This window comes from Cygnus olor, chromosome 21 (assembly GCF_009769625.2).
Source record: "Cygnus olor isolate bCygOlo1 chromosome 21, bCygOlo1.pri.v2, whole genome shotgun sequence".
Classification (NCBI taxonomy): Eukaryota; Metazoa; Chordata; class Aves; order Anseriformes; family Anatidae; genus Cygnus; species Cygnus olor.
In genome coordinates this window covers 7,785,453-8,882,438 of record NC_049189.1, presented here as the reverse complement: position 1 = coordinate 8,882,438, position 1,096,986 = coordinate 7,785,453, and the positions used below count along the sequence as shown (strand labels likewise).

Sequence of the window (1,096,986 nt, the reverse complement as noted above, 5' to 3'; positions counted from 1 at the left end):
GAGCTGACAGTCGGGCTCGGCGGCCGCCGCGGGCGCATCCACCGGGTAGCGCCCGCCGCCAGCCGCCGCCGCCGCCGCCGCTCCTGCCCGGCGCCCACCTGCGGCGGCGGCTGCTTGGGGGCCGTGGGCCGGGCGGGAGTGGGGGCGCCGCCGTCGCCGCCGCCGCCGCCGCGCTGCGCTGCGCTGCGCTGCGCCGCGCCGCGCCGCGCCGCGCTCCGCTCCGCTCCGCTCCGCTCCGCTCCTTCGTTCCCTGCCTGCCTGCCCTCCAGGATGAGCCCGGAGTATTTCCTGCGCTCCTTGCTGCTCATCATCCTCGCCACCTTCTCGGCCAACGCCAGCAACTGGCTGTGAGTAGCCGCGGGCGAGGGGGAGCCGCCGCCGCCACTTGTTGCTTCCCCCCGGGGGCGGCCGAGCAGGTGCCGCGGGGCCCGGCAGCATCCCCCCCCCCCGCCCCCCCCCCGCGGGGGTCGCGCCCCGTCGCTGCCCAGTTTCGGAGCGGGGCGGCGGCGGAGCTCGGGCTCCCGGCCCCGGGGCAGCCCGCGGGGGGCTCCGGGCTCTCGCCCCCTCCGAGCCGGCGGGGCAGGGGCTGGCGGCCCGGCGGCTCCGGCAGGTGGGCTGCGGGGATGCGGACCCTGCCCGGCTGCTCGGCTCCCGCGCCTCGTCGAGGCCGCTCGCCGGCTCGCTTGAGGTGCATGAAAGCCCCCCCCCCCCTTCTCCTTTTGTTCTTCAGTCACTCAGTTGGGCTGCGCCGGGGAGCCGAGGTCGGGCCCCCGGGTCAGAGCAGGACCTGGGGCTTGGCGAGGCGCCCCGCGAGGGCCAGCGGTCCAGGGAAGGACTTGGCAGGGCCAGGGCGGCTGCTGTGGCCGAGCTGGGCTCACTCGCGCGCTGGCCCCGGGGACCGGTCGCAGGCCAGGCTGCGCGTGTCTTGGCCCCCGCTGCCCCCTGAGCACGGTCAAGGGGCCGTGGGGGGCTGCTGCGTGCCATGGAGGAGCCCGGTGACATTGGTTACCCGCTGAGCAAACACTGAAATAATGTGTAAGGTAAACAGGGGCGGAAATCGTTCTGGAAAATTCCTGCACATTTGCCAAGGCTGAGGGGCTGTCTTCTGGGGAGACCCCCAGGGCAGAGGGGACAGGGTGTGACAGCGCCTTCCCTCAAAGCTCTGAATGGAGGCACTGCTTCCTCCTAATTAATCTTGTCTTTTGGGAGACGTTATTTCCCCCACTCCCAGCGTCCCGGCCGCTGTGCTGGCAGGCTGAACTCAGACCCCGGTGCTCACACCGAGCAGACCTGCTCTCGGGCTGGGCGCATGGGCCGCATCCAACTCGCTTCCCCAGGCCTCCATCGGCAAGGGCAGGCACACCGCAGACCTCCGGGGAGTCCCCAGGGCTGGAGGCTGAGGCTACCAACACAAAAGCTCCCTGGTGGCTTGCACCTCTCCCGACACTCACACCCAGGCAGGCATGGACCCAGAAGCATGTCCCCTATGCTGCGCAAGGAGTGCTCTCTGTGATTCCCATCTCTCCTGCCTTTAGGTTTGGCTTGCTGGAGGCTGCAGGAGGTGGATTGGTTTTGGAGGATGCTCCCTACGGCTGGGGAAAGCTGGCACCAGGTCAGCAGCATTCTCCCGGTGTCCTGCCGATGGGAAAAGGTGCTCACCCTCAGGTAGCTGGCTGGGATGCGTTAGCACTCAGCCCTCCTCCCCCTGCTTTGCCAGATGGAGCGACTTGCGCTCCGCTGTCTCTAGCGAAGAGGTGGGTGGATCACAGCAGCTATCAAGGTGGTCTTTAAGCTGTCACGCGTCTGGTGAAGGTACATCGGAAAGAGTGGGAGCACTTTTCCCGCAGGGAGAAAGTCCCGAGGAAGCCCTGTGGGATGATGGCATGTCCCTGGGGAGGAGCAGCCCATGCTCACTCAGGACAGGCACGGCGAAGCACCTGGCGAAGGAGGGGTTTGGTGTTAAACCGCAGCGGCAGGGTCAGCTCCGCGCGGGTGTGTGGAGGGGGGATCCCGGCACACAGCTGCAGGGCTGGGGCTTGTGGGGAGAAGTGGGAAGACGAGGCAGGCAGGGAGGTTGCTTGCCGTGACGAGCGGGAGCGCTGTGTGCAGCCGGCCATGCTCGCAGCGCGACGGGAGCACAGCGCGAGGGGTGAGCGTGGGGGGTTCATCCACGGGAGAGCGGAGGGCTCATTCCTGCCAACAGGGGAGGAAAAGCAGATACATCTCAGTGTGTTCGAAAGAAAGGGTCAACTTTTTTTGATGTTACAAATGTATTGTGATAAAAGGATCATCCCCCGCTCAGTGCTTTTTATTCTCTGCCTTTAGGATTAAGACAATTCCCATTGTTTATCTTCTCACATCAGAAACAAAGGCTGCCGGAGGCAATAAACAGAGTTAGAAGGATCCCAGGAGTTATCAGATATTCAAGGAATGAGTATGCCTCGTATGTCTTTGCAAAGCTGCGCGTCTCATGCGTGTGGGCTCCGGCGTGCTCTGCTTTATCGCAGCGCTGCCTGGGTGCTGCCCGCCCGCGCCCAGCATCTGGAGGCCGGATCCAGCTGGCGCACGGTGCTGGGTGCGCGCCTGGCCAGGTGCATACTTCTGCACGTAGGTGTGTGCGCTGGGTGGCAGCGCACGGTGAAGTTTGCTTTTCCAGAAACCTGCTGGATTAGTGATTAAGCTCAGTGTGCCTTTCACAAGACGAGGCTTTTTCTAAAGCGTCTTTTGACCTGTCGGGACTCGCATTCCCCGAGCGCTTCGGAGACGCCACTTGCAACACTTGAGCTGAAGGTTTTCAGTGAGCCCAGCTCAGTGGGGTAGGGCTCATCAGGACCCCGCACAGGGTGCCCTCTGAGCCCCATCCCACCTAGAAGAGGACAGTGTCAGCGTCTCTGCCAGGCATCACTCTGCTGCCGCACGTTTTGAGCTGGAAGGGACTTTGCCAAATCTTTTCATTAAATGGGCCGAGATACTTTCTATCTGGCTAGGAAGCAAACCTCAGGTGTGTTTTCTCAGCATCTGAGCTTGGGGAGTTGCTGTTTGGCTCACTGCCTATCCAGAAAAGCTCTGACATCCAAATTTGAAGAGATGCTCTCTTCCCCCTTCCAATGAAAGCCTCAGACTTGCTTTTCCTCCTGCCTTTTGAGGCTCAGAGAGCTTTAAGCCTTTTCCTTAAAGCAGGCACAGAATTGTAAAGTGAAGTAAAGGGCTGTAGCTGGTTGTGCTCATGCATAAAGGGCAGGTACCTCTCCCTTCTGCATTTCCTCTGGAGGAGTCCGGGGACTTGTTTTACCCATGGGACGATCTCCAATACAAAGCAACTTGCATTTCATGGCCTCAGTTCAGCTCTTGAACCTACGTGTGCAGGAACGTGACTGAATTTGGAAGCATGTTCGGACAGAGGTGCGGCAACATCCTGGTGCTGGGGGTGTTCTCAGAGGGTTCAGCCAAGCACCCAGCACTGCACAGGCTGAGCACCTCTTGGAAGTGGCCCAGGGAGAGCAGGGCCCCCATTTCGGCAGGAGGTAAGGGGTGATTTATTTACCTCTTTGGGGGCTGGTGGGGAGCAGAAGCCCACCTGAAGAGGTGAACTAGAAAATATGCAAAGTGGGGGTAAATGCAGGTTTCTGTTAACTGCGTATGGCACTGGGGCTGCTGTCACCTGTAGCTATTTGGGTTGTTGGAGCAGTTGTAGCCCTGAGAGTCAATTCTCCTGCCTGAAAAGCTTCCAGAGGCAACAGCGCAGGGGTCCCTTATGGGTAGGGCCCTGGTTATCTAGCTCTCTGGAGTCATTGCAGCCTCTCTCCCTCTTCCTGCTGTTACACATCCAGAGCTGGCTTTGGAGGAGGCTCTCCGTGCACTCTGAATAGTATGAGATGTGGTTATGCTGCTGCAGAGCAGGGTGTGCCACCAGCAGCTCCGTCTACCCCCTATTTACAGGGGTTTAAAGCTTCCGATTGGGCTTGAGACTTGGCTTAAAGGGCCAGGAGCACAGCTGGGCTTTTAAAAGCCTTTAAATAATGAAACTGCCTATTCTTGGGAAAGCTTGGAGACCTTGCAAGCATCCTAACAAGCCTGGCTAAGCAGCTAATAGCAACGACTTTTGAGGGCTGGAGAGAGAGGGATAAAAAGATTTGGGGTTTCTGTAGCCCCCCCCTTTCATTGAACATCACAAGGTGCTTGACAAACACAGGGCCCGATGCTGTCTGCTCACCCCTGCCAGCTTTGCAGAGGGAATATTGCAGGAGCGGCCTGGGTAGCCCTATACACTAATTTTGTGCCGGTTTTGGGTCCCTGTGCAACGTAGGGGATGTAGAAGAAGCAGGCCTAGGTCCTCCACTTGCATCCCTCTGTTCTTAAAGCAGACTTGATTTTTAAGGTGAATCTCCCCAGCTTTGCTAGTGGAGAGTTTGCTTCACCTCGAGCCTGGTTGGGTTCCATTTTGCATGAGATTCTTCGCATTGTCTTTGTGACCCTCCCATTTTCCACCCAACGAGGAACCGGCCCAGCATTTTCCCAGTGGATGCCACGCTGCTGCAGCCCTGATTCAGCAGGTGCAGGTAGCTCCGGGGCAGATCTGCTCCTGCCAAGCCCTGCTCCCCTCCCCATGCGCTTTTCGGTGTGAGGACGGTGTCGGGAAGGTTCCCCAGTCACGTCTGCTCTGACAGCCAGGGCAGTGGATTGCACAAAGTGGGTCTGATGGAGAATTTCCTTGCTTCATGGGCTGCTGGGGGGCTGGATGAAGGGTTCTCTGCTGCAGGGGTGCCCAGAGCCCCTTCACATTGCTCTGGGAATCCTGCTGGGGCTGCAGGCACAGCACTTAGGGCTCCCCTGCCCGTGCGCTGCGTGGTGAATTACCACAGGGGGTGCTGGGGCCCTGCACGCTTATTCCCAAGGGATTTGGGGAGGCAGACCTAAACCGGCAGCCTCCATTGAATTGAATGATTCTTTTTTTCAATACTTAAAAAAAAAAAATAATCCTGTCAGTTTTAACAAAAGCAGCTAATTTTAGCTCAGCTATGAAAACAGACTGCCCTTAAGGGTTGCATCCTGCAGAGGCGAGAGACCTTTGCAAATCTCATCACTGAACTACCAGACAGTTTGGCTTGTCTTTGAGCTCTGCCAGGATGGAGGAGGGATTGATGCTCTCCCGCTCCTCAGTGAGGATGGGCATTGTTCTTTCCCTAGGGACAGCTCAAATAAAACTATACCCTAATCTTCAGGAGCAGAGCCTTATCCTAGGGAGGAGGGACATGGGTGAGATAAAGCTACCCTGTATCCTGTGGTGTGCAAAGACAGGATCTGGTCAGCTCCACGTGCAAGCAATAGCAAGAAGCAGATTTCTTCTTTGCAACGGTTTGTGGTGGATCCATGAGTCAGAACCAGGCTTTTGTATTGCAGCAAAAAAATGCTTATGCTTCTGTGCTGAGAGCTGTTGTCCTCTCAATTAATCCTTCCTTGTAGATGGAGGGAGATACATTACAGCCATTTGTTTGGGCTTGCTTAAAATGTGAAACTGCTGAGCAACCTTGCAGGTTAGCCATTTCCAGGAGGTTCTTCCATATTTCCTTACAAGTGCAACACCACAGGCTCTTACAATACTCGATTTTCTTTATTTTTAAAAATTTTTAAGCTGAAAGCCTTGCAAATCCACAGAAATCTCAATTATCCAAGGCTGCTTGAATGGCAGGCCCTGCTCTGGCTACAAAGTGCAGGCCACCTCTGATTGTCTCCAGGTGTGGGGTGCATGCCCCCCATTCCTGTGGGTGACCCCCAGCCGCATCCTCCGGGCTCCCCAGGAGCGGCTGCTGCGGTTTGCAGCTGGGAAGGTGCCGTGCAGCATCTGGCTGCCTCAGCAGAACTGGAGCCAGTATTGTGCTTTCATTAAATTACTCAGGGAAAAAATTAATTGAGCATCTTGGCCAATGGAAACCAGCCTGGGGTCTGTTGGAAGTTGGGTGAGATCAAACTAATCGTGAAAAAAGGGCTCCTCTCACCATGTGTTTGCAAATTTGGATTGAAATGAAAAACTTGTCAGAATTTCTCCAACCAGGTCTAGCCTGAAGCGCTGCACGAGGGGAATTCCCACATGGCTCAGACATGCGGCCCACACTTGCTTCCTCTTGCAGCCAGTCCTTGCTGCAGTGCTTAAGCACAGGAGTAGATCCTGTTGGCTTATAAAGGGAGATGCTGTAAAGGATGCTTCCTGCACAGCTGAAGTAGATTCCCAAAGTGGATGCTGCCCTCGGGGTTGGCTCAGCTTGCCATCCTGCTCCTCTCCATCACAAAGTGCAGGTGCTGAGCCAGGGCACCAGGCTGGCCTGGGACCCATAGCCAGGCCCCTGGCTGTCCCCAGGGGCTGGGGGGGCCACCATCGCCTGTGGCAGCTTGCTAGGGGTGAAACCACGTCCTAGAAGCTGAGGGGCACTCAGTGGAGAGTCCCTAGCTGGGCTGGAGCCCCGTGGGGTTCGCTCCCCGCCAGCCCTGGTCAGGTCACGGTGAGCGCGGCAGCCCTGGGGGACTGCTTTGGCAGCCGTTAATTGGAGGTGGAGATTTGGGTGCGAAAAACATGGTTTCAGTCAAGAGATGAAATGTGCAGTAACTGGCAGGAAGGACGGAGCCAGAGAGCTGCTTTTCTTCCAGGGAAGAAACCAGACAGGCTTTCGGATGACAACATTGTAAATCATGGTTTACATTTACAAGTGACGGAAAGGAAGGACATCTAATACCGGGGGGGGGGGGGGGGGGGACACATGTCCTGCTATAGGGCCACCAGCTGCACTGGGGCAGCCTCGCAGGTCTCCAGCAGCACCCGCCGTGGTCACAGGTGGAGGCTGGTGGCTGCCTTCCCTGCTCCAGCAGCACGGAGATGCTGAAGCATTTTTCTTCTCTCCTCTTTTCTTTTCTTCTCTTTTTTCTTTTTTTTTTCCCCTCCCTCTTTTCTCCTCTCACTTGTTTTGGCTGGAACAACCCCCTTATGGCCTTAGCCAGGCAGGTGGCCCAGGAGGGCTGGGTGTTTGCCGAGCAGGGCGAAGCTTCTGACTCATCTGACTGCTCAGCATCTCTGATAGGGGACCACAGGCCTGGCTGTCACCATCTTTAGGAAAATGTTCTCCAAATGAAATGACATGAGGAATTTTCACACCTGAAACTCCATTTCGGGTGTTTTTTTTTTGTTTGTTTGTTTTTTGGTTTTGTGCATGTGTTGTTGTTGTTTAAAAACCAAGATTTCTGCTCACTCCAGGACATCTGCTGCATCTTCCCCAAACTGCCTCTACTGAGAATCCATCCGTGACTCACATTTCCACACCTTTCCGTGGCAGGCGATCCCCTCCCCTCTCCTTCTGGCTCCACCTGCCAGCCTCTGCGGCAGAAATTATCATCGTCACTTTTATTTAAGTAGGGCTTTCTTTTTTTCCTTTTCAAATCTCCCTGGCTTTGAGGTTTCCCTGTTTGCCATCTCGCAGAGTGGATCAACTGCGAATACTTAAATTATGGGACTTCAACCTTGATCTGTATGCTGTGGATGGAAAAAAAGGAACGGCTTTCTGTCGGTTTTGTGTTAAGTCAGTGATTTTTAATAAAAGGAAGCTTGTTCTGTGAGTGACTTGTCTGGATGTAAAGGCAGGAGAAAAGAAATACAAATCTGATGATGAAGCAAGAAGACAAGACTTGAACAAATGACTTGGGCAGGAGCTACCCCTTGAAACATTCCTTGCCCAGTCTTGGTAAGGGAAGAAATTATGCTATTATTTGGGTTTTTTTCCACAAGCAGGGCTGTTCTGAGGCTGCCTGTGAGACTTAAATCATAGTCTAGAGCTCTGCTCAGCTACAGAGAAATCAAGAGGTGATATTGAGATGGAGATTGCGCTGAGACCTTGCAGAGGACAGCTTTGCTTTGGTTCACTCCTGGTGTGCTGGTCCTGCTGCCTGTGCAGGAAGGCAGAGAAGGCTTTGTCTGTGGCTTCTACCACCTCAATTCAGGAAAAAAAATAATTGGAGCAATGTCCTCGTTAAGGACCAGGCAACGTGCTGGAACAGGGCTTGTGTGCTGACCAAGGAGCATTGCAGATGGGTTTGGTGCCTCGCTCGGGCTCCACAGCCCTGAGGAACGCTCTGTGCATTGCAGGGTGGGAGCATCTTCAAGTGCTGGTGGGGGCAGAGCACCTTTCCCAGCTCTAATCTTGCCCTACAGCTGCCACAGAGAAGGGAAAGGCAGTGAGATGTTCCTGCATAGTGCCCCGAGTGTGACACAGACAGGTGCCACCTGAAAGCCTCGAAGCAGTCCCATACTTGACAAAGATCCTTCCTTGCATCCTTGACTTGACCTAGAGACTAGGGTTGGAGCCTTCCCCTCTCACCCCACCAAAAAGAAAGCCTTTTTTTGGAAAGCAGGGACGGTACCAGAGGGTGTGGGAGGCTGGAGGTAAGCTGGGAGTCTCCTGGGGCTGTGGCATTTCAGGCACAGCTGCCTTCATCCGCGGGGGGGGCAGGGGCCGAGGAGGAATGATGGGGGAGAGAGGCCACAGCATTGTTCTGGATAGCTTCACCTCATTTGCCTGCCTTGCAAAACAAATTACCAGACGTGCTCTTGAAGAACTGTATCCATCTTTGAAGCATCTTTGTCCTTCATTCTATCATCCCAAATACCATTAAATGCCTGTTGGGGAGGTGTCTTATCAGGCACATCTACTTGGAAAGGCTTGAAAGGCTCTTGTCATCCTTCTCTTCATGTGTACTTTGAATTTATAGCTCTACATTGCCTGGAGAATCCCATTGAGCTGGGAAATATATTAGAAAAGGAGATGGTGCTCTTATCTCCTTTGCTCCTAAGCAGAGCTGATGTTAGGTGCCCGCAGCGGGGCTGGGCACTGGCTCACCAGCAGGACCAGCCATGCTGCTTTCCAGGAGCTGGTTCCCTGCTGCAATAAATACTGCTTAAGTCATGGGGTGGGGGGTGGGGGGGCAAAATAGGCAGATTAGCACAAGGGGATGGTGCTGGAGGCAGAATCTGGTTTTCTTGTCTTCCAGGCCCAAAGCTGATCACCCGACTCGCGGTGTCTCAGGATAAATCTGATTGCGTTCCTGTGCACTGGCTTCCCTGTGACTTCCCGAAATGACAGCTGGGTGGGGGAACGAACAGGGCTGTCATGGGCTCAGCATCAAGTGTCCTGAATGATTCCAAGGGACATTTGCTGCCTTCATCTTGGCCCAGCCGCATGCAGCAGGGTGCAGAAGCAGCAAACATTGCTCCCGGTGTCCGGGGCCACAGCACGGCACCAGCAGCACTGCTCACATCGTGGGGCTGGCAGAAAGGTGACGAACCGTGGGTTTGCTCACTCGTGGTAGGGTTTTCAAATCAGCTGTGTGCATTAGGCAGTCGTGCAGCTGGTCCTCTGCAAAGACTGGGCCCTTACAGGAGCAGAAACCCTTGGGCAGAGCTGCTTAGCTGGTATAAAGGCTAGAAAAGAGCTTGGCTCTGAAAGCACAGCAGCCTGCCACTTCCCACTGTCCGAGAGGCATTGCATCAAGTGACCTCCACGCATGAGGAAAGCTGAATGCTTTTGACGGCTAGCCATGCAGACTCCCCACGGACGCTGCAAGCCAACCCAGCTTTCTCACCATCTCCCACGGCCCCCAGTTGTAAGCATGAAACCAAGCTGGTGAATAATTCTGCTGATGCACGGAAGAGAAAATCCTGCTCCCTCCTCCTGGGGCAGGCTGGCATGGCTAATGGGAGGAAGAGGCTGTGACAGCTTGATCTTGTGGCTGAAGTCAGCAGATCTGGCTCCTGGGACACATGGGAAGGCAGGAAGCAGGAGCCACTTTTGAATAGTCACTTCTCAGAGGCAAGCAGTGCTTCAAAGGCAAAATCCTTAGCAGGATGTCGTAACTTTGGAGGAGGAGAAAAAAAAAACAAGCAAACAAAAAACCCACAAGCTCTGTAGGGCTGAGAAATGCAGAGTCAAGGAATGAGCTTTCCAAAAAGCCTTCGCTCGGTACTCGCATCACTCAGCACGGGCGAGGTAGCAATGTGAGCTCTTTGGTGCTGGTGATTCCTGAAGATGTTAGAGCTCGGTGCGGTCGGAGGGTGCGAGCATGAGCTGTACCTGCCCAGGGATCACTGCCCCGTGGCAGCACAGGGTGCCACCAGTGGCAGTGGCACTCGAAGCAGGTGCCAGCAGCCACAGGAAGGAGGGAGGCGTCTGGGCACGTGCCTGCACCCGCACTAGCCTGGATAGTCTTAGAAAATCAGGGTTTATCCTACAGCCTGGATGAGTTGGGGGGGGGGGGGGTCTATCTTATAACCAGTCTGGGATCAGGCTGGGGCAGGAGGCTGAGCCTGGGAAACTGGCGCACATAGCGATGGATGCAGGGTGTGGTGGGTTGGGTTACTGTGGTGTGCAGTGCACTCAGCTGCTTGGTGGGGAGCTGCCCGGAGCTTGCGGGATGCTCACCCAAAAAGGGGCAGCTCTCCCTTCCCCTAATGCCACCACTGGAGAGCAACTCTGTAAGTCCTGCTGAGGATGGGGCCATGGAAAACTGAGCACGTGGCCAGTTCTTCGAAGTCACCAAATCCCTGACGGCCACGTTTGGGAGCTGGGTCGGTGCAGGAGGCGCTCAGCACGTGCAGTTTTGTCCCCAGTGGGCTCCCGGCTCCATCCTCCCCACTTCAAGCCCTGCTTGAACCCCAAGTGACAGGAAACCTGGCGGCTCCCAGAGGCCATCCTCAGGCGCTGGAGGAGCTAAAAGCAGGCTCCGGGAGGGAAGTGGTTTGGAGGGAGATGTTTGTCGGTGATGAGCACACTGCCACGCCGCGGGAGCCGTGTGGCAGCTGGAGCTGGCAGCCAAGTGGCTGTCCTGCTTGTTTTGGCTGACTTCGGAGACCTCTGGCTTTTCCTAGTAGCGCTTGGATGTGCCGGTACTCAGGAGACCTGACCGGGCACATTCAGACAACACCGAAAATATCCTCCATGCAGGCAATAGAGGCAAAGGGGAGTCAGCAGCTGGTCTCCCTAAGAGACAGGGGACCAGGCTGCCGCGGGATGGTTGTTTCGCTTGGCCTTGTTCTCTGCCATGCAGAAATGCATCCTGTGGAGCCACTGCAGTGGCACTTTTAAGGTGACCCAGGTGAGGGGATGACAGGCTTGGGTCTCCTCACCTCCTGCTGAACGTGTGTGCTCCCCGTAGTCCCTGCCTCCTAACCCGTTGCACTGGCTGTTGCGGCAGGTACCTGGCAAAGCTGTCTTCGGTGGGGAGCATCTCTGAGGAGGAGACCTGTGAGAAGCTGAAGGGCCTGATCCAGCGCCAGGTGCAGATGTGCAAGAGGAACCTGGAGGTGATGGACTCGGTGCGGCGCGGAGCCCAGCTGGCCATTGAGGAGTGCCAGTACCAGTTCCGCAACCGCCGCTGGAACTGCTCCACGCTGGACACGCTGCCTGTCTTCGGCAAGGTGGTAACACAAGGTGAGCCAGGCGGACACGCATGGGGTGCTGCAGCACGGGGGAGAAGCTCCAACAGCCCAGCCACGTCCTTTGGGCTGCAGGGGGGTTTCGTTTGCCCCCGAGCCAGCAGCTGCGGAGAGTAGGGAACAGCCCTGCACTGGGTCCTGGGACTCACAGCCCTTCCCTGGGCGTTGCAGCAAGGCTCTTTGGACTGTGCTGGCAGGAGCATATCGAGGCCCTTGTGGTTCCTCAGTTGCTGGATGGTTGCTCTGCTGAATCTTTTTCACACCCAGTGGGTGCCCATCATACGTAGGCACCGAGGAGGCATCAGCCCCAGGCATCCAGCCTGAAGCTTTTTCAAGGACGTGCCGAGTTCGAGCAGGACCGTAAGGTCGCTCAGTGGCCTCGTCTCCATCCTGCTGAGCCAAGGAGCTTTGCTCTGCAAAGCCACAGCTGCAGCAAGATGCTGGGTGTATTCGGTCTCTTCTCTGGGCAGCACCACAGCGGTGACTGCTGCCAAACAGCGCTGCTCTTGGAGCCATCTGCGTGCGAGGCCTTGGGAGGACAGCCCTCTGCCGCCCAGCGAGAGTAAAACACGCCGTGGCTGGACCCTCTTTGGAGCAGCATCGCCTGCCACCACCACGCTGCCAGCCTTCGAGGAGGATTTATGGCCAGGACAGCCCCTGGCCCCTGCGATCCCAGCTGCACACAGGCATCCTGGGGGCACAGGGCTGTGACCGAACCAAGCGAGGGCCCAGAGTCTCAGGGTGAGGAGCCAGAGGGGAAGGCCGCTCCAGCACCCCCAGAGATCTCCAGGGGAGCCCTTGCATGCCCTCGGGTGCCACCCAACCTCTGATGCACCCAGCACCTTCCCCAGCTCCTTGTTTGACTTTCTTCCCCTCGATGCAGGGGTGAAGATCTCTTCTTGTGAAGGTTCAGGACTGGAAATACCAGAAATACCAGAAACTAAAAGTCGCCTCTTTTTAGTCAGCCACAGCACAAACCGACCAACACGATCCTACCATTAACCTCGATTAACTTGGAGGCGGTTCAGTCCCACCGCTGGCTGGGCCCTCCCCAGCCACTGCTGCTTGGCCACCAAAGCCTGGGCTGCGACCACCAAAGTAGCTGCCCTCTGTCCAACTGGCGAGCCAGGGAGATTTCTGCCACCCCCCCCCTCTGCCTTCACACAGCTCTAACACACGGCTACCCAACACGCCATCCTCCCTCTTTGGAGAGGAGCTGTGTCCTCAGCCACCCTCGGCCTCAGAGGCTGGTGGGTGTTTGGGTTTTGCAAGAGCCGACAGCCACGATCCCAGGCCGTGCCACCCCGGGGATTTGTGTCCAGAGGTCTCCCCATGCAGATGGCTCAAATGAGCTCTTTCTCCCTGGGTACCACCACACTGGTAGTGCAGGGAAGTGCAGGGAAGGGACTGCTCCTCGGGACTGGGCTGTGGTAGTGGAGCTTTGTAGGCTGGTTTTGGAGGTGTCTGCAGCTCCGGGATTCTGTGCGCCAACGACAAGGGTCTGCAGCTGCAGGGGGCAGTCCTGGATATCAGGAGCAGTGCAGAAGTATAACTGTTTGGGATGCCAGAGGGCTCTCATGAAGGGGTGCCCTGCGAGCACCAGGCAGGACAGTCACCCCATGTAGGCTCAGGAGAGCTCTCCCCACGCTGGCGATGCAGCCTTTGCATCTCTCTCACTGCCAGGTTAAAATCTTACCCATCACATTCAGGTTTTAACCTTGCAGGGCAGTTCCCAGCTCCTTGGCCATTGCAAGACGGGGCTTTTGCTGCTGCAAGCAGCGTGGGTTCCTCTGCTGGGACTGGTGCGGGCTTGGGACCAAGCAAACATCATGCCTGGGTGTGGGGAGGATGAGTCCTGCATGTGGTGCCGCATCTCTGGGGAAGGGGAGACAGAGCAAAGGGCTCGATTTGCTAGCTCTGCATGCATGTTTTGCTAAGAGTCCATTTTCAGACCAGATTTTCAAGGGGCGTTATGTGCAACACCAGGGCAGGGAGGAATGGGGAGAAGAGGCGCATGCAGCAGCCGAGCCCAGCCTTGGCCACCTGGGTGCACAGCTTCAGAAAGCCCTCTCGCGTGCCTCGGCCCTCCTGCCACGTTTTTCCACCATTGTTTGTGCCGTTGCAGGGACGCGGGAGGCAGCGTTCGTCTATGCCATCTCTTCGGCAGGGGTGGCCTTTGCAGTGACCCGCGCCTGCAGCAGCGGCGAGCTGGACAAGTGTGGCTGCGACCGCACGGTGCAGGGGGGCAGCCCGCAGGGTGAGCACGCACAGGGCGGGAGCTGCGCGGGGATGCAAAGCAACCGAATAGGGCAATGCCCACTCTTGGGGGTGGTGGGCACCTTTAAGAGAAATGTTAAAAAAATAAATAAATAAATAAAAAAGAAAGGCACCTGGGAGCATAGCCCAAAGGATCTTGTTCCCCCCACCCGGGCCACCCTTCTCCGGCTTCCCCAGTCTGGTGACTCACACAGGCAGCCCAGCCTGGTGGAGAGCAAGACAGAAGGGGGCAGATGAGCAGTATTTTAGCAAGAGCAGAGTTGAAAGGGATGAGCAAGGCAGGCCAGCGTCATCTGTCTCACCCATGCCCTGTGCCTTAGGCTTCCAGTGGTCCGGCTGCTCCGACAACATTGCCTACGGCGTGGCCTTCTCGCAGTCTTTCGTCGACGTCCGTGAGAGGAGCAAAGGGGCCTCTTCCAACAGAGCACTAATGAACCTCCACAACAACGAGGCAGGGAGGAAGGTAATGGTGAAGGGGCACCCGGGCAGCCCAGCGGGGTCTGCAGCCACTGCTTGAGTCCCTTTGGCTTCACTTTTAAACCCCGTGTCCCGCAGAGCCCTGTCCCCTTCTGTCCCACCTTCCTGCTGCATCTATCCCGTGCTGACCATCCTGTCTCCTTTCTCATGTGTGCTCCTCCAGGCGATCCTCAACAACATGCGGGTGGAGTGCAAGTGTCATGGCGTGTCGGGCTCATGCGAGTTCAAGACGTGCTGGAAAGCCATGCCCCCCTTCCGCAAGTGGGCAACGTGCTGAAGGAGAAATTCGACGGCGCCACGGAGGTCGAGCAGAGTGAGATCGGCTCCACCAAAGTGCTGGTGCCAAAAAACTCCCAGTTCAAACCGCACACGGACGAGGACCTTGTCTACCTGGACTCCAGCCCTGACTTCTGTGACCACGACCTCAAGAATGGGGTGCTGGGCACCAGTGGCCGGCAGTGCAACAAGACCTCCAAGGCCATCGATGGCTGTGAGCTCATGTGCTGCGGTCGGGGCTTTCATACGGACGAAGTGGAGGTTGTAGAAAGGTGCAGTTGCAAATTCCACTGGTGCTGCTCCGTCAAGTGCAAACCCTGCCATCGGGTGGTGGAAATCCATACGTGCCGGTGATGCACAGAGGGGAGCTCCCGTCCGTCCCCCTCTCTAAGTGACCCTGCTTCTCTCTTGCCCCAGGGCCAGGACTGAGGAAGTGGCCCAGACGCTGCAAGGAGATTGCAGCTCTTTACAGAGACAGAGCCCCAGAGGAAAACAGATTTTAAAGAAAAAAAATATTTAAAGTTAAAAAAAAAAAAGCAATTGTTGTATTTTTGTTTTGTTTGTTTGCTTTATTTATTGCTGAAGCCAAAGCCCCGCAGTGGCCTCCTGAGCCAGCAGGGACGTGCCTGATCTCACCAGCTGGCCGGGGACCTGCACGATGCCTGCTCTTATCGGACGAGTTCCCGCTGCCTCCGGAGCACTGCGAACGGGCGATGGCTAAGCCGAGGCTGGCGTTAGGCACTCAGTATCTTCTATCACAATGATTTGTATTAGTTTAAGGCATGCACTAAGCAGCCCAGAGCACTGCTTGGCTCGGCTGAGCCTTGAGAGGCGATGGAGTGCAACCAGTATGTGCAGCTGCGGGCATGGCAGGGGATGGGGAGATGGCAACAGGGTGGCACTGTCCCTGGGTCTTAATGGCAACACAGAGAGCCCATTTAGAGCTACGAGAATATGGAGGGGACGTGGCACACTCCTGTATGCCCTTGTTGTGGGATGCTGAAAGGCCTCCTGGGCAGCGGCTAGCTTTTGGAGCAGCTCTGGCAGCCGCTGTGATTTACAGAAGCTCCTCAGCAGCTGCCCGGGCTGTCAAAGGACACAACATCCCCACTCGACTCCCCTTCCCCTTGCAAACCCACTTACCCCCTCATTGCTCCAGCACCTCGCTGTGCTGGAGCCTGTGGAGAGGGTGCAGGGAGGCCGTGGTGCCTGCGATTCAAGGAAGAGCTGGGAGCTGGTGGCAGGAAATCCCAGGGGATTTCTTTCCCTCTTTTCTATAACTGCCCCTACCTCGCTCACCAGCATCCCACCACCAGGTTTCCTCCTCTTCCTACGCGTGCTTTCCCCAGGGCATTCTCCACAGCCAGTGAGGGCTCCTGGGGACAAGGTTGGACACGGCCAGTCCCCAGCTTGGTTTTTACCGAGAAAAGCAGAAGTTGAAAGTGAAGCAATTGCTGGGGCGAGGGGAAGATGCTGCAGGGGGACATGCGATGCTCATGCTCTGCTGCTACTGCTGCCTCATCCTTGGGCAGTGTGGGAGGAAGGCTGAGCCCAAGGGATGCTGCTGCATGTGCCCCATGTGCAGGGATTTAGTGCAGCAGAGCCCCAGCTGCCCTGTGCCCGCAGCAGCGCCGCGGGGACAAAATGCTGTCCTGCCCGCCCCCACCTCCCTGCTGCCTGGGATCGGCTTAGTGCAGCGTCCTTGCTGCTGGGCTGCAGGACGAAATATTTGGAGAACTAATAAGCAGTGGGGCACTGCGAGGGGAGGTGGAAAGCGAACCAGTTTTCTGCGAGTTGAGAGGCAAAGGGAGCAAAGAAAAAGCCCCAAATGGTACCTCAAGCCAAGAGGAACATCTGCCCAGGGTGCCAGGAGCCGCTGGGGGGTGGCATTGCGTTTGCTGTGTGAGCAAGGAGCGTCCACGTGCAGCCAGCCCATTCCCCTCTGCCCACCTCAGCCCAGAAAAGCCCAGAGGCATGACCATCACCATCTGGACTGGGGGTCCTTGCAAACCTGCAGCCTTATTTTTCTTCCCTGCTTCGTCTCGAGAGGGGAAAGGTTAGGGGAACATGCAGACATACATTAAATCCCGTCTGTTCTGTGGCAGTGATGGGCTGGGGGAGAGGCTGTGGTTGCTGGAAGGTCTCCAGACACCGTCCGGCTGGAAGGCTTCTGACAGCTGACTTGATGCAGCAGCGCTGCGGCTCCCAGGGCCAAGCCGTGTGCCTGGAGCAGGCCCCTGCTCGCTTCCTCCACACCATGGCAAACGGGAGGCTTGCACCAAGGGACCCCGTCTGTCCCCCAGCTGCCCGGCTCCCCATACCTTCAGCAGGGGGCAGCGGGGGGCTGGCACCCAGCAGGAACCCCAAGGTGGAGCCACCACAGGTTGAGGCATTTTGATGCAAGCTGGAGATGTTTGAGCAGGGCAGCACGGAGCAGGGGCTGCCTCTCTTGGGATCTGCTGGGGATCTGGGCTCCGCTCCCCCACCCTCTGGCTCTCCAGGTCCCAAGGCTGCAAGCTCTCAAGTACCTTGGAGACTACTCCTCCTCTTCCCAGCTCATGCAGAGGAGGCCACAGACCTCAGGCCACTAGCCAAGTGTTCTGCTCGTTGTCCATCTAGGACGAGGGCCAAAGCTGAACAAGACAATCCAGATCAGTGTGTAGATAATCTCTGCACATGGGATTTTTTTTTCAAGCTGTGATGAAAGCTGAGCCCTGTAAATGTCACCCAGAGATACCCTGGCTCTGCAGCTCTCTGGCTCTTCTCATAACTGTAAATTTCAGCAGTGGGTTAGGGGTGGGAATGCCTTTTTTTTTTTTCATATTTACTTTGTCTATTAAATAATGAGTTTGTGCTGAATTAGCCACGGGGTTTTCTTTTCCTAGCAATCAGGCTCCGCTGGGCTGCGTGAACCCAGCACGCTGCAAACAGGAGATGGTCGTTGGGCTTCTCCTGAGAGGCCTCACCCAGGAGGAGAGGTGCCCACGCGGCGCAGCGCAAAGGGGACGCTGAGGCCCAGCCTGGGCTGTCCTTGTCCCTCCTGACCTCAGGCGATGCTGGCATTTGGGCCACGAGCTGCATCTCTGCTTTCTCAGCAGTGTTTCCTCTCATTGGGCTACTGGTGAGCATGCAGCCATCAGTCGCTGTGATCATTGCTCAGGCAGGTCCCGTTTTTGCTCTTCTGAGAGGCTGCAACCCTGTGCCAGGGCAGGGGAGAGGGGGACCCAACAGTGCTGAGGGCAGCAGATTGCCCCAGCTCGTGCAATCAAGCCTGGGTAGGAGTTTGCTCCCTCATCTTCTGTCTCAACCACGACACACTGCTGGCTTAAGAGGACACTTATCTTAGATTTCAGTATGTCCAACTTCCTCCTATAGGCAGGGTGCTGATACTTATCTCCTTAAAGCAGTGCTTTCCTCCCCTGCCTGCAGCCAAGGGGCCAGAGCCGCTGTGCGGGGCCAGCTATGGTGCTGGAAACATCCTGCCAGTTCCCGAGGTGCGTTTGGGCTGGGGGGCAAGAACTGCCCACAGACGTAGAGCCAGGTACCTGTCACCTCTTGTCTCCACCCCTGCACTGTGGGATGCTGGATTTGGAGGGGCTGCGATGCCAGATGCCCGATCCACTCCACACTGACCCCATCAGCACGTTCCACTTGTCCCTTGTCCCTCCGCAAGCCCGGGGCACTCAGCTGCCAGGCTCAAGCCAAGGAGCAGGGCTGAAGGCAGGCAGAAAGCACCATCACACCCTACTCATCCCATCCGAGGGGACGGACGGCGTTCGGTCACTCCACAGGAAGAGCATCACCTCTCAGCCCCACGCTGTCCCACGCACCGCCAGGTACCACCAGGATGCCAGCCCTGAGTACTGGAGCTGCCTGCTGCAGCACCTTGGGGTGCTGCTTGGCCTGCCTGCACCCTGCCCTGCCCCTTTTGGTAGTTGTAGCTCTCTGTTTTTGTGCTCTCCAAGGGCATTAACACTCCCATGGCAGCTCAGCCCTCCTTTGAGCAGCATTCACTGTAGAACTGATGGCTTCTCTCACTTTGGCCTCTGTGGGTGGCAGGGGTTAAGGCTTTTTTCTTATTATTATTTTATATTTTAACTGTTGCTGCAGGAATAGGATGGTAGGATGGGATAAAATGAGCCCTGAGCCTCTCAAATACCTTTCCTTTCCGCCACTTTCAAATGGCTCCTCTCTTCCTTATGGATCCTGTCCCACAACCTCCCAGCTCCATCTCTTCCCCTCCCCAAGCCAGACTCAGCCCCAGGTGAGGGACTGTGTCCATTTGCCCCCGACACCTCCCAGTACAGGGGTAAAACAAGGACCCCCTTCTTGCCCTTGCTGGCACAGGGAGCTGCCAGCTCCTCTGCGACCCTACAGGAGAAGGACACTCCTGTCCCCCTCCTCCAGTGTCCCCCAGGCCTGTGACATCTCTCTCGCCCACTCAGCCATCCCTGACATCCCCGTGCAACCCTGAATGTCCCCCTAAGTCTCTGCTCACTGCTGCTGCCCCGTCCCATGTCACCAGCCTCACTGACCCACTGCATTTGGGCCAAGAGCCCATCCCTCCACGCAATCCTCCCTGTGCCAACCCCACAGCCCCAGTCCCCAGCCCCTCGGACATCCTCTGCTCTGCCTGCTGAGCTCATCTCCCCTCCAAGGACTCGCAGCCCAACGCCTCCACCCCGCCTCTCCCTCTCGTAAACCTTCCTGGGTGTCCCACTGCCAACTCAAGATCATCGTGGCAAAAACAGGACGTCCCCTCCAAGTCCTCCCCACCCTGCTTCAGCAGATGGGTAACTCCAAGATTTTTCTTCTTATTCCCCAAACTCCCAACTTCAGCACCATCTTCTGCTCCTTCCCTCTTCTCCTGGGAATCCCTCCCCATGTGTCAATGTATGCTCAACCTTGGCTGCTCCGTGCTTCTCTGCACTTCACTTTTGCCACATCTTTGCCCTCCAGTCTGAGCAGGACATGGCCAAGCACATGGGCAGATCTCCTCTTTCCCTCCAGCTGTCTTGGCCACACCACGCTCATGCCCTTTGCTGGCTGTGAACACTTCCATCACTCCCAACTATCTCATCCTCCCTCCCCAGGCACGCTCAGCCACCCTGCCGCTCTCCTTGCAAAGCAGTGAAGTCACCGTGGGTACCGGATTGCGGAACACAAATTAGCACTTGCATCCTTTCCCTCCCCTATGCTGTACGAGAACATAGCAGCAAATCCCTCTGTATATTTCCTCCTGCATGGGACTTGGGCTCTCTCCTAGAAATGGCAGCACTCTGCACCCTGGCAGTGGTGAGCACAGCAGTTTTCCTGTATCTCCTGCTCTCCCTCTATCCACGCGAATTTACTGAAGTCAGCTGGCCGTAGGGAAGCCAGGCGATGAAGGTGGCAGGATGCAAGAGTCTGGGACTAGGCAGGACAGGTGCTTCTCTCCCTGCTTGGACAGACAGCAGAAGAGGATGAGGCCTCCTTACATCACGGGAATCAGAAAGGATGGGTCCCACCTCAGCGCCCACACCGGGGTGCTCCGACTTGTGCTCACCAAAGATGTCAGCAGTGTCTCGGCCCCAGGGTGCTCCCCCCAGCAGCCCCAAAGCCGCAGCAGCACGGCGCTGCAGGACGCCCAGCAGAGCAGAGCAGAGACGAGCCTCTGACAGCAGCGATCCCAGGACAGCGGGAGGGCGCCCGGCCAGCACGCCTCCGAGAGGCCTCCCGACCCTGACTGCCAAAATCCCGCTTTAAGTACAGGAAAATAAATTGTGCAACCTGCCTCGGACTGGATCGTAACACCCCGTTAAGGCAGAGCAGGAGGAAGGGGCAGGAGCTGGGCTGAGGATCAGGCCCGCATCACAGCATTTAGTCCGGACTCTGCTCATAGCTGGCATTTCACCAGCACCGACAACACGTCATGCCCTCCTCCCCTCTCACAGGTGTGCCCGGGATGTTTCACCCCTACAGAGCCCCTCCTCAGGGGTCCTGGAGATGTGGCCAAACACAAGCCCCGTCCTCATGTCTGCACGTGGACCTCAGGAGCCACGGGTTCAACGCAGACTGTCCTTCATCACATCAAAGGGGCAGCTTGGGGGCCTGGATGGAGCCGAACACCCCCAGTCCTTACCTCACTGCCAGCCAGGAGCAACAGAGCTCAGTGTTCCTCCAGTGCCCAGGACCCCCAAGGTGCCGGTCCCCACCGACTGTACCCCAAGAAGGGGGGAGCCCTCCTACCATGGTCCCCACCAGTCTGACCCAGCAAGATATTCCTCAAGAGGAATTCCTCAAGAGCAAGAGGCTCTGAATTTGTTTTCATGGCTCTGTCCAGGCTGCTGCAGGGAAATTCCCTTTCTCCCTGGTGTCTCCTGGGTCGTTCCTCAGATGCCACTACCTGAACAAGGAGGAGTTTGCTAGCAGGGGGTGTCTGCTTCATGGAAAGTGAGAAACAGGCACTTCAACGGGGGGGCTGAAGCGGGACTGCATGCTCAAAGCAGAGGAAGGGCTGCAGTGCCATCTCCTCTCTGCAGCCAGAAGGAACATCCCACAGTTCAGCCTCAAGAGGTGAAGGAGGCTAAACAAAACCAGGGATCCCTGACAGCATGGGGGCACATTTGGGTTAAATCACCCTCAGGACAGGGATACTGTGACAATTAACACTCGCTGGAAATAGTCCAGCGCATGGTGAGACTGCAGGCAAGACAGTTCATTTTGGTGATCTGGAGAGATCCTGGGACATTGGTCCTTGCTTGTTCAGACATCTGAGCTTTTGCTCCTTTCTCAACTATGTCTTTAGTAGGTAAGTGAGAGCTATTATAGCAGGGTCTAATAAGGAAGGGTTTGGAAAATCCAGTGTCTTCAGCTGTCCCAGTCTCCTTGAGCTGGGTGGCTGCCAAACTCTACGGAAGGTCTCATCACTGCCTCCAGCCCTTTCTGAAAGAAGGCTGACCTTCTTATATGACTGCTGCTGTACAGAGCAGGAAACAAAACCAGGGTGGCTTGTCACCTCTCTCACCTGTCTCACCCCCACAGGTGACCAGAAGATGGTCTCATAGAGGTACCTGCACTCTGCCAGAGCAGCACCACTGCTCGCCAGGCAGGAGTTCAATGGTTCTGTGACTTCTTCCCCACACCACAACCAAGAGACCATCAGCTTCTCCAGTTCCCATCCTTTGGCCTGCAAGATGACTTCAGCTACTTGTAGGTACAAGCATTGCCTTGGAGTCCAGAACCAAAGGAAACACAACCTGCTCTCACCACAAGTCAAGGAAATGACAGGAGAAGTGCTGTGACCAGGAAAGCACCAAAAGTGCAACCGCATTTTCCCTCTCATCTATGGCTTCCACCAAGGAAAACCAGAAGACTGGGCACCTTCCCGTGCATGCACTTTACAGCCTATAAACCTCAACTTCTCTGAAGGAGAGAAAGTTGGTGCATGGAAGTTTATCAGTGAACGCTTCTTGAACCCGAGAATTAAAAAATTTAAAAGGGAGTTTTCAGGCTGCTTCTGAAAAAGACAGCTCAGGCACCCTGTTGCACTGCAAAAAGTTGCTTGCTGAGCTACCGTCTTAGAAAGAAGATGTGCAGAAAATTAAATGTGGCAAGATTATAGATGTCCTCAAACTTGAAACTTGGCTATAAAACAAGAGATGTCCAAAGACCACCACAGAAACATAAAACATGTTCAGAGCAGTGCCAGAGGTCAAGGCACTGTGCTTTACACGCAGCTCAGTTGGAAGAGTGAAAAAATCTGGAATTCTGCATGAAAAGGAACATCAGCATTCACATTGCCTCATGGAATTACCAGGGGAAATTGTCGCGCAGGCAAGCTGAGACCAACCCGAAGGGGACTGTCACTTTGCAAGGACACTCTGAAGGTGTTCTGAGTCTCCACCTGCAGCAGTGTATTTCTGGTTTGCACAGTAACAACACTCTCCAGGCTCACGGGAGCCCACAAAAATGCATCTCAGAGGCTTCACAGTGCAACTTTCTGTTCTAGACCTCCGGAAAGAGCGAGTGAGCTCTGGAAAAGTCAGAGGCAGGTGAACTCAAATACTTATCTTTTGCTTCATGAGCAACAAGCCATGCTTCCCTCCGCCTGGTTTGCTTTGCTTTGAAGCAAAAGGCATATTTGTTTCAAGACCCTCCTTGGTCTACGGTAATAAAGACAAGTGGGGAATGAAGTGGAGGTCTTGCAGCTGCAGGGCTGTGTCCTGTATACAGAGAAGCTGTTGTGGTGGTACCGTGTATCTGCTGTTTCATCAAAGCTGAGAGAAGAAAGACACTGGGTCTGGGTGGGAAACAGGATGAACAAGTAACCAACAGGGCAAAAGAAGGAAGAAAATGCACAGCCCACTACACAACAGGAAGATGCACACTCTCAAGTGAAGTGGGACCACAAAGGGGGAGGCAGGACAGACAGGCCCCCCAAGGATGCTCTTAAAAATGAGAATTGAGATGAATGTGGGGAAAGGTAGAACAGCCACAGTGAAAGAGCAGCAGTGGCAGCCATGAAGATAGCTCATTTGGGACTCGGCCTGGTGGAAGCGCTCTGCTTTCTGTGGCCAGCTGGAAAACCTGCAGCCGTTTTATTTCCACCAGGAAACCCAGAACATCCGGGAGGGCGTCAGAGCTGAATTAGATGCAAAATAAATCAGTCCTCTGTGTCTTTTTTTCTCAATAGAGAAACTTTGCCATCTCAATTTCCCACCTGCTGCAGCTAGGAAGAGTCAGGATGATAAAAAAGCTTGCCAGGATGCTCATACACATGGGTGTCCCTGCTCTGGGCTGCCTGCGGACTCAGGAAGGCAACGCATCAGTCACGCTCTGCTGACTTCTGCTTTTTCTCATTAAAAAGTTGGTGTGTATCGCTGTACCTGCAAACCATACGGAGGCGAGAACACAACCCTGGGCTCCTTGGCCAGAGCTGGAGGCAGCAATCGCTCACTCAGGAACCCTGATAAGAGCGGACAGCCATGTAATGGGAGGGGATCCTCGATACCAGGAGAGCTGTGAGAGCTGCCATCTAAAGGCTCTAGCAGGTGATGAAGGTGGAAGCTACAACACAACACACGCGGGGGAGTAGGGATCCAGACCAAGATGTGGCTGAAGAGGCAAAAGGAAACCAGAAGATTTTGGAGCTGGGGAGCCCGTCCAGGCAGAAGGTTTGGGGCAGAGGCAGCGGTGGCAGTTCTGTGACTTACCCAAGCCCTCGACGAGTTTCTCAGCCAGCATGAGCTAAAAACCTCTGGGCAGACAGCCCAGGAAAAGCTGAGCTCTGGACTAGCGAGGACGGTGCCTGAAGAGCAGATGAAGCAGAGGTTGTAAGAGCCAGTTAAGAGCGAGGGCGGTGGGAAAAATTTACTTGAAATTTTTGTGTGCCAGGGTTTTGAGAGCAGCCCTTTGGAGGTGCTCACCTCGCTGCCCAGGCACCCCGCTCCCCTCGCAAAGCAGTTTCTGGCCGCATTGTCTGCATCTTCCCAGCCCATGTGTGTCCCCATGGAGATCCCTCAGCTCCAGGGAGGTGAGAGCAGAAGTAGATGCTCGTTGGGGTAGGTGGAGAGCGGCTGTTTCGCTGCTGCTGGCAAGCACTTGGCACGTTGGAGATTCGGGGGAGCCCAGTTCTGTCAGGTGCCAAGTACCCTCAACCCAGCACACTGAAGGAGAAAGAGAAGGACCTTGGTGCTCGGCCAGAGATGGCACTGGGCATTTCATGGTCATCTGAGCACAACAGCCATTTCTAGGGGTGTTCTCGGGTACAGGAACAGGCTCTGCTGATGTTTTATTAGCCCAACTCAACTTGGGAGTGTCTGTTTTGCACCCTGACGTAGCGGGGCCCTGAGATTAATTCTGAAAGTGCAACAAAAATCCCCTCCAATAAACAAATTCACAATGATCCTAATGATGCCAACCTCTTCAGTTTTCCTTTGTAGCAACCAATGACGAAGCCACCTCGAGCTGTTTTTCCCCATCCTATTTCTATCTCCCATTTCCTTCTATCCAATATTACCTTCCAAATTCCAGCTCTGATCCTCAGATAATTCAAACATATTGCATTGCTTTAAGAACTGTTATTTTATCCTTTCACCTGCCACTTTTCTTTTAGATAAACACTCGTTAACTCCCAACATATCACTTTAACTCTTTGACTGTCACTGGAAATGGAACCAGAAGACTTTCACAAGGGAAACTCTTTCCTCTCCTTTTCTTCTGTGCTTTGTGCATTAAGCCAAGAGAAATCTCACCTGCTTGAGCATTGTCTTCATATCATTTTATTTAAGCTCTGTCTAATAATTTCACCAACTTCTAGGGTTATTATAACTGTTCAGGCTGGACGTGTGGTGTAAAGCTGTCTTAATCACAGCATCTTGTTGAGGGTTACTTATTTCTGTAATGCTTCCTGCCCTGACTATCACCTCTCAGGACTGGCCTTCGGCACCCAAAGACCTGATCTGCCCACAGGATCCCAGATTACGATGCAGGCATACATCTCACCCATTTTCCATCCAAATGCAGTGGGCAAGGACAGCACCAAGATCAGGAACTGAGCAAAATGATCCCAAATGAGTGGTGGAGTTGGGGAGCAACAAAAACATGGCACAGAGGGAAAAAGTTGCAAGCTAGAAATCCCTTTCCCCCCTACAAACAAAAATCAGGAGCACTTCACTCACCCTTTTCATATCTGTCACTCACGGATCCCTGCTCTGCTACTTGGACATAGCCGTGCCCGCCCTGCTCAGGACCCAGATCCACCTCCTGCAATCACAGGATCAGCTAAATCACCGTCCTTCAGAACAGCTGATCCCCTGTCTTCCCAGCCTGAACCACCTAAAAAACTGTTCTTTCCCCAGATTTGCCTCCTTCAGGACACTAGACCACAGGGATTTGGGGTCAGTTTGCGAAGGTAGGGCTTTTGCAGGGAAATCAGCCACCTTGCACAGTCTCTGCAAGGACCCAGAACTGACAATAGCCGTTCAGGTATGCTGCAAGGAGACCAGCAGTGAACATCATCCTCTCTATCCCACAATAACCAGAACAACACTGAGTGAGTCCTGCTGAAAATCCCACTTTGGCAAACTGCTCCTCCCTACTGGAAGCACCACGATGCCCCAGAGGATGATGAAGCTGAAGAGACCCTGGGCATGTGTGTGGGAAGTGGGCAGGCACCCACAGTGGTAGGCAATGCCAGCTGCTGCAGGGCACAGCATCTGTCCAGCTGCCACCGCCAGCAGCCTGGTCCTCCGCCTCCCCTAACAGCACCAACATGACCTGTTTGGTACCATCCTAGTCCCGAGGGAATATGTCATGTAGGGGGCAGGCGAGGCGGTGCAGAGAGAAGCTCTCAGAGTACAGCTTTTTCACTCCCGCACGAAGGCATCTCCTGCTATTTACCAGAGGATGCAGCACTTTCTGGCACCATTCTTCAGGGCCACCTTCACCATCAGACACCATTTTGGGGAAGAATGGCCACAACACAAGGCTCTTGAGAGGTCTCACACTAACACAGACTCCTGGCCTCACCGTGGGCCTCCACACCGCAACCCCTTCCCAGTGGAAGCCCAAATGCAGGCCCCAGAAGCCATCTGTGGGACCCAAGTACTGCCATGAGGTGCAGCCAGTCAGCAACACCCCACGGCCTGGGGGCACCCCAGAGGCCGGGAGCACCACACGGCCCTCCAAAAGCTGTCTTCCTCACCATGTGCCTCAGGAGGCTGCCAGGAGGTGGCCAAGTTAACAGGGCCGCTCCGCACTGAGATCCACCCACCTCACCCGGGGTCACAGCCGATCCGTGTCGCAATGTTGCTCTGAGTCATCCACTTCCTCCCAGTCACTGAAATGGCCTCAAAGTTTGCACAGATGGTGCTTAATCCGAGTTTGGACAATGGACGTTTGGGCTGTAAATGACAATTTCTAACCAAAAGAAGGGGGAGGGAGGGGAGGCAGGGCAGGAGAGGCCACAGGCCAGCAGAGAACGGAGGTCAGCAGAGCAGTGAGCCAGGCAATGCTCTGCACCCAGCAGGGATGCAGGAGCTGGAGAGGCTCAGAGCAAGTCAATGCTAAATTCCAGTGGGATGAGGACCAAGATTTAATGTCCTGCAGGGACCTAAGCCTGACTGGGGCTTTCTGTCCTTGACCTCCCCATGCACAGCACCCGAGGGGCGGTTGCTGTAGGTCAACAGCATGGCCCTGGCTGCAAGAGAGACGGTGGGGTGGTTGGTGGCCCCTTCCCAGACCACGTTCCAAAGGCCAGGACAGCACGTGGCAGCTCCTCTTCCCACCCTACGTCCCATCCTGCTCTGGGAAAGCACAGGTCTCCATCAGCCCCCTTCCATCCCAAGCACAGAGAGCTGATGCTACAGGGAGCAGCAGTGTTTGTCTTCCATGACTGGCCACGATGCAGAACAATTCTCTGTCCAGCCAAAGGGCAGCACTCAGCACCCTACAACATGCACCCAGGGCTCCTGTGCTGGCATGGCTGGAGGTCTCTGAAATGCTCTGTACAACGCATGGGGACAATGCCTTCAAGGCCCTTCCTCTCCTGGCCATGCTCAGCTGGACTCACATGGAGGATGGGAATCAGACCCTTTAACACCACTACCCCAGGCCCGAAGCCTTTGCAGGACTGAGTGCCACAAGGTGGCAGGCACAGGGGCAGGGCAGTCCAGCATGGGTGAGCAGAAACCCTCCTGCAGGGCAAAACCCTTCTCTCCCACCGCTCGTCCTTCCCAGCCCCTAGCACCACGAGTCGGAGCTCTGGGGGTTTACAGGCCAGCGTGAGAGCAAACCTGGGATGGGGCAGGGAGAGCCAACAGGGCTCAGCATGAGGGCTGGGGGCAGGCAGCGGGGAAAGCCTTGCAGCAGGAGGAGCAGCAAATCCTGGGGTCAGTGGGCTGCTGGGTTAATGGACCCAACAGACAGATGCCCATGGAGGGGGACGCAGGGCAGGTGCTAGCATCCTGTTACTACTTTCCTGCCTCTCCCCTGCCAAATCCCCCTCTCTCTAGCCCCCAAGAGATGGCACAGGGCAGGAAAGGGGGGCAGGGGGGTGTTGCTCCTTCTCCACGAAAATTACATCAGTCCCAGGGCTTCTGAGCAGCTGGGGCATGGCTGAGAAGCCTCCGCTCCCTGCTGGTTACGTGGGGCTGACACAGCCAGGAGGCGCCGAGGTCTCACAGCAGAGCAGAATGGGGCAAGGCCACCCCCCCCACCCCGGGCTGCGCTTGCTGTCCCCGTCGCATGTTCACGTCCATTCGACAGAGCCCTGCACTTCAGGAGCAATTAGCAGCAGAGTTGAACTAATTCCCTGCATGGCGGGTCCAACACAAACAGCGCGCGCTGGCCTGCGCCCCACACCTCCGCGCACATTCACCTCTGTGTTTTGGAGGGCCAGGGCACCCCTGCCAAGAGCAACACAAATAACCCGCCGCTTCTCCAGGTTAAGAGGCAGCCCTGGAGGCCTGGAGTTTGGTGGCCAGGCCGCGCGCAGGCTCCACAGCCAGCAGAAAGACGGCCTCTGTTAGCAGCCCGGGTCACGGCGGAGGCAGGCAACAAGGGCTCGAGTATTCGGGGCCTGTCCCCGAAGCCAGGCATGAAGGAGGCAGCAGCAAGGGAGTCCCCTCATCGTGGCCCCCACGGAGCAGTGCTTTGGGGGCCGCTGGTGCGGAGGGGAGAAGGCACTTGCAAACAGCACCTGCAGGGTGTTTGTCCGTCCCGCGCAGGCACAGCCAAGGCTCCAGCAGCTGAAATAACAAGCAGGGGGGAACACTGACGGGCCCCCCTGCCTCAGCGTTGGTCCCTGCCGCCAGGCTTAGGCACTGCTGGGTTGTGGGCTGGGGAGCCACCGTGGTGAACCGAGGCTCACTCAATCCTACCTGGAGTCACGGACGCTCCTGGGTCTGGTGACAGGCCCCAGCAGGGTTTTGGGACTCGCCCAAGAGCTCCTGCTCCCGTTTGAACCTCGCGGTGCTGCAGCGCAAGCGGGGCTGCCAGCTCCTTCTGAGGCGCATTGCGATTTTTCAGTGCAAAAAGTTCAGAGTTGAGACTGCCCCCTCTGTGCCCCGTGGAACTCACGCGGGCACCACCGCAGTTTAGACGTCCCTGACCCTGTTTTATAGTGTCCCCCTGCACCAAGGTATGACAGCCCTGGAGGTGCATCTAAACCCAGCCCAGAGCCACGCACTCCTGAGATGCCTCACGGCAAATCTGTCCTCAGCAGCTGCTGCAAACAGCAGGCCCGGGGAAAGGGGGCTCTCGTCCTGCAGCACGGCCGCTCACAGACTACGCTTGCCCACATGTGCCAAAGATATAGGGCCATGGCAGGGCAGGAGACTGCCTTCAGGGCAAGCTGTACTCTGGCTCCTAGGAGAGAACGCAGGACATGTCCTGTGACAATAAAGGGACCCAGGGAGTCGAGAAGACAAACTCACTGATGGCTGAAGATTGGAGTGGAGATGGCATCAAATCCTGCCCCTAGCACCACAGCCCGCTTGGGGCCAGCTCTGACTGGAGCCCCCTGACACCGGGAGCACGCTGCCAGGTCACATCGCACCGAGCAGGTCGGGGCCGCCTGCCCTGCGCAGTGAGAGGGCAGCAGCCCAGCACCCACCTGAGCCAGTGCACAAGGAGAGGAGCCAAGAGCAGCTGCAGGACAGTACCTCACAGGGTCACAGCAGTGCCGAGCACCAGGTCTCGCTTGGGATCAGTGTAGGCTGGGCATCCTACCCGGCCTCAGAAAGGCTGCAACCCTGGTGCAGCAGCTGCTCGCTGCTCCTATAGCTTGGGCCATAGCTCTCCCACCCAGCACCCAGGCCAGCACATAGGCAGGACTGTGCTGGGGGCACCCACTACAAGAGAGATGAGAGTTGCTTCACCAAGCATCAGCCTAGCAGTAGGCCCAAATCCCCATCTCACACGTGTGGCCAGGGACAAACGTCTGCCTTCAAACGCTCTCAGACAGGCAGAGGGCTGCTTGCCCATCCTGCCCGTACTTCCCCAACAGCCCCGTGGCACAGCAGAGGGGGATCCATGTCTACCCTGCAGAAACTGGGCTCACGCAGCCTGTCCAGACAAGGGGACAGGCATCTCCACGTGCCATGGGCACAGACGAGCCTTCGGCCTCAGGATGCATAGTCCTCTGCAAACAGAGCTGTGCCTGGTCCCTGTTGGGACGCACAGCCAGAGACCTTGACAGAGCGATGCCTGGTTCCAGACGCGCTCTCACAAATGCTGCAAAACCAAGCCATGTGTCTCTACGAAAGCCCCCAGCTGCTGCACCATGCAGGTGATAAAGAGGTCCTGGGGTCAAGCTATTAAGCCTCCTATCTGATAAAACCCTTAAGCTGTTCTGTGATCTTGGGCAGGCATCCCTACGGGGGAGCCTGGTGGGGAGGGAGAGGGACTTGCAGCGAATGATGCTGCACACTGAGGATCTCCAGTGCTGCCAAATGATGCCAAGGAGCCAAGGGCTGGTGAAGCTGCAGAAGATGGAGAGCCTGGGGGGCTGCCACTGGGCTGGGAAGGCCTGGGGCACAAAGCAGCCCCTCTTCTGTCTGTGCCCAGCCCTTGGCTACTTGCCACCATGCCTGCAGCTTTCAGGCCCTACTTCTTCTCTGAAAGCATTTGCAAAGCCAGAGGACATGAGGAAGCAAGGGCAGAGGCTTGCAGATGAGGTGGATGGACACACATTTTGGCCTCAATGGGCCACATCTGGCAGGACCAGGCTGTACTTGAGTACTTACCCCAGGGAACAGGGCTGGACCCAGTGCTTCGTGTCTCCTCAGGAAGGGGAGCCACGTGTTTTCCACTTCTCCAGCGCATCCAGTGGCTGGGGTTCAGCTGTTGCTACATCCCCAGGGTCTCATCTTCAGCAGAATGGGCAAGAGGAGGAAATAGGAAGCCATAAAATATGAAACTTGCTCTGAGACTGGCTGTACAGACACCACACCAGCGCTGGCTCATTTCGGAAGTGTCATGGAGGCAGGAGAACTCCTAGGACATCTGCCCACCTGATCTGCACCCTACCTTCCAAGCCTCACACAAAGCTTTCATGGAAAAGGGAAAAGACAGGGCTCCTTATGGAGGAACAAACCTCCGAAAGCCACAAGCAGAGCTGGCCCCACAAGCTCCAGGCTGGCTGGGTCTGACCCGGTGTGCATCACCACACGTGATACAGACTTCCACCAATTCGTTCTCCTCCCTAAAGGCATGGGACAGGCAAGGAAGGAGCCAGAAACGTGGCTTCACTCAGATGCCTGCACTGAGCAAGGCTGGGGTAAGTCCCCAGCTCTCGGGTAGCGCTCTGACCCCTGCCAGGCTTACCTGAGCCTCCGACAAGCCTGGGTGCTGCAGGACTCTGGCCACCCCTGAGCACTGCCACATCTGCAATGCACCTCCACACATGCCTCCTTCTGCAGAGAGCTGGGACAGGTGGTGACTGTCACCTCCAGCCACAGCAAGAGGTCATTCAAAGCAATTTCAAGGCTGCCCTTACCTTAACTCTCCGCAGGACAGAGATGGACAGCACTCCATGACACCAGGTCTGTTAGACAAGAACTGTTGTTCTCAGACCCAAATCGCTGCTGGTCACAAGACAGGAGAGGGGCCAGAGATCTGCAATGGTTCATTGTCTGGGTGGGCTGGTTAACAACAGCATGACACATTAACCCATGCCAGAACCACAGCAGAATGAAATCAGAAGGGAGCAGACTATGCACCAAGAGACACTTGAGACAAGTGAGATTAAAGCAAGAATCAAAGCCCAGGGGCCCTTCTGCAGACCCCAAGCCTGCTTCAGGCAGCAGGGCAGGTACCCTGCTGCAGAGGTCTGAGGAAGGACCCAGGCAGAAAGCGGATCCCCACAGCACCACTCCAAGGCTTTCCAGCATTCACAGCCAGGCTTATCATCAAAGCAAGCACATCAGTGTTGGCACACAAGCACTGGATTTGTTGCCCTGCGCTGTGGACACATCCAGTGGTCCAGATCCTTCCCCACTGCCCCCAGCAGGGTAAGGCAAGCATTAGCCTCAGCCAGAGCTGGGACTCTCTGCAGCACCACAGCCAGCACCAGACAGGCAGCCCCAGGGCAAACCATCCTCCAGACAGGGGTTGGGAGCAGGATGGGCTTGATCAGGGCACAGGATCAAAGCTCACAAGTCCACGAGCCCCCATGAGCAACGCAGTCCCGTTTTTAAAAGCAATACTGCTTTATAGGCACAGCAGCTGAGCTCTAGCCAGACACTACAGCCACATTTTCAACGATACTGCAGTTCTTCAAGACAGATTCAAGTCCGGAGGGATTTTCAGAGGCAGCTCTTTGGGCACCTAAGCATCTGCATCCACCAAGATCTTAAATTACTTTGGCATTTTGCAGAAGCCTCGTGCTCTGCTGCAGAAGCAGCGACATTCCCAGGTTCCCTGGACAAGTGCTGCCCAGGAACAGTCGTTTGGAGCTGGCAGCGGCTCTTCCACATCACACAGGACACACCAGCCTGGCACATTCAAGCTTCCTCACTCTCAGGAGAGGGAAGATGCTCCCGCTGTTTTGCTGAGCCCTCAGAAGTCCCAGCTCGCAGGCCTGAGCAGCATCTTCTCTGCGCAGGATCATGAAAACGTCCAGGAGCCAAAGCTGGAAGAGGGATCAGTCTGGTGGCAGTGCCCTTGCTGGGACAAGTCTGTCCCATCTACCTCCACAATTTCATTTACCGAAGAGGCTGAACCACTGCAGGCTCACCAGGGGAAGCAGCAAAGCAGAGACGGGCAGAGCAGCACTGAACATGTCGGAGGCTTGCTGCAAGGAAGGAGGTGAGGAGGTGCGTGGGCAGCATCACAGCAGGAATAAGGGGCACCTGAGAGGGACTCAGCACCTTCTGCCTGCCCTCCTGTCCCCAGTGCAGAAACTACCCCACGGGGACCCAGCCCCAGGGCAAGCAGGCACTAGGGAAGCAGGCAGATGAGCCCTTCCAGCAGCTGGGGAGATGCAGGGAGGCCCAGGTGGCTCAGCACAGCACATCAGGGCAAGCAAACTCCTGCTGAACCCCCCTCACTTCTCTCCTCTTCCTCCTGATCCCCTCTAAACCAGGGCCGGGTTCAACAGGAGGAAGCCAAAAGCAACAGAGCCAAGGCTGCCCCCTGAGCCCGGCGGCAGCGGGCGCCCAGCTGGACGCTGCTAATTCAGGCGCTCGCTGTTGATGGCAGAGCCCCGGCGCAGTTGTAAACAGCTCAGCAGTTTGTACACTCCCCAGTATCGATGTTATACAAAGGAGCTGGAAATGTAAATGATTGCGCTAGACCTACAGCCGGTGGCTGCTGGTGCACAGACAGCCCCCGGCAAAAAAAAAAAAAAAAAAAAACACGCTCCAGCCCGCTTCTTGGCACTGTGAAGCAGGCCTGACTGCGGCCAGGAGCAGGGAGCAAACCTTTTACGTGTTTGCCATCTAGCGGGCTTGGGAAAGCCTGCACAGAGGCGCTGCCCTGGGGTACGAAGCCTCAGCGGGCACAGGACCGGCACCAACTCTCTGTGATTTAGCAAAGGCAGGCCGATTCGGTCACCGCTCATCCCACTGATGCTCTGCAATGAAGCGAGGCAAGGGGGTCGGACCCAGACCCTGCAGAGCATCCAGCTGCTGCAATTCCAGCTCCTGAGATCACATCGTGGGGCAAGGCAACCTCCATCAGGACAGGGGCTGTACCTACGTGCTGGGAGCCTGCAAATCCAGCGCAGGACAGTTGAGGTGGACACACCTCAGGAAAGCAAGGGTGCCAACTGCATGGCATCTGCTTTGTCAGTTTGCAGAAGGGACCGCATACAATTTTTTGGAATATTTTCAATTTATTTTTTTTAAATCAGCCATTTCAAGGGAAAGGAGCTTCACATTTCCAGGACGTTCCCAGCCAGCTTGGCTGCTGGCTCAATTAAAGATCATTTGGGCCGTGTGTGCCTACGAAGGCTGCAGTCCCAGAGCCCACTCAAGGGTCTTTAGGATCGTAAAGAAAAGGGGACTTAAAAAGGGAAGAAAAAAACACACTCTACTATGTAATGGCACTAGCAAGTAAACTTTTCTAATTTTCACCCAAGTAATAATTCCGAAGGAAGAAAAACAAAGTTTGTTCAGCTGTAGTTAAGGTTGAGCAAACACAACACTAATCACTTTTGCTTCACCTCTTGGAAAAGGCTCTAGAAGAGTGTTGGAGCCTTAAAAAAAACCAGTACCAACTCTGAGCCATTCAGAAAGCTCTGAGGAGCTGGTGCTGTTTCACACCCCCCCCCCAGAGGGTGCTTTAAAAGCCTGTGTCCTGGAGCAGGCAGCCAGCCCAGCTCTCCCACACCTGCTCGGGAGGTTGCAGCGAGGTCTGCCCAGCCTCACCAGCACATCTGCAGCCTCCAAAAGGCTTCAACCCGTCCGTGCACCACCCAATGGGAAGGGCAGGGCAGCAAAAGCTTCGTGACCATGGCAGGTGCCTTGGTAAGGCACAACCGCTGGCAGACCCCATGGCACCCCAGGCATCTGCAGGGCACCTTGAGCACAGGGGATCTGCTGCCAAGCTGCGTCCCACTGCCCGCATCACTGCTGGCATCCCTCGCTCCGCACCGCTCCCTACGGAGGGCGCCTGCAGGTCCCGCTCCAGGGAACAAGGACCTAAGAGGCAGCTCAGAAGGACTGTGGGCAAAACCAGGGCATGGGGAAGGACAGAAGAAAGCTGGTGAGTGGGGGCAGACAGCAATTACAGAGGACACAAGACAGGTGGAAGGAAGGGGAACCATTAGGTAAAGAGAAGAGGAACAGGGTCAGAGGATATGGGGAAGGCAAAGAGGGAACTAAGACATGGGGAAGGAAAGACATGGGAAGGAAAGGCAGGGGGGAAGTAGCAGGAACCTCCAAATGCCTCCTCCAGCCTCCCAGGGGCGATTTGTGACAGCGCGGGGATTGCCTGGGATTTACCGGAGCAGCGGCAGCCTCTTCGGGAACACCGGGCTGGTCCCGACCTGCTCCCTTCCGCTCGCTCGCCAGCCCCGGCAGGCCCTGCTCACCCCGGAGGCCAGGCTCGCACCGCCTCCCTCAGACCTCGCTGCCTCTGGTCCCTTCCAGCCTCACCCACAGCTCCAGGGACAGCGCCGCAGCCACCCTGCGTCCAACAAACACGAGGAGAACAGAGAGCCTCTGTCCAGGCGCTGGATCGGGTCCCAGGAAAAGCTGCCATGAGCACAGAGGCAGGGACAGCATTGTGGCTGATGCTGCGGTGAGGTTGGTGGCAGGGGCCCCGATGACCCCTGGGCCGAGCAGCAGTGACAAACTCCAGATTGCGTCTTGCAGCCGACTGTCCCCACGCGTCCCCCCGCTGCAAAGGAGGTGACAAATTACCGTCTTTGTTATTTGAGCGCATACCAAATCAGGGGGATCGGCATTTGTCAGATGAGGGAAGAAAAATATATTGTGCAAAACATTACAAGGTTTATTTTCACAGAGCTTTAAAAATCAGTCAGTGCCAGGTTCATAAGCACCTCTTGGGACAGTTGGCCCTGGTTTGCTGTAAGAGACTTATTTTTCTTTTTCGTTCTTTTTTTTTTTTTTTTTTAATCTTCTCCCCTCTTTTTTCTTTAACTCAAACAAAAAAGCCTGCTGCCTCCAGTGCATCAGCAACGATGCCAGCCCCATGGGAGGACAAGTGCTGTGCTAAGCAGTGCCAGCTTTACCCCAGCCTTAGGAAGAGACAAGTCCCTACAGCACGCTGAGCTACCTCAGCTAAATTCGGGGGGATCACCTTGGACAGTGGCACGAACCAGCTCTCCCTCTTGTGAGGAAGCCTCCACAATTCCAGTGATTGAAGGGAAACGCTGCAGTAAGCCTGAATAACAGGCAGGACATCTGCATGCCACCACAAGATGAGGCTGTTTCTCTTACAGGAACACCACCTGAAGGGCCACATCCTGAACGAGTCCCTGCAGAGGTGCCGAGGCATCGCAGCACGCACCTCTCGCTTCAGGTCACCTTTGGCTCTGGAGATGAATCTGGAGATGAATCGTGCTTTGCCACCAGTCCCAGCTCCTCCAGCGACCGCGTTCCTGCAAAAATCCTGCTAATGCCTATCACAGCAGAGGCGGTTTAGCTTTACCATCCTCAGAAGATGTTTTTTGCCCTCAAATACACTTCCAGTGCTCCCCAGCCCTGTAAAAACCATGCCTACGGCAAGCGACCCCTGCCTGGCTTAACCCCAGAGCCCTGCTCCTGATGCAGAGAAAGGCAGTGTTACAGAAAAGGCTTTCTTCTTCTGCTTCAGAGCCAGATCTTCAGCTGCTAGGAAGCTGCAGTTACTCTGAGTTACACCGAATGGAGGGAACAGAGGCTCCAGAGGACAAAGCAGATGATCTGCCTGCACCCTGCCATCCGGTGCGAGACACTGCCACCATGCAGGATGGAGGTTTCCAGAGCTGCACCCCCCCCCAAGGACGTGGGACAAGGGCAGTGACCACACAGCTGTACCTGCCCACCAGCCCTTCTGCCTCTTCCTGCACCTGTGTTTTGGGAAGCCCCCTGGCTCTTCCTCCGCAGCCACACTGCTCAGGCACAGCCAGCACAGGACTGCAAAGGGGAGAATAGAAATTCTCCCCTTTCCCCATGCGTGCTTTGGTGAGCATCATCACCCCCAAAGTAAGAGTTGCTGATATCCTCCAACAGGTTGAACATTGGCATCTCAGTGTCCTGGACCTGTACAGAAACACTTACCCAGGAAAGAGGAGCCAGTTTTGATGAACCAGTCTCAACGGTTATTTCAGCAGCAACATTTGGGATTCCTTCACTGCTGGGACATCAGCAGGGCACCTCCGGATGTCCCACGTTTTTATACAGCTCATCCCCTCTAACTACTGCTGGGGAAATACCACCCCGCCAGGCAATGGGTGGGAATATCCGGGGTCAGCCCGGCAGGAGTACGCTGAACAAACCTGCACAATGTTAGTGCAACTCTGACCAGCCACCAGCAGAAGTATAGATGGGGACAGTACACTCACTGTACACTTAGGGGCTTACAGGCTTTCTGCTTGCATGTTTACAGCTACAGCTCTTTTACAAAACTGCTTCTCTAGCCTGAGAAATGCCGCACGTGGATGCACAGAAGGATCAAGCAGATGAACGCACACCTCACACGTGCAGGTGGTAACCCCACGCTGTGCTAACACAACCCGTAGCAGTATCTTGATTTTCTCAAAACCAAGGAAAAGCTAGAAACGCAGAAGTAACAAGAAGTATTTTCACAGAAGCATAAATCCTGAAGTCGGGAACTTGAGATGTAAAATTGAAGCAGGTATTTACACTGCTTATATAGCCTATCCCAGCACAAATACTGGTGGCAAGGGCGTTATTAAAGATGACAGTAAATCTGCACTACACAGCTCAAGCCCATCTCTTATCAGAGCCCAGGAGGAAGTGTTTTAAGGCCTCCGACCTGCACCTGCCCATTTCTGTATCCCTACACCTCGCCCTGAAACACCCAGCCAGTCATCCCCAACGCAGGGCACCGAGCTCTGGGGCTCTTCCAGCTGATTCATTCAGCTCTCATCCAGCTTTGCGAGCTGCCAACACGACCCAGGCAGCCCTGCCGGCTGTCCCGAAGGCCCCGAGGGCTGCTGGAGTCAAGCCCCCAGTGTCCCACGCCGCTGCGAGCACTGCTCACCTTCAGAAGCCCACCGGGTGCGGGGAGCGCTGGTCCCACGTCCTGCAGCAGCCCTCGCAGGAGGCTGACATCAGTAAAACGGGCTGATTTTTTCATTTCAGCCATCCAGTCTGAAACCACCAGAGGGCAGCTTGAAACAGAACCGTTTAAGGGCTGCCCACAAGAAATAATTCGTTTCCGAGCACCCAAAGCTGCTTGCCTAGGTACAGCACATTAGGTTAAACGCAGCCCACCACACACTGCCTGCCTTCAGGTGCAGCAAGCTGAGCGTTAATGGCTCAGGGAAGGCCCCTACCTGGCTGCAAAGCAGTTCTAGGGACCTCTAGGCCTTTTTGGTCCTTAGCAGTGATGCTCCCTATCAAAGCTTACCTTGACAATTCAGGCCAAAGAAAACCTTGGGGAAAGGAAAATACTTCACTAGCTTCCAGGGACCACTAGATAAGGGGCGATCCCTAGATAAGGGGCGATCCGACAAACACGCTGCCTTTGTTACTGGCAACTTCCAACAAAGCTGAGAAGCAGGCAGAGGGCACCCGCATCAGGCCGAACCTAAAAACACATAAATCTATACCCAAGAGTTACCAAAATCAGACAGGAGTCCTGCTGCAGCATGGGGAGTTTCATTCCCCTGCCACCATCCAGATGTCCTCTGTCTGGGCTAAGGGCTTCCCCCCACACCAGGCTATTTATCCAGGTCCAGGCAGATGCCAAATGTTCTTCTTGATTTCACCTCACTACAACGAGCAGGAGCTGGCCTGTTAGCATCAGCTTGCCAAGGAAGAAAAGGGAGGAGGTCCTGGGCTCGCTGGTGTGCTTATGGCAGGGCAGCAGGATCTCTCACTAAGATAACCTGGCTGTTGAGCTTGAGCCTGTGCCCTGTTACCAGTTTCTTGCACAACCCTGGACAAGTCATTTAGGGCAGGAGTTCACAGAGTTGTTGGTTGGTTGGAGCTCCTGTGATCAGGCTTCTCCCCAGGCGGGGTTTCAGGAACTGATTCAGCTCACGAAAAGGACAGCTCACAACGGGAACTAAGGGAACAAAGCCAGCAGAAATACACCACCAGGAAAAGAGCCCTGCTCCTTTTGCCAGCCAAAAGATTTATTCTTAGTTTAACCACTTTATGATTCGTTTTTACAGTTTCGGAAGCAGCACTTTCCTCTTACGTGCTTGATCCTCTCCATGAAACGTTAAGTCCCTAACCAGAAGGTGCCCAGGCACTCAAGCAGTGACTTGCAGGCTTCAGATGGACCAGGGGAGGAAGAGGAGCAACAGGGAGGAACGTTTCTTGGAGGAAGACAAATGTAGGTGGCACGGGGAAGCAAAGCAGTGCGCCTCCCCAGCACGGGACCTCAGAAGGACCCCAGGTAAAATAGCCACGCAGGAAGAGAAGCCAGTGAGCATGAGGTAAGGCGACAGGAAGGCTGGGTCAGGGCAGTGCTGACAACAGCGCTCTCAGTCCCACTGTCTGTTTTGAAAAGGAGGCAGCTGCTACCAGCTGCAAAGCGAGGCCTAGGTGGTGGCCAAGTAGCAGAGGACATTGCCGTCTCTTGGGAACATGCCAAAACCATCAGTCTGTTTTTAGCTGCGTCTACAGCAACAAATGGCAGAGACAACAGGAACGCGTTCGCCAAGTGAAACCATACCCAGCAGTAACCCCGCGTTTTTCGGGTCGCCTTCAAACTCGCTCTAGCCAGGTCCCACAGACACAAACCCAGTTAGCTGCTGGAGCACAATATCCAGTTCAAACACGCTAGAGATACAGGCTCGCTTGCTCTTGCCCATTTCCCCGTGGGGCCCCAGGAAGCTGTGCACACCGAGGAAGCAGTGGTGCTGGTGAGCAGCTGCACGAGGGCAGGGAGAGGCTCGATGCGAGGCTGCTCGCAGGACAGCACAGGAGGGGACACCTCCCTCCCGTCCTCCCAGCCCAGGGGCTGCCATGTTTGCAATGTGACCCTAATACAACTCCAGCTAGCGCGCTCTGGGATGGGAACTAGAATGCACGGCTTACGGACAGCTTGGAGACTGGCTTCGAAAGCACACTGATCCGACTCAACTGATGGAGGTGGCTGCACCTCATCACATCTCCCCCCAGGAGCCTGCTAAGGAAGGAAGAGCAGACAGACACAATTCAAGCGGAGTGCAAACAACAGAGACAGCCATCCTGGGTCAGATGAGGCGGCACACTGCTCGGAAAGCATTTCAGACGACAGGTAGCATTTGCTAAGCGGTGCACTGCCATTTGACCCATGCCATAAAACATGCTCCAAAGGGGCTGGTAAAGATGCAGTTGCACCTCAGGGGTCTTATCAAGCGTGCTCATCTTTCCTTGCACAATGTGCTTAAGTGTAAGCACTGACAGCAAGAATGAGCACATTACTAGGAAGGAAAGGGAGGACAGGATTAAAGAGTGACTGAACAGATTAACACCTTCCTCGGAAAGCTGCAGAACTCTGTCTCCCTATCCAACTCCCAGAGGCTTAAGAAAACAGGACCCCAGCTGCAAATAGAGCAGCAAACCCCACAGCAAATGTGCCCTTAACTGTGAAACAGCTTCCTAAAACTGCTGGACTTGACAGAGCAAACATAGTAGCCCCTGAGCCAGAAGGACAGGAGGGAAGTGTGGGAAGTGTCCCCTCCTGTGCTGTCCTATGAACAGCTTCACATCAAGCCTCTCCCTGCCCTACTGAGCAGCACCACTGCTTCCACAGCGTGCACCGCTTCCCGTGGACCCACAGGGAAACGGGCAAGGGACAGAGCGAAGGCTCCTCACTTCCATAACGTTCCTGATGGTTCCGTAACGTTCCTGATGGCACATCACGGGGATGCTGGCAGGAGAAGAAACAGCCATCAGTGTGACACGATCTTAGCATCGGTTTGAGTTATAGCAGCCAGAGGCAATGCCTGCACCAAGAGCTACAGAAACAGCAGGGTTAGGTAAATAAGCTTATACATGGTAGGGAATTTCCACACATTAACTGAATCAGCAAGGAAGGGACAGAGCACAAGGGTGTGCCAAAATCATCTCCCTGTCATCACCCCTGGATTCCAACCTCTTGTTTTGGATTTCTGATGCAAGCACGTCCCTTAAAAGAAAGGCAGGACTTATACCAAGTACTTGCCTATTAGTTGATAGTCTTCAACTTCCATATTTCAACTCTGACAACGGCACAGTGGGAAAACAAACTGATTCACGCCATTTGTCACCACGGCACACACGTTTACATGATACAGCCGAACTGGTCAGACTGTGTGTTCGCTCCCACCTCCTCCCTACGCCTCCACTCCGGCTCTCCTCTTACCTCCTTCCTTGCAGTGGTTTTGGCACCAGCCTGACCACAAAAATAAGCAGTAGAGTACACTAGTTCAGCAGGAAAAGTATCCTGCAAGGTGTTTTTCCGTGCAATTAGTGAATGTAATCGTCTCTTGGTACAGCCAAACAGAGCTCATGTAAAGGACTGTGTGGGCAGGCAGCTGAGGCAGGGACAGTCACTGCTCCAGAGACACCAAGCAGCTGCTCAGGATACAAAGCCACTTGCTCGAAGCAACCAACAGAAACAAGAGCTCCGTTCACAACCTGCTTTTCAGCAAACTGATTTAACATTAGGAATCAAAGGATTCACATGAGAGCCTAACTGAAAAAACAGAACTCACTAACCTGTATTTTTGTGCAGGAAGAAGCGGCTGCTTAGCAGAACAGCTACATGGCTGACCAACAGGTCTCAGGAGGAGAGCGCGGGGCATCCCAGCCACTAGAACTGAGCCATTAAAACAAGAACCTGCTCTGGGGTTCCCATGCAGCCTTCAGCCCTTTGAGAAGTTTTAATACGATTCTCAGATGCCTTCCCATCAGACTTTTGGCCCTTTACAATAGCCACTGCTAACACAGGGAGCGCTTGGTTCAAAAGCCAGCTCAGACCACGTACTACTTGCACTAGTAGTTAGCTACTGCAGGTACCTCGAGTCTTCCCAGGCAAGAAAGCTGACAGCACCTCGAGTCTTCCCAGGCAAGAAAGCTGACAGCACGGGGCTGTGGGTGCATCTTGGGATAGGCAAGTACTCTACTACAAAAGCAGTAACACGAGGCAATTGCAGCTCAGGCCACGTACTAGCTTGCCACACCAGTATCAATGGAAGCGCCCAAGTCTTCCCCGCTGCATTTAAGACCTTTGCTTTCAAATCTGCTAGCCAAAAACAGCAAACCCAAAAGGGGATAAGAGAGGTTTCTCCACCACCACCACTTTTACCAAACCCAGCAACACAGAGCACACCTCCCAGCCCCGGCTTGGGAGGGACCTCACCGCTGAGCTGAGCAGAAAGGACGTGGTGTGAAAGAGCCCCCAAGCTAAACTGTTTGAGCTTGTTCAGCCAATTCTAGCACCTTGTCCTCTCTCTGGACTGCGACAGCTATATACTAACATAAGCTATAGCCTCCACAAAGCTAATGCAACACTGAAAGGAAGGAAGCAGCAGCGCTCTCTGGAGAGGTTCTTCCCATCATCCAGTGCCTTAAGGATTGCCTCCAGAGACAAGTTTAGCCACGTGGCACCCAAACGACAAGCACGGCCTGTTTGGTTAGCCAAACTGACCTGGAGGAAAGGACTGGCACAGGTCACTGCCAGAAAATACATGCAGGAAGATCAGCTATAGGCATCCTTCTGCTGAAGGATGTATTGTTGAAGGATGTATCCACGACCGAAAAAGCTTGGCAGGGTAAACCTGCTACTTGAAAGCCAAAGTCCCTCTGAAATGCAAGGAGAAGCCTTTAGGAATTTCCTGCCTGATTTCATGCAGGCAATCCTTTGGCCACTAGCCTGGCTGCCGACTTTAGACATTAATTCGGTTTAGCAACTGGAGGATGCAGGAGCCCATCCAATCCTGCGCTGTAGGAGCCCACCCGAGCCTGCTGTAAGCACAAGGAGCAGCCACCAGTGCTGGGCTGTCAGCGAGCATCATGCACAGAGCAGTACCTTCAGCTGCGAGCCAGAGAGCTGCAGCCAAGTCTCCCCACAGAAGACAGCGACTAAAAAACTAAACTGCAAAGCTGAACAGCAGCACTAATTGCTAAGAAGTGAAACGCTCATGTTTTACGCTGAGCTTTTGGATTACAGTACCCAGAAGTCAGCTTCTTAAAATACAAGTTACCTTTAATAAAGCTCTTTGGAGTATGTTTTTAGTAATTAATGCACATTATACATCAAGTGCGAGACCTCCTTCCTTCGCAGAATATACCAAAAGGTGCAGCAAGTCTGTGCGCTTTTAGATAGGAGGTAAGTATCACATCGTTTGCTCCTTTCTGGATTTTTGCTATCTGCCCATGAATGGCAAGCAACAGGAAACTTCAGAGACCACCTTCCAGACAGAAGAGGTGCAAGAGCCCAGTAACTCCCCAGAGCCTACTTTTACAATTCGGAATCAAGCACAACAAGTGCTCCCTTATTAAAGGACCACTGTGCCCCACCCACCCTTCAGATTTGGGTATGACAGCAGTGACTGCCACAGATCCCAACCATCTTAACAGAACTGAGGCCAGCAGCACAGAGGAAGGAAGGTGTGGACTGATAGCGTTAGGTATTAAGGAAAGGCCCAGACTAACTTGTAAGGACCAGAGAGGGGCTCACAAAGGACAAAAGCCATGTATTTACAAGTCCCTCATGCTCAAAGACAAAGGAAATAACTACCCTCAGGCAGGCTCGTGAAGATATTTTATGTTTAATACATCTGAAAAGAATGCATATACAAAGAACTTAGACATGAAAAAGCAATGGTTCAATACTAATGAGTTGACAAGAAATTGGAGTTTGGGAAGATGGAGAAGATTCCCTAAGTCTTAAAAGGAAAAAAAAATTGCAAGCCAAAATGTGTTTTTTGGTAAAATCCTTAATAACACTGCAGTCTACATAAAGATCCTGCACACAATCCTTAGAGGACTGTAGCCCATCTTGCAGGTTCAACGTTACTTACAAACAAAATGCAGAAAAAGGGGATTCCCTTAACTGGTCCCTACATGGTGCCACGCTAAACACTAGAAAACCCTCCAAGAGCCCTCCTTGCAGTTCCTTCCTACTGACACAGGTCTGTATTTCCACCCCTCCTTGAAGGATGCTGGCCCACCCAGCACAAGATGCACCACCAAGACCAGCTCCAAAACTCGTTTTAACACACACTGGGTCCTTTCAATGTCTGAACAGCGGTGTATACGCTGGTCGTTTTAAGCATTTCTCAAATAATTAAGGACTGGCAGAAGATGGACTTGTTAAAAGCCAACTGAGTTAGTGTGGCATGTTTAAAAACGTGCTGTTATTTCTTCATCTTGTGACAAAAAGTTTACGAAGAGACTGGCAAGCTAATTTCAAGTCTGATGGTGCATCCAGAGAAAAGGATTTTTCTATTCCTAAGACTTTATAACTTAGAGGACAGGGTAGAAATTTACGACCTGCACAGTAGAAAGCCAGGAGGAGAGATACAAGGCAAATTCAGAGGAGATGCAGGTGCATTTTCTACATTCCTCCTTAGATGAGCACCAGCTTGGGACATCTTACTTTCCTGTATTTGTCTGTAGTACGAAAGTCTGCTGACACACAGGCTGCTGACTGACCGCAGAACAGCCCTAGGAGTTCTTGAAACCAGAACCAGGTCTTGCCAGACTGATATAAGGGACAAGGCTTCAATAAAACAGCCTAGAATTAGTCTGTTACAGAAAAAAGTCATCACAAGCATGGCTGGATTTTAAACAAAAAAATTAGAAACAAGTAAACAAAATAAAAAACTAGTATTGATCAGTGTTTTCCGATACTACATAATTACTCAAAATTAACTAGTTTAACTGAATTGAGGGGACACTGGGGAATAAACACTAACATTCTCATCTCACACAGGGATCGTGTGGGGGAGATGGGAGTGCAGGGCATTTGTCATTATTGCAAAAACAAATTTTAAAATTTGTATCTTTAGTTTGATTTAAACATTGCTTTTAGTATGACATCAAACACCAGCTTTGCAGAAGGGGCTGTGGAGGGACGTTCATAGCAGCACACACCTGCGAGTCTTCTTCGGCTCCGGAGGCTCCAGGGCAGCCAATATCGCCTCATCAAATACATTCTTTAGGCCTTTCTGAAAAGGGGCAAAGAGAGAAAGGGGCAGTCTCATTTTTGAGTTCACATAAACGAAACCAGAGAGAGCCAGGTGGCAGACAGACCCTGCTAGCGAGGGGTCGAGGTTTGCCATCTAGACCTCCCAGAGCCTCCTCTGCTCAGCCAGGGGCTGCCCAAGCTGCGCCGCTGCGGTTAGCAGGTCCTCAGCAGAGCATCTGCTTTGCTGAGCAGGAACAGAGTCCTTTGAGAACGGACCAGTATAAGTCCACAAGAAGCGAACACGGGTACTGAAGTCATTTACCCAATGCAGATTTTATGGTTAGTTGGCTGGTAACACATTTCACATGCTAACGACAAAGCAGAAAGTGCTGCGTTCGAATGAAGAGCTCGGTGCGGAGCACGCCGAGCACAGCGGTGCAGACACCCGTGTGTCAGGAGGGAGAAGAGGAGACAAGGCAAGCATGCAACGATCAATTGCTCCGGTACACGCTGTGGTCAGGCCTCTGACCCCACGCACCCCATGGTTAAGAAGCAGCCAGGTGGAGCCCAGAAGCTGTGCATGGTATCGGAGGAGTCAAGATGGGAGGAGTACAAAGCAGGGTAAGGGTTAAACTGAAGCCAGGAAGTGCAAATCAGAATAAAGCTTCATCAGTCCTTTATACAAACAACCGCAATTTTTAATTTCAAAATTTAAAGAAACTACAATTGACGTTTTCTCCTCAAAACAATAAAAATCAGAAGCGTAAGAGTAAGAAGCAGCTTTACATCTTACAGTAACAGGCTTTAAGGATCTATTACTGAAGTGTTCTACCATGTTAGTGAAAGCAAGAAGTTTAACAGTTCATAAAGCAGTAGCAAATACATTGATATTTCCTTCCCAAGGACTTACAAATACTCCACTACAGCACAGACAGCCAAAGCAATAGCAACAGAAAAACATCTCACTGCACAAAGGAGAACCAGAAAATCCTTCACATTACAGCATAACTTGCAGATCACCGTTTCATGTACTTTTGTCATGCAAATACATTTAACAAGAGTCACAAGTAGAAATTGAAAATACGCATCGCTTCTTCCAGCTGGATTCAGGAAGATCTTATTCTGCCAATCTTTCTTTAAAATAACGATGTAATCAGATCCTTTCCCCCAACAGCCTGAATTATAAAGCTACCCACATCTGGCAACCCAAGCAGCAGAGAGTTAAGCGAGTCCAGTTCACGTTCCACAGTCACAATGTTTTACTAAAGATCTTAAGTATGGTTTTCAGTCCAAGAGCTAATACAGAGGTTGCTCTAAAATGGTAAGCAGACACAACGGCTTTCAATAAAGGTGTTTTTATTCATTTTTAACCAGGTTTCTACAGTAGTGGGACAGAGGAAGCAGCAGCAAGAGGGGAAGGAGAAAGCTTAGAATATACAGCACTTCCTTTTGGGCTGAGTTTCCGGAGGCTCGAGGGCAGCTAGGATAGCCTCATCAAACACATTCTTCAGACCTCTCTACAAGACAGAGGGGAGGAGAAAAAACAGCAGCCAGGTTAGAGGATTAGAGAAAAACAAGCAGATACAAAGAGCATTCAGGACAGAGCAGACTGAATTCACAGAGGCAGTAAAAAGATTCACTTGGCAAAAAACAAAGTAGATCCCAGGCAGAAATCTCATTTAGATGACCCAGAAGTCAAAGTCAGAGACAGACAAAACATGTGGCAGGCCATCAAGTTCGACAAAATGAACACCCAAAAGGGCAGAAGCACAAACATAGCAGCAACTGGCAGAGACAAATAGGGAAGGAGCTGCACAAAGAGCAGTGGCTACCCCTTCACTGAATGTACAGTACACTGTACTGAATGTACACTTAGTGAGACTAGAGGGAAACAAACATGTTGGAGAGCAGCTTGCCCCACCACAGGGGCCCAAAGGGTTGCCCAAACACCTCCTTTTGTAGTCACCCACTATGGGTAGGCAAGCACATGAGATGCAGGGACTCGCTGCTCCCATCTACTAGGGCAGCAGCCAGTCCAGAGCAAAGGCTCCAAAAAATTCTGCTCTGTGAATTCAGTCCCTGAATAACTGAAGATTTCCGGAGAGCTGGGAAAACGCAGTCTGGGACTGAAGCAGTACCTCTCTAATAAGCCATCGTCACCTTCAGACACTGGCTACTGGTCATGTAAGAAGTGATGCAGTACCTTACCTAGCGCTGCTGTGCTGACACTAGGAGCCAGCTACAGGAACAACGCGTTTCAGTTATTCAGTTAGTTACCACGGCAAGTATAACCACTCAAGTCCAGGAAGACAGACACGGCGTTAGGACTGGAATAACAGAGATCCAACACCACACCAGAAGTCACAGAGCTGCCAGAAGCCTGCAGGGATTACGCCGGAGCACAAAGCATGCCTTGCATTTGCTGGAAGCACAACGGAAACACCAAAGCACATGGCCACCCCCGCGCAGCTCTGCCAAGCTACAGGTGAACACAGAAGTGAAACCTGGCTCACTTCGGGCTAACTGGACTCGCCTAAATCTACTGTCATGAGCGCAACCTTCATAAATTCAGAACTGCTTTATACCAGCCAGAGAACAGAAAAGTTTAAGTTGCTTTCTGCAAGTAAGTTCATCTTTGCAAAATTAAGATTTCTTTTTTAAAAGAAAGATCATTCAAATGTAACAGATTTCTCCCTCACAGGTTAAACTAGATATATCTTTTAGCAAGTCTTTTACTGAAGCACATACATGGGAGATCTAAGACAATCCTATCTGGAAGCATTTAAGTCCTTCAAATTACATGCAAGATTATACTTGAAAGTGCATAAGCTGTCTAAGGAAGTTACCACACACAATAATTCCATACATTCACAGCATTTTTTTTAAAAGCATTGCAACCCATACTGATAAAAACCTATAGACTTCAAATAAATAATGCCTAAATGCAGTCTGAGTACGAAGTAGATTTCCTTTCTCCCTGAGATTAAGGCTGTCATATAGACTCAACTGTAAGATGTTAGAGAACTCAAACAGAGGAATAGTCAAGAAAATAGGCTTCCTTAGTTCTACTACTCATGGGTTCCTTCATTTTCCTAGCCCACAAAAATGGGGATCAACGAAGAGGAGAAAAACCAGGGGCAAAGTTGTTGTGAAAGTAAGACTAGAGTCAGAAGTCCGGATGACAGAAGAATAACCCCATGAAGGGAGCAGTGTCTGACACCACAGCACACGGCCTTGGTGCTCCAGTTCAAGTAACACTCTTCCTGGGCTGCACTGGGAAGCCAGCTGAGCTCAGGCTCCCCTTATTCACAGAGGGTTTAAGACACTTTATAAATCTGGCTGTGTCAAAATCATCAACTATGTTCAAGTCTGACATCAGGAAAAAAAAAAGGAACCAAATTCAAAAATGTTTCCCTGTGTCAGGTACTGGCACTGAGCTACAGAAAGTTACTCAGACTTGTATCAGATATACCAAGCAACAATCAGTCATTTTATTTGTAAGCTGTTTGTCAGTCATCCTTCCCTAAGACAGAACATTATCTGCTTTTACAGTGGTATTTGAGTATTATTTTGTAGATAGAATTGAAGAAACTGAAACAGATCTACTTCACTGCGTTCATCACAAAAAGGGATTCTACACCTAAAAGAAAAGAGGAGAATAAAACTCACTCATCACCATTACACATTCAAACTCAAGAAGGTAAAGATACCGTCTTTATAAAAAACGCTCAAACTCAGCCTCTTACAACTCACCTACTACTTTCAGAAATGACCCACAGGCAAACAAAACCTTCCTTCCAGAAAAACACATACTCCGGCTCCGCAATGTTATGATTATTTGCTATTGCAGTGCCAAAGTCATCTGCAAGTTAGTGGGAAGGCAGAAGACACCCTAGGCTGCTGAGGTGAACTGTGTAGGTGGATGCCAAGGGAAAGAGACTGGAACTACCCAGCTGAGTCTAGCTTCAGCTGAAACCAACTGCTACAACACTGCCTTGCAGGTAGGAAGACAACCCTCCTGGCCAGAACGGCCAGCCACCTTCTGTGTTCAGCAAGCTGCCAGCTAGATCACTGCTGGAAACTTCAAACATCCCTTTGCAGAGATCTTCCGTTTCTGCTCGGCAGCTATTGCCAACAGACTGAGGAAGAGATGTTTTGTGGTGAAGGTCAATAACAAACGAAGTAAAAGAACAGAGCAGAAGCAGACTGACTAGTCTTTCAGGTGAGAATGCTTCTGAACCCTCCTACCAGGTTATTCTCTGTTTCTGAAACCACTATCAGGTGTGCAATTGCTAGTACTCTGCAAGAAATTCAGGCTGAACTTCCCAGCACAGAAAGCTGTTCCCTGCAACTGATACAGTTAGCTTATCTGGAAATAAAAAGAACAAAACAGCTTCCATGCCATTTAAGCAGATTAAACAAGGCCAGCCTAAAGCTACAGAAGAATGCATCTCCCTGACCAACTTCAGACAGAAATCCTAATATCCATTTAACCAGTGAGTAGGTTCTACAGCCTAGTTAGCAGCAGCATCCAAGTTGTGCAACAGACACCAGCTAAAACGGTATTTGAGGACTAAACAGCTATAGGAGAATTACGGTTCAAGCACCAGCAGCCCTCCATTTGCACGTGGGCACTAAGGAGGCACAGCCAAGGCCACCTTTTGCTTAGGGATTCCCAGGATGAACTACAGTACGCCTTACCACAACACCTCCAGTACCAGTGTCCTGCTAAATTCCCTCAAAAGCCTCTTCTCAGCAATCACTCAGGCAAAGCTTTGTTACAAAAAGTCTCAGGAACCCAAACAGAAGAGCCACCATGCAACCTGGGCAAAAGGTGCAAGACATGCTGAACTTCAGGCTTCACAAAGTTCAGCAATAAAGCTTTGTGCTCAAGATACTATAGATCAATGCACAAAAAAAAACGAAAAGAGCAAGACTTGATACTGTGCACCTTTAGTTCCATGCACATCAGGTAGGGACAAATTCTTCACAGAGCATTAAATAAGAGTTGAAATAAATTCTGTAAAAGTAGGCACACAAGATTAAGTTTCGGAGGCATCCAAAGACAGCATTCCAGCTAGCCAGTCAATGGTTACTTCCCACCCCACCCCAGTATTCCTGACTTAAAGGGAAAGAACTGTTAGGTTTCCTAGCCTCAAGTCAGCAGTTTTAGTTGTTTTTAGACTAGTTTTCACAAGTTAGTTCACAGCACCACCATGTTGACATCTTAAGAACTATTTGATGGTTATTTTCTGTTTCAACAGAACTTCCATCTTAAGGCAGATAAAGGAAATGTACATCACCACAGACTAGGTGGCGAGAAGAAAAAGGAAGCTCTCACAGGAAGAGAAAGAAGATTTCACAGCTAGGAAGGCTTCTATTCTTAGAAGAGAACTAACTTTGCTGAGATATAAACCACTCATCTGAGAGGTGTTATTATTTTGTTTTGCCTGCTCTCTTCAGTAGTGAACTGCATTCTGTGTTCTAACCCACTCGTTGTCCATAACAAGCCCTGTAAGTTTGACAGTTATTTTGCTCCAACACAAAAGCAAACCCAGCAAGCAAACCCTCCTCCACCTCCCCGCTACACTTTGCCTAATCTTTACAGGCTGATTTGCTTTGTACCACTGCCAGCTCCTCGTGCCTGAGAACAACAGGACAGAGAAAGCTACCGTGCCAACAGCAGAAAGAGCTCACATCCTTTCACATTCATACTGAACTGTTCTTCCCCGTAACTGAAAAAAAAGTATGGAATACAAGCAAGCAGAAACAGTCAAAGACCAACTCTTACCTGCGTAAGTGCAGAGCATTCCACGTATTTAACAGCCTTCAGGTCCCGGGCCAGTTTTTCAGCCGTCTCTGGAGTTATGGGCTTCTGCTTGTTCTTGGCAAGTTTCTCAATTGTTGAGGGATCATCTCTTAGATCAATTTGGGTCCCAACAAGCAGGAAAGGAGTCTTTGGACAATGGTGAGTAATTTCAGGTACCCACTAAGGAGAGAAGATACAGCATTTGTTACTGACCACCTAGATTAACTCCTTTAGTTATTCCTAAAATCCCTGCACCAGCTCCTCCCTTTCTAGACAGTTAAACAAACCTTTTCTTTCACATTTTCGAATGAAGAAGGAGACACCACTGAAAAACAGACCAGAAACACATCTGTCTGTGGATAGCTGAGAGGTCGTAATCTATCATAATCTTCCTGACCTAGAAGAGGAGAAAATTAACAGCATTAGAGGCAGACAGCAAAATACCACCCTTTACAGGTTGCTAGAATACATATTGCAGCACAAAAGCATTATTGTGAGTAATCCTAACTCTTAAGCAAATACACATGCCCTGAATCTAAACATTAAGAAGCCTCGTTTTCAAATACAGAATTCAGTCAGTTGCTATGTAACAAGCTGCTTAAAGTCACAGGAGAGCATGGAAGTCAGGAGTATGCTCTAACAAATTTAGATCCAGCAGCCACAGACTGCAGAACACTTTCCTCAATTACAACAAAGACATTTATAGAAGTCTTCTGCACCTGCTCTATCCATTAAATGGATTTTGCAATGCATTTTGCCATCAAATTTCATTAACACGCACAAACACAGTTTTGTTCACTAGGTCCCAACTGATACTTGCAAACATCTAGTGAAGCGTCCTTTGAGCAGTAAAAGAATGCTGCTGTTACGGGAATAATCAGGCTGTCCAGCAGCATTCCCCCAAAAACACACCGAAGCCCCAGTGCAGGCTGTGTTTCAAAGGAAGCCAGGCTTTCTTTTGTGTCAGACAGCAGGCAGTCCTTAGAGTGCACCATTAGCACTGACTCACTAGCTTACCTCTGGGCAAGCTTGTTTTTATACCTGTCCAATTCAGCTTTCTTTTTAGAAAGCAAAGCAAGCCTCACACTTAAGGAGCTGCTCTATGAACTGACAACCAGTTAAGAAACTTGTTCAAGAGACCTCAGATTTCAACTAGTGGTCTCTTGGCCACGGAGGACAAAGACCTGCGAGACTTTGAAGTAGCTGACTCAACACCTGGGACATCTCAGTGCAAGATGACCTACGGTTTGAAGACCGATGCCTAAAAAAGCTTGTTAAAGCTATGGTGCTTGGCTGGACACAGATGAACTAAGCACTGACCAAAATACCTTGTTGCAAATAGCAGTGTACTCCAAAAAGCTGTCTTCATGGTAGAAAAACAAATCTTTTATTATAAAAGTCGTTAACATGGGTTTTATCCACTTTTTTATTATTATTTATTTTTAAGTTCTGTAACTTGTGATAGCTACTGTTTATCAAAAAGCTGGGTGACTCTTGAAGTGCCAAGCCTTCCATTCCAGAAGCCTGGCTCCAGAAGGAAAGCCTTTATATTCACAAGCTTGTCAAGTCACCTATATGCACTCAGCCATTTGGTAAGCCTGCAGGACTACTAGATGGGTTACTGCGCTCAGGGGCTGACAGCATGAATGTGCACTTCTGCACAAGCTCTGCTTTCCAAAGGCCTGAGCCATGAGAACCTCAGCAGGACAACAGGCAGCAGGACCAAAACACAGCTCTTACTGGTACAGTGAACAGCTCCAAAGCCGAGCAGGACCCTTGCGTACTGTGAGAATACAGTAGACCACGGTAAAAACAGCTGGAAAGTGTCACGTTAAGTTCTACCAAGTCAATTTTAGGTAACGCGTTACTAAGGTCTCCTGAAGGACCATACATTGAAGACTAATTCACAATATCAGATGCTGCTGTACTGCTCTGGTGTTATTATGGGCTGGGGACTGGATAATTAACATTTGAACCAGTTTCTACCCTTTCCCATTAAGTTTTCCACGCTCTGTAATAAACATAGATAGTTTAATCACTGTACATTTCTCCAGTCAGAAACTGAAATACAGTCTAATAAATATGAAGAATTGTGCAGATTCTCAATTTTAAAAAGCACAGAGGGGTTATGAAACCCCATACAGCCTCCAGATTTCATCCACCTTATGGCAGCAAAGACAAGCCACATGGGCATCTAAGAGGTTCCAATGCCTGTCATCCTCTCTTGACATTTGGCAAAAAGTAATAGGCTATTTACTAAACAAACAACCAAAAAAATATCACACACAGTCCATGTATTTTCTTTAGTTTTCTCCTTTACTTTTGTTTAAGCACGAGAAACCTCTTATCCACCAGGTAATCCCTAAATTAGAAGTAGAAGTTTGAAACTTGTTATGTAGTGTCGCAGAATAGAACAGCTCTACAAGAAGGCTGGGTGGTTTGTTTAATGAACTCAGTTTAGGAAATCCCAAAAGCTCAGGAAAGTGGAATAAAGATTTTTCCCTTTTATAAAAAAAAAATGTATGTCTTCATGTTCAACATCATAACTAAAAGTTGGGGTGTTACAATGATGCAAGCACTTGATTTCTCACCTGCAGTATCAAAGAGGCCTAGGGTGTAAGGCTCTCCTCCAATCATCACTGTCACAGCATAGTTATCGAAAACCTGTTAAGAAAGCACATCAAGAGGATGTGAATAAGCCATCATCCTACTCACCTTGGCAGAGCACCTCCAGTTTGTATAAGTCGTCTAAGCAGGACAACAGAATCCATCAGGCTTACTATGCTGCTATTAACAGGACAATTCAGTTTGGAACAGGGATGCGAGAGTTGTTTCCACGAGGTATCTAAAGCAAAGGCACACCACTGCATGTAACTGGGTAAAAGCCACTGAACAAAACACCTCTAACAGCTCTTGCCTGTAATTGAGGTTTCCCACATTGCCACAGAAATTTCAGCCTTCACACTTACACCCAATAACACATGTCCCCACTAAGACAGAAGTGATGAACTTCAGCCTTGCCTTACTTACATCCTTCAGGACAGAGCTATGGGGTTACTACTCATAGGACTGCAGTCCTCTGAAGTTCATCTTTCTGAACATCAAGGGAACACAATACAGACCCCACCTTTTCAGCAGGAATTTATCCTCCAACTTTGGAGGAAAGCATGCCCAGCAACGCAGCCAGTCAAAATCAGTATGTGCCAAATTCACATCCTCAATCTACACGGTGAATCCAGCTCTGGAAGATCAAGTCATGGCGTCTCTGTGCAGCAGCCAGCACAACAGTCCTGTCTACAAGAGGAGCCATGCTACACGGGTCAAAAGCTAGCCCTGCACCAGAAATGGTTGACGCAGTAACTTGTTTACAACACAGCTGATCACGAGGACCTATTAAAACTTTTTCCAAAGCTTTTTTTACCAAAGATTTTTCTTTCAAAACCTGCATGCTCATTAAGGAGTCTGCTGTCTGAGGTCAGCATCCATAATTTCAAAGACCACTGCATCTTCAGAACCATGACAGACTCTTTCAGAAGTTACCATCACCGAGAGCCACTCCCACTGAAACAAAAGCTGTCTCTGCATTCTGCACCGCAAGGTTACTCAGAGACAGTTGAGATCCGAGTAAGGATCAGCAGCAGGCTACACTTCAGCACAAACCTGAAGGCTCAGCAGCTCTCACAGCTGACATTAACTGCAGCATTAAAGCAGGTCACACTCAACTTGAAAGCTTTTCATGGAAGTGAGAGAAGGAGTAACATGGAGAAATGAGCTGTCACATGCACTTATTATAAGGGCTTCATTAAGAGCCCAGGTCCTTGAAAAAATCCCACTAAAGTTTGAGGCTAAGACCAGCAAGACAGCACTTCAAATCTGAACTTTCAAGAGCTTATCAGATCAGTCTCCTTTCCAGACAACTGTCCTGGTTAAAGCAATACCCGACACCACACATTTTTTCAACTTGGCACAACCCACTGTGACTGAGAAGCTGTATGCAGGAAGCTGCACGTCCCCAGCTGCAAGTCCACCTTCCAGACTACTTTGGATTAGCCTTCAAGATGTTAAATACTGTACTAGATTTCAACATGCAGGTCCATTATCTGCAGCCCAATCCCTCCCACACTAACAGCCCAGAAAGCATCCGGTTACAAACAAGACCTTCAGCCTGGAGGAGGGCAGCGGGCCTTTCACTGGGCATATTCAACGTATGATGACCGCTGCTTCAAGACTGCAAAGTACAGCTCAGGATGAGAACTCTCCTGCTAGGTACAGACCAGGAGACTGGTATGCCCCCACCAAAGGTCAGAACATTTCTTCTTTGAGACCTCAGCAGGCGGTGAGAAGTTTAATCCCCCAGAGACACTCAACCAGCACTCCTGCTCGACTCTGGCCCTCTACTATCCCCTTATTTTGCCCAGCGAACAGCAAGTTGAAAATACTATTTGGAGCTGCCCATTTTTAGGACCATTAACATATATTTGTTTTGTTTTTATGTTCCCTATCTGTTTGGGGTTTGTTTGTTTTTAAAGGTACAGCCACTATTGAAAAGGTCTGAGGTTCAGCACTAAGGAGAGGCCAAGGTTACAAGGCTAGCCTTCAGACAAACCTGGAAGCTACAGACCCAGCACAACCCTTAATTTTATTTTCAGTTGAGTCAAACAGGCTAAAACCCAGAGCAGCCATTAGCCAGACAAAAAGTTTCAATTCCTGCCAGTATGAGACAGCTCTTTACAGCAGGAAGCCTGAGCTTTCGTGGTACAGGGCTCACACCTGCCCTACCATTCCCCAGACAAGTTCCTTGCTACCTTTTCTGAAAATGGGAATGAAAACCATGCATGGACTAACTCAGTACCAGCATGAAATTCATCTCCCACCAGGAAACACCCTCAAGAAAGAGAGAGAACCGCAAAACAAGTAAAACTTATCTAGCAGTCTGAACTGCTGCAAACATCAGCGTTTAGCTCCTATTCCTCAGCGTTTAGCTCCTATTCCTGTTCACAAGTACCGCTAAGCGCAACGACCACACGTGCTTTTATCTCAGCACTTTCAGTATTGCATACGCGGAAGGACTCAGCTGAAAGCAGGGTGACTTCTTCACTGCAGCACTCCACGTACCACGGGACGCACTCGACGAAGGGTGCCTGCCATCTTCCTCTCTCAGACACCTCACAGTAGCATGCAGCAGGATCTGCTGTTAGATCAGCAGCGTAGCTGCAGCAGGACTCCCAGTGCTGTTTGGCTCACTGGCCTTGAGCCGCCACCCGTATTTACCATGCTCCAGAGCAGAACTTTATCTCCAGGTTTTCCTGCTTAACCATTTCTGTTACGCAGTCTGACTTTACTCTAGGGTCCTTCTTACATTGTCTCCTTCTTCAGCCACAAACATTTCACAGACATTCAGGTTTGCTGACTCTCCGCTTGCTTTCATTTGGGAACAATGCTGTTACATTTCTTTTCCTGTTTATTACTAGAAGCATTAGCCTGAATATCAGAGGTTACTTACCAGTTTCCAGAGTTTGAAATAAGCAGGGTTAGAAATAAGCCTGTGATATTCCCAGAACAACGTGTTTCTTGAGCCATGAGGTTCAGAGGTAAATACTATTTCAGAAGCATTAGACAGTTTTAAAAGGCACCAGAATTAAGCCTTAGCACACCTTGAAAACACTTCTCTGGCAAGTAACTTAATTTCTTGGAGTAGCTTTTCCACATCGTTTCTTACCAGGGATTTATAGACAGTGCTACCATCTGCAGGACAGCAAATTTAAAGAGTATATTTTGAAGCCTCTTGAGTTTAAGATTAAAACTTTTCAACATAATTAAGGGTAATTTCACTAGGGATAAGTATAGAAGCTGCTGGCTGCCTGCCCAAACTCACTGATCACTTTCATTTTGCCATGACCATAAAGACTAGCTTAAACAGGGCAAGCAGAATTCCATAGGCTCGGTATGTAACATGGCTGTCCTAGAAGCACCACAGCAAGATACTCAGTACCACTCTGAAAAGCTTGAGAATGGTGAAGTGCCCCCACTAGCTCATAACAAGAGGATCTCCATGACAGGCTGAACTTAGGTCTCCATGCCCACAACACAACCCTCAGGTTGGTCACTGCATCCAAGCTGAATACGCTCAGGTTTGGGGGTACTTTTATCAGCTTCCCCTTCAGCTCCAGATCTATAACTAAAACAAAAGAAATATCAAACCCATGGAAGTCCATCTGATTCCCAGGAAACCTCAAATTTAACGAGCTGAACATCTTTAGAGTGTAGAAAGACAACAGCTAAAAAAAAGGCATGGAAGCTCACTGCAACTTCTCTTCCTCAAAGGCAGGATTTTTTTTAAACTAGCTGCTATTTTGAAAGGGGCATCAGGAAGGAGCTACCCAGTAACTCAGAGGAGTTATCTGCTCTTTTAAGTTGCTTTACAATAGCAGAAAAGACCATTGACCCCAAAAGCAAACCGAACTATCTCACTGTCAGCACGCCAATCTTGCATATCCAATATTAAGAGCAGCGACACTTCCCTACTAGAAAAATAACGCATGTGCCTCAGTCAAACTGCTCTAAACTTGATTTTTAGATAAGCCAAAGGATTCAGTATCTCAGAAATCTGACCCTGTAATACTCAGAGGTTACTGAAGAGTGTTTCATGGAGACAGAAATAGCAAAGGACTACACAAAGTTAAGTATCTGGATGTACAACTGGAAAGAGATTGTGCCGTCTAGATGCAAACATGACTTCAGCCAAACACAAGAGAAATAACTAGACACGCTCCATAGTTCACCGCATGGCCTACGGACCTCTTGGAGTTGCAAAGCAAGAAAATCAGCATCAGAAACAGTAACTGTGGTCACTGGCTGTTCTAGCAGCATGAAGCACTAGTTTTCCTAGAAGCGAAGGCCTAAAGGTGAAGGTACAGCTACAACTGAGCTCAGCAAGCTGGACAGCAGGAGTTCCTGCTGCTCGCTCTCCACCTACCAGTTCCAGCAACTGCAAGTGATCTTATTCACAGAACCCAGCTGATGGCCACCAAACAGAACCCAGATCCTACGAAGCAGTCAAACAGCATACAGACTACAAGCATGAAAAGAATCCCAGCGCTACCAGGTAATAGCAAAGATCAGTAGCAGCGGCGTACCAAGCTGATCGTTACTTTTCCATGATGTGCTAGTCTCCAACATGCTGTAAGAACAAACGTTAAGGTGTTCATGCCATGAAGGTTAGCTAGGAAGGAAACTCATGCTGCCCAACCCCATCAGGCCCAAAGAACAACTGGAGCCGTTCTCAGCACTCACCGTTGGTACATATTCCGATGGGAATTTATTTGTTGTGTAGGAAATTAAGAGACAGGTTTTACCAACAGCACCATCGCCCACGACTACGCACTTAATCGTCTGCATAGCTGACGTCTGCTATAGTATCAACTCCAATGTGAACCTGAAAGAAGACAAGAGAAGTATTTAGAGGTTTTTCATTCTCACTGTATAGCAGGTTGTCACTGATAAGTTTCAGCCGGAGCCCAAGCCCCCTAACAGGCCGCATGGGATCTGAACACAAGACATTCCCAGATGGTGGAGCGATACAGTCTCTCCACCACACGCACACCCCGGAGGATTTCCATATACGCAAATTCCTCCATATAGCCAGCCTCCCCACTGCATACAACTGCCAAAGACCTGCCAAGACTCTATTTGGCACAGTCACTTTTCATGCTGGGCAGAAGAACCAGGTAAATTACATCACTCCTGTACACAGTGTGGTTTTTGCTTAGTTACCTAGAGCTGGGAGAAAAAACAATCTTTGCCTTCCCAGAGCATTTCTAATGCATAAAAATCTCCAGCCTTAGATGCACTGAAAGGTAGAAGTGTGAGCTTGGGTCTCAATAGCTGCTAAGTAAAACACATCTCCCAAGGAAATACAGCAGTATGAGTTTTGAAACTAATTCACAGCATAAAAATAAGCAGGTATAGACAGAAGTAAATGTGACAGGATTAATCCTCCTCCCCCCCCCCATTTTTTTTTTTTGAAGGTTTAAGTACAGTTCTAAAAATCTCTGGGTTACAGTTGCTACTTCGCAAGTACTTTGATCCCCGCCTGGAAGTGGCGACCGAGCTGAGGAACTCGGCAGCGCCAGACCCCAAGCAATCTCGTTACTCCCCAGACACAAGATCTGGAAGCAGCCAGCTGCTGCAGCGCTGCCCCACTACAGGATTTAGTATTGGAACTAAATCAATGTTTACCTTGCCACCTCAATCGATATTGGCCTATCAATACTTCTAAACCTTCGCTTGCTGCCTCCAGTGCCAGATACAGCTGCCCTTCATTACAATGTCGTTTTAATTAGAAAAATACAAGGCCTTCAGTCATTTCTTTTCCACATACAGGTATGAAATCCTGACTCCAGCAAGCCTAAGTGTCAAAGTTGCCACCAAGTTTCAAACATTTCCGTATTACTGAAGTTTACGGCAGCAAAGATTTGCTAACTGAATTATCCTCAGCCAGGGTGCAGGGGGAGAGGACAGGATAAGATACCCACTACAAGTTGCCCCCCAAAATGGTGGCAATGCTTTAGGCTAGCAAGGATATCGCCGTGGCTCTCATTTCTGGGTAACTGCATAAAAAAAAAATCAAGCTGATCCCTACAGAACCGTGCCACCGGGACCTTCCTGGGGATCTCCCTTTTCTGGATGATCTAGGAGAGAGAAAGACACAGTTCCAGATTTTGAGCGCTCTGGTCACAGTAAGCAATACAACTGGATACAACACAGCTTCCGTGGGAAGGTAATTGCTAAGGACTCGGGACAAACAGCATCAGCAGCTTTTCTTCACATGCTGCAGGGATGATCCAAGATTCAGACAGCCAGCTATCTTCAAATGAACAATCTCAAAAGCTGCCCAAAGACAACCAATTCAGCGGTGCCACTGCACGGCCCAGGTAGCAGCCTTTGAGTTCTTTTCAGCACTAGTCGATCAAGTACAAAAAAGCACTCCAAATGGGGTTTTCCAGCCATTTCTTGCTTGCTTTTTCAGTTCCAAGTGGAATCCATTACACTGCTCACCCAAATTCAAGAAATCTCTGCTCCAGCTGGCCTCGCTCATCCCAGGCACTGGGACAAGCGGAGGAGCGCGCCCACCTCCGGGTTACGCCGCCAGCTGCTGCCACCCCTCCAGAGGGAGCCCAGCTCACTTGCCAGCCCTCTGGCAGACACCTACCCCTCCGTCCTGCCCTCCTCCCCGATCCTCCTCCTCTTCTATTCCCCCTGTAATCTGCAGGTACATCCCCAAGGTAGCCTTTCCATAAGCCCACAGCACGCTACCTAACGGAAGAACCCAGCACTCTGAAGCACATCCTGTGCATTGCAACATCCCAACCCGATTAACTACAAAGTGCTGCGTGTGCACTCGTACAGGAAAAGCTCACGTATGCCTTTATAAAAAAGGGTGTAACTGATGTTATTCACTAAGCCTCATTGCTCCAGAGGACCTCAGTCAAGCAGTAACGAAGCGACACCAGCATTACAACGTGCATCAGATCACAACTGCACCGCAAACCCCGCATTTGTCTGCCCTTGGCCACAGCCAGGTCCCCACGGCGGCTCCAGGTGAGACGATGCTCTGCTCTTACTGGGACTCAGGTCAGACCCTTCCTTCCCCTGTGACCGAAAAGACAAGCTGGGCACGCTCCATGCATGCTGGCAGCGATATGCCTGAAGCCGTCAGGTCAGGCTCGTGCATCGACACAGCCCGTGCAGCACAGGGCACCAGCAGTCCCAGAGGATCTCATACAGAAGTGCTGCTTGCCCTCACCACGCACCTCCTGCCAGCAGGACAGACCAGGCTGCAAATGCTGCAGCACAAAGCAGGACCTGAACTGCACAGCAGGGGTCCGGAGAAGTCAGGGTGGGTTTTCTTAAAGGAAAAGAAAAAAAAGATTGACCACGAAACACTGAAATTCTAGCGGGCTGACTGCTGCTTCTCCACAGAGATTTAGTTCACCCCACATCCAAGTGGGAGCCATTCTGCTCTAGGATTGCTGCGTTAAAGGGCCGAACTGCATTCGAGCGCATCCGTTACGTAAAGGGATCCTCCCCACGTTTTGATAAACAGATACATAAATTCACCTCTAAACACTGAAATAAGGCGACCTAAGTTTTAAGCAGATTTAGACTGCTAAGCATAGGCCTCCAGAGTTTTACTGGTGGGAAAGCAGAGTTGTTGAATAAGTTACTTTACTTGGATTAGAAGGCTTTCCATATTTCCTGGATGAGCTACTTGATGTTCTCCACTTTTAGCAGGTCCACAAAACACAGCTGAAAACAAAGTCATTGTTAGGGAGCTTACATGTACTATCTGAGCACCTATTCCTCCATTGGGGGGGGGGGGGGAACATTTAGACACACATACATCAGGTTGTGACATGAAAGGAAATAGTCAAATACGAGATACAACTGGAGAATAATTCATCCCCAAAGCGAATGCTGGGGAAGGGAGAAAAAGTTTCAAGTTTTTGTCTCCTCCCCGCAAAGTGCCTAACAGAAGCAAGTCTACTTATAGGACACCCAGGAGGACCAGAAAGCACTCAATTTTATTTCTTCTAAATGTCTGAGGGAATTGAGATAGACTGGAAAGCACCCAGTGCGAGTGCAGGAAGTAGACTGAGCCATGTAGCTGTGAGCCTTTCGGTCAAGCCCAGAGAAGAAGGCTGATGAAGGCTGAATATAACGCAATTTAACTTAGTTCTGCTCAACAAGGCTTTTTTTAAACCTAAATTCATTTAATTTTCCAAACCTCTTTGTATTATAATCATAAAAAAAAACAGCACTTCAGTAAAAAATGTTAACTGATCATACTTCTAACATTCGTTAAACGTTCACCTGTTCAGCGTGATTTCACAGAACTCAGAAGCATCCCAGAAAAACAGGATCTAGCTTTCTGGAACCTGTGGGTCACAGCGCCTGGCAGCCTACAAATTCATCACACGGTCCCCCTATTCCAGGACGAGCAGGTCCATTTTTCAGAATTTTGCTTTAAAGCTTGGTTACACTTTTCACCTTTAGGATTAATCCCCGAAAGTTGCAACCAACAAACCCAAGCGTTCAGACGAACACCTAACCGAAGTGCCCCACGCAGTATTGCGCTAAGAGGCGTCGCCCATCTGCACCAAGGAAAGCTTGGAATCGCACCCATTCCCAGCACAGGCCTGAACACACTCCAGGCGACGTCGCCAGACCACAAAAACCTGAAGCAGCCCCCGGCGGGCTACCACTTCCCAGCACAACTGGGAGAAACGCTGGCCTGAAGAGCCGCAGCCCCCCTCACGCAAGCCATCTTCCCATTACAACAGCAAACACACAAAGAGCGGCATTGCTACAGGAGCTGCTCAGGTTTAAAAAACAGCACATAATTCGCAGTAGTTACGATATATTCCAGTAGCAATATGAAGTACTAACTGAAGGGTTACTGAAATGGTGTCGATCTTCATACGTAAACGCTCCCTACTACACCATGCAGCACAAACCTCCGCGATCCCGCCGTCACTCCTGCCATACGAGCAGCTCAATCGCTTCAAGCTGAAGATTCTGTTCATTTTTGAGCTACTAATTTCTGTTTTCAGGTTAAAAATGCGTACCTTCCTCTAGCCAAAGGAAACCAAGCTGTCAAATCTGTCCACACATCCTGTACTAGCTTCCTGCCGAGCCACGGCAGCACCGCGACTTCCCCTTCACGCAGCGCTGCGGCTGCTGCCATTTCAGCACACGGCGGCTGAGCCCCGCTCGCTGCAAGCTGACGATCGAGAACCATTTCACGACGCTCTTCAGCACACACCATTAACACGCAAGCCGAAGCTTGAGCAGCCTGTCACAGCTTCAGAGCCTGCTCCGCACTGCAACAAAACAAGCACAGCCATTTCTGGAGACTGAAAAGACCACGAAGACTTTTTTCCAAACAATGGCTTTACAGTAAACAGGGCATTCATCTAACTCCTCTGGGGTCAAAGCAGTCAGAACAACGCTATCCAGAGGATTTTATCCACGCCGATCTGTTAAACACTTTCATCCTTCCACACTACCTTTCATTTCATAGCTTATAAAAGAAACATTGCTAAATAAAGCGTGTGAATGATCCAGGAGCAAGTTCTCAGACAAAATCCCATCCATTTCAAGGCACCGCACCCAAAAGCGCCGCTCCTCCCCTGCACCACCTCCTCTGCCCCCACCAGAGAGCACCGCTTTTGCTTTTCAACCTGAGAAGTCTCCCACACCGTGCGCACCGCGGTGCTATAATCAGTTGTTAGCACCCAAGCAGCCAGGTGTGCCCCACCAGAGACACCCACCGATATCATACGGAGAAAGTTGCGTGCCTGCACTGCAAAGCCAGCAGAGCGGCAGACGCCGCGGCTGAGATCCCTGCACACAACCAGCTCCCCGAAGAGCACAAAGCACACAAGTTCAGCTGTCAGCAAGAGGCTGGACCTCTTGGCGACCCCTCCGTTGCCACACATGGCACAAAACACCAACAGAAGCAGCTCTCTGAGATGGACTCCAGGAAGAATAGCAAACAGAAACAGAAGTCAAAACTGGTTTGAGGAGCAGCGTTACCACGGGCAGTGCTTCCCTCTGCAAGCATACAACAGCCGTTTCCAGGAGTTACCCAAAACTTCTCAAGCCCGCCTTTCGGCTTGCTAGGAGTCTTCTTCTTCGTGGAGCAGACCTCACCCCACAAGTATGCCAGCACAGAAGCAGCAGACGTGCAACACGATATGTAAAACATATAAACCACTTGGTGCCCGACAGTACCTGCCCACTCGTCTGTAGCACCGACTGCTGCAGGCACACAGCATCCCTCAGGTTCAAGTCAGGCTGAGGGCCTGGGGGTTCAATTTCTTAAAGAGAGACAAAAAAATTGTCAAGCTACGAACAGCACGGCAGCAGCACTCCCTCAGAGCAAAGCAAAGGATGAAGTCTAAGGCAAAATCTGCAAAGAACAGGAGACTTGCTTAAACAGTCTTGTACCAAATCGATTAAGGGTCCTGAAAAAAGATCCTTCTTTGAGGACTTTTTGACCTGCCAATAACAATTCAGGCGTTCCTTTAAATCCTATCTCAAAATGTACACTCTGCAATGTAGAGACATCTCCAAAGAGGTGCTGCTGTTCGGTTTATAGAGAACTTATCTAATCCCGAGACATACAGCCAAAAAGCTGGTGCTACAAGGTGCTCTCGAGACAACCACAAGACTTATGGTGAAGACCCAGCCTTTGCCATCACCCACAACCCCGGTCTCGGTGTGCAGCAGAAAGAACTGACAGCAGCAGGGACCCATGGTCCCTGCCACCACGAGGGCAGGACGGGCTCCGTGACACACCGCAGTCTGATGTTGGTCTCGGGACCACAAAGGCCGCCCTCAGTACAGGAACACCAGCTCAACATAGGGGCAGGCCAAGTTCCCAGACACATAGTCAAAGTCTGCCACTTGACAAAACTTGACTATCCCGACATCTATGTGGTTTTCAAAAAACCGTTTTCTCTGGACAAGTTACTATGAGTTACCAAAGGAGAAGTCCAAGGTGTTCTTAAAACACAAGTGCCCGAGATGAGCTGCTTTTATATGCTTAACGCAACTTTCCTGGTTAAGCACTGAGTGACAGCTACTGTGCACTACTTCTCAAAGGCTCCTCAGAACAAACCAGAGGAACAGAGGTGTGCACAGGAATTAAAGACAGCTGGCTGGGGGAATTTTAAAAACCCGAACCTGAACTACTAGCAGCATTATACCATCTTTCAAGTTCCGCAATTTAAAAAAAAAAAGGCAGCTGGTAGCCACCCATTGCATTTCAGTCCGACGTTCCACAGACGAGCTACCCGTGAAGCCCGGTCAAACAGTGAGCACGACTCCATGGGCCCTGTGCTGCCACAGCAGTCCCTGTGACCCCGTGCTGCAGGGCCGACATCTGCTCACGTGCTTCAGTGCTGGCACTGCCAGTTCGTCCCGCTTCGTACCTCAGAGCGGCTTAGAGCAGATGTTAAGCTGACAACAGTAACCTTCCCTTTAACATCAACTGAACAGGAAAAGGCAAGAGCGCGAGACGGCTGCACCGCCAAAACCAGCCAGCAGCGCTGGGAAAACCCCGCCCTTATTAAGCACCAAGAAGCACACGTGCTTGCGTTAAGTTCTTATTTTTGTCAAGGACATCGAGATTTTACTCTTCGCTAACTTCCCCACAGGAAGCTGTTTTACTCTACCGTGTAACAAAATCCTGTGCGGTATCCTCATTCTGCGAGGAGCAGCCCTAGCTGAATGCCCTCGGGTTCATGCTGCCAAGTTACAAAAAACGATGCAGAGCAGCCCTGTGCTGCTGTCTGCACTACTGACTGATCGCAATGCACACTCACCTCGATGTTTCCCTGCCAGCGGACGAGCTGACAGCGACAGAGCTGCTATTTTGACGCCCATTTGTTCCCAGTGGCAGGCACCCTGCACGCACATCAGCATTGCCGTTACATTCGGGGAGCGGCGCAGCTGCTGGGGCTCCGCGCGCACAAACCGCCCGGTGTCTGGAGGAAGCAGCGCACCGGGGGGCAGCTCAGGCCTATCAGCAACACTGCCAAGGACTGAAGAGATGAAGCTTCAACAGCATTCCAGAAGAGACTTTTCATCAACACTGACCCACCTCGGTGTTTCTATTAAAGCTAACGAAGCAGCTGGAGAACTAGAACAGCCAAAGCCAGAGCTAGAGCAGCAGAGGGTGCCTGGCGCCCAGCAGCCGCGGGAGGAAGCAGTGCGGCTGGCACCAGCCCTGCCTCGCAGCACGACAGCCCTCAGCAGCTGGCACACGCAGACACAACACCTCCTGCTCCAGGGCATGGAAGAAGAGGATCCCCCTGAGAGCCCCTCTGCAGATACTCAGAGCCTAGGCTGAACAACACAAGCAGCGAAGTCACTGAACGTGAGCCGCCTGACCGAACGCGTGGGAGTGAACCACAGCCAGAGGATGCCCGCTGGCGTGACGAAGCCCAGCACCGCCACGGCCAGGCTTCTCCCCTTGGTGTTGGCCGGTCACCAGCTGCAGCAGGTCCACTGCAAAGAGCTACACAAGCTCCACGACACCGCGAAGTGGTGGGTGCCTTCCTCCCTCACACCCAAAAACTGGGAGAGCGGTTCCGTCGTTTTCTTCCAAAACGGAACACATCACTGGACAGAACTGCGGCACCTTTCAGCCCAGGATCCGAGCGGTTCAAGACAGCCCGTTACAGGAGGTGCCCGGTGTGGCACCCGCAGCCAGTGCCGCACCACGAGGGACCACACGGCCGACTGCCTCCGAGCCTCCGCCAGGCCCACGCCACCACCGCTGGAGCTTGGCCCTGACCCTGATTCAGCCCGGTGAAAGCCTCCACCCAGCCACAGTTCGGTCTGCGCTTCGAAACCTGCAATCTGACCACAGGCACAGAAGACTCAATACAGACGAACGTGGTATCCGCACACCGCTTCCAAACAGAAAGGCTCAACGGAAGGCCCTGTGCGCACAGAGAATGCATGAAAAAAGACAAATGCTTGCTTTTTTGTGAGACGAGTTCAGAATAACTTATGCTGGGAATTATGCCTTACCATTCAAAAGAAATGGGGTAAATTAGCAACACAACAACTTAAAAATAGAACAATGCTTCTGAAAAGCTTTTGCACATCTAGCTCATTTTCTCTTTATAAAGCCTTTTTTTTTTTTTTTTTAAGAAAAGTCAGTACCGCCTCATGAAAAACAAAGTCACTTTACTGATGAGGAAACGGGTTAAACGGTATTTTGGAGCTTTTAACTTTAAAGCAGAAATCATAACCTGAAACTCAAAAGGAAGAGCACAAAGGTCAATTACATGACAACACAGTTGAAACTCTGCTTCTCACATTCATTATTTTAAGTTTATTGCATACCCAGGACTAAGTAAACAAACTCAATTCTTCCATCCAACATCCATCTAAAGGACCCACCAGCAGAACCTGGGAACACCTCGCCTTAATGCGCATTCTGTCACTTCTTTGCTTTCTGGTCACTGATTTTGGCCAGTAACCCAGGTACCATCAGAAAGGTACAGAAGGGGTTGCAAGAACTTCCCAAGGCAGCTGCTGCAACAGGGCGTCTGTGGATACTCAAGAAGGTTTAAGCCCTAGGAAGTACCCTGGCAAAAGTCTTACCCGCCACTTCTAGGGGTTATCCCTTCTGACAGATACCCTTAGCTCATATGGTATAAGCTATTTTAAACATGGCTTGAAGGAAGCCACCTAATTAACTGACGATAGGATGCAGAAGTATAGCTGCTCTAAATTCCTTTAGAAATTCAGTATAAAAGCTTATCTAGTCATTACGTCATTTTATTTGTTGTATATTAAATACTAAAAATAGTTTTTCATACGCATTTAGCGTAACGGGGTGACAGGAGCCATGGCAGAAGCCTAAAATACACTAAGTGGATAAAGAGAGCTTCTTGCTAGATAGAGTACTAAAAAACAATTTCACTTCCATTTACTTTGACAGCACCCTCATCTTCCAGAAGAGGAGGCGTTCTTTCCTCAGAAACCAAGCCTCAAGCCTGAGGATAACTACATCCCCCTACAACCCCTCTTTACAGGCCATCACTGTAGGAGCTGGGATGGCTGAAATTCGTATGATCGAGCCTAAAGGCAAAGCGAAAGCCGGGCCAACCCCAGAAGGCAGGCAGATGGACTAGCAGGACCGCAGACGACTGAAAGCTGCGAGCACTCACAGTGGTATAAAGCAGATTACTGAAACTGCAGTGATGTGTGTTCAGTACACTGTACAGGTTCTCAGAAGCCTGAAGCAGAGCTGGAACCTACTATACCAATACGTTGTATTAGCTTTGAAGCCTGTAGGGCAACAGATAACTGATGAAAAGATTTTAATTAAGATGTCCCAGCTGTCTACGCTCGTAAGACTTGGAAATTTATTTCAGTACAAGAATTCCATGTTAACTAGAAGGAGCTGTTATATCAGGATTAGCAGCCAGCTTCACACTGCACTCAGCACCAGCCTTTTACATGTTTCCTGGGAAAGTAAGAAAGAGATAGAGGCACACTCACCAGGGTAATCCCTACAAGTTTCAGATGGCTCCATTTCTCTTTACAAGCAATCTTTTAGTAGAAGACCTACAGTTTTATTTTAGATACTCCAGGGATTTCACAACACATCTATTTAACAACGAAAACAAACGTTCCAAAACTGGCCGTCAGTTTTAGGTACGCAAATAAGCCAAACCAGCATATGTAATGAATCAAAAGCATCAGGTACAGGTCATGAATAACCAAGTTCAAAGTACGCAAATCTAACGATTAAAATTTCTGCCTAAAACATGTTAGCAAATTGCAAGCAAGTTTTATCTTGCATTACAGTAGTTTTTATTCCTTGCCAAGACTTAAAAATGCTTTTCCTCCTAATTACTGAGGCACATAAGGAGTAAACGCTTTGAACAAAGAATGATTTCACAATTAACAATATATTGATTCAAGCCTTATGGTCATCCGTGTGACCTGTTTCAGACACATATTTGCCTTGCCCCATAATGCTTACACTAACCAGGAGCAGTCTGCAAAGAAGAACAGATTTTCCACGTATAGTTATCCAAACATGAAGACCTTCTATCTAAAGTTGGTTTTGCAATTGAACCTTTTGCTAACCAAAAGAGACAATTCTTAAGCGCTTTACTGAACTATTCCAATCAGTAATACTTAGTGCAAGTTTGACGCAGGCTTTAAATACTCTTCTAAAGAAAGGAAATTTGGGGCATTTCTGTTTAACGCTTCGAATAAGGGCAGTTAGCACCTCTTTTTCTAGGGGAGAAGAAACACTCACGGATGAACAGGAAACAAAGACGACCACAGATGGTCAGACTGAACTCCTTTTGACTACGCGGTCGTCACCGGTCTCCTCGTTAAGGCTTCGCCTTCACGGCGCTTTGTCAAAGGATGGCAGCAGAGCAGCTCTGGGGCTTGCAGTACCCGCACGGACAGGGCAAAAAAAAAAACATGCAACATTTTGCAACTCTTCCTTAAGGGCGGCTTTCACAACCCCAGCTGCTCTGCCCGCAGCTACCTGGCTGCAGAGGGCACCCCACCGCTGCCGCCAGCTCCCTCCGGCTTCGCACCTACCACCGAGGCAGCTCCACGGCCCCTTCGCCTTACCGGCGCTGCTCCAAAAGCGAAAGGGAAAAACGCGTGGCGGCGGCAGCCCTCGGAGCACCGCCACCGCCTCCTGCGCTCGCCGACACCAGGCGGCACCGCACCGGGAGCGGGCCCCGGGGCAGGGCAGCGGCACGGAGCGCCCCCCCCCCCCCGCCGCTCCCTCCGGCCCAGGGAGCCGCAGCGGGGCCTCGCGCAGCGCTCGGAAGAAGCGGGAGGCCGGAGCCCCGCCAGCACCGACCCCCGGGGCTCCCCCCGCAGCACGGCCCCCGCTCCCCGCCAGGTGCCGAGGCACCGGGACCCCACCCCCCGCCCCGCTCGGGCCCGAGAGGGCCGCTAGGCCCGGCACTTCCTGCCGCCGCTCCCCAGCGCCGAGGCCCCGCCGCAACGGGCGGAGGAGGAGGAGGCGGCGGGCGGGAGGGCGCCGCCGCCGTCCCGGGCGCCGCCACCCCGGGCACCGCCGCAGGGCCCCCCCCCCGGCGCACCCCCACGGGAAGAGCCCCGGCTGAGGAGGCCCCACACGCACAGCGCGGCCCCGGGAGGGCGGCTCCCGCCCGGCCGGCCGCGAGCGCTGCCCTCCCCCCCCCCCCCTCGCGGCGCGGCGCCCCCCGGCCGGGGGCGGAGGGGGACGGAGGGGCCCGGCCCGTGCCGGCGCCCCACACACCTCCGCGTCTCCGCCGGGCGTTGGCAGCTCGCTGCGGGGTCTCCTCGGCTCAGGCACAGGGGCACGCCGCCGCTGACGTCACCACGCAGCGAGCCGGGGGGGCGGGGCCCCGCCGACTCGGGCTGGGAGTTGTGCAGGCCGGCGATGACGTCACCCGGCGGCAGGCAGGGCGCGCGGCCGGCAGGGGGCGCTGCTGCGGCGGAGGCCCCGCCCCGCCTCTAAGGTGGGGGTGGCAGCGGGCACGCGCGGCGGTGCCGGGAACGCGCCCGGGCCGAGGGCGCTGCGGTGGCGGAGCCCCCCCCCCCCCCCCCCCCCCCCGAGGCCGCCCCCACAGGGCCCGCGGCGACCCCGGGGCTGGGGGCTCCCCACGCCGATCCCAGCCCCCTGCCCCCAGCCGGGGCCGCTACGGACAGTGCCGAGGCCCCGGGGCTGAGGGTTTATGGGCAGCGGCAGCTAAACAGCGCGGCCCTCCCCGCAGGGCCCTCGGCGGAGGAGAGCCCAGCCGCCATCTCCTGGGGTGTCAGCGCCCCTCCGAGTAAAAAGCACTGCCCTTCAGGAGCACCCAAAGAAAACCTCCGGGCCCTGCCAATTTAAGAAGCACGAACGAAAAAGCGGCCTTTCTGGCTGTTTAGAGGCACGTTTAGATTCACCGAGTCCTTAAAACCCAGGAAGAGCTGGCGGCCTCGTAGTGCGGCTCAGGAAGGCCGAGTGGTGGCAGCAGGAAGCCTGCCGTTAAAAGTCCCTGCAGGGAAGAGCTGAAAACCGTCTGGCGGGGCTGAAAAGTCTCTCTGCCCCTCCTCTGGTTCTGCCTGCAGTGCCCAGCCCCGGTTCTGTGCCTCCTGCAATGGACAAGATGTACAGACCGGGGCCATGAGCAGGAGCTGAAATGCTTTTAGCGCGTCAGAGAGACGATTCCCGCACTCTCAGTACCGTTTATGCCATCAAGCCATTAACAAACCCATCTCTCTGGACCAAAAGAAGACATCAAGGCTCATGTCAGCAAACATCAGCTCCGGGGAGCATGTCCAAGAGAGGATCAGATGTTAAGAGCATCCTTCTGCCATCCCTGATAAACAAGCCCCATGTTATCTGCACATCCAAAGACAGAGCAAAACCACTCTGCCCAGTGCTAATGGCATCAGAAGCACACCTACGTCTGCTGCCGGGACTGCCCATCCCCGGGGGGTTGCAGCAGGCCGTTGGCTTCAGACCACACTCACTCATGGAAGTGCAAGTGGAGAGAAATATTTCCAAAATACCGTGCCCAGGTGGATTTCTACCTGCAGCTGCTGTTTCCAAAGCCAGCAAGCTGAACCACGCCGTCCCCGCTGTGGCACTGTTTCAGGAGGAGGAAGGGCCGTTTGCACAGCGGTGCTCCTTGCTGCAACCAGTTTTACCCAAAAAAACATATAAATGCAAGATTTCCCATGTCACCAAGGCCATTCTCAGCTTGTATGTGGACCAACTCAGGACAGTCAGTGTCCTCAAATGCAAAAGCATTAAATTAATCTTGGGTGTGTACAGAGGAAACTGAATGGAAACAGGTCTCAAAGGAGAAGGCTGACTTTCAATCTTTTTTCCTGCGTTATGTACAGCAGCTGCAACAGCCCCTGTTTGCCTTCTCCCCCTTCCCTCCCAGTGAATGCGGCTTGGTATGCCCTGAGGAGCATACCCAGAAAAGAACCCTGGAAAGACAGCCAGGGTTCTTTTAAAATTCAAAGCCCCACAGTTCCTTGCTATGACTTACGCAGAAGTTCAAAATGAAAAAAAAAAAACCTCCCCAGATGCACAGAATCAAACCCTCAGCAGTGTTTTCTGAAATGAGTCACAGACACCTGCTGCCTCGTTCACTCCTCACCTACATGTTTACTCCTCCAAGCAAAGAGGGCACGCGTTCGTCCAAATGCAAGGCATGAGAGATGTGTGGGAGCACGGAGCAGCTGGCACCTCACCTGTGGACAGCTCAGACTTTCTCTCTGTGGCACTGCATTGCGCCGACTCCTCCCAGTTGCTGTTTGGTGCCTTGTTCATGATGAAACTCCTGCCCCATTGATCCAAAATGCATCAAGGAAAGGGCACAGGAGAGGCTGAACCAAGTGGATGCACTCATGAGCCTGGAGGTACTGAGGGGATCCTCCCTCCCCAAGCTGTCTCAGTGGTTTTGCCAACACTGGCTACTCTGTTCTCTAATAATTGATATGTTACCGAGATGTGATGCTGGAGTAGAAACTCGTCCTCTGCTGCAGGTGCCACAGGAGGCTCCAGTTTGGCACATTTCACCCACCCGCCACCAGCTCCATCCCCGCCCGTTTTACTTGGGGCGGGTTGCTCGGCTCTGCAGCAGTGCCCCACACAAGCCCGCGAGCTCCATGTCTCACCTTTTGGTACTTTCTGTGTATTTTCATACAGCCGTAGTGTTTTCACTCTTCTGCTACAAACCCAAGGGAAACGCCTTTGCCACACCTAAAGTGACAGGGAGCTGCAGCCGCCAGGTTCAGCCACACAGCAGGACCTAAGGGAGCGGAGGGCTCAGGACAAGGAGCAGAGCTGGAAGAAGGCTGGCTCAGAGCACTAACCCTCTGTGACAGGCAGCTGTCACTCCAACAGCAAGTGCTGGCACCCAGGGGAATTGCAGTGGAGCATGGGGGAGTTCTGGGGCACAGCGGGCCAGGGCCTTTGCTGGAGGTGTGAAGTCACGTACCAAACCACAAGCTGCAAAGGACAGAAGGCTGTGAACATCACCCTAACCCCCTTGTGCATGTACATCAACATACAGCTTTTCATAGCATCATAGAATAATTAAGGTTGGAAAAGACCTCCAAGATCATCTGGTCCAACCTACCACCACCACCACCCACTAAACCACGTCCCCAAGCACCACGTCCAACCTTCCCTTGAACACCCCCAGGGACGGTGACTCCACCACCTCCCCAGGCAACCCGTCCCAACGCCTGACCGCTCTTTCTGAGAAGAAATGTCTCCTCATTTCCAACCTGAACCTCCCCTGGCACAACTTTGGGCCATTCCCTTTAGTCCTAGTTTTAAGAACAGATACAACCAGGGCAGGAATACCCTCCTCCCAGAGGAGCATAAATCACCACACAAGAAGGTCCCTGATGTTGCTGTAATTAGCACCACGGAAAAACCCATGCAGTAATTAACTTTCTCCCTTCCAAGTTAAGATTTAATATCATGCAGCAAAATAGGACCTGAGGTGATGAAACAAGCAGAGAAAAAAGAAAAAAATATATCAAATTAGGCACTCATGACTTGATAAGGAATTAATTATGCCCTGGTCTAATAATAACAACACACTGCTTTTAATCTGCCCTGTGCTCCAAGCAAGGAAGGGCGTGCTGGGAAAAGCTGCTTGAAAAGTCCTGCACTGCCCGAGGACTGGGCCGCTGCCAGGGCCAGCCACCGGGATGGGGCTGAGCTACGGCGATGGCAGCACCGGGACAGTAGAAAGCCCAGGGCAGGAGGGACGCAGGCTGCGGGGAAGCTTTGTCACACCCCTGTGAGACCAGGACACCTTCTGAGGGCTCAGATCCGGCTGGCCAGGATGGCTCCAGCGTGCGCGGCAGCGGGATGCAGGAGGAGAGGTTGGGAAATCGTGGCGAGGAGTCAGGAAGGTCTGCTTGGGCCCCAGCTTGGGTCCACTCCGGGGCACGCTGGCCTCATCAGCCCAGGAATGACCCACATCCCTCGGACATGCTGCTCTTCCCCTCGCAGGAGGGAACAGCTCTTCCCACGGGGAATCGGTGCTGCCAGCCCTCGGGGGCACGGGGACCTTCCCCCAACAAGTGCATGCTCCTCACCACGAGGGGAAGGCAAAAATCTGTACGGGTAACACGTGCCGGTAGCTGGAGAGGCTGCAGTGAGCAAATCCATCTCCCCGGGGAGGAGCAGTGCTGCCGGTGCCAGCAGCCCCAGCCCGTAAAGCTGGGCACTGGGGCGGTTTGCCGCTCTTCAGCCAGGCAGGACAACGCTCTTCTCCTGCTGCCTTAGAAGTGAGGAGAGTCCAGCTCCACCGAGAAGCCCCACCTCCATCCCCGCTGGGCCAGACCCCAGGGGCACAGTTCCCTGGGTACTGAGGGTAGGCATCTCCTCAGCTCTGATCTTTGCCTCCCCCCAGCTCTTGGTGGAAAAGAGAGGCTGGAGATGGCTTACCAGCCCCACACACCACTGAGCCTCCCTGGTAAAGCAGGACTTTGGGCATGCAGACAGGACACAGGACCCATCTTGGAGATCATCTGAGATCAAGTTTGATTCGTTTCATTTTCTCCAGTGCTCTGGTACAGATACATCCAGTGTAAGCGGCCCCTGCACACTCCTGTCTCACTCTGGCAGCTCAGACACTCAATGCCAAGGGGAAATCACAGAATCATAGAACGGCTTGGGTTGGAAAGGACCTTAAATTCCAACCCCCCTGCCACGGGCAGGGATGCCACCCACCAGATCAGGTTGCCCAGGGCCTCATCCAACCTGGTCTTGAACACCTCCAGGCATGGGGCATCCACAACCTCTCTGGGTAGCCTGTTCCAGTGCCTCACCACCCTCTGAGTGAAGAATTTCCTCCTAGCCTCTAATCTAAATCTCCCCTCTTTTAGTTTAAAGCCATTCCCCCTCATCCTATCATTGTCTGCCTGAGCAAAAAGTTGCTCTCCATCTTTTTTTTTTTTATAAGCTCCCTTTGAGTATAAGAAGCTGCGATGAGGTCACCCCGGAGCCTTCTCTTCTCCAGGCTAAACATCCCCAGCTCCCTCAGCCTTTCCTCACAGAATGCACGAGGGCTGTGGAACACCCACCTTCCGAACCATGCACAGCAGCCAGGCCAACGGCCTGAAGCTTGCCTGGCACTTTTGAGGACGCTCTTCCAGAACTAGGGGGCTCCAGGCCACCCCATGCTTGAGGCTCAGGGGTTCAGACTCTGCACCAGCTGGGACAGAGACCCACGTACTCAAGTCACAACAGACCTTTCTGCGTGGGGTTTTGACCACTCTTCCCAGGCCACAGGGCTTCCTAAGTATGCGTGGTTTAATGAGGGCCAAAATCCAGCCCTGAAATCATTACCTGCCGCGGGCAGTCACACTGAGGTACACCAGAGCCAGACAGGTAGGACACATTTTGTAGCATTACCACATCCGCCCCAAGCATGTTTGCTTTTTGCCCCAAGCCCTCTTGAAATTACTCCACCTGATATTATCTGCCACTTGATACAGCTTGGCGTAAGTCAAATAAATAAATTACTCAATTACTAGAAAATCCAGTAAGACTGAATTCAGAATTAGTCTCATTAAAGCGCAGAGCAAGTACTTGCAGCATCAGCATGTTTGTTTCCTGGTCTCTTTCCTTGCCCTGCCTTTGGCAGCACCCAGACACTGCCCATCTGCTCAGAGGTCCCGCGTGGTCACCACGGTTCGCATCACTTGGTGAGACCCTGGAAGTTGGGCTCTGTACACGGGGGCAGCACCGCCTGCCGGCTCAGCAGCTTGTCCAGGATGTTTATTTCAGCATCTCGCCTCTCGATGTCCTCAAACGCAGTCCAGGACATGTCGTGCTGGAGCTTATAGGCACCGAGAAACTCGTGGGGACTGGTCCCCCACTCCTGTAGGAGAAAGGACAGATTCACATCACTGCTCAGGTTCCCTCGAAGCCAGACTGTGCTGATGGCCTCTCTGTCTGGGCTGGCTTGCCCTTCCACCTCTGGGGCAGTCCCAGCTACACAACTGCCCCATTTTCTAATGTAAAAATAGGATCAACTACCCCGAGTCTAAGACTGGATCAAGCTACAGCACTGCTGACACAGGGAGGCTCGGGGACCCAACATCACCCCAACCTGTGCAGAGCTCCTCTACCCTGCTCTGTACTTTGCTCTGCTTTCTCTGAAGCCTTCGCCCTGCACGCAAGAAAAGGGGTGCCTGGGAGGAAGACACCCCCGACACCAACCCCACCACTCGAGGGCAGAGCCATCCCCATTTCCCACAGAAACGAAACACCGAGCTGCAAAACAACCCAGCCCCCTGCGCTGAAGCACCTGAACAAACTGTGCTGCCACCCAGCCGCACTGGACAGGGAAGGCCCAGGGCACGTTTGCTGTTCATTACTTCCAGACAAAGCACTGCAGAGACTGAGTTCAGGTCTACCTGCCACAAATCTCACCCACCTTCTACCAGCATCTAAGAGAACTTCAAAAAATGGCTCTTACACCAGCAGGTAACTCAGACCAAGAACACCACCAAATGGGCAAGGGCCCACTAACGTTTCCAACAAGCTGGTGCTTTTCTCTGAGTTCCAGAAGTGCCCAAGCACTGGAAACTTGTTGTTTTTCTCCTCTCCCAGTTCCTCCAAAGCTGTTACCGCGCACCTTAGGAGACAGGAGGGAGAAGTATCTTTGGCCACTCTCCCGCCTATACAGGTAGTAAACGTTTCCTGGCTTCTTCACAAAGTTGCAGGCCACGTGGTGCAGGTCAGCGTCTCTGTTAGCTTCCTCCAATACCTAAAAAAACAATTTAAGATTTCCAGGTGAAATATAACGTATAACTTATTTGCACACTATCACATCTGCCTAAAACACTGCTTGCATGGCCCTGCACTCCCAGCCCAGTTCTGGCTTCACGCAGCACATCTTCGCTCGCCCCAGGAAGCGGATACTTTCCAAAGGGACAATTTATTTTCTCTGTTTCCTCGTCTGAGCTGAACCCTGGGCCTCATGCAACCCTCTACCGAGGTGGAGAGACCTCCAAGCAGCAGCAACCTCTTCACAAGCCCAGGTTCACCTCCGCACCTCACCCCACCACATGCCGGGGTCATTCCTTGCCTCCCCACACGGTCACCAGGCCCTGCAGAGGTCACCTGGGACAGGGACAGCAAACAAACAGGAATTCAGCTCCCCAGCTCCACCAGCTGACTGCTCCATGGCTCCAGCAGATAATGACCAAATGTCGCACTCGCCCTGATGGCTGCGGGCCAGTCGCAGTGACCGGCAGCGCCTTTCTCACTCCAAGACTTCTCTTTGCTTCCAGAACTCATGATTGCAGCCCCGGGGGTGAAGGCAGAACCGAGGACAGCCGAGCCCCGCTGGGTTTGTGGCCGGGGCTGACCGCTCTGGCAAAAGAGCCGGGACATACTCAAGAGCCGAGACGTGGCCAATCACCGGGGAAAAGCTCATCTTTTCTGTGCCAGGTCCTCCTTGGAGCACGACCCACACACTGCAGGGACAGGAGTTTCCCGACACGCAGCCACCACTGACGCCTGAGCTGCTCTGGTCTGGCCCCCAGCTCCCACTGCTCCTGAGAAAGGAGTTGGCCTGCGCAAGCAGAAGTCCTCCTTGCTATGCAGAGGAGTAAGGGTAAGCCCCAAAAACATCTCCCCTGCCCCCAGCTGGTACCAGACAATAAACCCCCATTGTGTCCCCACTGAACCTTCTCTGTTTGGCTTCTGGCAATGATTCACATCCGGGTTGCAGCTTGTTCCAAATGCCTGGCCATCACCTACGAAGCTACTTTTTCCTCCCTGTTTCCTCCCAGCCAACGTGCAAGCACAAGGCAACGAGCCCCCCGCCCGGCCGCCACCAGACCTGCCCTCACCTTCCGAGCCTGCTCCTGCAAATACCGGATCTGCTCGGCGATGACGGTCAGGCGGTTGCAGGCGTTCGCTCGGACGAAGTCACCCGCCTGCAAGGAAGAGCGGGGCTGGTCACGACCGGGGCAGCCAGGGCCCTCCGGACACTTCCACGCCAGAGATCTGGGTGTGCGCTGGAGAAGCCGTGGCTGCAGCCTCGCTCAGGGCTTGGACAGGGCTGCGGCGGTGCAGGAGCTGCCCAGGGAGCTCTGAGCCCGCCGGCCTGGCAGGGGGACACCAAGGCACCCCCAGGAAGGGAGGTGACAGCCACGGGGCCAGGAGGAGGCACCGGGGTGCCTGGGGCTGCAGCCGGCAGCGGAGGGGGCGGCTGGATGTTCCAGGAGACTCTGCGAGGCCAAGAGGCAGCGGGACACACTGGGAGAAGGCAGGAGGATGTACCGGGGTGACTGGGAGGCACTGGGGGAGGCAACAGGACACAGCGAGTGGCACTCGGGGAGGCAGCAGGACACACTGGGAGGCGCCAGGGGAGGCAGGACATACCGGGAGGCACTGGGACGACTGGGAGAGGTGGCAGGACATACTGGGAGACACTGAGATGACTGGGAGAGGCGGCGGGACATAGCGGGAGGCACTGGGACAACTGGGAGAGGCGGCGGGACATACCGGGAGGCACTGGGACGACTGGGAGAGGCGGCGAGACATACTGGGAGGCACAGGGGGAGGCAGCAGGACACAGCACAGGACAGGGGACCCCAGGAGACGGAGGGCGGCACTGAGAGCAGCGGGCCGGGCCGGGAGGCCCCGGAGGAGGCCAGGCAGCAGCGGGACCCCGGCCGGCCGCGCAGCCCCACACCCGCCCCGGCCGCTTCCCCGCCGGCCCTCACCTGCTGCAGCTGCCGGGCCAGGGCCACCAGGTCCCCCGGGTCCCCGACGCGGGCCGCCCGCCCGGCGCCGCCCTCCGCCAGGCCCAGGGCCAGGGCCAGGCCCGCGCCGCCGCCGCCGCCGCCGCCGCCATCGCCGCCGCCGCCGGGCTCCGCTCCCCCCGCCGCCGCCATGCCGGAGCCGCGCCGGGGCGGGGCCGCGGGGCGGGGCCGCGGGGCGGGGGGGGGGGCGGGGCGGGCCCGGTGCGAGGCGAGGGGCGGCTGGGGGCGGCGCTTGCCGAGGCTGGGCCATGGCGCTGGCGGGACGGCTGCTGCCGCTGCTGCCGTTGCTGGCGTGGGCGGCGGCGGCGGGGCCCCCGGAGCCCGCCGAGCCCCCGCTGCCGGCCGAGCCCCCGGACGCGCTGTTCGCCGCCGGCGCCGAGGCGTACGCGCGGGGCGACTGGCCCGCCGTGGTGCTGCACATGGAGCGGGCGCTGCGGGCCCGCGCCGCGCTGCGCTCCCGGCTGCTGCGGTGCCGCCTGCGCTGCGCCAACTCCACGGCCGGGCCGGCGGAGGAAGAGCCCCGGTCCCAGCCCGAGCCCGAGCCCCCGCTCCGCGACCTCCTCTTTTTCCGGGGGCTGCTGCGGCGCGCCGCCTGCCTGCGGGGCTGCGGCCCCGCCGCGCCCTCCCGGTACCGCCTGGGCGAGGAGCTGGAGCGCGAGTTCCGCAAGCGCAGCCCCTACAACTACCTCCAGGTCGCCTACTTCAAGGTACGGCCCGCGGGGGGGCGGGGAGCGTCCCGCGGGGTCCTCCCGGTGGCGGAGATCCGCGGGCGGGGGGGGCGCCGGGCCCCGGGAGGGGGCGATGCTGGGGGCCGGGGCTCGGGGGCCGGCGGCCGCCCTGGCGGCGGGGGTCGGGAGGCGGCCCCGGGCCCTCCCCGCCCTCCCCGGCTCCCCCCGCGGTGCCACGTCGGGCCTGGCCGCGGCCCGCCCCGGGCCTGCCGCGCAGGGGGGCGAGGAGCCCCGGTACCGGCCCCTCTGCGCGCACACAGCCCCGGTACCGGCCCTCGAGGGCTGCGGGGGGGGGACGCGGAGGTTCGGCCCGGCTGGAGGAGGCGCAGCGGCGGGGCAGAGCCGGGTTGCTCCCCTTTGGGTAGGGGGCGGCTGGATGGGACGGTCCCGGAGGTCTTTTCTGACCTTTATTGTTCTGTTCCCTGACCCCATCGGGTCCCTGGGGAGCTTCCCCTCAGCACCACGGGCACGGGCCACGGACGAGCGGGGCGGAGGTTTTGGTCCTGGGATGGCCGGGAGGTTCCTCAAGCCTCCCGCCACCCCCAACCCAGATCAACAAGGTGGCGAAGGCTGTGGCGGCGGCGCACACCTTCTTCGTGGCCAACCCTGAGCACGTGGAGATGAAGCAGAACCTGGAGTACTACCAGATGATGGCGGGCGTCAAGGAGGCTGACTTCACCGACCTGGAGGCCAGGCCGCACATGGTGAGCACCCCATCCACGGGTTTTATCCATAGGGGTTACAAAGCTGGGTTTTGTTGGCTGGGATCGTGGTGACGATCCTAAAATTCCTGGCCATGGCTGGATATGGGGAAGAGGAGGTGGGTCTGCTACCAAGGGGCACTGGGCAGCATGGGCTGAGTGGCTTCGAGGGCACATCCCCTGGGATGCCCTGGGAGGGTGACAAGGGCTTTCCTGCAGCAGGGGCTGTGGCAGGAGCAAGGTTCCCCTCTCCCAGGGTTGCCCTCGGTGCTGTGGGGGCACTGCAGTGAGGGGGATGCTGCAGCAAGGAGCAGCAGGCCCCGCAGTCATTCCTTAGCCTGGCTCTCCACAGACTGAATTTCGGCTAGGCGTGAGGTTTTACACAGAGGAGCAGCCGGCTGCGGCTGTCCTGCACCTGGAGAAGGCGCTGGCGGAGTACTTTGTGGCAGACACCGAGTGCCGCGCGCTCTGCGAGGGGCCCTATGACTACGAAGGCTACAACTACCTGGAGTACAATGCAGATCTTTTCCAGGCCGTGACAGGTAGGAGTGTGTGTACAGCATCCTGCCTGACAGCCTGGGGACTCCCCTGATTTCCCTGTGGGGTGAGCATGCATCTCATCCTGAAAAGGGCAAGCCCCATCCTAAATTTTGCTAGGAGGAGCCTGGTCAGTAAGTTGTAGGAGGTGTTTCTACCTGCTCAATGCTGGGGATGCTGCCCAGGATTCACCACACACTCCTAGAGGGACATGGAGAAACGAGAGGGACCAGCAGAGGGTCACCAGGACACCAGACTGGGAGGCTGGGGCTGGGAATGAGGAACACCTCCTTCCCTGGAGGGTGGCACAGCTCTGGCACCAGCCCCACAGGAGCTGGGGACCACCATCCCTGGGGGGTTCTGACACTGAAGAGCCCTGGTGCAGTTCTGGCACCAGGTGGTTGGAGTGGGGACCCCCAAGGTCCCATCCACCAGCCCTTTGGTGAATGCAAGCAGTGACGTGGGTATTTTTTTCCTACCAGATCACTACATGCAGGTGCTGAGCTGCAAGCAGGGCTGCGTTACAGAGCTTGCCTCGCAGCCTGGCCGGGAGAAGCCCCTGGAGGATTTCCTGCCCTCGCACTTCAACTACCTGCAGTTTGCCTACTACAACAGTAAGCAGCTCGTTGCCCCGTCCTCTGCTGGCTGGGACTCCAGCACCTGGCACTGCTGTCATCACCACGGGCGTTGTGCTCTGGGGTAGAAATAAAGGGCAGGCCCTTCTCCCTGGGCAGGAATGTGCTGCAGGAGAGCTGGGTCTTGCTGCCCTTGGTTGCAGTAAGTCTCTGTCCCCCTTTAGACGCCAAATTCCCAGGAAGCTTCACTACAGCCTAGAGAAGTATTTTTTTTTTTCTCCTGCCAACTTTCAACCTCAAACTCCAAATGACAGAGGCACCCTCCAGAAGAGTTAGTTATAACCCAGGCAAATGCGCCTCTGTTGTTGTTGTTCTCCTCCTTAGAAAAAGTTGAACTATTTCTTTGCATATTTCTCCAGAAGGAGGAAAAAATGAACCCCAAGAAGACTGAAAGGATGGAATACTGTAGATGAAAGTAGGTCAGAGTGCTTAAGTGGCTGAAAATTGCAGGATGGTCTGGAAATGGTTGGGTGTTGCTGTTTGGAAATAGGCTTTAAGATATAATTTCCAAGCATGAAAACTATCCAGCCAGTGGCATTGATTTCTGGTGAGGTGGAGGTGGGAGAGGGCCTTGGGCTGTTACTTCCCCTTTGTGGCAGTGGTTATCTTTCCTCCAGAGTATCTACCCTTGCTTGCAAGGGAGACCTTTTGCAGAATAACAAGAGTTTTTCTCTGTTGTTTCTCCTCTGCATCCCCATTTACTCCCTCTGATGCACTGAAAGTGTCCAGCCTTAGAGCTTATGATCTGTTTATTCTGCATTGGACTGGGCTTGCCAGTGTGTCCTCTCCCTGATGACTAGCCCCTGCCAAACCCCTTTCATCCTCCCCAGTCGCTGTCCCAGCAGCGGATCATGCCTGTGCTAAAGCTGGACACCAGCAAGGCAGGGAAAATACGTGCCATAACAGTTCTGTTTCTCTTTCCAGGTGGGAATTACGAAAAAGCAATTGAATGCACCAAAACCTACTTGCTCTTCTTCCCGAACGACGAGGTGATGAACCAGAATTTGGCCTATTATACTGCTGTCCTGGGGGAAGACCTGGCCAGGCCCATTGAACCCCGAGAGGTGGGTGACCGGCTGGGACGAGACAACATGGGGACAGGTTCTGTCCTCTTGGGGCTCACAGCCTTCGCAGAGGTTTCACAGTCAGCTCTGGGTGGGCTTGCGGTGGGAGTGGTCACCCTCCATCAGCAGGGCGGAGAGGAGTGGATGGATGAGAGACCTGCTGGCCTCAGACCAAAAAGGAGAGTCTGACTGATCCATGCTCATGTGTGCTTCGCGCCTCTCTCTGTCTCCTGTCCTGGGCGATGTAACAGAGCTGGTGGTTTTGTGAGCAAGTCCCAAGGCAAATCTGTTCCCTGTGCTGCTGGGTCAGGGCAGATAGGAGGGAATACTGCTTGTTAACAGCTGGAACTTAGCTGAGACTGAAAAACATCGCTGACTAAATAGCTTTGGCCAATTTGCGTGGCCAAGTGAACGCTTGATTGCTTACACAAATTGAACAGTTCTCCTGGGAGAGGTTTGGGAGAGGCAAACAGACTTTTTTTGTGAAGGCATGTATTTGAGAGGATCAAACCCACCTCTGCTACATGATTGGACAACTGAAGTGAATTTGCTTTAAAAGGAAAGAATCTCACTTCAAAATAGCTGGGGCCAAAGGCTCTGGTGCTGCCTTAGAGGTGGTAGGCAGGGATTCAGGTCACTGCCATGCATCAAATGGGGCACAAAAGGGAATCTGCTTCTCCAGAGCCTCCTGCAGGAGGGACATGTGCCCCCCTCCATGTGCCTTTGTCTCCCTCATCCTGTCCCTAGGGCTCATCCACATAGGAAAGTGCAACCAGGATGGGGAAGTCACTTGCTCCCTAGCTGCCAGAGGGTCTAGGAAATGAGAGCAGTGGGTCTGGAGGGAGGCCCATGGGAGCAAAGCAAATCCCACACCCTCCTGCCCTCACTCAGGATGTTTCCAGAGCAGTTATGCACTGCCCTGACCCATCCCTCTTGTCCCTTGCCCCAGGAGATCCGGGCATACCGCCAACGAAGCCTGATGGAGAAGGAGCTGCTCTTCTTCAGCTACGATGTCTTTGGGATCCCCTTTGTGGACCCGGTGAGTGGCGTTAGACCTGGCTGGTTGTGGCAGTCAGAGGGGACATGTCTGCAGGGGAAAGGGATGAGCAGTTTGTGTCCGAGCTGGATCCTCGTCCAGCTCCTGATGTTGCTGTTGTTGTGGCTGCAGGACACGTGGACCCCCGAGGAGGTGATACCAAAGAGGCTGCGAGAGAAACAAAAGTGAGCAGCTGCCCGAGCCTTCCTGGTGGGGAAGAAACCAGTGGGGAGTACCCCGCTGCCTTCCTGGGATTTGGGCTGAACTGGGGGGCTGCAGAGTCGCTGCCAGGGAAGTTATTTGATGTTGGAGCCGGGAGAGGCTGCTGGAGGGCAGCACTTGGTTCTCCAGCTTGGCCCTTGGGTCACAGGGTTGGGTAGGCCACCATGAGTGGCTTGGGGCAGGGGGGTGAGGGCTGTGCGGAGATGACGCTCTCCCACCTTGGGTTTTGTCACCAGCCCCTAGACACAACTTGTCCTGTCCTTGCCTTGGCATGCCTTGTTCCTGACATGGGGACAGTGGGGCTGTGGAGCTGATGGCCACTGTGTGCCCAGGGTGGAGCGGGAGACAGCGGCACGCATCTCGGAGGAGATCGGCAACCTCATGAAGGAGATCGAGACGCTGGTGGAGGAGAAGGCGAAGGAGTCTGCTGATATAAGCAAGCTCATCCGAGAAGGTGCGGGGAGCTTTGGGTCAGGGGGTGAGGGAGAGGGACCTCCGTGTCCCCGGTGCCAGCCTCCAGTCCGTCCGTGCAGGTGGTGGCAGGAGCAGGCAAAAGGCTCTGGCTAACCACAGCACCCCCACCAGCGCTGTACGCTGGGGCCAGCAGCCCCCAGCCCCATCCACGTTCCCTCCTGATCCCATTTGTGCTGCAGGTGGCCCCTTGGTGTACGAGGGAGCCAGCGTCACCATGAACTCCAAGGCCTTGAACGGCTCGCAGCGCGTCGTGGTGGACGGGGTCCTGTCAGCTGAGGAGTGCCGGGAGCTTCAGAGGCTGACCAACGTGAGCACGGGGAGGGAGGAACGGGCAGAAATGGGGCAGGGATGCTGAAGGGTCACGTCCCATGGTTCAGAAGTCGGATGGGATAACATCAGCTGGGTTTTGCAGGCAGCTGCCTCGGCTGGGGATGGCTATCGTGGGAAGACATCTCCTCACACCCCCAGCGAGACCTTCTATGGCGTGACCGTCCTGAAGGCCCTCAAGGTTAGGATGGCTGTGGGGAGGGGAAGAAACAAGCTGCGGTGATGAGGGAGGGGACTCTGAAGGCAGGCGGCTGCCACTGCAGGCCTCCTGGGGCTGCCTCAGTTGCCATGCTGGGTTCCACGAGGGCTCCTGCCCCAGGGCAGCTGGCAGCTGAGCCCGTGTCCTGTCTGCCCCCTGCAGCTGGGCCAGGAGGGCAAGGTTCCCCTGCAGAGCGCCCACCTCTACTACAATGTGACGGAGAAGGTGCGGCACATGATGGAGTCCTACTTCCGCCTGGAGGTCCCGCTCCACTTCTCTTACTCCCACCTGGTGTGCCGCACAGCCATCGAGGGTGAGCACGGCCCCAGGGAAGTGTGACACAAGGAGAATCAGGGCACCTGCTCTCCTATCTCGTTTCCTAAAAGGAAGGTGTGGGGAGATTGTCCCTAAGTCTGGTTGGGGAGATGAGCAGCCCTGTTGGCTCTCCAGGCAGCTTCATACCCTGCTGGGTTTTGGTGCTCAGAGGCATTTGGGGTTGGGTGCAGGGGGAGGCTGTGTCTGGAGGGCAGGAAGAAATGCCATGAGACAAGTCCATATGGCCAAGTTGCAGCGAGTGGAAGGGCTTTAGGCTACAGGTGACCTTGTTATCTCCGTACATGTGGTGCTTGGGGACAGGTCACCGCCCTGCAGGGACAGAGGGGTCCTGAAATGCCAGGTCTTGTTGCACCCTAGATAAGCAAGAAGGCCGGAGTGACAACAGTCATGAGGTGCATGTGGACAACTGCATCCTCAATGCGGAGGCCATGGTGTGTGTGAAGGAGCCACCAGCCTACACCTTCCGGGATTACAGGTACTGAGGTGTTTGTGGGCCAGAGCTTCTCTGTCTGAGGGCGTTAAGGCTTAGCGGCAGGTGGGCCAGTAGCCCCTGGGGTGGGAGGGCAGCCCATGCTGGGCTCTCCTGCCTCCGTCTCTTGCTGTGGTGTTTGGGGAGCTCCAGACCTACCTGCTCGCTGAGCTGCGGTCTGGGGTGATGGATGTCACCTGTGCTTGTCCCCTGCTTTCTTTAGTGCCATCCTCTACCTCAATGGGGACTTTGAAGGGGGAGCTTTCTACTTCACAGAGCTGGATGCCAAGACGGAGACTGTAAGTACCTCAGCCCCCCGTGCATCTGTGTGCAACCCTGGTACCAAACCCCCTTCCTGCTCGCTGGCCGCCAGCCTGCTGCTGTCCCCTGGGACAGTCCTCCGTGCCAGTGCAAGGGGCTACTGCGAGTCGGGGGCTGACTTGCCCCCTCACCCCACCTGGTGTAGCAGGTCCCGACCAGCGTCTCCCTTGCAGGCAGAGGTGCAGCCCCAATGTGGCCGTGCCGTGGGCTTCTCCTCCGGTTCGGAGAACCCCCACGGGGTGAAGGCTGTGACCAAAGGCCAGCGCTGCGCCATTGCCCTCTGGTTCACCCTGGACCCACGGCACAGTGAGCGGGTGAGCACCTCAGCCCACTCTTCCCTGGCAGCAGAAAGCTTTTTTGGGCTGTCATCCCCTACCCTTTGTGGAAGCAGGGGGTAGCAGGGTCTGACATGAGCTCTGCTCCGCAGGAGCGTGTGCAGGCTGACGACCTGGTGAAGATGCTTTTCAGGGTAGAGGAGGTGGACTTGCTGCAGGAGACAGGCACAGAACAGGAGCCACCAGCTCTCACTGCCACTGATGGCTCACATGCAGCAAGGAAGGACGAGCTCTGACACTCCTGCACTGCCAGGGCCAGCACCACCAGCTTCAGCCTTTTGGGACATGGTTGCAGCACACAGCTTTGGCTGCTCTGCCCTGGGGCGCCAGCTGGGACCTACCTTGTGGCCGATGCACCCTGTGCAGGAGGGGGAGCTGGGGGTGCCCTGTGCTGCTCCATGGCATCCACCCACCTGCACCAGAGCTGCCACTGACCTCAGGGTGCCGTGGAGATGAGCAGCCAGACTCAGGGGGGTAGAGGGGAGATGTGGGGCAAAGGGCGGGGGAGGATCTTTTACGGTTGAGGACTCAGTACCAAGGTAGCAGTGTGGGCCTGAGGGGGCTGGAGCCACTCTAAATGTGCCTTAATGCTTTGCTGGAGCCCACTCTGCACCACCGCTACTTCAGTGCCTTCTGCAGAGAATCGGTGAATAAAGGTGTCTTTCCGAAGAAGCTGCTCGCAGCACGGCTCCTTGGAGGCACGCTCCCGGCCGTGCCATCAGCCCCCGTTTGGGCCCTGCAACCCTGTTGCTGTCCAGGCGAGGGCAGCAGCCCCAGCACCGGCGGGCAGCACCCAGCGGCTCCTGGCCTCTGCCCTGCAGCAGCCCCAGGGCAGCGGCTGCGGGAGGTGCTGGGGACCGGGTGCCTCAGCTGGGGAGCGCAGTGCCCCGGCCTTAAACTAAGGCTTGCTGCCCAGCAGCGCTGGGGCTGGGGCACTGGGGGGAGCAGGGGCACCCTGTCCGTGCCCAAAGACCCAACCCCTGCAGGGTTTGGCCCCCAGTCCTGCTGGAAAGTGGGCAAGCACGTCTGCTGCGCCGCTCGCTTAGGGCAGCACCCCAGGAAGTTTTGGCAGCGCAATGCAGCCCCTAGATTAGCCCTGCAGCATCCCCCAGGCAGCAGGGGCCTGGAAGGGACCCACGAGCTTCTTGCTGGGAGTAGGAGGGAGCTGGGGCTGGCGTGGCAGGGGCTAGTTCACCCCGCTTCGGGGCTCTGCCCTCGTACTGAACAAGAAGGACATTGAGCACCAGCCGAACAGGGCAGCGAATTGTTCCCGGGGGTGCTGGGTGCCCCGGCCATTACCATAACCATCTGGGGAATGTGAGTAAATGGTCCCACCACCGGCTGCCTGCGAGGGGGCCCTGTGCTGGTGCTTGGAGGGGGCGAAGGGCTGCTCTGGTGACCAGGGCAGGGGACTTGGGCACAGGCGGGTGGCCGTAAGGTTGCTTTCTTTGGGTGGGCTCCAGCAGCAGCTCGTGCCCTCCACCAGGAGGGGTTCCCCACTGTCCCCCCGAGCATGGCAGCCTGTCCAGGGGAGGCAGCCAGCCCCCCGTCAGCCGGCCCTGAGCGTGAGCTGACTGCAGATGAGGGCGGTTAAAGATTGCCAGGCCCCACAGGAGGCCAGCGTTCCTCCGGCCCTATGGCTGCCCGCACCCACCACCCGTCAGGCCGTGATGGGGGGCACTGTGCCCACCCCAGCTTCATGTCCAGGGGCTGACAGAGCGGCCTCACACCCCGCAGCCTCGTGCCAGGCCACCCGCATGCCCCGGCCCCGTGCCAGATTCCTGCGGCTGCCCCCGCGGCAGGGGGGTCCTGGCCCCAGCGGCCGTGCGGGGGCTCCTCGCCTCCCCCAGCCGCCCCCGGCCCCTGGGGCACGCTGCGCCCCACTTGGTTTCCCTGGGGGTCCCCACCTCCCCGATCCGCCCCCCGGCCCCTCCGCCTTTCCCCTCAGGGCCCGCCGTCCCCTCCGGGGTCCCTCCTCTCGAGGAGACCCTCCCTCAACCCTGCAGCCCGCGGACCCCCCCCCCCACCCCAGGACCCCCCGCCCTCCATCTCCCCGGGCCCCTCAGCCCCTCCTGCAGCCCGAGGGAGGGCGGAGCGGGGCGGGCCCGGACACCGCCCCCGGGTCGAGCCGAGCCGGGCCGGGCCGGGCCGAGGCGGGCGCAGCGCGGCGGCGATGGGCGGCGGGGCGCGGGAGCTGGCCGGGTACCTGGCGGCGCTGGGCGGGTGGGTGGCGGCGCTGGCCGCCGCGGCGCTGCCCCAGTGGCGGCAGAGCTCGTACGCCGGGGACGCCATCATCACCGCCGTGGGGCTGCACGAAGGGCTGTGGATGAGCTGCGCCGCCCAGAGCACCGGGCAGGTGCAGTGCCGCCTCCACGACTCGCTCCTCTCCCTCGACGGTGCGTACAGCGCGGACGGGGCCCCCGGGGTCCGACTCCCATAGGGCTGAAGCCCCCCCTCCAAGCGTCCGAGCCGCCCCCTGCGGCTCAGAGCCCCCTACCCCGCACCACCACCACCACCCCCCCCGGTGGGTCTGAGCTCCCCTGGCCCCTCCGGTGCTCCCAGCAGGTCTGAATCCTTCCTCCCGCCGTGTCGGAGCCCCTCTAATGGGCCCCAGCTCCCCGATCTGCCCGTTTTGTGGGGCTGAGCCTCCCCCAGCCCCACGGCTCTGAGCTCCCCTTGGCCCCCTCTTAGGTCTGGGCACTGCACAGGTCTGAGCTCCTCTGGCCGCTGCAGTGGGTCAGAGCCCACCCCCAGCCCCGTGCTCCCTGATCTCCTCTTCTGGGGGTCTGAGTCCTGCTATAGGTCCGAGCCCTTCATGCTTCTCACTGTGTTTGAGCCTCCCGATGCACCCATGGTTTGCTACGGGTTAGAGCCCCATCGTAGGCCTGAGCCCATCTTATGCCCCTGGGTTTGAGCCCCTCTGTGTGGCTTTGTCCCCTTGGCCTCTGTGGGTTTGAGCCCCAAGGCAGGTGTCATGTGGGGGAATGGGGGCTGCTCGGTGGGGACATCGCTTGGGGACATGGTGCTGCTGTGGGCATGGTGCCGCGGTTCCCACCCTGGGAACTCACAGCGAGAAGAGGAGCATGGCAGGGAGGAAGGTCGGGGTGTGGCTGCATGGAGCTGGGAGAGGTGCCCTGAGGTGAGCATAGATCTTCTGGCACAACGCACAATGCCTCTGGGCACAGGAGCAGTGTGTGGCTGGCCCCTGGCCCTGACTGCACAGGGGGACCAGGGTTATGGACCAGGGTTAAGGACCACGGTTAAGGACCGGTTCATCCTGGTGGGAGGTGACTTTGATTTGCAGACTGCTGTGGCTGAAAGCTCCTGCTGCTGAGCAGCTTTTTCTTCCCCCCCCTGCAGTTCACATCCAGACCTCCCGGGCTCTCATGGTTATTTCTCTCCTCCTGGGTTTCTTTGGCATCATTGTAAGCGTCGTGGGCATGAAATGCACCAAAGTTGGTGAAGAGGATCCCGTTACCAAGAGCCGCATTGCTGTTGCTGGGGGTGTCCTCTTTATCCTCTCCGGTAAGTGGCTGGGCAGGTCCAGCCCATGGGTCCTTGCCCTTCTTCAATGCAAAAGAGCTCAAACAGCTTTTAAAGGCTTGTTGGCAGAGAAAGGGAAGAGGGAACAGTTTGGTGATGGGCTGGGTGTTGCTGATGTTCAGTGTTTGATGTCCAGGTCTGTGTACGTTAGCGGCCGTGTCCCTGTATGCAACACAGGTCACCTATGAGTTCTTCAGTGCCAGCACCCCGATCAACGCAAGGTAGGATTTGTGCCCCCAGCCTGAGGGGCACTCTTTGAATCCCAGCTTGTCCCCGACACACCTGCACGTTTCGTGGGTTTGGGCAAGGCACAGGGCAGGCAGATGTGCCTGCAGCCAGGGCAGGATTGGGGCTGTGCCTGTGCCACCCTGCAGTTGTGACACTACGGAAGTCCTTCTAGCACTTTCAGTCCTGGTTTTAAGCAGCTGATTAAGTTTTAATCTTAGTGCTACTGCTGACTTTACGCCAATACAGTGTAAGAGCGGTCGTGTGGGGTTTCAGCACATGGGAGGAAGAAAGCGCGGGGAGCAGCCCGATAGCTGCAGGGAATCCTAAAAGCAAGATCAGGCCAATGTGAAGCATGGGGGGGCTGGAGAGAAGGACACTCAGCGTCTGCCTCAACGCTGCCAGCAGCCTCCTCGTGGCTTTGAGGGCCTGGGTGTCGCATGGGTCCCTGTTTCTCTTTGCACCCCTGCCTTTTGCACTCCCGGTCCTCCTCCCTGATGTCCCCCTCTCTCTTGCCACAGGTATGAATTCGGCTCAGCATTGTTTGTTGGCTGGGGGGCCGCCAGCCTCACCGTGCTGGGGGGCTCCCTCCTGTGCTGTTCCTGCCCCACCAAGGAGCGGCAAGGACAGCAGTACTATCGGCAGTCGCAGCCCTCAACAGCTCGGGAGTACGTCTGATCCCTAACCCTGCTCTCCCTCTGCCACCAAACGCCTCCCTCCCTTCCCAAGAGCAGGCCAGACCCCGGTGCTCCTGCCCGGCACGGCGGACGCCGCACGGTCCCTGGGCACCACGCGAGACCTTTCATCTACTCCGAACACACCTATTTCTCAGGGGCTTTTCCAGCTTCCAGGTCACGGCACTGCATGCAGTGCAAACCTCTAGATTTTTATTTTTGTTATCAGAGTTCCTGAATCCAGCACCGCCAGGCTCCCCAGGGGAGGCTGCATGTCCGCCCCCAGCCCCGAGCTGCTGGGGCTGTGGGTGGCTGGGCCACGTCCCGTGGCTCTGGCCCCTGTGCCCAGCGCCGCTTTGGCAGGTGCTGGTCCTGCGGGGGTGTGAGGCACAGAGGCGCTTTGTGTCGCAGCCCCCACGCCACACGCGGCTGTCCCTGCATGCCTCCGTGTGTCCTGCAGCCTTGCCGTCAGGATCCAGTGCAGAGTTTTTCCAGGTTTTCCAGGGAAAAGGATGCTGCCAACCTGTGTTGGACCCGAGCAGCAGGAAGCCCACCCTGGGGCTTGGTGCCCCTGTGGCCTGGCCTTGGGATCTTAGGAAACATTCCTGCTTTTACGGTGCAATTATTCCCTGCCCGGCTGCTGTCCCAAAGCAACATTTTTATTTATTAATTCTCGTTTTGAGCTCACAAGGAATTAGAAACTGCTCTGGCCAGTGGCAGCCTGGCAGTTGCTGGTGCTCCAGCTGAGCTCTGTCAACTAAAATCTGACCTGGGTGCATTTTTCACCAGGCACAAGTACGTGGCCTTGTCAAGCAGAAGAACAAACTCTGGTGTTGGTCAAATTAAAGCAGGCAAAAAAGGGGACTTTGAGCCACAAGCAGTGGTTTGTTTTTATTTTGGTGCCCAGAGCAGCTCTTTCAGGTAACTCAGAGATGGACAGACCTGTGAATTTTGATGTCTTCCTGCTGTTTCCAAATCCCCCTTCCCCGACAGGATTCCCTGGAGCGTGCGGTGAAGTCTTTAAGCTCAGGAGCACTAATTGCCACCACCTCTGCGTACTGCGTCTTGGCTGTTACTAACTGCTCTGAACCTCCATCACTCCAATTTCTTCTGTAAATCCCCCGAAGGCCCTGTACTGCCAGCTGTCCATCTGTTGTGTGTGGTATGCCAGCTAAACCGCAGGAAACCAAATGGTGGAAATGATCCAAAGAGCCTGTTTTTTTTTTCGTGTGTGTTTCATTTTTAATTACTATTTTTTTTAATCCCAATTACCCAAGTAGTTGATTTCTCCCTGCTTATTTTTGCTTTATGCCCGTGTGCTGCTTTGGTTCCTGGCTAAATTTTGCCAGTTATCCCTTGTCTGCAGCCCCACGTTAAAGGATGGGCAGCGTCTCCTCGCGTTGGAGGGGAAGCCGCGCGGTCTCTGCCCTGGGGTTGGTTTCTCTCTGGCAGGCAGGACTAACAGCCCTCTCTCTCTTTTGACTTGCAGACCCCATGTAAAAATATCTTCACCCGTCAGGGGAGAGCAGTGCTTGTAGTCTGTCTTCACCCATCAGGGGAGAGCAGTGCTTGGTCGGCTGAACCCAGCTGATGGGTTTCCCCTCAAAAAATACACACCAAAGCTACTGCAGTGAGGACTGAAAAGGAAAATCACGCTTTAAAAAAATAATAGTTGAAATATGTTTTTATATAAAGAGCACAGCGTTGTGTAGAAGAATGTTTCTATTCTTTTAATATGAAATTATATTAACTTTCCTATGGGATGGACACCGTGGGAATGGCACTGTTTGGGATTTCTAAATTTTTTTTTTTCCTGATTTTTTGTACTAAAAATTGTGACTCAGTGGTATTAAAATATTTCCAACTATGGCTATCTTTCTAAAGTCGTCTCTTTGTCCCCCGTCCAAATCTGGGCCTCTTCTGAACAGTCCCATGCAAGTGACCGCTCTGCCAGACTGCGGCAGCCTCCTGCACGGCGAGGTCTGGGCAGGGGCTTCCACCAGACGACCTCCCTGTGCCAAATATTTTTGCCTGTTGCCGGTTCTTGGGGCAGCACCATGGCCAATGCCCTCCTCTTGGCATGTGGGGAGGCATCGGAAATAATTGGGGCTCATAATAGCTGGCCGCAAAGACTTGAGCCACGCTAAACAGAACTTTTGCCGGTGCTCAGGGGCAGGTGCTATCTCTCAAGCCTTTTGCCATGTGTCACCCTAAAAGTACAAAGCGTGGCATTGAAGACAGCTTAATTTAGCCTTAAACCCATGGGAAATCCCGGCTGCCCCATTCAGGGGGGCTGGCCCAGTACCTCGGCAGGGCCCTTCCTGGGGTGAAAGCAGCGGCATCCTCTGCTGTCACCTCTCACACGGGGGCTCCAGGCTGGGCTCTCCTTCCCTAAGAAGTCCCGTTCTTCAGTGCAGTGCTAAAACACCTGCAAAAAAAAAATCTGGAAGAGGAGCCCTGCAAGCTGTAATCTCTTTTCCAAGAATTCAGGGCTGGGTTGTACCTCGCTGGGCAATAGCCTGTCCTCCCCCATCCTCCCCTGTCCTGCCCGTGGCACCTGGCTCACAGATACACCCCGTAGTCACCCAAAACAGAAATTTGGGGTCCCTGGTGACTCCTGTGACATCACCGGAGGCCATGCGAGGTCTCAGCCCTGCGGCTCCCTGGGAACAGCCACACAGGCTGGAGGCACATCAGAGAGGGGGGAAAAAATAGCTGAGCTGCAGCAGCAATAACGTGTTTGGGGGCATAAAGGCCCCCACTGTCCTCCAGACAATCCCTTGTGTGTTTTGCACATGGCAAAATGGAACAAAATATGGGAACGAGCTGCCAGACTTGCTGTGATGGCCCGCAGCTCATCTTGCACTGCGTGGGATCTGCCTCCATCCAAATCACGCTGCGCAGAGTAAAAAGAGCAGTTTAGGGCTTCTTTTCTCTTTTTCTTTGCTTCTTATATAACCAGTATGCTGAACAGCAGTTAGGTTTCTGGTTGTACGTTTTGGTGGCTTGCTTGCTTCCAAAACACTGGGAAATAATAGTATTCATTTTATTCATTTTTCCATCTCCTGCCTGGAGGAAAAACTTCTTTGGCTCTCTTTTTCTTCCATTTGTAGCCATACGAGATTCCCTGCACGGCATGCTAAAACAGAAAGGCTCAGGCGCTCTGTCAGCAATATTTCTTATGCACCAGTTTTACAAACCAAGTAGGAAACCAGATCTGACCTTCATCCAGTCTTCACTTGCCAGGGGAATTTAATTACTTATATTCTGATAGATTTGCCCCCTGCCTGTATCTTTTCAAACCCCAAAAGATTTCAACTGAGAATCAAACAGGTGGACTCATGTCATATATAAAAAACTGACCGATTAAAAGAGCAGAAAATAAAAGCAAGCATATTTTATAAGTGTCTCTAAGACAAACACCTGTGGCTGTGTATTGCTTGTGGCCATACCAGAATTTCACCTGTTTCATGAACATCAATACCATAAATAGAAAATTCCTGAAATGTAAACGTTGGAAAATAATGGTACAGAAACTGTCCTGGAAGTTTTCAGTGCCAGTTCACCGCTACATGCACAAGCTTTCCCAAGAAGAGGGCTGGCCTTGTGCCAAAATACCAGGTGAAACAGGATAACCCAAAACAAAGCCACAGCAACTGCTCATGTCAGGCACCCGAGTGCCTCTGCAGGGCTGAACCGCAAGAATTTGCTATGACCGGAGTGCTGCAGCACCCTGCCAAAACCCCTGCAGTGCAATGCTGCAGAGGAGTATTTAGAGGGAAATGAATAAATAAATAAGGTGAAGTACCTCTCAAATATAACCCCTGACATGGAAATCTGTATGTGGGGTGTTGTTTCCATTGGTGTAGGTGATGAGAGCATTGTGATGACCGACAGCCACGGGGCACAGCTTACACTGGAGGCGCTCAGAGGTGCTGCAACAAGATGCTTTGTAAGAAAGCAAGAGCAAAAGTAATTTTTCTAGGTAGTAAGGAATCAGTGAACAAACCTGCAGGTTTTGGGGCAGCATGAGGCAGCTGAGGTACCGAGGCAGTGCTTTCGAGGCTCAGCAAATAGCCCACAAAAATGCATCTGGCTGACCAGGCACAGTTATCTGACCTGTAACCACCAGCGAAGAGTGACGGCGCATAATGGCCCGGAGGTTTTACAGGACCCATTAGGTGAGGCTTTGTCCTTTAGAGCCTTTTCTTGCCTCCCTCCCTAGAGAGCTTTGAATTCGGGGGGCGGGGGGGGGGGGGGGTGGTGGTGCGGGAGAAGGAATCGCAGTCCTGCTCTCGAACTGGCAAGTGCTTTGGTCTTGCTGCCTTCAGACTAATCTCTCTGACAGTTCAAAACCTGTAACATCTTTGGGAGATGAGAAATGCTGGACCATTTCACAGTTAGATACCTGATGGATAGCACTGGTTTTCTTCCTTAACAGAAAAAAAAAAAAAAAAAAAAAAAAAAGGTGTTAATTATTTAATTATTGACTGCACGCCTGGCCAAAGGTTTGAATTATCCCCCTCACAACAGACTGCATTTTTCGTCCTCCTGCCACCTCTGGCCCTCTGACCCTGTTGCATCAGCACTGTGAAGCCAACATGTTTTAGGCCACCCATCTACGAGCAGTAATTAAAAGGCATGATTAAAGAACAAGGGATAATTGCCCAGGACACAGAATCCCCCACCTGGGGAGTGTTTCTCCACAGCCCCAGCTGGTTCCCACAGGTGTCAAGATGTGGTATTTTTTGGAGGCCGACCTCTGTTCCCAGCCCATTACCTTTTTAACCACAGGGCCCCCCATCATGCCTTGGAGCACAAAGCATATCTGACGTGCCCTGGGGAAACATTAAATAGCCCAGTGCAGGCATGGGCTTGCAGTGCAGCTGGGCTCTGGTGGGTGTTGTGCTTCCTTGGCTCCATCAGGCACCACTGGATGGGTCAGCATCAAATCCCACCGGTGCTTGAAAGCCTTCAGGACCCACTTCAGGATCCCTGAAGAGCTTTTGTCGTTGTCCCATGCCTGCAAGTAGGAGCCTGACCACCACACAATGAAGGTAAGGCTTCCCTAGCACCTCCTCATTGCTAGAAGGGTTCAGGGCTGGATTTAACCCCCCGCACTGCTCGCTGTGTGGATGGCACTTGGGGCTCTCCTCTTACCTCTGTTGTGCCACCGAGCAGGTCGGGAGCTCAGAGCCTGCGGAGGACAAGGCACGATGCTGCCAGCCAGGGCTGGGATGGGAGGGCACTCGTGGACCTCCTGATCCCACCAGCAGAAAGCACCTCTCCCAGAAGCTGTTTTGCAGCAGACCGTGCTGAGCGATGCTCCCCAAGCAATACCGCAGCCCTCACCTCTCCTGGAAGCTCTGCCTGTGCCAAAGCACTGCCGGGCAGCCCCAGCGTGCAGCTGGCTGGTGCCTGCTCCCACCTCACTACAGCCTGGCTCTCTTCAGCTCCTTCCAAAAGGAGAACGGGGTGGCTGCTCAGCCCTGTCTGCTCTTGGGGACACGGAAGGGGCAGTAGGGACAGACAGACAGATGGGTGGTGGAGGCCACCATCATGCCACACGATGAGTCAAGGTAGCATCTGGTGAATGCATGAGTTACCTGTCTATGTTCTGTCCTGGAGGAAGACAGGATGCTTCCTGCATGCACACACATGGACACACACATACACCAGCTCTCCTTTGCCCTAAACATCATTATTTCCCCATAAAACACTTCAAAACACAATGAAGCTGGCAGCTCTACCACCTGCTGCACCAGCCAAGGCTCAGGCAGTAAAACTAAGCTGTTTTGGAATTACCCAAGCGCAAACAATGACTGAGCGTTTCCTCCAGAGAAGAATTTCTTTCTTTCTTCTTTTTTTTTTTTTGTTTTTTTTTTTCCTTTCTCACTTAACTCAAATGGCTGAACAGATTTTCTTCAAAGCCTGCAAAACAGTCAGGGTCTAGTGGAAGGAAGAAAGGTTATGGGGAGTTAGCTCAGAAGGTGGCCTGGGAAATTAAAAAAGCATTGTAAATTGGGGTCTAAGAAGGTGCCTGTTAATAGCAGACACTCTCAGAGGGAAGCTGATGGAGATGTTCAGAGACGGTGTGAGTGGTACCTCCACTCTCAGCAGTGTCCCAAGAGAGCATCTTGTGGGAGACTTTTCTCACTGGTCTCAGGGCACCATGCCCTGCTTCCTGGCCCTGCCCATAGGGCAGGCAGTGTCTGCACGAAAGGCACAGACCCTGCGATGGTGAACCTCATCCCACAACACACACATGGGGTCAGGGCTGCTTAACCCGTGCAGCTCAGAGACCCATGTGATTTCGTTAATAGTCCATCTGTTTAACAATTGCTCAGATGATAGGGTCTGACAATGGTCACTGTTTGACAATAGTTTCTAAAGAACTCTTAATTCCCAAAGGGGCAATACTAAGGGTTGGCAACTGTAGGTGGTCTATGTGGAAGAGATGACTGCAAAATGAACATGCCCCAAAGGCCCTATCTACACACAAAACTGGTGGTCCAGCCTCCGCCTAGGGTACTTGAGCACTTTGGCAGTGCTGAGGACCATGGGATGGATCCCAGGTGTTATAGAATCATAGCATCATCTAGGTTTGAAAAGACCTTCAAGATCACCAAGTGCAACCACCAACCTGAGCTACGGAGTCCCGGCAATACACCACATCCCTTAGTGCCACCTCCTCACGTCTCTTCAATACCTCCAGGGATGGGGGCTCCATCACCTCCCTGGACAGCCCATCCTGATGCTTGACCACCCTCTCCATGAAGAAATTCTTCCTAATATCCAATCTAAAACTCTCTGGTACGACTTGAGACCTTCCAAGCAGCTCTCAGGGATCCAGCACTCTGACCCAGGCAGTGCTTTGTCCTCAGAGGATCAGGTTCCTGGGAAGCGGCCAGAGCAGAGGCAGCAGACATCTCTGTGCCCTTGCAGGTGTCCCCATGATTGCAGTCTTGCAGATGATGGCGTTCGGTCTTGCTCTCCTCTCAACCCTCTTCCTCCTCCTGGCCACATGCACTGACTGCTGGATGGTGAATGCTGATGACAGCTTGGAGGTGAGTAGAGAAGCTGTGTTCATGGCTGAGAGCCAGGTTGGTGCCTTGCTATCCAAGAGGTTGGATCATGTCTCCATGGGCCTGGAGGGGGAACATGGTGGGATAAACCCACCACTTTCTGCGTGAGCTGGAGGACCAGGAAAATGCTAGAGCAGAAGGAAGGGAGAGACAAAGAACAAGATATGGTGGTGAGAGCCCGAAGCTCTGCCTTGGTGGGTTGGGATATCCCTGAGGAGCAGGGGGGGCTTTTGGGTGCTTTCTGCTTTGAGCATCTTTCTCCTGCTTCCAGGTGAGCCACAAATGCCGGGGGCTTTGGAGAGAATGTGTCACCAACATGCAGGATGGGGTCAGGACCTGTGACCAATATGACTCCATTCTGGCAGACCATCCAGGTAAGCGAGCAGGGTCTGGAGGTGGAGGCATTACTGTACGGCACTAACCCTTTTCTAGCACGAGGCAAATGCTTTGCCTATTCCACCAAATCCCTTTAATCTCTCACGAACAGCCACAAAGGCACTTTTAAGTACACAGCTAAAAGTATTCCCTCTTTGAGAAGATGACCCTCACTGCGAAGGGCTGACCTTTTATGGTTGAGCATCGGAGGCCTCTTGCCTCACCAGCATGGCCAGGACAGTAGCCCAGGGACCTGCTGCATCTGCTGAGCGAGGGCACGAAGCTGTGCTGAGAGGCCAACACACCACAGAGGTGGTTCGGCCCAGCTCCAGCCTGCTCCACCATTTCCTGATGGGATTTGCAACCCCCTCTCACCTCAGGAAAAGGAATTTCGTCAGGAAAGGGGAGCCTGACATGAGTCAAAGCAGTTGTACTGAGTGGATGCAGGTGTTCGAGGGAGTGTGGTGAGGGCCATGCCCACTGGCCAAGACCTTGTGTCCTCAGCTCATGGACAGACAGCATGGTAAGGCTTGCACGGGACACATCAGGCCCCGCACAGGAGAGCCCTTGTCCTGTAAAGGGTGATGGTGTGGGACAGCACAGATTTGGACAGAGGAGAAGGGAACGAGAAGTTAGCATGGACTACGTGGGGATTTTGTGCTGCTCTGGGGAAAAAGCTTTGCAGGGAGAAGTCACATCACACACGTAGTGATGTGAAGCTCTCAAGGAAAAGACCATATCCCAGATGCTGACCGGTGCGCCTTAAGTTGTTTGGTTTCTTGAGCTGAGCTGATAACTGGCTGATTAAGTCCTGTTGCAGGGTTTCTGATGAGCACCCTGGCTATAGTACATGGTGAGCAGCACATAGGGCTGGGGGGATGTCCTAGTGTCAACATCTCCTACAGATATGCCCAGCAGCAAGCTGGGTGAGTCTAGCAGGGACACAGGCAGCAGTTGGGGAGGGGGGAGGCAGATCCTCTGACCATTCCTCAGTCCCGTTATTTTTTTTTTCCCCAGTGAAGATTGTGGTGACACGGACACTGCTGATCACAGCAGACCTCCTGGTGGGCCTGGCCTTGGCAACTTTGCTCCTTGGGCTCGACTGCATCAAGTTCCTCAAGGAAGATTCTCGTGCGAAACTGAGGATGTGCTATGGGGCTGGTGTCATCCTCGGCATCGGGAGTGCGTGGCTGGGAGTGCTCGGGGGGCAGCTGGACCTTGTGGCCCATGGGGAGCTAAGGGCAACCTCAGAGGGGCCCTGGGGTTGTATGGCTCTCCCTTAACTGGCCCCATTCCTCATAGGCATCCTGGGCCTGGTAGGCTCTGTGTGGTATGCGGTGGATGTCTACTTGGAGAGGGCCATGCTGGTGTCACACAACATATTCCTGGGAGTCCACTATGACTTCGGGTGGTCTTGCTGGCTGGGGATGGCTGGCTCAACGGGCTGCTTCACGGCATCCATCCTGCTGACCTGCTGCCTCTCCGCTTGTTCAGGTCAGTTCACGTTGCCCTGGGCTGCCCCATCCCACAGCAGGGGGCTTCTTGTCCTGCACGGCCCACCACATCCCTGACTCTCTCCTGCAAGGCTCCAGCATCCGCCACCAGACCCCGAGGCTCCCCCAGCGCCGAATAGTCACCAGCAAGATGTACACCATGGACTCCCATGTGTGATGGGCAGCAGCACCTCCTGCACCCAGCCCATTGCACGATGCTCACCCCCAAGTCTGACCCCATTAAAGCACCATCATCTACTCCAGGACATCTCTGCAACTGCTCTAGGACTCCAATTTCAGGGTTCCAGGCAGGGCCTACGCAAGCTATGGCATCAGCAGCTGCAAAAAGCGGGCATGCTGCAGAAGCAAGTCACGCACAGAGAGGCTTTATTGCCAATTCCACCCAGGTTTATTCAAAAATAAAACCTAGAAAAGTGGTGGTTTATGAAAAGAGGCTCCTCATTGATGCCAGAAGAGAAGGTCTCTGCAGGGGTGAGGGAAAGCTTAACACCACGCTTCCCAATTTAATTCCCTATTTCTCCATCATAACATCATGGAGCAGTTCAGGACCTTTCCAGATCGCACAGCTCAATTCAGCACCTCATATGACCCCGTATGAAACCTGGGGTCCTAAGCTCCTGCTTCCCCCTGCATGCAACAGCTCCCCAGCTGTACTGTCCTAGGTTGCTCTTGCCGCCCCAAAGCCCCTTGGGGAGCTCTCACTGCACTGAGGGTGACAGCAGCGAAGCAGCTCCTGGTCACTGCCCCACTGCTGCTTTGGAGGAGGTGAGCAAAAAGCCTCGTCTGCGTGGAGCAACACTGACTCCACATGGCTGCTGGCCCTGATGATGCAGCAGCCTGCTGGAAGCTGCCCCTGCACTCAGCAATTTGGCAGCACACATGCCGTTTAAAAACTGGGTAAAGCTAGTAGCCTGGAGCATTCGATAATGTTCTCACGGGGTTGTCATTAGAGTAACGCTGTAACCGCATACAGAGGCGGTTTGAAAAACTAATGGAGGTGCTCTTCATGCAGAGCTGGGTACTGAAGTCCATGCAAAAGGAATTCTGTTTTCCAAATGAATTATTACCCTTTTTCACTCACAAAACACTTTGAAAACAAGCCAGAACCCCCAAACCACCCTCTCCCCCACTGGCTGAGATTAAAATCTCCCGATTTCAAGCTCAGCTCCTCCGCTCAACAGCCAAAAGCAATGTGCAATCCAGGAAAAGCCTCGCTTCCTGCCTGAATGACAGCACCACACCGCCTGCTCCTTCCTCACTGAGGATGCTGGGGTCCTCTGTCACGCTCCTTGGGGAAAGTTCATCTAACTGCAAAGGTGAGCCTGGAGAGAAAAGTCACTCCTCCCTGCTCTGCTCAGTCTTTGTCCTATCCCTTACTTCTTAGCCAAAGATTAGCAGACAGAAACCATGCCAGTGAAAGGAGGTTGGACCAGGTCTGTGGTCCGAAGAACTGATAGCTTACAGGAGACACCTCCACTGCTCTAAGGCAGCCAGCAGCATGTTAAAAGGCATTTAGAGATGCAGCATTGGGCTGTTAATGGTTAGCACTTGAGCACACAGGAAAGCAATTAAAAAGAGCAAGCATTTGCATGATAAAAGCAGAGAGCTCATTAGTGCATAGAAAGGAAAAAGCTACAGCTCCCATTCGAAGCTGTCAGACAACTCCGACCCCACCGGGTGCTCCTCGCTAGCAGCTTTGCATTCATCACCAGTAAATTTATTACAAGTGCACAGCACACTGCTCCGTGAGGCTGGGCAGGACCGAGTGAGCCACACCTGGGCTAAGAAACAGCTCTGGGTTTCCAGCAGGCCCGGAGCAGCCCTGACACACACACACACACACCTGGCTCGCTGCAAGGTCTAATCACAGAGGAGCTGGCTTCTCTGCGAAACACAGCTCGAGTTTCCATGCTCACTGAACCCCAGCATGAGAGCAGCTCAGGCACAGCAGAGAAGCATGTCACAGAAACATGTCACCACCTGAACCTGCCTGCAGGCAGCACAGCCTGGGAGCTCCGACATCTGCTTGCCGGGAGCCCACACTGAGCAGAGCACGAGTTAAACCAAGCCCATGCACACTTAAGATTGCTCTCCCCTTTTGGGAGCTCAGCTTCAAACCCAGCTGGAGACCTGTGTTTTCCCCTGGTTTGCCCTAGGTTCCCTCCCCACGCAGCAGTTAAGGGGGCAGCAACTTTTGCAGTGACTCACCTGTGAAAACATCACATCCACATCCTAGTAAGTCAGGAGCAGCAGCGCTTTGCATCATCCCAGATGACGAGTGCCCCCCCTTCCCAAAAGGGCTCCCACATCACCTCTGTTTCTGCAGTGTTCATATTCCAGTGAGGACACAGCTGAGCTGCTCCAGCAAACAGCCTTTGGAAACACACTTGGATGACACCAAGCACCTCCCCTCATCATCCTCTGGCCTTTCCACTGAGTTGTATCAGGATTTAATTACACCATTTTCAGAAGTTTGTGTCTGACCATCCTTACAAAACTGGCAAGTGTCTAATTCGAGACTACTTTCCTCAAGGAGATGATGACAAAACTTAATTCAGCAGGAGGAAGAAACCCCTCAGCCACCCACAGCCTTGGAGAGGTGGCAGCAAAGGCCCCTGCTCAAAGAGGTCTCACTTAACAAGAGGAACAGATTTCAGCCTCTGCATTTAACTCACCAGTTTGACAAACTGGAGTTTTTACAGAGAAACTCCCATCATATAACACCTGCTATTAAGGTATCAGCAACCCTCCAGTCATTACACTGGAAGCCAGGGCACCAACACTGACAACTCACCACTTGCACAATACCCAGGGGTGTCCAGCACAAGCCGGGGCCCTTTCACCCACTGCAGCCTACGGGAAGGGTGTGAGGCAACAGCAGCCTCCCACTGAGCAGCCAGCCCTGCACCAAGAGCTGTCATCTCTCTGAGCCCTCGGCCCCAGGCCGTGACTTTCACAGAACTGCTAAGCTCACGTGCAACAAGAGGCTCTGTAGACCCCTCAGTCTGTTTCACCACAACAGCCTGAATGAGGAAGCATGTTACAAACCCAAACTCCCTTGCAGTAAGGCAAGGAATAGACAGGCAGCCAGAAGCAGGCTCCAGGAAGTCAAGCGCAGGAAGCAAGTGCCTTAGGGTCACACAGATTTCCCTTAGGTTTCACTGAGCAGAGCTGAGGGCACTTAAAATTGAAGAGTGTACGAGTTCAACATAGTTTTGATAGATATCCAAATACATCATGCTGAAAAAAAATAAAGCAGTCTTTTTCAAAGCCTCTTACGAATGCTTAACTTACGTGCTTCCCATACAAAAGCGGGTTTGAAACAACCAAGCACACACTGTAATTCTTTAAGACCTTTATTAACAGATGCTTGCAGTTTGACTTGAAAAAATCAGGTGTACATTTCATACAAATTAAAAATGAGGTTCTTAAAAATCTCAACTTGACCAGATATGAAACAATTTAAAAACCTTTAAAGGTGTATTGAGAAAAAACAGACTTTTAAAAAACGTGTTTATCGTTTCCAAAAGGAGACTTCTTTAGGTAAAAATAATAAAAACCCCATGCTGCATAGATAATGCAGATAGTTCTAGTAATCTGGTCAACAGCAAAAAGCAAGCACTTAAGGTCTTCAGTTCCAATTCTTTTGTTCATTTCTTATTGCTGGAATTTCATTTTCTTTTCTTCTTCATTTCTTAGGTCTTTTCTTTGATGACTAAACTGAAAGAAAAAAGGGACAGATATCATCAGATATAAATGTTTCGTCTACCAAGACTCACCTGCAATTTAAATTCACACTGAGCTTTCATACACACAGAAAAATCTTATCAGCTACAGCTCTTAAATTAGTCCAGCACGTCAGCCCACTTTCCAGTGATCAAAACTGCCAGCTTCTATGCAAAATAAGTGCAAAGAATTCCAGGAGGAAAAACAAAAAAAAAAGTTTTTAAACAGAACGTAATTCTATCTACACCTCTCCCCTGACTGGCCTCCTGCTTCAGACTCTTTCATGACAGCCTCTTGGAGAAAGCTCCTCAGATCAGGCACTGCAGACACACACAACTCTACCATACGCCTGTCTGGAAACAAAGCTGGTAAACTCCAAGGAAACTCCTGGGAAGGCAGGAGGACAACTTAAGATCTGCAAAAGATGGCTGAACAGCAAGTCTCTACCTGTGCCTAGCAGAGGTAGAACAGCCTCACTATGCACCAGAAATCACAATTTATATTCCCCAATACTACCAAATAGACAGAAAAAGCAAAATAAAATGTTGTGTTATTTCTTTCTTTGAAGCCTGCTAGTTAAGGAATTCATCCAGCTTGTCTCAACCATTAACAGCAGGATAATACAAAGGTTCATGTCAGGCACACAGAAAACACCGCAGCATGACTTAAGAGGTATCAAATAAGCTATTTGCACAACAAATTCAGCAGCATCCGAGCCCTTGAAGTAAGAGTCCCTAAGACCTCATAGTTGGAGAGGTCTGTAGCTACTAATGACACCAAACTACGGCTCCTGCCTAACTCCTGCATTCCCTATTCTTCCCATTAATGTAACTATTCATTAACATTCTCACCAGGATCTAAATAAGTCTGAATGCTGGCCTTCGAAGGCAGAAGAGTGATGAGTGAAACAACAGGAGTGGGGTATGAACTCTGGTTAAGAGAGGAAATACAGAAGAGGAAGAACAGACAGGGAAGGTGCCAGAAACAAAGCAGAAGATAGAACAAGTAACAAACTGTTTTGGCAATGAAAATTCCCAAATTAGCAAGCGAATCTATCAGAAGACAGCACCAAGCTAGCATCAAATCACAACTCGCTTACTTTGCGATGAAGGCAACATTTTTAATATTGACCTTAACAACCAGCCACACCAGTACTTCAGTCTAGGAAAGTGAGGCCTCCAGCTGAATGCAACGTCAACCACAGATGCAACGGAGCTGCTTAAGAACCACTGCTGCCAGCATTTTTGTTCAGATAAAAAGCCATTACCAAGTTATTCCTGCAAATTCTACGTCAGCTTATTAGAAACGAATCCCTAGAGGTCTTAATGCCATCCAAATCCCCTTTGGGACATAGCAGCAAAAGCCAAACATGCTTACAGACTTAAGTAAATCCTAGTATCTCTGCATACCTGTTTCTCCTAGCAGGATACTTTCAGCTCACTATACCAGCATCACCTGAACTACTACTTCTGGGTGAATGAAGACTGTCGTAAGCCTGAGTTACTGACTATAGCCAAGATTTTAAGATTAGCAGTACTCTAGGCAATGATTCCAGCAGTGAAAATTAGAGCCTGGTAACTGAGTCCTCCCAATTAACCAGCATTTGGACAGGAAAATCTCACAGCTCAGTTCTGCAGAACTTGGTAAGTGCACTGCCAAGTGTGGCTAGCTCTCTTACAGTACACATTAGCAAAAATAGTTCAAATCTTTTAAGGCAAAAATTAAGAGGAAAGCGTCCAAAGAAAAAGGTCAACCATCAGATCATATCCTCAAGAACATCCAGGCACGCACCCGGATGATGGTAGAGATGGTAAGCCGGTATTTACTCAGCCCCGCCCTGCTCGGCCTCGGGAGCGGACGTGTTCTCAGCTGGTGGTTCGGCTGTCTTCGTCTCTTTGCCATCTTGTGGTTTAGGGTTCTCTGGGCGTCTGCGTCTGTAGTTGAAGTTACGACGGTACCGACGTTGAGGTGGCTGCTGACTTTGGGTCTCATCCCCTTGGTTCTCTTTATCTTCCTCATTTCCATCCTCTCTAGGCTGTCTTTGACGAGGAGGACCCCTGAAAGTCAAGCTAGGCTTTAACAATGCAGCATCTGACCATCGCGATGTTCTGTCTGTGTTGCTAAAGCTCTAGGTAAAAGAAAAAGAGTTGATCTGCAGCATACCTGCGAAATCGTGGTCTGTAACCTCGATACATGTTCTGCCTGACTGGTCTGCCTTGCTCTCCTGCACCCTGGTTGTCAGCACCCTGGAAGACATTAGGCAACAAACCATCTTAGCCACATGCAAAAACATCACCACCACAACTAGCCAAACCGTGGATAGCCTGCTGTAAGGCAGGCAGGCTGACAGCTGAAGTCTGAAGCATACAATAAGGTGGGCAGTGGTCCCAGCACTATGCAGAATTTATTCTTTTTCCAGTTAATTATACAGAAAGCTAACACAAATTTGAACACACTGCTTTTCAAGAGTAATGACTAAGACCTCCAGCATATTACTATCTGCTCAAGCATTTTATCTTACTGCTAAGCCTTATGGAACAGATCTTGAGCATCCACAAAGAATGGCAAAGAGCTGCACCCCATCACCATGCTCCAAAGAAATCAAGTCAGCACAGCACCACGCTCTACGCAAACATTACCTCCACTATCTCTCCCTGCACGGGAGGGTTGGAATATTGTGGTCGACGCCCGTAGGGCCTACGCATGTAGTAAGGTGGGTACCGCCGCCTGCGGTAGGGGCGACGTTGTTGGGCTTGGCCTTCCGGGATGTTCTCTGCTCCTTCGTTCTTTTCCCCACTCTCACTGTTCTGGTAGTTTTGCTGGTAGTTGCGTGGAGGACCCCTGCGACGCGGATATCGTCTGTAATGGTTACGGTCTGCTGCGTATTTACTGCCTTGCACTGGAACTCCACCAGGGCCTGTAACGTTAGCTGCCTCCGCACCCTACAGAGCAGGGAGAGCGTTAGGTAAGCAGTGAGCACCAGATCAGTTATAGCATAATATAATGTAGTACTGAGCAACAATTTACATCCACATTTGTAAAGCAATGAAAACCCATTCATCTCCCTGGATGTCATCAGGCATCGACTCAAACCACAGACACCACACCAAAGCCTGCAGACCAAGTTTTCTGTGCATACTCTAATACCCGAGATGTGTTTACCTTTTCTCCTTCAACCACATCAAACTCCACGGTCTCTCCATCTCCTACGCTGCGGAGGTACTTCCTGGGGTTATTCTTCTTTATGGCAGTCTAACAACATAATATTGCAGAATTACATTTACAGGCACAGCATTAAAATACTACTTAGCATGTCTGAAGACTTGTATTTATTCCTTAAGATGACATCCTCCTGAACAAGGAATTAAACCACAGTGAAAACTCAAAGCCAAATTTACGTTTTACTACGATTTTGGCCTACCTGAAGCTCTACCATTGTCTAGAAATATCTGACAATATGCTGTCTGCTAGTTGAGAAGTTGAAAAAGCAGTTCGAAGAGATACAAAGAAACCACAAAACCAATGCAAACTGAACCAGAATTTTATCACTAAGCACCCCATCGTGTCTGTACCTTCCCAAGAAGTATGCACACTAATACAAAAAGCTTGCTTTGGGTTTTCCAATCACGTAATCAGGTTTCCATCCCTCTACTTCCCACAAGAATATGCAGTAGCCTACATTCAACTGAGGCTGTCCCGAACTACGTAAACACATCAATAACCAGAAATCAAGAGACTTCCTTCTCCGAGGCTTCCGATACTCTTGCTTCGGCCACAGTATTTTATTTATCAGTTAACTGCAAATCTACTCTAGCTGAAAGTTATACAATCATTACACTTTCCACAGTGTCAATACTAGAAAACTTTTTGTCTAAGTGTCTGCGTGTTAAATGACACTACTAGAAAATGCTGAATTTTCTACGTTGTCCAGCAGTGGTTAAATTTTTTGACAGGTGACAGTGCCCTACGTGCGCTGTTCTCAGCCATATTCTACTTGCCAAATACTTGAACTGAACAGCAAGACAAGTGAAATAACGTTACAAATAAATGCCAGCAATAGAATTCAGCTAGATTTGTTCCCTAAATGGAACAAAATCTACAGAAAAACATGTCCAGAAGTTTCAGCATACAGTGACTTTAGGGAGAGATGAGAAACCTTACTACAACAGCAGCAGAGTGTAACACATCTTCATGAGAAACTAGCTTAGTAACGAGGATGGGAAGGAGCATGCACAGCCTAGAACATGATCATTTATTTCAGATTAAACCCCAAAACTGCTTTATCATGAAAATCGCTACATTAAAACACGCCACTGCCAAACTGTGCTGTTAAGAAACTGACAGTAGTTACACGACAAGTCCAGAAATCTGACAGTAAGTCAAGGTCCCTTACGGGTTACCCTACTTGCAAATCAAGTAATAAAGTCCAACCGCTTTGCTTTCCTTCAGGGTATATATTCCTGTCTCCGTCCACAGAAAACCAGTTGAGTCTCTCGGACTTTCTCCACTGCCCATTACAGAATAGTGTTTTATTAATAAACGCCTCCACAGTTTTATTATGTTTAAAAACACTGAGCTGGTCACACTGATTCAAGTCAGACACAACAGACTCAGTGAAGGCCTATCTGCTCTATGAAGTAAACCACAGAGGCATCGCAGTCTCACTTTGTGCTACCCACAGATTATATTTAAACGGGTATGTCTGACTGAAAATGCATCTACTAAAATGTTTATAAACTTTCATTGAAAGCCTGGAGTAAAAAAAAAAAATCCATAGAAGTTTTGCCAAAAAAAAAAAAAAACACCTTCCCTGGTTCATTCCTATTACAGCCCAATTCATTTTTTCTCCCTGCTGCACATTTTTCTTTCAGCCTTATTTCTATATGCAGTAAACCCACAAGACAATGTAAATGGACTTCAGATAGCTATTCCCAAGTTGGGGCACTATAATTTCCATCACTATATAGCATCAGCCTACTCCACCCTATGCATCTGAAGTCCTGATGATGGATGCATGTGGATACGCAAAATCTCCAACCACGAGTGAGCTCTACTTGTATCCCATCCCTGAGAAACAGTCGCTTGTGTTCAAGTAACAGTTCTTGGAAACTTGAGGTGCTTTCACCCCCTCAGTTCCACTTAGGAAAGGTTGTGCAGAGCAAGTCTCAGACAGATAACATGTTTTTCAGTTTCCAGAAAATCTTACCTGATGGACAAACACATCTTCCTTGGTGTCATTCCTGTAAGACAACACGAAATTGAAATTCAGATGTGAAGTGCACAGTGAGTTAGCCCAGTTTTAAAACGCAGTTGTTTAGGGGTGGGATCAAAACAGCAAACTGTCAAGACAAGTAGCTTCCAGCATCAGCACTACTCTTCAACCTGCTCTTAACTGTTCCCTTATTAGCTTACTGCTTAAAGGAAAGATTTTATCAGGTAGCCTATGCAAGGTTTAGAGTACGCACCGAAGTCCTGTAAGACTCTCATGAAAGCATTTCTCCTCTCTCCATCCTTGCTCTCCCACCAGTAGAGAGGCTTGAAGAAGACAAACACCTGACAGTGACCGGTCCATCATCTCTGGTAACACCGCGTGGGAGATGTGCCATCGCAGGCTACGAAAACCACCCGAGTCTTGCTTCCCCAGTCACATTTCCTACAGGCTGCAACAGCGAGCTGCAGCGACCTTGTGAGGACAGCTCCACGGACAGCTGCTGCCCAGGGCACAGGACACATTCCTGCTGCGAAGCAAGGCAAGCACCCTGTGCACGCCCCATCACACTGGCTTCCTGCTGACAACCACCTGCGACCACTTCAGTTACCTCCTCTCAGCCATGCTGCTTCCTCCAGCTGCAGAGCAACAGCATTAACTGATCGGCATTCCACTGAAGAAAGGCAGTGGGGTTGTTCAAGTCCCACTTGTGAACGCAGAGAGCGCCAGCCTTGGGCTTCTCTACTCACAAGAAACAGAAGACAGCACGAATCTGTACCTCTAACCTGAACAAGAATCCAAAAGCATCTTTCAGGGCGATCACGCCATAGCTTCCACAACTGCCATGCTCAGCAAGGCCGGGCAACCACAATCAGCACCAAGTGAAGTCAGGGAAGTTTCTGTTCTGCAATTAAGCGGCACAGCTGAAACGGCCTCCACAATGGTTTGAGAGCTCTACTCACCATTTCCACCACTCATAACAAGCTCAGAGCCCCACATTCAAGGTCACATCACACCAACCGAACCTCACTGTGGTGTTAGTTTCAAGTCATTCCACAGACTCATGAATCAACAGCAAAGTGCCTTTTATTTCCTAGAATGACTGGTTAAAGACACAGCAAAGCAAGCTTGTGTTAAAGTGCGCTCATAACTGATTTTTTTTTTTTTTAAAATAAGATAAAGGCAGTTACTCCTCACCATTGGCTTTAAAACGTGAGAATGACAACCGTGACTTTTCCAAAACTCAATCCAAGCTTTGGCTATTCTGCCGGACAGCACCACTAAAAGTCACCTTGTTTCCTCACACAGCTGATGCTTGAAAATACTACAGGCCTCCGAGTTTACTGTAGTAAAGACAACGGAAAGGACTACAGAAGAGCAAGCGTGATCATCAGGAGGCAGCTTATCTTCAGCCCCCGTGATGCAGCATCCAGAAGCCCTTGAAAACCAGAGCCTAAACACTTGCTTGTTCACCATGCAAGATCTCTTAAGAGATGCACCAATAGCTGAAAACCTTCAGGAAAGCCTGTGACAGGTTTCTGTAAAGACGCTTGCTATCTTTCTGCACTCTCAGCTGAAAAGCAGCATCAAGAAGCGCTCACCACCTATGCTCTTCAAGTGTGGATGCTCTATACTCTTGCCCAACTTTGATTTTTGGCAACCACACCAGATGTTTGTCACTGGGGTCCTTTTTCAATGGCTGTTTCATTTGAGAGTATATTGAAGCTTTAGATACATGAACGACTCAGGCACACACAAGTAGCTCAAGGTGTATACCTGATTAGTTAGAAAGTTTACTGGTTAATTTCAAAGCCCAGTGCATGATTCCCGTACTAAGATAGCATTTTCCAGCAACCACATCTAGAAGCAGTAAGCGTACTGCCGCTCAGATGGCGCAGGAACACCAGCAGCTATCACATTCTCAACCAAAACACGAAACAGCACAGCAGACCCCCATTCTGAAGCCCTAATGACCTGGTTAGCTCATCTTAGTACTAGATGATATTCCCATCAGTATCTTTAACTGCATTAAAAGAACACTTAGACAAGCAGACCAACTGTGTATGAAAACGTAGCAAAGCTGTAAATACAAAGCCAGCCATCAACGTGCAGTTCTGATTAGTTAACAGGACCGAATCAGTGGCCTGCATATTCATTTATTACTTTGACAACTGGGAGAAACAACTGACAGATAGTATTTAAACTACTATTTCAGGAAAGAAATGCACTTTAACATTAAAATAACACAGTAAATACTTGAAGCTCACATGCACCTAGAAAGCTGAATTTTAGTTGCAAAGCTGGTTTTAGCTGCAAGCATACCCGACCGAAGCAAAGACAAGCAAGAGCAGAAGCTCTCACAATTTCCCTTGTAGCAAGCGAGAGATATTCCAGAGCTGTGGAAATGTCCTCCAGTTCAGTTCTCAGGCTGCAGCTCTAATCTCCTGATAACATGAGATCATGCTGGGTTTCTCATTAAAAATGGCAACCTCGGGGATTAAACAGCTGCCAAAACAATATGAGCGGGGAAGCCATTCAGATGTCTTAACTAGCTGCTGTTGCTTCCGTGCTTGACTCACATAACTGAGCATTTCCACTACTGAGCGGAGCCGAGAAAAGCCTTCCCTAGAGGTAGAGTTTGTGGCCTGTAACTTTATAGGCACTTACAAGAAGAGCAAGAGACACTAAAGCTAACAACGCAGACAGCTGTTCAGCACCCAACGTTCAAACGCTACACGGGGAACTGGACAGGTTCAGCCAGCCAAACCTTTGAAGTCACACACAAAATCAGCTAAGGAGCTCAGCAGACACTTAAGACAGGGCCAAAAGGTACCAGGTAGATAAAAAGGCATTCTTTAGAACAAACCTAAGTAAGAACACCAGTATCTACACTCACTTCCCTAGAGAAGGATTCCCAAGCCTTCTGTCAAATTCTGTTACTGCGGGTTTGAAGCCACCCAGCTGCAATACATCTTTCTTCAGCTTGTTTCAGACTTTAACACACTTGTTCAACTTACGCTCAACGCTTTCCTGATCCAAAAAGCCTTATGCTGCCACAGAAGAGGCAAAAATAACCTCCAGCAGGAAATACAATTATCCTATGTCTTTCCCCATTTCTGGTAGATGCATTCCTCCAGAGGTGCTTAAGGGGGGGAACAGCTCCTACAAATACAGCCTCTGCAAATAACCCACCCGATGGCACTCAACCACCGGCTGACGGGATTTCCATTTCTTTCCAGAAGGGCCTGGCAGAGCAATTCCAGAACTCCTGCTCCACTCAGCAGCTTCACCGCTACGCTAACCTGAAGTCTACGCACAAACCCGTAAGCATTCAGGTTTGTTCTTTAAATCCCCTACTGGCAGAAAGAGAACCTCCCGGGCGTTTCAGCACCTCCCGGGTGTTTCAAAACCTCCCGGGCGTTTGTTTCTCGAGGCCTGTCCGTGCACTCCAGCCTCGCGATGGAGAAGCGGCCTGAACTTTGCACGTTTCCCCGTACGGTCGCAGCTCGCCGAGAACAGCACGCTTCCAGGCCCCTCCAGCTACCCCCACCCCGGCTCCTGACGGCAGCCGGCCTCCCACCCCCCCCATCCACACTCCCCGCTCCCCGAGGAGCCCGGGGAAGGCCCCGGGGCCGCGCTCACCTGTTGATGAAGCCGTAACCGTTCCGTACGTTGAACCATTTCACTGTTCCCAAAACCTTCGTTGCTGGAAAGGGAGCGACAAGAGAGAAAAGGGGGGGTGGGGTGGTTGCGGGGCGTCAGGCGCGGCACGTGGCGGGGCGGCGCACACAAAGGCCCCGCGTGGCGGACATTTTGCGCCGCGCCGCCCCGCCCCCACCCGCCGACACGCGGGGCCCGGCGGCGCGCGCGCCCAACGGCCGCGAGGGGAGGGGGGGGGGGGGGTCGGAGGAGAAGGGGGCGCGCGGCGCTCTGAGGAGGCGCGCGCGCAGCCCCGCGGGTGGGGGGTGGGGGGCGCGCGCACCGCCGAGGCCCTCCCCTCCCGTCCCCTCCCCGCCGCCGCCGCCGCCGCCGCGGCCCCCTCCGTCCCTCACCGATGACCTTCTTGTCCCCGCCGGCGGGAGGCGCCGCCGAGGCCAGGCCGCTGCCCCCGTTCCCGGTGCCGCCGTTGGGCTTGGAGTCGGCGGGGGCGGCGGCGGGGGCCGCCGCGGGGACGGGGGCGGCGGGCGGCTGGGTCTCGGCCTCGCTGCTCATGGCGGCGGCTGTTCGGTGCGGGCGGTGGTGGTGACTGGCTGTTTGCGCCGCCTCCCGCGGTGTGATGGTGACTGAGGCCGGCCGTGGGGGGGCTGCTCCCTGCTCCGGGCTCGCTGAGCTCCGCTCTCCGCTCCCGATACCGATCGAACTGGCCACAATGGCGGCCCGCACCGGCTAGCCACCCCGCGCGCCCCGCCCGCGCGCCCCGCCATTGGCCGAGCGGGCTGCCCGTCAGGCGGCGCGCCGGCCCCATTGGCCCTTCTCGTCCCGCCGGCAGCCCCCTCGCCGCACGCCCGTTGGCGGCAGCACCTGCCTTTCCTCAACAGCGCGCGCGCCCATTGGCCGCTCAGGCGGCGGCGACCGGGCTCCTCTGCCTTCCCCGCCCACCCGCAGGCTCCGCCCCCGCGCCCTGATTGGCCGCCGCTGCTCGCCCTGCGGGCCTGGCGGGGGCAGCGCGCGCGGCCACGCGGCCGGGAGCGCCCCGAGCACGCGCCCGCGGCCAGGGCCCGGCGGGGAACCGGGAAGGGCCCCGGGGGGGCGGGGAACGCCTGTGCCCGGGGCCCGGCCCGCAGCCAGCCCGGGGACGGTGAGCCCCGGGATGGCCTCGGGGCTGCCTCCGGGCCCTTTCCACGCCAGGCTTCCCCCCGGGCTCACAGCTCCCGTTTGGGGAAAAAAACAGGAAAACGGGAGCAAGCTGCGGCTGTTAATGAGGAGGGCCCAATACTGGCCCTGGAGCCGGTACAAAGCCCGCTCAGCGCGCGGCTACGCGCAGTTAAACCACGATAACCAACCTGAGAAACGGCCCGCCGCAGCACTGCTCCGCGGCTGGCGGCCGAGGTGCCTCAGAGGGTCCTGAGCCCGGGTCCTGAGCCCAGGGCCGGGCGCTCGCTGGCCCCCACGGCCCGGTTTGGGGCCTGGCTGGCGGCTGCCCTCACCTCCGTGCTGCAGGCGGGCAGGGCGATGCCTCACGGGCTCCATCTGCTCGTGTTCGTGCGGCTCCCCGAGGAACTCCTCTGGTTACACCTCTCTGGGCAGTTAGTCAACATAAATGTCTCCTAATTGAGCTATTTAAGAGCCAGGCTGTAGCCCCGGGTCAGAGGTCTCTTCAAAGTCTTGCCTTTAATTAGCCTTCTCCTGAGCATCCCGTCCTTCCCTGCAGTGACGCTTCCCTGCAGTGCAGGGGTGTGGAGGCGTGGGGCTAGCCCCGGGATCGCCTTCCCCTGAGCCCTTCTCGCCACCGGGGCAGCGGGGAAAGCATCAGTGCTGGGTTCCTTCTTGTGAGGGAGCCCTTTCTCCAGTGACCACCTTTCCTCCCCTCTTTGCCTCCATCTCCTACGGCTTCGCGTTACAGCGGCTCAGAGAAACCTCTGCTGGATTCTCTACAAGGTCCAAGGGAAACAGAACGTTCTTGCGCACCAAGTTGTTTTCCTCATGTACGCGAACTGTGGTTGTTGGCCACAGACTGACAGCCCTGCCCCTGGCCACGCGATTCCTTCCACGTTAGAGGAGGGAAAGGTCACCAGCAACCACCGAGAACAGAGCCAAGGTCTCTGGGGGGCCCGTCGCTGCACCATCTTTGCCACCAGCATGCTAAGCGTCCCCTTGGGGCCAGCCCTTCAGCACCCTTACTAATTATCGCTGAGTCCCGGCCGGATGAGGGCTCGGATGGGGCCCTGCCAAGGCAGCGCTTAGTCACAGGGTGGGAAGAGATGGTGCCTCGCTGCTCATCCTGGATGGAGAAGCTTCCAGGTGGGCTGTGTTGCCAAGCGGCAGGTACTTCCCAGCTCAGCCCCGTGCCCCTCACCTCCCCAGGCTCTAGCAAAGAGCCTACACGGTCTGAAACACATCTGCTTGGGGTCTGACAGACTGCTCGGCTCTCTTGGAGGCTGACTGCTTCTGCTGATTCAGGCTGTCTGGTGCCCAGCCCTGCAAGGCAGGCAATCTATGGACAAAGAGGGAGAGAGAGCACGTGATGCCGTGACCAAAATAATTAGAGACCTGATGGAAATCCCTGACAAAACGCAGGGCTTGATTAATGGACAACCCAAAACAAGTTGTATAACTGTTGCCAACCAACAACAGTTGCCTGTGGGTTTACAGACATAGGTCTTGTCAAGCTAACTTGGTATCTTTTTCCGTAAGATCCCCAACTCAGCCACTGAAGGAAAGAGCTTAATCCAGTGCCACAGTCCTGTAGGGGGTCTGCATCCGTATCACAACCTTTATCAAGAAACTAGAGTGGCATCAAACCTGGATGGCTTTCAATAAACCGAGAAAATTGACATAAAATGTAAGGGCACATAGGGTCAGATCAAATAGAGGGTCAAAGCAATTTATCAGTTTTATCAGTAATTGGCAAGAAATCTTCAAATCTGTGATGATGCCAGTAAGGATTTACGGGTCACACACCTACAGAACGTGTGGGCCACGGATGGCTAGTGAGCAGGGCATGAGTCCTTTGAGGAGGGGCACCTGCAGGGTCTAAAGGCTAACGTGGCCCTCAGGTGTCCAGAGGCAGACAGAAGTACCACCTCCAGTAGGAACGTCCACACTCGGAGGAAGATGCTGGAGCTCAGAGAGAGTAACGATCATCTGCTCTACAGCAGATTCCAGGATTTGCTTCACACATGACTGAAGGGTGACTTCATCCCAGGGAATTAAACCCAAAAATGTGGTAGTTGAGAGAACTTTCAGCCAGCAAGTAAGGAACAGCAAAGGTTGGAAAGCTGAAACTCAACACGTTCAGTGTCCAAGGGAGACGAATGTAACCAGGGATCTAATTCACCATTCAACTTTCAAGAGGTTACAATGGATTTACCACTGTCAGAAATTAATTTGGGGAACCTGTGTGGCCCCTGCTATGCAGGAAGAAAGACTGGCTGATCACAGTGATACAAATACATCAGGTTGAGAAAGTGCTCCTCAGCCTGGACCTAGAAATAGGTTCCCCGGTGAAAAAGCACGGTGAATTTGGGTACCCACAGCCAGACCATGAACCTCAGCACTGCAGTGGGCAGGCAGCGCTCCCCTGAGCCTCCTGGAGCTAAGCTCATGCCTAACCCCACAGGGAAAGGACATCTGGACACATTTCCTGAGCAGGAACACCTGAATTTCTCTCTTTTTTTTTTTTTTGGTTGCTTCTACCTCACAGCTGTTATTTGTGCCCAGTTTTCTCCTCCATAGGAGGAATTCTCAACCCTCATCTCCTATGAGAGAGCCCCATGCAATTTCTTGGCCTGGAGAGGAAAGGTACGCTCTGTTTCTTCACCACCTGACATACTGCAGCTACAAGAAATGCTTTGGGCTGCGGAGAAGCGAGTGCGAGTGTCCTCAGCAGCTATGCAACCGCAGGAATAGGGACATGGAAGGCCTGACTGCCAGAGCCTGCCTTACAGATTTTAAACAGCTGTTACATAAAAGGACACCAAAGCTTGCCTGCAGGATCTCTCCTCCAATACATCAGCATTTGCTCTCCAGCACCAAGTAATGCCCAAGCTACCTGCACAGACCGTGCCTCCCTGAGACAGCCCCACACAGCACACCATAGGCAAAGATCATAAAACGTTCTTGCTGCCCAAGGAGCCACGGGGCGTATCAGGATGGGATGAAGCAATTGCACGTGACCGAACAGACTTTGTCCAACCTCTTTTATATTTAATCTGCTGCACGAGAAAACTCACCTTGAAGCCCAGCCCCCACGAGGGGTGCTTTCAAGTCCTCCAGCAGGTGAGTTTGCAAACCCAGTCTGAGATTGGCAGTTTTTCCACAAACCTGCAGGCCTTGACGGTGTTCTTTGCAACCATGCAGAACAAGGAGCCCTGATTTTTACTCCTCCAGCACAATCATTCTCTGCTTCCCAGCCCAAAGGCCTTCCGTAACATCCTTGTAACACCCAGGTAAATTCCTGTAACACCTGTGGCACAAAGCAGCCCGATGGCCTAGCACTGGGATGTGCCAGGGGAGGGTTTACAGCATAACTCACCTCGGAGCCCAGCAAACTCACACTGATAAAGCCTTTGTGCTGTACCAATCTCCTGTGCTTCAATAAAGCTGCACGGAAAAAGGTTCTAGAGATTCCCGAGATGCCAAGAACCTCTCTGCCAGGCAGCCTTATTTACCTATAAGGAAAAGAGCTGGTGTAGCACAGCTCTGCCATGTTCCTTTCACCCCTTCTTTTCAGCAGCAATGCCTCTCAATACCATGCACAGAAGGTGTTCCCTACTGGATCAGCTAGGGGCAACGCACACTGCAGACACAGTAGACATTAAAAACCCAGTGACCCTTCTCATCCAAAGAATCCATTCCCAAGCATGTTAACTGATGTCCACTACGTGGGTATTTACCACAATCCTTTATTTACATTTCAGTGTGTTAAAAAAATATAGATGCCAATTATTAAATAACTTCAGGAGAATGTCAAGAGCGTGGGTCTGGCCTGTGAAGAAGACAAGGACAGTGGGGGAAGTGGCTGGAGCTGGAACTGCATGGAGCAAAGGCCTCCTAACCACCAGTGAAGGAGCACTGAAACAAAGGAGAACAAACAGGTCCAAATCATAGAACCACAGAATAGTTTGGGTTGAAAGGGACCTTAAAGACCATCTAGTTCCAACCCCCTGCCATGGGCAGGGAGGGCTGGGACACTTTCCACCAGACGAGGTTGCTCCAAGCCCCATCCAACCTGGCCTTGAACACTTCCAGGGATGGGGCATCCACTGTTTCTCCAGGCAGCCTGTTCCAGTGCCTCACCACCCTCAGGGAGAATTTCTTCCTTATAGCTAATCTAAATCTACCCTCTTGTAGTTTAAAGGCATTACTTCTTGTCCCATCGCTACGCTCCCCAGTAAAGAGTCCCCTTCCATGAGGAATGCTTGATGGCCATCTGTAATGTCCTACAACAGCAGCAGGACTGCACAGTGTCACTGGGTACCACGTGGTGGCACTGAAGCGAGAGCTACCTGCTGCATGCACCAGCTCATGCCAAACCTGCCTACAAGACCTAGGGAACCAGGGAGTCTTCCTGGGTCTCCATTCCAGTCTACTTAAAACTAACAGTGGCGTTTGTTTGGCGGGCTGATTTTAAAGGATCTTGACAAATAACTGATTTAGCTGTCTGAAGCTGGGGGAGACAAACCCCATTCTTGTCCAGAGGCAGCTGACAGGCAGCAGCGTGCGCAAAGGCAGCTCCCAAGACCTGGCTAGGAAGTAAGCAAGGTGGCACCAGCCGCATATCCAGAAATGAAGACCTTCCAGTCTCAAGCTGGATGTTGACCACAGATCATGTACAATGGCTCCAAAGAAAAATGATCAACGGGTCTGGGTCTAAGGATCCCATCCATGAGCACAGGTCTCTTCATCTGCAAGAAAGCCTACTTAATAAGGTTGTCCCTATCTTCAAAAGCCTATAAATGCCACCAGAAGTACCAAGAAAATGAAAGAATGATTACATTCCCTATTGTCACTTCATCACATAGGAGAAATAGCTGAAGCACTGCAGATCTGAAAGACTTAACCACAGTAGCAGGGATGCGTCTTCACGGGTAACTCCGGACATCTTTGGCAATTGTTTAACAAAAAGTCAAAAATTGCGCGGAGTTACTTTTGTCAGCGCCTGCCTGCTGAAATTTGAAAAATCAGCAACCAAAAGGCTAATGCAGCAGATTTTTGACAAGCTGCAGCCTGACACATTGAAATCTGGTCAGACTTGTTTAAATGCTCATGTGTTTGGTTTTTTTTTTTTGTGTGTGTTTTTGTTGTTGTTGGTGGTTTTTTTAAGTGAAGTGGGCAAACAAATGCAAACAGAATACTGTACTGAGCTCAGTCTTGTACCTATTGATTTAACCAAAATGAAGCCTGGTCCACAGTAAATGCTGGAAACATCTCCCTTTGTAATGACAGTGGTATCTTCCTGAATTAAGGTAAGGCGATGCAACACGATAATTCCTTGGCCCTCCAGTGGTGACTGTCCTATGGCTGTAGTGAGCAAGTAGGCTCAAGTCCTCTCTTCCCCCAGCACTTCTTTTCTTGATCTTTGCTTGCATCAAACATGGACGCTCTACTTTCTGTGGCATTAGGAGAATTCACCAAACTGCAGGTCAAAGTGAACCCCCTAATCCCTGCAGATTGCCTGGGTAATACCAGCTGGATTCCTGTTGCAGGTCTCTTTTCATCCACTGGTTTCTAAAGCTGAGGCTCCAAGGCAGTCTAACCCCACCCAAAGCAGGGCTGCCATGACCCCATCTTCCCTCAGACTGCAGCCACAAGATCCTGTCCCTCTAATGCTGCCTTTGGTCTTTACGTAGCTTGAAGGGAAAGAGCTTCAGGGACTTGAGCTGGTAAAAATTCTGTTAGAGAATTCTATTAGAGTAAAAATTCTATTAGAGATGTGTTTTCTGGTGGTTTCAGTGTCAGCGAGATGAGCCAACTTTATGCAGACTCAGATGAATGTGAAAACAAGCCAAGAGAAAAGTAAGAAGCATGGCAGCCCACGGTTCAATTGCAGTGGGTACCTCAGAAGACAGACTTACCACCTTTCTGTTCCGTTGCTTTACATTTCCCCACACTGGGAGATCACAACTGGCAGCTTGGGTTTGTTATTTGGACCTGTAGGCACATTCTGGGAACAAACAAACACAGAATGTTACACCTTATGAAAACAGCAAACCCAGTGAGTGACAGGTAGTTGAAGACTGGCTAAGAGGCATCTGTGCAACACCAGGAACATGGAAACTTAGACAGAGCTCTGAGCAACATATAAGCACCTTCACGCATCTTGGCAATGAACAATCCAGTGAACATTCTCTGTACACCACAGTTTGGCATACAGACCAGACCCTGATCCGTTGAATGGAAAGGAAGTAAGAGAGCAAAAACTGGGGAGCTCCTCGTGAGATACAACAGAGAAGATATCACTTGGGGCTGCTCTGGTTTATATATCTTTAAAGTTACCAATTAGAGCTGCAGCAAGCAAAGTAAATTGATATTTGTACAGAAGGGGAATCCAAACAACAGATAGTCACAAGGCATCCCCCATTCTGAACCACTTGTTCTCCTGGACTTGGCTGCTCTTTCATGAAGTTCTTAGTTAATTCCTTTAGTTTCCCACTCCCTGCAGTGATGTACATCCTACAGGCACAGACCACAACCCTTCTTTCCATCAGTGCTCACGAAGGTGCTTTTAGTGAAGACGGCTAGCAACAAAGGGCTAGCAACCGTATCATGCTGCGTAGTTCCTTGCATGGGACCTTTTCTCAATACCTAACAGCTGGCGGCTCTGTGTTTGTCCCACTTTTTGGATTCTCTGATGGCCCTTGCACACAGTTCCCCACCCAAAGCAGGAGCGTACCATGAAGTCACTGCCAGGTGTATCGTATAACACACTGTTAAGTCCACTCAGCATCCTGCCATGATACCCAGTCGTGGTGTATTCCATACAGGGTAACCACCACGTCTGAACATATTTATCTACAGCTCCTGAAAGCCCATCGGAAGATTTAACTTTTCTTATTACATATGCTGATCACAGATCAGCAGAACTGATGATTTAGCATCCACTGAACAATCCTAGGCAATGGCACAGAAGTGATCTGCTTTACTCTCTTGTCTGAGTTGCTGATGGAACAGCTTTTCAATTTAGCTTCCTGCACAAATGCAAAGCACTGCAAATAAAGCCACAAGAATAAAATCCCCGCTCAAAGACTAACCAGCAACCACGGGATCACAGCATTTCTAAAGTCAATCTAAATGACAGACTTTGTCACAACAGTTTCCTATTATCTTATTAATGATGACAACCAGTAACACCAGTTACTATCACTGGTATTCCCTGGTATCCGTTAAACAGACAGCAGGAGAGAACAGAATAACCCTTGTTGCTCTCCCACGTGACTTTCCAACACAGACATTCACAGAGAATAAAGGCAAATTCAACTTACTTCAATTTTTCTCATTACCAACAGCCCATCAACGATTTTACCTAGAATGAGAAAATGGATCCACTTCAATATGGCCTGTTTTCACCTTTGCTGCCCTCCCCAACATGTACATGATTTTTTTTTCCCTCTGAAAAGCACCACGCAGCGTATAGTAATTGGGCACTTCAGGGTTTGCTACTGATCTCTAAACCGATAAAAGAAACAATCCCTCTTAAAACATTTACCACATTCAGAACACATTATGCGTGTTTTCCCCTCACACGGGTGGCATGTGTAGAAAACTAGGTTTTGAGACTTACCTCCACCAGTTGTGGTAAAATACAGCATGAGCTGTACAACCATCAGCATGTATATCAACTCCAGCAACACACTATGTGTAACGATGCAAAAATGGCAGAGAATGATTTCAAGAGTTACTCAAGAATTAGAGGAAGTAGTAAACAGGACAAGAGCTTAACATCTGGCCTTGAAACCCTACAGCTCGAGGCAGTACATGGAAATGTAACTCTCCAAAACCACATCTGTTCTATAACCTCAGCTCAAAGCTCCACTTGGATGCCAGTTCCACTCTCTGACAGTGGAGAAGAAAGGTATCCCTTCACCCATCTCTCCCATCTGCACTGGCATGAGGACTTACGTAGTAACATAATACACTGATCAAAGAACTGATCTGGATTAAAGCTGTGAAAAAATGTTTCACTAGTGGTCCATCTCAGTATCTGGCTGCACAAATACCTCTGCTGCCACAAGTGATGGGGAAGGAACAAGCAGTCCACTGCTGTTCATTTCAGCAGCCGTGCCACAGAGCGCGTCCGCGAGCCAGTACACTGGGCCTGCGTGACAGATACTCACCGAACACAACGTGTTTCCCATCCAACCAGTCACATTTGGAGCACGTAATGAAAAACTGACAGCCGTTAGTACTTGGACCGCTGTTTGCCTGGGGGTTGAGAATGTCAAAATACAAAATTAGGACTTCCCAAAGCTGAAGGCAGAGACATCTCATAAGAAAGAGTTGTTGCTTAAGAACTAGCCTAGTTTTTTTTTTTAATTTATTTTTTTTAAGTTTATTGCTATTCAAACCAAAGAAAACAAGACATTTATTTGCAGGAGAGTACCCTGTGCTTGGACACAGTGTACTACCAAGTCAGTCCTGCCAATGTGTGCAAGAGCCACGTCAACTTCTTTTTATGATAATTCTACAAAGGCACCTTCAGCACAAGACTGTGCTGAAACCTGGGCTCCAGAGCATGTTCCTGAAAAAAGGTTGAACTTTTTGGTGATGAGTACTTACTGGCTGCAGTATTATCCTGGGGAAAACTGAAAGCCAGAAACCGGGACAGAAAAAAAGAAGCTGATTTCTGCTATTTGGAAGTTTGCCTAAGAATAAAGAAGGTGTCTGTTCTGATGGTCAGGATCAGAAAGCTAATGATCATGCCAGCACAGGGTTCACAGGAATGATGTGATGCACTGAGTGATTCAGAGCTGAATGCAACGCCCAGAGCATTTGGTCTCTCCTAAGAAAACATCTCTGCAACACTCAAGTCCATCTCAATTTTTCTAAAGCTCTTTTGCCAGTCAGGAGACACTAAGGCATGTTTTTGTGCTGACGAGTGAATTGTGCAAGTCCTGCACCTGCAGGACCACACAGGACACGGTCACACTGGATCTTTTCCTTAGTGCCAATCTAAGGCTAATCCCTTTGGCTCAGATGGACCTTGATTGGGCCCAGCAGAACAACTCCAGAGCCATGCTGCTTTAACACAAAGCTGGCAACACCAGCATGGCATCCCTTCTCACATACTGTGGTACACTGCTTGCTTAGCTGTGTCGTGACAGTTCTTTTTGGACCATATTTTGAACAGGGTGAATATCAAATCCAAATGGTAAATGTCCAAAGCAAGTAGTTTTAAGGAGAAGACAGCTAGAAGAGTGGGGGGAAAAACAGTTGTAGACAGGAACATTTGGTTCTGGCCCCACTTGCTTTCTATTCCCAAAAAACAGTGTATTGTTCCTACCAGACAACATGCAACGCTTGCAGTTTTCCTGCAGTGTTGAACAGGAAGCACATGTTCTGAAAGATACCATGGTAACACTGCTATGGCTTTGAAACTCCCAAATCTCTCTGTTTCATCCTTGCTAAGGTCAGTGTTTAATAAAAGTATCAGGGAAGAAAAAAAACACCACTTGCCACTGTTCAATAACGTCAATAATCAAGCTATTCTGAAAGCTGATCAAACAAAGCCTGCCCCTGAACTCCAACAGGTAAGAAAAAAGGATGCTGCAGGATCAGGACTTCGGTGTTACTCGACACATTAACCCATGAGTAACCTGACTGGTACTTACAAAGCTGGTCTTTCAGACCTTATATGCAATGGTGGAGATTTCCGCTGTCTGGCAAACATTTTATACGTTTAGGAAAAGGACAGAGAGAAAGTAACAAAAGCTTTTTAATCTCAATTTTATACTTACCATAGAAAGCAGACCAGGAGCAGAGTGTTTCAGCTTGAAGTTTTCGTCTGCAAAAGGACCCCTATATATACTGGCTACTCCAGTGCCATCTCCCTGCATCAGAGAGGGGATTAGTCAGCTACAGCATTTGTTCTGTAGCATGAATTTCAAATAACTAAGCAAAAGCAGCGTTAAACTCAGCCCAAAATGGATGCTGCACTGCCGTTTCTATACAACAGTGATGAACACGTTCAGATGTTTCATTTCTGAAGAGAAACAGTGACTGGTTTCTAACTACCCAGTACATCATTTGTCATCAATATGCTGGCAGAAACCCAAAGAGATGTAAGGATTAGGTCCAAGCCTCTCAGTGTGATAGAAGTTATAGATTGCTTGGTATGGAACCACCTGGTCTTAACAGGCACTCCAGAGAAAAGGGAGGGGAGGAAGTATTGGCTGGTAGGACAAGGAAAGCAGAAGTGGTTGTGTGGAAGAAATTGGCTGATGTCATGCTTATTTCACCTTACTTTCTGTGACTCTGCTGAAAACAGGGAAGTGCCCCGTCTGTTCAGTTTTTAGCAGCTACTGTCTGCAAAGTCACAAGCAAGGACAGTTTCTAAAGTACGGTGCTTCTAATTTTTGCTGTACTTTCTACCAAGCTGAGACATCTTGTACTTACTACAAGCGCTTGCTCTCAGTCCTCAACACGTTTATAAATCAAAGCAGCATGGCCTGCAACTGCTGCAGATCGCAAGCTTTGACTGCTCATGTGGTTATGACTTTGCACAAGCCTGACAGACGACTCATGTAAGAGATACAGCTTGTGGGATCACTGAAAGGCCACCCTGACTTCTGGTCCAGCCCTACAGAGAAATTCCTGTACAGTGCCACCAGAGACTCTTCAGTAAAGTGGCCTTAAAATGGTGCAGTGAGGAACCCTCCAGAGAAAGCTGTAAAAGCAAAGCAACCAGATACCTCTGGCATGGTCAGTTAAATTTACTATTCTGACCGTAATTTCCCTTTCTGCACTGATACTCTGTTTGCTTCAGCCCCATTTATTCTGGCTTGCTGCAGTCTGTCTCCCTTTATTGCCTTTCTACCTAACATATACTTTCTTTATTAGGCCAGACTTAATAGGAAAATAAGTGCTAATAATATAAGAGGCACAGCTCCACACCTTTTGATGTGCCTGCCTAGTCCTTGCTCCTTTTCCTGCAGCATCACAACTGGGGAATGCCTAAACACCTGGTGTGGCTAAGCTGCCCCTGTACAGTTAGTTCTCTCTGTGACTTTCACACAGCCAAGTTTTGCATTAAAAACAAAAAACAAAAAAAACCCACAACTTTCTTTTACCACACCCTTCAGATCTCAAATAGTTCCAGAAATGAAGTAACTCTACTGGGTCCTAGGACAGTGAAGACTCAGTGGTCTTACAGCCTCGCCCAAATACCCTGCTTTTCCCCCATGGTAACACTGCAGGCACAAATACTCTCTGCTATTTTTAGATGATTCACTAGCAAAAAAGTTAGGTTTGATTTTAACTCTCTCTTGCATTAGACACTCTGTTCCTGTACTAGGGTCTTCTCTTCACAAAGACGTTGGAAATCCACAGGGTCTCTTCCTGGGCAGACAGGAGAAAGGAGGACAGCAGGATAAAAAAAAAAAAAAAAAAAAAAAAAACTCCGCAAGTTTAAAAAGCCTCTAGCTATATTGCCATTCTATTTTACAGAAGAAATATTATGGGGAAGGAGAAGATATTTTCACCCAAGACTCCAGAGTTGTTTTCAAGTACATTACTATCTGTTACAGTAAGTTGGTAGCAATGCTGTGAGGAAGCCTCCAGTTACTACCGGCTGCCTCAAAAAAGAGCCAGAGACACCACGAATCAGCATGGACCCTGGAAAAGAGTTGCATATGCACCATGCAGGAAAAATACAAAAGCAGTATAGCAATACATACATTTACAAAGTCACCTCCTTGGATCATGAAATCCTTTATTACCCTAGAAAAGTAAAATGATACTTAGTAGAAAAATGCCTCAAGCAGCTTAATATGCAATAAAAAGAAGTTATGTCTTACAACACAGAGGAAGTCATCAGTGTCTATGAATGTTACAGTCTATGACCAACAGTGAATATTAATTACTGGTTGGTACCAGGTAATTTGGGTCTGTATTGGAGGAATGGGAGGGGTGTGCAGGGGTGGTAGCTCCTGCTGAAGAGAGACTGGAAGCTGCCCCCCATGTCATATAAAGCCAGTTCCAGATGGCTCCAAAAGGGATTTGTCACTTGTCAAAGCCAACCCAACAAGCAATGTTGTTTGTGCTTCCATAATAACAGATTTAAGAAAATAAAAGACACTAACTGGCAGCTGTGAGAGAAGAGTCAGAAAACGTGAGAGAAGGAATCCTGCAGACACCAAGGTCAGTGCAGGAGGGCAGGAGGTGCCCCAGGCACGCAGCAGAAGTTCCCCTGCGGCCTGTGGAGAGGCCCCTGGTGAAGCAGGCTGTCCCCCTGCAGTCCATGGGTCCCACATGGAGCAGATCTCCACGCTGCAGCCTGTGGAGGAGCCCCCAGTGGAGCAGGTGGATGTGGGGGGTGCTGCTGCCTGTGGGGGACCCACGCTGGAGCAGTTCTTGAAGAGCTGCTGCCTGTGAGCAGCCCCCGCAGGATCAGTTTGGGAAGGACGGCATAGTGTGGGAGGGACCCCACACTGGAGTCAGGGCAGAGAGTGACCGTGGAGGAGCAGCACAAAGTGCTCCACTGACCACAACCCCGATTCCCTGTTCCTTGCACTGCTTAGGAGGAAGGAGAACAGAGACTGAAGTTGAACCAGGGAAGAAGGGTGGGGAGAAAGTGTTTTTAGTTTGCTTTTAGTTCTCACTATCGTACTTCGATCTTAATTGGCAAAAAAATAAATCTTCCCCAAGCCAAGTCTGTTTTGCCCATGACGTTAATTGTGAGCCACCTCACTGTCCTTATCTCAATTGGGAGCTGTTTTATTGCATTTTCTCCCCACCATCTTGCTGAGGAGAGGGAGAGCAGTTTGGTGGGCACCCAGCAGCCAGCCAATGTCAACCCACCACAGGGACCATTGCTGTTCAACAAGAGACAGAGATATGTAACAGATACAAGGAAATGATCTCTGAGCTGGAAGACCAGGAATGGAGAAACCCTCTGCAGTGACCCGCGGTACGCATTTGACAGCGCCCCCAAATCCCCCAGAGGATTGACACAGCAGAGGCTACAGAGGAACAGTGTTAGCCATGACCACCTACAAATGCCTCCTAGACCAATAATGCCCTTGGGACAGGTCTAAAAGTCACACCTAACTCATGCTTCTATTTAAATTTCTAAGCAAAAGCAGAAGTACCTGTGGAAAGTGCTTCCTTTATAACCTATAGGAACACCATCTTTCCTGCAAGGAAATAAAAAGGAAAATTGTTACAACTTACTGGGTATCCCAACACAAAACCCTCCCAGGAGTTTAGAGTCCTGAAGGGTTGTCCTTTACATTAGGAAATCCCTTGATATACAACCTGCCAACCCACCTCCGGCAGTGCCTGCTGGGTCCTAACGTGCACTGATGCTATCAGAGACCAAGGGAAACCCTGAATGGGCTCTGCACATTAAATGACATGGCTGCTTATGACATCCATCTCAAAATTTTAACAGGATATCATTGTAATTTGCAGCTCATACAGGTGGGATTTGCAGGCAACGTATTTTTAGAGCAACTGGAGTATGACCAAAGTCATGCCCAAAGGGGAAAGTGCACCATCTCTGTGACCAGCCAAGCTAGTCACTTTCATCAGAGCAGATTTCTGTAAATCTTTCATTTTATAGCAGTATAGTAAAGAAAGCTTCCCAGTGGGCCTTCTTTCTAGTCACCCAGCCCTGTTTTTCTGAGTATGCTACTTAAAAGAATATAACCCACATACCTGAATTCACCTGTACAAAACTGCCTGGAAAAGAAAAAAATACAGAAGAGCAGAGCATGAACCACTTTTGAATCCTGAGGACACAAAGGGCTGCATTCACCAAACACACACTGAATGTTGTGCAGGATTTTTCTGATTACACTGGCGATACTCCCCAGTGAAACAGGAATCATCAGTAACTGCTCATCACTTCCATTTCTGAACAGAGCTTTGCAGAGATATCGAGGTTTAGGTATTTAACACTGAGGTTGTAAGAGACAGGGAACGTGGAGCAGGGCAGCATGTTTCACAGGGGACAGGGCATATTTACTTCTCTGACATTGGGCAGTCCACGTGGTACATCCTGCAGTCAATGACAGAGAATGGGGTGGCAAGGAGGTTTTGCCACGACGTTAAGGCGCTCTCTTTTGTGTGATACACGGTGAGCGTATCAGCCGCTCCACAGAGGGAGCAGAGAGGGACCAGAGCCCTTCACCTTCAAGCCAGACAGGCTCCGCTGGGGGTTAGGATGCTGCATGGTCACAGGCAGCTCTGTGGGGACAGACGGAGAAGCGAAGCGGGTGCAGGGGCTCTGGCAAGCCGTCGCTCCCACCACAACACCCCTGCACCGCGAAGCCTCTGGAACCCGACTCCAGGCCGGCAGCCCCGTGCTGAGCCTGCAGGACCCCCCGGCGGCTCCTCACCTGAAGTTCTCCGCGGTTTTGGGCACGACGTCGGCGAACAGCTCGATCTTCATGCGGCCGACCTCCTGCAGAGAGAGAGCGCGAGAGCAGCCAGCTCAGCGCCCTGCTGCGGGCCTGAAGACCCCACCGAGCCCCACCGAGCGCCAACAAACCCCACCGAGCCCCGCTGAGCCCCACCGAGCCCTAACAAGCCCCGCGATGCCCCCACGGAGCCCCGCCGAGCCCCCTTCCCTGCCCCCAGGCCCGCCGCCACCTGCCCGCCGATGGTGACATCGAAGAAGACCACGGGGTTGTTGGGGTTGGCCGCCAGCACCGCCATGGCGCCCGGAAGCGGCAGACGGGAGGCGGGGCCGCGCTCCCTCAGGCGGCCGGGCGGGGCGGCCACACGTCACAGCCGCGTCACGGGGCTGCACCGCAGCACCACGTCACATTGCCATAACGTCACAGCACACGTCACATCGCCGTAACGTCATCGCACACGGCACAGCATCGCGTAGCAGCCACTCGTTACAGTGCCACGGCACGGTCTGACGTCACCGCCGCCCCGCCATGGCCGCCCCGTCACGGCCCCAGCACGGAGGGGCTGGGGGCGCCCCGGCTCCGTCTCGTCCTGGCCCCAGCAGGGCCACCTGCAGCAGGGTGCCCAGGTGGCTGCAGAAGCTCTCCAAGGAGGAGACTCCACGGCCCCTCTGGGCAGCCCGTGCCAGGGCTGCGACACCCGCACAGCATGGGAGGGCTCCCCGGTGCTCGGCTGGGACTGCCCGGGCTCCAGTTTGTCCCATCGCCCCTTGTCCTGGCACCGGGCACTGCTGACCAGGGCCCGGCTCCATCCTCCGTGCACCCTTCAGGCCCACCAGGTCCCTCCCTGCCAAGCTGCCGTCCACTGGGACGCACTGGGATGCGTCCACTGGGATGCGTCCCAGCATGTCCCGGCGCTGGGGTTGTTCCCAGATGCAGGCCCTTGAGCTTCTTCTCCTGGTTGAACTTCAGGAAGGTCCTGCGGCCCATTTCTCCAGCCTGCCCAGGTCCCTCTGGATGGCAGCACCACCTCCTGGTGTATCCGCTGCTCCCCCCAGTTCTGTGTCATCTGCAAACTCTGCCCCACTGTCCAGATCGTTAATGAAGACATTAAACAGGACTGGGCATGGTATAGAGCCGTGGGGTAACCCTCTAGCTACTTTGCCTCCAACTAGACTTTTCACCCCTTTGCCCTCCTCCTTACCTTTCTTTGAAGACAGCAGTGACATTTGCTTTCCTCCACGCTTTGGGCACTCCTCCCAGTTGCCACGATTGATCAAGGATTATCAAGGGTGGCCTCTCAGTGCCATCTGCCACAGCCCTCCAACTCGACTTTGCACCACTGATCACCACCCTCTGGACCCAGACAGTTTTTAACGCACCTCACTGTCTGCCCATCCAGCCCATACAGCAGCAGCTTCCCTATGAGAATCCTGTTGGAGACAGTATCTAACGCCATCCTGAAGCCCAGGAAAGCAATACCCACTGCTCTCCCCTCATCCATCAGGCTGGTCTTTTCATTGTAGGAGCTTATCAAGTTGATCAAGCATGAATTCTCCTTGGTGAACACATACCGATTACTCCTGATGGTTTTCTGGCTCTTCATGTTCCTAGAAATGGTTTTCAGGATATGCTGCTCCATCCCTTCTGCAGGGATCGAGGTGAGGCTGATCAGCCTTTAGTTCCCTCTCCTCCTTGCCATCCCGTCAGGCCACATGGATTTTTCTATGTCCAATTTGCTGAAGTATTCCCTGACTTGGTCCTCTTCTGCCAAGGGCACATCCTCCTTGCTCCAGCTTTCTCCCCTGGTCTCTGGGAGCTAGGACTCCTGAAGGCCAGCCTTGCTGGAAAAGACTGAAACAAAGCAGGTATTTGGTCTTCAGCCTTTTCCATCCTGTGTGTAACTCCATTTGTTCAGCAGTGGGCCCACATTTTCCCTAGTCTTCCTTTTATCACCAGTGTACTCATGGAAGCCCTTCTTGTCTTTGACGTCCCTGGCCAGATGCAATTCCATCTGAGCTTTAGCTTTCCTGATTTCATCCCTGGATGCTCGGACAATGTTTTTGTGTTCCACCCAGGTTACTTGTCCTTGCCTTCACCCTCTGTAGGCTTCCTTTTTGTGTTTGAGTTTCACCAGGTGCTTCTTGTTCATCTGCTACAGGCCTCCTGGCAATTTTGGCTGACTTCTCTTTGTTGGGAGGCATCGCTCTAGACCTTGGAGTAAGTGATCCTTCCATATTAAGCAGCTTTCTTGTAACCAGCTCTGTTGGGCCCCTCTTACCTCCAGAACCCTATCCCTTGGGGCTCTTCCAAGCAGATCCTTGAAAACACCAAAATCTGCTCCCCTGAAGCCCAGAGCTGTGTGTTTGCTTTTCACCTTCCTCCCTGCCCACAGGATTCTGACCTCCACCATTTCATGGTCACCGCAGCCAAGACTGCCATTGATTATGACCTTGACTTTCAGATAATATTTTGACAAAACTCTCAGTGTCTACCACACCCTTCAGGCTGCATTCCTTCCTCTCCCAGAGACTCTGCATGTGACCGGATATTGAGCTGACTTTATTCTCCAAACATGCTTATTTGGAAGAGTGCACCCACAAGTCACAGTCAAGGTGCAATGATTGGCAGTCCCACTCAGGCCCTGCAATAAGGTATGCATTTATATTTACTTTTTTCACATATTTGACTCAACATCATAGCATTTTGCACCAAATGTAGTAAAAATGGAAGGTTGAGCACAACAGTGTGGGAGATTGGTTTTATAACAATGTAGGATGAATACACTGTGACTCTAACAGATGGTGCTTTATTGTATGCACCCCATGACAAGTGGCTTGGTAAAGAGAATGAGCTAATGACTACCTCATAAGAGAGAGAGTTACTGTTGGATGCAAATTTATTTCAATATTTGCCTGTAGCACCAAGAAAATTGTGTATGCATTCCTGACATAGCCAAAAGCACTTTGCTACAGGGAGATGAAGAATGCAGGCATACAGCTAGCTCAAAAGGCAGATCCTTGTTTAAATTTCAACATTTCAGGAACAAAGTTTTTATTTGGAGAGAAGTGAAATGCAAATGCTACATTCATATTCCTAATACGTTTTTCTGGATGTGTGACCCCTGAAATAGTAGAGTGTTAGTTTAAGTTTAAAAAGCTTGTCTTCACACACACAACATGGCACAGAGGAACAGTGACAAGTGGGAGAACCAGAATAATATCCAGGCCCTCCTACTGCCAGGGCTGCCCAGGAGAGCCTCAGATGTGAAACCTGTCAGGATGAGTCAATGAGAGTTTCTCCCCCTGCTCCTTTCCCTCTCTTTCCCTTTCTCTCCCCAGCTCCTCCACTGCCCTCTCCTCTCTCTGGGTCTAGGGATATGGGGCGCATTATGGGATGCAAGGGAAGAGACTTTCAGGATCTCACTAAGCTTACTATTGGATGTTTAGGGGAGGAACCAAAGGTGGAGAAAAGTGGGGATCAATGGGGTTTGGGGAGGAATAAACCTGGGGAAAGAAAAAAAAAAAAGATACGTAAACAGATTACTGGTCAGTATGATCAGCCCTGATCAGCACGGTCTGCCTCATCTTCTCATTAAATTCCATCTCTACTACTTTTCCTGTGTCAGGAGCCTTTTATTCTGTGTGCATGTGTGTGAATGGGGGTCTCCGTGCCAGCAGCTGGATTGGGACTGGGGGCCATGTGCCAGCAGCCAGTGTGTGATCAGTAGAGTTACCGAGCCAGCCTAGCTGACGAGCAGCTTCGGAGGCTTGGGAGCCAGGAGTCTACGTATACCTCTGGGGGTGAAGCTCCAGGAGGATCTGGCTGATGGAGGCCCCAGGGGTTTCCAGGCCTCCTGCTGGCTCTCGTCCCACTGCCAGCAGGTCAGTCCTGCTGTGAACCTGAAGGCTCACATCAGCAGCCAATAAGCTGCAACATCAAGGTGTGTTACACGTGTGTTGCACGTGTGGTGTGTTGCAGCACCAGGCAGGTTGAAGGGCGCACAGAGGCTTTAGAATGAGCTCCTTTTTTTTTTGCAAGTGTTAGGAAGAGCTGAGAGGATGAAGGAACAAGCAATGGCTATAAGTAGTAAGCTCGTTTTGACAAACTTGCCTTTTATTTTTTATTTTTTTTGGCCTACCTATCTCTCGTGTAGCCACGGGAGGGCACCTTATCCCCTCATTTGCGGGACATTTGCTCCTAATTCCCTGGGAAGTGGCGAGGAGGCTGTAAGCAGCTATTTCCTAGTAGAGAGCATAAAGGGAAATGCTCCTCCTCGACTGAAGATATATCAGAGAACAGAGCTTAACTCAAAGTTGGAAAGCAAATACTAATAAAAGCTGCTTGTTTTTACACTTCTGCATGCATTAAAAATGTGCTGGCAGGGCAATGGCTTGCCCCGTCTTTAGCAGCAAAAAATGCCCATGTCAGGTCTCATAACCAAGGGAAGTAATGAAATAAACATAGGAAGAAAATCTTGAGACGGCTGATCAGTATGGGAAGGCTGACAGTCCCAAGCGTAAGCACTGCTTTAACTTTTCTGCTTCTGTATCTCGGATGTTGATAGTTTAGCATGAAACACTGAGGCCAGGTATCTGCATGTAACATATTTCCAAGAGATTTACTCAATCATATATTGTGTGCTGACAGGCTTAAATTTTTATATTTAATTGTTATTATTACTATTTGTCTGTCCTTTCTCACATTTCAACCTAAACTCACATGATCAAAGCTCAGCAAGAGTACGCAAGTTTCTGCTATTATTACCATAATGACCAGTTGCCATAGACTTCTGTGAAGGAATTTCTTTCCTTTTTATTTCTCCATTCCTCATCTCATCAATAGTCATTGCTCCACCAATGCAGCAGTTCCCAAGATACTGGTTTATGAAATCATAAACCCACAAAATCGCATAGACTAGAGAACAACACAAGTCTACTCCAAACTCACGATCAGAGCAGGTCCAGTTAAGAGCAGCTTGCTCAGAGCCTTGCCTGTTGAGTATTATCTCCAGGGGTGGAAATCCCTTCACCTGTCTGGGTCCCTCTTCCAGCATTTGACCACACTCGTGGAAAACAAACAAAGAAACAAACATAAAAGCATATTTCTTCAATCACGTTGTAATTTTCATCTTGCAGCTTGTGCCTATTGCCTCTTATCCCAGCCCCTGCAATGCGTTGCCTCAAACCCTCGCTCTCAGCAAGCACAGTTTTTCCAGGAGCTCTGGAGGGACTTGGCAACCCCTGCACACAGCAGCCTACCCAGTCTTACCTCGGCACCAGCAGGGCTCAGCATCCCCCACACAAAGTACTGCGGCCGGGTCTGAGTAAACGAAAATGCGCAGGAGCCCACCACAGGGTGTCGATGCTCCAGCTGCCACCAAGGCTCATGAACACTTGTGCGAAGCAGTTTGCCTGGACCCAACGCACTGATGGGCCTCACTGACCCTCGCACACAGCAGAGCAGCAAATGCTGGTGCATCAGCAGAGCTTGGAAACCCTCGCCCATGCTGGTGAGCCCAGGTGTGGTGCAGTGGCAGGGCTCAGCATCCCTCGCACCCAGCTGTGTGCTCAGCCCCTGGGTGCCACCAAGTCATGAGAACCCTTGTGCATAGCAGGAAACCGATTCTCCAGCTACCGGCAGGAGTCGTGGATACTCACGTACAGCAGTGTACTCTGCCCATCAGGGGAATTTGTCTATCTGTTGCATTAGTGGAATTTGGAAACCTTTGCATACAACAGCACAACCATTCCCAGCGCACGGGGGGGACTTGGGGACCCTCATGCACCGCAGTGCGTCCGGTGCCCAGGCAGGAGGAGGGAGGATCAGCACCCATCACTCAGCAGCCCAGCACCCAGCCGCGAAGTGCTGTTGGACCTCGTCGATACTCATGCACAGCAGCTTTTCCAGCCCCGATATCAGTGCAGATGAGTGGCCCTCACACACAGCAGAGCAGTGAAGGCCAGGGGATCAACAGACTTCAGAAACCCTCGCCGCAGCATGGAAACAAATCTAGGGTAGGCACGCTGTTGTGGGATGGAGACTGAAACCCACTGCTGCACGGGGGCCAGGTTCACTGCTCCAACTGTAGCTTCAGGCTGCTGCACTTGACTAATCCTAAACCATACCACAACTCTAACTCTAAGCCTAACCCTAAACCTCACCATAACCCTAAACTCAAAGCCTATACTTAATACTAAAGATAACCCTAGCACTAGGTTATAACCCTAACTTTATGCCTAATTCTAATCCTAAACCTATTCCTAACCCCAACCCTAACGGGAATTTTAAATGCAACACTAGCCCCTAGTCCTAAGCCTAACTGTAAGTGTAACACCCTAAGCCTAACCCTAAACCTACCCCTTACTCTAACCCTAACACTAATCCTGAACCCTATCCCTACTTGAAGCCCAAAACCCTGACCTGAAGACTGACACTAACCAAAACCCTCACCCTACCACTAAGCCCTAACTCTAACCCTAGCCGTGACCCCATGCTTCTTGCCGTGCAGCTGATGGGGCAGGAGAATGGACGTGAAGGTGGGTGGTTCTCAGGTCACTGATCGCTACGTAGCTGAAGGGCTGGGAGCAGGGACATTGCTGGAAGTGCTTGCGATGCCCTACATGCCTGAGTAGTAGCACGCAGGGCAGCAGCAAGCCCATTCTGTGCGGGGCCTTGTGATGCCACTCGTGGCTGAGCAGATTGGGCAGCAGGGATCGTGCAGGTGCTTGTGCTGTCGCTGTTGGCAAAGGATGTGACAGGTCAGCAGCGAATGCACTGCTCGTGAGGTAGGCACTGCCCTACCTCATGAGGAACGCGCTGCCCTATCAGGTAGGCAGCCACGAGTGGAACCACAAGCACCCGTGGTTGCTGCTGCCCCGTCAGCTCCACAGCAAGGGATGTCAGGACAACCTGCACGAGCCACCTGCCTGCCCCATCCCCACAGGCTGCTCGCCTCAGGTGACAACACCAGTGTTGTGACAACACTAAGATTAGGGTTAGGGGCTAGGGGCCAGCAGTAGGGTTAGGGCTTGGGGGTTATGGTTAGGTTTGGCATCAGCATTACGTTTAGGGTGAGGGTTGCGTTTAGGGTTAGGTTTAGGCTTAGGGTTAGGGTTAGGCTTAAGGTTAGGGATGAGGTTAGGGTTAAATGTAGGCTCAGAAGTGAAACCGCAGCCTCCTGCATGAGCCGTGTGCTTGCTCCTGCCTGACAGGCACTCGGGCACCAGTGGCCTCACAACGCCTGCACAAAGCAGCTGGCTGCTGACATCCTCTGGGCCGCTCGGACACCAGTCCCATCACCACCCCTGTGCAAGTCATGTCCATGCTCCTGCCACATCCCCTAGGCAGCCTCAAGGGACTGCACAAGCTCCTGGGCACAGGGGCAGGGCCAGAGCAACTATGTCTCATTCTACCACTCCATCAGGACTCTGCATGTGTTTGGGGGTGACGTTCCAGAGCATCAGAGGCGAGAAACATTCGAGGCACCTCTGCCCATATTCCCCCCCACACCTTGCCAACTGTAACTATTCTGACTCAGGACATACCCCTGTGTGATATCCCTAAATAGTTGGTTGATCTTAGGAAAATCTGGAAACAGATTCTGGAGACATACCAATAGGATCGTTTTGGTTACCCAAGGATGTTCAAGGTAGTGAAGGGTTATTGTAAGGTATGTCCCACAGGAGAAGAAAGGGGAGATGCCATCCTTTGTTTTCTCCACAGATTTGCTTTTGGTGGAGAAAAGGGAAAAAAAATGTAATTGTTAAGTGTTGCCATGAGATGGTTCCCAAAGTACAGGGATAGCAGCAATGGAGGGCCCAAATACCAGACTAGGCTCTAGGCCAGTGCTTTTTTCATAGTTCTCCCAGGCAAAACACAGCCAAGTGCTACACAGTACAGCAACCCGCACCCTCCCCCAAACAAACAAACAAACAAAAAAAAAGGCTTTAAAAAGCTCTCAAATGTGATGTACAACAACAACAACAAAAAGGTGTATGGCATGGATCAGATAAGAGAACAGATAAAACAATGTTGAGAACAAAAAGGTCAACATTATGACCAGTAACTGTCAAACATATAATAAGTTCCATCTAACACACTGTGGTCAAATCTGGCATTATCTCAAACCCTTTGAGTCCCTGTTTAGGTGCCAAAAAAGGACCATTGTGGCTTAACCAGCAGGCAACGAAGCACCACAGGGCCCCTTGCATACTTCACCTTAGCTGGGTGAGGAAGAGAATTGAAAGAGTAAGAGTGATAAAACTCTTAGGATGTGATAAAGACAGTTTAATAAGTAAAAGAGGAAACAAAGAAAAACAAGCGTTGCAAAAAGCAATCACTCACCAGCAGTCAAACGATGCCCAGCCAAACCCCAGGATACAGCAGCCCTGGCAAATTTCCTCCCACCCCCTGCAATGTCCCAGTTTTTACTGCTGTGCACTCCGGTACCCAGTAGGGAATATCCCTTTGGTCAGTCTGGGTAAGCTGTCCCAGCTGCTTTCCCCCCCTGCCTGTTGCATGCTGCTGTCCTCCTTGCTGGGAGAAATGGAGAAAGCCTAAAGACTGCATAACAGCTGAAACACAGGTGTGTTATCAACTGGTTTGGTAACAAATGCAGAACATTACACCATCCTGGCTGCTATGAAGAAAGTTAAGTTTAACCCAACCAAAAACAGCTGAGCTTGTATTTCAGCTAAGGAAAAGGCGTTTGGTTTTCCTCAAGCAGTCACATCTGTCAAACCCTCGCTGACAGGTGGGCTCCAGTCTCCATCCTTCCCTTCCTTCCAGAAGGACACCTGGCAAAGGCACTCGGCTCCTTCTACAGCGTTGTACAACTTGCATGCCTGCGAGGTGCAGTGCTCTCACCGCAAACCCGACTGAATGCAGCCAGAGGACAGACAGGTAACGGTTTATGTCCTAACAACAGTGCAAGAGATTTGCATGTTATTCATCTCTTGAGATGAAATTTATTCCAGGGTAGGAAGAAGCTGGTATTTTCATCCTGAACTAAATTGGCACCAGTGGACAGTTGACAGAAGGAGCAGTCCTGTTCTCTGCCAGCTCTTTCATTGCACCCCTATTCTGCCCCGTTTCTTCTCACCCGCACCCACCTGTGCTAATGCCCGGGGAGGATGGTGCAGGGGGAAAGACACGAGAGGTTTGAGGCCTTGTGCCCCCTTACCTAGAGGGATGGCAAATCTTACCACACTACAGGAAAAAAAAAAAGCTTATTTTCATTTCTCAAGGTTGCCACTATCGGGGAACCAGACATCATTGTGCTGAGACTGAGAGAAGAAATAATGTGTAAATTGAGCAATATACCAGCAAGCAGTTCCTCTTACCAATGCTGCTCTGAAAGACAAGGCAGTGGCACAGCATGTCACCTGCAGCCAGAAGCCCAGCTTGCATTTCTTTTCCTGTAGAAACCTTAAAGCATGCCTTACTCCCGGAGGTGCTGACAGCCCGTAATAGACTCAGGCACACTTTTTTCCCAGCGATACTGGCGTGTACTGATTGTGCCAAGCGCACGTAACTGCCCTTGAGAATGGGCACCAAGAGGCACAAGGGTAAGTCACCAGCAGCAGCTCCACCAAAACCAGCACCGGCACCAGCAGCAGCACCACATCCAGCAGGGACAGGGCCTGCGGAACCTGCCCAAGTGCTCCAGACCTGCTGAACACGCTCGCTGATGTCATAAAATGCTCGACAACATCATAAAGCACAGGGGCCAGCTGGGGGTGGCCATCTTATCCTTCCAGAGGCTGGCGGGCCTCATGTGTCTGTAGCCGAAGACACAGCCCCTCACACAAACCGAGGAGCATGGGGCTGCGCAAGGCCACCCCCGCACGGCTCCCAGGTCCTTGTGGGCCCCCCGCCGCCATCCCCTCCTCTCCTGGCACCCACACAGAGCTCATCTGTGTGGAGAAGGATGGGTTTGTCAGAGCAGGTGCCCACCAGCAAGGCTCCAAGAGGCATGAAAGAAGGCAGCAGGATGCCACTGTTACACCTCAGCGTGAGTACTGGGCCCTCAGTGTGTGTTTGGGGGCACCCGTGACCCTTTCTTGTGCTTCTGTGCATCCCTGGACTGCTGGATATCTCCTGGAGGGAACTCCAGACCCTTCAGTGTCCATTTTGTGACACCCGTACCCTTTGGTTTGCTTTTCGGTGTACTCAGTCACCATGAGTGCACCTTTTGGCACACCCTGGTCCCCACGGTGCGCCTGTTGCAGTGCCCCACACCGCTTGGCGTCCATTTTGTCTTGGTGCATCACGTAACCCCTCGTTGTTTTACAGATGCCCAGGTCTCCTGGGTCCCTTTTCAGGGATGCCCCATAGCCCTGGAAGTGCCTTTTGTTGCATCCCCTACCCCCGGGACCATCTTTTGACGTGCTCCTGACTTCTCATTGTGCCTTCTGGGGTTCTCCAAGGCTCTTGGTGGGCGTTATAGGGCACTCCTGGACCAGTGGGTGTGCATATTTGGGTACTCCAGACCTCTCACTTAAACTTTTGGGGCAATTTGGACCCCTTTATCTTCCTGCTGTGCCCCTTCTGATTCCCTCCGTCCATCCTCCGATGCCCTCCCTTCCTCCTAGTGCACCTCCAGCCTCAGCTCTGAGCACTCAGATTTCATCCATTCTCCTCCCCAGGCTCATGCAAAACTAAATGGAGAAGTAAGAGCGCGCAAAAGGAGGAACAACCAGTATCTGAGCACAGACAGAGGGGAATGGAGAAAAGTGGACACACAGCAGGATGTAGGGGAATTTCTCCAAGTTTTATTTACAAAATTCATAGTTTTGGACTGGACAGGGAATTAGGGTTCGGGGGGACATGTCTCATCCCACATCTCTTCCATCTCTTCCTTTTTACTGAGTTTGTCTGCAAATTCCAGCCTCCAGGTGGATCTAGGATGACGCACACAGTTAGGGTTAGGTGAGTTTTAAAAAAAAAAAAAAAGCTGTTGAATAATTTAGTTGAAAGATATCACAAAAGTCACCAAGTAACTCATTTGGCAATTCTCCCTCCTGCAGTCCTTGTCATCTGATGGCAACAGGAGCCCACATCCTTGCAGTCCAGCAAGGGTGTATTTTACAAACATCTCTCCCTGTTTAGAAGTTCTCGGAGCTGATGCTCTGACTCTCCTCCTGCAGCTGGGAGGCTGTGGTGTCTCCAGGCGAGGCTACGTTTAAGTACCCAATCTCAGAAGGCTGAGAGGGCGATAAGCAAAAGGACGAGTCTTGGCTTTCGGCTCCTCCTTCGGGCTTTGTGTCCTGCACGGGCTTCAGGGTGCCGAGAGAGTCTGGCAGTTCTCGTGATGGGAAGCTGAAAACAAATTTCCTCTCAAGTCATTCTGCAAACTCCGACTCTCTGCTACCTGCACAGCCCCAGCGCTCCTCCCAGCACCGCTGTGAGGCAGCACAGGGTCAATGAAGTTTGCCTGGGCTGAGGCTCCAGCACGTAGCTGACGGCCCATTTCCCCCAGAGCATACTCTGACTTGTGACACTGTCCATCACCCACATTAGCACCCAAAGGCCACAAGCAGGACCACTGTGCCAGGTCTCCAGCAAGCAGAGACCAGAGCCCTCTGCTTTCCCCATTAGTGTGCTCACCTCCTGCTTTTTGGGGTGGATTGGGGTGCTCCTTGCTATGCCAGAGGTTGAGAAACAGCTCAGGCTCCCTCCTGCCCCCTTCCCCACTAGTCATGAAACTGTCCTGGGACATGGGTCATACAGCTCCAGGCAACAGCCGTCCTCTAAGCCTCATAACCTCTCGTGTAAAAACACTTCTCCAAATTCACTGGGCACGAAGCTGACAATGTCACAGCAAGTGCTGGAATTTACACAGTCATGTGAACCTCACTTCTAAGTCCTGGTGTTTCCTGACATATTTTGAAAATTTTACTTCTCCATCCCATCAGTTTCATGGGGTCTTTTTAATACCATTTTCCCTGTAACTAAACTGAAAAAAAAAAAAAAAAGGAAAAAAGAAAAAGACCCTTGGAGGTGAAAGCACAGAGTGGAGCATTTGTTTTAACAGCCAAAATGTACAACTTCTGCATTGCCACATGCAAAGAAAAATTCTCTTCCTTCTTGTTTTACCCCACGATACCTGGTACAGGGAGATGGCAACACCTTACTCTGTAGCTGCCGTTCAGAGAAGTTAACACCCTTCAAGTCCTGGAATGATAAACAGAGACTCTCAAAGTAGGAGGTGTGTATCAGATCCTCAATTTCAACACAGTCTGGGTCTTGAAAGTGCCCCCCGCTTCACAGCTAGTTCCCCAAACCCCCAGCTCCACAGAGGTAATAATCTTAAATTTGTTTTCTGGGTCTGAATCTAAACTAAAAAACAAACAAACAAACAAACAGCCCAGGTCAAAGAAACAAAGAAATGAAATGCAATGGAGTACCCAGATAGCTATTTCTACCAGGTCCTGAAAGCACTTTGTTTCATTTGTAATCACTCGTTTCCGCATCGGGTTCCTTTTAAATTTCAAAATGTACCAATCAACTTCCATATCCACCTGTTTTATCTGGAGAGTTGTTGAAACAAAATCTCTGACTTTCCTGGATTTTTCCCCATTTCTCCCCCTTAAGTTCTTTATGAATTTGTTCAATCCAGAGCTGAGTTTATAGGTAAGACGTACCTTTGTTCAGTTCAGTTTAGTCACTGTTGTCAGTCAGCTTGGTTTGGTTCACAGAAATAACATACCTAACTCCCTACCACACTGTTCTGGGTTATTCGTCAGGATTTTAAAGCTAGCTTTAAAATGGCCAGGCCCCAATTACTGAAGTCTTTTAACAGCTCTAAAACTGAAACAGAGACAATGTGAACTTAGGGAACTCTCTTCTGTGGGAAACAGAGGCGCCCACTTGCCGACCTCACTTACTCTCTAGAGGTTTGCTGCCTACCAGGGGCTCGTATCAGGGTTGCTACCAAGAGACTACCGAGCCTTGGGCAGCCCACAGACTGCTATCGCCTGCTGTTGTTTCATCTGGGTACCAATGACACTGTCGAGAGCAGTCCAAGGTGTATCAGGAAGGACTACGGAGCCCTTGGAGCAGCTGTAAGAGGCTCTGGAGTACTGGTGCTCTACTGTCCGATCCTACCAGTCAAAAGGCTTTGAAAGGAGCAGCTGAATCCAGCAGATCAATGCATGGGACTGGTACCTTAGCCAGGGATTTGGCTTTTTAGACCATGGGACTATCTTTGAGAAACCTGGTCTACTGGGGACAGATGGGGTCCATCTGTCGGAGGTGAGGAAGAGCATCTTTGGTTACAGGCCTGCCAACTGGTGAAGAGGCCTTTCCACTAGAGTTACCAGTGGAGAGGAACCTCAATCCACTCAGCTCTTACTGGTTCGATGCCAGTGCCAGCAATAGATGCTTGGAGCCAGGAAAGGGATCAGAGGTCAGTGGGAAAACACTTGAAGAGCAGCACAAAGTAATTCCTCCAGCCACTTCATCCAAAAAAACAGTTTCACTAGGGGCCCAACTTAAGTGCCTCTTCACAAATGTATGCAGCACGGGAAATGAACAAGGGGAACTGGAAGTTTTAGTTAAATCTCATGGCTGTATCACTGACCTCAGTGAGACATGGCAGGATGATTTGCATGCCTGGGATGCTGGGATAGATGGTTATAGGCTCTACAGGACAGGGAGGCAGGGAAGGAGAGGAGATGGGATAACCATGTACACTAGGGAACGCCTTGACTGCATGGAGCTGGGCGATGGCAATAAAAAGGTTGAGTGTCTCTGTCTAAGGGTCAGGGGAAAGGCCAATGAGACATATTATGGTGGGAGTCTGTTACAGAGCACCCAGTCAGGATGAAGAAGCAGATTAAACATTCGGTAAGCTACTAGAAGTCTCACTAGCCCTTGTTCTTGTGGGGGGGACTTCAACTTCCCAGATATCTACTGGAAATACAATAAAGCAGAGAGGATACGGTCTAGAAGACTCCCAGACTATGCAGAGGACACAAATGGTGAGTGAGCCAGCTACGGAAGGTGCCCCACTTGTCTTGTTTGCAAGGAGGGAAGCACTTGTGGGTGAAGGACGGTTGGAGGCTGTCTTGGACGCAGCGATCATGAAAGGATCCTTGCTGAAGTAAGGGAGGCAGTTCTCAATTACTTCAGGGTCACTGTGGCCAGGACAGCCACTAATCGCCAATTCACCCACAAGACCCTCTCTGTTTTACCAACAACAAATCTAGGAGAGCACCTTTCCTAGTCGGCTCTCATAGTGCCCGTACCAAGTAGTTATCTCCATCATGCTTTAGAAACTTCCTGGAGCTGTCTGTATCCACTGTGTGGTATTCCCAGTTAACGTCTGGCAAGCTGAAGTCACACAAAAGGATAAGAACAAGTCTACAGAAATCCCTTAATTCCCTACAGACCAATACACCAGTGCTATAGGCCATCCAGCCACGATGATGACAGACTCCCACAACAACATCTGCATTATTTGCTTTTCCTGTAATCCTTACCCAGAGGCTCTCAATCACATCATCCCCAGCTGCAAGCTGCATACAGTCCCACCCCTCCTTTACAGGCAGCATCAGCCCCTCACCTCGCCTGCCCTGGCTATGCCTCCTGAAGAGCCTAAAGCTGTCCATCACAGCTCTCCAGTCACTGGACTCTTCCCACCAAGTCTCCCTTATGCCAATGATATCATAGGTGTGAGACTGAGCCAAAGCTTCCAGTTCTGTTCCCCATACAGTGTGCATTAGCGTACAAATATTTCAGATACGCTTCAGTGTATTCAGAGTGAAAGCTCCGACCAGCACAATATTCCTCAAAGACTGTCATACTGTCCCATAGCTTATCACCTGTGAGCCTGATTTTATCCCTCTCCCCCTTCAAACCTAGTTTAATGCTCTTTCACTCAGCCCCACTAACTTGTGAGCAAAAACTCTTTCCCCCCTTTAAGAAAGGTGAATCCTACCAGGCCCCAGCAGGCCTGGTGTCACGTAGACCACCGCATGATAAAAAAGCCAAATTCTGCCAGTGACACCAGCCTTGAAACCAGGTATGGATAAGCCAGGTCCGCCTGCTTATTTTGATATAATCCCCTACAACTGGAAGGATAGAGGATAATTCTGCTGGCACCCATGATCTCTTTACCAATATCCCAAAAGATCCAAAAGACCCTGAAGTCTCCTTTGATCACCCTTGGACTTCTCATCATAAATTTGTCGCTACCCACATGAAAAAGCAAGGGCAGATAATAATGAGTGCCATACCAAGCTAGGAGGTCAGCTACCCCAAAAGTCCCTCCTCAGTGACAAAACCATTGCAGTCTACTGTGGGCTTGGTGCCCCTTCCCACCCAAAGCAGAGGATCGGTTCAGCCCTTCCCTGGCACCTCAGCTGCAGCTTGGATACTGACCCACTCTCAGGACATCAGCTCCTGCAACCTGTCTGCTCAGAGGGTCTCACCTCCATGTTGGGAGCGCGGATGCTCCTCACGGCGCGCTGGGAGGTGGGCATGTGGCCGGAGAGCTGCAGTTTGCTCTCATGCAGCCGCACGTTCTCCTCATCCAGGATCTTCACTCTGGGCACGTTGTATACAAGGCATAAGTTATTTCCCATCCAGGCACACTGTGCTTTCAAAAGGGCATTTTCTTATTCAAACTCAGACCCTTTTGCCTGCACAGCCTTCAGCTGTATGCCAAGGGCCTAACACTACATCCCACAGCAATGAAAAGCCCCAGCACTAGTGACTGAGGCATGATTCAGGCTTTCCTCCAGACAGAACAGGGATTTCTTCAGAGAAAGGAGAATAAAATCAAAGAAGTAATAGGATGAGGCAGGTTTCCAGGGGCATCCCACCAAGACGTCATTAGGAGACTACCTGCTCTGCAGGGCAGCAATCGTAGACCTGGTGCTCCAAGGGGTCTCCTCTTGGTCAGTTATCTTCTGGAGGAGCCGTCTTCTTTCCTGGAGTAATTTCTCATTCTCAGTAGTGATCTGTGCAATCAGCACCTTCCCCTGAGCATTGTCGCAGAAGGAAACAACAACCAGCAGTTACGCTTTGCTCTTTTCTATCCACTCAAAGTGCCTTACCAAAAGGATCACCATCAAGCATGTTCCCTAGGAGGGAAAGCCCTTGATGTGTTCCCTTACCTTTTCCACTTGGAGTTTTGACTCACTGAGCTCACTTTCAAGCTGCTTAATCCTGCTGTCCCTTTGTTTCACCTCATGGATGAACGTCTCTTTGGCTCTGCGGATCTTGTCTTTGTGGCGGAGCTGCATTTCATTATATTTCCTGAAGAGGCACAGAGACAAACTTAAGGCCATGAAATCCTTTTGTGTTCTGGGTCAAAAACAAGGCAGATGTTCTGCGTTTATTCAGGCTTTTCCAAGTATGAACTGGCAGCCATCTACCAAGCTCTATTTGGCTTCCCAGTTAAAGGCAGAATGAGCACGCCAGCTTTCTGGACTATATCTTTCACTTCTGTGTCTGGCCATTTGGGTTTTTTGTCTCGCAAAGGTTGCATAATCAAGCGTCAACCAAACGGAAACTGACTGAGGGAGAAGGACCCTAAGCGTTCCCAAAACTGACTCCCAGCTTTACAAAATTGTGTCCTTGCCCATCTTAGCTCTGAGCTCCTTCATATCAAACAGGTGTAAAGTCACCAAAACTGGAAGTAATGGGGAAAGGGTAAACAGGGGTAAGGCGTTTATTTTATGGAGATGCAGGTGGTAAAGGGGAAGTACTTGAGAGGCAGGGGGTGGAAAGCAATAAAAATGGTATTTACAGGAGAGACTCGCACCCCTGGAAGTGCCCAAGGCCAGGCTGGATGGGGCTTTGAGCACCCTGATCTAGTGGGAGGTGTCCTGCCCATGGCAGGGGTTTGGGATTAAGATGGTTTTTTTTAACTACCCTTCGAACCCAAGCCATTCTATCATTCTGTGAAGAAGAGTCCTAAAGAGCAAGGGTCAGGCAAAACAGAGCAGGTTGTGGAAAGAGATACTTCAATGAGCTCTTCTTAAAGCTGCAACACTGGGGTTAAATATTTGTCTTTCCTGAGACTTGTGATCGCTGCTCCCTCCTCGTACCCTACCCATTTAGGCAGGAAAGACATGCCTTTTTTTTTTTTTTTTTTAAATTTTCCTTTCTGTCCCAGTTGGAAAATATCACACAAGAGTCTATCAGATTAGGGACGTTTGCATACATTTGCTCAAAACTCATGAGAAAAACACCACTAGGCTTCAAATTAGTTCAAAAGTATTCTGATGGAAAAAAATCAGCTCCATGAAGCCCCTTTGCCCAGACCCTAAACAGCAGCACCCACAGCTCTCCCTAGACACCCCCTCATTTTCCACACCGCTTTAGCTGCCAAGGGGAACACAAAGTAGCAGCAGATGTGTGCTGCATAACCTAATTGCACACAAGGGCGTCAGGTTCAGGCTGGTATCTCAGTGCTAAATGTCCTGAACAGGAGAGACACGAATGGCTACAGAACAGTGACGGCGAGTGTCACCACCAGAGCAATTCCTGGGAAATTCGTCTTCATGTTCCCTGCTGCTTCAGTCCTTACCTGACGTACAGATCCTTCTGGTTCAAAAGACGGACTCCTTCCTCATAAAGAGCTTTGTTTTCCTCCTTCAGCAGTGAAAGTTGCTCTGAAAGCTTCTGGTTTTCCTTGTGACACTGGAGATGCTGGAAAAGAGTTACTTTTTATTTGTGTGTGTGTCCTCAGCTACAGCAGCTCTCTGCCTCCTTTTCAGTCCGGTCTCTCTTGCAGTCTGTCATTAATTCTCACGTTCCCCATGGCAGATAACATCCATCCATCCTGCTCCCAACCTCCCTGCTGCCAAGGCCACTGCCTCCTCCTGCATCAGGTTTACGTGGCAAGGTTTTGGTAGCGAGGGGACAGTGGGGTGGCCTCTGTGAGCACAGCCCAGCAGCTGCCCCGTGTCAGAGAAAGGCCAGTCCCAGCCAGCTCCAAAAGGGACCTGTCACTGCCCAAAGCCCACCCGATGAGCAATGTTGGTTGTGCCTCTGGGAGACCACATCGGAGCAAGGGAAAAAACTGCTGTGCAACAGCAGCTGGGAGAGAGAACAGCAACAAAGAGAAACGGAGAGTGAAAGAGCATTGTGGTGGAGTTCAGCTGCCCATCGGGGTGAAACCACCACAGCTCCCCAAAAAGAAGGGGGAATACGAATTTCTGTGCTGCTGGGGGACCACAGGCTTTAAAAGGGCAGAGGGAGACAATGCATCCTGCCAGACAGTGAACTCTACCAAAATTTTCCTGTGAAAAGCTCCATGCTTCATGAGAAAAGGGGATGGCCTTTTCCTCTCTCCCTTCAAGCCCTCCTTCCCTGCCCTCACAGTTGCATCCCCAGGAAACCTACTTAAGATGGGATGGTGCTTTTCCTCCAGTTCCTTTTTTAAGTCAGTGGGATCTGCAATTGCTCAGCACCTGGCTGGATTTGGCCATATTTCACCAGTTCCCACACACAGATTTCATACCAGAATGGTCCCATTTACCCACACAAATTGTTCGCTAGAGCTCAGTCTGCCCTGGAGCCAGCCACCAGTACAGCATCACCTTGAGTGATGAGGACGTGTCCGTGCTGCAGCTCACCTCGCTTGAATCAGTTTTCCTCTCATCTTCTAGGGCGTGCAGAGTCTTGGCCTGCAGCTCCACGTGCATCTTGGCCAGTGATGCCTCTGTCTCATGTGAATGCCGGAGCTGTTGCCGCAGCTCCTCCACCTGCTGCTCCAGGAGCTTCCTAAAAGCATGTTGGTGTGACAGTGAGACACGGACACAGAGGCCAGCCCATGGTGTGCCACCATGAATTCAAGGCCGACTGTGGTCTAAAAACAACATCGTGCCTGCATCCCCACCTGCCCTGGACAACTCTGAGGGTAGGTAGAAAGAAACGAGCACATCCCAGGTGTCCCCACATCTCAGTGCCATGCCAAACGGTGAATGTCCTATCTGGGAATGTCAAACCCAGTGTGAACACAGCTGTGCTGGGACACAGCTGGAACAGCTGCTGGCATCTAGAGGGTAAATAAGCACTGAACCAAATCACTGGGCTGCCTGGAAAGGGACATGCACCTTTTGAGGCAGCAGAAGTCTCCACAAGTGTTTTAAATCTTATAAAGAGGGGATTCTGTCTGCCACAGACACTTGGAGGGCAAAAGAAGAGATGGGAGGCAAAAATCAGCGACTCTGTGAGCCCACCTAGGGCCAGGCGTGGAGCTGCAGAAGGTAGCTGGGAGGCTGGAACAGAAGCATTTGCTGGCTGGCACACACCTCCTCTCCACTCACAGCACAGGTCTTACCCAGCTCTGGGTACCTTTTCAGCAGCTCCTCACGGAGTTCTTGCTGCACTCGAGCTTCGTTTTCTCGAGCCTCCTTCAGTTCTTCCTCCAGGAGTTTCTTGTCTGAAACACGGGTCTCTGCCAGCAGGAGCTGGTGTTGTGAATCCTTCAACTTCTGATGGAGCTTTGAGATCTCAGATTAAAATGGGACACAGATTAAACTTTCTGAATTTAATAAGCCAGTACTTGGACCCAAAATGAATAGTAAAATATTTTCAAATGGCTATCAATTATTTTGGATCAGATACTATGTCATGAATTAGCAACATGATTTATTTTTATTTTTTACACTTAAATCAATCCTGTACCCTTCAAAAACAAATCCAACGATTAGTGCAGGAACACAGAAGAATTGATGTTATAGAAAACACAAGCTTTTGCAACTCACTAGACTCTGAACAGCAGCAAGGGTCCTCTGTGAGGACATGATCCAGGCTCCCTACACCTACCAGTCCCACTAGAAGTATTCTCAGATACCAAATTTAGAGTCAGGAGTTGAGGCATCCAATTTGCTTTTTATTGTCTTAATTATGCATCCACTATTAACCAATATGTCTCCTAAAATACTCAGCCAACCTGCCAAGTGATCTCAAACTAGTAAAATGGACTTCAGGGAACTGATTTGTGAACTGCTAGTGCTTCTTTTTCTGAACTGCAGCTACACAAAACTGCTAAAAATATACCTGATGTTAACTTAGTCCATGTTGATGAGTTACCTGTTTTTGTGCTTCGTACACTTTGGATTTCTCCTGTGCAAGTTTCTCTTGCAGGCTGCTCTGCAATTTATCAGCATGGGAGCATTTCAAGAGCTCTTGTTCAAGTTCTTTGACCTTCTGCTGACTTTTTTCCAACTGTGCTGAGAGAGAGGAGCATGTTTCAGTTGTGTCCGAGAGCTTTGCCCGAGCTTGCTTCAGTTCAGCTTTGACCTGAGTTTCAAAAGAAGAAATCAAGTCTGAACTTCTATATACGAAGTCTCCCCTGAGCCTCCTCTTCTCCAGACCAAACACCCCCAGTTCCTTCAGCCGCTCCTCACAGACTTGTGTTCCGGGCCCTTCACCAGCTCCATAGCCCTTCTCTAGACACGCTCCAGGGCCTCGATGTCCTTCTTGTAGCCAGGTGCCCAAAGCTGAACACAGCACTCAAGGTGCGGCCTCACCAGAGCAGAGCACAGGGGGACAATCACCTCCCTGCTCCTGCTGGCTGCACTACTCCTGACACAACCAGGATGCCGTTGGCCTTCTTGGCCATCTGGGCACACTGCTGGCTCAAGTTCAGGTGAGCATCGACCAACATCCCCAAGGTCCTTTTCCTCTGCACAGCTTTCCAGCCACTCTGCCCCAAGCCTGTAGTGCTGCATGGGGTTGTTGTGGCCAAAGTGCAGGACCTGGCACTGAGCCATGTTGAACCTCATCCCTTCAGCCTCTGCCCATCAACCCAACTTGCCCAGGTCCCTCTGCAGGGCCTTCCTGCCCTCCGGCAGATCAACACTTTCCCCCAACCTGGTGTCAATCATCACCAAATCATCAATAAAGATATTAATGAGGATGGGCCCCAACACTGACCCCTGGGGAACACCACTGGTGACCAGCTGGATTTTACCCCGTTCACCACCGCTCTCTGGGCCTGGCCACCCAGCCAGTTTTTAACCCAGCAGAGTGTGCCTGTCCCAGCCAAGGACTGCCAGCTTCGCCAGGAAAATATTGTGGGAAACCGCACTGAAGGCCTTGCTGAAGTCTAGACAGACTACGTCAACAGCCTTTCCCTCATCCACCAGGAGGGTCACCTGGTCACAGAAGGAGATGAGGTTGGTCAGGCAGGACTTGCCTTTCATGAACCCATGCTGGCTGGGCCTGATCCCCACATTGTCTTGCACACGTTGTGTGACTGCATTCAAGATGACCTGTTCCACCACCTTTCCTGGCACTGAGGTGATGCTTTCCTCAAGCAGTTATCCCTGCTCTGTTCCTACCTTGGTGCATTCCTCCTGGAGCAAGAGATTTTGCTTTTGTAAGTCGACGTTTTTCTCCCTTTCATATCTCAGCTCCCTCTCAGCTGAGCTGCACAAATTCTGAACTCGACGCAAGTCCTGCCGCAGCTGCTGCACTTTTTCCTCCTGCTGTTGGAATCTCTCTTCAGACAGACTCTGCAGGAACAGCAAAACAAAGGTCATGGGAGAATTGATTCAAAGTAAGGATAAAGACTGGTAATTAAGAAAGGTGAGGATTGCAAAAGTATGCCAGTAGACTTTATGGGCATTTAAGTAGGAAGAGGGGTACAGCCAGGCAAGTATTTCTTCTGATTCCCACCCAAGCAGGTCACTGCCCCAACACCATGACCTGCGTTCTACCCTGTCCATCTCCATGGAGAAGCTTATACAACTCTAGAGGTTGAAGGGGAAGATGCAATAACCTGGATCAGGCAAGAAATCCCTGTTAAAGCTAACCTAGCAAACTAAAGCAAAACAACCCAGGTTGCTCTTAGCTCAGATATCTGTTCCTGAGCTGGTTTCTGACAGTGTCGCAGAGTTTTGTGACAGTCTCGCTAAGCACGAGTGGTGCACCCAGACACAACTTCCAGAGGTAGGAGGAACAAAGTGGGTCCTGCAGCACTGCAGGAACAGACACACTGACACAATGCAACAGCAGCCTGGACACCTTGGAGTGGTCACCCACTTCTGTCACAGGCAAACAGGTTTACAATAGCTTTCAGAAAATGACTGAGCTCTTCGGTCCCCCATCTTCTTGCAAGTGCACTGTACACAGATTAGAAGCTCTTCCTATGTTTGGTGTATCAAAATCCTTCTTCCCAGCATCAATTTCAGCCGTCTGTTGATCTGCATTCTTGCCTTGCAGCTTCACCCTCTGCTCTTGGGACCAGGTGAAGTCCCCTGAAGATCAAGCTTACATTCTCAATAAATGTCCAGCTGGGCGGGAACCCTTTGTTCGGTGCTCTTGGATCTGGCAATGTCATTTGTTCCCAGATGTTCCCCCAACAGGGATTTGTTCCCACGTTCTGTTAGGATCCTTTTCAGCATCTCCTCTACACCTTTTATCTTGCTCTGGCAGACAGTACACTTTTCCAGTCTGCTCTAACTGTACAGATGTGATGCATCTTAGTATCAGCGCAGCTCTGATCCTCTTTTCCACTCCCACTCCTGCCTGCAGGCCCTCCTGTCCTCTCTTCTCTTCCAAACTCCCACACATAATCCTTGCTTATCTTAAAACTCCCCAGCCTGGGTTTCTTCATCATTTCTTCCTCTTGACAGGGCTAGCTGCTCTTCCCCTCCTTTTTTAGCTCTTGTATTAAGACAGGTGAACAACTTGCATTTAAAGCAGATAAACACAGCAGCAAACACAGCCCTTGCCTGCCGCCTGGTAGAGCAATTGGCAAGCAGTAACCAAGGCTGTAGCAAAATCCAGGGGCTTGTGAGCTGCCACTTTGAGTCAGCAGTTAAAGGATGAGTTCAGGCACAGCAGTACAAGAGCAGAAAACCCCAAGGAGGAGCAGGGCAGTGGAATAGTTTCTGATGGTCTTGTAAGAGCAAGACCATTATGGGAACGGAAAGCCAGCTCTGTTGCTCACACTCCAAAAGGGAGTTGAGAAAGAGCTCTAAAAAGGTCAAAAATAGTATCTGAGGACTGTATAACTTATTTCTTTCACCTGCAGTAAGGGAGCCATTCAGTTTATCCAAGTTCTCATTATGTCCAAAAACATGACAGAAGGAAATCATTACATTTGCTCATTCCCAAGCATTTTTCCCAAGGAAATCAGTCAGCCTCTCATCTCCTGCTGTGTGTTAACACTACAGCACTGCAAGAACTGGCTGATGCTGGAGATGTCAAAGATTGCAAAGCTGTCCATACCTGTTTAATGCTCCCATTTAAGCTGCCTGCAGAGCTCTGTGACACAAGAAACCTGTTGTCTCTATTGGCCATGCCTTGATTCATCCTCAAAGTCTCTTCAACTGTGCTGTCACGCTGCTCCCTGGTAGTCAGGATATCTTGCTTTAGCTTGGCAATTTCTTCCAGTAACAACTGTTTTTCTTCATTGTTCTCCTTTAGCTGCTCTTCTAGCTCCTCTCTCTTCTTGTTGCTTTCTAGTAATTCAGAACTTGAAGAAGAAATAGTAAAGCAAAGAGATAATTATACACATCCACGGGAAATCACTCTCTGAACAGAAAACTAGGGATATGAGAGTCCAGTGAAATCCCAGGTGATTTAATCCTGGGACTAGCAGTTCTGGGCAAGGTTCAGTCTCCCATGGAAACTGATCTACAAAACAACGTGTATCCAAAGGGTCAGCTCTCAGTCATTGGTTACTAGTTTAACTGCTATGCAAAGAAACACTCGCACGGGCCCATGTGAACCGTTCTGCACCAACAAGCAGCACTGGAGCACTCACACAGTGCCTTGCTGCACGGAAGTAGGGGCTCAGCTCTACCCATCAGCTGTCTGACTTATCCTAATCCAAACTATACAACCTTACAAGCTAACATACCTGTCTTATCCTGATTTTTACTTTATCTCAGTACTGAGCTAGCCAGGTAATTGAGAGCTGACTATAACCATACTGGATTTAATCCAGACTTTTACTTATTAATGAAAGTTTGAGCATGGATGCTCTAACTTCAAATTTGTACAGGTTTACCAAAAAAGGGGAGTGAGGGAACACCCCTGATATCTGCTGAAACCTGTTCTTCAAGGACCACTGAAATTCAGATCAGGATGTACAACATAAGCTGTTGGCAGTGGTTAGGCCCAAAAAGCCTTAACCCATGATGGGAACTCTTCGGGACCATATTAGTCCAAATGCTACCTAACTCAAAGAGAAAAAGCCCACTCCCAAAGAACAGCTCTCATTTACGCTGTTCAGAATGTGGAGCAGGTGCAGAAAAAAAAAAGACTTACTGCTGATTGATCATGATATCACTAAGGGAAGTGCTTATTCACCAAAAATCCCTACAGAGAGCTGATTACCTTATACCTTAGAGGAAGACACAAACTGCTGTGCCCATTCTTGCCAGAAGATACACTACATGGATTTTGAAAAAACTAAACAATTAATCATCAAAAGATAAATGGCAGAAAGTACCACAGGCCTTGTTAAGGTTTACCGTACAAGTTCTTGTTCATCCGTCAAGTTTTGGATCTGCTCTTCCAAAAATACTACTTTAGCCATCTGCTCTTCATGTGTCTTTTCATCTGTACATAAATCTTCATGTTGCTGCTCAAATTTGCTAATCTGCTCACTTTCTTGTACAAGTTCAGAGGCCTGCAAGGTCAGAAAACACCACGACTTTCATTTTCTTCGGTCTCATTGAAATATTCTGAACAGTATAACACACCCTGGGGACTCCATCAAGCAAAGGTCTGTGATTCTGCAGCTAAATTATTGTAGCTCTTGACCCCTGAAGATATACATGCAAGTTTTTCAGCATGGGAGGCAGCTGTGTGTAAGCTATCACCAAATCACAGTTCTTTATTTGATTTCATCTTTCTGTTGGCCATCTGTAGTTCTCAGTGCTTTATATCACGTGCCGCATTTCTTTACAAAACTAGCGACTCTTGGAAAAACAGAGAGCGCATCCTCCAACCAAGCCACACCAAATTAACTTTCTGTGGATGGCTGCTCTCCTCTTTCAGTGTCACCTATGCCTTAACACCTGGCAATGCCAGACCCAAAGCCTGAGACACAGAGCAAATACGCACAGAAAATAAAAGGGATGAAAAAGAAAAGAAGGGATGAGGAACACATAAGAACAGGGAAATTCCCAGACTGGATTGGAACCAGAATCTGCCTAGCCTAGTATTTGCTGCTAAGCAGTGGTGAAACCAAATCCTTCAAAGGAAAATGCTGTTAAACCCAGAGTTATTACTCTGTTTCGTAAAATTTGTTTTTTTTTTTGTTTGTTTGTTTAAATCAATAGCTCTTTTTAAGTGTATACTAGCACAAATATTTTAATTATCCACCCTCAGACGTCTGCATTGTTCAGTATAAATAAACACAAGCAGCTTCTGTCTGCAGCAGACACTAGAAGGACGGTGATTCCTTTACATTTCTCACCTTTGTATCTAACAAAGCATTATCTTTTTGTGGCTTCTCATGGAATACATTAAAGAAATCCCTGTTTACCGATGATCTTTGCAGACTCTGGAAGCCATTATAATGGCTTCTATGCTCTGGTTTTGAGTCAGGCAACCAGTGTTAAAGAAAGCAGTTAGCAATGCAATACCTCTAACTATAAGCTCAGAGAAAGAGCTTTCTCCTCTCAAATGTCCAGAAATCTCTTAAAAACAAGAAAGGTTCCAACGAATGCAAACAGCTCTGTGTATAGCATTGGCCCATGGCACATCACATACATAGTAATTATTAAAAGCTACAAGAACTAAAATACTGTTGAATTTACTAGGCCCTTTCTATGCTTTGGACATCCCAACAAACAACACTGAACAACCTCAAATCTTGATCTCCAGGTGCATATTACTCACAACAGCCCAATGAATTCATGCCAAGCTCACTTCCAGCACTCTGTTGGAAAATGTTTTGTCCCAGTATAGCTGCTTTAACAAAAGGGAATGAATGCATTTGTGAAGTCAATGATCCTACCAAACACATGCAAGTCCTCTATTTCGAAGATGATTACAGCCATCCAGCCTAACGCAGGCCACTGGATTTCATCTCATGATCCCTTTAACGGAGAAATAGCCTGCTCTGCAGCTTAAGCAAAACCACCAGCCAACAGGTGGCTGAATGACAAACAAACTCACAGGGATGTACAATTTTGATTAAAAGGTCCCTGGACTATGAGTAGATTGAACTATTGGGATGCAGAGGTTAGAGTGACCTCTCCTGTTCTTCCCATCATCTCCAAATCAGACGATTCCTTTTTTATATCTTATTTATAGACTGACCTAGCCACTACCTAACCTGCTTTTCCGCAAAGCCTGGTCTGCAACACGAGCTTTTGCAACGTGAATTTGTTGTCTAAGTTCTACAAAAGACCTGCCCTCTAGATGACACCGTTCCTCCAGCAAGACTTTGGTATGCATGCAATTACACCAACAGTTCAGACCCTCACTGGTTTTCACTTATGTTTAAGGAAGCAATATGACTCACAGCTTTTAATTAAAACACTCAGTCTGAAAACTTTCCCTTTGCCCTCTACAGAAGAGGGCTTTGGGTATAGACTTTGAATTACTGTTTTGTTATTAGATTCACTGAAAGGAAAAATATATTACGGAGTTAGAGACAGTTCCATTAAAGCAGTTAGATTTAAAACCATCTGCCAAATAAGCTTTGGAACTGGCTGGACTAGAGAAATGAGTCAACAGAATTCACACAACACCCCTGGAGGGCAACTGTTATGTTTTATGGAGTCGCAAAGGCAACTGCCTCCTGCAGGGAGTCACACTGTAGGAACTATGTGCAGATTCTCCTGAAAGAGCAGAGCCATAAGAAAAATTTTCCACTTCCCAAACTAGAAAACACACAGTTCCTGGAAGAACAACACAATCCTGTAGTTGATGCACATCTGGCTGCCCAGTACCTTCTTCTCAGCCTTCAGATCTTCCCGCAACAGTTCAAGTTCAGACGCAAGTTGTTTTCTCCATTCTCTCCGCTCTCCCAGCTGACTTCCCAACTTTTCTATTGTTTCCTGACAGCTTTCCAGCATCTGGAACAAGCAAGATCAAGAGTCACTTCCACAGCATCCTTTATTCTAGAAAAAAAGAGAAATAAATTGCAGAAAATAAGTCTTCTGGAAAGATGAGACTGGGAAAAATGGCTCTCGAATGTTGCCAGCAGGACTCCTACACCTTTTATTTAGAGCTGGCTAGACACCTCTGGAGCATTCACGTGACCCAAGGTACCTGAGCAAGCTGATCTCCCCCACACTATAAGCTCTGTCTTCTCCCACAAAAGAAACCTGACTAACAAGTAACAAACTCCCATTGTCTGAATAGCATCGTCTGACCAGAAAGTAACAGACAGACAGCAAAGCCAGCCCAAAACTAGCTGCGAATCATCCTCTTGGTAAGCGTACCTACATGCTACGCTGGTTTCACTAAACTCTAAATAATGGTCAAGCAGAACTTCAGGTCTTGATGTTCCTCTACATGTGTAAACCTTTCACCCTCACAGGGAAGTCAACATGCTCCTCAGCTTGCAGTGCTGAAAGCAAGACAATCTCTTAAGAGAGCATTCAAAGAAATGAGCTATCACAGAGATAATGTGGGCATGTTGGATGTCTTTGGAGGAAAACAGCTATCTGCCTTGCATGAGCTGATGGAATACAAATTCTCAGAAGATGACAACGAGCATTCACATGAGATGCTCATTTAATACATTTCTAAAGAAATGAATGCATTTCCCAAGGAAAACCTCTTACCTCTTGCATCTCCTGTGCTCCATCAGATGACGCCTGCTCTTCCCCACTCATCTCAGTTTTGTTCTTCTGCACTTCAAGTAACTCTGTCTCTAAACTCATGATCTTAACATACACAAACCACAAGTTAAAACCAAACCAGTACCCGCAACTAGTAGTGAATTTGCTCCTTGTGCAGCAATTACAGAATAAACCCTATACTTGGAAGTGAGGATTGGGGGGATGTGGGTAGCTGCCAACACAGGCTAGCTGCAGGTCAGGTCTTTCATCCTGCTGCTTCACAGGCTGAACAGGTCATCCAGGGCCAAGTAGGCAAATGAAAGAACCCTGCTTCACAAAAGGAGAGAAACAACCCAGATACATGGTTAAAATTCAAGGCCTCTACAGCTCGTGGGCCTTCTACATGTTGCTCTCCCAGCACACAGGACCCCACGAGACCCTATACAAAGGCACCCCTGACTAACACCATGGGCCGTCCTCCTTTCCCAGAGTCTCACGATGCTCAGGTAGAAACGCCCAGTCCCCACAGCTGATCTCATCCAAGCAGACATTGGACGCAGTCCCCGGACCTGTCCTAGTCCCTCCGGCACCCAGAGGAGGCTGTAACTCCCTCCTGCAAGGCTCCAAGGGCTCTGGACCTGCGATGGCAGAACACTGACGTGCGCTCTTCTCCTGGAAGCCGAGAGGCGTCTGGACAAGGATTCCCTCCGAGTTTGCCCCTCCAGCTGAGGAGTCTTCCAGTGCAGTGGCCCTCGTGGCAATTATTATCAGTCCTGTTGTTTTAAAGGGTTTATCTGAGCTAGAAACAGTCCAATTTCCCCTCCTGATTATGGTTCTTGCAGACCCTTTTGAAAAATGGGAGTCTTGGCACTAACGGCCCAGCTCTGCCCCACTGCTAGCCAGCACAGCAATCAGCAGCCCTTCCTTGCAGCTTCTTACACTCGGGGAAAAAAAAAATTGTGCTGATTTTCCTGTTTCTAAACCACCAAGCTGGCCTCCCCATTGACCAGGCTGGGCTTTCACGAGTCTGCAGAGCAAGTGGAAGCGGATGAAGTCCAGCTACAGGGACTGGACTCAGCGTTCATCTGTCCACCACATACACCATAACATGCAAAGAACATGCACCTGCTCCACCGCACATTCACAGGCTTTATGTCTCCCTCTTTCTCTTTTCTCCGCACATATTCAGATACCATTTTTCGTTCCTTTTCAATGGGAAGCCAAAAGTCCGTTTCAGTGATTACAAAGCAGCGTGTCAAAGCTCAAGAGCGAGAGCTTTGCCTCCACTGACAGGCTTCAGGCACAAGATGGCTCTGTTGAAGCTCCCAGCAAGGACCAATTTCTAACAGAGGGCAGCTGATATATTGTTTTCTAAGATAGATGATGTTACCAAGCCAGGTGTTAAATGCACATTGGTAGGGTGAAACACCCAGGCCTCTGACGGAAACCTGCTTTCTCTTCCGTGACTAGGTGACGGTTTGTAGTTCAACAAGACTTTGGAGCTGTGGAAGGAATCTCAGGAACAAAACAAACCTCCCCTCCCTAGCTCCCAAATCAACCTTTGCTTAGGAAGCTGATACCCAGCTACGCATTTCCATTATTTTGCTTATTTTTTCCCCAAGCCATTAAGTTTTAAGCATTTAAGCTGGGCAGGTAAGTCCCATGCAAGTGGCAGAACAATACTCATATTGTACCCTGGTGTCCTCGTTCTGTGTCAGTGGCCTAACCAGCCAGGACTTTTGTAGGCTTGCCAAAACAGAAAAGACTCCCAGGTCCTTTTCACACAGTGCAGCCTGGCAAACACCCAGGGGCACTGCTTTCTCCAGGCTCCAGCACACATGCCTCTGTGCGGTTCTTCCCTCATTACAGCCAAGGCATCCAAAAGCCACTCAGAGCGGAAGGATGCAGCTTTGCACCCTCCACCTGAGCAGAGGCTGGATCTAGCCAAGGTTTAACCCCCCTCCTCTTCCATCCCGCAGTCTGTCTCACCTGTCTCTCCGCTGCCCTTTTTAGCTCTTTTTTGTACCCAGCAGAACGCAGCTCCAAGCTCACGCCAGCCAAAATGCTTTGCATCTCTTTGACTACTTGGTGCCCCCCGCTGCGCTCGCTCTGCATCCCCTGAAGCAGCGTTCCCAAGGATCCTTTTAACAACGGACTGAGGGAAGAAGGGATTTCCCCAAACTGCAAATGCATTTTGTTTGATTTGCGGAGAGCCGATTTATTCTACTTCAGTGAGAAAAGTGAGGAACGTTTGAATGTGTGCTGAACAAATGCTCCATTCAATTTAAATAAAAGCCCAGTCACAGTGGACAGACCTGCTGCCATTCCCATCACGGTCAGTGTCTTCCCTTGGCTCCTCAGCTACACCTTTCTAAACATGACGTCTGCTGGGGTCCTTCAGAAGATATTTGAACATGCCTTCAGTCTGCTTTACTGTCATGAAACAATTTTCCCTCACAGCCAGAGGTTACTTCAAAGGAAGACAAGATAAATTACTTGTAACAATTCATCTTGGAGATGCGTGGCTGCTTCCACATTCACATGGGAAGTACCTTCACACTTGTACCACCTCCTACATCACAGCGTAACACAACAGCAAGCGTGTGGATATGTCAAAGCGCCACTCCCGACTCAAAAACCTCTGTCCTTCCTTCTCACCTCAGAAATCCAAGGTTCTCTTGGGACACCATGGACTGGTCCTGCTGCCTGGCAGCTCGAGAACATCTCTTACCCACAGACAGATGGGAGAGGGCTACACAGCCCAAGGAAGAACCCTTGGCCAGGTAGCAAGGCCTTGAGCCAGCCAAAGGAAAAGGAGATCTCCTCCACCAGCCTCTTTGGAGGAAAAGCCGCCAACCTACCTAGAAGCAAAACCAGCTCCTGGCTCCCTCTGTTCTTTCTGCCTAGAAATTAGCAGAGAGGACCTGTCCTAAGACCTGTTCGACTGCCCTGTCTGTAGCAGACACATGCCCTGGCAGCAACGTTGCACAAATGCTGCAGACAGCATCTCCTTTGGGGCAAGCAGTCACTAAGTGGTCAGAAAGCACAGGTGCTCCTCACAAAGCTACCTCCAAAAGGATGGAAAGTCCCTAATCAAATCAGAGCTAAAGAGCACCCTGACAAAGGTGGCATCAGAAGTCAAAAAGTGCAGCGGTTCATCACCAGCATGCCTAAGTTTTCCTGGGTGACCTTTCCTGGGTTCAGGTGGCACCACTGCCCCACAGGGACCACATTCTCTGTTGGACAGGTCTGGAGAAGAGATAGGGACTGAAGTTAAAGCCTTCTATCATGACTGCCAGCTTAAGTGACAATTCACGGGCTTCAGAAATACCTCGTGCCTCTTCTAAGCCCCAGGACGACTCAGGGCTTCCTGGAACTCGCCCTTCAGCAGGAACTGCAGAAGCAGAAACAACCATCCAAGGTGGAAAAGCAATTCCTAAAGGAGACTGATGCGAAAGTCTGGCAGGAGCACTGATGTTACCTAGGACAGCTTCTCAGGGGAAATAAATGCTTCCAAGCTACAAAAGGCTCAAAAGAAATAGCTCCAGAGAAAAATGAGGCAATTCAAACTTGAACCACAAAGGCTTTGCTTCAGCTCAGAGAAGAAATCAACGCTAGCACAGTCCACATGTACAGAAAGGCTGTTTGTGAAGGGAGCATTGCCTGGTCTTGTGGATCCAGGATGTAAGTTGGCTACTTAACAGTTCTTGTGCAAGCATGAAAAAGGGGAATAGAAGCTGGAAAAGACAATACTGCTGTACCTCCACAGGGGGAATCTGTACCTCCAAGCAAGAGTCATTTACTCACTGCTATAATTATTTTTTCTCCCACTTTTCTGAAACTAGCAGATTTTGCTAGTTATATTTCTTGTCAAACTAAACAAAGGAGCATGCAGCTTTAGGTCAAGCAACATTTTATTTTACCAATGAATATGCAGAGAGAAAAGCAGCTAGAATTAAACAAAACCAAAGAGCATTTCTTCCATTCCTTACTTACTTTCCAGTGAAGTCCCTCCACTTCACTCTCAAACTGTTCCTTTTCCTGCTTTGTTTGGACCTGTGTCTCTCCCAGAATTGATTCCAGCTCTTCATTGCGCTCAACCAAATCCTCGTGCTCCTGCTCAAGTTTTTGCAGCTTGTGAAGGAGCTGCGAATTCCTGCCCTCAATGTTTTCAATCACCTCTCGGCACCTGCACACCAAAGACCAATATCACTTAGGCTGAAACTGCTATGTGAACACATCAGCACACAGACAAATCACTTACCTCTTGACAAACCGCCAAGCAAGGAAGATCCAATGTGTTTTCCACTGTGTGAAATCTACCCTGCTAATTCTGAGTCTCAGACCCAGCATGACCTGTCCCTGTTCTTATTTAGGTGGTGATATGTGGAATTATTGGCGATGCGTTCTGCATGAGTAACGATGAGGGTCTGTGGAGAGAACTGGTCGGGCAGGAGGACGCTAACAGCAGAAAGTCAATGACAAAGTCAGCCTCATGAGGTGGGGGAACAGGCTTGGGCATTTGAAGGGGAAAAGAGACAGAGGGATGGGATCAGACAGCCCTTTCCTCCTTGAACACGCTAGAAGAGGTTTAGCAGCAGCAATTTCCTAAGCAGGCCACAGGAGAACAAAGATTTGACTTCCCTCAAAAATCCCAGTTTACACATGGAAGTCTGAAAGCCAAGTGCCTTGGTACACCCCTGGACAGCAACCAAATCCAGAGGAAATCCTCCCAGCAGCAAAACAGCTTCAAAAACAACGCTTTTGTCTGCAGGGATCCACAAAAGACCAACACCTATTCTTTTAGGAAAACAAAAAACTGGAGAAAGTGCCAGAAAACAGTCTGTATTCTTAATACCAAGGACTACACACCCACTCACGACTGCATTACCTCCAAACGTTCAAATCTGGGAGCAAAGGAACAAAACTGGTACCAAAGAATATTCTAAAGAACTTAAATGCACCCTGCAAGACGGAATACCAACAAACAGAGTGCCAGACAAGCCACTAGAAAAAGACAATATACAAAGGACTTCATTGCAAACCTTTTATGAAGTGTTTCACTACTCTGATATCCGTCTTCTTGATTTGAGCCAGCTTTGCCTGAAGTGTGGTCCCCTTCAACCCTCCCTTCATCCTTTGTGCCCTGTGCATAAAGAGAAAATGAAGTTAGTACACAATTAAGACTCAAATCTTAGCACGACGTGATTCTAAAGCTACCTAAGTCCCTCATAAATGAATGGGACAACAAGAAAACATGAGCTGCATCAGCTGCATCTACTCATATTAGATAATCCACTGGCTATAATCGCAAAACCTCCCAAGGCCTGTAACAGCTATGAAGGCACTAGGGGGTATACACCAACAGATGTGCTCTACACATAAGATTTATGCTGGGCATACCAAATAAACTCATGTCCCCCACACAGAAAGGAAAACACAAGCATTTCTGCACAACAAGCTATGCTTCTTCATTTATGACATGGGATTAAAATGCAGAGTGGGGCCTGTTTGCTCTATTTGCTTTTTACAATGGTGAACAAAAGGCCCTTGAAAGTACCTGCAGCTGCAACATGCTCAATTCTTCAGTCTCGACTGGTGTGGACAATGGAAATCCTTGCTTCTCACCCTTTTGATACTCACAGATCTCTTCTTTGAGCTGTTCGACCTTCAAAATAAAAACACTTGCTTGTATTTTTGATTGATTTTCATCTTGCTGTCTTAAGATCCTCCTCAAACTTGACGCACATAAATTGCTGATTTATTAATATTAACCACTCAGCTTGAGGGATTGGCTGAGGAGCTCACGTGGCTGCTATAGCCAAGTGGCCTCAGACTATATGAGAGGTAAAGAGAAGTAAAATGGGGAATACCACGCTACATTTTTTAATGCAAGCATTTTTTCTTCATTTATTTAAATTGTTGATTGTGCATGTGTTGTGCATCCCCTCCTACCAAACAGGACTGAACGCCAAGGGGGAGACAGATCACAACCACTATTTCTAAGACTGTCTCTGCTGTTATTGATAGGATCAATATAACATTACTAATAGCAGGTAAGCATTCACACCACACAGCCACCAATCATTCACACGCTTACTCTCAGTTACTGAGATTAGCTCACTTAGTTACTGAACAGCAAGACATGAGATGGCAAAAGTAATTACATACTACTGAGAACCAATTATAGGCTGCTGAAGGACTAACACAAAGAATTTGAGAATTAAGAACAGAAGCAAAATTTGTGCCAAATCACGTTTTAATATTCATTTAATATTTATTTCCGATTGCCAATCTCACTAAGGAACTACTCTGTTGATAAAGATTACTACATTTAGAGAAACCTACATTTAATATATCAACCATTTAACTAATAGCAATGACATTCCACACAAAATGAAAAGTAGTAAGTTTATCTTCTACTGAGCCAACCAGCATAACCACATTAAAAAGCCAAAGAGGCTGAGAGGTATCGAAACATGAGCAAAAATTAAAAATCATTTGAAAAATAGTTAGCATTGGGTTTTAAACTAAACTTATTTCTTTTCTTTATTAACAGTCCCCAGGAAGATGTAGAACTGTTGCTGCCTCTGTTTATCCACCTAATTTTGTGCAAACAACGGCTAGCACCAGAAAGCATCCATCTCATCCTGAATGCTGTGCACAAGAAAACAAGCATCTCAGAAGCCCTAAAGCACATACTCAGTTTGAGCATGAACAGACCCCTCCATGATCAAAGTACCACCGATCTCGTCCTGCACTGAAAGATATTATGACAGCTGATTTTTTTTTTTTTTAGGGCTGCAGTAACAGCAGCTGCCTTAAAACATGCTTTGGATATTTATTCTGCCAGTTTCCTGGTGTTTGTTACTACATGAGCCATGAAACATCAGAGCTGCGGTTCTGGAAACACTCATTAAAGAAAAGAGAGAGGAAATACAAAGGCAGGGCAGGGTAAGGAGCACATCTGAGCCTCAGGAGCCAACCCAGGACTGGTGGCTCCACAGCAGCCTGTTGGTGTCACAGCAGGCCTGGAGAAGGAGCCAGGACAAGATGGGTACTCACCAGATCAAGGAACGCTTTTCTTTCCAAGTCGAGCGTTTGGACCCGTGCTCGCAGTGCCAGAATTTCCTTGTCCAGCCTGCTGTTGTGCTCCATGGCCTTCTGTAGCGCAGTCCTGTCTGGACAGAGCACACACAGGCTGCTCACCAACAATGCCTTGGCCCGTGACCTCCATCAAGCTCAGAGCAGAGCTATCGCATGAATACTCTGTCTGAAATTACATTGCCCTTATGCACAGGTATTTGGGAGCACAGCACAGAGAGTAGTTCCCGATACATGCGGGAACACCATTCTCTTACTCATAGTGTAGAGGTTTATGTTTCTGGAGATCCAGGTTCACCAGCAGTGCTACTGAGCCATGCTGTTTACTGTAGGAGCACAGCAGTCTCTCCATAGTTATTCCAAGGAATAACTTTACTTCTAGATCAGGGAAAACGCCTTGCCTCAGACATGTAGGTATGGGTTTCAAGAAGAGCAAAAGTAAATTTTGGAAAACTCCAAACTGGTTTTGTTTAATTTTATTTTAAAACTTCTTTTAGAAATTTCTGGCAAGTATCATCCCACAAAATCACAGCAAAGCAGACAACGTGAAAGGGGGTGAGCATTGGGAACAGCTCATGCAGGGGGATGTTTGCTCTGAAAGGGACAGCACAGCACCTATGAAATGCTGCACAAACCCTGCAGAGGGTGGGGGAGAGTCCAGCCAGACTCAAAACTCTTTATTTTTTAAACCAAGGTAAAGATAAGCACCCTGGGGGGGGGGGGGGGGAGGGTCCATGCCATGAATGTCTGAAAAAGTAAGGGTGTACACAAGTGTGGTGGGGATGCTCTACTCCTGCACTTGGCACAGGACTTGCTCAGACTTCTGAGCCACAGCAGGCCTCAAGGTGACCGTCCCTTGAACCGGGCAATTTGTCACCAACAGCGCCAGGTGGATGCCCACGGCCATGACCACGAACAAAGGGAGGTACTGCCTGAAAGCAAGTACCCATTGAAATCCCTCATGGGGAAATGACGGATCACATCGGAGGTCGAGAACAACATGATAAGGAATCTGAGTTTGACTAGGAGCCAGTCACTTTATCTTATAAATAGAGCGGCCAGAGAAAGCCTATTTGAGCTCTCCGGGGATCACAGTGAGCTATGACCCTCGATCTCCTGCTGAGCTGGGGCACCTCTCAGGACCTCCTCGAGGACCACAGCTCCTCCACAGACAAACACTGACAAGGGAGAAGGGCGAGACATTCACTGAAAAGGGGGAAAAAATTTGAAAGTGCACGACTGTGTTTAGAACACTCCCCCCCCCATACCCTGCTGTCTCGTATGAACATTTCCATTCTCAAATCTTCAGCTAAATCTGTTTGTATTGCAGCAAATACTGTTGAATCCTTGTGTTGAATAGGCTGACTATTAAGTGCTGTTAAGACTCATACAGTCCAATCTTGTGATTTACCATTAAAGTATTAATAAATCTTAAATCGCTGCTAAATCGAAGTTGTGCAAAAATTTATTTGTGACAATGAGCCTCAGTCCTGTATGTATGAGATCAGGGAGGAGTCTAAGCTCTGCTGTAACGCAGTGGTCCTTGGGCATTTGTCACTTTAGCTCAGGGCTCAAGCTCACCTTCAAGTTCAAATTCCACAACCAGCCACCACGCACATGTGAGCTATGCTCTAGTTCAAACTCCAGCCAGAATCAGCAGCATGGGCAGACCTGATGCCTGTCCACAAAATATACTTCAAACAGTTTGGAAAAGTTACCTTATCAGTGAGAAACTTCCAACTTCAGCTTAAAATTCATGACTTGCTATGAGCAGGAACTACAATGTGAATGTACCAGTGTTGTGCTAACATTAATATTTATAGCATGACCAGAGAGTAAAAATCATTGTTGTATACCAACCCATCAAGTCTGAATCAATACACATATGCAACCATCACACCAATTAACACAGACCATCTAGTATTTCAAATGGCAGAATCAGGAAAAAGATGTTTGCATTAGGAGCACATTGACAGAAACGTGTCTGACTGAGTGCATGTACACTGGTATTCTGCTCCTAAAAGCAGAACTACAGAGAAGTAGAGAAGCCAGTTTTCCTTACAGAAATGATGAACACGATTTTTCCTTTTTCAACTTAAACTTGACTTTTTGCCAGGCAAAAATAAAAATATACCTATTTTCTTGGTTCTAAACTAGAGGGGAAAAAAAAGAAAAAAACACCACACCCCACTTTCAAACAGAGATTTTGCTATTGGATTTTCAGTTTTGTAATTTAAAATAAAAGTGAAGAAACACTTTCTACTAAAGCATTCATTTTGCTGAAAAGTGTGTCTACCACTACAGATAAAACGTTGGATCTTCTCCGCTTATAAACTGGTCGACTTACCACTCTTTCTCCATTCATGCACCCCTTCTTCCCAGCTCTCAGGCACTTGCAGGGCTGACCACGAGGCAGATTCTGCAAGGATAACAAAGAGACAGTTTTGCTGTGGCAATTCATTTGCAAGTTTCTGAACAACAACAAAAAAACAGCAACATTTTTGATGCACTTTTTTATTTTTTTAATTTTCTTTCAACTCTATATTTAACAAATAAGAAGCTGACATCTAGACCACTGCACACGACTTAAAATCTCTAATCACCATCACCAAGACCCAATAACTGAGCTACAAACTGCCCAGGAGCAATCTTGTATTTTCTCATCAATGCAAGCAAGCAGCTGCAAGTAATCATTGAACCAAAATACACTGCTTAAGTGGAGTCTTACTGAAGATCAGAGATTTCGTTTAGTCTTCTATTTAAAAATCAGTTTATTTACAAAGCATTTGGCTCTGTAGCTCATGGGGAAGAGAAGGCATGCAGATATACATCATCGGGGAAGTCACTGAGATGTTACAGCACTAATCTTGCACACTAATACAGCATAATAAACCACACAGACATAGCGAGCATGAAACCCTTACTCACAGTTTGGAAAGTCTTATATTCATTTGATACTTAGGAATTTTATAGAACACAGATTCCCCACACAGGCTACGATCCAGGAAGAGGAGTCACGCTGCAGCCCGTCCAAAATCTGGAGAAGCAGTACAGTTTGGAGGCTGCGACACGACACTCACCCACACGAACGCGTGCGTACCGATCGACAGACAAAGCAGATAACTGCAGGGTGCTTTGATTAAAAAGCTGCCAATGATGGGTTTGGAGGCTGCCTAGAAGGTTTAGTGACTACATCTGAGTGTGATACACAAGCTGCGAGGTCAGCATCGTGATCTGCCATCACCCTGCCCAGGTGGGTACCAGTCTCCTTAAGAGAGCAGCTGCTGCAAAGGTAACGGGGCAGCATCGCACCTTGCTGCTCTCAGCTGAAATTCTGTATCATGGATTTTGGGACAATCTGAGTAACAGAAAAAGCATCTAGAAACCAGTGTTTTGCTGGGGGAGCCTCCTGTAGGAGGCAGCAGTGAAGGACCTGGCTTTAGGGATCATTCCACTAGGAGCTTTACCAAACAGTTTCACTTCTTTCCAAAAAACAGTTAATTTTTTTTTCGGTCAGTATTTAAATGTAATTAAAAAAAAAAAAAAGGAATACTTCAGGGCCAGACAATAACAGATGTTTCAATAAGGAGGTTAAATACTTGCAAGGAGGTTAAATGAGTATTAGCAAGTGTAAGAATCCAACCAGTCACTTCAAGACCACTGACAAGCCTTGGTTATGAGCTCTTGCTAATGACCCCTAAATGAGGTAGCATTCCAAAAATAACACCTGGAGAACCTGGAGATGGGTGGTTCAGACATGCTGACACTGTGTATGAGCTATTTTAGCTGTTCTGTTTCTGGAGCAAGTTGCCATTTCTTCTCAATCCCATTCTGGGGTGTGTATTTCTCCCTTTGTATGAGCCAGGGAGAGGAATTCAGTCAAGACACTGCTGCTACTCCTATCAAGGATCAGATTACCCCATGTTCTGGCTTTCCACACTCCGGATTCATCCTGATTGTGTTTCTGCATTCAGGTCTCCTAGGTACTGAGGCAACCCTTGAAGCAGATTTTTCCTCATTACAAGGACATGGGGCAGCCTTTCTCCAGTTCCCCTGGGTGAGAAGTGCAAGGCTCACACTGAACAGGGGTGGGCTAAACACAGGCCAGTAATTAGGAGTGGCACGCAGCCACACGAGAAGCACTTACGTATTTTGCTCTGCTCCTTTCTTTGCGTATCCAGCTCGTCTGTCAGCCTCCGGATCCCTTTGTGAGCCACCAGCAGCTTCTGCGTGGCCTCAGCCAGCTCTCGTTCAACTCTTACACGTGATGCCTGTTCTCTCTCCAGCTCTTCCCTGTAGGACTGGAGCACACAATCTAATGCTCCAGTGGAAACGAGATAACCCTCCTGGTGACTGCAGATCCCCCCTCCACACTCCTCTGGGCCCACCAGAACAGGGGTGGTGACACAAACAGAAACCAGGTGATCTTGCAGAGGCAGGAGACAGACAGGTAGAGGGTGACACCCTGCCATGGACAGGTGTCAAAGAGCAGACGTCGAACAGCATGCCGTGGCTGCTTCCTACAAAGCTCTGTTTTTCCTTCCTTGAGACAATGCTGTTAATTAAGGTGCATTTTCAAGCACATTTGAAGACAAGGACGAATGATTACAGACAGCACATAGTTCAGAAAAACGTATATATGGGGGGTTTCCAAGCTGAGGGCTCCATCACACCCTGTGAGGGTCTGCTCCAAGAACAAGTCAGTTCTGCATGTTTGTTGTCCCATGACTGTTGTGAGAGCTGGTCCCAAGGCTGCTGTGAGAGCTAGCCCCAACCCAGCCCGGCAATGGTAACCTCCTCTTCCAGCCTACAAAATGCTCCTAGTCTGTGAGCCAGAGACCTCACCCACTGACCTGGTGTTTGTGCCGAGAAGTAATTTCAGCTGATATAAAAAGGGCTGTTTCTCACAGCCATGACTTTGGTCTGCTCTGTCTCCAATATCTTTTCTTTGTGACTAGAATGAAAGGCACATGAGTACTTACAGCACTCACAGCCCTAACCCAACCATCTCACCCTGGTGAGATATTAGCCCTCGCTCTCAGCAGAAGTTAATAGCTCATGTGTAGCACCAGGCTGATGAGATTGCACAGCCTGCAGTTCAAAGCACGCTCACAACCCATCAGCAAAAAACACTAAATAACCCCACAGTGTGCTCAAAAACAGACCCACCGCTTGAAATCTCAGCTACGTGCCACGTCATCAGCAAGCAACGTGCAAATGTACTACCTCATTTATCGTCTCTTCTGCATGCTGCATGGATTTGCACTGCTGTTGGAGTTCATCTTCCAATGTCTGATGAATGTGATCAAACTCATCCTTGCACAGAAAGAGATTTTAATAGATCAATACCACAAGAAAGCATGCTGCCATGGACACCAGGGTATAGTATTCTCAGTTTTAACGTACCTTCATTAACAAGGGGTTGTAATCATACCTTAAAGGACAAGTTTCAACCAGAGATATCCCACATCCCTGGGAAAATCCTCAGTTGTCTATTATACTTTGCTAGTACTCTACAGGCCCACTACATTTTTTTTAAAGCCATGATCTCCTTGGCAATTTCCTTTTTGAGCATAGTGGCTCAGCTTTGCTCCAAGAAACGTACAGTAGATTCACTCGATCAGTGTAATGGTGGGTTACTTCCTCATGCCCTACTCTTTTGAAGTGCTTACCAGGTTAACAGATTCCTCCTGCTCCTGTGGTCTGTGCACATGAATCAGCACCAAGGATTTCCTTCTGCTCAGGTTAGTTGTCATTAACATTTTTGCAGCTTGATGCTAGAGAGGTGTGTGCTTGTACATGCCAGGTTTCTCTGGCACTACTCAAAGTGTTTTCCCACGTATGTATCAGGATGACTACACAAAAATGCATGTTTGTACCCAGGCTTTCTGCATTACTGAGGATGCATTAAAGAAAATCAGCTATGCTTAAGCAGTCTAGCAAAAAAAAAAAAAAAACACATTAATTTCCATAACAGACAGAAACTTATTTGGACTTTCGGTATAAGAATGAACAAGCACATAACAGTTTGTTTGAGAATTAGAAAGGTTACACGTTCCAGTTAACAGAGTAACGAGAGCAATTAACCTTTTCAGTTGAAACACTGCTGTGACTCTAATGATCCTGTAGAACAAATGCGTGATGCTACCCAGAAGAAAGGAGTGCTTAATCAACAGTTTCTAGCTCACAAGCATGAACACCAATGACATCATTTGGGGAGAAAAAACAATCTGCTTTAGAAATTGTTTTCCTGAAAAGCAGGTCTCCAGAGTCTTTCACCTGGTTTTAAAAACACAGAAAGAAAGGTGTCCAGTGTAAGAATTGCAGAGAAGTTCTGTTTGATTCAGAATGGGGAGCATTAACCTTATAATGTATTTTGATCATGCAAGAATACGCTTGCCTTTCCAAGCCTCATTCTTCTAAACAGCTGTATGAAAAGTGGCTAAAAGTCAAGTATTTACAGGCCTGTCTTTACATAACAGGGGGGTCTAGCACTGTGTAACAGGAGGAATTCAAGAAAAGTCCATGTTGTTCTTCACACGTAGACTATATTATCTCTACGGACAAGACTTTGCCCTGGCTTCGTCCTTCACCCAGCACAGCTGCAACAATACACTCTCCAATTTTACCCAGTAGTCAACGCCAGCCTTGTTACAGAAACATATTGTGTGGCCATTACGGAAACATCAGAAAGAATGGTCTGAGAGGGGACACCTAGGAGAAGCTGTTGCTGCAGACACCGTATGTCACAACAGAAGTTTGAATGCATAACTGCTGTAGCTCTTTTCCAGGAAGCCTGCAGCCAGGTGTAGAGGGCATTCAACCCCAGAGTGGATGGAGAAATAGGAAGGAATGAGAGCAGGAGAAAGCAGGACTTCCATCCCTAGCCCCTATTTGCAGTCCTGCTCCTTGCCTGCTTGCTCTCCTGGCTCCAGGAATCTGTCTTCTTCACTGCTCGGTGGCCAGCTCCAACACAAGGATGGAAAGTCATTTATCTACTCAGGGAGAGAAACATGCAAGTGGAATTCCTCTGAAGTGATCAACAGGAGGGACCTGAACGTACATCTTACATGGGTACGTGCTTTATCCGCAGGCTGTTAGACAGAAGTCCCCATCAGCTACACGTTCAGAAGGATGAGCTCCATGCAGGAAGGTTTGGATTCAATACCAGACTTGGAGGCATCTGCATTCTTCATTTGACCTGGCCCTATTTCTCTTACTCAGCTGTGGCACTGAAGGAAGTGCAAACCTGATCACTCCTCGTAAATGCTCAGTAGCAGATGTGGTTAACTGGCATTTCACTGCAAGGTTACAGCTCTGCTTCCTCTTAACTACAGTGAGGTTTCTATTACAATGCTTCATCAGAAAAATGGTCGGTTTGCAGCAAACATTTGTACCAAGTGACAGACATTCACAGGCAGATTATTCAGGATTCACAGAGACACTTTCTATCAAGGAGGGGGAGGCAACACGTCAGGGAAGTATCTCTCCCCCACTGTAAGCAAACCCGTTGATTCTGAGGAAGATACCTATATGTGAAGGTGTTATTGTACCACGAATGAACCACGAATGACACCCAACCCCGTAACTGTTAGGCAGACTGGGACTCTCCAGCCAGAAAGGGATGCTCTTGAGGTCAGTATAATCCCGAGTGGCACAGAAAAGGCAGACAAAAGGCAATTGTTCACTGCCTTGAATGCAAGAGCTGGAGAGCATTAAGCAAAGCCCAGAGATGGTAGGGTGAAACAAAGGAATGTGACAGCAACTGAACCTTGCTGCAGAACGTTGAGGATGTAAGAAAACTGCATGGGGTCGACAAGCAACCACATTCAAAGAAGAGAAAAATTAATCACGGACTAATAAATACAAAGATAGCAGCTACAGTTCAGACACTGCACAGCACTGGAGGCAAGGGGGTATTTCTGATGTACTACCACTACATTTTTGCCCTTACGCAGTCCTCTGAGCTTCTGGTCAGACGGTGCAACGCAGCCCAAACCAAGCTGAGCTTCGCAGCAGGCCTGACGAGTCCCCCTCCTTAAGTGTGCTCACCCAAAAGAGGCCAAGAAGCTTTTCAACTCCAACCAGTTTATCAGAATGAAAAACTATAAACCCAACTTTTTAACTATAGAAAGGTCAAGGTAGTGACAGAAATGCAACAGTCTGCCCGCAGATCTTCCACCTGCTGGTGCCCTAGCAGGCAGCCCTTGCTTCCAGCAAACAGTTGGGTGTCACCAAGCCCTGCCATCTCCTCTGTCCCCAGTTCTGGCTGGCCGTGCTCTGCAGGGGCTGCAGCTCCCAGCCCTCCTGCATCTCCCTTGCAGCCCAGAGCTCACCCACTGGGTCCCCAGGCAGGAACAGCTCCCCCCACCCCAAAGGACAACCTGGTCTGGCCACTTCTAAAGTGGCAGAAGGAGATTGGGAAGAGTAAGAGAAACTGAACATTCTGTATCACAAATGCTGCAGTCTAAACAGGCTCTTGACCTAGCCCAGGGCAGCACTGTTTATGCCCCCGTACATCCGACAGCCATGACTGTCAAAATGAAGTTAGGGTTGAGGTGAGTATTGCACAAGGGCAGACTGAGCATTGCACAGCAGGGCCAACAAGCACAGCAACGCAGGAGAGCTGCAAATGAGGAGCTACAAAGGCCAGGAGCTCCTGGGCTCCAGTTCCCTTTAACAGTCATATTCAGGAGTAGGTGGAAGTCGGCGTCAAAGTTGCTGGGAGGGAGATTGCCCTAGTCGAGGTAGGTGGTCACAAACTGCCTCTCTGACACACCGGAGCTGCTGCTCCTCCACCATTTGTCCGTTTTGTCATCTTGACCGCAAAAGTAAGAGTCAAGATGTGGATGGTCTTCCCCTAGCCTGCCAACCACCAAGTCATGTTGTCAAATTTATTTACTGAACAAAATCTGTAAGCAGAGGTTTACTTAACTTCCATCCTCTAGCTCAGCAGCTAGAAGACAAGGAAGGAGTTTTAACCTCACCTTAGAGTACAGGGAGGGTTTTTCTTAAATTAATGACTGTCAAGGGAACTCACTCACCTGTAATTACATAACGGATCATCAGGAAATCTGGATCAGTAGGAAGCCATTATAGCCCAATGAAGATCTTCAGACCCAATTATATCACAAATTCTTCAACATTCTCTCAAAAATAATTCATTATCCCTATGCAAGACGTGGGAGCAAATCAAGCATAAACATACAAGGGAGAAAACTAATACAGAAATAAACTTCATCACTAACAATCCATAGATAGGAGAATAATTTTTAATTTAAAAATCTCAAAGATACCCTTTTCCCCAGCATGCTTTCAGACAGTCTGAGCAGCTAAAGCAGGGTGTACCTGAAGCTGTGCAGCACACAGCCTGTCTACGTAGCTGTGTGAATTCAACTTCTGATCTGTGATCTCCAGTTTCTCCAGCAGCGTTGTTCTTTCTACCAGTAAATAAGCAATCTGTTCGCTGGCATTACTGTGAGCTATTTCGGACAAGCCTTCCTGTTCCAGCATCTCCTCGACCTCCTTCAGCTGGGCTTCTGCAAGACAAGGCTTTCTGTGAGCACAAGAAGAAAGGAAGCCCAATTCCCTGCAGATCTGCGTCCCAGGTTCTCTAAACACCACGACAGCCCCAGTTTCTCCTGGAACCCTCCAACAGCTCACAAAACTTCGAGTCTGTTCTCCTGCTTCCCAGCTCCCTTGCTCCCTCCTATCCCCCACTCTCTCCTACTGTGGCAGCCCTATTCCCACCGTTGTGACATTTCTGCTCGCACCCACTACCCTGCCTGTCAAGCAAGCGATAGGACCTGCTACATCTGAGTTCTCCTGCCCTTAAGAGGGGTGAGTTATTATGACCATTTACCTCCACCCAGCAGCTAAGCTTCACCAACCTTTTTGTCCTTGACTCTCTTACCCCCTAACACACTTTGGTGGAAACTAAACAACAGAATAAAAAAGCATTGAGAGAAACCAAGCAGATGGGCAGACAATCACATAAGCAGTTTCTTTAGGAAGAGACACAAAATACCATATCACTCATACAAACAGAATTTTCCTAAGAGCTTTTTTTCCCCATGCACGTTCCTCCAGAACTGGCTCTAATCCCACAGGCTAAGGACAACTTCTTGGTAACGCAGACCTGTTATTTGGAGGTCTCCTGTACGATTAAAGGAGCAAAAAAATCCTTTTAGAATTAAATTACCACTCACTATTTATCCCGAAGTTACAGCTAGGAAGACTCTGTACTAGGAAAAACTTTAAGATTCAATGGCTTTTGAGGTAAATAGATCATAATGGTATTTGTTTACAGCTAGGCACTGCTGTGTTTGGGGCCACGGTTGGCTCTACTGCCCAGGTTACAAGCACTATACAGTTGTTTACACTTCTCCAGGTACATTGTTCAGAAGAAACGTTCAGGAAAAAAAAAAAAAAAAAAAAAAAACAATGCAAGAGGTTTCCTATTTGGTTTGAACTCCATTTTGCAGCGTGCTCAAGATCATTTGTTTAAAAAAAAAATTTAAGCAAGAACCCCTCGCTTTGGTTGGCAATTCATCCACCTAGAGAGCATGAGGATGCCTTCGTCTCCTTTGTGGCCATGGCAGCAACTCCTGCACTGGATCTATTAGCTTGTTAACCTAAGGAAGGGCTTTGAAAACCTCCCTATGTAAACACTGCTCATTTCTCATCAGTCCTTTCTCCAGTAATTTAATTCATATTAAAAAGAAAAACTGCTCCCAATTTCTTGCCCCAAATAGGTTATAAAGGCTTCCAAGTGCTGTAGGACGGGAATCAGGGAGTTGTGGGGTTTGTGTTGACGAGGGAGGCACAGTCACACCTTCACTGCTTAGGGAGCTAAACTTCAGAAGTTACGCAGAACAAGTACTTCTCATACTCTTACACAGAATACATACACAGCTCTGGAGAAGCCTGCTCTGCACTTTCACATACTGGATTTAACAGGGGACCCGGCGCAATCACACCCTAGGGCTCGAATCAATTGCTTGTTTCCACTCTGCACTTTGCAGCTGGCTCTGTCCAGCCCTATGGATGGAAAACACCCTGCGGTTTCCCATTCACCCTCCCTGTGGTTATGAATTACAGCTTGTTCAATGAAGAGGTCAAGCACGGCTCTTTTGCAGTTTTCCTGTACAAAGGAGAACAAAATATTGCAGTTTGCAGTTTAAAAATAACTGACCCCTTGCTCCATATGCCTTTTGAAGAGCCCACAGCTCACGCTAAACTGAGAAACCCACATGGCCTCCAAGCTGCCTCACAGATTCCTCCCACGGTTTTGCCAAATCCCACCGACGATCCAAACTGGGGTTCTTGCACCTTCCCCTGGTAGCTGCTTTGCTTATGGACAGAAACAGGACAGCAGGCGAAAGGGACTGAACTCACACAGCTGCTCCTGTATGGACAGTTTTGCTTGAAGGTACTTCCCTTGCATGCAGCCTGCAAAACGATACTACGCTATGTAGATGTGGCAACAGGATCTAGACATTTTCCACGGGCTGAAGAGGAAAAAAAAGATCTGTGAGGATGAGAGGAGACTGCAGCACACAGCACGAATTACCTTCCTGTAAAAGCCCTCTGGTTCCTTACAAGCATCTGACAAACCCCTTCTCTATCACATTGTATGTGACCTACCAAAGAGAGCAAACACCTTGTATGATCAATGTCAGAGCAGCGCCCTGATGTGCTCCCACAAGCACGTACCTACTGCACCACTGCTTCTCTGGAAGCGAGCTTCATTTCTGCAAAGGTGTCTTACCTTTGTAAAGCAAGAGAGGAAGTTTCTCTCCCTGACGCACAGAAACGTGCAATTCACAGACATCACACCCACAACAGAAGCTGCGTCCTCTCGTCCATGCGGGGGAGGTTTAAGCAGTACAGCTGTTACAACAAACGAGCTCAGGCTACGACAATTCTTTTTGTTTCACTCCTTAAATCATGGCAAGGCCCCAGCAGCATCATGTTTTACTTCTGTTACATCTGTTTTTCATAAAAGCTTTGGTAATTCTGTGCATGAGTTTTCGATCTGCCCTCCAAAAACACTGAAGCATATCAGATGAGAACCATCAGAAACGGATTATGAAGTGCCTCGAGGAAAGGAAAAATGTCACTCTGGGCAGAGGTACCAAATGAGGTAAAGCTCAGATCAATAGCTCAGCATAAAACCAGGCACAGCTGCTCTAGGCAGGAATTCTCTGGGCCCGTTCCAGGCAAGAAATAAATATATAAGCATAAACTTGCTTTTTATCATCAGAAACAGCTTTTGGCAGATCAAATTGCTCACAGCAATCCTAGGACCAAGCACAGCTTCTGATCCGTTCGGGTGTTTTTTTGGAAGAGGGAGCGTGCTCGGCCCCCACAGCCCACCCAAGTGATGTCCCGCATTTACCCGAGTCTTTGCACCTCTTTTGAGGGTGCTTTCCCTTCCTGGTCTCCAAAGCCGGTTCTCCCAGCTGCCACTGGCCTTCCCTGCACTCCAGATCAGGACAGATCCTGTCCGCTTGCACCTCACCACTCATGCTGATCCTCTGGCTGCACCACAGGCTTGAACCAGCCACTGTCCTCAACTACCCTTTCCCATCTGAACTCACTTCAAGCCTCCCAAAAGCTCCCTGCCGTGACGTTACTCACATTTTTGTTTAACAGTCCCAGTAGGCTGGGGTCTTCCTTTTCACAAGACCCCTTCTCCAGCCCTGTTTTGTTAAAGCCTGATCCGCAGTATCATGTTGTCCCCCCTAAAGAGAAAACACGACAAGAGGTGCAATAAGACCCAGAGGACAACCGCCCCTCAGCCTGCTCTGCACCCTGCAGGACATGGGAGGAACCACTGGGCTGGTTTGCACAAACTCCAGGAGAAAGCAGAGGCCCACGGAACAAACGTGGTGATGCAGCACTGAGCTGTGCAGCCACACAGCAGGCAGCAGAGGTGCATCAGAGACCCGGAGCAGGTAAAGGACTGAGCAACCACGGCTGCTAAGGCACAAGCACATTCCTCAGCACGCTCAGCAGCTCTGTGCCAGAGATGGCCAGTGTTTTTTTTTTTTTTTTTTTTTTTTTTGTAAAGGAGGAAGGATAGGTGGGGAGGAAACAGAAGGGAAAGAGAAAAATGGCAGAAATAACAAATATTCACAGAGCAAGAAATGACCCACATGAACTCCAAGCAGCTGAGTCACATCCTGCCCAGAGCCAGGGACCTCCGAGCACTCTGGAGCAATCACTGACGATGGACAACGTGAGCATCCACATCTGTGTCAGTCAGAACCTTCAGAGGGAAAAGCTGACACACGGACACAAAAGTGCAAGGACCCAGGACACAGCTTCAGAGGTATCTCAGATCTCTCCAACATGAGGCTGCTGCCAGGCACCAGACCACAAAGCATGCCTACAGCCCTCAAGCTGCCCCCCCCAGCAGTCTCACATCACCCTCGAAGGAGCTGGAGGTGGGATAGAAAGGTGATGAACTTCACTCCTGGAAGAAAGGGACTCCAGTCCTCCCTCCAGCCCCTCTCCCTGGATCTCTGGGGACATGCTGGCACATGCAGACACGGTAGTTCAGCCAGGATCCAAGCTGCTGCCTTGCACAGCCAGTAATAGTGCCTCCTTGTCACTTGTTGCACCCCTCCATGGCCAGCAGCTGCCTTGCCAAGCCAAAAGGCCAGTTCCGCAAGGAAGCTATCCATAAGCAACCCAAAACACACCAAGGCTGGCACCCCTCACTGTGGAGAACACCCTAGCGGAAGACAGGGCTTTATCGACGTATCCATACCACCGGCCAGATCACTAAGCCATCAGTATGTGTTGCAGGACTGCAGCTACTGCCATCAGTAAGGCAATAACAGGTCTTAAAAACCAAAGTCTGGCAGCAACGTCCCAAAATAAACTTCTCCAGAAAGCTGCGTGAAACCACCATACGGCACCAAAGCACCATGGAACCACAGGAACTCCTCAGGAACTGCAGGCTGGTAATAACTTGGCCACAATTAGGAACCCACCAACATCGTGGGCACGGATCTCAGCTTCCATTTCAGTGTTAACCATTGCTCAACAGCCATGAGAATCCTTTAAAAATGGACAAAGTTGAAAAGAGCAGAGCCACCACGAGGAAACAAATGTAAACACAGCTTTGTAGACGTTTTCATCACTCGCCTGCCACCTCGTGGGCAAGATGAGGGAAGAATCAGTAATAAAATTCTCTACTGCTAGCCAAAGGTCACTGGATCATTTCAAAGCCTTGCGCACCAGCACCCAACAGTAAAGTACAGCTCTTGGAGCCCAGAGGTGCCAGAGGACCAGATTTTCAAACAGTGCTTAAGCTCACCTATCTTTTAAACATCACTTCACCAGACATGCTCCCTGAAATCTGCATGCTGGCCAGAGCCAAACACTCAAAACTGCAATAAATTTCCCCAAACTCCTATATTCACTGCCCCAAATAAAGCGTGCATAACAAAGAGCCTGTTCAAGCTATGCTTCTCACCCCCAGTCTCACCACTGGCCCAGGGTAATACATACCACAGAAAGAAGAGCTAATGGTAACAGCATGCTGCTAGCAGCACTCAACGCACAAGAGAAGACTCGTGAGACTGAAGAAAATCAAGAACAAAACGACCCCAGGTTTGAGAGAGAAGCAAATCATTTGAAGTGAAATAATTTGTTCTAAACAGAACAACTACACGAAAATAAGCACAAACTACAAGTTTTGGATCACTGTTGCAAACATATCTGTGTCCTTCAAAGTTGTTTTTAAAAACTATGGGCCTTGTCTAAACCAAAGCCAATGAATGGCAAAGTTGCTTCATTGACTTCAGTAGGAGCACGGCCTAGCACTCAGCTACTGAACAACTTAGAGTAGGGAGATGAACAGCACAATCGATTCTGTTCTTCAAACAGCCTCTGGAAGATACTTCGTGTGACAATGCAGCTACCTGAGGTGAGAAACTATCCAACTCACTGAATAAAGCCAGTAAAAGCAGACAAGAATGGCTAAGTCGATTACAAATCAATTCCAACGTTTCAGTTTCATCAACACTTCTGCCAAGCTCCCAAAAAACAAGCCATGCGCGCTGGTCTCACAGAACTCATTGAGAAATGTTGTTCTTCCTGCAAAGAAGCTTTCAGCCAGCTCTGCTGGAAAACCTGTAGAGCACTACCTGGCAACGCATCCCCTTGGACTGTGCTTCCGAGGGAAAGGATTACCCTGCTGCAACTGCAGCTGCATCAGCTCATCTCGGAGGTGCTCGTTTTCTTTTTCATACTCCGTGATGACGTTGTCTCGTTCCTCTATCAGGTTACGGACATGGCGCACGTATCTTTCCACCTAGGAATCAAGCAAATGTCCCTGCGCTTCAGCACGCTTACAAACAGCTCAGAAACTTACTCGTCAGCAAGTTATTGGCACGAGTAACTCTCGAGCTCCCTTCACCCCCACGATTCACAGGATAAACTCAGCCATCTGCAGAACACTACGCTTTGTGCCATTTTAGAATCCGGGGACGTTTTGGTAGGGAGGCAGCCTTTCAACTAGAAAAGCCCCATTTCTCTCCCCTTTTTTTTTAATAGGTCTCATCAGAAGAGACGTGGAAAGGCTCAACGCTAGGCAGCAAAGCAGACCTGGCACAGCACCAGGAGCCCGAGCCGGCCTTTAACCGGATTTACCAGCGAGCGCAGGGGACGTGCCCCGGCCACGGGGCACAGGCACCAGCCCCGCTCTCCGGGCGGCTTTTTGGCTCGGGGACCGGAGGCCAGCTGCCGGGAGCGCGGAGGCCCGAGGCCCGCCGCCGACAGCCGGGCCGTGCACTTGGCAACGGGGCCGAGGGGAAAGCGCCTCCCGGCCGCCACCTCGCCCCGTGACACGCCGCGGGCGCGGGAGGCGAGAGAGGCGCAGCGGTAACGGCGGCCCCTCCGCCGGGAGCCGGCCCTTACTTCTCGCAGCTCCTCGGCCCGCCGCCGCTCGAGGTCTCCGAGCCGGGTCTCGGCTCGCCGCAGCAGCCGCCAGGCCAGGCCCAGCCGCTCCTCCGCCGGGGCGGCGGGGTCGGCGCCCTCCGGCACCGGCGCCTCACGCCTGCGGGGGAAGCGAGACGGGCCGTAAGCGGCGGGCGGGGCGCCGCGGCCCGGGCGCTGCCGAGCAGCCCCCGAGCAGTCCCCGGCGACCCCCGGCACCCACCCGAGCGGCCACGGCCGCCTCCATGCGGCGCGGGCGCGGGCGCGGGCCCGCGTCCGGGCCCGGACCCGCCCCGCCCCGCCGGGACGGCGGGCGCCATGGCAACGAGGGGGCGAGCGCGCCGCCGATTGGCTGGGGGAACCGTCACTCAGGGCGGCGAGCGAGAGGCCCGCCCCCCGAGCAGGCCCCGAGGCGGCCCCGCGGGGTCCTGTCAGAACGGCCCGGCCGGGCCCGGCACCGGGGTTGTGCCTCGGCGGCTCGGGGTGAAAGCCGGCTCCCGCGGCGCGGCAGGCAGCGGGCGCGTGAAACAGGCCCCAGGCGTCCCGCGGCGCGAGGCCGGGGGGACGAGAGGCCGGGAAGAGCGGCACCACCCCGGGGGGGTGCGACCGAACCGAGGCCGGAGCCCTCAGGGAGCAGGAGCCCTGCGGCGGCCGGGTGCGCGCGGTGGCAGCCAACCTGCCGCGGAACACGCGCCGGAGCTGAACCGAAGCTCGATTCCTGCCCCTCGCGGTCCTGCGAGCTCTCGAGGTCTTCGTCCAGCCGCTGCTCGTTACAGGGCCACGCCGGGTCGGGACTGCTGGGGCTCGGCCCGAGTTTTCCACTCTCCACAGCTTCACCCCCTGCTGAAGCAGCAGCAGGCACCGTGCAGCGCATCCCGCAACAGCGTCCCTGCGACTCCAGCGAGCTCCAAGAGGTGGTGCCTGGGGCTTCCCTCCTTCATAACCCCCTCACAAAGGGCAGGATACCGAGATGACCTTTGTTGCACGTTTCCCACCACGTGTGCTAACGCTACTTCAAGGGTGTGCTTGATTTACTTGGACATGACTTTGTATATTCTCACCTCTGTCTTTAAGTGCAAGACTCAAAATAAGGCAACAGAAACCTCTAAGCTAGCAGGACCCTATGTTCATATTGATTACGCACCGAAAGATTAAAACAGGCAGCTTTCAGAGTGCACAAGCACATACGATACACGTGCAGCACGTTCCATCTTTTCCTAAGCACTTTCCCTTCTTGCACTTGGACAGTTACTTTCCACATCTGATCACAGTCTCCATTTCGGTTTCTTAAAACACCCTCTGCTGTTACCCTACAGACATGAGGCAACCTTGAACTCCCTAGGGTAGTGCAGGTTGGCCAGATCTCCAGGGTTAAAAGGAATATTCAGCACCAGCCACGGGCACATCACTTGTGCTGGCAGATTCTCCCTTCAGAACAACCACTTTTAACAACCACTACAGACCTCTGCAGGCATCAGTCCCAGCCATACAGAAGGTATTGGTTCCTTCTCCTAAGCTGCTAGCTCTCTCAGCTCTGAGGAACCTGGGCTATTTCTTCCACCACTAAATATAACCTGCCTGCACGCTGTAAGTCTTTCAGACACCCCTCCTGCTCTGCTCAGCCCATTCTCGTGCTCTTTTCAGCCTCCTGTTCTGCTGGGTTTCTTTTCCTCATTGAGCAAACCTATTTTCAGGTGATTGGTGCTGTTGTAACAGCACTTTTTCCTGTTGCCTTCTTGTATGCTCAGTGGCTTTAAGATCATAGAATGGCTCGGGTTGGAAGGGACCTTAAAGATGAGACGATCCTCACCTTTGGAAAGGACTCAGTGTGAGAATTGCACTACTGTGCATTATTTTCTTTGTTTACAGAATTACAGTAAATTTATTTCAAGGAAAGCATGCAAAAAGGCACACGTTGGACAACAGTAGATATGCAATTAAATTTATTGTTTCTTTTTTTTTCCTTTAACTCTGTAATTAATGGCACATTTAACCAGCTTCTAAGCATACATTCCTCATGCTTACAATAAGCAATCACATGGAAGCAGGATTTAGGGAAAATCAGGAATCCCACAGCTCTAACTGGCTCCCACTTTAACTCCATCCCAACAGCTAACAAGTACTTTCCTCCCAAGGCTGATCACTCTAACCACCTGTTCCCAAACCTGACACCGCCACTTATGCTCTGTGCCACACATCCCTTTCGCTTTATGCCCCCCAGCAATCTGGTAACACCCACGCTGGAAAGAACACCACTGAGCAAAGCTGCTTTAAGGACACCATTACAGTACCTATTTGGCTGCTCTTTTGCTCTTAAGAGCCACTCTCCAGTTCCTCTCAGCTCAGCTTGAACAACAGCACTTCCTACAACAGGTGACAATTCCCAACAGATACTCGAGAGGACTCAGCTCAAAGAAAATAACCACAACTGCAGCAACTGCTACCATTTCTGCTCTGAAAAGTGTTTGTAGGCAGAGTTCTTGAAGTGTGGGTCCACAGGATCCATCTCAGAGCAACAGATGCTCTCCAGCATTGCCCGTTGTTACCACGATGGCCTCCTTCCTTTTTGCCACACCAGTTTCACCATCCACTTTCAATACCAGCCGATTGCCAGCACTACGGTTCCACTCCATGTGTGTAACAGAACATCTTATTTCCTGCAGAACTCCATTCCTTCCGTCCAGCATTTCAAAAAGAAACTTTGAAGAGGCAGATTCAGAAAAATCATTTATAGACATATGGACACCATTTTTCCACCTCCCGGTTCTCCCAGCCCGTGGGGCAGAAATACAGCAATATGCCCATTCCTTTTCTACAAACTAAAGCAATTTAATTTATCATCCTTTGGAATGTTTTCACTTCTGTGTATTTTACTTTTTCAAAGCAATCAACAATAACCATCACCAAACTGTAGAAAAGTAGACAGTTTTGGACGGCAGCCTTTTCCATAGTGTGATTCTATTTACCTGGAATAGAGAACTGCTCCAGTTCCACTCCCTCTCTAGTACACTTTCATTTAATTCATTCAGAGCCAAACCTCAGATTTTCTTCTCTATAAACGAGGTATGTTGGCCCTGAAGATAGCTCACTATCTTTTCCTCTATTTCCATGCCTTGCGCTATTTCTTCATCAGAAAGAGACAACGGAGTCTGTGAATCTTTGGTTACAATAATAACAGAGGTTCTCCGTGACTCCAGGATATTTGCTACCACCACCTGGTGACGATATTTCTCCAGAGCCTTCAGTGATTTATCAATTAAAATCAAGGGATCTGTCTCCAATTTAAAGGAAATAACAAAAGCCTCCGGAGCCCATTCTTTGACAAGAGGAGACAGCATTTTTGGCACCATCTTCATTGTGATCTACGTTAGGAAAACACAACAGAAAAAAAGTTTCAGTTAAAACATAACAATGTGTTTTAATGAGAGGTAAGGGCAGAAACACAAGGACTAAGGAAATTCTGCCTTCACGTGGCTTTTACATTGGGAGATTTTTCAAGACCGTATTTTGTCAGATCTCACCAAAACAAGGTAAAACTTCACTAGCACGCACTGAAAAACTAGATTCAAATACCTGTCTGCTATTCACAACAATCAGGGTGTTCTTAAGCAATGAAACTGTAACTGCAACAATGAAGCCCACTGTAACTGCATCAACATGCTTCTCGTATTTAAGTGCTGAAGAGCTCAAGTGTAAGCAGAGGAAGATTAGTACAGACTTAAAACTGCAAGACATTGTGTCTTTGGCTCTCCAAAATCCACCTTAGCAAGGCTTAACTCTTCTATGAACTCTTTTAAGGCACATGAGGCATATATATGCCAAAATATGGGGGGGAAAGGGAAGGGAGGGGGGGCATAGTAGTCTTTTTATTCAACTTCTCAGCCTCTGGGCCTGTCACTGGATTCAGGTAGGATCTTATTTTTTCCTACATTAAGGATTAAAAAAAAATAAGACCAGCAACTCATTAAAAGCCAATTAAACTAAACCAGCAGAATAAATTTGGTATTTGTTATATACAAAACTCCAGATCCACCTGTTCCCATAGGTAAGAGGGGCCTGGGCACCAGAGGCACACGCTACACCCCTTAACTGCAGGAAGGATACTAAACGTAAACGCAGATCACTCTAGGACAGGACTGATCCTGCCGTGCCCTCTTATCTTTGCCCACCACACAGCCCCACTGCTGCTTTTGCAGCGAAGCTCAAAGAGGCAGCTGGGGAAACAACAGAGGAACTTGATCTAGGCAACAATTCACCCTAAGACAAACAAAAAAACCAGCCTGATGCAAGGGATGGAACAAAACAGTGCAACTCCACTATCTTCAGGGGCTCCTGCTCCCACGGAAACGCACCCTCGCATTCCCAGGGAAAATGCACGTTTTTGGCCAACGCGCTTCTGCTTTGTGACCTCTCCCAGGTCTTACACAGTCGTCCCCCCAGCCATCCCCACCCTGTCAGGATACCAGCACCGCCAGGGCACCACCAGGGCGCTCGGAGGGGACTCCGAGGCTGCAGATGGGGGCGGCCAGGCCCAGGGGTGCCTCACCTGCAGGGGCCCCTCCGAGGACTGGATCTTGTGCTCGGGCATCTCCGAGGCGGGGATGTAGAAGTCAGACACGGCTGCTGCCAGGTAAAACATGACGCTGGAGCCTGCGAGAGACAACAACCGCCGGCGCTCACCGATGCTCGCCTGCACCGAGCTGCCAGGCCCTCTCGCACCGACTACGACCCCCGGGGACCGACCGGGGACCGACCGGGCCCCCCTCCCCGGGGACCCCCCCCCGGTGCCGGCCCCCTCACACCGCCCCCCCCCGCCCCCGGTACCGAAGGGCGCCAGGGCGCGGGCGGCGGCTCGCAGCAGCGCCAGGTACTCGGCCAGCCCGGTGAACTCGATGGGCAGCAGCGCCCCGCTCTCGGCGGCGCGCCGGTACTCGCGGAGGGCGGGCAGCAGGCCGGGCAGGGCGGACGGCTCGGCGGCCACGCCGGGAGGCGGCCCGGGGGTGAGGCGGAGCGCGTCGAGCAGGGCGGGCCCGGGCGGCGGCAGGGCGCGGGCCCAGGGGAAGGCGGAGCGGGCGCGGTGCAGGAAGCAGACGCCGTACCCGGCGCCCACCAACCGCTCGGCCGAGGCGGCGCCGCGCCGCCCGCTGCTGAAGTTCTCCAGGAAGCGCACGGCGCGCGCCTCCAGCGGCACCTGCGTGCCGCCCGACGTCACCAGCGCCACGCGCCGCCCGCGCGCCGCCTGCGCCGCCGCCCAGGCCCGCACGCGCTCCTCCGCCGCCGCCGCCGCCGCCTCCTCCGCCGCCGCCGCCGCCGCCGCCATCGCCGCAGGCCGCGCCCCCACCGCGGAAGCCACGCCTCCTCCGCAAGCCGCGCCCCTTACGCGAAGCCACGCCTCCTCGCGCACAAGCCACGCCCCCGTCACGCGAAGCCGCGCCCCCGCGCGGAGCCTCCCCCCCCCCCTTCCCCCGAAGCCCCGCTCCGTCGCCCTGGCAACGCTGGAGCGGCCCCGGCGCTGCGCGCTGCGCCCGCCGCCGCCGCACCGAGCACTGGCGGGTCCCGGTAACGGGCCCGGGGGCACCGCCCCCGCCCCGCCGCTCCTCCGCCGCCGGCTGCACCCGCAGAGGAGCCCCGCGGCTTCGTCAGCTCCCGGGCCGGGCTCGGCGGCGGGGAGGCGCGGCTGGCGGCTGCTGCTGCTGCTGCGGCGTCGTGCCGAAAGCGGCAAAAGCCGGCGGTCCCGGGGGGCTGCGAGCGGTGCGGGAAAGGCGCAGCGAGCCTTGGCGGGCCGCCGCTGTCTTCTGTGCCGAGCCCACGTTAAGTGCTCTGTGGCCGGGCTGAGTAATGGACGGTACGGGCCGGTGGCTGCTGTGAGTAACTCCTGCGGAAAGCCCTGCAGAAACAGGCAGTGGTCTTCCTTCACATCGATTCCAAATAAACAAAAATATCATTCTCCCCTTGTTTGGCCAGCGATGTCGATCACCAGAAAGCCGGCTGGGTTAGCATCCATGAGAAGGTGTGCCAGCTGCCGATGCCGGTCCGCACATCCCTCCCTTTGCTCGTTCCTGAAGAAGAAAGAAAACACGGAGCGGAGCAGCTGGTGAAGAGGCAGGTATGTACAAGAAGGAACACCACCTCAAAGTGCTGCCGGCAAAGTTTAATTACATCTCTTCTGCCTACATGCTGATGTGTGTTGTGCTGGGAGGGCGTGCAGTTGGTTCATCAGTATCTTAAAAAACTAAAAGAGTGGAGTTTGCAACTAAAACTTCCTAATAAAAGGAGTGGGAGTCTCCTCTTTCCAATTCTACAAGCCTCCTGCCTTGCAAGGGCAATCCGTAGTTCGTACATCTCCCCAGTGAGCCTGGGATCCAGTTTTGGTGCTTACAGGGTGTACTGGTGCTTCAGTGATGAGAGGGATTCCCCTTTCTCCGAGCAGGGTGTAAAGAAATAAAGTCCTCTCCCTTTGTCTACCCGGCCAACTTTAAATGCTCCTTCCCACTAACTATGGTCTTTCATCTCTGCTTTGTTGGCCTCTTAGGAGTTGCAGAAGTGCAGCTCCGTTCCAGCTGGAGAGGTTTTGAACTCTTTTTTGTTTATGGGGTGCAGCATCTGCCTTTCCACAATGTTGGTAGAATAAAATAACCCACCCAAATACGTCTGCCATTTAGAATGATCTTTCCCATAAAAAATAAATTATCCTTTTGTCATTACTTAACTCCAAATCACAGAACAGTAGGACAACAGAACAACTGAAAGTAAAATGGTAACAACCAAATGTTGCCACTGAGAAGATTAACATCGTTAATCTTCCGGATTTTACACCCTGTATTGCTTTTAAGATTGTTTCTGGGCCAGATGCTAGTACTTTGGTGCGAGTGGCTCATTGCTGCAGTCAATGCCTCTCTTGGGAGCATACAGAAGAAAAAAGGTTTGAAAGGGCTGCAACCTGGGTGGACAAAAGTCCTGCGTGGTAAAAGCTTGTGAAAGCTTCAGGCAACAGATTCCTTTAAGATTTGTAGGAATTAGGCACTGACAACCCAGTCTGTTTTTGAAAATGCCATCTGATGGAAAATCACAAATAAGATTGTTGACCGAAGAAAGTGTGTTGTAACAGTCCTAGAAGCCAAGAGGGTGGTAGTGACAATGTAAAAAAGGTTATGGATTTAAACATGCAGGATGGATTATAATCGCACTGTCTGGGAAAGACACCCTTAGTATCAGAAAAACAGGCTTCACTCCTGACCCAAACAAGCCCTTAAGTTGCACAATTGTCTTTCAATTTCTCTGAGTATTTCTGTAATACAGGGTCAGCCTCAAGAAAAATGCAAAAGCATGGGGGTGGGGCAAACCAGGCAATCCTACTTTTTGAAGCTTTTCCAGAAAACTTTACCTACGTATTGAACATTGACATTGAAAGTATCGGCCATTGCATCATTGATTTTATAGCAGCTAAAGTTATGCTGTGTACATTACAACAGTTCACATGACCACCAAATCAGGGAAATACTTCAGCTGGAAGCTAGTCATTTGTTTTTATTAGGTTCCAGTGAAAGCACCCGGAACACAGGGCTGGTAGAGAAGTATGCAAAGGGAGAATCCCTCCTCTTGATTGGAGTGCACACCTAGGTTAGCATGCAGTGACTCCAGAAGTGCTGCTTGAGCCAAGGCTTGGATTGGCTTTGTAGGAAAAGCTACAGACAGCAGACTCAGATTGTTTTTCTAAGTGAAGATATTTATAGGATTTTTAACAACTATAATTGCATTTGTTCTTTGACCTTTGTCTCCAAACTATTTAAATAAAACACATTCTTGGAATGTTATATGAAGGTACACCTTGTCTTCCTTCTCTCCTACGAAAGGAGTGAAGAAGCAGAAACATCTTGTTTGTTACTTGCTTTCTCACACATCGAGACTGCAGCTCCTAGCCTACAAATGAGGTCTGCTTTTATGTACAGCAAGGTATAGGGAAACTGCTAAACAAGGGTTGGCCTAGGTTGACTGACAAGCATCAGAAAAGCAGTATGGAGACAGTGAGAGTATTTAATGCCCCATCTTGCTGACTTCGTTATTTTCCTATTCATAGAGCTAATAAAAAATGCTCTAAAGAAGGCCTTTGGAGCTAAGGGAAGAGCTACGTAGTGTCCTCACAATCAGAGAGAAACTATTCTGCTGAAAGCCAGCACATAGGTTTATTATTTTTTGAACATTTATCTTGTACTTCACAAACTCCTGCGCTGTGTTTATTTGAAAAAAACACAGCTCGAGCCTCTGTCAGGACACAGGAAAGCCTGTGCACATCAAAATGCCCTTTGGCCTAAGGGAAGGTGGTGCATTAAGCTGAGAGCCAAGAGGTTATGAGTTTCATACCTCGTATGTACTCCAAAACTTTGTTGATAGAAATCTGCTTTTGTCAACATAGCCGTGGGGGTGCCTACAGACAGTACCTCCAAACTGACAAAACTCCAAGTTTCTGTTTGTAAAATAGCCTCACCTGCCTTTGTGCTGTCAGTTTACCCCAGCCTCTGGGTATGGGAAAAGATTCGCACCGCAGCCAGCTACAGCAGTCCTCCAGCACCCATGCTAGCCCTGCTGATTGTGGGTTTTAACTCCAAGGACCCACGTTCAAAGTGACTGGAAGCCTGACTTCCTCTTTAAATTGTGTTTTCTTCAAGCATGCCATCTTTATGGGTGCCTTTGAGTGAGGAAATGAATGTGGCACAGAACCCCAGCTGTGCGCCTAGCCCCCTGCTCCCGCCTGGGGTCCTCACCCTCCTCAAACCCTAACTGGGGGAAAAACTGTGTGGGGGCATCTTCAGAGAAATCTCTGTAATTGCAACACACATGAAAAGAGCCCAGAGCATGCAGGTCTCCGGGAAGGAGTGGGGCTATGAGCAAGACAGTGCAGGGCCAAAGCTAACAATGCCCTCTAGGCTTGCAACTGTGCTGCCTTAGATATTCAGCACTGCAGGGCTTCTCCTGTCTCCTGCCCTTTCTCCTCCTGGGAACTGTGCAAGAGTCTAACCATTAGCTTGTCCTCACTGCCAATGTTTTAAGGTAGCTTACCTGATGGGAATCGGTGATGATCCTATTGACAAGGAGTAAAAAAAGAATGATGCAGATCTCCAGCACCTCCCCAGATGACAATCTGATCATCAAAGCCAGCGTTGGTTGTAACAGAGAATGAGTGGCAAGGACAGAAAAGGCAGTCTGATAAACAGCAGCTTTTCATTGCTTCTCGCCCTCACCATGTGCTTTCACCTCGGCACCTGATCCCCCAACTCAGTTTGTGTTTTGTGCATATGCACTCCCTGACAAAGAGTCCCTCCCCAGCTTTCCTGCAGGCCCCCGTTAGGTATCGGAAGGCTGCTGTAGGGTCTCCCCAGAGCCTCCTCTTCCCCAGGCCAAGACCTTACAGCAGCCTTCCAGTGCGTAAAGGGGGTCTATGGCAAAGCTGGGGGGGGTACTGTCAGGGGGTTGTAGTGATGGGACAAGGAGCTAAGGCTTTAAACTAAAAGAGGGTAGATGTAGATTAGAGGTAAGGAGGAAATTCTTCACTCAGAGCGTGGTGAGGCACTGGCCTAGACTGCCCAGAGGAGCTGTGGCTGCCCCATCCCTGGCAGTGCCCAAGGCCAGGCTGGATGGGGCTTGGAGCAACCTGGTCTGGTGGGAGGTGGCCCTGCCCAAGGCAGGGGGTGGAATTAGATGATCTTTGAGGTCCCTTCCAACCCAAACCATTCCATGACTCTACGTCTTTTTCACTCTATATATGCTGATAGCTCAGGGGCTAGAGAGGGGGTGATGGTTTTGTTTCCGTGCTCTTTGATCTCCTTGTTGCAGCAGGGTTCTTCAAGGCTCTCATTTATCTGGAAAGCACAGTCCCTTTATCTCAGCTGTGATCTCCAGGACACACTCACACACTGTCCTTGTGGTTCCCTGTCCCTGAGCCATTCTTTCACCCATGGCACGACTCTCTCTGAGCACTTAAAGTTCAGTAAAATGCCAAAGCCATAACCTGCCCTCTAAAAGCACTGGAATTTGCTTTTTCTGCCCTCTGCTCAGCTGCAGCTGGAAAACCAGGCAACAAAGCAGAGCCTGCAAAGAGGTAGAACGTTATTTTCTGCGGGTGCTCGCTGCACAGGCCTGCCCGTGCCTCCTAGCAAGAGAAGAATGCCTTGCTGCCTTACCATGGCAGCCCTGCTAGGCACACCAGCAATGAGGTTTCTTTGCAGGCAGCCTTCCCTCTGCACCACTTGTGTGAAAAGCCAACACACAAGTGCCAGGAGCTGGCAACAATTATGATGAAAGCTAAGAGAAATAGATAAGTAAGTATCCTGGCTCTTTTTCGTTGGCAACCCTTAGCGTGTTGTAAGGGCACAGCTTCTGCAGTTGCTGGAGAGCACTTGGCAACGAACAGGCATTCAAATGGCGATACATTTTGGGAGCTGATGAACAAATCAGGTGCTGCAAAGGGTAAAAAGACCAAATGCAGTGTGGACTGCTAGGAAGCAACTATACCTATGAGAAACATTATGGTTTCTGACAGCAAACAGAAATCCTGCAAAGCTGCTTGACCACCAAGCCGAGCTTGGGCGATGGAGACACAGGAGTATAATTCAATGCACTGGGGTTTTCTGACTTTGGCCAGCTTTCCAGACTCTGCACCCAAACTAACAGGCCTTCAGAGCCCAGAACTGGCCAGGAGAGGGTGAGGGGAAGCTGTCGACCTCCAGGATGCATGCAGGTACGCTGCCGTCCCGCCCCGACCTCACTCAGAGCTGCGGGGCAGCGTGCTGCAGCACCATGCAGCGAGCTCTCTCCTTGCTTCCAGACAGCGTCTCCTGCAGCTGGAGCTGTGCTGTGCTGGCACCAGCGTGGTAAACCATACGCTCTGCTGCCTGCTATGAGCCACCGTTATTACCATCAGCAAAATCCTGCCATAGCCCATTTGTCTAATCTTTTCTGTGGTCTTGTGATGATCATTTTCTGTGCTTCACAGCTTTTATTGCTATAACCTTGTTAGTCTTTCTTCATAGGCTTCACGGATTCCTTGTCTCATAAGACACCACCTGACCTAAGAGGGTGCCCAAAGCTGTTCTTACCAGAAGTAGCGATGGAATCCAGGCTCTAATATGACAGCTTTAATTTCCATCTATTAATTACAGACAGAAAAAATTACAATCGCTGTTAACAGTTGGCAAACTTGGATGTAAAAAGAGACTGTGCGTATTCTTTCTCCTTATCCCTTGCTCACTCTGTCCCACTATTATTTTTCCCTGCAGAAATACATCATTGATCTTACATACAGCACAGCCCAGAAGTTTCTTTGGGATGGAAAGCACGAAAAAGCAATGCCTGCAGCTTTGCATGCGTTGCGTTTCAGCACTGAAGTGTATGGCTCAAGTTCTGTGCAATTGGTGCCTGCTTATCTCCTCTTGGCTGAGGCCTGCATTGGTAAGCACTGGTCTAAATAGTAACTTTGGCAAGGGCAAGATCTCCCTTGGATCAGGTTTCCAGTTTCCTTTTACCATTTATCAGGGAAGGACCAGCTCTGCATTTCAGCATTGTGCCATGTCTCTACTCTGCCCTGCCTCAAGGGCATTCCAGAGAGATTTGAGAAGTTACTCCCCATTTTCTGCGTGAGTCTGGGGAAAAGAATCACTCGTCTGTGGTGAGAGATCAGTGAAAGCAAATGAAATGTTTTCTCCATCTCTACCGATTCCCACATGAGAAGCAGTATAAAATTCTATTGTTTACCTCTGTGGCTTCATAGAACTCTCAAAAGCATTAAATTCCCAAGCGTGGTTGGTTGGGCTGTTTTCTCTGGGAACCAGCACATTTCTGAGGCCATTGCATCAGAGGAACACCTCAGTTCATTCACAGATGTGAGCTCCACCTGAAGCAGAGCTTTTTCTCATTGACTGCGTGCTTTATGAAAAATGTCAAGTTAGGACCTTCTATGCAGAGAACTGGTCTCCTCAGCTGCAAACATAAAAGACTGAGAAATTAAATTTAAACTTTTAAAATTAAAGGTTGGACTAGATGATCTTAGAGGTCTTTTCCAACCTGAATGATTCTACAATTACTGTAAACCATTGCTGTTATAGGAGTATCCACAATGCTCTACTGGCAAAACTGAGCGATCTCAAGGATTGTTGTAAAATGGGGTGGCGAGATAAGGGAAAAAATCACATCAGTAATTCTAGTGTGATAATACACTAGTTGTTAGTTGCTGCCTGGAGCTAGCGTGTTTTGTACACGTCTTTCAGAGGTACTGAATGCAATACACAGTTTCTGGTTTCTCTCCTAGCTCTCGCCTGCCTGCAAGTTAGCTTCTGAACACCTGCTTGACTGAGGAGTACTCCGAAGAGGAGAGGGGAATGCCCAAACTAGGTCTTCATGTCAAGCTACAGCAAAGGGATAGCTGGCAGTATCCTCTGCATTTCTAAATATGAAATTATCTTTATCCTGCCTTTTTTTTTTTTTTGTCATTTCAGGTGTTGGCCATCATCTGCAGGCATCTAAGTATCTCTCCCAAGCTCAGTGGATTGTCCTCAGAACTCCAGACTGCAGCACTGCAGTTCAGCATAGATTACATCGCAGTCTGGGGCTTCTCTGTGCTGCTGAAGGAAACTTTGAACAGGCTTTACATCACCTGGCAAATGACGTAAGCCAATTAAAATACAGCAACACTTAAATTTTCTTTCCTTCTCTAGCTTTTCCAGATTCTATGGAAAACCTCAGCAGACAGTTTTTTGGGACTGATCTTAAGTACCAGAAGAGTACACGTTAACAACACTTGACCTGTGTAGTCTAAGACACCTGTGTATCCATGTGTTAGATAAAGTTGTGTTTTACCACTTACCATTATTCTCTTGAGTGATATATAACTTGGCTTTACTAGGTCTGCTTATAAATTTATCTATTGGTTTTGTTATGGTCCTGAGATGAACAGGCATTCCTACCACAAATTGGTATAGTTGCCTTTTATTCACCAGATAGGTTACTTTATATTTTGGCTGTCATTTTCCTTAATACTTTTCTGTTAGATGGCAATTCTCCACCATCCATTATTTAATGAATGCTTTACTTAACTATTTAAATGTCTGGTTCAATAACATTTTCCCCAATTCAATCTTTTTAGCCATGAGAGCAGTTTGTAAAATTTGAAGTCGTTATTGCCAGCAGTGTTCTTTGGGATGCTTTGCCTGTTATTTAATCCCCCAAAGGCAGATGGTCTCCATGACTTCCTATTTATGTCCCATATAGCCTAAATTTATCCAGTGCAGAGTGATGTATACCCACTACTGTTGAATTTGATAGTAGCTTTTTACAACAGCTTTGTGTGGGTGTAAACGATGACATAAGGTGGAGGAGAATTAGACATTTTCCATCGTAACAAATACAACCCTGTCTTTGTTTAGTTTGTAAACCTACTGGGAGAGATTCCCTGCTATGCCACTGTATTTTTAGGTTCCCTGGATCTGGTGCCCAAACGGAGTAAAGTAATAGGTTTTTTTACTATTAGTGGGTCGCTGGCCTACATTAGAGCAGCCCAAGACCTGCTAGAATTCTGGCTGCGTGTCTGAGATCTGCTGAGAGTCACACGCCAGCTCAGAATAGCTGGAATGTACTACTGCAATGTACCACTGCCTTCCCACCTCCCTCCCCTCACTTTGGCTGGGTCTTTGGGGAAGAAACAGCCTCCCAGGGCATGACTGGAGAGCTGAAAAGCAGCAGCAAGTTGTTCGTTTGAAGAGGAGAGACATGAGTTGCGCAGTAAGAGGTGTGGGAAACCTGTTCCACGCTTCAGCAGGGTAACACACCATGATAAGGAATCATCTGCCCCATCTAGCAGGGATTTGGGGGTGTTGCATTCCTTTGTATAAAACACAAAATACAGGTTTTGTAGTAACATAGTTTATAGTTATAATTAGGTGTAACTAACGCTGTAGTTACACAGAAAGACAGAATGCTTGGAGTATTACTAATCTGTAGTGAAAAATTTCCCAGGGTAGATATGAATGCTAAATTTCTGCATAATTATTTTTTAAATATTGTTTTCAGATTTACCTTGCTAGTTCTACATTTGGGCTAAAATCTATTGAGGCCTCTGGAGGGTGTTTCCACATGGCTAATGTTTTCTTTCGCCAAAACAAAATGGACATAGCAGACTCACTGTATGCTGAGGTTAGTAAAACCAATACTCATCCTGTATCTGTTTCTCAATTAGTTTTTTTTGTCTTCTGTGCACTTTCCAATGTTTTCCTGTTTCTGACTGCCTTTAATATGATGGTCACAATATCAGCGTTTTAGCATGAATCTCAGAAACTGTTTTCATATCTATATATTTCCCTGAGTTAAACCAGAATAAATAAATTCTACATGTGGTAAATATATGTGTATACATATATATATATATATATACACACATATATAAGTTGCAGTCTTCAGTTTTGGCAGCCGAACCTTGTTAAAAATAGCTTTACTATCAAAAGCTCCCCACAAAAGGTTAAAGACATACCCAGATGTCTTTGAGATGGTGGCCAGAGTTTCCATAGCAAGGGAAGGGCGGCAGAGCAGCAATGGAATGTGAACAAGCAATGTAAAATTTAAGCAGAGTACCAGTGAAAAGTCCCAGTGATAAAAGCTTTTCAGCATGCAAAGCAAAGGAAGGAACAAGAAGAAATTCTTCACTATGAGGGTGGTGAGGCACTGGCACAGGCTGCCCAGAGAAGCTTTGAATGCCCCATGCTTGGAGGTGTTCAAGGCCAGATTGGATGGGGCTTTGAGCAACCTGATCTGGTGGGAGGTGTCCCTGTCCATGGCAGGGGGTGGAACTAGATGTTTTTTAAGGTCCCTTCCAACCCAAACCATTCCGTGATTCTGTGATTCTATGATTCTGTGAACAATTGTCTAACCACCATAATGACTGAAAAGAAAAAAAAAATCTTTAATTTGTTTAGCCTGATTTTCTGTGGTAAATGAGGCTTTGTCAGATAATGCAATCTGCCTCCACTCCCCTCACAAACATCCACCAAATTTGCTTTTGGTTAACAGTTTAGTTAGATTTATTCGAGTCTGATGAAAATTAATAGATAGAGCAATGAAATTCCAGCTTGTGCTCCCACTGGGAGAAGACCCATCAGATCTCCGTGTGAAAGAGCCAGCTCGGCAGCAGCCGGCCCACTAACCAGCAAGCACTTGGGTTATTGTGGCAGGGGCGTGCATCGCAGGACACATTGTTTATAGAACAACTAGTTACTAAATGCCATGTGTTCATACAAGTGAAATAATTCATTTACTTCCTGGTAGGTTACCGACATCTGGCATGCCTTTCTTATGAAGTCAGTTCAAACACAAGAGCAAATTCACAAGTCAAGAGCAGAAAAGTCTCCATTCACTGAGGACAAGGAAGTCAGCAAAGACAATATGAGTAAGCACCGATACTGCGCAAAAGTGTTTGCGAGACAGGATTTTAAGAAAATCCATACATCTTAGTGTTTGAATTTACTGTGTTGGGTTTTGCACTGCATTTCTTTAGACCAAATTTAATCAGAATCATGGGTATTTATGCTTAGTGGATAGTGCTGGATGAAACAAATGAGACCACTTTAGAAATGAGTGTGTTCAAGTGAAAACACAGTGTTCCCCTTTTGGTTTACCTGCTCCTTTTCACAGCACCCTTGGCAGTGACTTCAACGATACAAGATTTTGTCTTTCAGGATTTGATTCCACTTGAGCATTCTTGTTTCTTGGCAGCTCCTTTCTGTCCATTTAATTATGTGAAAGTGATATTTCATCTCACTTAGGTAGCTTTCCATCTGAAGCAGTGGGACACAGTGGAATAGCATATGCTGATAATTGGATATATTAATCTGGAGAATACTCTCAGAAGATTAGCTGGGGAATCTCCCACTAGGACGCAGGGGAAGTTGCATGAAGCATTAAGAAATATGCTAGGTTGCATGGTACTACTCTACACTCCACTGGAGTGAAGTGACTGGGAAAAGACTAGGCTCTGTTCCTCGTCTTCTTTTAACCGTCTATGCTCATAAGAATATTGTCAGAGAAGAAAAATGTTTCTGCAAATCTCCATACCTGGCATTCTCTCAAGCAGTAGTTGCTGCAGTAGAAACCACACAAGGCAGGGCTACATGATTCCATCTTTGGTTATGACAGGAGTATGAAAGTTGCTCTTTTCATGCAGCTGTTATGACTTCACATCCTTACTAAAGGCTAATCAACACAATTACTGACTGGATGAAAAGATATCTGTTAATGGGTATGGAATTTGCATGGAGCTGGGATACCACATTGATGCTTGTAGTAGAAATGCTTTGATGTCTAGAAGAGATAATTGGTTAGTTTTGAATATATTATCTTGTATACATACATCCAACAAGTTTATTTCATTCTTGACGCAGCTGAAGCCCAGCAAGCAGAAGCAATTCAAGTACTGAATGCAGTACTAGATATCAGAGAACAGGCACCGAAGCAACAACCTGGTGAAACTGCAAGAGTTTTACATGCTCTTGCAATGCTTTATTATCTGATTATGGATTTATCAAAGGTAAGTTTCACCAGGTGAAAGGGTGCAGGAGGGTTCCCTAGCTCTGCTTCAGTGTTGGCCCCATCCCACAAAAGGAGGAACACAAGCCAGTCCTGGCACCTGTCCTGAGTGCACAGCTGCCTCGGAGCACTGGATAACCTAAGGCAATTCTGCCTTGGCAGCTCTGCATGAAGACAGCCTATGATTTGCACCCTGTCAAGGTTAAAGAAGCCCACTGGATCTGTTTTGATCTCTGCCACACCATCCACAATGGGTCCTGTAGTTACTCATGTTTTCTAGGTTTGTCCTTTATCTGGGATGTCCTGGCAGTGTACCTGCCTGTCACAAGCCACATTCAGAAATCAGTTTGGATGTTAAGCAGCAAGAAGAGCATAGGTCTTGCACGTGTCTCTACTTGAGCAAGATTCCCTGCATCTACCATGATGTTTATGTAGGTTCACACTATCGGACCTTGTAATTCAGTTTTGAATTTGTGCTGCTTTATTTGAGAGATTATGGCTAAAAATTTCAGGTGCAACTGCTAACTTCAGCGTCCAGTTCTCTGCATTCAGAATAATGGATTTTGAGAAAGTGCTGAACACTAACCATCTAGAAATCGGGCCTTTTTGTTTGGGATAAGCAGTCAGAAACTCACGTTTCTGCTGCTTGTGATTTGAAGGGTGAAAATACAGATTATTAATGGTCTCTTTGTTGTACTAAAGAAAGCCATAGGATTTGGAAGACACAAAGAAACAAATTCAAATTAGAAAAAAGGCAAAGCTTTATAATTGTGAGAATGTCTAGTCACTGGATGAACTGCTGAGGGAAGTGAGGGATTTAGTTCAAACTGAGTCAATACAACTGTTTTTGCCTGAAATAGCTTTGAGAATATTCAGATGAACTGCTGTATCAGATGGGAGGTAATGCTCTCCAGCAGGAGGAGCTGGGGTTAGTAATCTCTTCTGTCTGCACCACTGGATCCTAAATATGATATCTGTTTGCAGCTTTACTCTCTCCTCTAAAGCAGCTTGTACAGGTCACCCTCTGAAACAGGCAGCTGAGTGACTGGAGCCTGGATCTGATCCAGTGCAGCTATTCCAATGAGCCTCTGCAGGTATTTTAAGTACTCCTTGAGAAAAGCCAAATTCTTGACAATTACATTGTCTTTTTTGTTTCATTCCAGGCTTATGAAATGGGGACAAAAGCCTTTGACCTGCTGAAACAACTGCCCCAACAAGAATCTCTAGAAGCCATTGGCCATTTGTTAAAGTTGATTAACTCCAAGCCTTTCTACACAAAATAAGGAGCTCTTTCTACCAGAGCCAGGTCCTTGGCTACAGCTCCTAGTTATCTAACTATGTTGCTGAAAACAATGAAAATACATTACAAGGCATAGGTCCTGTCTGCTGTCGTCATCTTTCTAGATGTGTCCTTTTCCATCTCCAGGTGTTTGAAAGTTCAGCTTTGTGGTATTAGTTTATTTTCACATGCTGGTCAACCTCTGTAGACTGTTACGGAATAACAGCGTGAGGGTGGGAAACAAAAGCACAACCATCACAAGATGCATAAATTGTTATCTACTTGCTTATGTAAATAAGCACAACAGCCTTTTACATCCTCGTGTTGTCTGTTCAGAAGCTAAGACCAGCTGACATATATTTGTTACTGTTTTCCTCAATTTTCTTTTCACTTTCATGAGTGAGATACCATGGAGAGATATGGGAGGAACCCAGGGAAGGTCTTCACTACATTCCTAACTTGAGTGGTTGACACCTGCTCCCCTGAACATGGCTGGGCTTGCTCAGGTGTTTCACCTTTCTGTAATACCCCTCAGTCTCCAACCATGGTTTCACTTTTTGCAGCACTTTAGAGGAGTCTCATAGCTCTGGACACTGAGGGACTCATTTGTTCCACTCATGGGAGAACTTGCATCCAGGAGGACCCATTGAGAACAGCATCAAGGGTTGTAAGCATGCTGGTCAATGGACTTGAGGCAAAAGATTAAAAAGCCAGCTAGCCTTTTAGCCAAGCAGAGCTTGCAGCCCAAAGAAGTGGTTTCCTCATGTCCGAGAGCTTGCCAGCACATAGGCATCCCGTTATCTCTGGTGCCAGCCCCAGGAGGACGAAGTCCCCTGAGTTGCTGTGCACTGCTCCCCATAGGCTCCCATCAAACTGGCTGCCAAGCTCTCATGGGCTTCCTTGCAGAGCAGAGAAAGAAGAATAGCAGGGCACAGAGTATGTGTGACCCTCGGTGTGTGAAGGCCAAGAGGCATTAGAGAAGGGCTAGAGGAACCCCGAGAGAGCCAGCCCTGTACCTGGAGGCAGCTGCACAGTGAGCTTGGTTCAGACCCTGAAGCATGTGACAGCCTTGCACAGCTGGGAAAGAGATTAAGAGAAACTTGCCCTGCTGCTGAGGTCTGGATTCAGCTGAGCATTAAGCCCACGATTAAGTCTCATTTACTTCAGGAGGATTTATGAATGCATTTAATTGCCTTGCTGAATTGGGATGGAGTCAAGTACGCTTTTAAATGCTTCGTCGAGCTGAGACCTGAACAATTAGAAAGGATTGATGTTGCTGGTAAAGGGAAAGCCACTCACTCCAGTTCAACTGATTTTAATTACAGAGGGTGGGATAGCTCCGAGCGGTGCACGCAAGGCGACCCATAGCAGACAGACTTGGGGGCAGGTGGGAGACCTCCAAATACTGCTACAGGAGATGCTGGTGGACACATCCACCCTCATATTTCTGCTCCAGCCGACCAGGGCAGCTCTCACTAAAGCTGGGCCGAGCACACAGGGGACTCAAGGGGGGGTGCCAGCAGCCAGGATGCTCAGCGCCTGCTGGCACCGTGCCTCAGGACACGGAGGATTTGGATCACTGTGGCTAGGGATTTGGAGGCAGTAATCCCCCCAGGGCATGCCACAGCCAGGCTGTTTCTGCGTGACGTGTCAGGCTGGTGTCCCCTCCATGGCGGTGCCACACAGCACAGTATCACTGTTCCTGGCTATTTAAAGCAGTGTGAAAATTAATTTTTTATAGGTTTGAGGGCCGGGCATCTCCAGGAGCGGGGCCTACACACTGATGAGCAAGGGCTGGAAATGGAAACCCTAGCAATGGTAATGAGAGGAGCCCTGGGCAGATGACCTTATCCTCAACCCAGTGTTCCACTGTGTGTCTTGCTGGAATTTGCACGAGGAGCATTTTTGGGAGATTTGGAAGATTTTTTACAGGAGCTATTTCCTCTGACCCTCAGGAACAGCCTTTTCCTCTGTATACACGTCAGGGCAAAGAGACATTTCAATAAATAGCAGAAAACTGAAGTGATCAACATCAGCATTTCTTTGCCTGGAAGTGTTTGGACTTGTAGCACTTGGCACCTTGTTAAAGGGAAAAATTCCCCCAGGAACCAGCACCATCCCTCCCTGCCTTAGGTGCTCACAGCGGGGCCACAGGACCACGCTGTCCCGACGCAGATCCCAGCCCCACAGGCTCCCAGCACAGCTGACTGGGCCAGGGGCAGCTGTGGGGTCCAGCGACAGCCCCCAGGGGATGGATCATGTCAGGCGTCCACCCACAGAGCTGCAGATGGAGCATGAGGAGGCAGGGGTGGCACCTCCACAGCACAAAGTGCAGCTCTGGGGGTCCCAGGTGGGGCTTGGGGCAGTTAAATCCCAGGGATGGCCCTGGTAAGGCTCCTCCATGGGCCCACACAGGGGCTCAGTGATGTCTGAAGTCAGCTCAGCAGTACCAGGAGGTGGCAACACCACATCCAGGAGCACGGTGCTGCTCGGCACAGACCTTTTGTAACCAAGAGTGTTGGTTTCCTTTGAGGGAAAGCTTTGCACTTGCTGGGGGAGCCCTGCTAATCTGCACCTGTGCTGAGGCAATCCCATTAAGGAGCTCGTTGGCAGGAGCCCTCGCTTGGCACCTGACAGGGCCCAAAATGAAGCTCCTGGGCCAAAGGCAGCACCTCCAGCACCCGAAGGCAGCCTGGGCCTGACTGCAGGCAGGCAGCACACAATGCCGGTGAGCAACAAGGCTCTGCTGGCTTGCGTCAGCCAAAACCACAGCCCCACAGCCCAGCTGGGGTCTTCTGCAGTTCCCAAAAGGTGCCCGCCTGTCCCTGTACTGCTCACTCTTTGCCAAGTGGTAAAAATGGAATTTAGCCCGTCGCATGCCCTGCCTCGCCGCATGGGGCTTTGGCTGCACAGACTGCTCCGGTCCGGAGCAAATTGCTCTGGGAGCAGGACAGGCACAGCCACTGCCTGTCCCAGGGAGCCTGAATCCACAAAAGGTGCTGCGAGCAACGTTCCCAGAACAGGGCCTGCATCCATCAGCCGTGCTCATCTCCAAACCAGTGGAGAGAGGGCAAATTTCCCCATCCCGCCTCCCCGCTGGCCCCACCAGCGTGACTTCCCCCTTCCCAGCCCCACTGCAAGGAGCTTCAGGGAAGAAAAACGGAGTTGGGCCACAGCTAGCCCAAATCTGGGCACTGGTGAACACGGCCAGAAACCCTTAGCTTAGGCCACAGCTGGGATGGCAATGGCAGCATGCTGGGGAGTGCTATGGGGGTTGCACTGCTCCCCATCAACCACTACCCCTGGAGCAGGAGGTGGCACAGAGAAAAATGCTCTGTGAGCACAAACACATGTCTGAGGTGGACCAAGAGCCAAAGGGGAAGGCCCAGGTAAGGGTTTGATCCACTGCCCACAAATCACCAGCGTGCCCCAGCAAAAAAAAAAAAGGCACAGCACACAGGAGGTTGGATCGCTGCATACATTCTCATTTATTGTTAGCACACCACATGCCTTTCACCTTTCTCTTGGCACTTATTTTTATGCATCTGTTATGGGGAAAAAAAAAAGAAGTGCACAGTTTCTGGTATGCTGCACAGATGTGTGATGAGTTCTGTCATGTGGTTGTTTTTTTTCTTTTACTTCCTTTTATTTACTTTCAGGTGTGGTTATTATAGTCACTTCCAAAACAGACAAATAAATAAAAAAACACTATTAAATAACTACCTGTGCCAGTAGCTCCTACAACAGTTGCACTCAGGGGAGAAGGGCTGCTTTTTTTTTTTTTTTTTTTTTAAGTTTTGTTTTAAAAGAAGGGTATTTCTTACTTTTAATATACTAAAGACTAAAATTCAGTGCAATAGATACAACTACAGTGCAGGTAATTAACTATACAAAAGTCATCCTAACCATGTACAAGCTTTCCTTACAGTTGCTATAGAAACTATACCTTTTTATCTGTACCTTTTGTATACATTATACAATGTGAATATACTCCAAGAATATTTACAGTACTTTGCTTGTCAATCAGAAACACTATAACTTAATGTCTACTATTAACACCATTGAACAAAAATATATATAATATAAATATCTTCCAGTCTATACACAGAGCAGGAAATGTTTGTATCCATGTGATGAATTTCGGTGAGTCCGGGACTTGATGTGGTAGCGCTGGGCAGGTTTGCTGGATGTAGTATGGGACCGCCGGCCGCTCCTGCCAACGCAGGGCTTCGACTTGGCGGGGATGCCGTCACGCTAGGGAAGGCCAGGGCTGCTGGTTTGCTCTGCTGCATTCTCCCCTCTCCCATCTGCCGACCCTTTGTGCCACCGTTGACCAATCAGGCAAATATTGCCAAGATTAAACTAAGAGACCCCTCTCCCCTCCCATCTCAGCCCACCCGAGCACACAGCCAGCAAGAGAACAGCTGAAATCCAGGCAAGGAAGCATGCACAGCCAGAAATGGAGCCCTCCGCTTGGAAAGGCGAGGAGCTGCTGCTGGAGACTGCAAAGGGAGATGGTGCTCTGCAACCTGCTACAGTACTAGTGACCTTTCCAACCTCCTCCTCGGGAAACGCTCAAGCCCGGCACCCGCAGAGGAGCGGGACTGCACCCAGAGACCTCTCCATCCTCAGTGCTGCCCCAAGGCATTCCCAGAGGGCAGGGAATCCCCATCCACAAACCTGCAGGGGGTTGAAATCTTAGACTGTTTTAAAAAACTTTTTAAAAAAAGAAATTTGTTTTAGACTTAGTCAAATTACATGTTTTTCTCTATGATTAGAATGTTAAAAAAAGTTTCCAGCTTTAAAAACCTTCCACTATGTGATTTCTCATTAAATAACCTATCACTTCATTAAAAAGGGAGCCACCCTCCTGCTCACGGAGGCTGGACGACGCTGCTTGGTTGGTTTTAAAATATTAGTCATTGCTTCTGCATCTATCAGCTTTGAAATCCTGGACATGAAACCAGCTAAAATCGTTCCTAGCAAAAATATGTCAGTCTGTCACTGATGAACCAGGCGGCCAGTGGGGGAGTCTGGAGAAGGAGCGTATGCAGAAGAGCCAGACCCCCTGCTCCCTCCTTCCTGGTTTCTGTACAAGCATTAAAAACACTCAGGAGAGAAGTTGGGAGGCTCGGAGGAGACGGGATGTGCCGCAGGCTGGTTAGACCTGGGAATCAGCACCCAAGCTGTGAAACTCATCCGGGGTCTTGTCGCTCTGGCTTGCACCTCCCTGACGGAAGCCGGAGGCGATCTCATCGAAGGTCCGGCCTTTTGTCTCTGGCACCTTGAAGTAGGTGAAGATGAAGAAGAGGACTAGCAGCACTGTGAAGATGATGAAGACGTAGGAGCCGCAGAGTTGCTGAAAAGGGGAGACACCGAAGTGGTGAGTGTACAGACAGAGCCCAAGACCAGGGGCTCTGCGGGAGCTGCCAGAGCACAGCTGCTCACCAGTTCCAAGTGCAAAGCAGTGCACCACAGCCTGTGCCTGACCCCCCAGCCAAGGGGCTTCTCATCTAGCGACTGTCCTGCCCCTACCTGCTGCTTCAAAAATAAATCCAGCCTGCTCTAGGATATGTCTAGCCCCCCAAGTCCTGTCCCCAAGCCTCTTCCCAAGGCGCATTTCCCAAGCCAAGCTCAAAGCAAACCCAGGTCGTGTTCTCAACACAGGTTTTAGGACTCAAAATCTCTTCTAATCACATAATCCAGCTGGCGCAATGTAAGGCTGCCTGCACACACCCCCAGACCCACTCCCCCCCAAGATCAGAAGGAGATGATTACCGCGATGTACTGGAAGCCCATGCCCACAATGAAGTTCGAGGTCCAGTTAGACAGCCCAGCAACAGCAAAGGCAGCAGGGCGAGGGCCTTGGCTGAACAGTTCTGCCACGATAAACCAGGGGATGGGACCTGGACCAATCTCAAAGAAGGCCACAAACCCAAAGATGGCAACAATGCTGAGGTAGGACATCCAGGGCATTTGGTCCTAGTCCAAGGGAGAGAGAAAAGGTTAGTGAGTGCCCTGCAGTGGGAATGGACAAAGCATCTGGCTGGCACAAACAAGACTGCAGGCAAGCCTGATGCTGGCAGAAGCCATGAGGTTTCTCTAGATTGGAGACAGGGTTTCCTGGGACCCCAAGAGCAATCTGGGCAGAGAGGACCACTCTGCAATCACCCCTGGGAGGAGGAGGTCCTGCTCTCCCACCGTACCTCCCCACAAGCCACCAAGTGAGGAGCAGCATGTAGTGCCCCCCCCTCCCAGCCCACCCACCTAGGGGTGCTCTTCAGCCCCCATCACTCACCAGCAGCGTCAGAGCAATGGTCATGAGCACTGCACACCCTGCCATCCCCGCCAGGCCGATGAGGTGAAGGGTCCTACGTCCGGCTCGCTCCACCACGAAGAGCTGTCAGATGGGGGAGATGTTTGTCAGCACACCCCCTGCCCAGGGAAAAGCACTCCTATTTCCCCTGCACCCACCTTCCCTGGGGAGCATGTTACATGCTTGCCCCTGAGCTCACCAGTCCAGCCCTGCATTAACACAATGGTTGCTGGTGGGGCAGCCACAGCAGGCTAAAACTCACCGAAACAACTGTAAAAGCTGTGTTCACCACCCCAGAGCCAATGGTGGCATAGACAGGCTGCTCCACACCTGACTTCTCAAAGATGCTGGTGGAGTAGTAGAAAACCTACAAACGGAAAGGAAGCGCCATGAGGAAAGGAGTCGGGTCTCAGCTTGGGGCTGGTACTGACCCACGGGCAATGGAGACATGGAGCCAGCACAGCCCAAGCTTTTGTGCCCAGGTGGAACAAGCTACCTGTGGTACCTAACCTGCCAGCCCTGCCCTAAACTCACCGCATTGATCCCCGAGAGCTGCTGGGACAGCTGCAGCACAATTGCAATGAGGATGGGCTGGCGATACATGGGGGAACGGAAGAGCTCCATTATAGTGACCTTCTTCTCTCTCATCATTTGCCGGCTCTCCTCCTTCATCTCCTGGAGGTCGCTGCTGACATCTGTTGTGCCCCGGAGCTTCTTGAGGACTGAGGGGAGACAGGGAGGGTGGGTCAGGAGTGGCTGAGAGCCTCACGCATAGTGCAATGAATTTGGGGACATGGGTCACTCACCACTCTTGGCTTTGTTCTCCTCATTGCGGTTGATCAGCAGGAAGCGGGGGCTCTCGGGGGCAAAGGGCAGGATGGCGCACTGCAGCAGCGCAGGGACAAAGATGAACCCCAGGAGCAGTGGCCAGAGTGAGTCGTTTCCCATGATCAAGTCCAAACCAAACACCTGAGGACAAGAGAGGTTGAGCCACGTGAGTGCTATGGAGCCTCCCCTTCTCCTTTAACCCAACTTACCGCAAGCTGGATCCAGCTCCCCTTCTTGGGGCACCTGAGGATGCCCAAGCCTCACAGCGCACTTATCGGAGGGGCAGAGCCCCACACTGCATCCAGGTGGCCCACAGACATTGTGCCCCAATGCTGCCTATCCAAATCCTAGATCTCACAGCACCCTCGTGCCTGCTGAGCCCTAGCTCTGTCCCTGGCTCCTTCTGAATGGCTGTGCAGAGCCACAGCACAAGCAATGCTCCTGGGCCACCTTATTCCAAGACCCAGAGCAGCTTCAGCAACATGGAAGAAACCCTGGCTGACTGTGCAGAAACAGCATTGTGGCCAGCACAGACAGACAGACCACCTGGACAGCACTTACTTGTGCAATGAGAATGCCCAAGACGATGCCAAGCTGGTGGAAAGTCCCCAGTGCACCCCGCAGTGCAGTCGGTGACACCTCACCCACATACATGGGCACGAAGCCGGTGGTGAGGCCAGAGTACAGGCCGATGATGAAGCGGCCGAGAATGAGCATCTCAAAGGAGAAAGCCATCTTGGAGAAGCCCATGAGGACAGCAGCCAGGAAGGCGAGCACGTTAGACATCAGCATGGAGTTGCGCCTGGGGAGGCAAGGAAGGAGGGCGGTGAGGACCACGGGTGTCAGGCTAAAGGGGGTATCAGTAGGCACTGTTTAACTGCATGAAACCAAATGCCAACTCTTTGCCTGAGGGAGGTGTCCAAAGCCATTTCCCATGCAGAAAAGCATCCAAGGCTGAAGCATAAGCACCACGCAGGGCTCAATCTGCTTCCACAGCCTGTGAGGCAGTGCAAGCACATTGCCACACACAGCTGAGAAACAGAGGTGCTAGCAGGGATGAGACCAATGCCCCCCTGTGACAGCCAGACAGTTAAACAGATGCTGTCCTAAGGACCAAAACACAGCACAGCTTTGACACAAGCTGATCCAAATCAGCGGGCTCTGAAAAAGCCAACAGGGAAGCTATTATGGGACAGACGATACGAATTTGGCTCAGATGAAGGGCTCAGCTCCACAGCAGGCCAAGCCTTGGAGAAGGCAGGGAAAGGAAGACATGCCAGCTCCCAGCACGAGCGGTAACAAGCTACCAAGGATGGAAGAACAGTCTCATGGGCAAGGCATGAGCCAGAGCCAGAGCCAGTCCCGCCTCCACCAGTTCCCACTGCCAGAGGAAGTGGTGGAGCTCTCAGAGGAGAGAGCTGCCGTCACTAAAGCAAGGCTGCAGCTCTGGGCAGCGCTCCGTGCAGCACAGAGGGCGGGTGTGGGTTTGGGACGACAGGGGATGAGGCAGCAGGGCCCCTGGGGGGGTGGGGAGGGTCAGCACAGGTCCCACATGCTCAGTGCTCACCGGCCAAAGCGATTGACAAAGAGTCCCACGGAAAAGGATCCAATCATTCCTCCGACAGAGAAGATGGCAACAGAGAGGGACCACAGCGTGGTAAGGGTGCCAGGGCTGATGGGCTCATCATATCGGTATAACCAGGTACGGTTGTAAAAGTCTTCAATCACCTGCAAGGGGGAAGAAACAAAGCCACAGGGTAAGACTGTCCCTCATTCATGCTAAGAGGTCCGCCTACATCTGCCTAAGGGACCACACTGCACAGGGCTAGGCACTTCAGTGATAGCATCCTGTCCCAGCCACACGGGCACCTATAATGCTACCCCCATTTGAGGAAGACCAGCCTGCGGCTCTGCTCATGGCCCTGTTGATGTCCCCACCGTGATGCTGGGTACCACAACACAGCCCTCAGCAGACCTTGTCCCCAGCACCACTGACGCAAGCCATGCTGGCACAGGAAGGCTGCAGCACACCCCAACACAGGTTTGCCTGGATCCAGGCTCATCACAGGACCGACCCTTCTCCCTCGTGCTGCAGGGCAGGGTTCACCCGGCCTGGGGTACGAAGCTAGGCCCAGGCCTGCTTTGGAAGTGGTGCGGACACCGGGCTCACCTGCAGCCTCCAGCCCCGGCAGAACACTGTGGCTGCAGCCACACACTGCTGCTCACATGGTCTGGACCAAACATGGCACCCCAGGCCACTGGCTGACATTCCCCTTCCCAGTTTCAGTGGGGAATGAGGCTCCTCGCCTCGTCACAGCCCTAATTCCTCCCTGCAGGCCACTGCGACCCCGCCATGACTTCGGTGCGGCCGCCGCAGCCCAAACAACTCAAGGCCAGGATGGGCCGGCAGCAGAGCACCTCTGCCGCTGAGACCCAGGCTGGCACAAGAGCAGAGCCAAGCACCCTTCAAAGCAGAGGGGCTCTCCCTGCTATTAACCACACACCCATCTGCTAAGGCTGGGCACGTCCTCCTCCACTCCTGCTGCTCAAGATTTCATCTGCATCACCGGTGCCACAAATTCCTCTGCCTCGGCCCAGCCACCTACAGCCTGCAGGCAGCTCCCCATCGCCCCTGCCTTGGCCCGCAAGCCTCAGTCACAAGACTTGGCCCATCTCTTCCCCATCACAAGACAATGTGTCACTGAGCAAGCCCCGGTTTGCAGACACGCTCCCATTAAACCCAGTACTCGTTGCTTTCCACTAGATGGGAGCCACCCAGCTGCAGGCTGGCAGCAAGCTGATAGCAGGGCTCGGATCTGGGAGGAAACCCAAAGGGATGCACAGGGAAAATGCAGCCAGACAGGTTCTGGGCTCGCCCTGCCAACGCTCAGCGCTGCCAAAAAGCCTCTGAAGCGGCCGCTCTGCTGCAGGAAGGTCGGGCTCCTCCTTGGTCACCACCACAGAGCCCAGAGAGCAATGGCAAGGGGCTGAGCAGGCTGCAGGAGGCGGCTCGGGTCTCCATCCCTAGAGGAGAAGCTACACGTGGGGAGGAGGAAGATAGGGATGAAAGCAACATGCTCTGTGCAGCTGGAGGTGGATGAGTTCAGTTTTCATCCCCCTGCACAGCTCCTTGTGCTTGTTTCTAGTGTATTTTTGCAATACTTGTGCCAGAGCACAGCTTGAATCCTACTAAACAAAGACCTCAGTTTAAAAAACAACCCCTTTTCCCTACTGATATGTTGCTTGGGCTTTAATTTAGTAGTAGTTGCTGACAGCCAAGACAGGTGCACATTTTTAATTACTTTCTTAGCAGAATAACATTTTTTAAAATATATATTCTTAAAGAAACACAGCCAGCCAACTGCCAAAGAGCTTCAATCAAGTTACCTAAGGGTCATGGACAGCCCCTTCCCGGAATAAGGCTCACCCATGCCCAAAAGAAATACGCATGGGTCTCAGTGATGCACTGACACCGTCCCTTCTAAGAGAGGAGCAACCCTGTCTGCAAGGAGGAAAGACTTCATGCAAGCAAGAGAAGCTGCTCTTAGACATAATCATGGATCCTGAGGCTTCAAATGGCTGCACACACGCTCAGCTCCCAAGCGGGAAGCAAGCCTTCATTCCTGCAAGCGGTGCTACGAGCCTCAGAAAGCATCTGCACAATAAGTCTTAGTTTAGTTTTTCCATCACTTTAACTATGAATGAGAATCCCTGACAGAGAAAGCCCAAGAAATACAATCTGTATCATGTACCTCACTGTAAATTTCAATAATGGTGGTGGGATTTTTATTTTTTTTTTAAATTGTTCCTTTCACAAACCCCCAAATTACAAGGATTTCACAAGGCTTAAGTAATTTCATTCATCTGCCTCCAGGTCACCCAGTCCTGCTTTGCCTAGATGTTTTGACGCTTGTGTGTCCTGTCCCCACCCCCTCCCTCCTTTCCTAAAGTCACCAAAACAAGCAATTGTCATTATTTTGAGCACACAGGATTGCCTGTCAGAAAAGCCCACCGCCTTAAACACCCCATGCCAAGCTGGCTTGCACAGCAGCAGGACTCGGAGATGCACAGAGCAAGGAGCAGGCTTCATTTTTCAAGCTCTTGATTTCTCCTCCCAGATCAAGAGCCTGAAACCCAAAGTCCCAATTACCAAAACACTTGAAGATTGTATTAGGGAGGTGGATGCTGGGTTAAAGGGAAACAGTGTTTAAAATATCAGGCTGGGCAGAGAAGGTAATAACCCTGTCTTCTCTACCAGGAATTTACCGGCTGCAGTTATTTAACAATTTATATAATGAACACACCAGCATGATGTAGGCTAAAAATAGGGGCAGCAATGGGACACGGGATGCAGCTCCACACACAAAGCACTATCAGGTTGCAGCGGCTCCCCACTAGGACACACAAGTGGAACTGTTAGCAGCAGCAGCCCTGATTCATTGTTTTATTGCCTCCTGGGAACGAGGAACAGCAGGACTGCAAGAGGCAGTTTGGAAACCATCACCTCCTTCTCCAGTGGGATCAGAGTGCAGGTGCCATCGCTCCCTCGAGCAGAGGCTGCACACCCTGACCCCACTGGGAAGACCCCAGAAATCCCCCGGGTGAGCAGGAAGAGCTCCATCGCCCACCCTGCCAGCATGGGCAGCTGCGGGGCCCCTGGGCACAGCCACCCCCCAAAAACCTGGCAGTGAGGGAGGAGGAAGGCTTCTGGCCGTGCTCTCCAGCACTGAGCCTTGGCGAGTGAAGCCCCTCCAGCAGGCGGTACCTGCCAGGGGGGCTTGGCTCAGGCCAAGCAGCGAGGGAGGGTGCAGGTCCAAAATCCTCAAGAACTTCTCTGCCTCCCCTGAGTGTATAGCACACAGCCCAAACTTTGTGGTGCATGAGATCCCTCCCTGCCTTCCCCAGAGGCCTCCATCTTTCTCCCCTCCAGGAAAATCATTCAAGTGCTGGCTGGTGCCCCAGGGCTGGCTGAGATACGCAGCCGGGGCCCAGCTTCCTCTGGGCTGTGGGTTTGCTGCTCCTCTCGGCACCATGAAGGCTCCCCCAGCTCAAAAAAAAACAAACAAACCAACCCTCCTGCAAACCCTTCTCCTCGTGCAAAAGTGATCGATGAAGAATCCCACTGTGATCTGATTGCCACACAGGGATGAAAAACCCTTTTGAGCTTGAAGCATGAAGAGTGGGGGGAAAAGAAAGAAGAGCTACACTTCCCAAAGGCTCTGTGTCCCTCCTGCCTTCCTCCCTCACCCTCACTTAATTTGAGCTGAGTGTTTTCCACGAGCCCTCACCCAGTTTCAGGCCCTCCCCTGCACGCATCATGTCTACAGACGCCCCACAAGGAACAAGCAGCTGTTTCAGCAGCGCCGAGCAGGGAGGACTATATTAAGAGGACCACAAAACCGGCGTTCAGCCCTCAGTGCAAGAAAGGAGGCTTTCTTAGCTTTTTTTTTTTGTGAGGCAGCTGGCTGCAGGGTGCTGGTGCAGGCAAGCATTGCTGGATGCACGCTGCCAAAGCCAAGGGGCTGATGCACCCCAGTCCCATGCCCTGCTTCCCACAGGGAAAGTTCAGGGCTCAGATTCAGCAGGGACACAAAGCCTGCAGCTGCAGGGGTTTAATTCCCACACCCAGAACATCCTGCTGCCCACAACAGAATTCCTCCCGACTCCCTGTGTGCTGCTGTCTTGTTCCCCGGTACAGAGCACGGCTTTCCTGCAGTAAGTGGACACCTCAAACCACTTTCCCCATCTCTTCTGCACCCCAAGCACAATGCAGCTTGCTAGGAGACTCGCCCCCAAAACACAGCCCATCTCAGGGCTGAGCCCAGGGGCTTAACACTAAGAAAGCACAAGGGGAAACTGAGGCATCAGAGGGACCTTTGTTTGCTGTGGGTCTGTATGAACCAGAGCTCCCAGGGTTTTAGGGCACAGCTGGACAGCTTCCACCATGCTCTGTAAGACATGGAGGCACCTGGAAACACACCTTGAGGGAAGATCTTACCCATTCCTTGCCGAAAACCCATCCATGTGCCTCCCCTCACATCACACCTGGTGCCTGCCCCCAAGAAGAGACCCCATTAGGACAGTTCAGATGTGGTCCCTGCCCACCTCAAGGAGACTCACATCTCCCTTTGCAGTGGGTCAGCTGGACAGGCTGGAGAAAAGTCCCTGCAGCCATAAGGAAAAGAGATGTAAGGAAATGACTCACATCCTCATCCCAGGCACTGGAGTCGGGCAGGTATGGCGCTGATGCAATGCAGTAATTACAGAGCATCTGCTCCCCGAGGTCCCAGAGCACACTGCGCCACGTCAGGAGTGCTCCTCTGCACGGAGCTCAGGGGATGGGGAAATGAGAGCAGAAACCATAAAGCCACTTCCCAGCACACTTCCGTGCCTTCCCGGCTCACTGTGCTGCACACACTGCTCCTACTGCCTGTCTCTGGGATGGGCAGGAGGCAAATGCCTTTCCCCGACCTCCGCCTCGCACCAAAGCCTCGCCACTGACCAATGTGAAGGCCACCAGCACAGGTGGGTCCTGCTGGTGCCCGGGGATAACATCGGGCAGGGGAAGGCCAGGGTTTTCCAGCAGAGCCAGAACAGCACAATGCCCTCAGCAGATGCTGCAGAGCTCTGGCTTTTGGATGCTTTCAGTGCTCCTGACTCTACACCCAAAGACTATGGGAGCAAGGAGGCTGGGCAGGAACAGGCTCGAGCCCTTGGGCTTCGTTCACACAGGCAAAGCACCGACACCAAGTCAGCTGGAGTGGTGACACCCTCCGAGGCCCTCCTACAACTCCCCCTTCCTGGAGAGGGGGACCAGATGTCCCCCAGGAGCAGACCAGTCCCTGTGGCTGCCAGCATGGGGGCGACGTTCAGAGCCATCCAGGCTGATGGCAGAGCCAGTGCAGAGGCAAAGATGGCACCATCCCACGAGCCCAGCCTCCACAGGCACCACAGGAGCTTGCCAGGAGGTGCGGGCCCCCAGCATCCTGCAGCATGAAGACTGCTGCAGCCTCAATTAAGCACCTTGCTCCCCTCAATTAAGAGGATTCAGCCTCCCATGCTGACATGTTTTGGGAAGTACTTGCATGGGATCTTCCCTTTCACAAGTTTTTCAGTGCTCGAGGTGACACGCTGGTGTTTGTGCTCCCAGGCAATGTCAGGAGATTTCGCAGCCCGTTGGCCAATCCCACCAGTAATAAGATTAACAGTAGTGGCACAAATTCTGCCTCAGTGTTTTTAATTATTTGGGATTGTGTACCAGAGGCTTTGATGTTTTAACTCTCTCTGCAGCCCAGGAACAGCCAGTTCCTTCGAGCCGAGCAGCAGCTGGGGCCCAGTTTGTCTTTCAATGCCTTACCCTGGCAGCTGAGCTTTGCCCAGGGCATGTAACAAGCACAATACAGGATTTCTGAGCTAACATTTCCAGGGCTGTAAAACTTCAAAAGGCTGTGCAATTCTGAGGAACCCACGTTTTTCAGAGCTTCCAAGTACCCACCAGGTGCCTGATCATGGGAGGATCCTGGTATCTGCTAGAGGCAGTAAAATAAAGCAAATACCTACTGCTGTTCATTCCCCCTCACACACAGCTATGTCATTTCATCTTGTCTGTCCCTGCTCATCCACTTACCTGGGGATGTTTGGTCTCTGATGCCTGCATGGGATCCCCCCCATAAATGCTCCTCCAGGCATTCCAACACCCTCACCCTTTACACCACCAGCTAACTGGGGTCTTCAGATTCCCTTTGAAACCCCATGAAGAATCCTGCCACCCCCCACCAGAGACAGCTGCCACATCCCACAGCAGGTCCCCATGTCTGCCCCCTGGAAAAAGCCCTGCAGCCACCCCAGCAGCTGGGAGAGGGACTGCTCCCAGCCCCCCGCAGCTCTGCCCCACGCCAGGCTCCTGTCTCAGAAGCAGGAGGGAGGACAGCATGCTGCAGCCTGGCAGGACAGCAGTTACCCACGCCAGGTGAGTTATTGCTCTCCACACCCAGAGCAGGATCAGCCCTGCCTTCCATCTCCCCAGCCGTCACCGCCTGGCGCCTGCTGAGTCAAGGATGAGCAAGTTCACCAGGTACCCCGCACTGTGGCAAAAGGGCACAGGCAGGAGGCAGTGCCAGACACCCTCCCTGCCGCAGCCGAAACTGGCCCTCGGAGCCAATGCCGCCTCCATCCTGCAGGGCAGAAGATGGGTGTGAAGGCTCAGCAGGCACGGGGGGGCTGGTGCACCCCGCTTCCTTTGTGGTGGAGGCCAGGCAGCTCTGGCAACCCCAAACCATTGGTATTTTGCAGCCTCCTGCACATTGCCTCCACTGGGGCAATAATTATCTGCCCCTCCCTGCTAAGGCAGCCCACCGGGGCTGTTATCTAGATCTGTGAGGCCACGTGGGTGAGCACTCCCAGGCCTGCTCACATCCCAAACTCCTCCACCGCTCGCCCTGCAAAGCCACACCAGAGAAAGTCCTGGAGTTCTCATGGCATGCCTTGCGCGTCTGGGCTCCAGCTCTCAGCCTCATGTGGGAGAACAACCAGCTTCTTCAGCTGCCCATCAGCGAGGTCACTGCCCGGGAGATGACTAAGGTCCCAATTAGCTTTGAAATCTTCGCTAAGGCTGAGGTTAAAAGTTACACAGATCCCACCCCAAGAGCCTCTCGAAGCACACACATGCATTCCCAGAATTCACCAGCAAAATGCTAAGCAAGAGGAAACTAATTCTCCTGGGAGCACAAGAGCTAAATAGCTCCTTAACAAATCCCATTAGAGGCAGTAAGCTGCCTAGCAGAATGTACTATTTTAGCCAGGCTCATGGTGGAGGGGCGAGGTGGGCAGTAAGTGTTTGCTTGCAAGAGCCTCTTTGTACAACCCCCCCATTTTGCCACAGACAGGCTGCACGGTGCACGCTGCCATGCCTGGATCGGCACGCGTGCTGTCCTCCTGCTGCTCCGCTCTCACCTTTTGCGGGGCATTGATGACACCAGTGTTGTAGCCAAACTGCAGGGAACCCAGCACTGCTCCTCCCACAGCCAGCATCAGGCGAGCTGTCATCTGCATGAAAGAGAAAAAGGAGAGGGGTTAGGTGTGGGTCCCAGCCTCTGCCCCACGCAGGCACCCCCAGCCTGCTCAGGGCCCGGCAGCGGGCAAGCCCCCATCTCTGCTCAGGCCCTCCTACCCCCAAGACCGAGGTCCTCCTTGCCCACCCTCAGCACCCTGCCCATCTGCCCCTGCCTCCGGGACCCCCCGGTCACCTTGGGGAGCTGCTAAGTACGAGGCAGCACAAAAGCCCCAGGAACCGCTGGTACTACATACTTTATAAGTCAAGCGACTCAGATGTCCGTCCCTGCCGCCCTGCTCGCACCGCCTCCGTCACAGAGATCTTCTTTGGCCAGATTACACACCCGTGACTTCTTCCCAGGGGAAGCATCGAAGGCTCATGCTGTGCCCTCAGCAACCCCCCTTGGCCTCCATGGGGCAAGCTCCCCAGCACGATGGCTCCACACGCTGCTGGAGCGGGCAGACACGCTGGTGGGCCCACAGCCCACTCAGCAGCCACAGGGTGCAGACCCCAGCAGGCTCAGGAGGTCGCATGCCACAGACCCGCCTCAGGCTGCAGGAGCCCCCCAACCAAGATGTGGGACTGGCTGTGCTGAGGGGGCCAAGTGACCCCCAGAATGCCTCCCTCCAGAACTCCAGAGGGAAGAGGTCTTCCTTCCGACCAAAGCCACAAGCACAGCCCCGGGCCCCCTCCACAAATCCAAACCACCAGAAAACTGAAATCACAGCACCCCGGGGGGGCCCTGTGCTCACCCAAACCGAGCCAGCACCTGGGCACCCACCAGGGTGGACCAGCTGTGCCAGGCAAGTATGAATGGGCAGAACCCAGGACAAAAGGGACATCCTGCTTTCATGGTTTCCTGACGTCCACGTGGGCTAAGTAACACAACACTTTCGGGATCCCAGGATTATTTTTTTTGCCTCCTGACTCAGGCCAGAGGCTTTAGGCCACAACAGTCCCAGACATCAGGGTCACTGCATGTGCCACATCCCCCAAGCCAAGCGCTCAGAGCCAGGGTGCCGCAGCGACGGCACGCCAGAGATAGCCACATAGCTGAGCACGCCAGCGATATCCCCAGCCGCCCACCGCACCCGGCCCTGTTTGGTTTGGCCATGCAGTGCCTGGCACCCAGCTCCTGGGGCCACTTTCAGGGACATTGCAGGAGCCCATGCGTTGGATCTGCCCAAAGCGCCTGCGTGCTCACAGCTCCTGCTGTGCTGTGCTGCGAGGCTCTGCTGCCCAGGCACCTCGTCGGACTCTGTGACCTTGGACAGAAAACAGCAGAGGAGGAAAGGTGCTCCTGGGGCAGCCAAGTCCCAGCACCAAAGGCTTGGGGGTCAGCATGGTGAAGCACAGCCATGCTCAGCAGCACCATCCCCGTCACCAGCATGGAGATGGCCTGGACCGCATGGTTCAGCCACCGCTAACAAAGGTTTGTGTCAGAGCCTAATTCACTGTTACTAAGCAAAATCCCAGCATTTATCCAATGCCTCAGTGCCTTTGGCTATTTGGCAAGCACTTGCCCACCTCCCTTTTCTCCTGCTTAAGCTACAGCAACAATTGGAGGCTTGTTTCTGAGCAAGGTCAGGGCAGGCCAGCACTTGGACACCTCCATCAGTGGCCCAATTATCCCTGGCAGGAGATTTCCCCATTGCTCAGCCCAGCCACAGTGCCCCAAGAGCAGGGATTTGATGTTCCCAGGTTCCATTAATCAGCTTAGGGACATTCACGTGAACTTAAAGCCCCTTCTCTGGGGCTCAGCACTCACACACAGCTGCAATGCTTGCTGTGGCAGACAGGAGGCCTCGCTGGAGCAGCGAGCACTCTTTGCCAAATCCCAGGCATTGTTCCCTTGCTGGAGAGAGCCAAAGCCTCAGCCACAGGCACCTGATTTGGCACAAGAGCCCTGCTGCACACGCCATCTCGTTTTGGGATGGGCCAGTCTGTGACGCAGCGAGTCTGCCAGGAAGGGCCCGAAACCGCATACAGCAGTCTCACTTCTCCTTCCTCAGCTGCCGCCGGCCTCCTGCGGGTTACCTGCGAGCAGCTGGGTCCCACAGGGCACTTCCTGCCTGCCGACATGAGCGCCTCCTCCGCTGTCCCGGCACAACCCCGGCGGCACGGCTTGCGCCGGCTCCCTGACCTGACCGCCTACTTATTCCTCCAGCCGCACTTCTCCCATTCACATCCCAGCCCTGACAGCCGTCCCTGCAGTTCTCCTCCTGCTCCTTTTCTCTGCCTGATTGCCTGAAAGGGCCTTTCTTCCCTCAGTGTGTCCCCCTCGCTTCCTGCCCCCTCTGTTTTCCTGCAGAGGGAAAACCCACGTTGCAATTGTCAGATGTCAGGTCCTGGTGTCTGGCTGTGGCTGTCTTTGAGGCGAGACCCACATGCATTTCTCTCATTTCACTCGATGCATCAACAGCAGGCAGCAGTGCTGGGGCCCAGAGGCGAGGTGTGCGATGGGAGCCCAGCACAGCCCCCTGGAAGGTGAACCTCGGCCCAAGTGGAGGGCAACAGCAAGAGAAACAGATGGTGAGTGCACACAGGGCAAGTCCCCAAAATACAAATGATGTAGCGCAGTGGTAGCAGCCACCCAGCATGCTCAGTGTGCAAGGCTTCACCAGTACCAGGCAGCTCACCGGCACGCTGCCAGCCCAGGTCCAGGCTAACGCCCACCCAAAGCCCTGCCCTGGTTTTCTGGTGCTGGATCCAGGCCCTTGGAGACCTCCAGCCAAGAGGAAACACCAGACAGACTCCAAGACAATTTTGGCTGAGCTGAATCCAGACCAGACAAACCTAGCCCTCTACAAGGGACAGTTACATCTGGCTCCCAGACCCTTCACAAGTCATTTCATGGGGCTCCCCAGGCTCCCCACACCTCTGCAATTAAGTGCTGGCCGCTCAGGCAGTACGGCTGGGCCCTGGCATTGTTTTTGGACAGAGCCCGGCACTCCCAGGTGCTCCTGGCCAGAGCACGCTGCCCTTCCTGCAAAGCAGAAATCCAGTGCACGATTCCCAAGGAATCAAGATTCCCAAGAAGAAACTTACGTGAGCAGCAGCTCACATAAAAGTGTACCACATAAAAGCTAGAGCTCCCCGCAGCCACTGAGACCCCCCCTACTGCAGGTTTTGCCACATGTCCAGTGGTCCGCAGCACTTATTTGTAGCTGGAAGACCAAAAGCAGGAGTGTAGCTGGGGAGCACAGTGAAACCACAGACCTGGAGGCAGTGGCAGCCTGCCCAGCTACCTCCAACCCCACTTTGCTCCTCTGGCAACACAGAGGGACATTTCCAGAGGTCTGGTGTCAGTCAGACCCACCTAGGCACAACATGGTGATGGTGACAGCTGACTGCAGACAACACGCCAAGAGATATGCGCTGAAACACGAAGCGTTCGGCAACGGTAACTACCGCTTGCTGGTCTTGACTCTCCTGCCAATCTGCCTTTCTCCACTTTAACAGGGAATTAAGAAGCTCACTGGGAAGAGCAGCAACAGGACCCTGAGCTGCCTCAGGAAATAAAGCCAGCCCCGTTAATGAAGTTCATTAATTAGTATTGGCCTGAACACAACAATTCCACTTCACAAGAAATTGGGGAGGTTTTGTCACTTGCTTTTGTTCAGCACATCCAACAAACCTTGGAAAGAAAATGCCAACTTCAGAGCGAGGACCAGCTCAGGGCCACAGTTCCCAAAACTGGCCGCAGGAGTTTGGACTTGGGTTTCCTGCACCCCACCGACCCCACAAGCTGGTGGCGAGGTCCCGCACACCCGACAGGTTTCCATTTTTACGGTGACACTGCTCTCCCCCGCACTGCTGCCCAAAAGCCTTTTCACAATTAAAAACGCATTTCCGCCCTCCCAACAAATCCCAGCACTGCAGCTTTGTGGCCCAGACCTGCAATGCAGGGTGAGAGCAGGCTGAGAAATGCTGCCAAAGTTAGAGAAAAACAAGTGGCAGGCACAGAAATCCACCCCGTGCTCCAAAACCCCAACCCCAAGTTCCCCCATCCAGCCAGCACAGCTCGGTGTCACAGGGCTGTAATTTCTTCCAACTCTCTGGCTATTCAGCACAAACCACACTGGCCTCAGATGGCTTTGCTCCACACAGCTACAACGCACACCACCATTAATGTATAAAAAACAACCTGTGCTTGAGCAAACACTTAGAAATGCCTTGCATTTTTTGTTTTCCCCATCTGAAGGGCGGCAATTTCAGCCTTGTTTAGCCACACAAAGCCTTCTCCTCACACAGGAGCGTGCCGGTGAGCACCGGTTCACACATCTAGGAATACCTGTCATCGATCCCCACGTATTGCACACTTGGGGCGAGCAGGAAGCAAGGAGGGGTGTGCAGTACATTGCAGGTGAGTCACGCCGTTGCAACACGCCTGTTTGCCCAGCTAGCTTTTATGAAAGGGAGCAGCGACTGCCGGGGATGGGGATGCGGCGCTCTGGCCAGTCCTCAGCGTGAACTTTGCTCCAGGAAGATTACAGGCAGTGCTGGCTCTTCACAAGGGGCTTTCTCCAGCACAGACTTGGGATTTTACTATCAAAAAAAAAAGACAATCAGCACAACTGAGGACAGAGGCTTTGTATTGGTGTAGGGGAGAAACAGGGCGCTAAGCCTCGCTTTAAGTGAGTGCGTTCAAGGAGTGAAAGTCCTCAGCTCTGAGCATACACTTTGGACTGCACTGCAAAAAGTTCACTAGAAAACATTTAATAGACCCTTCCTTCTGTTTTATACACCCCACGGTGCCTATCAGGAAGAAAAACACTACTTTTGCAAGCTTAACCTTTGACAGAAATCCCCAGCTTTCTGTTAAGAAACACCACCAGCTTCAAGATGAAGGAATAAAGTTCCAGCACAGGCTTTTGGCATTTTTGGCCACCATTCCTGGGCAAAGCCAGCAGCCTGGCCGGGACCGCTGTGAGTCAGCGCCGCCTGCTCACTGCCGTGCGCCTGCATTTGAGCGCCAAGCACGCTGCCGAGCCTGCTCCGCCGTTCGGCCGGCCGTGTTTCAGCCTTAACCTTGCCATTAAAGGAGAGGCTCAAGATGGAGAGCCGAAAAAAAAAAAAGCTGGTTTCTAGTGGCCGTCTTTCATGGGAAACTCTTGTAAACCCATGCAGCGAGCTCTGTTTTGTTAACCCCTCACTTGGAGCCTAACAGAAAGCAGCAGCTTTGTTTGGAGCTCAGCAAAAGCACTTCCCCCTCCTGCTCCTGCGCAGCTAATTCCAAATGAACGCCCGCACAGCCTGAAGACAGACAACAGCCGTGTTGTACCAGCTACAGGGAGCCCTATGCGCTATAGGAAGAGACCCATACCCTCTCCTCGCTCCGACATACTACAAGAGCCAGGTTTTTAAGCAAAGGTGAGAGCTCGCCATGAAGGATGTTTGGCTCGCCGTTTCCTGCTTCCTTTGCTGAACATGGAAGTGAAGATGCTCGGAGGATACCGGGGAGCGTCACCTGGGCGCTGCCCCACTCACCAGCACCTGCGGCTCGAAGGATGCTAGCTCAGCCCCAAGCAGACCACGCTGCCTTTGCTCATCTCCCTTGCCTCACTTTTTACCCACTTTTCACCAGCATGGAAGGATTTAGGAACGCTGCCTGCCTAATGGAACAAGGAAATGAATAATCTCAAAAAAAAAAGTCCCAGGAGGGAATTCCAGGACGATCCACTTTTAGAATAGCCTGTAAAGATGAGGCATGCAGCCTGCTGCAAATGTGACCCCTCCACAACGTGCCTTGCCATAGCGGGCACCAGCAGCAGCAGGCTCTGCCTGCAGGCTGCCTGGTGGGGGGAGCAGGGTCTGTCAGCTCCCCGCGAGGTTTTCTGAACACCAGGCTGCTTCTCGGACAATGAAACTCCGTGGGTGTGCAGGGGCACCCACCGGCTTGTCTGAATGCAGCCTGAACACATGCTCGGTGTTTTGGAAAAATAAAGTCTGAGGGAACAAATCCTTACTCGTGTGAGTAATCCTCCCCACCCCACAGCCGCCAGCAAGGTCACTCGGAGTAAGGGTTCGCAGCCTGCTCGCTCCGCAGGATGTCTCCGGCAAAGGCTTTTTGTGTGACGAAACCACTGCCCAAGAGAGGAAGCCAACAGCACGAGAGGCTTCCGCCAGGCTGCTGGAGTGGGGGCAGCAGACAACAGAAAATAAACTTTGCATCACAAAACAGACAGCCCTGCGAGCATGGCGTCTCGCCCAGCCATGGCACAAGCAAGCTGGGATGGCACGCACAGGCAGGCTCCCAGCAAACTAAAATGAACGCCTCAACACCTCCAAGACGTCTCCTTACACCTCAGCTACACAGGGGCTCGTCCCACAAGGCGCAGACCCCCTGTCACAGCCCAGTTTGGGGATTGGGGGGGGGTGGGAAGAGAGAACACCATCACATGCCAACAGCTTCCCCCCTCATGGAGACGCCGTCCTGCCAGGGAAGGGACCGCACCGCCACCCCGGCCCCCGCTGCATCACCGCGCAGCCTCCGGGGAGGCAGCCAGAGCCCAGCGATAACGCAGGGCTTGTGCTGGCTCTCAGTCCGGGAAAAAATTCTGTCACTGCCCAGCGCTTGGTAAACCTGACGATAATGCCACGCAGCAGACACGGCACTGGGAGCACGTGCCACAAGACCGGTGCCCGCAGACGGGGTGGCTGAGGAAGTTTCTTCGCAGCCGAGGCAGGGCATGGGAGGCTGGCACGGCCGCCAGCCCCACCGTGATCACCGCAGGCTCGTGTGGGGCTCTGGGGCCAGGCGGGTGCTGGGATTATCACTGCCAAAGGTCCTCGATGTGGGAGAAAGCTCACAGCAAGGGGAGGGGAAAAAGCCTAATGTTTTTACTTTTTTTTTTTTTTTAAGAAGGTCAGCTGGGGACATCAACAAGATCCCTCTGAATTTTGCAACCGCAGGAATGCCTCTCTAACAAGCCCAGGAAGTGTTTTCTTATGCAAAGTCCCGAGCCACAGCCCCGGGGTCCGCCCCCCACCCCGCTGCTCATGGCCCCCGGCCCCCCCAGGGGTGGGCTGCCAGGTGCCTGGCTGCCATGGGACAGGCCCTTTTGGAAACACGCGCTTGGGATTTAAGCGTCGCCCATGATGGGTAGCAGGCTGGCCCTGTGATTGATTACTCACTTAACCAAAATAGACCGTTTCTAATGTGAGTTGATCTAACGGGGATCGCTGTTACAGACAGAAAGCCAGACCGGGTTTTTCTCTGGCCCCTGCAAGCCTCCATTTCTGTAGCTGAGGGCTGGATTTGCCCGGCAGTGCCTCGGATTTCTTTGTTAAGGAAGACAGCAAGTTTCCTTGATGCCTCCCTCCGCTGGCTCTGACGTGCTCCCGGCCGTCACGTCCCCAGGCTCCTTCCCCAGCACCTTACACCGCCTGCCAACCCCCTCCTCCCCACAGCGATCCCCCAAAAAAGCCTTCCCCCAGCAGTCCAGCACAGCCTGCTTGAAGGAAAATGCCCCGCTATTCCCAGTAGACACCCCAAACCTGGGGACAGGAGGAAGGCTGGGTGCAGCTCCCCAGCCCCGCTCCGCCAGGGGCTGACCCGGAAAGTGGCCGGGAGCCGAGCGCGGCTCTCGCTGCCCGCGGCGGAGCAGGAACATCGCTCGGAGCCATCGCTGACGAAGTCCAGAAGCTACCCGGGCTCCCACCACGAGTTGAACTGGAAGACGGCTTTTTATTATGCGGGACAGCATGCCGCCCGGCTCTTGGCACCGCTGAGGAGCCATTTCTGCTCCCTTCCCCAGCAAGGCCGCCGTGCTGCCATAACGCCCCGGGACGGGGGTCTCAGCAGCAGCCCGGTGAGCAGCTCTGCCCACCCAGACCCCCCCACACCGAGGTCTGATATGAACGACCCTACAGCCCAACAGCCCATCCCGCGGCCTCACGGCCCCACAAAGTTGCATCAGTTTTAAAGCCCTGCCCTGCTCCAACCCAACCCCTGTGGGGGCTGCTCTGAGTGCGGTGTCTCCCGCTCACCCCCTGACCATGCTCCTGGGACCTCATTTCCAGCAAAACACGGCGGAATCGGGGCTCGGCACCACTGCGACGCCACCGGGCCCGCGGGGAGCCCCCACCCCGGGATGGGGCCAGCGCCCGGGGTGCCTCCAGCCCCCCGCAGCCCCCCGGCTGGGCCGGGGCAGCGCTCGGTTACCCCTCGGTTTGCCCTTCCCGGCTGCGCCCCCTCCTCAAGCCCCTATCCGAGGCGCTCTCCGGACAGCTCGGGCCGGGATCAGCTGCTGCGGTTCGGGGCTCGCCTTTCGGTTTCTCGTTTCGTTTTAGTTTCGACCCAAAACGCGAAGCGGGGGAAGGGGCAGAGGGGAGGGGAGCGCAGCGCCGCCCGCAGCCCCCCGGCCCGGCCCCGGGAGCAGCGATGCAATTAAATCTGACGCAATTAAGCTCGGGCAGCTTCAAACCCCCGCGGCCCAAGCCCGGGGCAGGATTCCGAGCAGCGCCCGGGCTTTATAGCCCCCCCCCCCCCCGGGGAACCGGCGCCGCCAACTTGCACCGGGGTAGCGCCGCCGCTCCGGTGGCACGGGAGAGAGCGGGGCCGGTGAGTGGGGGGAAGGAATAACAGCCCCGGTGCTGCGGGCGGGCGGGGCGGTGCCGGTGCCGCGCGGCGCGGTGCGGGCTCACCTTGCTGCCGGTCTCCATGGCGGGGCCGGGCGGCGCGGAGCTGGGCGCGGGGCGGCAGAGCGGTGGCGCGCGGCCGGCGCGGGGGCATTGGAGCGGCTTAAGAGCGCGGGGGGGGCGGGGCGAGGGGGGCGGCGCCCATTGGACAGCGCCGTGGGGAGGGGGGGAGAGAGAGGAGGGGGCGGGGCCTCGGGGGGGGCCCGGCGGGGGTGTGCGCGGGGCGGGGGGGGCGGGGAGGGAGCGCGGACCTGCGGCTTTGTGCGGGGGGGGGGGCATGGGGGGGAGCCCGGGGGGAAGGTGGGGGGGTGTGCGGGGGGTGTGCGGGGGGGGGGGCATGGGGGGGCATGGGGGGTGGGGGGGGCATGGAGGGGTGTGCAGGGGGGTGCATGGGGGGCTGTGCATGGGGGGGTGCATGGGGGGTGTGCATGGGGGGGCGTGGGGGGAGCATGGGGGGGCATGGGGGGTGCGTGGGGGGGGTATGAGGGGCTGTGCATGGGGGGGGTGCATTGGGGGGGCATGGGGAGTGTGCATGGGGGGGCGTAGGGGGAGCATGGGGGGGCATGGGGGGGGTGCGGGGCGGTGCATGGGGGGTGCATGGGGGGTGTGCACGGTGGGAATATAGGGGGGTGCACAGGGGGTTGCATGGGGGGCCGTGGGGGGTTGCATAGGGGGGTGCAGGGGGGGAGTGTACACAGGGGGCACATGCATGCGTGGGGGTGCCCGTGGAAATATGTGCCTAAATCCGCACGCACGCGCGTGGAGACGTGTGCATGAATCCATGTGCACACGCATCCCTGCACACACGCACACATCCATGCATGCGAGTGCACGCGAGTGCGTGTGCGTCTGCAGGGGCTCGCCTCTCCACGCGTGTGCGTGCACCTGCGTGTGCGCAGAGATGCGTGTGGCGGTGTCGGTTTGGCCGTGCACGCGCGTGCACACCGCTCTGCGTGTGCAACAGTTTCCACACGAGGCCTCCCGCTGCACGTGGAGCGTGGCGGCTCCTCGCACCGACCCCGTTCGCTACGTGCAAGGTCTGGGGGTCTCCGGGGCTCCCGCGCTCCCTTGGCCGCAGCCCGGGCTCCCTTCCCAAAAATCCGCCAGTCCTGCCGCTGAATAAACTCGGGCTCGCCGGGCATGGCGCTTGAATACTAATACCGGGCAAAGAAAGAGGCTGCGAGCGAGCCCTTGGTGCGTGCAGCAGGGCTGGGTGCTGCTGCACAGAGCGGGGCCGTGCGAGGAAAAAACTCGCCCCAGCAAACCCCGGAGCTCGAGGGCACCGCGGGGCCAGCAGCGTCGAAGCCTCTCCTGCGCGGGCAGGCCTTGCCGCGAGTTGCCGAACTGCAGTCTTTCCATTAGAAATAAATAATTTTTTATATATATATTTTTTAAAGTGCGTTTTTAAAGCCGACGGGGCGGGACCTCCCGCAGCATCGTCCCACGATGTGTGCCCGGTGAGGGGCCGGCAGCGCAGCCCCCCCCCCCCCCCCCCCCCCGCCCCGGTGCACCCTTTTGGTGCAGGAGGGGGCTTTGCCGAGCTGCAAATCTTGGGGGAAAGGGGCCGGGGACGGGTTTCGGGGCTGGATGTGCCGGCGCGCACGTCCGCCAGCTCCTCCCACCCCATCCCATCGCACCCCATCCCACCCCATCCCACCCCGCCGCCCGGCTCCGCTCGGGGCCGCGCACGGCGGCGGCGGGGGTCCCGCGGGGGGGAGGCTTTGTCTGCCCCGGCCCCCCGAAGCCTGCCGCCGGCGCCGTGCTCGCAAATCAGCAAAAGGAAAGCAAAAAGTCGCCGCTTCCCAGCCCTAGAGCCAGCCCGGCGCGGCGGTGTGAGCGACGGGTCGGGAGGGGGGCTCGCCCTTCAGCCTCCGGACGGTTCCTTTTTGCCTTGTAAAGGAGCGAGGAAGCGAGAATTGTGCAAAAAGTCGTGCCGGGGCGGGGGGGGGGGGGGCGGGGGGGGAGCGGAAAAAGTCAAGTTTTGTTTTCTTCAAGCCTCCTGGTTTGCTCCGAATTTGGGCATTCGGGCGAGTCGTCGGCTCGGGCTGAGCAACGCAGGGAAAGCAGCAAATCCGAATTCTGGCGGCTCCACGACTCCCCCCACGCACCTTTTCTTTTTTCTTTCTTTTTTTTTTTCCTCCTTCCCCTTTATGCTCATCGCAAACGGGAGGCGTAAAATTCCCGTGCATGAGGAAGGGCTTTTGATGAACTGACATTTTGTTCAAAAAATAAAAAAGAAAAGAAAAGAAAAGAAAAGAAAAGAAAAGAAAAGAAAAGAAAAGAAAAGAAAAGAAAAGAAAAGAAAAGAAAAGAAAAGAAAAAAGAAAAGAAAGTACTGTTGGGAGCCGCGACCTGTTCGCCACAATGGGCGAGTGCTGATGGAAGGGAAAAGGGTGGCTTGGAAACACAGAGGCGATAATCTCCGTCTGCGCTGATAAGCTGCTCCCCGAGGGCTTGCAGGGGGATTTAGGGGATATTTTGCCCGTCCATTCCCTTGGAGTGGGTGGGCAGAAAGGGTAAAAATAAAATCCCCGCGCCCAGGGGGAGTTCTCCCGGCTCTGGCAGGTGCTAGGGTGCTGGGTTTGCTGGGGGGCTACAGTGCGTGCGGGGAGCGGGGGTCCCTTCGCTCATCAGAGGGCGAAAGGGGGGCTTCTGTGCGGGGGGCTTCAGCTGGCGCTGGGGACAGAGGCTGCGGCGAGGGGCTCTGCCTCGCCATGCCCCCACGTGGAGGGAGCCGAGCCCTCGCTGCTTGGCTGGGCCGGAGAAACCCGGTGGGTTGGGGTTGTTTCGGCGAGGGTTGATTCAGCAAAGCGTGCGAGCACGTGCCCGCTCAGCCGGCCGGCCGCGGCGCCGCTGGGGATCGTGCCCTTGCCAGGGCTGGGCGAGCGGGCAGGCGGCTGCGAGCGCTCCGGAGCCCAAGTGCAAAGCTGGGCCACCGCTGACTCACAGGGCCGCAGGCGAGCAGGCTCCTTCCCTGCCAGCTCGAGCAACCTCTGCCTCTCGCTGGCTTGTCCCAGCCTGGCCAGCGCCGCCAGCACAGCGATCGCACCAACGGGGCGAAGCTGGAGCTTTGGGTCTCGTGCGTCTCCCTGTGTGCCCCGCGCCCCAAAACTGCCACTCCGCACACAGCTGGCATGATTTCTCTGGAAAAATCTGATCTCCGGGCATACGAGGAAGTCTGCTGTCTTTATTTTCCCCTGTGTCACGTCAGCGCTGCCACCTCCACGCAGGCCACCTCTCCCATCCCCAGGGTGCCCGCGGCTGGACCGATGTGATCAGGCCCAGGGCTGCCGGACACGCGGCTGTCCCGGCACCCAGATGCCCAACAGCTGAAGTGCTTTCCCCCCTTCCCCCTGCACAGTCCCAGCCCTCCCAGTCTCGGCTTGCCCTGTTCGCTTGAGCAAAAATAAGAGACGAGTGGCCCAGAGCAGTGTTAAACCCCCCCCTGCGGTGCCAGGACGCAAAGTGGGGATCACCTCTTTCTGGGGCTGTTTTTTGGGTCTAGGCAGTAAAATCAGTATTTCCGAAGGGAAATCTTGGGGGGAGGCAGCTTTGCAGGGATATTGATGTTGTTGGCATCAACGTGGAGCGACTGTGGAGTGAGGAGCCAGAAGCACTGGTCCCACAGGCAGGGGAAGGGATGGAAATGCCCCTCGCCCTTGTCCTTAAAATCCACGGAGCTGGGCACAGCGGGGGCCCTGTGCATTGCCGCCCACCTAGCTCCCTAAAAAACCACTCCCTCGCCCACCCGAGCCAAAACCCAACCGCCCAGGGGAGCCAAATCCTGCTGCTCCAGCTGCGCCCTCCCAGCTAGGAGGCTTCAGCTCACCTGGCTTGGGTTTGCTTTTTATTTTTTTTATATATATTATTTTGGCTGAAGCAGCGGTGGGGCTACAGCCAGCATCGGGGGGCCGGAGGGGGGCCCACAGCGGTGCTGTGCTGGGGGGCTGGAGGAGCAGGGCGAGGCAGGGAGCTGAAGCGGGAGGCAGAGCTCTTCCCGCTGCGGGGAGGTGAAGCACCAGGAGCTGAAGGAGAAGGCTTCTGACACCCCCTGCTCCCAGCGTGGGGCTGAGGGGCCAAAGTTGCCTGGGGGAGGGGGCCGCTGGCTGCGGAAATGCCTTCGGGAGCTTCGTTCCTGCAGCTGGGGCTCGAATCAGCGCCCAGCTGCTCAGAGCCACCATTCATCAGCCCCAAAGCGAATTTGCTTCTGGAGCGAGTGAAGAGGAATTAAGCCGAGGGCACTTGAACTCTGAATCAGAGCATCCCGGCCGCGCCGCGGGACACAGCTAATCCACTTCAGGGCAAATTTGATCGAATGTTTCCCGAGGCCTCCAATGTGTTTAAGCCCCAAGGAGCTTTAAAAGAAGCAGTCACTGAGCTAAAAGGGCTTTGGGGTGTGTTTTTTTTTGTTCTCGGATCAGGGCACAGAACTGTCCCCAGAGCTGTTTGCACCTGCATGCCGGCTCTGCCGCCTCACCAGGAGCAGGTTCATCATGCAGGGTGCTGGGCAAAGCCATCGGAACTGACCCTTAGATTTAGAGTCTGAGCTGTGCTCCGTGCCGGTGTGGACATGCTCGTTCGGGAGTTAAATGGCTTTAATTTGCTTGGGCCTAATTCACAGCTTTGGTTAGTTTTCCAGAGTCACTTTTCCTGCTTGCTGTGCAAAGAGAAGCCCAAAAAGCAGCACAAAGCCACTTGTCTTTGCAGCGTGCAATGTCAGGGCTTTTGAAGCACGGCCAAGGCCATCATCCCAATTTGCCCCCATTTCCCAAAAATCCCAAAGAGCCCAACCCGCGCCGCGTGGCACTTGAGCCATGCGTTGCAGCCCTGGGACTGGCAGCTGGGTCACCCCGACTGCCCGTGCTTGTTTGGGTGTTTTGGTTTAGCTCTTCAAAGCTAGCATTAAATGCGCTCGCATTTCCTATTACAGCTTGCACAACAGCTGGGAGCAGCTGTCAACATCTGGCAGGCCGCGGCCCTGCCTGCCCGCCGGCCACTCCGCACCCCGGTCACCCCATCACAGCGGCCACGTTCTGCAATCCAAGGCAAACTGGGTCAAACCTCCCGGGCTGGGTGGGTTGGCTGCCCTCGAAGCCGTGTGGTGAGACCGGGTCAAGCCCAGAAGCGGCAGGAGCTGAGGCAGGTGCCCGGTGTGAAAAGCATCAGCTCAAAGCGACGAAACACAGGCAAAGTCCAGGGGGCAGCAGGGCTGGGCGACGGGAAGGGTTGGGCAATGCCAGCGCAGCCTTCCCTAGAACCGTTCTCATCACCCCGTGCCAGCAGGAGGGCGCGGTGCGGTTTGTCATCCCATCCGCCGTGGCTTGCCCGTGCCCCCGGGGCTGTGCTTTGCCCCCGGTGGGGTTTTCAGCTCCCTCCCTGTTCCCCGTCCTGATGCAGCACCCCAGTCCCATGGGGTCGGGTGCAGGAGGCGAGCTGTGGCACCTGAGCCCTGCACCCCCATTTCTGGAGATGCTGGCAGCACCTTGACGGCCTCGAGGTCGGGGTTAAACAGCCCGAGCCTTGCAGCGTGCTCCTTGTCCTTAAAACGGGGCTGGCAGCGGCCCCATCCTGCTCGGGCTGGTCACAGCACAGGAAAACCAGAGCGCTGCAGTCCGTGGACTGCGAGACAGACAGATTACCTCGTGGACTGTATAAAAGCAATAACGATTAACACTCTAAGTAAGAGCCACTACAGCCAGATGTGTCATATAATTTATCCCAATTAATGAGCAGCAAGGCTCCAGTCTAATGTTTTTCAGCTTTCCAGCCACTTTCTGTGCGGGGAGGAAAGCTCTCCCAGCGATACCAGCACCGCTTCCAGCGCTAACGCCTGTGCCTCTTCGCCCGCTAGAGAAGACGGAAAGGGCTGAACAGAAGAGGGAATTTTTGTTGTGTACGGAGGAATTCAAGCTAGATTTTTAAAAGCTGGGCGTGGGGAGGAGGTGGGAATTGCCAAGCCGACAACCAGCGCCGCGCTGCTGTCCCCGCTGCATCTAGGGGGGGAGAGCCCGTCCCTGGTCTGCTCAAGGACCGGGTCTTGCAAACGCTGGTGTTGCACCTCAGCCTTTTTTCTTCTCACGTTTGCATTTTTAGGGCAACTTTTCTGCCCAGCCGACAGCTGAGAGAAAAGAGGCTGCACCTAAAAATAACCGTGCCGCGCTGACGGCGGTGAGTCACCGCAGCACCGAGAGGCGAGGGCCGTGGCAGGAGGCAGCCGCCTGCCCTTCAGCCTCGCACGTTCACGAGCCTGGGTCACGGTGCTGGGTGCTTCCTCCCCCCCCGACCTGCTCCTCTTCCTGAAAACACAGATTGATACGTACATCCGTATTGACACCGATGTAAAACGCGCTGCTTTCCCTCACCCCGACCGCTCAGACGTCGCAAACCATTCCTGAGCCCCCCCCGCCCCCGCGCACCCAGGTTGGCAGAAAAAAAGGTGATTTTTTCCCTAACACCCAGATGAAACAACTCCCATTTGCTGGAGCTCCCTTCTTCTTTGGGAGGTATTTCTGGAGGGAAAGGAGAGCTGCTGTTAATGATAATAATTAATCATTAGCAATAACAACCAAGGGAAGTGCTGAAAAGGTCATCAAGTGACTCCTGTGTCTTAATTGTCTTAATTTGCAGGGAGGCTCCTTTTTCTTTGATTTCCCATGAAATTAGTTATTTTGTCACCCCATCCCCTACAGCGTGGGCAATGTTATTGGGCAGCCTGGGGTCTGGCAGGGTTCTGGGTTTGACCACGGTGGTTCCCCCTCCATGGGGCGTGGAGGAGGGACATCCTAGCGGGGTTTCACCCGCTCGCTGCCTCGAGGCTGCGTCCCGGGGGCCCCGACCTCGGCCTGAGGCCGCCCTGACAGGGGCTGCGCCAGTGGCAGCCGCGGCAGCCCCACAAGCGCTGCAAGGAGACCCTGCAGAGAGGAAGCCTGCTCCATGGAGCCATCCCTAAGGATGCCTCACCTTTCAGGTAGGTTTTAGGGTGCCCATCATCCCTGCAGCCAGTGGTGAGAGATTTTGGGCATGGCAGAGCCAGATAGGCTGATTTTCCAACCCAAATAGTCCAATCGTGCTAATTTTAAGGCATGCTGGCAGCCTGCTAGCTATGGTGGGGGTGGATGGGTGTCACCACCGTTGCAGAGGGAGCAACCTTTGCCCACCCGCATCCCCAAAATGGGCTTTCCATGGCAGCACCAGCCACAGGGCTGCAGGTAGTCACGGGGAGGGGGGCAGAAAAGGGGCCGGAGGAGGATTTTGGGACCAGCTCACCAGCATGGGTGAGCTCCTGGGTTAGAAGTGGGGAGGTATTTGGGGATGGGGGGGCTGAGTGAACATAGTCCCCCCTCTCGTGGGAGGCTGGAAGCATCGTCACTGTTGCCATATTAAATGCAAGGGCAGGCGCAACCCTGCTTAGCTTCTCTCTGATGATGCAGGGAGAGCTGCTCCTGCCTCAGACAGAGAAAGGAGAAGGAAAAGAGCATTTGGGGTGCTCCCTGTGATGCCCCCCAACCTTTACCCCCTGTTTTTCCCTTCCACCATGTGCCCGTGCAAAGCTGGAGCCAGGTGAATGTGTCCCAGGTACTTTGGGGAGCACATGGGGAGCTGCAGCGTGGGCACCCCCATGCACTCTGCAAGCTGCGAAGCACCAGAAAGGAAAGAAGTCCCTCCTGGGGCTCGCAGAGCCTCACATCTTGCATGAAAACCCCTCCAGCTACGGGCACGATGGGCTTTGCCCCACATCTCCCTGCTGGACTGGGCCCCACTGGGAAGTGCCCGGTTCCCTGCACTGGGAATACGTTGGAGCAAGCTCGCTGCAGCAATTACTGCCGCACAGGAAGACGAATTAATACCCATTACCTAAATAACTCCCTGAATAATAATTAGTCAGGTATTCTTAGTCTTCAGTCATGAAAAGCTCTTTTGTAGAGGCATGTTTTAAACGCGGCCCTGTACATCAAACGTGCCGACTTGCGATTCTGCTAACTCAGAAGAAGGAAAAAGCATCCCCTGGCCCCGGGCGGTGAGAGTCAGCGCTGCCCCGTCCCGGCATGGCAGCTGGCAGCACCGGACTTGCAGGGGAAAAGTAGTGGTGTTGGGCTTTGCATTTCAGCTTTAGGGCCCTGGAGTCTCCCAGGAATATGCAAAAGGGCTGTTTGGGGGGTTCAGGGATGCTTTGCAAGGAGTGGCCCCATCCTTCCCACCAGGGGGTGGCAGCAGGAGCAGGGGGACCCAACAAAGTGCTCTGTGGCGCGGCACCGTGGGGGGCACATCCTGCTGCATGGTGTGGTCCTCTGCCGCCCAGCCGAGCCCTTGCCCCCTGGCTGGGAAGCGTTTCCAGGACAGGGCTGAAGGATGTCCCCCAGGGCTGACATGGTGACACAATACTCGTGACAGCAGCACCCTTGGGTGCCCCCTGCGCCCCTCCGGGTCTGCCGCACTCGTCTCGTTCCACCCAGCCAAAGGCTTGGCTCTTCCACGCGCCCGCCGCCTAGGCAGCACCAACAGCCCTGCGCTCAGAACTCATTACTCAGCGAGTCCCTGAATCTGGGAGCTGGGTTTCGAAACTCAAGACTTGACCTGTTCTTATCCAGGACGAGTCTGGGGAGCGGGAGAGGTTACGGCTCCGCACACGGCTCCACACCGTGCTGCAGCCCCGGGAGCAGCACGGGGAGCCACCGGGCAGTGGCGCAGCTCGAGGCGCTTGGGACCGTCCCCACGAGCCCTGCCCGTCAGCCCGGGGATTTATGGAAACCTTTATTTACGGTTTATAAAAACCATAAATAAACCTGGGTGAAAGGCTCTGCAGAACATGTTCGTAGCATTACTGGCCGCGTCAGGTAGGGAGAGGCGAGCAGTCAGCAAATCCGTGCCCTGAGTGCAGACGCGGTGGTTTCTGATGGGTGAGATAACAGCCGGTGCTTTTGCAGCCTTGGGGCCTCTCCCGTGGGGGGAAAAGCGTCCGGTGGCACTGGGAGGGCACCCGAAAATGCCACCGGGAGCAAGCCTGGGCTCACCGCCAGCAGTGCTTAAGGGGAAGCCAAGGGGAAAGCCGCCCTCGCTGCCAGGAGGTGACGCTTCCCCTCGGCTTGTTTCGGGGCCCCCCTGCTGTCTTGCAAACCCTACAGGGGTTTGGGGACACTGTCAGAGGAGCCGCCCATTTTTTGGGGTGGTGGGAAGCAGCCCTATAAAATGGGTGGAAAATGGCCCCGAAAAGCCCCCAGTTACCCTTCCTGAGCAGCTGGGAGCTAGCCGGGTCACCGTCCCACCGCTTCTCCCAATTAAAAGAATTAAAGAAAGGAAATTGGAAATATGTCGGGCCCCGCTGCACCTTGTCCGGAGCAATTAAAGCAAAAGTTTTAATGAGCAGCTGATTAAACACAAAGGAGGAGGGAAATTCTCCGCTCATTAGATGAAGAAAGCAGTGGTGCGGGACTGGGGCTTGGGGACAGCGTGCTGGCAGGTTCGGCTGCCACTCCCCACGGCCCCAAAAAAGTGGGGATGGTGTGGGGTAGCCATGCCATTTGCTATAAATCCCCAAATTTGGGGGTTTCTCCCGTTGGATTTGGCCAGAATGCAGAGGATGCTGGGAGGCAGCTGCTCAGGGCATCTATCACCCCTGGGGCTTCTCCTTATCACGGCAGTTTTCAAGCTTAAACTGCCTTATCGGAGCAGTTTTCAGGGTTCAACACTTGTAAGCCAATTGTAAAGGCTCCAATGGAGCCTGAAAGTCCCCCCCCAGCCAAACCGGCTCTGGTATCTTTCCAGTGATCGAGGTTGGATTTTCATTTCATTTCTCATTCCCAGGGGCTCTAAATGCAGCAGGACCTTGTCAGAGCCCTGAATTTCACTGAAGGGCTGCTGCAAATAGGGCGGCCAAGTCCGCCCCAAACTGCACGGATGCGAAATATTCCCCTTACTCTTAATCCCGCATCCCCCAAACCCTCCCTGTGTGTGCGGAACCGGCTCTTTCCCCATTTTCAGGCATCGCTTCCCATGCAGTCCCATGCAATTTTTCCTTTTTTTCCCCAAAGCCAGACCCCACGGGAGCAGGACATGAGGGGAAGGTGAGGTTGAGCAGAGTGAAGCCCATGCTCCCCGTGCCCCAGGGCAGGTTTTACCACCAAATGCTTTGCATGGGAGTGGAGAGAAATAGGAAAATGCTGGAAAAGCCAGCGCTTCCCAGCACGTCCCAGCACGCCGGAAAACCCACCTGGGGCTGTGCTCTGGGGACAACCGTGGTGGTGGGGCTGGGGGCTTCCCGGGGACGAGAGGGGGTGCTGAGCCATGGGGGATGCTCAAACCACCTGGGATCATCAGGGAATCTCAGCCATGTGTTGTCAATGCCATTGCCAGCTCCGAAAACAGCCCCTTGTTGGGCCCCTGTCGGTTCTTCAGGCCTCTGGTTTTGGGGCTGGGGAGTCACCTGAGTGACTCGGAGGCAATTTTATGCTTTTTCATATTCTTTTCAGGTTACATCTCGCTCAGGCAGCAGGAGAAGGACTGGAGCTCACCCAGCGCTTGGGCTGGGGAGGAGCAGCCAAAAAACCCCACGGCGCAAACCTCTCCTGGGCCAACGCGCGCCCCGGCGCAGGCAGGGTAGGGAGGCAGGATGCGGCCCCGGCTCGCCTTCCCCACGGCTGCGCCGCCCAACAAGGCAGCCTGGGGCACGAGCCACGGTGTAATTAACCAGCATGACAGGGCACGGAGGGGCCGGGTCGGCTCCAGCCCCGCAAGAGGGATTTTGGCTTTGCACCTGCCCCAGTGCCAGGGGGGACAATTGGGTGAAGTGGGACAGCGCCCCGGAGCAGGGACCCCGATGAGCAGCAGCAAGGTGGGAGGGGGCCCTGCTTTGTGGGCTGGGTGCCCTGCGTCACCTTGGGGTGACCCGTGCCACCAGGACGGGCAGGGGTGCTGCCTCGCAGAGATTTTGGAAGTCGAAGCAAGGTCATCTTCAGAGTGGGAGCCGGGCAGGAGGCGATGCTGGGGCTTGCGGCGTTCCCACGCAGGCACTTTGATCTCTCACTGAATTTTTAGCCTCCAAAATACCTGTGGCTTTTGAATTATACCCTGAGCCTACCGTTCCCTGCCTTTTTTCTTGCTTTTTCACCCGCTCGCCCAAGCTGCCTGTGGCCTGCTCTCCAAATTCCTCAGCTCCTTTGAGGTTGGCAGCCCTGATATTTTGGGGAAAGCGCCGCCGTGCCCACCGCCCACACCCACGGGCAGCCGCCGAGCCCCCGCATTGCCTGGGGGCCCCCAAAACAAGGTCGGCATTTGGAGGGGGTGCCAAAGAAGCGAGCCAGTCCCTCGCGGCGTGGGGAAGGCGGATGCTTTCCTGCACCATGCAGCAAGGTCAAACCCCGGCACTGCCTGCCCCAGGGGAGCAAACGCGGCACAGCTTCGCCCGCGCGGCACTGCAGGGACCTGCCCTCGCTCCCCGTGGGCTCCAGTCCACCGGGCTCCCACGAAACACGTCGGCAGTCCCATGCCCAGTGCTGGGCGTCGAATTGCCCCGAGACTGCTGGCTCAGGCCAGGGCTTGTCGCCTCCTGTTGCAATAACATGGGCCGATTGCCGGCTCCCGGCTGGGCTGGCTCCTGCCCTGCTCTGCTCTGGCAGGCAGGATCTGGCCGGCCGCACACCCACCAAGCCCAGGGAAGCTCGTGGCACCATCAGCACCTCTCCCGTCATGCCGGAGAGGCGAAGTGTGTGCCTAGGCCATCCCGTCCCATGGCACACGGTTCCCAGCCACCCCAGCACCTCCCTGGAGGTGCCACAGCATCGCTGCAAGCCGCCCGGTGCTGGCACCACCTGCGGTGTTCGGTGCCTCATTCCCTGAAGCCAGGCACATCCCTGAGTGAATCCCAAATCCCCCTCAAGCCTCCTGGGCTGCGCAGCATGGGGTGGCCACCCCTGCCACGATGCAAACTGCCGATGTGCCAGGCTTCTACCAGAACCACGGTGCCTTCTGTCCCATTTGGGATGGACCCCTGCAGGGTTTTTTGGGGGAGAGTAAAACCCCCTTACTGTGCCAACGGGCAATACTTGCACCTTTCTCAGCATCAGCAAAATGCTTTGCCGCCAGCATGGCTGTGGCAGGGCCCCGCTGTGCCACTGGGGCAAGAGTGGGGGCAATGCCTCGGTGGGGGCCGCTTGGCACTGGCGGGGAGATTCGGGGGTGATGCACCACTGGGACCTGGCGCGGGGATGGGGGGGCACGAGTTTCTTCCTCATACCAGGTGTTTCACAACGGCGGAGGGCAGCGGGGCCGTGCATGCAGCAGCCTGACGCTGGGCTGATCGGCACCGTCTTGCCTGGCACGCGCTCGGGACCAGGCAGCTGCCTCCCCCCTGCGGCTCCCCATCCTCCGTTTTCCACCTCAAGGGACACTCCCGAGCAGGGGTTACCCTCCTGGCTTCTTCGTTTGGGTGGATCGTGGCCGGAGGCTGCAGGAAGTGCAGGCAACAGACCCTGGATCATACTTATGGCTCAACCAATTGATCTGCTCTGCTTTGAGAACTGGTTGAAAATGAAGAAAATGAGAAATTTTGTGTTTTCTTTTCTCACACTGCAGAGCCAAGCACGGGGAATGCCGGATGCTGCTGGCTCTGCCCATGCACTCCCTGTGCCTTGGTTTCCCCACTCCAGAGGACCTGTCCTTGGCACCGCACCCAAGCGCTGCAGTGCTCCAGCACCGGGCAAATATGAGCCAGGAGAAGAGAGCCACAAAGTCCCTACAGATGCCCTCATCACCGATTTGTGTTTGCTCAGAGCCCAGTCCCCTCCTGGCCGGACCCCCGGCCTATTTTCAGCAGAGGAAATTCCCTGGTCGTGTCCCCTGTGGACCTTTCCCACCTTTCCCAGGCCTCAGCTACAACCCGATGCCACCTCCTGCAGCCGAAAATGCCCACTGGGAGCCAGTGTGGGGCCGGGGGCTCTTCCCCCCACCAGGGCAACCCACTGTCCCCAGCTCTTGGCACCTGACTTTATGAGATTTGCACCTGAAGGGGCCCCAAAATGAGCCACACGGCCTATTTATATCCCAGGCTGTGGGTGCTAGTGCTGGGTGCCTGCCTGGCTTCAAAGCAGCATTTTTTTAATCTCTCTATTTCTTTTCCAAAAGACAAAAAAAAAAAAAAAAAAAAAAAGCCCATCTATATTTTGCCTTCAGGGGCAAAAGCCCGTGGGACCTGCAGGCCAGCACTTGCAGTGTTTGTGTTGTATTTGCAGCGTCAGGGTGTCCGGGCTGGGCTATACGTCTGTGTTTGCTTTGCGAGGCTGAGCTCCTGCCTACGTGCCCGCCCGGCGCTGCCTCGCTCGGCTGCGCCGCCAGCTCGGGGAGTGCGGTGAAGGGCTTGCTCCCCGCGCCAGCATGCTGCTTGCCGAGCGGTGCGAGGGTGAGTGAAGCAGGGCAAAGGAGGAACTACCACCCTCAAACCCCAGTTCCTGCAATGCTGGGGGACCAAAATCCCCGAAACAGGTGCTGGGGCTGTAGGAGTAGAAAATCCCAGCAGCTGGAAATAAGCCCCGGCTGCCGTGCGTGAAGCCCCTGAGATGGAAATTGCTCGTCCTGCCGGCCTCGAGCGTGGGCATGGGGCTGTGGGGCCACGCAGCAGCATGGTGCTGCTTTGGCATGTCCCCGTTACACCAGAGCCATTCATTCCTAGCTGCTGGCAATTCCATCTAAGAGCAAAAATCAAGCGAGCACCTCTGGCTTTATGTGATTTTTCACTAGGGGCTCCTGGTTGGTCCCAAACCACCCCAGGAGCGGGCAGAAAACAGGGCTGGAGGGCTACAGGTGGGGCTCGGTACCTGCGCCAACAGCTTGAAAATGGGGGAATTTGGGAGAGAAGCAGCAAAGCGTGGAAACCTCCTCCCAGCGGATCTGCACGGGTTGCCCGCGCCGGCTGCGCCGCTTCCCACGGCCGTGCTCCCCGTCCCGGCTCTGGCCCCTCCGGGGGCGCCTATTTTCGCAGCCCCCCACAGCGAAAGCTTTTCTCTCTCTTCCCTTCCCCTGCCCAAGACTTCCTCCGCCTTGCCCCAGCTTCCTGGCCCGCCTGTTTATTCGCTTCCCGCTCCCAAACCCCGGATTTCTTTGTTCGGCCCGTGGTAATTTTCCACCGCCACCGCGTCCAGCTCCCCCAGCGCGGCGCAGCACCGCGGCCCCGATGCAGCCTCGGCCCCGATGCAGCCGCATTGTAGAAGTGGTATCCCACACTTCCCCACTGAAATAATCACACTGTTCACAAGTTTTACCCAGTGGTTGCTCCTTTTTCCACCCTTTTCCAGCCTGAACTGGTTTTCAAAGAGCATCCAGCCTCGGGCTGCCAATGGGTGCTTCGTCAGCACCCATTTCAACAGGGTTTTGGCTCTGCTGGCATGGCTAAAAGTGGGGGATTTGACCTTAATATTCACCCCCTGACAACTGGGCCTCTCGTGTTTTGCTCTGTCTGCCCCAAAAAGACCGGACTTGAGCCAGAGAAGAGCTGGGGGAAGTTTGTACTTGAAACCACAGCAGCACCGCAGTTTTGCCATGTCATTCCGTACATCAGGTGATAGCAAGGAGCAACTTCCACAGGAATCCAGGGGTTTTCTAAATGAAACTTTTTCCTTTTTTTCCCCCTGAAACAGCCTTGACTTTCTAAGGACAGGTTTCAAATCCACCAGGAACTGGGCAAAACCTGCTGGGGCGGAAAACAGAGCACCTCTGCCCGGGATCCAGTTGAAAGGATCTGCCTGAAACAAGTTTTCTGAACATTTCGAAAACCTGTAGTTCTGCATCTGCCAGGAATGAATTCATTCTGGGTCTGATGTGCTGGGGATCATCTGTAAGGGTTTCATCTGTGGCCAGGCCACAGGTACCAGTGTTTGGGTTGTATTTCTCCTGGCACGGTGCTGCCGGGGCTGCTGTCGAGCAGATTTGGGTCTCGGCTACCTGAATTTGTTTTCCAGCCTTTGTTCTCCTGGCGGTGTTTTGTGCCCATCCCATCCTGAGCGAGTCCACGGAGCGGATCTGGCTGCCGAAGCACCCAGCTGGAAAAATCCGTCTTATAAAAATCAGCTGAACCCAGGGATGAGCCTGGGGCTCCGCCACGCCGACGGGGAGAGTTCAGCAGAGCCCAGTCAGCCCCAGTGGCCGCTGTTGCAGAGCAGTTCCCAGAGGAAAACCCCGAGGAAGCTGCTCTGGGCCAGGCTGTGCCTGCAGGAGCTGCTCCAACTTGCCGGGCAGGCAGCAGGGAGAGGCTTCCAGGAGAGATTTATGGTGCCTGTGAGAGGCACAGTGGGCACACAGGGAGGTGGCCATGTTTGGAAGATGCCTCCTGCTGAAAGTGTCCAGATGGGGGTTTAAGGGCCTCTTTTTGCACAAGAAAGTTACAAAAATATATAGAGGCAGGTGTGGTGGATCTGAAGAAAGCATGCAAATACTCAAGGAACCCAAGCACATGCATCTGGCAAAATATCCTATATTCTCCCAAGAGACCAGCACAACTCCAGCTTAATATTTAAAACCCTTCCCACGGCAAAGCACTTTTTAGCCTTTTTACTAAGGGGACACAGAGCAAAAAGTCCCAGTGAAAGGGGAGTGTGGCTGTAGAGAGGGAAAACCTCCTCCCCCTGCTTCACTTGTCCATCAGCTTTTCAAAGCCCCATGCATGGGAGCTCACCAGCAGTGCAAAGGCCAGGACGAAACAACCCCAAACTCTCTGAAGATCTGGGGAATTGAGGCCTGTGTCTGCCGGGGATGGACGAATAATTGAGATTTGGCCACAGGACACCTGCCTGCCCCTCCAGATCCTGGGCAGCAGCCAGGAAAATCCATGGGTGAAGTTGGGTGGGCACCGGGGAGGAAATCGGGTGTAAAATTGGGGTAAGAGGTTCTTCCTGCACCAGTCATTGCTTTGTACTGTGGGGACGAGGTGAACAGGGTGATTCGGGCAGGAACTTCCTTCCACTCGACTCAAAGGTTGCATTAAGTCACCACGGCGTGGTTCAGCAGAAGCCGGCACCGGTGTAACCAGCACCGCGTTACCCATCCCAGCGCCTCGGACGAGGCAGCAGCTCCGTTTGCTGCTTCTCCCGTTGGGGTCAGTTTCTTCTTTTTTTTTTTTTTTTTTTTTTTTTTTTTTTTTTCCAGGAGCCAAACCCACGTCAGGGAGAAAATATTTGGCCGCCATGCCCAGCAGCCAGCTGTGTTTGCTTAGCAAGGGCTGGGCTGCAGGGTGCAGGTGTGGGTGCCACAGCAGAGGAGATCCTCCGGGGGCCGTCGGCACCACTCACAATCTTGGTCATGGCTCCTGATGGCTCCAAATGGGAAAATCTGAAGGGAAGGGAAGGGAAAAAAAAAAACACGGGATCCAAATGCTGGGGAAGGGGGAAGGTGCCACATCCTCACCCCGCAGAGCGTCCCCTCGCTGGGAGTGGCGCGGCAGAGCCCGTACGTCTGCAGAGTCCTTGTGGCACCAACCATGGGCCCTCGGAGCATCACCTGCAGCTCACTGGGTGGCTTCAGGGGGCGTGCTGAGGCTGAGCCAGAAAGCAGGGATGGGCCCAGCTGTGGGTTTGGGCATTTTGGGGAGCCCCCCCCTTCACCTCATGCCTGCGAGTGGGGCCCGAAGGCAGCAGCAATAAATCGTCATCATCCCCGCTGCCCCAGGCAGGAGAGGCAGCATCCTCCTGCTTCTAACACCGAGGGCTCGCACGGCTGAGCTCGTTGGGAAAGGCCTCTTCCAACGAGCTTTAATCCGAGCAGGATTTCGTCTCGCTGCAGGCATTAACATTTTTCGGATATTATTCTCCACCGTCACCTGACCCAGGGAGACGTTCCAAGGCGTTTTTGATGCCTGCATGTTTTTTTCCTCTTCCCGGAATAGTGCAGGGCTCAATAACAAAATAAAACACACAAAAGGGGCATTCGCAGGGTCAGGAAAATTCCAGGTCTCCAGAAAGGTGGGAGAAGCGCCGAGCCGCGCCGCCCGCCGTGTGTTTGTTTAACTCAGGAAACGATGGCCGAGAAAGCGCCGGTGCCATTGAAGCCGGGATGTGCATTGTGCCGATTCGGTTCGCCACTCCGGTTCCCCGCTAAGGGCACTAGGGGGGGGGAACAAAGCAGCCAGTGCCCCCCGCTGGGCTGCTCCAGCTCGGCCACATGGGCGTCAAGCAGCAAAACCGCCTGGAAAATGCCAAACTGGAGCCTGGCGGTGCGAGGAGGAGGAGGCGGCGGTGGGGATGCTCTTCATCTGCTCCAGCATGAAGTCATTTCCCTGCACCGACCTTCCCAGAAGCCATGGGAGCTAACAGTGTGGTTCACAATAAAATATGATCATTTTGCACATTTTCAGCTGTTTTGCCAGGAATACAGCTTTAGCGGGGCATTTTCTGGGTGCCCAGGCACGGTATTTCCCTGGATCCCTAGGGGAATGTCAGATCAGGCTGCTGTTCGTCCTCCAGCACTGCGCAGAGCATGGCGCTTTTTGGCTCTCGGGAATATTTTTGGCCTCTTTGAAATACATTTGACCCGAGCACAACTTTAAATGCTAATTTAAAGGCATCACTTTCTCAAGGTGGGGTTTGTCAGAGACACTCCTCGCTCCTGGCAGAGGGAATGTGTGAGGGGCAATATTGGTTCAGAAATGGGGAAAAACGCTTTCAAAATCTTAACTTCAGATTTGGATGCAACAGCTTTCCTCCAAGGAGGCTAGACAAGCCTAATTATGGCGTGTATTTAAAACCTCATGCTTAATTACTATTATTGCAAAGAGTGTGTGGATCCCTCAGCAGTAGAAGAAGGAAACCAAAGGTGACAGACGTAGCTTGAGCAGCTTTCTGAGCTAACCTGATGAGGAACGCTGGAGGAAACACGTGGGAAATAAACAACATTTATGAAGCAGGATCCAAAAACATGTCGAAAAGATCATTACGGCCACAAAAAGAAGAGCTCTGGGGCACGAGCTCTTGCACAGCCGCGGGTGGGGGTGCTGGGGCAAGGGGGCGGGGGGGATGCTGCAGCCAGGGCCTGATCCTGCCCACACTGGGACTGGGGCACGGGGGGAGCCACGGTGGCACATGAAGAGCTTCTGCGCTGCAAGCGTGGGCTATCTTTAGGCCAAATATCTTTAGGCTGGTGCTATCTAGCCTTGTGCTGCAAAAATAACCCTCTCCGGGGGCCCCATGCTGCAAAACCCGCTCACGCCGGGGGCCCTGCAGTGCAGAAATTCCCGTCTCCAGGGACCCAGCGCCGCGAGAACGCCTCTCCCTGGGGGCCCCGTGCTGCAAAAGCATCGCTCTCTCCAGGGGCTCAGCACTAAAAAAAGTTGCCTGAGCTCCCTGAGGGCCCCCATTGCAAAAATGTGTCTGCTGGGGGACTTCACGCTGCAAAAGTCTCCAGTGAGACCCCAGCTGCTTGTGCAAGGCAGAGGTGGGCGTAGGGGAGCCTTGCGAGAGCCAGGGGGGACCGGCCCCGGCAAAGGCTTTTCTGCACCAGAGGGAGATTTTCAGCTCTCTCCCCAGCATGAAATCTTCCTTTTTTTTTCTTTTTTTCTTTTTTTTTTTCTGAAATACCAGCCTGGGGATCAAGTTCTTAGCAGATTAGCTCAGAAGAAATCACACGGGGATAAAAATATAGGTAATGCCCATTTTGCTGGTTTTCACACCGGGGCAGAGTTATAGGGGCAAGGATGAGAGGACAGGCTCAAGCCCCTGTCCCCTCACCATCGGGCAAGCAACACGGCACTGCCTCCCCATCTGCCTGCTCTCCAGGAGGCACTGGGAAGGGATTCAAGCTGCCACGTGCAGCACCGTGGGATGGGAGCCCTCCCGCAACATTCAGTGTGCACGGCAAGAGATGAGGCTTTAGCAAATCTCAGACCCCTTTTTGCAAACTTTTCTTTAAACCAAGGCCCCTTTTCTGGCAGCTGGGGTCCCTTATTGCAGACCTGGAGCCCCATTCTGCACACCTGAGGCTCCTTTTTGCAAACCTGGGACCAGCTTTTGGTAACTTGGGGACTCTTTTTGCAAACCGGGGCTCCTTTTCTTAAACCCAGAGTCCCTTTTCTTAAAGCTGGGGGCCCTTTTTGCAGTCCTGGGGGCCCTTTTTGCAAATGTGGGGCCCCATTCTGCAAACCTGAGACCCCTTTTTGTGAACCTGTCACTGGATTTTGGTAACCCGGGGCTCCTTTGCACAAATCCAGACCCCCTTTTGGCTCACCCACAGTTCCTTTTTGCAAAGGTGAGGCCCATCTTACAGTCTCTCAGCATCTGGGGAGCAAAGCCCAGGGGATTTTAGTCTTTTCAGAGGTTTCCTGCTTTTCTTTCAGCTCTCGGGAGCCCCTTTGAGCCACTGTTAGTGCTGGGCAGCTCTTCCCCTTTGGCCAGGCATCGCTTTGCAAAGCACTTCTGCTTCCTCTGTGAAAAGCAGGAGGGCTGCAAAGTTTATTGCCTGCAAGTCCTGCACTCAGCAGGACGTCTCGGTGGCTTTAGCATGAAATATATTCGGTGTGAGGGCTGCATCCAACCCCAGAGGGATGTCTGCAGCTCCCTTGCCTTCCTGGGCTGCAAAGAACGGTTTTGTGGCCCCGTTTTCAAGCGGGACCAAGCGGGACCCAGCACTTGGTGTTGCCTACAGAGGGTTCAGAGGTGTCCTCACCCCCCAGAACCCTCACTGCTGGTGCCCTAAGAGGCTTTTGGCACCCCCAAAAAATCCCGTAGCCCCAAATGCACTTTGTTTTTTGTGGCCAAGCTTAAAAAACATAAATCTCTTTGCTGGCTTCACACCATCCATTGGTATTCCTGGGGTTGGTCTGGAGGGCACAAACGATTTCCAGACATTTCCAGGAAGGGCAAAATCTTGTTTCACCCTTAAAACCCACAAAACAGAGCCTGAAAGCTGCGGTAGGGTCTTTGAGGGCAGTGTTACGCAGCACAACTGCGATAAAGCCAGGCCAGGGATTTAGGGGCACGTGCCCCCACGCTGGGCACGCTGCCGGCCCGGGGGTGTCAGCAGGAAATATTTCAGAGCATCTGTAGTTTGATTTCCCCCATTAATGAATAGGGAGCCTATTCTTTGCGGGGAGCTGGCAGGGATTAAGCTGGAGGCAGCTCAGCCCCAGGCTCAGCGCTCGCTGCCGAAGCGTGGCCCTCCCCAGGGCAGGGGATACGAAGACAACATCTCTGTTGGCACAAGGCACCTGCTGATGCCCCAAAATCACCCGTGATGGCTGGGAGACTTAAAAGCAGGAAAAAAAAACAAGCTTTGAACTTTTTCCCCATTTCTGAGCTAGCTGCTTGGCTGAAAAGAGCTGAAAAACCCACAGTGGGTGACAAAAACGTTGAGTATTTTCTTCGCTCCAAGACTGCTCAGAGGAGTTATACTTTGCTGGGTCCACAGCCAGATGCTCATCTTTGACATAGAGATTTAGCCAAAAATTATCCACATTGATCCCTGTTTATCAGTGCTGGCATCCTGATACGTTTGCTCTGCCCAAAGCAAGGAGCATCCCCTATTTTTTCCCTGTCTGCTCCATTTGACTCCCATCCTTCCCTACATGTTGGGGCTCTGTTTCCAACCCCTGCTCCTCACCACGGGCTGCAAAAATCACAAACACAGCTTAAATCACCTCAGAGTTCTCTTGGGTGTTGGGGTGGACCCAAAGCGTTAGGCACCTTCGGGGGGCTTTGAGGCTGGGCTTTGCCATTTTTACGCTTCTTTCCCACACTGCAAATTCAACGTATGGAATTTGTGCCTGTTCAGACGAGGGTCGGCTGGAATGGATGTAGGGTTTTTTTTGTTTTTTTTTTTTTTATGTTAGAGACTGCACATTTCTCCTGCTGGTGCAAAGGGCTGGAAAATACAAAGCGACAGCTCCACTGGCCAAGCGCCCCGGCAGCCTGTGCCCTGGCCTCCTTCCGACCTGTTGAGCTGAAATAATTTGCAGGGCTTTTGTCAGACGACTGAAGTTACCCAGTTTGTTGTGGTCTTATTGCTACTGAGATATAAAATGCAAAGAGAGCTAAAACCTGAGGCAAAACGATGCATTTGGGCTTTCCGTATCTCCAGGGCTTGCGTTACCCAGCGTTATAGAGGTGTGGCCTTGTACAGCCTAGGTTGTGTGCTGGAGCATGTTGGAAATGGGCTGAATTTAGGGCAAATTGGATTTTCAGACAGGCTTGGCCCCATGTTTGGCACAGCCCTGTGTCACCTGGGCTGTGCTTAACCCCGTCTCCCCTCCGGCAGCCCACCCCACGCACTTGGGTCTGAGCACCTCGGTGCCCCTGCACCAGTCCCTCTCTGCTTTCTCTGGACCAGGGGACCCCAAACTGGCCACATGGAAAGGCTTTGGTGGCACCACAGCAAGGGACAAACGCCTCCCCTTGACTGGCTGTGCTCCTGACACCAAGCAGCATTGGAAATACCATCTTGCTCCCCAAGAAGAGAGCCGTCACCATGGCCAGAGGAGGAAGCACAGAGCCTGGCTGCAGTTTCAGCCTCTCCTGCCCCCTGCTCCTTGCCCCCGGAGCAGCGAGGCTTGCTCAGCCCCACCACATTCACATTTGTGCTGGGAGAGCGCAGGAACCCCAGGCTCCTTCAAAAGGAAGCAAAATCGCCATTTCAAAGGGAAGGAAGAGGAAGAAGCCAAGTGGTGCACAAATAATCACCACCAGGGAGAGCAAAGCGGGAGGATGTGAGCCCCGTGGAAGTGGTGGTGGGAATGGGGCTGCTCTCCTTGGACCAGTCGTGCCTGGGGCTGTGCCCCCGACCCACCGCGCTCCCGAAGCTCCCGGTGCTGGACATCAGAGCCTAGAAAGCAGGAGCTGGCATTTGCCATCACGGTCGTTTTGGGAGGGCCAAGCTGCATGCAAAGCCAGAGGGAGCTTTGCATCGGGAGCACCGCAGCTTTGCATGCCCCTGGGTCCCGCATCCGGGAGGCGCTGGGCCGTGCCGCTGGGCCCTTTGGCCCAAGCGATTTTAATATCAGCAGGAAATCAAAGTCGGGGCAGAAAGGCGGCTGGACACGGCTTGGCGCCGGCCAAAGCGAGGAAGCAGAGGGTGGGGGCTCCTGTAACCAGATTACGGCCTTGCCCTCAATGCCGGGGAACGGCAGTGCTAAGCCCTGGGGACGGCAGCAGGTTGGCCATGGCAGAGACGGACGGGGAGCTGCCAGGGAAATACCACGGCCCCCCAGTGTATTAATGCAGCCATGGCCAGGGGGGCACGAGCACGCAGGCGGTGGCGTGGCAGGGACCTTGGGAGGGCTCCAAGCCATAGGCTGGGGATGGAGGGGGCGGCACAGCCTGTGCTGGGGTCTGCGGGGCCCCCAGCCACGTCCCCGCTCCCTCCCGTACTGGGGGACGTAAGGGGAACATTGGAGCACCACGGGCACCGTGAAGGCTGGTGCCTTGTAGGGCAGGGCTCACGCCTGTGGCCGCATCGCTTTGGGATCGGATGCATATAGGTGTCTGCAGCAGGGGGTGCAGCAGCCGTGTGGAACACCTTGCTTGTTTTGCCCTAAAATTGCATTACATGCCCCAAAAACAATAGAAAATCCAGCCGTGTGCAGCTGTGGGATGTGGTCACTTGCTCGCAGGCATGGGACACCATGAAAACGCAATGCCCGCTCCTGCAAGCCCTTTCTGCAAAGATGCAAACTGCACAGAGACACTCCAAAGTTATTTTTAAAAATGAGAAAATAAAGATTTATTTCCTCTCCTCAGGAAAGGAGGAGTGGGCTTAGACAGGGGGACTTTTTCACACTGCCCAACACTTTTTCCCCCATTTCTTCCGTGCTGGAATGGGGAAAAAAAACCACCATGGCATAGTTTTCTCCCAGTGGAAAAGGAAGAGTGCAGAGCAGTTCCAGGACACAAGTCATTCAGTGAAACGAAGTGCATTTTTCCACCTTGGCTTTATCACTTCACCTGTTGACAAATATTTGAGCAAAGTGGCCACTTTTTGTTTTTCCCAGGGCTTTGCCCAGCTGGAAGTGTTACTCAAGAAAGGACAGGCCTGACGCCCCCTCACCACCCTGATCTCCCAAAGTGTGCTGGAGCCTGAATTCGCACATATGGCAGAGCAGAGCTGCATTTCCAGCTAATTACGTCCTCGCCGTGCCGATACCGGTGTTAACGACCAGCCTCGGCTGACCTAAGCCCAGCTTACGTCCCAAATCCACTGTTTACCTTCTGTAATTGGAGATAAGAGGCTGAATCCGGATCCGCTCCTGCCAGCCCAGGTGATGCCGAGCCTGGCCCGCTGCCACGTTAAATAACCCGCGACGATCTCCCCTCACTTGTTTTCCTCGCCAGCTGGCCCAAGCTCCTCCTGAGGGAGCCGGCAGCCGGAGGGGCTGCAGGGGCCTGGGAATGGCTGCGGGGAGCAGATCCCAGCGGTGGGATTTTGGTGTCTTCTCTGGAGCCAGGCTCTTGATGCGCAAACATTTTGGATGCTATGGTGCCCAGAGAACTATTTATTATTTAGATGCTTCAGGTTTTACATGGGCAAAAGTGTGGTAGGGGCCGGAGGGGTGTTTTCAGCCAGGGCAGGGAGCTAGCCCTGGCTCTGAGCAGCCCAAAATCCCTCCTGCAGCCCCACATCGCCCCGGGTCCAGGCTGGACGCACCCCTGTGCTCGGGGGATGTGTTGTACAGCTCCCTGCTCCATGTAACACCGGGATGGCCAAGCCACATCAAGGAGCCCCTCGAAATGTCCCCCTTCATTCCTCATCATGCACTTTCGACAGCAGCAGCACTTTGTCTCTGCTCCAGCAATTGCTGGCTTACAGATTTGGGTGATTTTTCCAGCAAAACGCCAACTGCAAGCCCCAGAAGCTGCCCAGGAGCTGGGCAAGGAGCTGCGGAGCTGCCAACCCCACACAGCCACGTCCTGCACACCTCCAGCGCCCAGACACACCCAGCCTTGGGGACCAAGCACTTAGCTGCTTTTATGATGCCTTAAATGACCAAAATGTAGACTTGGTGGCAAACCTGGCTCCTGCAGCCCCAGGAGAGGTGGGGTGGAGGAGCAGCGACCCAGGAGCTCGGCTCTGCTGCCCTGGGTTTGCTGGGATTGGGGTATGTAGTGTGTTATGTGGGACAGGGGGCTCAGGGAGCATCAATTTGCTACTTTCTGCATGCACAGAGGCTTTTTAGGGACAGTGGCCACCTATCTGCAGGAAAAGCCACAGCTGCAATTGCTCCAGCTGGCACTAGTGTTCTTAGCTTTCAATCTAGCTTACTATTTCCAGCCTTACCTTTCCCCCTCGGCTTGCAGTGGACAAAAACCCCAGCACCTCCCATGGCCGGGGTTCATCTTCGGGCCATTTCCCAGCCCAAAATAGGGGCATTTGGGGCCAAAATCCCACGGGCACTGCCAGGCACGCGTCACCTTCCTGGGTACCTGTGTGGCTCACCGTGTGCAGGCGCTGCGGGAAGCAAGCGGCCGAGCGCTGAAGCACGCTTGTCCCTGCAGTGTAAATAAATCGAGGGCTATCTTGCTGCAGGGGGTCTATTTTTCCTGCGTTGCCTCCTACTCCTTTGCTTGATTTGGCCGGTGTTTCTGGCTGGGGTATCAAACCTGGATGGCTGCACCGGTCTCTACTGGTGATAACATCTCTGCTTTTTGAGTGTTAGAGGAAAAAAAAAAAAAAAAAAAAAACACAAAAAAAACACTTTTCTCGAGGGGCGGGCTCCCCAGGAGGCTTAGAGAAGGGCAGAATCCATGCGAGAGGCTCACAGGTGCCTGCCCCTGGCTGACTGTACCAATGTGAGCAGCTGCGGGGCTGGATATATATATATATGGATATATATATATATATATATATATATATATATATAATTCTTTCAGAGGATGGTCCTCTCCCACTGTGCAAAGGCAAATCAGGGACTCTCATAGCCAAAAACATCATCGGGTCCTACTGGAAACAGGGAAAAGCTTGAAACCCATGTGAAACACCAGTGGTAGAGCAGCCTCTTCAAAAGAGAAGAGCCAGAACTACATAATGCAGATGGATAAAGGATTTATTTTATGTTGTTTGCTTTACTTTGTCCTCAATCTGAGCAAAACAATGGGAAATGGAGATGTAGCCCTGAGAGCAGGCTGTGCTGGTGGTGGCCAATGCGATACGGTAATGAAAGGGGTGGAAAAGCTGGAAATCGGGGCCAGGGATAAGCCAGTAAGTTCAGGAAAGCCCCAGGGCAAAGTGAAAAAGCAAGGGAACAGCAAGCATGCATGGCATTAACTACAGGTACATTTTCTTCCTGGTATCACCACAGCTGCAGTTTTGCCCCAAGATGGGGAAAGAGTCTCGCAAAGCCCATGGTGCCCGTCTGGGCAAATCCCTGCCAACACACTCACTTGAGTTTGCCGGTGACTCACTGCTCATCGAACTCCATCTTGGACGTTCATAACCTTTGCTAAGCCACGTTTACTCAGCATTTGTGGATAAACACGAAAACCCCTGCCAGAAGCAAGATGGTGGGAGCCAAATGCAATGTTGGGATGAAGCACCCCCTGCCCTGTACACCCAGATTTGTTGGTACCCTTTATTTTTGTGAGGTTGTGAAGGGTGAATACATTTTAGAGCAGGACCAAGGTTGTTGCATAACTACATTACAGATGGTTGCAGCAGCATCCTTCTAGGGGTGGCTGGGAGAAAAACAGAGCTGGTGGTTAATTTTCCAATAAAATATAGGTTCAGGGAATAAAAGAGGAAAAAAAAAAAAAAAAGAGGGAGAAAATCTGTAGGAAATGCTTGCAAAGTACCTGAAGTTGGGCTGGATCAATGGTGAACGACTGCCCTGGCCCCAGTGCATCTCCTGCACTGACCTGGGGGAGGAGATGCTATAGAAGCTGGGAGCCACCTTGCCAGCTCCAGAGGCCCCAGAAAAATCAGTATAATAAATGATCCAGGGGTTGGGGTGTTTTCTAGCCTAGGAAGTTTTGCTATTTTGTCTTTATCCCATAAATCTGGGGAAAGCCATCACTGTCAGCATGAGCTGCAGTTAGTTTATGGCCCAGCTGGTGCATGCAGCAATCAGTCAATCAGTCATTAGAAAATAAACTGACTGTGTATTAACCCTCTTGAAATGTGGAGAAGCAGAGCTTTAGTCCCAGTGCCGAATTACAGCTGTTTCAGAGTGCTCTGACCCAAATCTGGCAGCCAGCCAGGCTAACGGATAGCCCATTTGTGTGCTCATTCCTCATCAAGCAAGGGCCACGGCGGGATCTCACTGAGTTTTGCACTGGACTAAAGGCCTGGCATGAAGCAATTTTTTTTTCCAATCAGCAGGGACTGGCTTCCTCTAGCTGTAATGCACACACACAAAAGCAGTTGAAAGTAGCATCAAATACCTTCCAAAATAATAAAAGAGTGAATGGTTTCCTCGATTTATAGTGGATTTACCCTCACTGGCATGTTTAGGTTTCCCAGCAGAAATGCAAGTGCTTTCCAACATAATCTGGATTTGGAGGGTCACGGTTTTCCCTGGGGGTAGGAATTGGCATGGGGTAGTCTCTGCCCTGCTCCAATGCCCAGCATGCAGGAAGGTGCCTCGGCTCACAGCCTGGCAAGCGGAGAGGATGGATGGACAGATATTAAGCTGCCCAATATTGGGCTTAAATGAGAGCTGGGATGTGGCAAGGGTGGGGGTACACCTGGAGAAGTGAGACTGGTCCAGGGTGAGAGGAGCAATCCATGGTAAGTCCACTGCACACTGCTGTGGGTCAGCCCTGGTAGAGAGCTCAGCACCACCCAGCTGCTCACTCCTGGCCCCGAGCAAGAGGAAAGGAAGGGAAGCAGCACGAAAACTGTGGCTTGGGACAAACGTGTCAGAAGTGAAGGGGAAGGGGAAGAAAGAGGAGAGGAGAGGAGAGGAAAAAGAAAAAGGGATGCAAAGGCAAGCATTCATCACCTCTCACAGGTAGACCGATGCCCAGCAAGTTCCCAAGTAAAAGATGGCTGGCATCCCCCAAAACACTCTTTTTCCCCCTTTTTTTCACTCTGTTCCCCGCACGGTTTGGTCACACCCCTCAAGCACAGCACCACACAGGCTGCTAGGAAAACAGCCTGGGCAGGCCATCCTGGGCAGGCCCAGTACAATCTGCTTCCCTTTATTCCATACCATTTACATCGTGTCTACATCGTACACTGTCCAATACATCCTCACTAACCACCACCCCTCTTGCTGCCCTTTGATAAAAACACAGATGTATTCCTTTAGTCTGAGGGTCACTCCTGTATGATGTCCATAAAACGTCCACGGAGTTCAGCCAGTCCCTGGCTTGGGTTCTGTCTGTGCTGGTGGCTGCTCAGGACAGAAGCAGTGTTTTGTGTTGTGATGAGTTACTGGATGTCAAAACCAGCCCGTCAGGTCACTGCTGCACCTGCCTGGCTTTCTGAGAGGATCATTTTACAGGGGTTTGGGTGATTCCTGCCATACTACTTCCTCCAATATACAGCACAAATCATGGGCTATTTTCCCCCAGGGTTTACTCTCCTTGAAGTACATATTGCATTTCCCCATCTTCCTGCATTACCCCCCAGTCCTTGAGCAAAAGCATCCCACAAACAGGTTTCCCTCTTCCTGAGGGAGGAACAACCCTTGTTGTCCCAAACCCATTCCCTAGGGTGCACTGCAGGAACTTTATCTCCTACAATACACACGGGTTTTGTTTGGGCAGGGCCAGGTTGGTTATCTGATCTTCTGCTATTAGCCAGCCAAGTGGCTTCAACATATTTCATCTCACTGCTTATATGACCCAGCACCCATCATCTTCAGGATAGTTTTTAACAGCCGATGGTATCATTCGGTCTTTTCGGAGGCTAGTGCGTGATAGGGAACATGGTGCACCCCATCAGTGCTGGGCTCCAGGTGCTTACGAGGTTGTTTCAGAAATGAGTCCTGTTGTCTGGTTCAGTTCTTTCTTGGGGTGTTGCGTTGCCCCCCAAACATGGTTTTCGAGGCACAGGATGGTGTTTCGGGTGGTGGTATGGGTTACAGACCATGTTTCCAACCACCCAGTTGTTACTTCCACCATGGTAAGCACTTGGCAGGTAATATAATGAATCTGCCAGGCCTCTCATGTGGATATCGCAGTCACCATCCTTTCTAACAGAGAGGCTCTACGCCCTTGATTACAGCACGTTTCACACTCATGCATAACCTTTGCAATGGGTTCAGTGGTCAGGTCCAACCCTCGATCTCAAGCCCATCAGTACATCTCATCTCTCCCTAGATGTCCCAACATTACATGGGCCCAACGAGCAATGACCAGCTCGATCTTATGTTCCCAGACCAGCTCTGTCTGAACCACTTCAGTTTTTCCAGCCTCATCTATTTGCTCATTGTCTTGGTGCTCTTTGGTGGCACAGCTCTTAGGCACGTCAGCATCTACATAGCGGATTTTAGTGAGGTTCTCCATGCAGACAGCAATGTCCTGCCAGAATCACAGAATCACTTAGGTTGGAAAAGACCTTTGAGATCATCCAACCATCCACCTAACACTGCAAGACCAGCATTAAACCACATCCCTAAGCACAACTCTTAAATGCCTCCAGGGATAGCGACTCCGCCACCTGCCTGGGCAGCCCATTTCAGTGCCTAACCACGCTTTCCATGAAGAAATTCTTCCTGATATCCAATCTAAATCGCCCCTGGCATGACTCGCGTCCTGTCACTTGTCACCTGAGAAAAGAGGCCGAGTAATGCAGCAGCCCCGATGGGTTTGGCTCTGCGCTGCCAGCTCGATCGCTTCCATTGCTGCAGCCACCCCTGCAGGGCATTTGCCACCATCCAGGAGCCAGTACAGAGATAAAGTACTGGTCACTTTTCTCGTTCCACAGCTTCTAGGGCCAGTTGGATGGCTTTCACCTCTGCAAATTGACTCGATTCACCTTTTCCTTTGGCAGTTTCCGCAACTCACGTGACTCTACACAGCAGCTTTCCAGTGTTTTCCCACAATCTGACAGGACCCAGCAGTAACAGGGCATATTGCTTCTTGTTTTCTGGCAATTTAGTAGATAGTGGGGCCTCTTTGGCATGGGGCACTTCCTCAGGCAATGCTCTGAGGTCTCTGCCTTCCACAAACACTTCCAGGATCACAGGGTGGCTGGGGCTCCCCATTTGGGCCCGTGGTGCGACCAGTGCTCCGCCCTTACACCACACATCACGATGAGTAGAGGGGATCCTCTCTTTGAACAACCAGCTCTGCACAGGCAATCACAGAGCTCTGCTTCTGTACCAGCCACTTCTGCAGCTGCTCAACCCCCCTCAGACACCACTGGCACCTCCTTTCCAGCTGGGGTGTAGCTCCTCAGTACCCCCAGCTCCAAACCCTCGAGGTCAACCTCGGGTCTCTGTTTCTTTCTGCCGGAGGCTCCAGGTGGGGCCATGCTCCCCAGCTGCGGTGTAAAGAATGTTTTTTACATCTTGTCCTGCCCAGAGTGCCCTGAGGGCTGCCACACAAACAATCTTCCTTTTGGTCTCTTCAAAGACTTGTTGCTGCTCAGGGCACCACTTAAACAGTTCTTCTTTCAGGTGACCTGATAGGGAGGACTTACAAGTTGACTGTGACCTGGAAACGGCATCCTCCAGAACCCCACAATGCCTAGGAAGGTTTGGGTTTCCTTTTTGTTCACTGGTGGGAACACAGCTGTTATTTTATTAATCACATCTGTTGGGATGTGACAACTCCCATCTTGATTGTCCTCTGCCTCCACCTGGCTGGAGGCAGGGCCCCCTCCTCCTGATCAGAGCATCCATTACCCGGCTCTTATAACTGCAAACCAGAAATCTTTTGCCTGGGGCAGGCGAAATCTTCCTGCCCGTCCAGCATCTCAGCCGTTGTTTAGCCTTATGAACAATTACCCAAATCAGGCTCGCAACACACACCAGTACAAACAGTCTGAAGGCATCTGAGGCCCTGAGAGGCTGTTAAAGGCTGTAAAGCCCCATCCCGGAGGAGAGGCAGGGCTGGGTAGGCAGCAGGGTAGGCTGGTGACAGGCCCAACACATAGGCCCCGAGGGAAGCAGCCAGTGGCACCAAGGCTGGCTGGAGGATGGTAACGAGTGGTGTACCCCAAGGACCAATACTGCGTCCCATCCTGTTTAATGTCTTCATTAACGATCTGGACAGTGGGGCAGAGTTTGCAGATGACACAGAACTGGGGGGAGCAGCGGATACACCAGGAGGTGGTGCTGCCATCCAGAGGGACCTGGGCAGGCTGGAGAAATGGGCCGCAGGACCTTCCTGAAGTTCAACCAGGAGAAGAAGCTCAAGGGCCTGCATCTGGGAACAACCCCAGCGCCGGGACATGCTGGGACGCATCCCAGTGGACGCATCCCAGTGCGTCCCAGTGGACGGCAGCTTGGCAGGGAGGGACCTGGTGGGCCTGAAGGGTGCACGGAGGATGGAGCCGGGCCCTGGTCAGCAGTGCCCGGTGCCAGGACAAGGGGCGATGGGACAAACTGGAGCCCGGGCAGTCCCAGCCGAGCACCGGGGAGCCCTCCCATGCTGTGCGGGTGTCGCAGCCCTGGCACGGGCTGCCCAGAGGGGCCGTGGAGTCTCCTCCTTGGAGAGCTTCTGCAGCCACCTGGGCACCCTGCTGCAGGTGGCCCTGCTGGGGCCAGGACGAGACGGAGCCGGGGCGCCCCCAGCCCCTCTGTGCTTCTGTGGGTAGGTGCCATCCTTTCCTCCCTCCACAAAATGTTCCTCAGAGGAGAAAACCAGAAAGGTGTAATTGCTGATTTTCTCCACGAGATGGTTCTCAGAGGACTGAAGCAGCAGACACGTAGGATCCAAATACCACATAGGGCTCAAGGCCAATGCTTTCATCATAGCTCTCCCAAAGCAACATAATGTGATAAACAACACAGCAAATGGCAAACGTGGAAAACAGTCATTAACAATTCTGGGGGGTTGTTGCATAGAATCACAGAATATCCCAACTTGGAAGGGACCCACAAGGAACACAAAATCCAGTTCCTAGCTCCACACAGGACCACCCAAAAGTCAGACCCTGTGTCTGATGGCATTGTCCAAACAATTCTTGAACTCTGGCAGGCTCGGTGCCGTGACCATGTCCCTGGGGAGCCTGTCCCTGTGTCCGACCACCTCTTGGTGAAGAACCTTTTCCTGATATCCAGCCTGACCCTCTCCTGTCCCAGCTCCATGCTGTTCCCTCGGGTCCTGTCACTGTCACCAGAGAGAAGAGATCAGCACAGCATGACAATCCTTTCCCTTACCAGCCAGCAATGCCGTGCCTGAAGCACCCCAGGATATAGCTGGCCCTCCTGGCTGCCAGGGCACGCTGCTTGCTCAGATTCAACTTGCTTTTGACCAGAACCATCTGACCAGATTTGACCAGAACCACCCTTTCTGCAGGGCTGATCTCCAGCCTCTCGTTCCCCACCTGTATGTGTAGCCAGGGCTGCCCCTTCCCAGGTGCAGAATCCAGCGCTTGCTCTTGCTAAACTTCATGTGGATGGTGATTACCCAGCCCTCTAATTTATCAAGATCTCTCAGTAAGGCCTCTCTAGCCTCAAGGGAATCAACAGCTCCTCCCAGTTTAGCATCATCTGCAAGCTTACATAGCATGCATTTGAGTCTTACATCCAGCTAATTTGCTAAAACATCAGAGAAAACTGGCCCTAAAACTGAGCCCTCCTTGCCCTTGTATGGCAAGAAAGGGATCCAGCACGGGAACAGAGGAGGAAACGCATACGTCAGCACCCAAAGTAAATACACACCAGCACCACGACACACAGGAGCCAATCCGGGAACAATGTCCCCAGCCAGGTACAATAGCCCCAAGTGCGATCTGACGCGCTCCGAACAAACCCACTGTGATCGCACACCCTTTGAGCCCTATATTGGGCAACAAAAGAGGCGCTTGGGGGTCAGCCCCGGCAGAGAGCTCGGCACCACCCAGGCCACGGCTCTGTTCTCAGTGCAGCATGGTCACACGCCACGAGCACAGCACCGCATGATCTGCCAGGAAGAGAGTAAACTCCGTCCTGGGCAGGCCCAGTACGTGAGCCCATTGCAAGCTGGTTGCAAGCCCATTGCAAGTTTATGAGGAGCCCATTGCACACCTGTTACAAGCTCATTGCAAGCTTATCGTCAGCCTATTAGAAGCCCCTTGCTAGCCCCTTTCAGGTCACCTGTAAGCCCCTTGCTAGCCCATCGCACCCCCAGCACCGAGGCCAGGGGGGAGGCTGGGAAGCGAGGCTCGGAGCCAGGATCAAAGAAACCACGACATGCGCAGGGAGAGGCTCAGGCCTCCCCGGACAGAATTTCCCAGCCTGGGCTCCCCTCCCTTCTGGTTCAAGTTACTTGGAGGCTGTAGGGCCTCGTTGATCCCAGGAAGGAGCCCCGCTGCCCGGCCTCCTCGGCACAGCCCCACGCAGGCATCGCACCTTCAGGGCCCCGCGCTGCAGGGGCTTCCCACCTCCTGCCTTCAACCAGCCCTTTAATCCACCACTTTTGCAGCTGGTTTTCCTTAAACCACTGAAAGCAAAGCTAAGGGCACAGGGGTGAGAGGCAGGTGACTTGAAGCAAAACCTCTCCCCGGATGGCCCGAAACAAGAGACATCCCTGGGAAACGTCACCAGCTGGAGGCAACGGGAGGAAGGCGTACCTTTCTGGAGCCTCCAGACATCAGCTCCATTGGACAGCCAAAGCCTCATTGCTCTTGGGAAGAGCTTTATTAAAAGCCTGGCTCGCACACAGCCGCAGATGCTTGCAGAGATGCAATTTGGATCGATCTGCAGCGAGGCTGGGTGCTCTTTCCCCAGGTGAGCAGGCTCCAGCTGCAAAGCAAGGGCGATCATCCCCGCCCAGGGAGCTGGGAGCATCACAGGGATGTTCAGAAACACCTGGTGGCCAATGAGGATTCGAGCTCTTTGATGGGTTTGCAGTGCCAAAGCACCCTCAATGCCCACCCTACTTTCCAGGTGGATGTTCAAAAATCAGGACCAGGGATCTGGCTTCCTGAGACTTGCTAAATTGTTTTGCCTGCAGTCAAAACATCGAGACACTTAACACTTATTGATAGAGGCCCAAAACATCGAGAAGCCACTTAGCACTTACTGATACAGGCCATTGCAAGCTCGCTGAAGGCCCATTGCAAATCCATTGCAAACCCATTGCAAGCCTGTTGCAAACCCATTGCAAGGGTGGGTTGCTATCAGTTCCCTATATCCCATCCTATTGCACCCAAGCCCCCAGCTCGCCAGTCTGCATCATCTGTTGAATTAACTTTAATTAAACCTTTTCTTTTTTTTAACAGCCAGGCTGATGTTGTGGGGGATTGGTGCCCCGAGGCATGAGACCCAGCCTTTCTCCGCTCGAGCCTCACCCAGGGGATTGAGCCTGCCCAAGGGGCATGGACCAGCCCAGGGCCTTGCCAGGAATTTGTTAAATCCAAAGTAATTAAAAAAAAAAGGGGGGGGGAGGGTGAGAAGAGGGCAGAGCAGAGGAATTAAGTTGCCTTTTCACAGCCCAGCTGTGCTCCCGCTGCCAGATGTTGGAAAAACGATGGATGCCCAAAAGCCAAAAGAGAAATAAAATCTCTTCTTTCCGCTTCCCGCTTGCAGGGCCCCTGGGCTGGCCAGGGCCTTATCCCATCACTCCCAACCCAGCTGGCTCAGCAGAGCCCACCGACAGCCTCGCTGGGCCTCTTGGCCTCATTAGGGCTCATTAACAAAGCGTCAGTCTCACTGCGGTCACGGGGGCTGCTGTCCCGAGCTGTCAGTGCCCATTAGGAGCTTGGTCCCGTGGGCTGGGAACAGGACGGGGCTGGGAGGATCAAAGGCAACGGGTGTCCGGCTCCAGCCGGGCAGAATAATTTAATAGAGAGGCTTACGTGGCTTTTTTACAAGTTTTTGTTTCTATTACCTTTTTTTCTCTTTGCTATTACCAATGCCGATTCTACCTGTGAAACCTTCGCTGCAGCCCCTCTGCCAGCCCCTCCATCCTCTCCTTTCTCCCCACCACTGCAACCCTCTCCCCAGTGTTGCAATTTGGGGAATTCTTGTTCAAGTGCTTTCAGGATAGCGACAAAACATCCTGCTTAAGTACAGGCTCAAACTCTGTTGGGGAAGGCTTATTATTTTTCAGGAAAAAAAAAAAAAATCTGACCATACTGAAATCTCTTCTCAGGTGTATTCTGTCCAGACAGTGCTGGAAGAATCAGGGAGAAGGGGGTCACTGGTTTCACAGAGTTAGAAAATCTGTGCTAGGACAGTTTTCTCAGGGTGTTCAGGTACCAGAAATGAAAATCCCTCACTCCTGTAAACTCATCGGTGCTCGTGCTGTTGCTGGGGCCCTCACTGGGGTGTATTGTACGAAGCAGCGCCCTGGGAGCAATGCTAAATGTATCAAGGCTAAATGCACCGACGCTAAATGCCCCACTGATGCTGAATGCCCTGGCACGCACAAGGGCACAGAAACGTCCCCAGGAGCACTGGGCTCGCCCTGCCTTGACGTGCTGGAGGAAACTGGAGGAAACTCCCATTGCACCAGCCAGGTGCAATGTGATTTCTGCCACCCCGCTGCACAGCCCGGCAGCGCATGGGGTCAGGGCACATCGGCCAAACCGAGAGCACCGGCTCCCTTCCGGGGTCAGGACCCCCATCCCCCCTCCACTGCAAACTCCCACCGCCATCCTCTGTCACCCCTAATCCTCCTGAACAAAGGGAGCTTCCAAACCAACTGGCACGATTTAAATAAGAGCCGGCGGGATCGAGGGAGGCGATGTGGGGGGTTCCTGGCGCTGGGATCCCCAGCCAAAAGGCAGGGCACAAATCCGAGCCGCTCGCTCCAATTTGGGCTGGTGGGTATGCAAGGAGGAGATGGGGCAGTTCTTAAGGCTGGTAAATTAAGGGTGTAATGGCAGGGAGATTAACGCGCCCCTCTGAGACAGGCTGACACGGCCAGACATGGGGTGGTTTGGGACAGACAGACGGACGGACGGACCAGTGCTGGCAGCGTGGGGCTGGAGAGGGGCTGGAGCTGACACCAAGTGGATGGAAGCTGAAATTTCTGCTCGGTGAGAGGAAACAGGAGGCTCGAGGTAAAAACAGGGGGATTGCAAGAAAACTTCCCCCGCTGGCAACAGCGCTCATGACCCACTTAAGTTGTACAAAAAAAAAAAAAAAAAAAGGGAAAAAAATGCAAGTTTTGGCCACGCAGAGCTCTGAAGACGAGCCCTCCCCTCCTGCAGCCTGTCCTTGCAGATGTTTCATCCACGCGTTGGGTTGGAGCACCCCAAAAAAGGATCCGGGAGGTATTTTATCGCCACCCGGCCCCGCTGAGCCCCTTCAGTGCCGGCGGTTGCCAAACTCCCCAAGGGCTCCAGAACCCAGGGGGGTTTCCGCCTCTTCCAGCCCCCCGCTGGCATCCAGAACAAGCCGGGGACAGAGGCGTAGGCACGAGGCGAGCTGCGTCACTGGGTGATTTCCTTTGGAAAAATACCTGAATTCATGGCAAAAAATAAAAAAATAAAACAACCCCCCAGAGGCAACTCGGCAGCTTGCATAACCCGCCCGGCCCCTTTCCTTGCGTCCCTGCCCTGCCCTGGAGCCCTTCCAGCGGCGCCGTGCGCGGCCAGGGGCTTTGCAGGGGGGCGATGCTTTGGGGGTGATGATGCTCTGGGGATGTTGCTGGCAACCGCTGCGACCCTCGGGGAGGAAGAATTTGGGAGCAATTTGCTCAGGAAAAGGGGTCAGGCAAAATGCAAGCCCTGGGAAGGGCGGTGACCCCTGTGCCACGTCCCAGGAGGACGCGAGGGACGGGCGCGAGTCAACCCAAGGGGCTTTGGGACCCCCGTGGCACCAGAGGGCAGGGGCAGAGCCCCCTTGCACCCCCCGGGGATGTGAATCGGGGTCCCGGTGGCACCGTGAGCCCACCCGGGCAGCGCGGGGCCCATAGGTAGGCGGATGTGAGCCAGCTCCGTCCCCGGGCCTCACTCCCACCAGGAAATATCCGGCCCCATTGTTCGCGGGGATGCGCCGCGTCCGCGCTTTGTTCCCCGGCGCCCACCCGCTCCTCGTTATCCGCACAAATATTTGTGCCCGCCAAGCCCACGCGCGGGGCGGCCGGGCCACACCTCGCCGAGCGTCCCCCCCTCCCCCCCCACCGAGATTTGGGGCCAAAAGCAGCATTTTTTTTATTTTTATTTTTTTTAATTTTTTTTTTTTAACATCCCCTTGCGGCTGGAGGGAAATTTCCTCCTGGAAACCCAGCCCTCCGTGTGTTTGGAGGCTGAATGGCCACCCCGCTGGGTGGAAACAATGAGGATTTCTGCTTAAAAGCTTTTCCTGCCCGGATCCCCGGTGCGAGCACGGGAAGAGCGTGGCGGGAGCGCGGTGCCGGTGGCCGTGCCGTGGGTGCGACGTCAGCACGCGGGGCCCAGCCCGGTCCCAGCTCGCTCCTGCGCCCCGGGGCCCGAGGGGTGCCGGCCTTGAATGGGGCCCATCGCCGTGACCCCAAAACGTGGAGGTGAAGCCGTCGCCTTTTTGGGTTGAAAAGCGCCTGGTTTGGGCCACCGGCTGCTACGGAGCTGTTTGACGTGCGGGTGCTCGTGGGTCCCAGAGGGCCGGCGGGGGGCTGCGCCCATGGGTGCTCCCCGCTGCTGGGCGCTGCCTGCGCAGGGAAGGGGGCGAAAAAAAAAAAAAAAAGGGGGGGGGGAAGGGAGAAAAAGGGAGAAAGGCTCCTTGTGCAGCCCCGGGCCCGGGCCTGCAGGCACCGCATCGCAGGGCAGGCGTCGCCCCCTCGTGGCGGCTGCAGCGAAGCCCGGGTGGGGGGGTCCCGGCCCCCGGTGGCTGCTCCGTGCCCAGCACCGGCCTCGGGCGCTGGGTGGGAGCCCCCGCGCCCTGTGCAGCCCCCTGAGAGCCCCAAAGCCGCAAGTCCCTGCTGCAAAGCCTGGGGCCCCTCGTGCAAATGCTCGAGCCCCAGGTGCAGAACAGAGCCCCCCCCCCCGCAAATCCGTGTCCCCCCCCTGCAAATCCGTGTCCCCCCCTGCAAATCCGTGTGCTCCCCTGCAAATCCGTGCCCCCCCCCCGGCAAATCCGTGTGTCCCCTCTGCAAACCTCGCCCCCCCCCCCCGTGCAAACCCCTGCACGCCGTTGCAGACCCGGGAGTGCCGTGCCCGAAGCCTCGCGCCCCGTTGCACACCCAGGAGCCCTTCGGGAGCACCGGGCGGGGGGGGGGGCAGAGCCCGGCCCCAGTCCCCAGCCCCATTTGCTCCTGCTTGAGGCTGTCCGTCTGTCCGTCCGTCCCTCCCCGCCGAGGGAAGCCCCCCCGGGGGACAGCGGGCTGGGGGCGCCGATGCTGCTCGTGCGCGCCCCGGATGCGCCGCTGCAATTAGCCCGCGGCAATTAGCCGCAATTAGCCGCTAGGCTGCTGCTCGAGCGAGCCCCTGCAGCGACCAAGGGGCCGTGGGGGGGGGGGGCGTGGGGGGGTCCCTTCGGACCTGGCGTGTCCCGGGCTCGCCGCGTGCGCCCCGGTTCTGCGGCATTGCTGCGTGCACCCCGGTTTTGCACGCTTGGCGATCGCATCCCAGTTTTGCACACTTGCTGCTTGCCCCCCGCTTTTGCCCGCTTGCTCATGGCAGCCCGGTTTTGCACTCTTGCTGTTTGCAGCCCGGTTTTGCACACTTGACGATTGCATCCCACTTTTGCGCGCTTGCCGCTTGCACCCCGTTTTTGGAGGTTTGCCGTTTGCACCCCGTTTTTGCACACTTCCTGTCTGCTCCCCAGTTTTGCACACTTGCTGCTTGCTCCCCACTTTCGCACACTTGCCGCTTGCACCCCACTTTTGCACACTCGCCCCATGCCCCCCCGTTTTTGCACGCTTGCCCCCAGCCTTGCACGCTCGCCGCTTGCCCCCCGGTTCCGCCTCCCGCTCCCAGCCTCCCGCCGCCACCCCCTCCGCTCCCGGGGCAGCGCGCGGGCAGCCCCGCCCCCGTCGCCATGACGACCCGGCCGGGCCCCCCCCCTCCTCCCCCCTCCCCTCCCCTCCCCTCCCCTCCCCGTTGCCATGGCGAGCGCGAGCCGCGGCAGGCCGAGCCCCGGGCGCGAGGCGCGGGGGTCGTGTCCGGCGGGCCGGCGAGGCGCTGATTGGGCGCGCGGCGCACGTGACGCGCGGCGGCATGCAAATGAGCCCCGGCCGCCCGCCGCCGCGCCGCCGCCTGAGGGAGCGCCGAGCCGCCCGGCCCCGCCCCGCCCCGCCCGGCCCCGCCCCCTGCCCGCAGGCCCCGCCCCCTGCCCGCCGGCCCCGCCCCTCCCGCCGGCCCCGCCCCGCCCCGCCGGCCCGCGCGGCCGCAGCCCCCGGAGGCGCCTCCGTCATGGCCGGCGGGAGCCGCTCGGCCCGGGCCGCGGGGCCGCAGGTACCGGGAGCGCCGCGCCGCGCCTCGGGGCCCCGGCGGCTTTGTCTGGGCCGGGGGAGGGGGAGGGGGAAGGGGAGGGGGGGGAGAGAACGGGGCCGGGGGGGGCGGGGCCGGGCCGCGCCGCGCACGCGTCCGTGTGGCCGTGTGGCCGCGGGGCCGCGCCGCCGCCGTGCCTCAGTTTCCCCCCCCCGCCGCCCCGGCGCGGCCCCGGGCACCGGCAGCGTCCCGCGGGTACCGGCAGCGCCGCCCCGCCCCCCCCAACCTCGGCTCCCCCCGCCCGCCGCCCCCCCGGGTCCCCCTTCCCCCCCCCTCCCCCCCGTCCCCACCCGCCCCCCGGTTTTGCCTCCCCCCGGGGGGGCTCCGGCACCCACCGGGGGGGGCCCGGGGCCGGGCGGGGGGAGCCGGGGCTGCCCCTCGGCGGGGTTCTGGCTCCGGCAGGGCCCGGCGTGGCCGCCCCCAGCCCCTCGCCCCCCGTCCGGTACCGGTGCCGGTGTCCCCGGGGCCGCGGTGCCGCCAGGACCGGCACCCGCAGCGCTGCACCCGGCCGAGGGAGCGCGGCCGCTGGGCGCGGGGCACGGAGCACGGTTCCCGCCCGGGCGGCGTCGAGGCTGGCACACGGCGGACACGTGGCGGCGGTCAGAGCCGGGGCACGACGCGAGGCGCCGCGGCCCTGCGGCGGGGACACCGGGATGAAGCGGCGCCGGGGACGGCGACACCAGCCGTGGAGCAGGGATGGGCCTCGGGAGACGTGCCCGGGCACCGTGGCACCTGAGCCACGCGCTGCCGGCGTCCCCATGCGCGTCGGGGCAGCGGCGCCCTCCAGGGACACGGCGCCGCGGGCAGCCACGCGCCGCCAAGGCCGGGGGACGTCGCCGCTGCCACGTCCCCTGGGCCTGCCACCCGGGTGCGGCGCCGGGTTTTGTCCGTGCCATGCCATGCCGTGGCCAACGGGGTCACCCGCCGTGGCCACCAAGGCCACCCGCCGTGGCCACCGTGGCCGCTGTCCATGGTGGAGCACCCGGCGCCGCTGTCCCTGGTGCTGGCCGTGGCACCCGCCGTGGTGGCGCCCGCTGTGGTGGCACCCACGGGGGCTCGGCCGGGACGTGTGGCGGGGCCACCGCTGGGCAGGTGGCCGGAGGCCCCTCGGCACCTCTGGGAGCGCCAGGACGCGGTGGCCGCGGGCGGTGGCAGCGGAGCCACCGGGTCCTGGTGGCCACGGCCCGGTGGCGTGGGCATGGCTCTGGCGTCGGCCGGGGTCGAGGTGGTGCTGGAGGTGCTGGAGGTGCTCCTGCTCCGTCCTGCTGCTGCCCTGGGACCTCCCTGCGGCCTCGACAGCACCCAGCGCCCTCCGTCCCTGTCCTCCTCCTCCTCCCGCCCTTCCATCCCTCCCGTCCGTCCCTTGCCCGCTTCCTTCTGTCCTCCCCTTTGTCCCCTCCGTCCATCCTTTCTTCCTTCGGTTCCTCTCCTTCCACCCCTTCCGCCCCCCGGCCTCCCCTCCCACCCTTCGGCCCTTTCCTTCCCTACCGCCCTTCCCTCCCTGCGCCCCGTGCCACTCCTGTCCTGCCGTCCGTCCGTCCGTCCTTCCCCCCATTCGTACATTTCCTACTTCCGTCTGTCGGTCCTTCCCTCCCTCCCTTCGTCTTTGTCCGTCCTTCCTTCTCTGCTTTTCCTCCTTCCTTCCACCCCTGTCCCCCTTCCTTCGTCCCTTCCGTACTTCCGTCCTCTGTCCTCTTTCTGTCCGTCCCTCCCTCCCTCCGTACTTTCATCCATCCCTGCCTTTTTTGTCCGTCCATCCCTCTTCCCTCGCTCCCTTCATCCCTTTCCTCCCTCCTCTCCCCACCCTTCCCTCCCTCCTTTTGTCCCCTTCCTCTCTCATCTGTCCGTCTGTCCTTCTCTCCTTCCCTCCCTTTGTCCCTTCCCTCCCATCCATCCGTCTGTCCGTTTGTTCCTCCCCTCCGTCTGTCATTCTGTCTTTCCTTGTCCTTCCCTTCGCCCCCTTCCCATTTCCTCCTGTCTGTCCTTCTGTCCGTCCTCCCTCCTCAGCCCTTTCCTGCATCCGTCTGTCTTTCCCTCCCTTCCTCTCTTTGCTTCCTCCCGTCCCTTCCCTACTTCCTTCTGTCCCCGTCCCCTGTCCCTTTGTCCCTTCCGTCTGTCCCTGCGTTCCTTCTGGCTGTTCTTCCTCCCTTCATCTCCTTCCATCTTCCCTCCTTCCTCCCTTCCCCACTTCCATCTGTCCGTCCCTCCCATCCACCCTTCCGTCCCTTCTTCCACCCGTCCCTCCATCCCTTCCGACCTCTGTCCCCGGCCCTCCTGTCCTTTGTCCCTTTCCTGCTTCCTTCTTTCCTTCTCTCCCTCCCCTCATCCCTTCCCTTCCTGTCCGTGCTTCCCGTCCGTCACTCTGTCCGTCCTCCCCCTTCCCTTCCTTCTGTCCTTTACATCCTCCCTAAATCCCTTCCCTCCGTCCCGCTGTCCGTCCGTCCGTCCCTCCTTCCTTCCCCTCACCGTTCCCACTCCTGTCCATCTTTCTGGCCATCCTTCCTTCTGCCCGTCCTTCCCTCCGTCCCCTCAGCACTTTCCCCTTTCCCCAGTGCCTGGAGGCTCATCCCGTCCCCACCCCATCCCTGTCCTGTCCCATCCTTGTCCCTTCCCATCCCCATCCCATCCCGTCCCCATCCCATCCCCATCCCTGTCCCATCTCATCCTTGTCCCTTCCCGTCCTCATCCCATCCCCGTCCCATCCCATCCCCATCCCTGTCCCATCTCATCCTTGTCCCTTCCCGTCCTCATCCCATCCCCGTCCCATCCCATCTCCGTCCCCGTCCCGTCCCCATCCCATTCCCCTCCCATCCCACCCTGCCGCTCGCTCAGCACCCAGGGCCAGGCAGGATCCAGCCGGGGCGCCCCGGTGGCACCCCCAGGATGGGGGCACCCAGACACCGGGGGGCCTCCAGAGCCCTGGAGGCTCCCGCCCAGATCTGCGGGTGGCTGGGGGGAAGAGGAGCAGTGGGGGCCTCGGCGCGTGGCTCCGTCCGTCCCTCTGTCCGGCCGCCCAGCCCTGTGTCCCTCTGTCCCTCTGTCCCGCCCTCCGTCCCACCTACCCTGGGGCCCCCCGCAGCACCCCAGCACCGCTCCCCCAGCCCCAGCCCCGTGAACCGGGAGCCGCTGGGCACATGCGTTCCCCGACACAGCCCTGGGGGGCCGGGGGGCTGTGAGTGCCCACCCCCCAGCCCCCAGCCCGCAGCCGGGCCTGGGGGCAGGAAGCAGCGGGGAGGGGGCTGGGCCCCCCGCTGCCGCCTTTGAGGTGCCGCAGGAAGGCGCCGGCAGCGGGGCGGAGGCACGAGGCTGGGGGACCCCGGTCGGGACCCTTGGGCCCCCCCGCCCGGGGGTCCCCGCTGGGAGGTGCCCCCCTCACCCAGCTCCGTCTCCCCCCAGCTCTAGCCTGACCCCGCCGCCTCGCGCGGCCCCGGCCGGCCGCCATGGAGAACGAGCAGCTCCCGGCGCCCCCGCAGCCGCCCTCCAGCAGCGCCGGCGGCACCGGCACGACGCCCAGCAGCACCGGCACCGGCCGCCCGCCCGCCCCCCAGATCTCCGTCTACAGCGGCATCCCTGACCGCCAGACCGTCCAGGTAGGGCGGCGCCCGGCGGGAAGACGCCCGGAGTATTTGGGACGCCGGGAACGCGGTCCGGAATCAGAACGTGGGAAACAAACCCAAAAACGGGGCCGGGTTAGGCTTGGAGCGGGTCAGATCCGGCGCCGGGTTCAGAACAGAGAAAACCCCCCGGGCGCTAGGAGGTCCTGGTTCAAGGGCGACGCTTACCGGCGTTAACGGGGTGCTGGGGTCGGGGCGGGCGTTTTGGGGACGCTGCCGCCGCCCCGCAGGTGATCCAGCAGGCGCTGCACCGGCAGCCCAACACGGCGGCGCAGTACCTGCAGCAGATGTACGCCGCGCAGCAGCAGCACCTGATGCTGCAGACAGCCGCCCTGCAGCAGCAGCACCTCACCAGCGCCCAGCTCCAGAGCCTGGCCGCCGTGCAGCAGGTACGGCCCCCCCCCCCTCTCGCCCCCACCCAGCGCGCTGCGGGGGGCACCCGTGGGTGCTGCGCTTTCGGTGACGCTCCGCTCCTCGCCCCGCAGGCCAGCCTGGCGGCCAACAGGCAGAGCGGCTCCTCGGGCGCCAACGGCACCCAGGCGGCACCGGCGCAGCAGCCCACGGTGAGTCCCCGGCCCCGTACCCCCCCGCCGCCACGGCACGGCCCCCCCCCCCCCCGCCCCCGGCCGGCCCAGCAGCCCAGCCTTCTCCCACCGCCGCCCCCCCCCCCCCCCCCCCCCCCCCCCGTTTGCAGATCAACCTGGCGACGTCGCCGGCGGCCGCCCAGCTCCTGAACCGGGCGCAGAGCGTCGCCCCCGGCGCGTCGGGCATCGCGCAGCAGGCCGTGCTGCTGGGCAACACCGCCTCGCCCACCCTCACCGCCAGCCAGGCCCAGATGTACCTGCGGGCGCAGATGGTAAGAGGCGCCCTGCCCCACGGCGCTGGGGGGGCGGCCGGGACCCATGGGGCGGCCGGCAGCGCGCCGCGAGGCCGCCGGGACCCGTAGGGTACCCGCCGGTGCTGGGCACCCACCGCGGAGGAACCTTGAGGATGCGCAAAGGCCCTAGGGTGCCCTTCGCCGTGCTGTGGGGTGGCCTGGACATAGTGGGGTGTCCATCGCTCCTCCATGGGGTAACCAGACCCTACAGAGAGCCCTTTACCCTGCTGTGGGGTGTCCAGGCTCCGTAGGGTGCCTGTCACACTGCTGTGGGGTGCGCCTGTAGGGAGCACCTGAGCCCATAGGGTGCCCATGGCACTGCTGGGGGTGCCCAAACCCCACAGGGTACCCACACCCTCCTCTGGGGTCCTCAGACCCCATAGGGTGCCCATTGCCCCACCCTGGCGTGTCCAGGCCCCACTGGGCACCTAGGCCCTATAGAGCGTGCCCCGCGCCGCTGGGGGGTGCCCAGGCTGTGTAGGGCGTCCATCCTATGGGGTTAAGGACCGTTAGACTTCATGGGGTGCTTTCACCCTGCTGGGGGTGCCCAGACCCCGACAGACACCCAGACCCCACAGGGTGCCCCTCGCCCTCACCACGGGGTGCCCAGACTCCAGGGGGTACCCATAGGCCTATTGTAGGGTGCCTGGCCCCAAGAGGGTGCCCTTGGCCCTGGGCAAGGGGTGTCAGACCCCATGGGATGTCTACACCCTATAGGGTGTTCCCCACAGCACTGGGGGTGCCCAGACCCCACAGGGTGCCTCTGATACGGGGTGCCCAGACCCCACGGGTACCCACGGTCATACCCCACGCTTCTGCCACCCCACGAGGATGTTTTTGGGGGACACACACGTGTAGGGTGCCACCCCCACGCACTGGGGACGTGCACCCACTCTTCTCTCCCCCCCAGCTCATCTTCACGCCCACGGGCCCCGTGAGCGCCGTCCGGCCCGAGAGCCCCGCGCCCGCCCCGCCGCCAGCCCCGCCGCCCGCCCCGCCACCCGCCGCCCCCCAGGTGAGCCCCCCAGTGAGGGGGTAAGGCCCCCCCGGCACCCCTTTGTCCCCCCCCCCACCCCTTTGCCAGCTCCCCCCCGCTGACCCGCTGCCATTGCAGGTGCACAGCCTGGCGCTGCGCCCCGCCGGCCCCCACCTCCCCGCCCTCGCCATGAAGCCCCCCGGCTGCCCCCCCCGGGCCGGCCCCCCCCGGGTCCCCCTACCTGAGACCCCCGGCGACCACCTCAAAAAGGCCGAGGGCCCCGAGGCCCGCACCCACCCCCTGGCCCGCGCCGCCGCCCCCGCAGCCGCCCACCCGCTCGTCGCCCCAGGTAAGGTGCTGCGCCGTGGGGGGTGGCGGGAGCGTGGGGCACCCGTTGGGTGCTGGGGGGGGGACACCCAGTGAGAGGCGCAGGAAGGGAGGCTGCAGGGCGTTCACCCTGCAGACTGATGGTGGGCCCTGTAGGGCCTGCGCGGGACCTGCAGCCCTTCTGGAAGTCAGGGCTGGGTGAGCCGAACGGGGCCGGCTCTCGGCTGAACGGCCTGCGGGGTTGTTCGCTCTGAAGCCTAATGATGGCCCTCGCTGGCGTTTGCGGTGCGGCAGCACCCCTGCCTGCCTTCGGGACCCGCGGGCCGCTAGAAACCCCGGGGCCAGGGCTGGCGGGGCAGTGAGGCTGCGGGCCAGAGGGGCGAGGGGGTTCCTCCCCACAGCTCGCCTACCGGGCCGAAGGCTGTTCGCTCCCTGGGCACCCAGCACCCTGCTGGGGTGACCCAGCCTCGGGGTGCTGTGCCGATGTGCCTCCCAGAACGGGGACCCCACCGGGACAGCCTCACCCCGGCCACCAAGCCGGTGCAGCAGCTGGCACCGTTGTCACTAGGGCCCAGGGTGAACGGGTGCCAGGCCGGGCGCAGCCTCGCGGGGAGGGGGCCCCAGGCAGAGCTGAGGGAGACGTGCCGGGGGCGAGGCGCCGGTGACGATGCCGCGGGCCCTGTCCCCGCAGCCTACGCCCCGCTGCAGCCGCCCCAGTTCCTGCAGCAGCCGCCGAAGCCGATGCAGCAGCAGTTCGTCATCCAGCAGCAGCAGCAGCAGCAGCAGCTGGCGCCCCGCGGGCAGCCCCCCCCGGGGCCGGCCGCCCCCCAGCTCCAGCCACTGCCCCCCGCCAGCCCCGGCCCGGTCCCCCCGCCCAAAGCAGGGGCCGGCCCGGGGGTCCCCCATGGGGCGGGGGCCGATGGCGCCGCCCCCAACGGGCACCCCGGCTGCCACGGGGCCCCCCGCAAGTTCCAGCACGCCTCCGCCGTCATCCTGCAGCTGCAGCCCGCCGGTGCCACGGTGAGGGCCCCCCCGGCCCCCCGGTGCCCCCCAGTCCGGCTGGCGAGAGCTGGGGGGTGTGGGGGGGGGGTCCTGGTCTGTGTGGGGGGTGCATGGGGAGGCGCGCTTGCTGCGGGCAGGTGCACGTGCGTGTGCGTGCGTCTCCGGGCACGGACACGCGTCTGCCCCGTGCACGCGTGTGCCTGACACGCACACAGGCGTGCGGCCGCCTTCGCGCCAGGCCAGCGCACGCGCGTGTGGCCGGTCGCCGCCAGTGCGTGCGCAGCCCCGGTCCCCGTGCGCAGGGGCACGGGGGGGGGGGTCCGTGCACCCCAGCCCCGCGCACCGCATGCGGGCGTGACCCACGCGCGGGCGCCCCGTCGGCCTGCGGGCATCGTCGGGCCGTGCCCGTGCCCGTGCCCGCTCACCAGGCCCCAGCCCCGGCGCGTGCACGGGCCGGCCCCCGCGGTGCCCCCGTGCCGGGGGGGCCCTGACGCTGTCCCCGCCGCAGCCCCCGCTCAGCGTCCCCGAGGGCGCCCGCCGGGACCCGCTGCCCGCCGAGAGGAGCGCCGAGAGCCCGCCCGCCGCCCCGCCGCAGCCCCCCGCCCTCTCGCCGCCCGCCGCCCCCCCGGGCCCCGAGGCCCCCCCGGGCGAGCGGCCCCCCGCTCACGGTAAGCGCCGGGGGGGGGGGAAACTGAGGCACGGGCGGGGGCGGGGCCGGCAGCGGGACTGCGGGGGCTCCCCCGGGGGGCCGCGAGGCGAGACCCGAGGGCGCGGGGCCGGGGAGGCCCCGCCCCTCGTCGCGGCCCCGCCCCCTGATTTGCATGACCACGCCCGCGGCCCGCTTGGCCGCGCCCTCCCCCCAAGCCCCGCCTCCTTCTGTCCCCGCCCCTTCTGGCGGAGGGCTCCGTCCCCCCCTCCCCGGCGGCGCCGCGCGCAGGCGCGCGCGAGGCGGCCGCGCCGGCCAATGGGGGCTCGGGGGCGTGGCCTCCGGCCCCGCCCCGCCCCGCCCCGCGCAGCCGCCGCCGCCGCCCCGGCCCGGCCCGGCCCCGCCGCCGCCTTTGTCCCCGCGCCGCCGCCGCCGAGCGCCGCCCGCGCCGCCTTTGTCCCCGCCATGGCGCCGCCGGGGCCGCCGCGCCGCTGAGCGCCGCCGGTGAGTGCGCGCCCGGCCCCGCCCCGCCCCGCCGCCGCCGCCCCGGCTCGGCCCGGCCCGGCCCGGCCCGGCGGGCGCTGACCTCACTTCCGCATCCGCCCCCGGCCCGGAGCCGCCCGCCGCAGCGGCCCGGGCGCAGGTAGGGCGGGGGGGGGGAGCGCGGCCTCGGCGGGGCCCACCGGGGCCCGCCGCCACCGCCGGGCCGGGCCGCGCCGCGCCGCGGGGTCCTGGCGGCGGCTCCCGGGGGGGGCGGCGGGGCCGGGGCCGGGGGGTGCCCGGCGAGGGCCCGGCGGGGGCGGCCGCGGCCCGGTTGCGCGGGGCCCGGCGTCAGCGCGGCGTCAGCGCGGCCCCCCCGGGGCTGACGGGCGCCCTCGCCCCCGCAGAGCCGGGCGCCGACCGCGTTCATGCGCAGCCCGACGCCAGCGCTCCCGGCATGACCTCGGGGAACGGGAGCTCTGCCTCCACCGTCGCCGGCGCCGCCCCGCACAATGGTGAGAACAAACCGCCCCAGGCCATAGTGAAGCCCCAGATCCTGACGCACGTTATCGAGGGGTTCGTCATCCAGGAGGGGGCAGAGCCGTTCCCGGTACGCGTGCGGCCGCCCGCGGCCTCCTCCTCCTCCTCCTCCTCCTCCTTCCCCGCCGGGGCTCTCGGTGCGCCCCCGCGGCGGGGCCGGGGTCCCCGCTGACGCCCCTCCCGCAGGTGGGGCGGTCCTCGCTGCTGGTGGGGAACCTGAAGAAGAAGTATGCGCAGGAGCTGCTGGCCGAGAAACTCCCGCAGCAGGACAACACCACCACCACTGACTCGGAAATGGAGGAGCCCTACATGCAAGGTAGCGCCCGGCCCCCCGAGCCGAGCGCAACGGGGAGGGGGCGCCGGCTTCTCCCTCCCTCTCTCCCCTGTTCCCCGCCCGCGGCTGAGCTGGCTGCGTTTCTCTCTCTGGGTGTCCCTCCGCGCCCCCCAGAATCCAAAGAGGAGGGGAACCCCCCGAAGCTGAAGTGCGAGCTCTGCGGCCGCGTCGACTTCGCCTACAAGTTCAAGCGCTCCAAGCGCTTCTGCTCCATGGCCTGTGCCAAGAGGTAACTTGGGGGCCAGCCCCCTCCCCGTGCACCCCTTGGAGGCCCCCCCCAGCCCCCCTCTCTCACCCCCTCTCCTCCGCAGGTACAATGTGGGGTGCACAAAGCGCGTGGGCTTGTTCCACCCCGACCGCAGCAAGCTGCAGAAACCTGGTGGCCCCCCACACGGGCGCCGCCGCACCTGCAAGGTGCCCACCCTGAGCAAAGACACCAAGAAGCAGGTGAGGATGGGGGTGGGCACGACTCGTCCCCAAAGCTGGGGGAGCGCAGGCGGGCGAGCTCCGAGGCCGGTGCTGCCCGGTCGCTCCGTCCCGCAGACGCCGGTTTCTCTCCCGACGGGCTCGGTGCCTCTCTCTGTGACGGCGTCGCTGCAGCTCAACCACAGCCAGGAGGACTCGAGCCGCTGCTCGGACAACTCGAGCTACGAGGAGCCGCTGTCCCCCATCTCGGCCAGCTCGTCCACCTCGCGCCGGCGCCAGGGCGACCGCGACCTCGAGCTGCGCGACATGGAGCTGCCTGACATGCACATGCGGGACCTGGCGGGCATCGGGCACCGCTTCCTGCCCAGCGAGCCCAGCAAGTGGAATGTGGAGGACGTCTACGAGTTCATCCGCTCACTGCCAGGTGAGGAGCGCGGGGTGCCAGGGGGTTGGGGGGGACACAGACGGTTTTTGGGGTGGTACTGAACGTGGCCGCGTCCCCACAGGCTGCCAGGAGATCGCGGAGGAGTTCAGGGCGCAGGAGATCGACGGGCAGGCGCTGCTGCTGCTGAAGGAGGACCACCTCATGAGCACCATGAACATCAAACTGGGCCCGGCCCTCAAGATCTACGCCCGCATCAGCATGCTCAAGGACTCCTAGAGCCGGGGCCGCCGGCCCGCACGAACGCTCCTGGCGGGGTGGGGAGGGGGGACCCGTGCCCCCCCTTCATCCCTGCCCCGCTTGGGGGGCTGCAGGGCGGGATGGGGAGGGAGGGCAGGGGGGGATCCACTTGCTGAGCACAAACAGCCTCGGGGCAGCCCCCCCTGCGCCCCGCAGCCAGGCCGAGGCGCAGCTCCGCTGCAGGGGTGTGTACATAGCCCGTAGCGATAGCTTCCCCTTGGGTGTGCCCCGTGGGGTGGCCCCTTCTCCGGCAGGGAGGGCCCCCGCGCCCCCCGGAACGGCAGGGCGAAGCAGGACGATTGCCTTAACGTGTGGCCCTGCCAGGACCTGGCAGGGGGGCTGTAGCCCCCCGAGGGGCGTTTCGGGGTGCCTCGTGGAGAAGGCGTCGCCCCCACCCTGGGCTGTTTTGGGGGCACCTTAGTAGAGGACGGCGGCGGTGGGGGTTCAGCCCCCAAGGCAGGTAAGGACCCCCTAGCGCTCACCGCCGCTGCTGCTGGCCACCAGTCTTTCTAAGAAAAGAGGAAAAAAAAAGGAAAAACACAGAAACCACAACCCTTTTTTCCTGTTTTTGTTTTTAATAAACACTGAAAAAAAAAAAACAACCCTCCTCCCTGCATGCTTTATGTCCTAGCACCCACCCACCCGCCTTGGGGGTGCGTAAGCAGGCGCGCGGTACCCCCCAGGGCCTGGGGGTGCCTCTGGCTCTGCGGCCCCCGGGGCTGGGACAGGTGCCACCAGCTGGGGACGTCCTTCCCTGGCTGCAGGGTGCAGCCAAAACCAGCCTGAGGCCAGAAGGGGCTGGGGGGCACGAAAGGGACCCAGGGCTGCCTGGGCTGGGAGTTGTCCCCCCTGTGTTGCTCCATCAGTGATGGGGCTGGGGCTCACTGGTGGCACGGGAGGGCCTGGTGCCACCTCCATCATCTGTTCCTGTCCTAACCCCTGGGGATTGATCTGGGACGTCCCTGTTGTGCTTGGCTGGAGAAGAGGCGGCTCAGGGCAGACCTCGTTGCTCTCTGCAACTGCCTGAAGGGGAGCTGGGGGTCGGCCTCTTCTCACAGGTAACCAGTGATAGGACCAGAGGGAATGGCCTCGAGTCGTGCCGGGGGAGGTTCAGGTTGGAAATGAGGAGACATTTCTTCTCAGAAAGAGCGGTCAGGCATTGGGACGGGTTGCCCGGGGAGGTGGTGGAGTCACCGTCCCTGGGGGTGTTCAAGGAAAGGCTGGACGTGGTGCTTGGGGACACGGTTAGCGGGTGATGGTGGTGGTAGGGGATGGTTGGACCAGATGGTCTTGGGGGTCTCTTCCAACCTTGATGATTCTATGACAGGAGGACCACATGGGGCAGGGGACCAGCCCCAGGTGTGCTGCTGGGTGGCAGCCTGGACGTGACCCTGATACCCCCAAGGGAGCTCAGGAGCTCCTCTCTGGCCCTCATGTCCCTGCTGGAGCCGAAAATGGAGTTGGGACCTGAGGAGAACCACCAGGGAGGCAGCCGCCTGCATCCCTTCCGTGGTGCCAGCAGGCCCCAAAATCCCAGTGCCGGCCCCAAAATACGTGAGCCCTGGATGGGGGAGCCTGGAGCTGGTGTCCTTGGAGCCCGTGGTCATGGTGAGGAGTCCCTGGAGCTGGTGGCCGTGGCAGTGACGTGTCCCCGGAGCTGGTGGCCGTGGAGATGGCATCCCCAGCGCTGGTGTCCCCAGTGAGGTGTTCCTGGGGGTGGTGCCCATGGTGGCGACGCGACCCGGGTGCTGGTGGCCATGGTGGCCACGCGTCCTGGAGCTGGTACCTGCGTGGTGCCCCAGCGGTGCTGGGCTCTTCGCGTGTCCCCACCCCAGCCACAAGACCTGTGGGGGCCGGGGGCTGGAGCTGCTGCCTCCCCCTGCCCTCTGGGCAGCCGCCCGCCAGCCTGCGGTGCTCCGGCCACCCCCGGTCCCCCGGGGTCCCCCGGGGTGTCCCCTGAGCAACGAACTGGTGGCCTTGGGGACACGGCCCCGAGGGTGCCTATTGGGGTGCTCCACGGCAGCCCCCACCGCTGCTTCATTACACCGCCAGCACCGCGCTGCCTCCCGGGCCCTGCAGCCCTGTCCGGGCAGGAGCAGGCGCTGTCCCCAGGTGTCACCAACTGGGGTGGCAAAGGGACCCCCGGACCCCGAGGTGGCGTGGGAGGGGGACCCCAGGCACCCATCACACGCCCACAGCCCGGCCAAAGTTTGCACGTACAGCTTTATTAGTAGTAATTTTTTTTTCTGTCTTTCACAACAGAGCGATACAAAGAGCAGATTGTTGTTTTGTTTTGTTTTATTCTTCTTTTTTTTTTTTTTTTTCGAAACAGGCGCCAGTTTTGGGGGGGGGTTTCACTCATTTTTCAACAGACCGCAAACGCTCCCGGCGAGGCCACGGCCTCCCCCCGGCTTCTCTGTGAACCACAATGCAAGACAGGGGGGAGGAGGGATCTTTTTTTTTTTTTTTTAATTTTCTCATCTTTTCTTTTTTTTTCCCACTTTTATTTTTTTTCCTTTTTTAATAAGGTAATAACTAGCTCTAGGGACGTGTGGCCTGGATTTCCATCGAGGAAAATAAAAAAAGCCCCAAAACAGGGCAGGGGGAGGGAGGGGGGTGTTAACAGTGTGTATAAGAGGCATATTTACACAGTATTAACATGCTGACAAAAAAGATTACAATATTGAGTATCGTACAACATCGAGTCGGAAACGAGGAACCAGAGGCAGGATGGACGCAGGGTGGGGGAAAAAGGCTGCGGGAACTCAAATTAATAAACAGAAGGTAATAAACACCCTGGCAAAACAATGAGTTAAGGCTTAAAAAGTGTATAAAAAAATAACACAGTTAATATCCAAAACGGAACCAAAGAGTACATAATATAGATGAGTTTCTGTCGAGTCTCTCCGCAGGGAGCAGGGCCCCCCCGGCTCTATACAAGGGTCTATGTACACGCACCCGGGGCCAGCACAAGGCAAAGCGATGCCCTCCCACCGCCTTCGGTGCCCCGCGGAGCGGGGGCCGCATCCAGCCCCCCCAGGGGCAGCGGAGGCGCAGGGCTCCCCCCGCTGGCTTCGCCCCAAAGCCGCGCAGCCCCGCGCCCAGTGTCCGCCGGCGGCCGGCGCTTCCCTCTTCTGCTCCCGGCGACGGAGTCCAGCGTGGGAGGAGAGAGCCCAGAAGGGAAAACGTTGTTAAAAATAAAACCAAAACCAACCGAAGCGTCCCAAGGAGGCAGCGGCCGCCGCGGTGCCCGTCCTGCTGCCGCGCCTGCTCGGCCACGTCCTGCTGGCTCCCCTCTCCGGCCACGGCTCCGACGGAGTCCAGGGGAGGAAGAGGCCACGGCAGGGGGCCCGAGCCCCTGTTCACCATCCGGCGCTCATCTTGGTCCACGGTTCGTTTTGTGTCTTATTTCCTTTTCTGTTTTAGCAGCACCAACTTCTTGGCCAATAAATATATATATATATTTGTATCCAAAATGAGAGGAGACGGGGCAGGGACTAACCGAAGGAGAAGACCCCCCCGCCCCCCCCCCCCAAAAAAAAACACAGAGATTCAAAGTGCTCTGAAACCGTCTTTGGATGTCACCAAACCTGCAGTCCCGGGGGCTGGACCGGGGGCATGGGGGCCCGGGCACGTTTCCAAAGCGTGGCCGCATCCGCCGGCTCCCCGCCAAGCTGCCAGGGCCGCTCGGCGGGCAGGGGGGTGCGGAGCGGGGGGTCCGGATGTGGCGCCACGGCCTCCGCGGGGCGCCCCGACGGCAGCGGAGCCGGGAGGGAGGGCAGCCAGCAGGCAGAGCCTGCTTAGATGAGCGAGATTCGCACGGGGATGCCGGGGGACTCCGTCCTTTGAGGCGAGTGCTGGCTCACGAGGTGCTCCACCACGGTATGTTTGGACATGTGCTTCATCAAATAGGTCTCCTGCGGAGCAGAGGGAGAGGGTGAGCGGCAAAGTCGGGGGTCCGTGCCCCATCCCCCCCGCCCGGTGCTCCCCACGGCCCCGCTCACCGAGGTATAAGCGCGACCGCACATGCTGCAGCAGTAAGCCTTGGCGTGCTTGATGGCGTGCGCCGAGAGGTGAATCTGCAGCGAGGCCGAGTCCGTGTATGCCCGGTAGCAGTTCGGGCACTTGTAGGGCTTGTCCTTGTTGTGCTGTCGCTGGTGAGACTGCAAAACAGCGGGCATGAGGAAGGGTTACGGGGCCAGGGGGCCAGGAGAGCCCCAGCAGCCACAAGCACCTAGTCCCAGCCCCGCAACAGTGTTCCCTGTTCTGAGCCCTCCCCGTGGTTCAGTCCCCGGGGCGGGGTGGTGTTCAGGGCTCTGTCCCCCCTCCCGCAATGTCCCCAGGGTGCTGACCTGGAGGTTGGAGAGTTGTGTGAACGCCTTTTCGCAGCCGGGGTGCGGGCACTTGTAGGGTCTGTCACCGGTGTGAATTCTGCGCCGGAGACAGGTGAAACAGGAGGGGGACGAGTCAGGCTGCCGCCCCCAGCAAGGCTGGGAAGCTCCCGCCACCCTCACCTCCTGCAAAGCCCCCGGCACCCACCGGGGGCAGACGCTGCTCCCACGCTAGGTGGGAGAACCACAGCCGGGGACAGCGATGGCCACATGCCTCTGCTTCAAAGGAACTGCAAGGTCGGTGCCTCGCCAGGTGACAGGGAGCCCAAGGGGGCACAGGTGAAAGGGGAGACCCCAGGGCTGAGACCCAAAGACTTGAGGGACGGGCAGGGGGGTTGGAGGCTGCAGCTAGGGATGAGGAAGGTGGGGTGGCGATCAGGGAGGTGGAGGTGAGGAAGGTGGGATGGCGATCAGGGAGGTGGAGATGAGGAAGGTAGCACGTGCCGAGCGCACACCCAACCCCACCAGGGAAAAATGGGCCGAAGGGACCCCCCAAACCCCATGCGGACCTCCCCAGCCCCTCAGGGACGCCGTGCCGTCACCTGGTGTGCTGCTGGAGGTGGGACAGCTGGCGGAAGGACTTCTCGCAGTAAGAGCAGTGGTAGGGCTTCACGCCCAGGTGGATGCGCAGGTGCTGGGCCAGGTAAGAGGCATTGGCGAAAGATTTGGAGCAGTGGGGGCACTTGTGGGGCTTGGCCTCTGTGTGTGACTTGGAGTGGATCTGCATCTCCGACTTGGTGAAGAACGTCAAGGGACAGACCTTACACCTGGAGGGGGAGAGCGCTGCAGGGGCCGGGCTGGGGCGGGACGCCGCGCCGGGCCCCTCTGCTGCACCCCACATCTGCAGCACGGCCGGGCGCCCCGGCTCCCAGCGGGTGGTGCCTACCTGTACGTCTTCCCCTCTTTGGCGGTCTCCCCCGAGGCCAGGATGGGGTAGGGAACCACGAGGACGGGCGGCCCCGAAGGGTTTTCCGCTTTGATCTTCTTGCGGCCCCGCTCCGTCTTGGGTGCCCCCAGCAAGCTGTGGCCCTGGATTGTCTTTATGGAGTCGAGGAGGGGCGGGCTGGTGATTCCTGAGATAAGGGTGGGCGAGGAGGCGATGAGGCGGCTCTGGCTGGTGGAGGTGGGGGTGGAAGGGGTGGTGGTGCCCGTTCCCGTGCTCGACTCAGAGGTGCTGACCGCAGGCGCGCGGGAGGCCAGCCCCAACCCTGGCAGGCAAAGAAAGGCAGGCGTTAATGGCGTGCACCCTGCCCACCTCGCTCCCTTCTCTCACGACCCACTGCCGTGTCCGAGCATCCCTACAGACAGCGGGGTCCCAAAAGGGGGACCCCCCCCAATTCCTCGAGCCCCTCCTGTGCTGCTGGGGGCCACCGATGCCCGTGCGGGTACCTGTGACCGTGCTGGTGGCCGGCCGAGCGTGCAGGGCCACGTCGGGCTGGGGGACAGCTTGCGGGTGCAGGCCCGGGACCTGCTGCAGCTTGGGGAGGGACATGATGGACTGGCTGCTTTCGGCGGGCGAGGGGGGCACCAGGAGGGGCTGCTGGGAGGCCACGGAGGTGGGGGGCAGGTGTGGGGGCCGGATCTTTTCTGCCATCAGCTGCTCCTTGATTTTGTTGATCAGGACGAGGTTGTCCAGCTGCCAGGGGAACAAGGCAGAGAGAAGGTGAAGGGTGAAGGAGCCGGGGCCCCCAGGACCGAGCACAGGACCGGCTCTAATGGGCCTTCCCCAGGTATACCCCAACCTGCCCACCCCTTCCCACAACCCCATGTCCATCTGCCCTCCCTCCTCCCCAAAAACCCATCCCGAGGCACGGCGCTGTGGGGGTCTTACCTGGCTGGGCATGGTGGGAGGAGGCGGCCAGAAGTAGGGGTTGTTGAAGCGAGGCTCCGCCATCCTGCGGGGAGAGATGGGCGCATTACGGGGCGGCAGCAGCCAGCACGGCTCCTTCCCACCTCCCTGCGGGGCTGTGCGGGCAGGGGACGGGTCTGGCCCTTCCTGACCCAACAGCATTCACCCGCCAGCCTCCCCAGGGTGAAGGAGCCCCCAGGCTCTGCACCTCTCCCCAGCGTTGCAATTTGCCACGGGACTCAAGCCGCAACGGTGGCACGAGGCCGACGAACCCCCAAATCCCCAGAGAAGCATCTCTGCGTGCACGCGCGCTCCGCGAGCACTGAGCCACGCCACCGCGCTCTGAGAGGCTCTTTTAGGAGCACGTCTGATAACAACGTGATTTCCAGGCGACGGTTTCCTAGAAAAGCCTTCGAGGAGGAGACGAAGCAGGGAGAAGGGAGCGGAGCGGGAACCCCGGGCCACCAGCTCCGGGGCAGCTCGTTTGCCATGCAGAGCACAATGCCAGGGGATGAGCGGCCACACCAGAACGCTCCCAGGCAAAATCTGGCCGCGTTGGTGGCCACCGGGCACCTGCTGGGGCTCCCGCAGCTCTGCCCACAAACCCCTGGTGCCCACGCAGGGCCGGGGCAGCAGGGACACAGCTTGCCTTGGGGCGAAGCTTGGCGAGGGCCGGGGGAGCTGCGAGGCACTGCGGGTGGCAACGCCCCGGCTGTAAAAGAGGGCAGGGAACAGGCAGGGCCTGTTTGCACGGCTGCGACCTCACTGGCGTCCTCCCAGCTGCAAATTCCTGCAGGGTCAGGGCAGCCCTGGACATCCGCCTGCCTCCGAGACCCCACAACAGCAGCAAGCACGCGGGCGCAGGGGGACACAGGGCGCAGTTTGGCAGAGAAGAGGGAATAAAAGGGTTGAGCACATTACAGGCTTGTAATGCCTCCTGGCGAGGCCCCAGATCCCTCAAGCCCTGGAGGTATTAGGGCTGCTCCCCTGGTACCTCAAGGAGGGGTCGCAAGTGCCGGAGGTGGATGGGATGCAGCTTTGGTGCGGGCACGGGACACGGAGCAAGGCGCACGCACGACAGTGGTGGCATCAGACCCAAAGCCCAGCCCAGGCTGAAAGAAAACCAAACCCAAGCCCAAGCGAAATGATCTACAACAGCCATAAGCAGCTCAGCGCTTGCTCCTGGAAAGCCCCGCTGCAGTGGGGCCGGGAGATTTATAGGGACGCTAAACACTGCGGAAAAATTAATTCTAAATCCATCTTTGGTTAATAGAAAACATCTGAATGGGGACGGCAAGAAAATGACAACAACGTAACAGCCTGACATAAACAGGCATGAAAGCAGCCCAGCAGACCTCGGCAGGGGCATGTTTAGGGGTAAGCGTTTAAGAGGCCCCAGTGAAACGTAAAGGAGGGCTCCTTGGGGACAGCCGAGGGGACGCGCAGCCTCTCGCAGGATCCGAGCACGCTGACTCCTCTCTCCCAGATATCAAACGTCGATAAATGAAGCCCGTGCTGTTGTCAAACACACCATGTACGGGTATTTTGTTTGCACCTCAAGCTTGGAGCAACCGAAAAAACCCTCCTGTCTGTGCACAACGGCCAGGGGAGCCTGGACCGATCGGCCGCACAGGAACGGAGCCATTACCGCGCGATCGGAGCCTCCTCAGCGCTTTCCCCAGCTCACCAGGTGAGGAAGCTGCCGGGAGGTGACCTCCATTTGGAATATAAACCAGGCCACGGCCGGGATCCTGTGGCAGGGAGAAACCAGACCGACACGGACCCCAGCCCCGCAAGCATCCCCGGGGCCAGCAGCGGCCTCTGAGTGCTTCGCGAGAGGCTGCGAGCCCCCAGGGGAGGGCCAGGAGCTGTGAGCGCACCGAAACGATGCCTGTGCAGGGCACGAGAGGCAAGGTCCCCGCTGGGACGGTGGCATGTGGCTGTGACCCGGCCTCGCTCGCCTGCCGCCCGTCTGTCACATTAACGCACCTCAAAATCTACGGCCAGGGCCGTGGTGGCACCACAGCCCCTGTCCCAGGGCAAAGCGTGTCCCCAAAACGTCTACAGGTGGCAGGAAGCGGGCGCGAGATGGACGCAGGCTCCCCCCAGAGCACCGCTGGGAAGGAGGGCAGGACCGGCTGGGGACACTGAGGCACAGATGGGGACCCAACATCCCTCTCGATGCGGAGCCGCAGCGCCCAGGTCCCGCGCCGCACCTCGCGGGAGCGCAGACCCACCCGGCAGTGGCAGCTTTAGCCTGGCAGCACCGAGGGCCGTTCCTCCACGACCCCCAGCCTCCTGGCGAAGCACCGTGCCGAAGCCAGCGAGCGCCCACCCGCTCCCACCCGCCCGCCTCGCCGGCGCATCCTGCCCCGGAGAGGTGCCGGCACGGGGCCGAGGCGCGAGATGCATCGGTCACGGGTCAGCCCAGGGCACAGCCACGTCCCCACCGGCCGCAGGGCTGGGGAAATGCGTCTGCCCGTAGCAAAGGAAGTGCGGCAGCGGGAACGGGGAGAGGAACTGGCTGGCGGGGATGTGACGACAAGCTCCAGGAGGGCAGAAACCGCCTGCCAGCAAGCACAAGGGGCTGGGAGCCGCGGACGGGTCCAGGCCCACGGACCCTGCGGGGCCGTAACGCCATGGACCGGGCTCGGCAACCGCCTGGGCACCGCAGCATCCCGGCTGGGTTTGCGTGGAAATTTCCTTCCCTGCCTCAAACCGCTGCGTTTTGCCTTTCTTCCAGCTGCCCACACACCAGATTTTGGCTTTTTAAGGCAAACGTTTCAAGTGAAGGTGGACCTGCATCGGGAACCGACACGCCGCACCTCCAAAACCTGCCTCGGAAACATCGGCACGTGCCTCCCTCTCACATCCCTCGTCTGCTTTCACAGGGATGCCCACAGCATCCCCAGGGCACCCCGTGCTGACATTGCCACGAGCCCACTCCCCATTCCGCTCACCCCATCGCACTTTTATTGAGGTGCCCCCGGCCCAGCTCCTGCTCCCCAGCCCCGCTTCCCTCCCAGTCAGGGCGTCCCCAGGGACCTGGAGCCGGGAGCTGCTCGTGAAGAGCCTTGAACAGGACGTCCCAGCTCACTCTGCGCTCTGGCAGGTCAGGGAACCCCGGACCAAAGCAGACCGGACGCTCGCAATATCCCTAAACGTGATTTTTGCGTGTTCTGTCCGTTTGCCAGGTCTACCCCTCTCGTCTGCGCAGGCAGAGCCGTGCACAGGGCATGCGGAGGGACCAGGAGCCCTGCCCCGTGCCGCGCCTGCAGAAACACAAGGGCGAGGTGCTGCGGCTGTTCAAGAAGGTAACCCGCGGGTTACACACGTCGCTGCTCGGGACACGCAGGGGACTCTGGTGTCCCCAGGAAGGGGGGACGTTGGCAGCCCCTGCAGCACCGCCGCGCAGAAGGAGAGCAGCCAGCGCGAGGAGAGACCGGGCCAAAAGAGGACATTGTGGCAGGGAAAAACCCTCGTGATGAAGGCAGGAAGGAAAGAGGGCAGCGGGCGGGCAGGGAGGCCCCGTGTTCCCCCGCCGCAGCCGAGCACCCCAGCACAGCCACGGGCCAGCTCCCCCGGCTCAAACCGCACCATCACGGCTCGGCTGGCGGCCACGCCGCGGCGTGGGAAGCTGAAATGCCCCTTCGATCCTTGCCGGGCTGGAGCGGGAAAACAGGAAGCCGGAGCTATGATTAGAAAAGGTTTTTTTGGAGCCGCCCCAGGGAGCTGCTCCTCTGTCCTCGCAGCAGGTGCCCTGTGGCCTCCGTCCTTCCCGCCCGCCCCTCGCCCATCCTGACGGCGTGCTCAGAGCGGGCTCCACCGGAGCTGGGGGCTCTCCGCACGGGCCATGCGAAGCCACGGCCGCACCGCGAGCGCTCAGAGCGCCCGCGTGGCCCCGGCCGGTCCCTGCACAGCCCCGTGTGGCTCTGGCCAAGCCGGGAGCTGCACGAACTGCTGCAGGCAGGCCTCACCCTGCTGCAGGGACCCGACGTGGCTCCCGGCCTGGCGCGGGCGCTCAGCTGAACGCTTCGGTCGGACGGATCCGGCCTCCCAGGGGAGAAGGGGCTCTCGTGGCTCTGGGCACCTCTGCTTCAAGCACAGACGCGGCACGCGGTCCTGTTGGTCACCCCAGGTCACCACCTCCCCGTCGGTACCGGGGTCGTGCTGTCCGACCCGCGGGAAGCCGTAAGCATGAGGAGCTCAGAGGGGGCTGTGGAAACCTACCCAGCGCTGCCCCAAAAGCCTCGAGAGGAGCCAGGCTCTGTCCCTGGCTCCTTGTCCCTGGTTCCTTGTCCCTGGCTCCTTGTCCCATCGCCGAGCTGTAAATCTGGTGGGGAATCTGCCAGCAACCAGGCTCTCCGCCGAGCGCCCTGTGCTCTTCACGCTCTCGTTGTAGGGTTGCTTATGAACAACGAGCTTCTCCCTTTGTTTTGCAAGTCAAACTTGCATTTGCTCAAAAAATGAAAGACCCCAGCGCAACCTAAAACAGCCACGGGGCGGAAAGCACGAATATTCCCCGTGCCCCTCCCTCCCTCTCCACCTGAGAAGGGCTTATTAAATAATGAGGCTGCTGTAATAGTCAAAACCATGTTTGCAGCTCTACAAACCTGACCAGAATAAAGAGGAAAGAAACAGTTGTCGTGCCAAAAAAAATCCCTATTCCTGTCCCAACTTAATTTTATAAATTGTGCAGCATTTCATCTGGAGCAGAGGGACCGCTCCCCCTCTCCCAGGGCTGCAGTGGCACGGGCTGAGCTCAGATAGCTGGGGGAGGGGGCAGGAGGGGATATAAAGCAGATGGAAAAAAATATATAAACTCCCTTTTTCTATATTCTCAGCTAACTATGAAAAATGGAAGCTGACACACAGCAGAAAAAAAAAAATCCATTAAAATGGAAATTATGAAGGGTGGGAAATACTGCAGCACGTCTCCCCCCGGCTCTGCAGGACACACCGGGCTGCCCAGGGGGATGTTTGCAGCCCCAGGGTCGCGTTAGGGCTCTCTTGCCCCCTCGGGTTTTTTTTTGGCCAGGCAGGAGGAAAAACCCTGGGCAACAGCTCCCCTACATCATGGAGAGGGTCTGCGCAGCCCAAGCGCCGTGCCACACGGTGCCACGCAGGGAGGAGAGCGGGGCCACGCGCCCTCCCTCGGGCACCAGTGCCCCATCCCCAGGCACCGACGCGGCCCTCGTGACGCAGGAGGTTGTCCCCAGCGTCCCTAAGGGCAGGGCTGGGCGCAAGGCGGGCGGACAGGACAGTGTGCCACGGAAAGAGGTGCTGCGAAGGCGAAGAAGGCATCGTGGCCGCCCGAGGGGGCTCCACCGGCGCCGGTCCTGGTCCAGGCGCGAGAGCGGCGCTGGCCGGCGGCACGGCCGGAGCTCTCGCACGGGGAAGGACGGCGGGGGGATGCCGGGGAGAAGGGAGTAGAAAGAGCAAGCAGCAGATGCGCGGAGCAGCAAGGCCTGGCGAAAGGGGCCGGGGACGCCTGGGGCCGCAGGCTGAGCCCCAACCCGCCCTCGTGGGCCCGGAGCCATGAGCCTGGTACCCGAGGGGAGCGCCTGACCCGGAGCATCGCCGCTACAGACCTGCTGCCGCCCAGATGAAGCCAGCACAGCTCGGGCTGCCCTAAAATCACCTCTGCACCCACCGGGAAGGAAGAGAGCCCGAAAAGCCGGCAAGCCGGGGAAGAGGCCCGGGTGGAAGGGGACGAGGGGAAGGGAGAGGCGCCGTGGCAGAGCGAGGCCCGGGGCCACGTGGAGGGGAAGGGGTGCGCAGGCGGCTGCAGCGAGTGGCCGGCGGTGACCCGGCAGAGACAAGACATGGTGCACGCTGTGTTTGGTACTCACAGGCTGGCCTCAGAAGCCAGATGGCCGCAGCTGCCTGGGGAGACGTGTCGATGAGGCTCCAGATTGATGGAGGTAGATGATGGCACGGGTGGGTACGAGCGCCAGGCCCCGGAGCTCACTATAGCCTTCCAACTTCCTACCAAACTGCCGCTAAGTCAAGCTACAGTTCTCTAGGGAACGCCTCTACTTTGGCAGCCCTCTCTGTCTCGCCTTCGCTGAAATAAAAAGAAACAAGAGATTCTTTTCACGGACACGGCACGGCACCGCCGCGAGAAGGGTTAGCTCCCGGGTACCGTCGCCGCTTCACCCCTGCGGCCGGCTGCGGAACAGCCAGCGAGCGGCCACGAACCGACCTGGCACCAGGTACGGGCGGCAAACGGGGCAAGGGGAGGCAGGGGAGGGATCGGGGGTGACCCGAGTGGCAGCCGGCATGCCTGAGTATCGCGGGGTGCCATCGACCAAGCTAAAAGCCAGCCCCTCCACCAGCGCAGCCTCGCTCTCCCAAGCAGGGTCCCCGGGGCAGCGAGCATCGGTTCGTGCAGCAAGCTGGGAGCGGAGCAGCGAGCGCAGGGCGGCTACGGGCAGCTGGGTGCCCGACGCAGGGCGGCACGAGCCCCCGCAGCCCGAGGTGGCATGGCAGGCAAGAGAGAAGGGCTCCAAGGCGCCGGTCGCGATCACACCGTTGGGAGGGGACGCGGGGATGTGGCGGGGGATGTGGGACCTGCGGCCTTGGCCTCTCCTCTCCATCCCTTTGCTGGCTCTGCCCAGCCTCGTGCCATCCCACCCCCCAACAGCGTTCTGTGCCAGTGTCTGGGTGGGAGCAGAACCCAGCTCTGCCCCACATTCTGCCTCGTTTTCCCCCAAAAGCACGAGGCCGCTGCCTTTCTCCCCTTGTAAGCCCATCTCTGCCAGGGTAAGGGGCCAGCGAGGGGCAGCGCGGGCTCCCCGTCCTTCCACCCATGCAGCTGGCACCGGGCAGAAGCCGGCCTGCGTTTCCACAGGATGCGTGCAAGCAGCATTCACCCGGAGCAGGAGTTTTTTGAGAGAAACCAAGGGCCCCTCTGCAAAAACCCCAGCCCAGAGCCGCCGGGCGGGAAGCAGCATCAAAGCCGCCCGCCTGCCGCAGGGGCCGCCGCGCCGTGCCAGCGCGCCGTGCCTGGGCGGGCTCCCCGTGCCGGGGAACGCTCCGTTCCACTTCCAGCCTGGGGGACCATCCCGCGTGGGCCCTGCACCCCCAGCCCCCAGCCCGGATTTTCCTCGGCAGGAAGAATTTTCCCCAAGGCGGAGGCAGCAGAAGGAACGCGAGCCAGGGAAGCGGGAACAACACAAGAAACCTGGGGCAGGCGGCTCAGAAATCCCCATCCAGCGCTCGCTCGGAGAGGAGCGGCTCAGGGGATCGTGTGCCAGAAGAATTCACCCAAGATGGAACCAATTAAACCCCACGTTTCCGCCCCCCGAAGGGCTGTAACTGGTGTTTCTCATTCAGATTTCCTTCCCCGAGCAAAACCAACAAAAGCCCAAGAGCGGCTGAGCAGAAAACCCCATGCCGGCCCGGCGGGGCCGGGGGCACCGGGAAGGGGCCCCACGGGAAGGGGTGCGCGGACGCAAGGGTGGGTCAGAGGAGCCGAGCACGCGCCGTCGCTTCCGCAGGGGCGTCGGGTGTGCAGCAGGGAGAGCGCCCCGGCACCAAGGGCCGGCCCTCGGAGCGGGGTCTGAGCCCCGTTTTCTGCCCGCCGCACCCAGGGCCAAGCGGGGAGCCCCAAATCCCAGAGGAGCCCGCGTCCAGCGAGGAGAGAGCGGCCGTCCAGCGAGGAGAGAGCGGCCGTCCAAAGGCCAAAGGGAGTCACCGGGGGCCCGAGGGCCGCTCTGCCACCCGGGGCGACTTCCCCAGCGTTGGGGGCTTCCGCAGCCCCCCGTGTGCAGAGGGAAGAAGGAATCGGTGCAAAGCAGATGGGGAGAGCTGCCAAGGCAACCCGTTTCACTTTGAAAGCCGCGTCGTTGGAGACCACCGTGGGGAACCGGCGGGATCGGACGGCCAGGTCTCAGCCCATCGAACCAGACGGGCAGCAAGAGGGCGCAGGGCAGCGCTCCCGGAAGGTGAGGGGAGAGCTGCCAGCCCAAGGACAAGCCAAGGAAGCCAGCAGAGAAGACCCCAAAGCCTGGGGTTAAAACCCCAGCACCAGCGGCGTTCACCTCCGGGGGCAGAGGGGACACGAGGACGAGCAGGACCCGCTCAGCCCAGCGAGGCAGCGTTCCACGGGGCCAAGCCACACCACTGGGAGCCACCGAAGGGGACGTGGGGCTGCAAGGGGGCAATGGGGACGGCAGGCAGGGGTGGTCTGCGCGGGACCCCGGTGCCCGTGGTGCGATGCTCACGCCACAGTGCCAAGCGGAGCCGGTCCCACAGCCGGTGCCACCACCGAACCCGCGTCCCCGAACAGCCCCTGGAGCTGGCGGGGGCTGCCTGCTCCACCAGCCCCTGTTCCCACAGGTACGGCCACCCACAAAAGGGACCGCGTGCCATCCCAGCACCCCGAGAGCCAAAACAGGCACCCGCAGCCCACCATGCTCTGACAGGGCCCGACCAGCCGGACCCCGCACTGCAGTAAGGGGGTTTGGGGGTGCCGAGAGCCCCGCGAGCAGCCAGGTGACACCCGGCACGTGTGCAGGGCTGCTGTGACAGCTGGGGACACTGAGGCACGGGCGGCTGAGCAGAGGCTTGCCCCAAGGCCAGGCGAGGAGGCAGCAAAGCGTTTCCCTCCTCCCAGCCCCACAACACAACCCCTGCGTACACATGCACTTGTCATAACACCTCCACCACCAGCCGACGATCCACATTTTTTCAAGGGGGAGGGGGTAGAAAAAAGAGGCTTTTTAAGGGAGAAAAGATCATTTTGCGCATATTAAGTACAGATATTTCAAATCCAGCTTGCGCCCTGGGAATGGAAATTCAAAGCGTTCGGACTTACACCGTGAGCGGGGTCCCCGTCGTGGTGGCTGGGTCCAGCGAGCGGCCGTCCCCTCCCTGTGCCCAGGCGGCCCCGGGCTCACCCCGCGGGGCCCCGCTCCCCGGGCTCCTCAGGGAGGGCCAGGAGGTGCCCCCGCTCCCAGACCCGCACAGACAGATCGTTTTCCAGTTCCCCTCGAGAAAGCCGGCATGCCCACCTCTGAGAGTACTGGCGTTGCTTCCCCTTATCCGCGTCCATCTCCAGATCTAGCTGGGAACTGGTGCTGCACGCGGGGCGTTTTTCTACAGGGGACAAGGAGGACAACTTCACACACCCCAAAAACACAGACAGCCCCCGACACGCGAGCTCCGGGAGAGGCAGAGCGGAGGAACAAAAGCGAAGCGGCTCCCACCTACCCAACCCGTGGGAACGTGGGGTTTTTCCTGAAAGTAGACAAAAAGAAAAGCAACGTTTTTATCCCGGGGAGTGCGGGGCACGGGGAGTTGTCCTGCCCCGGCGTCACCACATTTCACCCCGAAGCTGCCTGCGAATCCGAGGCACGGGGAGCTGGCTGGAAGCGCGGGGCCTAAATCCATCCCCTCGCCCCGGACCCTCCGCCTCTCTGCAAACTGCACGCCGGGAGGGGCTGAAAACTTTTACCTCTCCTCTAAAATATCACTTTAATTTCAAAGGCCTCGGGGCTGGCTCGGCCACCGGCGGCTGGAAGGAGCGGGCGAAAGCCCCACTCGCCCTCCCCACGCGTGCTGGATTAAAAAGCACGCTTGTTGTCCGAATAATCGCGACGCGGGGCCGAAAGGAGCATCCTCCGAGCTGCCCCACGGCAGCGTCCTCGCCGCCGGCTCGGAGAAAGAAAAAGGCAGATTAATCATTCCTGGGCGAAAACGCATCCTCCTGCTCCCAGCTTAGCCGCGGCCACTCCGGCTCCCAGCTCCGGCCCAGCGTGGCCGGGAGATTACGGATGTATAAATAGTATATGCATCCACACGCTAACACAAGGCTAAATATATATGTCCAGACAGACACACAGACCTCTCTAGGCACCACCACGCAAATTTGGGTCCCTTTCTAAGGCTGCAGCTTCCACATTCCTGCCAAAGCGCGATGCAAAATATTCCCCCATTAAAACCTTCCAGCCAGCCAGACCACTTTCGAGACAAAAACCGGTTAACAGGGAAAGAAGGGGAAAGGGAGGAAAGAGAGGGGGGGAAATAAATAAATAAATAAATGAGCAGCCTCCCCCCCCCTTCTTCCGCCACCCCGTGCAGAAAAAAAAAAACCCCCAAAAAAAAAAAAAAAAAAAAGGCAACCAGAAAAAAAAAATAAGCCGAGCCCCCATGCAACATCCACAGCTCCTCTCCGACCACCACCGGCACAAAAATAGGTACGTTCGGCTGCAATTAACTTTTCCATTAGACCATCCAGAGGGAGAAAAAGAGAAAATCCAGCAAAGCGGGCATTTTCCTGGCTGCCCCCCCCTTCCTCCTCCTCCTCCTCCTCCTCCTCCTCCCCCGCCGCCCGGGAGGGGGGGGGGGGGGGGGCACGCAGGGGGGCGCCCCCCCCGGTAAAAAAAAAAAAAAAAAAAAAAAAAAAAAAGGCGAGAAAAAGCGTCGAAAAAGGCGAAGTTTGGCGTTAAGTGAAGTTGAAATCCTCGACCTGCCCTGGCGGAGCCGGAGCGGCGGCGGCGGGCGGGGGGCCGCGGCGGGGCGGGCTGCGGGCGAGCCCCGGCCCCGGCGCAGACAAAAAGGCCGGGCGGAGGGAGGGGAGCGGCCCCGCTCGGTGCCCCCTCCGCCGCCCCGCCGCCTCTCCCACATTCTCAGACAGTTTTATTAAAATTCGCAGACAAAAGAAAAACAAAAATGGCAGCCCCGGCTTATTTTTAACACAGGACGGGGACGCCATATTCTGCAGATCTGCGAAAAAAAAAAAAAAAAATTAAAAAAAAAATGATAAAAGGAGGAAAAGCGGCGGCGCGGCCCCACACCGCGGTGCCCCCCCCCGGCCCCCCCCCGGCCGGTGTTTACCGGAGGCTCGCACCCGGGGGGCGGGCTGGGGTGGTTTTTTTTTTTTGGCTTTTTTTTTTTTTTTTTTTTCGAAGCACCCGGGTTGAATGCGGGAGAGGAGAAGGAGGAGGGGGGAAAGAGGGAAAAAAAAAAAAAAAGACACTTCCTATACCAACAGCCATGCTCCCGCCAGCCGCGGTCCCGCCGGCGCTCCGCCGCACGGAGGAAAATGGGCGCCCCCGCGCCGTCCGCCCGCCCCCGCGTCCTCCTCCGCCCGCCCAGGCTCCGGGCCGCGGGGCCGGCACCGGGCCCCCCTGCCCGGCCGGGACCGCCCCCCCGCCGCGGCCCCGGCTCCGGCCCTGGCCCCGGCCCCGGCGCCATGGCGGACCCGCCGGGGGAGGCGCGGGATGGGCCCGGCGGGCGGCGGGGCCTCGCCGGCGGTGGAGCGGCTCGGGGCGGCCGTGGGCTGCACGGCTTTCCTCAGCCCCCGGTCCTTTCCTCGTCCCCCGGTTCTCCTCGGCCCCCGGTTCTCTTCAGTGCCCCCCGATTCCTCTCAGTGCCCCCCGTTTCCCCTCAGCACCCCTGGTTTAGAGCCCCCAGGTTCCTCAGACCCCTCAGCAGCCCCAGTTCCCCTCAGCACCCCCAATTCTCAGCCCCCAGCTCCCATCATCGCCTCCCAGTTCTCAGTGTCCCCCACTCCCCTCAGCACCCCTGGTTCGCAGCCCCCAGGCCTCCTCAGGCCCCTCAGCACCCCCAATTGTCCCCAGTCAGCCCCCAGTTCTCTTCAGTGCCCCCCGATTCCCCTCAGCACCCCTGGTTTGCAGCCCCCATTCTTTTCAAACAGCACCCCCAGTTCCCTTCAGCACCCCCAAATCTCCTCAGACCCCGGTTCCCCTCTTCAGCCCCCTGTTCTCAGCCTCCAGTCCCCCTCATCACCCCCCACCTCTCTTCAGCTCCTGGTTTTCTTCAGTGCCCCCCAATTCCCCTCAGCACCCCTGGTTTGCAGCCCCCAGGTCTCCTCAGACCCCTCAGCACCCCCAATTCTCAGCCCCTGGTCCCTCCTCGCCCTCCAGTTCTCCTCAGCCCCCAGTTCTCTTCAGTGTCCCCCAATTCCCCTCAATGCCCCTGGATTGTAGCAGTCAGGTGCCCTCAGCACCCCTAGCTCCCCTCATCGCGCCCCAGTTCTCAGTGTCCCCCATTCCCTGCAGCACCCCTGCTTCACAGCCCCCACGTCTCCTCAGCGCGCCCCAATTCTCCTCCTCCCCCAGTTCCCTTCATCGCCCCCCCAGTTGCCCTCAGCCCTCCCAGTTGTCCTCAGTGCCCCTGGCTTGCAGCCCCCCAGCTCTCCTCAGCCCCCTCATCGCCCCCTGTTCTCCTCAGCCCACCCAGGTCTCCTCAGCACCCCCAGTTCTCTTCAGCTGCCCCGGTTCTCTCAGGGCCCCCCTCCCCAGCTCTCCTCAGCACCCATGTGCCCCCCAGGTCTCATCACCTTGGTTCTCCTCAGCCCCCAGTCTCTTCAGTCCCCCTTTGTCTCTGCAGCCCTATGGCCCCCTTTTGAGGTTCCCCCCTCCTCAGCCCCCCAACCCATCACTGGATCTCCTCACCCCCCCTCCCCACAGCCCCCTTTGTGGGTCCCCTCGGGGACTCTGCCCCCATGTTTGACCCCCTGGTCCTCCCTGTGTCTCCCCAATCCTGCAGGGGTCCCCAGCCCTTCTCAGGGTCTCGCTACCCCCACTGCCCCCCCCCCCCCAGCCCTTCACTGGGTGTCTGCACCCCACAAGTTCCTCTATCCACCCCAGCCCCTCCTGGCATCCCCTGGCCGCTCTCTGGTCCCCCAGCCCTGTGTCTCCTGAGCCATTTCCCCTTTTTCTCCTTCAGCCCAGGGTCTCTTCTAGGTACACTCTTTTTCCTTTCTTTCTTTATTTTTTATTTTTTTTAATTTTTTTTACATTTATTTCTCCTTGGGGAAGCTCTGGGGAGAAAACAGGAGGAGGGGGATGCGCAGAGAGCAAGACTGTGGCCCTGTCTCTGTCCCTCCTGAGGTTTCCCCCCCAAAAATCTACCTCCCAACTTGAGCTCAGGTTTTGCTTTGCTTTTTTTCCCCTCGTGTCCAGAGGTTTGGGGACCCTCCGGGAGCGCGGTGAGCCCCAGGCAGCCCGGTGTTGGTGAACTTCGGGGTGCACACAGCAGGAAGGGGGTACCCAGAGCAGGTGGACAAACATCCTGCAGCATGTCCGTGTGGAGCCGAAGGTGCTTTGGGGACAGAGGATGTGGAATTTCCACCTCTGTTTTGGTGTAGAAGACATCTAAATCCCCTACATTTGCAGGTAGCACCGTGCCCGGGTAATAGTGGTGGTTTTAATCCATGTGCAGGTGTGTGTGTGAAGGTATTGTCAGGCTGCAAGGTGCTGCTGGTCTTCCCTCAAGAAGTCTGTTCCAGTTGACTGTTTTTGCTGATGTGCAGAAGTAACCTCTTCATTCACTCCTTGTCACTTCCCGGGCCTTGCTGCCCGTTTTTCTTCTTTCCAGAGGACATCTAAAAACTCCGGCTCTGGTATGGAAGGGATGAAGTCCTTGCCTTTCGAAAGTGAGCAGGATGTTCCTGGGGGCTCTGGGGGCCATGCTGCATTGGCTCCATGCTGCTGGTGGATGTGGCACGCGCTGGGCTTGGGCACATTGCTGGTGGGTGCGTGACACGCGGGCACTTCGCTCACTGGTGGTGGGCGTGTGGTGGGGTCCCACGCACCAAACCCCTCCCCATGGGGCTCCATTTACCACGCCCTCTCCAGCTCACATTGGGAAACTGGTGGCGCTGGGAGTCATTAATTCTGCGTGCTAACAACCTCATAAATCCATGTAACAGAGGCTGGGCTGGTTCCGTCCCAGGCAGACGTAGTTACCAGCCCACCAGCCCCACTGGGAGCGGAGGTGAACCCAACTCATCCCATCTGCCTCCAAGCTGACGTCCCGAAAACGTGAGCTGCTTTCTACATCAGCATCATTCTACCAGCTCTTTAACCCCAGTTTTCAAGCCAGGTATCAAGCACCTTTCTGCTTCTTAATAATAATGTTTTCCTTCAGTTTTAGAGAAATAATTGCGATGAAAACATCTCGTCCCGTTTTAGAGAGATGTTGATGGGCACAAAGCATCACCAGGAGCTGGGGAGGCGGCTCCTGACCACACGCATTCAGGAGCCCTTCATCATTTGGGGGTTAGACTCGATGATCTCTCAAGGTCCCTTCCAACCCCTACAGTTCTGTGATTCTGTGATTTCCAGCCCCGGCTGCCTCTCCCCATGCGCTCACTGAATTGCACAGGACCCAGTTCTCTGTCATGCAGCAGCGCACAGAGCTCGGTTCCAGCAAACCAAGAACAACTGGGGGCAGTCCGGGTTTCCCATAAGTTTCCAGTGATGGTGCAATTAAAAAATAAAAAATAAAAACCCAGCCCTGGGCTTTTTTCATGCTTTCCAAAGTTTCCTAAAAGGATCCATTGCAGAAAATGAAAAAAGCCCAGATGGAGAGGTGAGAGATGCCACGAGCGGATGAAATCCCCCCCGTGAAGCCGGCAGTGTCTTCCAGCGCACCCGGGAGTGCTTTGCTCCCTTCCTCTTTGCAGCAACCTCTCACATATTTGAAGGCTGTTATTATGTCTCCCCTCAGCCTGCTCTTCTCTAGACTAAACAAATCCAATCCTTCAGCCCTTCCGCACAGGCCAAGTTTTCTCAGCTCCTGGTTGCAATCGCTGCCTTCCCCCGGCCTCTCTCCAGTGGGTCGCACTTGCAGGGCTTCGGGGTCCCTCACGAGCAGAGGGGGTGGAAAAGAAAACCCAGACAGATAAAGTGGGAGGCGAGCACCACATTTCTCTGCTTGCTTGGCTTCAGGAGGTGGGAAAGGCAGCCCCACAGGTGCCAGCCGGGTGTAACATCCCCCAGCACCAGAGGCTGTTGGTGCTGGGGGGCTGTGGGGAGCAGGAAACGGGGGCAGGAGCAGGCAGAGAGTGTGGCTGGCAGCTGCCAGGAGGACCCGTAATGAGCAAACCACATGGCTTCCCCCATACACGGCTCAGATTTAGGGGTGGGGAGCAGGGAAGGGGCCAGCGGGGCTGCCCTTTCCCCAGCCCCCCAAGGGAGAGGGAGAGGACGTGCCATGCCACAGCACCGCTTTGCTGCATTCCTTGGTTTCCAGACTGGGCATCTCCCATGGGCAAAGCCTCCCGCAGTGTCCAGCATCGCCTGGGACAGTTCCTGAGCGACAACACCACGCCAGGAAGGTGTAGGGTGCACCACCCCCCTGATTTCATCCCGCAGCATTCCCAACCCATTTTTGCACATCTGGGGCTCAGTCCTCAGCATGTCCTTTACCTGGCTGCCGCAGCTCTGAAGCACGGCTCTCTCCCAGTAGGCACAGACGAGTCCTTCTCCCCCTTTGTATCTCAAGCTGGGCTGGAGGAGTTGGAGGGCCTGTGTTTTATTGCAGAAGAAAGCAAAGCAGCGAGTTCCCACGCTGCCTTTCATCTTCTTCCCCCTGCTCCCGCTGTTCCCACAGCTCTGCCAGAGCAGCTGGAGTAGGAGGCGAACGCGATCAGGCTTCACGCCCCTCCCGTTCGGAGCGGTCCTGCGAGGGCTCCCTCAGGGACCGGACGGGCCCAGGGCGAGCGGGGCAGGACTTGGGACCGCCAGGGGTGCGGTCCCACTGAGGGTGGGCACTGCTCCCGATGCCGGTGGGTGCCCACACTCATCCTGGCAAGGTGACGGCACGCGGCAAGGCACGCTGTCACCCCGCTGTACCTTCCTCCTCTGCTCTCACGTGTGTCCTGCACCCACATCCCCACCACTGTTTCTGGCTCGCTGACCTGCGAACGCTCCGTGTGTCCCCCGCTAAGTGCTCACCCAACGTTTTCCCGTTTGGAACATCCCCAGATCTGTTAATTACCAGCTCCTGGTGACTCAACAGAGATCCTGAGCCAGCTCCTTGAAAACTCCCCCTTTATCTGATGCTCAGCTGTTTATACCTAGCAGTTGCTATTTAACATCCTACCGCGGTGGTGTCAGGGTGGAAGGTTCATTCACACCTGGGCCAGGAGATGGGCACATCTTGGACTCTCCCTGCCACCCCCGAGGCCGATGGCATCCCCTCGTCCCCTGCCACCCCCATGTTGCCAAGTTCTCCTCTGGCTCCTTGCTAGGTACATTTTCAACACTTTTTTCACTTCTGTCCTCAAGGCTGGGGGGTTTTGGCTGCTGGAAGTATTTTGCCGTCATTGTGAAACTGGTGTTTTCGAACCTCTGCATCGCCCAAGGAGAATCCCAGCTGTTGGAGGCCAGCCCCAGACCTGCAGGCAGGGGACACAGCAGGACGGGGCACAGGGGATCCCCAGCCATCGAGGCAGGCCAGCTGGCATGTCCCTGGTGCAGATGCTGTGATATCGAGCGCACTGGGGCTCTTCCAGCTGTGCACGGTGTGGGTTCAGTCGTTCCCCCCTCGCTGGGTGTGGGCAGGGGCCCCTTTCCTTGGCAGTGGAGCTCCGGTCCTGGGGCTGGCGTGACACCACCCGGCCTCTGGCGGCACCAGGAGCCAATGGCAGGGGACCCGTGCCCATCTCCCACGCTGCCGTCCCCATCCTGAGCTGCAAAATGGCATTGCAGAGAGGAAATGAAGCTGGCTGCAAAGCTCGCATTCAAAACCAGACGTTCAAAGGCTCTTCTGCCCCCGGGGCAAATCCAACCGCAATTAAAAGGGAAGGAAGGCAGGGGAGTGCTCGGCGTGGCATGGAAATGCCTCCTTTGCCATAAATCACCTCTGCGGGCGGTTGGGCAGGCAGCATCCCTGCTACACCTGCTCTCCCCGCGCCCACAGAGCTGTGCCCGCCGGCGCTGGGAACGGCAGCTCCCTTCCTGCTTCCCCACATCCCCGCCAAAAGGCAGGAGGTCGGGTCAGGGATGCGCTCCTTGTCTCCTGCAGGAAGAAGCTCGGGGGAGAAAGCACAGGAGGGGCAGAGATGCTGGAGAGATCCCAGTCCCCGTCCCCAGGGCACGGTCCACATCTGTGCGGCACCAAGCTGCGGCTTTATTGAAATCCCTCCCATTGAACTGGTGGTGAAAAAGAGAGTTCATCGAAAACGGGATGGAGCACAGCCTGGGAAAGCCTGGCCGGGGAACTCGGTCCCCACGGTGTCCCCGAGGGGTCGCGCTGGTTTGGCCGCAGGGACCACGCTGAGCCCTTTGGGTGTTGGGTGGCCCCGCATCCCAAAGCCGCTTGGTCTTTGTCCTTGTCTGCAGCAGCAGCAGCAGGAAATCCTTCGGGAAATGTCTCTCTCCATCCTAACCGCATATTTGTTTCCTTTTCTTTGCAAGAAATCTCTCTCTTTCGATAAAGCAGGGCTGGAGTGGAAGCGCTGGTCAGAGCCCAGGAGCAGAGGCCATTAATCAGCAGGAGCGGGGTGGGCGCAGGCGATGCCTGCCCCAAAGGACGTTGCCTGCAACACCCCGCAAACGTTCACTGGCCCTGCAAGAGGCAAATAATTACGGCAGGCAGTTGGGAGACCTGGAACAAGTCGGTGCAGCGTTTTACAAGGTGTTTCCCAACCAGCGGGACAGCACACGAGCCAGCAGGCGATGACTCACGGCAGCCGCGTGAGCCGCGAGGGTGGGCACGCTGCGCCTTGGTGACGCTGGGGCGCTGGGCCCCCGGAGGTGGGCGCGTGGAAATGCTCGTTCCCGGCTTATTGGGATGCTGCATGGGGTTAGCAAACCTGCAGAGGGTTTTTTTTCACCCCAGAACAGCAGGGATTGGGAAGGTTTCTTGACCCCAAAACACGCCAACAGCCCTTTGTGCACGGGGGCCCCGTAGATGCTGGTTTGAGTCCTGCAGAGGTTTTGGGGTATTGGAAGTGTTTACTAAAAAAAAAAAAAAAAAAAGAAAAGTGGCAGTGCATTTATTTCCCTTCTCCCCCCTGCAAATGGGAGGGCCATTTGGTTATAATTAGGTAATGAGTTAATTAGGATTAATTAGTTAATGTTTGCAAAGCACTTAGGAGATGAAAAGCACCAGTGTGGTGTGGCTTTGTGCATCCTCCTGCTCTTCTGGAGGGCTGCAGGACACTGCTCCGCGTGGGGGCATGCTCCCATTAACCCTTGGTGCCTGGGGCTTTGGATACTGGGATGAAATCCCATCCCATGAAGAGGAGAGGCCTCTGCCGAGCTTAGCTGGGCCAGGACTGCATCCTGGTGTCGTCTCGGCTTTGTGGCGCTGGGAGAGCTGGAGAGCGTTTGCGGGAGCGGGGAAGGAAAAGAGGCAGGCGTTAACAGCTCCTCTCTGTGCTCTGGCACCCGGTTAACGCTAACAGAGCTAAAGGTGCTGGAGCCACCCCACCTGGGAAGGACGGATCCAGCAGGATGGGTGCGGATACGGCTGGGGGCTGCAGCAAGGACAAGGACAGCCCCGAGCACGCAGGGGGACGCTCCCAGCCCTGCGCGTCTGCCCTGCTGAGGCCAAAACCTGCCCTGGCGCGGTGCTGGGAAGCAGGCGTGTGTGCTGGGAGCTGCCTGTCCCGGCCTGCCCTCCCCGCCTTCGCCCCCCGGCAGCACCGTTTGAACCAGCGGGGAAAATTCCAGCGGCTCGGGGGCCTCCCTTCCTGCCAGCGTCCTCCGGGCACGGCGTGCGGCACGGGGCAGCAGAAGGAACCGAATGCCCACGCATCCCCCGATGGGGTTTTCCAGCTCACCCTGCTCCCTCTCCCTCCTCGGAGGTGACTCGGTCCCCGGTGTGCCCTGCGGTGGCTCCCACCAGCTCCTGGCACCTTCCAGCCCGGGCCGCAGGGCACAAGCGTGCCTGGTCCCCCACCTCATCCTCCCCAGCTCCTGGCAGCATCTGCGTGACCCAAAAAATCAAGGAACAGAGGCACGGCGGCGATGTGGGCTCCCTGACCCTCCGGCTGCAGCGGCAGAGCCCGCCGGGCGCTCGCACAAGGGTTAACAGGAGGTAACGAAGCCAATTTAAAAATTAACCGGGATTAATTTCCCTGTTTGCCCAAACACACACACCCCGCCGTGCGGTTTCCCTTCATCCACGCCGGCTGCTGCAGGTAGGGCTCACGCCCCACTCTCGCCCACAACAGGGCTCCAGGCAGGGTGCGCTTCCCTCCCTGCAGCGCTAACGAAGGAGCGCTAACGAGCTGCAGGGATGCACTGGAGGGACCCTGGGTGCTTCTCCAACTCCAATGAGTGACCCAACACTTAGCAGCTCCGCTCAGAGCTTGGGCACCCCTTGGCCACCCCATGTGCCCCACGGGATGCGGCTCCGCATCGCCCAAATTTCCCAGTCCAACTCCCGGTGCTCCGGCCACGTGCTGGGGACACAAATTAAATGACGTGGGCTGGGAGCCACGCGTCCAAGTGGCTCCACCGTGGGACTGCCGTGCTCACCCCGTCCTCCATCTCCCCCTGACTCAGTTTCCCCATCAGTACCTGAGGGAGGAACCTGCTCCGGAAAGGGAAGAGTTCCAGGGACTGGCCTCCATCTGCATTTCCCACCAAAAAATAAATAAATAAATAAAAATGAGGGTATTTTGACCTCAGCTGAGCAGGGTTTACTTAAACCATGGAAAAAATCAGATATTGGTTCCTAGGGGGACTTGGGGATGCGAAGGGACGTTCCCAGCCCCCTGGCACAAAGGCAGGGCTGCATGCCCGGATAGCCCGGGTACTTCTTCCCCGCCACGTGCCGCAGGCTGGGGCGAAGCGGGCGCGCGAGCCGGGCGCGCTGCCGGCCGAGTCGCCCCTTCCCTGCTCCGACGGCGCTTTGATGATTTAATTTCAGCATTTCTTCAGTCCCCAGCGGGTCCTGGAGGGGAGACAAGACCTGAATTCCTAATGCAGAAAAACAAGCAGAAAAAACAAACCCCTGTGGTTGGCTTTTTTTTTTTTTTTTTTCCAGCCTTTTGGGCCTTCCTCCTGCACGGGTGAGGAACAAAGCGGGTGGTTATTCCCCCTGCTGGGGGTGGGGGGACGCGGGGCAGGAGGGGCTGTGCTGGGGGGCTCGGGGGGACGCAGGGGGCTCGGCAGCCAAAGCAAAGCCTTGTTCGCTTTGGCTGCCGGCCAGCGGCGGGCCTGACTTTTGTGCTGCCTCTGAAATGTGCAGCTCGACCCCCAGGGCATCGCTACCCCCCTCCTATCCGGCTCCTTCCTTCCTCCCCGAGCCCCCGCTGAGAGCCCCTCTGGGGCGGGGGGCTCGGGAGAGGGACCCCCGGGTGCATCCCCAGAGCGCGGACGGGGCTTTCCGCCGTCCGTCCGTTCCCGATTATCCGTGTCTCTGCGTGGCTTCTGGGGTCTCCCCGCACTGGTTTCCTGGCCGGGTGCCCCAGGCGGTGCCCGGAGGGAACGGCAGCGGATTTGGGGATGGATTTGGGGACGATGCTGTGGGATTTGGGGACAATGGTTCAAGCGGCCAGGCAAATGGTGGCTGTGCTCCTCCAGGCTTGGCCATCACCTTGCTTGGGGACAAGGGCTGGGGACAGCCGTAAGGCAGGAGGGCTCCCTGGCACGGGAAGGGACAAGAGAAGCCTGTCACCACCGCAGCTCCATCATTTTTTGGTCAAATCGATAAGATCTGGGGGAAAAAGGCGGCATTTTCCCAGCAATGCATTTTTGGGGACATAAAGCCTCCCTTGCCTTCCAGTGGCTTCGCAGCTGCCCTGGTGCTGCAGGGAGCAGCCCGGGGGGCGCAGAGCGGCCCGGCCTCCCCCCTGCGCCCCACAGCCGGGGCTGAGCGTCCCGCGGGGTCCTGCCCTGTGCCAGTGTCACCCCCAGTGTCCCCTCAACCCTTGTCCCCGGGGACTGGGGACAAAACAGAGGGGCGGGAAGGGGGGAGCTGCCGTTGGGCACGGGAAGGTGGGGAGGTGGGTGGAGGGAGGGAGGGATGGACGGACAGACGGATGGGTGGAGGGAGGGAGGGCGAGATGGACGGACAGATGGAGGGATGGACAGAGGGATGGAGACAGGGAAGGATGGACAGACAGACGGAGGGATGGAGAGAGGGATGGACGGAGGGATGGACAGAGGGATGGAGAGAGGGATGGATGGACAGACAGATGGAGGGGGGAGCAGAGGGGAGGATGGACAAATGACTGGACAACGGGGTTGAGGGACGGAAGGACAGAACAGACTGAGGGATGGATGGGCGGACGGGCGAACTGAAGGCTGGGCGGACAGACGGACGGACAGACGGACGGAGGGGGCTGGCCGGGAGGGGGCGGAGGTGCCCGCGGGAGGGGGGAGGCTGGGGGCTGCTCTCCCCGATGGCCATGCCGCAGCCCCGGGCACCGGAACGGGGAGGGGGGAGGCACCGGGAGGGGCCCGGGCACGGCTCCGAGCCCGCAGCGCAGCCGCCTCAGCACCGCGGCCCCTTTAAGCGCCTCCCCCTCAGGCCCCCCCCGCGGGCGGGAGGTGGTGCGGGCCGCTGGGCGGGGGACAATGGGGCGGGGGCGGCACCACTGTGGCTGCGCGGGGGGGGGAGGCAGGAAGTGCCGCGCGGCCCCGCCTGCTCCTCCTCCTCCTCCTCCTCCTCCTCCTCGCCCACCCCCCGCCCGTCGCGGCGGGGCGCGCTGCGAGGTGGCCGAGGGCTCGCTCGCACTGGGGGCACCGGGGGCACCGGGCACCGGCACCGCCTGCGGCTGGGTGAGGGCAGCGGGCGCCGCCGGCTCGGAGTAGGCGGGGGGCGGCCTCGAACCCGGGACCTGCGGGTGGGGCGCGGAGCCGGGGCCGGGATTCGAACCCGGGTACCCCCGGGGCGGCCTCAGCCCGGGGCTCCCCCGCTGCGGCCCCGCGGGCAGCCCCGGCCCCCCCAGTCAGCTCGACCCCCCCCCGTGCCCGCCGCACCCCCAGAGCCCCTCCCCGGTTCTCCCTTTCGCAGCCAGCCCCCCAGTTCCCCCCATTGCAGCCCCATCTGCAGCCTTCCCCCCCCCCCCCAGTTTCCCCCCATTGCAGCCCCCACGGGCGCTCTCACCCCCGGGTCCCCCGGGCGGCCTCGCCTCCCCCGGGCGGCCATGGCTTGCAGCCTGAAGGACGAGCTGCTGTGCTCCATCTGCCTGAGCATCTACCAGGACCCGGTGAGCTTCGGCTGCGAGCACTACTTCTGCCGGCGCTGCATCACCGAGCACTGGGTGCGCCAGGAGCCCCAGGGCGCCCGCGACTGCCCCGAGTGCCGGCGCACCTTTGCCGAGCCCACCCTGGCGCCCAGCCTCAAGCTGGCCAACATCGTGGAGCGCTACAGCGCCTTCCCCCTGGACGCCATCCTGGGGGCCCAGCGCAGCCCCTTCCCCTGCAAGGACCACGAGAAGGTCAAGCTCTTCTGCCTCACCGACCGCGCCGTCGTCTGCTTCTTCTGCGATGAGCCCGCCGTGCACGAGCAGCACCAGGTCACCAACGTGGACGATGCCTTCGAGGAGCTGCAGGTGGGTGGGTGGGTGTCCGGCCCTGCCTGGCTTGGGGGTCCGGGCGCTGTCCCTCTTGTCCCCCCTGTCCGGCTGCGCTGAGCTGCTCTGCCGACGTCTGTCCGTCTGTCTGTCCCTGTTCCCCAGGGCAGTGTGTCCGTGGGATGCCCTGTCTGCCTGCCTACGTGCACCTTAGCTGGAGCTCTATCTGTTCGCACGTGGGTCTGAGGAGGTGCTCCCCATAAAATTCCCCCTTCTGTCCATGCGTTCAGCGTGTCTCTACCCCGGTGCTGCTGTGCAGGCACTGGCACCCGATGGGCACGGTCCTTCCTCTGTCCCCAAATCCACAGGGCTGCCATTTCGGGGGAGCTTTGTGCCCGTGCCTGCGGGGAGGCAGCCGGGCGCTGACCTTCACGGGCACCGACTCATCCCCTCACCGCTGTCAGTGCCCGGTGATGCCCTGGTAAACATTTGTGGGGCCACCCTGTGGTCCCGAGTGGGCCGGGGGTTCCCAGCACCTCGGCTTCGTGCTGCCGGCAGCTGGCAGTGCTGGTGAAGCTCAGCCTGGGGCTGCAGGAGCCTGGTACCTGCGAGAAGCTTTGCTTTTCCCCCCAAATCCCATGGGTTGTCTTTTTCTTTTCTTAATGCTGCCGGGTCCCCCAGCTCGCGGCCCCACGGGGAGTGGGGAACTGGGCAGACTGGTCAGACTGGGCTGCGAGCTGGGTCTGAGCGCCTGCCTGCGTTGCAGCGGGAGCTGAAGGAGCAGCTCCAGGGCCTGCAGGAGAGCGAGCGAGGCCACACCGAGGCCCTGCACCTCCTCAAGCGGCAGCTGGCAGAGACCAAGGTAGGAGCGGGGACGCACTCGGTGTCCCCAGGGGTCCCGAGGCAGGACCCCGTTACTCCTCCAGCCCTTTATTGTCGGCAGAATCGCTCCAAATCCGTTCCCCTGCCCTGTCCCTGCTGCACACCGGGTGCTTTGTAGCTGCTGGGGTGGTCGTACCCCCCGGCACAGCCCCGTGTCTCAGTGCTGTTCCCCTGCTCCTCGATTCCCTTGCTGGGTGGGTGCAGGATTGAGCCTCGTAAGCCCAGTTTTGGGACCTCCAGCCGCCCTACAGACACACCAAGACCCAAATCTTGCTGACTGTGCCCTGTTTCCCTTCCCTGACCATGTGTAGCCCTGTGGCAGGCTGGCCCTTGCACCCTGTCGCTTATTTCCCCGTTTCATTTAGCACCTTCCTCCTTCTGCTTGCTTGGGCATTACTTGGGGAGGGGGCTGCTGTTCACACTGGGCTCCCTTCTCCCTCAGCTTCATGTCCACTCCCCATTACCAGCTGTGGGGCAGAGGGTGAGTTTTCTGTCCTCCACCGGGTACCCGCTCAGGTGCTCAAAACCACACCCGGGGAATCCCCAGCAACGTTTGCAGCGGGTCAGTGTTGGTCTGGGCGGGCAGGGGGGCTACAGACCCCACCACGCTGGGGCTTTCCGTGGGGTTGACGCCCACCCACGCCCCCCAGTCGTCAGCCAAGAGCCTGCGGGCCACCATCGGGGAGGCCTTTGAGCGGCTGCACCGGCTGCTGCGGGAGCGGCAGAAGGCGATGCTGGAGGAGCTGGAGGCGGACACGGCGCGGACGCTGACCGACATCGAGCAGAAGATCCAGCGCTACAGCCAGCAGCTGCGCAAGGTGCAGGAGGGCAGCCAGATCCTGCAGGAGCGCCTGGCCGAGGCCGACAAGCACGCCTTCCTGGCTGGCGTCGCCTCCTTGTCCGAGAGGTGGGTCCGTGGGTGGCCAGGGGGGCCGGGGTGCCCTGCGTGGGACCTCGCCGACCAGCGCCTCTCCTGCAGGCTCAAGGGGAAGATCCACGAGACCAACCTCACCTACGAGGACTTTCCTACCTCCAAGTACATGGGCCCGCTGCAGTACACCATCTGGAAGTCTCTCTTCCAGGACATTCACCCGGGTGAGGATGGAGTTGGGGGACACAGCGAGGGTGAGGATGAGCCCACAGGGACCTTCCTGTCCCCAGTGGGAGCTGGTGGGGGGGGTGTGGGGGAGGACGAGCGGCTTCTGCAGAGCCGCTTCGGCTGCCGAAAGCCACCTGCATGCCCCCAAGGTGGATGCACAGCTGGGTGGGGGTCCCAGGGGTGCTGACGGCCACCCCTCCCTGCAGTGCCAGCGGCGCTGACGCTGGACCCCGGCACAGCCCACCAGCGCCTCATCCTCTCCGACGACTGCACCATCGTGGCTTACGGCAACCTGCACCCACAGCCGCTGCAGGACTCGCCCCGGCGCTTTGACGTGGAGGTGTCGGTGCTGGGCGCGGAGGCTTTCAGCGGTGGCGTGCACTACTGGGAGGTGGTGGTGTCCGAGAAGACACAGTGGATGATCGGGCTGGCGCACGAGGCCGTCACCCGCAAGGGCAGCATCCAGATCCAGCCCAGCCGGGGCTTTTACTGCATCGTCATGCACGATGGGAACCAGTACAGCGCCTGCACTGAGCCCTGGACCCGGCTCAACGTCAAGAGCAAGCTGGAGAAGGTGGGCGTCTTCCTGGACTATGACAAGGGGCTTCTCATCTTCTACAATGCCGATGACATGTCCTGGCTCTATACCTTCCGGGAGAAGTTCCCTGGCAAGCTCTGCTCCTACTTCAGCCCCGGGCAGAGCCACGCCAACGGCAAGAACGTCCAGCCCCTGCGTATCAACACCATCCGCATCTAGCGGGGTCTGCGCCCCGCCGGGACCCCCGAGGACAGGCACGAGCCTGGGGCAGTGGCCACGGGATGGGGGATGCTGCCCTGCCCGCGGGGTGCAGCAGCGCTCACCTGGGCTGCCTGGGAAGGAGAGGGCTCACACTGCCCCGCCGGGGCCAGATCCTGCCCGGCATCACTCACCCTCAACCCCAAGCTGACTCTGGGCACCGGGCAGGATGCAGCCGGCGTCCCCCCGTCCTGTGCTTCCACACGCGGCCCTGCAGGTCCATCCCTGCCCCGGCCGCTGCAATAAAAGGTGGATTTGGAGCAAAGGGGCCGGGTGGTGCAGCCCCTGTGCGGGGTGGGGGCACCCCCGGGGCGCGGGGTTGGGTGATGCTGCACCGTGCATAGTGCCCCGTGCTGTCCATAATGCGTCGTGTCCTCCTGCACCGCGGTGTGCCATGGTGTGCACTGTGACATCCCGGGCTGTGCTGTGCTGTGCCGTGTTGTGCCGTGCCATGCTGCACCCTGTGCTGCTGCTGCATCACGTGCGCTGTGCCAGGCGGTGCTGTGCCGGGCTGTATGTACTGCACCACGCTGTGCTGCACCGTGCCCTGCCATGCCATGTGTAGTGCACCGTGCCATGGCTCTGTGGTGTGTGCTGTGCCGTGCCACGGTGTGCTGAGCTGTGCTGTGCCATGCCATGCTCAGCCATGCCACGCTGTGCTGCACCGTGCCCTGCCATGCCATGTGTTGTGCACCATGCCGTGGCTCTGCGGTGTGTGCTGTGCCACACCATGGTGTGCTGAGCCATGCTGTGCTGTGCAGTGGTGTTGCTGAGCTGTGCTATGCCATGCTGTGCCGTGCCACGGTGTGCTGAGCCATGCTGCGCCGTGCCGTGCTGCGCCACACGGTGCCGTGTGCCTGGCCAGGCTGTGCCCAGCCTCCCCCAGCTGGCGGCTGGCAGCTGGGGGGGACCAGGTTGGGGAGCTGGGGGGGGGCACACACTGCGTTAGGGGACGTGAGGTGTACAGCGGGGCTGTGGAGGGGCTGTGCTGGGCAGAGGGTGCACCGTATAGCGGGTGTGCTATAGGGCTGCTTGATATCTGTATGGGGGAAGTGTGGAGGGGGCGTGATATATGGGGGGCCGTGGTACATCGGGGGGCACGATGTGTGGGGGTATGGTATAGGGGTACGTGAGGTGTAGGGGATGTGATGTACAGGGACATTGTGTATCGGGGGTGTGATATAAGGGGTGTGATATATAAGGGCTGTGATATACAGGGGCTGTGATATATGGGAGTGTGAGGTATAGGGGGTGTGATATATGGGGACATAATGCATAGAGGCATGATGTAGGGGGCGTGATATATGGGGGCATGATGTATAGGGACATTATGTTTACAGGGTGTGATATATGGAGGTGCGATGCACGGGGGTGCAATACACGGGGCCGGGAGCGGCTGGGGCCCTGGGGGCAGGTCTGCCGGTGCCGTTACTGGTACCAGTGCCGTTACTGGTGCCGTTACTGGTACCGGTGCCGGTACCGGCCGGGCCGCGGGACCCGCCCCCGCAGCTCCCCGCCCGCCCACCAGGCGGCGCTGTCGGGCCCCGCCCGCGAGGGCGCATGCGCGCTGGGGGGGGGGCGCGCGGCCCGCGCAGGCCGGGCGGGGCGGGGCGCGGCCGCCATCTTGCCGCGGGCAGGGCCCTGCCGGGAGCGGGGCCGCGGGGGTCGGTGCGGGCCGGGGGGGGCCGGGCCGCCCCCCGAGGCCCTGCCCCAGCCATGGAGCCGAGCGGCGGGCGGAAGGAGAGGCCGAAGCCCCGGGAGCCGGCGGCCCGCCTGGAGAAGGCGAAGCAGAAGTCGGCGCAGCAGGAGCTGAAGCAGCGGCAGCGGGCGGAGGTGGGCGGGGGGCGGCGGTGGGGCCGGGGGGCTCCTCCCGGTGCCTCCGTGTGGCACGGCCGCGCCTCACCGCCCGCCTGCCTCTGTCCCCGCAGATCTACGCCCTGAACCGGGTGATGACGGAGCTGGAGCAGCAGCAGTTCGACTCCTTCTGCAAGCAGATGCAGGCCCCCAGCGAGTGAGGGGCGGCGCCCCCGGCCCGCCGGTACCCGCTGCCCCGCGTCGCCGCGTTATTTATTACTTCGCCTCGAAGAACAAGTTTCTCTTCTTTTTGTCCTTTTCTTAATAAAAGCAGTGGTCGTTCCGCACTTGTCTGGCTCCTGGTCCTGCTGAGCGGCGCGGAGAGGCGGCGTGGTGCCGGCGCTGCCCCCGCTGCTGGCAGGCGCGGTGGGAACGGCGCGGGGGCAGCCGCGGCCGAACCCCGCCGGGAGCACGGGGCCGGGCCGGGGCTGGCGGCGGGGAAGGGAGCAGCGGCCCCGCGCCAGAGCAGCTGCAGCCAGCAGCCGCCAGCTCCGGCCGGCCTTGCGCCGAGCAGGACCTCGGCCCGCGGGCCCCGCACCCGCCGTCTCCCTGCCAAGGGGAGCAGCGGCTGTTTACAGCGGCGCGGAGCCGTTGGGGTCCCCCAGGCGCTTGTCCTGACTGGGACGGGGTCGTTTCTGTCCGGGTCCGGCTCGCAGCTGCTCGCCCCGCAGGAGCCTCCCCAGGGAGCCGAGCCGCAGATTTGCTCTGGTTTCCTCTGCTGCTCGGCGCAAGGTTTGACCTTCGCTTCCTTCCTCCACCCACACGCCCTCCGCTTTCCAGCCGCGGGCAGGCTCGCACGCGGCAGTTGTTCTCCAGCTTTTATTTCCAGAGAGTTCGGCCGGCAGGTTTCAAGTTCCATTTTTCCCTTCTACATTCCTCCCTCCCTCCCACACCTCATCAAGCTAGCGTAGAAAGGAAAAAAGAACACGGCTGAGATATTATTTCCCTGTGGTGATGAGTAAAAAATAAATACCAGAACACTCCCTGTGTCTCAGGGCTGGGTTTTGGGGAGAACCGGGCTCAGCTTTGTTGCACTCTCTGGAGATTTGATCGGTGGCTTCCTCCCAGCCTGGCCCGAGGGGACGGCCCGGCCGTGCTGCCCTCTCCAGGGTTGTTTCCTTGTCATGGTTGGGATCTCAGGGGTGTAAACGTGCCACAATTACACCCTGGCAATAAAGCACTGTGTACAGTGGGAACGTGTTGGCTGCGTGAGCATCGCCTTGATTCACGTCCCAGCTGCCGCCCCAGGGCTATGCACTGGGGGCAGCCCGGGAGCTGTCTGGAGAGGGTTTTTGGGTCAAATCCCACAGGAAAGGGGGAAGGCAGCCTCCAGAGTGGAGTTGTTGTTCTTCTGGCTGTGGCCGGGGATTCGCCCAGCGTCGCAGGGACCAGGGCACAGGCAGGGCACGGGCAGGGCAGTTTGGAGCCCAGCCTGGGCTCTCCTGAAGCTGAGAGCTTCCCTCTGCGGGAGCTCAACTATTTTCTTTTCTAAACAGGCTCTGCCACAGCTGGGAAAACACTTGAAGGGGGTGAGTGGTGGCGTTTCTCTCTCCAGGGGCTGCAGCGTTGCGCCTGCCGGGCTGGGTTTGGCTTCCGCTGCCGCCGCTTTCCCCAGGAAGAGCTAAGGAAGGTGGGGAGACGAGACACCCCGGTGCTGGCACCCGAGAGGGAGGGAGAGGAGAGCTTTACTGCGCGTTCGGTGGAGTGTAAGGCCGGAGCAGTCCTCACCAGGGTGGCTGCCGCTTCACCCTTAGGCTTTGCAGCTCCAGATGGCAAAGGGAGAGAAGATGTAGGACGCCGACCAGGCGAGGTAGTACATGGAAGCGACCGTTGTGGGCAAGAGCAGCACAGCCACAATGCCTGCGAGGGGGAACCATCAGCACCCAGGGCAGAGCAGCATGTTTGTGACTTCCTGCGGCGGAGCTGGGTGGCAGACCTCAACCGGCCTTATTGCCCGGATCGGTGCCGGGCTTCCCTGTCCTTACCTCCAGCGTAGATCACCTTCTTCCAGAGCTGGGACTCCAGCACCTTGTCATGGGGGTAGAAGCCCCGGTCGACCATGAAGAGGATCATGACGATGGCAGCGACGCGCAGCAGCGTGACGTTGCCGCCCGTCAGCAGGAAGATGCTCACCAGCAGCGAGGAGGCGTAGGGGCAGGGCAGCCCCCGGTAGGTGAAGGGGATCTCTGCGGGGTGTGACACGCTCAGCCGGGTGCCAAACGGGGGGCAGCCACCCCGTGGAGCGCCGCCGCTCCCCAAAACCCCCGGCTCACCGCTGGAGAAGAAGCAGAGGCGAGCGAAGACGGCCAGCACGTAGGCGATGGCCAGCAGCCCATCCAGCACACCCTGCGTCTGCAGCAGCAGCGCCGTGGCCAGCCCAAAGGAGGTGAAGTCGGCGAAATCATCCATCTTGGCACCTGCAGGCAGCGAGCGGGCAGCTGCCAGGGGGGACAGCTCCTGGCACCCCCTCTTTGCACGGCCCCAGCCCCGGGGCAGTCACTCACCCAGCGCCGAGCAGGCGTTTAGCTGGCGGGCGACGGCTCCGTCGGCCAAATCAAGCAGAAAGCCCCCGAGGAGCAGCCAGCAGGAGTGGTGGTACTGCCTGGGGAGGTAGGGGGGAGGCGGTGAGCCCCGTGGCTGCGCCGATTTAACCGGATTTACCCTTTTTTTTTGGCTGCTCCCCACCTGTTCAGGCTGCAGAGGATGGAGGAGAGCCCCATGATCAGGTTCGCCATGGAGAGCGCGTTGGCAGCATTTTTCCGGACAGACTCCAGCGCCTGCACCCGTCCCACCTGCTTGCTCAGGAACAGCTTCTTGGTGTACTGGAAGATACCTGCAAGCCACCGAGGCGCCGGTCAAGGGCTGAGCCTCTTGGTGGCAGCTTTCTGGCTGGGACTTATTTAAGCACCCGAGGTAGCAGGTCGGTGCTCGGGGCTGAAGCCCCTCAGCCCCCTTCCAGCGTTGGGAAGGGGCCGGCGGAGGTTTTGGGACGCTCCCCCCCGGCAGGAGCCTTCGCGGAGCGCCTTCCCCCTCCTCCTCCTCCCGGCTCGGCGCAGGTCACAACCGAAGCACCGCTCCCCAAACCGTTTTTGCACAGCTCAGTTTTTTTTGCAAGCGCCGCAGGGGGAAGCCCCTGCCTCCGTCTGCCCGCGGGAGGCGAAAGAAAAAAGTGAAACGATAACAAAATAACAAAATAACAAAACAAAACAAAACCAAAACCAAGACCAAACCCAAGCTTAGAATAAAAGCCAACCCCAGTGTTAAGCTCTATTGATCTTATATACCTATAGGGCTACGCTTTAGAGAAAGTGTTAAGGGTCATGTCCTACTAGTGTGTTTTGCACCCTGCCTTTGCCGTGGTCCCAAAGCCAGGCAAGCTGGTGACATCCTTCATCTGAAAGAAAACAGCATGTCAGAGCACAACAAGAGCCACAACCGCTCTCCCCCCCGCCGCCGCAGCCCCCGCCGTCCCGCGGGGCTGAGACCGGGCCGGCTTGTGGCGGCCGGGCACGACGAGCCCCCCGGCCACCAGGCGCTGCTGCCTGCAGAAAGGAAGGAAATTTCCCATTCTCCGAGCCAGGCTGTGAGCGGGGCGGGGGTGCCGCACTGCCGACCTTTGGCCACCCCACCCTGGGCCACGCCGCCGGGGTTTCGGGCTGAGCCGAGCGGGTGGGGATGGAAAAACACCCCAAAAAAAGCCGTCAGACGGTGCCCTGAAGGGGTAAATTTCGCCGCCCCTCCTGCCCCGTTTTTTTTTCTGCAAGAAACGGTGTTTTCGGGGGGACTGCGGTTGTGCATCGTGCCGTCCCCCCATGCTGGGGCTGAGCCGGTGGGTGTGGGGTCTCTCTGTGCTCTGGGGAGGGGAGCACCCTTCATGGCGGCAAAAACGGGCAAAAAGCGGCGGTTTTGGTTCTGACCGAGGTGACAGCTTGTCCGAAGCAAAGCCCTCAGGTGGTGAATTCCTGTGCAAACCCCGTCCTGTCCCCACACCGGGCAGGATCAGGCCCCGGGCAGGGTTAGTGGCACCGCCGCGCTCTGCCAGCATCACAATGCCCAGGCATCACCACGGCACCCAAACTTGTCTGTTCTTGGCGTTCCCGGCCCCAAAAGCAAAGGGATGGGGTGAGAGGGACGGCGGGGCCGGGGATCTGCCCCACATCCCGCCCAGCCCCGTGCTGCAGGCAGCGCTCTGCACAGCGATTTCTGTGGGAAAAAAGGGCGGATTTGGCTCTTTCCATGCGGCGTTATGGGGGCCTGCTCCAGACGGGGAGTTCTCAGCGACGAGGAGGGTTTTCCAAAGGAGGTGCAGGCTCGCTTTCTTGTTTTATTCAAGCTGCCTCTTTCTGCGATTTTCTGCCCCGATTTGAAGGGCTGAGCAAGCGGTGCCGCTGGCTGCCAGCCCGGTTCGCCGCTGCCCGCCCAGCCGAGCGTGACACCAGCCCCGCAGGCGAGCGTGGAGCAGCTCCGTGCCAGCACCTTAAAACCTGCTCTTATCCCCTTTTCCCCCCCAAACCACCCAGTGCCGGCGACCCCTGACCAGCCTCACTCGGCCGACGACCACCACGAATCCCTGTTTCGTGTTAAACCACCAAAACCAGTGCTTTTTCAGGGGGAAGCCTTGTGCCGGGGGCAAGCGGTGTCGGGGCGTCGAGGCGGGACTTACCGACCGGCGGTGACACCATCCACATGGCCGCAGCACTGGGGGCGCCCCAGGGAGGGAAACTGAGGCAGGGGTGGCGGGGCCAGCGCTGGCCCCGTGTGGCAGCACCGCGTTATATAGGGATCGGCTTCGCCGGGAACCGGCTGAGTCACCGGGGGGGGTGGGTCCGGCCAGAGGACACGGGGGTTTTCGGAGGCGGCTGGCACCGCCGGCGAGGGAGGAGCTGCCCAGGGGCCGAGCTGGCCGCGTGCCAGTGCCAGGCTCAAAGTGTCCACGCCAGCCTCAGAGGAGCTGTGCCAGGCTCGCAGCGCCTGTGCCAGGACCAAAGTTCCCAAGAGAGGCTCGCAGCGCGCGTGCCAGCCTTGCACCACCCCTGCCAGGCTTGCAGCACCCATGCCAGCCTTGAAGCACCCTTGTTGGCCTTGTAGCACCCATGCCAGCCTTGAAGCACCCTTGTTGGCCTTGAAGCACCCATGCCAGCCTTGAAGCACTCACACCTGCCTTGAAGCACCCATGCCAGGCTCAGAGCTCCTGTTCCAAGCTTGCAGCACCCATGCCAGGCTCCAAGCACCCATGCCAGGCTCGCAGCACCCATGCCAGGCTCACAGCACCCACTCCAGGCTCACAGCACCCATGCCAGGCCTCACAGCACCCATGCCAGGCTCGCAGCACCCATGCCAGGCTCACAGCACCCACTCCAGGCTCACAGCACCCATGCCAGGCCTCACAGCACCCATGCCAGGCTCGCAGCACCCATGCCAGGCTCACAGCACCCACGCCAGGCTCGCAGCACCCATGCCAGGCTCCAAGCACCCATGCCAGGCTCACAGCACCCATGCCAGGCCTCACAGCACCCATGCCAGGGTCACAGCACCCATGCCAGGCTCTAAGCACCCGTGCCAGGCTCGCAGCACCCATGCCAGGCTCCAAGCACCCATGCCAGGCCTCACAGCACCCACACCAGGCTCACAGCACCCATGCCAGGCTCACAGCACCCATAGCAGGCTCGCAGCACCCACACCAGGCTCACAGCACCCATGTCAGGCTCACAGCACCCATGCCAGACTTGCAGCACCCTCTCCGGGCTCAAGCCCCACCAGCCCCACAGCACCGGCACTGTGGTGCAGCCCCTGCCCTGTGTCCCCTCTGCCACCCGGGCCTGGTGCATTGCCCCGCGCGGTGTCCCCCTGCCTCGAGGGGATCAGGGCACCATGGTGCCCGCCCTTCTGGTAAGGAACCACCGGCTCAGCCTGCAGCCAGCACCCGTCCTGTCCCCACCGTCCCTGGCCTCCTGAGGGCGTCACCAGTTGTGCAAGGGTGTCACGAGCCGGGGCGGCCTCAGCAGCCGGAGCAAAGGGCCCGCGCGGTGACCAAAGGTCCCCCAGGCACAGCGACAAGGGCCAATAAAACCATATGGCCCCGCGGCGGGACAGGGATGGGGATTTTCCACCCGGCTCGGGGTGGCCCCATCCCCGTGGGGACACGGGGGTCCCCGCCAGGGGAAGCGGGGGGCCCATGCATGCCAGCCGTGGCAGGGAAGCCGTCAAAGGGCCCTTTGTTCCCGGTCACGCGCCGCGGCTGGCGGTTGCGAGGCGACGGACGGGCCGAGAGGGCAGGAGGCAGCGAGCGAGAGCCGGGCCCAGGGCCTCCATCGTGGCCGCATGCCCGGGACGGGGCACCCGGAGGGGCCCATCCCCGTGGCGTTGGGGCATCTTGGGGTGCTCATGCCCATGGTGCCTGGCTGTCTTTGAGAGCCTGTCCGTTCCCCCCCAGCTTCAGGGCGTTTCAGGGTGCCCATCACTGTGGCATCAGGGCACCCATGGGGTCCCATCACCGTGGCCTCAGGGTGCCATCAGGGAGCAGCCGATTCTCGTGGTGTCAGGGCACCTCAGGGTGCTCATCCCCGTATCACCCGGGTGTTTCTGGGTGCCCACCAGGGCACCTGGGGGGCCCGGGGATGACACATGGCATCAGGGCCCCTTAGGGGGGCCCGTCCCTGGGACGTCAGGGTCCTGCTGTGTACCCATCCCCATGGCATCAGGGTGTCGTTGGGTGCCCATCACCACAACATCAGGGCACCTTGGTGGCCCATCACTGCGCCGTCAGGGCACCTTGAGGAGTATGGGGACGGCTTCCCCATGGCACAAGAGAGGCCTCGGGGGGCCCATCCCCGTGGCCTCAGGGTGCCGTGGGGAGGAGGATGGAGCCCATCCTCGTGGCACCGGGGCACCTCATGGTGCTCATGGCATCAGGGTGCCATGGGACAGGGGGTCCTTGCCCTGTGGGTGTCACTGCATCTCGGGGGACCCATCAGCATAGCTTCAGGGCACCCTGGGGTGCTTGTCCCCATAGTGCCTGGGTGTCTCCGGGCTCCCTCTGGGCCCATCCCCGTGGTATCTGGGTGCCTCTGGGTGACCATCTCCATGGCACTGGGGTGTCTCTGGGTGCCCATCCCCGTGGCACCCGGGCACAGCCACGGGTGCAGCCGCGCTCCCCGCGCCCGCTCTGCCAGTGCCATCTGCTGGCAAAGGCGGCCGCTTTTGCCAGGCGCCCGCGCGTGCCCGGCTGCACACATGTGTGTGCACACCCGCTCCCCCCCCAGCACACGGGACACGCGTCGTGCCAGCTCTGCAGGTTTATTTGCCCTCTGCGATGCCGGGAGGTTGCTGCTGCCCTGCTCAGTTGTTGTTCATGGTCTGGAAGAGAGAAGTGGCTGACGGGGGTGCGACACCCTGGTGCCCTGGTACCCCAGCACCCCGGCATCCCCGCACCCCAATGTCCCAGCACCCTGGTACCTGGGCACCCTGACACCCCAGCACCCTGGCAGTGCAACATCCCAGCACTCCGGTGCCCTGGCACCCTGACATCCGAATATTCTGACACCCCAGCACCCCAACACCCCAACACTATGGTACCCCAGCACCTCGACATCCCAGCCCCATGGTATGCTGGCACCCCAACACCCTGGCACCCCAACAACCCAGCATTATGGCACCCCAGCAACCTGGTACCCCAACACCACAGCATCCCAGCATCCTGGCACCCTGGCATGCCAGCACCCTGACACCCCATTACCCCAGCACCCCACTGTCCCAACACCACGGTGCCCACCTCGGCAATCCAGTCCTCGAAGGCGGAGACGCGGGTGAAGACAGTGGGCTTCTTCGGGGTGTCGCAGCCCAGTCCTGAGACGAAGCTGGCGATGCCGTGCACCTCCCAGTGCCCATCAGCGGCCTGGCAGTTCAGGGGGCCGCCCGAGTCGCCCTGGGGATGGGGTTGGGGTCAGGCTGGGGTTGGGGTGCCCCGGCTCCCCCAGCACAGCGCAGCCCAGAGCGGCACTCACGTTGCAGCCGGCCTTCTCGGCTCCACCGGCGCAGATCATGGTGGTGCGGATGGCCAGGATGCCCCACCAGTCGGGCTGCGTGCAGTGCTCGTAGTCCACCACGGGCATCAGCGCCTCCTGCAGCCGGTCCGGCAGCGGGCCCCCAGCTGCCAATGGGGTGGGGGCTTAGGGACCCAGACGGATAGCCCTGTGCCTGGCATCCTGCCCACCAGCCCCATCCATCCCACGTCCATCCAGCATCCACACATCACCCGTCCATCATCCATCTATCCATTCTTCCATCCATCCCACATCCATCCATCCATCCATCCATCCATCCATCCAAACATCTGTCCATCATCCGTCCATCATCCATCAATCCTTCCAACGAGCCCCCATCCCTCCCTCCCATGTCCTTCCCTCCATCCCATCCTTCCCCCCTTCCATCCCTCCCTCCATTCCCCCATCCCTGTCTCTCCACACCTCCCTTCCTTCCTCCACCCATTCCTCCTTTCCTCCATCTCTCCATCCCACATCCTCCCCCCCGTCCCTCCCTCTCTCTCCCTGGGGAGCAGCCGGGCGCTGTCCCCACGCCGCGGGGACGCACTGGACAGACGTCCCCAGCCACTCAGGTAGCAGGGGTAGCCGTCCGGCAGGATGGTGCCCACAGGCGGCAGCTGCCCCGTCTGCACTTGGTTGTTGAGCACCGCGTTGTGCCGCAGCTTCATCAGGGCGATGTCGTTGCTGCCACATGGGGACACACATGTGTCATGGGGGCTCTGCGTGGGGACAGCATCCCCCCGCGCCACCGGGACCCGGCTCACCCGCAGGCCACGCATGAGCTTCTCCACTTAGGGTGCACGAAGATGTCAGAGGTGGCGACGGGGATGCGCTGCTCGGGGCCCTCGGCGGAGCTCATGTCGTACTCACCCAGCACCACCTCGTAGGTGCGCGTGGAGCTGCCCGTGGGGACACGGCCCTCAGGGGATGCCACACTGGGCGGCACCGGGGGCGCCCCGGGGGACGGGGGCTGCAGCCCTCCTGCACCCATCCCCGCAGCCTGCACTCCTTCTGTGCGCCCACCCGGCACCCTCCTTGCACCCATCCTGCACAGCCCATCACCCCCATGCCCGTCCTCGGTGTGTCCTGGACCTCCTGCATGCACCCACCCTGCACCCCTCCTGCACCCTGCACCCCTTCCGTGCACCCATCCTGCACCTCGCACCCCCTGCACCCATCCTGCTCCCTGCACCTCCTCCGTGCACCCGTCCTCCCACCCTGCACCCCACATCCCCTCCATGCGCCTATCCCTGCATCCAACATCATCCTTACCCCACCCAGCACCCCTCCTGCACCCTGCACCCATTCCATGCACCCATCCTGCACCATGCAGCCCACCTGCACCCATCCTGCACCCCGTACCCCTTCTGTGCACCCCCCCCGCCCCCCCCGCACCCATCCTGCGCCCCGCTCACGAGATGCAGTGCGCAGCCGTCATCACCCAGTCGGGTGCGATGAGGGTGCCCCCGCAGGTGTGGTGGAAGGCGCCGTCGCGCTCATACTGCAGCGAGATCTGCGGCAGGGCACACGGGGTGGGAGGGCGCCGTGTCACCCACTGGGTGTCCCCGCCGTGTACCCGTCCCCATCCCCGTGCCGCTCACCTGCCAGGGCCAGCTGTAGGGCACCGCGTCCTCCCCGTTCACCACCCGCGACTGCGGCTCTTTTGGCAGCACCGCGGCCTGGCAGCCTGAGCGGCAGGGTGCCGGTCACCACAGGGTGCCGGGACCCCCAAATTGGGGATGCCGGAGGGGTTTGGGGACAGCTTACCGCCAGCCACCAGCAGCAGGGGGACAAGGAGCGTCAGCATTGTGATCACGGCTCGGCGAGGGCCCACGGGGCGGTCGCCAGCCTTAAATCTCCCCCCTTATCGGGGCACCCCCCACCCCAAGGACACCCCTGGGAAGGGGCAGCCGGCACCCAGCTGGGTGCTGCCAGGGGGCGCGGGGTGCCCTTGCGGGGTGGGGGGTGCCGGGACCCCTCCCTGCGGTCACACTGTGGGGGGCACCCCACAGGCATGGCCGAGGGGGTCCCAGCGCCCTGTGTGGGGCACCCTGGGGTGCCAGCCCCCCTGGGAGCCACGCAGGTGTGGGGGCCGGGGGTTAACCATTAACGCCTGGCCTTGGCTGTGGGGGCTGGGAGGGGGGGCACGTGGCCACCAGCCCCCGTCCAGCCAGGCCTGCGTGGGTGCAGCAGGGGGCTGTGTGTCCGCATATGGCCCCCCATGGACTCAGTGCTATATATACCACATACACCCCCCCGGCCCCACAGCCCCCCCTCCCATAGCAGCTCTGCCTCCTGTAGCCCCATACCCCTCATGCTCCTGGTGCCCCCAGCCCCCTTATAACCCCTATACTCCCCCAGGTCCCTTGTCCCCTCCAATGTCCCCATACTGCCAGGTATCCACCGCGGATCCTACAGCCCCTGTGCTCTCCAGGGCTCCTCTGCCCCCATAGCCCCTGTTCCCCTGGTGCCCCCAGCCCCCCAGTTACCCCCTGTGCTCCCCATAGCCCTGGTGTTCCCCCATAGCTCCCATACACCCCCAACACCATTAGTGCCCCCAGATACCCTATATCCCTGTGCTCCTTATACTCCCTATATGCCATCATAAACCCCATACCCCCACGTACCTGGTGCCCCCCCCATAGCCCGTGTGAACAACTGTGTCCCCCAGAGTCCCTGTGTCCCCTGCAGTCCCCATATCCTTTATGCACCTGGCACCCCATAGCTTCTATATGCCCTGTACTCCCATAGCCCCTGTGCCCCCCATACCCTCATGTCCTGGTCCCCCTACAGCCCCAAAGCCCCCATGCTCCCCAAGCCCCCCCCCCGCCCCAATATGCTCCATACTGCCCAATGCCCCTGCTCCCCCCATAGCCCCTACCAACCCCTGTGCAGCCATAACCCCCATATCCCCTATATTCCTGTACCCCCAGTATCCCCCACAGTTCCCAATACCCTTGGTTCCCCCACAGCCCCATATAACCCCATTTGCCCCCCTATAGTCCCTCTACCCCCCACGCAGCTGGTGGTCCCCATCACCCCCATAACCCCCATAGACGCCCATGCCCCTGTCCCAGCCTGGGGCTGACCCAGCGCCACCACCCTGTGCTGGGGGCTGTGGGGTCCCCTGGTGGCGCTGGGTGTCCCCATGGGCCCGCTTGTGTCACCTGGGTGTCGCTGTGGGCACGTCACACAGCAGCAGCCCTGTGCGCACGTGTGTCCCCGTGCGTGTGTGTCTGGGTGTCCCCACAGCCCCCCCGTGTCCCTGTGTGCGCCCCATGTCCCCACGGTGTCTCCACACGTCCCCATGGGCATGCACAGAGGTGCCCCTGCAGTCCCCACGCACCCCTGTGTCCCCGTGGGTGTGCACAGAGGTGCTGCTATGTGTCCGCGTGTGGCTGCACAGGAGGTGCTCCACGTGTCCCTGCGTGTCCCCATGTCCCTGTGCCAATGCACGGAGGTGCCCCCGAGCTGTCCCCGCACACCCCATGTCTCTGTGCACCAAAGTGTCCCCAGGGTGTCCTCAGGTGTTGCCACGCGTGCACGGGAGGTGCTCCCCACGTCCCCACGCTGTCCCCACGCTTCCCCGTGGGCATGCACAGAGGTTCCCCCCCGCAGTCCCCATGCCCCCCCCCCCCCGTGTCCCCGTGGGCATGCACAGAGGTGCCCCCACGCTGTCCCCCCTCGTCCCTGTGCACTGAGATGCCTCCTGGGTGTCCCCAGGTGTCCCCGTCCACCCGCAGGGGAGCTGCTCCCCACGTCCCCACGCTGTCCCCACGCTGTCCCCACGCCCCCCCGTGGGCATGCACGGAGGTGCCCCCACGCTGTCCCCGCACCCCCCCGTGTCTCCGCGCACCGAAGTGCCCCCGGGGTGTCCCCAGCTGTTGCCACGCGCCCGCACGGGACCTGCTCCCCGCGTCCCCACGCTGTCCCCACGCGTCCCCACGTCCCCGTGGCCAGGCACAGAGGTGCCCCACGCCCCCCGCCCCCCCCCCGCCCCGTATTCCCGTGCTGCCCCCCGGGTGTCCCCAGCTGTCCCCGTGCCCCCCACGTCCCCACGCGCCCCCGCGTGCACGCGCGGCGCTGCCCCGGTTCCACCCCCCCCCCCGAGCCCCGTGGGCGCGTGCCCCAGTCCCCCCCGTGGGCGCGTGCCCCGGCGGCCCCGCCCAGCAAGCGGGGCGGGCCCGGGGCCGGGGCCGGGACCGGGGCGGCGGCGGCGCGGAGCGGGACGGAGCGGGACGGAGCGGAGCGGGGCGATGGGGCCGCCGGTGCCCGCCGCGCTGGGCGCCCTGCTGCTGCTGGGTGCCCTCGGAGTGAGTCTGGGGGCGGCGGGGAGCGGGGCCGGGTGGGAGCGGGCCCCCCCCCCCCCCACACACCGCGTACCGGGTCCGGGGGTCGGGGTCCACCCCCGTGCCCTGTCCCGTGGAGGAATTCGGGTGTCCCCCCCCCCCCCACCCCGTGCGCTGTGCCCCCCGCGGCTGGGGACGCCGTCCTCACTGCCCCGTCCCGCCGAGGAGTTGGGGACCCCACCCCCCCCCGCACCCCACGCGCAACCGGGGACGTGGGGGAGACGCTGCAACGCTGGGGGGGGGGGGAACAGCCTGCCCCGACCCCTGCGGCACCGGGGTCCCCCATGGACCGGGGGGAGTTGGGGTCCCCCCGGGGGGCTGTGGGGTCCCCCTGCCCCATCCCTGGCCCCGTCAGGGAGCCGGGGTCACCCACGGAGTGGGGGCGCGTGGGGTCCCCATGCCTTGTCCCCGAGGGAACTGGGGTCTCCCGTGGACAGGGCTGGATTGGAGACGGGGACCCCCACCACCCTGCCCCGTCCTGTCTGGGAATTGGGGTCCCCCGGCCTTTGGGGTCCCCACCATCCCCCAGAGCAAGCAGGGGGTCAGGCCATGACCCTGTGGGACCCCGTAGGTCCCATGGAGGACACGTGTGGGGGCGCATCCTGCTTTTGGGGTGCTGCGCCCCCCCAGGGCCCCCCCATCCCCCTCTCCCGCCCTGGCTAAATTTAAAGGGTGACAGGCAGCACCCGGCAGCCTGTAAAAATAGCGCTCCCGAAATACCCCCAGGGGCTGGGGGGGCCACCAGCCACGGGGGGGTTACCGGGGGGGTCCCTTGGGTACCCCCAGGGGGTTCAGGGTGCAGACTGGGGCTGCTGTGATAGGGCTGGGCCTGGTCCCCAAATCTGGGGGGGGGGTCCCAAAGTGTGGAGCTGGGTGGGTTCCACCGGGTGCCGTGGGGCCCCCACCCGTGCCGGGGGGGGGGCAGACGGGTGGTTTGGGGCTGGGACGCTGCCCGGGGCGGAGAACAGAGGGGCCTTTCTGCTCGGGGCCATGCTGGCAGGGCTGTGCCCCCCCCCGTCCCCCCCGCCTCCACAGGGCAGAGGGGTGACAAGGCTGGGGGGGGGGGGGGCTCCGGCTTTGCACCCCCCGAGCCCCGCTGCCACTGTGCGGGCGAGGGGGGTCTGGGGACAGCGGTGGCACCCTGATGGGGGGGGCACCAACCGTGCCCGGGACACCCAGGAATGTGCCAGGGTGGGGGTGTGGGGGGGGCACCAGCCCTATGGCACCACAGCGTCAGGGCCAGTACCCCCACCCCATTAGGGGGGATTTGGGGGCTTGGGGGTGCCCCCCCCAAAGTGTCCCGCACCGGGAAGGGTTAAGGCGGGCGCGGGGAGAGGTCAGGGCAGGAATGTGCGATAGCATCGGGCCTGGGGGCAGGGGCGGGCGGGGGGGGGGGCGCGGCGGGGCACACACACGCGTGTGCATGCACAGACACACGCGTGTGCCCCCCGGCTGCGCGCATGCCATGCCACGGGGTGGGGTGGGGGGGGCTGGCACCCGCATGGCTTGCGCGCACCCCTGTGCCGTGCCACGCTCGCACACTTGGGCTCGCACACGAATGTGCGTGCCGCTGCGTGCGCTTGCACGCCTGTGTGTGAGTGTGGGTATGAGCGTGCTTTAAGGGATGGCTCTGCACGTGTGGGGCCTTCAGCCTCGCGCCACCCTGCTGGGGACCCTCGGGGACCCCCCGGGCGCCGCCACCGCCGCACGTGGCCCCGCGCGCTCCGGGCGCGCTTCGCCCCTGCCCCGTCACCGGCTCCTGCCGCGGCCGAACTCTCCCATCGCCAAAGATGGCCTGGCCCAGAGGAGGCCGGGGAGGAGGAGGAGGAGGAGGAGGAGGAGGAGGAGGCCGCCCGCCTGCCTGGGTCGGCCGCCAGCCCGGCGTGCCAGCGCGCCTGGTCCCCTCGCGTTCCCTCTGCCCCGAAACGCGGCCATTCGGGATAAATTAGGCAATGCAGAGCGGGGAGGAATGTGCCCGGGGGGGGGCACCCTGCTCCCCCCCTCCCCCCCCCCCCCGCTCCCCCTCTCCTCCAGCGGGGTTCGGGCCCCCCCCAGCCAACACTCCCACCCTGCAGCTGTTTTTGCCCCCAAATCACTGGGGGTGGGGTGGGTCGGGGGGGTCAGGCAGCTGCTGGTGTCCCCGGGGGCGTCCCCGCCAGCTGCGGCGGCACGGGGCAGTGCACCCCCCTCCAACCCCCCCCCCCAGCCCACAGGCACTCAGTACCGCAGTCGGGTGCCCTTGGCCGGGGAGGCCGGCGGGCAGAGGAAGCCGGGGGGGGGGGAAACACCTTTTGGCTTGGAGAGCTCCGGCCTTGGGGAAACAATGGGGCTGGGGGGGGGCGGCTATTAATAACCCCCCCGGTTATTATTCCTGGCCCCTCCACGGCCGGGGCTTCCTGCGCGCCGAGGCGGTGCGTCACCCCGCGCTTCCTCCTCTTCCTTGCCCGGACGCCGCGGTGCAAAGGGGGGGGGGGGGCACATCCATAGGGTGGGGGGGGTGGATTGATGGGGGGGCCCTCTGCGGTTCGGGGCGTCGAGCGAAGCCGCACGTGGTGCCGGCAGACGTGACAGTGGGGTGGTGCTTCCTCCTCTTCCCCCTCCTCCTCCTCTTCCTCCTCCTCCTCCTCCTCCAGCCGGTGCTGCGGAGCCGGGGGCCCCCGCGCCCCATTTCCCCGGTCCCAACAGAGGCTGGGACAGGATTTGGGCCAGCGAGTGGAAAATGTGAGCGGCGGTGTCCGGCCAGGCGCTCTGCCCCGCCGGGTGAACCGGGCGCCCGGGTGCCGTGGCCGGGGCCGCTTCCGGTAACCCGAGATGGGCCCGGGCCCCCCCCCGCACCCCCCACGCCCCGCTGGCGCCCGGCCCCGCCACCGGACAGCTGGGCTGGGGCGGCCGGGGGGGGGTCCGTGCCCGCCAGGCCCCGCTGCGTGGGGGCGGTGGTGGCAGAGCACCCGCAAGCTCAGTGCACGCGTGGGGAGCAGCGGCAGAGCACCCTGACACCTGCAGCATGTTTGGGGGTGCGGGGGGGGTGATGGCAGAGCACCCACCCCCTCGGGTGCATGTGTGGCAGTGGAGCACCCACAGGCTCGGTGCATGCACGGGGGCACCAGCAGTGTACCCCCCCCTCAATGCATGTGTGAGGAGCAGCAGCAGAGCACCCGCAGGCTTGGTGCGTGCGTGGGGGGCACCAGCAGAGCACCCACAAACTCCATGCATGCATGGGGGGGGGAGCAGCAGCAGAGCGCTCACCAGCTCAGTGCATGCCTGGGGGACCTCCCCTTGCGCCTCAGTTTCCCCCATTGCACCCGCTATGCCATAGCAGCCAAGGCCAGCAGCGGCACCTGCGGGGTGTCCCCTCCCGCAGCCGAGTTATTTTGGGGTGCCTGCCGTCTGTGCGGTGGGGGGGACGCCACGATTCCCACCCATTGTGCGGGCGAGCGGGTAAATCCCCCCGGGCTCCGCGCCGGCCCCCAGCGCCTGCTTAATCCGCCCGCGCTTGTTTGCACAGCAAAGTGCTGCCCCGACGGATTCCTCCTCGCCAGCCTGCACGGGCGCCGGGGGGGGGGTGGGGCCGGCCCTCATCCCCCCCCCGGTGCCGTGGGCACCACGCTGGGTGCTGGGGGCACCCAAGGGGTCAGCAGGGGGCAGCCGGCAGGGTGCTGGTGCCCATGCGCGTGCGCACACAGGGGCGTTGCAGTTGCAGGGTGTGGGTGCACGGTGCTGTGTCGCTGTGCACACGTGTCCCCGTGTCGGTGCGTGCGGGAGGTTGTGCAAATGCACATGCAAGCAGCCCTGTGTCAGTGCACACACGTGTCCCCGTGTTGGTGCGCACACATGTCCTTGTGTTGGTGTGCTCATGTGTCCCTGTGTCATTGTGCGCGTGTCCCTGTGTCCGTGCACACGTGTCCTTGTGTCCCTGCACTCGTGTAGCAGTGTGAGGGTGTGCACATAGTGCCATGTCGCTGTGCATGCGTGTCCCTGTGTCGGTGCAAATGCACACGCAGGCACCCCTGTGTTGCTGTGCACACACATCCCTGCGTTGGCATGCGCGTGGCAGTGCAAGTGCATGTACGTGCCCCATGTCGCTGCACTTGTGGTGGTGCAAATGCACACACAGACATCCCCGTGTCGCCACGCACACGTGTCCTTGTGTCAGTGTGCACGTGCAGCAGTGCAGATGCACTTGCATGGCACCACACTGCCGTGCACACACATGCACGAACCGGCACGCACACGCAGTGGTGTGGCTGCACGTTCCCGGCCACACGCCGCCGTGCACGGAGCACTCACCCCCATGTCAGCACACGCGCGGCGGTGAAAGCGCCTGTGCATGGCCCCCTGCCACGGTGCACACGCGTCCCCCCGCCGCGCACAACCCGGGTGCAGCTGCACACGCGTGTGTCCCCGCGCTGGGGCCGTGCCGGGCGCAGGAATGCGGTGGGTGGGCGGCGGGGGGGGGCAAGATGAGCTCATCCCCCCCCCGCTCCCCCCCCAGCCGTGCCGGCCGTGACTCCACCGCCCAGCTATGCAGCCCCGGCCCTGCCAGCAGCCCCGGGGCGGGGGAGCCCCGGTGACGTGGCCCGGCGGTGACGGCCGTGTGTCCCCCCCCCTCCAGGTGACCCACGGTGCCAGGGGCCTGGCCGAGACCACGTTCCCTGAGGACACGGTGGCCGACCGCGTCGGCGGCGCGCGGGGGCGGCGGTACTACGCCCAGCTCTCCGATGACGAGGACCTGCTGGCAGACGAGGCGTCCGGGGGTAACGTGGCACGGGGTGGCACTGGTGGACGCACACACACACGCGGGGCCGCATGGTCCCTGCGTGCCCCCGAGGGCTCACGGTGTTGCTCTCGCAGATGGCAGCGGGGAGTACGGCAGCGGTGACATCCTGCTGGTGGCCAGGGGCACCCCGGCGCCCGGCGTCGGGCTGGCACCCACCGGTAAGGGGACGCCGCTGGGTGGCACCGGTGCCCGCGGGACACCGCGCTCCTCCGCGCTGCGCTCAAGCTCTGTCTCTTCTCCATCCTCTCTGCTCTCCTTCCTCCTCCTCCTCCTCCTCGGCGGGCAGCGCCCGTGCCCCTGCCGGTGGGCATGGTGGTGGCCGAGCCCGAGGATGACCCCCCGCTGAGTAAGTGCCACTTCTCGTGACCCCCCCCGGCGCCTTCCGACTCTTTCCCAGTGCCGTGGGCTGGTTTCCTTCAGTGGCGGGGGGCTGGCTGATGCGGGGGGGTGCTGCTGGGGATGGGGGTACCTGGAGGGTATTTTCAGGGGTGCCAACACCCTCTTCGCCCCCGCAGTTTATTTCCGGGCGCTGGTGAACTTCACCCACAGCATCGACTACAGCCCTCGGCTGGAGGATGCCAACTCAGAGGAGTTTCGGGAGGTCTCGGAGGCCGTGGTGGATACTGTGAGTGGGGGGCACCAGGGGGCACCCCCAGCCCAGGTTTTGGTGGGGGTCACCCAAGGGTGCGCCCTCACCCCAGTGCTTCCCCTCCAACAGCTGGAGTCAGAGTATTACAAGATCCCCGGGGACCAAATGGTCAACGTGGTGTTCATCAAGTGAGTGGGGGCACGGGGGGCAGCGGGGAGGTTTGGGGGTGCAGGGGAGGTTTGGGGAGGACGAGAAGTTTTGGGGGCGTTGGGGAGGCTTGGGGTGCAGGGGAGGCTCGGGGTGCAAGGGAGGCTCAGGAGGGATGGGAAGGTTTGAGGTGCAGGGGAAGTTTGGTGGGGTATGGGGAGGTTGGGGGACATGGGGATATTTGGGGTGCAGGGGAGGTTTGGGAGGGTGGAGAGGTTTTGGGGTGCAGGGAAGTTTGGGGGCACAGGGAGGTCTGGGGATGAGATGCTTTGGGAAGTGCAGAGGAGGTTTGGGGGCATGAGAAGTTTCAGGGTGCAAGGGAGGTGCAGGGTGCAGGGGAGGTTTTGGGGGAGCAGGAAGTTTTGGGGGTGCAGGGGGTTGGGGTGGGGGGCATTGGGGCGCTGACCCCCTGCCCTCAGGGAGCTGGAGGGCAGCGTCTTCGTGGAGCTGGACGTGGGCTCGGAGGGCAACGGGGACGAGGCGCAGATCGGGGCCGTGCTGCGGGACGTGGTGGCTGCCGGCTCCATCGCCTCCTTCATCACCTCGCCCGTCGGCTTCCAGTTCCGGCGCCTGGGGGCCGGTGAGCACCGGGGGGGCACAGAACACCCCCCCGCCCCATACCCCAACTGTGGGGCCACTGGGGACAGCACGGGGTCCTGCGTGCCAGCACGCCTTGAGCCCCCCCATTTTTTGCCATTCACGTTGTGATATCTGAGGGCGGGTGACGGGGGGGGACAGGACACAGGACACCCCCCCTGACTGTGACCCCCCCCCCCCGTGCAGTGACGCCTCACCTGCGCCCCTGCACCGCCCTGGAGTTCTCCTGCGGCAGCGGCGAGTGCATCGCCCACGAGTACCGCTGCGACCGCCGCCCTGACTGCCACGATGCCTCGGATGAGCAGGGCTGCGGTGAGCCCCCCCCGGCCACCTCCCCGGCACGCCCCGCGCCCCCCAGCACCGCCCGGCCCGCCACCACCCGCCCGCTGGTCACCGTCCCCGCCACCACCCGCCGCCCCCCGCCACCCAAAGCCGGGTGCCGGCCAGCCGAGGCCACCTGCGCGGACGGACGCTGCGTGCCCCGCGACTACCTCTGTGACGGCGAGCGCGACTGCGCCGATGGCAGCGACGAGGAGGACTGCGGTGAGTTACCGGAGGGGTGGTGGCGGTGGCGGTGGCATCCCGGGGCGGGTGCTGACACCCTGCGCCCCCCCCAGGCACCCCGTCGCCCTGCGAGCCCAACGAGTTCAAGTGCCGCAACGGGCACTGCGCCCTGAAGCTGTGGCGCTGCGACGGGGACAACGACTGCGGGGATGGCTCAGATGAGACCGACTGCCGTGAGTGTGGCTGGGAGCGGTGGGGACGCGCGGTGACACGGCTCCGGCTGATGGCTGCTGTCCCTTGCAGCCACCAAGGCGCCCGGCGCGGCGTGCGGGCCAGACCAGTTCAGCTGCGTGGCCAGCGGGACCTGCATCCCCGCCAGCTACCACTGCGACGAGGAGCCCGACTGCCCCGACCGCTCCGACGAGGTTGGCTGCAGTAAGTGGCACCCGGGGACATGGGGACACCGGGGAGGGGCTGGGGACACCGTGCCGTGGCACCGTGCTGGGGACGCTGCGCCCAAGCTGGGGGGCGCGGTGATGGGGATGCTGCGCTGCTGGGCACGGCTGGGAGCCGGTGTTGGGGACGCTGCGCCCAAGCTGTGGCACGGCTGGGGACACTGATGCGGCACCGTGCTGGGTGCTGCGCTGGGACACTGCGTCCCTCAGGTGGGGCTGGGGACCCTGTGCTGGTGACGCTGTGCCGTGGCACGGTGCTTGGCGCTGTGCTAGGACAGTGTGCCCACCTGGGCTGGGGACCCCGTGCCCAAGCCGCGCCGGGCTGGGGACACTGCCACCCAAGTGGGGCGGGGGTCCCTGGGCTGGGGACCCCGTGCCCAAGCCGTGCCATGCTGGGGTCCCTGTGCCGTGCCACCCAGCGTGGTGCCATGGAACGCCGCGTCCCCTGCGCTGGACGGGGGACCCTGCGGCGCGGCACCGTGCTGGGACGCTGGGGTCCCCGCAGCCGGGGGCTGGGGGGGTGCCGGGCGCAGGGGGTGATGCGCGCCCCGCAGTGCCGCCGCAGGTGGTGACGCCGCCGCGGGAGTCGGTGCAGGCGGTGCCGGGGCAGACGGTGAGCTTCACCTGCGCCGCCACCGGCGTGCCCACCCCCATCATCACCTGGCGCCTCAACTGGGGGAACATCCCCCCCAGCCGCAGGTGGGTGGGGCCTCGGGAGGGGCGGGGCCACCGGGTGGGCGGGGCCGCGGGAGGGGCGGGGCCAAGGGATGAGGTGAGGTCAAGGGGGGACATCTCCCCGTGGGGCTTGTGTGTGGGCGGGGCTTACAGGAGAGGCGTGGCCAATGGTGGGCGGGGCTTGCGGTTAGGGGAGGGGCCTGCACGGGTGGGGCTCGCGCAAGGGGTGGGGCTGTGGGGTGGGAGGGGCTTGTGGGGGCGGGGCTCGGCAAGGGGCGGGGCCTGCCGCAGGTGGGGGCTTTGCAAAGGTGAGTGGTGGGGGCGGGGCTTCTGCTGGGGGCAGGGCTTGCAGCAAGCAGCAGGGCTGTACCCAAGGCTGGTCCCCGCACTGGGCGGCGTGGTGTGCCGGGTGTGCACTGAGCGTGCCGGGCACCAAGCGTGTCATGCACCGAGCGTGTCATGCACCAGGTGTGTTGTGCACCAGGTGTGTTGTGCACCGAGTGTGTCATGCACCAGGTGTGTCATGCACCATGCACGCCAGGCACCGAGCGTGCCAGGCACCAAGCACGCCGTGCACCAAGGATGCTGTGCACCGAGCACGCTGTGCACCGAGCGTGCAGTGCAGTGAGCGTGCTGTGCACTGAGCGCGCCATGTGCCAAGCACGCCGTGCACTGAGCGCGCGGTGCCGTGAGCGTGCGGTGCAGTGAGTGTGCTGTGCAGGGTGTCCATCGTGAGCGAGGGTGGGCAGGGCACACTGACCATCCGGGACGTGAAGGAGGCCGACCAGGGCGCCTACACCTGCGAGGCCATCAACACCCGCGGCATGGTCTTCGGCATCCCCGACAGCGTCCTCACCGTCACCCCCCGCCCCGGTGAGCGTCCCCAGCTGCCACCACCTCCCTGTCCTGCGCCCCTGTCCCTGCGCCCTCACCTGATCCCCTCCCCGTCCCCGCAGGTCCCTGCCCCGAGGGCCACTTCCAGGTGACGGGCACATCCCGCTGCCTGCCCTGCTTCTGCTTCGGCGTCACCACCGCCTGCCGTGCCACCGCCCGCCACCGCCACCGCCTGCATCTGCGCTTCGACCGCCCCGATGACTTCAAGGGTAAGTCGCAGGGACAGGGGGACAGAGCGCAGGGAGGGGGGCGACACACAGGGCTGAGCCTCTCCCCACAGGTGTCAACGTGACGGTGCCATCAACTCCGTCCCTGCCGGCGCTTGCGGCCACCCAGCTGCACGTGGACGTGGCCACCGAGGAGTTCCAGCTCCTGGACCTGTCCCGGCGCTTCCTGGCTCTCGATGCTTTCTGGGCACTGCCGGCCCCCTTCCTGGGTGACAAGGTGACCGTGGGGCAGCGGCAGGGCTGGGGACACCCCGGCACAGCCGCTGACACCGCGCTGCCCTTGCCAGGTGGACGCTTATGGCGGGGCGCTGAGCTATGGTGTGCGCTACCGGCTGGGCCGGGGGCCCCCCGAGCCAGCCCCCCGCCCTGATGTGCTGCTGCGGGGCCGGGGCCGCCAGCTCCAGGCGCGCGCTGGGGACACCCAGCCCGACGTCCTCAACCGCCGCCGCATCCCCTTCACCGAGGTGGGTACGCTGGGGACAGGCGCTGAAGGGTGCTGACGGATGCTGGTGGCACCCTGGGGTGATGCCGGCGCTCACTGTCCCCACAGGACAACTGGGAGGACGAGACGGGCGCCCCGGTGAGCCGGGAGCTGCTGCTGATGGTGCTGAAGGAGCTGGAGGGCATCTTGGTGCGGGCGGTGTATGACGGGCGCATGGCCAGCGTGGGGCTCAGCGACGTGGCCATGGATATCACCAGTCCTGGGGACACCAGCTTGGCACCTGCCGGGGACGTCGAGGAGTGCAGGTGAGCGGCGGTGGCTTGCGGGCACTGGCAAAGCAACGCACCCACCGGTGTGGTGCCACCAGCGCAGTGCCACCATCGTGGTGCCACTGTGGGGGTGCCACCGTCACACCGCTGTGTCCCCAGGTGCCCCGTGGGCTACACGGGGCTGTCGTGCCAGCGGTGCGCCGCCAATTTCGAGCGGGTGCCGCAGGGACCCTACCTGGGGACCTGCTCGGGCTGCAGCTGCCACGGCCACTCCAGCACCTGCGACCAGGTCTTTGGGCACTGCCTGGTAAGGATGGGGACATGGGGACAGGGGACATGGGGCCAGGGGCTCATCCACAAGGCAGTGCCACCAACCCCTGTGCTGTCCCCACAGAACTGCCAGCACAACACAGAGGGTCCCCAGTGTGAGAAGTGCAAACCTGGCTTCTTTGGCGACGCCACGCAGGGCACGGCCACCGCCTGCCGCCCCTGCCCCTGCCCCTACACCGAGCCAGCCCGCAGGTGGGTGCTGCCCCGGGTGGTTTGGGGGGGACTGGTGGCACATTACGGCCCCACGTCACCGTCCCCTCGCCCGCAGGTTCTCCGAGTCATGCTTCCTGGACACGGATGGCCAGGCCACCTGCGATGCCTGCGCCCCCGGCTATGCTGGCCGCCGCTGCGAGAGGTGGGTGGGCAGGGGCTGGTGAAACGCGGGCTGGGAGCGTGGGCCCCCTGGCCCCCTCCCACGGGCCCCTGTCCTCATCCTCCCCCAGGTGCGCCCCAGGCTATGAGGGAGACCCCATCCAGCCAGGTGGCAAGTGCACCCGCATCGGTGAGTGCTGCCCGGTGTACCCCCGCACCCCCCCGGCTCTGCCCGTTCCTCACCCTCTCTCCCCGCAGGCCAGGAGCTCGTCAAGTGCGATGCACGCGGGGGCAAGGACGCGGTGGGTGGCACGTGCCGCTGCAAGGTGGGTGTCTGCCTGCCCCTAACCCGCAGCACCCGGGCTGGTCCCTGCAGCACCCAGCCCTGTCCCCCGTGGCACCCAGTTCGTTTTCCCCAGCACCCAGTTCCCCATGGCATCCCTGTGGCACCCAGTCCAATTCCCCAGGGTTTTCCAGTCCTCCCATAGCCCCCAGTTTGTCAGTCCTCCTGGCACCTGGGTTTCCAGTCCCCTGCAGAACCCAGTTTCCCCATCCCCACAGCACCCAGTTTCCCCGTCCCCACAGCACCCGTTTTCCCAGTCCCTGTCCCCTCTTGCAGCCCAACGTGACGGGGCGGCAGTGTGATGAGTGCGCGGCCGGGACCTTCCACCTGAGCGACGCCAACCCCGACGGCTGCCTCAAGTGCTTCTGCATGGGCGTCTCGCGGCAGTGCGCCAGCTCCTCCTGGAGCCGCGACCAGGTACCCTGCGCCGCGCTGTGTTGTGCTGTGCCATGTTGTGCCGTGCCGTGCCTTGCCACATTGAGCTGTGCCATGCCATGTCATGGCGTGCCATGTTGTGCTGTGCCATGTTGTGCCGTGCCATGTTGTACCGTGCCGTGTAAAGTTGCACCGTGCTGTGCCATGCTGTGCTGTGCCATGTTGTGCCATGCAGTGTTGTACTTTGCCATGCTGTGTTGTGCTGTGCCATGCTTCACCGTGCCATGCCGAGTTGTGCTGTGCCCTGTTGTGCCACGCCATGTTGTGCTGTACCATGTTGTGCCATGCAATGTCGCACTGTGCCATGTTGTGCTGTGCCATGTTGTGCCATGCGATGTCACACTGTGCCCTGTTGTGCCACATAGTGTTGCATTGTGCCGTGCCATGCTGTGCTGTGCCGTGTTGCACCGTGCCATACCAAGCTGTGCTGTGTTATGGCGTGCCATGTTGCACCGTGTCTTGCCACATTGTGTTACACCGTGTTGCACCACGCCATGCCATTTGTGCCTTGCTGTGTCATGCAATGTGATGGTGCACCATGCCATGCTGTGCCATGCCACGTTGTGCTGTGCCGTGCCATGCTGTGCTGTGCCATGGTGCACCATGCTCTGCCATGTTGTGCTGTGCCATGTTGTGCACTGCCAAGCAGCGCCGTACTGTGTCCCATGCCCCTGTCCCCCACCTCTGCAGGTCCGTGTCACTGCTGAGGAGGTGTCGCCACTGCACCTGACCAACCTGGCAGGCACGGGGACGATGATCAAAGGCTCACGCTTCGCTGCCCCACGGGAGCTCGTCTTCTCCGACTTCTACACTCTGCCCCGTGATGTCTACTTCTGGGTTCTGCCCACATCCTTCACCGGAGACAAGGTGCCATGGTGGGGACGGGGGGGACAGCAGGGTGTCCACGAGCCTGGCTGAGCCCTGTCCCCGTGCAGGTGACATCGTATGGGGGCGAGCTGCAGTACACGGTGACGCACCACGCGCCAGCAGACGCCCAGCCGCTGCAGCGCCAGCCTGACGTCCTGCTGCAAGGCAACGGCATCTTCCTGGAGCACTTCTCTGATGCCACCCCTGCGCCCGGTGTCCCCACCACCGTCACCGTGCCCTTCCGCGAGGTGAGAGCTGGCGTCCCCCTGGGGTGGGTGCTGGGGCTCTGGGGACACAACGGTCACCCCGGGGCTGTGCCCGCAGCACGCTTGGCACCGGGCGGACGGGCGCGATGCCACCCGGGAGCACCTCCTGATGGCCCTGGCCGACATCGATGTCCTCATGATCCGCGCATCCTACATGGACCAACCGATGGAGAGCAGGTACCGGGGCGGCATGACACTGGCTGGGGACAAGGGACATGCGGGCAGGGCGGTGGGGATATCCTGTCTCGTCCTGCAGGCTCTCTGATGTCCGCCTGGACGTGGCCGTGCCCCACGCCACCGGCCGGCCACCGGCGCTGGAGGTGGAGGACTGTGCCTGCCCCCCCGGCTACCGTGGCCCGTCCTGCCAGGTGAGCCCCCCCCCGTCCCCATGGCTCTGGGGACATGGCCGGTGGCCGACACCTGTCCCTGTCCCCACAGGACTGTGACGTGGGCTACGCCCGCAGCACCAGCGGGCTCTACCTGGGCACCTGCGAGCGCTGCCAGTGCCATGGGCATGCCGACGAGTGCCATCCTGAGACGGGCGAGTGCCAGGTGAGCCCGGCGCTGGCATGGGGACAGCGTGGGGGGCACGGTGGGGACCCCCTCGCCGTGCCAGCATCTCCCTCTCCCCCCAACACCAGGGCTGCCGGGACCACACGGAGGGCACACAGTGTGACAAGTGCCAGCCTGGCTACTATGGCGATGCTACCCGCGGCACCCCGGGCGACTGCCGTCCCTGCCCCTGCCACGGATCCCACACTGACACCCAGTAGGTGCCCCCCACCTCCTCCCCGTGACCCCGGGGGCCACCAGCTGGGGCTCACCCATCACCCTGCCCTCCCCTCTCCCATCCAGGAGCTGCTTCGAGGACACGGACGGGCAGCCCACGTGCAGCGCCTGCGCCCCAGGACACAGCGGGCGCCTCTGCGAGAGGTGCTGGGGATGCTGGGGTGGCGGTGGGGTGGCAGGGGGTTTGGGGACCCCCCCTCATCGGCTTGTTTCATGCCCCCTCAAAGGTGCTCGCCTGGCTACGTGGGGGACCCGCTGCGGGGAGAGCCATGCCGAGGTGAGTGTCCTGGGGTGGGGACAACGCGGTGTTCTCTGTTGGGATTGGGGTTCCCACCTAACCGCTGCCCCCCCGTGTGACACCCCCAGAGCCAGGGGCCACCGGTGACCAGTGCCAGTGCAACCTGCAGGGCAGCATCGGCGAGCAGTGCGACGCCAGCGGGCTGTGCCAGTGCAAGGTGAGCCCTGTCCCCATGCCGTGCAGTGTCCCCACATCGGTGGTGGGGGGGTACAAAACCACAGCGTCACCCTCCCTGTCCCCTGCAGGCCAACGTGGAGGGTCCCCACTGCGCGGCCTGCCGCCCCCACCACTTCCACCTGAGCGCCGTAAACCCGGCGGGCTGCCTGCCCTGCTTCTGCATGGGCATCGTCCAGCACTGCGCCAGCACCTCCTACTCCCGCGACACGGTGAGTCCGCGTCCCCACGGGTCCCCGCGGTCCCCCGGTGTCCCCAGGCCACTCACCCGCCCTGCCCCGCAGGTCCGGACGTCCTTCGGCCCCGGGAGCTGGCAGGGCTTCGCGCTGGTGAACCGGCAGCGCAGCACCCGCGTGGCCACCGGCTTCAGCGTGGAGATGGGCACCACGGGGCCCCAGCTCACCTACGGGCGCTTCGGGGAGCTGTCCCCTGAGTCCTACTACTGGCAGCTGCCCCAGCCCTACCAGGGGGACAAGGTAACGGCCGGCACCCAGGGGTGCCCCCTCCTCGGGGCGCCCCTTGGGACCCCCAGCTCCATGGGCACCCCTGGGTGCTCGCCCCGGCACGGTTAGCAGGGGGAGGTGGACGCAGGCTCCCAGTGCCTCCTGCTTCCTCCCCCCTTCCTTTTCTCTTCTCCCTTTCTCTCTTCCCTTTTCCTTTTCACTTTTCCTTTTATTTTCATTTTTTTTTCTTCTTATCCGTTCTCTTCCCTTTTAATTTTCCTTCTTCTTCTTAATTTTTCCCTTCCTCTTCTACCTTTTTCTTTTCCTCTTCCCTTTTCCTTTCCTCCTTTTCCTTGCCTTTCCCCTTCCCCTTTTGTCTTTCCCCTTCCCCTTTCTTTTCCCTTTTCTTTTCCATTTCCTTCTCTTCTTCCCTTTTCCCTTTTCCCTTTCCTTTTCCCTTTTCCTTTTTCACTTTTTCCTTTTCCCTTTTCTTCTGTTTCCTTTTCCCTTTTTCCCTTTTTCCCTTTTTTCTTTTTTCCTTCCTTTCCCTTCCCCCTTCCCCTTTCCCTTCCCCTGCCCGTTCCCTCCTTTCCATCCCCTTCCTCCCTTCCCCCCCAACCTCCCCAGACCCCCAGCTCCCCAGAGGCCTTTCCCCAGGGCCAACCCTCAGGTCCCTGCAGGGCAGCACCCGGGGGGGTCCCCACACATGCACCGGGTCCCCCCCATTCCCACCTCCCCTTTTCCCACCTGCAGGTGGGCTCCTACGGTGGGCGGCTCCGCTACACCCTTACCTACACCCCAGGGGGCCGGGGGGCCCCCCTGCCCGACGCCGACATCCAGATCACGGTAGGGGGGTGACAGTTTGGGGGGGGTTGGGGACGGGGTACGGCAGCGGGACCCCCCTGACCGCCCTGTATCCGCAGGGCAACGACATCACGCTGGTGGCATACCAGCCCGACCTGCCCCCCGGCATGCCGCACGCCTTTGAGATCGTTTTTCGGGAGGTAGGAGTGGGCACCTGCCTTTGGTTCCTGGCACCTGGCACCCCTGGCACCTGGGGGGTAGGCGCCGAGTTGGTGCCCCCCCCCTAACAGCACCTCCCTGCTCGCAGCAATACTGGCAGCGGCCGGACGGGCAGCCGGCCACGCGGGAGCATCTCCTGATGGCGCTGGCCGACCTGGACGAGATCCTGATCCGCGCCACCTACTCGACCAGCATGGCCGCGTCCAGCATCGCCGGTGTCAGCATGGACATGGCCGTGCCCCCCCGGCCCGGCCTCCCCCCGGCGCTGGAGGTGGAGGAGTGCCGCTGCCCCCCCGGCTACCGTGGCCTCTCCTGCCAGGTGAGCCGGCCCCTGGGTGGCTTGCTCCGGGTCTGTGGGGAGGTGTGGGGGGGTCATGGTGCTGAGCCCCCCCCATCCCTGCTCCTTCTTGCAGGACTGTGCCCCCGGCTACACGCGCACCGGGGGGGGGCTGTACCTGGGGCACTGCGAGCTCTGCGAGTGCAACGGCCACTCGGAGACCTGCCACCCCGAGAGCGGCCTCTGCTCCGTAAGTCCCCCTGGGGGGGTCATGGCGCCCTGCGGCTTCTTGGGGTGCTGGGGCCACCTCCCAGCGCCATGCACCCCCATTCTGCTGCCCCCCCAACTCCAGGGCTGCTTGCACAACACGGCGGGGGACTTCTGTGACCAGTGCGCGCCCGGCTTCTACGGGGATGCCACCGCCGGCACCCCTGAGGACTGCCAGCCCTGCGCCTGCCCCCTTGTGCACCCTGAAAACCAGTGAGTGTTTGTAGGGGCTTAGAGGGGGGGAGGTGCAGGGAGGGAATGGTCCCCGATGCTTCCCTGTCCCCCCAGGTTCTCGCGGACCTGCGAGAGTTTGGGAGGCGGTGGGTACCGCTGCACCGCCTGCGCGCCGGGCTATGCCGGGCAGTACTGCGAGCGGTGAGTGGCGCGGGGGCACCCCGATGTTGTCACACCCTCGCCCTGACATCCCCATCTCATTGTCGTCCCCATATCCCTGCCCCAACATCCTCACTGCAATATCATCACCCCCATATCCTCACTCTTATGTCCCCGTCCCAACATCCTCACCCCAACATTCCCACCCTGATATCCCCACCCCAACATCCTCCCCCCGACCTCCCCCGTACAACACCCCCAGTATCTTCAACTGATAGCCCCATCCCCATATTCCCACTCCAATATCATCACCCCAATATCCTCACCCCAACATCCCCATCTCGATATCTCTACCCCTATATACTCACTCCGATGTCATCACCCCCATATCCCCATCCCAACATCCTCACCCTGATATCCCCATCTTGATGTCTTCCCCATATCGCCCCTCCAGTATCATCACCTCAGCATTCCCTTCCCAATATCCTACCCATATCCTCCCCACAATGTCTCCACCCCGATATCCTTACCCCAACATCCTCATCTCGATATCTCCACCCCTATATACCCACCCCAATGTCATCACCCCCATATCCCCATCCCGATATCTCCACCTCCATATCTCCACCCCAACTTCTCCATCCTGTTACCTCCACTCCAACTTCCGCACCCCGATATTCCCACCCCAATATCTCACCCCAACACCCCCCCACATCCTCACCCCGTGCTCCCCCCGCAGGTGTGCTCCTGGCTACGTGGGGGACCCCAGCGTGCGGGGCCAGACATGCGTGCCGCAGGGCTCGCCACCCCCTCTCGTGGTCCGCGTGCACCCGCCGCGCACAGCAGTGCCGCAGGGCAGCCCGGTGACGCTGCGCTGCCAGGCCAGCGGGAACCCCCCCTTCTACTACCACTGGTCGCGGGAGGACGGGCGGCCCCTGCCCAGCAGCGCCCAGAGCCAGCGGCAAGGTAGGGGGCTGGGGACGGGGACGGGGATGGGGATGGGGACTGGGACACCGGGGTCTCACCCACCCCACACCGCCAGGTGAGGAGCTGCACTTCGCCAGCATCCAGCCCACCGAGGCCGGCGTCTATGTGTGCTCCTGCCGCAACCTGCAGCACAGCAACGCCAGCCGGGCCGAAGTCATCGTCACCGGTAGGGCACGGTGGTGGCGGTGGGGGGATGGCAGGGGACGGGGCAGGGGACGGGGCTCAGCCCTCTCATCTCGGTGCAGAGACACCCACTAAGCCCATCACTGTCACCGTGGAGGAGAAGAGGGTGCAGCGGGTGAAGCCCGGGGCCGACGTCACCTTCATCTGCACAGCCAAGAGCAAGGTGAGCCGGGGGGGGCCTGCGGGCACCCTTGGGTGCTCACTACATCGCTTGGGCACCCCTGGGTGCTCTCTGGGTTGTGCAGGGCACATGGGTACTCTTGGGTGTCCACATTACCACACAGGCCCCATAGCCACCCACGTGGGACACACAGACACCCCTGGGTGCCTACCTGGACCTGCAGGGTGCAGGGTCACCCCTGGGTGCCCACCAGGCCATGAAGGTCATGCAGAAGCCCCTGTGCACCCATGCAGCAGTGCATGGCACCCAGACACCCCTGGGTGCCCACCTGGGCATTGGGACACCTTTAGGTGCCCACCCATCTCCATGCGGGTGCCCACCCAGACCCACAGGACCCACGGACACCCCTGGGTGCCCATCAGGCCCTTCCTCACCACCCTCTTCCCCCTCGCCCCCCAGTCACCCGCCTACACCCTGGTGTGGACACGCCAGAACCATGGGACGCTGCCGTCGCGCGCCATGGACTTCAACGGCATCCTGACCATCCGCAACGTGCAGCCTGAGGACGCTGGCGTCTACGTCTGCACCGGCTCCAACATGCTGGACATGGACGAGGGCACGGCCACACTCTACGTCCAGGGTGCGTTCCCAAGCCTGGGGGGCACTGGATGCTCTGCACCCCCAAACTGGCAGGGGTTGAGCCGCAGGGACCCCGAGCGTTGTTTCGGTGTTGGCGCGGGTGAAAGCTTCTTCTGGAAAACCCGGCTCCATTGAGGAGCCCAGACGCCGGGGTGATGGGCTCGCATGCCCCAACTTTAAACTTGACCCCCACTTTTGCAGCCCCTTCGAAGACCCAGATGTTTTATGGACCTGTTGAGTTTATGGAGGGGCACAGACCCGGTAAGTCACCAGGGGGACATCTTGTGGGGGGGCCACACACACCCCCTGCCCGCTGCATGCCGGGGCTCCACCGCGCACCCTGCGCCACACCACCCCCCTGCTTCGTGCCACCCCTTGGGGACAGCACCGGGGGTGGCGATGGCACACTCTGAACCCCGCCACGTGTCACCGCAGCCGCCACTGCCACCGCCCCCACCGCCACCGTGGAGCCGGCGCAGCTGAGCGTGGCACCGGGGCAGCCAGCCGAGTTCCGCTGCGTGGCCACCGGCAGCCCTGCGCCCACCCTCGAGTGGCTCGGTAGGTGCTCGCCACGCGCGGGGACCTGGGGACCAGGATGGGGGACGTGGCAGGGGTGACGTGGTACCCTGTCCCCGCAGGCGCGCTGCCACCACGGGCAGTCGCCCACGGCGGGATTCTGCGGTTCGGCGCCGTCGAGCCATCCGACCAGGGGCACTACATGTGCCGCGCGCGCAGCAGCGCTGGCCAGCACACGGCGCGGGGTTTCCTCCATGTGCAAGGTGAGCATTGTCCCCCGACATCCCCGATGTCCCCATCCCGGTGCTAGCACTGACCCCTACTGACCCCTGCTGCCTGCAGGCGCTGGTGAGCCCCAGGTGCAGGTGAGCCCAGAGCGGACAGAGGTGCAGGAGGGCTCCACAGTGCGGCTGTACTGCCGGGTGTCGGGGTCACCCACTGCCACCATCTCCTGGGAGAAGCAGGGGGGCTCCCTGCCACCACAGGTGAGCTGGGCATGAGCACCCATGGGTGCTCCCCTGGGGTGGTGGCATGTCTTGGGTGCCGCTCACCCCATCCTCATGCCGCAGTCCCGCTCTGAGCGCACCGACATCGCCACGCTGCTCATTCCTTCCATCACGGTGGCCGATGGTGGCATCTACCTCTGCGTGGGCACCAGCGCCGCCGGCACAGCCCGCGCCAGCATCGAGGTGGTGGTGGTGCCAGGTGAGGGTTAGGGACGCCGCTCTGGGGACACCACTGGCGTTTGGGGATGGTTTTTGGGGCACCCTGGGTGCCTGCCAGAGCTGCAGCCTGCCCCACTTCCCGCAGGGGCCGTGCCGCCCGTCCGCATTGAGTCCTCGTCCCCCTCTGTCACCGAGGGACAGACCCTGGACCTCGACTGCATGGTGGCAGGATCAGGCCACGTCACCGTCACCTGGTACAAGCGTGGCGGCTCCCTGCCCGCCGGCCACCAGGTAGGGCACGGGCAGCGGGGGAGTCACCCCAAATCCTGCCCTGTCCCCCTCTCTCTGACACCGATGTGTCACCACCAGGTGTCGGGGTCCCGTCTTCGCGTCCCCCACATCACGGCGGCTGATTCGGGCGAGTACGTGTGCCGGGTGAACTCGGGAGCCACCGTCCGGGAGGCGTCTGTCATCGTCACCGTCGTGTCCGGCTCCGGGCTGTCCTACGGTGAGGCCGGGCTCAGTGCTGCGGGTTGCCGCAGGTGGCCCTGGGTGGCGTGCCATCTCTCTGCCATCGCTCCGTCCTCCTTCCCAGGGCCACCAGGCTCGGGTGGCACAGCCCCCGTCAGGATCGAGGCGTCCTCCTCCACCGTGGCTGAGGGACAGACCCTGGACCTCAACTGTGTCATCGCCAGCCCCGCGCAGGCCACCGTCACCTGGTACAAGCGCGGCGGGTCCCTGCCAGCCAGGCACCAGGTAGGGGACACGGAGGGCTCTGTGTCCAGCGTGCGGATGGTTGGGGTTGACCCATGGCCCCGTGCAAGGCCACATGGCTACGTGCAAGCCCAGATGGCCCCGTGCAAATCCAAACAGTCCTGTGCAAGCTTGAGTGGTCCTGGGCAAGCACAAATGGCATTTGGGCAAGCCAAAATGGTCCCGTGCAAGCTCAAGTGTCCCTATGCAAGGCCAGATGGCGTCCAGGCAAGCTTGAGTGGCCACGTGCAAATTCGAGTTGTCCTGGGCAAGCCCAAACGGTGCTTGTGCAAGCCCAGATGTCCCCATGCAAGCTAATGTGGCTCCATGCAAGCGCAGATGTCCCCATGCAAGCCAAGTGCCCCTGGGCAAGCCAGAGTGGCCCCATGCAAGCCCAGGTGGCCCCGTGCAAGCCCCATCAGCCCCACGCAGGCTTTAACGTCCCCGTGTCCCCTCCCGCAGGTGTCCGGCTCCCGGCTGCGGCTGCTGCAGGTGACGGCAGCTGACTCGGGCGAGTACGTGTGCCGGGTGAGCAGCGGGGCCACCACCAAGGAAGCCACTGTCGTGGTGACGATCCAGCCCAGCGGGGCTGGCTCCTACCGTGAGTGGGGACTGGGGGGTGGCACTACCCATGGGCTGTCCCCATGTGCTGCGGCACCGAGATGGCTCTAACGTGCTCTTGCCAGCGGGGCCCAGCTGTTGTCACAGTGTCACTTTCCTGTCTTGGTCCCCAGCCCCAGGTGGCACAATGCCACTGCACATCGAGTCCTCATCCTCCACCGTGACTGAGGGACAGACCCTGGACCTCAACTGTGTCATCGCCAGCCCTGCGCAGGCCACTGTCACCTGGTACAAGCGCGGCGGGTCCCTGCCGGCCAGGCACCAGGTAGGGGACACAGGGGGCTCTGTGCCCAGGGTGCAGACAGTTGGGATTGACCCATGGCCCCGTGTGTGCCCCTATGTCCCATGCAAGCTGAGGTGGCGCCATGCAAGCCCAGTGCCCCCTGTGCAATGCCAAGCAGCCCTGTGCAAGCCCACGTGCTCCCACGCAACCTCTGATGGCCCCGTGCAAGCTCTGGTGGCCCCATGCAATGCCACAGGGCCCCATGCAAGCCCAAATGGCAACCAGGCAAGCTCAAGTGGACACATGCAAGCTTGAGTGGTCCTGTGCAAGCCCATGCAAGCCAAAGCAGCACTATGCAAGCCCAGATGGCCCCGTGCAAGCCCCATCAGCCCCATGCAGGCTTCAACGTCCCCGTGTCCCCTCCTGCAGGTGTCTGGCTCCCGGCTGCGGCTGCTGCAGGTAACAGCGGCCGACTCAGGCGAGTACGTGTGCCGGGTGAGCAGCGGGGCCACCACCAAGGAAGCCACCATTGTGGTGAAGATCCAGCCCAGCACGGCCGGCTCCTACCGTGAGTGGGGACCGGGCAGGGACGGGGACATTCTCCACAGGCAGGTGACGCTCCCTGGAGCAGCCACCCATGGGTGTGCCCATCCCGGTCCCGCTGTCACCAGGGTCCGTGCCCAGGCCCAGTGCTGTGTTTGGGGACAGCCCTGTGTGCACATCCGCAGGGGTGTGGAGCTGCCATCCGGCGATGCAGCGGGCGCCCGGTGGGGAGGGAAGGGGATGGACACCCAAAGCGTCCCCAGCAGCTGGGAGCAAGGCACAGCCCAAGTCCCGCTCCTGGTGGCTTGCCAGGCTCCTGGTGGCTTGCCAGGCTCCTGGTGTCCCACGGTGGGACACGTGGTGGTGGCGAATCTGGTCTCTCACTGTGCCATCTCCATCCCCAGCCCTGGGCGGAACAACGCCCCTGCGCATCGAGTCCTCGTCTTCCACCGTGGCCGAGGGACAGACCCTGGACCTCAACTGTGTCATCGCCAGCCCCGCGCAGGCCACCGTCACCTGGTACAAGCGTGGCGGGTCTCTGCCAGCCAGGCACCAGGTAGGGGACACGGAGGGCTCTGTGTCCAGTGTGCGGACAGTTGGGGTTGACCCATGGCCCCGTGCAAGGCCACATGGCTGCGTGCAAGCTGATGTGGCTCCATGCAAGCGCAGATGTCCCCATGCAAGCCAAGTGCCCCTGAGCAAGCCCAAGTGGCCCCATGCAAGCCCCATCAGCCCCACGCAGGCTTTAACGTCCCCGTGTCCCCTCCCGCAGGTGTCCGGCTCCCGGCTGCGGCTGCTGCAGGTGACAGCGGCCGACTCAGGCGAGTACGTGTGCCGGGTGAGCAGCGGGGCCACCACCAAGGAAGCCACCATTGTGGTGAAGATCCAGCCCAGCGGGGCCGGCTCCTACCGTGAGTGGGGACCGGGCAGGGACAGGGCCCCATGGGACCATGTCACTCCACGTCCCCATGGGGTGACCCTGCCGTCCTGGTCCCCAGCCTCTGGTGTCACCCCCCCGGTGCGCATCGAGTCCTCCTCCTCCTCTGTGGCCGAGGGACAGACCCTGGACCTCGACTGCATCGTGGCCGGCCAGGGCCAGGCCACCATCACGTGGTACAAGCGCGAGGGGTCCCTGCCCGCCAGACACCAGGTAGGTGGGGACACGGAAGGAGCGTTTGGGGACAGAAAGAAGGGTTTTTGGGGTGCCAAAGGGTGTGTGTTCCCCATCCCACGTGTGTCCCCCACAGGTGTCGGGCACCCGCCTGCGCATCCCCCAGGTGTCCGCAGCTGACTCGGGCGAGTACGTGTGCCGAGTGACCACGGGTGGCATCACGCACGAGACGTCCCTCATTGTCACCATCCAGACCGGCGCTGGCTCCTCTTACGGTACCGGGGACGGGGACAGCGGGGGGACACCGGGACACGATGGGGGGCGGCTGCACGCTGACCCTGCCACCCCGCAGCTGTGGGTGTCACACCACCCGTGAGGATCGAGACCTCGTCTGCTGCTGTGACCGAAGGACAGACACTGGACCTCAACTGCATGGTGGCCGGGCAGGGCCACCCCCACGTCACCTGGTACCGGCGGGGGGGGGCTCTGCCCCCCAACAGCCAGGTAGGGCACAAGGAGCTGGTGTCACTGTGCAGGGCTCAGCCGCGGACCCTGCCCAGTCCCCGCTCTCGGTGCTGATGTGTCCCCATGTGTCCCCTCGCAGGTGTCGGGCACCCACCTGCGCCTTGTCCAGGTGTCAGTGGCTGATTCGGGAGAGTACGTGTGCCGGGTCACCCTGGGGAGCACCACACAGGAGGCATCTGTCATCGTCACCGTTCCCAGCAGCGCTGGCACCTACTACTGTGAGTGCGAGTGAGAGGGCAGTGCTTGGGGACGGGCATGTGCCACCACGGTGCCAAATGTCCCCGTTCCCTGTCCCCAGCCCCCAGCGCCTCCCAGCCTGTCCGCATCGAGTCCTCGTCCTCCGCCATCGCCGAGGGACAGACCCTGGACCTCAACTGTATGGTGGCAGGATCTGGCCCCACCACCGTCACCTGGTACAAGCGCGGTGGCTCCCTGCCTGCCGGCCACCAGGTAGAGTGCATGCAGCAGGGGGGGTCACCCCAAATCCTGACCTCCAGTACCAATATGTCCCCCCCCGTGTCCCCCACAGGTGTCGGGCACGCGCCTGCGCATCCCCCAGGTGTCCGCGGCCGACTCGGGCGAGTACGTGTGCCGGGTGACCACGGGTGGCGTCACGCAGGAGACGTCCCTTGTCGTCACCATCGATGATGGCTCCAACCCCTCCCACCGTGAGTGCCACGCTGTGGCCGGGGACACGGGGACCGTGCTGGTTCCTGGTGCTGGGGGGCGCCTCACCCTTAACTCTGCCCGTGCAGCCGCCAGCGTCATGCCGCCCATCCGCATCGAGTCCTCGGCGTCCTCCATCACCGAGGGACAGACCCTGGACCTCGACTGCATTGTGGCCGGCCAGGGCCAGGCCACCATCACCTGGTACAAGCGTGGGGGATCCCTGCCCGCCAAGCACCAGGTAGGGGGGGATGTGGTGGGACAGGGGCCGGTGGCCCTGCGTGCCCAGCTGATGCCACCCGCTGCCACTCCCCCCAGATGTCGGGGTCCCGCCTGCGGCTGTCGCAGCTCTCCGTGGCCGATTCAGGCGAGTACGTGTGCCGGGCAGATGTGGGCAGCACCTCCCGCGAGGCCACCATCACTGTCACCGTCACCTCCCACGACAGCTCCAGCTACCGTGAGTGTGGCCGCGGGGTGAGGGAGAGTGCCGGGGCGGTGAGGGACATGGGTGACCTTGGTGGCTCCCCTGTCCCCTTGACCCCACAGGCCTGCAGAGCCCCATCATCTCCATCGATCCGCACAGCATGGCTGTGGCCCCGGGTGAGGATGCCACCTTCAAGTGCCGCATCCACGACGGTGCCCGGCCCATCAATGTCACCTGGCGGATGGGGCCTGGCCAACACCTCCAAGGTACGGTGGTCCCTGGGGTGGCCCCAGCGTGGTCCCCATGGTGGCTCCGGTGCTGACACCTCCTCCTTGCCCAGACAACGTGAAGATCAGCACCAACGGCTCCGTCATCTCCATCACCGGCGCCCACGCAGGCAACCAGGGCGCCTACCACTGCGTGGCCTCCAACCGCTTCGGCGTCGCCAGCAGCGTTGTCAACCTCCTGGTGCAAGGTGCGAGGTGGCCGGGGTGTCCCCATCCCTGTCCCTGTGTCCTTCCCATGCTCCAGGTGCTCCTAGGGTGCTGGTGGTGTCCTTATCCTTATCTCTATTCTGTTGTCCCCGGGGTGGTTGTGGTGTCCCCACCCCCATGCTGATGTCCCTGTCTCCATGCTGATGTCCTCTATTTGCTGCAGGTGTCCCTGGGGTGGTGGTGTCCCCATCCCCGTGTCCTCTCTGTGGGCCAGGTCCCGCAGGGTGGTGGTGACCCCATCCCTGTCCCCTTGCCAATGTTCTCCAGATGCTCCTGGGGTGGTGGTGTCCCTGATGTCCTCATCACGCTTCAGGTGCTCCTGGGGTTGTGATGTCCATGTCCCAATGTAAATATCCTCCAGGTGCCTCTGGAGTGGCTGTATCCCCACCTCCGTCCCCATGCTGATGCCCTCCGTGTCCTCCAGGTGCCCCTGGAGTAGCAGTGTCCCCATGGCCATGTTGATGTCCTCCAGGTGCCCCCAGCGTGGTGGTGTCCCCATGCCCATCCCCGCGCTGATGCCCTCCCTGTTCTCCAGGTGCCCCTACCGTGTCAGTGATGCCCCCAGGCCCCGTGACAGTGAAGGAGGGCAAATCCCTCAGCCTGGAGTGCCTGGGCCGGGGCGAGCCACGGCCACTGGTGCGCTGGAGCCGTCTGGGCTCACGGCAGAAGGTGGAGCACCAGACGCTGCTGCACATGGACAGCCAGGCTGTGCTGCAGGTGAATGGGGCACCCCGGGGTGCTGCGGGCACTGAGACATGCCAGGTGCTCACCACCCATCGTGTCCCCTCGCCAGCTCTCGCCGGCCAAGCCGGAGCACGCCGGGACCTACATCTGCACGGCACACAGCGCCCTGGGCTCGGCGCAAGCCCATGTGGACGTCAGCGTGGAGACTGCACAGAGGCACCCCGGGGCCCCCGAGGTCACCGCGCCGCCCGCTGTCACCGTGGTGGCTGGGGACACCGCCACGCTGCACTGCTCAGCCACAGGTACGGGGTGGGGATGGTGGCTGGGGTAAGGGGGCACCTGCCCGGACCCCCCCCTGCCCCGGGTGACGGACAGCGATATGCCCGCAGGCGAGCCGGCGCCCCGGATCGAGTGGTCGAAGCTGCGGGCGCCGCTGCCCTGGCAGCACCGGGTGGTGAATGGCAGCCTGGTCATCCCCCGTGCCGCGCAGCAGGACTCGGGCCAGTACATCTGCAATGCCAGCAGCCCCGCCGGCTCCGCCGAGGTCTTCGTCACCCTCGACGTAGAGAGTAAGGGGGCTGCGGGTCTCCCTCTGCCTCCACCTGCCCCCTGTCCCCCATCCAGATGCCTCCTGCTCTTGCTGGTCCCCGTCCCCCTCGCTGCCCTCTCTCCGTCCCTCTGTCCCTTCCTCCGGCTCTGCTCATCACTTGTGCTCCTCTGTCCCACCTCTGCCCAAGTCCAGCTCCATCGCTGCTCACGCTCTCCCACCCATCCCTCCCTCGTGGATCTGTCCTCCTTCATCCATCCCAGCGCTCATCCTCCTCTCCATCTCCTCGCGGACTCCTTCATCCGTTCCGTCCCAGATGTGCCCATTCACTTGTCCATCTCTGTGCACATCGACCTCTCCACCTCTGCTCGCTCCCCTCCCCATCCATCCCCTGTTCACGGATCCATCTGTTGCTCATCCCTGCACGCAGCCATCTCGGCTCACACTCCGTTCATCCCTTCCTGGTGCATCCATCCACCGCTCATCCATCCTGGCTCACATCCCTCCCTCCATCTCCTCACAGACTTCTCGATCTGTCCGTCTGTGGATCTGGTTCTTGCTCATCCATCCCAGCTCTCATCCCTGCACACCCCTCTCTCTGTTGCTGCTCTCACTCCTCCATCCATCCCTTCTCCAGCTTTCTTCACCCTGTCTCCTGTCTGTCCTTGTGCACAACCCCAGCTCTCCATCTCAGCTCCCACTCCATCCATCCCTTCCCTGTGGGTGCGTCCATCACGCGTCCGTCCCAGCACTCATCCTTGTGCATGTCCATCTTCACCCACACCCCTCCTTCCATCCCTTCCTTGCCAATCCATCCATTCCTGTGCACGTCTATCGCTATTTCTGCTCACGTTCCTCCATCCATCCCCTCTCCTTGGTTATATCCCAGCACTCCTCCCTGCGCACGTCCATTTCTGCTCACACGCTTCCATCCAGCCCTTCCTCGTGGTCTGGTCCACCTCTCACCCACCCCAGCACACCTCCATCCAAGCCCTCCCATCGCCACCCTCCTTGCCCCATCGCCACCCTCCTCGCCCCATCGCTGCCCTCCTTGCCCCACTGTCACCCTCCTTGCCCCATCGCTGCCTCGCCGCGTGCTGCCAGGCGCTGACATCTCCGTCCATCCCCGCAGCGCCGCCGTACGCCACGAGCCTGCCGGAGGAGAGCGCGGTGCACATGGGCGACGCGGTGCAGCTGCAGTGCCTGGCCCACGGCACCCCGCCGCTGCTCTACACCTGGGACAAGCTCAACGGCAGCCTGTCACCCCGCGCCGTGCCCCGCGCCGGCCTCCTGCGCATTATCCCCGTGCTGCCCGCTGATGCCGGCACCTACCGCTGCCTCGTCACCAACCGCGTGGGCACCGCCGAGACCTTCGCCCGCGTCGTCGTCCACGGTGAGCACCCCGGGGTGCCCCGTGCCGTGCCGGGGATGCCCGCACCACACGGTGACACTTCTATGTCCCACGCAGGTGACAGTGGCGCTGATGGCGGCGGTCCCCTGGCCGTGCGGGTGACGCCGGGGAGCCTGGTGAAGGGGGTAGGCAGCACGGCCGAGTTCGCCTGCACCGTCTCGGGGGACCCGCGGGCGCGCCTGGAGTGGGTGAAGGACGGCGGGGAGCTGCCCCCCAGCCACAGCGTGCGGGACGGGGTGCTGCGGTAAGAGGGGCACGGGGCAGCGCCAGCCGCTTGCCTGCGCCCCGCGGGTCCCACATCCGTGCCCCCCGGTGTCCCTGCAGGATCCCGGAGCTGGCGCGGGGGGCGCAGGGGGTGTACGTGTGCCGGGCCAGCGCGCCAGGCGGGCAGGCGGAGGACAGGGCCACCCTCACCGTCCAGGGTAAGAGCGGCACCCGCGCACCAGGGCTGTCCGCACAGGCACCCACCGACCCGTCCCCATGAGCACTGGCACCCTGCTCCCCCCAAGTCCCCTGCTCTGCCTGCAGGCATCTGCTGACCCCTCCCTCACGTACCCCAGTGCCCCCCCCTCATCTCCCCAAACCCACAGGCACCTGCTGACCCCGTCCCCCCATGCTCACAGGCTCCCTGTATCCCCACCATCTCTCCCCATGCCCCTCGGTACCCCCTTGATTTCTCCCCGCAGGCACCCCCCTACCCCAGTCACACCCATACACCTGGCCACCCTGGTACCCCCCACTCTCTCCCCGTGCACCTCAGCACCTGGCTCCCCCATCTCTGCATGCCCGCAGGCACCCCAGTACCCCCCATTTCTTCCCACACCCACAGTCACCCTGATGCCCACATACTTCTTCCCATTCCCCTTAGCACCCCAGTACCTCCAATCGCTCCCCGTGCCCTCAGGCACCCCAGAGTCCCCCACATCCCCCCACACCCATGGGCACCTTGGGACCTCTCCTTGTTCCCCACACCCATGGGCACCCCAATGCCCCCTATTTCTCCCCATGCCCACAGGCACCCTGCTACCTCCCCGTCTCCCCATATCCATGGGCACCCCAAACCCCCCCATCTCCCCAATCCACGGGCTCCCTGCTTCCCCCCATCTCTCTCTCCACCCATGGTACCTCCCTGTGCCCCGGGTGCACCCCAAAACCCCACTGCCCCTCCCCTAGCTCTGCCCAGGGCCCTGATCAACATCCGGACGGCGGTGCAGACGGTGCTGGCAGGCACGGCAGTGGAGCTGGAGTGCCTGGGCCTGGGCGACCCCCAGCCCCACGTCACCTGGAGCAAAGTGGGGGGCCGCATCCGGCCGGGGGTGCTGTCTCGTGCCGGCACCCTGACCATCGAGCGGGTGGAGCGGGCGGACGCGGGGCAGTACCGCTGCACTGCCACCAACGCCGTGGGCACCGTCCAGTCCCACGTCATCCTCCACGTGCAGGGTGAGTGCAGACGGGGACGCGGAGCAGGGAGGGTGTCCCCCACCCTGGTGCAGGGGGGGGTGACAGCTGCGCCTGTCCCCAGCTGCCCCCCACATCGCCGGGCAGCCAGAGGTGAAGGAGGTCTCAGCGGGCTCAGTGGCCGTTCTGCCCTGCTTGGCGTCCGGCTTCCCCGTGCCGGAGATCAGCTGGAGCAAGGTGAGCGGGGACGTGGGGACAGGGCGGCGACCTCCGTTGGTGCAGACCCCCACGGGTGCTGACCCACCCCGGTGTCCCCACAGCTGGAGGGGGAGCTGCCAGCGGGCGCACGGGTGGAGGGCGCGGCGCTCATGCTGCCGGCCGTGCGACCCGAGGACGCCGGCGTCTACGCCTGTGCCGCCACCAACCGCCGCGGCCAGGAGACGGCTTTCTACGTGCTGAAGGTCCGAGGTGAGCGCGGACACACAGACGGATGGACAGGCTGGTGGGGAGGGTAGGGGGGTGGCCGTGTCCCCAGCCCGGCTGACCCCCGGTGTCCCCGCAGAGCACCTGGTGCCCTACTTCACGCAGACGCCCCACTCCTTCCTGCCGCTGCCCACCATCAAGGACGCCTACAAGATGTTTGAGATCCAGATCACCTTCCGGCCCGATGCCGCCGATGGTGAGCGCTGCGGGGGCCCCCCGGCCCTCCCAGCCCCGCTGCGCCGCGCCGGCCTTCTCTCACCCCTTCTCTCTCCTCCTCCGTCTGTCCGTCCGCCCTTCCATCTCTCTCCCTCCTTTAGCTCTCATTCTGTACTCAGGTGAGCACCCACCCCGGGGACCTCTGCGGTCCCCCCTCCCCGGGGTGTTTCGGGGTCCCCGCGCGCTGCGGCCGGGCTGACCCGCTGCCTCCCCGCAGGGATGCTCCTCTACAACGGGCAGCGCAGGAGCAGCGGTGCCGACTTCATCTCCTTCGGGCTGGTGGGCGGGCGCCCCGAGTTCCGGTGAGTGCACGGGTGGGCACCCACGGGTGGGGGGGGGGGGGGCCAGCACCCCCATCCTCACCCCGTGCATCCCCACCTCATCCCACAAACACAGTTTTGACGCTGGCTCGGGCATGGCCACCATCCGGCACCCGACACCGCTGCGCCTGGGCGAGTACCACACCGTGCGCCTCTTCCGCAACCTCACCCGGGGCTCGCTGGTGGTGGACGGGCTCCCCCCGGTCAACGGGACCTCGCAGGTAAGGGGGGGACAGGGGGGCCAGGGTGGGGTGGCCTGGGGGGCAGCCGTGCCCACCCACCTGTGCCCGCAGGGCAAGTTCCAGGGGCTGGACCTGAACGAGGAGCTGTACCTCGGCGGGTACCCTGATTACGCTTCCGTGGCCAAGACGGGGCTCAGCCAAGGCTTCGTGGGTGAGCGGCGGGCTGGGGGGCCTGAGCGGTGGGTTGGGGGGGCTGAGAGTGTTTCCCACCCCCGCAATACCGCCACGTCCTGCAGGCTGCGTGCGGCAGCTCCGCATCCAGAACGAGGAGGTGGCGTTCGGGGAGCTGGACCTGCAGGCGCACGGCGTCGCCAACTGCCCCACGTGCCAGGACCGGCCCTGCCAGGTGAGGCTGGGGGGGACACACGTGCACCGTCCCCCCCCCCTCCCATCCCATTCCTGCTGCTCATCCCTGTCCCCCCTCATCAGAACGGCGGCATCTGCGAGGACGCCGAGAGCAGCACCTACATCTGCCGCTGTCCCCACGGCTTCACCGGCAGCAACTGCGAGTACTCGCAGGCGCTGCACTGCCACCCAGGTGGGTGCCCGCCCCGCGGGGACGTCACCCGCTGCCCTCCCTGGCTGGATGCCGGCGCCCCCCCCCCGGCGCTCACCGCCCATCTCTGTCCCCTCCCCGGGCAGAGGCGTGCGGGCCTGATGCCACCTGCGTCAACCGGCCGGACGGGCAGGGCTACAGCTGCCGCTGCCACCTGGGCAAGTCTGGGGAGAGGTGCACTGAAGGTGAACACGGCTGGGGACAGGGGCACGGGGCTGGGAGCCCTCCGAGGACGGGGGCACTGGGGTGGGGACAACGCTGGAGATATGGGTTTGGGGATGGGACCACCCTGGGGACAGGGGCACAGGGGTGGGGACAACCCCAGGGATGTGGACATGGGGTTGGGACCACCCTGGGGACACAGGTGTGGGGATGGGATGACAGTGGGGACATGGGCATGGGGACATGGGCGTCGGGGTGGGGATTACCCTGGGGACACAAGTATGGGGATGAGGATCACCCTGGGGACATGGGCGCAGGGCTGGGTACCACAGTGGGGAGATGGGCACAAGGGGACACAGGCAGGGTGGGGACAGGGGACTAGGAACCACCTGGGGGGGTGGGCATCGTGGATGTGATGGGGATGGAGCATTGGGGACCACCCCAGGGACACAGGCATGGGGCTGGGGACCGCACTGAGGAGATGGGAATGACGGGGATGGGGCATTTGGGGACCACCACGGGGAGATGAGGACGATGGGGCCGGGGGCTCGGGCCTCACCGGCCGGGTGCTGAGGCGCGGTGCCACAGGCGAGGCGGTGAGCGTGCCGTCCTTCGGCGGGGCGGGCGCCTTTGTGTCCTACCCGCCCCTCACCAACGTGCACCACGAGCTGCGGGTGGAGGCCGAGTTCCTGCCGCGGGCGCCCGACGGGCTGCTGCTCTTCAGCGCCGGCAAAGCTGCCCCCGTCGAGGACTTCGTCGCCCTCGCCATGGTCGGCGGCCACCTCGAGTTCCGCTACGAGCTGGGCTCAGGTAGGCTGGCACGGCCCGATGGGGCCCTGGTGTCACCAGGGGGGGTCCTGGGCATTATTGCTGTCGCCAGACATCACTTTGGTCCCCAGGTACTGCCACGGTCCCTTGGGCATCGCTGGGGTTCCCCTGGTGTCACTGGGGTCCCTAGGCGCTGCCAGGGTCCCTGGGGCATCACCAAGGTCCCCAAATGTCACCAGGGAGCCCTAGCATCACGGGGGTGACTTGGTGTCACTGGGGTCCCCTAGCATCATATCACCAGGGTTCCCTGCCATCTTCTGGGTCACCGGGCACTGCAAGTGTCCCCAAGCAAGCCCCTGGCACTGCTGGGGTCGCCTGGCATCGCTTTGGTCCCCAGGTGCTGCCAGCATCCCTGGGCATCGGTGGGGTCCCCTGGTGTCACCGGGATGTCTTGGCACCACTGGGGTCCCCAAGCATCACCCAGGGTCCTTTGGCATCACCCAGCATATCCATTGGGTCCCCAAGCACCCCTGGGGTCCCCAAACATGCCTGCGGTCCCCTGGCATCACCCAGGGCATCGCTCCGGGTCCCCAAGCATTGCCAGGGTCCCCAAGCATGCCCAGAGCCCCCTGCTGTCCCCATCCCCATCCCCTCTACCCCGAGCGGGTGACAGCGGGGCCGAGCCACGGTGCCAGCGTGCGGTGTCACAGGCCCAGCGGTGCTGCGGAGCGCCGAGCCGGTGGCGCTGGGACGCTGGCACCGGGTGATGGCCGAGCGGGTGCACAAGGACGGGACGCTGGTGGTGGACGGCAGCGCCCCGGTGCAGCGCTCCTCGCCTGGCAAGAGCCAGGGGCTCAACCTGCGCTCCCCGCTCTACCTGGGGGGCACGGAGCCCCCCCTGCAGCCCCCCACCAACGCCTCCTTCCAGGGCTGCATCGGCGAGGTGAGTCCCAGCCCCCCTCCACACACCCTGGACATGGGGGGGGACGCAGGTTAACCCCCCCCTTCCCCCCATCCGGTGCAGGTCTCCATCAATGGGAAGAAGGTGGATTTGTCCTACAGCTTCCTGCGGAGCCGGGGCGTGGGGCAGTGCGGGCAGAGCTCGCCCTGCTTGCACGCACCCTGCCTGCACGGGGGCCGCTGCCTGCCCCTGCCCGACGGCAGCCCCCCCTTCCGCTGCCTCTGTTCCCCCGGCTTCAGCGGTGAGCGTGGGGAGGAGTTTGGGAGGTCTGGGAGTGCTCAGGGGCTGCGTGGTGGGGGCAACGTGTGTGCGTGCACCTGCTGGTTGCAGGCATGTGCCGTATGCATCTGGGTGTGCACAGTGCATGCGTGTGTGTGCCATGCTGTGCGTGTGTGCGCTGAGCAAGTGTGTGCTGCATGCATCTGCTGTGTTTGTGTGTGTGCAGTTTGCATGTGTGTGCTGTGTGCATCTGGAGTGCGTGAGTGCAAGCTGCGTGTGCTGCGCTTGTGCACTGTGCATGTTTGTGTGCTGTGTAGGCATGTGCCGTGCCTGCATATGCACTGTGTGCACGTGTGCACTGCGTATGAGTGCACTGTAAGTGCTATGCACGTGTACACTGCATAGGTGTGCTGTGAGTGTGCTTTGCAAGCATGTGCACTGTGCATCTGCTCTGCGTGTTATGCGCACGTATGCACTGTGTGCATGTGTGCACTGCATGTGTGCACTGTGTGCATGTGCGTGCAGTTTGCAAGTGTGTGCATCTGTACGCATGTTTGTGCAGTGTGTGCTGTGAGCATCTGCATGTGCTGAGTCTGTGTGTGCTCTTTGCATGTGCGATGTGATGTGTGGATGTGCATTTGATATGCATGGACGTGTGCTGTGCATGTGTTTGCATGAGAGTACACTGCATGTGCGTGCATCTGCTGTGCATGCATGCATTGCACTGAGTGTGTGTGTGTGTGTGTGTGTACAGTTACGTGCGTTGTGTGCATGAGTGTGTACTGTGTGTATGCATGCACACGTGCACTCTGCATGTGCTTGTTTGCTGCATGTGTGCGTGTGCACTGTGTGTGCAAGGGATCACCCCGGGGTATTGAACGGAGGAGGGTGAACGAGTGCAGGAGGCGCTCAGCCACCCCCATGTGCCTGTGTCACCCTGTGCCACCCGCTGTGTCCCCAGGGCCACGCTGCGAGCGGGCGGAGGACCGGTGCCTGCAGCACAACCCCTGCCTGCACGGCGGCACCTGCAAGGGCAATGCCTGCATCTGCCCTGAGGGCTACACCGGCCCCTACTGCCAGCACAGTGAGTGTGGGGACATGGGGAGGTACGGGGGACACGTGGGGACACGTGGGGACACGCCACCTGTCCCCATCACCCTCTCGCCCGCAGGCACGGCGCTGTCAGAGCTGGACCGGGACTGGCAGGAGGGCAGCGGGGGCGGTGGTACGGTCCCCTGGGGTGCCATGCACCCACTTTCCCCCTTTTTGCACCCAAAACCGATGCTGGTGCGGGGGTGCTCAGTGGTGCCCTCTCACCCCATCTCCCTGCAGATGCCCCTGGGCAGTTCAGCGCCGCTTTCCGTGATGGCTCCTACCTGGCCCTGCCCGGCCACCTCTTCCCCCGCGGGTGAGTGGCGCTGGGGACAAGGCCTGGGGTGCTGCACCCTGCCCGCAGCATTGCACCTGCTGCAGCATTGCACCCATGCAATGTTGCGCCCACCACAACTTTGCACCTGCTGCAGCATTGCACGCTTTCCTGCAGCACTGCACCCAGCAGGACTTAGCACTCTTCCTGCTGTGTTGCACCCATTGAATTGTTGCAGCCATTGCATCATTGCACCCATTGCATCATCTCACCCACTGTACTCTTTTGCAATCATTGCATGCTTGCAGTCATTTCATTGTTGCACCCATCACATCATTGTACCCACCGCATTGTTTTACCTATTGCATTGTTGCACCCATTGCACTCTTAAACCCATTGCATCATTGCACCCGTTGCATTGTTGCACCTGTTGCATTGTTGTACCCATTGTCTCTGCACCCACTGCATTCTTGCACCCATTGCACTCTTGAATCCATTGCATTGTTGCACCCATTGCACTCTTGAACTCGTTGCATCGTTGCGCCCACTGCACTCCTGTACCCCCTCATTGTTGCACCCATTGCACCATCGCACCCATTGCATTGTGGCACCCGTTGCACTCTTGCACCCGTGGCGTTGCGCCCTCCCCAGGCGCTGCACCCACGGCCGGCCCCATCTCGTTGCAGCGCGCCTGATGCGCAGGAGGCGATCGAGCTGGAGCTGCGGACGGACAGCGCCGAGGGGCTGCTGCTGTGGCACGGGGCGGTGAGCGGGGGGACACGGCCGGGACGCCCCCCCCCTCCCCGGGGAGGGACGGGGACGTCCCCACCGCGCTCACCACCCCCTCGTACCCGCAGGAGAACGGCAAAGCCAAAGACTTCGTGGGGCTCGGCTTGAAGGACGGGCACCTGGTGTTCAGGTGAGCGGGGACCCGCGTGTCCCCGGGGACCCCGTGCCACCGCGCGTCCCCCTGCTCAGCCCCTGTCCCCTGCAGCTACCAGCTGGGCAGCGGCGAGGCCGTCATCGTCTCCGAGGACCCCGTCAACGACGGCGAGTGGCACCGGGTGACGGCAACGAGGTGGGGGCCGGGGGCTCGGGGGGGGCGGGGAGAGCCGGGGGGGGTGCGGGTGCTGACGGCGCCCCGCAGGCAGGGCCGGCGCGGGTGGCTGCAGGTGGACGGCGAGGAGCCGGTGCACGGGGAGTCGCCGGGAGCCAACGTCATGGCCAACACCCAGGGCAGCATCTACGTCGGTACGGGGACACGGGACGGGGGGACACGGGGATGGGGAGTGGGACATAGGATGGGGCGTGGGGTGGGAGATGGGACAGGACACAGGGTGGGATGTGGAACAGGGCACAGGATGGGACATGGGATGAGACACGGGGTGGGATGTGGGACGGGGCATGTGATGGGAGATGGGACAGGACACGGGGTGGGACATGGAATGGGGCATGGGATGGGAGATGGGACGGGACACGGAGTGGGACACGGGGTGGGGCATGGGGTGGGAGATGGGGTTGGAACACGGTAGGACACAGGACATGGGACAGAGCACAAGAGGGGACGGGATGGGAAATGGGACAGGGCATGTGATGGGAAATGGGATGGGACATGGGACGGGACATGGGGTGCGACCTGGGACAGAGCATGGGATGGGAGATGGGGTGGAAGACAGGGTGGGACAGGACATGGGACAGCAGGGGATGGGACGTGGTAGGACATGGGACGGGGCACAAGATGGAACACAGATTGGATGCAGGTTGGGACACATGATGTGGCACAGGATGGGGCATGGGGTGGGACACGGGATGGGACAGGGCATGGAGTGGGACACAGGACACGGGACAGGGCACAGGGCAGACATAGGATGGGACATGGGATGGGTGGCAGCACAGGACACAGGACACGATTTGGGCTGGGACATAATGGGACATGGGGTGGGACATGGGGTGGGTACAGGATGGGGTGGGTGGCAGACACGGGGTGGGGCAAGGAATGGGACACACGGTGGGATGCGGGACAGGACATGGGATGGGACATGGCACTGGGACCCAGGACAGGATGGGACACCTGGTGGGACAATGGGGGCATGGCATGGGACACGGGACGGGACGCGGACTGGATACAGGACAGGACACGCGGTGTGGCACGAGATGAGACACGGGGCAGGAAGGGGACATGGCGTGGGGCACAGGATGGGACCTGGGAAGGGAACGGGGGATGTGGCACCGTGCGAGCGCAGCGCTGCGCCCTGCGGCCCCCCACCCACGTGTGCCCCCGCGGCCCGGTCCCGCAGGCGGCGCCCCGGACCCCCGCAGCCTCACGGCCGGCAAGTTCCTCACCGGAGTGACGGGCTGCGTGCGGGGGCTGCTGCTGGCATCCGCAGGGATCCCCCCGCACCCCATCGACCTGCGGCATGGCGCGGTGGGGGGCTCCGCCGCGCCCCCCTGCCCCTCATAGCCCCCCCGGCCACCAAGAGGCTCGGGGAGAGCGAGTTTTGTCGGATTTATTATTATTGTTATTATTATTTTCCAAAAAGCCACGAGGAAACGGTGCTTCGCTGCCCTGGGATGGCTCCGGGGGGGGCCGGGACCCCACAAAAATGTTTACACCCCCCCCCTCGCCCCAAGCCGTGCTGGGGCGGCCGGGCCGCCCGGGTGCCTCCTGGGGTGGCACCGGGGTGGGGGGCGCAAGGGACAATCCTGGGCGCTGGAGGGGGCACCGGGGCCCCCCCCGGTCCCCTCGCGCTGGGACACCCATTAAAGGAGAGAGAACGAGTGCCGGAGTGTGTCTGGGGGGGCTGCGCCTGGGGACGGGGGGGCGGCACGGAGGGGTGGGCACGGGGTTTGGGGTGGGTAAGGGTGTTGGGGGGGGGGAAGGTGCTTTAGGGGTAGTGTGGAGATCTGGGGCGGTGTGGGGGTCGGGGGGGGGGGCACACAGGTGCTTTGGGGGGGTAGGGGTCTTGGGGGGGGGGCAGGTTCTTTGGGTGTGGGAGTGGGGGGGGGGACACCCAAGTGATTTGGGGGTGGTGTAGGGAACTGGGGAGGGCCTGAAGGGGGGGGGCAGGTGTTTTGGGAGCGGATGCGGGGGGCAGGTGCTTTGGGGGTCGTGTAGGGGTCTGAGAGGGGCCGGGGGCAGCTGCTTTGCGGGTGGCTGTGGGCGTTTGGGGGGGGCACCCAGGTGCTGCGGGGTGCTGCAGGGGTCTGGGGGGGGTCCGGGGAGGACCCGGGTGCTGTGGGGACGCGGGGGGGGGCGTGGGGTGCGTGGAAGGGTTCGTGGGGCACGGATGGGGGCGCTGGGGGGCTGGATACAGGGCTGCGGGAGCGCGTGGGTGCGGACACGGGGGCTGGGGGGGGTTGGGTGCAGGGGGCGCTGGGTACGGGGGGGCTGGGGGAGCGGCTGCGGTGTGGGCACGGACATGGGGGGCTCCCCCCGCACCCGCCGCATAATGGCGGCCGTGCAGCAGGACCCCGCGCCGGCCCCGCCCGCTCCCTCCCGTCACGCGGCGCGCGGCTGGCGTCAGCGCCTCGCGCCCCGCGGGCGTCAGCGCGGCGCGCGCGTGACGTCACCGGCCGTGACGGCGGCGGCGGCGGCGGCGGCGGCGGCGGCGGCGGCGGGAGGGAGGGGCCGGGGCCGGGGCCGGGGGCGATGGCGCCGCGGCTGCAGCTGGAGAAGGCGGCCTGGCGCTGGATAGAGACGGTGCCGCCCGAGGCGGTGGCGCAGGAGCACATCGAGGCGGCCTACCGCGTCGGGCTGGAGCCCTGCCAGCGCGGCGCCTGCCGGTACCGCCGCGGGGCCCCGGGGCGGGCGGGCGGGCGGGCGGCTCCCCTCCCCCTCCCCCTCCCCCTCCCCCTCCCCGTCCCGGTGCCCCCCGGTGCCCGGTCCCGAGCCTCCCCCAGCCCTCCCCCCGTCCCCGTCCCCGTCCCGGCGGTTCCTGGCAGCGGCCTCCTGCCCTGGGGCTCCCCCCGTAGCACCGGGGGGGGTCCCGGTTGTCGCTCCCCGTGTCCCCCGTTCCCCCCGCTGACGGTTGGTCCCGGCGCCGGTCCCGCAGGAGGAACTGCCGGGGGAACCCCAACTGCCTGGTGGGCATCGGCGAGCACGTCTGGCTGGGCGAGATCGACGAGAACAGCTTCCACAACATCGACGACCCCAACTGCGAGCGCCGCAAGAAGGTAACGGGCGGCCCCGTGCCGAGCTGGGGGCGGGGGGGAGGCGATGCCCCGTGTTCCCCCCCCCCCGACCCGGGGCCCGGCAGCTCGGGGTGCGGCATCTCCCCGGTACGGCGGCTGCCGAGTCCCCTGCTCGCGCCTCGGCTGCGGCGAGTGACAAGTGTTGCTTTCTCTCTTACGCTAGAACGCGTTCGTGGGCTTAACGAACCTCGGCGCCACGTGCTACGTGAACACTTTCTTGCAGATGTGGTTTCTCAACTTGGAGCTCCGGCAAGCCCTCTACTTGTGTCCCAGCACCTGCAGCGAGCGCACGGCCGGAGAGGGCATCCCAAAAGACAAAGGTCAGTGGGAGCTCGTCGTGGCGACCTCCCCCTGCTGTGAACGGAGGGTTTGCTCCTTTCCTCCTAAAACTTTGCATGGAGGTGTTGGCTTTGGAAGAGTGTTATCGTGCGGATCGATGGCTGGTGCTACCGCTGCCTGTGCGACCTCTGCGCTGCTCTTTTTGAGTCCTTCACCCAGCTTTTAGGAACAAGTCAACCTAAGCCACTCTCTGCCTGAGTTACTTCTCAAGCCGAAGTGATCTGATCTGGCTGAAAACTTGTTTTGGTTTCGTTCTTTGCTGGACTGGTTCCCAGCTTAGTGATGGTGCCGGGATGGGAACGCACGGGCTGGGGCTGGCTGAGCCATGCTCCGTCCCACGGGAGGGCGAGGGTTTAGGTGCTGGGTACAGCTGAGACTTCTAGCACCTGCACAGCGTCCCCGAGGGGCTTTGGTGCCACACCTTCTGTGTGGCGCAGCGCTGGAGGTGTGCTCTGAGCTGCCCGATTTCTTTTGGTCCTGTTTTATGGTACTTAGGAAACGACGTCTTGCTGTTTGGCTTAAAATAAGAAGCTGCTACTCTGCGGTAACTGGCGCGTGTTGCTGAAGCTGTTGACTAGCAGCTCATGTTCGGCACTGTGGGATATTTGGCCTGTGCTGGGACTTAGCTGTCATCGCTGACATTAACCGCTTCAAATCTCATTATAACTTAAAACAGGAAAAAAGTGTAATTTCTAGACATTAAACTTATCTGTACAAAGAACAAGCAAATTACTTTGAACGGGTATCTCTTCTCTCGAGAATCGGCTGTAACTTGAACAACTTTTTTTTTTTTTTATAGACTATGAGCCTCAAACCATTTGTGAACATCTCCAGTACTTGTTCGCCTTGCTGCAGAACAGCAAAAGGCGATACATCGATCCCTCTGGGTTCGTCAAAGCGCTGGGTTTGGATACAGGACAGCAGCAGGTAGGCTTGAGTTGGGCCTGTAATTCCCTTCTCTAAAGAAACATGAAACTGCCCTTTTGTTGTTTTAGCACCTCTGAGCTGGGACCTGGTGCCCGGCCCGTTTGTACAAGCACAAAGGGAGGAGCAGTGCTCTGGGCCCTTCCTGCCCGGGTGGGAGGTCAGGAGGAGCCCGGCAGCAAGGGGACGAGCGCCCTTAGCGCCCGGTCAGCTCCAGCACCGCAGAGCAGGCTGCGGGCTGGGAGCTGGGGCTGCCACAAGGCTCTCGACAGGTCCTTTACGGGCTGCTCCTCCCGGGGCTGGGGGGCACCGGGAAGGGCTATGTGCTGCGCACTTTGGTGGGGGCTGAGGCCTGGAGGGCCCCTGCAGGAGGAGAAGCTGTTGGCAGTCTGCGGGGCAGAGAAAGCACCTTTTGGGAAGGGCGAGCGCCACAGGCAGCTGCTGCGGGACTGTCGCAGAAGCTGAAGAGGGGCTCAGGAGAAGGGCGCTGCTTGAAAATACACTTTGGGAAGTAAGGGGGGGCAGCTGGAGGAAGCGTGGGAATGCTGGCCGCGTTTCCTCAGGATGATAAGCGAGGGGAAAGTCGCTTCTTGTTCCTTAGGAAGGAAGCGGTCATTAGTGACTGGTGACGTTAGAGGACAGCAGCGTGCCCTGCCGGGCTGTGACAATGGTAGGAACTGGAGAGAGGAGCTGCAGGGCAACGGCAGACGTGGCAGTGAGAGGGGAACAGGTTGGGGTTTGGTGCCAAGGCTGGACGGGAGAAGGAGCAAGGAAAACAGAGCGCTCGGAGGAGAGGGAGGCCCCGAAATGTGTGGAGAAGATCCTGGGCCTTGCAGGAGGAAGGGGGCAAAGCCACAGAGCGGCTTCTCTTTTTTTCTTTTTTTTTAATCTAATTTTTTCCTTCTCATATATGGTGCAAGCAGGGACATGCTGAGGTTTTGAAAAATGAGTGTTAGTGGGACAAAACTGTGCAGGAGTGGTAGGCTGGAGAGATTGACTCTCCCACCAGGCTGTGCTGTGGCAGAGGATGATTAATGCTCTGCAAGCTACTTCCACATGCTCTTTGAGGTGGTGTAGACCTGTTGACCACAGCTGTGATCAAATGGGGCAGAGGAATGGTTCGTGTCGTCATGTCTGGGCAGCAGAAGCCGATGTCGATGCACCAGGTGGAGTTGTGAAGGGATTTACGCGGTTAACAAGCCACTGTTTCCCATCCAGAACCCTGCGAGCAGCGGGGCAGAAGTCAAAACCACCCCGAGCTGCTGGCCGGGAGCCAGCTTCGTTCACGCTGTGGTCTCACGCTGGGGGCCTTGTGCTCCTTTTAGGCAAATTCCTCTTTTCTTTAGTTCTCCTGACTGGTCTTTTTCTATTGAGTGCACGCCAAAGTCTCCGTGCAGCCTGTGTGTAGGGCTGTGTGTAATTTGCAGTAAATTAGCAGCGAGGCCGTGATTGCGCTTTGTGCTGTGGCGTATTGTTAACCGGCTTGGCTTTCTGTTCTAGGATGCCCAGGAATTTTCAAAGCTGTTCATGTCACTGCTGGAAGATACTTTATCCAAACAAAAAAATCCAGATGTTCGAAACATCGTACAAAAGCAGTTCTGTGGAGAGTACGCGTATGTCACAGTGTAAGTATGTGGTCTTTGGGAAGAACTTTTCTGTAAATATTTAAACATTTTAGAAGGATTTGAGGGGACGAGATCTCTAACAGCTGGAGCAGGCAGGTAATCTCCTGAAATGCTGTGCAAGGGGTTTTCAGCTTTTAGGTTTCCCAATTCTGTGTGCCTGTTGTTGTTGCAGTTTGCCAGATGTTTTCAATCCTTTAATGAAAATTTACTAATTAAATGCGCGAGTGAGCTAATGGAATGTTAAGTACTCGAGCCAGAAAATGGAGTGCTTGGGTGTCGTTGTACCCGATTCATTCCTGAGTTCTCAGACCTGCGGATTTCACCTCAAAAATCACCTGATGGAGAATGGTATATAAGAGTTGTAAGCAGGTGCTCCTTCTTTTCTGGGTAGATGTTACCCTGTGCACACCATCTTGCACAGCGTGCTGTAGATGTCTGTACCATAGTAGCTCTGACTTATGTTTTTCTCCTAGTTACATAGTTCATGGAGTAGTTAGTGGTTGGGGAGTTAATGAATCAGTGAACTTGTCTCATGCATTTTTGTCTTTTTTCTTTTTTTTCCCATCCTAGCTGCAACCAGTGTGGCAGGGAGTCCAAACTTGTGTCTAAATTTTATGAGCTGGAGTTAAACATCCAAGGGCACAAGCAGTTGACAGACTGTATAACAGAGTTTCTCAAGGTACGAACTTGTTGGTTTTTGAGTCCTGCTATTCTTAGCAAGGTGTTTCAATTCCTTTCTTCAATTAACAGCTTCTGAGGTTGGTATTGGACCGAAGTGGGCAGCTCAAACAGTTCTCTCAATGGGATGAATGCAAAAGGAAATGCTTTTCTGTGGGCCCAGAAAATAAGGATTGAGTCACGCACTCAGAAGTCAGGGAGCAAGGAGTGGCTCTGAGCAGGAGTGTTGCACATGCGCATGAACAGCTTTAAAAAGCACTTGGAAGTCGCATATTTAGTCAAAATGCTTTCCTGGGAAAGTTGAGAAAAAGTGCCCAAAGCCTGACAAGAAGTCCCGGCATGCTTTGTCATGGATAGCACCGGGAGAATGGCTGCTTTTTGTGTTTTCTATATTGGTGCTCATCTGCATAGCAACAGGAGACATTCCCTGCTCTAAAACGTGCTCTCAAAAATACTAGCAAGGACCCGGAATAGCTGCAGGAACAGCTGTGAGTGCTCTTAATTCGACTTGAAAATTTGCGTAGATCTATAGTTGCCGGCATGTTAAAGGCTCAAGGTGGGGATTCAACTAAAAACATTGAGGGCAGAACTGACCTGAAATGTGACCGTACCTGGGGTGCCATCTGGCTGCTGTGCAGTGCCTTCAGTGATGTGCTCAGCAAACCGGTTGCTCTGCTCCTGGAAGGTCTGCTCTGAAAAAAAGACAGGTTTGTGTATGCCCATTAACAGGCTGCATTGCTTCTGCCCCGACACAGTGAACTTTAAGTTTGTCTGGTCCTCCTTCAAATGAAACAGCAGGTGACCTTGTTGAGCACAGTTGTAGTTCTCTGGCCTGATCCTACCACTGGATCTGCATAAACTCTTCTTTTTCCCTGGTGATGTTTGTTTTGCCGAGCACAAGGGGATTGTAGTTCCCAGGTTAAAATGTGGCTGTACATTAACTCGGTCCGCGTGATCTCGTAAAAGGGCGATTTGTTTTCTTTTTCCTTAGCCCTAATGGTAGAAACCAACTCCAGGCACTTCAGTCAAGTGGAGAGCAAACTTGACAGTCTCGTAAGCAGCCTGAGAACTGGGAGCAGGGCTTAGTGCAGGCTGAAATGTTCCTTAAAGTGACAGCAGCCTACCAGGCTGTGCTGTAAAGCACTCCTGTTAGCCCAGAGAACTGTGAATTTTTAACCTGGAGATTATTTTGGAAAGCAGCTGAGTAGAGATTGAAATGGTTAAAATAACTTCTACGCTTTTCAGTCCAGTGGGCAGCTCGGTTGGAGTGGTTGACTTTTCAGAGGTAACCTGTTCTCAAGGTCTTTCTTTCTGCTCCGTGGTCAGGAAGAAAAATTAGAAGGGGACAATCGTTATTTTTGTGAAACTTGTCAGAGTAAGCAGAATGCCACAAGGAAGATCAGGCTGCTAAGTCTTCCGTGCACGCTCAACCTGCAGCTGATGCGTTTTGTGTTCGACAGGTAAGCCTCTCACTGGAGCGCGTGCTGTAAAAGCAACTTCTGCTTTTGGGTTGCGTGGAAGCTCTTTGGAAAGCCATCTGCTCTGCTCTTTCTGCATTGATTTGAGATATTGAGGATTGAGTGCATGTATGAGCTTCTCTTGGGATGCTTGGTGGGTTTCGAGGGAAGCTGCTGTGAGATGTGAACTATTATTGTTGTTCCCTGAACTGAAGCTTGGCCATTTGCCTTCGTGCAGGCAAACCGGCCATAAGAAAAAGCTGAACACCTACATCGGCTTCTCTGAGCTGCTTGACATGGAACCTTTTATGGAGCAAAAGAGTGAGTTGCACACTGTGTTTATTAATGGTATCCACCGCCTCTTGTCAGACAAGAGGAGGTCTTGTCTGAATCCACTTTTTGCTGGAAAGTTACATTAAGACTTGTATGAAGCCCTTGTTTCAAGTAACAGCTGTGTCCACCTAGCTGAGCAGGTTGTAGAAGCTACCTAAAGCTGTGTAGGCATCTTGGAGAGATGGGAGTTCAGGTGCAGTCTTCATATGCTAAAAAAAAATGCAAAAAACGTAAGTACTAGGAAAGAGAATGTGTCTGTTTCATCCAGAGAGCTAAATAACTTCCATTTCCCTTCCAGGTGGTGTCTATGTATATGAACTCAGTGCTGTCCTCATACACAGAGGTGTGAGCGCGTACTCTGGGCACTACATCGCCCACGTGAAGGATCCGCAGACGGGCGAGTGGTACAAGTTTAATGACGAAGACATAGAAAAGATGGAGGGGAAGAAACTGCAGTTGGGGATTGAGGAAGATCTAGGTAAAACCTTTAAGTTGTGAGTGCCCTTTTAAAATAACTCTTTTCACCAAAACCACAGAGGCTGAATATGTGGAGGCCCTGATACTCTTAAAAAACAAAAGTACTCCTACGCATGCTGTCATGTCTTAGGAGTAATGTGTGAAACAGCAGTTCTGTTAATTGCAGCCAGATTTTCTTCATTTCAGCCCTGTGTGAGTGTTTACGCACACCTCGTGATCGTTTCCTCTACTCTAGTATTTCTCTTGCCGGCCGCATGGCAGTTAACACGCTGATAACCCAGGATGCCTATCAGGATGAAACAGGCGAGCTGCCGCTTCCTTGGCCAGTGTGCAGGAGGAGGCTTAGGAGCAGATAACAAGGTTGCTTTCAGTTTCCTTAACATGTTATGTTTTAATTTCCAATGAGGTGTTTTACTTTAGGAGGCAGTAAAGAGTCTTCATAAAAATCTTGATCTAAATAATCTCTTGAAAGCCAAAACTGCCTTTTTAGTTAGCTCTTTTTACTTTTCCTTTGCAGTCTTCTGTTCTACAGTTGCCAGCTTGCCTCATGCTGATGTTCTGGTTTAGATAACCTGGGCGGTACAGGGTCTTGATGTCCCTGTGCTGGCTGGAGAGCTTAAGCTGAGCCTAGGACTGTGGGTTTCTCAGCCTGCAGCACATAGGAGTGGATCAGTTTTAAAGTGACAGCTTAAATGCTCGGTTTTGCAGTTGCTTAGTGTTCCTCAGCGCACATAAGTGCAGAACACTTTGTGGTGTCGGGAAATGGGGAAGTTAATGCCAGAAATTTCACTTAAAATGCAACTAACCCATTCCCAGAAACACTGACCCACCACGCCACTCGTTCTTTGCTGTGTCTCCAGCACCAATAATTGGACTTTATGACATGTTGCCTTTCTTTAAAGCATCTTTAAATAACAGCTTAATGAAAAAGACACCCTCAAATTTATTTGCTCCCTTAGCGTGTTTTAAAGCCACGTCAGCCTGAGCACACCCTTGAGCAGACATGGGATGTTAGTCTGCCTTTCCTGTTTCCTCCCATGCACGCATCTGCACGATGCCACTTTATTTTCAGCTCTCTTGCTAGTAAACACCTTCTTGCATTTCATCACGACATGCATAAATGCAGGCTGCCACCGGAGCAGCTTTGTCATCCTGTTAATGTTTGACTACCGCTAGCTTTCAACCAAATTGTGAAGCTGGCTAGACATCTAGTGGTGTAAGGTAGGAAAATAAGCCCTGAGAAGAAATAAAAGGTTCTCAGCCTTTTCTTTCTAACCTCATGAGTTACCCAGAGTATCAAAAATAAGATGCAAATAAATTGCTGTGGCCTCGATCCTGTAAAGATTTATGCTTAACTGCAAGAAAGTATTCTTGCTGAAATACAAGGCTGCCCGAAGAATGTAGGTAAAGCATGTTTAGAAGCCTCTGCAGGCTGGAAGCCTTAATATGCTAAGCAAAGTTCTGAAGTGCTGATGTTATTTGCCTACTCCAAGCGAAACTGGAGTATGAGAGTCGTCCTCTTCATTACGAACACATGCAACAGCAGGAGAAGGTTGGTAATGTAAAGCAGAGGTCTGTTGTGGGGAGAGTCCTGAGGCCGGGCCGTGCAGATGGGAACAATTTGTAAAATATTTGGAGAAACTGCAAATAAAGACCGGCTAGGAAGTCCTTTGGATGGTATGGTGGAAGATGCACATATTTTTTTCCCAGAACTGGAAAAAAACACACTAAAAAAGAAAAACAATATTCCGTTTGTAGTTTGACCTAGAGAGGATTGTTCCTTTTTTAAAAATTAAAAAAAAAGTTGATTTTTGAAACTGCAGCTGTATATAAGTGTGCTTTCCTTGCCTGGCAGTCTGGAAGCAGTCACTCTTGCAACATGAGTTTGCATCATACAGCCAGCTGCTCTGAAATCATTTCCACGGCTGTTTGCTTCATAAAAGCTGCCCAACTGGTCCATGTTTTTTGCATCCGTGGTCACATGTAAATAGATTCCTCCTCACTGAGGATCTGACTTTGTTCTTTGGTGTCAGGACACCAATGCTAACAAGAGGCAGAGGGAAGAAAGGATGTTTTTGCAAAAGCTACTTTTTGGCTTGGCAAGGCGAAGCTAGGGAGAGAAGAAAGGCTCTCTTATGGAGAGTGGTTTACAGCAGGGTCCTAATTTAGTCCCTCTGAGTCGTCCCGCCTCCAGAAACGCTGGAAGGATTTGGGTCTGGCTGTGGGATAAAAGTTTGGCTGATGCCAAGCCAGCGCCTGCAGAGAGGCCTGGCAGGGCGCAGCACGCGGGGAGTGGGAAGCCGGCTAGGTGGCAAACTCGGCCCGTTGAAGGAGAGTCAGTAAGGGAGCTTGTGTGCTTATTGTGTTTTCCCTCGTTTACCGCAGCGGAGCCTTCTAAATCTCAGACTCGCAAACCTAAGTGTGGGAAAGGGACTCACTGCTCACGCAACGCCTACATGCTGGTGTACAGGCTGCAGACCCGGGAGAAGTCCCTGACAGTCGAAGTACCAGGTAAGGGAGCTTTGACTCTCCTGGCCTCTCCGTCTCTTCTCATGATGCTCCGAGCTGGCCAGGAATCGGGGCTCTGCTCAAAGCACTTTTTGCCGCCTGGCAGGTCCAAAGGCGCCGTATGGCAACTTGGTGTCGCAACCTGGGTCACGCGCAGCAAAACCCTTGGACTTCCCCAGCACTTGAAATAATATTAACCTGATAACATCATCTCTGTGCCTGTTCAGGGCACCTGACCAGCGAGATCAGATGGGAAGTAGGATAGGAAGAGAGAATCCCACTGGGAGCTAACATCTGCAGCATGTCCCGCTGCTGGGGCGGGAGTGTTAGCGTTTGCTGGATCCCACCGGAGCCGCTTGGGTTCCCAAAGGCGAACGAGAACAGCGTGGTTAAATGTCATCAGCAGTGCACGTACTGTGCTGCAGGTGAATAATCCTGACACATGTCAGGTTTCTTCTACAAGTGCTTAATCTCTGCCGTATCGAGAATAAACGGCATAAAAATAAGAGGATGCAAGCCCTTAAGAAGAGTTTTGTACTAGCACGTTCGTGTCTTGCTTTAGAATTGCTGGGGGTGGCAGAAATCCCTGTAGGTTTGGCCTGTGGATCTAATGATGCTCAGCATTTGCATGCTACTTGATTTGAAATATTAATTAGGGCTCTGGTGCTGATGGGGACGGAGGTGGTTTCCACCTTCTTCCCTTTTCTGTCAAACAGGGGCGAGAGGTGTCGGTTACCCTTTGGACCTGAGCTGTTTGTCAGCGATGGGTGTCGTTCAGGTTATCTGGATGCAAAGGGTGGTGGCAGGGGTGAATTGTACAGGTTTCTCCAGCGCACAAGGACCCCCTAAACACAGCATCAAACCTTTTCCAACCCCCCACCTCAAAAGTCCACCCTCTGAGCCACGCAGCTCTGGGAAATGGTGCTAATTCATGCCTCGAATCTGTCTTTTCAGTCTCTTTGCTGAGCTCTTTTACGCTCCCTTCCCTCCTACCCCTCTGCCCAAAACAATACTCGGCAAAGCTTCTCCACCCAGCTTCAAATTCCTGAGCAGCCCTGCGGTTGCCTTTGTTTCACATGGAAGCGTGCCAGGTACACAGAGCAAAGGGCAGCAGTCAAGCCAGCAGTTTTGGGGAGGCTTCATGCAACTGCAAATTTGTGGCATTTTGCTTTGATGCTGTTAAAAAACGGCTTTCCAGGTCGGTGGAGAAATGTAACTTGGCTCCCTAGCCCGTGACCAGGAGGGTGAATGGGTCAGGCTGTTTTTTTCTTAATACTGTATGTTCTCCCAAGGTGGATACTGGGCTCTCTGGCTGCACAGGCGTTAACCTTTCTGAAATATTTTAGCTCTTCAAAATATTGTTAAATAGGAAAAGGCTTCAGATAAGCAGCAGTGCTTTACCCCTCTGTTACAACAGCACTGCAAGGGAAGTGTTTTATCTTTTTCCACGCGAAGTTTTTTTCCGACGGTTACAGCAAAAATTCCTATTGCCCTCACCTTCCTGTCAACAGGAGGATCTGCCCCAGCTTATTTCGACGTTCATGAGGGCTTTGTGCCCTTGTGCTCAAAACGCACATTGTCCTTCTCGTTGAGATCGTGCGTACCCGTGGGACTGCGCGTTGGGACCCGCACGGCGGCCTCAGGTGTACCCGTGGTGTGCGAGGCCCTCGTTTCTGCCCTGAGAAGCAGAGTTCCTTGGCAGCCCAAGGAGCTGCTCTCGGTGGGAGGCGGAGAAGTGGCTGGAGCGAGAGGAATAGCAGGGAGGGACTGAGGCAGGCAGCAAAGCATCCTGCTGCGCTCCAGCTCTGCAGCCTCTTGCCAAGCCCCGTTGCACTTCACACGACTGCCAGCACTCGGCGTAGGCTTATTAGCAAACAGGGGATTTCTCTAATGCAGCAAGCATCGCTTCCCCCCAACAGCCCCGAGTAAATTATTTTCTTGGGTGCCGTTGTATCCCGCAGGACAGTTGCATTTAATCATCTACTGCTATAAACATTGGGGAGAGCGATATCCGTGCGTTTGGCTTTCAGAAAGACCTCATATGTTGGTAGCTGTTGGGGGGAATTTTTAGGTTTGCTTGTTATCCCCAGATAACTGATCACAGAGATAATTACCATAATTGGCATTTTTCCTTGAAGTGACTGGTGGGTTTTGCTTTTTTCCCTTCCCAACAGCTTTCCTGCAGGAGCTGGTGGAGCGTGATAACTGCAAGTTTGAGGAGTGGTGCAACGAAATGGCCGAGATGCGCAAACAGAGTGTGGCCAGAGGCAAAATCAAGCATGAAGAGGTGAAGGAGCTCTACCAAAGGTTACCTGCTGAAGCTGGTCTGTAAGATATTGTGGTAGTATTTTGTAGTAGACCATTGTTAAGATTAGTAACGTTTTGTAACTAACCCGCAACGTGGTTCTGTGGCCAGAACACTTCACTGGAAGGCATTAGCTGTAGCCCTCTCTGAGGAAGAAAGCAATTGCTGTCTGTTGTTGCTGTATGCATGCTTAGGATTTGCTTTCCCTCTCTTGTTTATCTGCCTTAACCTATTTTTCTCCTTTTTTGCTCATTTTAATGGCCTCTGGCATCACTAATTCCCTCTTGCTCCTTCCCCATCAGTCAGTCTCCTGTGTGCTTCCATGCATTGTGACTGTTTTCTTCTGCCCGGTGAGCAGCTCATCTCGTTAGAGCTTAGTAGCATCGAGGCAGAATAACCGCCCTGTCTCAAATTGCTAGCTCACATCAAGTTTCAGTGCTGTTGGTCTAAATTAATCAGCAGGTAACAGAGTACAAGAATGCTTGGCCTCCAGCAGAAAATGATTTGATTCATCCTTGCTGAGGCTTCGAAGCCCCATGTCTAAGCTTCGCAGTCCATGTGATGAGTGACTGAGGTTAATCCTTTCCTACTACTCCTTGCGTCTTGTTGCTTTAACATGTCTGAGCACCAGGATTTTTATCTCCCTGCTGCCTCTCTCTCCTGTCTTTTCTCAGAGCAAGCATACAGGAGCTTGCTCTGTCTGCCCAACATGGGGAATCTCCCTCTACTCTGCGCATCTCCTAAAAACTCCCCAAAACTGTAAAGAATTCAAAATGTTTGTGTGGCCTGTTAGACAATTTGATATTTAGCTTTTAATAGCTTTTACTCACTTCTCAGAAATGAGGGTCCATAGCTCAGAACCAGCAGCAAGATTTAAGTGGTTGAACAGCAGACTATTGCTGAGAACATAAACATCTCATGAGCCTTCCCGAGCCGTGAGAGCTCGGCTCCCGTAAATGTCTGCCTCTTCAATTTATGAACCCAGCTTTGAGAACACGGGTGCTTAACTCACGAATAGGAGGGTGTCACAGCTTGGCTTGCCGAGTCCCTGCAAGTCTGAGGGGTGTTAAAATGTCACCGTTAAATCAAAGCTGCGGTGAATGGTTGTGGTGGAGATATGAATCTGCCGTGAGTCACCATTAAAAAGGAGCAGCAAGCACAATCCTGGTGCGTTTTTATCCCCTTTAGCAGAAACATAGTAGTTTGCTTTTGACATTCCTAACACGATAAAGGAATAAATCTCAAAAAGATGTTTTTACAAGTGCAGGTGCAGGCAGACCCTAGCTCCTCTGCCCCCATTTGTAGGTGGCAGGGCCTGAAGCACTGCCCTGGGGGCCCTTGCTGCTGGGCACATCCTGGGCATAGCAGCTTGCTAGCACAGCTTGGAAGCAGCGTTATCCCAGAGCTGCTGCACATCTAGTCCCTCGGGAGCTTGGGACTCTCTACAGCTGTGCAGACACATTTTCTGCCAGCTTTGTAGAGCCTGCCCCAGAAAAAAAAGCGTACTTTCCGGGGAAGGCAGCTTTCATCCCAAACTAGCAAACCATTTCTGACAGCCTTGCAATTCTCTGGAGGTCACGGCTGTGGAACTCTGATGGTGTTGCGTAAGATGAAAATACTGCTGATTTATCCTGCAGAGGAGAGGGTTTGACACCAGGCCTTGTGAAGATCCAGTGCAAGTTTTAGGACAAAGTATTTTGCTGTAGCTTCTCTGTGGCTCCTTTGTATGAAACATGTTTTTGTGCTCATTTGATAAATGTAACTAACATTACTCTTCCCCTCGGTTTCAGAACTGTCCTCCTCACGTCAGCAGTATGTGTTTAATTTCCTGCCTATCCTGCTAATTTCCCAGTCATCTCCCAGAAGCTGCAGCATTTGTTTTGCTGGCGTTGGCTGGGCTCGATGTGCAAAAAGAAAGCTGCTTTGTTCTCACACCCTTGTTTGTTGCTCAGTGTGTCATTATGAACCTATCTAGGAACTCAGATTGCCATTAATGGAAATGGGCAAAAGCACTGAGATGAGCTGCTTTGCCATGGTTGCATTTCCATTTAATCCCCGGCAAGCAGCTTCAAAATGCACAACTCTCTTTAAACATAGTCGTGCTTGTTCTTCGGATGTGTGCATCGTTTCAAGGCCTTGGTATGAGGATGTGGGGATTTCACACAAAGCCATTTCACTGCTCATACTGATCTGGCCTGCTTCTGAACCCGGGCTTTGTGTGATGTGCTTCACCTTCAACAAACAAGGGCGAGCCTGCTGCTCCGTTTCAAAAAATTAAAAAAAAAAAAAATCACACTTGCACTAAAACATTTGAGCGAGTTAGTATTTGCACTGTAAATTTCACAGTGCTTCAGTCTCTCTCACCCAGAGTTGTAAGTGTATCCCAGAATAACACTGAAATTTTGAGCACTGTGGGGAAGAGATGAACGCTGACCTCATCTCTTTGCTGTGGTTGTCTTTTATTTTTAAATCTACCCCAATGAGCTCACTCTGTTGTGGAAAGAGCTTTTAATGTGTGATCGCAATTTAAATATTACACTTGCCCCTCAATGGATAATAGGAAGACCTTGCCTTTTCCTTGACTGCTCTGCAATGAGCCCCTAAAGGCTTCGCAGTCTGAAAATGCTCCCTTTGCTGCTCTGAGTGCTCTGCTGTTTGCTATTGATTGTTTGAATTCCCAATGACCGGTTGTTCTCACGTATCCAGTTTCACATAGCTTCTGCCACAAGATGCCCAGCTATAAATCTGCAGTGCCAGGATGAGAATTGGACAGGGGAGCTGTATCAGATGTTTGAAAACTTGTATTGCGGGGATTTAATCAACAGCGATAGCCTGTTAATTTTTAAAAGTACCATTGAAATCAGAGTAATTATAAAATACCATCTGCCATATCACAAACTCGCTGACGCGTATGGGCTTGTTTCTCTTCGTGTTTTTCCCTCCCAGGTTCCCCATACGACTTCATCTCTCTTGAATGGCTGCAGAAATGGCTGGATGAGTCTACTCCTCCGAAACCTATAGATAACACAGCCTGCCTGTGCTCGCATGGGAAACTCCATCCTGACAAAATCTGTATTATGAAGAGGATATCAGAGTACGTGGCTGACTTCTTCTACAGAAGATATGGAGGAGGACCCCGGCTGAATGGTAAGGTGGCAGACAGAAAACCCCCTCTCCGAGTCACATTCTTGTGTGCTGAACACGTTAGAGCCCTGTTCTGATCCCAGCCCCTTGTTGGGTCATCCTTTATTAACATAACTTTATTTCTGCACGTAGCTTTTGTGCTGCGCTGCTATCTCTGGGTGCTTTGTTTCATTTAAATCACTTAATTACATTAGCATTCAAACAAATACAGTTAGTCTGATTGCAGGTTCTGTTTCAGACCTGAATTCTGCTCTGTCTAGAGAGAGCTGCGCACGGAGTAATTTCTAAGAAAGCAATGGTGCACCTAGGTTCAAAAAAAAACACCTACCACCACCTTAGTGTTTGGAGGGTTTTATGAAGTCGGCTGTATGAAATAGCACAACTGGCACGTGCAACCCCCCAGACTCCTCAAAACAATTTTCCATGCCTGCAGCACCTGCAGATCGTGCGTGGGCAGTGTTTTGTGTAGCGTGCGGATCTGTGCAGCCTCTTGCCAGCAGCCTGCACTCTGGAGCAGTGTGGATGTGTGCAGGCCAAGGAAATTATTTACCCTCTTTCCCCTCTAGCCTGTCCCAAGCTGCCTCATTTGACAGAAGCACACACCTGTTACTGAACATGTTTGTGTTGCATGCATCTGCAGTGCGTGTGATTTTTGGGGTAAGCCCTTGACCTCTGCAGTCTCTGGGCATCCCTTAATCAAGCCCCAGGCTTACTTTCTTTTGTAAAGGAGCTCAATAACTCCCACTGAGACCAAATTAGCTCAGCTCCTGCTAGGCCCTTATAGGGAAGAAATGCAACCAGCAGAAACTACTGCGATGCAGGCAGCCTTTGTAAAAGCAGGGCAACCTTTATCAGTCAACTGGAAGATCTGCAGGTTTCTTTGTTGGGTATGACTGAGAGGGAAGGATCGTGCGCTGGATGATCCCTCCGGCTCCTCTTGCTCCCGCGTGGAAATGTAAGCCCAGCCACAGGGCTTGCACTCCTGTTAGTCCAGCGTAGCTTTGCAGGAGGTTTTTTTCTGGGTTTAGCTGGCTAAGTGCCATGCGGCCACGTGCAGGAGCTCCCCAAGCTGAGGGACAGGGCTCCCCTCTCATCCCAGTGTACAAGAAGCAGGGATGGCCACAAGTGGCATTTTGAAGATGTCTGTACAGCATCTTCCTGCCACAGAAGAGCAGCAACACGGCGGTTTTGGCACATGCCTAAACTGTCCTGTCTTTTGACTCCTGGGTCTGTGTTGGTGTGAGCTCGCTCGCAGCTGTGGCTGCAAGCTGTTGATAGCGGCTTTGCAGAGCTGTGAAGGTAGTGGAACAGATCACACCTCATCTGAAGCGTTTTACGCTTATTAAACTTCCAGCGGGGCCTGAGCTGGCAGTTACCCCAGGGACCTCATTTACATGTGAAATCTGAGGTCCTGAGACAGGATGGTTGGTGCGTACCTTACACCTGTCTAAGCACTTCTGAACAGTGGTGCTTGAACCAGTGAGATGCTCAGCTCAGCTGTGTGTGCTGGAGTAATTACATTTCTTTTTTCCCCCTCCGCAGTCAAAGCACTTTGCAAGGACTGCGTGGTAGAAAGGTGCCGGATCCTGCGACTGAAGAACCAATTAAACGAAGACTACAAAACCGTTACGAACCTGCTGAAGATAACAGTAAAGGGGTACGTAAGTCCTGGTGCTTTCAAACATTGTCAGAGATCTCTTAGCAGTGCTAACAATGTTTAAATAGCTTTTTCCCAAAGATTTTACCGTTTGGTCTCTGAAGGAGAACAGAGTTGTGATTTGTGTTGCCAATGCTGTTGTCTCTCTTCAGGAATGACGGGTTTTGGGTTGGAAAGGCATCCTTGCGGAGCTGGCGTCAGTTGGCTCTGGAGCAATTAAATGAGCAAGACGAAGACGCAGAGCACAGTAACGGAAAAATGAATGGAAATGCACAAAACAAAGGTAGTTCTGCTGCTGTAGAGCTCCACCAGCTCTGACTGATACCTCCTAACAAAAGACACGTCAGGTGTTCTGGCGTGTGCTGTTTTGCTTCCCTTGTATGAATAGGGAGGGAAGGCACTTCAGGTGGCTTGATATAACGCAGTCTTAATTTAAGGAGCTTTTTATTTGATAAGCTTCAAAACTGCTGGGTGATCTTCATACAGAGAGAAGAAGATGAGGTAATAAGTAGTTTTACAGAGCTGTGTAAAATTACCGCCCCAGACACGTGATCTTTTCATCTACTTTTATCTGAATGAGAGCACGCAGGGAAGGAAGAAACAGGAAAATTATCTTGGGGAAGGAATGAAGATGTTTATTGCAAAGGCCTACAGATGAAACAGCACAGCTGGTAAAGCAGCGCTGGCAAAACACAGCTTAGGAAAAAAAAATCATGAATTGGATTCTCTTCTATGCCTGTATCATATGTTTGTGAGAATGCATGGGTTTTTTTATTTGCCTTCTGTTCTCTAAACCTTTGGAAAATGGATTTTATTGAGCTTTTTGTTTCTTAACTGGGATCAAGAAGCTTATTTGAATGAAAGTGGAGATGATCAGCTAATTGCATTGATCCTGGGTTTGAAGGCTCGGAACACCAGATACCACAGCCCTCGTGATATCTGTGGGCTGGTGCTGCTGATGGAGCTGGTGGCATTCATTGAGAAAAGGGCACTTCTCTGCATCAGCAGCTGAGTTACTGTCCCACATGTGATTCCTTGGGGGTCACCTTGGTTTCAAAGCAGGTTGCACCTCCCAGAAGTACATTTGAACTGCTCACAAGCCAGCTTGCTCGTTAGCTGGCTTGTTGCGAACTGTTACTGACATTATTGTGTTGATAACGCTCCCGTTCAATGGGCAGTGCCTCTGCCTATAGAGCTACAGTTCTGAACTATAATTTGTAAATGTTTGTCCTGGCTGTGGGAGCACAAGCGCAGGGCAGATCGCTGAGAGCCTGGCTGCAGTTGCCGGCTCACGTGCCGGAGCAGCAGTGTGCTCTCGGTGGCGCAGCCTGCCCTTCACTGCTCACACCAGGGGAGTGAGCTCTGCTCTCTCATAGCCGCTGCTGGAAGTGCCCCCGTTGAAAACGTAGAAATCAGCTCTGCTAGCTGGATCATCGTTAATTATAGCTAATGATGTGCAGGTTGTTTAATTCTCTGCTGAATAGCTAATGGAAGGGCGCAGCGCTGGCTCTCCCTTGTCTCATCAAACATGTGCAGCTCTGGCTTGTGGCTGGCATCGCTTGGTCCCAGGCGCTGTGCAGTGAGGGCTCAGGCTCGCTCCCAGGTTTTCCCACCAGCTTTTCCAAGCCACACAGGTCTGGGCTCATTCATATGATTCCCTCCCAAAGCTACAAAGGGAGCATCTGATTTAGATTAGTGTCCTCAAGGCAATGAGCTGACTAATATTTTGCCAGGAAGGTTTCTGCTCGCTCTCCTCTCACCTAGGGGTTTTGGTTAACTCTGATCTGAGATCTTTGGGAGCAGCGAACCCCTGTGGTGCTTTAGCCGGAACAAATGCATCCTTTGTAATCTCACAAAGGATGGTCTTGTGCTCCACACACTTCAAAGCACTCCTACGTGTAATCCAGCCTGGCCTCTGGGCAAGCAGGCCATGCATTGAGAATAACATGCCTCCCTTGGGTTAAGAGTTTTGCGGTGATTTGAAGGGAAACCGGGCTTCAGTCCCCCAAAGATTTTGCTTTTCCTTCAGAGAGGAACTCTGTGCATCTTCTTTTTTTTCGATTAGATGAATCAAATGAAGAGAAGAGAGAGGAGGAAGAAGAGTTAAATTTTAATGAAGACATTGTTTGCCCACATGGTAAGTCTCTGCGGGGGATGGAGCTGAATATGTCTGTTGTTGCCCACTGCTCAAGACATTAACCTTGTAGCCTTCGCTGCAGCTAAGACCAGCATAAGTAGTTACTGAAGAAGTGTACTTTATTCTCATTTGCCTGGTCTTTCTTGACACTTAAAAACTTCGAGCTTTTATATGTAATGGCACTACTGTGGTGCAGTCCACCAAATCGTGTAAGCAGTGAAAAGGGTGTAAATAAACACAGCCAGGCTGCAGAAGGGTGGCATCTCTTCCTCTCGCTAACGAAGCGACGTGATGGGGTGGGGGTGGCACCAAAGGTTCGCAGCCACGTTAAAGCTCTGAAAGTCTTAGGATATTCTAGAAAAAATAGATGGTGTAAATCAGTCAAGGTTGGAGCTGAGAGCGTCAGTTTGTTCTCTCAGTTTACATTAAGCTCTCAGCGTACAGAATTACTGGCCTAACAACTGGAGAAACTTGGGCGGATCTGTGAGTGGCTGGGACTCCTGAGTGTATTGATTTACCCACCTGCTGTGCTTTGGTGTCTGTTTACATAAGGTTTTGACCTGATGTTGGTTGTTTTGCTAAGTGATGGTTGGTTAGCTACATCCTTGGCTACGCTGTTGTTTGAATCTCACTTTTTAGCTTGTACGTCACTCTCAAACATAATTGTGTTCTACTGTAGGCTCCTGTTTGGAAGCATTGATTTCCCTGCCAGCTCTGCCTGGGACGCTTGGTCTTGTTCCTACTAAGAGAAAAACATGCCATAAATTAGCAACACATCTCCTGTCATTAAGGCTAATCAAAGATGTAGAGTAATGGCTTGATAAAGCCTCATTGTAAAGCAGTGTTTAAGCACTTTGTCATGGTGTTACCTGTTTTTCACAGGGCCTTTGCACCATATTTCCCAGTGCCGCAAGGCTGCTGCTTTTAAATAAAAACACGGTGTGGTGGTGAAACATTTAATGCAGCCAGACATCATAAAAACATTACGCTGGTAAATTGCTAGTTTATCTGTTACTTCGGGCTGTACTGGAATAAATATTAAGTATGGGGGCAACTGGCAGGTCGCTTCTCATCAGCTTGAGCTAACCTTCGATTACTCATTTAAAGCAACCTTTCCACCTCTACACACTTACAATTTTCCTCTGGAGTGTATCAGCAAACCTGTAGTTTCAGTAATTCAGCCTTAATTTTGCTGTGGAGGAAGGCACTGCCTTGTTGGTACTCTCTGGAAAAGGCAGCACTTTATCTGTGAGGTCTGGCCCGCCTCCAGACATACCATCCCGGTGTTCCCTTAAGAAGTCTCTTTACGTCTTTGCTGTGATTTTTCGCTCTCTGGTAGTTTCCCAACCCTGGCAAAGAATTTTTTTTACAGAAGTTAAGACTTCTTTAATGTCTGTGCCCAAAATGTGTCCCTGGAGAGAGACTGTGGGAGGGGGAAGCAGGGTTCATCAGCGGTTAGGGTGGTCATCTTCCAGATGGCAAAGCACTTCTTCCCCACGCGTTCAGATCTGATTTTTCCACCTCTTTCACTCCGCAGCATATTAGTCTGTTTTCATTAATCACACGGTGTCAGGGTCCTTATTTGTACAGGCTCATTTTCCCATCCTTGCTGGCTCTGGAAGGCAGCCTGGTCCTGCCTCCTCATATGGTAAAGCTGGGCCACTTGGTCGTGTTTGATGAAGAACAAGGGGCCAAGCGCTGCTTCGAAGCAGTCCGGCCTGACCTTTGTTTATTAGAGGAAAGGCAGGAGGGGAGCGTTGCTATTTTTTCCTGCGGGGACTGGCAGAGGTCCAGGCTTAGCTAGAAGGAGGAAAGCTGCCTCTCTGTGGGGCTGAGGAGCTGCTGTAATGTTAAAGAGCTGCCAGAGGGCGGGGAGGAAGGAGCCTTTTATCCATATCTTCTGCCTGCTGAGCTCTCAGGCTATAGAAATGCAGAGCAGATAGTAGGATATCCCCTCCTTTGCTGGACCCTTCTTGGCACCGGCACCACAACTTTGCGGTTGCTGTTTTGCCTCCCCCTTGCTGGTAAGATCCCCATTGAGGCATGAATATTCCCGTACTGCATCTGAACCTGGTTTGCTCTCATTTCTCGTGCGTGCAGCACAGCCAAGCCTTGACTTCCCAGCAGCTGTCGCGGAGGAGATGCGGCTGTGTTTTCCCCTTGGCAGGCATCCACCGTGCGGGCAGCCGGCCGTCGGATCCCTGAGCCGTTGTGCTCTCGGGTTTTCCCAAGGCTGGCTCGGCCGCTGGAGCACACCCGGTCACACGTACGTGTGGTGCTCAGATGCGTTAGTGTAACCTCTCCGGTACTGCTGTCGCTAAAACGACAAGCACAGATCCCTTGCCCTAAACCATTTCTTGTTCCTTGAGCATCAGTCGCCTGGATAAATAAGGCGAGGAGTCTGGGTGCTGGCTGGTGAATCTTGCTTGCTGTCCTCACACCCCAGTTACTCCCCCCCAGCTGCGGGCAGTGAAGTTCTTCCCAGCTCTGCAGGTGCCCTTCAGCTGTTTGCCTGTTTCTCTTGTGGGGGGTGTTACTGCAAGGAGTCTCTGCAGCTGATTGTGAACCTGGGCTGTTTGAACATCCTGGGGAGTTCCTCACACTTAACAGGCGTAGCTGAAATGAGGTGTTCGAGTGCAACCACGGTTTGGGAAGGGCGGCTCTCAGGTGCAGGGGGAACACGTCCTTTTAGGATTCCGAGGTGCTTGAATAGAGCATGTGAGGCAGTCTGAGGTTATATACAGTGGTAATTTTGTTTTTCGTGGACACGGAAAGCACTTGGCTCCTGTTTCGTGGGGCACAGGATTGGTCTGCAATTTGAAAAGTGGAGTCACCGTGAAATCATAGCTCCAGATAGCCAAGATCAGAAAACATTAGCCTGGTGCCCTCTCTGGCTTGTCCTTGCTTCTCCAGGCATCTGTCACTGCCTCAGCCTGCGTTGTGTTTGATTGGCTGCTTGGTTCACAGGCTCTGAGACCTAAAGGACATTTATGTGAATTAAAGTAACGTTATTTTTTTGCCTGCCTGAACAAGGAAATGATAAAGAAGTTGAAGGTGACTTTGTGTATTAGTTGTGGTCTTTCTGCTGACATGGTGTTGCCTGATAAGTGCATGAATATCTTCCCCCACATTTATACCCTGTAATCTCTTAAATCTAGTTAGGGCTGCAAAACATTGCTGAGTACATCAAGAGCAAAGCCCTTCTCTTGGCTCTCTCTGTGCAGGTGACCTGTGCATATCTGAAAACGAAAGGAGGGTGGTTTCGAAGGAAGCCTGGAAGAAACTCAAGCAATACTTTCCAAAGGCCCCTGAATTCCCAAATAACAAAGAGTGCTGTTCCCAGTGCAAGGTATTTGACCCCAAATAATGTTACCCTTTTGTTGACCGTAAATACGTGGTCGTGTTTCTGGTTTTCACTACCTAATGCAGCAGAGAAAAGCAATGTCGCCTTTTAATAGCCGCGAGGAACTGAAGCACAAACTAACTGTTTCATGCAGATTTTGGAGCGTGAAGGAGAAGAAAATGAAGCTCTGCATAAGATGATGGCTAGCGAGCAGAAGACCTCCCTCCAGAACCTGTTTCACGATAAATGCAGGCCTTGCCTGGGCAGCTGGCCTCAGGTAGGGGAAGGGGAACGCTAGTGGGGCCTGGGGGGAAGGCTGTCAGGTGGAAGCTGGCATTCCCTGCTGCTTTGCCCAAAATTTGCTTTTTGGGAGCAGTATCCCTGGGTGCGGCATCCCCAGCTGAGCCATCCTGCCTGCCCCGTCTGCCTGCCTGGGAGCGCGCAGGCTGGGCATGCCCTGCGCATCCTGTGCCATCTCTTTGTAGACGAGTGGTGGCAGATGGGTAGCAATTCTGTAAGTTTTTATCCCTCTCCTATGAAATTTTATTTTGACTGCGAGAGACGCTGGCTGATGATCGTTCTCTCGGTCTGAGTGAGACCGTGCTTGCGCCGGGGTTGCCTGTGCCAGTGGAGTTCGCAAGTACGCTGCGCAGAGGTGTGATTTCCCCCGATTAGCTGCGCTGGCACACAGCCCTGCTGTAGATACACGAGAATTGCTCATGTGCCAATATAGCTGTCGCTGGCCTGGAGTCAGCTAGATAAGCAGGGACAATATTTCTGCAGTGGTTATATCCGTCCCTAGAAGTACCTACGCGGTGCAGCCATGCCAGTGGAGAGAGAGGGCTATCCACTGCCCTTAGTCTGCCTTCCCACCGGGCTTTTGCTGATGGTAGGACAAAATTCACATGTGCCCCAGCTCCTCCAGTGTCCTTTTCTGTCTCGAGCCTGGCAGAGGGCGCGGGGGGCTGCCCTAAATGCTGAAGCCATGCAAATAGGAGCGGCAGTCGCACAGGACCTGTTGTACTGGCCTCTCTCCGGTTCGGGCGTGCGGCTCTCCAGGACCTTCTTAAGAGCCGTCAGGGCTTTGAGGCAGTTTGAGAGAAATGGCACAAGCTGCTGGCCGGGCTCCACGCCTTGGCTCCTGGGTGTCTCGCAGTGCTGATTAATGATTGACTCTTAGATCCTGCCAAGCTGCTTTGGCAGGTGTCTGCCTCGGTTGCTCCTACGTGTGAGGGCAGCCTGCTGCTCCCGGTCCCTTCTCGGGGCCACCAGCAGCTCTGGCCAGGAATAAATACTGAGATCAGTATGGATCTGTGCTCCCGAACCCAGGAGGGACTAAATGGGCAATGCTCTGCTGAGCCTTCGAAGGAGAGCTGTCAGGTCCTACCAGCAGTATTCAGGGCTCATAATCTTTGTGAGGTTTCCTGACCCATATAACAGTTGAGGTCCAGGAAAAAAAAAAAAAAAAAAAAGAAAGAAAAAATAGAGCCAAATTGGAGCAGTTTAATCTAGGAAGTATGAAGGGACATTAAAATTATATCTACACATGCACACCTCAGGAGTTCTCCTGTGGAAAGATGGAGTGAGCCCTTGAATCTGCATTAGGGAAGGCAGACAGGTGAGCACAGAAATCATTTTGTCACCCAGCTCTTAGGATCTCTGTGATTTCTTGTCTGGGGGCAGGAAAAAAAAATAGTTTGTCCCAAAAATGCTGCATTGTGAGGGTGCACATCCCTGGTTCTGAATCAGCGCGTGCTATTGCTGAAAGCAACCACTCGTGGATTTTGCTCGGTGAGGAAAGGGAGGGCAGGATGGGATGGTCTCTCACCCTGTCCCCACCGGGGTACGTAGATGTGTCTGCTCTAGACGCTGAGTACATGAAGGAGTACCCGGCGACAGAAACACACTGCCAGAGAGCCTTAGCTGCTCTAGGGAAAATGACCGCTTCCTGCTATGAATTAAAGGTAATTGGATCTAAAGCTAAACTAACTTTGTAATAAACACAAGATTAGTAATGTAAGTACTTAGTGCTTGATCTCAAATTATTTTACTTGGTTGTCCCAGTGCGCTCGGATGGAGTTGTCATGGTAAAAACACTGAGATCTCGAAAAGAATGAGCACTGCAGAAAAAGCTGAATAGTCATTGCCTCTCTATTGTTGGAGTAATTAACAGAAGATTTGTTTTATTATTTTTTTCTCTTGTCTTTCAGGAGACAGATGAGCTGTATATTGTTTCACAGTTCTTTGTAGAAGAATGGAGGAAATTTGTCAGGTAACCAGCTTGAGGTTTTTGGTGCTTTTAATTTCTGGTTCTTTGGGGGTGTGCTGCAGATAGCAATTTCACTTTTGAATCAGCGTTTGCCTGGTGTGTGTAGTTACCTGTGCTTTGCCGTTGCGGAAACAAGGAAGCTGATTTTGCAGGACTTGGACCCTGTGCTCATAGCAGTTGTAATACATTGTAAGAAACCGAATTTCCTTGTTTACCGTGTCTTAACCAGATGGTCAGATTAGATAGTAACCTGATTAGTTTTTTCATCTGTCTGAAGCTGTATCCTAGGCAAAGGTCACCACTCAATCCCGTTTCCACGGGCTGCTGGTGGTACGAGATGGAAATCTCCGCTAGGCATTAGAGTAATTTTGCAGCGCACAGGAACGCAGATCTGATTTCCTTGATGGTGATAGTTTAATATTCCCCACTGGAATGCCTTCTGTAAATACTCACCTGTGATTTCCTCTTCTCAGCTGCCTGCACACTTGCGATTTTTTTTCTTCCACATGAAATAACCTGACCACGCTTACAAACCACTTACTGTTCCTTTTCTTTGCCTGAGCAGGAGACCGACGCGATGCAGCCCTGTGTCCTCGGTAGGAAACAGCGCTCTTCTCTGCCCCCATGGGGGCCTCATGTTCACCTATGCTTCCATGACCAAAGAAGACTCTAAACTGTGAGTTTCTTCTGCTCACTCATCTGCCTTTGCCGGGTGCTGTTGTCTCTCATGGGCCTCAGGGAGCATTCCCAGAGGCTTGCTGAGCTGCAGCAACATGAGGAGCAAATGCTGTCCCTTGAACAAAATTAGCACAGATGCTTTCTCAGGCCTACCTTAGTATAAATCTTCATATAGGTCAAGACCCAAATTGTCACAGGATGCTGTCTCAGGAAAAAAAGAGCTTACTTAAGCTTGGCTAGTTCCTAACAATAAACTACCCTGAATCTGACTGGGGCATTAGAAACATGTAGCTTCCTTTAAGATTTGCTTTCCGTGAGATTTACCCCTGGAGCACTGGACGCTGGGCTGGAGTTTATGCTCCATAGCTTTGCTTCTGCAGTGATGCAGAACTAAAAATGTAGCAGATCTTCCACTTCTCTCCTCCTCCTTCCTCCCTCCGGCTGTGCATGCTGGGCATGACTGGAGCATAAGTGTCACTAATAACACACTCCTCTTCCCTGTTATCTTGGGCATACAGGCCCTCTCATGTAGCTGGGGTTATGGATTGGTTTTGCTGCCCTTCTTTCACCTGCAGACTAAAATGAAAAGAGGAGGCTGTTCAGAAGCTCAGCACTGTTTTCACTGCGTGCTCGGGGCTTGGCTTTTCCATGTCATAAAGCACGTTCTTGTTTCTTTGCACAGTATAGCTCTAATATGGCCCAGCGAGTGGGAGAGGATTCAAAAACTGTTCGTCGTGGATCATGTCATCAAAATCACCCGAACACAAGCTGCTGGGGCAGACCCCGAGAGCGCACTTTACACCTCTGAGCCCAGTGAGTGAATCTTTTACTGCTGTCTGTGCTCTGTTGTGTTGCTAATTGGTGCTGACTTCCTGGGAAAAGGCTCTTTTTGGATAAAGGGTCAGATCTAAGGGGATCCGCAGCAGCCGCAGTAAACACTGAGCTTGGCAGATGCCCCTCGTTATGTGAGCTGCTCTGGGTTAGCAGTGAGAGGCATTGGGCAGGTGCATATACTCAGTGTCTCCAAGGAGCCGAAGCAATTAAATGCGTTTTCCTTTGTGCCTCCCCAGAACTCTGTCCAGAATGCAGAGAAGGGCTGTTATGCCAACAGCAGCGGGACTTGCGTGAGTACACCCAAGCAACTATCTACATCCATAAAGTGGTGGATAATAAAAAGGTACGGATCTCTCCCTTGGTCCTCACTCCTCCTGGCACCATTTCATTTAACAGAAACTGCACCAATTGAGAACCCAAACAGCTAAATAAACAGCAATCTGAACACAGTGGCGAGGCAGCTATCGCAGCCTGTTGCATCCCTACAAGGTGGGGCCTGCTGGTGGGAATGGTGGTGCAGTGCAGGGCCGCTTTCAGTGGGCAGAAAGCACCTGGCTCTGGTTCGTGGGAGCTATTGCTTTGGCAAAAATGGCAAATGGGAACACTGGATGTAGTTGCTCTGAACACTTGGTTTCCTCAAGGCTTCATTTTGCCAGTCCAAATCCTTTTGGTGGTCTTTGTGTTGTCAGGTATTTCTGTGTATGCCAGTTCTGATTATTTTAGGCAATGTCGTAACCATCTCTGTCCTCATAATCGTGCTATCAGGCTCTACCTGTTCTCCTCCCCCTCCAGTATTTGTCATTTCCTTACTTGGTTGCTAAAGTGACGTTTGTTCCTAGATAGAAATAAGCTCTTCAATCTGCAAGCTGATAAAATAGCAGTGAACACAGATGTGGTTTTAAAGATCCCTTACAAAGTTGTGAATTGTGTCTGCTTTGCTGCTGTCTTAATGGGGTCAGTGTGAGGTCCAGAACTGGACTGGAAGTGGCTGTACAGGTATCTGAAAGCTGGTTACAGTAAGTTCCCCTTCTTAGGGCTTGCTTTATGCTTTGAGAGGGAAATCAAAGCTTGTGGGTATGCTCAGGTAAAGATGCCAAAATCCAGCTGATGACAGGAGGCGGCTTAACCCAAGACAGTCACAGCAGCTTAGATCTGATAAAAACGTCCCCTGACAGCTTCCAGGATGGGGCGAAGCGCAACGCAGCTATGTCACAGTAGTTCCAATCTGAACTGGTGCTTAAAGGGTTTCAGAGCACTTAGATGCATGAGTAGCTGGTTGCCAGCAGCTTCCCGAAGTGCCTTCGGCTCCTCCATCCTCTAGTGATTGCACTCAGGCACACAACAGGTCTGCGAAGCTCAGCATGGTCGGATCAACTTAATTCAGGAGCATCAAGGCAAAGGCTTCCTGGACTTCCTTGTAGAATCAAAGCTGGAGGGAGGCAAAAATCTTCCCTCCACATTTGCAGTGTGAGATCAGTGAGATTTATTTTTTTTTTCCACCCCCAGCCTTATTCTAAATGGAAGAGATGGCGCCTAGAGAACTGCAGGGTGCTGGAGGTTTCTGCCTCAGCTGTAAGACGTAGAGCACAGAGCATGGTGCTGAGCCCCTGCTGCCCGTTTGCAGCCTGCCTGGAGGCTGAATCCCAAGGCTGTATCTTGGCACTAGCGCAGAGGAGGAGTTTTCCTCTTGGTGCTGGACAGGACCACACTCACACATAGGGCTGCTGAAAACAGGCAGCTATTCTTTGCCGAGCAGCTGGAGACGGTGAGAGAGGGCGAGAGCTGGCACACGAGATCCCTCATTAGCGGGGCAGCCCCAGCGAGAGGCGAAGCGGTGACGGTGCCCGCAAGCAGCGCGTCAGCTGCGCGGGCACCGGGCTCTCACCAGCAAGTACTGCAAATGGCGGCGCTCAGAGCCGCTGCTTCCTTCCTGCCAGCTTTGCCTCACAAAGTCAGGGAGTGTTTTTCCACCACCTCGCCGCTGCTCGTCCCTCCTTGCAGCCCCTGGGTTCCTCCTTGGGCTGACGCTGCAGGAGGGAAGTCACGGCCCTATAAAATCGGTGCAGGGAGGTTGCGGACGGCGCCTTCTCCGAAGGGCGGCACTGCTGGAATCCAGAGGGCTCTGGGGACGCTGCGGTTGGCGCTGGATGCTTGGGAGCTGTGATTGCATCTTTAATTGCAAATACATTGATGGAGAAGTGAGCTCTTAGGCATCCGGGATGGAGAGTGCGCCAGCCTCCTGGGCTCCCTTGCAAACCCCAGCCCCAGCCAAAGTGTAGACGTGTGTACATGCCCAGCGGATCCACGCTTCCTGTGGAGTGACTTATAAATAAAAAGGATGTTCAGTTCTGTATATGTTTGTGTAAATTATTTAGATTTCATTTACTTACGAACTCCAGACCCATAAATAACGGCGGTGAGTGCCTCTTGTCGGTCTGCTGCAGGGATGGATAAGTATATAATTTACAGATAATATTCCTTTCTCTGCGTTAGGGCTTTCGTAATACACTTAGTCGAACAGAGAAGCAGCCAGCTAATGGGAAAGAAATCAGTCCAGGCCCCTGGAGACTTTCCCTTTGCCTGGAGAGGAGCGTAGGTCTTGAGCCACAGGAAGCAGGATGTCCCCGCAGTGGGGTTTTGATTTTTAGCCAGCACCTGCAATTCAGCAGAGAAGCTTGACAAGCTGCGTGTGTTCTGCTGAGCTGAGTCCCCCATGGTCTGATGCAGCTCGGGGTGCGGGGGAAGTCTGCAGAGCATGTGTAGCAGATCCCTGGGTTTTTCCTGCTCTGCCTCGGCTCATTTGATCAAGGTGGCATCCTAGAAGTCTTTGAAAGCTGTTTGCCGTGATGTGACAGTCTGGGTTAGTTACACAGAATGATTTTTATGACTTCAGGTAATGAAGGACGCTGCTCCAGAGCTGAACGTGAGCAGCTCAGAAGCTGAAGAGGAAAGGGAGGAAAACAAGCCAGAGGGGGAGCAAGACCCAGATTTTAACCAGGTAGAGATCAAAAATACTACAAGGTTCCTCAGTTTTGCACCAACCTCTTGAGTCAGCATGATGGAACAGTTCTTTTCCTCTGTTTACATCTAGCAGGCGAAAGAGAAAGCAACTGTGTCTTAAATTGTGTTACTGTCATGGTCATACTGCACATTTTGTCTCACTTTACGTTACCAAGGCCAGTTTTGCGCCCATGCTCTTTGGTTTTAAACCTAGCTGTAGGAGCAGTGCTGGCTTTTCTCTAGCTTCCTTGCCAGTGTGCTTCATGGTTGCAGCATGAAAGCATTCTCCAGGGCTCGTTCCCAATCAGTGCTTTGTAAGTTAGATATCTGTGTTAGAGATCTGCCTGCTCCCGAATGTCGGTCACTTGGTGTTCAGGCTACCTTAAATACTCTTACTCCTAATACCAAATCCTTAACGAGGGCCGGCACTGGGAAGCTGTGTCTCCTGGGAAAGGCAGCAGCACTCATCTTCCCCTGATGTAAATGCGCTAGTGTACGTCTTCCTGACACGTCAAGTTCTTCCTTGCTCTCTTTTTGGAGAGGAGGGGTCACTGCTGCATCAAATACTGACAGTGACTCGTACGCTTGGCTGACAGTAAGCGCTGTGCTGGTGTTAGGAGCAGGGGCGAAGTTTCAAGGCAAGTCCTTCGGTCTTCTCGACCTCTTGGTGATACTTGCATGCGTCATTCACTTTCCAAGGGGTGTTTCAGTGCTTCGTGCTTTCCCTCGCATGACTGACCTGCCTGAAATGCAGTCTGGGGGAAGGGGAGGTTGTATTTTCCACAAAGGCCAGAGCCGGGCTCCTGATTTCTGAATTGTTTCCAGACCAATGGTGGTGCGAAGCGCCAGAAGATCTCGCACCAGAACTACATCACTTACCAAAAGCAAGGCATCAGGCGGAGCACCCGGCACCGAAAAGTCCGAGGGGAAAAAGCACTGCTTGTTTCTGCTAATCAGACGCTGAAAGAGCTGAAAATACAGGTAAGGCGTTTTTGGTCCAAGGAGTGTTTGTTCATGAATAAGAAAACATGAAATGAATAGTCAAGAGAGTACAGCTGGGAGGAGATGGAGAGGGGAAAGAGTATAAAATCCCAAGTGGCATCAAAAGGCATGCGTTTGTCTTCTAAACGCGGTGTTTTTGCGTAGTTCAGCGGTATGTTTTTCCTCTGCACAAAATCAGCGTGTCTCATTGTGTTGGCACAGATCATGCATGCATTTTCAGTTGCTCCCTTCGACCAGAATTTGTCGATCGACGGGAAGATACTAAGTGATGACACCGCAACGCTCGGCAGCCTGGGAGTCATCCCCGAGTCTGTCATTTTATTAAAGGTAATGTGAGAGTGAGGTGGCTGCTAAAGGAAGTCGAGTAAAGCAGAGAATTGAACAAAATTTTGTACAGTCAAAGAGAAACACGTTATGGTGCACATGAAAACTGCCACGCCCTGGACGTGCCCACCTGTGGCTGGCCATCAGCTTAATTTAACGAGCTCTTCCTGGAGCTCCTGCCTTTCTTGGGGAAGGAAAAGTCTCTCTTTCTTTAAAGAACATTTCTTAGCTGGCCTGTGCCGCAAAACTGTGCGCACCAGCCCAAAGGACAGCAAAATTACAGCACGAGTTCTCCCCTCTTATTCCCAGCCCATGCCAGAATGTGTTCTGGCAACAGTTCCCCGTTCCTCTCCAGAGCAGGACTGACCTGTACAGCTGATAACACTGCTAACATCCAGCGAGGTGCTCGTTAACCCCCCGTCTCTTCTGTTTTCCAGGCTGATGAACCAATCGCAGATTACGCAGCGATGGATGACGTTATGCAAGGTGAGGGGGACCCCCGGGCGCTGCTGGGGAAGATGAGGGATTTGGGGAAGCTGAATGCTGCTGCGTTTCTGGCAGGAATGGTGGTGGCCATGTAGGGCTGTGTCAGCTTTGGGTTGAAACAGTAGAAACATGAGAGGAAAATAGAGATGTTGAAGCTTTCCTGTAACTGTCAACTGAAGATACAGCTGAGCGCTGCGGTATGCTGATCAGACAAAAGATCCTTTTAGAAATGACTGTCAGGAGACTTCTAACGTGATGCCTCTTTCTTTCCATCCCCAGTTTGTATGCCTGAAGAAGGATTTAAAGGTGAGAGTCTTTTTTTTTCCTTTTTTTTTTCCTCCCCCTTTTCATTTTAAGCCCACGCAAAGTTCAGCTCCACCTCGCAAGCTCGTAATCTTTCGGTGGTTGTCTTCTTGCTCCTCAGGGACTGGTTTACTTGGACACTGATGGTTTTATAAGCGCTGGCAGCAAAGGAGCGACCAGAAGGGAAGAGGATTTTGACATGGTAGGGCATTAAAAGACAAGGTGGATACAGGACAGAACTCTTGACTCTTCCAGAAGGCAGAAACACATTCTGAAATGACTGCCCCCAAAATGCCTTATGTCAAAGCAGATTGCACTGAAGGACATCCTGACTTCAAAAGAACGTTCCCAATTTTATATTTAATAAAGCAACAGTAAGGTTGGAAAGATTAGCAGCAGTAACAGCGTTATCATGTTTACAGGCAGACGTTTCTAGCAAGGGAGACGGTGGCAATTCTCGTATGTTCCCTGATGCAGATCCCATACCACCCTCGTCTGTCCAAAAAGGAGTTGTAATTCAGTAGATCAAAAACATCTCGATCTGTTCTCCAGTAACTCTTTAGGCATAACCTGCTTACAGATAATCCTGTCTTTGATCCACTATTACTCTTTCAGTACAGCATGGAAGTAAAGAAATTGTTAATTGTGAGGAATGTCTAGCTCTTTCAAAACTTCATATATTTACCCAAAGTGTAAGCTGTGGTCTGCCTATGAAAGCCTTCCATCAGCGACTCGGAGCCTGGGGGTGCAGAGGGGACGGGGAGCTGCCCCCCCGCTGTCCCCGCGGGGCTTCCCTTGCTCAGCCACTCGCCTTCTGCAGTTTCACTTCCAAACATGATGGTCTTTAATAATCACATGGTCTTTCTCTGTGAACTGTGTTTTTAGAAACGTGGGATATTTTAACGACTTTTGATAACATCTTTCTCCAGTACGTTACTGCCAAGAGCGCTCTGCCGATCACTGGGGGAGCTTCGAATCTAGAGCACCTGAGCTGGAGCTGGCGAAGGGGCTGCGCGTGGGTGGTGTGTTTCCCATGTGGAGAGGTTTTCCCTCTGTTCTCCTCGTTTTCAGGAATGCACTAATGATTTATTTTTTTTTTACATCTCCTGTAGCTCCCAGAAAGGATCTCTCCCTCTCCTGATTGCGTATTCATAGCAGGAATAGTGTACCACTTCCAGACTAAAAAAAAAAAAAAAAAAAGGGCACTGTCAAAGTATCTCCATAATAAAGTTAGACATTTCCTGTTCTCCTCAGAGTTTAACTTGTTTCCGCAACCCCAGTTCGTGCACTGGCGCTTTATGTGGATGCGGAGGGCCGGGTTGCGGCGCTGGCAGCTTTAGTTTTTTAAAGGACTGGAGGAGCTTTGCAGGTGGATGGCGGGGTTTGGGCTTCGGGGAGCGGTGGGAGAGTGTGTCCCTTCCCAGCAACCGTGGTAGCCCGTTCTTTTATAAATGTACCTTTTATCTGAAGAATTACAGCTGCTCTGTGCCAAGCGCTAGGTCTCCACGCTGCGTCCTCCTCCCTGTCCCTTCATCCCCAGCAGCGGAGGGGCTGGATGGCGAGTTGGCAAAGCAGCTGGCACTGGGACTGCAGAGCTGCCCAGAGTGATTTTTTTTGGTGTAAGTTGGGGCTGGACCCGCATGGGGGAGCGGCGCGGCGAAGTGGTGTGATCTTTCCCAAGGTAAAGACGTCAGCAAGAATTCAGCGCGCCCTCAGTCACGCTTGCCAATGCCCAAAGCGGCTCCACTCTGGAAATGGGCAGGAGGTTTTAATTCTTCCCAGACTGAAGCACTCGCTTGTGTACATACTCCTTGGAAATTCCATATTTTTTTTCAACCTGCTGTTAATTTTTTTTTTTTATGTTATGAGAGTCTCTTCCTTGAGCTTATAATGTTGCAAATTAAGTCTCTAAACTTGGCTGGAAGCAGCGAGCTGGGCTGTAGCAGTGCTCCCAGCGGCGATGTACGGCCGTACCTCAGCATCGCTGTTTCTTAGGGCCAGGTGTGGGACGCAGGTACAAGATGTGATCGAAGGCGCATTTACTGTTTTGTCTGTATTTGCAAACATATTCGACTAAAGTTGTCATTTGAGCTGTGGAAGCCTTATTAAGTGCATACACGTGCCTGTCCGCTCATGTTTTAATGCCGCAGCGAGGGCTGGGGGGCTGTCTCCTGGCCCTGCACCCCCCAGACAGGGGTGCAGATGCTCTGAGCTCGATACGCACGGAGAGGCGCGAGCAGGATTGCGCTGGCGTGGGAATGGTGCAAGCGTTTGGCAAAGGGCGCCTTTTCCCCCGAGTGAAGCCTCGATGGCTCCCAGCGCCTTGGCCGTGCCCTGTGGCGCTTGGCAGCGGTCCCTTGGCGGAAGCGGTGATGGCTGGCGCTGCCTCGTGCTGCAGCACAGAGGTGTTTCTGTCGGGGAGTCGGCACCCGTGCAGCTGCGGGGCCGAGCACTTCGGTGTCCTTATCCCCGTGCCGGCGGGTCACGTCCACCTCATCCCCACGCTGGCACAGGGCCCCAGGAGCGCTCCCCGGGGCCGTGGCTCGGTGCCAGCCTGTGGCTCCTGGCACCCGGCGGCGGGGAGCCCGTGCCAGCCGTTCCTCGAGCATCCCGAGTCACCGTGCCCGTCCCACAGCCCCGATGGGGAGGTGGGTGCTGGGGGGTGCAGTCCTGGCCCTGGAGGGGTCCTGGGGGGCTCAGCTGGGGGCTGGTGGGGAAGGTCTGGGGTGTGTGGATGGGGGATGGATGGATGGATGGAGCTTCTCTGGGTACCGGGGATGGGTGGGAGGGTGGATGAGGGGGGAGAGCTCTGGGTGCCAGGGATGGACAGATGGATGGACAGACGGACAGATGGGGGTACTCGGGGTGCTCAGGGCTGGGTTTGTGGCGGTACGCTGGGTACCAGGGATGGATGCAGGGGGCCCCACCGGTACGTCGCTGGGGAGAATGGGGGGATGCTGGTGATGGATGGGGGGCACCTGGGTACCGGTGAGGGGCAGCAGGAAGGAGAGGGCTCCCCGGGGACCGGGGTGGGGGGGGGGCTTCAGGAGCTTCCCCGGGCCGCAGGGTGGAGCAGGGGCACCGGTGATGGGTGCAGGGGGAAGCTGGGGGGGACCCGGGTGCCAGGGATGCGGGGGGGGGGGCGGTGCTGGCAGTGGTAATGGAGGGGGGTCGGGGGGGGACACAGGATCCCCGGCCTGGGGGCGCTGCCCTGCCCGGTTCCCGGTGCCGGTTGCCGGTGCCAGATCCCAGTTCGCAGCGCCGGTTCCTGGAGCTGCCGCCGGCTCCGGTGCCGTTTTCTCGGTTCCCGGTGCCGGGGTCGGGTCCCGGTGGCGGTGCCGGTCCCGGTGCCGGTTCCCGGTGCCGGCCGCCCCCGGTGCGGGCCCGCCCCGCCCCGCCGCACGTGACGCGGCGCGGCGGCAGCGAGCAGCGGGGCCCCGCTCCGCTCCGCTCCGGTACCGGCTCCGCTCCGCTCCGGTACCGACCCCGGCCCCGGCTCCGCTCCGGTACCGGCCCCGCCGCCCCCCCGGTAAGTGCCGCGCCGCGGGGCCCCGCCGCCGGGGTCCCTCCGGGTCCCCCCCCCGCCACGCCGGGGTCGCCCCCCCCGGTGCTGCGCCGGCCTCGGGGACACCGGGGGGAGGCTGGGGGGGGGGGGGGGGGGGAGCCGAGGCGGGCCCGTGCGCCCGTGACCTTCAGCCGGTACCGGCAGCGGGGGGGGTATGCTCCGGGCCTGGGCGGAGGGACCCCGGCGGGCGGGCAGGCCCGGAGGGGGGCCGGGGGGTGGCATCAGCCCCCGTGTGCCCCCCAAACCCCTCTATAATGTACCCCCCGAATTGCCCCCTCCCCGCCCTGCCCCCCACGTCCACCCCACAACCTGCCCCCTCCCCAAATCTGCCCCCCCCCTTCACCCCCGGAATCTGCCCCCCCCCCCCCCAACCTTTCCGGGCCCATTCCGGCCCCGCAATCTGCGCCCCCCCATCCGTGTCCCTGCAATCTGCCCCCCACCTTGCCCCCCACCGCGGGGCTGCCCCCCCTCGGGTGCTGGCGGGGGGGGGTACACGACCACGGTGCGGGGGGTGGGGGGCGTGCTTGCACGGGGACAGGGCGGGTGTGCACGAGGGGGCCGTTTGCACCAAGGTGATGTTGGCACGCGGGCCGTGGTTGCACGGGGCCGGGTCACATTGTCGCGTTTGCAGCAGGGTCGCACGCGGGGCCGTTCGCACGGGGGCCGGCGGCGTTTGCACCGTGTCGCGTTTGCACCGGGGCGGCGTTTGCACGCGGGGCCGTCCGCACGGGGCCCGGTGGCGTTCTGCCCCGTTCTGCCCCGTTCTGCCCCGGGTTCTGCCCCGGGTCCCGTTCTGCCCCGGGTCGCTCCTGCACGACGCCCGTGTCGCGCTGTCGCCGTCCCCGCGGCGCCCGGCGCTGTCCGTGGTGCTGCCCCGCGCCGCGCCGCCGCCCGCCCGCAGAGGGCGCCCTTAGGGGAGGGGGGCACTGGGGGGGGGTGGGGGGTGTTACGGTTCGGGGGGGGGGTCCCAGCGGCCGGGCACCCCCTATGTCCCCACCCGGCACCGGCCGCTCCCGTCCCTCCGGCTCCCCGCAGCCGGCGCTCGGCTTGCTGCCGTCAGTAGGCTTCAGGGGTAACGCCGCCAGCCGAGCGGGCAGGGGCTGCGGCGGGGGGCTCTGGGGGGGGGCGAGGCGGTGCCCCCCCAGGCTCCTGGCCAGCCCTCCCCGCTGCAGCACCCCTCCCTCGCCCACCCTCCCCCTGGGTCCCCACGGCAGAGGCAGCTCCCAGCCTCCCACCCCCCCGCTCCTCTCTCCCAGGAAGCGCCATGGGCCCCCCCGGGCCCCCCCGGGCCACCTAGACGTGTCCCCAGCGGGTGCCGCCACCCCCTCGGCCACCCCACCCCGAGGTAAGGCCCCGCAGGTGCTCCCCTGCTGTGACGGGGGAGACACGGGGGGGGCACCCAAGGGTGCCCATCCCCACCCCCGGGAAGGGGTGTGGGGCACCCACGGCCCCTGCCTCCCGCAGGGCAGCAGGATGGCCCAGCAGCGCCACGCCGCGCCCCCCCCGCTCAAGGTAGGCATCGCTGGTGGTGGGTGCCCAAGCAGCACCCATGGGTGCCAGCATGTCCCTCACCCCCCCTCCCCATTGTCTTGCAGACAGAAGAGGATTACATCCCCTACCCCAGCGTGCACGAGGTAGCGTGGCTGTCCCCCCCCCCCCCCGAGGGAGGGTGCCGGGGTGGGTGAGCAGCTTGGGGGGGGGACATTGGGGGTGGGGGGGGCTTGGGGCACCCACCTCGGCTGTGGGTGCAGGTGCTGGGCCGGGAGGGGCCGTTCCCCTCATCCTGCTGCCGCAATTCGGGGGCTACTGGATCGAGGGCACCAACCACCAGCTGAGTGGGGCACCCGAGCCCCCCCCCGACCCCGGCAGCTGGCAACCCGGGCCAGGCTGGAGGGCAACCACACGGCCAAGATCTACCGCAAGCACTTCCTGGGCAAGGTGAGCACCCAAGGGTGCTGGTGGGGAGGGTGTCAGGGGGGTGTGTGGGGTCCCCATGGGTGTGCATGGGCACGGAGGCCCCATAACCATGGGTGCGTGTGGGTAGAGATGCCCATGGACATGGGTGTCCGTGGTGCTCACGGATGGGGTTCTCCATGGGTATGGGTGTGCACGGGGATGGGGAGCCCATAAGGATGAGTGCCCGTGTGTAGGGGTGCTGAGGAACGTGGGTGCCCCGTGCGTTGGGTGTTCTGAGGTGTGGGTGCCCCATGGCATGGGTGCGCATGGGCAGGGGTGTCTGTGGGCATGGGGGCCCTGGAAGGAGGGGTGCCCACGGGCATGGGGAGCCTACGAGAGTCTGTGGGATGGGGGGCCCTGAGCGTGGGTGCTTCAGGCATGGGTGCCCCATGGGCACGGGTGCTCATGGGCACGGGGACGGCTGGAGATGGGTGTCCCGTTGCGTGTGTGCCCATGGGTATGAGTGTCCCACGGGTGGGGGTGCCCCATAGGTGTGGGTGTTCATGAGGATGGGTGCCCGGCGGGCATGGGTGCTCCTTGGGCATGGGTGCCCTGTAGGAACGGGTGCCTCCAGGCAGCGGTACCCATGGGCACGGGCGTCCCATGGGCATGGACGCTTGGATTGCGGGTGCCCCGTGGGTACCGCCGGACACGGGTGCCCCACGGTGTGGGACGCGAGCGCCCCTTGGTGCCTTCATGGGTGCTCGGCCCCTCCTCACAGGAGCACTTCAACTACTACTCCCTGGACCCGGCGCTAGGCCACCTTGTCTTCTCCCTCAAGTATGATGAGCAGGAGCACCTCCACCTGCTGCTGCGGTGAGCTGGGTGCTGGGGGCCCATGGGTGCTGGCTGGGGGGTGGGCCACCACCCTGACCCCCCCCCACCTCACCCCCGCAGCACCCGCACCCGCACCCTGCACGATGTGGTGCCCATCTCCTGCCTGGCCGAGTTCCCCAATGTGGTGCAGATGGCCAAGGTGGGTGCCCTCCCCCCCCAATCCTCCAGCAGAACCCATGGGTGCCCCCCCCCCCTGGCCAGGGGCACCCGCCGCAACTGCCCTCCCTCCCGCAGCTGGTGTGCGAGGACGTCAACGTGGATCGCTTCTACCCCGTGCTCTACCCCAAGGTGAGCGGGGTGCTGGGTGGGGGGGAGCACCCATGGGTGGGGGCACCCCGGGGTGCCCCGCACCCAACCAGGCACCTCCTGGCCCCGCAGGCGTCCCGCCTTATCCTTGCCTTCGATGAGCACGTGCTCAGCAACCACTTCAAATTTGGCGTCATCTACCAAAAGCTGGGGCAGGTAGGGGGTTGGGGGGGGGAAGGGGGACCAGGGGAGCATGGGGGGGTGTGTGGGTGGGAGGGGGAGTGCCGGGGGGTGGCACCCACGGCTGCCCCACCGCAGACCTCCGAGGAGGAGCTCTTCGGCACCACAGAGGAGAGCCCAGCCTTCGCCGAGTTCCTCGACGTCCTGGGCCAGCGGGTGCAGCTGCGTGACTTCAAGGGGTGCGTGATGGGGTGCTGGGGGCGGGCACCCCCATGTCCCCGTCCCTGTTGCCCTTTGTCCCCCCAGTCCTCAGCATCTCCCCCCCGACCCCGTGCAGGTTTCGGGGCGGGCTGGATGTGACGCACGGGCAGACGGGCAGCGAGTCGGTGTACTGCCACTTCCGCGACAAGGAGATCATGTTCCACGTTTCCACCAGCTGCCCTACACCAGAGGTGATGCCCAGCAGGTGGGGCACCCATCGGTGCTGGGGGGGTGGTGGTGATATCTCAGGGGGCATCCATGGTACTGGAGGGGAATGCAGGGTGCAGGGGCTCCTGGATGTTTGTGAGTGATGCAGATGCCTGTGGCGATGGGCAAGGGGCTGGCGGGGCACTTGTGGTGCTGGGGGGATGTTTTTGGGGTGCAGGCTGACTCTGGGTGTTTGGGGGTGTCTGTGGGGTGCACGGGGCTCCTAGGGCACCCCTGAGTGCTGGGGAGCATCTGGGAGGCACAAGAGCTGGTGGCACACCCCTGGGTGCTTGTGGGGTTTCTGTGGGGTGCAGGGGCTCCTGGAGCACCCCTGGGTGCTTTTGAGGCATCTGTGGGGTGCATCCACTCCAAGGGGACCTTCGGGATGCTGGGAATCATCTTTGGGGTGCAGGAGCTGCCAGGGCACCCGTAGGTGTTTTGGGGGTGTCCATTGTGTGCGAGGGTTCCTGGGGCAATCCCTAAGCACTGGGGAAGCATCCAGGAGGCGCAGGGGCTGGCGGGGCACCCCTGGGGTCTTTTGGGGTGTCCCTGGGGGCGCAGGGGGTGGCAGCACCCAACCTCTGCCCACACCCCCGCCGTGTCCCCGTGTCCCCACAGCTGCAGCGGAAGCGCCACATCGGCAACGACATCGTGGCCGTCGTCTTCCAGACGAGAACACCCCCTTCGTGCCCGACATGATCGCCTCCAACTTCCTGCAACGCCTTCGTGGTGGTGCAGCTGGAGCAGGCGGCCCCCAGGGCACCCTCTACAAGGGTCTCGGTCACCGCCCGCGACGACGTGCCCTTCTTCGGGCCCGCCGCTGCCTGACCCCGCCATCTTCAGGAAGGTGAGCACCCATGGGTGCTGCTCCGGGGTGGGTGGGTGGATCCCACGGCCAGCACGCACCCAGGGCCGTCCCTCGCCCCGGCAGGGCCCCGAGTTCCAGGAATGCCTGCTCACCAAGCTGATCAATGCCGACGTAGCGCCTGCTACAAGGCGGAGAAGTTCGCCAAGCTGGAGGTGGGCACTGGTGGGGGGGGTGGGGGGGGGGGGGGGGGGGGGGGTGGGGGGGGCGGTAGCTAAGATGGCGGTGCTGCGTGCGTGGGTGCCGGGGGTGCCGGCCCAGCAGCAGGACCATGCCTGTGGATGCAGCGCGTGGGGGTGCTGCACATGGGGTGCTGCATGCACCGGGGGCTGCGCATGAGGTTATTGGGGTGGGGGTGCTGAGCGTGGGGGGGTGTGCTGCATGCACGGGTGCTGCACATGAGGGGGCTGCACGCAGCACCCCTGGCAGTGCACGCATGGGTGCCGGCCTTGCAGCGGGTGCCGTGTATGGGGCTGCTCCACGCGGGGGGGGGGGGGGGGGGGGGGCACCCGTGGGTGCTGGCACCCAGGGCAGTGTGCAGGTGGTGTGCAGGAGCGGACACGGGCGGCGCTGCTGGAGACGCTGCACGAGGAGCTGCAGGCCGCAGCCAGCCATGCTGGGCTGGGCCCCGACGACGAGCGCCCTGACAACGGCTCCGCCACCCCCGGCTTCTTCGAGTCCTTCAAGGTGGGGTGGGGTGGGGGTGGGGCAGCACCGGGGGGCAGCGGCACTGCGGGTCTCGCCCCACGGGCATTCCCCCCCCCCGCTGCCTCCCCCACCTCCCCCCGACGTCCCCCCCCCTACCCCCCCCGGCCGCCGCCGCCCCCCCGGCGCCCCGGGTCCGGCTGCGCGATGGCCCCGCCCCGACCACGCCCCCTCCCGTTGGCCCCGCCCCCATAGCAGGGCCGCCCTTTCGCTCCACGCGCGTGGCCACGCCCCCTATTTCACCCGAGCCCCGCCCCGAGCAGGCCACGCCCACACCCCGGTGCTGCAGCGTATCCCCGCCCCTCTGCCCACCGCCACCTGGCCACGCCCCCCAGGTTGCCCCGCCCCTCCCGTCGCTCCCCGGTAGCCCCGCCCCTCCTAGCCCCGCCCCTCCCGGTGCCCCGTGACGCGGTGCCGCCCGCAGTCGCTGCTGGTGCCCGGGAGCCGCCGGGACGCCGCGGCAGCGCCATCGGCTGGGCTCGGTGGAAGAGTGGTGCCCGGCACCGGACCACCGGACCCCCCCCCCCGGGACCCGCCCCGCCGCTGACCGCGCTCCCGCAGGCGCTGCTGGTGCCCGGGAAGCCCGTCCCGGCGGCGGCCCGGCCCGCTCGGCTCCCGCCTCCAGCGCCATCGGCATCGAGAGCATCCAGAGGCGCCGCCCGGCAGGTGCGCGCCGGGAGCGGGCGCGGGGCTGCCCCCGCCCCTGCCCCCTCACCGCCCGCCGCTGTCCCGCAGGACGGCCCCGCCGCAACACCGACGCGCCGGCTCCGCGCACAGCTCCCCCGAGAGCCGCCGGCACCCGGACAGGTCCCGTGTGGGCGCCGGCAGAGGGGACGCGGGTGGTGGACACAGGGACGTGGGAACGGGGGCATGGAAATATGGGACACGGGGACACGTGACATGGGGACACGGTGATGTGGGGCACGGGACCTGGGACACAGGGATGTGGGGACCTGGGCATGTTGGGGACATGGGACACAGGGACGTGGGACATGGGATATGGGACACTGGGGCACAGGACATGGGGACACAGGGACGTTGGGACACGGGGATGTGGAGACATTGGGACATAGGGACATGGGGATGTGGGGACACGGACGTGGGATACTGGGACATGGGGACACAGTGCATGGAGACGTTGGGACATGGGGACACGGAACATGGGAGATGGGGACGTAGGGATGTGGGACATGGGGACACGGACATTGGGACACGTGACATGGGGATATGGGACCTACAGACATGGGGATATGGGACATGGGGACACGAGACACGGGTGTGGGATAGGGAGGGTGGGGGGCACGGGGACATGGGGATGTGGGACATGGGGACGTGGAGATAGAGGACACGGAATGGGACACAGGGACATGGGAACATGGAGACACGGGGTTATGGGGACATGGAACACAGGGTCACGCCAGCAGCCGGTGGCACAGGGATTGGCAGCACGGGACAAGATGGCACATGGATGGGGTGGCACTGGGACGGGGCCACTCTGGCAGCTGGTGGCACAGGGACTGGATGTCACGGGGGACAAGGTCGGGGATGTGGTGGGGTGGGGACAGCGTGGCGCTTGGGTGGCCTGGGGATGGGGCAGCACAGGGCTGGGTGGCATGGGGACAGGGTGGTGCGGTGACAATGTGGGGATGGGTGGCACGGGGATGGGCAGCTCGGGACGGGGTGACAGAGGGGATGGGGTGACACAGGGGCGGGGTGGCACAGGGGTGGGGTGACAGGGGGCCAGGTGTGTCCCTTGGCAGGGCGGAGAGGCCGGAGCACTCCGCTGGGACTTCTCCCGCTCGTCCTCCAGCGCCAGCAGCTTCGGCAGCGTGGCCGAGGAGCCGGACGAGCACCCGAGGCCGAGCCGGGCAGGGTATGGGGGGGCCGGGGGGGGCCGGAAGGGGGGGGGTTGATGGGTGCTGGGTGCTTGGGGGAGGGGGGGGGCGTGGGGTGCAGCACCCCCCGTCACCCACCCTGCGCCCGCAGGACAGCCGCTCGCCCTCGGGGCCCCCCGCCAGCGCGACGCCTTCACCGACCCGCCCCTGGCCAGAGGAGCCCCTCGGCACCCCCCCAGGTAGCCCAGCCCTGGGGCGTTGGGGGGGGGGGGGGAGAGGGGGCACCCATGGGTGTTCACAGCCCCCCAACCCCCACCCCACCCCGGTTCCCCGCAGGCAGCGCCGCCCGCCACCGCCGAGCCCCCCTGCCCCGAGATCAAAATCCAGCTGGAGCGGCCCCCCCGACCCCGTGAGGCTGTGCCCCCCCCCACCTCCTTTTTAAACCCCCCCCGGCGCACCCCCGATGCGGGCGCCCCCCCTGATGATTCCTCGCACAGGGCTCGTAGCTGTGCCCATCCCCCCCAATCCTGGGGGGCCACCGCCGGAGGAGGGTCCCCGCCGTGCCCCCCCCCCGCCGTGCCGCCCGCCGCTTCGCCCCCCCCCCCCCCGGCCCCCGTCCGCTCGTGTGCCAGGAGCCGAAGCCATCGTCCCCGTGCGGGATCGGGCCCCCCCCCCCCCCCCCCGTGGGGTGTCTCCCCCCCCACGTCCAGACAATCTCCGTCACCCAAATGCCTCTTTTGGGGGTGACGATGCGCTTGGGATGGGCCACCAAGGCCCCCCCCCTCCCCCCCCCCCCCCAGCCGGTGTGAACGCACAACGCAACGTGGGACACCCCCCCCCCCCCCCCCCCCCCCAAAAAAAAAAAAGTGGGGCTCAAATCTGGGCAAAACCGAGCTGGGGCCGCCCCGCCCCCCCCCCCCCCCCCTTTTATTTAAGGAAAAAAGCTCCGGAACGGGACGGACACTGGGGGGGGGTGGGGGTTGGGTTGGGGGGGGGGGGGTTGGGGTTGGGGGGGCTTTTTTTTTTTTTTTCAAAACCCGTGTTTTGTGTTTCCCGTGATCAATGTATAAAATAAGGTCTATTATATCGCTACGGCCGGTGCTGCGGGGGGGGGGGGAACCATTGCCCGGGGGGGTGTTGTGGGGGGGGGAGGTCGGATTTTGGGGTCCCCAGGCGGCCGCTGGCACCGGGGGGGGGGGGGGGGGGGGGGGGGGGGGGGGGGGGGGGGGGGGGGGGGGGGTGGGGGGGGTGGGGGGGGGGGGGGGGCTGACGACTCCGCACGGTGGCGCCATCCCAAGGTTCAAAAAAACAAGCAACAAAACACCCAAAAAAAAACCCCAAATGCTCCCATTTTTGGGTACCCACCGCAGCCCTCCTCCTGCAGGAGCGGGGCCAGGGATCGGGTGGGGGCAGCCAGGGCCCAGCTGAGATTTTTTTTTTCTTTTTTTTTGGGCCAGCCGCACAAAAAATTGGGGGATTGTTTTCCAAAAAATCCCCCCAAAATTTGGGGATTTTTTCCCCCATGCCCGCTGCCTGCCGCCCACTCCCCTCCCACCGAGCTTTTGCGCCTACAAACCCCACCTTCGCCTCGCTGCTGCCCCCCCCAAACCCCAAATCCTTTTTTTTTTTTTTTTTTTTTTTTTTTTTTTTTTTTGCTGTTTTTCGTTTTTGTGTGTTTTTTTTCCACCTCCAGCCCCTGTGGCGGGGCCTTGGCAGAGGTAGAGCTTTGGCCCTGGCCCTGGTGCCAGCGGTTTTTGGCCGGGGCCCTCGAACCCCCGAAACCGCGCAGACCCCAGGGCCGGTTAAACATAGCGCGGCGCCCGCCCGCTGCTGGGAAGCCCCAGTGCCAGGGGTGGCCGCGGCTCGGGGTGGGGGGGGAACCTCGGCCAAACCTCGTGCCGAAGCGACGCCAACCCCTTGCCAAGTTGGGGTGTCGTTCCCGCCCCCCCCCCCCCCCCCCAGCCGATGCTGCTCGGGTCACTGCCTTCGCCCGCTCCAAAGTTTGCTGCTGGGTTAATAAGAAAACGAAGCGGAGGTTTATTTAAAAGGTTGGGGGGGGGGGGGGGGAGGCTGGTAAATAAATAAAGAGGCTGGCAAGAGGCCTGTGGCACCCGCCGTGGTTTTGGGGGGCTGGGGGTGCCCATCCTGGGGTGCTCGGGGGGGGGTGTTCAGCTCCACAACCCGCTTGGGAGCTGCGTCTGCACGGTGCCGCTTGCTGCAAAGCCCCGCTCAGGCGTGTGAGTGGCACGCACACGGTTTGCACGTGCACGGTTGCACATCTGAGCAAGCAGCTGCACGGGCACGGTGCTGCTCGTGCAGCCAGGGCACCGCCTGCATGTGCACGGTGCCATCTGCGCGTGCACAGCCCCCTTCGCTCAGCCGGGACACCGTTTGCACGTGTAGGGCAGAATTTGCACATACAAGGCTGCATTTGCACATGCAAGGCTCCACTTGCATGTGCACGGCCCCCTTTGCTCACCCAGGGCAGCAGCTGCACCGGTCAGATGTGCACACTCAGAGCACCCCTTGCACACTCAGAGCACCTTTTGCTCACCCTGGACACAACTTGCACACGCACGGCACCATTTGCACGCCCAGAGCCGCTCTCCGGGGTCTCCCCCTACTTCTCAACCCCACCGACTTCTCAACAGCCACCCCCCAAAGTGTACCCTGAGCCCACCGCCTCGCCGCCCCCTCCCCAATTACCAGAGGCTATCGAGGGATGAGCAGCACCGGGTGCTGCCCCCTAAATCCACATCGGCTCCGCTCTCCGTGCAGTGCTGAGCCCCCAAACTGCTGAGAAGCCCCCGGGCAGCAAATGGCCTTAAATCAAAGGATTTTTCAGGCCAAAAAGAGGAAAAAAAAAAAAAAAAAGCCACAAAAGAGGCAAAACGAGGCAGGGAGCGCCCAGTGAGCTGCCGCTTCCCCACCCGCGAGTGCTTTCCAGTTGCCCACTCACTCGTGCGATGAGCTGGGTGCCGGGGCCGGTCTCAGCCGTGCTGGCACCGCGCATTTCGGGGCCGACCCCGCTGCCTCTCCCCCCTCCTGCTTCAGGAGGGCTCTGGCCGCAGCACCGAGCCCGAATCCCACGGCGGGCTCAGGGCCGGGCGCGCAGCAGCGCTAATGACAGGGAGGAACGGTGTATTTACAGGGGCAGAGCCCAGCACGCGGTGGCTGCCGAAACCGCGGGCGGCTGCTTTTGCTCCGTTGAGTCTTTCTTTTTTGCCTTTTCCCGGCACTGCTACCCCAGAAAAAAAAGAAAGGGGGGGGGGGAGAGGAGGGAGGATTAAAAAAAAAAAAAATCCCCCCATCGATGTTTTGCAAGAGATGCTCTAGCAGAGGAGGAGGAGGAGGAGGAGGAGGGTGAGGAAGGGCAGGAGGAGGGGGCTGGCGGCGGCAGCGCGCCCGGCGGTGTTGCAGTGGGCTCGGTTGGGGCCGATGCAGGCGGCGTATGCCATGGCATGGGGGATGTAGTTCTGCTCGTGCACCCCGTGCAGGAGGTGGGCCATGGGGCCGCGGGCAAAGACGGCCACGTCCTCGCCGCCGTGGGTTTCCTGGCGCAGCGGCACGGCCGACTGTGCCTGGTAGTTGGCATGCGCTGGGCAGGGGTAAATAAATAAACAAAATAATAACAACAAGTTAAAAAGCAGCAATAGTTTGAACTGCTGCCACCGTTTCTGGTTGTTTTGCCCCCAGTGCACGTACCGAAATCCACCGCCGAGACGTTTTCGCGCTCGCCCCCCACGATTTTGTAGCCGGGGCCGTTGCCATAGAGGATGGAGGTGAAGGGCTTGCGGTCCACGTCGCTCTGCATTGGCGCCAGACCTGGCAGCGGCGGCACCGTCAGCACCGCGGGAACGTCCCCGGAGTGTCCCCGTGCTGGGGCTGGGGGGGGGGCGAGGTGTCTCACCAAAAATGGGGTTTCCGCGGGGGGTGTAGCCGCCGAAGGTGAAGACGTGCGAGTGGTCGGCGGTGACGACGCTGAGCGTGTCCTGGGGTGAGGTGAGGCGGGTGGCCAGCCCGATGGCGCGGTCCAGCTCCACCGCCTCGTGCAGCGCCTGCTTCGCCTTGCCCTCGTGGTGCCCGTGGTCGATGCGGCCGCCTGCGCCCGGCCCGGCCCCGCTCAGCACCCCTGTGCACTCACTGCCCTCCTTGGTCCCCCCTTGCACCCCCAGCTCCCTCTTTATGCCCCCTTTTCGCATCCCCCATCCCATCTCTTCCCCCCTTTGCCTCCCTTTTGCAGCCCCCCCAGCCTCCTTTCTCCCCTTACACTTTGCATCCCCCATCGCCTTCCTTTCCCCATTTCTGCACCTCCCCCTCATGCTCCCTCACCCCCCTTTTTGCACCCCCCATTGCTCTCCCTTTCACCCCTTGCACCCCCATTGCCCTCCTTATTTCTTTATTCCCTGCTTTGCATCCTCCTCACCCTCCTCATTCCCCTTTGGACCCCCGCTTTGCCCCCCCCCCCCATTTACCCCCCACCTTCAACCAGCAGGAAAAAGCCCCGGGGGTTTTTCTGGAGCATCCTGATGGCCACGGCCACCATCTCGGTGAGGGACGGGTCCGTCTCGTTGTTCCTGTCCAGCTCGTACACCATGTCGCCGGGCTCGAAGAGACCTGGGGACAGCGATGCTGGGGGGGGGGGGGACACCCTTTCCCGACCCCATGCCGGGCGCTTTTTGTGCTGGCTCAAGCGTTTTGCCCAGCGCCGGATCCCCTTCCCTGGGCTGGCGATTAGATAGGAGCCGAGGGATGCTCCCGGCCCTTCCTTCCTCCCACCCGGCCGAATCCTGCATCCCCAAGGGGCTGGAAAATTGCATGGAGGAGGGGGGGGGACAAAAAAAATTGCATGCCCGGGGGGGGCGGAAATCCCATCCCTGAGGGGTCTCCACTGCATCCCTGGGGTCCCACCACATCCCTGGGGTGCTGGGGGCCTGGGGGCACCCCTGGGGGTCCCACCACATCCTTGGGGTGCTGGGGGCCTGGGGGCACCCCGGGACTCACCCAGGAGGAAGTCGACACGGCTGAGGTTGAGCGCCAGCAGGTCCCGCCGGTGCCACACGTACTTGGCGACCTGTGGGAGGGGGGGACAGAGCCCCACGCTCGTCACCTCCCAGGTGGGACCAGCCTCCGTCCCCAGCCCCGCAGCTGCCTTTCACCCCCTCCCCAAAATATTTCCCGCTGAGGAGCAGCAGCAGCAGCGGCTCTGCGGGTTTGGGGGGGAGGGAAACCCCAGCGCGGCCCCCACATCCCCGTCACCTTCCCCGGGGGCTTGGTGTCGTGCCACGCCTGCACCAGGTCCCGGCGGTCCAGGCGGGTGCCCCGGTGCTTCTCCTCCTGCGGGTACTCCACGTCGCTGGCGTTTTTGGGGAACATGTATTTCCGCCCGCCGCCCAGGATCACCTGCGGGGAAAAACCCGCTGCCGGGCTTAGAAACTCAACTAGTCTCTTTTTTTAAATTATTTTTTTCCCCTACAAAATAAAAAAAAAAAAAAGGGAAGGGAGGCAAACCCCGAGGAGATGGAGCTGGGCTGGCGGGAGGCTGCTGGAGCATGATGTCCAGGAAAACCCTGGCGGTGTGCAAAGCCAGGAGAAAACACCCGAGGAATTTCACCTCGCTAGAAATAACTCCGAATCTCTTACTATTAATTACACTGAGGACAGAAATAACCATTTCCAGCAGCAGCTTTGGCTTTTTTTTTTCCCTCCGCGCCGGGGGCGGCAGGCAGGGATGCTCCCTGCCGGGGTCCCCGCGTGAACCCGCCGGGACGGAGCCCCATCCCGTGGCTCCGGCTGTTTGCTTTGGAGCCCGAGTTATTTGGCTTCCGTTATTTATAACTAGGCAGAGATTTTTTTTTTTTTTTTATTCTCCCCCCCACCCCCACCCCGCAGAAGGTGAATTATAAAGCAGCAAAACAACAACACCAAAATTATTAAGGGAAGAAGAGGGAGAAAGGGAAAAAAAAAATCTCTTCCCCACTATATAATTATTTCCAGCCTGGGACAGAGTTAAAATTATATTAAAGGGAAAAAAAGCAGAAGAAGAGGCTATTAAACAGCTAAATAACAGGCTTAGATGTTTTGCTTTGGGGCTATTTCGAAGTACAGAAGCGTATTTATTTACAGGGCTGAATTTCTGTGCAAATCCACAATGAGGGGCAGAACTGAGGGGAAAATGCAGCTTTTTGGGCATGGGAAGCATGAGAAAGGGGTTTGTGTCTCAGCGTGAGATCGGGATGTCTGCTGCGGTGCTGGCACCCTGCGCCCATGGGTGCAGCTGGGTTCTGCGGGCTGGGGGAAGCTGGGGTCGGGCACTGGGGGGCCCAGCCCCACATCTGCTGGGGGTCCTGCCTTTGTGCCCGTCGGTGGTCCCAACCCAACAGCTAATGGGGATGCTGGCCCCATATCTTCCTGTGGGTCCTGACTCTGCACCCATCGGTGGTCCTGGCCCCGTATCTACCCACAGTCCTGGCCCTGGACCCTTGGGTGGTGCCAGCCCAGCACCTGCCAGCTCCCAGCCCATCACCCATGGGTGGCCCCAGCCCCTCATCCTCTGGAGCCCCAGCCCTGTGCCCATCGGTGGTCCCAGCCCAGCATCTACTGGGGAACCTGGCTCCTCGCCCACCTCCCGAGGGTCCCAGCCCTGTGCCCAGCGGTGGTGCTGGGCCCACACCTCTTCCCTCGGGGTGGCCCCAGCCCTGTGCCCACCTCGATGTCGGGGATGTTCTCCACCAGCTGCCGCGCGATGTCCTTGCAGCCGCCCTCCAGCGCGTCCGGGGGCATCTCTCCGTCCGAGTACCAGTCGCGGTTGGCAGAGTGGGCATAAGCGGCGCTGGGCGTCGCGTGGGTGACCCGCGTGGTGGTGACGATGCCCACCGCCTTGCCTGCGCCATGAGTTCACGGGGCGATGGTGGGAACGGCCCCAAAACCCAGCGTTCCTGCCCCATCCCCGTGCCCACCGGCCGCTCACCTTCATCCTTGGCCCAGCGGAGGATGGAGGTCACCTCCTGGCCCTTGGTGGTGTTGCAGCGGTCGCGGGTGACGCCGGCGCTGACACCCACTGTCCCCTCGTTGGCTTTGACGCCGCAGAGGTAGGCGGTGGCCGTGCCCGCGCTGTCGGGCACCTGAGCGTTGGTGTTGTAGGTCTGGGGGGGGGGGGGCAGGGAATAAAGCGACCCTCTGTCGTTATCATCATCCTCACCATGTTATCACGTTATCATCACGTAATCATCATCCTCACCATCATCATCCTCACCACCGCCCCATCCCGGGGCTTCCCTCCTGCATTCCTTGGCTGCATCCTGCCCGAGCGCCCCCTCTTTTGCCCCTCACAGCCCTGTGTGCCCATGTGTGTGTGGCATCCCCTCGCTGTGTTTTGATGGTTTCAGCCCTTTTTCAGCCCATTTTTAGGCAGGGAGAGAAAAGCCAGCAACTTTTGCACCCTCACAAGCATCCCCTGCAGAGACAGGGTGAAAGGAGGCAACCGGGACTTGCAATTTAATAAAAAAAGCCTTTTCTTCAGCAACATAGCCCCAGGAGAAGGGAGGGGAGGGGTCCTGGCTTCCCACGGCCGGGCAGCCTCGTCCTGCCCCCCCGTTCCCACGGGGCCGAGCCCTGGCACGGCGGCCGGGCGTGGGGCGTGAGCCAGCTCCGCTCGCCCGCCCGTGACCTAATTTCGGCTCCGGTCGATGACGGCCGCCTGCCCGCGACCTTGCGGCGTGCAGCCCCCATCCCGCAGGAGCCAGGGTCCAGCCCCGGGGGCTCACCTTGGCCAAGGCAACGTAGGGGAACTTGTCCATCTCCAGCAGGCTCTCCTCACCCTTGCGGTTCTGCAGCTGCCCCTTGAGGATGCGGGCGGCCGTGACGGTGGAGACGCCCATGCCTGCGGGGTGGGCGCCCCGTCACCGCCCCGCCAACCACGGGCCAGGCGCCAAATGGCGGCGTGCGCCCAGTGCACCGCAGCGCCCGGTGTATTGCAGCACCCAGTCTAGTGCAGTGCCCAAATTATTGCAGCGCCCGATGCATCACAGCACCCAATTCATTGAGGCACCCGGTTCATCACAGCACCCAGTTCATCAAGGCACCCAATTTGTCGCGGCACCCAATTCACTGCAGCACCCAGTTTATTGCAGCACCCAACTTATCGCAACACCCAGTTCGTCGCAGCACCCAAATCATTGCAGCACACAACTTATTGCAGCACCCAATGCATTGTGGCACCCAGTTTATCACGGCACCCAACGCATCACAGCACCCAACGCATCGCAATGCCCTGCTTGTTGCACCACCCCCTTTGTTGCACCCCCTTTGTTGCACTCCCCCATCCTTGCAGCCCCCCATTGCCCCCCGCCGCACCCCATAGCCCCCCGCTGGGGGGTCCCTGTCTCACCATCGCCCAGGAAGAGGATGAGGTTTTTGGCCACGTTCTGGTTGAGGCGCTGGAGCCGCAGGGCGTCGCGCAGTGTCTCCTGTGCCTGCTGCCGCCAGTACTCGGGGTCCTTCTCCTTCTCTGCCAGGACACAGGGAGACCAACGGGGCTCAGCGGCACCCTTAATGCACCCACTGCTGGGGCGCAGCCCCCCAAAACCCCACCTACCGGGGACCAGCGATGCCGAGCAGAGCTGGGCCAGGAGGGTGAGGAGGAAAGCCTTCATCGTGCCCTTCGACGCTTGTCTTCCTTGCACCAGCAGCAGGGGCTGGGTGGGAGAAAGCTGTGGGGGCTCAGCACCCTCCCCTCCCCGTGCCTCAGTTTCCCTGCTCTGCCCACCCAGACCTTCGCCCCCGGGCTCAGCCAAGTGAGGATGGAGGGGACTGTCCCCTCCCTGCACGGTCACAGCTGTGCCCCCACCGGGACGTGTCAGCCCCCTCCCGCGGGGCATCACCTCACTGGCACCAACCGGGTTGGGGGACGGTGGCACGCCCCCCCCCCTCACCCCCGCCACTGGTGCCCCATTGCTGCTTGTCCACATCCCCAGCCCCGCTGCACATGGTGTGCTCCAGGCATGTCAGGGTCCCCTCCACACGGCTGTGTCCCCATTGCGTGTCCCTGTCCCCATTGTGTGGCTGTGTCCCCATCACATCTGTGTTCCCATTGCACACTGGGGTCCCCGTCTTGAGTCTGTGTCCCCATGGCATGTCCCTGTCCCCATCACACCTCCCTGTCCCATTACATGTGTCCGTTCCTACTGCACATTGGGACCCCATCGTATGTCCCTGTCCCCACCGTGTCTGTGTCCCCCTTTGCATGTGTGTCCCCACCACACGCCCATGTCCCCGCTGCATGCCATGTCCCCACCTCATGTCCCCAGCACGTGCCCGTGTCCCCTTGCATGCCTGCATCCCAGGGCACATCTTTTTCCCCATTGCGTGTCCCCACTGCACATCCACATCCCAAGTGTGTATCCGTGTCCCCACTGTCCCTCCATGTCCCCTTTGCACACCCATGTCCCCATTGCACAGCCGTGTCCCTATTGCACACCTGTGTCCCCATTGCACGCCCGTGTCCCCATTGCAAGTCTGTCCCCACCACATGCCCGTGTCCCCACCGTATCCCTGCGTCCCCCCCCGGTGCCCCCGCGTCCCCTCCGCACGCCCGTGTCCCCAGCCCGTATCCGCGTCCCTGTTGCGCTCCCGTGTCCCCGCCACACGCTCCCGGCCCCCCGGCCCTGCCCGGGGTCTCTCCCGGTGGCCGCGGGGGTCCCTTACCGCCAGCCCGGGGACGTCCCCACACAAACTTGGGCGCTGTCGCCCGTGTCCCTCCCGGCCGGCGGAGCGGAGGCGGGCGGGGGACAGCGAGCCCTTAAATCCCCCCGGCCCCGGCCTTCGCCTCCTCCTCCTCCTCCCCTTCCTCCACCCTCCACCCGCTGCCAGCACGGGGGGGGGGGGGGGGGGGGAGACGCGTGGGGGGGGGGGGGAGGCAGCAAACTGGGCTTACTGGTGCCCTCTGCCGGGTTTTACTGGGAGGACTGGGAGGACTGGGGGGACTCGGGGGGGACAAGCGCTGCTGGGGGTGCTGAGCCCCTTGTGCGCGGGGGGCGTTGGGGGAAAGAGGGGTGCGGGGGGGCAGATGTGTCCTGGGGGGTGCCTAATTTTCCCCACCCCTCAAAACCAGCCAGCGAGGGCGGACGTGTTGCAACACTTTGGGGTGCCTCACCCCACCCCCAGCTGTGGACTCTCTGGTGTCTGCTTTGGGGTTGTGCTCGGCTCCCCCTCCCCTCGCCCCCCACCCCTTTTGAGCAGGCCCCCCCAGCTGCCCTGCTCTGTCCCCGCTCACCCATGCAGACCCTCTCCCATTTTGGGGTCGGGGTGAGGGACTCGGGGCCCGCTCTCACCTCCATGCCCCCACCGGCCGCCTGCACCCCCGCGGGGTTTTGCGGTAGGTCCTACAATAAACAGGAGGCTGTTTGCAGCCTGACACGTCCCGGCTCGCGGCTCCTCGTGCAAACGGCGCATGAGGACGGCGTGCCAAGGCCTGGCCACGCGCCCCGGCGTGCCAGGACACGGCTCGGGGTCGAGGCCCAGGGCCCTGCTTTCGGCCTCGGGAGGCTGCCGGCCTCCCCGGCCTCAGTTTCCCTCTGGTGGGGATGGAGGCGGCCACGTCGTGGGGGGACCCGTGGGTGGCCGTGGAGCTCTCGGTGGTTTCCCAGAAGGTGGCGGCCTCAGCCCAAAAATCCGCTCCCCGAAGGCTTCGGGGTGCCACCGGGCCGGGCCCCATGCGTGCGCTGAGTGTGGGGGTGCTCAGCCCCCCGGCTGGGGCAGGGACTGGGGGCAGCAGCGTGGCCCCGTCCCTGCTGTCTCGTAGGAAGCCGTGTGGGACAGCTAACAAGGGACAGTGCAGTGGAGAGCTTGTTAGCCCTGCGCACAGAAAGCCGCACGATGGGGAACTCCTTGCAGCGAGCACAAAACCAGGCTCAGAGCGTGGGTGGGAAAAAAAAGCCCAAACCCTTTGAGGGGCTGCTAAACACATGGGAGGACCAGGCTGCAGCCAGGGGCTGTGGGAGTGCCCGGGGGACCGTGCTCGCGTGTGTGCAAAATCAAACGCTTGCACGCCTGTAAGGCTGCACGCTTGCATGCACACAAAATTGCAGGCTTGCATCCTTGCACCATCATGCGCTTGGATGCTTGCACAACTGCGAGCTTGCATACAATTGTGTGCTCGCATGCTTGCACAGTCGTGTGTGCACATGCCTGACCAACTGCACGCTTGCCCCCTTGCACAACCACAAGCAACGCTTGGCTGTTTGCAAAACCACTTTGCACAGACGCATGTTTGCAGCCTTCCTTGCACGGCTGCATCCTTGCACCCATATGCAACGGCTGCTTGCACACGCGGCTGCTCGAACAGCTGCACGCCCACGCACTCGCAGCTTTGCGCGCTTGCACACTCGTTTATTTTAATTCCCAGTTCCCCCGCTAATTTCGAGTTCCCCCCCCAATTTCGAGTTCCCCCCCCAATTTCGAGTCCCCCCCCCCAGTTCCCAGTTCCCCCCTCCCAAGTTCCCAGTTCCTCCCCCAGTCCCCCCCTCTCCCCATCCCCGCGCTGAGAGCACCCCACTTTGCAGCGGGGACCGCGTTCGCCCGGGAGGGTGCTCCTCGCCCGGCGCCATTCCCGGCGCCCCCCCGGCCCCCGAAGGAGTTAACGGCGGCGCGGAGGCGCGGCCCCGCCGCCCCATTGGCGCTGCCGGCCCAGGTGCATCCTCGCCCCGCGCCGCCCCGGGGCCGCAGCGCGCAGCGCCGGGGCTCGGAGCCATGGTGAGTGCGGGGCCCCCCCTGCCCCAAAGCCCCCCCCCCCGCTTCGCCCTCGGGCTCTGTGGGTGCCCCCCCCCAAGCCTTGGCTCTGAGGGGGGGGGCGCAGGGAGGTGCCCCCCCCCCTCCTCCAGCAGCTGGGGGGGGGCACAGCACGAAACGGGGCGGGTGGGGGCGCCCCCCCCCGCGATGATGATGATGATGATGATGGTGGTTATTGATATTTTCCCGCTTTAAGCCCCTTTTTGCTCCTTTTGAAAGCTTTTCAACATTTTCTTCCCTGCACCCCCCAGCCCCAGCCAAACCCGGCTGCCCCCCCCCCCCGGACTCCTCCGCGCCCCCCCCTCATTAACGCAAGCAGCTGCTAATTATCCTCCCCCCCACCCCCCCCCATCCCCTTCGGGCATCCCCGGTAACGGGGCCGGGCCGGCCGCAGGCCGCGGCGGAGCCGGGGGCACCCCGGGGTGCGGGGGGGGGGCGGCGCCGCCCGCGGGGGGGGGCGGCGGAGGGAGCCTGGAGGGGACCGGGACCGGGCCGGGGAGCGGGGAGCGGGGCCGGGAGCGGGGCGGGGGCGGCGCGGAGCGGAGGCGCCGGGGCCGGCGGGGGCAGCGCTTGCTCCGAAATGGCGCCCGGGAGGCGGCGGCGGCGGCGCCCCGAGGCCGCGGTGAGGGGCCCCCGGCCCCGAGCACAATTTTTTTTTTTTTTGGGGGGGGGGGGGGGGGGGTGTAAAAGCGAATTTTGGGGGATTTTGAGGCTTTTTTGAGGCCTTGCGGGGAGTTTTGAGGGCGTGGGGTTAAAGCTTGGTTCCCCCCCCCCCATCCCCCTGCACGCACCCTTGGGTGCCCCCCCCCTCCCCCCCCAGCCCATGTGGGTTTGTAATGCGATTTTAGCAAACTTTAGAGCTGGGACACCCCCACCCCCCCCCCCCCCCAAAAAAAAAAAAAAAAAAAAACAGACAAAAAAACAAAAACACCCCTTTTTGACCAAAAAAAAGGGCGTTCCCCCTCTCTGTAAGCAAGGGGTGGGAGCGCCTATGGGTGCTGCCTTACACTGGGGCGGGTAACATGGGTGCAGTAAATACCTACAAACCCGATTTTCCCGAAATTGAGGCGGGGGGGTTCTGGCCATCCCCTGAGGATGCACTGTGGCAGCCCCCGGGGGGGCTCTGGGGGCTGAAGCTCGGCGTGGATTCTCTGATGGCTGATACGGGGCTGAGGCAGCACCGCATGAGGAGCGATGCAGGGGGGGGTCAGATGTGTTTTGCCCTTTTTCCTGCTGTTTTCAGACTGGGCTGGGCTGGAGCTGCTCAGGGGGCCGCAGGGGCAGGCAGGCGGGATGGGGGATCGCTGAAAAGCCTCATTTCCTCAGGAAGCGGAGTGAAAGCGTTGGCTGAAGGCTCGGACTCCAGGAATTGGCCCGCGCCGGTGCTTTGGAGCCCCACGGGGGATTTGCAGACCCCCGTGACCGGACCCCCCCCTGCATGAGCAGGGACTCAAGCCCGGAGCTGTGAATTCCAGCCATGTGTGAAGTGCAAAAACAAGGAGGGAAAGGGAGAGGGGAGGAATTAAAAAAAAAAAAAAAAAAAGGAAAGAAAACAGATTTCGCCAGCGATAAAATCCTGCAGTTGAAGCTTTTCCTCCCTGCATGGTTCTCAGGCAGAAGCGCGGGCTCGAAGCGAGCGCTCGGAGGAGATTTTGGGTCTGGAAATGGAGCTTTTTGCACAAGCCAGGGGGGAAAGGGCCTTTTCCCTTCAGCCCTTTCCCATCTCCAGGTGGGTGCTGCAGGGCGGCGGGGTGCTGCTGTTGGCCGCCCTGGTGCACGCGCTCGCCCTCGTGCCTGCGGCTAATTAAACCCAGGCTGCGATTTGGGATCTGGGCAGAGCCCTGGGCTCAATTACTGGTTGTGCAACGGGCGGGCTGGGAAGCTTCACGGCGATGTTGTTGTCATCGGGCGTTATTGGGGCTGGGGCACGTTTCCACCCCTGGGGCTGTTCGGCCCCTGGATGGCTGAGGACTGGCGCTTTCCTTGCACTCGCCTTGCCGCAAAGCACACTCCCCGTCTGGGCAACCCCCAAAATGCTGATTTTTTTTTGGTGGTTTTGTACCATTCCCATCCAGAGCGGCCTTAGCACCTTGGCTCTCCCCAGTTCTGGCTGCTTTCGCCGCTCTCTGAGCAATGGGGAAACAGGCACGGCAGTGCGCTTGGGTGCTGCCAGATTCATACTGGCTCCGTGTCCCTTTGGACGCGGTGGCAACAGGATGGCAACGTCCCTACCTCCACCCAAACGGGTGCAGACCCCTGCTCCCACCCCCCCACCACACAGGGTTTGATGCCGAGGAGTGATGGGACGCGAGCGGCGGCACGGGGGCCGGGGAAGGTTTCGGGGCGCCTGCTGTTGTCCCCGTGGGGACAATGCGGCTCAGTGCTTGGTGGCAGGGCCGTGCCAGGGGGGAAGGAAGCGGCGGCGGCACGATAAGGGCTGTCTGCCAGCCTGTGAGGTTTCCCCTTGTTTTTCGTCTGGGGGCTGAGATAAGAGCTGGGCCCCCCCTGCGTCGGCACAAGGTAACGCCCGGGGGGGCGCTGAGCCGAGAGGGAAGCAGTGCTTTGCCCGTCTGCCAAGCCTGTGCGCAGCCCAAACCCAAGGTGCCGTCACCTCTGAGCAGCTTTGGGTGCTCAGAGGGACCCCACGGGGTGTTTTGGGCGATGCCGTGGGGCAGGGGGCATGTGGTTTGCGGGACAGGCAGGAGGGTGCGAGCGAGCTAGTAGTCTCGGGGTAACAGGCTGGTTCCCTGCTGCCAGCACTGCCCAAGTCCCTGGTGAGCCCGGCACGGGGACCCTCTCCCAGTGCTGGGGCCGGGAGCTGATGGAGGAGGAACCAGCGTTATTCCTGGCGAAGGGGAGGTTGCACAACCCGTCCCCGGGGGAAGCGAGGCGGGTTCGGGTTCGCTCAGCTTTTGGCTCCGGCTGCGCTGCTTTCCATAACGTTCCTCCGGCGGCTGTTCGGTGCTTTGCTAGCCCGGAGCCATTCAGGCTCCAGCTCCCCGGAGGAGAAGGAGGAGGCTCTTAGGGTGCGTGTTCCCCTGCTGCCGTCCTTCCTCCTCCTCGGCACAGCTGGGGTGCCAGCCCCCCGCCGCTCAGCCCGTCCATTTCCTCACCGCCCTCGCAGATGTCGACCTACAAGCGGGCGACGCTGGATGACGAAGACCCCCTGGACTCCATCGGTGAAGGCGATGGGTACCCCAACGGCTTCCAGGTAGGGGCTCCGTGTGTGTGTGGGGAGGGGGGGGGGGGAAGGGGAGAATTTAGGTCCTGGCAAGCAGCAGAGGGTTGCCTGGGATGGGTTGTTTTCACCGGGCTGGGCGCTTTCCCTTGGGGCAAAGTCCGGTGTGGGCAGAGCTGTGCTGGCTGCCGGCCACTGCCCTTTGCTCCTCTCGCCCCTGGCACCCATCGGGGCTGTGCCTCGGGGCACCGGGGCCGTCCCCGCGGTCCCCGCAACCCGGAGCGAGCGGCGGTGATTGCGGGGGATCCCGAGGGGCCAGACCCCTCTGCTGTTCGCAGCGCTCGGGCGCTCAGCTTTTCTGCTGGCCGAACCCCTTCCTGGCTCGACTCGGGCTGGGCTGAGCAATTAGCACAGGACAGGAGCTTTGTCCCCGCACAAAGGGGATTAGGCTAATTCCTCACCGAGCAGCGGGAAAGAGGCTTAAAAAGGGCTGCGGGTGGCAGGAAAAGAGCCCCTGGCCGCCAGCGTCCGGCCTCGCTGGTTAAACCGCCCTCGCAGGGAAAGATTTGGGGCTGGAGTGATGCTCTTGGTGCTCACCCTGCTGGCAGCCCCATAATCTCTGCCCAGAACAGCGTTTTCCACCCCAAAATCAGGGCTCTGCTGCTGTTTTGCTGTCCCCAGCACGGCCGTGCCACCACAGGGAGCTCCGCTTGCCATCGCGTCGGCTCATGCTTCCTGGGGATGTTTTTCAGCCGAGCAGGAGCATCCTGTTACGGCATTTCCCGATGTCTTGTCCCCCACCCTGTCCCAGCTCGAGGGGGGGGACAGGGACGGGGACCACCCGAGGTGGCGGGGGGGCTGGGGATTTGGGTGGCACGGGCTAGCAGGTGATCCCGCTGGCTGACCGAAGCGCTCGCCCCGCTCCCTTTCCTGCCATTGTGCCGCCCTTCCTGGCGGGTTTCTGGAAGGCAGCTGCGGCTTTTCCCAGCCGTAAACGGCGCGTTTCAGCGGGCCCGATCCATGCCACGGGCTGTAAGAAGCAAATGGATTTGTTAAGGGGGAGGACGGGGCATGTGCCGGTGGGTTTTTCCCCACGTGCCGTCGATGGGGAAACGGCGCTGCTTTTCCCGCAGGTGAATTTCTGTGGCCCGAGGAGCAGCCTGGGGTGCTGGGCTCAGCGCACGCGGCCTGAGAAACAGCTCGTGGTCCTGGTGGCTGTGCTGGCGGCCGTGCTGGCGGCGTGCCTGCTGGGCCTCATCTTCCAGTACAGAGCCCGTAAGTCCCCGCGCCGCGCAGGGACCAAGCCCCTTGGACAGGGCAGGGTGCTCAGGTGGGGGTCGGGACGCTCGCCTGCATCCCTCGCCCTAAGGTGGGAGGCTTGGGTACTGGGCGGGGAGCCTATGGGATGCCCAGACATGGGATGGGATGCTCGGGCATGGGACGGGATGCTCACCTGCATCTCTTGCCCCCGGGCAGGGTTCTGGGACATGGGAGGGGACGCTCGCCTGCAGCCCTCAGCCCAGGGCGTGATGCTCGAGCACCACATGGGATGCTCGGGCACAAGACAGCGCTCGCCTGACTCCCTTCCCCCGGGGTGAGGTGCTTCAGCGCTGGGTAGGATGCTCATCTGCATCCCTCTCGCCGGGGTGGGATGTCTGGGCACTGGGCAGGATGCGTGGGCATAGGGGAGATTCTTGGCCGCATCCTTTGCTCTGGGGGAGGATGACTGGGTACTGGGCAGGATGCTGGTGGGACAGGATGCTCTCCCACATCCATCACGCTGGGGTGGGATGCTTGGGCACAGGCTGGGATCCTTGCCCATGCCCCTTGCTCCAGGGCAGGATGTGTGCCCACATCCCTCACCATGGCATGGGATGCTCGGGCAAGGGGCAGGATGCTCCCTTGTTGTGCTGCAGCGGCGGAGCTGAGCCCGTCGTGCCCACCCCCAGGGCCGCCCGCCGTGTGCCTGTCAGAGGCCTGCATCTCCGTCACCAGCTCCATCCTCAGCTCGCTGGACCGGGCGGTGAACCCCTGTGAGGACTTTTTCAGCTACGCCTGCGGAGGCTGGATCAAGGCCAACCCTCTCCCTGATGGCCACTCGCGCTGGGGCACCTTCAACAACCTCTGGGAGCACAACCAGGCCATCATGAAGCATTTGCTGGGTGAGCGCGCAGCAGCAGCGGGATGCGCGGTGCCGAGGAGCCCTGCTAGGCCTGGGGGTGCCAAAAATACGCCTGCAGGGCTGTAAGGTTGGATTTAAAGGCCGGCATCAAACCAGTCTGTGAGGCACGCACTGCAAGGATGTTGGAAAGCAGGTCCTGGTGATGTTTGCTCTCCTGGATGCCCTTGGGATTTTTGAACGTGGTGTTGCAGCTGTTTGGTGCAGGGAGCTGAGCAGGGGAAGGGTCTTGGCTCTGCAGAACCTGTCCTTGGGAGCGTTGAAATGCAGGGTTTGCACTTCAGACTGCACACGGAGGCCATAGCACCCTGATATCACCCCAAGCGAAGGAGCTTTCCCTGCTGGTGGAGCTTTTTTTGGGTGGAGCTGGCTCTCGGTCTGGCCATTCTGCGGGCTGAAGCCCCCCAGCAGAGGGAGGGACCCCTGGGCTCAGCCTCCACACGCAAACACTGAAGCGGGGCAGCTTATCCGAGCTGCCGGCAGGAACGGTTTGTTCAAGCTCTGAGCAAACAACTGGCTCCTTATCAGCACTTTCCACTGTGCTGGGCACTGGGGCTGATTATCTGAAAGAGAAGGCTTGGGAAGAGCGTTGTCTTTCGGGAGGGGGGTGGCGCAGGAACGGCTTCGTCCCCAGCTCTTCCCGCAGAAATCTGGCGCTCGCTGCGCCGGGAGAAGGGACCGGGCCTCCAGCCAGGCAGTCGCGCTCGGCATTTCCTTGAATTCCTCGTAGCCGAGGGACCTGGTTAATAAAACCATGCAGCTGGGAAGCCAAAGGTGCAAGCTGTGTCATGAGGAAAGAAAAAAAACTCCAGGGAAGCAGGGCTGCTGCCGGGTGGGGGGGGTGAAGAAAGGATGGTTTTGGAGGCGGAGGAGAAAAATGGGTTTATTGTTCTTTCTTGTAGAAATAAATAATACAGGCCTGGGGAGCGAGCCGGGAGTGCCAGCACAGGGGCAAGGGCAGCACAGGGGGCTGGGTGATGCTGGGAACGGCAGAGCTGCTGGAAAAGTGCTTTTTGTTTTTCTTTCTTCATCTCTCTCCTCCAAAGAGCCGGAGCAGCTGCTGCTGGAGGGAGGGGAGATGGGGGCAGGAGGCCAGACGGGGCCGGGGGGGCCGGCGGGGCGATCCTTTGGTGCCTCTTTGGAGCCGTTACCTAAAACGGGGCTGAGCATTTCTCTGGTGGAAGGCTCGGGGCTCTGGCATCCCCTACGGGTTCCGTGAGCCCCCCGCGAGCCACCCCGTGCGCCTCCCGCAGAAAACACCACGGCCAACGTGTCGAGCGAGGCGGAGCGCAAGGCGCAGCGCTACTACCAGGCCTGCATGAACGAGAGCAAGATCGAGGAGCTGCGAGCTGCCCCCCTCATGGAGCTCATCCAAAAGGTTCGGCCCTTCCCCGGTCAGTCGAGTCCTCTGCAAAATGGAGGGAAAAGCTCATTTATGGGCAGCCCCAGACTCTGTTCTTTCCGGGGCAGAGCGTCCCCCAGGGCTGGCTCTCCCAAGGGAGGCAGTGATTTATCAGATTCATGGGCAGGTCTTGCCTCTCCTGGGCTTTTTAGCCTCATCGCAAGATTTTTCCTGCCTGGATGGGCAGCGGGGGGATATTTAAACAAGGGCACGCAGTCATTCCTTACCCGAGCCCTCTCTTCCCCAGCTGGGCGGCTGGAACATCACGGGCCCCTGGGCCGGGGACAACTTCAACGCGACGCTGCAGAAGGTGACGGCGCACTACCGCACCTCGCCCTTCTTCTCCGTCTATGTCAGCGCCGACTCCAAAAACTCCAACAGCAACGTCATCCAGGTGGATCAGTCGGGGCTAGGCCTGCCGTCACGGGATTACTACCTGAACAAGACGGAGAACGAGAAGGTAACGGTGGCGGAGGGTTGGGGTTGTCAGAGAGGTGCCATGGGTGGGTGACGCTCCCGTCCCCCTCTAGGTGCTCGCCGGGTACCTGAACTACATGGTGCAGCTGGGCATGTTCCTGGGCGGCACCGACGAGGAGTCGACGCGGCAGCAGATGCAGCAGATCTTGGATTTTGAGACCGCGCTGGCCAACATCACCATCCCGCAGGAGAAGCACCGGGACGAGGAGGTCATCTACCACAAAATGACGGCTGGAGACCTGAAGGTAGGAGCAGGACGGGGCTTCTGGGCACCTGCGGTTGGGAAGCGGGGCTGGTGGAGGGGTGATGCAGCTCCTCCAGGGAAGTCCTAACGCTGGCCGAAACCATCTGGGAAGTGCTTGTGCAATAGCTTGGCCCATTCTCAGCAGCCGGGTCCCCGGCGGGGACATCCCACCCCGACCTGCTCCTCCCAGCCTCCAGACCAGGGCTGGCAGCCGTCCTGCCGAGGCGCTGACGCCCTCCCGGCTCTGTTGCCCTCTGTCCAGATGCAGACGTCAGCCTGGCCACCTCCCCGTGTCCCCAAAGGGGCCATAATGTGCCTCCCCCCCGCCCCGTCGTCAGCGTTTTGACACCCGCCCGGCTTTCTTTTTCTTTGTGGGAGGAAATTGTTTAGTCCCCTCTGACCTTTGGAGGATGTTGCTGCTATGGGAAGCGGCCTCTTCAAAATCAGCCAAATCCATCAAACCGGGGCCGATGTGACAGCCACTGGCTCGGGAGGCGGCTGCCACCCCCGATGGCTCTTGGGTCCGTTTTTGAGCTTGTAACCATGGCATGGCTTTTGCAGGAGCTAGCACCGGCTGTGGACTGGATGCCCTTCCTCTCCATGGTCTTCCACCCCGTGGAGCTAAACGAGTCGGAGCCCATCGTGGTCTATGCCAAGGAGTACCTGGAGCAGGTCTCCGACCTCATCCTGGCCACGGATAAATGGTGAGAGCCCCCAGCTCACCTGGAGGGTGCCCGGGGTGGGCCGGTGCGTCCCACTGCCCACTCACTGCCTCTCGCTGCAGCCTCCTCAACAACTACATGATCTGGAACCTGGTGCGGAAAACCAGCCCCTTCCTCGACCAGCGCTTCCAGGATGCTGAGGAGAAATTCATGGAAGTGATGTATGGGACGAAGAAGGTGAGGGGGGAGCCCCGACGCTTCCAAATACCCAGACTCCTACATCAGTGCAGCACTGGCAGTTTTTAGCAATCACCTTGCATCCAAAACCAGATGTAGGGCAGGTTTGGGGCTTACATCTCTGGTGCAGAGCATTGTGCAAGCCCGATCCCGAGGCAGGGTGATGGGGTGGGAAGCGGGGAGGATGCTGGCTGTGCCGTGCCACTGCTGACAGCCACCTCTCGCCCCGTGCAGACCTGCCTCCCCCGCTGGAAGTTCTGCATCAGCGACACAGACAACAACCTGGGCTTTGCCCTGGGGGCCATGTTCGTCAAGGCCACCTTCGCCGAGGACAGCAAGCAGGTGGTACGTCCCCACTGCCCCATCAGCAGCACGCGAGCCCTGGTGCCGGGAAAGCTGCTGCGGCGGTGGACCTGTCGGGGCAAGCCGATGTTTCTGTGTCCACATTACTGTGTTTGCTGTGCGCTGCTGTTCGCCGGGTTTTTCACTGGTCCCTGCCCTGTGCCGTCTTGGCATCCCAGCCTCTTCCTCCCCTCTGGTGCGAAGGGTTTTGCGTCGGTCCTTGAACTCGCTCGGGTGGGAAGCCGGCTCTCCAGGCCAAAAGGCACCGCCTTGTTTCCCCTAGGCAGAGGAAATGATCGCAGAGATTAAAACAGCCTTCGAGGAAAGCCTGGAGACCCTGCAGTGGATGGACGAAGAGACGAGGAAATCTGCCAAGGAGAAGGTGAGGCACTGGGAGCAGCAGCGGGGAGGCGAGCCTGTCCTCCCACCCCCGGCACCAAAAGCACCTCAGTCCTTGTCACCCCCAGGCGGACGCCATCTACAACATGATCGGCTACCCAAAGTTCATCATGGACCCCAAGGAGCTGGATAAAGTCTTTAATGACGTGAGTCGGGCAGATGATGTCCCCTGGATCTCCTTTTTCTCTTTCCCCCACCTCCACCAGGATGTGCGGGACGTGCATGCCTATGACCATGGCCCCAGGGCAGCCTTGAGCCCCACGTCTCCTCCGGAAGGGTCTCGCTACTGTCCTTGGCCCCTCTCTGGGGACTTCCCAGAGAGCTGCAGCCAGTCATGGGGTGGCCAGGGCCCTTGGGATCCCTGCCCGGACATGGAGTTCCGTAACAGTGATTCATTGTCCTCCCGAGGCTCCGCAGATGTCGGAGAGGAGGAGAAATGAGAGCGGCCGTAACTCGGCCTCCTGTTGGCTCTGGAGGCTCAGACGTGAACGCACCGGGAGGAGCGGGGCCAGGCGACCACCGTGTGCCACTCACACCTTGCTCTTCCACAGTATGAGGCTGTGTCCGACCTCTACTTCGAGAACGTCATGCAGTTTTACAACTTCTCGGCCAGGGTCACCGCTGACCAGCTCCGGAAACCACCAAACCGGGACCAGTAAGTCCTCTTCCCAACTTGGCACAGCCAGGCCCGCCGCTCTGTTGCGCTCAGCGGGAATATCGCGATATCCCCTGTCCACTGTGTGGAGCGCTGGGGTTTGGTTTTGCTGGAAACGTGCCCATTAGACCATGCTGGTTTTGGGGAATTAATTTGGGCCGACAGCTTTGCGCTATTGTAAATGGATGGAGCTGGAGCAAACCTCAGCGCTGGGTTTGTGTTGGCCATGTCCTTGTCCCCACAGGTGGAGCATGACGCCTCCAACGGTCAACGCGTACTACTCTCCCACCAAGAACGAGATCGTCTTCCCTGCCGGGATCCTCCAGGCCCCTTTTTACACCCGCGCATCTCCCAAGTGAGAGCCTAGGGAAAACAAGGAGGGCAGGATTCCCAAATTTCCTCCTGTCCCCAAACTTGTTGCTGGATTTCACGGCTGAGGGGAGCAGCGGCCGCTCTCTATATCTCAGCATCGTCCTCCCACAGGTCGCTGAATTTCGGTGGTATTGGCGTGGTGGTGGGCCATGAGCTGACACATGCCTTCGATGACCAAGGTATGGGCAGGCTGGGTGGGCGAGCTGGTGGCAGGGGGGCTGTTGGAAAGGCAAAGGACACGACGCATTTTTGGCAGGCCGGGAGTACGACAAGGACGGCAACCTGCGTCCCTGGTGGAAGAACTCCTCGGTGGAGGCCTTCAAGCGGCAGACAGCGTGCATGGTGGAGCAGTACAGCAACTACACCATCAACGGCGAGGCTGTCAACGGCAAGCACACCCTCGGGGAGAATATCGCCGACAACGGGGGCCTCAAAGCTGCCTACCGGGTAGGGCTGAGGGGCTGGGGCCAGGCGGTGGGGGGCGTGGGGTGGCTGGGGCTGTGCCGTCCCCTGAATCCACCGTGCTCCTTGCCTTCCAGGCGTATCAGAACTGGCTGAAAAAGAACGGTGATGAGGAAACCCTCCCGACCCTCGGCCTCACCAACCATCAGCTCTTCTTCGTTGGCTTCGCACAGGTGGGTCTCTCGGTCACAGGCAGTGAGGATGATGCAGGTTTTTGAGGTTCCTTCCATCTTTGGGGTTCCTTCCATCTGTGGAAGCGTGCTTCCAGACGCTGTTGGGGGAGTACGACAGCAAAGCTGAGGTCTCCGGAGATGCTGTGTGGTGGGTGGAGAACCAAGTCAGGGTGGTGCTGGTTAAAAAGCAAGACAAAGCTGGAGCTGGAGCTGTGTTGGCCCCTGTCCCGCCAGCAGGGAGGTCTGCTTTGGCACTGAGCGGGGTCCTGCAGTTGCAGACATCAGTGCCTGTGCCTCTCGCCCCCCGCCTGCAGGTGTGGTGCTCGGTTCGCACGCCGGAGAGCTCACACGAAGGGCTCATCACTGACCCTCACAGTCCCTCGCGCTTCCGTGTCATTGGCACCGTCTCCAACTCCTGGGAGTTCGCGGAGCATTTCGGCTGCCCACTGGGCTCCCCCATGAACCCCCCCAAGAAGTGCGAAGTGTGGTGATGGGCAAATGCCCGAGGGAACCAGCTGCTTCGTCCTCTGCCGGCAGCTGAATTTCCCTGGTCCTTTCAAGAGGCTGAAACCACTTCTCTGTGCAGCGAACTGCCCAGCTCCCTGCTGGAGCGGCACCCCGTGTCCCCGGTGTTGTCCGAGGTTCGATCCACTGTGAAAACTTCTCTTCCCCTCGCTCGTTGGTGAAATGACTCCGATTTGAGGGTTTTTCTTTCCCACCGTGACTAGGCCATGTGCTGAGGCACGTGTCCGCGGGCACTGCCTGTATTTACACACGCAGTGCTCAATCCTGATCTGCTGCCCCAGGAAATACCTCTTCCGAGGCGATAAAGGGAACGCCACGGTGCCAGCAGGTTTGGCTGTGTGTCTAAATACACCTGGCATAATACACCTGGCATACCTTCCTCTCTCCAAAGATGCGCACACAAGGATGGAAAGTAGTTTAAGATATATTTTGGGGGGAAATATATATATATTTTTCATGCATTTTGGAATACACTGGAAAATTTCAGGGAAAATGCATTTAAAAGCTTTTTTTTTTTTTTCTTTTGTTTTTAGCAAAGGATTAGAATATTTATTAATGATCTTTTTTACTTAGTGCAGCTGCAGGGCACAGCACCCTGTGGGGATGGTTCCTCAGCCGGGGGAGCCAGATGTGGCTGCCCAGGTTGTGGATGGAACCGGCCGGCCCTGGAGCCCGGGTTCCTCCGGGAGGGACCATCCCCAGAGGATGCTGATGGGAAAAGGGGGACAGGGTCTGGGGGCAGGATTGGTGGAGCCCCCTTAGGGACTCCTGTCAGGTCGCAGAAGGGCTCTGCTGGGATGCTGCAGCTCCTGAGATTAGCTTTAATTTCTGAGTGCAAAGGGAAAAGTTGACGTGCCAAAGATGTAACTGAGGTGGTGATGGCAGGGATGACGGCCTCTGGCCGTGGGCATGGACTGGTTCTGGCCATCCCCAGGTTCACAGAGCCCAAGACTGGGTACGTGGCAGCACGCAAGGACTGCACTGATCCTGCGTCCTGCCAGCGCCTTTCCCAAGGGCTGTGGCTGCATCTTGGCCGGAGGGGAAGGAAAGGGGAGCCCAGAAAGCAGGAGCGTGGCAAGAGCAGCTGCAGGAAAGTCCCTGCATCCCTCCCGTCCTCGTAAAGGGAGGTTGGCCCCAGCCTCCTGGCCCAGAAGCTTCTCCAGCCAAGCACAGGCAGTTCTTGCTGCTGCTTTGCTCGCTGCCGTGCCCAGCCCCTACGCCCAGGAACTGCAAGCCCCGAAATCACCACAGGGCCCCAAACCTCCATTCCTGCAGCGCTGGTTTGGTGCCAGTGCAGAAGCTGGCGGGGATGGGGGCGAGGGACCTCCTCGGGGGCTTTTAATACTCTTCTTTGCGGTTTAGAAAAGAAACCACTGACAGTAGCTCAGGTGCTGCGTGTTGTCTCATGGGGCACCTTCTTGCTCTAGACAGAAAGCAAAGATGTAGAGGGATTTTTAATATTTATATGTAAAAGGAGGGATATGGGGGGATTTTTTTTGTAACTATTTTTTCACCCTACATGTGGAGCTTATCATAATTGAAATAAATACTTTTTACTGGGTCTGGAGTTGCTCATGACTTTTTTTTTTCTTATAGCAGGGAATGTCTTGTGTCCCCAGTGTGCCTTTTTCTTTCCATCCCTGCTGTGGGATCTGCACAGATGGGCCCCCCCGTGCTGACAAAAGACCAAGCTGAGCAGGCTTTTCCCAGCCTGTGCTTGTGTCTTCCACCTCTCTCGGAGGCTAAAGCCAGGGTTTTGTGCCCAAAAAACTCACTCTTGCTGTGGGTGGCTATGTGCGTTCTACCTCAATGGCACAGCCTCACACATCTCCCCAGCAGGGAAGCCTTTCCCGGATGCTTTTCCTTCCTCCTGGGTGAGATTCTGGCCAGCCGGGCTGTGCTGGGATCCAGCAGCGCTGCCCTGCACAGATTGCTCTCCAAGCAGCCTTATTTATAGCTCCGCGATGCCAGCTGGATGCTGCCAGCTCCATAGTGCAGGCCAGCACTAGCTCCCAGGCAGCTTGAGCACGTGCTCGGTGGCTTCACCGGGCTCTCCCAAAAATGAAAATAAAGACCCTGGCCATGGAGAGGGGCCAGCAGAGCCATAAAGCAAGCAACTGGCTGAGCACTTGTTTGCCGTTTAGCCCTGGCTTGTTATCTGGGGCTGGACTTGGGCTGTGGCCACCTGGTTGTGCCCCATCGGGATGTAGCAGAGGCCAAGAGCTCATGGAAATGCTCGCAGGGTGTTTTTGCTGCAGGCAGGTGTGGAGGCAGGATGGGCAGGACAGCCCGGTGGGGGACATGGGTGCTGCTCTGGCTCCTGGCGCTGCTCACTGCACATCCTTGCAATTGTCACCCCTGTGGTAAGGCAGTAAAAGTTTGCTTTTGCTGTTTTTACTGTGTTGCCTGTCCCAGATTAAATAAGAATGTAATAAGAGAGCTTTCTTTCAGCTCACGGGACTTGGTGCGAGGCCCTTGATTTCCTGCAGAGCTGCGAGACCAGCTGAGATCTCGCTGGAAATGGTTGCACAAACCCGCAGAGGGCGGTGGAGCCGAGAAAATCACTGCCTGCGTGCTGCGGCCGGGCTGCAAGGAGTTAGCGACGCCAGGAGCGACACCAGGGTGCGGATGAAAATTTTTGGCCTGGATCTGGCCCCAGCTGCTGTGTGTTTAAAATGCGGTGAAATGTCGGAAAAGAGAGGAGCGGGAGCGGCATGGGTGTAAGGCAAAGAGGATTTAAGCTGGGAGAGCAGGGCTAGGCGAAGGGGCCATTGCCCAGCTGCAAGAAGCACAGAGGAGAGCACAGCCACGCACCGCTGCCTTTCCCACCCAGCATGTCGCAGGGAGGATGCTGTCAGAGGCGGTTTAGCCATCTGAAAGGGAAATAATTGGCCTCCGAGGAATGTCCGTGCAGTCTGGGGCTCTTCCTATTTATCTGGGAGTTGTAGCAGCTAGTTGGTCCCTGCCAGCCCGGTGCAGGGCACAGCGGCTCACGGGTGCGCAATCTCCCTTGTGCGCCCCTAAACTCATCGCAGGAAATTATTTTCCAGTCCCCAGCCTGGTTATATCTGCTGTCTTCGCCTCTGCAGAGGGGACAGCCCCAGCGCAGGAAGGATTTGAAGGGCGAGCATCAGCTTGCACCCTCGCAGGGTGAGGGCCTGGCTGGGGGGATGCTGCGGTCAGGGCTCCTGGACCCGGCGGCAGAGGCCTGCCCATTTGGGAGGCCGCCGGGGTAGGCGCAGCTGGCAGGAGGTGATTCATCCCGCTCACATGCCAGTGCCCGGCGTGGGCTTGCCCGATCCTGGGTGGTATTTGCCTTATTTCATGCTCAGCCGTGCCCTGGAGGGCTGAGACGTTGGCCGAGGGCTGAGCCCAGGCAGGAGAAGGAACTGGCACGTGGGCCTGGCCATTCCCGAGGAAGGAGGGGAGGCTCCAAGTGTTTTTGCACACTCTTGTTTTTTGTTTTTTTTTTTTGCCTGGAGGATGTTGGAAAGGGATCATTGCGGGGAAAGCAGGAGAAGCCCGGAAGGAGAGGCGCTGTTGTGCCACGCCGGGTGAGAGCGGGTGCCCAGGGTGTGCGGGAGCCTCCGGAGCAAGCTGGGAAGGGCGGCCTGCAGCAGGGCAAGTGCTGGCTTCGGCACGGCCAAGGCCCAAGATGCTGAACCCAGCTGCCTGAACTGCTTGTCCCCTTCCCTGCCTGTCCTCTCCGAGCAGGATCCAAACCCCAGCACATCGTGATAGTGCTGGGGTCACCTGCTGGGACCATCAGGTTTTGGGGCAGCGAATGGGCCGTGAGCTTCTCCTCCCTGTGCTGCTGGAGGAAGGAGGAGAGCAAGCGGGAGGTGGTGAGCGGGTTTCCAGAGCAGGTTTCTAAGTCCCACCACGCAGCTTGGAGCAGACCTGGGACCTGATCGCACAGGTCACCATGGTGGTGGTTCTTACTCAGAGCCAAGCAATAAAGAAGCTGCTTAACTTTGCTTGCCCTGGGGGCCATCGCTTTGATCATAATGCTCTCCCCTCCAGCAGGACCTCTGCAGAAAACCAGCCCTTTTTTCCAGTGATACCCCAAGCCCTACACTCTTTTTTCCCAAGCTCACCAGCAGCTCTGCAGCTCTTACACACTTTGCCACATGCGTGTGAGCACATCTGCCTCTGGCTTATTGATTTCGGCAAAGAGGTATGTAAAAGATTGGTGGGACTGAAAAAAGTGTCGGTGATGCTCTGGGGCTAGTGCTGAGCGCTGTAAATTCAAGCTGCCCGTGATGCTACATCAGCTCCCAGGTGCTAATAAAGCAGCACGAAAAATAGGAGGAAAAATTCAGTGGAGAGGAACTAGAGGCAGGAGGAAGGGCATGGATCCAGCCAGCACTTGCTCAGGCTCGCCAAAACTGCAGGTTTAGTTGGCCAAATTGTTCTATGCAGGGTAGTATGAAAGAGAGACAAAGTGTCCGCTTTTTGCTGTTAGGAAAACAAAACGAAACAAAACAACAGACAAACAAACAAACGGAAGTGGCAAAGAGATGTCCTGGGGAGGCATCAGTTCTGTAGGAGCTCTAAGGTAGAGCCAGGAATCTGGCTCCTTTGCATGGCTAGCACACTTTGGAAGACAATATGGTGAAAATTATGGTGTTTTTTTTGTGTGTGTTTTTTTTCTTTTCCATTCTAAACGGGCAAAAAGGAGTGATATATCTAAAGATACTTGAGCTAGAAGGCTCGTTCACAGCTGTGTTTACAGGCAGCTATTTCTGTAGAACAGAGGGAGCCATAGATGTCAGTTTGCTCCTGGTGTGAATTTCCTTCCGCATGAAGGGCTGTACCAGAAGCTGTGTGCCATGCTGGGAGGCGGTCGATGGAGCAGTGCTGGGCACCAACCCCCACGGACCACATGACTTTGCTTACACCCTGAAAATTATCACAGCAAACTCTTTGCGAACCTTCAAAAAGGTGCAGAGGGGGATCTGTCTTTCCAGGTCCCTGCAGACAGGAGGGAAGTGCTGTGAGGGGGACAGCTCCCCAAGATGTCTGGAGATCTATCAGTTCTTGGGCAACCATGATAAAAATCTCTGTGTGGATTTAAAAAACAAAACAAAACAAATAAACAAACAAACAAAAAACACATTAACCAAGGAAACGGTGAAATGACAGAACCTTTAGCTCTGTGTGAGATTTGGGTTTGGGATCTGGGCTGTGATCAGCAGCCATTCCAGCAGGCAGTAAGCTGCAGAGGAAAGCTTGGTCTGATAAAAATACCCGGAGCCCCCTCTTGTAAATAAGTATTTGTTCCTTGCTGCATATGGAAACAGACAGAACTGAAAGTTTCCCTGTTCAGGACTTCTTTACAAGCTGTTCTGGTTTGTGTTTTTTGCTTAAAAAAATTTAATCAGTCTCCATTTCATCCCATTCCCTGCAAAGCAGTTTGAGGTAGATGTGAGCTCAGCTCATCGCAGGCATTTTTCTCTCACCAACCCTTTTACCCCTGTGCGGAGATATCTGGTGCAATGGAAAGCACTGGGCTGGGGAGGGAAAATAAATAGCGTGCTCGTCATCCTCCCCCTGCCACCAGCTCCAGTAATAACTTCTGGTGCCACGCAGCGCGCTTGTTTGGCGTGGCTGTGCTCCGTAGATAGCACCTTAGTAAGTAAGAAACTATTCCGATTGCAGAGCTACTCCTCCTGGAGGCCTGCGCGGCAGCTTCAGCAGCGTGGCACCAACAGGGGCTTTTCTTCTGACCCCATCTTGGAGCACTGGCCCCAGTGGAGCCTCGCGGTATGCTGCAGTCCTCTCGCGTGGGCACAGATGGGTTTCACGTCCCACAGTTGACATGCACAAACCACAGCGTTTTATAATTCAGAGTCTGGGTGGGATCTGACCCCCCCCCCAAAAAAAAAAAACACATACGCAAGCCCCTCGGGTGCTAGGCAGGGTTTTAACCCTTACAGGCCATGGGTCAACATGATGCTGGTGCTTGTGTGAGTAACAGAGTCCAGCCTCTCTCCCTTAAGATTCAGATTAATAAATAATAATACAAAGACATTTCTGCTTATTCTGCTTACATATTGGGCAGTTGCAGACAAGTGCATAGATGTGTGTGACTTACTGGGCAGCTTTTCTGCAGTGACCAGGACCCCCCCGACCTTTCTTGTTGCACAGCTGGCTTTCAGTTGCAGCACCAGTTACTTGCTAAGTGCCTGAATATACCACCAAGAGAGCTGTTTACTTTAATAAAAGCAGCTTTTCACTTCTAAGAGTTTATTTGTGATTGCTTTAAAGTATTATCTTCCTCCTAAACTCACAGCTACACCAAAGACCCAGCAGATGGGATGCAAATAAACCATGGAAAACTTTTCCTAAAGATCTTTCGTGATTAGATTTTTAACCTGGCCTAAAAGGTTGGCCATGGCAGATACCCCGAGGAGCGAGAAGCCCCTCTCCTAAGCCTGGGTGCCTGTGCGGGTTCAGCGAAGCGGGGCATCGGGGTAGCTCTGCTGGCGGAAAGCAGCAACCAGCCATCGAAGACAGCGGTGGGTGCCTTTGGGAGCGTTTCCCCGGGGTGTGCGGCGTGGCAGGAACACCGACGGGTGCCAACGCGCAGGAACGAGCCCTGGGGAGGCAGCGGCCGGGGGAGGACAAGTCAGGACAATCCTGCGGCTGCTGGGAGCTGCTCGGAGGTCCTTTTTAGCTCCCGGGCCAGGGAGGCGCTCAGCCCGACGGTGGCCACAGGGCCGTGAAGCGGTGAAGGCGACGGGCAGGCTGCAGCCCTTGGCGGGGTGTGAAGGCGGCGGCGCGAGGAGGCCTGCGGCCCGCCTCTCGGTCCCCATGCTGGTGTCGTCTGTGGGCTGGTGCCCGGCGTGTGCCCCGCCAACAAGCACACGGAGTCGGAATCCGCAAACAGGGCTTTTAATTACATATAACGGGACCTTCTATGACAAAGTGACGCGCTTGGTGGATGAGGGAAGGGCTGTGGATGTGGTTTACCTTGACCTCAGTAAGGCTTTTGACACCGTTCCCCACAACATTCTCCTCAAGAAACTGGCTGCGCGGGGCTTGGACTGGCGTACGCTTCGCTGGGTTAGAAACTGGCTGGATAGCCGGGCCCAGAGAGTTGTGGTGAATGGAGTCAAATCTGGTTGGAGGCTGGTCACAAGTGGTGTCCCCCAGGGCTCGGTACTGGGGCCGGTCCTCTTTAATATCTTTATCGATGATCTGGATGAGGGCGTCCAGTGCACCCTCAGTAAGTTTGCAGATGACACCAAGCTAAGTGCGTGTGTCGATCTGCTCGAGGGCAGGAAGGCTCTGCAGGAGGATCTGGATAGGCTGGAGCGATGGGCTGAGGTCAACTGTATGAAGTTCAACAAGGCCAAGTGCCGGGTCCTGCACCTGGGGCGCAACAACCCCAAGCAGAGTTACAGGCTGGGAGATGAGTGGTTGGAAAGCTGCCTGGCCGAGAAGGACCTGGGAGTATTGGTTGATAGTCGGCTGAATATGAGCCAGCAGTGTGCTCAGGTGGCCAAGAAGGCCAACAGCATCCTGGCCTGTATAAGAAGCAGTGTGGCCAGCAGGTCTAGGGAAGTGATTGTCCCCCTGTACTCGGCTCTGGTGAGGCCGCACCTCGAGTACTGTGTTCAGTTTTGGGCCCCTCGCTACAGGAAGGACATGGACGTGCTCGAGCGAGTCCAGAGAAGGGCGACCAAGCTGGTGAGGGGTCTGGAGAACAAGTCTTACGAGGAGCGGCTGAGGGAGCTGGGCTTGTTCAGCCTGGAGAAGAGGAGGCTCAGGGGCGACCTTATCGCTCTCTACAGTTACCTTAAAGGAGGCTGTAGCGAGGTGGGGATTGGTCTGTTCTCCCATGTGCCTGGTGACAGGACGAGGGGGAATGGGCGAAAGTTGCGACAGGGGAGTTTTAGGTTGGATGTTAGGAAGTACTTCTTTACCGAAAGGGTTATTAAGCATTGGAACGGGCTGCCCAGGGAGGTGGTGGAGTCACCATCCCTGGAGGTCTTTAAAAGACGTTTAGATGTAGAGCTTAGCGATATGGTTTAGTGGAGTGCTTAGTGTTAGGTCGGAGGTTGGACTCGATGATCTTGAGGTCTCTTCCAACCTAGAAATCTGTGTCTGTGTCTGTGCTGGACCCCATGGCCGGGGGTGGGCTGCCCTCGCAGGCCGCCATGTCCGCCCCCGCAGGTGCCACCTTCGCCCCGACGCCGCACGGTGAGGGCCCCGCGGCTGCCCCCCTGCCCCCAGGGGCCCGCGTGGCGATGGCGGCTCTGCGGCTGGGGGCAGCCCCGCAGCCGAGCGCTGCCGAAGCCCTCCGGAGCCGCTCGGCCGCCGAGCCGAAAGCGCCCGAGGCTGCCGCCTCTGCTCGCCCCGAGAGGCTCCGAAGAGCCCCGAGCGGCTCCGAAGAGCTCCGAGCGGCTCCGAAGAGCTCCGAGCACCTCCCCCCTGGGCGGGGATCCCTCCTCCGAGCCCGCCCGAAGCTTCCCGAACTCCCGCACGTCCTCGGCCTCCGGAGCGAGCCGAAGTTTCCCGAGCGCGGGGGTCACGGGAGGCGCCGGGCCGAGCGGGGCGGGGCGGGGGGCGGGCCGGGCCGGAGGACGCGTGCGCCCCGCGAAGGCCTCCGGAAGGAGCCGAGGTTTCCCGAGCGCGCCTCGCCAGCGGGCGCCTCCGGAAAGAGCCGAAGCTTGCCGAGCGCCGCCGGGCCGAGCGGCTCCGGAGCGGCCCGAAGGCGCCCGAGCGTCCGTCCTGCCGGACTGCTGGAGGCGGCCGCGGCGCCATGTTTGATGCTCCGCTGCTCCAGTGAGGAAAATCCGCCGGCATCGCCCGAGAGCCGCCGCCGCGAAGGGCGCCGCTGCCCCCGGGGAGGGGCGCCGAGACCCCCCGCCGCCGGCGGCTCATGAGCAGCGCGGCCTGAGCCGCCCCCCCCCGCTCCGCCGTGCCCTCCCCGCCGCGAGCCCTCCGGGAGGCGCGTTGTCACGGAGACCGGCGCCGGTGCCGGCCCGCCGCGCTGCCCCGGCCGCCGCCCCGGCCCCCGGCCCGCTCCCCCCCGCGCCCGCGGCCCGGCTCCCGGCCCCGCTCCCCGCCGGGGGGTGGTGGCTCCGCTTGGCGATGAGTTTACCGCAGAAGGCGGCTTTGAAACCCGGCGCGGCGGCGGCGGCGGCGGCGGCGGCGGCGGGGACCGGCCCCGGCAGCGGGGCGGCGGCGGCGGCGGCGGGGCCGCCTCCCCCCCCGGCTCCCCCTCACCCGGCGGCGGCGGCGCCCGCGCCTCACCCCACCATCAGGGCCTTGCCGCCCCAGCCGCCCCAGCAGTATCCTTTCCCCGGGGGGCTCGGCCCCCCCCGGCCGGCGGGGGGACGGGAGGGGGCACCCCGGGGGGGGGGCGGGGAGGGAGGGGGGAGGGGGAGGGGGTTGGGGCGCAGCCCTTTGGGGCCCCTTTTTGTGTGTGTGTGTGGGGGGGAGGGGGCGGGCCCGCGGCCCCCCCCCCCGTGCGGAGGGGGCTGCACCTGCTGGGGCAGCGCGGGGAAGGGGCCCCCGTCCCCCCCTTTCCCCCCCTGTTCCCCCCCTTCCCCCCCCCGTCCCTGTCGCCCCCCGTGGGGTGCTTCCTGCGTGGGGGCTTCAGCCCCAACCCCCCCCTCCTCCCCCCCCCGGTGAACTTTTAATGTGAAATCGCTTGTCACTTTGTCACTTTCGCCTCCGGTCCTGCCCAGGTAAGTGCCGGGTTTTTGTTGTTTTTAAGGCGAGTTTAAAGCCCGGCTCGGCAGCCGGGGCCGATTTTCCTGGGGTTTCGCTTTGCTCGTGGAAATCAATCGAAGGTGGGATGCGGCGCTGAGCAGCTTGCCCCGCGAGGCCGTGTGTGATGGGCAGGAGAAGCTTTCCGCTCAAAACCCCTCCGCCAGAACGGCCCCGCTACAAAGAGGGGCCGGCGCTCGGGAAGTGTTTTTAAAGGTCTCCGGTTCTCTGCGACTAGGCCCCGAGTCAGGAGGTAAATACTGCAGGGATCAGCAGGAAAGTGGGGTGGTGAGCGTGCGTGCCTGCCTGGGTTTTGTTTCCAGCGTTGGACAGCATCCCCCGGCGAATTGGCTTTCCTCCCCCTGAAGTTTTTTTGGGGGGGGGGGTTGTGGAGCGAAAAGACACGCTTGGCGAAATACGGGGTTGTCCTGGAATGGTGTCGCCTGCTGTGCAGGGGACGGTCAGGAGCGCGCGTCGCTGTGTGTTGGTGGTAATGACTTATATTTTAACATGGAAGCGTGGGGTTTATTTATTTATTTATTTTGGTTAAGAGCAGTTTCAGCTGTGTGATGTGTGTGTTCTTTAAGAAACGCGTTCCCTGTGTATAAGCATTTTGCTGCTCTCACTTTCAGTTTTGAGGTGGGAAAACCGAGCCCTTTTACGATCAGTTTAGGTCCATTGTTTTCTTGAGCTTCCGGCAAGATCATTCTTTCCCTGACCGCAAATAATATTGCTTAAATCATGGGACTGTTGACGTTACAGATTTGTTTGGGTCAAGTGAAACCTCTGAAGAATGAAGAGTGCTGCGGAGGGACATACCCTCCGCTGGGTGTTTCTGGCTAGCTTGTGATACTCTGTAATTCCAGCATGTGCTTTATTTAGGAAAACAGCGCGAAGGTGCTGTCATTACCAAGTCAGCAGGGTGGTGGTGAGTAAAACTGTTGCTCAGGAGGAATTTGTTCACTTCGGAGCGGTGTGCCAAGAGTTACAGGGGGAGCGCTGGCCAGCGTGCACACGGGGAGTCGGTGCTCAGCCGATCCTTCCAGCAAGGTGCTGGTTTGTCTGGGAAGAGCCTTGTCCGTGCGGGACGCGGCGCTGGTTGCCTTGACAGTTAAATGGCCGAACTTTGCCTGGGTCTGGGACCGGGAGCGCGCTAGGCTTTGTACAGCACTTCATTTTCAAGTCATCATTAAAAGAACCATGGAGGGATCGGAATACTTCTCCGGCATCACCGAGGGCGAGCTCGGTGGTGGTTTGCCGGAGGGGCAGCACGGTCACAGCTAAGGCAGGAGAGCTGTTGCTTTTGGTGAGTCTTGTCACTGCACGCCTCGCGCGCACGAGGGAAGAAGCCTTGGCTGACCTCTGAGAGCAGCGCTGAAGGAAGAGGCGTGGGGGGAACGTGCGTTCCCTAAAGGAGCGGCGGCAGCATGTCGCCTCGCCTGGAGCCACCAGAGCAGGAGGGGGAGAGGAGCCAAGCGCTGGGTAGCGAGGACAAGTCAGAGGTAGGGATGCGGGCAGGTCAGCGTGGTGGGGCTATTTTTCCTTGTAGCCATGCCTGTTTCGGAAACACCGTGTTTGACTGCTGCCGCTCCTGAACTTTTAAATAATCTGTCCGTGCAGTGTATACAAGCGCCGTGTTCTTGGTGCCTTTTCGGTGAGCTGTGTTCAGGTGTCCTGGCTGGTTTTTCCTCCGCCGAAAGTTGTGCGTGCTTCCAGGTAGCAAACAAAAGCTGTTACCTTTTGTCAGCAGTGCTGCAGAAGTGAGGCTTCGGGAGCGTAGTTCATCTGCGCTTTGCTGAAGTGCAGAGGGTCATCTGAGTTCAGCCTTATTTTTAGCTCTGTTTGTTTTTTTTCTGTTTTGGTACGACTGTTGAGACAGTGTTACCCTACAGCAGATAAACTGCAGCTGCAGGTTTCTCCTGGCAACTGGGAGTGCACCGCAAGGTCCCTGGGTCTCCTCCTCGCAGCAGTGCACGTAATGTCGGTCCAAATGATCGTCGCATGTTAGTGGGTAGACTGGGGCTCAGACTTGGGCTTTTTAAACTACAGCTGCTTCCACGCGGTGAACTCTGTGTCTGTGGAGACACACGGGGTTTCAGGACGTGGTACATCAGGAAATTAAATGTACGATTGAAAAAGAAGAATTGGGTAAGAGAGAACTGGGCAGGAACGAGGACTGCTTACGTGAAGTGCGTTTGTAGAAAGGGATTAATGAGGGAAAAGGAAAATTCGGGGGAAGAGATTTAAAATCAATTTTCTGAAGGAAAGCAAAGCTGGAGGGTGATGGACATGAGTAACAGGAATGTTTTGACGGGAGTTTCATTCTGTTACGTGCTGACAGGGAAGTTACTGGAGCTGCTGTAAGACGAGAGCTTGGAATAATTTCCGTATTGCGGCGGCTTCGAGAAATTCAACTTTCTATGTAAAAGTAAGTTGGGATACCTTTGTGGCTTTGGCGGTGGTGAGTAGTCAGTCAAACCTGATTTCAGGCAGAAGTTGTGCTCAACGTTGTCGGTGTGAGCAGAACTCCCAGCTCCGTTCTGACCCTGCCTGTGGGGGGGGACAGCGAGGGTGTCCGCGTGCCACGGCGAGGTGCCGTGCCTGGGCTGTGATGGGGGCTGAAGCCAGGCCTGCCCCCTTCCAGGCTGCCTCCGAGCAGTAAGTGCCGTACGAAGCCGATTGTTCTGTAGCAGGGCTTCTCCCATCAAAACGTAGAATGCTGAAGGTGCGCTGCTGGCTGCTGGCTTTCTGTGGGCCTTGGTGGTTTTAACTTGGTGCTACTTCTGTGCGTTAAGTCACGCGGTGCTTCTCTGCTCTCCTTCCTGCTCCCACTTCCAAGTTTCCCGAGGTATTTTTTGTGCGTGTTATAATAAGCTGTTCTTTAAAAAGTCCCCATGCTGTGAATAAATTTTTGTGGATCAATATAATTAGGTTACCGGTGTCTTCCTAGCCTAGACATCAGCAAACACTGCGCTCTAAAGGACAAACAGATTGATTTAGGCTGAACTCGGGTAGCGTTGCATGCCTGCTGGCCCTTCAGGGTTAATTTAGCAGCGTACCTTGGAGCCAAATTAGAGCCATCTTGGCCTCTGTGCTGGTGTCTGTAGGTTTTGGTTTTCTTTCCCAAACTTCCTTGCGTTTGGAGGGAGTTCAGCTGCCTGGTTTTTGATGCTCTCCGTGCAGGCACCGGTAAGCTTGACCTTAATATAGCGCTGTAGCTGTTGGGGTGTGGGACTGGCTCTCTCTCAGCCCGGGTATTTTTCAGGTTATTGCAGCAGGGCATCGCGGCAGCTTCGGGGTGGGTTTTTAAGCAACAGTCGTTTAAAAATTTCTTTCTCTTCCCTTACAGCCCTCCGTCCCTCCCCTTTGCTTCTGTTTCTGAGAAGTGGAGAGGAAGGGTCAGCATTTTTGTGTGCGCGTGTGAAGTTCAACATTGCCGTGCACAGACATTTGGGTTTTGCTGATGTTTCCTCGGTGATCGAACGTCTGCTTTTGGTTTTGCAAGGTGCTTTAGCTGACTGCGCTGTAGTCCCTCGCAGAAATCGGCACGCAGGCGGTACGTGGCACCGCTCCGCATGGGAGCGGAGGATTGTGGCGGCTTCCCAAAAGCCTGGGAGAACAGCAAGAAATACAGGATCGCTTTCAGGAGCGTCAGAGATCTGTGTGAAGTCGGGGTGAGGTTCTGGCAATGCTTACCTGGTGTTCGGACGCGTGCCAGGTTGTGCCGTTGCAGTAGGCCTGCGCTGGTAGTCTTCTAGTTAAATTAAGGCTGCTAACGAGGGCTTGGCTGCGTTGGCTTTTCTCTCTTCCGTGTTCGTAGCTTAGTGAGCAGGGAGTTGAGGAGGTGCCGTAGGGTGGGAGGAGAAGCGGCCTGGGAACTTCCCCGGGGAGAGCATCGTCGGCGTGCCCTGCGAGAGAGCGGGCGCTGGGCGCTGGCTGCCCCTGGGAGCTCGGCGCCGCCTTCGCTTGCCGCGTGCTTCTGTCCCGAGTGGCTTTTTTCCAGGTGTGTGATGCAATGTCTTCGGGCGCTCTCTGGGGTTTATCTGTTGAGGACTTTGAAGATCAAGGTGTGGGGATTAGGCAGGCGGTGGGAGCTGCTTGGGCACACCAGTTGTTGATGAAGGTCGTGACTGTGTGCGAAGCACCGTGCCTCCCTGCGCCTCCGGCAGATCAGCTCCGGCTCCTGCGCTGCTTCTGTGCTGAACTGGAGCTGAAATGAGAGCAGGATCAGAAGCGCCCTTCCAAATGCCAGTCACAGATGCTTTTGAAGAACGGTGTTGGGAGCGCTGCAGTCCTGAAAAGGAAGGAGTGGTGAGAGGCTGAAGGAACCAGGCTGGGATCAGAGATGTTCCCTGCTTTCCGCTTCAGGTACAAGCCCTGAGTTCAGGGGCGAGCTTTCTGAAATCTCAGCTGGGTGAAGGGACACAAGGGATTCCTGTTGCCTGAGAAACGTTTCTGTTTTAAAACTGTGTGACTCCGTGGAGACCTTATATCTTGGGAGGGGGTGCAGCAGGAGAGAAGCTTCAGAAAAGCTTATTTCCCTGCCGTGATAGTGGCTGTCCTGCAGAGGAGGAACGGGCACGAGGTTGTGAGCGTATTGCCAAAAAGTAAGTGCTTTTAGACTTCTCTGCCATCTCCCTTGTTGATGATCCCCAGCCTTGGCACGTCTTAGCATTCTTTTGAGCAGAAATAGCTTTAATTTATTTAATGACAAAAGCCAATCATGTTATAGTGCAGATATGCCACTTTACTGGCTTTGTAAGATTTCATGGTGAAATGTCTTGGAGAAAACCATTCTTCCAACAGCGTGATTTGAAACAACTTATTTTCCTCTCACGTTTGGAGCCATGATTGTATATGTTCTCTGGCAGAAGCCTGCAGGAGGTTACTTTAGTCATTTACAGATCTATATTTTAAGGTGCAGTACTGATCTTGGAACACGGTTTGTATTTTTATCCGTGGTAGTAACTTGATTAAGTTGAGTAAGTACTAGGAGCCTTAGAACAACTAACCTCCCTTTTCAGTGTCGGGAAGTAGAAGGATTTTCCTCTGTGTGCATGGGTTTTGTCCGTCATCGTGTTAGGGCTGAAAGGCTCTTTCATGTCGCTAGCTAACATGGGCTGTGTCGAGCTAGTGTGGTTGCTCCGTTGGTGTGTCACAGGAGGAGTTAGCAGTGAAGGTCTCCCTTTGGAAGTTGTGGGTAACCTGTATTTTCTTTTTCTCCCTAATGCAACAATTTCAGGGCTAGTCAGCTGTCAAGTTCAGCTGTGTGTAAATCGTCTAATATGACTAAAGTCGCTGGAATTTTCACTCTGGGGAATTAGAGATGGGTCCTACCATTGTTTTACAGGCATTCCTTCAGTGGGAGCCTTCATCCATGACTTCACGTCTGTTTGCAATTGCAAAGGCTTTCCTGGAATGAATGGGGAGGAGAAAAACGGGCGTTTGTTCTGGGGCACGGGGTGCAGGTGGAGGAGTGGTGCGGCCCCCGCTCTGGAGGGGCTGGTGTTTCTGTTTTTAGGGGAGCGCAGTTGGTGTGAGTTTCCGTAGTTCTGTGTTGTGCACTTCGTGGTAGTTCCAGGAACTTCTCGCACACACAGCTTTCCTTTCCAGGCTGCGGACTTTGTTTTGCCTCCCAAATAGGGAAGGATGATGTGGAACAGCTGGAAGAAGAAAATAGAATGGATTCTTAAAAAAGAAAAGGATCAAAGGGAGGAGAGCAGAATAAGCTTTTAGGCTAGCAAAATTTTCTAGTACATGTTATTCTTATGTTTTATTATATACATTTGGAAGATGTCCCAGAGCATGCTCTCTCTTCATAGAAGGTGATGGCACGTTGTTGCTGATGGGACTTGAGTCAAATTGCTGCTGGGCACATAACTAGGTTAATGGGACAGTATTTTTTCTTTTCCTGAAAGGAAAATTACACGTTCTCTATTCTTACGGTACCTTAAGAATTGTTTTTGCCTGTTTGCTGTGTAGTCACCCGAGATGGGCAGAAACAGGCTAGTTTCCTACGCGGAGGAAAGCTCTAAGGCTTCCCTGGATTGTATTGTGTTTAAATCAACTCTGCTACCAAAAATAACACCTTTCTGCTGTTGGTTGTAACACCTTTGAGTATCCTTTACCTGGATGAGATCTGAAATATTTCTAGAGTTTCGAGCATGCCTGACAAAAAGCAGAGCGGCCTCTCAGCTGCACCTCTTGAAAGAAAGCCACATGTTTGATCCTCGGCCGATACCAGTAGTGTTCTCCAAAACTGTCGGGGATGTGTTGAAATGGGTTAGGACTTGCCTAGGTGCAGCTGCTCCTCTCCCAGCGGTTGGACACGGCAGGAATGAGACTTGCTTTGGAGAAGGAGCGTCCTTGTGGGAACAGCTGGGCGAGAGCCACCGTGGGGACCACCGCCGCGCTCAGCGGGTGAGTGGGCTTCACGTGGTACCCGCTCCGGGCCGTGGGGTAGGAAAAGGCGCCTTGCTGCTGCTCCTTGGGTGTCCTTGATGCTGTGAAAGCACTGAAGAAACAAAGAGTTAATGCGGTTAAAGATCTTAATTCAATAATACAGGTTTTCCTGAGTTTGGGAAGCCTTTGCCAGTTGGAAACTAATAAACATTGCACTGGCTCTCTGTCAGGTTGCCAAATAATGATTTTGCATTTGTTTGTGTTTCAGTCTGATTTACACGTGAGAGTGACTCTGTGCGAGTCACTGAATTCCTAAGGTTTAAATGGCCGTGTTGCTAGTGGCTTTTGAAAATCCATTTGAACTAATGCTATGGCTGCACCAGTGGTGGTCTGAAAAAGAGATTTCCCTCTCCTATGCGTTATTAAGGAGTCGTAGAAGTTGCTGCATCTTGAAACTGGTGTTTTTCTGAGCTTATTTTGTTCTTTCACTGAAAAGCAAACATGACAGAAGTCTTCAGTCTGTTCAGACTAAGCAGGGGAGACTGCCTATAAGAATGAGAGAGTTTTTTTTTTTTTTTTTTAGTGATACTACTTGCAGCTTTGTTTTCTTAGTCAGTCACTGGTTTTGAAAGGCTCCTAACTTCCTTGGGAAAGGAAATGTCTAAAAATGTGTATTCCACCTAGGCAGTGAGACCTCGCCCTTCTGACCTTGGACTATGGTAAGCTCTTCTACGCAATTGTCAAGCCTGAACTGAAATTCAGGTTGAAATCTCATCTGAAAACTTTCTGAGAGTCTTTATTCTTGTTTGTGATGCACATCGTGCTCCAGGCTTGACACTGGGCACCTTGTCTTGCAGCATTCAGCTGGTAAATCGGGCAGGCCCGATACGTATGTTATATTTGAAACGGAACTTGGCAGAGTACTATAGCTGAGGGTAGATAATCTATACCATTTATCTGGGCGGAAGTCAAGGACCAAAATCAAAAAGCACTTAAAGCATGTTTGTTGTGACTTTTAATGTGAAATTCATGGTGCTTCGTAAGCTCCGGAGTGTGCGGGGACAGTGATTTCAGGAGCTGGTGATTCATGCCCAATTTTAGCATGGTGAGGCTCATGTAGAAGGTTCTTTTGGACGTACTATTTTGTGAGCTGCTGAGACATCTGAGGAGTTCAGCTTGCTCTAGAATATATGGTTAGCTTCAGTTTGTGGCATCCTGTCTTCCCAGTGCTTATGCAAATATAGATACTAGTTACTGGATGGTCTTTCTTCAAATACTCTGCTCTGCTGGGCTCTGCACTTTTTGTTCTGGATCTGTAAAATCCAAAAAATTCAGCTGTCAACCTGTTTGTAACTTAGCCTTTATGTTTTCCTCCAGTAAAGGTGTTTTAAAGTCAATTTCAAAGTGCTTTTACGTCTGGCTCTTCAAAAGAAAAAGATGTAATTGTTGTTGATATGCAAATATTGCAAACTAAATTTTTGGGGTGTTCTGTGAGCTTAAGCTGTTCAGCTTGATTGTATTGATTACATTTCCATAAACCTTTTCTTAATTAAAAAGTTTGTCTGCACAAATAAACTCCTTAACGTTTAAATATTTGGTTCTGGGCTTGCGTACCAAGTTTAGCTTGATGTGATTCCCATTCAGCCCCCCAAAACGGAACATTTGGTTGTGCTGTCTGTGGCAGCAGTACCTGGCGTTGCAGGCATTCACTGAACAATTGTTGCTGGCGCTTGGCATGGTCCCCATCTCTTCTTGCTGAAGCCAAAGCACACTTTATCCACTCAGGCTGACGTTAAGATCATTAAATAAATGAATGAATTGTGCTGTCACCAAATTCCGATCCTGGCAGACTAAGAACATGTGAATTTTATAGCCCGGACCTCTGTCCAGAATGTGTTATTGAATGGCCTGGATGTCAGTAGTGGGAATAGTCAGCAAGTGCTTTCTAGTAAAATGGGTATGCCTTAATGAGAATTACGGTGGTGAGTGGTGTAAAAGCCTGAATTTACTAGACATCTGATCATCCAAGATGAGTATTAATCAGCCTGTGAAGTGCGTGTAAAAAGAAACCGGAGCACCGCAGTAAAACAAGCGAGCGCAGGAGAACCGAGGCGGGCAGGGAGCTGTTCCTCTGCTGGCGGTGCGGATCTGTCTCCGATTTGTTAGGGAAGCGGTGGAAGCAGAGGTAACTGCCAGCCTCCGGGGAGCTGGAGGGCTCTCTGGTCTCACTGAAGCGCTCAAAGGTTGCTCAGGATCTGAAGGTCTCAGAGCTGGCTGCTGAGCTTCCCCCTGCAGGAGGAGAAAGCTGAAAATACTTGCTTAGGGGAGAAGAGCTCGCATGCCAGGCTTGGGTTGCTCTTCTTTGTGGTCTAGCTCCATCCCTGGTTTCGTGATTTTGGACTTAAGACAGTGTTTTTGCTTAGGGGTAGGGGACATAAAAGACCTGTAACTTCCCTGCCTGTTGCAGGTAGGTCAAAAATGTCCCTGGATTGCACAGGAAAAAGTGCAAGTGGGGTTGGGCTGAACGTATCTGCATTCTGCTGGTACTGCAGTCCCAAAGTGTCTTCTGGGTTCGGGATCTCCTAAAATCCACAGCTGGCGGGCCAGAACGGCGTGGGGTGCTGCGTGAGATGCCTCCGGGAGCAGGGGTAGCCGCTCACCGCAGCTGAGTGGCTTCGCCTGGACAAAAGACTTGGTCCTGGTGGCCCCGTGGGAGCCGCGGCCGACGACACGCGGTGCTCCGAGCGGTGCTCCCCGTGGGCTCTGAGACAGCAGGGTTGCTCGTGGCACTTAGCGTGTCCTTTTGCTGTAGCAGGAGGAATGTTACAAGCTTCAATTCTTGCTGGGCTGGTGAGCCTCGCATTACGACGAGTTTAACACAAATTTGAGGGGCGATTCTGAAGACTAACGGCAGTGTTTGCCTGTAGGAAACCGCTCACGGAGCTGCTTGTGTGCCTGAGTTGGATCCCTTAGTTTTACCAGCGTGTCTGGCTATACACACGCATACAGTGTGTATTTTGATAGAAGTTCTCTGTTGGACCTACGAGTTATTTCAGTGTTTCTCTGTCCATCCTTTGCTTGCGTGTACTTTGTGCATGCGGCGGAGCCTGGGCAGTAGGTGCTGCAGAGCCTTTGGGGATCACTGCTGGGACGGAGGGGCGCTGTGCCGCAGCTCTTTGTGCTTCCTTGCGGTTGTCACAGGCGTGTGGCTGGTGTGGGCAGTTCCTTGTTCTGTTTGGCTGATGCTTTCCCTTCATCTGATCATAGAACCACGGAACAGCTTGGGTTGGAAGGGACCTCAAAGCTCACCCAGTTCCACCCCCCTGCCGTGGGCAGGGATGCCACCCACCAGATGAAGTTGGCCGAGGCCCCATCTAGCCGGGCCTTGAAAACCTCCAGGCATGGGGCATCCACAGCTGCTCTGGGCACTTCTCTAACTCGCGGCGCTCCGTGTTGCTCGAGCCCCTGCGTCTCAGGACATCAGAGATGCTCTGCACGAGGGACGACTTGAAGCGTTTGATTCGGTCCCTTCTTGTTCTGATCATAGTGAAACACCAACGTTTAACACCAAACGCAGTGCTATCAAACAGGAGGACGTCCTTTTCTCAGTCTTCTCTTCCTCCCCTCACCGTGCCTGGATGTTTGACTTGATTAGGGTTAACCTGATAAAAGGCTGCTAAAGTCGCAGCAGTACCAGCGTGGTCCTGGGTGCATCCCTGTTCGTGTTCTGCCAGGTGATGCCGCGGTGACAAGGAGAGCCAAGTGGCGGGGGGCTGCTTCTAGGTGCTTGTTCAGAAGTTTGTTATCTTTGGAGACCCGCTGCAAATACAGTGCTGTAGTTCCTGTGCGGTCTGAAATCAGCAAAGCTGGACTTTTACACCAGTCAAAAAAGGAGCAACCCTGCCAGCGGAGAGGTCTGCGCAAATGGTCCTGAGCGACCAGAAGGCAGGGGCGGGTCCTGAAAGTGCCATTTCCTTCCTGACGCACAGGGGGTAGCACATCAGGTACGTACGTCTGCGCTGCCTTCTGCTGCGCGTGGTTCACAGCGACGCTTCGGGGGCCGCTTGGCACGATCAGGAGAGAGTTGTGTGCTTGGAAGTCTTCCTTGGTAGCCACGTGTGCTGGAGGCAGCCTTCCCTCTGCGTCTGTGGCCTGAAGTCAACAGCCAGAGCTACGGGCAGTAAAACTAGCTTTTAAAATGAAAAATGCTCTGAAACGAATTCACTGCTCGTCTTCAGGTTCAGCTGGGATAAATATATTGTTGCTATTGCTCTTTTTCGTCAAGCACCCTATAGAGGTGTGCGTGAAGTATGCAGCTGAGAGTCCTTATGTGGAAAAATTGAACGATTGAAGCACTGGACCAAAGAGACCCAGAGCTCCTGCCCACCCTGTATCACTCTTTGAACTATGGCTTTTGTGCAGCAGGGTAAGATGCATCACTCTGTCTTCCCTTGATGCCTGTGTTTTCAGGACTTCATTTTGTGTGACATGGGATTTTAACTCGGGAGAAGTCATAAGCTCTGCATGTGGCAAGAGGGCGCTTATGATTTCATTTCATTTTAATAAACCGCTGAAATAAAGATTATGGGGGGGAAATCGCAAGGCGTTACAAAATTGGGAGTTGAAATGAGCGTTACTGCTCTCAAGGAGCACACTTTTTGAATCCGTTGCTCAGATCACGGAAGGACAATCAGTCTGGGTGACAACACCGCTGTCACCGCGATGCTTCCTGACAGATTGACCAGCAGAGCATTAAATTTTCCCATGAAGTCACAGCGTGAAGTATTAGAGACCCGGTAGGAAACGCAGCCTAGTGAATGAGACAGTACACCACGAGGCTGCTTGATATTCCTGCTCGTCACGCAGATGGAACGCGGGGCTGGGGATGCAGGGTGACTCTTGGAGGGTCCCCAAGCCCCCAGGGGCGCAAGCAGCGGCCGTCCCTGTAGAGAAAAGGGACAAGCACGTGTGGTAGCCTCGTCAGCTGGAGTGGCTTGTTTGCGTTTTTAGGGTACGAGGTTGGAGGTGAGTGGGCTGGGGGCAGTTCTGTGCTCATGCAATGCATAGGAGGATACAACTGAGTAAGCTGTGTTCCAGTACATTACAGAAAACAGTGTTGAAAGACTCGGTTGGAATTTAGATTCTCAGGTGAAAATTGCCATGAGTGAGCGCTGTGGTTCTTGTGTCTGGAACTTTTTTTCCCCCTTCTGCTCCTGTAACAACATGCCCCCAGATGCAGATAATTGCTGTGCTAAAGGGAAGCTGGAGACATAAGGTTTTACTTTATGAATTCAGTGAGTGCAATACCAATGCTGAAGTTTGTTGCAGGCTGCAAGCTGAATAAAGGCCGAGAAACAGCTTGGTCAGAGGAATGCTTTTCTCTGGACTCTCTAGAAAACCAGAGAGGCGTTTTTCTGGTTATTACTGGTTTTAATTTTCTTCTTTCTCTGGGGGTATCTAATAATCTCCCCTTGGAAAGGGAAAATTTGGTATCTGTCTCTACAGCTTGATGCTGCCCTTACTACAAGAACCATTGCTCCGTTTCGGTTGGGACCAGGCAGGTTGCCTCCTGGTCTGTCCTCCTCAGCCGGTCGTACAGCCGTGGCACCTGGCCCTCTTCCCTTTCTCTGTTTGGACTCCGGCGTTCTTAACTAGGTATGTGTTTGCAGTACAAACGCAGTTTAGAAATAACTGTGTGTTAAGTAACTGTTCTGAAGGAGGGGAAAAAAAAAAAAAAAGAAAAAACACAACACAAAGCAAACAATCCCAATCTTCTCTTGCTGGCGAGGCTGCCGGGAACAGTGGCACCGCTCTGCCAGCCCGATGGAAGCCGTCCTCCCCAACGCGCCGACAGCGGGTCCAGGCTGCCCGGCCCAGCACACGGAGCCTGTTTACGAAGCTACCTCACAGCAGCTCACAAACAGCGTCTAAGCAGCTCAGAGCCTCTTTGCCAGTGTGTGTGCAGCTGGTATCGGGCCAGAAACTGCTGTTTCAGCTGCTAATCGGGGGACAGAAGTATGCTAAATTGGGGATTTTTTTTTTTTGAAGTGTGCTTCGGTTTGCATGAGATACTGTGTGTTTTGCATGTGGTGTGAATTGTTTTAACCCCAATGATTAAGATTGAAATACAGAAGTACTTCACAATAACTAGCCCTAATGTTATATCAGCAGTTGTGGTACGGAACGTGAGAGGTAGGTGATGGGTATGGCTTCAGCTCCGCTGCCATGCGTGGGGCGTTTCAGTGAAATACATTTTTTTTCCTGCCAAACTAGATGGATGCAGGCTTCTGCTGCAGCCAGAGGTCTAGAGGATAGCTGCAGAACTGCCCTGGTTAGTTCGGAAATACACCAAAAGCTAAAGTAACTCTAGAAAGGAGAGGGCTGTATGTGTCCTAAGGCCAAACAGGAGATCCAAACCTTGTTCTGTGGCTGGCTCCTCGCAGTTGCTCCTGTGTGATCTTAGCCGAGCCAGCTCACTGCGGCCTTGCTTTGTATGTTTTTACAGCATTTACCAAGACATTCACTTAGTCTAACGCTTGTATAGCTGCCTCTCGGCGTAAGGCTGCTACTATTATTTTCTTTTCCTCTCTCAAAATCGACGCGTGATGAAGGAAAACACGGCATTCGTCACATGCTCTGGCTCCAGAGGATTGCTTTGGGTCAAACTGCCCCCTGCCTCCCCGCCTCGGCCACAGCTCAGGACTTGGGTGGGCGTGAGGTTTCTCTGGGGTGAGATCTTCCTGGGGATGGCTGCAGCCGGGGCGATCTGCGGCCCCGCTTGGTGCAGCGACCCAGGAAGCTTTCTCTGCCCGTATTTTCTCCACTGAACCCTTCCGTTCACTTCCATCTTTAAATGTTTCAGACAGGGATCGCTTCTCCGAAGCTGCTTAGGGAGGAATCTGGTGGTTTTTAAACTGGCAAAACAGGGGGGTGTGGTTAGCTCTGACTGGGGTGGTTGTTATCAGCTGGGGCAGAAATGTCTTCAGTGAGCGGCAGCTGGAGCGTTATTTTGGCAGCCTCTTCACGTCCCTTGTCTCTGGAGGGGAGTTTGCTGTGTGCAGTCGCCTCTGTTGTGCATGCCTAGGGGTCCTGGGAGCTAGCATACCACTTCCCTGCTAAACTGTTTCTCATGTAAATATGTTTTTTAACACTTCCCAAATGCTTGGTAGCCAGAGGCTGGTCTAGAAGAGCCTTGTTGGGAAAAGCAATGTTAGGATATCTCTCTCTTTCAGGTAATGTTTTTTTTTTTTTCTCCTTCTGTTGTAGTTAATTGCAAAAATAAATGCAGTTAACAGTATCCAAAAGACTTTTTCTTGCTGCACCATGCTGAGAAATGCCTTGTTCGTGATGCTTCCTTCCCCCCAAGCTTGGTTCGTTTTTAGATGCTGAAGGGCATTCTGAGACTCTGTTATAACTTCATTTCACATCATGTTTATATGAAACAGACAAAAAAAAATACAGTGCTTTGCCAAATATTTTCGGAAAGAACAAACTTTGTGGATAATCGTTTTCATGTTCTACCTGCTCCTTGGTGTGTTAAAGCTACAGAAGAATCTTCTCTACCCTGAATAAAGGCTTTGAGAGATTAGCCTTCAAGTAGTCACTTGAGGCAGGTTGATTAAGAAATATACTCAATGTTAGATTAAATCAAGATTTGAATAATGGAGTTACAATTGACTGTCACTCCTGTAATCCAGTTATTTTTAGATTGGGATCGGTATGTGCCACTCCCCAAGTTGTCTGTAGCACTGCTCTGAAGGCGGACTGATCAAAATGCCGTGCGACAGCGTGGAGCTTCCCCAGTTGTGTACTTGCAACTTCATCCCGTTACCACGTGCGTTGTTAAATGCATTGCGCCAAAACTTGGCGATCTGGAGCAAAGGAGTTCACAGCAGAGCACTGAGGGTTGTTGCCCAAAATGCAGCTCAGATATGTAAGTCGAAACAACGTGCCTGTATCGATGGCGGGGCTTGAGGTCTTTTTGTGTTCAAAAAACATTTGGAGTCGTGTTGGGGAGGAGCTCGGTGAGTCACCGCACGTGCAATTTTAGCTCTTGGATATCTTCAAAGAAGAAAAGCGTGGGTCTGAAATACCGTCAGACCTCTCTTGAAGCAGAGGAAACTCGCCGGACAAATTCTCCCAAGATCTCCCTTGGATAGCACGCTGCTCAGGCCTGCCTCCTCTCCAAACGCGATGGCAAGTGTTTGTTGCAGCGTGAGTTGCTGGGTCCTGAGCTCGTTACATGCGCTGGCTCCAGCTGAGTGCCTCGGGAGCGGCATTTGTGAAACGAGATCCCAGCTCTCCCTGCTGGAAAGCCATCCCTTGGTATCTCGCAAGGGGTGGGTGTTGTAGCTGGGGTTTAGCTGTGTGTTTTCTCTTTCCGAAACATGAGAACAGAACTATTTGCTGTAGCTTTACATTACCAGCTTAGGAGAACAGGAGGTTTTATCTGCATTAAGGCCTAAATGATAGCTGTGAACCAGGAGCGATGGAGGAATTAAAGATGCGGAAGAAATGCTTAATTTGAGAGCCCAGGTTCCAGGCAGCTTTTGAAGGAGTCTTCCGGTGAATTGCCAAGGAGTCTGTTACGAGGTGTTCCAGGACCAGTGACCTGAAGGCTTTCACCAGCTCGCTGTTTGCTCCGAGGTCGCCCTGGGGAAGCAGTACAGAGGAATTGCTGAGGCTGTTTGCTGCTCACCATGGCTCGCGAAAAACCCGGGTGCAGAGGATCAGGTGGAGGGAATGGGGTTGTCTGCGTGGGAGGTGAATGAGTCTGGAGTGCCTTAAAGGAGCTTCCTTACTTCATTGACGTGCTCGGATTCTGCAGGGAGAACCAGGACACCTGATTCGCTAAATTCCCCTTAAGAACAGGGAAACCACAACAAAATGGTCTTTCCACGGACTCAAAAGTGGTTGCCCTACAAATAAAAGTCAGCAGCACGTGTGCCTGGCAAGCACTCAGCGGTAACATCACTCTGGTTGTGTCTGGTAGTAATAACAACTTCCCCTTAGAAACCTTTTGTGCCGATGCGGGCAGAAAAAGGGCGAAGTTTGCATGGGGTTCATAGCATGGTGCTTTAAAGCCAAGAGCTTTTTAACCCTAACCTGGAACTGTGACTTTCCATGCGTTATTCACCACCTTCCCAGGCTGGGCTTCTCCTTGCCGTGTCCACTGGTTGGTTGGCTTTGCTTTTCTTTCCTGGGCTGTTGTGTGGCTGTGATCCCACTGAACGCAGCTCCCACGGGGCCCCCGGCGCGGCAGGCTGAGGCGGCGCGAGCCCCTGGAGCCGAGGGCAGTCTCTTGTTTTCCCCGCCACGGGGAGGAGTGTTTGCAAGGTTTCCGGGTGGGTATTCCTGCGTGGTGCCAGGGGACAGTGTGTTACTCTAAAAGAACATCCCAATCTCAGAGCAGACCCGGGCGGCTGCAAAAGACGATTGAATCTAAATGAATGAACCGATTAAAATCTCTATACCAGAAGCGTGCATAGTCTCCCTTACAGCTTACGGCTCAGTAAAAGCAAGGAACGTAAAAACAGGAAACCTCGACCGACAGTGCTTTGAAGAGACTCGTTTGGTTGACACCTCTTTCAGCCGTGGTGTTTGTCCCTTGAAGCCTGTTTATGTGGGGTTTGTCTAGGCTGTATGCAGAACACGCCGTCTCGCAGCCGGAGCGCTCATACTGAAAGCAGCAAAGAGCCCCGAGGTTGGGGCCCAAACCTACCTGGTCTGGGGCAGCTGCACTTGTAGCTCTTTTACTGGCCTTAATAAACTTAATGAGGCTCTTCGTCTCCTTTTTCTTAGGTCTTCATCTTTTTTTCCACATGAATATTCAAGTATAAACAGCATCGCGTAGCTCTTCTGTGCTGTGTAATGGAGTACATCTTCTGCTTTTTTTCTTAGTTGCTTTATTGAGTAACTTTTATTATAGATTGATTTCTAGATGCTGGCATTTCATTATTGCGTCTCAAAAAGCACGTTATCTTTGATCAGGGCTTCTGGACTGTACAAAGCTGAATTAAGTGGAACAAATATTTACATCTTGATTTACCTGAAGACAGAGTGTACTTTCATGCAGACGTTGTTGATGTTCTTGTGTCTGTGGTGGTAACGTTAAAGCTTTGGAGTAAAGAGGCTTTATTTAAGTTGCTGCCTGATGCATGCTGTGTTCAGGAATATAAATAAATAATAAGTACCCCGCTGCATTTTGTTCTTAATCATCAGTGCAGCAGTCCTTCACTTAGGGTGGTAGAAGAGAAGGTCCATCAATATGGCATCTCTGCCCATAATGCCAGACGTGCGAATTGAAATCCAAGTCACTGCTAATCAGAAATAGGGTGTTTTTTCTGTTGTTTTGTTTTAATGAGCTGTGATTCTTTGTTTCTTCTCAATTTCTGTGTTTCTTTAAACTTTGGTTTCAAGCTTGCATATTGTAGCAGTTGCTGCCTTTGCTAGAGTTTCTAGCAAGCCCAGAATTACCTGGATTTAGGTTGGGTGACTTTCTTTTGTTGCTTTTTCTGCTTTTCTGTTCTCATTGCCTTCTTTGTGGGTGTTCAGTAATTGGACAGCTGGAGTTCAGAGCCTGTAGCACCCTGGCATTAAAAAAAGAAGGGGGGAAAAAAAAAGATATAAGCACATGCTATAAAATCCCACTTCTGCAGCAGCCACAGGTACTGTGCAGCTTGCAGCGTTTTGCTTTTAAGTTCCTCTTCCCCGCTTCATGATGTTGTTCTTCTCCACCTGTGAAGAAAGAAAGGAGGCAGAAATCTCAGCTGTGGGTCCGGTTCATGCCGTGGATCCTCCCTCCGGAGGCATCCACGCCCCGCTCGCACGCGGGATGCCCAAAGGGCCGTGACTTCTTGCCCGGGTGGCTATTTCTACTGAGACCTTCCAGCATTTGCCAGTGAACCGGCAGATCAGCTCTTCCAAAAAGATCTTTATCTTAACGGTTAAAAACGGGAGTCCTTGCTGTATTGAAAAACCTGAAAGGAAGAAAGGAAATAGCACCCTGTGCGAACTGTGGCTTTGTGCATACTCAGGTAATGGGCTATCAATCAAATTTAATTAAAACTGTGGTAACCGCAGAGTTTTACTCCCTTTTAGTTCAGCTACAACACAGGGAAAAAAGTTTTATCTTTACAAGCTGCTCTTGCAGAAGCTATTGCTGTGATTGCAATTAAGCCCTTGTCTTTAAGGCAAAGAAATTAGTTTGCTTCTTTTTATAAAGAAATTTCTTGCCCCTTGGCCAACTCCAGAAATAGCCGTGGAGTCCCCAGAAGCGAAGCGTGCGCCTAGAAGCAGCAGTATCGGTCAGCGCGCTTCGTGCTGCAGAAGGGCAGGATTCTGCCAACTTTGTCTTTCGTGTAGTTCCCTCACGTCAGCCTGCTGTAGGAAAATGGAGCCCGTGCTCAGGTTTCCTTTGAGCCTCTGCGTCCTGTGCTCACACTTGAGGCCCGCGGGTGTGCAGGAGCTCCTCCTGGAGCGGGTTCATGCAGCGGCCGCCCTGCTGTCCCCTTGCTTCCTGCGGCTAGGTGCAGGAATGGTGGAGGGGTGGAAACACGAACTTTGTTGTTTGCTTGCCTGTTTCCTTTGTATGGTTATGCATGAAGCCCACGGAAGAAACTTTGCCGCGGTTCTGCCAGCAGCAAAATCTTGGCTCTGCAATGCTCAGGGGTTTAGCAGCAGGGAGAGTTCAGACTGCACTCTTTCCTCCGCCGGGACCAGCACGCGGCGAGCGCCCGGCGCGAGAGAGAAAAGGAGCGAGCCTACACGCGTGTGTTCACCGCTGGTGGTTTTTGCAGCAGAGTATTCCTGCTCCTCGGGGCACGCCGTTCACCAGCAGCACTGAAGGTACGTGACGGCCGTATTGTAAGCCAAGCGGAGGGCCCAGCCTTGTGGTCAAACGGGAATGGGCTCCGGGCTCCTGTGGCCGTGCAGCCAAGGCGAGGAGCCTGGGGGTGCCTGTGCCTCAACACTGGGGGGAAGAACCCCCCCCAGCAAGCATCAGTCCCCTCAAGATAACGCTCGCCTTCATCGCTCTGTGCTCCCAACTGGTGGCCGTGTGTTAAATGGCGTGCTGGTACTGGCTTGGACCCTTCTTTGGTGTTTGTGAGGGATTTTGGCTAGCTGCAGAGCATTTATGGTCACGCTAAAAAAAATGAGGAGCGAGCTGTTGGGTTTGTTTGGTGAAATCAATATTAAATTTAGTTTCTTTCTAACTGTGAAAGGCTTGCATGCTTTGTAGCGTGTTGGGTAATTATCTTGAAATGAGGAGCAGGTCTCTAAATGTAAAGGACGCGGAGAAGGAACGCAAACATTTCCTCAGTACCAGGAGTGGAACAATAGCTCATTGTTGGGAGGAAGGGATTGCAGAAAAGCAACCAGACTTGTAGAAATGAGGGTTTATTTTCTATAGCTTACTATTTATATTGCGCTTCGAGGCTCTTTGGGAACTAGATGTCCAGTTCCTGGAATGTGTGTCCCTTAGTCAAGGAAGGTTCGGTGCGAGCAGAGCGTGCTCTTTCAGTTCACGTTTGTTAATAGACAATGCCCGGGTTACGGGCTGCTTGGAAAGCTCGCTGTGTTCATGCGAGTCCTCTCTCTCCCCCTTGCAGCTTGGCAGCTGAGGAGACGTCCCCTAAAGAGACAGTACTCTTCTTCCTCCCACCCTCACTTCTTTCTGCTATATATTGGGCTGTTGAATAGGCTTGCATTGACCAGAAAGACAAAGAAGTCTTTCAGGCTCTAGCTTTAGCCACAGCCAGTGTGCTGTGGGCTTTTGTTAATACTTTCAGTCCCCCCTTTCTCTTTCAGCAGCCCTCACTCTCATTGTTAATACATTTCAGGAGCAGCAATGATATTTCTGCATTCATTTTGTTTGCTCAGTTTGCAGGAAAAGTTGCAGAAAGCCGGGAGAGAACACGCTATCTCGTAGCTCTCCGTGGAGCATTTTCTTTCCTGCCTTTCGCAAAGAAAAGTGGATGGTGTAAACAAATCCTGGCAAATCCTCGCCTGAGCGGGACGTGGCTGTAGAGCGTTAACGCCTGTGCGGGCTGCGTGCATGCAGAGACTGAATGGCTTGTTCCAGTGCTCGGGAATACTAAATGGCTTTCCCCCCTGGCTGGATCCGTCTCCATGTTGTCCTGTTTAATTTTGTTCTTGTGTTAGCCAGCTAAAGATGCAAGCTCTTACTAAAACAGCTGTTTTTGCTAAGTGGCAGTTATGCAGTTGGAGAGTATTGTTCAACAGTTGTAAATTCATTCAGCATCATCTGAAACTGACTTCATGTGCTGCTTATTTTCCCAGCGGAGGGGGGTGCGCTCCCTCCTACCAAGAGGTTGAGGCAAGCGAAAGGAAAGCTACTTTTCCATTTCTGTGTTAATAAATCTGAAAGCTACTGGTAGGTGCTCTCTAATCGTTACGAAACATCAGCAGGGGAATTAATTCCTGGAAATAAAATGTTAGGAAGCAGCTGATTGAAAGGGCTGATGTAAAGGAGGCACGCAAAAATAAATGTAAATGCTGCCAAGAGTAAGGATCAAGGTAGGAGGGTTGTTATCGTGAAGCACAGATGATTGTTTGGGGGGAGTGTGCCCCAAAACCAAGTGTTTTGTTGGATGAGACTCACTGGGAGAATGGGACAGTGATGGATTTGATTGTGCAAATGAGCTGCTGTCAGCAGTACTGTCGCAATCAAGAGATGACCACAAAGGCTGACTTAGGCTTTGGAGCATCTCAGCGCACCTCTTTCTCCAGAAATAGTTGGATTTTCGGTACTCTAAAGCAGTGTTTAATGGCATGACAAGCTGCATCGTCTTCAGCTAGCATCTCCTCAACTAGAGCATAAATTCTGGAGTTCAGAGAAATAAGCAAGACTATATTTCTGCACCTCTTAAAGGATAATGTAATGTAACACCCTGTAGTGAACGTGTGACAGGCAGGAAGAAAAATGGCATTCGGAGCTGTGGAGGGGCTCGAGCAAGTGGCAGAAGAAATACTTGTCACGAGAGCAAGACTTATTTTGTTCCTAATGGAGGGTGACTCTAACTTCTTATAGATGGATGCTGAGCACACAGTTTCGAACTGGCTGGGAAGGGGAGCCCTGGATGCGGCCGTTCATCACCCCCGCAGCCAGCTCGAGCCTCCCTAGTTGGGAACGAGCAGCTGCCTAACTCTGCCCTATGGGAAAGTGCACATGGGTGTGCACTCCTTTATTTAAGGCCTTGAAGGCTTTAAAATCCATAGTCTCTTCATAAATCAAACCAACTTCAGATAGATGCATTGATACAGGGATGTAAGGAACGAGAACATGCCTAGGTCAGCATCTCTTTGCCACCTATCTTGGGGGGCACATCGCTGCCCGATCGCAGTGCGTTTGAGCATTGGGAGCACCTATTTTTCAGTGGTGCATTGCTACAACATTTTAGTAGTGTTTTCTAAATCAGTGTGTACCCCTGCGTGTGGACACCTCGACACCACTCTATGAAATGGGGAAGAAATGGATTTTGAAATACTCTGCGACCATCCAGTAAAACGTAGGTCTGGTTAAAGTCATTGCTCGTGGGGAGGAAGTTCTCAGTCATCTCAAATTTAGTTTCTCATTTGGAAGGCTTCCTTAACCACGTGACCAAAAAAAAAAATAAAATCCAATATTTCATTAATTGCTCGAAAGGGGTTCCTCTAGCCAGGGAAAGCTTCACAAGTGGTCCGCCACACAATGCAAGTGCTCCGTGTGCCCTGGTAAATGTTGTCTTTAATTCTATTATTCTTGTCAGAGGGTCTGGTTCTAGTTTTTTTTTTTTTTTTTTTTTAAGCTTTTGTAAGAAAATGCCTGGGGTAAAATCACTGTGTGGCAGTGAAGCCCAATAGGGGGAGTCTGAACGTTAAATAAAACCTTGTCTGAATTCCTTCCAATTTCCGGTACAAAGAGATGAGCCTTGCCGCATGTCTAGGAGGCTAATAAATTTAGGCTCTTGCGGATCAAAGGGGAAATGAATTTGAAGGCCTAGGGACCTTTGCTGTACTTAAAAGTATGGAATGTGATTGTGAGACAGCACTAAAATTGTCCTTTCTACTTTTTTTTTTTTTTTTTTTTTTTTTTTTTAAATTCATGCCCAAACTTGCCCAACGAAGTAGAAATGAGTTTCACCGAGTGTAACTTGGTGGGAGAGGGTTCGCACCTTGGGATCGGCCCCGTTGGGTGGATTTTTGCCCACTTGCCCCCAATCCACGTGAGGCAAGTTGTTCTGAGCCGCTCTGCCCCAAAAGCTATCGAAACCGCAGTGTGCCCAGGGTGCCGGGGCGGTTGCTGAGAGTCGCTCGCTGTGAAAATCCACCGGGTCGCTTCGTCCGAGCCACGGAAACAAAGCCCCGTTTGAGTCGGCTAGCTTGGTTTTCTTTCTTTTGTGGGGGGAAAATCTGCCATCTTCCTCCGCGAGCCTTTCTGGAAGGCTGTTGTAATAAAAATCTTGGGCTTAGAAGCCCTTGTGTATGTTTTGACCTTGGGTGCCCCTTTTACTGCTCCTTTTTCCTGTCTTTGATGTCTGAGCGCTGCATATTTGTGGTGGTTTCCACAGGCATGTGCTGTGTTCAGACAGACGCGACTGTGCTTCCGGATTTAAAACGCCAGCGCTCGGACTCGGTTTTGATTAGTTGGAGGCCGGGGAGGATTTTAAAGCATTGCCATCGGCCTGGGACTGTTGAAGGGGCCCGTTAATTACCAGGAGCCTGGAGGTGGGGAGCAGCTCTTCGATGGACCGAGGGGCATCGATGCTTTCGTCATGTAGGCAAGTTGGGAAGGAGCTTCACCGGAATCACCCGGTGTCTTGACCCTCTAAATTATACCAGGGACAGCTCCTTCAGACAAGGAAGGGGACAATCCGTGGTTTTGTTCCTTTAAGCCTTCCCTACCCCAGACAACCAAAATCCAAGTGCATGGATGTTAACGCTGGCTCCACTCAACTGGCAAAAGCAGCCATGGAGCGCCTCTTGAGTAGAGGAATCCAGTGTATTAAATGTGTGTATTTGACTTATGTGGTGATAAAAAAAAAATGCCTGCAGCTGCTAAAGCTTGGTCAATAGTTGTCTTCCTATTTGGGCTGATATCGGAGAAAGCTTTTCTGTTTCCCTGACGTGGCTCGATTACAAAATCCAGGAGATGAGTCAGAACATGACAAAATGAACCGCTCCTTTTGTTTTATCAGGGGTCTTGTACTGTGAGATGCCAGGTTTGCACACCACTGCTGGGGTAGCCCCATGGGTTTTCATAGATTCAAAATAATTTGATTGACTCTCCTTTTTTAGGTCCTCACATCCTCTTCCTTAATTTCCCCTCCTATCTCTGTGTTTTCAGCTCCAGCTCTTCTGCTGAGAAGTAAATCTGGACTTGCTTTCTCACATCCTCTTACTAATTCGCATAGTACTGCTTTTCATGCAAACTCTTCCGTTTCAGATGTCTGTCTTCTTGAGGTCTGTTTACATTATTTTTTTTAATCCCCTTTGAAAATGTGAACCTTCTTGGAAATAGATGCTTTGTGTAGGATTGTAGGCCAGCTTGGCATGGCCCCACACCAAAATTCAGGCTTCACAGATCAGATTCAGGAGGCTCCGTTATTCCCTTTGCTAAGTAGCCATTGGATCTAAAAAGCTTTTCCAAGGATCAGAACCCCAAATTGCTCTTTCTCTTGACAGATGTCATAGACACCCATTTCTCACGCTCCACCATCATCCCCATCTCTCAAAATAAAGAGCAAGTCAGCTGTTCCTGCTCAAAGGAGTTACTGAAGCGCGTGAGTCCTGGAAGCAGTCACGGGCTGTGTCGTGAGCCGGTTAATTCGGTGATTTGGGAGGCACCACACACTCGGGCAGGCAGGCCTGAGCACAGACAGCTTTTCTGAACTGTCCCCGTCAGCTGGTGTGGCCGCAAGCTCAGCGTGTTGAGCGGCGACATCGTTCGCCCCGCTCGCTGCAGTGAATCCGGAGGTGCGCGAGCGCCAGGCTCTGCGTTCCCGCTCCGCTCAGGTCCTTGTGCGTGCTTTGCCCTTAGAGGCGAGCGGTGTTAGAAGCCCCTGGGCTTCAAAAGCAGGCAGCATTTCTTCAGGTGGGATGTGCGGACTGGCCCGAGGACACTCTCTTCCATTGGGAAGACTAGAGCAAGCTGAACGAAGCGGCGACTTGCCCGGTGCAGTCCATCAAGCGTGCCCTGCTTGGTGCAGGGCAAAGGAGGAGAGAGAAGGCTGAAACCTAAACGGAACAAACTTCAGTGCTCGCTCAGCACGTCGCTCTAACCTCCTCTCGTGGCTCTTGCTGTGACGGTTTTAGGAAGTTGAGAAACGCCTTCTTCCTCCCGCTCATCTCCTGGAGGTTACGGAGATGTGCCCGCAGCTCAGCTGCACTTGAAAAAGCGAGGCTGGGGGATTCTGGCAGCCACCACGCTCCAGGTCTGGCTGGAAGCAGAGAAGGTGATTTCCTCTGGCTGAAGCCCCAGGTGAGACCTCAGCTCTCGTGTGAATCATCTGGGCCAGCGGCAGACAAACACGATAACCGAGTGCCAGGCCTGCTGCCCCGAGCACCTGCACCAGTTTCTGTGTTCTTAAGACATCATGAAACAGAAACTGTTCTAGAATAAAGCGCTGTTCCGATGTCGTCCACAGCAGAGGGGACTCATGCCACAGAAGGAAAAAATGTGATTATTACTTTGAACTTCAATGAATATAAAAGCCTCTCCTTCTGCAGGAAGATGATGATATAGCCGGTAGTGGTAAAAACTTGCCAAAGCTGGTCATTCAGTATGTATTTCGATAACTTTTAAAATGTAGCAGATCAGGTAAATGCAAGGCAAAATAACGTGAAATTAAAGCAGACTAAGTGGGAACCAGACTGCATCCATAATAAAACTAATGCCTTGCAGTAATTTTTAATAGAGGCTGTATGGTGAAACGTTAACTTCTTTTGCTTGAGCTCTGCTCTGTGGTCTTAATGTTTCTTTTTCCTCTTGGCTGATGGCCCTGTTTCTGTGCCTGTCGTGAAGTAAATGGCCTTGCTGTGCATGTTTCCGTATCTCAGCACATCTCAAATTCCCGTCGCTGCTTGGAGGGTCCTAAAGAGTGCTCATATTTTTCTGTTCAAGAGTGCCTGCCTCCCTGGATGGCCTGAAGAGCTTTGCTGACTTCTTTCTTCCACTCGTGGGCTTTTCAGTTCTGGAGGCGTAAGGCAGGGGGGGCCCCGTGGGCTGTTTGAGCAGGAGGGGGCTTTCCTCAGGTGCAGAGCGACTTTCTTGACTGTTGTTGTTTGTCTTTGCCCTTCCCAAGGAGAAACAAAGCTTGACTGCACCGGTCTCTTCAACAAAGAATAGAAGTCCTAAAGGATTTTTCTTCCCGGGGCTGTTTTCTGTGCAATAACTAGGACTTACTGGCTAGCGAAATGGGAAAGAAACAGCCTCCCGTCACGGATCAATGTGAAATGGCAGCCTCGAGGATTTGCGCCTGTAGATGCCAGCCGGCGGTTATACCTGTTGTCTTTCCTAAGGTGCGGCAGCTGCCCTGGCCCGTGACCCCGGCGGTCCTGGAGGCGGTGAGGGGAGTCTTCCCCTGCTGCCGCAGGGCTCTGCGAGCACCAGATAGCGCGCAGCTCCGCTGGCTCGCTAGAGGAGGCTGCTCCAGCAAATCTATAAATATTGCATGATACCCACCCAGTTGAGTAACCACTTTTCTTGGAAAACAGCCTTCTCTGTTCGTCTCTGCACAGATCCTTACGTGTCCTCGCAAAAGGTTTTTGGTTTTTTTGTCTCGATAGTTTTTAAAATGTGATTTAGTTCTAGTGGTACAGGCTTCTCTTTGGATGCTTTCTGTTGCAGTTGATTAAAAGGCCTCCTATCGGTTCATCTGGATGTATTAAGAAGTATCTCTGAGCACGTTTGGTATAAGGCAGCTAAATTAAGTGTCCATTTAAACAACAACAAAAAGCCTTTTTATGTAGACAAGGCCAAGTACTTCAGGCTATAGCAAATTGGATTAAATGAATCAGAATTCAAGGTCCACAGATCCTGTTGGGGATTTCCAGCCGGGTTTCCCCTTAAAGAGAGCTGTTGGCTGTGATTGGTACGTGGGTAAAGATTAATAATACGTGGTATGAAATGGAAGAAAGCCTACGTTAGAAAAAAGAAGAGGTAACTGATGAAATAGCTGACCTTGCTAAATACTTTATCTTGGCAATACGCTCTTAAAATTTGGAGGAAAACATCACAGGATGTATATACAATCACTTCTGATTCTATTTAAAATGTGAAGAGAGAGCACACTTAATATTTCACTTAATTGGAGAAGCAGCCTCTCCAACAAACTGACCCAGTGCTGGGTGCCTGTGGATCCTTGTACCGAATCGACAGGTAGCGGGCTTGTCGTAGAAGCATTCAGAGGTAGAAATAATTAAGTAAATCTTGAAATAGTGTTTTTTTCTTTCCTACAAATTATTCCTACTCTAGGGTATCTATATTTTCAATTAATCCATTTAGTGACTGTGTGTGAAAAGCTGTGAATAGCTTAGCTCAGCTTGGACATCTGTAAGTTTTAATTAGCTGAAATGGTCTCTGAAGAGGTTTGTTAGTTATGCTGTACCTGAATGCTTTTCCATCGTACAAAATGTACTTCTTTTTTTCTTTTTCATAGGGAAAACTCAGTTTTCTCTGCAAAATCTTAAAATTTGCTACACTCTGGTCTGCTGATCCTTAGAAGTTATTTTTGGAAACATGGGATTAACCAAAGTGTTTCAGATTAAATGCAAGATTTACCTAGCTTCATGCAAGATTTACCTAGCTTCAAGGCAGCTTTCTTCCCCTCCTGATCATGTGTTGCTAATGACGAGGCGATGAATTTGGATTGGGAAGCGTGGGGCTGTGGTTGTGGCTCTGCCCATCCTCTGCGGCCATTGCAGAGAAGCACAGCTGATGTTAAACAGGGGCAGGATTGCATGTTAAACCAAGGGTATGGTTAGCAAAACTGCTGGCAGATTTGTTACCAAAGTGCCGCAGGTGGTGGTGGTATTTGTGTGTGTGTGTGTGTGTGTGTGTGTGTTAGAAGAAAAATTATGATTTTTGGAGAAGTCATAAACTCATCTGTTTGCTCTGGGTGTTGCAAATGTCTAGGAAGGACTTGGTTCAAATGGGTGCAAAGCTTATGGACGCTCCTGAATGCCGTTTCTGTTACGGTATTTAAGGAATATATTTCAGAAGTATCTGGGGAAATTAAAAGTTAATTTGCTGGTAGGAGGCAGCATAAATGCACTTGAAATGTATCTTCTTTATGTTGCTTTCTGATTCAGCGTAGCTTTTCCTCACTTGAAAAATAAGGGCTCTGTTTGTCCGTGCAGGTACGGGCTGACCTCGGAAATGCTTGGCTTATGCAATGGAGTGGTTTGAACATAAGTGGTTGTTGCAGCTCTCAGTTCTTGTGCCATCGAATGACATTATTTGCCCAGAAAAATCTTAGTGCATTGTAATCTCTCTATTTGCTGCGAGCATGGGGAAGGACGGAAAGTGAAATGACCGGGCAGGAACAGGAAGGGTGGGATACCTTTCATCTTAAAAGTATTATGGAAGGTTATGGAATAAGAGCTCTTTATACGGATAGGGATGTGAGAACTGAAGGCCTCACACGGTGCTTTGGGCATCCATGGAAAATTGTTTCAAGTTAAATCTGCTTAAAAATCTACGTTTCTCTGTATTTTTGCATTGCGACTTGGGGATGCTTTAATTGTTCCTGAATTAAAGAGGCTTCAATATTTCCCCAAAAATCAGATTGAACCCGCACACGGGAGCCTTAACGCTGTGTCAAATAGCCACGTGTGCAGCCGCTGAGGTTCCTTGCTACGAGGACGACATGTGCCTGAAAACACTTCCCCTGCTGGCACGCACCAAGCCAGCGCTGCTTGTCCCCGCTGCCTGCGGTGCGATGGGGACGCCCCTGGCACGGTCGCCCCGGGGCCGCGCGGTGCCGGGCGCGGGTGCACTGCCCACTGGTGCCGCAGCTGCTGGCCCAAAAACTGGTTCCTGCCTCAAGGGACCTTTTCAGCTAATGAAGACTTGGGCCCGGTATCCGAGATAATACACCGTATCTTGCATAAATTTAGAACAGAGTGCAGCCAATTTCACGAGCTGCTGCTAAATTATTCTTTCTCAAGCTGTGCCAGATAACTTCATGCACCGAAGTAGCACACGCTGGAGCTTCCAGAGCAAGGAGTTTTAGAATAGCTGGTGGAGACCTACAGAGACATCCTCCAGTCCCAGCACCGCTTCCTTCTGCGAGGACCTCGGTGTGCAATCACCTGTACGGTGAGAGGGAGGCAGCTGGGTAGCAGCCAGCATTAGGGGTGGTTTTGGGAAGTCCTGTCCCGTGCTCCCCCCTTGTGATGGTATGGGTTCCCCGTGGTTGTGGTGGAGACGAGCTTGTTGTTAGCAGGCGAGGGGCCATGGGTGCTGTGCACAGCAGCTGCTGGGCAGGAGTCTCGTGTGGAGGATGGCTTAATGACAGCTACCTCCTGCTTTACCTCTGCGGGGATGAGAGAGCGCGAGGACTTCAGCCTTCTGTCACCAAGTCCGCTACGTTAAAATCTCTGGGAATTTTTGTTGCCGAACATGATTCAGCTGGGCGCAGGTGGCCATCTCCTCCTCTCCCCTCCCTTCTGCTTTGAAGTCCTCCGATGACTGGAGGCAACAGCCTACGTAGAGCCCTGTGCCCCGTGGCTGCTTGTGCCAGCTGGGAATGGCGGATGTGTTGTTTGAAAACCAGTCCCCTAGATTTCAGTAGTAGATACCTTGATTTTATTTTTTTTTCCCCTTTGACTGTTGCCTTTTAGTTGTCCTGTCCATTAGAAGTGTGCCCTGTATATAAATCAGGGCTCAGTGGTGCGTCGGTATCATGTTCCTATAAATGCTTTACCCACCACTGCACTAAACAGAGTGGGGAGAGCTACGTTAATTCATCAGCACCAAGCTAAACCTTGTCTGTGGTCTGTCTTTGCTCCGTTGCCCAATGCTAATACAGGTGACTGTGGTCTCCTTTCCCAGCACACTTAATCCTCCCGCCAGAAAATGGACAATTTCACATTCCTAGGCACGGCTGCCTGCAGCTCGGCAGATAAGCTGTGAGTGCAACCTGCCCGTGGGTAACCTTGGCTCACGTTGGAGCTCCCGAGCTGGCCTCCAAACGCATCCTGTGCAGCCACATTGAAGCAGCTGCGCGCCAGCACCTGGGTTTAGTGCTCGCGGTGTCGATAGACGCACCTTTGGTCAGGGGGCTGGGGAGGAGCAGCCTGACCCTGACCATGGATCGGTGCTCGGCCTGCCTGTGGGCGGCGAGGCTCGGGAAGAGGCAAGGGGAGCCTTCGTCAGGAGGCACTCACGGGGTTTGGGTTGGGATTGCGAACGCAGGGCATCCCGTGAGCGAAGGGCGCTGCTGGTGGCGGCGGGGCGCCCTCGCCAAAGGGTGTTTCCAGCAGGTGGGCAAGAGCTGGCATGCTCGAGCTGGTATGTGAAACATCTCCTGAGGGATTCGCTGTGTTATGGAGCTGGTGGCACCGAGATGAATTGCTAAGGAGCTGTAAGACGTCGAATCAGAGAGTACCAAAGAAACAACTCTCGTGGTGGGTAAGAGAAGCCATGGGAGACCTGTTCTCAGGTCAAATGTCGCTCTTCCCACCTGTTTCCTTTTAGTTTTTCTGTGGCAAATACATGACAAAATTTGCAAGTCTGTCCTGGAGCTTGCTGGCTCACATCGCTGTTAAGCTCACGTGGTCCGCGTGGGTTCTGCCATTCATTCTTGCCTGTTTGGTCGGTAAATGAGCGCTCTGAAATAATTTGTAGTCCACTTTGTTGGCGCTACAGACTTGCATCTCCCAGGGCTCCTGATCATTGTTTATGCAGGACCTCTTCTCCTTCAGGCCCAATAAACCTGTCTTCTGACTTGCCTGGGTTTTGTTGACTGTGGAATTTCTGTCACCTAGCAGACTCCGTCCCTCTCAGGACTAAGCCATGTTGTCCTACTACGCTTCCTTCTGGAGATTTACCTCCCTGCTGACTTGAGTGAAGGGACAAAACTAATCTTAGAGGATCACAGAGCTTCTTGTTACTTCAGCTGGTGTGAACATGCCCATTGCTTTCCTTTCTCTCTTTCCGTCTCACAGCTTGCAAAATTTATTTTGGCCCCTCAGGGCCATTTTGCCTGGACCTGATGCAGGCTGCAGCAGTTTGGCAGAGGTGCAGGTACAGAGGAGGAAGCATTGAGGAGCGTGGTACGTACACAGCCGAACTTCGTGCCGTACCTGGTTCCTCTACTCAAACGCAGAAGAGGAAGAGCCACTGGGCAAGGCAGAGTGCTCTGCTTCAGCTGAGACAGGCGCAGGCTTCTGTTTCAAAACATCAATTTTTGGATGTCGTAGGTGAAGGCAAGTGCTTCGTTGGCTGTGGTGGTTTCTCTTATCTCTTAGTAATTGTTGGGGAGGTTTTGTGGTATTCTTAATGCTGCGCTTTGCTTCGCGTTTTGTAGACAAAAACGCGGAACTTACAAACACTGAATTCAGCCTCCGTGCCTTGCCGCCCGGCACTGCTCCCTTCATCCAGAGGCTGCAATTCCACGGTGGGATGAGGCAGAAGCTGCAGCTGAGGGGGACTCTGCTTTCTGCCTTCACAGGGCTGGGTGTAATGGGCCTGCGAATATCTGGAGGTTTAAATTGGCTCACAATTTAAATTGACCAATTATTCCAGCCAGCCAAAAAAAAAAAAAGCTTTCTGTAGAACTACTGGGCAGAGCTGGGTCACCAGGCAGCGACGTGATCGTTGGCCCTTGTGGAAGGGAGGGTGGCAGAGGCGCGGCTGGGCTGGGCAAGGGATCCTGCAGCACGTGGCCCCGTCCTCATGGTGGCAGGTGCCCTCGTTTCTCCTAGGGGCGCTGCGTGTACTCCGTGACCTGGATTGTTTCCTTTTGCCCCTCCAGTTCACAGTGCTGCCAGAAGGTTTCCAGCGGAGGTGGAGGGGCAGGGGTAAATCGCCTTTTAAACTATAATCTCGAGGCTCTTTGAAGTCTTTTTTCTTTTTTTCTCCCCTGCCTGTGCACCCCACAAGAGCTGGTGGAGAAACTGCTGGCTGTAGGACCAGGACTTCGTGTCGGGAGTCCCCACCCAGCGACGTGGTGGAGGTGCAGGATGTGCGCTGCAAGAGCCACATGGAACAGCAAGAGCCACGAACTTCAGTCGCTTGTGCAGTAAATCTTCTTGCTACCCTGAGCTTCATTACCGTCAGCAGAAGCTGATGTTTTACTTGAGCTTGGCTTTGTTTTTGTTTTGTTTTGTTGTAATAACGAGAAGGGCTGCGTGAAGTGGTCTTGTTCTGGAGCGTTTCCAGAGGTGAGTGGCAGGCAGCCTGCAGGCTGACACCAACAGCAGTTTTGTTTGTGTCAGGGCCACCGAAATCAGTGTTTGGGTGACAGAAACCTCAGAGCTGTGCCTCATTTCTGAGAATAGCAGGGGTGTAATAGCTGCATAAAATCTTCTAATTAGAAGAAGCAGCTGAGTTATTTTGACTTGTGAACTGCCACTAAAATGCTAATTACTTCAGTGTGAGGACATCTGGAAGAGCCTCTTGATCAGAAATCTTGAAGGCTTCTCCTGTTTGGACACTAACACGTCCCAAGAAGTAGATACAGAGTAGCTGATCCATAAACTGCTGACCCTGCAGCAGTGGGGGTAGGAAACCAGCTGTCTTCGTGAGAATGTGCAGATGTTTGGACCATCTTGGAGCACAGGAGGTGATGTAGTAGATGCTGCCAAACTGAAAGAAGAATTTTGGGAGAAAAATGACTGCCTCTGATCAACAAAATGCCTATTACTTACCTAATTTTGGTGACTTTTTTTGTTGTTTTATATCTCTATTTGTAGCTTCCAGGTTGTTAGTTGATGTGGTCAATGCTGCCAGTTAGCACGGACGGCCTCCTAAGGTGATGAGTGCAGATGAAAGATGGCTTTTCTGTAGTGGAGCAGGAAAATCATAAAGCTCTTCGTTATTACCGTTAGGTTACTGCGATCTCTTCATTCCTAGCGCTCCAAACCGAGTGAGCTTGACACTGCAACGGCTTCAGCCCTGAGCATCCATTTGACAACCCACACGATTGTCTTGGCTGTCTTACCTGCAGTCACCTCGCAGCTCAGCGGGAGCCAAAGCTAACGCCTCCCAGCTCAGCGCCCCGTCTCCCAAGCTGCGCGGCGTGAGCTGTGTTCGCAGTGCCTGGAGCATCTTTGTTTTCTCTGGCTGATGTCTCAATGAAGCTCTCTCGTGACCTAGAGTCAGTGTTACACGTGGTGTAACTCAGCAATACTTCACCTTGTTTCTCTTTCTTTTCCAGCCCCCTGAACCTCCGTTGTTTGAATAAATCTTCCAAGGCTTTTATGATTTGCAAAACTCTGTCGTGCTGTGAATTTGGTTACTGAAAGCTTAAACTATTACCATTTTTATAGGAAAATGATTTCTTTCAGGGGATCCGCTTGCATTCCCATTTGGGAGCGAAGGGGAAAAAAGCATCTGGAGAAAACGTTTTATACAGAGGCTTAGAGTCGTAATGACATTTAGGGGCACTGTGTTATGTTTCAGTTAGCTCCAGCAGCTACCTCCGGAGCGGACACGTCCCCACGGCTTGCATCATACGCTAGGGATGCACCGAGGGAAGCTGCAGCAGAAGCGTTTTGTGGTGCAACCTCCCCATCTCTGTCTTCCTGCCTGGTCCCATCCGGTAGCTCATCCGTTTATGCTGGCACTCAGCGTGGCCAGGCGGTGCATGAAGTTGGGAAGAAAAGGGTCACTTTATTGTGAACGTGCTCGCGCTGGCACTGTGCAAGCGGCAGCGAGGCCAGGACGGAGGCCAGGAGCACCTCTTGGGGCAGCGCTGCTGCCGGCTGGCAGCTTAGTGCTACCTCTCGTGGCCTGGTGTCCTTCTGCCCGCAGGCGCCTGCTATTTAGATTGCGTGCTCATTTCCTTTGATGCCACCTGACTTCTGGTAGATGCTATCTGCGACTTCCTTTCCCCCAAGGAGCCTCGAGCAGAGTCTTGTCTGTCCTCTCTTTCAGGTTAGCAGCTCGCTTGAAATAGCTCTGACTGCATCCAGCCACCTGAGTTGCTGTTCTTCGGAATCGATTCCTTCCCTGAAAGGAACTTAGGGCTGCATTTGGATTTCAAAAGACAAAAAGTCTGAGAGTGTTAGAAAGTGAGTATTGAGAGTTCAGATACGGAGTTGCTGTGTCATGCAGAGGACAACTAAAAGCTGGGATTTCCTTACCTTTGTTGTCTTCTGCTAACCTCAGAGGTTTTCTTTGAGCATTTTCTCTCCGGTTTCTTGACCTGACTTTTTGCAGTTGGCTGGCCTCACAGCCAGCTGGGAATGGGTTCCCTGAGCATGTCACCCCATTTCTGGTAGTAGGGCGATGCACGTTTGCCCCAGGTCCTGTGATCCTCATCAGATTTGATGTGATTTTCCACCAGCCACGTGGTTGGTAGCTGGTGGTGTGCCGTTCCTGCCAAACCAGCGCTGGGGAGATGTGGGCACTCCTCCCAGTTTCATATCCATATGAACCATCTATAAAGGTGCACGGTCACGCTATAGGATGCTCATAAATGTACTCGCTCTTATGACTGCGTGGATCTATCGGTTCGTAAATGGTGTAAGAAATAAGGAAGTGATGTCTTAGCGTACGTCCTCTTTAGATGACGAGCAAAAATCCAGGTTTGCCTTTAGTATGCAGAAGTGAAGAGCCATGTCTGTAACTGAGCAAGAAGCACCAGAAAGCTTCATAATAATTGCGTGGAGTCGCACAGCCCCGCATGCCTGGCAAATAAGCTCTGTAGCAATTTCATGTAATATTAAGTGGCAGTGCTCAGTTTGCAAGGCGCAGGCTTCCTGGCATTGCCTGGTTGGGATGGTGGGGCCTGGGTTTTGATGCTCTGCTGTTCAGAGCTGCCTGGGCATAATGCATCTCTGCTTCTGGTTTCTCTGGGTGTGTTTTGGAGTACAGGCTCCATCAGGCCTCTCTCCTTGGGATAGTGGCCCTCGGTTGTCCTCTGTACCGTATGGAAGAGCCTCCGGAGCTCAACCAGTTTCATGCTTGTCACCGAGCTCCCTGTCAAGCGTTTCTCCTGCTGTAATATTTTGGTTTCTGTGTGAGACTCGGCTTGGATTGCAGCTGGAGGACCGGGAGCAGTCGCTGTGAGCCACAGGGGCGCGGGCCAAGCAGGGTAGGACTGCTAAGACTAATGTGGCTGTGCCGTGTTCCTGAGCGTAGCCTGTTTTCTGCAGCATAATGGGAGTTATAATTAACGTGGACATGCACAATCATAAATAACACTCCTAAAATGAAATGGAATTTTAAGGCTACATCGGCACATTCCCCACAATGCCGTTGCCTCCCTGGAGAGGCAATACCATGACTTTCCAGCTGAAAGGAGCTGATGAAATCTATTGACTTTTCCATCTCTTAGAAGGGTCCATATATTGTAAGAATAAAATATGAATTAAGAAAAAAATGGCAGCGGCTGCTGTTTTATGGAGGAAAGTGTACCGCTACACACATGCTTTAGAGCAGGTCAGCTAGTGAAGGTTTCCACGTGTGAGCACGAGCTGCTTTCTGGCCCTCTGCTCACCTTGTGTCGCCTGACCTGGCGCAGATGTGATGCGGGGTGGCTTTGTGGCACCGCTTTTAAACCAATGTTTTGCAGTTTGGTCCAAACCTGGATGTAGCCTTATTCGGGGTGTGCTTTGAAAAATCTTCTTGCAGATGCTTCAGTGAGAACGGGCACAGGACAAAGTTCATGGTTACACAAATACTCAGGCACGCTGCTCGCGCCAGCCACCGCTTCCAGCCCCATCCCCCCAAACACCGCACTTAAAGGAAGCCCCAGCAGGATTAACAGGGCTTAGAGGTGTTTTTTTCCACCCCAAACACACTGTGCAGGTCAAAAATAAGCGATTTACTTCAGCACTGGGGTTGCAGTTGAAAAAGACGGAGATTAAGTAACAAAATCAAGTTGCCCTTAGAAACGCACTTGTATTGGAGAAAGTAATTGATGGGGTTTTTGTCGCATTTGCACTGATCTGGTACATTGGCTGACAGCTCCCCTGATAACTCCCTCCTGACGGCTCGCAGGCTGAATGAAATGCATCAGGGTGAGGTGAGGTCTGCGGATGATTTACGTGCTGGTGAGCTGTCTCCATTTCTTTTTAATTTAGAGATGCAAAACTGAGCCTGAAAGTAATGAGCTCCAGATAATTAGGTGCTTGTCTGCAGGTGTAACTATTGCAGCTGCCTACAGCTGGTCCGCTTAATATTGCCAATTTTTATTTGAAAGCATTGTGGAGTGAATGAGATCCTGGAAACACAGTTAATTTGCAACAAAGGGTTTTTTTTTTCTGTTATCTTACCCCCAGCCTCACTCGAGCGTTCCTGTTGGGCTTGGCTGTGAGACGCACCCTGCGTGGACTGAAGGCTGAAAGGAAGGGTGGTGCTAAGCAGCCAAGTGCGGTGTTACACGGGCGGTGTTGCCTGGGCTGCATCGTAGATTGACGAAAGGCCTGATGTAATTCATCATCATTAATGATTAGCCAGATGGGAAGTAGGATCTCAGATTCCTGCCTTGGTGTTAAAAGGGTTGCGAAGGCATTGCTAGCACAAAAAACGCAGCGCGACGTATTGCCTGCAAGTGGTAGGGAGGTGAGTGAGAGGCACGGTGCGGCATGGGTGTGCGTGGGAAGAAAGAATTCGGGAAGAGAGATTTTGTGGAATGGGTATTTAAAAGAGCGCGTAAGTTGGAGGACGCGGAGATGTGCCCGGGTATAAATAGACCGCGCGCTCTAATGGGGCTGCCGCGGTGCAGCTGCAGCACGGGTCGGCAGCAGGAAGCGCTGCTTCCGGAGCCGGGCATCGCGTGCCACCCTCGCGTGCCACCCTCGCGTGTGGTCGTTCCGTGGCCGGGGCTGCCAGCACCTGCCAGTCGGGGCAGCGCTCGGCGTTAACCCGCCGAGGAAGCAGAGGAGGAATCCGAATAGCTTGAGGAGCAGTGGCAACGCCAGGAGAAGGAGAGGGAGGTCACGCCTCTCAGGAGGCCTTTGAAGGTCACATTTTCTTTTCAAGCTGTAATTTTCCGAGGAGCCTCGGGAAGCTTGTCTTCCGACGGCCGGCGCGGTTCCTGGGGATCTGCATGCCCCTTTCCTTTTGAACCCCCTCGCTGCTGCCCTGTTCTGTTCAGTTCAGTGTAAGCCCAGATCAGGTGACATGTGGCAGGCAGAAGGGAGAGGAAGAGTTTGGGATTATTTGAAAGCGAGTACCCAGATTAATGATATGTAATTAAGTAAAAAGCTTAAGATGAATTTCAAGAAAAGTTCTGCTAAAAGGGAGAGTATTCACTGAGCGTATGGCATAATCTGGGGTAAGGAACGACGGCCTCGTTGCTTGCAGAGCTTCGTTCTGGACACAGCTGGGGAGATGATGCTTTGAAGAGGGACGGAGGAGCCTTATCGCTTCCCATTATCATCAGATAGCGTGGCCGGGGAACGAGGAGAGTACTGCAGTCAGTCATTTCAGAGGAGGCAATTGCAGCTCATAAAGGAGCCAGTGAGACTGTGCGAAGCATAAACAATATTTATGTAAGTACGTTTCTGTTACAAAAGCAAAAGACACGCTTATTTAAGGCATTTATTGCAAGTATAAAATAGTTCATAAATGAAAACTTAAAGAGATGTTGGTATTACTGTTTAATACACAAAATAACATGATGGATTAAAAAGGTGGTTTACACAAACACTTCATTGATCCACTTAAAATTTATATGTTTGACAAATGGCAATTCAGTCGTGAACATCGACTCCACATGTTGCAGGAAGGATCTTTATGTTAGGCCATAAAATGTTGAAACAAGCTTAATAATGGCTTTTGCCTTAAAATCCTTCTGGCTATAAGTAATTACAGAAGGCGGCGAATCCTGCAGTATGGTTTGCATTTATTTACAAGAATAGGGCCGTGATGATGTTCCATTACAGAGCTCAGTAATTTTAGGCAGTGTCCCCACCATAAACCCTGCTGCTGCCATTTTAGAAACATCTTTTAACGTGTTCTTTTATTTTTTTAAAGCATTTAACTAGTCAGTAATATGTTCTTAATGTTGGAATTAAGGATTGGTGTAAAGATGACAAGGCTTTTTAAGGAATTCTTCACCTGCGTCTCTTAACTTCTGACCATATTTCTGGATGCTCATGCCAGAAAAAAAGTTATGTTTTTCCCCACTAAAATAACAGTAAACACAAAATACTGAAACAACGACCCTCCGTTCCTTTTTAACCTGCGATACACTCAGTGCTCTGCATCATACTTTATTTTGACATCTAGTCGCATTGCACAAGACAAGCTGAAGCCATCTAAGAAAACTAGAATACAACCACTGCTTTAACACGAAGACTGTTCTTCTGGCGTTTGACTGATAGGCACGGTCCCCTCAGTGGGAATGTGCTAACAAAAAACTCCCAGCCAGACGAACAAAGCCCGCATCCACCCCAGAACAAGATCTGTGCAAGGCAGGGGCTGTTGTATGCCCGGCAGTGTGCGTTTCTCAGGGCTGGAAGTGCCACGGGATGCAAGCAGTGGAAGGGTTACGAGAGGCTGAGCACTCATCGGGTTCTTCCTAAGCCTTTAAACATTTCCCAGGGTAGTTGAACCGTGGCTGGCTTTGATTTTTGTGATATTAATTGTCTGACGTTTCTTATTAGTAAGGCTGCGTGGCTATGACGTGTATAAGGTGCTAGATTTCTGTAAGACAGTCGGAGGAGTGAGGAAGGCAGGGACAGCAGGGGAAAACCAGCGTGTGCTCGGGGAATTAAGGGCTTGATCCTGCATATACACAGGGGATTGAGTTGTGGTTGCATGGGCAGCAGTGATCCTGGCTTTTCCAAAGTTTAGAATCGTTTGTGTTGCAACTTGACTTTTCCTTGGATGAAGTTTGTTTGATTGTAATAAGTGTTTTGTTGCAGAGAGGGCGGGTGGCACTGTTTTGATCAGCATTTTTTGCTCTGTGCTTAACATGTGACACGTCACTTGGTAGGGCTTGTTGTTTTCAAAGGCTGTAGTGGCTCTTACTGGGTTTCCTTTCCTTGGCCTCTGAAAGGCAGCCTGTCAGGAGAGGAATTTATTTTGAAGGGAAAATTGATTCATGAAGTACTTGCTAAACAAACGTGTTTGCGGTGGTGCCCGTTGCTGCGTTTGGCTGCAGCAAGCAGTTACTTTGGAGCAGAAAGTGGAGAGAGATGATTTGCAGAATTTCTTAACTGAGGAGCTTGTGCTGTGCTTTAATTCTCCTTCCGACAGGGAGCATCGAAGGGTTCCCAGCTCTGCAATCCCAGAACGTTGCAGGGCCGCGGGATTTCTGTATGCAGTGAGCAGTAGGTGAATTTCTCTCTTTAGCTTCCGCTCGCTTTCTCAAGACGCCAGCCCGCTTTGATTTTGCGCTGTGGGAGCTTGCTGAGCAGAGCGTGAGGCTGGCTCCTGCTCGTCTCCGGAGCGTGCGGTGCCGGAGCGGAGGGACCCCTGCAGCGGGGCCCTGCCGGCGGGAGGCAGCGCGCCTGGCAGAGGCAGCCCCAAGCCGAGCTCACAGCAGGTAAGGGGGAGCGTGCCCCCCAAAAGGCCTCTCACCCTGTGCCGGGGGGAGGCAGGGAGCCAAGGAGGGGATGCTGAGGATGTGCCAGCCAGCTGCTGCTTTCCCTTTTCACCTTTTAAGTTAGCCACGCGGTTTCTGAACCCGCGGAGCTGGGTGCCTCTGCCGCTGGCATGTTCCCCTCCAGCCTTTTAACTGAACCTTAAATAGAGAAGGGGCGACAGGAGAGAGCTGCGCCCCTTTACCAGCTCTGTGCTGTCCGAATATCTCCCTGGGTGAAGGATTTTTTTTTTTTTTTTTTTTTTTTTTTACAAATTCCTTGTACCAAAATGCTGAAAGAAGTGCTGAAGGCTTGAATTTGATGTGGTTTCTTGCCCTTCTGTAATCTCGCTCGAAAGCTTTATCTTGGCTTTTTCAGTTGCTTAACGCACGGTTTTGGTGCAGGCAGGAGCACGCATCGGGGTTGTGTAACCCCGGGGGTAGCGGGTGGAAGACTTGCCCCGTTTCTACGCAAGGATAAAAGTCATTAGTTCTGGAATGTTTTTGTGTACGTGTTTGCATACATGCCCTTGGGTCCTTGCAGATATTTTTATTCATGTGAGAAGATGCGTGCTTCTAACAGTAAGCTGGAAGTGAGGGAAGAGGCCGTCAGTGAATGCTAAGGATAAAATGGCTCTTAGCTGCTGAAAATGAGGTTAGGTGAGAAGCACCGTTTGAGGGAAAATGAATCTATTTTGGAGAAAAAGCAGAATGGTGTTGTTCCCCCCCCCCTCCCTTTTGGTCTTGGGAAGACCAGCGGAGCAGAGAAACTCGTGAAAGCCTGTTCTGTACCTTGTTACCTGTTTTCAGGCTGTTCATTGCCTGAATGTAGAAGTGCACAAGATCTTGCAGTGTTTCGGTTTTGTGGTGTTATTAGAGCGAGAAGACAAGTGTTATACAAGGGGGAGATTTCTGCAAGAAATTCCTGCTGACTCTTGTTGAAGTGCTGTGCATTTGTCGGTGTCTCTGAATGCTCCAGCTGCCAGGCGCTTCTGCTGTGGGTTTTTAATCGCCTTACAGAGAAGCTGCACGTTCTCACTGTCCTCAGCGTGTGGTTCTGGCTGTCTAATTAAAAGATACCATCCTCCTTTTATGGAGACTTTTGGTTTCAAGGAAAATTCCGCTTCGTTTCCAAATGGCATTACAATCTTTTGCCTGCCGTCTCCCACTGGGTCTTTAATAGCTCCTGAAATTCCCCAGCTTGTTATCACTGCTGCAGCCAGATGGGGACTAGGTGGAACTCCCACGGCATCTGTGCCTGCCTTCGTTAATCTGCCAGAAGTATCTGACTTGCGTGGATTTTCATATATGTATGTATTTCATGAGGTAGTGAGCCCTATCCAGCAACGAAGAGAATGCAGAGTCGGAGCTAACTGCTGCCTGGCGCCCTCCAGACTCCCCTGGTTTCTGGCGTGGTGCTGACAGAGGAGGGAGAGCTGTCGAGGGTCGCTCAGCCCGGCGACAGCACGAGAAGCAGAGGCTGTAGTTCTGCTGCACTAACCTGCCCGTTGCAGATGTGGCTGAAGAGGTTCCCCCTGCTCATCCGCCTGCTTTTCAGCACTCCTGCTCGCCTGCTTCGTCGCCAGCCTCGTCTTTGCTCCCTGCAGTAACGGAAGGATCCGTGAGGACGGCGTGAGGTTTGGGTTTAGCTTTGCTGTTCCGCCACCCCCGTCCCACCCTCCTGGTGTGAAGCAGATCGTTTCGGAGATGCGGCGTAGAGCACGGCTGCACAAATAGCTGAATCGGAGCAGCTGAAGAGGGTGACGTGGGTGGCAAGGATCTGGGGGGGGAAGAGGAGGAGGGAAGGCGCAGGATCCTCCTGAATTGGATCTGACCGTGCCAGAATAGTAACATGAAAGAGCTGCCTGAATTATTCAACGTATCCCTGTTTTATTTGTGCCGTGGTTATTTAAGCTCTGCAGTAGGGAGCCAGGCTGGGTGATACCTTAACGCCTCGACTTGACCGCACTTGATGGGGGCAGCAGGTGGACAGCGTCCACGTGGGTCGTGCTGCGTAGCAGGTTGGGGGGCTCTCGTCTGTGGCGAAGGGGGCCGAATTCTCCAGGTAGTGGAAGAAGATGGGTGTCTCCAGAGCATGATTTCCTGCCTCCGAAGCTGCAAGTAGGCATGGATGTGACTGCTGCTGGATGAGGCTTCACTTCCCACCTGCCTGCTGCGACCCATTCACATCCCGTGGCAGAGGCTCCCATGCTGTCCTTCTTCACCCACTTCTCTGGGAAGAAAAAAAAAAAAAAACACAACCAAAACCCAGCCTCATTAGCACAAATCTGCTCATGATTGGTGCAGCCACTCTGGCTCCTCTGGCTCGTTTCTCCTGAAAAGGCTCCAGGACAGTAACTGTTAGTGCGTGCCCCAGGATGCAGCCCCGTAAGGGGAGGGAAGGTGACCACGGCTGCCCAGGGACCAAAGCGCTGTTCCGGAGGCTTGCAGGGAAGCTGCAACCTTTTGGTCTGGCCCAGCTGTTGGCAGAGTGTGTGTCTGTAGGTGCCAGAAGTTAGGTGCTGCAAATAATCGCTTTCTCCACCCATCGTGTCTCATTAAGGCTTAGTGGAACTTAAGGCATTTTTGTCTCTGTCGGTCTTGTGTCCAGGTCGAGTCCTTTACCAACAGGATTTAGAGGTCTTTTTTCAATCTGTTGAGAATCAGCACCTTCCAGAAGTGATCTTAAATGGCTCCCCAGACTATGAAAATTCATCTAACTTGCTCACTCCACAGGGCAGCTCTCTTCCTGGGTGCAAAAAGCGAGGTTACTCTGCTCAAAGAAGATTATTTTCCCCTGGCTTATATAAGTTCTAAAATAAGAAAATAAATCACAGCCTTCTTGAGGATGAAACAGGTTTTCCAAACTCGGGAACGATCCCTTTTGAAGTAGACATTGCTCAGTTAGTTGTCAGAACTGCCTCCAGATGGGAAATCTCAGCTGTGACAAAAGGGCAGCGGTTTAAGGCCGTGCCTCTGCCTTTATCAGAAGGTGGCTCGCAGTTATGCTGGGTATGGCGACAGCTGGTGTGCGGAGAAGTTGTGGCTTTTTGTTCTGCACCCCGCAGTGGGACATGTGGACTTTTCAGCATGAGCTCCGTGGCTCTTCCTCCTTGTCCAGTGTCAATCTAGAAAGAAGCTCAGCCTGGCAGACAGGACAATTCTATAAATAACAAACAGTATTTGTATTTTTAATTGCTACTTTAATAGCTTTTCCTAGGCATAGCATGGTGCAGGCTAGTATCTCTTTCTAACGTCTCTGTGGAGCTAGTGGCTCTCCCCAGTGCCCTCCCTTCGTGCTTTCACATCGCCCTTTGGGCGTTCCGGCCCTGGGGAGAGCCTGGCTGGGGCTGCTCAGGCTCACGCAGGGGCCAGCAAGTTCCTGGGTTGCGGACTGGGGCTCCGATTGTAGATGTTCCTTCGTTGCTTTGGCTCGGCGTGTCTTGCGGTGGGTTTCTAGCCTTCCTCTCCCAAAGTTTTCCTTGAATCAGCCATGAGTGTAAGGTCTTTGGGCTGGAGGCTAGAAGTGGCGCATCGTCTCCATTTAAGCCTGCGACAAACCTTTCCATCTTTTCACCGGAGTCAGGATTTTGCATGTAATTTTGTTAATGTTCATGAAGCACTGTGTAGTTCTCCGTGTAAATAGTAACTCAAAGTATTATTCATCCTCTGCTCGAGAAGCTTAAATTCTAAGCAGCGCCTGCTCGTTCGGTCCTGTGATGCAAGAGCAGCTCCCACGGAAATCGGTGGGAGCCGTTTGTGTCTGCAGGGGTGGATAATCGGATCCGACGTGTCCGGGCCCAGAGGCAGCGAAGAGCCGCGGCGCTCCGCAGTGATGGTGGCCGCAAAGCCGCGTTCCCCCAGCTGCAGCCAGCGGTCGCGTCTCGGCAGAAGGGAGCAGCACGCGTTGCCCACGTGAGTGCCCCCGAGCCCTGCCCGTTCAAGGGCAGGTTTTGCTCCGGCATTGGTAACCTTCCTTCTGGAGAGGCCAGTGGAGAAACGTGAGCAGCCTCCTCGCTGCTCTTGCTCTCCCGTACCCCGAATGCCCAGGAGCTGCAGGGAGGAAGAATTACGGTTTTCTCTCGGGATGGCTGTGGTTCATGGTTTTCACAAAGTCAGAGTATCTGGGATGTAAAGCCAGGAGACAGACGCTGAATATACTTGATAAAACCTCTTTATTTCATCAAATGATACCATTTATGCATGAGTTGGCAAGTCTGCAAATTGAAGAGAAGCCTCAGACACTGCAAATAAATTCTTGCACTCATTAAAAAAAAAGAGATGTAGGCTGAGCACTGCCTTGGGAACCAGCGGTGCCAGATTCTTCTCTCTTGTTCTCTCAATCAGCGCTGGCCGTGGGTGTGCTATTTTACATCTGCCAGGCTTTAACGGGGACGTTACTTAACGTGCGAAGGGGCTGTGGAGGTCAGAAGGCTGCCTCTTCTGTACGTAATCCTATAACGCAGGCTTTTCATCTCACCTGTCATTGGAACGTTAAACTAACGTGTAACAAAATTAGGATGTCTTTAAAACAAAACTTTTCAGCCTGCTTGGTGAGGGCTGGCCCTTGTCGAGCTGCGTTCAGCAGTGAAATAGCGAGTTGTGGTAGCTGTTCCTGCGCTGCCCGAGCTCTGGCCTAAGAGGAGGAGACTTGGCTGGGGAGTGCTGCAAATGGCCGACAACTGCAGAGCAGGTCACATCCGAACAGTCCAGCCTTCAGCCTTAACATTTCGTGCGTTTTAAGGAGGCGAGCAGGTGGGATTTCGATGCCTCGCTCACCATCGAGCCTCGTCAGCACTGGCGGTGTCGCTGCTGCGGTGTTGGTCCCTGCAGAGGTTTGGGCAGCAGTGTTTGCACGGAGCTCAAGCTTGTAGCACACGGGGAGGACTCTTGCAAGACAACCTGGAAGGTTAGCTTGAAAATCTAACTAATTTGCATTTTTTCTCATTTTATCTAAACTCAACAATTGTGGTGTTTTTTCTTTTTTTTTTCTTCCCCCTTTGAGAAAGAAAGAAGTGGGAAACCTAAGGGCTGTAACGCTTGAGCATCCGCCGTTATATTGACGTGATTTCTGGCTTTTGTGCAAGAAGTTTGTTCAATCGGGCTGTTTGCATTTTCCAGGAGGCTTGATGTATAAAATGTAAACAGGAAAAAAAGTGAAATGTGATATGGCTTTTACTGGAACACTTGTTGGAGAGTTTAGCGTGGCTTTCTTGTGACAGTGAGTGTCTGGTATTGAGTAGACGTCTGCTGGACCTAAGGCCTCAAGGTGTTAGCTAGGTTAGGAGGCTTTTTTTTTTTTTATATACTTGCATCCCCTTATTTGCTTTATTCCACAATTAAAGGGGATTCTAGCTTTTTTGTTTGTTAAATAGTTGTTTTCCCTTATTTTCTTCCTGGATTCCCACAATACCTTTCCAATTTGAGAAAACAACGGCAATTTGCCTTTACATAACATCAAAACTCAAAATCTACTTGAAAACCCCTTTTAGAAGCAGTTTTGGTGAGTGGATGAGGAAAGGAGTTGCTGGTTGAAGAGAGGCAAACAAGGAAACAATTATAACACAATTCCAGCGCGGTTAGCAAAACAGGCTGTGCCTTTGTCAGAAAATGCCGTGATGGTCAGCAGGGTTTGTCTCGCTGAATGTGGAGGGTTTGTGGGTCTGGGTTTTTTTCCCTTACTCTTTCAAAAAAGAAAGAAAAAAAAAACACAACAAAAACCAAACCAAAAAAACAAACCCCAACCAACCGGAGGTGGGGGATTCTCTTGACAGGACCAAGGCTTTGTAGATTGTTCGACGATTCGTTTGCTTGCGGGCGGCTCTCGCTCTGGTTGTCGGTGACATCTGTCCTGTGGACACGCGTCCTCTCCGCGCAGGGCTGAGGGCTTGTGGCTGCCTGGCTGCGTGTGAGTGCCGGGGGGGGGGTTTGGGTGTCTGCCTGAGCGTGGAAGGTGCCCGGCCGCTGTGACCGACGGTGGGTTCCCTGTGTGTGTCCCCCGAAACGCGCCCCTTCCTCCGCTGTTGCTTTCCTTAACCTGCTGTGTTGCAGAATCCCCCGAGGTCCTGTTCAGCAGCCCCTCGAGGATCGGATCTTCACTCCGACCGTCTCCGCTGTGTACAGCACTGTGAGTATCTGCACGGGGCCCTGTCCGCCTCCTGTCGCTTTGGTAGGCAGCGTGCTTTCCAAACACAAGGGAATTATATGTATTTAAAAAAAAAAAAAGTCCACGTTTTTTCACCTCCTAAAATAAATGATGGTGGACAAGGACCATTTTTCTTGCATGTCAGTAGGAAAACAGAATATCTTTAGGATTTTGGGGTCCATTCCTTTTCTGTTAAGTGTATAGTTTTATGTAGCAGATATAAGGGTGAGGTTGCCTAAACTGAGTTGCACTTGAATGAAAATGTTACTGGATACGTTTTCAGCCTGTTGGCTCCATCGTCTCTGCCTCCTGCTTCTTGAAGACTGTCCTGTTGGAGTGCAGTAGCGGCTGCACGTTTCTACGAGTATCTTATCAGAAAAACAATCAAGAAGAGATTTGTTTTTCACATTAAATGTTCCATTTAAAGTTACACAGAGAAAGGAATGTTTTGAGAGTAGACTGAATGTCTGGGATAGGTGCTTTTGGCTCACTGTCCTACGTGTTTGTTTATAAAGCTTGATTATCGAGGAAATTTAGCTTAGAAATGTAGTGATGTTTATTTGTGAGCATATGATACCATTTTCTTTTTTTCGTTTCTTTTTTTTTTCAAATGGTAATAGCTGGAAGCCCGGTGTTATTTATAAGCTTTGCTAAATCAGCACAGCCATGGGAAAGCAATGTTTTGCTTTTCTGGTGGGATACTGCAAATATTTTTAATGCCAAAAACCACTTTTAAGCTGCTCTTTTAATTATTTGGAAAACAGGAAGAAAAGCTGTAGATGCGAGAAACTCACTGTGTTTCGTGCGGTTAACATAAGCTGCTTACAGGAAAACATAAGCTGCCGCACAAGGCTTTCTCCTTCCCCTGGTTCTCCTCAGTGACCAGCGAGGGGTTCTCGGCTCCGGGTCCTCCGCGAGGACCTTTGGCCCTCTCCTCTTCGGGCTGCTGGGACAAGCTCGGTGCTGGCCTCTGCCACCCGTCTGCCGCGTCCCGCGGGGCCAGGCCGAGCTCCGTAGGGCCTGGGGGCGAACCCCCTCAGGTGAGCAGGAGAGGTCGGGTGCAGCTCGGAGGAGGGTTCCCGGCTCCGAGGTCCGTGACCTCTCCAGCAGGCTTGAGCTGCCGACTGCTTTTTGGCCTTCGCTAGCGCCTCGCGGGCACTCTGTGCTTGATACCAGAACCAAATGCGCGTGCCTGTGTGTGTGCGTAACGCATGTGAAACAGCCGAAAGCACAGGCCATAAATGTGCAAACGCTGGTAATAAATCGCTCCGTATTATCCTTTATATGCCCCACACAACACTTAAAAACCACTTTAAAAATATCTGAATCCCATTTTGGGGAAAAAAGATTTATTTATTCAGTTCTTTCCTCTGTGAAGATATAATTCAGTTGCCTGTGGGAAAATACGACTGTAAAAATTTAAATTGATGTAAAATATAAAAGTAACTGTGAAGAATGACCTAAAATAGCTTTTTGGCGTGGAAAAATATCACTCCTTATATGTTACAAGAATAGAAGCCAGGGCTGGGAATATCTTGGTTTATGCTTCAAGAAAACACGAGTTTGAAAGAAAATTCCCTGTTTTAGGGAAAGGAGAGAAATTTCGCAGCTAGGTTCCGTTTGAGCTTTTATTTGCAGCCCTTGGCAGGTTGCAAATCTCGAGTAAGTCCTAGAAAAGCTGAATGAGGCTGGAGGAGGCACATGGTCAGAGGTATTCAAGAAATCCATTCATCACAGCTCTCTGCACTTGATTTTGTGAGTAACGCTGTCATGAATTTCAAGTCTGGGTTTGCACCATCGGTTATTTTCAGTTGAATTTATGTATATACATAGCATGTTACAAAAGTCCTGTAACGCAGAGGTATGCACGGGCAGCACCTTTTATACCCAGAAACGCTTTTTCACTTCCACGTTTTTTGGCTCGGTCACCGTATGTGGTTTCTGCGCAGTTCTCGGCGCGTGGATTTGGCGGCGCACCACTGCCTTCAGAGCCCATCTGCTGCCTGATGCCACGCGGTGGCTCTGGACTGACCCGGTGCTCTTCTTGCCCATTCCGTGTATCGTGCATGGGGTGGGAGGACGAGTCATTGAAGATAAGGGCAGCCCACAGACGAAACTGCTATTTTTAGGCAGATAAAAATGAGAAGTAATTCAGTTATCCCTTCTGTGCCTATGTAGACTTCCCTTCCATGAGCGTGTAGTACCAGGACCTCACTCCCATTCGTGAGCTCTTTTTTCCAAAACTGTGCTGCTTGCCAAAAAATGGGAATGGAAAATCTCAAGGCTTTCACTATATGCCCCAGTAATATCCCCCAAAATACTATCAGAGGAGCACGTTTCCCTGGAGGGCAGAGTGCAGCGGGGAGGAGCAGGCCAGGCGAGGTTTGTCAGGTGCAGCGTCGGAGAACTCGGAGATGCTCAAAACTCCCAACAAAATGTTGGTAGCACCTCTTTTCCAATGAAATTGTACTGATGCTAGAAAGAAAAACACCTTACCTTGTGAGCTATTATCTTCATTTATTTTTTATAGTATAATGTAGAAAATCCTGGTACTGCGTAGGGTTTTTTGTGGTTTCTTTTTTTTTTTTCTTGAAATCCAGCAGTAGAATTGTTTTAAAGCAGATCATCCTCAGAAATACTTGTCTCAGTGAATTAACCTCATAGTAGTAAGTTCCCCTCATCAATAATGGAGAATGCTGCATCATAAGAGCTACTTTTGAACCCAAAGATTTGGGTTTCTTCCTCTAAGCAGCTTCCTTCCTGGTGCTTCCGAACCCCGTATGCTGCAGGGAGTTACGGCACTTATTTCTACCTCTGCTCTAAGGTCCCAAACCTGTGGACTCCAGAAAGGGGAATGGCAGAAGACTGAAATTTTGTTTCTGTCGTAAAATGTTTCCATGTCTAAATCACCTTGTTTTGGCTTGGAGTTTGGGGGGAAACACATTGCTGTATAACAGAAAGGGAACTTGTAGCAACGGTTATCTTAAATGTCATAGGCCACCCTGTGTGGCTGCACCTGGGGTCCTGGGGACTGATTTCTGTTGGAAACGAAATGAATATGAACTAAGGATCAGAAGCAGACGTGCTCTTCAAATTCAGCATGAGGCATGAGTTGGGGATGAGCTAAGAAAACAGCTGAGTTAGCAGGCACCCAGTGCTCCCACCAACAAGCTGCTGGGGCAGACGACGGCAGAGGTTGGTCCCTGCCTCAGTAACACGCTGAAGCTCGGTCCAAAAGTACTTCGGGATAAACTTTTGTAAGCTGACTCCTGGATGTGAGCTGACTGGAAGTAAGTGTTAGTTCGATGTACCTGTGGCTTTGGAGAGGAGCGCCTGTCCGTTGCTTGGCTGTAGGCTTGAGCAGCTTCTGCAGCGTTGCTAGATCCAATGTTGGCTTAAATTTTCTGTATTAACTGCAGCCTCTTCAGAGCAGCATCGTGTCATTGCCCAAGGTGTCAAGGAACGCACTTGCCCCAAGCTTTCCACTACGGTATGAGAATCGTATCATCTTCTGTAGGTGGCAGCCAGCTGTACAGCAGTCTGTCTCTGCAGACAGAAAAGGGTCACCGGGGTGGGTCCTCCGGGGCACCTGAATGCTGCTGTGCTCAGGGAGCACGCTGCGCGGGGAGTGCTGCTTCCTTGAGAAGCCCAGGCTGAGTTTCCAGGTGGGTTATTCATGCCTGGTGCTAATGTGAACGCCTGCAGTTGTTCAGGAAGGCAGAAAAATCCAGCACTGTGAAGGAGGCTGAATTCAGGTGCTAGGTAAGGCTTGTCTCCCTCGCTTGGGTGCCCCTTTGGTTGCTTGTCTGCCCCGGGAGCCCGCTGGTGCCCCCTGCTAATTTCACACCCCGCAGAGGTGCTGTGCTTCGCCCCGTGTCCTTTAAAGGGATATTCCTGCGCAGGAGAGAATCCCACAGAAAAGAGATTACAGAGGATTAGCTGCTCCAGCCTCCGTGTGTCGACCTGGGCCAGGAGGCCGCCCCATTCCCTGCCCGGCCGCAGAGGAGGGATGCTCAGTTCCTTGGGTGCCGACAGCACTTCTTGGGGGCTGTTTGCACTGGCTCAAGCAAATAGGTTGGATGCTGGAAGCAAAGAGTTTGTCCGAGTCTGAACTTTTTTTTTTTTAATTTGGGGAAAAGAGCAGTTGTTAATGATAAACAATCGTTGTATCGTGGCAAGGCAGTCCCTGTAATCTAGGGGTCTTTGCAGTGTGCCCCATCCATTCTGGTCTTACCTGAGGGTTTCCTGGATGTGACAACGTACCTGAAATTATGTACGTAGAGAGAGAAGAATAATTCAAAACTTGTGAAAATTCATGCTGAAAACAAAAGATTTAAACCCAAAAGGAAAAGAGAGAGTTCCAGCCTGAGCTTCACTTTGTTTCATTTTTATTTCTTTTAAAACATAGGATTAAGGCTTCTGAAAAATTAAAGTTATAGATAGCCTCATATTACTGAGTAAAGGAAAAGAGGAAGTTATGCCCCAGCAAATGAATATGTAATTTTGTGTATCCATCTTTAGGAAAATAACTTCATCTCTGGATTTAAGAAGGATATTTGCTTCCGCAATAATCTCAGACCGAGTTTGTTTTGCAGAATCTCACTTGATAAACAGAAAACCAAACCCCAGGCACTGTGGTGTCAGGCACCCCAGAACAGAAGGAATGCACTCATACGCTCTCCATTTCCCCCTCCGCCTTTAGTTACTGAACAAACACAGAAATTCAACAAGTTCATCTTTTTACTACATTTCGCGTTTCCTACAGCTCCCTTGCTGCAGCTGGCCAGGAGGACGCTGCTCCTGCCCGCGCTGGAAGGGCAGCCCACCACCTCTGTGCGTGCACGAAGCCAGGCCTGGTGAGCTTAGCAGTAGGAAGTGCTCGCAGGTCAGTGGTAGCCTCCCATCAGACACTGTCCCAGGGTGTTGTTGCCCAAGTATCATAATGGCATGGTTTTTGATCGTTTTGTTACCGTAATTAGGCTTTCAAGCGATCTTTATAGGTCCAGACCTGTGCCTGTAGCGTATCTGCTACTTGTCTGCTGTTTGATTCCACGAGGGTGTTTCGCGGCCCATCGCTCAAGCAGCTGCACAGCTTTCTTTTTGGTTTGGCTTCCAAGTCTCATGCTCAGTTCAGAAGAGCATTCCTGCAGACTTTAATTAACCTCCAACCTCGGTTATTTGCATGCAGCTGCTTTAATATCCGAGGAGGGCTGTTGAATGCTCACACTGTCCGGGATGTTTACTTACCAGTGCCCCCGTCCCCCTCATCAGACATCCGTGAGGATTTGCACTGCCTGCTTTGTGACGAAGGGCCAGGCACGCATGCTGTTGGAGATCAGAGGATTTCGGGTGGCTCTGGCCTTAGGTGCAGTAGTGTGAGCACTTGTAAGTGCAGGGAGATGAGAGCTGACGGCGTTTGAAGCACCACAGCTGTTGCAAAGCAAGTTCTGCTTCTTCACAAGTGCACAGCAGCATTCAAGGAGACATCTTGGGGATGGGCTCGAGCTACCGGTGGGGCTGCTTGTGTGAATGATGTCCTTACGGTCTGTGTTGCCTTTGCTTCCATATCCCACCCTTAACTGCGTTTTTCCAATATCCATCTTGTTACGTAGTCACTTTTAAGCGCTGACTTGTGCTCTGTTGACATGACGAGTCCTTCAAGGCTGTCTTAGGTGTCACGTAAGGGATTTTGGTTTTCCTGGGGACAGAACGTGGATGGTTTTGTGATGCTCTCTGTAGCGCTGGTTTTGATTCAGCTGACTGAGGCTGTTGCTCACGCACCTGCCTGTCTATGTCAGCCAAAACTGAGATGATTCCTCTCCGGGGAAGGGAAGGATCCAGCTGGGGACGGAGGACGAGGTGCTCTTCCTCGACCCACCCTTTTCTCTGATGGGCGTAGGGCTGCTGTAAATTTCCCACACTGAATGCTTCTGGGCTGCTTCCAAGCCTCGAGAAATTGCACATTATCATTCTTGTTGATGGTGCAGCTGTTTTAGTGTTTTAGGTAACGTTAAAAAAAAAAAGGCATTGATATTTGGAATATAATAACATGGCTTGGAAAAGCATTCGGTTGAACTCTGTGACTTCTGCTCTCGTGCTGTGCTGTCTTGGAGCTTGGTGGTAACGCTCAGCAGAGATGGAGGCAGCACTTTTCTGCCTTTCCTGGTACATCTGCTGCTAGCTGAGGCTGGGCAGTGTGCATGCGTGCGAGAGGTGCGCACACAATTACCCAAGCAGCGTCAACGTCCCCTCCTGAGCATTGCCTGTGGCGTGCTTTTACGTGCCTGGAACTAAACGGGTGCTTTTCAACAAAAAAAGCACAGGTCTGAGAAGCCGGTGGATGAGCGAGTCAGGGACTTCCACACCGTGAACATTAACCAAATCCACAAAAACTTGTGTTGAACCGCTGCGAGTGTGATGCCCAATGGCTACGTGATTCTTTCTTTTGCTTTGATTCTCCCTTTCTTGCTGTAGTGACTGTATAACCTACGTATTAAATATTTCCATCAGGGAGATAGTACAGTGGAGCAAGTACATGTGCCACGAACATATTCTCCAACATCTTGCTTAGTGTGTTTCAGTTAGTAGTTTTGATCGAGATAGCAGATATGTGTGTGCAAGAATTACGTTGGTATTTCATTCTTTGCTGGTGGCACACCCTTAGATGACGAGGGCTCTGGGCAGTCCTTTATAACCTTTTGGAGGGAAGTATGTGGATTTTTGCCTTATTTTGTCTTTTGGGTCACTGGTAATGTGTATCCCTTTGCAAAAGCACAGTATTGTTTGATATGGCGATAACGAAAGGTCAGAAAATTGCAGGCCTGGAGTCGAAGGGATGTTGCAAAGCAAGGCCACAGCAGTGAAGCTCATGCAATTCCTACACATCTTTCCCAGTGACTCTAGCTGGTGCTCTTGGTTTTTGATCCTTCCTGAATCACATAGAGAGTTAACTAACTTGTACAGCATTTCACTTAATAACAATAATAAAATAATAATATGCTGCTAGCTGCTTTCTTAAAAAGATTACAGTATCAAAGATTGGATTACTAATGTTATGTTTTTACTAACAGTTTATCTCCACACAGGTAACACAAGTAGCAAGACAGCCGGGTCCTCCTGCCCCATCCCCTTACACTGCACATGAAATAAATAAGGGACACCCAAATCTTGCTGCAACGCCACCGGGACATGCATCGTCCCCAGGGCTTTCACAGGTAAGAGCTGGCATTGGAGCAGAACGTTCCCAGCCGCCCTCTTTTCCTCTTGTCTGATTCGTAGCTTTGCTGCTCAAATTCGACAAATCTGTCCTGTCTGTGATCAGTACATAAAACTTGATTGATGAACGACGTCTTTATGTGGCTCAAACCTCACAGTGACTTAGGTAGCACTCCAGTTTATTAGCCATCAGTTCATTGTTGATTCTTTAACAGAAACTAGAAGTGACTTGAAAAATTATAGGAAATAATCATTGATGAGGAATGTGCATCACTGTAGGGTTTGGCTGCTTTGGGGCACGGCCTGACTTACATCTTAAACTCCATAGCAGTCCTGGATGCCTTCTCTGTTAGGGGTTTTCCATTTCAAATGTTCTGTACAGGTTAGCACAATTTTGTAATTCTTCTAGGAAGTAGGACAGTAAAATGAATTGCAAAAATGAATGCTAATAAAAGAAATGAGACAGAGGACTGATTACAAAATGTACAGAGGAAGAGATAAATAGAAATTACAATAAAAAGGGAGAAATAGCGTTTAGAAAGATATGTGGAATAAATTGGTCTCTTTGTAGTCTTTATTAGATGAATATAGGGTTGACGCGAGAGTGGAAAAGCTTACTTTAAAAGGAAGGGGTGAAAAAGACAGGCAATGGGGGCACGGAAAGAGAGGGGAGATGAAAGATAAGGGATTGTGGAAAGTGGGATGTGTAAAAGTATTAACATTTGAGGTGGAGGAAAGCCCTGTGTTTCACTTGGGCTCGTTTAATTTATACCTGTTTGAGTAAATGGAGCAAAGGCAGCAGACGGGAGCAGGTCGGTTGCTCAGAAATGCAGCTGTGTTCGGAGCAAGGTGTCAGCAGGGGCCACAGCAAGGTGGTGGTAACGGCTTCAGGCATACTGCAGCACTGGGAGAAAGCAAGCTTTCTGTTCTTCCTGCCAGCCTCTTTAATTTGGATGAAATATTAAACTCGTAACTGACCTTTTTGGCCGTGAGATGTATGAAAACAAATGAGGTCACGTAAGGAGCACTTCACCTTAATGCCACGCATTGTAGATAAAGCTTGGCGATGCGTGTTTGACGGCGCTCGGTGGGAAAACTGGAAACCTGTGGTCGTGTTTGAAAACGTGCAAATGCTCATCCTTTATGAAGTGAGAAATTAGAGATAGAAGTATCTATTCCGGATCACAAGTAGCTTGCAGTCACTAGTCAGTGGTCTCTGAGCAGTTCCTTGTGCTCTCGCTGCATGGCTGTTGGTAATAAAATCTCTGTTTTGAGGACTGAGGCTCACCTAGCAAAGAGGGAGGATGTAGCAGCGTTGCAGAGCAAACCCTAATCTGTTGTCTGGCTTGTGTCATGTATCAAGAAATTCATTCCTGGTAGACCTTGTCAACAAAGGGAAGCTAATCATGTGGTAGATAAGAGGGGAAGAAAGAGAACATTCTAGGCAGCCTCTTAAAAAGAAAATTCTAATCAAGGTTTTTTTCTTCCCTTAATATTTTCCTGTTGAGTCAGTGCGTACGTAGACAGCGGGCTCTGTGCCAAATCACCACTCCAGCCAGCCGGGAAAATGCTCGTTTCCTGTTCTGCTGGCTCTTATCGTCTTGGAAATGAGCGTCAGATTGTGTCACTCCGGTGTTGCTGGTAGGAGCAGTTTGACCTTACGTCCTCCATGTCAGCTGAGGATCCTCGAGGGCTGTAGGGGGTTATTTGTCCTCTGACAGTATGGGGCAGGCCCCGCGTGCTGAGTGACAGGAAGCAAAAGCAAAATCAAAGTTATAATCCAGGCCCTGGCAGTGAGTGAAGCACCAGTCATTGCGTTCTGCAGGGACTCCGGAGGAACGAGGTATTTTGATTCAGTTGCCTGAGGTCTGGACAATTTTTTTCCCTAAGTGACAGGGGAAAACTATCTACAGCTACAAAGCTGGGATTCAGTAGCAAAATAGGAAAAATAGTTGTTTCTGTTCTCTTGCAGAATGGGATTGCCTCTGACCAGGTGCTTTCACTGTTACGGGTTCCCATCAGTTGACCCTCACATTTGCAGTGGAAATGATGGTAAAGAATGAAAATGGAAGGCCCTGTACCTGGGGCAGTTCCACCAGTAAGGCTTAAAAGGGGTTTGAGTCTCTTGAAATAAGCGGTTAAAGCGTAACCTGTTCCCAGAGAAAGTTTTCTGTACCCTTGAACTGTTAGAGGTTTGGGTTAACTTAAGGTTGTGGTGTTCGTTTTGTTGTTGTTGGGTGGGTTCTTTTCGTTTCTTTTTGTTTTGCTTTTAACCCTAGAATTCTGAATATTCTTACCTATACCTTACCTCACTTTGACCCCTGTCAAATGCTGAGTATCAATATTATATTATGGTAACAAATTCTCCAGTTTAGCAGGGTGTTAGATGCAAGTGTTAGCTTTTTATTGCATCTATCATTTTTCTCCTGTGGGTTTCATTGAATGCCCTCTTGTGCTTGCATTAAGCAATGAGGTGAGTGGAAGTCTCCTGTTTCCAAACGGCTTTTTGGGGGAAATTCTACAATGACTTCATTTGTTTGTTTTCATTTGGATAAACAATCAAAGTCCTTTAAATCTCTCATCACATGTGAGTTTTTTCCATGCTGTAATTGTTCTTTTCATCTGTTTGGCCCCCTTGAATCCTGCTATTTCCCTTTTGATATAAAGGGACCAGAGCTGACATGGTGCTCTGATGAATGGTTTATTACTGATTTCTGTAACAGCAATGTGGCATTTCAAAGCACCGCGTATCGTAACAACCCATGCTGTGTTCATGATGGAGCACTGAGCAAAGGTCATCTGCGTTTGTCCAGTTGTGCCTAACGTGTGTGTTCTTGATTTGAGAGAGTAACTAAAAAGATAAGGAAGAGACTGCTCCATTTGAGTTAGATTCTGATTAAGGGGTTGTCGTATTCTCCCCAGAACCATGACTCGCTGAATATTCTTAAAACCGAGTCTTTTTAAGGTAGGGACTGGTGTTTAGTCAGCAGTGGATGAAAATATATACACATGGTTTTGGGCTTCAGATATTACTACGGTCTAAAAACCATTTTGCCAGAGTGATAGCACACGCGTTACTTGTGTGGCCCCAAATCGCTCTGATTGCTGACTGTCAGTGCAGTGCTCTGCAAAGAGATCAGCCCCTCACTCGTGTCTGGTATCTCAGCATCCCTCCTGTGGGGGCTCGGAGCTGCTGCTACGTTCTTCAAGTGGGGATCTTCCAGAAGCAGTAATGTGGAGGGGAGCAGAAGGTTAATAAATGCTGCATTTCTACAGATTTCTACCCATGGCATATGTCTGAACCTCCTTCCTCGCTTCGGCTTTGTGGCTTGAAATACTGGGCAGATGACTGGAATTGAGGAATGGCCACAGGCAGCAGAACGGGGGTATCTTCTGTTCCAGCCATCTAGACGTGAGGCGTAAGGAGCGGTCCCCTTGCTGTTCTGACGGCTGTAAAGCTGTTCCAGTAAGTCTGGGTGGTGGGAGATAGGTAATGCCTTAAAATGCTGGTAAGTGATACAAGGAGCTGCTGTTCTGTACAAAAAAATCCAGGCGGTGAGGCAGCGGGACCGCTCCACAGGGCTGTGACGAGGTTCCGGCGTGGTACTGGGTGTTCTGTGGGAGCCTTTGGGAACCACGGCTAGGATGAGACAGATCAGGAGGATGTATGGAGTGTTTAGTGTCTTGTGGGAAGAAAAGTCAGGTGCAAATGTATGTTGTACCTTTGTAGCTGGCTTTCCTTTAACTTTATTTAAACAAACAGAAACAGATGTCTTGCACAGTGCTGTGTGCTTTGGTGTTTTTCTCACTCATTCTTCTACCTTTTCCATTTAACATACCCAAAGCAGGAGAGAGGCTTGCTGTTAGGCTTCCTCTGAAGACTTTCATAATGATCAGCCTCTGGCATTTTGCTGCCCTTCAGAATTAGTTTCTGTAGCAAAACTAGAAGAGCTTGTCAGCGATGAGACACAGTCCCACACCCCCTGTCTCCGCAGCAAGAGGCAGCGTTTCTGCTTCCCTCGGCCTTCCCAGATTCCAGGGCCTTGAAATCATGCTGCTCCCTGGAATGTGTTGAACTCCGCTAGCGTTTGGGAATGCACAGCACATGTTGCCGCAGTGATGTTATGGCCAGATGTGGCCCCACGTATGCAGAATTTCATATTTCTGCTCTTTGCACAGAGGGCCCCCCATGCAGACTGGGAGAGGAGCGGCACATCTCCTCTGCCTCCTCTCTGGGCCTGCAGACTTCAGGGGGGACTTGAGACAATTCACTTTCTCAGCATGCAGAGAAAAGGAGAAATCAGTACAAAGGAGCAGATAAGTTTCTCCCTGGGCATGGCTACCAGGGCGAGTTATGATGAGATCAGGTAGGGGAGATTATGGGGTTGCCGAACGCAGGGCACTGCAGGGTTGCTGCTTGCCCGAGCTCTCTCATCCCGTGCTGGATGTGAGGTAGTCCAGTGCGAGTAGTGCAGGCAAAGAGCATTCACACGGGCAGTTAACACAACGCAGCTGGGAAGCTGTAAATCTGCCCCCGGCTCCGGCTTTACGTTACAGTAATTTATTGTGTAGTCGTGCCTTAAGAAGGGAGTAACGATAAAGTAGAGCTCTTCCAAAGCAACCAGACTGCGACTTGGAAGGAGACCACAGAAAAATGCTTCCCTCTGTCCACCAAGTGATCAAAAGAGGAAGAGGAGCTCTTCCAGTCGTAGTGGGAGCAGGAGGAGAGGGCAGGAGGCAGTGTGCAAAGCTCAGGGCATCAGGAGAAGACAATTTCATCTTCTTCCCCAAGACCTGGGAGTGTTTTGAAGGATCCTGGGGAACAAGTGTAGTGGATTCTGGCACGTGAGATGAAGCAACACAAGAGGAGAATGGTTCAAAAACGCTGTTCCAAAAGACTCTTGGCTTTCTCTGCCTTAGCTTTAAAAAGTGTGGGCTCTGATGTGTGTGCTGACGGATTCCTTTAGTCTGGGACTACAGTTTGTAAGCACTGACCGGCAACTCTTGGAACAAATCACCAGGAATTTCCTCTGTAATCAGTGAAAGCTCTAGGTCTTGTGATCACGCTGTGCGCTGAGCAGATCAGTGCTTTGTGCCCACGGCTACCTGTTAAGCTGAAATGATGGAGCAACCAGTAGCAGAAGACCCTGTGGCATCTAATGAGACCTTCCTCTGAAGCTGTTGTAGTTATTGACAGCTGTGTTTAATAATCCCTTATCCGTTTCTAACAATGCCAAGTTACACCCATAGAAAACAAAAGTGCAAGAGAGCTGAATTCTCAGGATCCTGGTATACAGAGACCTTGACTTTTAGGTGGCTGATTTAAATCCAAAACAGATTGTACCAGCTGAAACTTGTTACCATCTGGTTCTTTGCCTTAAGTGAAAAGAGTTTTGTGGTCTCATTCTGGTCCTCAAAAATGTCACCATAGCTAAATTAGCGTTTGTAATAGCAGTGAGACATTCCTTAGTACCTTAAGGTCTGGGAATCTGTGCCAGGAAGCATGTCTGTATGCCATCTGTGGCATGTTTATAGGCAATCCCCAAGCCCCTTTTTTATTACCTTGGATCCTTTCTACAGGAGCTGGAATTCTGTTGTAACCATAATGTTTATTCACTATTCCCTCCCATCATTCATTGCCCAATTTAGATTTTAGGTGCTTTTAATGAAGTTACATTTATTTATGAATTGGAATGGAAGAAGGAACGTTAACTTAATCCCAATCTCACCTCTTTGCACCCCAGGGTAAGTCAGGTGCCCTGGGATGAGCTGTTTGCTCCTCGCGCTGGAGGCAGTGACCCTCTGCGTCTCGTAGCCGGCAGCCTGCGCCTGAAGCTCCTCTTCCCCCAAACGCAACCGTTCCCTGTTATCTGTGTCCATGTGTACTTTGCCACAAAAAAGCAACTGCTGTAAGGTCAGATAATAAACTTCCACAGTCCCTGAAGCACGAGGGGCTCTCTAATTTTATCATCTCGTTTGTGCAAACACCCTGTCCTTCATTTTTCTGTTTGGAGAGCATCTTCATGGACACCTTTGTCAGAGTTGGTTCTCCAAGCTCACCGCTGAACTCTTCGCCCCAGAGAGCTTTTCTGTACAGGAAGCTCCTCGTTTTGTGTAAGGTGGTGTTGTAGCAGATTTCATGCCAATTAAAAATGCACAGGGTCCCGTAACTTGTGGAGAGCAGGTACGGTTGCCAGATACTAATTAGCAATTGTCTTTGAAGCCACAATGATGTGGACATAGAATGAGAGATCAAGCTCTCCTTGCGTAAACGAAGCAGTCGAGGCTGGACCTGGTCAAGAGAGAAGCCTCTGCGTGCTGCCTCTCTTCTGCCTCTGAAGAGCAGATTTCAGTGTCTTGGGTCTTCTGTCTGTACCAGATATGGAACGTACCCTCTTCTGTACCAGATACAGGGTACAGAAAGCGTAAACAGCTGGACCTGTGGCGCTGCTTTGTGTGCAAGAAACCTGTCCTCCACACATACACAGTGATGTATTTTCCTGAGCAGCCAGTAATTCCACCTCTTGTACTCCTCCCTTCTTTCCTTGTGCATGCTTCTGTACATCTGGCTCGAGCTTCTTCACAGTGAATATTAGTAATGCAGCTCACTAATTTGGAGCTTGTGAGGAATACATGACTTCGGGTGGAGATTTGAAAATACGAGTTGTTTAATAGCTGATAAATCCAGGAGAAGTGTAATCTTCTTCTGGCCTTTGTGTTAAAGACCTGCTGGACGTACAGCTGAACTCTGTGTTTTGTAATAGGATTAGCAGTTTTTTGATTGGGTTAATAATGCTCGGAAAATTTGCTCATATAACGTCTTTCAGTGTTTTTGATTCATCGCTGTGCCTTTTGCTTCCTTAGTTTAAACCTGTGCTGGAAACGTAAAGCATGTCTGTGTCTCGGCACCTGCTGTCAGCATCTTTTGGGCTTCAGGATGCTTTTGGGTATGAAAGCTCAACTTTGTAGCTGTCTTCTAATTTGGGGAATGCAGCTGTGTGTAAGAAGAGCTGCAGGCTTTTGGGGAAGGGAGATCTGGGATAGTGGGAAAGGCCTAATACAGCTTTAAGTGCAAATTGATGCTATGAATTTCAATAATTATTTAACCTTGGAAATAGTTAACATTTCAAAGTCACAACGTAGGTGGGATGAATTGGCTTTAGTATTTGTGCACTTGGGAAGAACTGGAAACAGCCTTTCCTTTTTTTTAATAAGGAAGGAGGAAAATCTGTTATGATTTTATCACATACATGTGCAAAGCGAAGATCACAGCACAAAAGTTGAGCCTGATTAGGACTAGGCCTGTTTCCGGACCCACCTCTTGCTGCTGCTCGTGCTTTTTACTGCTTTGAGGGTGTTCAGTGAGAACAGTATTTAAAGCTTTTCTGTGTGGTCTCGTGTGCCCAGCAGGTGAAGATTTGTGTTTTTCTGCTCCTGCTTGAGCTTGCTTTCTTTCAGGTGTAACCTGGCCCGGTTTTGTGTCTTCCCAGGCCCATCCACCCTGGTGTAAATGTAGTTATTTGAATAAGAAAGCTTGCAGTAGGTGCCTTGGCCCCACAATACATCTGGGATGCGTGATCTAGGCGAAGAGTTTTCTTTTGGCTTGTGATAGCATGGTGAATCAAAAGCGGTTTAAATGTTACCATTAGCTTTTGGTGGTGCTGTTGTAAGTAGCATTTTTAAAAGAACGTTAAACTCTTCTGTAGTGATTTTAAAATGTCACCGATCCCTTTCTTCAGGAGAGTTCTGTGCATATTTTCTGTTATCACAGTCATGCGGATTGAGTTTTATATTGATGCTTTTCAGACTTTACTACTTGTTGAAACACATTTTTATTCATAATAGAAAACAAGAAAATAATGTGAAGTAACTTGCCAATTTCCTTACATTTAGTAATTTCTATTCTCATATTCCTTCTGTAATAATACCTTCTGTTCCATGCAATTTCTTGCATGCTTCAGAAAAATACATGGTTATAAACAAACACAATGTTGCAGAAGGCAGTATGTCCTAATAAACACTGAAGTCAGCACAAAAGTCAGAGCTTTACGCAGTTTGCATTTGTAAACATAAAGGGAAAAAAAAAATCCCTGTGAATTGATAAAACTGGGGAGAAACAAGTTTGTTTGCTAGCTAGAGAAGCTTTTCAAGTGGTTTGACACTTGACTGTCTAACAAAACCGTATTCTTGGAATTCATGAAAACCCAGCAAGTGACTTTGTCACTCTTCCATAAAAAGCGTTTCAGAGTCGGAGCCCTTGAATGACTGGCGTCCACAGTTAGCGTGGTGCCAGCCGAGGGAAGTGCTGAGCTGTAACCTCTAGAGCCATTTGCAGCGTGGGTAAGGAGGATTGCCCCATGGGGTGAGGGTTTGGGATCGATAAACAGGTTCTCCTGCGAGCAGGACTCTCGATGAGCTGCTCCCCGTGGCAAGGAGCACAAAAGTATTCGATGATTATGGAGCAGTGATTCCACTTTTAGCTCCCTGTGGCTTGAAAGAGCTGCGTCCGTGTTCTCCGTAGACTGCTCCTTATGGTGCCGTTAGACAGTTTGGTTGCTTTAAATTTTCCAAATGTGCACAACATCTTATTCTGGTATTTCTGTGCTTCAGTGTAAGGCAGTATATTTTGAACGTTCAGTCTGATTTATTCCATAGACTCGTAAAATCCAGTCCAAGTGGCTGCCGAAAGCAGGGTCAGCTAGAGCAGGTCGCTCCGGGCCATGGCCACCTGGTTTGGGTATCTCCAAGGATGGAGACTCCACAACCCAAGTAGCCTCGTTTCGTTATATGTAAATGGAATTTCTTGTAGTTCAACTTGTGGCAATCTCCTCTTGTCATTTCACTAGGTATGACTTGGGAGAGTCTGACTGTCTTCTGTGCGCTGTCCCATCAGGTGTCCCCTGAGCCTTCTCATCTTGAAGTTAGTCGTGGCTGTCCCAGCTTCTCCTTGTATGCCAGATGCTCCACAACCTTAAAGATGGTCATGGCCCATCGCTGGGCTCTCATGTCCAAGTCTCTTTTGTACAGGGGAGCTCAGACCTGGCTCCAGAGGGGTCTCACCAGCGCTGAGCAGAGGAAGGATCTTTCCCTCGACCCGCTGGCAGTGCTTTTCCCAAGGAACCAGTAACGCTGCAGCACAGACAGGTGCAGATGCAGCTTCCAGAACTGGTTGCGCTGGTTAACCAGAGGGGCTGATGCTGAATTTACGGCTCATGTCCTTCCTGTCCTAGTCTCAGGTGACGTCCCTACGCCACATAGCGCTTGTAAGATCAGCTCTAGGTTTTTGTTGGGTCTTGGAGAAAACTAGGAGAAAAGGTGTGGACTAGGGCTCGCAGTGGACTAAAGGTTGTCTTCCCAAGCAGAAGCGTTCATCCTCAAAGTTCATGTTCCAGTTAAATTAGGGCAAAATTTTACAGGACAAGTGAAGAGCACTTTATAACTCGGGTTTCTGCTGAGATTCAGAGGTCTGCTTCCAACAGTGGAGGTGTTGGAATTTCTGCCCCCAACACGCATGCACACGCAGACAATATTTTTGAGTACCTTCGTTACGGAAAATACTGGTTCCCTTAATTATGCAATGGTCGTTACCAGACCACCCCTGGGCTCTGAGCCATGTGCTGCAGTCTAGGCGGGGACTGGCATTTCAGTCCCTCTAAGATGCCAACTAAATCCACACTAGTATTTACAGATGTTATGAAATGATAATCTGCTGTGGCTTTATCCTTGCCCTTGTGCCTTCGTTAGCAACAGTTTGAACTTAGGCAGATAATATTCCGTGTGATGGGTTGTGACAGCCACAATAAACGGCTGCCTGGGAGGATGACAGCCGCCTGCAGGACATCTGTCCACCCCGATGTCACAAAATTACCCTACTTTAAATATTTCACTCTGCATCTTCAGGTGTCCACCTGAAGGGGTCTGAAATTAGGCTCCTGGTTATCAGCTTGAATGTCTTGGCCTTCTGCTATTAAAAATAAATAAATAAATAAAAAGCCCAGTGATTGTTTTTCCTTCCCAAAGCTGGGTTGTGCTTACCTTAGCTTGAAGCACTGTGCCGAGGGATGCTTGTGTCCAGCGCTGCGGCTGCTGATAACAGAACCCCGAGGACTGTGCAGCACTGGGGTTAAAAACACAGGGTGAGCCTGAACTTCTGGGAGGCAGCGCGTCAAACAGGGACACTTTGTCTTGCTTTTCCCTTTCACCCTCCTCCTTTGTAACGTCCCTACAAGAATAGTAACTGCAGTGTCTTAAGCAGGAAGGAAAAGAGTGTGTATCTTGTGTCTGGGTGCCCTCTGCACAAACCGTCTTTGTCCAGGGAACAGGAAACCACATTTCCTTTGCCTTCTTCCCTCGGTGGGAATGCGATTTTTGATGTAAGAGTAGGAAAAATGCCTGTAGTTCTGTGGCTGCTACTTAAGGCCCTGTTTCCCTGCTCAGCTTGCTGCATTTGCCTGCTTGAAAGTGTGATGCTAAATCATGTGAAGCCATAAAAAGGTTGTTAAAAATTTAGCAGGGATGGTAATGACACAGATGAGAGACCTTGAGATAAACTGCTGCAGAGGAGTAAAGATAACAAAGGTTGAGCCACGTTTGTCAGAGAAGTAATTCTTCCTGGGTCAGGATATTCTCATCCTTCTAAAGGCTGAGTTTTATGTTTCTCAACGCGGGGAATTCTCCTGAAGGCTGAGCTCTGGACGAAGGGAGGAGGGAGCGAGTGGCCAGCGAGGACGCCGGTGTGCTTGCCATGAGGACAGCTGAGGACAGGGACTGCTGCAAGCAGCACAGGCTCTTCCTGGTCTGCAGTTTGGTGAATCCCTAAAATCCACCCCTAGAGGCCAAAACACTTTTATAGAGACACCTGGAACTGAGTACCTGGCGTTTTGAGGAAATGTTTTTGAAAAAGCCGAAATACTTCAACTCCCCAAGCAGTCACAGTTCCTTTTACTCTTTGCTTCCCTCCAAATCATAGCCGTGACCCCCCCCTAGTAAATTTGCAAAGACTTTGCACCCATGTAACGAGCTCAGCCCCTTCATCAGAAACAGGGTATTTGTGCTGCCAGCTCAGTTCTGTAGATCTAGTGTTAAATTCTGTTTGAAAGTGGAAACCTCTAATCTGCATAACCTGTTCAGTGTCACAGAAGAGCTGCCATACTTGCCTCGTTGGTTTTAATGGGACTTTGAATATTCCAAGTGACAGATAGTAACATACACAGAAGAAGAGTGTTTTCAAGTTACTGGTGCATCCTAGAGGGTAGGAGCACTGCCTGGTAGAGAGTTGGCAGAGTAGAACTTCATGCATTATTTTTATTTTACAGAGATTCTATGATGAGGACGAGCTGATTTCAGTGATGCTGGATAATTTGCAAATGAGCTGATTAAAATTTCAATTAAAATTGAAAGTCTTGATGCGATATATGCCAAAGAATTGCATATTTGAACACATAACTGTGAGGGGGGCTCTATTTGAACAGAATAACCTGAAGGTGTCTGATTGCCTGCAGTTGAAGTATCACTGGAAATAACGAAAGTCAAACCACGAGCATTTAGAGGGGAATTGCCCGTGTTTATTGCTTCAATCGTTGTGCTATTTTTACATTTGGGACGGTTCAGCTGCCTTTTAAAGCTGAGATAGTTTACGGGAATAGTGTGAGAATGTTTTTACGCATTCTTTGAGAGGGCAGTGTGTAGAAAAGCCTGGGAAATGACTAAATTAAATAGTTCAGGCTTCTCCATCACTGCAATGTTTGCAGATGAGCTGGTTCTGTGTATTACGTACGGTCATAACAGACACCGCAGACCTTTTCATAACTAAGTCACTGCACGCCAGGAAAAAAGCAATGGGACTGGGATTATCTAGTTACAAAATAGTAATAAAAATGGGTGATGTTCAAAAGAAACATTGGGCAGGAGCCACGTGGTTTGTGCTCAGGCACAGGACCTAGCTTGATGTGGCTGCAGCACAGGTTTCTAGGTGTTGTAGTGACATCGGTACATGTCCAAGGGAACGTGTTGAGCACTAACACGGCTCGCTCCTGCGGGATGTCTCTCAGCTGTTTGGGCACTTGGTTCCCTTCTTCCACAGGACTTTATTCCTGTACGTGCTCATTGGGAGGGCTACTGAAAGAATCGAGGTGCTTTGGTTTTGTTGTGCGTTTGTCACCAAGGGGGGCATTTCTGGCTCGTTAACGTGGTTGAGACATAGCCAAGAGCAGTGCCGAAACCAGAGGGGCAGAGGGACACTGAGATGGTCTCGTGTGGCTGTTGTGGCTTCTTATGGTGTTGATTTCTGAGTGCATGTGGGTTAAAACATCTGAGTCTTTGCTACCTGAACTTGTCCCGTAGGTTGCTAATTCCCTGGTAGGTTGGGAGCTCGGGAACTCAGAGTTAAGAAGTGGTTTTACTTTGGCTGTTGCCAATGCACCAGTTAGGTCAACAGTTGCTTCATTTCTCCTTTGGTCATCCCCGTCCCTGGGAGAACAGCCGGGGACGCTGCCAGGACCAGGAGCCCTTCAGCCCTTTGCTTGAAGCTGCCGGAGTTCGTAAGTCAGCACCCCAGATGGGAAAATGTGTGTGTCCTGTGCCTCTTGTGGGTTGTAGTGGTAGTAATTTGGGGCTGTACTCGGATGCTCTGGCCCTAGCTGTTATTTCTGCCTTGCAATAACATCAGATTAAAAAAAATAATAATAATCTTGCATTCAGTCTTTGGAAGTTTTAAACAGTTTTGCAGTCACTTGAAGGCAGCGCCAATGCTGAAAGACCACAGGAGCAACTGGTTTGGGTTTGGGGAAAGACTGAACGAGGCCTCTGGTAACGCTGAGGTCACACCAACTTACACCTCTCCCAGAATTGAGGCCACTCAGAAAGTGAAGCTTGAGGAAAAAGGAAGATGCCAGCTCTGTAGGAGGGGCAGTCTGAAGGAATGCTTCTGGCATGTGGCTGCCTGTGGGTGAATTTATTGGGCAGAAATGAAGCTAGGGGTTTTAAATTACCCTCTTATTTTTAAGAGCTAAATGCGGAGAAGTTGCTGGTTATTGGGTGCTGTATGCTTGCAGTCTTTCAGGTGGTAAAACGATTTGGGCTGTGGGTGGGCAGAGTAAAACCAACTCACCAAATACACGGTGGTTCAGGATTACAAGCCACGTCTTTTCCTTCTGCGCTTGCGAACCAAGCAGTGGTTTATGCTGCTGCAGGGATTTCTTCACCTGCATCCCCGGCCAAACTGCTGCTGTCCAGGCCAGTGACCCAGGGGAAAGCTTTCTAAGAGGCTTTTCTGTGCTGAGAAACCTCCTCGAGGGCTGCTGCATCAACGCAGCCGGGTCCACATTCCCTGTTGTGGTTTTGCTCGAGGAAAATAGTTCAGCATTTGGAGGGAGAAACGAGCCTGATTGTTAAAAGTAGGGCAAGAAAGGGAAAACCATGCAGTGAGTGATCTTGCCGTTGACTCCGTTGCAGTGTGTTGTCTTGTGCCTAGCTCCAGGAGCAGTTGTGCTTTGTGTCAGGTAGCCTGTATACGTAAGAATTTGTAATTTTGGGGCAGGAGCCCTCAGGGTGAGGAACCCCGAGGGAGTGTAACTCTGCATTCCCACCTGGAGTGGCTTTAATCAATGTTTGGTGTGTAGCTGGGTCGGGGAGCACCCTGGTTATGAGACTGCAGAGACACCGGTACATCAGAGGCGTAAGCATGCGTGGGGTTTTGTTCAGGGGTCTCCTGGGGCCAGGGATGGATCTTGCAACAGTTTTATCCTCAGTTTCCAGCTGATGCATGCTTCCTGTACTTGATGTTGGCATAAAGCGATTCAAAATCGTTTTGAAAGTCCGTGTGGTGACGCTTCCAGTACACCTTTAGCTGGGCGCCCTCAGTTCGTGGGCGCAGTGACAGAATCTCACCCGAGATACAAACCACTACAGCAGGTATCGTTTGTCTCACCGCAGAGAATCACATTCCCCTCTCTTGTGTCCATGCAGGAAAAACGGCCTTTGGGGTTGCTCCGGGATAGCTGCCTTTGGCCCAGCGTGCTTCGTATTGTTATAAAATGTTTTGCTTACGCTGTCATGTTCCTCCCAAAGAGATTAAAGCATTTTGCTGGCATTCAGCTGAGTTTCAGCTCGCTGTGGATAGGAGCGCGGTTGCTGCCTTTGTTACTGGTGAGTAACTGGAAGTCCAAAGGCTTTCACACCCAAGGTCACACCAGGGATCAGCGATAGAGCGGCAGGCTCCTGAGTCACGGTCATGCATTGAAATCGCAAGACCATTTCTCCTCCTGCTATGTAACTTCAGTAAATATAGACCCATCAAACTTCTTCCATGAGTCAAGGGAGGACTCGAGAAGCAGCCATGGGGCTTAACCCCTGCCCGTGCCAAATCTCTCCAGGCTGCTGAAGGCAGGAGGCTCAGGAGCAGCACCTTTCTGCCTGGAGATTTAAGAGTTTTGTTCCAACAGGAAAAATTTCCACTGGCTGCGGGAGGCAGAGAGCTGCGTGACTCAGCTTTTTCTGAACCTGATGTGTGTACTTTGCCTGTTTATTCCCAGTACAGTCAGTACTGAGGGAGTCATGTTACGCAGCAGGCACAGTGTTTATTAACCAGCTCGGGAACTGATCTAAGAATAACTTTTTTCATTTGTTTTGTTGGTAGTGATTTTTTTAATTTTCTTTTGCTTAGCGCAGCTAGCAGCCCAAGGTGGGAACTCTGCACAGAAAACAGATAGAGAGGGTTTTCCCCAGCAAGTTGCAGGAATCCATAAACACAAACATTATTGCCTTCCCCCCACGGATAGCCACGTCTGAAACATAAAATCACTAAGATGAAAGCTTAAGGAAAGCAAATTGCTCTGCCTCAGAAGTGGAGCAGCTCAGCAGCCGTCCATTCTGGTCCAGCTCAGGGTGCTGCAATTATTGAACTTGAGGGATTTCAGTGTCAGCGTTTAGATGCTTCTGGACCAAAATTTGTATACTGAGTGATATTTGCTTCCCTGCATTCCCCTCTGTGGTAGTTTATTTAGGGAATTTGGGGAGCGTTTCCTTGCTGATCTCTTCATTTGTTCACCCTCATCCTCAGTGTTTCAGCCACGGTGCATAAAAGCCACGCGTTTCCAGCGTGACTGAACATGATTATAATCACCTTGCTTACCTATTGAGGTGCTTGGCACAGAAAAAGTCCTTTTGACAGATAAATACGTGCGATACTTTAAAGCAGCCTACTTGTGTGAAAAGCAGTGGATTGCTGTGATTTATTCTGTTGGTCGTTTTGGTGGGGTTTTTGTAGGCTACCGGGTACTGCAGATATCTACAAAGCACTTTTTTTCTTTCCTCGTTATGGTGTTTGACACAGATACCAGGGAAGGCACACCTCCAGCTGGTTCGAAGCATGCCAGGCAGAAGCATTTGTTGTTGTTGTTTAAGAATTGTGAAACACGTTTATTTAGATGATGTTTGTTGTCTTCAGCGAGATTTGTCTTGCACTCACTTCTCAAGGCTGCAGTTGCGAACCTTGCACTCAGAGCTGTCGTCTGGGCTAGGAACAGCACTGGCTGCCCAAAACATTCCCTTTTTTTGATGACAATAGTAGCAGGAGAAACCCTTCAGTGCCTGCTATTTAAGCCTTCATGTGATGTTGTTGTGTTTTTTTTTTTTGTATGACTCCGTGCTATACTGACTCTGGGGTTTAAATACTTAAACAAATTGAATATTCTGCTGCGTCATCTTGCATTTGCCTCTCAGCCCTGCAAGTGTCAGAAATGACATCTGTTATCAGTGAGGTGGCTGTACTTAAATTTGGCACTGTATTTAAAAATGCCTGCTTTACAGTCATTCTGATAAAGCTCTGTTTTTTAGGCTTGGTGATAGCTGCGCTTCCTTTCTTATGCATTTCTCTGCTTGGTTGATGAAAAGAAAGCTGTGTTTTGGAGGTGGGTAGGGATGTCAGTAGTAGCATTGAAGTTGTATCTAACTTGGGCTCTGTCCTTTTGTGTGCACGTTAAGCCTCAAGAAAACTTGTTTTTCCTGGGCCTGAAGAAGGGGAAGGATAGTTGATATCCTCCTCCCTTCTTGTTGAGGGGAGGAGCAGCTCGAACCGTCTGGGGTGAGGTCTCTGCTCTCGAGGTGCAGAGCAGGAGGCACGAGGAGCTGCCGTCAGCCAGTCCGTGTGTGTGCTGGTGTCCCCCACCGCCGCCTGCCCTGCGAGCCTTCTGTCCTCCGTGGAGGGGAGCTCCAGCAGCGCGTGAACTGGCCCCGAGCCACCCATCCTCCAAGGGAAGAAGCCACCTGAATGTCAGCTTGGGCAGAAAGTCGGGAGCAAGGTGACAGAAAAGCAGAAGAACCTCACGGACAGAAAGACAGCAGCGTTTCCCCACGTCTCGTTAGTGCTTGATTATTCTACGCCATGGTGAGATCTTGTTGCTGTGGTGCCGTTGCCACTGTGAGATGTGGTACATACTGTTTATGATACAGCATTGACATGAACAGCTCAAGCAGAATCACACTTGTCAAATAAAAGGGGAAAATATTTGATGCTGCATCTGACATCTCAAAAACTAGAAGGCTTCTTGCAAATTAGTTGTTAACATGAATGAGAGATTTTGCCAGCGGTAAGACGAGGATTGGACCACAGAAGCTCCTGAAGAGGAGGGGCAGCAGAAAACCTGCCCTGCTCGCCTGCTAGAGGTTGCTGCTTCCATAGCAGTAGCTGATGAAAACATTGAATTGCTCTTGAACCAGTCTCTTCTTCTGCTGTGTTGATACAAACTGCTGCGGAATAACACTCTTCAGCTAAATATTCTACCCAACGTGCTTTGGTATCCTAAACCACAGCAAAGATCTAATGATGTACTTGGAGACAGAGATTTTTATCATCTCTTTGACCCAAAAAGCAGTGTTGAAAATCAGGGGGGAGATAACAGAACATCCTTCTGAGTTAGCTTGTGTAGTAGGAACGCTCTCGTAAGTGGCTGTGTTGGTGCTTGAGTTTTGCTCTGCAGTGATCGGCGTGGCTCCCCAGGCAGCAGTCAGGAGGTGCTGCAGTGGTTGATGTTTGGGGTGAGACGGTACTGCGGGGTCACGCTCAGTCCCCTCACCCTCTGCACGTCGTGTTTCAGTTCTTCATCCCAAACTGGAAAATTCCTTGGTCAGATTGTCTCTATACTATGTTTACGTTTACCTTGCATTACATGTTGATCAGCAGGAAATTAATTGGGGATTTTATGTCCAGGAATGAATCAGAACAGAAAAAGAGTAACGCCAAGACCCCCGAGGTCTCTGTTAGGCTGTCTGCGTGGCACAGGGCAGTTACGGTGTGTGCTGGGACATGCTGAGGTAACGTCTTTCAGTGGTCAGATGTGCCAAGATGCTCTTCCAATACAAGGCATACTCTTGCTCCAAAACCCATCCATATTTCCTTTGACACAAGCTAATTTTGGGACGGCTGAGGAGTCTGAGCTGTAGTAGGGTCTGTGACTTCGCTGTAGGACTCGGATTCAGCTGAGCTTTGTTTCTTCCATGTTTTTCTTTGATTAACTTACTCCTTTCTTCCTAATGCATGGGATAGCTGGAAGGTATTTTTCTCTGAGGGCTGAGAGACTTGATGAACATCAGCACAGCAGAGCAGGCTTAGCTGAAAGAGAGGAGGAAAAAAATAGACAAAGGGGATGTGCAGACATTGCTCTCAGAACAGCCAGCAGGACAGGAGGTGGCGTGGGGCCGGGAAGGTGACACCCATCGAGCCTGGGAGGTGAGAAGTGAGTTGCTGCTCTCGGGGGGGCTTCTTCCCCTCCTGCAGTCATCCACAATCAGCCATCAGTAGCTCCTGTTAGTGGGGATGCTTGCTTTCCTTAGAACCTGACATCAGGTGCTACTTCCACCTTGTAGGAGCTGGTTGGCAGTCCCTTGAAAGCCAGAATAGGCCTGCGTGTACTTGGCATGGTTTGCTAATTCAGACTCAGAAGTTTGACAGGCTTCAGCACCAAATTTTGGTTCTTTGTGTCATTTCTAAACCATTCCTTGTGCTATTTGCTTGAAACAGAGCCTCAGGCTTTTTGCTGGATCACCACACCGTGTGAATCCTGTCTCGATAGTTATGAAACTACAGTTGCTTAAGTTTCTTTCTTCTTTCTTGAATACAAACAGATTTGGCCTACCAACTATAGCTTAGCTTAATTGTTTAAAATCTAATTATTCACATCAAACACAGCACAGTTCAAATCAAAGACACCTTGAAATGTGCCTGAGGGCTGGTGCAGTGAAACCTATTCTCTCGATACCACTTTATGGATTGAAAAAGTTTCCTTTTTTCCTTATACTTGCTTTTGAATTTTAATGCAAGGGCCATAAAATTCAAAGATGAGAATATTCAGCAAGGCTGTGGCTTGCAGTGGGAATATATAGTAGTTCTGTGTACAGGGAGGTTTGGCAATGTTTTTAAGCATATCCTCTCCCATAATCTGTAAAGTGAGCCCAAAGACCTTCCCCCAGAGCAGACCCAAGACCTGATGAGCTCCTTTAATCGTAAGGTAAATCTGATGATACGCAACTGGAGGGTTAGTAGCGACTGCTGCTACCCTTGGGAACGCCAACATCCAGAGCTGGCACAGCGAGGCATCGGCCATGCCGCAGGGGACAGGAGCCGAGGAGCAGGAGAAGTGGTTTGTGGAGTCGTGCAGGAGCCACAGGGCAGCATGTAGAGCCTGGGGGAATTCCTCTTGGAAGTGAAGGCTGTCACAGACTAGAGGCTGGTTTTTGGGCCAATGCAATAATAAATTTAAAGAAAAGGTAAGCTTTTTATGGTTAAAAATAAAAATAAAAAAAAAAGCGGGGGGAGAAAAGTCCTCTGAAAGGAGGAATGTCTTGTTAAAATGTGTAATTGGCATAACTACAGCTCCAGTTTGTTGTTACTTTGGGCAAATAACATGGGAGAGAGCATCTGGGAGTATAAATTGTTATAGCCCATTGAAATCAATGGAACTATGAACATTTACACAACCAATGGTCGGTCTTACATCTGTAACAATTTCAGGCAGTTTCATTGTGTTGCAAATGCTTTAAAGCAGCAGTAGCTTGTATTAAATGCATTCAAGCTTATTGCTTATCATTTGTCGTATTTTAGAGGATCTGCCAGCAATACCTATGGTTCCAGCTCTCCTTGGGCACATGTTTAGAGCAGGGTCAGGCAACAGGGCTTCAGTGACACAGAGCTGCGTTGATGTGTGCTTGCTCTCATGTTTTCCACTGTGGTGCTTCTGGAGTTTAGGGTGGTGTTGATAAATGGTTGGGTCCTCAACAGAGAAGGCTTTCTCCCTTGTAATCACCCGATCTCTTTGTGTGGTCTTTATCTTAATGGTAATCAACAGTCCGTCTGATAATGTGTTCACTTTCCATCTTTTGGGATGAATCATTTGATACGCTCATTTTTTATTCACTTTTTTTGTTCCCTGGCAGGCTCCGTACCCCTCAGGACAGAATGCAGCTCCAACCACGTTGGTGTACCCTCAAGCCCCTCAAACAATGAACACCCAGCCTCAGACCCGCTCGCCGGTAAGGGAGCCCATGTTTGCGTCATCTTACATTCTTTCCTCCTCGTTTGTCTGTTTCTCTGTGTATGTGTGTGTCTATAACACTTGGCCAGTTCTCTGAAAAGTCTGTTTTACTGAACTGGAAGCACCTTCCAAATGGCAAATCTTGATTGCATTTTTAAATGTTATCATGGTAGGAGAATTTTCATTTTGAAGTGGCTTATCAGAAAAGAAGCAATGGAGGGATTCTCATCTATGTTCAAATAACTTGATTTATTTTTAGAATAGTTGCTTTCAGGTTCACTTCACATTAGAATTTAGATTTGTTACCAGAATCTTTCTCTTTGCTTCATTTTTTTTTTCTTAAAGGAAGTATTTGGTAAAGTGGTAGAACAAAGATCAGTAAATGAAAGCGACTCTCTGCAGCAGCACTCAGTCTCCAGTGGCCTGTGGGCTTCACTTCCGAGTCAGTGCCACTGGATCAACTCTAGCCACCTGCTGTCTAGCACTGTGTAGGTGCTCACACATTTAAAGTAGAGCTTCTGTGCACCCAGATCTTTTTGTGGTAAGCCCTTTTTCATCCAAGTTGAGGTTTGGTTGTCCTCCATGATCTTTTTGTGTGTATTGTAATACTGCTCTGCTACCGTAGGCCTTTGGTTCCCCAAACCAGGCTCTTGTTGGGAAATCTCTGCTCGTAGCGCAGTTCCACATGGTGCTAGGAGACGCTCCTATGGCATCGCGTGCTTAGCCCTGCTTCTGCAGGCACGGTAGCGTGCCGTCATGATGTCTGAAGCCTCAGTTAGCCAAGGGAGCAGCAGTCCCTGCGTCTCTTGTGAATCCACATCTGCGTCGTAACACTTCAGGTTACGTATAAAACCACTGCACCATTCCCAGCACTCTTCTCTTTTTAGAGTAAGATGAATGCTGCTGAAGCATGGCAACTGAAAGCCTCCGAGACAGAAGTCTTCTGTTTGTCCACTTAACAGGTATAGTACAGGGCAAGCTTCCCCTACAGGCAGCTGCACCGATGTGCTTGCCCCGCTTCTGGAGATGTCACCTCCAGGGGATTTGCAGGAGGGTTAGTTCCGAGGCCTGTTGACCTCAGCGCTGATGAGCAAGCCAATTAATGACAGTTTTGATGATGTTTCTGTAATGTGGACAGCTGTGAATTTGTAACTGGATCCCACCACTTCTTTAGTACCCTGTTCTAATCAGTAATGTGGGATACTGACGGTAAAAATCTTTTCTCAGTAAGTATATTCAGCTTCTGTATCTCTTATTGTTGAAAAGCAAAAATAAATTTATATGGTTAGAACTGGAGCAAAACCTGACTGAAGAGCTGCATCTCTAAACCAGTTTTTTTGACAGCCCAGCAGAACAGTGCCAATACATTGCACAGACAACTGGAAGAGGAGGAAGGTTTTGGAACAGAGTCCGGTTTACAGGTCCCTGGCTGGAAGAGGCTGGATAAAATACTGCATTGTAAGCAATATAACAAACTGTACTCCTTCTTGCAGGCAATTGTGCCGATGGCACTATTTTATTTCTTTATTTCTTTATTTTTTTTACCACATCTTTTTGTTGGCTGATCTACAGAAATGCACTGATTTGCTTCTTTGCTAAAAGCATGAGCTACCATGGCAGTTTCTGCCAGGTTAAGTGGCAACAGAACGTCCAAAGTTGACTGGCAGTCGGGAGGGTCTGACCTGGTAGGACAGAGACCAGGATGACTTCGGGTTTTCCAATCAACAGATTGTTTTCAGGAGATTTGGCTGAAAATGTGTCAAATTGTAGGGATTTAGCCCTGTTATTGAGGAGGTATCGAGGAAGGATTTGTCTGCAGTTGTCAGCTATTTTTCTGTGGTCATGAACTACTTTTTATTTTTTTTAAACTCTCCTGTATGCAGTTTTTGCCATCTGCTCTGCTAGTGACCATTTCCACCCCCATTACTAAAAGGTGCACACATAACATTTCATTCCACCTCCCCACCCCAAAACAAATGCAAGACGAGCTGCTCCTGAACTACTCTTGCATTTTGTTCTGGGCTCGATTTACCTCTTTTATTTTTAACTTTTTAGGTTTGTTTTTACCCTTCTTTTTTGGTGGCGAGGGGAGGGTGAAGAGGGGCTGAGGAAGGCAGCAGGACACCTTTGCCATGCGTAGGCTCTGTAGCATGGTCCCATCCGTCACACCGCCGGTGCAGCTGGGTGTAGGGGCTGTGGCACTTGTAGAGCAGCCAGAGCTTGCTCCGTGCAGTGTCTGCACCAAAGGGCTATTGGCAATTGCACGGTTCGGGCTTTTCTGTTCCTCCCTGGACAGCTGCCTTTGCAATCCAGCTGGCTCCATGGGTTGTCCCCGTTAGCTTCCTAGTGCCGCTCCGATACCAGGAACGTCGAAGTGCAGCTCCAGCAGTGGGCGAGGAAACAGAATTGTTCAGCCCTACTCCAAATTCCCTGTTAGGTGATTTTAACACCAACCCCCCAGTTGTAGGAGGCCTGCCAAAAACCACGGTCGGCAAGGGAGTTGACCCAGAAGTGGTGGTTTTCTGCTAGGCATGCGTGTGCCAGACCAACGCCAGCAGGTAGAGACTGTGCCCTGTCTCCAGCTGTGCATGGAGCAGTGAGCAGGACCATAAGGAGTGTGGGTGGCAGAAATGTTGGACCCAGTCTCCATAAAGTTTTCCTTTTATCTACCACCTTCATCTGACAGAAGAACAAAGTGTCTATTTTAATCCGAGCCAGCAGTGACTACAGTTTGTTCTGTTGCTTACAGCTACTAATAGGAATAAATCCTGTCAACCTGATTTTTTTTTTTAAATAAAAAAAAAAAAAGGAAAAGAAAAATTAAAAGAGAGAAAATCAATAGCCAATGGTGACCAGTACAAAATAGATTAGGGTATTTTTCACTAACTTTGAGGTTTTGTTTTTATTTTTTCTTGTAACACATTACTTTTTTGTCCACAATGGAATATACTTCAGCTTCTTAAGAAGTAAGCTTCCACCTCTTGTTTTAAGCACAGGGAGAATTAATCTTTTGTGCAGAACAGTGATAAGAGATGTTCCTTGGCCTTCAAATTAAGCAAGACAAGGTTTTTGCACCCCATGATTCTTTTTAGTGCTTTATTTTACATCGGTGTATAACATGGTGTGTGGCCCCACCAGAAGGGCTTTTGCCAGCCCTTCCAGGGTAAGCATTATTCCTTTTTCTCAAATGCATGACACTGAAAGTGTTTTTGAGGAGTTCTTCCTGAGGAAAAAAAGGACTTGAAGTGCATCCCCCCTCCTTAGGCTCCTCCTCCAGGTTACCGTTTCTCATCGCAGCAGACTGATCAGCAGAGCCTCTGTCCTCTTCTCACCAGGAGGTTTGGGAGAAGGCCAGGAGTCTTTGAGTGCTTCTGTCCTGTGGTTGCTACTAAATTGGAAATTTTAGGTCTTTAGTCTTAAGAGTTGATAATCCTTTGCATTTTTTCTTAAATGGAAGGCTGAGGGAAAGTTTTCAAGGGTGTTTGCTAGGGGTGGGGAAACTGCTTGTTGAATCAGTGCAGGTGACTCTAAACTCCTACGTTAGTAATAGTCTGTGCACATATTTTCCTGTTTTTGAAGGTTTTTTATGACTTTTCATCCAAATGTCACAATGAGGTGAAGGTAGAGGGAATATATGAGCACCACTGCTGTTAGTAGACTACTTGGAAATGTTGAATATAGGTGATTAAAATGCTTATAAGGGAGAAAATCAACTGGACCAGTGAATATTTATACGTTGCTTCTCATATTTGAAGGGATTAAAATAGCTGGGAAGTAGGGCTGTGAGTAAATCCCACTCCACTTTTTCTTCCTGAAAAAAAATCTCTTATTAAGAAAATCGATAATTAGTAGGCAGTTTTGATCACCCTTCTCATTAGTACTTTTCTACATTAGAATATACGGTAGCCCTCAGGCAGAAAGTACAGCGTACTGAGTCCCAGCACGTATATGCATGAGCAGAGGTGGGCTGGCATCGCGTGCTGCGGCACGTGCCCTACGGTCCCGAGCAGTCCCCAGCAGCGGCAGGTAGAGGCACGCTGTGTGCTGCTGCGGCGTGTGGGAAGTCACAGCGGGATCTAGTTTTGCTTGCTCCGTTTAATTATTGGAGCTATTACCGATAGGTTTATCTGCTCTCATCTTGGAGCTGTGCTGAGTACACTGAGAATTAAGAGTTTAAATACCTAACTTGGCTTCTGAACGAGGATACCTTGTCACCTTTATTTCTATTTTCCATTTCTTGCATTCATTTTTATTTCTATTTTAACAATCAGTTACTTATTGGAAAATGCTTTTAATGTTTACTGAGCATGTTAAATTCTGAATACTTTCCTCCATATGTAACCCAGGTGGGTGGGAGGTGATTTAGTGGCCTGAGCTGAGGGCTGGGAACCAGGACCTCCTGTTCTCCAGGCAAGCCCTGCCCTGCTGCATCGGGCTCCCAGGGGCATCACGGGTTAACCTGTCGCCTTCGGTTTCAGAGGGGGGTGACAAATCCGACCCCTTAAGGAGAGGGGTTGGAGGATTCTATCGTGATCCTTTGAGGGGGGGAAAAAAAAAAAAGACAATGAAACCACACGGTGTACATGTAAAGAACTGCCGGTTTGCCTTGCAGAGAGCCCGCAGCCCCCAGCCCGCAGGCTGTTAGCAGCGCCCGCCTGGCTCAGCCAGGCACCAGTCTCCATTCTCTGCTCCCACCAAATTTTTGGAACGGCTCTGAGTCCAGCTGCTTCAACCATTTACCTCCCCCTTAAACAGTTTAAAATCTTCACTGCTGCTTGTTTTATTTTTATTTTTTTTCCCAGGCAGGGTAAAGAATGCCTGCATTCATGCCTAGAGTGCCTTTAAAATGAGCGGCAGCTTTGGCTGTTTATCCGCCAGCTCTCGAGCAGCACACTTCCCCGTAGCGGTGTTCACTCGTTATATCTCAGTACCTGTCTGTCACTGTCCTGCAGCAAAGCTTTGACTGTTTGTGGTTTTTCATGTGGGTTTATTTTGCATAGAGTGTGACATTTTGGTTTCGTTGTGGTGTTTCTGACTCTTTGTGCCTTTCCTTTTGTGTTTGTTTCTCCCGCCTTTCCTCAGTTTGCAGCGGGGCCTCGACCTGCCCATCACCAGGTACAGTACCCTGCCCCTTCATTACCATCCTAAACTAATTTGCTGGGGGAGGCGGGTGGTCGGAGGTTGTTCACCCACTAACTCAGAACGAAGGCTCGCTTTGGAAACCAGCCTCGTTAGTAGATACTAGCACCTGCGTAACCTCGCTAACAAGCTGCCTGCAACGCAGAGTAACACTTAATTCCTGGTCGGTGTCACTGCACTCATTAACCACCTCACTTCCGCTATTTCCGTAGGAAAGGAGAACATGTATAAATTATTTCCAGGTATGTGTGAGATTTGCTTGTCTGTTCAAGTCGCAAGAAACTTTGCCTAGTATTTCCCAAAGCAGCCAGCGCATTATGTTGCCTGAGCTGAAGACTTTGACAAGAACTGGGTGCTCAGGTCCCTAAGAAAATCCTACTTTTCAAACTCAGAGCAAGGCAGATGATTTTCCAATTCGTACATTTCTTGTGTGATATGCCTGGTTATCTGTTGTCATTACATTGCTTAATGTTTTCTTTACTCACTGTATGAAAGCCAGACGTTAGGAATCTTCATAGTATTCCTGCCACATGACTTGGACATTGTAAGGAATCACTTAACTCAGAAGAACGAAAATAAGGAATAGCTCTGGCTTGTGAAACCCAGGGATAGCGCTTGTTACTAGGGAGGCTGAAATACCAAAAGGATCTGCTGTGCAGCAGGATGGATGCACAGGTCCGTTCTGGCCTATTCATGGTGCCCAAAGCTGTCTTTTCCATCACCTCTGACATTCATCTTTGCCAAGGCCCTTTTTCAGAGTTCATCTGGGGACTGATTTTGCTTCCTCTTGTAGCTTTGGAGGGGGTAGAGGTTGCCTGAGCATGGATACGTGGAAAAGTGGACAAGAGGCATGGCAAGGGTAGGAAAGGTCTCCCAGATTTGGTTGTTCCCGTGTCGTTCTTCTTTCTCTTCGCTTGGAAAGAAAGAGTCTGTTTTCACCAAGTTAATGGGAGGGAAAATAATCCCATTAACTCCAGTGTTGTTGGGACAGGGGCTTAAGTCCTGGAAGGCTTGTTCCAGGAGAACCGCATTGTTCTCACATTGTTCCTGCTAGTCTGAACTGTTTGATGCTGTAGAGGTGTGCGCCTTCGGGAGGGTCCTGCCCCAGGACAGCAGGTAAGTGTGTTGGTGGGCACACGCACTGCCGCCGCCCCCCAGCTTTCCACGTCAGAGAGCAGCGTGCAGGCAGGCATCCTTCCAGAGCAGGGCAGAAAAAAAAAAAAGCTTAAAAAGTAGAATGAGGCATTTGCTGCACTTGTTTGCTCGCAGGCAAACATCACATGAGAGAGAGAGAACTGATTTTTGTGCCCAGCAAGGGATTGCATTGACAGGCGGTGGTGGAGGAATGTTTGCAGGATTACTGCGCAGTGTGCAGGATGACAGAATTAGTATCTTGTTTAGATACTTTTGTTCTTGACCTTAACTTGAGGTCTGTGTTTATATTACGTGATACTGAAGAAGATTTGCTGTTCAGAAACTCATTAGCTCTTTCATAGGTTGTTTCCAAGACAAAGTATGTATTCAGTGTGAACTGTTTAAGTCTCATAAAAATTACCAAATTCACTGCAAGCAGAATTTGGAACAAGAGACTCGAATCTGGAGGCAGCTCAGCCTTGCAAGAAATGATTTCAGTGACTGGTGGCCTTACTGGTAGGGCTCTGCCACCCATCTGTCACGGCTTGGTTTAACACTTTCTTTTGGACCCAGTTATGGCCCTCCCGGAGGTTAAAATTTGTGATTTCCCGGTTTGTTTTCCTGAATGTATCACCACATATTTAACTGTGTTGCAGTTAGATTTGGACTCCATGACGTTTGAGGTCTGCTTATAATTATCTGAGGGAAGCTGTCACTGTTAGAAAAACCCTTCAGGCTTTATCCCAGTGATATATCTGCCCTGCACCGGAACGGGACAGGCACAGCGAAACCTGGGCTTCAGATGAGCTCCTTGGTTCTTTGCATCTGAAACTCAGTCTGTGCCCGTCGTTCCGACTGGGGATGGAGAAGGGGGTTTTTGCCACCCACCCCTGCAGAAGGGTCATGGCTGTTGAAGCAAATTCATCGCAGACCCAGCACGTAGAGAATTTGCGAGTCTGACGTAAATGATTGTTCACACGAACCGGGCAGCTTTAACATGCTGGAATAGCAAAAGGTTGTGTAACACAAACAGCAGGCTTCCAGGCTGAGGTTTTGTAACCTAAAAAATCCAAAGTAAGTATGTCGACCATAGCGATACTGGTATTGTTACAGTGACATAACGAGTTCTTCTAGGAAAGCAGCAGCAAGATGAGGTTTGCAACGATTTCTGTGTGATGCTATTAACATAGGCTTCTTATGATTCTGTGTCTTTCTCAGTCAACTAATGGATTATTCTTTAATGTTATTTCCTGTAATTATTAGATCTCTAAAGTACTCAAATTAGCATGATTTAAGCACCTGAAGTTGACTGGCAACTTCATAAGCAATTTATTTTTGGATGGAAATGCTTGCCCTGACGGTTTCAAGCCAGTAGATGCTGTAGAAGGTGTAATCAAAGTCTGTGCGATAGAAAATATGAAAATGAGATTTAGGACGCTAAGAAAATATTAAGATGAGATTTAGGATGCTATGCTAAGTAAATAGTGGCTGAAGTCTAATAAAAATAGCTGTAGTGGTTCTGATTAAAAGTTAAATGTGCATAACTAATCCTTGATTGCAGTAAGGCAGCTATCGCAGAAACCACTGGGCAGTCTCACTTTCTAGGAGAAAGCAAATGGGTGTTACAGTGTTTGCAGCAGTATATTTAAATATACTGTCAACTTCTGTTTTTCTTTAAATGCCAGGCTTTATGCACAACCCACGGGTTTAGCTACAAGACTTAGCTACCGTCCTGTCTGGGTTTGGCGTTCCATTTCCCATTTTGTTCATGGAGCATCCCTGTCTCTTCTTTATTTCTTTTTAAGCGAAGCTCTTGAGTCACTTTGTTGCTTCTGATCCTCATGAAACATAAATGAAAATAGCAGTTTTCTTTTAAGCTGAAGTCCGAAGCGTAGAATAACCCTTAGTTGAAGAAGCGACTTCAGGAGTATGAGAGAGATTTTAAAAATGGATGCTCAGAAGAGGCCAGTGTAATTAAAAACAGAAATAAGAACAATAGAAACTCAAATGTCGTTTTTCTCTTTCTGACTTATAATTGTATTTGAGATTAGTTTACTAGCTATGGCAGACTAATTTAGTCTGAGGTTGCAGTTGCAGTTTATTCCAGTTTAGCTTGGGGTTACTTGAGTTCTTTGAGTATAGCTTATATAACAGCAGGCTGGGTTCGCCCATGCACTGTTGTTAAAAAGCCTCACGATTTGGAGAGGTCAGAAATTTACTCCCTGAGTACATTGGTTACTCAAGTCTAACCATTTGTAGCTTCTTGAAATACCTCGCATTAGACAGCAGTTGGAAAAGGTTCCCGTAATCGCTTCTCTGTCTTCATCCACAAATATGGAAAGGAACTACCAGTTTAAATCCCATGGTTGACACAAAAAGGGTGTTTTCTTCCCCCATTTTTTATTTATCGCTCAGTAAATAAGAAGACTGGGAAAACCTGAGGTAGGGGAAGAACCAAGTCTTGCTTTGTGCCCCAAGGGCTGCTGCTGAGCTGCCGGGAAGCCGAGATGCGCAGCGGGCTTCCTGCTGCGGCTCCTGCTCCTGGCACCTGCTTCTGGCTTGGGGCTGCAGCTCCTTGGCCAAGCCTTGCCGCAGGAAAAAGGGAAGTTGTAATCCGATCCTTCAAACTAACCCGGGCACTGCTCCTTCCGTCTGCAAATAGACGTCACTCCTGCTGTGCTGCTTGTGCCAACGCCTCCTCCTCCCTCTCCCAGGCCAGGTTTGGGACCGACACGTCTGCACGTGAACAACAGAGCTGTCTTGGGGTGCCGCAGGCTGGCCTGAGGCAGAGCACTTGGCTGTGCCATTTGATTTGATCGCACTGATGACATCTGGTTGAACTTCCCGTTTGCCGTCCTTGTCTCTAACTTTTGGCAGGGCTTTGTGGACCCATCGCAGTCGCCAGCCTTGATCTGGCCTAGAAAGAAGGAGCCCAGCCACCGTGCGCACGCTCTGGGTGAGGGGCTGGGGTTAGCGTAGATCTGTCTCCGGTGCTCTTAGCAGAGAACATCATTGCTCAGTGCAGCCCTTAGAGTGCATGGCGAGTGCTTCACAGGCATTTCCCTGGAAGTGATGACTTAAAAATCTAAAGTAATAGAAAATCAATTAAAAATGCAGTGAGGTTTATCAGGAGGTTGGCACTCTCTTTGATCATTGATTTTCTAGATGACAAGCGTGATGCCTCTTAGTGGCTGGCCTTCAGCAGCCTTTTGACACAGGGTCGTATGGGAAGAAAATTAAGTGGGAGAAGATGCTTAATAAGAGGATATTGGGATGGGTATAAGGACTGATTAAAAAGTAAGTGGCAGGGCAGTGCTGAGAGAGTAGGCAGGAGGTTAGTAGTGTATTTCCTTAATAATTCTGTTAATTACCCTGGCACAAATAGCAGGTATGCATCTGCAACACACTTAATGAGTGGGAAGCTAGAAAATGGGGTTAGCAAAGGGAAGCTGTACAGGGAGGACAAGCGTGATGGAAGCAAGGCGTAATTCAGCTGTGCAGAGCACAAGCCCTTACACTCAGTGCCAAGGAAAAGGTTTGTTAAATCAGGTATCGTCAGCTGGGACCACCTGTGCAATGCAATCTTTCGATGAACAGAAAAGTTATTTCCAGCTGAGATGGGGGAGTTATTACTGCTGTGTTAACAACTACTGGCAAAACCCTGTCTGGAGCATGTATGCAATTCTTTTTTATGGTTATTTTTCCGAAACGATTTTGGAATCTTTTAGCATATTTTGTACTAATTTGACCATCCTGGCTGTATAGTAGGACTTAATCTTTGAAGGAAGTAGTCAAGTATTGCAGTTTTCTATCAGAAGCCTTGCTGTGGCCCAGGGTACTTTCATGGCCCTGCGTGGGGAACTCTCTATGCTCCATGCTGAATCGTGCACTTTGTGGAAGAAATAGAGGCAAATATCTCTGTTTTTAATCTCCTGGTATTCTCCTGTGGGCATCATTAGCTTTACTTGAAAATGTTGGCTGTGCAGGCATCCGTTTGACCTTGCAAGATGAATCTTTTAGCAATCAAATCAGAGCAGTGAAACATTTCTACGAATGACTTGAACATTGTTTGCTTAGCTTTGGAGGGACGGGATCAGGGATATAGCAATAAAAAAGTCTGACAATGAGATGATGTTTTGTTTTGAATCATAAACCCATATATAAATCAGAGGCACAGTGCTCTGATACCTGATTTTCTTGAGAATTGTAATTTTACTTACAGGAACAGGAATAACTAAAAGTAATTCAAACTTCGCTGGAGACCCCTCTGCTTGGCCTTTCCAAAAGCATTGGATGTCTTGTCACTTGGAATGATGGATCTGCTTTTCTTCTTGCTGTGTCCTTCTTAGAAGCAATGAGATCGTCTTTGTGTTTTTTTTCTTTTTTTGTCTTCATCTCTGGATTGAGCTGCCTCTGCAATGGCCTGGGCAGTATAGAGTGGTTTTGGAGAGGTGGTGGTTGTGTGTGTGGTGTGTGTGTGTGTTTGTTTTTTAACCCTGAGTTTCCCTTGTTGGAGGTTCTCTTTCTGCTGTAGAACAGCTTAGCGCTACCCCGGTGTTATTTCTTAGTTGATGTAAGAACAAAGCCTGTGTAACACCACCCGTGTTGGCGTACAGAGCACGCTTTCGTTCCTTCTGCTGCAGCTGGAAGGAGAGCTGGCAATGCGTTTCGTGGAAATGGTGTTTCTTCGGCGTGTCACCCCCACACATCATGTTTCACGATCTTTTAGGCAGCGGTTCCCAGTGACAGAAGCAAAAAGCTGTCTGTAAACCGGAGTTTCCATTGCTGTAAGATTTTCCTCAGTCGTTTCAGGGGAGGTGTTACTCAGCAGGTTCCTAGGTGCAGCTGTGGAACTTGGCTGGAGGAAGGCAGGCTTCTCGTCTGGCTCGCGCTGCTGGAGGACTCCCATCCTCTGCGGCCAAGGCTCTTCTGTGCCACCCTGCCGAAGGAGTTACTGCCGCTGTAGGGGCTTGCTCTCGGGGCAGTCTGCAGCCCCTCTTCACTCCGGGATAGATACAGAACTGTGGTGGCATTGAATGTTTCTTTTTCTTTCCTATAGCACTTTGGGTCTCCCAGAGCTGCTGTAACCCACTAACAGATCAGAAGTGGTCATTATTCAGCAGTTCGTGGTGAGAAAGAAGGAAGGACCTGATTTCATTCACTCCCAAACCTTGGGTACAGCCCCTTTCATGGCAGGCTTGCTGCTGATTCTGTGGTTTTATAAGTGACTTTGAAAGTAATGAAGAGAAGCAGTAATGAGAGAAAATATTTTAGATTTCTTTTTGGTGTATCTGGGTATTGAAGAATTGCAAGCTGTAGTTAATCTCATCATAAATTCAGCATCTATCCTTATTCCATGTAACGCTCACGTAGTTCCCCTGCATCTAGGCAGCCCACACATTTTTATTGGCGCAGGAATGTGGCAGCATGTTGCTCTTCTGGTTTTTCTTTCTGTATCCTCGCTTGCAGATTTTTCCCCCCAAAACAGTTGCCTTTTCCTAATTCAGGTTACATTGTGCAGTGTGCCAGTGACAGTTCTTCATCCGGATTAACAGGGTTGGACGTCAAAGCATTGTGGTCATTGTATTGTGTCTGGATTTCTTGCGCCAGGGAGTCATCCTTGGCTTTTCTGGAGAATCATTTGGTATGGGAACCAACGTAGGTATCCGTGTCTTCAGGAACACCAGAATGACCATTTTTAATTTCATTGTCACATCAGGTATAGAGGCATCACAGCTTCCTTCTGCCTACCTCATTCTTTCCAAATGCAGGACAAATAAGCCCAGCGTCCTTCCTTCATTGTGTAGTGATTGCCCTCCTTTTCTCTCTCACCACTCACGATTGTGGTTACTCAAAGACTATTTGCATGATGCACTTCATCACTCAGCCAGTCTTCAGTGTGATGTATGATGACCTAATTTTTTTTATTTTTATTTTTTGTTAGCAATTAAATACATGGGCATTTCTTATACCTTCCAGCTTGGTGCAGAAGTGGAGCACAAATCCATGATTTGAGCATGAGTTACGCTTATCTGCTATCTTTGTGTTACTGAAAGAGACCGAAAGGAAAAATGTTTGATTTAGGAACAGAGTAAGCATAAAGTCTTTCTGTAGTATCAGGTTTTCTACAGTTAATTACAGACTATTTTTTTAAAAAACTTATAAGATTTTCCAATATCAAACTTTTTTAGAAGAGTTTCTGAACCCCTGACCTGGGATTCTGGTAGAAGAGTCCTTGCACCAGTTCAGTGTCTGTCTTGCTGGTTCTGTAAGAGATTAGTCAAAGCAGGGTAGAAAGATGAGTGGAAATTGTGTGCAGTTAGGGTGCATGTTATATCCTATTCCTTCCTATTGATCTGTAAGCTGTTCCATTGGCTTTCCTTTCTGTTCCTGCTGCTTTCTTGCTTCGTTATTGAAGGGAGGATTCAGACCTATACAGGTTAATTTTAACTCCTGGTTCTGCATGGCATAATTGTCTCTTTATCACTTGTATCATTATTCCGTTAGTGAATGCATTAATGTCTGATGCAAACCTTACCAACTGAGTTTAAAGATTATTGCCAAGACTCTGGTAACTAGAGCAAGGGCTCCAGTGCCACGAGCGCTCCATACTGTGGATGCTGATGCCTTTCCCAGTGCTTACAAGCTGAGACCTGACCACGTACCACTGGGTTGCTTGGTTTCCTGGAGTTGGTCCACTTGCGTGGGGCATCACTTCATGCAAACATGGTAGAAGATTTTGGTGCCACCCTGGAAGAGGTTGCCACCCTTTTGGAAACAGAGCACAGAGAAGTCACATGTCCTCAATTTGTACAAAGAGCAGGCATGAGGCATCTCTTCATAAAACCTGGATTTAACTGTTCTGAAGTTACACCGAAACAGTTGCCTTGATGTTTTTTTTTCCCTGGCATATTAATAAAGGTGGCTTTTTGGCAGTCAACCCACCTTATAAAAGCATATTTGGCAGAAATAATTTTTCTGACGGTCGCTCGTGAAAGTTGGGGTGTATAATTCAGTAGATACAACTAATAGACAGACTTCAAAGTTTCGCATTTGCTCTTACCTTTTACTACCTGGAAAAACATTGAAGGTTACAGGATGAATTTAGTATTTACAGATAGACAGCAATTGTCCTGCAGTTTTCTGAATGTGTGGCAACCCTTTGGAAGTAGTACTGTATCTACAACATATTGTCCCTGCCTTTGTAATGATACTGTAATTTTTCTACAGGAAGTTTGACCGATTCTTTTTCTCCTCCTCTCTCCTTCCTATGTCCCTTTCCTGCCCTAGTTTTTTCAGAGGCCTCAGATACAGCCTCCCAAGAGCTACCATCCAGAACAGCAGCCCTTCCATCCGTCCTGGTGCACAACACCGACTGCAGTGTATCAAACCAACCAACCATCATGATGGTTAATCATCTGCCAATGCCGTATCCTATGCCTCAGGGCCCCCAGTACTGTATACCACAGGTAAAAACACGTTCTCCAGGCACTTAAGAACTGAAAAGCAACCCGTGCTTCATCTGGATTTTCTCAAGACCTGCTGCAGCATTGGGAGAGGGGAGATAAACTGGTAGTTGCATATTCAATTCCTATGCTTCTTTATGAAGTATCTGTTGGTCTGAGCATGGAGGGCAGTAAGAATAAATTATTTTTTAGGCTTGGCATTTTCTCAGAAACAGTGTGAACTAAGCTCTGGAAAATGCTATGAATGTATTTAAATTGACTTAATAGCGCCACAGTTACTCTAAACCTTGGACCTATAAAAACATGATATTACTGAAAGCAGCAGTGGGATGACTTGTCATTGTTAAGAAGTTTGATAATCTGATCCGTATGGATTTTTGAGGGCTCAATTACAGTTTTTGTATGTACAGCATGTCATTGCATCAACTCTTGTAAACTGATGGTTATTTTTTCTTCCTAGTATCGACACAGTGGCCTCCGTAGTTGGGCCCCCACAGCAGTATCCTGTTCCAGCCACCAGGCCAGGCACCTTTTATCCAGGACCAGGTCCTGGAGAATTTCCCAATGCCTACGGTAAGTTCTGGTTGGAGATTTCCTGTAAGTATTTCTGGGCGTGGTTTTTCTCTTGTCAAGTTGAAGATTTATAATACCAAACTGGATTAGCAGTTTTGTTTGAACTTCATATAGCTGCTTGATTTGGTTGTGTCAGAGCCCTTATTATTCACTCCTGAAAATTCACAGTAACGGAGTTTCGTTTGTATGAATGCTCAAGGAAAGGCTGTAACTGTAGAGCTACCATAATGACACGTGAATAAGAATAGTGGCTATTATTATTCCCTGCTAAATCATTATTATTTATTAAGGTATTGTGAATACAACTGGCAGCCCTGGTTCCACTGGTTTCCTCAGGACGGCACAGCAACAGAGCATTAACATTTCTTGTCCTGTGTTCCCTGTTTGGCATTTAAAAAGGGAAAAGAACAAACCATCTGGCTTAATTCACTGGTCTCATGCTGCAAGAACAAGTTAGTCCAGTGAAAGCGTTTGTAACCCATACACAGGCTGATGTTTTGCCTTTCAAGACACGGTTCCTAGTGTTCACCTCTTCTCAAGCAAAGAGCGCTACTGACAGTGGTTTCCACAGTAGCTGTGTGCTGTGGTTTGTTTGTTACAGTATATTCAATATATTTGACTCCCTTCCTCAGGTAATCAGGTTCAAAGCCACTCCTAAAAATTGAAGGTGGTGATCTGTCCAGTGTTGAGCATCCCTTCCATCTGCATCTGCCGGTGTTCCTTGCCTCCTGCGGGACCTCACAACTGACTCTCATTTGGGTTCCATTGAGTAGACCCCATGGTGTCAGTGGGAGACTCTCCTTAGTGTGTCCCGTGCACACCTCTTCTCTTGGCAGACATCTTTTATGTAGAAGTAATTAAGCCCTTAGTTACTTCCCTTGTGCTGCCGTGTACGATGCATATCATACTTACATCACAGTCCCCTATAAGGTTTTCTGTGGATCTGTCTTTCAGTTGTCATTTAAGATAAATCAGCTCCTGTAAGCTCTGTTTCAATGAGCTGCAGAAACAAGGTATCTTGCAGTAATGTGTATCACTTTTTTTTTTTTTATATTGTCTTGCCTTGCTCATGTGTGGGAACATTTGAAAAAATCCCCAGGATGATTCTAGTAATCACCCCCCTGTACTTTTTTAAAGGGTTTTTACTTCTCAGTATCAAACTTGAGATATTTTGTCAGTCTGATTGCTAGCTGCCCACACAAATTCTGTAGTCTGTTGGGGTCGACCATGTTATCACATTTCCTTGCAGCTTTAGCTGTTGGTATTTCTGAGCATTAGAAGTGAATGATTACCTTCCAGGCTGAACAATGATGACCGTGTACAGTTGACAGAATTGCATGTTTGCTCTGTCACAAATTCAGATTTATTTGAAAGGGGAGAAGAGCTCCAGTTGCCTCCCTACTTAGCATTTTTGAAAGGTCATGAGTCTTTTTTTTTTTTTTTTAATTGGAATATATAGAGCTAGTGGGACTACTCCGAAAGATATTCGTGAAGTTTTCAAAGATTTCAGTTTCTGAACAAATGGAGAGACAGCAATTATGAGGCAGTTAGTTCCTGTTTGCTTACCTAGACAGATAAAGAGAAGAAATATTGCAGTGGCTGTTTAAATCTGATCCACTAATGAGGAAATTGCCTACATATTCGTCATTTAAAGTTTTTCTTCCGTTCCAGGTCTGCTTTCTTACTTTCTGCTCACTTAGTGCAGTTTGTCTGTCTTCACTTCTGTAATTTGGAAAAGGTTCCCTTCTGGTTCCTTTCCACTCCTGGAACTGCCTGGTTTCTTGCACAGCAGCTTGTGATCTTTTAGCCCCAGCTTGCTTTCAGGTTGCTGTGTCTGCAGAGCATCAGTGGGCGAAGCTGGAGGCTGGGTTTGATGTCTGGATTGCAGCCTGCCTCACGCAGAGCATTTTCTAGGCAGGGAAGGTTTAGCCAAGGAAGAGGGTGATTGCAGGTTTGCTTGCACTCATCCACCTTTTCCTCCTGTTGCTCCCTTGCTATTTATATAGGGCTGAAAATATTCTGTCTCTCACCAGGTGTCTGAGCATGGTGCTGCTCACAGCACTGGGAGATAACTAAATGCAGAGTACTGGCGTGGATGGTGCTGCTGGCAGCGGCCTTTCCCTTAAACCTCGGGACTTTGCAGCAAGTGTGTAGTATAGCATGGTACAGGGTGGCTGCTGGGCATCAAACTCACTGCAGTGTGACAGGCTGTAAAGGAAGTGATAAGGAAAAATACTGCAGAAGACAAAACATGCTAAGATGAAAAGTACTTACTTTTTCTAAGCTATATCTCAGTTTTGTAATTTATTGTTCTCTCATATATCAGTGAGCTTCTGATACATTGGGAAGACCTTGAAATGATGAATGAAATGATTGTGTGAAATGAACACCGACCTGAAAAGGATCAATATGTGGGGCAGAGAGCAAAGAATGTTGCACTGAAAAATGCTCTTGACTTGTTGCCACAGAAGCTGTGTTTCTTCCCAGAAGTTACTCTTCCTTTTTGGGGTTTGCTTTTTCAAAATACTTTTCATAAACGAAGAGTTCTTCCTTGAGTTACACTGTTGGTCTCCCTCTCACATGGATCGTGTTACAGCTGTCTTATTAGATCTGGTTTCTAGGAAACTAGAAATAAGGAAAATTAACATACTGCAGGGCTTCCAGGCTTGCTTGTGTCCTCTCATGTTACCCAAACTCGTGTTGTACACCTGGTCAGCTTGGCCAAAGCATTAGTCGGAAGAGTTTGAGGCTGCGCAGCTTCAGGAAGAACAGGGATGCTGATGGAGGTTTTGCACCCTGAGGCCAAGGCAGATCTGAAGTCACGCTGCTTGCCACGAAGTTCAAAATGAAAAGATTATCGAGTCATTTAGACCCCTTGATTGCAGTGTCTGGGAGTGAAGTAACGCGGCAGGCTGAGCTTTTAGCAGTGCAGTGTCAGTGCCTTCCAATGCTTTCTGCTTTCAACTACCTACCTGCTATTTCAGGGGAGAAAAGTTCTTGTTCTGGGCAGGGAGTGAGGAAGCCTGCTCTGAGCTTTTGCTTTCTAGCTGACAGCTTGAAGAGTGCATCCTTTGAAGTTGCAAGTCAGATTGTGCTGGGCTGGGTTCGTTTGCTTTCTTGGATTTCACCATTTGCTTGAGATAGTAGTAACCTCTTTTGGTTATAATGTTCCCAAAGACATCAGCACAATACAGATTTTCATTCCCATTTAAAGGTTAGTTCAGCTGAAGAATAAATCAGATTACTTGAGAGGCAAGTGAAAGCAGGCAGTCCATCTAGTATCCATGCTTAGGGAAAAAAAAAAGCACTACAAGTTTGCCTATATCTAGTAGTACGTAGACAAGAGACAGCTCTGCTGTGCCACTTCTATTTATGTCTGGCACATCTTGAAAGAACTCAGTCATTTTGAGCCTGTCTTTCTCCATAAAGAAAAGAAATGAAACTGTTGGATATTATGAATGTAATCAACAAAGCAGTGTAATTTTGCAATAATAACCATGGTCATGCTTTTTTTGTTGCAGCATGAGAAGAACATTGCTTGTAATTACATTTTCTCGCTATGCTTTAAAATAAGTTACTGTTGACCTAGCAAATTCTTTGTAATGGTTCGACTGAATTTCTCTACAAAGGGGGGGGGGGGGGGGGGGGGGGGGGGGGGGGGGGGGGGGGGGGGGGGGGGGGGGGAACCTTACCTGTTTGTCAGTCCAAGGAGTCCAAGGATGGACAATTTCTCTTTTCATGTCTTTGTGATTTCAACAGACTCTCAGAAACTGATGCACGTGATGAGGAAAAAATGAAGTAGTGACTTAATCACTTGTCTTGCTGGAGCAGCAGCTCTGTTTAAGTGGAAGTGAGAAAGAGCAAGACACAGACTGGGTTCCAGTTGGATGCTAAAAGTTCTGTTTTTTCAAAAGAGGGAGGTAGGAGTAGGTGGACAGTTTTACTCTCATGCTTGGTTTTCTTTCATTAACAGACTAACTGGATTTCTCTTGTTTCTGTGTTGTTCTTTCCCAGGAACACCTTTCTACCCAAGGCAGCCAGTTTATCAGTCAGCACCATCATAGTGCCTACACAGCAGCAGCAGCCTCCACCAGCTAAAAGAGAGAAAAAACGGTAAGGGATCTTCATTGAATGATAAGTCCTCTCTTGAGAATTGTCCCAGTTGTAATTAATGAAAATTTTAGCTTAAAAGTGGGCTTTATCTTCACAGAGAGGCTCTTACCTTTCACTTCCTAAGTTTTATTAAACATTGCACAATGCTGCAATGATGTCTTACCTTCAGTTTCTATGGGAACTTGCTGCTCTGTGTTTTCAAATGTCTCAGCAGTCAGAAATGAAAATACTTCTGCTGGTTTGTAACAAATACAAATGAAAGCAGCAGCATCTCCGTAAGCCAGAGGATCCTCATCTGCTTGTGCTGCTGTTTTACCAAAGAGCCAAGTGGGAAAGAACAAACTCGGATCAGTTTGCGAGACTGTTGGGAATTGGTTCAAATTGACAAAAAAGAAACTGTTCAATATTGTGCCTTGGAAAATGTAGAAAAGCAGCGCTAGCAAGCTGGGGATGGATTTACAGAGCTTGAAGGAACCTGAACATGTGATGCTATGAAAGTGGGCAGAGATTTGGAGACCACGTTTTCCTCTCTTCCTAGTTCACTGTCAGAATTCATGAGACAGACTAATGGAATGTAAACCTGTTTGTAGGTGGATGATGGTTAGGGAATAGTAAAGACATAGTGGGTAAATGTAATGTTTAAACAGAAAAAAAAAATAGAGGAGGATTTAAACTTGTAAATGAATAGTTGATTCTGATGAGTGAAAGGGAATTAATTTATTAATTTACGTCTGTGTGTGTGTTACAGTGATTGAAAACATCTAAAGAACTGTTTCCTGGCCAAAAAAAAAAAAAAAGTGGGGAGAATTTGTACGTGTTTCAAAAAACAGAATACTTGTATCTTGATTTTTGAAGATTAGCTGAGATGATGCTTGATCTGGAAAGCTGGAAAAGCTGAACAATGTGTTAGCTGGGCTTTCAAGAAAAGCCTTTCTTGTAGCTGCTGTCATCAAAGGGTGATGCAACTCTATTGCTACCTCTTCACCGTCCTCTTCAGTCCTGAGGAGTCTCTTTTCAGCACCCAAGACATGACATGGCCAGACCATTGATACCATTTGAAGTGCAGAGATGTCAGAAACACTCAGCTGTGGTTAAGACAGTTTAATGCCCAGAAAGCTAAGTTCTTTGAAGCAGAAAAGCAAAGGCTTTTAAAAATGCCTTTAAAAATGCTTTTGTCTGGATGTACTTTTTCAGTTTGCTAATATGTTACAACTGAAAAAATAAGAGAGAAATTAAAGAAAAATGAAGCATGTAGATGTGCACACATCTGCATGCACTGTTAGCTGAGTACTACAAACTTTCAGGGAGGGAAAACATGTTTTAATGACATTGACAAGAGGAAAAGAGGGTAGGAATTCCTGCCAGCTCTTAAGTCTGCATTGCTGTGATCACCTAGATGTGTTAGGGAGGAACACAAGTCTCTTTTTACTCTATCAAAAGTAAGAGGTGACCACATCTTGTGAACACCCTAAGTACTGTGTGTGTACTCATTTGTCTTCCCAACCCAACGAGTCGAGAATACATCGCACGATACTGAAGTTGATAAATCACAAAGCCCTCCTGCAGCTAGCAACTTTGTCAGTTGCCAGTGGAATAAAACCACCAGTTTCCAGTGACATTCTGCTCTCAGAAGGATTATGCCTCCAGGTTTACCTGTGGTTAGTGTGTTCTGCTTGGTACAACAGGGACTTCTGCCTGTGTTTTTACAGAGCGCTCAACCAAGAGGTTCTGAGGTTAACAGACACGAATGATAGCGCTGTCTTCAAGTTTATGGAAATCCGCAGTTTTATTAACCCACACAGGTTGACTGATTCCCATGCTCGGTGACATAGTGGTTCAAGTGTTTGTTGAGGGTTCGAATGAGCATGTTCTCAAGTGTTTTATTCTGGATGATATTTTTCCTTCCCTTTTTGGGACTTTGAAGATGCTCCGATAATAAACTTGTTTCCTAAACGTTGATGCATTTCATAGGACTTTCGTGTGTTCTTGCACTTTCCTTTCTTTGGCTCTGTTAGTTCTGTTTGTTTGTTTTCTGTTTGGCTGGCGTGATTTTTCTCAGCGTGGAAGGTGAAAACAAAGAACTGACTTGCTTTCTCTCTATACCAGCAGCTGGGTTGGCAAGGTCACTGAATTTCGTATCAGGGCAGTATGTTTTTGTTTATCCTGCACTTTCCACTTACTGGCAAGCTTACTTCTATAGTTAAACCGTCCACTAAATTTAACAAGTTTCACTAATTTATTTTCCAAAAGTAGAGACCACATTCTGAATTAAAGGGTCACGTACTGCAAGGCACGTATTTAAAATTGTTCCACAGTTGCTTTAGGTCTGAGAGAATTTGAAGAGGTGCACATATTTAGAACTGACTGGTATAGTTGATGAGCATTTTGATTAAATTAGGTTTTAAGATTAAGGGATGACATACCATGCATTTCAAGTTGCTGAAACAAACCACGTTGCAGTGTTCCTGCGGAGCATCAGCTCAGTCCAGGGCATCTCATACTGAGTGTAATGGAAATATGTTCTGTCCACGCTTCCCCTCCATAAGCCCCAAGGACAATGTGTAATGGGAGGACTTGTCTGAAATATTTCTATATTCAATCCCATAGATCCGGATCCGGGATCCAAACCAGGGAGGCAAAGATATAACAGAAGAAATAATGTCCGGAGGGGGCAGCAGGAACCCAACGCCCCCCATCATGAGACCCACTTCCACACCTACTCCACCTCAGGTAACAAAGTGGCCAAGTAGCCCTCTCCCAGTGATGTCTGCTTTGCTTTGCTGTTTGTTAGAGCCAATTCCTGAGTCTTCCATCCACACCACCAACTGCCTCACTCACCTGGATGGTCTTTTCTTGTTGTCCATGTTCTTAAATGATTTTTTTTTCTAAGTTTGGTCATTTTTATCAGCCTGTAGCTTGTAAAATGTAGAGCTGCGATGCTGCTACAAGTTCCCCTCCCCTGCTTTTGTATCAGCAGCAGTTTTTAAAGCTGGTGAAGGCTTTCTGAAGGAGTCAGTATGTCTGTGAGAAATGTGGTGTTTCCATTAGTGTCTTGTGCACCTGAGGAGCATCCATATCATGCATGTGATTGATTATATATCTTAAATGGCATTGCTGTCCATACTAATGTCTTTCTGCTTTAGTAGTCTTGTTTTAGAGTAACCAGAATTACTGTAGCTCAGGACATTTATCAGAGAACTTCCAGATTTGGGGTCTGAGTGTTCAGCCTTAAAAAGGGAAAGATAAAGAGAAAATAAAAGGCACTTTTTTCTGACGTAAGAAAAAACATAAATATCCCAAACTGATATTTTCCATAGTTCATAACTCTCTTCAAAAACTCTTGTCACACACCTTTGAGTTTCTGACCCCTTCTAAGCCTCTGTATCCTGCTTCACCCGAGAAGTCCACGTGATGTCTGACAATTAAACTGGGTGGAAATCCAGGTCTGTTCTAGTCCTTTTTGACTCAGGGCCAAAAGAGCACTCTCAGACTTGCGGGCAAGCAGTCCTGACATGAACATAAGTCCACCTTGATGTTAACTGCTGGGTCTAAAAGTGGCTGCGTTATCTTATCAGGAAATGATTTCTCTCCTTTGACCAACTCTTCCACACCTGCAGAAGGAGGAGATGATGTCTCCTTGGTCTCCCCATGGCGTCGGAGATGGAGAGGAGGCACATGGCAGCTGCTGCCCTCTTCCCAGCAGCCAGTTTGGTGTAGCTGCCATTTGTTTTGTATGTAATCTCCCAAAAGAAGGGTTCTTCCAAGGGGAGATGGTGCTAAGCCACGAGCTGCTCAGCTTACATGTTTGTGAACAGCTGGAGAAAAAGAAGCTGAACTCTACGGTTTGGCATAGGCCTTGGAAGTTGACAATGTTTTATTGGAGGTTATTGTCTGCTGCCCAGGGGCCTGATATAAAGACCATAAATATCAGTAAAGTTCTGCATGTGACGGGTGGGCTTTGGGTCAGAGCCTGGCTGAGGCGCAGTTTCCTTTTGTCCAAGCTCTTCCCTGTTTAATGTCAGAAACCAGTTTTTGCTATTTTTTTTTGTGTGTGTGAAACAATTGTTCCTGGGCTGAAATCTTACCCCCCACACGCACATCCTGTGTTCAGGATAGCTTTTCTGCTGACTGTCCTGTGCTGAGGAAAATGCACAGGCTTGTTCTGAGACACCCATTGCATGGGGGTGTAAGCCTGAGGTTACAGCTGAGCCAGTGAGGATCAACTGAGGACTGGGATCACCGAGACGAAATAAGAGCCTGGTCTGCAGAACTCCCCTCCGAGACAAATAGAATAGCTACGGCTTTTGGCCATTTCCCCAATTCAATCAAATCCTTTTATCACATGAAGGCATCGCCATTAGCTTTGGGTCACCTGCTTTCTCTTCCTGGTCTCCGTCAGGGGCAAGCAGCAGCAAGGCGCCGTGCTCGAGCATTTCCCAGCTGGCTGTTTGTGCAACGAGGTCTGCAGGGCTCAACTGGAATAAGCCTTTTTCTGTCAGAGAGTGGTCTGGTGATTTGTTGACCCCAGCTGGAAAGGGAGAGAGCAGAGGGCTGGTTATGTATAGAGTTGATTGTACTTCTTTCCAAGCATTTTCCATGAGAGAAGATCCTAGTAATAAAAAATGTTTGAATGGTGGTGAGACCTTCTTCCCATTACTTCATGCTAAATGATTTACCCCATTAGAAGTGTGGAAGGGTTGAAAACAGCCAAGGTTTCAGATTGTGTTTATGTGTGGTGCAGCTAATGCAGGCACTTACTGGATCACTTTTGCGTTCAGAAAGCTATTTTAAGATACTATAATTAAGTCAAACAGGACAAAATAAATGCTTTTTTAGAGGAGGTTAATAAGCATGAATTTTTTATCAGCTGTAATTTGTATGCAGAGCACACCAGTGATGTCCAATCATCTGCTGTAAGTAAGGTATGCAAATATTTCATTGTTTCATATCCAGACTTTGTTTTGATTAGGTACTTGGAACCACTTTTGTTAATCACAGAAGAGCTCTGAAACAGAGCTCACCAGTAAAAGTTCATTAGTGCAGCATAACTGAAAATTTAAGCCCACTTAAGCCAGGAAATTCAAAGTTATTGTCCCAACAGTGTCTATAATTCATTTCTCTTAAGCAAGTCTAGTATCTTGGATGCAATTAGATGGTGCTTATTGTATGCCTTAATACATATGTTCAGTGGCTGAATTCCAGTAGCTGTGGATAACTTTGAACTGTCTAAAATCAGGAAACTTTAAATATTCAGCCATGGCTTTGCTCAAAACTTTTTAGGGCTTTTTGTATTCCCTTTCCTCAGCTGCTAAAAGCTGTGAACAATCAGTGTGAGATTCACATGAAAAAGAAATACCTGCATATTGAAATACTCAGAATTTCTGGCAGCTCCTGGAAGAGGTGCATGGGAAGTGTTGCTGCTGCCCCATTCCCCCACGCCTTCCAACCAAACCATGCACGAGGCGGTTTTGGATGAGATTGCATCTGGAGAACATTCAAAATGCAAACCCGGAGTCTCAGGGCTTGAAGAAGTGTCATCTGATCGAAGTGGCTCCCTGCATGATGATGTTTATGGTGGTTTTTATTATTATTATTATTCTAGACTCTAGTAACACTTACTTACATTGACTGCCAGTATCTGATTCTGTAAGCTCATTACTTAAGCACCACAGTCACAGAAAGAAAAACTTGCTCAAGAAGTGCATGGAAGCCACTGCTGTAGACCCATCCCTGTCAGAAATGTAATACTTTTTAAAAAGAAGTCATTTTACAATAACAAGGGCTGTTGTGTCTACAGAAACCAATGGAAATTTTAACTGACCCAAAATGTCGATAACACAAGCAGTAGATTAAATACGGAACATAAAAAAACACGGGGCTTGTCCAAAGCATGAGCAGCGTTGCCAAGACTCGCGTTGTGCAGTTTAGCCATTTCTGTCCTTTTCGTATCTCCCGCTTTGTTTTGTAGTCAGCATCGCTGACCGAGGCGTGCTTTCGCTGGAGGCTTTCCAGCACCTTCGTAGTGGTTCCCCAAGCCCCTGGGCAGCACTGTATGCTGACCACTGAGCTGTCCCCAAAAACTATAGATTCCCCCCCAACCCAGGGAAGTGGCTCTGATGGACACGTGCGTCTGCTCTGCGTTCTCTTGTCCGTGAGAAGATGAATTTCCCTTTTTTCGCCAGGATTTTTCTGAGGTTTAGTTGCTGAAATGCTTTAAAGCTCCTGCATAAGAGAAATGGAGATACTATTTATACATTTCTAGCACTATGCTATTTTTCACACTAATTTTTTTGCCATGAAGATATATAAAAACCAGGACCACATACAGAATTTGGCTACAGTATTTGCTCGGCGCTGACTCACACAGAAGACCACCTTTTAAAGAGCAAGAAGTGCTCTTATTTTCCTGGCAAACCTCTTCCAAGTATTGGTGAGTTTGTCACATTTTGTGTTTTCTTGGTCTACGGGCCATGGTAGGAATAGAATAACAGAGCCAGTCTTTTAGCACCATAAATCACAAGAGCAATTTTGAGTGGTATTTTTCCTAGAAAGTCTCAAAATGCTCCATTTTGAAGCTGAGAGCCCATAGGGGTCATTAATTAATTAACTTTTTTATTGCTTTGCAGTGTGGTTCCCACAAAATGAATATTTTCCAAAGTTCTTAAGCAAGCTTGTTTACTGACCCAAGGAGCTTCAAGGCTTACAGGTTTCTTGCTCACTGGTTTCATTTGGTTCTTGCGATTCTTATCACATTCTCCTTTTTCCCTATTGATTTTGTCCATACATTTTCATAACATGAAACTAATGATCCACTGAGGGTGAAGGGAAAGTGTTCTTGAAATCCACTTGTTTGTAAAAGCTGTGTTTTGTTTGGCTAACTTTGGGTTTGGCTGAACGTACAGATGCAATTCTTCATTCGTCGTCCAGCCAATCTCATCAGGCTCATTCCTGGAAGAGGAGCAGTCCCATAAAAAAGTTTCAACCCTCCACTTCACTTACTTAGGTCTTCTATTTTTTTCCAGATGTGCTTTTGCACAGTCCTCCTTTACCTTTCTGTTGCCTGAAATGGTGAAAAATGATGTATTGAAGATAATTCTCTTTATTGTGCGTTGTTCAGATGTGGTAGCTGAAAAAGATGGAAATGGGAGTCCCATGAAAAGGAGCAGATTGCCAGAGAGTTTCCTTGTGAGGGAAATAAGTTCTACATGGTTTTCTGATACCTGGTCTTAAAGAAGGAATTAGAAGCACATGCCTTTGGCATGTGCTTTTATCTTGATTGTTTAAAAATCCCCATTTCTGTAAATGTTCTGCCAGCATGGGTTTGTAGCTAGATAAGGAGAACCACCTGTAAAAAGCTGGATGGCTTTTCATTTTTAGATTATAAAAGTTATCAGTTTTCTTCTTTGGATGGTCCCTGATTGAAGGGGATTTTACAAATGTAAATAGTTGACTTCCTAGTCTGTGTTCACTGTAATGTGCACAAGTGCTTTACCTGTAAGTCTGAGTGAGTTTGGTGTAGTTGCTTGGTCTTACACAAGCTCTGTGTTAGATTCTGAGATGAGAGAAGGTGGGGTTTTGTGTGTTTGTTTTTTTTTTTTCTTTTCTCAAACCTTCACGTACATAAGTGAAGTCATCATTTGTCCCATTAATGCTGGAGAGAGAGTTAAAATACTTGGTCTCTGCAACAGGCTGTAGCTTTTTCAGTCTCATCACTTGCTGGTCTTGCAGATCATTTTTATTTATAGAATATATGCAAAATTGATTGGGAACCAGGTATATACCTCCTCTATTTTTGATTAATGCAGAATTGTTTTTTATTCTCAGTATTACCCAGCAGGTATCATCCATAAGTCTGTGGAAGGCATTAGGTGTTTTTTTCATACCAGCAGCACAGGTATCCTCAATCTGGGTGATGTTCCTAGTGTGACAGTAAATAATAGTATGCGAATGCATGTAGATAGATGTATATTATAAACTATTCGTGCATACGTACACACCTTAGCTATATATAAGCATACGCATGTATGCGTGTATGTATCTGCAGATGTTGCTGGGTATTTGAACCAGCAGAGTTTGTAGTCCATCAGCGTGAGCAGCTTTTGTGTTCAGCAGAATCACACCTTGTGGCACTTGTACTAATATCTGCAGTTTCAACCTGCTGTTTTCCGATGTTTTGCTCAAAGAATATCAGCCCTTTGAACTAGCTGATCAGCTGAGAATGGAGCTGAGCCCAGAAAGCACGCTGAAGCTACAGGGAGGTCCCGGAGACCCTTGGTACATACCTGACTTTTTGCAGACTGCTCAGAGGAACATTGCTGCTGCTCTTGGAAGAAGCATTAGGAGAATGAAGTGTATTAATAACCATGCTGTCTTTTTCTTGCCATTGTTAACAGTAATCGTCTTTTTTTCCGCCGTTCCTGCTGCCTTTTCCTCCCTCCCTTTCCCATGTACTTTTTGAATCGGTCAGTGTATCTTTTCTCTTTTTTTTCCCTGCCTTTTGTTTTTCTTTTCTATCCCACACTGTTCTTGTCTCCCTACTTGCTTGCTTGTGTTCCATGTTGCTAGTTTTTATGTTCGCACGCTCATTATCACCCTTTTTTGTACTTCAAATCCCAGCAGCTGTCCAGCCAGGTCCCAGAGCACAGCCCTGTGGTTTATGGGCCTGTGGAGAACACCCATCTCGCTGCCAGCACCCCTGTCACTGCGGCTAGCAACCCGAAGCAAGGTTTGTTGATGGATATTTCCTCCGTGCTTATTTTTAGTCATTTTTCTCCTTTCTAGTTGTAGTTGGAATATTTTTGGCATGAAGACAAGCAGGGTAGCAGTCAGCAGCAATAGGAGGGGAGGGACTTCTTTTCCTCCAGTGGAACATTTAACAATGTGTTGCTAAGGGAATTAATTGAAATTTGCCAATGTGAAACTGGTTAAAAATAATTGTATTAGAGCTTACATGTCCTAAACATTGTTTCAGAGCACTGAGAAGTGTGAACCTCCTCTAACCCACACGCCATCCTTCAGAAACAAGTGTGTTGTCAGTAAAATGCTCATAGCCAGGGAGACTTTCTATCATTTGAACAATTTATCAGCCATAGCAATGACATGTAACCAGAACATCGCGTGGCTCATCCAGAGCTGTTTGTGTATCTTGTCTTACAGGACACAGGAGAAATTAATTAGAACAAATGTTATTGTGTAAAGTGTCTCATAAATGGCTTACTAAATTTTGCTGACTTCAGTGTTAAACAAAAAGAAAAGAACACAGAAAAAATTTCTTTAAGTGATTACATTTCATTCTCATACCTAAGAATACCTATGTGAAGGGAGTTATTTAACTGTTTAAAGACAAGGTGTCCCAGGAGGGAAGGTGGTGTGTGCCAACTCTCCTCCTACACTGAAATTTCATAGCCATCTAAGAGCCATTAAAAAGCTTTAGTTAATGTGTATGCTGCTGTCGTGTTACCGGACTTGGTGTTGTAACACAGAGTTGACATTCCTGTTTGCTTCCCATTTATTCACTGCATCGCAGCGTTTGGGGTTTCTGCCTAGAGCAATGTGTACATGAAAGTTGAGAGGTGCCATCTTCTACTCACGAGCGTTTCTCATAAACTTTGAGCCTGCTGAGATTTTTCAGAGTGTTTGCTGGAAGGAAACTAAACCTCAGAGAAACATAGCTCTGAAAGGAGGAAAGAAGCTGCTTCTAACACTTCAGATGCCACAGACCCAGATAACAGCATGGTCACGGTTTGACATCGAGTGAGGGGAAGTATCCCTGAGGCTGGTCTCTGTTGGATTATAAAATTTAATGACAATGTTGCTCTCTTATAGCCATGGCGTAGACTTCAGGGCTTTTCCTCAGTGAAAACCGCTCACAGATACATCTCTAGATTGGGGCTGTTCCTGGAAATGAATCACGGGGACACTTGGGAGATGTCTGGTCCCATCTCCCACTTGACTATCGCCAGCCGCAGCTTTGGCTAGCCAAGTCCCTGTAAGCCTTCAGGGATGGAAACTTCACAAGTTCATTTCCTCTGCTGCTGCAGATCTTTGTGCAAAAAGAAGTCTCTGTTGTCTCAGAAAGGTGTAGGTAGATGTAACACACACAAAATGAGTACCCTAGCCAAACTCAGCTTGCAGGCGCTCTGACACATTGCTGCTCAGCTCCAGCACAGCCATGATGCAGGCGCCAAAATGCATTTACCCCTTTGAGCAAATTGACACCGAACCATAAAATGCAGCACATTACACCAGCTCCATCACAGGATTTCAGCTCTGGGTATGAGAGCTTGTGTTTCCAGGACAAGCTGGTCCTCTCCCCACCCCACCCCCCTTCTCCTTCTATGCGCTTTCGTTTAACTTAATCCAACTGTAAGTTAACTGGAAGTAAGTGGTCTTTATTTATTTAGTTACACAGGTCTGGCTATACTGGTTTAAATATAAATCAGGACTTTAACTGGGATTTAACACTGCTGAGCTTTCCTGTGTTTATCTCCATTACATCCCAGAAAGATTCAAACATTTGTTCCAGTCCAAAAATTGCTAAAGAGCACATTTATGTAAGCATTGCAGAGAAGGAACGAGCACTAAAATAACACCATCAGAATTTGGGTGGGGGAGAGCAGTGTGAAGCAGGGGGGTCACAGGCAGCGTGTTGGAGGTGAAGGTAGTTTAGATGCCATTGCAATTACTGATGTAAACGAAGCTAGTGGCCTGCGGGACACACCAACAAAATATATGCCGAGGTAACAGAATCGTGTTTTCATTCATTCACTTTGTACCCAACGTTGGATTTTTTAGTTCCAGAATCAGAGCAGTCACAGATAGGGTCGCATAGCAAAGAAATCGGGCGTTTATTAAAACCAATATTAGTGTTTCCCACGAGCCCCCTTCACTGCGTTTGCTCTGTGGATCAGATCCTCCCTTGTGCCCTTCACCTTGGGTACTCGTTTGCATCAGCTGAAACTTGGTATAAAGTTGCCATTCTAATTTTGTGATATTCAGTGATCGTTTGACAGTTATTTATAACTGCGTGCAGCACTTGGCCGATTCACTAGCTTTGGGATCAGGAGCAGAGCACGTGTGCCATGCAGGCAGCCCCAGCCTCTGCTGTTCCCTCTGCCAGTATCTGCAGTCCCTGTTATTTTTGTGTTTAAGCCATTAGCACGGCTCCTGAATTTGGGATTGTGCTGCGTTTAAAATGCTTGGGTTTTCTTTAAAAAAGATGAGCAGCCCGCAGCCTGCATTTGTGGCTTTTGAAACCAGTTCCTGTCTTCTCGGGCTCCCAAGTTCATAGCAGTTCGGAGGAATGCAGCAGAGGCACACCTTTGTGGCTCTAGAGTCCTGGAAGCGTTGTTCGGGGGCAAGCAGTTGTCATTCCTGCAGGTGCCGTGGTGTGTATGCCTCGACAGGGCTGCAGCATGCAAGGATTTAGCTGGAGAAATTAGGTCAAGCTGATGGCAGAGCACAGAGGAGCCTGGCTTCAGGCCTTGGCTGGTGCCAAAGTTGTAATGGGGTATAACCATGCACGACATCAGAGCTGCCCGCTTCTGCTCAGCTTGGGAGATAGCACAGATTCAGTGCGATGTTTGGAGGATTATTTATTTTTTAAACCTCCCTTTCCAAATTCTGAAATGTATCAGACAAGGAGAATGCATAACACGGTTTGTGGGAAGTAAATTAATGTTAGATCCCAAAGTTTGAAAAACTTGAGGCTTATACAATGAGTCGGTAATGTGCACTTCAAAACTGCCTGCAAAGCCAGCATCAGTACCGCCTTGCAAGTGTTTGCAACAGGACAAAAGATGGAAAAATGGCAGCAAGCCCAACAATTATTTTCAGATAAGCACCATGAAGTAGGAATGAGTTCCTGAATCCAGCAAAACCTTCTCGTCCACCAGTCTCAGCAGCCTTTGCCACCACGACCACCCGGCAGCCCAGCTCCCTCTCTTGCTTTGATGTCTCTGCATGGAGGAGATTGCAAGCATCTGTCCTGCTGAGTTTTTTTAAAAGTATTTCTAAAATCTTTTCCTCTTGTGTTCCTCCTGCCTTTCTGCACCTGGGATTGAGCCTCTCTGCATCCAAGCTCCCTTCCAGCCCCACGCTTCTCCCAAACTGGTTTAGAAAGACAAAGCCACCACTAAAGAACCTCTTGCAGTCTGGTCTGGAAGCAGAACATGCAGAGCCACAGGGACAGAGTAATTTTGCAAGATTTGTATTTATCTGAAGGTTAAAAAAAAAAAACCAAAGCATTGGTGCCAACTTTTCTCCTGAACTGCCTAGTGTTTCCAGTAAGTACTTTCTAAATATCATGTGAGGAACGATCTTGGCATATTTAAGAAAAGTAAGGGATCTGATTCAATTTTGATGAATTGCATTGATTTTTGTTTTGCCTTCCCAACTGTATGTTGTTTCATGTGACCGTTTCTGTAATGGCTGGCAGGGATGAATATTCCTTGGCCAGAACATGGAGATTTGTTCTCTGTGATGGTAGTTCAAGTTAAGATTTACTTTTCATTAGCCAAATTTGCTCATCATTCTTCTGAATTCTTCCCTCAAATTACTTCTCTCTTTGAATTTTGCACGTACAGCCTGTATCTGGTAGCTAAAGTACTCCCCAGATCAGGTGTAGTTTGAAGAAAGTGTGCTTAAACCACTGTTTCTTAAATGCAGTTGTATATTTTTGCTGTGTTTTTATCCCTTGGAATGTTTTTCTAGACACTTCAAATGAGTTTTTTTTTCTTTTTGTGAGCAATCTCATTTGACTCAAGGGAGAGAATATCCAGGCAGTTGTTTATAGCGAGCTGTAAATGTCAAGAATGCTCCATGAGTTTTCTGCAAAGGATGTTCCAGAAACTGGAGGTGACGCATTTTCTTCTCTAAACCAGTTTTAAGGTCCTTTTTCTTACATGGAGCCTTCAGAATCAAAATCAGCTATTGGGATACGTCCTCCCATCTTTTTTTTTTTCATGTCATCCTCATCCAAAGCCATCTCCCTGCATGCCTCATTACGTTGATAAACTACCACTTTGGCCGTGGTCCTGGCTGCTTCCAGCTGCCGACAGCCCTGGCAGAGTTCCGAAGTTCTTCGTGGCACCAGCTGTTCCTGAAGACAGGGCCTGGTGCTCCAAGCAGTTTCGGACAGGCTCTCCTCCAAAAGCCCTCTCCCTTCGGAGGCTCTGCTGAAAAAGCCCCAAATGGGAAGCCCACAGAGCTGGAAGAGACCAACCGAAGCTGCGCCTGTTCAGTTCTACCTGAATTTGGATGATTTGGGCTTTCTCCTGGCCTTAGATCTCCTAACCTGAGGCTTTGTGCCTCCAGATTTCCCAGAATTGCTTTTTGCTGTCCTGGCATCGTCCCAAAGAAGTTCCCCATCGTTTCACTGCTCGGAAGGCCCTGGGGCACAGCTCCCTCCCTGGGGGCAGGTAAAGCTGACCTCCTTCTAACCAGGGTTGGAAACAGGACCATTGGGTCCCTGCCACCTTTGTGACTGACTGATAGCTGTCTTGGCTGGCTGGCTGAGTTGTAGCACTGGGACACTTTCCTGAACAGATCTTACAATCTTGAAGAAAGATCTTACAATCTGCATCTTGTAGTCAAATTAGAGGTGGCAGAGGTTGCAGCAACTTTTAGGGTCTTGGCTCGTGCTTCCTTCAAAAGGAGTGGGGCTGCGTATTTTAAATGAAGTTGTGGCAGACTTTTGGGAGCTGCATGATGTGCATGGCAGGGACTGTATCACAAAGTCTATTGCTAATTACAGGATAAGTACAGGGACTTCTCTGTGCACGGTATTTTCCCCTCCTTAGGGTTTGGTTTAATACAGGTGCATTTTTCACTGTGCTTTTCCAACCCTGCTTGACATCTCTAGAGCGCAAACATTGAAAGGTAACTAACGGTGCTGTTCTTTGGTGGCGGCTCTGCTTAAAACCCATTTTGTTTCTGCTCTCTTTGGAAAAGATAATTTTTCCCTGCTGAAATTCAGAACACAAAAAGAGGGATTGTGCCCTTTAGTCTGGTATGCCGAAGGGGGATGGAGTTTAGAAATAAGTAAAAAATAAACTAACTGTATCTCGCGTGTTAGTATTGATGTGACACGTGGCATCCATCAGTCATGGGGCAATTTCCCCATTTTAGAAGGGAGAGCACTGTTGCAGAGAGAACTTGCAGGTTGCTGGATGCTCTCGCCAGTGCCTCTGTTTGCCTGTGTTTTGGAACGTGAGTTCACCCAGGTCTCAGTGTTATGACCCCATGCTCCTTTGAGGCAGAATCCAACTGATTTTTGTCTTCTGTAATTTCTGTCAAGAAAAATTCTGTTTTCAGCAGCAGAGTGTCTGCAAAAAATCCATGCTTTGCATTGTGCTTACGTGCCTTTTCTGTGAAGGATCGCCATTTACTGCAAAGCCTACATTCAGAAAAATACCAGTGGCAACTGCATTTCCAGATTTCCAAGCTGCAGGTTGCCTGGGCTCTTCCTGTAGATGCAGAGATTGGCTTCAGGTGCCTCTGGTTTCTTCCTGGAGCCTTCTTGAAAGCAGTCAGAAGGCAGGCAAGGGGATCCAAGGGAAGGAGGTTAGATACAACGAAGGAAAGTGGAATTGACCTGTTTGTAACACTGGCTTTTTTTTTTCTTTCCCAGAAGAGAAGCCAAAACCAGATCCAGTATTAAAACCGTCTTCTCCAGTCCTCAGACCAGAACCTACTGTGGAGAAAAAAGATCAAGCTGGCCAGACAACCGAGGCCGCCCCAGTGGAAACCCCACCAGAGCTTCTTCTTGCTCCATCGCCAACCCCAGCCGCTCCCATCGCAGTCGTTCCTGCTGCTGCTGTCGTCACCGTTTCTAGTAAACCCGCATTCACAGCTGACTCAGAGGAGAGGTGTGAACTCGCTTCCCCAAAAGAGGAGGCAATGCCTATATCTAATGCCACACCCTGCACGGACACATCAGACCCTTCGCCAGCAGACGAGGCTGATGCTGAGGTGTGCAAGGAGCCTAGTAGTGTAGCATCTAGTGATATTCCAGTGACTGCTAGTACTAATCTAATTAATGAATTAAATGGAGTTAGTGAAAAAGTAACTGCTACAGAGAGCGTAGTAGATGTAGCCCAGCCGGAAGTTGCGCCATTGACTGCTGAGTTGGAGACACCAGAAGCACCTCCAGCAGAAGTGGAAAGTGTGCCATCTTCCAGTGCTCCTCACACTGCTCCCTCTCCTCCTCCAACCCCTCCTCCAACCCCTCCTCCTCCTTCTCCTCCTATTTCTGTTGCTGCTGCTGTTACCACTACAACTCCTTCTCCACCTCCTCTTCCATCTCCTAGTGCCCTCCCTGTTGTTCAGGGAGATTTAGAAGGAGAGGAGAGCACAAGAACTACTCTTAACGAAGAGGTAAAAGATACTGAAACGAAGGAAGAGACAGAAGCAGATGGGCAACTGGAGGAGAATACAGAGGCTCAGAGTTTAAACTCTAGCAAGAGTCCTGTCCCAGGTAAGCATTTGGCACCATGGTTGTGTGCGGTAAACTTACAGATGAAGGAAAGGGGCCTTTGGGGTTATTTTTCTATCAGATGTTTCTGTTTGTATCTGCCCCCAAATTGTGATTCTGCTACATGACCGTTGTTCTGATGTAAAATGCTAATCTTCGTTTGTAGAGGAAAAAAAAAACGATAATCAAGAGGTAGCCAACTTTGCACGTGCATCCTAGGGTTGGCTGGGTTCATCTAAGCTGCATTTTGCTTTCATGGGGTCATAGGGCAACATTCCCAAGCACTGTTAGCAGGATAATTGAAAAGATACCACTCATGTTCTCTCCAAGATCAGCCAGTTGGTTCAATGACCTATTGCTTCACATTTATCAGCCTGCTGCTAAACCAGCTTTAACACTCAGCCCTTGAACTCCTCTGGGTGAACCTTCTGAGCCAGCAGGTTCTGGAAACCTGTGGGGTTGGTTTTATCCAACTAAAAAAATGTGTCATGGTGTTACCAGAAGTAGGTAAATAAAACGGACCACAAAGCTTCAGTCATTTGAAAGAGCTTTTAAGTGTCACACACCTACAGCTGCTCAGCCTTAATTAATGATGCATCTGTTTTTCTTCCACAAAAGTAACACGTAAGCAAAAATCTCTCCTTCTCCTAGCTAGGCTCGGCTGTTCGCCTCATTTCACGGTGCTTGAACTTCTCAGAAAACCAAGGTACTCAGGTTTGGGAGGCATAAGGACTTGTTATGAGTTACTAAAAAATGAAGTTTCTCTAGTTGCCTTTTAAAACCTAGGCTACTTCTCTCAATGTCATTATCTGTCTTTGCTTTCAGTGTCCTGTCACGTCGCTGTGTTAGCGCGTTCAGTGGGTTAATTCAGACAACCTGTTTTTATTTGCTGCATTTCCTATAGAAAAGTGCTTTTTTCAGGACTTCCTGGAAATGAAACTGTGGAAAAGAGGTTAAGTCAATCAATTACTTGTATTTAGCTGCTTGAGAGAGTATAATGGTGGCTGTTATGCATGCTAGCAGTGTTAAGCCATTTGAATGTATCGCATCTTTCACACCCTGTTCTGCAGTCCTTTCAGAGCCCTGAAGCTGAGGTTGGTTATTTAAATATCCTTTGAATTTAAAACTGATGGAGTTTGGACAAGAAAGGCAGGAGAAACAGTAGCCTTTTCTTTAAAAAAAAAAAGTCATTTAAAATGCTTTCCTGTAATTTCATTCTTTTGAATGCTTACAACCTCACAGTTTTAGGGAGCGATTCGGTTCTCGGAGCAGGCGCGACTCCCGTGCGGACTTGGCGAGGCCGGGGCACGTCTGTGCCTTGTGCTGGGTGAGCTTGGGGTGGCTTGGTCCTTGAGGTCTTCCTCTCACAGTGGCTGCTTTGGGAAGCATTTCCCCCAGATGCAGCTTCTTGCCTTCAGAAGTTCAGTCTGCGCGTGTTTGTTTATACGTTTGTTCTTTCATAAGCACATGGTGGAAGCATAATGGCACCAATAGCTTCTATTACTGTGCTCCGTTATGGGCTAAATTAAATGAAAAGCTGAGGTTGGCCTGGCTCCATGTTTGTGTAATGCTGCACAGGATCAATACGCTGGATCTTGCTGATCCAGTATCCTAAATAGAATCCAGTATCTAGAAAAGATCAGAAAGATCCCTTCGCTATACCAAGCATAGTGGGTTTTTTTTTTTTTTTCTTTCTGTTAATCTCTTTTCTCTTTTTATTTTACTCGGGTCATTTTGCTCCTCTCACACTTACTGTTCTTCAATCTGGAATACTTCATAACCCAAATTTATTTCCTTACAAAGCAGAGAAATGGGCCTCTTTGTGTAAAGAAGGTTTCACACAGCCAGGTTCCAGATTGCAACGTTATTGCTTGCTTTATAGTGTCCTGTGGTTTAAATTTAAAAAAAAAAAAAAAAAGTGCAGCATTTGGGGTTTTTAATTATGTAGAAGATTAATTTTAATGCTCTAATATCATTAGACCAGACAGCATGCATTAGCCAATACATTGGCTTTTGCAACATGGAAACAAACATTTCTCAAGTCGCATGAAATATCACTCAAGACTGATTACCAGTAGAAGTTCTGTACTTGAAGGAAAGCAAAATACTCTCCACGTCGGGATTTTGTGCTTTGCCCATCCTGTAATGAAGCATAACTGTATTGCATTTCCCTGCCAACCTTTTTTGGGCAATAATTTTACAATTCTTTCTTGGAGAGAGGAAGAGAGATTTAAATAACATAACCTGAACGTGACTGCTAATGCAGGCATCCTTCTAGGCAGAATGAGGAATTACACGTCTCTGCCAGTACACTGGAAAATACAGATGCTGAACTTCAGAAGCAAGGAGGAAGGGCTGTATTTTTTTTTTTTCCCCTTGGACTAAAGGCTGAGTCTTTTTTTTATGATCTCTGGAGATAAGGTAGAAATTGGAATGAGGGAAACTTCTCAAACACGTGCTGGTAAACATGAGCTCTGTGACTTTTAGCAATATTTCTTTGGGGTTTTCAGCACCGTGTGGGTTTTCAGAAGTGTGTACTTATTACAGAGCAGTTTGTTAGCTACAAATCATACTGCTTTATTCCCTTTAATGGTAGCTGATCTGATTCGACTGGGACACTACTCAGACCAGAGACCTCTAAGAATAATCCAATTGCTGCAGGAAGTGAAGGAGGCAGCACTCGTTATTGAGTGAGTATTGAACCCATCCTGCACAGCGCAGAGGGCTCCAGGCTGCAGAAAGCACTGGCTGCTGCAAGAGGCACTAAATCAATGACCTGGCTATGGACAGTTATTAAGATACTCCTGGCACTCTGCAAAAACAAGCGTCTTAGCTGCTCTGCCCCAACAGATGTCTGCTTTTCATGTTTGTAATCCGGCCTGCCGAAAAACTTGGGGGGTTCCTGAACGCGAAGTTAATCCATCCTCCCCTCTGAAGAGTCTGGGGCAGCACTGTTGAGACTTGGAAACGTATCTTGTGTTTTGTGATGGAGGTGGCAGCATTTCAGGGGTGGATGGAATTATATGCTTGTTTGGGCACTTTACAGAATACGCTGTTCTGCTCTCTAACCATCAGAAAAACAATACTTTGGTTTTTCTCTGTCAAGTTCTGTATATAGATACAAACATATATGTTCAGACCACAGAGGCATCTCTAATATCCAGAAGTTCTTTTTTACAGTCCAAGAAAACAAATTTTGTAGTGTTTGTAGGAAGAGACGAGTTGGGCAGAGCTGACCCTTTTGTGATCTGAGGAAATTGTGCTCTTTCTTTTGCACTGGCCTTAGATTTCCACTGAATTTCCAAGGTCAAAGGATCTCTACAGGGGCACTGGTGGTGTGTTCATCGTACTTTGCTGAAACTGGAGTGTGCCTGGCTCTCTTTTCTGTTTCACACAAAATATTGTCTGCTCTTAATGTCTTAAGTTGTATTAGGCTGCATCATGACAACAGCAATTTTAGGGGTATCGATACCTGACAGTGGCTGGTTCATCTGTAGACTGCTCATCACATCTCTAGCTCCATTCCACGGTGAAATCGGCAGATTCACCGAGCTGAGCCTTGAATTGTGGTAGTGCTTGCAGGACTGACAAGTTCCATAAGCCCTGTGAGCTGATCCTGGCTCTCGGTTGTTTCGCATGTTGTTGAGGCCATGGGAACTTTCTCACTGTTTCAAGCTGTTTGCAGTGTAGTAATAATCTGGGGACAGTGAGGGTCGGGTCTGCAAGGCAGAGTAGCTCAGGGCTTGATTTAAAAAAAAAAAAAAATGTTGTTGACCTGTTGTCATAGTTGGTCCTGCTTATCCCCTATAAAATGGGGTCGAGCTGATGGGCGTCAGAACATCTAACCGCTGGGCGCTGTAGTTCTTTGTCCCGCACACACTGTGTGACACCAGGAATCACTTCTCGCTGCTGTTCCTTTGCCGAATGCTCGGCACAACGTCCGTGCGGAGACGTGTCCGCCCCACTGCAAGGGTTCAGCCAGCAGATCTCGTCCTGCCTGTGCAAGACCGATCATCTTGAGGTTTTCAGAGCTGTTATCTGCAAATGGCAAGAGCACGCAGCTTGTAAAATAATTAATTCCTACTCATCTCCATTGCCAGAAAAAAACACAACAGATATTGTCAAGAGAGGAACGCAGTTTTCAGCCTGAGATCCTTACCAAAAACATTGCCCCAGTTATAAGTCATCAGTGGGATACAGTTGCTTTTGTTACTAAATTCTGTTTTTCTCAAGTAGCTTTGCTGGCTGCAGTGAGAGACCAGCGCTTCTGAGGGAACAAAACAGGAAAAAATTTGTCGGTCGAGTGGAATTTATTTAAAAAAAAAAAAAAAAAAAAAAAAGGGAAAAGGCACTACCAGAGCCGTGGAGCCTTTAGGACATGCTATGAAAGCCTGCCTTTGATGTAATCTTTCTATCAAGACTATTATGAGAAGCAAAGAGGAAAATAAGAGATTGATGTCTGTCCCAGGCAGAACTCCTAGGAACATAGGAAGCTAAAAGAACTTAATATGCATTGAAATTCAAAGGACTTTCTCTTGCAGAGCTAATTTATGAGAAGGATTTCAGTATAAAGTAGCCCAACTGGCTGCAAGTCCCTGCGCTTCTCAGTTGTGGAGTCTGTAACAAGCAACGTGGGGCAGTAATTGGAAATATCTTGGAGAAATATCTCCAGCACCCAAAGCTGGAGGACTGGAAATATAAATCAGGTTTCGCCTTTTCCTTGATTTCATGCCATATCCCACTGGAATATATTTTCTTTCCCATGAGCTGTAAGGAGATGGTGAGTCTCTGCTTTGTTTTTAATGGCACATTTGGCTGTAGAGAAAAAGAATAATAATAATAAAAAAAAAGACTGGTATTCATTTACGCTTAGCGGCTGGCACCCACACCAGAGGGGCCCGGCGAGGAGCCTGCCCCGTCTCGGCTGGTGGCCGGGGGCTGAGCCCCTGCCGCAGGCACTGCCCGGCACCAGGGCAGGCGGCCAGGAGTGTGCAAGCGCTGCTGGGTCCAGGGGTTTTGTCAAGGGTAGCGATGCCCAAGACAACCTGGAAAAGGGGGATTTTGTTACTCTTGGCGGTGCTGTGGCAATGGAGGGTTTCATTCGGTCGACTTTTGGTCCCGCGCATCAGTGCCAACGCTGCTGTTGCGACAGGATTGTGCTCGGTTTATAACTCAGATTGTAACAGCAAAGGGGAATATCGAAATATATATTTGTATATTAAACGAGCAGAAGGAATGAAGTAGGCAATACTTAGCAAGCATATCAAAATGAGACATAACCTCTTAATGTAGACCAGTTTTTTCACTCCTGCCATCTCTGATCTTGTAACCAGCAGCAAGCCAAGTGCCGCTGAAGAGCAGCACGCTGGGGCTGCCGGTGTTGCTTCTCCGGGAGGAGGTTACCCACTAACGCTGCAGAGCTGCCTGAGAACAAACTCGGGAAATGCGTGAGCGTTGCCAAACGGGGACCCGTGTTTGAGAAGGAATTCAGTTCTCCGAGAGAGACCAGAAGTGCTTGGAGACCTTCCTGGGCAGCAGAGCTGGGCGCGTGCATTTGGTGTTTCTGTGGCTCGTGGAAGCGCCCTGCGGTTCGATGCCAGGCTCGGTTTTCAGGGAGCGCAGATCGTGCCCTTGCCCTGCTCAGGCTTTGGGTTTGGCAGGGCTGTTTTGGGTTTTTGTGTGTGGTTTTGGTATTTTGGCATGGGCCCCTTTTGTTATCCCTGAGGTTTCCGTAGGTAACTGCTCTCTTCCGTCTTTGGTTCTTGGGCACATGAAACAGATACCTTAACTAAGCATAAATTAGCATAAATTCTCCTATTGAGTCAGTTCCTGTAGCAGAGACGACAACTTCACAGAAAAATCTGATCTGATGTCTGCTGTTTTAAGAGGGGAAATACTGAGCAATGTCTGCTGCTCTCCCTTCTGTACCCCGGCCAGCTCTGAGACGTGTTTCAGCGAGGGGCTGCGAGGCCGCAGGGCTCGTCCTGGGCAGCTGCTGTGCCCCAGAGTCCTGGTGCGGTGCAGCCCCAAGGCAGGAAAAGGTTTGCACAAGTTATTCAAAAAAAAAAAAAAAAAGAAAACCTCAGTGATGCCTGTGCTGCCCAGTCGCAGATAATGTCCTTTATACGTCTTCCTTCTGCCAAAAAAAAAAAAGGTGAAAAACACGAACCACTGAGAAGCGGTAATACTAACACTGACTGCCTGACAGCTGAGGAAGAAAAGACCCCAAACCTCTGCCAACTCAAAACCCATTAACTTGTGATTATTGCTGTGCATTTAAAAATGAAATGTTAGTTTACACCCTGGGTGTTCTCTGTGCATAGTTTGAGCTTGAGTGGAGAGAAACTTTAAATGCAGAGTTTGTCATTTGCTTGCACGTAGAGGTATGCAGCTCTGCAGTTCTCAGATCTCTTTGCATAACTGCACTACTTTGATAATCATTATTTTAAATTACTTGGCTATAGCAACACACGATTTGTTCTGTATAGCACACATTACCAAAAACAACTTTTTTTTTTCCCTTCTTTCCCCCTTTGCCTTCAGAAACAAATCCTGTCCTGTATTTCAGACAGGACTGCAACCATCCACGTGTATTTAGGTCACTGTTGTGCACGGTCACATCTTTCCACTCGTCATCTGCTGCCAGCACGATAAAAACGCAGGTGGACATGGCGCCCTTCTTGAAGACATCCCCCAGAACTACGGGGCAGCCTTCCCGGGCAAGAAATAATCACCTGTGGTGCTTGGCGCCAGCCCTGCAGCCATGGGCTGACTCTGGAAAGGCAGGGGGCTTCCTTGGCTTTCCTCCAGCTGGTTTAGTGGCCGCTTTGGATTCCTGGTGCTGTGGCAGGAGCTGGTTCATGTGTGGTTAAATCACAGCGGTTCCTGCCTGCATGGGGTCCTGCAGCCGGTGCTAGGCTCAGGTCTGCACTCCGGGTGGTGTTGTTGAGAATAACCAACCTGCTGTGGTGCCCATGCAGAACACTTTCAATGGAAATGTGGTCTTCCTGTAAAGCTAACCCCCTGTTGCACAAGGCAAACCCATTTTGCAACCCAGTGCCGTTTTGCGGGGCCAGCTCTGTCTTCCCCTGGGAGCTGCAGGGGACCCGGTCGCTCGCCGGTGCTGGGTTCCCTCCCAGCTCCCCACAAACCTCTGTGCAAGCGAAGCAGGCGGTTTGGTGTCCCCACCGGGATGTTTGGTCTGCTTCGTAAAGGCCCTTCGCATCCCCCATTAAAAGGAGCCTTAGAAAATGCTCCGCGTTGTCCTGGTTGTAAATAGGAACTGTGTTTCTCTTTAGTGCAGTGTTGTTAATGTTGTAAATGTTGTTGTGAGCTTTATTGCCCGAGTTTTGTGAATGACCAGGTAATGTTTGAATATTTCAATTATACTTTTGTTTTTATTAACATTCACTTCTGCAGTGTTTAGCACTCTGATCAGTGAAGATAGCTTCTGTTCCACTTCGCATTCAGACCAGGTGCTGAGTGCACTGATTTCTCAGACCACAATGTTTCTGCAAGTCCCCGGTCATCCTCAAAACAGCGAAACCCTGTGAGCAACCCGCTGAGATACCCGGGTGGGTACCCGGGGCAGTGGGAAGGCAGCAGAGCCCATTTCCTCCCTGCCCATAGGAAGCCCACGAAGAAGGATCGCATTGCAATTGCAAACTTACTGTTAAGTGTCTCCAGTTGCTCCTTCCATTTATCCGTAGCTGAAGAGCCTTTCCAGATTCTGTTTTACGGTGATAAAATACATGCACACAGTGCTTTTCCATAGTGTCTGCTACAAACCAAAGGCTTGAGCTGCAAATCTGTTTGCAGTAAACTTCAATCACGAAATCAATTCTGTTTACACTCTGTTAAATATGCATATGTGCCTAGTATCAGAATTTAAGTCGGTAACACTGGCAACAAATTACGAGCATATTGGATTAATGGTTTTCTCTCCTCTTAATATATTGTGTGGTTTCTTTTACCCTTCAGGGGAAAAAAACTGATTAGAGTAAATCACTGCTGATCTTTGAAATATTATATGGTATTTTCTTTGAATCAGTTGGCCAGGAAAATTAATGAACAGTGGAGTTGTTAACCTGCTTTTAAATTGAGATATAAATCCAGCTCAGGAGAGATGGGTTGCTGGAGTAGTGCTGCGAGATTGGAGTTGTTCTTGTGGCTGAGATACTGGGATTTTGGGCCTGTTTATGGTTATGGCTCAGACAATAGTTAATTCTTAAAATATGTCTTGAGAGAAATATGCCGAGCACAACCTTTGTTCCTCACCAGTACCTGATTTTTAAAAAATCATCAGTTGCTGAAGGTTTTCTTTAGCCCTACACGATCCTTGTAGTGTTGGTAATAAACTCCTTGCTATCAGAAGTACCATTTTGAGCTTGAATGAGCAGCTTGTAAAACAATTATCCTGTTTTAATGTTGCTCTAACGATTTTGTTATTACCGTATTGAAACAAAAAGTGGTTATGTCAAGCTGAATCCTCCGCAAGGCTGCGGCTGCTTCATTTTCCTGTATGGTTAAAACCAGCACGCAAGAGGGAAGCACGTCGCCCACGGCCCTTGTGCTCCATACGATTTGGTGTGGTAATAGACGTACGCTTGTATTGCAGCCCAAACAGCTGTAACTGCACCAAAGATGTGGAAGAAACCAAAAGACCGGACCCAAGCCACTGATGAGGTGACAGAGGCGGAAACAGAGGTAAGAGGGAGCACAGTCTTCCTTTCTTCCAAATTTAATGATGATGTTGCTCTCTTGAAAGGGTGTTTTAGGTGCGTTGCTCCCTCGATCTCTCGCAAGGAACCAAGGCAGAATTTGGGGAGGGGGAACTGTGATACTCCCCAGCATCCTTTAGATAACTGGGTTTTATCTGTCCCCTGTTGAAGCCCTAAGTTTTCTTAATTCTTGCCGGATTCAACCGCTTCCAGTCTTCAAGAACATGTAGTTGTAACTGCTGTCCTCAGGTAAAATGGGTTTGAATCCTTTAGAAGGGCATGTGTGGGGACCCCAAGGCCACGGTGGTGACATTTGGAAGATTCTTTTGCTGCACAGAGATGTCATTGTGATGTCATGGCCAAAGGGTGGTGTTTTCCTGATGGCCATCTGATGGAGAAGCTGGGAAGGGAAAAATCTGACATTTCCTTGAAAAACCACCTCGCCAGTAGTTAGATGAATTGAGAACATCTCCTTTGCTGCCATTCTGGTAGGGATGTTTCAGGAGGAGCCTCCTTGTTTAATGTCCTGGGTAAAATTGGTGTTAGAATGTATCACAAGGGGGATGAGAGAATAAAAATTAAAAAACAAATTAAAAAACAAACAAACAAAAAAGGTAAAAGTTCAGGCTGCCCTATATTGGTGCATGTGTGAAAACTGATGTTGGCCAGGTCATTACTCCAGGTTTTCTTTGTTACTCATCTGTGGTTTACTGCCTAACTTTCCCTTACCACAAACACCATGGAACCTATCTGCTACAAAAGCATGGTGCTCCAGAGTAAATCCTGAGTCTAGTGGACAGTACTTCATCCTTCTATAAGTGAATGTTTGCAGTTTCTCCACTGAAACAGCAGATAGGCTAATTTACGTGTAATGAGTGGTGTACAAGTATGTGCTTTCCACTCTGTTTGGGGGAAAAGAGATGCTTAAAACACTTGCACGTGAAGTATCACAGTGCAACGGCTGGTCTGTGGTCAACGGAAGAGCTGATGGTGGGGTATTGCAAGGAAATTAAAAGCATCCCTGTGCTTGTTTTCAAGCCAGAGAGCAAAGGATGTTGCTGGGCTGTGCCAGCAGGTTCTCTCTGTGCGTTTCCTTTGTCATTTGCTGGAGGAGTCTCAGCTCCTCGGGCATGTGGTGTTCGCACCAATGCTAAATGTACGTGGAAGAACATCATATTTTACCTTGAAAACCTGCAAAAAGCGTTTCAGGATGCAGTTCTCGTAGGTAAGGGGACGAAAGGATCAAGAGCCTCTCCGGGAGCATCCCAGATTAATTCTTTCTTTTGTTTAATGGTTAGATGTGCTGCGGTTCCTCCCAGGAGAAGGGCGTTCCTGGCGCCTTCCCTGTCTGAATTCAGAATAAGGCTGTGTCCGTGGAGAGCTCTAAAATTAACAGCAAGAGACGCTATAGAAAATGTTGCTTTTTCTGAGGCAGCCGCGGAATTGTGGCTGCATGTTACATTACCTCCTTCACTGGGATCTGCTCCAATTAGCAGCAGGAAGTTTACGTTTAGAGAAAGGACCCCCCCTCCCCAAGCACTTGCGGCATTCCCTTTAGAGCAGCTGGGGAGCTGTGGGAGAGGGGAGAAGAGAGGTGGTCTTCCTAGGCTCAGACTGCGAGCTGTTACTCGTGGCTGCGATGCTGCAGGGCTTGCCAGTGCTGCCACTCCATCCCCGTAGCTGCTAGGCACTTCGTGGGTAACACTAAGTCTCTCCAGTTGCACTAGTAATTACCAGGGGGTTATCCTGGGAGCAAATCAGTAAATGGTCTGGTTATTCTGTGTGTTGTTACAGATCTACGTAGCGCTGTTTAAGAGGTATATATGTTCCCGTTAGGCACAGACGTGCCGTATGAACAAACAAAGAGCCATTTTGCATGCCCTGAATTTTGGTAGGGTTTTTAACATAACCTCTCTTTCCTTTTGTGCTTCAGCCTAAAGTAGAAGAGGAACTTTCAGGTGACAAAGTACTTGAATCTGAACAGGATAAAATGAGCCATGGGTTTCAACTGGAGAAAGACCCCTCTGAACTTAAAAAAGTGAAACCTGTGGAAGAAAATGGAGAGCAGGAAGCAGAACCTGTCCGTAACGGTGCTGAGAACGTTTCAGAGGGAGAAGGAACTGATGCAAACTCAGGCTGCACAGAGAGCTCCAGTGAAGGGCCAACGTACCAATATAAGCCAGGTAAATCCTGCTTCAGGCTCTTGCACCCTTGCTTGTTTTTCTGCCTTTCTCCTTGGAGGACTGCTCACGTGCAGTGTATCTTCCCCATGGAAAGAAGGATGTTTCCAGTGGTGATGTGCAGGGTGCAGTGTTTCACCACGTCCAGCTTCGCTGGGATTCACAAACCAACAGGTTCTGAGAGACCTTCTGGGGGAGCACGGGAGGAAAATTGTTTTCCTCATGCTGCTGGTTGTAATGAAGAGAAGAGGAGTGTAAGGGAACAGGGCGTGACAGGAAGGGAAAATCCTCAGTCTCTTGAATTTATTGCACGTGTGGATGTTGGCTGCAGCACGTGGGAGATGGTGTTGAACTGGTTCCCTTGTCATTAACGGCTGAGAACAATCCCTGAAGTTGTGCATAAGCAGGCGCAGTTTTTAAATAAGAGACCTGCAAGTTCTGACTGCGTACTTAACATGTGTGTATACATCTAATTACCAGGCTAAACAGTTTTATAGACCTTCAGATTTCTGGAAGCGTAAGGAAAAGAAAAGAAACAGTGCCTGGTTTTCAGTCCAGGCTCTGCTCTTCAACTATGGGCATGCAGTTTTTCTGAATAAAATAATTCAAGTGAGGACTCAAAGGACACTGTGCTTTTGTTGCTGGTTATCACTGGATATAGTCTACCTAAGGGATTTTCTTGTTATTCATTAAGATATTTAATTCAGAGGCCTGAACCTCTATAAATTCACCTCATTAAAGAGACCTTGAGACCATCTTACTTCTCAGTTGCTACCAATTTTTAAGTGATTTCTTATTCAGGTAGAGCTTCCTCAAAATAAATTAAGTCATTTTCTTAGGAGCCTTAGAAATTAGGAGTATAAAACAAAATAAGGAAAGACCTTGAAAGCCTGGCAGACAAGGTACTGGGAAGAGGCACCACCATTAAGTGATCACAGTGTGGTTATTTCTGCACTGCTTTGTTCTAACGAGGACCTGAGATGCTTTTCTTTTATTAATTTTGTACTGCTGTATTGTTAGGAGAAAACACAGAGGCCTCTTGATAGTTTACCACACACTTATGATAGCTTACCTATTCATTAGTTGAGCACATCTTGAAGTTAATCCATAATTCATCAGCCACAGCTCTGAAACACTCGATGCAGTCGGAATGATCTTGGTCGGGTCTGGAAGTCCTTCCACTTAGCCGAAGGGCTTGGATTGATCCTTTGGAAAGCAACGTGCATCAGACGTGTGTGCTGCAAAGCAGGGCTGACCACTTGATGCAATAGTCCTCAATTTCAGCTCTGCTCTTTCTAAAGATGGGGATTTTGCCTTTTGGTAGGAGGACTTGTTTGTCTGATCCAGGTCTCTCCACTCGCTGAATATCTCGAAAGCCTGCTTGTGACATTTCCCAGCTGCTTTTCACGTTAGAACAGCTTGTGAAGAACTTTCCAGGAGAAGGAAGCTGTACATATAAACTGTTTCTTGTTGCTGTCAGTACTTTTCCATGATAGGTGGAGGGTGGTGTGGCATGGTAGATGGGCAGCTGGCTGGGAATTCAGCTGCTGGGGCATGGCTAGCCAGCCAAATCATTTTCTGCACCCTTTAATCACAAAGCTCAGAAGAAGAAAAACTGTGCAAAGAGCTTAAAAAAATTAATTACTTTTGTGTATTTTCATTCCCAGTTAATAAAACCCACCGCTTGAAATAAGTTCCCGTTTGCAGCCTCTGCAATGTTGAGGACGCTGAGAACCCACAGACCTAAAGCTGATGATCAGGGATCAAAATAAAGAAATAAGAGAAAACCTTAACAACAAACCTGAATGGCTGAGTAAATGCGAAACACCACCACTTGGCATCAGTGAAATACAAAGGCGGCATCTCCTACAGATGTTTTCCTTCAGATAAAAATCATGCCTCCCACTTAGGGGCCTGACTGGTCAACCTGGCCAATGAACAAGTCGATGTTTTCTTTTCTAACTTCAAACAAACTGCACAGCCAGCAAAGAAAATCCTGTCTCTAGGCTACCAGATGCTAATTTTCCTTGCACTGAAATGTAGGCTGTAGGTTTACATTTTGATTTGCATCAGGCAAGGTTCCTTCTGTCACCATGCTACAGTTCTCCTTCCCAGAAGGCCCTCAGAATAAATGGGTGAAAAGTTGTAACTCTTGAATTTTATTTTATTTTTTTCAGCTTCCACCGTTATCTTCATGATGGGTTTTTAAAGGCTCCATGTTTTCAAATGATCTTTTTGTTCTGTGTGGCACTCTCCTCGACCACATTAGTGCCATTGTTTTATTGCTCCTTTTTATACAGAAATAGCTGCTTAAATTTCTTCATTTTCACCCAGCAACTTGAATCATCCCCCTTTCTTCATGTCGCAAGAGAGAGTGAAAGTTAGAGTTAAAACTGGAGTTAGTTATTAGATTCGTATGCCGCTGCTGCTGGAGCTGGCTGGGTGCTCCCCATCCTCTGTGTTCCTTTAACGTGATGTGTGTTCCTCTCCTCACTGCCTAGTGGGCCTCAAAATTAAAATAAAACTTAAATTTCCTAAGCAGCATTAGCAATCTCTTCCCTTTGGATTTAACGGAAACGCGTCTTTGAGAGCGGAGGTTTTTGTTACCTATGAATCTCAGGCAACTTCTCTCATTATAGAGCAGTGGAAGCCCCTGGACCCGGATGGGAAGAAGCAGTACGACAGGGAGTTCTTGCTGGATTTCCAGTTCATGCCTGCCTGTATCCAAAAGCCAGAAGGGCTGCCTCCCATAAGTGATGTGGTTCTCGACAAGGTGAGAGGAGAGCCAATAAAACAGGTACGTGAAGTCTCTTTGTTAATGAACAAAGATCTCTAATGCATGCTTCTTCGTTCCTTGACCTTTTTGACGTAGACTTTTGTCGGGAAGGGGAAATACTTTGCTCACATTGCATCACAAAATTCTTCGAATAGAGGTCTTGTTGACTAATGAAGGAGCACAGATGGTTTAAAAACTGAAGCACAGATATTCTTAATGGTTTCTATCCTGGATTAAGTTTTACGGGGTTGATAAAATTGAAAATGCTGTATTATAGCCATCAGGACCAAAGGATGTTAGCAAAGCAAGACTGAAGGGAGGGGCAGCGTATTTTATTAGATCAGTTCTACAGTTAGAAAGCGTAGGCATGCTTTCAGGCAAACTCTTTTTTTGGTCTGAAACAGTTGTCAGTATTTGTGAGCTGATCTAATAAAAGATCATTAAAACCTCAGCTCTCAAAAACTTTTGTGATTCTTATCCAGCTTTATTACAGATGTGATTTTCTCCACTGTATATCTGTGCTTATTGAAATACTTGTTATTTCGGAGGTGCTGCCACCAAGACCCTGTTCTCATCTCAGAATGGTGCAGTTCATTGATCTGAATGTAACCACCACAGGCTTACTTTTAAGATTCAAGCACAGATCAGGATATAGGTGATTCTCACGTGCAGAAACATTTCTATTCTGAATTTCATGCCCAGGCAAATTGTAAAACACAGCTTTGGTCCCAAAATGGTTTCATCTACCTACTAGTTTTCCGTGATTGCTTCTCACTGCTCTGTCTGCTTTTGAGCTGCCTTTGCTTGGTCAGCCATCTGTCTTGCTAACACAGAAGACATTTGTTTGAGGGAAGGTGGCAGTTTTGTGATCCTGAACCAAGACTATTACATTCATATTGCAGAAGACAGGCTTGTGTTGGCATAATTTTATCTTCCATAAGTCATGTTCAGCCTTGAAATGTTTCTGAACTCCACATATTTCCACAATAGTCACCTGTGTAGGACATATTTTAAATTAAATGTGTATGTTAGTGTAAATGGGGATGCATAAAACTTGCATGGTTTGTTAAAAGCATTGGTTTAGATATTGAATATGAATATTACGGTTTAGCAGAGATTGTCGGTAGGCTTGTGATGGCTGCAACGCCCTGTTTGTTCTGCTCCACGACGCAGGTCAATCAGCCAAAATTGCCATTGAGAACTCTGGACCCTCGGATATTGCCTCGAGGACCAGACTTCACGCCAGCCTTTGCCGACTTTGGGAGGCAAACCTCCGGTGGAAGAAACGTATCTGGCAGTGTGAGTTTTCTCCAGCTTGCTAATTTAAGAACTGGCCTTACTGTTGAAGCACTGATGAAGTCCATCCTCACGTTTTTGGGCATTTTCCAATGTTCCGCTGGTTCTGGTTTTGTTGGTCTGAATGCAAAGGGGATATTTCTTGGCTGTCAAAATGTAGGCAAATTAGAAAAACATTGCAGACGTTTTTCATTGGTATGTATTGGTCTTAAATGTGTTTGATCTCCTCCTTCCCCTTTTCCTGGTTGAGAGGTGTGGAAACATTTCCATACTGTGGACCTGGCAATGGCACGTATGCGAACACGTAATTCATACAGTGACATGAGCTTTGTGTCAGCATGTATCTTCACATTAGTCTGCCTCATAGAAAAAGCCAATAGAGCAAATAGATTTTACTAACAAACCAAATAATAATTAAAAAGGTGGATATTCTTGCTTTCTCTATGCTTCTACTTGTTGCTTTGCTTTGATCACTTTATTCCTCGTTTTCCTGTCTTTTCGTCTGCTTTCCTTTTACATTCTAGTCTTTGCCCTTTGTCTGGCTTTGCCCAAACTCTGTGAATTCTTCCTTTCTGCCTGTGCCATCACTTGTCCTGGGTGTGCGGGTGCCCCCAGCATGGTGCCTGCCGAGAGGCCAGGTCAGCCACAGCTGGGGAACAGCAGCTGCCTCAGTTAGGTGCAATCGCTTCTTGTTCGTCTCTCTAGATACATTCAGTTTATCTACCTGCATACATCTAATAAAGTATCTATTATTTATCTTTCAAATTTGCTGGTTTCAAAGAAGTTCGCTAAATAACCTTGACTTCTAAGTGTGCAGATTTCCAGGAGGCTCGGAGCCAAATGCAGCGATTTCGATGCAGACTTTGAGTTGATGTAATATTTCTGGTTTGAGAGTGGTCTCATGGCCAGTGCCTCGGTTCTGGGGTGCGCGTCTGTGTCTTCGAGTAGCTTCAGTGTCACGGTTTGTCTCAGAGCACGACCCGGTCCTGAAACCTTGATGCTGTTTGAGGTCGACATCGCTTCCTATATTTAGCGACTCCGCAGTGGGCTGCAGGTTGTACTCCGGCGCCTTCTGTCCTTTCATGCGCTGAATGTCCCGAGCCTCTTGGCACCTTGGTAACATCCCTATTGCTCTTTCTCTTTCCACAGGCCTGCAAAGTGCAGAGCAACCCTGGATTGCCTTCCCTGGCTCGGTGCGGTTCCCCAGCATGCCCTCTCTTGGTCTCGCCTCACCCACCATTGAGGAACCTGCCGATAGGGGTAAGCCAAATCCCCCCCTCTTCCCCCATCTTTGCACCTTTTTGTAGAGTTGTCTTTTTCCATAACACCCACTGTTGATAAAGAACGACTGGCAGAAAACTTTACAAAAAGGTGCAACATTGTTTAAAAAAAAAGAAAAAAAGAAAAAAAAAAAAAGAAACAAGACTTGCATTGTACCCCTCTAGGCAGTCTTCAGTGGTGGGTGGGACATCACCAGCTGAGGGCATGCTGGGACGTTGGCCTGAGCGGGATCCGCGAGGGGTCTGCACTTTGCAGACCTATGGAAAGGGGGAGAAAAGGTAAGTCCTGCTTACCCCGTTCATTTGGAGCATTCAGCACATAACATACATCTTACATTTGCGCCTTTAAAGAGTAGAGCCTTTCTTTGCATCTTCCTCGAGGAGGGGTGGAAGGTAACCTTATTTAACAAGCCTGCTGTCCTGTGACGTCAGTTGTTATAGGATGAGAGGGTTTTCAGCCCCGAACAAAATCAGATGTTATCTTCTTGTAAAGCATGGCAAAGTCTGCGTGTATGTTCTCTGTCCACTCGGTCATTCCACCTCTACACAGGCCATGCTCATAAACCATTAAACCCACTGCCTATTCCTTGCCTTTGAAATAATGTCAAGCAGCTTAGTGCTAACAAGCTTTCGGCACGTGAAAATCTTTTATTTTGCTTCCTTGGCTTTGTCTTTCCTTCCTTCTTTTTCATTAAATGTGTTGTATGACTGTTTTTAGAACTAACACGTTAACTCAAACAACATGAGGAGTATCATTACATAGGAAGAAAATACAGCTAATAAACACGTTCTGATATAGAGAAGAAGTTAGAGAGTTGGGTGACAAGATGCAAACAGAGAACTATGGTTGGAGAGGAGCAGTCCATCCCTGCATGCCAAGGCAGGATGTGTCTGCTTTTATCCTTCCTGAGAGGTGTCTGGGACGGCTCATAAAAGTCCCTGGTGGTGGAAACTCAAGTCGCCTGGGTTCTTGTGCTTCCCTGGAAGGCAGTCGTTCCTGGCATCTAACCTCAATTTCGCTGTCTGCTCTTGAAGGCTGTTCTAGAGGGAGCAGCAGTTCTCTGGTTTTTTGGATGTTTTTTAAAACATTACCATGGCTGTATCCTAAGAGCGGAAGCGGACCGTGAGGGAGAGCACCAGGTTGTACTTTGCTGCTGTGAGTTTGTGGCTCCTCAGCAGGAGACTTGTCCGTGTCTTTCTGCTTTCCTTTTTTCCCCTGTTCATCTGGAAGACAGGTAATTCAGATTAATGTAGTAACATCTGGTAAGCACTTCTCCGTGCCTTTGGTGGAAAATATTATTTCAGTGCAAGCTGTAGTGCCACAATCACAGGTGTTACAGAACTCTTATTATTTTTTGGACTGGGTTATGAAAAGGAGGCCAGGCATGAGCTCAAATGCCTCTTTAACTTGTTGCTTTGTAAATTTGAAAAAAAAAAAAAAAAAAGGCAGATTTTTCTGTTAAAAGTTTGTGATTTGTGTATTATTTTATTACACATTCAGAGGAGGCTTCTGTTCACTGCTTTTAAAACCTAATCAAATATTCAGCTAGTTTGAACCAAGTTTATTCACACATATTAAAAACAAAACAAAACAAAAAAGACAATCTTAAAGAAAGCCTTGGTTTTATTAATGCATTTAAAGGTCTGGTCTCCAAGGCAGTCAGATTTGAGCAAGCCATGAGGACAATCTCCATCTTCCCCTGTAACATGTTGATGTTCAGGAGAGGCGTGAATGGTCTCTGCATCCTTCAATTTTGCACGGGAAATAAAACCGCTGCCTTCAGGGAGGTGTTATTTGCTCAGAAGGCAAATGCTTTGGCTTTGCGTGGACCCATGCCCCGCGGAAGTGTCGTGCCTCTGCCGCTCTCTCCTCGTGAGTTACAGCCTGGCCATGGTTTGAAGGTCCTTCAGACCAGCGATACCTCTGTGCAAGAGAAATGGAACAGCTGCAGGTTGCCTCTCTTCGGCCTTGCCCCCGTGTCCCTGGCGGAAATTAGCCCAAACCTTCTGATTTTCAGGGCACGTGGCCAGCCTGGGCTTTTTGCAGACAAGGAGTTGTATAATGAAGTCTAGTGCATATGGCTGAAACTGGCCACTTTTCTGTTCCTTTATTGTCTGATACTTCAGCGGGAAGGACATTTCCTCTTTCCATGGCTGTACATTTGCAGCGTGGTGTGAACCTGGGCAGCACACGTGGCTGCAAGTTGCATAAAGTTGCATTAACACAGGGGCGATGCTCAGATGCAGGACTTCTCTGCTTCGCAGCGGTGTCTGTCGAGGGCAGGCGTTTTCGGTGGAAACAAAGAGGTTGTAGGGAGCGACTGACGACTGTATGGGGAAGGTGTCCGTCTGGAAGAGTTGCGAAGGCTCCTGTGACTCGCAGGCTCGTTGCACTGTTGATTTCTTGGGAGTGATTGACTTGGCTGTTCCGTTACCATTGTGGTGTGTGCCCACAGAGGTTTGAGGCTCGTGTCTGCGCGCTCCAGCGGGACCTGAGCGCAGATCGTGGCAGGTGCCGGGGCAGCATGCTGACACGCTGCACCACGTGGCCCTCTTCCGTGCTTCGCCTCAGCGTACCAAGCGTGTCCTGGCACGAGATGGTTATCTTCTGACAGCATTTTGTTTTGTTGCTGTTACCACATAATGAAGCCCAAGAGAACTCCAGCAGCAATGCTGATTATGTTCGTTAGCATTCAGCAGCAGCGCACATTTACTTCATCAAAGCCAACTGCTTCAAATTACATATATAAGCCTAAGGAGGGTGGGGTTTTGTTTTCAGCTGTGCAAAGTCAGTTTAGGGATGATGCATGACATGTGAGGCACCAGCTGAGTGCACTTTGCTCATGTATTCAGTGAAGCTGTTTGAGTAACTGAGATGGTTTTGCCTCTCTGATGCTGGCTCGTTCACTCTGTTGAACAAAAAAATGCTTTAACTGGCCCAATCTTTCACGTAGAGGTTGCCTTCTGTCCACTGAAGAGATTAATTACTTCTATTGAAAATAGCAGGCTTTGATAATGGAGTTTTATTGCGCTAATTTTTGCATTGAGGTAAGATGTTTCTAATAAATTAGTTGAGAAACACGAGCACGTAAGTGAAAAATAACCTCAGTACAACATTTGATATGTTCAGTCCTTAATCAGAAGATCCCAGCTGACGAGGTGGGAGTTTGTGGGTGCCTTGTGCCATATCGCTAGTACAACTGTTGAAAAATACCCCGGTTTCAGGAGTTTTTCAGGTCTGACTTAATTAGGAGGAGAAATACAGCATTGCAGAGAATTGCTTGATGCTGTTTCAGGCAAAGTACCATGTTTCCATTTCTTCTTCTGTGAAGCTACAGAGAGTTTGACCCATACCTGTCAGGATTCGTGTTTCCTTAGTGCAGGAGCAGCACTTGATGCTCTGTTCGTGTGTTTTGTGTAATTTCCGTCTTAAACGTCTCTGTTGTTTGAAGCAAGCTCCAGTAAAACTTAGCGTTTTTGCCAGAGCTGCTAATCAATCACTACCTGATTGCTTGGGATGGCATTTTTGAAATAAACCTGTGAGGATTTAATCCTTAAATACGTCTTTGCAATAATATCTGAGCTGCACAGTTCCCGGCTTTCAAGAGGCTGTTTTGGTCACTTGGGTTCAGTTCCACAGCGCTTGAGTAGCATTTGGGCATCGCCAAAGTGTGGAAGCAGAGCCCTGAAGGCAGTGGTCATCCCACATCTGTGTTGGGAAAGGCTGCCTGGGAGAAACGTGTTTGGTGTCTCCACGTTCCCTCTGACCAACCTGGACCAGCGGGTTGCTTTGGAGGGAGTCCTAAAAGTCCTAGGATGAGTTGGTGATTGTTGATGTTGGCTTGCGCCCCTGGAACATTTATCAAGATGTGAGTTTAAAAGGGGATATAACAAGGAATGTTTTTGTCCTAGTTGTTGAATGTTGGACCGAGGAGATCTCAGCCAGGCCAGAGGAGAGAGCCCAGGAAGATTATCACTGTGTGTGTAAAAGAGGATGTCCACCTGAAGAAGGCAGAGAACGCCTGGAAGCCGAGCCTGAAAAGAGAAAACCAAACCGAGGACCCAGAAAATGTCAAAACCCAGGTGAGAGCATGAGCAAGCACTTCTGAGAGTACAGCAGTCTGTAACAGAAGAAAGGTGATCATTTGCCTTTGCTGTTGTGTAAGACAGTGAAAAAGGGCAATGAATTCCAGTTTGAATCGCAGCTTTCCTCTACCTGGATCTTTTTTTTTGTCTGTTTTTTCTTGACCCAGAGTTTAAATGGCAGTCTTGTATATTAAGACAGTCTAAATAGGGAACACCAGACAACCTACTACCTCTCCTCCAGAGTTGTTTTTTCTATTGCTGTTTTAGTAGAATATTTCAGTCTCCATTCTAAAGCAAACAACCTCGGACTTCCAGCACAGAACTTGCTTTTCATCCCCTTTTAGACTACATTTCTGTGCTGAACCTCAGCAGTACTGAGGTTCCTCTGTAAGATTCCCTCAGCTCGTCCTGCCCAACCCAACCACGCTCTCTCTGAAGCTTTCTCTGTCTTTCTCCCCCTCCTTTCCTCTGTGGGGCAGCCTCTCTGGGTGGAGGTATTTGCCTGGTGGTGAAAATTCTAATTTGTAGGATAAGTTGAGGTAGTCTTGAACAACACTAGAATTCTGTTCCCAGGGCTAACAGCAGCCTTGTTGACCTAATTATCATCACGACAGTTTTAAAAAGAATTCCTTAAATATAGAAAAAGTTGATTGCCCCTGGTTGAGAGAGATGATGACCACTCCCATATGAATTTATATTTCATAGTTAAATTGATACGAAGAAGAATATTTCAGTTGGGTGACAGCAAGGCTTTGTGCCTCTGTTGTGCTTGGAAAAAAGTGCTTGGGCATTTCCAAAAATCTGGCACTGCAGCTGTGAACTGTGATCTGTAGTAGCCAGTAGCTGAATTATGGTTGGAGCTGAACTGTACACAGATGTGTGGTTGTGTACCTCAGTATCCTCGTCCTACAGGACATCTTCTCTGTTCACCTGTAAAATGCCTAGCTCATTGCTCAAAGCCACCATATGCCTCTTTGATTTGTGCTGAAACTTAAAAGTTTTCCTTTCGTTCAGGAGCTGTTCCGCAAGGTACGAAGCATCTTGAACAAGCTGACACCCCAGATGTTCAATCAGCTTATGAAGCAAGTAACAGACCTGACAGTAGATACAGAAGAGAGGCTGAAAGGAGTCATTGACCTGGTCTTTGAGAAGGCTATTGATGAACCGAGCTTCTCCGTGGCGTATGCAAACATGTGCAGATGTCTTGTAACGGTAAGAGCTGCCAAAGTTAGATAGGAAGTTCCTCAGGGAAAACGTTCTGCGCCTTATCCCCAAGGACTGATTAGCAGTAATATAAACACAGCAAGAGCAGACTTACAAGGGTAGTTTCTGAACATAAATAAAAACAATTTACATCACAGATTTCTTCCTCTACATTCATTGGCCGTGGCAGGCTTTGCTTGGAGTGACGCTTTGTTTGGAGTCAAGGGCACCAAGTGCTTTGCTGTGTCTGGTCGCAAGATGCTATGAGTCACATTTGGAAGTCCAATTTCTCCCTCTCATTTCAAAGGGAAGCCTAAGGTGCAGAGCCAGGCTTTGGACAGTTAACTTTCAGATGCTTGGTTGGGACAAAACGTCCCCTTTCTCCCCCAGATGATGATTTGCCATGCCATGCAATGAAAGAGCATAGTTTCAGGGTCTTCGGTGTGTAATAACAGCGTTTCTTAAGCAGTGAGCCTTTTTAAAGGATTCCATGAATGGAAATGTAATCTGTCTCCAGGCAGAGGTGGTGTCAGCCAAATTTTGAGTGTGACTTTACATATGGAATCTAAAACTCCACTGGAAATCATGACATGCTGCTTAACTGTCATGGCCTTGCAAACTTGCATTGCTAAATATGAAGTACATAATAAAATGTAATGGATAGCTTATAACAAATCTCACTTGTATGTAGAGTATAGCTGTATTTCTGCTGATGTTTTTCTTTCTTTTCCTACAGCTGAAAGTGCCCATGGCAGACAAACCTGGGAGCACAGTAAATTTCCGCAAGTTGCTGTTAAACCGCTGCCAGAAGGAATTTGAAAAGGACAAAGCTGACGACGATGTCTTTGAAAAGAAACAGAAAGAACTTGAAGCTGCTACCACTGTAAGTGGTATATTTCCCCATAAATTCTCAAAGAGCCCTCTGAAAAGGATCCCTTTTGAAGATGGCAGTTGACTGGGGGGGAATATTGAAGCTGAGTTTCATTCTGTCACTTTGGCTGAATGTAATTAAAAATATTTGCCTTGATTAGTGTATTTATAACCTCTTTTTGGTTCTTATGAGAAAAAGAGCAAACAGGGACACCAGTGACTAGGTCTGTAAAACTGGCTCTTTTGAAGAGTTCTGTGCTCTTTGAACATACTCTTTAGAGCTGTTTTTCTGTTTTACAGCCAGAGGAGAAGACACGGCTCCATGATGAGCTGGAAGAGGCCAAGGACAAAGCCCGACGGAGATCCATTGGGAATATAAAATTCATTGGCGAGCTTTTCAAACTAAAAATGCTGACGGAGGCGATCATGCATGACTGCGTGGTAAAGCTGCTGAAAAACCACGATGAGGAGTCCCTCGAGTGCCTTTGCCGCCTGCTAACTACCATTGGCAAGGACCTGGACTTTGAGAAAGCAAAGGTAGGGCAGGATCAGAAATGAGTAATGAGGCTGGCTGGACAGGGGATGGAAAAATGGGTGTGGAGTGTTTTTATTGGAGATTTTTTTTTCCTCGCAAATTTTTGTACAGCATGAGGAAGTCATCCACTCTTCTGTGGATGTTTCATCACTACCTGGCCTTGCTCCCTCCTCTCAGTCCCTCTCTAATGTTCTGTACCATTTTCAATGGTGTTATCCAATCATTACATGTTTCCAAGCATTTCATCCAAGCACACAGTCTAAACGTGCTTGGCATATACCCTGTGCTTCATTTTCCAAATAGATTTTACTTCTTATCTGTAGTTTTTAAAACATTAAAGTGGTTTCTTTGCTGCTGAGCGTTTGTATTACCGAAGAATTCTACCACTGAATGTATTATTCCACATTAAATCTAAAAAAACCACCACCTTGTTAGCTGCCTTAAATCCCCACCTGAAACTTGGCAGATGCATTTATTTTGTGTCATCATCTCCAGCTATGCTGGAGTGAAGCAGCTGTTCTGCAACTGCACTGCTCCAGCATCCTCCTCCCGACTTCCCAACAAACGTGTGTGTAACACAGAGCATTACGCGCTCCCTGAGCTTCTGTTGGCACAGGCGATCTGCTTCTCCTTCGCAAAAGCCAGGCATGGGATGAAAAAGTATTTGAGGATTTTGCCAGAAATCAGTTGGACTCAGCTCTGGAAACAAACCGAGCTAATTGTTTTCAGCTGCTCAGGGCAGGGAGTTCCCTCACAGTGCACTGGGTTGCAGGGATCGCGGTGGATCAGTCCTGATCTGCATAGGGCATCCTCAGAGAAACAGTTTCCCAAGCCATTTTGTGGAGCGTTGACCAAAACAGCGCAGTTTACCACTAATCCCCAGGCTAAATACCCGCATCGTTACGTAGCAGCGTGTGCGGTGTTGATGCAGGTTTGAAAGTGCCAGAAGAGGAATATAAATCTCTCCACGTGCTTTGGGAAGAAAACAGGGTTTGACTTCTAAGCAGTAGCTGAGGTCATGTTGGATAAGTCCTGGACACTGTTTCAGTCTTTAGTAGCACAGAAACAGAGGAAAAGTGAACTTTTTGCTGCACTGGCCGCTTCCACAACCCTGAGCTGCAGCTCGGTGCAGCCAGGAGCGGTGTGCAGCAAGGAGACGCTTTCAGATGTCATGTTTCTGGGTGTGAGAAGGTGCCTGGGTCCTGTCCTTGTGGGTTGTTATTTCTATCAAGATTGAGAGAGAGTTCTTTGTTTATTTTCTATTAATGAGGGAGACACTTAATTATGCACTTGTATTGAAGCTAAAATGTTCTTGTTAAAATTTTTGGAAAATGTCCACTTTAAATATTTTTCCTGTCATTCTTAACTTTGGAAACCTTTGCTTGCTTAGCTGAAACTTTCCAGGGCAAGGCCAGAACCAAATTTTTTATGTTTGTTTAAGTGTAAAGAAAAGGATTTGGCAAGTTCTTTATGAAGGGAGTGGGAAGCATTTTTATAAAACTGCCCTGAAACTTTTTAAAACAGACGAAGCTGTTTAAAAAAGCCGAAGAGGCTTTTTAGAGCCTGACAAGTCAAATTTAAACCTAGCGAAGGCTTCTGTAATGATACTACCTTGCGTCTTAGGGAAGATTTGTTTTCATTACATCATCACTTTTTGGAAGAAAAGGCATAAATAAGATGGTACATAATGCTCGTGTGGTTTTGTACTACAGCTGAGCCTGTTAAACAGCTGCTTGCTGACAGAGGCAGTGCATCTGCCCCCCCTTCTTTTGCCTGACCCCAGCAGAGATGGCTCAGGAGGTAAAGCAATGATCAGTGTCTGCAGGGTTAATTTTGTGACTGTTTAGTTCCCTTAGCCAGTTTTTCTTGGGCTGAGATGAGCACGTGTTGCTGGTACGAAAAGGGGGAGCTGATAGGTAGAGCAGGACTCCTTACTGGTGGCAGCTAGCCAGCAGGTCAGCTTCACTGTGCCACAGAAAAAAAGAACATCCATTTCTTTAATGTATGGCAAATTTATTCTGTACATGCAGAGGGTGTAGATAATCTGAGTAATTAAAAATGCAGTGGAAGTGTGTGCTGAATGAAGGAGGTGTCTGCAGACTCATGCCTGCACAACCCACACTCACACGCACCTGTGGGTGTGTACGAGACCCAAAGCACCTTCTGCAGCGAGCAGATCTGGGTGCCCAGCTGGGCTTCTGGCACAGAGGTGCTGTAATACTGAGCCCACAGACTCCCCACCTCAGGGAGTATGTTCACTGTCTTCCAAGATACACTGACGATGACATTTCTCTTGTGTAGCCTCGCATGGACCAGTATTTTAATCAGATGGAGAAGATTGTGAAAGAGAGGAAAACATCTTCAAGGATTCGGTTCATGCTTCAGGATGTAATAGACCTAAGGCTGGTAGGTACCAACTCCAGTAATAACAGAGCATGTTCCCTTGCACGTCTAGGCTGGAAGAACACTGACCCAAGATCAGGGATTGTGGAAGTTACAGCAACAGTGGAATGTTAGGGGGAGATTTGTGCCCTTTATCATCCCAGAAGCCTGGCTGTTCAATAAGGAGTGTCTCTTTTTCCATTTTTTTAATTTTTTTTTTGTATTAAGTTGTTAGGTGAAATACTTTAAGCGTTGGGTGTTTCAGTTCAGCTTATTGTTAGACACACACCCGGACCAGCTTCTGATAACACTGGTCCGGCCCCACTACAGCAGATGTGCCTGAGCCCTTTTTCCCACGACAGGCTTTGGATGTTCTTCCCCCATGGCAGCCCCTCTGCTCCCATCTGCCAGTCATACTGCCTAGCTGTCGTCATTCCTGTGCACTCTGGGGTGTAGCTGTTCCCTGCCAGCACTAACTTGTGCTGGTGGGACCAAAGCACTGTGGACCAAAGCATACCCCACAAACTGGGGGGTCAGTGTGGTTGTAAAACAAATGAGAGCTCTTCTTCATGGCAACACGCATTGTGTAGAGCAATAACCCTGTATTAGCCCGTATTGCTGCTACAGGTAGGCATCTGCTAGGTGTTTCCTGGCCATACCGTGTTAAACAAAAGCAAATGGAGTCTGTGCTCTGTCAGAGTGCGATGATGGTGGGTCCACATCAAACTCCAGAACTGACGAGTAGGAAGTACCCTGGCGCAGATGTCAAAACACACAGAGCAGGCACGGGCCTGCCCGTCTTGTAATCCCACCAGGATTTTGAACACAGCCAAGCTGTTAGACCTGGGGTCTCAGTGAAGGGCGTCTGTACGCTGGCTGAAGATGTGACTGCAGCTTGCACAAACATTCCCAAATAGCTGTAATTTCACCCTTACAGGTGCTGGTAGCAGCGCGGCTTTAGCAGTGCTGGCCTCAAGACAGCACTTGACTGAAGCCCTGAGTGGGTTTTACTGTTACCTCAAATGGCTGTTTTGGGGTTTTGTACAGACTGAAGTCACTGTTTCAACTACAGGGTACGCAAAGATAATTATCTCAAAAGTTGTATTGAAGTTGTAGCAAGATCAAGAGGTAGTCTGGTTAATTTGGGGGATAGATGGATCTGTGCAGTGTATGGTTGAATAGACACATCAAGCAGTAGAAATGTTTTGCAGAGACACATCTCCACCTCTCTGCAGGATTCTTGTCTTAGCCATCACGATCCCTGGAGTGACAAAGCACCATCTCCAGATAAAATACAGTCACTTCTTTATTTTCAGAGTTTCATGTTTTTCCTCAAGCTTGGAGGAAGGGTTCCAATGAGCACTGTCAATAATAAACAGAGAGTGAGAGTAACAGCAGCCTCCCTCTAGCCCATCTCTTCCTTGACGTAGGAAGACTGGAAAGCTGGAAATGTGCTAGGGGTTAATATGGATTGAATTCAGTCATGTTTCTCCAGAGTCAGGTCCTCACCGCAGCCTTCAATGTCCACCAATATACGCACCATAGCCTACATACAGAGTATATACCTCTGACCTGTGGTGCTGTAGTAACCATGTCAGCAACATTGCCCAGCTCCACAAAGCTTCCTCCAGTCCCTCTGAGAGCACCCCACTAACACGTCACAAGGGCGGCAGGGTTAGGCCTTGCTCACCGTACTCGGAATACCCCATTTCCAATGCTCCGCTCCCAGAAGTATCGCTGAGCACGTTTGTTTCTCTCCTAGTGTAACTGGGTTTCGCGGAGAGCAGACCAAGGCCCGAAGACCATCGAGCAGATTCATAAAGAAGCCAAGATTGAAGAGCAAGAAGAACAGAGGAAGGTCCAACAACTCATGACCAAAGAGAAGAGGAGACCGGGTAAAGTAAAAGCCAAGTTGTTGGCTGCTCGTTTCACTCATTTCAAATCCAGTGGCCATAGTCAGAATCCCATATAAAAGAAAGTATGTTTTTTCCTAAGTGTAATGAGCAAAGGAATTTGGGGCCTTATTATGGCTGAGGCTGGAAGAGGAACAATCTTACTGTGGATTGACTGTGTGGGGTTTTTTTTTGGACAAATCCCTTGGTAGAAATAAACGTCACAGGCCAGTAGTGCTTGAGTTTTGTATTTGTGCAAACCACTTTTGATTTTGTGACAGGCTGCCAGAAATCTGTTGTAACAAGTAACTACACAGGAGTCAGATTTGCCATCCGTTCTTACGTACAGCAGTATCTGATTTCAAGAGAATAACATCTGATATCCAGAGTAACCATATTGTCTTGTAAGGTGTTAACTCTGCGTGAGAAAACGTTCTAGCATTACCTTAAATTGCTACTGGCCCTTGAAGTTGACACTTACCTGAAGGTCAATTTGAAGTGACAGGTGCTTCTCAGAGGCATAGGGCCAAACCAGGCAAATCTTCTTGGTTCCTGAGGCATGGTAGTCCCTTGTGCTGGCTTAAAGCGTGCTCCTTGCTTTGTCCAGCCACAGCAAGGCACTGTTTTACAGCATGAATGATCAGAACATTCCAACTTCCAAAAAGGCTGGAAATAATTTTGTGAAAGTATAGAGTAGCTTTAAAACAAATTGCAACTAGGATGACGTTAAAATATCCATTACAGTACAAATAGAAATCAGGTGGAATACAAGTGCCAGTGAGAGCAGAAGTGCACAGAGAACTTTCAGTACGGATTCTGGGGATAAAGGCACATGTTCTAGTAAACTGGATTAGCAAGCAGGGAAAACAAAGACTGGGACTGAGGAGCGCATGGAAACGTGTCATCTTTGGAATTCCTTAATACGAAGGATTATTAAAGTGCTGTGAAAACAGGCCGTAAAGAAAATACAATAGACTTCATTTTAGTTATTCTGAAGTTGGTATCAGTAGAAGGTAAGGAACTTGTGACTACTTGGATGGGTCTTGGTCTCCTTGGATAGAAACATGCCATCCTCTTTTTCTCCTTGTGTTGAACTTGGAGTCTCCCAGGGTCCTGCTGGGGACGAGCTGAAGGTGGTTGTGTTTGTTGTCTGGCAGGTGTCCAGCGGGTTGATGAAGGCGGTTGGAACACTGTGCAGGGGGCAAAGAACAGCAGAGTGCTGGACCCCACCAAGTTCCTTAAAATCACCAAGGTAGGTGCCAGCACAGGACTCATTCTGAGCAACAAGATGCCAAGGTCTTACCAGATTGCATCTGTCCATCTAGGAGAGACTGTTACAGTGTTCACAGGTCAAAATTTGTGATTTGGAGGTATTTTAAATCCCTAGAGTTGGTACTGTGCATAAAAAACGCACAAAGGAAAACTCCATTGCCTTCTAAATGTTTCTATTCTGGTTGTTCTAAGGGACAGCAGTACACATACACTTGCCTAGGTTTGTAGTGTCCTTTTAGTGACACAGAAGTTCTCTAAGTTGAGAAAGTGCATTTTATCAAATGATGAAAAGAGAATGCAAGTTGGGTAACTGTCTGATGCTGATGCAGCACATCAAAGGACTGTTACAGGAGTGTCAAACACCTGGCCGTATGAACCCTTTGCCTCAAATACTTAAGAGCCATTCTGATGCTGCTTAGTAGAAGGGATTCCACATGCAATTTGAAAACAACATGTTCTTATCATATCACAGATAGCAGCACTCCAGGCTTAAAAGGTTCAGGTAGTATGAGAAGAGCTGTGTCCACTTTTACCGTGTTTCTGGACTTGTATGCAATGCAGTTGCATCTGTCAGTATGTGATACACTTCCACATCCATCCTCCGTGTGAGCACCTTCCTGTTATTTGCCTTTGGAGTGATGTTTTTGCAGCATTTATCTCAGGCTGCAAGTTAGGCAAGCTAGGAGATTATTCTATTGTTAACGGTCTTCAGAACAGCCGTGGGATTTGTCGCCAAGGAGAACTCAGTCTGACATAAATCAGGGTGATTCCCAGACATTCCTGTGTCCCAGTTAATGTCACTCTCCCTGAATTTTACTCTCAGTGTCCAGATGTTCAGAGAGCTGTAAAGTAGAACCTGGATAGACTTCAGCCTTTCTGCAGATCAGGCTCAGTTTGTTCCTTGTGAAAGTCATAAAACAGACTCCAGAACTTAATTATCAAGAGGGATTCAGCCTGCTTTTGTCTGGGCTTACAGCTCATGTGGGAAAAGTCCTTCTACTCCGTTTAGTGCAATTACAGTACAAATAGACCTAGCTCCACAACAGCAGCATTACTGGGAGGTGAGAGGAGCTCGTACAAAGAGATCTGCAGGGTCACAACCTCCTTGTCAATAAGTTCGCCTACTGAGCATTGTAAAATCAATGTTCTCTTCTTGTCAAGAGGCTACTTTTCCCTCCAAGTTTGCAACCTGTTGTTGTTCTTTGCCCTCTAAATTCTGTTTGTTACTGTGCAGATTTCCCCCAAAGCCATGACTGGTAGGTGGAGTGGACACCACAGGACCATTTTACTCACCACAGTCAAGCTGAATGTCTTCCGAGTACTGATACGCTGCACCTTTTCCTCCTTAGTGAGCTTCACAGTTCCTAATAAAATAAAGATCCTGGTCGTTATAAATGTCTTTCATTGACACTCTGGAAGAGGCTGTTTGTAATGACCTTTGTTGGTCGCATCCTCTGTCTTTGGCTAGAGTTCAGTCTTCCGAAAGTGCATTAAAGTGTATTTTGGTATTCACATGATGGGTATCGTTACAAAAGAAGTAGCCCATTTGTAAATAAGATGCAAGATTTTCCCTTGTAACCACATGTCCTGATGTGTTTTACAGCCCACAATAGATGAGAAGATTCAGCTTGTGCCTAAAGCCCAGTTGGGCAGCTGGGGAAAAGGCAGCAGTGGTGGAGCAAAGGCAAGCGAGATGGGTAAGTCAGGACAAGTTCTCACCCTCTGCTTTTCTACCAGCTGTCCTTGCCAGGAGTGGATTTGGGTGGGAATGCTCACAAATGCATTTCCTAAATCACACTGTACTGCAATGGTAACACAACAGCAAACCCTCAGTAGGAGCATCCGTTGTTTGAGGTGAGATTCAGCTGTGCGCTTAGCTGAGAAAAGAAAAACAGGAGGTGCAGTCGGGATAGATGTTGAATGGTTGTTGGTTTGGGGTGTTTTTTTAAGTAATCAGATGCACAAGGCTCCACCACCACTAATTAGCTCTAAGCAGATGTATCCTCCTAGTTTGCCTCCAAAGTGAGACCTGTCCTGTGGCTCAACAGGATGGGAAAGGGGGGAGGGGGGTAAGCAGGAGAAGGAGAAGGCAGGAAAGTATTTTTTCCCAAGAGAGTTTTTCATCTTGACACAACCAGCAGGTGCATCATTACAGTAATACAGCCCCAAAAGAAAAACAGCATTCATATGGAACGCTGGCATTACCGTGAATCTGGTACATTACAGGGATATCTGCGCTTGTGACTGCCTGACAGTCGGGGATGAAGTGAAGCAGGATCTTCCCATGCGTTCTCTCCCCATCTCTCTGGAAAAAGTCATTGCTTAAATGATTTTGTGATGCTGAGGTGTCAGCAGCTACTGACCTTCTTGTCCCTTTTCCCTGTGTTGTCTTTACAATCTCCCAGACTCTTTACGACCAAGTGCCACTAGTTTGAACAGATTTTCTGCACTGCAGCCTCCAGTCTCATCTGTATCTGCCTCATCTGCATCCTCAGAATTAGATTCTCGCAGGGCCTTAACTAGGTAAGGTTCGGTCCCTTCGGCTGTCTGTACGCTTGCGCTTTTCACTTGCTGCTCTAGTTGGTAGTAGCATGCAGAAAGAAGAGAATTTCCTCGAGTTTCCAGGAATGTCTGGGTCATTTTTCCCTCTGTGTATTTTGAATTAACTTAAAACACATTAATCTTTTATACTATCATAGGAGAGACAGGTGGTATTAATTTTTATTATGGTGAGTGTTTCAGTTTCTATTTCTCAGCCCCCCTTTATCTAAAAGATTTATTTGTTAGTAGTTTATAACATGTTCAAAACTGTTCAGAAAAAATATAATAAATAGGTGTGAAGGTTGAACTCAGTGGTAATATATTAAGCCAGGTCATTTGTTTTGTTTATCCAGAAAACATGCCTAAAACCTTGCACAAATTTAGCAAGGCTCTTTGAGTTCTGTGGCTGTCCCTGACCCCTGCCCATTAGCTGTGACCAAGCCTGCCCATGCATCCACATCATGCGGTGCATACATAAGGCTGTGCAGTCCTCTCACGTGCCCAGATTTCACCAGGCCTACAGCCACTCCAGCTTGTAGCATGAAACATATATTAAACCTTAATAATTTAGTAACTCAAGACATGCTTTATAAATGTACAGTTCACTTAGAACGTCACTAGTTCTTCCTTCCAGCGCTCACCAGCTGCCATACTGCTTTGTCAGTCTGTCGCTCTGAAGTTTTCCTCAAGCTTATTCCTTTCTTTTTAACCTAAAACTCTGGCTTACCTAGAGATTATTCCATTTGGGTAACATTTTGCACATCTTACTCATTGACACGTTAATTAACAGGACAGGTCCTTGTCACCTGTTGCTGATAGCCTTCAATATTCTGAAGATATTTTTCAATAAATGAGTAAAAATACACCGCTCAGAGTATTTCACAGTAAATCAGTGCTTTTACATCATAAATGTCACCATTCTACATTTAAAATGGGTGCTATAAGGACTTCGTTGCTTTTCCACGTATTCTCTAGGAAGCAATGTCTCTGCCTGTCCGCTCTGAATATTTGTTCTGAGTATGTTTGTGCATCTCTGAGACTTGAGTCGATTTTGATTATATTCTGTGTAGCAACAGCTGTAAAAAGTAGAGACGACAGTCCTGCTGGTTTGCTGCTGTTGTTTGGTTGTTTGTTTTCCTGCAAATACTAGAAAGCTGTCCAATATCTTTTCTAACACCAGAATTGCGAGCAGGGGTTACTCGTACTGTAAATGTGTGTGGTTTTGTTCTGCAGTCGCGGGAGCACGGGCCGGGAGAAGAATGACAAGCCTCTCCCACCTTCCCTCTCCCGTCCCAACACCTTCCTACGGGGCAGCAGCAGTAAAGAGCTGCTGCTCGACAATCAGGCACAAGAGGAGCAGCGGAGAGAGATGCTGGAGACGGTGAAGCAGTTAACAGGTGGCATGGAGATGGACAGAAACAGCACAGAGGCAGAGAGGAACAAAGCCAAGGAGTCTGGTAAGCTGCTCGTCTGTGCTCGGGGAATCTAGCTGAATGCATGAAAAGGCTTAAGGGGAGAATCTGTAAGTAAAAGTGACAGATTTCTGTGCAGTGATGTCAGTATTTGGCCCGCAGTGACGCATTGTCAAGCTGTGATAGCTGAGATCTGCCTCCCAAAGGTTTGTAACGCGACTGATTTATACAGGCCTTAGCATCATCTCTTATCGTCAACTCCTTAGGATTCAGTGGAGCTGAAAGGCTGCAGATACCAGTGAAACACCAGTAAATGGAGTTGTCCTTCCTACTGATACCCATTGTTATCACTAGTCTCTGGGACAGAAGTCCCCAAAATCAAGGGGCATCCTCTCAGTTCATCTCGTATCCTAAACCTGTCTCCCGTGATAAGTTACAGAGACAAGGTTTGAGGAGAATCAGAATACAACGTGTTGTGTGCTTGGAGGGGCCTTCCTGGTTATTTAAGGGAGATTTGGGTTTGTGTTTGTCGTTTGTTAATCACCAGCTGGTTACAGAAATCACAACTACAGGATAAAATCAGGTGCGGGTCCAGTTCCCAGTCACCGTCTCTCTGGGGTACTGTAGCCTCCTCCCCAGGCCAGAGCAGAGGTCGGGATTGTTTTAATGGTCCCCAGGCATAATTCCGGAGCCAAGCATTTTCAGTGCAATGCCACATGCTTTCTCCTGCACCTGCATTTCCTCCAAGCTTCTGCATGCTGCAGATCCCATTGATTTCAGCAGTGTTCATATATGCTGCAATCTACAAGGCCAAAATCCCTGATCAGTTCTGCAGTTGCCTCTTCAGTGTCCAGTAAAGCCCTGTCTACCCATCCTGAACATGAGCAGCCATCTGGGGCAGGGACAGACCATGCACGGTATCTTTTTAGCGCTGCCTTGTTGCCAGCCCTCATCCCAAGCAGGTCTCAATGCAGCGTGGTGTTAGCACCCACTGGGGTGGCTTGTCACCTCGTCAGTGCTGCAGCTCCCGCTTTTTGATCCTGCCAGCTTGAGGTGATTTGTTAGTGAGAAAGTATTGAGGACATTTAAGATGACATTGCCTGTGGACACAGCTTTTGCAATAGGTACAGCGTTTTGCTTCTTCGTTATGAAACGTCTAGAAACTGTTAATGCAGTAGAAGTGGCGAGGAGTACGTCCTGACACCCACGACACAGCACACTGATCGCTTCAGGAGGAAGGTTCATAAAAGACTTCGTGGGAAGCAAGGTTTTGGGGTTTGGGAATGTGACCAGGAGGTTACCTGGAGTGGCTGCCCATCACAGTCAGCATGCTTAAAATTTGTAGCATACTGTTAAGAGCTCCTGTAACAGCTCAAAGCATAATTATTTAATATTGATAGTGCTTTGAAGGTGTTGCATCCCGTGTCACTGCCGTTGTTTCTACAAGAAGGTTGATTTGCAGCATTACTGGGAGTTCGTATAGGGGAAAATGTAACTAAGAAAGAAGCAATGCAGGCCTGATGATGAGCCAGGAAACACACCCCGCGCTCGTTATTTCAGCCATCGCCATTCCTGCTTGTAAATCATCTTTGTTCCAGTTATCACAGCAAAGCTTGCTATGGACTGCGGCTGGCCAGCCAGCAGGAGCGGCTCTGACTTCTGTTTTCAAAATGTCTTCTTTGGAAACAGTTTTGATTTTCCTTTTCCAAATGCTTTTTTTGTTTCTACCAGTCAAGCCAGAAGCTCCCCCAGCTCCAGTGCAAGAAAAGCCTTCGCTATCAGAAGAAGAAATAGAGAGAAAATGCAAATCTATCATTGATGAGTTCTTGCATATTAATGATTTTAAGGTAAGCAAAATGAGAACCTTGTGTAGCAGAAAGATCTGCAGCTGTGGGGCTTGAGAGCGTTTTCTCTCCAGGAGCAGTGGAAGCACCCGGTTCTCACAGAGGTAGCAGAAGCAGTGGAGCCTGTTAAAATTTGGGTGGCAGCTGCTCCGTGAGTGTTTTCTGCCCTGCTGGTAGTAGGAAAAATAGGCCAGTTTGTGTGTTTTAAGTAGGAAGATGTATGTGTTTCTGTCATGAATCACTGAGCAGCTCCATAATAACTGCAATTTTGGAAGCAGAAAAGCTAGTGGGAAAATAAACTGAGGTTTTCATTTAGTTATCAAAGTATGTGCTGTTGTGATCTGGAGGCAGATAAAGCAATACTAAATATTGAACAAACCACTCTAGAGTATTTTTAATAAACATTGAAAATTACTGAGCAGCTGTCATCACTTCCTAGTTAAAGGTTGCAATTTTGTTTCCCTTGTAAATGGATTTTTAGCCTGTCCAGGGAGTTTACAAGAAGTATTACATTCGCTGCAGAACCAAATGGTTTGATCTTTTGCTGAAATAAATTCTAGAAACACACAAAGTTTGAAATGACAGTGCTAGGAAATTCCCAGTTTGGCACCCTAAAAATAGTATTGCTTCTTGCACTTTATAGTGTTCCCAATTAAAATCAGGAAGGGTAATATCCTTATAGCTTGTTTGGGGCTCACATCTAGTTACCAGGACAAGCTTGCCTCAGAGTTCTTATCAGGAGAAAATTCTGATTTGGAGAAAAAATACTCTTTGATTTGCAATATCCCTCAGCTTGCTGGCCTGGCAGATCTCAGCAGGAGGAGGCAGAGGACAGCTGGGCCAGTTAACAAAGTAGTCTCCGGTCCTTTTTCAGGTAGACTTCAAAGTCTAACCCCTGGATGTCCAGGGCTAAAAGAGGTGCTTCAGTTTCTGTGCTTGTAAATACGATGACTTTTTTTTTTTTATGTCTGGATGGGAATACAGTTGACTTGTGTTAGACAAGTGTCCATCTGGTTAAAAAGGACATCAGATTGAGGCAGTGCATTTGCAGTAAGGAGTTACTTGATAACTTTAAAATCTCAATGCCCTTCATATGTGGTATGTGACAAAGTTTCTGACAAACACAGCTTAAACTCATATTAATAGGCCATATATGAGTGCTTATGTTAATGTAGGCTATAGCAAAGGAATAGTGTTGAGTTTAGCCTTTGCTATTTCACCTGCCTGTAAATGAAAGCCATTGAGCTGTACGTCAGTGCCCAGTGCCAGCAGGTCCGACCAGCGGCATGGTCACCTCTCTGTCCTGGAGACGCGGGGATCCGTCAGGCACCTCTGATCTCTGACCTGAGCACGCGGTTTGGGACTGCCGAAATCCTGACCTGCGGAAAGCAGCCAGCTGGGGCCTCCAGCAATGCAGCTGGGGCTGCCAGTTCTTGATAACTGAGACAAAGAGCAGATGTGTTTAGCTAGGAGACTGTTGAGATCCACTGGGCTGAACCTAGGAAGTCAGTGGAAGATCTTTGCAGATGACAATGGACATCGTTTGAAGTGTGACAGAGCATTTCTCTGAAAGTCTGTATTTAAGAGCATTTTATTTGCTTAGGTTGCAAAATGTACATGCCAGAAAGTAGAAGCTTTATAAAGAGGAGGTTTTCCTCTACATGGTACCCATGTTTTCTGCTTCTTTATATGGTGTGTTTTTGTAAGCAGGCATTTCTGTGCCAGGCCAGATATTTCGTCTTTTTGACTTGGCTTGATATTTTATGAAATAATAGGCATTTTGGTGGCATCCAGAAGACAATTCCTGTCCTTACACTTAGCAGCCAAGCTGTACCCTGGAGCATGATAGTTTATTTTAAAAATTCTGTTGCCTGCACAGTCTAAATTCTCATCTTTTTTTTAATTCCTGATTGCCATTTCAGTGGTGATTTGTGATGAGGTTCCACAGCCTAGTTCAGCACCTTTGTCTTCAATAAATACTCATTTTCAAAAGAAAAATCAAAGCCAGGAGTCTCCTGACCTGCCATCAGAAAAATCCCCATCCCATACTCCAGCTGCTAAGCAGCGCACCCTAACCTAGCAGTAAACATCCTTCTGCGCCACTTCGTGTTTTGTTTTGTTGATGTTTGCAGTTCAGGCAAATGATCCTGTGTGTCGTTTGAACAGGAAGCAATGCAGTGCGTGGAGGAGCTCAGTGCCCAGAATCTGCTGCCTGTTTTCGTGCGAGTGGGAGTGGAGTCGACACTTGAGAGGAGTCAGATCACCAGGGATCACATGGGCCAGTTATTACATCAGTTGGTGCAGTCAGGAAAGCTGAGCAAGCAGGATTTCTTCAAGGGGTTTGTATTCTGCACATAGAAACAGATACTTTTCTTGAGCGTTCATTGCAGATGAGCACTGTTTGTGTTGGACGGGAATGATTTCCCACTTCACTTTCATATCCTATTCTCTCCATGCATCCTTTTTGAAGGAGCATTTCCACCTGGGTATACTGACAGTAATATAAATATTTTAGTGTATTTTTAACTATTTCAGATGCTTTAATGAAAGTAAATATTTTTGTACTTATGTAAGTATTTATTTCTAAGCAAATATGGAGGTGTATATTTAAATGTGTGTGTTTAGTTTTCCATTTTGCAATGTATTTGTCAATGTTTGGCTTTTGGCAAATCATTAAATATGATTAAAAGGGGAGGAAGAAGATAAAAACCTTCATGTGACATTAGTGCCTGGAAGCTCCATAGTCTGAAGTCCTGAGCATCCACAGAATGGCAGCCACCCTCGCACTGGTGAAAACAGGCTTCGCCCATACAGTGCCATTGCTTGGGACAACTCAACTTCAGGGTGTAGACGTGGCCTCAGGGGTCTGTGAAGGCGAACACACGCCAGGTGTGGTTTCAGACGGGAAAGGTGTTCCTCAGAGAACTGAGTTTCGGCTGCTGGCTCATTTCAGCTCTCAGATGGTAACTGCCTCTGGATGTGAGTGCTGTCCGGTTGTAAAAGGAACCCAGGAGGGATCCCTGGCACCGCTCAGTCCTTGCTAGGGCTTAGAACAGGCTGATTGAAATGGATAGCTGTGAAAAGCAGCCAGAGAACAAGAAGATAAAATAATGCTTTCAGACGCTGGGTTTCTGCATACCTTGCCCTGTCTTGCTGCTTTTATTTGAATCTTGTCTCACTGTGGTACTGCTGACAGCTCCAATGGTGATCCCCGTGCACCCACATCTGGCAGTGAATTTCATTATGATGAAATTGAGTGGCTCACGGGAAAAGTTTAGGCAGCCTAAGTTCAAAACTGTATAGAGTAGCAGTACGAAATACATCCCCATGGAGTATGCTTGTCTGTCCATGCAGTTGCTGATGTTTGAAGCGATACATTCCCATAACGGGTTGTGATTAAAGCCGTCCCTGTGTTTCCTAAGGTGTGGACAAGTAGTTGTGATGCCAAATAAGTAGTATTGTGATGAAATAGTGGGATGTGTGGTTTGAATATGGCATAAACAAAGTAAAATAGGTCCTGAAGTTGATGAAAGGGCGAGTGCCCACCATGGTTTTCAGTGGGCACATGAGAAGAACACCATAAACCACTACTATTATTCACGCAAGACAAATTACCCTGTAATTAGGGGTTATGGGATGATTGCTGGTCCCAGCACAGGTCTGGAGAGATACACAGCAGGAAACCAAATTCTGGCAAAAGTGCTCGGGCAAACTGGGTTGAACTAGGGGCAGAGGACATAGAGACAAGCCAAGGTGACGGTTCCTGCTTGGAAGCTGGACCCCAGAATTTTTGAGCTTTTAAGGGAGAAATGGACAACAGCCAGAACTGGCAGGAGAGCCAGAAAAGTGATCATCTTGTACCAGGCATGAAAAGTGAAGCTACCTACAAGGCTTTTATCAAAAAGAAAAATTTTGAACAATTCTGGAAACCGTATCCAGAGTTGGGGAGCAGTTTTGTAATTCAGCCTGCTGCATTTTCTTTTCCTGATGACCATTCTCTAACTGGTTTGAGCAAATAGCTTGTGGAGGAAGAAACCAACCACCCTCTTGTGTGTTGAACTTTCTCTTATGTTGTTTTACTTATTTATCAACATTTTGCTGATTGCCTTACATTTGGGCCTATGTTATTATTAATCCCCCTTCTGTAAATGTTTGGATTTTTTAAGAAGGCTCAATTTATTAGATCTTTTAAAGACAAAAATGCTGTTTACATTTACAGGTTTTTACTGGTTAGCAAACAGCTTGTTCCTGGGATATAAGAATTACTGTATATGAAACTTTCCTGGATGTGTTGTCTCTACCTACTGGTTTTACAGAAGACAATGCATTTCCCACATGCTCTGCGTGTTACTGTAGTGAGAAATTTACTCCTAACAGTTTTGAATCACTTGAAAGCATAACACATCAATAGTATTCTTCGTTATCTTGGTTTCTTTTAACAAAGTGTTTTTTAAATGTAGACATTTACTTTGCAGGAAAAGCCTCAATTTGAGTTGTACTTAACGCTTTACACTTTTCTTCTTTTTCCTAAAGGTTTTCAGATACCTTGGAGATGGCAGACGATATGGCCATAGATATACCCCATATTTGGTTGTACCTAGCTGAGTTGGTGACCCCCATGTTAAAAGAAGGAGGAATCTCTATGAGAGAACTTATGCAGTAAGTACTGCTGCTCTTTTTCAGTGGCGTTTGAGCCAGAGCCATCTGCCTGGCTATGCCATGGTATTTTGACAACATGGTTCCCATCAGCAGATAAAAGACGAATAGTATTAAAGGCTCAGCTTCTCATATGAGTTGCTGCAGGGCTTGCTGCATGCTGTTTGGGACTTCTGATTTGCACCAAAAGGAAAGCTGTGATGGGAAGGGAGCTTGCTGCTCTGTAGACATCGTTCAGGGGTGAAAGTTTTATCTATAAGTAAACTACAATCCTGTTTGTTTCAGTTGAGCTAAAAAATAACCTGATGTACAGTCAGTGTCAGTCAAAAGCACACTGAAGCTCTGAGAATTGGATTTTGTGAGAGCAAGGTATCATGCACATGTCTTTGTCTTGGAGTGTAGTAACAACTGTCTGGGCATTGCCTTAAACACGGGCACAAAACCTTGTTGGCAAGACTGGAAACTGCTTCCAGGACCAAAGTTCCTCTATTTTGTACATGTCCTTATACATTTGGGGGATTAACTAGAAGTCAACTGAATGGTTCCTTTTTCCTGTAAGTACTGTATTAAGAAAATAATAGCCTTTTTTCCCCCCAAAGCTCTTACCTTTTAGGGTCCTCCTACCTGAATGCAACATCCCACAAAAAATGAGTGGATTTGAACTCACTTAAAAATGAAAAAAATATATTGGTAATAAGCACTGTTGTAGGAAGTGCACTGCGTCACTGAAGTCCATTTTATCATCAGTGCTAGCTAGATCAAATCCTTTATCCTTGGCAGAAGTTAAAGCTGTTTTCGTGCCTCAGTTTGATCACTACCCCTTGCCTTGCATTCCAGACTTGGAGCGCTGTTTTATGAGAATTTAACTGTCTTCAGAAATGATTCAAATTATAAGAAAAAATATCTGTTTTTCTTCCATTCTAGAGAATTTAGCAAACCTTTGCTTCCTGTGGGAAGAGCCGGGGTCTTGCTTGCTGAAATCTTGCACCTTCTATGCAAACAAATGGTAAGTATCCAGGTGTACTGTAGATAAGAGCTGGATGCAACAAGCGTATGTTTATGCATGAAGCCTACATGCTCACATTTCCCACAAGAAGATATTTAGGGATGGACCAGCCAGTCCAGATAACCTAGGAAACCTGCTTCTTCATCCCTGGTTTCAAACCAAGCCTTCCGAGGTTCCAGAAAGTTAACTACTTTTTTCTCATCACTTTTCCCTTTTGCAGGTACCTTTGCACCTGGCTTCTTCCAGAAGCTAGGGTGCTGAAATACTGCAAGAGGGACATTCTCAAGGTATTTCTGGGCTGACCAGAAGCAGCAAGTGCCGGAAATCTTGCGAGAGAGCTGTTCTTGCAGACCGGAGAGGTTCTGAGAGTTCAGATAAGCTCCAGATGGCCTCTCAGACTTCTGGGTGCTTATCCAAACTAAACCTGCCAACTCTTAAGACTCACCCATCACTAGGGGTAGTGACACCTTTTCACCCTGTAACTTCTAGAGCTCTCTTACACATTTCACAGTCGTGTGTACAAACAGTTTGGTGATTTCCCTATAACTCTGTCTCCATTTTTGTCTTTTTTTTTTTTTTAAATCCAGCTAAATACTGCACTTTGGATAGTGTCTATTTTAAACCCTGTAAAATCCCTCACTTGCCTTTTTGTTTTTTTTAAGCATGCATTCAAATAAGGGTGATTATTCCAGGAGCATTTCAGGCTAGCAGTACAAATAGTGGCTTTTAATTTATTTTAGTCTTATGCTTGTTTGGACAGTCATGTTCGTTTTCGTTTGATTGCTTTTTGTTTTGTTTTGTTTTTCCTTCCTCTTTCTGTGAGAGAAAAGCTGCTGTGCTCTGAAGATTTGAAAGACAGGCTTGGGTTTCTGCCATAGCTTTATAACTCTATCTTGTCCGGTCCAATACTTGGACTTGGGTATTTCAGATTAGGTGTTTTAATGCAATAATAGTCATCTAATTCAGATCCTGATGAACTGTACCAGGAACTATGCACAAGTAGCATTTAATAATCCACATTGTAAATTTAAGATTGTAATTTGCTTTGTAAATGGAAAATCAAGCTGCTTTTATCAGTGTTTAACCTAGGCTACACAGCGATGTCCCTTGTGCAGGTGCTATGAGGTAAAAGTTTTTGCAAAGCATTTGAGGGAAAAGAGCTGGTTGTTACTAGGATTTTTATTCTTGTCAGAATTGTACATATGTCACGTTGGGCAGGATACCAAAAGGCCAGTGCAACATAGGTTGGTAGTATATGTACTGCAAAGGAGTTTTTCCTCAAGGTTTGCAAATTCTCAAAATTGAACGGTGAACTTGGTATCATGTACCTGAATTTGAGGTTTGATCTCTGCACAGAAAACAGTCTTGTAAATAATTATTTTCTAAAAAATAGCTAACTTACCAGCGCAGGGTGGAATGAGTTATGGAGGAAGTTAATGGCAGAGGCAGGAGAAGAATTGAAGTTGTCGAACTGCCAGCTCTGTCATGGCCATGGGAAACTGTGCCTTATTCAGATGTGTCCCTTCTCATAGGTAGCCTCTGGCTGAAGCTGTTGCACACCCCATGTGTCACGTTATGCCTTGTTTATTACCCACCACCGTGGCATCTGACCACTTTACAAGATACATATACGTGTGGCAGGATTGTGTATATGCTTTCTCTTGCACGGGATTTCCAGACGTTTTCACCTTATTGCTAGGCATCTCGTTTGGTGGCTGAACGGTTCTTTATTTCTCCTGACACAGCTGCACCATTCCAGATTGTGTGAGCTCCCATGGTAGTGTCTCAAGTCTTTCAAATGACCGAGCTGCTTGTATTTCAGAGCCATAAGAAAGTGGGAGCCTTATGGAGGGAGACTGGCCTCAGTTGGAGGGACTACTTACCTGAAGAGGAGGATGTACATACCTTTCTCATGGAACAAGTGAGTTAAGAGCAAGCATCTGCTTAATGACTTGTCACGCTGACTTTTGGCCTTCCGTCCCATTTGTGCATCCTGTTGCATCCATCCTTATGTATAGTTGGTATGGGTCATGGGATGAAATGTCTCCCTCATTAAGGTGAGGTTAGATGATTTCAGCACCTCCATTCTGAAATGCCAGCAGGACTGCCTTGTCCTCTGTGATCCGAGGCACGCGTCTCCCATCAGCTGGTTTCCTCCAGTAGATGTATTTCTCCAGAAGGGGGGAATGAACTCGAGAATTAATTTTGCAGCAAGCAGGACAGACAGCCAGCAGAAGGGTCAGAATAATTGATAGCAATTATTTACTTGTCCCACCTTGCAAATGATCTCAGAGGGTTTCACAAAGCAAGGAGCCAAGCCTCATGGAGGGCACCTTGCAGCTGTTGCCAGTTGTTGCCTTCCTAAGGAAGGAGCTCCATCTTCTTTTGGAGCCCCCAAGCTATCCACTGCCCTGTTTTGGCTCTTAGGAAGCACTGCGCTGCAGGAAATGAAATGGGTTACCAAGGCCTGATGATTGGTGGGGGGACTGCAGATCCTCTGTCACATTTTGCAAGAACTGGGGCGTTAGCTGCAGTTTTTTGAGTAAATGTCGACTCTAGTAATTGCAGTCCAGCTCCCTGTAGTTCTAGTTGACCAACATGCACTTTGTTTTGTGCATACGCATACTGTGCAGGGCTGGAGTTGTTCTGGGATGCCTGATTGTCTTTGCTGGATAATGCAATTCCCACATTTGTAAAATGTTTTGTAGTATTTGGAACAGAAGGAAGTATGTAAATCGTTGTAATGATAGCTTAGCATTTGAAAGATTGGAAAACAGAATGAAGTGTAGCTTGCTGCCTCAATTTGGTATAACTCAGCATAGGAAAGTTAATTTAACTAATTCTCATCATCACTTCTGATGTTGCAGAAGTTGGACTTCACGGAGTCTGACTGTTCCAGTTCCTCAGAAGCACTTTCAGAGAAAGAACTCTCTGCAGAAGAGCTGAACAAGCAGCTAGAAAAACTCATTGTTGAGGACAAGGCGAATGATGAACAAATCTTTGACTGGGTAGAGGTATAAAAACTATTTACACCCTCCCTGCACACAGTTTATTAACTGCTTTTGTGAATGTTTTCTCATCTGAAGGAGCATCTCTGCAGTCTGTCGGGTCATTTTGCATTTATACAGTGGCAGGCACAAGTTATCTGGGGGGATAACTGCTGGGAGACAGCCTTCAAGACCTAGTAACTGGCACAGAGTCCTTTCCTTATTGCTGCGTTAGTTCCACTGAGGTAGGAAACTCAGAGGCATTGACAGCCCTCACCTGTATGTTACTGGTTGAGACACAGATTATCTTCATGGTGAGCTGTCTCGCATCTTTTGTTTTAAAGGATTCCATTATACTTCCACAGTGCCTCCACACTTGCATGATAAAGTTGTGGTGTAACAAGAAACAGCACACCTAGGCACGGTCAGAACTGAGAAATAGTTGTGATATTTTTTTTTTCTTTTGTTCTCCTGTCTAGGCTTAGAACACTAAGATGATCAGGTCTCTGCAATCAACACTTCCAAATAATTGAATTTTATATATAGTTAATTGGTTATTACAATGTAGGCTTTAGGAAGAAAGATTTTTAGTTGTATTAACATGCAACTGTGTAACTTTCTGCTTACATGCCATAGACTTTTTGACTCCAAACACACTGCTTCTGGTCTGTGATTACTTTTTAGAATGAGTATGCTGCTACATTCTTTCTTCTCAAATAATGAAATAAAAATGTCTCATTGCTTTTTCTGATTGACCTTAGCAAATGATCCCCTGTCCAACTGCGTGCCGTGCCGTGCTGCAAAAATGTCCTTTGGGCAGTCGTTCAGGGTACACGTACCTTTCCCAGTGTATTGGACCAGGCTTTGCCCTCTGTCTGTGGCTGCATCCTTTAAGCCAGATTTTAAGCATTGTGCCTGAAATGATACTCAGCCTGATTCATTTAGATCTGTGCTGACAGCTAAATCTCAGTCAGCTTCATTTCAGTTATTTCTGTTGCTGGAGGAATGTATTCGAAATGTCATTCTCTGTGGCTGTTAGAGAAGTAGAAAGTGGAATGAAAGAAGCACTGAAAATCTGGGGACACCCACAAGCTCTCTTTGTAGTCTTGGACAAGTTCCCTAGCCATTCTGTGAATTTCTTCTACAGAGCAAACAAATCTGTATCCAAGGAGCATTCTTTAAAGTTTGTTGAAAAAGCCTAAAACTCTTAGCAAATGTATAAGGGTGCTGTAAATGCCAAGCATTGTTGTTTTAGTTTTTCTTGAGACAATGACTAGTTGTGGGAGTAGTTAAATGGGGTATTGATCACAAGAGAACTGTTGTTGCATGTTGATGTACCTGAGCTATTCCCAAGGACTGAATGGGAAAGCTGAAGTTCTGCACAAGGGTGAATTGGGTTCCAGCTCAAGCAGTTTACGCTGAACATGAACCTCCTGCCAAATTCAGCAGTGGAGTTTGGAAACAGTTGCTCTTACACACCCGCGTGTTTTTAACTGGTCCATTTACTCTTGATTTCAGGCTAATCTAGATGAAAGCCAGATGAGTTCACCTACATTCCTTAGAGCTTTAATGACAGCAGTTTGTAAAGCAGCTATTATAGGTGAGTAACTTGCAGTGTAAACACCATACAAACAAAACATGCAAAGAGTTATTTTACAGTTTTCGGGTTTATATCATTCCTCCCCCCCCAAGCTGTTTATCATCATACAGTAAAATTTTTGAACTCTGTTGAATTCTAGTGCTGAGGAGCAGGATGTCCATTCCCCCTGCGACAGCCAGGAACGTTGCTGGGTAGGGTGTTCTCAAGGCCCTGGCGTGTCCCAGTGACCTTGCGTGAGCAGATGTTTCAGACGACTGAGTAATACCAGATTGTTCATTGGTTTTTCTAGTGAAGGTGGAAATGTGCTAGACGTTATTAAGTTAATTAGCATTTCCACTCCTGTCAGCAAGCTTGCGTGGGCACTCTACCATCGCAGATTGCCACATGCGAGTTGGAAACGTGGGTTGCAGAACAGAAGCCAGCTTGTGTATCTGTCTTGTTAATAGTTTTATGTCCAAAGCAAGTTGCGTTTTTAGAAAGACAGTTTATATGAATTATTTGTATGTACAGCAGTTGGTTGGAAATGGAGGAGGTGGATTCCCAAGTCAGACATGTGAGCCTCAGACTCCCAGGGGTGCTTGAATAAAGCGCTGCAGCCAGAAACATCTGGTCAGTTCACATTGTTTTCTTTAATTTTACTGGTGGCATCTGGCAAGACAAAAAATTGTGCTTGTAAAGCACCCACTTCTGTTCCTAGCTGTAAGAGTCATGCTCAGAGAAAATGGTCTGAACTTCATCTTGTCGCTGGATGTGAGGGGCAAGATGCAGCCCGGCTCCTTTCTTCTCAGAGAACGGAACCTTTCTGATGCCACCTAGTGTTAGTGGCGAAGTGACACAGGATTTTATGACAAATGTTGAAGGGCCTCCTGATGAATCTCTGCTGGGGGTGTATCTGAAACATCTTGTTCTGTTTTACTTTTTGACCTTGCCTCTAATTGAGGATTTTTCTTTTGTTTTCAAAAATCACTTAATTGTGTTATATGATCTACTTTAAAAGCTGCTAATTTACCCATGTTGCTGACAGACTTCTAACATGTATTTTTATATATTCCTGATTTCCTATGTCGTGTGCAGCTGATGGTTCTGTTTCTGCCTTTAGTATTTTTAGGGGGGAAAAAAAAAGTTATCTAAAAACTTTCTATATAGCTGAGATTTTAACTCCAGCCATTGCACCCACTTTGGACATGATTTGCACTGCAAAGTTAGGTTGTAATTCTTTGTATATTTCAGCTGACTGGTTAGGGCCAGGAGCACTGCAGATGTTGGTTGAATTTGGGAAAGCGTAAAAATCAAGACTTCCAGAAAAAGCCTTTGATCAGAAATACTTCCTATTGTTTCTCATCGTGTTTTGTCTCAGAGCTAACCTGTATCTGTAATTTCTACTTGAATAAATAAAGGAGATAAAAGATCCACCCCTGCTGCCAGCTACCAAAGCTGATCCTATTTTCTTCTCTTCCCTTCAGCGGACTCTTCTAGCTTCCGTGTGGACACTGCTGTTATCAAACAGAGAGTGCCGATCTTACTCAAGTACCTAGACTCAGACACAGAGAAGGAACTACAAGCACTTTATGCACTACAAGCATCAATAGTAAAACTTGATCAGCCTCCTAGTAAGTGTTGTCTCTGAACTGGGGTCTTGAACCCTGACAGCTTAAGGAAAGGTTGTTTCTGTTAAAATCCAGCAATAGAGTCTGGAAGAGGATTGTGCTTTTCTTGACAATGAAAACAAAGTTTTACCTTTTTACATAGCGGCTGAGAGAAAATAGCATACAGTGGTTTCTGCTTCTCCAGATTCCAGCTTTTAGAGAACTGCAGTTCCCCAAATGCTTTGCTGGAGGTGGGATTTTCTCCTGATTGATCCCATAAGCAGCCATGCAGAAGGAAGGACAAATCTCAGTGATGGAAAGAGAGAGAAAAAAAAAAAAGTTATCTGTTGAGATTTACAATACCTGGACATATGAGAGCGCTGTGCGTTGTAATTGCATTATTTGCTGCATCAAAGGAGTTGGGCAACTGATGAGTCTTGTCCCAGAGACACTGTAGAAAAATGGTGTTGGAAAAGAGGCGGGGGACTGCAAGAGGAACAAGGGTACCCAGGCAGTCTGCAGCACCTAACGAAAGAGTGCACAAAACCACCCATCTTGATCATACTTAGCTTTAAGGGGCTAGTCGTTTGTTCTCTCTCCTGCTGAGCCACATAAAATCAGGTGTTGGAGAGGAGCCGAGCTGCATGATCCATGGAAAGGAGAATGGGCAGTCGTGGATTGCCAGCCAGTCCCTAAATAATATGTTCTCACGGCCACTTTCCCTTTTCTGCAGAGCATATGTTATCCCACAGCATCAGAGGGACCTGTTTTCCCTCTCAGCTGTGTCTAACCAGCCAGGAAGCAATAACTCAGTGACAGACCTTCCTTTTACTTGTGTCTGCATCTCTTGCATTAAAGGTCACATTAATCCCCTTATCCGTAACCACGTCTTTGTCTACTGACTCAAACTGCGCAGTACTAACAGATGTTCTCTCCCATTATTCCATTACTGCAGATTTGTTACGGATGTTTTTTGATTGCCTGTATGATGAGGAGGTAATATCGGAGGATGCCTTCTACAAGTGGGAAAGCAGCAAGGACCCAGCGGAGCAGAACGGGAAAGGAGTAGCGCTAAAGTCTGTCACAGCATTCTTCACATGGCTACGGGAGGCCGAAGAGGAGTCGGAGGATAATTAAAACTTAAAAATACAGGAAAAAAAAAGAAACAATTTAAGTATTTTTTTAAAAAGTTTCACATCTTCGCCAATCACAGTGCAGCAAGGCCAATTCTCGCGCAGACCCCCCCTTGCCCCACACATGCACGAGTGGGAGAGGTAAAAATAGATAAACACAAAGGTGATCATGGAGGAAAAAAGGTACTTGAAAAAAAGTAAACTTCAAACCTGAGGGCGGGAGCACTAAACCAAAATACATGTATTATTTATAGAAAATATTTTCTGTTTTAATCTTTTTTCTTTTTAAACAAGGACTCATACTTACATAAAACACAAAGCGAAACAAATCTGTTTAGCAAAAAAAAAGTTTAAAACTTTTAATTTATTATTTTAAGGACTGCAAATGCCAGTGTAATTTTTAAATTTGCAGTTTCTGTAAACAAATTGTATAATAGAACAAAAGCAGAGAAATAAATTTCCCTCCCCTTCATATGCACCTCAATTTTGTTTCAAAGCATGATAAAATAGACAAAACTTTTCAAGGGGGTTGGGGTAAGCTAGATGAGGAAGAGATCAAGTTTTTTTAATTGTCATCAGATTTTTCTGCCTGCATCTCAGCTTGCTTCAGAAATTAAAAAGAAAATAGTAATCAAAACATACATAACCTTGGAACAGAAGGAAATGCATTTGAGAAAACTGCTGTGGACCAGAGTGCTCCGAAAATAATTCATTCAAAACAGTGCTACCCTGGGGAAAAAGTACTAGTGATACTTTCAGAACCTTTAGAGCAACTTTAAGGCTTGTAAATACATAGAACAAATATTTAAAAAAAAAAAAAAAAAAGAAAAAAAGAAATTGACTCAATACTATTTCTTTTCACTTTCAAAATATAAAGAACAAAATAAAGACAAACATTGCAAGTTTAAAAGAAAGTAAAACGACTTCTCCTTTGACAGCTGCTGAATGTGTGCACCATATCTGAGCGGTGCTGGCTTCCTTTTCATTGTGTAGATCCTCGGTTCCAAATTGTGTACATATAGTGTGTGTATGTATGTGTGTCTACCAAAAAAGAGGGGTGAGAGCAATTGTTTTAAAAAAAAAAAAAAAAAAGGAAAAAAAAAATAGGGGGTTGCTGCTTGGGAGACCCTTTCTGCAGAGAGAACTTAATGGCTGCTGAGCAATGAGCAGCTAGCTGGGCTGCTGCACCACATAGGTCTGTCTGGTTCCCAGCATGTTTCTGCAAGGCTGGGAGGTGATCTCGGGGCGGTCGGTGCCCGATCCCAGCCTGGTTCTTCCAGCCATGTGACCGCAGTGTTTCGTGTGACTTGGAACGGTGGCGTTGTCCTGGGGACTTGTGACTGCAGTGACTCCGGAGGTTGCAGCTGTCCGAGCAGAGAACCGATAGCCCTTCTCCATGGCTTACGCATCCGTTGCTGCCCAGCTTCTACCACCGCCCTTTGCATCTGCTGGTTGCCTCGCTGTGCTTAAGGAACCCAAAAGCCCACACGGGTGAAGATGAAAGCGACCTACAAGAGTCAGTGGAACAAGCGCAGTGAGCGATGCGGTGCTCTTCCTGGCTCTGCTCACCCCGTAGCGGTTTCTGAAGTCTGAGCGCAGCCCGGGCACAGATTAACAGTGGTCACTTTGCGGTGCGGGTGGAGCGCGTGTTGTCTCCGTGTCCAGAGGGACCTCAGCCCTGCCCCAGTGCCGCACAGTCCTCCAAACTGAGCTGCTGCTGAGTACCTTAAGTCTCTTGTGTGTCTCTCTTCAACAACCAAAGATGACCTGCTGGCTCTCACTGTGAAGAAGCATCTACAATAATACAGTCTGCAAAGTTTGTGAAGCCCTAAAATGTAGTTTGTGAACTGTGGTCTGTGGACCACGAGTAACCTGTGGAGCATTTGCTGGTGGTCTGTGCAGCACTAGCTGCTCACATGATGCTGTCTTTTTCTTTCCAGCTGCTAAATCACTTTTTTTTTAAAAAAAAGAGGAAAAACAAGAAAAAAGGCTACAAATACATTAAATACTTTCCTAATCTTACTTTTACATGTAAACAATTGCTGTACTTGCATAAGGATGTTGTTTGATCACCACGGGGAAGGGAGGAGGGCGCCTGGTTGTGGCTGGAGGGGGAGATGTCCATGAGACACTTTCCCTGTTATCGTGTTCCACGCCATGAATCTGAGCTAGAGAATCCATGGCCTAAAACACTAGAGCATTGGTTTTTTTTGTTGGTTTTTTTTTTTTTAGTAACAATAAAACACTTTTCTCTGATGTTTTGTTAAAAAAAAAAAAAAAGAAAAGAAAAAAATCTCACCCTTAATATATGCATATGTATGTATCTGATGTATGACATCCAGCACTTCCTCCTCCACAGCTGCTTCCCCCTTCCCACCCCACAACCCTCCTGGCCTTGCAGACAGACTTACCAGTTTGTGATGGGTGCTCTCAAGATCTCCAAAAGGCTCATCCACATGGAAACCCCCTCCAGGAGGTCTCAAGGTGTGTTTTTTTTTTTTCAGGTTGTGTGGGTTATGGGAGTGCTCTTCTTGCAAAAGTAAACTGAAGCCAGAACAAGGGTGGGTATGTGATGGTTTGTAGCAGTTAAATAGTTGAATTAAATGGATGTGAGTTTGTATCAGACCAAATACATGCCAGGTTGCACAGTGCTTGCACCTGATGAAGTTCCTCTCAGAGGATGGGCAGCGTCAGACCCTGCTGGGAATGTCTCTCTGACACCAGAGCCACTCCATGCAAGGACTGTGATTTATGTGTTGATTGCCTTGAACCAGAAAGGTAGAAATTGTGAGAGCCTTTGAACAGCCACGTGAATCAAAGTGGGACAGGGCCGGGACATTCGTTTGGAGAGCTTCAAGAAGGAGTTGGAAAAACACTGGCTCGAGGGAATGGTGAGCACACGGGTAGAGGAGAAAAGTCTCTCCCCTCCTTGTTTGAGTTTTAATGTTAAATGTTCCGGGGAGTGGGAACTTGTCCTGTTAGTGTCATGCATGTGACAGCAGGGGAGTTTTCAGAGATTTTAAGAATGTTTTCAGAACTGTCCAAGAGCTCTGAAAATTAGGGTTTGCACCATGGCAAGTTTTATGGTATCTTTAGATGAATTAAGCTGCACAGGGAGCCCTGTGAGCACTTTATGCACTAGACCTTTAGGCCTCCAGCTGTGGATATGTTGCCTTAAGGTTCAGCATCCCACAAGTGTCACTACAAGGAGCACATTTGATACAAGTCTTGGACCAAAACTGCTTCCTCTGCTCCCCTTGCATTGTTTACATGCTCCTTGCTTACCTGTGTCTGTACCAAGCTGCGGCTGCTTTTCAGTCGCCTTCTAAATCAGCCCGGGTTTGCAGGCAGTTGTAGCTCTTCAGAATGTTGTCCATGAAGATCTTTGCAACACGTCCCCTCCTCTAGGGTGTTAAAAGACAAAAACTGTAAGAGATGCATGAAACAGAAAAGGAGGTAATTAATTATAAGAGGTTCCCATGGGAATGTGATTTTCAGAAGCCTCATTCTACGTAAATGAGGAGAGGTGAGCTGTGCTTACTCCTGCGTAATGATACAGCAGAGCCTAAGCAGGGAGGACAGCAAATTTCCCATAAGAATACTAAATGTTTGTGGTTTTGTCCTCCCTCTCGCCCCCAGTCCTGGTCCTGTAAGGCATTTAAATGTGTCTTTGGGCAGGCTTGTGAGCGTGGCAGGGAGTTAATGCAGCTCAGCACGAAGGAGCTGCATTAGAAGCCATTTGCACTGCTGGGAGCCCGTCTTGTGCTGGGACTGTGCGCGCCATCAAAGGCGCAGGTAAGGAGGAGCAGATGTATCACTTACGTCCCTGTTTGTCTTTATTGCTGGAAATGTCTCCAAACCTGAAGCAGTCAAACAGAAAATTTCCAGGCCAGGTGTGTGCCTAAGGCTGATTTCTTTCTAGGAAAGTGTTTTCAGAACCGGATCAGCTGTTTCTGTGAATGAGGTCAGGGAATACACGGATATCAGACCTTGCTCTCTGTCTGCTCCTGTTAGCATGTTTGGTTTTTTAGCCTTGTTTTCTCTCAATAAGCCTCGGGTCCAGGAGCAGACCTGGGTGTGCAACTCCTGCCTTTTGCTTTTCACCTGTAAAACTGCCAAATCTGGCCACGTTTCAGCTGTGCTCTGCCTGCGCTGAAGGGGACTGACGAGCGTTCGGCTCACTTGTCTGTTTTCCCCTGCTGTGCAGAGGGTACGCAGGGCTCTTCGCTTGCCACTCAAGTTGCCAGAGCTGTTCGAGGCCTTTGCCCTGGAGCCGAGGAGCTCCTGAACCCCCCAGGCTGCAGCACACTGCTACCCACAGGCACACCAGGGTGCTTTCCATTTCCAACCGGGGCAGTAGCACCCAAAAACTCGTGACAGATGTTACGGTTACTCTGCAAGTGAGAATTGGCACGGACAGCCACAGTCCAGGCTCTTGGGTTGGTTGCAGGGGATGTGGTTGTGACTTCTGTCTGGGACCAGTACTCCCTGGTGCAGGAGCTGGTAGCCAAAGAGGCCATGTGGAAAGAGGTTTGGGAAAAGGGATTTGGCTGCAGAGTTATTGGAGTGCACAAGGCAGGTTTAAGCAAGTAGTAATTTACATTGGCCCTTGCTGCATTTCCCTGTGACCCAGAGCTTTTGGTTCCAGCCCTATAGACTATTTTTTTCAGAGAAAGGTTAAAACAGGGCCTTTTTAAAAAAAGTCCTATTAACTTGCTGAGTGTCCTGAAAACACTTGAAAGCAGTAGCAAATGTGGCATCTTGATGCCAAGAGGGTGGCTGTGATCATTCCTGCTACGTTCAGTCCCAACAGGAGTCATTTTTATAGGGGAAGGGACCTGAAGGTTGGTGTGTTCAGAAGCGGTCACCGCAGAGCAGAAAAGTCACTGGGGCCATGCCCCCGGTGCTGGTTTGATCCATTCCACAGGCACGAGAGGGTTCAGCTTTGCAGGCAGTAAGCTCAAAATCAGACACGCACCCCAGAACCCTCTTGTGCCCTCACATCCAACACCTCTGGCTTCCCTAAAGACGACACCAGGGAAACGGTTGTAACTGCAGAGCAGCCTCAAGGCCACAGGTGGATGTGCTGACAGTAGGGGTTCGGTCAGGGCTGCCATGCCCGTGGGGATGAAGCAGGGGGCAGATGTTCAGCCTAGCAAGCACTCTGAGCTCATTTTATGTCGGTCTGGCAGGGAAAGCTTGGCCTCTCTGCTCTTTGGAAGAGGTTGGCCCTCTGCTGCTACCTGATCCCAGGCCAGCAGAGCGGCATCCCCAGCCAGACGTGCAAGCTCTTCACACGCTGCTTTCTTTTAATAAGGTGCTAACCCAGAGGCTTGTGTGAGCGGTCACATGCTGATAGAAACCCCAGGCAGTGCACTGGCATGGCCTGGGGGCCACATGCAAGCTGCAGCCAATGTAGGATGGAGCCTGAGGCTGAGGACGCTTCAGCCTGGAGGGTCCTGCTTGGCTGCTCCTCACCCCAGCTCCATGGATAAATTATCCTCAAGGAGCCATTGCAGGAAAACCACGGTGGTGAAGAAGCAACTGCAGCAAGCGAGAGATTGATTACCACTTAGCTTCCCGCAGTGTGACTAAATCCCTGCAAATATCTGAAAAAAAAAATGAACCAGAAGTTTTCTACCCTTGTATTTTCCGTGGGGCCCTGCTTGCTGCCTATGGTAATGGCCATGGAGCTGTGGTTTACTGAAATAATGCCTGCTTATTTAAATGCTGCTGTAGGGATGCCCTGACCATGAGCTGTGGAAAGCTTTGGTCATGTGGCACCGGTTTCTCTTCCTTATTTCCAGCTGCTAAATTGCAGTGAAATGGCAACAGAAATAAAGCCAGCTCCCGCTCCATTGAGTACTTTCCAATGGGGAATTTGTCCAACTGTGCAATTGCTGTCCCAGCTGCAGGGATGTTTGTGCTGTGACTGCAAATTGGAAAGGAGAGAGGGGTCTTGGGGAAGGCAATCGATGCTTTAAGGAAGTTCAGAAACCTTTGGATTAGAGTGAGCAGAGAAAACAGTAAAGCCTTGCTTTTGCATGCTTGGTTGTCTTGTTCCAGCCCCCCGTGAGGGTTAATAGCAGATGTTGTCGCAAAGCAGAGTTCTGCCAAGCTCCCGGGGTGCAGACCATTAACGAGCACCAAGGAGAGCACTGTTAGAAGTGTTTTACTACAGCACTGCAGAGAAGAGCTGAAAAGATCATCTCAGCTGGTACTTTCAGGTCTCGCCTGTGGAGGAAAATGGGTTGTTTCAGTTTTTCAGAACAAGCTATTCTGAAATAATGCTGGGTGTAAATGCTCTGCACTTCTAAAGATGGTCTTAAGTGAATGATCTGTTGGGCCTGGCCACCTCCCGATCGTCTGTGTGTGACCGAGTTGTGCTGGGAACCCGTGTGCTTCATCAGAACCAGGCAGCCTGTGAAGGGAGTGGGCACTCAGCACCCTGCAGGGCTGCGGCACTGCTGCCACGTTAGCTTATGGCAATGGGCACAGCCCACGGCTCTGTTCTCCTGCTGCACAGCCCTGCTTTGGGTGTTCAGGGCAGAAATAATTCCAGGGATCTGTCACAAAAGTAAACCGTAACAGCGGGCTGGTGGAGCCCATCCCGGCTGCTTCCCCCCCGCTGGTGTCTTACAGCATCGGTGCCTGCCTTGGGATCAGCTGACGCACGATGTATTTTTTATACAATGTGTTCATCAAATACAAGAAATTTCACACACCTTCTCTGCAAAAGAGAGGACTCAAGTGTTTTACCCATCCTCCAAGGAAAGGCAAACGGATCTCACTCTTCTGGCTTCCTCCACCATCACAAGGTAGTTATTTTGAGCAGGAGCCTGGGCTGTGGCTGACAAATCTCAAAGAAAAGCCAGTTGACAGGGTTTCCCATGGAGAGACAAGTGAGCCAGCACTAGAACTGTTCGTACGCCTCAAACAAGAGCCATGGCCAAAAATGCTTTGAGTTCCTGCTCAACCCAAGGGCTTTCTGTCTTCCCAGCAAGGCTTGCTGGCATGGTGATGCTCTGTTACGGCTGCAGGACCAGCGCGGAGGCCGGAGTCCAGCCAGGCTGCTGAATGTGCTGGGCGTGCTGCTGGTCGCAGGGGCGTACAGTGCATGTGCAGCAGCCAAAAAAGAGCTTTTGTGGCTGCAAAAGCATCCCAGCTGGGAGGTGTTCCTGGCAGTAAGTTATTACCTGCCCGGGTGAGGGGAGCAGCCGCTGCCTGCTGTGTGCTGCAGCCTGCTGTGAACCAATTTTAATCTGAAACAGCGTTTGGTTCAGAGAGCAAAGGGATTTAACAAAACACTAGCATTCCTGCTGCCAGATATTAACCATGGGGACACACAGCTTTGGGAGAGGTGTTTTGTCCCAGTGTGAAACACTGAGCTGGTAGACTTCAGCCTCTCCAGCTTAGGGGAGCCATCACTTCCACTTGCCAGCTGCGGGTTAAGAAAATCACTACTGTAATCCCAGAAGTGCTGTGGAAAAATCACATCTTCCAGGCACTGGTTTCCCAGTGATGACAGTAGCCTTGTTAGCACTAAGGATCTATTTTGGATTAGGGCATCTCTAGAAAAGCAGCAGCCCGTGGAGGCTACGTAGTCCACAACATTGTTCTGCAAGGCCCCTCCTTGCTGGTCAAGATTTCTGTCAGCTCCAGTGGCAGGTTCATTTCTATCAGACATAAAAAGCCAGCTTGGCTCCAGAACAGAGCAAACTTTGGTATGTTTAAGCATATTTTTATTCATTTGCTAGGAGCTAATATAAAAATGGGTGAGCAGGCCTGAAAGTGCACAGATGAACAGAATACCACTTGAAAAAGGGGAAGTGGTTTGACAAGAAAAGCTGACTGGGAGCCTCAACAGGTACCGTTAGGAGGGCAGCAACAGAGCAGCTGGGAGGTGGTATAGGGTGCCGGTGGAAAGTAGGACAGTCCATTGGAAAAGTATGGAGAAAAAAATTATTAGGAGGCTGATAATGAATAAAGAGATCAAAGGCGGTGTCTGGAAGGGCAAAAAGTGTCAGGGAATATGCGTTTCTTTGAAACCAGAAATGGGGTGATTTTTGCAGTTACAGAAAATATGGGGCTGACAGTGCAACTGAAAGGAGTAAGTATGAATTAAAGAGAATTCTGTTGTTCTGGGAATCGTTACAGATGTATGCTTGGTAAAGTAGCCAAGCAAGCCCCCAATCAGCAACAAAGTGGAAAATTGTGGTTAAAGAACATCACATCATCTCTTCCAAACGTCCATTTGGAAAAAATCCAGAAGTAAAAAGCAGCCTGAGCGTAAAGACAAGAATGGCGTGTGCTGTCTCAGTGACTGCGGGAACGGTGACGCCACTTCGTAACGCAGACAGACAAGTCCCTCGTCACCTGGTACGTGCATGTGCTGCCGAGGGGCTTCATACCCCTGCAAGGTCCCTGCATAGGGATGTGAGAGCTACGTTAAATGCAGTTAGTCTGTGATGGTTATGGGGTAGTTATGCTCAGCACCGTTCCCCATGCAAATCCCCTGTCTGTTAGCTGTGTCAAGCTGAAAACCTCAGCCAGACTGTGCCTTCCCGGCCTTCAAGTGCCTTCATGCCACTTGCTGAGCAGAAACTTCGAGACAGGAGAGCAAGGGTCCTGCTCAAGCGCTCTGTGGGTTTCCATAGATGGGTTTGCTGAAAATTTACCAACTGTGGCCACACACTGAAGTTGGCAGAGCCAGACCCCCACCCAATAGCGCGGTCAGGCTGCCAGCAGTGCCAGGCTGGGTCTGTTACAGCGTGCCTTGGCCTCGAGGTTACACCAAGCTGGAATTACCTCGTTCAGATACACGTTCAGAGAGAAACAGGTCTAAAGGGCAGAATTTGTAGGCACGTGCTACCCCATTTAAATTTGATGAAGGCATCTCAGGGAATCTTTGATTTGTTTTTCAAAGCACGAGAAGCTAAAGTAGCAGCAGAATGTGAAGCTTTAGGGATGAAAGAATGCAGCAAAGGGAAGGAGTTCCCCAGTCTGCTTGCAATTAGATGCAGAACAAAACAGAAAAAGACTCAAATTCTCCTTGAGCCAGGCTGACTCTAGGCCAAAATTTTTTAAAAAGTTTTTACACAACAAATGCAAAAGTCAAGATAAAAATGGAAAAATAAATTTGTCAAAGTGAGATAAGGACACGAGGCAAGGCCTAAATTATAATCAGCATTGAAGTTTGAAGCTGCAGGCCAATATTAAAAGAGAATTTGGTGACAAAGACACAGTGCTCACTTAGCCAGCAGGATCATGAACATAGCAGCGGAAGCTGATTTCAGTGTACACAGTGCACAGCGTGACGAAGGTAATAATAATCTTATGTTTTGTAGGGTATGTGGCAGGCAGCTGTTAAACAACACAGGACAATGATTATTAAATTATAAGAATTCACTTTAATTAAAAATTGTGACAAAAGGGGGGAAATATTAGGTAGTGTGGGGTAAAAAAGTAAACGAGAGTGGCTTTCAACCCCTGGAATGGTGACTCTGTGACCAGATGCACTGAAAACAAAGTACAACAGGTTTCTAGTGGGACATGTGGCATTGCTCTGGAAAGCCTCTAAAGGATATGGGCTGGAAACGGTAAATTATTTGACATGCAAATTTTATGGATACTCATCTAAACAGTAGCAATGTCTAAATGATCTTGTTTAAACTGTGAGCTGAACCGTACAGTCAAAACCCAAAGCTCTAGGCAAATTTGTAGAAGCTTTAGGACTGCTGGAAGCTGTAATAAAATTGAACAATTTTTGGAAAAAAATCCATGAATCAGTTGGGGTTCATACCATTGCATAGAACCTGAAAGGACAGGAAAGGTATTGAAGGTGCTTAGTACTTATTAGAAGTATTTTGTAATGATGATAGTGCTGTATACAATCACAGTTTGATGGCAATTTCCCTGTCCTGCACTGTTCCCTTCCTACTGTGCATCCTCACCGAAGCATGCAAGGTCACCATCAGTTCCTACAGCTCCACTTCTGCTAGTGGCACGCCCTGGGTGAACAGGGAGCGGGGCACAGATGCCACAAGGCCACCCAAAACGCGGGGTGGAGGGGAGAGATTCAGCAGGAACGTGCTCCCTCTGCAGCACGCAGCTGCCTTGCCCAGGCACGGAATTTGGGCAGGAGGCCTCCCAGCCCACTGGGGTCAGGCAGGCATGTGGCTGTAAGGAATGCACAGGGGCCACAGCTCCCCTCTGGGCTGGGTTTAGAGATTCAAAAAAAAAAAAAACCAGGGAGGGACAACAAAATCCTTTCTCCTCCTCTGCTTGCATCTCAGTGTAGTTTTGTGGCTCAGCAAACACAGGTGCTGGGGTATTGCACACAGGCTTGCAGTGAGCAAGGGGAAGGCAGCTGGGGTGATTTCATCTTTCCTTCATCGTGTCTTAAAAGCCTGCAGTAAAGGAGCACGCTCCCTCATGCTCTCCTCTCCTCCACCTTCCAATCCCCTCCCTCCTGCCAGAGAGGCACCGCTGGGGGGGGAAAGGCCAAAGAACACATTTTTCTGCAGCTGCACAGTCCTTATTTCGCACTCACAAGAAACGAAGGAATGTTTAGCAAAGTGGAGCCATCTGGCTAAGGCACTTCCAGGGCTGCTCAGTGCAGGAGACAAAGGGGAAAGCAAAGCACTACCGAGAGAGTCTGGGCTGGAGAAGATGATCGGCAGGGCCAGGCCTTGGTCACAGCAGCTTGGCTTTTGAAGGAGATGCTCTCAGGTGTAGTAGTATGCTGTTAAAGCAGCCACTTTAGGGAGGAAAGAAAAAACGTTGGAAAATGCTTAGAGCAGAAATAGCCACAGCACTATTCACTGCAGTGCGCAAACAAGACACCTCCACCGTTCTGAGAACAGCATAAGTGCCTCGTAAATGAGGTTTCCCATCTGTAGGAGGGCTGAAGGGTGCCACGGTGCCCAAATAAATACGCCAGTGCCTTCCCCACATCATGGAAGCACCAACAGCCAGGAGGAGGTCTGCAGCACACAGGGTTACGTGCAGAAAACAGCTGAGAAGCTGCCTGGGCAAGAGCCTACAGATGAAAAGCTTTGCGGCATTTGGAACAGTACACAACACGGACTGTAATACTTTGGGGCTAAAGACATTCCAGTCTGTCAGATCTGTGTGTGGAGCTCTGGGGATAGTTTGCAGAAAGTGTACTTGCAGCCCAAAGAGAACAGGAGCAGGTAGCAAATTGAGGAATTACACCTCAAACTTGGGGGAAAAAATAGGCCTAGGCAAAAAAATTAAAAAAAAAAAAAAAACAACAAAACTTGGAGCAAGATCATTGAGGTACACAGAAAGAACGAGTTTCTGCTTGCTACCTCAGCTTTCTGTGCACAAGCCTGAAGTTACCACACGCTGGTGAAAATACGGCGCGGGTCACGCCGCCGCTCTGCCTCACAGCCACCCTGGCACTGCCCCGCAGGGATCCTCCCCGCACGAGAAGGCGTTAGCACGCTGTGACAGCAAATTTCCGCCACGGAGGCAGCGTCACTGGGGCCGGCTTCCCTTGCCTGGAAACACCTTTTAACGGCAATTTCGGGTAAGGGCAACGGTCTCCGCTTGTGGAACACGAGAAAGGCAGCAGCGCGCAGCTGGGTAGCTTTGGGAAACGCAGCGCGCCGGTGCGGATCACGCTGTGTAAGGACAGGACAGGGAAGGAAGAAACACAGCAGCGGCGGGGGCGAGGCCCGGGCTGCCACAGGGGGACCCGGGGCCGGGGCCGGGGCCGGGACCGCGGCCGGGGCCCGTCCCTCAGCGCCCTCAGGGGGCTGTGGCGGGAACCGCCTCAGAGCGCGGCCGGGCGGGGCCGCTCGCGGCTGAGGCGGGGGGGGGGCGGGGCGCGGCTGTGCGCGGGCCCCGCCCCTTGTTTTGTTCGCGGAGTGGGCGGGGCCTCGGGGGGGGGGAACGGGCCGCCGGGCCCCGCGCACGCGCGCCCCCTCCCCCTCCGCCGCAGAGGCGGGAGGGGCCCGCCCCGCGTTCGAAAAATGCCCGGGGCCTCCCATTGGCCGGCGGCGCCGCCGGGGCCCGCCCCCCGCGGGCGGCGGCCCCGCCCCCTTGCCCCGGCCCCCCCCGCCCCCCCCGCCCGTCCCGGTTCCCGGCCGCCATTAGAGGCCGCTTTGTGTCCGCCGGGCCTGCTGGTGAGTGCGGAGGGTGGCGGCCGAGCTCGGGGCGGGCCCCCTCCCCTCACGGGGCGGCTGTCGGGAGCTGTCGCGATAGGTCCCGCGGCGGGGGGAGGGGAGGGAGGCCCGCCGGGGCTGGGCACGGGCCCTCGCCCCCACACGGGCCCGGCCCCGGGGGGCTCCCTCGGGGCGCCGCCCGCCCGCAGCGCCGCGCCCCGGTTCTTCAGTTTGTTTTTATTCCCTCCCCGAACTGCCCCGGAGGCCATGGGGGCACCGCTCGGCCGGGGGCGGGGAAGGGGCCCAGCCCCGGGCCCTCCGCGCTGCCGGGGGCCGGGCCCACGCGTGAGGCCGCCCGGAGCTGGGGGCGCAGCAGCCGAGCCTCGGGCACTAATTACGATCGTAATTATAATTACGGGCCCCCGGGTCCCAGCGCTGCCCCGGACGGCTTCGGGGTGGGGGCGCTGCCCGGCCCGGACCCCTCGGGCTGCTCTGTGCCTGCCTCCCCAGTCACGGCTGTCCCCGGGCCCAGGGGGCTGCTCAGCCTGGGCTGGAGCAGAAGTTAAGTGCCGGGAGGCCGCGGGTGTGCGCGCTCCTTGCTGGCGGTTCGCTCGCGCCTTTGGTATCTCAGAGGTTGCTCTTTCCAGGAGTCTCGCTTGGCCGCCGAGTTATTTTGGGGTTAACAGGCACGTAACTCCTCGGTTCTTATCAGGCCTTCTGAGTAGCAGCCGCTCTCTGATTTTTTTTTGATTTTTTTTCAGGCGTGCGGTTAATTTTGGTGGTGTTTGTTTATTTTTGCCACAACTAGTATTTTTAGCGTTTTTAAGAAATAGTTGGCCAGCGGTCTTTGGCAAGCAGTGGTTGTACCGTAGAGCGCAGAGGTACTCCTGGTTATGGACAGGGCTGTGCTGTTAAACTTCTCCGTGTGAGGACTGTGCACGGGGGGGATGAGGGGAGCGGAAGGGTGCAGGTGAGCGTGGGCTCTTTGAGAGCCCAGCTGTGCTGGTGAGCTGCGCAGGAGAGCGCTTACCTTCCTCGGGAGGGATTTAAAAGGGCTGGTGGATAGCAGGGGGGCCTTGGAAGTCAGGGGTGGGCAGGGGAAGAAAATACCCATCGCTCGTACTGCAGGTGAACAACTTAGCATATGTGCTGTGAGAATACCTACTGGCTTCTGCCCCCTTTCTCCCCTTTAACCGAGTGTGCCTGTTAGTAAACCAGCTTTTCAATGTTTCATGCGCTTCTCTCAGGTAGCAGCTGCTTGAGTTATTTTTGTCTCCAAAATCTCTCTTTCTCATGTGTTTTTCCTTTCAGTGGAAACTGATGTGTCTCTTCTGTGAGCGTTTTGTTACAAGTGGCCCAGGTTGTCGTGAGTGTTTTAAGTTCCTTGAGAGAGGAGAAAGTTTTACATTGATGGACTCCAACAGGAGGTGCCAGTGGTTTTGTGTAGAGTGCCAGCAATTCATAGCTTTTGTTATGTATAGTGTTTGTACTATGGACCAGTAAGTGATGGCTTAATAAGTAATAGTTTGGAAGGAGAATTTATATGGTGGTGTTACATTCATAGTGCGGAGGGTGTTGCCTGTAGAAGGTTCTTGCCCTGGTATGTAACACTAGCAGCCTAAGCATTTGTTTAAGTATCAGTGGTTTGTCAGCGTTCATAGTGCTGGATCCTGGATTTAAGGTATTTCATCCAAGACTGTGAAACTTTCAGCAGTGGATTTTGTGCTGGAGTAAGTTTACGTTTGTGACCTCAACCTATTATAAACGGAAAGCTGAACCTTGCGTCCCCGGTGCAGGCCACTTCGTTCTTTAGGTGCTTCCCAGCAGCAGCTCGTGGAGAATCCAGATCATGGATCGTCCTGGCCGGAATTGTTCAGAAACTGTTGTCCCATGTAGGTTGTCGCTGTCACAATCCTGAGCATCAGTGCAGAGAGGGATTATTTTTAGGCAGCTATGCAAGCAGAAATTTTGCTTTGTATCAATCCCTTAGGTGAAGTTTTTGAAAGTTTCTAGGCATGGTGGTGACATAATATAAGTTGCACATTACCTGGTTCTGGATGTGCGTTTTGACATGAACAATTACTCCTGGGTACGGGAAGAGAAGATAATCCTGGCCATGGAAGTCATCTGCTGTTCGTGTCTTCTGTATGGGTCAGAAACTGATGGAGAAAGAATCTGAAACCCACAGTTGTTTTTATATTGAGCAGGCGTTCTTGGTGGCGAGGAATAGCAGGGGTGAGGCATGGGTCTTTCCTTGTATTTTAATAAGCATCTGTTGAGATTGAGCTGACCTTGAGTCGCTGGTTTCATATCCTAGCAGAGACGAGGTGCTGAGCTCAGTCCCAGGTGGGTCGGCCCAGCATCAATCCCGCTGCCTCTTTTGCAGGGAGAGCAGCATCTGCGTGTGTAGAAGGGCAGTATTTAATCTTTGCTTTGCTGTGTAAACTCAGCAGAAGAGGCAGGGCGTAAGTCAGGTTCTGTTAGCGGTGGTTGGAGTCAGAGGTTCAAATTCGCTGCTACCCTGAAATGAGAATGCATCTTTAGACGTAGAAAAATCCTCTGGCATTTGGGTCTCTGTGTGTAGGAACGCATGTGTGTGAGTACTAGAAGTGCAAAAGATTTTCTCTGTGTTCCCCCAAAGCCTAACGTGCTTGAGATTTGTTGCTCCCTTCCTTACCAGAGTGTAGGCAAGGAGTCGACGGAAATAGAAGCTGTAATACTAGTCAAGCCAAAGAATTTCTTGCCTGCCAAGTGGTGAGCTATCGGATCTTTGTATTGGACCACTGTTCTTCTTTAATTGAAGCAAGATGGTTCATAATGCTTCTAGCAGCATGGGGCTCAGATAGCCTGTAACAGATCTCAGGGAGGCTGAACCGCAAGAGAGTCGCAAATGCGGTCCTCGTAGCTGAACTGAAAGGTCTGTGGAAGTGGGACACCTCCTGGGGAATCAGCGCGGTGGCCATAAGGAGCAGGGACTGCTGCCGGGTCGGGGCAGTTAGGGCAGGGCTGGTGTGCTGGGAGCGCGTGGCGGTGGGAGACGGGGGGGGATTTCCGAGCAGGCTGCCAAATAAGGATTAGAAGTGGGGACTAACTCGTATTCTGGGCTCAGTAAGAGATCTTATTTCTCTGCACATTTTTGGGCTGTTTTAAATGACTTAATACTACTGGTCTGATTTAATCAAGACAACAGGCTGCTCAGTCGACTGCAAAACAAAAGGGAGATCAGGAAATGCTGGAACGTCTTTGCGAAGCAAGCTGAGAGAGGCAACCAGCTGAGAACTTTTAATAGATCCGTTCTGTAAAACAAATTTGTGTCAAAGATGTTGCAGGATGATATATTCAGTGGCGTTGTAGATATTGAGGGGTTTGGTGTCCTCTGCGTGAGCTGGATTTCTGGGAAGAGCTTTGAGGATTTCAGAGGTCCAAGTTGGTCAGCTTGCAGTTTAGAAGGTAACGTTTTGGCATGTTTGATTTGGATTTCCATTTTCGCTTTGCAGAAATACTAACATGTCCCTGTGCTGTTTTTCCTGCGGTTTCTGAGACATTTAAACACTCCGCTGTTCAAAACAGCATTAGAAAGTAGTAGATGATTGCATGATAATCAACGACCTCTGTTTGAAATCCAGTTACGTTGCTTTTTAAGCCTTTCTGATAACAAACAGTCATTCTTGCTTGTGCTGCTTGTAAGGCTGGCGGTTTTGTACCCCTCATCAGCCTGGCTTCAAATCTGCAAGGACGTACAAACTTTTTCTGGCCCTTTTTGACCTAATTTCTGGACCCGTGCTGCATAGGGTAAACCAAATCATGTCTCGGAGCACCTCGATGGCTGTTGCGTGTTGTGTGACAGTAAGGGGACACCCGTACGGCGCGGCGCTGGACACGCTTTCTCACTTCTCCACTGCATATTTGTTTTCAGACCGCTCAGCCCGGGTACCCTGCCAGGAGTCTTGTGACCTGGCATTTCCTCCGGTGCGACAGTTGGCTTGCCGTGCTCAAGACCTGATTTTTGTCCCAAAATATTTGAGATTGGAGTCTGAGATAAGCTGGAAAATCTTATGGCCTTGTCTTACAAAAATCCGAGGAGTCAACTGGCCTCAAATAAGCTTTTTTTAAATTCCTGTGCCCGTTGCATTGATGAGGGGACTCCACTCATTGGAAATAATATCCAGAACAGGTGTGTCTCAGCTGAAGCCTCTGGTTATGTGGTTGTGTTCTGTTCTGTTTTTTTTCTCCTCTGAACAGTTTGCTGATAGATTAGGAGGAAATCAGTACAGGTACTTTTTTTCATAGTAGTTCATGGAAAGCTACTGCACCTTTGATTGGGTTTTCCACTAGTGGTCTCTCCTTGAGCTGGGGGACTGAATGCTGTCGAGCATTTCTGCTAATCTAGGAATCCAGAAAGGGTTTTTTGTTGCTTATCAGCTCCCAGCTGGGTTACCAGCTTTGAAAGGGCTGCTTCACCATAGCATGGGAACCTGCGATCTGATCTGTGGAGCAGTTCAAATAGCCCGTGGGAAAGCCAGCGAGCGTGGCAACATGAAGAGTTACTGTGTGTGCTCGAGCAATTGTGTTAATGGTTAGTATCCCGGTGTTCCTTTCATTGCTGACATGATTTTCTCCTGACAGCCGACCAGGTTTAAGTTGACGTGAGTTACCCAACGACCACCTTCAAAACCTGCATCCTCAAGTGATGGCCTCTTCCTGAGCACGGTGTTTGTGTGGTTGACATCCGTGTAAATACAAAACATGGTTATTACTTCCCAATTCCTTAAGAGCAATGCTTGCAGTCATGGCCGTGGGACACATCTAAAGATGCCGTAGCACCCACACATGGAGCTAGGGTAGCCAGGTAACAGTCGCTTTGGGTGGCTTGATTTTTCTGTTAAACACATCCTCTGTTCCCTTTAGAGAGGGGAAGGAGAGGAACTGGCTTTTTTGTGCATTGCTGTTGCAAAACTTTCTTGCCTTTTGCTTTATCATTTTGAGAAACCAAGTTCATTCCTGTTTGTCTTATGTTGTGGTATTTCACACGCAGTCCAGAAACTTTTTTTTTTCCTACTTCAGAAATCACGTTTCATTCTGACCCCTCTGTGGGAAGACGTTGGCTTTGCCAGAGCAGTTCCTGAACTGTGATGCTCGCACACAAGACTGTGGGTGCTCCTGCCTTTCCCCTTTGAGACCCTCGGTGCTTTAGAGCCGATGGGAGGTTACCCCCTGCCCCTTTGATCCCCTCGGCCTTTTGAGCAGGATGTGACCCACACACAGGAATGCAGAGGGAAGCAACAAGCCCCTGTTTGGGGACGTTTCTGCTGGGCAGTGGCACAGCCAGGTGTGCTGCTGGCGCTGAAGCTCTGGAGTGCGCTGTGTTAACCTCTGCTCTTGAGAGCAGGAAGGCTCAGGTGCTTTATGCTGTGGTCAAAGCAAAGGTTTTTTCAGGACTTGGAGAATTGGAGGACAAAGTTGGGACGCCTTTATTTTCGTGTGTGTGGCATGCAGCTCACCAATTGAAAAATGAAAAGAAATAAAACCCACGAGCATGTTGGCCACAATGCATGCTTGTGTGTGTGCATTCGTTATCCCAGGGAGAGTGTCTCCTGTAGCCTCCAGCTGATTTCTCTGAGTATAGATCTGTTATTTTAGGACTCACTTCAAAATGCTGGCTCTTTTTTTTTTTTTTTTTTAAGAGCATCAGGTTTTGCTTGCTAGAAAAAAGCAATTGACACTGACCTGAAGCCTAGTGGAATTTTTCATTTTTCCTCTCGCTTTCTGCCCATGAGAAAGGAAGGCTGCATAAAATAGGCAAAAAAAAAAAAAAGTGCTGGGCCACATGTATGTTCAAATCGGCGGTTAGTTCTTTTTCCCATCCTGAAATTTCATCAGCGAGTTTCATTCATCTCACTTATTTTCTCTCTGGAATTTATTTTCCCTTCGGAACATGGTTTGGTTTTTCTGTTTTGTCTCTGAAGGCGCTGTTACGCTCATCGGCTTTCACTGGTGCCGAGGCAGGACTAGGTTGTTGTCGGCTTTCAAAAAGACCCTCCGGTGTCACGGAGGAATGAGAGGTGCTGCAGAAGGGGCCTTTGGCTGCCGGAGGGCCCTGCTGGGTTGGTGTCCTCCCGTGGAAGCGCTGCCGGTGTGGCCTGCCCTCGCTGCACGCGGCTACCACAGCAGGCGGCTGTGGGTTCGTTAATTTATCCGGTTATTATTTGGGAAGGAGGCTTGCTGCCGTTCCTTTGTTGTTGGTCCTTGCAACCCATCTTCCTGCGTGTTGCCTTCGACTCTTCTGCCGCTGGTTTCTGAATGGAAACCACCTCAGAGGGCTGACAGTGCTGCGTGCCGGCCAGCTGGGCTTCAGTTTGCCTGCGAAAAGAACCGAGCTGGAGAGAATCCCTGCGGTCAGCGGGGAGTCCCTGCTGTCAGGCAGTAAGAGGACCATGGTGTGGGGCAAGGATACGGAGGAATTCGGGTGGTATTGGTGTAGCAGGGAGCATTCACCCTTGCAATGGAGAGTGCTGTACAAAGTGCTGAGACGGTGGTGAAAAACACGTTGAAAACAAGGTCAGAAGCGGTGTTGTTAGCTTTCCATTCAAGAGCAAGTCTCTCAGGCTGGGGAAGCAACCTGTTAAAAGTGAAAATGTGTGGTTTGTGTCTGCCTTCTCATCTGAGCAAAAGAAAACATCAGGATAAGTAATCCGGAGCATTGGGCCCTTTCCCTGCAAGGAAGGGAAGAGGGGAGCTGGAGCTGACGGGGCGGGGAAGCAGGCGCAGCCCCGCGCTGTGAGAAGTGAGGTTTCGCTTCTCAGGTTGTTAAGGGGATGCTGAGGAAAGCAAGCGAGTGAGAAAGTAAAGCCTCCGTTTGTGGCAGAAATGGTGGAGCACCTCTCCTTAGGAGAGGCCAATGCAGGTGGACGGGCAGCAGGTAAGGAAGGCTGAAGTGAAATGGCAGTGAGGGGTGAGACTTGGTGAGCCTAACCTACCCGTGACTATGCATGCGTTTGGAGGAGAGCTTTGTGAAGCTTTATATTTTTGTGGAAGGTCTGGTGACTGATGTTTTGATGGGTATTTCCTTTTTCAAGGATTTGTTCATTTCCTTAAATTGCATGGGGTTTAATTTGGGAGGGGCATGGTCCAGGCCTCCACTGTGTGTGTTTTCTCCCTAACGGATTAAATGGTTTAATTCCTTAGGCAAGTAGAAGCTGGATCAGTGTCAGTTCCTGGTTTTCCCCCGAAATGAATGGCTTACTAGTTGGCTCAACACTTTGCTTTATGCACAGTGCAATGTCTGCTTTTTGTTAATGCTTCCTGTTAATTTAAATAGCATCTTTATTCTTTCAGATCTGTTTTAATGGAGCAGGCTGCAGGTCTGGCTTACACCTTTGCCATTTCTGCTACATCCATAGTACTCAAGTTTGCATACATGTTTTAGCATCTTTGTTGAATGCAGGTGTTGATTGTCAGTTACGTTAGCCATAAGCTGTAAGTCATTTTTTATTCTTTTCTTTTCAGTTTGTTAGATACATGGACGTAGATGTTTCTGTTTTGTTAATTTTCACACCACATCTTTTCTGTACTTTAGGTTGACTGCTCACTGCACTGTGAAAACCATTAGGAAAAAGTCCTTGGGGTTAAAACCTGGGGCTCCACAGTGTTACGTGCACTTGGGGCTAGAAATTATTTTAAATGGCGACTGATCTGTCTGAAGCTGAACCCGTGCATCATAAGGCGCTTCCACTCTTAACGGGAGCTCAGCTGATCCACACGGACAAGTTAAGTGAGGTAGGGGCTAGCCCATTCTCCAAGCTTGCCCTTGGATCAGTCATTGACTTCCAGTCCTGCTGAAGGTTTCTTGGTAGTCTTTCTCCCCTGATTGTAGGAAACTCGATTGGGAGTCTAATAAGCCCTATAGGCACTCTCCTTCCCCCTCCCTGCTTTCCCTGAGATGCCGTAGTTGTCAGAATCCTCAAATGTTCATCTCATCCAATTTGGAATTGGAAAGAAATTATTTCTTTTATAAGTGTAAAATACGAAACTATCCTCTCCTGGTATGCTTCAAAGATTGAGTATGTACTGTTTTTTAAAATTCTGAAAAATATGAATGTAACTAGAATGTTTCTACATATGCTGCTTTGATTTACTTTAATCCCATTTCAAAAAATTTCTGAGTCTTTCCAGTACCTGTACTGATTTACAAATGCTTTTTGTAGAAAGTTGAAGACGAAACGATGCCGATCCGTCGCTCAGTGAATTCTTCTTCCCGAGAAACTCCTCCCAAAAGCAAACCTGCTGAAGGTGGTGAAGAGGTCAAAGCAGGTACAGTAGCAATGCTGTAGTGGACTGTTATATCCAAGCATAGTGTTGATGTATCCAAATGTAGATTTTTATGCTGAAATTCCTGAAAATCCCTGCTGCCATGGTTAAAATATTACCGATGCTTAGCTTCTTTTCACAGGCTTTTCCTGGATTGTTGGAAATTGCATGTTGTAGTCTTTTCAAGTGGGAAACCATTTGTTTTGTCCTTCATACTCTGTGTCAAAGCCCTGTCACTCCAGACATGAAAATATATCAAGTATTGTCTCTTTCAAGCTTATACATTCTTGTGATTAAAGGTAGAAATCATGAACTTTCAGTAGTGGCAGGAAAATGGCTTGGGATCAAAAGGTGGAAATGGATGGAAAACCAAAGTATTTATTTTCTTTGTTCAGGAACAGAAAGATTTTACCACGCTGCGTAATATGGCCTGCCATTCATGTGTCTGGTCCTAGCAGCTTCACCTCTCTTTCTCAGAATGTGCCGTGTCAGTATCACTTTCAGTATGTTTCACTGAGTTTCTCCTCTTTGGTGGGACAAATAAGTACATTACATAGGAGACTATTAGTACAGTTTTTATTTCAAACATATGATGCCTCCACAGGGAAACTATGCACAGGAACAAAGCAGGAGTGCTTAAGCTCCTTCTCATTGATAGACAACATGCCTAGTGCATAGAGCAGTCATGGTAGACTGCTCTTTACCCAAAAAGTGGGTAATAGCAGTTTATAAGCATGTTGTCTAGTAGGCAGTCCAGTCTTTAAGGCCTGCTCTCAGCTAAATATACTTGATTGATTTGCTCAGTAAGTTGATTTCTGGCTGGGTTTGATCCTGCTGATAGACAAATGCTATTGCCAATGCATGTGCAATCTAAAGTTTTTCCAAGTCTGGAAAAATGTGGTTGAATAGTTAAAATCGTTCAGGTGCCACAGTGTGTAGTGCAGAAACGGCGATGTTTAAAAGACATGTTTGTCACAGACAAAGCTGCTTGTATTTATTTACTGTAATCTCTTGTTGAATTGTGTGGTTTTGCACCTTTCTGGGTTAAAACATGTAAACCTTGACCCAGGGGAAAATCTTCATGCTTCATGATACTGAATTCCTCCTCTTCTTCTTCCCTTCCCCACCCATAGGCATCTGTGATGAGGGATGATTGCAACAGTGACTTCCTGGAGTTAAGAGAAGATTGGGGGAATTAGTTCATTGTGAAAATGCTAGGTGGTGCTGTTTGAAGTTATTCTGGCATTTGATGACTGATTGCACCTTGTTGAATCTCTTTCAGTACGTTTGTTCATTTTCTAAATTACATTCAAATCATCCATTAAATTAGAGAAAAGAAAGTGCTGGGAAATCATTTCTGGGGTGTGTTCTTATTTTTTTATCCTCTGCCTTCCTGAAGAATACAGGCTAGTTTTAGACAGTAACCTGATGTGGTTTTACATCTTTTAGATGCAGAAGCCACCTCTGAGGAGTCTGCTTCTGTTGGAGAAGAACAAGAGAATGAAACCTTGCCTGCTGCATCCAGTGAAGCAGAACAGCCAAAGGAACCTGACAATGAAGGGAAGGGGGAAACAAAGTCCTCGGAAGAAACCAAAAAGGAGTAAAGCTTGTTTAGTGCTGAATTTAGGAATTTGAGTAGGAGAAAGACGGGTTCTATAGGTAGAAAAGATTATGGGAGACATGGGGAAAATAGGATGCTGAAAAAGCTGCTCACTTTTGCAGGAGAGGAAGCTACTGATCACGTGTAGCAGCTGTTCAAGAATATGTTTTGAGAACAAGTATCAAGAGAGGGCCTGTTTGGGGCGGGGAGGGGTTGCATCTTTTTGAATAGAAACATGAAAAAGTTCTTTTAAATTATTCTCCATAACAAGTGTTCTGGGCGTCTTTTCTTGTTGTTGTGCATGTTGGCTTGTTTTACAGTGTCTCTTATCTTACTGTTGTTTTGCATTTTTCCTAAGTGAGAAGGATCAGTCTAAGGAAAAGGAGAAGAAAGTGAAAAAGACCATTCCTGCATGGGCTACTCTTTCTGCTAGTCAGCTCGCTAGAGCACAGAAGCAAACTCAGATGGCTGCCACTTCACGTCCCAAGATGGATGCTATTTTAACTGAGGCCATCAAGGTAAGCAGGAGTCAGATGTTTCTTCTGTTCACCTGTCACAAAGATGAGTATATTGTGTGCCTAAAGTCTATGTTTTCAACTTGCTGATGGTATAGGTGATAGCCTTTTTAGCAGGAAACTTGTGTAAGGCATGCATGTTTCTGTCTGGAAGCCCATGGAGCTGAAATGTGAGTCCATGATGATGATGAGGGGCCCTGTTGCTTATTTCTTAGTTCAGAATGTTTTCCTGTTTAAATTATTAGAAACAGCTATGATGACATACCCTGGTTAATTATTGGCATCATTTAATTTGTTGTGTCTTCTAGACATATTTAACTAGATTTACCTTGATTAATCCACCTGTTTGATACATGCAATTTTTTTCTTGTTAACTTATCCTAATTCAGGACAGATGGAAATAGTGTAAACTAGCATTCCGGAGTGGTGTTGGTCTTAGTTTTCTTATAACCTGAAGGAAGTATACAGTAGAGACCTGTGCTGTTGCTCTGCAACTCTGCTGCCCTCCCGTTGAGGCTTGGTTCATGCAGGCTGCCTTCACTGGAGTCCTGGACTCCATCAGCCTTAACTGCAAGATGGCCTTTTGAGCCACTGAAACATAGAGCTGTGCATCCAAGTCTGTTAGAGAGAAGTCGTGCCATAAACGTCAGGTTACTCTAAGCTTTACCTTTCTGGCAGCTGTTTGAAAGGTTAGGTAATAGAGTAGGATCTACGGTGCATTATTATACTGTGCGTAAGTAAACTACATCCTCTATCGTGCAACTGTGGGTTTTGCGGTAGTCTTTCTGAAGCCATGTAGATCTGGTAACTTGATTAAACAAAGAGGGCTTTATCAAGTCACAGTTGGGGTTTTCTACAGCATGTCAAATCTAAATTTTAAAACAATTGTTTTGGTGTAGTCCCATTCTGATCCCTAACTGGAGGACTCCAGCAATACAGGCAGGCTGTCATGAATCTTCAAAGACAGCAATCTTCAAAATAAGAACTTCAACTTAGTTTTTTCTTTTTTTTAATTAGTTTGCTAATGCCAATCCTGTCTCCTTCAGAAATCAGCAACTTGTTCTGATTAACCTGTTAATGATTGCTCTATCTGACATCAGTAAAATGACTTACTGATGACTTACTGTTCGGGCAATGCTGGTTTGCCCAAAGGTAACAAGTTTTTGTAAGAGCATGTAGTGTATATGCCATTACTTGTACGTGCTTCAGAAAAGGGGATTAGTTGACACATGCGTTCTTCCAGTCCCACAGCAAAGTAGTTCAGTCCAGAAACTTTTTACGAACATCTTGCTACCGTTTCAGGCATGCTTTCAAAAGAGTGGTGCCTCAGTTGTTGCAATACGTAAATATATCATCCACAAATACCCTTCCCTGGAGCTCGAGAGGAGAGGCTATCTTCTAAAGCAAGCATTGAAAAGGGAGCTGGAGAGAGGGATCATTAGACAGGTAAGAGTTGCTTTGTGGAGCAGTGGTGGATGTGGTATTACTGAATTACACAGGACTTCAAGAAACTCTGTTAGCTGGTCTCTGGAGTGGTTGTTTTCTCCTTCTGTTGCTACTTTGTTAGGAATGGACAGATCTGTCAGTCAAATACCTTATCTTTTGTGAAATATGGATGACGATTTCATGGTGTTGAATTGTGTCATACGGCATTGCAGCAGCATGTCCCTTCCAACCTGAGCCGTTCTATGATTCATATGCCTTCAACCTGAGTCTAGCAACATCCCTTCTGCAGGAGCATGTTTCCTTTAACACTATAATATGTGCCTGTGATATCAGTTCTGTTAGGATCTCCTGGTCAGGACAGCAGAGGGTGTTTCTAATATCTACCTGTGGTTTCTGATCTACTGAAGTGGATTCAAGTCAGGCCTGCGCCCCTAACAGCCCATCACCAGGATGGCAATGCATTCTAAATCTGTGTAAAGATGTTGATTAGTCTCTTTCAAATTGTTTTTATCCTGAGTTACTTTGTTAAAGGCTGACTTTCTTTTGAACTAGGTGAAAGGAAAGGGAGCTTCCGGGAGCTTTGTGGTGGTGTCTAATGCAGGAAAAACTGTTCCAAAAGCCAGAGACAGAAAGGTAAGATGGATCACTTTAAACAGTACTCTGAAAGATCTTTCTTGGGTTACACTGAAAACATGCATCTTACAAAACGTAGTCTAACCCCAACCCAAACAGTTTTTTCTTCTTTGATGTACTTCTACTCCCCAAATACAGTAATTAAAACATCTGTTCCACTAAAATCAGAATCAGAAAGTTAGTATGACAAATTAAAAACAAGTAAAATAATCAAAATCTTAGTTTAAAATGTTTACATTAACCCCCTAGGCTTTGGTTCAGAGGCAGAAAACTGAATAACCATGAAGCTCCTCTTCTGTCTTTACCTGGTAGAGAGAGATGCCTCTCAGGTATTGTAAGAGAGCTTTATGCTACTGCTGTTTCTGTTTTATCTGTTGCATGGATGAATGGGAGACTTCAGTCTTCATGACTGTCAAATGAACATCTTCCATCAGCTGTGAGAACAGAGGGAGGAAGAAGTAAATGCCTTAAGGCTTCTGGAAGAAAGCTGCTAAACTTGGGTGTATATTGTTCCGAGGTAGTAAAATGTGACGCGTTTGAGTCTAGTCCTCACAATTAGTCGTGGTTCCAGCACTGCTTTTCTTTGCTCCCCACTGCACTAGGTGTATGAAATGCATTTCTAACACTGCAGTTACAAAATGCTTAGCTGGAATTGCTGATCCCCTTATGGCATAGACAGGTGAACCCAGAGTGTGTTATAACAAAGGGGTTCTTACCTCTTGGCTACTGCAAGTAGCCAAGTACCGCAAGTCCTAAACCTGAAGGTAACAGTGACACACCTGGTACTAGGGCACTGAAGGAAACTAATTGGAATGTGACATCTTTTTAAATAGAGCTCATGGACTCCATGACAAGTTTGAGTAAGGCACCTGATAACTGCTAACACATCACTTTTCTTGTCTGCAGCCTATTGGTGTAATTGTTCTTAGGTACTTTCTCCATGTTGCAGCAAAACAAATAGCTTGCTTTTGTGTCTGGTGAATTCAGTTGGCAGTCAAGCAGCTGTCTGGATGAACAGCACCTTCACCTGTTTGACCATTTGCAAAACTCCAGTTCAGCATCAAAATCAGTAAACGTCAGCAGATTTCCCCACTGTATTCTCTCTCCTCTACAAAGAACATGATCATCCCCTACTGATAGCAACAAAGTGATGGAGGAAAATTCAGGAGAAAGGAGTGTTACCTTCAAGCAAGACTTCGTGCTATGAGTTGAACAAAAATGCACTCCTGTTTAGCTGTATTTTGAGAAGATTTAACCTGTGTAAACGGGTTTGGTCTTTGGTTTTTGTTTTATGCCAACATTTAAATTGTTTCACCTCACTTTCTCATTGAAGGGTAGCAGAGGAAAGTGTCTGTAAAAAGAGGAAGAGGGAAGTGTCTATAAAAAGGAAACTGGGAAACAGCTTTTGCTAAATACTTGACATATTTATAAATATAAGACTTTCCCTAAGAAAATTCCCATGAAAATTCCAAACAGATTTGCTAGATTTTACTTAAACAGCTGAGCTTTCTAAATTGCTATTTTAAAGAGCTGCCTTATAGAACTTGTTTTTCCAGATCTGTGGCCAGTGCCAGGAGCACTTCTCACCTGTGCATTGCTGGTTCAAAAAACCTAGAGTTTTAGGCCCCACTGATGCGTAAAAGTATGTGTATTTCAGAAAAGCACTTCCGCTTCGACTCCAGAGCAACAGGTCAAGCTGGAAGACATCCTGCCACTGGCTTTCACCCGCCTTTGTGAGCCGAAGGAAGCTTCTTACAGCCTGATCAAGAAATATGTGTCTCAGTATTACCCCAAACTCAAAGTAGATATAAGGTAGGTGCAGGTGTACGCTTCTGCAAGCAGGGCTCCAGAGAAGCTGTGAAATGCTGCCTTCCTCTGGCTTCGCCTCACTTCACAGTGATTCAATTCAGCATTTCATCAGGCAGCAGACAGGTGGTGCTCTGTATCATAGAGCCTACAGGAAAGCTTGAGAAAAGCTGTGCCTTTTCTCTACATCCCTCCACACCCAATCTTTGTTCGTGATGCCGACATCAGCATTGTTGTACGCATCTCTGCCCTTAGCGAAAACTGGATCCTTGTAGCTGCATGGATATGAAGGCCTCTCCTTGGAATCTTGTCCCACTTGGTTCTGAATGCTTTAACCGGCACACGCTTAATATGATCTGTTTGCCCATGTGGAGCAGGTCAAAGGTTGGGGAGGAAGCAAATCTAGGAAAGTCCTATGCATCACCTCTTACCAGGGCTTGTTGTACTCAGTCCCTTTTTTCTCTGAGCTGACTGGCTCATTGCCCACTGAGTCCAGTCTCCAAATGTGCATTTCAAAATGAGTAAATCCTTCCAAATGAAGCTTATCTGTTTCTGGATGCGCAGTGACACCCAGAAAGCATTGCAGTTCAATTTCCGCTAACGTACGTTGTTCCTCTCATGTAATCAGCACTTGCTGACAGATCTCCATTTAAAATGTCTGTATGTAGGCAGATACCACTTGCAAGTACTGCTCCTCTCACACTCTCTATAGAGAGTGTTGTTTCTCTGTTTGTTTTTTAAGCTGTCAGTGTGTGTCAGTAAAGCTTTATCCTCCTGTATTTCAGACCTCAGCTGTTGAAGAATGCCCTGCAGAGAGCTGTAGAGAAGGGCCAGCTAGAGCAGATCACAGGGAAAGGAGCGTCTGGGACATTCCAGGTCAGAGCCAGAGTTCGTCTTGTTTTGTTGAGTGTACTGACCACAGAAGCCTTGGATATACGTTTACATGCCCTCCCCACCCCAGTTTTGTTGGGTACACCTTTCTTTAGCAGCCTGTCAAATTCAGCACTTGTGAAACTATGAAGCAGTAGGACTCTTTCTCCTCTTGGTCTACATTTCTGGAACAGACCCCCCCCCCACCTTCCTTGCTTAGCGTGTTCCACACGCTGCTTCAGCTCTGACTCACTAGCACAGTAGGGGGGATGGTGGGGTAAGCTTTCCTTTCCATCGCTAATTGTAAGTGCAGTAGGTTCCCCAGATGTCTGCAATGTCTTTTCCTCATGTCTATGCCATAGATGTCTCTTGGTTACATTTGGTCTGTGGGATGGAGGAAGATCTGATTTATTTCCTTCCCTGAGTGACGGGCCCTTAGATCGCCATACCCTTGCGGTGTATTTTGGGACTGGGACAATGTGTTAGCAGTGCAAAGCACTGCAGGCCAGTTGACTGAATAGGCCTGTCCTACCGTTAAAGCTGGGAGGGCAGCGTTCCCTATGCAGTGTTTTAATATAAAACGTATCTGTGCTAATGCAGGAGCGCCGACCCACCTGGTGCAGAGGAGCTTGTCCTGACCTGGTTTGGGAGAATTTTGTCTTGATGCTTTTCTCTTCCTCCTTGGAAAATAGCTGAAGAGGTCAGGGGAGAAGCCCCTGCTGGGTGGGACTCTGATGGAAGATGCCATCCTGTCTGCTATTGCGGCCATGAATGAACCGAAGACCTGCTCCACCACAGCACTGAAGAAGTATATCCTGGAAAACCACCCAGGGACCAACTCCAACTTCCAGGGTAAACTATATAACTTTCCTTTTTCACAAGCTGAAAGAGAATTCTGCAGCTGCAGATGTCTGTGCAGCACCTTTAAACTATTTGGTTGAGCTTGCTAGGGAACTGACAGCTGCTCCGCTCTTTGTGCTGCAGAGATGCTCAGAGTTTTTAATTCCCATTAGTTCCTTTCAAGCCTGACAAAGGCTAGTTTCTGAGACAAAATGCGTGTTTTTCTTGTCTGTAGCGTATTTCCAGGAAGGGGGGATAGTATTCAACTACTTTATTGTTCTTAAATCACCAGCTGGATTTCTATATATATATATATATATTGAGAGGCTACAGCTTGGCATAAGTACAGTTCCTAGCTGCTTTTAATTTAGAGAAGTTGCACAGTCTAACTTTAACAAATAAAATAAAATCCGCAAGCATCCCTCTTACTGTTTTGTTTGAGGTCCTCCTCTGGCTCAGATTTTAAAAGGTCAAGCAAGTAAGGAAAGAAACTAATCCAGTTGTATTTGGAAAAAGGTGTGGCACGTCTTCATTCCCAGTAATGACAATGTCTATTTTGGCTTTTGCACTAGCAGTAATAATACTAATAGAGACTTTAAAGTAGATCTGCTAATGGCTTATTTGCATTACTTGGTCTAAGCCGTGATGCAATTTAACGTAGGCTGAAGGTCATTTGAAGCAGTGTGAGCTTGCAGCAGTATCTAGCAGAATCCGACCTGAAAATAGATCAGTTTCTTGCTGTAGTGTCATGGTGCTGGTGCCATCCCACAGGAGCAGGGGCTAGAGAGGAGCTTGCTGATCCCACAGGCATCACATGCAGATGAAGCACAGAAATCAGCACAGGTCTTTGAAGCAGAGCTTACGAACGTGTAGAGGAGGATCACAGGCTCCCTGCCAGCAGCGGGGCCTAAAGAAGTTGCCTGAGGCCTTCTGCCAGTTAGAGGCTGATGCCAAGCATGACTTCTTAATCTTGGGGCAGGGAAGAGAGTTCCCAGGCTTACTAAGCCCTTATGTTATTTGTTTTCATGACCATAGGAAGCTGCCCTGGTCCCTAGAGGCCTGTGTTTAGTCAGCCTCGAGTGCTTGTCAGCCTTGCTAGTCAGATAAGGGAATTTCAGCTAGTAGTCTGTTGTTTTCTTTCTCCCTCCATTGCATAAAAATGATTTTGCTGTTCTCTGCTCTGTTTTAGGAGCAACCAGAGAAATATGTGGTGAGATGTAAAAGCAGGCAGGTACACACTACAGAGCCAGTATTCTACACTGTTCCCCATTTTATACCTCACCCTTACAACTCCAGTCAAATCCTTTACATGCTGCTGTTGATCTTTGGTACCCCAGGTAGAAATAGCTTGATGTTGTTTGTGTTGCTCCTTTTTACAAAAGTGTGGAGTTTTTTGTAGTCCAAGAACTTTTTAAGAGCCTAGTGTTGCAACACTAATAATTTAATGGATACAGCAGGTTCAAGTAGCTATGCAAGCCTTTCTAGTGCCACTCAAATTAAAACTTTTCAGCAGAGGTAGTCTGTAGGATGGTGAAGGTATGGCGTTGTCCCAAATGATTCTCTTACTGTGAAGTGTCAGTTCTTGATAAAAGCCCATTTCAGAAGTGCTGAATAAGGGGTTAGAGTGAATACCTTTGCATTAATCATGCAGAACAGATTCAAGTGACAGCATGTTTCTTTGGATTTTTCTTTCCATTCCTCAAGTGAACCTCTTTAGGATATGCTTGAGGGCAGGCCTTGCTTTTCCATTTGTTTCAAGGGAGCTAAATCTGTAAACTGTCCCCCCTAGTTTAAGCCAAAAATGGTTTTGAACTAAAACAGTTCCATACCTTTACCTGAGACAAACATCCCCTTCATTTGCACACGTTTGATAAGAATTCTTATATGGTGCACAGTGGAACAGAAGATTGGAATGAAAACATCATTTGTCATACTTCTAGACCAAATTTCCCATTAAAGAAAATGAAAACGAGGACAGACGTACTGCATAAATTTTGGAACGTGAGGGAGATGAGGGCAAAAACAGAGTAAAGACTTATTTTAAACATTCTAAAAGAATATGTTGAAGAAAGCTTTAGTTACGTGATGTTTTTGAATGCATTTATAAAGAAGGATCCCTTGATCATGACTTCTTCCTGCAGTGAATTTAAACCCATTCTTGATAAGTGTTCACGAGCCAACACTTGAATCTTGTATATTGCTTGAATTTTCCAGAAAATTAACTGTGAAAGGATTTCCCTTTGAATATGACATACTAAAACTTCTAAATGCAGTGGTCTAGCTGGGTCCTCCACAAAGCAGATGGTCTTTGCTGAGTGCACAAGCGTGCAGTGATGTCTACATGAGTCGCGGGTCTCTGGTGCTGTTTCATTTCCCCGCAGGTGTCCTGGGAAAGGAGACTTCATTCTGACTCTCCATCTCTGATTTCAGAGGGCACTGCAGAGAGCAGTAAGGTTGGACAAGTGGATAAAGATGGTAACACAACCTTTCTCTGATTTTTCACAGTGCATCTACTGAAGAGAACCCTGCAGAGATGTGAGAAGAATGGCTGGCTGGAGCAGATTTCTGGAAAGGGCTTCAGTGGAACCTTTCAGCTTTGTTTCCCTTATTATCCTAGGTAAAGAGCTTGGCTGTAAAATGATGTTGAAGATAAGTGTTGCATAGATCAGCCAGATAGTGTTGCTGAAGTTCATAGGCTGACCTTCTATTTACAGGGAAGTTTGTGGAGGGTTTAATAACTGATAAACCACAACATTGTCACCAATCTCGCTCTAGATAATGACGTTACTTGGATGTCTGACTGTGAGTGGACATAAAGCTGACTTCATTAGCAAGGGAGGCTTTTAAGGACAATAAAAATATTGGGCTAAATGTTTTCAGGAGCTCTGTTGTGATGTTTTTTTATAGGGTAGTGGCTATTTAAGTGTTCCCATGCTTAAACAAATTCACGTAAGCAGGTATAGTGTACTGTTCTTAATGCAAGGATGCTCATAACAAGTAGGACCCAGTTGTTTGCCTCTCTTAATGCCGATGTGGAGGAGGGGTGGGAGGAGGGAAGATGACCTAGATTAGCTACTGTGAGACTAAAACAGCCATTCTTCTCCTGCTGTGAACATATATTGTGCTGGGCCACGTGGAGCCCAGGGAAGCCTTAGTGTCCTATGAAGAGCCAAATGGCAACACAGTCATTAAAGTCTCTGCTTCCCACCTTCTTTTATTACATACATGTAAAGCTCTCAGTGGCTTTGGCATGTGTTCAGAGTCGTTGAAGTCTGATTTTGTCCCTCTGTCTGTCTTCCTGTGTTTGCACAGAAGGAGCAATGAGGAAGAGAACTGGAGAAAGGGCAGCTTATGGACAGGAGTGTGGTGGCATTCCTGGTGACTTAAAAGCTGTTGCACTTCTGCCGTTGCAGAGACTAAATGTTGGTTTCAGACAAACCCAAACAAATAGACTTCTGTGCTTGCTGGTTTTTTTTGGCTTAGGCTCAAAGCTGTAACCTTAAAGGATGATGGGTGATGGGCAGTGGTCCCCGATGAGAATCAGGGTTACCTAAGGTTTGCTGACCCTGGAATCATATCCCGAGAAGTAAGTCCTGCTCTGACAAGAATCCTCTTGTAGCCCAGGTGTGCTCTACCCGGAGAAGCAGCAGGATGAGGACTCTGCAGAATCTGATGAGGAAGAGGAGGAGGAATCTGTGGAGGAAGAAGAATCAGAAGAGGAGGAGTCTGAGGAGGAAGAGCCACCACCAAAGAAAAGGTATGTGACAGCATGAGAGATAAATGGGCTCCTTTAAAAATGACAGTCACAGCTGTAGTGTGCACAGGTTTGTTCCTTGCTGTGGATATTTATCCACAAGGCTGTCACTCCAGTGGTACTGGAAAAAGAAGTTTCTAATTATGGTTGAACTCCTGAGGTACTGTCAGGATGAGGACTTCTCTGGGATGTGTGAAGCCTGCAGAAGCAATGCCTTGTTCCAGAGAGACTGTTGTCTTCCATTCTGTAGTTGGAAGCATCTCTAGATGAGAGGAAGAGCACTTCTATTTATTATCTGTGTTGCCTTTAGTCTCCCATGTGTCTGTTGTGCTTTACAAGAGTGTGACTCTTTCATGTGGGGCTTCCTGTTATTTATTAGGTGTTTCGTTAGGAAAACTTTTCCCTACAGTGTTATTTGCAACTCTGTAGCCAGATATGAAACCTGTCTCACTCAGAATGTGGATTTAAGATAAGTGTTATTCATCAAGTAATAAAATTTCTCTCAGAGAGCGAGAGAGGATGCTTAGGTCACTGAATTGTTCTGACAATTGACTTACATTCATTGTCATTATTTGTATGTTTATCTGTCTAATAAAGGAGTTAGAAACCTTGCTGGCAGAACTCTGGGGATTGAGAAGTGCTTAGCATGGCAAGATCCACGACAGGATTTCTTGCTGTTTGGGATTTAGCTAATGAAATGTACTGCTGCATAAAGGAACATCCGTGGTAAAGAACAAGGATGCCAAGATCTGCTTCATTTATGTAAATTGACGACAGCAGCTCTGCTCTGGGTAGCATTTGTGCCTCCACTGAGATCTTGTGCTGCCTTTCTTTCTGACAGGATGCAGAAGAGACCTCCTCCGAAATCACGGAGTAGGGCCCCTCCGATGAAACGGAGAGAGTCCAAGCCCAAGCCAAGAAAAACCCCTGCAGCCCGCAGGGGAAAAGCAAAGCCCCCACCCAAGGTGAAAACCCCTGCTAAGAAAGCCAAACCAGCAGCCCCAGCCATCAAGAAACCCTCTGGTGGCAGCTCTTCCAAGAAACCAGCAGCCAGTGGGAGGAAGGAAGTGAAACCCTCTGCCAAGGGCAAACCTACCATGAGGAAATCTCTCCGGGCAAAAAAGTAAATATTTCCAGTGTCAGGGAATCCCATGGTCAAATCTGCAGTCTTGTTTTATAAAGTCAACGTGCATTTGTATTTTAGTTCTGATGCTTAAACACTTCTTTTTTTTTTTTTTTTCCCTTGGATGATGGGGAAAGAGATGAAAACTAAATCAAACCATCCCAAGCATCTGTTAATCTCAGTGCTGTGCCTCGTGCCTACCCCTCCCCTGGAACAGGTCATCTTTAGTTTCTGCAATAAGGACTTTTCTAGGACGTGTAATCTGTACCTTTTATGGTGTTCCTCTTGGGTTTGGAGGGAGGGGGGTGGCTTTAAAAATTCTTCAAATAAGTTCTTTGCCTCTTTAGACAGTAGGAACGTGGTAATTGGGGAAATAAGATTCTTAACTGAGAAGGTACAACGGCACTAGAGTCCTCCTTAGATCCCCTGCATGATGAGGTCCTTCATGCTTCTGTGAAGAAGCAGTGTATATACAGCACTTGCACTGAGTCCTGGAAGTGCTTCTTTCTGCTCGGCTGTTGTAGTGACAGGCTAAGGGGGTGGGGCATTTGGCTTCTTCAGACCAGCACGTTTTGGGGGTGAGTAGACATCTTCAGTAACCGGAGGCTGCCACATGTACTGATCGTCTGACACCAGGGGGGATTGAAAAGGGGTAGTTCTCGGTTGGGTGGGTGATTTGAATTAGTGTTTCCACACCACATCTTTTACCTTCAAACCAAAATATATAAAAGTCTTCTTGAATCCAACTTTCAAGCATTTTTAAGAGATGAAGAGCCTAAGTTTTGTCACTTCTTGTTTACCCTTTTTTAAAGAAAAGTTGGAGAGCTATACAATTGCTAATGTAGAGATGTTGATAAGTGAAGAACATGCAGTTTGCTAAAATAAAATGAAATTAGATTCCAGGCCCGCTTTGTGTGTCCTTTCTCTTCCTCGCCACAGCTTTCTCCTCCTGGAAACGAAGAGAGGAGGGAATTACAGTAAGTGTGGTTTGCTGCGGAGGCAAGCCTTTGTTAGAAGTACGCTGACAGTGTGAAAGAGTGGGGCTATTTTAGTCTGAGCCCCTGCCAAGCTCTGTAGTTGGTTGGACTTGTGACTTTTTTTCTTCCCTTGGTTTCTCTGGAGACAAAGGTGAGCAAGAAGAAAGCTCTATTTGAACCTCTTGCTGCTCTTCTTCCCCCTCTGACCCAAACAGTGTCCAGTGGGGACAAAAAAAAAAAAAAAGACCGCATGAAACCTTCCCCCCCCCCCCCCCCCCCCCCCAGCCCTGCTTTCTGATACAGAGCAGTGCCTGCGTTCAAAACATGCTCCGGCACATCCTCGGCTCTCCCTTGAACAGGGCAATGCAAATGGTTCCAATGTGACCTGACAGTCTTTTTGCTTAACGTGCTTTTGGAAAGAGCTTTGCGTATACCACACTGAGAGCAGTGGAAGTATCTCTAGAAATAAAATGCAAATGGGAGAAAATAGCCTTACTGAATTTACTCTCTTCAGTTGCAATCCCAGTGTGCTACCTGCAACAACTGGGAGTTTAAAGATTCTTACAGAAACACCCTAAATTGTTCCCAGCCCTGTAACAAGGGTGCAAACAGCAGGCTCATGAAATTATGGCTAACATAAGACTGGGAGAGTGAAGACACCAATCAAAGAGTAACTTGCAAGGATGTAAAGCAATTAGAAAGTTTAGTAAAGGTCTCTTTCCTAGCACTGCGTGTACTGAAACAGTGGGTTTTGGCAGTATTTTCTTCCAGGTAGGCATTAAAGTGAGCCAAATTTGGGAAACGGTTTTCTCATCTATGGGGTGCTTATGGGGACGAGGAGTCCTCTTCCCAGCTGCTGGCAATCTTGTGGCTTGGAGCACCATGCAACCTCCCCCCTTTGCAATAACATTCCCATGCCAGCAATCCAAGAAGTACCTGTTAAAACACTGGTCTGGGTAACACCAATTCTTTGCACTTGAGCATGGCTTAATTTTGCTGCAGGTCATGTGAAATTAGAGCAAAGTCCTTCCTTTAAGGAAAAAAAAAAGCCAACTGGCTTGTTTTTAAAGACATAGTTGGCAATGAATGAAAAAAATAAATGTGAAATTTGGTTTTGGGTGATGAATCTCATGGTAGACTGCAGCTGCACCAACCTAGAGAGACTTCTGGTGGTCATAGTGGTCGATACTAGTGGTCAGACAAGCAGAGCCTTTACTTATTTTTAAAAAAGCTGCGACTTGTTTAAAAGCGTGTGTGTGTGCACTCCTCCAGTCTTTTCAGGTGTTAAGCACTTAGCCTTGAGTTTATCTTGGGGGATGAATACAAGGGTTGGGCTAGAAACAGCCATTTGCTCCCTCAGTCATCTCCAAACGCTTTTTGGCTGGGGCCTTGATTGCTAATTAGCCCATTTCTTTTCCCAGGGCAGTGCCGAGCAAGTGGGTGCCTCCAAACTGGGCTTGTGAAGGGGAACCCTGGGCTTGCAGTGGTGTCGCTGGCAGAGCGATGGAGAAAGCAGCGGCTCTGCTGTGCCTTTGGGAAGGTTTGCACCGCATCTGCCGCACGCTCTTCACCAGGCTCTGCTTCCTGGCCAGACTGGCTCTGTTATGTTATTTCTTCAGGCCCATCTGTCCATCTTACGTTTTTTCTATGCTATCCAACTCTTCCGGTGGGCCCTGCCGGGGCATTGTGTGGCGTCTTGAAGCAGCTGATGCTGGCGGCAGCCCAAGGCTTGAAAAAGAACATGGGAGCACTTTTCCTTGCACCCTTGGGTGCACGGGAGTATGAGACAGGGCTAGCACGGGGATTTTTGGAGGCATCTCCTAGGGCTTAGACCCCATTTTCTCCCCAAACTATTGCTTTCACCTTCCAGGCACATCCCTGTAGCTGGGGACAGCTTTTGCCTTGGTCCCATAGTTTTGGCAAGCTGGAGCATTTTGGGGATCCCCAGGCTTTGGCTCTGTGTGGTTCTGTCCCCTTCTTTGCAGCAAGGTTGGAGCCACCCCTCTTTATTTTTTTCAGCTGCACAGCCAAAAGTGGGGGATGAGGAAGGCTGACCAGTAGTGGGCAAAGGGGAATTTGGAAATTGGGGTGAAATGTGGCTGAGCAGCGGGGCGGGGGGCAGGCGAGTGAGCAACCACGTGTGTGCAGCAGGGAGAGGGTTAGGAATTGCTGCTCTGCTGGGCAGAAAAAAAAAGAAAAAAAAAACAGAAACCAGTTGCAGCCGCGTTTTCCAAAAAGCCCAAGCGTTTCTGCTCGCCGTCGCTTCCAAGAAACGGAGAAAACGGGGAGGTAAATTGCAGTGATTCATCGCGGGCAGATCGGAGGCAGGAAATGAGAGTTTGCCGCCTGCCCCGTGCCCGACGTGGGCTCGGGCTCGCCTGGGCCTGGCGTGCGGCAGCGGCCTGACGCCCACGGGCGCAGCATCCCCGTGCTGCGGCGAGCGGAGCCCCCCGGGAAGGAAACCAAGCGGCGAAGGCCGAGAGCCGGAGGATTTTCGCCTGCGTTTCTCCAGAGCCCCGCGAGCAAGCTGCCTGTGAGCGGGGGAGCGGGAGCCCACGGGGCTGGGCGAGCCGGGGCTGCAGTCCCGCGGGGGCTGCCCGCTGGCGGGGTGTCCGTCTGTCCCCCCTTGGGGACCCGCGGGGTGGCGGTGGGCTGGGGGGCTCCATTGAGAAATGGAGCGTGGGAAAGAGGGGGCGGGGCTTGGGGGCTGCCTGCCTGCGGATTGGCTGGGGGTGGGGGGGGAGAGACCCCCAAATAGTGCCGGAAAGGAGGGGGCAGCCCCGAGCTCGCACCCCGTTGGGATGCGCCTGGGGCAGCCGGACCCCCGCTCCCCATGGCTGTCCCCATGGCTGCGGCGTGGCCTCGGTGCCACGAGTTGTGCAGGTCTCAGCCCGGCCGGGGGCTGCGGGGGGTGAAACCCCCTTGGGGCACCGCGGAGGGGTCGGGCACAGCCCTCGGGGGCAGCTGGAAAAGCTGCCCCAGACCCGCTGCCGCCCCCAGGGGTGCGGGGACCCCGGCATCTCGCTGGGTGCGGGGCTGCCTGCACCTCGCTTCTTGCATGTGTGTATCGTGCTTGGGGTCAGGGTTTGGGGACCTCTGCATCGTGCTTGGGGTCAGGACGTGGATGCTTTCAGCATGCTTGGGGCAGGGGCGTGGGACACTTGCACGGTGCTTAGGAGCACACCACTGGGACCCCGTTACCTTGCTCAGGGTCAGGACGCAGGGATGCTTGCGTAGGGTTGGGACGTGGGGGACTTTGCATCAGGGCAGGGGCTGGATGTGGAGACGCTTGCATGGTGCTGGGGGTCAGGACAAGGGGACCCTTGCATGGCACTTGGTGTCACGTGGGGCCCCTCGCACGGTGCTCAGGATGGGGTTGGGGTGCAGGAGTTTTGCATCAGGGTTGGGGCTGGGACTCGGGGACCGTTTATCAGAGTGGGTATGGCAGGACCTCTGAATCAGGGTGAGGATTTGGGAACCTCTGCGTCGGGGTCAGGACCTGGGGACTGCAGCACCTCTCGGGGCTCAGCAGCTGGAAGTGGGGGGTGGTGGGGGCAGGTCGTGTCTCTCCGGTCCCTCCTCGCAGGGATCCATTCGCCGAGGCCCTGGGGCCCCCCACATCGCCCCTTGCTCCCGCTGGGTGGCTGTGGGTGGCTTCCAAGCCAGAGCACAACAATTCTGATTCGGATTCGGATGCGGCGCTGGAGCTGTTTTAACTCCCCCTTGAGCTGCCCCGACCCGCTGCCATGAAGAAGAAGACGGCCAACGGGAGGGGGCCGGATCCGGCGGCCCCCCTGCCACGTGCCCGGGGCATCGCCAAGCCGGCAGAGGTGAGGTACTGGAGACAAGGGGCCTGATCCTGCCCCCTGGGGAGCTGCAGGCAGAGCAGCAACCCCCCCCCCCCAGGGCTTTGCAGGGTGGGGGGATTTTGGTTGGTGTTCCCCCCCCACGATTAATGCACCCTGAAGCTGTTGCACCACTGGGGAAATTTGGGTGCAACCCTACAGCATTGCATCCCCACTGGGTGGGAATTGCCCCAGGAGGGGGCAATTTTGGCATCCTGGCGGGGGGTGGTGTTAAAGTGGGGTGAACTTTTTGCCCCCCCTCCCCCAGTACGTGGGCTCCTTCGCGGTGGAGGACCTGGACCTGCAGGGGCAAGCGGGGCGTCTGGAGGAGCAGCTGCGGGCGCTGAAGGTCAGGCGACCCCACTGGCACAAATCGGGGGCACCCCAGGGTGTGGGGGGACCCCCGATGGCACGGGGGGGGACCCCACTGCTGCCCCCCCCTCTCTCCCACCAGGACTGCCCCAGGAAAAGGTCGGTGGTGCTGAGGTTCAGCTTGCAAGGGCTGAAGGTCTACGGTGCTGACGGGGAGGTGGGTCCAGGGTGCTGGGTGCCACCTTGCAAAGGTGCTTTTTGGGGTTGCACCACTCGGGACGTTGCTTTTTGCTCAGGAAACCTGCTTTGCAGCCATGCATCTGCAAATAGGCTCGGGCCAGGTGTTGCTCACACCCTGGGGGTGCCGGGTCCCAGCCAGCCCCCCCTTGTCACCGCAGACGCTGCTGATGGCGCACGCTCTGCGCCGGATCCTGTACAGCACCTGGAGGCACGCTGAGCGCCAGTTTGCCTTCGTGGCCCGCAACCCCTACAGCCCCCCCAGTGCCCTCTTCTGCCACCTCTTCGTGGGCCCCCTGGGTGAGGTGCGTGGTGCACACCCCAAACCCTCCAAAACAAAAACAACAAATAAAAGCCAATTCCAAAAGCAAAAAAAAAAAAAATTCATTACCCCTGGCCCCTGCACCCACCCTCTTCTTTGCACCCCGCCAGGTGCAAGTCCTGCACCTCCTGCTCTGCCGCTCCTTCCAGCTCGGCTACCTCCTGGCGCACCCCGAGGAGCAGGCGGGCGAGGGAGAGCTGCCAGGTGCCGGGGTGCTGCGGGAGCCGCTCAACCCTGAGGAGGTGTCGCGAAATGTCAACGCGCTCGTCTCCTTCCGGCGCCTGCCCGCGCCCATTGGCCTCGGCTCGCTGGGTGCAGGGGTAGGTGCAGGCCACGAGGTGCTGGGTGCTGCCCCGTGTACCTGTGCACCACGTTTTTTTTGCAAGGTGTTTTAGCATGGCACTGTTGCACAGCACTTTGTACAGGGTATGTTTGCACGGCACACTTTTGCACAGCACATTTTTGTGTGATGTCTTGCAGGGCCTTTTTTTTTTTTTTTTGCACAGCACCATTTGCATGGCGTCTTCCCTGGCAGTTATTACACAATCTTTCCTTGCAACATTTTTTGCACAGTATGCAGTTTTGCATGGTGCCTTGCATGGCATGTTTTGTGCAGCCTCTTCTTGCATGCTGTTTTGCAACACTATTTCCCCTGTTGGCTTTTGTACACTGTTTTGCATGGATCTGTCTTGCATGGCCTTTTCTGACATGAAGATTTGCACAGAACATTGCATTTTGCATGGTCCATCCTGCATAGCTTTTTCTTGCAGTCTTTTGCACAGCCTGTTGTACATGGGCCTTTTCTTGCATGGTGTTTTACTCTGGGCCAGTTTGCACAGCACTTTTTTTGCATAGCACCTTTGCATTGTATTTTACACAGCATTTCTGCATGGTTGTTTATGTGGCATTTTTTTCTTGGTGTTTTGCATGTCATTTTTCTTCAAGGTGTTTTTTTTTTGTTTTTTTGGTGTTCTGCATGACTTTTTTTTTTTGCATGGCAGCTTTTGCTTGGTGTTTTACATAGCAATTTTAAAAATGTTTTTATGGTATAGCATTTTTTACTTCATTTTTTCCTTGGAATTTTTGTATGGCATTTTTTTTTACATAGCACTTTTGTGCATCATTTTTGCATGGTATCTTACATAGCTTTTCTTGCACAACATTTTATACATAGCACATCTGCATGCCTTTTTTTTTTTGCACAGCACTTTTTGCAGCTCATTTTTTGCATACCTTCTTCAGGGTGTTTTGCACGGCTTTTTTTTTTGCATGGTGTCTTGCAGCGTATTTTGCATTACTTTCTTTTGGCATGGCCTTTTTGCACAGCATTTCGCGTAGCGAGTGCCACCAAAAGCCTCTTCCCTGCTCTCTGCTGCAGGAGCGGCGGCTGGAGGCTGAGGGCCGAGCTGGGGGCTGGCGCCCGGGGAACCCCTACTGCTCCCCAGTCCTGGTGCGCAAAAAAGCCATCCGCAGCAAAGTCCTGCGCTCGGGCGCCTACCGTGACTGCGGGGCTGAGAGCCAGCCACACCAGCCGCCCCGCGAGGCCGGTGAGTGCCTGGAGGCGACGCTGAAGCGCACGGGGCTGGGGGGACGAGGCCTTGGGCTTGGGGGTGAGGAGGGGACTGACCGGCTCCTGCAGCAGCCTCGGGATGGGAGAGCAAAGGGGTGCGGAGCCTGGCACTGCTCCCCGAGAACGAGAGCGTCCTGGCTGAGAGCGTGTGGGCCTTTGCCGGCATTGCCAGGTGAGTGCACGGCAGCCCCCAGACCCCTGCCACCCCTCGCGGTGCCCACCCGCCTCCTCGTCCCCCCCCCCCCAGGGACGGCGGCATCGCACTGCTGCGCAGGGATGTCCCCGGCGCCTTCCTGCTGCGCCCCGAGCCTGGCCTGGCCAAGCGCTGGTGCCTGTGGGTGCGGGCGCCCTGCGGCGTCGTCCCCTACTGCGTCTTCAGGACACCCCAGGGACGGTTCTGCGTGGAGGTGAGAGCGCTGCACGGGGCAGGGAGCAACAGGGTGTCGGGGCTGGGGGCGCTGCCGTGTTCGTGCACCAGGGTGGGGGTGCTCCGGTGCATCAGCGTGTCGCAGTCTGGTTGCATCAGTGTGTAGGTGCACTGCACATTAGTGCACGGTGTGGAGTGCATCTGCGCATGGGTGCCCTGGTGCATTCCTGCATGGTGTGTCAGTGCAGTGGTGTGTGGGTGCAAGTGTGCATCAGTATGCTGGGGCATGGGTCCATTGCTGCATTAATGCATCAGTGCGGGTGCACCGATGCATGGCTGCACAGGTGTGTTTGTCATAGGTGAGCTGGCACATTCATGCACGGGTGCGTCAGTGTGCATGTGCATTTGATTAACGTGTACACATGCACATGGATTGCTTTTGCTTCGTAGCTGCATAGGTGCACTTGTGCATGGGTATGTGGTTTGCAGGTGCACGTGTGCATGGGTGCATAGGGGTATCGGTGTGTGAGTCTGTTGGCGCATCAGCACATGGGTGCAGCGGTGCATAAGTGTATTTGATTCATTTGTGCATGGGTGCATGGTGAAGAGGTGCATTTCCTTTCTGGCTGCATCACTGCATAGGTACACAGGGGTATTGGTGTATGGGCACACAGGTGTAATTGCGTGGAGGTATATGGTGCGCAGGTACTTGGGGGCATTGCTGCATAGGTGCATGGCTATATGCATGTATGTGCCTTGGTTTCATAGGTGCAGGGGTGCACAAGTGCATGGGTGCATGGTGCATGGGCACGTTGGTGTGTGAGCGCATTTGATCCATGGGTGCCTTTGAGTTGTGGGTGTATCCGCACACAGTTGCGTGTGTGCATTTGTGTGTGATGCGTAGGTGCATTGGTGCGTGGGGGCTCTCATGCACTTGGTGCGTGGGCACAAGGGTGTACCTGCCTTGTGGCTGCATCAGCACACAGCTGCAGCTGTACATGGGTGCATGAGTGCACGTGTGCACAGCCGCAACGGATGCATAGGTTCATTGGTGCACAAGTGCACCTGGTAACTCACGTGCGTGCACTTGCACACGGGTGTGTGGCTGCATTGGGTGCCCCCGTGCCTGCCTGCCGGCTGCATCGGTGTGCGCGTGCGCTCGACTCAGGCGCGTGGCTGCGTGGGTGCACGGCGCACGATGCCCGCCGGCGGGGGGGCTCACCTCTGCCCTCTCTCCCCGTGGTGCCAGCACTCCAGCGCGGAGTTCGCCAGCGTGGCGGCCCTGCTGGCTCACTACTCCGGGGCGCCGGGGGGCTGCTTCTGCCGCCTGGCCCCCGGGCGCTGCAACCCCGGCTACGAGGAGCAGGACCCCAGCGGGGCCAGTGCCTGGGGGGAGGCCGCCTGGGCCCCCGCCGTGGTGCAGCATGAGCGGGGCTAGGCCCGGCTGCCCGCGGCCCCCTCGTAGCTTTAAGTCGCTGCCGTCTGCCTTATTCATTCCCTCCCTGCGCGCCCGGCGGGCTCTGCGGCTCCGCGGGCAATAAACGGCTCTCCTGCTCCCGGTCTGCCGCCGCCTTTTTCTTGCACTCCCGCACCGCGTTGCTGCGTGCAGGCGTGCACGCTCGCGTGCTCACACCCAGGCACCCCCCCCCCCCCCCGTGCAGCTGCATGCCCGTGACCTTGCACGCTGCCACGCGCTTGTGCTCGCGTGCGCCTGCCAGCTCAGGCACGCGCGCTCGTGCGCATTCCTGTGTACACGTGCACACGCACCCGCGCTGCTGTGCACGCGCTCTCGCGCACCCAGAGGGCCGCGCAGCGCCCCCATGCCCTGCACGCCCCGTGCACGCCCCCGCACCCTCCCCGGCCGCGCGCGCGCCCCCGGCCGCACGTGACCCGGGGGGGCGGGGCTTTGGGCGACACCGCCCCGTTGCCGCGGCAACCGCGTCGGGGCCGCTCCGCGCCGGCCACCGCCTCCCCGCAGCCCCCCCGCGTTGCCCCCGGTGCCCCCCGCCGGGGCCGCCCCGCACCGCCCCCCCCCCGCCTCGGCCCCGCCGCTCCCGGCGCTGCCCCCCCCGGGGCCGTTCGGGGGCTGCTCCCCCGCTCCCTCAGGTTCCCCCCCCCGGCCCCGCTGCACCCAGGGGTGCTGCCCCCGGCTGTGAGGGCCCCCCCGCCCCCGGCGCCCCCCCGGTGGCCCGAGGGGCCATGGCGGCGGAGGCGGTGAAGGTGGTGGTGCGCTGCCGGCCCCTGAACGCCCGCGAGCGGGCCCTGGGCTGCGCGGCCGTGGTGAGCGTGGACAGCGCGCGGGGCCGCTGCGCCCTGCGGAACCCCGCGGCCGCCGGGCAGCCCCCCAAGACGTTCGCCTTCGACGGGGCGTACCGGCAGGAGCACGGCACCGAGCAGATCTACAACGAGGTCGCCTACCCGCTCGTCGAGGTGAGGGGCGCCCCGCGGCAGCCGGGGCCCGGCGCCCCTTCCCACGCGAGTGGCCCCCCCCCCCATCCCGCGCGGTTTTTGCCCCGCTGTCCTCCTGTTCCTCTGGGTGCGGAGGTGGCTGAGCGTCACCTCGGGGTCTGCGCACAGACGGCTTGCTGCCTGGAGCTGGGCCTCGCCCCGGCGAGGTGGCGGGTGAAGCTTTCGCTGTGACTGTTGGGGAGCTTGAGCGTAGACGTTACGCGGTACAAACCCGCGTGGATTCACCCAGTGCATGGGAACGGGCCTAGCAGCGCAGGAAGTTTTACCTGGGCAGGTGGCCCCTCAGTGGAACCAATGCATGAGACACAAAGAGCAGTGTCTGCTGCTTCAAGAGGCTTAGCAGCAAGCCGGGGGTGCAAAGGAAGGGCTGAGGACAGCAAAGAGCATCCCAACAGCAGGCTGTGAAATTGGGAAGAAAAACCTTTTTCAGCAGCCAGCAGAGAACAGAATTACACTCAATTGTTCCAGATTGTCTCAGGCAGGTATTCGTATGAAAGACAACCTCCCTGAGCAGGCCCAAGAGATGGTAGCTGACCAGGAATTGCAGCACTCTTCTCCATTTCCAGCAGGTACAAGCACAATGCTTTTAGGGACGTTTTTACTGTCTAGCAAGAACCCTTAGAGAAGACAAGGAATCTCAGCCTGTTTTAGAATAGCAAAGTGAAAGCTGAGAGGGACTGTGTCTGTTGCCTGTTAACACATAAGCACGGCAACCAGCTAGGGTAATGAAAGAAACAGTCAAGAAAGAAAGAAAAAAAAAAGACGAACCCCAAACCAAAAAAAGCCACAGTGTTGTTAGAAGAAGCACCAGGGATAAAATAGCCAGTGGTAATTTTAAGATGGAAGTTCCAAGTATCTTCTGTTCTTACCATGGTTCTCTGAAATAGGAACAAATGAAAGCGATGCCTACGTTCAGCCAGCCTTCCAGGAGAAAAGGATACTAAGCTAGATACCATCCTTTGGATACCCTACAGTCAGCTAGCATCCTCATTGTCTCTCTGAATTTTTTAAGATTTTCTGCCCTATGGCAAAACTGTTCTGGTCGTCTAAGCATTGTCAGCCACGCTTCCGTTTTTCAACACTTGCGTTTCTTCAAGGCTTCTATTTTGAGAGAAAACTGACAACTTATATGGTAATAGAATGCATTTTATTATCATTTTCTGATGGCTTATTAAGATTTTTCTCGTGCTCTAGTTTTGTATCCTTTCATCTTTCCATTTCAGTGACGTGTCTAACCAAGTTCTTGTTCAAGAACCTGAGGGACTTCAACGGTGATTTCAAAAAGCATCTCAGATAGCTGCATTTCATTCACCTCCAGGTTGCCCAGCCATGGCTTTGTTTACTTCCAGCTCTTCCTTTACAATACCTTTTACAAGGCAGGAGAGAATCTGAATGACTAATTTCCAGTTATGCCAAGGATAACAGCCATTTATTGTCTTTTCTCCATTTCCAGGGTGTCACCGAAGGTTACAATGGCACCATATTCGCCTATGGCCAGACTGGCAGTGGGAAGTCATTTACTATGCAGGGAGTTGTGGATCCTTCTACAGAGAAAGGCATAATACCTAGAGCATTTGAACACATTTTTGAGAGCATCCAGGTAGGTGTGTAATGGTGCGGAAGAGATCCTGTTGTAACGTTCAGTGTTACCTAAAAAGATGATTTTTGCGTATTCTGTAGTGTCATACTCTCTGAGCCACAGGCATTAAAGTATTTATCCTGGCAACCCTTCTGGGAAGTAGAGGAGTAATATCCACGCTGTTCTGCTCTTCTTTTCTCTCAAAATCACAGTTGTCACAGAGCTATGACTAGTGCTCTAATCTTCATCCCAGTAAAGTGCTTTAACCAAAACACTGTTTTTAAACCTAAATGCATTGGTAGAATAGCAGGCAGAGAGCTGGACAGGAATGAACCAGGTCATGTGGGACTTTGGATTCTCAGTGAAGTGGTGCCATTTATCATCTTCTTCACTTCTGGAAGCATCTTTTCCTCCCCCGTCTCAGTTGCACTACCGGTAAAATTGTGTTGTGTGGCCATCAGGGCAGTGGAAGGTTTGGTTCCTGTGAATTTTCAGTCTCAGATGCTGTAAAATACCGTGATATTTTTATGCAGGGTGGCAGAAAAGGCTGTGGTGCTAATTTAACTCCAAGTACAGCGTTTAAATTATCTCAGTATAGACTCTAACAGAAGGTTACCATAATATAGTCCTGCATATCATTAGATGCCTGATTGTTTTCACTGGACAGCAGGTATATAATTCACACAAATGCAAGGGTCTGCAAAACAGGTGTCTGCTTCTGAGAAATCACCTAAGATGTCCTCTCTAATTGGTATGGCCAGAAAGCTTTTGGGTGTACTGACCATGCACAAGCCTCTGCTTTAGGATGAGAGGCAGATGAGCTGCACCCACATCTCTGCTGACTTTATGGACTCACACCTGAGAAGTTTAAGGTCTGGAAGCCTCTATAGCAAGTGTGTTGAGTAGTCACACCTGGGAATGAAATGCCATGGGAGATTTGATGAGGTGCTGAAGGGAGGTAGGCACCCAGCTGGCGCTGAGGATCTATGTGGGCTGCCTGGTTGCCTTAATGTTGAGAACCTTCTCCTGAAATCGTTCCTGTTTTGTGCAGTGTGCTGAAAATACCAAGTTCTTGGTGAGAGCTTCCTACCTGGAGATTTACAATGAAGACGTACGAGACCTTCTAGGAGCTGATACCAAGCAGAAGTTGGAGGTGAGGTGAAGTCAATGTCTTAATTAGGACATGCTTTAATTTGCTCAGATAAGTGTTATCACATATGCCTCACAGGAATGCAAGAAAATGTTCTGTCAGAAGCTGAATGCCAGAATATAAACACATAGTGATGAATATGGAAGCCAAGAGGAGATTTTAAGGGACTTTATTGAAAGTTCTGTGGCAGAAGGAACAGGATCTGGTCAGAGATGTGCCTTGTGTGTCCTGCTTGATAGTGGCCAGTAGCTTAGCAGAAGCTGTGTGAAAATCGTTACAGGACAAGGATGGAATAAACTGCTCATGGGGCAATTTCTTCCTAATCCTCTTCATCTCACGACTATCTCTAAAGCAGGAGGATTCTGCGCCTTATAAATGTTTAATCTGATCCAGCGTAGCCGTGGATGATCTCATTATCTGTTTAAAACAAAAAAAGGCTGATCCTTTTTGAGAGGGCAGAGCAGATATTGCTCCCCATTGGAATGCACGGGCAAGGAGGGCAGCTCCCAAGAAGGGAAATGCACTGAAATTCCAATCAAGGGGCTGATTTTTATAAAATTTGCCTCTTGGTGGCTTTGCAGATCTCTGCACGTATTCCCGGTGGGACCTGCAAATCCCATGTCCTAATTTACTCTCCCCTGCAGGCCTGCCCGTGTGAGGAAAGCCGAGGCACTAGCACCATCTGCCGCACAGAAGCGCTGCGGTGCCAAGGGACCCAAAGTGCCTCCCTGCGCCTTGCAGGGCGGATTTTCCACGGGCTCCTGGCCTTAAGGGAGGCAAATCCCCTGGCGGGCAGCGCCCTGCTTCGCTTTCCAAGCGCGCCTCGCGTGCGAGCGCTGGGGAAGAGGAGGGAGAAGGGGGCTCTGGCTGTTTCAGAAGGCGCAGATCCCCATCCTTTGTTCCGCATCAGCAGTGACACCGTTTCCATGACGACTGCAGTTGGCACCGGGAGGGCAGGACTTGGGCAGAGCAGTTTCCAGGGAAACCCCATCACAGCCGCTGGCTGCTGCTGCCTCCGCCGAGTGAAGTAATTAATTGAGCCGTGTCCTGCGGGGACAGAAGGCCCGCGCTGACCTACCGCTTTCTGCTGTGTCCTGGGGCCTGGCCCCCGATTCTCCTCCAAAATCCTGTTTCTGTTTGTTCCTTTGCCTTTTAGCGGCAGTGGCTTTGTTGAGTCTGAAGCACCGAGGCTTGCAGTCGCCTGCTGTGGAATGAAACCCTGAGAAGAGCAGGTCTTACGGAGCTTTGCTAGAAAAATGCCCCGGTCAGGCTGCCATGGAGTTAAACAACAGCCATGTCCCCGCCTGGGTGTTCCCCCAGGTCTCTGCAGCACTCCCAGCTGCAGCCCTGCCAGCCGTGGGGTTCTCCTGTAGCACAGTCAAAAGTCATGCTGTACAACTGGTCTGGCTGTGGCTCTGTAACTGGGTTAGTTCTGGGCAGTCGTGGCTTTACGGTGGACATGGAACAAGGCTAAAATCCTGTTGAGTTCAGGTTTCAGCCAGTTCTGCTCCATTATGCACAGATTTTCTTACAGCGAACGCTCTCTTTTGCATCACTTCTTGTAATACGTGCATCACCCAAAGGTCTTCTTTGGAGGTCACGCTGCCAACTGTGGTATCTATCGCATCTGTGACACCGAGTCATGACAACTATCTCGATATCCCAGCTGACACGACAAAGATAGAATTGTAGTTATGAGCTCAGCGGACGTGGGGCGTAACATAGCTGTTGAAAATGAATTCAGCTTGTTTAAAATTCCCAGTGTGGAGGGAGTTTCAGAGGGGGCTAGTGTGGGAGTGCAGGAATCTCTTGATTGTTTTGTGTTTTTTATGTAGGTTTGATGGATTGTTCAAGGCTTTGAACACTTCAATCATTTATTAACATGCCGTATGTTTTCTTCTGCACGATTAGTAATTTCTGAAAAGGTGCTATTTGGTATTTAACGTTGTCTCTATGCAGGTGCCTGAATAGGATTTTAAAGCATCTAAAAAATGAACTAATCTGGAGAATTATTATAGTCCGCCCTTGCGTGATGGGTGTGATTTTGGGGAATTTTGTCGGTGAGAACAAGACGCCCTCTCAGAGTGGAGGGGTTCAGTAAGGCACTGGTAACAATATCTGTGACTATTGAATCTGTGCTTTGATTTTAAAAAGCTCCCTGTGACTGAAGATACATTAGAGATTTTGCCATAATAGGTGAAAAACATTTCAGTTCTTTTTAAAATATGCAGCTTAATAATAGGGGAGGTAGAAGGCAGCTCATTGCAGAGAAGCTGGGTTTCTTGTGGCCTGGGAGATGACTGAATCAAGCAGCAACCTCTTAACGTTAATCCCTTTTGGCTGCAGAACCGTAAAGGTGGTTCCCTCTTTTTGTGTGGTTTTATTCCTGCTTCAGAAATACGAGGTTTCTTGGTGGCAGCCAAGTGCAGCTGCCAGCTGAAATTGCAGCTGGTGATGGGGCGTGCCAAGGATGGCCACCTACTGCGTGCGCCCGGCTCCCACTGAAGGTGTCAGGAGGTGTGGACGCTCAGCAGGCCGATGGCAGCCCTCAAAATCAGTCTCGTGTTTTTCAGTAACTAACGATAAAGTCTTTGCCACCCTGAGGTTTTCAAGTAAGCGCTTTTTCTTTCTCCACACGTGAAACGCATGTAGCCCGCGAGCTTGCAGGCGGCTCCCAGCGCGCCTTCCCGTGGTGCTGGTGTCGTGTTGTGACCTGCGTTGCCTTCTCCCTGTTTGCAGCTGAAGGAGCACCCAGAGAAGGGGGTGTACGTGAAGGGGCTTTCTCTGCACACTGTGCACAGCGTGGTCCAGTGTGAGCGGATCATGGAGACGGGCTGGAGGAATCGAGCAGTGGGTTACACCCTGATGAACAAGGACTCATCCCGCTCCCACTCCATCTTCACCATCCATATGGAAATCTGCACCGTAGGTAGGTGCTGGAAGTCCTGCGTCACGCCTGGGGCTAGCAGAGCGTGCAGTCTGGGCATTCTGACAAGGCATCCCCCAGCAAAATTCAGATCCTAAATGATTTTAGGTCCCATAGAAATCAGAATTGTGCCCTGACATTGACAAGCTTCACAGAGTGAAACAGCTGCATATTCAAAATCTTGTCTCCTCCATTCCGCTTGGGAGAGGGATATCTTACGCTCAGACTGGAAACATATTTCATCTCCTTCTGTTTCTTTATCTTCTAAGACCTTTATTTTCAGCGAAGGGTGCTAAAACTCAGCCCATACAATGGCTTGGAGCTCATGCTTTGTGAAGCCTGGAGAAACTTGTATCATTCTCTCTTTTGTCTGACCTTCTTTACAGTGCAAGTCAGATCACTTCACCCAGTGATTCCTTCATTTAGCTTAATCGTGGAGCACATCTTTTAAGCAAACAGCTAATCTGGGTTTAAGGATGGAATAAAAGAGTCCCTTAATAATGTTTTGGTGACTAATTTTCCTTTCCCAAGTAGCTCATTTCCACTGGCATTTCTTTAGCTGATAAAGCTGCCTCACTGGGTCTGGACAAGGACATTGAAAGGTTTTCTCTTGGGACTAAGAAAGGAATTAAGCTCCTATATTCCGTCTGGTCCTTGACCCCAGCTGAGGCCGTGAACAGCTTGACTGCATTTTCTTCAGCCGTTTCAGTCATGGGGAAAGTTATACAATGCCTTGCTAAGTTGTAGTTCCAGATGTTGATGACAGTACCTCATTTTCATCTACCCAAACGGGTGGGGGGGGGGGATTTTGGGGATTTCTCAGTTAGCACAGCCAGTGGATGCTAATCCTTGCATTATTTGGGTCCATCAAATCCCAACTTGAATCCTAACAAGGAAAATGAAGTATTTACACTCCTCTTTTGTGTTGGGTGCAGGGCTCTTAATCTACTCTGCAACAATTTCTCTGATTTAAAGCTTTAGAAGCTTGCTATGCACAACAGAACAGCTGTGCAGAGGTTTTGCCTGCTGGGGGACAGTTTCACTGTCTGGCTGTGGTCTCACCTCCTCCTTGGCAGAGCTCTGTGTAATCCCTGGGCCTAAATTGTGTCCCAAGACCCTCGCCCTCTGTGCCTTGCCATCAGACATCAAACTGGAAATTCTGCAGCTCACTTTCATTTGTAGTTAAAAGTGAATACAGGCGAGACAGTGCTCCCTTGTCTGCATTTAAATCAAATCAATTTTTACCTTTTCGCCAGTTCCTCAGTTTCTGCCTTAAGATTTGTTACTGATCATCTGGTGGTGGTGAAGCACAAAGTTTTGGCAGTTGAATGGAAGGCAGCTGGCATATTTGAGGAGAGAGTTGACAGTTCTCGCACCCTCCCATAGCTGGATGGTTCTACTAGTGTAATCCCTAGCTGAAATAGTTAACTGCATTGGTATATTGTCATCTCAAAGAAGTGCGTGGGCAAGTTCAAACTTATTTTCCAGTCACACATGTAGTATGTTGTAGTTTTCAGGCAGTTCATATTTTAAAGGATCTCCTCACAGTTATGTAAACTTTTTAAAAGTGAAAGTTCAGAAACAGGATTAAGGCAAACACCAGGCTCTGGCTGTGAAAGCATGAAATATGCAAGTTACCATCTGATTTTACAGTGGCGTTGCAGATGTTTTATTTCTTTACATTGTGCTTAGGGATTGATTTGTTAACAGGAAGGCGTTTTAGTTTTTCTGCCACAGACATGGCTGACGGGTTTGTGCGAGAATTAGACAGGGGAGGCTTTCGGGTTGCTGCAGGCATTTCAGCAATAGTCTGGAGACCTCGTTACACCATGGATACTAAACCACTAAGCTCCCTGATTGAAACAAACAGCCTTCTTGGGTAAAAGGACTGGCAGGAACCAAAACAACTTTTTAATTACCTGACAGTGTTTATATAAACTGGGAGAGGGAAGGAAAGAGTTAGAAAACCTGTTTTTTGTGACTGTCCACTTACCCTGGCGCTCAGAAAGGATGGTGAGAGGGTGCTCTGTTTAAGCTCCATCTGTTGTTTCGTGTTTTTTTTGTTTTGTTTTGTTTTTCAATTTTCCCATGTCTTGACATGCCACAAAGATCTGGAGTGAAACAATGCTCTGCTGCAAATAGTAGGTTGCGCAGTCAACAGCCTATTGCTCTAACTAGTGAAATATCCTGGGGCAATCATTTTTATTTTTTTTTCATGCTTACTGTAAATTTTTAACTTTCCCCCATGCATCAGATTATCCATTATTCACATTTAGGAGTTCTCCACATTCATGAAGTTTAACTCAAACTAAATTCAAGGTTAGGTTTTGTAGAAGTCTGTCCAGAAAAGGTCAGACTCTGTTAAAACCTTGGGTTCTGGTGTGAATTTGTGCTTGGACCATTAAAGAAGCTCTTCCCTTGAACTTGGGTTGCAATTATGAGGAATGACTGAGGCATGGACATTCAAGAGTGTGGTCCTGTGCTTTGGACAGTAATCTGTGATTTGGAAAAGTGTTTCTTTGCTCATGAAAACTCTCCGTGAACCTGGGAAAATTAAGTAGCCAGCGAAATTGAAGGGTTCCTAGAGCAACTGGACCCACTCTCTCTTAGTCACAGATTTGTGTCATCGTGTTAATCGTGCCTCAAAATACAGGTCAGGGAAGCAGACATCACATGCATGAGGTGTGCTCCTAGGTAGCTGGGGAGCTAGCTGTGAACTTCAGCTCACATCTCCTATTATCCTTACATGGTACAATGGGAATGGCACCAGCTCGCTCTGTTGGACTCCTCGCTCACTGAGGTCCGAGGTCTGGCTCCTCATCCAGGTGGTTAGGGCCGAGCTCAGGCCTGATGTCTGGGAGTTCTGTTTCTTGCCTGTGTTCCTTCATTTTACTTTCTCACTGAGAATGTCATTTGTTGAGGAGGAACAGATGCTGCTGAGCATGCTTGTGTGCTGAGTCACTGCGCTGCTCTATGGGCGAGGGGGAGACCTGCTGGGCTTCCTGAGCGATTGGGCTGTCTCAGGACAGAAAGCCAGGTGGCCGTCCCCGGTGGTATTTGGGCCCCTGGGAGGACGTGCTTGTTCTTCTGAAGCATAGCAAGAAACTTCTTGAATATATCCATTGATTAAGGAAGGTTGGATTCCAGCCTTGAAATGCTCTTGTTTGGGAATTCACGGAGAAACTGTTTCCCACCATAGTGGTTACTCCAGCCTTTCCACGGTGATCTGCAGCACTAACCTTTCTGCCTTCCCCCTCTCCACATCACGTAGATGTTCAGAGAGCCTGCTCTTTTGCCTGTGCCCTACATCCAGCCTTGCTCCAGCTGCTGCCCGTTGGCCGCTGTTCTCATTTCATGCTTCCTCCCTTCTTTTTTTCCAATTCTCAGGCATTGTTTAACTGCACGATGCAATCTGGGGAGAAAAGAAGTTGTGTAAAGTCACGGTCTGATCTTGTTACTTGCTGAGGGCTTTGCGTGAAATTCTAAACACTCAGCTTCTGTGGAAATATGTGGAGAGTGTGTGTGTGTGCGTGCATGTGTTCAGAGCTCACTGGGATAGTAAGAACAGTTAGGAATTTTTACCATGCAGGGTCTTGTTCAGGAAAGCACTAAAACGTGTAGTTAAGCAGGTATTTACTTAAAGGAATTAGGGCCCAAATGCAGACAAAGAACAGGGCTCTAAATGAAATGTAATGCCAGAGTTCTTGTTCTTGACTGTCAGGATTCTGCTTCTTGAGAAGAGCCTAACCCAGAATTATTTTCTTGCAGATGAGGGAGGACAAGACCACCTTAGGGCTGCAAAACTCAATTTAGTGGATCTGGCAGGAAGTGAGAGACAGTCAAAAACTGGAGCCACAGGGGAGCGGCTCAAAGAGGCCACCAAAATCAACCTGTCCCTCTCCGCTCTGGGCAATGTCATCTCAGCCCTGGTCGATGGCAGGTGCAAACACATCCCCTACCGCGACTCGAAGCTGACCAGGCTGCTGCAAGACTCCCTTGGAGGGAATACCAAGACCCTGATGGTAGCATGCTTATCTCCAGCTGATAACAACTATGACGAAAGTCTCAGTACTCTGCGCTATGCTAATCGAGCAAAAAACATCAAGAACAAGCCCTGTATCAATGAGGACCCCAAAGATGCTCTGCTGAGGGAGTATCAGGAGGAGATTAAGAAGCTGAAGGCCATTCTAGCTGAACAGATGAACGTGAATAACTTGTCAGGTAAGAGAGCCCTAGTGGCTCCAAAGGTTTATCTTTGACAAAAAAAAACGTGCTTTTTCCACATACAGTGCTCACTAGATTTTGCCTCAACTTTCCCCTCACCTGTTGCAGGAAGAGGTTTCCATTCTAGTAATGTACTTTTTCTTTACTTACTGGTGCCAAACTGACCTTATTCCGCTGGTAAAGAGCATCTGAATTCACTAGTATTTTCTCTAGCTTTCAAGAACGACAAATTTTGTTAAAAAATGCTGATGTGATTCCAATCCTCGATTCTTCTTGATGATTCTGGCTAGATTTTGGTCAGTCACAGAGTGATTTCAGCTGGCAGAACAAAGATGGTAAAGAAATACTAGTGTAAAATTCTTTATTATGTATAAAATGTTTTCAAAAGTAGCATTCATCCCCTGTTCTCCTAAACCATGATTTTTTTGATGCTACAAGGAAAGTTTTGCTTTGTTAGCAGCATTGCTTACCGAATGCCTTGTCCTCTCTTTGAGGATTCAGCCCAGCCTCAGCAGACCCACTCTTTGCTCTGAAGTAGGAATAGCAAACATGGGAATAAATGGGTAAGAGCAGTGTTTAGGGACCTGATCACCTTCTGAGAATTGTACCCTAAAAAGGATAATTTTTATCAGAAGAATAAGGCAGTAGGATTTCTTCTTCCCTTTTCTACCACTTTTCAAAAACAGCTGTGAAGAAAGGAGGCAATTTCCTTGCACTTCTTATCGCCTTCCCAGCTTATTTTATCTTCCAAATCTGTTAGCATAGCCCTGGAAACAGGTCTTCTGTTACTCTGTGACAGAGATTAAATTTATAGTTGCTTTCATATACCCAAAGCTTAAACCTCTCCCCCTCTGCTCAGCGCTGACTCCTTCTCTCCCCACATCTTTGGAGTCCCAGGCCAGTAGGCGTTTTATCAGCACAGATGCTGGCACATGAGTGCAGTTTAAAGGAGCACACGGATTGAGATATTCTTTGCTCGTAGCCAGGTTCTTTGTTCTGTTTCCAAGCATTTTGAAGACAATCCCACCCAATAATTGTGTGTGATGTTTATTTCTGCTTTGCTTCACAGGCCTTCTACCTGCCGAGACCGCTCACTTGGAAGTGAAGCCAGCTCCCCCCCTCAAACCCCAGCCAGATGTTGAAGCAGAGAAGCAGCTGATCAGAGAAGTAAGTCAGAAGGGGCTATGGCCTAGTGTCTTTGAAGCTTGTGGGTTTTTATAATACTTTTATAATATAATGTAGGGGTGTGTGGTTCAGCCTTTCCAGTATACTTTTCATCATATTTTTTGGTCTTGGGCCTTTTCCTATGGCCAGAACATACGTTGTTGGAGGCCTTATTTACAATAGCATTTCTTTCAGTATTGTTCACTCCAGTTCATCTCCAGAGAGGTGGGGGTTCCCAAGATGTTTTGAAGTACACATAACAAGAAGGGGAAACTACGTGCGAAACTTAGATTTGTTCTGTAAGAGGAGGGAGAAAAGTGGTACGCAAAGACATTGGGAACAGTAGAAGGGTGAAGATAAAGAGGGGAGACAGAGCCAGGAGGAAGAATGAGGAGTTAAATAAACTTTCTTCTTGCTTGTTACAAAACTCTTTCCAGGGTATCACATCTGCCTAAGAGAGCAGTTTCTAGGGCTAATTAGTCACCTTTCATCAGTACTGTGTTGACGTAAGTTACAGAAAAATGTAAAGAATAAAAAAGTTTTATTGGGGTGAACGTAAGATGTGACCTCGTGTACAGTCAGGAGCAGCACTGTTGCATCAGGCTCTGCTGTGCCTTTCAGGAGTACGAGGAGAGGCTGGCCCAGCTAAAGGCCAGCTACGAGGCAGAGCAGGAGTCCCGTGCCCGCCTCGAAGAGGACATCAGTAACCTGAGGAACTGCTATGATCTCAAGCTGTCTGCTCTCGAGAAGAACCGCAGGAAGAAAGCAGGTGTGGATGAGGAAGGTGGAGGGTGCACAGCACAGGCTGAAAATTCCCTGGTGCTGTTAATACACAGGGCTTTGGGCAAGAGCTGAAACAGACGGTTTCTTGCAAAGTCTGCCACTCTGAAGTGGCGGTGACTGCTACTGCAGCAAGTGCTGCCTGGCAGCAGCAGCAGCCTCTGCTCTACCCCTCCCTTACCAACAGCAGGAGCAGTAACTCTGCCTCCAGGGCCATTCATAAGACTCTCTGTCCCAGTTTGTCCTCTTCCCTCCTCCCCGACCTCTTTTCCATGTCAGGACCAGCCTGGCCCTACCCTGTAAGCCTTGAGGCAACAGAATGCAATTTTGCCCACGTAGCTGTGAGCTTTCTCTGCCTTAGAGCAGTGTTCTGTTAGAACAGAGGTTTGCGCTGCAGAGATGACTGGTCTCAGCAGGCAGCACTCTGTTTTGATCCAATTGGCTTCCCACAACTCACATGCCCGAGATGAGGGTGGCTGCAGCATTATCTTCCATCGCATACAAATTTGACGCAGCTCTTGGTCTCCTGGTGGATTATCAACACCATCACTTTGCTGGAGGGCAGGTATTCCTGTCACACACCTATAAGTTGTTGCCAGATATCCTCTTCATTATTGCTTTTCATTTATACTTCTGCAGTGTCTCAGAGCATGTTTTGTAACGTGCTTACACAGCACCTATTACCCAATATTAATTCTTGAACCTATATTAATTTTTGATGCTATCACTTTCTAAGGTGAGAGGTTAATTTTTTCCCCTCTGATTACAAGTGTGCACCCTCCAGGCCTCTGAAATAGATTTTCATGTGAACATGAGGATCCAGGCTCTCCCAGCCCTGTAAATCTGTATTCCTCGCCTGACCCTCTGGGTCTATGGCTTTTTCTGACCAACGGCATAAAAAGGTAAGTAACAGACTTTTCCTCCCAGACAGACAGCTTTTGACTTTTGGGGAAGATTTTGTGTGATGTTTTCACAGGTTTATACTCTATGCAGAGCTCATCACTAACATTGTGGGTATTTGCTCTTTTATTCTTCAGTTGCCATGAGGACTGAAACTGCTCCTGATGAGACATCTTTGCCTGAAGACTCTGTTGCTGCAGCGGATGAAGAACCAACATCAGTCAAGGTACCCTTCAGACCACTTCTCCTTCTGGGGCTGAATACACCCAAGTAGGTAGTGTCATGCTTCGTCTCTCCCAGTATTCATGTTGCATCTTTTCAGAGCTGCAGCCTTTCATTTCCTCTTGTCCTCAGGACCCAGCAGCGCCTCAGACTGTCCAAGGCGCTGGTGGTGTGAGCAGGGGAAGCACTGGAGCAGAGGTGGCTGTCACCATGGAGGGGATTTCAGTGCCTGTAGACCAGCAGCAGGTGCTTGCCAGGTCAGTGACTGTGCTGCTGCTGCTAACTGCCTCCTGTGCATCGCACATTAACTCACACAGGCAAGAAGCAATCCTGTTCTTGCGTGGTAGTACAACTGTTGAGCTTTAGCAGTGTGTTCCACACAGCACAAATCTAGGCAGATGTATAGTCTTTATCCCAAAATTATCTTTTATCCTATTTGGATGGGTAAATAGCTGTTAGCTACAGTACTCTGATGCCAAATGCCAGAATTTTGAGAAAAATCTAGAGAAGTCTGTGTCAGCGGAAGAAAGTGAGTGTGCTTTCTGGATAACAAATCCTGCCAAGATCTTTAGACAGGGAAGTCTCCTTCTCTGGATTTTCGCAGGTGTAGTTTATAAAGTTGAGCCTGGCTGTTACTGACAGAGTTTAAATACCCAAAGTTCTTGGGCTGCCCAAAGAACTTAAAGGTAGCCTCCCTTTCCTCTTGGAAAAATGTTCTGGAAGAGCATTTAGAGCCCTGTAATATTAGTATATGTCTGGTAGCAGGTCTTCCTGCTGTTCGCTGTGCATCTGGATGGATGGGATTACATCCTCTGTGACTCTTCATTGTCACCGAGATCACTTTTGCCTCATGCATCTGACAATGTTTGCCAATTCTGGCTCAAGTCTTGCATCAAAATTACCCAAGAACCGAATTTTAGGGGCAGCATTAGACTCAGGGCCTGGACCTGATGGCTGAGATGTGAGGAGTGCGGGGTCAAGTCTTGCGCTTGGCCAATCTCAGGTGCATCCTGTCTTGAAGGTTTTCCTCCAGGTGAGAGCTGCCTTGAGAGGATTCTTTTAGTCAGACTACAACCCAGCATACTGAGACAAAATGAGGGTTTAGGGCTGTTTCAGAAATCCTGCTGATTTCTGTTTTGCTCTGTTGCATAGAATGTAATGTGCATGATAATGTTTGATTCTGAAAAATTCTGTTTTTTAACTAAGTGTTTTAGCTTCACTGTGAGCTCCTGTGACACATGCTTGCTCTGCTGGGCCTCTCCCAGCTGAAAAAGGAGCTATTAAGAAATCTAAAATAACATTGTTTGTAATTTGTGGGCAATTCTGTCTCTTTCTAATGGAGATAGCTCCAAAGAAACCAATTGTTTTGACTATATATCAAATCCTTTTGCAGTTTTCCGTTTTGTGATAAACAAGATAAAAATACTCTCCCAATTGCATCGTTAAAATCAAAAGTTCTCTGCAGGTTAGGCAGGAGGGTTTGATTCCACAGGTATGGGACTTTCAAAGGCGCCTTTTAAAAGCTTTACGCATCAGGATGGCTGTGAGCTCTCTGATACCCAGCAGAGCAGGATTCAGTCCTGCATTAAGCAAATGAAACTGAAGGCTACTTGGCAAGTGCAGGGGAGTAGAGTAGCAGGTCATCTCTGGCAGAGAATGAGCCCTTTTGGATGGGTTTGAAGATAATTAAGAGGCTATTATCAGCGGAGCTTTTATCAGTAGTGGGATTTTCTCTGATTTGAGCCAGTGCTGGTGAACCTGAGCTATTTGCTCTGCTGCAGATCCCAGTGCAGTCAGAGAGACCAGTTCTGGAACACAGTATGCCCTGTCTGAACAGGCGTGAGCCACATCAGAGAAAATGGTGCCTAGTGTTGTTCGCAGCATCACTGCAAGTGGTTTGAGGGGCAAGCTGCCTGGGATCTGAATTCCTCACCACAGCCAGGCATTAGGAGGACTCTTGGTTTCAGCACTTTGTCAAATACGTATCTGCCTTCTGGGAGTTTTACTGCCGGTGTAGGATCAGTGGGACTAAATCACTGTTGCCCTTAAAAGGTGGAACAAAGCACGGTAAAGAGTGGTGGCATGCTCCCAGACTGGTTTTAAAGAGAACAGCACTGTTTAGATGATGCTGTGCAGTGTTTCACGGTACCTCAGACTACTTACAAATCCCCTTGCACTCCTGGCATGAGGTACGAGGGCCTGCTTGGACAGTGCTGTAAGAACACAGGGGAGCCCTGGCTCTCTTGGGCTTTCTTTGTACCCGTGCTAGAGCGTATGGGGCCATGCAGTGTGGATGTGGGCCCATATTTGAAGCCAATCATCTTGTGCCTGCACCCAGGCAGCGATGCTGAGGTAACCCATGTCATTAACTCTGGCTGATATTGTCCCAAGAAAAATTGTGTCATGGCTTGTAGCCATGCCACTCCACTTTTCGCCATTTAAAATACGTTTGCATCATTTTGGCGCCTTCTGTGCGTGCTTTGAGAGACTTTCAAAACAAGAAATAATAACTGAATGATAAATTCCATAAAACTTTTTTTTCTTTGAGTGTAGATACAGATTTTCAGTCACACATAATGACAAAGGTGATCAGAATAACCCGTGTTTCTGTCACTAGAAACTCCATATGAGTATATATGACAGAAACTGTTATTAAAAGTGGAATTTGCCATGATTACTCAGGGCAGCAAATCTCCGCAGAAGTCACTATTTCTGTATTGCATGGTCTCAAGTGTCATTCAGGTAAGGAAGAGCATCCTTCGCAGCTATACAAATGTTTCTTTGTACTGCTCAGCTAAGAGAAGCATTTGCCTTTTCCAGGCTGCAGATGCTAGAGCAACAGGTGGTAGGGGGGGAACAGGCCAAAAACAAGGACCTCAAGGAAAAGCATAAACGCCGGAAAAAGTATGCAGATGAGCGGAGAATGCAGCTAGTGACTGCACTGCAGAAATCTGACGAGGACGGCAGCGACTGGGTTCTGCTTAATGTCTACGACTCCATCCAGGAGGAGGTTCGAGTCAAGAGCAAACTTCTGGAGAAGATGCAGAAAAAGGTGAGCCTCCAAAAGCAGCTCCCTGTTATCCCTGCTTAAGATTTAGGGAGCATCCAGTGGAGTGAGTTAATCTCAGGATGGCTTTTTTTACCTTTTAGTTCAACACATCCACATCCATCTTTCCTCCTCTGCTTATGTTTTTTTTTTTTTATGCTAATGAGATGTTTTAGGGCAGTATGTTTACAGAATGAGTCCGGCTGTGTAATATTTCATCTGTGTCTGCGTTAGTACTTACAATGCTTGCATGCATTTTTATGAAACGTTGGATGGAACTGCCCTCACTGAGCTGTTCCACGACTCCAGCCTTCTCAAATCCCTACCCGAGGGCTTTAAAAGCCGGTCTCTTTATTGTGTAACACACTGCCCAGAGTAACGTGTCTGTTCATGGGAGAGGATGCAACTCCCTCTGCTGACGTACGCAGCCTATTGCACAGCTTGCTACGTCCTCGGCAGCACCAGTTCTCATCACCCAAGAAATTACACTGTGAGAAGTTCTCTAGGAAAAACAAACAAACAAACATGCAAATATTATAACATTTATATATATAAAAGCAATGCTCTTAAATTTTAGGCATGCTTGAAAGTAAGCTTTGCTCTGATGGTATAAAGCAGACTTGGAGGAGCTTCAAAAAATGTGTGTGTATGCAGCCAGAAATCTGCACGTGAAGGATTTGATTTAATTAGGTTATCAGAGAAATATGCCACCTTTTTCAGCTAAGCTAGAAAACCCCACAACTTTATTAGCACAGGACACAGAATATACCTGTGAGTTTAACTTTAAGCCTATTTGAAGACTCAGTAATTTATAGGATGATGTGACAAGTCTTCCATTAAAACAGATGTGGAATGACCTTTCCAGATAAATCTCATCCTAATTCTTAATTATAAATTAGAAAGCTTTCCAAACACTGATGAAGCTTTTGTTTTTAAGAGTGGGAGATAACAGTAAGTGCTTATTAACTCTTTTATCTTTTGAATTTTGTTAAATTACTGGCTTCAATTGAGATCCAGATCACAGAACCCTTGTAGCATTTTTGTTTTTCCACCATTGCTTTTCTGTAAGCACTTCCTCATTCTTGCGTAAAGGGACAGTGAAAGTAGAAGTTGTTGATCCACTTTCGCCAAGCTGTTAATTTTCATGTAGTGTTATCACCTCCTTCGTATTTGCCTTCTGAGTAAACCATCCGACTGATTTCCATCTCTGTGCCTAACAAATGTTTATGCTCGCAGTAACCCGCGGTCCTCTCTCTGTTATAACCCCAACTCGCCATTTTGCTTTTATGACACAGCTCCAGGCTGCCGAGACCGAGATCAAAGATTTGCAGTCAGAGTTTGAGCTGGAGAAGATTGATTACCTCAGCACCATCCGCCGGCTGGAGCGAGACTCGATGCTCTTCCAGCAGCTGCTGGATCGGGTGCAGTCCCTCGTCCGGCGTGACTGCAACTACAGCAATCTGGAGAAGATTAAGCGCGAGTCTGTCTGGGATGAGGAGGCTGGCTGCTGGAAAATTCCAGAGCCTGTCATTCAAAAAACCCACCTGCCCGCAGGTAAGAGGAGCATCTGGATCCTATGGCCACCATGTGGCTTCTTCCGAGCTCACCAGCACGTCGATAAATGGTGTTTGGACTGCACTCACATGTAAAATTTTCCACGTATAGCTGAGGCCTCTGCCTTTCTAGCAAGTTCGAGTAATTTAGTGAGGACAAAGCTGCCTGTTTCTAGGTCTGCACAAATATTTGTGCTGAGTAGGTGATATGGGTTGGGAAGCAGGCACAGGACTCCCCACTAAGCTGCCTGTGTTCGATAGCGCAGTTCTATGCGTGCCTTCTGCGGGGAGTGAAATCACAATTAGTGTTTAAACAAGTAAGATGCCCTTTTTAAAGCTGTTCCTCCTAGGATCTGAAAACACTTTCACATTAATGAATAAGCCCTACAAGGGTGATACTACAGGGCCTGTTTCAAACCTTTAGAAGCTAAGGTGAGGCGACTTTCCTGAAGCTTCACAGCAGTATTTAGTTGATTGAGAATTAGAATTCAGCGTCCTTGTGTAATTCCAGTGTATGAGTTGCCTCAGCCTTGGAGACGCGTTGCCATTCCTGCAAGACAAGAGCTGTTGAACCATGTGCAACTGCTTTAGCTGATCCATATCCTAAACCACTCACTGGAGATGAATCACTGTACGGCTCCTCCAGGCATCTGTTAACCCAATTATCAGCGATTTGAGCAGTGGTGGGGGATCAGGGAGTGCGTAATCGTTTTAGAGATGATGGCCCTTTAATGCTGTGCTTTTCTCATAGCAGTTCCAGCACTGCCACAGTCTAAATCTGCCAGAAAGAGCCCTTCAGCTGAGAGTGGAGAACCAACGGTAAGCTGTATTTCTCCTCCTGAGGCCCTGAAAAGTCCTGCTCAGACATCACCACGAGACATGGCCGTGCTCTGGGTGCTGTGGGCAGAGTTAGGTGACTGCCCAGGCACGCGCTCACAGCTGGCGTCAGCCAGCAGGTTTAGCAAAGGACCCCTGAAGATGCGTGTCAGGAAAGAGCTGACCTTGTCCTCAGATAAGAAATTGCTCATTTTGGGCAATTCACCTCCTGGTCTGGTAGCAGAATTGCTTTTATTGCTTTAACTTTGCATCACTCACAGCTTTGCCCAAACCAGACTTGACCATATACCTGCTACGTGCATTTCACTGTGTCACTGTGCCCAGGAGCTTGCTTTTTTATCCTATTTACTGTAGTTTGTGGTATTTCTAAGCCTTAACCCGAGATACCTGGGTGCCTAAGGGCTGGTACAGAGCACAGCGCTGCTGACGGTGCTTTCTGATTGCAGCAAGAGGAAGACCGCTACAAGCTGATGCTGAACAGGAGTGAGAGCGAGAGCATTGCCAGCAATTACTTCCGATCCAAGCGAGCCAGCCAGATTCTTAACACTGATCCAATGAAGAACCGAGGTAAACACATCTTTGTGGTCTTTTGTCTGATATATTGTGGGCATTCATATTGTTTTTCCAGGAATAAACTTCATGGGGGTTCTAATTCTTTTGGGAACACTATCCCAAGCCCGTAGCGTTCTCCTACAGATTGCTATGGACGTAGTCCTAAGTCACAAGTGTGATGGACATGGTGAAAATCGGTGTAGGGATAATTAAATAGGAACATTCAAAAACTTGGTTGGTGATACATACAGATCCCTTGAACTTAACAGGAAATTTCTTGCAGGATGAGGTCTGTTTCTGTTTTTAATTAAAAATGTTAATTTCATTAATAATTAAAAAATAGCTGCAGAACCCCAGAGTGTTGCTGTACTGACTCACAAAATAGGTGTTGTCAGCCAGCACGAGATGTAAAGCATTTTACCCCTGGACAGTGACTGCACAGGACAAAAAGTAGCGCGTGGAGAAGAGCAGGGCTGGGGGGAGGGATTTGTTGGCCCCGTGCTGGTCCCAGACGATCTCTGTGGCAGAACCAAATCCACTCTCGGATATGTGTGATGGCAGCTTCTGAGAACAGAGAGCACCTGCTTGGCTCCCTCTGCCCTTAGGGAATCTGCCTGGGGCACGTTGATGAGCGATGTGGAGAATGTTGCTGGGAATAAATAGGCTCATAGAATCACTAAGGTTGGAAAAGACCTCCAAGATCCTGTGGTCCGACCGTCCCCCAGCCACCACTATCACCCACCAGACCATGTCCCAAAGCACCAGGTCCCACCTTTCCTCAAACACCTTTCCTTAAACACCCTTCAATAGCGTTACTGCCCTTTTTTGCCCATGTTTCTCTCCTTTCCAGCTCAGCCCACCGCTCCCTCGGGGCTGAACACCGCTTTGACCAGCACCTCCGCCACGCTGCCACCGCCAGAGCTGCCCCAGCCGCGTCCATTCCGCCTGGAATCGCTCGACTTCACGCCGCCGGCCTCCAAAACCACGTGGAAAAGGGGCAAAGGCGGCTTGGGCAGCGACGCCTCCTGAGTGTGGGGCCAGGGCCCCAAGGGACTGCGGGTGTGTGGGGAGCCATGCGGGCCCCAAGGCTGTAACTCCGTCCCAACACGGGCAGCGTTGCCTTGGGGCTGGCGAGTGTGTCTGTGCGGTGCGGGCAGCCCTGCGCCTGGCCCTCGGCTGCTCTCCTCGTCCCTCTTGGTCCCCACCCCTGCTCTGCCCCCCCGTCCCCCTCCTGCTGGCCCTGGGCAGCGCGGCCGCCTTGGGCTCGGCCCGGGTTGAGGGGAAGCGGCGAGGCCGGGCCTCGAACCCCGGTCCCCAGCCCCAAACCCGGCCCCTCACCGCCACCCCCCCCACACCCCACACACACACCGCGTCCCGCCTTCGGGCCGGGCCCGAAGCCCCACGCTGATTGGCCGGCGGCGCGGAGCTGTCTGCCGCTGATTGGAGTGCGGCGGCGTCGGGCTCGGAGCCGATTGGCCGCCTGCTCTCGGCCCGCCTCTTCCTGGGGAGCCTGGCGCCGGCGACAAGATGGCGGCGGCCGCGGTGCGGCTGTGGTGGCTGCTGGCGGCGGCAGCGGCGACGGCCGGGGCCGGGCCCGGGCCCCGCACCCTGGTGCTGCTGGAGAACGGCAGCCTGCGGGACACGCACTCGCTCTTCTTCCGCAGCCTGGCGGGTAGGGCTGGCGGCGGCACCGCGGCCGGGCTGGGGGCGGCGGGGAGGGGCCGGGGCCGGGGCGGCGGCGCTGGGGGCCCGCTGCCGGCGGGGCCGGGGCTGAGCGCTGCGTGTGGCGGCCGCAGACAGGGGCTTCGAGCTCACTTTCCGCACCGCGGACGACGCCGGCCTGTCCCTGATCAAGTACGGGGAGTTCCTCTACGACAACCTCATCGTCTTCGCGCCGTCCATCGAAGGTGAGCGCGGGGGCGGCGCTCGGGGGGCGCCCGGAGCCGGCTGGGGGGGAGTCACGGAGCTGCGCTGTGTGCCCCTGCAGATTTCGGTGGGAACATCAACGTGGAGACCATCACCGCTTTCATCGACGGCGGCGGCAGCGTCCTCGTGGCCGCCAGCTCGGACATTGGTAAGTGCCAGCCCTCGGCAGGGGGCGAGGGGGCCAGCAGCAAACCAGCGTGTTTCAGCCGCAGCTCATACCACATTCCTGCTCTGCGTGCGCCTTGCGACCATCAAGCAGTTCGTTCATCCTTCCCAGAGCTTCTGCAGAAAAATAAACAGGATGAGAAAAAAATGTGTTACCTGATAGGCTTGTAGGACAGCGTTCTTCAGCTCTGCATTTGGCAGATGCGCCGGAGAAAAACATGCTTGGAAAGGAAAAGACTTTCTGCGCTCTTTGTGGAAGGGGGATTTAACTAAATGGTACTTCATGCTTGTAGTTTCTTGTTGCGAACAACAGGGTCTGTACTCTGAGGAAATGGATGATAGTTCTTGGGATAAAAAAAAAAATTCTTTATTTCTATTCTAAATGGGAATTTAGTAGAAAGAGGTTGTGATGCTCAGGGTTTGGCCAGTAGAGTGTCAAACATGTCACTGAGCTGAATTTACTTGTTATTTTGAGTGTTGAGACTGGTACTGTGACCTCCAGAGCATGCTGCATAACAGAGAATCCGTTTTCTCCTTTTAGGTGATCCACTGCGAGAGCTGGGCAGTGAGTGTGGGATAGAGTTTGATGAGGAAAGGACAGCTGTTATCGACCATCACAACTATGATATATCAGACCCAGGCCAGGTAAACGTATTTGCTTGTTCTGGGCTTTGTTAACGAGAACCTATGTGGAAAAGTTGAGAGATGAATCTTCTGTTCTTACTTCCTTTTTTTTCTTCCATCCATTCTCTTCTGTCCCAGCTCGTTTCCAAGAAAGGCATAAGTGGTGCTGTTTAACAGCGTCCGGTCGTGCTGCAGCTAGAGCACTGACGTAATAGCACAGAGCTGTGTGCATGGGGAGTTCTTGCCCTGAATTTATCCCTCTGAATTTCCTGGGTTTCATCTTTCTGCTCCCCGAGTAGTTTCAAAGCGTCACTGTATGTCAATTTGTAAAACCATAGTTAACGAGGGTGTTGAACCATTTTGGAGCGGGAGAGCTGAATTTCACCCACTGGTGAAGTGTACCTCATTTTACTTTTGGTAGGTGAAGAATGAAAGCGTGAAGTGTGATGCTCCAAATATGGGGAGGGTGATTTTCAGTTTCAGATGCTATTGAGAGAGATGGTTACAGAAGTTTACACGTTTGTTTTCTTTCCCCAGTGCTGTTCAGTACTTTAAAAAGCCTCTTAAGACCTGAACGTGCTTCGCTAATTTTTATTTACATTAAATTGTTCAAGCAGTACATGAATGTTGTCCTGTTCTAAAGATGAAAGCTACTAAGATGTAGGGGAAGTAAACCGCCGTAGCATTGCTATTTTTATCAAAAGGTGTTTCGTATTTCCTTATATACCAGCATCTTAATCTGATCACGATTAAACAAAAAAGCTTTTTTTTTTTTTGCTTTTTAATTCAGCTGTAATCCAAAAACTGTTCAGTTTTGATTGCCTGTAAAAACAAAGTTAACTTTCAAGCAAAAAAAGAAGCTGTTGCTTGCTATTCTAAAACCTGAAAGTTACCGAAGGTGCATATAAATGTATTTGCCTGTGCAGTGCATTTACACAGATCTCTCGTTTCCTCCAAGCACACGCTCATCGTCGCAGATGCTGAGAATCTACTGAAGGCTCCCACCATCGTGGGGAAAACGACGCTGAACCCCATCCTCTTCCGAGGAGTTGGGTAAGTGACCTGCCACGGGGTGTGGACAGGGAGGGTGTTGGGGTGAGATGGCTGTTGTTGGGGAAGCAGCACAAAAATCTTGGTGTTAGTGCGAGCAAAGGGCAGGGTTAGCCAGCTGTGAACTCCTAACATGAGAAATCTGTGTTGATTTTGAATAATGATGAAAAGAAAATCTCCCAAGTGGCTTAGATCTTGACTTGGCGATGTTTCTTAGTAGAAGTTAATGAAGCTTAACTGAATATCTTGAGAAAGTAACTCGTTTCTGTAAGGGTGCAAGTTCTGCAGCTGTCTCGCCACATCCGAGGGTGAGAAGGTTTGTGCAGCTTAGCTGGTGCCTGCACATTCCTGTGGGTGTTCGTGCAGCTCATTGTGCCTCTCCCTGCAAGGATGGTGGCTGATCCTGACAACCCGCTGGTGCTGGATATCCTGACCGGCTCTTCTACCTCTTACTCCTTTTTCCCAGATAAGCCCATTACTCAGGTATGTTCGCTGATTCTTTTTTTTTTCTCTTCTGGGCTGTACTTCTTTGTTCAAATCCCTCACATTCCAACAACTTGGAAGAAAGCTCTTGTGGTGACTTTGAAAGTCACCTGCTTCCTGATACCTCCCTGGGAATTTTTCTTCCTCCGTGCTTTTTGTTGGTGACAAAATGTCCAGCATGAATGATACTTTGGAATAAATATCAGCCTAGATCAAAGCATATCCCCTTCAAGGGGCTTCATCCCAGGCAGAGAGGGTAGGAATAAAATGCTATGGATCCCATTCCTTGTTATTCTGAGCAGTTTCGTATCTTCTGTTTAGCTGTGAAGCATGCTCCCTGTGGTCAGACTGTTCCACCTCGAAGCAAACCTGTAGCAGTAGTGAAATCAGATAACTTAGAGATTGACTAGCTCTTCTTTACTTGTCCCTAAACTGGCTAAACGTCTTTTAAATGTGCTCCTTTCCAGTATCCACATGCGGTTGGGAAGAACACCCTTCTGATCGCGGGACTCCAAGCAAGGAACAACGCTCGCGTTGTTTTCAGCGGCTCTTTGGATTTCTTCAGTGATGCCTTCTTCAATTCTGCTGTGCAGAAAGCTACTCCTGGCTCCAAGAGGTGCGCTAGCTTCTGGGCATTCCTTCCCAAGGAATATTTGGGGAGATGGAGGCCACAGGCAACAAAGTTTTCTGCTGCGGGAAACAGCAAAAAGCTTTAATGCAAATAGGGTGTGATACATTGCTTTGGCCTTGAGGGATGAAGTACGTTGGAAAATAATTCTCTTTTAATCCAGGATAGCTTTTTCTTGCTTTCAGATCTGTTCATGGCTTTTTTTTGGCATGTAGTGTGTTTTTCAGAGTGGCTGCCATACTTTCTTTGCATTCCTTCATCCCTAGGTACTCGCAGACTGGTAATTATGAGCTGGCTGTTGCCTTGTCCCGCTGGGTGTTCAAGGAAGAGGGCGTGCTGCGCGTCGGAGCCGTGTCTCACCACCGCGTGGGAGAACTTGCACCTCCTAATGCCTACACCGTCACTGATCTCGTGGTAAGGCTGCGCGCAGGGTGGCCTGCTTGGAACAGGCTCCTGTCGTGTGGGCAGGAAGAAACTAGGAGCTGAAAAGTGTAGTTGGATCCCTTTTCCTACTGCTGTAACATAGGTATTTACTTACTCTCTGACCAGTGAGAGCTGCTTTGATTACTGATCCCTAGTCTGTGTTTCCAAGAGGGACAACTTACCTAACCAGCTTTGGAAAAAGAAATTTGGGGGAACTCCCTGGTCACTTCAGACCGTATCCCTTCTGGAGTCTTCTGCTGGGGTCGAGGTGTGTTTTCAGGCATTGCTCCTGACTCCTGTTCATGCACGGGTTTGTTCCAGGAGTACAGCATCGTAATTGAAAAGCTTTCCGATGGAAAGTGGGTCCCCTTCGACGGAGACGATATCCAGCTGGAGTTCGTCCGCATCGATCCGTTCGTGCGGACTTTCTTGAAGAGAAACGGTAGGTTCCCCTCACCTCTCCAGCCCACGTTGGGATGTTTTCTCCTTGGCATGGCAGCATTGTAGCAGGAAGACCTGTGAAGGCTTCCACAGCTTCTGTCTTCCAATTTCTCTTGTCAGTTAAATGTTGCGACTCTTTCTTAGGTGGCAAGTACAGCGTGCAGTTCAAGCTGCCGGATGTCTACGGAGTGTTCCAGTTTAAAGTGGATTATAACCGCCTGGGTTATACCCACCTCTACTCCTCTACCCAGGTCAGTACGGTGGGAATGATTCACGCAAGAGGAAAGGGATCTCCGTTAAGTTGTTATTGAGGTGCAAGGTACTTGAATGTACATGGAATTTGAGCACTTCTGACTTTGTTTTTTATTTGCATTTTGGGGTTTGGAAACAAGCTGTGCAAGCAACTGATTGTGGTTACCCCTTCTTTGGACAAGCGTTGTGCAGTTGCTGCAAATGCCAGTGCAGAGAGCCTTACCATTGTGCAGGCTTGAACTGAGCAAGTATTTCCTCCCGCGTAGAGCATTTGGAGCTTTAAAAATATGTGGGACACATTAGAATGTTCTTGGCTAAAAGCTGCGGTTCAGCCCTAGAAACAAGTAGTTCAATTGCCATTTCAGTAACCTAACAGGTGCTGAGGAGCACAGGGAGTCAGAGGTGCGTGCAGAGGATTATCTTGATCCGTTACTGGGTCCTGCCAAACTTGAAAGGGATGCCACCTTTTCTCCTAGGTGTCCGTGCGTCCCCTCCAGCACACGCAGTACGAACGTTTCATCCCCTCGGCGTACCCATACTATGCTGGAGCCTTCTCCATGATGGTGGGCCTCTTCATGTTCAGCATTGTCTTCTTGCACATGAAGGAGAAGGAGAAATCCGACTGAGCTCCCTATGGGAGGAAGAGCCTTTTCCCTGGCACTGTGCGGAGTTGGGCAGCACTCGGGGCCCTTGCAGTAACTGTGTGAGGACTGGTAGGTGCCAGACTGGTTTGGGGCTTTTTTTTTTATTATTACATATGGGTTGATTAACAAGAGAGAAAATGAAGTAAATATTTGCAGGGGATTTGTTGACAAAATGTTTGCAAACACGGAAATGTGACAACTATGGTCTTGTTGCTCCTTGATCGGTTCGCAGTGCTGCTGTTCTGTTTGTCCCACCCCGTGGCCAGAATGATTTTGATTTGAGATTAACTCCATTTTTGAAATAAAGTCTTGTTCCTCTCACCGTGTATTGAAGTGAGTGAATTACTGAGCAGGGCTCTCTGATGAGGAAAGCCCATGGTCAGCACGTGGGAGGAGGTCGGAGGTCGGAGGGGAGCGCTGCCTGTGCCGCTGGATCCTACCCTGCTCCTGGTGCAGAAAGCAGCGAGTACAGCGGGGGTGACGTACGGCGCGGGCCCCATCGCCTTGCCTGCTGCTTTGTTCCTGGGGCTCGGTGTCATCCTTCCGTGTCATCCTTCCGTGTCTCAGTCCAGCCTCGCAGCGGTGTACCTGCAGGGCAGGCGGGGGTTTCACTGTTGCCTGAGGGCACTGGCCCATCCTGCTGCACCCCTCTCCAGCTGCTTTGCCTTCCTGGGAGCCTCGCAAACAAATTAACAATTAACGTTCATGTTCCTCACCACTTGGGGAAAAAAAAATAAGCCGGCATGGCAACAACAGCCCTGCAGCCTTTCCGGACAGCCCTGCAGCCTCGTGGGAGGCGTGGGTGGGTTGGAGCAGCGCGAAGGCCCTCCAGGGATGTGGCAGCAGGAAAGCCGATGCCTGTGGTGCTGGTGAGAGCTGTGTGGTGGTGGGATCCCCAGGATCTTAACGTCCCCCTGTTCCCAAAGGGCTCCCCCGTATGCTGGGGAGGGGGGAACCAGCCCTCCTGTGTATTTACACACGCTCCCCTGCACACCAGCCTGTGGTGTAGTTGCCTCCCCCCCATCCACTGCTGCCTCCTGCCCTCATTTCCCCCCAAAACGAAGTGGCAGAGACTGCTGGGGGTGTTTGGGCTCCGGGGCGACTTCTGGGGGGGGTTTGGGCGCTGGGGCAGGGAGGGACGGACCCGGGGGGGGGCTGCTGCTGCGGGGGGTGCCGGCTGCTGCCTGGCCTGGCCTGGAGGAGAAGTGCGAGCGCTTCGGGGCACCGCGGGGGGGCGCAGCACAGAGCCGGGGGCACGTAGCGGCACCCGGGGGGGGGCACCGGGTCCGGGCCGCCCCCCCCCCCCCGAGCCCCGGGCTGGGCTCGGGGCCTCCCCGACCCCCCCTCGGCCCCGCCTCCCGCTGATGGCTCGGGGCGGGGCTGGCGGCGGGCGGCGCTTTGCGACGGCGGCGCTCGGCGGCGGGCGGCGGCGCTTGGCGGCGGCGGCGGGCGGCGGGGGGCGGCCATGCTGCTCACCGTGTTCTGCCTGCGCCGCGACCGCAGCGAGCTGACCTTCTCGCTGCAGGTGGACGCCGACTTCGAGCTGCAGAACTTCCGCGCGCTCTGCGAGCTCGAGTCCGGCATCCCGGCGGCGGAGAGCCAGGTCAGGGCCCGGCCGCCGCGCGGGAGGCCCCGGGGGGCGGGCGGCGGGGGATACCGGGCCGGGGGGCGCCGGGCCCGGCCCGGCCGCGGATGTGTCCCGGGGGCGGGGGGGCGGGCCCCGCTTCGCGACCCGGCGGCCCCGGCGGCCCCGGAGCCGCCGCCCGGCCGGGCTCTGCCCCCCCCCCCCCCGTTGTCCCGGGGTTTCCTCCCGTGCCGGGCTGGGGCAGGTGCCCGGGCTCCGCTCCCCCCCCCCCCCCGGGCGTCCCTCGGAGCTTTCGTCCCCCGGAGGATCTCTCCGGTCCCGCCGCGGCGGTGGCCCCGCAAGAACCCGCCCCCCCCCCCCCCCCCCCGGGTTCCCGGCCCCCCTGGGGCCCCCCCGGTTCCGAGGCGGTGCGGTGCGGGCAGCGCCGAGCGGAGCCCCCGCTGGCCGGGCCCGGCTGCAGGCAGCGGCGGTTTGTGCCGGGCAGCCCCGGGGAGGCTGCTGGGAGAATGCGGAGGGGCAGCGCCGGTGCGGGGCCGGCTGCAAGGGATGGGGCAGAGAATCGGGGCCGTGTGGGTTTTCGTACCGGGGGGAAAGCTTTGGGCTGTGGTGGGTGGAAGGAGAGCGACCGCTGCGGGCAGAGAGGCTCCTGCCGCCGTGCCGGCCGGCTCCCGGTGCGTGCTGCGCCCGCCGGCACGGTGCCGGAGTCCCCAGTGGCTCCTGCGGCGGTGACAGGGCCAGGCTCTGCCCACGGGGCTCTGCGAGTGCTTGTGCTTGGTTGCCCGACTATCTCAAGGCACGTGGGGCACGAACTCCTTGGTTTTGGAGCTCTCTCGCCTCACGGTGACCTGCCGGCTCTTCCTCTGTTTTGGGACAACGAGGGGTCGCGTCCTTCCTGTGCTTCTGCGCTTACTTTTGCCGGGAGTTTTTCCTTTGAGCCTTTGCTCCGCTGTGATTAAATCGCTGCAGATTTCCGATTACACGGACTGCAGGTAACACGGACCAACCCTGTGCTTTTTGGTAGCACCTTTGCTCTCCTTCTGTCCACCTGTCCTCTGCGTGTGCATTATCAATCGTGTTTCCTTTCCTAACGTTTTTGAAGCATATGTTTATTGTTCCTTTATCTACTCTTTCTGCCCAGTGTTTGTTTAGTGTTCTTTGGACCTTCAGTAGGAAAAAAGTTTTGAAACTACAAGTTATGGGTGAAGTAGCTTGTTGTACAGAAAGATTTTGTGTGCCCAAACCATCCCCCACAAGCAGGTAACAGCGTGGGTCTTGCTGTGGCTCTTCCTTACCCACGGTGTGCATCGCTTTGCGGGTGTCACGTTGGCTTCCCGGCACAAAGGGGAGATGTAAGGACCATGCAGGGTGGAGCAAACCACAGAGGGTTAACAGAGTCCCATTCTCTGATCTCCCACAAAATGAATTCTGGGGTGGAGGTGAGTGCTGAAGCACTTGGCTGGCGTCGCAGCGGATCGGAGGGTGCCGGGAGATAGCGGGCACGGTGGCCGGTGGGCCCTGCTGATAAGGGGAGGTGCAGCAGGGAGAGCAGAAGGGAAATAATTCAGCTCGCTGTGGTTTCCTTTTCGTGACGTGGAGGTGCCTTTTCTGGAGAAGGAGAGGAAGGCTGTCGGCGTTCTTCTGGCAGTGGCGTTATTTCCTTCGTTTCCTTCTCTTTACGCACTGTGTGTCCCCTGACCTCAGCTGCTGCTGCCACGCAGTTCCAGCCGAGGCCGCCGGGCTGGGGGACACATCCCGAGGCACGGCACGGAGCAGGCTGTGACGGCCGGGATCACAGCGCTCAACCCTGGGTCTTGTTCAGGATTTATAGAGTGTTTCTCCAGGAATCACACATTCCAAGCTATAGATGGCTCGGAGCCAAAAAACAATTAAAAACTGGACGGGGGTTCTGTGTTGGGTTTGATTTATGGTTGCTGGGGGTGTCTAGCCAGTGGTCCGAGGCATGGTGGCGCACTGAGTCACCCACAGTGGTTGCTTTGCTGTCAGCCTCGTAGAAGTCCTCAGCCATCCTGACCTGCAGACTTGAGATGTGGGGCAGGTGAGAGGAGGCACAGAGGAATTGAAGTGGATGGCCGGGGCCCTCAGGGTGTCCTGACAGCAGAGGCTGAGAGGAGGTGAGGTGGGTGTATCTCTCCTGCATAAACCTGGGGGACCATATATATGTTGGGTAGGATTTATAGTCTTTGTGGGTCTCTTGTTTAAAAGAGCGATGTTTTTGCTATACGGACTTTGTTTTAATGACAGCTGATTACTTGAGTGGGGTTGCTTGCTCCACAGAGACGTTCTACCCAACACCACTGTGTAGAATCCGGCCAGTGCGTGATGTTGGTGCCTGCTTCCCTACCCAGGCTACCTCCGGAAGGGCTCGTGTCTGGTGCCTTGGCCAGCTTACAAGCTTGCTGTCTGAAATGTGCTGCAAAGCAGGTAATCTGAAGTACAGCAAAATTAAATCAGTTTATTTTAACAGCAAAGTGGAAAGGGTCAAAAACATATTAAGCTGTGCTGCTAATGGATACGGAGCGAGTGCTAGGCACATAATTCATTGTCTGAGGTGTGAAGGCTGAACGCTCATAAATCCAGCCCATGAAGCAAGATGACAGAGGTAAAACCTCACTTAAACTGATTAGCTCGTGTCTTCCAGGCCATCTGCACAGAGAAACTGTCATTTAAGATTTGCGCGTGCAGCTGGGATTTATTACAAGCTTGCTTTCTCTGTGCACAGCAGCGTTACCGAATCAGGTTGGGCAGGGTGTGCGTGGTAATGTGAGAGGATGCGCTGGGACTCCTCCCATCACAAGCTAACCTTAATAATGCTGGCAATGTCTTGCAAACCACCAGAGCAGTGACTGAATGCCTTAATATAGCTTGCAAATGGATCCATGTTTGCTTTGAAAGGGACCCACAAGCCAGTCGAGTGCAATGCCATGGATGTTGTGAAGTGTGTAGTGAATGAGAAGATAGAAATGTCATCTTTGTTTCTAATTGTGTGTATTTTTCAAATTCTGATGGTTCTGATTGCTACGTCATACGTGGCTATTATTTTTACTTCCTCTGTCTTTCTTACTTTGATACCACCTCTGACGATGGATCTCTGCAACCAGGGTGCAGGAGTTAGGATTCTGTGTAATACTTCTGAGCCGATGAAGTAAAGCAGCCAAAGTCTGTAGCGTCTTCCACACTTCGAGGAAGACGCATACTAATTGTCTTTTTGGATCTTCAGCGTGCTTCTGCTGCTTGCGATAGCATCAGGTAGTGTCGCAGCCCGTCCAGGCGAGTACTGTGAAAGCGTCTCCCACGCGGCTTTGCCAGTCCCGACCTGTGGCAGACCTGTTGTTCCTGAACCAGGCTTTTCCAGACCAGGGAGAAGGTCTTGCTAAATTACGTGGCAAACGTGAAATTGGATCGTACGCCCAACAGGGTTAGGCTGAGTTCTCCAGCACTTCTTGCTTTGGACTTCTGCCAGGGGTAGGAGACTGTCGAGCTGATCTGCCTCGTCTCATTGTGCTTTGATGAAGGCACAGAAACCTTAATGCCGAACAGATACTGTTTCTGGGATGCCAGAGACACGTCTTCAGCAGGAACTTTCGTTCCTCTAAAGCACATCTTTATTTTTATGGGTTGTGTTTTAACTAAATGACAACAGTTTTGTGGAAGCAGAACATCCTGGTTCCTGTGCTTGGTGAAGTTGGTAACTCCTCTGATGGTATTCATCTGCAGTTACTGCCTGTTGAAATTTCAAGGGGAGCACGGGAGTAATTTAGGACATCTGTAGGTATCGCAGAATCTAATGTTAATAGAAATGTTTCCATGGTGAATATTCATTTTTTTATCTCAATATGTTTTTATATTTAATCTGTGGACCTCTTGTTAAGTTATATTATGATAATAGGAAATTATGTGACTGTGTTTTATAGCCAAAAGAAATTAATTCCTTGCCACAGACTGACTGCGGATTCAGGACTGGTATGTTTGGGTGCTGAACCTTTGTGTCTGGATGGAGTTACATCACTGAAGTAAAGCAGAAATCACTGAGCTAATCACTGAGCTCCCCGTAAAACTAGTTATTTTGGGAACCATGTTGTGGGTAAAGGTAGAGATCGCTGATTGGTAGACAATCTGGTCCAGTGTCCCTCCTGATGGATGCTGCCTGCACAGTTGAGGCCTTGGTCAAGAGGTGCTGACCTGGGGGCAGATATCACTACAGAAAGCAGCCATGACTTGGGTAATAGAGATTTGAGTTTGGAAACGTGTGGTAAACAGGTCTGACGCAAGGCGTTCTTTCCTTTAAAGACTTTGGCCTCTAATTAAGAGAAACGAGTCCTTCTCCGAGATGCTGGGTTTTGAGAAATGGTTGTTGGGTTTCGGTAAGACCAACTCTGGGTACTTGTCCAACCACTTGTTGAGGTCTTTCTGTGCCTGAGGCCGAGGTGCTTTGGCAGGGCTTGTCTGTGCCTGTGGTGAGAATTGCACACCTTCTGTTCTGAAGCTTGAGGTGGGCCCAGAGGAGCTGCTGGAACGTTTTCCTAAAATACAAATAAATTAAAAGCAAGATTCTGATCTGTTTTGTCATGCAAGTTGTTTTTCCTTACATTCTCTCCGTGAACAGATAGTCTATGCAGAGAGGCCTCTAACTGACAACAACAGATCTTTGGCCTCCTATGGCTTGAAAGACGGGGATGTGGTAATTTTGCGACAGAAAGAGACCGTAGAGCCACGGCCTTCAATCCGTTTCCCAGGTGAGAAGGGTTGTGTTAACTTTTCCTCTGAGCATCTGAAGATCTTGATGTTTATCAAACACCTCAATATTTGTCAAACGCCAACTCCATCTCATTCGTCTCCTTTAACACCTCTCTAGACAAACTGCTTAGGAAGGGAGGGTGGCTACAACTGAGGTGGGGGACTTTCAAAATTAGCTAAAGGGCTTGTTATTTAATTATTTTTATTCTAAGCAAGTGAAAAGAAAGCGGGAAAGGATGGAAAAACAAAGAGAATTCAGAACAGCAGTTTGTGTAAAGGTATGTGAATTTTCATACGACTGCCTGTTCCCTTCCCGTTCTGTGTAGTGGTGTAATAAACATGCGCTCGGTGTGGCTCAGACACATTAAGGGGCTCTTGAGATGTGTACTCTGAATTGTGACAAATACCCAGAGAAGCTGCGTCTTAACAAACCAAGTTATGCAGTCATGCACACGTGCAAGAGGCTCCTCAAATAATGTGAGTGGAGACCTGGTCCTGTCTCTTTCCTGCCTTCTGCAGTGATTCCTAGCAAATCCACATCTTAAAAGCATCACCAGAAAAGAAGGATTGCTGGCTGAGAAGGGCTTGGAAGCATTGGTTGAGGTTCTCGTCCTCCTGCCTTAATGGGAGGGTTGGTACCTGCAATGCAGCTCTGCAGAAATGTTGCTCTTTTTTTCTCTACCTTTTTTTTTTTTTAATCTGAGAGATTCAGAAGTGCCTTAGAGACCTCAGGTTTAGCCTTGTGAACCCTCTGTGTGGCATTCACATTTGTGAAGCTGGAAATAACTAGTCTGTGATTCAAATAGTGCAATTCTAGGGATAAAAAACGTACGAGGTAGAAGAATAGAGCAGTTACATAAATACATGCCAGCATTCCTAACCCAGTAACCTGGGGATGTGGCAGTGCTTCTGACACGAATTGCTGTTCTAAGAATCTGGTCTAATATTGTAGCACGAAGACCGACTCATCTTTCCACAGTTTTTCCACTTCGTTTTTGGAGCAGAACTGTAAATAGGAAGCGCTGACGCATTTGACCTCTTTTCCCGCAAGGTCTGCCGAGGATAGACTTCAGCAGCATTGCGGTTCCCGGGACATCCACGCAGCAGCGTCAGCCACCAGCACAGCGTCTGCGTCCCTCGCCTCCCGATGCATCTTCGTTCCCTCAGGGTTTGGAAAATCCCGCATTGCTACGGGAGATGCTGCTTGCAAATCCCCACGAGCTGTCCCTGCTGAAGGAGCGCAATCCACCCCTGGCGGAGGCACTGCTCAGTGGAGACCTCGGTAAGTTGGGTTTTTATCTGCGTGAGGCGGTTTTGAGTCTGTTTGAGCTCAGCTCTAATAAAAGGCAGCCACAGGTTTTTAACTAGCTGGGGTGCTCACTGCCAGCTTATTGATGCTGCTGATAAAAGGTGCCAGCTGGGAGTACTGAAGTTCCTCTTTTTCTAACAAGACTATTTCTAGCAAGGTGGGCATATTTCTCCTGCTTGGCTTTTTGAATAGTTTCTGTCCCCTACTTTGAAATATCAGGTGTGTGGATATGTTGAGCTTCTATGAACACAAGTGGCTCAGCTCCTGATTGTTACGCTAAGACTCTCTGAATTCAGTTTCCAGTAATGGTGTTGCATTTGCTGCGCCCCAGAGCCCACTAAGACCTCAGCTGGGAGCAGTACACCGTAAGACCATCTCTCCCCGTAGTGATTAGCTGCTATAGAAGTGGACATCAGAGAGAGCAGAAAAAGAACAAGTAAATGGTGTCTTTAGGGACCTTTCCCAACAGACAGAGTCGTAAATGTTTACGTTCCTCTTAATCTTGAAAGTGCTCATGTATTTTGGGCACTTCACATGGCACAGTTGAATCCTAGCATGGTGTCCATCATTTTCTCTGCAGATGAGTAGCTGACCTTGGTTTCTCATTCTTCATCTGATGGAAGCTTTGAACTCTAGTCCTCTTTTATTATGAAGAGTGGTGTTTGGGGCGTTAAAAGACGTGCTTCTAAACCTCTGCAAGCACCTTGTTAGGAAATAAATCCTGTTGAGCTTCAGGAAATGAACGAAGTACCATCTAGCAGGAGACTTTTTCCCTTTCGAGGTTACATCCTAGTGATTTCTCTCTCAAGGAACACTGGAAGGGAACTCACATGGATGTTGTTGGCCTACTGCATTTTTAAATTCTGATGTCAGCTCATACTCTTGTAGTTAAATAGACGTCTGTTGTGCTCTCAAGCTTTTTCCCGCCTCTTTTGAGCATTGTGTCTGTAGTGCAGAAGAGAAGTTCTTCCCATCACCTTGAGAGGAATGTGCTGCTGCTGGCACAGGACACAAGGGGCTAAGCCAGGCACCCAGAACTGGCTAATCAGCCGATCTGTTCTGTCTGGTATGCACATAAGCTTTGATTCAGGTGTGCACTTTTAGTCCCAAAGCGCTGCAGTGGGATGTCAGAAGGAAGTGGTTTGATCTGGTTATACTCTCATCACTTTGTAATGCTGCTATCAGTGTTTGGGCACAGGTCCAGTTCAGCTCTGACTGATGTCCAAATACATGCACAGATACGTGCCGTGTGACTGTGCTGGATGCATCGCAGGCATGTTAGAGGGCACCTGCTATACAGAAGCCTAATTAAAAACAAAACAAACACACAAAAACGCCCAGTGCTTTCCTGAACACATAGCTATCTTTGAGCCACAGAGCTTCTGTATGGGAACTGCATTTCTTGAAGCAAAACCATGGCCTTCTGTGTTTACAGAACTTAATTTATTGCCAGGTCTGTTTGGGAATGTATGCGATCGGATCCAAACAGTAAAAAATAGCCAGAGGCTGTTATATATATATGGGGAACTGAAGAAACGTGCAGCTAAACTTCCTGAAGCAAGTGTCCCTTGTAGCATCTCCTGATTACAGCAATAGGCATTCAGCTTTAGGGATTATAATGTCTGTGTCTTAGCCTGTGTTGCTTGGGTTTAAAGTAAGTTTTGTTATTTTTTTTATGCCTTAGAATTTTGGGTTGCTTTTTGCTGAATCTACAGACAACTATTTTTCAGGGGACTGCTGAGTGTAAAATGTGATAGATTTTGCAAGCTATTCTTGTAGGTGGGCCATCTTATTGCAATCTCACGCCTGTCTCTGTCTGAAGTTTTTTCAAAATACACATACACAATTCAAATGAGAAGCTTGAGTGCAGGTTTTCTATTCCTGATTTCTGTTCCAGGTGTAATTTAGCTGCTGTTTTTTCCAGATTTTTTGGAGTATTTTGTAGGCAACTCTTGCTGCAATAGAACAATGAATTGCCATTTTAATGGCAGCTCTCAATTTTAAGTATTGGTGTCTTAGGAGGTTTTTTTCCTCCATTTTTCTTTCGTACAAAAGTGTATACAGAGGGAAGTTGAGTTTGACTGTGTCTTGATGTGTTTGGGTAGGAGAAGTAGCTCTGTCAAGTTGTTTTTCATCTCAGCAGATTCCCAAGTTTGCCACCAATCCTTTTGAGGTCCATCCACACTGCCTCCAGATGAGGCTTGTTGTGCTTGTGCTGCTGATTCTATCCCTGAGTGCGTGCTGGCACAAAAAGAGGTGCTTGCTGTGCCAGAACTTGATTTGTAAAGAGTAATTTCCAGTAAAAAGCATTTCTGTCTCTCCTTGTTACTGCAGAGAAATTCACCAGGGTGTTGCTGGAGCAACAGCAGGACCGAGCCCGGCGGGAGCAGGAGAGGATCCGACTCTATTCAGCTGATCCTTTCGACCTTGAGGCACAGGCCAAGATAGAAGAAGACATAAGGTAGCAAATCAAAGGCACCTGCATGCTTTGGAGGTCTTTGTGGCACTTTTTTTCCACAGGGTGCTTCCTTCCAACCTGGTGCTTTTTCCTTGGAGGACACAAGGAGTGTGTTTAGAGAGCAGATCCTGCCTTAAGACAGAAATCTGCTCGCAGGGTAGCACTCTGAGCCACCTTTGCAGGTGGGAAGGTTGGGAATTGGGACGCACGGGTGCATCCCATCCTTTAGAGGTATCCAGTTGAGCACAGACAATGGTGGCAGCACCGCTGTCCATGTGCATGATGTCTCAAGGCTGGGCCACTGTGAAACCAGTAAAGAGTGCTTGTGAAAAGCGCTGAGCCGAATCCTCGAGAGGTGCTGTTCAGGGCATGTCTTGAACCTGAGAACAGAGCCTGTGCCAGTGTCTGAGCAGAGGTCCCTGCACAGAATGGGGTGTCACTTCCCAGATGCCTTCGAGATTTGGTTTCGCTTACTGCTAATTATTTTGTATTTCTGGCTAATTCCAGACTCTGTATTTCACTGCTGTCAGAAGAGATCTTCCATAGAAATATGTTCTGCTCATCAGCCTTTGCTCCGTTTCTGTCTTCCAAACGTACTTGCATTGGGCTGAGGCTTGATTGCTTAAACTGGGTGATAAATCCTTGAGTTGGAACATGGCTGATGGTTTTGTCCCCAGTAAAGAAAAGTCTTTCTGATGCAGGCTCATAGTTGATCATATCCAGAATTAATTTGCGATAGGTCATTCTTGCGTTATAACTGACAAAGTGTTGGTACCAGATAAAGGCTTAGCATAGCGATGCAGAAAAATGTAATGCATAAATTGCATAAATTTATAGATGAAACATTGCTTGCAGGCACAGGAACGCTTTTCTTGCTCCATAGATGAGGGAGAATTGGGACAGATAAAGGTGATGTGCCCGAGGTTGTACAGCTATTAGGTAACAGTTCGGACATCTAGCAGTCCCCAGATTTCACAGCCCATTTAGTTTCTCCGGTTAGTTGAACTCCTTGCTTAATCAGGTATCCTCTGCCTGAGATTGATCGGGAGCTCCTGCAAGCATCACACTTTTCTGAGACAAATCTCTGTCCTTCAAGTGTATCTTAGGTGGACAGAGCATCAAGCACGGAGAAAACAGAAGCTTCAGATCGCTACATAACTGATTTGAGTAGCAAAGGACAGTACAATGTGCGGCTCTTTGTTTCACAGCTATATGAATCCAGGGCAGGGTAGCAGGGTGCTCCCAGCTGAGCCAGGTCGCTGTTAGCTCTTTCCCTGCTCCACCAAGAAACTGCATCTACCCATCCTATTGTGGAAAGGCTACAGAAAATGGATGAGAGAGGAGTTTGCTTTTCCAGTCCTCCTGCTGAGGAGGAGAAGTGAAGTGGCGTCAAAGTTGGAAGCCCTTTTCCTTTCACAGATAAGGCTATTTCAGTTGCAGTCACTGCAGATACCCATCACTTTGAAGATTACCGTAGGGGCCATGATGAGCTTTTTGATGAGTGTTTTTTCTGTAAGCTTGAATTTGCAGCGAGGGCTTGTGCTCATAGTGGTGTTCTCGCTGCAGTTTCGCTTATCTCCTCTCCTTCCTATGCCTCGAAGAGGCAAGATACCAGGGAAACGTTGGAGGATTTTAATGTTCAGCTGCTGTGTGGGATTCCGGTGTTGTAGCTACTGGCAACATCTTCATCATATGCCCTCAGTGTTTGCCTCTTTAGAGTGACTAATAAATATGCAGGTTTTTTACTTACAAGTTCTCCAGGTTAACTCTGTGGTGACAGGTTTTTGTTGCCAACACAAGGTTGTCAGGTGCAGACGTCTCCAATGCTGTCGTGTGAGCTACACAAGGTGCTGGAGGGAGCAGCCCTCCTGGCTGTGGGGGAAGCGATTTGATATCTCTGGATTAAGCCAAGAGCATTACTAGCAATCCCTCTGCTAAGAAGGCTATGTTTAGCTAATGAAGCAGCCTTTGTTGTGGTTTAAAAATGCTGTTTGTAGCTGATGCAAACTGCGGCAGGTGGGATTACATTTGTAAATTGGAGGGATGTTTATACCGTTTTGCTGATGGAAGGTCTGATTTTTCTCTTTTCTCCATTAAATTCAGGCAACAAAACATTGAAGAAAATATGACGATAGCGATGGAAGAGGCCCCTGAGAGTTTCGGCCAGGTGGTGATGCTTTATATTAACTGTAAAGTCAACGGACATCCAGTGAAAGCCTTTGTTGACTCAGGTGAATTGCTGCTATTTTCATCTTTCCCCAGAATCTCTTTCCCTCACTGAAGGAGAGAGTACACACTCCAGAATTTTTGCCCAGAGTATTCCGTTTCCGTAATAAAGAACTGTATTACAAGATTTTAAAGCACCTAATTAAAATTTGAGAACAGTCTGGGCTCTAAGGCAAGCAGAGCAAATTGTGGAGACGGTTTGTGAAGCGGTACAAATGAATGCTTGAACACTCCAGATCAAGGCCCCTGTGAGAATTTCTGGTGTCTGATGGCTGCGATGCCAAAAAGGTCACTGCCACATGTGTGTCTTATCTCAGTTTACGGATAGGGAAACTTTGTCTGCCTTAACGCTGTACTTCCCATCCACAGCTTTAAAGGGAAAGTAGTTGGGGCTGTTCCAGTTCTACCGTAGTACATACTTTACTGTCCATGCTGATCTGTGTGTGTAGACACAGTAAATTGAAAGCAGTGTGTGTCATAAAAAGCTTTTTATGCCATAATGCAGTTGACTGATGCAAGCAGTGTGGTTTCCCTGCTGCTGAGTATAAGATCTTAAGCCCTTTCAGGAGTTTCTTTTATTTTGCAATGCCCTGTCAAGAATTAACATGAATTGTGTTGCTGGTAGGTGCCCAGATGACCATCATGAGTCAAGCTTGTGCTGAAAGGTGCAACATAATGAGGCTGGTAGATCGGCGGTGGGCTGGCATTGCTAAAGGTGTAGGCACGCAGAAAATAATTGGCAGAGTGCACTTAGGTAAGTACTGGCATTCTTCTTAGGACAGCTTTAGCAGCAGTTTGACTGTATTCCCTGCAATCTTGGTACCAAAGAGCACCTGATTTAATGCTGTATTTGTTAGAAACTCCCACGAAGTAAAATAAAAGTGCATCTGCAGTACATTCATTTGACTTGGGCACAGTAATCTGGCTTCTGTCTCACTTAATGCTTTTGTAATGGAATTACCTCTCTTTTAGGTGAGAGAGTCTTCCGCTCCTGCAGATGTAGAGGAACCGTTCACTCTGGGTGCAAAAGCAGGGTTGATGTGAAGGAGCAGGGTGTCTCCTGTTTGGGGTGTGGCTGTTGGCCTGTGTGAGTTGCTCAGGAAGGGCTCCAGTATGGTGGAGTGCTTCATACTCCTCCAGGAGGAGAAGGCTGGCTGTGTTTGTGTGCACGTTTTCTGGATGAGTGGGGATTGTCCTTATTGCCTGAAAAAAATGATCCTCTTTACTGTTCTTGCTTCTTAGACTTGTGCTCTAATGAGCTGTACACTGCTCCTCTAGCAGTCTAGCTTGGAGGCTTAGGTGAGCCGTAGTTAAGGCTCTAGAGCAGATCAGCTTTGAAAACAATTAACTACCTCAGACCAATATAGACCCAATAGTCCCCGGGGCCTGCACATGGCCGGACTTCTCGTGACCAAAGCCGTATGTCAGAGCTCTAGCTTCAGTTTTACCCAGCAGGTTTGCACAAGCCTTTCCTAGGGGATGGAAGAGCAGAAGGTAATTTGCACTGTAGTATGCAAGGTGGTAACTTTTCTCCATTGTGTTTCAGCTCAGGTTCAAATTGAAGGGGATTTCCTGGCGTGTTCCTTCTCAATCCTTGAAGAGCAGCCCATGGACATGCTCCTAGGACTGGATATGCTTAAGAGGCATCAGGTATCGACACTTGTTTTGAAACAGTTACTGGCTCTTCCAAGTGAAGTGCTAAGCACAACATAAAAGCCATGCCTGTGAATGTGTTAGGATTTTCTGGGGAGAGAAAATAGATTATTTTTCAGCCAGTTACAAAAGAAGTACGTATGCTAGAGACATCATGGATGGATGTATAGGGTGTCTGGCTGCTCCAAAGTTTTTTGCTCTGATCAAAAATGCTCAGAGCTTTCCAACTGAATGATTTATTGCAAAGCAAGTCTTGTAGGGTCCTTTGCTTATAGCTGATGCTCTTGACCCACTTTGCTTAGGTGCTATGAGCTGTTCCCATTGAAATGGGTTGTTTAACCTTGTTTCTCCTTTTTCTCCGGGAACTGACTTACTCTTATGCAGGCCCCTGATGTCTCGATGCTCTTTCACAGTGTTCAATTGATCTCAAGAAGAATGTGCTAGTGATCGGCACGACTGGTTCTCAGACCACTTTCCTCCCGGAGGGTGAGCTCCCAGAGTGTGCCAGGCTGGCTTATGGGGCCGGGCGGGAAGACGTGCGGCCGGAGGAGATTGCGGACCAGGAATTAGCAGAAGCAATACAGAAGTCCGTAGAGGAAGCAGGTACCATAACGAGCTCAGCTGAAATAAGAATCTGCATAGTTTTCTTGCTGTGTATCAGGATGTCTGTTGGCAGTCACTGAAAGGCCCCTTCTCCCTTTTCTCAGTTCCTAGGAGATGTAATCTAATACAATATCAGTGAGTAAAAGGTAGAGAGAAGGGGGCTTTGTTCTTGCTTGTGGCTTCTAATTACACTTATCTTTTCCTTTCTGTACAGCAAAATCCGTCCACATGAAGGCATTTGGGGGTGCTTGCTGTTCAATTTGTGCTCTCCTTGCAACTTTCTACCAGCTCTGATATCTTGGTCTTCGAAGGTGTGGAGATAAGTGATTGTCTCTGGCACCCGTTCACCTGGTTCAAATTGATGTGCCTAGTCAGGGGCATGACTCAGTTACGTTGTGTTTTAGCAGCCTCACATAGGGTCACTTGTGGTGACCTCTGCAAATCCTGTTCTTAATAGCTACCGCATATAAAAGTAGAGGAGCTGTAGCAGTAAGTACAAATCTTTGGAAAGGAGGAATACCAGCCTCAGCAACTGTTTGGGTCTTATATGTGCAGTGTCAAAGTACATCTGTGCCTGGTTGCTGCCCCTCTGCTGTGGAGCTATAACTAAGCAATAAGCCTTTACTTGTAGCTTATTCCCACCTGTTTCTTTTTCAAGACAAAGTAAGTTCGTGACAATTTTTAGAAACAGTGTGCTATTTCAGCATTTTTGCCTTAGAATGGTGCTTGTGCCCTTGGAAGGTAAACTGTTTTTCTTACTAAAGATTACTGTTGCTCTGAATGTCAAAGGCAGCAGCTGAATTCACATCCTAATGTATATCAGCCTTAAAGATAGTCTGCAAAGAGAATTTTCCCCTCCTCTCCTAGTTTTGTTCCCTGTCACTCTGGAATCTGTAAGCTGCACAAATGAAGATGGTCTGGGCTCTGGAAGATATTGGTAACTGCAAATTTTAGCTAAATGGAGATGCCAAAATAGTTAAAAGCTGAGCTATAAGCCAAACTGTCTGAACCTCAGGTTTTCCATTTAACTCCTCCCTTAACTTCAGCATATGCTTTTGAATAAAGGAGAGCTTCATTTCTTTATGCTGACTATTATGAGAAGCCATAAGCAGCTCAGAAACTGTATTTCTTAGGACTTTTCCCAAACTGTTAAGGATAGCTTTTTTTTTTCTTTTTAATGCAGGTGGGAAGATGTTTGAGTTTACTTTAACTTTTTCCTTTGAAAGCATTGCACTAAGATTCTGCTTTCTGTATGTGTGCAGAACACGTTTAAGCTGATAAAGTTGATTTCTTCTGTGGTTTTATTGCTATTTTTTTTAATTATAGCATGCTTCTAATTAGAATTGAAGTCTGATAACATTTTTTAATATATATATATGAATATATTATAATGCACTGTGTTTTTTTCTTTAACACTTCCCAATTGCTGCTTGGTTGTCCAAAGTGTAAGCAGTGTCTTTTCTGCAAATAACCAAGGGGAGCACAGGACTGTACTTAACAGTCCCACTGAACAATATTCTTCTATGCCTGAAAGTTTTCACAGATATAAAACCTCCAGAGGAAGGCCAGTCTTTAGTTTATTGTCAAGAAATGGTTTGCATGTTTGACTTTTTAAACCAAATTAGAATGCTCATTAACTTAAGTTGCCGCAAGTAAAGAGTAAAAACAAGGATTTGACCTTGCTCCATCAGGTTTTGACATACCTAAATGTCAGACTTGGTGGCTTGGGCTCATGTCTCTTCATATAACCTGGAAGAGAAAATGTAGAGATGTAAATGTGTTCTTCTCCTGTTAAAATTCTGAGCTTGATGAAGACAAGGTTGTTTTTTGCAGTCTCCCCCCATTTCAGGTGAGTCTTTGCAGACATAGTCGGCTGGACTTAGTTCTCTGCTGAAAGAGAGGTCAAATAAAAAACAAACCTCTTGGCCTGAAATATGTGAGTCTTTATAATTAAAGCATTTTAGGCAAGTGCTTTAAAATGAAAAGTGTCTAAGATGACTTGCAGCTGCTTATATACCAATACTGTTCTAAAGACCATGAGGCTTTGTTCAAGCTAGTCAGCAATCTGCCATTTTCCATTGATACTGAGCCGTAGAGGAATGTAAAAGATTTATGAGAATAGGAAATCCATTTTATATGTTCACTTAATACTTGTAGAACACTAATGCACAAAATTAAGGTAGGTCTTGCTTAGATTGACTCTCTGCAAGCCTTGGACCTGTTACAAGTCTCTGACTTGCAGGCATCTTATTAGCTGTAGTCTGAGATATCAGACTATTAACTTACACCCTCTTGCTCTTTTCTAAAACAATTAACTGCTGCTAGCTGGTACCAGAAAAAACAAGTGAAAGAACAGTAAACTGGAGAGGAAGAGAGAGAGAGAGCATAATGTAGCACCAAGGAAACCCAGCTTCCCACAAGGCCTGTAATCTTTCGTAACAGCTTGAGTAGTACAACAGAAATCACTGTACATCTGTAGACTATTAAAGTTCTCATTTTGAATGCACCTGGGTTATTCTTGAGTTTTATTTAATCCCTGGAAGCCTACTTTTGTGAGCCTCGTGTTTTCTGTCAGCTGACTTGCTGGTGTTTCAACACCTGTGGAAAAGCAACTGAGATGGTAGTGAGGTCATGGTATGTTTTACATGTTTGACTGTGATCTACTAGATTCTCCATGAATACTTCATTTATTGTCTTGAGAGCTCATTCTTTTCTGCCAATATGCAGTGTCCTCCCCGCTATCACCACCCCTGGTAACAACCTGGTGGTTATGGAGGATTTACAAAACTGACAGCAAAACTACAATTGTCGTAGGAGGAAGCATACTGAAGTAGCTTATCCCGTGTGCAGCTTTTCATCCAGACAACCTGGCTATAAGAAAGGCGTTGCCTCCATATATGCAACTCAGGCTTTTCCTAATATAGAGAGGAATTTATCCCTGATGGTGCACTTTGTGGAGAAGAGTTTGTTCCTGGCGCTAGCTGGATCAATATCCTTGATGGGGTTAGGATTCAGCTCCTGTAGATACCCTGGGAGAAGGATGACAGCAAGTCTCAGAGAGATGGTGCTAAGGAGTGCTCGGCATAATACCAGGTACTTCTGCTGTCTAAATGACTACAACTCCCTGATGTTTGACTGATCAGACCCTGATTTTTGACTCACTGGGTCTGTAATCAGTTCTGCTTTCTCTCCAAAGGATTGGCTTGGAAGCAGAGAGCATGAACATAATGCTACCACATAGAAACAGAAAAAAATCCCTTCTGTTTGAATATGTATTCTGTGTCACGAGCCTCTTTGCCACCCTTATGAAAGATGAGCAGTCTGAAAATCTGCAGGATAATTTTGGATTTTTAGTACTGTAGCATAGCCAAGTTGTAACTGCATTAAGACCAGGTGTGTGACCAATAGAAAAGATTGCTCTGGTATAAAATAAAGGAGCAGATGCACGAAGTGTATTGATCAGAGGTGTGGTATCGCAGTATTTAGTGCACCTTTTTATCTAACAGAGAATAAAAGAAATGGGTACCTGAGGTGAAAAAGGCAGTCTTCTTCCATGACACAGAACAGGAGGCAAATCCTGGCTGTACGTGTGAGCGTGGTTAGTCAGCCCTCCCTAGTCCACTTGGATATCTGTAAAAAGAGGGAGACTTGAGGTTAAACAGTTGTGTATAATTAAGACCTCTGAGCTCGGAAGCTTTTGGGAAGCCATGGAGCACAATCTGAATAGCTGTTTGGGTATCTGATGCAGGACAGAGTAGGACCTTAATGGAAGAACAGGCGCTCTTACAGCAAAGGTCATGTTGGTGATTTAACGACAGAATGTGAGCTGATATATTAGCAAAATTAGACCATTAGCGAGATAAGTTCACTTATTTAATCTAGCCTGATACCTAGACCCAGCGTGTGGTGCTACCAATAGAGATCTGTACTTTATCCATTCTCCGTGTGGAGGAGGAAGCAGTTGAGCTGGTTTGACTTCTGGCTGTCTGTTCTTTGCTTTGTTCTTCAGTGCCTCAGGGAGCATTCCCTTTTGGGATTTCTGCCCTAGGATCTTTATGCTTCCCATTTGCAGCAAGCCAGTGTTTGCTTATCTTCTCTTGCCTGTGATGGCATGATCCATCACAAGGCAATTGCCACCGGGAGCAGTCTGAGAATTGTGCCATCTCAAACCTCATATCACTAAAAGTGACTCCTGAATGCGGCTGTATGGAGAACAATCTGGTACAGTGCTAGACATCTGCCTTGTGCTGCATATATTTTATCAAGTGTGCAGTATCACCCACAGACCGCTGTGCAGTGTAGGCAGTACAGAACAGCCCTTCAACTGGTTTTCAGCGGAGTTATTTTTGACTTGACGTAATGAATTACCCAGTCAGAACTCCTTTTGGAAGTTAGCAAACCTGAGGAGCTCCTGCTGCTCATGTCCTGTCTTTGTGGACAGTTGGGAGGGGAACTGCAATGTCGCAGGACTGTAACCATGCATGTTGCGTGCTTTGAATGCTAACGCAAGTTTGGTGTGTTTGTTTCCTAATCCAAACAGAACGTCAGAAGCCTTGATGCATGTAGTGTGTGTTTACTGCAGCTGGAGTGGGCCACAGACCAGGTATTTATAGCCATCAGTTTATAAGCTTTTACTACTACATTCACACTACCTGCAGCAGGACTGTCCTTAAAGTGTACTGGGGAGAAACCCACATGATGTGAAATTACCAACTCCTCCATTTAAGAGTGTGGAAGAACATTCCGCTTCGCTTGGCCAAAGGCAGCAAACCTGTGTGTTGCCTGTACTAGGAAAGTTGGACCCTCCTGTTCATGTGAAGGAGAGCCTTACAACTCTGACTTTCCTTCCTGTGCGCTCCAAGTGATGCTTGGTGCTTATGTAAAACACTTCCGTTTCTTCAACCTGAGCTTCTGTCAAGTGGTCATCCTCAACAGAATGAACGAACTCCTTGACAGTTCAGAGGAGTCCTTTACACAAAACAAACCAGCGTGAGTCCCTGCTGAAAACTCTGTCCTAATATTAAATTGAAGTGGATCTGGTGAGCTGAAATGCCATTGTGCTGTTGTATGTGTACTGTTTTCCTGAAACAGTCTACTCGTTAATGCAACAGTTACGTTACAACTCCCCCGAGTCACTGGTTATTTGGGCTTATCTCTGACAAAAGTATTTTTAAAAGATTTTAAAGGGTAGGGAAATACTTGCTGATAGTGGACTCTAACAGTTTTAACGTAGATGCAGTTCAACATGTAATGGCTACATGTGCAGATTAACAAATTGAAATTGACCATTTATGTTAGGAGTCAGTAATTCCAGTGTTTGCATTAGATCTGGCCTGCATAATTATCTGGTCTGAAATGAAAGCAAGCGTGTTGGTTGTGCTAGTATGTAATACTTTTAAAATCTTGCATTAGCACTAACATTTGAATTTTGTGATAAATAGCTGTCTTTTGGCTTTAGGAGCCTGTGGACTCCTCAGTCTTCAGGGGTTCTGTAATTAAAGCCTAGGAGGCTGCCTGTCTCTCTTATATCAAAATTGCTTCAACATAGCCTGCTCTTAGAGAAACCAATTGGCAGCTAGTTCCCTTCCTGCTTGACAGCAAACAACATTATGTTGAAAAAGAATGAATAACTGACAAGTAATTTTATATCCACAATTTCAATTCAAGCTGACAAATCATATGGAGGATGTTGGCTGAACTCTGGGTATCTTGTTTTCTAATTGTTACATGCCTTAACATGCTGAAGGGAAAAAAAACAAAGATAACTGCTCTGTATGGCTAGAAGTTTACTTTGCTGCTGTTACTGCAGCTGCACTGATAACCAGATGAGAAAGTAATGGGGTTCTTTGGTTTATGCTCTTGATTAAGGAGAAACTTATGGCTAAAAGAAAACCTAAAGTTCTTTTCAGCTTGAGCAAGCCATCTGGGAAGCACCCCTCTAACTACTGTGTACGTGTATCCCATTGAAGCCTGCTTTCTGTATCACAAAGAGGAGTTTGGATCTCGCTCTCCTTTGAAAAATGCCCCTTTAAAGGGGATGCTGGGATTTCATCATCATCTCAGTGACTGCAGATATATCTGCTCACTTTGAAATGTAAATGTCCTCTAATTGTGAGCTCTTTGAGCACCCTAGAACTGGCTTCTTGTCTTTCACTGTCAGTAATGAAGTGTCTGCAGCTGGAATGTAGTTGCTGGATTTGCACTTGGTTATTCTTGGAGCACTCAGGACAGTTTGTAACAACTTCTTGCAATAGCTGATGATATGAATGGAGCGGTGCTCTGGTGAGTAATTTCCAAGCTGATATGCAAACTGTTGTCTTAGCTTCTATTCAGAAGGTATAGATATTTGAAAATCATGGTTCTCCTGTGTTCTAACTACTTCTTTCTTTCTGTCTTATGTATAGAGAATAGTGACAAAGAAACTACCTCACTGGAAATGCCCTCATTACCAGCTTCTTATGGGTTTCAAAATCCAGTCCAGTCTTCAGGACAAAGTTCTAAGATCTGTAATCCCACAAATCAATTACTTGATCGTTCTGTCTCTGCCCCTGCTTCAATTTGCTCATCCGAATCTAGCCTCGCAGAGCCCATTAATCCTAGAGCCGTCAAGTCTTTTGAGTCTTCAACTGAATGCCAGATAACCCCAGAAAAAGAACATCCTCTCTTATTACAGCATCTTTCCAAAAACTCTTCCTTGGCAGATAACAAGCCTTCTCTCCAGACAGGTGAGGTAACTAGTTGCAGTCCAGCTTGCCCTTCACAGAAAACACTCAAAGAAACATTTGTTGCTGACAGTCTAATGGAATGTAACGCTAAAGAACAAGGCTGTGGTCAGGAACCTCCTTTGGAAGTGACAAAAGAAAATAGTTTGACTAACACTGCTAAGCACGGGCAAATTGAAGATGTATCTCTGTCTTCAGAACAGGAGGAACAGAAGAAAAAGAATGAGCTTGCCATAGACCATCAGACGTGCAAAGAATCAGAGAAGCCTGAACCGCTGGAGAAACAAATTGACACAACTGACCCAGAGGTTCCTTGCAAGGTTGGTGGGGTTGAGAAACCTGTTGTGGAAGAAGAGGGCCATACAGCCAGCCAGCCAGAAAATCCTCCTGCAGAAACGAGAGGAGATGGACTAGAGAAAGCAGATCTTCCCTGCATGAAAGGGAGTATCCAAATGTCAGCCTCCTGTAGCTGTATGCATATGGAAGTAGATGTAGTTGAGCGGTCAGTAGCTGAAGTGCACAGCTCAGCAAGCAAGCAGAAGCAGCAGCCTGAGAATGGAAGTGTATCTGACCTGAACTCAGATGCCTCCTCTATGGAGGTGGAGTCGTTGAAGTCTGCAACCTCCTTGAGTGATCCAGTTTCCACCCCTGATGTGTCACAGTCCAAAAGCACCAGTGAAATTCCTGCAAAGTATAATGAGTTGTCCAATGAAACACCTGAAATCAGTTCTTCCCCCCCCAGCATCCACCAGCCGGACACAGATCCAGGAAGACCTGTAGAAGAGCCATGTTTCTCTCTAGCAACAGCCTTGAAAGAGCTTCACAGACTCTTGATTATCAGTCGTAAAGGAGAATGTAAACTCCTTGCATCTGAAGTCTCTCAGCTGGAAATGGTTCACAAAGAGCAAGCACAGCAGAAGGGGTTTTCTGAAGATGAGCAAAAAGGCTCACATCTAAATGGCCAGGAACGGAGTTGTTCCTCCTTTAAGGGGAGGTCTGAAGGTAGAAAAGCAGAGGGGAACCAGCCTTGTGATTCTGGCACAGAAAACAACCTTGGGTCTGTCAGTCACATGGAGTCAGCTATTGGAGAAGGTGCTTTAGAGATTCAGGAGTTTTCAGGTAAGAGTGATTTGATTTTAGTGACTTCTGCAGCGACATCTGACCAGCAACAGAGCTCTGAGCAGGCTGAAGTTTTGGCAGAATGGAATCAGAGTCCAACTAGTCCAGCCTTGGAACAAAACACATCTATTTCTTCTCAAACTGCTTTGGATGAAGATGCACCTCAAGATATTCGGGCACCATTCACAGGAGCACCTGGGAGAAGCAGCAGTTCTTCTCCTGAAGGTCCGTGGTCATTGGGTGGGTGTGAGGAACCGCTGCTGAGCCCACTTGCTGGCTATACTGAATTTCCCTTGGCTGCTTCTCCACCACCTGCTTTCCCCATGGCTGATGTTGATCGAATCCTTGGTGCTGGCTTTACCATGCGAGAAGCTCTCGAGGCTTTGGAACAAGCGGATGGAAATGCAGATCTTGCTCTTCTCATTTTGCTCGCCAAGAGTATTGTTGTTCCTACGTAACTACGGAGGAGGTAGCTGCCTGGGGTGTCTCTTCCTTTAAAGGATGTATCTAAATTACACATCACAATGTACAAGCAGAATGTTGAGCCAGATTTTTTAATTCTTTGCAGCCAAAGTAACTTGTCTCTTCTGTTTCACTTGTTAGATTTGGCCTTTTAAAAGAAAGAAAACGTCCTAGCATTGTGTGGACAAGATAGCTTTTAATTATGCATACTGGATTAAAATTAATGTTTTTATTTAAATGTAAAATTTTAGAATAAGCTCCAATGTTATGAATAAAAAAGCAGAAGCCATTAAGATCGCCACCCTGTCCAGCGCAAAGCAGATTGTGAAATAAGTTGAACGTGTGTGTGTGTGCAGCCAGTGGCGAGGCACAGCACGTGGTGTTACAGGACATGAGGTGCACACTGAGTTTGGGATGGTGCAGGCACAAAACAGCGCTTTTCTAAACGTACTTTGTGGGTTTTATCAGTTTTCTCTCTCCTGTGCTTTATAACCAAATGTATGTGATGCTGATGAAACATTTATGGCAGCTACTAAAGGCTATGTAGGTGCCCACAGATGTGTAAAACTTCGCAGAAGGAGTGGGAGGGTGTGGGGTGGTTTTGGAAGCATGTTTTCGTGTGTGCACAGGGAAAGCTGATGCCTGCTTTTGCCAAACGCTTTTATGCTTTTGGGCCAGTGTGTTTAAGTTTACAATGTGGGGATAAGGGATAGGGAGAATAAGGGAAGGGATAGAATTTGGTGCTACCAAAACTAAGAGATGTACTAACTTATTTGAGGATATGCTGGTATTAATTGTAGGTGGGGGGGGGAAGGAGTATTTTACTTTTTTTTTTCCTAGCCTTGCCCACACTATGTTCCCCCCCTACAAAAGAACAAGCTCAACTGCTGCAGGCAGAATGTTAATGATGAAACTGCTTAAGAAATCAACCGTGTGTTATGGTTCTTAATCCCCCTCTACCCGTGGAAGATGGATTCTCTATGCACTGCATGGGGGTGTGATCAGAAGAATGAAGAAATCTGCTTTGCACTAATTCATCTTGATGTTTGGGGGATCATCAGCCTCTCAGCTGTGGAAATGCAAACTGCAGAAAGTCTGTAGCAGCTGATGGGGTACTAATTTAATACCTCTTAAAGAGTGAGGGCTCCTGAATAGGGTTTATGAAACAAATGCACTTGACATGGCTTCTGCATTATAACCATCGTGGCCTTCCGGGAAGTCCTTGGTGAGTAGTAGCCTGTCTGATTCTGATTAGGACTCACTGAGGCTGTGTTGCAGGAAGCTCTTTCCAGATGCCTTTTTTTTTTTTTTTTTTTTTTTTTTTTCCTCCAAATGAACTACTTTTTGGTTTTCTGCAAAGCCCCAAAATACTGTTGGGGCTGGGGAAGGGAAAGGAAAGCATGGTTAAATATGATACCAAATTTTAAGTAGGAACTTTTCCTTAATCCCACTTGCAAATCTCTGAAGTGGATTTTGTGTAAAGTGTTCATCTTTAACTTTCTGCTTTGAGCTAAACCTGAAGTGATGGATCAGCAGTGGCTGGAAATACGTTTTGTTCATGGCTTTCATTTGTTATAATTGTCTCAGGCCTCTCCCTGGTGTTTTGTTTTCCCTGTTGCTTAGCAGGTTTGCCTGTGTGTATGTTAGGCTTTTTTCACGCAGGATAGCTTTTACACACAACACAAATTTGGTTTCATCTGCGAACTTGCAGGAGTTTCTCATGTCAGTAAGTGGTGGTTGTCAGATTTTTCTTAGACGCTTGGGTAGCCAAGAGATCCTTTATATTCTAAAGAGCTTTAAGGCATTCCTCTGTTGAATGGAGCTTTTGCTCAAGTTCTGGAGCTAGGCCTGGGGCTCCCAGACACATTTAGCTTATTTCCCACTACTTGTGGTGGCAGCAGTAGTCACTGTGCATGTGTTGGAAGCAGCGTTTGGCTGTTTGGGACCCCCTTGCCTGAGTAGCATCAAGTAATTCACTTCAGGCTCTGTTCAAAATAAGTTCCTGAGGCAAGGCTACAGCTTTATGATCTTTACCACGCAGGTGGTAAGAGTTTACCTGTGCTGAAGCTTTTTGATACTTTCCTTGCAATGAGCATCCCAAATCAGTGAAAGCCAGATCTGTAAAGGGTAATGCTTGGACTGCTACAGGAGTACAGATGTTGTCATCAGATGTCTCTCTAGAAGCTTTAGGAAATAAGATAACAATATTAGTCCCATTCCCGTATGGTTCACTATCAAAAGCAGCAACATGAATGAAGCTCCCAGCTCTCAAATCCAGAGCATCCTCAGTCTAAACAGCCTGTTTCTGCTCCCAATTCGCACCATGGGTCTCAGTGAGGTGGTCCTTGGAGCAAGCCCATCTCTGGTACACATGGTCAGTGCACCGAAGACACCAGCTGCGGGTGGTTGGCCCCCCTGGATGCGTGAGAGCTGAATTTGCACCCTTAGCCTGCAGGTTCATTTACTGCCAGCTTCTTTGAAGCATCAGATGTTAGCCATTCAATGTTATACCCTTTTCATATTTACACTTTTATGTTTTTAGAAGCAATTGCTAATAGCTAGAGAAAGTACTGCTGCTTTGCACCAAACTGGTTAAAGGCTCTAGTTTTATGGCCACGTTTACTTAGATTGCATATACAGAATTTATGCTATAAAAGCTTTAGAGCATCAGCCAACTTGCTTCAATGCTCAGTTTTATTCTCTGTCAAATATAGTTTTTGAAATCTGCCCTTCTGCCAAAGCTGTAAAGAAGCATTTATTGATATTGCTAGAATTTCCTGGGTAACTTTCTCTGAACTGCTAGAAACAAAGCCTGACCCCCCAGTTGATTAATACTTGTAAAATTATTTTATACCAAGTTGGTCCAAGCCTGGTGATCTAAATCTCTTCATTTCACAGAGCCTTGCTTTGAGTGAATGGTTATGTGCTGCTAAATTAGAGAATAATTTTGGCTTTTCAGGAGCAAGATTCGTGTTAGAGAAAATCTGGGCAGTGGTGAGTATTTAAGGTTAAATAAAATGTAGTAGTTAGTGAATGCTGTCTAAAAGTTGTCTTCTGTTTTAACGTGTATGTGTCCTCTCTGCTTTATGCACATACCCTTTGCTCAGCCTTTAGCAATCTCTTAGCTGGTCTCTCTGCTTACCTGGCCAACAAAGTGGGAATATTTGTATTTAAACGGGGATGGCAGACTGCTGAAGTTTTTCGGCTAGAGTGGGGGAAAAAGGTAATGCCAAAAGCTGTTTAAGTTTCCAAAGGAGCTAAGTAAATGTATTCTGGGCTAAAGTAAGGCTCTTCACACCCTTCTCTTGACCTCCTCATTCATCAATGCTCCAATATATTAACTGTCACATCAGCTTAGCAAAAGGATTTCACTATGAAAAGTCTTATCTGTAGAGAATAAAGCGACATTCAAGCTGCTTCATTAAGATGCCAGTGCCTGTGGGGACCCTACCGGGTCTGTAGGGTTTGTTTCTGGGTATTTCCCAAAGCCACTGTGGTCATGTACCTTGCCATTTGGTTTCTGGGAGGTATTCCTTTCCGTAAAGATACTGAAGGAATTTATTGGGCTTCTTGCTGAATGCCTATTTCTGTAAATGAGGCTCTAGGTAAGTTTAGTGATGTTCAGTGAAATAACATCTGAAAGTCTCTGGGCACAGATCTGTCTGACACGAGGAGGAAATATTTCCTGGTGACAGGCATGTTTACGGGCCGCTGAGCAGAGCTGCACTGTGCTGTATTACTGTGACAATCTCTGCCTTGTTGCTAATTATGTTTAACTTTCTATGTAGACACTTGGTCTCAAGGACTGTTAACCTTGTACCTCCTAGATATGTTCCTTTCTTTCTGTCCTTGTCTCTCCCTCTTTCTTGCTGTCTCCTTTCCTCCAAAGTAGCAATATTTAAGTGTACTTGTTGGATGCTTAACTTCCAGATGGTAAGTTTTCCTTAAAACACTATGCCATTTATCAGCAAAAGGAGGAACATATCGTAGAGGTTTCTTCACCAGACTTGGACTTCTTGCCACGCAGCTCCCCAGAACTCTAATGTGAATTCAAAGAGGAGAAACCAAGAGGCTTTTTGCCTGCCTCTCTCGGAGGTCAGCTTGGGAAATTGGGTTGGTTTTGTGTATATCATTCCCTTATGAAGCGTTCAAGAGATTTCTTCCTGCACTGTGTAGACGTAGCTTAGTCTGTGATCCAAATGTGTAGCGGTTTGGGTTTCTCTTTGACTGATGCTTTTTAGCTTAAGAGTTTTACAAACTCACTTAAGGAACTTGAGGGAATCAATACTCAGGAATCCTAAAGCTGGTTGCATTTGTGTCATTTACTCTTCTGGGCTGAACATACTGCAGTTGTCCTTGCAGACTGAAGGGAAGTGTGGTTGTATCATCAGAAAATGGGATGTGGTTCTGCCCAAAGTAATACACACTTGATTCTTTTTTGATTTTTGTTTTTTAATATTGGGGGACTGTTTATCAACAAAATTGATGTGTAAAAATTTGATATTTAAAAAAATGAATAAACACTTTATCATAATGTTGCTTGATTGGTCTGTCTGTATTTCTGAAATCACCATCCCTGCACTGAAATCATTCTCAGGCCATTTTCCCTAAAGTCAATAGGATTTCCTTAACATAAATGTTGCCATTTGAACTATAATGAGTAGAAATCGATGGTTAAAATGGTTGCAGTTGGCAGAGGCTGAGAGCAGGCATGAGAAATTCAAATATTCCCCTTCTACAGAAATAGGTTGTCGATTCCTTCAGGCATGGCTTGAAAGTAGAAGGGTATAATATAAAATGTAGGGTATGATATACAATATATAATATTATATTAATATATAATATAAAATGTAGCACTTGGCCACAATACTATTTGCTGGAAAAATGAACGGGGCAATCCTTGTGTCTCTTATGTACAGATTTCATTTTCAAACAGATTTGAAGATTATTTTTTTTTCAGGAGCTAAAAACTAATCTCTTGGGACATCAAAAATTTGGTATTTCTATCCCTATGAAGCTCCTTGTGTCAATTTTAATTAGAAATTACTTTTTTAATAATTCCATTCCCTTAGCATCATTTAATAGAACAGGTATAGGAACTGATGCAAAGAGGTGTCATGTGCAGCACTAAGCTGTCCCACTTGGTTTTGGAAAGGGGGAGAAGAGGATTTTCCTCCTCCAAAACCTGTAGCAACATTTGTTTCATGGACCAGTAATTCCTTTTTCTTATCTTGAAAAACAGATGCACTTCCCTTGAGAGAAGCACTGAGGTTTTTGACCATTAAATCTCATGCATCTGGAGAACAGGCAATGGTATTGCAAGATCAGCAGACACACTAGAAAAATAAAGGGTTATGAATCAGTTACTGTGACAAAGCAGTTCTAGGACAGTGGTTTCCTCCTCACGTGCCTGACATGTTTGGAGCTCTACATGTGATGCTGGTGTCATTATAGATGAGCTATTTTATGTCACTTAATTATAAAACTATGTTTTTAATTCTGGTCTTAGCGTGGGAAAGGTGAAGGTTTTGATGTGTGCACTGCTACTGCCCCATTCATACGTTGACCAAAATGTTGATTGCAGTCCATACCCTTGGAAGATAATTAAGGACTAAAGACTCTTACTGTTTGAGAATTATTTTGAGCACTTGAGCCTTGTCCATTCTGCTTTATGAAGATGATACTCTTTTGGTACTGTATACAAATGCAAATTAACTGCACTGTTGCAGTTTGGGTTTGTGATCGTCCAGGTCTGTCTCCATTAGGTCATTAACACTTTTACATCTGCAGCCCCGTGTATGACTAAAGGAGGTTCAGAACCTATGCAATAACTGTGAAGCCTACTGTGAATTGGTGGCTTTCACTGGTTATCTTATGGGATGTGTTAGGAGATGCACAAGGGACTCCCTAGTGGTCTAGAGTTTACAAATGACAGATGAAAGTTTCTTTGAGTAGTCATGTGGGTGCAGAAGCCACATTAAGACCAGGAGCCGGATGCAAGGAGATGAGCTTTGCATCACAACTTTCTGCACTAAAATAGTCAGCAGAAGTAATGTGACTAAACCACCACTCATAAATTCAGCAGTTTCACTCGTGTGAGTGCAAGTGAGCCACTTCTTGGACAGGTATGTCACCAGAATGGGATTTAGGAAACCCTGCTCTCCAGCCTGGCTTTTGATTTGTTCAATTAAGGTTGATTATCTGCTATACCTCTTCTTTTTCCTTGGAGTAAACTGAAGGGGGAAGCTTCCCCCCAGAAGCAGACTGCAGTGATCGCTCCACTATTAGTTAATTGTCTGTGACAACCAAGCTTACTAATTACCAGGTACTATTATGATTGCCAACAAAAGCATTGAATCATGCAGACAGCGACAGTGGCTGGTGGTTGCAATTCCTCGCAGTAGCAGCTACCAAAGAAGTGACTAGTTTTGAGCCTCTTTGTTAACAAATGAAAATGGAAAATGTTTTAAAATCAAACACTTGGGCCCAGTTGTGAAAACATAGGTACACTCACAAGGCTGTGGCCTGCACAATGTTAGAGATGCAGGGCTTGCTCTTTACTTATTCTGATAAATCTACAGTCTCTTCTCTGTCTTTTCCTAATCTAATTCTGAGCCCTGGCTCTTGAGAGGAGTTACCTCCCCTCTTCACACTCCTCAGTAAGAGCAGACTGTCACAATACACGGCCCTTTTTTAATGTAAATTTTACTGGTGTTTTGTTTTTTTTTCTTCTCCTTAAATCTATCCTACTACCTTCTGAAACATTTCTTGTCTCTTTAATTTTCTTCGTGATTACTGGTGAGCTTCTTGAAGTGCCCTGTGACTGTAGTGCATGATAAGGCATGTTACGTATCCTGGGACAGTATCTTGCACTTGGTACACATTGCTGTAGGAGGTGAGATACACCTCAATGATTCATTCTGGCCTTCTGTCTTTTTGTGATGAGCTCCTGATGGCTCCTCTCTTTCTGGATAATGTTCTTCATGTTAACTTTGGGCTGTAAATGCTGAGCAAAGAGCCTGCTGCTGTCCCAAAGAGTTGAAAATCTCATGGGAAGAGGGTAGGAAGCAGATGAGGATGTGGGGAGAGTGGGATGACAGCACCAGAGCTTGTGCAGGGGACAATGAGAGCTGTTTTTAAATGCAGGTGCTCCTGTGGGAGTTTCTCATGGAAATTCATAATTGTGTGGTGGAAGCTTTAAGGGATTACAGTCACCTTGCTGGATGCAACAGGTATCTGCAAACTCCCTGCTGTGCTGTGCAGCATTCTGTGGGGTGCAAGTGCTAAGTGCTGTAAGGCCCAGGTATGCCAAACCTGGACAGAGAAGCTGCAGTCAAAGCTAACAATATCTTCGTGCTTGCATGGGAAGCAGGACAAGGGCTTGGAGTAGAACAGGTACTTGGGGCATTCAAAACATCCAGGAAAACTGTAGGAGACCAGGAAGTCTATACTATGGGATTTTACAGTTACATATGCTGTGCTGTGTCTAGTGCCTTCAGAGCAACCAGGAATGCAAACAGATGCACTTCACTGCTGGCTGGTGCTGTGCAGCATGCTTTCCTTGTACCTCAATCATGCTTTAAATGCTAAAGTATACCAGTAAATAATGAAATTGTGTTGGCTCTGGTTTGGCTTCTTCAAAGGGGCTGACACTAGCTTGTTGGTCTCTCCAGCATCCTTTTAGGGATCAGACTTAGATGTTGCATGCCCAGGTCTGCTACTCAGTAGCTGGGTGCACTTTTTTAGTGGGGTTCTGACCCTCTGTAGTGTCCCACGTGAGTTTACCTTGTTCTGGTTGTGACCATTCAGCAGGAGAGCCCTCGCTTCCTTCCCTGTGTGCTGAGAATCTGCAGTCACAAGCTCTGATCCTTTTGGGGGCTTGCATGGTGCACTGATTCTGCTTCTCCTGCTGCTGGTGGGCTTGGGGGGAGCTGAGAAAAATAAGAGTTCTATGCTTTTGCTCTGTTTTAACCCAAGTGCATATGAACTGCGCTCTCTTTCTTTCCCTGGGAGTTTCTCCCAGTTTCCAAAGCTGTTAAACTGGCTGGGCTGTTCCCGCAGCAGCTGCAGGAAAGGCCAGACTTGACCTGGCACGTCAGCTCTGGCTCAGCCCATCCCTTCCCTCCCAGCAGGTTATTTACAGAGGAAGTGTTGTGAATGGTGCAGGGAATGCGCTTGTGGAGAGCTGCTGGCTTTTCCTTTTTTAACTGCTTTTACTTTCAGTTCCATTTTCAGTTATTAGCATTGAATGTTGCATCAGAGCCTTTCGCCTGAATCTCAAGAGTAGGGTTTATTACTAATTTTATCTTTTATTTCTTTATCCTCCCTTTCTAGGAGCAGTCAGGCTTAACTGCTGCACCCTGCACCAACTCCTCACTCTGTCCCACGATGGCTATTGGGGCTTGTATTTATTTGTTCCCAGCCCTCCAAAACAGCTGCTGCTTGTGTTTTCACATTTGCGGACTCCTCTTACAAATTTCCTTCTCTACAGACTGATGATCAGTTGTGTGACTGCTTTTGGCTCCTACCAGGGCCCACCACATTGATAAATGACATTGATGTGTTGATGGGCTGGTATTAAAAGGCTGCTGAACAGCAGTGGGAGATGGGCAATGGGTTTTGATGCTTTTTTCATTGGGACCCTTAGCCTGATCCCCTGTGGTGCTGGCAGGCAGGGGCCCACGCAGGTTTGGCCTCTGAGGGACATTCATCTGGCCCATTTTAGGCCCCAAGTTGCCAAGCGACCATGTGCACAAACCTTAGCAGAGCAAAGAGATGGGATCCTGTATTTATCTCTGTTTTTGCTGGAGATGCACGCTGCAGGACGAGAGGAAGCGTTGCTGTGGCCCTTGGTGGTTGGGTGCTATGCGGACCTGCTGTTTTTCCCTCACATCACTAAGTAGTGACACAAAATGTCACTTTCTGTTGACACTGGCCCCTGCCAGGCCCTGAAGCACAGCAAGGCCATGGGCATGCAGGGGGGTCTGGCAGCCACCTTGCCTTGTGTTCCCAGACTGGGGGACACAATGCTCCCCACCCCTCGACCCCTCACCGGGCCCCCAGTTGACATCTTCCCCACAAGTCCCCTCAGAGGGCTGCACAGGACCCAGCACTGTCACCCTGTATCCCCTCATCTCCCTTACGTCCCCTCATTGGGTCCAACACCATCTCCCCTCCCTGCACCCAACGCCATTTCCCCTCACACCCCCTTACTGAGGCCAGGGCCACGAGGGACCCGGTGCCCCCTCCCCACAAGTCCCCTCACAGGGTCCAACGCAGTCGCTCCTCGTGTCCCCTCCGCCATCTCCCCTTCACTGGGTCCTTCATTGTCCCCTTGTGCCCCCTAACCGAGCCCAGGGTCAGGAGGGACCTAACGCCACCTCCCCTCCCGCACCCAGTGTCATCTTCACTCGTGTCCCCTTGCTGAGCCCAGAGCTATGAGGGACCCAGCACCCTCTCCCCCCATCCTCCTCACATTGCCTCACTGTGCCCAGCACCACCGCCCCTCGTGTCCCCTCACCAACTACCCGACCGTTCCCCTCGTGTCCGCTCCCTTCATGCAGGGCCGTCAGGGACCCAGCACCAGCTCCTTGCTCCCCCCTCATCCCCTCACGGCGCCCGGTGCCATCTCCCCTCACCCCCCGCCACCCCCCGCCCCGTTCTCCTCGGGGCCGCCATTTGGGGCGGGGGCGGCACCGCTGGGCTCCGGGAGGCGGGCGCCGGCTGCGGGGCGGGCCGGGCCCTTCTCCTCCCCCCTGACCTCAGATCCTGGCGGAGCGCGGCGCCGTCACGAGTGCGGCCCGGCCCCGCTCCGCTGCGCTCCCTCCTTCCCCGCCGGCCCCGCTCGCCGTGAGGGGCCTCGGCGCGGCCATGGCGCGCTGAAGCGGCGGAGGCCGCCACCCCGCAGCCGGCGGGCCGGGCCGGGGCCGGGCCGGGGCAGCCGGCAGGACGGAGCCGGCCGGCGGGGGGCGGCGGGGCGGCGAGCGGGCCCGGCGGGCGACCCGGCCCTCGGGTTCCGCCGGGCGGGCGCGGCGGCGGAGGGCGGCGGGAGCCGGCGCCATGGAGCCGGCGGAGGTGAAGGACCGCATCCTGGAGAACATCTCCCTCTCCGTCAAGAAGGTGGGCGGTGGGGCGGCCCCTCCCCGGCCGGGGAGGCCCTGGGTACCCCCCCCCTCCGCTAAATTGTGGCCGGGGGGCCTCGCCGTGGGGCTGGGGGGAGGTCGTCCCACCTCCCCCCCCCCGGACATCTCTGACATCCCTGCGGGACCGCCCCCGCCCGAGGCACGGGTCTGGGGTCACCGCTTTGTGACAGGACCGGGGGGGGGGGATGCGTTTAGGGGTTCCTCTGTGTGGGGATGCCCCGAGGGACCCCCGGGCTGGGAGTCTGAGGTTGGAGGCGTCCTTTTTGCTGGTGCTGTGGGGCCAAGGACACCCCCGAGGAACCCAGTCAGTGGGGCTGGGGGGTCCCCTGGCAGAGGGGGTCTTGGTCATTCTTCCTGCACCCCCTAAAGGGATGCAGCCGGGGTTACCCTGGGACCTCCTCTGTGTCCCTGCTGTCAGGGACGTGCTGGGGTTCCCCCTGGGGCTCCCAATTCCAGGCTGGGGTTTTCCTTTTCACGGGGACCTCTGTGTCTGGGGCGGTCACCAGAGTGGGAAGTTCTGGGCTGGGGCCTTGCTTTTTGTCCTTCCTGGCCCAAATGTGAGCTCTGGCCTTGTTAGAGAAAGGCCAGCAACCGCAAGCTGCGTTGGGGGGAGCGAAGGCAGCCTTGTTTCAGTTTTCATCGAAAGTTCTGGGGGAAAGGAGGCCTTCTGGACTTGCTGACATTTCTCCAGTTACTGGGTTCCTGCTGCCTTTTGAAATTGGCGTTTTTCTGTGATCTGCAACGTGTCCTGACACAGATTCAGCTATGAAAACTTGTTATAAGAAGACTATCATGAGTGAATTTCCAGCACAATTAAGGAAGGGATGATTTGACAGTACCTCCTGGATGTAGGATGGATGCGCAAACCTCTCCCATCCTCTCTCTTTTCCGCTGTCGGTGAGCCTGTCCTCTGGTTTCCATCCTTAATTTCTAGAGGACATTCATTTTTAGGGTGAATCCCTTATCTACCTGGAAATGATGGGATGTTCATCTGGCTCCAAGCTCTGTTATGATACTCTGCAGCTCTGACCTTGCTACCTCAATTTCCCCATGTACATAAGGATACGCTAGTTTCCACTCAGAATTTGTTGGACACAATTTATTTACATCCAGAAAGATCTTCGGGATCCTTGTTTGGAAATGCTGTAAAATCAACATGGTGGGTTTTTTGGTTATTATTGTACTCGAGGAAGGCTCCTTGTCTACAGCTCTGCCAAGACATCTCTGCCTTGACCTGCACTGATCTCCGCCAACTGCTGTCTTGGTCTAGCAGCGAAGAGGGATTTTTGGATTTTTCAGTCCTGCCAGTTTGCTTTCCTGTTCAGTTCCAAGTAGGAAAGCTCAGGGAAACGAAGGAGACATCAGGCTGATGGACCTATTAATACCGTCCCGGTGAAACCAAGCTCAACCACATGGCAAAAGTCCAGCACTGGCACACCCCTGTGTTTTACCCTGGGATGCAATTCTGCTTCCTCGGGGAGACTGCTTCCCTTCAGCAATGGAATTGCTAATTTTTCCCAGCATTTCCCTGTCTGTCTTCATCCCTTGATTCTCTGACATCTTTCTTTTCTCTGTGTTAGTGGGAAGAATAAGATAGTAGGTCAGAGGAGCAGGTACGCCTTCTCCACACCCTCGCTGTGCGTTGGGAGATCCTCATCTCGTTCATCCTCTGCTCCCTGCCTCTTGAGTAATGACTCCTGGTTGCTGGGGTTGTGTCATGAGGTGTGGAGACTTTTCCAAGTATTATCTCTGATTTCAAAAGCTTTCTAGCTGTGTAGGCAGATCACTCCTTACTCTTGCTGTTGTTGCAGGTTTGATTTGTGGAGCAGAGGGTTTGGAAGTGTTTGCGATGATGTGTGTACCTTTCTGCAGTGTTTTTTGGCCAAATAATAGGCTTTCTTCTCTCAGCTTCAGACCTGAGGAAGAGTTTGTGGATTCTCAGTGGTCAAGTTGTTTTAGAAGGAGACCCCACCTCGAGACTGGGTGGAATTGGGACAAAAGCAAACCAGCGCCGAAGGCTGAGATACCTGGTTCCATAGCTGCCTTTGAGTAGCAGCAGAAAGCATGATTTTTCTGAGTAGCACAAGGAGAACCGTCCAGATGCTCATCAGCTTCCCTCTGCCTCAGACAGGGAGCGCAGCAAGCAGCAGCACAGGGCTGGGCAGGGCCCGTACCGCAGAGAGCTGCTCTGGTTTCTTGTGCCCCCATCGTAGTAGTCTTCGCTTGCAGCAGGTCCGGGTGTGCTTCTGAATTCCAGGAGCGGGAGGTCAGGAGGACGTTTTTTTTCAGAGCACAGCGAGTAAATTCTGTACAAATGGACAGCAGAAAAAGTGCTTCAATTCCACACAAACAAGTGAATCCCTCAAACCTCAGTGAATGGGAATATGTAGAAATATCTGAGGGCTAGAACATCAGCTAGAAAAACAGGGGTGCAAACCTCCTCGGTGAGGGTAATTATAAACCGGTGGGTTTCTCTCTGTGATACCCGAGGGCCTGGTAACACACTTCCACCGTACCTCGGAGATCAGGGGTAGTCCTACCCTTGACAGCAGAGGTGTGAGGTCAGGCCTTGGCAGCCAAGAGGGAGGCAGAACATCAAATTTAGAGACTCATAAATTGTCCCTCTAGCTGGAGAGATCTCAGGAGGCTTCAGGAGGGGCTGGGAGAGCTCAGCACTGGCGAGTCGGGTCCCTGCTTCGATTCAAACACACACCCAGGAGAAGTGCGAGGATAGCCTTGATTTCCCCATCTATAGCTTGTCCTCTCTGACCTCCGTGGGAGAAATAAATTACTTCAGAGGGCGATGCTTTTTGCTCTGGTTGTGTGGACGGTGTCGCCCTGTGGCGCTCATTACTTCTGTCTTGTGCCTGTTTCTTTTCTCCTTCCCAACCAAGTGCTCCCTTGCCCTGCTGAGAGGGCTGTGCTCCAGCACAAATTATTGTGCGACTTGATGCCTAGCTCTTATTTTCTTTAACGAGTGAGGGTTTTATTGAGGCAAAAGCTGCAGACGGTCAAGTTTTGGCTGGGTGTGCATTCACCCCTTGGCATGCAGCCTCTCCATGAGGGGTGCAGACCCTTGTCTGCCCTGCTACTAGTTTTCCTCCAGCAGATGTTACTGTGAGTGGCAGCAGCGGGGCGAGCGCTGCAGCTGAGCTTTTGCTGTGATAAGCACACGAGAAATGCTGACAGCTTCATACCCATCCTTGGCCAACCATCTCCTGGTAGCTCTGAGTTATCACAGATGAGCTGATCCACGCCGAAGCTGGTAGCGTAAACATTTTTTGTTCTTTGTTTGGCTTTCCGTGCTGTCCTGGACGTTGCAGGGGGTTAAGGAGAGACTTGTTGCTGCCTTGTCTGTGGTTAGGTGGCCAGAATGCAGAGTTCTTAAACAACGCTCATCGCTGCCAATTCGGGGAGCTAAACTTAAATTCATAAAGAGCTCAAAATCCAAGATTCTGGGGCTCTTCTCTGTTTTTCAGGCTTTCTTTGTGGCTTTGAAGGACACATTACCACAAACAGCTGATCCTTGGTGCATGTCAATCAGGTGGAGTGTTTTTTTTTGCCGATGTTGCAAGAGTTCTTGCCAGAAGCTCTGGCTCTGCTCCGTTTATGCATGACTTCGGGAAAGTTTCCACTTCCCCCCACAGGCAGGGGTGCCAGTGAATTAATGCTGTGCCATTTCTGCCTGTCTCCACATCTGATTTTCAGCTCCGTACCAGTGAAATGCCATTGCAGCCCCCCAGGCTCCCTGAACTCTGCTCTGCAGCATCTCCTGCGCAGCGAGGGAAGGGAGAGCTGGGCACGGCTTGGTCCCCCCATCCTGGAGAGGAGCAGGTAGTGCTGGAGTGGAGCATCCCTCGCCAAAACGCAGAGGGGATGCGCCCCCCCCTTTTGGGGGGGTGGGTTGATTTAGCCAAGCTGCCGTGACACTGAGGTAGCAGTTCCGGAGATGTGAAAGAGCCTGAAGAGCGGCTTGCCTCCTGCTTCCCGTTGAGGGGCACCTCGCTGGCTGTAAGACCACAGGGGTTTATCTCTGTCAGGGTATTTCCTCTCGCTTGTTTGTGTTTGCTCCAAGCCACATCCGCTGTTGCTGCTGGGAGCACGCAGCAGGAATTGACATCCGTACGTGCGCAGCGCTCCTGCTCGCAAACCTGTACCAGGCTCACCGGCTGCCAGAGTGCAAGGACGGGGCTGGATCTTCTCCCTTCGCTGAAGCCAGCAACGATTTTGTGGAGCTGCGAATACACGAGGATCTCTCAGGTGCTTCAACGCTCGCAGCGCAGACGCTCTGCGCATTTTGGGCATCCTCTAAGGGCTTTGCCACTGCTTGGCGAGCAAACAAAGCTGTTTGCTGTGGTCCGGCTGACAGTGCAGCAGTGAGGTCCCGTGAGTATTTCAGGGCTTTTTTCTCAAAATTCCTAATGTGTCCTGACACAGGACACAGGCCTGGTGATAATACAACTGCCGGCAACAACCTGGTAAGAGGATTGGATTCTGTGGGTACTGAAACTGACTCTTTATGCCAAGGGGAGGCATTTCTCAAAATCAGCTCAGGACCTGCTGATGGACAAGGCTATGATAGCCTTTTTTATGGGGGGGGGGAGGGAAAATCTGTTTGTTCTTTTCCTGCTAGCACAAAGCATTTTGCTGGGAGAGAAGTTGGTTCAGGAGGCCAGGTTTTGGCAGTGGGTTTTGTAGAAGGAGCAGCACGCCATGCCTCTGAGGCAGCCTGCCTCCGATTTCGTGAATTCTGTGAGCGTGACGCGGCTGCTGAGCGGTTCCAGCTTTTCCCACTTCTGATACCCTGGTCCAAGAGGAGTAACCCAAACAACTTGGTGCCAGAAGACTTTGTCTGCAGGGGGAGATTCAAAGCGCTGAATGCCTGGAGTGTGAGTAAGCAGCAGCTATCTGGGAGAGCAGCACCGTTACAGGGCACAAACCCCCTGTGCTCGCTTGTTTTAGTGTGTTTACCAACTGGACTTGTTTTTCCCTCCTGTGAAATCTGTTTTTCTGTTGTGCCGAGCATGTGACCTTTCCGTCCGCCTTCAGCTAACGCAGGGATCCTGTTCCTCGGCAGCTGTGTGCAGTCCCAAAGGTTCTGCTGGCCACGTCTGACAAAAAGCACCGCTGGCAGGCAGCTTCCCCCCAGCCTTGCTAGCCAGCTCTGTGCCCATTCCCTGCTCACCACTGCAGAAATAATGAGCCTCAAACGAAGGAAAGCCCTGGAAAAAGCCTTTGGGGTGTGGGAGCTGACAAGTGTACGTGTCCCAGGAGGTGACAGTCTTACTGGGTTGTGCTCAGCTGGACAAATGTTGCAAAGCTCCGTATTTCTAGACATGAAGCATCCTTCCTGTGGGTTTCAGCTTTGCCTCTTTCAGGCTTCTGTCTCTGCACATCACGAGCATGCTTTCTCTTAAGGCTGCTCTAGCAGCACTGGCGGTGCCTCAAGGTGCTGATGCGCTTCGTCAGGAAAGTGCCAGCACCCAGGCAGGGGGTGCTGAGTCCAGGGTGAGAAGCTGAGCTCTGAGGCCAGTGCTGGTCTGGAAGCTTTTTGTAAGAAATGTTGAGTCAGGTCACGCGTGCAACCCCCAGGACATCCTGCCAGAGCTGAAGTTTCTGGGCTCTAAGTTGTGTTGTACAGGTTTCTTTCTGGATTGGTAAAGGGAGCAGCAGGACAACATCCCTGCCTTGAAATTCAGCCCACTTCTGTAGGTGGTACGGAGGTTGCAGAGGAGTTTGGCCTCCCCTTTACCATTTGCCATCGATGTCTGTACTCTCCTGAGCAGGCATGAGAGTGCCGACTGTGCCTGGCTGTTTATCCATCTTAAGTGTCTGTCCTGTCCCTTGCTGATGCCTCTTCCCTTGGGGCTGGAGCTCCAGGTTTGTTTCTTGAGGGTGATCTGCTGTGGGTGAAGCCCCAGACTTCACGCCAAGACCCAGAGCTGTCTTCCTTGATCGGAAGTTTTTAATCACATTTCCAGACAGCGTTGCAGGCTGCGTTCATGGGAAACCACGGGGTTTTGCCCTTGCTGCATAGGGCTGTGCTGTCCGGTAACGTGCCCCAGCTCCCAGCCAGTTGAGCAGTGCGGTGGAAGTGCAGGTGCTGGGAGCAGGCTTGGGGAGGTTCTGAGCCTTGCGGATTTTGCAAGGGTTTGCATCTCCGAAACACTGCCCGCAAAGAAAGCCACCTCCTTGATAGACCGGAGGAGCTCTTCCCAGCCGGTCGGGAAGGCAGCAAGAGAACAGGAATGGAGGCAGAAAGAAGGCTGCAGCAATCTGTGTTACGTTTTGGCTGTCTGCTTGCTGCTTTGTGGTGTTCCTTTTGTTTTGCTTCCTCGCAAATGGGGAAAACCCCTTGCCAGTCCTTGTGCTGTGGCTGGGAAAGTGGGGCTTTGAAGCGTCCCTCGCCTTTCCCATACAGCGAGTACAGTGGCTGGGGTAGGAGCTGAGCTGGAGGAATGCAAGGGGTTTCCCGATGGGGCTGTTTGCTTTTCTTCTTCAGTGTTTGTCTTGCCAGGGAAATGCCAAGCAGAACAAGGGAAACGAGCTTGGTGCTGGAAAGCTGCTAGTGAAGTATCTGCAGGCCAGATGTGTGAAGGGGAGGTGAAGGCTCGGCTGGACTGTGGCCAGCCGTGAATAGTGCAGGCGGGTCCGGAGTCTGGATTTCAGCCAGGTCGTGGGAGTGCTGGAGAGATTTCAGAGCACCACCACGAGAACGATTCGGTTTGGAGAATGGGCTCCAGTGTGGCGGCCGCAGCTCGGCTCACTCGGTTTATTCAGGAGAGCGGTGCTGGTCCCTGCATGGGGGTTACCTGCAGACACAGGAGGTAAGGACGTTTTGATCTAAATGCCAGAAATCCCAGGAAACGAGGACTCAAGGAAGACTCCTTCGATCTTGCTGATGACATTCTCAAGAGGAGGATAATCAAAAGCCAGAGCAATTTTGTGGCCTCAGCATAACACGGAGGCTGCGAGGCGTGAGTGGGTGTTGTTCTCACAGCCATTCCTGGAAACGTGGCCCGAGGGGCAGTGCTGATAGCTTGGTTTGGGTGCTGCGGGTCTCCTTCCGCGTGGACCTCGGGGTTGAGCGCGTTACCTGGATGGTTCTGCAGCCCTGCATCAAGAAGCAAGTCCTTGTCAGGACTCGTGAAGGACCTGGCTGTTTCCTTGAAGCCCAGCTGGTCTGCACGTATCTCCACAGTATCTTCCTGTAGTGTTCCGGGAGGTGACAGCATCTTTAAGAACATTCCATTTGAAACAGCTACCAGCGCATCAAAGCTATTCCTCAGCCTGATGAACACCGACGATCCCTCCTTTTGTTGGGGTAACCAGTGCAAAGCAGGGATGGAGAGGGGAGGACCTGACCAGTGGGGTTTTTGGCATCTCTCCTTGCGCTACGAGAACACTGCAAATGGGCCTGGAGAGCTGATGCAATTAGTAGGCTATAAAACTGTGCAAGGAACATCCTTTCTTGTGTGTGCCAGCATGGGGTGTGGCGTATTACTACAAAAAACATGCCATTTACAATCAACTCTTGATTAATAAACAGTAATTAAATCCACCCTCTCCTCAATGGGACGAGGTGCAGCACGAGCTCTTCCTTTATTCCCCTCCACTCAAATAAGCTTTCTTTCCCCTTTGGACAAACACCCTTCTGCTCTGCTTTCTTCTCGAGTGTGTTTAACTTGCCAACCTTGAGTACTTGGGCTCAGGAGGAGCTTCGGTAACTGGTTTGCCGCAGCAGGTTTTGCTCCACGCTGTTGCAACACCAGCGGATGCGTTGGGCTGCGGAGTGGTCTCAAGCTGACAGACGCTCTTGGTGGATCGCAGGGATGCCTTCTGGATGCCGACAGCACTTATTTTGGCTACAGGAATGTCTATAAATAGCCCCGGGCTGAGAGTCGAGGCGTTTGCAGGGCACTGGGTGCTGCATGAGTCCTCCGCCCGAGGCTTCGGCCATTCATCCTGGCACCCGCCTGGTTTTAGGGTGCAGAGGGGCCGAGGGGGAAAGCTTCTCGCTGGAACCCCCCGAGATGAATGCTCTGCAGGAGCGTTGTTGTGTTTGGTTAATTCTTTTTAACCTTACTGCTTGTCTCCTTCCTGGTGCTCCTGGCTCCAGCCCTTCTCGCTGCCCGGGTATGTCAGGGAGCTGCTTTGTGGATGCTTCACATGTGAAGAGCTGGAGTTTGATCACCACTTCCCGAACAGGTCCGTCCACCACGCAGTGATTAGGGAGAGCTTGCTTTCAAATTGTTTGTTTGTGTTTTATAGCAATTTGCAGGAGAGAAGTAAACACAGCAGATAAATGCATGGTAACTCAGAGGTGGATAGGCGCGTTGCGTATCGCGTACAGCTCCGCGCACGCTGTGCTGTCCAGCGCTAGCAAGCAGGCAAGTTCCTAGCGTGGCATTTTTCAATGCAGGCTGTTTGTGCTGGAGCAGAGCTGCTTGCTGTGACGGTACAAAGCTTTATTTTTCATTTGGTAGGTAAGTAGGTTTAAACAGACCATCTCTCAGGGCATCTCCACGTGGATCTGTGTTTTAGAAAACCTGCAGGGTCACAGACGAGTGTTAACAACAGTGTGCTGTGCCCCTCACACCCTGCTGGTACCTTCCAGCCCCCTGCAATATTCATGTCTCTGCCGTTTTTTCAGGGCAGTGTCCCAGCACCCCTCCCTGTGCTGCACAATTGGTGTGAGGTCCTGGGAATGTCCATCCTGGGAGAGGGGGCGCGGAGAATGTGTCCGTGGCCTGCACCTCTGCCCCGAAATGTTTGTGGTCTGAATTCCTGCAGATTTCAGGTTAGCTGGATTTGGGGCAGGCCAGGTGCTCTGGGAAATGATGCAACCAGATTTTGCTCCTCGGCTCAGAAACGAGTGCTGGCAGCGGACACACAGCGCATCTTCCCACGGAAGGACTAGCTGGCGCTTTTCTGCGGGAAGCCTGGCCCTTCCCTGCCTTCCGCCTCTGGAGCCAGCTATAAAATGGCCCAGGTGACACAAACTGCTGTCACCGCTCTGAAATGCGGTGTCTTCAGGGCCTGGCATGACAGGGACGCAGTGTCAAGACTCAGCTAGTGAGCAAACATATGAAATAGCTATTTTGCTCATTCTCTTCGGTTTGCTTTGTAGTTCATTCGCTATTTCATCGTACCTCTCCTCTGTATGTGTCTTTCCAAATAGAAGACGCCTCCTGATCAGCTCCTGCAAGTCGCAGCCTTTCGCCACCCTCGCCATAGGGCTGGCTCCACCCCGGAGATCCCAGGGCTTGCTCCGTCTTGTTGCCTCCCCGAGACGTGGGAGCTCAGCGGGGACTCAGCGCTCTCTCTGGGCACCCTGTGCAAAACCCAGCTCCCCGGCTGTACGGTTTAGGCCGCCCGGGCACATCGCATGGCCGGGAGGCAGGCTGGAGACGTGCCCAAGCAAAGAGCTAAACGCGCCGGGACGAGGATGAGGGACGAGGATATGAGGGTCAGGAGGTGAGGGGACCTGTGCTACTTGGAGCAGGCAGGGCTTGGAGCAGGGCAGACCAGCTGCGTTGCAGTCTGTGTGTTTTTTCCCTCCTGCTGATCTCTTTGTGGGGTTCATTGTGGTCCAGCAGCCTGTGCGTGTCCTTTGCTTGGGGCTATAAGCCATTGGCCCTGTTTTCTTCAGTGGGGACAGCAGAAATGTCCCTGTCTTTTCATGCCACGCTGCCTGGAGAACGCAGTGGCACAGCTCTGTGCAGGAGCAGCCCCTCGGTGCACTTCCCTGCGCTGGCACAAGCAGCAGCTCAGACACGGCCGTGACTCAGAGCACCCAAATCGCCTCGGGAGGAGCCACCACGTACCCGCTTCCCGCTCGCAGCACCCCGTGGCCCTGTGACGGCGCACCAGGTGGTCACACGAGCTCGTCCTCTGCCTCCTGACATGGCACGGAGCGGACGTGGGCTGCTTGGGGTGGGTTTGCTCTGAGCAATGAGCAAAAGTTGGCAGTGGGTGCGCTGCAGGTTGGTGCTTGGCCTCTGACTTCCCAAAAAAGCCATGCAGAGTTCTCCTGTTCCCTAACCTACATGAAGCAAGACCAGCGTTGTTGCAACAGTGCTGCCAGTGGCGTTGACTCCTGGGGCAGGAGGGAGGCTAAAGGTAGCGCCAAGCCTTAATATAACGTGGAATCATCCCTTAAAAACTTAGGTCCTTTCATGGGGGAAGAATCAGATTTTCTAAGAAATGGAAAACTATTTTTCCAGAAATACCCAGCTGCCTCTCACCGCTCGGAGATGCAGAGATGAGACAATCCTCTGGGTTCGGCAGCGGTTTGCAAAGGGAAGTGTGCTGAACTTCTGCTGGTGACGGGAGCTGGTCAGTCCATGTAGGAGCTGGAGCGCTGGAAACCATGAACTGGCTGCAGGAAGGACTGTGACAAAGATCTAGGCTATTTTGGGGAAGGAAGGAAAGAAAAAGAGGAAGTGCTCTTTGCTCATCTCTTTCTCTGCACGGAGTCTCTCTCTAAAAGGGAGCTCTTCCAGCTGGCGGCAGAGCTCAGAGTTCCCTCCGCGATGACCTCCCCGAGCTGTGTGCACAGCGCCTGCCTGAGGGGCGCCTTGTTTTTCCCCACTGATGTGGTAAGCTAACGTAAGGCCTGCTTTTATTTTCATTCTTTTTTCCCCTAGCTGTCCCCCACAGCTGCATTTCCTCAAGTGAGCACAGAGCCCGCAGAAAAACCCCAGGCAGACGTTGGGGCCGCAGTGCAGCAGGAGGACCCGCAGCGGAGGGTACCCTAGCCCTCTGCATAGGCAACAGCGTGGCTGGGGCAAGCCAGGATTTTCTGCCTTCAGTTCCTCGCTCACATCCCACAAGGCAGGGGCTTTCCTTCCTGCCTCAGTTTCCCCAAAAAGGGATGTTTTAGCGACTCTCTCCGTTCCAGACAGCTCTTGGAGAGCACGCAGTGTGTGAGCACTCCGTGTTGATAGCATGTGTTGCAAAACAAACCTGGGGATGAAAGAAGGTATTTCTATTTTGTATTTCTTTCCAACTAGTGTAGAAAAGCCACATCCCTGACTCCAGGGGGCTGGAGGAGGATCCTGTTCCCCCAAATCAAGCGGGGCTTATGTGTGAAACCCTTTGTGATCCCTCTTGGCTCCATTTACCCATCGCCTGGGGGATGTGGCTCTAAATTTACATTTTGTTTCCTCCTCAAGTGTCCTTGCTGTGGGAACTGGGAACGTGCTTAAAACGCTGATTGTAGATAGCTCCTGAAATAGTTCTTGAATAGTGGGATTTCAGGGCATTCTCCTCCCTGCTTGGGCCTGGGCTGCCTACTAATACTGTAAATCTTCTGGGACAGCTTCTTCCCCAAAAACGTGTAAGAGCTGAAGAACTGCTGAGCTAGAATGCATTGGCTCTCGCCAGGGTGTAGTGAAAGTCTGTGCACCTACGGGTGGCTCTGCATGCAAACCATTATCGCGCTTTGTGTTCCCCAGGGCATTTATTGCCTTGGCGGGACTGGGACAGATGGATTGTGCTGTGCGATCGGACGAGGGAATTTGGCTGTGATTCTTCCAGCTCAGCAGTTCTTTCCCACGTCAGGGTTGGGACCAGCTCCGTGCAGGAACACGCCTGGCTCTCCCATCTTACCTAAGAGCTGCCTTCCTCCACAGAGATTGAAGATGATCTAGCTTCACCCCCACCTCCTGGCCTGATGTATTCGTATTTTTAGCAGTGCTGTTGGGAACAGTTCCCTAGGGGCCGTGAGGGTGTTTGCTATCCCCTTGATACATTTCACATCAGGACTGGATGATTTTCTGAAAGAGCTGCTCTGGCTGTAGCAGTAATTCAGGAGGAGAAACCAGTTTCTGGTTTTGGGGGACAAGTCAGACTTGACAAGCACAACACCATCCAGTTTTATAGAACATAAACCTTTTTTTTTTTTTTTGTCTCTATATGGAGCCTGCAGTATCTCACCTGCTCTCGCTGGAGTACTAAGGGGTTGCTGGTAACTGGCAGAACAGGGCTCACTTCGGTAACATGGGAACCGCAGATGGGCTGAATCACCACTGAGCAATGGTCGATGTGGTCATGGTCGCTGCTCCGTGCACTCTCACGGACAAGGCACAAGCTGTCTTTTGTTCAGATCAGGGTAGGAAGGCCCTGTACTGTGTATTTCTAGAGAAAATTGTGAGCGCATGGGCGTTGTGCTGGAGTCCCCATCAAAACCCGTTGGCTGCAAGAAGCCAGAGAATCACGCTGGGAAGCAGATGATGCAGGTGTTACAAAAGCAAGGAAAAGTTTCCAGCTTGTTGGAGCAGCGCAGTTTTCTTGCTAGAAACCCATGACTTGGAAAGGACACCTCTAAATGTGTTCTTCTGTGCACATTTTGATTTCTTTGAATCTAACGTGTAACTGGTGAGGCCTGGCAAAGAGGTATCAGGTGCCAAAATAAGGTATGTGTGGGTGATGTGTTGTCATGGCTCAGCTGAACCATTGCCAACCAGATCAAATAAATGTGGCCTATGCAGCTGAGGCTTCGTCCTGGGTGAGTAACTCAATCGTTCTCTGCCCGAATGCCAGGCGTGTCTGAGACAGGGACCTAAATACATCTCTAAGCTCTAGGGGCAGGAGAAGGCTGGGAAGGAATATGCCTGTAAGGGGATTTCTAGTGGCTGATTTTGCAAAAGCAACGAAGTAGTTTTTGCTGCGTCAAACCTCTGGGACTGTTGTCAGCGGAGTGCATGGCCAGCAGGGACCTCAGAGCTGGCTTTGCCAGCCCCTTGCAGCTGTGAGTGGGTTAATTGGGGATGAGTCGAGCCACCCAGGTTTTTGAGAAAGCGGCAATCAGGTGATGTAGTGCCTAGTGGCGATGCCACGCAGAGGGATCGGGGTGAATCGGGCTGCCTTTGTCCCTCTGTCTTCATCTGCACTGCCCAAGCTCAGGCTCTGCCTCTGCTCCCTCCGCGTCCCCGGTGCCGTGTAGCCAGGCAGTCCCTTGCAGCCTGCCCCTGACGCTCTGGGAGGACCGGGGCAGCTCTTGGCTGCCTGGCATCGATCCCCAGCATTGCAGCGGTTACTCGAGCCGTCTGTGACAAGAAAACCTTGGTCTCTTCCCGGGATGCTGGAATTGCACAGGGTGTCACCCAGGTTTGGCACACAGCACGTGTGCAGCAGTGGGTGAAACAGGCAGGTGCTGTGTTACTTCTCGCCGGCTTTGTCCTGCTGATTGCAGACTGCTGGATCGCTTAGGTCCACTGCGATTATCTGAGAAGAACAAAGCAGGCTTTATTTGGTAAGAACTGCCCATGGGTGATGTGACAGCAGCAACCTGGCCCCCCCCCCAGCCCCCTTCTGCTGGACTCGGATCAACTTTTGCACCTGGAAGCAAGGTTTCTCCTAGCCCAGGGTTTCCCATGGCAGGACCCTGAGACCTAGGAGGGGACTTGTGGCAGAGTCAGGAGCAAAGCCCAGAGCCCTGACTGATTTCTGTCCTGAACCACTTGGCGATGGCTGGACTGCTGTAGCGTTAGCTGTGAAGGAGGAGGCTGTGCAGCCCAGCCTGCCAGCTCAGCAAGCGGGGACGGTGTTTGTGTGGCTGTGCTTCTGACATGTCCCTGAAATGTGCATGGATCTCTGTGAGTGAAATTCTCCATATAATTTACTGCCTTAGGGTACTCTTAAAACCAACTGCTGCACCCTGTAAGTAACCTGCATCGAGGTTGCTGCAAGCTGAGAGAGGGGAAAAAAACTTCTTAATGCTGTATGTGAGTGTCAGCATCTCCAGCTGTCTTCTCTGTTGGGGTGTTTCAGCCATTGTCTCTCCTCTTTGCAGCTGCAGAGCTACTTTGCTGCGTGTGAAGATGAGACGCCGGCCATCAGAAACCATGACAAGGTCCTGCAGCGGCTCTGTGAACATCTGGACCATGCTCTGCTCTATGGGTAAGTGTTGAGCCTGCCTCTGGTTTTCCTGCACGTGCTCAGATGCTTTTCACTCTGCTTTGCCTGTGGACATGCACACAGCATGTTGCAGGGGCTTGTCTCAGCATGGGGAAGCTATCTAGGCAGCAAGTGGGCTGGGGATAAGAAAGCCCTCACTTAACCTTCCTCTGGGCCCTTCTCTTCTTCCAGACTGCAAGATCTTTCCTCAGGCTACTGGGTGCTGGTCGTTCACTTCACCCGCCGCGAAGCCATCAAACAGATAGAAGTGCTTCAACATGTGGCCACCAACCTGGGACGCAGTGAGTGTTTGCAGGCACTGCCCTGCCTCTGAGGGCAAACTTCAGTCTGGGAATATCCAGCAGGCAGCCTGGGAAGGTTGTAGTGGCTCATGCTCAAGGGCTGGGGACCGGGGGAGCTAGCAGGCAGCTTAGGGATGAGTCCAGCTTACCTTGCTCAGGCCCAGGAGGTGGGAATGCTGTTGTCCTGCATTATGGCTCTAGAAATATTGCAGCCTTGTCTCTAGGTCAGAATGTTTCTGCTGCCACGAAACCAAAGCAATCTGCTGTGCTGTGCCCTCAAGAAAGGGTTATGGCAGATAGGAGACATCACCTCTCTTGCCCCAGAATGTCTCACTCTGGCTGTTGTTTGCCTGATGCTGCTTCTCCCTTGCTGCAAGATCTCTGTAACAGATGTTTGGGACCATCAAGGCCACAGGACGGTCGGTGCCCAGAGACCTCCTCTCTGCCTGATTCTCCCAACACCCTTCATCTCCCACACCCTGTACCGGTGAGAGCAGAGCTGAGCACAGACTCCGCCATCACCTCTCTGCACCAGCCTTTGTGTAATACCTCAAATTGGACCTGTGCTGATTTAGAGCGATTCTCCCTCCGTCTCTTCTGGCTGGTGATCCTGCTGGAACTGCCAGTGGGGCCCCATCACGCTGTAGGGGTGTAGTTGTGTCCTCTTCTCTACTGGCTACCATGCACACTCTTACTCTTCTTTCTACTGCAAGTCATGAATCTGTCCATTCATCTCCCTCTGGCATTCTCCCCACAGATTTTACCAACAGCCAATTGCTCCCCTCAAATGATATGAATGTGAATGAACAATCTCATGTGTTTTAACAGATCTGTGATTATTTCCAGGCTTGCTTTGCTTCTCAGGCACTTTCCTGCAGTTAAATCCCTCTTCCGCTTTGTTTACAGGCCGGGCGTGGCTGTACCTAGCCCTCAATGAAAACTCATTGGAGAGTTATTTGAGGCTGTTCCAGGAGAACCTAAGCCTGCTGCATAAATACTACGTCAAGTGAGTATGCCAGCCCATTCTTTTTTGGGGCTCTTGTTGGCATCCCTCCTTGTCAGAAGCAAGAAGTGCCAGTGTGGGAGCGAGAAGTTGGTCAGGGTCTGATCGTTTGCAGAGGTGTTGTGTGCTTAATGCAAGGATCCCAGATGTGGAGGCACTATCCTAGAAGAGATGCTTGCAGGCTCTCTTATATTCGCTGCTTTTATTCCCAATCCCAGGCATATTCTTTATACTCTTCCATGCCTTCCAAGAAGCTCTCGACCCAGCTCTAGTAGACACCTGGAAATCTGGCTGTAGAGTGACTTGGGGACAGCATGTAGTAGAGGCTTGTGTGCTCTCAGAGCCTTAAGCTCGGCCATTGCTCTTAGAAAGGAGGCAAGCAGCAGGCCCACAGCTCTGGGGCTGTTTATGGTGTAGCTCAGGGACATGTCACCAAAATTAAGAAAACAGAAGCTGTTTTTTCTCTCTTCCACAGCTCTAAAGCTCCTCTGTTTTATCCATGTTGCAGGAACGCCCTGGTTTGCAGTCATGATCACCTGACCTTGTTCTTAACGCTGGTGTCTGGGCTGGAGTTCATCCGCTTTGACTTGGATCTGGTGAGGGGGCAGCGTGTTAGCTGTCTGCCTGCTGTGACTCTGGGGCAGCGGGTGTGTTGAGTGGGGCGGGGGTCCTGGCTGTCACACATCCCACTGCCTGGTCCAAGGCGCTTTTTCGTTGGCAGTCCTCTTGTTGAAAACGTGACGTTCCCAGATTGACAGGGGTAAAGGGGAGTCACATTCGCAAGTGTGGTACCAAGTGCTGGCATCCCTCCAGGTAAATAGAGGTGCACACAAGGCTACTGGCTGACCCTCGGTGTCACAGTGAGAGAGGAGGGAACTGTCAGGTTTCCTGTGAAAGGAGCAGAAGTGGGCAGTCAGAGGACATTCAAGGCAGTCCCATCATTTTGTCTGTGCTGTTGTTAGCTGTGTGCGGTGACTCAGATCCTGACTCACTCCACACCCTTCTCTGCAGGACGCTCCTTACCTGGATCTGGCCCCGTACATGCCAGATTACTACAAGCCTCAGTACCTGCTAGACTTCGAGGACCGCCTGCCCAGCTCCGTGCATGGCTCGGACAGCCTCTCTCTCAACTCCTTCAACTCTGTCACCTCCACCAACCTGGAATGGGACGACAGCGCCATAGCTCCCTCCAGTGAAGGTAGGTGGTCTGGGAGAGCAGAGGTGAGGCACTGGCCTCCTGTTTTTGTCAGGGCTGTGTGTTCCCACACTGCCATCAGCTGAGCTGCTGGACCAGACAAGCTACAAAACGATGTAGCAAATGATGGGCTGGAAGAGACCAAAGAGCCCCAGAAGTCAGGCTGTGAGCCTCTCCCATCTTGCATTAGGAGGTACAGCCAGTGGAAATGAGGGGGCGGTGCTGTGCTGGGATTTAAGCTGCAGACAGCCACTTTGCGTCCAGCTAGGAGGGGCAAACTTCCCCACGGGGTGAAAACTGTGCCCATTTCTGAACATGAACAGTTCAGGGTAGGTATGCAAGGCTGCAGAGAACCTTTTCTAACTGCTTATTTTGCAGTTGAGAGACACAAATAATTTGGAGGATGTAGGGAGTAGTTTCCAAAGTCTTCTCTCCATGTCTGAGGGAAAAGCAGCCAGTGGTCTCAGTGGTGATGGTTTTTTCTCTTTAGCTATCTTACCTTGAGCAGGCTGATAAGTTGTGATGCTCACACCCTTATATGTATCACAGAGGGCTTGGCCATGTTGGGTGTTGTTCCTGATGAACTGAGAAAACGTGCCTTGTGCCTACCTCCTCAGCCCACTTCAGGCTGGAACAGGCAGCTCTTACGCTACATGAAATGTGTTCACAAAGGAACATTTCAGCTACTGTTGTTCCTAATCCAGAATACATTGACCTGGTTCCTTTTTTGATGCCAGTTTGAGGAAAGCAGGATCAGGAGATTCTGGAATAGATGGGGTGCAGTGAATTCAGGACTGTGTCCACCTACAGTCAGGTTCCCTCTGAGACAAGGGTCTGCCAGTTGCCTTTTATGTGCAAGGACTGCAGTCCCTAAAGACACTGAGGAGGAACAGCCCAGGAAGCAAGATGCCGGGATGGGTGTTAGCATCATTTTAGCAAAGGGCTTTGAAGTACGGCACTGCTTTGGGCTTTTCTGTGGTGTCTGCACACGTGCTGCATGTGTGAAAGGGTTTGCTTTCAGAGAGAAAGCAGCGAGGCCTCTTGGCTTGCCAGAGTGCACAAGCCAGCACCCTTCCCTGAAGCATCGCACAGCACTTTTTTGTATCAAAGTCCTGCGTAGTTGTCCTTCCTCCTCCCAAACAACCCGCAAATTCCCTGCCACGCATGACCAGCCCATTGGTAGCACCCCAGGTAAGTTGGAGACAGCAGAAGGAACCTAGCAGTAAAAATCATGTGAGGAAGCTCCTCTGTCCCCAGAGGCTGGGAATAAGCAGCATGCATGTTTCACTGCATACTGTACCCCTTGTCTTGTACTCCTGTTCCTCCCTTGACAGAACATGTCTTGGTGCAAATGCACCTCCTAACCGATTGGGCAAGGGGTGTCAAAAGACAACCCAGCTGGTGAATGGAAGCTTGGTGCTCAAGAGGGGTTTGGAGTAGAGATCCAGGAGATCTTGGAGCTAGGTTTTGGCTTTGGCCTCATCACAAGCCATTCTGTGTGTCCAGGCAGTAGTTGTGATCTGTGCCTCAGTTTCCCCACGTGGAGAGGGGTTTGGTGCTGGTGTAGAAATGCAGTCCCTCATTGTGGGACCAGGGAGGTGGATGTGTGAGAACCCCAGGGAGAAGGCAGTGCTGCTGGTCCTCCAGTAGGGAGCGGGTTGGGGGTCCAGTGTCTGTCTCTGTTTGAGCAGCCCCTTTCATCTCTGTGGTGTTCTGATCCCATTTAACTTCATTAACCATTTCACTGCTCGTCGTTTCAACAGGAGCATCTCACTTCCCTGGGAATGTAGGTGGAGTTGGGGAATTTAGCATCAGAGGACAAGCTTTGCCCTTTAATCAGACCCCTGGCTTTGCAAACATTAATGAGTCAAACATCACGGTATCTGTGGGAGGTAAGTGTGAAGTGGGGAAACTGAGGCACAGAGCACTTAAATTGCTTCCCAAAGGGGATCCCTGGCTAAGAACACAAGCCCTGTGACACCCACCATTTCTTTGTTTTAGCTTTCCAGCAGCTCTCCTGCTGGGGCCTTCATCCTTTGCTGGTCGCATCCTAGCTCCTGCAATGTAAACATCCAGCAGTAACAACTGCTAGTGCAGCTGGTTTCCATTTGCATTTGTGTTCCCCAACTATGTTCTCATGCGTTTCAGATACCAGTGGAAGATTTTTTTTTGTTTCTCTCCCTTCCCATCTCCCTCCCCAAATCCCTTTTACACTCTCCCCTGTCCCCCTCCCTCTCCACTACTTGTATTTCTAATCCTGAGTTTTATCCCTCGTTTTTGTAGATTATGATTTTGGAGATGTCTTTCCAGCAATGCAGTCCATGCCCAGCAGAGACTGGGAAGGTGGGACATACTCATGTGTTAAAACATTTTGTTTTTCTCTCTGCATTGCTGCCACCTGAAGCTTGCTGCATGCTCCCCTCTTCACTTCTTTAACAAACACACCACATCTCAATGGAATTCAGTAGCGGCAGAAAGAAGTAGAAAAGATCCTTCAAGGGGAGCAATTGTGTTTCATCTACTGTGAGACCACGTGCAAAGCTTTCCCCAGCTCCTCGGGTATCCAGACATGTTCACCGGGCCATGTGTCCTGGAGCAGAGGGGTGTTTTCCTGCCTCTGACTACGCCTCTGTGTCTTCTAGACATCTTTTGCCCTTGCGCTCTGCGCAGCAGACGTGACGCTGAAGTTTCAAGTGTAGTGCTCTGGCTGCTCGGTGCGTTATGGCCTGTGTTGGTAGAGGAGCCTTACACCACATTACAAAAGCAAAGTTGTGAAATCGCCCCTGCTGTGAAGCTGGCATGCAGAGATCAGCGGCCATCTAAAATGTGACAGTGCCAGCTGATCTGACACCAGATTGTCTCTTTGGGATAAAGCACACAAGGTGCTCATTGAAAAACTGATCCACATTCATTGATTTCCTGAAAGTCCTGGAAAACAGATAAAACTAATCCTGTCTGCTTTATTTTTCGGCCTTGTGTGGAGACTAATCTGGGAGGTTTTGTTTTCCTTGGACCCTATGCCCTGTGTCACAACATCTCTCTTGAAGCCATAACACGCATTACATGGCTGGGCTCAGTTTGGGTCACTTTTCTCCTCCTTCCTTTCTCCTCCTTCCTTTCTCCTCCTTCCTTTCTCCTCCTTCCTTTCTCCTCCTTCCTTTCTCCTCCTTCCTTTCTCCTCCTTCCTTTCTCCTCCTTCCTTTCTCCTCCTTCCTTTCTCCTCCTTCCTTTCTCCTCCTTCCTTTCTCCTCCTTCCTTTCTCCTCCTTCCTTTCTCCTCCTTCCTTTCTCCTCCTTCCTTTCTCCTCCTTCCTTTCTCCTCCTTCCTTTCTCCTCCTTCCTTTCTCCTCCTTCCTTTCTCCTCCTTCCTTTCTCCTCCTTCCTTTCTCCTCCTTCCTTTCTCCTCCTTCCTTTCTCCTCCTTCCTTTCTCCTCCTTCCTTTCTCCTCCTTCCTTTCTCCTCCTTCCTTTCTCCTCCTTCCTTTCTCCTCCTTCCTTTCTCCTCCTTCCTTTCTCCTCCCACTTTTTAGGCCAACTTGTCAGCTATTTATGGCCTTCATGGTCAAGACCATACGCCCATTTTAGAGGAGTTTGTTCTCCTTGCTCCACATGCAGTCCACAGACCCCCTGTGTATCCTTTATGCTTCACAGGAGTAGGAAATCTCTCTGCTTTACCCCTGGAGGAAATACACTCACACTCCATCCTTTGTAACTAAAAGCTGCAGCCGGAATTACTTTGGCCAGTGCTACCTGAATATTTGGGAATACTCTGCCTGAATTCCATGTGGATGGCTCTTGGGCTCTAACACACTTCCTCTCACCTTCTTTCTTACCCCACGTATAGAGATGCTCACTTTTGTCATTGTGGCACAGCGTGAGCAGCCAGCTGTACTTTCTGTGCTGTGATCACAGCTGATGACCCCAAAGCTTGGGGGGATCTGATTTCTCCTCCACCACAGCTCTCCCGATCTGTCTGGGATGAAGCAACTGGGCACGTTGCCTTCAGCTTCTCCTCCCTGCAGCAGGGACAAGGACGGGTGAACTCCTCCAAATCCAGTTTCTCTGTACAAGCAGAGTCTTGAGTGGCAGAAGTGGGCTTGGGTTGTCTCTGAGCACCTGGGCAGGTCACAGTGGTCATTGCTGGTCCAATGTGTCCCTGACACCTGAGCTTACATCTAAAGGGGACAAACCATGTTTCCAAACACAACACCCAATGAGCGACCTAACTGTGGGTGCTGTGTGCTGGCTGGGAGCCCCCAGGGGACATTGGACACATCCCTCTAGCTTTTGGAGGTGCATGCAGGTCCTGGTTGCAAAGTGGTGCCGGTGCAATCTGCCACTGCTCCAGGCTCAGGGCTGTTGAGGCCAAGTAGACCTCGGCCACAGCTAACTTGGCATCCTAACCCCCAAGGTGAGCTTCCTGCTGCGTTCCTTGCCATTTATACACAGAGCAGGGGGTTGAGAAAGTTTGACCCATTCCCTGTTTTCAGCAGATGCATTTGGAGCAAAACTGTCTTTTGGACAAAGATTTTCGTTTTTCCTTTTTTTTTTTTTTTTTTGTCTTAACAGAACCAACAATGTTTAGGCAAAGTGACGTTCTTACAGGCTAGAAGATGAAGGGGCTGAATAGCTTCTAAATGTTTTATTTTTCCCTCTCCTTCAATGTGGTCATTAAAAAATCTACCTTGTTTGCTTCCTTTTATACGGTTTACACACTCCGTACTGCAGGGCAGGCATTTCAGCAGGAACAAAGCAGCATTTTGAAATTGGCCCTCCCAAAACTGCTTTTATTAGATCTTATTTTTACTAGAGGCTTAATTTCCTAACTCAGAGCCTATACCCCCTGAGTCAGTCTCCTAGGGTTTTCATTCAGAAGGGGTTTCCCTGCCTACCATGAGGTTTCTAGTTGTTTTAGGGAGTGAACGGTGTCAGGGAGGAGAAGGGCATGGTCACGTTCCTCTAACCCTGACTTTGTGGATGATAATGCTGAGCATGACTGCTGTAGCCCTTCTCTGCTGCTGCTTTTACTTCTGAAGACTAACGTGGGCCAGGCTGGTTGTGCTACAACCTGTCTGTGCAGCCTGCTGTCCTTGGGAATGCTGTGTTCCCTTCTCCGTGCTCCAGTCCCCATGTCGTGCAAGCAGAGGAAAGCAGCCAGCTCCGTCAGGCATGCCGTAGGGACCATTGCTTCACAGGCTGGCTCCGTGTCTGCCCTTACAGCTGAGCAAGCATCTTCCTGGGACCCATTTGCAGGGAAGAAGGCGGTGCTGAGCACTGTGGGGAACCCTGTCTGCCAGGCCGAGCCTGCTATCCCAGCCCTGGGGAACTTCTGATGAACAAGGGGGGGTTTCTGACAGTACCTGTGCAGCCATTTAGTGTAACATGCTGCTGATCTCCATGCCTCCACTCAAGGTGGAGGTGCCCGTGACCATTGGGATGGGAACATTGCTCCCCGTGCTTGTTAGCAGAGCTAAGGAGTCATGGCAGCTTGACCACACAAGCCCAATACCACGGTAGGTGCAGTTATTTCCACCTAACTTCCCCTGGGCACTTTAGCTGCTGTCATCTTGCAAAGGAGTGCCATGGCCCCAAGACCCATTGGTTCTTTCCTGGGGATGCTTACTCTAATTCCTGATCCAGGTGCAGGCTCCTGAGTGACCGAGCTGTTATTTCCAAGCATTTTCTAAATTGCAGCGGGTATAAAACACAGAGCGATGTTGAGTTGTACCCTGGCCTCTGTCCTGCCTTGCAAGGAGCCTGCTGTCTGCAGCAATCTCTGAAGCGCTAAGCGGGGCCAGCGGTGCTCTGCTAGTGCTGGGGATGGTGCCTCTGGGAGCAGCGGGGAGACTACTTGGTGCCATGAGACCCCAGCACGCAGCTTTGCTTTATTTTGTGTGATCCAGCTCTTACAGGGTGCCTAGGCTGATGCTAATCCCACTTTTCCCTTCTTGTCTTTGCAGATGGAGATCTCACAGACACGCTCAGCTGCCCACGCTCTACTGCCTCGGAGGCAAATGGCAGCAAGGCCTCCGTGAAAAGCCCGACGCAGCGCTATAACCCCTTCAACGAGGAGAAAGCCGACACGCTGTCCTCCACTGAGACCACCCCAGTGCACACAGCTTCCCAGGAGAAGGCAGAAGCTACCCCTGAAGGAACAGACCAGTCTGAGAGCTGCACAGAGCTGGAGGTCATCAGGTGGGAACAGAGCTGCCTGGTCTAGAAACACACCTTCCAGTGTCATCTGTCACTAGGGACTGGTGATGTCTCACCCCTTCTAGCCCAGCAGAGACAGTATCTGTTGTGCAGCCTTCATAAAATCAGGAGGCAGTGTGGGTTTTTTTGTTTTGTTTTGTTTTTTAATTCTAGATGCCAGGTGGTCCTCTGTAAGTGTTAACAGACCTGGTTCCTTGGGGCCGTAGAGCTGCAGACTGGCTCAGCATAAACACCTTTGCCCAACAGTCTGTATTAGAGAGCTCAAAGGACTCTGCGGGCTTTTATTGTAAGCTTTCTCCAGTGGGTGGCAGGTTTGCAGTAACTCTGGGTCTTAGATCTTCCTTCCTTCCTCTTGTTTGTCAATAAGCTGTGGCTAAACCTGTTGAGGGAGATGCGTCCACAGACCTGTTGGCCTGTGTTTGACTCCTTGCGGAGGAGAGCCTTAGGAGTCCCTCAGAGCCCTTAAACCCAGACAAAGAGTACAAGGCTCTGTCTGCTTATGCCTGGGGACGGAGGCACCCCCAAACCAGCTCAGCAGGCCTGTGCTTTGTTCCCATGCCTGTTTTTCCTGGGAGGTGCAGAGCAGACGTCTGTGAGATGAGTTACATTGCACCCTGTGCTCCAGCAGACGTGTGGGAAGGGGAGCCACACCAAGTTTGCTTCCCAAACAAGAGGGCCACAGTGCGAAGTGACCTGGCAGCAGCTTGGTGCTGTGGAAGGCCTGAGTATTTCCTGGTGTGCCATTCGTTTAGAGCGGGTTGCAGGCTGCATCTCCCTCTTCTGGCAGCTGGGGACATGGCATTCCCGCATCCTCTTCTTTCTCCAGAACCCTTCTCCCTCCCAAGTGCCCTGTTCTCAGTGATATCTCCCACACCAGTTCAGCTCCGCATCCACTTGTGATGCCTTTTGCAGCTAAAGGAAACCCAAGATGCATCCAGCAAGGGAATGCCTCTCTTCTTTCTTTAAATAGGTGGGAAACTGTCTCCATGCCTTGTGGTGTGTCTGCCTTCCTTGTGACGGCTGACATGGAGACTGAGGCAGTGGGGCTCTGTGTGGCCGCACACTGAGCAATGTTCTTGATATGAAAGTTTCTCTGTGATAGGGAAAACTGCAGAGGAAGATTGTTGAAAAAGGGTAGGACCCTGGACCACTACCTGTGTTTTGCACACTCTAGGCAGGCAAAGACAAGTGATATTTGTGCTGGTCTTTCACCATGCAGATTAGCCAAGAAAAAGAAAACAGGCAAGAAGAAGAAAGCAAAGCCAGAGGAGCCAGCGAACACACCTGTGCCCACAGTGCCCAAGACCAGCACGCAGCAGGCCAGTGGAGACAGCGGCGTGAACGGGCTGAGCGACAGAGAAGACTCGCAGAGGGATGACGGTCCTGCTGCCCCGGCTGGGGAGCCAAGCCCGGGCGGGCAGGAGGAGGGTCGCGAGCGCTCTGCCCTCAGCCAGCTGGCTTTGCGTATCCCTGAGATGAAGGACACATCCATGGAGAGCGTGGGGCAGCCGCTGAGCAAGGTGATGGACAGGCTCAATGGGCAGCTGGACCCGGGCGGCTGGAACGCCCCCCTCGAGCCCCCCGGGCAGTCCTTTCGGACTCGCACGCCAGGGGAGACCCCAGATGGATCGTCCTCTGGCGACTTTAGTGAGGGGATTTCAGCCCCCATGGACTTCTACCGCTTTACCGTCGAGAGTCCAAACGCTGCTGCACCAGGTGGTGGCCACCATGACACTCCAGGGCCTGGCCAACCGCCACATGTTTCTGGTAGCCCTGAGGCTCCTGAAAAAGAAGAAAGCGGAGAGGGAGAAGCAGTTGGGGCAGTAGAAGAGTCTGGAGGAGTGAGCGTTGAACCCCAGAGTGCTCATATGGCCCCCACCAATCCTGAGGCTGTCCGTGAGCAGAAGAAGGAGCAGCCCAGCCCTTCTCTGAGCAGCGCTGAGGACTCTGGGGTGGAGGAAGGTCAGGGCAGCCCTTCAGAGCTGACTCACCCTTCAGAGTTCAGGTGAGGCTGGGTTTGCTCAGCTCAGTGTACGGAGTCCATGCGAGCACAGAGAGCGTCTTCCAAACATAACTGCTGGTGCTCAAGTTGGTGCTTTTCCCTTTGTCCTCTGTTTGGGAGGGCAAAACCCATCTTTTTCCAGGATAAAGATGATGCTTAAGGGGTCATGAGGTGATGGTCTTGGCCTTAGGGGCCAACAGGTGCCCTAATAATGCACAAGTTCACTAAGGAAGGGGATTTGCCCTTCCTGGACCTGCCCAGCCCCACATCTGTGTCCATCCTTCAGCCTCTTCTGTCTCTCTTCACAGGGTGGATAACAACCATCTGCTCCTGCTGATGATCCACGTCTTTCGGGAGAATGAGGAACAGTTGTTCAGGGTAAGGTGGGCACAACCTGGGGGGGCACCCTGGTCGATCTCCTGCAGAGGGCCTGCTCTGCCCGTGTTAGCTGTGTACTGAGAACTCTCTCCACACAGATGATCCGAATGAGCACCGGGCACATGGAGGGGAACCTGCAGCTGATCTATGTCCTGCTGACAGATTGCTATGTGTACCTGATCCGGAAAGGTATCCCATTGGACTCTACTCCTTGGGGCTGCTACAGCAGCCTGCAGGACTCTCAGTTTAGCAGGGACATAACCCCTGGGAAGCCTGGGAGTGAGGGCTGGAGGGAGCGAGGCTCACTTGCCTCATTCATGGCTTGCTCAGTGATTAGGGCTTCATAACATCTGTTTAACATCTTTGTCAGTGACATTGACAGTGGGATAGCATGCACCCACAGCAGGTTTTCTGATGGCACCAAGTTGTGTGGTGCAGTCCACACGCTGGAGGGAAGGGATGCCATCCAGAGGGACCTGGGCAGGCCTGAGAGGTTGGCCTATGCAAGCCTCATGAGGTTCAACAAGGCCAAGCACAAGGTCCTGCATCTGGGCTGGGGCATTCCCAAGCACAAATACAGGCTGTGCAGAGAATGGATTGAGAGCTGAATGGATTGGGGGTGGTGGCTGATAAGAACTTCGATGGGAGCCAGCAATGTGCACGTGCAGCCCAGAAAGCCAACCGTACCCTGGGCTGCATCAAAAGCAGCATGGCCAGCAGGGCGAGGGAGGGGATTGTCCCCCTCTGCTCTGCTCTCATGAGACCCCACCTGGAGCACTGTGTTCAGCTCTGGGGCCCCCAGCACAGGAAGGACATGGATGTGTTAGAGTGAGTCTAGAGGAGGCCACAAAGATGATCAAGGGGCTGGAGCACCTCTCCTGTGAGGACAGGCTGAGGGAGCTGGGGTTCAGCATGGAGAAGAGAAGGCTCTGGGCAGACCTTACAGCAGCCTGCCAGTACCGAAAGGGGGCTACAGGAAAGCTGGGGAGGGACCCTGTCAAGGGGGTGTGGTGATAGGACAAGGGGTAATTTAGATTAGATATAAGGAAGAAATTTTGTACTATGAAGGTGGTGGGGCACTGGCACAGGCTGCCCAGAGAAGCTGTGGATGCCCCATCCCTGGAAGTGTTCAAAGCCAGGTTGGATGGGGCTTTGTGCAACCTGATCTAGTGGGAGGTGGCATGGAGGGTTGGAATTAGATGATCTTTAAGGTCCCTTCCAACCCAAACCATTCTATAACTCATCAGTCCTTGCCGGTTCCCTCATGTCCCCAGGAGCAGTGGCAGTACCAGCAAGGAGCTCTGGTTGACTTGTCCCCCAGGAAGCCCTGGGACGCGTGCCCTGCAGCTCTGTGCTGCTGGGGACGTGGCTGGGCTTGCAGGTCCATTGCTGCTGCTGTGCAGTGGCCTGGATGCAGGCAGCGCAGGGCTCCTTTGCCCCCCGTTCATGCAGCTCTTTGTCTCTGTGCCAGGGGCAGCGGAGAAGCCGTACATGGTGGAGGAGGCCGTTTCCTACAATGAGCTCGACTACATTTCTGTGAGTGCTGGAGGGGAGCAGGGGGTCATTGCCCACCTCTCTGGCTGTAGAGATGTCAGCAGCAACATGGTAGGGTGTTTCTTTGGGGCTCTCTGTCCATGGGGAGTGTTTTGGCCAGTGAGTTCTTGAGATGTGGAGAGTTAAAAGTGCTCCCCCCTCACATGCCACCTCTGTGGATGCCCAGCTTCTTTGTGTCTCTGCATGGGCAGCAGAGCAGCTGCTGACCTTCTTCCCTGGGGGCCAGGATGCCAGGTTCAGCCCGGCTTCGCTACCCTTTGTCTTCCGTCTTGCTTCCTTAACCGGTCGTATGTGGCGCAGGTTGGGCTGGATCAGCAGACGGTGACTCTGGTGTGCACCAATCGGAGGAAGCAGTTCCTGCTCGACACCGCAGACGTGGCTCTCACAGAGTAAGTGGGTACCACGCGGCGAGCCGTGACGCTTTCCTCCCGGGGCGTGGGAGCACAAGAGACTCCTATGACAGCCCCCTCACAACAAACGTCCTACAACCAGTGGAGATTTGGGGCTTGGTTTGGTGCCACTAGCCTTTCTTCACCTTACTGGTTGAGGGAGGTGACTTGCATGGTCATACTGAGGTCTGGGTTGGAGATGGGTGTCCGTCTCCCAGCTGTCTCACCCATCTTCCTGAAGCTCAGACTTTGCAACCACCATTGTCTTTGGTCTGTAGGCTGATTTCCAGACCCTTTGGTCTGGAAGGCCACAGCCCCACAAGAAAGGGGAGCCACTTTGGCATCAGAGCATGTGAAGTAGATGAGGGGCTATCTGCCCTGGCCTCATCAGACATCTGTCTCCCTCTCAGGTTCTTTCTGGTCTCCTTGAAGTCAGCCATGATCAAGGGGTGCCGGGAGCCCCCCTACCCCAGTATCCTCACCGATGCCACCATGGAGAAACTGGCACTTGCAAAATTCGTGGCCCAGGAGTCCAAGTGCGAGGTGAGTTTGGCTGTCACAGCTGTCACCAAACATGGTGGAGTGTCACGCTAAACACCCTCCCGTTCTCATCTCTGCCCGTCTCTCGCAGGCCTGCGATGTGGTGGTGCGTTTCTACGGCCTCATTCACTGGGAGGACCCCATGGATGAGGCGCTGGGACCCTCTGCCAATAGCTACACCTCTGCCGAAAACGCGGTCACGAAGGATGGCATCCTGCACTACAAGGCGGGCACCTCGTACCTGGGCAAAGAGCAGTGGAAGACCTGCTTCGTGGTGCTCAGGTGGGTGCTGAGGCCATGGGTGGAGGCTGGAGTTGGTTGGGGCTCATTGGAGAAGACATTAGACCACTTTTATTTTGCTGCAAGCTCCTGCTGCCCAGGAGCAGCTTGAGAGGAGGAGAGAGCCCATCTCATCACTTGGGAGGCTGAGATAAAGCCCCCCATTGTGGCTGCTGCCGGCAGGAACACAACCCCGTGGGGCTATGTGCGTAGAGGGCTAGGCAGGAGTGGCTGTGGGACCAGCAGAGCTGAGCTGCCTCCAGTGACCATCTCTCATCTTTCCAAATGGCAGCAACGGGATCTTGTACCAGTACCCCGACCGCACCGACGTCACGCCTTTGCTCTCCATCAACATGGGGTAAGTAGCTGGTGGGTTGTAGTGCCCAGGCTCGGCAGGGCTCCTCAGGATCTGGGATCAGTAGCTCCTTGGGATGTTCAGGGAGGTGCTTTGGGGCAGGGGGTGATATAGGCCATGCTGCAGGAGGTTTGCATGTCAGTGGCTGGGTAGCAGGGCTCCCTGCTCGCTCCTGGATACACGCAGATTCCTGTTTGGATTGGGTTTGGTGCATGCAGCTGGAGATGGGCTCATTTCCTCCTGCTTTTTATGTGCCAAGCTGCCTGTGTGCTGGGGAGGTGGCCTCTGAAGGGCTGACATCCTCCTCCAAGAGCCACGCTGGGACACCTGCACCAAACTCAGCTCTGACTCTACTACGATGCGTAGAGATGGAGGCCATCCTTGGAGCAACCACAAGGGATGTGGCAGATGGGAAAGCAGCCCCTGTGGAGAACGGGGGTGGTAGACAGCACCGGGAGGGCGGACAGAGGCAGGGGCTGCTGTTAGGATAGTGCTGGCTGGTCCGTTCTGCTGATCTCCGTCCTCTCTCCCAGCGGTGAGCAGTGCGGGGGATGCCGGCGCTCCAACACCACCGACCGGCCCCACTCCTTCCAGGTGATCCTGACGGACCGGCCCTCCCTGGAGCTGAGTGCCGACAACGAGGAGGACATGGCAGACTGGATGCAGTACTTCTGCCAGGCTGTCTCCAAAGGGGTGAGCCGGGGATTGGCCGCAGGCATGGGCAAATGGACCTCTCCTTCACCCTGAGCACCTTTGGGCCCAGCCTCCGTGGTCCTTCCCATCACAGGGAATCCTGTTCCCCAGGATGGCAAAGCTCAGCCTGAGCACTGCCAGGGTGGAGATGCGGAAGGGATCAGGGAGTGATGTTTTGGGGTCCAGAGGAGGCAGTTTTTTCATGAGCCAGGAGGGCTTTCCCTCACCAGAGGCACGGGGCCCCTTCCTGCCAGGTTTTACCTCCCCTTCCCCACACTGTGCAGGTGATCCCCCAGGGTGTTGCCCCTACACCTTGCGTCCCCTGCTGCCTTGTGCTGACGGACCAGAAGGCCTTCACATGCCACGAGGACTGCCAGACAAGCTTCTTCCGCTCACTGGGCACCATGGAGCTGGCTGACATCACTGCCATCTCCACGGAGGCCGGCAAGGAGTACTGTATCCTGGTGAGTGCGGTGCTCAGGGGCTGGCCCTGCGCTGGGCTAGGACCGTGGTAGTAACGGCTGGTTTCTCTCTCGGTGTTCAGGAGTTTGCTCAGGACCGCAAGCAGTTCCTGCCCCCCTGGGTGCTCTATTTTAGTTGCACTACAGAACTGGAGAGGTTCCTCTCAGCGCTGAATGCTGCGTGGAGGAACATCTACCAGGTGAGTGTGCGAGGCTGTCACACCCTTCCTACGGCAGCAGGGCAAGTGGGGCCCGTGTGCTCTGAGGAAGGTGTGGGTGAATTTTTCCCTGCCTGTAGGCAGAGCAAACCCAGCCTTCCTGCAAGGGACAGGAGAGCCACAAAGCTGTGTCTGTATAACCATGGGATGTGGGATTCAGAGCAGGGGAAATGTTGGAGGCCCCCAACAAGCCAGGCCATGAGCATCCAGCACTGACAAAGTGGGAAAGAAGCTGGGTCGGCCCTGTCCCCCTCTGTCACCAGCATTCATGACACAGATGACTTTTTATGTCTGTTTTTGAGGCGGCTTTGTAATGAGGAGGAAGAGGTTTAGTTTATCCCTGCCTGACTGCTCCGCACCTTTCAGGTCGACCTCCTGCACAAGGCCATTCTGGATGCCACTGTCAAGAAGAAGTGCGAGGACGCTCAGAGCCTCATTAACAGCGCCTGGCAGCGCAGCGACAGCCTGTGCCGCGGACGAGCGGAGCGGGACCCCTGGTGTTAGCCCTGGCAGGGGCAGGACAGCTGGTGGGACGCCCTGAGGCGCTTTCAGAGAGCGGGCACAGCACGGAGCCTGTAACCATCTGCCCTGGGGCCAACTGGCACCCCAAACCCTCCCGCCATCGCTCAGTCCCCACCAGCAACGTGCCTGCGGGTGAGGATCTTGCACCCCATCCCCGCCGTGCTCTGCCCTGAGCCGGGGACGTGCAGCACGTTGGCGGTGCTGCCGCGGGGAGAGGCACGTGGTGACCAGACACCTCGCCATGCTGGAGCCGAGGCCAAGCTTGGCCTCTTTCCCTGTACAGCCTGCACCCTGCTCATCATCCATCTGCCACGGGGCAAAATAATTTGCCTTTCAAGGAATACCGTACTGGTAGGGAGGGCAGGGTGGGAGCAGGGTGGGCTGGGGTTGGGCACCCACCTGTCGCAGCAGGAGTGACAGTCAGCACGGCTTTGTTCATTTTAGAACAGGGTAGGTGGCGGACGTGGCGAGACGGGAACACTAAATCACTACCGTGCATGTTTTCTCCTTGCTAATACAATCACCACGTACGGCACCGCTTCGTCTCCTTCCCGGCCCACCTCCGGGCATGGGAACATCTCACCTGGAGCTGGTGCATCCAGACATCACTGAGCTGAGGTTGAGAGCTGAGGTGGCGGGCAGGGAACGATGGGAAAAAGGAAGAGGGAATGGGGCCAAAAATTTGGCTTTGAATATTGTGGCTGTTTACGAGCAGTACGGTTTTAGGAGATGGCAGAAGCTGGCTCAAGGCTTGGACATGTACTTGGACAAAACCCAGCCGGCCCCGTGTGCCGGGGGAGAGAAGGGATCGAGTCCCATGTTCTTCAAATGTCCTAAGGGCTGCTGTTGTCATGCCTGGGGCTTTTGGCTCGCTTCATCCACCACCAGTGCATGAGAGGGAGCAGAGGCAGCAGCCCTGTGCTGGACCCATCCCCCTGCCCTCTGCAGCGAGCCCCTTGGGGCACCGTTTGAGCTTTTAAACAATAATACAGAGATCTCATGTAATATATATGTTCACAAAGCCTTTTTCTGGGAGGAAACGTATGTGACTGAATGTATATGTATATACATCTGCTTCCTTTCCCCCTCCCCAAATAAATGTTCATTGGTAACTCGGACCTGGCCCTGCGCCCTGTGGCTGCCTGGGGTCCCCTCGCCGGGCGCTGCCGTTCCTCCGCGGGGCGATTTTTGAGCCGGGCTTTGGCTTGATGGAGGGAGCCGGAGGCGCTGCGGCAGAGGAGGAGGAGGAGGAGGATGGCGAGGAAGGGGCCGAGCCCCCAGCGGCTTTCACCGTGCGCCGAGGCACGATCTCGAGCGGTCGCCGCCGGTCCCGCAGCTCCGGCCTCGGAGCGGTTCCCAGCCCAGCCGAGGAACGAGCAGCGCCGGCGCCGCCTCTCCCAGCCCGTAAGCACCTCGGGGCTGTGCGGCTTCACCCCCCTTCCCCATCGCCCCTCCTCGCCCCTGGGGATCTCACCGGGGCTGGGGAGGGATTTAGGGGACGGGGCTGCCGCGCTGGGCAAGCACCTTGGTTTTTCACTCCCCCCTCCCCCCCCCCCCCAATAACCCCCTCGTTGGCCGAAAGGTGAAACCCAGGCACGGCTGTAAAACCAGGGAGATGGGGGGGATGCGCACAGTGACCCCTGCAGCCTTTTAGCCCCAAAAGCTCCGATTTCAGGTCCCGGCAGCAGGAGGGGGGCGAAGCCCCCGAGCCCCCGCCGGGGTCACCAGCGGGGCCGTCCTGGTGCCACCCCCGCTGCCCGTCCGGCCGGGGGGGGAGGGGGGGGCGAGGGGCCGCCCCCGGAGCCCCCCCATCCCGGGCCTTACTTTTAATTCCCCGGCGCTTCGGGCTGATTTTTTTTTTTCCTCCCATTTGCGCCGCGTCACGCGGGGGGAGGGCACCCAGCGGGGATCTGGCACCCCCCCGCTGACCTCTGCCCTATATCCCGTCCCCAAATCGGGGGGCGGCAGCGGGTTGGGTGCGGGCCCGGGGGGGGGCTCGCCCAGGGGCGGCGCTCGGGGCCCCCCCGTGGCCGCAGGGCGAGGAAGGTGGAGCCTGGCGCCGTCCCCGCGGCGGGCAGGTGCTGCATGGCGGCGGGTACCGGCACCCTCGCCCCCTTCCCCGCCGCCCTGCCCGAATTCCCCTGTCCCCCCCAAAGCAGAGCCCCGAGCCCCCAGGGCTCCCCGGCCGGGGGGGTTCCGCCGGCGGCCGACCTGGTGCTGGGGGCCGCGGCCGGCTGCATGGCCTGCGTGCTCACCAACCCGCTGGAGGTGGTCAAGACGCGGCTGCAGCTGCAGGGCGAGCTGCGCGCCCCCGGCACCTACCCCCGGCCCTACCGGGGCGTGCTGCGGGCGGCGGGGGCCGTCTGCAGGGCCGACGGGCTGCGGGGGCTGCAGAAGGGCCTGGCCGCCGGCCTCCTCTACCAGGGGCTGATGAACGGCGTCCGCTTCTACTGCTACTCCTGCGCCCTGGCCGCCGGCTGGACGGGGTGGCCCGGTGGCACCGTGGTCGCCGGGGCGGTGGCCGGGGCCGTGGGGGCCTTCGTGGGCAGCCCCGCGTACCTGGTGAGTGCTGCGGGAGGGCGGCAGCGCTGCCCGGGGGGGTTGGGGGGCTGGGGAGCTCCCCCCCAGATCCTCGAGCATCCCAGCTCTGCATGTCCCCCGTCCCTGTCCCGGCTCGGCTTTGTCCCCGAAATGGAGGGGACGCGTTGTGTGTGCTCAGCTTGTCCCCGGCCCCTTGGTTTGTCACCCCCCCCCATCCTGGAAACCCTAGTGCAGAGCCCCCATAGTAAGGAAATGTGGGTGTTTTCCCCCTTTTTGGGGCATCTCCCCCTCTCTTGGGGCACAGAGCGGTCGCAGCTCAAAGGTGAGGCCACTGCAGGTACCGACGGGGCCCTTTGCCCTGGGGCGGGAGGCGAAAGCGGGGTTCAAAGTCTGGGGAGAGGGGCACAGCTCTGCACCCCCCCAACACATCTGGGCACACAACGTCTGCTGGAGGAGCTCAGATTGACCCCAAAAGCTGCTTTTTTGGCACTGAAGAGAGATGCTGAAGCCCCGAGAGGGATACCAAGCCCTTCCCGGTGTTTTAACATAGGGGCAAGGGGGGAGGAGGGGAAATTTGTCACCTGCCGTGCAGGTCACTGTCCCTGCAGGTCAAGACCCACCTCCAGGCCCAGACGCTGGCGGCCGTGGCCGTGGGCCACCAGCACAACCATGAGGTGAGCGGGGTCGGGGTCGGGGGGACATGAACCGAACCGGCGGCACTCCCGCCATGCGCACACCGGCAGCAGGGAGGTGGCGGGGGGGGACGTGGATTATTTTGGCCAGCGGCTATTTAAAGCCACCGTTTGGCAGCTCGACCCACATGGGTGCTATAAATAAACGGCGCGGGCTGCAAGGTGGCGCTCAGAAATAATTCACGTGATGTTTGCGGGGTGCAGCAACACCAGGACCAGTGCCACCCGCATGGGCCCCACGTGGCTTTGTGGGTGAAAGCCAAGGGGGTTTGGGGCCACCACCTTTCCCCGTTCACCCCAAATTTTGCCTCTTCCCAGAGCATCTCGAGTGCCTTCGAGAGCATCTACAGGCAGCACGGTGTGGCGGGGCTGTGGCGGGGAGTGTCGGGCGCCGTGCCTCGCGTGGCCGTGGGCTCAGCCGCGCAGCTCGCCACCTTTGCCTCCGCCAAGGACTGGGTCTGCCAGCACCAGGTGAGTATCTAGCGATACTGCACCAGTATCCAGCAGGATACTGCACCACTATCCTGCACCAGTATCCAGCACCAGTGAGCATCCGGCACGTGCCGGCTCCAGCCCCCGAAATGCCTGGCTCGGCTGATGGCCTCCGCTTCCCGCAGTGGTTCGGGGAGGGCAGCTGGGCCACGGTGCTGGCGGGGGGCATGGTGAGCGGCGTGGCTGTGGCGGTGACGATGACGCCTTTTGACGTAGTCAGCACCCGCCTCTACAATCAGCCCGTGGACGCCGATGGCACGGTAAGGCCACGTGGGGAATTCGGCTTTTTTCCACCCTGGGATGCGTCCGGCGAGGAGCTGCAGCCACCTCCTCTCTCCGCAGGGCAAGCTGTACCGGGGGTTTTGGGACTGCTTTGTGCAGATCTCCAGCAAGGAGGGGCTGCTGGGCTTGTACAAGGGCATCGGCGCTGTCTACCTCCGCCTCGGCCCCCACACCGTGCTCAGCCTCTTCTTTTGGGACGAGCTCAGGAAGATGGTGCAGCAGCAGCCACCCCCAGGGCCGTAGGAGTTGGCGGCGGTTAATAAAGGGATTTTTTTTTTTTTCTGTTTCGGTGGAGCTTCAGGGTCTTTGGGGTGCTGGGGCTGGGGGCTGGGATCCGGTGCGAGGCCTTGTCGGCGCATCGGGCTGCAGGATTAGGCTGAGGATTGGGCCAAATGCACCGAGCGGGGCCGGGAAGGATAGCAGCAATGCCAGGGGGGCGAGGAAGGATGCGTGTGCTGCGTTTCAAACTTTGCCGCTGCCCAAATTTCCCCTCTGTCGGGGCTGGAGGTGCTTCCCGAGCCTGGCTGCGCCCAGCGTGGCAGCTCCATCAGCAATGATTTACCAGCCCCGGGGAGCCTCCGCCCGCAGACCTTTGAGCCAGGGCCTGGCTGCGCCGCAGCTGCTCCACGCCGAAAAATGTTCTCCCTGGGGTCCTGGCTGCCGGTGTGGCCTGGGCTGGCGTGGGGCTGGGCTCTGCTGGATGCGCTGCTGCAAGGTGAGAGCCCGCGGGGCGGCACGGGGCCGCAGGGATGGGGGGACACGGTGACCCCCCGCTGCTTGTCCCCACAGGGCTGGTTGGTGCCTGTGCTGTCTCGGTGCTCTGCAGCCTCCTGAAGGTTATCTCTACATCCAGTGTCTGAAGTAAGCTCCCACCCTTCTTCCCCCTGGGATTTGGTTTGGGACTTCTCCTTTTGGGACTTCATCTCCTTTTGGGACTTCATCTCCTTTTGGGGCATCTCCTTTTGGGGCATCTGCTTTTGGGATCCATTTTTAGGAGCTGCTTTAAGCACCCACGGGTGCTGAAAGGGGACCCAGGGATGCTGGGGGCTGCGCCTTCCTCTCCCTCTCCCCGCTGTGGGCGACCCCATCCTGGTGTCCCCCTGCTGTCACCAGCAACCCAGCGAGGCAGGAGCTGAAGGCAGCAATCGGGGCACAGCGGCAGGTGCTGGAGCTGCTGCAGGTGCTGGTGCTGACGGGCGTCTTGGCACTGGTGGGCTCCCGTGTGGCCGCGCTGGTGGTGCTCGAGTTCTCCCTGCGTGCCGTGTCCGCCCTCCTCTCCCTCGGCAAGGTGAGCGGGGCTGGGGAAACTGAGGCACGGCAGGCTGGGAGCCACACAGCCCCTCACTGCTCGCAGTGCCCTGCGGCATGGAGGAAGCTGCGCAGCGCCCTGAGGCTTTGCAGCCTCCATGGGAAGGATGGGGTTGAGTTTGGGAGGAAACCACGCACTGCTTTGCACTGCTGCAGCTCCTCGCTGCTTGCAACAGCTGCAGGAAGGAAGGCGATGGGGCATGGAGGAAACCATGCGTCACTTTGCAACGGTGCAGCCCCTTGCTGCTCTGCAACTCCCATGGGGGCTGCAGGGGCTGGGCGTGGCCCCTCACTGCTTTGCAACACCCGTGGGGAGGGCAGGGGATGTGGCATGGAGGAGAACACACGTGGCTTTGCAGTGGTGAACCCTCCTGCTGCTTTGCAACACCCGTGGGGAGGATGAGGGCTGCAGGCAAGGGGAACATGGGGGCTGCAGCATGGAGGAACCCACGCGTTGCCTTGCAACAATGCATCCCCTTGCTGCTCACAACACCCACGGGGCATGCAGCTGCGCTTCCTGTTGCTGCTTTGCAACTGCAGGCAGGATGAGGGCTGCAGCACGGAGGAACCCGCACAGGGCTCCGCACCCGCACCTTCTCTCGCGGCTTTGCAACCTCGGCAGCTCTTGACAGCGCCGTCCCACTCTCGCAGGGCACCCACAGCAGCCAGCTTCTCCTGCTGTGCCAGTACTCGCTGGGCTGCGGCGTGTCCTGCGGCCTCAGCTTCCTGCTGGAAGGGGCTCCCCACAGGACGAGCAACCTGGCACTGGCGGCGGGGCTGGCGGGGCTGCTGGCCGTGCACGCCCGGCGCTTGGCGCTCCACACCTGCAGCCTCTACGAGCTGCACAGCCGGCAGCGCTACTGCGGCGTCTGCATGCTGCTCCTCACCGCCGGCCACCGCATCCCCCGGCTGCTGCGCAAAGCCCTGGTCATCACCTTCACCGTCGCCGACCTAGCCGCCATCTCCCTCATCAACCGCGATTTCCTCTCCACGGCGGAGGCCGTCCGCTTCTGGACGCCGCTCACCATCTGCTACACGCTGCTGGTCATCTACATGCAAGGTGAGAGGCGGGCGGCGTATCGCAGAGTTCTGGGGGAACACAGATTTTGGGGACAACCCAATGTTCAGGCCAGTTCCCCATAGGGTTGCTTTGCAATACAGACCCCGAATTGTGGGGATCAAGCAGCCAGGTTGTTCCCCCTTGGGGTGGCTCTGCCACATAGACCCCAAGTTTTGGGGACAACACAACCAGGAGATCGTTTGGGTTCCCAAAATTTTGGGGATGACTCAACCAAGGAGGACATTTCCCCATGGGGTGGCTTTGCAGTAGGGACCCTAAGTTCTGGGGACAAGCCGACTGGGAGGTCATTTGGATCCCCCAAGTTTTGGAGCTGATCCAACTAGGAGGTCGTTTGGGTCCCCCATTTTTCTGGGATGAGCCAACTAGGAGGATGATTCCCCATGGAGTGGCTTTGCAATAGGGACCCCAAGGAATCTGGGGACAATCCAACTGGGAGGTCATTTGGGTTCCCCAAATTTTGGGGATGGCCCAACGGGCACATCATTTTCCCATGGGGTGTCTTTGCAATACGGATCCCAAATTTTGTGGATGGTACTACCAGGAGATCATATGGTTCCCTTGAAGATTTTGGGAACAGACCAACCAGAAGGTCATTTGGGTCTCCCCAAATTTTGGGGACAACCCAATCAGGAAGTCATTTGTTCCCCCAAAGTTTGCAGATGACCCAACCAGGAGAACATTTCCCCATGGGGTGGTTTTGCAATAGGGACCCCAAAGATTTTGAGGACAACTCAGTTGGAATGTCACTTGGGTCCCTCAAATTTTGGAGATGACCCAACCAGGAGGTCATTTGGGTCCCCCCCCAAATTTTGGAAACAAGCAAAGTAGGAGGTCATTTCCACATGGGGTGCCTTTGCAATAAGGACCCCATGTTTGGGGGGTGACTCAACCAGGAGGTCACTTGGGTCCCCCAAGTTTTGGGGACAAGCCAAAGTTGGATGAACTTCCTGCTGTGCCTGGTTGTGGACAAGGCCACCCTGACACCGTGTCCCCGCAGAGGAGCAGTGGCCGAGCGCAGGCGGGCAGGCGGTCTACCAGACGGTGCTGGTGCGCATGGGCGGCCTCTTCATCCTCCTCCTCACCGTGGGCCGCTGGACAGACATCCTCCACATCCTCCTCTCGCTGCTGGGCGAGCTCTGGTGCCTGCTCCGTGCTGGCGTCCTGCTGGAAGCGTGCCGGCGGCAGGTGAGTGCCCCCGATGCAGCCCCAGCGAGGGGCTGCAGGCAGCCCCGAGGCCACGGTGAGGGGCGGGCGCCTGCCTTTCCTCTTCTCTCCCCTTCGTCTCCCGTAGGATTTCACCCAGCAGGGATCGTCCTGAGAAGAAGGTGTAAGTGGGGATGAGAAACACGGGGTGGCTTCACCCAGCTCCCCAAATTCTCCCCACCGCGCTGGAGGGCCCTCATGGGGACCAAGGGAAGAGGGCTCCTGGAAGGCGTTCGACCCCATCCCGTTGGACACGCGGGGCTGGGGGGGTGCTCACACAGCCCCTGTTTTGGGGGGGCGACCCCACAAGGCTGTGACGGTGCTGGGGGTTGGCTCCCTCCTCCTGCTTGGAACGTGGGATTCTGATAGATGTCTCTGTCCTCAGGGGGTGCATGGCCACGTCGCCATGGTGTGGGGACCTCCAGGGCTTTATAAAACATGGAAAATAAAGGTGTGGGGTTTTTTTTGTTGTTTGTTTGTTTTTTCAGCAAATGCCTGGGCAGAGCAAGCTGGGGGCCCATCATGCTGGGGACAGGCTTGGGGACAGCCCCAGTGGAGGGAAACTGAGGCACAGAGGGGTGTCCCCACCTCCCTGAGCCACCTGAGCCATGCCAGGGGGCACCTGGCCCTGCGCGGATGGGGTGCGGGGTTTGGGGAGGGAAGCCCCTGCCCCGGAAGCTGGCACTGGGGGCGCAGCAGCAGGGAGGCTGGGGCTGCATGGGGCATCCTGGGTGTGTATGGGGCTACACAGGGCATCTGGGAGGTGCATTGGGGGTGCATGGGGCATTCGGGGGGGGTGTATGGGGGCATCCCGGGGTACTTGGGGTGGAATGGGACATCCTGGGGGCTCTGTGGGGGCACAGGAGGCATTCTGGAGCTGTGCAGAGGCACACAGAGCAACCTGGGGGTGCATGGGGCTGTATGGGGGCAACCTGGAGATGTGTGGGGGCATGTGAGGCATCCGAGGGTTGGGGTGGGGGGGCGACCTGGGGGCCCTGTGGGGCACACGAGGCATCCTGGAACTGTATGGGGGAGGTGCATGGGGCGTCCTGGAGGTCTGCGCGGTGCTGTGGGGTGTCCCGGGGCTCTATGGGGGCACCCTGGGGGTGCATGGGACAATCGGGGGGGGCAGTGCATGGGGTAACCTGGGGGGTGTGGGTCATCCCCCAGCACCCAGGGGCCCCCTGGGGACCTGGGGGGGGCCCCCTTGGGGTCAGGAAGCTCCCTGAGGTCTCACGAGGACGGGGGCGGGGGGGCACACCCTATGGGGCCACCCCAGGGCGTTGGGGGCCTCCTGCCGGGGGGGTGGGGGGGGGGGGCGGGCCGTGTGGCAGGGAGGGAGGAGGAGGAGGAGGAGGAGGAGGAGGGAGAGGAGGGAGGAAGGGGCGGCGATGCCGGGCGGCTCAGCCTCCCCTCTGCCCCCCCGCCGGGCAGGGCGCGCCCGCGGAGCGCACGGAGGGACCCGCACCGGCTGCTCAGGTAGGGGACGGGGACGGGGACAGCGGCCACCCCCGGGGGCACAGGGGGCTGCGGGGACGCCCCCGGGCAAGCGACGCCCCCCCCCACTAATAGGGGAACCCCCCACACACGCCTTTTCCCCAGGCAGGGAACACCCCCGGGTATATGGGACTGGGGCCACCCCGGGGGGGGACGTGGGACCCCCACTCCCCCAGGGGAAGGGGCAGGGGCTGCAGGGCTGTCCTGGGACGGGACGGGGCCAAGAGCCACCCCCAGGGAGGGGAGGGGACGGGGGGAGCACAGCCACATTGGGGATCGGCACCCCCCGGGAGGGGACAGGGGGCTGGGGACTGCAGGGCCACCCTCTGCAGGGACAGGGGGGACACCCAGGTGGGGGACGGGGGGCTGCAAAGCCACCCCCTGGGTAAAGTGGTGAGGGGACAGCGGGGCCGCGAGGGGACAGAGGTCTGGCCCCCACCCTGTCCTGTCTCCCTCGGGTATCCTCGCAGGGCCCGTGGAGGTCCCTGGGGCTGGGGGGCAGCTGGGGGGCAGCCATAGGAGGGCCACGTCCCACCCCAGTTTGGGAGGGGATGTCCCATAAGTGGCCCCAGCGCCATCGATCCCACCCGGGCTCTGGCACCCCAGATTTTGGGGCAACTCTTGCAAGGCCCCTTCCCAACGCAGCCACCCCAAAACGGCTCGGCAGAGGGAAGGCGCGACCTGAGGGGGAGGGACCACCAAAAAAAATGAGGTGCAAACCCCACTAATGGTGCCCCCCCAACTTCAGCCACCCCAGGCGGTGGGGCGGTGGGGCGGCAGCGGGGCCGCCAGGAGCTCGGCCGCCCCAGCACAAAGAGGAATGCACCGAGCACATGGTTCACATTAGCCCTGGAGATTTTTTTTTTTTTTTTATGATTATTACTTCCCCCCCCCCCCTTATTTTCTGCCGCCTGGCCAGGGAGCACGGAAGCAGCGGCTGCCCGGGGCGAGGATTTGAGCACCGGGCGAGGGCTGGCAGCGCCGGGGCCCGTTTGGGTTTCGCCAGCGGGGAGGGAGGGAGCACGCGAAGCCACTCTGGGTTTTCCTTTTCCTCCCTTTCATTTGAGTCAGAGGCTGAAGTCACCGGCACGCTTGTCCCCGGGCTTTTTCCCCGACGCAGAGAATGCGGGGATGCCCGTAAAGGGGATTTGGGGGAGCAGAGCCACCCCGTGCCGCCGCCACGGTGCCGCATGAGACCGGACAACTCGTCGCACGGGTAGGTGCGGGGACAGCGGCGGGGAGGAAACGCGTTTCCCCCTCCTCCCTGGCCAGCTGGGCTGCTTTTCCCCTGGCGGAGCTGAACGAGCAGCCCTTTTCCTTCCCCGCCGGGGTCGCTCGGGGTCGGGCGCATCCTGCCTGCGCGGCGGGCGATGCGCAGGGGCCGCTTCGGCACCTTTGTGCCTCAGTTTCCCCAGCTGCAGAAAGAAAAAGGGGGGGGTGCCTTGTGCTGGGGATGGTAAGGGGGAGATAGGGGAGCTCGGGGACCTAGAAAACACCCCAAAAAGGGTGTGCAAAAGCAGATGCTCTCGCAACCCTATTTTCAATAGGCAAGATGGGTTTCTCCAGCTGTTTCATCCCCGTTTGGGCAATAAGAGGGAAAAAGAAGCTTACAAAGCTTGCAGAAGGCTGGGGTTGGCCAAGGGGGCTTGAGAAGGGGAGACCTCGGGGGCTTCACCCGCTCCCCCCTGCTGGGCGCTTTGCCGGGTCCCTTTACACCGCATCCTGATGGGCACGAGGCCATTTATTGCCGTGACGTGGGACGGGCACGGGGCCGCTCGTTCCTTCTCCCTTTCCGGGAAGGCGAGGAGGAGGCGGGTTGAGGCCGAAGGGCAGCGCGGCTGCAGGCACACCAAGCTACAGGCACACCGACAGATTTCGCTCTGTCGTTTATATTATTTTCTTTGTCTTTTTTTAATAAAAAAAAAAAATCCAGCGCAGCTCCGGCCCACCTGCCATTTCCACGATGCTCCCCGGGAAAGCGGAGAAGAGGATGGCTTCGTCCGTGTTCATCACCCTGGTGCCCCCGCGGAGGGAGGCGGCCACCAAGGAACGGCCCCAACCGGGGGTGTCACCCCCCATCCCCGAGGGCACCCATCGCCCCCGGGCATCCCTGCCACAGCCCCTGGCTTTGCCCAACGGAGGTGAGGGGTGTCCGTGGGGTCCCGCGCGCGAGGACGATGCCGGTGCCGAGGATCCCGCGGCGATGCTTTGCCAAAGGATGCGGGTGCAGGCGGGGGGGGGGGGGGGGGGGAATGTGCTTTTGGGGAGGGGTGTTTGTGGGGGGGTTGTTCCCCAAACCCCCAAACCAACCCCGGATTGGATCCGGCTGCTGGGGAAGGGCTGTGTTTGCTCTCCATCGCTGGGCACTTATCGGCTCTGTTTGTCTCCTCCTGCCGGGCCGGCGTTTGCTTTTGGGGCTGGTCGGTGAGCGCTGCGGCAAAAAGTTGGGGTGTTATTGCAGGGGGAGAAGTGTGGGATGGGAGCTGGCGTCGCCCTCCCAACGCACCGTGCCTGGCTTTTCCTGCAGAAAGCTGCCCTCGGTCCCCACCAGCGCCCGTGCCTTCGTCCTCACCGGTCCTCATCCTCTCCGAAGTGCCCCTGCCCTTGTCCGCGGAGGCGCTGGGTCCGGCGCTGCAGCAGCTGGACCTCGCAGCACCTGCCACCCTGCAGGTCAGGCCCACGGGGTGCCATCGCCCCCGCACCTCAGTTTCCCCACCCTCGAGGGCTTCCACGTAACACACGTTTGCCTCCTGCTCACCAGGCTCCTTCTGCCTTCCCTGCTGAGCTGAGGCCGCCCAAATTTTGCCAGGAGCAAGCAGACAAGCCGCCGTGGCAGGATGCGAACGGGCACCTGGAGAGGGATGGCTCCAGAGGTGAGCAGGGGGACCCGTCTGCGTGGCGCAGGCTCGTCCCCAGCTGGGGACGCCGAGGCCAACCCCCCTCATCCCGTCCCGCAGACATCTGCGCCTTCTGCCACAAAGCCGTGGGCCCGCGGGAGCCGACGGTGGAGGCGATGCGGAAGCAGTACCACGCCGACTGCTTCACCTGCCGCACCTGCCACCAGCGCCTGGCCGGGCAGCGCTACTACCAAAGGGACGGGCGCCCCACGTGCGACACCTGCTACCAGGTACCCGTCCCGACGGGACGCTCGGTGCCCCCAGGGATGTCGGGGGGCGCCGGCATCTCGCGTGTTCCCCCCATCGCCTCCAGGCCACGCTGGAGAAATGCGCCAAGTGCCAGGGGCTGATCTCGGAGCGCATCGTGCGTGCCATGGGCAAGGGCTTCCACCCCAGCTGCTTCGTCTGCACCGCCTGCGGCCAGGCCATCGGCACCGAGAGCTTTGCCGTGGATGAGCGGGACGAGGTGTACTGCGTGGCTGACTTCTACAGGTAGGAGAGCAGCCCTGGATGGGGGCTTTCAGCTTGTCCCTGCCGCCCCCTGGGGCTCATGTCACCCGTCTTTTGTCCCACCAAGGAAATATGCCCCGGTGTGCGGTGCCTGCAAGCTCCCCATCATCCCCAGTGAGGACCAGGACACCTACAAGATCGAGTGCCTGGGACGCAGCTTTCATGAGAGCTGCTACCGCTGCGAGGTACGGCTTTGGTGGGGGGCTGAAATACAAGCGAGGTTGTCCTGATGCCTCCGCAAAGCACCTGTGGTTGGTGTTGGATGGGTTGGTCACAAGGTGGGTTTTGTGAGAACGCGGGGTGCATCGGCACAGCATCCTGCATGGCGCGGCGTCCTGCATGCGATGCAGTGCGGGGCTAAGCTGTGGCCTCTGTGCTCCTGCTCCTCCGCAGAGCTGTGGGACACCCCTGTCGCCGGAGCCGACGGAGGATGGGTGCTACCCCCTGGGCCAGCACCTCCTCTGCAAGTCCTGCCACGTCCGCCGGCGGAACGAGTCCTCCTGCTAAAAACCCCCGCTTGTCCCACGATGTCCCCGCAGGGAGCGGTGGGACCAGTGTTTTCATCGCCACAACGGGCCGGGACCCTGTCCCTCAGCCCTCTTCCCAACTGCTCATTGCGAACAGAAAAAGCCCTGGAAGAGCAGCAGTGGTGGGCGAGCTGAGGTTTCTTTTGCTTTTTTTTTAAAAAAAAAAAACTCTTCTGAGGCCGGTTTGGTTTCCTTGGTGTTTTTCTTTCTTCTTGAGCTTCCTTGGGGTTTCATTTAAACGTTTCTCTCTGGGGTGATGCAGAGAGCAGCACTGATTTAGTTCCTTGTAGTTAAATAAAACCCCAAACTAAAAATGTAGTTTCTTTCATCCACCCGTTTCCTGTGTCACGGACCTTACAAAACACAAGTTTGCAAATAGGGAAAAAGCTACTTCTTGACTTACGGGCTGCTGTGGGTGGCAGGAGGCTGGACATGAGCTTGCTTGGGTTGCTTGCTGGTAACACAGCTGATTTTGGGGTGGGACGCAGTGATTCAGCAGGCTAGGGGAGAGTAGAGGGTCATTTGTGGGGCTGGACTTGGGATTTTGCAATGCAGCGCTGATAAAAGGCTCTTAGGATGTTTGTTTTTGCTGACTGTCTGTGCACTGTCTCAAACAAGTCTCAGAGCCAGCAGAGGGCAGCCGGAGCACAAATTCCCCCATTAGGCAGAAAAAACTCTGTCTAAATTCTGTCTTCTGTATACAACAGCACTGGTACCAATGCCTCGTTTTTGCATCTTATCCGAGGTAATACTGCTCTGCTGGCAGGAGCTTTTTGACTTTCCTTTGGTCCAATATGGAAAAAAAGACAGAAATTAACCCTTTTCCCTGTGCTTCTGATATCTGTGCAAGCAGTGCCACCAGTGCTCCTTGTTTGTGTTTGGGAGTGTTTTACAGAGCAGCCAGCCAAAGAGGGGTTCTCTTTTTAACCAAAAGTGTTCATAATGTCACAAACCAAGTGCAGAAAATAGCAAAAGCATCTGAGATGATATTTAATGTTTTCCTGGTGAGAAAAGGAAGATGCAAACAAATAAACAACAAAAAAAAACCAGCTAAACAAACAACCAGAAAAACAGCAGATAAACGCTTCTTAGGTCATGTTGAATAATGTCTCTCCAGCACGTGCTGTATTTCTGAACGAAAGGGTTAACGTATGGGTAATGTATGCACTAGAGTCCGGCGGCTGGCCGATTAATCACAGCAACCCCGCAAATGTTTCCTGCCGTCTCTCCCCATCTACAAAGCCTATTACTCACGTTGGTAATGTGCGTCTATGGCCATCAATCAGGTCACAACTTGCTGTAAACTATTTATAAATAGGATGCTCATGTAAAGTTGTCATTCTCGGAGCCAGGACGGTCACGTATGGAGGTGGCGTTGGGTCTGGCTGGCCAGGAACGCCTCCCACGCCAGGGAAATCCAGTGCTCAAAATCAGCTCTTGTTTCCAAAGCCTCTGCTCTGTGGGGGAAGCCAGGCACCAAAAGGATGCCAGAAAAGTAAAAAGACATGGGCAGGACTGTGGGAGTGGGGAAGGGCAGTGCCAGAGAGCACAGGGCTTCCCACTTTTTTGCAGTATGGGTGTTTTCCAGACAAGGTTTTTCAGGGAGGATGGAAGCGCTGATACTGAGCAGTGTTTTGGATGTGTTATTGCATTGCACGCTTGTTAATCCCTCTGTGCAGCACCTTTGGGTGCTTCACAGCCACGCTACCCCTCTGCAGAGCTAAAGCAAGAAGGCGTCCAGTACTTCCCCACAGAGTGAGCCAGGACAGTCTGTTAGCACCGGGATTGGGGCAATTTTTAGCCAGAGACAGGAAGGAAAAGGTTTTTTTATCAATACAAAGCCTTGGAGGGGAGAGGAACAGGGCAAGGTGCAGCTGGAGAGTTCAGCGGCATGGCAAAGAGATGCAGAAATGGTCAGATTTGGTACTTTTTTCCAGGAGCAGAGGATGACAGGAGTGGGCAGATAGGGAGGTAAGCAGATAAAGGCTGATTTAAGCTGCTTTCTTGGTGGATAAGGGGAGAAGCATTATGAGCTGGGGCCTGGAGAGTGTTGTTAAGCCTGAAAAGCACAGCCCTGGGTTTTCCCCTGGGAGGATCTCGAGGAATTGCGCTGTATTTCCAGCCCCGGCTGAGCCATGCAGAGGAGACGTTCTGGGGGTCCCATCCAGCCGATGAGCAAGCAAATGCAGTCTGCAACAGCTCAGCCTGTCCTTGGGCTCCTCACCCCCTTACAAGCGATTTTGCAAGGGGAAAAGTTTAAAGTCTGCCTCCTTACTCAGCACCAATGCACCTGGATTTGCCAACAAAAATACAAAGCACGCCTGGAGCAACACAAAGCTCCTGTTCTGCCCAGGGAGCCCCCCCAAAGCCCTGCAGAGACCACCCAGAGGTGTAAAATCCGCTTGAGGTCTCACTTGTTGCCTTCCAGCAGAGGTGCAAAAGGGCACGGAGGAGAGCCTGCGAAATGCGCCGGCCGGGCCCTGCCCGCCCCTTGGCTGCTGCAATCAGCCCGTCTTTTCTTGCAATCCCTCTTGGCAGGCGAAGGCGAGCAGGGAGGGACCTGCGAGGCAGGCTGGCTGCCCTCCAAGGAGAAGCAAATGCAAATATTTCTTCACTTCAGCCTGGGTGCGGCCTGGGGATAAAATTTCTCTGGTCTTTCCCAGAGAAGGCATCCGATACCATACCCTGCTGCGGGCCCAATTTGCTCCCAGGAATATGAGAGTGTATGACAAAACCTGCAAAGGTTATTTTTCTTGCAACTCAAGGGACAGCCATGTTTGTTAAAATGAGCTTTTAAATTGAAGGATGAGCTGACAGGCATGGCCATACTGTTTTTAAATTGGTGATCAAGGTTTTGGTTTGTAACAAATTGTGCCTCTTACAGATTTTGTTTGTAAGCTGAAGATTTTGGTGCAGCATAAGCAAGTCTGTAAAGGGAAACGGGTTGGAAACTGCCCCATCAGCCGTGAGAAATGTGAAAAGCAGGCGGCGGACAGAGGGGGAGAGACGAGCCGGATTCCTCACATGCTTTCCCTCTGCCATCACTGCCTCCAAGGTGCTGTTGGCCATGGAAAGCTGCCGGGGAGCGGCGAACGAGAGCCAGCCACCAGCAAACGCTGTGGCAAAATGGGTCAGTTCTCAGGAGGGAAAACTGAGGCTAGAGCAGTTGAGGGGGCATTGCTGGCTGGAAAGCTGTTAATGGTGATGCTTTTTTTCCTTTTAAACAGGACAGAGAGCTGAAGAACTGGGTTTTTCCTTTGGTTGACCTGAGTTAATTACAACCATATCCCAGCCAGATTGCTGCAGCGTTGTCCTTTCCGGCAGACCCTTCGGACGTATTTCCTGCATCTTCCTGGATTCAATGCAACCTAAAAAGCTAACAGCTCTTTCATGAAATGTGGTCTGGTTGAGGTAGAAGGATGAAAAGCAGCCGGAATCATTCTGGGTTAAAAATAAGTGGAGCAGTGCAAGCCCTGAATGTCTCCAGCTTCAGAATTTGGAGCACAGCCAGGATGTAAAAAAAAACAAAACAAAACAAAACAAAAAACAACCACCGTGCACTATTCTCCTTTTTTCCAGTCTCCCTGCAAAAGCAAGCCATCCAGGCTGAGATATGTTTATGGGAGGATCCCAAAGCAGGATCAGGCTAGGATTGTCACCTAAATACCCAGTGCTGGGATTTATTTTTAACACATACTGTGTTTTTGATACGCGAGGCGAAATCGATGCAGCCTGTTATGCAAGCATGTTACCAGCCTGCAAATTATACGCTGTGTTAAAAAAAAAAAAAAAAGGGAAAAAAAACCCACCCTATTTCTGAAAATAGATGCATAGCACATGTCTGCAAGCAGGGCTTTGACATTTTATATCCCAGCTTTACTTCATCGCATCAGTGGCAATTACAGCATCCTGCAGCCCCATTTCCTGGCTGTGAATTAACGATTTTCACTTGGACCTGACTTCAAGCAGCTTATGTTTCTTCTTTATTTTGCGGGGGTGTTGATTAGAGCCCATAGGTGTGGGGTTTTGTTGAAAAAAAATATATGTAAAGCCTGAGATAGATTTCTCTCGGGGGTAATGCTGCATTTTGCAACAGCAGGGCGTTTGTCAGGGCAGCTCATTGACCTCGGTGATTTATCACTGGAGGCATGAGGCGGGGGGAATATCTCCTAAAAATAAATATATCCCTTAATTCTCCGTGCGGCTAAACTTTCCCTCACAGCCCAGCCGGGGGAATAGACTTTAATCTCCTTTATGCGCCCCTGCGGATGGCTTCGTCCGAGGCAGGATTGTGCTGAGGCGATCGGCCTCGTCCCTCCGCCGCCGGCCGCCTCCCTTTCTCGCCGACCCTGGCGTTTTAAGGGCACCACGTAGCCTCCCCATTTTGCGGATGGAAGAAAAAAAAAATAGAAAAAGGAGGATATTTGCCTCACAAAAGAGGGAGGAGGAGGGGGCCGGTCGCTGCCCGCCTCAGGCACCAGAGCGCCGCCTCGCCCGCGCGTGGCGGCCGCCCGCGGTACTGCAGGAGCCGCCCCGCCCGCCGCTCGCTTCACAAAATGGCCGCCCGGCCAGGCCACGGCGAGCGGCGCCCAGGCGACAAAATGGCGCCGGGCGGGCAGCGGGGGGAAGGACGGGCGGCGTGGGGCTGGGGCGGCGAGCGTGGGCAAAGCCGTGCCAGGAGTACGGCCGAGCGGCCACCCCGGCGTGCGGGGCCCCTCCAGGCGGGCTGTGAAAGCGCTGCGGGTGAAACCCGAGCTTCCCCCGCGCCTTCCTCACGCACCCCCCTTCTCCCCTCCGCCTTTGCAAAAGGACGCGAAAATGCTCGGAGATGTGCGTTTCCACTCGGCCTCGGGGGCGGCTTCGGCCTCCCCCCGCCGCCATCGCCCCCGTGGTCCCTCCATGCCACAACCCGCCAGCACCGACCCATTTGGGGCGTTTTTTCCCTCAGAGCGTGAAGATTTGGGGGCCAGAATTGCTCTTTCCACCACCCCCTCCACACACACACGCACCCCAAGGTGGGTAGTTCTATGCCTAATTCTTTCTCCTCCACCGCTTTTTCTCCTTCGCAGGGGTTGAAGCCACCGCCTCTCGCTCTCCTCACAGCGTGGAAAATGCCCAAACGTGATTAAAGAAAAAAAAAAAAAGCACCGAAAACCCAAAACACCCAAGGAGTAATTTATCTGCAGAGCTGGAGGGGCACGGGGAAGAAGCTGCCGCTTGCCTGGCTCCGCACGACAGCCTGCCCGCCATTCGGGTAATTAAAAGCATATACTTGGTGTGATCAGACGTGGTAATACCGTAAAAAAACACCCCGTCACATCCAAATGCTCGCTGGAGGCTGCAGCCAAGGTACCACGTACGCTTCTTTCTTTCTTTTTCTTTCTTTTTTTTTTTTTTTTTTAGTTAATGCTGTCTTACCTTTCTCTGCACCACAGTATTGTTACATTATAACATTGCCCCTGCTTTGTTAAAAACCACACACCCAAAATACTACTACCCTTTTTTTTTTTTCTTTTTTTCCCTAGAATTACGGATTTAGGCCCATACAGATGTTCTTTTATTTCTACATATATCTATATTTATATATGTCCTTCTTCCACGGACTGATTACAGAATATAAAACAAAAGCCACACACCTAAAACACTATGATTTAATTACATATAATTACTCCATTTTTGGCCCGTATATATGTTTGATTTTATATTTATATATATATATATTACCTGTGTTTTCCTCCATTGGCTTTCTACTACAATATATCCTAAAAGCAGAAGAAAAAAATGCCATCATAAAAAAAAAAAAAAAAGGAAAAAAAGAAAAAAGCAACCCATTTCTTTTTAACAGTCCATGATGGAAGTTTGTGCCTGAATGTTTTATTTGTTCCACAGAGATGTAGATTTTTCCATGGGATATTTGGGGAGGATTTTTTTTGAATTAAGAGAAAAATAAAAAAATGAAAACAATGAAACAGAACCAAAAATGGGAAAAAAAATACAAAAACAAACCCCAGTAACTGAAGCTGCCAATGCAATCAAATAGTCCAGATCAGACAATTCATTGTACCGAAAAGAGAGGACAAATTAGTTCAACTTAAGTGGCAGGGCTTTGCTGTAGCTCCGGGAGGAGGGATCAGCTCCTTTATTCCACCATCTAGCGCTCCAAACACCACCATTTTTTGTGCTTTTGTGTTGGTGCGTTTTGTTTCCAGCCACGCAGGCTGCAAAACCCCGCCGCGCCGGGCACGCATATGGTGTACACAGAGATTTTCTGCACGCAGGCAGAGCCGTGCCCCGGTCCTTGTGCATTCCTTTCCCTTTTATTATCTGCTCTACGGCTCGCTCTTTTTTTTTTTTTTTTTCCTCCCTTCTGTGGGTAGGAAGGTTTCTCTCCTCTCCCCAGCTTGGCTGCTTATTCCAGAAGTTTCTACAGCAGAGGAAATTGCACGGGGGAGGGGAGCACCCACTGCGGAGCCTTTGCCGCAGCGCCGGGCAGGCGTGGTCCTGCCGCCGGGGGGGGAGGAGGAGGAGGAGGAGGAGGAGGATGCGGAGGATGCACCACCTCCCTCCCTGGTTCGGAGGGGCTCTGGCGGCTCGCAGCCTCTTTCCAAGCCTCTCCCCCCAGCTACATCTCCCCATCCTTAAAGGGGGTGCTGGGAGGTGTTTGCAAGGCTTTTTTTTTTCTTTCTTTTTTTTTTTTCTTCCCTTCCCCCATCCCCCTTTGCTAAATAAATTAAAAGCAGAGATGTCTCCTGATGGAGATGGATGAGGCTGGGCTTACAGCAATGGGGTCGCTTGCTTGCATGCGCTGCTGCAGCCTTGATCTGCGGAGCAAGGCTTTGCTGCTGATGGCAGAAGTGACCTTTCCCAGGCGGTGGGAGAGAGGCTTCCCCTCTCCCCAACGTGCTTCTGCTTGGAATTCATTTTAAATAGCAGCGTTATTACTTTTTATCCACCCCCAACCCCCCAAACAGCTTGCTGTTTCAATGATTTTTTTTTTCGGTAGCCTGTGGGTTGAAGCTTCCTCATGATCGTTTTTTGTGTGTGTGTGTGAGCGCTTTGAATTGCATTTTAAAATTGCCCAGCTGGAGACAAGTCTTGATTAGAGCTGGAACAATAGCTCCATTTTATTAATAATGGGAAGGATTTACAATTCTACAGCACCTTCCTTGGAAGGCTTTCAAAATCATTTGCAAACACACACAAATTTAAGCTTTCACAGCTCTGCCTGTGAGGTGGGTAAGTATTTTAATAGTGCCACCGAAAATCACGTAGATCTGGAATCGGTGGCAAATCTCCATTTCTGAGTGCTAGAATAACAACAGATCTGGTGGGTTTTAGGGCTGCAAAGCTGGGAGGGGGTAGGCTGGTATGCGGGATGGATAAAAGCTGTAACCTAAATCTGTTTAGTGTTCTCTGTAGATGCAGAGTATTTTGCTGTGTCCTGGGAACTGGGCTGTTATTTCTCAGCCTGCTCCACGCAAGCGACCCTTCCTTCTTGCTCTTTGCCGGAGTGAAGATGTGGACTTGCCTGCTTGTCAGTAAACATCTGCTTATAGATTTTTTTTCTTTAATTCATTACCTCTTTGTAGTCCCCAGGTGACCTCCTTTAGTGCTGGCTCCACTGTGATTTGACCACAGCTTTGCATTAAAGCAGGCTGTGAGCACTAATGTGTCTCCATGCAAGCCAGAATGACCTTGCCTGGGGGACTGGGCCCACCAAGCTAATGCAGATGCTCTGCTTCGATTACACAACCCTGCATGCAGCTTTTTTCTGCACATCCCTTCCCTGACCCAGGTAGTGCAGGGGACTGTTGCAATATTATGGGTGAAAGCTGTCTTCTGCCATAATTTTTTTTCCTCCTAGGGAAATGCAAGATTATTTGTGTAATTCCCGCTCCACAGTAGATACCTTCTCTGCGAGTACTGTAAACACGCAGCGATCCAAGGGCCATCGGGGCAGTCGGATCTGGCCTTGCCAAGGACTGTAAGGCACAGTGGTCTGGTTGTGTGTGCGCGCTGTACACTGGCCACAGAAAGCCACAATGTTTCTGTGGTTACTTCTGTCTGGATATCATGAGGAGGTCCCAGGGCTTCCCCTTCCCACCACTTACTGTTTCACAAAAGAAAAGGCCGGTGCTTCTGGAAAAAGCTCTGCCTCGTGGGCTTTAAAAACAAACAAACAAAAAAGGAATAAAGAAAAACTGCTGTGGATTAGTCATCTTTATTGTTAAAGGAGGCTGTGTTTGCTGGTCCTATCTCTGTAACACAAGTGCATGTGAGATATTAGCTATTAGCTTTATTTGTGGGGGCTGGTAATGTGCTCTGGTCACTGCTCTTTGGAGTTGTGCCACCAAGGCTCCATCAGGCTGCTGCTGGCAGGTGGAAAAACTGACAGTCTGGCTTTTCATACCCTTCCATCCATTTTCCCTTTTCACTGCCAATATCTCTGCATTGGCAGGTGTGGAAACACAGAGGCTGTAACAACAGCAAGTGAGGATAGATGGGCTGTCTTCTAGGGTCCAATGCCAGAGAAGAAACCCCGGTGTATTATTTTTTTTCTTACCTGTGGTAGCTGTTACTCTAAGCCCAATTGACTGTATCTTGTGAGAAGACTGAGTTTGATCCTTTTGGATGCTAAAATCGGTGCTGCTTTTAATCCTTTGTTTTTTCCCCTTCCCCATGGTCACACAGAAGAGCGAGCCACGCAATTAAAATGGGATAGCAAAGGACAGCTCCCTCCCCCTTTCCCCTTTCAAAAAACCTTCCAGAGTTGTGTGCTCTTGAACTGCTGCATAGGCAGAAAACATACAATGCAGTTGTCAGCATTGTGCTGATGTGTGGCACATTAAAAAAACACACACACACACAAAAGGGGTGGGGAGAGCGGGCGCCTCCAGGGAGTAAAACTGTGGGGCCCCTTTCCCTACAAGTGAACAGACCTACGTGCAATAGTATATTACTCCTAATTTTGCTCGGGCAAATGCAATGCGCAGACGTCAGAGGGAGCGTTGCAACATGCTAAATTGTGTTGCTGAAGATCAGGGTCCCCTTGAACTATTTTTTCTGTGAACTTGCTCCCATGAGATGCTGCGGCTTCATTACTTGATTCCTCAAAGTTGTGCTTGCTCACCAGGAAGAAGGGAAGTACTTCCTTACTGGGTGCAATTTCTTTTGTTGTGTTGCAAAATGTAACAAAAAGCACCTGGTTCTGGTCTTTCCTAGGTCGTGCATGACTTCAGCAGGCAGAGCCCTAGCAGTTACTAGTGAGCAAAGAGAGCAGGTATCGGCACCTTGTCGTTAGCCTTCCTTAACGAGAATATTGGGATTGGTGTTGTGTGAGTGCAGCCTTCCTTAATGAGAACATTGGCATTGGTCTTGTGCGAGTGCCTCTGGCTGACCAGCGGAGGGGCCCTGCCCTGCTAAGCTGGAGCAACACCTAATGAGAAACGCAGCGATTTCGTTGCCAGCGAGGCAGTCTGGTTGCTGCAGTGATTTGTAGCGCAGCTATGACTCTATGCTCTTCTGGCAAAAATTTAGCTGAGGATTAGTATGAGGTGTCCAGGCCAGATTTCATGCAGTGCTCCCTGTGCTGGAGAGCTGGGGGAAGCTCGTGTGTGGTGTACATGAAAATTGCCAATAGCTCGTATGCCTGAAGTCTCATCTATATTTGGATTAAGTGAGCGTGGGCAGGAAAATAATTTTATTCTCTTGCTAGGATGTGTTTGGAGATACGCCTTGTGTTCCTCAGAGGCCTCCACTGGCCTGCAGGTACAGCGGACCAACAAACTGGCTGTTCGGGATGATTTCATGTTTTCCAGGCTGGCACACCCTGTGGGACTCAGAATTACTTTTCCTTGGCAGTTTGGGACAACTAAGTGAGAGTTACCTTGTGAATGCTGAACTTTTACCACCCCATGCTTTGGATTGAAGAGTTACTAGAACTACATCTGCGAGGTTTCCAAGCTAAACAAAACCTGAATTTCTGGTACCAAAAAGCAAGCGAGTGATAGAAACCTCCGCTCCTCCTCCATAAAGGGGGAAACCACAGCCTTTCCAGCTTTCCTATTACAGCGAAGAGTTAAAAAGACATAAAGCTGCATCGTGAGTTCTGCAGAGCTAGTGGTAGGGTAAAATGAAAGCCAAAGCTAGACGATAAACTGTTCTCCTGTGCTATATTGCTGGAGAGGATTTAAGACGCGATAGCTCTCAATACACAAGCACTTTTCTTCTGTGCCTTTTCCTTGAAGTGAGCGTGATCATGGCACAAATGTGCACAGTCTGCTTCGTTTAAAACACAGTTACATCGCTTTGGTATCAAAATGTCATTTGGTGAAACAAAAGCGCTGATGGTGGCTGGCTTGCAATTTATTTTGTGCTGGGTGTGTTGATCAATCAGATGGGGAATGTGGGGAAGAGCAGCCTTCAACTCACAGGGCTGGACTGTGTCATTTGTGTTAAACCCTTGTCCTGCAGCATCTTCAGCATAATTTCTGTGATTCCTCCTGGGCATTGCATGTGGGGCCTTTTATGTAGAGTTAACGCACAGCAACAGGGTGTTAAAAATGGCAAAGTACAGAATACAGTGATCTCTTCAGTCCGAATGGTTTGGTTTGGTTTTAAATCCTTTGCAGTGTGGGGCTGGCTTCCCCCCCTTCTCCCCCCCCCCCCCTTTTTTTTTTTCCTGAAGCGTCTTATTTTGCAGCCTGGAAGACTGAAGTCCTCTGTCTGGTCGTTGAAATACCCTGTGTTTGGGAAAAACGAGCAGGTCCAGCTCCTCATGTGGTCGCAGAGATCTTTGGGGCCAAGGCAGAAGCTGGCACCTTGATGTTTCTACTTTTTTCCCTACATTTCGTGAAAAACTAGGTATTAATTCTACTATATCTGCTACACAGTAAGCAAGAGTGAGCTCTTTTGCAGTCCTGTGAGTGCACATGGTGTTTTGGTTGCGTGGCTTAGCAATTGCTCTGTGCGGTGCTGAAACGTCTGTTTTTGTATAGCAACGTATTTTGAAAACAGAAGTGTGCTTTTATATATATACAAACGGGTTCACTGTAAACCAAATTCCAGGGGCTCCTGAGCTGTGTTTACTGTGCTGCAGAAGGTAGCCGATGCTAACCCACTGGCTACAGTGGCAGTATTCTGTGGCAGCTCCCATTCCCAGTGCTGTGTGGATAAGAACACCGAGTTTAGCTGGGAGTAGTGTTTGAAAAGGAATAGCTAAATTCTGGGTGCAACCATTTCAGTGACTTGGAAGGAGTCTTCTGGACCGAGTTATCACATCTCGAAGGCTTGGAGCAGTAACCCTCAACGAGGCAAGAACCAAAATCAATAGCTTTATTAATACAAATCCTATGCTCTGTGTTGCTTAGGATCCAGAACCGGGCTTCATGTTCAAAGTGTTATCGTATAAACCAATATCCTCCATCCTGGCAACACATGAGCCCAAATATCAAACAGCACCAATCCCTCCTTGGAGAAAATTATCCGTTGCATAAAATGTAATGGGTAAGCAATAAAATTAGCCCGGTAATTCAGGCTGGCTTAAAAATGAGATAAAAGCCTGGCTGGCAATTTGATATTCAGCTGCCATACAGTCACATTAATAAATATAGTCAATGAGCAGGAAGGGCACGTAAATAAACTTTCCAATGGCAAGATGGAGGCTGGAGCTGGCCAGCTCAAACAAAGCAGAGCTCCGAGTGTTCCTGGTGCTGTCTGAGAGCCCTTGGCTGAGTAACACACCATTTTCCTGTAAAAACCAAAGCAAGCTGGATGCCTACTGGACACTGAGGATAATTGCTGCGTGCCGTGACTGCGGCCGCTGCAATCCTTGCAGGTCTCTGGTCGATGCAGCCGGCCGATGTCCCCGGCTGCGGGGAGCAGCGTAATGCCTCCCTTCCCCATCCCCAGCTGCACTGCTGCGAGCTCAAGAGGCAGAGCCCTCGCTAAGCCAGATCCAAGTATAGGAAGTCACGGTCTTAGCAAATATAGCTCTGGTTGCTGTCCTTGTTCGGTATCTCATCTTTTCTTTTTTAAATGTTTGGCAAGCAGTCCCTGTAACACGTGGCAGTGTGCTCCACCACTTGGGTAAGACATGGTGTTAAAAATGTTACGAACATTATGTTACATGTTAAAAATGTATGAACTTGCCTTTTCAAGTGTTGTCTGCTCGCTCTGTGATGCGCCCTTCAATTTATTCACATTTCCTCCTAGATGTGAGGCTGTCTCTGGCTGTTCCCTTCGCTTTTTTTGTGGACCCCAAGGATGTTTTCTGATTCTCCTGCCCTTTTTTTCTCCAAACTGGAGAGCTGCTAACTTTATTAGCTCCTTATATGGCAGCACCATTTTCTCACGCCTTTAATGGCTCTCTTTTGATCTGTCCTGCTCTTGCTTTGCTTTTCTTGATGTGAACACAGTGTTCAAGCTGAGATGGGTTTATAACCTGCTCCCTCATTAATATCTGGCCTGGTATTTTAATCCTCTCCAAGTGGTGATAAGAAACATGCAGATGTTTTAACTGAGTGTTTGACCGAGATACCCAGAGATAGCTGGGTTCTCGCTACACCTACCGCGTGTATGAGTAATTAAATTGTGCCTTGCCGTGCGCCGGACCCTGCCCTGGTGTGTGCCGAAGGCCGAGAGGCATCAGGCGGAGGAGAGCAGCTGGACTCTCCTCTTCTTGGCTCTTTGCCCCCCGAGGGGCAGTAGCACACAGGGGTGCAGGGCTGTCTCGGCCCTTGGTGCTTGCCACCGGAATCGCGTTGTCAGCAGAGCCGGGACGGTGGGCTGGCACGGGCGGCATGAATGCGTGTCCCTCTTGCAGTGACAAGGACAGCAGTGGTTGCTGCCACATAAGGCTGGTCCTTTATCGAGGTCCCTTTGAACCTCCTGAGATGGAGGTTGTGCTCTCTCCTGTCTTGCGCATCAGCCTGTGTTCTTTAAAATCTTAGAGTGAGCTGGAGGAATCCCGTCATGGCGGCATTGCCCAAGTGTGGTTGCGTGTTGCAGCTGGGAACAGTTTCCCCCCAAAGCATATGAAAAGTATCAGAATGGTCCAGAGCTTTGTTTTGCGTCAGGATCCAGGGTTCGTGCTCCTCTTCCAGCTGGCTTTCATGTAAATGGAGCCTTTTAAGCACTAATTTCAACCGCTTCTTCTGTCAACAGAGTCGATGCCTTTGTTCGCGACAGCTCCTGGTCAGCCTGCAGACGTCCCTCCCAGCCAGCCTGCTCTCAGGATTGTGGTGTGACAGCAGTGACCCCGCGTGAGGTTTCTTTGAAGGACCCAGGAGCCCGTGTGGTTTTCTCTTGTCCCTTGGAGGTGCTTCCCTGGCAGGGAGGGAGGGAAAATGGTTGGAAATGTTGCCTCAGTAAGCATGCCCAACTGGGGAGGGGAAAATACGGCATCGAAAAGCCACTTGATGCATGGTTTGAGGGAAGGGGGGTTCTTTCTTCCCCAAAGTGGATGCCTATGGAGTGCTTTAAAAAGGTACAGACAAGTAGTTCCTGCTCGTTGGGCTTTTGACCAGTTAAAACAAAGAGCTAAGCCCATTTCCATGGAGAAATGTGTGGTGGAAAACTCTGGTGGAGTACATTAGCAATGCCTTTTCTTGTGTGTGTGTGTGTGTGTGGCTTGGTCACATGCTTTAAATAATAGATGGTTTGCATGCAAAAGATTTATTTATTTATTTTTAATCAGTAGATCTCAATTTGGCAGAGCAGTTTAACAACCATCATCACTGGGGAAACTGAGGCACGGGGCCACGAAGGGATCAGCCTGCAGCTGCGCGGCAGAGCTGGGGATAAGACCCAGGTTTGCAGAGGCTCAAGTTGATGTGCGTCAGAGGTCTGATTAAATCAAGAGATCTGCAAGTTTAAGTGACCTATAGCTCGATGACTTTGACCAGTTGCTGCCAGAAGGTTACAGCCGCCCTGGGCAGGGTCCTGCCAGACCGGGCACCACCTTGCAAGGTGCCCACCGGAGATTAATGAGCGTGGACTAAAGGCAGAGGCGGCACAGTTGAGCTCTGCTCATCCCAACAAATAAGAACATGGTTTTAATCAATAGAAAAGCGCCGGCAGCAAGCGGGAGGCTTTGGCCAAGGAAAATACTGAAATATTAGTCTGCTCTCTGTGGTGAAAGCAGCTAACTGGCTTATGTGGCTTCAAAAAAAAAAAAAAAAAAAGTACTAATGGCCCTGGGTGCGTGCTCAGTTTTATCCTGACCTCAGACTGTTCACTCGCTGCTGCTCTGAGTGTTGTGGCGGTAATCAGTTGGGCATTTTTGGACACATAAATGAGTAGTATTATCAGCAGCGCAGAGTCTTACTTTTTTTCCTGTAGGTGAAAAAAGCTACCCTCCAGGTTAAGGACGTGTAGCTCTGGGTTCAAGAGCTGCCCTTCAAGCAGGGATGGGTCAGACCGCAGCCTTGTCAGCAGCGTTAAGTACCAAAATCCCTGCAACTGTAATTTCACATCCTGGCACGCTCTTTTCGGCACTTCGTCCTTTCACAGCGGATGCCGGGGCGCGAAGCGCTGCCTGCCCCGTGCCGCTTGTCGTGGGCGGCTCACCCTGCCAGCGCTCCAGCACCGGGGCAGGCAACTTCTGCCAGCAGCGTGCGCGGAGCTGTAGCTCCCAGTGGGTGCTTTTCTCAGAAAAGCTCCGCAGAAAAACCATGCTGGGGCGCGGGAGCAGGGGATGACTTGCTCTCTGTACGGTGGGAGTTTGTTTTCCACGGTTCTCAGGGCGACGCGGCCTCCCCGTTTCGGTCGGGGGAAGGATTTGGCAGTCAGGCGCCCGTGGCCGTTTGCATAAGAGCGAGTATGATTCAGTGACCTCCCTCCCACCGCCGGAGCGCTTGGCGGGCGGCCAGCGCTGCCAGCCCCGCGTGAGGTTGCATATAGCTCTGAACTTTGGAGTCATTAGAGATAAACAGCGCTATAGGCTTGTGAAAGGCCGCGCAACACCGGGCCCTTGTCTGCCTTAACCTAAATTAATTTTTTACTCGCTCTTGCTGATTGCATCGAGGCAGCGCGCTGGGTTTTCCTTCGCCTCGGTTTGCATGTCACGGAAAGGGGGAGCCTCGAGGCCCCGGCTTCTGAGCGGTGTCGGGGTGTCTGTGTGTCCGTCGGACAGCGCGCGTCCGGCCCTGGCCCCGTGGGAGCACCGGGCTGGGTGCGCTCCCGGGAGCATCCCCGCGCTGTGGGGTGCTGGGGGGGGCTTGTCCTGGCCCCCCTCGCGTTGTGTCCTCCTCCCTCGTCTGCTCGCACCTCGGGCTGCCCCTCGTTCCACTGCAGCCCCCCGTCTTTGCGTTGTACCCCACGCTGCGTAACGCAGCTCCTTTTTTTGCCAGCACCGTTTCTTCGCAGCGCAGCCCCCTTTATTCTCATCATCACCTCCTGTTTATTTCGCACGGCGCCCCGTTTCTGCAGCGCAGCCCCCTTTATGTTTTCGAATACGCCCCGTTTCTGTTACGGAGCTCCCTCCATTACCTCACATCGCAGCCCCTCTTTTGCTCCTCGCCCCCTTTTTTGCCACGCAGCCCCCCCGTTATTGCTGTATATCGCAGCCCTGATTGGCTATATATAGGGGACATACACCCCCGTTTCCCATCTTGCACCCCCTTTTTGTGGAACACCCCCGTTTCCCATTCTCCACCCCCTTTTTGCAGGACGCCCCCATTTTGCAGCCCCTCGTTGCTGCGCCCCCCATTTCTTCCCCCCCCGCCCCTCAGCGCTCTGCCCCCGCGCACCCCCGCGCATGCGCGGTGCCGCCGCCCGGCCGCGGGGCGTTGCGCGCCCGCGCTCCTCCTCCTCCTCCCCCCCCCCCCCGCCCAATGCCGGCGGCGGGGCCGCGGCGCGCGCCCGTGCGCGCAGTGCGCCTGCGCGGGGGCCCCCGTGTGGCGCTGCGAGAGGCGCGGGGGGGGGGCGAGCGAGCGGAGCCGGCGGAGCCGCGAGGGGCAGGAGGGGGGGGGGCGGCGGCGGGGGAGGGGGCGGAGGAGCAGGAGGAGGAGGAGGAGGAGGAGGAGGAAGGGGGGGGCGGCGGGGGGGGCGCCGCGCTGCCGCTGCCGGAGGAGGAGGAGGAGGAGGAAGCGCGAGCGAGCGCGCCGGGGCCGAGGCGGGGGGCGGCCGGCAGGGAGCGGAGCCGCGGCGGGGGGGGAGCCCGCCGCCCGGCAGCCAGGGGGCCCCCCCGCAGCCCATGGTGCCGCCCGCCGCCGCCGCCGCCGCCGCCGCCGCGGGGGGAGGCAGCTGAGGGCGGCGGGGCCCCGCGGCGGAAGAGGCGGAGGGCGGCCGGCAGGAGGCGGGGGCGGCGGCGGGCGAGCGGCGGCGGCGGCGGCGGGCGGCAGCGCTGCGCGGGGGGAGGCGGCCGGGAGGCCGGGCAGGGGCCGGGGCCGGGGCAGGGGCGGCGGGCTCGCCCCGCGCCGCGCAGCATGGTGCGGGAAACCAGGCACCTCTGGGTGGGCAACCTGCCGGAGAACGTGCGCGAGGAGAAGATCATCGAGCACTTCAAGCGGTGAGTGGGGCCGCGCGGCAGCGGGGGCGGGCGGGGGAACCCCGGGGGGCGGCGGGGGGCGAGGAGCAGCAGGACGGGGCGCGGAGCCCCGGGGCCGAGCGGGCTGCGCCCCGCGGGGGGGCGGCCGCGCCGCCTCCGCCTCACCCCTCCGGCCCTCCGCCGCGCGGAGCCGTCCTCTCGCCGCCTCGGTTCTGTTCCCGTTCGTGCGCGGCCTCCCCTCCCCGTCCGCTCATCCCGAGCTGCGGGATGCTCCGGTGCGGGCAGCGGCCGTGCCCCCGCGCTGCCAGCCGGAGCGCCCGGAGGTGCCGAAGGCGACGGCAGCACCGCAGAAAGCCCCGAAGGCAGCAGCTCCCTGCCCCGGAGCCCTCCACGAGGGCAGCGCTCCGCGGGCCGGGCTGGTTATTGTTGGCTGTTGGTGTTTTTTTTTTTTTTTTTTTTTTCTCGGTGTGTCGTTGCATAGATTAACCCAGCTCCCACGGCGCAGCTCACGAGGAAGTAGTGGCTGTTTGCATGGTTGTATTTTCCTCCTCCCCGCTGCATATTTCCGTGCGAGAGGAGGCTTCTCGTGAGTCGCAGCAACACCGTGTCTGTGGGAAACGTGCGCGCACAAAGTTGCTGCCCTGCGCTGCACGCTGGAAGCTTCTCTTAGGAAAAAAGAAGAAGGTGACGAGCCCGGGGTGCAGCCGCTGACCTCCCACCAAGTGATTTTTGTTTTTTGTTTTTTAAATTCCGGAAGGATTTGGAAGCTTCCTTCAGTCTGCCTCGCTCTGCTGCCTTAGCGCTGGAAAAATGACGGCGCGTCCTTAATAATGAGTCACCATGGGAAAAATAGATGTGGTTACTAACATGCGAGGAGGCTGGGCCGGGGAGCCCGCTGACAGATGGCGGGCCTCGGCTGCCTCCCTGCCTGCAGCCTCGGCCCGAAAAGGGGCCGTGGGGTGCTGCCCCCCGGCTCGCTTACAGCCCCCCGGGTGGCACCGTGCCCCGCATGGGTCCGGGGCCACAGCTTGTGGTCCCCGCACAGCCTGTACGCAGCCCTGGGCCGAGCCGAGCGGCCCCGGGGGGCTTCTCCCCGCGCCCGGCTGCTGCCAGGCGGCCTCTAAAATGGCGGCGGGGCCCCGGCGGCGTGGGCAGGCGGCGCGGGGGCTTGGGCACCCCCCGGGCTGTGGGCAGGGGGCCCCGCTGCGGGGCGATTGTGTGGGGCTGGGAGCCAGACGTGGCAGCAGGGACGGAGGTTCAATAAAAAAACAGAAATCATAAAAAAAAAATACAGAAAAAAAAGGCTCAGCTGCGTATCAGCACTCGGAGCGGGGGCTGCGCCGACCTATTTACCCGTCGCTTCTCTTCACGTTTGTCCCCCCCCAAGCCTTGCATTCCACCAATGCCGCCTCGGTTGCTCTCTCGGTGGCTCCCATGGAGGGGATGGCACTTTGGCATTCGCCGTGGTTTGTGGTGTCCCTGAGCCCAGGTCGTGGGATCGGACGTTATACAAAGGCAGGGTTTCGGGGGAAGAAAATGCGCTGCGGGGCTGTTTGTTTAATTCCAGGCATAGCTAGCTGAGGAAATACGAGGCACTCGAATGGAAGTGGAAATTTGACATTCCTGGGTCTTATTTTGTCCATGCCTCCTCTTTTGTAAGATGTATTAAAGCAGGAAAAAGTTGCTATGGTACTGTTGCTTAGAGATGGATGTGGAAAAAATGGTAGGCTCTGAATTAATTACCTTTTTTTTTTGTTGTTGTTTTTACCTTTGTGAGTTTCGATTGGTGGCTTTGGAGGGAGGTTTGCTGCCAGGCAAACCCCTTCATTCCTATAATTTCTCGCTTTGTTTTGAAAAGAGATTTCTTTCAACATTAGTGCGTTTCGAGGAGGCCGGTCTTGCACGAGTAAACACACGGGTAAAATACGCTCCAGCCGCTCTGTGCCTGTGCTCTACGCATCTGGCTTCAGTCTAAGCATCTGGCTCGGGGTGCAGGTACCAGAGGGGAGGACGAGGGTCGCCTCGGCAGCCCCGTGAGGGTCCGGCCGCCTGGATCTCTGCCGCAGGTACCTGTAGCCCCGGGTGCCGGCGAGGTGCAGGTACTGCCCGCGGACAATGGAGCCGCGCTCTTTGTGCACCGGGGCCCGGTGTCACGGGAGCGGGCCCGTGCGGAGGGCGGCTGCGACGCGGAAGGCTGCCTTCTTGGAAAGAAGAGTTGTCGCGTTTGGAGCGCGAGCCTGAGGAGACGGAGATGATCTCGGCGAAATGGAGTTCCCACCCATCCCCCTGCCTGAGAGCGGCTGCTGGCGGCACCGCGCTGCCAGCGGGAGGGAGTTGGGGAGCAGCCTGCCTGGAATCCCCCGGCCTGGGCAGCAGCGGTGCCTGCGGGGTCTTTGTGTGTCCCCTTGGCTTACGAGGTGCTGCGGCTCCCGTCTTAGAGCCTGTGTGCAAGCTGTCCTGCTGTCGCCCTGCCTCTGCTAGGAGCGAGTTTGGGAAACGTGACCATCCTGCTTCCAAAGAAGCAAAATTCGAGGGCGACTCTAAAACTTCAGGCCTAGCAGGCATGCTCAGTATGAGGGGTGTGCTGTTTTTTTCTTCTTTTCTTTCCTTGTCCAGTTACTGTGGGAACCTTGTTGGGGTTTGCAGTCTTTCAAGTCATTTTTTAAGAGAAGGAACTAAGACGAAAAAAGCATTTTGCAGAAGCTGTCTTTTTGGTTGTAAAACACTCTTGATTGGTTACAACACTGTTTATGAACTCTCCTCTCAGATGAGCAAATACTGAAGTTGGTCTCGAATCCTTGGCTTATTGAGTAGTGTTATTTTTTTCCTGAAAACCCCTTTTAATATATTGTCTCCATACTAAAAGGGATAGCAAGAGAGTGATTTTGTGCGTATTGTAAAAAACTGAAATCACTCTGGGCTTTTGTTTTGTTCTCCTAGGCAGCTACTCCCCTTTGAAAAACTTCTTTCTAACGTGCTGTGCTGTATTTTCTTTCGGTGAGTTACTCAGGCATTCCTGAATATGAAAGCAATGGGGGCCAGGAGCTGGGGTCCGCAGTTAAGATGGAGCAAAGACTGAGCCCCTGGTAGGGTGTCGGGGCAGAGCTGGGCGCGCGAGGAAGCAGTGGTAGCAATCATTCTGGGTTCACCTAATTAACGCTGTCTTGACTAGCAGGAAAAAAAGTCATTCACCATCACTGGAACAGATGCTCGGCAGCTTGCGGAACAAGGCAACTAAATATAGTAACAGTTGTCCCCAGCGCAAGTGTTGGCCTTCCATATTTTTTTTTCCCTGTGTTTTCTCCTGGTTAATCTGAAAGAACACGGCTTTGTCCCTTTAATGGTGTTTTAAAGGGCAAGAGGAGTAAAAGCCTCCTTAATTGCGAGCCATGTGACTTTGGTATGCCATCTCGTATTCTGTGGGAGAATTAAGATGTTCAGAGGGGCAACCAAGCCCAGGAGAAACCCTGGGTTTTGGGGAACAAACGCGCTCCTTTAAAGTCGCTGTGAATACGTTGCAGATCAGAGCAGCCTTGGAGGAGACAAGTATTGTAACGTTTCTTTAAGCCTGTTGGAAAAGCAGCGAGCTTTGTCCGGCGTCATGCTGCTCCCACTCCTGGTCCGAGGGGTGTAGGATACCCTCTGGAGAAGCGGTTTGCGTTTGCAACACCACTGCTCTTTGGAGTTGCTCTGCAGTGCATGGGCGTAATCGAGAGCACGTGTTTGTTTTCAGTAACTTCCAAACACCATTCGGTCAGCTTGCAAGATAAACGTTGTGTCTGGTGGTTGGGAGCCTGGGTACATGAAGCCTCCCTGCTCTCTGCTCCATGCATTGCCGCGGAGGGCGAAGGTGGCGCAGCGGGATGCTGGTCGACTGCTTCCCAGCTCACGTGGGGCAGAGCAGTAGGACTGCCACCGGGGGACTGGCTTGGGGCCCCGGGAAGAAAACCCCCCATGGCTGTTCAGTGTCGGAGCTGTTTATTTAGGACAGCACCGTTTCTCCAGCCTTCCCCACCTAAGACACCAGCAGGTCTTTCAGTGCCTTTCCACAGGAACAGGCTTGAGTCGGATGTGGGAGCGCTGCAGTTTTTCTAGTAAAATTCTCAAATATGTTCCCGAGCTTTTATTGCTTATAATCTAGTAGTGGTTCTTGGATATCACTTAAGATGCAAACACATGGGTAGTTACACTAAATCAGCTTTGCATATAGAGGTCCCTAACCAGATGTTAGGTTTATCTGAGGAAGAGGCAGGAATATGGATGCGGAATGAACTATTTCTGCTTTTTTCCCCTCTGTTCTTACCACTTTTAGGTGATGGTGTTTTCACAGCGCAGGCGCTAGCCTTTGAAAGGAAGGGGAAGGTAAAATTTATGCCTGTGCTTTGTTGAGGCAGTGTCTGGAATATCAGGCAATGTCGGCACTTGGTTATGCTGCGTTTTACAAACATCTCCAGTAAGGTGATCTTAGTTTTGCAGAACACAAAATGCAGGAAGATCGTGGGAAGGCATTTGGTTGGGGGATTAAGGCACGGGGATTAAGCTAATTGCCCAGAATCAGATGGGAAAGACAGACATGGAAGGCACGAGGTGTGTACTGCCTTCCTGAATCTCGGTCCGGCTCCTTAGCGAAAGCCTGCCTCGCACCGCGCGAAGGCTTTTCAGTCGAGGGGCTAAAGGAGCACGGATGCTGGTGGTGCCCCTGTTTTCCACTACACCTCCGGTGGTGCTGCTGCCCCTGGCCCCGATGGAGAAACACCCTGAGCAGCTGCCTGCTGCTTCCCCACAGCCGAGCTGTGCGGAGGACGGCTCCTCGGCACTTCGGGGTCCACGAGTCCACTGGCTGCTCCGCATCTTGCTCTTTGCGTGCACTTGAGGTGGCAGCTTGGTGACGCCACGCTTGCCAGGGAGATGCCTATATAATTACTTCAAAGAAACTTAATGAAGAGCTAGCTGTACAGAGCACAGATTTGGACTAAGCTTCTATTAAGTGTTTTTAAACGCTGAGCTGTGTTAGAAAGATAAGTGGATGTCACTTGGTTACAAAATTCTGTCCTCTGGTGAGCCTTTCCAGCATTGCTTGTTGCCTGAGAGTTCTTCAGAGGGTCCTGGTTGCATGTCCTGGTCCTGTTCTGTCTGAAAGGCTGCTCTGAAGTTACGTTGGCTTTTGGTATTTCTTGTGCTTACTCTAAATTCCATTGGTACGACAATAAATAATCCTGATGCCCTTTCTGGTGGATTGCTGAATGCCTAACTCAGTTGTGTGAAAGCTACGTGAGGCTGCTCGATGTGCACAGGAGATGCTTGTTGGAGCTTGAGGGTTGCCGTGGCCGAATCTGGGTCGCTGGAAGCGTTTGGCTCCCTGTGGAACCCCTCGTGTGAAGAGAGAAAGCAGACTGGTGCACAGAGAACGTAACAGCCCTTGTGAGGCGTACGCGGATATTAAACCCATTCATCAACTTAAAACAGGGGACTAGGAAAGGCCTAAAGCTGTTTTTGATAGTCTTGTTGACTGTTTTTTTTTTTTTCCCCCAATGCTTTTCATAGGACAGAAAGTCATGCCAAGTTCTCCGGCAGATGACCTTATTGCAGTCTTAAGGTGTGTCCAAAATTAGGTCCTTGTCTTCGCTGAGGGCCAAGAAGCGCCAGCTAGCATTTCATAAAAAAGGAAGCAAATATCCAAATGAGCGGAGGGCAGGCTGCAGTCCTTGGGCACGTTAGTGAGTCAGGATGAACCTGGAGCTTTGTTTTCCTGTGCCGATGTGCTGCGACTGCAGACTGACTGGCTGCTCTGGTGGCTTCACGCTGTCGTCAGCTTGTGAGCAGGAGGAGGAGACGCGTTCTGCACATGAAGATGCACCTGAGGAGCAATGACTGCCAAAGCAAGGTGTTCTGGTGGCGTTTGGGGATGGTGGGGAGGGGGTGAAGGTGAGGGTTGCCCTTCCTGGCTGCTGTCAGGTTGCTTCAGCTGGCACTCCGGGAGGCGCTGGTGACGGGGGTGTAAGCAGTTAAGTTGCTTGTGGGGTGGGTAAGGTCTGGTTTTGGTGGCTACCAAAAATAAGCACTTGCAAGATACAGCGTACGTGTTTTTTATTAAGCTCTGTGAACTCGCTGAGGTCTGCGAACGCCCTGAAACCAAAGACTGGAAAGGCAAACATTCTTAAACAATGAACTAAGGAATAAACTAGAAAATATGATTACTCTCCATAATAAGATTTTGAGTTTAGCTGCGTCTTCGGCATGCCAATTTAGGAATCTCGTGGGAGGAATATGAGCCTGAAGATGGAAATTCACAGTGTACAACCAGCCTCGTGGCTTACCTTCTCTGTAAGTCTCTGTAGTGTTCTGAAGATGATTTGAACAGTTAATGAAAATCAGACAAAAGCTGCTTTTTTGCTGCCGAGCTAGCAAGTCACTGGCTCGGACCTGATGAGGGTACGTGCAGGGGCAACGCCAGAGCCTTCGCCTTTCTGCCTGCCTGGAGAGCTCCCTTTGTGGCTGGGTCATGTCAGCTCCGGTCTCCTCGGGTCCGAAAACCCGTCTCTAATGCTCGTCTGCAGTAATGTTTTAAGATGTGATGATGACTTCTGTGTAATGAATAAAACACAGTGACTGCTTTGGTTTCTGCATTTCCATAGTTATTGTTTAACCTACTAACACTGTGTAATCGTCGCATGCAATCTGTAAAATCCTGTAGTGTGAAGATAACATCCCTTAATAAAAGAATAAACAGTTACAGACTTTTCATAAATATACCACAATATATTCCAGGGACTGCTGCAATCTGATCTGTTAATGGGGTAGATTGACTATGAAGGCAGTGTCTCTGAATTCATTTGAAACAACATACTTCTCAAGGCGGATTTTTTGGAAGTGTACCCTGTAGCATTGCATGCGGCTGGCTCCGTACGCTATTTTGTATATTCATGCGTTGTCTGAGGTCCAAATATTCATGGTGACTTGGGTGAGAATGCAGCAGAATTGGGATGCGAAAGGAACATCAATTTTCCGCTCAGAGAAACTAATCATGGGAGACAAGCGGCAGCCTATCTCAATGACCAGTCTCTGTTTAAAAAACCCAGACGCTTTTTAAGAACAAAAGGGAGCTTTTTTGCTTCCTTTCTCTTCCCCTTTTTAATTAGGCTCAGCAATTTAAAATTGAAAGCACTTTCTTTTAGTACACTTAGATCTGTGGTGTGCATGGCCAAATCTAATGAAAGTGTGCTGAACATGCTCTGGTCTCATGCTGAAAAGTGAGATAAATCCGAACATCCCTGGGAGCAGCGTGGATAGATGATCCGCGCCAGCGCTCTCTGCAGATGGAGGCAATGGTGACTTGTTTGTGTCTTCCTCTTGGATGCCCTCCTATCCAAATACAAGACCTTACATGTCTTCTGTTACCCTCTGATGTGGTAGGAAGCTAGAGCTGGATTCACACCAAGCTTTTGTCACAGTGGTGACCGGGTACGCAATCACAGCTGATTTTGAAGTAATCTTTTAGCTCAATGAAAAGAGTACTGCCAGGCTGTAACTTCTTTAATGAGCGGCGAATCAGTTTTCTTCAAGGTAGAAACCTGAGCTGCTGATGTCCTCTGTCCGTGGGACTCGTTATGAATAACTTGATGTCCCTGTCGCGGCTGTCCCCACGCGCAGCATGGAGCGCCAAGCTGGGGTCCGTCTGATTGTGCTGCTGGCGTGAGTGCCTCCTGTCCCCGCCGGCGGGGGCAGCTGCCAAAAAGCACATAGAGGCTTATTTCAGCGTTCCCTCTTCAGGCGCTCTGTGGCAGCTGTGGGTGACCCGGAACAGTCAGTAGGGCAAAATAAGAAAGATAAATTGCCAAGTTGGATGTTTAAAGTAGTCATCGCTGGAGGAAAAAGTCTTCCGGCCTCATTCACATCCTGACTGTGAGGAGAATAAAAGCTCATAATGGATAACTATCTCCCTTGTATACGGAATCAAATCTGATTTAATTTCAGGAATTCGTGCTTGTATGTGTGAGATGCAGCTCTTGGAAAGCCATCTCAGTACGCGTCTAGGTGGCTAACGATGTGCACAGCGACCTCCTTGTAGTCAAAGCTGAAATGAACCCTTGGTCTTCTCCTGAATTCTCAAACAACTGGTTCGATGTATTGGTAGCAGAAAAGCTTTGCTATGTTTAAAAAATAAATGTGGTTTCAACGTTGACACAGATTGTATATGTGGCTGAGGGTACGTCGAGATGTGCGGGATCTGGCAGAGCTCAGGAAGTGTCTCTTCCTCCCTATTGCTCGGAGACTTTGGTCCCACAGCTGGGGTGCCCGTTCCTAGCTCATGTCAGAGTGATTTCTGACAGTGGGCGTCTGGGGGTGAAGCAGATCAGCAGAACAGCGTCAGGAAGGCGCTCTCATGGCGGTTACGCTGCCATAGCTGGCTGCGTTAGGGCAGGGAGGGCAGGAGGAGCGCCGTCAGTGTGCGGGTCCTGGCACAATTCCCCCCCTGGTTTCAAGAGAGTGACCTGCCTGGAGTGGGTGAGCTGCTGGGGTCGGGGACTTGGACATGTCTCTGGGGCTGTGGATCCATGGCTGCTTTCCGTGAGGAATGAATTTCAAGTTGTTGAGGCTGGTTGCTCATTCAGACGGTGGTGGTTCACGGGGAGGAGCGATCCCAGTGCTTGGGATGGTCTCAGTGAGGGCAGACAAATCCACTTTATTTTTATGTTCTTCGGGAATACAGTTTCTTGGAAAACCTACAAAACCTTGTAGGAAGACAGGTTATAAAGTTTGTTTCACTAGAGAAGTATGAACCGGTGATCACGGAGACTCGTAAAGCCTTAAGATGGTACGTATTTAAAGTACTTTACAGCATGGCAGGGAGACCATAATGTTATGACTCTGCATTTTCCTCCATCTGCTGCTGAATACATGCAAAGCAGGGCTTGGAGGAGCAAAACTGAGATGGGGATTTACCCTTTCATGTAAGAATGAAAAACCTGATTGAGCAGGAGATGCCCCTACAGTTGCAATGCAAGTACGTTCTTAAAATCGAATCCGACCAAATCCTAAAAGCATTCAGTCAAACGAAAAGGCTTGAGCAATTCCTTTTCAGAAAGCATTTAATGTCACCACCAGTATTTTTGAAGAAAATCTGCCGATTGTGCTTTAGGCTGGAAGGAGAGATGCCCTGGAGATGGAATTTGGTGGCAGTGCATCTAGTGTGTAGTAACATGGTGCCATGCATCTGTGTAGGTTGGAGGAGAAAGAATTGCGGTGCATCGTCCTTGATAGAGTGCAGTTGAGCGTGTTCTCTGCCTTGCAGGGCTCCTACAAATTTCTGTAACCTCTTCAGGCTTCTGGGAGTGGTTTTACTGTTCAAGAACAGTCTAATTCTTACATATTCTGATCTGCTAAGAGAGCAAGACTGATGTGATCTTGCCCTGCATGCGTATCTTCCCTAATCACTGTAGAACCCGTTAGCCAGTTTCAGCTAAACTGGAGGGCAGAGGAGGTGCTTGCAGTCTCAGAGATGCAATGTTCCTGCGCGTTTCATGAAAACAAGCGGTTTTAATAGAGGAGGGAGACCTGATTAGCGGCCCCATGGAGAGAAAAGCTGCAGCGTGCGTACAACCCTTATTAGACATTAAAGAATCCACATGGGAGAGAGGTGTTCCTAACCGTGGGAAAAGCTGCAGCGGGAACTGGCATTTATTGGACGCCAGGGAATTTGACCTCAAGACATGCATCCATAAGAAATGAGTCTTCATTATTACTGCACACAAAGCTGCTTTGATTTTCTTTTTTTTTAATAATACGAAAATGTGTATTACCGGTAAGCCCTGCTATGGGTGCTTGTGTACTTCTCGATTGTGCAGAAGTGGCTGCTGGTACAAGTTCCTTACTGACGGAGCTTCTGTCCGTTTGCTGGGATGGCCAAGGCGGCTGTGCTGACGGAGCTTTAGCCCACACTGTTCAGCACTCAGCCCCTCGCTGCAGGACGGTCAGGGTTTGCCTTTCGACCGCGAGGCTGGCGTTGCAGGAGCTGCTGGCTGCGGCGAGGTGCTGCGTGACCCGCTGAGCGTGGGTCGAGGGCTTTTCCCAGCTTGCTTCAGGTGATCCCGGTGCCCAGAACGCGGCGTATTAACACCTCGGCGGTATCCAGATGGTGACTTTGCTGTGAAGATGTAAATAAAATGCCGTAATTAGGATTGACTTTTACTTTGGATCCTAAAATGGAGCATTCAGCTGAGCTGTAAGCAAGAGGCGAGCGCTTATTTCAGCATGGAGTTATCTACCAGACTATCTGATATGCCGAGCGTGTTGCTCTTAAATAACAGGTATCAGAAGTATCAGTGAATGTGCCTATGCTAGCTTTTTAATTTCCTACTTTGTCATCTCTTATGGAGGGATTACGAGAATAGACAAAGCCCTCGCTGTTCTCAGTGCGTGGCAGAAACATGTGCTGTATCTCATTAACAAAACCCCTGTTTGTAGTCAGAGCTGGGAGATTTCCCATAAAATGCTGTTAGGCTAAAGTGAGCAGGAAAATTCAGGATAGGCCTGGGCTCAGCTAGTATTTCGGGCTGAGGGGAGTTAGGGTCGGCGCGTTAAGGGTTCAGCCCTGTCATGTCAGCAGTTTGCCTTAGCGCCGTAACCTGGTTGATGGTTTGTGCTCCTGAACTTTGAGAACTGTTTAAAAATCTTTATTGCTAGAGAGCTAGCAAGAATGCCCTGCAGAACTTGATTCCCCGCCCCCCCTGCCCCGGAAAGGTCTCAGAGCCAATAAAGATCACTCTAAACAAGTTTTAAAGCATCTAAGATTGCAATCTAGAAAAGCATGGGAGCTTGGTAATTAGGGCGTGTTTCTGAATCACTGCTGCCACAAGGTCTGTTCGCCGTACGGTTTGAAAACCAGCACTCCTTGTGATACGGAGAGCTTTTATTTTGCGTGGTTTTGTGAAGGTAAAGGTTTTCAAAACCTTACATCATGTGGATTCACCACTCACTGACAAGCTCTCCTACTCTTGATCATCCAGAACGCTACCCCAGCCTCTTGTGATGGCTTATCGTTGTAGAAACAGTCATTTTGTGCAGAGAAAGGTAGAAGTAAAGGCATTGAATTTGCTTTATTTTTAGCCATCTTTAACGTGACATAGCAGCTGGAGATAAGGAGCGTCCGTGCCATACGTTGAATCTCTGGAGGCTGCTGGAAGTGCTCCATACGTTGCTGGCAGCTTTGTGCCGCTACCCTCGTCCTGGTTGGTTTTGTCCCTGCGTGCTTCCCCTGAGAACCCTGTTCTTAGAAAACGGGGAAGATGGGGCGCTCGGAGGAGGGTTCCACGGTGGTGCTGTCGGGTTCTTTAAAGGGGCGTGTGCATGGGCACATTAGGTAAATACTCTGGAATGTCACAGTATTTACACCGCAAGCCTGAAGAGCCAGTTGTTCGGTTTCAAAGATGGGTTGACGTGAGGGATTTCTGAGGTGCTCCGTGCGGAGCGTGGTCAGGCGCCCTTGGTCCTGGGCAGTCGCGTCCAGCTGGTCGCAGTGAGTCCTGCAGCAAGGTCTGCCTGCAAAGCAGCTGCTAGCGAAGGCCGGCGGCCGTGTGTACGTTTCCATGGTCGTCATTAAGCGTTCGCGATACTGTTTGACAAATTCTCCAGGTTTGAGTGACAGGCTTACAAAGACGAGCAATTGTGGCTCATCAGGTGACGGTTCCCCGCATGCTGTTCGTTTTAAGTAGTTTTCCAGGACTGCGGAGTTCAGCCCGTTCTCTGTTGAGATTACGTTTCCATTAGCGTGCATTATTTTTGTCCCAGCCCTGCGCATGCACTTATTTATGGCCTGCCTCTGGGTTTGCTTTCTGCTATTGATCGGTTGCTGTTTTCATGAAAGGACCCAAACCCAATAATGCAGTCCGCGCGTGGTCTGAGTACCTTTTGTTTAGATTCCTCTGTTCTGTATCTGTAAGCTCTCAAGTCTTCCTTCCGTGCTAGACATGTGATGATATTTGACCAAAGATATCCTGGTCCTCTGCTGAAGGCATGACTGGAAGCAGAATGCAATTCCAAAGGCTTGTGCCACTTAAAAGCACGTAAATATTTTCCATGGCAAGAAAAGTACGTGGCTATAATGAACATGAAGCACAGAATATGGTGGCACATCGTTTCTTAGGCCTGTTGTCTTCCCTCTCCATGGTCTGCGCCGTCAGTGGCGTGGCAGCGAGGGCCACGGCCAAGCTGGTGGCCCTTGGGTTTGGCTCTGAGCAGTGTTTCCTAAAAAGAGCTGGTGGTGGGCCGAGGAACGGTGATCCATGCCAGCAGGAGAGCCCAGAAGGGACGCTCACGGAGGTGGCCTGGTGGCAGGATCCCTCTGGAGCCGGTTACCGGCAGCCTCAGTGCCAGCGCTGCCCCGCCATGGGAGCAAGTGCAGCGCTGGGAGCACGCGGGCTGGCCTGGCGTTACAAATAAGGAGAAGCGAGGCAGACATCTGGCTAAGTATTACTTCAGGTCACATCGTTTTGTTATGAAATAACAGCAGAGGCAGAGGAACGCGATTGGCGGGGGGAAGCTTCACGCTGTGTGCGCGTTTTACTGTATACTGCAGGCCGTGACTTGCCTGCGCCATAGCATAACCCAGCGCGTAAAAAGCTGCCCGTGCGCTCCCGATGGCTAAAGATAGCTGGCTGTAGTCGAAGTGAACCCAAGTGGATCCAGAATACCCAGACGTCCCCTCACAGCGGTGTGTGTCTTCTCAAATCGTGCCCCTAATGAGTGGTGCAGAAATGAGCACAAGAAACCTGTGTTATTTTTGATCTTGCGATGCGTCTCGCATGCAGGAGTATTTGGCGTAGCATCGTGCCAACTTCTCAACAACATGTTTTTGTAGGCTGACCTGCAGAATTCTGCAGTGCTGAAAATGGGTGGGTATGAAGGGTTTTGCAAGCTTGGGGGGAGTCAGCATGAGAAATGAGGAGGTGATCCGAATTGAAGTGGGAATCAAGGAAAGCAGTTTAAAATAAAAAAGTGATCGCCCCTCTGATTCCAAGCTACCTTTTCCTACCATGTGTATGCCATCTTTAAGGAGCTTAACCGCTTTATAAAACCACTCAGCTAAATGGTAATACTGGCTTACTGAATATTTGGCTTTCTTGTCATCCACCCTTTGTTCGAAACGCCTTTGCTCGAGGAGGGCAGAGGCTGCTCATGCCCGGGAAGACGCCTGCCGCACGCAGTGAGGAGAGCAGGGCTGCGGCCGGTGGCGAGATGGTGCCCGGGGAGCCGGCACAGCCCGGGCCAGCACCGTTGGTGTGTGGCGTTCCCCAGCCGCCGCGTTGTCTGCCGGTACGGGAGGAGGCTGGAGCGCCAGGAGCACGCCGAGCGGCCGTGCCAAGAGCCCATAGACATTTCGGCTGCTTGTTTATAGAGGTGCTTTGATCTACAGTGAATAAACCGATAATGGTTAAATGACGAATTCCTTTTCTTTGTCTGAAAAGCTGGATTAGCGTAGCTTTGTTCAAGCAGTGATTAGCTAGCAACTTTTTTTTTCTGAAAGGGCCACCAGATTTCTGTATATCGTGCGGTGTTACAATCGTGTGCTGGTAGAGGGGCTCGCTGACATAACAGCCCTGGTGTGTCGGCTGTGGTTCTGGTTGAACTATAAACCCCTCTGAAAACACGGCCCCAGCCTGCTTCGCTACGATACGGGACGGGCTCGGAGCTAATGATTAATCGTCATGAGTTCCCCAGGCGGAGAGGCATTAAAAGCCTTGCTTTCATTAGGGTCCGTGGATTCAGAGCTCAGCGAACGCCTCTTTGTTTTCTGCTGGGTCTGCCAGCGATTGTGAAATGCAGCTCGGACGGGGCTGACGCATAGGTGCAGGGATGGGCGGTGCGGCTTTAGAGGAGCCGCTCTGCGAACGTTACCAAAGGTCGTGGCGATGCCTCCGGTCCTCCTTTGTCCCCTCTTCCCAGCCCTTGGGACCCGGACAAAGGTTGCGTCGCGCAGTCGGCTGCTCCTCGCAGCGCCTTCGCCTCCATCTTGCCTCTGCTCGCCGTCTGCTGCCGCCTCGCCTCCCCCAGCCCTCCCGAGAGCATCATTCTCTTGCCATGTGTTGTTCTGCTGCAGTAACCCGTCTCGTGATGCGGCACTGCAGATCTCCCCTCCTCTCCCCCGGGGATTGGATGCGGAGCGATGCGGTCCTTGTCCCAGTGGCGCGGCACCGAAGGATGCGTGTGGTCCCCGGGCACTGACCTCGCCGGGCAAGGAGGACGCGGACCTTCCCCGTCGGCGGCCGGCCTCGCATGCTTAGGGCTCGCTGCGTCTCGCTTTTCTCTTGTCCCCCCATCTGCTTATGCTCCCTTTCTCCTCCCCCCTCCTGGCTCCCTGGCTTGCAGCAAAGACGATTGTCACAGATTATCCCCGGGGCTCAGCAAGGGCACGGTGCAGGACACCAGAGCATGGCGTATATTTGTGGAGCTGGATTAACGCACCCGCCCCGAGCGGGGTGATTTAGGGCTGTGGCTGCAGGGGAATACAGGAGTAGCCTCCCCCACCCATTTCTGGTTTAGGGAAGAAAAATACATTGTCCCACAATTCACAGCAGTTTTTTTTTTTTTTTTTAATTCTTGAAATAGCTGGCAACCGAAGTACGCTTCTCCCAATATAAAATTTGAGCTCTGCCTGCAAGAGGTGTGCGTTTGACGGGTGATTTTGCTGGTAGAGGGGGAACATTGACATTCTGTCTTTTCTGCACTTCCTGGGCAGCATTAGTTTGAATATTTGAATGTTTTAACACATTTCTGGATCTTCTGCAGCAAAAGAAAATAGGTGAGGTTTGTCTGTGTGTATGTTATAATAACACGTACGTGCCGTGATTTCAAAATTAGGGAATAAAAGAATTATCAGGATAGTGAGTGGGAACAGTCAGAGAGCTCATTTCTGATGTAACTGGCAGGCAGCACTTCATATTAACTAGGCTCTGGTGATTGCAGTCAGAAAGGTCAATTAGGATTTCAGTTTTTTTGAGGAGTGTTAATACATTTAAGTTTTTTTTTTTTTAAACGGAAGATTGTAGACAAAGTATGGACTCACATTGCCAGAAACCAAATGTGTAAACAGTGAGCAAAAGGAAGGTACATGTTCAAACCGGTCAGCTCTGTAACTGCAGCATTTAGAAGAAAAACTCAAAGGAAATCAAAGTTAGCACTGTCCTGTTGCAACAGCTTTTCTTTTGTTTGTAGAGAACTGCACTGAAATGCATGATAAAGGGGCTTAGGTGATGCTAACATACCTCATTATTTTTCGTATTTTTGTCTCATTTGGTCGTGGCAATCAGTTTAATTTTTTTTCAAATCGGCTCTTCCTGTTTTCCTTCCCCCTTCTTCCTTTCCTGTTGCTTCTTTCTTTACACGTGCTACATCCAGTCAGGCCCATTTTTTTTTTTTTCCTCGCACAAATTTTAGGAACCACGTCCTCTACTTTCCTGGTCTTTCTAAATCTTGCCCTCAAGGTAAGATTTGATAACCTCACCCAGCCTCAGAATGGTGCAGACTCAGAGAAGAACCTTTCCTGCAGGACCATATTTGTTCCTTGCTGTTTTTTGTTATAATAAAAAATGACCAGTGCCTCACTTTGGTATCAGAGGTTAGAAAGCTCCTCTGAGAATTAACATTACTGCGCTGGACCCATGAGTACAAGGGCTGCAAGCTCTGCTCTGGGCAGCGCACAGCCACGAGTGCGTCCCATGCGCGCCCCTGCCTTTTTGCATCTAACAAGGAGCTTTTAGACTGGCTTGAACGATGCTCTTGTTTGCACATACATCCCTTAACAAGCAGTGTGCCGTATTTGGTGGAGTAGAAAATAGAGAAGAATGAAGCCTAAATCCAATCCAGATCACATATGAAGTAGAGTAGGTCAGACTGGAATGAGGAGGCAGGTTTTCAAATCGTATTTAAGAATTAGTCATCCAATAACAATGACAAAGTTTGAAGGTATATGGAAAGCCGTGCATAAACTGGAGTCAGATGCGGGTTCTGACAGCATTTGCTCTTCAGACGGGCGATTGTATTAGTTTTTTTCATGCATCTGTAGCTGAAAACAGCTTTTCTTGTTTAAGATCTGTTTACATCTGTTTGGCATTGTGCTGCCTTTGGGAACACAAAAAATTTTGCAATAGTTCTTTACACAGTTTACAAATATTTCTTCATTATTTTTTCATTTGTGTATCCCTTTCCAGTTTGCCAGTGCATTCCAAAATACATTTTTTGCCTCTTTTTGTCATGGATTAACTTGTGAAGTCACAAGCCCTTACCTGCTTGGCTAAGCGTGGCTGAGAGAATGACCAAAACGTGACGTGTGGTTCCAAGCTCTTTTAAAATGCTGCCCTGTTCCCCCTTTCCATTTAATCCTCTCTGCTATGAGTCGACGCCAGTATTTGGAGACATTTTGACATCATGTTTTCTCACGTGCACAAAGGTGGTGCCTTTTTTCTCCTGGGCAGCTGCTGGCTGGGCAGTGCCTGCATTGCAGAAACCCCGCGGTGTGCACTCAGGGCCGGTGGTGCGCTCTGCCACCTCCTGCAACGTCCCGCATGGGGCTGGGCCGGCGGCGGGGAACGTGGTGTGGGGCTGGAGCAGCACCGTGCTGCATGCATGTCCTGCGGGGTGCTTCGAGCCCAGGAGGCTGGGGCCAGGAACCTGCAGGAGCAAAGGCTGTCGTTTTCGCGCGGGATGGGTTACGTGCAGAGCAGGGCGGTGGAGTTGCTGTGTCAAGGTCATTTTTTTCTCAAGAAGATTGTCGGGATGTCTTTATTTTTACTTGTTGTGACACGGTTTTGTGTTAATTATGTCTTGCTCGTCAGATTAAAAATCAGAAGGGCTGCTCTAATTGCGAACACCTTTCTATTTCTTCAGCTGCTGTTGCTCTGTTATTATAGAAGGGGAGATCTCGTGGTATGCTAGCCAAAAGAGAGGGGGTTTGAAATTATTCTGGAAAGGGCACTTGGCTTTTTCCCCCCGTTTTGGAAATGCTTCTTCCAGCCTCTGCCGTGTTTTGAGATTGGTTTTCCTGCCATGCGTGAAGGGCAAGTGGTTTGAAACTGATGTTGGTTTTTCTCTAGGCAATGTTATTAAATACCGTCTTTTTCTGCTTGCATTAATAGTTTTCCTTTTCTTTTCTTTTCTTGCAGATATGGACGTGTTGAAAGTGTCAAAATACTCCCTAAGAGGGGGTCGGAAGGCGGAGTGGCAGCGTTTGTGGATTTTGTGGACATCAAAAGTGCGCAGAAGGCACACAACTCTGTCAACAAAATGGGAGATAGAGACCTACGGACGGATTATAATGAACCAGGAACCATTCCCAGTGCTGCTCGGGGATTGGATGATACAGTTTCCATAGCATCTCGTAGTAGAGAGGTTTCTGGGTTCAGAGGAGGTGGGGGGGGGCCCACTTACGGCCCCCCACCATCACTTCATGCACGGGAAGGACGTTATGAGCGGAGACTTGATGGGTAAGTTCCAAGGTTTCTCTAGGCAGGTATTTTGTATTTGATATGGTGAGAAACACAAACTCGTATATAAGGGGCCCCAGATGGATTTAAAATTTTGGGAATTATCTATGTTTCCTATTTTGGGTTGGAAACGGAAGTGATTTCTATCCCAGTGGCTGGTACCTTGTGGATCCATAGAGGATGTTTTCTGCAGCTGGTTGGATATCTACACTTGAAATAAGGTGGTTTTAAGATGGAAGATTTCCTTTGGCCAGCATCGATATTGGAGTTACTCTTTTCTAGAAGTAATGATTCCATTTCTTGGATAATATTAAGGCCTTATTCGGATGTATCCCTACTGCCAGATGGAGTTATCTTACTACAACATGTGGTGAAGTTCTGTATGGAGTATCTTCGGAATACTAGAACCTAAAATTCTGTGAAAGCTTGATGCCTAGTTCTCAGTTCTCACTATACGCAGTTTATATGTTAATTGGATTGTCACCAAAAATTTCCTAGTAGAATTTAATGATACAGTCCCTTGGATTCTACAAACAACACTTAGCCATGGAAATAACGCTTGGATGGAGAAGACCGAAGGCAGCTTGTGATGTTTCCATTTTGGATCTACATCATTTCCAAGTTATTGGGATTATTCTTTCTGATGGTATTGACAAAAAGAGCTGATGGACATTACTAAATTTTGGAAATTATATGTATTTTTTTAATGCTGGGATAAGAACTACTGCCTTGAATTTATTGGATGGTATACAATCAAGACGTCAGTAGCCATGGGGAGTGGATTACTATATAGTCTCTTAAAAAGCTCTTTGCTGCTCCACATTAAACATACTTTAGTTTTTAAGGACGTGGCACTAATAATCAGTTTGTGGATACACCAATCAAAAATGACTGGGCTGGATGGTTACAAAGGCGGATAGAGGATGCCTGCTGGCCAACAGCGATGAGTGCCCTCGTGCATTGGGTGAACTACCAGCTGCTCGATTCAGACATAGGGCTGGAAATTAAAATAATGGATCTATTTAAGTGCCTTCTGTCTCAAGAAAGAAGTCTGGGGGTTTCAGAGTTATGGTTTCAGTCTGGGACTACTTGCTTCCAGTGGAATTTTTTTTTGTCTTGTCACTAAGATTTTTTTTTTCTTGTTGGTTCATCTAAAATATCATTTGACACCCTTGCCCATTAAGAAGGTGGATTACCCCTATAAGAGGGGCCAAAATTGGGGAAGTTATGTTCACAATTCTCTCCCTAGATTTAATTGGGAATATAGGTCGTGTTTCCACACTTGGAAAAGGTTGGTATGTCCTGCCCTGTGTATATTAGCCCCTCTCCTAACCCAAGTCAAACCCTCTCTTTCCACTAACTCCAGTAGTACTTAGTACTAATAGATAAATCAAAAAAGCACTGTAGCCATTAGATTTTCAGCTCTGCTAGCTCCTCTGTCTGTCTTCTGTGTCCTTCTCATGGATAAGGACTTTGTTCTTTTATGTCAGCTATAGCAGTAACCCTTTAGAAAATACTGCTTTTTCTCTTACCTGATTAAATCAGCTTTCACTGATTAACACTTTGTAGGATGCTAAATGCAATCATTTATAAAAATGTTGATCCTGGTCCTTCAAAAGGGGGAGAAAAGAGACATGTTTCTGTTCTACACCCTGAAATATCTTTAAAAACGTCATTGTTGTGAGCAAGAGATGCAACAATGAATTTTAAGCACGTATATACATTAATGAAATTTTCTGTTGCACTGGTTAGGTAGTTTGTTACATACAATTTTTGAGAAAAAAAAATGCAGGCGAGACATGAGTTAGTTCTGCAGAAAGCCTGAAAATGAGTTATAATTGAACAGCAGAGGGTGAATATATTTAGAGGATTAAGGATCTAGTGATTCATTGGGGAAGGAATTGAACTTCCTGAGATGCTAATTTAAAAAGATTCAAATGTGATTTTGAGTTTATAAAAGATATCTGAAATATTTCTGCCATTTTAAATGGAAGGCAGACCCGTGATGCAGGAGAGGCGGAGGAAGTACAAGGAGGAATTGGGTTATTAGGATTCAGGGGACTGAAGTGACTAATAATTGATTCTGAACGAAGAACCTGAGAAGGCCGAGAAAAAGGTTGAAATGTCCTTCATGAGATGGATAATTAAATTTTTAAATTAACTTTGGTTACCCTGACATATTTAGAATTTTGCAAGTATTTCTTAAACGCTCAATGTAATCATTCTTGATCTTTCATTTTGTGGAGGTAACTTAGACATACCGTCCTGGTATTTGTCTAAATTAGACTACTAAACCATACGTAATGTTCCTTTAACTTTATCTGTCAGTTTTGCTATGTCTTTATTTGAGAGATCACACTAACATTCTTAGAACATAGAGCTTTCCTTAATTGACATACAAAATGTTTGAAATACTAAAACAAAATGGGTCATAGCTACTTCAAACTAGTGTGCCTATAAAGATAACAAATTCTGTGATTGCAGTAACAATAGCAGTCTCAACAAACACCTAGTGAAAAACTTAATTTATACTCTTTGCGTAGGGTTTTAGTATATTTTCCAGGCCTGCATCTTTTTTAGTAGTTACAAATACTTGCAATTTAAGTATTCTGACATCAGTAACCAGGATGTTTCTTTAGGGTATGCAGCTTTAACAAGAGTTGAGCATAGTTCTCTGATAAAGAGCAAAATCCCCCCTAAGAGGACGAAATATTTTAGAACAGCAACAAGAAAACCCCTAATTTTCTGGGCTTCTGTGTGGGTAATACTACCCCTTTTGAAAGCAGCTTCTTACCTCTAGGTTATGCTTGCACTGAGGCTTTCATGGCTACAGCCCAATTTATGATGCCATTTTTGCAGAAGGATAATTACAACAGCTCCAGTAATTATGAAATTGAAGAAAAATTTCTGAAGCTCTAAAGCAAAAATAGAAAACAATTGTTTATTGTGATGTTCAAAAACATGAAGTTTTCCTTTTTTACTGCATTTAAAAGAAAACAAGCAAACAAAAAAAAACACAACAAGTTAAAGGAGGAGTCTGCACTAGAAGGCAGTATTTTGTCCTGTGCAGGCAAGATGCTGGTCATGAAAGCCTAATATGTGTTTAAAACAAAATGATTGCTCAGCTTTATTGTATATGAATATAACTTTGGAGTCAAGTAAAATGTTTTAAGTTTGTCAGTGTTTGCTTGATAGGTTATTGCTGTTTAGTGGAGAAGCAGTCGCAAAAATAAATTCAGTGCCGAAGTGAATGTTTGCATGATTTGCTTTTAGTTGTGCTTGCCCCTTTCTGATTGATTAAATATTTTTCCCCCCTCCTAAATGCAGGGCTTCAGATAACAGGGAGCGTGCTTATGAACATAGTGCCTATGGACACCATGAACGGGGGACGGGAGGATTTGATCGGACAAGACATTACGATCAGGATTACTATAGAGATCCTCGAGAGCGGACTTTACAACATGGGCTCTATTATACTTCTCGGAGTCGAAGTCCAAACCGTTTTGATGCTCACGACCCCCGTTACGAACCTAGGGCCCGGGAGCAGTTTACATTGCCCAGTGTGGTACACAGGGATATCTACAGGGATGATATTACACGGGAGGTACGAGGCAGAAGGCCAGAACGGAATTACCAGCACAGCAGGAGTCGGTCACCACATTCGTCCCAGTCCCGGACCCAGTCCCCACAGCGGCTGGCCAGCCAAGCGTCCAGGCCCGCGCGCTCTCCCAGCGGCAGCGGGTCGAGGAGTCGGTCTTCGAGCAGTGACTCCATCAGCAGCAGCAGCAGTACCAGCAGTGACAGGTAGGTCACTCGCGGCTGCAACAGACGTGGCATTGCCCGACCCAACACAACCGGTGCGTGAGGTTTGTGCTCTGGGCCGGTGTTGTTTCCTAAGGCACATGGCAAGGAAGTGGGAGCCCGGGCTGTGAAAACAGAAGATGTTTTGCAGCAGTACACTGTTCACTGGTGTAGAAGTAAGCTGGCGTGAAAAGTAAAAAGACCAAGTTGGCATGAAACAAATCCGAGGGGAGCGCTGTTGCCGTTGTTGATTATTTTCCGTGGTGGATCCGTGTAGTGTCCGTAAGGTGCTAGCTAGGCGAAGCGGGGATGTGCATACGCAAGGCCCTGCTGAATCCCTGGCTGCTGTCTCCGTACTTGGAGAATGGGGTAATTATTTTATTTGCTTATGTTCGGGCATAAGTGAATTTTAAGGTCAAGCCACTTCTTACAGGGCACATTGTGAAATATTTTTGGAAATGATCAGTATTATTGGCCAGTTTCCTGTTAATTCCATATTACCACTAACATTTAAAAGAGTGATATGTTGCTGTTTCATTCCCCCTCCCCCATTTTCCTCGCAGCAAAAATTGTGGACTTGGAAGATTTTTTAAAAACCCAAGTATGCGTTTCCTAGTGATAAATGTATGTCCTTGGTTCTGTAATTCTGTCATTTGTGTGGCTTTATAAACTACATACAGGGGGAAAAAAGACTTGTAGAGGTAGCCACTGGATTTCTTTTTGTAATTTGAAAATTCATCTTGAAATGCCTCTGAGATATTTGGCTTTTTGAGGGTAGATCCACCATAAGAGTGGAAACTGAGAAGTTGCTACTGTACCTGTGAATGTTTTATGCTGTTTGGTGAGGAGCTCTGCTCTTCAGAAGGGTTTCCAGAGTTGGAAGCGTTTCCGTTGCATACCAGTTCTTTTCCAAAACTGAAAATATTTATTAAGTAACTACATGTATCAGTATAATAAATATTTGGTGTTCGATTATCACTTTGAATGGAATTTTACTGCTGGTAACTCTAATCAAGGTAATTATTCTCATAAAATCTTATGTGCTTGAACACGAACCAGAAGGGTTCGATGGGTTGACACTGGGGAGAGTGTTGCAGGGGTGATCCTTGTAGCTACTGTTTTCTTCTGGGTTCAGAAATCCAGGTTCTATCTTGGCTGGAAAGGTGGTGAAAAGAGAGGCACCTGCAGAGCACTGGAGAGGACTTTTGGGCTGCTTTAATGTGTTTATTTCCGATACCTCGCTCTCAATGAGGTCTTAACACTTTGATAAAGACAACATTTTGTTAGAGATTGTCACACTTAGTATGGCTTAAAAGTTGGTGAGACTTCAGAGATCTCAAAAACCAAGAGAAGATGATTTGAAAAAGAAGGCCTGGTTACATTAAAGATTTAGGGAAAAAAAAAAACAGGAAAATTTCTCTGTTCTGGTGCTCCTGTGCTTGCAAAGTGGATAGAAGGAAGTCCAATAAACTCTTAATGTTTATATATTTTTTTCACTGTTGGGATGTTGAGACTGGGTGAAATACTGTTCTGAATAATTTTAGAGGTCTAAATATTATCCCACTGGAACAAAGTTTTAAGATTAATCAGAAGATAAGCATTGTCTGCTGTGTTCTAGCATTTCATTTTCTTGGCAATTTGTATTTCTAGTAATGGAAAACTGGATGATACTCTGGGAGGAAAGGGAAACAAACATTTTTTGTCATATTAATAAAACAAATTCAAATTCAGTAGAGCAGGTAATAGAATCTGCCAGATACCTTTCATTTTGAAGGATCAGAAAGGATTTTTATATGTTTCACAGCAAAAAGATGGATGACAGTAGACACTTAACCATATCTTTACCTTGTAAAACAAAGTCCCACCTGGCCTTGAAGTCTTACAAAACACCAGTGGACTTTTTTTTCTCTTCTTAGTGCACTTTAAGTTTGGCAATGTGAATATGTGAACCCCTTGTGGAGGTGGAAATGGTCGATTTTGTGACCCTTAGAAATGAATGAGGTCTTTATCAGTCAGAAGTCGCATCAGGAAAATTTTCTTTGCCATGAGGTTGGTCGAGGGCTGGAACTAGCCGACCAGCGAGGTGCTTGATGCCCCAAGCCTGTTGGTGCTCAAGAGACGCTTGGACAGTGCCCTCAATAACATGCTTTAACTTCTGGTTAGCCCTGAAGTGGTCAGGCAGGTGGGCTCGATAGTCTTCACAGATCCCCTCCAACTGACCTGTATTCCATTCCACTCTACTCCATTCCATTCGGTTCCATTTCATTCTGACACTGAATTGCTCTGTAATTGTTTGTGTTCAAGAACTTTGTTGCTAGAGTCTCTTCCCTTGGTGGAAAAGGCGAGAGGAGTTGTGTTTGCCTAGAGAGGTGGGTCACCCAGCCATGGCCACGAAGTCTTCAGGGACAATTGTTGGGGCCTGTGAAAACTTCAGGGCGTTAAATACTCCTGGGAATTTTGTTTGTGTGGCACCATCCCTTAGGTCCTGTGAAAAAGGAGCAGAAACATAGTAAAGGAGAAGTCTGGGCTTCATTCCTTGTGTTGTGGTTTTCTAAGAGCTGTGTAAAGTAAATACGATTTCCATTAAATGGTGAAGATTTTCCTGGATAATAATGTGAGGAAAGATGCTCCAGCAGATTATTTAAAAAAGTGAACAAAGCCTTTATTTCATAAAAGTTTGGAGTTGCATTTGATCTCAGCTAAGCTTCATTTTAAATGTATATTCAGAGGCATTTATAGGGGATTTGTAATGGGAACTGCAAAGGAATAGTTTAGAAGATAAGACCAGAAAGAACACAGTCAAAATAAACCATGCTCTCTGAAGGAGGGCTTTCCATCTTTTTTGATGTGTGAACCACTAAAAACAAAACAAAAACAAAACTAATGTAGGTGTAGGCCTTTCCAGAAATGCCAATTGCTCAGGATGCTCGGTAGCGTTATTCTCGCTTGTCGCATTTTGTGGCCTCTTGGAAGCCGTCCACTGGGCCGGGATGGGAGAAGTGCCCTACGGGAACCCTGCGCCTGGCACCCGCGTGGGGCTGAGCGACACAGCCTGCGCCGTGAAGTTTTCTCACGTGAGGTTTCTCATTCCCCGCATGTTACCAGAAAGGGGGGCTTGGGTTTTGTCGATCTCCTTGAAAGAGAAAAAAAAATAGAAAATTGTATTTGCATTTACTACTACTAGAAGCATTGCTTTCTCCATTTTTTTGATTTGAACGTGCAGCACAAATGATATATTAGCAAACATACTTTTTGTACTGTGTCATGGAAAAAGCTGAATATGCGTGAAAAGTATGAAATCCCATAGGAAGTAAACCAGATTTTGCTTGTGCCCTGCCCAACCTCCTGAAAGAATCCCCCCTCCCCCTGTATTTTGTAGAAAATGCTCTTTTTCGGCTGCTCGTTGAGGTGTTCTAATGAGCTAAAAAAAAGTTCTGTGCATTTTTTTTCGGTTTTGTAATGTCAAATGGCTTTACACATTTCTTACTGTTCCATGTGTTAGTGATTATTTTTAAAGCTTTGCTGCAGCAATGTATTGAATCACATGGCACGGAGAGCAGTGGAACGTTTTGCTCTTAAAAGCTGAGCACACGGTGAAGTGCTGTGCTGAAATGGAATTTAAACTTATTTACAAAATCCTGGCAGAACTATTTGATTTCCTATAGGTGGTTTCCAGAATATGAAAGTGCGAATACTGCATGTGCATGTGGGTGTAAGTTACATTTAAGTGACCTGAGATTTCCTTCTGCCCTCTTTTTTTAAGGTGCTTATTTGGTCGTCTGATGGATACTGATATCAGGATCATGAATCAGGATACTGATTTACTAGATGAATAATTGGCTATAGCTTGTACCATAAAGTAGAGCTTTCTGTGGAGTTCTAAAAGCAAATGCAACATAGATGTAAAGTTTCATCAAGATTTAGGAGAGCGTAGTCATTCTTGAAGTGCTGAATTAAAACTGTTGTAAGAAGGTGCAGACAGATGTCTGGAAATGGATTTTTTCCATGGTTGTGACATCTATACTTAAAGTTCTAATGACAAATGGGCAAGGCTTTCATAAAGTAATTAGATGTTGTGTTTTTTTAATCAGATTAATCTGTGATGAAATACTTTCTGGAGCAATGAGTTACAGTTCGGAATACGTATGTGTTATTTTGTGTGTCTTAATATTGAAATAAACTGATGAAAAATGCTGCCAAGAGAATTTTAATGATGGGAAAAACAGGCTCTGTGAACCCTCCCATGGAGGCTCCCATGTATTTTATTTGTTGGGGGGTTCTTAGTGCATTTAAACAACTGAAGTGAAAGCAGAAAGTGAATTTGGTTTCATTACATAATGTGGACCTTTCCCTCCCATTGTCTTCACCTCCTCTTTTCCGCTCAGTTTGTCTGCCAGCAAGTGATGAATCACGGACTTAGAGGGGAGATTTCGGGTTTTTGAGTGGGTTGAGAGATGCCTCTGGTGGGGACAGCTGAAAAATAAGGAGAAGTAAGTTAAAGGCAGCTGTTCAGTCTTGGTTTAATAATCTGTGAGGTGGCCTTTGCTGACGTTAAATAATTGCACATAAATTTTGTACTGAAAAGGCACTGCAGAGATAGCCTGAGTGTTTTGGATCTCTCTTCCAGTAGGGTGAAAAGCTTCAGGGGTTGAGCACATTCCTGTTTGTATGGGAAACAGAACTGGGTTAAGATTAAAAACAAAACAAAAAAATTCCACGGAGTACAAAGCCTCCTTTTATAATACCACAAAGGTAACAGTAAATCCCAGTAAGAGCCTGGCGAAAACACCTCGTCTTTTCCTTTTGTTCACATCCGGCTGTGTACTGCTTTGATCCCTCTGTAGAGGGAAGTGCGAATCGTGGAAAATTAAAAAATGTGACTGAAACCGTCTCAGGGTTTTGTCACTGGCTGCCTGGCAGTTTCACTTTGTCCTTCGGCGTTGCTGCTCGTAGCCGCTCGTCTAAATATAACCGGCAGCGGCCTCTCGCGCGCTCTCGCCTCTGGGAGCATGTCGGGTTTCTCGAAACCGCTTTGTGCAGCGGGAGGTATGGCCGTGCTGCGGGGCTCGTGAGACACGCACACAGCCCTCCCTCAACGTCCAGCATGCTGCCGCCATGCCGCCCATGACTGAGGCAGAATCAGGCCCGCGGCCTTGTGCTGAGCGCTGGGTGCTGGCAGGCCTGCCTCGGCCATACGCGAGGGGCCAGAGGGGCCGAGGGGGGGGCTCAGTCGTGCCTCAGAACCGGTCTGAGCTGGCGGCGGCCGGCTGGGCCCTGCACTGTGCCGTACTGTGCCGCGCCGCCCCCGGGGCGGGCTTCCCGCCCAGCCGATGGAAATGGCGCCTGTGGGCCTGAGGGAGCGAAGGCCGCCTCGCCTCGCGGGGCTGCGCGCCCAGCCCTGCTGCTGCGGGTGGGTGGCTTCTGGCCCTGGGAACTTGGCCGCCCAAGGCTCTTGCCCAGCTCTGTGACAGGACCCCTGCACAGTGGGGTGGGTGGGATGCGGTGGAAAAAAAAAAAAAAAATCTTGAAACACCCCCTGAAATTCTTCCTGTGTAATAAAATCCTTAAACGTGTTCACATCGTCGTGTTTGAATGTGGTTTTGCATGCTGCCAAAGAACCGTGGACATTTTGCTGCAATTAATACCCCCCCCAGCGGTCCCAATAATAACTGTTAATTGCTGGCTCAAAATAACAGAGCAATTAAGCCCCTTCCTAAATTTGCAGGAGTTGATCTAAATCTGGTCTGTCAGTGTGTGTGTGTGTAAGTTTTGTTTCTGCAGCAGGGCCCAGAAGTTTATCTGCTGCTGCTGCCTTTTCCAAGTGCATTGGATTTCTCTAAAGGCAGAGAAGGGTTGCCCTCTTTTGTTAAATTAATTTCACGTTGGGAGTCTTTAAAGTGCATTGTGTGGGGCTGGAAGCAAAGGAAGAGGGTCCTGCAAAAGTACCTCTGTGTTATAACAGTGACAACTATTTTGATTGTCTCCAGTGACTTCACTATTTTGCATCCCATTAAAGAGATTTTATTTTTAATGCTGTAAGGCTGCTTGCAATCAGATCAGTCTTTGCTTAGCACATTTGAGGTTGAGTACAGGGATGGTGGCAGCTGAATCCAGAACCTTGTGTGAACTTTCCTTATCCTCAGCTTCCTCTGCTGGGGAGGAAGACTTGCCGTGTTGCAAAAATGACATTTCCAAATCACCTGTAGACAGCGGCAGGTCTGCAGGAGTGGGAGTGGGAGTCTGGTGTGATGGTTGGCGATATCGGGTCTTCTACCCTGGTTTTCAGGAACGGTGGGCAAAACATGAGCCGTACCGAAAGCTTTGCTCCCACAGGCATCACGGGAGACATTGTCCTCATGAGTTTTGTGCTGCATGTTTCCTTGTCCCTGTGCACACCATGGGAGCCTGGATTTCCTTCTCAGAGGTGTGCTGAGGCCTGAGGAAGGGCTGGTTTTGTTGGTAGATGGGGTTTGACTTTGGGTTTGTGTGTGCGTATTAACAAAATGGTCACTTCTAATTGCATTTTTAAGGCTTTGATTTCCTTCCAAGTATTTTGCTTAATCATCTTGAGTAGGCTGAGGGAAATAAAGAATTAGCTGAGGTCAGGGAAGTTGAAGCTGCCTCTGTGTTACTTCTCAGAAGCAAGACTTAGTCTGAGGGATGCTAAAGGCAGGAAGAAATCAGCCTCCTCTTCTTTTCCTGCAATACTCTGTAAGAGCAAGGGAAATCAAAACCCCCCAAAAGCCAAACAAAACAGGGAAACCACCAAGTGCGATAGGCTCCGCAGCACTGGGTACCTCCCTCTGTGTCAGTGGGCCAGATTCCTCTTTCTTGGAGAGAAATAAGTCTAGGATGTGAATCATGGTTAGAATAGATGAGAGGCATCGTAGTCTAGAAGTGCCTGCTCGTCTACACTGATGATGAAGAGCGTCTAGACAGCTCAGATGGAGACACAGGCATTACAGGCACCAAAAGGTAGGGGAGAGGATTCCCATCGTAAAGACCTTTGGAATAATAAGCAGTTTCATAATTTCTAATGAATATTCACATGGGGGAATGAAAAGAAAAAGAGGAAGGCTGTATTGAATGCTTCCTGAAGAAATACCAGTCATTATGATGATCAAAGGAAAAATCCAGCCGGCGTCTATGTTCAGTCATACTTATTTCCATTAAAGCATAGACACGGTGTCCCTTCGCATCTTAAAGGTCGAAGATGCAAATGCAGCGATTTGTTTTTTCCTAAGGAGAATTTTTTTGGCTCTGCCAGAGGTGTGGATGCAGGCACTGTGGTACCTTCCTGGCCTTAAAGGGCCAGGAAAACAGCTCTCTTTGAAGCATATTTGAGAGACCTTGGCATTAACCTTAAAAACAACTTTAGGCAGAACATGCTGTGTGCAAACTAAGGTGACCTGGATGTGGATTAATGGCAAATAAACCTTACTGGAAAAAAAACAGTATATCCCCCCTCAATCGTTACCCATTGAATTAACTGTGTAACTGATGCACTTAGATGTGCCCTCAACTTCCAAGCATCAAGCATAGTCTGTGACTCTGCTAGTGCCGAAACCACTAATGGTGGCACCAGGGTTTTAAGCATGAAAGCTTTGCAGCGAGCGATTAGATAGCCCTCTCCAGATCCTTACGGTCCGCTGGGAATGCTGTGTTTACAAGTGGAAAGTCCCAGTCTGGGAGAAGTGAGGGCTTCAAAGTTGTATGAAGGGGGAAATAATTTGTGTGTGCCAGGGCATAGTCCTAGTTTTTTAAATGTCATTTTTAGTATGACTGCCTGTTTTGTTTAAGGGAAGCAAAAGATGGGTTTCCAAAAGGATGAAGAGGGAAATGTACTGCGTAGATGGTATAATAATAAAAATTTGAGAACCTTGCATTATTTATTAAATGCTTAACTGATATGAGAAAAAAAGTAGCCCTTTGAGTGTTCCTGGCATTAATGAGACTTCTCTGTGAATCCTTCCTTCTTGACAAGATTCTGGTGATAAAAGTAGGGAGACCTGATTTTTCTTTACTGAGACCTGCTGGATTTAGAAACGAACACCCCGTCTGCAACCACAAGTGAAATGTGGAGCCTTTCAAATACGTCTGTTTGAAAAATGTCTTGAGTTCAGTGTGCAGTTCCTCTATTTAGCTCAAGGCAACGATTTCAGCTAGAAGACACTTAAAAATCGAGGATGGCATCAAGAGCACCTTTTGGAGAATCCTTTCTGCGAGAGGGAGGTGGTTTTCAGGGCAGTTTCATCATTTGTCCCACAGGTGCTTTGTATTTTCCAGATGCCCAGAAACCTGGGAAAAAATAAAAAAAAAAATCATCAAACTTCAGGAGTCAGGAGCGTAGTTAAGGTACACGTCAAGCTGATCCTGGCAATAAGGACGTTAACATAATTTATTATCTCTCGTCCATTTGAGGGTATAAAACGTGAAAGGCGTTTCTAGTCCGCCGTGTGATAACGTGTGAAAGAGCAGCATTGTTCCCCTGAAAGTTAATTCCCAAGCCCGAACAGCACCGAGTCCCCACGGACAAATGGTGTGGCTTGGCTGATTGAGAGGTGCAAAGTGCCCTACTTATTCCGGCTGCTACAGGTTTGACCTCCTTGTATCATCTGACACCTCGTTTGGTAAGAGGTTGCTGCAAGATCTCAAACCCTCAAATTATGTCAGACTTGCACAGTTGCTTTGAAGTTAGTCCCTCCCTAAAATGTTTGTTTACTGCCTGGCATGTCCTGTTGTCTGGATTGTGAAGGATGAATAGTCAAAGAAAGGAAGCTATCAGGTTAGTGCAAATTTTCTGTTCCTCTTCACTTTCTAAACGTGCGTGGAGCTGTGTTTGGGAACACGCTGGGGATGTCCGATGCTGGTTGGTGCTTTGCTGTGCTGACGCTGGCTTGTAAGTTTTGTTTGTTTGGAGGCAGAGGGAAGCAAAGGATGGCTTGTCATACTGTTACAGGAGAAACAAATAGATGCTATCTAACAGTTCATTCAGAAGCAGTTTCTGTTGGTTTTGCTTTTAAATGTTCAGTTTCCCTGTAGCTTTAAAAAACCACGTGGGGAAAAAAAATGAAGAAGTTTAATTAAACACTCTCGGTGCGGCTTGCAGACCATTTCTTGCTGTCCTACAGTTTGGAGGTTTCAAAGCCTGGTCTCTACAAGCCCTGTACCGACAGCAGGCAGGTGGGGCACCTCGGCTTTGCCGGTGGGAATCCCTTGGGAGACCGAAGGACTTCCCTGCTGGCCCCGGCGGAGCTGCCACACCACCTTGCGCCGTTCCTGCCTGCGGTACCCACGCGGTGCACAGGGCACAGGTGGAATGGCATGGGGCGGGTGCTTGGGAGGACTAAGGTTAAGGTGTCTTCCTTTTGCGTTTTTCCCTACTTTGGCATTTTTTCCCACAAATATCAAAGTCCTCACCCTTGTTTTACAGTCCCAGTTAGCGCAATAGGACTGTCCTAGGCTTTTTGGGGAGGGTCAGGATGTACCTCTGCATGTGACAGTCAGCAAAAAAGTGCCTTGCACGATGCCTGGTCTCCCAACCGTGCAGAGGTTCAATCACTGACAAACATCGCTGAATTAAGTTAAAAAAGAGGCTCTTTCAGGAGTTGCTTGTTTGAGAGAAACTGTAGGACTGCTCCGCCATGTGACTCTGGCTTACGTTTGTGAGTGTTTGGGGCTGGCATTACTCTATGTGGTTGCTTGACAGATGCAAAGACACATTTTCCCCACCAACATGGTACTAGGCTATAGCACTTTACCTGTTCCAGACAAAGACTGTGATTTTTTAAATTTTGTGGCTTGTGTTTTCTACCCATGAGAATTTTCGCTGAAAGTTCTACTTCTAGTTTTATTTTTATTTGCATGTGGGCAGAAAATGAAGTAATTCCTAAATATAGTCCAAGCCAAGAGATCCATCTGTTCTTGCATTTTTAAATGGCAAATTAATCCTTAACATACAACTCATCAAATGTCTTCTCTTTTATATTGTATGCTGCCTGAGATCACAGAAGCGACATCATTTTCCCAGGCCTTCCATTTTAAGTCATCCTTTACGTGGGAATCACAGTTACCGTTCTGGATTTACAAAGTGCTCGCGTGCCCCACCAGCACCCTGTGCTCTGTCCAGTTGCTGCATTTGGTCTAAAAAAATATTTTAAAAAAAATAAAGCCTCCAAGATTATTCTTCCTTTCATCTGGTTGGCATTTCTTTACAAGCCCAGATGAGATATAAGGCAACAGAAATTGTTTCAAAACCACCCTTAGTATACATACGTATTTCTGATGGAGAAGTAGTGCCACTTTGTCTGTTTCTTTTCCATTTTCACTCTTTGGACAATGGTGACCGTTTTTAGAAGTACTAAACTTCCACAGCATTACTGTTGTAAATGGAACTTCTATATTAAGCTTTGCGTGTTCCCAATTTTACTTAAGAGGCATTGTTTATCAGCTGTGTATCTTGGCATGGCTTTCATTGCAACTCCCATGTGAAGAACAATTACATCTGTTTATATGAGAGGACGCACGATTTCAAAACCACTCCGGACCCCAGCAAATGGGAATTTCAGCGGGCGGCGATGGGTGTCCGGCTGGCGGCGGCGATGCTCCGCGGCATGGGGCGAGCGTGGAGCAGCTGGCGGCACCAGGGCTCCGCGAAGGCGCGGCAACGCTTTCCAGGCCCCCTGGGACGGGCTGCTGGAGACAGTGGTCCCTCTGCTCTGCCTGCTGTGCCCCCACGAGGCTCCACTGACCCCGCAGCACGGGAGAGCCGCGCTTCATCGTTTTCAGCCGATGTAGGGATAGGCTTTGCTGCTGAGGACACCAGCCAGTGCTCCGTGTGCTGCTCGCCGATGTCGGGGTGGTTGAGGCTGTTAATTCCCAGGAAGTCAGTTGCCAGTGCTTGTCAAGCGAGAGGAGCTGCTCTGTACTCTTTGAGTAAACAAGTAGTAACATACTAGCACAGGGTAGAGGTGGTGCTCTAACCGGCACTGTGCTGTCCTGGCTCACAGGCAGTAACTTGGAGTAGATTTTTCTTTTTAAGGTGTTTACCAGATGCCTTCATGAAAGCAGTGCAGTTGTTGTTTAGGAAACCGCCTTTCAATGTTGCTTTCTCAGTGTTTTGAAAAGATTTGGCCTCCCGCGAGCCAGGAGATCGAGTTCCTCAAGCTGCTCTCCCGGTGACTCACCGAACGACCTTGGGCAAAGCCCTCGGCCTCTGCTTACCTTATTTTTCCATCTGCAATGCAGGGGTGTTAAGACATACCTACCTCACATCTGCCTCGAACTCAAATGTTTTTTGAAAGCTTTAATACGCTCTGAGGTGGCGGTTGCAAAATATTAATTTAGATGTCTACAGATAGCTGGCAAAAGTTGTTGACTTGAACAGCATTACGGTAACTTTGGCCCAAGGGCTGAGGGCAATTTTTCTTCCAGCCCATGCAAGCCATTCCTCGGCCGCGGTGGTGAGCTCTGCCCCACCGGTGTCCTCCAAAGCCGCTGCGATGGCAGGCTCGCGGTGCTGGCGGCAGCGCAGGGACGTTCCCATCTGCTCCGACCAGATTTGGGAAAGTTGCATTAAAAAACCCGTCGGGGCAGCCGTGGTGTAAGCGCACGTCTGCGCGATGCACGAGCGGGTGCTGGGCCTTGGCCCAAGGCTTCCCTCGCGAAGGTGATGGTAGAAAACAGAGGCTCCTTGGGCTCGCGTGTTCTCACACCCACTCTTCAGTTTGCACCAGTGGAAATTTAATTGTGGGAACGCCACGGCGCAGAGCGGCTTTGCACTGCACCCTCCAGGCCCCGACGGCTTCCCAGCAGCGAGTTCTGTGGCTGTGGCCGTTCGCAGAGAAAGCGTTCCCTCTGGCTTTCGGGGGTTTCATTTTTGCTCGAGAGCTGTCCCGCCACTCCCAGGAAACCTGCGCGTCCCGAGGTGGTGGCCGGAGCTGAAAGCCAGCACGGGGAGCTTGGGCAGCGTTGTCCAGTGGTGGTGAGCTGCTGTGGTGCCCGAGCGGGCTGTTTGCGAGGCAGATAGGCTGATAGGTTCATAACCAGCGCATTTTTTCCAGGTTAGCCTTTTTATTCTTGGCTGTACGAAGTTCATCGTACCAACCAAGCCTGGGGACAGAGGGAGGTAGGTGAAGGAGCAACACCAGCGGTGGGCTGGGCACGACTATCAGCCAGACATGGATTAATACCAACGGACGTATTTCAGCGATTGTAATCAGCAGATTATTTAGCTGCAGTGAGGAACCAAAAGGACCCTGCGGCTGTCTCCAGGCTCTCAGAGCACATGGCTGCAGGGGAAGGACAGTTCTGGGGCCGGAGGGCTTCCCGAAGTCCTCCCTGGCTTTCTGAGCAACATCTGCGCCTTTTCCATGGTTGATTTCAGCATGCTGTTCCTCGCCGAAGTTCAGGTGTCTGTTAGACATGAAGATAAAATGGCTGAAGTAAATATTCCTATGGCCTGTCATGGAAATTGTCATGTGCTCTTAATAAGCCAGTCGCTTGATTTGGATTAAAAATACAGTAAATACTGCCTGGAGACTGTATCTTAAAAGCTTACTGGTCAAAGACTGAAAAACCACTGTCAACAGCCTGTGTTATTTGGCCAGCTCAAACATCCAGAGTTGTCATGGCTGTGCTACTTTCCCATGGCCTTTAAACATCGTTTCGTTTCTGTCGATTCAGGATTCCAGCCCAGCAGGAGATTTCTCAAGTCTCCTTTCTGGGTGTGGTAAGGCAGAAAAAGTTAAGGGAAAGAGGACGTCCTAATTGCATTCGTCTGCAGTATTTAATGATCTTTCCCCAGAGCAGTAAATATTTTTTTATCTGCTGATTTTTCACAACTGTTTTCTGCTTACGCGCAGTAGGCTTTTTTTTTTTTTTTTTTTCCCCTGGGTAGGTTGTTTTATCGTAGTTGTGTGTTGTTAAATACTTTTGAGGATGCATGCGTGACGTGTACAAACCAAAGTTCCTTGGGTGGCAAGTTTTCAGCGGCTTGAAACGATGCCAAGAATGTCAGGCCATCGCATCCCAGCGAGCTGCTGCACCCAGGCTGAAGGTACTGGAGGCTGGGGCAAGGGGCGCGGGGCAGTTGGCAGAGAGGACATCGGTGTGGCTCTGTTCCCGGTTCGCCTTCTCTGCCCTTGCATGCCAGGCAGCCAGAGTCTGCTCTGACGCTTACGTGAAGATGTAAAACTTTGTTGTGAGATGGAAAAGCAGGGTTCAAGCTCATTGTGGTATGCATGTGTGGGCTGAGCCCGCTGAGCTGCCAGCCTGCAGTGTGGTAACGACTTGTTACCTCTTTATCGCTCAGTACAAACAAACCTGAGATGTTGGAGTCATGTTTTCTGATGACTTTCACCCAGGTTCAACAGCTCCTTTTAGCTCAGACAAAAGCACACCTGTATTCATCACTGCAGATTTGGGAAGTGCTTTTTTCTCACAAACCCGCTGATGCAGACTGGTGGCTGGTGGCGGTGGTGTGGCCGCACAGAACCACTGCCTGCTGCTCACGGGCAGCTTCGGGTCGGTGCTGGAGCGCAGCGCATCGGCTCTGGCAGAGGGACGCCCGCCCTGAGGCCATTTCTCCCCGAATGTGGCCGAGCAGCCACCCGGATCCTCAGTAAGCTGGCCTCTGAGCTCTGCTGGGTTACAGGGGATGTGCTCACCAGCATCCAGATGGCTGGAAGGATGCTCAAAGAGAACCCTTCATGTTTTGAGGGTCTTCAGGCAAAGTTCAGCATCAGCAGAAGTGGTCTGAGACGACCAGCCAGGACCCAGAAGACGACAAATCCTGAATAACTGAATGACCTGCTTCTTCTGGCTTATTTTTAGGGGTGGGGGGAAGTTTGATTTTTGTGGGAATGGGTTACTTGGTGTTGGCATTGTGTGCGTGTGTATATTTGATGTGCTTTTTTTTTTTTTTTGATATGCACATGTGCAGAGAACGTGGGAAATTCTCATCAAAAGCGTTTTTAGATTGGTGCAGTGTTAGGTAGTGGGGCAGCAATAGCAGCCTGTAATGGCCCTGTACATCTATTATTTCAATATACCCTTTTTCATCCAGAAGAGAATCCAGTTTCATGAGCAGAGGTCCTTTAATCTACAGCTAGAATGGCATATGACACTCTAATGTTTTCTGATGGTTTTCTTTCAGTTACTATTGATAACTTTTGCTGGATGTTGGCTGCCAATAAACAGATTTTTCAAATTCTTTTTCCAAACTTTAAAATTATGCATTCAGGATTCTTTTACCGTTTCTCTGGTGCAGTTTTCCCAGAGCTGACCGTGTTACGTCCAAGAAATCTTATCTGGCAGCTTGTTTCTGAAGCCCATTGACAATGTGAAAAAATACCCCAAGGATTCATGTCTTCTGGATAGAGCTGATCAGCGTACAGCACCTCGCAGCTGATGGCTTTTGCATGCGGATCATCTCCCGTGGCTTAGCTGGGATCTGGAAAGGGAGGGACAAGAAGAAGGGTTCCTGTTATTTCCGTTCCGAGATTACTTTACGTTAACTTTGGATTTCCTGACTAGACTTGGGAATCTGCTGCTGACATCAGCCGTGTGAATAACTCACGCCGGGGAAGGTTGGCCTGTGTTATTGTCCTTAATAGATCTTTCTAGGAGATAATCTGTACTTGGAGATTATTTTGACAGGGTATTGAATCATAGCTGATCTAGGCAGAGTTCCTGATTCCAGTTAATTCTGGCAGAAAAAAATAATCGCTCTGAATATTTTCTGTAAAAGAATTCTGGATCCTTCACCAGTTCTGGTTACGCATTTTTTGAGGGGAGCTATTAAAAAAAACCCAAACATTTCATTTTTACGTTTTTCCTCCTGAAATTTGGCACGTTCCCCCTGAAAAAAAGAAAAGGCTTTCCAGCGATGTTAGGTGGCTTGGTTTTTAACTTGCTCTGACAATGGCAGCTGGTTTTTGTTGTTTTTTGTTTTTTCCTTAAAACCTGAAGTTTGGCAGCGTGTTGCCTGCCGCGCGCGTCCCTGCTTCTTCCTGCGTTGTTTTCCACCAAGGCCGTGGTGTTTCCTGCTTGCCGTAACGAGGGTCGTCACCGGAGCTACCGCTGACTCACAGTTCTCGAATCAATCCCCAGAAATGACAATTGTCCCACATTTTAAAATTGCAAAAGGGTCTGGCGGGTTGTGGGATCCCTTGATTGAGCGCAGCCCTGCCATTGACGAAAAGCAGCAGGTATCCTGTTACATCGACTGGTTTGGAGTTGCTCTTTTATCTCCTTTTGCTGGGGAACAAAGGGAGCGGCTCGCTTTGTATGCTTTGCTTGAGCGCTTTCATTTTTCATACAGAAATAGAGCATAACTTCATCGTCAGTTAGAACTGCAAAATGCAATTACTTGAAAATTAGATATTTCTGTGGAAACGAGACCTGGTTCTATAGGATGCGTGCACCAGGGTCTGCAATGTCATCTCTGCAGTTACAAGAGAGAGAAGGAAAGGTTTGTGTGCTCGATGGGCTGCAGTGTGCTGGGGGCTGAAACCGGGGGAATTTGGGGCTCGTTTGTGTGATGTGAACCCAGCGCTGGATTCTTGCCCTTGGAGTCTCTGGGGCGCTACCCATAGGGATAAAACTGAAGCAGTGGATTATTAATCGACTTTATCTTGGTGGTTAGAAAATAGATGCGTAGATAAATGTTGTGAGTAAGAACACAGGCATCCTAAATACTTGTAAAACACTGTAGACAATTACGGAAGGCAGATTAATGTTTTAAAAGGGCTCGTAAACTGTGCTGGTAGTAGGGTGCGTGTGTAAGGGAAGGGTTCCACATCTGCCTCCTTGCTGCAGTAAGAGTCATCTCCTTTTAGCTCAGCTTTCCATCTGATTTTGCTGACAGTGAAATCAAAACCCTCTATTTTGCATCGCTGTGATGCCACGATAAAAGCCGGAGTGAGACTCATTTTTGAAGCTTTGTGCATATCTGAGCTCGACGAGAGAGTGTCTGAAATCCTTCTGCTTAAACTTCCAGTTCTTCATAAATTAGCATACGTCACAAGAAAACCCTGAAACCTCCTAAAAGGCAAATGAGGCTGTAAGTCTAAGATGTTTAAAAAAGCAAATTCCCAGCACAGACTCCCTCTCTGTGAAATGTGTGTGTTGTGACAGCTCAGGAGATTAGTTTTGCTGCGTGCTGGCATTCTGCTCCGCTGAGTTTACATGGATGTTGAAGAGCAGGTTTTCCCGTGTTGGGAAAAGGCTGGGTGCCAGAGCGCGAGAGATCGCCGCGCGGCTCCTGTGCTTGTGCCGGTAGCGAACACACTCGGGGAAGACCCAAAGCCCTTTTCCTTGGGATGTTCCTGGCCTGCCCCAAGAGCTGCCGATGGCTTGAAATGGAAGCAAGTGTCAGAGCTGCTGTTTTAGCACGTCTCTTACATTCCCGCGGTAGAATTTCCTTAGCTGGTTTTTCAAAAGATAGTCTTGCTAGAGGAATTTTTAATAAGTTATCTTCCTCGAGTTGGCAAAGGACAGCGGTTTTCAAAGTGACTTACAGGGAAAGGAGAAGCCACACTCTGATTTTAATATTCTGGGAACATCCCCTCGTGCAGCTTACATATTTTAGTTCTGTGTATTTTTAAAGCTGGTCTGGTTACAAGGGGTTCTGTTTTTCTGTTCTAGACCCTGTATAACTCACTGTCAGAGGCTTTATTTTCATTCTGCTGTGTGCTATGACTGTATGACACAGCAGCTGCAATTAACTCTTCCATCAATCTCCTATTCACACAGCAGAAAACCTCTGACTTCCTCTTGAATGATTATATCCATGTTTCTTGAATTGGAAAAGTGACGAGCCTTTCCTGAAAGAAAGGGGAATTGTTCTTGCTGCCATTTTCTCCTCCCTGAAAACTGAATAAAGCAAGCATGATTTTTTTTTCCTCTGGAATGTCTCAGAAAGTCTCGATCACTTCGGAACACGTATCCCTGAAGCTCCTTGCATGCAGTGGAAGTTAGTGGCATGGTCCCCGCTTCCCAAAATAAAATTGTTGTTGTAGAATTCATCACCCTTCTCGGCTGTCGTCTCAGGGAGGCGCGGGGCTCGTTGCTCGGACGTGTGACAGTGCTACCCGCAGCCGATCTTCTCCCCAAGTGGAGTGCTGTGCTTTTAACAGCTTGTTCCATATTTTAAACGTCGTCATAAAAAGGCTAAAAATAGCTCATTCCCATTTTAAAGCTCCGCTCAAACAGAAATTCAATGCCGCCACTTAAAAGATACAATCTTAGCAAAGTCGAATACTTGAAATGTTTGGAGAAGTGCGTAGCCGATGGCAGTACCGGGCAAAAATGCGTAAAGGGGAAGAGGCTCGATGAAGCCCTAAAATCTGTTTTAGCTGCCCCAGGGGAATGGTGCAGCACGTGGTGCTGCTCTCAGTTTGGAAATTATTTTCAGATTCTCTCCATACACATCCTCTGACTGTATTTGTGTTTTAGAAGAAGTTTCCCTGCTGTTTGCCGATTTGTTCCACAGTGGCAGGGGGCGGTGGTGTCACCCCTGGAGAATACCGATGGCTGGGGAACGTGGGGCCAGTTTTGTCCTTTTTTTCCCAAAACGCTGTAGAGAAAAACTTGACTTTTCATGAGGACCTGGGGTGGTGAAGTACCAGAGGTGTAAGGTGGGGAGCAGAGGGAAGGGGATAAACGGGTGAAAGATGAACGGTGAACTGCAGCATGCCTTGCTGAGGAGCGAATTAGCTTGTTCACGGCCTCAAAAAGCCACAGAATGAAATCACAAAAATGATTCAAAACATGAAATGGTTTCCATAAGAAGAGAAAGAGTTAATTGCGTTAAGGTAGAGAGGGAATGTAACAAGCCCGTGAAATAATGTAAGATGGAAAAAAGATGAACTTGTTTATCATTTCCGACACAATACAGACAGAGACTTAAAAATTCAATCGAAAGCAGCAAATTTAAAAGCAAGCCTGTTATTTTTGTACGTGGCAGATCCTCCCCCCCAGCATCCAGGCTCGGAGTTGAAATTTCAGTGGAATTTTTAAGAAAGTTGCTCGTGTAATGGAGAATCTCCTGGGTTATGTCAGACAAAATTATTTTTAGCAGTGATACAAGCCCTCATGCCTCAGGGAAGGAATCAGCCACTGAAGAAGATGACGTGTCCCCACTGGGCAAGCTTTAATAACATTATTCTCTGTATTTGAGACTCCTCCACGAAGCATCTAACGATCGGCACCGTCAAGAGGGGGCGGGTTCGATTGACTCGCCATGCGATGTGATCCACAAACCCCGTTCTGTAATTACGGGTTGTCAGAGATGTTCCCGGGTCCGAACTCCCCGCGCCCCGCTGCCGTGGCCAGCCGGGTTTGCTGCTTCCCGCGCATCTGCCCTGGCTCTTCTCCTCGCTGCGCTGCTCCTTCGCGGGCGGGCGAGGGGCTTTGCGGCGTGCCCTCCGCCTTTCTGCAGCCTTCCCACGCAGGCCCGGCTGTAATTCCACCCCGCCTCGTGTCACGGAGCGTAACAGGAGCCGCTGACATCTTACCCGTATTCCATTTCCTTGTCTGCTGGGAGAGCGCGGCGCGGCTGCAGCCGTTCCCCTGCTGCTGTCTTAAGCAGAAAACCCAGCGGCAGCTCGGGCGTTTTGCTTTTTAATTAAAATCCCTTTGTGTCTCCGTGCACTGACCTGCCGTTTCCCTTGTGCTTTCCGCAGCAGTGACTCCAGCAGCAGCTCGAGTGACGAGTCCCCAGCACGGTCCGTGCAGTCGACGGCAGTCCCTGCACCCGCGTCCCAGCTGCTTCCATCTCTGGAGAAAGATGAACCCCGGAAAAGTTTTGGGATCAAGGTTCAAAATCTTCCAGTGCGCTCAACAGGTAAATTCACATGCGGCAGTGTCTGTACAAGGTGCCAGAAAAAGGGGAAAAAAGAGTAGGGGCAGGTTATTGACTGATTAAATAATCTTTTTTTCTGTGTTCTTGGTGTCAAATGTGTCTTTTTAAACTCTTCACTGTTGAACAGGAAAATCAGAATATAGTCTGATGAGCCATCTTTTATGAAACTTGGTTCAGGGTTATTGCTGCCATAGTAATGTAATATAATTAGGTGAGGTACAAAAAGCATTAAGTTATGAATGATGCTACGTTTAAGAGATTTCATTGTTACTCTGCTAGAGGTGGAAATGCCGGGGATTTATGCATGTTTTAGGACTCTTCACTGAGTTTAATTTCTGAGCCTCTTGGACAGAGGAGCATACCTGCTGGCTTTTACAGCTTTTGCCAGAAATTTAACTTCTTGCATCCATGAAAGCAAACGTAGAGGCACTGGTTAGGGATAAAGCTACCCAGTGCGTTCCCCTTTGTTTCTCCCAGTGTCACCAAGCTTAAGCTACTGAGGCAGAAATTTTCCACATTTTTTTCTATTTGCTCTTGTATCACCATAGCTTTGTACTGATACAGTTAAGAAAAATACTTTTTTTTTTTTTTTTCTGAATGGTTTCTTTAGGCATTCTGTTGAGAGACAAGCAGCATCCATGCTTTGAACGTTGGAACTGATGTTGGGTTAGAAGGTTGTGCTGTGTATTTTTTCATCTCTGTGGAGAAAAATGCAGTCTAGATTTGGCTACAGGTCTTAAAAACGTTCTGATATCCATTGCTAGGTGATGTGGAGAAGGGAGGATGGAAGGAAATTTATGCAAATAGAGATGCAACAAAGGCTGGACAGGAATGGGCAGAAAGATCAGCCTGCGAGGAAAGAGCCCAGGAGAAAGTTTAGGGCAGCTTTGATCAGGCTCCTAACACATAGATGTCACAAGGTGATAGCACATAGGTTCATCCCCCAGAGCCCTGCCTCACTTAGAGCAGAAGATGGATGCTGCCCTGGGAAGGAGTGGCGAGCGACGAGAGAAGGTCTCCTGCATCCCGAAGCCCTCGTGGAGGAGCGAGGAGGCGTGCGCTACGTTGGGCAGGGGTGGCAGGGCTGTGCCTTCGACGAGGCAGCTGCGTGCTGCCTCCGAGGACGGGCTTCTCTCGGCTTCTGCCTCAGTTCTCGTGCAGTAGTGGGAAAATTGCTTAATTAGTGACCATCTGTGAGAAACCCCACGCGTCCCCAGCACTACAGCTACTGGAGCTGGTGCTTCAAAACACTGCTGTGGATTTCCCGGGGGAAAACCTGAAGCATCTCGGATGTGTCACTTGGAACTGGTGGGAGGTTCTGACCATCGCTTCTCACCATGCCTCAGTTTCTTTTTTGCATCATGTGAGAACTTCAGGGTTTTCTATTGCAGTGTTGAGCACTGAACAGTGCGTGGTAAATAATGTAGGAGACCGCTCACTGAGGAGTGTGGAGCTCTTCGCTCCCTGCACTGAACAAGGGAGAGATTCCATAGAAAAAAAAGAGCATGGGGTCATTTGGAAAACAGTTGTAGCATAATTCACGTATACACAGGCTCTGGCTGAATCAAAATAGCATATCTTAACTTTGTGAGCAGCACACCTTGCAGCGTTAATATTCTTTCTATAGATTTTTTTGCTGTAGTTCCTTGAAGTGACATGAGGTACATGCCCCACAGATACTAGGCAGATTGTGTGAACGTTGTCAAGGTGTTGCAGAATCACATGAATCTGCCTAGTTAACCTTCTGAATTGACTGAACCGAATGCTGTATAACTTGGGTCTCCATTCCAGATGCCTCATCCTGCCTCTGAGAACTGTTCTACGCAGTATCTGTGTGTTTGGTGTATGCTTTTGGTGGTGGGCTTATTAAGGAAATAACACTGTTTACTTTTTCATTTTGAAGTGGATTTCTCCTAGAAGTGGTAACTGTATGCCTATCGGCTTCAGTGATGTAAAATCCTGCACGGACGGTTTTCTGGATTTTAAAATCAAGGCAAAGAGAAGGATCAGCTTTTGACACAGGCAAAATTAACATTCAAAAATAAAAAGGCACTTCTGTGGACACTGAAAAACTAGGAGAAGTCATATTTCATAAAGAATAGCAGATTTCTTCATGTATTTTCTGGTGCTATTAAGTTGTTAAAAAACCACGTGTTTTTATAGTACTAATGTTTGCTTGTTGGTTTAGATACAAGCCTTAAAGATGGACTTTTCCATGAATTCAAGAAGTATGGAAAGGTGACGTCGGTGCAGATTCATGGGGCCTCTGAGGAGAGGTATGGACTGGTGTTCTTCCGACAGCAGGAGGACCAGGAAAAAGCACTAAATGCCTCAAAAGGAAAACTCTTCTTTGGCATGCAGATTGAAGTAACAGCCTGGATAGGACCAGGTAAGGCCCCGTGCCCTTCTTGCACTTCCACTGGATGCATGACCGCTCCAGGCATAGTCACTGCTGTTGCAAAGAGGCAGCATAGATGTAAGAAATGTTAAAATTGCCTTCCTGCAGAAACATAATTTCAAGAAACTGGGAAATACTCCAGAATAAATTCCAGAGCAAGGAGAGTGGATGCTCTTAGGTTAAATGGGGAGAGAATTCCAGTCTTAAACCTCAGAGAAGGAAGCCTGCCATCCTGTTAAACAGTGGGATCTGCTGGCTGCTGGAAGAAACAATCAAATCTTCCATATCTCTGTGGAGTGGAAACCAGTAGGTGACGTAAGCATAGCACTGAGTCCCCACAGCCTTCTTTTTTCTGCTTTTGATTAAAACAGCTAATGATGGCTGAATTTATGAGGCTTAGGCAGTGTAGTGCGAATGACCAACCAGTGTAAGCTGTAGCATTGAGCACACGGTTTTCACTCTGTACTTCAATTGTTTGTTTAAAAATTGATTTGTGAAAATAACCTTTTTCCATTTGCTGTTCCCCAAGTACAGTGCAGCCTTATTTGAATTCTTGACAGGCATTGATAAGTGTGAAAGGAATAACTTTCTAGAGAAGCAGATGCAGAAGGCAGCTACTTTTCATCTAAAGGTGCTCAGTGCTTGTCCAGTGGTATGATGTAGACCTTTCAAACTCCACATAAATAACACAGTTCAGAAGTATAGTACTACATTATTTTTGTCAAAGACATTGGTTAGTCTCATTCAGATCGTATCTGCTTGTCAGGAAGTAGACTTGAACAAACAAATCAACGTGAAAAAACCCACATGAAAAACACCCCAGTGCATTAAAAATTTCTCTCTTTTGCTTCTAGAAACAGAAAGCGAGAATGAATTTCGTCCTTTGGATGAAAGGATAGATGAGTTTCACCCAAAAGCAACAAGAACTCTCTTCATTGGCAACCTGGAGAAAACAACAACCTATCATGACCTTCGCAACATCTTTCAGCGCTTTGGTGGCATAGTGGTATGTGAATTCTTTTTCTTTCTTTTTTTCTTTTTTTTTCTTTTTACTATGTAGGGTATTATTGCACATTCTTTCTGTACAGACCTGTAAAATGCTACGAGTGGTGGTAAATCATGATGTTGATGACAGATAATTCAGTCCTTTTATAATAATCTGAGTCATTCGTCTTGCTAGAATGTACCTGAAAGCTTTTCTTTGCATTTTGAGTGAAATCTTAGTGCAAGTGTATTGAGGAAATAACTTAGCAATAGAAACAGTCTTGGGAGCGTTTGTAAGAGACAAATCTTTCTGCTAGCTCAGAGGGTTTGCAAAAAAGCATAGCTGGGTAGTTTGGATATAAATATGCCTAGAATTACTTTCACATTTAATCAGTAGGGCTCTGCGAAGTCTGCATTTCCTGTTGATTTCTGAAACAAAGGGTTTAGTTGCTGCATGTGGCAGTAGCCATCAGCTATGACAGTCTGTTCGCTGACAATAGGGCAGAAGAGGCACTGAGCAGATGGATCAGTGATGACACATGCGGGATTTGGGTTTTCAGCTGAGCAGGCTGATCTGCGTGAGATAGAGCAGCAATCTTTCGCCTCTCCTCTCCTCACGCCACTTTCTATCAAGTCATATCAATATTGCATTTAAGAGAGATTTTCCAGAAAAGTAAAGTAATTATCTTCAGTGAGTATAATTAATTGAACTTGAGCTTCTGCAGTAATAATTTTTCTGTATACTCACTGTACCCTTCTGGTGGCTGTGGCTGCCTTATTTTGTTCTGCACTTAAATGTTGTTGTCACTGTTGAGGTATCTGTAAAAAGAGGGGAGGCATGCTTCCATGTATGATGTGGGCAAACAAAGAATTTAGATTTTGTTATGTCTGGCAGCAATTGTGCATCCTGCCTTTGCTGTAATCTTGACATCAGCACTGATTTATGAATTCACAGTGTCTGTGGCTTAAACCCTTTTCTAATGTTATACCAGCTGAGCTGTCCTGATAAAGATGCTTATCAGTAGTAGTGCACTGTCTCTTAAATTGGTTTTTCTGTGAAATAGTGCTGTATTGTCAACATTATTAATCGGCCAGAATTCAGCAGCAGTGCTGCCCTGCAGAATTTCCATGAAAACTTACAAGCTCAGGTGCAAAAGGGACTAGCTTTATAACCTTTCCAGTGGATAGTGAGCAAAGTAATGGTGTTTTATTTGCCTGTCAGAAGAAATTGCTTGCCTAGGGTGAGTGGTCAGGTATGATTTGCCACAGTTGCAATAGTGCTACTTCAGACACTTGGAAATGTAGTCCTCCATTAGTATTCCATTTAAATCATTAGGCCAGGGCTATTGAATTCTAGCAGTTGTGTAAATCTCCCTGTTTACTTCTCTTTTCCCAGCTAAAGAGTTCTTGGGAGAGACCTTATCAAACCGCTGCCTTGTCCCTAAATTTATTAACCATGAAATTAGTCTGTCCTGAATGTTGGAATGTTTGCACTTAAATTCGTGTGGTAGCATTGGCATGTAGCTCACAAAGGAAGCTTGTGCTATTTAAAAAAATAAAATGAAACACTTTACCTTCTATTTTCAGCTCAGAATGAATCATAACATCATGAGCGTGTTCAGAGGCTTTCGGTACATTTGCCAGTACTAGTGCTGAGCTTGAATGTTAACCAAATGTCAACTCCAGGCTTGCTGTTTTCCAAAAATCACTTAAAAGGAGCCTTTATTAGGCTTCCACAGCTTTCTTGTGACTGCACCTACTTTTGAATGGGCCCGTGGTGCCTTAGGATCCTTCAGTGATTTCACAGTGATCAGAATTTGGGCTCTATTTTGCCTTTGCCACATCAGGGCCAGGTCAGTTCAAGAGATGTGTCCAGCATCACTTTCTGCTTCTAGGAACAGGATGCATGGAGTTTATTTGGAAAAAAGGCCCTGCTTGGCTCTTGGATCAGAAATGAGGATTGGAGCAGGTTGTTATTTTTCCTCTTGAGCTTTTACAAGCAAAAATTAATATGTGTTTCTTTGATTCTGTGTTGTCTCTTCTTGACATATTATCAAACCAAAGCTACTGTTTGTTGATCAGGTCAGGCTTACTTCTGCAGGGTTGAATTTTAAGTCTGCATTATGAAGAGCTTTCCCTGCATCAGTAAGGATTTGGTTTTACCACTGAATGAGATACAACAGAGCAGCAAAGTTTTTTAACAGTCTACTAATGTTTAAATCCTCTCTGTGAAAGAAACATTAATTAAACAGAGAGCATTGTGCCATGTGAGTCTCAGAAAAAAAAGTCATTTAGATTCAGTTTACATTGTTGAATCTTCTTTTTCGCCTGTTGCTGACTGTCGATTGCTTTTTTTCCCCAGGATATTGACATTAAGAAAGTGAATGGTGTTCCTCAGTATGCATTCCTGCAGTACTGTGATATTGCAAGTGTGTGTAAAGCAATTAAGAAGATGGATGGGGAATATCTCGGAAATAACCGGCTCAAGGTAAAGAAACCCTCCCACGGACCGTATCCTTCTCCCTGTTACTTTTGTTTGCGGCATCAGAAGATATTTTGCATCAGCTTAGGCTATGGAAGTGAGATTTTTTTTAATGCATAGGTCAGATTACAGTGTGATGTTTTCAACCACCACCAGATTTGGGATTAATCAGCACTGTTGTTGGCTGTCTCAGCAAGGAGGCCCAGATTGAGCAGATTTGGAGACTGACATTCTCTGGCTTGCAGAGGTACTCGTACTCCTTGAAGGCAGTGCTGGGAAGCTGTACCACTACTGACGATGAACAGAGGCTGTCAGTCCCCAGAGCTGTCAACCTGTCACCTTCCAGAAGCATTCAAATTGTACAAGAAACAAATGTTGTCAAACATTGTATTTGTTTAAGCATGCAGAATTATTTTCATTAATTGCTATTTGATTTTTGTCTTGCTTGCACCTGCGCGAGACGCTAATTTTAGAAAACCCATACAGATGACTAGCTTTCTTCAAATAACTCTTAATTAGGCATGCTCTGTTCAGTTAGTTTAACACTTGTGAATTGTACTGATGGAAGTTTTGCCCTTTTGTGTTCAGCTGGGTTTTGGAAAGAGCATGCCTACAAACTGCGTGTGGTTAGATGGGCTTTCTACAAACGTTACGGATCAGTATTTAACTCGACATTTCTGCCGATACGGGCCTGTGGTAAAGGTAGGTGGGAGGCTTTGGTGTCTGGTTTGAAGTTGTTACTGTCTTCCTTTCTTCACATCCTGTCCTTTCAACCCCGACTGTCCAGGGCTTTATGGCTCAGATAGAGAAATTTTCTCTGGGGTGTAATTTGGCCTACAGGGATCTCTAGCTTTGCATCCTGTCGATCTGATACGTAGAGCAGTCTCTGCTGGTGTTTGGAGTGAGCCGAGATAACGAGTAGTGGAACCCACTTGTTGCTCTTGTGCAGTACAGTCTCTCCCCAACAAAATTTATCTAGAATGCTAACCACTGTAGGAACAGCAACCTAATTACCTAGTTATACTCATGCATGCTAATTACATAATTAGACACGACTATATTTTTTCATTAAACCAAAAAGCAACTTCTTAAAAGCAGTTAGGGTACTCACACTAACACAGGTATGTGAAAGAAAAGAGAAAGTCAACGACCATGCAACATACCCGTATTACACAGCGGGGGCACGTTCCCTGCGTGCGGCCAAGCCCCGCCGCGAGCAGGCATCAGAGATTTGTGCGCATGCTTCGACTTAAGCATGTGAGTTGTCCCGTGCGTTTCTGTCGGACAGTGATGTGCTTAAAGTGGGGCAATGTGTGCAAATCTTCGCAGGATCAGGGTCTTGCCTCCTTAAGAATTTGTGTGGGTTTGTGTTGCAGCTTTGACATTCTTTATTGTAGCTGTTGTTGCTTGAATAATAAGTCTGTGTTGCTAAAGGAAGCTAATATTTGGAAATTGGGCGTTTAGCAACTGAGTGGTACTGCAGACTGTGATAACAAAAACTGTTTCCATTTTGTGATTAAATGTTCCCTTTACCTTTTTTCCCCCCTAAAACATATTGGAAAATTTTTCAAAAAATAAAAGTAAACAAAGCAAAACTACAAAACTCAGTCACCAGAGAAAAAAATAAAAGTAAAATACAGAAAAACAAAATAAAGGCATAATATACCTCAAGCCACAATATCCACAATTCAAAGCAGTCCCGTGTCCTTTATTGTCTCTTCATAACAATATGCCTCATCAGAAAAGAATGGAAATTTACCTTGCTAAAAATTATTTTCTTACTGGTATCCTCATGACTTAGGATTTTGTTGGGACTGACATTAAGTCCTGTGGATGAGGCTCTTATTTGGTTTTTGTTTTGTTTTTTTGTTTTTTACAGGTGGTGTTTGACCGCTTAAAAGGCATGGCCCTGGTTCTCTACAATGAGATTGAATATGCACAAGCAGCTGTAAAAGAGACCAAGGGGAGGAAAATCGGTGGGAATAAAATTAAGGTGTGCAGAATGACCTCCAAAACAAAAAGAAACAAATTGTATTTAGGCATTACCCCTTAAACGCTGGCATTTGCAGACTGCCAGTCAAAAGGAATATTTAGTGGGACAAGTATGTCCCAGATATCTAAGGCTTAAACGATTTTTATACTCGGCTTATCAAGATGTTAGGGTATCTTGAACTGTTACCTACAAAGCCTCTTCCAGTATTCTGCCGTTTGTTTTGCTGAACTTGTCTCTCTAAGCTCCTGAGTGTTGGTGTCCGTGTTACTGCCTCGTTCACCCGAATCCAAGGCAAGCTCTGTCCGTTTTTATGTTGAAGAGTGAAACCCGAGGGCTCAAGCTGGCCACAGCCATGAGGCGACAGCTTGCTGCCTGTCAGCTGCTGGTGCCCATGGTGGCCTCGTCCTCACGGTGGCTTCATCCTCGCAGCGGCATGGGCACGGCTGCCCAAACATGCGGCCTGCTCTAGTGGTGGCAGCTCCTGGCTCATCACACAGGGGAAAACATGCACTGCTCTAAAAAATGGATGGAAAGTAGTGTTTCCTGGAGCAACACTAAGCATTGACAGGGTCCTCTTGGATTTGGGTGAATGTGGTAAAACCTGTTACAAGTGTCCCATCAGTTCTGCTAAGTGGGGACGTGAGGTGTCAGCCAGCCCTTTGAATCATCTTCTTCTCCTCCTTTCTTCTCTCCTGAAGAGTGGGTAATGATTTCAAGCGTAATCTCTCATCTGGTGCATTAACCTAGCAACTTCACACCCTTTGGGGTTAGGAGTTGGATATACTATAGTTTCTAAGTGTGGTGGTTGAATATAAGTAGCCTTCATAGGGGATAAAATATGTGGCCATTAAAGAAATTCATATTCTGTGTTCGTGGGTCTTGCTACTTAGCAACTTTGGAATAAGCAACACCCTTAATGTGTATATGTCTGTTCTCCATTGCTATGGTTTGATGAACGTCTAGGCTGATTAAAAAAAAAAAACAAACACAAAATCAAAACAACAAAAAGCCCCTAGAACGTTAAAAAAAATTGCATTATGTGAAATACACTACCTTAAATCCATTTTAATCCTTCATTTTTGGCACCAGCTATGCCATTAGCTTCTTAATGTTGTCACACTTGGCTAGAAAACAGCCAATCTTCAAGCAGCTAGAATAGGGAGCTGCAATTCAGGATGCTTGGTTCCTTTCCCATCCCTGCTGTTGCCTTGGTATATAACCCCAGGCAAATAATGTGCAGTCTGAAATGGATTAATAATACTGACCTGCCGATAGCACCGTGCTGAGATATAAGGGACTTTGGAACTTTAAATGGAGTTGCAGCATTAAAAGCATCAATGCCATGATAATAGTGTGTATTTTTCCTGCTGGCTTACTTGAACAGAAGCTTTTCATGTGCTTCTGGTCTTGCAGCTAAAACAACATACTCCAGCAAGGAGGTAATTATATAGAGATCCACACGGCTACACTGAGTTAAGAGGGAAAGGTCTTTTTTTCCTGGGGATGCATAGGGCCAGCCCTGAGAACTGTTTGGCCTTTTTTCGTTAAATAGTATCATTAAATCAGTTTCGTTAAAGAGTATCATCCCCATTTTCAGTTCTGCTCCTGTGTTCAGATTCCGCAACAGATGGTGAAATGATGTTAAAATGGGTTGCTTCTCTCACTGAACGTGATTTACCTTTTATTTTTCAGGTGGATTTTGCAAATCGAGAAAGTCAGTTGGCATTTTATCATTCCATGGAGAAAACGGGTCAAGATATCAGAGACTTCTATGAAATGCTGGCAGAAAGAAGGCATGTGTCTAATACTTTTATTGCAGTCTCTTACTTTTCCAGCATTGCACAATTAAACTTTTTTTTCAGGCTATAATCATTAAACAAACATTTGGTTTTGTTCCTATCAGCTTCACCCTTCTTTTTAATATTTTATTTAAAATATTCTATTTGTGTGTTTTACCTTCTCAACTTTTTTTTTTTTTTTTTTTTTAACTTGGTTGGCCAGGCTTGAGCTGCACATGATAAAGGCAGGCAGGAAATCACACATCTGAAGTGCAGTTGGTAACTAAAATTTGTATTTAGGTGGAGTTTTCAGCCATCTGCATGATGTATGTTTAGTATTTAGGTTACGGTGATGGGTCATCAGGACACAGCTGTGAGTCATTCATCATTTGCTAAGAATGCAAAGAATAGTTTATCTGTAATGCCTTAACCCATACCCTCAGGAGTAATGTGTATATTATCAGGTTATGTATATAGTCTGATAAGCTACTGCTGCTCATCTCTTAAGCAGAGTAAAATTTAGTCTTCCACGTACTCCCTTCAAGAGGTTAGTTTGTTAACTTGATAAACAATAAAATACAATTGAGGGTGCTTTTTTTTTTTGACATGAAAAATGTATTCTGTGTTGATGTCCTTCTGCAGCATCTGTCACGTTGGTGTCTGGCCATTTTTTGTAGGCTGCAAAGGCTTGTGTTCCCCCTGAATGGTCACTTATGCCTGCAGACCCTGGCTGAAAGCAGCCAGCACAGAAGCACTCTGCATTTTGTTCTTTTTTCCCTCCAGTGACTGAATAGAACATCAGTGTTTTTATTACTAGTGACGGTGGTGAAGGCTGAAAAGCAAAACATTTTCTTTTTGTGGGGCTGCATTTTTATTACCTTCAGAGGCTGGCTTAATTGTTAGGGTTCTGTTTCACCTACGAATAAGCCCAGTGTGACACTGATTGTACCTGTGTGCTAGATAAATTTAATGTTTTTTTATAGCAAAATAGATTGAACTAACATACATGCAAAATTGCCAGATTTAAAAGTGAAGAGGGTTTAGAAATTGGCAATCAGGATTTGCATAATGGAAATAAATGTGTGCATTCCCCAGTTTTTGCCAGATGTTGTGATGTGCCAGCAAGCAGTCAGCAGTAATTTCCTCTGAACAACACCAAATTGAGAAAAGAGTAGTGCATTTTCAGATGTCTTTTAATGCACAGAAGTCAGCTGGGCTTGTCTTTGCTGTGAAATAATTCTGAGTTGTACACTTTCTGGAACAACTTGATACTTGGGTACATGCTAGTCTTGTTTTTCCTTTTCTGTCATTATGTTCACATAGTCATTTCTAGACACTTAGGAGTAATGAATCACGGAGTGATTGAGCGAGCTCTGCAGTGTGTCTTGTCATTCTGCAACTTCCAGTCTTCCAAGCTCCTTCTGGCAGTTCATGGTCCATAGCAATGATGCTAAGAACTGCACTAACCAGGTTCTCTTAAGTTGTGGTTGTACCCAGTCTAAGTAGGACCCAAAGAAAAATAATTGTTGCTTTAACTTCAGAGAATGCATTGATGATTACATTATAGAATAATATCCCCAGGTTAATACAGCACTAATCTCAGATCTTCCCAAAACCAGAGTACTGTGTGTGCCTTCAGAAAATCTGGAAGTGTTCTTTTCCACAGCCACTACAAAACCCAGATCATGTAGTGTGTCACACTGAATAGACCGATGTGAACTTGAGGATATCCAGTTCTCCACAGTCCGTGGGCTGTGAGAATATAAATGGGATTTCTTGAGTGGGAGGCTGGAGGCTGGAATGTCTTTGGAATATCTTTGTGTGAGGTTGAGTTTTGTAATATCACAACTGTTCAAAGCTGCCTGTTACTCAACAGCCCTGAAGAAGCGATGACTTCAGGGGCAGAGTGCAGGTGGAGCGATGTGAGGTGCAGAAGGGCCATTTATTGTATGAGCCTCTTAATAGTTCATAAATTATTCAGATGTGGAGGAGACTGCTTGGACGTGTGGAGTAGCCAGTCTCTCGTTTGTTTCTGTCAGCAAATTGTTACTAAATACAAATGGTGCATTTTGAATCTGTTTTTGTATTTGTTGATTAAAATGAAAAGTTAACAAACATGGCAACTCCTTTTTCATATCCATCTACCGACAGCTGCCTTTCACAACATCCTACTTTGCTTGCAGAATGTTTTTTTTTTGTCTTTGGTGGGTGTTAAGCCCTGTATTTCTTTGTGTATTATTGTTTTGTTGTACATTTCTTACAATGTGGAAGCTACCAGCTTTCAGCATAAAACATAAACTATGAAGCTAAATTAGGGTATGTGAAATAGAGCATGTAAAATGCGCTGTAATGGTGGAGAATGGGAATACCAGCTCTGTGCCTCCCGTGTATACTACCCCTTATGCCAAAGAGTCATGTTCAGTGTTAGAAATGGCTTATTTTTGCAGTTCGGGGGTATCAAGATTTTTTTTGGGGTATCAAGTTGCTTGATAAATTTTGCTAAGTGCTTCCTAAGAATTCACCTGCTCTCACGAACAGGCTGATTTTTTTGTTGACTTGGTCTGTAAATAGGCAATGTCAGCATATCACATGCAGTAAAGGAGTTAATTTTGGAATTAAAAGATCACTTAAAGAGTTTAGGATTTTTAAAGAAATCTTATTACCACTTCACTGCTTAGCCACGGAGAGGTTCCAACTCTGAATTTTGACTTGACTCGTGTTTTCAGAGGTAGGTAGAGACTGTCTCCGCTTCTTGAGGTAGGGTGTTCTCCACCATGACAGGCTGTGTGTTTGCACAGGTGCTGTGCAGGTTTTACCTTAATTTAATGCAGCATTTGAATTTGGCAAAAATGAAGCAGTAAGGCTGACGAAAAGATACTTGGCAAAGCTGTCATTAAATGACCAATTAAGGGCATACAGTGTTTGAAGCTAACAAAGCATTTAATCCACTGTGCGCTGATTCATTGTTGTTAAATCTCTCTATGCAGCTGTATACAGTTGCCTTGATACACATATACAGAAATTATTGTAAAATTATCCCCCTGCTTGGCATAGAAGGCAGTACTGCAGTACGTTGGTTGAGAGGGAAAACTAATCACCCTGTTGTTTTTATTTTTGGCAGAGATGAAAGAAGAGGATCTTATGAATATGCCCCTGATCGTACTTACTATGAGACTGTTAGGACTCCTGGGACATATCCTGAAGATCCTCGACGAGAATATCCAGCTCGAGGCAGAGAATTTTATGCAGAATGGGATCCCTACCAAGGAGACTACTACGACCCACGATACTACGATGACCCACGCGAGTACAGGGATTACAGGGGCGATCCATATGAGCAGGACATAAGGGAGTACAGTTACAGGCAACGGGAGAGGGAGAGGGAGAGGGAACGGTTTGAATCCGATCGCGACAGAGATCACGAGAGGAGACCAATTGAACGTAGCCAGAGTCCAACGCACTCCAGGCGTCCACAGAGTCCTGGAGCATCTCCCTCACAATCAGAAAGGCTGCAGAGCGATTCAGAGAGGAGGATCTACAGCAGATCATCAGATCGCAGTGGAAGCTGCAGCTCTCTGTCTCCTCCACGATACGACAAGCTTGACAAAGCCCGCGTAGAACGCTACGCAAAAAACGAAAAAACAGAGAAGGAGCGAGCTTTCGACCAGGAGAGAGTTGACAAAGACAAACGCTTGGTGAGAAAGGAAAAGCCAGAAAAACTAGAAAAGGAGAAAACTGATAAGCAAAAACGAAAAGCAAAACTCCATTCTCCCAGCTCTCAGTCTTCTGAAACAGATCAAGAGAACGAGAGAGAGCCCAGCCCTGAAAAATTAAAGGGTAATAGTAAACAAAGTAAAGAGAGAGGTGACAAAGAAGGGACAGCTAAAAACCGCCTAGAACTAATGCCCTGTGTTGTGTTGACCCGAGTAAAAGAAAAGGAAGGGAAAGTTATTGATCAGCCTGCTTTGGAGAAACTGAGAACAAAGCTTGACAACGACACTATGAAGTCCCCACTTCTTGAGCAAAAAACACAGACATCTCAAGCTGAGCAAACAAAGTCTGATCAGTCTAAACTGGAACCTGTAAGAACCAAGGTACAAAAAGAGAAAGCCCTTGCCAGTCATGTAGAAGTGGTTGATAAGGAGGGAAAACTGAAACCCAAAAAGCACTTGAAGACAGATCAACCTTCCGAGGGGGCAAATGCAGTGGATTTAGACAAGCTGGAGGCTCGTAAAAGGCGTTTTGCCGATGCAAATCTGAAGCCTGACAGGCAAAAACTGGAAGCGAAAAGAAGCAGCCAAGATGAGGAGGATACACGCATGGCTTTGAAAAAGCAACTTGATACAACAGCTTCATCTAGAGAAGCGACAATGTTAAGGGAAGGAGAATTAGAGAGAAAACCCCCAAGGAAGGAGATGCTTAAAAGGGAATCTAAAAAAATGAAACTGGAAAGACTTATTCCTGTTACTAGTCCCAAAGAAATTCAGGAGACTCTTAATGTTGGTGGGATTGGCATGCGTCCCACTCTAGATCTGCAGGCGAGGCTGATTGAGGCAGCTGATGAGCCAGTAGAAGTTCAAGAACTCCCTTCTAAAAAATTGAATCCGGTAAAACCCCAGCATAAACAAGCACAGCTACTAGATGAACAAGGAACAGAGAGAGAGGATGCAAGGAAGAATTACGCTGGTCTTCCTGAAGACACACCTGACCATAAGCTTGGCCAAGAGAAACCTCAGTCAACTGATACAGAGGAGAAAATTGGCATTGACATTGACCACACACAAAGTTACAGGAAACAAATGGAGCAAAGTCGCAGGTTAAAACAGCAGCTGGAAATGGAGATAGCAAAATCTGAGAAGTTCGGCAGTCCAAAGAAAGATGTAGATGAGTATGAAAGACGGAGCTTGGTCCATGAGGTGGGAAAACCTCCGCAAGATGTCACCGATGACTCTCCACCAAGTAAAAGGAAAAAGACTGACCAATTTGACTTTGAGATTAGCACTAAAAGAGAAAGAAACTACAGAAGTTCTCGTCAGGTGAGTGAAGACTCTGAGAGGACATCTTGTTCACCTAGCATCAGACAATTCCCTTTCCACGAAGATGACGACACACTAGATTCTCCGAGGCTAATGCCATTAAAGGAAACCAAAGAGTCACCTAAAATAGAAGAAAAGGGTCTTTCATACTCCAATATGACTGTGAGGGAGGATTCTCTGAAATTTAATCCTTATGATTCCAGCAGGAGGGAGCAGATGGCAGAAATGGCTAAAATAAAACTATCTGTCCTGAGTTCTGAAGATGACTCAAGTAGATGGGAAACACAAGTGAAACAGGAACCTGGTAGAGTTGATATTAGCTTTCCAAGCAGCATTGTCAAAAGAGATAGCATACGCAAGCGGTCTGTACGAGACCTGGAACCAGGTGAGGTGCCTTCAGATTCAGACGATGACAGTGAAAACAAGCCCCATTCTCCAAAAGCCTCGTCTTTGTTAGAGAGTTCTAGATTATCTTTTTTATTAAGGGACAGAGAAGAGAAGTTCCGTGAAAGAGAGGAAAGACTGTCAAGTTCTCTAGAAAGAAACAAATTTTACTCTTTCGCATTGGACAAGACAATCACACCGGACACAAAGGCCTTGCTTGAAAGAGCTAAATCACTCTCTTCCTCCAGAGAAGAAAACTGGTCCTTTCTAGATTGGGATTCAAGATTTGCTAGTTTTAGAAATAATAAAGACAAAGAGAAAGTCGACTCTGCTCCGAGACCTATTCCATCTTGGTATATGAAAAAGAAAAAAATCAGGACTGATTCAGAAGGTGGAAAACTGGATGATAAGAAAGAAGACCATAAAGAAGAAGAACAAGAGAGACAGGAACTGTTTGCTTCTCGTTTTTTGCATAGTTCAATCTTTGAACAGGATTCTAAGCGCCTGCAGCATTTAGAGAGAAAAGACGATGATCTTGACTTCATTTCTGGTAGATTGTATGGGAGACAATCTTCCTCCGATGGGACTAACAGTGCAGCTGATTTGGTGCAAGAACCAGTCGTTCTTTTCCACAGTAGATTTATTGAACTAACACGAATGCAGCAAAAAGAAAAGGAGAAAGACCAGAAACCCAAAGAAGTGGAAAAACAGGAAGATAAAGAGAATCGGCCCAAAACACCAGAAACGGTTCCTGATAGTAAAGAACCAGAACATAAAACTTCCTCAGTGGTTGGTCCTTCCTCAGTCGCTGCCTTACCGCAGGATCCAGCACCAGTTGCTTCTGAGAAGGTAGCAAATGAAAAAATAGTAGTGGAAACAGCTTCTGTAAAAGAAGAAAAACCATCTGAGCCTGCTTCTACAGCAGAAGAACAAAAACCTTTTCCTGAGCTTGCTGCTCCTGTCAAAATTGAACCACCTGAGCAAACTGAACCTCCGCCAGTCATCGAAGCTAGTAAAGAAGTTGTTCCTACAACTCTGGCACCGGAGGAAGATGCTGTAGCAACAGAGCATCCTTCATACTTGGATACCAAGCCTCCTACTCCTGGAGCTTCGTTTTCTCCAGGAGACATCAGTGTAGATCCAGAACCTGAAGTTGCCCAGTCGGTTCCACCTCCACCTAAGCTAGTTCAGAAGTCTGATGAGGCTGCTGAACCTAAGGAAGAAAATCCTCTGCCTTCTGCCAATGCTGATGCTAGCGTGAGTCAAAAGGTGGAGGCAGCTGTTGAGGTGCTGCCTCCCGTTTCTGACAATGATATGGAAGTTGAACCTCCAGTTGTTGTAAAAGATAAAAAGTCTTACAAGAGTAAACGCTCCAAGACTCCTGTGCAGGCAGCCACAGCTAGCATCACAGAAAAGCCCGTCACGAGGAAGAGTGAAAGAATTGACCGTGAAAAACTCAAAAGGTCAAGCTCTCCTCGTGGGGAAACGCAGAAGCTTTCTGAATTGAAAGTGGAAGCAGAGAAAGTTTCAAGGAATGCTGCTAAATCCCCTAGTTCTGCTGCAGAGCCAGAAAACGTGGAGCCAAGCTTGCCCATAGGCCGAACAAGGCGCAGAAATGTACGGTCAGTCTATGCCACCACAGGAGACAATGAAGGCCCATCTCCTGTGAAGGACTCTGTGGAGGTCACTAGATCCACCAGGAAGAGAGGGGAAAAGGAACCACAGGAAACGGTGACAACCGTTCCTACAACCCCAAGAAGAGGAAGACCTCCAAAAACCCGCCGTAAGCCGGAGGAGGACATCTCTCCGATAAAGACAGAACCGGTGCAACAAGAGGTGGAGGAGACTGAAACTAAAGAAGCTGTGGAAGCTCCAAAGCCTGTGGAGGGCTGGAGGTCTCCTAGATCCCAGAAGCTGACACACAGTCACTCATCGGCTGCCACCAGCCAGCAGGGGAAGAAAGGGAAGAACGAACCGAAAGCCGATATCTCGGCTGAATCTGAAGATGCTGCTGAAAGGAGCGGTCAGGAATCGAGTGTTAGTGACAACAGCAATAAAGCAAAAGCAGCTGAGAAAGAACTGACAGCAAGCGAACAGAAACGTGATAGGAAAGAACTGGATGCAGAGAAAAACCAGCTAGAAATCCCCACAGTTGAGATCATTGAGAAGAAGCCAGTGCAAGAAAAGGTTACGAAATCCAAAAGGGGAAGGTATAAAAATACCAAAACTGTTGTAGATAAAGCATCCGTGTGTCTCAAAAATGTAGAAATACGCCTCAACGTTGATGAAGTCAAGGGCGCCTTGCGGCCAGCTGAGGAAGAGGCAGAGCCCGTGGCGGTGTCACCGGCAAAAATCAAAAGCCCCCCAAAAGAGGATATCTTGCCACCCCATTTTGCTAAGAATGAGGTAGAAGATTCATTCCAAGAAACAGAAAAAGAGGTGATGCGGGAGCCAAAGCAATCCCCTGAAGCTGCCCAATTAGCAAAACAGATTGAGCTCGAGCAGGCTGTGGAGAATATTGCAAAACTCACCGAAACTCCTCCGTCAATTACTGCCTACAAAGAGCCGACGGCAGACGTGTCTGAAGTTCGTCAGGAGGAGGAAGGAGATAAACCCGCCCATCAGGCTAGTGAAACGGAGCTGGCAGCAGCTATCGGCTCCATCATCAATGATATTTCTGGGGAGACGGAAAGCTTTCCTGCACCCCCCACCTATCCCGCTGAATCAGAAGCAGAAATCCCGGCTGAGCCACTGGTATTACCATCACCTCGGGAGGAAATGGAGCCTGAGACCGATCAGGCAGTGAACAACATCCTAGAAACAGAAGCTGCTGTTGAGCCCCCGGTGCAGCCGGTTCCCGGCTCTGCCCCGCTGGTGGTGGAGACGGAGAGCAAGGACACAGAAGTCAGCTTCAGCGAATCGTCAAACTCTGCGCAGGAGGCCGAGACCCTACAGGAGGCTGAAGTCGCTCGGAAGGAAAAGGGCCGTCAGAAAACCACACGGCAGAGACGCAAAAGGAGCACGGGCAGAAAGGGTGATGCCACTGAAGTCAACGCATATGAGCCAGAGAGGGTGCAGAGCAAGTCTCCCCCCGCCAACGAAGTAAAGGCAAAACCTGAAGAAGCCTTGAAGGAGGAAAAGCAACCTAAAGCTGCTGCTCAGGCATCTGTGGAGCCAAACACTTCCGACGCCAGCAAGGCTGCAGCCGTGGATGTTGCCATCACTGTGCCCGAGGCTGTCGCTGAGAGCAGCGCCTCTCCCAAAGCTCCCGCACCGGCTCCTCTGGAGCTGGCTGCCCCCCCAGTCCCTGTTGACGAGGGGAGTCAGAGTGCGTTCAAGATACGGTCGCCCATTGAGAACGCACCCATCACACCGCCAAGCGCCCCAAATGCAGCCGTACCCACCATTCCTTCAGCAGCCGTGGCCAAGCTGCCCACCCCAGTGCCCACTGCTATTGTCCCCCTCCACTCCAGCGCTGCCAAGGTGCCGGAGTGGATTGTAAGGCACGAGGAGCCCCGTGCCCGTTCCACACCACCGCCCGCTCTTCCCCCTGACACAAAGGCCTCGGATATTGATACAAATTCGAGCACTTTGAGAAAGATTCTCATGGAGCCCAAATATGTCTCGGCGACGAGCATAACCTCCACGCATGTGACAACAACGCACACTGAGCCGGTGAGCGCGCCCCGCTTGGAGGAGGCACCTCTCCACCCTGCCGTAGAGGCCATAAAACCAGTTTCGGAGGAGAAGCCAGCAGTTCCTGCCACTAACGCTTTGGACCCGCCGGTGGCTGAAGCACCAGTGTTCAGTGAAAAGGAAAAGATAAGTACTGTGATTGCTCCCAAAGCCACTTCTGTTATAAGCAGAATGCCCCACAGCGTTGACCTAGAGGAGGCTCCGAGGATCACCTTGGTGAAGCAAGCTCCCCAGACCCAGACGTGTCTTGTTAATGCCCCCTCACCAAAATTTAAACAGAGGTCAAGCACAAATGACAACAGTAGGTTTCATCCGGGATCGATGTCTATCATTGAGGATCGGCCTGTAGAGACTGGGTCCAGCCCAGGACTTCGGGTAAACACGTCAGAAGGTGTTGTGCTTCTGAGCTACTCGGGACAGAAGACGGAAGGCCCTCAGCGAATTAGTGCAAAGATCAGTCAGATTCCCCCAGCCAGTGCTGTCGACATAGAGTTTCAGCAGTCTGTATCCAAGTCTCAGATTAAACAGGAGCCTATTACTCCATCTCAGCCGACGCCGAAAGGCTCTCAGACCTCCACGGGTTATGGGACTGTTTCCACCCATTCTTCTTTGGTACTAGGAACGCAGCCTTACAATACATCACCCGTGATCTCCTCTGTCAAACAAGAGCGCGCTACCTTGGAGAAGTCTGACTCGGCCCACCTTTCTGTCCAGCCTCCGGCCTCTCAGCCTGGCAAGGTCCTCACGCAGACTGTAAACACTCCACCTGTGCTGGTTCACAACCAGATGGTCGTGAACAAAAAACTGCCTGATCCGGCTGCTCTGAAAGTGGAGACCAAGAACCTGCAGCCCTCCAACCTGAGTCCTGGAGTCAGTCCTCACCACCCTTCCCTCTCTGGGAAGATGCATTCGGAAGCGAACCACGTCAGCTCGGGACCCAGCACCCCAACCGAGCGGGCTATTTCGCACTTGGGGGTCACCAAACAGGAGCCGCACTCGCCACGTACGAGCGGGCACTCACCGTCACCGTTCCCACGGGCTTGTCATCCTGGCAGCACGTCGTCTCCGGCTTTGTCAAGCAGCACACCGGTCATGCTGGCACCGGGAATCCCTGTGCCTCAGTACATATCCAGCATGCACCCGGAGCAATCCGTCATCATGCCCCCACACAGCGTCACGCAGACTGTATCCCTGGGCCACCTGTCCCAAGGAGAGGTGAGAATGAACACCCCTCCTCTCTCCGGTATTCCTTACGGCATACGCCCAGAAGCGCTCCACTCCCCCAGAGCCGCTCTGCAACCTCAGATAGAAATTAAACCTCAGCGATCCAGCACACCCCAGCCAGCGCCGATAAGAGACATAGTCATGCCCCCTCTGTCTTCTCAGCATCCCCCCGAGGAGGAGATGCACTACCACCACACGACAGTGTGCAGGGGGCCAGCCCCCGTCCAGCCCGACGTGCTGGTGATGCAGCCGGATTACCGCATGCACCCCACGAGCATCAGGTTGGACCAGTACAACGTCCCCCGGGATGTGAGGATGATCATGCACCCCCACATGGCCGCAGTGGGCGAGCACCACTCGGAAACCAGACAATCCCGAACTCCCGAAGGGGCTGTGAAAACGCCCCCTGTCAGCAAGACCCCGCAGCCTGGGAAAGAGACGCCCAAGTCCTCCGAAGGCAAGATGGCCCACTCTCCTCACAGCGAGCCCCGGCTCCTCAGCGTCCCTTCCGGCAGCCAGCTCCCTGGGCTGCCGCTGACGCAGCCGGTGGTGGTACCTCACGGCGTACAGATCATGCACCCCGCGGGCAGCTCCTTTCATGACTACCGGTCTGTGTACGGCGACATGAGGAATTACCACACGGCAGCGCAGCTCGGGCATCCGCAGTTCCCGGGCGCGTCGCCCATCGGGCTGCCTTCCCGGAGCATGACCCCGTCTCAGGTGAGAAATGTGGCTGTTCCTTCTCTTGCTGAAATCACAAACATTGTGAGTTCATGGCAGCCCCAGTGCGTTTCTGCATGATCACAGGAGCTGAGCTGAGCTCTCTGTGTGGGTACAGTCTCCCAGCCCAATTTAAGTTTGTCCCCAAAAGCACTAGAGGACTCATTTTTGTTTTGGAAATAGGGGTTGAAGTAAAGAAACGTGTTTTGTTAACCATTCTAGGACTCAAAAAACCAGGAAGTGTGATGCCTGCCTGGGGGTTTCTAGAGGAAGAGGTCCTGGGGGGAGAACTGTCAGCATCAAGGTGGCGCATGGGTCCGACAAGCTTCCTGGGATGGATGGCATGGTCAGGGCTGCAGAGCAGGGCCAGGGGGATGCGATAACAGCTCTCAGGTGTGAGCGAGGGCTGCTGGCCTGGGGAGGGGAGGCTGGCCCAGGCACTGCTGCAGCAGGGCAGGTGTGTGCAGTGGTGTGGAGATGTACTCACATGGTGTCCTGGCAGCCTTATCGGTGAACCAACAAGCTCTGATACACCCACGGCCTGAAACGTTTCCTTTGTCCCCCACCGCCTGCTTCCCAGGGTCTCCCGGAGGGCGAGCACTCGCACCCCAGCCAGCCCGGACGCAGCAAGACTCCGCAGATCTCCCAGGACCCCAAGGGCCCGCCGGCAGCGGGGCCCGAACAGAGTCACCACCCCACTGTAAATAGGCATGCAGCGCCGATAGACCCTCACGTCCACCTGCAGAGGGCACAAGCGGACACAGGCCAGACCTCCTACCCTTCGCCTGTTGCCATTTCGATGAAACAGGAGCTTCCATCACCACACCAACCTCAGGCAGTTCCCAAGCAATCGCTGTTCATCCCGACGACGTCGGGCCCTGGGGCCCCACCAGGGCTGTCCCTCAACCGCCCTGAGCCCCAGTCCGCCCTGAAACAGGATCCGTCTCCTCACCCTGTTTCGCAGAGACCTGTGGATATGGTTCAGCTTCTAACGGTAAGCATCGCTCCATCGTCTTCTTCTGGCCAAGGAGCTGTGCGCTCTTTGCTCAATGTCGGGAGAGAAATAATCAGTGAGGTTCTGCCAAGCTCCCCTCATGTGTGGCACCAAAATTTAACATCTCTTGCATCAGATGCTTCAGATGTGGAGAATGTGCTCATCCGTCTGCTTCCTGGGTTGTTCCTGTCCCCGGTGAATTCTTAGCCGTGTTCACATTTACATGGCATTTACTGGAGCCTCAACGTGCCATTAACGCCGTGGTGAACGGAGTGAGAGCAGCTTATGCTTCTCTCACTCATGTTTCAAACAGCCTGCAGGCTCAGGCAGGCAGTGCTGCATCATTTTTACAGTCAGCTGCTCCTGGGAAGGTGATGAAAAGAAAGAGTGATGGTGTATTTTATTTAAAGAAAAAGACACCCTCCCAAAGGCTAGAAACAGGAAGACAGAGAGGAGGGAGATGGCTTAGGAACAGGCATGTCTGAGAGCGCTGACCAGGAGCCGAGAGTCATGTTCAGCACCACATATTTCCTGTGTAACCTTGAGCAACTCTCCTGGTGCTGCTGTTTCTAAATTCTCCATTTGTAAAAGAGAAAATAACATTTGGTAAGAGTCCTGCTCTGACTCGCGCTGTGTGGGAGGCTGACATCGCTTGTGAAAGATTGGGAAGTGCTCTGATGTTATGATGAAGGGAGCCACCCAGGCATCGCGGCCAGCTGGAAGTAAAAGGACTGAGTTACTGATTTAGCAGGGCCTAACCCAAGCCTGGACTGGCGCGTACGAAGGGCGATAAGATGTTACATCAGTGCCAAGTGCTTAGAACAAAGCAGTGGTGTCATAATTGCCTGTGAAAGTATTAGAGGCAAACGAGTAGCTCAGATGGGGTTTCCGTCACAATTAAGATCCCTCTTGAACAGAGGAAAGCGCTTCTTGTGAGTTCCTTTTGTTCGTTCGTGCTAAGATTTCTTCTCCCTCTCTCTGCAGAAATACCCAATTGTGTGGCAGGGCCTTCTGGCGCTAAAAAACGACACGGCTGCTGTCCAGCTCCACTTCGTCTCTGGGAACAACGTCCTGGCGCACCGCTCCCTGCCCGCGCCGGAGGGAGGCCCTCCGCTGAGGATCGCGCAGCGCATGCGCCTGGAGGCTTCGCAGCTGGAGGGCGTCGCGCGCAGGATGATGGTACGGAGCGGGCGGCGGGGCTGGGGGCGGGCGAGGCTGCCTGCTCGGGAAGAGAAACCTAGCAAAACACACCGCTTCTACCTTTTTTACTCGGTTCGTGCTGCTTTGGGATCCTGGTAATAGCTGTGTACTTCTTTTGGCCCTGGGTGTAATGCAGATTGCGGGTGGTCACTCTGCATTCAGGTGAGAGAAAAGAGTCAGGAAACTACCTTTGAAAAGTCACCCGTCCTTCAACCATGGAACAAACTCTGCTGGCTCTGACCTGGCGGAGTGGTGTGGAAGGTGGGAGCCACAGAAGCGAGTCGTTTTGGTCCCATTTGCCATCTCCCCGCTGGCCGAGCTGTCGGCACATCTTTCGCAACACCCGCACGAACTTCGAAGGAGTTCAAAGAGGGGATTTTCCACCAAGGGCTTACAGATAATGAATGTACGTCAGGAATGGGCCTGTTCCAAGCAAACATTTGACTTAATTGCTGTATTTTCTTTCCAGGTGGAGAGCGATTACTGTCTGTTACTGGCCTTGCCTTGCGGACGAGACCAGGAAGATGTAGTGAATCAGACTGAGTCACTTAAGGCTGCGTTCATCAGCTACCTGCAGGCTAAACAAGCTGCAGGAATCATCAACGTTCCCAACCCTGGCTCTAATCAGGTATTGGCAAGGAAAGTGGTGAAACTTTGTGGGTAAACTAAATCGAAGTCATGCACAGATAGTGGGACCTGCAGCCTTCCCCCCCAGGTCTTTACGTGAGGTTGTAGTTAGGGTGCCTTGTTTTATCACTGAAACAAACCCTCCACATTTACCATGCTGGCTTGTTACATCACTAGTCAAAATGCAGTGCAGCACACCGATATAATTACTGAATGCAAACCAAAAAAAAACAAACTGTTTTCATTCTTCACAGCCCTACATCTTTGGCTGAAAAGAAAACAAAACCTTTTTCCAGCTCTTTTTCTGTGTTGAAAGTAGAGCCCTCGCTTCTTCCTTGCATAAATACCAGAGCACCTGGTGTTTTCTTGCTTGTCACTGCATAACAACAAAATGTTTGGGTTTGCTAATTTGGAGCATTTATTCCAGATGCGTTGCTTCAATGAATCAAATTTAATCTGTTCTGGGTAAACAGCCCCTCAGACTAAGTGGTCAGTGCTCAGAGCAACCACTGAAACATAAGCTTGAAATGATAAAAAATGGGAATTTTCTGTGCTTCATGGTGAAATCAGCCAGCTATTATGGCCCTGTTGTGGAGAAATTCCCTGCCTTGGGAACCGCACCTGCCTCACTCAACAGCTTCTCCTTTTTAATACACGTGCACTGTTTTATGGTGCTTTCAGAGCACCAAAAGTCATCTGAGTGTTCAATTTAAAGCATTTTAGGCCAGCACAGCTGGTATTTGTGTGCTTACGTAAGCTGTAACTTCCCTCTTTTCAAAACAAGAAGGGGCGTGGAATCTCAGGCCTCGCTCTGTCACTCACTCGCTTTGATAGAATCACGGGCAACCTTTAAAATCCAAGCGAAGATGTCCAGCAGAGGGGGAGAGCGGAGGCTGCCTTTTTGCAAACCTTTAGCTGAATTTCTGCCTTGCCCCACTCACACCTGCTACCCTTCGGGTCGTGCTGCGCCGCAGCCGGACGGGTGGGCTCCCTGCTTTGTTTCTCACCCGCGTCTCCTCTCTCCCCTTGCAGCCTGCCTACGTTCTGCAGATCTTCCCACCCTGCGAGTTCTCGGAAAGCCACCTGTCCCGCCTAGCCCCCGACCTCCTCGCCAGCATCTCGAACATCTCTCCTCACCTTATGATTGTCATCGCGTCGGTATGAGCTGTTTACTGGTTACTGACTTTTCCAAGGCCCTGCAGCAAAAAAAAAAAAAACACAAAAAAACACAAAAAAACACAAAAAAACACCACCAAAAAAACACAAAAAAATCACAAAAACACACAAAAAAATAAATAAAAATTAATAAAAAGAGAGCGAAAGTAATGAAACAAGAAAATGCTGCCAGACTACCAGCCTCCTGCCCTAACAGGCCTCGATCAAACTGTTGCTGGGTAGTAGTTCTGCTACCTTGTATGTTTACATATTGCTTTAGCTTATGGACAACTGATGCACTCAACAGGCGGACTGGTATTGGGTTTCTGTGCCTCCTTTTGGGGAAAATAAAGGATGGCTATTTTTTTTAACAAAAAGAAAATAAATAAAAAAGAACCTGAACTGCCTTTGCACTAAATTAGTGACTTGGACCTTTGCACAGTTGGAGACATGCTGTGACGTTCTGGATGTCTTGACACACATTAACACGCGCCGTGGACTAAACGCAGGACCTGGGAACTTCTGCTGAAATTTGTGGGTCAAGGATCATTTCACACATTATCTTTTTTTTTGTTGTTGGTTGTTTTTTTTTGTTTGTTTTGTTTTGTTTCTTTTTTTTTTTTCTGGATGTGAACCTTCCTCTCCTCCACTTGCCCCTGCTGCAGCCGTCTTCTCTTCATCTGGGATGTACAGTTTACACTGAAAAAAAACAAAAAACAAAAAGCAAAACAAAAGGGAGAGCTATTTTCCTTCCTGGTGGGATATGCAGAACTCAGTGGGTGTGTGTATATATAAATATATATATAATATATATAAATATATATAATACTGACTTTAAAAAAAAAAATCAAATCCCCACAACATACATTTTTTTTTAATCTGTGCCAAAAATGTGTTTTCAGAGAAAATCTTATTTTCATACTCAGACTTTGTATTGTCACTCATTTGTAAGTGCGCTTCATTTAAACATGACCTCCCCTCCCTCGTCTCATGAGCTGTGGAAGTGTTATACACTTGTACAAAGACTTTCTACCCTCCTCTCCCTCACCTCCCCTAACACTTATTAATTTATGGAACTGTTTTCTCAGCGCAGTTTTGTTTTGTGTGTCCATTGGATTACAAACTTTATTAAAAAATACAAAACACCTCGCGCCTGGATGTGATCCCTCGGCCGTGCCGTGGGAGGGGGGAGCTTGGCGGCGGCTGGGGACTCGTCGGTGCTGCAGAGCTGCAGCCCTGCCTGGGGACGGCGCTGCGGCGGCTGGACCGAGGTGCTGTGGGGATGGCACTTGGTTAAAAAAAAAAAAAAAAAGAGTAAATGCTAATCTTTGTTTATGTTTGTTTTGTGTTGTAAATAGTTGTTAAACACTGAAGTTACATGCTTGTTTTTCTCAGGATGATGTCAAAGGTGTTTTAATTTTTGATATGTGCCAACTACTGTCAAAAAAAAAAAGAAAAAAAACAAAAGAGATGGTGGAGGAAAAACACACGGACACCAAAACAAACAAACAAACAAAAAAAAAAACCACCACATACTTGTGTGGTTGCTTTCCCAAAGAAGCTGCAGCCCATGAGGGCTGAGGTCGCCAGAAGCAGGCGGGCGGCTCACGGCACTGGGAGGGACAGCAGGGGCTGTGCTGGCCTCTATGTGTGTGGAGGCTTCACGTGGGGAGGTGAGGCCAGGGAGGCCAATGTTGCAAAAACGTCCACTTGGCTTTGAAGCCTGACTCAGCGCTGTTAGCCTCAGGGTTCAGCAGCCCTTGCTATTGAATCATCCCACATCTATTTTTGCGTTGCAGTTGCCCTGGTGGCTTCTGTGCTGAATCCTTTTAAAAACCAGAAGCAGCTGTAACTTTTTTTTTTTCCTGCTTCTCACTGCTTTTCCTCCCAAAAGCACGCAGGTACAGCTGCTCAGCTCCAGCAAAGGCCAGCAGCAGCACACGCTGCATTTGCTCGCTGCTGCTGGTTTGGCCGGGTGGCACTGAGGTGTACCAGAAGTGCTTGTGACCCAGCACGACCGGCCACCTCTCCAAGTTGCACCCTGCAGTAGCAGCCAATGGGGCCTTACAGCACACACAGGTGCTCCGCTCCCTTCCCCGCTAGAGGCAGGGGCTAGCCCCCTTTTGGGAGTTAAATAATTCATAATAAAGGCAGTGCGGATTCCCCACCATCACTGTAGGGGAGTTGTGTCTCTCCATCAGCACTGCGCTGTCCTCCTCTGGGGCCGGGTGTAACACAGGCAGGATCTGTCCCGGAGCACTGCCCCCAGGCCATGGGGATAGCGAGCACCAGCCCCGACTTGGTCCCAGGCCAGTGCATGCAACTGGACAGAGGTAGTGGCAGTCCAGCTGGGCATTTGACCCACAGCACAGCATAAACCCTGTAGAAATCGACTTTTAGCCCCAAAAGACTCCACTTTGAAACCTGGGAATGCCTCTGTGTGTCCGCCCCCCTGCTGCCCCTCCAGCTAGGGAGGCGTGGGCCATGGGTCTGGGCGCCGTTGGGGCCCTGCACCCACCCCCACCGCCCTTACCCCAACCCCAGCGCAGCCCTGATGCTGGGGTCCACTGGCCCCCCCACACTCAACTGCAGCAGCTGGGGGACAGCTTGGAGAGGGGCTTCAAGGGGCTCCTGGCCCCGGCTGCAGCGCACAGCCCCGCCCCAGGAGGGTGGGAGCACCCATCTGCAGCACCGTTAGCCATCAAAGCAATCCCTTGGTTCCTCTGCACCAGCTGCTGGGGCTGTGGAGCAGAGCTGCTGGGCTCCAGCCCTGGTGGTCTCCCTCCTTCACCCACAGCCGGGACAGACCCAGAACTGCAGGTACAGGGGGCACAAAGGGCCGGGGAGGGCACCCTCCTGCCCCCTGAGAGACGTTGGGGGCCCATGGGGCGCAAAACACGCGTTATAGAAAATACTGCAATTTATTCCTTCTGTCTCTCTTTCCAGAAATACAATTTTTACACCATTTCCGAGCAGCTGTCTTTAAATAAAGGCGAGGGAGGGCAGGCAGGTCACTCGGTGGGCGCCTGGCCCTCCCCGGCCAGCGGCATAGGGGCCAAGGGGGTGGCGGGGGGCTCAGGGGGGGCATCGCGGGCACGAAAAAGCAGCTCCCCTGTGGGGAGGACCTGCTCTGTTTGCCAGGTGGCGGTGGCGGCCCCGTATTGCTGGTAAAAGTCCGTGTCGGCCTGGAACATGACGAGGGCCTGGGCCGTGTGGATGCGGACATGCTGCGCCAGGCTGGTGGCGTCCAGGAATTTCTCCCCGCAGGAGTCGCAGGCGTAGAGGATCTGGGTGTTGGGGTCTGCAAGGGCAGAGGGGAGGCCCGGGCTGGGGCGGCGGCAGGGCAGGAGCCGGTCGAACACGCCACCGGCCCCCTGCCCTCCTCACCTGCTTCCTGAACTTGTTTCACCGCTTTAGTGATCTCCGCTTTAAGTGCTTCAGTCTCGTCTGCCGTCACGGCAGCCGCCACGGGGACCACTGTGGGGGGAGAGGAGGGAGAGACGATGCTGAGGGGGCTGTGAAGAGATGGGGCTGGAGAGGGGAGCAGGACACAGGGCCAGGGGGGACTGTCCCCAACCCCTGGCTCTAACAAACCGTGTCAGAGGCTGCGGCCTCCTCCAACCTCCCCTTTTGGGACAGCTCCCAGACCCCCCCACTCACCCGTGAGCTGCGTGACAGCGGTGGCGGCCAGTGCCTCGGTGGCGAGCGTCACCATGTCATCTGAGGCCACCGTGACAATGTTGACCTCGCCGCCGTCCTCAGGCTCGAGGATCTTCATGCCTGCCTTGCCCTGGTGCACCGTCTTCACGTGGGAGCGCAGGTTGTCCACCCGGTTGAAGCCACGGCCACACTTGTCACACAGGAACGGCTTCTCCCCTGGGAGCGAGATGGGAAGTGAGGGGTGAATGGCGGGCTTGAAGAGCTCGGGGCAGCCCGGGAACTGCAGCGGCACGCACCGGTGTGGATGATGATGTGCTTGGAGAGGTCGCCCACGTTGACGAAGGCCTTGTTGCAGACGGTGCACTTGTGGGGTCGGATGTTGTCGTGGTGGCGGATGTGGTTAGCCAGCTGGCTCGACTGCACGAACCTGTCGGGGACGGGGAGGCCGTGGAGTGGGCACGGGGGCGAGGACCCTGTGATAGCACCACCCCAGCACTGCCATGGGGGGTGGCCGCGGCCCTCGGGGACGTCCCTTGGCACAAGGAGGGGACCGGCGGGGGATGCTCACCTCTTGCCGCAGCGCTCGCAGACGTAGGGCTTCTCCCCCGTGTGCTGGCGCACGTGGGCGATGAGGGAGCTGGCCTGGGTGAAAGCCTTCCCGCAGATCAAGCACTGGCACGGCTTCTCTCCTGGGGAGGCAGCAGGAGGGCTCAGCCACGTGGGGATCAAAACTCAACCCCCCTCTCCCCAAAAAAACCCTGACCCCCTGGGGAAACGCCCCAGGGAAGCAGAACCGTGTCCTTACCTGTGTGGATGCGGACGTGCCGCTGCAGCGCCCCGGGGTCAGCGAACTGCCGCTGGCAGTGAACGCAGACGTAGGGCTTCTCCCCGCTGTGGATCCGGAGGTGCCGCTTCAGGTTGCCTGCAAGCAGCCGCACCTCAGGGGGACACCGGTGCCCTCCTGTCCCTCCGCACGCCCCGCGCAGCAGCCCTTGAGGTCAGGGGTCAAGCGGTAACGCGAGCACCGCAGCGGTGGGCACAGCCAGAACAAGCACCCCGTGTTTGGGACGATGGACAGACGGCGCTGCTGCGGTTGTACCTACAGCAGTGCTCACGTTGGTCTCCTCCCAACCACCCCTCTGGCTCTGCAACAGTTTGGGGAGACAGGAGGAAATGCCTCCACACTCCCCCACCAGCTCCTCTCAGGAGCATCCCCATCTGGGACACCGGCCTGGTCCTGCAGATGTTTTTAACCCAGCTGGAAACACGGGGGAGATGTTTGGGCAGGACGGCCGCGGTGCTGCGTAGGCTTAAACCCTCCTCTGTCCCCCCAGCGAATCTCCGGCGCTGGGGCCTCACCACCTACCAACCCGGTGCTACCTGAAGTGGTGAACTGCTTGCCACACTCCCGACACTTGAGGGGCCCGTCTGCAATGTGAATCTTCAAGTGAGCTTTCAAGTTCCCCACCTGGGGACAAACACAGGGATGCAGAGAGCTCCCCACCGTCCCCACCTCCCTCCGGTGGGTACCGAAACCAAGGCCCTGGCCCTTTCCCCCCAGCTCACCTGGTTGAATTTCTTGTCGCAGTGGGGACACTTGTGCTCCTTGTCGGTGTCGTGGGTCTCCAGGTGCCGCATTTTGGAGGTGGGGTCGGAGAAGGAGCGCCCGCAGTAGTCGCACTGGTACGGCTTCTCCCCGCTGTGCACCAGCTGGTGCCGCTTGAGGTTGCCGGAGGTGGTGAAGAGCTTGCCGCAGTCGTCGCAGCGGTACTTGGCCTCCCCCGTGTGCCGCTTCTTGTGCAGGTTCAGCAGGCTGATGAGGCGGTAGCTCTTCCCGCACTCCTCGCAGCCGTAGGGCTTCAGGGGGCTGCGGAGGAGACGGGGGAAGCCGTGTGCCGAGCCCCTCTCTCCCTGCCGTGACTCCAGCTCTGCCCCCCAGCTGTGCCCCGCTGCGTCCCCCAGGGCGTCCTCAAGCCCCACAGGGTAAAAGGAAAGGGTGTGGGAGAGCACGGGCAGAGAGGCAAGTCTCCTCTCTCACTCCCTCTGCCCCAGCACGCTGACTGATTTTATGAGAGTTCGAGCTTTTGCAGCAAAAGCCAAATTTTGTAGTGAAAATGCCGGAGCCTTCCTGTAGCTGGGACTATCCAGACCCTGCTAACCCTACAGCTGCCGACCCACCCAGATCAATCCGAGAGGCACAGAGCCACTCACCGACCTCTGGCTCACACCCTTAAGCCCTCAGGCTCCACTGTCATTGCCACGAGCTCCATCTGGCTCAGCCTGGTGGCACCTGCCGGTCCCCAGCGTGCCTTACCTGTGCGTCTTCTCGTGGGCTTTGCAGGCGGCCGGGTCGGAGAAGGCTTTGTTGCACTCCCTGCAGGAGAAGGGCTTCTCACCGGTGTGGATGCGGATGTGTCGCTTGAAGTTCCCGGTGTGGGTGAACTCCTTCCCGCAGTCCTAGAGGCGGAGAGAGACGCACAGGCGTCCGGGAACACTGGTGACACTGAGGGATGGGAGCCCCGCTGGGGCCGCGGCCGCGCTCACCTCGCACTTGTGCGTGACGGAGCCGTAGGCTTTCGACTCGGTCCGGTCGCTGTAAGTGCCCGAGCGCAGCAGCCGGGTTTCACCTGAGTTCTCCTGCCCGGAGTCAGTGCTCCCTGATTCGTTATCCTCGGCATTTTCTCCATTTTCTAACTTGGGCTGCACTTCCTTGGGGATTTTAGCCTCCTCTTCATCCTCTGCCGCCATCTCCCCCTCTTCCTCCTTCCCTTCCAGCTCCACCTCTGCAGCCATTTAGAAAACGGGGACACTACGGCTCAGGAGCAGAACCAGAGACACCAAACCCATCCATGCTTCCTAACTCAAAGCTCGAGTTTAAGGCGATGGCGCTCGCCCTGTGTACTTGGGGACGTCCCGGTAGCTGTGCTGTACGACACGGGTGCTGCGCACACGCCAGGACCTCTGCCTGGAGTCAGGTTGGATTTGCAGCCCTAAAACCCTAAACCCTGAGCAAACAGAGCAGCGTTTCCCACTCCGCCCCAGCTCTGCTCCCGTGGGCTCTGTGACTCGGAGCAGACGGTGTTTTCACGGTGAAGGCCACACCAGCAAAACCAGCAAGGCTTCAGCCTGGCTTTGCCCTCAACCCCGTCCTCCTCCCAGGAAGGGAAAGGGAAAACAGCAGTCACCACCACCGCGGTCACCGCGGACGCACCTCCCGTCGCGGCGTGCTGGGGGACGCTGCCCTCGGCCGCGGGGCTGCTGCCGCCCATCGCGCCCTCCGCGGGCTGCGTGGGGCTGGGGAAGCCGTCGGCAGGGCCCGCCTGGGCGGCGCCGTCTGCACCTAGGAACAGCAGAGCGTGTCGGGGAGAAAACAGACGCTCGCCTCCACGCAGCGGAGCCTGGCAGCGGGACAGGGCGCCCGGGGGATTTTTGACATCACCTCCTGGTTGCTGACCTTCTGCGGGGACCTCTTTGACATCCAGCTGCTCCGCCTGCTCCTCAGGCTGTGCTGCTGCAGCCACGGGCGCCTCTTCCTTCCCCTCCTGGTTGGGAGGAACTTGTTTTGGTTTGTCAGAATCACCCCGCGTTACTGCTGCCACCGCTTTGTCCTCGACGGCTGCCTTTTCAGCCCCTGCAAGGGAAGAGGCATAGCAGCACACCGCACCACCTCCTGCGGCTCATGCAGGGGCTAGAGGCCGGGCAGCTTTCCTCAACTCCGCGGGGAGACAAGGAAGGCAGTGAGTCTTCAACAAAGCCAGCGAGCGGTGCTGCACAGGGGAATCAGAGCCACAAACGCCATCTGGACGCCCTCTGACTGAGGCTCTGTGCATCAGATGTATCTGGTCACCCAGCTGGGGTGCGGGGCAGGGCTGCAGCCAGGGAGCGCGCGGCTCAGCAGGGGGATTTCGAGCCTCTGCGGCTTGCTGGACGAGGAAAAGCGGATCCCCAGGGAGATGGGGCTGCGAGAAAGCTACGCACCCATCTCGGCGGGGACCCCCTGGCTCTCCACGGGGCTTTCTGCCAGCACCGTGAGGGACTTGAGCGCGTTGCAGGCGCTGACGATCTCCTGCATCTGGAGGAACCCCGCCACGGCCAGCACGTCTTCCACGTTGTCGGGGTTCAGGCTCAGCTTGGCTGTGTACATGAAGTCCAAAACCTGGCCCAGGCCTGCGAGGGACACAGCACGCGCTGGCACCCAGAGATCAGCTCTCACCCACGGCACCGACTCGGCCGCATGGTTTTCAGAAGCCGCGACAGGTTGAAAAGCCTCCCACAGAGCACCCCAGCCCCTACCTGCCGTGTTGTTGATGTCGAGGTGCACCACATCCTTCTGGTCCACGAAGAGCATCCTGAAATACTCGCTGCACGCCGCCAGCACGGCTTTGTGGGCCTTGAAGTTGATGCCATTCACCACGAAGGTGCAGTCGCACAGCAAGCCCAGCTGCCGCTGCTGGTTCAGCTGCTCCAGGACTTGCTTGCTGTGCTGGGGGAAATCCATGGCTGCGGGGAGAAGGCAAAGCCCGGGGTGAGACAGGGCGAGGCGGTGCGAAACCCGAAAGGGCTGGGAACGACAGATCTGAAAGCCACAGAGCAACCTGGGTTGCCCTGGGGATCGCAATCCCCTGCTCCCTTCCAGCTGGGCCTCAAGCATCCGCCCAGACTGAAGCACGGAAGGTCGGGGGGACCGAGGGAGGCCCGGCTTGGCCCGGCCGCTGCTGTTCTGTCTCATTCCCTCCCCCGCGTGCACCCAGCTTCCTTCGGAGGCCTGAAAGCGGCGGGACGATGCTCGGGACCCCCAGCGGACGTTGGCCGCAGACTGAGGGAAGCGGGGGGTTTAGCAGAGCTGCTGAAGGCCAAGCTGTCCCCTGGGTCCCTGCTGTGCCCTCCACGCACGCCGTTTCTCCACTGCCTCAAAGCTTCAGCTCTTTGAGTCGCCTCTCGAGACCCTCGCGGGCCTCCAGCGCTCGGTGGGGATCCTCTAAAGCTCCCCCCAGCCTTGTGCCCAAGCAGCGCTCTGGGCGAACGCACGATCCTCGTCCAGCTCATCCTGTGGGGAGCTGAGACCAGGAGCTCCAAAATCCCTTGGGGTCCCACCACCCTCCTGCTCCAGGGCCAGGAAGGGGCCGCCGAGGTTTCCAGCTCGCCCCAGGCACACACGCCTCTGCCAGGCTGGGCTCCTGCTCATTACATTGTCCAGAAACGAAGGCTGAAGGGACGGCCTCATCGCTTGTCGGGCCAGCCGTGGGTGAGCAAGAAGAGGAGAAAACACGGGGACGAAGCACAGTTGTACGGCCGGGGCAAGGCTTGGTCTCGGCCCTCCGCAGGCAGGTTGCGCTTCTCTGGAGGTTTGCAGCCCACCTCACCCCAAGCGCCCTCACGAGTGGCACGGCGAATCCACGTTAGGAAAGGGCAGGTCTGGAGCCGCGAAACCAGCCCGGACGCTAAAAAAAAAAAACAACAAGGGGCTCGGAGCCCCAACGCAGCGGGGGGATCGCGCAGGGGCCTCCCGCAGGCGGCGAGGTCAGCACGCAGCCCTGCAGGCGGCCGCTTCAGCCCCAGGCGTTTCCCTTCAGCGCTGCCGGAGCGTGGGCACGCAGCGAGGCGAGGGAGCCGCCTCCTGTCTGCGACGGGTCCTAGCACGGCGCTCCTCAGCGACCTCGTGCCGAAGGATCAGCTGCAGGACCTCCAAGTCGCCTCCCGGGCGGCAAGGGCCGGGCTGCTGGAGCAGGAGCGCCTCGCTTTGCGGCCTTCGGTCTCCCCCGATGGCATTCGCCACGGGAAGCCACCGTGGCTGAAAGAAACCCACGGGAAGGGGTGTTGGGAGCTCAGGGAGCCGGAGGCTGGAAGGTGACGGTGCAGGAAAGCACAGAAGAGCACAGCTCTGCTCTCCTCGGAGCTAAAGCCCGCATCGCAGCCAGGGGTAAAGCCGCGGGGACGAGCTCCTGCCCGGGGACAAACCAGGGTCTGGCAAAACAACAAGCAAACCCGGAGCTCGTGGAGCGCTCTGAGACACCAAACTGCCTTTTGCTTCTGTCACACGAGATCTTATTTAAAGAAAAATTAAAGGAAAGCCTGTGCAGCGAGCTCACAGCAACATCAATCAGGCCCTGGCAGGGGCTTGCGGCTTCTCAGAGGCTCCCGACCACATCGCAGACGCGAAGCTCCCGTCCCACAAAGCTCCTTCGGGACGCACCTGCAGGCACAGCAGCAGAGGCACCGGGTGCCTGCGGTCCCCAGGAGCCACAGACCGCATCCGCGCCCACCTCTGCGCATTTCCCCGTGCCCTCTGTTCCGGCTGGAGCTCCTTAAACTCTTCCTTAAAATCCTCGCGCTCCTCCTTGCGCGAGGTCGAGCGCGCGGGTCCTGAGCGGGCAGAGCCCTGCTTGCGACTCCTTCAGCAGCCGCGCTCGTTTCCGCCCGGGGTGGTGAGCAACGAGCGCGCTTCGGCCTCCAGTTACCACAGAGCCAAAACTTCTGCCAGCCCCCGGCCGGCCGGCGCTCTCGTTGCAGAGCTGGAACCTTCCAGAGCAGCGGTGCCATCGCGGGGCCGAGGCTGGGAAACCCGATGTTCCCCTGAGGAACCCCCGTGGCGTCACTCGTGTGGACTCTCTTCTGCCCCAGAGGACCCCGCAGCCTGGGAAGGGCTCTCACTTCCCACGTCTGACCGCCGCTTTCTGGCGCTTCGGCACCGTTTCACCCTGCCCTCGTCATCCCTGCCCGCGGCAGGGGGGGTGGAACTGGATGATCTTTAAGGTCCCTTCCAACCCTTCTGCGATTCATTCCCGCACGGGTTTCCCACCAGCAGGCCCTCCGGGTCCAACGTCCCTCGAGGCTCCCGGCGCGGCGGTGTACACGCGGACAGCCCCAGCCCAGCTGCCCGCTCTCGTTAGGGCTAACCCACCACCAAGACCTCCCCCCGCCTCTCCCAAAACACAGGGCGCTCTTAACCCGCCGACTGCCCCAAAACGCAGCCCTCGAGAGCCAGAGGAGTCAGCACCTGCATCGAGATCTGTGCAAACCCCCACGCGTACGTGACGACCCCGTAAGGCTTGCAGGGGAATCTCGATGGCCCTGGAAAAGCAGGATTTTTCTCAGCAGGACCGGAGAAACGACAGCGGTTTGAGGCACCAGAAGGCTATTTTTGGTAAACTGTAGGAGGCGCTTTGCATCCGAACGATGACTTCTACCACTCTGACTCTTCTTTCACCACTCTGACCCTTCCTGCCCCGGGGTTTTGCTCGGTGCTTCCTGGTGCTGAGGTCAGGCTCTGCGCAGCCCCCCTGGGAGGAGCGGGGTGAGAAGCTCCATTTCAGACCACAAAACTCACTGCCCCGGAGCGGTCGCGGCAGTTTCGTGTTGCTTTTTGTCCCCCCTCACATTCCAGCGCCCATCGAGGTGCTGAACGACAAGTTTCCTCCCACGAGGCACCGAGGTCTGACACCAAGGAGCCAGAAGCAGGCGCCCTCCGCTTCCACCTCACCAGCAGCACAGGAGCCCTGCTTTCCCCTCCCATTCCTCCCGACCCAGCTGCCAAGCCTTTCGTTACCCGATCAGTCACGGTGATGGAAAGCTTTGGCACTACAGCACCCACGCTCGTGGCACGCTCGCACAGACAAACAGAGCTGTGGGGGCCTGGGGCACGTCCCCCACGAGCTGTCGCTGCTCCAGCGCTGCTTTTGTGGGGAGAAAAGCACAACCCGACGGGGGAAAGGCCACGGAGCAAACGGTGCTCTGACAGCCAGAGCAAAAGGGCGCTCAGGGGCAGGTGTGGAGCAAAGGTTTTGCGTCTTTTCTCTGCACCAGCTCCGCACCCCGCCACCCAGGTGCCTTCTGTTAAAATAAAAAAGATCCTCAAGTGCAGAGAAATGGTTCAAACGTTGCCTTTGGATGCTGTCACCAGCCAGCTGTCCACTGCTACACCGAGAAGACAACAAGGAGCAGGTTTGTGTTCTGCTCGCCGTCACCTCCGCTCCCCGGCGTCAGCTCAAGGGACAGCGCAGCCCTGGCCCTGCTGGTCTCAGTGACGAGCAGCCCGTCCTCACTTCCAGCAACTCCTGCCCAATTCCGCAGTAATTCCGGTTAAGACGAAGCTGGCCTGACCGGAGCACTCCCGGCACAGGCGGGCTGGCAGCACCACTCACCGCTTCCTCGCCGTCCTCGTGCCGCACACCCGGACGCAGCACCCGCGTTAGCTCCCGAGCTGGTCGCTGAACGAGGGAGAGGTCAAACCGAGCTGCGGCAGGAGCCGCCCGGGGACTTTAAACAATTCCCAAGTCAAGTTAAAAAAAAAAAAAAAAAAAGCCTTCGGACACGGCACAGAGAAGGGGCTGAAGGAGATGGGCTCTGACGTCCGTGGCTGGCAGGCGAGGGGGGAAAAATCCCCGGGCCGTGACAGGCACAGAAACAACGCCCTGAGAGCACCGGGGGGGGGACGCGGGGAGGGGAGAGGCGAGCGGGGGCCCGCAGCCAGCACCCACCCGCAGACCCCGGGCGTTTGGCTCCGGGCACGCAGCCGGGGCTGCGCAGGGCCCGGGGCCGCCTCTGGGTTTGGTTTTTTTCCCCCTTTTTTCCCCATTTTTTCCTCCCCCCCCCGACTCCCAACGCTCTGGCCGGGGCGCTGACACCGCGGGGGGCCCCCTGAGGTGTTCTGGGGACCCCGGCCCCGGCCCCCTCCTGCAGCACGGGGCCGGAGCGCGTCCCCCCCGGCCCCTCGGGACCCCCCGGTCGCCTCCCCCGGTCCCCGCCGAGCCCCCCGACCCCCCCCCAGCCCCACCTGCCATGCCGGGGCCGGCGGCGGCCTCACAGCGCCGCCCGTGACACGGCCCAGACAAAGGGCGCCGCCATCTTGGCGCCGGGCGGAAGCGGCGTCGCCCCCTCCCCGCCCCTCCGCCGCCGGGACCCGCGCACGCGCGGGAGGGAGGTGGGAGGGGCGGGGTCACGTGGCGCGCTCGGCGCCCTCGCTGCCCTGCGGCCCCGCCGCCATTTTGGGGCCGCGAGGGGCCGCGAGGGGGTCGGGGCTGTGCGGCCCCCCCTGAGGGGAGATCGGGGCCGGGGGTCCCCCCCTGAAGGGCTTGTGGCCGGAGGTCCCCCCCTTGAGGGGGGCTCGGGGCTCCTGCAGCCCCCCAGGGCGTCCCCCTGGCTGGGAGGGGCGGTGGCTGGGGCATCGCGCCCCGCTGTGATGGCGGCCGGCTGTCTCCACAGGGAGGCTGCGGGTCTGTGGGGCGGGCATGGGCTGAAGGGCAACGGCGGTACCCGGCCTGCAGCCTCCGTGCTGGTGGGTGCGGTGGGTCGGCTTGGTGTGGTCATCTCGAAAGTCGTTTCCACTCTAAGTGGTCCTGTTTGTTTTTAATCACCTCAGGGAGCGCAGAGGGCCGGGGTGGCCGCCTGAGGAGCTCTCAAGGCAGCCTTTGCCCAGAGCGTGTTGCAGTATGGTGGTGGGTGTGGGGGCACCCGTCTGCCACGCGCATGTAGGGGGCAGACCGGAGGCCACACAACCCCGAAAGCATATATAAATAATGTTCCTATTCCTGCTTCCCCATAAGGTAGGTGTTTCATGGCCAGCCTGCCAAGAATGAGCCTGTTACGGGGTCAAACTGGAGGGGAGGGTGTTGGGGGTGTTCTGGTGTTGGGGCTCTGAGCTGCCCCTTCACCCTCTTACCCTGCTCTGAAATGTCTTGCTGCAAACCCAGTCAGTTTTGGGGAGGAAAAAGCCTTTTTTCCTTCCCGAAGGACTTGCTGGGTAAGGGACACCTGCCAGACCCTCACCACTAGATGGCAATGTGTGACCGCGGTGGGTGGTGCCACGGCGCCCAGGGGTGCGATTTTGGGGCAGAGCAGGTGTGTCCGGTGCCCCGACCTTTGTATATCCATGGCTCTGATTTCCTGAGCTGTACTGGGTCTTTTGCAGCCATTACAAGCTTTTATGATGATGTTTAAACGTTGTTTCTCACAGCAAGCAGTCCCCCAAGCGCTGTGTGCGTAGACGAACCCCGCATCAGCTGCTGCCTCGCCCGACTTGATGATGAGCCGGAAATAAAGGAGAATTAAAAGGACTGCAGGCAGAGCCTCGTGCCAGTCCTTTGCGGCGCTGCAGGCGCGTTCCTGCAGATCACCAGCCGTCAGGGGACGAACCGACCTCGCGGCTTGCCCCCACGGGCCCCGGCAATCCGAGCTGGGCGGCGGCGTGCGGTCGCTATAAACAGCCGCTCGCCCCGAGCGCTGTGTTTGTACACACGGCCTCCTGCACCCTGGCCTCCTTCCACCCCTGACGCGGTGGCCCGGCCTCCCCTCCCGCCCTCGGGGTGGCTTTGGGGCAGCGTTTGGTACCGCCAAGGAAGGAGCCCCTGGGCTTGGCGGCCGCTCTGCGGCTTGGCGGCCAGGCTGGGAGACTTGCTGGCAGTGCCGCAGCCTGCTGCCGGTGGGCTTGCCGGTGGGCGAGCGGGGGAGAAGGGGAATTGGTGACCTTCCAGGTGGGCTGGCAGCCCAGCGGCTGAACAGCTGAGGGAAGGGCTCAGAAATAGAGCGGCCGGGAAGAAATGAGTCACCCTGGCTGGAAATAAACAGGGCAGCGGGCACGGAGGGAGCCGGGCTGCTCGGGACAGCTCTGTCTGCATCCAGGTTTTTGTCCGGGAGGAGGAACTGCCGTACCTGCTACCGACATCCCCGTCAGGGCTGAACCCGCAGCCACCCCGGCACTGTAACTCAGCCTCTTTGGGGGAAAAAAAAAAAAAAGGTGGAGGAGACAGTCGTTGTCAATAATTTATCACAACGCAGTACAAGCTGTATATACAAAGAGAAGCTCTGGCGAAGGGTCGGGGAAGGGCTCGCTCCCCGGCCTCACTCCTCACGTCCGTCCCAGGGTGAAACCGCCCCCGGAGGCTCCTTGGTGACTGCTGCAGGACTTCCAGGTCTTCCCGATCCGCCCACGCCAGCCAAAAATTGACGGCATCCAGAGCCTGCAGCCTCCCGGAGGGGTTGCAAGCGAAGGATGCGTGCCCCCGTGCGGGTTTCACCTCCCGTGCCTCTAAGGGAGCCCGCGGGGAGCGCTCCCATCCCCTCCTTGCCAACCCGGCGGGTTTGCGGCCAGCTCGGCGGGCTCCCCCGCGCCCACGCAGCTAAAAGAACGCCGGTGTCACCCAAACGCTACCCACACGTCGCCTACGGGGTTGGGGGTGGAGGGGAAAGGCCCGTCCCCGGCGCTGTGCCCGGCCGCTCAGATTTTGATCTCAGTCCGGAAGGTCTGCTGGACGTGCTCGGTGTGCTTGGCGGGCTGCCGCCGTGCCCGGATGGTCAGCGTGCCGTCGTCCCCCAGCGAGGAGGACACCGACGTGGGGTCCACGTCCTCGGGCAGCTGGCACTTGTGGGTGAAGGTGTTCATGACGGTGCCGTCCCCGGCCAGCTGCGAGGGGAGAAGGGGCGGTTGGAGGCTGTGAGCGGCACGGGGACGCGCTGTCCCCTGCCCTTGGGCGAGGCCTGCGGTCACACCTTGTGTGTGGTGTTAATATTTATCTCCCCGCAGGTGTGGTGGCGAGGTGTGAGTCACCCGGAGGGACAATGGTGCCTTTTTTGGAGCTGCTGGGTGCTCCCGGGGGGGCTGAAATTCGGGGTGTGTGTGGGGGGGAACCATCTGGAAAAGGTGCGATCGCGGGGCTGGGCGGCTGCCAGCTTGTCCGGCCTCGTGCACGGACACCTCGCGGCATCTTGTGCAGTGTGTGATGCGTGGGGGCAAAATAACGAGGAAATGGTGAATTTAAGCCCACCAGTGCTAAATTACGGCCAGGACCAGGGGGAGGTTGGGGGAGGGCGTCCCTATGTCCCCAGGCCAGCGTTGCGGACGGGATTTGGGGGCTGTGGGTGGGTGGGGTGGTGGTGGGGGCGCGCTCACCTTCTCGGCGTGCACCTCGATCTGGTTGTTGGAGGTGGTGACGATGATGTCCTCGGGGGCGAAGTCGCTGACGTCCACCGTGAACTGGTAGGTGTTGCCCAGGGTCTTAATGTTCCCGGTGCTGCCGGGCCGAGCTGGAGGGGAGCGCGGGGGGTCAGCGCCTCCCTGTCCCCCTCCCCAAAACAGTGGCCAGGGCCCCCTCGCCCCCCTCCCAGTGCTGGCTTAGCCCCCCACAACCTTCCCGCTCCCCCGAGATAACTCAGACACGTTTCCCACGGCTCCGGCTTTGGTCCCCCAGCCCAAGCCCCCCGACCACCCTCGGGGCGACGCCGTGCTGGGCGCTGAGGCCCTCGCCCAGCGCCACTTGCCTGGGAAGCCCAGCGGCTCGCCGCGGGGCCGGACGAAGCTCCCGAAAAGCTCCATGGGGCGAGCGGGCGACGACGACCGGCTGTGGTGGTGGAAGCTGTGCTCCGACCGGAAAGCAGACGAGGATTTCACGTTCATCCACCTCCCCGAGCGTCTGCGGCGCGGGAGGGGAGCGAAAGCGGCCGGCGAAGCCCCCTCCTCGGCCTCGCGGCAAAGACGAATGGGGCCGGCTATTTCAGGGGCAGCCGCCGAGCTTATAAAGCCCCGTTAGGCTCTCGGCCGCCTTCCAGACCTCTTGTAAAACTGGCTAAATTTAGGTCCTGCTACATCACTCTGGACACCGTGGAAATTTTTTCCTCTCCCCCCCCCCCCCCCACTCCTGTCGCCGGCTCCGCTCCTCCCCGTCCCGAATCCGATGCCATTGCTGGCGTTCCTGCAGGTCCCGATAACGCGGGCTCCCGAAAACAGGAGGATGGGGAGGTGGCACTGGGGTATGTGGGGGGAAACGATGCCCCAAGAGGATGGGGGGGGGGGTTGGGGGAAAAATCCCTAGGTCCCAGGGCACCTTCCAGCGCAGCCGCGCCAGCCACGTGGAGTTTGTAGTAATAATAATAATAAAAAGTTATTAAAAGTGTCCTTGTGGGGACACGGGACTGGAGCGTGGCCAAGCTGGTGGCTGTGGCAGCACCCTGTGGGTGTTGGGGGGGGGGGGGAATTCCCGCGGGGGGGGGTCTCTGCCTTCCCCCCAAAACGTGGCCACATCCCGGGAAGCTTCCCCCCTGACCCTAGGACGGGTGAGGCCGCGTTTTGGGGCAGAAAAACAGGAGCTGGTGAGCGGCTCGGCAAGCAGACCATGTAAGGCTTTATTCCCCGTGCTGACCCGCCAGGCAGCACTGCCAAAAAATGCGTGTGGGGGGGGGCTGTAACGTGAGTACCCCCCCCGTGCTGAGTAATTTCGGCGGGCGCCTGAGTCACCCTTGGCTCTTCCCTTGCACGGAGATGCTCGGAGGCCAAGGCATCGCCGAGGGCTGGGGACCGCAGCCTTCCTCAAAGCCCCCCCAGGCTGGGTTGGATTTGCCCCCCCCCCCCCCCCCGAGGCGTATTCGGAGGCTGAAACCCTCCCCGTTGCGCTCCGGCTGGCTCCAGCCCGTGCGGGTCTGGCCACCTCGTCAAGGTCGTTTTTAATGAGCTTGTTTGCAAACTCATTTCCACCACGGCACAGACAGAGCCCGCAGCACTGGCCGGGGCAGCCCCCGGTCCCCAAAACGTCCCCGGGATGGAGCCCCCCAGCCCCGAGGTGCCCCCGGGGGGGCTGCGGGATGAGCAGAGGGTGCTGGTGTCGGCGCACAGCTGGCGGCCCTGCCCCAAAGCACGCAGGAGGCTCCGAGGTGAGACCCTCGCCCCTCATTTTGGCCACCTTGGGTTGGTTTTATTTGGGGGGGGGGAGTAGCACCCCTTTGGACCCCCCCCCCCCCCTCGCTCTGCAGGGTGCTTGGAGCTGGTGAAGCAGCAGCTCTTCCGCGTGGGCGAGGACTGGTACTTCCTCTTCGTCCTGGGGGTCCTCATGGCCCTCATCAGCTTCATGATGGACCTCATCGTCTTCAGGCTCTACGAGGGTAACGAGGGGGCTCGAGCCCCAAAACCGGGCAGTGGGATGGGGAGGGAGGTGTGTGTGGGGGGTGTCTCTGGGGGCAGCACCCCTCCCGGCACTTTTTCTCCAGCCCACAGGTGGCTCTACCAAGAGGTTGGGGATTATTTGGTGCTCAAGTACCTCTCATGGACCATCTACCCCGTGGCCATGGCCGCCTTCTCCACTGGCTTCTCCCAGAGCATCACACCGCATTCAGGGGGTGAGCAGGTCCCACCCCCCCCCCGCCCCGGCCTCCCCACACCACCCCCACTGTGGGGAACACCCAAAATTTGGAGCCCCCCCCCCCCCCCCCCCATACTTGGATTTCTCCAACTTTGGAACCCCCAAAATTTGGAGGTCCTCACCAATAAATTTGGAGCTCCCCAAACTTGAAGGTACCCACCCCCAATAAATTTGGAGCTCCCCAACCTTGGAAGTCCCCAAACTTGGAACCCCCCAAATTTGAAGCTCCCCAAAATTGGAGGTGTTCCCCCCCAAAAAAATAAATTTGGAGCTTCCCAACCTTGGAACCCCCAAAATTTGGAGCTTCCAAAACTTGAACCCCCCCCACACTTGGAGCCCCCGCCCCCCCCCCCCCGTGGAGCCCCCCCCACAACCCAAGCTGAGCTGATGCCACCTTCTCCCCCCCCTCAAGGCTCCGGCATCCCCGAGCTCAAGACCATCCTGACCGGCGTGGTGCTGGAGGAGTACCTGGCCATCAAAAATTTCGGGGCCAAGGTGGTGGGACTGACCTGCACCCTGGCTTGTGGCAGCACCATTTTCCTCGGCAAAGTGGTGAGCAGGGAATTCTACTGGGAATTTTGCCGGGGGGCTCGGCACCGCGGCTGCTCAGCACCGCAGTCGCTCAGCACCACGACCCCTCCGCATCCCCAGGGTCCCTTCGTGCACCTCTCCGCCATGGCCGCAGCGTATCTGGGGAAGATGCGGACGTCAGTCACGAGGGAATATGAGGTGGGGGAGCTGCTGGGATGTTATTATTTTTTTTTAACAACCCATTTCCCTTCAAAAAACAGGGGATTTTGGTTAACTCCCCCCTCCTCCGCAGGACAAATTCAAGCAGAACGAGATGCTGGTGGCAGCGCAAGCCGTCGGCGTGGCCACGGTTTTTGGGGCGCCCATCAGTGGTAAGGAACCCCCCCCAACCCCTTCCCGAAGCTGAGGACCCCCGGGGCCCCCCTGAGCGGGTCCCCCCCCATTTCTCCAGGGGTGCTGTTCAGCATCGAGGTGATGTCGTCCCACTTCGCCGTGCGGGATTACTGGCGTGGCTTTTTCGCCGCTACCTGCGGCGCCTTCATGTTCCGCCTCCTCGCCGTCTTCAACAGCGAGCAAGGCAAGGCCGGGCAGGGTGCGGCCCCGCGGCATCTCCTGGCCTCCCCTCAAAACCCTTCCCGCCTCCCCAGAGACCATCGCGGCACTTTTTAAGAGCGACCTCAAGATTGATTTCCCCTTTGACCTGCCGGAGACCTTCTTCTTCATGGTTTTGGGGTAAGGAGGGACCTGCTGGGGACAGGCTCCTGAGCACACCCTGCCCATACCCTGCCTGTGTTCTGCCTCTACCCTGCCCATACTCTGCCCATCTTCTGCCCATCCCCTGCCTTTATCTTGTCCGTACCCTGCCCGTATTCTGCCCATACCCTGCCTGTATTCTACCTGTATCTTTTCCATATCCTGCCTGTACCCTGCCTGTACCCTGCCTGTGTCTTACTCATACCCTGCTAATACCATGCCCATACCCTGCCTTTATCCTGCCTGCACCTTGCCCGTACCTTGCCTGTACCTTGCTTGCACTTGATCTGCACCCTGCCTGCACCCTGCCTGCACGCTGCCCCTTCCCCTGCCCCTTCCCTGCCCGTGCCCTGCCTGTGCCCTGCCTGCACGCTGCCCTCTCCTCCCCAGGGCCATCTGCGGTGCCATCGCCTGCGCCTACCTCTTCTGCCAGCGCTGGCTGCTGGCGGCCGTCAGGGAGAACCGGCTCACGGGCAGGCTGCTGGCTACCGAGTCCGTCCTGGGCGTCTGTGTGTCTGTCCCACGTGTCCCCTAGCACATCTGTGCAACCACCCCGCGTGTCCGCGTGTCCCCCCAGTACCTCTGTGTGCCCACTCCGTGCGCCCCACACACCTATGTGTCACCGTGGTGCATCCTCGCATCCCACCCCCCGTGCCCATACACCCCCCACGTGGCCACGTGGCCCCCAGCCCGCCCGTGCGTCCCCCCCAGCCCGCCCGTACACCCACCCCATGCACCTTACACCTCCATGTCCCCTTCACATCTCCGTGCATCCACCCCACGTGTCCCCCTAGCGTGTCCATGCGTCCCACCCCCCCCACGTCCATACACCCTGCCCCATCCCGTGTCCGTGTGTCCGTCTGTCCCAGCTGCCCCCTCTCCCCCCCCCCAGCAAGCCCCTGTACTCGGCGCTGGTGGTGCTGCTGCTGGCCTCCATCACCTTCCCTCCGGGCCTGGGGCAGCTGATGGCCTCCAGGGTGAGCAGGGGCCGGGGGGGGGGGGGGGGGGGGGGTGCTCCCCACCGCCACCCCCCACCCAACCCCATGCTCATGCTGTCCGTCCATCTGTCCGCCCAGCTGTCCATGAAGGAACACCTCATCTCGCTCTTCGACAACCGCACCTGGGGGGTGCTGGCCCAAAACGCCTCGGCGGCCCCCGCGGTGCCCGGGGACCCGCAGCGCCTGTGGCAGGAGTGGTGCCACCCCTCCGCCACCATCTTCGGCACCTTGGCCTTCTTCCTGCTGTTGAAGGTACCCCCGGCCCTCTCATGCCCCCCTCCCCCCCCCCCAGCACCACCAGCTGCTGTCCCCATGGGTGACGAGCCCCCGCCCCTGTGCTGTGCCCCCCCCCCCCAGTTCTGGATGCTGACCCTGGCCACCACCCTGCCCCTGCCCGCCGGGTACTTCATGCCCATCTTCATCTATGGTGAGCTTGAGGGGGGGGGGGGGGGGCACCCAGCCCCAGGGTGCATCTGGTCCGGGGGGGCCACAGGGGGTGCATGGAGCCCTGGGGAGAGGTATGGGGGGGTGCACCCAGCCCTGGGGTGCACCTGGTTTTGGGGGCGTGCAGGGGGTGCATCCAGTCCCTTTGGGGGGGGGTAAGGGGGTTGCATCCAACCGGGGGGAAGGGGGGTTGCATCTGGCCCGGGGGGGGGGAGGGTACAGGGGTTGTGTGCAGCTCTGGGGGTGGGGTTTGCATCCTGGGGGGGACATGGGGGGGGGGGGGAGGCTGTGTCATTTTGGGGTGGGGGCATGGGGGGGGGGGGGTGTATCCATGCTGGGAAGGGTGGGAGAGGGTACATGCAGCCCCTTTGGGGGGGGGGGGGGGGGCGGTACCCAGCCCTGGGGGGGGGGGGGGGGTGCATCTGGCCCTGCTGGGGGTACAGCCTGGGGGAGGGGGGTGCATCCATCCACCTCCTGGGGGGCCCCGGGCTTCTCCCCTCCCCCCCAACCCCGCAGGAGCTGCCATCGGGCGCCTGACGGGGGAGGTCGTGGCCTCGCTCTTCCCCCATGGCCTCCGTGTGGAGGCCACCACGCACCCCATCGTCCCCGGGGGCTACGCGCTGGCCGGTAAGTCGGTGACATCGGGGGGGGGGGGCGGTGACAGTGACATCCCCAACCGTGCACCAATGCCACCCGCCCCCTGCCCCGGTGCCGTGCCGTAGGAGCTGCCGCCTTTTCGGGGGCCGTCACCCACTCCATCTCCACCGCCCTGCTGGTGTGCGAGGCCACCGGCCACCTGGCCCACGTCCTGCCCGTGGTCCTGGCCGTGCTGGTGGCCAACGCCATCGCCCAGAAGTGCCAGCCCTCCTTCTACGACGGCACCATCATCGTCAAGAAGCTGCCCTACCTGCCCCGCATCCGCAGCCGGCACATGGCGTGAGGCCCGTCCCCAGCACACCCTGGGGGCCGTTTTGGGGGGAAATCCCTGCAAAGTGGGGAAAATTGGGTTTTTGTCCCCGTTCTCCAGCTCCTACCGGGTGGTGGTGGAGGAGTTCATGGATCGGCGGGTCGTGGCCGTGGCCAAGGGTGATGGCTTTGAGGAGGTGCTGGCAGCCCTCAGTGCCACCACCAATGGGGAATACCCCGTGGTGGAGAGCGCAGGTAGGGTGCGGGCACCCCGGGGTCCTGGTGGCCATGGGGACACTTCGCCTGGTGGCTGTGGGGACACTTCGCCTGGTGGCCGTGGGGACATCTCACCTGGCTCGTGCCCCCCCCCCCAGGGTCACCCACGCTGGTGGGCACCGTCAGCCGAGGCCAGCTGGTCACCTTCCTGCAGAGTCACGAGCACCCACGGGCACCCCCAGGGCTGCTGCAGGAGAAGGTGAACCTGAGGCACCCGCCGCACCCAAAGGAGATGTTTTTCCACCCAAAAAAATTAACGCGTCACCTTCTGCCCTCCCCTGCAGCCAGCCTCCATGGGGACAGTTGGGGACGACTGCGCCATCGAGCCCGTCATGCTGCAGCTCTCACCATGGACCTCGCTGCACCAGGTTTGGGGTGGGGATGGACGGCACCAAGCCCCCCCCCCCCCCCCCCCTTTCCCAAATTTTGGCTTTGTCCCCACGTGCCCCCCCCTCCTGCAGGCACACCACCTCTTCGAGCTGCTGAAGCTGCAGCGCATCTTCGTCACCCGCTACGGGCAGCTGGCAGGGGCCGTCACGCGCGCTGAGGTGGGACACGGGGGGAGACAAGGCGGGGGGACACGGGGGGGGACGACACAAGGAGGAGACACGGGGGGGGGGCACATGGGGGGACAGCGCCCGTCCCACTGCCTCCTTCCCCTTGCAGCTGCGGAGAGCGATCGAGGAGCTTGCCAACCCCAAGTGACTGCCGTTCCCGCTGCTCCATTGTAGCCATTAAATGTTTTTTTTGGGGCCATTTGGTTAATTTGGGCATGGCGACAGAGGGGGCCACCCCAAAACACGCCCCCCCCCCCCCGCTTTTCCCCCAGCGTGGAGGGAGCAGCTCTGTCCTGTGGGTGGGGCGAAGTGCATCTGACCCCTTTGATGCCAAACCTTTGATTTTGGGTTCACTTGAGCCCTGTGGGACTTGGGGACACCGGGGTGGGCTGTCCCAGCCTTATGTGACCCCCCCCCGGTCCCTGCCTGCCTCAGTTTCCCCTTTGCTGGGACTGGGGGATGCGCGGGGCCGGCTCTCCAGCAGAGTGTGCTCGTGCGTTACGGACACGCGCGCACAAACCCAGAAACCCAAACCCATAAATGCACGAACCCATAGGTGCACAAACACCCACGACACCTCCTCCTCCTCCCCACCTGCGGCTGCCGGGCTTTCAGGGGTGCACGCGCCACTTGGGGGGGTGCAATTAGCATCGCCTCATTAAGCTGCTGCAGTGCTAATTAGAGCCTGGGCTTTCCACATCACTGCGTCTCTTTGTAGGGCTTGGGTAGGGGCTGCAGACCAGGCCAGCGGGGTTTGGGGGCGAGGGGTGTCTCCCCACAGCCAGGGTCCCACAACAGGGTTGGCCAAGTACTCAAAAAGCCCCAAATCAGCCCAAAATCATGCTCTGATCTCAGCAACGGGGCCATTCCCCCCCCCCCCAGCCATCCCCCTTTAACGGGGCCACCAGCTTGGCTGTGCACCCCCCCCCCCCCCCGCAATCTCTGCAGAGCCCTATAATTATCAGCACCCTTATTTGCATAATTAGCCTTAATTATTGCAATTAAAGGTGGCGGGTGTTGTGCAACCCCCAGCTGCTGTCCCGGGGCCTTGGGGCCCCCCCAAGCCCCCTCCCCCCCCAGGCCCTTTGCCCCAGCGCAGGCGGTGCCGTGGGCTCCCCAAAGCGGGGTGCAGCGTTTCGGGGAGGGGAAGGCGCAGCAGACGCTAACGAAGGCGGCACAATTAATCCCGGGCATGCCCGAGCCCAGCCGGAGGAGAGGTGAAATGGGGTCAGCGCCAGGAGAACACCCAAAAAGCGGGGCGGGAGCTGGGTGCAGGCAGCCCCGGGGGGTGCGGGGGCCGGAGGTGCTGGGTGGGGTGGGGAAGAGGCAGCACCCGTGGAGGGTGCTCAGGGGGTTGAGGACACCCAGGGGTGACGGCACCACAGCACCCGCATCACTTGGGAAAGGTGCTGAGCGGGTATGGGGGCCACAGCACACCTGGGTGGTGCTCAGCGGGGTGAGGACACCTTAGGGTGATGGGACCGCAGCACCCAGGGAGGGTGCTCAGTGGGTTGAGGGCACCCTAGGGTGAGGGGAACACAGCACCCACAGCCCTCGGGAAAGGTGCTGAGCAGGGCATGGGGACCCTGACACCCACAGCACCCATGGGTGGCGCTCAGTGGGGCAAGGAGACCACATAGAGGGAACCACAGCACCCACGGGTGGCGCTCAGGGGGTCCCCCTGCCCCCAGCCCCCAGGGATGGGTCTCAGGGGGGTGAGGGGGCCAAGGGCAGGAGGGGACCACAGCACCCACGGAGGGTGCTCAGCAGGGTGCTGGGAACACAGCACCCACAGCACGGGGAAGGATGCTCCACGGGGCAGGGGGCCCGCAGCACCCGTATCGCCCACGGGAGGTGCTCAGGGGGGCCGAGGACAGCGCGGGGTGACGGAGCCCAGTGCCTGGGGGGGGCCTCAGTGGGGTGGGGACCCGCAGCACCCCCGGGGAAGCCCCCGCCCAGCTCCCCGTGCGTCACCCCCGCGGGGATCGGGAGTTTCACCGAAACTTCGCGCGGGGAGGGGAAACCGAGGCACGGCGGCACCCGGGCACCCGCCGGGCGGGGCGGCTCGCTGCAGGGCGCAGCGCCAAACAGAAAGTAAAAAAAGGGTAAAAAAAAAAGCACCCGACGGATGCTTTTGCAACCACCCCGCAACCACACGGCGTCGTCCCCCCCTTCCCCTTGTGGTTTTGGGGAAAAAAAATAAAAATTGCTTTTTCCGGCTTTTTTTCCCTACCCGGTTATTTGTAGGCACCGGGCAGCCGGCCCCGCTCGTGCTTAGCGAAATAAAAAATCCCAAATTCCTCAAGGGTTTGGGAGAAAGGAGGCCCCAGCTGGGAAATGCATGCAAACGCTTGCAAAATGCTTCAAAATCTTAAAACCGCCTTAAAAAAACAAAAATAAAAGCTTCCCCCCCCACCCAGCTCTACCTCCCAAACCCAAATCGCTGCTGGCAGCTGCCTGATGACACAGTTGTAGAAAAAGAGCACAAAAGTTTTATTCAAATCAAACTCACTTTCATGAAAATCCCATAAAATCCATTAAAAAGGGGGGGAAAAATACCCCAAACCTGCCCCCCTTTTTTTTTCTCTCCCCTATTATCTTCCCCAAATCTGAAACCTCTTTGATTTTTCCTCAATAAATATACAAAAATATAATAAATTACGTTAAAAAAACAAAAAATAAAAGAGGTAACACTGCTTATCAGCGTTAAGGTGGAAAAAACCCAACCCAGCGTCGGGAGAGGAATAAATAGGGGAAAAAAAGCAAAAATCGAGAGTTTAGGGCCAAGCCATCCACAAAGCATTCAGAAGCACCTGGCTCAGCCCTATTTTTTTTTCCTTGAAATGCAGAAAAAAAAGAGGAAACTCCCCCCTAATAAGGCCACCCCCCCAACCAAGTGCAGGCTTGAAATTTAATTTTTGTGGGGTTTCACACCCGTTTTGTCCTGGGGATGGCGATGCCCAAGTGGCAACATCCCCCGTGGGAAATAATATTATTATTAACAATAATAAAAACCTTAAAAATAATAAAAATAATAAATAAAGCGGCGGGGGGGGGGGGGGGGTAGGCTGGGGGTCTTCATTTTGCACGCTGGGGTACGTGGGGGTCAGATGGGGATGCCCCCGGTGCAGAGCTGCTCCTGCAGCCCCAGCAGGCTGTAGGCGATGCGCTTCTGGTGGCCGGGCAGGCGCACGCCGATCTTCTTGATGTCGCTGCGGGGAGGGAAGGGGGGCGTTACGGAATGAGGGAGGGGTTTTGGGGTGAGAACAGCCCCAAAAAGGTCTGGCCTGGAAGGGTGCTTGGGGGTGGTCCGATCCTGAGCGTGGTGGGGATGCGGGGGGGGTGGATCCTGCCCTAAACAGCCCCAGGGTGGATCCAGCCCCAAGCATCCCCCAGGGGCAAAGCCAGACCCAGACTTTACCCAGCACCAGATCCAGCCCCGAGCATCCCCTGGGGGCAGATCCAGCCCCGAGCATCCCCCATTTTGCGGGGCCCCAGGACTCACTCGCTGGTCATCTGCAGCACCTTCTCGATGGTGCTGTAGCCCGCGGCCATGAAGTGCTCGGCGTACTGGTGCATCTTGATGGACTCGAGCCACTCGGGCACCGAGCGGAAGGGGACGCCCTCGGAGCCGCTGGTGCTGGGCAGGCGGATGGAGACCCTGCGGGGACGGGGCCGAGGAGATGGTGTGACGTGCAGGGCAGGGCAGGGAGCAAACCCACGGTGCAGAAATGCAAGGATGAAAAACCATGCAAAGATAAAGAAAAGCATGTGAAAAAAAAAAAAGGAAGGCTGGAAAAAAAAAAAAAAAAAGGATGCAGGAACGGAAGGATGCAAAAACAATGCAGGAGGGCACAGGTTGGAAAGAAGTCATGCAAAGAAATGGAAGGATGTGGAAAAAAAGTAATGCAAAAAACAGTGGAAAGGCGCAAAGTTACAGAAAACAGTGCAAAAATGGTAAGCAGCAAAAAAAAACAAAAACACAAAAACAACCCACGCATGCGAACACAGTGGCAAAAGGTAAAGATGCTGAGATGCAAAATTTAGAAGTGACAGTGCAAAGATGCCAATGGTAAGGCAAAAGCCCAACTGTAAAAAAAAGGTAGAGCTACAATGCAGAAGTATAAAGCAAGTAATGGGAAAACATTATATATATATAAAAAAAAAAAGCAAAATGCAATGCAAAGTTTCCCAGGTGCCAAGATGTGAAAAAGAACGTGTAAACGTGAGGATGCAAAGAGTAATACAAAAAGTGGAAATGCAAAACAATAAGGCAAGAACGTTAAAAGGCAAGAAACAATGTAAAAATTGCAAATGTAAAAAAAAAAAAAAAGGAAGCTAAAAATGCAGATATACAGAAGGCAAGGATGCAAAAAAATGCAAAAGGTGAATATAAAAGCAATGCAAGAGTGTAAAGATGCAAAAAAAGAAGGCAGGAACAGAAAACTACATAAAGCAATGCAAAAGGCAAGGATGCAAAGAAAAAGCAGAAGAATGCAAAGATTCAAAAAGCAATGCAAGAATGCAAAGATGCAAAATCCAATTTAAAATTGCACAGATGCAAAGATGCCAAAAAGGCAAGAATGGAAAGCTGCAAAAGCAATGCAAGAATACAGAACTGCAAAAACCAATCTTAAACTGCAGATGCAAAAGAGTGTGCAAGAATGCAAAACCAGTGCAAAAAATGCAAAGATGCAAAAGAAGCATGCAAGAACGCAAAATTGCAATAAGCAAGGCGCAAATGCAAAGATGCAAAAGAGCAAAAGAGCACGCAGGAGTGCAACGCTACAAAGACAACACAGAGATGCAAAAGAAGCATGCAAGAATGCAAAGCTGCAAAAAACAAAGCACAGACGTGAAAGAGTATGCAAGAGTGCAAAGCTACAAAAACAGCATAAAAATGCAAAGATGCAAAAGAAGCGTGCAAGGATGCAAACCTGCAAAAAGAAAGGCACGGATGCAGAACAGCACAAAGAGTGCAATGCTGCAAAAACATCGCAAAGATGCAGAAGAAGCCTGCAAGAACACAAAACAGCGAGAAGGCAGAAACGCGGGGATGCAAAAGCGCGTGCAAGCCTGCACCACCTGCAAACTGCCCTCCCCTCCCTATTTTCCCCTCTCTCCTGCCCCTCCCCGCAGCTCACCGTGGGTCGAAGTCCGCCAGCGTCTTGAGTGACTCGGGGGCGCGGATGAGCTTGTCGAGGATGCTGACGACGTCGGCGAACTTGGGGCGCCGGCTGCGCTCCTGCTGCCAGCACTGCATCATCAGCTGGTAGACGGCGGAGGGGCAGTCCAGCGGGGCGGGCAGGCGGAAGCCCTCATTGATGGCCTTCATCACCTGCAACGGCGCATGGCTTGAGGGGCACGCCCCAAAAAAGCAAGGTCACCACCAAGAACAGGGGCCGGAGGGATACCTGCGCTCACCTCATGGTTGGAGAGCTCCCAGTACGGGCGCTCGCCGTAGGACATCACCTCCCACATGACGATGCCATAGCTCCAGACGTCGCTGGCAGAGGTGAACTTGCGGTAGGAGATGGCCTCGGGTGCCGTCCAGCGGATCGGGATCTTCCCCCCCTGTGCCACCACCACCAAAATTGTCCAGGTGCCAAGATGCGAGGAGGAACGAGGGGAGGAAAACAAAAAAAAAAAGTGAGGATGTCAAAAAGCAAGAAACAATGCAAAAATTGTGGTGGGAAAAAAAGGACGCTTAAATGCAGTGATGCCAAGGTTCAGAACGGAAGGCAAGAATGCAAAACTGCTCCAAAAAATAAAATAAATAAATAGCCATCCAGCCCCCCCCCAATCCCTCGGTGGCACTCACGCTGGTGGTGTAGGTGGCTTCGGGGTCATCCTCCAGCACCCTGGAGAGCCCGAAGTCGGACACCTTGCAGACCAGGTTGCTGTTGACCAGGATGTTGCGCGCGGCCAGGTCCCGGTGCACGTAGTTCATGTTGGCCAGGTACTTCATGCCGGCCGCGATGCCCCGCAGCATGCCCACCAGCTGGATCACGCAGAACTCCCCGTCTTTGTCCTGAAAGAGGAGAAACCGACCCCAAATCCTCCTCTTGCCCCTACAGAGACATGGCTGGGGCCGGGACCCGTCTCCCGTGGTGGATTTTGGGGCTGAAGCCCTGCTAATCCCACCCTGGGGCGATGGGATTCCCGCACGCATCACCTACCCGCAGGAATTTGTCCAGCGCGCCGTTTTCCATGTACTCTGTGATGATCATGAAGGGTTTGTCTGCAGAAAGAGAGCCAAAACGGGTCAGAAAACCTCAAAACCCCATGACTCCAAGCACGTGGGGGTGCATGTGAGAGCAGCACTTTTTGGCAGGCCTAGCAAGCTTGGTTTTTTTTGCAGGGAAGTGGTGGGATTTATTTGGAGGGGGGGGACTCACACTTCGAGACGACCCCCTCGAGGCGGATGATGTTGTGGTGGCAGAACTGGCCCATGATGCTGGCTTCGCTCAGGAAGTCCACCCGCTGCTTCTCCGTGTAGCCCACCTTCAGGGTCTTGATGGCCACCGGCACCTCCTTCTTGCCGCGTTTCAGGGTGCCCTTGTAGACCTCCCCAAATTCACCTGCCCAGAGGAAGGGGGAGGTTCAGAATCTGTCCCCTTCCGCCCCTCCCCGGCTTGGGGACAGGCAGGGGACAGAGCCCCATGGGGACCTACCAGCACCGATGACCTTCTGGCGGGTGATGGAGGACGGGGAGATCTCGGTGGTGAACTTGAGCATGGCTTGGTTGGGGTCTTCATAGGTGTGCGGGTCCACATAGGTCTTGAGGGGCTTCAGCTGGTCTGCTAAGGGGGGCAGCAGCTGTGTCACCCCTGACCTGTCCCCACTGTCCCACCTGTGTCACCACCGAGCCCCCACCCTGATCCCACCACCCCGGTGCTCACCAGACTTGGAGAAGTAGACGTCCTCAGGGGACTGGCGTGACCGCGAGCTCCTCCTCCTGCAGAAAAGCAGCATTTTGTCCCAAAATTCACCTCAGTGGGGGAAAAAATTTGGATTTTTTTTTTTTCCTCTCCTTACCTCCGGAGGACGTAGATGAGAGCGGCCAGGAGGAGGACGACAAAGAGGATGCCGGTGACTGAGCCACTGATGACAGCGGCAGATGCCATGGACTCGGCACCTGCAGGGACAGTTGGAGCCATGTGCACCCCATAGCACCCCCCAAAACTAACAAACCACCGACAACCCACCCCAAAAAAAACCACTCCTCACCCTCAGGCAACGTCTCGAACTCGTGCTCGGGGCTGAAGGTGCCGTGGCCGTCCTGGGTGAGCGCCTGGACCCGCACCACGTAGGCGGTGGCGGGGGACAGCTTGGGGATGGTGACGGAGGCACCCTCGCAGCGCAGCACCGAGTAGCTGTTCTCGTCCACCTGGGGAAGCAGGGACACGGTGAGGACGAGGGGTTTGGGGAAGGACACGAGGTGGGACGAGGATGGGACGCCGCTGGTGGCACCTTCTTGCTGTAGGTAACTTCGTACTTCCAGACCCGGCTCTGCTGCCGCAGCGGCACCGTCCAGGAGAGGACCAGGCTGGTGGCCGTCCGCCCGTCCAGGCTCACCGACGTCACCCGTGGTGGCTCTGCCATGGGGAAAGGGGTGTCATGGGAGGCGGTGGCACCTCCACAGCGGTGGTGGTGGGGACACCGGTGGCCCTTACCCGTCTGGTTGACGCTGATGCTGGCGGTGGCCACGCTGCGGTGGGCGCTGAAGGACGAGACGCCGTTGCGGGCTTCGACGGTGAAGGTGTAGTTGACGTGGGGCTCCAGGTCGGTGACCGTCACCCCCGTCCCTGCCAGCCCCCGGGGGGGCTGCGAGTAGCGGATGCCCCCATCGCAGGGCCGGCACTCGCCGCTCTCAGGCCAGCACTGCTCGCAGGTGACGCTGTAGGTGACGTCCTGCCGGCCGCCCGTGTCGGTGGGGGGGGACCAGCGCAGCTGCACGGCGGCCCCCAGCCCCATGGCCGTGACGCTGCCCGGGGGCGAAGGAGGACCTGGGGACACGGAGCAAAGCGGTGGCGGTGTGTGTGGGGTCAGGGCACGGAGGTGCCCCCCGCACCCCACGACCCACCCCCGTGTCCCCAAAACGCCACTCACGGGTGCACGGCGCGGCGGCCGGGTCGGTGGGGGCGCGGAAGTGCCCGTCCTCGCAGGGGCAGGCGGCAGCGGCGGTCGGGGCCGGCAGCGTGTGCGCGGGGCAGGGCTGGCAGCCGCTGGGGGACACCTCGGCCTTGAAGGTGCCGGGGGGACAAGCTGTGGGGGGCACACACACACAACAGGAAGGTCAGCGACCGGGTCCCTGTCCCCAGCCTGAGTATCCTCACCAGCTCCTGGGCACGCGTCACCCTCAGAGCATGTCAACTGGGGGGTTTGGGGGTGCTTTGCCTTATTGTTATCCACCGTGGGAGGGGGTGGACACCCACTATCAACCCATGCCTCCACTTGGGGGAATGGCCCCCCCAGCCCACCCCTCTCCACCTGACAAGCTCGGTGCACCAGTAATGCTCCAAGGGCCTTGAGGACGCTCCAAGGGTGCCTCCAGGGGTGTTGGGGATGCCCAAGGGTGCCACAAGTGTGCCCCAAGAGAGATGAAGGTGCCCAAGGGTGCCCCCGAGAGGGAGGGATGGCTTGCACGGCACGCACCAAGACAGGGCGCCCCCAGCCCCACGCCACCCCATCCCCAGCGTCGCCACCACTACCACGGATGCCCCCACATCCTCACCTTGGCACTGGTCACCCACGGCCTCGTAGCCGGCCCGGCACTGGCACTGCCCGATGGGCACCAGCCACTCCCCGTCCGCGTTGCAGTGCAGCGTCGGCGCCTCGTCGGCCACCGCGTCCTCCACGCAGGAGCCCCGCACCTCCGCCAGGGTCTGCGAGTCGGCGCCCGCCACCGTCTCGGGGAAGTGGGCCATGCCCCGCAGCACGGCCGGGCACGTCTTGTAGTAGATGCGGACCGAGAGCAGAGCCACGCAGGCGCCCAGGTCCTGGAAAGCCAGGTAGAAGCCTTTCCTCCGCAGCGGCCCCACCGAGCGCACCTCCACGTTGAGCTTGACGTTGCGGTTGGTGAAGTCGTCCTGCACCGTGATCTCGTCCGGGGCGATGGTGTCGATCTTCTTGAACTGCCGCTTCTGGAAGTTGGTGCCGTAGTCGACGTCGGACTCGGCGTAGTAGAGGTTGAAGGTCTCCTTGCAGGAGCCGCCGCCGCTGGGGAAGCTATTGCAGTCGCGGACAGTGAACTTGAGCTCGATGAAGACGCGCTGGGCCTCGCTGCGGTAGATCCAGTTGGTGCGCAGCCAGTTCTCCTGCTCACCCTCCAGCACGTTGCACACCAGGTACATGTAGATCTGCGAGTCGTTCATCATGTTCTGCAGCAGGTCCCACTGCGCCGCAGAGAGAAACGGGTCCTTGGAGCTGCTGTCGCTATGCCCCCTCGGGGGGAAACTGAGGCAGGAGGTACGATGCCCCCGGTCCTCAGGGATGCCCTTGTCCTCATCCCCATGGATGCCTCCATCCCCATCCCCGTGGATGCCCCTCATTCTCCATCCCCATGGCTGATATCTCCCTGTGGATGCTCCCCATCCCCATGGATAGTCCCACCTCCATCCCCACCCCCATAGATGCCCCTCATTCTCATCTCCATGGCTGATCTGTCCCCATGGGTAGTCCCATCTCCATCCCCGTCCCCATGGAGAGCCCCCGGTCCCCACGGATGCTCCCCATCCCCAGGGATGCATGCCCGCTCGCTTGCATCCTGATGGAGGGCCCCGTCCCCAAGGCTGCCCCCGTCCCCATCTGCAGCGTCGCCCCTCGCCGGGTGCTCACCCCTTTGCCGTAGGGCTGGGTTAGCCAGCCCAGCTCCCCCTGGGCCTTGGCGAAGTCCAGCAGGACGACTGTGGGGAGAGGAGAGGGCCGTTAGCAGGGTGAGCAGGACGCCAGGGAGATGCCACCAGGACCCACAGATGGCCCCAGTGCTCTCAGATGCCCTTGGGAAATGCAGACCCAGGGCCCATGGATGCCTTCAGGACCCACGGATGCCCCCCAGGAACCACAGATGTCACCTGCCTCTTGGATCCATGGGTGTCCTCCGGGACCCGTGGGTGTCCCCAGACCCGTGGAAGTCCTCAGGTTCCACAGATGTCCCTTGGACCCATGGGTGCCCACCAGGACCCACAGATGCCACTAACAAATCCAGATGCCCCCCAGGACCCACAGATGTCACCAGAACCTGCAGATGCCACCAGCACACCCAAAAGCCCCTAGCACCCAACATATCTGTCCCTGGCACCCACAGGTGTCCCCAGAACCCACATATATACATCCCTGAGACACGTGGGTGCCACCAATAAACCCGGATGTGTCTGGGACCCATGGATGTCTCAGGGACCTGGGGGTGCTCCAGAGACACACAGATGCCCCCAGGACCCACAGAAGCCCACCAGGACCTGTGCACACACCCCAAGGAAGCCACCAGGACCCACAGACGCCACCAACCCACCCAGATGCCCCTTGGACCCACGGATGCCCCCAGAAGCCCCTGGGACCCTGGGTGAGCTCAGGGCCCCCCAGCTGTCCATGGGACCCCCCCCACGTCACCACCCCATGTCCCCCTGGTGTCCCCCTGGGCCGGGCAGGACGCGGGGCTGGGGGAAGCGGCGAGCCCCGGCACGCCGAGGGCGGTGGCCGGATCCAGCACCAGGGCCAGGGGAGGAAGAGGAGGCCGCGGCCGGGGCGGAAGCGCCATGAATCAGCCCCAAGGAATGCGCCCGGCTTCATGCCCGACACGGCCCTGGGGGAGGCGGGGGGCTTTGGGGATGTGCCCCCCGGTGCCCCCCCCCCCCCCCTCGCCCCAGCTTTACGGGGCAGGTGCAGAGAACGGGGAACTTGTGACACGTCCAGCCCCGTCCCCCCACCGCCAGCCAGGAAGGATGCCGGGCACCTCCCGGCTTTCCTGCGGCTGGAATTCCCCCCAGAAAGCGGAAACACGGCAGGGGGGCAGTTCGTGGGGTCCCCCCCTGTGACACCCCCCCCCACACCCCCCCAAGCAGTGACTCAGGGCAGGGACCTGCGGCTGAGTCAAGAGGCGCAGCCAGGGTGCGCCCGCTGCCAGCGCCCTCGGCTGCCCCGCTGCCCCCCCCAGCCCCGCACCGCCGCTGTCACCGCAGCCCCCAGGCACCTGCATGGCCACGGCCACCTTCATCATCATCATCATCGTCACCGTGACCCCCATGTGCAGCCCCATTCCCATTCCTGTTCCCCCCTCGCCCCTACTCCGTGTCCCCAAACCCCCAACCCACAGGCACTGACCCCAACCGCGGCGCAGGATCCGGCCCCAGCCTCCCCTCCGAGGTCAAAGTTTCACTGAGGGGGGAGAACGGGGGGGCCCCAAGACCCCCCCCTCCCTGCCCCCCAAACCTGACACTTCACAACTGATCGCCCCCTGGCTCCCAGCCGCCGCCAAACTTTGCCGTCTTTTACCTGGTTTTGCCCCAAATCGCTCCTTACCCCTCCGAGCCCCCAGGAACCTGCCTGCGGATGCCCCGAACCCCCTCCCCGGCCCCGGCTGGAAGGGCGCTTGGGGTTTTCTTCCCCATTTTCCCGTTTCCCCTCGATTTCCCTTCCCCAGACACCCCCCAACCTCCCAGTTATTTGCATTCGCTGCGGTCGGGGCCGGATTCTTTCGCCCTTCGCTCTCCGAGAGTTTGTGGCTCCCCCAGGAAAAGAAACCCAACCTTCGCTTCCCCCACCCCAATTTGCCCAAAACCCCCCGAACTGATCCCAAACCACCCCGGGGAGCTCGGCAGGGGGGGTGCAAGGTGGGGGCCAGGGCGAAGCTTGTTTTTCCCAGCACTTTTTGGGTTTTCCTGACATTGTTCTCCAGCTCCGCGGCCGGATCCTGCCCGGGGAACCTTCCTTTAAGGTTTTTTGTTGTTGTTTTTTCGTTTGAATTTGGGGATTTTGGGGGCTGGATTTTTCAACTTTTGGCTGACTTCTGCCTCCACTCCGCCCCATTATTTTAAGGGGGTCGCAAGGGGGGGAGGGGGTCCCCACTTTCCACCCACCGGCTCCAGCATCGCTTTTTTTTTTTTTTTGGGGGGGGGGGGGGGCGGGGGGGGGAGGCCAGCCCGGCCGCGGGCAAGGAGCGGCCGCAAGCCCCCCGCTAGCGGCAGCGTTTTGCCCTTTTCGGCCTTTTTTCGCCCTAAAAAGAAGCGCTCCCGACCTTCTCCCCCAGGTCTCTCCCAGCCCCCGGTGCTCCCCTAGGGCTCACCCCCCCAACAAAAAAACCCCAAACCCGCTTTTTTTGGAGCTTTTTCCTCCCCCCCCCCAGTCCCCCGACCACTCTCCAGCTCCTTGCGCCGAACCCAAAAGTTGCCAAACTTCCCCCAAAAGCCGCGATGTCCCCGATCCCCGACCCCCAGCACCCTGCGAGCACCCAGGGGTGCGGTGGGGGGGGGGGTGCGGAGCCTCTCCGCAGCCCCCCCAGACCCAAGACCCCCCCCCCCAAAAAAAAAAAAAAAAAAAAAAAAAAAAAATCGGGGCACGGGGCCGCGCTCACCTTCCTTGGGGGCGGCGGGGGCGAGGAGGAGGAGGAGGGCGAGGAGGATGAAGGCTGCCGGGGGGGCCGCGGCCATAGCAGAGGTCGCGGGGTGCCCGGGGCGCCCCAGCTCCGCGCGAGCCCCGCGGGAGCGCCCCGCTCCTGTTCATTCATGCCCCGCTGACGTCACCCGGCCCCGCCCGCGGGAACGCGCGCGGCTGCCCTCTTAAAGGGACAGCGCCCCTCCGGCGCGGCCCGGCAGGGAACGGGGGGGACTCGGCCCTGGGACGGGGGGGTCAGGGGGGTCAGGGGGAGCTCCCAGCACCCCGGTTGGCCCTCCCAGTCCCTCCCAGTTCCCCCCACAGCTTTGGTTCCGGACCAGTGGTTTTGCGCCCCGTCTGGCGTGGATCATGTGTTGGGGTGCAAGGGGGGGTCCCCGCTTTGCGGCCGCATCCGGCCCCTCTTGTCCCCACCCACCCCCCAGTCCCTCCCCCCAAATTTCTGCATCCCCTCGGCTCCCCCAGCCCCGCGGTCCCCACGTTTGGCTCTGGGAGTTGCGCCCCCCCCATCAGCTCTGGCCCCGGCACCCAAGGGGTTAAAGCGGCCCCCGGCCCCCTCCCCCCCCCCTTTCATTCATGAAGCGGCGTGGGAAGAGAGGGGGGCGGCAGCCAATGGCGGAACGGGGCGTGGCCTCGCGGCTGGCCCCGCCCCCAGCGCTGGCGACGGGGGGGCTCGTCCGTCCGTCCGTCCGTCCGTGTGTCCGCCCCTGCGTCCGGCCTCCCGGCCCCCCGCCCTTCCGTCCGTCTGTCCATCTCCGCACCCCTCCGGTGGCCCCACGCCTGTCCCTCCCTCCACCTGTCCGTCCGTCCGCCCCACCACCCCCCCCCCCCCGGCCGGCCGGCCGTCCCTCTGTCCGTCCCCCCTTGTCCATCCGCCTGTCCGTCCGTCCGTCCGTCCGTCCACCCCCCCCCCCATCCGTCCGTCCCTCAGCTGCCCGTTCAGCTGGCCCCACGTCCGGCTGTCCGGCCCCACGTCCGTCAGTCTGTCCGGCTGCCCGCTCATCCCTCCCTCCGTCCCTCCGTCCGTCCCTCGCCGTGTCCATCTGTCCGCCCGTCCCTTTGTCCGTCCGTCCGTCCGTCCCCCCTCCCCCCCTCCCGTCCCTCTGTCCATCCACCCCCCCCCAAAGAGGCACCGAGGGGGTCGCCCCCCCCCCGCCCCCACCCTCCGGTGCCCCTCCCGCCCCCCCCCCCCGCTGCCCACCGGGGGGGTCCCCCCGGTCCCGCCGGTCCCCAGGGCGCCGGGCCGGGCCCTGCACTTTCTCCGCGGCGCTGCCGGCTCCACCGGCTGTGCCGGCCCCGCCGCTCCCCCCCCCGGCCGCGCCCCGGCCCCCCGCTGACCCCGGCCCGCCCCGCACCGCGCCCCGGGGCGCCGCCGCTTGGGGGGGGGGGGGGGGGGGGGGGGTCCGGGGGCGCTGCACCCCCTTTCCTGCACCCTCGGCTGGGACGAGGCCGGGCCAGAAATGGGGCTTCTCTGGGCTAAAACTAAGGGCGGTTTTCTGTAGGGCCTGGGGGCTGGGGGGGGGGTTGGCAGGGAGGTGAAGTGGCTGGGGGGTCCCTGAGCCCCCCCCCCCCCCCCCCCCGCTTTGGGGCCCCAAAACTGTGCCGAGGGTTTGGCCCCCCGGGATTTGGGGTGCCGGGAAGCGGTGGGGGAATGTGGGGGGCCAGGGGTGATGCTAGGGGGTCCTTCCCTGCGGGGGGGTCTGTGCCCCCCCCTGCAACTCCCAGCACCCCCCAGCACACTGCGGCAGCAGCACCCCCAGCCCCACTGTCCTGCAGCACCCCAACACCCCAACCCCCAGCACCCCCACCCCCATCGGCAGCATCCCCCAGAGCCCCAACCCCTTAGCGGCCTGAAGCACCCCAAATCCCGTCACCCCCATCCCCATCACCCCACACCCCCCTCACCCCTCTGGGGACAGCACCCACCACACCAGCGACCACCCCCCCCAGAGCCCCCCCCGAACCCCCGCCTCCCCACCCCACAGACCCCAAAACCCGGGGACCCCTCCCCTTCCCCCCAAAAACAACACCAGGGGACCACGGGGGTTGGAAAAGCATCGCTGTTTAATGCTGGGGGAGGGGGGGCAGACGCCGCAGTGAGGGGCTCCCCCCCCCAGCAAAGCGGGGTTCAGGTCGGGGGGGGCTCCTGCCCCTCGGGGGCGACGCCGGCAGCGATCTGGTCGCGTTCCCAGAGCCGCCCCACCAGGGCGTCGAGCAGGGGGGCCACCCGCGCCAGACCCCCCCGGCCCCCCCCGGCGCCCCCCGCCCGCAGCACCGGCAGCCCCCAGGTGCCCTCGAAGGCCGCCAGGTCCTCCTCTGTCACGTCGGCGTGGGCGGCCAGGTCGAACCTGGGCGCGGGGTCAAGGTCGACGGCCCAAAACCGGCACCCCGAAAATCCCGTGGGGGCGACGAAGCGCCCGATCTCACCCCACCACCACCCCCTTTGGCCCCCCCCCCCGGAAGGATACTTGGTGCCCACCACCACCCGCAGCAGGTCCTCGCCGGGGGCCACCACCCGCGCCAGCCGCGCCGGCAGCTCCTCGAAGGACGCGCGGTCGGTGAAGGAGAAGAGGAAGAGGACCGCGTCCGCCTCCTCCTTGCAGGCCTAACGGGGGGAGGGGGGGTACATCACGCACCCGTGTCTGCGCCCCCGCGGGGCCTCGGCCCGCACCCCCCGCGCGTCCCCCGCTGCGCGCTCACGGGCAGGATGTGGTCGAACTTCCTCAGGGCGCTCTCCCCGCAGTCCCAGAGCTGCAGCTGGAACATCACCGGGCGCTCGGCGCCGCGTGGCTTGGCCGGCCAGAACACGGTGCTGGCCTCGATGCCTGCGGGGTGAGGCCGGGCGAGTCCCCAGGGGCGCTGGGGGGCCCAGAGAGCCCCCCGCGAGAGCCCCCAGCCCCACGGCCCCGCCATACCCATGGTCTCGCGGTGGGCGGTGGGCGCGGGGGTTCCGGCCAGGGCGGCCACCAGCGTGGTCTTGCCCACGCCGCTCTTGCCGCACACGAAGAGCTTGTAGCGCGCCGTGGGCACGGCCAGCGCGGGCGGCAGCGTGGGGCGCTCCAGCAGGCCTGGGGGAACCATGGGGGGGGGGTCAGCCCGGTGTGGGGGTACCGGGGGTGGTGTGGGGGTAGTGGGGGTGGTGTGGGGGTACCAGACATGGTGTGGGGGTACTGGGGGTGGTGTGGGGGTACTGGGGGAGGTGTGGGGGTACCGGGGGTGGTGTGGGGGTACCAGACATGGTGTGGGGGTACTGGGGGTGGTGTGGGGGTACCAGACATGGTGTGGGGGTACTGGGGGAGGTGTGGGGGTACTGGGGGTGGTGTGGGGGTACCAGACATGGTGTGGGGGTACCGGGGATGGTGGGGGGGTACCGGGGGGGGGCTCACCGAAGACCCTGCGCTGGTTCTTGTGCAGGACGGAGGCCAGGTAGGGGCGGCCCGCGGGGGTCAGCAGCCAGCCCGGCTCCACCATGGCGGGCACGGGGACGGGGCCCAGGCCTGGGGGGCACAGGGGGGGCCCCGAGCCGTGGGGTTCCCCGCGCACCCCGTGTCCCCCCCCGCCAGTCCCAGGCCTCCCCCCCGTGGAATCCTGCCCCCCCCATGGGGTCCCCGCCCCCCCATGCTCTGTTCCCTCCCCCATGGGCTCTGCGCCCCCCCACGGGTCCCCCCCAAGCCCCCGTGTCCGCCCCTCCCCTCCCCTCCCCCCCGTGTCCCCCCCTCGGTGTCCCCGTGCCCCCCCCGGTCCCACCGCGGCCCCTTTAAGGCGCGGTGTCCCCGCCCTCACCTGCCGCCGCTGCAGCCCCGGATGACGTCACACGGGGGCGGGGTCACGGCTCGGCCCCGCCCCTACCGGCAGCGGCGCATGCGCAGGGGGCGCGGGGTTGTGCAGGGGAGCGGCGGGGGGACCCCAGGGCTGGGGGAGGGGTGGTCCTATGGGGGTGGGTTATAGGGGCACTGCCCTGTGGGGTGTAGGAGCCCCGGAGCTATGGGTTATGGGAGCGCAGCCGTATGGGATATAGGAAGCCCAGAGCTACGGGTTATAGGGGCACTGCCCTATGGGATATTGGAATCCCAGAGCTGTGGGTTATAGGGGCACTGCCCTATAGGCTGTAGGAAGCCCAGACCTATGGGTTATAGGGGCACTGCCCTATGGGATATTGGAATCCCAGAGCTGTGGGTTATAGGGGCACTGCCCTATAGGCTGTAGGAAGCCCAGACCTATGGGTTATAGGGGCACAGCCCTATGGGATATTGGAATCCCAGAGCTATGGATTATAGGGGCACTGCCCTATAGGCTGTAGGAAGCCCAGAGCTATGGGTTATAGGGGCACTGCCCTATGGGATATTGGAATCCAAGAGCTGTGGGTTATAGGGGCACTGCCCTATAGGCCATAGGAAGCCCAGAGCTATGGGTTATAGGGGCACTGCCCTATGGGATATTGGAATCCAAGAGCTGTGGGTTATAGGGGCACTGCCCTATAGGCTGTAGGAAGCCCAGAGCTATGGGTTATAGGGGCACTGCCCTATGGGATATTGGAATCCAAGAGCTGTGGGTTATAGGGGCACTGCCCTATAGGCCATAGGAAGCGCAGAGCTATGGGTTATAGGGGCACAGTCCCACAGGCTCCAGGAGACCCCAGAGCTATAGGCTGGGGTGCAGCCCCACCGGCTCCAGGAAGCCACAGAGCTGTAGGTTGAGGGCGCAGCCCTATAGGCTATAAGAACGCCAGAGATATGGGTTATGGGAGCACAGCCCTACGGGCTCCAGGAGACCCCAGGGCTGTAGGTTGGGGGGACGCAGCCCTGTGGGGCCCCCAGCCCTCCACGTTGCGGCAGTGCAGCCCTGCAGGCCGTGGGACGCCCCAACCCCGTTGGCTATGGGGTCCCCACCCCACAGGCAGCGGGACCCCCCCGAAGCTGCGGGTAATGGGGCACGGCAGCCCCATAGGCAGCGGGGCCCAAGGGGTGCCCCGGTGGCTGAGCACCCCCCCCACGGGAGCCGTGTGCCCCCAGCCCTGCCTTGCTGCCAACCAGGAGCCCCAAAAGCTGCTCTTTTCACCCCAAACTGTCAGGGAGGACATCAGGCGCATCCCTCCGCGGCGCGTCCACCCGCACACCCCCAAGCACAGGCGGCAGCCGTCCGTTTCTTCAGTTTTTATTTGTTAAACCGCTAAAAATTCATCCAGGAAGGGGGAAAACATAAAAAAAAATAAATGTACACAGATTTAAATATCACCGAAATCACTTCGCGTTCCTACGCGCGGCCGAGCCTCCAGCGCCGGGGGGACCTGAGTGGCGGGGGGACCTCACAGCACCAGCGCCGCTGGGGAAAACGGGGCCGTTTCCGAGGAATTTATCGTTTCCGAGGACTTTATCGCAAGAACATGCCTTCCTGCGACGCGCAGGGAGGGGAGGGCGGTTTTGGGGCCGGTTGAGGGGGATTTGGGGCTGGTGGAGGACGCAGGGCGCAGGCGGCACGAGGACCGATGGCCCCTCGTGGGGACGCCCCGAGCTCACAGCCGCGCCCACCGCCAGCGGCCCCAAATTCCCGCTTTGTTTCGCTCCGGGGGCGATGCCAGGACATGCAGGCAGGAGGGGAACGCGCCGGACATCGCGGTGGGCGCTCCCGAGGCGCGGGGAGGATTTCAGCAGAGGTCTGTCACCAAACGGTGCGCACAAGGCATCGCCCTCCCCCGGGCCCTGCCCCAGCCCCAAGTGGCTCGCAGGGCTCCCCGGGCCCCCTTTTAGCGGGGCGGGGGGATTTGGGTAGAAAGCATCCAGCCCTGACCCCTCCCGGGGACGCGGCTCCGACGAGCCAAAGCCAGCAAAGCTCGGTGGGCACGGAGAAGGACGGGGACCACGTCATGGCACTGCCGGCGGGCCGGGCTGCGGTTTGGGGCGAGTTTCCTACTTCTCAGCTATTTCAGGCGTTGGGTGAGAGATGCCGGCAGTTGCCAGTCCTGGGCACGCGCTGTTGACCAAAACTGAGCAGAATCTGCCCATTTCACCCCCCCATCTCGAGCTGGAAAGGAAGGAAGGAAGGAAGGAAGGAAGTTTGTCCCAGACGGACACACAGGTTCAATCCATTTGGATTTTTCTTTGTTTTAATCTTTGCGGAAGGAGGCACATGCAAAGATGATTTTGTTACTGCTATCAAGGCTAATGCCGGCCCACCCTGCCGCTCACATGCTCAAGGTTACCGATATTCATCGTTTTGGCTGGAAAGAAAAGCGTTCCCAGGCTATGAGGTGCTGCTTTCAGCGAGCGCAGAAAAGCTGTGTACGTGTTTGGGCCGTCCACGGACATGGAATCTCCGAGCCTAAAAGGGCCTGGGCAGCCAAATCTCTGGTTTGGTGGAGCAACGTGATTTTTGGAGCAAACTGTTTTCTGCTGTGTGGGATCCAGAACGATGCTGAACCCCCCACGCAGCAGCCGGAGACGTCAGATGGTGAAATCGGGTCGGGATCTTGCAGGAACCACCTCCCCACCCCAAATTTCTGAGATTCGGACCCGGTTTCAGCACGTCCTCAGAGCGCGGCACCGAGCCGGGGCAGAGCAGGGGCGCTCCATCTCCGCCGAGGCGCACGGAGGGACAGCAGCTGCCTTGCGCCGCTGCTTCGAGCGTTCCCAAACACGTACTCACTGCGCCGGCAGCTCGGCTCAGCCTGCCGGGAACGCGCAGCGCCACAGATCCAGCACCGAGGCTGCCAGGCAAGGAGGCGAGGGCTGCGAAAGCAAGTCCTGCCCATCCGATCCTCATTTTTTTTTTTATTTTTTATTTTTGGCATTTCAACGCAAAACTGTCCTTTCTTCCTTCTTATGGTCCTGCACGGAGGACAGGAACGAGACTGTCAGGCCAAAGGGGTGAGAGGCAAAAAAGGCATCGTGTTTGTTTGGAGCAAAGGTCACAACTTGCAGTGCTGGAAGCTTTCTGTTCAGGTATTGCTGTTATGTTCCTCACCGAGCCATACTTGAAGCGTGGGAACAATCAGTGCACACGAGCTAACAGCCTCCTGTCTGCAGGTATTGAGCTGGTTCTTATAAAACCACCGCTACTCGTGTTCCACAGAGTTTCAGAGATACGAGGCCTCTCAAACCCCTGGAGAAGAAAACAAACAAACAAAAAAACCTCAAGAGGCTACGGGATGGCAGGCTTCCTACCTGCTCACCCTAAATCCTTGGCCTAGGTCACAGCAGAGAGCTCCTGCGTGAGCACAGCAACGTGGATCCTACGGGCAGGGAGCTCCCTCCCTACTTGTAAACACGATTCACTTAACTGGGGTCTTACTGGGAACGGGCGGGCAGCACTGGAGGTTTGCTTGGACTTTATTGGTTTGTTGTGCCCTAATTCACAGTTTGAATGCCTGCGCGACAGACTTTGAAAGGAGAGGGAGAGCCCCGGGGAGGGAGGGGAGGTGGTGGTGGTGCACAGCTCGGGCCACATTATCTCTTTGCTCGCACAAAGTACAAGGCATTTGTTTTGGGATAGTACTTCACGTTCTGTTTCTTGTCCATGAGGCCGCCGAATATGATCAGCTCCCCTCTGCCCTGCACCACCGTGTGCAGGCTGGTCTCGGGCGGCCCCACCACGGAGCTGCTACTGAACACTTTCCATTTGACTCGTCCCTTCTCCTTGGTATCTTTAATGTCCAGCACGTACATCTGCATGGGCTTGCAGTTCATGCTCTGGTACAAGGGCTTCCCCACGTTGAGGGACTGCGGAGGATGGTGGCCCAGGCGGCGGGCGATGGGCGGCAGGGAATGGCCCTCGCCTTGGGTAGGGCCCGGCCGCGCCTCGGCACCCGCACCCTGGCTGCCTGGGGACCCCGGCGAAGCCACGAGGGGGGGGCTCAGGGCGGCAGAAGCCGAGGCGCCTTTGGAGGACAGGGCTTTGACGGCCTCCAGGCTCCTGCGGAGCGCGCCGGGCGAGACAGCCCCCGGCAGGGAGCCGGTGACGTGGGGCGGCGTGTGGATGCCGTTGGTCTGCTCGGGGGGGTTCCTCGCGCTGGCGCCGAGCGTCCTGCCGTCCGCACCGTCCGTCTGGCAGACGACGGAAGCCGGTTTCTGCTCCCAGCTCAAGTCGATGGACCCCAAGCGCAGGTCTCTCTGCTCCGGCAGCGAGCCCCGCCTCGGCGCCAGGGCGAGCCCGGCTTTCAGCTCACAGCCTTCAGCGGCTCCGGGCGTGCTGGGCGACACGACCTGCACGGGGCTGTCCAAGGAGGCGCCGCCGGCCGCAGCGGCTCCGGGCGATAAGCTCCCCCCGTTGAGCACGGGCGAGCTGTCGCCTCTGGCCGGGGAGAGGCTGCCCTCCCGCGATCCCGAGGGCGTCTGCCGCTGCGCTCTGGGCCGCAGGGTGCCCCAGCGGCCGTTCACGCAGGGAGCCTCGTCCGTGTTCCTGACGGGAGACTGGGAGCGGTACTCCCGCGTTTCGGGCACCAGGGCGGGCGGCGTGGCGCTGATGGGAGAGGGGCGAGAGTTCAAGCTGGGGCTGAGCGGGGCTCTCCCGCTGGGAGCCTGGCTGAAGACCACGACGCACTGTCCCACCTGGAGCAGGGGAGAGGAGGTAACGGGTTACAACTGCAGGGTGGCCCTTGGAGCTCCGGGGAGGGAACTGGGGCAAAAAGGAAGGGGTTTGGGGCATCCTGGGCAAAGGCCTACAGGGGTAAGTCGGACCAGAGACCCCGCTGCCTCCGTCCCAAGCCAGACTCACCCGGCAGGCAGGATGGCACCACAGCTCCGGGGCTCCGTGGTCTTCGTTCTCCACCTTGAGCGGCTGCCACGTCCAGGGGTTCGCGTGCATGTGCAGCAGCCAGGCGTCTTTGAACAGCTGGGAAGAAAAGCGTGACAGATGCAGGAGAGCAGCTTGCTGCCGGGATCATCCCATCGGGGGCAGAAACGGTGCCGTGCAGCTGCCTCGCTGCTGCAGACAGAGGCACGGTGAGCTGACTGGGATCTGAGCACCCAGGGGTGACTACACCCTACTGTGGCCATGGACAAGTCCCTTCATCCACTTCTTCTGTCCCAGTACAAAATCAGGGACAATTCTTCCAGTTAACCTCAGCGAGCTGCTCTGGTAACTCCCGGGGTGCTTTTCGTTAACAAAAGGCAGCTCCAGCAGAAGTAGCAACTTCTTTGGGAAGTCTACACCAGGAGTTCTAGGTTCGCAGGACAAACTGCCACCCAGGTAACGCGCAGAGCCCCCCGCTGCCCAAGCCAGCACCCGGGACTCACAGGCACAGCAGGATGCGTGTGGCTTTGTGCCCCTGCTCCCTGCAGGATACTTACTGCGTTGGGACCACCACAGCCACCAAGGATTAAAATGGTTTCGTCGTCGATTACAATCTGTGGAGGGCAAAGCGGAGCGTTTCAGACCGGGAAGGATGCGAAGCCGTCCCTCGTGCTCTCGGCAAGGCCTCTGAGTGCAGAGCTGGGTTACGGCTTCTCAGCAGCACAGATGCTGCTGAATTTTGTCTGCCTGGGGATGAGGTGTGGAGCCAGGATGGAAAGCCGGTTTTGCTGGGCCCAAGGCAAAGCGGGATACAGAGTTCGCCCCACTGCCTTGTCCCAAATGGCTCATAAGCCGGTCCCTTTTACAGACGAGAGCAGTTACCGTCCCTGAAGCTGAGCAAACAGCAGAGGACTCAGTGCTCCTCTTCCCAAAAAGGGTGAAAGGACCATCTGGAAAGCCACAGGCTTGTAGCAACGTGCGTTAGATGCTCACAGTGGGTAACTAGTCCCCTCCTCTCCCTTTCTTTGGATGGAGGGAAAGCCTCTTTCATGCATGACCTGATTTCTTTGGGGTGCTTCCATCCAGCTGAGGCCAGTCAGGCACTAGGCATCCCTGAGTGTCCTCCTGGGGACTGTGAAGGGGAGGCAGGGCTGCCAGCTGCGGCAGACACCTGTGTTGAGCCAGGTGACTCCCACAAGCTCCCTGCCCTGGGCAAGCACTAAAACAGGCACTAAAACAGGCACCACCAGACCCATGCACTCAGCGGGTACAATCTTTAGTCACCTGAACCAAGGATCAGGAGACGGGAGCAATTAAAAGGGCCCCCAAGCAAAACCAACATGTGATAACACTTCATTGATCTTAAACGCCACGGGGCTTGGTAGCTGTTTCTCTTCTGATGGGTAAAACAGCAATTTGTTTTCTAGAAATGCTCATTACGGTTCTGAGTCATGTGCAAGACACAGCGCAGTATCTACCGGAGCGTTAGGGAGATTAAAAATGCAATCTCACAGAACAGCTGGGCTAGAGAAAACAAGGGCCTGGCGGGCAAAAGACTGCAAAGGTAACTTAGAAATGGGGCACTAGCTTTCGGACGACCCACAGAGAGCTGCCTGGAAGCTGGAAATTCAGCTGTGCCTGGTTTCTGTCGGGTTTATCTTTGGCAGTGCATGCTGCCGTGGAGCTGAGTCAGTGAAGGAGAGCATCACCTGAGACTGGCCACCTCGCGGGTGAGGGCTGGGCCCAGAGATGTTTGGCTTGGACCAAGCCCACTGCTCGAGATCCAGCACCCAGACGTCGTTGCTCCTGCGGGGATGAGAGAAGAAACACTGAGCCACAGGTACAGCGCTCAGCTCAAGTCCCAAACAAGCACCTGGCTGCAGTGTTCCTGGTTCCTGACGGCACAACCAGGCCCTCAGGGGCTTCAAAATGCTGATTCAGGGCGGAGGTTTTATCACAGAATCGGTTTTCTGCAGGCTGGTGCCTCGAGGGAATTTGCACCGGGAGGTGAAAGGTGCAGCAAGCCAGCAGGCAGACCCCGCAGCGGGCCGGCAGCGAGCACCAGCCCAGCGGTGCGCGAGGGCAGGCAGGGTGAGCAGCCAGGATGATCTCAGACTCCTCCGATCAACACACGGATCTGCACCCGCATGTGACCTTCCCACACGCCTCACCTCCTCTCGGCTGCCCCAGTTCAGGGCCCTGCTCTGAGAGGCGCTGGCAGCGCTGAGTCACGCTGCGCTGCACAGACAACCACGGCGGCACGCTTATCTGCAGCCCGGGCAGTCGCACCGAGCTGCTGGTGCTGACTGCTGCACAGGGATCCTGCTGAAAAGGGTCTCGCAGCCCAGCCCCTCGGAGGTTTCTTTCCGAACTGCTATCCCACGGCCACCACAACACACTCCTTGCTCGCAGGACAACTCGTCAGACGCCTTCGCTCCACGCTTACATTTGCCGAGATCCCAGTGAGCCTCCGAAGACGATCATTTTGTCTTCGATGACACAGGAGGAGTGTCCTGCCATGGGAGGGGGGCCATGGGTGGTCACGATGCAGTTCCACCTGGGGGAACAGGGAGGAAGACATTCAGCACCGGGTCAGAAAGGATGGTCCTGGATGAATGGCAAAATGAAAAATGCCATGGGCCAGCAAAGTCCTCGAGAAAGCATTACAGAGGAAAACCTCAGGGAAAACCGACAAAGATCCAAATAATAACGAAACTAATTAGAAGTACTAATGTGCTCGACATTTTTAAAACATGACAAAGTCACAAGGCCAAGTTGGAAATATCGCCCCTTTCAATTAAGTTTGCCCTGAATTATTTCCAACGCGGTTTAATTACAGCGTTCTAACGACACTGCCCAGAAGTGCATCGGATAATTGACACTTTTGATGATTAAAAGTTCTCAATGAAAGAGGAGCAAGAACCTTCACTGCTTTGATACAGCATTTGCTCCTTTCTCACACAAGCATCAGTGAGAAAGTGTGGTCTAAAATCAGCTGGATGCTGTTTAAAGGGAAAATTCCTGCCACCTCCTCGCTCGCTGCTGGAGCTGCAGAGGCAGAGAGGTTTCTACAACAGCACAGACACCTGCTTTATCGCCTTTCGCCTGAATTTCGGATCACCACCAAAAAGCGAAACCTCCAGGAGCTAAGGCTTTCTCCCTTACTTTCCTCAGGCAGACCTCAAGCTCGCAGCCAGATGAGTTACGCGCCGGGAATATTCGCACCCAGATTTCCGCCCGCCCCGAAGATGTTCCAAAGAGCACTGGGGTGGTGCTGGCAGGCTTTCGGTACAGGTCCAGAGCAACACGGAAGCGAGCACCACCCAAGAGGTGTCAGACAGCAGTGCGTGCGAGTCTCCGGGCCCGAGCAGCGATGCCTTGCCTTCCTTTTGTTTGAAAGGGAGCCTCGCAGACACGCCGGGCTCAGCCACACCTTGGCACCCACGAACGCGCGCAGCTCCCCTGTCCCTACCAGCCAGTCCCGGCGGGCCTGCGGAGACGCCTCGGGCACCTCTCCAGCTGCGCTGCAGACACTTTTTCCAGGGCTCAAAGCCCGTGCTTCGAATCCAGAGGTTCTCTTACCAGTTTTTGGAGGGCGAGTACGTGTGGATTTCATCGAAGAACCTCTCCGGCTGGTGCAGAGGGTAAGGGCTCGGCCGCGTCCACCCACCGAACAGCACGAGCAGGTCCTTGTAGACCACCAGCGTGGCGCCGGCCTTGGGAGAGGGGTACGAACCTGGGCAGGGACAGAAAAGGGGACGGTTTGGAAGCCACGCTCGAACACAGGCATCAAACCCTACAGGAGTTTTACCGAAGTGAGACGACGTGGAGGCTCCACCTTTGAAAAAAAGCAGCAAAGAAGGCAAAATTAGAGTTGGGAGCCTGGGAAGAAAACTGCTGCCAATTTGTGTCATTGTAATTAGTAGGAGCCTGAAAGCACATTTCATGTATGGCAAAACATCTGTCAGTCACTGGCAGGAAATTACTAGCTTTCTAACATATCCCTTTAAATTATTGCTTTAGCACTGAATAAAAGCAATAATTACCTCCAAATACCTACTAACTTCTCCCCAAGGACGGAGTGAGAATGAATACTAATTCTAACACATCCGGCGTTGCTCGTGGCAGATCGCTTGGGAGCTCCGAGGCGGCAGCAGAAACCCAATCCCGTTTTCTCAAAGCGGCACAATCAAACCCAGAGCGCTTTGCTGCGGGAGTTATCAGCCCCTCCTCGAGTTCGCACAAGGCAGCGCTCCTCCAAAAATCATCGAGGGATTTTTGCCCATCCGGCTGGAGGCTTGAAAGGCTTTGCTCAGGCCGGGCACCTCCCGAGCAGGACCGCCGCGTGCAAAAGCGAGACGCGGCCTCCTGCTGTTGCGATGCCCTGTGCTCAGAACGCACATCCCGAGGGTTTTCCCAGGACGCGGCAAGGCACTGATCTCACCTCTCAACCCACCGCCGGTGTGCTGCGAGCGCCCTGCCTGCAGTCCGTGCCCCGCACCTCTCCGACCGACCGAGAAAGGATCTCTCACTTGGGTGGCCCTTGGCTAGCTCAGGGCAGGAGCGACTTCAAGTGAAAAGCGTCTTCTCAGGGGCAGCTCTCAAAGGGCCCGATCCCTTTGAAGCTGTCAGAAACGCAGCCGTGGTCCCACTGCAAAAATACTGCCCCTGCCTGCTCCAGCAGCCAGAGGGGCTGTGTTACCACCTCGCTGCAGCCTCAGACGTTGAAGTGGGCAGACACGAGCATCCCCCTTCCCATGGCCATCACAGCAAGCAGGTTCCTCCCCTTCTGCAGGCACGCTTTCAGCTGACCCTGAATATATCACCTGAAAGCGTCACCCAAACCAGGGACGCGCGGGACCAGGGGCAACCCAAGGGCAAGGCTGCGCACGTGGCTGTAGGAGCACCGGCACCCTCTCCAAAAGGCTGAGATAACAAAGTGACCGCTCTTCTCTGATGTCCTAATAGGACTGGGAGAAGCATTTTTAGCAGGTAATGACATCCAGAACCGAGACTATTTTTAAAAGAAACCAGAGCAGCTATTTTAAGATGCTGCAGCTGAGAAAAGCGATTCGATTGTGATGGGTTCCAGGTGGTGGGTGGTAAAAGCCAAGCCAAAAAACAACCCCCAGCCAAGCACAAAAGAGGCTCAGGGGCTTTGCTGCCACCTTTCTCTAGGGACAAAGTAGGTTTTGGTGCTGCTCTCAGGTGCTGCAGCTATGGCGGAAGAGGGGAATAAAGCTGTTTGGGAAACAATTGTTTTGCTAGTACAGGTACGCAGCATGGCCAGGACTGTACCCAACATCTCCTTAAAGACTGAGGTGCCAAGAGAGGGTCATGTTTGGTTACTTTTTGTTCCCAGCCAAATTCCAGACTTCCAGTTTTCCTGGCTGTGTGCAATTCATTAATCCACACCAGCAGGTTTCCAACCCAAGTATTTCCTTGGCAGAGCCTGAAAGTCGCTCTCCCAGGCTTGGCATGGCAAGCTGATTGCCAGAAAAGTTTCTACCTGACTTGGAGAGAATAAGCTGCCTGTCTGCGTATTCCCTTACCCGCCACTCTGCTTATCTGCCCAGGACATCACAAGACAGCACGGGGGCACGCAGCGGGTCGGTGCGTGGGTCTGTCTGCAGCAGGGACACCAGTGCGATGCAAAAAGTGCTGGTTTTAAACTGGGACAGGAGTTGGCCTTAAACAGACGGCTTGGCTAGAATCGTCCCCGTGCAGGTCGGGCTGGGGTCAGGCGGACAGCCCAGCGCCCTGCTCGGGAAGGCCTGGGCTGCCGGGCAGTGGGAAATGCCGCCTTCCTCCTGCTGCGACCTGAAGGGCAGCCCCTGCCTCAGACACCGAGATGGTTCCCAAAGGAGCCAACAACAACCATGTAAACAGCCCCAGGCAGAGGCTAGCCCTGGTTTTTCAGGAAGCTTGGCCTATTATTGGACGCTGTGCGGGTGTAAACGAAGGCAGAGTTTCGTTCTGCTAAGCAGGAAAAATCTCAATTTCACAAGCCAAAGGAAGAGCTGGCCTCTCGGAGCCTCTTCCTGCGCGGCGACCAGACGGCCGCGGCCTGCACAGGGCTTCAAAGGGGCAGGCACTGCAGGGCGGCGTCTGCCCCGGCTCCGGAGCGATGTCCTGGGGCCAGCCCTGAACTCTGCTCCACGGGTGGAGCGCGCAGAAACGGGGGAAATGTCGCGGCGCGAGGTGGCTCTCTGCAAGGTGGCTGTGCTGAATACCCGTCCTATAAAGGTGGCTTAACTGCACTGATCTTGTGTTCAGCTAGAAACGTGCACCAGAGCGGCTGAAACCCGGGGAAGGAATACTGGAGCATGAACACTGCTGCCTTATCTCTAAGGCACGCAGGAGCTGCTGGGTGCCGCTGCCAGCGAGCCCGGAGCTAACAGCAGCCTCGTGCGTACGCAGGCGATGCACAAAAGCGATGGCAGGATAAAGATGTTTGCAACGTGACCACGCACGGGCACCGACTGCACACAGAACTGCCCGAGCAGCTGTCGGAGGGCTCCAGTAAAACCCCGCTTAGCTTTGTAGCAACAGCGGACGCTGCTCAAACCCGAGGCTTGTAGCTTGAGGTTTAAAATGATACAAAAGCAGCTTTGGTAGAAGTTGGTGTCTGAGCACAGCTCCATTCCAACTCGCTGCCACCCTCCCACCAAGCCCAGGAAGGGCAGGAGCACCTCGAGGGGTGCAGCGGCACAGGGCAAGGAGGAGGAGGGGGAGGAGGAGGAGGAGGAGGGGGAGGAAGTGGTGGTGGCGGCAGAGGCGGCCGCAGCCTTTGTGACTTCAGGTCTCAAGTATGCGGAGCGCGGAGACAGGTACGGCACCAGCAACATCAAAGGGACACGGCTCCACTTCCCCGGGCCCCGCAGCCACTCGCTCAAAGTCCGAGCTTCAGAGGCCGGCCGGGCGGCGGTTCAAAGGCTGGCAGCAACGTATCCGACAGGAGGGCTTCCTCCCCTCGGGGCTGTCATGAACTGCTCCGAGCACTCTGCTAGTACACTTGCAAACGAAACGGCTCCTGTGCCTTGCCGTGGACCGAAGTACAGCAGCGCCTGCAGAAGGGCATCGCTTGCTAATTGCACCCGCTCCAACGGCCTCTTCGGTCGACGCTGCTGAGAGGCGCAGCGGGCTCTTCCCTGCTGAGCACAAAACGCGTTTCCAAGCTCCGCGCCCCGGTAACACCATCGAGCCCAGTATCAGATTATCTTTCCTTGGGGATAAAAATCCAGGCACGCAGAGGGTGCAGCACAATTAACTACTGAACACAGAGGGAACATCTCTCTACAGCTGACGCTGTTTATTCGGTGGAGATGAGGAGTTAAAAGCCAGTCGAGCTATTTTTTCCAGCTGATGGATTTTCCTGGCTCACAAAGCAGATACATACTTTTCAAAAACAAACAAACAAAAAAGATCTCTGGCTTCCGTGGACGTGTAGAAGAGAAACGCCAGCCTCTGATCGCTTCTGACACGAGCTCTGAACGCTACCTATTTATGATATGTCCTTATAAGCATTTTTTAAAGCCCATTTATTCAGCCCTCTAATGCCACTGGAGCAGCACGCGCAGAGATCAGCAGCCACAAAAGAAAAACCTCACTCCAGGGGCACGCTGACACGAATTTCCAGACCAGCCTTTTACCTAAGTCAGGCACAGCCCCGAGCAACCCCAAAAAGAGGGCACGCAACAAACATCAAGCGGAGCTTAAAAGACGAAAATAAAATGCAGGGAAATGCTGCTGGGTGCCTGATGTGACGGGACTGCGCAGATGAAAGAATTGGTTCAGAGCAGCATCAAATGGGGAAATACTGCAGGAGAGGAGACGGAGTGAAGCCAGGTGTTCGCACCAGCTCAGGGGTGAGGGTAAGACACGGAAGGAGCTCTCGGGTGGTACGAGGGAGATAAATTTTGTGGGAATTTTATTTGGGCAGACTCGGCTTCCTGGACAGATTAGAGAAGTGCTACCAACGATGGCTGGGGGCCGTAGCCGCCCGGCCTGACGGATTTCTCCAGCAGCCCTGGCTCCAGCAAGAGGATGCTCTTCTCGACGGGCTCCAGCGAGCCGACTGCAGTCATCCCGAGCTGATTCACTTTCCAAGCAGCGACGGGATAAACAAACACAGGCCCACAGCCCAGTTTCCAATTTCAAAGGGCAAGCTGAGAAATTAAAGCAAGCTCGTCCGGCAGCCAGGGCACTGCGCTGCGAAGGAAGCCAAGCCCCAGGTTCCAAAGCCACCCACGGCCCGCGCAGAAAGCCGGGAGCAGGCCCAGGGCAGGCTCGGGGGCTCGCAGCTGCCGCCCACACCAGCACCACGGGCAGCGCGGCCACAGCCACGGGAACGTGGAAAAACCCTCCTCTGGAAGCTGGCCTCGCCTCGCCAGCAAGCTGCATTTGTTCAACAAATTACATCCTATTACACGGCTGCACTTAATCTTGCAGGGACATTATCAGCGGAATGTATTACTCCCAGGGAAGGAGCCGGAGAGATGCTGGGCTCCAGCAGCCAGATACGGAAGGTGACCTCTGCCAGGAACCTGGCGTTTCCCAAGCTTTTTGCAGCTCTGCAAAGTCACGGTGTTTCCGCATAACGGCTGCAGCAGAACGAAACGCTGTGCAGGCTTTAGCTCCGAGGAGCTTGTGCTGTGCTTACAGAGAACTGCAAAGAATCGGTCACAAGCAAATTCCTCTCTAGAAGGGGAGAAGCAGAGGCCGCCCGGCTGCCAGGTCCCCGGCAGGAACGAGGGGCAGCGGGCTGGAAGGGCGCCTGCGCTCACTGCGCTCGCACCGCTCGGGCGTGCAGCTCCCTCGGGGAGCTCCTGCTCTCCCCGACGGCTTCTCAGGGTTGCAGCCTCCCGGCGGGCAGCGCTCGGTCTGGGTTCGCTAGCCCGGCTTTCAGGCCAGCAGACTTAAAGGAACCAAATGGTGAGCCCTAATCTGGAAACCTCATCCGCCCCCGGCGCGTTATCTACCGCGGCCGAGGCACAACCCCGACCACGCTCGTGCGGAGCGGCTTCGTCCTGCCGCCGGGAAGGTCGCGTTTTGCCTTGCTCAGCGTATCCTGAAACTTGTCTGACAGCATGAAATCCCCAAATCTTTCTCCCTCTATGGGAAGGGAAACCAGAGAAGGAAAAAAATCCCTTGGCTTCACAGTCCAGCCTGGATTTTTCCGTGGTAGTCGGCAGATCTGCCCGAAAGCTTTTCCCCCAGCGGTGTGCTGAGCGAGACAACGAGGAGCCTATGGGCAGAGGAGCAGCACCCCAGGCAATCCCAGCCTCAGCGCCACAACTGGGAGATGCCAACGGAGCACCCCGATGAGAAAAGGGGGCATCTCGGTGGCACACCTCACACTGGCTCTCTCCAGAAGTCAAACCACAGCACTCAGGACTCGCTGTAATGCAGCACTCAGCTGCCCCGGATCCAGCATCTGACATTCACCTGTTTTTGTCCTGAGACGTTCAAAATGAGGCACCGGGATTACAGACGTTTTCAAGACTGGCTTTGACTGGGGCTGCTAAACCTTAAAGCTTTTAAGAGCCAGGAAAGTATCATTTTCCCTTACCAAAGCCACATGTGACTTAATGTTCCCTCCAATCTGGGTTCAAAAAAAATTCCTTTCTTTTGCCAGGAAGCATTAAATGAGAAAAGAGATCTATGCCACAGAGAGGACTTCAGCTTTGCAGAGCTTTGTAGAGTTCGAGAAAAACTGAACAGGATCTGAGTCGCCTTCCCGACAGGCACAGCCTGCCTCAACCAAAGCCTCTGCAGGCACACGTCTGCTGCCTGCAGAGCGCTGCTCAGTTAGCGTGGGGGGAAGAAATCTGTGCACCTCTGCACAACGAGCGGAGGTTCCCTGCAAGAATATAAAGTTCAGGGTACAGAACCTACCCCCCCCTTGAGGCTTAGGGCAGCTGTCACACAGCAAAGTTTCGGCTGCGCTCTCGGTGTTGAATTCCCACCTGACACCAGCAAAGGCTCGGGGCGTTGAATTGAAGGTCCAGCGTCCCGCAGCCTTTCCCGGGCAGGCGGAAGTCAGAAAACCCCATCAGTCACCTCCAGGCTTTTGCAATGTCACAGTCATCTTTCTGGCCCGGAAATTCTCACGCAGCCCAACTTTAGTGTCCACAACGCTGTTTAAAAGGAGAGGCAGTGCCCTGTGAACCCTGTGCAACAGGATTACTGAGTCACCCTTTGCTAGCGTTAGTCAGAAACGTCCTTACACAGCAACAGCGGTGTTGGGCAAACGGCAACAAGATAAGGGTGCCAGAACGCCCTGGGGCTTTGCCCCTTATCTCTTAATGGCTGAAAACAAGGATGCAATTTCTGCACCGTGCAATTCCTGCTACAATTTCTGCACCGTGCCCAGCACACGATGGTGCAGGAGGGGTTTTGTTGGTGCCTATCCCGGCTGGGAACATTTCTCACGGCGCTGTCACCGGCGGCGTCACTCCCAGGTGCCGAGTGCTGCTCACGGTGAGGTCACCCCCATCCTCTTTGCAACCTCACCGGGTTTTGGGAAATGCAAAGCTGGCCGTGCCGTAAACGGTATTGCTGTTGCAAGCTCCCTTTCTCCCTAGGTGGGTGGAATCAGAATGACAACTAGCTATCCACCTCTCTCTGTTTTATTACGTGTTTTTCCCCCACCTCAGTGATACTGTACCCTGCAGACTTTCAAGTGATTTGAGTAACAGTCCGACATCCTACACAAAACAGCTCTGCTGCTAATTAAAGAGCTCAGCCGTCAAAGAGAGAAAGGGCTGATCAGCTCCTGCTACTCGTCTTCCCTCAAGGAGGCAAACGGAGGAATGGAAATTGCTGTATCAGACTACGATGTGGTAATAACAGAGTAATTGTAGGGAAGGGACTAAAGTATGTGTGGGTTTGCAGAGGAGCGTGCTCGGTCTGTGCTGAGCTCCACACTTTTCACTCAAGTCACGCTCCCAGTTAGCTCCCGTTCCATTGCCACAACAGGAGGGACATGGCAGGGCAATTTCAGAGGTCTGAGAACCCCTTCCAGCCCCACACAAAATTACTGGTGTTTCAGGAAACGGCTGCTGTGCAATTTGGTGAGGTTACAGCTACCAAGAGGCTAAAAAACCTCAACCAGCCCTCTCCTTTAAGGAGCATCCTGTGTGCACAGTCAGAAAAGCCTCCCCAAACAAGCACAAACAGCTCAGCGTCAGGAAGAGCCGGGCTATGCTCATTTCAGAACCGTGGCTGCAAAGAAAATGCAAGTACTTACTGAAAACCCGGCCCTTGGATCCTGACTTGCCTCTCCTCCGGTGTGCTGCACCCGGGCATGACCGCAGTGGGTAGGGAGAGAACGCACCTGCACAGTTACGGTGTGCCCACTGCAAGTCCCCAGACGACACACGAAACAGCGCTCAGTCCACCTCTTTGCATCTTCCTTTTCACCTGCTCGTCCCGTGCTTGCTGTCTCCCCAGTTTTTGTTTTCAGGCTGATCTCCAAAAGCCATCGGTGTCTGCATCGTGCTTTGTTCACACGAGGAGCGCGCTTTTCTCCCTTGTTCCAGTAATTCCAGCGCTTAATGCCAAACTTGTTAAATATTTCATGCAAGGAATAAATATTCACCTTTGGACTGCAGACAAGCATGATCTAGTGCTTTGTCATCCCACGTGCCTACCAGATTTAAGAAGAGATTTTTTAAAGCACGCATTTTTGTGAAAGATGTAGAATCGGGTTATGAGGCATGAGCATTTCGAGTTCTCTGTCTGAAAGCACCTCGTACCAGCGACTGTACACCCCAGAAAGTCGACATTGCGCGTTCAATCTCGAGTGTTACCTACGTGACCTCGTGGACGGGGCCATCAAGGCACAGGCACAGCAGCACAGCAGCTAGGAGCAGCCAAGCCTTGAGCCCAGCCGCGTGGGTGCCCTGCGAGGAGCTCTTGCCGATAGGTGTCAGCACAGCCTGCCCGAAGCCTCGCAGGCAGGACCTTCCCCGAGTCTCCTCCGAGCTCCTTCCCAGCCGACAGGACTTATTTACCTTGTCGTAAATCCATCCAGGTAGCAGGGCTTTGAAATAAAAGCCCCAAACGGAGCTGTGCCTGTTACCTAGGGGGGAGCAGAGCTGGGGAGAGGAAGGAAGAACCGCGTGCAGGACGAGCGGGGCGGCTGTGCCTGGCCGGAGGCTCTGCCACGGCCCCGAACCTCCTGCACCGCCTGCAAGGGCAGCGTCCCCGATTTCGGCACCAGCCTTCAGAAGGAGCAGGTTCAGGCTCTCAGCTTTCTTCCTGGGCAATGCTTTGTTTCTATCAGAAACAGCGCCGCTACGTGTGGCCAGTGCACCTGTCGGCATTTTTAAACCTCCTTTCCAGAAGAGAGAAGAAAACGAGATTTCACAAGTGCCTTGGCTGCTCTCACAGCCTCCCACCAGCTTTCAAACACCTTGGCTCAAGTCAACCACATTCGGGCGAGCAAACATCCCGCAGAAACGAAATTCTCTGCAGTTCTGTGAAGTCAAGAATCAGGAAAAGGTCCCCTGCACAGAAGCTGTCACAGCTTTTACCTAGTGTGTTAACATCCTGAATACCTGTGTAGCAAAAAAACTCTTCCAAAATCAGCCTTAACTTCTGCTTATGGAAATACCGGTTTGAAAAATTACAGGCCTGTGCTTTCGAGGCCATTAAAAAGCAAATCACTCTCCAAGCGCTCGCTTTCACAAGCGGTGGAATGAGTATTTCTAAATGGAGATTTATATGCAACATTTCAACAGCACTTGCTCGAAATTTCACCCAAATCTCAGACATATGAGGCACTCAGAAGCTCCCAAACTCGTTGGCAGCTACCGGGTGGCCAGCACCATTAACACGGCCTGCCTACCGATTTGTCTATATAAGGACTCCTAGCATCAGGAACCTATTTTTGCAGATCACGGTCGTCTTATTTACCAACAGGGCCACAAATAGTTTTCCCCGGTTTGGTACACCATGCTCGTCAGCAATATTTTCAGACGGCCCAGGGTCACACTCAAAATGAGAGCGTATAACCTGCGGTGCTGCAAAGGTCCCTGCGCGGGGCTACCTCTGGGCACTGCTCGGGGAAAACGGGGACCAGAGAGGCTAAAAATCCCCTGCACAGGCCCTGGAGGCTGATGAAGGAAGTAGTGGGAAAAATTCCTCTGCTCATGTCTGGAGGGATCTGCGCCCGGGGACCTCGTCTCAGAATCCAAATCCGACGAGGTTAAAGCAACAAGCTATTTTTCAAGCCTTTACGCCAGACCCGCGCCGACAGTCAGAACAGTCAGAACGCCGACAATGCCCTCAGAGGGGTCTGTTTTCTGGCCTGTGCTTCTGGGGAAAAAAACGAGCGAGTGCTCCCAGAGATAAAAGATAAGAAACTGAATACAAGGAAGGACCGAGGGAGGGAACGAGCAGACCGCCCGGTTCGGCTGTCCTCGCGGCACCGCGCGGCTCCCAGGGCATTGGGAGCGGCCTCGCTGCCCCGCGGGCAGTGTGTTGGAGGGGTCTGGGGGCTCCTTCCTCGTCTGCATCCACGTTTCAGTTAGCCAGGGGCGTGCAGATCAGCCAAGGACCAAAACAAAAGGGCTCCTCCCTGCAAAATGTTTCTAGAGGGTATCTTATTCCGGACACGAGCAAGAAGGGGGGGCAGCCAGCGAGCTACGGAGCGCAGCAGGGACGGGCAAGGAAAAACCATCTCCTGGAGGGCTCCTTGCTGGGGCACACCCAGGCGCTGCCAGGACTGCCTTGGCTGCAGCCTGCGGGGAGCCCCGGGCCCTCCACGTCTGAGATCTCAATGAAAGACCTGGCATATGACAGACTGAAACCTAGCCCTGTGCTCCACGGGGATGAGCAGATGCTTGGGATCTCCTCCACCTGACTCCACTTCTGCACCAGCACGCAGCTGCTCAGCCCTTCCCGTGCAGTTCAGGGCCTTCAAGTGAACCTCAAATCCCTGGGCCAGTCCTAAGGCGAGAGGAGAACCAGACTTGCTTACAACATCCATTTCCCTTTGAACCGCTTCTCTTCCATGCTCCTCCATCCCGTTTTCCCCCTGTGAAAGCCCCCAACCTGCAGAACACCATTTATTCCTACCACGTCAGGCCAAGCTGTCAGGGACAGGACAAGAGGGCCTCACAAGGGCAAAGCAGATTTCCCTGCAGAGCTGACACCGGAGGAGACGCGCTGACGGACGCAGGCTAGCTGTCACTCCGAGGAGCACGCTTCCCACGGCAGGGACTGCTTTCCCAAGCTGTGCACACAGACGGCAACTTGCTGAACGTCCAGCATTGGCAGGATGGATGCAGCACACGGAGAGCAGGAACAGGAAGGCAGAAACCGCCCGGCGTTCTGGCCTGCTGACGTAAAGCCAGCTTTATGCCGCGTGGTGAGGGTCTGATACCAGGGCGAGATCCGCCACGAGCGAGCTCAGCACCCCCTCGGGCAGAGGCAACGCCTGCACGGGCGACGCGAGCCAGCCCCGAGCCCTGGGCCCGTTCCCAGCTCCTTCAGAGCGCCTGCCTCCGGCACCGCATTCCTGCACCGCTGCACGCAACAACGATGGAGAAGCGACGGCAGCGGTGGCCCTGCGAACAAGACGAGGACGGGATCCTGATTGTAACTTCCAAACAGGCTCTGCCCCCCATCCTCAAGCCATAAGGTGGACGTAGGAAGGAGGTCATGGCGTGATTTCAAGAACTCCGCGGCAATTACGGTGTTGCTCCCGTAACCGCAGTGCACGGAAGCGCTCTGGGAACGCAGCCTGCGCACACTGATCAGATCCCAAAGGAGACGCAGGTGGGCCAGGGGCAGCCTGCAGCCAGGCGCCAGCAGGGATGGAGGGAGCGGGGTGCCCAGCGAGCTGGTGTTGGACACGGACCAGCACCAGCACCGAACGAAATCCCATCCCCTTCCCCGCGAGGGAGGTGGGGACAAGAAGCACAGCTGCTCTCACTCGAGCGCACGTTTTAGAGCTGCAGGTTAAAGCTCTGTTCTGAAACACGCTGCGTGAGCAGGTTTCCAGCTGCTCCCCCCCGTCTGTGCTGCAGCTGCGCGCATGCACAACGCTGGAGAAGAGGCGGCACAGGTATCTTCCTCTCTTAACCCTGGTACAGGTAGACCACACCCATTTCCCATTCTGCCGACCAACTACAGAGCCCAAGGCTTTGCCTCTGAAGCATTTATTTAACGACTGCTCTCCCAAAGCAGGCTCTTTCTGGTACACAGGCGGAACACACCCAAGAGCCCTACTAAATGCAGGGAAGGGGGCAGCAGGCTTTGGGCTCTTCCTGCCTGGTTCGGTGAATGCATGTGCACGACAGATCCCTGCAAAATTTCTCAGGAGAAAATGGATCAAAAATCCACTTTCAGACGTTAAACACAAACAGCGGAAGAGGCCGCGGGAATGGAGGACGGGGCCTGGCAAATCAAAGGGAGGACAGATGCGTGTCGTAAACCAAAACTCACGCAGATTAAGCATCTAATCACCGACGCAGAGTGATCCTACTGAACCTGAGCAGTGATGGATTAATGCTCTGGAAACCAGCCCTCCGCACACAAGCAATACTTTCCCAATGAGGCGGCAGCAGATGGATTTGTCACAGCTTTGGGGAAAAAAAAAAGAAAATCAACAAAAAGAACACTTCACCTGCCAGTTTTTCTCTTGGCCTTGAAACATTTCATATTTAATAACACAAGTTTCATTAGAGACGTTTTTCAAAACCGCCCAAGTGAAGAAAGAAACAAATTAGCATCCTGTCTGCCTCGCACAGACTAACCCAGGGACCAAGAGGCACCAAGAAATACCTGAGCTTCACGGAGCTGCAGCTTGGAGCTGGCCAAACGAGCTCTGGGCTTGCTCTCTGGAGGGGCAGCAATGAAGTTAAGCTCCACGTGCAAGGACGTTGAAGGGTGTAGCTTGCTGTTTTCAAACGCAGCAAACCCGTCTGCCTGCGCACTCCCTGCAACGATGCATTTTGCAACAGAAATTGCTGTAGATGTTGCCCAACTGCAGTTTTCACTCCCAAAGCCCCTGGGAGCAGCAGATGGCCGCATAACTACAGCGTGCTGCTCTTTGAAGCATTTCTGTGTGCACTGTCAGCCAGATTTCTCTTCAGAAGATGTACTTTGCCTCCTATTTCCAGGCTGCAGCGGAGCATTCTCCAAAGGCTCTCTGCCCCGGTGCTCCTCAGCACTCCCAGCCCGACAGACGAGCGCCTGCGCTCCCCTTTGCTGGTAAATCTGCGAGCCCAAAGAGGGAAAAAGCTCAATACATTTAATTGGAAAAAGCAGTTCCGAGCAACCTGTGCTGTGACAGTGCCCGTCCTGAAGGATGCCATGAACGTGACGAGTGCTGCAAATGGCAGCAGCGCCAGTGACTGTACCTGTACACAGGCATCGAAACGGTTACAAAGCTGAGAAGCTCGTGGTTCCATTTCAGAAGGGCAGTAATTAGCTACGAGATAAGCACGCTCCAGTCCCACAGTTGGCAGCACTGCAGACCCACCAAAATTAAAGCAGAATTTCCACTGGGGTCAAGGCTTTCCAGGCTGGAGGGCTCACACAGCATTCGGTTGCGGTGCCAAAGTCGGGAAGGACAGAGACTCGGGATAACGTGGAAAGTTTTAGTCTGCAAAGGCAGGAACAGGACCTATAACTAGTAAACCCAAAGGGGAATAAGGAAGAAACAAACCAGATCTGGAAAAGTCACCTGGACAAAGAGTCTTCCTCTTTTCCAGGCTGGGTTCAGTCCTACAACAGCACTCTTTATTCAGGTCTATCCCCTGCCATTTTCATCCAGAAAGACACTGCACATACGGCGAGGAATTTCCATGGGTTTCATTAACCTGCTCTACTTTGAAGCATTAGACACCTGAAGCCAGTAGCTGCAGTCATAATTAGAGACACTATTCTGTGCCAGGTATCAAATTTTCACTTCTTTTGATTCCCAGGAGGCCAGGAGCTATGACATGGCTTTAGTGTGCTCAAGGTGATCCCAAGTTTTTATTAAAAAGTTAGGTGTGCCTTCAATTAAAAAGGGCTGCTCAATGCTGCACTAGGTTTAGAAATGCACATGTACACAAAGATCATTTCGCAGCCTTCCCCTCGAGGGTATCTGGCTGTAAATGGAAGCAAGTTGGGCTAAATTTTGAAAGTTTATTTTCAAAATTGCCTCTCCTCGTTTCCTTCCTTGCACACATGGGAACGTGTTTGTTTTGCTCAGGAGCACCTCACAGGCTACGTTCTGGTGTCTCGGGACCAGCAGCAGCGCACGGACTGGGAGGCAGTGCTTTAGAGACTCCTGCACTGGTCAGATCAGGATGTTGCCCTCCCCCCCCCCCTTTTTTTTTTTCCCAAAGCAAGGACATGCCTTAGATTGTTCGCGGCGCTGATCCAAGGCAAGTCGTTCTGCAATGGGAACAGGAGCATCGCAACACAGGGTCAGAGCAGAGTATTTCAGTAACAAGCCTCAGCAGGGACCGCTACAGGAAAAAAAAGGTGCAGCGCAGTCAAGGACAGCGGCTGAACAATCCGCACGATCTCAGGAGATCCTCAGACACAGCGGCTTCTAAACCCATCCAGACATGAGACTGTTTCCATCGTTCAAACAACTGGTTGTTCTTCAGAAATGCCACTACTCCCTCGGACCGTCCCGCAGCCCTGAGCGCTACGTACACCGACGTGCAGGTTCAGGGGGCTGCTCCCGCCGTGCCTGCTGGCTTTTGGCTGCACCACCTCCCTGCGCCCCGTCCCGGGAGGGCCCAGGCCATCGCCGCGGGGGCCAGGCCGTCTCCGCTCAGCTCCACGAAGCACCCAGGAGGCCCCGAAAAAGGAAGCTCGCCCCGTATCAGCACCGGCGTTATGAAACTTCACCAAGTGTTTTGAAAACTTGCCGCTGTTTTCCAAAAGGAGATTACAAAAACAGGGCTTTCTGCTCGGGGCAAGGTTTTTGGACAGCCTCGTCAAGGGCAAAGCGCTCCGTTTGCGCTGCACGCAGCGGGCGGGCTCCTGGTGCTCTCATGCTGCAGCCAAGAGAGCCTCCCACCGCACCGGGACCACATCTGATACAGCCTCCTTGGACAGGTGACAGCAGTCTCTCCTCCCTCCTTTCGTCTGCTCCTTCTGTTGACACAACACCATCAAAGGCACCTTCCCCTCAGCTCACGAGGGGAAACCCGAGCTCCAAACTCTGCCTCGAAACACGGGCCAGAAACCGGCAGTGCTGAAGTGGTACGGGGGGGGGGCGCTGGGGAAAGAGCAGGGCTGGAGCAACAGATGCGGGAGAGGTTTTTGCACACTTACTGTGTCACATTAAGGCTACCCCAAACGCTTTCAGTACAGACTTGGTGCTGAAGCTGCCTGCTCGTTCGGGTTGGAGCAGCAAGAGGCGGGGAGGACGAACCAGTCGCTGCGCCCTGGCACTGCCAACGTCTGAAAACGAACGGAGAGCATCAGAGCGTCTACCCAACGAGCATCGCCTTCCAGCCTGTTTTGAGCCTGAAATCTTGAGAGAGATGAGAAGTGCTCCCATCTCCCCAGCAAAAGCTAAGGCGGCCTCGTTGCAGGGAGACAAAAGCACCAGGAAACGAGCGCTGGGAAGCTCTGCCCTCCTGCCGGAAGGGCGGACGCGGGCTGCTGCGTGGCAAGGCTCCGTGCAGCAAACAGGAAGAGCCGAGCCGCGAGTCTGCGGAGCTGCTCCGATAGCAGAGCAGTGGGAAACCACGTTGCTTGAGGGTGGGCACCGCGACTCCTGGGGCTCTCTCGCCTTCTCCTGCAGCTGGAGGGACGATGGCAGCAAAGAAGGGGATGGTGCTCGGCCCAGGGTGGCAACGGAGACCCAGCAGGGAGAATGCAGACTTCATGGTTTTGGCTAGCACTCCTCTCCCTGCGAAGACCCGGTCTTTGTGTTGTCATTCCTTATTTTATAAGCACAGTACAAGACCCTGATATTTAAAAAAAAAAAAAAAAAAAAAGCTTTCCACCTCTGCCCAGTTAGCCTCTGGGAGCACAGGCAAAGCTATTGGCGTTTTTCTCTCCGATTTGAAAAAGGTACTTCCCAGCTCGGTGCACGGCTCTGGCAGACAGAGGCCAAGTGCAGGGCTCCTGAGGAACACAACCCAACAAATACAGGAAGGGAGAAAGGCTGCAGGAACACACAGTTGCTTCAGGAGCCTGAAATAGCGCGGGCAAGCCAGAAAGACAGCTGCCTGGGGATACGGTCTCCATTCTGCCTATAAATTACCCACAGCGGCCCGAGGATGACATGAACGTGAAACACCGAGGGGACGATGACGTTGAAGGGCCTGGGTCAGCGCTGGTGGCTGAGGCAGCCTCTCCCAGGAGCTGCCACACGGATCTCGCAGCACAGAGATGGAAGGGATCCCAAGCAAGAGCGTTTCACGGACCTGCAAGGGAACAGGGCAAGTCTTCCCTGCCGCCAGCGCGGGGCTGAGCCCTGGGTTGGCCACCTCCACGTGCCAGCAGCCCTGTGCCAAAGCCCTCACCGCAGGAGTCCGCGCAGCTCCTGCACTGACCCATTGCGCCAGGGGTGTGAAGTCTCCATTTTAAGCAGCTTTTGGTTTCTTCCACGGCTGTTTCAGCTGCACGAGAACTCGTTTTCAGGGAGCACCAGAGGACTATCGACACCAAAGTCATCCTGCCTGTACCCTTGCTGCAAGAGCAGCGTGCTGTGGCTTGAGCTACAGAGGAGTTGAGACTAACCCTTGCCTCCAGCTGGATAAACAAACTCCAGCTTAAACCACCTCCAGTCCTCGATCAGGTTCGCCTCTGCGCAGAGGGGCCAAAAATCAAGGAAGAGCCTGGATTAACTACCCAAATAAAGGCAAAGAAAGCATCCCCGACGCTGGAGGAAAGCGCTCACGGAGAACAGCACCTGGGGGGCCCCTGACCCGAGGAGGACGCCGTGGCTGCCGTCGTGCACTCGCGAGTCAGCGCGAGACGGTGTCGCTGCCCTGCGTAGGAAACGCTGTGAGTTCCTGTGCACGCTCCAACTCCTCTGCAGCCGGGAATGATGAATCTTACATCCCGGCAGCGGGCGCTGAGGGCTCACGAGCACCTCTCCTCCGTGGCCGGGCAGCCCCTGCTGCACGTTTCTTGCCCTCGAGAGGCACACGCACAGCCCTCGGGCTGCAGCCGGCCTCGCCCCACATCCACGCACACCGCACCGAGGGCTGCGCTGCCTCTGCGCACCCTTGCGTGCCTGTCTCCATCGGTAACTCCCCTGCAGGGCTCCCACATATAAAGGCCATCCATTATCCCTCCCTACGCTCCCTCCTGCTCGAGCAGGATTTGCGTGTGGGAGTGAAGGAGGTGGCAAGTAACTCCGAGTGGCCAGAAGAGCTTGAGGGAGAGGAGTTTACAGGCATTCCCGCTCACGTTCCTAAAACAGAGATGCTGCTGCCCACCCGCCTTTGGAAAGCGTTACACCCCACCAGCAAAAAGCGCTACATAAAAGCTGGGCACTAACTCTCTTGTTCTGCTCCAGTCTAATAAGTAAAAAGTCAATGCCATTGTTTTAGATCTAAGCAAAAAGCACTTTGAAACCTCAAAAATTAGGGTTTTTTGAAGCAATTACCTACCTCCTCCGTCTCCGAGACTAAAGAAACATGGGCCAATTATTTCTTTGAAGGCTAAATATTTACTCCTGGGTTCAGTGCGGCAGCTCACGGTGGGGATGAATTACCCAGCTCTGATGTCATTTCATCTGATGCCCGCAAGTAAGAAAACCCAAATGAAAACAGCAGGTATGGAGAACAACAACAACAACAACAAGCTTTCTCCTGGCAAAGCCCCGAGAGGGGCAGGGACGAAGCTGCTCCAGCTCACTGCAGCCACGGCCCTGGGCAGGATCCAAGGCCTTTAGCACAGCCCCGGCGCCACGCTCCTGCCCCAGGGCTCCCTGGTTAAGGGCACAGGTCACCGTGCACGATGACACCTCTCCAAGCCACAAGTGGCCTGGTGGAGAAGCCACCGTCGCACCCCGGGGACAGACCTACCCCATGGAGCGCAGAGCCCGCGACCTGCAGCAACGGGGTGGGAATTCCTCCTCAACCTCCACGAGCAATTAGCTCGCACACACCCCGTGCTGGAGCAGGCGTTAATCAATCAACGTCAGCTCTTCTTTTAAGATCCCTCCTGCGTTATTTACATCTGACTCCAAGTTTCAAAGCTCTCTGCTTTTGCCCCCTCCAGCCACTATTCTTTCCCAGGCAGCGGGTGCCAACACTGGTTAGGGCACCAAAAAGGAGCTATGTGCAAGAAACCACCACCGGCACAAGCACGGGTGACTCATCTTCTCTGAAGACCGACGAACAAGAGCGCTCTCTGTTCGGTGAGACTGCCTGAAGTTTCAGTTGCGATCTGATCTTGCTCCGTGCGCTCATGACAGCATGCAGAAATATTTCCTCGGGGGATCTTCCCATGGGACTTAACTCTGACACATATTCCCACAGGACTTGTTCTTTTAACAGCGCTATTTGTTAGTAAGGCAGTGGGAATCCTACTTTGTGAAATACCAACGGAGTGACTGAGACGCAGAGCTGGGTGCCGGCGGCTGGGTTCATTAACGCGATGCGAGCGCTAGCTGCGAGTCATGCCCCACATTCAATCCGACGGAAGAACTCGCTGGGCTGCAAGAATAGTCGTCCTGGGTCAGACCAGAGGTCTGCACAGCCCAGTATCCTGTTTATGCTACCCATGGCCTCTCCTCCACCCTGAGCAGAGGGAGAGGAGCAGGCGAGCGCTGCGGCACGGAAGGAGGAAGAGCAAGAGCCAGTTTCCACAAGCATGCACTGTGGTTTATTTTCTTCCTCCATTTTAAGTCCGAGCCTGCTTAGTTCTCACCTGCAGACATAATACGCTGGACGTGCAGACTCAAAAATCAAATTGAAATGTTTAAAGCCTGTGTAGACTTATATCCCACCAACACCTCATACCAAGCACCAAGCTGTGCATTAACATTTTGAGTTACATCTGACCAGTTCTCCAGTAACACCAGTACGCAGGACGTCTTGATTTCACAGGACTTCATAGTAAAAAAGAATTGTTAGACAGGAAAACACATCTTTAAACAATGATTGAGTAATCTTCAATACTGGAGGCACAATACTTACAGCACATGAAGCAGGGGCAGAGGGACTCTGCACCCAAGCAGACAACTCAGCAAGGAACGCTTGATGGGTGCTGAGCTCCTTTTCCTTTTGTTCTTCCCTCTCTTCGTTAAATGTAAAGCTTTTGCCAAAATGGCCAGTTTTATACTCCCTCCCCCCCCGAGCTTCCCCCAATTCTTCTGCTTTTGTCAAAGTTATGTTAGTCAAATTCAGCAATATATGAAAAACATGCATCTTGTGTGTGACATTTGGAGTTCAAAGCCCGTGTGGGAAATCATTTGTGGCATTTTCCTGCTCCGCTCACAGCAGGACTGCAGGAACATACCTGTTTTCCCACGCTTTCCTGGTTGCTGTGGGTAGCCAGCATGGGCATGTCTCATCCACCCCTCAAAATACCTAAGTGGCAGCTACCGAAGATAGTCAAAAATCGCAGCTTTGGGACACCACCACTTACTGGCACAGCCTCTCGTGACGGCAGTTAAGTGCCACTCATCCCACGTGGCACGAACCAGCATTGAACACCTTCTCCAGACAAAGAGGGAAACCAGAAACAACTCAGCCTGCCTCACAGCACACTGCTGCAGGCAAGAGGACGCACAGACTGTCACAAAAAGGACGTGACCTGAAAACCATTCAATGATAAAACACGCGGGGAAACACAGACTGGGACCCCTCAGCCCTGCAGATAAGATCTGACGAGGGCTTTGGCAGCAGGGCAGCTGGAGAAGGGCTAGGGAAGGTGGCCGGGCGCTGCCCCTCACCTGATGCCAGGGGCCGGATCCACTCCTTGCTGTTGAGGTCGAGTCTCCAGAGGTCGTTGAAGGCAGCGTTGCAGCTGCTCTGCGTGCAGCCTCCGAACACGTACATCGACTGGTTGGCGTCATAGTAACACGCGCCTAGGGGAAAGGAAACCCACCATTAGTTCGTCCTTCTCCCGTCTTCATGGGTTGGGTGAAAAAGATTTTCTCCCCGCCGGCCCGGGGATTCAGACAGGAGAAAAGCAAACAGGCTACAGCAACCCCAAAACCATGGGCTAGCTCAGGAGTATCCCCGACCAGTGTAAACCTCCGGCAAGAACCTTCTAAGACGATTATCCCCTCAAGCAGACCTGCTCCTGAAAGTGCAAAGAAAGCTGCCTTAGAAGCTTACAGTTAATTAGATTAGCCACGATTAACGCTTTCAGCATGCTTACCTTTTCTAAGCTATTTCACATTGCTTGTAGGGCTGTCAAATTTTACTAAGTGACAGTCCCGTACACCTACACTTGGTGGCTTATTCTTTTTTCCAAAGCTGACAGCATTTCTCCTTATCTCATCACAACTAAGTGCCACTGAAACACAGGCATCTCGCACGAGCATCCCCTTTGCTTCTTAGGGGCCAGGATCAGGCAGCACAAAGGGGAGCGGGGAGGGAACACAACACTTGACAACCCCTCAGAGATACCTAGGGAAGAGAGAGCGCTTTTGGCCCAAAGCCGAACTCAGCAGCAAAAAAGATTCAGTGTGCTGAGCAAGCTTGCGTCCCATGGTACCCAGGCACCTCTGACAAGCACTAAATTAAACATACGCAGAGCAGACACGGATGGTGCAGCTCATCTGCCTCGGAGGATGCGTGTGAGCACGCCAGCACGATGCAAACGCGTTCAGAAAGTCAAACCACTGCGATTAACGCGAGAGGCGCTGAGGATACGAGCGGCGCTTCCCAGTTCCTGCAGCTCCCTCCCCTCACAGCCAGCCGCAGCCCCGCCGAATTCACACAGCACCCCCCTTCCTGTCAGGGCCGAGCCCTGCACCGCGGGATGCCCACCGCGGGATGCCCGCGGCTCTTCGGGGCTCCCCCACCGCTCGCGGGCAGGGCCCTGGGACCCCGCCGGGGCCGGCTCGCGCAGAGCGCATGGGGCAGGACGGTGGCGCAGGGAGAAGGAGCTCGTCCTTCGGCGGTGGCTCTGGCGGACACGTGCACGCTGACTCCAAGTTTGCGAGGATTAAATTTCCACGGGCAATTTCAGCACAGGCGTCGTAACCTGCCAATCCTCTGGCCTGAAAAGAGGGGCGATAGCAACAGGTACATGCCTCGGCTGCATTCCGCTTTTAGAAATTCAATCCTCCCTTGACCTGACATAGCCTGAAAATCTCAATTCTTGCATTTTCTCAAAAAGTCTTCCCTTTTTCTTCCTGCAGAGCTCTGGAAAGGAAAGCACACAGCTTTGGCAGCAAGGTCAAGTTTGCTGCTGAAGGCCGGATCTACCTTGCAGGGAGCTGCTCTGCTGGTCACAGCATCTCCTGGGGCATATTTAACAGCCCCCAGTCACCACAAACTCAGCAGCACACACATGGATGGTCCCAAAACACGAAATCCTTCCTGCGGTCCCTCAGCACAAGCCCTGCTATGCCAGGGAAGCAGCGTGCTCCGACATGGGCACCCACCTGCTTGGATGTGTTCAGATGAGGGTAAAGTACCCAAATCCCTCCCAAAACGGGACCGCATCCCCACTGGCGCTCGTTGCAAAGAGGATTCGCTGCCTGAATCCCGCTCAGAACCAACGCGTTTCCCAGTAAAGCCCAACCTCACACACAAGAGCCTTCAGCAAAGCCCCAAACCCTGCCGTTTGCCCTCTCAACGCGAACAACGCCTGCACAGCGATTCCTCGCGCGCTTGCCATCAAGTCAAGCAGGGGGGGAACCGCAGTGACTCGCCCATGCACACGTACACCAGGGTGCAGGAGAAAGACGCGGGGTTTTACGCTCTGGGAAAGCTGAAGGGCATCAGCTAGGGCTTGGAGGGAGCAGGAACCATCGCCCTCACCATGACAAGCGATATATCGCACAGCAGCAAAGAGCGAAAGGAAAAGGCAAAGTTCAGGCAGGCAGCCCCCGGTGCGGGGCAGTGTATGACCCCCGGGTCTGACGTGGAGAAGCACGCCGGGCACGCAGAAGCCCCTCCAGGGCGGGTGTCCGCGCACAGGACCACGCGACACCATACATAACCAGCACAAGGCAGGCTGCAAAATCAGCAGCACGGGGAGGGCAGGGCTCTAGCTGGGAAGGGAATTGGAAAAAGAGAAATGTAAAAGAGAAATTCAAGTTCGCTGCGTGTCTGCAAGCTCAGCGCACGAGCGCAGCAGCTCCAACAGCCAGCATCATTCCGTGCTGAAGTCAGAGCTGAGGGCAGGGGTGCGAGCTGCGCCCTTCCTCCTCCGTCTCTACACCACTTGCTGTACGTGGCTGTGCACCAGCTCCACGAGTTACAAAATAAAAATAGGTTTGGGTTAGCTGAGCCGACAGGACACAGGACTGCTCCGGGGGAGCTCGTATCACCACGGAACAACTAAGAGAGCATCTGGGCTGGAGGGAGCCAGATCGCCTGCTTCCCCCACTGAGAGCCTGCCGAGGAGCCGGCCGCCCTCACGCCCTTGGCTCTTGCTGGGAATGCCGGGGCACGGAGCTGGCCACGCAGCGGGGCCGGGGAATGCGCGAGGGCAGCGCGGGACCGCCCAGCAACCCCGCGTGTGCATCCACACGGGGTCCGTACCTGCAGCTGAAGGCTTCATCTCAAACCACATCTCGCCCAGCTGTATAATACGCACCTACGCCACGCAAAATACCTGCGGAGCTGCCTTTGGGGTGGGGGATACGTTGAGCAATGTAAATAGCGGCGCAGTAACTGCGCGGGCTTCAGGAGGTATCTGGATTGGGATGCAAGCTGGCCTGCCCTGGCACCGAAACAGGCGGAGGAGGTTTGCAAGACCCCCCAGCACGTCTGCCGGGGAGCAGAACCGGGAATAACAAGGAAGGAATAACGAGCAGGACCAGGAGCAATGAGCAAAAGCATGGCTGTAGCCTCACCCACTCCCCAGGACCAGCCCTGGTACCATTTGTGCACGGTACGACCCCTCGCAGGCTGCTACGGCTCAGGAAGGTGAGGGTACCAGGCAGTGCGCCACACGCGAAGCACGTGCAATTCACAACCGGTGCAAAGCAACACCGTGCTTCTGGGGGGTTCTGCTCAACGTTTCTTGAACGCTTACTGCTTCCTTAGAAATCTGATCGCTACCTCATCGTGACAGGTCGAGAGCCTCTTACCTCCTCCCCACGCCAAAGCCTTGGCAACTCCTGCTTTCACACACGGCGCAGCTCATTTATTATTTTGAGGGGAGGTGGCAACATTCCTCTCCTCTATTTGGATTTAAAAAACCGGCCAGCCAGACAGGCACCATGACGTCCGCACGGCATGTATTTTAATCCTAGACCAAAATAATTTAAACTTTGCCTTCCTGCTTCTTCTTAGCAAGCCATTCAAAGCTTCTGAAGCCAAGGAAGACAGATCAGGTTGAGAAAAAGTAATTAACGCAGGCACAACTGAAAACTCCGGTTTGATACCAGCCTTTCAGGGTGCAGAACAAACCCAGGGAGGAAGATGTGCATCCGCGGTGCTTTCAGCTCTTTGTTGGGTGGAAAGCAAGGAGGAGCTGAAACCCTGGGATGGATTTTTATTTTTTTAAAGGACTTAGGTTCCAGTCAAATTCAGTGTGTCCCAGAGTTTCAGTATTGCAGAGATGGCACGCTTCTGTAACTGGAAATTAAAAGAATAAATATTTCTGATGTTTGAAGACACCGATACGCAAACAGACTGCAAAGGCAGCTTATTTTGAACACATTCCTGTTTTCCCTCTGTGCTGCACACCAGCCACGAACAAAGCATCAGAGATTTTTCACCCAGAGCGTGAGATAACCAAAATAAAGATCAATGGACTATAACTGGGAAGGGAAACCTGAATGCAAAACACATGCCCTTTGTGATAGTTAGAGGGCATTGACTTTCTAAACGTCAAGTACATCAAATATGGGAGTCAAGTTCAGAGGTCAGATTCCCCATCAGAGAGAGAGGAAAAGTCAGCTGGCAGTTGAACTCCCATTGCTACACGGCTCCCAGCTGAAAACAGCACCGCAGCTTCGCTGCTAACCGTTGTCGAGCCATCACGGCTTCAGAACTGCCCCACAACACGGCCCCACCAGCTACTGATGGCGCCAGCCTGACGGAGCTCCCGTGCTTCCTTAGCTTCGGCTCAGGGCAGGAGGTGCAGCACCACAAACGCAGTCCCCAGCGCCATGAGATGGTGCAGAAGAGCTCCCCGCCTCCTTCGAACGCGACCCCAGCCTTACAGCCTCTTCACTTGCGTGTTCAGCGGTGCTCCCAGCAGCGCCCTGCCGAGCTGGGCACCGAGCCGCCAGCAGTGCATCCTTCCAGGCGCGCTGGGTCGCGCAGGGAGAAGCTGGCCGTGCCCAGCCCGCTTGGCACGGGAGGCAGCGCGAGCGCGGCGCCGGGAGGCAGGGCTGCGGATGAAAGGGCCCGGGCCCGCTGGCTGGCACCGGTGTTTACGCCAACTGCACCGCAAGTTGCGGCACGACGAGAATGCTCCGGACCTCGGAAAGTTCAGCTCTGCAACTGCCTTCCACCTCTGCGTGGGGTGTGTGTGTGTGTGTGTGTGTTTGTGTGTGTGTGTAGATATCCTACACCTGCCCCCTTCTTCTCTACAATTTCCCCGCTGCAGTCAGACCAGGGACTCAGTGCAGTCAGAAGGCAGCGATATATTTAGCAAAGCTGGGAGATAACAAAAGCTGCAGCTGCTTGGTCCCCTTGCTCTGGTTGAGAAGTGGCCCGTCCTGTAAAACAAACATCTTTCCAGTTTTTCCCTCATCTCTCAGGGTAAGTTTGCTTTAATTAGTCATCACGTTGGTACCATGCTCCCCAGACCGTACGGAAACATTTCAGTTACAATTAGTCACCGCAGAACCAACTCTTCCATCAAAGGATCAATATTTCTAGCTCAACGGTCAACATTCCTTTGCTGCCTTTCCTTTTCTGCATTCCTCCACCTTTTGACATCACTTTCTGAGTGCAGCCAGTTATTTAACTGCATGAGTCATTGCCCTGGTATGATCTCTGCAGGCTTATACGTTAGGGCTAAAGAAGACAATCAGATGACTACTGCAAACTTTCCACCTTCAGACACCTACCTGGTCTTCATCTCAGAAACACGCATGAAGTACATCTTCCACTAAGCCTCTATGTTTAAATCTCAAAGAATAGCACTGCTGATAATTGCTTAGTGTTGTCCAGCTTTGGTTAAATCCTTTAGAAAACCTACAGCCCATCCATAAAGTCTGTTATCAGCCAAACTCGTCGTACGATCAAAGGCCTTGACAAATGCTTCCTCCCCATAAAACAACGGTAACGCACATTAGTTATTCCTTATCGAACAGTTTTTCAATTACGTTTCTCAGAATTTATAGCAGACGATGACCTCTAACTATTTAAAATTCTCACTTGTCATGTTAAATATTGGCTCCAAATTAGCACTTCTGAGGTATTTCTAATAAATCTTGAAAAAAAGAGACAGCCCTAGCTAATCCTTCGATGCTACCGCCGCCCGTTCACTTCAAAGGACTCATACCCAGCAGATGACGTCTTCCCATGAAACCTGGTGAGCCACCCCTAAAAAATGTTTTGTGAACCCTCCCTCACTCCCCCTTCCCAGACCTCCCGTTCTTAGCTTGTCTCACCGCATATTAGTACTTGAGATCACAGTTTTTCAGATTCTCTTTGCACTGTGATTAATGATTTGTGGCCTCAGTTCTAGCCTCTCACTCAGAAAGGAATCTCAGCCCAGCCCAGCTTTGATCAGACCTTCCTCCAGGCTCTGATATTGGAATCCACCCACAAACACATGCGGCTTTGCTGTAGGGAAAGCAGATACCGCAGATCTGGAGAACTGTTCAAAAATAATTAATTTCAAACCAGCAAACAAGTTAATCCAGATTAGCTTTCTGCACATCGAGTGCATTAATAATGCTTCTGTAGTGACCAGGGGCTGAGCGGAGCCAGGACGGTGTCACTGAGGCTAATGGAGATCAGAGGCTCTGAGAGCTGTGGCTTTGGTGAAACAACTCAGTCTGGAGCAAGTGGCAGGAGCAGCACATTCCGAGGAAGCCCCTGCTGGGCAGCAGAAAAAAATGAAAGCACATGCAGCGAGTCCCTGGCATAATATTTGGGCCTTCTTCGGGTAATTCACTGCTAGCCTTACAGCTCACCAGGCACAAGGAAGCTGCTCCAAGGCACTGGGGTGGAAACGGTGCAGGTGAGATACCCCCTCAGAAATAGGCCAGTTAGGCCAGACGCCACCACCGGCAAACCGAGGGAAAGTTCCCCTGAATCTGCAAGTCATCGGGAAGCACTTTATTAACGTTGCTGCTTCAAGACGAGTGACGAAACGTGGTGCCTTTTTGAAGTTTTAGGAGGACACTGAAATCCTTGAAGAGGAGAATGCTGCCACCAGAACATCCCACAGTGTCTCCTAGGCTTTTTTTTGGGCAGGAGGCTACACATTCTGTGCGTTGGCTGTTTCATAAATTATTACTCGGGAATATGAAAATTTTATGACTGCTTGCTCTTGGAATTGCACCGCTTACATCACGTTTATTTACCTTTATAAACACAAAGTTTGCTCCCCGGAAGAGCCGTCTCCCGAAGAGGTCTGACCCAGCGACAAAGCCACAAGGACTGAATTTTTGTCATATTTCAACACGGTGCCTGGCACAGCCACTGCACCACAAAAAAGTTTTATTTAAGTATCTTTCCCTCAACGGGAACCTGTTCTCTGTTCCAGAAACTTGGAAGCAGGGCAAAAATTCCGCCATAAATTAAGCAATGTTTTCAACTGAACTTCTATCAGCAAATCACACCCACGACAAGCGTGCTTGCCTCAGTACCTCTCATCTGCAGCTCTTTGTGTTTTGTTTTGAAGCACACCACGCTCAGCCTCCTCCAGGCTGTTGCTCACAAGCGTAAGAGACGATGTGCTGCGTAAAGCAGCCAGCGTACGTCCCCACGTGCAGCGGGTCGGCAAACCCACTGGCTACAACAGCCGCTGGACTGGAGGTTTCTCTTGAAGGGGAGCTGTGTAAAGAAGTCTGCATGTAAAATTTGCAAAAAACACAGGGTGGGATTTTTTTTCCCAACTGCGTTAACATTTCCTCTTTCTAACCTAGGACAAACAGCTACTGAATCCCTATTCTTGTGTAAAGTGCTTGTGTTGGCAGAGCTGCCGTGTTACACCGAGCAGATAAAGCTCTGCTGCAGCAACAGGCACGTGCGCCACCACTCCGCCCCGAATGACACAACGCAAACACCTCGTTACAGCTTCCCACGGTAACTCAGAGCTGACGAGGGGCGAGCGGAGCCCTCCTGGGCAGCTACTTACTGTGCGAGAAGCGTTGAGTGATGGGGGTTCCTGGGTAGGGGTAAGTGCGACTCTCCCACTGAATGTTTCCTTCTTGCACTGCTTTGATAAAGCCGTGATAACACTGATGGGCCACACCTAGAGAAAGACGAGACGTCAGCAGAATTTGAGGCATGTTTAGAACAGACCGTGTCTGCACAGTTGCACAAGCACATCCAAAACCAGCACATAACACACCTATATGAAGGAGCGTGTGTATATGCCGCCTGACAGCCTTTGTAGGGAGCAGCGAGCTTGGAGAAGCCAAAGCAAATGACAACTTATCACTTGGTGGTGTGCGGTGAGTAGCAGCACGATAGCAATTACAAAACAACACCGGTATTTGGGCTATAAATACGCTGGTGGATATTCAGAGGACTCAAAAGAATGAAGAACATGGACTCTGCAAACGCAGAAATCAGCGTTCACTCCACTTATTTACCACACCTTTGCTATTTGTCAGCTGCGTTTGGTAAAGCCAAGCCTTTGGGATAGGTAAGTGTGTGCGAGGCTGCGGTTCTGCCCCGCTGCCTGGAGGCAGCTGCTAACGCGCAGCTCTCCCCGGACCGAGGTGCTCTGCTGCGAGCTGTAACAACCAGCGAAGGCTCAGCTGGAGGCAGAGAGCCCGCGGTCAGCACACCGGAGACCTCACCTGCTGCCAAGGAAGGTCTCTGGGAGCAGAGGCCGAACCCGGCATCCCAACACCCCAGCACCTGGCCGCAGCCAGGCAGCGGGGAGCCAAGGTGCCAGCACAACTGTTTCAGCAAGGAGCTACGCGCAGCACGCTTCAGGTCACTACAAACACGTATTTAAACGCAAATCCCATGTGTTAGGGACATGTCTTCCCAGAGAGGGGTTTTTGGCCCACTCTGCTGCAACACAAGGCTAATCACACCCAAATTAATGCTTTTCTGCCAGAGGAGCACACTGGCCTTAAAGGACCACTGAGGACCAACAGCACATAATAACGAACTTTTAAGAGAATGCCTGCAGCTACTGGACAGTAATCTACAGTAAATGTGAGAGGAGAAGCCAGTGACAAAAGGCAGCGTGTGTCAGGTGAAAATATTCCTTCTTAGCCTGCCAGGGCGTCGATCTGCCCTACAGGAGGTGGCTCCAGCTCCTGTGGCGCAGACCAGCAGCAGAGCCACAGTTAATCCTGTGCATGGAGAGTGTGTCTGCTTGTGCAGAGGAGGGCCAGAGACTGCTTGCTGCGGGAAGAAAAGGGGCTGGTGAAGCCTTACGACTGCAGCAGCTCAGCAGATGCTCTGTGGCCCCAGCACCTGCTCCGCCTCGCGCCCACAAGCCCTGCTGCCTCAGAGCGCTCAGAGCCGCGGGGGGAGGATGCAGCCCGTCACGCTTTTGCAGCAAAACATCAGCTTTGAGAAAGCGTGCAGAGCAGATCCTGGTTTAGCTAAACGCCCTTCACCTCTAGCACTTGGGTGCTAACAGAACTTCCAAGGCCAGCGTCCAGCCCCCGGGCCGGTGTAAGCCTCGCCGCGCCCTGACACCGAAGGGCTGGAGCAGTCCTCGCTGGCAGCCCGGGCTATGGCAGCAATTGCACTCAAGGTGCCAGAACCTGCTGGGATTTTTCCCCGAGAGTTTGCTGACTGCAAGCCCTGTGCCAGGAACACCCCCAGCAAGAAATCACACTCAGGGATACACAGCAGGAAGCTTCAAAAAATGAAGCCCTGGGTCTTCAAGCAGCTGGTCGCCAAGAGACACACGGGAAACGTAACCTGAACTGTAGGATTTCGGAGCAGATGTATCCTGACAAACAGGAAAAATTAACCAGCAGCAAACAAATCAAGCATTTACCTTGAGTAACCTCCGCTTCGCAGAGCACACGTTAGTGATTACACTCCCTTTGCGCTGTAACCACCACAGAAACGATGCGGCTGCCCAGCACCTCTCACTGCCCAGGCTCACTCCAATGTCACGGGGCGCCTTGGGCTGCTCTTCCCTCCCCTACACTCCAGGACGTTTCCCACAGTCTCTGTTGGGGTGAATCACCGGCTGCTGGCTCACTCCAGCTGCATCCTTTGCATCTCTTAAGGCTGCTTCAGGAACAAGCGTGTGTGAGAAAGCAGCAACTCAAGGCCATGGGCACTTGAAAACCTTTCAACAGAGGTGCAGACTGCTGAGCCGGCAGGACCAGAGCACTGCGTGTTCGTGGGCCCAAAATCATGCCAAAAAGTAATTGCGCAAGGCTTACTTCTGAAGGAGCTGCATTTTGGTTCAACCTCCAGCCTGTTAAACTCCGGGCAAGGCAGAGAATCCTTGGAATCTCAGCAATGCTTCACATGTGCGAGGAAGTCCATAAATGAGACATCACCCCACACACCTGCCCAGCCGTACACAGCGCCAAAGGCAGAAAGCACGGCGCTTCTCGCCTGACACCTGCTCTGCACTTCCCAGAAGAAACAAGTTACCCAAGTGCAACAGTCTGCCTCATTTCCTACAGATTTAACCGGGGTTGTCTCCCAAAGCGCCTGTTTTTATGAAGCCTGCAATCAGAACTCATGTGTCCAACAGCCCAACGTAACAGAAATCACCGCTGTATGCGGGAATGCTGGGAGCCACGAGGCAGGTAGAGTTTGCGCAAGGCTACAAGCAGAGCTCTTTGTCGTATCACATGTATCTAGCATTAAAATATCCCCATAAGGCTCCAGAATTAATGCTGCACGGAGGCAAAGCGAAGTATCTGTATCTCAGGGCTACTCTTTCAGGAAATCTGAATATGTAGATCTCTATTAACGTAGATGCAGTTTATACTTTGCCACTTATCTTCAGCAGAGCTGTAAGAACCAGGCACGGTTTTGTTTCCAACCAAAAGCACAGGCTTTGGGAATGTACTTATTGAGCAAGATGCAAACACGGCACAATTATAGCCACATTAGACATGGGATGCCGGGAGCGGGGCGCTGCTGTGCGTGTTGGAGGGGAAGCCTGAATGCAAGGTCAGGAGCGCTGCACGTTAGCAGCGCGCGGGCAGCGTTCAGAAGCAGAACTAAGCGAGCAGCCCGGTCGCGGGGGTTTTGGGGTTTTGCTCTTTCCTACTTCAAAAGAGAACACCCAGCCCGACGGCAGGGAGCAAGCTGCCTCAGCTGAGGGGCTCCGTTCTGCAGCACCGGAGTTATCGGCAACACACCAGCAAGGCGAGGCTTCAGCTGCTTTTCAGGCATTTTGCACAAGTCAGATTTCTGAGTGAACAGGGAGAAACTAAAGGCAAGTCTAAAGCAAAGCAAAGAGCAGCTGGAACATGAAATGAAGCCACATTCCCACAATTAAAAAAATGCATTCTCACTACAGCCGTTTGTACCTTTGATTAGTCGATACCACTGTTTGCAGACAAGGGCAGCAGTTTTGTGCTCCTGATACGGTGAAAGGAAGGACAGGATATATTCCAAAACCTCTTCGGGGAGCTCCAACATCGATCTGTTATGCCTGGTCTCCTCCACCTCCAGCTCAGCATGGGGCTCGTCATCTTGCTCCATCGTCCCTTCGACCACAGCTTCTTCGGGATCCACGGCCATGAAACTGTCATCTTCACTGTCCGAGGAGCTGGCCATGGCATTCCACTTCACAGCTTCGAGAGAGAGACAACACTGAGGTCACCGAGCGAAACCCAACAGCATCAGAAACGCAGCTGCAAGCCGCGCACGTTACACGAGAGGTCTACACAGAGCCCTGCACCAGTAAGCTCCAGGTCAAGGACGTGGTTTTTGCAAGGCTTTGAAGCAGGCTGCACGCAGTTTAGGAATGAGCTCAAGAGACCAAGCAGCCGGCGCGTGCAGACAAAAGGTTCGGCACCTTTCCTCCCCCAAACAAACGCTAACCACCACCATCGGCGGGGCAAAGCTCGCCTCTGCTGGGAAAGCAAACACGTCACACCGCTCTCTGGTCGCGAAGCGTTTTCCCAGGCCACTTCTTCATCTCTCACCGCTCTCAGCCCCGCTGCTGCCTGCGGACAGCACCAGGGAGAGCAAAAAGGAAGTAAGAAAACCCACCGCAGGAATGAGAGCCTGCGACAGCCCCGCTCCCCACGGCCTCCCCTCGCCACCGCCGCGCCGCTGGCCCCAGCAGGCCCCGGCAGGACGCGGCGGCGGCAGCGTCCCCGCAGCTGCCCGCGGTTTGGCAGCGCCGAGCTGCGGGGCGAGGAGGTGCCGGTGCCTGGCACGGGGCTGGGGGCAGGACCGGGCTCCCCGGGGAGCCAGGCGGGACAGGAGCGAGGGACAGCTCGCAGCCGCTCCTCCCCTGAGAAACCAGTTTGGCCAGCGAGTCTGCTGCACGCCAGTGCTGGGGCTTCCCAGGGAGCACACGCTGCTGCGGGAAGAGGGGGAAAAGCCCCGTCCCGCTCTCCTTTAGCGCCCCTCTAGCACGCCTCGTCCACCTCTTTGTTTTATACAAGTGGCTGCTCGGGGTAGGTGGGGAAGGAGAAACCCCACAGGATTTACTGCCGACGACAGGCTGGGATATCGTCGCTCCAGCCATCCAGAGCACGTGAGGCATTCGGCAGCGATGACAGAAATACATCGCGAAGTAAATCCACCTTAACGAGTAGCCACGTCCAGTCTGGCTACGGGCATGGGTTACGGACCGGGCATGGGTTACGGACCGCCACCAAACCCGCGGAGGCCGGTGCGAAGCAGAGCCCAGCCCCTGTCTGCTAGGAACCAGCACCGGCACCCACCAGCGCAGGACCGAAAGGTCCCAGATCCCCGTCCCATCGCAGCCCGTGGCCCCCAGGCTACGAGACACGTCCCACCCCCAGCGAACCCAGAGAGCAGACCTGCTCCTCACGAGGGGAAACGAGGCAGACTTTGCCCGAGTTCAGCTCGGACAACTCGCTTTTACCCAGCTCTTAGCGTCACGGCAGGTACAGCTGGGAGGAGGTTGAGTTACCTGCCTGACTCCTGACACCTAAGCTGCTGTAGCGGACTTCCAGCGATGCAACCTGCCCCCTCTTCCCAACCGGCCCCAACCCCAAGCTGCCCCCAACCCCAGGTAAAGCCGGGGCTTGCCCTGCCTGTGCCACGCGCAGCTCCGGCAGAAGAGCCGCGGGGCAGCAGCCCGGAGGCGCCAAGCACGAAGCTGGCTGTGACAACTGATTCTCACGCAGAGAGCTCCCGCTAGGCAGCGTCACCCGCCACTCCTGTCAGCCTCCCCGATGAAGCAGCTTCAGAAAATCCTGGGGGCTGTCAATCTTCAGGAGAAAGCAAGTCAAAATTAAACTTCCAGTTAGCACGCTAACAGATGCTCTGCGAATTCTCCAGTGTCAGAAATCCTTCCTAGAGTCAATGTTATGACAAAGAAAGCCTGAAACCAAAACGCTCTGACATAAGTGCTGCTGCGTCAGCAGACTGCGTTACACAGCAGATAATACACAAATTCCCAAAGATTAAGAAATTGAAAACTTAAAAAAAAAAATCACACTAAAAAAGAAATTAAAAAGCAGTGGGTTGGGTCTTTTCCAAGCAAAAGCACCTCCAGTCAGGAAGCATATGTGCCTACTTCCACCTCGGGCAGCGCTGCAGGAAGCCGGAGGCTCCCCAGCCCGCAGCCCCGGCCGCTCAGGTCGTGCCCGAGCCGGGGAGCTCGGGGTCAGCGCCGGCCTCACGGCTTGGGGGAACGGAGCAGCACATCAGGAGAGGCGGCGCGGAGGCGCTTCGCACCCCAAAAGCGTGCGACGTGCTGGGAAAGCAAAGTGAAGCGCACCCGGGTCCGGTCCAACGGGACGCCTGGAGGTGACTGCGCTGAACATAAGCTTCGGCTCGACAGGTTCACACAAACCTGGGGTTGGTAAGGCCGAGAAGCAAGGATTACGTTGATCTGTTTCCCAACAGCTTGTATTTACTGCTCACATAACGTCCAGAACCTGCTGGAGGACGGCAGCTGAGCAGCGCAAGAACGAACGCCCTCCTAACGAGGACTTTTCCCAGCTATAAAGAGCACAATTATTAAATCCCAATTTCGATCCTCGGGAGCAGGCTCAGGAGCCACAGCACACCGGTTAATCACAGGCGCACGGACCCATCTACGCGAGCTGGGAGAAGGTGCAAGCTAAGGATGCCATCACGTGCGATGCCATCGCGTGCAAGGAGCTGGGGGTGCAGGACAGCACCTCCGAGGCCACTTCTAGAAAGGCAGGGGCAGCGGGAAGAGCTCCTGGGGCTCTCTCGGGTCCTGCAGGTGCTCGTGTGCAGCTCTGGGGCTGGAGAAGTTGCGCTGAGCTCTGCCTGGCCCTCCGCCCTCAGGGAGGACGAGGTCTAACGGTGGTGCCTGGCTGTGGAAGGCTTCCTTAAGGGAGAAGGTAAGGAAACGGACCTGGATAAAATCCCTTTTCCAGAAGCCTCCTGCAGAGACGGCTTTTATCCCTCCTGGGATAACAAACGTGCCAGCATCGATGCCAATGGTCGTACGGGGCTGAGCTAACAGAAAGCAGCACCCCGCTCCCACAGGCAGGGTGCACGATACCACGCAGATTAAAATCAGTCCCTAAGTTTGCTTCCCAAGACAGCTTCCTGCTGCGCACATCTCTCCCAGACATCTTACTTGTAACGCTCATTAAACACACACATGCAGTCCTGAAGCTCTCGCTGGAAAATTGCAGGAAGCGCGCTGAATAGGGAGCTGGCAGGGCAGCGGCATGGCAGCCTGTGCTCAGGAGAGCGAGGAAATTCCTCTGCGTTCCCCCAAAAGAAACACAAGTGACCACAGGCCATCCAGGACTTAATTACAGCTTGCCTTACCAGACCACTTTATAATATTATGAATACACAAATGCATCTGCTGTGCTAGATCCTCGTTCCTCAAGTGCCTGCACAACAAATAACTGCCCTCCAAGCTTTCACACCCACACCGTGTTATTTTTCTCAAGGAAAAGATCATCAATAAGCTCAGCTCCCAAGAGGCAGCTGGCTCCAAAACAACCCTTCAAGCTTGATGTGCCGTGGATCTTGCTCACATGGCACGGGAACAGGGGGCTGGGAATAACGACCCCCGGAGGGCGAGGTCTGCTTTGCACACCGATGGGCAGAAGCCCTGTGCTCCAACCCTGCCCAGCGTCCCAAACGAAAAGGCTACAACACCCCAGGCAGGCAGGAGCCAGCTCCTCCGGCCATCAGTCAGCAGGTCTGCAGGAGGAAATCCCAGGGCAGCGTTCCTATCAGCTAGCCGGAGAGCAGTGCGGAGCATTTCTGTGCTCCCCTCGCCGCTCGCTTCCCGTCCTGCACTCGGTGGTCGGACCGGGCACGATCTGTTTGCGCTGCGCTGCAGCTGGTATACGGGCTGCAGTTCCTATCCGAGCAACACCGGCACTCGGAGAGCTGCAGTGAAGGGATTTACACAGCTGTGGCTCATCAAGGAGCGTGTGCAATGCCATCGACTTGCCAAGACAGATCCTGCAGCCCCGTTCTGCTCGGGCCGATCACTGCGAAGGCTAACACGAGCGCCCCGAAGCATCGTCTTGTTTTGTACCTTACAGCCCCCAGGCCAGGGGAAGAGCCTCTATATCCCCGCAGCAGCAATGTTTTAGGGTGCTTAACAGTTAGCCTAAAGCCTTACCAACGAAGAATCGCGACTGCTTAAAACACCACCTACAGGGACGCTAGAAGGACAACGGGAGCAGAGCTCTGCCAGCGCCAATCACGTTTGCCTGGCTGATCCTAAAAGCTGCTGCTCTGCCAGTTGGCAAAACGTTTTATAACTCTTTTCCTCCTCTCTGAGCCCTTCAATATTCCTTCCCTCCCCTCCTGAATATATTTAAGAACCTGCTATTTATTCTGCTAAAGTAATTAGCCACTGCAGCGGAACAAACAGATGAGGAATATTAAATGCAGACCAAAAACCTGCCAGGCGTCAGCACCTCTCGGAGGCTGGTTGCGGCGCGAGGACCCTGCTCGCGCAAAACCCCCCGGCACAGGAAGGTTTCCCTACCTGCAGGCACCTTTCCGGGTCCCAAGGACCCCAGCTCACAGGCATGGGTGGCATCGGCGGTTCCCATCCCGAGCTACCTCCTCTTCCCTGCAGAACTGCCTCAGCTGTCGAAGAAGCGCCTGAACCCGCAGAGTTTTTGACTTTTTTTTTTTCCTCTTCTATGAAGTCAACAGATTTTAGGAAAAAAAAAATCCTCTAAGGGAAAGTTCTTGAATGAAAACAAGCAGCCGTGCAATCGTACTGAGTCACAGCACGTTACTCATAAGGGAATGCTCATTTTCACATGCCACAAAAAGCTCGCTATCCAAACACAATCGTGGAAGCTGTGCTCTCACCTGGGAAAAAAATAAAGGCGTGTTAAAGGACCCAGCCCTGGCTGGTGGCTGCTCCGGCTGGAAGGAGAAGGGGACTCTGCGGAACGTTTAATTGCTCCTGGCAATCCGGAGTTACGGAGTTAATTTAGGGGTGGGAGACAGCAGCTGCCTCCAACCTGCTCCAGACTCTTCCTCATAGTTTGCAACTGCTTCTCCTGCCTGGCAGCAGCCCCGCCACGCGCAGGGCAGCGCTTCGGGAGGCAGCAAAGCCACTTGGGCTTCTTCGCTTACCCAGGTCAAAAAAAAAAAGGCTCTGAGGGTCCTGGAGCAGCCGTGCCACCAAGGCCTGGGTGGCAGCTTCCCCCCGCCTTGCCTTCTGCTGCCCTCGCCCACCAGCCCTCTCCTAGCTGAAAACTGAAGCAGTCAGACCGAGCGCGAGGCGCTCTCCCACGGCAGCAGCGCAGGGAGCGAAGCGAAGGGTGTGCACGCAAGCAAGGAAGACTAAGAAGGAGCAGAAACTTTTCCAGCGCTGCTTCAGCCGATAAACGGTATCAGCATAGTTAATTGCTTGTGATTTGGGGCAGGGATACGGTTTTGTCCCGTGAGCAGAAGCACATTTCCTGGGAAACCCAGCTAAACGCACGTTAATAGCGCGGCGCTTCAGGCCCTTGGACACTTGCAGCAGTTAGAGCCAGCTCACTTGAAAAACAATTGCCAGACACGTTCAGCAAGGGGAAAAAAAAAAAAAAAAAAAGTTTTAGTCAAAAAAAAGCCTCTGGGAAGCAAAACGATGAGCAATATCCTGCCCGTGCTGCTGCGCGGGCACCGGCCCTGAAATGGCTGCTGGAAGGATGAATGAACGGGACCGCGAGGACACCTGCACCCAGCCTTCCTTTCGTCCCCCAGAACAGGCAATTGCAAGTTCTTTGAAGCACAGCCTTTCCCGTTAGCTGCTTTTCAACAGGAAATTGTCTTTTCCTCCATATAAGACCTAGCTCCAACCCTGAAAATAAAGGGTTCCTAAATTCCACCCGCAGGTTTCCATACTCGGACCTCCCGCTGCACGCCTCGCCTGCTAGGCCAGGTTTTCCTACAGAATTAAAGCACCGACAATGATAAAAGATGAGGTTCGTTCTGGGTTTTAGCCCGGGCAGCCCGTGCGTCGCACGCTTCTCACTTAGCGTATGGCTCCGGAGAACAAAAGGAAGCTGCAGGGTTTAACAGCACCGCCCTGCAAGGGTTCGTAGGAAAATAGTCCTTAGAATTCGCTGAAGGAACAAACAGGAGGAAACCAGAAGCATCAGAACTGGCCTAAGAGCTCAATAAAATATTAACAAACCAAGAACCAGAGCGGGCAGCGCGAGCACCGAGACCAGCTGCCACTGCAGAAAGCCGCTAAGTAAGCGATCTTGAGCACCCCGTCCTAAAAACCAGACGCATCCACGATGAAGGGGATTTGAAGGCTTTCTGCTGTGGCCGTTAGTGCCCTGAGAACAGCTCTGGGCGTGCAAAGCCTGCCGAGACCTCCGCAAGGGGACAGAGCTGGCGTGAGAAGCACCGAGAGCACAGAAGCCGCCGGGTCACGTACCTACCGGGTACTGCTCGAGCTCGCCCGCGGGCTGCCGGCCGACAAACCCCAAATCTAACCACGTCGACCACTAAATGTGTTCACGCTGAGGTTACAGAGGTGACCCAGCCACCTACAGACGTGGGTTTCCGCCCGCTCCCCCACGTCCAACGCCGCCCCAGCCGAAGAGCAGTGGGCCTGGGCGCCAGCTGGGGCTCCGCACGCAGACGGGGCCGCTCCAGGAAGCTGAACCCAGACCCGGCCAGCTTGGAAAACTGCTCGGCGGAGCCGCAGCGCTCGGGCGGACGGGCTGCGTCTGCTCCTGCATCCATCCACCCGACCCAAACCACCCTACGTCCCGGGGGCTTGGGAAGCAGCGGCATTTTGCGCTCACGCACCCCCTCTACTGGATCCCCGCAAGCCCTTCCTTAAATTTATTCTCACCTGAAATTTTTCTAGCACAAAAAAAAAAAAAGAAAAAAAAGAACACAATGAAATTCAAAACGAAGGCAAATCCGCACGCGAGCCAGAAAAGAACGATCCCAAAGCCAGCCTTAAATTAATTCCTTAGATTATTTGTCCTTAATAATAATTAATACAAATTAATAATGTTTTGTCCTTAATAATTAATAAAATTTAATATATTTTGTCCTTCAATTAATTATTTGGGGGACAGCCTGTACGAATGACGCAGCACTCCCTCCCTCTCACTGGCATCTCTCAGCCCTACCAAAGCCACGAGGACCGGCCAACGCCTGTGTAGATTTCAGGCAAATTTACAGCCGAGTCATCAGGAAAAGGCACCTATAAACCAGCCAAGTTTTGAACGTACGAAAAGTCAGTCTGGAAGCACCACCTGGGAGCATCGCTCCTGTATTTACACTCCCAGGTACCCCAAAGCCTGTTTGTGTCCAAGAAATCCTGCTCAGGCAAAACCGTGCCATGTAAAATGCATCTTAGGGGGGCTGCTCACGCAGCTAAGAGCTGAGCGCAGCCACCCAGCGGTGCCGGGTGACTCCGTTCCCGATTTCCTGACAGCCTCCGTCAGCTGCTTGCTCCCTGCGGTCGGGATTTTGTTGTTTTTCTAAATAAAACCTCTTCTTGGCCCACCTAATTGACGAACCCGAGCAGCCGTTCCCAGCGCAACTCCCACTGAAGCGCCGCCTGCTCCACACAACGCCCTCCAGAAGCGGCCCGCACCGCGGGGGACTTCAGTGATTCGGGTGAGCACCCCGCGATGGCCGGGCCGAGGTCCGGCAGGGCGACCCGTCGCGCTCACCACCCAGCCTCCGGTTCCCCCAGGCGGCCCCCGGTGCACGCGGGGCAGGAGGAACGGCTTCGAGCAAAGCTCTCCTGCAGCCCACCCGCACAAACCACGCCTGGCTGAGAAACGAAGCGACGAGCAGCCCCGAGACGGCTCGTCCGAGCCGGGGACGAGCCCGGTGGTACTGCCTCTCAGGCCAAAAAAAGGATGCGCTGGAAAAAGCCACGCGTTAGCGTAGGCTCGGCGGCCAAGGTTTGATTTCCATCGATGCCCACAGCTCTCAGACGCACCGCTGGCCGCACGGGAGCTCGCTGACACCACGGTTTTGTCGGCACGCCGGGTACCGGGGCACCTGGCGCCTCCCGGGCACAGATGCCGTCAGGAGATGCTCGCCACCTCGAGGAGCCTCTCCCGCGGTGCCTGCCTGCTGAACCTCAGCGCATTCCTTCACCCGCTGCAAACAATCTCATTCGGTTCCTAACGCAAAGCCCGTGGGGAAAGCTGCCGACCACGGAGTCAGGCACCCAGCGAGCTCTCCGCTTCGCCCTTAAACAGACCTGGCTTCGCGCTGCCTGTGAAACAGCGACTGCGACACCACAGGGAGCACCTGCTTCCTCTCGGTGCTGGAGAAAAGGACTTCACACAGAGAGACACGACCGAAAACCCGCTGGGGTTGCCGGCCCCGACCCGTGCTGAAGGAGCTCCGCTGGGCGTGCAGCAGGCACCAAGAGCTGCTCTTGTTTGTGACCGCGAGCTGGAGGCGGGCACAAAGGTGCGCTGATGAAAGCGTAAAAAGGGTGACGGGAACAGCGAGATGTCGGAGAAGCCAGCACACAGCCCAAGGGCTTGCCTTGACGCTCATAAGGAGGGCTCTTGTGCATAAATCCAAACGCGCCTGCGTTCATCACCGGTGGGGTTTAAGCACAGGATGCTAACCGGGAGGGCGAACGGCCAGCACACCGCGCTCTGCCGACACCCAGCTCCGCGCCCCCCTCACAGCATCGCAGGCGGAGAAAGGTGCGGTGCCGACGGGGCCCTGAGCACGAGGTGCTGGTGCCAGCGAAGGGCACTGCCAGCACCGCGCCGAGAGGCGACGGCGGAAGGGGGCCGAAGGCAGGGCAGCTCCAGGGCCCGTGGAACCGCCCTGAGCCTGCGAGCTGGCACTGGGCAGCGCCTCCGTCACTCACCGTCACCGCGATCCGTCAGCGGCAGGCAGGGGCCGAGCTTCCCCCATAAAACCGCCTCTTGTAGGGAGCAGGGGGGCTCACAGCAAGCAGCGGCGGCGTTTAAAGCCAGAGGGTTCCCTGAAGTGCTGCGGGAGGAAAAGCCGATGGCGAGGGAAGGACAAACGCAAGCGCGGGGAGCAGCCGGCGGGGTGGCGACTGCGGCCCCATCAGGCCGGGCTGACAACGGGGCAGGAGGGCCCGCTCCGCACCCCCTCGCCACCGCGGCTTCCAGCAGGTCCATAAAGCACGAAGAGCCAGGGGCAGGGCCCCGGGGCACGTCCGAGCCCAGCTCGGGGCAGCGAGCAGCCCGGCAGCACCGCCGAACGCACGCGGCGAGCAACTGAGCCACCTGCAGGAAGGCACGGCCCCGCGACGCCCGCAGCGGGCTCCCCGAGGGCCGGTTTCCTCACGGACCTCCAGAAGACCCGGCCAGCAAGGTCGGTGAGCGTTTGCCACTGTTTCCACACTTCTTTGAGAACCCGCTGTCCTTTTTGGTAGGAATTTATTTTGAGAAACCAAACGGGCGGCGCGCCACGAAGCGAACCCGCTGCTAGTTAGAGTCGCATCGCCCCCGGCAGGGGTCATCTGGCCATCCCGCGCGACGAACCTCTTCGCAAACGCAGCTTGCTTGCCGAGCCTGAGAAACACTGGGTGTTAGACGTCTAAGGAAAGCAAGGAAAGAAAGCAGCAATCTAACCCACGTCACGGCAGCAGCAACCCCGGATTCGGGGATGTTACGCCAAGCTCGCAGCGCGCCCGGCGGGCGGAGGGGCGACGGCTGCTCCCACAGCTCGGCCCCGGGAGGCTCCGGAGTCCCCCCTCGTCCAGCTGCGGCGGGGAAAAAACAGGCAGCCCGAACACAAACGCAGGAAGGGAGCGCATTCAGCGGGACAGATTAAAGGTGGCTGCCCGACGGCCACACGAGGAACGGAACGAAAATAATTTTAGCTCCTTCTGCTCAGCCACAGAATGGCCGTGACAACAATGGCACAGACGGAGCCGCGGCTGCTCGGCGCTCTCCTTCGGGCGGGTTCGGCAGGCACCGCGGCGCGCCGCCGCAGGGATTTGATGCCCCACGGTCTGCAGGCATCAAAGAACCACGGCGATACCGCGCTCGCTTCGTGTTTAACAGCGCCACGAGGAGCGACCGGAACGAGACCGATACGACACCAGGGGAAGGAGGAAACGGCTTCTCCGCAGACGTTCGGCTTTTGCAGAGTTGTTCCTTCCACATGGGTCCAACACCCCCCGGAGCTCGCTGCGAGCGACCACACCTCGGGAGCCAGCGCAGGAGCACCAGCGCCTCGGGGCCTCACCGGGGCAGACCTGCCCCGCACACCCTGCCCAGGCCGCGGTGCCTTCCCCGTAAGGCAGCCACGACCCCTCGCTTTCGCAGCCCCGGGGCACGACCAGCCCAGCAGCACCACCCCTCCCGGCGCCCCCCTTCGGGACCCACTCACCCAAAAGCGCCTCTTCCTCAGCCACCGCTCTCTGCACAGCCCCGGGGCCATGCCCTCGCTCGCTCCTCGCGGCCCCGAGCTGGGGCGAGGTCGGGGCGGAGGGAGAGCTGCCGCAGCACAGCGGCACCGAAGCAACAAGCCCCAAACAAATCAAGCAGCTCAATCAACGCACCTTAAACCCTCAAACTCCCAAACTACCGCGAACCTGGCACAGACCTAAATAAAACAGACAGGCACTTCAAAATGGGTCTGAAACACATGAAGAGACTCGGCTCGTCAGAGGCACAAATCTCCGTTGCACGGACTGTATTAAGCAGGGGCAAGATGAACATTTTCACGTTAATTCACAGATGTTTTTGTAGGTGTTTAGCTGGCAGAGAAGTATTTTTAAAACTGCCACAGAAATGGGAAGTGAATGCAGCCGGCAGTGCAGTCCGGTGTGAACTAACCGAGGCTCCCGGAGCACATGTGCAGCTCTCAGAATAGCAAGCTCCCGGAGGCAAGAGCCGCGTTTTCTGCATCTTGCACAACACCAAAGTTTCCAGCCGCAGTTTTCGACACAGATGTGTCACCCCGCTCCTCTTTAAGCCAAGACACGAGCAGGTTCAAAAGGGATTTTGACATGAATTCCTGCGCTACATCAGGAAGCTGCTAACGGCAGCGCAGCCCGGCTGGGCCGCCGATACCTCAGTGGATCTCGCAGGGAAGCCACCAGCCGTGCAGGGCCCCCGCGCGTCTGAAACCACCCCGACAGGGGCTCTTCTCTGGAGCAACACCCGCTAAGCCCACTATCAGAGCCACTAGAGGCCTCCTCCCAAAGGCTTTCCTTGGGATTTGGACCGAGGTGCAGCGCCCAGCGCTGGCTCCTGGCTCCAACGCCCCACGTGCGCCCCTGCGGCTTTCCCCGCTCCGAGGGCTTTCGGCTTACCTGCGCTCCATCTTAAAAATTGGTGAGGGCAAAGCCTGGAGCAGTGTTGTACAATAAAGCCTGCCATGGCTAAATACGCAGGGAAAATAGCTTCCCTCAGATGCACAGCCCTGTTTACACAGAAAGTGGGAACCCTTCTCAAGCCGCGCTCAGTCACATCCTGTGGAAATGGCTTGAATTGGCAGGCGCAAAGCAGGCTGCGTTACTGCCCGCGGCTCTCCGAAGCCCCGAGAACATGCATTTAAAAATCAATCGCCTTCTGGGAAGGCCCGGGTACAGAGCATCCCCATCTCTGCCCAGAGCGTGTCCTCCCGCTCCAGGAGCAGCCCTGGTGCCGCTCCTCGCGCCGAGCACGGCGGTGACACCGGCTGCGTTTTCTGGGACCAAGGAAATGGCGCTCAAGCACATCCCTACTGGTCCTTAAAATCCCCAGGTAAAAGACAACCCACCTTCAGCACCAGCAACGAGTCCCAGACTTTGATACTAACCACAGGCACGCGGGTGAGGCTCATCCTTGGGCTTCCCTAAGAGCCAGAGAGAAAACTCCATCCCAGGGCTTGCAGGCTGGGACACACTCCGTTTGCAAGCGACACGTGCTGCTGCTGCGAGCCGGTGAGAATAAACCAGCGCAGGTCTGCGAAGCAGCGCAAGCACTGAGTTGTGCTTTTCAAACCGCTGTGCCTTTTGCACCCAAGAGCTTTGCAGACAATTTCACCCGCCGCCATGGAAAAAATGCTGCTTGGGTGGAGCCAGCCGGCAGACAAACCACCAGGTAGCACCGGAAGAAAAACACGCGCAGACACCTTCGCCACGCAAAGCCAACCGGCGGCTGCGATTCTGCTCCTGCTAGAAACGTGCACGCACAGACACCAAAGCGGCGACAAAGGCACGGGGCCGACCCCGCGGCAGCTCCTGCAGCTCCTCCTGCACCACCGCCCAGCCTCGGCAGCAGCCCGACGCCCGTCCTGCCCGCGGTCAGGTCTCGCTCTCAGCCCTGTGCCGGGGCAAGGAGAGCGTGGCCAGCTGGGGGACCTGCCCCGTTAGACTCTGACCAAGGGGAGCTTCAATAATTAACGCGCTGTTTCCATCCCCGCACTCGATGGACGCCTTTACTCACTCTCCCGAGCCCAGGGATGGCCGGCCCTGCCCAGCTCCTCTTCTCCGCAGCAGCGAGGGGCCCTCGGCTGCGTTTCGGCTGCCCGGCTGTGTGCTCGGGCTGCCAGCAGCAACCCTGCTGCAAGGAGTTCTTTACGAGGCACAAAAACGCCAAGAAGATGGGGAAGAGGGGGAAACAACAGTGGGCTCCTTGCTGTAACTGCGGGCAAGGTTTAAGCACTGGGTCTGGAGAAGGGCAGGTGCCGCTCCTTCCTCTTCCATCCACCGCTCGCTGGGCGTGCTTCGGGAGCCCAGCTGTCCCGGTTTCCCCCTGCAAGGTGTCACTGCCGCAGCTGCAGCGAGGCGGGCCCTTACCGCTGCCGTTTATTCCAGCGGGGAGGAAGGAGCTACGCCAGGGCAGTCTGACAGGAATCCCCCAGGCAAGCTCGAGGGACACAGCCTGAGGGAAAGCCCCGCTTATTCTCCCCCTTCTCCAACACGAGCGTAAGGAAAAGGAAGGAGAAAGGGTGGCGTGAACACGAGAAACGGCGGCTAAGAAAATGGGGAAATAACGGCAAGCCCCTCTGCGCTTTTCGGGCCACGTCTGCCCTGCGGACCCGACTCTGTGAGGCGGGGGGGGGGCGGCAGCGCCTCGGACCTGAGGTGTTTTAGGGACCCCCCCCCCAGCCAGCCCCGCTCCCGGCACCCCCCGCCGCCGTTCAGCCGCCGGTCCCCTCCCCTCCCCTCCCCTCCCCTCCCCTCCCCGGTCCCCTCCCCGGTCTCCCCCCGGCCCCTCCCTGCCTCCTTTGTTCCCCCCCCCACACACACACACGATCGCGCCCCGGGCACTCACGGCCGGCTCCGCTCCGCTCCCGGCGGCCCCGGGGGGCTCGGGGGGGGCTCCGGGACCCCGGGACACGGCGGCGGGCTCCTGGGCGCCGCCGGGAGCCCCGCGGGGACCCCGGGACCGGGCGGGGCGGGGCCGGGCCTCACCTGCGGCCTCAGGGCAGCCGGGGCCGGGCCCGCCGCGTCGCCCCGGTGACGGCTCCCGCCGCCGCCGCCGCCATTTTCCCTCCCCGCCGCGGCAGCCGCCGCTCCGGCCGCGGCCGAGCGCGCACTGCGCGTGCGCCGCCCCCCCTCCTCCCGGCCCCGCCGTCACATGATTCGGGAGGGAGGGAGGGGGAAGGGTCACGTGGGGCGCGGGCGCCATGATGGGGAGGTCGGAGCGCGGCTGTCCCTATAGGCGCGCGGGGCTCTGAGCGGCGCGGGGAGGCCGCCATGTTGGGGAGGTCGGGCTCGGGCGGCGGGGGGTGGCAGGGCGGCTCCCCGCCCGTCCGCCCTCCTGCACCCCGGGGGCGCCGCGGCCTCCCCCCTCAGGGGACGCCATCCGCCGCCTGCGGGAACGGGGAGACGGCCCCGAGCTGGCCTCAGGCGGGGGCACTCAGGCGGCGGGGTGACGCTGGTGGCGGGTCCCCCCCTCCGGGTGGCAGCCCGGCACCGCCACGAGGCTGCGCGGTGCCCGGTACGTGTGCCTGCCGGGTGAGCGGCCCTGCGAAGGGCTGCAGGCACCTGGGAGGACACGGCGCCATGGCACCGCAGCACCACAGTTACACAGCCCCACAGCTCCACAACACCACAGCCCTACAGCTCCACAACACTGCAGCACCACAGTTACACAGCTCCACAGCCCCACAGCACCAAAGCCCCACAGCCCTACAGCACCACAGCCGCACAGCTCCACAACACTGCAGCACCACAACACTGCAGCACCACAGTCCCACAGCACTACAGCCCCACAGCCCTACAGCCCCACAGCCCTACAGCCCCACAGCTCTACAGCCCCACAGCCCTACAGCCCCACAGCTCTACAGCGCCACAGCCCCACAGCCCCACAGCACCAAAGCCCTACAGCCCCACAGCCCTACAGCACCACAGCCGCACAGCTCCACAACACTGCAGCACCACAGTCCCACAGCTCTACAGCACTACAGCTCTACAGCTCCACAGCCCTACAGCACCACAGCCCTACAGCACCACAGCTCGACAGCCCCACAGCTCCACAACACTGCAGCACCACAGTCCCACAGCTCTACAGCACCACAGCCCCACAGCACCGCAGGGTGGCTGAGCCTGGAGGGTGCCTCTGAAGATCTCCCAGCCCAGCCCCCTGCCGAGCAGGATACGTGCAACCACAGACAAGAAACCCAGCCAGCACGGGTGTGAGATGACATTGCCAAAAGTCCCTTAGTGCCTGTGCGAGGCCTTGGCTCACGGCTGCTCCCAGTTCCTGTGGGGGTGGCTGGGAGGATGGCTGCTCTCTGGCCTGCGGTGCTCCCACGGCAGCCCAGGTTTTGTGAGGCTGAGCCCAACCAGGGCTCGAGAGCAGCTCTGCGAACATGGCAACTGGCAAAGTGCTGCAGTCCTCGCTTGGGGTTGAAGTGCTGCACAATGTTTGTAAGAGAAAATTAGCTCATACTTTTAACTGAGAGGCAGCAGTGCCTGAAGTGCCTCAGTCGCTCTTGGAAATGGTACTTCAGTTGTTTAAGATAGTGCTGCTCGTCACTGGATCAGGGATAATGAGCACTTTGGGGGCCAGAAACAGGCAGGGGGGCTGAAGAGCTCCATGTGCTGGAGACGGGATTTCTTACCGTGAGGGCAAAGCCAGCAGGATGGGGGCATGTTCGAGAACAACGCTGCTGGAGCTCCGAATGTGCTGCTTGCAAGCCAGCGCTAAGCCAACAATGCTGGGCACCGGCTGCTCGAGAGCACAGTTCCTGTTTCCTTCTGGAAAAAGCCAGAGGATGGGTAGGAACAGCCCGAGGTTGCGCCCTTTCCTCCCGTCCTCGCACAGCCTCCGTGTCGCCTGCGTGGACCCTGGGCCTGTCCCCATCCTGTCCCCACCCAGCGGGGTGCCGGGAGCGGGGCGTGCAGACACCAACAAGCGCTGCCGCAGCGCCGAACGCCCCGCGAACCCCAGCACAGCTCGTGTGTGGATGCACAGCATCCCACCCCTCACAAAACCGCCCGGAGGATGCCCTTGCCGGCTTTTGGGCTTGCCAGGGCAGAGGAAGGCCGGCGAGGGGCTCGCAGCGCTGCTGGCAGGAGCCAGGGCTCACCGCAGGGGTTGCGTGAGTATTTTTCTGCTTTCAGCTGGAGTTTTTAAGAAGCCGCTCGCCATCTGCTGGCAAGCTGCAGCTCGTGAATGGGGTGTCCTCCTGCCTGGAGTTCTGGGGAAGAGTTCCAGATTTGAGGTCGAAAGGAAAGTTTCTGTGACTCCCTGTCTGAACGTTTGTTTTTTAGGATGCTGGAAGCGGCGTTCACTTCTGCAGCATGTGGATCTGCCCTCAGCAGACCCGCCCCCAGCTACCTTTGTGTCATTCAAGGCCCAGAGCAGTACGTCGGTGTGCCGAATAGCCCAGCTACAAGAGCTCAATTAACCAATTTTTTTTTTGGGAAACCGTAAAGGGTTTGAGCTGAAGTTATCCCACCTGCCACACGGGACATTTAAGAGTAGCAAGCACCCAGGACGTGGATGTAAAGCAATATAAATAAGTACGACAGGAAGATGCCACAGGCCCTCAGGTGAGTTTCTGTCCTCTCAACACACAGATTAACTCATATCCACCTCTACGCCAGCCTCCCCAAAGCCGGACCCTGGCCGGAGCTGCGTGCACCCTGGCGTTGTTGGGATTCGGAGGCACGGTGGTGGGAGCAGCACCGTAACCCCGTGGGGCTGAGGTAACGGCAGGGGGTTTGGGGCTTTGCTGGAACCCCTGGCACCACGCAGGCTGCTGCAGGCTGGCTGGTTCCCCCACGGAGCCACCGGTGGGACTCGTGGCCTCGTGGTCCTTTGGGCGTAGGGCGAGTGCCACGGGGCTCGCAGCGGGGGGATCACACCATGCTCGTGCCTCCCCCAGCCCCCTCCTTCCCTCCTGGCTTTGTGGAACAGATCTGCTAAACACCAGGTTGGTGCTTGATCGGGGGGCGCAGCTGCGGGCTGTGAGGATGACATGCGTGCTGATGCAGTGACAGTCGCGTGGTGGTGGGTGCCCCCATCCCATCCCCATCCTAATCCCGATCCCAATCCCCAACCCATCCCCATCCCAACCCCATCCCTTCACAATCCCAAACCAGATCCCAATCCCCATCTCAATCCCAACCCCAATTCCCATCCCATTCATCCCAATCCCAATCCCAACCCCCATCCCACCCCCATCCCATCCCAATCCCAGTCCCCATCACAATCCCAATCCCAATACCCAACCCATCCCCATCCCCATCCCAACCCCATCTCATCACAACCCCAATCCCGATCCCAATCCCCATCCCCTCCCATCCCATCCCGATCCCAATCCCCATCCCGATCCCAATCCCCATCCCATCCCCACCCCATCCCTATCCCCATCCCGATCCCCATCCCATCCCCATCCCCATCCCCATCCCCTCCCGATCCCAATCCCCACCCCAATCCCAATCCCCACCTCATCCCCACCCCATCCCCATCCCCTCCCGATCCCAATCCCCACCCCAATCCCAATCCCCACCTCATCCCCACCCCATCCCCATCCCCTCCCATCCCATCCCCATCCCCACCCCATCCCCATCCCCTCCCGATCCCAATCCCCACCCCAATCCCAATCCCCACCCCATCCCCATCCCCTCCCATCCCATCCCCATGCCATCCCGATCCCAATCCCCATCCCGATCCCAATCCCCATCCCGATCCCAATCCCAATCCCCAACCCATCCCCATCCCATCCCCACCCCAATCCCATCCCTATCCCCCCCCGCTCCTCCCGCCCGCCAGGGGGCGCCCTCTCCCCTCCCCCGCACGTGGCCGCCCGCCCCCTCCCACCGCGCACGCGCCGCTCCCCCCCTCCCCCCCCCGCCCTCTCCCCAGCGGCGCGCGCGCGGGCGCAGGCCGGCAGGCGGGGGGTGCGCAGGCGCGCTGCCGTGCGGTGGGGTGGGGAGGGAGGCGGCGCGCGCATGCGCCCTGCTCGGTGTGGCGGCGGCGGCGGCGAAGGGGGGGGGGGGGCGTTAAGATGGAGGACGAGGAGGTGGCCGAGAGCTGGGAGGAGGCGGCCGACAGCGGGGTGAGCGCGGGGACCGGGCCGGGACCGGCCGGGGGGGGGGCGGCGGGGAGCGGCTGGGGCTGGGGCTGGGGGTGGAGGGGACGGGAGCGGCCCCCGGCCCCGCGCGGCCGCCCCCTGAGGGCAGCGGGCCGGGAACGGCTCCTGGGGGGGTCCCGGCCCCTGTCCTGGGAGCCGCGGCCTGGAGCCTCGGCGCTGCTCCTGGCCCGGCGCCGCTCGTCCTCCGCGGCCCTCCTCCCCGGCCGCGCTTTGCGCGTGCTCTTAAAGCCCTCGGGAGGAAATCTCCGCGCCTTATCCTTCCCCAGGCCCCTCTCGGCGAGTCCAGACCGCGAGGCAAACTCATCGGCGCTCCCGCGGCTCGGCAGGCTGCTCGAGGAGCCCGCAGCTGCTTCTGCAGTTGTCCGGGGTTTGGGCGTCTGTGAAAGCGCTTAGAGCACAGAGAAAGCCGAGCCGTCTCCAGCAGGAGTTATTATTATGCAAGAGGAGAGATGGATGCTGCCTCTGGCAGCCGGGGTATTTTAGAAAGGTCATGCTTCAGAGCTGCGGCTCGCAGGAAGGGGACCCTCTGCTGCTGCTGGTGGCCGCAGGAAGTTAAGAGCCAGCCGGGATGGACCCGCGCAGGGGTGAGCCTGCTCCCGCCAGGCGTTTTGCTTCAAGCAGGTGGGTGCTCGCGCGGGCTGGGCACCGTGGGCTCTCCGAGCTGCTGCAGCAATCAAAGGTGCGGGAGGCTCAGCAGAGAGACTCAGAGAAGAGAAAGGGGAAGGGAGTACAGGAAGAGGCTCGGCTGTAGGGCAGACAGTGTGACTGATGTTGCTCGTTAACGGTTGAAAGTTACGAGGCGCACCTGCCTTTCTTTGTGGAAAACCTGCTGCAGTTAGCAGGCAGGGAAGCCTGAGCGCGGCCTTAACGAGGTGGATCTCCTGTTGAAAGGCTGAGGAAAAACTGTGTGCAAGAATTGGCCTGATCCTGTAATCATGGTATCGTTCTTGTTGTTTTAAGGAGTTTCCTTTGTGTTTTTTTCCACCTATGTCTTACTTGGCATAGGTGTGAGGTGGATCCCAACTCAGAGGCACGAGATGTGGCAGCCGCGGTGCAGAGGAAGGCGCAAGAAAACACTGAAGATGAAACCTGGCGTGCCAAGGAGCAGCTTTGAGCACATCCCCTTGTCCTAACGCTATACGCAGTTGAGATCTGAGTAGTCAGTTCTCAGACCCCTCAGCACACGTGTAAGCAGGAGAAAGGTAGCGAAAGAGATCCATGGTGGGCTTCTGAGACAAGCTGCCTCCTTTCTTGCCAGTAAGCCACCAGGAGGGCACCGTGTGGAACAGAAAGGCTGCTGAGATTTTCAGCACTCATCCTTCCCCGTGCGTGTGTGGTTTTTGGTGCTGGGCTACTGGCAGCTACTGTAGGCGCTGAGGAAGGTGGCTCTGAGCAAGAGGCAGTCTGGGGCTGCCTCGCACGCTGTGGTCTCCCTAGTTATTATGTCACCTCAGGTAGCTTTTGGGGATTTGCCTTTCAAAACAAGCAGCACGGCGATCTTAATTGGTAGAAGGGCGCCCTCTGAATGGGGAAAGCCCAAGAAACCTGGCACAAAACCTGGCACACCTCCTCCTTTGGACGTGGTCGGTCAAAAGAGCTCCGGGACCAGTTCTTGTTCTTTAACGTGGCTTCTCTCTGTCTTCCATTTTTGTATCAGCAGAATTACCCGGTGCTTGCCAGAAAGATGGAGCTTCTTGTTTGGCATGTGCCACCCCTGAGTGACCGCACGCTAAGCAGCTGCCCCCAGCTCCAGCGGCTTCGCCTACCCGGGCGCTGTGCAGGCACGGCAGGGCGAACGTGGGGCTCTTCCTGCCAGGCTGCTGCAGCAGAGCTCCGTGGGGCCGGTGGAGCCGGCTGAAAGGGCTCTGTGCTAGGTAACTGCCTGGCGTACGGGTGTTTGAAATGTCTGGGAAACGGAGAGGTTTTGCTCGTCAGTGAGCTACAGACGGAAAACTGGTGTGTGAGTAACGAGTGAGCTGTCCAGGAGACCCGTGGCAGGGTCAGGAGCAAAGTGTGAGGCTTCAAAGACCCGGTCTGGGTTAGTAAGCACTAATGTGACTTAATGCGTGGCTCGGTTCTCTTTTGTGTGGCTTACCTGGCTTTAGGGAAGAGGGAAATCACAAATGGGAGGTGTATTTGTTACACCTGAGCCTGTTTACCAGGTTAAACTAATAATTAAGCTTCAGGTGGGAAGCTGCGCTCCAGCGCTGGGGTGGAAGCCCAGTGGCCGGGGATCCCAGAGGTGACGCACGGCTCCACGTCGGTGCTCCTCAGCTGCCTTCATCGCAGGTTCCTGTCACAAAAGCACAGCTAGCTAGAGTCAGAGCCTATCAATATTGTCTTAGTAACTTACCTCGAGTCGGAATAAGATCTTAGCCTGACAAGAAAGTCATTCCACGTGATTTTCTGTGCCCGGCCTGCTGTCAGGCCCCGCGCAGGGCAGCTGGCTCCCACCTCCTGCCCAGTACAGCTCGCCCCGCTGCGGGCCAGGGCCGGGATCCTGCACTGTGCTGCTCCGGGGGAAGGAGCAAACCCCGTGCCCGCTGCTCGGGGAGGATGTGGGCTTTGTCCCTTGTGTGTGTGGGGATTGGCATCTGCTCGTGCTGCTGCGCTTCTGGAGGACCTGAGGCTCTCAGGAAACCCCGTTGCTGCCGCCTCTGATCAGGTTGGTGCGCAAGCGGCAGGCAGAAGCTGGGCTTCCTGCTTTGGATTTCACCCTTCAGCGAGGTGAATCGGGGGTTGGAAAGGGCTGAATCTGGGTTTTGGCTGCCGTCGCTTCAAGTTGCTAAATGCGATCAAAGTACACAAGTCAGAAGGGAAATATTTCGGAGCATGAAGCTGTGACCTCTGGTCTGTGAAGCCTGCGAGCTTCTTGTGTGATCAGGGGAGAAGCCAGCGGGGTTTCGGCACCCTTCCCATCCAGGGCTGTGCCCTGGAGGAAAGCCCTGAGGATGACTGCCGATTCCTGGTGTCGGGAGAAGCACCGGGGGGATGGGTTTTGACACCGTGGGCTACGGCGATTTTTGTAAAATATTTACTAAATATTTGCTTTAGATGTTTGTAACTGGCCCCAAAATCTCTAAGCTAGGAAACGAAAGCTTGTTTCTGGCGCCTCTGCCCTGCTCAGGCGGAGGCAGCCTGACGAGAGGCGACGCTGGGAGGCGGGGAAGGAGCAAGCACCAAATGCCACGAGGGGAGTGTCTGCCGTGGGATGTTTCTGTGAGTCCTGCGAGGGCTGCCTGAGTCACCAGGGAGCAGCCTCTGCTCCCTGCCGGTTGCAGCAGCGTGACCTTGGCGAGCATCTGGCCCTGCTGCCTGACCCCGTTTGTGGGTGCAGGAGGCACGGGTGACCCGGGCGAAGAGGCGCGGCGAGATGAGCCGGCGTTGAAATGCTGCCGCCCCTGTCTGAGGCCGCTGTGCGGAGCGGGAGGACAGGCCCGCCGCTGGGAGAGCTGCGGAAGGCTTCTGCTAGGTTTTAGCCTCGTTTTTTTTTTAAGATTGACTGAAATAAATTCCGGGTCTGGGGAGGGGGTCCGCAGGGTGTCCGTGTGGCCGAGAGCTGAAGGCTGGGGAGGGAGAAGCTGCGGCCCTCTGAAATGCTTCCTCCCTCCCTCCCTCCATCCCGTGTCTGCACCGGGAACGCCGTGTGGTGCCTGGCAGAAGAGGGGAGCCTTGCCAGGCCTGCTCCTAAAAATACCCCGGTGTCTGGTTCGTAGCCGCTGAGAAGCGCTATCTGCCAGGGGAAGATGTAAACGCCGGCGCAGCTGAAAGCATCTGCGGCTCTCCTGGCATTGCCTTGGGTACGGTCCACAGCCAGGATTTAATGTAAGCAGAGTGACTGGAGAATTAATTAACGGCGCAGGCTGATTCCCAGTAGCCTCAGGAATTGGAATGTTCCAGTAATTAATAGACGATTAATTTATCTTCAGAGGAAAGAAAGAGGTAGCTAATGAGGAGTCGGTTTGGAGCTATCTTAGGATTACCTACTTCTGCTCTCGCTTGACGGTATTTTCGGCATAGCTTGTGAAGCAGTGAGTCAGGTATCTGCAGCTGTTCGCTGCTAGGTACCCGTTAGCAGCGTTGGTAACCTCAGACCTCAAATCCTGCTTTTTTCTGAAGAGAACGCTAGCAGGCCTTGAGGTTTGTCCCTGGGTCTCGATGAAGTGCCAAGGTACCCGCTGGTGCGTTTAGAAGTGGATGGGGTTAGTGTTGGCGTGGGGGGACGCAGCCCCAGACCCGATTTCCCCCTTTCAGGGCCTGATCTCGCCTTCGGTGGTTCGGGTGGGCAGGGCAGGGCAGAAGTGTTCGGCGGTAACGTCCAGCCGGTACAGCAGAGCGCGGTTAATGTTTGCCTGGAGCTGCGTATCTGAAATGTCATCGGACCTCTGGGAGATCGCGGCTTCCTTCATCGGTGATCCCGTGAAGGTTTGGGGCATTCCCTGCTGATTTCTGCCCAGTAACTGAAGTACGGAGGCAGAGGAGGGGGGAGTGTAAGAGCCTTGTGGGGAGCCCAAGGCTTTGCCTTCGTTAAAATATTGTCACAGCCGCTCAGTAAACCTGGGGAGGGGAACATGCTGGCAGTTACCTTGACATTCCTACCCCTGCACCAGCAGAGCTCGGAGCTGCTGCTTTTGAATCTCTTTGGAGAGCCTTTGCTGGGAGCCGTGCGGAGGGCGAGTAGTTCTTCGTACGGCGCTTCGGACAGCGGGGGGCTAACGGCGGCCTGTGCCTCGCCACAGGCTGGGCAGCCAGGTTGGCCGGGGGGGTGCCCCACCCCGTCTGGATCCCGACCCGCAGCATCCCGTCCGCGTTGCTGGTTTTGTCGGGGCGGAGGGGTGGCTGCGATAGGGCTGGAGCTCAGCTTCCATTACGTCCTCGCCCACAAATGCAGCTTAAATGTCACAGAACGGTGTCTTCTTCGCGCTGTGCGCTGGGTCCCTTTTAGCATCCAGACATAATAGCGCTAAAAATAGGCTGCTGAGATGCTTCACTAATCTTCGGGGAGGGTGGTGTTGTGGAGAATGGGGGCGTAAAGGGCGCTTGGAGTTTGGATGGAAACCTGCTCATTTGGGAAATGAGAGCTAGGAGAGCCTCCTTGCCACGCTCACGCCATCGGAAGATTAATAACTGGGTTTTGTGCGGCGTGACCTGCCCAGCTACTGGGTACGTGCAGCTCCGTGTCCTCGGATGCCAGGCCTGCTCGCCTCTGCTCTGCGCTCGTGCCTCTCGGTTGTCGGAGTGCTTCTGGCACTGGCTCCGTAAGTCAGGTCCTAATTTTATCTTGTGATCCGCAGCCCGCTGGCAGGGTGACACAGGAGCGAGCGGTGGAAACGGCATGGCATCAGCAGGCAAACAGATCTGCACGCAGCACCAGCAGGGATTTTTTTTTTAACCATAAGCTGTGTCAAGGTGTTTCTGCTCCTCAGACCCGTAACTGTGAGCCGCGTGAAGCTGCTGGTGTCTTGCCTTATTTCTGCAAGGTGGTCACGGGCTGCCCGTTTGAATTGGCAAGGCTCTCCAGACGTGAACTCCTTCGCACCTCTAATTCAAAATATAGTTGTAGCAGGTTGGCAGGGGTGTGGCTCCTGCTGAGAAAACGGGGTCAATCTCTGCATTTAAAAAAAAAAAAAAAATCCCCCAAACCAAATTTCTGATGAATCAAGGGGTGGGCGTGAAGCAGGGCGCTGCTTTTTTTTTTTTCTACTGGCCATTGATTTTGAACACAACATTGAAGACTCCACCGAAGCGTTCTGGAGGAAGGCAGAGTTCTCCCAGCAGTGCCAGGATTGTGAGGGCCGTGTAAGGCTACCAGCTCGTCGTTTGGGGTGGGAGAGAAATGTGTGTATTTGGTGGGAGTGGTTATTCAGTGTTACTCTGCCGGGAGCCCCGCATGTAAAGGAAACCTCATTAATACCGAGCGCTTGGTAGGAAAGAGCGGAGCTGTGGGACTGTGAAGGGCCCTGCTGGGGTATAATGATGGCAGGTTTTGAAGGATTCCTTGGAATATGCTTGCGTGTGCTGAGCAAATGAAAGAGCTGTTTCTTTCTGGCAGGGGAAGTTGGAAGAAGTTGGAAGTTGTGGCAGAGGATGGAGATGGAGGAGGTCCCGGGCGTGGGAGGGCTGTGAAGAGCTGTCCAGCAGCGCTCGGTCACTGACAGTCGCGTTAATCAGGGCGTTGGTCAGATGACGAGGTTGAAATGACGCTTTGCAATTACAGGACCCGGCAGGCTGAGGTAAAGAACACGACGTTAGCCCCGGGACTGACCCGCAAAGCCTGCGGGAATGTAGAAACGTGGACGTGGCTCGTGTCAAAGCCCCTGCTCCCCTGCCAGAAGGGGAAGAGGAGAGCAGACCCGGCCCTCGCGGTGCTCGGCACCGTGCGGGGATGGCTGCAGCCCCGGCCGCGTGCTCCCTGGCCAGGCGCTGTGGCCGAGGCCCGACGCGCCGGTTGTGACCCCAGCGGGGAAATGCCCGCTGCGAGACAGGAGTGAAGGTGCTCCTGGGCGTGCTGCTCCCTGCCACCCTCCTGTCATCCCCTCCCCGGCACGGCGAGGTGTTTAATGGGGGCTATTTCTGGAAGCTTCCTTCCAGACAGCCCTGGGGAGGCGCGGACAACTACTTGAGCTTGAAGATGTGTTTTAAAGACTCTTCCATAGCAGGATATAACCTCGTGGTGCAGGGCAGACGGATGAGCTCACCCCTTGCCTTGACTGGGCTGTCCCTGGCTGCTGCCAGCCGCTCTGAAGCGCTTCCATCCTTGGCCGGGATTTCCGTTTCCCTGCCGCCTTTCCTGGCCGTGTGGGCAGGAGGCTCCGTGCTGCTGAGCAGCACGGGGATGGGATTTTCCTCTGCACTGTGTGTCCTCTTGAAGAGGAAGGAAACTGCAGGTGTGTTTGCCCTCAGCGGGAGGCTTTAGTGGGGATTCGGCCTTCGGCTCGGCGCTGTGTTAAACCCCTGGCTGGTTTTATCCCTAGGGAACGACGTGGCCTCGCTGTATGGAGCTGGGTGGAAAATTCAACCTCCCACCCAGCTCTGTCTTTCCGGAGTGGCTCCGAACTGCCTCTTCTAGATGGAGGGAGGCTACTGTGGGCTGCGGGACCAGGAGAAAGCCCCGTAATTTGGCATCTTGTTGGGACTTGCATTTGTTCCCTGCCTGCTGGGGCGTCGGGGAGCTGCTGTGCAGACAGATGCCACGGTGAGGACGCGGGGCAGCGTGGCTCGGGACTGGACTGTGCCCGCTGCAGCTCTGGGGAAGGCTCCGCTGGCAGCGGGCTTGTGCTGCGGTTAAACCGACCTGAAAAGCGGAGCGACTGTGTCCTGCCAGGAGCTCGAAATTTCCTGCAGCATTGCCAGTTATTGGCTGGTGAAACTAGGACACTCCCAGGTACTTTTTTTTTTTCTTTCTTCTTTGATAATTGACTGAAACTCTCTGCTGTTCGGGAGGCTCTCTGAACGGTATCGGCAATTAGGGGAACCTAAAGATACCGGAGAGGCGCAGCTCGCTGCGGAAGGTTACCGAAAGAGAGACTGGAGGAGCAGAAAGCTGGCTTTTTCTCTTCAGCAGGGTTTCTCTGTATAATTGCTCTGATTGCATAACGTAAACACCTTTGGTAAGGTAGGTGCAAGCCTTCGACAGAGGGTGACATGCTTAAAGCCACGTTATTGGCGCTCAGGGTAATTAATGCGTCTTTCCGCGTGTTGACTGACTCGGCAGCTATGTTGCAAAGCGAAGAAGCTCAGGAGGAAGAAGCACGGTTGGCTAACGAGGCTCAGCGAGTCCCTGGCTGCACGTCGGGCAGGGCAGGGACTTCTCGTGAGGGAGGGTTATTGCAGCAAGCAGCAGGAATGCGGACCTGCCGGCTAGGCCTCGGCATGGCTGCAGGCTCTGGGGCCGAGCCGCGCCGCTGAAATGAGGCGTGTGGTCTGCCGCGGGTCCCCAGCCGCCGCCTGCTGCTGCTTCACAAGGGTTCTGCCGGGGAGGTTTGGTGCCAGTGCCTGCTCTGCCCGGGAGCACCTTGCTGAACGTTCCTCCGGCGCTCCTTGCTGCCTGTAACAGAGCCTTCTTGCCAGCTCAGGTCCTTAAAATGAGAGCCGCTCTCCCGGGGAGATGAGCGCCTCGAAGCTGCCCTGTCACCGTGCCACACGACGTCTTCGACCAGCTGTGGGTGTACGAATGGACCCGACGAATGTACATAGCGGCTCTGCTCGAGACGTGCTCTGCCTGCCCTTCGTAGTAGGGCACTGCTGTGTGCCAGAGGGAAACTAAAGGTGTTTGTGGACAGACTCAACCTCTGACCTCAGAGATGAGCCTTCATGTGTTTTTTTTCCTTCTTCCTTTGCAGGAAATAGACAGACGGTTGGAAAAGAAGCTGAAGATCACACAGAAGGAAAGGTAATGGTGCTGCGCGGTTCGGAAAACCTTATTTGCCCCACGTGCTACTGGATGTCTGAAAACCTGGGGAGAGGAAACGGAGCCGCTGTGGACTGAGAGGGAACGTCAGGTTGGAGATAAGCGCTAGGGCAGCTCTGTGATCGTGCCACTAGGTGGCTCTTCCGCTCCGTAGCAGAGGAGCGGAGAGATTCTTGAGAGCGATTTTATTTCAGAGCCGGGTCTTCCAGGCTGGATGTAGCTACAGCTGTGGGGAAGCAGTTTGAGAAAAAGGCACTCAGAGGAAGAAATGGGTGAGTCAGGTAATCCCAACTCCTAGCCCTGAAGTGGCTTGCTCGGTCTTGCATCAGGAAGACTTTCTTTTCCTGCTTGCTTTGGGTCAGAGTGGGGGGGTGTGTGCTACTGTGTCCTAGCATGAATGTTCCCAGGCACTTCTGACAAGTCTCTTGCTTTGTTGGTTCTTTTCCCCTCTGATTTTTAGTCGGCTGCTTATAGTCATGGTGTTACTCCTCTGGGACTCCCACGCAGGAAAGGGACTGTAGAAATTTGAACGCTGAGAACTGGGGCCAGGGCTGGCTCCAGGGAGCGAAATGGCAGGGTTTGGAAGCAGGAGGTATCACCAGGTGTCCTGGCGAGAGGAGCTCGAAAAGGCCTGGCAAGGAGTGGAATCGAGGTGCTTACACCAGCATCTTCAAAGATGTGTAAAAGCTTTTCTTTGAACATCTTTGGTGTGTAAGGTGCCTTGCACAGCACCCGCATCAGAGGAGGCTCGATCGGCTGTCCGGGTGTTTGAATCTGAACTTGATTCTTAACACAGGTGCCTGCAGCAAGCTTCAGATTCTCTCCACCTGTTCAAAAGTGAAATTATCCTTGGTCTGTGTCTGATTTCCTTGCCTTTGGTCAAATTTAAGATGTTGAGCACAGCAGAGGCTGGTGTTTTCCATCCCCTACTGAGCTAATCTCCTACAAACCTGCCTGCCACTGTAGTTTAGGGTCACAAATATAACAAGGTCTTTAATTATTGCAGGCTGCTTAGTCATGGGAATGACATCTCACTGTGAGGAATTTACACACACAGCTGAAGTCATGCTCGCAGTAGAAAACAAGTACTGAGCAAATGTGTGTTTTGTTTTTTTTCTTAAGCAGTAGAAAATCAAAGTCTCCTCCTAAAGTGCCGATCGTGATTCAGGACGACAGCCTGCCCTCGGGTCCTCCCCCACAGATCCGGATCTTAAAGCGGCCGGCGACGAACGGCGTGCTCAGCAACCCCAACTCGGCCACCAGGCCCGCGTTCCCCGTGAAGTCCTTGGCACAAAGGGAGGCAGAGTACGCCGAAGCCAGGAAACGAATACTGGGCAGCGCGAGCCCCGAGGAAGAACAGGAGAAACCCATTCTAGATAGGTGAGAGTGGCCTTAGCGTTGGGCACGACGTGGTGGCGTCTCTGTGCTCGCTCCTTGCAAACCCCTTCCTGGCAGGAGGGGGGGACGTGCACCTTCCAGCATGAAGTGTGAGAGGCAGGGAGGAAGGAGGGTCTTGTTAGTAAGCACGGCAACCTGAAGCTCAAATATGCGGCAGCTAAAGGAAGTGCTTGCGCCTGGTAAGGCAATAAAGGTTACCTTGCGCCCTTGAAAGAGCACACCGGGGGTACAGAGAGGAGTGCAGGCAGCCAGAACTATTTTGGCGTGACATAGCCTTGTCTCTGCTGAGGTTTTGACTTAAGGTGCTCTCACCTGCAGGTGAGAGACGTGAGTGTAAGCACTCTTAAATGAACGCAGGTGGCTTGGAGGCACTGTGCTCTCCCTTGTGGTTGTGGTGCGGGTCTTGGCGACTTGAGAGTAAGACTTCCTAGACTTTAGGACAGAAATGAAGTGCTAGTTCACTTCTGGTTGCGTTCCCCATCCCAGGGAGCAGTGCAGCAGGCCTGTGATGGTTGTCCCACGGCAGTGGCTTTCCACCAAAGCGGGTGCAGGAGCATCTGTTGGAGGTGTGGGTGTTACATTGCACAGACACGTTGTGTCCGTCTCTGACGTCCTTTCTCCTTGCAGGCCGACGAGGATCTCCCAGCCGGAAGACACCAGACAGCCCAATAATGTGATAAGGCAGCCACTGGGTCCTGACGGTTCACAAGGCTTCAAACAGCGCAGATAAACGTGGGCACGAGAGGATGCTGCAGGAAGCAGGGTCAGCTGCCGCGGGTCGCACTGCCGTGGCGGACAAATGGACTTGAGCAAAGGGAACTCCCTGGTTTACTTGCACTGTGATCCCCTTTGCTCTGCCCACTGTGACCTCCAACCCCACGCACTGTGACCTCCCCGCTCCACCCACTGTGATCGGCAAACCGACAAGGGCTGTCCCCAGTCACTGTAAATGGAAAGGGGAGGGGGTGTAAAGGACTCGGACGGGTGCAGAGAGCCGTGTGTGCCACTTTGGCTGAAGCTAGCGCCAGCAATAATGTTTGTTGTACTCGTAACCTGGGATTTAAGGAAAAAAATGGGAAGCCTCCCCAGATGCGCATGTTGTCTTTATCACTTTAAGAGCAAGTTTGGTTTCAAAGGATCTTTTATTTTTTTGTTTTGTTTGTATATCAGATCGACTTTTGAGGGAGTGCATGGGAAGGGTTTTAACTGTTTAGTTTGTTTTAATTGAGAGAGGTAGTTAAGTGTTCAAAAAGGAGTTTCAGTGAATTTCTGCAACTTTAATGGCTAGGGTTTGGCAAGCTTAGCTTCTTGTTCTGTGTTTCTACTGCTGCCAAGCAAATGGAAGCGGACTCCTGGCTACCCAGCCTTTCTGGTCGCCTTGGCCTGGGAGCCAGCGCAGTCCGATGACCTGGTTTACGTATTGCACCTGTTAAAGCTTGGCTAGTGTTTTCTGCTGGCTTGAGGAAAAACTTAAAGTACATCTTTTTGTGTTTGGGGAGAAGGGAACGTAGATGGATCCCTTGAAAACGCCTGCTGCGTGGTTACTGCTTGCAGCGGAGTGGGGCGGCGAGGAACTAGGGCTCTGTTGCATCTGGACGTGCAGGCTAGGAGGGGAACAGTGAGTGCTGTGCGGCTCTGCTCTGCTCCATGAGGTAAACCCACGCGAGGAGCCCCGCTCAGTCCAGCCCACGCTCACCCAGTGGCTGGCGTAACGGCAGGGAGCGAGACGGCTGCTGCTCCAAAGGTTCGAACCCAAGTGGCTTACGATGGACCCGAAGGCTCTGATCTGTTACGGTACGAGCCGTACCTGACGCATTTCCTTCCAGAAATCACAGACATCGGGAGCAAAACGTGTTCAGTGAAGTCTGGAACCACCCCCCCCCCCCCCCCCCCCCGACGTCGTGCGCTGCGGGCGGTGACAGCTGGCTTCCCGCTGGCTTCAGGGAATGGATGGCTCCTGCTGCTCCAGCTCCTGCAGAGAGGACGGGGCCGCGGGCAGCTCGCGGGCCGAAAACTTCCCCGGACGGCAGTGGTGGAGGAGAGCCGCACGCCAGCCGCCTGTGTCGCAGGACGCTGCTGACCGTGGGCGCTGCCCTGTGCCCAGCGCTGTCCGTCCCGTTGTGCTGTCTGGCTCTGCACACTAGACAAGCTGACCTATCTCGACGTTCCTGTCTCCAGGGATTAGATGAACACTACAGCTCTTGTTGGAATGGATGCTGACGGCGGCCGCCCGCGTGCGAGCGGCTCCAGGCTCGGGGCCACTTCTGCCTCTCGCTGGGACCCCGACGGCTCCTTCAGCTGGAAGGCTGCGGGCCGGCGGCTTGCTGCGTGCTCAGTACCTGGGAAATGATTTCTGGCCATCAAGCATTGTTGTGTACGGGTGCAGCGCTGCCGGCTGCTTCGTGCTCGGTAGATTTGGTAAACGAGCAAACGGAGCGCCTTCTGCCCGTACAGGAGCGACTGCACGAAATGCCTGCCACGCCGCGCTGTATGGGAGGCTCCCGTACGGGAAGACGTGTACGGAAATACGGCTTAAACGTACCGGTAAAATAAAACTACCTGTGTACAAACAGATGGAATCTGCTAGAATGTTAATCGGCTAAGGACTGTGCCGTCCTCCACGTGGGTCCCCAGAGCGGGCGAGCCCGAGCGGCTGGTGGAGGAGGATGGCGAGGTGGGGAAGGGCAGGAGGCCGTCCCCCCCAGGAGCCTGGCCCCAGATCTCCACGGCGTAGGAGGCTGTAGTCTTGCTGTTTACCAAGCTCCCTCTCAGGCTGGAGGCATCCACAGCTGCTTGGCCGGCAGCGTTTTTTGGGTCTTTTTGTTTTGTTTTTTTAAATTTCCTCCCCCCTGCAGGCTGGTGGCAAGGAAGAGTCCCTGGAAAAGCAGCTCTGCAGAGGGAAGGCGGTGGGGAGCGGGAGGGGAGAAGGACATTAGCAATAACCGTAGTCACCGCGCCTTTCCTTAACTACTGCTCAAATAGCTTTTATTCCAGAGGGCCAGCGGCTGGCAGAAAGCCACAGAGCCCAGCTCCTGGCGTAGCTTCAGCTGCCCCGCCAACCTTAGACGTCTTCTCCTGTACGTCAGGTGCCTACAACCCCTTCTCGTTGCACACGCGACCTTGTTCTCCAGCACCGACTGCGCGTTAAGCCGCTCGGCGGTGGCCTCGGCGGCTGCTCCGTGCCCGTGGCACGGCCGGGACGTCTCCGACCTGCGGGCAGGGCGAGGGGGTGATCCCGGCGGCAGCACCGTGCGCGGCCTTGCCCGGGGCTCGCCCCGAAGATGCTCTCGGGGCACCGAGCGCTTCTCCCGCCGCGGCACCTGGGCCGCAGCCGGTGCCGCTCCATAAGAGTGCGCCTAAGTATGCAGATAAACATTTTATAAATTGTATTTTAAATAAATGTGTTTAAACTTTTCACGGTGCGCTTTGGCCTTGTGACTCCGCCACCTTCCCTCGTGCCGCGTTTTGTCCCGTTTATAAATACCTGAAGTGTGAGAGACAGAGGGACATGGCCAACCTCTTTTCAGTGCTCTGTGGGGACAGGACAAGGGGCAACGGCCACAAAATGGAGCCCAGGAAGTTCCGCACCAACATGCGAAAGAACTTCTTCCCGGTGAGGGTGACGGAGCACTGGGACAGGCTGCCCAGGGAGGTTGTGGGGTCTCCTCTGGAGATGTTCAAGGCCCATCTGGACGCCTCCCTGGGCAACCTGCTCTAGGGACCCTGCTTTGGCAGGGGGCTGGACCCAGTGATCTCTGGAGGTCCCTTCCAACCCCTACAGTTCTGTGGTTCTGTTTGGTGCCTTCAGGCACCCCGTGGGGGCAGCTTGTGTCACAGTGTGCCCCCACCCCAGGAAGAGGCTCCCTGGCCCCGGGGGGACAGCACCTGGTGGGGCAGCACCCATCCTGGTGGCCCTGTGGGGGCCCAGGGGGGCTCTGGGGTGCCTGCAGCCTGCTGCCGGGGGCTCTGGGGGTGGGTTTTGGGCTGGGGTCCCCTGTTTGGGGCAGGGGCTGCCGGGCTGCCTGCTGGGGAGAAGAGGCGTTGGGGGCACAACCCTTCTTAATTTTTTTAAATTTCATTTTTATTTTTATTATGTCTTCAATGTTTTGCTTTATTTTTCTTTAATTTTTATCATTTCTTTAAGTTACTTTTTCTTCAATTTTACTTATTTCTTTAAATTTTACTTCTTTAATTTTACTTATTTCTTTAATTTTCATTACTTCAATTTTAATTACGTCTTTAATTTTTTTCTTTAATTTTACTTACGTCTAACTTTTATTTCTTTAATTTTACTGACGTCTTTACCTTTTATTCCTTTGATTTTTACTTAACGTCTTTCATTTTATTTTCCTATTTTATTTTATCTTTATTAACTTTTATTTTCGCCTTACTTTCTGCCGGGGGCCGCGGCCTCCGCCCGCCGGGGGCCGCTGCAGGGGTTGGGCGCGGGGCCGGGCCCGCACCGCGGCGGGGCCGGGCGCTCCCCGGGAGGCGGCCCCGGGACCTCCCGCCGCGATGGCGGCGGAGGCGGACGACTACGAGGCGGTGCTGTGCGTGAAGCCGGCCGTGCACGTCTACCGCCTGCCCCCGCGGGCCTCCAACCGCGGCTACAGGTGCGGCGGGGCCCCGGCTCCCTCCCCGCTCCCCGCTGCCGGGGCCCTGCCGCGGGCGCCGCCCCAGCCGCCGCCTCCTGTCTCCTCAGGGCCGCCGAGTGGCAGCTGGAGCGGCCGGCGTGGAGCGGCCGGCTGCGCGTCACCGCCCGGGGCACCACCGCCTTCATCCGCCTGGAGGACAAGGCCTCGGGTGAGGGGCGCTGGGGGGGTGCTGGGGGCGGCGCCGGGCCGGCAGGGAGCGGGGGGCGCCTCCCTGGAGCCCCCGCAGCCGGGCCCGGAGAGCTGCCGGTGGATGCGGGAGGAGGCGATGGGGGTCTGAGGTTACGGCCCGGAGGAAGCAGGGTCTGGCCTCCCCTCTCCTCCGAGCGCCCTCCTCCCACCAGCCCGGCTCTTCCGTCTCCGAAAGCCTTCATTATTTACCTCAGCCCGCACCCGCTTCTCTCTTCCAGGAGAGCTTTTTGCCCAGGCGCCCGTGGAGCAGTTCCCCGGCATCGCCGTGGAGAGCGTGACGGACTCCAGCAGATATTTCGTCATCCGCATCGAGGACGGGAACGGTGCGGGGCTGCTGGCGCGCTAGCGGGCATGGGGAAGTCATCCCTGAACGTGTTCAGAGCCCTTCCTCTGAGCAGTTACGCTTGGAGGATTCCTGTCTGAGGGCTGAACGTTCTCTGCTTACAGGGGCAGATCACCTCTGTCCTCCTTGCTCTGTCCTTCGCTAACAAAAACCAGTTTAATCTACTCAAAGTTAGTGTGAGGATGCATCTGCCTGCACAATTGTCACTGCGATGCCAGCCTCTGCCTTGACTCGTTTATATTGATTTTAAAGCTGGTTTCAATAAGCCTATAAATCAAGCCGGCAGGCTAGTGATGTAAATGCAGCTTTGCTATCTGGAAGCACAGGCACAATTTTCTTCCTGCCTTGTGTTACAAGCCCTGCTGACAGTATAAAATTGCTTCCCGTCCTGGTAAGTTGGTGGCAGTTCCCTTTCCTTGGAGAAGGAAGGAAGAAATCTAGGTCCTGTCGTAAGCTCAGCCCTGCTGTCATCACGGTTCCCTTCTCAGCTCCTGCTGGAGGAGATGATGGTCACGGGGGGTGTGAAATGGTCTGTCCCCTCCCTCCTGCTCCACGTCCCTGGCTCCTGCGATGTTTTGTGGTTCCAGCCTTTACTCTTGTTCCCCAGGCCGCCGTGCTTTTATTGGAGTTGGATTTGTCGACCGAGGGGATGCTTTTGACTTCAACGTAGCTCTGCAGGACCATTTTAAGTGAGTTTGGGCCTTTCCCTTTGTCCTCTCAGTGGTTTCATGTGGCTGCAGGTGTTCGCCAGAAGTGTTGGGGGCAAGGAAGCTGTTTGCTTCAGATTCACTTGAGCAAGGAAGCACGGCGCCAAGAGGTTTACAGGTGGAAACTTCCCTCTCTGTGCTCAGCCTTTATGCAGACTGCTTTCTGTCTCTCTGATGTTTCCCAGTCTGTATTAGTAGACTCCCAAATAGTTCCCCAGACCAAGACTGGGCAAATTCCCCCATTCCTTTCTTTCTCTTCGTTTCACCAGTAAGCAGCCACTCGAGGGACTGGGACGCTGCTCCAGCTGCTGGCAGAAAATGGGGCGTTGGGGTAGAACCACCTTGCTGCTGGCGTGTCGTTGTGTGGAGCAGCGTGGACGCAGCTCAGCTCGCTCGCTGTGTGGCTGGAGCGTGCTGACATGCCGTGTGGGCTGCACTGACGGGTGGGAATCGCTGCCTCTGTGCTGCCTTGTGGCGTGTTGCTCCAGCGGCAGGCAAGGTCCCAGATCACACCCAACGTGTTAAAAAGAGCTGCCGCCAGTCCCTCAGACCAGGGGAAGATTTGTCTGGCAGGATTTGGGCAGGGTTTGCCTGGCAGAGCACCAGGCAGGTTGTTGACCTGTACTTTTCTGTTTTCTTTCCTTCCTGCAGGTGGGTGAAGCAGCAGAGCGAGCTGGCCAAGCAGGCCGAGAACCCTGACCAGGGACCCAAACTGGACCTGGGCTTCAAGGAGGGGCAGACCATCAAACTGAACATTGCGGTGAGGGCTTTTGCTAGTCAAATCCACTCCAAACATTGTCTTTTGTGTGCTTCTCAGAGGGAATCTCACCTTTCTGGCCTGTAGCTGAGGTGTTTTAGGGAGCCTGTTGCTTCAGATGAGTGTCTGCAGTCCTGCGTGGCTCTGCTGGTTTGCCTCACCAGCTCTCAGCTCTCTTTGGGCAGTTTGATTGGATCCAAGCATGTTCCAAAGACAGATAAATATAAAGTATAACATACAAAAATAACACCATGATCGTCCTAGAAACGTGGAGGAGAAACATCACCAAAACCCTTCCTTTCTTCCTAGCATAGCAGGAAAAGAAAGCGTGAAGGGTATTTCCTTGCTCTCTCTTGCTAGCCTCGTTTCTTGTCAGGTGTGAAATATTACTTCTTGGGGCTGCAGGCTTGAGCTGAGCTGTCTGCCGCCACGCTCAGCCCTCACAGCCTGTTTCTCCCCGCTGCTGTGGTTCGGCGGCACAGGAGGAAGCAGCGACTTGGTGTTGAAATCCCCTTGCGGGAGGAAGCCCTCTCAGAGCTGTCGGTGGCACGCTGTGCGCAGCGATGCGCGGAGGGGTGTGTTACAGCTCCCAGTCACAGAACCGTCTGTGGGGATTCACAGATAAAAAAAAACATCCTTGTTTTCACCCCAGTTGCTGCACTAGCAGTGGGACAACGAAGCACAGCAGTCTTTTCCCCCAGCATAAAGCAGTTGAGCTGCGTGACTACTTGTAAGCCTTGGCTGGGAGGGAGAAGAGGAATCACCCTCTAGTTCTGGATTTAAATGCGGTACCACCTAAGTTTCCCTCTCATGTCGCCTTTCAGAGTATGAAGAAAAAGGAAGGAGCGACGGGGAACACCAGGCCACGTCCCGCAGGTCCTGGGGGCCTGAGCTTGCTCCCGCCACCTCCTGGAGGAAAATCTTCCTCTCCAGCTTTTCCTTCTGGAGAGCAGCCGTCGTCCTCGCACTCTGCGCCTGTCCGGCTTCCAGGCACGCCCATCACAGGTCCGTGTCACGTGGAAATGGTTACGAAGCTCTTTAGATTCAGTTTCATCCATCGAGGTCTGTTTGGAAAGGCTTTAATAGCATGCCTTGATGCTGCTGTAGAGCTCCTCCTGCAGGAGGAGCTGGTGTCAGTGCCCCGTTTGGCGGGGGCAGCTGAGGCACAGTGAGGAGAAGGGGTGATCACAGAGCTGTTCAGCCTGCCCCTCCAGAGCCAAGACAGCATCCAGCTCTCTGATGCCCCCTAGCAGCTCAGAGCCGCTCTTTGCTTTGAGAGTTGGAGGAAGCAGAAGCTTTGCAGAGGCCTCGCGCGGTTTGAAAGCTGAAAAGACAGTGGGTGGGCCTGAACCCCACCGCACGAATCCTGACCCCTGCTGCCTGGTCTTTGACCATCTGTGCGCAGCACAGAGCTGCGTGCTCGTCGGCGCTGGGAAGGTGAAGGTGCCGCCTCGAGCTGAGTCCGGCTGGGATGGGGAACTGCCGAGCTCAGGCGGTGCCAGCTGCTCTGTGGTCGCGTGGAAAACAGCTCGGCGGGGGAGGCGGGTTGCCATCTATGGGGAAACGGAGAGGGAATCTGGAAACCAGAGTCGGCAACAACAGCTTTTTCTTTTTCTCCCTTCTTCCTGCCCCTCTGACCTCCCTGGCTGCTGGCAGACTCCCTCCTGTCCTGGCCGCAGCCCGCTGCTGCTCCCGCTGCCCCTGCCACCGACGTCTGGGGCGACTTCGCCAAAGCTTCAGGGTGAGTCGTGTGGGGTTTGTGGGTTGCGTGGGCCGTACCTGCAGCACTAGGACACACCTGGCTGGGCCAAATCCTGCCGGTTTTACTGCCGCTGGAATAACGTAACGGGGTGGGGGCACTGCTCCACCCCTGCAGGGTTTGGATGATTACAGGCCGGGGACGTGCTGTGCCATGGGGGACTGAAGGGCGCTGTGCAGGGGGAGAGTTACGGGGTGGCACCAGAGGACCCGTTCCTCGCTGCGCTGCTCCCTCTCTGCGTGCCCGGCCCTTCAGGCAGCAGGCTGCAGCCCTGTGAGGTATCTGACACCCCTTCTTCCCTCTCCTTCTCTCTCCAGGTCAGCGCCCAACCAGACACAGGCGAACGCCGGCTGGGTGCAGTTCTGAGCCAGCCCCCTCGCCTGCTCTGCCCTGCGCGGGTGCTGGGGGAGGATCACGCGGATTCCACGGGACCAAAGCAGGGGAGGGAAGTGCTCCCGCACCCTTCCCCTCAGAGCTAGCGTGCTGCTTCGGGCCACCCTGCACCTCGTTTGTGGTGGCACTGTACTCCCCTGGTCTTCCCAGGCAAGCAGTGAGACCCCAAAGCCCGGCGCTGGGGTTAAAATGCAGAAGTAGGAGCTGGAGAGCAAATGAGCACGTGCCTTAAAACACTCCGTGCCAGCGCCCTCAAACATGGGGGCCCTTTGTTTTCTGCCTGGCTCACAGCGAACCTGTGGGGCTTCAGTGGTCTTTTCTGTGCCTTCCTTCCTCCCTTACTGCACTAACACGGCTGCAGAAAGCCAGCAGCTCCATCGCCCTGCGTCTCCTTAACGGCCTGAGGGCGGGAGAGCGCTCAGAGCTCCGCTGGAGGACTCTCGTTTGTTTGCAGTGCCTTTGCTGGCTAATGCGGGCAATTTTTTACTAGAAGCCTATGCAATAGAGGCGGGTTGTGGCGTGCAGCGCAGGGCTGCCCCTGTCACAGCCTCCTCGGAGACTTCCCCGCTTTCTCCTCGCGTGTTTGGGCCGGTGAAATCTTTCCTCTCTGGCAAGCAGCAGGGCACGTCCTCCTGGAGGCTCCCTGCGTGCAGAATCCTGCTTTATCTCCCGCTCCCGGAGGTGCCTTTGCGTTGTGCCAAGTGTCCTGCTCTGAGTGTCCTGCTCTGAGTGTCCTGCGAGGTGCTGAGCATCGCCCGACGGTTTGTGAGCACTTAACTGCTGAGCGTCCCTGCTGTGGGAGGTGGGGAGCAGGGCTGCTGCCTGTAGAGAAACGCGAGCGCAATGCTGAAATTCGTACTTTCTTGCTCCAGTAAGGGTTTTTCCCCTCTCTTTTGAAGATATATTTTTACTTTTTGCAGGCATTTTATTAATCAAATATATGCAATGAAGGACAGACTTGGTCTCTTTAACAGAGCTGGGGTTGAGATTCCTCTTTAAAAAATAAATATTTTCTTACCTATTTATATTAAGGTGAAGGCCTTCCACAGCACGAAGTTCTATTTTTTCAATATTTCAGACTTTTTATTATTTCCATTTTCAACTGGAGGGTAGGCATTTTCATTTCAGAGCTTAACTTTGCCTGGCGGCACGCGGGACCAGGTGAGAGATGTGACACTTCGAAGCGAACAATAAAATCATCTGGATGCCAATGTGACGTTTTTACACCCAGGGAGGTGCCCGTGTGGGTCGGAGCAGCCGTGAGGCTTCCTGAGGTGGGGAGGGGATGCTTGGGAATGGTTTTGTGCTGTCCCCTCCTTCCCGGTGTCGAGGAAACGGCGCGGGGCACTCGCCAGCGAGGCACAACAGACGGGTGTTGCTTAGCAGTGGCTTTGCAGGGCGTGAGGGACTGCGGGCAAAGCAGGTAAGGGGAGAAGCGGGGAGATGAGGCCTCGTGTGTCCCTGGAGCCCATCAGGGAGCCTTGGAGCAGCTCCAGCGCGGACGTTTTAAGAAGCCGGACCTGAGACAAAAGCTGTCTGCGGCAGCAGGATGTGTAAATCCTCAGTCCCATCTGCTTGCCCTGGCGTGCTCTCTCCTTTGCCGTTAATCCGTGGCTCGAAGGGGCGGTGGGGAGGAGAAAGGGCACTTTCCCTCCTGGGGGGGGGGGGGGGGGCAAATAGAGGCTGGGAAATGCCAGGAGGGTGAAACCGTGTCGGGCCCGAGGCTGGAGCGATGGGTTTTCAGAGCGGGGATGCCTCCAGCCACAACGCTCGTCCTGCAGCCCCCAGCAGGGGTGGTGCCGCGGGGGATTTTGAGCTCTGATGGATTGACCGGCGCGTTTCCTTCCTGGGCGCACACCCTGCGGGCACCGTGCTCGCGGGGGCAGAAAGCAGCGCCCCGGGGTGACAGCAGCTGCCCCGGGGGCAGTCACGGTGGGGGAGCTGCGGCGGGGCCTCTGTCCCCGAGGAGGTGACACGGCTTCGCAGCGCCGAGCAAAAGGCTTCCCGCAGCAAGCTGGCATGCTCGACCCGGAGCTTTTTCCTGCCAGAGCAAACTCCTGGGCTTTAATGAGCTTAACGTGGCCGGGCTTCATTAGGGCTTAACGAAAGGGCTCCTTTCCCCAAGGCTACCAGGTAAAGGAGATCCCAAGCTCGGGGAGCTGCGCAGGGGGCGCATCGGGGGATGGCAGAGCAAAGTGAGCGCGTTTTAACCACTTTGGGGCACGGGGGGGGTGCTTGGCACTGCTGTTTGTTGTTTGGTTTTTTGCCCTACCAAAGAAATCTCCTCCCTTCCTGCTCTGCAAGCAAAAAGCCTCGCTTGCTTGTTTTGATTTGCAAAACTTCGGCTTCGCAAATATCCCGTGGTTTCTCAGCAAAGGCTGAAGCAGCGCCTGGCGGAGGCGTTAGGACCCCCGAGGCATGCGGACACAGCCAGGAAGAGGAGGGCCCCAGCCTGGGAGGGGAAGGCGAGGATTTCGGGCTAATCCTGGCCATGCATCCGCTTTCCGCTTGCAGAGCGGAAGCAGAGCCCCAAAAACCAGGCTGGGATGGGGGCACGGGGCTGCTGAAAGCAGAGGAAAGGGGGGGGAGCCCATGAGCACGCTGAAGTCGGAGGCTGCGATCGAGGTGGGAACTTGGTGCTCCTCTCGCGGGAGCAGCCGCCGAGCAGTTCTGGTGCTGCAATCGGCAGGTTTGCAGCGGGTTTTGCAAAAATCTGCAATCGCAAAATCTGCGGTCGTAAAGACTGCCATCGCGGGAAATGCAACGGCAAAAGCTGCTGCAAATCTGCCGCCACAAAAAATGCAACGGCAAAAGCCGCTGCAAATCTGCCGCTGCCCAAATGCCCCCGCGGTTTTTGCAGTTGCAGACTTTGGGTTTTGCGGTTGCAAAAAGCGAGGCTGAGCTGCTCTGGGGGACCCGGCCTGGGGGGAAGCATTTGCAGCTGGGGGAGAAGAGGGTGAGGGAACAAAGCAGCTCGTGGTGGCAAGGCGCAGGGATCCCTCCTGCGGCTGGATCCTTCCCCTGAGCCCTGTCCCCTCCCGCAGCGGCCGTCCCCGGGGCCATGTCCTCGCTGCTGTCCCTCCAGGAGGAGAACCGCATCCTGCAGCAGGAGCTGTCGCGCCTCGAGGACCTGCTGGCTCAGAGCCGCGCCGAGCGCGATGAGCTGGCCATCAAGTACAACGCCATCAGCGAGCGGGTAGGTCGGCTGCCCGCCCGGCCCCACAAATCCACCCGTTTTGGCCCCAAAACGCATCTCCCCAGCGTCTCTGGGAGCTTCTGCTGGCGCCGGGCGGTGCCAGGGTGCCCGGGGTGCGCGCAACGTCCCGGTGATGGAGATGTCGGTGCCTGGCGTGCTGGGACTTGTCCTGTGGGATGCACAAAGCATCCCCACACCACCCCCGTGGTGTTCACCCCGCTGCCTTTTTTCTGCACCGTGGCAACAGGGGCAGAACAAGGCTTTTGGCCGGGCAGCCGTTGCCTGGGGAGATGCAAAACTTGGCTGGTGCACGCTGAGCTCGGCCGGGGCAGCCCAAGCTGGGGGGCTGCCTGGCCTTTTGGGGTGCAAACCCCTCCGTGCGTGCCTGGTTATTAAAAACCCAAGCAAACAGCCCCAAAAATACCCAAAGGGAAAATTGCTGCCTCCCTCCCCTTGTGGCCAGAGTGCTGAAAGATGCTTTAATCAGCAGCAAAACGGGTGCAAAGCTGCCGGGCCCCCCAGTCCTTGAGGCTGGGCTATTTCTCAAAGGCAATTTCTTATAGCAAAATGGGGTGTGTGGGGTGTGTGTGAGTGTCTCTGGTTGCTTCGTCCGTGCGGGGTTTGCAGCTGCAGGACAACTCCAAAGCAAGTCCGAATTTGCCGGGTCGGGGTGCTGGCACACGGAGGGGGCCGGGGGCGGTGCTTTGTGTTTAACGTCCCCAAACGAGCGGCGCTGGGGGTGCTGCACCCCGCGGCAGCTGGAGCAGTCCCTGCGGCTGGAAGCGGGCGAGCGGGACGCGGCGGAGAGCCGGAGCCTGGCGCAGCACAACATCGAGCTGCGGCGGCTGCTGGACGAGGAGCAGGCCGCCTACAAGCGCAAGCTGCAGGCGTACCAGGAGGGCCAGCAGCGGCAGGCCCAGCTGGTGCAGAAGCTGCAGGCCAAGGTGGGTCCCCGCCGGGGGGACGGGGGCGCTTTGGGGTGGGGGGGACGCGTACCAGGGGTGGATGCCCCCCCCCCCCGCTGTCCCCTCCACCCAGGTGCTGCAGTACAAGAAGAAATGCGGCGAGGTGGAGCAGCAGCTGCTGGAGAAGGCGACGGAGCTGGAGCAGGAGAGGCTGACGGTGAGCGGCGGGGTCCTGCCCCGGGTATCCCGGTGTCCCCCCCCTTTGCCCGCCAGCACCTCTAAGGGGCTGATGTCCCCGCAGAGCCAGCTGGACATCAGCGGCTCGCAGCTGGAGGAGGAGAGCAGCAACGAGCTGGAGAACGCGCTGATCCGGCTGGAGGAGGAGCAGCAGAGGTGCGTGGGGGGTTCCCGGGGTGCCGGGTGCTGCGGGACCCCCCCCGGGGTCACCCCCTGGCCCTGCACCCCCCCAGGAGCAGCAGCCTGGTGCAGGTGAACTCGATGCTGCGGGAGCAGCTGGAGCAAGCCAACGTGGCCAACGCGGCGCTGAGCGAGGACATCCGCAAGCTGACGGCCGACTGGACGCGGGCGCGGGACGAGCTGGAGCAGCGCGAGGCCGAGTGGAGGCGCGAGGAGGAGGTCGGGGACGTGGGGCTGCGGGGGGGGGGTAGAATTTGGGGCCCCGGGGGATGCGGCACAGAGGGATGCAAAGCAAAGGGGGGGCTGCACGGGGAGGGATGGGGCCGAGGGTGATGCAAGGCAGAGGGGTGCAGGGGTGCTGCAAGGTGCGGGGCTGCGGGACCCCAGGGGGTGTTGCGTGGGGGAGAATTAGGGGATGCTGCGTGTAGAGGTGCAGAGTGGGGGGGCTGTGTGGAGGGGGCTGGGGGCTGAGGGCGATGCAGGGCAGAGAGGTGCAGCATGGGGAGGGCTGTGGGACCACGAGCAACGCTGCATGGAGAAGAATTTGGGGCTGCAGGGCGCGTGGCACGGGGAAGGGGTGCGGGGCAGGAGCAGTGCTGCATGCAGAGGGGCTGTGGGGTGCGGGATGCAAAGCAGGGGGAGGCCGCACGGCGCGGGGCACGGTGCTGGGAGCGGGTCTGGGGGCTTCAGGGCACGGCGCAGGGAGGGGGCCGAGGGGCTGAGGGACGTGGGGGTGCTGCCCGGCTGCCTTCAGAGGGACGGGGGCTGTGGGGCAGAGGGGTGCAGCACGGAGGGCACCCTGGTGCTGCTCTCCTGCCCCGATCTGACCCCGCCACCGCTCCATCCCCACGCAGTCCTTCAACGCCTACTTCAGCAATGAGCACGGCCGCCTGCTGACCCTCTGGAGGCAGGCGGTGGCTTTCCGCCGCCACTTCGGCCAGCTGCGAGCCGCCACCGAGAGGTCCGGGGGCTGCAGGGGATGGGGATGGGGGGGGGGGGACGGGGACATCGGGGGGAGGCCACCCCTCTCATCCCCATCCACCCCCTGGCGCAGGGACCTGGCGGAGCTGAGCCAGGAGGTGTCCCGCGCCGGCCGTGCCGCCCACGCCGCCTGCGTGCAGCTGGGTGCCCACCTGCGGCTGGCCGAGGGCCGGGCGGGCGCCGCGCGGGAGCAGCAGGCGCAGCAGCTGGCGCAGCTGGAGGAGCAGCTGGCGGCGCGGGCGCGTGACGCCGAGCTGGAGAAAACCGCGCTCGGGGACAGGTGGGGGTCCCGCGGGGCGGGGGTGCAGGGCGGGAGGCTGCCGGGGGGGGCTGAGCGCCCACCGATCGATGCTGGGCGTCGCCTCGGCCAGGCTGGCGGAGCTGACGGCGGCCCTGGAGCGGCTGCGGGAGGAAGGTGGGGAGAAGGAGCGGGCGGTGGCGGTGCTGACGCTGCAGCTGCAGAAGATGGTGAGTGCGGGGGTGGCGTTTCTCGCATGCTGGGAAGGGCGTGCGCCCGGCTGCGGTGCATGCTGGGGTGCAGCGCGTGCTCAGACGTGACCCACAGCACACGCTGGGCTGGGCTGCGCACCAGGGCACGGTGGAAGCTGCGTGCGGTGCACAGTGCACACCAGCACCCTGTGCACACCGGGGCAGGACACACGTGAAACCACGATGCGCGCAGGGGTGCAGGATGCTACGCCCAGCCAGGACGCGGTGTGCAACACGGCACACGCTGCACACCGGGGTGCGAGGCGTGATGTGCGCTGGGGGAGCAAGGCGTGATGCACGCCGGACACTTTGCACACCAGGGTGCGATGCGTGCTGCGTGCCGGGGCACGCTGTACACCCAGGGCGCGGTGCACGTTGCACGCCAGCCGTGCGTGACGCCGCACCGCGGTGTTTTGCAGGAGGCCTCGCGTGCTCAGGAGCCGTCAGTGGAAGAGGTGCAGGCGCTGCGCGCGGAGGTGGAGCTGCTCCACCAGACGCTGCAGGACGTCACCCAGGTGCCCCCAGCCCTCCTCTGTGCCCCCACTGCTGCCACCCCCTCCGTGCCTCAGTTTCCCCTCCCGTGGTGGTGCCACAGCAGGGCGCTGTCTTCGTCCCTCACAGGCGGTGCTGGCCGATGACCCCGGGTCCCCGACGGAGCCTCCCAGGCTCCCCTGCCGCAGCCTCTCGCCCGCTGCGGCCGCGGCCACGCTGGGGGCTGTGCACGGAGCCCTGCGGCGCCGGCACTTCCAGCTGCAGGTGAGCGAGGAGGAGGAGGAGGAGGAGGAAGATGGACATGGGGGAAGACGGACGGGTGGATGGATGCGCGGAGGATGGATGGAGGAGAATTGGGGACGGATGGTTGGGAGGACAGACGGACGGGAGGACGGATGGAGGGGCATGGGGACAGGTGGACGGATGCGTGGAGGATGGATGGATGGACGTGGGGCTGGCTGGATGGGAGGGTGGGTGGATGGATGCACAGAGAATGGATGGAGGAGAATGGACGGATGGACAGACAGATGGGAGGACAGATAGATGGAGGGACACGGGGTCAGGTGGATGGGAGGGCGGGTGGATGGATGCACGGAGGAAGAATGGAGCAGAAGGGACAGATGGGTGGGAGGACGGAGGACAACCGCTGACCCCCCTGCTCCCCCAGGAGGCCCGGGAGGCGTCGGGGAGCCTGCGGCGGGAGCTGGGGGACAGCGAGAGCCGGCGGGCGGCCCTGGAGCAGCGGCTGGAGCAGCTCAGCACTGAGGCTGGGGGCTGCCGGCGGGCGCAGGATGAGGCCCTGCGCGAGGCCGCCCGCCTGCGCGCCGACATTGAGCTCCTCCGCAGGTACCCCCCGCGTGTCCGTCTGTCTGTGAGCGCCGAGCTGTCTGTCTGTCTGTCTGTCTGTCCATGGCCTCTGTCCCCGCACGCCCTCCACCTCCACCCGTCCATCCCTGCACATTCCGGCCTGTCCACCCGTGTGTCCCAGCGCACGCAGCCCTCCGCACCCCTCCTCTCCATCCCTGCCCGTCTGTCCTGTCTCTCCGCACGTCCGTCCGTCTGTCCCCACGCATCCTGGCGTGTCTGTCTGTCCGGCAGCGAGCGGGGCCGCGTGGAGCAGGCGCTGGCGGCGGAGCAGGCGCGGGCAGGGGTCCTGCAGCGCAGCGAGGCCGAGCTGCAGCGCCGCAGCCGGGGGCTGGAGGAGCAGCGGGACGAGGCCGCCCACGCCGCCGAGGCTGTGCGCCAGCAGCTGGAGCACAGGTGGGGACCCCCCCCGGTGCCGTGACCCCCCCCAGCCCCGGGTGGGCGCTGCAAAACAACGCTCCTGCCCCTGCTCTGCCACCCTCCCCAAAAAGAGGCTGCTCCCTCCCTCAAAGGGTGCTGAACCCCCCCCGCCCCATGGGGCTGCAAAACCTCTGGGGGTGCTGCAGAATAGTGCCTTACCCTCTCCCGTGGGTGCTGCTCCCCCGCGGGTGATACCCCCAGGGGGTCCTCCCCATCCAACGGGTACCCCCCCCCCCCAGTTGGTGCTCTCCCCCCAGTGGGTGCTCCCCACCTCCCATGGGTGCTGCCCCTCAATGGGTGCCCCCCCCGTGGGTCTCCCTCAGTGGGTGCTACACACCTGTTGGGTCCCCCCCCGCAGTGGGTGCTTCCCCCCAGCGGGTGCCCCCTAACCCTAAAAACCATAAAGTCCTAACCCTAAAAACCCTAACCCTAAAAACCCTTACAACCCTAACCCTAAGAACCATAAAATTCGCCCCGCGGGTGCCCGCAGCCAGCAGCAGCTGGAGCAGCTGGAGGGGCAGCGGGCGGTGGCGCAGCAGGAGCTGCTGCAGGCGCGGGAGGCGCTGAGCCAGGCCCAGCTGGAGGCCGAGGTGGCGCGGGGCGAGCGGGCGGCGCTGGACGAGGCGCTGGCACAGGTGGGTGGCAGAGCCCCCTCCCCCCCCCCCCCGTCCTCCCCGGGGACGTCTGTGTCCCCAGACCCTGTACGCATCACCCCCCGGAGACATCCGCATCCCCCAAATGGCACGTGTGTCCCTGAGCGGCTCCCTGGGGACAGCCGTGTCCCCAAGCTCCCCTGCGTCCTCCCTTGGGACATCCAGGTCCCCAAACCCCACGCGCATCCTCCCTGGGGGCCATCTGCACCCTCGATCGCCCTGCGTGCCCTGTGGGGCTATCCGCATCCCCAAATCCCCCTGCATCCTTGGGACATCTGTGTCCCCAACCTCCCTGCATGCTCCTGGGGCCACCTACGTCCCCAAAACCTCACATGCATCCTCCCTGGGGACACCCACACCCCCAGCCCCTCTGCATCCCCCCTGGGACCGTGCATGTATCCCCAGCCCCTCTGTGCATCCCCAAACCTCATGTGCCTCCTCCCTGGGGCTGCGCACAACCCCAGATCCCTGCGTGTCCTCCCTGGGGACGTCCGGGTCCCCAAACCCTTCTGCAAATCCACCAACCCCATGGGCGCTGTCCCTCGGGACAGCCACATCCCCAGCCCCCCTACACGCTCCCTGGGGACATCCACAACCCCAAACCCCACTGTGCATCCTCCCTGGGGCCGCCCCCCCGTCCCCAGCCCCTCGCAGCAAGCCTCGGCCCCGGCAGGCGCAGGGCAGCAGCGCGGAGCTGGAGGCAGCGCTGCAGGAGGCGCGGGCGGAGGCAGCCCAGCTGCGGGAGGCCCTGGCACGGGGCAGCGAGCTGTCGGCCAGCCTGGCCCGGGATAAGCGAGAGCTGAGCCGGACCCTGGCGGGGCTGGAGGAAGAGCGGGAGGCTGCCGGGGAGGCGACGCGGGCGCTGGAGGGGCTGCGGGCCCGGCTGGGGCAGCTGGAGCGAGGCCGCAGGGACGTGGAGGCCGAGAGGCTGGGCCTGGAGCGGGCGCGCAGGGCGGCGGAGCGGGGCTGCGAGGGGCTGCGGGCAGAGCTGCGGGCACTGCGCGGGCAGCAGCAGCAGCTGCGGGAGCGGCTGGGGCAGGTGCGGGGCTGGGGGGCAATTGGGAGGGGTGGGGAGGGCGCTGGGGGCAACTGGGGGAGGTGGGGAGGGTGCCGGGGGCAATTGGGGGAGGTGGGGAGGGTGCCGGGGGTAATTGGGGGAGGTGGGGAGGGTGCTGGGGGGCAATCGGGGAAGGTAGGGAGGTACGGGAGAAAATTGGGAGGGTGCTGGGGGAACTGGGAGGGTGCAGGGTGCAATTGGGAGGGATGGGGAGTGTGCATGGGGCAACCTGGGGAGGTGGGGAGGATGCAGAAAGCAACTGGGAGGGTGCTGGGAGAACTGGGAGAGTGCAGGAGGAAACCGGGAGGGTGCAGGGGGCAATTGGGAATGATGGAGAGGATGCAGAGGGTTACTGGGATGGGTGGGGAGGGTGCTCAGGGCAATTGGGAGGGTGCTGGGGGAGCCGGGAGGATGCAGGGGGCAACTGGGAGGGAGGGGGAAGGTGCGTGGGGCAATTGGAAGAGTGCTGGGGGAACTGGGAGGATGCAGGGGGTAACTGAGAGGGAGGGGTTGGATGCTGGAGGCAACTGGGAGGGTGCTCAGCTCAGCCAGGAGGGTGCGTGGGGCAACGGGGAGGGCGCAGAGGGTAACTCGGAGGATGGGGGAAGGCTCCTGGGGAGCAAGGGGGACCGGGCGGAGGCGAGGGGTGCCCGTGGTGGTGTGGCCGCAGGCGCTGGAGGAGCAGAGCGCGGCGGGCAAGGCGCTGGCACAGGCCCGGGGCGAGCGGGAGCGGCTGAGCGCGGCGCTGGAGCGCGCCACGCAGGAGCGCGAGGGGCTGGCCAAGGAGGCGGCCAGCGTGGCCGTGCAGCTCGCCGCCACCCAGCGCGACGCCCGCGCCCGCGGCCAGGAGGCGGACGGCCTCAGGTGGGTGCCCCTCGCCCCAACCCGCCGCCCTCCCGCCTGCCGCCCGGCCGCGTTTTCGGCAGCGTGTGTCGTCCCGGCGCGGCAGGGCGGAGAAGGCGGCGCTGGAGACCGGCCTCTTCGAGGCGCAGGAGGAGCTCGGCCAGCTCCGCGCACGCGGCCAGCAGCTGGAGGCCGAGGGCCGGGCCCTGCGCGTGGCCAAGGAGGGGCTGCAGGGTGAGTGGGGCGCTCGCCGTCGCGCGCAGCCTTGGTCACGGCGCTTACCTGCTCGGTTTTGGGGCGGCAGCCTTGGCTGCATCCCATAGCATCTCAATTTTGGGGTGGCATATCACTTAGCTCGGTTCTGGGGGCCAACATCCTTGGTCACATCACTTATCCGCTCAATTTTGGGGCGTCATCCTCGATCACGTAACACCCTCATTCCCACCCTCATTCCCACCAATGAGGGACACCCTCATTCCCACCACCCACCCGCCCAATTTTGGCCCCGGCAGAGGAGCTGGGCGCCGTGCGGCAGCGGCTGGCGGCGGTGGAGCAGGAGGCGGTGACCCTGCGCGGGACCCAGGTGGCACGCGAGGACGAGCTCGAGCGGCTTCGGTGCGAGAAGGTGGGCACCGCTGGGCTCCGGGGCGATGCTGATTTGGGGGGGGGGGGGGGGGGGGGGGGGGGGGCCATGGTGATTTGGAGGGAGGTGATGCAGATTTGGGGCAGGGCGGTACTGAATTTGGAGAGCAGTGCTGGTTTCGGACGGCAATACGGAATTTAGAGCAATATTTCTGAGGCGATGCCATTTTGGGGGGGTTTGCCAAATTTCGGGCTGATGCCGATTTTGGCTCGATGCTGATTTTGGGGGGACCGGTGCTGCTTTTGGGGCGCAGCGGGAGCTGGATGCGGAGCGGGGCCGGCTGGTGCGGGAGCAGGAGGAGCTGGCGGCCGAGCTGGCGGCGGCGCGGGCGCAGCGCGACGAGGGGCTGCTGCGTGCCGAGAGCGAGAAGCAGCAGGTGGGTGTCGGTGCGTGTTCCCCCCCCCCCCCCCCGTGTCCCTGCTGTCCCCCAGCCCCGGCTGAGCGTGTCCCCGTGCAGGCGCTGGCGCTGCAGGAGGAGGAGAAGGCGGCGCTGGCGGGGACGCTGGCGGGGCTGCAGCAGAGCCTGGCCGAGGCCACAGCCGAGCTGGAGCGGCAGCGGCACGAGGCCACCGGGCGCCATGAGCAGCAGCAGGTGGGTGAGGGGGGCCTGGGACCCCCCCCAGGCATGGCACAGGCTCCTCCACTGCAACCCCCGTCCTCGGGCATCCCCCTCGTTGCAATGCCCCACGTCCGGGCGTACCCCCAGTGCCCAACGCTCTTCTGCCCTGCTGTGAGCCCCCCAAGCCCCCACGATTTGCAACCCCCCCCCCATCTCCCCAGCCTTGCAACCCCCCCAATGACCCTTCTCAATTACAACCCCCTGGTTGCAACCCCCCCCAGACATCCGCCCCGATCCCATCGTAAGCCCCCCAGTTTCCAGCTGCCCCCTCCCCACTGCACGCTCCCCCGTTCCCAGCCGGGGCGGGGGGGGGGGCTCGGGGGGGCTCAGATGTTTGTGTCCCTTCCCGCAGAGCTTGGCTGCGGAGCTGCACAACCTGCGGGCGCAGGCGGAGGCCGCGGCGGAGGCCCACGAGCGGGAGGCCAAGGCTCTCCGCGAGCAGGTGACGGCGGTGGCCAAGCAGCGCGACGGCGCCCTGCGGGAGGTGAGAGAACCCCTCCGCCCCCCACCGACCCCTTCCCATCCCTTCCGTCCTGCCCCCAAAAAGCCCCATTCCACCCCCTGAATCCCCGGCTGCAGGCGGAGGAGGTGCGGGCGCAGCTGCAGCTGGTGGCGGAGGCGCGGGCGGCGGGGCAGCAGGCGCTGCTGGAGGCCCAGCGGGCGGCCCAGGAGAGCCGGGAGGGCCGCGAGGCGCAGCGGAGGCAGGCGCAGGAGGCGCGCAGGGCGCTGGGCGACGAGGCCAGGGAGAAGGAGGCCCTGCGGCGCTCCAACGAGGAGCTGCGGGCGGCCCTGCGGCGCGCCGAGGGCGAGCGCATCAGGTGTGGGGGGTGCTCGAGGTTGGGGGGGGTGCTGGGGGCGATGCTGGGGGTCCCCCGGAGTGGGATGCTCAAGATGGGAGAGGCACGGGAGGGGGAGCTGTCCTGCAGGGCGATGCTTGGGGTCGGGGGATGCTCAATATGGGGAGTGCAAGGGGTGGTGCAAGGCATCGGAGGGCGATGCTCGGGACCGGGGGGATGCTTGGGATGGGGGGGTTAAGCTGAGCAGGATGCCTGGGACAAGGGGATGCCCGAGCTGGGAGATGGTGGAGTGGTGCAGTGCCTTGGAGGGCAATGCTCAGGCTGGGGAGGATTCTTGGGACAGGAGAATTCCCCGTTTGGGAGATGCTTGGGACGGTAAGATGCCTTGGAGTGATGCTTGGGGTCGGGATGATGCTCAGGGTCAGGGCGATGCTCAGGATGGGGGACAGTGCTCGGGACAGGGGAATGCCCAGTTTGGGAGATGCTTGGGGCGGTGAGATGCTTTGGAGGTTGACACTTGGGGTTGCGGTGATGATGAAGATAGGAGGATCCACCAGGGACAAGGGGCTGCTCGAGCGGGGAAACGCACGGGGCTGAGCAATGCCCTGGGGGGGGAGACGCTTGGGATCGGGGCGATGCTCGGGACAAGGGGATGCTCAAGCTGGGAGACACACGGGACGGAGCGGAGCCCTGGATGTGTGGGGCTGTAACGATGCTCAGGACAGGAGGACGCCCCAGAGCAGGATGCTCAGGATCAGGGCGATGCTCAGGATGGGCCCGGGCCGGGGAAGGGGTGCCCAGCACGAGCAACACTTGTGGCCAAGACGATGCCTTGGTGGGGGGACGGGGAGGACGGACACCAGCCCCCTCCTCCGCCAGCCCCTCTCCCCCTCGTTGGCAGCCTGAAGCGGGCCGGCGAGGAGAAGGAGCAGCGGCTGGCGCTGCTGGCGGGCGGGCAGGCGGCGGCGGCCAGGGAGACGGAGAGGCTGCGGGGGGCCCTGCGGCAGCTGGAGCACGACCGCCTCGAGGCGCGCCGCGAGCTGCAGGAGCTGCGCCGGCAGGTGAGGAGGGGGCGGCGGGGGGACCCCCGCCCCGGCTGGGACAGTGCTGGGTGTGTGCGTCTGTGTGTCCTGTGTGTCCGTTTGTCTGCCTGTCTGGAGCCGCCTCCCCCAGCCCCGCATCGCTTCCTCGGGCAGGTGAAGGCGCTGGACAGTGAGAACAGCAAGAAGAGCAGGGAGCTGGAGGAGCTGCAGGCGCGCGTGGCCCTGGAGGAGCAGCGGGAGGAGAAGAGCCGCCGTGAAGCCTTCGGCCTCAGGAGGAAGGTGGTGGAGAGCGAGGCTGGCATGGAGGCCACCAGGAAGGAGGTGGGGGCCGCTCGGTCCCGCAGGGTCCCCAGGTGTCCCCATCGCCACCACGCGCACCCCGTGTCCCTGTGGGTGCCCCTGCTGCTCCGTCGCTTGGTGCCGTGGGTGCCCCCGTCACCCCCCCACTCGGTTCCCGATGTCCCCATTGCCCTACTGCTCTGTCCCCAGGGGTCTCCACCCCTCCTTGCTCCATCCCCTGCATCCCAATCACCCCACATCGTCTGCCACCTGCATCCCTGGGCATCTCCCATGCCCCATCGCTCCATCCCGGAGGGTCCCCCAGCACCCCATTGCTCTGTCCCCCTGCATCCCTAAGGGTCCCCCATACCCTGTTGCTCCATCGCCTATAACCAAGGCACCCCCCCGTGCCCCATCGCTCCATCCCTTGCATCTCCATCACCATTTTGCTCTGTACCCTGCACCCTGGGCATTCCTTGTTTCCTCCAGCACCCCGTCTCTCCCTGCCCTGCACCCCAGCCCTACCCCTTGCCTCCTTACCCCAGCTCCAGCACCTGCAGCAGAGGCTGTCGGAGGCGGAGGGCGAGTTCCACCAGCGGGAGAAGGATCTGTCCCGCAGCCTGGAGGAGGCCCGTGGCCATGAGAAGAAGCTGCTGGCCGATGCCCGCAACCTGCAGCTGAAGATGGAGGCGGCGCGGAGCGAAGCGGCCGAGCTGAGCCTGCGCCTGAGCGCGGCCGAGGGCCGGGCGCAGGGGCTGGAGGCTGAGCTGGCCCGCGGCGAGGAGCAGCGCCGGGCTGCCGAAACGCGCCTGGGCAGCCTCCAGTCCGCCCTGCGCCGCACCATGGGCATCGGCCGGGCCCGTGCTGCTTCCCTGGGCAAGGGTGAGAGCATCCCGGGGCTGCCCTGCACCCTAAACCTTGCTTTAAGGCCCCATCTGGTGGCGTGTCCCCCCCCCACTTCACCCCGTGCCACCCCATCCCTCTCCTTCCAGGCGGTGCCACGGAGGGGACGGGGACCCCTGGCTCGTCGCCGGACCCCGATGCGGCCACCGAGCCCGAGGCGGTGCGGGCAGCCCTGCGGGATTTCCTGCGTGAGCTGCAGGACGCCCAGCGGGAGCGGGTATGCCCTTCCTCCTGCCCCTGCCCTGCACGTCCCCAAAAAGCTCCTTTCTCGCCCTGTTTTCTCACCCCAGGAGGAGCTGCGGGCGCAGGTCTGCAGCCTGGGACAGCGGCTGGCAGAGGCAGAGGCGGAGCGGGACGGTGCCGGTGCCCGGGCGCTGCAGCTGCAGAAGCTGGTGGCTGAGAGTGAGGAAGGTGATGGGGGTGGTTTTGGGGTGGATTCCCCCAGATTATGTGGTTTTGGGTGCTGCAAGCAGGTTTCATCTCCCTGCGACGTGTGGCTGCTTGGGATTTGGGCACGCGGCGGAGCATCGTGGCCAGTGGGTGCTTTGGGGGAAAATGGGGTGGGGGTGGTGATGCTGCACTCAAATGCTGCATGCTTTGTGGGTTTTCCCCCACACACGTCCCAAAAATACTAGTAGAACTGCTAAAAAACAAAACAAAATAAAGCATAGTCCCCGTAAACCCCGGTAAAATTGGAACCCCCCTGTGCACCCCAGTAGAACCGGTAAAACCCCCACGCATCCTGCACAAACCCCGGTAAAACTGTCCGACCCCACTCGTGCATGCCCCACGAGCCCCAGCAGAGCCCCGTGCGTGCCCCACGAGCCCCAGCTGAGGTTTGCAACCCGCGGTCTGGCTGCGGCAGGGCGGCGGGGCGCCGACGGCAAGCTGGGCAGCGCGCAGGCCGCTCTGCTGCTGCAGGAGGAGACGCTGCGGCGGGGCGAGCGCGAGCGCCGGGCCCTACTTGAGAAGGTGTCGGCGCTGGAGCGCAGCTTGCACGCCGCCGAGGGCGAGCGCCGCTCCGCCCAGGTGGGCACCTGGGTCAAAACCCCCACCTCTCCCACCCCGCCTCGGCTGCACGCGAGCTGCACGCAGCCTTGCATGCAAGATGCATACGAACTGCAGGCGCACTGCTTGCCAGCTCGTGCACAAGCTTCCATGCTAGCTGCTTGCAAACAAACTGAATGTAAGCTGCTTGCAAGCTGGCACACAAACTGCCTGCAAGCTGCTTGGAAGCTCGCACGCAAGCTTGTATGCAAGCTGTACGCAAACTGCTTGCAAGTTTGCATACAAATTGCATGTAAGATGGACATAAGCTGCTTGCAAGCTTGCACACACAAACTGCACGCACGCTGCTTTCAAGCTTGCACACAAACTGCACACCTGCTGCTTGCAAGCGTGCACACAAAGTGCCCTCAAGACTCTTGCAAGCCTGCACACAAAGTGCATGAATGCTGCTTGCACTTGCATGCGAGCTTGCATGCTCACTGCTCGTAGGTTTGTGTACAAAATGCTTGCAGGCTTGCACACACGCTGCTCCGTCCCTTCCAGGAGAAGATGAGCATGGTGAAAGCCAGCGAGGCCAAGCTGGAGGAGGACAAGCGGCGGCTCAAGGAGGGGCTGGAGGCTGCGGAGAGCCGCGGAGCCCGGCTGGAGCAGCAGCGGCGGGCGCTGGAGGATGAGCTGCAGCGGGCACGGCTGGCCCTGGGCGAGCAGCAGGCGGAGGCGCGGGTGCTGCAGGACCGCGCTGAGCTGCTCCAGAGGCAGGTACGGCCGGCTTGCAATCCCCGCGCTCGCTAATTGCCTCCTGAGCTGAGCTGCGTCGGTTTTTATCGGTTTCCCACCCCGCTGGGTGCAGCTCGGGGAGAGCGAGCAGCGCGCCAGCGCCTTGCAGCTCTCGGTGGAGCGTCTGAGCGCGGTGCTGGCGGCCGAGGCCGAGAGCAGCTCGAAGGACCGTGCCCAGGGCTCGCCGGTGACCGACGGCAGCTCAGCCCCGCAGCGCCTGCTGCAGCTCCAAAGCGCCCTGACCGCCGGCGAGCTCGACCGGCGGATGCTGCAGGTGGGCACGGGCACCCCGGGGTGTGCAGGGGCCCCCCCCCGCGCTCCGTGTCACCGTGTGTGTCCCCACGGCAGGAGATGCTGGATGCGGCCCGGCGGGCGCTTTCGGAGGCGCGAGAGGAGAAGAGCGCCCTGCGGGAGCAGCTGCGGGTGCTGCGGGGAGAGCGGGCGGCACTGGAGCTGCGCAAGGAGGAGCTGGAGGCGCAGGTCCGGCGGCTGCAGGAGGTGGGAGCCCCCAGACTGCTGGCCTTACCCCTGGGGTGCACCCTGTGCCCTTCTGCCCGCCCCGTACAGCAACCTATTGCCCCTGCACAGTACCCTATTGCCCCCATGCAGCCTCTTTTACCGCCTTCCAGCCCTCTTTGCCCCCCCACCCTCGACAGCACCCTGCACCCTTTTGCCTGAACCATTTCCTCCCCTCCCGTGGCACCCTTCCTCTCTGCGCAGCACCCCACTGCCCCCTGCAGCACCCCCTTGCCCCTCCACGTAGCCTTCCTGCAGATCCCTTTTGCACCCTTGCAACCCTTTCTGTCCCTACACCCTTCTGCCTCCCTGCAGCACTCTTTGCCCCCCTGCAGCAACCTATTGCCTCTCCATGCAGCCCCCAACACCCTTTTATCCATTCCCCCCCCTTGAAGCACCCTCTCCCCCCATGCAGCCCCCATTTCCCACCCCCTGCAGCCCCCTTTTGCCCCCGTGCATCCCTTTATACCCCCCATGCAGCTCCCTGAACCCTTTTGCCCCACCTTACAGCCCCCTATTGCCCCACGCAGCCCCCTCCCTCCCCCCCGGGAGCTGCGGGGTGTCCGATCCTGCCCCCCCCCCCCCCCGTTGCAGATGCTGTTGCAGCAGGAGGAGAAGGAGGCGGCGGCGCTGCGGGGGCTGCGGGCAGAGAAGCGGGGGCTGCAGGAGCGCGTGGGCAGCCTGCAGAGCTCCCTGAGCCAGCTGGAGGCCGAGCGACGCGAGGCTGAGCGCTCCTCCCTGCGCCTCGAGAAGGACAACAGCGCCCTGAAGAAGACCCTGGAGAAGGTGAGCGCCCGCCGCCCCTCTTGGCACCCTTGGGTGCCCTCGGGGTTGCCCCCACACCCGTGCACCTCTAGGGACACAAACATGCCCCCCCCCCGATGGCTGGGCACCCAGGCTTGGTTCGCCCAGGATCGGAAGCGGATTGAGCGTAGCTATAAAGAATGTCCTAATAGAGCAAAATTATTTCCCGAGCACAAAACACGCTTCGTGCAACGGCGGCACGGCTGCGCAGCGGGTGTGTGCGCCTGCACGCGTGCGTTTTGTGCACCGGAGCGAGGCGTGTGACAAAAGCAACGGGTTGTGCCCGCTTCTTGTGCGTGCAGCTGGCGCGGGAGAAGCTGAAGACGCAGGAGGACTCGCTGCGGCTGGCGGTGCAGAAGGGCCGCCTGCACCGCTCGCTGGGCACGGCCGAGCAGGAGCTGGCGGAGGCGCAGAAGCACATCCAGGTGCTGCGGGTGGGTGCCCCCGGGCAGGGGCCGTGGCCTCGTGCAGAGCCTTCGGCTGGCGGGTGCGCGTTGGGTGCAGGCAGTGGCACCCCGGGGTGCTGCTTGCCCGCTTGGTGCAGCCTTGTTTTGCACGGGGACGGTGCTGGGCTGCTTTTGGGGCTTGCTTCAGCTCGGGGAGACGCTGGTGCCTGCACAGGGCTGGTGCTGGGCTCCTTCGGGGGCTTATCGCAGCTTGCAGAGACGCTGGTGCTTGCACTGGGGTGGTGCTGAGCTCCTTTTGGGGCTCTCCCCAGCATGGGAAGATGCTGCTGCTTGCACTGGGATGCTGCTGGGCTCTTTGGGGGCTTGTGGGGAGATGGTGGCGCCGACACCAGGATGCCGCGGGGCTCTGATCTGGGGCTTGCTCCAGCTTGTGGGGATGCTGGTGCTCGCACTGGGGTTCCGCTGGGCTCTTTTTGGGGCTCAGCCCACCAGGGGGAGATGCTGGTGCTCGCACCGGGGTGCTGCCGGGCTCTTTCAGGCTCCTCCCAGGCTCCCCACCTTAGGGCCGCCCAGTGCCTGGTTTTGGGGTGACCCCCCCCCCCCCCCGGCACTCACCCAGGCGCGGGTGTCGGTGCTGGAGCAGAGCCCCGGGGCGGCGCAGCAGCAGCAGCAGCGGGCGCTGGATGCCCATGACCGTGACCACCACCCCCTGGAGCAGCAGGTGAGGGGGGGGGGCCGGGGCCGTGTTCCCCCCCACCCCCGCAGCCCATCCGGGCCCCCCCCACACTCATGCCCCCCATGCAGGTCGCGCTGCAGCAGGAGCAGGAGGCGCAGGAGCCCCGCCGCCACCCCAGCAGCATTTAGGGCAGCCGTGGGGCCGAGCAGAGACCGGCGCGACTCAGCTCACGGGTGAGGGGCCCGCTGTGCTCAGAAAACACCTGTGGTTTTTTTTCTCGACGTTCCCAAATCCCACTCTTTTACAAAAAGAAAAAGCATTGTGTTGCCGCTGAGACAACACTAGCATATTTTTGATACAGGTAGGGTTTTCCCCCCATTTTTTCTACTGCAGTTTTTTTAACCAGGGATTGGAAATAGGACTTTCTGTAGTCCTGGGTGCCATGTGCACATAACGGGAGCAGCAGGAGGGCCGTGGTACCTGAGCTTCCAGTGCTGGCCCTGTGGCGGGATGCTCAACGGCTCCTAACTTTTCCTAACACACTCCTCTTTTTTTTTAACAAAAACTAGTTTGTGCCAGTTTTTTGCACAAGTTATGCAGGACAGGGACTGTTATTTTTTTTTTCTACCACTATTTTTGGAGACTGTTTTTGTTTCTTTTTTTTTACTGGTGCTATTGGGGTCCGAATTTGGAGCTTGAGCCAGCAGCAGGCGTGAGCGTGGCCCCAACCCTTGTCCATCCCATCTAACCCTCTATTAAATGTGCAGAAACCCATACGGGCAGCCTGCGGTGAATTATTTTAGCATGGCAGCATTTTGGGGTGGCGGTGGAGGTTCAGGATGCATAACAAATTATTATTATTGTTATTATTTATACCTCCTTGGGGGAGAGCTGCAGCGCTTTGCACAAGAGCTGCAGGGGAGATGCTCAGCATGTGTGAGCCACGCACAACGGGGCGTACGCACGCTGCAGGAGCTGCCAGAGCTGCACAGGGCAAGGAGAGTACCTGCGACGTAGGAACAAATTCCATATAAGAGCTACAGCCTAGGTGAGAACTACGCTATAAAGTGAGCTGCACGCTGTAGGACAGCTGCGTGCTATGCAGAGACTAGATGGGACGTGAGTTATGGGCTGTATTCGTACCTGCTACAGTGCTGCACGCTGTGTTAGAGCCCCACACCCTGTATGGGGGCTGTATGAGCCCTACATGCTGTGTAAGACACCCACACCCTGTATAGGGGCTGTATGAGCCCTACATGCTGCCTAAGAGACCCACACCCCATGTGAGGGCTCTAGGAGCCCTACACGCTGTGTAAGGCTGACACCACACTGTAAGAGCTACAGGTTGTAAGGGCAAGGCACACTACATGAGAGCTGCACCCCGCTATTTTTCTATAGGAGACCTGGAGCAAGCCCCCATACTGCATCCTTAAAGTTCAAGCTGCTCCCCATAAGCGAACCAGAAAGTAACCCCAGCCTTTTCTAGCAGATTGCCCTAAAATTGCCCTAAGCTCACACTGTAATACTGGGGTGTGCTGTATGGGATGAACACATGCTATTTCCTGTAAGGGAACTGGAGACCATCCCAGCACGCAGCACTCAACCCCACCACATTTCCTACAAGAGACCCGAGAGCTGCCTGGAACCCAGCTGCCACACCATTTGCTATAGGAACACCCCAAACCACTCCAGCGCAGCCCCAAGAGCTGTGGTATTTCCTCCAGCAGAACCTGAAAACTGCCCCAAACAGCCTAAAGCACCCCAAAACCTCATAGCCCAGCTAATATCAGTGCTACCTCCCCCGTGCAGGGCTTGAGGAATGGCTTCGGGACAGGGGTGGGGGGGAGGAAGAGGATGAGGAAGCTCATGGAGGGAGCAGGTGCTGGTGTCCCTGTCCCCATCCCGTCCCCAATGATCCCAAAAGGTCAGGGACACAAAAAAGAGACGGGAGCCGCAGTGACCCTTACGCTTTTTCTCTTGGATACTCTACGCAGAAAATGGGGCGGCGGGGGCTGGCGCCGCCCCCCCCGTACAATATAATAACAAAAGTAATAAAAATAATAACCCCCCCTTTATTCTTATGTGCACCAAAAAATGGACTTTTTTTTTTTCCTTATGCTCTTTCATGCACGGTTTCTTTAGCACCACGGTGAGGAGCCGGAGCCTGGCGGGCAGGGGAAGGGGCTCGGCGGGTCCCGGCGAGGGGGGGGGGCGGCTTCAGCACCCGCCGCAGCTGCGGGCGCAGGATGCGACCACGGTCTGGCAGAGCCCACTGGTGGCCATCACGCCGCACTTGGAGAACTTGTCACGGCACAGGTCGGCTGCGGGGAGGCGAAAATCAGTGAGCAGCCAGGGGTGGGGACACCGCGATGCTGCCTCCCCCGCCCCCAAACTGGTCTGTACTGGGAATGACTGGCGGTGGAGTGATGCACGGAGCTATCTGAAATATCAGCATCCTCCTCGCCATCGAGGCGGAGCCACCCAGAGGGGACGTCCACAAGGTGTGTGGGGGACACGTCCCCTCCTGTCCCTTACCCCGCAGCAGCTCTTCGTGGGCACACACAGTGCGGACGCAGATCTCCTTGTTGATCACGTAGACCCGGCGGAGGCTGCGGGGGGCAGAAAGCAGAGGGTTTAGCACCAAAAAAAAAGCAGAGGGACTCCCCCAGGGGAGGCTGGGGCTGGGCGACAGCCCCCCCGCACTCGCCTGTAGAAGCAGATCTCGTTCAGGCACTGCTTGCAGGGCTTGTGGACAGAGTAGAGCCTGGTGCAGGGGTACTGCTCCTCCCGGCAGTCTGCAACAAGAGCTGGCATCATTTTGGGGTGTTTCACCCCGGATTGCAGCCAGATGCAGATCCAGGGAAATCCCTGAGCTGCTGGCATGCGCTCAGCAGCGCGTTCTTCCCCATCCCTACTCAAAAGGAGGACAAAACCCCCCTGGGGATAAGGGATGCTCAGCTTGTCCCCGGCACTCTGCCAGCCCAGCTGCTTGACAGAATTCTTATATGGGGAAAATGACTCAATTTGCCCCATTTTTTTTTTTTTGGTCAATAGGACCAGCAGCAGCATCACGCCCTGAGCTAGGAGAGGAGTGAGAAGAGCACTCACCCAGGGGTCCTGGCTCCGTGGGCTCAGTCTCGGGGGCAGCAGCTGGGGAAGGAGAGCAGAATTTGGGGGGGAACAAGGTTAAAGAGGGAAGGAGGGAGAGCCCGCTGCCCCCTGCCCAGGCTTTAGGGCTGAAGTATCCTTAGGTTGGTGCCTGCGGTGCTGCTTGGCTCAGGAGCAGCATCGTGGTGGGGATGTGGCCGTCGTATCACACCCACCTGGGGTCGGAGCTGGCACGATCTCCTGCTGGGATTGCTGCTGGGACTGGTACCGAAACTGCTCCTCAGGGGTGCGGGGGGTCACATCTGCAGGGACAGAGCTGTGAGGGTGCGCACCCTCACCCCCAAACCTGCCTGGCATCCCGTGGAATAGCACTCACCGTGGTAGTCGTAGTAGTCCTGAATCTCTAAGGAAACAAGGGAGAAAAAGAGGATGAGTATTTTTTTTTATTTTATGGCATAGGGAGAAACAGCGCAGCAGGGTGAGGCACTGCACGTGGGCAAGGTGTTGCAATGAGCTCCCCACAGTTTTGCAACCGGTTGGAAAATGTCCCGTGGAGTCACCTCAATCAGCCACACAGGGTTTGTAAAGCCTTAATGAAGGCCTTAGGAAATAATTGGCACCTTGAAGTGCTGACATCGAGGAGGGGAATGGAGAGGCACTTGTACATGGGATCAAGGAGAGGGAGGAATGGGAAATGTTAGGGGCAGGGATGGAGCAGAGAGCATTGAGATTGATGTGGAAGAAGCACCGGAGCGCCGTGCAGGGAAAGCAAAGCTGGAAGGAGGAGGAGGAGAGAGGCGAAGGCTCCCCCAGTCACAGGTGCTCTCACCTGCCTGCTGGTCGTACTGGGAATATTGCACCGGCTCAGGGTAGGTGATGCCTTCAAACCTGCTGTACTGGCCCTGGACCAGGAGCGCTGCTGGGAGCACACGGGGGGGCACAGACATCAGTGGAGTGGCCAACACAGCTCTAAACCCCTCTTCCCCATCCTACTTTTGGGTGAAACCAAGCATTTGCCCCACAGCCATGAGCCCCACACCATCCCCAAAACCCTTATGTGGGAGCAAAAGGGGGTTGCTCCCTATATTCTTTTTTTTTTCCCCAGTTTTAACCCCAAGCAGCTCTTCCTTTGCTCCAGAAAGGACCAGGATCCCACAGAGCATCCACTGGGTGGGCAATGGCTCCTTTTCGATTTCCATCTGGATTCCCACCATACCCTCTGCTGTATTTCCCAGCAGGCGATGGTCCGATGGCCATCCTCCTCCTTCTCCTCCTCCTCCTCCTCCTCCACTAAGGGAGGAGCGTGACCGGTGGAGGCGAGGGAAGTGGGATGCTCACTGCCGGGTCCCAGCACCCCTGCCACCTCCGGGTACCACGGTGCCTCACCCAGCACCCTCGCCCAGTGTCTTGCAGCACTGGGGGGGCTGGCATCACCCGGGTCCCCTTCCCACCCCCGCTGTCCCCCTCATCCCTCGGCCTCGCCTGGTAATGTTTTCCAGCTGTTTTCAGACTTTTTGCTGAGCTGCTTTTGCCTGAAGTTTTCCTGGCTCCGGGCTGCCGGCTTCGCTGACTCGCTCCTAATTTTCAGCAGGGCCTTTGCCAGCCCCAGGGGTTGCAAATAGAATCGGGCTGGGAGCCACCTCCTGGCCCCCTCCCTGGTCACAGTGCTGGGGGGGGGGGGGAATTCCCAGTGCGTGCCTCCCCCACCCCCTGGCAGCTTTGCTCCCCGCAGTTGAGCCGCACGGTGCCGGATCCCCTCATGACCCCCACCCCAGCCAGAGGCAGTCTCTGGGGTTTGGAGACACCCGGCACAGTTCTGGGGTGGTTTTGGGGCTCGGCACTCACCTGGCAGGCCCAGCAGGACGAGACACAGCGCTCTCATGGTGACGGGGCCGGGAGGTAGATGCAGGAGTGCGGTGCGGTCTGGTTTGGGCAGAGGGAAAGGTGTGGGGTTAGCAACAACCCCAAGCATCCCATCTCCTGCATCAGCCCCCCCCTCGACCCTCATGCACCCATTCAATACCCCCCCTTTACACCCCCAAAAAGCCTTGCAGGAGCAGGGTGCTGAGCGGCGATGCAGCTCGTGACACGGGTGTCAGCATCCCTGAGGGCTGAGGCTGTACCCAGGGGTGGGGGCTGGCTGCTTGAAAATTAAAAGCAAAGGGAAAAAAAGAAGAAAAAAAAAAAAAAGAAATTTCCTGATGGTGGGAAGCCAATGCACAGGCTGGGCTTCCCGCCCCGAGTGCGTGCGAGAGCCCTGCTCCCATGGGAATTGCAAGGAACAAGCGCATGGAATATCCGTGGGCAGGATGGCGAGACCTCCCGGGGAGCCTGGGCTTGGAGCTGGCTATCTCCCATCCCATGCGACCCGTTATCTGGAACCCCCCCAAGCTAACAGAGCCATGAGTGGGGTTGGGAAGGGGTGGGGGTTGAGCTTAGCCCCACCGGGATTGCAGTCAGAGCCCAGGAAGGCGCCGCAGGGTTTTGAACCCTCGGTACAACCAGAGCAGCCTCCAACATCGTGCACGGGGACGGGGAGGGAGGATTAGGGCACAAAGTGGTGCTGGTCTCGTCGCATCGCCTTCTTCAAACACTCCCCAGTTTTTGTGGTGCTCCCCTCTGCGGGTTCACACTGTGGAAGCGATGCACGCTTTGCTTTGCAGGGCTGCACTGGGGCTTTGGTCTTGGGGGACAAAAATAAAGAGAACTAAAAAGGAGGACGAAAGATTCCATTTCTCTCCCTGCTCCTCACCCTCAGGCTTTTTCCCCACTTCCCATTAAAACCCCGCTGTTCACAGGGAGCCCAGCTTCCAGCCTGGCTCCTTGCAAAGGGCCCTCGCTGCAGGGAGAGCATGGATTGCCTAAAATCACAGGGAAAATAAAACAAAAAAAAAACCACCCTGCTTTCGAGCAAAAGGTGGGTGGGAGGTATGGGGAGGAGCTGGCGGCGGCTGCCCCGCGTCTGCCTTGCTCTCCAAGGGCCGAGTGCTTTCCAAGCAGCGATTCCCCACGCCAGCTCGAGAGGGAAAACTGGGAAAAAAAAAAAAAAAAAAAGAAACAGAAAAAGAAAAAACCTGCCAAAAAACTTTCATGGCTGCCCTCCTTGGAAATGCAACCAAATGTGTCTGTCTGTCCAGGACGAAGCATGCCGTCTTCCCTGGTGCGGGATGGGGACCTCTTCCAGCTCTGCTGATGGGGACGGGAAACTGAGGCAGGGGTGGAAGGGAGCCCAAGTCACCGTGTCTCGTTCTGGCTGCAAAATTTGGGCTGAAATAGCCTGTCTGTGGCAGGATGGTCCCACACATGCACCCATGCTGCCTGTCTCCCTGTGGTCCCCGCTGGGGAAGGTTGGGTCAGTGGGACCAGCAGAGCCTGCACCTTCTGGGGCCCATGTCCTAGACATGCTGCACCGTCCAGGGACCGCATCCTGCGCCATCAGCAGAGCTCAGCACCTCCTAGGACCACATCCCTGAGCCCACCCAAGCACTGCATCTTCTAGCATTCGTGCCCTGCACCACCAGCAGGGTTGCAGCCCCCACGGTCCCCGTCCTCCCCCATCCCTAGGCTTGTAGGTACTGCGGTCGTTGCCTTCCAGACCTGACCGGGCTCTGGGAGAGCCACGAAGCCGGGCCCTGCCTGAGCTGAGGTTGGAGAACCACGCTTGGCCGAATGGGCCCCAGACGAAGCCTGGTCACCTGGGGTGTCCCCGGGGCCCTGCTACCCTCAGCCCTGCCCCATCTCACGTCCCACAGCCACGCGAGTGCCAGACCCGGGATTAACCCAGGCAAAATGCGGGCTGAAAGGGACCGTGTGGGGATGAGAAAGCCCTGGGCTTCTGTGAGGCCTTATCCAGACTGGGTGGGCAAGGTCTGGGTTTGAGGGGGCAGCTGGGTGCTGCCCCGGGCCCCAAACCACCCTGACCTGCCTGGGACAGCTCAGGCAAGGCCCAGGGCCCACCTCCGGAGGCGCCACAGCCGTCCTCCTACACGGCCCCATCTCTTGGAGCAGTCTGAGCACTTAATTTCTGAATTTCCCCCAAACCCGAGGATCTTCTGCTCCCCAGGCCCTGCTGAGAACATCCCCAGCTTGTGGGGTGCAGCTGGGGAATGGGGCCACCCGTTGCATCCTCGCTGGGGACGCGGTGCCACCATCACCGCCTCGTCCCCCCACAGAGCCACCACCGCCTCCAGACCCACGGCTCCCATTTTGGGAGAGACGCGTGGAGCGAAGCTGACGGCGGCCACGGCCGCGATGTCTTCGCCCACCCGACACCGAGACTTTCCACAACGTGTCCGCAAAAAGGCACGGGGCTGGGGACACAGCCGCCCCCCTCCTCCACGCCCACCCAGGGCTTCTCCAAACATCAGCCCCTAGAGGTGCCCCGGCAGGGGGACCTCTGTGTCCCCTCGGCGCAGGCAGCAAGCGGGGGTCCGGCGGCTGCACCGAGCCAGATGTTTTTGCAATGCACATCTGGGAACAATCAGTCCCGCAGAAAGAACACCACAGCCTCTGCCTTTCATTCTGCTAAACCCCACCTTCCCCAGCCTTTTTTTCCCCTCCCCCAGCTTTTTTTTTTCTTTTTCCTTTTTTTTTTTTAAAAGCTCTCCAGTTGCCAGAGAGTGCGAGAACAAAGGGAATATGAAAGGATTCAAATTTTCTGGCCCGCGACCAAAGGTTAAAAAAAAAAAAAACAACAAAAAAAAACTTTGCAGCACTCTCCCCCCTCCACGCCTCCCCATTTTCACACACCGCAATTCCAACAGGGTCCCCCTCCTCGCCTGTCCCCCCGGATATAAATAAAATAAAACATGATTGAAGTGTTCAAAATCCCGTCTGTACGCGCTATTTCCAGGAGGGGGGGGATGGGGGGGGGGGGGAGAAAAAAAAATAATGAGAAAAATAATCCAGCTTCCTTCAGACGTTGGGGTATTTTTAGACTGATTCAAGAAGTTACAAATGGGCCACAGCAGCTGTCAGGCTGCGAAGTTTCCGAAGTTGGGGTCCCCCAAACCGTTGCTGCTTCTCCAGAACCCCAAAATCTGTGGGAGTTTTCTTCCCAGGAGCTCAAAGGGCTGGGAGCGGCTTTGGGGCGCTCGCCTTGCCCCAAAGATGTGGTCGGGAAGTTTTCAAAGCAAGCTGGCAAAGCCAGCAGTGGACCCCCAGCCTCCACTCCCCAAAACAGGCCTTGGCCCCCTCAAATGGGCTTTGGCCTCAAAACAAGGCTTCAGCCCCCAAACGGACTTTGGCCCCCCAAAACAGGGTTCGGCTCGAAATTGGGGCCACCAACCCGAGGTCGCGGAGGATGCATGGGGCCAGGGGGCATTGCCCCCAGTGCAGGGGGCTCTGCTCACTCCTTACCGCTTCGGATGCTATGAGCTGCCTTCGCCCTTGCCCAACGCCTTGGTCTCTTCTCTCTGGGCTCAAAAAACTCCGAAATGAGAGAAAAAGCTCCTACCTCCAACATGGGGGCTCCACTGGGTCCTAATGCGACACCTGATCCGGCCCCTTCCTCCTCCTCGCCCAGATAGATGCTGCCTGCCGGGGGGGAGATAATAATAATAACAAAAAAAATAAATCAATGAGCACGCATTGATGCAATAGGCTGTGCGAAACTTTGTGGTTTTTGTTTTTTTTTTTTCAAATCCAGCTGGATTTTGACCTGATTGCAGGACAGAGGCGGGAGGAGGACTTTGTGCAGCACCGAGCACACTGACACGATGAGTTTTGGGCCGTGGGAGGGGGGTTTCTTGGTGTCGGTGCTGGTCTGCAGCAACTGCTCCTTGAAAAATTGGGGCAACCCCAAGAAATTGGGGTGCTGCCCCCGGATTTGGGGTTTTGCTGCGCTCGCTTCTCATTGCAACAAAAGAGGCGAGGACGGGGCAGGCTTTTAATGGATGGGGTGAGCCCCCTGCTTTGTCCCTAGGGACGGGAGGGAGAAGGGGGGACATGGGTGCCACAGCACCCTTTGCACCTGGCTGCTGCAGCTGCAACGGCGCAGCAGATCTGTAGGTTTATCCTGGAGAGGGGGGGGCGGGTGGAAGTACTGCCCACCCCTTTCCCCTTTTCCCACCCGGGCCATGGGCGCTGGCTGCAGCATTTGCTGCCTGCCATGGGGCCCCTTTCCCCCGAGCCGGCGGGTTTCCGGCAGCCAGCGAGGGCACAGGGCAGTGCGAGACCCCGCGAGGATGGGGGATGCTCGGCTTGCAGTGGGGGTGATGGAAAGCCCAAAGCCCCCCCCCCAGTCCTCCCCCAGTCCCCCTATAACCCTACCCATGGTGCTCACCCCGCTGCAACGTCGATCCCGGCGCTTTGGGCTAAAACCCTGCAAATTTTAGGTGTGTTTCAAACCAGCTGCTGAGCAAATTCATGCTCTGCAGGGTGCCTGGGGACTTGGATGGAGGCAGAGCGCAGAGCAGCACGGCCCCCCCGGGACAAACAGGATTCCTTCCCAGGGAAGCAGGCAGTTTTGGGTGGGGAGGAAGGGGAGCCCCACGGCAGCTTTGGCACCCCAAATGCCTGTAGATAATTCCTTCGTTGTGAAAGTTTTGCAGGAAGGAGGGGGGCTGACCGCCCTAAAAACAATGAGAAAATCCAAGGTTTCAGATGAGAAAGAGAAAAAGGGGAAGGGGTGGGGGTGGGTGGGGGTGCTCCCATCTCACAGCAAGCCTGTTTATCCAGTCCTAACACAGGGCTCTGCAGGATGGATAAATGCACGGCTCCGACCACATCTCGCAGTTGCTGCCCCTGAATTTCTGCCTCCCCCAAATCCCAGGCCCCAGCTCTGCCCCATGTTAAACTCTCCCGGCAGTTAATAACTCAATGCACTTTACACCCGGGGGCTGCTAACCTGGGAATATCCCCCAGAACCAACCGAGGAGGGGGGGGAGGCAAAAAGCAGCACGGCTGGGCACCTGCTCCAGGCCAGACAGCACGGGGACTGAAACTGCTGGCACTGATCCTGCCCTGGGCTTGCTGGGGCCAAATCAATGGAAATTTGGGAGCTGCCGCTGCCCCCAGCAGCTTCGCCTTGGGCTGGGTGCCTTGGTGTGGGTGGCAAACAAAGGTGATGGGTGATGCTCATGGTTTCAAATCCTGCATCCAGTGCATGCTGCCAGAGCCCTGCCCAGGCAAAATCCCTGTGGGTTTCTTTTTTTCTTTTTTTCTTTTTTTTTCCCTTTTGCTCAGGAAGCCTGGTTTAATAGCTCAAACCCTGGCTAGGATTTCAGGAAACCTCTTACCTCTGCTTGTGCCTCATTTCCTGATCTAATCCCTAGCTCCGGGAGGGCAGAGAGGCACCGCTAGTGCTTGCGGGGGCTCAGACTTCACAGCTTTCCCTGCCTGGAGCTGGGCTGAGGGGCGGCCGAGAGACCCCCACCCCGCGGCACCGAGCTGCCCCTTCCCTCTCCCCACCTGCAGAGCTCGGCAATTCCCTTTCCAGACGCGGCACCTCCATCTACCGGCTTCTCTCGACTTCCACGCGCCTCCGCTGCAGGAAGACACGCTGCCCGATGAGCGCTTTTGCACGGAGAGCCGTCTTGGCGAGGACATCTGCTTTTTTCCAGCAATTATGTTTTTTTTTTCTTTTTTTTTCTTTTTTTTTTTTCTTTTTCTAGGAAATTCCAGCTGGAAACAGGCTGGGGGTTATTCACAGCTGCTGCGCCACTGCTTGGTTTGGGTTGCTGCCTGTTCCGAAATCCCAGCGGTGCTGTCCCCGGGCTCTCTGCTTTCAGACATGAGGGACGAAGTGCCCACAGCATCTTCCTGCCCTGGTGGACAACCAAGTGACCCCAAACCCCTCCCACCTGCTCTGCTTGATGCTCTCCACACCACCACCCTGTCCCAGCAGCCCACTCATACCAGCCAGCCCAGGCGAAGTGGTCAAGAAAATAGTGTTAATTTATTAGACACACTCACAACAGCACCGTATGAAAACCAGAAGTGGTACGCCATTCTCCCAACTGCACTTACACCTCTACGCACTGGAATGGAGTTAAAAAATAGAGATCCGGGGTTTTTAATGCTACAAAGCTCCTGCCTGACAGAGACGGCGGCGGGAGCGCTCTGCAGAAGCATCACCACTGTGTTCACGTGGAGAGGGCTCGGAGGGACTTTGCTGGATCCCATGCCGAAACTTCCTGCAGCTCAGGGAAGGGGATGCTGCCCTTCCAGCCGCTCCGGTGAACCGAAGGGCAAAACCTGCTTCGGCTCTGCGTGAAACGCTCCGAGCCTCTCAGTGGGACACGGCGGTTGATGGCTGGCTCAAGACGCATCCTTCACAAAGCTGGGGCGGTTTGTAAACAGTTCCTACACATCCAGGGCAGCCCAGGGGGAGGAGGAAGCGGGTTCTTCACAGTGAGCAGAGCCCTAAGGCCAGGGTGGGTGCCACCGCCGCCAGCAGGAGAGGGACCCCTGACTTCGTGGCTTTGACCAGCCAGGAGGGCGTGGGGCTCGGGGGAAGAAGAAAGGCAGCATCCCCATGCGAAACTCCCCACTGTGCTCCTCCAGCATCTCCCACCGCCTCCTCTCGGCCAGGGCTCAGCTGGACGCGGCCGCAAGACCGGCCACATCCTTTCTGGAGCGTGTGGCTTCACAGCTGTGATGCCGAGGGTCTCCCTGTGGGGAAGACGAGCTGTGCTGCCCATCTTCGGCCGCCTGCTGCATCCCTTGCCTGGGACGGACGCCTCCGGGTCACGCTGGAGCCAGGCACAGATGCTTGTGGCCGGCCCTGCTACCAGGCCAAATAAATAAACGGTGGCAGCCGAGCACTGGCGGGCAGCACCTGCCCGCAGAGCAGGGAGGAGGGAGGCTCGGCACCTGCTATCTCACGGCGATGGACAGCCTGGGAGTAGCGAAGAGCGGTTCGTTAAGGGGTGGCCAAGATGGCTGCTGCTGGCTCAGCTCCTTCTCCAGCCTCTTGAAAAGCTTTTTGGATGCTTTCTTCCTGCGCAGCTTGCGCAAGCAGCTGAGCAAGCCGTGGTCCAGGGCGGTCTGCAGCAAAGAGAGGGGAAGGAGAGGATTTGAGGAAGGTGTTGCTCAGACAGGCATGTGGGATGGGATGGGATGGGCTTTGCAAAACCCCTGTGAGCCCAATGCCCTCATGCCCACCTCCAGCACAAAGGCGGCGAAGAAGTTGAGTGTGGCAATTCCCAGCAGCAGCAGCTTGAAATTCAAGTCATCGATGCCCTGCAGCTTCAGCAGGGTTTTGGGGAAGCCCAGCGGATACAGGGTCAGCCATATCATGAGGCCAAAGAGGATGACGAGGACCGCCAGGAAGAGCACTGAGGGCGAGAAGGGAGAGGGCTGTGGAAGAGGCTGAAGGCTTGATTTCTCCCCTTGCCCGTGCAGCCAGCCTCATCCTCACCATTGGTGTAGAGCGGCTCCCGAAATGGGTACCCCTTGGACATGGCGACTGCCAGGATGAGGTACTGGAAGCCCGTGACGCAGAAGAGGACTGTGTTCTCATAGTTGGGCAGGTTCTGGGGAGCCGTCACCGTGCTGTTCAGTGGCACGTACCTAAGGCAGGCAGGGGAGAAGACAGGGGATCAGAGGGGGGCTTGAAAGGACAGGCGAGAGGAGAGTCTGGATGCTGTGCCACCCCTTGCTCCATCAGCACACAGCAGCCTTTCGCTGCCAGGTGGCCTGATGCCTCTTTGGGGTTGGCCAAAGTCAACGCTGTCCCCATCGCTGAACCCACACGAAGGTGGGCAGCTGGGTCCCGTACCAGCTCTGCGAGACAGTGATGAAATAGCTGAGGACTTGCACAGTGATGAGCAGAGCCGTCTGGAGGAGCAGGCTGCCCAGCACGAGGACGCTGATCAGCGCCCCTTGGGGACGCTCGGCTCCCAGCTCCTTGGCGGGACCCGTCCGACCCATCAGCACCGCCACGGTGGTGGTGATGATCAGGTCGAAGAAGAGGAACTGGAAGTCGCTCAGGTTGGTGTTAATCTGGGAGGGAGAAACCAGCCGCTCTCAGCCAGGAGGGTTAAAATCCAGCCATGACACGGTGAGTGGGAAACACCCGAAGGCAGCCCCGAGCATCGTGCGGCGCGTCCCGCCGGCTGCCCAGAGCGGTCTTCCCACATCCCCCCACGGCCCTGCCCACCTCCCGCCCAGACAGACGGACTCACCGTGTAGAGCAGCAGCACGGACACGAACTGCACCAGGCTGTACAGGGCCATGTACTTAAACACCCCGAAGGAGGTGACCAGTGAGCACCTGCCCTCCCTGCAGACAGAAACAGACCCACTGTGCTGCAAGCCACATTCCAGAGGGGGCAGAGGCACTGAGACCCCTCCGCGTGGTTTTATCCCCGCCACGAAGCTGCTGGCTGCTCACCGGATGACCGTGGGCACACACTCGATGTTGGCAAGGCGGGAGGTGAACGGCGATGCCACGGATGCCTCTGCCTCCGAGAGCGAGATGCCCACGTCGGCCGCCTTCAGCGCCCCGCAGTCGTTGGCCCCATCCCCGCACATCCCCACGCAGTAGCTGCAGTGAGAAGGGGTCGATTAATGACACCAGGACACGGGGAGAGTTGGGGGCTTTGGAGTCCTCAAGGTTGCACCCAGGTATTTGCGATAGTCCTTATGTTTGGGAGGGGGTGGGATGCAAAACCGAGCTGGGAAAGCCTCCAGCACACAAGAAATTCCTCGTGTCCGCTTGCCCCCTTTTATCCCCCCCACATCTCGGGCCTGGGGGACTTACTTGAGCTCCTGCAGGCTGCACACCAGCTGAGTCTTCTGGTCAGGCGACATGCGGGCGAAAACAGTTGCTCGGATGAGGATCTGCAAGGAGGGGACGGCTCAGTGCTGGCGCCACATCCCAGGGGGCAGCACCCGGCCCGTGGCTCCCTGCAGGAGGGATGGGGACAGGCGAACCTTGGGCAGCAGCTCAGGGAAGTGCTCGCGAACCACGGCGAAGGACTTGCCGTTCAGCGCCAGGTGGCAGGGCTGCGGGAGGCACCCATCCTGCTGGTACAGACCCTGCCAAGGAGAAACGCTCCCTCAGCACACACTGAGCGGCAGGGAAAGCAGCTCATTGCCTTGATTTTGGATAAAAGGCTTCTTTTAGAGATTGCCGTGCCGACTGCCCAGCCCCACAACCGTTGTGTGAGCACTGTCTGAGGAGCACCACGCAGGCTGCAAGCAGCGAGGGCGTTTGGAGCAGCTCTGAGCCACCGTTTCTGGGCTCCTAGAGAAAGGAGCAGGTTACCTTCTCCTAAAGCAGGCGTTTAACAAAGGGGCAGGATCACACTCCTGTTCGCCTCTGAAGACAGCGGCACTGGAAAGAAGCCCGGTGCTCTGGGCTGGGCAAAGCCCCCCAAGACCTTGCCTCCAGGCTCACCTCCGGCTGCTCCTCGCCCTGTGAGAGTTCGGCGGGGATGAATTTCAGGGCAGCAGGTTTGTCGTGGCTGGGCGGGCAGGCGCTCACAAAGATGACCTGCTCCTTGGGCTCCACCATGCGGCAGCTCCTGGCGACGTTCACGGCTGTCAGCATGTTGTCTCCTGCAGGCAGAGGCAGCGGTGTGGAGCTATCAAGAGTGAAGTTCGCAAGCCAACAACGGTCCTCGAAGCCCGGCAGGCGCTGCTTGCCTTGCTGCAGCACCCTGCTAGCTGTGCAAATCGGGATGCTCGCGGGACATCCACATTCGTGCCATCGGGGGTCTGACAGTGAGCAGTTTTGCTGCTTAAGCTGCTCGCACCAGGTCTGAGGGTTAATGCTGCGCTGGTGAAAGCGGAGCCTGCACATCCCCACCTCTCTACAGCTGCAGATCCATCAACAAGGGCAGCCAAGAGGGGCACAATGCAAACAAGTATCGGGGATGCACATAAAAAAGGTCCCGGGAGCCCTCGCTGTGCTTCCTGCCAGATTCAGGCCACTGATGTCTGGTGGAGAAACCCTTCATCCCTTGCACATTACGGCTCCTTTGTGCCCAATCTCACCCCCAGGCCCAGTGTCGCTGTTCCCCCAGCATCGTCACCTGTCACCATGACGGGGCGGACGTTGGCGTTCCTCAGGAGGCGGATCACGGGCTCGGACTCTGGCTTGAGGACGTTTTTCATGACGAGGAACCCAAGGAAGGTCAGGCTGCTCTCTGCAGAGTCCCTGTTGGGATACAGCGAGCTGTTTGGCTTCACCAACAAGGGTGGATCGACGGGTGTAAACCAGCCAATCCATCCGGGAGGCAGCCAGCAATTACTCCAGCGTGGGGTAGGGTTTAATTGCTTGCAGGCTGCCAGGATGAGGCAGCTTCCAGGGCAGCAGAGTACAAAACATCCCCCGAAACACTCGAGGAGAGCAGGCGATCCCGCTACTGCGATTTGCAGGAGTTGCTGCTGCAAGGCCCCAGCCCACCACCACATTACCGGCGTTTACGGGTATTTTGCAAGCACCAGAGCTGCCTGCAGCAGGAAGGAGGGTTTGGGTTTGACACTGCCACTTGGCCTCTCTCGCCCTGGACCTTTCCCTTGCTCCCTGGCAGCATGTTACAGTCAGAGCTGGAAGCGGCAGCCAGCACTAATGGAAACAGCTCAGGAGCCTGTGCCCTAAATTGGACCTCTGGCAAAGACATGCCTGAAAACAAAGTGAATGGGATCTAAATGGAGAGAAACATTAGTCACGCCAACCTCGTCAGCTGCAGGGCCTCCTCGAAGGTCGTCACCGTGCTCAGGGGTTTGTAAGCCAGAGCCAGGACGCGGAAACCGTCCGTGGTGTAGAGCCGCAGCATCTGGGAGAAATCCGGGGGCACTGCCGACCGCAAGGGAGGAGCAAGGTCACAACGGTTCCCAAATCAAGCTGGGATGCGGAGGCCCAGCGAGGGGAGCCGTGGCTCAGGCACGTACCTGTTTCCTTCCTGCAAAGGCTGGCCACCATCTCCGGTGCCCCCTTGACATAGGCTTGGGCCGCATCCTCACCAGGCAGCTTTGCCAGGACGCTTGTCCTCTGCAGGGAGGAGGAGAAGGGGAAGCGCCGGAGGATCCCCACGGGTGACTGGTGCTTCTGTGGGGGAAAGGGAGAGTCAGGGCTGGGCAGGAGCTCCTGCCATGGGACGTGCAACCTCTCTGGGGCTGCAAAGCACAGCACGCTTTGCAGCAACCCCAGAGGCTCGGGGAATGCTGCAGAAGGGCTGTCGGCACAGCGCAGCCTCCTCTGGGCTCACCCTGCCTGGCGGCTGTTCTGCCTCGGGCGGAGGCTTCATCACGGCCAGGACCTTCGTCCCAAACTGCTGGAAGCTGGGCAGCTCGCCTTCATCCTCCTCCATCATCTCCAGGCGCTGAAACCACGGCAAAGCCTTGCAAGCCCCAGCTCTGCCCCGCGGATGGTTTTAACACCCCCTTTCTCCTCTCCCGGCAGAGCAGACCTCCATCTCCCCGCAGACAGATGCCCCACCGCTTTTCTTACCCAGCCGGTGGATTCCATCATCTTGAGGTCCACGGGGTCCCCGATGGGCTGCGCCCGCAGCAGTGAGACGGTGTGGCAGGCGGCCAGGGCATAGAGCAGGGGGCCGCCGGGCAGGTGGCGTGGCTCGTAGGCGATAGGCATGAAACGGTGGTTCTCCAGCGGGACCACTCCCCAGACATCCAGCCCTTCCTCCGTGAGCGTCCCCGTCTGTGGGGACGGAGCAGTGGGTCCGGACCAGCCTTCGAGATGGAAACTGCGGCGCGGCGCCGCCCGAAACTCACCTTGTCGAAGCAAACCAGGCGGATCTTGCCGCACAGGTTGATGCGGGGAGGGCTGATGCAGAAGATGCCCTGTTTCTTCAGCCTGTTCTGGGCGTAGATGGTGCCCACGGTCATAGCGGCTGGGAGAGCCGGCGGCACGATGACGGTGACGAGGTCGAGGGCACGGATGATGATTTGCCCCACGGGAACCTGGCGCACAAGGGGTGCATAAGCAGGGTGGGCACCCTTGCAGCCCGCGCATCGGCGCCGGGTCCATCAGCCACGTGCGTGCGGGGATTGAGCAGCTCCTGCAGCCCTACCTGGTTTTTAACCAAGATGAGGATGCTGTACAGCGTGCCGATAAAAGCTGTGCGGGAGAAAGAACGGGCTCCGTTACAAAGCCAAGTGGGGAGCCTGGGTTCAACCGCTCGAGAGGAATCTGGCCGCTCCCGGCAATGCCTCCCTACCCAGGACAGCGAGGAACAAGACAAACTTCACAGAGTCCTTGTAGAACTTGAAGCTGACGGGCTTGGGGTAGAGGATGGAGCTGATGAGATCCCCTTTGGCCGTGCAGAACCCTGCGGGAGAGGGGCAGAAGGTCCGCATGCCCAAAGCCACCGCCCTGAAGGAGACGGCTTGTCCCCTGCGCGCCGCTACCTGTGCGGGTGACCACGGCCAGCACTTCCTTGCCCACGTAGGACTTGGCTTGGATGACCTGCGTCCCGCAGAACAGCGTGTGTCGCCGGTGTTCCTCGGGAGAGTAGACAGCGCTGGCGGCCCCGCCGCAGGCCGGGAGAGGCGTTTTCATCACCGGCACGCTCTCCCCTGCAGGAGAAACCCGCGGCGGTGAGGAACGTCGCAGAGGGAGCTTTATAACCCCAGGGTGTTAGGATGCAGCCAGCCCCTCCGGCAGCCTTTGTGCATGAACACAAGGATGGGAAAAGGGGCTGCTGAGACGTGAGGCGTCCCTCCGGGTCCCAGTGCTCTCACCCGTCAGCATGCTCTCGTTGACCATGCACTCGCCCGACAGCAGCGCGGCGTCGCAGGGGACCAGCATCCCATCCGAGGGGAGGCTGATGCAATCGCCTGGCACCAGGTCCGCGGAGCTCACCACTGCCTCCTCTGGAATAAAAGCCCGGCGTGTCAGGCATCACCCCCGCACCTGCCTGCCCACCACAGGGAGCCCACCGCCCCCGGGCTGCTCGCGGGCACCGCGCTCACCTCCGTCAGGGCGGCGGACTCGGACGCTGACTGACATCTTGGCCATGTTCTGCAGCGTGGTGCTTTGCTGCAAGGGAGGGAGCCATTAGCAGCCCCTCGAGGGATCGGAAAGCTCGACAAGCACAACCAAGTGCCCGTAAGACAAACGGGTCTTGAGTGCACCAGGCTGCGAACCACATGCAAGGGATGAGGAAACCTGCCCCGCCGTTGGGGCATGGGTTGCGCTCAGCCAGCCGCGTTCAGCGCCGGCAGAGATGCCAAGCAGCTTCAGAACAGGGGTTATTCCACTAACATCCCAGATAACCCACGTCCCAGGGTGGGATGGGGTTTGCTAAGCTTTTTCCTCTGTTTTCCCCAGCCGCTGCCCACCACCAACCTTCCTCGTCTCGTAGAGGGACAGCCCCAGGGAGATGGTGGAGATGAGGAAGATGCAGGCAGCGTAGTAGTAGTAGGCATCGCAGACCCACAGCACGATGCTGAACACTTGGAAGATGTAGAAGGGGTTGAGTACCTGGAGAGAGAGCAGGTTTTGGGGAGGAGAGCTTCCTCCAGACCGCTGTGAGACCTCGGGGCTCCTCGGGAACCCACTGCTGATGCGGAGGAGAAGCTGGCCCTTCCCTGGGGCTGGGCACGGACTAGCTGAATTCTCCCAAGCCCTCCATCTTCCCCAGCTTTGCTTATGGTCAGGACTCCTGAAGATGCTCTGCAACTAACTGGGGATGCTGCTGTCTGAGCTAAGGGGCAGGATGAGTCCCTCCTCTGCCTGCTCCGACCACTGCCCAAGCTGCCTCTCCTAACGTCCTCTCCCCTCTCCTAACGTCCTCTCTTCCCTGCCAGCAGGCCCAGGCTCTGGGAGCGCTCGCAGGGGCTCACACAGCCGGGGACACGTCGCTCTCTGGAAGCACAGCTCTGGCCATGGACGCGCACCTCCTCCACCAAGAGCCTCGCGTAGGACTTGACCGGCACCTCGATGAGGTTCGGTCCGTAGATCTTCCTTCTGCAGAAGGGAGAAAAGAGCAGAGGGGGAGCAAACAGATGCCAGGGAAAAGCTGCACTGCCAACCTGATGTGCCTCACCCCGTGCGATGCAGGAGCCAAGCAAGGGCAGTCCAGCACACCTCTGTACCACTAAACCACCTCGCTGCTATTAAAACCCTCTTCTTCCTCTCTCCACCCCTCCACAGGCCAGGGGAGCGAGTGGGTGGCACAGTAGCCCCGTGACCTCTGTGTATCACCTGGAAATGGCCCAGATTAACTCCGTGGTCTCATATCCGGGGAATTTGGTTAACGGTGATAAAAGCCACTATTTTAACTCCATTTCATTTCAAGCATGGTAAAGATTTAAGGTGTTTAAATGATGATGCAATGGTCTATTACCACTTGTAACTGAGCCCTCAAGGCCGTCCTTGGTTTTGAGGGCTGGCTGTGAGAAAAATCCCACGCTTCAGAATTTGCTTGACCCTGGAAAAATCTCAACCGGGTGTCCCAGGAAGCTGCTGAATCCCTACCTGGTGCTGTGGTCTTGCTGGTCAAGCCCAGCCTGGGAGAGGTGGAGATCCGCACAGGTCCAGCCTTCATCCAGGACGCTGGCAAGCCCGGGGGGGGGGGAAGAGAAACAAGAAGAAATGGATTCAAAATCAGCAGGAGCCTGGCCCGGCGGAACAAACAGCACGTCTAGGTCCTCGGTGACAAAAAACCCTTTAGGAAAGAGAGAGCATCTTGTTCTTTGGGCTCGGCCACGGCTTGTGGGTGCCAAGGCTGGGAGCAGGAACAAAAGGGGCATAGTCTGGAGATCCGCGAGCAGCGCAGCGCTCATCCAGTGCCCGAGAGAGCCGCTCGGGGCAGCTGCCAAAGAGCTTTGCTCGGGCTCCTCTCCCCACTGCGACAGCCCCGCTCGCTGCCCCACAGACGGTGCCCAAAGGCTTTGCAACATGGAGAAAAGCCCCAGTGCGGACGTGCAACTTACAGATGGGCTAGGACCATGCTGGGGGGGCTCAGGGGCCAAGAGGAGCAGTGCAGGGATGCAGAGAGGCTTGCTGCTACGGGGCGGGGAGGGGGAGAGAAATACCTGACTTTGCAGTACGCCTGCCACCTTTCGATCCAGACGTAACGCAAGCCCTCGAAGAGATAGTACCGCAAGATGTTCTTCTGAGCGGAGCAGGAGGGAGAAAAAAAGGGTGTTAATGGCACAGGTGGGCAGCCCATGCCCAGGGAGAGCATTTACGGGGCAGAGGTGGGGTCGCTGGCGCTACCTCTTCCTTCTCATGGAGCCGGATGGTGTCCCGGCTCTCCTCCTCGTCCGCCACGCCGATGGCGATGCTGGTCCTCCGGTCCTCCAGCCTGGCCCCCGGGTGATGCTCCAGGCTGCTTGGGGTGGGAAACCAAGTGTTAATCCCTCCCCATCTGCTGGCACTGCTGCAAGCACAACCCTTCGTAGTCAGGGCTACAGATCTGAAGTGCTTCCCCCACGTAACGTAACGCAGGGGACGGGACATGAGCTTGGAAAAGCTGCTCAGAAGCACAACCAGCTGTCTCAGGAAGGGTAAATGGGGGTTAAAAGGGCCGTGAGGGATCAGCCCTGCCCTCACCTGCCTTCGCCCAGCACCTCCGTCTGCACACACGTGGTGAAGCACTGTCCAAAGCGGTCCTGCAACACACCTGCGGCTGGTGGCAGGGTCCGAGCGGGGGGAATCGGCAGCCGCCGGCTCCCCACGCCCGCAGCCCCGCGGGGGCTTACCCTGATGATGACCCAGTCTGCCTGGCCCAGGGCGCAGGGCTCGCACTTCGCCCGCACCTCCAGGCTGGGTTTCCAGTGGAAGAGCAGCAGCAGGAGCCCCGCCGTCAGCACGGAGCACGCGTGGCACAGGGCCACCCGCCACAGCTTGGTCTGGTAGCCGGTGACCTCCTGGAAGGACACGGTGCCACGCGGGCTGGCTCCGAGCTCGTCCGTGGCCCCCTCACGTGCCCCCATCGCAGCCAGGCCCCGCTGCGATATCTGCCCCGCAACAGGCTGCAGGCTGGCTCATCCTTATGGGGCTGCTGGCTTATTTACCCATCAACCCCAATAAGGTTATCAATCTTAAACTGATCAAAGCCTCTTGGTGTGACAAGCTGCTCTGGGGCACCGAGGGCAGCTTCACGGCAAGGAAAACACCACGGGAAACAGCTCTCTCGTTCTACTGCTTGCAAACAGCCTTCTTTTGCTGATAATAAATGGTTTTCTGCCAGCCCGCCTCCAGCTCGCCTCCCTCCCCGCACCGAAGCGCTCGGACGTACCATGCAGGATTTATCGGCGTCTTGCTGCAGCGTCCCGTAGCCCGGCCGCGGGCTGCCCAGCAGCCTGCTGCTGTCTGCAAAGTCAAAGAGGGGGAAAACGCATTACCGACGGGCGCCGAGAGCCTCGCCAGACGGGTGGCAGTGGCTCGAAAGGAGCCAGAGAGGCAGGTCCTCGTGCTGAACCGCTACGAGATGTCCTCCAGCACCGGGACCCGCAGCCTCACCTGCCTCCAGATCCCAGGCTGATGGAGGGAGGGGAGGAACCCGGAGCTGCTCAGGGCCGCAGCTGCCGCGTGGGCAGGGGACACCCCAGAGGTCCCCGGCCACCCCCGTGCCGGCTCCTGCCGCACGTGACGGTCACGCGGGCGATGCCAAGGGAGCCCGGGGAGAAAAGCTGGCACAAACAGCGGCTTAGAGCCAGGGGGAAGGGAGCAGAGCTGGTGCAGAGCCAGGTCAAGCGCGCGGCAAGCTTTCCCGAGCCGCTTTTCACGCTTATTTGCTCCCCGCGTTTCCTCCTGCCTGCCGGACGTGGCCTGGGCGCTGGGAAACGGCCACGAGAGCCGCTTTTTGCCATTTCATCTGCGGTTTCAGCAACCCGCCGTGCAACGCCCTCACAGCCGTGAAACAGCCGGGACGCCTCAAAATCCGCCCTGGACTGAAACCCGCGGTGTGCCAGAGCGCGGAGGCAGCGGGGCCGGGCCGATGCCCCAGCCGCACGCACCGCTCTCGCTTTTTGCACAGGCAGGCATCGCCCCGCGGGGCGCAGCGGCCGCGGTCTCTTTGAGCAGCAGCGGGGGAAGTACCACGTGGCACAAACACGAACGCAGCCCTGCAGCCGGCAGACGGTTTCCTGGCTGGCTGCAGGTTTCCAGGAGGGCACCGGGGCGGGCTGCGTTACCGATTTGTTCGCCGCACGCGGGTGTTGTAAAAGAGCTTCTGGAAAAGCCACCCCGGCCGGATTCCTGGCGCTGCTGGCAGCCCTTCGCAGGGCTCCGTCCAGCCCCAAAAGCTCGTCTGCTGGGGACAAGAGGCTCAAGGGAGGAGTTCGATTTAAATAAAAGCCCTCACAGGAAGGGCTGTGAAGCCCACGAGGAGGGGCAAAGTTGGACTCTTCCCCAGCAGGCTGCAGGAGGGGAGAGGGCTGAAATGCCGTGCAGGTGACCCGTTTGCTCCCCGCAGCAGGCAGCGCCGCTGCCTTTCCACCTCGCCTCCCCGCTCTCTGCGGCACTGCTCTGCCTTTCCTCACCCTTCCCTGCAAACCGCAGAGCTTTTGGAGGAGTCTGCGAGCACTGCCACAACTGGTCCCAGCGCAACACTTGCGCGACCCCATCCCCGTGGGTTTTCTCACCTCCTGCGCCCATCCTGGCAGCTTCCCAAACACCGCGAGCCGGCGAGGCTCTCGCCTGACTCCCCCAGCCTTACCCCGCCGGCTGCAGGGCTGGGACGGGGCCGGGACGCCCCTCGTCGCCTTGCCTGCCGGTGGATGTATCCGGGAAGCATCCGGCGCCGGGAGAAGGGAGGGCAGAGCGCAGTGAAGCTGCGCGACCAGTTTGCATCGCAGCGGCCACACCTCGTCTGCAAACACAGCGCGGGGGCAGCCGCATCCCTCCTCCTCCTGTCCTCGCAGCAGCGGTTTGCCCCCGCGGTGAACGGCTGGAAGTGATTGCTTCTGCCTCTGGAGCGGTCGCAAACTCAGCCAGGTGAGGAGGGAGCAGCGGGGGCACCTGAATCAGGGAGCCCTGCGAGCTGCCGGGGGTGCAAAGGGAACGGGAGCAACGTACCGCCGCCGACCCCAAAGCGCTGCTCTAAGGTGCTACCTGGCACCTTTCCGAGAAGCCACGCAATTCCTGCTGCTGAGGATTGGGGGAAAACAGGGGAGAAACGTGCTCAGGGCACCCTGAGAGCCAGCGCGTGTCCTAGCAGGGGCTGGAGCAACCTGCACCAGACCAGAGCTGGACACCTTGAGCCTACGCGTCTCGTGGCTCTGAACACACCTCCGAAAAGCAACCCCAGCTGGGGACCGTTTGCACATGCCAGTGCTGGTCCTGCCCCGAAATTTCACCCCGAGAGAAAGCAATTCTGCCCAGCAGCAACACGCACACCGAAAGCAGACGCACGCCGGTCCCAGAGACCTCCTCTGCAAGCTCCCTTTGCAGTCGCAGCCTTTTTGCAGGCACATTTCTCGAAGCAAACCCCAAGGGGACTTGGAGATCTCCCTCTGCTCTCACGGTCCCCACCAGAGGCTCCCTGCTCCACGCAGGGGTTCCTGAGCACCCTCCTCCCTCCCTCCATCCCCACAGGTGGGCTGGAAGTTGCACACGAGAAGAGGAAGGTCCAGCCTGCAAGGCTGGTCGGTGCGATGGGGCTGGCAAGGTCCATCCAGGCCCTTGGAGATGGGGAAACAGAAAAAACCAGGATGAGGTGAAAGCCAGGAAGGAGGGATGAGGGATGGAAAACTGAATGTGTCAGCGTCTGGGTCACATGCAGCAATATTTAACGGCTCCAAAGCCTGACCCAGCAAGGGGTTAAATGCTGATGAGATCTCATCAGTTCTCTCTCCAGCGCTTTTTCCAACATAAACTCCCTGTGCAGGCTACCGGAGGGAAACAGGACACCCTGCCTGCTGCGCATCCGGAGCCAAACGTGTATTTCCAGGCGGTCGGGTCCTACCCAGACGTGGCATCATCAGCTGTGGGAGCACAGACAGAAAAAAGCCCCAAGGCTGGGAGAAACAACAGGATGAGATGGGCTCAGCAGCAAGAGCTACAGGGTCTGTACGTAGAGGACCGGGTTCAAGCTTTGCCGTTGCCGGTAATCCTGGACAAATCGCTCTCGCCCACCTGCAAGCGCTCGAGATGGGTGGAAAAATAAATCCTCGTAGGCAAGGAGCCCCCGCAGCAACCCCAAATCTACCACGGGTGGATTTTGGTGACTTATTTCACCCTCGCTGGGCTCGCACCTTGCAACGAGGGACTGCGCAGGAGCGGGCAGGCGGCAGCAGGGGCAGCGTTCGCTTTGCCACGTGCTGACGACGCCGGCAGCGATAAAGCCCGTCCAGGAAGCGCGGCTGCGGAGCGCTGGCGTTTCCCCCCGTCGGGCATCGGGGACTGGCGGGACCTCTCCTCACGTCCCCACGCTGCGTGCCGGCCCGGAGCCAGAGCCGGAGAAAGCGCCCGGCGGCTGCGGTGGAGGAGCACCCTCTTGGGCAAGCGCAGCGAGGAGAAAAAATTTGACGCATATATATCCCAACCCCCTGCATCTCCCCAGACGTCGGTTGAGTGAAGGGCTCCTACCTTCCTCAAAGCCCACCTTCCCGTGGTCTCTCATCTCTGTTTGGGCGTGCCGAGCCAGGAGCAGGGCGTCTCCTGTCCCTGCTGCTGGAGCCAGGCCACTTCTCCCCTCCCAGGCCTCCTGCACGAGCCCCGGGGAGCCTCAAATTCAGCGACGCGATGGAAAAAAAAAACAAAAACAACAACAACAAAAAACCAAACACAAAAAAAACCAACCAGACGAGGTTTGACCCCAAGCGCTATGCCGCTGGAGCGAGAGACGGGCACAAGCCAAGGGGCTCCCCCAGCCAGACGAGGGGGCAGCGCGGCGGCAGGGGCCCCGGCATCCCTCCCGCGGCCCCGCAGGGGATGCGCCCTCCGCCACCGCAGGACGCGGCCCCGCACCCCTCCCTTTTCCTGCCGCCAAGCGCTTCCTCTCCGGCCGCCCTCGAGCGGCTCCCGGGCTCCGCTCGGGGCCGGGGAACGCGGAGCCGAAGGGAAGCGGTGACAGGCGGAGCTCCCGCCCTGCCCCTGCGCCCGCTCCTTTCGCATCCTTACAAACCACCCGCGTCCGCGCCGCCGGCAGGGACGCTTCGCTCCGACGGCCCCAGAGCAGCCGCAGAGCTGCCGAGCCCCCGGGGCCGGGGGACCGCAGCGCCTCGGGGCTGGCGACAGCGGTGCCGGGGCTTCGTTTCCCCGCGCCCTCCCCGCACCTCGCGGGGCTGCGTGTCCCCCGCGTCCCGCGTGCCCGCAGGATGCGACCCCCCCGGCTGTGCTCGGTACGACCCCGGGCCCCGCTCGGGCCGCCACGGGCCCCTCGCGGGATGCGGCCCCGGCCCCCCCCCGCTCCCCCCCCGCTGACCTGAGCTCATGGCGGGCCCCGGTTGCGGCGGCCGCCCCGGGGCCGCGGCCCCACGCGCACCAGGCGGCGGCGCAATGGCGGCGCGCGGGGGCTGCCGGGAGTTGCAGTCCTCCCCCTCAGCGAGGAGACGCCCCCGGGGCTGCCCCCGAAAGGGATTCGAGAGCCCTGCCTGGCCCCGGGAGGGCTGGGGGGGGATGCGTGACCCCGCAGCAAAACGGCCGGGTCCTGCCCCCAAAGGGGCTCTGCGCCCCCGCAGCTTGTGAGGAAACGCACCCGGCTGCGTCCCCAAAGGGCTTTGTGACCCTCACCCACACCAGGCTCTGCATCCCCCCCTCCCGAATTGCTTGCACACCCCCCGCACCCTCGGCTGCAGCAAGTGTCCCTCGGGGAAGGCTCCAGCAAGGGGGATGCTGAAGCCAGTAACCCCAAACTTTCCTCACGTGGGGGAAGCAGACCTAAATACACCCCCCCCAGCAGGCTGCACCGGCTGGAGCCTGGGCTCTTGGGTCCCCAGCCGCTGCAAAACCAGTGCCAGAAAAAGCCAAGGCCCGGCTCAGCTGCAGCCCCCGCACGTGCAAAGCGGTCACACTCCCCCCTGCACACACAGGCCAACCTCACGTAAGGTTTCTTTTCAGGAAGGGAGATGAACCAAATCTTTTCTTTGGATGGGGGCTCAGCTATGGTCCGTGCTTCCCTGTGAAGCAAGACGTGAAGCAGGTTTGTGCTTACACTACCTGCAGTTAGGCAGAACTGGGAAAAAAAAATAGAATCTGCATGGACAGTCAAAGCAGAGAGGAGCTGCTTCCACTAGAGGAGCTCCTCACTGTCCTGCATTTCCATACAGCTCACTTCAACTACTCTGCATAACTTTTAACCAAAACAAAGCAAAACGCAGCTCATTTGTATTCCAAACCCATGTAACTGAAGAGAAGGACATACTGGAAAAGGAGCCCTTTGGCCTCCCAGTGGAAGCTGGTTGCAAAGCGTTTTTTTTATTCAAGTTGTTCCAGGGAACCCCTTGGCTTTAAGTGGAGAGTTGACATTTTGAAGCACCGAGATGCAAAGCAGACAAACATCTGTGTCGTGGAAGTGATAACAACACATCCCTGCAGCAGGGACTTGTGTACAGCACCGGTTCTTACCCAACCTTAACCACAGCTCACCCAAGGCACAGAAGGGAGGGGAAACACAGGGACATGGAAAGGCAGCCTGTCAGACATAACTCGTAGGTGTTAAACGTGTGACCTATGGGACTCTGTGTCACATCAAGTCTCAGGATCAAAGATGTGTAGCTCCAAGAAAAAAGTTATGTAATTCTGCAAGTGAGTATTGAAAGATCAGCCTGGCTTCTCAAGAAACCCACAAGGCTTTCACTGCAGGCAGAAACATAAGGAAAAGAAAATCATTTTGTGGGTAAGCCTTTCCAGAGCTGTATAGAGCAGCATTTTTACACCACCCCACTACCTGTAGTTGCCCACTGGCTGTTACCAGACCATGCCTCAGCAGCAGTTCACCATCATGACATTTCTAGAAGACTACTCATCTAGGCAAAAATCTGTTAAACAGTGAAACAGAAAGCCCTTCCTGTCTCACCACCCCTCCCAATCTCTATCATATTCTTATCAGGATGTCAGGATTACCCACAGTTGGGATTTAGAGAACATTTCTCTGAAAGTTAACAGCAGGGCTTTTCACCAAAGTTTAGCAAAGCTGGGGCTCTGGACTGGGCACTCCACATCAGGGTAAATCCAACTCAAAAACTCTTTTTCCCCTAATGTGCACGGCACTAAGACTGCAAAAGGCTGCATGAAGTAACACCCTCCCGTGGATATCTCAAGCCTGAGAAATCTGGAGCTTAAAACCACTTGTGCTAAAGCAGAGGAAAGAGAAAGCATCAACACCATTTCATGCTCTGATAAATCTTAGCTATTTTAGGATATAAATAAAAATAAGCTTCTCAGCAGGGCCATGTCAAGACAGCTCATTTCCAGTGACTTCACTGGGATTCCCCCCCACAACAGCATTGCTGTAAGGAATCTCAGGAAGGACAAAGACCTTACCAGTGGCAGTTGCCACTGCCACCAGTATTTTGCCACACACCTGCACCCTCTGAGCACCAGGGCCTTGCTTTGCTCCATATCAAGGAGCCCAGGTAGAGACTTCAGAACAGAGTGAGATTCTTCCAACACCTCCCCCCGTTCCCAGCCACTGCCCTTGTTTTCTCCTTGCTCATCACCACAACGCTCACTGCTTACAGGTCTCCCTGAACACTCTGTTCACTGTGAAGATATAGCGTGATGCCGACTACAGAAATGTCTCCATTTATCTCTGCTGTGGGGCCACTTTCTAAATCCCATCCCACAGCAGAGCCTCAGAGGCGACCCCAGCCTCTGATACACTCAGAAATGCAAACCAGAAAGGTCTGGGATTCTCAATGACAAGCTTACCCACTTGCCCAAGAAGCAGAGGCATTGGTTCAGTATTGTTAGTAAAGCAGCAACTCTTATTTCTTCTTTACAGTATTTATTGTACATGCAAGCCTATGGAAAAAAAAAATCAAAATTCCCACTGGAGACTTCTCTTGCTTAACCAGGTATAAATTACTTTCAGGTAAAGCATGCCCGTGTTACACTTCCAGTTAGGAAACAGCATTACGCAGCGGCTGCCTTCTCTTTGTAAGTTGCCATCATCTTCTTGATCTCAGCAATTGCTTTGCCAGGGTTCAAACCCTAAAAAGAGAAAGTTCTGGTGAGTTTAGAAATCAGCAAGTTAGAGTACCCTCCCCCACCTTGCCTCAACCCAAATCACCATAAACTCACAGATACACTGCTACTCATAAAAACAGCTGGCAGAGGAGGTGCTCAGCACCCGTTTTGTAAAGTTGGAGCCCAGCCCAGCATTGCACTTCAAGTGCTGGCAGCATACAGGATACCGAGGGCAGGCTGGGCACTGCAGCACGCGGAGCCCCCTGGGATAAGGCATGCTGATGCAGGTTCGCTGCACTCCAGCCTCGATGCACAAGGGAAGAGCATCCAGCCCGGGGTCAGACTGACACTGCTCCAGCTGGGAGCGGGCACAGCTTGGAGCACTCCTCCTCTACCTGGAGGCTGAGCCAGAGGCGCTTGAAGAAAAATGCTCTTTTGACTATAGGGGACTGGTTTTAGTCAGCACTGCAAGGATCAGAGAAAAGAGTAAGTGGCTGACTGATAGGAACTCTGACGTTCAAGCAGGACTGAATTCAAGACTTCTAAGGTATTATGGGATGACTTCTGGAGGCAGAAAACTGCTTGACAGCGATGGTACAAGAAATGTGTTTTTTCCTGACCTGAAACAAAAAAAGCTGTATATTTGAGGACACTAGGGGAAGTGGGCAAGAATACCAAATCACAAGATGAAAACGTTCCTTGTGCAAAAGGCAATTATGTCTTCCAAAACAAGGTTTTTCTGTGAAACAGACATATGTCATGTCACAGAGGCCCTTAATCCTGCGGCAGTGCTAGCAAACCAAGCATGCCTAATCCCAAAACAAGAGTGGGGGATCACAACCACCCTGCTATATCGTTGCAGGGACAGCAGCAGCACTATGAGACAAAGCATGAACAGGAAATTACCCTGGTGCATAGCTCACCACGCAGTCCTACGGAGCTGATCGAGACAACAGCGAGGATTACAGCTTGTGAGGGGAAACGTGTTATTAACCATACACGTATCTCTTAATTGACAGACCAAGCCCCACTGTGCTATTTCCCTACACTAGGTACAGCCAGATCTTCAGATTGAACCTTCACCTTTATCTGAACTACGGCTGACACCAGATCACAATAAGCCACCCTAGACAAAAGGGGGATTATCTGTAGTCAGTGAATCACATTAAATACACAGAAGCGGCAGGCAGTGCTCCTGACAAACACTTGTCAGTCCAGATCTCAAGCACCTTATTTTTCCACATCCGTGATCCACTCAAACATTTGCCTTCATATTACTTTACAGCTTGAGAAGAATTTTGCTTTACCATCAGGTGCAAGCAACATCTGACTAGAATACAACATGGCTAGCAGGAAAATGAAACTTGATTATCTGCCTAACCACAGGCCCAAAGTCATTGCAAGATGAGGAAGAAGCATACCCTGATTTGGGAAAGCCTGCTCAGTTCTCAACTGAAATACCAGACAGAACAGACTTTCTGGAAAGTGCCCTTACAGCAGGATGTCAGCATAAAACACATCCCCCAAAGGCGTTGAAAACTTGCCATAATCTTCTGCGTTACGCAAGTTGCACAATACATCAGGGAACAGCTGCTGCTGTTGGTGTGTAAGCTAGCACCGTGCTGGGGTTAAGCATATTCCTCGCAAGGCTAACATCACTGATCAGACTACACAGAGGACAAACTTCCCTGTACCGTTTCTGGCAGTGTCCCTTGCACAATCATGTTACAGTCACAACCCTACACCTTGGAAACAGAGAGCTTCTCAGCAACACAGGTAAGAGATGTTCCTGTGAAGTCTAACACAAACTTTGCTACGTCCTCTTGTGCAGTCACTGTCACAAGCACAACTGCTGGTAACTCACTGTTTTAAAAGGCGAAAGAAACACACAAGCCAAGGAGAGCTCAAGGGAAACAAAAGGTGGGCATTTTCCTACCAGTTTGAAACAGGGTGCTTGGAAATAAGCCAGCAATCCCCGAATGGACATATGCTAGAAGAACACGTACCTTTGGGCAAGTTCTTGTGCAATTCATGATAGTGTGACAACGGTAGAGAGAAAACGGGTCTTGAAGTTGTGCCAGGCGTTCCTCTGTGTAGTCATCTCTGGAGTCAATCATCCAGCGATAGGCCTGAAAGTCAGTGTCATTTGACACACCAAATGATTCTTCAAGGTGAAGTAATCAGTGTGGTATTTTAAAGGCAACACCTAACTCAGGAATTCTGGTCCAAGAGCTGGACTACGTCATGCTGTCCCACTTGTGCTCGCAGGTATTTGTAGGGCTTTTAGATGAGGAGTCCCTCAGCAGTGCCATGGGACACACAGGCTCTGTCCTTACCTGCATCAGTACCGCAGGACCCAAGTACTTGTCCCCGTTCCACCAGTAACTGGGACAGCTGGTGCTGCAGCAGGCACACAGGATGCACTCGTAGAGTCCGTCCTGCACACAGACAGAAGACCACAGTCAAGCCACTCCAGAAAAAACATGATGAAGCCTTTTTTGTTTTTAAAGAGGGGATTTACACAAGCACGTGCTTCCCTCACCACTTTCCTCTCTAGCGGCCCAATGCAATCCTGCGACTCGGAAAACCTTACGCTGAAGAACTGCTGCTGGCAGAAAGCAAATCCTACACACAGGTCCTCTGAAACAAGAGGCACACAATCCTCCACCCTTGGCCCCTATAATAATCTGTGTGGGTTTTTTTTTTTGGTTTTGTTTTGTGACAATCAGACAAAAAAGTAAAAACTGAGGAAAGAAGTGAAAATCGACTGATTTGCCTTGCTTCCAGCCTGTCCCAATGAGCGGCCAAAGAACAGAACACACACACAACCAATTAGCAACTCAAGGCCATGTTACACAAGCAAAACCCACCCAGGAGCCCAGGGGAGAAATGACGAGCCCATCACCTAGCATGTATGTTGAGGGGATCCCCGAATCACTTACACATCCCCAATCACTTTGGCCATTGTGTCCTTTCTACAGGGCCGAAGGCCTTTTTATTTTGTGTACTAAAGAAATGAAAGGTAGATGTACATGGAAGTACCACTGGGCAGAAAAGTCTCCAAAGTCTTATCTCAACCAACTCCCCAGCCTAGAAGAGTCCAGTCTGGCTTAAACTATGTATCTGAAAGTTGTTTTTCGGACAAGAGTCTCACCAAGTTTAGTTTAAAGAGACACACAACGCCAGAAGCTCCTGGGAACTTGTAGCAAATCTACTGCGTTGTAAGGGCTGCTCCAGTATACTTCGGGACTTGACAAAACTAGCTAGGTCACAGTTACCTTTTGCTCTAAATTTGTCTCATTTTTAATTGTAACATCGCAAACGATTGATGATTTGAAGAACAAGGTGAGAGTTTTTTGGTTGCCTTTGTGTCCAACAGTTTCTTGAGCACACAAGCTGTTCCCAAAGCAAGAGAAACTTAAGTGATGAGAAAAACCAACTTTACTAGTGGTGGGAAAGATTCGCACACAGCTCCTGCAGGTACTTGTACGTTTGCTTATTTCTCCTTCAATGAGCAGATGACTTCAAAGATGCTGCTTTATAAAAAGCGTGGGAGAATCCCTTTAGTCGTTACATATGCCATCAGATAACGTTATGAAGCAGTGCAGAAAAACTAACTGCTGCCCTTGGATAGAAGCTATTTGAAACTAAAATCCTGTTGCTAAGACTTCACAGCACTAGCTGCATGGTGCTGCTGACATTCTGGGCACATGACAAGTCCATTCATCGGATGCTAACTTCACAGCAAACACACATAATGGGAAACTTTTAAAGATCACTGCAGAGAATTAGGCTTCAGCTCATGTGTTTCCATGAAATCCCCTTGAATCAACCTTCCTCTCTGTTGCTTATATTCACCCCTTTTACCACTTGCCAAAATCTACGCTGCCTGCCCACTCTGAGCCTCCTCAGTGACAGCGCTGCAGCAGTGATCACAGCAGAGCGTTGACAGGCCGAGCTTCAAACTGCCAAGCGAAGGATCCATCAAGAGAGGCCAGAGACGAAAGAGAAATCGCTGATTTAACAATACTTACTGCAGCAGCCAAGGAAATCCAGACAATAACTCACCTGCGCTACAAGCTCTTCTTAAAACGCTATTCCCCCCCCACCTCTTCAGATGGTTCCTCAGACCCCCCTCAGCTTTGTGCAGAAGCTTTGAACCAAGGAACCAAGTTCCCAGAACACTCCTGAAAATAACGCAGCACTCGGGACAGACATCCAGAGACTCTCACCAACATCACGCGAGTCTCCACATCCGAACAGGTTTAGCTCCTGCCATTAGTTTCAGGGCTGTAAAACCCAGCAAGTAATGACAAGACAGCAGTGCTTAGCATGCTGCAGCTAGGTAACGCAGACAGTGCTGAGCTTGACAGCCTACATCCTGGCATAAGCTGCAGCGTCTGATCTCCGCTGGAATATTACAAGCCTCTTACCCTTCACAATGTTTTTACAAACACACAAGTTTCGCAGCACAGGCAGTGGAAATGAGGTCAGAGTCCTCAGCACAACCGTGTTCTGCATTTCATTAGCAAATGTTACCCCTAGCAATGCAGACATGCCATGACACTGCATTTCAGGGACCACATTCCACCCACATCAGGCTTTGTACTAGACAGCTTTGTCATTAAAGGAACTAGAAACTACTGTACGTTAACATTTAACCCTGCTCTTATCTGGAAGGGATTTCCAATGGTAGAAAAGAAGGGTAACCAGTTTCTGACGGTCTTCTATGGACTGCAGGTACTGCTCCTTGCCCTGTTTCGACTCATCCTTCTTCTTCAGGTAAGGCTCAATGGATTTATACTGTGCATAGAAGTTACTCAAGTCCTAGAAGCCAAAAGGCAAAAAGATCACATTTATTAAGTGGGACTGATGTCTGCGAGACGGAACATCTGCTATCATTCCAACAGAAGGCGTTTTGTACCTCAACCTGCCGCGTTCCTCCTAACGAGGCGAGATTTAGTCACCACTGGTAAGCAGACCCACCCAAGCCAGGGAGCATCAGCAGGAGCTGAGACGTGAGTTGTGGGATGTGATCTTGCTGCCATCTCCCAGTATTATCCCTCCTAATCCAACCCGAACCCCACGCCGCCTGGGATGGTGTCACTCTTGGTCACAAGCTGAAGAGGGCAGGTACTCACCGGAACAAGATCCTTCACCACATACATGTGGGGGAGAGGGTAGATTTTAGTGATCTTGCCGAGATCAGGGTCAATTCTTTTGGTGCAGGCCAGGGTGTTTCCACCAGCGATGTTCATAGCACAAGAGCCACAGATGCCTGAGTGGGAGAACAGAACAAAGCATTAGATGTTTACTCCTTTATCCCACTTGAAAAAGATCCTCTTGGCCCCAAACTTGCCCCTGGCTTGTCTTCCATTCTGTTGTCGTTAAGAAACTCTGTACGTGACAAGGAAAACGCCAGAAGTTGCCACTGAGCCAAACACGTTGCTATTCAAACAAAGAATAAACGCTGGAGTTGCTTTCATTAACGTCTACATACATTCTCAGCGATGAACTTCCTTTCACAGCAAACCAAGTGGCTCAGACAGTTCATCACTTCACATCACACATCAGCTGTGCGTGCTGCTTCGGGTGGGGAAAACATTCAGCTTTGCTCCCAAGTTCGAAACGCGGGCCTGATGCGGAGCAGCTAACGCTGGGACTGTAACACAGGAGGCAGATGCGGCCCCCACCAGCCCTACAATTACGGTCAAAAGCATCCCTAAAGGTCAGGAGCACAAAAATAAGCTCCCACAGCAGAAGTTGCTTTCTGTAGCAGGCTGTAGTCGTGCCATACACTGCTTTCATTAACTCCTAAAGGTGAGAGGACAGACACTCACAGAACAAACAGCATATAAATAGCTTAAATGGATTAAGTGACACTGCTCGTGATCTCCCGGTAATACAAGGAACAGATGTACCCCAGGAAAGGGCAAGGTTTACAAGAAAAAACACTGCAGAACTGTCACAGATCCTGCTCAGGTCAGGAGCGAGCTCTGGCATCCAAATCAGACCGATGCCTAAGACATTGCCATCGAAAGACAACAAGCGCTGAAGGGCGTAACTAATTTCAGAGGATTTGACATGCATCAGTTGACGTGAGTCAAGGAAACGCCACCGCTCCTCGCGCTGAGCGAGCCAGCCCCCCGCGGCACCCGGGGCACTGGCAGCCTTGCCCTCACTGCCAGGCAAAGACTGGCAACGGAACAAGGCTGTTCCCACCACAAGAGAAACGGTTACAAGTATTTCTCAGTCCACCTGAGACGGAACCAAGACAACTGGAGACTGCAGACATGGGCCCGCAAACACGTGATCAGATTTTTTTTTTCCCCCCGTACGGCAGAAAAGGAGAAGACCAAAGCAGCCCAGCTTGAAAAATCTGTCTTCAGATTCTCAAAGAGAACTATTCAGTGCAATCATGTCCAGCTGCTCAGGAACCGTGTCTGCTCTGTAAACATCAGGCACCAAGAACAACCACACTGGATGAAATTCCTCTGCCTGCTATGCAGATCCTACAGGAAACGGCTGCACTGAGGTGTGCTTTCCGCTTAGATCTGTGTCAAGACATCTGTAGGCATCAGAAAATTAGGCCTAAATTTCCAGTACTTGCAAATCCTCCCCATTAAATCAAAAGTCCTTCCATAAAGGCATCCTCCCTGCCTTTCCACCACCATCTTAAGCTCAGCATACCAACGTTACCCATGAAGTCGGATTTTTTTCCCCCAGGGAGGAACGTCACCCGGACTGGTGAGTTTGAGTGCAGTTAAACAAATACGCTGATTTGTACCTGCCTGAGAACCAGCCGGGAACTCTGCTGTGGAAAACCACCAGATGGCCTTTTCCTCAATCGCTCAGCTTAGTCAAAGGGCCAAAAAAGACTCCCGAAGCCATTCCTAGAAGTCACTCACACTCTTCCAGTTACACCCCTACTTATTTCCTCAGTAGCACCACACGAAGCAGCCCCTTACACTTCACTCCCGTTTGCCACCTCTTTCCCCTCAATTCTGCTGTCGTAACCTCTCTTGCTACATCTCCCTACGCAGCCTCTCACTGGAGGGCAGCAAGACGAACGAGATTAGGACAGAAACAGGAATGACCGGGGCTGTCTAAGCACGCTGCTTGTAGCTCGGCGTTGTGTGATTACAGCCTGCGAAGGCGAGCTCTGACTTCACTGCTTGATTCGCTGAGGTATTTCACGGGCAACATCTGGGAGAGAAGAGTGGTACGCTGCGGTCTGCCCCGAAGTTCCCCACTGGTTACACACACACCGTCAGCATTAGCTTTTATTTGGACGACAAGCAGGCAGGTTAGCAGTCTTAAACACCTTCCTTACCTTCCCTACACGATCTGCGGAAGGTCAGAGTGGAGTCCAACTCGTTTTTAATCTTGATCAGAGCATCGAGGACCATGGGCCCACATCTACAGCAGAAAACAAACTCAGTGAACCCGTGTAATTTCCCCCAGCCTCACTGCTTTATCTCCAGCACCAACTCGGAGGCACCTAAAAGGACTTTCATCTCAGACGCGATTAAACACACACTTTGTTTTGCCAATCCCAGGCACCAAGATAGAGATCGCTTGATCAGCAGCGTAACCCACCCGCCTCGGCACACCGGCTCACCCCAGGGTCAGAGTGGGCCAGGAGCCATTTATTTCGCTGATGCCCACAAGATTTGACTCGGCTGGAGAGGGTTCAGACAGCACAGCTGGAAACAACGTGCGGTTCTACCCCTTCTCGCCTCTTAAGTCAGGTTTTGACAAGTCTGCCTGCCCTCATTAGTCACAAGAGGCACTACTGCATCTGTTTGCAAAAGCACACAGAACCTCTGTAACGTTACGTACGGCAGGCAACACCCTGAAATGATTAACTGGTGCAAGTCGAAGCAGCAAAGTTCGATTTCGCTGTCACGTGGTGCTCGAGCAGAGCCGCGTGGCTCTGTACCTGAACGCTTCAGAAAGGGCCTGAGCTGAATTCCCCCGGCAAGAGCGCGGCAGCAGCTGAAGGAAGTCAAGGCGCGTGTGCCCCTGCAAAGGTTTCTACAGCACAGGGCAGACCGCACCCTTCTGTGGGATCATGGAGAAACACGAGCTTTCTTGGTGTAACCGCACCGGAGCGCGCAAGCTAGGAGTTCAACGCGAGCAGCCAGCTAGAAGTAATTAAGCGAGAGGAGACAATAAAACTCCCACCTTATCTCCAAGGTCTGGGACTATGAGCTACGCTTCAAACTGCTTCCTTCTGGAACACGCCCCCAAACTGACCATATAAATACAGATCATTAGGGCCACGAACACGTTGAAGACTTCAACACCCATCAGGGACAAAGGTGAAATCTCCCAAGAGTCACAAAACGAAGCGACCGTTTGATTGCTGGCCGTTTGGTCGAGATGCTGGCATTCAGGGGACACTTTTGTTTGTCACAGCTGGCACCAAGGGGTGGGGGGGAGGGTGGGGGGCAGCAATCCCACCTGGTCACAGGAAGATTTGATTTATTAAGGAATAACACCGGGCCTCTCCCGCGCTGCATAACACGGCCGAGGCGCCGCCTCCCTGACTGCTCTAACGTGGTTTTAACGATCCCCGAAGCCTAATGAGACTTCTGACACCTTCAGCCGTCAACTCCGAGCCCTCTCCGGCACCCTGCGTTATCGCCTGTCAGATAACGGGCGTGCGCACGTGGCCCCAGCGCACCTGCCTGCCGGGGAAGCTGAGCAGCCCTCTCCCTAACGGGGTGCACTCACTTATTCAAATCCACTTCGTACGTCTGCATGCGGGGCTTGTCCCCAGGCTTGTCGGGATCCCATCGGTAGATGGAAAACTTCTTGACGCGTGGCGCGGCCGCAGCAGCTGTCTGGGCTCCCCGACAGATCTGCACGTAAACAGCAGCACAGAGCCCCTTAGGTCCTTCTGGGCGGCTTTCAGCCGGCAACAAAACGTCTCGAGGCTGTGCGCTTCGGGGCGAGAGCTGCGGGACCCATCGCTGGCTTTGCATTCGGGCACGCGTGCTGGAAACCCTCCCAAGGACGCGCCAGAGCGGCGCGCCTTGGCACACGCGGCCACCTCTGTCCTGGGGCACCCTCCTCTTACAAGAACCAGGGGGAATGATCCCGAAACTAAAGGGCGACCCTGGGGGCTGTGCCAGCCCCCCAGCTGCCCTGAGAACCTCCCAGCCTCGTCCCTCCCCTGCCCTGGACTGCGGGGCCCCCTGCTCCCAGCGCTCCCCCAGGAGCTCCTCTCCCCTGCAGGCCCCCTGCCCCAGCTCCCCTCTCCCCAGTTCACCCCGCAGGCCGCACCTTTACTGCCCCTATCGCCGTGCCCACCCCTTTACTATCCCCTTCAGGACCCTCGGCATTCCTCAGCCCCTGTCTCCCTCTTAAAACCCTCCCCAGCCCCCTTCCCAGCCCTCCCCAGCACCCCTCACACACCCAGACCCACTTCCCCTGCTCCCACCTGCCCCGAGCCCTGTCCCCATCCTTCGCTGCATCCGCCCCCCCCCCTTCCAGCCCCCCAACTTTCCCCCAGATCCCTCCTTCCTCCCCCTTCTGCCCCCCCCCAGACCCTCCCGCGTCCCCTCCTGCCCCCCCAGACCCCTCTACCTCCCTCCTACCCCCCCAGATCCCTCCGCCCCCTTCCTGGCCCCCCAAACCCCTCCGCACCCCCCTCCGTGCCCCCTCTTGCCCCCCCCCAGACCCCTCTGCTCCCCTCCTGCCCCCTCCAGCTCCCCCCAGCCCCCCCCGCCCCTCCCACTCCCTCCCCGCACCCCGCGGCCCCCACCCGCTGCCGGGCCCCGCCGCCCGTCTCCCCGCAGCCCCGGGGCGGCCCCGGCCCCTCACCAGCCTGGGCCCGGCCCGCAGGAGCCGCCCGGGGACGCCGCGCCTCAAGGAGACTCCCACCACGGCCGCCGCCATCTTGGCGCTGCGCACTTCCGCGCCGCACCGGAAGCGGAAGGAGCCGCCCGAGCCGCCAAAGAGCGCGGCCCTGAGAAGAAGGGCGGGAGGGGGGGAGGGGGGGCGGGGGGGGGCGGGGGGGCTGGCCGCCATCTTGGGTGTGGCGGAGGCGCGCGGGGAGGCGCCATGTTGAGTGTGGCGTGCGCTGTGGCACAAGGGGATAAGGCGGGCCAGCTCTCCCCGTTCCCCCTTTTTGGGGATTGGCAGACGAGCACGTCCCTCCTCGTCCTGAATCCCCATCCTTTTTTTTTTTTTTTTTTTTTTTTTTTTTGGTAGAGAAGGTGCCAAAGCCTCAGCACTGGGCTGGGCAAAATGGTGGGTGCCAAGGGGCCAAAATGGCGCCCTCGCCTCAGCGTCTCCCCGAGCGCTCTCCTCTGCTTCTCTCACCGTTATCCCCGCTGTTTTGTCACGCTCCACCTCATTTCCCACAGCAAATTTATTAGTTAACTGAAATGAAAACAACACACGCCGAAAAAGGCGGCCGTGGGCCGGGGAGGTGGCGGCATGGCTACGGTGTGACATGCCACCAGCAGAAGGCAAAGGGCCGGCGTTGGACGTTGGTGCCGCAGCGCACCTCCCCAAGCCTCCCGTGGTAGGAGGCGACGTCCTCGAGGAAGTGGCACCGCAGACCCAATGGCTCCAGGAGGCTGCGGACATGGTGCTCCAGGCAGCATTCGCCACCCACCACTGGGCCGAAGGGCTTGGGGATGCCCAGGTCCTTTGTCAGGATGAGCATGGGGACCTGTGGGGTAACACAGGGGGCTTTAGGGGTGCCCAGCAGCCACCCCAGCCAATAAGCCAAAGGAAAGCAGTTGGTGTTCCCCCCAAAACTGAGTTATGGCTGTTACTTTCTGTAGCCTCCCTTCCCTCAGGAAATCCAGCACTGTTTCCTCTCTTTTTTTTTTTTCTTTTTTTTTTTTCTTTTTTTTTTCTTTTTTTTTCTTTTTTTTTTTTTTTATATTTAAGCCTTGCCGTTTCACCACTTTGAAAGGTTTTCACCTCAAAGCTGTTCAGGTTAACCCAACCATGAGCAACGTGCATCAGAGACACAGTTACAGCCAACCTTTGCTGTTGACCAACCTTAGTCAACCTGCAGAGCCTGGATGGAGGTATTTTCCCTTTCTGGGCAGGAAAACGCTATGCTTTTTTTGGACATCCTTAAGGATGAGAGGATCATGGTCATGGGCTTAGCTATTTTTCCTCTCCACAGCTCAAAACACACAGCCACTGACTGGAGAACGCGAGGAACAGGGACACCTCTCACCATGTTAGGGAAGTATGGCATGGCCTTGCCTTGCTTGTCAAGCTTGAAGAGCGCTGGCAGGTCGATGATGTCCTCCTCTGTCAAGCCCAGCTCCTTCTTGAGGATGTCCCTGTTCCAGTCGATGCAGCGCTAGAGGGAGAGGAGAAGAAGGGACTGGGGGGACGGGCAGGCAAGCAAGGTTCCCCCAAGCGGCCTTGTGGACACTCTCATGCAGGAGGAGAATATGCCAAAATGCAATACCTCCTTTGAAAGTTCATGCCACCCTGGGGCCGTTATCACAAGAAATATTGGTTATCATCAGAAATATCAGCTGTTACCTGAACGTACTGATTCTGCTGCACCATAATGTTGTTGGAAAGGACCTTGTTAATGGTCACTCGTTTCGTGTCCATCCCCGAATACCCTACAAATAGAAACCCCGATGGGTGAAATGAAGCGATGCCTGCAGAAGCCTGGCTTAAGATGTGTCACAGATATGGAAAAGTTCCCCAAAATCCCAATTTGCCGAGTTTAGATTAAGGTTTTGGGTTGAGGCTGCTGGGAATCCCATTTCTTAGCTTACTGGGAAACCAAGCAAGAGGGAAATCTCTGACTATTTCGCAATATCTTCACCTGACCTGGAGAGAATTGGAAAGTTTGTATCATCCATCCTCCTGACGATAGAGCTAATAGGATAATAGTTTCTGTGCTGTCCCAATTCCCAGCTCCATAAAATCAGAGGTATCCCCTTCACAGAAGCCGCCTTTTGTTTTGGGACGTTTGGATCCTAGGCAGATAACACAGTCCCAGAGGGCCCTGTGGTGGCATGGATGTCCTTTCCCGACTTCAATGCAGACAGATGAATTTTATCCCAAACAAAACCTCAGTCAGAGGCTGCCCAAACTGGCTGCCAGTCCAGAGTGACTGAAATGTCATTGGGGTGACGTGAGACCCCCAGCTGTGTCACTCTCCACTGGAGCTGGTATTTACAGAGATGCTCCATCCCGCCCCGCCAGCATCCCCTCCGGGCTTTATCCCTCACATCCCACTCACTTTCCCAAAATAGGGCTCGAGGGTGGGCAGGCATCCTGCCTCAAGGACAAGCATGCCAGTCCCTCTTGCCAGCCATGAAGGGCAACGGTTTGGGAGAATGTCCCCTTCCCTGTGTCCCCAACACCCGCATGTCACTCCAGGCATGTTGGGCACTGCCGCCCTCAGGCTGCCTCACCCTACATCAAAGCTCAGCCTTTATTTTAGGGACAGGGATCAGCACGCTTCCACCCACCCCAGCGGGGATTTGCACAATTCCCCCTGGGTTGCCTGCTGCCCCCTTGCCTTTGAACATGGTGGCTTCGCCCTGGCCCTCCTTCTGCTTCTCCCGAAAGAGCTTGTAGCACGCCGTGGGGCTGGCCATCAGCATCCGAAATCTCTGGGACAGGTGAGAGGGAGAACGGTCACTGAAAGGGGCTTATCCAAAACCATTGCATTCATACCCCTCCCTGGGGAAGCTGCCCTTGGAGGCTTGTTTCTGGCCTTTTGCAGAGAAATTGAGGTTAAATTCTTAAACACAGAGGTCTTTGCTGTTATTTAATGCAGTGCTAATAAAATGTACCTGAAGGAGGGTGGTTTACTGCTATTGTTGTTGAAAGGAAATACCAAGGGGTCAAATGCTGCTGGCGCTGCCCCAGGTGGGAGGGATGGGGCGGGGAGGCGACTGCAGCCTGGATGCAGCGGGGTCCAATCCTGACCCCCCCCCGGTGGGGTACATGATCCCTGGGGAGGGCAGGGGGAGTGCTGCTGCTGGCTGGGTTGGTACTTCAACTTCTGGGGGGATTTTTTTGGTCTCCAGGCTGGTGTCACAAGGCAGGGGGAAGTCAGGGAGGATGGAGCAAGTGCTGTGATGCCTCAGGAGCAGGCAGAAAAACCAGCATTAAGATGTTCCCATGCCATTAGGGGAGTCACAAATGTATAGTCTGAGCCCTATGTGTGTCCCAGCTTTCTCTGGTCTTGGTGATCTCTTCTACAGGGGCTTAGCACAACCTAATGAAGGCAAAAGGAGGGTTCCTGGTGTGTGCGTGCGTAACGACTCCTTTTCTGAACCATCCTGGCAAGGGTTTTCCCCAGAGGGAACAGTCTACTTCTCAGAAGCTAGCTCTTTCCTGTGTCTTTTTTTTTTTTTTTCCCCTATTTCCAGCCCATCTGGGAGATGCTGAGCAGCAGCGAGCCCTGGCCAGCTCCTATGAGTCTACCTTTGCAGGCATCTTTTTCCCCCCTCTCTTGGTGTTGACAACAGCTAAGAAAATCCCTTCCTGTGTTCAGAGTACTTCTTCTAGGGGCACGGGAGAGAAGCCAAGCAAGCACCAGCTGGGGCTGTCAAGGAAATGAGCTTTGGGATTTTCCCTAGAGCTGACCCAATGGGATTAGCTTCCCCGAAGAGAAACTGCAGAGCAGCAGAAGGTTTCAGGGTACCTTTGTATCGGGGCTGGGCACAAAAGTGACAAACTCGTTGACGTGGCCCGTGGCCAGCCAGTCGGAGTAGAGCTCCACGGGAGCCTGCACTTGCTGGGCGAAGAGGAAATCCCGCACCACTCTGGTCATCCTCCTCCCTGCGGGCCTGGGGGCAAAACGACCCCCGAGAGGGGGCGTAAGAGGAGTAAATATTTATCCATCGCTGTATGCATGCACATAAATTGCAACCGAGGTGGAGGAAAGGTGGGAGGGAGGAAATGTGAAGGCGGAGATGGAGCAATGGGGTTGGGTGCACCCATAGAGAGGACAAAATTTGGTTAATGAAGGTGCTTAATGTGATTTTCGATGGTATTTAGGGGCACCTGTGGTTCCTTTGCATCCCGAATGTGTGCTTTTCCCATCTCTTACGTGGGGAAGCTGCTGCCGATGAGGATCCTCCCCAGGGGGAACTCCTTCCCTGCCGCAGTGACGGGAGGGCTGACCTCCAGGTTGCCAAAGGAGTCGAGGCTGGAGACGGCCTCAAAGAGAGGCTCTCTGCTCACGTAGCCAAAATCAGGGCCCTGCAAAAAGAGAAACTGCTGTGAGCGTTGCCGTGAGTCCGTCCGTGCCCTTATTCCTCCCGCTGGGCCTGGACCTCCTCTGGTGGGTAAAAATAGCAAGGATGGGGGAAGAGGAAGAGGCAGCCCTAAAGGCAAAGCAGGAAGATGAAAGTCTCCAGGGCATCCAGGCTCAGCAATAAATGGTGAATGCCAGAAGCAGAGTTGGAGTATGGATTCCAGGAGTGATCTCTGCTATCTCGCAGCTGCTTTTTAAGTGTCCACGTTAAGCTAATTAGTTTCTGGGGCAGCCCTGAAGCGGAGTTTCTGGATGGCTGGAGTGGAGCAGGATGAGCTGTGGCCCTTGAGGGTAAATCCTCCCCAGGCATAAGAACCACCTGAAGGTCTGGGCTTCACTTAAATCCCATCTAAGCCTGATTTTCAGGACTGAATATATCTGGGATTTGAGGTGTTGGGAGATTAACCCTTGGTGCCATGTCTGGGATACACTGAGCGAGAGATTGTCATGCTAAAAACAAGGTGAAAATGGCACTAGGGGCACGAATCCTGCTTGTCCTCGCTCTCTGTTTCAAGTCGCTGTGGGTTTGGAGCTCAGGGCTGCGCAGCCCCTCAGACAGAATCCGATATCTGTTGTTTTTCATTAAATCTCAATCACTTATTAGTGTCGGGCTTCCATGGAGGTAAACCATTGGGAGTGCTTCAATTAAGACAGGTTTCCTGCCGGCTGTCTCCTAATTCACTTGGACGGGCACGGCGGTGTTTGCAGTAAGTGGATACGTCCTCGACGTGCTGCTCTGTCCGCACCCAACCTGCGTCAGCCGCTGAAGGCACTGAGCCATCCCGCTGCCTCGGCTTCACGCAGGTGCAAACCCCTTGGCGTTGCCCCAGGGGAACGGAAACGCAGCAGGGAGGTGGGATGCAGTTACAGGCGAAAATGTACAGTTTGGGAAAAACAAGCAAGAAGACCCAAAGGTGTGCGGTTACGATCTAGGAGGCACTTAGAAAAAAATAAAATGAAAAAATCAAGGGTGTTCGGAGAAGCTGGGAGCTGCAGCAGGGATTGGGCACGAAACACCTGCTCCTACCCATTTCAGTCTAATAAACAACAGGGCCAGTACAGGCTCAGCTGTCTGAGCACTGGTTCGTCCCAGGTTTGCGGGCAGCATCCGAGCCCTAGCAGTTCCAGGTGGATTTTGAGGGGCTAATTCCCTGTGGTTTCCTTTTTCCCTGGTGCAGGGTCCCAGGGGCTTAGGGCTTGACTGGGCGGGAGGAGGACGTGCGCTGCCTTTGGCTGCGTGGTCCTAGCTGGAAAATGAGACTGGAAAGATAGGGCTGGGGATTAGGGGAGGCTTGAAAGCAGAAATTGGTGTATAGCATGTTAGCAGCTCCAGAGGCCGAAATTGCTCCTCTAAGTACGAAGCAAAGCAATTCCTAAAGAAGGACTAAAGAGGGCCTAAAGAGGGCTGGTAGAAGCCCAGCTTATTCGCAAAGGAGCGGATCAGCACAGTATTCCCATCCTGCCCGATAAGTTTGGGACTGCATGCACTGCCGGCATGAGGAGTGATGTATTTCAATGCTTTTTTAAAGTGAGGAACCTTCCCCAAACTGGCATGCAGGAAAAAAAAAAAAAAAAAAAAAAAAAGCGAGCTGCCAAAATACTGCTGGGGAGCAGAGCAGGGCTGGGCGTACGGGGCAGGGTTTGGTGGCTCCCCAGGGCTGTCCTGCCCTTCCTGCATGGTGAGATCTCAAAGGGATCATTCAAAATGTCATTTTTTCCACACTTGTCTTTGTGGGACTCTCCTGAAATGCCCTGGTCAGGGTCACTGCTCTCCCAGCAGCTTGCTTCGCGTGCCCTGCCCCTCGCCTTGGCAGCCAAGCCCCGTGGGGAGGATTTTGGCAGCCGTCTGTGTCTTGCTGTCTTTCGAGCAAGTAAATCGACTCCTCTCACACGTTGCTTTCCTCCACTGAGACTTCTCGTTTCGCAATGGGGAAACTTAAGAGCTAGGATGTGGTTTAGCGGTGGGGCTCTCTAGGACAGATCGGTGGCTGGACGTGATGGTCTTGAAGGTCTTTTCCAGCCTGAATGATTCTGTGGCTGCTCAGGTATTTGGGGTGAAGGAATGCTCCCCTTGGCCGGAGCCCTCTGTTCCCGGGGTCCGAGCTCCCTCGTGCCCTCTCACCCAGCCCCTTCAGGGTGGGGGCTTCCCTGGCAGCGGGGCACGGACCTGTCCCTGATCCGTGCTCCGGGGTTGAGGCTCTTGGTGTCGGGGTGGTTTCTCCATGCGGTGGGATGAAGCAGCACTATACTCCTCTCTTTCAGGCAATTCATTATGATGCATGTGGGGTAGAAGAGGTCAAGCACAAGCCCCTGCTCCCAGGGCAATGCCAGCGACTGCCCTGCTCTTACCAGCAGCTCCTTGATGGGGGATTGCTCCAGCCCTCTGTCCTGGGGGGAGTCCAGCACCACCGGGAAACTTTTGTGGGGGGCCTGGCTGTAGCCGAACTCAATCTCATCCTAAAGCAGGACGAAAAGCACATCAGGGAAGGCAGGCTGCGCCCCCCACCCCGGCGCCCACCTACCTGCATCCAGCGGTCCCCGCGGTTGATGTAGCCGAAGCAAACCTTCAGGTCGCAGCCGGCCTTGTTGACGAGGTTCTTGACCTCCTTGACGAAGAGGTAGTTGTCCTTCATGCTGGGAGAGCAGGTGGTGGGAGGGAAGGGGTGGAGGGCCGCTGGAGGATGGGTGTCTGGCCCAGGCACTCCGTCCATCTCCCCCCCAGCTCGGTGACCCCATAGGGCCAATGCCAATTTGGCCATGGAGGTCTCGTCCCTCGGCCCTTACCTGCAGACGAAGACGTTCACCGGTGCCAGCGTGTTGGGGGTCATGATCCACGGTGCCACCCTGAACACCACCGTGTCGGTGAAAATCGGCGTGTGGGGGATGCCCTGGGGGGGGTGAGCAGAAATCAGGGCCCTTCCACTCCCCGTTTACCCCTATCGCCCCAAATACCCTACCCTGACGTTGTTTTGGGGGTAAGCTAGCGGTCTGTTCTCCATCCCTGTGCCCCTTGGGCTGTCACACCCTTCCCTCTGCCCCCTTCCCCAGAGCCCCCCGACCTCAGACAGGGTCTCCAGGAGGCTGACGTGGATGGAGACCAGCCCGGGAAAGGAGTCGTCGGGAAAGCGCAGCCCCTCGACGAAGAAGTTGAGCTCGGCGGCCCCGCCAGCGTGCTGCACGGTGTGGCACAGCTTCCTCCGGCCCAGCACGTGGACATAGCGCTGCCCGAAGAAGGGGTCTGCAAGGACCGAAAGGAGAAGGTGGGTGATTTCCAAAAAGGTGTGGTGGTTTCTAAGCTGTTCTGCTCGTGCACGAGGAGTTTCCACCACCGCCCTATGCCAAAGCTTCACCTCTGCTGGTGGAGGAAACTTCATCTGGCAGAACGACCTTAAAGCAGCTCAGGTGCTTGCAATTTTGCATTTGTGCACGAGACGGGTGGGCAAAATGTCTGAGAGCCTTTTCTTGGATGGAACCAGCATTGCAAAGATGTTTCCACAAGGTTTCTGCCCTGGAAGCCCCTCAGACCTCCCATGGGATAGCAATGCCACAAATCCCTGCGCTGATGGATTTAATCCCATGTTTAAATGTGCTTAATGGCACGTTTCTGGGCTGGATGAGTCCCAGGGATTAAACCACTGTATCCACAGCAGGGAAGAAGGAAGGGAAAACGTGTCTTAGAGCATGTTGCCTGGTGCAGGAAGCATCAGGGTGTCAGGACACCTGTGTTTGTTTTTATTTTTTACTGCTGCTTTGCTGGATGACCTTGGATAAATGGCTTCACCACACTGCGCCTCTGCTTGTGCGTCTCAAGTTTTCCAACTGATAAAAGACTTAAGGCTGGAAAAATTTTGGGAAGCGATGGTGAGGGCACAATGTGCTTCAGAAGCACAGTTTGAGGAGCATGGAGAGAATGAGGTCGGGATGGGAAGACAAGAGCTTGGGATCACAAAAGCCTCATGAACTGGGAGAAGGGGCGGAGGAGGCAGTGATGGAGAAGGACTCACTCTGCACGTGAAAGACCCCAACTTTGTCGGCATCAGAGACGGGAACGTAGAGCACGATTTCATACCCCCGCGGCAGATGCTGTGGTCCTTCAGTCCTCAACACCATCCGAGACATATCCAGCAAATCTGGGGTGCAGGCGAGAACAAACCTGGGTGCGAGCTCTGCCAGCTTGTGCGCTCCTGCCCTGCGCCAAGCAGCGTGCCCTTTCCTTGTAACCAGCCTTGGCATGCATGCTGGAAAAACAGCCTGCGGTCCTGCTAGCAAGGCTTGTGGCTTGTGCTTTGAAACATTTTTTTTTTTTTTTTCCCTGGCACAGCCGGTCCCTGGCCTCAAAAAGCCGATGGGCACTGGCTTGGCGTGGTTTGGTTTTCCAGGAACAGGCGGGTATTCCTGGCTGCCGGCCGTGCGCCTGGCCCCAAGCATCCCTCGGCCAAGCCCCGCCGTCAGCGGCACCTCCGCTGTTTTTTTGGCTGTGCTTTGTGCCCCTGCTTGACCTTGGGGCGATAATTAAAACAAAATACGAGGACAGGAGCGTGATCCCACATGGGGAGCTTACTCAGCAGCTCAGCTGAGTCAGAGCAGAGAGCAGCCAATTCCCAAGCAAGCCTTCATGCTTGAAAAGATTAAAGAGGGGGGGAATAACAGCATTTCTGCTTATTTTTTGAAGTGGAGCTGGGCTTGGGACTGCATTACCTTCTTTGCTGAACACCCTTTCGTCATCGCAGTCTGGCGCGGGACTCAAGGGGCTCTCCCTGTCGCAGCTGACCAGCAGGATGGCCCCGTGTCCCTCGGGTCCCCATGTCCAGCTGGCCTGAAACGCCACTCTGGGGCTTAGCGAGGGGATGGGGACGCGGCAGCTGGGATGCGCTGGGCTCCTGCAAGCCCAAGGACTACCCATGCAGGGAAGGGGCAGGGTTACCTTGTTGGGATTGTTCTTTTCCACCACGCCATCCCGATCCGCATCGACATCCAGGGAGAGCCCTGGAGGGCAAACCCCACTGTCAGCCCGGGATAGGGTGGGTTGGGTGTGTGCACGTGTCCCCCCCCGGCCTGGCAAACCTGTCCCCTGCTCAGAGGGATGCTGCATCGCAGGAGCCTCCCTACTCACCGATGCCGGTGAGGAAGACCCCAGCTTGATCGATGGGCTGTCCTCCCTCTGCGTAAAAGCTGACAATTACCTGGAGATACCCAAATCCGTCTGCTTGGGGAAGGATGCTCTCCATCCCCAGCCAGGAGGGGGTCCGGCGCGGAGCACCCCGATTTTTACCTTGTTATCGTTGACCTCGGTGCTGGCCCGGCTCATGCTGAACCTCAGGACCATGCCCTCGTCCAGCGGCCACCGCGTCCCGCTGGGTGCTGACCCCACCTCGGCTCGGCCCCGCGCTGCCACCTCCACGCTCACCCCCTCCGTGTGCTTCACCCCGAAGGTGACCGCCCCGGCTGGGGCCGCCCTGCAAGCAACGCGCTCTGTTTTCAGAGGTCTGCGCATCTGGCACCCAAAAACCACCGATTCCCATTACGATTCTGCTCTCCACCCAAAACACAGGCTGGCGTCTCCATGCTCACCACTGCCTCTTTTCTACCTTTCCTCACTGCCTGGGAATGTTTGAGGTGCCTTTTTTTTTTTTTTTTTCCTTTTTTTTAGGACAGAACATGCTCTTGTAGCAAAATGGGTCTATTTAGTAGCAATCAGTGCAGATTGCCATTAACTCTAATTACAGCCAAAGCGTTCGGTGCCACTGGAACCAAACTTGGTTTGCACTTCAGCTGAGAAATCTGCGTTATTTGCCAACTGAGGCAAACCCAGCATTTCCCAGCTCAGTGTAGCAGCATGCCAGCTGAGCTGGAGGATTTTACCATGGGAAACTCTCATTTTTGGGGTGATTTCATTCAATCCCAAAGCATCGCTCCCAGTCCAAAGTGCTTTTCCTGAGCTGCTCTGTGCATCCCCTTTGCCTCTCCTGTCCCTAATTTCCCCATCTATCCAAGGTTATTATTTTTGGGTCGCTTTCAGCTCCCAAAATCCAGGCTCCCTTTGAGCACTGACACCCGAGCGCCCGTGCTGGATCACCATTACAGCATCATTTATTGGGTTTCTGAGTGAGGGCAGCACTGCTGAGCATCGGGGGAAGAGGAAATCTGAGCGCCTGCCTGCTGCTGCCTGGGCATTTCTGAAATTGCTCAATTCTGTTTAATTATGCATGCAAAACTGGTTTGGTTTCTGGGCTTTGGGAATCCCACTGGGAAGAGATTTGACCCGGAGAGAAGCCAGATGCACTGTTTGGCTGGAGTATTGAGGGCAAGATTTGCAAAAGCAGCTGGGTGAGCGCTGGGATGAGCCATGAAAGGAGCACATAACCTTTTTTTCTTTTTTTTTTTCTTTCAATTATCTTGAAGGGTAGCGTTAGGCTTGTTTTAGAGGTACAGGGGCAGTATTGTGGGGCTTGCAGGCTTTCTGAGGACACAGATTGTCACCAGATCTTGCTTTCCTCCCCTCTCCCAGCTGCATCACCTCCTTTGCTGTCTGTCCCCATGGCTCCTGCTCGAAATGCCCCATCCCTGCTCATCCCTCTGTTCTCCAGCAATTTTCTGAAATAGCACTGCATTTGTTGACCGCAGGTGGACCAGACTCATCACCTTTGCAGACCCAGGGTACGTATGTCATGCAACAACTGATGCTTGAAACTTGCCCGGGACTTGTGCAGATTTGCAAAGCCCGGGGAGGATTTGTGCCGGTGAATTGCATCAAATCCTAGAGCTGGGGCTTTTGGGGAACAGAAGGACAAATGAGGAGGGGAAACGTGCATGGGGAGAAATAGGTTGAGGAGCAGGTAGGGTTTCACATCCCACTCACCCGTGGACATCGACGGCGAGCTGGGTGCCCAGCACGCACAGCGCCTGGATGCGGCTCCCGTGCTGCAGCCGCAGCGTGCGCTCCCCCGGCATCTCGCTGCCTGGACGCCCCGACGCTGGGCGCGCACCCTTCTGCCTGCTGCAGGAGCTTCTTCCTCCCCTCGTCTTCCTCTCCCTCAGCCAGCCCCACAGCAAATCAATCCACCTTCAGAGCTCGCAAAGTCTGTGATGATGACTGTGCGGCCCCCACCCTGGTTCGGAGGGAGGGGGCGGTTGGATTGGACCCTCCAAAACCCCAGGAAAATGATCGGGGGAGGGAGGGAAGGGATGGAGAGGGAGGGCGGCTGGCCCGGTGCCCACCCTGTCCCAGCCCCATGCAAGCAGCTCCCCCAGCTGTCCCCAACCCCGCTCCCTCCAGCATCTCCCCAGACTGTGATGAGCAGCTCAGTGGGGAGGAGGATGCAAGAGAACCTCAGAGGTGTTTTTTGCAGTGCTTTTGGATTCCCCTGGCGTTTGCAACCCTCTCCTCCTCCTGCACCCCTTTTCTGCTCTCTAGGGAAAACCTCTGCCTGCCTGGGGAGGAACAAATCAAATTTCCCAACCCTCGGGCTAGAGCAGGACGCTCCTTGCTTCCCTGCTTGCTTTCAGCTCACTTCCCTTTGCCTCCACGCACGCCAGCATGGGGAAAGCCGCGGTGGTTGTGCACGGCCGGCGCCCCACTTGGCGCCACGGCAAGGCGCACTGGGAGCCAGCTCTGCCCACGCGGGCGTTTGCATTATTTATTAGCGCCGAGCTGAATATTCATGGTGGAAACCAAACTTCTGCCCCAGATTTTGGAATAACCTGCTGCAAGCAATTAAAGAGCGAGGAGCAGAAATGTTCAGTTTGATCTTCCCTGTTTGTATCCCTTTTGGGCTTTTCTTTTGAGCTTTCTCCTCTCTCCGTGACCAGGGCAGAGGAAATGAGCTCAAATCCAGTTTCCCATCTGAAGCGGATCCCTTTTTTTTTTTTTCCCTGTGACCTGAGCAAACAAGAGTGAAGACTTTGTATTGCTGAGCAGATTGGGAACGTACACAAAAAAAAAGGCAGAAAAAGGGGCAGTTAGGGGGCATTTTGCACATGCAAAAAGGAGGTTTGTGGCAAGAGGGAGATTTTATTGAAGGCTGTAGATGTGCTCTCCCAAGAGTATGAGAAGTTATAAACACTTTGCTGTCAGGCTGTGCTGTTGTGGTCAGAGCAGTGCTGCTGCTGTGCATAGCCAGCCCGGGGGGGGGTGCATTAAGGGACCCCCGGTTTGGGTGCCCCAACCTGAGCTGAGCCGCCAGCAGCTGGAAGAGGCTCCCTCTTCTGAAAAGCATCGTGGTTTTACCCTCACCTATTCGACTCCAGTCTATTCAAACCACCAACAGTAAGAAACACCAGTGAAAGAGGAATCAGAAAGAGAAATAATTGGGAAAAATAAACCAGGACCATGTGGTGTTTGCACAAGCAGGGTCCATTCACCAGCTCTGCGCCATGTGAGACTTCCCTTTTTTTCCCCAAAGCGTCCCTTCCCTGCAGGCAACACATGGACTGGGACGGCCTTGGTTCCTTGTGCTCTGCTGGGACCCTGTGCTGGAGACACAGGTGTAAAATCCCTGTTTTAGAAGAAAACAAGCAAAGCAGCTTTTCTAATACCATTTTCACTTCCCAATTCCTTTACCTGAGGATTTAGGATTTCATTTGTCAGCAAGGAAAAGAAATGCTGCTTAAATCCTTCTTATGAAGAAAACAACCCCAACCGCCTCCCATCTTGTAGAAGGACCCCAAGGTCACCCCATCAGTTGGGGCTTTTCAAGTCAGCAGGAATATTTCTAGCTGCTCGTGGTTTTTCTTGGGTGGCTCTGGCTTGGGCTTGGTGCACCACCATGGGACCTTGCAGCAACATCAAAGATGGGAAAGTCCTGGACGGGGCAAAAAGAGAGGAGGGTGGCTGGGTTGCAGGCAGGGGCTGATTTCCCAGTGGGACGTGGATGCTGCCACACTGGTTCTTGTCTTTGATCCCTATCAGTTGGAAGGAGGCTGGGGTCTTTCCAAGCTTCCTGGAGTCTTTGGAACCCAAGTAGGGTCTTTACTAGGTTTTTGGGGTCTTCGCAAGCCTGCCGGTGTCTTTGGAAACAGGGCAGGGTCTTTGCAAGGCTTTGGGATTCTTTGAAAGCCTTCTGGGGTCTTTTCAAGGTTCCCAGGGTCTTTGCAAGACTTTGGGGGTCTTTGCAAGCTGTGTGGGGTCTTTCAAAGCCTCCTGTGGTCTTTACAAGCTGTGTGGATTCTTTGGAAACCATGCAGAGTCTTTGCAAGTTTTCTGGGCTCTTTGCAAGTTTTCTGGGTTCTTTGCAAGGCTTTGGGGATCTTTGCAATTTTCTGGGGGTCTTTGCAAGTGTCTGGGGGGTCCTTGAAAGTCTTAGGGGGTTTTTGCAAGTTTCTTGGGATCTTTGGAAACCATGCAGAGTCTTTGGAAATCTCCACTTCCACTTGGAAGGCTTTAGGGTTCTTTGCAAGCTGTGGGGCTTCTTTGCAAGCCTGCTGTGGTCTTTGCAATCTTACTGCAGCCTTTGTAAGAATCATGGAGTCTTTCCAAACATTGCAGAGAGCTTTGCAAGCCTCCTGGGTCTTTGCAAACCTCTCGGGGCTGGGAGAAGACAGGCCCGAGAGGCTGCCCAGCATCAGTGCTGCCACACTCCTTGAATTAGAGAGGAAGCGGCAGCGGCAAGTGAGCCTTGAAGTGCCAGAGCCACTGTGGTGATGCCAGCAGCAGGGAGAACACCAAATCCTTCCTGCAGAGGCTTCTGCAAAGTGCCTGCCTATTGCAATGCCTCCATTTGGGGAGGAAGGAGCGGGGCAAGCGCTGCGAAGAGGTGACCGTACCTGCATCCCGTGTGGGGACAAGCGCAAGGACCTGCCTGTCCCCATTGCACAAGAGGCACTGGAAGCTCACACAACTCACTCAGCCAGTCGCCAAATAAACCTTGGTCCATAGCACGAGGATGGGATTTTGCATGAGGCAGAAGCGCTATTCCCAACGCAGGCTTTGCTCTGTGCTATCAGGCGGGAGATGGGCCCCGGTAAACCATCACGAGACGTGTGTGCAAATATAAGCACGCGCACGCTGATGTCTGGAGGCTCGTGGTTTCGCAGCTATAGTTAATCTGGTCAGAGGAGTTTTCTGGTTTTTAAAAATCAGATTAGGAACTGCTCTGTGTAATCTTCCCCGCCACTGACGGATCTGTGCCTGCCCTAATTTGGGGGGACAGGGAACAGATAGCCAAGCCGAAGCTTGCGAACAACCCCAGGAGCTGCTCCGTGAGGGTTCTCATGTGCGCTTCGCCCTGGCTGGGTGCTTTGCAGTCCCTTCCTGCTTGCACGTGTGTGACTGCAAGGAGTAGGAGGGAAGCATGAAATATCCCCCCGTGGCGTCCTTTCGAGCTGACCTTTTGCGTTGAGGAGGTGCAAACAGGTGCCTGTCCGAGCGGAGGCACGAGGCGCTGCTGTCGCTGCTGCTGGGGCATGTCGCTGCCTTTATTTTGGAAGAAGCAGCCAGCTTCGAGGAGGCAAAACCAACCCAGCGAGGAGGATGAAGGAGCTTGGGCGAAGCCGCGCCGACCCACGGCCGCGTTGCTCTCCCCGGGGGGGACACGCGGGCGTGTATTTATAGGGCAGTGCGTTTAATGCAAAGCTGGGGGAGAGCGTGGGCAGGGTGAGCCCAGGGCGCGTGCACAGCTCCAGCCTGGGGGCAGAGGCAGTTTTATGGGGTGCTTTGCTTTGGGATTGCCAGGGATGAAGTCTCCATGTTTTACGAGGCGACAGGCACTTTTGGGGGAGAAGAAAGGACAGAGGGGGCTTTTTGCTGCTTTCTCACCCAGGAGAAGGTGTTTGCAGAGCCAGCACCATCGAGTACTGATGGGTTTTATCAGCTTTCAAAGCATTTTTGCTGGTCCAAACCATGCTCCTGCCCTTCACCAGCCGGGACAGGGGATGCAGAGCCTCAGCAGTCTCGCGACCATGACCGCACGGGATGCTCCTGTCGTGCAGCCTTACGGCTCCGCACCAAAAGGAAGCAAACCCTCATGCAAACAGGAGCGGGACTTGCTAACTGGTTCAATGCCTTCCCCTGTTGCAAGTAATTAGGCTGACAAGGCTCTTAAAAGTTCCTGCCTGCAATTATGCATGCAGAGTAATAAATAAGGTGTAATTATCGGCTTAGGGAGATTATCAAACTTTCCTTGACAGAGTGGCGGTGCAGGATGGGTGAGAAGGGAAGCCCCGCGGGGTCGGGGCTGTTGTGGTGTTCTGGGGGTCGGGTCTTGCCCCATCATGGCTGGAAACAGCCTGAAAAAACCAGTGGGGGGGGGGGAGGGAATGAAGCGAGGCCCCCCAAAAACAAGCTCGCCAATGTGCAATTCGATCTGATGGAGAGGCACAGGGAGTTCGTGCGCCCTCAGAGGGGTCTGAATTTGCCCACTCCTCTCTGAGCCATCTTGCACAGGGAGCCTTAATGACAACCTCTCGGGACAAGGTGTTATTAGGGAGAAACACTCAGCTCTGAATGGGCCAGATGGCTTAAAACTGAAATTCTTCTTATGCATGGGCATGTCGGTGCTAATAGCAGGTGGAGGAGGAAGAAGAGGTGAATGTAGCTGCCACCCAGCAAAGATGGGCTGCTTGGGGCTGGAGCGAGCATTGCTGTGCCTGGTCAAAAATGCGCCGTGACTAAACCCGAGTCTGTCTGTGGAAAAATAAAAACACCGCACCAAACCCAACACAAGCATGAAGTTTCAGCTTCGTGGCTTCTTCCTTGATGGATGTGATCTGGGACGGGTTTGGGGGGAGAAGTGTGGCCGCAGCGTGGGGAGGAGAGCACACTCGTGAGCCCTGTGCCGAAGCCCTGGTGCTTGCTGGGAGCCAGAAACCACCGTCCTCTGCCTGCTTCCAGATTACAGACCATAACAGCATGACCCCGTGGGGATGTAGGTGTGTTCCCTGTCCAGCACAGGGCTCAAACCAGCTGAGCAGGATGCAGTGCCAAAATCACAGCAGGCGGCAAGCTCAGCACCGTGCCCCGTCTAAACCAGCGCGACCAGCGGCCACAAGTGGGAAATCCAACTTGCAGCCTTACATAATGCTCTTTTTTGGTAGACTTACAGCCAAATTCTTCCATGGGGGATGCAAGGAGCTCACAGTGATTCTGCTTGGCAGCAGCTTTATGAATTTTAGGGGTGTGTGAGCCCCTAAAACCCTCCTCTAGGAGGTCTCAAGAACCAACGCAATTCACAAATCTATGAACATCATGAGTTTGGCTTGTGCTGGGTTTCAGGACATGGAATTTTGCTTAAAATCCCAAGCCAAGGTCTTGGAGAGGCTGGAAACACCGCTAGCGTTCCCCTCTTGAGCATCCTGTCCGCCCCAGCAAGCTCTCATGATCTTATTAAAGCTGTGCTTGTGTACGAGACACGGTGCTGCTTTGCTGCTGCAATTAAGGTCGGAGCCCTTTAATGTAGACTTGCTCGGAGACGTTTAAAGCAGCTGCCGTGGCACTGGTTTGATCTCACAGGGGAAGGTGCGTGCAGGTGGCGGCTCCCAGCTCACGTCTCCCCCAGCTGAGGACATGCAGCTTGGTGCAATGGTGGGGACCAGTCCTCCTTGCTCCACCGAGCCTGTTCTAGCTCCTTTGGCTTGCAAGCGGTCCTGCTGCTTGCAGAACTGCCTTTCTTCCATCTCCAGAACTTTCCAGCCCATGGCACGGCACAGGGAGGCATCGCCCTGTGGAAATGGGGACTGTGCCGTCACCGTATCACCCTGCCCCTGTTGCAACGAGATTGGGGATGAACCGCAGCGGGGCTGTCAGCGTGCCAGGTCAGCGGTGATGGAGTTTCCCCATCTCCCTTTGTGTCTCCATCTGTGGGACATGCAGGGCTGCTGCCGCCTCCATCCCGTGTTGGCCCTGAAGCTCCTTCCCAGAGGAGCAGCAAGATCCATCTCACCCAGTTTTCCTCTTTGCCGTCTAGCGAAGTCTCCTGGGATCGCCTGGAGAGAGATGACTATCTCCAGAAAGCCACTTCTTCCAGCGACCGGGGCATTTCCCGTGGGAGCTTCACGCGCATTAAAAAAAAAAAAACAATTCCCCAAATGCCGCATCCAAACAAAACACCCGAGAATCCCTAATTTCCACTGAAAGCCTCTTGCCTTGTTTTGCTTTCTTTTTTCTTCCCTTCCCTGCTTGCCAAATAACCAGTTTTCCCTGCACCCATTTCTGTCAGTCGCGTTCATCAGGAGTTGTTATGAAGGGAAGGACCAGCCTGAGCAAACATTTCCTTTTGCTGCTGCAGCGGTGAGTGCCTTATGCAGGCATTGCCCTAATGGGGTAGCCGAGGCCGTGAGTCACCTGTGGAGAGCCTGCATGGAAAATTTGGGTTGTTTTAAAGAAAATGCTTCATTTTAATGATACCGTGTATTATAATAAGCCTAAACTACCATCTTGCATAACAGGAGGGGGTAGAAATGTTTAATGCATAAAGCTTTGGAGTCCTTATATGGAGCTGTAAGGGAGGTGAGGGAAAGAGGGGAGAATGAGCCCCGAAAGGGCTGGCTGCTGAGCATCCAGGGCAGGGCTGCGCATCCCCACCCCGTCCTGCCCCTGTGCCCCCTCCCTGGCCCCGCAATTGCCACCTGGCCCTGGGGGCTGCCTTATCACCCGCATCTCGCGAGCGGGGCGGCAGCTTCGCGGGTGGTGGAGGTGGAGACGGCAGGGTCCCTGGTCCACCCCGTCATCGAGGGAAGGGAGGAAGGAGGAGTTAAATTCCCCTGCCTTTTAATCCAGTCATGCTGGTTCACCTACAAAGCCGGGCAGCCAGGCAGCAGCTTCCTTCACATGCGGCCGCCGTCCACGGCACATCATGCCCCAACGCCAGGTCGTGAAGATGTCCACCAGCCGCGCCAGCTACGGTGTCTGCGTGCTGGGCACCGAGGTCTTCCTTGACACCCACCGGTAAGGCTGGGGGGGTCAGGGTGCCGGCGAGCATCCCTAGGGATGATGGATTTTAGGGGGAGCCTAAAGGCGTTGGGCGGTTTTGCTCTTTGCTTGGAAGCGATGGGTGTTAAGGGGAAAGATCTCTGGGCATGCACGGAGGTTTCATCCAAGCTCAGTGCATGGGGGACGTGTGCCCCCAGCTCTGCTTCAGGCAATGCCGTCCCATGGGGAGGTGCGCCCGAAGGAGGGATGTCGGCCCCAGCAAAAGCAAGGCGTCGAAGCGTAGCCGAGCAATGACGATGTGCAGGCAAAGCCCATGCACACCCCGGCTAAGTGGGATCTATTTCTGGCTGCGAGTGCATTAGGCAACAGCAATTCAAGATGAGCAACTTGTCTGGAGCTAAACTGGGTTAAAGAACAAATGTGTGGCTCAGGCAGAAAAAATCCATGAGCGGGTTTGCACAGGCGACGTAACAAGAAGAGATTTTTCTGACGTTAAACATAGGGGTTGCTTTATTGGCCAGATATGAGGCTGTATTTACTCTCCTGTGACATTGTCATTATTTAATAAATCACGTTTATAATGATAGCGGCTACAGGCTGAGCCAGTCGGGATCACAGCTGGTGCAATTATTTGGGTTGTGCGTTGGAGCCAGGCCAGGAGGTGCTGACATCCCCCCGATGGGGCTCGGACCCAGCCTCAGCTGCCCTTAAAACATTTCATTTTTACCTTCAGCCAGGTGGGAATACAAAAACCCTGTTATTTGCATTATTTTTCTCAATCTGAAGTCACAGCAAGCATTTAAGCATGGGGCCCAAGTCCCAACATGGGCTGATTTGGCTCCTTGGTAGCAAATCTGAGCTTTGGCCCAAAAAGACATATGTCAGATGCTTTTTCAACATCAGGGCTAAAAAAAAATAGGAGTCCCTTCATGCCCTCAGAGCACTGGTGGGAGCGACAGCCCTCTCCATGCTGGGGGAAATTCAGTGATGGATGCTTCAAGCTTTGACCATGGCTTGGTTCGGTTTGGGGCAGAAAACTGAGCTTGGTGGGAATCCTGCAGAAGTTTGTGTCTCAGTGGGGTGATGCAGAAGAGCAAGGGCTGTGAAATCAGGGTGAATAGACCCAAATTTGAGATGTCATAGCATGCAAAAGCGTGCAGGTAGACTGCGGGTAGTCTTGCAATGTTGCACACTGGTAAATGTGTGGGGTGACAAGCGAGATGATACCTTAATCTCCCCATACAAGCTACTGCAGGCACCGGGGCTGCCATGCCAAGAGCAACGCCAGGAATAAATCCCTTCTGTGCTTTTTTCTCCCTGCTAAAATTTATTACCGTGTCCCTTTCCGCGTGCGGCTGGGGAGGCTGGCTCCCGATGGCAGACAGGTTGGAGCACTCGCGCACCCCGGACGGAGGTGCCGGGGCTGTAATGAGCAGGTAGGCAGCACTTCAAAGGCGAGGGATGTCATACAGGTGGGGTGCAGGCTCTCCACGCTCGGCTTTGGGTTCTGCTCCACTTTGGGCATCTCTCAGGTCAGGGTATGCAACAGCAAAGAACCAGCTCCCCGATGGGTGACAGCCCAATGTGGCCCTGCTCTTGGTCTGGGTTTTGTGCTGGGATGCTGACGTTTTGGGTTTTTTCTTCCTGTCAATGAATGAGGTTGGGTGCCCCAGCTTCAGAGATGTGCTATCTGGGCTTAACCACGGACGGACGTGCCAGAGCTCCAGTGGGAGCCCTGCTTGCTCAACAACGCCACAGAGATAATACTTGTAAAATTCAGACGACACATTTCGTCACCTGAAGATGGTTTCTTAGTCCCTGAAACCCGGTTAAGGCTGGATTTTAATTCCAGGAGACCCAGTTTAACTATTTGGGTCCACAGAGGACAACAGGAAAGACAACTCATGCTCTGTTTCAGATCTACCCCCAAAGGTGCCACGTCATTCGATGTCCATGCCACCTCTGCAGTTACGGTCCACATCATCCACAACCCCATGACAAAACCCATGTTTAACTCCAGATGGCCACTGGATCCTGATATAGAGGTTGTAGTGACCATCGATGTCACCAGCAAGACCGTCAATGACAATAAGGTTAGTTCCTTTTTATGCATTGAAGCTGAAAAAATTAAGTTAGAATTTCCAAGAAAGCAGGGCAGGCTCGAGCACTTCCAGGCAGTGCTAACATCAGGCATGTTTCCTTAGAATAAACTCAGAGACCTAAACAGAACCATGTAATTATTGTGTACGAAAAATGAAACTAAGAAGAAGGAGATGACATTTTGTGCCCTAAAAAAGAGATAACAGTGACTGCAAAAGCCAGTGTCAGAAACTCCATGCCAGGCAAAAAAAATAGTCTTGCCTTGGCTTTTTCTATGCCAGTTTTTGCGTTGAAGCATGCAGAAATTGTTTGGTTGAGCTATGATTAAAGGAGCAGGGCTTTGATGAACCTTCCAACACCTTGTTGTATGGCATTGCCGGGTCAACCCAATGAGTGGAAAGACCTACTCAGCATGACAGGACATGGGTCATGATGTGGTGATGTCTTCGCAGGTTAAGATTTCATACTACGGACGGGAAGAGAATGAGCTTTCGGTGGCTTGGTTGTATCTCACCTGCGTAGGTGCGTATTATGGCAACACTTGTCCGAACGCGGCCAGCCCTTCCTGACGCTGCAATCTAGCTGGGTTCAAGGGATGGGAGGTAACTGGGGGATGCAGACTGCCCATCTGCAATGTGCAGTGATGGTTTGGGTGTTCACAGCTTATGCTGACAAGCAGGAGGGAAACAATTAAAATGTTATTGTGCTGCCTTATATGGTGCAAAAAAGACGCAGGCTGGGCACTGTCCCCACCCAACGCACGCAATAAGCAGCCTCCTCTGACCGCTGAGACGATTTTGCTGATGGAGGAGGATCCAAAGATGACCATGTCACCCACCTTTCGCTGGCGAGCCCCTCCTCGACCTCCAATGCAGCTGGTGGAGAGGAATAGGCACCAAAATGTAGTTGTCTGACCTATTTCAGGAGTTTAGGATGAGATGAATCATTCCCTTGAAATGCCTATTTTCCTCTGCTGACTACAAAGGGAGTCTAGACAACTAGTCTGGATGCAGAGTCTTCCACTTGGATGGATTAATTACCCTAAATTTGGGATTTTCTGAAGCACTCACATGATAGTCAGACCTGTGTCCTCAAGTCATGCGCTTGCCTGCCAAAATTGCCCCTGAAGAGGCTGATGGTTTCCCACGTCCCATGGACTCCACTGGAGCCATCCAGGGCCACTGCTGTCCACAGAGCTTTGACCTTACAAAAGCTCTTTACTTGCTTAGATTTAGGACTTCATTTCCAAAATTACAGGCCCAGCTTCTCCATGTGCTCCTCTCTGCATCAAGGAGAAGGCCAATATCTGCTCCAGTGCCCACATTTTACACATGCTGTATACATCTTCCTCTGACCAATTCAGTGGATATACGTCTTAAGATAGACTTTGCACAGATTTATGTAGGATATAGATGAGGTCTCCAGCAGACCTCCAGTTTGGGTCCAGAAGAGCTCTCAAAGGGCAAGTCCTTCTCAAACTTCGCATCACCCCTAGCAATTATTTAGTGTCCACTCACCCATGGTGAAGGCACTTTCATGCCTTTACCATGTTTAGACTTCATGAAAAAGTGGTCAACATGGAATTGGTGAAACCACAAAAAAATGCCGTGGAGTGGGTACGTCCCTGCTGGGGGACCCAAGATGGAAGAAGATGGGTGGAGACCAAGTGGGGAAAGCCTTAAAAAAGCTGTTGGGTTGCTCTTCTGTTGGTGTTTTGTTGGCAGCGTTGGGTCTGGAGCCACACTGGGGTATGAAGGTGGGGTTGGCTTTGGGTGACTCAATGCTAGCATTGGGGATGAGCCCAAAATGTCCCTGAGAGCTCGTTCCCATGCTGATGGCTTCCTTCTTGCTCTGATGTTTCAGACATATCCCTGGACGTGGATGTGAGCCGTAATGGCAGAGTGAGGAGCAAAGGGAAGGACAAGGTAATGAGAAACGCTGCGTGGCTTTGGGCGACGTGTGGAGGGTAAATGCGGGGAGCTTCTCTTTGCAGCCTCTTCCCTGCAAATCTCCAGGAGGGAGAGGGATTTGGGTGGTGTCTGAAACAGGGAAAATAATGTGGCAAGTTCTCAGCCTTCTAATTGAGGAGGAAAACACTTTATTTTTTTATTCTGTGCCAAAATCTCCTTCCTCTCCAGTCCAGCCCCAGGGATAGTACAGAAGAAAACACTTTTTTTTTTTTTTTTGATTTGAAACGTGCCACTAAATGACTCATCTGCAAGTTTTGCAAGCAGAAAGAGATTTACCCCCTTGGCAAGAAATCTGCATATGCCCAAGCACTTACGCCCGGGTAATTGTCTGCAGCCAGATCAGCAGCACAAATTGTACATCAAGATGAGATGCGTTTCTAGAAATGGGATATTCTCTTTCAAATGAGGGCTGGCAGATATACTCTGGCTTGTTAGAAGATAAGATCTGTTTGAAACAGTCCTTGCTGACCTGGCTGGAAGCTGAGGTTAGGAAATTTAGTGGCTTGAAAACATTGCTGCCCTCTCCTCACCAGCCCTGAGTGCACTTTGTGGGATCTCCTCTGAGTATGGATGTGGCTATAGGGTTTTCCCAGTCCACCCACTACTGGGAGGAGGCTGGGAGGGAGAAATCTTGCTGGCTCTGCTCCCATCCCCGTTGGGTGCTTCTCCTCCAGGCCAAGTGGACATGGGGTCCGGATGGGCAAGGTGCTGTGCTGCTGGTCAACTGTGACAGGGACAGCCCCGGCGCGGTGGGGACAGACAGCGGCCAGGTGGACATACGGACCAGTGCAGGTAGGACATATGGACCAGTGCAGGTAGGGTGTCACCCACAGCACCAGGGGACCTGTAAGGTCACACCAGGGAGCTTTGCCTCTTGCAGCACCTCCATCCTTCTCCCTCTGGTCTAAGGCGCCATTCACGTGTCTGGCGATGGCGAAATGGGTGGCAAAAACAATATCTGGTGTAATCAGAGCAATTAGAGATAGCAACAGCATTACCTGTTTCCGCATTGCAACAGAAATTGGCTCTTTTCCACATCTCCTTCCCCATTTTATTTTCCTGGACATCTCTATAAAATCTATGAGCGTCATGCAACATCCCATCTGGTTTGCCCTATAAATCCACGCACAACCAAAGACTGTGTGGAGAATAAATAGCAAAGCCCACAGGCAATGCTGGAGGCTGGAAACCTCCCCTTGTCCCCTCTCCTTGTCTCCTTCCCCCCATAGACCTCCAGGACATGTCTGTGATGCTGCTGCGGACTCAAGGTCCCAGCAATATCTTTGCTGAGTACCAGCTGGTCCTGCACGTCCCCGAGTCGGACGCAGACAAAGTGCGTGTTTTCCATGCCATACGTGAGTATTTCCTCCTCCCTTCCTAGATATCCAGGCCAGCCCATCGTGACCCTGGGGTGGGCAAACCCTTTGTTTTATTGCTCGCTATGGATAAGGGCTGGGTGCCAGCGCTTGCTGGAAATACCTGTTTATCCCCAAAGTTCCTCTGCTGTTCTAGAAGATGGGGCTATATGGGGAGCTTAAAAACTGTACAGGGAAAAATAATTTAAAAAAAAGGCTCTGTTGAGTGGGATTGCTGAAGTTTTGAGAGCTTCACAAGCAGATAACCCCCCAGTGGCTGCTGGCACCTCTGCGGCGCAGGCAGAGTCCCAGGCGCCAAAGCAGCCCATCTCGTCGGGCTGCGCGCTTTGCCTTTGAACACCCCGGTTGGTGGATCCCAGCAGTTCCCTGCCGAAAATCAGGTCAGAGGAGCCAAGTATATCATTAGATGCTTAACTTGAGACACGCACCTTGAAAGGGTTTGACCTGAGGGCATAGAGTCCTCTTTGTACAAGCAGATCAAGTGTGTTCCCCAGAGAAGAGCAGGCACACCCGCTCCTCTGCAAACCACGCTGGCATCAGCCACCTCCTCGCTGGTGCCTCTTTCCAGCCCTCTGGATGGGGTGGCCGCCCCGTGCTGGGCTGGCTATTTCGGTGTTTCTGCAGGGAGTGACTCACACCCCCAGTACAAACCCGTGCTGGGGCCGGGTAAGCTCTCCTATGTGCTAGACCGTGTCGGCAGTGGAGAAAACACCTTCTACGTGGAAGGGTTGGCTTTCCCTGATGCGGGCTTCTCCGGGTTGGTTTCCTTCAGCGTCAGCTTACTGGAGGTCCCCCATAAGGTACGTGGGGTCTGCCCCGTCCCTGTCTCACGCAAAGCACCTACTGGGGTTTTTGACTGCTGCTCTCCAGCATTTCGCCTCTTGCAGTATTCGCCGGGCACCCCGATTTTCACGGATACGGTAGTTTTCCGTATGGCACCCTGGATAATGACACCCAACACCCAGCAGCCTCTGGAGGTTTTTGTCTGCAGGTAGGAGGGATGTCACCCCATCATCACTCCCCAGGCTTGGGGACTCTCCAAGGAGAAGCTTTTGACCCTTCCTTGTTTCACGCATGCTGTACTGGAGCCTAATGTTGCTGTCGGTACCCCTCTGGCACTGCTGCGCTCATTGCATCCCCAAGGAGAAGGTTGAAGGACCTTCTCCAAGAGCTAACCTCATGCAAAGCTATTGCCCAGTGCACTAGGGATGAGAAATGTGCTGCACGGTTGGGATGAGAGGTCTTCTGTGGTCCCTCCTTACAGCCTTCACTCCTTCCTCTCCCCCCAGCATCAAGAGGGGCATAAACTCCAACGAGGTCTTTCTGGAGGAGCTCCAGGCCCTGTTGAGGAAAGCCAACTGCAAGCTGACCATCTGCTCAGAGGTCGAAAGCCGGAGTGACCGCTGGATCCAGGTCATCACTCGATGCTTGTAATACGCGTCTCTTCTGGTGCTTCTTACGGGCTCACGGGGCACACAGGGTGTTGTCCCCACTGCTGACACCCCGGGAGGGATGAGCTGCATTGCTCGGGGGAAGCACACAGATGCTAAGAGATGAACTGGACAACCATGAGCTAAAACATGGGGAAATGCTGCTGGTGGTGGCAACAAGAGTGTTGCTTGGACCCTGGGGACATTGCAAGAGGGACCCCATTACCAGTGGGACCCCACTGTAAGAGGGATCCTATTGAAAGAACCATGTGGGTTATTAGAGGAGACACCCCACATGCAAGTGGGGCTCTACTGTAAGAAGGACCCCACTGCAAAAGAAACACCATGGGGCATTACAACAGGGCCCCCACTGCAAAAGGAACCCCATGAGGCATTGCAAGAGGGACCCCATTGCAAGAGAGACCCCACTGAAAGAACCTTGTGGGGCATTGCAAGGGGGACTCCAAGGGGCATTGCAAGTGGGGACCCCTTGCAAAAGGGAACCCATAGGGCGTTGCAAGGGTGACCGTGTGGTGCCTTGCCAGCGGGACGCCGGGTACGCGGGTGGATGGCCACATGTTCCCCCAGCAAACCCCAGCCCTGTTCTGCTGGTCCTCGTGGCTGTGAATTGCTCACGTGGGGGGGACCTGTCCCAGGCACCGCAGTGGTGGGCAGGGCGTCACCCCCGGTCCCCCCGGCACAACCAGGGAGCTCTGGGGTTTGGGCAGCAGCCGAGTTGTGCCAGGATCTCCCCGTTTCCTGCTCCACCCTCACCGCATGCTTCGCCCAGATGGCTATCACCCCCAGGAGCCTTCCTCCTCCTCCTCCTTCTCCTCTCTTCCCCCAACAGGATGAGCTGGAGTTCGGCTACGTGGAAGCACCGCACAAGACCTTCCCTGTGGTCTTCGACTCACCCAGGAACAGAGGCTTGAAGGACTTTGCTTTTAAAAAGATCCTGGTGCGTCAGGGCATTGCTAACCCCTTTCTCCCCAAAAATCCTCTCTTGGGGCTGGCAGCGGCTCCCATCACTGCTCCCCTCTTTCCCCAGGGCCCCGACTTTGGCTATGTGACCCGCGAACCCCCTGGACATGAAGCCTCCAGCCTCGACTCCTTCGGCAACCTGGATGTGAGCCCACCGGTGACGGTGCGGGGCAAGGAGTACCCGCTGGGCCGCATCCTGATCGGCAGCCCCCTGCCCTGGTGAGACAGGAAAGTGTCGAAAACTGTGGGGAGTGGCTGCAGTGAGTGGAAAATTCCAGGCTAAATCCCATGTGCAAATTTCACATGCAAACCGCGTTGCTGTTCCTTCTCCCCGTGCAAAATCCTTCATGCACCGCTATGATTATTTCCCCCTCCCAAAATGTTGGTGCTTTCACTCTGATCCTACAGCACCCTAAGCACCATGCCTATTTTTCTTGAAAGGAAAAGCAAGGGAGTTCAGAAAAGGGTAAAACCTTGAATAACTGGAAATTGTTTTTGCTCTGCCCTCGGCAGCAGCTGTGGGCAGGGAACAACAGCACCCTGCAAAGCCCGCACAAAGGCGGCTCTTCATCCAGATAAACAACAACAGGGCTGAGTCTGGACAGGATTTGAGCCAGGACAGCAAACGGAGCAAGCTGTGCTGCTGCGGCGCTCAGTGCCTCACTTACCCTGACGGGAAAATGGGATTTTCCCAGCCTCGCTGGGGCTGTAATTATCCCTTATTACAAGAGGTTTTAATTAATGTTTTCTCAGCCTGCTGCTGGCTGTCTAAGAAAACGTAGGGAGGGATTTAAGGCTCGCAAGGATGGGGTGAATTAAGCCTTGTGCCCATTTCAGCGGGGAATGTGCTGAAGCAGAATGGAGGAATGTAATGCACATATAGATATACATGGATATATCTGCGTGCATATATTTATATACCAATACATTTATATGCAAACATATATGTGTATACACCTATATGCACATATCTATATAACAGTACAGTTATATGCATTTATCTTTGTAAAGGTACATCTGTACGTATACGTCTATATACCCCATGCATTGTGTTAGCAGATTAGTGGGAGTTTGGGATTCGATGATTTGCTTTGGCCGTCGGATTTGCTTGATTTCCCACCTCTTCCCTCCTGAAATGGCTACAAGTGGGCAGAAATGCTGGCATTTCCCATCAAAATGGGATGCGCTGGTGCGACTTGTCCCCTCTGCGTCGGGCATTTTGGGGACAGATCTCACCAAGGGGTGCGATCGCCTCCGTCTCCTCCTCCTCCTCCTCCTCCCTCTGCCCCCAGGGCCTCCGGCCGGCGGATGTCGAAGGTGGTCAGGGATTTCCTTTACGCCCAGAAGGTGCAAGCACCGGTGGAGATCTACTCGGAGTGGCTGAGTGTGGGCCACGTGGACGAGTTCCTCACCTTTGTCCCTGCATACGACAGGAAGGTAGTGTCCCTGCATCCCCAGTGTCACATGTGGCATCTGCTGCTGATGCAGAAAGCCCTTTATTTTGGCAAATCAGCAGAGAAAAAAAAAAAAAACACAACACAACAACTTGGCTTCTGAGCAAAAGGCAAGGCCAGCCCTGTGTGTGAATCGCCTTCCTTTTGGGTTGGCTTCCTGGAAAACGATGAGTGCCCTGTGCAACCCCTGGGGCTGGGTTTGGACATGCATGGGCTGGCACGTGAAAATCTCCTATTTGCACGAAAAAAAACAAACAATCTTTTGGGCTCATCCACACAGGGTTTCCGGCTCCTGTTGGCCAGCCCCACCGCCTGCTACAAGCTCTTCCAGGAGAAGCAGAGGCAGGGCCATGGTGAAGCCACACAGCTCGTGGGTAAGGCGGCGGGCGAGGGAGTCCCAGTGGCAGCGGGTGCCAGCGGCGTCCCTCACCGCTGCACTGCCGTCCCCACACAGGGATGTCGGGCACCGAGCGGAGGAGCATCGACGACATCCTGGCGGATGAGGGGCTGAGGAACGACAACAAGCATGTGCAGGTGCACGGGGGTTTTGTAGCCAGGGTGGATTTGGGGAGCGCCTCTGCTCGCGTATGACTGCCGGGTGGTTGATGCACGCAAGGGGAGCAGCTGCAAAGGGGCTGAGCACCCTTGGGTGCTGGCTGGGCCTCGGCTTTTGTCCCAGTGGGAGGTGTGAAACCCAAGGCAGGAGGTTGCTTGGGTTGGGGTGGGTTCAGGAGGTCTCTCAAAAAGAATGCAGTGGAGAACATGGGGCCTGGGCTGCAATAGGGCCCACAGGGGTCCGTGCAAGGGATTTGGGGAGGCAAGTCAGAGTCCCCGCTCTCTGCAGCGCTGCATTGACTGGAACCGCGACCTCCTGAAGCAGGAGCTGGGGCTGAGCGAGCAGGACATCATCGACATCCCCCAGCTCTTCATCCTGAATGGCTCCCGTGCGGACGCCTACTTCCCAGACATGGTGATACCCCCCCAGTGCCCCTTCTCCTCCCTCCCCACCACCTCCTCCCTTCTGCACCCTCCTTTTTCACCTTTTTGGGTGAAAAAAACCCTGCTTTTTGGTCCGTCCGCAGGTGAACATGCTGGTGCTGGGCAGGCACCTGGGCATCCCCAAGCCCTTCGGGCCACTGGTGGCCGGGCAGTGCTGCCTGGAGGAGCGCGTGCGGGCGCTGCTCGAGCCCCTGGGGCTCTCCTGCACCTTCATCAATGACTACTTCTCCTACCACGTCCTCTTTGGCGACGTCCACTGTGGCACCAACGTCCGCCGCAAGCCCCTAGCTGCCAAGTGGTGGCACGTGGTGCCCTGAAGTGCCCAGGCAGGAGCTCCAGTCCGTCCCGATGGTGGATGAGGGTGGATTTGGAGCATCTCAAAATAAAGCGTTTTGCCAATATGAGCACCGAGGTGCAGCATTTCCTCGCGGCCTGTCCTGTCTCAGCTTGGTTGAAAAAGTTGGAAACCTGTTTTTGTTATCAGAAGGGTTTTTGTGAGTGTGCTGCAATCAAGGCAGCATTCATCATGCTACCTTGGGGTCTGGGACTCCATCCCAGCTATCCTACAGTCCCTTGTCCCAGCTTCATAGTGAATCATCCCCCAGACTCCCCACATCAGCCCCCAAATCCCCTCCCATTCGTTGCGACACCTCTTACCCCGTGCAGCACAAAGGTGAAGCCCCATGCTTGTGCAAAGCATTTCCCAGATGCCAATGAGAGCATTTCTTTTTCCCCTTTATGTTTACCCATTGCAACAGCTCCGTAAACATCCTCCTGCTGATGCACCAACTCTTCCATGCACCTGCGATCTTTTCCCCCTTTGCAGCTGCTCCCTCCTCTGTTCCTCTCCGCCTTTTCTTTGCAAGCAGCTGCGGCGCTGCCCCGTGTCGTGTTTGTGCCCCTGGCCTGGGCAAGCAGGAAGTGGCAGCAGGAACCAAAAGCAGCACCAAGCTGCTCTGGCACATGGCAGTGCTGACCTGGCAGCTACTGTGGGGCTAAAAACACTTTTATGGGGTAATTTGCAGGCTGTGATACATGGTGCAAAGTACCAGAAGGGTCACACGTCCCATTTCAGGGCCCTGGTTTTGGAAAAAAGGTGATTTCTTGTCCCTCCAACCTGATTTTCCCCATGGATGGGGCTTGGCTGAGTTTCCCAACTTCCCCAGCCCCAGCACGGAGGTGAAATATTGAATTTCAGCAGCGCGTGACCCCCACAATGCTGTGAGTTGGAGGAGGACAGGTGCATCAACAAAGGCCTCTCCTACGCCCCAAAGAGGATTTTAATTAAAACAAAGATGGGCCAAACTGCAGTGGGTTTTGCTGTCCCTAATGCAGGTGACGTCCCGGATGCCATCCCGTGCAACGGATGGGCAAAGCGCCGAGGTCGCGCCCAAAAAAAGAAACATTAAAGCAGTTTTGTTGCTTTTTCCCAGCTGGGAGAATAAAACCTTTCATTGTTGTCTGTGCAAGGAGCCCTGGGAGGAGCGTGTCGCGGCGGCACCGGGAAATAAAACCCCTCTGAGCCCTGTGCTGGCACGCCACCAGCTCAGCTCTGGTGTCGCACTGAATATTTTATGGCGTGGGGTTCTCCAGGGTGGCAGCGTTTCTTTGTTATGTTGGGGAAAAAAAGCACCGTTTGGGAGAAAGCAGAGGCTGGGGGCGTTCTTGGGGTGCGTTCCCCTGCCGCTGATTCATGCTTTGTCGCCGGAAAGCTCAGCAGTGCGCACCCAGCTGACAGCCCAGAGGTGGGATCAGGCCAAGCGTTGGTTAATCCCCTCCCCGCGGCCAGGCTTTATAATCCCCTCGTGCCGCCCATCACAGCACCCAAGGGTGCCGCCGGCATGGCCCAGCAGCGCCGTGTCCACCTCTGCACCCAGCGCCCCACCAGCACCGTCTGCGTGCTGGGCACCGAGCTCTCCCTCGATGTCGTGGGGTAAGTGGCCACGGTATCCAAAAACCTGCTTTTGGCTTATTTTTCCCCCTCTTCCTGGAGGAATTAAAGGCTGGATTAGTTGAGGAGAGGGTAAAAATAGTGGTGGGTGGGCTGAGCCAAGGGAGGCAATGCTGCTGCGCCGGGTGGGCTCCCCAGGGGGTCTCAGCATCTGAAGGAAGGGGATCGCGCCCACTGGTGCTCGCTGTAGGGTGGGATTGCACCCACCAGTGCCCGTGGCGGCTGCACAGTGCTCGGGATGCAAAGGAGGAGTTTGCAAACACCAAGGAGAAAGAGCTTTTGGGTGCAAAAACCCCCAGGGAGCTCCAGGTGGTGCATCTGGCTGCACTTCTCTTCCTCACTTGAGCATCCCATGCCAGGGGCTCCTGCGTCCTCTGATCGGGGTGAAGTAGAATTATTCCCCTGTTCAGGGGAGTCCAGAGAGTTAAACCGTGGAGGCGCTGCTTACCGGGGCGTTACCTCCAGCCATCTGTGTGTTTTACCAGCTTTGCTGGCCCCAGCCCAGTTTCAAGTTCTTTCCAGCAGCAAGTTTTGCTTTTCTATTTTCCAACTTGGTTCGGTTCTGCATTTTCTATTGTTTTGTGCATCTCCACGCTGCCCAAAACACGGTTGCTGACCCATGGGCACCAGCAGCAGCAGGAGGGGGGGGTTCTCCCCCCTCCTCACGGCACTTCAGCAGGTCCCTGCGGATGGATCCTGCCCCGGCCATGTCCTCTGCGCTGGCACGAGCGATGCAGGCTGCAGCCTGCCTGGCCGCCGGCACTTCCCTCCGGCCCCATCTTGGGTCTTGCAACTGTCATGGCTCTGCTTCGCTCTGACGGGGATGTATTTGCTGCTGCGGGGCAAATTGCAAATGTTTGGGACACCCCATGCAAAAATAATAATAATAAATATGCTCTGAGTTTTTGTTGCAGTTGAATATAAACGAATATTGCAGCATTGGTGGCATATGGCAGGATTTGACAAAACTGAACGCTGCAGGATCTGTTGCTGTTGCATATTGCAGGTTTTGTTGCATTTGAATATGGCAGCATTTGTCACAGTTGAATATTGCAGGACTTGTTGCAGTTTGCAGCGTTTGTTGCAATTGAATATGGCAGGATTTGTCACAGCTGGACACTGCCGGCTTTGATTCAATGTTGTAGGACTTGTTACATTTTGCAGGATTCATTGCAATCAAACATTGCAGGACTTGCTGCACATTGCAAGATTCTTCGCGTTCTGCAGGGTTTGTTGCAATCGCACCTTGCAGGACTTGTTACACCTGCACACCTAGCACTGTACCGCTGCAGCAGTGCCCAAAGCACCCCTGTGGCTCTCACTGCTGCGCTCCCCCCCAGGTCGGCGCCCAAAGATGCCGTTGCCTTCCACGTGCAGGGGACACCGGGCGTGAAGGTCTATGTGGTGCACGAGACGCAGAGCGTGAAGCTGCCCTCCAGCGTCTGCCGCTGGCCCCTGGCCGCCAGCACCGAGGTGCTGCTGACCATGGAGGCGCTCAGCAAGGACGTCGGTGATGAAAAGGTTGGTGCCGGCCATCCAGGAGGATCCAGCCCCTCTCTGGATGACTCTGAGCTCGCCGGCTGTGTTGCAGGTCAGGATTTCCTATTTTGGGGAGGCCAGCGGGGTGCCGGTGGGCAGAGCCATGCTGTACCTCACCTGCGTGGGTAAGTTGGGCTGCTTTGTCCCTAAAACGCGGTGTCACTGCGGCGCCCGCCCCGATGAGCATCCCTGTCCCCGCAGACGTCTCACTGGATGCCGACACCAGCCGCAGCGGGTCAGTGGGCAGGACGCTGATGGACAAGGTAATGTGGGGACTGCAGCCCCCGACCCCATCGCTGTCCCTGACGGTGTCCTCAGCCCCGCTTTGCTGTCCCCAGGCCACATGGATGTGGGGTCCCGACGGGCACGGCGCCATCCTGCTGGTGAACTGTGACCGCGACGACCCCAAGAGCCGGGTGATGGATAACCGCGACACCGCCGTGCGCTCCTACGAGGGTACCGCTGCACACCTGGCTCACTTTTTCTGCTTTTCCTTGCTTTCCATGACTTTCCTCCCCAACTTGTCCTCGCTGTCACCCTAGACCTGAAGGACATGTCGCAGATGGTGCTGCGGACGCGTGGTCCCCGCACCATCTTCACCGGCCACCGCCTTGTTCTCCACGTGGATTTCGGCGACGCTGACAAAGTCGGCGTTTTCTACGGCGGCAGTGAGTGCCGGCACCAGGGCGGGGGGCCGCTGTAGACCCCTGTGTTAATGGGGTGGGGTGGGTAAAATGAGAGCAGACACCTCTCAATTGCATGCCGGGGGGGGTTGCTTTTGGTGAGGGTGCCGGATGGTGGTGTGCTCGCCGCAAGGCTCCACGTGCAAGCCCGATGCCCGGCGCAGTGGCCGCGGGGCGAGCTGCCCCTGTCGCAAGGCTTTAAGTGAAGAAGCGGAGGTGAAACCCTGCAGGTCGAGGGTGGGCACTCAAGGGCGCGGCTTGTGTCTGCAGACAGCGTCTCGCTGGAGGAGTACAAGCACGTGCTGGGGGGTGAGAAGCTCGCCTACGCCGTGAAGCCCAGCCGGCACCAGGAGGAGAGCACCTTCTTCGTGGAGGGGCTCTCCTTCCCCGACGCCAGCTTTTCAGGGCTGGTGTCCTTCCATGTCACTCTGCTGGAGAGCCCCGAGAAGGTAACGCCATAAATCGGGCTGGGTTTTACACATAAAGGGGGGAGCGATGGTCCATCCTTGTGGCCCCCCCATCCTTGCAGGGCTTGCTGGAGATACCGATCTTCACGGACACGGTGGTTTTCCGCGTGGCTCCTTGGATCATGACGCCCAACACGCTGGCGCCGCTGGAGGTCTTCGTGTGCAGGTGGGTGGTGGCATGCGGTGGCCACATCCTGCCTGGCTCCGCCGCATCCCCACCTCTGTGCCTCTTCGATTCCCAGTGTGGAGGACAACGAGGACTTTGTGGCAGCCGTCAGCGCCATGGCTGAGGAAGCCAAGTGCCCTGTGACCATCTGCCCGCTGCCAGAGAACCGCAACGACCGCTGGATCCAGGTGGGTGCCCGAGGGGGCTGAGACCCCCCTGGGGTGCAGCCCTGCAGCTCCACGGGGCTCCCCCCTCTTCTCTGCTGCCTCCACAGGATGAGGTTGAATTTGGCTATGTGCAAGCCCCCCATAAGACGTTCCCTGTGGTCTTCGACTCACCCCGTGACCTAGGGCTGAAGGATTTCCCCGTCAAGAGCATCCTGGTACCCATGGGACGTGTTCTCCGTCCACCTACCTTCCTGGCATTAGCGAGGCGTATCGCTACACTGAGGCAGTCTGCAAGATGATGATGATGATGATGATAAATCACTAAGGACCAGGGTTTAGTGGTGGGACTCAGTAGGTCAGGTTGATGGTTGGATGTGATGATCTTGAAGGTCCTTTCCAACCCTGATGAATCTGTGCCTCTATAATGGATACATCTCTGTTTTTGCACTTATGGGAAGAGGATTAGCTGAGTCAGCAGGCACATTTGGTAAAGGGGCGTTGTGCTTTGGGGTTTTGGCATCCCTGAGAAGGGCTTTTAAAGTCATCCTTGCTTTCCCCCCCCCGAGGGCCCTGATTTTGGCTACGTGGCTCGGGACGTGCTGAAGGATGCCTCCAGCCTCGACTCCTTCGGCAACCTGGAGGTCAGCCCGCCGGTGACGGTGGGGGGCAAGGAGTACCCGCTGGGCCGCATCCTGATCGGCAGCAGCTTCCCCAGGTGAGGGGCCGGGTTTTTTGGGGGTATGCCGCCGAGAGGTGCCCCTCACCCTGGGGCTGTCACCCCACTCGTGCCCCCCAGGTTCGGCGGCCGGCGGATGGCCAGGGCTGTGCGGGATTTCCTCTTCGCGCAGCGGGTGCAAGCACCCGTGGAGCTCTACTCCGACTGGCTCCACGTCGGGCACGTCGATGAGTTCCTCAGCTTCATCCCCGCTCCTGATCGGAAGGTAGGCAGCCCTTGCCTGGGGTGCATTTTGTAGGGTGCAGCCATCACACTGCTGCCCCCAAATCACCCCTCTCCGTCCCCAGGGTTTTCGGCTGCTCCTGGCCAGCCCCAGCGCCTGCTACCAACTCTTCAAGGAGAAACAAGAGCAGGGTTTTGGAGAGGCAGCAATGTTTCAGGGTAGGGAAGCTGGGGGACCCTGCCAGCCCCGCCCCCCCCAATGTGTCCTCCCAGCATGGGGTGAGAGACTGCTCCCCCTCTGTGCTGCAGGACTGCAGGCGGTGCCCAAGCCAACCATCAACGAGATCCTGGCTAACGAAGTGCTCCGGAAATTCAACAGCTACGTGCAGGTGAGGAAGGGGAGCGAGGAGATGCTCTGCACCCCTCCCTGGCCACCCCGCTGTCCCTCTTTTCCCCATCCACCTCCCCGTCCCTCTGTCCATCTCCCCATCTCCTTATCCCTCTGTCCATCTCCCCACCTCCTTATCCCTCTGTCCATCTCCCCACCTCCCCATCCTTCTGTCCGTCCATCTCTTCCTCTCCCAATCTCCATGTCTACATCCCCATCCCAACCCTGTCCCCCCACTCCCCCATCCCTCCCTCTCTCCCCATCTACCTCTCGCTCCCACTCCCCGGCCCCCCGAGCCCCCCAGCCCCCCCGACCCCCTCGCCACCCTCCCTCGCCGGCAGAACTGCATCAGCTGGAACCGGGACATCCTCAAGCGGGAGCTGGGGCTGGCCGAGCAGGACATCATCGACATCCCCCAGCTCTTCCAAGGCAATGAGCAAGCCCACGCCAACGCGTTTTTCCCTGACATGGTAACAAGGAGCTGCAGGGATGGTTTGGGAAGGGGTGGGGGCTCGCTGTGAATTTAGGGTTGCATGCTGCCATCCATCCGTCCGCAGGTGAACATGCTGGTGCTGGGCAGGCACCTGGGCATCCCCAAGCCCTTCGGGCCACTGGTGGCCGGGCAGTGCTGCCTGGAGGAGCGCATGCGGGCGCTGCTCGAGCCCCTGGGGCTCTCCTGCACCTTCATCAACGACTACTTCTCCTACCACGTCCACTCCGGAGAAGTCCACTGCGGCACCAACGTCCGCCGCAAGCCCTTCGCCTTCAAGTGGTGGCGCATGGTGCTCTGAGCCACCCTGGCTTTCCTCCTTTTTTTCCCCCCCAAATCCTTCTCCCCATTCCTGCAAGTGCCTTCAGCAGCAGTGGCCCCCCCAGCTCCCTGTTGGAAATAAACCAGGGCTGCGGCTTGCTCCCAGCTTCCTGCCTCTTCCTGGGTGCTCAGGCTTGAAGTTTTGCTGTAAATGGGGTGATTTTTTTTTATTTATTATTTTTTTGTGGTGCTCTTGGCACGATGCTGTGGGCTGACAGCAGGTGATGGGACATTCGCGTTGCTCTCCCAGCACACGAATTAAAGACATATCTAAAGGGTGCGGGGAAGAGAGCTTGGTGGCATTATGCAGTCCTGCTGCAGTGCTGCATGTGGGAAAAGGCACGTGCATGTGTGCAAAAAAGGTCCCCATACATGCATGCACAAAAATACACATGCAGGCTCAAAAAATATGCATGAACGCACCAAAAATATGAATGCCTAACACATGCACATGCACACAAACAGCCATGTATGCACAAAAGGATGGGCACATATACATGCATGGAAAAAAAATGCACAGATGCGTGCACAAAAACGCGCGCGTGGACAAGAGCCCAGACAAAAATTCATGCGTGGACAAACACATGCACACAAAGAAATGCATACGTGCACAAAACCACACGCGCATGCACATACATGCACGCACTGCTGTTTGCCTGCAAAATCCCAGGGAAATAGTGGGGAGCTGTTTTGGGACGGAGGGCCGTGTCAGCAGCAGGATGGTGCCCTCTAACGGCTGTGGATTTGCTTTTGGCAATACTGGGGCAGGGCCCGTGTTGCATTGAGGGGAGGGAAGAGCATCCCCGTCCCTTCTGGTTAAAAAGCCAAAGAAAAAGGGGGCAGGGAGAAAGATGGGGAGATGCCAGGACAGGGTACTCAGGGGTGCTTCTGCAGGCTGCACTCCCTGCTCCCAGCCAAACCTTTGGGACTGGGGTGTGCATCGGGGCCGAGGAGCAGAGCCAAGGGGTGTACACAATGACGTCGTTTATTTAAACATTTACTCCAAGAAATATAAAAAAACATTAAGAAGACAATTACAGCACTAAACCAGGAACCTGTTGTCTCACCTAAAAGGAACGTTGCTCCGAGAGCCTCGTGGTTTATTATTATTTTATTCTTCCAGCCTCCTCCTTCGCTCGCCCGCTGCCAGGACACGGCGGCACATGGGGGAGAACATTACCAGGAGCACCGATTCGAGCCTCAAATATTTTGTGTAAAAGCAGGACAAGCCCAAATTGCTTTTGGGGGGTGAAAGTGGGGGTTTTGCTGTTTTTTCCACCCCTATCATGACACAGTCCGCAGCATCCCCTCGTACCCATTTGGGGTAGGCAGCTGATGGTGATGACCCTGAAATATTCATTGCAGGTAGAAAAAATTGGGGGATAAGGCTAGAAAAGCCCCGTTGTGGGGTGCTGCATGCACCCACCTCCTCACCACCCATTTTCGGAAGGGCTGGGTACTTGCAGCAAATGCTAGTATTGCTCAAGAAAACAGAATATCCAACTTCTCCACCCTGCTGCTCTCCCTGTCCTGGAAGTTTTGACTCTAACACACCAAAACAAACCCCAAAATAAACCCCAAAGCAAACATAAAGAACCCCCTTTTAATTCTTTTTTTTCCATAAAGTACTGCAAAATTCCCCGCAGGGCCATGTGGCGCACCGCCAGCGACCTGCCAGGGAGAGTGGAAAGGAATTTTAAAAAATCAAAATAAACCCTAAAAACTAAAAAATAAAATAAAATAATAATAAAAAAAACACCCTTGGGTTTTGTGGAGGCAGAGCCGGGCTCTGCGTATAAAGGCACCTCGTTTCTCCAGCACAGTGCACAGCGTTGCCTGAGGAGGGGCTTTTGGCAGATACCAGGCAGTGGAAATAATAATAATAATAAAAATAATAATAATTAACAAAAAAAAAAAGGGAAAAGCTTGCATGACGCTTCAGGGCCCGCTCTTCATACCTGAGATCGCCCTGGGATGGGCAGCGGGGGGGGGCTGGGGGGCGCGAAAGCGGGGGGCAGGCAGCTTGGGGGCATCCAGCCCCCAAATGATGCAGGGCTGGGGAGAGGACCCGCTTTGTCCCCCGAGAGTGAGGGACAACAGGTTTGTCCCTAAATCCTCCTGGGAAAAAGGGATGCTGGGGATCAGAACCTCACAATTACAGCACCCAAAGTGGAGGCTGCTTGGGAGAAATGCCAAAAAAAATGCAATATTGCAGGGCAAAAAGGCATTTTGCGGTGTTTTGCTTGAGTTTTGCTCTGAGCCCGCAGCTGGGTGCTTGTGGGGAAATTTGTGGCTAGGAAAAGGAAAAAGAATAGTAAAAAAAATGGACACCTGTTCAGGCGAAGCCGGCACCTTCCTTTCTGTGCGAAACAGCAGAGAAAAGAGAAAAAAAATAACAAAACCAAACCAACAAAACAACAATGAAAAAGCCTGGATGTGCCAAAAGGTCCTGCTAGGGTCGGGATGGGAACTCAAACAGCCACGGGGGAAGGTCTTGGCCGTGGTGCTAAGGGAAAAACCCAACGCTTTGGAAATTGTAGGAGAACAGGTAGTTAAAACCGCGGATCGCTTGGAAAACCGGGGCGGGCGGCTCGGCTGCCCCCCGGCCCCTCAGAGGGTGCGGGGGTTGTACTCGGGCAGCTTGCGCAGCTTCTCCTTCTCGGCGTCGCTCTCGTCACGGGCGATCACCAGCGAGTGGGCGTAGCCCATGGCCACCTGGGGGCAGAAGGGGAAACTGAGGCAAAAGCATTTCCTGCTGACTTGGAACCCCCGTTCTTTATACGGGGCCATGCTTGAGGAGCGTCCCATGGGTGGGAGCACCCAGTGCGTGGCAGCACCCAGTGGGTAGGCACAGCCCATGGGTGGCAGCATCGCAGGGGTGGCAGCAGTTGGGAGCATTACACGGGTGGGAACAACCCAAGGGTGGCACTGTCCCACGGTTTGGTAGCCCAAGGGTGACAGCATCTCAAGGGTGACAGCCTCCCGTGGGTTGGAAGAACCCAAGGGTGCACGTATTCGGGTCCCTGCTCACCTGCTCCGTGTAGATCCCATCCAAGGTCTTCACCTCTTGGGCAGCTGTCGATGACTTGGGCTTGTGGTCCCCGTAGCCCTGCAAAACGCAAGCACGCCCCCTAAATAATCAGCTTGGGGGGGGGGGGGGGGGGGGGACACACAACACCCAGAGCCCCTGCACCAAATGATTTGGGGGGAGGGATGGGTAAATCTGGGTGCTGGATGGCTGGGTGCTGGTCAGTCCTTACCAGCTCTCCGAAGGTGGGAGATGGCCCCCAGCTGATGGTGCTCTCATCTGCCGCCACGATGATGCTGCTCTTCCTACAGTGGGGTGCAAGGCAGTGACCCGCGGTCCCAGCAACCCCCCCCTCCTAGCACGCCAAACACCAGGAAAAGGAGATTTGGGGGGTCCACCACTCACCCACAAGCCAGGCTGCGGATCTTCCAGCCGCACAGATCCTGCACGGCTTTGGGGTACATGGTGGACTCGCGGGAGGTGTTGGTGGCACCCCAGAAAAACAAGCCGCCTGCAAGCCATGAAAACACACAGTCAGGTCCGTGCCTCCCGCCTCGAGCATCCCCATGGCGATGTAAATAACGGCAGATTTGCTTGAATAGGCCAAAATTAAGGGCTTGGGGCATGCCACCCACCTGTTTCGCTGACGGCGAAGGAGCAGGTGTAGCCGGCGTAGATCTGCGCTGCCCCGCGGCCCGGGAAGTCGAAGAGCTTGACCAGCCGCGGCACCATCTCGTCCTTCTGCTCCGCGTGGCCCAGCCGCCCGTAGCCGCCGAAGCCCCAGGAGAAAACACGCTTCTGCGAGTCCAGGACGAGCTGGGGACGGAGGGACATCCGCGGTGAGCCGGGCAGCTCGGCGCAGGGAAAGCTGCAGCGACTGCACGCACTGCAGCACACACTGCAACGCCTGCTGCAAGCGTCACCCTTAAACACACGCTGCAGTTCTCTATCCTTAAATACACCCTGCCAGAGTGTGAGCCTACTCACACTGCAACTATTTATTCTTGAATGCGCACTGTAAATTCTCTGTCCTTGAGTGCATGCTGCAAATCTGTCCTCGAATGCATGCCACAAGTATTTCCTCCTAACCCACCCTGCAAATCTGTCCTTAAGTGAACGTCACAGATCTCTATCCATAAATGCGTGCTGCAAGTACTTATCCTTAAATGCACCCTGTGAATCTCTATCTGTAAATGCATGTTGCAAATATTTATCTTTTTAAATGCACCCTGCAAATCTATATCCTTATATGCCCGCTGTAACTATTTATCCTTGAATGTGCACTGCATTTCCTCCTAAATGCATGCTGCAAATCTGTATCCATAAATGAACACTGCAAATACTTATCCTTAAGTGCATGCTGCAAACCGTTATTCTTAAATGCATGGTGAAAGAACTTTTCCTTAAACGCAGGCTGCAAAAATTTACCCGTAAATGCACCCTGCAAATTTCTGTCCATAAATGCATGCCGCAAACTTTTTATCCCTAAAAGCACACCGCAAACTTGTTATCCCTAAATGCATGCTGCAAACAGTAAGAGTGGGCAACTGCAGGTCACAGCTGGGTTTGCTGAGGGGATGTGTGGGTACAGAGGCCTGAATCTTCGATTGGCACCCCAGCCTTTGTCCACTCCTTCCTGCTCCTCTCCAGCACCAAAAAAGCCAAAGGTATGGGCTTAGCCACAGCTTAGTAAGACAAACTGAAGCAGGGGGAAGCAGCAGGAAGGGATGGATTTTTTTTTGCCGCAATAACAAATTTGCAAAAAAAGGATGCGGTGATGAAAAGCAAAGCCCTCGGTGTGAAAACCCAAAGGATCCTATTTCTGACTCCTCACCGTGTGGTTGGCCCCGCACGCCACGTCCCGCACCACCACGTTGGGGACGGGCAGGATCTGCCCATCTTTGGTCTTCTCGATGAAGATGGCCACGCGGCGTGGCACCAGCTCGCAGTCGTACTCGATCCGCTGCGCGCGGGCGATGAACTTCCCATCTGAGTTGTGCCCTGTGCAGGGGCACCGCATTACAAAGCCATCCCCTCTCCGCTTGCAAACCCTTCACATTTTTAGGTTTGCACCCCACCTTGGGATTTACTTTTGCTGGCGTTACAGGGGAGCAGCACGGCGCAGGTCGCGCTTTGCTGCTGCACCAGCTCCATTTCACCGTTTCACAGATGGGAAAAGGGAGGCAGAGAAACCCCCCCACATCATGGCTCAAACCTTTAAAAAAAGGCCCCAAAATATTACCGTACCCAGCTGCCCATACTCAGGGCACCCAAAGGAGTAGAGGTTTCCTTTGCAGTCCATGATCATGCTGAATTCGGCCCCACAGGCCATTTTGGTGATGGGCTGCCCATTGTACATGATCTGCAGAAGCAGAAAGGGGATAAAAAGTCAAGAAAAAGGCAAAAAGCTGAATTTCCTGCGGGAGGAAACATCTCCAGGAGCTCACCCCCACCCCAGCTTCTTTTCTTTGGCCACCAGTTTTCACCTCCAGGAACATCCAGACCTAAAGCCCCAGGTTTTCACCTGAAAAAGGGAACCAGACGACCCTCAGGGTAGAGGTTTGGGCTGGTGGGCATGGGGAAACCCTCAAATCCTTCAACATTTGTATCAAATTTTTGAAAAATGTTTTTTTCCACGTTGTGCTTTGTCCACCCAATTTCAAAGCCAGCTGCATCTTCAATAGGAATGCCCTTGCACCCTACAGGGGTTTGGGCTGTGCTAGGGGCTTTTTCAATGAAAAACCAAAAATGTGGTGTTTTTCACCCCTCAAAAAAAGGGGAAAGCATCGAGAGGAGTGGATTTACCTGTGTAGGGCTTGGAACAGCATCCGTTTGGTTGCCAAGCCCCAGCTGCCCCATTTTATTCTCCCCAAAGGCGAACACGGAGCCACTCTCTGCGAGCCACGAAGAGGGAAAGAAGTCAAATTAGGGGAAAACGCGGCCGTTTTAGGGCATTTTGCAGGAAGCGGGAACTTCTCCCATACCTGTGAGAGCCAGCGTGTGGTTCCGGCCGCACGCTGCCAGCACGATGGCCTCGCTGCCCAGCACCTCGATGAGCTTGGGGGCTTCCACGCGCTTGGTGTCCCCGTGGCCCAGCTGCCCCTTCTCGTTGCGACCTAGCGAGAACGAGCGGTTTGGGGGCTGCAAACCGGGAGGACGAAGCCCCCCGGCGTGGCACCGCCAGGTTTTGCATCGTTTTTTTGGGGGGCTTCGCTCACCCCAGCTCCAGAGCTTGCCCTCGGCGGTGATGAGGAGGCTGTGAGCCGCGCACGGTCCCGACACCACGCTCCGCACCTGAATACCTGAGAGACACCCATACCTGTGTGGCCCCCACAGATTCTGGCCCAGGTTCCGATATGCAGCTGGTGGGAAAAAGGCAAGAAAAGAGGACGCGCGGCATTAAATACTGCTTTGGGGCTGCTCTGCGCCAGCTTCGGTGCTGCACACGCGGGCCGCAGCAGTGCGCTTTGCTCACCTTGCTGCTTAGGCACTTCTTTGCGGCCGATCAAGTCCCAGTTGGTGGCTCCGAAGATCAGGAGCTGCCCTCGGCACTTGGAGCCCTCGAGTTTCTGCAATGGGCAGGGAGAATTCATCAGCCTTCCCGCGGCCACCTCGATCTCGTGGGGGTTTTTTGCATGCGGGGTAGGGTAAGTCTACAGAACATCCCAGCTTCCAAGTGCTCTCCCATTCCTTCCTTATTTTGCATCCAAGCTTGCAATCGAAACTGCATTTCTGAGCTAAATGGTAGGGGGACGAGGGAGATTTTTTGCAGTTTGACATTAAAGCCCCTGCTGCACCCCCAGAAGGGAACAGGAGCAAAACGCTCCCCTTTCTTGGCTCCCCCTCCTTGCCCACTGGCAAATGGGTCTGAAACGTGGGGTTTTGCTCTTTGCAGGAAGGAGCAGGGATCTGCACAACACCCAGTGCTGGTTAATTAGTAATTACGTTTTTTCCCCGTCTAAAAGGATGCCGCGACACTAGGCAGAGCCGCAAAGAGGAGAGCACATGCAGCATGAGCTGTCTGCATGGGGCGGGGGGCAAAGGGTTAATCTTCCAGGTTCAGTGCAAAAAAAGTGGATTATTTTTGAAAAAAAAAAAAAAAAAGCTGCTGCCAGCTTGCCTCCCCATGCATGGGGTGGGAAGGAAAATACGCAGGGCTGCAAAAGGAACAAGAAAATCAGCGTGGCTTAAAACCACTCGTTTAAACCCACCCGGGTCCGGTCTCGCACCGATTTTTGCAGTTTCTGCTTTTTGCAGCAAACGAAGTTAGAGGGAGCTATAAACGGCAGGAAAAGCACAGGGCGTGGGGACGGACAGACGGGTGGATGCGGGGTGTAAAAGCACCTCAGGCTTTGCAGCCGGGGGCGGGGGGGGTCCTAGGAAGGCCCCCCCCAAAATAAAGGGGGGCTGCCTGGGGCGCATGCGTGGAGCCGCCTGCCCGGGGCGGCCACGCGGGAACCTCAAAGCGCGTGCTCAGCTGCGTGTGCCCGCCCGGGGAACCCCCAAAATGAGGCGGAAAAGGGGAAAAAAGGGAGCGGAGCAGCGTGCTTGAAATGCAAAGCGGGGGGGGGGGCAGGCTGGAAGGGGGTGCAGAAGTGGGGGGCACCACACGTGCACGCACCCCCACGTTGCACATGGGATTTCTCACCGCTGCGCTGGGTTAAAAATTCCCCAAATGGGTCAACTCTGACAAAACAACCCAAAAGCTATTTTTGGACTTCCCTTTGGCATGAATTAGGACAAAGGAGGGGGGGGCTCCTGGTGCTGGAAAAAAAGGGGGAACCTGCACCCCGCCCACTGGCACACATTAGGGGTGCAATCTGAGAATGGGAGCTGGGGGACAATTTAGGGGATGCAAATAGGATGCAGCCTTCGGGGGGGCAATGAAGTGATTTTGATAAGGGGGGGCAAGCTGCAAGCAGAAGTCAAGGGGCACAATGAAGGGGGGGTGACTTTAGGGGTGCAAAACACATTTAAGGGGCGCAACCTTGGGCAGTGATTTGGGGATGCAGGCAAGGGGGCGATTTGGAGGTGCAGTAAAGGGGATGGGATTTGGGGGATGCATTTAAGGGGTACAATTTGGGGATATTTCCTAGCAGGGGTGAGGTGGGGGCATGCAATGAGGCGTGCTCTAGGGGAGTGCAATGAAACGCTGCGTTATTGGGGTGCAGCGGGGGGGGGATGAAGTGTCTTAGGGGGTGCATTAAAAGGGGTGCAATGAAGCGATGCATTAAAGGGGTGCAACGGGGCGAGTGGGGCCCGTTAAAGGGGTGCACTGGGGATGTAATGGGTGTGCAGTGAGGGGGTGCAGTAAAGGGGTGCAACTGGGGGGGCGCATTAGGGGCTGCAAGGCGGGTGTGCAACGGGGGACACCGAGGGGTGCCAGGAGGGGGGCCAAAAAGGGGGTGTTCACCGAGGGGGTGCTTTACGGGGTGCCACGGAAGGGAGCGTGAAGGGGTGCAGTGGGGGGCAGTGAGGGTGCGATGAAGGGGTGCCACTGGGGTGCAACGGGGGGAGTCCAGTAGGGGGGTCAGTAAGGAGTGCTATGAGGGGGTGCAGCGGGGGGGGGGGGGGTGTCCAAAGAGGGTGCAGTTTAGGGGGGTGCAACAGGGAGGTGCAAAGATGGGGTGCAGACAGCACTTTGGGGGGGCGATGGGAGTGCAAAGGGGGGGGTGCGACGGGTGCAACGTAGGGGTGCAAAGGGTGCATAAGGGGATGCAATGCAGGGTGCAAAGGTGGGGTTGATTGGGGGGTGCAAAGGGGGGGGTCCTTTAGGGGGCACAAAGAGAGGGTGCATTAGCTGCCACGGGGGCTGCAGAGGAGCAAAGGGGGGTGCACTGGGGGCACAAAGGGGGGTACAAAAGGGGGGGGTGCATTGAGGGTGCAAAGGGAGGGTGCAAAGGGGGGGTGTTAAGGGGGGTACGAAGAGGGGGGTGCAGGGGGGGGTGCAAAGGGGGGGTGCACTGAGGGTGCAAAGAGGGGGTGCTGGGGGGTTCTCGGGGGACGCGGGGGGTACGAAGGGGGGGGGTCACGAAGGGGGTGCCCAGCGGGGAGCAGGGGGGGGGCCCCTCCCGCGCCCCGCTCACGATGCGCTCCTTGCTGTGCTCGGGCTCGCAGATGACCACGGCCTGGCCCCGCGCCGCCCCGCCGGGCCCTGGACCCCCGACGTTGGCTCCCGGGCCGGGCCCCCCGGGCCTGCCGGGCCGCCTCCCGCCGGGGCTCCCGTCCCGCGGCCGCCGCTCCCGGGGCGCCTCCTCCTCGCTGCTGCCGCCGCCGCTGCTGCCGCCGCCGCCGCCTCCTCCTCCTCCTCCTCCACCTCCTCCTCCTCCTCCTCCGCCGCGATCCGGCCGCGGCCGCCGCCTCCCTCCCGCCGCCGCCGTCGCCGCCGCCCCGGGCCGCCGCCTGCCGGGGCCCGGCTCCCAGGGCGGCCCCGCCGCCTTCCTCCGGGGCATGGCGCCTGCCGAGGGAGCGCCGCCGTCACCCGCCGAGCGCCGCCGCCGGCCCGGCCCGGCCCCCCCCCCCCCCCCCCAACCCCCCCCCCCAGCCCCGGCCCGGCCCAGCCCCCCCCCCCTCGTCGGCCCCCCCCCAAGCTCTCGGCGGCCGCCACAAAGCGGGGAGAGACGGCCCCGGGCCCGCCGGGGGAACCCCCCCCCCCCCCCCCCCCCCGGAATGGGGCTGGGGGAGGTTGGGGGGGGGGCATAAGGGGATGGGGGCGGGAAAGGGGATGGGGGGGTGCAAAAGGGGGAGCAAAGGGATGACTTGTAAATGGGGGGCGCAAAGGGGGGGGGGGAAAGGAGCGATTTGCAAAAGGGGGGGTTGCAAACGGGGTGCAAAGGGGCGATTTGCAAAGGGGGGGGTGCAAAGGGGGGTGGTAAAAAGGGGGGTGCAAAGGGGCGACTTGCAAAGGGGGGGGTTGCAAACGGGGTGCAAAGGGGCGATTTGCAAAGGGGGGGGTGCAAAGGGGGGTGGTAAAAAGGGGGGGTGCAAAGGGGCGATTTGCAAAGGGGGGGCTTGTAAAACGGGGGTGGTAAAAGGGGGGGGTGCAAAGGGGCGATTTGCAAAAGGGGGGGGTTGCAAACGCGGTGCAAAAGGGACTTGCAAAGGGAGGTGCAACTGGGGGGGGGGTTGCAAAACGGGGCGAAGCAAAGCAGCGAGTTGTAAAGGGGGGGCTGCAAACGGGGGGTGCGAAGGGGGGGTTGCAAGAGGGGGGGGGTTGCAAAGGAGCGATTAGCGACGATGGGGTTGAAAAACGGGGGGGGGGTTACAAAGCAGGGTTTTTTAAAGGAGCGATTCGAAAGGGTCGTTTGTAAGGGGGGCGGTCGCACCCCCCCAGGTTACAGTACCGGAGCTGCGGGTGGAAAGAAATAAAATAATAAAAGCCGCCCCCCCCACCCCCCCCAAATGAAAAGGGCCCAGAGACAAAAAGCCCCCCTCCCAGTCCCCCGAGGAAAGCGGAGGGGAGCAGTGCCCGCTGGGGGGGGGGGGGGGGGCAGCGGGACCCCCACTCCTCTTCCCCCCCCCCCCCTCGCTCTCGGGGGGGCCCTGCTTGTGTAGCTGCCGCCTCCAGCCCTTTTCGGCTACTCGGCTGCTACTTTTGGGGGGGGGGGGGGGGGGTAGTTTTTTTGTTTTGTTTTGTTTTTTGCTTGAGGCCAGGTCGGGGGGGGGGGGGGGGGGGAATTTTATAGGAGGGGCGCAAAAAAAAAAATTTAAGCGGGGGCCCCGGGTCGAGCAGTTCGGGCCGCCCCCCCCCCCCGGTGGCTCCGTCCCTTCCCCTCTGTCTGCCCCTGCTTTTTTTTTTTTTTTTTTTATTGATTTTGAACAATGGGATCTCTGTCTGTCTCCCATTAAACCACGTGGATCCGCCTTCCTTCCTTTTTTTTTTTTTTTTAGCCCCCCCCTTCCCTCCTCCTCCCGTGCCCCCCCAACTTCGTGCCCCCCCCCCGCCCCCCACCCCCCACCCCCCCCTCGGCACGATTGCAAACCTGTTTTAGGGCGAAGGGTGCAGCATAAAGAAAGCACCAAGTCGGGGCCTTTGCAATATTTTTGGTGGTGTTTCCTGTTGCAGAAAGAGGAGGTTGTGTTTTTTTTTTTTTTTTTTTTTTTTTCCTCCCTTTCCTCCCCTAGCGCCCACCCACCAGATGCACTTAAAATGTAAATATGAGCCGCCAGAACAAATGCTACAATACAAAACAGAAACACATGTACGGGCAGGAAAAAAAACAAAAAAACAAAAAAAAAAACCGCTTTGGAGAGGAAGAGGCTGCGAAGTCCGGCTGTGCACACACAGCTCCATCTTTAGGGCAGGAAGACTCCGGGAGGGCATCGCGCTTTCCCCTTGTTGCAAAGATATTTTATTATTATTTTTTTTCCCCTGAGGAAAGGTGCACACCACTTCTTGCAAAATGCACCCCCCTTATTGGAATGCATTTCCTTTCATTTTTGCCAAGGAAAGATGCACGTGCTCACTGTGTTGTAAAGAAATTCTTTTGCAGGTGCAGAGATGCGCTCACTCCGCTTACTGCAAAGAGTTTTCTTGCCATGGAAAAAGAATGCACTCGTTCCTTTTATGGCAAAGACTTTTTGCAGAGGAAAGATGCATTTATTCCCATTGTTGCAAAGCAAGTATTTTTGCAGAGGGAAGATGCACTCATTCCCCTCCTTGCAATGAGACTTTTAATTTATTTTTTTTTTCCAGGAGGGAAAATGCACTCATTCTCTTTATTGCAGTTTTTTTTTTTTCTTCCTCTTTTCCCAACAGAAAGATTCCCTTTTTTTTTTGCAAAGCTCTTGCAGGAGGGAAGATGCACGCAGCTGCCCCAACCCTCCTCAGCAGCTGCATTTTAGCCTCTTGGCCCCAGTGCCGTACAGGCTGCGATGCACGTGCAATTTTGGGACTTGGTCCCAGGGGCCGGTGGTGGGCAACGACTCCTGCTTCCTGCCATCTGCAGCACTTGCAAAAATGCCGCAGAAGGCCAAAGCGGCAGCAAAACGTCAGCGTTATTCAAGAGAAGTAGGTTTTTAGGGGTGTAAAAAGGAAAAATAAAGTTGCTTACTGAATCATCCGCGCCGCATCTCGCAGCGGCGCCTGCCGGTCCCAGGCACGGTCTGGGAGATCAAAGGCGAAACAGAAGCAGGAAAACGCCGTCAAATCATCATTGAAAAGCCGGTGCAACGCTGGGCTTTGGGATAGGCGTTTACTGAGGAGGAATAACTTTGCGGTGATGCTGCCCTGGCTGCTGGGATGGGTTTCGGCGTGCATCCCGAGTGCCGGGGCCAAGTTCCCCTCCTATTTATGTGCTTGCATCTGGACAGCCTGCAACAGTGGCGGCTTTTTTTCCTTAAAATCTCATACATGGGGGGGCTGGCAGTGGCGTGGCCCATTTTGGGGCAGCTTTGTTCTAATTCCGATAGGAATCAGAAATGAAAATTAAAAACGTCATTTGCAGGAGCGTGGGGGACCTGGTTTATTCGAGGGCTTTCCAGGACTCAATCCCAACGTGACGTGATTAGAGGGCTGCTGGCTGCTTGTCCCGAAAAATGTATTTTTTCCCTCGAAACTCCAGCTGGGTTATAAAGGCTTTGGGTAAAGGGGAAGGTTTCACGCCGAAAATGAAGTTTCATTTATCTTTAGGGCTTTTTACACCCGCCTCGGCTGGCTGCCTGCTGGGGGAGCTTGGATAGGGTTTACTCGAGGAATTGTTAATTCGGGAGGGTTTTTCCCCTTTTTGGTAAAGGCAGCAGCACCGAATTGTTAATTCGGGAGGGTTTTTCCCCTTTTTGGTAAAGGCAGCAGCACCGAATTGTTAATTCGGGAGGGTTTTTCCCCTTTTTGGTAAAGGCAGCAGCACCGGTTGCGTCAGGCCGGGGGTTAAACTGGTTTTTCCTGGGATAAGGAAAAACAGGTCAGGCCTGCTACTTCCCAAGGGCATCTTGGACGGGGAGCAGCTCACCTTGCATGGCTTCGGATGGGCTTTGGCATCCCCTCCTGGATCCAGCCGCAGGCTTTGCATCCCCAGCAGGTGATATTTGGGGCATCCCCGGACTTGCAGCAATTGCAAAAAGTGGAAGGGGGTGGGTGGGTGGGGGAGTGTTTGCTGCAAAAATAGCCCCAGCACGCTGCAGCGCTACCGCCGTGCCCCGGGGAGGGGGCGGATTTGGGCACAGCGTGGGAACGGGTGCGCAGGGGGGATTTGCATGCCCTGCCTGCGGGATTCACCACTGCTGCGGTGAATGCGAGGCCCTCTTCGTGCTGCTCTTGCACCTTTGCCGTGCTGCTGGAGGAGCCGCACGAGGTGCATTCGGTGTATGCTGAGTTTTCAAGGGGGGGGGGGTCAGATCTGTTCTGCCCTCCGCCCCCTGTGAGGTGCTGGGGGCAGGTGGGGCTTGAGGAGCATTTTGCTGCCATTTTCACAGCTGGAAGATGTGGGGGGAAACAACAAAGATAAAGAAGTGAAAGCATTTAGTGCTATAATCCCTGTTCACTCAAAAAAAAAAAAAAAAAAAAAAAAAAAACAACCCTCACAATAGGCATAATTTAAATTTCTAATAACATGGGGCTGTTTGGTTGGTGCACACAGCCAAAGGCCCCATCTTCATCTCTTCCTGGAGAGCTTTGCATCACAACAGGATTTGCAATGATGAAACGGGCAGGATGGTTAACTGGTTAACAAGTATGGGATGGCAGCGGCATTTTGGGGGTGCAGGATTTCCTTTCAAGCTTGTACCCGACAAGCAAACCCAGCTCGGCTGCTTCCTTGTGCCCTTGCGCCATGCAGTGGGAGGTGGGCTCAAGGAGCAGTGCCTTCATCCAGGGCGATGCTGCTCCGTGGTTTCGGCGCCTCCCTTGCAAAAATGCACGGGGTTTCCTGCAGCAGGTGCCCCAGAATTCCCCAGGAGGATGCCAGCAGAGGGCATCCCCGGACCAGCTCCATCGCTCCCAGTGCACCTCCATAAACACGTACATACACTCATGTGGAGTGATTCTATTAAGTGCACTCTAAATAAACCCCCTCCCTCCACAAACACCAGTTCTGTCCTGTGCTGCTTGCAAGCACGCGGTGTGTTTACAAGGCTAATTAAACTCCAAATATTTAAAGTTCCTTGAGAACGTCTCCGTTCCCGCGGTGCTCAGCCCCACGTCGGGAGGCACGGAGCTGTGTGCACGCCCACAGCACCAGGCTGGTTCGAGTCGTGCTGCTACGCACGCCATAAAGCTTCGCAGGCAGGGCAGGAGCACGGTAGGTGCTGGGAAGGTGCTTGGGAAGGGGTTGCACCGGGCACTGAGTTTTTGCTTTGGCGTGATTTTCATTCTGCTCGGCCTCAGTTGTGCACTGTTTTGGTTGAGCACAGTTTTGGTTGTGCAGTTTTGCTTGTGCACGGTTTTGCTCGTGCATGAGACCTTCGTGTTACCATTTATTGTTGCAAAAGAGGCATCTGTGCCCCTTGCAGGGGGTGCTGCGGGGTCAGACCAGCTGGGGTCAATAACCATTGATGGGCAAGCTGCTTATTTAAGTGCTGGCCACCACAGCAAGCAGTTTGCTTGCCTGCTTTTCCTCCAGGTCCTTTCCTGGCTACATGAAGGTCTCTGTCCCTGTTGCATCCTTGCAAAATGTCCTCTGGCAGGAAGGATTTGCTCACCCAGGTGGATAAATGAAGCCTCTTACTTTTGGCTGGAGCGTGCCCCAGCCCTGCAGCGTGGCTCTGGCCCTGCTGTGCTCCGTCTGAACCTTTGTGGGTTGAACCCCCCCCCCCGATCCCAGCCTAGGTGCCAGACTGGACTTTTCTCTGGCAAAGTGGAGATTTTGCTGCGTGCAAGCGGGAGGTGTCCAAAATCTCACTGGGTGCAAGGAGAACCCCGTGCCTGGTGTGGGGGGGTCTGGGCTGTAGCTGCTTGCCATAGCCAGGAGCCCCTTGATTTGCAGCATGAACCCAACCAAATTTCTGATGGAGCAAGGGGGTGGAGGGGTTTATCCTATGTTTTTCCCATCTCCTTCAGGCTTTGCTTTATGTGGTCTTTCATTTTTTTTTCTTTTTTTTTTTTTTTTCTCCTCTTTTAGTTGAAATAACTGTATGAGGGGCTGCTTGGCTCCAGCACCCCAGGGTGGCCCAGCCCTTTGCCCTGCCCTGTGTGGGTGCATCTGTGGCTGAGTCAATGTGGCTGTGGCACACGCAGGGCTCCCACCCTGTGTCAAAATGCAGCCGTGGCACAGGGCTTCATGTTGGGAGGCTGCTCGGGAGGACTGCAGTGAGCAAACCTCCCACTGCTCCCATTTCTGCTGCCTGCCTGGGAACTGGGGCGTGTGCGGGATCACGCCCTTGGCCAAGCTGTGCCCGTAAACCCCGGCACTGCTGCTGCGCTGACACACCTCAGCAAGTGTGCCGGGAGGGCTGGAGCCTCTGTGGCTGTGCGGCTGTCCGCAGCGCTGTGCAGAGCCCGCTCTGGGTGCGAAGCATCCCCTCTAATTGCACCAGGACCCCTCTCTTTGGTGCTGAGTGCGCCTCCCGTTTGGTAGGTGCATGCAATTCTGCTTGGCTGGCGTAAAGAAACGCAAGCAGCCTGCGGAAGGGTGGGCGTTTGGGGGGGCACTTCGACCGTTTTGTCTTTGCGGAGCTCTTTTTGGGGTGCGGTAGCCGCTCGGTCTGGCAGGAAGACTTTTAAGTCCTTGCTGTGAAGTTTCGGAGGTGGCAGACGGAGCTCTGGAGCAGCGCAGCAGCGCTCTGTTCTCAACCCACCGTTATCTTCTGTGGCTGGGAAGGCCCCAAAAAAGTCACTTCAGTTCCCATGATTGCATGCTTTGCCTTTTATCCAAACATCGTGACACCGGGGACAAAGTCCTCTCTGCCGCGATACTGGGGGCACCGATGCTCCCGTGGGGCCTTGTTCCCCCCTGCAATGGGTTCTTTCCAGCAGGATTTGGCACCTCTGTGGGCACAAATACCTGGCGGGCAGCAAACAGTGATGCCATTATCTGCACAAAAAGGTGGTTTTGGTGGCTGTGACGCAGCTCTCAAATCATCCCAAGGGCACTGGGGATTTTTTATTTTTTTGTCAGGCTTGTTCATCCGGTTGGGGCTGGGATCGGCCTTGCAGCTGCTGGGTTTGTTTGCAAAGGGGCGTTCTGCAGCAGGGCGAGGTGGCAGCAGCTGGGGTGTGACAGTGGGAGAAGCTTCCTGCGGAGTGGGGAAAATGTGGCCTTAAACACCAATGAGACAGGTGAGGTTGGTGCAGTTCGTAGTAAGGATGTTGTCTTTAAATGCATGCACGTATGGAGTGGTCACTTCTCTAACTTGCTAGGTTTTGGCTGTGTGGTGCTTTTTGGGGAGGGGGGGGATCATTTTTTTTAAAAAAATATTTATTATTTATTTTTGCTGTTGTGGAGCACGCTGTGAGTGGGTTTTGGTGCTGGGTTTGCAGAGCGACTTTGTAGTGTTTTGCTTGGGGTCCCTCCTTCAGGAGGCATCGCTGTCTGCTCCTAAACCCGGGAGGGGTGGCCATGGCTTATTTGAGGCTGGGAGGGAAGCATCTGTCTCCTCCCAGCCCTCTGCTGGGGCTGGAATTGGCGCCAGGCATGAGTGGGTGCCCTCGGAACGGGGACAGGGATGGGGCTGCAAATTTGCAACTTTGGTGGGGAAAATCCCCCCCAAAGCAGGAACATGGCCCGTCTTCCCTGGCAGGACAGCAGCTGTGTTTTGGGGCTGCCACCCACAGCCCGTGGCTCTGGGGTAGAAAATTCCAGGAGAAAACCCTTCACACTTGGAAATTCGGGAAGCCCTCCCTGCAATGCCCCTCTGCTACCCAGGCTTTATTTTTGCATGAGCGACGCTGTCAGCAGCGAGAGGGTTAAGTGATCCTGCATGCAAGGGGTTAAAAGGCAAGGAGGGGGCCAGATCCTGCTGGGGGCGTGTGTGTGGGGGGGGGGGGGGGGGGGGGACATTTATTAGGATTGGGAGCACTGGGGGTGTAAATCAGTGCTGCTCTGGGAAAAGAGAAGGGGGGGGATGCTGCCCAAATCCCGGCATCCCTTGCTGCCTGCTGCCGCTCCCAGCTGGTGCGAGCCCCACTGCGGCCAGGATCCGGCCCCGGCCGAGAGGCAGGGACCTGCTGGGAGCCCCCAGCCCGGGGATGGGGACCCCGCTGCATGGCGCGGGTGGGCGCGGGCAGGATTAGTCCCATCGCCACCAGGCTGCTGCTCCCGCGCCGCCCCTGCCGGGGCCCTGCTCGGCTGATGCGGACACAAAGCCGGAGGAGACGCGGCCTTCCCAGGTCAGCAGCGACCCTCTCCCCTTCCCTCCTTGCCTCCCACCTCCGCAGCCCACGTCTGTGTACGTGCGCACCGATATATTTTTATAGGTTTGTATTTATAGGGTCAAGATGGCCCCTTCTATGGGGAGGAGGTGGTCTGTTTTCCTCTCTGCTCCGGCCAGCAGTCAGGGCTTTGCAGATAGATATGAAAGAAAAGCACCTATTATTGTTATTATTGCTTATAAATATAGAAATTCAGGCTGGGGATGGGAGGAGGAGAAGGATGGTGAGCATCGGCGTGTTGTTGCTGGTGTACAAGGCTGTTCCTGCACCCATTCCAGGTTGTTTTCCCCCCTGTTTTCTGCTCCGTTTGCAAACTGTGCGATGGTTGCAAACCTTCCTGCGCTTCCCCTGCTCTTTCCTCATGCGAAAACGAAGCTTTGGGGTGCCGAGCACCGACCTGGGGCACCCCTTGCATGGGGGAAAAGTTGAATGTTGCTGTGCTTTGGTGGCGTAATCCAACTGCAGGATTTGCACCCACGCAAATGTGTTTTGTTTTTTTTTCTGCTATGTCCCTGTGAGTAGATTTGGAAGAAAATGCCCCAAACTCTTCTGTGTTTTTTGTTTGTTTTTTTTTGGTTTTGTTTTCTTGGCAGCCTCAAAACTGCTCGTGTCATTTTTAGTGGCAAGGAGGACTTTTTCTTAACCCCCAACACATACGGAAAATATTCCTTGATGATTTTGGTGCGTGGTTTGCTGGGAACAGCAAACACGACATGTCGTGCTTGGTGCTAATCGCACTTTCCTCCTTTTTGTGATTTCTTTTTTGGGAGGCGTTTGGACACTGGTTGCATTGGGAGAGAAGGGTGTGCACTGTGGGGATGTGAGGTTCGCAAAGGGGGTAACGTCCCTGCAATGTGTGTTTTTTTTTTTTTGTTTTTTTTTTTGTCTCCATTTGGTCTTTGTTATGTATAAAGTGTGTTTTAGTGGCCGGTTGGTTGTGAAGGGCAGGTTTTTCCCCCCCAAAAACAGGGGAAGCGGACAAAAAAAAAAAGTGGAAAAATGCACCCACAGTGCAGAAAAAGCATCTTACGGTGTGCTTGAATAGGTCTTGGCAAAATGGGTCTGCAAGGGACAGAAAGTAAGAAAATTGGAGAGGGTGATCTCAAGTTCATCAGTGTCACCCTCTGACACTGATTTTGGGCACTTTTCAGGCAAAATAAGGGGGAGCAGCAGTGGCCCATGGCAGGAGGAGAGGCTGCTTGCGACAGTGGTAGGAAGTTTTGGTTCAAACTTTGCATGGAGGCAAAGTTCAGAGCTGTTGGGGCTTTCAGGCTGGAAACATTCCTGGGGAGGGGGAAGAAAATAAAATTCTACTAGGTTGTTATTCCTGATCCTGCTCTCTGAATCCCTTTCCAGGGCAGTTTCATGGGGATGAGCTGGGTTGCTTTGCGAAGCGATAAAGCTGAGATGCAGATAAGCATAGGGTCGGTGCAAACTAAGGCTGCCTTGCTGCTTTTTGAAGCTGTTTGCAAGAAATCTTTGCAGAACAGGCTCTTTTGTGAAATGCCTGCGCCTTCCCGCTGCAGGTCACAGCCAGACCCAAGGCGCTGTTTTTTTTCCCATGGCCTTTCTTTGCCTCAGCATTAAACATAGACATAAGACATAAACATAGACAGACCCCAAAATGCCAAACCAACTCCAAAGGATGCATGGGCTAACTATGTGCCTGCCAAAAAGCCACAAAATGGCTTTATAAGGGACATAATTCTGATTTTTCTGTTTTTTTTTTTTTTTTTTTTCCATTTGGACTTCTCATGGCGCAGGCTGGATGAGGAATGGATTTTCCGGTTCATCAGTGATGTTGAAAAGCAAAATTAAAAGGAAAGCAGCAGCAGTTCAGTGCCAGGTCTTTGGGTTTTATCTGGAAGCGGGCAGCAGCAGGGATGTTTGCCCAAAAAACCCTGTTCCAAAATGAAAGATGGAACCACCTCGCTCAGGAGGAACTTTTCCCCCATAAACCGATGGCTTTTGGCAAGGGCCAGCTGATAACAAATGGTAAAATATCCTTGGATTTTGAATTGTCATTTGGCTGAATTTTGGGGCTAGAAGCCCTTTGGAGGGACATTTTTTGGGGAGAAAACTCCACTTTCTGCCTCATTTCATTCCCAATGCTTGCTCAACTTCCCCTTTTGGCCACCACCACCAACCACTGCTGGATTGTTGGCCCCAAACCCCCAGATCTGGGCACTTCTGAAGACACAGGATAACTTTTCCTTGTTGGAGCCCATCTTTCCACCCGATCCCTTAAAACCTCTGCATTTCTTTCCTTGGAAAGCTGGGAAATTCAGCACGCAGCCCTGGAATGCACCGCGTGGACCCAGTTAGGGCTTAAAAAACCCTCTGCATGCAACTATCATTTCGCCCCCCATACTGTATCATTAATACTTTTAACAGTGGATTGGGTGAAAGATCAACCCTGCGAAGCTCTCTGTGGAAATAACCCAAGTTGCTGGCTTGCACATGTTTTTTGGGGTGGAAAACCACCCGGAGGAGAGCTGGGGTGACAAAAGCCAGCCCCGAGGTGGCAGTGGGACGCAGGGAGGAAGCAATAGCGAGGCGGAGGAAACAGCAGTGGATTCTTATTTCTTGCTGTGCCTAATTTATGGGTGATTTATGGGCCGGAGCTGGAGCACCGTCTGCTTCCCCGGGTGGATATCTGCTCCGCTGCCTGCTTTCAGGAGCCACGTTTGGGGGCTCCGGGTCTGGATCTGGCCACTCTTTTGCCGATGCCATCGCAGGTAGTGCTGCGCTGGGGCCGTTTGTAAGGTGGGATTGATGCAGCGGGGCTGCGGAGAGGAGCCAGAGGGATTCCCTGGTTGAATCCCAGCTGCTTTTGTGCATTTCTCAACTTTGGGCTGGGAAAGTGGAAATCTGCTGATTTTTATTTATTTATTTTTCGCTACCTTTCACTGCCGCTTGTGCTTCGCTTCACCTTGAAGCAAAGCCACGCGCCGAGCTGCTCGTGCTGGCGCTTGCTGCAGGATGCAGCAATCTGGGAGGCTTTAACCCCCTTTTTTGCACCCCCTGCCCTTGAGAAGGGGGGCAGTGGGGCTTGGGAGGGGCTTTGGGGCCGGGAGCCTGCCGTGTCCCCAGGCTGGCAGCTGCACAGGCAGCTGGGCCCTGTCGCTCCGCCACGGGGGCTAAAAATAATGCAATGGAGCAGAATAGGTGCCAGCCCCCCGGGAGAAGGATGCTGCGGCCGGCTCGGGCTGGCTTTAGCAGGTGGCCCTGCTTTTCTGGCTGCAGGGACTTTATTTATATCCATCTCTGTTTATTTTCCCCAGTTGGGAGGGAGACGGTGTGGCGTTTAAATCAGTCTTTCCAAGGGTTGTCTCAGGATTCTCCAGCATCCCCATCCTGCTCCAGAGCGCGTTCCCTGGCAGGGCAGCTTTCCCCTTCTGCCCTATCCCGTGGCGATGCATTTTGCCAGCAGGACGTTCCTGCCCCCGTTTTCATTTTTGCTGTGCGCAGCGATGCCTTAATTTCGTTTTATCAAGGCTCAATTAAGGCTCGGGGCCGGCTGGGTTGGAGAGCAGGCATTCGCCTATTAACTCTCCCCCACAGCAGGCATGCTTGCAGATGGGAAAAATAACCAGCCCTGGGACAAATCGGGCAGATAGGAGCTTATGTCAACTGTCAAAATGGTAAGTGACCTTATCCTGCAGCGCCAGTGGGATAAAATCGGGGCCGAGCTGGCTTTGACTGCTGCCTTGGCTGTGCAGCGTGTTGCCGTCCTCCTCCCTAAAAGCAAAAAGCCGCTGGCATGCTGGGCAGAGGCAGCAAGCACCCGGGTTCCTGGGGCACCGGCATCTCCCCTCTTGGCTTTCCCTTGTGCTCAGGTGGTTTTTAATCCTTTGCGTTTTGGGGGAGCATCGCTGTGGAAGTGTCTTCTCTGTTGGGTCCCCCAGCGGGCTGGTTCGTGGCAGATTTATGGCTCAGCTGGCATCTCATCCATAGGGGTAAGCCTGGAGTTTCCCGTGGGACAAGGTGAGCTTGCAAAAGGGGGAGACGGGAGAGTCGCCCACTCCTGCAGCCGCTAGCAAACGCTGATGGGAAGCAGATTAGGTGACATGAGAGCAGCCTGAAAACACGCCTTGGCTGCAAAGCGCTCTCTGTTCCGAGGGCCAGAAAAAGAGTTCAAGGGGGAGAAAGTGTCCCTGGGTCCTCCCTCCAAATAAATCACCCCAGCGTGTTTATGCAGGCGTCGGGCTGCTTGCAAAAGTGGGTAGAAGAGGATATTTACAGCACTGTGGCGGTTGCTTGGAGAGCTCAGGTCAGTGAGGAAAAGAGGATTTTGTTTTTCTTTTCTGTGTGTGTGCGCACTGGGAGAAGGCCAGATGCGTGTCAGCTCGATGTTTTTGGGGGGGGTTTGCAGCGGCACAGGGCTGCTCTTCCAAGCCCTTTGCTACGCGCCGTCCGTCCTTGTGCAACCCCGAGGCTGGGAAGAAGCTGTGCCCGCGTGGGGGAATTGCTGCTGCTGGCTGGAGGAGGTTTGGAGCTTGTTTACAGGTTAAATGTGAATTTGGGCGGTGGACATCAATACTGGGGTGCAAGATCCTGGGCAAGTTTGCAGCGTTTTTTTCACTCTGCTGGTGTGGGTGTTAGCCTAGCCGGTTTCCCAGGCTAAAACACCAAATAATCAATGTTTAAGGTCAGAAGAGGAGGAAAAAGAGTCCCTTGATATTTCCTTCCTTTTCCTGTGGCGAGGGAGCCTTGGGAAGGTTGGTCTGCTCTGACCTTCCTCATTCCTCCCTCTTCCTTCTCTCCTCCCCTGCCCACCATGGCCATGCTGTCACTTCCCTGGGGGGCCAGAGGGGAGCAGGAGACCTATAGGAACACCTATAGGAGCACCTATAGGAATGTGCCCGTGTGTGTGTGTGCCCTTGGGGCTGAGGGGCTTGCTGCAGGCCCCCCTGTGCTGCAGCTGTCAGGGCTTTGGGGCGTGGGGGAAGAAACAGATCCTTTCTTGGGATCGTTTTGGGTCTGCGCATCCCCTGATTCTCACTCCCATGGGGAACGAGGGTCCCGATGTGGGGGAAATGTTTGCCTGGGGTGAGCCGGGGTCGGCCCTTCACAGCCAGCTCTTCAGGGCAGGGTGGTGGCATCTGTCGGGCACTGGGTGCTGGGGACCATTTTGCTCTTTGCAGCTTCCTGGGCTTGCCTGGCTGTGATTTCTCTCCTGTGCATCATCCCTCGGGCTCAGGGGTCTCTGCTCCGTCCTTCCTCTTCCTCTCGGTGACCTTTCAGGGCGCCGTGCTGGGCGTCTCCTGTTACCGGAGCGGGTGGGCCATCGATCGCAGGGAGGACGCTTGGTGCTTTCCAGCCTTTGAGCACAGCTTAGCCCCTTCGGCTGGATGCTCGGAGCTGCCAGGGATGGATTTGGCCCTGCAAGGTCGCTGGGCACAGGGTGGATGTGGCAGCGTGCACTTACACCCAGGACCGGCGTTTGTTTCCTTATGAGAAGGTTCTGCAGCAGCCAGAGCAGGATTCGTCCCCCCCCCGTGGGGTGCCTGGGGGTCTCTCCACGCTGTCCCCTGTCCTGGGGAGGTCTGGGGGGCTGCTCCCCCCCTCTGAACCCATCTCTTCTTCCTCCCCGCAGGAAAGGCTCGGGGACGGGCCCAGGCAGAGCGTCCGGACCCCCTGTGCCATGGCTTCCTCCGAGCTGCCCCCCTGCCCCGCAGTAGGTACTGTCACCAGCCGGAGCTGGGTTTTTTGGGGGGAGGAAAGCCAGCCTTGTGCAGGAAGGGGGGACATCACCCCATTCCCCATTGGAGCCTCGTAGTACCACCAGACCATGAGGGGCTATTGCAGGGGTTTTTGGGTGGCGATGCTCTCTGCCGTGCCCCACATCCCTCTCTGCTCGCTGGGGCAAATCAGTGCCAGGGTGACACCGGCTGACGGGGTTCCTGCTCGCAGGTGACCGCCTCGCCCCAGAGGCCCCCGGCGCACTGCCCCACGGCGAGGAGGACCTGGGCGAAGCCTTTGACTTTGAGGACAGCGACGAGGAGGACGACGAAGACTCAGCAGCCGAGGCCGAGCCGAGCAGGGGTGCGGTCCTCCAAGCACCCCCTCGCAGGCACCGTGCCACCAGCTCCAGCATCGGTGAGGTCTCCCCGGTGTCCCCAGAGCGTCCCCTTTGAGCGGCCGAGCCTGCGCCATGCTGGCAATGCTGCAAGCTCGGGCACCGACCCAGTTTCTCTTTGCTTTTTCCCTCTGCAGAGGGGCTGGTGCTGGAGACCCAGGAAGGGTAAGTGAGGTTTTGGGGTGGTCTGGGGAGAAAATGCAACTTTGGAGGGGATCACCCTCTCTTTAGCATATCCCAGTCTTGTGGTGTGCCTCAGTTTCCCCATTTTATTCCCATTGCTCACAGCTTGCGAAAGGGGCTGGATGCATGGGGTCAGGGGCTGAAGCAAGCAGGAGACCCTGTGGGTTTGTAGCCCCTCCCCCCCAGAGAATGCAGGGGGTACAGCAAAGGGGCAGCCCCCAAGGGGTGGGGACCCCACACCCAGCCTCACTGGTGCATCTTCCTCCTGCCCTTGCAGACCAAAGATTCAAAAAAAAGCCATTCTGGGGGACTTGTGCGTCCTGCCTGTGTGGGTTGCCTGGACCAACTTGAGCCATTGTAGCCCTAAAGGTTTGGTCCCCAAGCCCTGGAGGGCGACAGCAAAGCAGCAGGCGTGCAGTGGGATGCGCAGAGTCCCCTGCAGGGCCAGACCCACGTGCAGCCATGCTGTCCGTAGGGTCAATATTAATAGCAACCGGTGGCTTTGAGGCTGCAGGCTCCCTGCTGGGGCTTTGCAGGCATCCGGAGGCAAGCAAAAGAGCACAAGCAGCCATCAGCATTGCTGCCGAGCATGGCTTTTTGCATTTTTCTTTTCTTTCTTCCTCTTTTTTATTTATTTTAATTTGCGTTGGGGTTGCATTTAACGAACAAGCTCATCCTGCTGCTCCGGAGGTACGCAGAGCCCCCGCACTTGCATCCCACCCCCTGATTTTGCAGCTCACGTTTCTGCTGCCGGAAAGCTGGCGGCATCGACCTTGACTTTTTAACGCGTCCGCTTTTCTGGCGGCGTGAAACTTCCTCCGTGGGCTGCAGCTGGGTTTGCATCCCGGGCAAGGCAGGGGCTTTATTTTGCTGCTGTGCCCCCAAATGGGGTGTGAGCCCCACGCACTGGGGGGTGATGGGGTTTGTACGCATCCAGCCCTGGGGGCTTTGGCACCCCAGGGAGCTCTCTGATGGTTCTTTCGCCCTCCCTGCAGGCTGCCGGCGGGGGTGAGCAATGGGGAGGCTGGTGGGGCCCCCCCTGACAACAGCACCCAGACCTGGAAGAGGAAAAGCAGCCACCGAGGTGGGTTAAAACACATGGGGGGAGTGGAAAAGCACAGCCTGAGCTGAGAAGCCCGGCCTGGCCTTGGGAGCAGGGAACGATTTTGTGGTCCTGGCTTGATTTTTGGGGTCCTGACACGGGTCTGTTTTCTTGCTTCCCCCCCAAGGTGAGCGCTTCGAGTTCCCGGCGGTGGAGGATGATGTGATTTACGACGACGTCCCCTGCGAAAACCTTGATGCTGACCAAGACGGTAGGGGCAGCCCGCCCCCCTGGGGCCATCTTTTTGTGGGGGGCATGAACCCATTTCACAGCCAGGCAAACTGAGGCACCGGGAGGGAAGCATCACAAGCAACGTCCCCATTCTGCCCCTCTAGAAGGGGCTGCCAAGGGGGAGTACAGCAGGAAAACATCCAGGATTGGGGAGGGTGCTGGGTTTGCAAAACCCTGTTGTTTTGGGATCCCTGGGGAGGGAAAAGAGCGACGTTTTACCTAAATGTCCCAGGGGCAGAGCGCAGCCTGATTTACGAGGACGTGCAGAGAGGCGAGGGGCCACGGGCGGGCGAGGATTTGGGCTGGAGCTCCAGCGAGTTCGAGAGCTACAGTGAGGACTCGGGTGAGGAGAGCAAGCCAGAGGCTGAGCCGGCCAAGCAGCGGGCGTCCTTCCAGCCCAAGGTAACGCTGGCGATCCCCTCTGCCTTGTTAGCTTGCTGTTTTAATTACTTCTTTTTTTTTTTTTTTTCATGGGTTTCCTGGATATATCTCACCTAAAGGTCAGGGGCTGCCCTGTGCTCTCAAGCAATATGAAACCAGCACAGCCTCATGAGCTGCTTTTGGATTTATTTTTTTCTCTATTTACTCTTTTCCTTCCCTTTTTTCCCCCCCATCTGTTGCATCTCGGCATGTGGCTGCAGCTCCCTGCCTTTCCTGTGCTTGCTGCCCTTCCCTGCTCAGAGACCAAGCTGGATTTCGGGAGCGCGCTTCCCTGTGTCGTGCTGCTTTGGGATGGTTTCTCCTCTTGTTTTGGCTGCTTACCTGAATCTCTCTTCTCTGCCCTCTCTCGCATCCTCTGGCTTCTCCTCCCGCCTGGTTTGCTTGGGGCTCAGCTTTCTCCAGACCTGAATAGACTAAAGGAGAGATACGCCAGGACTAAGAGAGACATCCTGGCTTTAAGAGTTGGGGGGAGAGACATGCAGGAGCTGAAGCAGAAGTACGATTGGAAGGTACTGTCCCTCCTCGGTCCTTTCCCGTTGTCCCCTGAATTCCCCGGGGGGAGGGGGAAAAAGCCCTTCCATAGGGATGCGAATGCACCCGGGCTCAATCCAACCCCTTTTGTCCACCAGCGGAGAAACAGTGCTGCGCTGCGAGCTGCCTCCTGTGTGTCTCGTGGGCATGGGGACATCGGGACATCTCCATTCCTTGTCACTTTCCCCATCTCGCCTGCGTCCCCTCCGGCGGTTACCGGTGTCTGCGTAGAGCAGCTCCCTGTCCCCAGTCTCCCCAAACCATCTGCTTTTTGGGTTTTTATTTTATTTTTTTTTTAAGGGGCATTTGGACAAAGCGAGGTTCGGGCACACTAGATGGATCTGAGAAGGTTTTCCCCGATACGGGGTCGGGAAGGAGATTAAAGGGAGTGGAGCTCCCTGCAGATGTAGAATCTTATTGCAAAGCCTTTCCCTGCCCCAAACCACTCAGGTTGGTAGTTTACGGCCAGTTTACGCTGGGATTTTAGCAACTTGCACTAAAAATGTCGCAATTTCAGGTGTGAAGGGCAAACGCCCCTTTTCCCTCTTGCACGGGTGTGTACAAAACCCCGCTGCAGTGGGCTGGATGCGCTCGTGCCCCTCTCCCCTCCCTCCTCTTTGCTTTCACTGCATGCTCACGCTTTGCCTGCGCCTGCTTGCAAGCTGATGGCATGCGACCGCGTCCCCATGGAGGGAACAGAGGTGCCGGAGCCGACCCCTTCGGTGCTCAGCTTCCTCCCTTCCCTCCTCTTCCTCATCCTCCCCATTGGCCAGGGCTGGTTTTCTGGGGATAGAGGAGAGGGAGATGCTGAGGGCAGCGTCCCTGAGGGGATGGGGTAGAGGGATGCGGTGCTGCGCGATCTCGAGCACCCCGGCCCCTCTCGCCCCCTGCCCAGATGACCCAGCTGATGAAAGCGGCCAAAAGCGGCACCAAGGATGGGCTGGAGAAGACCAAGATCGCGGTCATGCGGAAGGTGACCTTCCTGCACCGTAAAGAAGCACCAGGTGAGCGGGCCGGCAGCAGGGACCCCCCTTCGTTGCTTTTGAGAGCCAAAAAAAGCCCTTTTGGAAGCATAAAAAAAAAAAAATCCATGTTTTTCATCATGACTCCATATGGCTTCTAGCTTCTCTGTTCTATTTTTTTTTTCATTTTATGCTTTTAAATGTATTTTCCCCTTTTGAATTCCCAGCTCAGTCTGTTCAGCTCCCTCCTTGCCCTTCCCGAAGCACCCAAAGTCCCTCCGCCTCTCTGGGGGCGGGGTGGAGATGGGGACACCATGCCAGCACCCATGGCTATTCCCACTGGGACAGCGAGCAGGCAGGTTCTCCAGGCAGGATCAGTGCCAGGAGCATTGGAACAGTTTAGGAAATGATGAATTTGGGCAGAACTGACTTTTGGGGTGTTCTGCGATTTATTTTTTTTTTTCTTGCTTGATCCTACAAATGCTACAGGGTCAGGTTTGGGGGGGAACTCTCCGAAGTGTGGAGATCTCTGCTCATCCTTTCCCTGAAGATGCTTCCACGTCTCTGCTTTGTTTTGGCTGCTGCTTGTTCCGTGCTCTGCCCTGGGATGTGGGAAGCAGCACCGTTTTCTAGACAAGGGGTGAAAATGCAATTGTGTGTGTGTGTGTGGTGGTGGTGGGGGGTCCTGGAGCAAGCCCCAGCCCCAGCTCAGTGCCCATAACCCTTCTGCTGCCCCATAGGGGATGGGGAGCGTAGGAGGAGGGCGGCGGAGGTGGAAAAGTTGCCGCCTGCCCCCAGCAGCTCGAGGGGGTTCCTGGAGCATCGTGGGCGAGGTAGGATCCTGCCAGGCGGCCCCCCCGGCTCTGCTGGGCCCCCCCCTGGGGATCTGCCGTGTGTGCCCTGGCCTCGCTGCATGGCCCCGTGTGGATCTGTGCGTGCGCTGGGGTGGGAACCTGGAGAAAAAGATGCTCCGAGCATCCCATCTCCATGGTGCTGTCTTACTGGCAGGGAGGCAGCAGAAAGAGAGCTTGGGCAGCCCCACAGAGCTGGCAGCGAGGCGCTGGGATCCTCCCTGCCAAAATTAGGGAAGGAAAAAGGTCACCCGGCTAGCAGCACCCTCCCCTGTGGTTATTTATACGCAGCAGGGATGGGAGCGGGGCGGCGGGGCCGGGGCGGCTGGAGCGGGGTATGAGGCCGGCGCCATGTGGAGGAAGGAGCTGTCCCTGCCCCACGACCCCATGGCCCGCTCGCCCTCCTCTTCCTCAACTGCTTCGGCCTCGGGTAAGGCCTGCTTGGGCGCTGGGAAGCTCGCGTGCCCCCGTTTTCTCTGCCATGCTGCTTTTAGCTGCTTTTTTTTTCCGCTTCTCCCCGCTCGCTGCCCCTCTTGGAGCAAGGACATGGGGGGGTTCCTCAACCCGGGGCGCATTTTCGGGAGGGTTTGTGCTCCCCCCCGGGGGACCTGGCTCCCTTCTGGCTTGCATGGCCTGACTCATGCTGGTGTCCGGTGACAGCGGCGGCGCTTGGGGACAGGCGATGCTGGCCTCCAGCTCCGCTTGCAGCTGCGAGCCCAAGCAGAGCCCCTGGAGCATCCCAAGCGCAGCGGCAGAGCCCCCTCCAAAACTGGGGGTGCACCAAGCACCCAGAAGCTTGCAACCCCCCCCCCCCCCCCCAAAAAAAAAAAAAAGTAAAATAGCTTTTTTTGGTGTTTTTGTGGGTTGCTTTTCCTCACAGGGGACTCAGAGGAGGAGGACACGGGCTTCTTGGAGGTCACCGTCTCGGACATGAAGCACCCACCGCCAGAGCTCGGCCCCATGCCCGCAGGGCTCAGCCCCCAGCAGGTGGGTGCGTGTTCGGGGTCCAGGGTGAGCACTGGCTTCCCCTTCCCCTTTGAGCAACCCAAAATAACAAAGGGCTGAGGCAGCAGAAAGCAGCGACGCCGTGTCAGCAGCAGCAGGGCAGGGGGGGCACTTCTGCATGGGGGTTCTCCACAGACACACACACACCCCCCCCCCAGTTATTTGGGATGAGCCTGGCATGCCTTTCAGGTGGTGCGGCGACACATCCTGGGCTCCATCGTGCAGAGCGAGCGCAGCTACGTGGAGTCCCTGAAGCGCATCCTGCAGGTGGGGGACCCTGGTTTTGGGGGTGGGGGGGGGCAGGGGGGGGCGCAGGGATGCGGGATGCTGACACGCTGCTGTCGCTTGCAGGATTACAGGAACCCGCTGATGGAGATGGAGCCCAAGGTGCTGAGTGCCAGGAAGTGCCAGGTGGTGTTTTTCCGCCTGAAGGAGATCCTGCAGTGCCACTCTATGTTCCAGATCGCCCTCGCCTCCCGCGTGGCCGAGTGGGACTCGACGGAGAAGATTGGGGACCTCTTTGTGGCCTCGGTAGGAGGGCGGTCGGGTACCGCTGCCCAGCCTCCCCCAGCCCTTTCCCAGCAGTAGCAGGGGGTGGAGGAACCCAGTGACGAAGCCCCACCACGGGGTACCCCCAGCATTGCCCCAAAAAGGCACGAGCCCCCGCAGCCCCATTTTGGGGGGCCTGACGGCGCTTATCCTGCCCTCTCCCCCCTGTGCCAAGTTCTCCAAGTCGATGGTGCTGGACGTGTACAGCGACTACGTCAACAACTTCACCACTGCCATGTCCCTCATCAAGAAGGCTTGTCTCACCAAACCTGCCTTCCTCGACTTCCTCAAGGTCAGCGGGTCCCAAGTGTGGGCACACGGGGCTGCTGGTCACCATTTGGGGTGAAAACTCCCCTTTTTTTGCCTTTTTTCCCCCCGCACAGAAGCGGCAGATGGCCAGCGCGGACCGGGTGACGCTCTATGGGCTGATGGTGAAGCCCATCCAGAGGTTCCCCCAGTTCATCCTGCTCCTGCAGGTATGGGTGAGGGGAGCCTGTGCCCACGGGGCACCCACTTTGCACCCCACTTTGGCAGCCTGGCTGCTGCAGGAAAGGGTTTAACAACGGGCATTTGATTCATTTTGGGGCTGGCAGTCTGCTTGTGGGGCTTTGAGGACTTTCCCCTTTCCCAAGGTGGGATGCTGGGAGGCTTTTCCTCCAAACTCTTGATTTTGCTGGTGTTGCATGCTGTAGCATCCCCATTCACAACCCGACGGGGCTGGTGTCACCCCGGTGATGTTTTCCCCCCCCCCCCCCCAGGACATGCTGAAGAACACTCCCAAGGGCCATGCGGACCGCCTGTCCCTTCAGCTGGCGCTCACAGAGCTGGAGACGCTGGCGGAGAAGCTCAACGAGCAGAAGCGCGTGGCTGACCAGGTTGCTGAAATCCAGCAGCTCAGCAAGAGCATCAGTGACCGCAGCAGCCTCAACAAGGTTTGTCCTTCGGCCTCGCTGCTCCTCCTCGTCCCCTGGTGACAGGCGGCTTTGGGGCTGGGTTCACATCCGTCCCCTCTGGCTGGTGTTTGCAGAAGTGCTGCGGTGCTGGGGCTCCCAGGAAGGGGTTTCGGGGAAGCCAAGCTCCCGTCTTCCCTGAAACAATGTCCCTTAGCAAAAGCAAAAATAAAAGCCTGCCGTTTGGAAATTCCCTTCCATCCCCACCCTACGGCACCAGCCCTCCAGGAGAAGGCTGGAGGGTGAGCCAGAGCACGCTGCTTTTTCTTCTGTCGCCTCCTCCCCTCTGTCCATCTGCTTGATTTTGCAACCCCTGGTGGAAAACCATGCGTGAAGCTATTGCAACACATCCTGGGCCGTGCTGCAAGCACGTGGTGGCCTCCACGGCCTGTCCCTGTGGCTAGGACTTGGGGACAGAGGGTAAAGGGACTCAGAAGGGGCTGCAAAAGGGCCGCGTTGGTCCTTTTAGGGCTCTTTGCTCTTGGTGGTGTGAAATGCAGAGCGCAAAGCTGTGGTGCAAAGGGGCTGCGTTGTGCAGAGTCGGAGCATTTTGCACGGCTGTTTCTGTGGAGCTGGGAGCAGCGCATGCCAAAACTGCTTCCTGCTGTTTTAGAGGGGCAAGCCCAAGTTGCAAAGGGAAAACACTCACACAAGCACAATGCCCCCCAAAAACCTGGGGGGTGGGAAGTGGGTAGGACCCCCAGGGCTGAGCCCCCTGCCTTCTCCATCCCCTCTGCAGCTGCTGAGTTCGGGGCAGCGGCAGCTTCTGCTCTGCGAGACGCTGACGGAGACGGTGTACGGTGACCGGGGGCAGCTCATCAAGTCCAAGGAGCGGAAGGTTTTCCTCCTCAACGACATGCTGGTCTGCGCCAACATCAACTTCAAGTACGTGCCGGCCGCCCCGCACCCCAGAATCACTCTGCAAAGTGCTGGCGTGGTCACCCCCCAGCACCTGTCCCCTTCCCCACCTCGGTTTTGGGCTTAGTGGGTTTTGCTAGCTTTACCCCCAAAACTGCTTCTCATTGTTTTAGAGGAGCGAGCCCAAGTTTGGGGCTGCTTTGTCCTGAAAGCCTCAGGCAAAGCATCCGTGCCATGATGCCGTGGGAGCTCCTGGGGGTTTGGGGACCGTGTGGCTCAGATGTTGATGCTGCAAAAGGGGGGAAGGAAGCTCTCTCTGGGCTCCCAGTGATGCTTTTTTATTAACATTTCCCCCCAATCCAGGCCAGTGAATCCAAGGTAGGCGCAGAGTGTGGTTTGTGTTTGCGTGCCCCACGTTTGGGGGTGCAAGCATGAGCCGGTGCATGCTGTGGGGTTGTGAACAGAGGTCGGCGTCTGCTTTTTGCAAGGGGAACTGGTGGGGTTTGCAGGACGAGCAGCACCAGCTGCTGATTTACTTGCTTTTTGCATCCTCCCTTGGCAGAGGCCAGCTGGAAATTAGCAGCCTGGTGCCCCTGGGCCCCAAATACGTGGTGAAGTGGAGCACGGCCCTCCCGCAGGTGCAGGTGGTGGAGGTGGGGCAGGAGAGCGGTGCCTATGACAAGGACAACGTGGTCATCCACAACGCCGGCGCCAAGAAGCACGCGCCCACCGGGCCGGCCTCGCACAGTGAGCACCCGTCCCTTCTTCTGCACAGCCCTGGTGGGATGGGGAGCAGGGACTGCTGCTCACAAACCCTGTTTCTCCCCTTCTTCCCCCCCCCCCAAGATAAAGTCTACCTGGGGCCGCCACGGCTGTTCCAGGAGCTGCAGGATCTGCAGAAGGACCTGGCGGTGGTGGAGCAGATCACCCTTCTCATCAGCACGTTGCACGGCACCTACCAGGTACCTAAATGCCAAACCGGGGGCAAAACTTAACATTTAGGCACGAGCCCCTTTGCTGTGCCTTGGGGAGCTGCAGGGGGCTGTGTGGGCACTCTGATAATCCCATGGGGACCCGTCGCCCCGTTCTGAGCTCCGCAGCATCCCCGTGGCTGAAACCTGGGGATTGAGGCTCCGTGGGGGTGCTTCCCTGAATTCTCACTTCCTCCAGAACCTGAACATGACGGTGGCCCAGGACTGGTGCTTGGCTCTGCAGAGGATGATGAAGGTGAAGGAAGAGGAGATCCACTCTGCCAACAAGTGCCGCCTCCGTCTCCTGCTGCCTGGCAAGCCGGACAAGTGGGTTCCCAAATGCTTCCGTCCAACCTAGGGAGGGGAGGAGGCTGAAGACGACCCACTGACTGATTTCTTTCCCCCCCTAGGTCTGGCCGCCCCATCAGCGTCATGGTGGTCTTCATCACTCCCAGCCCGCTGAGCAAGATCTCCTGGGTGAACCGTCTCCACTTGGCCAAGATCGGGCTGCGTGAGTAGATGGCTGGGGTGGCTCTTGCTTCTGAAAGCAAAATCTGGGAGCAGAGAGGGGTTGGCATCCTGATGGGAGACTGGTAGTGGGGAAAGTGTTGGACCAAGGTGGTGGGAGAAGTTTTCGGCTGGTTTGCATGCTGGCTGGAAGTGGGAAATGATGGAAATAATGTTTCTCCCTCAAAATGCTTTGCGTTATGTTGCTCTGGGGTGGCATCTCTGGGATGCTTGTTGATGGATCTCAGCTTGGCCTTGTGCTGGTGCTGACATTTCCCTGTTTTTCCATGAAATGGTGCAAATAAACAAGGGGGGAGCCCTTCCTCCTGACACCTCCGTGTCTCTATTCCTTTTTAACTCCATGAGCCACCGCAGGAAAAAAAAAAAAGTTTAATGGAAGAAAGAAAAATCATTCCAGCCCAGGGGGGATCTAAGCACTCAAATACGATTTCGAATGATTTTTGATTCTCTTGTTTTTAACAGTTTGTGTTGTTTTTAATCTGGGATGCCTGGGGCATAATCCTGTATCTGCAAGTTAGAAATGAAAACACATTAAAGCCTAATGTGAAGAAACACATCAGTGTTTTTTTTCCTCCCTTACATATATAGTGTTTGGGGGGGGCGCTTTTTGCCTCTGCTCAATGCAGTTGCTTGGCCATGCACTGCAGTGAGGTGCAGGAGTTTGGAGAAGGTATTGGGGTGTGCCCCCGGCCCCCTGCGGATGATGGTGGCTTGGGGTTGGGAATGTGAGGCTGTGCTGGGCATGGGGTGTTTAATGCATCCCAAAAGCTGGTGCTGGGGTGGGTGATGTGGCTTCCCCTGCTGCACCCAGGCTTGCTCATTTTGAGGGGGAGCTGGGGGTGTCCTGGCCATCCTCGAACTACTCTGCTCCCACCCCAGGGGAGGAGAACCAGCCAGGCTGGCTCTGTCCCGACGAAGACAAGAAGAGCAAAGCTCCTTTCTGGTGCCCCATCCTCTCCTGCCACATGTCTGCCTTCTCCTCCAAGGCCCTTGATTTGCAGGTAAAGGCGATGTCCAACCTCCCTTCCAACGCCTGAATTGCTCCTTCCCCTTCAAGCTCCATTTGTAGGGAGAATGCAGCCTGAAATCGGTGGGCTGGTTGGGAGGGGATGGCTGAGCTGCTTGCAAAGGCAGAAATGGGTGCAATCCGTCCTGGCTGGGGGTTGAAAAACAAGGAATGCTAGTTGGGTTTTGGCTGGGTCCTGATTTTGGGGCATGCGCTGCATACTGTGCATGAGTTGGGATAAATGCATGTGTCTCCTGCAGCTCGGCGCCGCGGTGCACAACCCCGTGCAGTCCTCGCTACTGGGCTTCTCTGCCATCAGCACCTCACTGCCGCAGGGCTACCTCTGGGTGAGCAAAACAAGCCCCAAAATGGGGTGGAAAGCACCAGGTTTGGGTTGCATCTGTCCTCAGGAACCCATCAGAGGAAAGGCTAAAAATGGTTTTGTGGTCCCTGCAGGTTGGGGGTGGCCAGGAAGGTGCAGGGGGGCAGGTGGAGATCTTCTCCCTCAATCGCTCGGTGCCGCGGACGGTCAAGTCCTTCCCAGTGGCCTCACCGGTGCTGTGCATGGAGTACATCCCTGAGGCAACTGAAGGGGACAAGACGGGGACTGAGGAGACCCGGGCGGGCACTGAGCAACCCCCTGCAGCACTGCACCCCACCGTTTGCTTGGGACTGCAGGACGGCAGGTGAGCACCACGGAGGGAAGGCACGCGCAGGGGTGCGTGCGCTTGTGCGCACGCGCTGCTCTTGCAACCCTTCTCCGTGTGCAATTGCTGCAAAGAGCTTTGCACTGAAATTTTATGGCAATGAGGACTGGTACTCCCTGGTCCCCATCCTGCTCATCCATCTCCCCTTTTCCCACTAGCATCGCAGTGTATGGCAGCGTGGACACGGGGACGCAGTGCTTGCTGACCTGCAAGAGCCCAGGCATGCAGCCTGTCCTGTGCCTGAAGCACAGCCCCGAGTACCTGTTTGCGGGGCTGCAGGATGGCACCGTGGCTGCGTACCCCAGGAACAACGGTGAGGGCACCCCACTGCACGCAGCTCCCCCATGCATGGTTTTGGCTGGGCTTTTTGGGGTGACACCCCAAAAGCAGAGAGCGGGGCACCTTAGGTGGGCTGGCTGCTAAAATAGCGATAGAAGCACCGTTTTATGTTTTTCCTCTGCTATTTCATCCTCTGCCTTGCAACCCTGGTGTGTGTGTGGTGGTGGTGGTGTGGACGTTATTTTGCATTGCCAGGATCAGTGGGGTTTGGTTTGAGGGAAGTGTGCAGTGAAAGGTCTCAGTGGCCAGCAAAGGGCTGGTACAGCAGGAAAGAGTTTGCTCGGAGGGTGGCAGCACTTGGGGACTGCTGGATCCTTCCTGGGTGCCCAAGAACCCCTTGGAGCTGTTTGCGTGGGAAAAAAAAAAGTCACCTTTTTGGTGCTGTAAAGAGAGCCAGTCCCCACAGAGGGATGATGTGCATGAGCCCTCTGCTTTATTGGATTGATCTGGGTTTTATTGTCCCTGGCTCCAGCTGTGCCAGGTGTTCCTGCCCTGGTGCAGCCTGCTCAGAGCCTTGTTCCTCGGAGGCCTTTCCCAGCTGTTTTTCTCTGCTTCGTCGCTAGAGGGTGGGAAAGAGCCTCAGAAAAGCTGCCCAGGCCGAGCCCGGGGCAAAAGCTCCAGTTTGCTCAGATAACCTGCAGAGAGAAGCACCAAAGCTGCTTATGTTGCATTTTTGGGTGCTGTGCACCCCCCTTTCCAACCTAGCAAGCAGGCTGGCAAATTAATGGCGTGGCTTTAATTTCCCCTTGATTGCCCAAATGCATGTGGAAGGCAGCAAGCTGCTAGCAGGGTTTTTTTAAAATCTTATCCCTGTCTTTTGCGAATTTGCATGTGGTGGCACACCTGCTGCATGTCTTTGTTAGGAAAAAAAGCTTTCCTGAAATAGCTTGGTTTTACGTGGAGCTGCGAGCACCAAGATTTGCTCGGTGCAGGGGCTGAACAACGGCTCGGTTGCGATGCTGACGAGAGCAGAGCTCTAAGCACCCTGGGGCTCTTTAATCTCTCGGATCCTGAAGTTTTGTTTTTTGAAATTGCCGTGGAAGTAGGATGCCCGCTTGAAAGTGAGAGCAATTATCCACTGCAGCCGTCCAGCCTGCTGGAGGGGGTGAATTCATGGAAACCCTGGTCGGATGTCTTTCACAGACACTCCGGTTCGACCCAGCTGAACAGTAGCACTTCAACAGCTGAAAAAAAAAATAAAACAAAAGATCATTTTGGGCTTTTCCAGCAAGGAGTGGGTGCTGTTGTCGTGCCTGAGCATTCGTTGCAGGTGGCTGTGCAGCAGTGGCACCGTCAAGCTGTTAAACCCAGATGCTTGCAGCTGCTGAGCCGTTCGCACAGGGGTGCTACAGAAGGGCTCGGGGTGGAGACCAGGGGTGGTGGCTGCCCATGCGTGTTCCTCCGCTCTGTCCTTAATTCTTCTTGCAAAGAAGGTGTGGCAGGGAGGGGTGGCCGTGTGCCCTGGGCTTGGGTGCTGCTCGTGTGGCCCAGGGGTGAGCCCTTGTCCATCCTTGTCCATCTTCCTGCTGGTGGCATCGAGGTGTTGGGGGCATCTGGGGCTGCGTGGGGGGCAAGAGGGGACCCTGGCACCCAAAGGTGACGTCTGTGGGTGGCAGGGATACCTCGTGCTGGCACCTGCTTGTGCGTGCCCATGCCCTGATTGGATTTAAGCCACTAGATGCATGAAAAGATGCTTTTTTCTGTTGTTTTTGCTTCCCCTATGGCTAAGCTTCCTCTCACCCTCTCCCGGCCTCTCTGCTCTGCCCTAGGGGGGCTGTGGGACCTGGCTGAGCATCCCACCCGCCTGACCGTGGGCACTGGCCCCGTGCGAGCCCTCCTGACGCTGGATGAGACCGTCTGGGCCAGCTGTGCCAACCAGGTCACCGTCCTCGACGCCTCCAGCCTCCGTGCTCAGGTATGGTGGGGGGACACCGAGCGCTGCCAGGACCCCTGCGATGCACCCAGGGTGGGGGATGCGGCGGTGGCTTTTGGGAACTCTTGGTGGGTTGAGCACAAAAGGGTGCGTGTCCAGCACCAGGTGTGAATGTGCGATGCCCAGTTTTTATTGCTGCCTTGCAATGCCTTTTGGTCCCTCAGTGGGTCACAGGAGTCCTGTCCACTCCACGAGGCACCAGCAGTGATGCTGAAACCTCTCCCGTAGCTGCATAAGCAGGGAATGCTGAATAGTCACTTAAAAAAAAAAGAAAAAGGAAAAAAAAACACTTTATCCCACCTTTAATTTTCTCATTTAGTGTCCAAACTTAGTTTGCATGTATTAGCTGTCGTAAATCCATCCTACCAGCAGCACCAAGGATGAATAATGCATCGGAGGGCTGTATTAGTTTTCTGTCTCCAATCTTATTTATGACAGGAGCCGGCTGGGAATTCTCACAGAAGAAAAGTGTAGGGGGAGTGCAGGGGGAAAAAAGAGGGGGGCATATCCTGGGTGATGCAGTGTGAATTGGCAATGCAGGGTGGGCATCCCAACAGGGTGTTACAAGGGGGCTGGGGAGGGGGTCCCACCCCTGGGGGCTCAGTGCTGATGTTAGTGTGCAAGCAGGGGGCTGCAGCCCAAATCAGCTTTGATTCCCACCGGGAGCTTGCACCTCCCTGTCCTCTATAACAGCAGCTCTGCAAACCCCCAACCCATAAATAGCGTTTGGAGAGCTGCGTAACGGGCTCCGGGGTCTGTGTGAATGGGGCTGGCAGCTCGGGAATAAACCATGGGGGAATAAATCCCACGCTGGCTGGGAGTGAGGGGGAGATAACCTAATAATCTCTGTCCGCCTCCATTCTGTGCGAGCTTGTGGGGAGATTGCACTACGCCGGTGCTCTCCAGGGAGGGATCAATAGCTGCTCCTTTCCTTTTAAAAAATCAGTATTTCAAACCCATAAGAAGTGAAGCTGGAGTGTGTGTGTGGAGGTGATTTCAGCCTGCATCGTGCTCACTGCCCCGGTGTGATTTGGGCTCGTTGCTGCAACGTGGAAAGCAGGAGCTGCATTGCAGCAAGACCTCGGGGTTGCAATTAAACAGCAAATCACTGCCCGAGGAAGTGTGCACAGTACATGCCACGAAACAGCCGCTCTCCTCCTGCTCCCAGCAGGATTCGATTTTAACCTCCAAACCTCTCCTTTCACCAGCATCGTCATGCTCCAAAGTCTGCTTTGCTCTGGAACATCCCGTGTCTGCAGGCTCGAGCCATTCCCAACCTGCCTTCAATGCTAATACCAGTTTTTATGCCTTGCCTGCTGCTTGGGGGATTTTCAGAGAGTTCATTTCATAAAGATGTTTCTGGGTACATAAATCCAGTGCTGCTGGAAGTGTTTGCAGTGCAATATTTGGGGGTTTGTGAGCTGGGGCTCCTCGCAGGGGCTTGCTGCAGCAGGGAGAGCTGACAAAATAGGTAAATGAGGTGTTGATCAGGATTTTGGATGCGTTGGAGCATATCAGGAGCAGGAAGGGATGGGGCAGCACGGGGAAAAGGTCAAGTTGAGGTTTTCAGCTCTGATTTTTTTTGCATCTGAAAGCAGAGATGGGAGATGCAGCAGGGCTGAGAAGGTTGCTCTCCACCTCTGACCTTTGAAGAATCAGCTTTTATACCAAGCAGTAGATATTTTGTTTTCTCTTCCTTTTGTCCAGAAGTTGTTGTACAACAATGGTCCCCAAACAGCTCTTGTGCAGGGGCTGAGCCTTTGCTTGCTGGCTTTTGGGGCAGGAGGGAAGCAGGAAGGTCTCGTCCCACCTTGGCGTGAGCTTGGCTGGTACATCTAGACCAGCAAATAGGTCTTTTAAAGAAGAAATAAAACCTGGAGGGTTAGGAAAGGCTCCGTTACCTCCCTAAAGAACCAAGAGGAGGCTGGTGAGGGGCTGCTTTTGGTGTGCTTTGCTAAAATCAGAGCTGGTGGGGAGGGCCGGGACCTCCAGGTCTCTCCTTTCCCGCCTCTGTGGGTTAATAGCCCTAAAGCAGCTGCTAGAGAGCCCGGTCCTGCAGCAATTCTGGGAGCAAATGACTTTCACTGGGATTTGTTCTCTATTTTTTCATCTTTGCGGTCTGCCGGCAGCAAACCTTCGAGGCTCACCCGGACGTGGAGGCCAGCGTGACGCACATGATCAAGGCGGGCAGCGGTGTCTGGATGGCGTTTTCCTTGGGCTCCTCCATCCGCCTCTTCCACACCGAGACGCTGGAGCACCTGCAGGAGATCAACATCGCCACCAGGACCACCTTCGTCCTCCCAGGTGGGCTCTTAATCCCGATTAATGGGAAAACTGGGGTGTCCACCCCCCAGATGGTTTTGCTTTGCTTGCAGCCATGTTGATTTGCAGAGGAATTGTGCTGCAAGGGATTTATCTAGCTAGTGGTGTAAAGTTTAGAGCTTTGCCCTGGAGATTGGGTCTCCCTTTATAAGCTGCAGGGACGGAGTTGGGGGCATCACCCTGAAGCCCCAGGGTATTTTTAGCAGGTGGCTTGGCAGAAAGAAGATCTTGAGAACTCCCAGGCAAAATGCTAACACTTTGCAGAAGGAGGGTGTTCTTAGGCTGCGAGAGTAGTTTTTAGGCTGCAGAAGCTTTGGGATGGGCTTTGACAGGTCTGAGTAGGGTGCTGGCAAGGCTGAACGTTGGGCAGATGGAACCCCTTCCCTTCATCCATGCATCCAATGTTTACACTCATGCACCCATTCTTGTGTGTGCATCCACACCCCATCCCTGCATCCCATTCCTGCACCCATGCATGCCTCCATGAACCCCATCTCTGCACCACTCGATGCATCCGTGCATCTCATCCTTGTACCCATCGTCACTCCTGTGCGTGCAGCCATGCACCCCTGCACCCCCTCATGCATGCACACCGCAGCCCCACACTCCCCTTCCCCCCCCCCCCCCCGCCCCCGCTTACCCTCCAGCACAGTCTCCCCTCCGCGTCTGCCCATTTGGCTCTCAGCTGCCCCGATGTGGCTAGGAAAGGACAAGGCTCAGCCCTGAGCTTGCAAGGTTGCCTCCCCCTTGTTCCAGCTACAGAACGTCGTAATTGTGTAATTAGTTATAAACGCAATACTCGTGTAAGTCACTTTCTTTTTTTTTTTTTAGGGCATGTTAAAATATTTATCACTTCCTTTTCTTCCTGGGCGAGTGAGCGTTCGGTATTAATGCGTTTTTGAACTCGCGCTCCCTCATCCTTTTTAACTAGACAGGTCATTAATAAAGTCCTCGCAGAGAACTGGAGTTGCATCTCTGCAGATATATTGCTTTGCTGAGTCTGACGCCGCAGCGCTAAGTCTCTGCAATAAAATATTCATTTGCCATTAGAAGCCTCGCTTCTTTTCGCTCCTCATCCTTCTGTTTTTTATTTATTGATATTTTCAGCATTTTACCTGCACAGAGATCTTCACGCAAGGGTGGTGCTCAGTTCTGAGGGGGGTTCTGGTGTGTCCCCCATGTAAAACTCTGGTGTGTGTATGTCTGGGGGAGAGTTACCCACTTAGCAGGGGGATGCTGCTGTTGCTAAGCCCTTGCTCACCCCTTCTTTCTTCAGGACAAAAACACGTCCGTGTCACCAGCCTGCTCATCTGCCAGGGCTTGCTGTGGGTTGGCACCGACCAGGGCATCATTGTGCTGCTGCCCGTGCCCCGGCTGGAGGGCATCCCTAAAATCACTGGTGAGCACCCCAAAAACTCCCCTGCTCTGCAAGATGATGCATGCAGCCGTTTGAGCTCTTCTTTAGTCAAATTCCTCTGTTTTGCAGGAAAAGGCATGGTGTCTCTCAACGGGCACGGTGGCCCCGTGGAGTTCTTGGCAGTGGCACTTAGCACCCTGGCCCCCGACGTGCTGAAGGGCAACCAGGAGGAAGAGGAGGGTGAGGAAGAGAAAACCCCGGAGATGGATGGCCCCCCGCCACGGGAAATGAGGAAAAAAGGGATTTTGCTGCAATACCGCCTACGCTCCACTGCCCACCTCCCCGGGCAGCTGCTGTCAGTGCGGGATGCTCCGGCGGGGACCGGCGGCACCCCGGAGCACACGGAAGAGGACGGCTCCATCTACGAGATGGCCGACGACCCTGACGTCTGGGTGCGGAGCCGGCCCTGTGCCCGTGACGCTCCCCGCAAGGAGATCTCCTCTGTCGCCATCATTTCGGGGGGCAGGGGGTACCGCAACTTTAGTGCCGAGCCGCAGCGCCGGGGCGGCGAGGCTGACAGCACCCTGCTCATCTGGCAGGTCCCGCTGATGCTATAGCCCCCTGGGGACCCCCCCCCCCGGCGCCTACCTCAAATCCACCCATAAAGCTGCCGGGGGGTGGTTGCACCCCGGGTGTGGAACCCCTGTTTATTTTTTTTTTTTTAAGGAGAAACAAACAGGAAAAAAAAAAAGGAAAAACTTAAAAGTGGACTTTTTTTCCCCCCCAAACCAGCTTTGTGCATTGGGAGAGGGGGGTTTTTAAACATGGGAAATGGCGACCTCCCTGCGGGCTTTGGAGGCGCTGGGATTGTGCTGGGCTCTGGCCGAAGGCATCTGTGTGTATGCGTGTTAATATATATAAATATATATATAAATACGGTGTATATTATTACCTGTATAAAGAAGGAATCTGTATATATTGGGGCACTTGGAGATGCAGAAATAAAGCAGAGGTGTGAACATTCATCAGGTGCTGGCTGTGCTGAAATGGGGTTTTGCTAAAATAACCCTTTTTTTTTACTGTGAATTGAGGATTTGGGGTATTGAAATCCCATGTTTTGGGAGCTGGTTTGGGGATTTCCCACTGAGCAAGGGGGCTGTTTCTGCAGGGAAGGCAGTTTGGGAACTGCCAAAACTTCAGCCTGGAAATAAATCCCATAGGAATAAATCTGTAGGAACCAGCATGTTTCTGTATGAGATTTTGTAACCCTGTTCAGCTTGAGAGCAGATGTTTTCCTTCCATCGCAGCTATCCCTCTAGCTTTGCTGATAGCAGCCCAACGGGTTGATACAACCCTCATGCTCAAAGTTCAACAGGAAGCCCCAAGATTGCTTTTATTTTGCCCAGAAATGGTGTGGGATGGAGGGGGGTAATGGGCAGAGGGAAGTGCTCTGCTGCCTCTCTGGTACCCAGAGCTCTCTGCCCGTGCCACAGAAACCCAAGGCCAGGGAGGTGGAAAGTTGTCTGTGGACTAAATCAATTTATAATGCGATCCTCTAACTGGCTTCAATTTGATTTTCATTTGTAGCACTACAATTATCAGACTGATATTCCCGGCAACTCAACCTTGAAATGGGACAGCGCGGCTCGTGCTGCTGGTGAGCAGAGATTATCTGTCCCGGACCAATTTTTGAGTATTTTTCTAATTAGCCATAAAATGTGCTTTGCTTCCCCCCGCCCCCCCCCCCCCCCCCCAAGTCTTTTCTGATTGAGTTTTTTTTCCCCATCTTAGCATAAAAGTACAACATGAATGGGGCTGGCCAGGTCCCAGACCAGCCATGCAGCTGATGGAAACCAGTTTGACGCTGGTGGAGAATGGTGCCAAGGAGGTCGTGGCTCTTTTCCCACTGTTTTTTCCTTTTTTTTTTTTTTTTCTTTCCAGTTTCAGTGCATTTAGGGTCAGCATGCTGGAAAGCAGCCGGTCCTCCAGGGATGTTGCCGCATTGCATGGATGGCAATAGGGAGCTCCTGCACTATGCTGGGTAATTGCAACCCCACGGTTAAATCTCGCTATATTTATATTGCAATGCTGTGTGCAATGCCAGCTGGTGAATTACTCTGTATGTAGCAACAGGATGTTATAGAAATCACTTGCAGGAGCCCAGGAGGTTATGGGGATGGTGGGTGGGCACCAGAGGAGATGCTGTTAACCCATTTGGGGATCCTGCAGCACCATAGGAATCTTTTCAGCCACAAAGTGCACTTCAATGCATTAAATGCAAAATATTTCTAGGCAGACACCCTTCATAAGATGCTTTTTGTAAGGCTTGAGCCTGCTCCCATAAATCATAGTTGGTGATGGGTGTCCTGCACCAAGACTCATCTTCCTAAGCTTTTTATTATTTACTATTATTCCCCTTTTTCTTCTAGACATCCCTTTTAATGATCGCTTTCTTCAGCCTCGTTACCTTGCTCAGATGTTAATGTGCTGGGGCAGCTGGCAGGCTTGTTGCAGATGATGTTTGCAAACTCCCAGCAAATGCTTAAGCAGAAAGTTACCTTTAACAGCTGTGCCCCCAGAGTGAATATTTTTCAAAATAAATCCCCAGGGCTCTGGTTTAGGAGAGATTTTGTGCTGCTTAGAATCATAGAATATCCCGAGTTGGAAGGGACCTATAAGGATCATCAAGTCCAACTCCTGGCACCGCACAGGTCTGCCCAAAAGTTTAGACCATGTGACTAAGTGCACAGTCCAATCTCAAATTCAGACAGGCTTGGTGCAGTGACTACTTTACTGGGGAGCCTGTTCCAGTGTGCGACCACCCTCTCAGTGAAGAACCTCTTCCTGATGTCCAGCCTAAACTTCCCCTGCCTCAGCTTCACACCGTTCCCACGGGTCCTGTCACTGGTGATAACAGAGGATAGGTCATCTGCCTCTCCACTCCCCCTCGCGAGGAAGTTGTAGACTGCGATGAGGTCCCCCCTCAGCCTCCTCTTCTCCAGGCTGAACAGGCCCAGTGACCTCAGCCGCTCCTCATACGCCTTCCCCTCTAGGCCCTTCACCATCTTCATCGCCCTCCTCTGGACACTCTCCAACAGTTTAATGTCCTTTTTGTACTGTGGTGCCCAGAACTGCACACAGTACTCGAGGTGAGGCTGCACCAGCGCGGAGCAGAGCGGGACACTCACTTCCCTCGACCGACTAGCAATGCCGTGCTTGATGCACCCCAGGATACGGTTGGCCCTCCTGGCTGCCAGGGCACACTGCTGGCTCATGTTCAGCTTGCTGTCAACCACAACCCCCAGGTCCCTCTCTGCAGGGCTGCTCTCCAGCGTCTCATCGCCCAGTCTGTACGTATAGCCAGGGTTGTCCCATCCCAGGTGCAGGACCTGGCACTTGCTCTTGTTAAACTTCATGTGGTTGCTGATTGCCCAGCTCTCCAATCTGTCCAGATCTCTCTGCAAGGCCTTTCCACCCTCATCCGAGTCCACAACTCCTCCAAGTTTAGTGTCGTCGGCAAATTTGCTCGGAACATCTTCTAGTCCTACATCCAAATCATTTATAAAAACATTGAAGAGGACTGGCCCTAAAATGGAGCCTTGAGGGACCCCACTAGTGACCATCCGCCAGCCAGATGTGGCCCCATTTACCACAACCCTTTGAGCCCTGCCCGTCAGCCAATTGCTCACCCATCGTATGATGTTTTTGTTAAGTTGTATGCTGGACATTTTGTCCAGTAGGATCCTATCGGAAACCGTGTCAAAAGCTTTGCTGAAGTCCAAAAAGATCACATCAGATGGTTTCCCTTGATCGACTAGATGGGTGATCTTATCATAAAAGGAAATCAAATTTGTTAGGCAGGACCTACCCCTCATGAACCCATGTTGGCTGGGACCAATGACTGCATTGTCCCCCAGGTGCGCTTCAATAACTTCAAGGATCATCCTCTCCATAATTTTACCAGGCACTGACGTGAGACTGACAGGCCTGTAATTGCTAGGGTCTTCTTTCTTACCCTTCTTGAAAACTGGCACAACATTTGCCAGCTACCAGTCCAATGGGACCTCACCAGATTCCCAAGATCATTGAAAAATAATTGAGAGAGGTCCCGCGATGACGTCTGCCAGCTCTTTAAGCACCCTGGGATGAATCCCATCCGGACCCATGGACTTGTATGGATCCAGGTGGAGCAGCAAATCCCGCACACGTTCAGGGTCGGTTGGGAGTTTGTCATTCCCACTGTCATGGTCCTCCAGCTCAGGGTACCCTGGGTCCTGAAGCCCATCATCAGCGTTGAAGACAGAGGCGAAGAAGGCATTAAACGTCTCTGCTTTGCCTATGTCATTGTCTGTGAGGAGACCCTCCCCATCTAGTAGCGGACTTTTGTTTTCTTTGGTTCTCCTTTTTCTGTTCACATATCTAAAAAAAACTTTTTTATTGTCTCCCACCGACATGGCCAGCTTCAACTCTAGGTGGGCTTTGGCCACAAGAATTTTCTCCCTACAATTTACTCCCTTGCTTCTCTAATGCAAGCTCACAGTGGATTGCTGTCATTGTGCAGGGGTGCTGCGAGGGGCTGATGGGGATGGGGTGGCAGGAATCCCACTGATGCCATCCTATGGAGGACAAGAGAAGGTGGTTGCTGTGACAGCATGGCAAAAAAAAGGTATGGGAAAATATCAGCCTTCCCACGTGATGCTTTAATCCCTTCAGATTTGGAAGCCTCCACCTAAATCCTTGGCTCTTTTTCAATCCATAGGCATCTGGATTTATTCCTTCCCACCTTTCTCCTTCTCCATCCATTTTGCTTTGTGCCAAGCCCTGCTCAGACTCTGGCCACCGACGGACTTTGGCCCCCATCTGCATTGCAATGAGCATGAAGACTGACAGCTTTGCTAACTGCTGCCCTGCCAAAGCCCCATGAGAGGTTTAAAAGCTCCCCCTGCTTTGGCCTGGATGGTGGCCAGCACCATGCGGCTTTCCCCATGAGGGATGCTGGAGTCATGCTCTTGGTTACAGCTCCTGGCTGAAGGTCAGGGGATGAATTACGCACAGGCATGCTCTCTGTCTGATGGAGCTGAGTGGAGGGATGTGGATATGCTGGGGTCCAGACCCCTGGTGGGACTGGGGCTCAGCTGCCAGCTGGGGACATGCTGCAGCCCTTGGGGTGAGCTCCTGCTTCGGGAAGAGGCTGGGGAGAGCTTTGGGGGGGTACCTTGGTCCCCCAGAGAGGAAATGTCCTGGGGGGGGGCTGGGGTTGTATCTGCTAGGAGATGCTCATGTATCCCATGGGTGTCCTGGTGGCATCTCCTGTGTGTGCTGTACGGGTATGCCCCAAAGGTGTCCTGGTGGCATCTCCTAGGGGCTCCCTGTTGGTCTTTCCCCAGGGTGTCCCTGCTGCCTCTCCCAGGGGATGGCCTCGTGTCACCTCCTAGAGACGCCCAGGGCATCTCCCAAAGATGTGTTGTGGAGGGGGAGGCCATGGCTGAAAGCTTAGGAAGAGTGTCCTGCTGCAGACAGGGACAAGCCCTATCCCACTGACACCAGCAGCAGGTGACCTCGGTGGCAGCTCGTTGCCATTCCCCAAATGACAGCATCCTCTGGGCAGGGAGGGGACGGCCAGCTCCTTACCTCCCAGCTGCGGCTCCTCAGCCACCACCCTGCTTACCTTGCAATTAGCGAGTCGTTAGGGAGTCAGGATGAGAAATTAATGGCCCGCTCCCCTAAATGAAGCTCATCGCTCTCCCTCGGGGCTCACTTTTAGGGCAAACACATAGGGAAGGAGTCTTGCGTGGCTAGGAGGATGCTGGAGCTGCAGGATTTGGGGCAAGGGATGAATTGGGTTGCTTTGTTCACCAACAGATGCTTTTTTGGGGATGCTGGGCTGTGCAAATAGCAGCCTTGGCCTTGTTTCAGCCTGGGTACGGCTGTTGAGCACTTTTGCAATGTAAATGCAACTTGACAGGGCTGGGGAGGTCTCGGAGATGATCTGTGGCCAGGGTTTATTTTGAGGGGAGAGGAAGCAGTGTTGCGATCCCACGCTGTGGGGGCGGGTTGGGAAAGGGACAGAGCGGCCCTCAGCACTGGCTAACCAGCACAGAGGCTTTCAGCCCTCCCAAATGGCACTTATTTTCTCATTTTCTTGATAAACTTTATGGCATAAGGGGTCTCATGGCCTTGAGTCTAAGGGAAATACAAACTTATTTTTCCAAGACAAATGACAGAGCAGCAGAAAACAGTTTTAAGGTGTTTTTTTTGCAATGTCTCTATCAAAGTCTGCAAAGCTGGTGCAGCTGCAGTGGGATCTGCTTTCCTCCTCTTTCAGTCACATCAAACTTGATTCTTGCCCTAGTTGGTGTGGGTGGGCAGATTTAAAGATATTTAAGTGAGGCCAAGTGGTATTTGTGCCCCACAGAAGGTCCTCGCTCGTGTCCCATGCCATCGAATAATGCAATTGCAAGCAATAACATCATCAGGGCAGCAAACACGTATATTTTGCTGCAGGCGTGCTGGCGTGACTGCCCCAGCCATCAAGGCTGTGCTGGGTCCCGGCTGGAGGACAGAGACACCGTGTGCAGTCATGGTGAGCTGCGTGGTGCTCCCCTTCGTCCTACAGAACTCCTCTCCTAACGGCGCGGACCTTGGCAGAGGGGGGAAGCGTGCCCAGTACAGCTGTGTCTTTCGGGGGACTGGTGTCTGCACAGGGAATAGGGTGGGTTAGGAAAGAACTGAACTACTGGAAGAGAAACTTTCTTCTTCCCCACAATATTTTTGGGGTGGATAATAAATCCCCGAGAGCTACAGCTCCCAGGAGGGGTCTGTGGTCCAGCTGTAGGATTGCAAATAGATGGGGCTGCTCTAAAATCTGTTTTGATTTCTTCCTCTTCCCTGTGAGATGCAAGTGAAGCCATTTCGCTTCTGTCACTTTTAATCAAGCGGTTTTGATGCCTCCTAGTTTTTTTTTCCCCCCTTCTTGGTGACCTTCCTCAAGAAAGGGGCTTTCATCTGCAAGATGGGACGATGCAGGCGGGGCACTTGCATTGGCAAGGGCTGGAGACATCAAAGGGTCCCCGTCTTCCTCCCTGGCAAGGCACAGAGGTGACTCTGCCCCCGGGACATGCTTTGGAGGAGAGTCTTTAAAAAAACATATATAAATCTACAATAATAATAACAAGCGGCGCGGGAGCCCCAGGGGGAAAAGAGCAAAGGAGAAATTGCTTTGAGCTGCAAAGGCAGGACTGCTCTGAAGACAGGCTCGCCTGAGACTTGGGAAGGGATGAGAAACCTGCCTTGAAAGGAGCAATTAAAAGAGGAAAGCAATTAACTTGCTGCAGAAGAGCAGGGTGCGTGAGCTGGGGCTGGGTGGTGAGGGCTGGGTGCTGCATCCCTGGCTGATGCTCCCCGCTCCTCCCAGCCTGCATTTAGGAGCATTCAGCTCATACACCTCTCCATTTAAATATACACATACGTGAACTGCTAGCAGAGCAAGCTTGCCACAACCCCCCCCTTACTTTCACCCAATGGCTTTGCATTGATGTTTCTTTACACCTGCAGGCAACCAGACCCCCTTCTCTTTCTGGTCCCCTCCAAATTCCCCCAGGTGTTTGGGTGTGCACTGCACCACCCAGATGCCTGCTGATGAAAGGCAACGGTGACAAGCCCTTTGCAAACGAAGGAGATCGCGCATCCCAGCGGCATCGTGCCGGGAGCCCGCTCCAACACCCGGCTCGCTGCGTACACGTGGGCACGCGTGGTGCATGCAGATGGAGCGAGCAAAGACCCCTGTGCCGCTGCAGCGGGATAGGAGAACGGCGTTTCCCTGCGATGAATTTGGGGTCTCTCTGAAGGTGCGTGGTTATTAAGTTCTGAGCTGCTGGCAGCGAGGAGGTGAGGTGGCCGGAGGGCTTTTGGTGTGGAAATTTTTCCGTCAAACGCAACAAGTGGCTGCTGGAGCAGGATGAGAGCAAGCTTTGCTCTGAAATAAATACTTGACAAAGCAGACCTGCTCTGTGAATCATTTCCTTGCTGCAGCAAGCAGTTAAATCCCCCAGGCTCAGCGCTGGCATTGATGTCTCCCCTGACAAAATCCCCTAGCAAGGGGGCACCCTGGGCAAGGGGAAAAGAAAGAAAAGGAAGAAAGGGGAATTCAGAGCGTCTTGTTCCTTTCAACGAGGACCAAGCATAGCGCCTCTCCCCCCAGCCATGCCCTGTGCTCCAGCAGTGCTGCTTGAATGCAGTTAGAGTTTAGTTCTGCTTGATCTGCAGGCAGGTGAGTCTGTCTCCCCTCAGGGTAGGAGAGGCTCCAATTTGCCCCTGTGCTTTTGCTTTGGGGGATGTAACCCCAACCCTTTATTTCAAGGGATCTGCTGGCATTGAGCAGATCTTAATTATAGCAATAAATTAATTTCAGCTTGGGTTCAGGGTGGTTTTGTGGGCAGTCCCTTTCCTCTGTCATGCTCATGGACTTTGCAACTGGACAGCAAGTGTTTGAGCTGGGAGCTGGTACATCTATAATTATTATATATTTATGCACGTGCCCTGTTCGGGCTTAATTCCTCCAGAATTCACCCAAGTGAAGGCAAATCCTTCCACATCAGGCCCTGAACCCCTTTGCAGCAGCCCCAGGCTCGCACTGCTGTTGCAGAGACGCTAGCATGCATGCTCCCTACAGAAAGCAGGGATTTGGTGCAGTTTACATGGGAATCAGCTATTAAATATATATATATATATATATATATATAAGGAGAGCTGAAGAGTGGTTACACATGTACAGCAGTGATAGAGAGGTTTATGCAGCACTACCTCCTCCTATGGATATCAACATATATATATCCCATGGTTGTAATGCATGCCTAACAAATGAACGGGCTGGCAGTTGTCATATGCGGGCAGGAAAATGGCTCGGAGAGGCTTGTTTAACTGTGGGGGGGAATAAAAAATCGCTTTTTGTTGATTGTTGGAATCAGGGCTCTCCTGGGTAGGATAAAATTGCATTTTCTTTCTTCTTCCTCATCCTCGGTCTTTTAAAAATAGGTTAAGAAATTGCTGCTCTGTTATCTGTGGAGGGGATCAGGCAGCCAGTGACAATCCTGCTAAGAGGGAGCTGGTGCCAAGCTATTGTCAGGTGCAAGAAGAACAAATATTTGCTTGTCTCTGGTCTCCACATGGCCCAATCTTGCTTTAACTCACACGCTGGGGCAGCAGGGCTGGAGATGATCATGGTCCTGCATGCACTATGTTTGCAAACACATGGGGACAGCTGCAGGAGGACACGGGGGCTTTACAATGCCCCCTTTAAAGTAAAAACCTCCTGCAAAACTTGCAGTCATGCAAAATTCCTAGGCCAGGTCGGGAAAGCTGCAGCATCACTGATTTGCCTGCCTGGGGTGGAGGGGGCTGCACTGCAAATCTTTGGGGTGGCCCCATGGTCACAGCCCCATCCCTGACCCCCATTTCTCTGCCCCCCCACCTGCAAACCTCTGCCAGCATCTTCCCACAGTAATTCAGACAGCAATGATTAGCCAAATAAAATTTCCATCTGTTGAGGACTTTCTGGGAGTTATTACCAGCAATAAAACCAATGCGAGGCGAATGACGTATCCGAGGGGGTAAGTGCCTTCCATTACGAGCAGAAGTGACTTTTAAATAAGGTTTCAGACTTCCTTATTAGCCTGCCCAAACCCCTGGGAGCAGCATCCCACGGGAAAATCTGTGCTAGGGAATGGCTCTCCTGGCTGAGTTCATTGCTGCAGGACGTTTACAGGTTGATGCTTGGGTGCTGCTGCACTTTCAGGGTCCCTCAGGATGTAGTTTTATTGCAGGTGGTGCAGCACATGCACCAGATTTTTGGGAGCCCCGCTGTGCCTGGGGACTTGCAAACCTGCTGGTGTGTTGTGCTCTGTCCCCTAAATCTGCTTCCCTTCCAGAGAAGTCAAGGAGCTGATGTCCTTCACCCCGCCTTCTTGCTTATCTGCCCTGATTGAAGCTAGCAAGGTTGGCCATGCAAAGCAGAGGGTTAACCACTGTGCTTCTGCTGCTCTTTGAAGGCAGGCATGGCTGGGATCAGTAGGGAAATGGCTGCTGCTGGAAAGAGATGGGATGCAGAGCTATGCCTTACTGCTTCAACGAGTTTTTTCAACCTGGTGCTTGCTCCAGACGAGCTGGCAGCAAAGCATGATGCCCCAAAAGGGCAACTGGAGGCTTTGGGGTGGGCTGCCCAAACCTTTTCAAGGGAGGAGGCAGCGTTTGCATGCAGAGGGATGGGTGCCAACGTGCAAAGCTCATTGCAGGTGGATGCCTGCGTGCTTAAACCAGCTGTACTGCAGGGGGGCTTTCTGCCTTGCAGCAACAGGACTGGGATATTTCAAGCCGCAGCTGCATTTCTGGCTGATTTTCCCCAGCACGTGCGGCCGGCTGCATTGCAAATGCTGCAGCATTCGAGCCATGCCCAGGTTGCGCTGCTGCAGGAGGTCAGCCCGGGAGCATCGCTTGTAAAAACGGCCGTGTTTGCACAAAAAGCTTCAGCTAAACAAAGCGGCGGGGGGGACCGATAGAGAGCAGCAGGATGGAGCTGCCTCCTGTAGCTAACAGGCAATATTCGTGCCCTCTTAATTCCTACAAGTGAATTTTCTTGGCAATTTTGAAAGATTAAACCCAACTGAACAGCAGGTAATAATCCAAATGCTGTTGAATGCTTAACGAGACGGGGGCCAGCTGCATCCTCAGGAGCATCCCAGGTTTGTGCGAGGAAGGGCTGGGCTTGGTGGCCGCTGTGTGGCCTGGGGCAGCTCCAGCCATCGCAGCCCCTCTGCACCTCGCCTCCAGAGCAAAGGAGCTGGGTGGCAGCTTGCCCACTGCGTGCCCCGCGGATGCTTGCAAAGATGATGATACTTCTTATTGCTTGTAGCAGCAAAGGGGAGTGATTTCCAGCTCCGCACCTCTCTTCTTTTACCTTTGCAATTGCTGAAGGGCAAAGACTCTGCAGCAGTGGGGCAGGGAGGTGCAGCCGGAGCTGGGGGTATGGCAAGGATGACAGCTAAGGGGTGGGTGATTTGGGGGGACCCTGCCTTGGGGGGCGTTTTTGCAACGTGGAGGTGACATAGGCAATGAGCTGTGTGCACAGGGGGGCAGGCGCTTGCAAAACCACACTGCAGCCTCAGAGCTAGGTCTGCATGTTTTTGGCTGCCAGCTCGGCATGCAGCTCGGCTGAGATCGCCCTCAGGCCCCACTCAAAGTGCTCAGATTGCCTTGAAACTCAATTTTACCCTCTCCTTCGAGCCAGGCTTGGCTTTTCCAAAGGAGCAGGGTCCTTCCCCAAATGCCTTGTTTCCTTCAGCTACGTGCTTTGCTCTTGCTGGGGCTGAGAATGGTGCTTTGGGCTCAGTCCCAGCTGGGATTTGAGGGGGCTTGGGGTTCCCCCAGATGGGTGCTGGGGCAGTATGACTCCACCTGGCAGCAACACCAGCAAGGAGTGATGGGGAAGAGCAAAAGGGGATAACAAGCCTTGAGTCTTCGACTGGCAAAGTTTAGAAAACATCCGCCTACCTGCCTCGCATCTCCCTGCGAGCTGTCAGCCCTGCTCACAGCATCCTCAGCATGGGATTTATCGTAGCTTTAGCATGGTTGTGGCACACAGACAGCTCTTGACGTTGCTTCCCATCGCCATGCCCCTGACATTTCCAAGGCAATCTTGTTTTTTTCAATAATTTACCTCCTGGTGGGTGAAGGAGGGTGCATGGACATGCATCGCTGGGGTCTGCCGCTGCTCCCGTGGGGCTCCCTGGGCCTCCGTGAAGCTGCGAGGATTGGGCAATGGTGGGGCTGCAAGGGGCAATTTGGGGCTGCAAGGGGCATGGGGTCGCCATTAGCTGGACCAAAGCCTGGGTAGTTTTTGCTAAAAGCTGCTTTGCAGATGGACACCATGCACCTTTCCTCCACGCCTTTGCAGCTCTTGCTGGTATCTGCGCCTGCTGTTAGGGATAAAGCAAGGTGAAGAGCAGCTTGCACAGGGTGAACGTGCCCTCCTAGTGCTGATAGCCACCAAAGCCAGCCGCAGGCATCGCCGGCAGCAAACGCTTTGGCTCGGCTTCCCCCGACAAGCCGCAGACAAATTTCTGATGCAAACTATCCCCTGTGGCATCTTTGCCTTACAGAGCAGGCAGGGAAGCTAGCGGCCCGCCGGGCTGCAGCTTTCACTATCAAAGCCTTGCTATGTGGCTCTGGCACAGAGAGAAGTCGGTCCTGGGAGCGATGATAAAAAACCTCCCAAAATCTGTGTTAGTTCGCAAGCTTCTCCTCTCGGCTCTGCCCCCAGGGACCCGGTGAGTGCGAGACATCAAATACAGCGGCAGAGAGGAGCAAAGCAGTGGAAATAAGCTCAAGTGAAGGCAGCTGAGGCTGAGTTCAGGTTCAGTCGGCCTCAATCAGCTCAGCCGCAGCCTTTCCAAGTGAAGCTCCGTAAGCACTGGCAGATCCACCACAAGACCAGGGCTCCGGGCACTAAATCCTGCTTTTTTTTCCCCCCACTTTTTTTCAGGGCATGCTCCGCTGCGGGTGATATAAATACTGGCTAATTGCCTCTGCCAAATGCAATGCTAGCAAGCACGGTACCCAAGCCTTAACGAAGCGATTAACCCCGAAGCAGCGGGACAGACCTGACCTCTGCTTCCAGTTGACTTCTGCCATGAACGCGGCATTGAAGGAGCATCTTCAGCACGAGCCTGGCTGCCAGCTCCGCTCCTGTTACTCGCCGTTAATTTGTGGAGACACCGTACTGCTGCCAACACCCCCCTCGCAGCTGCCCTGATCTCGGTCGGTCCTCCTGCAGTGACGCAGGGTGATGGGTGTGAAGGGGAGGGGGGAATGAGGTCCCACCACGTGCACTGGGGGTTTGTTCCCCTGGCTCTCCGGCCTTGGCTAACGCTGGTTTTGCAGCCCCGTAACAGGCTCTGAAGGAGGGATGGAGGTGCAGGGGTGATGGGGTCGTCCCCATCCAGGCGTTTTGGGGAGCCCCACGTTGCGCTGACCAGCCGCTTCTCAAAGCCAAGGGCTTGGCCGAACGCTTGGTCTTGGAAACAGTCACCTTGATTTGGGAGGAAAGGAAGCAAAACACTTGAGAAATGTCAAAACACAGGCTGTTCAACGGTGATTTGCTAAACTAACAATTTGGGCTGCAAGAAGAGCCGTGATTGCCCTCTTCAGCTCTCTTGGATGGGTTTGTTTTTCCTCCTGGCTCCACGCCCTCCAGCAACACTTTGGGTTCCAATTCCTTTCCTCTGAAGCCGTAGAGGGGGGGTGCTGGCAGCCTCCGGGATGCTCTCTGGGGCTCACTGGGGACATTTCCCCATGTTTTAGCATTGCCGCTAGCCCCAGCACGACTTGGGGTGCCCCCCGCAGCACCGTTGGCGTCAAGCAGCTGGTAATTGCGCTGGCACAGACAGGAGCGGCTGCAACCCAAAGGGATGCAAATCCACCCCGAGGGCCCTTCTGGCGTGAGTTAGCCTGGAATGAGGTTTTCCCGCTCTCGTGCTTGCTCACAACGTGCTGGCTTGCTGAGACAGGGGCTGACCTCCCGCATTCAGCTCGGCAGGCAGCAATGCCTTGCCTGTAGCCGCTGTTTAGCGCCGGATTGCCGTAGGCACCACGCCAGGCTCTGGCGTTGGGTCGGCGGGTTAATTTTAGGGCAACCCTTGCCCCTGGCTTGAGCAGGGCTATCAGGACCCACTGCCTAGCACGTCATTTGATAGCCACGCTGCGTCCTTTCCAATGCCCGCTCGCTGATATCGGGTGCCATAAAATTGCACTTAAATGCTTTCAACATTTCACCCTGGCACTGCTCAGCTGCTTGTTTGCCCGTTCACGCTGACAAACAAGACTAGTCTGCATCCAGCCAATTTCATGGTCTGATTCCTGCGCACTAGCATAATACAATAGTGTCCTGGCTAAAAATAATGCAACGTGCACTATATTAAAGGCTGATTCATGATGTCTCTATGAAGCAATTGCTCTGTTACCTTCGCAGGCAGGGGGTGGAGAATCATGCCATAGCTGAAGCTTGACTGTATGCAGCTCGTGCTTTTTTGGCAGTGATAAAGGGATGCTGAGCAGGAGTCCAAGGGCTGTCCTGCCTCTGGCTGCTTTTTTGAAGGATGCATCTGCAATGCAAGCACCTTTTGGTCACCCTCCACAGTGCTGGCAGGGCTGGTGGGCATGCAGGGTGCAGGGAAAGGAGTGTTGGATGTGAGACACTGCTACGGGAGCTGGAGTTTCCCCTTCCTGGGGTAGGATATTAGGCAGATGTCTTAATCAGGCAACATTGTTTGTGGGATCTGGACCTCCGCACGCATTGCTATTCCTGGTGTGAGGGCTGTGCCAGCAAAAGTTGCCAAGAGGAGAAGTTGGGTAAGCTGAGAAGTAGCTGCTGTGGTTTGGCATCATGGGGCTGGGAGACATGGAGGGAGGTACCAGGTGGAGCAGAGCCTTCGGAGTGGCTCTAGGTGAGTCCCTCTATTGCTTGGGTGGCCCAAGCTGCCGGCACTCTTGCTAAAAGAGGGGGAGAGGTGGCTGGGGGTGTGGGGCACTGCTGGTTGCAGCCTGTGCCCAGTAGCTTTAACAGAATCACAGAACGGCTGAGGTTGGAAGGGACCTCTGAAGATCATCTAGTCCAACCCCCTGGCAGAGCAGGATCACCTAGAGCACCTTGCACAGGATTAACCCCACATGGGTCATTGGACTCGTGGATGGCAGTGACTGGGACCAGTAAGGCTGGAGAACTGGTCTGAAGAGCCCAGGGACTACTCCCTGCTTGCTGAGTTTGCAGCCATGCCCCCAAACACGGCTCCGTCAGATCTGAAATCCACCCCAGCCGGGGAACTGCAGCTTCCCTGGCTAATGAGGCTTGGTGAGCTCCTCGTACCCCTGGAGAGGAGGAAAAAGCCGTCAAGAATTTATTAGCCTAATTACATTTTCCTAATGCAGTTGACCCCAGCCGCACAGCGGAGTGCTTATCAAAGCTGCAATCTCCTGGACATTATTGGACTCTCTTAATAAGAGTCAGTTGGTTGCTGCTCCTCCTTGGGCTGGATGTGGCCGTTCCTGGCAGCTCAGGACCATGGGCGCAGCAGCGGGTTTGCTTCTGCACCGCAGTGCTGGGCACGAGGGCTGCGAAGCTTGGGGGGGCTGCAGGGAGCAAGGAGGGGGATGCCTGAGGTCGGGGAGGGTGAGCTGGATGGGCTGGGGACAGCAGTGCATGGCGGGGGGGGAGAAAGACGCTCACCGGGATGTGGTTTGTGGTCAGATCCCCGCTGCCAGCTCAGGGCAGCACGCTGGATGCGAGCTGTCCTAATAGGATTGCGGGCGGCAAGGGAAAAAGTGCTCTTGCAGCAGCCTCTCATGAAAACAAGGCTTAAACGCTCTTTGTGCCAGAGCTTTTTGAAGTCCTTGTCAAAACGACAATTTTCAGGTTGTTAGCCTGAAACCCCCCTCTGACAAACCTGAATCTGTCAAGTGGCCACATCCTTCCCAGCCCGCCTCGGCAAAGCTGTTGTCATCTGCAGCAAAGCTCGGGGGGGTTTGCGGGGTCTGCCGGCTCTGGACCCCAAACCCTTGCAGAGCTGCACCCCACCAGGATGCACAGCCGCGAGCAAAGCTGGGTCACCCTGAGGGATGGAAATCTGGGGGGAGAGGGGGCTGGTGGCGATGCTTTTGTGATTTTTCTCCCTGATAAACTGCTTCCAGATGTGCATGCAGCTATTTTGGGGGTGCTGCTGTGAGGCATCCCGCCGTGCCCTGCTCTGTGCCAAGGGCTGTGCTGGCCAGGTTTGGATGCAGGCAGCAAGTGCCTCTGCACCCCAGCCAGAGCTGCGGGAATGCTTGATAGTGGTGGCGAAAATAAACTCCCCTGGGGGTACGGGGGTGAGGAGCTGGGGGTGCAGGGTCTGAGCTGGGAGCAGGCACCTCCTCAGCAAGGATTTTGGAGCTTGGAAGGTAAAATCCTGCCCCCAGCCTGCTCTGGGAGAATCCTTGCTCATAAGCAGCCAGGTCCTTTGCTCTTGCCGGTGGTGATGCGCTGTCCATGCTGGCATTGCTGTGATTTGGGGGCAAAGCAGATCAGGGCTGCACCCCTCCTATTTCCTCCTGCTTTCTATTAATTTTATTCCTGAATCCAAAAAAAAAAAAAAAAAAAAGAGAGAGAGAGGATTTTGGTTGGTTTGGTTACCTTGGTGGGGGGGAGTCTTGATGGCCCCTAAACAGTGACTCAGCTGCGTTGGAGTGATGTGATGTGATGTGCAGGCAGAGTGAGGCTGGCTAACCTTCCACTCCCCCCAGCCCTGCTGCCAAACTGGGGGTTATTTTGATGAGGGAGGTCTGCCTGATGCTGCCAGCCTGCCCAAAGCATAGTGAACAGCCCCAAAATCTCAGCCTGTGGGGCTGGGGGCTGCAGTACTTGCATGGCGATATCTCAGCTTGGCTCCCCTATAGCTCCCTGTATGGGGCATGGGGCATTTCCAACTGTAAATGTATCCCCATGTCTGCAGCCCATGGAGGGAAAGCATTTTATTATTATTTTTAATCTGCTGACTGGTTTTTGGGGGCTTAACACAGCAACACTCCCTGCCTGGCTCGGTTTCAGGTTCCCTGACAGGCTGTAATCTGTTCTCCTCCAAACAATTGACAGTCATGACAGAAATGGCATGGAACAGACAGCTGCAACTTGCTGAGAGCTTTTTTACCCCAAGATGGGGGACATGGGCTGTGCATGTGATGGGAGCCCCCCCATAGGTTGTCCTGGTGGTCCCTGCTGTGGCAGTGATGCTGGGCAAGCCATTCTTCCCATCCAAAGCCTTTTTGGGGCCAGGGTGCCCATGGATTTGGGATTCACCCACCTTCACCTTGCAACAATTCTGCTGCACAGCATGGGTGTGGGGCATCACCTCTGAGAGTGTTTTTTCCCCCTTTTTTCCCCCAGAGTATGTTGTTGGGAAGGAAAATTGAAGTCTTGAAGAGTACCAGTGCCCAAGAGTGAAGCTGCATCCAGCACCTCCCGTTACCACTGCCCTACAGCTGTTTAATGGTTTATAAGGGCTTTTTTTGGCAGAACATTGGTTTTGATGGGTAGACACTGTATGGAAGCCCAGCTCCTGGCTGCAGGGTGCATGGATCTAGTTGAATCCCTTCTGGCTTGCCCAGAAACACCCTCCTGCTCCCAAATACCTTGCTGGCTGGGTGCTCTGGATGCAGTCCCAGCACGAGCAGGCTGCAGCTCTGCAGGATGGCCAGGAATGAAGAAATCCTCCACCTGCAACCCCTCAAGATCTCCTCCCACTCATGCAGGAAATCTGGGGCTGAAATGAAGCAACAGGTCCCTGGGGCAAGGGGAAGCACAGAGGAGCAGGACTGACGGCAGGATGAGGCCCTGGGGGCTGCAGGGTGTGTGGGGATGCTCCAGCCCCTGCCTGGCTGCTCGCTGCTCGTGCAGGAGGCACGGGCATGCCGTGACGGGGCAGCGCGTTTTCATGACGGGCAGCTGCTTCGTCCTTCCCGGGCTATTTTTGTCTCGTTCCTTAAGCAAATGTTATTTAAATTGCTTCCTCCGGGCCAGTTTACTCCCGTCTTTATTTCCCTGTCACTCTGATCTGCCTTTAAACTGGCTTTAAGGCTGGTGGCTACCCAAGCTTAAACTCTCCTGAAGGCTTATCCCTCCCGCCCTCGAATTTTGACAACCCTTTCAAGGCACGCAACCATTCCGCGTCTCTTTCTTTCCCAGATAATGAGATTAATTACAACCAGATATGTGTTCTCTGCGATGCTTTTGGAGGAACTGCTTATGTATTTTGACTGTTTTGCTTTCCTGTCCCCTCTCTCTTTGTCTTTGTGCTCCTTAATAGTTCTGTCTGCAGTCTAATTAGCACTCAGGGGGTGATTGGGGCTGGTGCTTCGGGGGCGATGGTGGCACAAACCTGCGAGGCTTGTAGATGGGGTAGTGAGACAATTTTGTAAATGGGCACTGAGCAAACAGCCCTTGCCATGCTGCCAAAGGGATGCCGGAGGGGTGGAAAAGCCGACCCATAGCGGTGCTATTCCCAAATGCCTCGCTGGGCTACAGGGCCACGTAGCACATTTGTCCCCTCCAAACCTTGATATTTGCAGTGCAGAGGAGCCCAGCTTTCTGCCCTGTCCTTGCACACCTCAGGGCACTGATGGCAGTGGTGATTGCTGGCTTCTCGTTAGGGCTCGAGCCTGGGACATTTCTCCTCTTGTTGCCAGCATCAAAGCTGCATACAGCTGGGAGGAGGTTAGCCAGTCCGTCCGTAATTACAGGGCCAGAGCCCATGTGAACATCAAACCATTAGTCTAATTTGACTATCTAACAAGGAGCTGTGATGTTTTATGCATGGTGCCTAATTTTACCCTCGCAATCTCCTGCTATATTTAACATCATTAATCATTGATTCCCATGGGGTTGGAACCCTGATTAGTGTCAGATGTATTATGGGAGGAAAGGGATTTAAAATAAACCCCCTTTCCGTTCTCCTGGGGGAGATGAAGCCGGTTCACCAGTGTGGAGCTGCCAGTCCTTGCCTAGGTTGAGCCTGCAGAAGTGGCTGGAAGAAAATGCCATTCTCAATGCCATTATTTGGCGGGGGGGGGGGGGAGAAAAAACAACAACAACAACAACAAAAAAAACAAGAACGTGCAAGGCAGGGGGACAAAAGAGCGAGAGCTGGGCAATCCATGCAGGCATTGCAAGCTGGCGGGGCTGCTGCTGTGAGGAGATGGGATGGGAGATGAACCCTTGCTCCAGCACAGCACGGCTCATCTCCCCGACTGTGCCTCACTAATTAAACACAGCTCCCGCGGATGTGAGATGGCGCCGGCTCCTCGCAGGTAGAGCTTGCAAAGCTGGAGGGCATCCAAGAGAAGAGGCACGAGCTGAGCCGTGGCTGCTTTTTCCACAGCCACCCTGTCTGCTCCCAGGGTGCAGGCGGGATGCTTTCCCCTCTTCGCTCCCTGCCCGAATCTTATTAGCTCTGTTTACGTGGCAGGGATGTCAAGCGATTAATTTTTAATGGCTTGGTTTATTGCGTGTTTGAACGGTTTATTGAGTAATTCCCACATTTAAGTGATTAATTCCCCAGAGTTGGGAGCGACTGGTTAGTTTTACATTAATCAGGCCGTCTGCATGCCAAGAGAGGGACAATCGATCAATCCCCAGTGCCAGCAAAAGTGATGTTAAAATACCTCAAGGTGCAACGAGGTTAAGGGAAAGGAGTAATTAAGGCTCCACGTCCCCTTTGCAAACCTGGTGCCCGGCCAACAGCTGGTCTCTCCACTCCGTCCTCCTGTTCCCAAAGCAAAACAAACCCCGCTAATTAATTTGGAGGCTTGTTGGAGTCCCAGCTCTTGTAGCTCTGTAGGGTTTTATAAGGTTGAGAGTGATTTGGAGTGAGAAACGTGCATGGGGAAGATGTTGGGCTATGGGCAAACATGGCAGAAAGGGAGGGTGCTGTGATGTGCAAGACACCATGTAGTCACTCCTCTCCACCCACTGCTGCCTTCAGAGCCTCCAAAGGCTGAGCTGAGACTGATGCAAAACCCCTTCAAGGTGAAGTGTTTGATGCTGGCTTGTAGGACAGGCAGCCACCGCCACCTGCAAGGATCTGCTCTGCCCAGATGCTCCTGGGGGTAGGCAAGCGGCTCGTGCTGTGCCGCAGCAGATGGTGGGTTGCTTGGAGAAACACCAAAGGCAGGTCCGGGCACAGGGGGTTCCCCAGGCAGTCCATCAGACCTGGTGCTTTCCCTCCATGCACCCAGCGATGAGACCTGGCTGGCGTCCCGGAGCCTCCCGCACCTTGTAGAGTTGCCCAGCTCCCGCTTTGCTCCACCACATTTGGCCCGAGGGCCTTGTCTCCCGTTCCTTCCCACCCTTTTAGCTCCATCCCCTGCTATTCAGCATCAGGGCAGCTCTTTCCTTTCCCACACATCATTTTTTAACCCAAGCACTGAAAAACCCACCTGTGAAGGAGGTGGGAAGGGAGCAAACAGGTGTTGTGCAGCAAATCCCGGGCTGCTGCAAGAGCTGCCGGGCTGGCAAATAAAACAAATGAAGCGCTTTTTAATTTTTTTTTAATTTTTTTTTTTTTTTTACACGTCCGCATGGAAAAGGAGCCGTTTGCTGCCAGCCAGGCAGATGCAAGCTGCTAATGATGGCTCCCGATGGCGCAGGGAGCTGCTGTCTCCTGCCTCATCAAAGCGGGCGGTGGCGAGCTCGGCTCTGCCGAGGTATTTTTAGCAAAGGCTTTGCGCTCGCACTGCGACTCGAGATGTGCGTCTTTGCCCCCCAAGAGAGCAACAAAGCTGTTTTTTTTGCAAGGGATAGGTGGAGATCAATGCCTTAATGGTTAAAAAAAAAGGGCTTTTGGGGCCCTACCCCTACACTGTGCAAGGGCTGTGTTGGAAATGCAGTTTTGCCTCCTGGTACAGGAAGATGGAGGGATGGTTTTTGTCATTTCCAGCAAGGACATAATTGTTGGTTTGGGGAGCGGTGAGTACAGCAAAGCCTCCTGATTCCTCCCTCTTCAAATCACCAGGTTATCATCTCCTTAAGACTTCACTTTTCCTCTTCTCTGCTCCTGCCTTGTGCGGCCGGGCTTTCCCCAGGAGTGGAGCAGGGATTTATGGGGTGTGGAGCGATACTTTCACTCCTACCTGGAGCCTTTACAAAGCAATGTTCAGCCTTTACAGCAAAACAGAGGAAACCCTGGTGATTTTATGAGGTGCACAAAATGAATTGAACTGCATGGAAGAAATCCTTCTCTTTTTGCTGTTACTGTCAGCAGCTGGGGCCAGGTCACCCACTTGTTTATTTAAGCACTGGGAAAGGCTGATACATCTTGCTCCAGGCTTGAAAATTCATCCCCATTAGCATCTCTGCTCTTGTTTGAACAGTCTGCAGCAGCAGTTAATAGTGCTGGCATTGATGGTGTGACTGTAGCTCATCAGGGGACTGGCTGCACAAGTGCTCTGCAAGCAAATGTGCTTCCAGCCAGAATCAGGTGCAACCTCCTTGCCCCAAATCTGCTGCTTTTGACCCCATTTTGGCACTGTGGCTTGGCCCCATTGTGTTCTTGCTTGGTTCATGGCCAAGGTCTTCCTGCTGTGACATCCTGTGTGCACCGTGGGGATGCACCTGGGGACATGCATGGTGCAATGGGATCCTGCACCCAGTTGGGTGCTGCTTTGCCACGAGCATGCTCCATTACCCATTTCCTGCAAAAGTGCCCCAAATCGGGAGCACCAAGCCTTGTGGCTAGTGGGCCTGAGTGCACAAGTCCTGGACTTAGGTGAGCTGGTGGCTTCTCAGCCCACCCCAGCATGGGCTGCACCCTGATGGGGTCAGGAAGCGATTTTTGTACCCCAGGCTGGCAATTGTTTTTGCATTTAGCAAAGTGCACATGGAAATAACCCATATTGTGTTGCACCAGTGCACAGGCATGTAGTAAACTGGGCAGAGCACGGAGTGCTTGGCAGCACCCTTGATCTCAGACCACACGGGTGAGACACAAAAAGGTTGTTTAGCCTTCAGTGGGAGGCTTCAGCGCTCTTGCAGTGCCAGGTTCAGCAGGGAAGGCTTGGGTTGGGGGAGAAAAGGGAGGAAAAAAATAAAAGTCCCTTGCAAATTCTCCAGGGAAGGAAAAAAGAGAAGGAGGGGAGAGGGGAGGAAAAAAAATTAGCAAAACAAGGAATGGAATCACATCCTCCCAAAGCACAGATGGTGCAATTAGAGGACAGATCCTTCGCTGAAGATGATGCCACTCAAGGAAAGCAAACAGTCCTGTGGGGGGTCCTTTCTCTTCTTTAAAATGGTGCCAGCAGCATGTAATTCCTTGATGGAAATTGTATATTTAAGTACTCAGGACAGTTACAGAGGACACGGCCAAGATAAATGAATTCTTTTGCCCTAAAACGTTCAGTGCGGCTGCAGAAAACTCTGTCCTCCTGCTTATCCACCAGGTCCAGACCTGTCCCCACCATGGTGATGCTCTGAGCTTGTTATGTCTCCACCCTGATGCTTTGCAAGAGGAGAAAACCCCAAAGCAGGCTTTGCATCCCTACAACGCAGCCGGATCTTTTTGCCTTTTTTCCTCCTTTTTCCCCACATATTTGGGGTAGCCAGTCCTGGTGCACAGGGCGCTGGGTGGGGATGCAAGGGGAGGGCAATACAGTGTCCTCGGGGTGCACCACGCAAACAGAGAGCAGAGATGGACCCCTGCAGGTGATTTCAGGAGGGCAAAACCCAAGGAAAAGAGAGCATCTCCACCCAAATGAAAGCCTGCAGATGGATTTCGGGTTCGGGGTCACAGCTCCACCTCCCCTCTCACCTCCTCCTGGGTCGCTGATTCGGGCTCTGGAGACTAGAAACAATTTCCAAATGCTTTAAATTAAGCACTTCTTATATGAGAGTTTAATTACCACATTATAGGACAGTTACTGGGCATTAGGATTTTTTTTTTTAATAATTATTAATATCATATTAAACAATGAATTATCGTGAACAATTAGAATTAATTACATTTCTCCAAGTTAATTAAATTATTCCTATAGCAGGGAGATGAGTCTGCTCCACCATAAAAATTAGTGTCCCTAATGGGAGTTGAATAACATGTCACTGGCAGGAGCTAGGATGGGTTCGGTGCTCCCAGATTTCGTGTCTTGGCTCTTCCCCTGCTCATCCCAGTCTTATTCCCATGTCATCCCAGTGTCCTGCTGGTGTGGACTTGGAGAAGGTTTTTTTTTTTTTCATCTCTTTCACCAAGAAAACTTTAAAAGCTGATATCTCTGCTGAGTTTCATAGGAAAGGGGATTTTTTTTAGTAAATGATTTTAACTGAGCTGCTGGAGGCAGGGTGTGAGCAGAAGTGAAGACAGCAGAAGCAGGAGCAGGGCAGCAGTCCATGGGAACACATTTGCAGCTCCAAACACCCCTAATTTGGGCAGTTTGACCCCACACATAACACAGGCTTGGATTTTCCCAGACCAGCCTTGCTTTGGACAACTGCTCTTCACCAGAATGCCCTGGGGGTATTTGGGGAGGCTCAAAACTCCCCACAAAAACAATTTCCCAGTGCAGGAGCATGGCAACATTGCACCCCCTGTCCCCTGCTTTGCACTGGCTCCTGCGCCCTTGCAGAGGCTTTGCTTCCTGTTACACGCACTAACTAAATTAAAACCCCAATTTATGTCCTGCTTGCGTTGTTCAGGGGGAAATCTGCCTTTGCTGCACCTCCTTGCACAGAACACACATGCACTGGGATAAACCCATTTGACCTTCCCCGCTTTTGGCCATAATGACAGTTATCCTCCATCATTGCTTGGAAATAACTCGCCATCATTACGTGCCTTCTTGCAATTTTCCCCCATTTACCCGATGGGCTAGCTGGGCGTGGATGGGATGTAATGGCTTTATTTTATTTTATTTTTCTCCCTTCCTTGGCTCATGTAGGGCAGCGGAGGTTGCTTAACCCTTTGTGGGCCCCTGGGGTTTGCAATTTCCATCCCATAACGTGATGCTCTGGCTCTTCCCACCCCACTCCACCATCAACTTCTGCTGTTTTGTGCAGCCTCAAATGACCCCAAGGCTCCTGGCCTCAGTTAAAGTTTATCTTTGGGAACAGCTCCTGCGTGTTGTTTTTTTTTTTTTCCCCTTTTCTGAATAAATTTGCAACAGGGTCCAGGAGTGAAATAGAAAAGCTGCAAGCAGCAAAAAAATGAGATTTCTTTCTCTTTAAGACTATAATCCCCTGAGATAGAGCAGTGCAACTGTCGACAGGATGGGATGCTGCTGCAGATGAAATAAGCACTTTTTTGGAGTATATTCAGTAGCCTGGGGGTGTTGCAGCCTCCAAACCAGCCTGGTTTTGGCTAATGTGGTGCTTTGCTCAGAACTGTCCTTGCTGCTGGGCTTACCCCCTGCCCTGAATGTATCTACTTCAAGGGCTTTCTTGGTGAATGATTTGCTTGAAGTTGCTCCTGGATTTGCCCCATCTGTAATGTTCCCATTAGCAGACAAGGGGAAAGAAAAAAAAAAAAAGTGCCTTCCCAAAAGGCACATAAATGCTGAAAATCTCACTCATTGAACTCATAAAGTGATCCAGCAAAGCACTTAAGCACCTCCGTGGTGATGCTAATGCCGCTGCTGCAATTAGCAAGGACTAAATACATAAATTGCTGCTGGATCTGGCCATTGTCCCCTCTCCACTGCTCCACTTGCTGAATTACAGCTGCCCAAAAATGAAGTCGCTCTCCTGAGCGGGAACAGGAGCACATCCTCATGCCCAAGAGCAAGGCTGCCCTTGTTTTACAGCCTGACCTATTTGTTTCCTTCTGTTGAACAAGGCGAGCATCGTGCTCCTATTTACGTTGGTGTCACTGAGGCGGTGACACGAGTCGGAGCCAGCCTGGGGAAATGAAAAAAAAAATCTCTGTTAATAAAGTGCCGGGCGTGCTTGGTTGGCAAATGTTGGCTTTATTTCAGCAAAACATAGCAATATGGTATTTTTTATTTCGCGAAGGGGAGGTGGGTGGGTTGCAATGCAGCAGGGAAGGAGAAAAATTTATTTTATTTTATGCAAGAAAATTCCTTAGATTTCTTGGGGGGGGGGGGGGGGGGGGGGGGGCGGGGAGCACATTGCCTGTTAGGCTCTCTGCACAGTTCCCTGCTTTATCCCCATTTACGCTGGATTTGTCCCTTTGCTGTGCTGGGCACCTTGAATTTGTGTGCTGTGCTCTCCTTGACCTGACAGCTGCAATATTGGGGAAAAGAGCGGCTGAATGATGACCTCCCTGATCCCTGCACCCAGCTGGAGGAGCTGAGCCCCATGTGGGGCAGGTTCAGGTGCTGGGTTTGAGCTCTGCAGGAGCTGGAAAACCTCCATGGGGTGTCGGCAAAAAGTAGGGCGCGGGTCCTGCTGCGAAGCAGCTGAGCTTTGCACCTTCCCCTTGGTCTTCGTATTTTCCTCGTGGTGTTTTTTTTTTTTTTGTCTTTTCCTCCTTGTTTTTGCACCATCCCCCGGTTTTTGCACTTTCCCCTGGTTCTACAGGCAGCCTGGGGTAGGGGCTGCAGCTCGTTGCCCCCAGCTGTGGCCATCACCTGCGGCTCCCTGGGGCTGGGCGGGTGGCAGAGGCCCTTGCTGTTGGTGCCCTGGGGCTTTTTTCCCCCAAATTCATGGTGTGTGCTGCTTTGGGAGAGAGAAGAGGCAGAGTGTAGTCCCAGCCTGCTTTACCCTGCGCCCTAGAGGAGACAAAGTCCTGGTGTACTCTGTTTTGGCAGAGGGGAAGCTGAGGCCTTCACCCATGGGAGCCTCCCAAGGACACGAATTCCTGGTATGTTCCTCTAAAAAACTAGTATTATTTAGGACTGGGGTCTTTCGGGGACTTTTGCGAGTGGGATTTTTTTTTTGTACAGCTTTTTGTCACATATGAATTTGAGAGAGGGGCCTGTGCTCTACAGGGCCTTTGGAGAAGGTGAATGTGAGGAAGAAGGGTGTCCTTTGACCCTTACCTCGCTGGGATGTTTTTTAGCATTGCCTGTATGTCCTGCTGCCTTCCAGTCCCTACAGCTGCTGCTGGTGGGGTTTTTGGCATTGAAGCATTAAATGCAGGGAAAGGGCAGTAGAAATCAGCACTGAAGGGCTTCCCCACCTGAGCCAGAGGTGGGGCTGACCCTGTTCTTTGCAGCCCTAAAACAATCCCTGTGGCTGCTCGGCATCCCAGGGCGAGGGCTTTTCCCCTGCAATTCCTGGCAATGATGTAAACAGGGTTATTGCTGGCAATTTTTGGTTGCTGTGCTCAGTATTTTGTGATCCCCAGCTGCCATCCATAGGTCTGGGGTTGTTCTCTTCCTATGGGACTTGGCTGGGGTCAGTCCTAGGGGGTTCAGGCCGCCTGCCGGAGCTGCTCCGCACCTCCCAGCCTGCTCCCCAGCTTTTCAGAGCCGCTCGAATACATCCTTCGCCTGTGGTGCCTGGTGGATGGGGCACAGTAGGGGCTGGGGCCAGGTGGGGTGGGAGGACATGTGTGCCCTGCTATGTTTTGTGGCAGTGCCATATGCCTGGCTGTCACCTGGGGGCATGTTTCTCATGAATGTGAGGCGTGTGTATTGGATTTGGGGGGAACAAGCTTGAAATAGGGTCTGTGGTGGCTGTGGGTCATTCCCACGTCCCATCCAGCACGAGCTGTTGCACCATGATCGAAGCCTGGGTCCAGAGTCAAGCCCTGAACCCCCAGACCTGCGGTTTGGGTTCCCCTACACCCTATAATACTAATATCCTGCTTTTGGGGCTCTGTTCTACTTCACCCTCCTGCCTGGCCTGATGAGCAGCTTCATTGGCAGGTGCCGTACCTGGGGCGCTGCGCTGTGAGGTGGGGTATGCCACTCGGCCTTTGCTCTTGACTTCAATACTCGAGGGAGCATTGGGTCCTGTGGTGCTCAGCACCCCTTGGCCTCATCCTGCAGCCTCGCCTTGCTCTCAGGGCTCCAACAGGTGAGCAACAGTTCTCCCGTGCCCTGCTTGTGGTGCCTTGCACCAGCCCAGACCTGCCACGCGTGCAAAAAAAAACCTGCAGCAATTGGGGGGGGGGGGGGGGGGGGAAGACCACCCTTTTGGACCCAGTTTCATAATCCAGTTGTCAGGCAAGGTGCAAACGTGGTGCAAAACTGATTTATTTTTTTTTCTATGAAATTCACGGCAGGACAGGGAAACAAAGAGGTGGCTTTGCTAAGCAGTGCTTAAGCAGGGCCCGGTGGGATGGAGCTCAGCTCATTGATTGCAGCAGGTGTTTCATCTGCAAGCCTCTTGCCTTTGAAAACTCGCTCAAAGAGGCAGGTCTGCTCTGCGACAGGGGGATTTGCTTTGCCTGGAGGTCTCTTTTACCAAGAATTTACTTGTTGGGGCTTTTACCAAACCGTGTAAAGTGCAGCAGGTGCAGGGCGTTGTTTTACTACGCATCAGGGCTTCTTGTGTTTGCATGCCAGTGCACCCTTCACCAGCCTCTGATTTGTAACTTAAAGGTTTGAATATTGGGCTGCAAGGGAGAAAAATGGTGCATTTTCTGCAGATTTAGGTCTCTTCTTCTCTGTCTGCTGGCAATGCAAGCTATTGCTCCTGGACTGGAGAACACCCTGGGGAATAGACAGCCAGGAACCAGCCGTGCCATTTGGAGCTATTGCTTCAAGCTTAATTTGTTTCCCTAATGCACACGAGGGTAAATGGAAAGAAACATAGCAGTGCGGGTTTGCAGAAGGAAAGTCGCAGGGCTTCTGCAAATGGGGAGGGAAGAGTAACAGATAGGGGAGTCCTGAGGTCTTTGTAAGCTGATGGAGGCATTATGACATGATGTGCCCAATTAGTGTTTGTTTTTTTTTTTTTCCTAAACATCAGGGTGCTGGGGAACTGGGTGTACTGGGGACTTAATGCAGGCTGGTGTCAAACTTATCCAAACTACGTGGTCTGGCTTAAGGGTAATACTTTGAGAAAAAAGCTAAAGCTATTTTTCTTGAGAAGATAACTGTCCTTCTTCAGTACCATTTGTATCTCTCTTTGCAAATCTGCATTATCAAGTTATTTTTCCTCTCCTGCTTCGCATCCTGGCACTGACGGAGCAGGACAGCAGAGTTGTGGGGCCAGCTGCCCTTTCCTCCCCATTTATACTGCCTGTGCCCATTGATCCCTTCTGTGCTTTCCTCTTCTTCTCTTCCCCTTCATCTCTCCCAAACGCCATGTACTGTGCTGCTAGATCAGCACGGGCACAGGTACGCAGGCATGGGTGGAGTTAATTTATAGGCAGCTGTTCTCATCTCACCCTTGACCGCAAACATCTCTATCAGCGCTTGCACCCTAGGATTTGCAGTGCCATGCCTTGTCTGCTTTCTCCCCTTCTGTAGTTTAAGTGTTTTATACCAATGCTCCTCGGTTCCTGGACTGAATTGCTCACTTCAAGTGCTAACTGGGTGATGGCAGGAAATAAATGCAAGAACCAGGCTTTTAAAGAGGGAAAGAAAGCATTATTTCATTAAATTAAAATCCAGCAGTGTAAATACACTTTTGTTATCAGTCAGGAAAGCGCAGACAAGGCAAAAGTGTCTTTTAAATATGAGCGTGCCTTTATCTGGAGGTCTGCACGCAGGGCCGGGGGGGGGGGGGAATGGGAATTGTGGCTGTCAGAGGTGGTGCTGCTGCAGCGTGGGGAAAGCAGTCTCCACCAGGGTTTTCTCCTATGGGGTCTGGGAAAATATGGATGTTCCCATACTGGTCCATCTCCCTGGCGCTGAAGGAAAAGCAAGCATGTGGCGTTGCTCAAGGTGGCTGCAGAATGATGCTATGCTCTTAATTTAGGTGCAGTTTGGGATTTGTGTTGTTTATGGGGTGTTTCCAGCCTCCTTCAGCTCTTTCCTTTCCCTTTCGCCCTCTACATTTTGAGTTTTTTTGCTGCTCCCTCTCGATGGCCGCAGTTGAGTGAGAAGGAGCTCTCTCCCTGCTGCAGTTGTAAATGTGGCTGTGGCGGTGATATTACCACCGGGGCTGGAGGTGGTGGCTGGGCTGTCTGTCTGTCTGGGTGGAGACATCGGGGTCTGGGAGCTCGGGAAGGCGGAGAGAGAAACCAGGCTGCTTCCCCTTCCCCACCTGCATTACCTGCCGCTGTTTCGGTTGCCTCGGGGGGAATCTCTGGGGATGGCTGGTGGGACAGACTTGCCTTCTTGGCCCATCTCGCTCCTGGGTTTTGGGTTCCCCGTTGAATGTGGGCCAGTTGCAACCATAACAAACGCTCCATAAAGATCTCTTCCCAAAGCAGAGCCGGCCCCGGGGCACCCTCTGGGTGCAGGATCCGTGCCAGCTGGGAGTGGAGAAGGGCTGCTTTGCCCAGCCTGCTTCTGGGGGAAGAAATAAACAGTCCCTTCGGATGCGCCGCTTCATGCGGTAAGTGGGTTAGCGGCGGCTTGGTGGGAATTAGCTGGGCTGGGAGATAACAAGGAAGAACAGCTGCACGCAGAGGGTCTCCCCGTTTATCTTCCAGCTCGGGTGCGTTTTGGTTGAATTCCCAAGGTTTTCTCTGCAATCACAAGGGGGAGAAACTTGCATCTCTCTTCCCAAAGCCTGAGATGCTGGCGTGATGATGAGATGCCGGGAGCTGAAGCCTTAAAAACATCGTAATCACGAGAGCTGTCAAACAGCGCATTAAAGTAAAGAATTACAAGCGTGGAGAGTTCCCAGCTCCGTGCACATTTTAGCTTAAAACAATTTTTCATACCAAAAAAAACCCAAACACAGATTCAATAGATTGTTACCGGCTCCACTCACAACCCTTTTTACGCCTAAATAACCCCTTAAAAAAATTCATTAAAGTCTTATTGCGGTGCCTGAGTCATTGTGCTGGAAGTGAGCTGGGCTGCATCGACGCGTTCAGGAGGATGCAGAGTCAGCGGCGAGGTGGGGGCTTGCAGGCATTGCCAGGAGAAAGGCAAGAGGGGGGTGCTGGAGGCAAAAGGGCCGGAAGGTTTGGTCCTGAATGGGTTTGCAGGGGTTTCCAGCCTGTTCATAGCCCCAAGCCTGCTCCATAACATCTGTCTGCATGCGCAGTGCCTGAGGACCAGTACATCCCCTGTCAGAGAGCAGGGATGCCACTGCACTCAATCGGGAGGGAAAAGCACTCAATCGGGAGGGAAAAGCTGGGGTTTGGGGCATTTCTAAGCCATAATGGATCTTTCTCCAAGTCTTTGTGGTCACAGAGCAGAACAATGCGATGACAAAAAGCCTCAGACATGTTTGGAAGCTGTTAAATTTTTGAAAACAATCTTTTGATTTGGGAGGAAGGAGAGCAGCTTAAACGCTGTCAGTGTGTTCGAAAGATTTTTCCGCCGAGTGCCTTTGTACAGGTAGGGAAGGGCGATTGACTGACAGCAGTGTTACTTTGAAGACGTTTTCGAGTGATGACAATTTCAGAACGTAAAAATCTATTGCAAAAATGGAGCAGCTTTGTAGTTGCAAATGATTCGCTTTGGAAATCTAAGTCGGTTATGGGAGGAAATTGAAATCATGAATGCGCAGGACAGTGCCAGGAGCTAGCATGCCTCTAAGTGATGCAAATCCATCACCCACCGGGGCCCTTGGTGCAAGGCTGGCCTTACCCGAAGGCTCACGAGTGACCCCGCACCCTCTTCTCAGGGCTGCTTCAGGTGACGATGGCATCTTCCTGACACCAAAAGCCCTGGCTCGGTGTGTGTGTGGCCTTTTGGTCTCCACGGGTGGCAGCATTGTTGGCAAATGTCCCGGGGAGGTGGCTGCTTCCCTGCAGGCTGCGCACCCGGCCTGGTTATCCGTGTCTCAGTTTGGGGACGTTTCTGGTCATGGCAGGGCTGGGAGCAGTGTCAGCCGTGCCATTCCATCCTCCTGCAGCCGTCCAGCTTTGCTGTGCATCATCCATTCCTGTGGTTTTATTTTATTTTATTTTTTTTGCAGGAGATGCATTTACTAGTGCTGTTTGCAAGCCTACTTGGGGGCAGTAGCCATGCACTTACCTCCTGCACCAGGATTTTGCCCAAAAAACTTTTTCCTCTCCTTTTCCCAGCAGAAAGAGGTTTGCTGGTGCTCTGAGAGCTGAAAAATACCTGCGTTGTGCTTGCACCATGAACAGTGATGACACCAGAGCTGATGTGGGAAACTCTAACTTGTAATCTTCCCTGTTCTGGTGAGGGCAAAAAAAATCTGTGAAATCCTGCAAATTGACTCATGTTTCACTAGAAAGGGGTGAGCAGCAGTGACAACGGCCCTTTTACCAATGCAGCTGGGTTTCTGCACATGATTTTGGGGAAGAGGCGGCTGAAAGTGGTGCATTGAGGTGGGAAGTTTTGCATTGCTGAGCCCATTAGTTTCTCTTGCTTTACAATGAAAAATGTCTCTGGTTTAAAAAATAGAATAAAATGGAATGTCTTTTGGATAAATGATCTGGGAAAGAGTAAGAAATAACAATCTTTCTTAACAGATGCACTATCGTTGAGCTGATGGTTTGTGAGCAGGAAAAATGGCAAAATTTGCTAAACAGGGCTCAGTAGCTCACACTGGAGGTTGCTCCCATCCACGTGCCGAGGAAGGCTGCTCATGCATCAGAAATGCTGGCAGAAATCATTGGGAAGACATTACAGCCCCAAACCACAAAGCCAGGCAGCAGCAGTGATCTGCCTGCTTTTGTTTGCCCCAAAGTCTCAGCTCCCCCCACGGAAAGCTCTGTGCAACTGAGCCCAAGAGTGGTGATTTAGTGTTCAGCCCTTGGAAAGTCTCCTGGGTCAGCCTGAGCATCTCTCTCTCCTGCTCAGCCTCTGATTTCTGGGAAGGAAAGAAGGGGAGAAATAATCCTCCCCATTTAGGGATAAACCTGATAATGGGGTCAGGGGCTTCAGGAGGACACAGGCACACCATGGGATGTGCAGATGCAGCAATGCAGCCCCTGTCCCTGTCCGCACCAAGGTCATTAACAATACTTTGGAAGCATCCTTCCTCGCTGTGTATGCTAAAGAAATGGGGAAAATAAAGGAAAATGAAATGTGAGGCTCTTGAGTACAAGTGGTGCTAGGTGAAGCCCCTTTCGAGGCTGTTTTCCTCCATCTCGAGTGCGTGGGATTTGCACGGCTGTTGGCTGTACCTGCTCTGCGTGATGTGGATTTAAATGGCTTTGGGGAGAGGAGAAGTCTGGGCGTGAAGTGCTAAGATCTGGAGAATAATAGTTTGGTACAGGGCTGGTGTTGCCTGGGGCACTGTACCCATCGTGTTATATCTCTCTACCTCATCCCATGCTTGTCTGTTTTTTAATTTTTTTTTGTCCAATATTTTACAGATGTCCTTGTGCTGCACTTAGTGCCAGTAACCCTACAAAAATGAGAGATTTCCTTGTGGGAAGGGAAAACTTGGCTTATGTCAGAGCATCACTGTTTGGAGCCAGTGCAAACACTTTTTCTCAGCCAAGGCCTGCTTTATTTCCACGTTCTTTACCATTATTTAACCTTTTTCTGTGTTCTTTGGCGACATAGCTATTTGTCAAATACATTTCACCATGCTCTGCTCTGACACTGCTGGACGTCACGGATGGCCTTAAGGCTGCATTTTCCTGTCCTCAGGGAGGCCACCTCTCCTTTTCCAGGTGACAACCCCCTTCCCACCCAGCTGCCTGTGTGCAGAAGCAAATTTTGGGCCACGGGATCCCCGCTCCAGCGACGCCGTGTCCTGCTGTACATCTTGAGCGTAAATTATTCACGCCGCTCGCAAGCTGCTCCGTGCAGCCCGGAGTCATCCTGCGGTTGATTTTAAGGCATGGTGACAGGTCGAGGACTGGATCAGTAGCGTTAATACATGAGCACGGGGCACGCGGTGCCAGCAGAGCAGATGTCGTGTAAGTCACAGCGTGTTAACGCTGCGATGAGGCATCGTGGTGACGCTGCTGAGATGATGCCACCTTGGAGAGCAAACAGGGCGTAGTGGCAATTAAGGATGCTCCGTGCTGCTTCGCCCATGAACATCTCCATCAGTTCTGTTAAACCTCGTCCAGGACCTGCTCCGGGATGCTGCGGGAGATGGGATGCTCTTTGCCTGGTTTTTGGTGCCTGGAGTAAAGTTATTGGTACCCGTGCAGGTTGTGCATCTTTTCTTGAAGATCAGCACAGAGAAAGAAATGCCTTCAGGGTGCTGTTAGCTCGTGCTAGTGTAAAGCAAGAAAGCAAAGATAAAGGATGTCTCCTTTTTTCCTTCTTGACTGTTAAGGTGGTGAAGGTCATGGCCAAGATGTGAATACCTAAAAAAAAAAAAAAAAAAAAAAAAAAAACAAACCAAAAAAAAAAAACATCTCGGCTGATGAAGATGAAGCCCACCTTGGGTTTCAATGTGGTTGGATGCCAGACTGGCCAAAAAGTCAAGAAGAAAAAGGCCTGATCCCTTTGCTGCCTGCAAGCTGCCTTATCCAACTTGCACTTTTGCAAGCAGTCAGCTGGAAGGAAGCAAAACCTTGGACTTGGATTCAAAGCCAAAATCAGGTTCTGTCACCGCCAAGCTCAGAAATGTTTGGGGGGTCTTTGCTCCCATCATAGCACGGGAGTTCTCTTTGCAGCCTTCCCACCCTGCCAAGAAAGCAAACAAATAAACAGGCGAAGAAACAAAAAAAAAAAACCCAACCCCCCAAAACAACGGGGTTACTTGAAACCTCACGCAGGATGGCTGCATTTTTTTCCAGCTTCTTTGCAAGGGCCGGCATCCCGTCCGCAGTGGGAAATGGGTGGCATGCTCACCCACATGCAGGGGCCCCTTCAGCCTCTCCAGTTGCTTTTGGGGGTGCCCGCAGGGGTCCTGGGGTCTTGCTGGGGGCTGAGGCAGCTTTGCACCTGGCAGGAAGGGATTTGAGGAGGCGGCAGCAAAAGCTCGGCCAGCATGCCAAAATCCTCATTAATTGCATGAGCTTGGCAGTATATAAATATGAAACTTGGACAAAGACAGCTTTCTTTTTTTTGTCTGTTCCCCCCGTCGCCAAAGTACAATCAATTTCTCTAGAGTAAGTAAGAGCATCTATATATAGCCATGGGGAGATGCTGAAGTGTTGCAAAAGGCTCTGCTTGGGTGGCAGTGTGCACTCACCAGGCATGGAGGAAAACCTCCAGGAGCTGGGAATGTGGGGCTGAAGTCCCTTTTCTGTGTACACGGGCTCTGTGAAGGTGGCTGTGCATCCTCCAGCACCCAAGGTGATGCCTCTTCGCTCTGCTATAGGAAGATAAAGGAGCCCAACAGCTCCTGGTTTGAAGGAAGTTGAAGGGTACTTTTTGCTTTTTTTAGTTTCCAAAAAGGATTTTTATTTAAAATGGTTATCTATGAAAAGCAGGAGCCCATAAGAGGGTTAATGACTCGGTCACTGGTTCCCCGCGAGCCAGCAATAACCTGATAAATCGCTGAGTACACTCAGGCTCGCATCGCCCGAGTCCCAGCTCAGGCTATTTCCTGCGTGGTGGAGACCTCTGAGCAGGTCATTACTGCCTAATTACTGCCTAAACGCTCTCATTTGTCCTCCCGTTGTCAGCCCGGCCACGGCAGAGGTTCCTCCTGGCCTCCTGTGTTTCTCAGACCTAAAAAAAAAAAAATTAAAAATGGCGAAGAAAGATAGAAGCAAGGCTTTTTTCCCCCCCGTATTGCAAAGAAAACTCCTTCCACTCCAGCGTGTGCTGGCACCCGGCTTTTTCCTTTGTTACAAGCCGGGGATGAGCACGACGCATCTTGGGTGCTTGCAGCAGAGCTCGTCCCTTCTCCTTGCCTCTGCTGTTGCATTTGATGGCTTGGTCGTGAGCACCCATCGCTTGCTCCCGCAGCCAAAAGCACTGCCGCTTCAGCATCTTCCCCAGCCTCGTGCTGTTTGGGCAGAGCTTCAGGCTTCGGGTGGGTCCTGGAATTTTTTTTCTCTTTTCTTTTATTCCCTCCCCGCCCCAGTCCCTCTCTCCCTCTCTCCTCGCTGCTGTTTTTCTGCTTGCGGCCCTGGTTGTCGTCGCTCGGTGACAAGTTGATGAAAGCTGCTCCAAAAAGAGGGTGAGGAGACAGATTGGTGCGGAGAGGAGGAGGAGGAGGGAGGGGAGAAAGGACGAGGCGTCGAGATGCCACTTGGCTGCCGATGTTATTCGACTGCATCTCTTCCGTGCTTAAGCGCATGCTGTGACTAATTCCCTCCTCCATTTGTGGTGCCTTTTCCTATTTTTATATATATATGTTAAATTTTATACATCTTAAATTTATATATATATTTGTTAAATATATAATATGTACATCTCTCTCTCTCTCTATATATATATATGCGCAAGTGGCACCCATGTGATGTGGGGACAGGACAGACCTGGCTCTGGGCTGATCCCTTACTCATGGCAAAATGCAGCACAAGTGTAGCCAACAGGGCTGCTGCAGGTAAAATACCAGGAAAAATAGATTTATTTTTTTCCTGAAAATATTGTGGGTTTTCCTTCTTCCCCCCTCCCGGAGACAGTAAGAGCTTTGTAGGCCAAGTTAAAGCTTTTTTTTTTTTTTTTTTTTTTTAATTAATAACTAAGTTCTTAGTGTAAGCTCAGCCATGGAAAATGGTTTTTAGGATCCAACAGTTTTGGGGTTTCTAGCAGTGGGGCAAAACCTGCAGGGAACTGCAGTCGGGCCCACGGAATTATTCTCCTTATGCTTTCCTTGGAAGTGGCTTGGTGCGATGCTTTTGCAAAGGATTGGATTTCTCTCGGCACGGGAGCGGGAGGCAGATGAAGCAGAGAAATGCAGCTTATCGTACTTTTTTTTTTTTTTCCCCCCCTTTCTTCTTACCTTGCACTTCCTCCAAGCTGTCGTTGGCAGCAGCCTCCTCCCCAAAGGCAGCGACACCTGTCTCCAGGATTATTTTTACAATCTCTTTTTGGCAGCGGCGTCTCCTCCCGCACAAAAGCCTTTCCTATAAATAACTCCCGGCTGCGCTCACTCCCCCTCCCTCTGCGTCACTTCATCTTGCCTTCATCTATCCCTGGGCTGCAGGGACGAGTTGTTTCAAGAGCCCAGAGCAGGACTTCGTCTTATCCACCGCCCTCGTGAGCGCTTGGAATGGGCTGCATCCGAGGCTTGCGTGGGATACCCTGTAACTGGTTCACATGAGGAACACACCGCCTTGATTATCTCCCCCAACCCCGTTATTACATTACTACTAAATCAGTGTAGATGCATTCCCTCTCTTTGCATCCTCTCTGATGCTCCAAAGGCCGGGCAGCTCCACCCTTAAGCTTTCCCCCCATCCAGGAATTGCCAAGTCCTGCAATTCTGACCTCAAAAAGGACAAAGCCGAGCTTTTCCTGAAGGAGGACGCGCGTTTGGCGCTTTTCAGCCGTTTCTGTCCATCTCAAAGCCTGGCTCGAGTAAGTGAGAGGGGAAAAAGCTGCATCACCCCCTGCACGTGCATTGTGAAAGTGACCCCTTGCCCCACGGGAATATTTTGGATTTCCGGAAAAAAATACTGGAAAGCAAAGTTTCAAGAAACAAAAATTGCCCCAGTGGAAGCATGTTGGGTTTTGACCCATCAGGATAACTGAAATGAGCTTGGACTGGGCAAGCACATAGGATAAATCCGGATTCAGGCCCTGGAAACATTGCACTGGTTACCCACACCTCCACCCCGTGCTGCCAAAAATCGAGGGCAGAAAAAAGGCAAATGCCCTGGGGAGGGGCACGAAACCTCCCATGGGTTGCAACCGTGGTTTTTATTTGGGATTTTTGATGAGATTTGCTGGGAAGGTGGGGGGGCACAGTCGGTAATGAAATGCTGCTCACGCACCCTAATGAAGTGCCAAAAGACTCGGTGCAGGGCTCACGGCAAATTAGATGTGGATTATTGGAGCAATGAGAATTGAACGACCCGAGATGTTATCAGAGGGGCCGAGTAGGCGTCTCCTTGCCTTACAGCACCCAGCAGCCTGAGTTTAATTACCTGCAGTGGAGCAAAAGGTGCAACCCCCCCCCATCCCAGAAGTTGCACTTTTGGGTTGCACGATGCCTAAGTGCGTATCGCGCATGTTTGCGAGCACGCAGCGCTGCTTTGTTGCATTTGCACACGCTTCAACCTTTCCCCTTCCAGTACGTCAAGGTGCTAGTCGCATCCTGCTTGCTACAGGGCTTGCCCCCTTTCTCCTTTGCAGCCTCCCCCCAAATGCCTGTGAGCTCTGCCCCTGGAGGGCAAGTCGGAGCTTGGTGTCCCCTTCGCTGTAATGCAGGCTCAGGGCTCATTAGAACGCCAGCCCCGTCAGCAGAGAACAAGCAGATTTAATTAAACGTAACCTTCCCTTCAGCAAGAAAATAAACCATGTTCTCCTCATAGAACAATTAGTATTTACAGCCCCCCCTTACGGTGCTTCCTCCCCCCCCCACCTTTTTAATACTCTCCTTTATTATCCCTGGCTGGGAACAGGCATCGTTTCATTTCCATAAATTAGCATGGGGAATCGGGGGTGGAGGAAGAGCAAGAAATATAAAGGAAAGAGCAGGGGGAAAACGGATGGGCTGAGGAAACTCTGGGGACAAGTGATGCTATCAGCCCTCTCCCAGGATGGCGATTTGGGGGGTTTCTCCCCTTTAAGCGACGGCTGGAGCAAAGCTGGGAAAATGCTATTTTTAAGTAATGAACTCGATAGTGAGGAAGAAACAACGCCTCTCGCCGGCTGGAGGAGGGAGCTGGCAGGAGGAGGTGGGAAACGAGGATTTTTTTTTTTTTTAAAGTTCACCCAGTCCCTGGTGTTTTGCAGGAGATAAAAGCTTTCGGCGGCCTGGGCAGGGAGCCAAAATCCGTGTTTATCTGCACACAGATATAAAATTCGATCTGCGCAACAGCCGCTAATTCCTCTTTGTTTGTGGGGACGACCCGGCAGCGTCTCCGCGCCAAGGAAATGTCAGCTCGCTGAAACGCCGGCAGGCACCGCGAGGAAAACCCCTTCGGCAACGCCACCTCCAAGGTCGAGCTTCAGGGAGGGCGTGAGCCCAAACTTGCTGCTTCAGAGGTGTTTTGTGGCCAGGCTGTCTTGTCTTGGGGGTTTTGGTGAATCCCCGTCACACGAGCGTCACCCGGGCAGAGGGGGATGCTGAGCATCGAGGGCCACGATGGTCCCATCTGTCAGATGTGCATCTGGGTGGTGCGAGTGCAACAAGCCAGGTTTATCCTCGTTGGAGGTGTGTTGAGTACGAGTGACTTATGTCCTCATTCGGACATGTGGAAGCAGGTGGGCGAGGCTGGCTCCCAAAGCTGCTCTGCCCTGACCTTAAAAAAATCCTCTTTAATGTCATTGCAAAGTTGACCTGCTTTGCCGGAAGATTTCACGGCTAATTGCTGTTAACAGATTAGTTTCAAGATCTGGGATCTTGCATTTTATTCTCAGTTTCCAAAGCAGCTATGCTGTCATTGCAGGATGTGCAGGATTCGTCCCCATGGATTCACCAAGCTCCTTGTTCCCCAACTTTTGGGTCTCAGGCTGGAGCTGGTGCATCAGTGCTGGGGCTCCTCTGGAAGGATGCTGTTGCATCGCCTTCGCGTGATGCCCCCATGTAAAATATTTGCAACCACAAAACATTCATGACTTCTGCTTTTGAGATATCCTTCCAGATATCTGAGCTGGATGTGGCATTGTGGGCTGCTGCTTTCTTGGGTAGTCTTCCTCCCGATGGTGGTTTCCAGGGGTTAAGAGCTGGGGCTTGGCGCTCAGGGAGCGGTGGGGTGATGCTGTCTCTGTCCCTCAAGCCTGCCTGTTGCCACCAGCTGCCTGTAGCCGAAGCATCTTTGCATATCTGATGGCTCCATGCAAAGGCGTCACGGACTGCAGTGCACCTCTGGACGAGGACAGGCTGTATCCAAGTCCCATATAACCCCGCTGAGATGTCCACGCTACCGACTGGTGAAACAACCTGATGAAAAGCTCCCAGACGAGCAGCTCAGAGGCTTTTCTGTCGCTGCGTTAGTTGTTCGCTTCCACTTAAAAAAACACTCAACGGGCGGAAAGTGCTATCAGCACCGTATCTGTTTACTCCCTCATCCCAAGCCGTCAATCAGCTGTCCTGATTGTGTAGGTGTGATTGACGGGTGCGTGGAGGTGACATCACGGCTGCTCACAACATCTGGGGAATAATGAGTGACTTGCGGTGATTGATGCCGGTGCCGGAGAAGGCGCACGGTCACGGCCAAACCCCTGCTCCCAGCAGCATCCCTGGAAGCGAATTCAGTCTGTGAGGTTTCCAGTGGTCCCTTGCTTGTTCCAGTTACGGTTTATGTGTTTTGGCCTGTTTTGAAGACAGGCGGGATGTGTAAAACAGCTGAAACCTGTAACTGGATTTCAGTAGTTATTACAGGAGCACCAGGATTCAATCTGCTCTAACCCGAATGTGAGAAATTCCCAGAAAGCCAATTTAATTGACACGTCTGAATGAGCTTTTAGTTAAAATTGCTTGTAAATGTCATTTTCTTATTTTAAATGACCTCAGCTGTAGACAGCTAACCTGATACTAGCTTTCTGTTGCCCGGCCAGAGCCTTTCCTATAGATATTTCCATACGGTGATTACCGAAGTCGGCTTCCCCCATCACTTGCAGTCCCACAGTGAAGGGAGTGGAGGGATGTCCTTTGGGAATAAAGGATGCAGACACAGAAATCCTTTTAGGGGGGGCTTTTCTGGTCTTCCTCTCCCACTGAGCCATTTTGGGGGGGGGCAGGGGGCAGGGGGCAGGCTCTGAAGCATTTTTCCAGCTTCCCTTTGCTGAATTTCTCTCCTACCCTAGGAGATTTCAATTTGGGCCACGTATGCCTGGTTAGGTTTTTTTGCACCACCCCCAGAAAACCTGAGCCTGGAAGCCCTTAAATACCTTTTGTGTTTTTTTATTTTATTTTTCATCTCTCCAACTGGTGCAATCTCTCAGCATCCCATCCAATGTGTTATCTTTTGACAAGATGTCCCCGGTGACGCCTGGCACTTGTATATGATTGCCCTCGAGGGGACAAGGCTCAGCACAAGCCCCTCTGCTTGCAGATGGAGCCATCTCCCTCTCCTAACCCTCACTAAAGGTGTAGGGCTTTGCATCCACAACTGACTTTTAAACAGGCAATCTGAAGGTGAAAGCAACCGCCCCTAGCCCCACAAGTGTGTCTGTGGGGGTGTTTATAGCAAATTTTCTTTTTTTTTTTTTTTTTTTTTTTTAATCTGAATATGAGCCTGCTTTTCCCTGTGGAAACCCAGTCCTCGGGGGCAGTGGCAGAGAGAGAATGAGATTTTTAGAGAGAACCCCCCCAGCTCTGCCCATGGTCCCTGGGGGCACGCGCTGCTCCAGCACAGGGAAGAACACCCACGGGGGAAGAAAAGGGAAAAAACATCATAAAATGAGGGGTGAGAGCTGAAAGGCTGTAAAATGCTCATTTTTATTTTTATTTATTTATTGGCATGCTGCTGTGCTCAGCATCCCCAAAAATGCCTCATTTTCCCCCCATTTTGCAGGACACCAGCTGGCTTCTCCTGTTGCTGAACTTGCCCTCTTTTTTTTTTTTTTTTTTTATTTTTTTCCATCTATATATATTTATATACACACACCCCCATCTCTCTGTGTGTGCCTGCAATTTCCCCAGCCCTCTCTCTTTTATTTTTTTTAAAGTGAGTTGATTTTTTCGCTTGATAATCCTTTGAATGTCGCCTCTCTTCCCCACACAAATCCCCGCAGCTGTTAGGACTTCAAATCCTTCATCCATCGAGGCAAGGAGCGAGGAGGGCAGTGGAGGGGGAGTGAAAAGGTTCGCCTGGCACGCACAAAAGCGGCAGAAGCTGGAAAAAGGCCCCGGTGATGCGGTCGACGCATAAAATGGGGAAAATTTCTGGCACTCGTCATATCATTAATCTGTCTAAAGTGGCTTTGATCTCTTCTGCTTTAATTAACTTATAATTATAATGTGATTATATATATATTTTTTTTTCTGCACAAAGCGGGGATGCCGAGGGATGGGTTCCTTCTGCCCAGCGCTGGCCCCACAGCACCCACATGGTGGCATGGGGACAGGTGGCCCTTTCCTCAATGGATTTTGAGTAGCCACTGGGGACTCCTGCTCCTAAGCACCTTCCAGAAGGCTGTTTGTCAAGGAAACACTCGTGGTGGGTTGAGTTTTGGGGTCACAGCTGGCGTGAACAGCGGTTGTACCTGGGAGCTGTTGAGCTCGGCGTGATTTTTGGCACGTTGCAATTTTGCTGCGAAAATGGGATTTCGTGAATTGGTCAAATTGCTAAAATGAAAAGGAGGGAAATTGGGGTGAAGCAAATGGAGCTGCCTGAGCATCCCCGAAAACCCTGCACCAAGCGTAGCCCTTTACGAGAGGAACCCCAGGAGGATGGGGACCAGTTCATGTGCATCAGTAGCCAGACGGAGTTTTTGAACCTTATTTTGGGATCTATTTCTGAGTTCCTGCTTTCAGTCTCTGCATCCTCTGATTGCTTTAGGAGCCCAAAGGCAGGTATTTGGCTTTTGCCAGATGAGACACCTCTGCCGTGTGAATTGGTTCCTGTTAGGAAGAACGAATGGGGACTCCAGGGCTGAGGATGAAAACAGAAAAATAAAAGCATCCTTTTTGCAGATGTCAGTGCATTAGCTGTGGGAATGGGACGGGTGGGACAGTGATGGGTAGTAGGGTTTCATCATCACGTTGGATGTTATCCCTTCAGAGAATATATATTCCCCAAAAACTGCTATCAAGCAGCTGCTTTACATCAGTGTCTGCGTCCGTTAAGGGAAAGGGAGTGCACAGAGATTTTCTTTTTAGCTCGTGCGTTTTTCCTGTTTTTTTTTCTTTTTCTTTTTTTTTTGTTTTTTCCCCACTCATTGGAAGGCTGTCGTTCAGGGGCTGGGTTTTGGTGCAATGGGGAATACAGAAGATAGAGCAAATTTGCACCTCAGTGCTGCCTGTGGAGGTGCAGAGCTGCTTTCTCCTGTTTTTTCCCTCGTTGCCTTTCCTTGTCTGACTGACCTGGTGGGTATTAGAGCAGGAACGGGAGAGGGGAGGCATATGGAGCTGCGTCACCTTCTTACAAAATACAGGGTCACTTAAGCAGCACCTGCTAAATGCAGAGCCCAAATTAAGGTTGGGTTGGGTCTCACTCATCTTCCATAAGATCCATGCCTGCTTTCAGCCCCTAGCATGCCCTTGACACGCTGCTTTCTGCTCCTTTTCTCATTGCCACCGATGCGCAAGCGGTTTCTGCATCCAAATTGCAAATTAGCATAGGTGGTCGAACGAGCGGGTATCGATCTGCTTTGTGCACCTGGAACTTGCTGTGCCTGGAACAGCCCGTGGAGGAGGCAAAGGTGGGCAGGAGAAATAGGGGGCTTAGCAGATAATGCCCTCAGTGGGCTGTGGCTCACCCTGGCCAGCTCTGCGCGAGGAAAGCCAAATGCATCCCTCCAGAAACCTCTCTGCGTGACCAAGGGCTCAGGGCAAGGCCATTCCCTCAGCATCCCTTGCTGCTTGCAAACTCCTGAAGTCGAGAGTCTATCAATGCTGTCTATTCAAAGTGTAACCTCATGGCTGGGGCATCTATCACATCACATAATCCCCATCCTCGTGTGTTAGAAAAATAAATCGTAACTCCTGTGTTTCTCCAGCTGTCCTCCTCCCTGCAATGAGCACGTGGGCCTGCCGGATGCGCTCAAAGCTGGCAGCAATAGTGAGAGGCTGTGATTTGGTTGGGGAGGGAGAGAAAAAGTGACGTTTACTTGAATTCAAGCTATTCTCAGTGCTGAAAGCATCTTGCCCTCAAATCCATGGGCTGTTACGCTCGCCAGAGTCCAGATCGACCCGTGCCGTCTGACCACGACGGGATGGTCCGTTTGTCTGTCTGCACTGTGGCCCCAGCACAGGAGGAGAGGTGGAAGCAGCGTGTGCATGTCTGCGCAGCCCAGAGAGTCAATTAAAATGAAATGCCGATTGATTTTTGCAATCAGCATTTCAGGAGGACTCCTGTGTTCACTTGACTGAGATAATCAGCAGTGTCAGAAACCTGGAACTGCGCAGCCGGGGGGGGGAAACAGCGCAAAGCTGTTGTGCGTCCCATCGCTTGCATGGAGTTGTCTGAGCAGGGTAATGTGGCCAAGCTGCACCTTGGCATCTCCCGTGGCTGCATTTGATGATATTACGTCTTTTGGAGCATGGATAATTCAGCCATTCCCCTCTGTTGCAGTGCGGTGATGTGTGGGCCCCAAACGCCATCTTGTCTCTCCATACAGAAGCCCAGCATGTTAAAGCTTTGAGGAGCTTGGGGTTGTCCCAGCTGTTTGGGAGACACCGACACCAGCACCAGGGTGGCCATGGGTCCGGGTTGAGCTGCTCTGGCTGGGGAATGCTGGTGGCGAGGGGGAGCGCGGGGCTGTGCACCGGAGCGCCGCTGCGCCGCCCATTTCCGTGACCATGACCTCTCGCTAGAAGATGCTTGTGGAGAAAGTTGCAATGAAGAGCTCATTCGCACCTGCCAGGCAGGGCAACAGGCACCTGCCGGCAGGCAAAATGCTGTATCTCACCCCGAAATGGTGTTTATTGGTGGCAGACAGCACTGGGACCACTGTCAGGTGCCATAGGTGAGACTGACAACCAAGGGACAGAGCTTGTTCTCATCTTCAGACCCAGCCCTGCTTTGTGCAGGCATTGCGCAAAGGTCCCACCTACAAACAGCAGCAACAAATGCACTGGGGTGCGTTGATACATTAGAGTTATAACGTTCAAAATCAAGGAGCTGGCTTCTGAAGATGTATTTTGGTCCCCAGGCAATTTTTGCTAAATCTGGCATTGGAGGCAGACTTGCATGGGGTTTTATTAAGGTGAATAGTGCAGAGGTTTGGTACATCCAGAGGGGTTCTTTCAAGCTGGCTGGAGACGCTTCAATTGAATTATAATCTATAAAAATCCAAATACTTTGCAAAAATGCTGCTGGTTTCACCAGGGTCCCATTTGGGAAGATGGGTCTAGAGAGAGCAGAAATACTTTGTTTCATCTTTTCTTTCAAAAATGAATCACTTTATTTATTTATTTCCCCTGCTTTGAAGCATTTGGTTTTCAATTTGGGTTTGAAATGTATAAGAAGACATTTCAGAAAAGCCTAAACTGCAGCTTTTCAGACAACCCAGGCTGCTGCTCTTGGTGGAGTTTTTCTCCAGAGAGATGGAGAAATCCGTATTTTCTTTGAGGACAACAGTGAAATCCAATTTCTGCATTTGCGGGACACAGATTTCTGAACTTGGTGGTTATCTGCTTGGGATAGGTGCTGCTTGTTGGGCAAAAACCTGGATTTCTTGGTGCTGCATGCAGGAGATTACAGGCATCCCAAATGACTCATAGCTGAGCAGATCACTCTGAAGAAAAAGAAAACCAGCTCCTCAATTCCAGGCTCTTTCTTCCTTTTATATATATATAAGTTTATTTTGCATATTTTTGCATATTTTTGGTTCCTAGAAGCAGATGACAAATACCGAGTTGGTGACATTCCACCAGTGGCTGTAAATTCATTCTGCTTCTTGGCCATCAGGAAGACCTGGCTGGATTTCCACCAGCTGGAGCACTCACCCATTAAGCGGACCAAAACTGAGTGAATTTGCAATATTTTTACATAGAACGTATTGAAATGTGCAGGGTAGGGGACAGGGAGGGAAAATGGACGTTTTCTTTCATTGCCCAAAAGCATTGGTTCAAGTGCAATTTGGCCCTGATGTTGGCTGGGGGGGAGGTACAGTGCAATTAGCAAAACCAAAAATATGGCATTAAACAGGAATATTGGGCCGGGAGAGATGGAAGCTCCCAAGCACAACAGCAATTTTCATAAACTGGATAGAAGCCATCAGGGTACGTTAGGTCGAGAGGAAGGGGTTTTGTGGACTGAGAGCGGTGCTCGGCCCCAAAAATACGTCCGTAGCTCTGTTGTCCATGGGAAATCAAAGTTATTAACTAAGAGGAGTCCGTGGATATAGAGAATTGAGTTTATTAGGTGAAAGGACTCCTGTGGCTTTCAGCCCTGGTAATAGCCAAAATAACCTGAATATTCATTGCTTTGTAAGCAGCCGCAGGAGCGTGGGATGCTCCCATGCAGCAGAGGAGGTTGCCGCAGGCTTGTAGAAAAGCTTATTTTTAGGAAATCCACCCTGAATAGATGCGGAAAGCTGGCTGCGCGATGACAGCTGAGGTTTAGCCCCCAGGGAAAAGAAAAACAAAGTTACCGATGAGCATCGCCCATCCAGGAGATGGAGATGGGGAGCAAAATGCAGGGGATAAAGCAGCAGGTGCAAATAGGAACTCCTATTTTCATGGGAAATTGGGATGGAGAGGGGACGGCAGGGGATGTGCCCGTCCTGCTACCTCCTCCCCAGCCAAGCCTGCTTCCCTGCATGTGCCCAGCCCTCGTCGCCTTCTTATTCATCATTATTAAGTCCTGAAATTGGCCGAAGACAGGGAAAAAGGTGCCAATTAGAGGCTTTATTTCAGCTATCCGTCTTCCTTTCAGGCGCTCAGCTTACAGGAGCAGGACTCGCTGCAAATGAAGAAAGACTTAAACGTACCAGAATGACTTACAAAATGTTTAAATAAGATTTCCATCTGTCTTCCCTTTTTGACCGGGCGTTTTGGCGTGATGGGAAGAGGATGATTTACAGCCCACAGCTCCCTAATGGGCTTCGCTTCGCCTGGAGGCCGCAAGGAAGAGGAATGGGGGGGGAAGGCTGAAGGTTAACGGGCTGGGGATGTGAGCTGGCACTGCATCCCCCCCCCTCAAACCTTCCTCTGTGTGAGCAAATCCATCCCAAAATCTTTCTCTGAGGTTCATGGCCCTTTTTTGGTGCTGAGGCTGCTTGGGTGGGGATGCAGCACAGGACAAGGCTGGAAGCCAGCAAGAGGTTCTGCTTTGCTCTTTTCAAATTAGGAAGAACAAATCCACTCCAGGACCTTTTCCTGCATGCTGATGTTTAAAATTTTGGTTCCTTTTCCAGTATTAAGAAAAAGAGTGGGGGGAATAAAGCATGAAACTGTTAAAGCAGAAAAGCAGAGTGAAATGTAGTGACTGAACTGATCATTTTTTAAAAGCTTTCAGTATTCAGTATTTCATGAGGTTATGACATATACATATGTATTTCTCCCCTTATTCAGAACAGACCCATTTTGCAGTATCCTGCCAATCTTCTTTGCAGTTCTGTCCTCCTGGGGCAGAGCTGGGCATTAGGAAACAGAAATGAGCAGCATTTTGTGATGCTTTTAACCCAAAATGGGGGGGGGGGGGGGGGCGTGCTTACACCCCCTAACTCGTTTCTCTCCATTACCTCTAGGGTTATTCCTGACGGGTTTTTTTTTTCTCCCAATTGAATCTCAATTAAGAAGATTTGCTGGGGCTGACTTTATATGGGGCAATGCAGTAGTCTCTTGCTTAATGATTCAGCTTTAAAGGTGAGGTTTTATCCCCAAATTACCCCTTGGCAGCAGCTTTTCCTGCTGTTCTGTTGTGTAGCTTTTGGGCTGAGCATCTCCCGTCACCCTGACTGAAGTGTGGCACAAGGTGTTGTGGGGCTGTAGCAGCCTTTGTTTAGGCTATGGGGACCATAAAGATGTGTATTTACACCACGAGCGTGCTGCAGTCTCAGCTTTCATTAAAGCTGCCAGGGCTGCAGGTTGGTGGGGAAAAAAAAAGAAAAAAAAAGAAATAAATTCCATCTACTGGATGTAAACCCTGGAGTTGCATTTGGGATGGGGTGCCAAAATTAAAATGTTTTGTGCAGGCTCCAAGCCCCCTCACGTACTCTGTGACACCAGAAATAATATGCAAAGGCAGATATTGGGGGAGAAATTGAGAAATCTGCTGCATGGTGGATGGTTATGCAGACACCTGTGAGGTGTCGGGATGTGGGAGCAAAGCTTTTGTCACTGGAGTCCTTCCAGCTCCATCGCTCTTGCCCCAACTTGAATAAATCACAGCTCCCTCGGAGTCTCTGCTTTTCCATACTGAACCTGAGGCATGGGGAATTTGCTGAAAGATGTAATGTTTAAAGGCTGAAGGATTTCTGCTGCTCAAACAGCCCGCTGTGCTTCGAGAGCAGTGGAAGGAGAGGGCAGAGCAAATCCTCCGGCGACCGATTGCAGAGCCAAGATCATCAGTAACAGGAGCAAAAGGAGCCGGAATAAATCTCACTGGGAAATTAATGCAGCTTAGGAAGAGACAGGAAGGGTCGGGGGGGAGAAAAAGTCCATTTACTTCATTCGGCGTCTCACTGCGAAGCTCCCTAAGTGAATGAATCCGAAATAAATCTAAAGCGAGGGCTTGGGGAGGGAGAGCGTGGTGAATGCCATTCTGGTGTCCCAGATGAAGACAAAAGCTGTGGAACCATATCCAAGCGCCTGCCTGTGCACTGGCTTCATCTCACCTCTGATTTATGCCATCCCCTATGCACTTACCCCATCACACCTTCCCCTTCGTGAGGCCAAATTCAGCTTTCCTCCCCAAATTCCTCTGTGTGAGTGAGTGCAGGGGGTAGATTTGTGCAGTGCTGGCTTGCAGGGGGGTTGCTTTCCCCCTCTCTTCTTCTTATTTATAGGCAGCCCACGGGGGCTGAACGTCTTAATATTGGGGCTTATATAATGCCTTTCGTGCCAAAGTGCTCTGCGACGTGGGAGCGGCTTCACCCACCAGCAAAACGCAGCCGTGCAGGAGTGGGAAGCTCCTGGGCGAGTGCGGAGCATCGTCAGTTCAGGGGGGGGATTTGTGCTAATGAGACCATTTGGTGAGCCTAATGAGGCAGGGGTGGCTTTCTCCTGCATGGGGCAGCCTGTGGTGCTCGCCCACCTGGTGGAGCTGGGGAAAGGGGAAGGTTAACGGTGCCGATGTGGAAGAGTAGGAGGGAAGAGTTTTATCAGGAAACTCGGTTAGGCTTTTTTCTTTGCTTTACTTTTATAACACAACTCCTTCGCACCGGTGCAATGACAGGTCTTGCGTCATTGTGAATTTGAGACCATCAGAGGTAGGATCTTCTCCCTCCTGTGATTAACCTGAGCCCAGCTGAGCGCAAGCAATGCGAGGAGAGGCAGTTGGCTGATTTTGCACCCTTGCGAGCTGCGGTTTGGGCTCCCTAGATTTCGAGGAGCAACCTCACTCTCCTTACAACCTTTGGGGCATTGAGCCCTTGCTGGTGGTGCAGATGCAGAGGGGAACCAGGGTGCTGAGCCCCGATGCTCCCGTAGCAGGAATGGGGCTTTCTAAGCACGGAAAAATCCCATTAACTCTGCCCCTAGGGGGGCTGAATTCGTTACTGGGAGATGAGGGATTGATGGGCCTGGTCCTAAATGGAGC

General features: G+C 53.7%; 50 protein-coding genes and 5 long non-coding RNA genes across 182 annotated transcripts; 31 read left to right on the top strand and 24 right to left on the bottom strand.

Moving 5' to 3' along the window:
• Positions 1-167: 167 nt before the first annotated feature.
• Positions 168-15,048, top strand: WNT4 (Wnt family member 4). Its single transcript, XM_040533954.1, is given in 6 exon segments — positions 168-347; positions 11,230-11,465; positions 13,596-13,727; positions 14,068-14,210; positions 14,388-14,484; positions 14,487-15,048. Coding segments are annotated over 6 exon segments (1,053 nt in total). The 5' UTR covers positions 168-270; the 3' UTR covers positions 14,855-15,048.
• Positions 15,049-27,530: 12,482 nt separating this feature from the next.
• LOC121058417 lies at positions 27,531-42,003 on the bottom strand. The gene is made up of 3 exons (XR_005814197.1): positions 41,181-42,003; positions 30,981-41,146; positions 27,531-30,351 (listed from the first exon to the last, which is right to left on the bottom strand). It is a non-coding gene; the product is annotated as an uncharacterized LOC121058417 (long non-coding RNA).
• An 847-nt stretch (positions 42,004-42,850) lies between these two features.
• Positions 42,851-69,034, bottom strand: CDC42 (cell division cycle 42). Of its 3 annotated transcripts, XM_040533952.1 has the most exons (7): positions 68,881-68,999; positions 67,861-68,026; positions 57,330-57,471; positions 52,628-52,700; positions 50,324-50,433; positions 50,019-50,216; positions 42,851-44,267 (listed from the first exon to the last, which is right to left on the bottom strand). In XM_040533952.1, exons 3-7 carry the CDS (start codon positions 57,432-57,434, stop codon positions 44,178-44,180), a joined length of 576 nt encoding a protein of 191 aa, XP_040389886.1. In that variant the 5' UTR covers positions 57,435-57,471; positions 67,861-68,026; positions 68,881-68,999; the 3' UTR covers positions 42,851-44,177. The 3 variants fall into 3 exon arrangements, with proteins under 3 accessions (XP_040389886.1, XP_040389887.1, XP_040389884.1); XM_040533953.1 differs by lacking the exon at positions 67,861-68,026 and having other exon boundaries at positions 42,851-45,744; positions 68,881-69,034; XM_040533950.1 differs by lacking the exon at positions 67,861-68,026 and having other exon boundaries at positions 68,881-69,032.
• Positions 69,035-74,145: 5,111 nt separating this feature from the next.
• Positions 74,146-77,637, bottom strand: C21H1orf50 (chromosome 21 C1orf50 homolog). Its single transcript, XM_040534007.1, has 5 exons — positions 77,577-77,637; positions 77,349-77,494; positions 76,470-76,556; positions 75,248-75,379; positions 74,146-74,488 (listed from the first exon to the last, which is right to left on the bottom strand). Exons 1-5 carry the CDS (start codon positions 77,635-77,637, stop codon positions 74,306-74,308), a joined length of 609 nt encoding a protein of 202 aa, XP_040389941.1. The 3' UTR covers positions 74,146-74,305.
• P3H1 (prolyl 3-hydroxylase 1) lies at positions 77,628-85,443 on the top strand. Its single transcript, XM_040533629.1, has 15 exons — positions 77,628-78,094; positions 78,667-78,819; positions 79,169-79,358; positions 79,836-79,967; positions 80,913-81,052; positions 82,002-82,091; positions 82,221-82,273; positions 82,643-82,764; positions 82,964-83,091; positions 83,197-83,292; positions 83,473-83,623; positions 84,004-84,121; positions 84,339-84,414; positions 84,610-84,750; positions 84,864-85,443. The coding sequence occupies exons 1-15, from the start codon at positions 77,636-77,638 to the stop codon at positions 85,005-85,007; spliced, it is 2,193 nt and encodes a 730-aa protein (XP_040389563.1). The 5' UTR covers positions 77,628-77,635; the 3' UTR covers positions 85,008-85,443.
• A 1,477-nt stretch (positions 85,444-86,920) lies between these two features.
• Positions 86,921-91,034, top strand: CLDN19 (claudin 19). Of its 3 annotated transcripts, XM_040533721.1 has the most exons (5): positions 86,921-87,167; positions 88,132-88,296; positions 88,451-88,535; positions 89,061-89,207; positions 90,703-91,019. In XM_040533721.1, the coding sequence occupies exons 1-5, from the start codon at positions 86,945-86,947 to the stop codon at positions 90,749-90,751; spliced, it is 669 nt and encodes a 222-aa protein (XP_040389655.1). In that variant the 5' UTR covers positions 86,921-86,944; the 3' UTR covers positions 90,752-91,019. The 3 variants fall into 3 exon arrangements, with proteins under 3 accessions (XP_040389655.1, XP_040389657.1, XP_040389656.1); XM_040533723.1 differs by lacking the exon at positions 88,451-88,535 and having other exon boundaries at positions 90,703-91,034; XM_040533722.1 differs by lacking the exon at positions 88,451-88,535 and having other exon boundaries at positions 89,061-91,031.
• A 39-nt stretch (positions 91,035-91,073) lies between these two features.
• LOC121058324 lies at positions 91,074-93,318 on the bottom strand. Its single transcript, XR_005814168.1, has 3 exons — positions 93,223-93,318; positions 93,022-93,148; positions 91,074-92,237 (listed from the first exon to the last, which is right to left on the bottom strand). It is a non-coding gene; the product is annotated as an uncharacterized LOC121058324 (long non-coding RNA).
• A 1,888-nt stretch (positions 93,319-95,206) lies between these two features.
• Positions 95,207-98,413, top strand: LOC121058245 (claudin-16-like). Its single transcript, XM_040533548.1, has 4 exons — positions 95,207-96,280; positions 96,570-96,672; positions 97,691-97,855; positions 97,976-98,413. Exons 1-4 carry the CDS (start codon positions 96,167-96,169, stop codon positions 98,242-98,244), a joined length of 651 nt encoding a protein of 216 aa, XP_040389482.1. The 5' UTR covers positions 95,207-96,166; the 3' UTR covers positions 98,245-98,413.
• Positions 98,414-101,530: 3,117 nt separating this feature from the next.
• On the bottom strand, positions 101,531-111,497 carry YBX1 (Y-box binding protein 1). Of its 3 annotated transcripts, XM_040533407.1 has the most exons (9): positions 111,331-111,496; positions 111,175-111,228; positions 110,765-110,828; positions 107,120-107,153; positions 105,076-105,165; positions 104,553-104,855; positions 104,077-104,159; positions 103,705-103,982; positions 101,531-101,907 (listed from the first exon to the last, which is right to left on the bottom strand). In XM_040533407.1, the coding sequence occupies exons 1-8, from the start codon at positions 111,332-111,334 to the stop codon at positions 103,736-103,738; spliced, it is 879 nt and encodes a 292-aa protein (XP_040389341.1). In that variant the 5' UTR covers positions 111,335-111,496; the 3' UTR covers positions 101,531-101,907; positions 103,705-103,735. The 3 variants fall into 3 exon arrangements, with proteins under 3 accessions (XP_040389341.1, XP_040389339.1, XP_040389340.1); XM_040533405.1 differs by having other exon boundaries at positions 111,175-111,497; XM_040533406.1 differs by having other exon boundaries at positions 103,705-103,970; positions 111,175-111,493.
• Positions 111,498-115,670: 4,173 nt separating this feature from the next.
• PPIH (peptidylprolyl isomerase H) lies at positions 115,671-126,729 on the bottom strand. Of its 3 annotated transcripts, none has more exons than XM_040533408.1 (10): positions 126,593-126,729; positions 126,340-126,404; positions 125,657-125,680; positions 125,089-125,133; positions 123,676-123,718; positions 121,738-121,830; positions 120,118-120,205; positions 119,266-119,306; positions 117,859-117,947; positions 115,671-115,855 (listed from the first exon to the last, which is right to left on the bottom strand). In XM_040533408.1, the coding sequence occupies exons 1-9, from the start codon at positions 126,656-126,658 to the stop codon at positions 117,879-117,881; spliced, it is 534 nt and encodes a 177-aa protein (XP_040389342.1). In that variant the 5' UTR covers positions 126,659-126,729; the 3' UTR covers positions 115,671-115,855; positions 117,859-117,878. The 3 variants fall into 3 exon arrangements, with proteins under 3 accessions (XP_040389342.1, XP_040389344.1, XP_040389343.1); XM_040533410.1 differs by having other exon boundaries at positions 126,597-126,704; XM_040533409.1 differs by lacking the exon at positions 117,859-117,947.
• A 10,383-nt stretch (positions 126,730-137,112) lies between these two features.
• CCDC30 (coiled-coil domain containing 30) lies at positions 137,113-178,008 on the bottom strand. The gene is made up of 25 exons (XM_040534006.1): positions 177,815-178,008; positions 177,117-177,486; positions 176,391-176,511; positions 170,532-170,722; positions 166,410-166,499; positions 165,331-165,484; positions 163,531-163,602; positions 161,145-161,260; positions 159,640-159,747; positions 159,125-159,225; positions 158,076-158,268; positions 154,083-154,184; positions 153,243-153,368; positions 150,810-150,967; positions 149,560-149,806; positions 147,666-147,839; positions 146,413-146,622; positions 145,672-145,829; positions 144,951-145,098; positions 143,900-144,021; positions 142,482-142,623; positions 142,210-142,346; positions 141,795-141,909; positions 138,467-138,534; positions 137,113-137,679 (listed from the first exon to the last, which is right to left on the bottom strand). Exons 1-25 carry the CDS (start codon positions 178,006-178,008, stop codon positions 137,466-137,468), a joined length of 3,831 nt encoding a protein of 1,276 aa, XP_040389940.1. The 3' UTR covers positions 137,113-137,465.
• A 1,054-nt stretch (positions 178,009-179,062) lies between these two features.
• On the bottom strand, positions 179,063-183,395 carry PPCS (phosphopantothenoylcysteine synthetase). The gene is made up of 3 exons (XM_040533189.1): positions 183,139-183,395; positions 181,681-181,784; positions 179,063-180,496 (listed from the first exon to the last, which is right to left on the bottom strand). The coding sequence occupies exons 1-3, from the start codon at positions 183,173-183,175 to the stop codon at positions 180,173-180,175; spliced, it is 465 nt and encodes a 154-aa protein (XP_040389123.1). The 5' UTR covers positions 183,176-183,395; the 3' UTR covers positions 179,063-180,172.
• On the top strand, positions 182,708-195,072 carry ZMYND12 (zinc finger MYND-type containing 12). 2 transcript variants are annotated; one of them, XM_040533188.1, is made up of 9 exons: positions 182,714-182,824; positions 182,868-182,998; positions 183,099-183,240; positions 188,408-188,579; positions 189,623-189,792; positions 191,193-191,315; positions 192,441-192,561; positions 193,553-193,698; positions 194,861-195,072. In XM_040533188.1, the coding sequence occupies exons 2-9, from the start codon at positions 182,973-182,975 to the stop codon at positions 194,978-194,980; spliced, it is 1,020 nt and encodes a 339-aa protein (XP_040389122.1). In that variant the 5' UTR covers positions 182,714-182,824; positions 182,868-182,972; the 3' UTR covers positions 194,981-195,072. The 2 variants fall into 2 exon arrangements, with proteins under 2 accessions (XP_040389121.1, XP_040389122.1); XM_040533187.1 differs by having other exon boundaries at positions 182,708-182,998.
• Positions 195,073-198,440: 3,368 nt separating this feature from the next.
• Positions 198,441-219,962, bottom strand: SLC2A1 (solute carrier family 2 member 1). Its single transcript, XM_040533186.1, has 10 exons — positions 219,822-219,962; positions 211,073-211,165; positions 203,688-203,848; positions 202,682-202,922; positions 202,099-202,261; positions 201,827-202,014; positions 201,555-201,659; positions 201,275-201,376; positions 200,755-200,958; positions 198,441-200,335 (listed from the first exon to the last, which is right to left on the bottom strand). The coding sequence occupies exons 1-10, from the start codon at positions 219,837-219,839 to the stop codon at positions 200,138-200,140; spliced, it is 1,473 nt and encodes a 490-aa protein (XP_040389120.1). The 5' UTR covers positions 219,840-219,962; the 3' UTR covers positions 198,441-200,137.
• A 38,142-nt stretch (positions 219,963-258,104) lies between these two features.
• On the top strand, positions 258,105-268,729 carry PHC2 (polyhomeotic homolog 2). Of its 6 annotated transcripts, none has more exons than XM_040533626.1 (15): positions 258,105-258,185; positions 261,618-261,811; positions 262,066-262,224; positions 262,321-262,398; positions 262,530-262,691; positions 263,623-263,727; positions 263,827-264,037; positions 264,707-265,035; positions 265,526-265,685; positions 266,551-266,753; positions 266,870-266,999; positions 267,132-267,246; positions 267,329-267,464; positions 267,618-267,867; positions 267,950-268,727. In XM_040533626.1, the coding sequence occupies exons 2-15, from the start codon at positions 261,662-261,664 to the stop codon at positions 268,102-268,104; spliced, it is 2,343 nt and encodes a 780-aa protein (XP_040389560.1). In that variant the 5' UTR covers positions 258,105-258,185; positions 261,618-261,661; the 3' UTR covers positions 268,105-268,727. The 6 variants fall into 6 exon arrangements, with proteins under 6 accessions (XP_040389560.1, XP_040389559.1, XP_040389558.1 ...); XM_040533625.1 differs by having other exon boundaries at positions 267,561-267,867; positions 267,950-268,726; XM_040533624.1 differs by having other exon boundaries at positions 267,111-267,246; positions 267,561-267,867; positions 267,950-268,726.
• Positions 268,730-270,486: 1,757 nt separating this feature from the next.
• ZNF362 (zinc finger protein 362) lies at positions 270,487-287,820 on the bottom strand. Of its 12 annotated transcripts, none has more exons than XM_040533553.1 (10): positions 287,718-287,820; positions 284,494-284,570; positions 283,383-283,467; positions 274,348-274,411; positions 273,906-274,152; positions 273,403-273,724; positions 273,059-273,283; positions 272,478-272,556; positions 272,130-272,288; positions 270,608-272,042 (listed from the first exon to the last, which is right to left on the bottom strand). In XM_040533553.1, the coding sequence occupies exons 1-10, from the start codon at positions 287,720-287,722 to the stop codon at positions 271,926-271,928; spliced, it is 1,380 nt and encodes a 459-aa protein (XP_040389487.1). In that variant the 5' UTR covers positions 287,723-287,820; the 3' UTR covers positions 270,608-271,925. The 12 variants fall into 12 exon arrangements, with proteins under 12 accessions (XP_040389485.1, XP_040389487.1, XP_040389496.1 ...); XM_040533562.1 differs by lacking the exons at positions 284,494-284,570; positions 287,718-287,820 and adding exons at positions 280,218-280,432; positions 285,359-285,408; XM_040533563.1 differs by lacking the exons at positions 284,494-284,570; positions 287,718-287,820 and adding exons at positions 280,218-280,432; positions 284,840-284,857.
• LOC121058249 lies at positions 284,456-288,633 on the top strand. 3 transcript variants are annotated; one of them, XR_005814132.1, is made up of 4 exons: positions 284,456-284,567; positions 287,301-287,573; positions 287,716-288,161; positions 288,268-288,633. It is a non-coding gene; the product is annotated as an uncharacterized LOC121058249 (long non-coding RNA). The 3 variants fall into 3 exon arrangements; XR_005814131.1 differs by lacking the exon at positions 287,301-287,573; XR_005814130.1 differs by having other exon boundaries at positions 287,301-288,161.
• Positions 288,634-296,136: 7,503 nt separating this feature from the next.
• TRIM62 (tripartite motif containing 62) lies at positions 296,137-299,644 on the top strand. 2 transcript variants are annotated; one of them, XM_040533665.1, is made up of 5 exons: positions 296,137-296,638; positions 297,366-297,461; positions 298,132-298,388; positions 298,461-298,576; positions 298,787-299,644. In XM_040533665.1, the coding sequence occupies exons 1-5, from the start codon at positions 296,231-296,233 to the stop codon at positions 299,335-299,337; spliced, it is 1,428 nt and encodes a 475-aa protein (XP_040389599.1). In that variant the 5' UTR covers positions 296,137-296,230; the 3' UTR covers positions 299,338-299,644. The 2 variants fall into 2 exon arrangements, with proteins under 2 accessions (XP_040389599.1, XP_040389600.1); XM_040533666.1 differs by lacking the exon at positions 297,366-297,461.
• Positions 299,645-300,979: 1,335 nt separating this feature from the next.
• LOC121058306 (small vasohibin binding protein) lies at positions 300,980-301,517 on the top strand. Its single transcript, XM_040533680.1, has 2 exons — positions 300,980-301,209; positions 301,305-301,517. The coding sequence occupies exons 1-2, from the start codon at positions 301,093-301,095 to the stop codon at positions 301,389-301,391; spliced, it is 204 nt and encodes a 67-aa protein (XP_040389614.1). The 5' UTR covers positions 300,980-301,092; the 3' UTR covers positions 301,392-301,517.
• A 518-nt stretch (positions 301,518-302,035) lies between these two features.
• Positions 302,036-306,008, bottom strand: TMEM269 (transmembrane protein 269). 6 transcript variants are annotated; one of them, XM_040533674.1, is made up of 7 exons: positions 305,894-306,008; positions 304,560-304,624; positions 303,916-304,063; positions 303,735-303,832; positions 303,504-303,647; positions 303,216-303,416; positions 302,036-303,090 (listed from the first exon to the last, which is right to left on the bottom strand). In XM_040533674.1, exons 2-7 carry the CDS (start codon positions 304,615-304,617, stop codon positions 302,981-302,983), a joined length of 759 nt encoding a protein of 252 aa, XP_040389608.1. In that variant the 5' UTR covers positions 304,618-304,624; positions 305,894-306,008; the 3' UTR covers positions 302,036-302,980. The 6 variants fall into 6 exon arrangements, with proteins under 6 accessions (XP_040389608.1, XP_040389612.1, XP_040389613.1 ...); XM_040533678.1 differs by having other exon boundaries at positions 304,515-304,624; positions 305,894-305,942; XM_040533679.1 differs by having other exon boundaries at positions 304,580-304,624; positions 305,894-305,918.
• Positions 306,009-308,510: 2,502 nt separating this feature from the next.
• CELA3B (chymotrypsin like elastase 3B) lies at positions 308,511-311,538 on the bottom strand. The gene is made up of 8 exons (XM_040533574.1): positions 311,040-311,538; positions 310,874-310,959; positions 310,688-310,785; positions 310,037-310,171; positions 309,820-309,956; positions 309,234-309,379; positions 309,002-309,154; positions 308,511-308,586 (listed from the first exon to the last, which is right to left on the bottom strand). Exons 1-8 carry the CDS (start codon positions 311,077-311,079, stop codon positions 308,569-308,571), a joined length of 813 nt encoding a protein of 270 aa, XP_040389508.1. The 5' UTR covers positions 311,080-311,538; the 3' UTR covers positions 308,511-308,568.
• Positions 311,539-313,438: 1,900 nt separating this feature from the next.
• HSPG2 (heparan sulfate proteoglycan 2) lies at positions 313,439-349,997 on the top strand. Of its 14 annotated transcripts, XM_040533491.1 has the most exons (92): positions 313,439-313,585; positions 318,234-318,375; positions 318,473-318,556; positions 318,914-319,023; positions 319,117-319,175; positions 319,614-319,774; positions 319,978-320,334; positions 320,409-320,528; positions 320,599-320,730; positions 321,305-321,449; positions 322,147-322,298; positions 322,382-322,528; positions 322,600-322,763; positions 322,834-323,010; positions 323,097-323,293; positions 323,417-323,564; positions 323,652-323,779; positions 323,856-323,942; positions 324,031-324,089; positions 324,158-324,225; positions 324,519-324,659; positions 325,368-325,544; positions 325,613-325,792; positions 325,869-325,987; positions 326,067-326,178; positions 326,249-326,362; positions 326,452-326,579; positions 326,666-326,743; positions 326,827-326,876; positions 326,966-327,054; positions 327,143-327,283; positions 327,356-327,547; positions 328,268-328,360; positions 328,438-328,518; positions 328,626-328,856; positions 328,951-329,064; positions 329,167-329,294; positions 329,370-329,456; positions 330,154-330,380; positions 330,457-330,567; positions 330,647-330,747; positions 331,165-331,345; positions 331,546-331,605; positions 331,780-331,902; positions 331,983-332,123; positions 332,203-332,345; positions 332,430-332,565; positions 332,671-332,816; positions 332,895-333,033; positions 333,121-333,281; positions 333,741-333,879; positions 334,013-334,164; positions 334,552-334,690; positions 335,070-335,221; positions 335,438-335,576; positions 335,664-335,815; positions 335,913-336,051; positions 336,129-336,280; positions 336,381-336,519; positions 336,600-336,751; positions 336,831-336,969; positions 337,057-337,208; positions 337,286-337,424; positions 337,514-337,657; positions 337,732-337,866; positions 338,421-338,602; positions 338,679-338,871; positions 338,959-339,138; positions 340,249-340,509; positions 340,585-340,771; positions 340,852-340,949; positions 341,701-341,967; positions 342,050-342,162; positions 342,246-342,393; positions 342,488-342,604; positions 342,842-342,926; positions 343,021-343,165; positions 343,238-343,337; positions 343,423-343,532; positions 343,616-343,724; positions 343,829-343,927; positions 344,493-344,714; positions 345,383-345,615; positions 345,697-345,874; positions 346,814-346,936; positions 347,024-347,077; positions 347,185-347,260; positions 347,905-347,983; positions 348,076-348,137; positions 348,213-348,296; positions 348,366-348,469; positions 349,516-349,997. In XM_040533491.1, the coding sequence occupies exons 1-92, from the start codon at positions 313,529-313,531 to the stop codon at positions 349,677-349,679; spliced, it is 12,555 nt and encodes a 4,184-aa protein (XP_040389425.1). In that variant the 5' UTR covers positions 313,439-313,528; the 3' UTR covers positions 349,680-349,997. The 14 variants fall into 14 exon arrangements, with proteins under 14 accessions (XP_040389425.1, XP_040389424.1, XP_040389426.1 ...); XM_040533490.1 differs by having other exon boundaries at positions 340,249-340,771; XM_040533492.1 differs by lacking the exon at positions 331,780-331,902 and having other exon boundaries at positions 340,249-340,771.
• Positions 349,998-350,780: 783 nt separating this feature from the next.
• On the top strand, positions 350,781-383,354 carry USP48 (ubiquitin specific peptidase 48). 5 transcript variants are annotated; one of them, XM_040533441.1, is made up of 27 exons: positions 350,781-351,001; positions 351,271-351,391; positions 351,573-351,729; positions 352,548-352,675; positions 354,173-354,297; positions 354,868-354,976; positions 356,302-356,435; positions 356,671-356,753; positions 357,064-357,243; positions 359,628-359,753; positions 361,925-362,074; positions 365,002-365,202; positions 366,742-366,856; positions 367,009-367,139; positions 368,922-368,993; positions 372,218-372,342; positions 372,491-372,613; positions 374,547-374,608; positions 375,171-375,281; positions 375,966-376,096; positions 376,354-376,460; positions 379,011-379,115; positions 379,943-380,098; positions 380,321-380,446; positions 380,881-380,929; positions 381,209-381,235; positions 381,354-383,354. In XM_040533441.1, exons 1-27 carry the CDS (start codon positions 350,868-350,870, stop codon positions 381,374-381,376), a joined length of 3,111 nt encoding a protein of 1,036 aa, XP_040389375.1. In that variant the 5' UTR covers positions 350,781-350,867; the 3' UTR covers positions 381,377-383,354. The 5 variants fall into 5 exon arrangements, 4 of the variants coding, with proteins under 4 accessions (XP_040389375.1, XP_040389377.1, XP_040389378.1 ...); XM_040533442.1 differs by having other exon boundaries at positions 350,824-351,001; positions 351,633-351,729; XM_040533443.1 differs by lacking the exon at positions 379,011-379,115 and having other exon boundaries at positions 350,813-351,001.
• A 2,698-nt stretch (positions 383,355-386,052) lies between these two features.
• On the top strand, positions 386,053-392,331 carry LOC121058451 (RAP1 GTPase activating protein). Its single transcript, XM_040534005.1, is given in 26 exon segments — positions 386,053-386,142; positions 386,262-386,309; positions 386,393-386,431; positions 386,549-386,573; positions 386,576-386,655; positions 386,658-386,735; positions 387,475-387,569; positions 387,651-387,729; positions 387,825-387,878; positions 387,969-388,052; positions 388,155-388,255; positions 388,354-388,448; positions 388,451-388,482; positions 389,103-389,148; positions 389,151-389,200; positions 389,202-389,294; positions 389,296-389,331; positions 389,416-389,466; positions 389,469-389,504; positions 389,902-390,036; positions 390,479-390,543; positions 390,614-390,720; positions 390,789-390,861; positions 391,815-391,927; positions 392,041-392,128; positions 392,226-392,331. Coding segments are annotated over 25 exon segments (1,800 nt in total). The 5' UTR covers positions 386,053-386,142; positions 386,262-386,270.
• Positions 392,332-394,460: 2,129 nt separating this feature from the next.
• ALPL (alkaline phosphatase, biomineralization associated) lies at positions 394,461-401,731 on the bottom strand. 2 transcript variants are annotated; one of them, XM_040533687.1, is made up of 12 exons: positions 401,595-401,731; positions 400,486-400,600; positions 400,279-400,398; positions 399,656-399,771; positions 398,860-399,034; positions 398,598-398,773; positions 397,149-397,292; positions 396,894-396,963; positions 396,372-396,506; positions 395,800-395,991; positions 395,595-395,714; positions 394,461-395,487 (listed from the first exon to the last, which is right to left on the bottom strand). In XM_040533687.1, exons 2-12 carry the CDS (start codon positions 400,541-400,543, stop codon positions 395,222-395,224), a joined length of 1,572 nt encoding a protein of 523 aa, XP_040389621.1. In that variant the 5' UTR covers positions 400,544-400,600; positions 401,595-401,731; the 3' UTR covers positions 394,461-395,221. The 2 variants fall into 2 exon arrangements, with proteins under 2 accessions (XP_040389621.1, XP_040389622.1); XM_040533688.1 differs by having other exon boundaries at positions 400,486-400,585.
• A 1,778-nt stretch (positions 401,732-403,509) lies between these two features.
• ECE1 (endothelin converting enzyme 1) lies at positions 403,510-416,544 on the top strand. Of its 5 annotated transcripts, none has more exons than XM_040533611.1 (18): positions 403,510-403,640; positions 406,801-406,887; positions 407,988-408,129; positions 408,804-409,016; positions 410,287-410,411; positions 410,683-410,895; positions 410,966-411,157; positions 411,718-411,860; positions 411,941-412,055; positions 412,290-412,400; positions 412,681-412,779; positions 412,865-412,942; positions 413,348-413,451; positions 413,696-413,806; positions 413,935-414,002; positions 414,080-414,270; positions 414,363-414,458; positions 414,773-416,544. In XM_040533611.1, the coding sequence occupies exons 1-18, from the start codon at positions 403,638-403,640 to the stop codon at positions 414,947-414,949; spliced, it is 2,268 nt and encodes a 755-aa protein (XP_040389545.1). In that variant the 5' UTR covers positions 403,510-403,637; the 3' UTR covers positions 414,950-416,544. The 5 variants fall into 5 exon arrangements, with proteins under 5 accessions (XP_040389545.1, XP_040389544.1, XP_040389542.1 ...); XM_040533610.1 differs by lacking the exon at positions 403,510-403,640 and adding an exon at positions 404,245-404,298; XM_040533608.1 differs by lacking the exon at positions 403,510-403,640 and adding an exon at positions 405,244-405,405.
• Positions 416,545-424,176: 7,632 nt separating this feature from the next.
• On the top strand, positions 424,177-577,927 carry EIF4G3 (eukaryotic translation initiation factor 4 gamma 3). Its single transcript, XM_040534004.1, is given in 43 exon segments — positions 424,177-424,285; positions 468,866-468,941; positions 476,030-476,173; positions 495,603-495,698; positions 497,045-497,158; positions 500,783-500,815; positions 508,392-508,412; positions 509,264-509,290; positions 509,292-509,337; positions 509,340-509,369; positions 509,372-509,442; positions 509,900-509,913; positions 509,915-510,012; positions 514,027-514,068; positions 514,071-514,125; positions 514,716-514,725; positions 516,733-516,855; positions 522,742-522,850; positions 528,755-529,600; positions 538,215-538,303; positions 540,251-540,500; positions 543,137-543,294; positions 544,447-544,572; positions 545,719-545,829; positions 549,762-549,932; positions 550,950-551,147; positions 551,875-552,021; positions 552,309-552,545; positions 554,845-554,949; positions 556,688-556,820; positions 557,975-558,069; positions 559,693-559,786; positions 560,495-560,612; positions 561,864-562,087; positions 563,774-563,889; positions 566,053-566,225; positions 568,420-568,545; positions 569,467-569,548; positions 571,371-571,469; positions 572,416-572,562; positions 574,054-574,135; positions 575,599-575,745; positions 576,677-577,927. Coding segments are annotated over 40 exon segments (5,079 nt in total). The 5' UTR covers positions 424,177-424,285; positions 468,866-468,941; positions 476,030-476,173; positions 495,603-495,668; the 3' UTR covers positions 576,859-577,927.
• A 10,403-nt stretch (positions 577,928-588,330) lies between these two features.
• HP1BP3 (heterochromatin protein 1 binding protein 3) lies at positions 588,331-610,781 on the top strand. 5 transcript variants are annotated; one of them, XM_040533813.1, is made up of 13 exons: positions 588,331-588,408; positions 596,562-596,761; positions 597,190-597,295; positions 598,742-598,892; positions 599,251-599,410; positions 600,710-600,853; positions 601,406-601,486; positions 603,144-603,298; positions 604,078-604,168; positions 604,855-605,014; positions 607,508-607,619; positions 608,622-608,759; positions 609,598-610,781. In XM_040533813.1, the coding sequence occupies exons 2-13, from the start codon at positions 596,666-596,668 to the stop codon at positions 609,881-609,883; spliced, it is 1,680 nt and encodes a 559-aa protein (XP_040389747.1). In that variant the 5' UTR covers positions 588,331-588,408; positions 596,562-596,665; the 3' UTR covers positions 609,884-610,781. The 5 variants fall into 5 exon arrangements, with proteins under 5 accessions (XP_040389747.1, XP_040389751.1, XP_040389746.1 ...); XM_040533812.1 differs by lacking the exon at positions 588,331-588,408 and adding an exon at positions 588,941-589,006; XM_040533815.1 differs by lacking the exon at positions 588,331-588,408 and adding an exon at positions 593,617-593,834.
• A 2,052-nt stretch (positions 610,782-612,833) lies between these two features.
• On the top strand, positions 612,834-640,264 carry KIF17 (kinesin family member 17). Of its 8 annotated transcripts, none has more exons than XM_040533778.1 (22): positions 612,834-613,145; positions 614,443-614,686; positions 614,970-615,050; positions 615,156-615,230; positions 615,310-615,555; positions 615,683-615,892; positions 616,951-617,119; positions 617,212-617,314; positions 617,390-617,549; positions 621,432-621,578; positions 622,609-622,710; positions 625,447-625,636; positions 629,402-629,854; positions 630,927-631,024; positions 631,643-631,790; positions 632,839-632,927; positions 633,056-633,180; positions 635,744-635,975; positions 637,265-637,523; positions 638,274-638,341; positions 638,806-638,926; positions 639,762-640,263. In XM_040533778.1, exons 2-22 carry the CDS (start codon positions 614,603-614,605, stop codon positions 639,938-639,940), a joined length of 3,339 nt encoding a protein of 1,112 aa, XP_040389712.1. In that variant the 5' UTR covers positions 612,834-613,145; positions 614,443-614,602; the 3' UTR covers positions 639,941-640,263. The 8 variants fall into 8 exon arrangements, with proteins under 8 accessions (XP_040389712.1, XP_040389713.1, XP_040389710.1 ...); XM_040533779.1 differs by lacking the exon at positions 612,834-613,145 and adding an exon at positions 613,152-613,389 and having other exon boundaries at positions 638,277-638,341; positions 639,762-640,264; XM_040533776.1 differs by lacking the exon at positions 612,834-613,145 and adding an exon at positions 613,152-613,389.
• An 87-nt stretch (positions 640,265-640,351) lies between these two features.
• On the top strand, positions 640,352-645,868 carry DDOST (dolichyl-diphosphooligosaccharide--protein glycosyltransferase non-catalytic subunit; the record flags this gene model as incomplete). Its single annotated transcript, XM_040534002.1, has 11 exons — positions 640,352-640,583; positions 640,708-640,818; positions 640,899-640,985; positions 641,544-641,647; positions 642,585-642,679; positions 643,066-643,159; positions 643,627-643,775; positions 644,054-644,201; positions 644,532-644,652; positions 644,796-644,902; positions 645,380-645,868. Coding segments are annotated over 11 exons (1,398 nt in total), but the record flags the coding sequence as incomplete, so codon positions are not given.
• Positions 645,869-646,948: 1,080 nt separating this feature from the next.
• DDI2 (DNA damage inducible 1 homolog 2) lies at positions 646,949-672,969 on the top strand. 4 transcript variants are annotated; one of them, XM_040533811.1, is made up of 10 exons: positions 646,949-647,150; positions 651,757-651,886; positions 652,939-653,169; positions 655,531-655,657; positions 657,758-657,885; positions 658,506-658,634; positions 659,427-659,530; positions 659,947-660,136; positions 664,677-664,739; positions 666,541-672,969. In XM_040533811.1, the coding sequence occupies exons 1-9, from the start codon at positions 647,013-647,015 to the stop codon at positions 664,691-664,693; spliced, it is 1,194 nt and encodes a 397-aa protein (XP_040389745.1). In that variant the 5' UTR covers positions 646,949-647,012; the 3' UTR covers positions 664,694-664,739; positions 666,541-672,969. The 4 variants fall into 4 exon arrangements, with proteins under 4 accessions (XP_040389745.1, XP_040389743.1, XP_040389744.1 ...); XM_040533809.1 differs by lacking the exons at positions 664,677-664,739; positions 666,541-672,969 and adding exons at positions 660,241-660,271; positions 660,351-660,664 and having other exon boundaries at positions 646,954-647,150; XM_040533810.1 differs by lacking the exons at positions 664,677-664,739; positions 666,541-672,969 and adding an exon at positions 660,351-662,636 and having other exon boundaries at positions 646,954-647,150.
• Positions 662,817-678,047, bottom strand: LOC121058363. The gene is made up of 4 exons (XR_005814177.1): positions 677,960-678,047; positions 677,198-677,256; positions 676,225-676,370; positions 662,817-663,766 (listed from the first exon to the last, which is right to left on the bottom strand). It is a non-coding gene; the product is annotated as an uncharacterized LOC121058363 (long non-coding RNA).
• A 381-nt stretch (positions 678,048-678,428) lies between these two features.
• PLEKHM2 (pleckstrin homology and RUN domain containing M2) lies at positions 678,429-709,703 on the top strand. 4 transcript variants are annotated; one of them, XM_040533785.1, is made up of 21 exons: positions 678,429-678,558; positions 692,380-692,486; positions 692,676-692,785; positions 693,692-693,791; positions 694,297-694,384; positions 694,800-694,986; positions 696,747-696,875; positions 697,267-697,326; positions 700,942-701,176; positions 702,414-703,199; positions 703,505-703,574; positions 703,673-703,763; positions 705,046-705,110; positions 705,429-705,517; positions 705,928-706,060; positions 706,149-706,339; positions 706,629-706,694; positions 707,225-707,384; positions 707,669-707,848; positions 707,929-708,045; positions 708,430-709,703. In XM_040533785.1, the coding sequence occupies exons 1-21, from the start codon at positions 678,499-678,501 to the stop codon at positions 708,565-708,567; spliced, it is 3,162 nt and encodes a 1,053-aa protein (XP_040389719.1). In that variant the 5' UTR covers positions 678,429-678,498; the 3' UTR covers positions 708,568-709,703. The 4 variants fall into 4 exon arrangements, with proteins under 4 accessions (XP_040389719.1, XP_040389721.1, XP_040389720.1 ...); XM_040533787.1 differs by lacking the exon at positions 696,747-696,875; XM_040533786.1 differs by lacking the exon at positions 697,267-697,326.
• A 905-nt stretch (positions 709,704-710,608) lies between these two features.
• SLC25A34 (solute carrier family 25 member 34) lies at positions 710,609-712,869 on the top strand. The gene is made up of 5 exons (XM_040533828.1): positions 710,609-711,147; positions 711,735-711,800; positions 712,137-712,289; positions 712,436-712,570; positions 712,653-712,869. Exons 1-5 carry the CDS (start codon positions 710,671-710,673, stop codon positions 712,833-712,835), a joined length of 1,014 nt encoding a protein of 337 aa, XP_040389762.1. The 5' UTR covers positions 710,609-710,670; the 3' UTR covers positions 712,836-712,869.
• TMEM82 (transmembrane protein 82) lies at positions 712,870-716,652 on the top strand. The gene is given in 7 exon segments (XM_040533829.1): positions 712,870-713,307; positions 713,382-713,426; positions 713,429-713,453; positions 713,706-713,880; positions 714,552-714,960; positions 715,979-716,166; positions 716,273-716,652. Coding segments are annotated over 7 exon segments (948 nt in total). The 5' UTR covers positions 712,870-713,228; the 3' UTR covers positions 716,300-716,652.
• Positions 716,653-717,523: 871 nt separating this feature from the next.
• FBLIM1 (filamin binding LIM protein 1) lies at positions 717,524-721,933 on the top strand. 3 transcript variants are annotated; one of them, XM_040533818.1, is made up of 9 exons: positions 717,524-717,663; positions 718,753-718,897; positions 719,620-719,822; positions 720,209-720,351; positions 720,443-720,554; positions 720,639-720,808; positions 720,892-721,070; positions 721,156-721,273; positions 721,482-721,933. In XM_040533818.1, the coding sequence occupies exons 1-9, from the start codon at positions 717,576-717,578 to the stop codon at positions 721,593-721,595; spliced, it is 1,272 nt and encodes a 423-aa protein (XP_040389752.1). In that variant the 5' UTR covers positions 717,524-717,575; the 3' UTR covers positions 721,596-721,933. The 3 variants fall into 3 exon arrangements, with proteins under 3 accessions (XP_040389752.1, XP_040389753.1, XP_040389754.1); XM_040533819.1 differs by having other exon boundaries at positions 717,568-717,663; positions 718,749-718,897; positions 719,615-719,822; XM_040533820.1 differs by lacking the exon at positions 718,753-718,897 and having other exon boundaries at positions 717,646-717,663; positions 719,615-719,822.
• A 16,042-nt stretch (positions 721,934-737,975) lies between these two features.
• Positions 737,976-804,064, top strand: SPEN (spen family transcriptional repressor). 4 transcript variants are annotated; one of them, XM_040533754.1, is made up of 16 exons: positions 737,976-738,125; positions 755,261-755,581; positions 758,909-759,385; positions 778,069-778,229; positions 780,436-780,636; positions 781,500-781,651; positions 783,992-784,117; positions 784,700-784,813; positions 785,991-786,104; positions 787,797-787,897; positions 791,004-798,942; positions 799,523-799,936; positions 800,921-801,115; positions 801,606-801,764; positions 802,796-802,921; positions 803,361-804,064. In XM_040533754.1, exons 1-16 carry the CDS (start codon positions 738,043-738,045, stop codon positions 803,445-803,447), a joined length of 10,770 nt encoding a protein of 3,589 aa, XP_040389688.1. In that variant the 5' UTR covers positions 737,976-738,042; the 3' UTR covers positions 803,448-804,064. The 4 variants fall into 4 exon arrangements, with proteins under 4 accessions (XP_040389688.1, XP_040389685.1, XP_040389686.1 ...); XM_040533751.1 differs by having other exon boundaries at positions 802,796-804,064; XM_040533752.1 differs by lacking the exon at positions 785,991-786,104 and having other exon boundaries at positions 802,796-804,064.
• A 1,741-nt stretch (positions 804,065-805,805) lies between these two features.
• On the bottom strand, positions 805,806-815,492 carry ZBTB17 (zinc finger and BTB domain containing 17). 6 transcript variants are annotated; one of them, XM_040533793.1, is made up of 15 exons: positions 815,352-815,492; positions 810,872-811,078; positions 810,557-810,745; positions 810,018-810,209; positions 809,790-809,918; positions 809,123-809,361; positions 808,893-809,035; positions 808,145-808,445; positions 807,959-808,046; positions 807,384-807,500; positions 807,147-807,267; positions 806,875-807,005; positions 806,579-806,794; positions 806,306-806,395; positions 805,818-806,219 (listed from the first exon to the last, which is right to left on the bottom strand). In XM_040533793.1, exons 1-15 carry the CDS (start codon positions 815,356-815,358, stop codon positions 805,930-805,932), a joined length of 2,460 nt encoding a protein of 819 aa, XP_040389727.1. In that variant the 5' UTR covers positions 815,359-815,492; the 3' UTR covers positions 805,818-805,929. The 6 variants fall into 6 exon arrangements, with proteins under 6 accessions (XP_040389724.1, XP_040389725.1, XP_040389723.1 ...); XM_040533794.1 differs by having other exon boundaries at positions 810,033-810,209; XM_040533790.1 differs by having other exon boundaries at positions 805,806-806,395.
• Positions 815,493-817,325: 1,833 nt separating this feature from the next.
• HSPB7 (heat shock protein family B (small) member 7) lies at positions 817,326-819,110 on the bottom strand. Its single transcript, XM_040533836.1, has 3 exons — positions 818,831-819,110; positions 818,463-818,596; positions 817,326-817,976 (listed from the first exon to the last, which is right to left on the bottom strand). The coding sequence occupies exons 1-3, from the start codon at positions 818,964-818,966 to the stop codon at positions 817,791-817,793; spliced, it is 456 nt and encodes a 151-aa protein (XP_040389770.1). The 5' UTR covers positions 818,967-819,110; the 3' UTR covers positions 817,326-817,790.
• Positions 819,111-819,821: 711 nt separating this feature from the next.
• On the top strand, positions 819,822-825,362 carry LOC121058350 (chloride channel protein ClC-Kb-like). Of its 3 annotated transcripts, XM_040533807.1 has the most exons (19): positions 819,822-820,216; positions 820,316-820,444; positions 820,550-820,678; positions 821,114-821,253; positions 821,353-821,430; positions 821,525-821,603; positions 821,684-821,809; positions 821,880-821,964; positions 822,376-822,477; positions 822,878-822,962; positions 823,062-823,235; positions 823,341-823,410; positions 823,944-824,054; positions 824,150-824,363; positions 824,455-824,588; positions 824,708-824,808; positions 824,894-824,977; positions 825,071-825,157; positions 825,276-825,362. In XM_040533807.1, exons 1-19 carry the CDS (start codon positions 820,105-820,107, stop codon positions 825,312-825,314), a joined length of 2,079 nt encoding a protein of 692 aa, XP_040389741.1. In that variant the 5' UTR covers positions 819,822-820,104; the 3' UTR covers positions 825,315-825,362. The 3 variants fall into 3 exon arrangements, with proteins under 3 accessions (XP_040389741.1, XP_040389739.1, XP_040389740.1); XM_040533805.1 differs by having other exon boundaries at positions 819,898-820,216; positions 820,316-820,678; XM_040533806.1 differs by lacking the exon at positions 822,376-822,477 and having other exon boundaries at positions 819,898-820,216; positions 820,316-820,678.
• Positions 825,363-827,640: 2,278 nt separating this feature from the next.
• EPHA2 (EPH receptor A2) lies at positions 827,641-837,913 on the bottom strand. Of its 3 annotated transcripts, none has more exons than XM_040533797.1 (17): positions 837,738-837,913; positions 835,007-835,074; positions 833,904-834,564; positions 833,279-833,434; positions 832,843-833,175; positions 832,640-832,764; positions 832,397-832,556; positions 832,205-832,304; positions 832,069-832,124; positions 831,841-831,969; positions 831,565-831,747; positions 831,346-831,407; positions 830,988-831,197; positions 830,591-830,740; positions 830,311-830,504; positions 828,672-828,827; positions 827,641-828,378 (listed from the first exon to the last, which is right to left on the bottom strand). In XM_040533797.1, the coding sequence occupies exons 1-17, from the start codon at positions 837,811-837,813 to the stop codon at positions 828,273-828,275; spliced, it is 2,925 nt and encodes a 974-aa protein (XP_040389731.1). In that variant the 5' UTR covers positions 837,814-837,913; the 3' UTR covers positions 827,641-828,272. The 3 variants fall into 3 exon arrangements, with proteins under 3 accessions (XP_040389731.1, XP_040389732.1, XP_040389730.1); XM_040533798.1 differs by having other exon boundaries at positions 831,841-831,966; positions 837,738-837,898; XM_040533796.1 differs by having other exon boundaries at positions 832,640-833,175; positions 837,738-837,898.
• Positions 837,914-839,819: 1,906 nt separating this feature from the next.
• On the bottom strand, positions 839,820-841,642 carry CPLANE2 (ciliogenesis and planar polarity effector 2). Its single transcript, XM_040533831.1, has 6 exons — positions 841,559-841,642; positions 841,162-841,272; positions 840,691-840,843; positions 840,476-840,600; positions 840,244-840,380; positions 839,820-840,123 (listed from the first exon to the last, which is right to left on the bottom strand). The coding sequence occupies exons 2-6, from the start codon at positions 841,244-841,246 to the stop codon at positions 839,904-839,906; spliced, it is 720 nt and encodes a 239-aa protein (XP_040389765.1). The 5' UTR covers positions 841,247-841,272; positions 841,559-841,642; the 3' UTR covers positions 839,820-839,903.
• A 2,882-nt stretch (positions 841,643-844,524) lies between these two features.
• On the bottom strand, positions 844,525-893,811 carry FBXO42 (F-box protein 42). Of its 5 annotated transcripts, none has more exons than XM_040533802.1 (10): positions 893,684-893,811; positions 880,221-880,487; positions 876,881-876,997; positions 869,382-869,516; positions 850,085-850,238; positions 848,949-849,059; positions 848,212-848,308; positions 847,060-847,116; positions 846,485-846,601; positions 844,525-846,318 (listed from the first exon to the last, which is right to left on the bottom strand). In XM_040533802.1, the coding sequence occupies exons 2-10, from the start codon at positions 880,468-880,470 to the stop codon at positions 845,218-845,220; spliced, it is 2,139 nt and encodes a 712-aa protein (XP_040389736.1). In that variant the 5' UTR covers positions 880,471-880,487; positions 893,684-893,811; the 3' UTR covers positions 844,525-845,217. The 5 variants fall into 5 exon arrangements, with proteins under 5 accessions (XP_040389736.1, XP_040389737.1, XP_040389735.1 ...); XM_040533803.1 differs by lacking the exon at positions 893,684-893,811 and adding an exon at positions 893,544-893,652; XM_040533801.1 differs by lacking the exon at positions 893,684-893,811 and adding an exon at positions 884,837-885,166.
• A 595-nt stretch (positions 893,812-894,406) lies between these two features.
• On the top strand, positions 894,407-896,831 carry LOC121058364. The gene is made up of 3 exons (XR_005814178.1): positions 894,407-895,818; positions 895,991-896,428; positions 896,608-896,831. It is a non-coding gene; the product is annotated as an uncharacterized LOC121058364 (long non-coding RNA).
• Positions 896,832-897,634: 803 nt separating this feature from the next.
• On the top strand, positions 897,635-911,042 carry SZRD1 (SUZ RNA binding domain containing 1). Of its 4 annotated transcripts, none has more exons than XM_040533835.1 (4): positions 897,635-897,783; positions 906,162-906,211; positions 907,355-907,609; positions 908,255-911,042. In XM_040533835.1, the coding sequence occupies exons 1-4, from the start codon at positions 897,733-897,735 to the stop codon at positions 908,355-908,357; spliced, it is 459 nt and encodes a 152-aa protein (XP_040389769.1). In that variant the 5' UTR covers positions 897,635-897,732; the 3' UTR covers positions 908,358-911,042. The 4 variants fall into 4 exon arrangements, with proteins under 4 accessions (XP_040389769.1, XP_040389767.1, XP_040389766.1 ...); XM_040533833.1 differs by having other exon boundaries at positions 897,653-897,783; positions 907,352-907,609; XM_040533832.1 differs by lacking the exon at positions 897,635-897,783 and adding an exon at positions 905,458-905,980 and having other exon boundaries at positions 907,352-907,609.
• Positions 911,043-912,084: 1,042 nt separating this feature from the next.
• Positions 912,085-917,641, top strand: NECAP2 (NECAP endocytosis associated 2). Its single transcript, XM_040533830.1, has 8 exons — positions 912,085-912,240; positions 912,330-912,430; positions 912,690-912,794; positions 913,422-913,503; positions 914,173-914,281; positions 915,103-915,283; positions 915,935-916,019; positions 916,355-917,641. Exons 1-8 carry the CDS (start codon positions 912,143-912,145, stop codon positions 916,401-916,403), a joined length of 810 nt encoding a protein of 269 aa, XP_040389764.1. The 5' UTR covers positions 912,085-912,142; the 3' UTR covers positions 916,404-917,641.
• Positions 917,642-918,254: 613 nt separating this feature from the next.
• Positions 918,255-935,993, top strand: CROCC (ciliary rootlet coiled-coil, rootletin). Of its 8 annotated transcripts, XM_040533756.1 has the most exons (36): positions 918,775-919,055; positions 919,291-919,386; positions 919,475-919,626; positions 920,385-920,570; positions 920,665-920,748; positions 920,815-920,924; positions 921,002-921,167; positions 921,803-921,909; positions 922,003-922,209; positions 922,301-922,397; positions 922,838-922,933; positions 923,040-923,174; positions 923,578-923,756; positions 924,009-924,170; positions 924,685-924,829; positions 925,521-925,886; positions 926,575-926,768; positions 926,854-926,981; positions 927,260-927,372; positions 927,644-927,766; positions 927,848-927,982; positions 928,362-928,493; positions 928,589-928,827; positions 929,708-929,867; positions 930,003-930,170; positions 930,674-931,010; positions 931,121-931,248; positions 931,322-931,442; positions 931,897-932,060; positions 932,583-932,798; positions 932,890-933,090; positions 933,165-933,314; positions 933,927-934,118; positions 934,439-934,570; positions 935,107-935,264; positions 935,348-935,993. In XM_040533756.1, the coding sequence occupies exons 3-36, from the start codon at positions 919,492-919,494 to the stop codon at positions 935,454-935,456; spliced, it is 5,475 nt and encodes a 1,824-aa protein (XP_040389690.1). In that variant the 5' UTR covers positions 918,775-919,055; positions 919,291-919,386; positions 919,475-919,491; the 3' UTR covers positions 935,457-935,993. The 8 variants fall into 8 exon arrangements, with proteins under 8 accessions (XP_040389691.1, XP_040389692.1, XP_040389697.1 ...); XM_040533757.1 differs by lacking the exons at positions 918,775-919,055; positions 919,291-919,386 and adding an exon at positions 918,255-918,563; XM_040533758.1 differs by lacking the exon at positions 919,291-919,386 and having other exon boundaries at positions 918,774-919,055; positions 931,322-931,433.
• A 1,183-nt stretch (positions 935,994-937,176) lies between these two features.
• MFAP2 (microfibril associated protein 2) lies at positions 937,177-945,795 on the bottom strand. Of its 5 annotated transcripts, XM_040533826.1 has the most exons (10): positions 945,738-945,795; positions 943,686-943,862; positions 940,173-940,253; positions 939,157-939,246; positions 938,704-938,730; positions 938,543-938,629; positions 938,328-938,369; positions 937,927-938,014; positions 937,755-937,828; positions 937,177-937,540 (listed from the first exon to the last, which is right to left on the bottom strand). In XM_040533826.1, exons 1-10 carry the CDS (start codon positions 945,778-945,780, stop codon positions 937,437-937,439), a joined length of 813 nt encoding a protein of 270 aa, XP_040389760.1. In that variant the 5' UTR covers positions 945,781-945,795; the 3' UTR covers positions 937,177-937,436. The 5 variants fall into 5 exon arrangements, with proteins under 5 accessions (XP_040389760.1, XP_040389761.1, XP_040389756.1 ...); XM_040533827.1 differs by lacking the exon at positions 945,738-945,795 and having other exon boundaries at positions 939,157-939,243; positions 940,173-940,250; positions 943,783-943,862; XM_040533822.1 differs by lacking the exon at positions 945,738-945,795 and having other exon boundaries at positions 940,173-940,250; positions 943,686-943,841.
• Positions 945,796-946,205: 410 nt separating this feature from the next.
• ATP13A2 (ATPase cation transporting 13A2) lies at positions 946,206-960,685 on the bottom strand. 11 transcript variants are annotated; one of them, XM_040533773.1, is made up of 29 exons: positions 960,616-960,685; positions 956,485-956,558; positions 955,946-956,113; positions 955,797-955,855; positions 955,461-955,572; positions 955,277-955,356; positions 954,717-954,794; positions 954,137-954,206; positions 953,586-953,720; positions 953,210-953,276; positions 952,979-953,110; positions 952,646-952,813; positions 952,456-952,566; positions 952,309-952,355; positions 952,010-952,198; positions 951,729-951,935; positions 951,487-951,600; positions 951,170-951,326; positions 950,954-951,074; positions 950,308-950,432; positions 949,671-949,831; positions 949,205-949,309; positions 949,032-949,111; positions 948,663-948,815; positions 948,455-948,551; positions 948,049-948,272; positions 947,689-947,840; positions 947,433-947,605; positions 946,206-947,315 (listed from the first exon to the last, which is right to left on the bottom strand). In XM_040533773.1, the coding sequence occupies exons 1-29, from the start codon at positions 960,623-960,625 to the stop codon at positions 947,145-947,147; spliced, it is 3,540 nt and encodes a 1,179-aa protein (XP_040389707.1). In that variant the 5' UTR covers positions 960,626-960,685; the 3' UTR covers positions 946,206-947,144. The 11 variants fall into 11 exon arrangements, with proteins under 11 accessions (XP_040389707.1, XP_040389706.1, XP_040389708.1 ...); XM_040533772.1 differs by having other exon boundaries at positions 955,461-955,575; positions 960,616-960,681; XM_040533774.1 differs by having other exon boundaries at positions 955,277-955,353; positions 960,616-960,675.
• Positions 960,686-963,121: 2,436 nt separating this feature from the next.
• Positions 963,122-973,294, bottom strand: SDHB (succinate dehydrogenase complex iron sulfur subunit B). Its single transcript, XM_040533549.1, has 8 exons — positions 973,152-973,294; positions 972,060-972,187; positions 970,654-970,739; positions 968,462-968,598; positions 968,031-968,147; positions 965,657-965,758; positions 965,327-965,449; positions 963,122-963,344 (listed from the first exon to the last, which is right to left on the bottom strand). Exons 1-8 carry the CDS (start codon positions 973,224-973,226, stop codon positions 963,267-963,269), a joined length of 846 nt encoding a protein of 281 aa, XP_040389483.1. The 5' UTR covers positions 973,227-973,294; the 3' UTR covers positions 963,122-963,266.
• A 58-nt stretch (positions 973,295-973,352) lies between these two features.
• On the bottom strand, positions 973,353-985,134 carry LOC121058201 (protein-arginine deiminase type-2-like). 2 transcript variants are annotated; one of them, XM_040533430.1, is made up of 16 exons: positions 984,452-985,134; positions 982,865-983,048; positions 982,706-982,775; positions 982,517-982,578; positions 982,291-982,408; positions 981,597-981,722; positions 980,652-980,830; positions 980,377-980,480; positions 980,115-980,226; positions 979,942-980,049; positions 977,386-977,537; positions 976,978-977,122; positions 975,844-975,937; positions 974,847-974,932; positions 974,530-974,658; positions 973,353-974,007 (listed from the first exon to the last, which is right to left on the bottom strand). In XM_040533430.1, exons 1-16 carry the CDS (start codon positions 984,541-984,543, stop codon positions 973,774-973,776), a joined length of 1,995 nt encoding a protein of 664 aa, XP_040389364.1. In that variant the 5' UTR covers positions 984,544-985,134; the 3' UTR covers positions 973,353-973,773. The 2 variants fall into 2 exon arrangements, with proteins under 2 accessions (XP_040389364.1, XP_040389365.1); XM_040533431.1 differs by lacking the exons at positions 974,847-974,932; positions 975,844-975,937.
• On the top strand, positions 983,963-1,002,170 carry LOC121058202 (protein-arginine deiminase type-1-like). 2 transcript variants are annotated; one of them, XM_040533433.1, is made up of 16 exons: positions 983,963-984,249; positions 993,375-993,549; positions 994,009-994,078; positions 995,420-995,481; positions 996,201-996,318; positions 996,756-996,881; positions 997,527-997,702; positions 997,790-997,893; positions 998,192-998,315; positions 999,183-999,290; positions 999,381-999,532; positions 1,000,606-1,000,750; positions 1,001,048-1,001,141; positions 1,001,222-1,001,301; positions 1,001,612-1,001,737; positions 1,001,850-1,002,170. In XM_040533433.1, exons 2-16 carry the CDS (start codon positions 993,451-993,453, stop codon positions 1,002,081-1,002,083), a joined length of 1,818 nt encoding a protein of 605 aa, XP_040389367.1. In that variant the 5' UTR covers positions 983,963-984,249; positions 993,375-993,450; the 3' UTR covers positions 1,002,084-1,002,170. The 2 variants fall into 2 exon arrangements, with proteins under 2 accessions (XP_040389367.1, XP_040389366.1); XM_040533432.1 differs by lacking the exon at positions 983,963-984,249 and adding an exon at positions 991,286-991,471.
• Positions 1,002,171-1,003,369: 1,199 nt separating this feature from the next.
• LOC121058199 (protein-arginine deiminase type-1-like) lies at positions 1,003,370-1,010,553 on the top strand. Its single transcript, XM_040533425.1, has 16 exons — positions 1,003,370-1,003,699; positions 1,005,058-1,005,238; positions 1,005,309-1,005,381; positions 1,005,458-1,005,519; positions 1,005,595-1,005,712; positions 1,005,799-1,005,924; positions 1,006,210-1,006,388; positions 1,006,469-1,006,572; positions 1,006,649-1,006,760; positions 1,006,847-1,006,954; positions 1,007,306-1,007,454; positions 1,007,536-1,007,680; positions 1,007,763-1,007,856; positions 1,007,947-1,008,026; positions 1,008,367-1,008,495; positions 1,008,583-1,010,553. Exons 1-16 carry the CDS (start codon positions 1,003,380-1,003,382, stop codon positions 1,008,814-1,008,816), a joined length of 2,214 nt encoding a protein of 737 aa, XP_040389359.1. The 5' UTR covers positions 1,003,370-1,003,379; the 3' UTR covers positions 1,008,817-1,010,553.
• Positions 1,009,804-1,021,061, bottom strand: RCC2 (regulator of chromosome condensation 2). 3 transcript variants are annotated; one of them, XM_040533428.1, is made up of 14 exons: positions 1,020,918-1,021,051; positions 1,019,847-1,019,920; positions 1,017,951-1,018,321; positions 1,015,340-1,015,433; positions 1,015,083-1,015,226; positions 1,014,849-1,014,980; positions 1,014,670-1,014,758; positions 1,014,112-1,014,226; positions 1,013,699-1,013,865; positions 1,012,500-1,012,680; positions 1,012,270-1,012,375; positions 1,012,097-1,012,169; positions 1,011,868-1,011,945; positions 1,009,804-1,011,551 (listed from the first exon to the last, which is right to left on the bottom strand). In XM_040533428.1, exons 1-14 carry the CDS (start codon positions 1,020,923-1,020,925, stop codon positions 1,011,447-1,011,449), a joined length of 1,737 nt encoding a protein of 578 aa, XP_040389362.1. In that variant the 5' UTR covers positions 1,020,926-1,021,051; the 3' UTR covers positions 1,009,804-1,011,446. The 3 variants fall into 3 exon arrangements, with proteins under 3 accessions (XP_040389362.1, XP_040389360.1, XP_040389363.1); XM_040533426.1 differs by having other exon boundaries at positions 1,014,849-1,015,226; positions 1,020,918-1,021,061; XM_040533429.1 differs by lacking the exon at positions 1,020,918-1,021,051 and having other exon boundaries at positions 1,014,849-1,015,226; positions 1,019,847-1,019,996.
• A 1,982-nt stretch (positions 1,021,062-1,023,043) lies between these two features.
• On the top strand, positions 1,023,044-1,049,816 carry ARHGEF10L (Rho guanine nucleotide exchange factor 10 like). Of its 10 annotated transcripts, none has more exons than XM_040533423.1 (29): positions 1,023,044-1,023,101; positions 1,031,769-1,031,853; positions 1,032,086-1,032,271; positions 1,032,389-1,032,416; positions 1,033,430-1,033,518; positions 1,033,664-1,033,747; positions 1,034,000-1,034,169; positions 1,034,601-1,034,717; positions 1,035,635-1,035,743; positions 1,036,442-1,036,534; positions 1,037,433-1,037,539; positions 1,037,747-1,037,824; positions 1,037,909-1,038,088; positions 1,038,282-1,038,398; positions 1,038,490-1,038,582; positions 1,038,865-1,039,038; positions 1,039,796-1,039,941; positions 1,040,477-1,040,661; positions 1,040,761-1,040,876; positions 1,041,085-1,041,212; positions 1,041,296-1,041,396; positions 1,042,293-1,042,414; positions 1,042,680-1,042,766; positions 1,042,876-1,043,105; positions 1,043,285-1,043,439; positions 1,045,235-1,045,380; positions 1,047,528-1,047,702; positions 1,048,997-1,049,119; positions 1,049,207-1,049,816. In XM_040533423.1, the coding sequence occupies exons 2-29, from the start codon at positions 1,031,817-1,031,819 to the stop codon at positions 1,049,692-1,049,694; spliced, it is 3,864 nt and encodes a 1,287-aa protein (XP_040389357.1). In that variant the 5' UTR covers positions 1,023,044-1,023,101; positions 1,031,769-1,031,816; the 3' UTR covers positions 1,049,695-1,049,816. The 10 variants fall into 10 exon arrangements, with proteins under 10 accessions (XP_040389357.1, XP_040389353.1, XP_040389354.1 ...); XM_040533419.1 differs by lacking the exon at positions 1,023,044-1,023,101 and adding an exon at positions 1,023,404-1,023,505 and having other exon boundaries at positions 1,031,769-1,031,849; XM_040533420.1 differs by lacking the exon at positions 1,023,044-1,023,101 and adding an exon at positions 1,023,404-1,023,505.
• Positions 1,049,817-1,096,986: the final 47,170 nt, after the last annotated feature.

Excerpts from the sequence above, each read along its gene's own strand:
- CDC42 (XM_040533953.1), bottom strand. The coding sequence starts at position 57,434 with ATGCAGACGATTAAGTGCGTAGTCGTGGGCGATGGTGCTGTTGGTAAA. Across the intron at positions 50,217-50,323 it reads TCGAAAATGTGAAAGAAAAG|TGGGTACCTGAAATTACTCA; the intron begins GTTTGTTTAACT and ends TTCTCTCCTTAG. Across the intron at positions 45,745-50,018 it reads AATGCTCTGCACTTACGCAG|AGAGGTCTGAAGAATGTGTT; the intron begins GTAAGAGTTGGT and ends TCTGTCTTGTAG.
- P3H1 (XM_040533629.1), top strand. The coding sequence starts at position 77,636 with ATGGCGCTGGCGGGACGGCTGCTGCCGCTGCTGCCGTTGCTGGCGTGG. Across the intron at positions 79,968-80,912 it reads GCAGTTTGCCTACTACAACA|GTGGGAATTACGAAAAAGCA; the intron begins GTAAGCAGCTCG and ends TTCTCTTTCCAG. Across the intron at positions 81,053-82,001 it reads GGCCCATTGAACCCCGAGAG|GAGATCCGGGCATACCGCCA; the intron begins GTGGGTGACCGG and ends CCCTTGCCCCAG.
- C21H1orf50 (XM_040534007.1), bottom strand. The coding sequence starts at position 77,637 with ATGGCCCAGCCTCGGCAAGCGCCGCCCCCAGCCGCCCCTCGCCTCGCA. Across the intron at positions 77,495-77,576 it reads CCTCGCACCGGGCCCGCCCC|CCGGCGGCGGCGGCGATGGC; the intron begins GCCCCCCCCCCC and ends GGGGAGCGGAGC. Across the intron at positions 74,489-75,247 it reads TCTCCCTCCTGTCTCCTAAG|GAGTGGGGGACCAGTCCCCA; the intron begins GTGCGCGGTAAC and ends TTTCTCCTACAG.
- CLDN19 (XM_040533721.1), top strand. The coding sequence starts at position 86,945 with ATGGGCGGCGGGGCGCGGGAGCTGGCCGGGTACCTGGCGGCGCTGGGC. Across the intron at positions 87,168-88,131 it reads CTCGCTCCTCTCCCTCGACG|TTCACATCCAGACCTCCCGG; the intron begins GTGCGTACAGCG and ends CCCCCCCTGCAG. Across the intron at positions 88,536-89,060 it reads AGCACCCCGATCAACGCAAG|GTATGAATTCGGCTCAGCAT; the intron begins GTAGGATTTGTG and ends CTCTTGCCACAG.
- LOC121058245 (XM_040533548.1), top strand. The coding sequence starts at position 96,167 with ATGATTGCAGTCTTGCAGATGATGGCGTTCGGTCTTGCTCTCCTCTCA. Across the intron at positions 96,281-96,569 it reads ATGCTGATGACAGCTTGGAG|GTGAGCCACAAATGCCGGGG; the intron begins GTGAGTAGAGAA and ends TCCTGCTTCCAG. Across the intron at positions 97,856-97,975 it reads TGTCATCCTCGGCATCGGGA|GCATCCTGGGCCTGGTAGGC; the intron begins GTGCGTGGCTGG and ends CATTCCTCATAG.
- YBX1 (XM_040533405.1), bottom strand. The coding sequence starts at position 111,334 with ATGAGCAGCGAGGCCGAGACCCAGCCGCCCGCCGCCCCCGTCCCCGCG. Across the intron at positions 110,829-111,174 it reads CGGGGACAAGAAGGTCATCG|CAACGAAGGTTTTGGGAACA; the intron begins GTGAGGGACGGA and ends CTCCCTTTCCAG. Across the intron at positions 105,166-107,119 it reads AAGATGTGTTTGTCCATCAG|ACTGCCATAAAGAAGAATAA; the intron begins GTAAGATTTTCT and ends TTATGTTGTTAG.
- PPIH (XM_040533408.1), bottom strand. The coding sequence starts at position 126,658 with ATGGCGGTGCTGGCGGCCAACCCCAACAACCCCGTGGTCTTCTTCGAT. Across the intron at positions 125,134-125,656 it reads TTTTGTACAGGTGAATTCAG|GAAAGATGGTGTTCCTATAG; the intron begins GTATGTGGGTTA and ends ATTTCCTTGCAG. Across the intron at positions 117,948-119,265 it reads TGGTAATGAGAAAAATTGAA|AATGTGCCTACAGGTCCAAA; the intron begins GTAAGTTGAATT and ends GTTTGTTCCCAG.
- CCDC30 (XM_040534006.1), bottom strand. The coding sequence starts at position 178,008 with ATGCGCTGCACGGTGCCTGCTGCTGCTTCAGCAGGGGGTGAAGCTGTG. Across the intron at positions 158,269-159,124 it reads AGTGAAACACTTCATAAAAG|GTGCCGAGAGGTGATTGAAA; the intron begins GTTTGCAATGAA and ends TTTGGTGTGCAG. Across the intron at positions 145,830-146,412 it reads TGTACGAAGCACAAAAACAG|ATCTCAAAGCTCCATCAGAA; the intron begins GTAACTCATCAA and ends TTTTAATCTGAG.
- ZMYND12 (XM_040533187.1), top strand. The coding sequence starts at position 182,973 with ATGGACGGTACGGGCCGGTGGCTGCT. Across the intron at positions 188,580-189,622 it reads CTTGGCTGAGGCCTGCATTG|GTGTTGGCCATCATCTGCAG; the intron begins GTAAGCACTGGT and ends TTGTCATTTCAG. Across the intron at positions 189,793-191,192 it reads TACATCACCTGGCAAATGAC|ATTTACCTTGCTAGTTCTAC; the intron begins GTAAGCCAATTA and ends TATTGTTTTCAG.
- PPCS (XM_040533189.1), bottom strand. The coding sequence starts at position 183,175 with ATGTGCGGACCGGCATCGGCAGCTGGCACACCTTCTC. Across the intron at positions 181,785-183,138 it reads GGCAGCTGGCACACCTTCTC|GCTCCAGCGTCATGTTTTAC; the intron begins ATGGATGCTAAC and ends TGTCTCTCGCAG. Across the intron at positions 180,497-181,680 it reads CCTCGGAGGGGCCCCTGCAG|ATCACAATGAAGATGGTGCC; the intron begins GTGAGGCACCCC and ends TTCCTAACGTAG.
- SLC2A1 (XM_040533186.1), bottom strand. Across the intron at positions 200,959-201,274 it reads CCATTGCTCTGACGCTGCTG|GACCAAATGCCCTGGATGTC; the intron begins GTGAGTGATGGG and ends CCCTTGGACTAG. Across the intron at positions 200,336-200,754 it reads TGGGCTTCCAGTACATCGCG|CAACTCTGCGGCTCCTACGT; the intron begins GTAATCATCTCC and ends TCCCCTTTTCAG.
- PHC2 (XM_040533623.1), top strand. The coding sequence starts at position 261,662 with ATGGAGAACGAGCAGCTCCCGGCGCCCCCGCAGCCGCCCTCCAGCAGC. Across the intron at positions 264,038-264,706 it reads CCACCCGCTCGTCGCCCCAG|CCTACGCCCCGCTGCAGCCG; the intron begins GTAAGGTGCTGC and ends CTGTCCCCGCAG. Across the intron at positions 267,465-267,617 it reads GCAAAGACACCAAGAAGCAG|CTCAACCACAGCCAGGAGGA; the intron begins GTGAGGATGGGG and ends GCGTCGCTGCAG.
- ZNF362 (XM_040533551.1), bottom strand. Across the intron at positions 273,284-273,402 it reads AAAGAGGGGAAGACGTACAG|GTGTAAGGTCTGTCCCTTGA; the intron begins GTAGGCACCACC and ends CTCCCCCTCCAG. Across the intron at positions 272,289-272,477 it reads CACAACTCTCCAACCTCCAG|TCTCACCAGCGACAGCACAA; the intron begins GTCAGCACCCTG and ends GCTGTTTTGCAG.
- TRIM62 (XM_040533665.1), top strand. The coding sequence starts at position 296,231 with ATGGCTTGCAGCCTGAAGGACGAGCTGCTGTGCTCCATCTGCCTGAGC. Across the intron at positions 296,639-297,365 it reads ATGCCTTCGAGGAGCTGCAG|CGGGAGCTGAAGGAGCAGCT; the intron begins GTGGGTGGGTGG and ends CCTGCGTTGCAG. Across the intron at positions 297,462-298,131 it reads GGCAGCTGGCAGAGACCAAG|TCGTCAGCCAAGAGCCTGCG; the intron begins GTAGGAGCGGGG and ends CACGCCCCCCAG.
- LOC121058306 (XM_040533680.1), top strand. The coding sequence starts at position 301,093 with ATGGAGCCGAGCGGCGGGCGGAAGGAGAGGCCGAAGCCCCGGGAGCCG. Across the intron at positions 301,210-301,304 it reads AGCAGCGGCAGCGGGCGGAG|ATCTACGCCCTGAACCGGGT; the intron begins GTGGGCGGGGGG and ends CTGTCCCCGCAG.
- TMEM269 (XM_040533679.1), bottom strand. The coding sequence starts at position 305,918 with ATGTGGATGGTGTCACCGCCGGTCG. Across the intron at positions 304,625-305,893 it reads GATGGTGTCACCGCCGGTCG|ATGAAGGATGTCACCAGCTT; the intron begins GTAAGTCCCGCC and ends GTTTTCTTTCAG. Across the intron at positions 303,833-303,915 it reads ATCCTCTGCAGCCTGAACAG|GCAGTACCACCACTCCTGCT; the intron begins GTGGGGAGCAGC and ends CTACCTCCCCAG.
- CELA3B (XM_040533574.1), bottom strand. The coding sequence starts at position 311,079 with ATGCTGACGCTCCTTGTCCCCCTGCTGCTGGTGGCTGGCG. Across the intron at positions 310,960-311,039 it reads CCTGCTGCTGGTGGCTGGCG|GCTGCCAGGCCGCGGTGCTG; the intron begins GTAAGCTGTCCC and ends CCTGCCGCTCAG. Across the intron at positions 309,957-310,036 it reads AGCTCATGCGTGGCCTGCGG|CAACGACATCGCCCTGATGA; the intron begins GTGAGCCGGGTC and ends CCCATGTGGCAG.
- HSPG2 (XM_040533490.1), top strand. The coding sequence starts at position 313,529 with ATGGGGCCGCCGGTGCCCGCCGCGCTGGGCGCCCTGCTGCTGCTGGGT. Across the intron at positions 320,335-320,408 it reads CAGCGACGAGGAGGACTGCG|GCACCCCGTCGCCCTGCGAG; the intron begins GTGAGTTACCGG and ends CGCCCCCCCCAG. Across the intron at positions 328,519-328,625 it reads TTGAGATCGTTTTTCGGGAG|CAATACTGGCAGCGGCCGGA; the intron begins GTAGGAGTGGGC and ends CCCTGCTCGCAG.
- USP48 (XM_040533441.1), top strand. The coding sequence starts at position 350,868 with ATGGCGCCGCGGCTGCAGCTGGAGAAGGCGGCCTGGCGCTGGATAGAG. Across the intron at positions 357,244-359,627 it reads GGGGATTGAGGAAGATCTAG|CGGAGCCTTCTAAATCTCAG; the intron begins GTAAAACCTTTA and ends CGTTTACCGCAG. Across the intron at positions 376,461-379,010 it reads AAGTGGTGGATAATAAAAAG|GTAATGAAGGACGCTGCTCC; the intron begins GTACGGATCTCT and ends TTATGACTTCAG.
- ALPL (XM_040533687.1), bottom strand. The coding sequence starts at position 400,543 with ATGAAGGCTTTCCTCCTCACCCTCCTGGCCCAGCTCTGCTCGGCATCG. Across the intron at positions 398,774-398,859 it reads CCGCTGGGCCAAGGATGAAG|GCAAGGCGGTGGGCATCGTC; the intron begins GTGAGCGGCCGG and ends CTCATGGCGCAG. Across the intron at positions 395,715-395,799 it reads CCGCGGAAACCCCATTTTTG|GTCTGGCGCCAATGCAGAGC; the intron begins GTGAGACACCTC and ends CGCCGCTGCCAG.
- ECE1 (XM_040533609.1), top strand. The coding sequence starts at position 406,047 with ATGCGGCTCAGTGCTTGGTGGCAGGGCCGTGCCAGGGGGGAAGGAAGC. Across the intron at positions 406,888-407,987 it reads GGTACCCCAACGGCTTCCAG|GTGAATTTCTGTGGCCCGAG; the intron begins GTAGGGGCTCCG and ends CTTTTCCCGCAG. Across the intron at positions 408,130-408,803 it reads CATCTTCCAGTACAGAGCCC|GGCCGCCCGCCGTGTGCCTG; the intron begins GTAAGTCCCCGC and ends GCCCACCCCCAG.
- HP1BP3 (XM_040533813.1), top strand. The coding sequence starts at position 596,666 with ATGGCGACTGATCTGTCTGAAGCTGAACCCGTGCATCATAAGGCGCTT. Across the intron at positions 600,854-601,405 it reads AGAGAGGGATCATTAGACAG|GTGAAAGGAAAGGGAGCTTC; the intron begins GTAAGAGTTGCT and ends CTTTTGAACTAG. Across the intron at positions 603,299-604,077 it reads AAACTCAAAGTAGATATAAG|ACCTCAGCTGTTGAAGAATG; the intron begins GTAGGTGCAGGT and ends CCTGTATTTCAG.
- KIF17 (XM_040533778.1), top strand. The coding sequence starts at position 614,603 with ATGAAGAAGAAGACGGCCAACGGGAGGGGGCCGGATCCGGCGGCCCCC. Across the intron at positions 629,855-630,926 it reads GAACGTGAATAACTTGTCAG|GCCTTCTACCTGCCGAGACC; the intron begins GTAAGAGAGCCC and ends TTTGCTTCACAG. Across the intron at positions 631,791-632,838 it reads GAACCGCAGGAAGAAAGCAG|TTGCCATGAGGACTGAAACT; the intron begins GTGTGGATGAGG and ends TTTATTCTTCAG.
- DDI2 (XM_040533808.1), top strand. The coding sequence starts at position 666,573 with ATGCCCTCATTACCAGCTTCTTATGGGTTTCAAAATCCAGTCCAGTCT.
- PLEKHM2 (XM_040533785.1), top strand. The coding sequence starts at position 678,499 with ATGGAGCCGGCGGAGGTGAAGGACCGCATCCTGGAGAACATCTCCCTC. Across the intron at positions 701,177-702,413 it reads ACAGAGCTGGAGGTCATCAG|ATTAGCCAAGAAAAAGAAAA; the intron begins GTGGGAACAGAG and ends TTCACCATGCAG. Across the intron at positions 703,575-703,672 it reads ATGAGGAACAGTTGTTCAGG|ATGATCCGAATGAGCACCGG; the intron begins GTAAGGTGGGCA and ends CTCTCCACACAG.
- SLC25A34 (XM_040533828.1), top strand. The coding sequence starts at position 710,671 with ATGGCGGCGGGTACCGGCACCCTCGCCCCCTTCCCCGCCGCCCTGCCC. Across the intron at positions 711,801-712,136 it reads GCCACCAGCACAACCATGAG|AGCATCTCGAGTGCCTTCGA; the intron begins GTGAGCGGGGTC and ends GCCTCTTCCCAG. Across the intron at positions 712,290-712,435 it reads ACTGGGTCTGCCAGCACCAG|TGGTTCGGGGAGGGCAGCTG; the intron begins GTGAGTATCTAG and ends CGCTTCCCGCAG.
- FBLIM1 (XM_040533818.1), top strand. The coding sequence starts at position 717,576 with ATGCCGGGCGGCTCAGCCTCCCCTCTGCCCCCCCGCCGGGCAGGGCGC. Across the intron at positions 718,898-719,619 it reads CCGGACAACTCGTCGCACGG|CTCCGGCCCACCTGCCATTT; the intron begins GTAGGTGCGGGG and ends AATCCAGCGCAG. Across the intron at positions 720,809-720,891 it reads CGTGCGACACCTGCTACCAG|GCCACGCTGGAGAAATGCGC; the intron begins GTACCCGTCCCG and ends CATCGCCTCCAG.
- SPEN (XM_040533754.1), top strand. The coding sequence starts at position 738,043 with ATGGTGCGGGAAACCAGGCACCTCTGGGTGGGCAACCTGCCGGAGAAC. Across the intron at positions 759,386-778,068 it reads AGCAGTACCAGCAGTGACAG|CAGTGACTCCAGCAGCAGCT; the intron begins GTAGGTCACTCG and ends TGCTTTCCGCAG. Across the intron at positions 798,943-799,522 it reads GGAGCATGACCCCGTCTCAG|GGTCTCCCGGAGGGCGAGCA; the intron begins GTGAGAAATGTG and ends CCTGCTTCCCAG.
- ZBTB17 (XM_040533789.1), bottom strand. Across the intron at positions 809,036-809,122 it reads CCGTCACGCACAAGTGCGAG|GACTGCGGGAAGGAGTTCAC; the intron begins GTGAGCGCGGCC and ends CTCCGCCTCTAG. Across the intron at positions 808,047-808,144 it reads GCGACAAGAAATTCAACCAG|GTGGGGAACTTGAAAGCTCA; the intron begins GTGAGCTGGGGG and ends GTTTGTCCCCAG.
- HSPB7 (XM_040533836.1), bottom strand. The coding sequence starts at position 818,966 with ATGAACGTGAAATCCTCGTCTGCTTTCCGGTCGGAGCACAGCTTCCAC. Across the intron at positions 818,597-818,830 it reads CGAGCCGCTGGGCTTCCCAG|CTCGGCCCGGCAGCACCGGG; the intron begins GCAAGTGGCGCT and ends GCTCCCCTCCAG. Across the intron at positions 817,977-818,462 it reads TCGAGGTGCACGCCGAGAAG|CTGGCCGGGGACGGCACCGT; the intron begins GTGAGCGCGCCC and ends CTCCCCTCGCAG.
- LOC121058350 (XM_040533805.1), top strand. The coding sequence starts at position 820,105 with ATGGAGCCCCCCAGCCCCGAGGTGCCCCCGGGGGGGCTGCGGGATGAG. Across the intron at positions 821,965-822,375 it reads TTCTTCTTCATGGTTTTGGG|GGCCATCTGCGGTGCCATCG; the intron begins GTAAGGAGGGAC and ends TCTCCTCCCCAG. Across the intron at positions 824,589-824,707 it reads CCCCGTGGTGGAGAGCGCAG|GGTCACCCACGCTGGTGGGC; the intron begins GTAGGGTGCGGG and ends CCCCCCCCCCAG.
- EPHA2 (XM_040533796.1), bottom strand. The coding sequence starts at position 837,813 with ATGGCCGCGGCCCCCCCGGCAGCCTTCATCCTCCTCGCCCTCCTCCTC. Across the intron at positions 834,565-835,006 it reads CCCAGCCCTACGGCAAAGGG|TGGGACCTGCTGCAGAACAT; the intron begins GTGAGCACCCGG and ends TCTGCGGCGCAG. Across the intron at positions 831,970-832,068 it reads CGTCTACTTCTCCAAGTCTG|CAGACCAGCTGAAGCCCCTC; the intron begins GTGAGCACCGGG and ends TGCCCCCCTTAG.
- CPLANE2 (XM_040533831.1), bottom strand. The coding sequence starts at position 841,246 with ATGGTGGAGCCGGGCTGGCTGCTGACCCCCGCGGGCCGCCCCTACCTG. Across the intron at positions 840,601-840,690 it reads CGCCCACCGCGAGACCATGG|GCATCGAGGCCAGCACCGTG; the intron begins GTATGGCGGGGC and ends CTCACCCCGCAG. Across the intron at positions 840,381-840,475 it reads AGTTCGACCACATCCTGCCC|GCCTGCAAGGAGGAGGCGGA; the intron begins GTGAGCGCGCAG and ends TCCCCCCGTTAG.
- FBXO42 (XM_040533801.1), bottom strand. The coding sequence starts at position 884,903 with ATGGGAACCGCCGATGCCACCCATGCCTGTGAGCTGGGGTCCTTGGGA. Across the intron at positions 880,488-884,836 it reads ACCCGGAAAGGTGCCTGCAG|CTGTGAAGTGGAATGCCATG; the intron begins GTAGGGAAACCT and ends TCTCTCTCGAAG. Across the intron at positions 850,239-869,381 it reads GATCCGGCCCCTGGCATCAG|GTTCGTACCCCTCTCCCAAG; the intron begins GTGAGGGGCAGC and ends GTCCCTGCCCAG.
- SZRD1 (XM_040533832.1), top strand. The coding sequence starts at position 905,927 with ATGAGCGCCTCGAAGCTGCCCTGTCACCGTGCCACACGACGTCTTCGA. Across the intron at positions 905,981-906,161 it reads CACGACGTCTTCGACCAGCT|GAAATAGACAGACGGTTGGA; the intron begins GTGGGTGTACGA and ends CTTCCTTTGCAG. Across the intron at positions 906,212-907,351 it reads AAGATCACACAGAAGGAAAG|CAGTAGAAAATCAAAGTCTC; the intron begins GTAATGGTGCTG and ends TTTTTTCTTAAG.
- NECAP2 (XM_040533830.1), top strand. The coding sequence starts at position 912,143 with ATGGCGGCGGAGGCGGACGACTACGAGGCGGTGCTGTGCGTGAAGCCG. Across the intron at positions 914,282-915,102 it reads CCATCAAACTGAACATTGCG|AGTATGAAGAAAAAGGAAGG; the intron begins GTGAGGGCTTTT and ends GTCGCCTTTCAG. Across the intron at positions 915,284-915,934 it reads TCCAGGCACGCCCATCACAG|ACTCCCTCCTGTCCTGGCCG; the intron begins GTCCGTGTCACG and ends GGCTGCTGGCAG.
- CROCC (XM_040533757.1), top strand. The coding sequence starts at position 919,492 with ATGTCCTCGCTGCTGTCCCTCCAGGAGGAGAACCGCATCCTGCAGCAG. Across the intron at positions 921,910-922,002 it reads CTGCGAGCCGCCACCGAGAG|GGACCTGGCGGAGCTGAGCC; the intron begins GTCCGGGGGCTG and ends CCCCTGGCGCAG. Across the intron at positions 931,011-931,120 it reads TGCTGCTTCCCTGGGCAAGG|GCGGTGCCACGGAGGGGACG; the intron begins GTGAGAGCATCC and ends CTCTCCTTCCAG.
- MFAP2 (XM_040533826.1), bottom strand. The coding sequence starts at position 945,780 with ATGGAGGTGCCGCGTCTGGAAAGGGAATTGCCGAGCTCTGCAG. Across the intron at positions 943,863-945,737 it reads GGAATTGCCGAGCTCTGCAG|GCAGCATCTATCTGGGCGAG; the intron begins GTGGGGAGAGGG and ends CCCCCCCGGCAG. Across the intron at positions 938,370-938,542 it reads CGTGCCAGCTCCGACCCCAG|CTGCTGCCCCCGAGACTGAG; the intron begins GTGGGTGTGATA and ends CTCCTTCCCCAG.
- ATP13A2 (XM_040533764.1), bottom strand. Across the intron at positions 955,576-955,796 it reads GAGGTGCTGGGCGAAGGCAG|CAGCCTGGAGCATCACCCGG; the intron begins GTGAGGGCAGGG and ends TCCCACCCCAAG. Across the intron at positions 948,273-948,454 it reads CCGTGCTGCTGCTCTACACG|ATTAACACCAACCTGAGCGA; the intron begins GTGAGTCCGTCT and ends TCTCCCTCCCAG.
- SDHB (XM_040533549.1), bottom strand. The coding sequence starts at position 973,226 with ATGGCGGCGGCCGTGGTGGGAGTCTCCTTGAGGCGCGGCGTCCCCGGG. Across the intron at positions 968,148-968,461 it reads TGGTGAAGGATCTTGTTCCG|GACTTGAGTAACTTCTATGC; the intron begins GTGAGTACCTGC and ends TTTGGCTTCTAG. Across the intron at positions 965,450-965,656 it reads GTCCTGCGGTACTGATGCAG|GCCTATCGCTGGATGATTGA; the intron begins GTAAGGACAGAG and ends ACTGACTTTCAG.
- LOC121058201 (XM_040533430.1), bottom strand. The coding sequence starts at position 984,543 with ATGCCGGGGGAGCGCACGCTGCGGCTGCAGCACGGGAGCCGCATCCAG. Across the intron at positions 980,050-980,114 it reads GCGGGGACCGCTGGATGCAG|GATGAGATTGAGTTCGGCTA; the intron begins GTAGGTGGGCGC and ends GTCCTGCTTTAG. Across the intron at positions 975,938-976,977 it reads TGCCCAGCCCCGATACAAAG|AGATTTCGGATGCTGATGGC; the intron begins GTACCCTGAAAC and ends CACCTGTCCCAG.
- LOC121058202 (XM_040533432.1), top strand. The coding sequence starts at position 991,380 with ATGCCCCAACGCCAGGTCGTGAAGATGTCCACCAGCCGCGCCAGCTAC. Across the intron at positions 991,472-993,374 it reads GTCTTCCTTGACACCCACCG|ATCTACCCCCAAAGGTGCCA; the intron begins GTAAGGCTGGGG and ends GCTCTGTTTCAG. Across the intron at positions 997,894-998,191 it reads CTGGAGGTTTTTGTCTGCAG|CATCAAGAGGGGCATAAACT; the intron begins GTAGGAGGGATG and ends CTCTCCCCCCAG.
- LOC121058199 (XM_040533425.1), top strand. The coding sequence starts at position 1,003,380 with ATGTTGGGGAAAAAAAGCACCGTTTGGGAGAAAGCAGAGGCTGGGGGC. Across the intron at positions 1,007,455-1,007,535 it reads ATCGGCAGCAGCTTCCCCAG|GTTCGGCGGCCGGCGGATGG; the intron begins GTGAGGGGCCGG and ends CGTGCCCCCCAG. Across the intron at positions 1,008,496-1,008,582 it reads ACGCGTTTTTCCCTGACATG|GTGAACATGCTGGTGCTGGG; the intron begins GTAACAAGGAGC and ends ATCCGTCCGCAG.
- RCC2 (XM_040533426.1), bottom strand. Across the intron at positions 1,015,227-1,015,339 it reads AGAAGTGCCTAAGCAGCAAG|CTGCATATCGGAACCTGGGC; the intron begins GTGAGCAAAGCG and ends TTTTCCCACCAG. Across the intron at positions 1,014,227-1,014,669 it reads CTGTTCCAAGCCCTACACAG|ATCATGTACAATGGGCAGCC; the intron begins GTAAATCCACTC and ends CTGCTTCTGCAG.
- ARHGEF10L (XM_040533415.1), top strand. The coding sequence starts at position 1,024,016 with ATGTGGCTGTGGCACACGCAGGGCTCCCACCCTGTGTCAAAATGCAGC. Across the intron at positions 1,037,825-1,037,908 it reads CCCTGAAGCGCATCCTGCAG|GATTACAGGAACCCGCTGAT; the intron begins GTGGGGGACCCT and ends TGTCGCTTGCAG. Across the intron at positions 1,047,703-1,048,996 it reads GACCACCTTCGTCCTCCCAG|GACAAAAACACGTCCGTGTC; the intron begins GTGGGCTCTTAA and ends TTCTTTCTTCAG.